The sequence below is a fragment of the Cavia porcellus genome, unplaced genomic scaffold (assembly GCF_034190915.1).
Source record: "Cavia porcellus strain 051 isolate PalLab524CR breed Dunkin Hartley unplaced genomic scaffold, mCavPor4.1 scaffold_20, whole genome shotgun sequence".
In the NCBI taxonomy this organism is placed as follows: Eukaryota; Metazoa; Chordata; class Mammalia; order Rodentia; family Caviidae; genus Cavia; species Cavia porcellus.
This window is the reverse complement of record NW_026947503.1, coordinates 64,979,888-66,133,320: the sequence shown is the minus strand read 5'-3', so window position 1 is coordinate 66,133,320 and position 1,153,433 is coordinate 64,979,888. Positions and strand designations below refer to the sequence as shown.

Genomic DNA, 1,153,433 nt, shown 5'->3' with positions numbered 1-1,153,433 from the left:
TTGGGAAAGGAGGGGAGGGGAAGGGAGGGGAGGGGAGAGGAGAGGAGAGGAGAGGAGAGGAGAGGAGAGGAGCACCAATGGAAGCTGAAACCTTTCTGCTGATAATTGGTGCCCCCATTGAGGGGACCAGCAGAGTGCCTTCTGCCTTGGCTCCTCCAGGGGAAGGTGGCATTTTGTGTATTCAAGAGACAAGTGAAATATGAGAAACTGGGCTGATTTTGGGGACTCTGGACTTATGGTACCCGTCCTAGTGAAATTCCCTGCCAAAGCCAGAAACAAAACCCATGAGAATTTTTGGTGCAGTGAATTTGGGAGTGCAGCCAGGAGGAGGATCCTTCCCGCCCTGCCCTCTTCCTGTGGTGTCCTGAGCCAGTTGCTCCCCTGGGGACAAGTAGGATGGCCCGAGTGTGGCTAGGGCCCCATGCAGCAGCCTTGAGGAAGCACCTATAGTGCTTGGCTCTGTGACTGTCCCCCTCCTTTGGAACCTGGACATGGAGCGAGTGAGGTGCGTCCAGCACCCATGTCCAGATCAGATAGACAGCGTGGTTCCCCCCCGTGGGGATGGCACCTGAAGCCCTGGACGGAGGAAGACCTACTTTCCTGTCACTGAAGGACACCAGGCCTTCCAGCTCCAACAGGATCGCAGCTCTGCAGGTTGAGGGGGCTTCTCTGGGGGCCCCTTCCTTCCTCCCTCCCCCACTTTCTTTCTTGCTTGCTTGCAGGATAAGGTCTTGCCAGGCTGGTCTCCAGCTAGTGGGCTTTAACAGAAGTCCCCTCATTTCTGTCTCCCCAAGGAGTGGGAATACAGGCACCAGAGCTACCGTGCCCGGCTTAGGTAGATTTTAAACTTTAGATCCTGTTTGATGAACCATACGGCAACCAAAGTTTGGGTGAAAGATCCTCAATTTCACAGTGTATGCAGCCTCTCTGAAGCAGCCATGGGCTGTATCAGTCAGGACAGGTGAGGTTATACAGCAGAACAAAGAGACCCTGGCATCCTTCCACAGAGGTGCTTCTGGGTTCTAGTCAGCAGGTGTGTTGGGAGGAACCTGCCCCAGAGTCACTTAGGAACCCAGGCTGGTAAACACTTGGGCCTCCTGCAGTGTGGCTGGTGGCCCAGGACAGGGAGGATTCTATAGGCCTGAAGAGCTCATGTCTGTGGTTAAGACCGGAAGTGCCACATATTATTTGTGCTTGCACCAGCCAGGGCCAGTCCCACGCACAGTTTAATGGTGGGGTTGGCCAGAGGCTGGGCAGACCCTGGGGCAGTGCCATGCAAGAATGACACATGGCTCTGCTGCCAGCCTCTCACCTTGTCCACGAGGGTTCCACTTCTGCCCCAAAGCCCAAGCTGGTGGAGGGAGCATTGGTCAGAGAAGCACTGAGAGATGACAGAGGATGAGGACAGGCAGAGTGTGGGCACCGGCTGGTGACTCCCGCGGGCTCCAAGGCCAGCCTCAGTCTGCTCCTCGTCCTTCTGAGAAGCTTTTCTAAATTACCACCTGTGTTAGCTAAGGGGCATCATGGGTTTCCTCGTGGTCTGCTCACACATAGGCGTACGCAGGACGCTGGCTGCCCTTCCAGCCTGACCTTGGAATTCAGTGATCTGCATTCACATTGTGATGGAGCAGCTTCTTTCAGAGAGACACACATTGCCCAAAAGGTTCTCAGGTTCACAGCCATCATGGACCCAGTCAGCCAGATTTTTTTTCTGTTTTTTGGTACCGGGGTTCGAACTCATGTCCTTGTACTTGCCAGGTAGGTGTTTATGCTGCTGAGCTAAATCCCTAGCCCCTGATGTTTTCTTTTTTAACACGTAGTTGATCTTGGGGTTCAACTGAGGCCAGTGGGTAGTGGAAGGGGTCCAAGAAAGAAGCTGCCAAGTGCAGAAAAGAGGGGTCTTCTCTGAGCATTACATAGGGCTGATCCCCCGGGAAGGCGGGAGGTAGTCTCTGAGGAGTGCCAGGCACAGCCAGTCACCTGTGTCCTCACAGCAGCCCAAGAGTGTAGTTCCACCTTGGCAAGGTGGGCAACGGGGTTGAGAAATGGTAAGAAATTGTTCTGGAACTGTGGGCCTTGCCTGCTTGGGCTGGTAAGTTGCCATCTCAGCAAGACCCTTGTTGGAGAACCCCAAGGGGCAAACATTTCCTGCTCACAGTTTGGAAGCTGGAAAAGGCAAGCTTAAGGTGATGGCAGGTCTGGTGCTGGTGAAGACTGTCGTCCTGGTGTTACTGGCAGCTGACTTAGATAGAAATATTACCGGCAGGCAGACAGAGCTGAGCCAGCCAGGAGGCCAGTGCAGAAGGGCAGATACCTGCAGCCTTGGAGGAGAGGCACCTCTGCTGAGGACCAGGCCTCAAGACAAGACGCAAAACAAATGTAACCACACCTAAGGATAAACACCAGGGAATGATATTCTAGATAGGCCTCTATCACCCTGAGGAAGCCAGGAGTCACCCACCCAACCCCCTCCAGAAAGTCACTTCTCTCTAAGCATTCCCATTTGCTGTGTGACTCTCTTCCCCATTTGTCCCTGATTTGGTCAATTTTACCTGAACAATTAATCTTACTGGTGACCATAGTTCTGTCCCACCCCATGCCCATCTGCCTTGCCAGTTCCTGTGTTTTCCCCACCTTGGACCCACTTCACCTCGTGGTTTTGCTCTATAAAATCCCTAGAAAAGACAAAGTCCTTGGCAACCCACTTGGGGCCCCTTGTCTCTCCCTCAAACAGATTTCTTTTTCTTAATAAATCTATTCTGCTCTAAACCTCCATTGTTCCTAAAATTCATTCTTCAGTTTTATAGAACACAAACTCATACCAGATACCTAGTAGGCTGGGCATTTCCTTCCTCTATATCATTGGTTTACGGTTGGCCCCTTCTTGTATTTTCATGTGGAACACAGCAGAAGAAGCAAGCAAGTGTCTCCTCCTCCCTTTTTCTCCTGGAGATTGATCCCAGGGATTTCTCACTGGTAAATGTCCCCAGTCTTGTCATAATTTTTTTTTTTTTTTGAGACAGCATCTTACTATGTAGCCCAGGCTGGCCTCAAACTCCGGGCAATCCTCTTGCCTCAGCCTCCTGAGTGCTGGGATTACAAGCGTGCATCACCATGCCTGACCCTGGAAGTCTTAAAATGTTATTTTAGTCATCAGTTCTATGCCGTGTAACTAAGACATTACTCTGTGGTCTCACCTAACTTCCTGGAGTGAAGGAGGGGAGGCCAGCGAGTATGTAAACCCTCCTCGGGCCTGTGTTTGACAAGGCCACGTGTTTTCCTGCCATCTGAGTAGCTGGATCTAGTGCCACTGCTGGGTCAGCTGCAGGGGAGCGTGGTTTGGGGCAGGAAATCTGTGACAGCTCAGAGTGTTGTAAGAGACGGGGTCACCTTTCCTTATTGCAGCTTGGGGGTGGCACACCCCAGTTCCCCAGGTTCCTTGTCACACGGGGCCTGCCAGGAGAGTCAGCAGTGAACTAATGGCAATCGTTTAACCCAGCTGGGTCTCAGGTGTTCCACATTTGAGTCTGAAAATGGAGTGCAGAAGACCTCAAGATTTCTAGGTTTTCTCAGACTCTCCGTCTGCTCCAGGCATCAGCGGACAGGAAGAACAGTTCAGGACTGCATGAGGTGTGAGGTCTTTTAAATTAGGAGATGCAGCCTTCTGGCTGCCTTCCTGTGGTCAGGTCGACATCTGGCCTATGGTGGCTCCTGAGCTGGTGTGTGATCAAATGCTCTAGGCAGGGTCATTTTTCAGAGCAGCAGAGACGCTGCCCTTGGTTCCCTGTGGTTTTGGAAGGCAACAGGAACAGGTGCAGGAAGCAAATAAACCATTTCATATCAACATGGCCTGCTCTTCAGGAGGAGTTGGATCATCACCATGTGTCCTATTGAGACCTCTTTCAAGGGCGGAGGAGTCACAAGAAGGCGAATGCTAACAAGGAAAACTCAGCAGAGGCCTCCTCTCCCAGCCCGCACCCCGAGCCACTCTCTCCCTACCTACAGGCTGTGCTCCTGAAACGCTGGGAACCTTCCTCCTCAGAGCCAGCCCCGAGGAATCCCTGGGCTTTCCTAAGACTCTTTCTGTTCAGATTCTGTCTGTTTTGAGATCAGCGATTGCTTGCTTGGATCGACCCTACAATTCACAAAGACAAAACCAAGTCACAGCAATGGTTGGTGCTGGGCTGGCGAGCTGGCCTGTGGCGTGGATTAGGGACCCTTCTATTCTTCTGGGGTGAAATGGGTCCACACTGCACATGTGCCTTCTTGCAGACTTAGGTAAAAGTCAAGAGTGGGAGGAGCAAACAGGAAGTGATTTCACCATACCTCTGTCCACATGGCTCTGCCTCAACAACCGGCTGGAGCTAAAGATCGCAGCAAACGAAGATTCTCATTACAGTGCTCCTGGCTTCATTTCTTTGGTTCAGGCTGAGCCCTGTGCCTGGAGGAATGGACTGGGCTCCTGGCCTAGGAGGGCTGGTGGGTGCGCTGACTGCCCCTCTCTGCAGCTGAGGCCACGGTGCCCAGAGGCGGGGCAGGGACGGAGCAGGGCAGCAGGGGGTCGGGCCTCTCCCTGGACAGGGCAGGCTGAAGTGAGAGCCCGGGCCATTGTCAGAAGGTGAGGAAAAGCTGTGGGCGGGAGGAGGAAGCAGGGGGCTGAGGCCTGCAGAGAAAGAACTTCAAGAGCAAAGGCCCCCCACCCCAACATCCCCTATATCCAAGATTCACCCAGGGCCTTCACACTGAGCTGTAGTCCAGCCCTTTTAAAATTTTTTTATTTTATTTGAGACAAGGTCTCATTAAGTTGTTGAGTTACCCAGGCTGAGCAAGCATTTGCAATCCTGCGGCCTCAACCTCCTAGAGGGCTGGAATTACAGGTACCCTCCACCCACGCCTGGGAATTATCTCCCCTGTGAATGACCCACCCCTCCCCATCCTTGATGGCTGGGGAAGGTTTTCCTAAGCAGGCACGGAGGCAGCCTCTGGGGTGGAGGGCGGTGCAGACCCCCCCCCCCCCCCCCCCCGCAGGCAGGGCTGATTGGTAGCTGCATTTGATTGTTTCTGTACTGCAGAAAACAGTTACAGAAGATAAGGGATCTGGCTGTAGAAAACCTGACCTTTAATCCCTCATTATGTATTTATTTATATTGTATTACTTTTAAAATCTTTATTATTAATCCAAGTCTGCAGTAAGTAACAATCACATTCTTTCTAGGGAGCCGGTCCCCACACCTGGGACAGCTACAGCTTCATTCTTTCTGCACTCCCTTCTCTCTCCCTGAAGCTCTTGGTCCCCTTCTCTTTCTGCTTGTAGACTGTGGGCTTTTGTCAGCAGGAACGGGAAGGGTTCACCATGATCAGCACAAGCTTCAGGAGATGTAGGTATTCATTTACAGGTTGTGCGCTTGGCCAGAAGGAAGAGGCAAACATTCACAGCCTCAGAGAGAGAAGCTGGCCCTGGAGCCTGGTGGACTGGCTGCTCGTGTGGCAGTGATTGGCTCCTTTCCTGCGCTGTAATTATCACTTTCTGGGCCCTGGCAGCTGTGACCAGATAACTAAATTACAGACTCTCCAGAACCAGTCAATGGGTAATGAGTGGTAACTGCTCAGGGCATATTTATTATGAGTAATGATGACAAGGCTGGAAATCCAAATGAAAATTGTTATTAGTCTGTTTTCTTTTGCTATAGCAAAATACTCAAGTCTGGGTGCTTTGTAGAGAGAAAAGGTTGATTTAGTTCACAGTTTGGGGGACTTAAAGTCCCAACAGTGTGCTGCTAGCCCTTGGGAGAGTCCCCTCGCTACATCACCCTTTGGCAGATGGCATCTGTAGGGCACATGTGAGAGGACGGTCACATGGCGATTGGGAGGCTGGAGACCAGGGCCAGGTGGGGAGCAGGTTGGCTGTTCGACACCTCCCTATGACTGGAGAGGGAATGGAGGTGCCCACTCAGTGATGTTAATCTCTGAGGCAGAGCTCCCAGGACCTAAAGACCTCCCACTAGGCTACCCCCTAAAGGGCCCATGACCTCTCAAGAGGGCCACCCTGGGACCAAGCTCCCAATATATGAACCCTGGGTCACACTACTCTAACCACTGCACAAAGCAAAAGGGAAAGCACATCTGCAAACCTTTGATTCTCAGTTTTAAGGATGTAGGTTTTGTGCAAGGTTTGCAGACATCTGTGCAGAGTTTGTGTGTGTGATACAGGAGTATGTGGGAAAGGTTCCATCTATTATCTTAACATCTATTATATTATGAACATATTTATGAGTGTAAAAAGTACACTTAAAAATCTGATCATGAGTAACAGCATACACAGAAGTTTTTGATAGAGTTGCCTTCTTTATTTGCCAGAGTGATTACAATGATTACCAAATAACCAGCTTGGACAATGAAACCTCCTATGAATGGGGTCAAAGTCTGCCAAAGACTTCCTGTCAGAGCCCAGCTTTGCTGTGGAGGGTGGCTTGCTGACAGGCTAGATCTCCTGCCGCCTTCTCCAACGCCCCTCCTGCAGACCTAGGCCAGCCTGAAGTGAGCCATTAGCAAACAAAGATCAGCTTAACTGAACAAACGCAGACAAGGTATGTAATATTTCAGGTAAAACCAGTGGGGTGGGGCCAGCGAGGAACCCTTACAGAGGTGAAAATCATCAATAAATCTCCGGTTCTCGACCTCTGGGAAAGCAACGATTTTCCCTTGTCACGTGTGTGTTTCTGGATTTGATTCTGTTTTGGCTGCTGTTGGTTTCTCCGATGTCTCCTATTTGCTCCGTGGAGAAAGGGACTGGGTTGGCACTGCCTCAGATCAAGGCTTCTCGTGTGACTAGAGTAAAGCAAAGGTCAGCGCCATGGCGACCAACGTCCTGAGTTTCAGCTTATCCTGTCAGTCTAACATATGATGCTTATTACTGTTTTCCACATCTACTTTGTGTGGATTGCTGTCTTGTCAAAGAGAAACCTGCACACTAATCCAGCACTCGGGAGGCTGATGCGGGGGGCTGCTGTGAGGTCAAAGCCAGTCTGGGCTATATATCAAGACCCTGCCTCAAAAAACTAAAAGACAAAGACAAAAGCAGAGAGGATGCCAGGAAAACCTTGGTGTGTCCATCTGACCTCCAGCAGTCAGGACGTGTACCACACTGCCCATAACTGTCCCTAACTAAGGAGAAGAACAAGGTACACAGGGTTTCTAATCCCAGGCCGGCATTTCAAGAGGTTGCATGGGGGCCTGGTGAGGCATGGCTTTTGGAGTGGTCGCACAGGAAGGGGGAAAGTATGGCCTGGTGAGGCCTCAGCTTCGCAGCAGGGAGCTGGCATCCCCCCTGCTGCCCAGTACAAAGCACTGCACGTGTTACCCATGCCCATCTCTGGAGGCCATGTTAACGCCGAGCTCTGCTGTGATAGCTCAGACCCCGGAATAAAACCCAAGGAAGCAAGAAATTAAAATTTGGGGAGCAAAGGCTTTATTTTAGGCCAGGCCTGGTGTCACAGTCTCCAGGAGCCGATTTGGAGACTGCACGCCTCACAGCTAAAGGCAGTGACTTATAAAGCAAAAAACCACAGGAATGCTGTTGCTATTGACACAATTAGATTGCACCTGGCAGCTGGACCTTATAGAACTTTCTGTAATTTCCTGAGGTTAATCATTTCTTAAAGAACAGCAAGCACTTCTTTTGTAAAGAACAGCCCAATTAGCACAGGAACTGATACCTCAGGCCTTTTTATGGCCTTTTAGAAAATTGAAACTTAACCTAGTTAGATGTGAAGGGGGGCAGGAGGGGAGAAGCACGGCGCTTTACAGAACAGGCTACGCAGCGCAGCAGTTGGGGGGGCTTAGGTTATAACACTGCTCCTCACGTGGGTCAGGAGCCCTGTAGCTCCTGCCAGCTCAGTGGAGGAGCTGGGGGCAGAGGACCCATGGGTGCTGAGAGTCAGCGTCTCTCAGGAACCACAAGTTATATGTTAGTCTAGAGGACACCCAAGGCCATCCTTGTCCTGCCCCTTGAGCCAGATGGGAGCACGGAAACTCCCTGGTCTTTTCTGGCCACAGGGCTGGTGACCACTGCGGTGCTCACCGAGGAGAAGACCTGCTGGAGACGAGAAGGCACCCGGAAAACTGCGGTTCCCTCACTGCCCCTCTCGGCTGTCCTCACAGGGACGCTTTGCTCTCCTTGCTTCCTCACTGTGGTCACTGTTACCCTGCCCGGAATACCCACTGCCCTTCACCCACAGCCCTTGACTCAGATGGAATGAATAAACATGTCAGTTCTGGGGGCCTCCGGCCTTTTGTTCCCTGGAAGAACTGGTCACCCCAGATCCCTGCCACACTGAATTCTGTGTCTTGCTCTTTATTCTCACTGCCTAGTGTGACAATTGGCAGGAGATGGGGACTCCCTGCAGGGTCCTGACAATTGGTGTGGTGGGAAGGGTCCCATCCTCGGCTCTGTACCATGTTCGGCGTTCCAGTCCCCAGATTCCTGCCAAAGCCCCAGCGTCTACATCACGGATCTGCTGGTGCCAGGTGGGGAGCCCTTGGGAGCCAACCGCTCACAGCCATGCTTTGGTGGCCACAGGGGGAGGTGTGTGCCCAGCCTGAGCTGAGCTGTCACCAGCCCCATAACAGTGGCTTCTGGCTTGGGCTCTATCCTTCCCCTGAGGCCGTCCAGACCCTTGCAGCTTGGGTATGGGATTGCCACCCAGCTCTCCAAGCACATGCCATGTGGTTCCCCTCCGTTGTCTAGGCCACTCAGGGTGACAGGGTTAGCACCTGAGCCCCTGATCCTGCCAGGAGCCCTCAGTGTCCCCGCTGTCAGCCAGGGTGGCAATCCCAGCCCATCCGTTAGATGCTCCTGCCTACCCTGTGTTCTGTGGGTCATCCAGGGAGCAGAGGCAGAAGTAGGACTAATCTGCACCCCAGTTACTGGGAGAGAGGCCCACGGAGGGAAGGGGTCGGGAGGATGGGATACTGGCTGCAGGAAGCGGAGGGGATGCCTGCTGGAAGCCTCATCCAGTGTGGAGCCCGGGAAGCTTTGACTATGGCCATGTTCCACAGCTGCAGCTGGCCACTGGATCTGAGACATGCCGGCCAGAGTCATCGTCCCTCCTGGCATGGACATGGGCCTTGGGGCCACAGCAGACCTTGGAAGTCCATTCTGGAGCAAGGCAGGGATGGCCCCCGTGTGTGTCAGGGGTTCCCGAATGCCCTCTCCACGGTGCCACACACAAGGGCACTGCACACACGCACAGCACACACATGGGCATACATGGACACTGACCCAGCACACACAGAGTGTGCACGCATGGTGCATAGACACATGCCACACACGCAGAAAGGCAAACTCCATGCACACAGAGGCACAGGCATCACTGACACACAGTGCAGTTTCTCTTTTGATTGTTTTGATGACCTTTTTAATTCCTTTACTAAGTAAAGAGCACCACATTAAGCTGCCACAAGAGTGGGCCCTACTGTGGCTAAACAGGTATCTAAATAGGAATTAACCCCCTAATTTCAAATGTAACTTGACAAAACACGTGCAGATGATTAATTTCAGATGTTACAATCTCAGCTGGACCTGGGGGTACAGATCATCCCGGCACTGGGAGGCCGAGGCAAGAAGATTGCAAGTTCTGCCTACACACAAGCTGCTCGGCTAAGTGAGACTCTGTCTCCAAACAAAAATAAAACAGGGCATGCGCAGGGACATAACTCAGCGCAGAGCCCCTGGTTTGATCCGCAGACCAAAACCAAAACTGTAAAGTCCCCTGTCTCTGTAAAGGCACCCAGTCCGTGTTGCTGTGTCTAGATGCCCCCAAAGCCCTGTGCAGTCACAGGTGAGGCTGTCAGAATGGCTGGATCTGGGTGTGTGGTTACTAAATCACCCCTGATCGGTTTCGCACAGTTCTGCCGGGACTGATTAATGCTGCAGGACTAGGGTGAAGGGTCTCACCCTCACCCTGAGTGCTCTCACCCTCCAAGCCGGTAGCCTGGATGAGGTGCAGGGGACAGAGAGTGTCTGGCTGCTTGGTGCTGGCCGCTTGCTTGTTCTTATTGTCGTCTGCCTGCCAAGGACTCTTTCTTTTCTGCCATCCCCGGCCAAGTCACCAGGCTTTACAGCCATGAACTGAAACCACCAACTGTGAGCTACCAAGCCTCTGCTCCTGTAACTTTGGGTGTTGACTGCTTTGTCTCTATAGTGAGAAAAGTAACCCAGACAGTCTCGTGGTCCTGTTCCGCACTACCTGCCAGTTCCATCCCGACATCCTGGGCTCGCGCCGCACACTCTGACCAGAGGTGATGCCTGCACCTCTCGCTTGTGCCACCCGGGGTTCCTTCTGAGCGTCCTCCCTCCCCTCCCCCATAGCCTCCTCCTTTACCCAGAAGCGCTGCCCCCCTACTTCTGCCACCCTGAGCAGGATCAGGTTTCTTGCTCCCGGACAGCAGGTACGAAGAAGCAGCACTTCTGAGTGTGTGGCGATGTGCTGGCCACTGTCCTCATCTGTCCCCACTGCTGTGATGAAGCATCCCAGGTTGTGCGACTCACACAGCCCAAAGACGTGCTCCTCAGGGTTCTGGATTCTAGGAGTCCTGAGTCCTGGCCAGGGCTCTGGTGAGGGTTTGTTCTCCCATTCAAGGTAGTATTGTTGCTGTGTCCCCATGGAGGGGAGGACAGAAAAGAGAGGCACCTTGCTAAGACCCAGAGCACCACCAGAGCACGAGAGAGAGCATGAATCCATCCAGGAGGCGGGACCCTCAGGACTTTGTCACCTCCCTGAGGCCCCAGCTCTTTACAGTGTCACACTGGGGCTCGAGTCTAACACAGAAGGACACACGTGCCCTGGGTCTCTGTGCCCGTGCGACCCTGCAGAGCAAGGGCACTCATCTTATGTTTCCGTGTGGTATTCGGTTTCCCCACTGCACAGCCTGACCGTGGACTTTGTGGCCTATGGCAGTACACACGTGGTATCTCAATTCCCACGGGTCAGCTGTCTGACACAGCGCCACAGTGTCCTTGGCAAAACTGCCCTCTGTGGTGGGGAAGGGTCTCCTTGCAAACACACCTTTCTGGGAAGAATGTGTATAAAACTCATGGGAGTTGGTGTCTTCAGAGCTTGCAGGATTCTCTGTCAGGCGTGCTAAGGAGGTTGAGTCTCACTTAGGCAGTGTGGCCCAGCCTCGGGAGTGACATCCCACCACACCCTTGGTTGGGCCACAGGGCTCAGAAGTCCACCTTAAAGGCCACTGGCCATTCGTACAGCAAAACAGCCCAGCCAGAGGACGCTGTGTCCTAAGCGGGGATGAGGCAGAGTCAGAATTCTAGCAGGGACTTGACAGCCACCTTCCTGCTGCTGGGCCATGCTCACAGCTTCTGTGACAGGAGGGAAGGAGAGACTAGATGCTAAGCAAGCTTCAGTGCAGGATTCCGCAGTTGCACATCCTCAAGGCCTCATGAGGGATCCACTAATGTGGGCCTGGGGCCTGAATATCAATGCAAAGCCACAAATGCAAAATTCACTCGGACCTTGGAGCTCCATGGCCGCATGGTCTTCATCGTGCCCTCGGAAGGGTGGCTGGTCTCTTTAGCCCATTAGAGCCCCTGAGGAATAACTGTTCCAAAACATTGCATGTCCCGCAGTCAGCAGGAGCCCTGTGGGTGTGACGTGGCTCTCTGCAGTCTGCTCTCACCCCAGCTCCCAGCACGGGACTCTGTGGCTTCTGCTTCACCCATGCTTATGGTTTAGGCTCAGAATGTCCCTCAAGTCCCATGTGTTTGAAAGAGGATTGGATTCTGGAGGTGCTGTGCTCATCAGGGGACTCACTCATTGATGAGTCCATGGCTGAACGTGCTGCAGGAAGCAGGGCCTGGCCGGAGGTGGTTCCCTGGGGTGTAACCTGCTCCAGCTCCTCTCTTCTGCTTCCTGCCTGGCGCAGAGTGAGTGCTTTCCTCCTCCAGGCCCTTCCACCACCCCATGTGCCTTGGCGTCAGCTGACCAGGGACTGATCCCACTGAAACTGTGAGCCAAATAAACCTCCCTCATTTAAATTGCAGGTGTTGGGTATTTTGTCCAAATAATGGGAAGGTGACTAAGACTCCTTCCTTCCTTTCTTCCTTCCTTCCTTCCTTCCTTGCTTCCTTCCCCACACTGCACCTTGAACAGGACCTCTTCTCCCTTTTGTGACTGCATAATATTCCCCTTGATAGGTATACCCTACTTGCTTCACACATGCCAGGCTTGTGTGGACAGTCCTTAGCCTACAGTTTGGGCTGGCACTCTTAGGAACTTTAGGGAGTTGCACTGGGTGTGGTGGCAGGAGCCGTCATCCCATCCCTTAGAGATGCTGAGCCAAAGGATCTCAAGTTCAAGCTCTGCCTGAGCAATGCAGCAACTCATTGAACTATCTCAAGAGTTAGATAGAAAAGTACTAGGGATGGAGCTCAGCATGGAGGCCCAGCTTCAATCCCAGTATAGAAAGGGGTTGGGGGAGAAGTTGGGTGTAGTGGGAGATCTTTGGCACCCTGGGGTGTGGCAGAAGAGTGAATGACAACCCTCCATCCCAAAGTTCACATATAAACTTGGTGAATTTATTCAGCCCAGCATCAAGGAGGATAGTGATTGAGCTGAAACCTTGCACTCAATCTAGAGCAGTGCAGAATAGTAAAAGAGACGAGGCCACTAGATAAGAAAGAGTTTAATGGGGGCACAGAGGGAGTCACCACAAACGAGGCAGGTCCTGCCTGATAGAGGCTCTGATGGGGGAAGGACTCCGCGGCTGATTTATTTTGAGAGAGCGCAAGGGGATGGGTAAACCTTTACGTGCATGAGCTTTGGCAAAGACTTTTGGGAGGAAGAAGCCTCAAAGGCTTCTGGGAAGAAGGAGCTAGCACCAGGGTGATTCAGCATCGCACTGCCGCCATGACGCAAATCCCAAGCTGGGCCCTGTCAGATAGGACATTCCTGCCTCTGGTGGGCTAAAGCCTGACTAGACCTCCATACACATCTCACCTGGCTTTCTCTCTATGCCTTCAATAAATCGGAGAGTTTCTGACCCTTGAGATGGATGGGAACAGCTTGTCCTCCCAAGCTGATGAAATTGTGAATAGATTCACCAAATTTTAAAAAAAATTTTTGGGTATTTTTACCACTGAAAGCATTTTTTCCAGTTTTTGTTTTGTATTAGTCTTGTTTGTAGTACATAATGATGGCATTCCTCATAGGGAGGGCGCATGCTTACAGTACAGTTAATTCTTTTTCAGCCCGACTCCTGCCCATTGGAGAAAGCTCTGTTCCCCTACTTCCTATCATTTATCTTTTATTTTGCTCCTTATTTATAGTTGGGTTTCTCATGTAAGAGAAACTGTGTAATATTTAAACGTGTGTGTCTAATTTACTTATTTCTCAAAGTGCATCCATTTTTCCTTTTTTAAAAATTAAATTAAATTAAATTTTTTTTATCGGTAGCGGGGATTGAACTCATGACCATGTGCTTGCAAAGCAGGTACTTTTGGTGCTGAGCTAAATCCCCAGCCTCCATTTTTCTTTTTAAAAAAGACAATTTTAAAAGGCCCATTCTAACCTCACCATGATGTGTGCCCAAAGCAGCTGTGCCAGCTAATTATGTACTGGCTCCCCCAAAACTGTGAGCCCAAATACTCCTGCTCTCTTCCTGAGTTGCTTATCTCCCATGTCTGTTTTATTTTGTTTTTAGGTGTTGGCTTCAGTAATGGAAAGCTGACTGACACACGCAGCTGGTCAACTGTTGCAATCAGAGCTGCCGCCTGAGAGGCTTTACCTGATTAATGAACTAGTCTTTTTCCCCACCATCTCCCTCACCTCCACAACTTGTTGCTGTCTCCTCCCAGGAACCCCAAGCCTCAGTTTCTTTCCGTAGCTTGGGATGCTTTAGAAACTTCAATTCATAGGCTTGCTTCTCTTAGTCACTGATTCTGTGTGTACACATAATAAGGATTCTATATGTACACACCTTCCTGTTAATTTGCCTTCTGTCAGTGCATCCCAGAGCATGAAAGGCAGATTCCCTTGGGCCCTACGCACTCTATCATGATCCCACATCTACAGAAGGTAACAGCAGTTCATCATTTTGTACCTCACAACTTTGCTGCATACTGTGATCTAGAAGGAATGAGGTAAAGTTTATATTTGAATTGTGGGTCCGGTTTGTCTTGGTCACTTTTCCCTCCTTGCTGGGACAAAATATCTGACACCCAAAATGAAGGAAGGAAAGGTTTATTTAGCTCACTATTTGTGGAGGTTTCAGTCTATAATCAGCTGGCTTTAAAGCAGGGTGGCCTGGCACTGGGGCAACACTAACACAGCAGCCAGCAAAAGTAGCCAGAGCAAAAGGGGTGGGGGGAGAGAACAAGCCCCTTTTCCTCCTTTATGTTGGGAGAGGGTACCTTTCCCCCACCCAGGGAGGGTGTAGTATTCCTACCATCTTTGCCTTCCTCTTCTAGCACAAGCTGAGGATATTTACAGTCAGGATCCTGGCTCCCTGCTGAGTCTCTTTGTCAAATTTCTAAACTTGACACAATGTATCAACCATAATGGTCAAAGGCTTGGTCCAGCAAGCAGCCCAGTAACCTGGAACAGACATCTCTAAAGAGCAGTGCTATCTCCATCAGAGTAAATGTATTCTTGTGCTCAGAAGTGATCACACCAACTAAAAATCATTTTGGCTGCATTTGGAAGTGAAGCGCTTTCTTTGTTTAGGTGATGAGCTGAAATTGCTGTTAGTTAAACTTGTTATTGTTTGCATTCAAAAGTAATGAAGCTGCTTTTCCTGAGAGAGAGAGAGAGAGAGAGAGAGAGAGAGAGAGAGAGAAAGGAAGGAAGGAAGGAAGGAAGGAAGGAAGGAAGAAAAAGAAAGAAAGAAAGAAAGAAAGAAAGAAAGAAAGAAAGAAAGAAACAGTGGGGAGAGCTGAGCTGGACATGGACCCCACACCGGGCTAGGGGGCAAGGCCCGTCCTGAGAGCACAGAACTCCAGGGCTGAGCCACATAAACAAAGCTCAAATAAGTCCTAGGCGCTCAAGCAGGCCAGTCCCCAGGTCTGCCTTGGTGCGCCTCCCAGTTGACTCCGCGGGGAGAGACTGAGAGTGTTTCCCTCTCTGCGTTCTCAGCTGAGCCCTGGACCTTGCACTTTGGCCCTTCACACACTCCGCCCTTTCCACTGCTTATGAATAAAGACCCAGAGCACACTGGGTTGTCACTGCCTCTGCATCAGAGAGGTCAGGTCCCACCCTTTTCTCTGTGCCTTGCTTTGTCTTAATCTCCTGTCACCCCCTCTCAGGACCCCGCTGGCTGAGTGGATTGTGGATTGTGGCGGAAAACAATGTAGAGCAAAGAAAGCTTGTGTGTTGCTCCTTCTCTGAAATAAAACACACTTCAGATGCGTAGATGCTCTTCTGTGCCCAGGACTCACGTGCAGCTCTGATTCGATTTTCAAGGCAACAGGAGGAGGGCACAGCCTGCCTCGCCCCTTCTGAGAGCAACCTGTGGGGCCCACTGTCTTGCACTGAGCCTTGCACTGGGCCCCACAGACTGGAACAAACTAAAAGGGAGTCACTCGTGCCGATGCCACCTAAACTGAAACTGGAAGGAAGACGATGACCCCCCAAACAGACCAGCGTTCACTCTCATTCCTGTTACCTGGCTTTGCTCTGAGCCCTGCTCTGACCAAATCACGATGGTGCCTAAAGGGGGTGGGGTGGGGTGGGGGCGGGAGCGGATGGGACCAGCGTTTTCTGTGTCTCGTGTTGCGTAATTCTTCAACACGTAACCAATCAGCATCTTGTCAGTATACTCAGCTTATCAACAGACCTAAAACTGGCATTGGCCAGTTCCTTTCTATTGTTTTGTTCCCTTTTTCTTACCAAACCCACTGTCCAGAGGGAAATGAGACCAAATAAATGCTCCTGTGATGGCAGCTATGATGTCAATGCCCAAGGATTGGCTTTGTTGGCTGACTCAGCCTGCCAAATATCTGGGACTACAAATCAGTATCGCCATAGGGTTAAGTTTGGCCTAAAGCTGCCTCCATACATTTTAAATTTGGCCCAAAGACCTTTCTGTACACAGTGAACTGTAACCTGACATGATGTGTAAACCCACTCTTGTAACAAGTAGCTCAGTCTCAGCCAATCACAAGCAGTCAACTGTTCAAATGGTGTTCAAATACGATGGACAGGAGCTCTACCCAATCCAGTTGAGTCTCTACCCTTCCCTTTTATCGCTTCCTTTTCTCTCTGGCAATGGATAGAACTTGCCCATGTGTTAGGTTGGATCATTGTGGAGCAGTTTGGGGTCTAGTTTCGGTATAAACTGCTCCATCCTGTAGTCCAAAATAAAGCCAATTCAAGGTCACAAGACCAGACTTCCTGCAGTGTTCTCGTTTACCACAAAGTCGGAGGCAGCTTCCTAGAGAGATGTTTGGGTTGAGGAAAGTTGCAGGGAGGAGGAGGCTGAGGCCAGTCACCTCGTTTCTCTAGCTGAGTCCTCCTCAGCAGGTGGACTCTCCTTGACAGGAGGAGGCTGTAAATAATGGGCAGTGAGATTCTACCCCTGGGTCTCAGGGCTACCCTGCCACTGCAGCATGCAGAATTCCCCAGGGAAGGCCAGGACACTGTCCCCAAATCACCCTCTGTTTCTGCTCTGGCATCACATTCCCACACTCTGCAGAGATCAGGGAGATTTCCCAGGCTGGGAGGAAATTCGCCTGCCACCCCCACCCGCATTCTTTCTCAAGTCCCTGCCCCCTCAGCCTTTGCCCTCTGCAGTATCCTGGGTGGACTCCTCTCTTGTGGGAAGCTGCGGCGCCTTGGTCTACCACCAGGTTCTGCAAATTCTGACGTCTGCAGAACTTTAAAGTCTTGTTTCTCTGTGTGGGACACTGCTGAGATCTATAGCTGTACTTATTTGTAGTCCTTGTACCGTTTCCTTGCCCTGTAATAAAGACTTTCTTCTCTCTCATATTGTGCCCATAATTGGACTATGCTCCGCCCTTACCCAAGAGCTTGTTAAAAACATGGGGATTCAAACTCTACCCCACCGACAGAGTCAGACAGAATTCATACTTCACAAGGTCCCTGGTGGTCAGACACGCTCAAAGCTTGAAAAAGTCTTCTCTAAGCAACCAGGCCAGATCGGGGTTTCTGAGCATGTGACCAGGAAGTACACGTTTCCTGTTTCTAAACCAGATCCTTCCTGTGCGTTGTAAGATGTTTAGCAGCCTCTCAGAGGCCTCTAACCATCAGAGGCTGTGGATGTGTTGTACTCTAGAAAAAAGAACTTTGTTATATTTGTATTATACCGAAATACCTGTAACGCGGCCATACTATATATGCGTTTTCTTCCCCCCTCTGGGTGACCTAACTGATATGTTAATAAATGCTCTCCTCTGTAAAGAATTGTAAAACTTACCTAACTGGTATGTTAACCATTGTTGCCCTCTACAAATAACAGATGTGGTGCTAAAATAAGCTAACAGGGGTTGTTAATTACTGTTAGACTGCTCTGTCTTCTCCTAAGGAAAACAAAGGTCTTCCTCATTAGCAGATTTCCTGATCCATGCCTATAACCCCTTACTTTGTAAATTGTGATATGTACTTAAAGGTGGCAAGTATAGAGGAAGGACACACAGCTTTTGCAGTCTCCAGCTGCACTGTGTCGCTGGGCCCAGGATAAAATAAATCAGCGCTTCTTTTTAAAATACGTTTTTGCCTCATTTTTTAAACTTGAGCTTGGGGGCTCATTTGTGGATTACAAAAGATGCACCACCCCGCTATTGTCCCTTGCAACTCATGACATCCCAATGTGTCTCCAGATATTGTTGAATGTCACCGAGCAGACCAAATCAGTCTCTCACCCCCATCTGAGAACTCCTGACTTAGTTTAATGAAGGAGAGAATGTGGGTCTCTTCGCTCTTGAACTAGCAGAGAAAGCACAGTTACAGTCGAGGCCAGACATTGTTTGTTGGACACTTTCCTGAAAGCAGAAGGGAAGAGCAGATCTGCTGGGAATATCACATTTCAGACATTCTCAAAGTCATGAAGCTTTGAGGAAACGAGCATTGCTCCGACCCAACATGGAAGCCAAAAGCGGTCTTTATGGACGTGCAGCTTTGCTCTAAGGGCAGCCTGGGACTTCTCAGCATCCCAACCTTCTGCAAATCCAGTCGGTGACTGTCAAGGGAAGGTGAATGTTTACTTTGAGCACTGAGGTTGGTACCATGGCTACCTGACCTGTGCTACTCTGTCCATGGCAATTTCTACCTACAAAGGCCTCTGAGCAAAGATCAGTTCTGGGTTCATTCATTCATTCATTCGTTCATCCACTGACCCTGCACTGAGTCAGGAGCGGAGTGTCCTGAGTGAGGGAGATGCACGAGCGATGAGACACACTCATTCCAGGGGACACACTGGATCGCTAGTGGGATATCTCGTAGTTGTCACAACCATGACCATAGGATCTACGTATTGGGTGCTCTGTGCTTGTTGTACACAGCTTGAAATAATTCCAAGACACAGGGATGATCACCCTGCTTTCCAGATGAGGAACTGGGGAGGATATGTAGCTTGCTCCACAGCCCACAGGTGAGGGCGGGACAGGAGCATGTGCTCACCCTCTGCAGAGATCACCCCGCCTCTGCCCACCCAAACCCACCTCTCCAAGTGCACCTTTAAACTCATGGGTACATGCAGGGCACAGTGTCCAGGAGGACAGGGGATGCCTGCCAAAGGTGCCAGGTGAGCCCACCTGGGAGCAATGGGACTTGTGCATGTGGCCCTCTGCTGGGGGGAAGCTGTCAGGATCACAAAGATCTGTAGTGCGAACTGAAAACCAGGCTTCACCTTTGTGCTGTTTCAAGCCCTTTTCTTACCCTCCTCTATTTTATGTGCAAATCACAGGACTTCAGATTCTCAGTGGCGGGAATCTGCGGGTGCTGCAGCAAAGATGGAAGCACAGGTTTCTGCCCGCCGCCTGGTTTCAGTGCTCCCCTGTTTATGCCCCACAGTGGAACCGCTGTGCTGCTTCTCAGATAATGCCAAGTTCAGGTTTCTAAATAATCACCAAACCACTTTCCATCGAGCTGCACCATGGTCCACTCCCACCAGGAAATGCTCCTGGATTTCACTCCTCCTGCATCCTGGCTGACACTGATTTTCTAGGTTTTTGACAGCACCCACCTAATGGTAGGAACTGGTGTCTCGCTCTAGTTTTGATTTACATTCTCTAACGAATGGTGATGCTGCACATCTTTCATGCGCTATGGGCCCCGTGTGTCTTTAGAGAAAAGCCCTCCACAGTCCTTAGCCGTTTGTTATTGAGTTGTAAAAATACTTTTATATATTTTGGGTGTCAATCCCTATCAGATAGATGATTTGCAAATATGTGCCTTCATTCTCTGGTTCGTTTTTTCACTCTCCTGATGCACAAAAGTTTAATTTTGATGTAGTTGAATTTATCTACTTTTCTTTTGATTCCTAGGCTTTTGACGTCTTCCATGAAATCGTTGCCAAATCTAATTTTATGAATCTCATATATTTTCCTAAAAGTTTTATAGCTGTAAATGCAGAGTTGGGGCTTTAACCCGTTTTTGGTTAAGTTTTGCATATGGAGTAAGGAAAGGGTCCATCTTCACTCCCTTTCATGTGGTTCTGAGGCCCTGCAAATAAGACTGACCCAAGACAGACGAACTCAAGACAAACAGAAGTCTGTCACCACATGCACTGCACAGATCATGTAGGAGTGCCCAGAGATAAATAACCCAAAGCCTGGGTAGACGACATCCTGGGTTAATGACAGGAAAAGGAGCTTGGAGCTTCAGGTGGAGGCGGCGAGTTACAGAACAGAGAGCACTAAAAGCATGGTGAATAAGACTGGTTATGGAAGCTTAGGTCATGTCTCCTCCATGGCAAGAGTCAAGGATCCTTCTCTTTATGGTTTGGAGACAGGGGCATGTCTATCAGTGGAAATTTCCTATATTTATACACATAAAGGTGGTAGCCTACACTTAGAGCTCTTCTGGGTCTGCTTGATCCTCATGGCCTTGGCTTGACATAATCCATATGTTGAAATGATACCCTTTGCGGTATACTCTGGTACCTCCAACACCCAGTTTTCCCACCATGCTTTGTTGAAAAGACTGGATTCCTCTCTAGTGGCTTGAGCTCCTATTGGGAACCCAGCCAACAGTCCCGATTGTCAGTCTCAAGAATGTTTCAAGTAAAATGAAAAACAGAGACAAGTATCATATTCCAACAATGGCTGGGAAGTCAATGTCTCTGGATCCGACCTCCTCCATTCTCAAAACAACCAATGTTTCTTTGCTCTGTACAGTGGTATGTGGGGCTTGCAAAGTGTTACAGTTCATCCAAAGACTCCAACCCAAGAGGGCATAGAAAATCTTATGTTTGAAGTGTCTTTACCAGAGTATAATCCTGTGATGATTAAGAAGGTGTAGATGGTCTTATGCTTAGAAGTATCTTGTCCTGGAGTATAATCCTCAGATGACTCAGGAAGGTGTGGATGATCTTACACTTGGAGGAGTCAATGGGAAATCCCAGATGGGTGAATCAACAATCTGAATCTTCCTTTCATATCACAGAGAAATATGCAAAACCAGTCACTGTGAATTTGTGGTCTCCAACAAGCTCTCACCAAAAATCAGAAGACTGTCCATGATCACTGCTCCTGTTCAACATAGTACTCAACACATTGGTCAGAGCAAGCAGGAAAGAGAAAAAACTAAGCAGATATGGATAGTAAAAGAGAAGTCAAATTATCTGTTTGCAGATAACATTGTGATCTTTGGAGTAGATGACCCAAAAAATTCCACCGAAAGACTCCCAGAATTAATAGCCAAATTCAGTAATGTAGCAAAAGGGTGCAATATCAACATACAGAGTTGGGTGTGGGGGTGCACACCTGAAGTCCCAGCACTCAGGAGGCTGAGGCAGGAGGATCATTGCAAATTTGAGACCAGCCAGGGCTACAAAATGAACCCAACGTCAACCTGAACTGCACAGATAGTGAGACCCTGCCTCAAAAAGACAAAAACCAAAAACCAAAAAACCCAAACAAACCCAAAGAAACAAACAAAAAATCCAGCTCAACATACAAAAAGCAATGGTGTTCCTGCATACCAATAACTGATTCACCAAGAAAGAAATTTGGAAAACCATACGATTCACATAGTAGCATTAGGAAAATAACACCATTCACAATAGCATGAAAAAAATTTAAATACATAGGAATTAAGCTAACCAAGTGAGTAAAAGTCCTCTACAATGAAAACTCAGCACTCTGAAAAAGAAGATTGAAAAGAATATTAGAAAATGGAGAGATATCACCTGATCCTGAATGGGAAGATCCTGAGTGGGAAGACGACCATACTTCCAAAACTGATATACAGATTTAATGTAATCCCAATCAAAGTACCAATATCATTCCTCATAGAATTAGAAAAATCTACCTTAAAATTCATGTGGAGCCAGAAGAGACCCAGAATAGCAAAAGGAATCTTGGGTAACAAGAGCAAAGTAGGAGGCATCACAAATCTGAATTTCAAGTTATGTTACAAAGCTACTGGGGGCTGGGGATTTAGCTCAGCGGCATAAGCACCTGCCTTGCAAGCAGGCAGTCGTGAGTTCGATCCCTGGTACCAATAAAAAGGAAAAAGACAAAAAAAAAAAAAAAAAAAAAAGAAACAAAGCTACTGTGATAAAAACAGCATGGCACTGGTGCAAAAGCAGATATGAAGATCAATGGAACAGAACAGAGGACACTGAAAGAGCCTTAGGCACATTCAATCATCTGATCTTTGACAAAGAAGACAAAACATACTCTAGAGGAAAGATAGCTTCATAGCAATTGACATTGAGAAAACTGGCTATTCATATGCAGAAGATTGATGCTAGACTCACATTCCTCACCACATACCTATCTAAAATAAAAGTGGATCAAAGGTCTAAATGGTAAAATAGTAGCACTATTTACCTGCTGGAAGATAAAACAGGTAAACAGCTGAAGTCTTAAGTGTAGGCAGGGACTTTCTGAAAAGAACCCCAAATGCACAAGAAATAACATCAAGAATCGATAGATGGGATTATATCAAATTAAGAGGCTTCTGCATGCCAAAGGAGACAACTAATAGAGTGGAGAGAAATCTATAGAATGGGCAAGTCTTTTGCTAGCTACATCTCATACAGAGCAATGATAGCTAGAATTTATAAAGGATTAAAAAATATTAGAACTTCCCAATAAAAGACCAAAAGTGGGGGAAGGCTATCATCAAGAAGTCAAATACTAACAAATATTGGTGACTATGGAGAAAAGGAACCTTTGTACATTGACAGGAACCCTCCTGCCTCAGCCTCCCAAGTGCCGGGATTACAAGCATGCACCACTGTGTTCAGCTACAAACTTAAATATCACACTGTTTTTCTCATATGAGAAACCAAAAGTCTAAATAAAGATCAAAATAAAAGATAATAGGCTAGCCAGGCTACGCCCAGCCACCTCCAAGCAGCAATCCAGTCCCGGGCGCTGACCAGGTATGCAGGTTGAATTTCAGCGCACTGGAAAACTTGGAACTTTACTCCCGGGTGGTAAGAACACGCCCTGTGTCTGCAATCACCCTAAGACCCACGGTAGGTATGGGGTGGAGGACCTAACCGGGGCATGCCTGGCCACCTCCAAGCAGTGAGCAGGGCCCGGAAACCAGTACCAGGCACTGACCACGCGCAGGTTGAATTTCAGCACACAGGGAAAACTTGGAACTCTGATCCCAGGCAGTATAACTCTGCCCTGTGTCTGAAATCACCAAAGGACACATGGAGTCCCCGCGGGCCCAACTGGCCCACATCCAGTGAGCTCCAAGTGGCAAGCGGGTGCCAGCAGTCTACCTTGGGAGCCAAGCTGGGCCAGGTGATTTCCAGTGCATGAGGAAGCTTTGAAACATGGCTCAAAGCCCGGAAATAGGCACGACTCCAGCCGGCGCTGGGGAATGCCATGCTGCCCTGGGACCGTGACCCGCATCCAGCAGATGCCCCGACCCAGGACATCTGCTGGCCCCTTGGGGACACTCCCTACCTCCTGGACCTAATACTGCTGCTGATCTTCAGCTCCCACCCTTTCTCCCAGAACCTTGGAACACAGCGGATTAACTGTGCCAGCCTGAAGGGAGATTCAGTAACTGCCTCACCCAAACAGAGGATGTCAGCAGGCTCCAGTCAGTGTGGTGAGTATGCCCCTAAAACAGAGGTGTACAGTGGGTAAATAGGGCCAGTAGTAAGGCTCCCTCCAACTAACTGTAAGACCGTGGTGAGTCTGACAAGAGTGTGGGTGACTCCTTCCTACACACAGAGAACATCAGGCAGGGTGAGGAGTGTGCCTATAAGGACTACCCCGACTTGTAGAAAATTACAAGGGCTTATGAGACACTCAGGCACACAATAGGGACACAGTAGGGCCTCAGCTAACACAAACACTATAGACAGGGAGATTTGGTGACCTGGAATAACTTGAAAATAAAGTAATAGCAGGAACTAAAAGTTGACCTACATCAATACTACTAGGCTTATCAGCCCAGGAAGAATATAGGACTCACCCAGCAGGGCCTGCAGTGGGAAGTCAGGTGACTGACCCATCTCTTCTCTGTGGGACCCGGAAATTGGACAAACATCAACGTTACATTAGGACCTCAAGATACACACTACCAACAGTTGACACTAGTGGGATTGAAGGACCAAATATTAACTCGAAAGGGGAAAATGGCAAAATGAAAAAGCAAAATGCAATCTTAAACATCTAGTCCACCAGGAGCAAGCACAGGAGACATTGAAATAGAGGACTTCAAAAGTAACACATCAGAAATCTCTGAAAAGATAGCAAATGAAATAAAAAAAAAACTCCATGAAGCTATAGAGGAAATCAAATTGGAAGTATTCTCCCTGTAAAAATAGGAGTAGCAACCTTAGTGAAGGAGTTGCTGAACACAGCTAAAGAAGAAATAGAGAAAAAAGACAGGAGCATGGGAAACTGATTGAAACCTTGAATGAACAATATAGAAAACAAGCAGAATTCATGAAACAAACTGAAAAAGACAACCAAGAAATAAAAAATTCTATTCAGAGCTGGCAGAACCGTTTAAATGAAGTTGAGGATAGGATTTCGGACCTTGAGGACAGGATCACAATTAGCGATCATGACAGGATGGAACTTTTAAAAATAACAAAGCAGCATGAAAAGACAATCCAGCAGCTTCAAGATGATGCCAAGAGCAACAATGTAAGTGAAGATGCAGGAGTCAATGCAAGTGGCATAACTAAAATATTCACAGAAGTAATAGCAGAAAACTCCCCCAAATATGGAGAAAAAATCTGCTATGCAGATAAGTGAGGCATATAGAACACCAAACAGTTACAATCAACATAAATCTACACCCAGACATATAATAATTAAGACCCCAGATATGCAGCATAAAAACAGAATACTAAAAGCTGTTAGGGAAAAGACACAACTCACCTATCAAGGAAAGCCCACTAGAATCACAGCAGACTTTTCAGCACAAACCCTCAAGTCAAGATGAGCTGGGAGTGAGGTATTTCAAGCATTAAAAGAAAACAACTTTCAACCCAGACTGATGTATCCAGCAAAACTTTCTTTCAAATTTAATGGAGAAACAAGATACTTTCATGACAAAGAACTGAAGAAATTCACGTTCACCAAACCAACCCTAGAAAGAGTACTGAAAGTCATACTAGATAGAGATAAAAATGACCACAATCCCTAGAACAACAACAGAAAGAAACCATCAGGTAAGATGTCATGGTTTATGTCTGTGGCCCCAGGCCTCATGAGTTTGCATTGTGCATTTGTGATTGGTTCATTGTCTAGCACCTGGATTGATGGTGTCAGTGCTCCACCCACATAGGGGTGGAGCCAGCATACAAGGTAATGGCAGGAAGAAAATGTGTCTAGCTCTCTTGCTGGTTTCTGCCTTGCTGTTTGCAGCCACCATGAACTGTGGCCCTAACATGCCACCCTGCCTTGGAGCCAGCTGAGTATGGACTGAAACCTCCAAAAACTGTAAGAAATAAATCTTTCCTTTCCCAACTTTGGGCTTCAGATATTTTGTCTCAGCAGCAAGTATAAAAAGTATCTAAGACAGAGGACAAGCAATTAAACAATGTGGAAAAACAGAAAGCAAACAACTGGAACATAACATGGCAAAGTCGAGCCAGTACATATCAGTGAGATCCATAAATGTAAATGACCTCAATGCAGCTATCAAAAGAAATAGGTTGACAGAATGAATCAAGAAACATGATCCCACAATATGCTGTATACAAGAAACACATCTGACCCAAAAGGAAACTCACAGATTAAAAGTCAAAGGATGGAAAACAGTATTCCATGCAACAGGAATCCAGAAAAAAAGCAGGAGTAACTATTCTATTTGCGGACAGTGTGAACATCAAACCTAAAATAATTAAAAGAGATAAAGAAGGTCACTGCATACTTGTTAGTGGAGAAGATCAAGAGGAAGAACTAACAATTATAAATATATATGCACAAAATACAGGAGCACTTGACTATATAAGCCAGATACTAATGGATACGAAAAACCAAATACACAAGAATACATTATAAAAGGGGACATTAACAGTCCATTGTCACAAAGAGATAGATCAACTAGACAAAAAGTCAGCAAAGAAATAACAGAACTGAATCATACCTGTGAGCAATTGGACTTAGTAGATGTTTACAGAGTGTTCCACCCAACCACATCGGAATACACATTCTTCTCAGCTACACATGGAATATTCTCTAAAATAGACCATATATTATCCCATAAAACATTCTTAAGTAACCGCAAAAGTATTGAATTATCCTATGCATAATACCTGACCATAGTGCATTGAAGTTGGAAATTAATGGCAAAAAATTGTAAAACTTGCATAAATACATGGAAATTAAATAACAATCTCTTGAACAACCAGTGGGCTACAGATGAAATTAAAAAAGAAATAAAGCAATACCTACAATTTAATGAAAATGCGGAAACAACATACTGTAATCTGTGGGATGTAATGAAAGCAGTCTTAAGAGGGAAATACATAGCAATAAATTGTCATATCAAGAAAACAGAACAAGCACAAATAAACAATCTAATGCTTCATCTCAAGCTTCTAGAAAAAGAAGAGCAAGTTAAACCCAAAGCTCATAGAAGAGAGAAAATTGTAAAGATTAGAACAGAAATCAATGCAATTGAAACTAAAAAAAATACAAAGAATTAATGAATCAAAAAGCTGGTTTTTTGAGAGAATAACCAAAATTGACAAACTTCTAGCTAACCTTATAAAGAAAAAGAAAGAAAAAAAACCCCAAATTTCACACAATAAGTACTGAAAAGGGGGAAATTACCATAGATCCCATGGAAGTCAAAAGATCATGAATACCTACTGTGAAAAATCTCTACTCACATAGAGTGGAAAACAGAGGAAATGGACAGATTTCTAGAAATACATGGACTACCAAAGCTCAACCAAGAAGACATAGCAATTTTGAATAACCCAATATCAGCTATTAAAACTGAAAACATAATTAAAAACTTACTAACAAAGAAAAGCCCTGGTCCTGATGGATTCACGGCTGAATTCTACAAGAAATTTAGAGAAGATTTGATGCCAATACTCCTTAAACTCTTCAATGAAATTGAAAAGGAAGCAATCCTCCCTAAATCATTCCTGGAGGGAAGTATCACTCTGATACCAAAACCAGAGAAAGACTCAACCAAAAAGGAGAAGTATAGGCCAATCTCACTAATGAACATTGATGCAAAGATTCTCAATAAAATACTGGCACATAGAATGCAGCAAATCATCAAGAAGATTATACATCATGATCAAATGGGATTCATCCCAGGAATTCAGGGATGGTTTAACATACATAAATCAATAAATGTAATACACCACATCAACAGAGCCAAAAACAAAAATCACATGATCATCCTAATAGATGTAGAAAAAGCTTTCGATAAAGTCCAACACATGTTCATGATAAAAACCCTTCAGAAACTCAGAATACCTGGTGTCTACCTCAATCTCATAGAGGCCATCTATGACAAACCAACAGCCGACATTATACTAAATGGACAAAAACTGAAAGCTTTCACACTAAAATAAGGAACAAGACAAGGATGTCCACTATCACCACTCCTATTCAATATAGTTCTGGAAACACTAGCCAGAGCAATTAGACAGGAGAGAGAAATAAAAGGAATACAGATAGGAAAGGAAGAAGCTAAATTATCACTATTTGTAGATGAATGATACTCTATATAGAAGACCCAAAAAACTCCATTAAAAGACTCCTAGAAGTAATAAACAAATTCAGCAGTGTAGCTGGATACAAAGTCAGCATTCAAAAATCAATAGCATTCCTGTACACAAACAAAAGCTCACCAAAAGAAATTATGGAAATAGCATCTAAAAAAATGAGATACTTAGAAAGATACTTACTAAGAGATACTTACCAAAATGAGATACTTACCAAGAATGTAAAAGACCTATATGCTGAAAATTATGCTATGCAAAAAAAGGAGATTGAACAGGATATTAGAAAATGGAAGGATATTCCTTGTTCTTGGCTAGGAGGAACCAACATTGTTAAAGTGGCCATACTCCCAAAACTGTTTAACAGATTCGATGCAATCCCAATCAAAATAGCATTGACATACCTCACAGATCTAGAGAAAACACTCCTAAAATTCATTTGGAAACAGAAGAAATCTAGAATAACAAAGGCAATTCTGGGCAACAGAGGCAAGGCAGGAGGCATGTCAATTCCTGACTTGAAACTATACTACAAAGCCACAATGACAAAATCAGCATGGTACTGTCAAAGAAATAGACCTGAGGATCAATGGAACAGATTAGAAGATGCAAACACAACTACAAAGACACTCAGCCACCTGATATTTGACAAACATGGGCTAAACATGGAAGAAAGGTAGCCTCTTTAATAAAAGGTGTTGGAAAACTTGTCTTTCCACATGCCAAAGACTGAAACTAGATCCATGACTATCACCATGCACAAAACTAAAGTCTAAATGGATCAAAGACCTAAACATTAAAACAGAAACACTAAATCTACTGGAAGACAAGGTAGGTAGAAGTCTTGGAGACATAGGGGTAGGCAGAGAATTCATGAACAAAATGCAAACTGCACGGGAAACACTTGAAAGAATCAACAACTGGGATCTCATGTTATTGCAAAGTTTATGCACTTCAAAAGAAATCACCAACAGAGTGAAAATAAAACCCACAACCCCTCAGACAAAGGACTTATATCCAGAACATATAAAGATTTGAAAAACATCAAGCTCCCCAAATTCAAAGACCCTCTCCAAAAATGGGCATCTGAGATGAACACACAGTTCTCAGATGAAGACAAACAAATGGCAAAGAAATACATGAAGAAATGTTCACCATCACTGGTCATTCGAGAAATGCAAGTTAAAATAGCACTGAGATTTCATCTCACTCCAGAAAGAATGGCTGCCATCAAGAAATCAACTGATAACAAATGTTGGTGGGTCTGTGGGGAAAAAGGAGCCCTGCTCCACTGTTGCTGGGAGTGTAGACTGGAGCAACTACTGTGGAAATCAGTGTGGAGATTCCTCAAAAAACTAGGACTGCAAGTTCCATTCAACCCAGCTATTCCCCTCCTGGGTGTTTCCCAAAAAATACTGAAAAGGTCATGTCACAGTGTACCCATGTGTGTACCCATGTTCATAACAGCACACTTTGTAATAGCTAAATCTTGGAAACAACCAAGATGCCCATCAACCGCAGAGTGGATGAAAAGGATGTGGTAGTTTTATACAATGGAATGTTACTCAGGTATAAAAAGGATGATTTTGAGGCCTTCATAGGCAAATGGAGACAATTTGAGGCTATCCTCATTAGTGAAATAAACAAGAATCCTATTTATAAATATCATATTGTGTCTCTAGTGTAAAAATAAATAAGAACTGCAGGAGAAATAAAACCCAAAATGTGTAGTTGCTATTGTGAAAAAGAGAGGAAAAGAAAGTGCTCTAACGGATATAACTGCATGTATGTTTAAGTGTGTAGGGTGTTGGATAGCTGAACAGAAGTGTTTACAGTCTCACTGTTTGAATGTCCACTTTGTATGCTTCACTTTTGTAACTTGAACAACTATTTGTAAGAGGACAATATGTAATTATCAACTAGTGATTTCTTTCTGTTTATTTTTTTGAAATTATGTCTTATTACTACCCTTTTTCTGTTTTTTTTTTCTTTTAAATAAAAAAGGTCAAAGGGCAAAAAAATGCACAAAACATCTTGTGAAAGGGAGAGGGGAGGAATTGTCTAAAAAGGGAAGACAGGGGCCATTGTTAATACATTATCGTGATTTGAAACCCATATTGTTTTCATTGTTCTGTTTAGTTTGGTTTTATTCTGTTTCAGTTTGTCTAATTTTATTACATTTGATGGCATGGACAGCTATTTCAAAGATAACAAAATATATTGTGGTAGCCATTATTGATTCCCTATTAGCTTGTTTTGAAATCCTATATTGCTTTCACTATTTTGTTTTTACTGATTTTATCCTTTTGTTTTGTTTTGTTAGATTGTATCATGTCTGATGGTATAGGCAACTACTTTGAAGATAACAAGATGCATTATGGTACTCACTGTGGTTTTACTATTATCTTGTTTTGAAGTCCTGTACTGTTTCCATTGTTTTGTTTTTATTGGTTTTGTTTGATTTTATTATGTTTGATGGTATGGGCAATTCTTTTGAAGATAACAAGAGGTATCATAGTAGCCATTATTGATCTCCTTGTATTTTGCTTTAAAGTCATGTACCATGTTCATTGTTTTGTTTTGATTGGCTCTATTCTGTTTTATCTCATTTGGCTTTGTTCTCTTCAAAATATAAAAAAATAAACTCTATGTCCTGATAATAAAAAAAAAAAAGATAATAGGATGGGCTGGGGATTTAGCTCAGCAGCATAAGTGCCTGCCTTGCAAGTATGCGATCATGAGTTCGATCCCTCATACTGATAAAAAAAAGTTGTTTAAAAAAGATAATAGGAAATAAGTATTTGCAAAAGGGAAAAACAATGGAAGGAGGAAGGAAGAGGAGGGGACATCAAAAGAATTAAGATGTGTTGTGAACGAGTACCAGCTCCCCACGAGGGATGCAAACAGGCTAAGGAAAATAAAAGTCAAAAGACTAAAGTATAATTGTCAGATTGCTGGAAAAAAAAAGATCAAGTGATGGCCATTCGTGGACCCAGGGCAGAGAGAACAAAGATGCATCAGCAAGCAAGCCCGTCTGGGAACCAGCGCCACGTGTGGGCCAACGCTGGACCGGAAACAGCGGACCCCAGCCCCTTTTGGTGCACGAAGGGCAAACAAGAAGCACCAACGCCCTCCACCCCCAGCCCCTGCTGGCTTATCTGGAGAAACACAGGCTGTGTGACAGCTCTGGGGGTGAAATGCAATTGGATGCCGTGGTGCTCTGTTGTTTCACTAACCGTGCAGGTCTAGGGCCAGTGGGTTCATGGGCTCAGAGGACAGCGGTACAGTGTGACATCTAACGCAGAATCTCCTTCTGAGTGTTGCAGCCATTGTTGATTCCCTGTGGTCCTGTTTTGGAAGTCCTATATCGTTTCTCTTATTTTTGGGGGTTGTTTTTCGGGGTTCCCTTGTTTTGGGGGGTCGTTTTTTGGGGTTCTCTTTTGTTTGATTATGTCAAATCTGATGGCGGGGCAGCTATTGCTGTTTCAAAGATAGCAAGATATATTATGGTAGCAATTATAGATTTATTATAGGCTTGTTTTGAAGTCCTTCATTGCATTCATTGTTTTGTTTTTATTGTTTTTAGTGTTTATATTTCCCCATTCTGGGGTCCTGGCTACTGCGTAATTATATAATTGCAAAAAAAGCCAATTAAGATCAGCAGAACTAGCTTTATTGTAATTATCCTTTAATTCTTCAAACATTCTATTGCACCCTCCTGCTTGAGAAGCATTATCTTTAAAGACTAATTTTTTGGTGGACTTTTTCTTTTATTCCTATCTTGAAATATTTTTTCCTGACTTTTAAGTTGAAAACTGTTATTATAGTAATGAACAAATGGGCTTAATGAAATGCACCCTCTGGTACAGGCAAAATCAGCTGGCCTGAGAGTCCCCCCACCTCACCCCGGCTCTGGCAGGGGAGAGAGTTGTGCTTCTTGTGAATACCTGCTGTGCCTTAGGTGCCAGAAGGAATTAAGGCCCTGTGCTGTGGTATTTTTCCCCTCTGGAACTGTATGATGTGTGCTTCTTTGTGTTATTCTAGCTATAGTTTTTTTGATTGTTTTTTCTGACATCAACTCTCCTGTATTTATTTATCCTTAAAGTACTATGCTTTTGTAAAGCTACCGCAAACCTTTATGGGACATAATTAATATTGCAGACTTTAAAAACAGATGGAGTTGTCATTCTTATTGAAACTGGGGGTCCTAGAGAGCACCCCCAACCCAATCCAACCATGTCGGCCTCAAAGCTGACTAAGCAACACCCCGAAGCTGTTTTGGGATGAATCTGCACGAGTAAAACTTTTTATTTGTAAATAGGGGAACCAAACTCCCCAAATAACTTGGTCCTGGTCTGCTCATCAGCGGCCAGTCGGGACCTAGCAAGTGCTTGTCATCACAAGTGCACAGAAGTGGCCTGATTTTCTCTGCCCGAGCATATGTTTAGACACTAAGCTAGTTAATGATACTGTGCCTGCTTTTCATTTCCCAAAATAGTGTTTGTTTGGAGGGAAGCTGGCTTATACAGTGAAACAGAAATGTAGAAGAAAACATTCTTAACTCTATTTTTTTTTTTTTTTAAAAATAATGAAACAACCAAACCCAAGCGTGGTTCTGGGCCAGCTTTCTGGAGAGAAGGAAAAGAAGCATCTGCCGGTCACAGGCTGCTTTGGGACAGCTGATCACAGGGCCCAACCAAACATTCGTAGTAATTAGTGGCAGCCCCAAAATAGAACTCAGCCAGGCCTTTGCTGTTGTCATGGTGACGGCCCCGGCAGCCCACCCCTCCTGCCAAGCACGCTGGGTGCTGTCTGTGGCCTCCCATCTGCCACTCTCTGGCTGGTTGCAGTGAAATTAAAGGGACTGCTCATCTGTCAGGCGGAGGGGCACGCATGTGCTGGGGCAGGGCGTGGAACAGGGCTGGGACAGCAGAGCAGCTGACAGAGGGGCCTGAATCACCAGACAGGGGCTGTGGAGGTCAGGGAATGATGCCCACAGAAGGGGCCAGGACCCTGGTAAAGATGAATGAGAGCCAGCCTGTGACAACAGGTCCAGCCCTCAGTTCACCCAGACCCTGACCATGCTCCTGCTCCTCGGCTAGGCTGTTGAGCAATTCTCATGGGCTCCTCGGAGATGGTCAAGTGCTGAAGTCTCCTTGTTCTGCTAAACATCTGAGCTTTTGGCCAGACTGTCTGGCTTCCTTCCTTTCTTCAAAGACCATAAAAGCAGCAACAGGCTGCTTGTTCCTAAAAGTCCTACTCCCTGGTGGTCTAAACACTGATTTGAGCCCTGGTACTGGCTGCCATCAGCAAGACTGTCTCTCCAGGGCTGTTTGCAAACCCAGCAGCCTGCACAGGGGAGGCCTGGCCTGATGGTACTGCGAAGTCTGGGAAGGGGGCACAGAAGTGCCCTGGGAGAAGTATGTCCATGCTTGGGAAAAGGGTTCAAATTGCACAAAAGCTAAAGCTTCCTGGATACGTCTCTTCTATATCTCGCCTTGTTTATGTGAGGCAGAGAGTTGATGCTATTTGTCATTTGGCGTGGCCAAGCCCAGGAGAGGAGGAGGCTGCTGCCATGGAACGAGTGTGCTCAGGCACACCAGTCCCAGTTTCTGTGCACCACCGTCTAGGGCTGCCAACTGGATTCCCGGTGGGGTGACTTTCTTTCTGTGCTTTGGGGAAGACTTTGAGATCCCTGCCCCAGCGCACCCAGGCCGATGGTAACCATTCCAGGTCTGAGAGCCAGAAGCTGCCGTTCATCACTGCCTCTCTCCCAGGATGGGTCACCTGTGTGACATTTCCAAGCACAGCCCAGGTGGGGGTGGGTAACCTGTAAACCGGGTGGACTCAGCTTATGAAATGCAGTGATTAAGGAGCGGTCATACGGTGGAAACTGACAGTACTTAGGGGTCATCCAGTCCTGTTGGATACAAGCAGGGGGCTAATGTTTTGTTGAAGAGCTGGAGCTGGGGTTCTAGTGCACCCCCTCCCAAAGCCCTCTGTGCATGCACATGTCTGTGCATACATGTGTATGTTTGTGTAAGACACAGCATCCTGCCCCAGCCTCTGAGGCTGCTGAGTAGCAGGTGTGAGACCTGGGGCTCCTGCTTCTGTGGGTGTTGCAAGGGGCTACTGGGAACAGCCAGAATCCCTCCAGGTCATTAGCTGGAGCAGACACCTGTTCCAAAAGAGAGAGGAACAATAGAAAAGCCACCGAGATCACTCACATGAATATTTCATACATACGTGGGAGACGCCCCGGGGATGCAGAGTTCTCCCAGAAGCCTTCCTTCTGGATCCCACCTTATATGGCACTTTCAACAAAGAATAAGACACTTTTAGAGAAGTGATGAGATCAAGGAGAAGGACTCGGAGTCTCTGCAGGTTGAGGGGAGGCAGGCAGCTGGTGGAGAAAGGCTGACACTTGAACTTCTGGGTGTAGTCACGCCAGCCTCCTCTCTAGGCCACAAGGGTGCAGAGCTACCCACTGTGGCCACTTTGGTCTCCCTGGCAGAAGGGACAGGGGAACTTTTCCCTGTACAAAAGGTAGACAAAGGAAGAGCAGAGCTCTGCTCTGCCCCTGCTTCTTTTGTGTCCTCCGGCTCAGGTGCCCTTCAGGCTGGAGGTGTTGCTGTCTGGTCTCCCACAGCGGCAGTTGAGTGACCCAGGTCCAAGTCTCTGCTCCATTTGGCTGCTAGCTCTGTGCCCCTGGGAAAATCCCTTGCACTCTGACATTTATCTCCTCCATTGTAACTTGGGGTGACCAGCGTCTTCTTTGGGGGGTTGTTTGAAGAATGGCCGAGGTAGCACACAGAAAGGCAAACCTGTGACATCAGTGTCACTTACTCTCATCAATTAAGCAAATCCCCACGGCTTCTTCCTGTGCTTGGTGCCCCTTATTGTCAGCCCCTGGCTGGAGGCACTCAGTGGCAAGGGGCTGAGCTGCTCCTGCCAGGCAGCTGTCAGGTCCCTGTGGCAGATGGCCAATGTCCTCAGGCAATTAACATCTGACAGCCTTTGGGAACACCAGCGGCCCTGGCCTGTGTTGACCGGCATGATGGCTGCGTCAAACTCTGCCCTTCCACCCATCACTAACTATCTTTATCTCTCAGCATAAATTCATTCAGCCACCTTCCCACAGTATAGTCACTGCCAAAAGCACAACATTGAAGAACATAGAATTGCCATCCTGAACTGCTCAGGGTGGCAATGTGCATTGCTAGACAGACAGTAAGACCAGAAGAACACAGAGAATGCACCATGTCATAAGCTGCCATTGAGGGAGTGGGGATATCGCTGCCTTACCAGGCTGGCTCCCCCACAGCGTGGAGCAGACCTCCCTGCAGGGTGCTGATGAGGGGCCAGGACCAAGTTCATTCCCAGGACATCCATAGTGGGAGTGGAAATTTGCACACTTTACACACTACACTCAGATATGCAAATCTAACACCCCCATTGTCTGTGACAGTGCTCCTGAGATTGCTGCTGACAGGGGCACTAACTTAAGCATATCTCTTGCACCTCCAAGCATAACAGAGATTGCTACATGCACTTAATTTCTACTGTAAATTTATATTTTGGTATAATAATATCCAGCTGTGTGTCTCAGTACCTTTCCCTGAGGGATACAGGAAGCAATCTTTGTGTTTATCCACTTGGTATGACAAAAAGCAGGGTGTGTGCATGTGTGCAAAAGTGTCGAGCCAGGATTTACACTCACATTATCTTCTGTGGAACAGGTTTTATATACATTTACCTGAGCATCACAGAGGGTCCAATACATCCATGCCACTCCAGAACTTGTTAATTCTTTTCCTTTTGATTATTCTGGTAGAAGTAGCCCGATTCAGTAACAATGGAAGATGAAAAACAAGATTTGCAAGATTTGGAGGAGGTTAAAGTGAATCATTTAGATTAGTCATGTGTGGATGATGAAGATGATCCATTATGGGAAAATACATGCCTTCATGACAGAAGAGTGGTGTGGGTGGGTGATGATTATGGTGATGGGCTTGTCCTTGGCCATGTGAGCAAAGTCCCTGTGACAGTGAAATGATATAAGGACTGACTGATACAAACACAGGGAATGCAGACCTTCTTGTGTCAAATGATGAAGCAAATAGCAATATGGGTACATAGTCAACCAGTCAAAATGTTGTATAATGGCCATGCAACTAAATGAAGTGATCCAATGTTATATCTAGGTCTGAAAATATAGGGAGCATCTTGGCAGAGGTGAAAGGTATTGAACAGAATGCCAGTACTGCCATTCAGTGTTGGAAATTGTATGCTGAAATGCAAGCAAAGCATTCTGTGTTACCCAACAGCCATATTAAAAAATGTATTTATTATGAACTTCATTAGCTGAACTGAAAGTATTCATAGGTCTCCTATACTTAGCAGGGGTTTCCCATAGTGCTTGCAAGAATGTAGAAGACTTTTTGAAAAGGAATAGGTCAAAATATGGCATAAAATTCATGCCCTAGTTGATGCAAAGACTTATTATGCTTTCAATTTAGACATTTGTCCCAGAACTCAGCCATCAGATCCTTATTTGTATAGAAATAAACTGAATGATGTTGTGAACAGACCTCTTAGGTTTTATAAGTAAGTGCAGAACTGATGTGAAAATGTTGATGTCTATTCTAGGCACTCATTACACACTTAATAATTTATTTTACTTTATTGACATCTTGTTTTCTTATTAGTTAAGTGTGATAATTAAAGTTTTTTTAAATTAAAGGTTTTTTATTCTTATTGGTATTCTTATTGGTATTGGTAATGTGAATTTATTTCTGGTACTTTTAGTTTTAGTAAACAAGTACACAGCTGATGTGAAAATGTTGAGATGTATTCTAATGTGTATTCAGAATTTAATACTTTATTTTATTGATATTTGATGTTCCTGTTAATTAAACATTGCATAATATAATAAGAACCTCTTGATAGGATAACAAAATCAGCCACATGTCAACTATGTCCTACAAAAAGGCCAGGAAAGCAAAACACAGGTGCTGTCAGTGAAACTGAGCTGTATATGGAATGAGCTATGGTCACACATGAAGACTGCCAGAGGTGTGGCAATTAAAGGTGTTTTTGTACAGAGCTTGTAGTGGCTTAATCAATGGTCAACTTGTAACACCCGCTGACTGAGTCAGAGTGGTGCAAGGTGTGGAAGGCCCACCCAAGGATCGCTGCCAAGTGCATAAAAGCAGAACTAGACGGGGAGATGGTGCACTGTTGGTTCTCCAGGAGAAGCTTGTTGCACTGACTTTCTTGATATGAACTTGACTATTATCATTGGAGGAGCTCGGGACCTCACTGTCTCTGGGGATGACTGTGGTTCTCTTTGGGAAGCCCTGGTCGTTACCTTGAGCATTGCTTCCTGGCTCCAGGGCAGATCCCTCAGCTGCTGGCACAGATCCTTCACCCCACTGGCACAGACTTTCTGGCTTCCACCGCTGACCTTTGGGCCTTCCCAGTGCAGAACCTTGATACAGACTTGCATGAGAGATTGCATGGGCTCTAGGTCTCCAGTTGGACTCATGCAGGACATTGCCCTGGGATCTAGGCCCAAGGCTGGATGCTTTGGATCCTTACTGTGTGGACAAATTTCCTCAACTCTTCAGCATTTGACTTTTTAAGTGAATGTCATAAAATAATCCTTTAAATTGTGTGTCCTATATTAAATCTTTTCCCTTGTAAGACCTGACTACAACCATACAATTGGTATTTCCATTGTAGTTTATATGAGAATCTATTTGTTGTTTTTTATTAGGCTTTATACACCAAAAAACAGTCAACATTGAAACTTCTGATGCTTTTTATAAACATTCAAAAAATATTAAAAATGCAGTATTTTGTTTTTGTGATTTTTTTCCTGTTAAGCACTCATTGTATATGATAATGAAACCCATAAAATTAAAACTAATAATTCACCAACTGACATATTCTGAAGAATAACTTGGGTGTGACATCCCCATAACTCCAAAATCCCCATTTTGCAGTTATGCTGCGAAACGACAAAAAGTGTGTTAAGCTCCTTATGTGCAGGGTTGCTAGCAGGGAACATTTCGGTCAAGGTCATGGGTCCCCCGGGGTGGTACTGTTGCCAGCTGGTTTGCACAAGGGCACCCTATGCAGTGAGGAGACTGCCTGATAGCACATCCGTCAGGACCTGTCCCCCTGGCAAGTGACAGCCTAGAAAATTCTTTTTCTCCCCGGAAGCCAAATCACCTCACAATCTCAGCATGAATTCCAGGGCCACCTGAGCCACAGGCCTGCAACATGGGGCACACAAGGGCTTGGCTTGTTGGTGGCACCTGCTTGCCCTCTTCCATGCCCCGCATGGTGATGGGGAAGAGACCGCAGAAGTCTCTTCCAGACAGGCACAGTGAGACACTCAGGTCCAGGGCTGCCCCTGCATCCTAGCTGCCATCCTTGAGCACGGGCCCCGCCCCTGCCCAGCTGCTCCAGGTACACAGAGGAGCTGGAATCGGAGGAGTGGGAGGCCTGGGGCAGGTGACCGCTCAGCCGGCCTGAAGGCAGAGTATAGAGCCAATCGGGTCCAAGTGGGCTTGTGTGCCCGTAAAAGGGCTGCATTGGTGGGGCTGAGGCAGTAGGGTCAGAAGCTTGAACAGAGTCTGGCCAACTTAGGAACAGAGGCTCTGTTTCAAAAAACCATATCAACGTGTGAGAAATACCTATGTGAGGACACTCCTGCAGCGCTGGCTCTGTCTGTTTACTTCACAAGCTTTGTGCAGGTGCCTTGCCAGGCCTGGGCTGAAAGCTGAGGGTGGGACAGCCTGTGGTCCCCACTTCAAACCTGTGTGTTTCCCCATGGTGTCCACTAGGCCACTGCACTGCTCCTGGAGGGCTAAGTCACCACTGCGGGGACACTGGAGGAAGGAGGGCCAGGGTGAGCTGGTGAGCTGGGTTGGCACGGGGCGGGGCAGGCCTTGAATTAGACTTGGTCCTCCAGGGCTGGCTCCCAACCCATGTCACAACTCAATGATTTCAACAGAACTGCTTGGTTCCGATCCCCTGATTGAGCTCAGTGGGTGGTTCTTATGTGTGTTTGTGTGTGTATGTGTGTGTGTGTGTGTGAGAGGGAGAGAGACAGAAAGACAGAGAGAGAGAGAGAGAGAGAGAGAGAGAGAGAGAGAGGTCTCTCTATGCAGTTCAGGCTGGTCTTGAGCTCACTCTGTAGCCCAGGTGGTCTCAAACTTGCAATGATCTTCCTACTTCAGCCTCCCAAATGCTGGGATTACAGGCATGCACACTACACCTAGCTCAGTGGGTGGTCCTGCTCTGTGTACAGTCCGCCAGGGTGATCACTGGGCTAGCTTGGATCAGGACCATGGGGAGGTCCGGTGGCCCACCAGTGTTGCTCAGCAGGATACTGGGCAGCCACTGGTCCATCTGTCCTGTCTCTTCCGTCTCTCCCCTTCCTTCCAGCCTCATGGGTTCTTCCTTTCCACACATGTTCACTGCAATGTTTCTCCCTGTGGTTTCTCCAGCAAGGAAGCCAGGCTTCTCCAGAGGCAAATCACAGCCAAAATGTGTGATCTCAGAAAGGAGCAGCAGACCTGCTAGGCCATCTCAGGCTTGGCACTGGCACGGTGACACTGCCGAGACTTTTTCGTGGTTAGTATGAGTCACAAGCCAGCCCAGGTTCAGTATCAGAAGCCACTCTCCAAGCTGTGGACACCAGAAAACCGGTGCACTCAGGTCATCTTTCTAGACCACCTCCGTCCCAGTTACTAGGAAAATGTGCGGAAAGCAGAGAGGGACTTGCAATGACGTTTTATTCTCAGGGTTGAATCTATATTTATATCACACCACACTGTGTCACTGGACACCACACCCGACACCGCAACATAAAGGACCAGGGGTTGACTTTGCCTCCCGGCTCCAGCCCCTGGCTGGCTGGACACTGTATCCTCAGTGGATCCATGCATTGCGGGACGCAGTCACTGACGCGCTGTTAGGAGGCAGGGGGTGGGTCTCTGCGCGGTGACCTGGCAGGATGTGTCCCCTCCCGGCTCCTTCCCTCTTCCTCTGCTTCCTGGCTGCCCTGGGTGAGCAGATCTCCCTCCCACCCTGCTTTTCTGCCTTGGGGCCAGCAACCATGCATGGACTGAGCCCACAGAACCCAAGCACCAAATGAACCTCTCCTCCCTTACCTCACGCGTGTCCCGTGTTTTGTTTCAGTCATGGGATTCGCACGGCACCTAAAAGCCTTTGGCATACCACAGTCGTCACTAAAAGTCACGTGGTAAAGACAGACTGTGCGCTGTGCTGGAGTCTCATCTTCTCTGGGGTGTTTGGGGTGGTCCCTGAGGCACATTCTCTCAGTACAGAGCAGGCCACAGGCCGATTTGAAGATGGTGCATAAATACCACACCCAGAGCCTTTGAACTGCATGGAGATTCAGGGCCGACGCATGCCATTTCCTACTACATCGCCTCACAGATTTGCATCTGTAAAATGAGTGGAGCATAGTTCCAAGGGGTCAATGAGCTAGTGTAAACCCACCTTGCAAATACATAGCAGGACACAACCGCATCCCTTCGCCAGTTACTATTGTCACCGTTCAAAACTATCTATTGGCCTTAGCAGTCCTGCTGCTTAGCTCTCCACCTCCTTTGACTTTTTAAGAGATCTTGGGAAATGCATTCTTAACAGAGGTGCATTCAAGCACAGCAACTCTTCCCCTGTCTTATTCCCCATCAATAAGGGCTGCATTAGGGACGCTTAGCTCACCTGTCACAGTGCTCAGTTACATGCACCCTGGCACAGCTGTACACACGCCACTGTGCTCCATTCTTCACTGTTTGTGAAATGAGGTTGGCTACACACACGTGTCATCCTACCCAATGAAGCTAGTGGTGGGAAAATCCTGCTGTCACGGAAAATTGGATTCCGAAAATAGATAAATATCCGCATGCTTATTTCAAAGTGGAGCATTCATCTGGTGACGGAAGTGCCTGAGACAGCTGGATCTCCACTACGAAGCGCCAGGCAGGTGGTCACTTGCCTTGACCGTGTGTAGTTACTTCAGCACCAGATACACAGGGTCCCTGTCCCGTGCCAGACAGAGGCTGAGGCTCCTGACTTACAGGATTTTAAACACTGCTGTGCCTCGAGGATTGGTCTCTCCAGGCCCACGTATTGACGCTCGGGCTCCCACTCTGGCCCTAAGCACGGGGGGCCTGGCTGGAAGGCTGCCAGTCACAGGGGGTGTGCCCTGCAGGGCCAGCAGGGCTCTAGCCCCTCCTCTTCCACCTGCTTCCTGGATCCAGGCCCCTTGTGCTGCTCCACCACAGCTGATCTCCAACACTGTGAGGCGAAATGGACATTCTTCTCTTTACCTCAGGTCACTGCAGGGCTGGTGACAGCGACAGAAAGCTGACTGACACAGACACATAACATAAACAGTGTGACATTCAGAAGATTCCATGAGGTGTAGAACAGACAACGCTCGTCACTGGTTCCCTTCCCTGAAGCAAGGGGAGCTGATGGTTTCTTTTTTTTTTTTTTTTTTTAATTTTTATTTAAGGAGAAAAGAAAAGAAAGGAAAAAAAAACCAGTGAAGGGGTACAAGTTACACAGATTTACAGAATAAAAAAATGCGCAGTAGGAAATCACTAGTCAACGGATCACACACTGCCATCCTAGAAACAATTGTTTAAGTCACAAAATTAAAGCTTGTAGAGTGGGCACTCCAACGACGATACCGCAAACAGTTCTGTTCAATGATCCAACAAAACTCTGCGATATCATTTTCCATCCTACACATTTAAATATACATGCAGTTATATAGTTTAGAGCACTTTCTTTTCCTCTCTTTTGTACAGTGACCATTACACATTTTGGGTTTCATCGCTCCCACGGTTCCCGCCGCTCCCTTGGAAGAGAGCAAAACCAAACGTGACACAACAGAACAGAATCGGTCAGGTCAAAAGGGCGGACATAATAGATAATATAAGAACATAATACAAAGTGATCAACAATGGTCACCACAATGCCTCCCGCCACTTCCAATAGAATTGCCTACATCATCAGTTGCAATACAATTGAACAAAACCGTAAAGAACAAAACCGACAAAACCAAAACACTGGAGATATTGTAGGTCTTCAAAAGTAGATAAAAGTCAACGAGAATGGGTGTTATAATGAATCTCATTATCTTCTCAGCTGATGTCTAAACTTTCGAACCTGATACTATCCAGCAAAACAGAATATAGGAACCTCAGTCAAAAACAAGATGGTGAGAGTAATACAGGGCTTCAAATCGAGATAATAGAAAGTCAAAGTGGGTTACTATAATATATCCTGCTATATTTTTCCCTTTAATTAAATGGATAAAAATAAAAAAGTAAATAATGGAGTGGAGATTGAGAAAAAGGAGGGCATAACAGCGAAACAGGGCAGATCAAAACATAACCATTTAAGCAGAATAGTGTTTCACCACCAGCTAATCCTGACCCAAAAATAGTTACCATATTGACTCCCTCCCTGAAGTCCTTGAGTACAACTTCATATACTGTAGCATTAAGTATATCAAAACAATGTAAAACCATTCAAGAGAATGACAGCATTATAGAGTATTTAGAATCGACTAACAGAAAATGAACAATGGTCTCTGTATAATCTCCTTGTCTTTAAAAGGTTTTTTCTTATACTATCGTACATAACAAAATCCAATAAGATACAACCTGTTTAGACCATTGGAGACAGAAGAACAAAAGCTAGATGAGACTTCAAAACAAGATGGTACTAAATCAGTATTACCTATTAAGATGTCATTTTCTCCAAAAAAAAGCTGTTCCTAACATCCAATCTTCTGTCTCATTTCTGTTGAGCTCTTTTTCTGTCAGTAGCTGTCAGTTTGTCTTCTTCATTTTGTTCTCTGCTCCATTCGTTGTGGCCTCCCCGCCCCTATTTCTGGGTTCTTTGTATTTTTCTTTTTTTAGAATATCCTGCAATACTTTCTGTAGGGTTGAATTGGTGGTTGCAAATTCCCCCAGTTCCTCTTTATCCTGGAAGCACCTCGTGTTTCCATCAATTTCCAGGGACAGTTGTGCAGGATATCTCAATCTTGGCTGTAGATTATTATCTTTCAAAGCTTGAATTATTTCTCCCCATGCTCTTCGTGATTTGATGGTTTGTGAAGAGAAATCTGCTGTAATTCTGATGGGTCTTCCCTTGTAAGTGATCTGTTTCTTGTCTCTTACAGCTTTTAATATTCTGTTCTTGTATTGAATTTCTGGAATTTTTATTATTATATGCCTGGGTGTTTCTCTGTTAGGGTTGTAGGTAGCTGGGGTCCTGTATGCCTCATACATCTGAGTATCTTTACCTTTTGCTAAATTAGGAAAATTCTCCTGGATTATTTCTGTGAGTAGCTTTTGTAGTTCACTTGTTTGTGTCCCTACTTCTTCTTTTATGTTCTTAATCCTTAAGTTATGGCTCCTCTTATCATCTTCTTGTCTTTGTATTATTGCTATGTGTTTCTTTGTTATTTTTAAGAAGTTTTTCATTTCATTCTCCCATGTTTCAAGTCTGCCCTCCAATTCAGATAGTCTGTCCTTAGTTTCTTTCAAGCTGTTATGCCAGTCTTGGGTAGACTTCTTAATTTCTTGATAGTCCCTTTGCACCTGCTTCACATACTCAATGCTTTCTCTGTTTTCTCCATCAAGCAATTCTCCCCTCTTTTTCTGTTCTTCCATTCCACCATCCGCTTTTTCCTGGGTGGTGCTTAGCATTTCTCTAACTATTCTGCATACTTCTAGCTTCAGGTCATTGATAACTTCATTCCTGAATTGGTCTATGAGGCTCTCTAAATGGTGCTTAATGTATAATGGTGCAGTGTCCACAATTGCCTGATTCTCAGGATTGGGGGTCGAGGAGCCTTTTTTGTTGCTTCCCTTCCCCATATTTTCTGTTCCTTATAAAATGTAATCTTACACAGGAGGCCCAGCTTCCCTGCCTGCCAGCCACAGCTTGATCAAATTGCGCTGGCTAGTTGTTCCCGCTCACCGCTGCGCCCCAGGGAGTTGCGGAGGAGGCAGCCTATGCAGGAGTCGGTCGCTCCTCCGGGCCACCGTCAGGCTCTGGGATCTGGGTTAGGCCAGCCTAGGGAGTCCGCGAGCAGCGTCCCTCCGGCCAGGCACCTTTCACCAATCCCGTCCGAGAGGGAAATGTGCGGCTGCAGTTGCCACCGCGCCCTGCTCTTACAGGACTGCCCGCGCCCAGAAAAACCTCCGCTGGAGTCAAACTGCGGTAGGGAGTCAGTTCCTCGCTCACCTCGCCACCAGTCGAGCTGATGGTTTCTTGTGTAGAGTTTATGTATACTAACACATGTCTATGCCGGTCTTCACTTTTCATGGTACTGGGGATTGGCACTCGACCTGGCACTGAACTACACCCTAGAACTTTTATTTTCATTGTTTTATTTTGAGACAGTATTCATTTTTTGCTCCGTTGTCCAGACTGGGCTTGAAATTGAGACACTCTTGTCTCAACGTCCCAGAGTGCTGAGATTATAGCTCATCTTTATTTTTGCCTTCTTTTAGGAACCGACTTTGTGCCATCCCCATTTGTATGCTGAAGCCCTACTCCCGGCCCCTCTGGACGTGACTGTAATTAGAAATTGGGTCTTTTTCCATATTTTTTTTTCTTTTTCTTTTTTATTGGTACTGGGGATTGAACTCACGACCACACACTTGCAAGGCAGGCGCTTATGCCACTGAGCTAAATCCCCAGCCCAAGATTGGGTTTTTAAACAAGATAATTAAGGTAAAGTGAGGTTATGTTGCAGCAGCAAGCAAAATACTGAAAATGCCACTCAGGATTTGGAAGCAGATTTACTTACATTGATGGACACTGACCGGGATCATTCCCAAAATATCAGGCCCCAAAGACTCAGAGAGGGAGGTTTCATAGGGCTGCAAAAGGGAAGCACAGAGACAAAGTACGTGACTGCCTCTGACTGACTCGTACAATACGTACCATAGTAACCAGCCATGCATCACAGTGACTGATCAGCTGTTTCTAAGACACAGAAGTAAGCAACTGTAACAGGAACTGAAATAAACTGGAGGGTACCTGGACAGCTAACAGAAACTGAAGTTACTGGCTGAGGGGGCATTTCTGTTACAGCCCTAACCCAGTGGGACTAGGATCCTCAGAAGAAGAGATGAGGACACAGACATGAACAGGGACACCCCACATGCAGACGCAGAGCGATAGCCGCCCGTCAACCAAGCAGCGAGGTTCTGGGAGAAATCAGCCCTGGAAATACCTTGGTCTTGGATTTCTGGCCTGAGAATCATGAGAAGATGCATTTCTTTAGGCCAGCTAGTGAGTGACCTTTGTTATGGAAGCTGAAACAAACTAACACAAGCTCTCCTGTTCCACCTGGAAGCATGTGATGCCCATTTTGCTGGGCCCTTCTTTATACCTTAGTGTGCTTCAGAGACCCACACACAAGCTCCTACTCCCTTCTATTTTTAGGGGTGCTGTTCACTGTATGGTTGTAGCATAATCATTCATGCATTTTTCTACTGACAAACATTTAGATTATTTCTAATTTATAATCCAAAACATCACTGTTACAAAAATGTAATTTGGCACATAGGTAATTTCACACTCCAGCAAACACGTCTATGGCATCAACTTCTGGAAGTCCTGTCCCTGGGCTTCAAGGTACACACAGGAGGGATTTGATCATCATTGCCAAATTGTCCTTCCTGGAAATGACACAGATTGGTGCCACCAGGCAGAGCGAGGGCACTGAATTCCCACTTGTCCACAGAATTTGCCATCAAACTTTCCATTTTTACCCATCAGGTGAGTAAAAATTTATGCTTCAGGAAATATGGCATTTCTCCTACTCTACCTGGTTTCCTAAACTTCAAAGACAGTTGTACTTTATTTTATGGCTGCTTTCTCTTCCTACTTTTTGTCTTTTTCTTATGATAATCTTTATTTATTAGGACATTAGTCGTTTTCTGTGATAGGTGTTGCAGGGTTTTTGTTTTGTGTTGTTGCCACAGCTTTTGCAGAAGCTGTGCAGAAAGTGTTAGTTTAAGGCTCTCACATTAGAAGTGTAAAGCTCCTGACACTCCACACACTTGGCAGCCGAGGGCTCCACCGGACGCCCAGCTCAGGCTCTGCTGGAGGGTCCCCAGGCCGCCCTCTGCTCTGCTGCACTGCGCAGGGTGGTTAGGGGCTATTGCAAGGTGCACAGTTTTCTACACAATGAACAGCTCTCAGGAGAAGCTTTACCATTTTGAAATTTCAACTTTATTATAGCAAAGAGCACACAGATGAAAATCAAGCAAAAGAAGAGACATCTGTGTAGTGGACAGTGGGATCCAGACACCATGCTCCCGGTAGGCCTCACTGTAAATCAGGATACACTGAGCTCCTGGCACGTCCGTATGTGAGGGTACAGAGCTGTCCACTAGGGCACTCGAGCTTCAGGTCCAGAGTTTCTATTGGTTGCTTTTCACAGGTGCGACCAACTGGTTTGCTGATCAAGCGCTGGACTCAATCTTCTGCTCCCTTTCCCTCTCTGGAGGTCAGCCTGATCCCCCTGGCTCCAGGCCCCAGCCCTCTAACTGCAGGCCTGGGCTTCCTGAGTCTCCTCCTTCGCCACCCCATCCCAGAGCCCTCCCCAAATCTCCTTGTTTACACAAACCATCATGGCCCGCAGAGGACAACACAGACCTCCCTGTTCCCCAGGCCATTCCAAGGATGTGGGGTCACTTCTAGGAGCCAGAGGCCAGCCCAATCCTTTATTATGCAGGATGTGCCCTTGAATTTTGAGTCATACATTGACATTCTTCCCTTTTCTAACACCACATGAACAGATTGCTTGGGGTTCCCTCCAGTTCCTGAAAAATCCCATTTGTTCTAATATATATTTCCAGTCCATCTAGAATTTTCCGTAGTTCACACCGTGAACAGATTCATTTTATCGTTCTCTAGGTTGCTCCTCCACAGCATTTATTGAATAAGCTGCTTTTCCTCCACAGATGGAAGCACCAGCCTTACCCTGTCCCACGCTCTGTCTGTCTCTGTGGCTGTGTGAGACACCTAAGTTGTTCCACTAATCTGTATTTCCTGCATTCATACCAGACAGTTTTAGTTACTGGAGCTTTATAATTTATTATTTCAAATTCATCTGAGCAGTGAATTTCCTAAACATTTAAGAAACATTCTTTGGGAGCAAGATTTAAAATCATCCATCAAGGGCTGGGGATGTAGCTCAGCAGTGTAAGCATCTTCCTGGCAAGTGCAAGGTCCTGAGTTCAATTCCTGGTACCAATAAATAAATAAAATAAAACAAAACAAAATAAAGTCAACCACAAAAGAAGGGTAAGATGCACAAACAGCTACCCGAGCATCCTGTGAGCCACTTAGCTAAGGAGCAGCTTCTTAGGAATTCGCTTAATATAACTCAATTTACTCTTTTCCACTTTGCGAAGGTGTGAAAATGACACAAATTCAGTAGGACCCACATGCCAAAGTTCAAATTCTGATCTTTTCCTGGACTAGTGATATACACTATGATCTTCTTGCAGGTGCCGAGCACTAGCCCTGGGCACCCCCTCAGTGGCTGGGTTGCTAAGTCAGAGGCTGAGGTCATAGTTGTATTAAATGCATTTTTTGATTTGTGCTATTTTCAATTTACAATAGGTTTATCAAGATGTAACCTCATCATAAATCGATGAGCATCTGTACTTTATGTGCCCTAACTGAAGGGAACTTTTTAAAAGAAGTGGTAAAGGGCAGAAATGGGGGTTCACATCTGTAATCGCAGCACTTGGGAGGCTGAGGTGAGGGGATTTCTGTGAGTTCAAGACCAGGTTGACCTACATAGTTCAAGGCTAGCCTGGAATACATAGCAAGACCCTGTCTAAAAAGTAATGAAAATGAGAGAGAGAGAGAGAAGAAAAAGAGATGAAAGGAACTCATAAAACTGCCCTAAAGCTTGTGTATTAGATGGTGAACCTACGTCCTCTGTGTTGCTCTGCAGAGGGGACTTCCAGCCTCCACCAGCTCTGAGGGTCAGGACGCATCTACCTGTCTCACTCAGAATAAACTATTTTCTTAACCAGCACAGTAATTATTTTACATTAGCCGCACAGAGTTACTTTGAATTCAATGGAAAACTTCCACCACCTTGGGGAGAGCTGGCAGGGGCATCTTGGGGCTGCCCTAGTTACTTTTCTCATTGTTGAGACAAAATACCTAACACCCAAAGTCAAAGGAGCCAAGGTTTATCATAGCACACAGTTTGTGGAGGTTTCAGTTCATGGTCAGTTGCTCCAAGGCAGAGCGGGTGCAGAGGAGAAACCGTCCATGGCAGGCAGCAGGCAGCAGAGCCCTCACTGTTGAGGGAAACAGCCACCGCCACCTGCCTCTCCCTTTTACCCTTCCAGGCTCCCCGCCCTCTGGGTGGTGCCACCCCTACCCTGGGTGTACCTTCCCATTGTCCACGCCCAGAACTATGCCTTGATCACACTCTAGATCTAGCGGCTGCTGAAGGCCCCACCTGTGACTGCAGACAGCTTTATAAGGAGAGGAAGAGCAGCTGAGCAGGCATGCCGATCTGTCTCGCCCCACCATGTGCTGTGCCATGGTGTGACGCAGCCAGGAGCCCTCACCAGACGCCAGGCTCTTGGAGTTCCCAGCTCCAGAGCCAGGACTGCCAAACTATCATGCATTATAAATATGCTCTCCCAGTACAACCATGGGACACGACTAAGACCGCAGTGTGAAAAGCTGAAGGGAGGAGGAAGGCACACAGTACAGGTGCAGCCAGAGCCCATTTCCCCGGAAAGTGCTCCTGATAAAGAGAATAGAACCTTAACAAAATGAAACGCTTTGCAACCCATGTTCCGTTTCTTGCTCTCGCGACTCCAATCCCCTATGTCTAACCAGGCCCTGCTCTGCTTTGGTAACTCAGCCTACGCATTTCTGCTAAAACCTCCATGTGAAGAAACAGGGAGGCCTGGAGCTCAGACTTTAGGGCACCTCACTCCTCTGAGTCCGCTGGCATAATAACCTGGTTCCCTCCACCTCCCTGAGTGCCGCTCAGTTCTTCGGTGGGGAGGACTTTGCTGCAACATTTGGAGCCCAGGACCGGAGGAATCAGGCCAGGACCACTAGGGCCCAATCCCTTGCCAAAGCCTCTGCAACCAGGTCTTGATTCTAAATTTCCTACATCAGGGCAGAGTCTGCTGTGGTGATGCTGATGGCTCTGTGATAGATTTTAAAACATCCTACCAAGAGTTGGGGTCTGTGTCCCCTGCCGTGGACTGTGGCCTCTGTGACTGCCTAGCTGATGGATGTACAGATGCAGTGGCAGTGACCTAGGCCCAAGGCAACAAGTGGCTTTGCTTCTGCCTCTGGGGTCTCCTTCTTTTTCCTCTTGGAGCCCAGAGGCCATGAGTGAGGGAATCCGACAGCTCATGGAGAGGCTGAGCAGAAAATATCTGAGCTCAGGTCCCACATCCAGCACTAACGTGGTGTCTGAGAAGTGGCAGTCCAGTCCCGGGCTGTTATGGACGTTCACATACAATATGCTCTGAGATGTATGCTCTCTTTACCTGGGGGTGTGGTCCAGGAGCAGACTTGCTGGTCACTGTGTGACCACTGGAGCAAGTGCCAGCTGGTCTTGCAGCCACTGCATGAATGATTTGAGACTGGCAGAGCATTTGAGGGACTGCAGACTGCCTCAAGGTGGCCGTGCCATGGTCCGGTGACATTTTGAGAGGGGTCCAATTCCCTGCACACCTGCCACACCTTCCTTTTTTTTTTTTTTTTTTTGTCTTTTTTCGTTTTTACCAGTACCGGGGATTGAACTCACGACTGCCTGCTTGCAAGGCTGGCACTTATGCTGCTGAGCTAAATCCCCAGCCCCTGCCACAACTTCCTAGTCTGCCTCTGTGATTACAGCTGTCCTAGTGTGTGCGAAACAGTGCCCCATTCCAGTTTTGGTTTGCAAGTCCCCTGGCTAAGGACCCTGGGCGTCTTTTCCTATGCTTATTGGTCATCTGCGTATTTTCTTTGGAAAATGTCTACCCAGATCCTTGACACATTTTAAACTGGGCCATAAGTAGTTTTTGAGTTGTAACAGTTCTCTATACTCTAAGTATCAATCTCATATAAGATATTAGATTTGTAAATATTACCTCCCCTTCTGTGCTTTGCATTTTGAAAAAAAATTTTGAGCCACAAATTTGAAGTCCAATTTATATTTGGTTTCTTTGTTTGGTTGTGCTTTAGATATCACAGCTAAGAAATTACTGCCAGGTCCAGGTCATGAGTATTTGTATCTAGTTTGTTTTCTGAGAGTATTATGGTTTTCAGCTTACACAATTAGATCTGACCCATTCTGTTAGTGTTTATCTATAGTGTGTGTACAGTGCCCAACTTCACTGCTCTACATGTGGGATCCAGTTGTCTCAGAACCTCCTGTTGGAAATACTATTCTTTTCCCCATCCAAAGGTCCAGGGACTTTTTCCGAAAATCAACTGACTGCAAATGTGACAGTTTATTTCTGGAATCTTGATTCTACCCCATATGTTAACCCTTATGCCAGGAATTCATTGCCTTGATTATTATAGTTCATTTGAGTGTTGAGTTCTCCAACTCTGTCTTTCTTTTTGAAGATTTTGGCTATTTGGAGTCCTTCCATTTCCATAAGAATTTTAAGAATAGTCTTGTCAATGTCCAAGAAGAGTCCAGCTAGGATTTCAATGGAGAGTGAAGGGTCACTCTAGAAATCACCTTGGGCAGCATTGTTTTCTGATTGTTACATGAGATGTCTCTCTGCTTATCTTTGTCTTTCATTTCTTTCAACAGTATTTGGTGATTTTCAGAGTGTAACATTTACACTTCTGCTAAATTTAAATTTACACTCCGGTATTTTATTTATTCACCTACTTATAATGCTGCAGTGACAGACACTTCCCAGTCCTTTTGCTGCACCTGGAAGCCCTTCCTTCCTGAGTTCTGCTATACACAGGGGTCCTAGTTACCTGAGAGTTTCAGGTGTCTCTGGTTAAGTCCAGGCCATTTCACAATTAACTGGACATAAAAGTCTTCCATTGCTCTGGTCTAATAAAGTCTAACAACTTAATTTATACTTTGGAGGGACCTATTTTGTATTTTACAAAATGCTTGTTTGAAACTTCTGTTTCTTGGTGCAAGTATAATCAACAGGAAGCTGATACGTGGTCCTCTGTGCTTTCCTCAGACTCATCCTAAATAACTCCATGCGAAGGAAAAATAAGGCATAAATCCTCTCCCAGCTGCTCTCCTGGGGAGGAAGTCTCCTCTTGGGCTACTTCCGCCAGCTTCCCCAGCAACAGACTTTCAGATGCAGCATATGTGAATTTCGAGTTTCTTCCTTCTTGGGAATAATTAGAAACAAGCACAAGATGGAGTTCAGAAATAGAAAAGAGAGATGATATAAAAGAAGAACAGTAGGATTCTTTAGCCAGGAAGCCTCAGGAGGAGGGCAGAGAGGAAGTAAAGGCTCCCTCCTGACACCATCCGAGCCGGTTGCCAAGGCCCCACCTTGAAAGCACCTCTGGGAGTTGTTTCCTGCAGCCCACTCTCCTGGGGGCCTGTAACCAGCCTCCTGTCACCCTTTCTAGTCCAAGTGTCAGTCACAGACCCCTGAGTGACCAGAGGCGGAGGAGGCTGTGCTAAATGCTGACTGCGACCCCTCCTGTTTTCCTGATGTCATCACCATGTGGAGTTCTTGGGTGCTGGGGGATGAGACTTCAGTCCCCTGAGAGATCGGATGCCCTGAGCCTCAGTGCCACACAGCACTGCAGTGCTCACAGCTCCATGGCTCTCTCTGAGGCCTAGTTCCAATTGTCCTTTGAACACAGACATTCTGGCCCTTGGGAATGCAGCCGAGTGACTGTAGTCAGGCCTGGAGAAGGGGTGAAGCCACAGCCAGAGGCCAGCAGATCATGGCCTGCACACAGGGACCACTGCAGGCCAGCCCCACCTCGGATCTGACCCGAGGCCCAGCAGACCCGAGGCCATGGGGACTCAGGCAGTGTCAGCCCTGCCTTGTGGGATCTGGGCATCCTTCACCTACAGCCATCCCTGCCCTGCCCACATCTGTGGCCTTTACAACGGCTCTAGCTGGCTGGCCAAGCCGACCAGAGTACAGGCTAGCAGTGGCCCTTGCTGATCCGTATCTCAGAGGCCATCCTGCTCCAGGCTGGCCTTGACTGTTGACAGATTTCCCTGATGCTGCCCATAAGCCAGCCCTTGCTAGGCTTGCGCCCCTACACTCTGCAGAGTTCTCTGGTCCCACTTATGATCTGATCTGCGGGAGGCAGAGTGTGAGCATGGGCCCCTAGCGGGCACAGCATCGATCTCACCCTCCCATGAGTGTGCAGAGAATCATGACTATGATGGATGTCACACTCGTGAGTATTTTATACTGACCAGCAGAGCTGAAGGGTGTGGCAACAAAAGCCAAGGCACCAGGGTCAGATTTCTATCACTGTTACACAACACCCAAGAGAATCAGCCTACAAAGAAGAGAGGGATATTTGGGTTATGGTTCAGACAGTCCATGGTCAGCTGGCTTTGTTGCTTGGGTTGCCATGGCAGCCCGGCCCATCATGGAAGGAGAGGGGCAAAGGAAGAACAGGAAAAGCCCAGGGTTCTGATAGCCAAGACCACGCCTCCCATGACCTCACTTCCTCCTGCTAGGCCCCACCTCCTAAAGGTTCCACACCTCCCAACAGCACCGTGGGCTGTGGACCAAGCCTTTAACACGTGGGTCTTTGAGGGGTGTTTCAGATCCAGTCAGTCCACTGTGGGTTAGTGAAACAGAGACTTCTGCGCAGGCTTGACCAAGTCAGCAATGGAGGCTGAGGGGCTCACCAGTGCTAGACACTTGCCCACAGGCCTTGCAGAAGTGGGCACAATGCTGTGGGCAAGGTCAGTGTTGGGGGTCACAGGCTCCTCTGGGAGCTGAGGGCCTCTGTCCCGCAGCCACAGCAGCTGAGTTCTGTGACAACTGGGAAGGAGGTGGAGGACTCAGAGCCAACCAAGGAAACCTCAGCCCAGACAGTAGCTGGGTCATAGCTCACAGGCTCCCCGCACCAGGGCCCGGCAGAGCTGAGCCCACACTCCTACCCATGGAAGCTGTGAGACAGAAGGCTACACTGGTAACTTTGAAGCAATTCGTTACCCAAGCACAGAGGACAAATCTGAATTTTCTGTGGCCTCTTTCTTGCCAGGCTGTCCTGCCTGGATCAAGACGGCCCTCCTGGGCATTCCGAGTCCCTCAGTGAGTAAACTCAGTTCCAAACTGAAGCCCCTGAAACTCACTCTGGATGACCCTCTGTTAAGGCTGGGTATGTCCCTCACAATTGGTGAAGAAAAGATACTGTGTTACAGCACTCTATCACTCTTAATTAGTAAGAAATTTCACATGCCCCTCTCAAACTGAATTAAGTTTTGCTTAAAGCAACTGCCATACATATCTGTTTGACCTGACAGATTCTCTGTACAAGGTGAACTGTAAGGAGTTTGTTGGTTACTATTCTTTTTTGCTGAGACAAAATACATGATGCCCAAAATTAGGGAAGGAAAGGTTTATTTAGCTCACAATTTGTGGAGGTTTCAATTCATAATCTTCTGGGTCCAAGGCAGGGTGGTTAATAGCAGCAGCAAATAGTAAAAGCAACAAGAACAAAAAAGGGAGAAGCATGGAGAGAAGAGTCTCTCTGCCCCTTGTGTCATACGTAAGCTACCCATCCTAAGGTGGGTGTGGCACTGACACCCATAATCCCAGCCATGGACCATGAATCAATTGCAAACTCTAGAAGCCCACCCCATGACTGCATGTGGCTTTGAGGGGACATCCAGACACAAACCCTAACTTGATGTATAAGCAGACCATAGCCTACTCTCTTAACACCGGCTGAGTCTTAGCCAAACACGAGAGGCTAACTGTTCAAACCAAGTTTAAATAAGACAGATGGAAGTTGTGACCAATCAGGCTGTGCATACTCATTTCCCGTTTCTATGAATCGTGATTTCCTCCTGGGATTAAGGCGACTCACTTATTAATGGTTTAAAAAACACCCAGGAGCCCTTAATTGGTGCTCAGATCTCAAAGCTTCCCTTCTGCTTCTTTACTTTCAGCACCTCCATCCAACTGAGTGAAGAATGGACAGCGACGCTGTGGACAGAGTCTGGCTCAGCACCGTTCTCACAGAAGAGCAGAGGACCACATTAGCGAAGGCTGCATCTCTGGGAATGGCGCGTCCCCCACCTCCTCAGAAGTCCGAGTGTTCAGGGTGTGCTCCTCAGCATGGCATTCTTGGGGGGAGGTGCTGTGGGCTTTAGGGAGGTGAAGCCTCGTTCAGACCTCTAGGAATGGCACAGTCCTTGGGCCGCGGTTGGGACCCAAGCCCCTCCTCACTTTCATTTGGTCCCTGGCTGCCAGGCAGGCAGCTGCCATGTGCAGACCCAAAAGCAGCAAGGTCAACCAGCCATGAACGGAAGCTCCAAAGGAGCCTTTTCTCTTTATCAGCTGATCTTCCCTCCATTTGCCGTTATTCTGAGGTTGCCCAAGCTGGCAGGTTCATAGCCACTGGTTTATAGTGGGCCGCCGAACAAAACAGAACCAGACAGAGATGAACAACAGCAGCATTTTCCCCACCAAGCAGTCATATGACGTCTATGGTGCTAAGGGATCAGGGCTTCCCCTGCACACATCACCCACTTCCAGAGCCGGCAGGGAGGCCAACGACACACTGAGTGAAGAGGAGGCTGGCACTACAGGGGACGCACAGGGTCAGGACATCTGTTGCCTCTTCCCATCTTCAGAGCCATGAACTTTCTGAGGGAGCCTCTGAGCCACGTGTGAGGTGCTGCTTCTTGAACACCCCGCACTACCCCTGTCTGCACTTTAACCTCGAGGACAGCTCTCTTCCTCCACACCTGGAAGGGAGGCACTGAAACCTCCCATCTGTGCTGGATGGAGACAGAGATCCGCGTAGCTCAAGAAACCTGTCCAGAGGCACACAACTGGTGACTGGTGTAGTAGTCTGCTGTGTGTTGCTATTACAGAATACTGGAGGATAATAAATAGAAAATAGGTTTATTTAACTCACCAAAAACATGGAGCTAGAATTTGCTCATTCTGATGAGGTCCTCTCGCCACAGCCCAACATGGCCAATGGCCCCTGGAGGGGTCAGGTACAAGAGGAAGAGAGATTCCAGAGGCACCAGCTTGCTTATGACAACCTGCCCCTGTAGGAACTAATGGGGTCCCCCAAGAATAGCATTAATTCCTCCCAAGACCAGTGCTCCAGTGACCCACTCCCCTCCCACCTGCCCATCTCTGACCACTTCCTGCAGCCCAGCATTAGCACAGCAGGGCCCAGTGTCCAGCACAGAGCCAGGGGAGCAACTTAGACAGACCCAAATCACAGCAGCTCGTGAGTCCTGCTTGGCTTAATTCCAAAATTCCCTTTTAAAAACAATGCTCTTCACTCAAGTGTCAGCCCAGTTCTGAAGTAGGTAAAGCTCCGTGCTTTTGCATTGTCTGTCCCTCTTGTTCCCAAAGCCGCAAGCTGAATGGCTGCCACAGGCACAGGTGAGCACTCCTTCTGTCTTCCCTCGTATTAAACATCTGTGCTTTAACAAAACTGTAGCTCAGAGGATCTTTGCTAGGAATTCAAATATATAGCTACCTGGGAGTGGGAAATATTTTTGGATAGGTACTATGAGCCAAATTGTGTTCCACCAAAAATTTAGATATTGGGGTCCTGCCCGCACCCTAAGCCTCAGAACGTGGCTCCATTTATCTGTCAGAGGTCCCTGAGTTAGAAGGCAGGTTGTCTGTATAAGAGAAATTCAATGTGACTGGTGTCCTCAGGGCAGAGGAGTTTAGCCAGAGACTGGCTGGGAAGAAGATTTGAGGACACAGGGAGGTGACAAGGGAGACAAAATAAAGATAGAGGCAGCTTTCTGCCACCTTCAGGGAGTGCCTCTGGAGCTGTGAAGAAAAGTGTTTCTGCTGCTCCTCTGGGGTGTTTGGTTCTGACAGCCCCAGCACCACCTCTTCCGGGTCCCTCCAGGGCTTTGTGGCCAGCTCTGAGCACTTTACTGGACACCTGAGGTCAGACGGGAGCCTGCCAGGAGACAGACAGAGAGGAGACCACAGCGCTGAGCCAGCAGGAGCGGCATACTTAACTCTGGGCCTGTGGCGCCTGCTAGGCTGAGGCTCCTGGGAGCAGGAGAGGGCCGGTGGCTTCCCAGCACCCCATGGGTGACACAAGTCCCCAGGGAGCACTCAGGATGGTACCCTCCCCCACGTACACATGGCCGCCCCTTGTTCTCTCCAGGTGAAGATGAGGATCTGGAGCAGGGAACAGGGATGGCGGGCTCCCAACAGCTCGACCACAGACCAATACCTGGAGGCTGAAGCCCAGGTCCCCCTTTCTGCAGCAGAAATTTAGGATTTGTCCAGCCTGTGGGGCCTTGCCACTCTGTCCCCAAGTGGGGAGATGACTCTGACAGTGTGGGTCTGTTTGCTGTCACCCGGGGCACCTTTCGGAGAGGTGGCCTGGTAGGGGGAAAGCAGTGGAGGTCAGGTGAGAATTCTCAGGGTGCAGTAGGCATAAGGACCCCACAGGGCTGGCCCGATGCTGTTGGAGCTGGTCTGCCTCCTTTTTCTCAGTCTGTCTTCTCTGTGTCCACCCTGTGATTTCTCCAAAGCTGCAAAAGCAGCTGAGGTCCCCCTGCCTCTCTGAGAGTCCAAGCCTCAAGGCAGGACATTGTGCTTAGGGTGACAGCATGGGCTACACAAAGGTCAGCCAGCTCCAGGATGAGCTGACAGTGACCACCAGTGTCCAGATCCACCCCGAGCAGAAGCATCTCTTGGAATCATGATGGGGCCAGTGGAAATTTCCAGACTGTGGCCATTCCCAGAACTCATCCCCTGCTACGCGCTCTGGTCTTCTGAGTCTCAGCATGGTCACTTCACCATCTGCCGTCTCCTTTCAGCCAAAGCCCAGGCTTGGCTGAAGCCACCCCAGACAACAGCGCTTTGGCTCTGCAAGAAATATATAGTGCAGTCTTGATTCTGCCTTAACTGGGTCAAAAGACCCTGGACTCAGGATTCCAGACCACTGGACTCAGGCAAGTCCCCAAGTCCCCAATTCAGAGTGATCACAGCCACCTGGGGCTTCCGTCCACCATCAGTGAACCCTTTAAGGAGCCATCTCCACCTGGGCATGGTGCTTCATGACTATAATCCCAGCACTCTGAAGGCTGAGGCAGGAGGATTGCTGGGAGTTTCAAACCTGTCTGAATGTCCATGATAAGTTTAAGGCCAGCCTGTAAGGAGCTGTCTCCAGCATGTGGTGTCAGGGACACTGAGCGGAAGAAGCCAGGCAGCAGGACGGCCTGTGTCCATCTGCGGCAGCAGCAACCAGAGCTGTTACTATCGGCTGGGGTGTGGGGTGGGGAGGTAGGTTGGCGTGAGGAGAGAGTTCTGAGTCAGTGTTTGCTACCTTGACTGGGTGGGGTTGCCTGGGTGCAAAACCCAGTGAACAGAGTACTTCCAATCTAAACAGGCATCTCGGTGCACACTGGCTATACCAGCACTCTGGGAGGCTGAAGCAGGAGGGTCATAAATTCAAGCCTAGTTAGGGCAATTTAGCAAAAGATAAAAAGGCCAGGAAGGTAGCTCAGTGCAAAGGCTCTGAGCTCAGTCTCCAGTGCCACAGACAAACAAGAAAATGAAATCTATGCACTTAACGGATTTCAGTTAGAGGCCACACAATTCACACACACACTTTCAAGTGCCTGTTGCAGTTGGCTCCCCATATCCATGGGCTTTGCATCCATGGATGCAACAGATGCAGACAGAAAATATTTGGGAGAGAAACTGCACCTGGACTAAACACTGGCAGACATTTGCCTCATCCCTTTCCCAAACAGTACAGCACCAGCTGTTCACCTAGCAACTGCACTGTGGTAAACGTCATCACACAGAGATTACTTTAAAAGTCTGCCTGCGGCTGTGTATAAGCCCTGCAGAGGACCCCTGCACAGAAAGGACTTGTCTGTGGGTTTTGGTCGCTGGGGTCTTGCAGCACTGTGACAAGTGTCTCTAAGCCACAAGCACAGGTCTGACCATAACCTGCCCAAAGGGAGTGCCTGGAGCATTCATGGTACAGACGTGGCCCCAAAGCCCTGCTCAGGACAGACAGTGACCACGTCTGATGGCACCAGGGCAGTTAAGTCAGAGGCCTGGGAAGGAAGATGAGCTGCAGCTGGAAGGACTCATTAGGGTTCCCAGAGGAGACAGCGCACAAGCCAGACAGAAAGAGCTGGGTGGAAGACTCCAGGTAGACTCCAGGATGAAGGGCACCGTGGAACTCAGCTTGCTTGGGAGATGAGAACAGTGGGAGTAATGGGGATCAGAAGGCAAGCGGCAAGTGTGGTTTATCTGAGGCAGTGGAGGGCAATGAGCAGGGTCAGACTCGGGTGGGAAAGCCAGGAGGTGGGGCCATGTCTTCCTCACCCTCTCTTTGCTATCCAAGATTAATCCATGCACCGAGGGCATTGGCATCACCCAGGAGCAAGTTAGAAGGGCAGGACCCCCAGCAGGCCGGACCCGTGGGGGACAGCTGCATGTTAACAAGATTCCAGGAGGATTCTTATACACACCCAGGCTCACAAAGCTCCGGCCTGAAAATGAACGTGGGGCTGTGTACAGGCCGGGACCTCTGAATTGATTCGCACCGGCAGGAGCAGGTGAGGATGGGGTCTGCAGGCTGCTGAGGGACCTGCTGGAAAACCAGTCAGTGTGGAGGCCTCGGAAGGGTGGGCTGGCGGGCTCTCAGGGATGGAGCGGGTAGACGGCCTGAGATAGAAGTGCCCTCGCACTCGAATTTCACACTGGCACCTTTCAAGCAGGGCTCTTCGGTGACTGCGGGATCGATGCCCTTGTGCTGCAGTGGTGGAAGCCAAGGTTGCTGCCTCTGAATAATTCATGGTCCCCCAGCATTAGGAGCGGAAGGCTCGCCAGCTATCACTGAGTGCCTTCAAAATGCTTATGGGATTTCGATCTTTTCCAGGCTTCCGTTTTATGCTAGCTCTTCATATTCTTTGCTTGACTTTGTCAAGATAATTCTACATTTATTTATGGAGATGGATCCTGCTATGCGGCTCAGACTGCCCTTGAACTCACTGTGAAGCCCAAGGCTGGCCTCGAACTCACGGTGGCCCTAGTCTCAAGCCTCCCCAGTTCTGTGATTATAGGTGTGCATTCTGACACCTGGCTAGATTTTTTTTACATCTACTTTGTTTTTATTTTTATCTCTTTGGCCTTTTTTTTTTTTTTAAATCAGTACCGGGGATCAAACTCACGACTGTGTGCTTGCAAGGCAGGCGCTTATGCCGCTGAGCTAAATCTCCAGCCCACAGCTACTTTGTTTTAATGCTGTGAATTCTCCATTTGACCAGCACCATGATCCTGGCTTTGTCAACTACGATGAAGCAAGAGACAAGAGAACTACGATTTGGTGTCACTCTGAGGTCACCTTCCTTCTCCTCCATCCCAGGGCTCAGCTCCATTGGTGATACTGCACCCCGTTCCTGATGAGTGACGGGGACAGCAGCATGGAAGGAGGTGTGGGTCATTCCCAGTGTGCAAGGAACTTAAGGGAGGAGCCGGGATGGGTAACGTCTGTGCCACCCAGACTCGGGGACTGCTCAGGAGGTGGTCTCGTTCTTCCCACCCACAAATCCTACACTGGATCTCGGGGAAATCCTGGTGGTTAGGAAAGGAGCCAGGAACCCACACAGCAACACCAGACAGGCCAAGTCCAGTCAACTGGCAGCCCTGGCAGAGGCTTCCAAGGCAGGTACCCAGGGACACAGAATCCCAGCACTGCTGTAGGTGACCAGGCTGATGTGGTATTATGGTTGTTACATTGTGTCAACTTGAGAAGTTCAGACATTTAACCCAAACACTCAGCAGGGAGCCAGAGTTCTTTATAAATATCCTCATCCTGTGCAAGAGGAGGGCACAGAGATTTTTTGTGAGGGCTACACCCATCCTGGGGTGGGGTGGTAGCCTGTGTACAACACAAGGGAGGAGAAGAACTTGTTTTCCCCTCTTTTGCTCTGGCTGCTGCCTGGAAGTGCTGCCCCAGTGCCAGGCCACCCTGCCTTGGAGCCAGCTGAGTATGGACCGAAACATCCACCAACTGTGAGCTAAAGAAATCTTTCCTTCCTCTATTTTGGGAGTCAGGTATTTTGCCCAGCAGCGAGAGAACAGTAACCAAGACAGGTGGGGACCACCTGCCCTGGGTATCTCTCCTGCCTCCTCTCGCTCCTCCTTGTGCAGCTGTAGCAGCTGGGAGATCCTTGAATCCAGGTCTTAGTTCAGCATCTGCAGGACGTGGGTGGACATGGTAAAGCTCAGGAGTCAGTGGGAAGCCCTCAGTCCCCCACAGGTGGGGCGGGAGTAACCCAGAGCCCACTGGGGGGTCTGGTGCTGAGAAGGGCACCCACAGCCCAGAGGCCTCTGCTAAATCCACTTCTGGAGCCCAGCTCCAGACCAGGCCAGGAACCCCAAAGAAGAATGTGGAAGGGAAGGGGCACTCTGAGTCCATCCCCAGGGAAGACTCACTTTCCCATTCCCATGATCTGTCCATCAGGACAGACTGGGCACCCCGAAAGAGTCAGCCCTAGAACTGGGCAGGCCAACCTGCCATCACTGGACTCCCAGAACTGGCCTCTTGTTGCCCCCGCCCTCTTCTGAGCCAAGGAGAGGTTTTTCTAACCATTGCCATTGGAATCTTCGCTGTTTCTCCCTTCTCCACTTTCTTGTATTTGGTCCTGAACCACCTCTGAAGGTAGTCCAGAGGCCAAGACCCGAGACTTCAGAACTTTAGGTTTTCCAGCACACACAAGAATATGCAAAGAATACTTCCAGCATCAGCAAAGTAGTAATGGTAATGATAATAAGAATGATGCTAAAACCCTTCCAGGAATCTCAGAAATACAGTTGAAGGAGAAAGATGGACGTAGAATTCCTAGTCATGTAGTGACACTCCTGCTTGCAAATGTGTATTGCTGGTTTCCTTTTCCTTGCCTTTTTGACACAGGGTTTCACTGTGCAGTTCAGGCTGGCCTTGAACTTACTTTGTAGCCCAGGCTGGCCTCAGACTCACAGCGATCCTCCTGCCTCAGCCTCCTGAGTTCTGGGAAGACAGGTGTGCACCACCACGCGCAGCCTGGCTTCCTATTTCTCTACGTCATTCATCCTTCCATTCATCCTGTCTTTACAGAGTGCCTGTGCTCTCCTGGACTGTGTGGAGTTGTAGCTGAAAAGGGAGCGCACAGTTCCTGCTTGTGGAACCTCTGTCCTCATTGTCCTCTCCTGGACATTGTTATCCGGCCCCATCGGAAGCCATTTAAAATGCTCAGGCGTCTTGGTGACTCATTACACAGCCCTGCCTTAGGCTGAAAGGTCAGTCGCAGTACACAGGTTCCTGTCTTCCCTTTGGGGCACAGGGAAGATGGACCGCGGGTGGGCGAGTCACTTCCCATCTGAGAGGTCAGGCTGTGGCTCCCCAGTTTAGGGGATAGGACCTACGGTGAGTGACACCAGTTCTCTGATTCACCTGGAAAATGAGTTTGCTGGAGGGCTTCAGCAGCTGGAATTTTGAGAATTGTCCTATTCAAGAACTAGCACAATGAAAATCCCATAAATGATGGGTGCTTATTGCTGATTCCCTGGCCTGGGGATGGGAGCAGGGAGCACTCAGGTTGTGCTGAGATCTGAGTGAAGACGTCTGTGCCCCTAACTTCCCCCACAAGATGAGCACATGGTTCTGTCTTAACCCATAAGCTTGCATTTCTGCCCTGCTCCTCTGGTCCCCTGAGGGGAGCATCTTGCCTTCCTTGTTCAAGAATAATTTCCTATCTATTTATGTTATAAAAAGCTGAAGGAATCTCATGATGAATACTAACATACCCACCACCTAGACTTTACTATTAATATTTTAGTATCCCAGTTTATCACATGATTGTCTATTTATCCATCCTTCCACCCATCCATTGATCCATTTAAGATTTCTGATGCCTTTAATTTTTCTTTTGAAATAAATTTTATAATCCATGCACTACTCAGATCTTTAAGATTATGATCCAAACTTCAACCAGAGCATGGAATATTACTTTAATCCCAAGAATTCCCCTTTGGGCCTTGCCCAGGTAATTCCTGGTACTCAGCTACCTCTGAGCCTTTCTAAGGTGTACCACTATTATGATTTTTCTTCCTATTGTAACTTTCTTTAATTGTTTTTGTTGGATATTTCTCTTTTCATGTATTCATTTGGCTTATTCTAGAATTTCAAATAAATATAATTATACTGCATTACACAATATATATTTTTTTGTTTGGCTTCCACTTAGCATATCTTTGAGATTCATTCACATTTGATCCGTAATTTCTTCTTTTTTAACCAAGAAATATTATATTGCACAACTATGCCATAGTTGTATACCCCCTTACCACTGGTGTATTCAGCTACAGGAGTTTTTTTAAATTCATCTGAGTCTTTAGTTTTGTAAATGTTTCTCTAGGTCTGTGGCTTGCCTATTTTTTAACAGATGCTTGCTGAACAACAGCTTTTGACAGAGTCTATTTATGTTTTTCTTTTATGGATCTTTCCAATTTCTTGTTTTAATAACATTTCCCTACACTGGAGTCATAAACATGCGTTTTCCTTAAAAGCTTTATTACATTTATGTTTGGGTTATGTTTCAGTTTAAGCCCCACCCTGAGTAGCATTTTCTGTATTACGTAAGGTAGGTACTGAGGTTCATTGAGAAAGCTACACTGTTAAAAGGCTTTCCTTTTTTATTTTACTTTTCCTGGTACAGGGGTCCAGACTCATAACCTGGTGCCAGGCGGGCGCCGATGGGGCTGAGCTAAGCCCCAGGTCAGGGTTTCCTTTTTGTTGCCTTGCTTTGACACATCGAATGACCTTTTTGCTCTGGCCAAGACTACACAACAGGAATGAAGTTCATCACTCAGCCTGCAGCCCCAAACACCTGGAGAACATCTGAGCAGCAGCGGCAGGCAGGTAAGGTCACACCCATGAGAGGAGAACGCACCACAGCGTCACGTTGGAGGCCCCTCTGCACCAGGGTGAGACCCACATGGAACCCGCAGCCTCCTGAGGCTGAGGAACCCAGGGGATGATCCCAGAGGCGAGGCAGCTAGAACCACCAGTGTAGGAAGCAGAGGGGCCCAGAGATGACCCCGACGTGACCTGGAAGTGGACGCTCACCTCCCTCTGCTGGGTTTCTTTCTGGCTTCTCTCGGGTACGTGGACTGTGTCCCCTCTGACTTGGCTCCTGTTGCCAGGGCCCTTTGGAGGCCTGTGCTGTCCCAGGGCCTTCCCGATGATTCCTCCTCTACCTCTTCCAGGCCTCCACGTGGTGCCTCTTGTCCTCTGCACTGCTGGCCATCGGCTTCAGGCTTTGGGGCCTGAGACTTCTCTGCTGTCCCTGTCCTTCCCTGCCTGGTGTCCACTCCAAGCTTCTCCTGAGCACCCCTTGGAGGCCGCCTGAAAAGAGCTAGTGTGTGTGGACAGATGCTCCATCCTTTATCCTGGGTTTTCAGCTACTTTGGCCACATTTAGGAATTTATTAAAATATTAAGATCCTCAAAATAAAAGACCAAGTCAGAAATGGGCAAGTGAAAGGAACAGACACTTCGCGGAAGTTCATGAAAATATGTCCAACATCTCTGGCCATTAGAGAAACACAAATTAAAACAGCACCGAGAGCCCATCTGACCCCAAGCAGAATGACTACCTTCAGGAAATCAAATGGTGACAAGTGCTGGGGAGGCCATGGGGTAAAAGGGGCCCTTCTGCAATGTTGGTGGCAGTGCAGACCAGTGTGGACAGTCCTCAAAATCTACAACTAGGAAGCCCCTCGGCCCAGGCACTCACTTTCTAGGTATCTTCCCAGAGTTTCGGGCATCACAGTACAACGACCCACACTGCAGGACACACCCACGCATACAGCAGCACAGCTCATGACAGCCTAACCTTGGAAGGGGCCCGAGTGTGCATCAGCAGACGAACGGATAAAGGAAATGTGGTGCTTATGGACAGTGAAGTGCTAGTCTGCCATAAGGAAGGACACACTTGAGGCATTTGTAGGGAAAAGGCTGCACCTCAAGTCCATGATGTTAAGTGAAAAATGAGACACGCAGATGGAAATATCACAGTTTCTCTTACTGAAAAATCCAAAGTGTAAATAAAGAGCAAGACACAAGACAGATTCCAGGAAATAAAAGACAGATATTTTGCAAAAGGGAAGGGGACCAAGGGCTGGAGGGGAAGGAGCGGGGAAGGGCTATGAAAACAGTAAAGACCCTCCCACCAGCACCAGCTCCCGCGAGGAAGGTGACCGTGTAAACTGTGGACTAACGAAAACTTTGTAGAGTTTGTTGCCATTGAGCTGCCTTTTCCTATCCATCTTTTGGGCAAGCACACCTGCCGAAGACAAATCAGCTGGGTGCCCCAGGTGCCTGGGAGCAGTGCCCGCTCCTGGGACCCTGCTCGCAGGGTCCCAGTGCCCAGGACTTTGGGCCCTGGCCGCACCTCTCTGCCAAGCGCAGGTGCCCCGGGGCTTCCTCGGTGTCTGTTTCTTTCCTGCTGCTCCCACAGAAGTTGCTTTCCTGCCAAGGGAGCAGGGCTCTGCCGCCTTCATCCCCACAGACCCAGGGTGACAGGGTTGCCGGCCACTCTGCGCACGGAAAGGAGGAAAGAGGAGACACCAGTGCCTGTCGTGGCGTGGGCAGCAGCTAGGGCTTGAGTCCGGCTGGGCAGTAGAAGGTGGCAATGCTTGCAGGGAACGCTGCACTGAGGTTGGGCAGAGCCCCGGTATCCAGGCGGCAGGGGAGGTGAGCGCCCCCAGGCAGAGGGGCCCGGCTACATTGCAGTGGGAGGAGGGAGCAAAGCTGTTCTCACAGGGCCCTAGCCCTGCACTCCGTTTCCTGCCTGCTCCTGGAGCTGCCTCAGAGCCTCAGACCTCTGAGGGACGCAAGCCAGTTACCTGGGTTTTCCGCCAGATGACTCCCCATACCACGCAGGCCCAGGCAGTGGCCTTCCAGGTTAACTGTCCCGGCAGCAGCTCTGGCACACACTCCGGGGATGCAGTCTCCATGTCTCTCACCATCCCCACATCCTTGGGTGTGAGATGGTGACAGTGGCTTGGGAAACTCACCACCCCCAGCTCCCAGGTCACCCCAGTGAGTAGCAGGTGAACTGAGATCACACGATGTGGCCCTGTATCCCCTGCCCAGGGAGCTGGCCACTGTCTGGTCGCCACCCTTCATATCTGCCAAAAGTCTGGCTACGGAACCCAGCATGGTGGTGCACACCTGTCATCCCAGCACTTGGGAGGCCGAGGCAGGAGGATCACTACAAGCTTAAACTTGTCTTAAAAAAAAAAAATCAGGCTGTCTGGGAGGTCAACATACAGACACCATGGTCATTTTGGTTTTTAATTGAAGGGAGCAGGCCACTTGATTCCAGGCAGTCATCATCTCCTGGAATTTGCAAGTCTCATCTTTTCTAAATGTTAACTTTCAGCCAGCTAAATTATTCATCCATCCCTCTAGCCCAGTGACACTTTGATTGCTGCATTGACTGTCTAAATCGTGAATGATGTCAGCTTCTGTGCGAGTCTGCCCTGGACATGGTACTAGCGGCTGCCGGGAAAGGGATCACTTGCCCTGCAACACTGGCTCACTGATTTCCACAGAGCGAGTGGTTTCTGCCTGAACCAAGGAACAAGGAGGCATCTGTTCCAGAGGAGACATCCTTTCCCTTGGGAAGCGCGTGGGGCGTGTTCGGGCTCTTGCCTCTTGCTTTGCTTGCCCCTCCCCTCCTCCCCCAGATCTGAGCTCAGCCCGGGCCTGCGGAGCAAAGCCTGACCTGAGGTGTGAAGCTTGAACACTTTCTATCTGGCAGCTCGTGGAGGGGTGGGGGGTGGGGGGCGGGCAAGGTCACCAGGTGAAAACAGGAACAAAGTCATGCATGTGTGGCTTAGCTGTGACGCTGCGGCTCCAGAGGACTCGTGTGCCAGGCGTGATGTGTATGCGTAGTTTCAGTGGCTAAGGAGAGATAGCATGTGTGCAAGGCTCGGATGGTTTGGGACACGAGGCTGGTTCTTCAAGGAAGCGAGGAAGCAACGAGCTGATGGGGTGGTGGAGGTCTTCCCAGCAAAAAACAGCCAGCACCGGGGTGCTGCATTTGCTGCACCTCGGGACAACCCACCATAAAATCTGTTTGTCTTTCTTTGTTTTTGAGACAAGTTGCCACACTGAGATTCCACCTTACCCCCGGAAAGAATGGCTGTCATCAGGAAATCAACCAATTACAAATGCCAGCAGGGCTGTGGGGAAAAGGAACCCTTCTCCACTGTTGGTGGGAGTGTAGACTGGGGCAATCACTGTGGAAATCGTGTGATTTCTCAAAAAACTAGGACTGGGAGTCCCATTTGACCCAGCTACTCCCCTTCAGGGTATCTTTCCAGAATAATTCAAAACATCATACCATAGCAATATATGTGCACTCCTGTTTAGAGCAGCACAATTTGTAATGGCTCAATCTTAGAAACAACCTAAATGCCTGCAGACTAAGGAATGGCTAAAAAAGATGGGTTGCATTTTTTAATACGATGGAGTACTACTCAGTCATAAAGAATGACCAGCTAATTCATAATTACACTCCATCATGGGTCCCCACGATGTTGCACATCCAGGGCTGGGTGGTGTCTGCAGTCTCAGGCATCCCCTGGGGCCTGGGGTGGTGTCCGCAAGGACAAAGAGGGATAGCAGCGGCCGGCAGACAAGCAGATAGGAAAGGTGCCTCTCAAATCCCAGAGTCAGCCTCGTTAAGCCTGGACCTCGATGACTGCTGTGTTCTGATCCACGAGAGGCCATTTCTGGATTCTGACCTGGGTTCTGCAGGACAGACTGCTCCTACCTGATCCCTCCCACCAACCCTGAGCTGGTGAGAGCCGTGCGGAGCCCACGGCAGAGCCTGGGAGAGGCTGGGCAGGAGGAAGCCCGCTCTGGGGCCTGCAGCGCCCAGGGCCCTGGGTCCTGCAGCATCCAGGTCTGACCCTCCTGGCCCGGATCCCCAGTGGTGTGAGGGGCACCTCGGAAGCAACCGCCCCAGCCCTGGCCGGACCTGGCATCCTGCACGCGAAGCTGCTTCCCTTCAGGCTGCATCTGCTTTCCAGCATCAGGACCAGACTACGGACTGGAGTTTCGCAACCTCCGGACACCCAGACAACAGATTTGTCACCTGGCAAGGGTCTGAGACTCACACACAGCACGTGTGTCATGTGTGCAACTGCTCTGTGCTGCAGGAAATCAAAGGGGTGACAGCAAGGGAGGGGCCTGGTTTCTTTGGCCAAAACCCTGCACAGTGGCCCTCAGCCGGGGTCCATGAGTCCAGGGCCCACCCAGCAGTGAGGGTCTAGGCCTCCCTTGACCCTGACCCTCAGTGGACTCCTAAAGCTTTGTTTTCTGTCTTTGGCAATAGGTCTGGTACACCAGCCTTGGGCCATTGCCTTCTGTGTGTCAGTCAAGTGTCACTTTTTTCTTTTTAAAAATAATTCTCACTATGGTACTGAGGCTGAACTCAAGGCATCTTCCTGTCTCAGCCTCCCCAGTAGCTAGGACTCCAGTCATGGGCCTCTGTGCCCAGAAATGACCTTAACTTCACAGCCTTCCTGACACTTGCTCTTGGAGTTGCTGAGTTATCCGAAAGAGTTCCATCCCTGAGATCGTAAACTTCGAATTTCCCTCAGGTTGTTTACAGATGCTGCCAGGAAGTCCTCAGCTGCCATCAAAGAGCACAAAGTTGCTGAGAAGGAAGCCTGTGTTTTCCAGGCCCCTTCCAGGGAGCTGTGGTGATGTGGCAATTTCCAGTCCAAGGAGGTTTTAAAGTGCAAGTGGTCAGTGCAAGGACAGTCCATTCTTTGCTTCTTTGCAATACATCTTTTTTAGCCATTCCTTAGTCTGCAGGCATTTAGGTTGTTTCTAAGATTGAGCCATTACAAATTGTGCTGCTCTAAACAGGGGTGCACATATATTGCTATGGTATATGAGTAGCTGGGTCAAATGGGACTCCCAGTCCTAGTTTTTTGAGCAATCTCCACACTGATTTCCACAGTGGTTGCACCAGTCTACACTCCAGTCATTTTGGAGCACGAGTTACAAAGCTCTTGTGTTGAGGGAAACAGTGCTACTGTAGAGCAGGGCCCTGGGCTCCTTTGCTCTTGTGTCCCCACGAAAGCCCTGCGTCACTTGCATTTCTGAGAGAGAGAAATGAACCCCAGCCGTGTTTGACACACAGCCAGTCTCAACCCTAACACTGACAGCCACCACTGCACTGAATCTCCTTTCCCATGGTGTTTACACTTCAGCCTCCGCCGTGCTCAGCCCTGTCTCTCATCGCCTCTCTGTCTTGTTTCCTTCTTTATTCAAGGAGCTATACATCTCAAGGTGACCCCACCAGCGTGGGCCCCTCCCCTGTCCCCCCCCCCCCCCCCCGCTGGCCACAGTGCTGAGCTCCTCAGCCAAGGTAGACAGGCTCCGAGAAGAGAGCCTCGAGCCTCGCTGGCTGCAGAAGGCCAGAGGGAGGGGCGAGCCCTCCTGAGGGGATGAAGCCAGCTGACACCCCAAGAAACAACACCTGCACGGGGACCCTTGTGTGTGTTTTGTCACTGGTGTAGAACAAGGTCCCCCTCCGGAATGCCAGTTTTGCTGGTGACTTAGCAACAGCTGGCACTGGAAGGCGAAGGGTAGTGGGGTCATGGTGGCATTTGTGCTCCCGGTAGATGGCACCTAATGACAGGCTGGCACCAGAGCCCTGAGGAGCCGGCCTGGGAGATAGACCAGCGGGGTGCAAACCACCGCTCCTGCCTGAGGTGCACACAGCGGGGAGGAAGTGGTTTCTCTCCAGCTGCTCGAGAGACTCCCTTGGTGACATGGCTGGGCCCGAGGGGCAGCACAGGTTTTGAGGTTCCATCACCCCTGTGGGACATCAAAGCAGGGGGCCTGCTGGTACCCAGGGGTGGCCTGCATCCTTCATCACGCTGGGTGCTCCAGAAAAGAGCTTCTCACGGGCAGCTCTGGTTTTCCTGTGGTTCATACAGCCTTCCTCTTCCACACTTCTTTCTCTGGGGCATCACAGCAAGAGCCCCCTGTGGACCAGAGAACTGAGAGAAGGGGGAGGGACGAGGTGAGCGGTGACCATCAACTCTGATTCTCAGCCTCACTGATAAAGGAATGCCCAGCGGGTCAGTAAAACACTGTTCTGTGTGTCTGAGCAAGCACGGGGTGCGGTCTTGGAGTCTGTTTGGTCCCTGCCCCTTCCTTTCTGCTGCTGTCCCCTACTCTGCTTCCCAGTCGCTGTGCACTAAGAAGCTTTGCTGTGTGCTCTTCCGCCTCGATGTTCCTCTTGGAGTCAGTTAAGCATGGGCTGAGTTCCCCGAAACCACGAGCCGAGGGAATCTCTTCTTTAAATTGTGGGTGCCAGGTAGTGCATCCCAGCAATGAGGAAGCTGACCAACATGGGAGGAGGCAAGGAGGGCTGACTAGATTGACAGGGGAAATGCATAAGATTGAGAAGTAAGCTAGGGATTTGTTTTTAAAGCCAGGGGTTCAGGCAGAAGCATCTAGCATCCTTTCTCACGTGGTCAGCGGGTGGGACAGACGCCTAGGGCTACCAAAGCCCCCACAACTGGGATGTAAGTGCACCCGAACCCAGCCCTGCCTGTTTGTTGCTTGACTGTCATCACTATCTCCTGACAGTTTCATTCCCACAGTTAATAGAAAAATGGATATTGGAGTTGCATGAGGAGAACAGGGATGACGTGTACCTCCTGGGTGTTTATTCCTGTGGGTCCCTGGTTTTGACAAAAGCTCATCTAATGGAAGAGAACCATGTGACCTGACAAATGTTATCACACTGGGGACCACCCTGGCTCTGTCCCTACCCTGCTGCCCCATGGTGCAGCACTCTGGCTGGTACCAGTGCGTCTGTAGCTGCATGCGTGTGTGTGTGTGTGTGTGTGTGTGTGTGTGTGTGTGTGTGTGTTACCTCCAAGGCACCATGAGGAGTTACCTCCAATGCACCATGAGGAATCCTGGTAAGAGTCAGCCCTGCAGCAGAGGACAGGCTGGTGACACAGAAGTCTGCTTTGAGGTCAGGAGCCTGGTGTCTTGGGTGCCACTCTGTACACCAAGCACAGAGCTCAAGCGTCTGCAGAGGGCTGAGTGACAGGGACCACTGCACAGGGCTCAGGGAGGACTTGTGTGTAGGACGGAGCACTGTCTGTGCCCAGGACCTGGTTGTGAAGTCTGCACCCTCACGCCCCATGGAGCTTACCCGGTCACACCTGAGAGGACAAAGCATGCCTGTCTTTGCTCTCACCAGTACGCTGGTAAGGGGTGTCCCCAGTGCTCCAGCTTTGCTCTATGAGGCTCCCCATCATAGTACCTCCCATGCCTAAGGCACATGCCCTGCCGCGGTGAGGCAGAGAGTCCTGGTGCGTGGTCCTGTGCTTGGGCTTTTCATTAATTATAAATGTGGTCCTACCAGGTCCAGCTAATAACCTGAGGCTGGGGTGGAGGTGGGCTCCTCAGAGGTGGAGGAGAGGGGGCTTCTGACAGCTCTTCCAGAGACTGAAATAGCTCAGGGTCTGCTCGGGGTTTCATGCAGACTCCTTCAGGGGAGCCTGGGGTGGGGGTGCACTCCAGCGACCAGACCTGTGTGCACACACTCAGCCAGTAGGTCGCCACAGGGCAGGTACGAGGCTGTCCCTTTCCCTCCAGAAGCCATCAGTCCCTCCCAAACCGTAGCCAGCACGATGGTGCCCTGTGTGTGTTCGTGATGGGTGCCAAGTCTCTGAGGGTACTCGGCTTGGGCCATATTCCTTGTATTTCATCCACTTTAAATTTATAATTGGCAAGTAAAAAAAATGATTATGTTGTACATCTCTCCCTCTCTCTCTCTCTCTCTCTCTCTCTCTCTTTCTCTCTCACACACACACACACACACACACACACACACAGTGGAATGGCTACATGGACTAATTAACTGGCTCTTACTTACCATGGCTTGTTTTCATGTGGTGAGAACTTTTAAAATCTACTGCCTCAATGATTTCATGTCACACAACACCTTCTTAACTAAAATCACCAGACTGCACACACAATGTGCACCCTGCACCGAGTCCTCCTGGCTCACAATCACCCTTTGACCCACAGCCTCCCAACTCTTCCCCCAGCCCTGCTAATAGCCATCTGATTCCCTCTTCCGTGCATAAGTGAGGTGGTGCAGGATTTTTGGGTTCCTCCCTGCTGCCAAAAACGACAGGACTTTTCTTTTTTACATATTTCTTCTTTTAACACACTCCTCCCCCACCAAAAAAAGAATGAGAGGAGGCTTGAAGTTAATATTGGATCCAACCAGCACCCACAAGGGCCCATGGACTTTTCTCAGAGCACGATGAAGCTATAGGACCACATCCTCTGCTTTGTGGGGTCCTGTACACCACGTGCCTGGGGAACCCAACTTCACATATTCAGGCCCCAGGGGTGGGCAGAACCCTTGACCTCCAACTCCTGTGAAGCACAGGGTGAGGCCAGTGGAAGCTGTCAGCAGAACTGGGCCTCCCTTGGCCAGGGCCCAGCGGCCTGCTGGGGTCACCACTGCCCTGCTGCAGCATGCCGGGCTCCCGCCTAGGGGAGAGGGACACTGGGTGCCGGGTGCCGAGGTGGAGGCAGAGGTGGAGCCTTCTGACGCACTTCCCCATCCATGCATTTCCCTGACTGTCTGGAGCTGAGTCAGAGCCCATCTCACCTGTGTGGAAGCCCAGGGTTCTGTGCTTACATCTCTCTGGATGCTCCGGAGTGACACTGGTAGGGTTGCTAGGCAAGGAGGGGCTTCCCTGTCCTAGCACCTCCTGCGAGGATGCTGCACCTGGACGTCCACAGCAGCCTCGCTGTGGCTGTGGCTGTTGGACCACTTCAGCTGCCCACCCTGACCTGGGGTGGCAGGTGAATGTGGCCCCTGGCCACTGAACCTTCCAGGGCTCCTGTGTCCTGAGTGCAGTGTCCCGACATGACCCTAAGTGGGTCAGGGTAAATTTAGACAAGAGCTTTAGAGAACCCAGGAATTCAGTTTAATGTGGACTTGACTTTCAAGGACATGGTGTTCCTGGGGAAGAGGTGCCTGTCTGGGTGTGTGAGCTTTTGCTGTAGCCAGTTACGGGCTGGGAGCGACCTCATTGGTGTCAGGGGCCTTGAACAAGGTCATGGTGATGCGGGCCCTTCGGTGGCCAAGAGGAAGAGTGGCTTTGCCCACAGAAATGCCTGTCTGGAGGCAGACTCAGCCAACAAAGATGTGGGGGGGCATCTTTTATGAACTAGGTGACAGGTGACGCTTTCCACACAGTCACAGAAGGTCCACTTTTCCTTTGGTGGTACCGGGGACTGAACCCAGGGCCTTTGCACTGAACTGCGTACCCGCATGTTTTGTGTTTTACCTTGTTTTGGTACCGGGGATTGAACTCACGAGCTACACTTGCCAGACAGCACTTATGTTGCTGAGCCAAACTCCCACCCCCCCCGCCATGTTTATATTTTAGATTTTGAGGTCACCTCACTAAGGCGCAGCGCTGCGTTGCCGATGTGGAAGGCAGGCTGCAGTATCAGCATGCGTGGGCTTCTCCCCACTTATCTTTGTAACCAAGATGAGCACGGTGTCAGTCACATTTGATAAAAAGACGGGCCCAATGGCCAAAAAGGTCGGGTAATTTTGAATCTTCTTGGGAGCCCCACAGGTGCACACCGGGCACCTCCCACTGCCTGCTTTGGGTGATGTCTTCTCCCCACTTCCTTTCCTCCAGAACAGCCCAAAACTCTCTCCACGCTGTGCACCCTCTTCCTACGTCCTGCAGGCTGGAACGGTGCCCTGTGTATCAGCAGACAGCTGGATGGCACTCACGTGCTGCACCAGGACCTCCCGTGTCCCTGCTGTCATAGTGTTTAGCGGGCCTTGTCGCAGGACCACACTCAGGGCTTACCCAGCCCTAAACCTCTGTGCTCCCCTACAGGTGAGCATGCTCTTTATTTCTACTCTGCACACCGCACACTCGTGCCAGGGAGGACCTGGGTAGGCACTGACCCAGGCAGGTGGACATGTGCTGAGCTCAGGCGCTTCTGACAGCCTCTGGACACCTAAACGGTGTTGCATGTATCAGTCCACCTGGCGAGCACCAGCACTCGAGGAGCTCATGGCCAGACACTCCTGTGCCCTGCTGCATGAATGGCTGATTTTATTGGGGTTATCTGGGGTGAACTCCCCTAACTGGGTGACAAAACCATGTAATCCATTTTAGATGACTGCTTCTTCCCACTCCAGAATCCTAGGATTCAGAACTACAGGAGCTGTTTCAGGTGTCCCCGATGGAGCCTCATTAACTCAGTCTCTGTTAAGGGATTTTAAACGGTATCTGAGGTGACCACAGTGGGCAGGGCTGCTAACAAGGCTGAAGCCTCTGCTGAGAGATGAGTTCACCCTGGGATCGCTGTCGGTGCTGAAGCTTTGAGAGGATTCCCGGAGTCCTGGGCAGGTTTGCTAACCTGCCAGAAGTCAGAAAGGTTTGTCCTGGTACTGGCTGCTTCTCTCAAGCTCCTGGAAGGAAGAGTCAGTGCCTCCTCGTCTCAGATTGTGCCATGCAGCCTTGTTGATCCCACCCCCAGGGGCCTCAGTTGTTTCCTTATTAATGTAAAAATCAACTGGATACATCGGCACACGCCTGTAATCCCAGCACTGTGGGAGACCGAGGCAGGAGGACTGCAAGCTCAAGCACCACCTGGGCAACTTGGGGAGACCTTGTCTTGAAATAAAAAATTTAACAAAGCTGTGGATGTAGCTCAGTTTGAGGGCCGTGGGTTCAATCCCTGGTTCCACTCCTCCATATTAAAAGAGCAAGTGCTGATCTTTATGAAATGACCAACGATAGCATAGGAGTTAAAGCATTCACCTTGAAAAAACAGCAAAAAACTCCTGGGAACAATTGTGGAGTAATCCTGAGCCCCGAAGAGGAGATAGTTTGGGGGTGTCCTGCAGTGACCTGCCCCCTTGCTGGCCTCCAAGTGTCTGCTTCCCCTCTGCTCTAATGACTGGTCCGACTCCCTCTGCAGGGCCTGGTCACTGTGACTGGCACAAGCCCAGTGGGAGATTTCCTTCAGGCTCTGCTGGCTTCTGTGGGCTCCCGGAGAGGACATCCCCGAAATCATGGGGCACACAGGGCCGCACCACCACCCCGGGTGCTGGTCTGAGCATGGAATGCAGTGGGGACTCCAGCTGCACAGTCTGAGGCTCTCAAGCATGAGGGCCAACGACCTCCCTCCAGCCGACCGCCATGCCTGGGCACAAAGGAGTGCAAAACCCATTCTCTTCACATCTGCCACAGCCCTGGGGTCAGACCCGGGGCTGCCAGCACCCGGAGCATGTGCTGCACGGTTGAACTCCACTGGCCCCTCAAACTGGACTCGCTGCCTGCCTGTGCTGCATCCTGCGCGGTGGGGTCAAGTGAGGGTTTACACCAAAAAGCTTTCCCCGTGGTCAGATCTGCACAGCATTTGCTGCTGGAGCCATTTCCAGGCATCCAGCCGGGCGGCACTGGAGTGTTCACACCACTGGGCGCCCCCCGCCCCCCAGGACTTTCCTTCACCCGGAACCGGAGCTCCGTGCCCACTGCACACGGAGCAGCACCGCCCTGCCTGTGGCCCTGCCAACCGCACCCCACTTCCAGTCTGTCTCACTACCCACGTGCCACATGGTAGTACATGCACCGCTACGACACCCGTGCTTTCCCTCCTCTCCCAGGCCCAGTAATACTCCACTGTGTGTGTGGGCCACCTCACCTGGGGGTGAGCGTGGCTGTCTCCCCTTTCTGGCCATTTTGAACGAGATGGCTCTGAGCACTGGTGTGCAAACACCTGGCTGGGTCTCCTTTCTTCTTTGCACCTGCAGTGGACGCCGTGTCTCCTGGTGACTCTGTATGACCATGTGAAGAGCAGCACCCTGAGGCCCCGGGGATTCATTGTCTTACAGCTCCAACAGGGTCCCTGCTCCCCCTGCCCTCACGCCTGAGCTTTAAAAACTTTCACTGAAAGGAGCAACTGGGGTGAGGCCGGGCTGGACCTGGCCCCATGCGTGGGCTCACTCAGGTGAGGAGGGAAGAGTGGGGTCAGTGAAACAGTGCAGCTGGGGCGGGCCAAGCTGGCTCTCCACCTCCTCAGCAGCAGGCGTCTTGGTAAACCCTACTCCTTGCCAGGGGCAGTGGGGCACGCCTGCAAAGGCAGCACTCTGGGAGGCTGAAGCAGGAGGATCGCAGGTTCTGGCTATGTGGGTAACTCAGTGACTCTGATGACTTTGTCTCAAAACTAAACAAAGAGCAGGGAATGAGGGTTAGAGAAACCCCCAGAAAGCCTACCACCACTGGTATCCACGGGTGGGGTGGCAGCAGCAGCCTCTTCTCAGTTAAGGGCCCGGCCTCACTCCCAGGGCACAGGCAGTGGCTGCCTGGGACCTGTGACCAGTGTCCCTGCAGCAGCCTGTCCCTCCTTAGCCTGATACTTGCTGCGGGAACAAAGCCGCTCTCTGTCCCAGGGCCTCTCGGGGCCAGGCAGATGGCAATGCAGTGCTGTCCTGAGTGTGTTGTGACTAGCTCCTCCCCATAACACCACCACTCGTCCCTTCCTGCCCAGCTGGGGGATGGAACCCGTCTGGAGCCCAGAGGGTTGGAGAGGCCATGGGAAGTGAGACACACATGGGGCCACACTACCACCTGGTAAAGGCTTTATTCCACTTCTCGCGGCCCAAGGCTGACCCCGAGACCCCCTCACGCCTCCCTGCAGTGTTCCCCTACACACAGTTCTTCGGGGATGCGCACATTGCAGGGTAATCTGTGAACAATAATTTAAAAAGATTGCTGTAGTCGCATCATTGCAAGGGACCAACCATAATGGAACACCACGAGGACTTCAGGATGATCACAGGGGGCCAGACAGACAGCAGGAGTGGGCAAGTGGGGGACAGCGGGGTTTCATGCAGCTGGACGCAGGCCAGGCGTGGGGTGCGGGCTGCACCACAGGTTTGGAACTGAATCAGGCCTCTGTCCCTCCCTGAACTGGAACCCGCCTCCCCCGCCTCGGAGAGGCTGTTGAATCCGGCCTTCACCACGAAAAGATCACTGAAGCAGACAGTCCAAAGCATTTTAAAAAATTCAACGCAGACAAAATAAAGTTAACATAAAAACACTCTACATCCAGCGTGGACAGAAGCCCGACCCGAAGGGATGGGCGGGGTGTAACAGAGGCCTCCGGGTGGGAGCAGGGGACAGACCCCTTCCAAGGTACACTTGAAAGCTTTTCCATTTGGAATCTGTTTATAACCTTATTTACCTGTTCGTTTTGTTTAATACACTGTGTGTAAAAAAGATGGAGACAAAAATAGTTTTCTGAGCTATGAAAAGAAGTTAGTTATTACAGGCACATTTACTGTTCCATTCTAGAAACATCTTGGTGTCACGGGCAGGACACTCCCAGCCAGGTGTTGTGGAAGTGTCCTTGGACCCTGGGAAACACCCTCTCTCCTCCGGGGCCTGGACGACGGTGCGGCGCGTGGCTCCATGGTCCGTGCAGGCTGGCATCACAGGTGTGGCTTCTCCTCAGGGGTGTCCTCCTCACCGTGCTCCTCCAGGGATGCAGGGGGCCCGGGTGACCGAGACCCTGAGGCAGTGGGGATGGGAGGAGCCCACCGGGATGGCAGGCGACGGTTGGCTGGTCTCTCAGGCCTGGAGAAGCAGGGCTCTAGGGACGGGGCGAGTGCGGAACAAGGCAGTTCCTTGGGCCGAGAAGGGAGAGAGCTGTTAGCGGCTGTCTGTGACACCACGACAGAAGGGAGGGACCACGGGCCACCGAGGCACATGGGAACGTGGGCGAGTGTCACGCTCATGGAGAACAAGGTAAAATGACCAAGCAGGAGCACAGCACGGGTGATGGGTGACACATGAGCAGACAGCAAGCTGAGCTGGACGGTGGCCAGTGGGGGATGGGTCTCCTCAGAGACAGGCACCACTGCCACCCTGCCAGCCCCACCCTGGCCCCACTGGCTATGCAGAGCCGCTCTCCTCCAGAGCTACTGGGGTCTACCGGGGCCACCAAGCACCAGGGCCAGCAACCAGTTCACCCCAAAGCCAGCTCTGCTACTGGTAGCAGCTAAGCAGACCCTCACGGCTAGCAGAGCACTGTGGGGAGACTGCAGCCCCGTGGGCTTACTGTCTTCAGGGCAGTGTGTGGTCAAGAGCTGTAGCTGGAGTCACTGTCACTTGTGTCCAGGGAACCCTAACTTTCCGAGACTGGTCATTGCGTGAGCCACCAGGGGGCCCACTCTCAAGGCCTGTCTTGTTTTGCAGAACACTCAGCTACCTGTCCTGAGCTCGTGTGTTAGGAGACAAGAACATACATGCTCAGAAGCTGGCGACACACACAAATGCAGAAGGCTGTGGCCCATAGACGAGTGGGGGTCACCCCAGAGCTGATGGGGTGGAGGGGACACCAGACGGAGAGGCCCAGCACAGAACTGGGTCTGAGGGTACCGGGGATGGGATGCCGCAAATGGTCTGGGGCACCAGAGGGAAGGGGAGGAGCCAGAAGGATGGAGCCTCATGGGGAGATGGCACAGGCCTAGGGCAGGGGACATGGATGGGGATGGGAAGGGAAGCGGGGTGGTATTTCAGTTCTCTGTTCCTTTGTGGATGTCACTGGGCATCTGCACAGGGCCTCAGGGGGCAGCACCCAGGTTGAAGGAACGATGACTCCCAGGCCACATCTCTCCTCGCCCCAGTGCCACTGAGTCACAAGCAAAGCCACGGCTGTCCTTGCCTCACCACCATGGCTCACAGTGTGGGACACTGGTTTGGGACATCAGCCACCACTGTGCTCTGCTGTGACCAGCACAGTGACTGCTGGGTATGTTGCATGGGGTGCACACAGGTGTGTGCTGTGTGCTGCCTGCCGCTGTGGGACATTCCAAGACACACCTACCTCCTCCTCAACAGTACCTACCCACACCTGCCATGTACAAGCCAGTGCCAACCTGGGCAGGAAGAAGGGCTGGCATCCTGGGGTGCAGAGCCATTGCCCTTCCCTGGGGCCACGCCCTTAACCCTGACTTCCAGCTGCCCTTTGGGCCTGGCGCCAAGCCTGAGGACGAAGGTAGGGTGACCCCACCCGCATCCAAGGCCCCCACTGTCCGCCCTCCCGGCCTCATCGGGCTCCACAGGAAGCCCTGCCGCTCACTTGCTCAGAGCCATCACGCCCCGCACTGTCACTTCCAGTCTCACTGGAAAGGAGCAGCTATTCTTGGGGTTACTCTTTCTGGCGTGACTGAAACAACGAGCAGACCTCACATCACAGTCACGTCTTGTTCCAGTAAGCAGCAACATGTGTCTGTGGCTGCAGTGTGGCCAGCAGGTGGGCGGCTGGGACTCTGGGGCTGGATGGACCCGAACTCCTGGCCTGAGCCGCCCCTGCCTAGCTGCCTCCTCCTCCTCGGAAAGCACCCCGGGTGCCTCTTGTCACCCTAGAACCCTCACTGAACAGCCACCCTGAGTGGCACAGATGGGTGCTGGCAGGCCTGGGATGAGCGTGGAGTGGACCCCCAGTGATGACAATGGTGTGAGATACACACAGGACAGTCCGGGCACCAGGGTGCGGGCAGAGGCACTTACAGCGTGAGGCGGGCAGGGCTAGAGTCCCCACGGGGCAGTTAGTAAGACAGGTGGGTTCTGGACGATAGACCGAGAAGAGAAAAGCAAGCAGTTGGAATTTTTTCAACAGCAGGACAGTCAGAGTCTTGAGCCAGGGGTGGGGTGTGGCCTCAAGGACAGCCACCAGGAGAGCACTGGCCTTCAGATTCCCTGGTCACTGCTGAGGGTCTGCAGCTGCAGGAGCTGCAAGCCCTGGAGGGATGGGGCCAGCGCCAGGTGTATGGGCCCCTCACCTGGCACCCTGCTCCTGGTCCCGTTTGTGTTCAGATCTGTGCAGTTACCTGTGGGCTCCTGAGGACAAAAGGGTCCCACCTGGGCACCCTCGCCCCCAGCGCCTATCCTCAGAGAGCGTCCCCATGACGCCAAGCCCCAGGCCTGTGCAGCAGCAGGCAGTGCTGGTGCCTGACCTGTTTTGGATTCTAAACTCTGCTTTCTGGGGGACACACTCCTGGAAGGACCAAGAGGATGATCCCTTCTCCCTCGAAGGAAACACAGGTGTAGTGATGTAGGACACGCACCTTCCTGTCATCATCCACAAGCCAGGCTCATGGGCCTCATCACACACGTGACCACTGGAGCGTGTGAGTGGTGATGTGGCCCCGCCACAGTCTCTGCTGCGTCATACTTGCTGTTTGTCCCCTCTGCTCACTCGCAGCAGGGAAATAGGAACTGAGCTCTGCAGGAATGAGGCACCCACAGGCTACAAGGGACCACGGGTCAACAGAGAAGGGTGGACTGAGCTGTCATCAAGGGGACCGTCACCAGGTCCCTGGCTGACTCAGGATTTGCACTGGGTACATCTGTGGCCTTTGGGCCAGAGGACTGCCATGACAGTGACTTGGAGAGGCTACAGATGTGGGGTGTGCTGGGGCTGAGCATTGTCCAGCACCTTGGCCCTACACGCGGAGACCTGCGGTGGGCAGGAACCCCCGCACTTACACACACACCAGGTCCCACAGAGACCTGGCCCTGAGCAAAGTTCAGCACACAGGACCTCTTGCAGCCAGCCCCAAGCAGCATTCTGAGAACTGTATGATGACACTGAACTTTAGAAGTGACTCGGGTTCAGGGTTGTTGCTTACTCTGTCCTCCAGGAATGCTGCCCTCCCCCGCTCCTGAAACAGAGCCCTGCAGACAGTGCTCCCCGAAACCCACATCCGGGCCCTGGGGGCAGCTGAGTGCAGGGGCAGGCTGGGATGGGCGCAGAAAGCTCTGCATGCCTTACCTCCATGGTCCCCGGTTCAGCTGGAGCTGTGTCTCCCATGACACTGTCGCTGATGAGGCTTGTGGGGCCGTGGGGGGCCTGCCTCCTGTCCTCCTTTAAGGCATGCTCCAGCAGCTTCCTGTTGAGAATCCGGGCTACGCTCTCAGCCAGTGTGTAGCCAGGGGGTGCGGACAGGTCCTGCCTTACAGGCGTGCCCTCTCCTCCATCTTCTCTGCCCGTGCCCAGGGGGCTGGGTGACCTGCCCTGGGAGCCAGGGCCTGTTTCCTGGCCAGGGCCCAGCTCTGGGGCGGCCTGAGAGCGGCTCCCAGCCCGCGTGCCCTTCCCAAAGGGGTCCTGCAGGGCTGGGCTGTGATCGATGATGGTGAAGAGGCTGGAGAGGCCATCAGTGATGGTGGGGTGCACAGGGCTCTCCCGCGTGGTGGTGGAGCGGGCCCAGGCTGACTCGCTGAACCCTTTCTGGCCGCCCCCCACCGAGGTCCTGCTGGCTGGCTGGTCAGCTTTGGGGAGGGGCTTCCTCTGCAGCTTGGGGGACCCATACTTCGGGGAGCAGCAGGTGCGCTCGAACTTGGCTTGCACCTTCTCAATGGCAGGGGCCACCTGCCTGCTCCTAAGGCTCCGGGATGGGGACGACACTGGAGTGGCACCACCCCCCGCCTTTGGCGTAAGACACCTGTGGGGGCTGCTGGTGACACCGCTGGCACGCAGGGCTTCGGTCTGCAGGCCCACGCTGATGGACTGCACAGTCTGCGTCCCGGTGGAGCGGGACTCGTTCGTCTGGCAGGCCATATCCCTGACATGGGGCCGGGTGGGACAAGAGCACAGGGTGCGCCGGACGGAGAAGGCTGCCACCTTGGTGTCGTCACTCATGTTTTTGGACACGTCCAGGCTGTGCAGTGGGGTGGTGAACCCCAGTGGGGTGCAGAGGGGGAGGTCGAGTGGGCACAGGGGACCCTCCGTGTAGTCTCGGGGGTGTCGGGAGGGGGTGCAGGGCCGCCTGCCCAGTGCAGGGGGTTCCTTGGCCTCTCCCAGGCTTCTTCTGGCTCTGCTGGAGGGCAATGGGCCTTCAGGATCCAGCCGGCCCCGGGCCTGGCCACCCGCTGTGGGCCTCATGCTGTCTGCCCTGCGGACAGCAGGCGGGCTGTGCAGCACACGCACCCCTGATGGCTCAGCCAGGACGTGGCTACGCAGCGCCTGCTTCTGGCAGTGCTCCGGGCTGGTCACGGTGTCTGTTGTCATGGTGACACTTGTGGTCAGGTACCAGGAGGAGGTGGGGGGAGGCTCTGCTGGGGCCTCCTGCCCTGCCCACCCACCCTTGGTCCTGTCTGCCCAGGGGTCCCAGCTCTGGCTATTGAACTCCTCGATGTACTTCAGGTCGTCGGGGGACAGGGGCGGGGTGACATCGTCTTTGCTGCTGGCTGGTGGCAGGCCCTTCTCCGGCAGGAAGGGGGAGACGTCCATCAGGCGCTGGAACTCAGACATGGAGGACACAGACACCACCCTGGGGAGGGGAGCAGAGATTGTGAACACCCAGCAGATGCCCCGTGCAGTGGGGGACGCATCCCTCTGCCTCGACTGTTGGGACCACTGTCAGCTGCTCAAGGCCCCGGGACTGTCCCCACAGCCTCAGACAAGTCAGACCATGGACACACGAGGAGTAGGGTCCCCCTGCCATGATCCCCATGCCCGGAGCCATACTAGGTACTTGGTGTCCCTTTAGACAGGCACCAGGGAGCTAGCGGGGGAGGGGAGGGGAGGGACAGCTATGGCCCCGCTGGCCTGGGCAGCAGTCACCAAAGGCCACTATGCAGACCAGACAAACCAGAGGGGGAGCAGCAAGCACACATACGCTGCAGACAAACCCGTCTCCCTGTTCACAGATAAGGAAACTAAGGCACAGAGCCACTGAGCCACCCACCCAGGGGCCGGGGCTCTTGAGAGGCACAAGCTGGCTGTGGGGCCCGGGCCTGCCCTGCTCGAGGACAGCAAGGTGACACGGGTGGGCAAGGGAACGAGAGGCCACAACAGAGGAACCGCTCGCCCCACCGATAGTGGCCAGCTGGGGAGCTGCACTGACACAGGGACCTGCAGGTGACTGGTGCCCACCAGGTCAGCACCCTGTGCTTTCTTCAGGGGTCACAGGCATGGAAAGTTCGGTCAATGCCCCTGGGGAAGCCACGCCTCCTCTGCCAAGGGACTTCCCCAGATTTCCACCAGTCTTCCTCGGACTGTGCAAAGACCACCGAGCACAGCACCCTATTGCACGTTCAATGCAACCACAATGGCGCGCAGAACGTCAGTGCACTGGAGCTGTGGCCTCTTGGCTCCAATCCTCAGAGAGAACAAGTTCACAGATGATGGTGGTAAGGCCACTACATAACGCACACCACGGGCCAGGGAACTGCAAGCCTGAGTGAGGGCATCTCAGAAGGGACCTGAGTCTGGTCAGCCTCACTCACCTCTGCAGACTCCTCTTGTGGTTTTCTTCTTCCTGTAAGAGAAGTAAGTTGGTCTGAAGTCGGTTGCTCTGGCCTCCTGGAGGCCTGGTGTTTGCTCTGCTCTGTGGGCAGAAGCCATTTAAATTGTGCAGAGGCTGCTGAGTCAGGAGTGTCACTGCCTGAGTCCTCTGAGGGACAATAAAAGCCCAGGTGAGAGGAGGGGCTGGCACTCCCAAGGCCTGGGGGAGCCGCAGGAGAGGTAACCTGTCCAGTCCCCTGCCTCGGGGTTCACCCGGGGGGGTGCCTGTGTGATTGGGGAGGCGGCATGAAGGGCGCACTGGGAGACTCGTGTCCCTCGAGCAGCTGGCATGTCCCTCACCAGTGTGTCATAAACCTCAGGATCGGAAGTGCGGTTAAGCAGCGTCCCCTTAGCAAGGCGCCAGAGCCCAGCGGGCAGAGGGCAGGCCCGGCTGGGAGGAAGCATGCGGAGGTCACGGGACATGCTCCATGAACAATGAACGCTAGCAGAGCCCATGCCCCTGCTCCAGCTGTGACGTGGCTGGGCCAGGACATGTGTGTAGGTGTCCTGCATCTGCTCTGCTCTGAAAGGGGCCCCTGGGAGACTACAGACGCTACCAAATCTGAAGCTTGAGACCTGGCCCCATGGCCACAATACGAACCATACTTTGGGCCATGTGGGGTGGGGGCAGGTCCCATGACGTACATTCAAATACCCCAAATCTGTAGAAATCTGACTCCACAACCCCTCTGGGTCCCAGCATTTCAAGTAAGGGTATGTGACCCATATGATTTCTCCAGATGGCAACAGCTCTGTGGGACAGGAACTCTCCTCTAAGGACCGCTGTTTGGGACACCAAGTAACAGGCATGGCAACTGTGAGGCTGAGTCCTAGCAAGGACTCCGAGCAGCAGTGTTTAAAATGAGGTTTTTAAAACCAGTGTCAGTAAAAAAATGTTAGTTGTAACACCCTGCTGTGAACATTTCAGTCTATAGCTCAGTTCATCATGGGAACTTGTTAGACATGGGGTGGTGGTGGTGTTAGTGTTGGATTCTCTCTCCTCTGCCTGGAATAAGATATTTGTCGTATGCCAGGGCTTGGTGATACTTGCCGCTTTCAAATGGTAGGAGTCTCCTGAACACAGAACTTTCTTGGTTATTACTTTCCTAGAATCAGGAAATGGACGCTGTATTGAGGAGGAGCTGAACACACACAGGTCGAGTCCTTACTTCCTGGAGTGAGTCGTGCTGGACAGCTCCTCTTCAACCCTCACTCTGGTGGAGGACACCATCGGGATGGCAAAGTCGCACTGACCATGAATCACCCCAGGCGCTCAGGCTCAAGGCCATCAAGCCACCCCCAGTGCAGGGGCGATTCCATCCTCAGGGAATCAGACTGGCACTGGAGGCCACAGGGTTTGGGCCAAGTGACAGCTGCTCACCCTGCTGCGGCTAACTCACACAGCTGAGCAGAGTGCACAGAACCAGGCTGACCTCGGGGAGGCGGCTCCTGAGCGTCCTCTCGGGCCTGCGGGACAGGGGTGGCTCCTCTTGCTCATCGTCCAGGGACAAGGCGTCCAGGTAGAGGTTCTCACTGGCGGAGCACCTGTCTGACTCCTTCAGCTTGGACAGCGGCTGGTCCTCCAACGGCAGGGAGTCAGTGTCCACACAGGGCCACACAGACACCGGCCGGGGCACTCGTGGCCCTCCTGGAGGGGAGGAGGGGCGCAGGCTGCCTTCTTTCTGATCACAGAGGAAACTGCTACCTCTCCGAGGACTGTTCTCTTTCTGCAACTTGAAATTTTAGAAATGGAAATCATTAGCCTCCCATTTGGGTTTCATGGTTTCCTTAATTAAGATCAATGTATCACCAACACGTAGCAAGAGGCGTGGGTCAATCTGAAAGACTCAGCAAACAACAAATGTTCTTAAAGTTCAACCTAATTTCAGAATGTACCAAGTTTCAAATTCTTTTAAAGTAACAGTTTTGTGGCACATGCCTGTAATGCCAGCACTGGGAGGCTGAGGCAGGAGGACTGCTGCAAGTTTGCAGCCAGCCTGGGGTATATTGTGAGTTCAAGGCCAGCCTGAACTCTGTACACAGTGAGATCTGTTTCAAAAAACCAAAACAGCAGCAAATACCAAAACAAAACAAAAAAACCAAAAACAAACAAACCAAACCACAGTTTTATTTGGAGTAGGAGAATTGCATTTACCTTACACAAACGGGGTCAGTTCAGCAGGCCCAAACGTGTACATTTTCTTCATTTCTGTTGTAAAGTATGTTTTCTCACAGCTTTGAGTACCGTGTTGTGGGAAAAGATGTACTTATTTTTAAAAACTCAAACAGGGTTCAGACTCTGGGAATAGCTCTGAGAGCTGGGGGCATTCTACCAGAATGCCACGCGTGGGGGACCCTTCCAAAGTGAACCTGGTTTTCCTGAGAGCCCGGATCACCCGCAACCGGCCCCATTCTCACTCCACAATCACGCTGAGCTGTGACCATTATAAACACGGCTTCCCCTCTGCTTGAGGGGATTAAAGCTTTGCTGTAAAGCCTAACTTAAGGGCTGATGGTGCGGGGGAAGCCACATGCTTTCCAGCCCTACTTTGGTAAACCAAAGCAGCAGTAGAGAGCAAGCTGTGAGGTTGGAGCCCGGATATGCCGCTCCCAGGTCACGTGACAGTGCCCTCCTTGTCTCTCTCACTGTGCTAGGAGGGATCTCGCAGCGGGAGCTCGGGAGCTCGAGAGGAGCCCAGGTCTCCTGCAGGGGCTGTGTTTCCCCCAGCCCCCCCACCCTGTCAGACAGCATTGCTGAGCCTCTGCTCACTGGTGGGACCTTTAAAGGGCACGAGCCCACACACTCTCTCGAATCTGTGAGCTGCCAGAATGACAGGGGTGACATCTGAGCAGTGCCAGGTGAAGATTTTCAGCCCTCCAGTGCTGGGACAGCGCCAGGGAATTCTACAGTGCCCTGGGCTAGGTTTTTAAGGGAGCATCTCCATTCCTGAAGAATGTGAGTCTTTGGCCCCAAGCCAACACAAGCACAGCCTGCAACCCTGCAGGAAGAAAGCCGAGGAGGCACCAGGGACAAGGGGCTGGCACCTGCTTACTCTTCTAGTCATCGAGGGACAGGGGAGTGAAAGTTCAAAGAATTGGATTTACTCTGAAAAGATGCAGATTCCAGGGGTCCCGATTTAGATGCTGGAGTCTGAGGCAGGGTCTCGGTCAATTGAGAACAAGTGAATCTCCCGGGCTCCAGCTGGGCCCCTTCCGCCTGCAGGTCCCTAAAGATGCTACAGGCTTCGCACAGACAAATGGAAGGGAGCAGTTTCCATTGTGCTCACCCAGTGTGTGCCAGCCCAATTTGGTTTTGACACATGATCACCCTCAGACTATTCTGGGCAGGGAATTAAAACGCAAGCCCCATAGGGAAGCTGTAGATGTGCACGGAGGAGAAAGGATGACTAAAGGGGAGAGCTATGAACAAGGGAAGTAGAATTTCAAAAATAAACGCAGGCAGCCGGGAGGAGCAGCCTGCACAGCCGAGCTGCTGAGTGTTAGGTTTCTCAGAAATGGACTGGCACAGGCGGGCTGGAGCGCTCTGCTGCCCGGATGCCTCTGCAGTGCAGTAACAGAGCAACGAGCCCTGCAAAGCTAGGGTTTCCTGGCAGCCTCCCAGCTGGGCAGCAGCACCTACTGTACCAGTGACTCAAGGCAGACCTTCTCTTGCAAATGGAAACCTTCTCTTGCAAATGGAAAATTGGTCAGACTTGCATTTCAAGTAATGCAGAACATAAAAGGTCCTCAAGAGTGTCCTCTTACCCAGACTGGGCAAGGGAAAATAGGTGGCTTTGTCAACAGGTTTTAAAAGGGCCTTTCATGTCGTGAAAGCAGCTGATTTAAGAAAGTTACTGGAAGGCAGTCAGGTGACGTAGGAGCTTCCTAGTAAGCTTTGCAAGGACAGTGAGAGGCAACTTTATGTGCTCAATTACCTGGGAAGGTCACGATTCGAACACAAGTGTACTGTGACTCCAGGAAACCTAACGACCCCGGATCACGCAGACTGAGACAAGCCCCACTCCCACAGCCCCACTCACACAGTGTGCCTCTAGTGTGGTGCGGAAGTCACAGTGGAACTGAACGACACAGGGCCAAGCACGAAGAATGTGCTCTGTAGCAGAAAATGGACTTAAGGCTGCTCCTTCGCCACCTATACTGCACTACCAAATCAAGGCTGTGTGGCTTCCTGAGCAGTCAGAGTTCGAGGACACGCTGAGAATGCCCAGCGTGCGTTTTCACTTAGGTGAAATCCACAGCTACATCGGTCGCCAGGTGAAGCGGCAGCCCGGTGAGTGGGCAGCAAAGCCTGCACACTCCACAGCCAGCCCTCTGCGGCACACAGAGCGTCTGAACTGTCTCACCCAGTTCGAGGACTGGAAGTTGAGTCCCTTGTGTGTCTCTTCCAGCATTCCCAAGAGTGAAAGGAAAGTCTGAAAGACTTAACCTCTATCAAGATGGGGCTTTTAAAATGCACGAAGCCCACGCAAGACCAATAAGCCACCATGGCCTATAGGCAAAGGGAGCCCTCAAGGCCAGGATGGGAACATGGCAGCATCACTGGGGTACACGGTAAGGGACCCCAGCCTTGTGGCCAGGAAGGAGGGTCCCAGGCAGCCAGCCAACTGGGTGACTGTGACGCTGGCAACTGTGGACCGCTCTGAGTCACTGGAGACCATTCTCCTAGGAACCACGCTGCTTCTTCCTCAGGCTGTCACCTAACAGCTGACCCCATCCGCCGGCACAGGCCCACGGTGTGCCCTCCAGAGGTTTCTCCGAGAGCTGCTTTTCTCTGAGCTGAACCGGAAACACCACAGTTTTCCTCTTGCTAGGATTTGGGGGATTCTGAAATGAAGCCGTATCAAATAGGAGCAAGGGGACACATCTGTGGGAGTGACCACACCCAGGGAGGCCTCTGCCTGCTTCCTGGAGGTGGTGTCAAGGCCCTGGTGCCTGGTCTCTTTCTTCTGACCTTCTCACATCCTGTGTGACACTGAAACAGCCATGACACGGACATGGCCCAGAGCACACGCACCAGCTCCCCGGGAATTTATGAGGTGGCTTTTCCTGGTCTATTTGTTCCTGATTCATGATCTCCTGGAGGCCTAGTGAATACCTGGGTGCGACTGCGAACGATGAAACCCAGCCAGGGGAACCATAATCTGTGACTCAGGTCTGCGCATCTCTCAGGAACCTCAGCCACCACGTGAGCCAAGTCTGCCCAGTGCGGAGGGTGATGGTTTGGGCAGAGGAGATCGGCTCCCCACTCCCCTCCGAGTCCATCAACATGGGCTGGGCCGAGGACAATGCCTGGCCACAGCCTCCCCTCTGTGGGTCCTCCTGGTCACAGCAGGCCCCGAGCCAGCTCCAGTTGACCTCAACCCCTCATCTGCTTCCCAGATGGCCTCAATCCTACCCTGGCCAGGGCAGTTGCTGTGACTGCACCTTTGGGGACAAACTCAGGCTTGCTCTGTGGCAAGTGCCAGGTAGGACCTGAAATGACTCCTCGTCTTGAAGTGTCACCACAAACCACTTTAGAAAACGATCGTTCTCCATTCCCACGTACACAGGCAGGCACAGAGCGATGGAGACCACTAGGCAGTGCCAGCACAGGCACAGGTCCCCTGGGCAAGGCCTCCTAGGACCTGAGGGCATCTGTTTCTCTTCTGGGTGGTGCTGGGAATCAACTCAAGACCTCAGTGCTGAGCTACATCCCCGGTCCTTTTTTATTCTGAGCTACAGTCTCAATAAACTGTGCAGGCTGGGCTTAAATGCAAGAGCCTACTGCTCTAGCTTCCCCAGTGCTGGGACGACAGGCGTGTACCACCACCAAACCTCAGGAATTCTGTTCTCTCCACTCCTCCTCTGGAGGCCGGGGGCAGCCCAGCCTCTCACCCCAGTGCTTGCACTGCCCCTCGGGGAGGCTGTGGCCACACTTACCTGCTCCACCCTCCATGCCAGCTCCTGCTGCTGCTGCTCCCACTTGTGACGCTCGTGGTCCAGGCGCTCGAGCAGCTCCACCTTCTCCCGCCTCCAGTTCTTCTCGCTGTGGTGCATCTGCCAGCGCAGGTCCATGACCAGGCCATGGCTATCGGCCAGCAGCTGCTGGTGGGCCTCCCGCTCCCTCCGCAGCGTGCCCCGGCTCTCAGAGGCAGTGTCCGGCTCGCCCACACTTCTCTCCGCCTTCTGCTCCAGCTACCAAGGAAAAAGACTTAGGGAACCCTCCCAGCAAGTGGGGTGCCACAGGGTGAAGAGACCCAGATTTGCACACAGCCCCTGGACTCCTGGTCACCTGGCCAGGCCACTGCAGAAACCGATGTCATGCCAAACGCCTGAACTGAAAACATTTGATAGCCACCAACTAAAAGACCCAATCGAAAGATGGGCATCTGAAATGAAGGGACACTTCTCCGAAGATGACAGACAGAAGGCCAGTACACGAAAACATGGAACGTCGACAGCCACAAGGAAAATGCAAATTTAAACAGCACTGAGACCCCATCTGACCCTAGAAGGAGTGGCCAGAGTCAACAAGTCAACAGGTAACAAGTGCTGGGGAGGCGGTGGGGAGAAAAGGAGCCCCTGCTATGCTGTTGAGGGGAACACAAACTAGAACAGAGAGTCCAGAAAGCTAAAACTAGAAATTCCATTTGACTGGCCATCCCTTCTTGGCATCTTCCCCAAGTGTTAAAGACGTGTATCACAGGGCTCCCTGCACACCCGTGTTTATAGTAGCAGCTAAATCTTGGAAGCAGCCGGTATGAATGGACAGATGAATGGACAAGGAAGACACGGCTTTATATACCTTGCAGCACTCTTCTGCCATGAGAAGGATAAACTTAAACCATTTATAAGAAAATGGAGGCACCTTGAAACTGTGATGCTGAGTGAAACAAACCAGACACAAACTTCAATATCGCATGGATTCTGCTATATGAAAAACCTAAAGTATAGGTAAGTTTAAAAACCAAACAAAAGACAGATAACAGGAAATGGCAAAATAGATCTTCTGCAAAAGGGAAGGGGACCTAGAGATGGAGGGTGGGGAAGGCATGAACATGCCATGGTTCTCAGGCTTGCCAAGATCTTGTGATCCTCTTGCTTCAGCCTCCCAGATGCCCAGCTAATCACATACTTTTTAAGTGTTCTGACGCCAGTTGCTCTCCCCAGTGTCACAGTCTGTGATTCCTGGGGGGCCTGGCACTCATAGTCGCAGTTATGGTGAGTTAGTGGGTACAGGGTGCGTTGAGGGCCGCGCTGCAGCTTGGAGGTGAAGTGTAGCTTAGCGTGCATTGAGACAGGGCATCTCCTCCCTGTTCTGGTGGAACAGCTCCCTGAAGCTAATCCACAGCCCTGAGCCCATCATCCTCTCACTCCCTATGGCTTCCACTCATCTCTACCTTGAAGCCAGAGCAATCATTTTAAAAGGAGACCCACAGTCCATGGTGAAATCAGGCTTGCGGTATCGCCTGCTTCCGTGCCTCCCCACCTCACCTCTGAGTGCCTCAGCTGGGCCTCACACCCTCTCTCACAAGGCCCCACCGGGCCTGTTCTCCTCTGCATGGCTATCGCCACCAGCCTGTGACACCTCAGTGCAGCCTTCCCGAGCCCCCAGTAAGGTGGAAGAGCATAGCTCTTCCCATGCTACTGCCCACAATGGCCCCTGTTCCTGTCGCCCACCAGTGAGAAACACCTCGAAGGCTGTTAGATGCCAAGTGCGCACAAGGTCTGATTTGGGCGCCAGTGGAAAGAATTGCAGAGCAGGGAAAAGCACTGGACAGGTCCGCCCGTAGGGAAATATTTAAATTTTAGTGGGACTAAACCAGCTGCACTGAAGTAGAAGACCAAGCTGAGATAACAGATGGACCGGTCCAGGCCACAGACACAGCTTCCCAGTCATACGTGTGTAAGAAACCCCCTGGCTGATCTGGGTAGAGTCGGCCTCCTGGCCTCCGGGTTTACAGTCCGAGCTCTCTTTCTGCTGGGCGCTAACTCCCCGAGCCTGTGCTTGTAGTGAACGTGTGAGTGGGTGCCAGTTCCCAACAAAGCTGAGATGTTGTGAAACTGGCTCTCATCAGAGCTCAGGCCTCCCCTCTTTAGTGTCTCACGTCTTGGAAAATATTTAGCCCTCCCCCCCAGGTGCCTTGCACGCACATCTTTAAACAGGGGGAGAGGCAGCTTGGCCAAGGGCAGCCGCGCTCAGTCTCCCAGTGCCGGTCCTGCCTGCTAAACACTGGGCAGACAGCAGCTCTGACCAAGGGTGTCCGCGCGTATGGTGCAGGACAGCAGGGGCCCAGGGCAGCTGGCAGCGGTGGGGTACACGTGTTACCAGGAGCCAACAGGCCACCTCCTCTCCTCCCCAGGCTGTTTGAGACATGCTGCTTTCTATACTATTTTCTTCTCTCACAACCAAAGCAGCTTATGTGACCTTTACCAACCGTGGCACAGTCCAGGAAAGTGGTGATCAGAGCCACTCAGACCCCACCTCCCCAGGACTCAGGAGCAGATGAGCCCAGAGCAGCAGATGCTGTGGAGGCTGTGGATTACTCTTTAGGACTCTCAGAGGAGAAACCCTGGGAAAGGCTGGGGTGCCACGGACGGGGGTCATGTGCAGAAGGAGGCAGGACGCAGGGCTCTCCCTCCTCAGTGCTAAGTGGCTCGAGATGTGAAGCCTGCTCCTCCGGCCCTCAGTTTCCCTTGGGGTGGGAAGGAGGCTGACACTGAGAGTCTTTCCAGTAATATGAGGTGTGTGAGGACGGTGTGTGCCCTGCCAGAGCACATTCCCCTCACTATGCTTGCAGCAGCTCAGTGTGATGATGTCATCACACTGGCCCCCCAAACCTTGTGGAGGGCAGGTGGGCCAACGACGCCACGACATGTACTGCCTGACAGGCACATTAGGGACCTGGGAGTGTCGGGGACCTCAGCTGGCACCATATGGAGGGCCCTAGCTGCCAGCCCCCCTTTCTCCTGGACTGGGGCACCATCCTCCACTGTACCTCCAGCCCAAGTGGTGGGACACCCCAGTTGCCAGTACCTGCTCCAGGCGGCACTTAAGCACGGCCCACTCCACATCCCAGGCTGCCTTGTCGCTGGCGTACTGCTGCTGCAGCCGCCGCCGGGCCAGCTCGTCCTCCCACAGCTCGCAGCGGAAGTCCTCCAGCAGGGCCTTAAGGGCGCGGAACAGGTGCTGGTTTTCCACCACCTGCGGGGACATCAGGTCAGGCGACGCTTCCATGGCGGGAGCACCCTCAAGGCAGAGAAGGGGCGGCCCTGGCAGTTGGGGACAGGGTCTGCCAGATTGGGGGGCTGTGCTTCCTGGGTCCCGGGCAGGTATCCCCACAGATGAGACTCGGGCCTGTGCCCTGGGACCTGCCGCAGCGGCAGAGACGCAGGAAGTGCAAGAGGCCTGAGTGGGGCTGGCCAGCCGCCCTATGGGACATCAGGTGTCCACAGCTTGGGACTGGGCTGCTTCCACCTGGTGTGGGGTGTGGACCTGAGAAAACGTACACATGTCCCTCTGTGCAGCCGAAGTGGAAAGGATGGCTCAAAGGCCGCACGCTCGTTAACAGGAAGTGGCTGCATCTGATCTGTGGTCACCAGGCAGAAGCTTGGCTATCCGGGTGGGGCGACCCATGGCTCAGTGGGGACATGTGCATCTGGGGCACAGCGGAGCCTACCCCCCACCACCAGGCCTCTGCACACTTCACACAGCCCCTTTGCAGCTGCCTCTAACCTGCCCTCTGCATCCTGTCACTTCTGGGAACACAGCCCCACCCAGGCTGGCATTCCAGTGTCTGCAGGACCCTAGCTGTGTTAGGTAAACAGCGGACACATCTAGGGTTTTCACGGCAGCTGTTTGTACCTCATGTAAAAGCCTTTATGTTTTCTGAGCTCTCCCCGGGCCTTCCTCGGCACAGTGTGAGCTCACGATCCCTGCGTGAGCGTGCGTCCATGCAGGGATTCTGCCACAGAGCTTGTGTAGCCAAATGAAGCACGCTGTCACTTGGCTCCCCGCCTCGGCCAACCAGAAAGCACCAAAGCACATTCTGAGCCCAGCCCGGTTCTAAAGTCACCCAGTAACCGGCAAACACACCCCGAAGTCCGTGCGAAGAACCTCGGGAAGTTTAGGTGTATAATTTTACATTTAAATAAAGCTAAATTAGTAAAAGAGAAACCCTTTTCTATGAGCAGAATAACCGAACACTCCAGACTGAAAATCTGCCTTCTAAGGAAGGGAAGCAAGTACTATTTGACGTTATTATATACCAGATTCAATAAAATCAAGGCTTAACGGTTTTCACGCACGTTTGAGTCACAGTAATCAATGCAGTAGCCTGTGACCCCGGGTAAGATTAATCACCAAGACCGAGCTCCAGAACTGCTCTGGGGTGAGAACAAGGGAGCCCAGAGCATCGAGGCTGCTGGTACTTGTTATCCTCACGGGCCAGGAACCGTGCGTGGTGTGGCAGGAAGCCAGCACAGCTTCTGCCACAAATGCATGAGGTCACAAAGGGGCTGTCTATGGGACATTTCTGGAGACCCAGAGGAGCCATGGACAGGCACAACTCTTCCCAACAGTTTTTATACACATATACGTAAAAGCCCAGGCACAATAGTCACTGACATGGCTTCCCACGGGCCTCTACAATCCTGCTTGTGTCTCTCCCCCGCCCTGCAGCTCTGTCACTGCTGTGCTCCCCACCTTACAGAGGAGCCTGTGGCCAGGAGGAACCCAGGTCCCACTGAGGTGCTGATGTTAAGGAAGCAAGGGCCTGGACTGCACCCCAGTGGGTGTGTACTCCAGAAACCAGATGAGCCGGGCTGGAAATATTCAGATGATGACTCCATGCCCTGCCGAGCCCCTTGCCCATCCTCTTCCCCTCCACTCCTCCCTGTGACCCTCTCCTTCCTGCCTTGCAGCCAGGGCCCTGATTTATGAGTTGGGCAAGCACTCTATAGCTGAACTATGTCCCGACCCCCAGGGCTTTCTTTTAACTCTGCCTCAGAGAAGCACCCTAATGTCTGTGAGACTGCTGTCTTCTCCCCTGCCAGGGAAACAAGCGGGTAAGCCTGTAAGCTTCTTTTCTCTCCTCCTTCCCTGCCGTGGGATAGGCTCTGGGTAAAAACTCGACCCAAATCAAGTATCAAATTAACAGACCCACTTAGAGGTCTTTCCACCAAAAGCCACACTGGGCACGAAGCCCCCTGAGGCTCTGGTGCTAGGAGTGTAGCTCTGCAGCCTTTGGGTAGGGGTGCTTAAATAGAAGGCAGTTTCAAACCCAAAGCCCAACTCTTCAGACGGTTCAAAGGGCAGCTTGCTGGTTTTCTAGCATAGAAGCAGGGTAAAATGGCTTCAGTACTTCATCTTCCACTGGAGGGCGTTTTAGCATGGGCAAGGCTTAAAATACTTCTAAAATTGAGCCCGGAGCCCAACTACAGGGTAACGTGTCACCCCGCACAGCTTCGAGGCCACTACCGCTGCCGGTCAGTCACACTGCAATGTAGGCCTACAACAACCACCACCCACAGGAAGTGATGCAGGGGTTACGGCTTAGGTGCTGCACCCAGAATGCTGAGAAGCTGTGCCTTTCAAAATCCCAGACTTCTCCAATTTGCCCGCCCTCTCAGTAAGCACCCCTGGCATGGGCCAGAAGAACCAGTCAGCTGTTCCAGTGAGCCTGCCGGTGCCCCCGTGAGCAACTGGGGACAGAGGTCTGAACATCTCTTGGGAGGATGACCATATGCAATACAGCAAATATGGGGGACTTCCTTCTATGTTCTGTTTCAAGGCAAAGGTTATTTTCACTGTTATGTTTTGTAATGATTGTTTTGCTTTTTCAACTGGTTTTATAATGTTCTGTTTTTGGTTTGATTTTGCTATAGTGAACTGACTGGACAACTATTGTGAAGATAATGAGATGTACTGTAGTACCTATTACTACCATCCCAATATCCTGCTGTGAAGTTCTGTACCAGTGTCACTGCATTGTCTCGATTGGCTTTGTTCTGTCTTGTTCTGTTGTATTTTTACTATATTCCAAATAAAATTTTAAAAGAATCCCAGGCTTCTGAGAAGGTGCCTCAGTGAAATCCTACCACGGATAATACCAAGCCACCACTGATTGACCCCACGCAGCCTTCTCAGAGCCATTATCTTCGGAGACGAGTGGAGCAGACATACTGACCTGCTGCCGCAGGCTGATCTGCAAAAAGATAGCCACAAAATAGAGGTGCGGGCCTCTGTGTCCTTCTTATCGGGGTTATTCTATGCAGCTAGGAACTCTGCGATCCTTGGGGAACACCCCCCTGGCTGTGTGCAGCTCCTGTTTGGTACACACAGGGCAGGGCAGGGGCAGGCACAGCAGGGAAGGCCACTCCTGTATCAGCAAGGATAAGACCTTCCCAGTGACACCAGCCAGAAATGATGCAGTCACACATCCAGCAACATGCGGCTAAAAAGTCATCTGTCATCTTTTAGCCTTCATTGTTACATTCAGATTAATCTAAGATTCTCTTCTAAAACCACTGTCCTCCCCCGCTGGTGAGGCCCTAACTGGCACTTTCAGGGTCTGGGGATCCATTTCCCAGGAGCCACCTGTGCTCCGGCCAAGGATTCTGGAGCCCTCTGTGCCTTCAGTCACTAATGCTGCTGCTGTCAGCATCCCAAGACAGTTACAGCTAAAGAAGAGTCAATGACGCCCATGTTTAACAGTGAACACTGAGCGATTGTTCAGAGGCTTAAATCAGGGCAGGTCTGACAAAAACCCAGCGGCTACTCGGAAGGAAACCATGACCCAGGGAGGGCTGGAGCTGTGTCACCCTCTGTGGGGTGCTGTAAGCTGCCAGCTGCGGAAAGGACGGAGGGGCAGGCAGAGTCCTCTTACTGGGTCTCCTTGTGTACATGTGAACTTGCACCTGTGCAAGTTGAGAAGTTCAGAGCAACAGGAACAATGGCCAAGGGACCCCAAGGGTCAAAGAGGAGCCCAGGAGGCTCCTCTTCCATGGAGGGCAGCGGTCTTGCCAGGGAGTCCATGCAGGAGGGGAAGAGGCGAACCTCACGTGGAGGAGCCATCTAGGCTCAGGACAGAGCTTTCTTGTTAGCAGGGTGGGGTGGCCCTCAGGGGTGAGTGCTCACCTACCATGCTCCAGACCCTGGGTTTGATCCCCAGCACAATGCAAAAATAAACCAGGTCTCATCTGGCAGAAATGTTCTTTTTGGAAGCTTCTTTTATCTCAGGCGAGACAGAACAGGGGCAGCAAAACAGCCAGGGAGCCGGCCCAGGTGGACTGGAGTGTCTGATGGGCCAGTCTCCAGGCCCTGTGGCTGGAGGATGCTACCCGCACCTGGCCCAGGTAGGCCAGGGACCTCTACAGGGACTGGGAGCAGAGGACTGAGGAACAGCACCCCTGTGGCTCCTGCTACAGAATCTGCATTAGCTCTGCACACCTGTACCTGGTGGTGTTAACAGGAGCAGCACCTCACCTCCCAGAAGGAAAAAGGACTTTTGGTCATCAGTCTACCCCTGAGAAGATGGGCTGTTGGAACCATGGGGTGATGATCCCAGCACCACGGATCACCTGGGTTTAACCCTGATTTCAGAGGAATCGAGAAACCTCCATTACACAAGCAGCTGTGGCCACGCTGGCCTCAAATGCCTGCACAGAGAACCACCAGCCACCTCCACCACTGAGTAAAGATCAGGAAGCCAGAGACATCTTCGGGCCCCGTGCATCACACTGGCAGCTTCTCCAGAATGTTTCCCGGCCAGAAGTGGAGCTTGTCCCCGTGGACAGTAACACACTTCCCAATGGTGTGCGGCAAAGGTCCTTGGAAAGTGTCCTCTATTTCTGGAGTCCCCACACTTGGGGGGTACGTGGGGGTGGATGGGCACGCAAGAGTGGACCTGGGTTCAGGACAACACTGCTTCCTCTCTCATTTAGATCTGGACCTAAGTCCCAAGGCTCTCACACCTGCTCCTGTGTGCTTCAGCATCAAACACTGGATTGGGGACAGCATGTTTCAAACGGCCGCAGAGAACCCGAAACCCTTCATTTGCACTGGGGCCTGGAACACCGGTCTTTCTCCATGCTGCCCGCCAGCTGCACAGCCCACATCCTGGCCCAGCACTGCTACGAGCTCTTTCTAGCTTTCAGGTTCCCGCTTTCCCGGACATGCTCAACCACTCAGTCCACAGTAGACCCTGGATTCTCTGCCTCTAGGACAGGCTGGCTGCTCCCAGAGGGATGCACCCCACCTGGCTGCCCTCACAGGGGTCCTCTGTTGTAGCCCACCCAGCCCAGAGAATGAAGGGGCCGTTGTGGGGCGAGCGGCCGCACAAAGGCACTGCTAACCCAAGCCTGGCGACTGCCAGCAGGCACAGGGATGGCAGCGAGGTGGAGTACATTCCAGCTGCAGTGACGATACTTGAGACGGGACCCCCAAGTGTAGCCCGGGGGGACAGCACGGGGTCAGGCACCCACCTGCCTGGGGAGCGGCGCCCCGTCCACCATCTGCAGCCGCAGTGCGTGGTCGCTGATCTGTGCTGGGCTGTGCTCCTCTACTGGAAAGCCACAGCCTCGGTCGCTGTCATCACACTCGGGCCCATCGGCCTGGTGGGCACCCTGGATTCCAAGCTCCTCAAGCCCAGGGAGGGTCTCTGTATGTTCACCCTGAAATCAGCACACATGACACATAGCTTTGCCTGCAGCCTTGTGCCGGATGGCCTGATTTTCCTTTTTTAAGAAAACAAGCTCTCACGACGTTGCCCATGTTGGCCTCAAACTCCTAAGCTCAAGTGATCCTCTTCCCTCAGCCTCCTGAGAACCTGGGAGGGCAAACTCCTGAGTTTTACTGTTTGAACAGACGTACCCATTTATGGACTGTCAGGTTCTTTCTTCCCGAGTCTCTTCCCCTCCGAGGTCCACATGGGCATTTCGCACACTGCATCTCCTCCGGCTGCCCAGCACCAGGTGGGGGCTCTGCTTACTAAAAGCCCTGACTTCTCATTGTACTGCTCGTGAGTCAGGGTTGCTTAGAGGAAATCCTAGAGTGCCAACCGACAGGAAGCCTTACAGCTAGTTTTACTGCCTAAGGATGACTTTTTGTGTCGTGGGTACTGGGAAGCTGGCTGAATTCACTTTTAAAGACTTTCTGCAACCTGAGGAAAGACAACTCCCTCTCCCGGGAGGGCAGACACTGCACACATGGCCCTGGAGTGGAAAGCGGACAAGAGCTCTTTGGAGGCTCCAAGGAAACCCACGGAGGGAGGCTCGGTAGCCCCTGAGCCTGGGAGCCTGAGGTTGCCCTCACCTTGGCAACGAAACCCCATCAGAACACGAGCCGCTATGTGCCATGCTGTCACCTATCTGGGAATGGACACACAGCGGGAGGAGCATGCAGGGAGGTCGGGGACTCAGTGGAGACCCCGGAAGATGCTGGCATGTGATTTGAGCATTGGGGCGAAATGGGGACAGGGTAAAGGCTTTGGAAGCAGCGAGGCTAGCAAAGACAGGGAAGGACCTCGGGGTGACACCAGTGAAACAGTAAGTCGACAGCAAAAGGCTCCATGATGGGGTCACAGATCAGCATGCTCTCCAAGCCAGGTCCCCGGCCAGTTCAAATGTAACTGGACACACCACTGCATTCCATGGCTTGCATCAAACGCATAGGATGACCCAAAGTTGTGGATGTGGAGGTGAGCGAATGGCAATGCTCGGGCCACATTACCTCGGCGCCATCCTCCCCTTTGTCCCCCGTCTGCTTCGCCTGCCGCCAGTGTATGAGCAGCCACCGGAGCTTGATGTAGAAGAGGAAGATGCTCTGCCTCAGCGAGCCCAGCTCCTCCTGCAGCAGCGCCCGCTCCTCGGCCCAAGTGCGCGTGTGCAGTGTGCTCTGCAGTGCCAGGCTCTGCATCTCCAGCTCCTTCCAGCGCAGCGCGTACAGGTGCTCTTCCTCCATCTTGAACAGAACAGAGGAGACAAATGGACACTCCATTGTCCGCCCATACACACACACACGACAGACCCAACCCAAGCCAGGCTGCTGAGAGCTGCAGAAGCCAGTGGCCCCTGGGGTGGGGTGACTCCAGACCCAGAGGCATCACGGCCACTCTGTCCACCTATCCTTGAGAAGGCTGGCGCTGTCCCTAGTCCTTCAAAACCCTGGCTTACAGGGGACTTAAGGGAAATAGGTCCCACCTCTCCAGCATCTGAGCTCAGTGCACATGTGTCCCACCAGAAGGAAATGGCAATCCCTGCCTCACACCTCCTGAGTCTGGGTCCCCCCAGCCCAACAGAGCTGGCAGAGAGCTGAGGGAGGGACGGAAAGATGGAGGGACGAGGTCTGTGTCCTCAGTGTGGGGCAATCCATTTCCACACTTAGGACTTAACACTCCATCAGATCTGCATCTCTCCTGGAGAGACAAGAGTGCTCTGATAAAGTAGTATCGCCCACCTCAACATCCTGCTCCTGCCTTTTGCTTTTCTTTGAAATAGGGGTCTTGTTATGTTATTCAAGCTGACCTCAAAGTCCGGGACTCAACTGATGCTCTTGCCTCAGCCTCCCTTGTAGCTGGGACTACAGGTGTGTGCCACCATGCCTGGCTAAGTTACTGTTGTTAAAACACTTCAAAAGTTATCCTTCACACAATGATTAGCATGGCTCAGTACTGATTAAGCAAAAGGGTGCAAATTAAATCTTATTTCTCAGATAACGTACAAGAATGAAATCTACAGCAGCTAAGATGACACACAGGGTCAAAGGCTTTCGTTTCACACTCCAGAAAGGGGACTCAAGTGCAGACTCCTCTTGTCAGCAACCTCTCCTGACTTCATAATGTCCAATGGAGCTGAAGACCAAGGCAGTGACTTCCCTCTTGAGTACTGGGTTAACTCGCAGGCACACGGCTGCCCGAGGTGACACCAATGGCTGCTGACAATGAAGGCCAATAATCTGGGTATGGTAGCGCATGCCAGTAATCTTAGCACTTGGGAGGCTGAGGCAGGAGGATCATTTGAAGTTCAAGAACAGCCTGGGCTACAAAGTGGACTGAAACCCAGCCTAAACTGCACAGTGAGACCCTGTGTGACACCTACCCTGTGTTGGGTTTCTGACGAATAGTGGTGACGCTGTCCATGCATCAGCAGACCTCTAGGGCCCCCACCTATCTTCCCCAGGGACATCAGGGTGGGGTGGGGCAGCTGGTTCCATGGGAAACCATGTCTGCTGCACCTTGTGGGCTGCTGTGTCCATCTTGGCTGTGTCAGAGCCTCAGCTTCCTCAGGGGTGACATGAAGACAACCCAGCTCCTCCTGAGATGCTGCAACAGTGTGGGGACCGAGGGGCCCCTTACCTGCAGGACCCAATGCCCTCTGCCCTTTCCACGTCTTCTGTTCCTTAGCTCCACGTGTGTCCCAGCCTTGGGGCTGCCCTGGGGACATCAGGGGACAGGGACCCTTCTGCTCTGAGCGGCCTATGTGGCTGAACACACCCCTTCCTCAGGACTCCAAGCTCCAGACAAGCCTCTCCCACAAAGAATTCAAAGCTGGACCATCTGTGGGTGATGCCCACACGTTTTTTAATTAGGAATTCATCTTCTGCATAACACACAGTGACTCCCTCCGCTGACGATGGTTCTGACCTCCTGACAGCCACGTCTGGAAAGGGCTGTGTGTGCCCCGGGAGAGGCGGGCCAGGGCACTCGCTGCTGCTCCATAAGCCAAGTGGGGCAGCGTGTGGTCCCTAATCAGGCTGTGACCCACTTAGGCCTTGGCGGCCTGGGTCACATGCGCAACACACATGCTGCCCCTCATGGCACCAATCCCCGGCACATTTTGGAGCAGCGCGGCAGCTCTGTTTTGCTTTGAATGCAGTGATCTTTCAACAGCAAACACAAGGGCACAGAGATGCTGCAGCAGAGGGAACCTGGATCGAAATCAGATGAAATCAGATGTGGGGCACGGGGTGGGGCTGCCCGCACCTGCAAACCTCCCACCCTCCAGGGCAGGGGCTCCAGGAAGTCAATGGATAAAGAATGATCACCTGCTACAGGTGACTCTGAGGCCTGGAGCAGCCAGAAGCTCCTCCGGTCTATGCGCCAGCAGTGAGGGTTTTGAAGACAACAGTGTAGGGGGAGCTGATGTTGCTGTCAGAAAATTCAGCTGATGTGACCATCGCGGTGACAGTCACACTGCCTGTCTGGCTGGACTAAAGGCCCCTGCTTCGTCAGCTTTCACTGACCCTGTGGCAGAAACCTTGACGTGCATTTGCCCTGCTATGGGACTGCTCTGTGGTTTCGGCTACCTGTGGTCATGCACGGCCCCATGTACCAAAGCAGAGATGCCCAAAACAGCCAACCTCTGAACTTTTGAAAACGTTCCAGCACAGTAATGCTCTGCTATCTCATGGCTGTGCATCTGTTCAGCGCTATGTTGTGAGTTTGGCTTTATTATTCATATGCTGCAGAAAACCAGTGTATGCAGAGTTGGGCACTGTGTGGCTTCAGGGTTCTGCAGAACATCCTCTACAGACAGGGACACATCTGAGAGGGGCTGTGTGACCTCATGTGCATGGTAAAACAGTAACCTGGTCCTGGGGATTGAACCCAGGACCCTCTCACTGAGCTCTATCTATACCCTACTTTTAATGTTTCAAGACAAGGTTTTGCTAAGTCACTGAGCCATGTGGGCTGCACTAGAACCTGGGTTCCTCCTGCCTGTCAGTCTCCCTCACTGGCATGTGTCACCATGCCGAGCATAGACAGGGGCTCTGCGGCTGCATAAAGGGCTGTGCTGGGCTCCGAGCGCAAATTTACCTTCCGGATCGTGTCTGCCAATGTCTCTGTCTCCTCTTGCCGCAGTCTGGTCGCCTGTGCAAGCTGGCCCTGAAGCTCTGCTACCGACACACTCTGCTCAGGGAGAACGGGAGAGTCCCTGAGCTACCAGTGGGACAAAGGAAGGGCTTTAGTGGCAATGAGAATGCTGCCCAGGTGGCAACGTAGGACAGACATCGGCACACCCAGAGACACACACAGAGCAACACGCATGGGCTGCAGCAGTGGAGTGACTGTGGCCATGTCCCAGGAGCCCTGTGCCCTGGCTCCATGGCCACCTGTGTGACTGGGAGATGGCAATGTCACTCACCCTTCATCTCCTGCCCAGGAGGCAAAGTGGCTGCACAGGGACCTGGCACTTTGTTGTCACCAGCATAACCACAGGGCCACTCAAGAAGGGGCCAGGGCATGTGACAAGATCCCTGTCATGGTGGTGGCACCTGGGTGGCTCTGAGACACAGTATGATTGGGGACCTTGGCACGGCACCTGGGCCAAGTGCACATACTCGCCCGTAGATGCACCCTGAGCCACAGGGGTCTCTGACTGCACAGTCAGTGTCCGGACACTTGCTGCTGAGAGGTCCTTGTCTCATCCCCAGTGCTCTGGGGACAGAGCTGTCCCCTGTCCTCAAATCCCACAATGGCAACACAGCCCGGGAGGATCTCGAGGAGACCTACTTATCACACAAGACGATCTACATAGAGCTGGTTGCCACGACCACGCTGAAAGCAGGTCAAGGAGCCCGCATGATTATTCTTTGTGCTACGCTCTATCTTTTGTGTCCCAATGGACCTGCGACAGAGGTCACATTCATCACTTTTTTTTTTGGTACTAGATATCGAACTCACAACCATGCTCTTGCCAGGCAGGTGTTTATGCCACTGAGCTAAATCCCCAGCCCGCAGTCATTACTTTTGAAATAAAGTGCTTTTTAGAGGCGGAAACACTGTCACACTAACCTCAGGCACTGCTAAAATTTAACCTGACGTTTTACTTGCTGGGCTGTGCCATGTGAGCACAGGTGATTCATAACGCTGGAAAGGATGGTTGCTATAGAAACACATCAGCCCACTGGCTCAAAATGCCTCCCTTTAACCCATGTGTTCAGTTTCCCTGAGGTCACCACTCATCCTGGTCTGATGGGCCTGAAGCTGCCACGAGCAAGGACTATACCCAGTGGTGGGAAACGTGGGAGGGAAAGCCAGGCCAAAGCCCCTCCTGGGATTACAGCAAGGAAAATGCACCAGAGTCTGAGGCACACCAGCAACTCACCAACCATGGGTAAAACTTTTGAAAGCAGAGATTTAAACCCTTCCTATTTTACGAAACTCAAGAGCATCTGAAACTATTACACACTCCTTTGACTCGCTGGATGTTAAGAGACTGCTTGTAGTCTTTACATGCGGGATCGCTTTGAAAACAGGTGTCTGTCTGCAGGTTGAATTTACCCTGGTGGCCAATGTTTCCTTTCCAGGAAGGACTATTTGAGGATGTTTAAATGTGCACAGGCTCCCGTGAGAATGTAACATTAAGTGAAGTAAATCAGACACGTTGGCTTAACTTCTATATGGTTTCTCTTACGGGAGAAACTGAAGTATAAATAAGAGTAAAATAAAAGGCAGACGACAGAAATGGAGAGGGATCTACATGTGAGGAGCACGAGATGGAGGGGCCAAGAAGAGCTAAGTGGCGTCACCACTGCCTTCTGCAGATGTGAAAACCAGTACAGCGTGTGCTGAAGGACAGTGACTTCCTCCCTCACCGAGCATGCCCGCTGCCTCAGCTCTGGGCGCCCTGACCAGACAGGTACTAGCTGCTAATCCTCTTATCTGAGGCTCTGAACACTGGGCTCTGCTGTCTGTGGGCTCCAGCTGCTGGTGGCTGCCAGGTGGAGCTGTCTGAGGTTGGTGCCATGCACTCACCATCAGTGAGCAGTCAGTTTTCTAGGTCTCAGCTCTGCCTTGGCTGAGGACACACCCCACTTTGGGTGTGGGTAAGGCAGCTGTGTAACATGAGGTCCTGTCCTAGGGCCTCCCAGGTCCAGCTGGTGTCCAACACAAAGCCAGAAGTCACGAGGACTACGAGGACTGCTGGGGTCCTTCCCTTCCTCCAGAGTCCTGGTGCCACTCTGCTGAACCACAGTCAGTGGCAAATGTCTCTCCTGTTTATCACTGTCCTTCCCCATCAGCACTGGGCCCACGTCCCTGTCTCCTGTCCCTTGATGCCCCAAAGTCTTGGATTTCTGGTTATCAATGCTGCCACCACCTCTACTGTACCCCAATAGCCAGGGATGGCCCATATCTTCAATTCTGCATAAATCCCAGGCTTCAGAGGTCTCCCTGCCCTGTGCTCTGTGATGAAAGGATGTTCTGTGTTTCATGCCGCATTTCATTCAGCAGATATTGAGTGAGCCAGGCACTGAGCGAGGACACGAATCACACTGCCTACCCTGCCCAGGGCTACCTGCAGGCTGGGCACCTTTTGCTGAACGTTTTCGGGGTCCTTCAGCTTTGCTTTTCGGTTACACATTACTCTACAGATACAAACTTCAGAAAGCCTCCACATTTACTGCAATAGGGACCAGTCAAAGTTTTCTATCAACAGTCGTCAAAGCAGAGGTTCCGTAAGCTCACTGTTCAAGAAAAGCAAAGAGCAACTAATTTAGTTTCTACACAGAGGCTGCAGATCCCTTAACTAAAATGATAGCAACTGGAAGGGTCTGGATCATTTGTATATGCAAATGAGAGGCCTCGGGAGTGGACCCAAGTCTAAACACAAAATCCATTAATGTTTGTTTGGTACCAGAGATGGAACACACAATCTCACACCAATACCCACTTAGGTTCTGCCTCCACTTTATACACGGAGACTGCAGGAAACTGCGATGTTTCACTCATTCTGTGCGTGAGACAAAGTTCCACGGTGTCAGCTTTCATGAGGCTGTCTGGCCCTACGGAGGGATCCCAGCGCCCTACGGAGCCCCAGAGCTAGCTGTGGCTCTCCCAGACCCTCGGTGTGCTGTGGGGTCTGCATTTTAAACACAGGAGTAAAAAGTAAAACCAGCCGCCCCTCACTCACCAGGATGCCCGCGTCACTCCAGTGTTACAATGAACACGACACAGACACACAGCAACAAAAGGTCTGGTCTTGAATGACTCCGCTGCCACACAACCGCCACAACCCCACACACCAGGGGACACTGCAATACACACTTCCCCTCTCCACCACATCCCTCATGATGTGACAGTGAACACTGCCCCCAACTTACCTGAGAGGCTGACTGTACTACATACCTGTCTACCCAGCCCGTTTGCAAAAGCAGTTATGTCACCAAACACCACCCCCACCTCCTGGCTGTCAGGATGCTGTCTTTACACCCCAGAACCCCCTGCCCACACCCCTGAGGCTGCGGCCCAACACTGCCCAGGCCCTGAACCTCGCCAGAAAAGGTGGCTCCTGACTTCTGGCCTTGAAGACCAGGCTACTCTCTCAAGCTCAGAGCAATGTGCAGTGATCACTGTATTGCCCGGCTAGGACACTGAGGAGGGGCCCCACAATCCCTGTTCTACTGAGGCTCCCTTACTGGTCCGTTCCACCTCATCCTGGCCAGGGACACCACCACCTCCTTCAAAAGCGACACAGGTGAGTCACATGTGTGAATGAATGCCTGGCGTTCGCACCATGGGGGTTTCAAGGGCCGGCAGAGGTCTATGTGCTTCTGTGGTTAGGGATGAAACACAGTGCCAGGAACAGAGATCTCTGATGCAGAAACCCAACCTTCTGGACCCTGGCTTAGCTTTGAGTCTTTGTGAAATCTGACCAGGATCCATACTGGGCTGCCTCTTGGAACTATTTTTAAGGTGCCTGTGCATTCCTCATGAAATACTCGAACGCAGCTTGCTCCGGACAAATGTGAACCTCTCAGCTGATCTCAAGGGACTGCAGGCAAACACGGGCACAGCGTGGGCATCGTGCCAGCAGCTAGGGAGGGGCAGCACCGGGAACACTTGTCCTGGGTGTCCAGTTTACTTTTTAAGCAGCCGATTTCTGCACAGGTGCAGGGATGGGCAGGCAAGGGCCGCAGTCCCGGCTGTCTGGAGAAAGCTGGCCTTGGGTACACTTTCCCCGCCCAGGGCTGGGGAGGGCTGGCCTCGGGTCAGCAGACTGGAAATGGGTCACGTGGAACGGCAGGCCTTCCCTTTCTCTCCACCACCTCACGGTGTTTGCTATCCATGTTGCTGCTGGTGTTAGCATTGTAGCAGTCATTGTGTTAAGTTGGTCGCTATGCCTCAGTCTTCCAAAATGATTTGTCTTTTATCTCCTGTCACGAAAAATAACTTTCAAGGCTGAAACCTCGAAAGGCAGTTCACAAACGCACACCGAGAAACTGTTCCTGTTCAGTGTCTTCTCTGTTTATGCCGCTGATGCCGGCCCCTCCAGGACCACTGTCCCCACGTCCACCCCATTTTCCACACACTTGATGCTTTTTAGGTCTTTCCTGGTTCCATAGCCTTCAGCCAGGCCAGGCCAGCGTGGGTGCTGTTTTCTGTCCTGCCTTGCGGCTGGGATCACCTGCCGGAGACTGAGGGCCAGAGACTAAGGAATGGAGCTGCAGCCCGGCGGCTCCACTGTCTCCACTGTCGCTGCTGCCTGGAGCTCAGGGTGCAGCACTCACCACAGCTGGGAAACACGTCTCCCTGAGGTCTCCTTCCTGGACACAGCCACACATGCCACGGGCAGTGTGTGTCCTCCTGAATGCGACTTGCATCCTAGAGAAGACACTGGCAGGTGAGCAAAGGGGCTTCTCTGAGGTTGATTCCCCCGTCAGGAGGCGACGTCTTGCTCAGCTGAAGGTTCCGCAGATCTCTGCTCTTCCGTTTTGCTTTTGGTGTCAACCGAGGACCACCTGACTGGCAATTCTGGAGCAAGAGCGCAATGGAGATGACGAGTGTCCGACCACGGGTGTCCGATTCCGTGTCCCGAGACCCTGGACGCTGTGGCTGCCCTCGCAGGTCCTGCCTGCTCCCTGGAGACAGGGCCAGCACGCTCAGGACTGGGCCGTGCAGGACCTCTCTGGTCACATCTCTGGGAGCATGTGCTTCCCTTTCGGCAGGGACTCAGCTGCCACCCTGCCGGGGTGGGCCTGCCTCTCCGGGTACCAAGGATGAGGGGGCTGCACGAAGTCCTTCCTGGAGCTTTCCACAGTGAACTGTATGCTCTCATGCACATGCCATCATTACAAAGGCAGAGAGTGACACGCTCTCAGCAGAGGGACAGCCCCAGGTTACAGCCGTGTAGCTCTCCTGGCAGGGCGGCAGCCCCATGCTACCCCCCGCCCACTCTGCAGGTTGGGGGCTTCACCTCCTAACCCATCTGCCTGGCTCTGCTGCAGGGCGAGCACCTGTCCCCTTCGGCTGTGACAGTCCCCACCTGTCCCTCACCCCATGCTCTGGCACTGAGTGCTGACGGGACTGCATCCCTCTCTCAGGACAGCCTGCTGCTCCTGCCCTGTCACACCTGAGTGATGAGCAGGTGGCACCTAGGGCCAGCTCCTCGGGGATACTAATCTGATCCGGGTGGGGTCATTTCTGTCTCAGCACTCCCCTCTATGAGGCTGTGCACCCTGGGCTGCCCAGGTCACAGGTGGGCGTGGATATCCCTGACTGTGCCACCAGACTACAGCAGTGTCCCCAGGGACCACAGGGAGGGTCACATGAGACACAGGTGATCAAGGACCGAGGAAGACTATTTCTTCTGAGCAACAAAAAAAAGAAATCTGCCTGGCTTTCCTCACAGATCCATCCCACACACCTACTCACACCTCCATGGGTACATGGGTACACTGCACATGCCTGGCAGGCATGTGCCCCTGGCGCCATGTCCTCTGCCCTGCTCCCGAGCCCCTGCACAGCACACAGGGTGCCAGCTCACTGACCTCGGGGCTGGGGCAGCTCTGGCCCCCGCGCTGGTGGCTCCCGGCATCCCCGTCGGCCCGGCGGTGCAGCTCCCGTGCGGTGCGAAGGCGCAGGCCATCACGCTCCTCACCAGGGCCTGGCCCCAGCTGCCACTCCGGCTGGTCTCTCGCTCTGGACTGTGATGTGTAGTGAGGGAATTTGGTTCTTTTTATTTTTTATTTTAATTTTAAACAAAAAAAACAAAAGACAAGAGGCTAGGGGCTGGGGCTGGGGTTAAGAACACAAAAATGGACAAAGTAGACAACTAGAAAAAACTATCAGATGAGAAAAGCGTGCAGAGAAACCAGCTTGAACACGGCTGCAGGAGAGCAAAGACAGACGCAGATGTGTGGAACAGCTGGAGCAGAGAGGAAGAAGAGAAGAGTGCAGATGGGGCGACAGGGTACATGCAACGGAGGACAAGGGTCACACCAAACCCCAAGCAGACACCACGTACGACATGAGGACAGGGCTCTTCCTTCCTTACGTGCGGGTTGAGCAGTGCAAGCCCCATCGGCACAGTGGGCCATGTGCCCGGGGCCAGGCCAGGGCATGGCCCTAGGAGTCCGGGTGGTGGCAGCAGCGACTTTCCAGCAAAACGGGCTTCTTGCTCTCCCTCGGAAGGGCTCCTGTCCCCACTCTGCCTAATCTCCAAGGGCAGTGGGCGACCCAGGCCCTTTAGGGCCATTCCGAGCTACACTGCACCCCTCGGGCCCTACAGTCTGCTGCCCAGCCTGACTGTGTGGAGTGGGCACCGTGTCTTTATGTGCCTCATTGCTTCTTCGCTGGGCGGCTGATTGTTTGTGGCCAGGTCAGGCCATGCAGATCCCTGGGGCCACAGCAGGCCAAGCTTTGTGTCTCAAGAGGGCCGTAAAGCCACCAAGCAGCGGCATGGTTAGAAACGACACAGGAGGATGGAGGAAGAAACGTGAAATAAAAGAGAACGCAAAAGCAAAACGGGAACCCAATCAAGAGCAAGGATTTGGTTGGCACCGGAGGCTTTAGTACAATGCAGGTCTGAGATCAGAGCCAGGCAGCTGTGAGCAGCGAGAGCCCCAGAGCAGCCAGGCCAGCGAGGAGGAGGAAGAGTGGGGCGGAGCAGGGAGGCACGGCCAGGAGCCCCCTTACCTGCAGGTCAAGGCCCAGCTCCTTCCCCAGGTTCCCAACGGGGGAGTCCCGGGACACGGAGGTCACGCTGGACAGGAAGCTGGTCGATTCTGTGAGGTGGGGCTGGGGTGACAGGCCATCCCCCAGGTGGGCCATCTGTTCCAGGAAGGCCTGCAGCTCCTTCCGGAAGGCCTTCATCTTCCGGTTGATGGACCCCAGCAGGGGGGGCTCCTCCTGGCCCCCCCCATCCCTCTCACCCTCACCCTGCACCCCTGGTGAGTCCCGCAGGAAGCTGTCGGTGTCGGTGATAAGGTGCTCTACGGTGCGCTCCAGCCGCTGCGCCTCATGCTTCAGGGTCACCAGGCGTTCTGTGTCCTCTGGCGTCCTCAGCCCTGCCAGGCAGGGCTCGTTAGCCTCCGATGGTTTCCCACTCCCAAAGCCTGACGACGTCTTCTCGAACATCTCATCTGAGTCGCTCTCCCCACCGACTGGGCCCTCCCGCTTGGGCTGGCCGGGGCGGCCATCCTCTGCATCGCTCTCCTTCCGGCCTGCGTCACTCTCAACATCGCTGTCTCGGGGACTTGGGGCCCGCAGCTCGAGGTGGGCGTCAGACAGCAGCGCCCGGTTCTCATTCTGCAGCTTGAGCACCTTCCCGCTCAGCTCGCTGATTTGCAGCCTGGCTGAGCGCAACTCTTCCTGCAGTGGGGCGGTGCCGCACTTCCCTGTGCCATCCCTGAGCCACCCTGGGTCTTGGCAGGGCTCAAACTTGAACTTGCTCAGCTCGTGGGTCAGCTGCTGGTTGTGGGCCTCAATCTCGGAGATGGACCTGCGCAGCATCGTGGCCTCCTCCTCCACAAACTGCAGGTGCCGGCGCAGCTCAGAGCAGGACTCCAGGGAGTCCCCAAAGGGTGAGGTCGGGACGCTGGGCACGAGGTCCCGGCCAGCTCCCTCCTGCTCCTGCTGGACCCGCATGTCCTCCATCTCCGCCTTGAGGCCCCGGTTCTCTACCTCCAGCTCCACGATCTTGCGACCCAGGATGTTGGCTTCCTCCTCCACCAGCTTGAGCCGCAGCTTCAGCTCAGCCTCACGAGTGCTGGGGGGCCCGCCAGCCTCCCCCATGGGCAGGGGGCTGTCCACATCCCCGTACAGGGACTTGTACTTCTGCAGCTCTTGCTCCAGCTCATCCTTCTCCCTGTCCAGCTTGGCCATCTTCTTGCGCATCAGGGAGGCCTCCTCTTTGGCAAACTGAAGCTGGCACTTCAGGTCGGCACTGTCATCCTGCCAGGAAAGAACAGCCCGGGAGACGTGTTACTTGAAAACCAAATGCTTGTGTTTCTGCCATTCCCCTCACACCTCGCCCCCAGCACACGCACAGAAATGCAAACACCAATCTTGCACTGTTGCAAAGTTACACAGGGATGACAGTCCAACAGACTGGGGCAACCAGGGGCCCTGTGGAGGGGACCTGGGAAAAGCCTGCCGCGTGGTGCTTTACCAGGGAAACATGAGAGACCAAGAGATTAGTTTCAGAAAACAGCGTGCACATGAAAGCCACCAGACAGGTTACATACGGAGGAGGAGACCATGAAATGAAACCCAACACCTGCGGGGAATGTGGTGGCCCTGAGTGACAGTGCGGACCCAAACTGGCTCAGCACCAGCACCCACTAGAGACACCAGCACTCCTTGGCCAAGCCTGGTGCAGCCACTGGTCAGGGCCATTCCTCCAGGGTACCACTGGGACAGGGACAGGAGGCCTGGCAGCTCCCAGTCTGAGCCCCGCCACCCAGCAATGGTGCAGGTCCCCAAGACCAGGCATCACCAAGAGGACACGGAGACAACACCACAAGTGGGGGGGGGGGGGGCTTTGGAAGCCAGTGCCAGGTCAGCCCTGAATGCTGGCAAGGAGCCTTGCCGGTACTACGAAGCAGGATACTCGGCCCCACCAGTCTCTCGCAGCAAGGGCCCGAGAGCCTTTGGTGCTGTTCCCCTTCCCCAGCTGCTGTGACACAGCCAGTAAACTCAAGGCCTGAGGCAGGAACCATGCACTGGATGGAGGAGTGCTCCTAGGCAAAAGCCCAAAGCGGGGTTAAGGTGGGGGACCACCTTAACACAGGGACTGGGAGGGTCCCCAAGGCAGGCCATGTCGCTGGTGGAGGAGAGAAGGTGCTTTCAGGGCCAAGGGAGGCAGTCAGCACTGCCTCCTAACAGTCTTCAGGCCTGACTCAGTGTGGACTCTGTCCTGGCCTTAGAAAGCTCAGGGAGTGGGGACGGAGCAGCAGCCACTTTGCAGGTCACTCCTCTGTCACAATCCCACAAGGTTGGCAGGAGGCATGAAGAAGTAGCGAAGGTATCACCACTACAGGGAAACGGTCACCAGGGGCTCAGAGACTCGGCACCCTGGAGCAAGCTGACCCTGAGGGAGAGGAGGACCCAGCACCTGCCAGGCAACTCTCCACCCTCAGTGCATAACCAAGGAGTGGAAAGACACAGCACAGAAGAATCGAGAGAAAGCCTTGACCAAGCACGCGGCTGTGGCAAAGTGAACAGTGTGCCCCATGACTGCTGCGAAGGACAATGTCCCCACTGGCGACCCCTGGCAGGCTTGGGGCAGACACACTGCACAGCACCCCAGCTCTGCTCCCCATCATCTAGGGTCTTGGGGAACCTGCTTCCTGGTATCTAAATCAAGATCCTCACTGGACCTCAGGCCAATGGGTAGGTCACTGGACTCCCACCCAGTTGTGACAGTGAATCCCCAAGCCCACTGCCCTGTAACCAGGCTTCTTTGTCTGAATGCAGTCAACACTGGAGAAAGAAGTCAGTGACTCTTTCATTGTCCTCGGTGTGTGAGGAATAATCCAAAAATGTCACTCCTCACACGCAGGGCTGGTTTGGATTTGGTTAGGCAACCATACGGCTTTCTGGGAGAATCTGGAACACAGGGTGCTGGCCCTACTCAACTGCTGGGCAAAACATTTACCCCTGAGGCTAGGGCAGCAACCTTTTCAGGTAAAGGCCAACAGAGACCATCTGAGTGTAAAAGGCACACACTTTGTGTACCCCTAATACTGAAGAAGCGCACACTTGGTCATGGGTCCTTCACCCGTTCTTGCAACAAATGTTTACTGTGCGCTTGAGCCTACTATGCTGTTTCCCAGGACTTTCTAAAGTAGCACAATCAAAAGCACCCTTCCAACTTGTTTTAAAACAAAGATGTGCAAGGAATCCAAATACACGATGGGTCTCTGCGGTTCCAGTGAAGGAATGGAGGTCGGAGGAAGCTGAGATAGATGCAGCTCAGCCAAGACAGGTGGCAGGGATTTTGTAAATGAATTCGTTTGGGACCCTCCAGCGCCAGCAGGCAGTATTGGTGCATTGGCCACGATCACCTGTGGGCCCATTTGCCTCCAAAGTAGAGAAGTCCGGGCAGCAGGCCATCAGGCTGCAGGGAGCCCTGCCGTGACCAGCCTGAAGCAGTGATGCAGTGGAGGCCGCCCAGAAGGTACAGGCAGGGGCAGGGCCAAGCTCTTGCTTGGAACCAGGAGACCAGACTGGCAGAACTAGGGAAGAGGGACTCTGAGAGGACCGGGACACTGCAGGGTAGCACAGTGTTCCTCCAAACACCCTGCCTCTTGACAGGACCTGACCTGTGCACCTGCACCCCAAAAGCCTGACTACCACCAGCATCATTCCTGTCTCCTAGAGGCCAGGCTGAGGCTGGCAGAAGCACACAGCTCCACATGCACCTGGGAAGTGACAGAGTCACAGATTACCTGAGAGTGGTAAGAAGTCCACAGTCTTCTGGTTCCCTAAAGAAAGAAGCTACGTGGGGAGCAGGATCAGCAGGGACAAGTGAGAATATGTCACTGCTACTCACACCTGTGCATGCACTATGCAGCCACCACCAGGGTTGAAGCGCGGCTGGGGACCTCAGGGAGCATGTGTGGGGCTGGGGCGGACCCCTCCCTGAGGGCCACTGTGCCTGGGCCCTAAAGGAGCTGAGTCTGGCCTATTCACTCCCAAGAAAAGGGGGGAATCACAGCAGCGACTCAGCTAGCAGAAAGCTGGACAGCTGCCCCATGGCGTAACCAAAGACTCTGGAAACTAGCCAGCCAGAGCTCACACCTCTTATCACACTGCCAAAGAGGCTGAGGCGGGAGGATTACAACGAATCTGAGGCCAGCCTGGGTGACAAAGAGAGTTCAAGGCTGGCCTAAACTACACAGTGAGACCCTGTCTCAAAAAACCAAATAGACTTTGGAACCTGCCCCGATGCCAGAGGAGGTCCAGGCAGAGGCCTAAGTGTAGGGTATAAGAGCCTCCAGACAGCTCTGGGAGGGCTGTGTGACAACTCTTCACAGGAACCGATTCCCGATGCACAAAGAGAGGCAAGCATGACAAGGGGCAGACACACAGGGCCAGCACCATCACCTCCAGCCAGAAGGGCCTTGTCAAGCAGCAGAAATATATCACTGCCACTATATATTCTTTGGCTTGCAAGGCCGCTGCGTAGCCAGCACCCCAGCGCTGACGGCCACGTGCCTACCTTGCACCGGGGCGCCAGCCTCCTTTGGGTTTTGGTGGGCAGCCTGCAGTTCCCAAGGCACTCCGTTCCCGCTTGCTGCTGAACAGAAACTCCTTTCTCAATCACCCTGCAGGCAGGCAGAGGACTCCACACCCGGCCCCCGTGCCTGCACCTAGCCAGCAGCACAGCAGTTCCTAGGTTACAGGGCTCACTGCCAGGCAAATACTGCTCCCCGCAGCACACCTGGCTGCAATCACCCTTGTAGGAAAAGCTCTTGGCTGCTCAAGAGCCAGGAAAATAGAAACCTGCTCTAGGCCTAGGAGGGTGGAAGAGGCCGGCACAGAGCGTCAGGACCCCAGGTGAGGTCTGAGGAGCAGAGGGTGGGTGAGACATTTCGTTGGTGCATTCCCACTGCTCACACTGCCCTGTCCTCCTCAGACGACATTCTGGGGACAGTGAGTTTGGAGGGAATCAGAGGAAGCCAAGGCCTGTGGGCCTAGGGATGGGGTGCTTTTGGCCTCCTGTGCACCCTGACTCGGGCATCTATCTCATTACTGCGAGGGCGCTCAGAGCTCAGGAAGCTGATAATAACACCTTTGTTCCCCCCACACCTGAAACTAGCAGCAATTAAAAAAGAGAAAGAAATCCAGCAAAATACCTTTGCAGAAAAGTCAAAATGGCTTTGAAGGAACACCCTGTGTGCACAAAAAGGACTGAGCTTTTCCTGCCTTTCCCCCCGCTGCAATATGTTACTTCCCATCAGAACAATTTAAGGTAGTGTTCAACTTGCACATTAAACACAGGCACGTGTGCACACACAAACCCCCAAATCCAAAACAGAACAAAAAACTCCAACAGCCTGTGGAGGACCTAGCTCTCCTGGGGCTGTGCTATCTTACTGCCTGAGGGCCTTGGGGGTTGGCCTGAGGGGTCCTGCCTGATCCCAGACCTGCACTCCTTACATTTCCCACAAAGCCAGTTTGTTTTTCATGGAGAAACCTTTCACACATGACAGAGAAACAGACAAGAGGAAGAAGTTGTGGCTTTGGGAAAAGGCTCACCCATGGAGTCATGAATGTTTTTCTGGATGCTTTGAAGGCAAAGCTAACACTTGTTGCTAAAATTCCCACTGCAAGTGCTTCTTCTTCAGGAGCAGTGACCCAGGCATGAAAGCCTCGCTTACCTGGATGAAGACCTTCTTCTCTTTGTACATTTCCCGGCTGCCTCTTCTCTTCAGGGAACTCTGGAACAGATCCAATGACACGCTGTTAACTGGGGGCCCCCGGAGACATCCAGCACTGCCCCCACTGGTGGGGACACACGCAGGAAACTGCTTTCCTTCAGAGTCTAGAAAGGACCTGGCTCAAGCCTCAGCGCTGAATCGGACTCTGAGGGCAGGGACTTAGGGCACGGAGGTGTTTATCCCATCCTAGCCTGGATTTGGGGACAGGGTCCTCAGTGGTACAGTTTATGAAAAAGCAAGCAGCCTGGACAACGTGAACCATCGGGAGAAGGCAAGGCGAGGACAAAGGCAGAAGTTTCAGACATATACATGGTATTTCTGGAGCCCGATTTGGTCCTAGTTATATTTTGATTGGGCCGCTATCAAAATGAATGGGTGCATCTGGGCAGTGAGATAAAAAAAGTGGCAGGCGATGGGGGGTGGGGAGGAGAAGCTCTTGTTTGTGGAAAAAACAAACCACAAAAATCTGCTGCAGAACTCCTGAACACCCTGTTCCAGTTCATGAATAAGCTGACAGCTTAGAGACCAATGTGGAAAGTTAAAGCTGTTTATTCCCAGTGGGCTGGGTCCCTGCCTGCCTTTCCAGAGAATCACCTCTCGGGACTGGGATCAGAGTCAGCGGGCAAAGGGCTCCCGGACACCGGTGGCTCCCCGTGCCCTGGGGACCCACGTCCCTCTAGGAAACGTGGTAGTCGTGAGACCCCACACGTGTGTGTCCTCTGGGGGCCTCTGACACTGCGTGCAGTGTGAACGGCTGCTAACGGTGCTGAGCAGGGCATGTTTCACCCCGAATGTCTTCACACCTGTCCAGACCGCAGACACACAGACCTTGCGCAGGGAGGGCGGCTATGCAAGGAACGGCAGCCTGGTGCTCATGGGGCGCACCAGAGTCCCTGTAAACAGCAAACCTGTCTGAAGCACAAGCCACATTCAGAACTCAAGCTGAAGGAGCCCCGTGATGGAGCACGTCGGCTGCTCTGTGCTATCAACAAGACCTGCAGAGAGACAGGAGGCCGGAGAGGCAGCCAGAAACCAGCAGATGTGAGGCCAGGCTCTGCAGCCAGCACTCAGATCTGACTGCCCTCAGCTGGACCTGGCCCAGAGTGTTACACTGAATCACTATATTCTGGATAGGAGGCAGCCTGAAGTCAAGTTAAACTGGGCATGATGGCGCACACCTATAGTCCCAGCACTGCAGGCTGAGGCAGGAGGATCACCTGGGCTACACAGAGTTCAAGGCCAGCCCAGAATACAGAGTGAGACCTGATCTCAAAAAAAACTCAAGGCGCTTAAGTCAGTGCTGCTCATCTTCTAAGTGTCTCACTCTCAGTACCCTGGACCTTGGCATGGATTGGAGAGATGCGAAGTTAAGAAACAATCACAGTGCTGGCTTCCACTTGGCTCTACAAGGTGGAGACCTGGAGAAGAAAACAGTCACTAAGCGAAGTCCTGGGAAAGGGATGAGGGCTGGGGAGCCTTCGAGGCAGCCAGGTATGCCCTTGGGAGGGTAGTGGCAGCAGACTTCTCCAAGCAAACCCTGCTGTCTCTCTGGTTGACTTACACTGAGGACCAGTCTGCTGCCACAGGTAAAGAAGCCTGTCTGACAGCGCTCTAGAGGGTTCGGTCCAAAATAAGCAGCTTTTCCAGGCTTCCCCTTCGTGCCGCAGGAAGGAGACGCTTTCCTCTGGACAAGCAGAGTGATGGCACAGCAGAGGAGAGTTCCAAAGGGTTCCAAAGCAAGCAGTGACACTCCCTCGGGCAGCGTGTAAGTGGCTGGGATCCAGGGCTACGGAGCAATCCAGGCCCTCACTGTATCCATCCATCCACAGGGGAACAGGACAGATTCTCCACGCGCAGGGGACAACTAAACAGGTATGAAAGGAAAGATAGATGAGGAGAGCAGAAGGGCTCGGCATGGACCCAGATTCGCGTGTGGCTGCACACAGAGCTGCAGGCCCATCCCATTTTGGGGGAGGGCCCTGGGGGAGCAAACAAAGACGGGAGATGGGTAGCGGGGTGGCTTTCTTCTGCCCCTCCCAGTGGGCCTTGTCCCTGCAGACGGCTGTGACTTCCAGCTCCAGATCCCGTGTTCTTCTAGCAAACTACAAATTGGCGAGTGGGCGTGGAGCCCCCTCTCCATGGAGACTGGACTGGAAGCCATGGCAAGGGTTAAAGCTCACCAGAAATCCACGAGGTCCACCTGGGCAGAACCAGAACACTGAGGTCCGATGGGAAGGGATTGTGGGATAAAGATGTGGTGTTTTTCTCAAATCTTTTGCTAAGTATGATGTCATTTTGAGCCCCCTCTATGTATGTAACACACACGCACATTATATGCATATTCACACATATGACACAGTGTGCGAGTAGTTTTAGATAACATGCACGGTAACATTACGGACATATTGACGGCTGTAATACACAGGTACCAAACCTACATGATATTTGATGCATACATATGTGACTTTACATGTAACATACTATGTACAGGGTTTAAATGTGTTCAAGAGTAGCTGAGAGGTTGGAATGATTTGAGGAAATGATTCTAGGCTGCACCTGCTTTAGAAGTTGGCAAACTGCAGTCTCAGGATAAATCTCAGTGAGCCTGTTTTGGACACAGCATTTTATTAGAAGTAGTGTCCTTTCTGATCACTCTTCCGTGGCTGCCTTGTGCAACAAGGGCAAAACTGCCCCAGTGATGCCAAAGCCCGAAATGTTCACCCCGGCCCTTTCGGAAAAAGTGTGCTGACTGTGATAGAGCAAAGTAAACCAGTAAAAAGAGCCATGAATACCATGCCATGGAAGAATAACACCAAGTGGGGGGTGCACGATCAGACCCAGGCACACAATGGCCGAGGCCAGAACACAGGTTAATGGAACAAAACAGCTCAGAAATAGACCTGAGAGCCAATGGGGACTGTAAAACCCACACAGGAAACCAGGGAGGAAAAAATGAGCTATCTGGTAAATGTTCTCGAAATAACTGCATAAGAATTCTGAGATTTAAAAACCAAAGTATGGTTCTACACATCAAAACAGACCCTAGGACTGATAAACTAAAAATTTAGATGCAAAAATTCATAAAGGATGTAAGCACCTGCCTGGCAAATGAGAGGCTGTAAATTCAATCCCTGGTGCAGAAAAAAAAAATCATAAAGGAATTAGGGAAAAAACAACAAATTTCTCATTATTCTTGGAACATGCCCTTTCTAAACAAAGACAAAAGCAAAAACAGTCATGGGGAAAGACTGTAGGTTGGCTAGGATTTTTATCGATATCCAAAGACACCACTTAATAGCTTCAAAAGCAAAGGGTGAACCGGGAACAGATCTAAGTCCTGATAGCAGAACGCTGTGCTACAAGCCGCAGGATAACCAGCTTCACATGGAAGTGCTGGCAGGCCAATAAACACGACCACCAGGGACTAGAGCAAGCTGCCTTGTTTCCCTTAGGAGGTTCATGGGCCTCAGAGAAGCAGGGACCCAGCATCAATGGGCGCCCTGATGCGGGCACTCCTGCCCAGACTCCGGGGCACAGGGGCATTGCCCCACCTGAGGCACGAAGTTGGGGACCAGAAGGATGCACTGCTGACGAAGCTGTCTCCGCACCTCTCCTAACTCTCAGGTGAGAACACAGAACTCCGCTTTCCTCAGCTCCTGTATATTCCAGGACCCAGGCGTGACTTAGGTTTTTCTTACGGGGAAGGGATCGTGGCAGCCGAGCTCATCTCAGATACCTTCCCCCCTCTCTTGGTAAATCACTGAGACCTGTAGTGGACCTTGTAGTCCACTTTCAGTCTGGAAATACAACAGTGCTTCTGGACCATGAAATATACAAGAAACACTCACAGACATTCAGAGGGAAATGCAAGTGGAAACTGTAGTGCATGTGGTGATCTCAACATGACTGTGTGTCTCGGGGGTACACAGGGCCCTGGGCTGGAGGAACACACACCTAAACACTGGCGAGTGACCACCTTGAGGGGCAGAACGATGGGTGGTTCTCTTTCTGGTGGTTTCTCATAGTCTCCGAATTACCTACAGCATGTACTATTTCCTTTAAAATGGGGAGGGGGGACCACAGGCACAGGGAGGTGTCCAGGGTGGGCTTAGCCTGTACAAGGTCCCCAGTGCCTAAATAAATAAGGAGATAGGATTTTTTTTTAATTGCCCAGAAACTGGAATTTGTATTTTCAAGACATCAGAGAAGAGCCCATCACCGGTCCTCAGTGGAGTCCCACAGTGGAGTCCTGCTCACCTATTCCTTGGGTCTCTTCCCCAGCACTGGGGCAGTTTATACTAGCCTGGTCCTTTGGATAGAACTCGGTATGTACCATTAATTTAAAAAAAACAAACAAACCCAGGAAGTCCCCAGGGAAACTGACAGGGTGCCACACTGAGCTTTGGCCTAGAAGCAAGCAGTGGCAAGTGACAGTCGCTGTGCCCAGCATCTTGTCCAGTGCAAGGAGCCAGGGGCCATGGGACCGTGGGTCAGGGGAAGGGCTGGGGATCTGGGGCAGGACCCTCTGTGCGCTCACATCTAGGGAGCTGCACTTCCCCGGAGCAGTGGAAGCAGAGGGGAAGGCAGCTGACCCAACACACAGCCTCTGAACACCTGGCCTGTTGGTTACTTCCACACTTGCTTTGCTGTCTGGTCAAACCGTCGGCAAATCAACTCTACACTCCCACTGAAATGGAAAGAAAATTAAGTTTGTGAATCCACAATGAATTCACCCAAGGCCAATGCATTTGCTGAGTCCTGAGTATGATTAAGTAAAAAATGCAGTTGGGCAATGATTTGAGCTTTCAAGTTAATTCTTTTTTTTTTTTTTTTTTTTTTTGTCTTTTTCCTTTTTATCGGTACCGAGGATCAAACTCACGACTGCCTGCTTGCAAGGCAGGCGCTTATGACGCTGAGCTAAATCTCCAGCCCCCAATTCTTAATGCTTCCTATTTTAGTTTTATTTTTTCCGAGTAATTTGAGGAAAACTGACAAGCTCAGCTTTACTAAAGTGCCCAGAGAGATTCTGGGCTTAAAATTTAGACTGGAAATAAGAAGAGACTAATAAAAAATCAGGGCACTGTACAGTACGAACCAGGCTGAGAAGGCAGCTACAGACGTGGACCGATTGGCAGAACCCTCAGAGGTTCTAACTGTTCAGAAAATCTGTTGTTTTCTTTTTTGGCCAGTTCACAGCACACACAGAGACAACCAGAGCAGTGAAGGTGCCAGGTCTTCTCTTCCCTGTGGGATGGGACTGAGAGTCCATCATCTGTATTAAAATTCCCTTTGAAACTCCGCAAAATGCCAGGATGAGGACAACTGGTCACTTCTTCCACCTAGAAGGTCCTCCTCGTCCTCTTCCTCACCACTGTGGCAGCTCCGGGGGAGACAACAGCCTCCTTTCCCATGGCAGCTCACTGCATGGTGAGCCAGTTAACTACAGGACTGACACGCAGAAATCCACCTCGGACACAACGGCAAACCGTACCCAGCCTTGGGTGAAGGAAGCCGCTCTCCCCACGTGCTCTGGAGAGGACAAAGGTGACAGTAACAGCTGCTGTGTGGCGGGCACTTGCTGGACTCCACGCTCATCTGTCAGAGGCTGGACCCGCAATGCAGCCTGGCACCCACGGCCACGGGCTTGGAAGGGGAGGCCTTGGGGAGGTGTGCAGAGTCCTCCACAGCAGAGGAGGAGAAAACTAGGCCTCCCCTGTCTGCAGTGAGAGTTCAGTGAGAAGACTGAGGACCCACCCAACTGAGATGGCCTGTGGCGTCTGTGACAGCAGCAGAGCTGAGGCAGAGTCTGACCTTGGCCTTCCGTGACTTGTACACTGTCATCACCGATTCACAGGTGACCAAGGCTGGAAAGCCAGCAGACAGAGGGTGTTTTAGAGCCCCAAACTTGGATATGGACAGCAAGCTGAAGCCACCTCCTGGCCTGCAATGCTCTCTGGACCTGGACAACTGTCTAGGCCTTGCATCAGCCGACCTCCTGAATTTGGGCTGTTTTTTCCAGGTTTCTGAGTCTCCAGTTGCTGATTTTTCTATAAAAAACAAAAATAAAATCCTCCACCTCTCTTTAGCAAAAGAGTTATTCTAAGGCAGCTGCGAAGCGCTGTTGTCTGTGGCTGCGGAGCAGATTTGCTGGCATCCTGCAGATTTTTCAAAGCTCTGTGGCTGCCGACAGCAGACGTCCTTATTTGGAAAAGTAAGACAGAATCCCATCACCAGTGGGCAAAATACCACAAAGTCAGCATGGAAAATTACACTAGGAGGCTTTGACTGCAGGAGAGAACAGCAGTAAAAGGCAGCAGGTGGAACAGGCGCCAGGGGCTCAGAGGGGAGAGAAGCGCCATGGGCTGATGACCCAGCCGGCAGCCACAGTGCCACCCAGGGCCACGAGCCGGTGGTGTCACGGAGCCTGGCACACCCGCACCTCACGCCCACTTCCTCCAGGGAAAACAGCGGGGTGCTGGAGAAGGTAACAGGTCACAGCATGAGCACAGCCAGAGAACACAACATGCATTGAACCCTAGACACCGGCACGCTGAAGCCCAGTTACTGGGAAAGCGCCCTGACCACGCTACGCTGTGTCTGAACCACACAACACAAACTCAGTATAGGGTGATGCAGTAAAGCTGTGAGTCACACTAGTAACCCACAGGGCCCCTGCAAAACCAGTGACGGCTGGCGAAAAACAACGCATGTTTCCCCCAGGCTGCAAGATCCCAACTCTGAAGAAGGACAGATGTGCAGACACTCCTCCAAGAATTTGAGCAGGTGACAGCCCGGTGTCAGACATCCCTAGGAGAGCACTGACCCATAAGTGGCCTGGGCACAGCCATAAAATTTAAAAACCTCTAACAAAGTGTACCACCTGCCTGTTAGAGCTGCAGAGAAGGCTGCGTCTTTTTAAAGAATAACCTGTGTCCTCCCACTAGTCAGTCTACTGGGAGGAAATACAACAAATCAAGAGGCAAATTATTTCCTATTTTAATGAAACCGTATGAAAGCGAAGTACTTTGAAAAAAACACAGCTAACAAACATTGTACAAATACATTAAAATGTGCCTTTTTCAGAGAAAAAAATCACTCATTTTTAAGATGCTTTAAGACGTAGTGTGAAAAATGTTTAATTTTCAAATAAAGTTACATATGAAAAGTTCTGCATTACCTTTGATACCGTTCTAAAATAATCTATGACCACACCCTATAGATGTTCCAATTTGACGCTGGGTATTGTTTTAAATGATAGAATAGACGATCACAACTATAAAACTTTATGGGCACATTTGTCACAACTCAGCAAACGTAAACTTAAGATTGGTGCATTTCAGTATCTATAAACTAAGTAAAAGAATGCCAAAGGAAATTGAGCTCTAGGTAACAAAACATGTAGTTAGGGGAAAGTGAGTGTCTTCAATTTATTGTCATTTAAATAGTTAGACAGGCAGATGGATAGGTGGGGGAAAATAAGAGCAGAGCAAAATGTTAATGCAGAGTGGCGGTGGCAGGTCCTTGGGTGCTCCCTAAAAGGTTAAAGTTTAGGTTTAAAAAATCTTTATAGCGAAGTGCAGGGAACAGAACACTGGGCACCAAACGAAGTTGTCAGCCCCTGATTACCATTATAAAATCTTAGGGACAGGGAAAGTATTTCATGGAACACGACAGCCTTTTAAAGGCAGGACGAAAATCACATACTTAATAGATTCTCAACAGGATTTGATATTTCTATCTTGGAAACATCTGGAAACACCAAATGCTTCACCAAAATGCTAACAGGTCCTGATCAGTGGGCAGAGGTGTGGGTGATTTCTTTTTACCTTGATAACTGTTTTTTGTACTTTTCAAAATTAAGAGATGCTGTCCTATGTATTAATAGGGTTGCCCCGATAAATGCACCATAAAGTGAATACATACCCTAAGTCAAAATCCATCTTCTAAGCCTAACCCATGGAGCACCACAGACAAGCAACAAGAGAGGCCGCAGGGCATCCCTTGTCCCCCACCACAGCTGTGGACCGATCGGGAGGATCTAAACATCAACCACCCCTGGGCCCAGGCAGAGACCAGAATTCACAATTCCAAGTACAGTTCCTGCCCAACGCACATCTGTTTTGCAACGCTGTAAAGCTGAAAACTCATGAATCAGGTGATCTTTAAGTCAGGGACCATCTATATCACTCTTTCAAATAGGAAAAGATGTTAGTTTCCAGCCACCCAGGACCCCATGGAACCCTGGCCCTGCCTCTCCTGGCAGCAATGGACAAGACTGGCAACCTTGAGCCAGAAACACCCAGGAAGTGGGGAGAGCTCTGTGCTGCAGGGATCTCCATGTCTTCGCACAGGGGATAGGCAAGGCTGATGGACACCCAGGCCAGCAAATGGGGCCAGGCTGAGGCTCTGTACTCAGAGGCTCCCCCATAGGTGAGGCCTAGTCAGACCCTGTCTGACTTGCTGACTCGCATCTGCCTAAGAGCCTTGTTACTGGGAGCCATGAACTGGTTCCATCCATAACTCATCAGCTGCTGGGAAACAGCCGCCTGCCCCTGGCTGGTGTCCTGCACCAACGCCGCTCTGATCCCTCAGGTAAATGGTGATCGATGTTGATCTCCACGCTGGGAGTCATGCCCCCAAGCACCTGTAGGGTACTCTCCAGGTGATTTGGGGGCATAGGGACATTGCACTGCAGGTTCATGACTCTCACGGGACAAAAACTCTCCCTGCTCTCCATCTGGCTCCCGACTGGGGAACTGAGGGCAAGGGCAAGGGCTTGGACAGCAAAGGGCTGCAGGGGTGGAGCCAGAAGCTCCCCACTCACACGGTTGGAGAGCAACCCAGAGGCCAGCATAGTCACGCTGTGGCTGTTACACAGGGGGCCGGCCAGCCTGGCCCTTCTGACCCTTGGCTATCCAAGAAAGCATGTTTCCAACAAGGGTGACCGGGGAGCGGACACTGCTCTGAGGCCAGGGACAGGAAAAGATCAGAACAGAGGGAGGGGTCTCTCTGGGGGCACCTGCCAGCCCTTGGTCTGTGCTGTTGAGGCCTGGGACAGAAGAGGATGAGCAGACAAACAACCATGGTTTCACACGATGGAAACCATGTGCATTTAAATGTGTAAGAAAACATGTGGTGGGGGACAAGGGATGCCACCACTCCTCCAGCGTGGTTTTCTGTCTCCCTTAGGGAACACACAGGTTAAAACGTCCAATGCCCAAATTCAGGCAATCTTGCCAGTGCAGTCTTAGCTTTACAACACAGAATCTTCCAGCACTTAAAATCAGTTGTCAAATCAGGAGTTCCCATTGCAGCCCCTCAACAGCCATCTTTCTGCGGGAGTGATCCGTGTCCTGCAGTATTTGTAGGCGATGGGCTGAGGCACCTTGAGGTCACAGAATGCAAGACCTACTGCTTGCTTTCATGACAAGGGGACCTACCCTCAATGACCAAGTCCCAGAGAAATTCAGTGCCCCACAGGTCACGGCAGCCTCACCCCAGGGCAGAACAACCCAAGTGCTGATTAACCAGTATCAAGGCATGCAAAGGGGTGTGGCTGCAATATGGGCTGCAGCCCGATATTGCAGCCTCACCCCAGAAACACAACCTTGGATGGAATAAATCACACAAATGGGCACAGAAGCCCGATTTCACCTCTATGAGATGCCTGGAATTCTCGGGTTGACAGACAACGAACACCACAGGGGCACCCAGCCAGAGGTGGCGGGAACCCAACTGCTGAATGGGTACAGGGTGTGGGAAAGGCCTCTGAGCAGCGGTGACTGCTGTGCAGCCCCACCAAAAACCCAAAGCTGTGCATCACACGCCTCTGATGGTCACAGTGGTAACATCTACACTACCTGTGTCTTCCAGGAGAGACTTTTAAACCCTGATCACATCCACAGCTGTCCGTTTCCAGTTCTCACTGCAAAGCGCCCACAGGAGCGCTACCCACAGCCCGTCGGAGCTTCCATCCAGCATCACGATGCGGCCTGTGATTTATTTCACTTTCCATGCATGTCACGCTATATGTTCTCTCCTCTCTCCTTTTATGGCCACGAAGCTGACACTCCCGAGCGCTGTGTTCCATCTGTGAAACACACATTTCGGCCAACTCACTGTTTATGCCCGCTCTGGAGGCAGTTCTTAAACAGAGACCAAAGCTGCACACACATTTTTCACCCATGACCTGAATTTTTTTGAACAACAATACACATTTTATTTCCCAACACCTCTGGTGGTTGTTTCTACTCTGTGGACATTTCAAGTCAGGCTAGTCCCTCCAATTTCAATTTCTCAGCCCTTAATCTAGTCATGGAAAAATTTTCTAAAACACCAGAAATACTAGTTCATGGGATTTCGTTTTGTTTTGGGTTTTCCGAGATGAGGTTTTGCTATGCAATTCAGGTCTTGAATTTACTAGGTAGCCCAGACCAGCCTTGAGTACACAGCAGCCCTCCTGCCCCATCCTCCTGAATGCTGGGATTATAGGAGTCCACACTGTGCCCGGCTAGTTCATAGAATCATGACTTACAGGAAATACGTTTTGTACTTGCAGAAGGCCTTCTGCTGGGTGTCATAAGTGTTTTCTTACACATTTAAATACACACAATCTACTGCTCCATGCAGAAATATGGGAAGAAGAAAAGAAAGGAGAAAGTAAGACAGAAAGCAGGTAAGAAAGAGGGGCAGTGGGGAGGAGAAGCCCGAACAGGGGCCAATTCTGGACATAGCCCAGAGAACCACCTCCCAGGCTGCTGTCCCATGGGGGGTAGGATGCTGTGCAGACACGATGACACGCCTGGCGGGACATCACCAAAGACACAGGAGAGGCAACGAACGCCTGCTGCACCTGATGCCTGGTCCAGTGCATCTGGGCCCTCTCATCCTGACCCCAAGGAGCAGGCTGATCCTACTTTCTTCACATGGGAGCAATCAGGCTTGGGATGGTCGCCCAAGGGCCTGAGAGGAAACCAACCTGGAGAAACAGAGGCTCCAGGCTGCCGCTGGGCATATAAAGTCACAGCACCCCAGTAGGGAGCAGGTGATGAATTGCACTGTGGCACTGAGTTTGGGGGCTCAAAGGGGCAGCGATGGGCCATCTGCTCCCTGAACAATCAAAGCCGACTCCCAAGAGAACAAAGGACACTGGGCTCCCAAATGGGAACCCTGGGCTACTTTCTGGTACAGCGCCCCCTCCAGGGCACCAAGGCCCAAGGTCCCCCATGGGGCCTCTCTAATCCCAAATCGGGTCACCCTCCTCCCACCTGCTTCAGGCTCCACCGTCTTCTGGCCCTGGAGTGCCACAGGCCCCACCCCAGTGGTTTCTGGGCAACTAGTAGAAACAGAATCTGTGACAGCATCAGGGATCATTCACGGCCACCGCGCTTCCCTCCACAAATGTGTGCTGATTACACGCTTCTCCACACACCAGGCGGTGAGGGTGACGGCGCTGAACAAGGGCCTCATTGTGAGTTCCCTGCTGAGCAGCGCTCTGCCCAGGAGAGCAAGCTGGAGCCGCCTGGACAATAAGAGCTCTGCCAGTGCCCAGCTGGGAGTGCTCCAAGTGGCCCTGGGAGGGGCAGGTGCGGTAAGCCAAGGTCAGAGACAACGGTGCAGGTGACTCTGCAACCTTCGAGAGCCAGGGTTCCACCCATCATGGGGATCGTGCTTTCCAGACCTTTCCTAACTCAGCTCAGCTCTGCAGGCCACGAATAAAACACCAGCTTGGGTCTGAGAATGGACAAGAGGACTGCGCTCCTGGGATGGCCTTGAAAAGGCTTCACAGCTCCTTCTGCTTGAGAAGAACAAGCTTCGGGCTGTGGATACTGAGCAACACCGTCGTCCTGGGTAAAGGAACACCCTTGGTTGCCTGGAAGACAAATCGTCATGGACTCAAAGGCATCCAACAGCCTGTGTGTGTGTGACATGCCACTCCCATCCTCCACAAATCCTCTGTGCAGAATTAAAAACCCATCTCCCTGCTTCCCACTACCCGTGCTGCAGCACTTGTGGTTTCTGCCCCAACTCAGACTGTCCTGGACTGGTGATGGGGACAGACGCCAGCTCCGTCTTACTAACTACAGTGAGTGGTGGGAAGAGGTGTTTCGGAGAGAAATCCCCAACATGGCATGCTCGTCCTCCTCATCTCTGCCTGGCACACCCTGTCCCAGGTCTTGCTCTTGAATGTCACTCATTACTGCCCTGATGATCACTGCGTCATGAATGTCCAGTTTTGGAGGTCCCTGGCCCTGAGAGATGGGATGGCATCTACTAAGGGCTCCCAGGGAGGCCTCAGGAGGCCCAGAGGACCACAGTGGATGCTTGTAGAGCTCCCTCGAGCCTGACAAGTTTAACAGGAGCCCCAAAGCCAAAATACCACACTTTTCCCTGAGGAGATTCCAGGCCCTTGAAATTTTATCTGTTGTTTTCTGTGGCCCCAAATGCTACAGATGAAGAAGCTCCCAGGTAAGGGGCACTGATCTAATCTCTACGAGAAGACAGCATCACTTGAGATGACCACCACTACAGAGACACGGGGTGAGCCATGGCCTGGAGAGTGGTACCATCACTGCCTCATGGGAAGGCTGCCAGCCATTCACCCCAAGTCGCCCTTCAACCCTCCCACAAAGAGCAGGGTGACCTACATCTTCCCTTTGAACACAGACAAAAGCAGCCAAGCCAGCCTTTAAAACCCTCCTGAGCCAAATCCACAGCTCTAAAACCAGGTAGAGGATAAAAACAGACGAGGAAAGAAGCTTCACAGGTTATTATCGATACCAAAAAAAGATGACTATCACCTTCAATGCACAATAAAAGCCTACTGCTTTTAAAGAACAGTGAAAGGATCAGATCTCCTCATAAGGAGGCAAGACTGCTCAAACAATGTCAAAAGTGCAAATGACCTTTTCCAAGCACGCTCCTGCAAACTGTCCTCTGCATTTGCTGTAGGTGTCCTGCAGGTTGACACGCAGAGACAGGATAAACACAGCCCTGCTATTCTAGATCCCCTGGCTCCAATCCTGCTCCTTGCTTCTGACTGTGGTCAATGGGCAGCAAAGACTCAGCCTGGACCTCCAGGTCTCCTGCGCCCTGGCCTCCTCTGCTCCTTCGTCTGACCAGCATCTTCTACTAAGTGCATCAAGGGAACTTCCCTGAAGGAAGTGCCCTTTGCAAGTAAACTGTCATCAGCCAGTCCGGGATCCTGGCAGCCAGGACACACCCCTTTAGTTCCCAAGGGCCTGTTCCTGGACCTACACCCCAGGGAAGGAGGAGCCTATGTCAGTCCCTGGGGAGTAAGACCTGCACCTGGAGAAGTGAAACACTGAGTAAGGGAAAAACACAGCTGACCACTCGAAGGGCACTGTGATGCCCCAGGCTCCTGGAAGTTGTGGCCCCAGGACAGGAACACAATGGTGGCCTGTGGGACTTCCCAGTAGGGGAATGTACAAGTGGAATACCCTTATCTGAAATGCCTGGACTCAAAGTGGAGTAGATTTTAGATTATTCTCAGCATGGGAATATGTGCACATCCCAAATGAGGTATCTCAGGGATAGAGTCCAACCCTAACACAAAATCCATTTCATATACACATTATACACAGAGCCCAGCACCTCCCCAGCCTGGCAAACACCAAATGCATGCCCACAGCCAGCAGAAGTAGCCGTAAACCCAGCTGGCTCCAGGGGAAGGGCCTGCAAGGACACATCTCTTGGGGTTCACCATACACAGCTTCTTCAGGGACCCCATTTCCTCTTTTTAAAGGTCTTGGGGGATCTGTGATCATATTCCAGATGCACAGCTGCATGCTGGATAAGGAAGAGGTGGCCACGGAAGAGAAAGACGGCTCTCCTCCTTTATCCCCTCTTCTCCTCCCCTGCAGTCTCCATGTCTTTCCTTCTCCAAAAAATCTGCTTCTGTCTCCATCTTCCGGACATGCCACCTAGGTGAGAATCTTGCCCTCCTGTATTGGACACAGTAATTCCTGGTTTGTGGCTGGCTTCTCTCTGGTGAAAACATGGCTAGAGCTACCGGTTCCTGCGGCTGAGGAAGGCCCAAGACCCTGCCAGAGATACCCACAGCACGTGCTCCCCACAAGCACCCGCCTACGAAGACAGGGCCCCACCCCGCATCACGTACGGCTATGCCCACCCCAAATTCTGACCTAAGGGGCCTGCTGCATGTGGTGCTGCAGTGTGTGTGCAGCCTGTGAACAAGTCCTGCTCCATACAGGGCTGCACTCTCTGGAAGAGGGGAGGCGCTGTTCCTCACTGGTGGCTTACACTAAAAATAGTTACCATCAGTCACGAAATAGGCCAGGTCGTTTGTCTTGGGAGCCCCTGAGAGACCGCCTGGAACCCTCAGGAAGGTTTTTGGGACAGGACTGGCAGGAGGATAGAAGAGGACCAGTGTCCTGGCTGTGCACCTGGAAGGACAGGTCACTGCTTCTAAAGGCTGGCCCGGCATCACTGTCACTTGGTGAGCTGGAGGGGACAGGGACAATCATGCTGCTCTGTGCTGTCATCTCAGTGTATGGCAACCACACCTGAACCCAACAGCACAGCAACCCTGGGGTCAGAGGCCTGGATTCTACACCCTGCCAGGGAGGGCCCTTGGGTGGCCTCCAGCGAGTCCCTCGATAACCCTGAGACATGGGCATCCCTGGATGGAGCAGCTGCCACCTAACTGAGCTGGGTGGAGAAGACCATGGCTCAGAGCACACAGGAGACCTGCAGCATCACCAAGTGCACAGCTAGCACCTCTGAAAGGTGCGAGGACTCCAGGGCATGACAGCCCTGAGGCAAAGGAGGCTCCAGGATGCTGGATGAGAGCAGAACTGGGGAGGCCTGCAGGTGCAACCTCCCTCCTAGCACGCTCCTCCCCATCAGAGCCATCCGCTGCTCCAGCACTCCTGTATTTCACCTTCACAGAGACAGAGATCCAGAAAAAGAGAATGGGAGGGAATACAGGCGGGGGAAGGGTAAAGGGACAGGCAACACTGGGCACCTGGTGCTTCGCAGAAGGGAAATGGATACACAGCATCACAGCTCTTAGGAACCTGGGAGTCTCTGGCTACAAAGACACAAATTTCAAAACCCGCAAGTTTTGTTTTGTTTAAAAGAAAGTCTTGCTATGCAGTCCAGACTGGCCATGAACTCAAGGCCATTCTTCTGCCTTGGCCTTCTGAGTGCCGGATGACAGGTACAGGCACGCACCACCACCACACCAGGCCACTACTGACAGAAATATGAAGAGATACTGAAATCTCCTTTCCTCTCTAACTTTGCCAGGGCTTCCTGGGAAGCTGCTTCTCTGTTTTCCTGCCCTACAATGCCGAGGTGGGGCTTACTTCTTCCACTTCCCAAATAGCTCCTGCAGAATGCCAGGCATGCAGGCATTGCTTTGTAGATGCTTCCTTCAAAGTAACAGAAAGACCCATAAGCATAAGTCTGTAGGAAAAAATACTAGGATTTGTTCTAACAGTTTGAAATAAGAATTAAGATATTTAAAACTTTAAACATGAACAAATCACACTCTGGGAAGTGGCCCTCTCTCCGACCGTGACCTGCACTGTGGTGATTTCTGTACTTTTGTGTCAGCAGTAGACAGATTCTGTGGTCTCTCGCACTCCTGCCGGGCAGGGCACACATAGGCGCAGGTTGACCTCAGAGCAATGCTCAGGACTGTCCCAGCTGGACCACCCTGAGGGACCAGCCACTGTCCCTGGGCAGCAGGAGCAGACCTGCTCACTACCAGATGTGCAGGCCCAACCCTGGCTGGGGTTGGGCGGGATGAGGCAAGTCTGCCCTACCTGGGCAATCTGGTGACTCAGTGAGAACCTATTTCCAGGGAAAAATAGGAGAGAAAGGGCCGTGGATGCAGCTCCGCATGAGGCCCTGGGTTCAATCCCAGTAGCAAAGAAAGGTGGTGAGACGGCTACAGGACAGGCACCCAGCTGGGCCTAGGGTCGCACCTGCTGGTGCTGCCTGCCATGTCCCATGACATGGGCTCTGCGCGGGTGCAGGTGCTGTCATCACAGCGTATGGCACAGCCACACCTGAACCCAAAGGCACAGCAACCCTGGGATCAGAAGGCCAGGGTCCCAGTGCTGCGTGGGCCCTCACATGGCCTCCAGTGAGTCCCTCGGTGACTCTGAGACACAGCCATCCCTGGATGGAGCAGCTGCCACCTAACTCTGAGCAGGGGAAGGAGACCATGGCACAGAGTGCCTAGGAGACCTGCAGCATCACCAAGTGTACAGCTGGCACCTCTGAAAGGCATGAGGACTCCAGGGCGCATTCTTGATCCAGGGGTCTCGGGCTGCAGGACAGCTCACTGGCTTTTGAGGAGGGTAAAGTCAAACCCCAGACCAGAAATATGTTTATTTCAACTAATGGTTGCTCCTAATCTTAATAAAGACGAAGACTTCATAGCTGAGTCAAGCAAATTAAAAAGCCGCACCTCGAGCACTAGAACCGAGGACACAGCCTTGCCCGTTTGGGCTCCTGGGTGTCCAGCCACGTGCACAGCCAAGACTCATCGGGCAAGCCCACTGTGGCTCGGCTCCTCGGTTAACACAATCTGTGCTGAAAGTCCGCACATGACTGTGACTCTCCCTCAGCAGAAGCAGGGGAGGGCGGCGAGGATGGAGCTGGCTGCTCGGCTCTCCCACCCCGTGCTGCTGCCCAAGCCCTGCCTGAGGCTCTAGGCCTCCTTGCCGTACCCTTCTGGGAGCCCAGAGGCTGCGTTCCTGCATTGGTTCTGCTTTCTGTGGGGCCTGGGTTCCAGGCGTGCACTGCTGCACTGCTGGGCCGTGTGTCTGGAACACTTGGCCGTGACGTGTGGATTCTCCGTCCCCAATTCTAGGCCTTCCTGGGAACAACCTGGGATTAACAGGTGGGAAGGCAGCCAGGTGGACTGGCCAAACTCCCACACCTCCGAGCTCGGAAAGGCCTTGCTCTCCACGGCCGCTCGGGTGCCTTCCCCAAGAGCGAGAGCCATGCCAGGCCTTCCTGGGCCCTCGCTCGAGATCTGACATGGACGAATGCATGCCAGCTGCTGGAGAAAGCGCATTCTCACAATTTCTTTTCTAGTTAAAACTTACATTGGTAATAAGCTCGCTCTCCTTCATTTCTTATGCAGCCAGGATGTGGCAGCTTAAATATTAAAAAAGGAAACAAACGAATTTTGCAAAGCTGGTGACACACAGATGGGGTTTATGGCCATAGCGCCTCATTCACCATGACTCAGTGCCCAGCTTCACCACTGGCCAAGGTCTATTCACCTCACAACTCGTGTCACTACCTTGCCAGGTCCCCTGTCCCCAGGGCGTCTCTCCCTGCCAGCTCCTTGGCTGTTCTGGGCCTTTGGTCCTCTCCATGACTGCTCTAAACTTCCCACCAAAGCCATTCCGGAAGCACCTGCCTTTCCCCTGTGTCTGGCATCTGCACCCCACCAGGTAGGTGTTCAAGGCTTCTGCTGGTTCATGATACAACTTCCAAAAGCAAATCACACACTCATTCTGCTCCCACTCTGAGCATTTGTGATCTAAATTCATCATCGTGACAACACAAAGGGATCCTGGGGTTCTTTTTGGTAATACCAGGGATCAAACCTAGGACCTGAGCACACCAATCAAGCACTCTACCAAGGAGCTACGTCCCCAACTCAGGATTATCTTTAATTCCAGAACACTGGCCGACCTCCCTCATCTGCACCTGGCACATGTGCCTGCCTAGCTGGTCTACACTGGGTCTAGCTGTTCTACGGTAGACAGGGGAGACTCAGGTTCTGAGTCACCTCTTTCTTCAACCGCAGGAGGGCCTGGGGCCAAAGTCCCAGGAAGGAAAAGCAATTCTTGGGGTGCTGATGTATGGGAAACAGATGTTTGAAACAGCATCCCAGAGAGAAGTGTAGCCTGGAATCTGTCTCCATCAGCACCAGCTGTTCTGGAAGGATTCACCTAGAAGACTCACTCACTTTTGAGCCCAACCCAGAGCAGTAGTGGCTGAGCTGTGGAGATGAATACCGGCTGCACTCCTGGGAGGTCGCCGCACCGAAACTCAGCACAGAGCAGGGGGTGATGAATACTGTCAGAAGCATGCCTGTGACAGGACATGCATGGCTGTGTCTGAAATATGCACGCAAAAACAAGGTCAGGTGCAGCCTGTGCCTAACCCTCTCCTGCTTCCTTCTTGGCGGCATCCCGCGGTCCACAGGGCCTTTGGTCAGGGGTCCCGCCTGCCTGCCCTGCTCTGGGTCTGGACAACCATCCTCGGGGCACAGGAGGGCCCAGGACCCTGGAAGGTGATCCAGCCCCGGTGACGTGGCGCAGCTGTAGAAACCTCTGCCCTCCCTTCATGACACCATTTGTCCAGCAGCTTCATCGATGAGAAACAGATAGGGACCCAGCAGGCATTGAGCCAGCAGTGCCAAAGGGGACGATCCTCTACCCTGGAACGAGTTCAGGTTTTCAGCAAGTCACACCACTGTCACAAAGACAAAGTCCCATCACTGCAGTGCATTCACTGTCACAGTTCTCCCTCACCTGGGAAAGTGGTCTCAAGCCTTCTCGCCCTCTGGATGTAGCAGTTAGGCTCTGTGTGCGAAGGCCCAGCAGAGCAGGTGGTACTGCACAGCCCTCTCCACCCCATCCAACGAGAGCACAGGAACAGCAAGCCAGTTTGCTTCCTTCTTTCACACAGCCAGCCCCACAGGGGATGAGCGCATGGCCCTGGTGCTGGATGCCAGCTCTCTGCAGAATGCCGGGCACTCAGGGCAGCAGTGGGTGCCCCGTGGCAGGCTCACACCAGGCCTGTATTCTCTCCAGGGAGGCACAAAGTGTTACTGCCATCAAGCTAACAACTTTGCTCTCCCCCAGGAGACACAGAAGCAGACCCAAGCGCAGCCTTTGTTCACTTCCACGAGTCTCAGGACAAGCTACTGTGCCTCACTCTAGGGCTGCAGATGCAGTAGTCATACAATTCCAAAGGACAAGAGAGGATCCACGCTCTAAAGATGCCAAGCTCAAGGCCTGGACCATTTGCATGTCCCTGCTCCACTTTGCATGGTAGAGTCCATCCTTCCAGGTATCCGGCAGGTGGCAGGCCTTTGTGCTCTCTCCTAACCCCGAATTTCCTCCACCTCTGCCTTCCCTCAGGCTCTTTTCTGTCCACACAGTACACTGCCACCCCTCCCACTGTCCTCTCTCCTGACCCCAGTTACCCTCCATCCTGTACCTAGACTTCGCTGCTCCCCATTGGAAAGGCTGCCAGGGTGCCCACCACCTTTCCCACATGCCCTAAGCTGCAGCACTGGCCTGCCAGCTCCCACACGCTCCCGGCCTCTGTGGAAGGGGCACTGCACAGGGCAGCAAGCCTCAGGGATGTTAGCTGCTGCTGGCCCTTGGAGAGTGCCACCTCTCATTGCCACCAGACAAGCTCAGGAAATGCCAGCCGCCACCCGAGCATGTGAGACTAATCAGGGTCTCTGTTTAGAACAGAGCTAAAAGGAGAGATGAGGTGGCCCTGGGGGTGGGGAGCAGCACTGTGCACAGAGCTAAGATTGCCCTGGGCACCAGGAACTGCTCACAGGTGACCATGGGGACCCCAAAAGGGGTCACGCTGTGACCACAGAGGACAGGACCGAGGGACACAGTGCCAGTGTGGGCTGCCCAGGACTGCCGGCCAGGCAGACACAGACAGTGGTGCCCATGGGACTGTGGCTGGAGCCCACAGAGGGTGCAGCCCACTCACACCCTACCCTCAGGCTCCTGCCCCAGATCTGGGGAAGTCATTTCTGTTTCTAAAGCCAGCGTGTGACCTGCTGTCATGGCAGAAAAGCCATAGAGCCAGCAATGGTGTCGCTCAGTGAGGCCCAGAGCATGCAAGAGGGCGAGGTGTCAGCTGCCCCAAGGACAGCCCAATGGGGCTGCTGCAAGGATACTGGGTCCAGGAGACAGTGCCCAGTGTGACCGGGTGCACACACAATTGGCGAAGGATAGAAAAAAGTGACATCATTCAAGCTGATGCTGACCACAGGCAGGGATGTCCTACACGGATCTTCCCAGTGTTTCCTGTAGAGGCCTCCAGTAGACATCAGAGTTGGGGACGACCAGTGCGGCAAGGACTCGAGATCCCTCAACATCCAGGGTAGCCCAGGTCCTTGCAGAAGGTAGAAGGAAGCCAGAGCACAAGAGGTGGGTGCCCCTTATCGTGTCCACTCACCAGACCTCGCCATGCCGTGTTCCAAATGGGACAGGGACCTGGCGGACTCACAGACTCACAAAAACCATCCAAACTTGTTAACAGGAAAATCAAAGACATAAGAAACTGAGACGAAAAGACAAAAACTCCCAGCAGTGCTACAGCAGCAGGAGGCAGTCGAGGGTGGACACTGGGTGGGTTTCTCCTGCAAGCATCTCCACGTCCACCCCAGGGCATCTGAGGGGCTCACAGAGACAACCACACTGGCTAGGGTGGAAACAGCCAGGGTCCCTTGGAGCAGGAACTTGGGCACTGAGCAGGTGTGAGAGGTTCGAGAATATCCAGGCCGCTCAAAGCCTCTTTGCAAAAGGAGCTTTTCTGCAGAACGAATTATTACATCACCAAAAGAGAATGCAAGCTGGCAGAAAGGTAGCAACAGGCAAGGAGGAAGAGTCCCAGACAAAGAGGCAGAAACACAGCTGATGACAGGAGCCCAGCCAGTGCCCAGCGCGCCGAGGGGGCCTGACAGCTGGCAACGCTGTACAGGCCTCGGCTTGCTGGTCACTTACCAGCTTGGAGACCCAGGCCACTTGGGGCTCCATCTCCCCTGCTTTGAAGGAGGACTATCAAGTTTCCCCCTGCGTCAGGCTGCAAGCAGATTACACAAAGACCAGAAGTGCTCGTCACACAGTGGCGTTGCTCAGGGCCTCAGTTTCCCAACTCTGCCTATGTAAGAACAAACAGATGAGGCCCAGGTCCACCAGCTCTCAAACGCTGTTTCCCTACTGAGGAAACTCATTCAAGTGCCCCCGAGGATTTCGACTCGGGCAACACGGATTTAACCCTGTTAAGTATAAAAATGACGCTAATCACACCCACTGCTAAGCTCAGAGTGGGAGCAAGAGGGAGACCAGGCCAGGCTCAGGTGCAGAGGGGGTCCTGCTCTACCCCAGGGCTTCCAAAAAAGAGGCAGCCCCATTGGGTCCCATTGGGTCCCAGGGTCCCAAGACCCTAAACGCCCTGATCCCTGCCTCTCCACAGTGTCCGAGACCTGGCCAGTGCCCACCTTGGGGTGGGATGGGGTGGAGCCAAGTCAAGCCAGGAAATGGCCTGGCTCCCAGCTGCTTCGAGCCAGTGGGCTTCAAAATCCATTTAACTCTCCATTAACTTGATTTGATGAGTTCCTGGATGGGTACCAAACGCACTATCATTTCCGCGCATCCATTAGCTGGCATGCTGGCTGTGCTGCCTGCACAGCACTCGGGCACTCCGCCTCTCCTCCCCAAGTCACCTCGGGCTGGGAGACCTGGGGGTGCTCGCTTGCAGCAACTTCCCTGGTAGCTAACCCTCCCTTCCTTCTCCCCAGGTCCTCATCTCTGGTTTAGGCGCTCGTGTCATCCATGTAATTTCTGTCCTGGAAAAGCAGCCAGTTTCTTCTATTCATGAATCCAACTGAATCCTGGCCTTCAAACACCCTGCTTGCTAACAATGGGATAAAAAGTACTTGCTATTCTCCGCTACTTATGTGCTATTGGGAACGCAGAAGCCAAAACAAAGAACACTGATGAAACAAGAGCGTCCTCATTAATTAGCAGTGCAGGCAGGGAAAGGGATGGCCAGACACAGGCAGGCCACCGCAGTTAGCCAGGGACTTGTCCACATGGCTGATGACCTCAGGCTCTCCCCCCTGCCCTGCCCCACAGTCCTGGTGTGTCCAGGGCCCAGGGCTGGGGGGGGGGGGGAGCAACACTGAATCTGTGCTGAGAAGACCTCAGAGGCTAAGGCCTGGCCTGCAAGGTCACATTAATTCAAAAGTAGAAAAGCAACTCCTAGGGGTGACGAGGGCACAGCAATGCAGACGCCGCTGTCCCTGCCCCAGGAAGCCAAGTCCTGCAGCTGCTTCACTTCCTAAACGAATTATCCAGGATTGTGTTCCTTAATCTCCCTGGGCCGCAGGGTATCTGACCATACAGGAGATAAAATAATCAATCAGCATGTCTTACAGGGCCATTAAGTGCAAACATAACCACTGCCTGGCCATTATCTTGTTGCTTAAGGATCTCTCCCAATGAATCTCACTGCCCTGAGCAGAGGAGAAGGTTTGAAGCCAAGACCCCCAGCTCTAGAAGTGAGGCCATGCAAGGAGCAGGGCAGAGGTGCCAACGTCCACGCTGAGTGCCTGGCTTGGGTCACCCACACGTAGATAGGTACAAGTATCACAGCGCAGTGAAGAGAAGGGAGCCCCGCAAGACTGTCACGTTTAAAAAACATGTAAGCAAAACTATTTGGGTTCGTGGATAAACAATACAAGTGAATAAAAAGAGCCTACACAACTAGTTGTTTACTAACCGGTTACTGAGACATCTACCTCCAAAGTGGGCAGGGTGGGACGTCACTGAGTACACAGAAACTGCAGGGAATGCACCTTCTCCCCAGCGTGTCCCTCCAGAAGCCGGGGCCCCCATACACCACAGAGAAAGTCACCTAAAACTCCTGAGTTATCACTACAGCTTTCCATTTCATATTTCTGACCCAGGCTGGCGGCAGGTCCCAGAAGCTGGAAAACGTGGAAGCACGGATTGGGGATGGGCGGCACCATGTTCAGAATCCTCTGAGTGAGGGTGGACCCTGATGGTAACGGCACCCAAAGGGACCCCTCGGGCAGCTCAGGATGGCTCCTGTGCACGAGACTGGCCGGGGGTGCCGGGGAAGGACGCTCGTGTTTCTAGCCGTGTCTGTACTACCCTGCACGCGTGCACACAAGCACATGACATGCACATGCACAGGAACACACACCCCACTCACGTGTGGACAGCATGCTCGCATATGCTGTTAGATGAACACGCCAGCCACAGACTCAGTGCAGTCTCCTAGATGGAGGGGTTTCTCACTCCCTATGCTGTGCTGCTGGAGGTTCTGTCCAGCGCTTGACTGCAGGATGAAGTCCACCCCTAAGGACACTGAGCCACTCGCTCTCACAGCAACCTGGGGGCCTGGTACTCGTGCCGGGGAGGCCTTGATGGACTGCACCGGGCAGTGTGTGGGCCTGGGGTGCAGCTCAGCAGTATGACACTAGCCCGGTGTGTGTGAGGCCGTGGGCTCCACACTGGAGAGAGGAAGAGTTCTTGGGTAAAACTGTGTGGCAGGATGGGAATCTTTTTAAGGAGCTCCAGTGGTGCATGTCTGTAACCTAGCATGTGGGAGGCTGAGGCAGGAAGCTCACCACAAGTTCCAGGTCAGCCTGAACTATGTAGCAAGACCCTGTATCAGAGAAGCTATTTCCATTCTAAATGCAGATTATACGTGGTCAACCAGCTTTCCGTATCTCCTCCAAGGTAGTTTTTACATTGTGTTTTTGGCCAATACATCAAAAAACACACCACAAACCCACAGGTTTACAGGTACGTTGAAAGCACTTATAAAACATAATCTTGCCAGAGCAGATGGAAACCACCTACTTAGCCATTCTTTGAGTTTCCTCCCATATGTACCATGGGAATAAAATACATCTTTAGATTCTGTAAGTCCAAATTGCTGTTATACAGAATTACTTCACAGGGATGACACTGGCTGTCTTTCCAAATGGATCATGTGTAAGTTTAAAAAAACGAAACAAAACAAACAAAAAAACACAACTGCAGCAGTGAGCTCAGAGCTGGGGAGGAAGGGGGGGGGGTCCCCAGGCTTGCAGTGAGACAACTCTGCCTTGCTACACAGCACCCCAGAACAGGCTGGCTTGCAAGGTGGACACAGAGGCCAGGACACACCTTCGACAGGGAGAGGCTGCCGACCACAAGATCAGACTAAGCTGCTGTAGCTCCAACAGTACTGAAGGAGAAATAAGTCAAAAACACGTGTATTCCTGAGTTTACTTGGCAGGCAAAGGACTGAAGTTTTTATTCTTCCAGAGCAGCTCGAACTGTAAGCGTCACTACACACATGATCGGGGAGTAGTGAAGTGTGGGGTTCGGGGCTCAGCACTGGCTGCCTGTATACAAGAGGCTCTGGGTCCACCCCAGCACCACCACAGAGAAGAAAAGTTTCGTTGGTGGAAATTCACTTTCTCTTCACGGTGCAGAAACAGCCCAAAAGAGCCACACTCGTGGGAAAAAAAACCAGCCACAGCCAGACGTGATGACACACACTTCTAACCCCAGCAATCTGGGAGGCTGAGGCAGGAAGACCAAGTCCAGCCAGGGCAACTTAAAGAGAGCCTGCCTCAAAATAAAATGTAAGAAAAGGGTTGGGGATGGTGTTCCTTGTGAAGGCTCTGGGTTCATTCCCTGTTATGGAACAGAGAGACAGACAGAGATAGAGAGAGAGACACAGAGAGAGAGAGAGAGAGAGAGAGAGACAGTGACGGACAGAGACAGAGACAGAGACAGAGATAGAGATAGAAAGACACAAACAGAAAGGGAGGAGCACCAGCTGTGTGGGTGAGATGGAGCCACGGGCCAGGCAGCCATGGCCCGGGTCTGGCGGCAGCTGCCTCCTGTGGGCCACAAGGGTACCATGCACACCCAGCGCCAGCAGCTGTGCAGGACCCAGGTGGCCTCACCTGCTCGTGGGCACCCCAGGCCCAGAGCTGCCCAGGCCTGAGCCTCTCAGCACCACTGTCCCCTCAGATGGCAGACACCGCCACCATCCTCCCTCCGCCACCAGCTGTGCCTCTGTGGTTTCTGCTCCTGTCACCTGCTGTCCACTGTGTGCTGAAGGGAGCTCCGAGCACGCCCCAGCCCGTGGCAGCCAGCCCGGCTGCCAGCATCACGTGCCCCCACCTGCTGGCGGGTGAGACCATTTCACGAGCCGTGGTGATCGGTTCCAATTTGCGTTTTGCTGCTGTGTTGTTTCTCGGTGCTGGGGATCGACCCAGGGCCTCACACAGGCTTAACACACATGACCCTGCATCCCCTCCCAGACATGCGCAATGACAGTCCCAACAAAACGCACTGCGTTCCCTAAACCCGACCTGGAAAACTCCTCTGCTCAGTGTCCAAATCCAGCCTAGTGACAGGGCTCACAAAATTCTCTAGAACAACCTCTGGTCATGCCACTGCGCCTGGCCTTGTGTGAGATCAGAGTGAAGGAAGGTGGGCGTGGTGACATACACCTGGAACCCCAGCACTTGAGAGGCTGAGGCAGGAGGATCACTGCAAGTTCAAGACCATCCTGGGCTACATGGTGAGCTCAAGACCACCCTAGATTACACAGCAAGACTCCATCTCAAAACAAAGACAGTGAAGGGCAGCCCTCAGAATGGGAGAGCCTCACCAAGAGCACACAGAGTCACCAAAGAGCTGCCTCCCAAAGTCACGGGAAGTTCTGGGGCAGGAGACGTCACATGTCTACTGAAGGGGCTTCTGAGACACACCCTATCTGTCCACCGATGAAGACACTGTTCAGTTTCCTCCTCGGTCCACTGCAGTCACAGTATCTTCCTGTCCCTTCCGGCTCACTCTTCATCGCAGAAGATGCGCAGGGGGCCATCCACAGAGGCAGCAGGCCAGTGTGGGCCAGCATGGAACTGTGCAGGAGGATTCCTAAGCTTTCCTCTTCTTTATTTTGCAAGGACTCAGACCTCAGGGACCCTCTTCACCATCTTCCTTGCTGCCACCGGGGCGGGAGTCCATTCCCAACCCAACCGAGTTCTAACAAGGGTCCTGTCCTAGGGACCCACACGACCCAGCCATGCTCTGGCAGCACAAACTCTGCAAGGGCTGGAAGGCTGTGCCCTCTGTGCCAGAGAAAGGGAAAGGGGTGTTGGAAAAGTCAACGTGGAGGACAGTGGTGGGGCAGCACCGGGCACCACCTTCCGGGGCTCATGAGAATCTGGCCTCTGATTTGTGTCACAAGGCTATAATTAACAGCTGGGAAGTCAGCCATGGCTGCCGTTCATTGTGATTGGGGAACTGCAGCCATACAAGCTGGGCACGTATACACTCACTCTCCTGAGTAACCGCACCTGTGGCAGGGTCACCTGGGGCCTCCACCTTGATGCAAGGGTCATTTGTCTGGACAAGTCTCTCCAAAGACTCATCCTCATAAAACACCAGCTTGGGAACCCGTATTTTACCTTTCATGAACTGAACAAGCCCCAGCACATCTCCTGGCTGCAGTTTTAACCACAAGGTGGGGACATTGTAGATTTAGGTATTTAATTCCCAAGGCAGCCCAGTGCCGACCCAAGGTGCCTGGGGCCATGGTGCCCCCACGTCACAGGGTCCCAAGAAGATGACCAGGCTACAGCCTGGAGATCAGTCTTCTGCTGGGTGACCAGAGATGAGCAGTGCTGGGCAAGGCTGGGTCAGAGGCAGGCGCTTACAGCCCAGCTCGGGCCCTGGGACCCACGGTACAGAGGGGAGCCCACCCGGAGCCGTCCGGGTGCAGCTCCCACAGATGAGGGCTCGTGATCATTTTAAAGGTGTTTTCCAGAGGCTGGGGACAAAGGCAAGGATGCAGGACCACTCGAGAATCCACTCGTGGCTGAGTCAGAAAGGCAGGCTGGCACACCAGGGGACGCACCATGGGCAATGCTCTGGACTCGTGGGATGAAGGACGGAGGACGAGGACCCAGATGTGGCCAGCTTGGAGCTGGACACTGTAGCCAACTTACAACTGTTAAACAAATGCCTCGGATACCAGCACCTGGCAATGCTACGGGAGCAACCCCGTGTGGGTGAGACTACTTAGCGCCCAGGCGGTAAAGGAAGAAGAGTTCTCAAGCGGGGGAAACTCTGTCCTAGGACACCTGGTGATGTCTGGAGACCTTTGTAACGGTCACATCCAATGGTGGCATCCAGCGGGCAGAGCTCATGGCACCTGGGGAGGGAGCCCCTGCTGCTGGGAGAGATCCACCAGCGGAGTGCACTGACTCAGCTTACTGGTCCACCCAGGACTGTCCCCGAGGCCGGACGCTGGGGCTGTGGTCACTTGAAGTGCACTAAATACATACATGAGTCCAAGGCTGCACTGCTGAGTGCAGTGTGTCATGGGTAGTTGCTTCCTAGACCCAAAAACATGAGCGCCCGGGGGGGGGGGGGGACAGCAGGGATTCTGTTTCTGCCACACCAGGAAGTCAGCGCTGTGCTTGGGATGCCCCCAAGTCCTCAGCTCTCCCTGGTTGCCGGCCCCCGGAGGCAAGTGGGTAGAGGACAGGCAGCAAGGTCTGCCCATGGCTCGGAGATGAACACAATGCCTGAATCCACGTGAAGAATGAGCAGCCACTGTGATGCACTGAGGCTACATCCCAGCGCTTGCTCCCTGCTGCATGCAACCCACACTGCCCAGTCCCCCACCCCAGGACACCCAGCAAAAAGTACACTGCAGTGTGATGAACTCCAGGAACTCAGCCGCCCCACACTGCACTGTTTTGTGGAAGAATTAACTGCCAGGCGGGTGGCCCACATCTAATCCCAGCACTCTGGGAGGTTGAGACAGGAGGATCGAATGTTTGAGCCCAGCCTGGGCAACTTAGTGAGGCCCATCTCAAAATTTAAAAATTTTAAAAAGGGCAGGGAATGTATAGCTCAGGATGAAGGCTGTGGGTTTTGAGTGCCTGTACCAAAAACCAAACTGCACAAGTCACGAGGAAAAGGGCAGAGCTCAGGGGCTCCACTTTCTCTGAAGCTTGTCCCCAGTCACCAATTCAAGGGCTATTTGACCGACCACTCAGTGGTGACACATTCCCTTTGGTTATTCATGACTTGGTGCCTTGTCAGTGCTGAATAAGTCTGACACCAAGGGGGAAAAGCCCAGCTGGTTGCTTCCATCTGCTTCATAACCACACTGCTTGCAGTGTGACGGCTCCCGGTCACAGGAACACCACGGGATGGCTCCCGGGAAACAGATAACGCTGCGGAGCATCCCTCAAGCCTTTCTGCTGCTCTGACTCTGCACTTGGAGGCAAAAGTCACCTAAGTCACATCAGTAACGGCACTGATGGCACAAACAGACCTCCAAGAGTTAAAGGAAAGAGGACTGCTCTCTGCCTTGTGCTACACATGAGGTGTAGCTAACCCCTCGGTGAAACCAAAATGATTCCAGAACACATGCACTATCTTCTAATTACTTTTAAGAAAAACAACTTGCACATCGCCCATTTCACTAAAAGTCACAGGTCCCGGGCTAGGACTCCACCATCAGCAGCTCTAGTGCTGAGGTGTCACCTTCCTATCTGTCAGCAAAGGGGCAACGAATGCCTGGATCTCAGCTCTCTCAGAAGCCTGTGGACGGTGTCGCTGCTTCCCTCTGAGGCCACCTGGGCAACCCTGTGGACAGGGCAGGGGAGGAGAACTCGCCCTCCAGGCTGCCAGGTGTTCCACTATCTGGGCGCAAGCCTGGCTGGTCATCCAGGAAGCTGAGGAACAGCGGCTACCTGCTTATCTCGGACCCTGACACAGAGTTTGTGACTCACAGCCATGGTCAGAAAAGCTGGGCCCAGAGCGGAATGACTGGTTTGTAGGACCTGTCCTGGGGTGAGCATTTACAGAATCAGGAATTCCTCACCACCCACATTTTAAATCATATGACGGCCCTTTCTCAGGGGAAAATAAATATAAATCCTCTGCTCACCCTGTGAGTAGTTACCGAGTGCTCTTGAGGGCAGGGCTGTGGACATACACGTGTGTATCACATGGGAAGATGCAAGCAGTCCAAGATGCTTCCGAGGAACAGAAGGGGACATTCGGACTGTGGGGCACACACGATGCACTCGGAAATTCCCTGTAAGTCTCACCAAGCGGCTAAGGGATCATAAGCTGTGGCTCCTTGGAGGCCAGGAATGTGGAACCCAGAAGAGACCCGAGTGGCAAAGTCAGCCTCGAGATCGGGTGCTGGACACCCATGTGCAAAGACAGGGCAAAAACCTGCCCCCAAGGTTCACGACCTCGAACTGGGCTGTGGACTTCAGTGTACCACGTACAACTATAAACCTTTCAGAGAAAAGAGAACGTAACTTTGGAGGGCATGGCTAGGCATACAGTGGGTGAAATCAACACTGTAACAGGAAATACCCACACGAGCGCATCAAAACGCAGAAGCCCGGCCCTTGAGGAGCGCACTCCATGAGAATGCAAAGACCAGCTGCACACAGAGGGACAGCGCAGCGGCCAGCAAAAGCTGACAGAAGACTAGTATGCGGAATAAATAACTCTCAGACTAACAGTTTAAAAAAAAAAAGTGAAACAAACAAGTGATCCAGTTAGAAAATGGGGGACACAAGAGGAAAAGGAGGCACGGCTGGCAAACAGCAGATGGCAAGGCATCCTGCAGCTCCAGCCATGGAGCCACACAGATCCAGACCTCATTGAGATGCAGCTGCTGCCAGGGTGACTGAACTGAAAACAGACATCATCCCAGCCTGGGAAGACGAGAGACTTGGGGACAGCATGAAACGTGTGCAGGCCTCTGCAGGGCAGCCCAGCACTGTCTGTTAAAAACAAAAACAAAAAAAGAAACTCAACACGCAACCAGGTGTGGTGGACACACCAATCATCCCAGCACTCTGGGAGGCTGAGGCAGGAGGACTGCAAATTTGAGCCCCTGCCATGGCAACTTAGGGCAAAACTCTGTATCAAAGTTTTAGAAAACAAAAAAAATATTTTAAGGGCTGGTGATGTAGCTCAGTGCAAACAAAGGCACGGCTAGGTTTAAAGTTGTACTGTACAAACCAAAACAAAACTAAAACCTCAATATATATAGCCTATGACATAACCAAGAACTGTCAAGGGACCCATGTCCCCTCGAAAACTTGCACACAGATGCTCATGGCAGCTATGCTGATAACGACCTGTGAGACAGGAAACAAAACAATAACAACCTGCTGTCCTTCCCCAGCTCACACCTGGACCGAGCCCATCCAGGGCAGCTGTGTGGGGACTTGCATCAAGGCCGCCCTCCAATAGCAGCTGGCTATCCTTCAGCAGATCTCAACCCACATTGTCTTCCCAGAGACACCAGCAGGCCTCAGGCTGGGCCCCAGCTCTGCAGCTCTGCACCCAGCTGGCCCACCTGGCCACATCCCGACTTGGCTCCCCAGAAGTCCCCGGAGCCCCTCCCCGGGCCCAATCACTGTGCTCACACAAGTCTGGGACGCTCTTGACTGGAAGTTAACCCCACACCTGAATAGAAGGGATGTGGGCCAGCAGGGGGCACCACACCCTCTGGGCCTCGGTGGTCCAGCCCTGGCAGCTCTCCAACCCTGTCCCTGTGGGTCTCAATGCAAAGGTGTGGGAGACTGCATCCTGGCCACAAAGGACCAAGTTGACCTTGAGCCCCTCCTGACCTCCAGGAGACAGAGGCAGAGCTAAGGTTCCCTTTGGCCACCCCCAGGAGCCAGCAGTATCTCTTTAGTGTCTACAGAGACGCTTACCCTGCTAGAGAGATTTAGGGTGGGGGGACAGCTGTTGTGCATCTGGGGATGACCACTGACAGCACAAACCACACAAAAGGCAACTGTCTCAGGAAACCACACCGGCCTCGGACATCGTGCCAGGACCTTCTAGGACACACGAGCAGGAAACAGCTGAAGACACACGTCTCCAACCTGCCCTCTGGCCAGGCACAACTGCTTCTTCCCTCGGTGTGCATCCAGCTTACGGTTCACTCAGAAACCAGGCAACACTAGGGATTAACGACCATCATAATGGCAAAGATAATGGCACACTGCAATGAAATTACGCAAAGCCTTTGCATTGTTCTTTCCTGTAATGATGAAGCCCTGGAAGTGAATCCCCAGAGAGTGGAGCTGCACCTACCCAGGCCCCTGCACATCCCACTGGGCAACCCGACTGTTGGGATTCCGGAAGGCACCCATCTCCGTGCACCGAGCGCCCTTCTGGCAAGTTTTGTCCTCGCTCTTCTTCCCCCACCCACCTCATCATGAATCAAAAGGAAAACAAAAAGTCTCGCATGGCAATGAGCAGCTCGATTTGTGAATCGCATCTGGCTTATCCTCTTAGCCACCCACAGGTCAGCTCAGCTTCTTTCCAGTAAGAAAAGTCGCACGGGGCCAGGGCAGAGATGCAGCTGGAGCTCTCCTGCCATGATCCACGGGCGTGTGGAACTGTCTGCCCAGTGTTACCAGGCAGCTATGCCAGGCATCCAGGGGGAGGAGGCATTTTCAGGAGAATCCTATAGTGTGGTCAGCACACAGGAGGCCAAGCAGGGTGTCAGGAAGAATCCAGGGAGCTGGGAACAGAGGAGGGTGGGGTGGCTAGGGTTAGGGTCAGGGTGTGGATCTGGGTTGGGGCTCCAGGTGCTGCCTTCCACTTCTGACCTCAATCATGAGCCATTTCTTTGATTCAGAGAAAGAGCCTGAGGGCAAGCAGGGAGTGAAGGGTAACACACTCCTGCTACCTGCCAAGCCCCAGCTCCCATCTATGTCCTGAGAGGTAGGAGAGCTGATGACGAGGCCAAGCAGGGCTTGGAGCCTAAAGGACCCCACAGCTTGTGCTGATGCACAGCTGCCAGCTGGGTCACCACTGGGAGGCACGGGATTCTCAGGAGGGGACACCCGGACCAGGTCTCCTCCTCTTTTCCTGTTTCCCCATGGCATAGGCCAGGCACTGGGCCTGATCCCCTGGGCCCCCGGGCCCTGCACGCCTCCTCTGCTTCAAGGCTACTCATCCGGGGATTCGGTCACAGCGAGGAGGAGCCGGTGGACACCCTGAGATTGTGGTCCTATGGGGCCTTGGACAAGGGCAGCTAATGCATGCCTGGGGCATGCTCACGCCTGTCTTTCCCTGTCCTCTCTTCTCCCCATCACAGCATATCTCACAGCCTGGGCCTAAAACCTCCAACGGTCAGATGTGGGGAACAAACAGAGCTGAGGAGCACTGGGCCAGGCCAGCAGCATCCTCCAGACCCAGCTTGGCTTCCGGGGTGCAGCCCCAGATGCCTCCTGCCTGCCAGAAGATGCTCCTGGGGTTTTGTCTCCATGTGATAATGACTGGGGCCAGGGCCAGGTCTGTGAGTGATCAGAACTGTTCTGGCTCTACAAACTCCCACAGCAGCCCGTTTCCCCGCCAGGCTCCGCTACACCAAAGGGTCCCGAAGTTCACACCAAGCCTGTCTGCAAGCACGGCTGGCCTGCACTGCTCCACAGCCTCTGGACTCTTCCGGCAGCTGCCAGCATTGGCCACGCAGGCTCATGGAGCAGTGGGAGGAGGGCTCCCCTGGGGCCCTAGACATTGCACACAGACACTGATATGCACACACATGTGCTGCACACAGACACATGCCCACGCTGGACAGACACACGCACACAGGCTGCACACAGACAGAACACGAGTTTCTGTGTCTGGAGGACGGCTGACCTAAGACCTCAAACTCTGCTTCCTCTCGCTTCCCACCCACTCCACCCGCAGTCCATTTACAACATGAACTCTCTCCCCTTCTGCTCTCTGGCTAGAGTCACTCACACACACATGCACATGTGCGTGTGCTGCATGCCCAGCCAAAGTGTCCAAGGCACGCAGAGCACCCATCCACCCCATGAGCTGCCAGGGTGGAATGAGGCTGACCCTGAGGTGGTCACCCACATGGCGGTCTGGGTCCAAGGACAGCCCTGGCCCGAGCCCCTCCTGGGCTCCCCGAGTAAATATCAAGGCACAAGAGGGCCTGTGAGGCCTGGAACAAGAAAGTGATCTCCCTGCCGAGTAGCTAAGAGCAGGCAGCCACGGACTGTGTCTGCATCCCGAGTCCAGGTATCCTCGGCCTGACACCTGTGTGCAGTGACACACAAGTCCTTGATGTTGGCTGAGAAGGGGGTGAGAGAGCTGCCCAGAGGCGGACCCAGAGCAGGCACCACGTGGCAGCAGACCATGCCCTGGGTGCCTTGAGGCCAGGCCACTTCAGCAGTGGGTACCAGAGCTCGCTCCAGAGTGCTCCTGGGAGCCTCAGCTGGACCAGAGGCCAGACCCAGTGTGGGCAGCACAGCCCCCTTTGCCACACACAGCCAGAGAAGCCAGCTAACGTAGCGAGGTCTGGATTCAGCTGAGGAATTCCTCAGGGTCAGGGATGAGTCAGGGCCTGAATACTCCAGCGGCTAGCATGGGGCATGCATTTGGGGTCAGGCAGGAGTGTCCACTACCGGACCAACACAGTGGGCAGGAGAGGGGCAAATGCACCCCAGCACTAGAGCAGGGAAGACGGTTCGATGGGAGGAGCAGCAACCCCATCCCCCCAGCGGGAGGCCGGAAACAGTCACTTCTACCCCCTCCAGTCAGGTGGCCACAGTGACCCGGCCACCCTGACACACGCAGTGCCTGGAGCCAGGGACGCCCACAAACTGAGGCCGCTGGAAAACCAGCACAGAGGTCTCATGAGAGGACATGTGAGCAGATCCCTGGGACAGCCGCAAAGAAGCGTCCCATGAAACCGCTCCAGGTGAGTGCTAGCAGCAGACCCAAGAGGAGGGATCCGCCACACTGGGGCAGGGACAGCCTGGAGAGTCCATGGCCTTCCACTGCCAAAGACGTATGAGACAGTAACGAGAGGCAGGGTGTGGCAGATCCTCTAATTCTAGAAATGAAATGTATACTTCACGGATGCACAGAACAGTAACTCTGACTTCTTTATAAAAGAAGAGAATTAGTAGCTCTTCTAAGGATGGGTTAAGGATGGAGCACTGAGAGATAAAAAGCCCTTTTTGAAAAGCATAAAGGAGACAGTAAGTGACACAGAGGACGAGGTGGGAACGTGGGCCCAGGAGGCCCAGAAGAGCCACAGGAGCCTCAGAGATCTGCAGAGCAGAGCACAGGCGGCCCCAGGCTGGCAGGCCCAAGGGGCAGAGGCACCACTCAACGTGCCCAGAGTCAGATTCTCAGAGGTGCAGCAAGACTGGGCCCTGTGCACATCGACAGTGAATCTAAATATCCTGAGCTGCCACTGCAGCACACCGTACACACACAGTCTAAACAAACAGGAGTCTGCATTGACAGCAGACTGCTCTAGAGCAAAATGATTCCAAACATAATGCAGTGTTATCTTCAGTGTCAGAAGCCTGCGCCTAACTAGGTCCTTTCAAGACGGAGCACAAAATAAAAGCATCTCCAGACCTCGCTGCTTAGGGAAGCAAGCTGTCTAGGGCTACGAAAATCAAACTCGCCACTCTGCAAACTAACCTCAGTGAGCAGAACTCTACCCAGCCCCTGGCTGCAGCTCTGGAGGCCCCATGCCAGGTCCACCCCAGGAGCCATTACTAGCAGCTCTGGCCCACAAGGGAAGGTGCTCCTGCTCCTGCTAAGGAGCCTCCCCTGCCCTGGCCATGTTTTCCATCTTAAGGGCAGCCATGACCTGTTTCTTTCTCCACAAGGCCATGTCTGGCCCCACACAAACGCATTGCAGTGTAAGCAGAAGAATCCTGGCTTATAGAACATCCACGCTCCGCCTTGGTACCCACTCATTTCCCATTCAAGGATTCAATCACCCGAGGATCCAAAATCTTTTGTCTGTCGCTTTCCTTGTCTTTATCCCTAAGCAAGACACTATAAACACCTGTGTATATGGCATTCACACTGGGCCAGACATGATAAGCCATCTGCAGGTGGCTGCAGGTCTCCAGGTGGATGTGTGTAGCCACCTGCCAGCATTAGGCCACTTGATATAAGGGTTGGGTGTCACTGAGGGTCTTGGAATCAGTCTTTCAAGGATATTGAGGGATGACTCTGTGTATATATGTATACTTACATATTAGCATAGATGCATACATGTATATCGAATTTATAAAATATACTTTGAAACTGTTTTCTATAACCAACAAGGTCAGACTCAAACTGGAAATCTTGAGAAGGGAAACAGTTACAATCTTGTGAGCCAAAGTTAGAGCCAAAGAAAAGAGGAGGATAAGGGTACCAAGAACTCTGAGCACAAAGTAAAAGACTGACAACTTTGAGGGCAAATCCACGTGCAAAAGAAGGGACCAAGGCTCCCCACGTGAAGCTGCAGGTGCCGCCAGCAGTGGTCACCATAGCTTCCTGTTCTCAGCGGCTCCAAACCCAAACCCGTCCTGTCTTGGGAGCATGCATTTGTAGGGTATCAGCAACAAAAAGGACAGAAGGAAGCAAGGATAGGAGGAGGTGGCCCTAGCCCACGACTCTGCACCTGTGACCCAAGTACAGAACAGACAGCTGGGGCTGGGCCTATGCCTAAGGTGCCGGTGTCACCTGGGTGAGATGGACCAGGTGCACCAGGGCAAGAATTCCCCAGATGGGCTGCCACGCTAGGCCCTCAGCACATAACACACCAGCTTGAACCTGCACCTGAACAATTGTTGTACACCATCAATATGCAGGATGGTTTCCAAGCAAACACTCTGCTTTATTCCAATTATGGAAGTCAGCAACAAACCAGGATTTACATTGCTGTATGTAAATGCAAAATGTATAATCATTTTCCTAATGATTTTAGTAGATTACTCTGTAAAGTTAAAAAATTATCCACATCGAAATCGTGTTGGCTGAATAACAGATACAGGCAGTGCACATCAGGGATTTAGGGGACAATGAAAACACACTTCCCAGCTCATTGAAAGAGAAGATTCAGGAAAAAAAAACTACTGCTTAACTGTGTACTCCAGTAATAACAGGCTCACTTGGACCCAGATTCAGGGCAGGGCTTAGCACCCTTCTCCATAAATACGGACCGGAAGTGGTTTAGGAACACTGTCTTTGACCCACAGACTTAGGGGAGAGGGGAGGATTGTGTGGATTTGCTTGTTTACAATACTAAAAAAAAAGTATTTATTTATTTTTGTCTTTTTGAGACAGGGTCTCTGTATACAGTTCAGGCTGGTCTTGAGCTCATTTTGTAGCCCAGGCTGCTCTTGAACGCACAACGATCCTTCTGCCTCAACCTCCCCAGTGCTGAGATTACAGGGCTGTGCTATCACACCCAGCACTAGAAAAAAGAATTTAAAGGCTGGGGATTTAGCTCAGTGGCATATGCCTGCCTGGCAAGCACAAGGTTGTGAATTCAATCCCAGTACAAAAAAAAAAATTAAAAACTACTCTTGTCTCCTGGGCCAGATACACAAACCCTTGGTCAGGTCTCAGCTCTGCCTTCCTCCAGCACAGGTATGGGACTCGGGTGCCCAAGCTCCTGACGGCAAGACGCAGGCGAGGTCCACGCTGCCCCTTACCTCCTTCAACCTCTCCAGCTCGTTCTGCAGGGCCTGCCTGGAAATCTCCACCTCGATCACCTGCTGCCGCAGTGTCTCGTTCTCATCTTCGGCTCTCGCCCGCTTCCCCTCCACGGTCTCAAGCTCATGGTGCAGGCGGACAGACACGTCTTTGGCTACCTGCATGGGCCACAAGGGTTAATCAGGAGGGTGCAGAGCATGGGAGGGAGGCAGGGCCAGGGAGAGGCAGGCCACCACGCCGCACCACACCGCACTGCATAGCTCCTGGCTGCAGCTGGCAGACCTACCCTGAACAGGCCAGGTGTTGCAGGCTGCAGCCTCTGACCTGCAAACATAACACCTTACACACTCTGAAACCTGAACTGTTTAGTGCCAAGCATTCCCACAGGGGCTACTGTGCCTGCAGTTTAAAACACAAAAGGAACCTTAGGAGGGAGAGAAAACATTAGCCAAACCTGGATTAAAGGGCCACTTTAGGTACCTTCAACTCGCTATGTCGCCCAGGCTGGCCTCAAACTCATGGCGATTCTCCCACCTCAGCCTAAGTTCTCAAACTGCAGGCCTGAGATACCACACCTGGCTTTTTTTTTTGAGAGACAGATTCACTGCATAGTAAAAGCCCATTTTGGACAGCCCTGTCTCAACACAGCACATCATCAAGATTGACATTCTACCCAGGCTTTACATTAGAAAAACAGCAGACAAATCAACATCTTTGTTCCCTGAGGTGAAGCGAACCCACCTGCTGAGACACCAGATGAAATACTTCTGCCTGCAGATGTCCAGGTCACCAAGTTCTAAGCTGTCTACCTGGAGTTTAGCTGGTTAGGATGTTGCCACCTCTAAAGCAATGAAACCCTTGTGCTTTCTAAAGGCACTTAACCTTTAGAAAGAAACTTTGTAGGAGAAATAGATATCTCCGCTCCCATACTGAATAAGGCTTTTTGGGGCACTGAATTACAAAAATTCTCTGCCTGCTATGATGAAGGCTGGCTAGGATGCCACAAGGGCTCCTGGGATAACGTCATTATGCATAATTCACCATGAGCTACGGTGTGACAACTACGTCACAATGAAGCTCTGCCACCCTCACAGTGAGCAAAGACGGCAGCCCAGATTCCTTCGCCGTGGTGCCTTTCCCGCCACAGTCCTCCAGACCCTGGCGATTACGGCCGACCTCGCTCCTCCTTCAGCAAACTCAGCAGTGTGCAGCTGGGTTGCAACATTCTCAGCTTCCCTGCATCCTAGAAACCTAAACCACTGTAAAGTGTTAAGAGAGATGGCAGCTTTTACAGTGGCCCTTCACTGAATTGAAATTCAATAGATGCTTTTTCTTTTGAGTGCATCTCAGGTCTTCCAGAATCTGCGCCATCTCCTTACAGCTGTCAGGGTAGCTGGCAGGTGCTCTTTCCTTTTTATTGTGGATCCATTCTCCAACTTCTATATTTTTGTTATTCTAAGCTGTAGTTTGGTCTGTTTTAGAACAGATGTAAATCCTGGGCTGCCAAAGTCACCAAGTGGGTGTTCATGCTGAAACCCACAGTGATGGATGCGAGAAGGAAGAGGAGAAAGAGGAGCTCGAGACCAGGCGTGGGGGTGCTGGAGCGAATGTTGCTCCAGGGTACCAGAGGCTTGCAAGTTCAAAGCAGTTAAACACGCTGACTTTCCAAAAGCAAAAGGAAAGACTTTGCAAGAGGGAAAAGAAAAAGAAGACATGGCAGGCACAGACAGCCTGAGGTCAGCTTTCTGGTGGGCGCTCCGGCCTCCCACCAACACGCACATGCCCGCCCTCCTTCGCACCTTCAAGTCCTGCTCCAGGCTCCTGATGAGCTCACCGTCCACCTGCCCAGTCTCTGCTACTTTCAGGCTCTTCTGCTCGGCCTTCCGGAGTCGGTACTGCAGAATGCGGCAGTTCTTGTTAGCACGGTCCAGCTCTCGCCGAAGTTCTTGCAGCTGGTACACATCCTCTTCCAAGTAGCTGTCTCTCATCTCCTCCATCTCAGCACGGAGTTCATCCAGCTCATCCTGGAAAACCAGACAGCACAGATGACCAAGCCAAGCCCAGGAGGAAGGACTGACCCCCTCCCGACCCGGCGTCCACCTTCCCTCTGCTGTGCTCAGGACCCAGCACCCACATCCAGCCATTAGCTCAGCAAGATGCTGTCTGATACAGAAAGGGACTGCACACGACTGTCTCCCTCACCAAACGTCTGTTCAAGTCTCACAGACCCACCCGCTAAGACCTAGCCTGGACTGTCCATGGTGGCCTTACAGAGAACTTCTCCTCCCAGCACCTCCTTCCACAACCATAAACAGAACCAGCCCTACAGATGAGGAGACCTGCAGATTCCAGCCCAACACTGACCCGAGTCTCTCTCTCTCAGGCTCAGTTTAAGCACTGGGAGAATCGGACACACACTGACTTGAAAGCAGATAAATGTTAGCAGGGAAATAACTGTTGATCACCCTGAGATCCCAGTGCACCGGCAGATGTCCCTGCACTCCCGCCACACAGTGCAAATCTCAGCACTGCATGACACTAGCTTGGATCAAAACATTTTTCCATCCAGCTGCATGCTGGGTTTTCCCAAGTAACCCTTAGTAAAACACAGATGCCTCTTCCCCACCGACATGCTGATCCTGAGTATAGGACGCTGACTGGGCGTCACACACGCCCTCCTTTGGGACTGGGTTCCTGCACTGGGCCCCAAGAGACCAGACTACAACTCAAAATGGAGCAGTGTGGACCAGTGGTTCCCAAAACTACACTGTTTGCTGACGGTCATGGGAACCAGGGAGGGGAGAGAGCAAAAACTTCTCCAGCAGGTGCAGTAGGGCTGCTCTGATCCCTGGGGGAAGGAGCCTGAAGTGACCCTGAGTTAACTCATCAGTTATTTTCCTCTGCTCCGCCTCCCTGATCGCCTTTCAGGAAAGTAACTTTGAAACCACAGTAGGGCTTTGTTCTAGCTCTGTTCCTCAGCCCTCCCCCGTCTATGAAACCAGCCTCCTTCTTCAGCCCACAGGAACAGGCACTGGATTTCAGGGAATGGGGCACTGCCTGGTTGTAGAATTGCAAATAAAGCCAATTAAAACCTCTAAATCTACCAGCTGTAATTCTGGCTTTGCACAGGGGAGCCCCAGCTGCCACCCTGGTCCCTGCCTCCTGCCCCTGCCCACCCCAGCCGGATCCAGGCCTCCATCCCTCCTGAGGGGGTGGCCCGGCCCCTAATCCTCCCACTCTGTCTCCGCCTGCAGTCAGCGTTTAACACACATGCTCCAGCCCCTGTCCACACCTGCAGGACTTCCTCTGCGTCCTCCGGCCACACCCTGGGGGCTCACTAGAGCCTCAGGGTGCCACCTGCCAGTCCCTGTCCAGGACTGGGAGCCCAGGTGGAAGAGGAGGTCACAGGTGAGCTTCCCCGCACTCCCTCCAGCCCCAAGTCTAGTCCCGGCCTTCACTGCTTTCTTCCTACCTCTGCTCAACTGGCGCATCTTCCCCGATTCGACGTTTGTCTCTCACATTGAGGGTCAGCCCCAAAGAGGCAACCGCACCTGCTTGTCCCCGTTGCACCCAGGGCACAGAAGTTAGCCCACATACGACCAAAGCATGAAGATGACCAAAGTCGGACACGGCTCCATCCAGCCTCGCAGCCAAGTACGAAAGCTTCCCACTCCCAGAGGTGAGGCTGGACAGAGGAACTCAGTGAGGAGCCTGTGAAAGGAAGACTGCGGCACGCATTCTCGAGACTGTCTGCATTTTCCCAGACTCGGCCATTTCCACGCCTCTTGTTCAGTCACCAGGGAGGCTCAAGGAGAAAGCTCGCTCCAAACGTGGCCTAATTGTAGGTTCTTGCTCTGCCACTCAGTCTGACCGCTCTGGCCCACCTGCACTGATTCTTACAACCAGGATCTTTGCTATAACCAACAAGTTTCCCCACATCAGAGCCCTGTGCAGAGAGGACTCTGCACAGCAAGAAACCCAGCAGGGGTTAATCCTGAATAAGAGGAAAGGAGGCAAACAACTTGGGGGAAATTGACCAGCACGGAGGGGGGGGGGCAGATGCTGCTGGAGTCCAGACACCTCAGGACAAGGTCCGAAGCTTTGGGGACAGGGCGACAGGGCGCACACTGAGGCCAGTTAACGTGGTCCCACCTCAGACGGCAGACAATGCAGGCTGCGAATGCACACAGCCTGCTCCTCAATGCGCACAGGTAGGGCCCCCAGTGAGAACGAGGCATTCCTCCCACAGGTCCGGGGCAAGCAGACCTGTGCTGTACCCCTGAAAGCCAGCACCAGCGTAGCTCACCTAGCAGCAGCCACAAGCCTCCGGCCTGACAACTGCCAGCGTGTGGGCCACTCACAGGCCCAGGCTGGCAGAAGCGGGAAGGTGCCCCTGCCCCAGAAGGAAGGCACACGCTCGGGAGCCACCCACACCTGGCCTGGTGGAGAGGACCAAGCCAGTGTTTCAGCTCTACAGCCTCTGGGAAAAGCAATTCTCGGTTCCGTCAGAGGAAGCTCCCAGAGAAGCACATTAGGACCCACACTGAGCTGGCAGAGCCACTTGAAACCGAGGGCGACTGCCATGATTCCAGGCAGGGTCATGATGGAAAGTGATTTTCCTGTGAACGCTGCGTTAACCTCCAGGGGACACGCTGCTCCCCGGAACCCCGAAGAGGCCCCGCACTCAGTCAGTTAAGTAAATCAAGTCGGACAGAACGCAGGGTGTTTCTGGCAGGTGTAAGGCAGAGCCCGCAAAGAAAAGTGGGAATCGGTATTGTCTTTTTACTCAAGAAAATTAGTAAAAGGAAAAACCTCCTTAATCAACAGTTTTATACTGAATTAACACCGGATCTGCCAGATAGGCCATTGTCTTATTAAAAAATTAATCTAGTTTTCATTATATTTTTCAAATATTTTACATAGAACGGATGTCTAAAGTACTGTAAAGCTGTCCAACTGTTCCCTTCTGCCTACAGATAATAAAGCAAGCTCTATTATAGATATTATGTTGTATATTACATACTTATATTTTAAATATATACTTTATACTTACATATAAAAATATACTATATATATATATATATATATATATATATGTGCAGTTGAAGGAATAACAAGGTACTGAATAAACCAAGATGAAAATTAAATGTTTCAATAAAAACCTCTAGAACAGTGTTAGATATAAATGTAAAATAAACACCAAAGCCATGATTTCTAAGGAACGAAAACTCTCCATCTTCCTGATGACTGTATTTGAACCTTAATCTCTAGCAAACAACCCTAAGTCCATAACTACTCCTATTTTAACAGCTCCTCTTCAAACATCCTCCTGGACAGCACTGTGGGTCCTCAGGCTCCTGTGGTTACACTTCCATCTCCCAGGAGCTGGGCAGAACGCTGTCTTCTGCGATGTGTGAATAATCCACCTCACAGCCCGTCCCCCGGACAACAGCAATGCAATGCAAGTGTGCCAGCTGCAGGCAAGGAGGTGCAGGGCCACGAACACTGTTTACCAAGCAAAGGCGCGGCTGGCAGCTGCCGGCTCTGGGCTCCGTTAGCATCATCCAGCCGCGATGACCACCACAACCCTAACCAGGCTTCCTTAGGCTAAGGAAAGCAGGAGGCCAGGAAAGAAGAGGGCATGCGTCCACCGAGCATCCCCAGAGGGAAGGGAGGAAGGGGAGCAGAGAAAACACTTTCACTGGCCCCAGCAGCGTGTCCCCTTCCTGGAGCCAGATGTCACAGACAGCCACACAGATCCTGAAACTCAAGCACTTCCCCAGGCAAGGAGCAAGAGGCAAGGCAAACCCAGGCCTCAAGGCTGGGCGTGGGGCTGTGTGGTTGTCACTAGTGGTCTCCGGGCTCCATCCCCGAAACAAAACGCCACCCAAACCTCGGTGATCTTCTTTAGGAAATCCACCCTCACCCCACCCCGCATGGAAACCAAAGTAATCTCCCCCGACTGGTACTCCAACTTGTGTTCTTTTCACCAAAATCTTTATCTTCTGAAACAAATGGGAAGTGGGGAAAAGAGGAAGGCCCATCCTGTGCACAGGACAGGGTCTGCTCTCTGGGGCGGGTTCCAAAGGCGGCACCAGCACCGACTGTCAAAGACAGCCTGACAAACTTGAAGTGATGGCATCCTCCTGAAGAGCCAGTGACACAGAAGACCTAATTAATAAGTCGACAAGGTGCAGGGAGGCTTGTCTGGGCACAGGAACAGGCAGTTTGGGCAGCCGATCCGACAGGAGGTTCCTGGTGCCTGCGAGGAGGTCCTCAGCACCAGACCACACCTCAGTCCGAGAAGGAAACACAGCTCATGGACCCCGCTGCTCCTGTTCAACTCTGAGCCCTTCCTGCCACCTTCGGGGGCTCTGTGTCCATGCAGGAGCCAGCCACCACACAGGTTCTGTGTGCTTTTCACTCAGTGTCCCCAAGCACCTCGGGTGAAGGGACAGGAATTGGGGGCAGGGTCAACCCCACCTCCTCCACCCAGCAGGATGTAAGTCACACTAAAAGCAGGACACAGAACTGTCCATTCAATCAGACAATCAATAAGACAAATTCCTAGGGTTACACTGGCCTGATTTTTCTGTTTCATTGTGCTCTGGAACCATGAGAGTCCTGTACCACAGTGATGACCACAGTGGCCCAGGAAAGGCTGTACAAGCCTCCAGAATACATCCAAGCAAAATTTCCAGGCTGGGCTTCTTCTGGTTAGATAACGTCTGAACAGATGGATGCTATATCTAATCTCGAGAGTTCTGTGCAGCATTCCCCAATAAAGTAGTAGGTCAAGGATACACTTTTATCTCCGTCTAAAAAAAGTATCCTGAGTTCATCGACAACAGAAAGAGAAGTGTAAGTGTGGGTTTATAATGTGCGTACCCGGAGCACCACGCACCAAGAAAGGCAGGACTTCTGCCCCTGTTCTGCTCCTCAAGAGTACCAGCACCAGGAGTCTAATTTTGCACAAGGAGGCAGCTCAGGGCTGGTGGAAGTTCATGAAGATTCTTGTATTTCTCTCCTAAAATGTGTGACTGGAATCTAAGCTTGTGAAGGACCAAACATGCACCGCACGCACCTATACACACAGGTGCACCTATACACCCAGGTGTCTGGTGCCTAAGTCTCCGCCCACTTCTCCCTCTGGCTGTCAGAGAAAAAGCCAGGCCTCTGGCTCAGGCTCGGTAAACAGATGGCATGACACCTGTCCCCTAGGAAACAGCAACTGAGCATCTCCTACAAATGACACCAGCTCGGCCTGCAGAGCTTTGGTTCACAGGCTAGCAGAGTGGGTTCATGATGGCCTCCAAAGAAAACAGAGCCACAGAAAGCTCAAAACAGGGACCCTGCTTAGCTAATGGAACATCTCCTCAGGGCAGGCAGAGGACCTGGCCTTGCCAGAAGTGAGATGGGTGGGTAGCAAAGCCAAAAGGGGGCGAGCCGCAGAGGCAGCACAAACAGTCCAGGCAGAGTGACCTTGGGCAAGTGCCTGAAGTTCCAAGTTCTCGGCATTCCCTGTCTGCGGAGTCGAAATTGTGATAAATGTAACAGCGGAGGTGGGGGTGGGGCCGAGTGGGGGCAGCGCTGGCTCTCTAAGGCCCTGGGCTCCAGCTACATGGCTGCGGCACAAGGAGAAAACACCCTGAAATCCCAGCTTCCTCGAAGGCTCTGATCTGCTTCCTTCCCTGAGAATCTAACGGTGGGAAAGGATAAGAAAACAGCCCAGACTCAATAATAAACTTTGAAACCATGTCAGAGTGCCATCTCCAACACCAAAGATGTAACAAGAAATGCCTTTTCAAGGAAACTGCGCTTTCTGTTGCTTTCCCTTCTTAATTTGGACACATATACAGCAAGTCAGGCTGCTTCTCACCCTCATTCATTAGGGACCTACCAAACAGACTTGCAGGAGAAGGCCAGACAACATAGTTGCTTTTCTCATTCTGCTATGGCTTATGTAAGAGCCAGGGACAAAAGCATCATTGCGCTGTTTGAAACATTTCCACCAAGTCCTGGTCTGATCCTCCCTCTGCCCTCCTCACTGGCTAGTCCAGTGAGTGACATAAGGTAAGCTCTGGGCTCTGCTGCTGAGAGGAGCTCTGGCTAAGAGATTGGGTTTAGGAGAGCTCACAGCAATGCACCTCACTGCCACCCCTTAAAAGACCAATCCTCAGCCCTACCTGTCAAAAAGTGGACCCCGATTGAGTAGGTTGATCATATATGCAGCAAAGCAGCTCAAAGCATGGAACCTACCAACAAAGCAAGGGAGTTCACTGAGATCCTAACAGGAACAGAAGTAGACCTAGACCCCTGGTGCTCTACCTGAGGATTATCATAAGTACTTGCTTGCCTGTGGCCTCCTCCTCTTTCCAGTCTCATCAACTGTGGTGACCCCCACCTAGTCCAGAGCTCTGTGCAGCAGCCTAGCCCTCTTCCACGAAAGAAGGAGCCTGGTTAAGCAGGACTCACTAACAAGCCTGAGAGGCCCAGTCAGCAGGCTGCCTGAGGACATGGAGGGCAGCAGAGGCTGCCATTCCTTAGAAAGAGCGGGCCTGGCTTGCACAGCCAGGGAAGTCCTGACCCCAGGCCATGCTCAGGAACCTTCTGAAAGGAGCTAGACACCCTCCGACTATGCCTGAGGGCCAGTGAAGGCACCCAGGGCCGCTGGCGGTTTCGGCAACTGCAGGAAGAGGCCAGGCCAGTCTGCAGCCTGGGCCACCACCCTGGCCCTAGCAGACACACATGTGCACGTGTGTCAGCCCAGAGCTGGGCAGCGAGGGACAACCTCCTCCAACAGGTGATGCATGGGTGAGGGTCAACCCAAAGCGACCACAGCCACCTGTATGCAAACTCACCAATAGCAGGAGAAAGCATCAACAAACAACAGCAAGATTGCCAAGAGCGCGAGGAGAGCTGAGTGAGGACCACGCAGGTCCGGCTGCGTCCTTCTGAAGTTTCAGCTTAAGTTTCCAAGACACAGGGCATCTGGGACAGGTAGGTGGGGACCCCAGAACCACCGGGCCCTGTGCCCGCTCACCTTGAGGTAGTCGTTCTCAGAGCGTAGTTCCTCCATCTCTCGCAGCAGCTCCTCTTCCTCCAAACGCGGCCCGAGCCGCGGCAGCTCGCCCGGGCCGGGTTCCTGCGGGGTCCCCAGGACCACTCGCTCGGGCAGCGCACGCCCCCCGCCATTCTCCACCACGCTGCGCCCCGGGGACCCCGATGGGACCGCGCCGGTGTTGCTGTGGCACCCGAGGCCAGCAGCAGGTGCGGCGAGGTGCGAGAGGGTTTCCGAGCTGCCGGGCGGCGCCCCGCGAGTGTGCGGCCCCTGTGCGGGCTCGCGGTCGCTGGAGCCGGTGCCGGACTCGACGTCACTGCCTGCAGCGGGCGGCGGGCGCTGCTCGTCAGACAGTGGCTCAGAAGCGCAGTCGGAGAGGTCGGAGCTGCTGTCCGTGTGGCCAGCGCGCGCGCCGGGGACCACGGCGAGGGTCGCATTAGGGGTGCGGACGGCGGGGCTCAGGGAGGGGAGGACCCGCACAGAGGACGCCCCGGGGCCGCGCTTAGCCCTGCGGACCTTGGCGGCGGCGATGGGCGGCGCGGGCCCCGGTGGCTTCCCTGCGCGGGGCAGCGGCTCGGTGGGAACAGCGTGCGCCGCCCTGCGGGCTCCCGGGGCGGCCTTGGCGCCGCCCGTCGTCCTGGCCCCGGCGCCCGGCAGCGGCTTGTCCTTCGCGCTCGATACGCCGGCGCCCCGCCTGGAGAGGCGGCCCGGCTGCGCGGGGGATCCCGGCGACGACGGCGGGCGACCCGCAAGAACCGGGGCGCGCGGCACAGCGGGCGCGGCGCCCGGGGCCCGGGGCGCTGGGCGGGCGGGCGAGGGCGCACGGTGCGGCCGCCTGCGATCCGCTGCAGAGCGCGCCGGCGGCGAGTGGCGGGCGCCGGGTGGTTGCGGCTTGGTGTCTGGGGCGCCGCCCGCAGGGCTGCTCAGCGCCTCCATGGCTGGGGCCGGGGTGGCGGGCAGCTGCGCGAGTGGAGGGCGCTGCGGGCGGCGGGCGCGTGCAGCCTTCTCGCGCGCCGGCTCATCGCTGGCCCCGCCGGCCCGAGCGCCCCGCGCCGCCGCCGTGCCCGCCCCGCCCGCCGGCCCCGCCCCGCCGAGGCGCCCCGCGCGTCGCGCCGCCGCGCTCCCCAGGCTGAGGTCACCGGCGTCCGCGGCTCCGGCACGGCCGGGCGGCTGATTGCGCTCTGCTTGGTCTGGCTGTGGCGCGCGTCCAGCTGCCTCTGCCCGTCCAGCTCTCTCTGCCCGCCCACCGCCGCCTGTGCCGCGCTCTCCCGCGGGTTCGCCTGCACGCGCGCGCCCGCCGCCCAGCGCGCACGGCCCGCCTCCCCCCGCCCCGCGGGGCGGGGCCTGGGCTTCCGGGGCGGGTCATAGGGCGGAGGTCTTGCTCCGGGGCGTGGTCTGAGCTGGTTGTGGGCGTGGCCTAACGTCGGGAGCGGGATCTCTCTCCCAGGGTGGGGTCCGGTTCCTGCCGCAAGACCAGGTTTTCGAGGGCGGGGCCTCGCTCGGAAGAGCGGGTCTGAATTCTGGTGAAAGGTCTGGGTTCTACGGTGGGTTTCTGGGCTCCAGGGGCGGTGTCTGTTTCCTGGGGTGTGGCCATCCTTAGGGGACGGCCTGGTCCCCTGGGGCTGTTTCCAGGCTCAGACTCCCAGGGGCGGGGTCTCTCTAAGGGGCGGGTCATGAGCCCTCAGGGCGCAGCCTAGCTCCTACTGGGGGGGGGGGCCGTTCCTGGGGGGGCGAGGCCAGATGTAACCTCTTGTCCCCGCCGGCCTGAGAACCTTTTGAGTTTCCTGGCCCTAAGGCGCAGCCAGGCCTGGGGTGCAAGGGGACCGTGGAGGCGAAGTGGGGTGGAAGACCTCTGCGGAGGCAGGTCAGGAGCGCGGCGGTCCCTCAGCTGGGTGTCGCAGGGCTCACGCCCGGCGTCCGCTGCCCTGGCGCGTCCCGGAGACCTAAGGTGTGCGCTGACCCGCGCGGCCGCGAACTTGGTCAGGAGTCACGGAGGTCAGGGGCGCGAGTGTACGAGCCGGACCTGGCGAGGCGCGCGCACCTAGTCGGCGATTCCAACCCTGTCCCGAGGATGCACACACTCGCCAGGTAGTGATCAGCGGCCCTGCACCCGCGCGGCCACGCGAGACACCGCCCTGGCTCCCCAGCCCTCTCATTCGACCCGGTCCAGGGCAGCACCTGCCGGGCAGCTGCATCCTGAGGCCCTAACCCCGGGCAGCCAGCGCGCCTCAGCCTTGGGGCGCGCAGTACACGCGAGGGTGACACGGAGTGACCGCCACTCCCTCGAGGGCGCCAGCCTGGCAAACGTCCTGCAGGGCTCAGTCGCACAGTCTGGGAGCCCTGCGTTCCAGTGTTTGAAGTCAAATGTGGTTTCCGGTGCTGCCTGCGTCTGGCACTAGGAGACCAAGGACATCCAGGAAAAGGGAAACTGAGGCATGCCCTGTCTCTCCTCTTCCGAGGCTTCTTGGACTCCTTCATGGAGGCTGAGGGTGCAGCTACCCCTGGTGGGAGTGCTCTCTCTGCTAACCTTTTGCCCTGCTGCTGCCTTGCAGTCAAGGCGTATGATAGAAGCTGAGTGTGGTGGTGAACACCTATCATTCCAGCAGTCTGGAGAACGACGCAGGAGGATTGCAAGGTTGAGCGCAACCGGGGCAACTTAGCAGAAGCTTGTGTCCAAAAAAATTAAATTAAGTTAGGTTAAATTAAATTAAATTAAACAAAATGGGCCAGGGATCCCTTGTTCTAGGAAACACAAAACAACAAAACGTTACATGCTCCAGGTTCCAATTTCCCATTTTGCTGCAGGACTTTCCCGCAAGGCTGCCAAAACCAATGGCTTTCTATGACCTCTAAAACATTCTTTTCTTTCGAACAAAGCTTTGCTGCGTGCTCAGGTCTGCCATCGATGCTCCTGGACCTAAGCGAGCCTCCTGCCTCAGCCTCCTGAACAGCAGAGCCTACGAGCATGTGTCACTGTGCCTGGCATATTCGGAGACCTTCGGCGCGTCTTTAATCTGTGCCCATCACATCCTTGAACCTGTGCCACCCAAGGCCCGGGAGTCACCTGTGTTCAGGCCAGCAGGTTGGACGAGTACATTGTCATGCATTTCCTCCTGTCTTTGCGCACAGCTTTGCCTATTGAAATACACATTATTTTGTTACAAGCTGCTTTATTTCCTATGTTACCATGACAGTATTTTTAAAAAATGTATGTCGGGGGAGCGGTGTACACGGGGCGACTTTTCAGGAAAGGGCTAGCAGGAAAGAGCCAAGCCCTGAAGACAGAGCGGGGCGTCCAGCCATGCGCCCCCTCGCGGCCAGTGTTGGGATGGCACAGTGCGTACCAGCAGCGGTGCGCCCCGGAGTGGGACGGGTTAGAGGGTTCAGTGTAACTTAAAACAATTCCAGGTGATTCTAGGACACTCCTTTCACCAAAGGCTGCAGCCTCTCTCACAAGGCTTTGGTATGTTTACTCAACTTAAAATTAAAAACAGAGTCCTAGCAACATAACTGCAAGATTTTTTAAATTGTTCTTTTAAAATTGTGAGATTTTTTGTTCATTTGTTTTGGCAGTACCAGGAATTGAATCCAAATCCTTCACATTGAGCTACATCCCCAGCCTCTATTTTATTTTTTTAAATTTTGACACAGGGACTAAGCTAAATTGCTAAATTTCCCAGGCAGGGCTCAAACTTACAATCCTCCTGCCTCAGCCTCCTGAGCCTGATGAGCAGGGAAGCTTCCCTGAGCTGAGGTCACCCTGGTCAAATTCCCTCCCTTCCCTGGCCCATAGTCTGTGGCTTCTGAAATTGGGAGGTAATTAGTGGTCAGAGGCCTCCCCTTTCATTCAGAACTTCCCACCCTTCCACATGCAGCATCTGAGGTGTGCATGCTCCACTCACCACCTCTTAACCCCCCCTGCTGCAGAGAAGAAGGAGGGCTGGGGGTGCTCAGGGATGGTGCTCCCGAGTAGCATGGAGGCCTTAGGTTACATGGGGCATGGAGTAGAAGGTGCCAGCTGTAATTCCAACGCTCAGTAGGCTGAGGCAGAAAGATCCCCATGGGTTCAAGGCCATCCTGGGCTACACAGTGAGATGCAGTCTCAAAGAAAAGGTTGCAAACCTAGGGAAACCCCTAAGTCCCCCAGTGCTGTACCACCTCCCACTAGGAGGATGGCGCTAGGTCCCGTGGACACTTCCTGAGAACCCAGGGCACACAGAGCCACACTGTATCCCGATCCTGCAGTGACAGGCTATCTCTTAATCCTCAAGATTCCCTTTGCTGTACAGGACAGCAGTGCAAATCACCTCCCCACTCCCACCCCCTGAAAGAAGGGAGCTGCTGGCAGGAGGGGCGTTGTGGGGGAGGGGAGCACCTGCCTTTATTCTGTTGCAATGCACAGCAGATATTTAAGGCTGATTTTCCTCTTTTTCTTTTTGCAATACTGGAGCAAACTCAAATCCTCAAAAAGACTAGGCAAGGGCTTTGTCCCTGATCCTGAAAGGGGACTTTGAACTGAGCTGAAATCAGCAGCAAGATAGTGCGTGTGCTAAGCATGATGGTGCACACAATACTCAGGAGGCGGAGGCAGGAGGAGCTCCATGAGTGTGTTCCAGCCTGGGCTACATAGTTCAAGAGAGAGACCTTGCCTCAAAACACGAACAGACAGAGGTGTATGTGCACAGGTGTGTATGTGTGTCCACAGAAACCTGGGCTGTCGGAAGCTAGGGCCTGCTAGCGGACTCCTGCTACCACCCAAGTCTCAAATATTCAGCAAATGAATTTGCCAAACCCAAAGGACCCTGAGGTGCCGCTCGGACCGGACCTTGTCCCCACCCAGGCTCCATACGATCCCAGTGATGAGCGAGGGTGATGGGCAGATCCCCCGCGCTGACGACAAGACACGCTGTCTCTGCATCGCACATGCGCACAGCTGCTGCTCGAGGCTTGGCAAGGAACTGGCTGGGGGTGCCTCCTGCTGGAGGACAGGGCTCGGTCCCTCAGCTGCAGGTGTCGGGGGTCCCGAGTCTGGATTGACTGGCGCAGCTCCAATGAAACAGGAGACAGGAGACGCTTTTGTGGACGACAGTTAACTGCTGCTTTATTCACGCGGGCTCTGGTTTATATATTTGGCCATGACCAATCACAGGCTGCCACGAGGAAGCAGGGCGGGAATAGGACGCAGGCTCCGGCTACCATATCCAGCTGTGGCCAATCAGGAGTTGCCACAGAGTACGGAGTGAGCACGAAGTGCGCACGGGTTGGCTAATTTAAAGAGGGACGTAGCGCATTGCGGAAGCTGGCGTGGTCCTTAGTCCCGGGTGGGGTATGGTATGTTGAGCGCCTGCGCCCAACATCTCCCCCTTTCTTTATAACTGACGCAGGGTCTCCAGAGGTCGGCGCCCCTCGTGAGGTGTCACGCTGCAGTCATGACAGTGCCTCACTACTCGTTGGTGCTCTTTTGGAGGGGGCGGGAGTATTGTTTTATGAGCCCAACCCGCATGCTCACCGACATGGGGACCGGGGTGTCTCCTGGCCAAGGACGACACCCCTGCGATGCTTTGCTCCACACCTGCATCACAGCATGGTGAGCCATGCTGCCAGGCTTTGACCAGATTCCATGATCAGCAATGCTTGTTCCCTATTCCTTTGTCTGCGAATCCGACAGAGCAGAAGTAGACTGCCGAATGCGGCAAGTGTAGTCATGGTAGCCAGAGCCCCTATTCCTGCCCATTCCTTTATGAAAGCCAATTGGAGAGTTGGCCCGAGCTGGATCACAGGAAACTCATCTGAGTCCGCCATAACTGGAACCGGTGCAAACTGGAGTACCTGCATAACGACAGCTGAAAGTGTACTGTTATCCCAACATTATAACATATAACAGGTTGTGGTGGAGCAATTTAGAAAAGTCATTGGCTGCAAGGGCCGTACGAGATGCAAGAAGGAGGGGGAAAGGAGGCTACTAACCAGGGGAGTTGGCCAAGGTGCCATAGTTAATGGGAGTTGTGGGTGTACTTGCTAGGTCTGGCTTGTGAGGCTCCTGTTGGTTCCCCTGTTCTGTGGTTGACGTTTCCTCTAGGTCGGGGTCTGGTGGTTTGCAGGGACGTATCAGGCGTTCCGGGACCCAGACAGGTTCGCTGCCTTCTTCCTGCGGGAAGATACAGACCGCCCCTCTCGCCCAACTAAGTACTGGGCTGGGGCTTCTCCACACCCCATGCAGGAGGTCTTTCCAGCGTACCCAACCATGTTTGGGTGCGACAGGGTTGGCATGTAGCTGTGCTGGCGTGGATCCTTGTGGGTTGATGTTTACAAAATTGTAAGTGAAGAGGGCAAGATTTAGTCTGGCCCTAGGTGTCATGCCCTGGGCAATACCCTCCTTTTGTTTAAACAGAATAGACTTGAGGGTTTGATATGGCCTAACTTTAATTGCTCTTGAATAAGTTTGGATGCGGCTTCTGCTTTGTCTTGTGGTAGGGCCGTCAACAATGGCAAGCCTCGACTCCTGCCAAGTTAACGAACTACACCTGATGCTGACCCAGAGCAGCTGTGAGCTGCTCAATGAGCGGCATGGCTGTCTCTGCGTCCCCAAAAATTCTCCCTGCCGCCTCCATCATGCGGGCCACAAAATCTGAAAAAGGCTCGCTCGGGCCCTGCAAAATTTTTGTCAAGTGGCCTGAGACTTCTCCCCTAGCCGAGACCCATTTCCATGCTTGTATGGCTATTCTATTTATCTGTGCATACACCTCTTGTGGAAATATCAGCTGGTTATTGAGATACTGCCCTTGTCCTAATAACATATCCGCGTTCCAGGCGGCCTGATTGTTCTGGGCATTAGCTTGGGCCTGTTCTGTGGCAAGTTCAACATTCCAAGCTTTCCAATCAAGATATTGGCCTGGGCTAAGCACTGCCTTGCACAAACTGGCTCAATCAGCAGGTGTCATGGCATTTCCTGCCAGGGCTTCTACTAGGGACAGGGTATATGCCCCGTTAACACCGTACATGGTGCTGGCCTCCTTAAGATGCTTTATCGCCTTCATATCTATAGGCAGGTAGGCTCTGTTTCCCTGAGCATCTACAGCAACCGGAAAAGCCTGGAGAAAACGGCCCAGGCCTCCTGGGTCCTCTCTTTTGACTTGATGCCAAAGGTCTTCCTGGAATGTCCCAGGGGACGTCTGGACCCGTTGCGGACAGCTACATAGCTGATGGCAGGGTCTCCGGTGAGCATGATAATCTGGCAGGTCGGGAGGTAGAGCCGTAGGTCTTATACGGGGCGGCCCTGGGATCCCGTACTCACTTTCATTGACCCATTTACTCTGAGAAATCCTGCATTGCAGCTCATTTATGGCCTCAGAGTAAGGCCCTCTCGACTGCGTGTGTGTGTGTGACTTCCCCTCTTTCGGTGGTGTCTGCATCCACCATTTTGTATACTTCTTCTTCCTCCCCCTCATTATCTGACGAGTCCTTTGTTTCTGGGTTGGGTGGGGTCACCTTGCCTGTGGCACTGGACTCGCGAGATTGCTCGTGGGAGGATTCTGCCTGATGGTGACCAAGCGCCATGGCGCCAGCCCTTATATGGTCACGACAAGAGGTGTCTGCGAGGCAGCTTCTCACCACTGCCCAAAGGGGTCTGACTCCTGGCTCCAGGAGGCCATTTTCTGCTGCAAAGTCAAGATCTCTCCCTAATTTATCCCAGCTGGGGATGGTAATGGACCCCGTGGGACCAAACCAAGGTGCTACCTTATCGACCTGATTGAGGAAGTTTTGAATTTGTTCTCGTTTCATTTGTAATCCCTTTTCTCTCAGTAAGTCGCTTCAGGCGACTGACAGTGGCTGAGTAGCCGTGTTACCCATGTTAACCGGAATTTTAAGAGTTTTTTTTTTTTATAACAGGGACAGCTTAGTCCCCGCGCCCCTTTACGGCGCCCCCAAAACCTGCCTCTTTACGGCACCGGGAACTCTCTTTACGAGTTCCTGACCCTTGCGACGCGTTCGCCCAAGGTTGCCCGATAGCCCCCGCCATCCGGCCCACAGCCCCCGCTGCCTGTTGCGTAACCCCCGCTACCAACGTTGAGCAGTTTAACCTGTCAGCCCCCGCCCGCCAAGTAGCCCCCGCTATTGGCGCTTGACCTTTTACCTGTTAACGTCTCTGTTCCGTCGGAGAGAGGGTCTCAGCTCTCCTTGTACTGTCGGAGAGAGGGTCTCAGCGCTCCCTGTACGGGCCACCAGTTGACCGGCGCAGCTCCAATGAAACAGGAGACAGGAGACGCTTTTGTGGACGACAGTTAACTGCTGCTTTATTCACGCGGGCTCTGGTTTATATATTTGGCCATGACCAATCACAGGCTGCCACGAGGAAGCAGGGCGGGAATGGGACGCAGGCTCCGGCTACCATATCCAGCTGTGGCCAATCAGGAGTTGCCACAGAGTACGGAGTGAGCACGAAGTGCGCACGGGTTGGCTAATTTAAAGAGGGACGTAGCGCATTGCGGAAGCTGGCGTGGTCCTTAGTCCCGGGTGGGGTATGGTATGTTGAGCGCCTGCGCCCAACATGGCTGAGCTTCCTGGGGCTCCGGGGAGCCCCTCATAAGCTCCCGGAGACAGGGGTGGTCCTGAGTGTAGCTCGGCTCCATGGATGACCCTTGTCTAGCACAGGTCCCCGGGATAAGTCACTGATGGCAGTGATACCACTGGGGGAAAAAGCTGTGCACAACTGGTCCGGGAATGTGTCCCCGTCCTACCATGGACCCCAACCAAGGTTCATCCCAGAGGGCCTCTGACCACTGTTCTCCTGGCAGTCCTTTGCAGGTTTGTTTTTTGTACTTTTGAGATAGGGTCTCACTAGGAGTTTAGGCTGGTATGGAGCTCACTACATGGCCTCAAACTGGTGATGATCCTCCTGCCTCAGCCTCCTGAGTGCTGGGATAATAAGAGTGCACACCTGGTTGAGACTTCTCTATGTTGCTCAGGCAGGCCTCTGAGTCCAGCTCCTCTTGCCTCAGCCTCTGGAACACTGCTGGACCCCAGGTCAGAGGCTCTGTCAGCAGGCCTGGGTAGGACAGAGTCAGCAGAAGACCACATCTGCCTGCTGAAGTCAGCTCTGCAGGCAGGATGGACGTGAAGTCAGCGTCCCAAGGAGAAGGCCCAGGAGAGCGACACCACGTGTGGCTGTGGACACAGGGTGCCCTGTGATGGGACCAGGGGCAGCCAGGACAGGAGGATGCAGTGAGGGTCACTCCGTCTCGCATGACGGGAGGGGGCGACAGGTTCTCAGCATGTTTTCACCTCACTGAGGTTTCTCACTAATGCCCTCCTACAGGATATCAATTTCTTCCCAGAAAAATATTGGGAATTACCTTGCACAAAATGATATTCTACGGCAGATTAGGTCCAGGACGGACTGACAGAGGTACTGGGGATTGAACCCACGGCCTTCAGACTGAGCCACACACCCAACCCTTTTATTTAATTTTTGAGATAGGAGCTTGGTAAGTTGCCCAGACCGGGCTCCTCCTGCCTCAGCCTTTTCGGGGGCCTGGATGATGAGTGTGCAGCATGCACCCAGCAGGGCCCCGGGCTCTTCCACAGCAGCACAGGAGTTTGTGGACAGGAGAGAGGGGCACCTGACCTCAGATATGGCTTGGGCAGGCGAGAAGAGTGAGGGGCCATGGCAGGGGCAAGGTCTGTGTCTCAAGGCTTCCTGTGTCGGAGGCTTGGGCCTTCAGAGGCCGTGTGGCAGGTGGTTGGACCCTGGAGACAGGGCCTCTGGGCTGCCCTTAGGTGGCCGTGGACGTAGAGGTAGTGGGGCCCCGGGTGCTCCTGAAACTGCTATGGGCTATGTCTGGACAACCCCTAAAGCTTCTCTCCCTGAAGGGGGGGCTTGAGGAAGTGATTGGAGGACAAGCTTCACGGGTGAGGGTGCTGTCACCGGGCCCTGCCAGGGCTCCTCCCTCACCCACCTACCTTCCCCCTCTGCCTCCTGGGCACCATGACACACATGGCTCTCCTGGATCCAGCAGACTCTGGCGTCACCCTTCCCGCCACTCCCTGGTGACCTGATGATACATCTGCCTATGAACTCAGCAGCAAACTAAGCCCCCCATGACTGTGGCTCCCCTTGTCTGGTCAAGAGCCCATTGATGGCCACAGGAGGCTTTGGAGGAACATCTAGATGTAAACTACAGTGCCAAGCGACAGCTCAGACCCTGTCCCTTCTGCACCTTACCCTCTCCCCCGGAGCTCATCAGGGCCTCGGGGCTCCGGCCAGACCGGACCCCAGGGCAGCAGCAGCTCTAAGCTCAGGGTCCCAGGGAGCAGGGACAGGATGCCCTTCACACAGCTCCAAAGTGTGACCGGTCTCACCAAAAGCTGCCTTTTTAAAGAAAAGGTGACAGAAAACGATGGATGTGGAAATCATCCCTTGGTCTCAAAGATCTAGACCGTACCACTGGCTCTAGTCCAGGGCTGTGGATTTAATAGCATGTGTTTTCTGGGCACTCTGTGGAGAAAGGAGACCCCTGTGATATCACACTGGCTGTAGTCCTGGCCCCGGCAAGCTGACTTGGGGAGGCTCCTGTGTCCTCTGCCCCTCCACTCTTCCTGCCTTCCTTCTTTTGATTGTTCTTTGCAAAATTTCAATCCTACTCATTTTCTGTCCATAGAATTTATTTTTTTACAGACAACACTGTTGACTTGTGCTATTGCTTGGTTCTTAAACATTCCCAAAGAGCCCTGAGTTGAAAGTTTGGTTCCCAGACCAAAGTGCTATTGGGAGGTGGAGCCTTTTGGGAGGAAGTCAGGTCACTGGGGCGTGGCCTTGAAGGAGCTGGGAGGAGTGAGGTCATTGGAGGCGTGGCCTTGAAGAAGAGAGGAAGTGAGGTCATTGGAGGCGTGGCCTTGACGGAGCTCTGGAACTCAGCCTTCCCTCCCCCCCTCCCTGGCCATGAGGTGAATGACTTTTTCCTCCATGCATCCCCTACCATGACATGCAACCTCACCATAGGCCCAGAACCAACAGGACCAACTCACCATGGACTGGAAACTCTGAACCCATAAGCCTTTGCTCCTCCTCCGCTGATCCCTCGGGTATTTGATTGTAGCATGGAAAGCTGACCAACACAGCTTGGCTTGATGCTATGTGAAGGAGAAGGAGAAAGGCCACGCAGGGCACTGCGCTTCCATGCTTACCACTGGTTTTTGTTCTATTTTGTTTATTTATATGTATTTTTGAATCAGGGTTTTGCTTGTGGCCCAGGCTGGCCTTGCACTAGCAGCAAGCCTCCTGTCTCAGCCTCTTGAGTACTGGGATCACAGGCCTTTGCCAGGGAGAACTGGGCTCATTTGCACTTACCCCCTCCTGCAGCCTCCCCAGTGAATTTTACCCAGGAAAACAGCCTGGGCTGTCTCCTAGGTAACCAGCGGGGGCAGGGCAGGCAGGGATTGGAAGCCACACCTTTCTCAGTAGGGATTAGGTGCACAGGTCAGGTGGCAGGGTCCTGGGTACATGGTGAGGGGTGGGGTTGCAGGCTCCAGTCTCCCTGTGGTGCATCCACTGGTCAGGAGCAAGTGCCTCTGCCCTGAAGGCGGCAGTCAGGTGCCTCTGCTGGGCGCTGGTGCAAGGCTGTGGTCCTCACCTTCGCCATGGGCTCTCTTTTGGCTGTCAGTGTTGTTTCACGAGCAGACTCCCACTGGGCCCAGGATGTGCCTTGCCGCCTTGACAATCTGCAGGTGCCAGGGGGCTGGGCAGCAGGGATCTGGGGCTGGGTGGTGGCAGCTGGGAAATGGAGCTGCCCAAGGCCACAGTTTGGCCTCCAGTGGGTGCCTGGCTCCGCTCCCCACCTTCCTCCCCGGGAGCTGTCTGTCCCAGGGATGGTGTGGAGAACCCTTGTCACTAAGCTATTTCCAGGAGCATGGTGCAGTGCTGTGCTGTGTGAAGCTGCCTGACAGAGACACATCTGAGGAAGAAGTGTCACAACAGGGCCCCTGAGCCCTCCCAGGCTGTGGAGCAGCAAGATGTGACACATGACTGTTGGGGAAGCAGAGGGACAAAGCTGCCCAGGGCCCCCTCCATTTCTGTGTCCTCTCCCCAGCCCAAGTCCACAGGATGCCCCCTCACTGTCACTGACACTCACTCCTGACCTGCAGACAGCCAGCCCCAAGGTCGGGACCTTGCACACAGATTAATCACCTACAGCTGCCCATTGACCCACACTGGGGCCTGGGGATGTGGAGGACACCCTACAGATGATGGACGAGACGCAGGGGACAGAGTGGGCAGGGTCCTTCCAGACCCAGAGGGCAGCAGTGAGGCTCATGGGTCATGGATAGGGGGTTCAGGGCTGGAGCAATGCCCACGGCCCCAGTGCACCTGAACCCGGGTCTGGTGGGGTGTGAGTTGCTATGGATACAGCATAGCCTCCAGAGACAGGTGGGATGTGGGGTACAGAAGAGGAGGAGGCAGGGAAGGGGCCTCAACAGCTGAGAGAATGAGTGAGGGGTGTGGGATGCAGGGTGTAGGTGATGATGCAGGACTGCAATGGTTTTCTAAAAAAGTAAACAAACAAACAAATCCCAGCGGGTGATGAGGACAGAGAGAATCCCCTGCTGCAGGAAACGGAAAGCAAATGGGGCGCTGGCTTGGGGAGGAGGAGAGGAGGCATCGCCTCAGTGTGGACCACAGACCTGTGGAGGAGGGGGCTGGGGGAGGGGAGAAGGGACCCGGAGGCCAGCAGGCCAGAGACCAGGACTGCTCCACCCTGCAGGGGCAATACAGCCTGGGGCCTGCAGTCCTGGCCCCAGAGCCAGGCTGCCCCGCGGCTGCTGCAGAGTAACAGGCTTCTCCCTTGGGAAACCGGGGCTCCCTCGGCTTTTTAAACAATTCATATTACTTTATTTGCACCAGCTCACAGTGGGAAGTCACACTCCTCCTGCTGAGGTGTGCACCAGCAGGCCTCAGCTGTCTCCTCCCCCTCCCTCTGTCCTGCTTCCTGTGGTCCAGTTCCTGGATTTTACTCCTCACTGTGGAAATATAAACTCAGGCAGCCACAGGGGAATCAGCACAGAGGTCCCACCAAACACTACACCTCATCTGACCCAGCCCTTCTGCTTCCCCGGGAAGACCCGGGGTTTCGAAGACATCCCGGGGCAGTGATCCATCCCCGCACACCCAGGTTTAAACAGCACAGCTGACCATGGCAAAACCCTGGAGGCGGCATAAATGCCCACCAACAGACAACTGATAAAGGAAATGGTATTTATACATTGTGGAGCACCACTGAGCCATGAAGGACAAACAGAGTCATCTGTAGACGTTAGATGTACCTCGAGTCCACGCTGTGAGTGGGTCAGACAGTGCTGAGGTGTCGCGTGGTTTGCCTGGGGGGACAAGTGGGTGAGAAGTAAGCAGCAGCCCCAGTCGCCATCCTAAGCCACACCAGACACGGAGCAAGGCTCTGCATGTGGGGGCACCCCAGCCCACATCCCCTGTCAGGGAAAGAGGGTCCCTGCAGATGCTCACTGAGGGTGAGCCTGGCAGGAGCTGTGGACTCAGGCACGATGCCTGGCAGGTGCCCACTGCTGCAGCCTGGGCTGTACCGAGAAGCTTGGTGGGTGCCCGGTGGGGCTCCCCTGCCAGTGAGTGAGTCCTGGGTCATTCGTTGACTGAGGGAGCAGGGTGGTCAACCCAGGACTGGAAGAAAGCCTTTCCAGAACTCCGTCTCAGTCTTTGGGGTGGGACCTGGTGGTGCAGGCCCGCTCTCCAGCACTCAGGAAGCTGAGGCAGGAGGACTGCAAGTCCAAAGCCACTCTGGGCCACGTAGGGAGACCTTGTCTCAAACACCGAAGAGCGAGCTGAGAATGTAGTCATGGGAAGGCCCTGGGCCCAATCCCTGTACACAAAGCAAAACAACCCAGTGACAAAAACAGCAAGTGGATTTAATGAAAAGAATACAGCTTTGACTTTCTTAAACATTATCTTGGAGGAAAATGACACAAACATTTTACCAAAAGAATTGTCATAAAAACTATTATTACACTCTGACCACTTCTATTTGTTTTCTGCTTAAAAATCTCAGCCTTCTATTTAGAAAAATTCCCAATTTCAAACTGTATTCATTTTGCCTAAATTGCTGCTAAAGTATGAAGCATAACTTAAAAACTTGTGTCCCCGTCGAATTATACCAGATACCAGATAATCAAATGATAACTTTTAACTTGTAAGTTTTCTATGTAGTGGAAAACTTGAAATGACAAAGATTCGAATTCAGAGACAGTCGTACAATCTCTAAATTCAGCCCTGCGAGCTCGCAATGTCATCGTCGGCGCTCTGGCGTCACCTATTGGCCACTGGGCGCCATTGCAGCAGATGTGTAGCCACTGGGTCTTCCACTGTGTCCAGTCCACTGTGGTTTCCGAGACACGGGAGGTGGCTTCTCTAACGTCCCCGCTACAGGAAGGTACAAAAAATGCAATAAAGCAAGTCCAGGCTTGGAGTGTGTCCCACAGCATCCCCTCACCAGCAATAACTCTAGTTCTACAAGAGTCTTCCGAGGATGCTCATGCCTTCTTGTGAAGGTCAGGCGTGGCAGGGAGACAGTCCCCGAGCAGCAGCGTGAGTTTTAAATCCCCTGTGGTGCTGTGTCGGCCTGGGAAGTGATATCAGAGAGGCTGCGGGGCCTCCCACGAGGCTGAGCAGCAGGTCTCAGTCACTGAGGCACCAGGGCTCTGAGGAGGAGCTGACTTTCTCCAATTGTCCAGGTTTCTGTGCATGGTCAAGGGGACTGGAGGGGGGCAGCACGGCGCGACATGGCAGGGGGGAAAGTCCATAGCAGGGCAGACAGCAGCAGAGCCACCAAGGGAGGAGGAGGGGGAGACCCTTCACCACGGTGCAGGACCCCTGCTCCACCAGCCCTCCCCTCCCAGCATACCTGGCCCTAAATTCTTTTTTTTTTTTTTTTTTTTAACTTTTTATCGGTACTGGGGATCGAACTCACGACCGCCTGCTTGCAAGGCAGGTGCTTATGCCACCGAGCTAAGTCCCCAGCCCCTTGGACTAATCCACTGCGAGTGCCCAGTGTCCCACTCAGGACTCAATCACCTCCGGCAGCCCCACCCACGGGCACCTGAGGCGTGGAGTGTCACAACATGTGCCACTAAGAGCAATCCAACTGTTTTAAGAGCACCGAGCCGATGCAGGCCTGTTGTCGCTTCTGGCAGAGGATAGAAACCCTGATGGAAATGCTGAAGGGAAGGCCTGACGGCCACGCAGGTCCTGGGTCTGACTTCTTCACTGTCAGATCCCGCTGCTTTGGTGAAACTGACTTTGGGATCAGCCATGGGGGTGGTATGGGGTGAGAGGCGGCAAAACCATCAACAGTGAAGAGACAAACCGGAGGCTTCAGGCTGGTAGCTTCATTTGCAGTCTCATTTATCCTGCACAACCATCCTATAATCTACACCATCAGGCCCAGATGGCGTAGGCCCCTGCCAAGGAAAGATCTTCCCTTACATTTTTTTCTAGGTTTTCAATGTTTAGTTGACATGATAAGTTTATGACTTATTTGGAGTTGATTTTAAAATTTATTTTTATGCCTGTAATCCCAGCTCAGGATGCTGAAGCAGGAGGATTACCATGAGTTTGAGGCCAGCCTGGAATACAGAGCAAGACCCTGTCTCCTCTGGCGCCAAAATATTTTTAACTAATACATAAACACATAAAATTGTACGTATCTGTGTGATGTTAGTTTTTTTTGTACAAGACATATGGTTTGAAGTTCTCTTGCATATGAGTAGCTCATTATTCTTAGCTTGGATGTTAAAAAAAAATCCTTTCTATATCAAATTGCCTCTTTCTGCATTTGTTAAAAACCCATCCAGTACTTCAGGGCCTATTTGTGGACAAATCTGTTTGTTCTTTCTCCCACCCTGTTGTCTTGGTTACTTTTCTCTCATTGCTGGGACAAAATACCTGACACCTAAAATTAAGGAAGGAAAGGTTTATTTAGCTTACAGTTTGTGGAGGTTTCAGTCCATAATCAGCTGGTTCCAAGCAGGGTAGTAGGGCACAGGGGCAACACTTCAAGGCAGCAGCCAGCAAAAGAGCAACAATGGGGCAGCAGGCTCTCCTCCTCCCTTACAGTGTACACAGGCCAGCTCCCTCCAGGGTGAATGTAGGACTCACACAATCTCCTTGCCCTCCTCCTGCACAGGCTGAGGATATTTACAGAGTCCCAAACCTGGCTCCCTGCTGAGTCCCACAGTTAAACTTCTTAAATTGACACAGTGTATCAAGCATAACACTGTCTTCATTAATGTGGATTTTTAATTAAATCTTGTAGCTGGGGTACAGTAGGGTAGGTCTTCCAACTTTGTTGCTCTTAAAAATCAGTTTGGCTGTTCTAGTTCCTTTGTTTTTAGATATAAAGTTTAGAATTATCTTGTTGATGTCTACACACAATCATGGAGAGGTTTTGACTGGGTCAGCCTTGAATCTGCAGAAAAGTCAGGAGGGAGTGAATTCCTACCACGCTTGCAAGACATGAAAACTCCCTCTCTCTTACTTAGGTTTTTGTTAGATTTATACTAAAAAGTTGTGAGTTCTTTTTCGGGCAGTAGGTGCTGTTCGAATACTACTTTTAAATAGTCTATCTTCAAATTTTGTTGCTAGAAAATAAAAATATAAGTAAGTTTTATGTACCAACAGATCCTGCCAGCCTGGGGCTCAGCCATCTCTAATGTGACATCCACCCACTTTGGTACTGGGCCCAGAGAGCAATTTATCTCCCCAAGAGTAACTTCCAGGTTCCCCTTCCCATTCCAGCAGTAAGCCTCCTGCTCCCTTTGGCGCATGTGCGAGCCCTCTCCCATCCAGACTCCTCAGAGCGCTCCTCCCAGCCCCCAGTGAATCTTCTGTCTCCTGTTTTGCACAGGAAGATGCTCTTCAGCCAGCTGCTGATGTGTCGTGCCGCCCGCCTGCAGACCCTCCCCCAGGGAGTCCTGACAAAAGCATTGCTACTGTCCCCCTGCAGCCCTCCCATGCCCGCAGCAAAGGCCTCTCTTCCCCTTTCTTTAGTGTAACGTCCTCAGGGTTTGCCATGTCACAGTGTTTAACTTCTTTCCTTTTTGAGGTTGTTACTACTCCCTCATGTGGACAGAAAACACTCCCTCTGTCCAGGTATCGGTCAGTGATGGGTGTTGCTTCGGTTTTAGCTATTGTGAAGAACAGTGCTAGGGATGCTGATGTGCAAATCCATATCTACATCCTGGAAGATGGATGAATCTTGTGCGCACAAAACCAGAAACAGAGCTGCCCCGTCACGTGGTCATTCTGCGTTGTTTACTCTTCTGAGTAATCAGCACACCAAAGGGTACAAGTTTACCTGCCATCAGCAGTGCACTGGTTTCCAGTCCCTCCTGCAAAGCCCGCAGTTTCTGTCTGTTTTTGGTTGTTTTGACTACAAGCATTGCAGCGGGGTGCAGTGGCGACCACTGCTCCTCCTGATGACAGTCTCAGGCAGCTCTCCACGGATGTCGGGCCTCTGGGGAGAAAAGTCTATTAAGTTCGTGGCCACTGTTTATCTGGTTGCTTTTTCACTGTTGTTGAACTGCACAGATGAGATTCTGTCCTATTTTTCCTAGATCTTTTCCCTACTGTTTGTATGCTCTGAATCTCGTTTGGTTATGCTTCCTCCTCGTTTCCTTTTTCTGCTTGCACTGAGTTTCATTTACTTGCGTGCTGGTGTCTGAAACACCACCTTCGGCCACCGCTCCTAACTTTCTAACTCAGCCCTTGGTGTCATCCCCCTTCCTCTGTGCACTGCTTCGGCTGCAGGAACGAGGCAGGAGCTCTCACGGAACACGACGCAGACCACAGACGCACAGCTGCGGGCTGGAGCAGTGGTGACACCCCTGTGCCCTTCCTCCCGGTGACAAGGTGTGGAGCAAGCGGCCCTGGCCCCACCCCTTAGCATGCCAAGGCCAGGCTGGGATGGCAGGAGGCCCTCGAGGTCCTCTCACCGTTAGCCCCTGACCCCACCTTCCTCGAGGACCCCGCGGAGAAGGCTGGGTGCAAAGGCCCCAGGCCCACCCTTTGGCTCCCTGGCTGAGCGGATCCTCCTTGCTTCCTCGTAGCCCCGCCCAGCCATTCGGTCCCCGTCCCTCTCTCGGTGCTTCTGCCATGATCGGCACCTCACTGTCGGTTTCCATTTCTCTCATCACTGAGCAAGGTCCCCCAACCCTGACTCAGCGACTTCCCACACGCTGGATGTGTTTGCACTTGTATCCCATCGAAATTTTTCAAGTTCCCTTTTTTGGACACCTGGGTTATTTTGAAGCGTGTAGTGTTTGTAAACTACACATTTGGAGGTTTTCAAAGTAAAGCTAGTTTAATTCGGTTGCGGTATAGTAAAGTATGGTTTTTTCTTTTGGTTTTTGCTAGTGCGTTTCATGCCCTGGGGTAGGATTTACCTCGTGCTTTAGAAGAATGTGTTCTCGGCCTGTGACAGGGCTCAGCGAGGCAAAGCGGGCCGTGGTCACCCAGGTCACAGGGTCTTCTAGAGCCTGCTTTTCCAGCTGCTTGTCCCATTGAGGACAGAGAACTGTGGATTCATTTCTCCTGTCAGGCTTATTGACTTTGCTTTATATATTCTGAAGCCATGGTGGTAATTACATATAAGATCGCTGCCTTCTTAGAGCCTGACCCTCATTATGGAATGCTTCTTTCCCAGCAGTGTATGTTATTTTGTAATATCCAGTCTTCTCCTTGGTGGCGCTGGGGATTGAACCCAGGGCCCTGTGCATGCCAGGCAAACACCCTCCCACTGAGCTCAGTCCCCGGCCCCGAGACCACACAGCCTGACAGCACTCTAACCTCTCCAGCTTCCTTCTGATTCGGGTTTTCACGTCTCGGCCCCTCCTTTCAGTTTCAACTTCTCTTTGTCCTTGATTGGAGCTGGGCCTCCTGTGGATGGCATGTATTCAGGTCTTGCTGTTTTACACACTGTGACAATGTCTGTCTTGTAATTGTGGGGTTAAAACGGTTTCTAGTTAATGTTACTCATCTGCTCCAGTGAATGCCACTGTCTTGCTAGCTGGCTTCTCCTGAGTTTGCTTTCAGGAGATCTTTACAGGCAGCACTTGTGTGAAAACCACCCCAATGACATTAGCAAATTAAAATGTTGATAAGAGTGCAGGATTTGGGGCCATGGTCCAGTGGCCAAGAGGTGGAATGTCACAGACAGATAAGGACGTGTTTCTGCATACTTAAGCTGGCAGGTCTGTAACCTTTCCAAAGGCTGAGGGCAGACAGCGCTGCGTCTACAGAACAGGCATTTAGGCCGCTCTGCTCCGTGCCAGCACAAATTGAGCCAGGTTTCCCGATTTCCCTGAGACCCAGTGAACAGAGGAAATGATGCCTGCTGCCAGCATTTAGATGAGCTACCTCTAAAGTCTCGTGTGGAGTGGAAAGGAAATCTCTCCACATCCAGAGAAATGAATGGGATTTCTGGACGTGTTTTCCTGACGACAGCAGTGAAGGAAGGAGGAAGCTCAGGAACGTGGTTGGAACGGAGAGAATAATTAGAACATTTGCAGGAAGCAGAGACCACTGCAAGACTGCAAATGAGAGCCTGGGTGTGGTGCTGCCAGCCTGTAATTGCAGCATTCAGGAGGCTGTGGCAGGAGCATTTCTGCATGTTCAAGGCCAGCCTGGGCTACCTAGTGAGACCTTGTCTCAAAAAACCTAAAACAACAACACAAAAGGCAAGTGAGAGTCCCCGAGGCTTCCATGAAGGTTGGTGGGAAGAGGGTTGAGTCTATGGGGCCCCCAGGGAGAGCAGCTGGATGGAGCCAGTGGAGTAGGAGCTGTCTAGGGTCACTTCCAAATTCAGACTGGTAGATCTGGGCCCATGAGGGCTCCTCTCAGTAGGCAGAGGACAGCCACAGCCTGCAGGGGCCGCTCTCCCCCAGCAAAAGGCAGTGTCAGTTGGAAATGAGTGTCCCTCTGTGGTCCCTGTGACTTGCCAGGAGGGAGCCTGCAGGCTGTACCTGGTACTCGGGGTGCTCTGTGCAGGAGGCGAGTTGAATCCCCCTTGCAGATTAGCAAAGCATGTGTCTAGGTGTGCCCAGGTTGGCCACAGGGATGTGACCTCAGGGACATGGCTTCCTGCAGCATCTCGGTTCCACCACGCCCTTCTGCCACAAGGCTTCTGCTTCGAGCTAGCTGACCATAAACTAACCCCCCGAAACTGTGAGCCAGACAGACCTCCTCTTTTTTAGGGCTGTGGGTGTTGGGTATTTTTCCAGAAGTAGGAAAGCTGGGATGAATGAGGGTGCTTTCACCTGCTAGGCAAATTCCAATGGGAAGTGGTGTAAATGGTTCCCACCTCGCCCGGGCCCACCCTCAACGGCTCAGGATGGACAGGCAACCTTCGAGGCTCCAAAGCCAAAGGGCCATGTCTGTTTCATTCCCCTCATCTGCCTTCTCCAGTACTTGGCAGTCTCCACCTGCAGAATCCCAGACAGCTCTTAAGCCGTGGTGCTTCTGCTCCAGACAGCCTGTGGTGCCGACCAAGCCCAAAGGAACAAGTGCGCCTCCCCTGCGCCCCCAGCAGGCTTGAGTTCATGCTCATCCCAAGCCATGGCCAGCAGCCACCCCCGAAATGTCACAAAGGTGCAGCACTCACGCGGTGGCAGAGACCAGGCCAGTAACCCCACGGCACCAGGAAGGTACGGCCTCCCCAGGGCACTTGGCCACTCGAGATCTCAGTGAAATGAAGACAGCAAGAGATGACCCGAATAGAGCTGGCAAAGCTCCTTCTCCTCAGACCACAAAGACAAACAAGGAAGGGAGCCCCTCTAGAACATTCTGCAGTACTTACACTTGGGGTCATGGAGCGCAAGGTGGGAAGGAGACACATCATGTGTCTTATTACTATGACCACTTAAAAAAAGGATCAGCTAAAGTGTAGCTCAGTGGTACAATGCTTGCCTCGCACGCAGGAGACCCTGGGTTTGATCCCCAGCAATGCCAAAAAAGAACTGGTAAAAGTGGATTAAAGCCTGGGCTCCAACACCCAGCCCTGTTCCAAAGCCAGTCTCCTAGCTTGACCACAGGACTGCAAAAACACGTCTGTAAATAAAAACGGTTACAGCATGACACACTCTGCCACACATCCCCCTCTGGGTCCCATCTGAAGCAGTTCTGGAGCCCTCTTCCCTGAGCACCTCTATGAGCTGTGATCAAAAATGTGGTTAACGGTGCTGCTGAGTGCCCCGTGGGAGACAGAGAGGGTGGAGAGGCTGCCTGCAGCTTTACAAGGGGTCACTGAGGCCTCCCAAGACCCATTCTTTTCCTGGATCACAAAGGCCTCTCTGGCCACAAGAGCTACTGATCTGAGATCTCTGGTATGGGGTTTGAGATGGGTCTCCTTACGTAGCGCAGGCTGGCCCCGAACTCATAGTGACCCTCTGGAAGGCTGGGATCACAGTGTGCACCACCATGCCCAGTGAGGAAGGGATTGTAAATCAGGGTTCACCACAGCAACTGGAGGCTGGCCCCAAGGCCAGTTCTTCCCTCCACCCCGAGTTCACAGGAGAGGAAGCTTCGGTGACACGGTTTCGGGGTCCTGTGCAAGACTCCAGGCAGCCCCATGTGCAGACAGGGCACGGGGTCTTCTGCCCCTCGCCAGCACCTCCCCGCGCCCCTTCCGGGGCCTCACACCACACTCAGTCCCAGGGCTTCTAGTGTCTTCTTGAGACAAGGTCTCTCGAGGTTGTGCAGGCTAGCTCAAACCCGAGACCCTCATGTCTCAGCCCCTGCGAGGGACGGAACCCAGGTGGGCACCAAGCCTTGGTTCATGCGCAGGCTTCGTATGTAGAGTCGAGCGCATGCTGTGCACGGAACCTGTGCCACCATCACCAGCTTGTTCCTAGTTGACAGTTGGCACCCAGGAGACACTGACTCCTGGCCTCCCCTCCCAACCCTGGCAGCCACTGCCCACTCACCTGTACCCTCACAAAGGTGGCACTGCATGTGTCCTTTGTGACTGGCTTACTTCACTCAGCACAGTGACCTCTAGCTCATCACATGCGCCACACAATGAGACTGATTCCTTTTCCTCCTTCCAGGCTGAGTACTATTCCACCACTGATGTGTTTATCCATTAATCTGCATTTGAAGATGGGTCGTTCTCTGTGGGCTGCTGTGAATCCGGCAGGCATCAGTGCCTGAGCTGCTGTTCTGAGTCCCTACACCTACAGTGAGCCCTTCAGGATCGCCGGACTTTTCCCCCATATAACAGCCCAAAGACAGAGAGGCACGATTTGTAAGGTCGCTTCACGCACGCAGTGTGCAACTCACAAAGGAACTCTGCGACTTCACAGTTGTCATTCATAAATACAAAACTTTATTTGCACTTCATTAGTGTAGAAAGACCAGGATGCTTCTCCTCCTACAACACTCAGACACGGCAAGTCATCCCGACACGAACTGTTCACCTCGACTAAACAGCACAGTGCAGCTTAATGAAAGGTCTACCAGAGAGTCCTCGACTCAGGACCGGACAAAGGAAAAAACAAGTAGAGTCCAGGCGCACAGGGCGGAGTAGGAGCCCTCAGGCCGAACTGAGCGCTGCACCGCACAACGAGGCCACCGCCTCCCAAATCTCTGAGGCTCTCTGCAGCCTGGAGCGTCGCCCGCCTCCCCTCCCAGCCCGGCCTGCAGGGCCCCATGGCAGCTCGAGGTCTTGTCAGTGAAGGGAACCACTTAACACAGCTTTGTCCTCAAACTTCAGTTTTACCCACGTTCTTTAGAACGGTACGCAAAGCACCGCAGTCTCTTCTCGGCGGAGCATCTTCCAGGCCTCCCCGCATGGTTACCAGGACAGCTGCATCACGTGCCCTTCCTGCTCCCCTCCGAAGGAGTGCTATGCTCCCTGGGGCTGGACTGCTGCCGCCGCCGGGGAAATCAATGAAACCGGATTGGAGGGAACAGGTAACGGATGGCCAGGACTGGCCCAGGATTGCGTATCTGCATATTTACAAGTTAGTGTGTAGCTCTGACTCAGATTACAAAGTGCAGGAGGAAACCGTGGAAATTGATTGTAGTGCGGGGGTGGCGCCTGGATCAGCAGCAGCGCACGTGGGGCCGCGGCGGGGGCAGCTCGGGTGGGACCTCGGGCTCGGGCTGCAGCGAGAGGATGCTGTTGGACAGCTCGTTCCGCAGGACATCCAGCGGCATCTGCAGGGTGAGGAGCAGAGGTGGTGAGCGCTCTGGCAGGGTGGGGCTCGAGGGGGAGGGCTGGAAAACCCCGCAGCTGAACAGAGGGCAGAGCGCTTAGGCTCTGCTGCATTGGGAAGCGGAGGGGGGGGGGAGGGGGAGGGGAAGGAAGGGGAGGGGAGGGGAGGGGAGGGGAGGGGAGGGGAGGGGAGGGGAGGGAAAAAAATGCAGTGAAGCGAAACAAGTGCAGCTCAAAGCTCTCTGACCCTGGCGGTTGGATGTGAAAACACTAAGCCAAAACTAAACAAGCAAGCAGGTTTGACGCCCTGCACGTCACAGCATGGATGCCACCTGACCACTCTTGTCCACACTGATTCTCCTGGGACCCAATGTAATGAAATTTTATATGTTCATAAATGAGCTTTTGAAAAAGGTCTCAGCAGCCCCAGGAATTACAGGCTTATGAAAAAAAAAAGAGCCAGGTGTGGTGACACATCCCTGTAATCCCAGCACTTGGCAGGAGCATTGCTCCTAGTTTGAGACCAGCATGGGGTACATCGTGTGTTTACAGCCAGCATGAACTACCGAGACCCTCTCTCAAATAAAAAAAAATTTAAAAAAAAGAAAAGAAGGACCCTCTTTCAGCAATCCCATGAACCCCCATTTAAGGAGAAGCCTCTGATGAACTGAGGATCCGGTGAGCTGCCTCCATAACTGTGGTTCCACACCTGCAGATTCCAGGCAGCAGATATTTGGAAATAAAAACATGTCAGGACTGAACACGCAGACCTTTCGCTCTGTTGTTATGCTCTGAACGAGCCAGTGTGTCAGCTGCCTACGTAGCACAGGCCCTGCACTGGGCACCGGACGTCCCGAGGGACAGCTGCCTTGCACAGGAGCCTGTGTGGGTCCGCGCAGGTCCCGAGCCGTTTCTGGTCAGGGCCTGGGTGTTGCTGAGCTCATCACCTCAGAGGTGCGGAGACCAGTCTCCAGCAGGTTCCGAGGGGAAGCTGACCCCCCAGGTTTCTCACTGAAAACCTGGAATGTAGGCTGGTTCAGGTCTCGAGGACCCAAGGCCTCCAGCCTCACGGGCCCATTGCTGGGCTTTGGTACTGGAGTGCAGACGTGGGGTACCGGACTATGGGCATGAGGCACCAGAATAGTCCACTGACAGGTTTACAGCGGGGTGTGTTGCTGGGTGGTTCAAGGCTAGTAGGAGGAGGTGTCACTGTGGTCATAGTGTGGTTCCTCCTGCCTCTCTTGACCTTGCTACTTCCTGCCTACCCTGCACGGACTGCTTCTCCTCTGCCATGCCACCCTGCTTTGGAGCCAGCTGACTATGGAACAAACGCTGAATTAAACCTTTTTTCCTCTAACTTTCTGCTGGGCCGGGTATTTGTCCCAGCCATGTGCAAGTAACTGAGAAAACTTTCAAAGAAATGTCTGTTGCTCAGTGAAGCTCCCCACTGATTTTGGGGTAAAGTGGCCCATGAAGCCTCGGGAGAGGAGTGACCAGGCGCATGGCCTTGGGGAAGGTGCCCACCAGGGCTGCACTTGCTGGAGACCTGCCTGCCTCTCCAGCTAATCTCCCGGCTATAGTGACTTTAACCTGTACAGAGAAACAGAGAAATAAAGTAAGTGTCTGATAACCACGCCACAGACATCAGACACTGGATGGCAGTGCTGGGTCGGCCAGCGCTCTACCTGAGCCACACTGGGCTCAGGGCGACTTCATAGTTCTGTGGGCCACACCAACACCTGCACCCCCAGGCTAAGCTGGCGTGCTGCCCATCAGCCCCAGGTCACCAGACCCTGGGACCTAAGTGCAGGGACCGGGCCTCTGCTTCTAAATAAAACATCTCAACACCAAGCTTTGCACGGAACCCTCTGGGGAGGTGGCCCAGGGCCTTTTACCTTCTTCAGGATGTCGTCCACCAGCTTCAGGAATATCTCGTCCACGTTGAAGTTGTCCTTGGCACTGGCTTCACAGAACCGCATCCCGGTTATCTGCTGTGCGAACTGTGAAGACACACGCACGTGCACACACACACACCCACACCTGTGTCTAGCATGGAACCCTCGGAGACCTGTGTGTGTCAAGGGGTCACAGCCCTGGGGCTTTGGTGTTAACGGAGGGGACTGAGGCTCTTTGGGGTCCCTGTTTTGCTCAAATCCCAGGCTCACAAGGACCACAGACTTCTACGACAGAACAGGAAAAAGAAACAGCAGCCAGAAGCCCCGAGCTGACGTCAGGATCCAGGGCCTAAGGCCCTGCCCGAGTCTCTCAGGGCAGGAGCTGAGGCTTTGGACGTGAATCCTCGTTTCTCCAAGATCGAAACCTTAGCACAAGTAGGGAAGTGGAGAACGTGCTGGAGAAGGAGGGAACCGTGAGGGCAGTGTCACAGTGCAAGCAGACGTCCTCTGGAACAAACGCCAGCCTAGGAAACGTGCGGTTTGCACTCACAGCTCCTACTTTTCTACTTTGAAATGAGTTTAGAGGAGCAAGAAGTGAGGAGAGCAGAGCCAGCGCAGGAAAGGTGTGTGGGGCAGGCCCCGCGGGGACAGCGCTCACCTTCTCACCCTGCTGCCGGCTGACCTCTCGGTCCATCTCGCAGTCCAGCTTGTTCCCCACCAGCAGGAGCTCGGCGTCTTCGGACGCGTACTGTGGGTTTGCAAAGAAGCCGGTGTCACAGGCTGCCGGCCCCAGCCTGGAAGCACCCTATGGCGTGCATGGGGCCACTGCGATCCCAGCCTTGCCAGGGCCTGCCCAGCTCCAGCCTCGAAGAGGTCAAAACCGGGCAGAGCAGCACAGAGATGGCAGCCGCCCACCGAAAAATCCCTACGGCTCAGGGAAACAGACAGAGTAAGGTGAGGTGTATAAAACACAGCCTTAAAAAGCAAAAACAAAGTCACGCGGCTTGGAAGGACCTTTAGTGATGCAGAATGACAAAATAAGCCAGGGCCAGGATTTTAGATATACTTTTGTTCTTGATTTTCCAAGTTTCTATAATGAAGATGCTATTAATTTTGCTTTTTTCCAGTATGGGGGATCAAATCCAGTCCCTTTTTGAGATGAGGCCTTGCTAAGTTGGCTTGAATTCTTAGTGATCCTCCGGCCTCGGCCTCCTAGAGTGATGGGGTTACAGGTGTGCACCACCATGCTGAACTAGAGAGTCATTAATTTTGTAATTGAGAAAAAAAGGTAAGCTATTTTTTGTTTTTCAAAAATATAGGTATAACAAAAAACTTTTCTTTAAACTGCTAGAACCTTGAGGGACTCATGTAATTCCGTGTATTTCTAAGAAGCGCCGGGCGCCCTGCTTGGGCAGCTGCCTGAACAGAATAGCCAGGCCCCCTCATGCGCCCAGCAGCACCGCCCAGGAGCCAGGCCAGGGGGTCGCACAGCCCCCTGCGTGAGGCTCAGACTCAAGCTCCTCACAGGCCCTGGGAGTGCGGGACACTTCCTTCTGCTTGGAGTTCATCTCCTGAGATCTCTGGTGAAGACGGGTCCTTTCTGATTTCCTCAGGTGTGCACTTGGAGGCTTTGAAACTGAGCCCAGGTTCCACAGCCCTTCTACCGGGGATGACCACCAGAAGGGCTTACGGAGCATTGTGGAAGCTGAGGCAGGAGGATGAAAACATTCCAATCCGGGCCTGGCAACTTAAAGAGTCCTATGTCAAAATAAAAAGTAACACTGTAATTCTGGACAGAGGCCCTGGGTGCAGTGTGCAAACTGCTGGGATATTGTGAGCAAAGAAAAAGCCTGTGCAAGATGAAGAGCTGCTGGACAGCTGACACCCAGGGCTGGTGTACAGCGGATACTGGGACCTGGGCATCCAGGGCCTGCAGAGAAGGCCACCTGCTTGTGCACACAAACCCAGTGTGCACATGACCCTCGGCAGGAACATGCTCATCTGGTGGAAGGAGCATGCAGGCTCCGAGCCCAGCACTGAGCAGAGCCCTGGCTGTCACATGGGAGAGGACTCTGGACCTGTCCCTGCCCTGGACCACGCCGGGCATTCATTTAGCGGCGCTAGGCCGAGTCCATGCAGGTGGCATGTGGCCCTTGGGGAGTGCACACCTTATCGATCATCTTCATCCACTTGGGCAGGTCGTCGAAGGTCTCCTTCTTGGTGATGTCGTACACGAGGATGATGCCCTTGGCGCTTCGGTAGTAGGCTGAGGTGATGCTGTTGAATCTCTCCTGGCCCGCAGTGTCCCTAGGGAACCGAGGCAGCAGTCAGTCCCAGCTGAGCAAGGACCTGCACCCTGGGGAGAGCCGGTGACAGCAGGCAAGGGGCTGGAGCCTCAGGAGTTCCAAAACCTGGTCAACAGCTGCTCATGTCCCTGGGGTGACCGCCCCCCATCCCACACCACAACGGGGACACACGGGACCGTGTCTCCAAGTAAAACGGAACCAGTGAGCAATGGCTCGGTGACTCTTAGCAGCCCCTGCTCCTACACCCTCCTTCATCTCCAATTTTGCCCCAGCTCTGCCCGACACCAGGCAGAAAAGCGGCTCCACCCATGGTGCGGCCGGAGCAGAGCGCTCGTGTCTGGCAGGTGGCTTCTTCCTCCATCCCAGCCTGCTCCACACCAGCCAGCAAGGGGCCTGCCCAGGCTGGGCCCTTACAGAAGCCCCAGGACCTCAAGGTCCAGGCCCAGGTTCCCCTGCTTGTGGGCACTGACGCATACAAACCTCAGCCCTCAGCCCCGTGACCTGAGGTCAAAGTGACTGCTGGCCCTCGTGCCCCGCAGTAGGCTCGGGACCAGCTGGTGGCTCCACCACCCACGCCCCGAGGTGACGGCACTGCCTGCCCAGGAGCAGCGCTGACTCCACTGCATGCGCAATGCAGCCTGGCATGTACCCGTGCTGGCTCCTCTGGTCCCAGGGACACCGCCCAGCTCTCAGTGAGTCCAGGGCTAGTGCCTGAGACCACACTGGCTCGCCAGGCCTAAGTGCAGAGCAGTGGATGGCAAGGGACTGATGTGGCGATGATGAAGAGATGCAGGGACAGTGTCAGAGCCTTCCGCAGCGCTCCACCTGCCACACCTTCAGGAACCTGCAGCCACGGCCACAAAGAAATCAACAGGAAGGGACACCTGCTCCAGCAAGGGCCCCTGTAAAAGAGAGTCCTGCTCTACACTTCCCAGACGATGACTGGTGGCCGAGCTGGCACCGCCACGCCCTTGATGGCCCAGAGAACCATGACATGACAAGGTGCTATGGCAGCACAACAGCAATACAAGTTACGTGGTCCAGGCCCAGCATTCTTAATACAAAACCATGGAACTCAAAAAGAAAAAAGGGGAAAGGCAGGCATGATGATGTGCTTCTAATACCAATACTTGGGGAGGCTGAGGCAGGAGAACCTCTGCAAGTTTGAGGCCAGCCTGGGCTACTGCTACATAGCAAGACCCTGTTTTATCCAAAAAAAAAAAAAGACAAAAGAACACAAAACATCTCTAAATGCTGCATCATCTGTAATCTTCTGAGCATCAACACAATACCAGAGGTGGAAAGTTCCAGACCTGACCTCCTGAGGCTGCTGCACTAGACACCCTATGAAACACCCCAAGGTCTGCATGATGTACACAGGAAACATCAGACTCAGTTCCTGTCCCCAAGGGATATAGGCCTCTCTCTGCCCCTCACCGCCAAAGGCTGGGCAAGACTGGACACCAGTGCAGGGTGTGCACCTCACAGCAAGCCCAGCACTATCCTGTGTTCCTGGGCAGAGGGGCAGGGAGGCACCAGAGCCTTCGGACAGAGGCTTCAGGTCCAGTGCCCAGCGTCTTCAGACATGTCTGCCGCCCACCAAAGCAAGCGTCACACAGTCTAGTCTTAGTGCCCTCACCCTCCTCATGCAAAGGAGCTGGGCACGATGGGACGTGCCAGTATTCCCAGTACTCTGGGAGGCTGAGTCAGGACTTCAAATTCAAGCCCAGCCGGGGCAACTCAGTAGCCCCTAACATAAAATTTTAAAAAAGGGCTGGGGATGTGGCTCGCTGCGAGGGCCCCACGGCTTAACCCCCAGGCCCAGTGGCAGGTGGCAGGTGACAGGTGGAAGAGTTCTAGCACCTTCCTAGGTGCTCTTTCTCTAAAAGCCCGTGATCAGAGTTGGCAGCTCGCTGGCAGGCAGCAGGATGGTCAGTTTGGGAACCGAGTCTGCTGCCTTTTCCAGGCAGGAGGGGTGACAGGTGCTTTCTGTGGCTCAGATGTCCCAATGAGACCGTCAGTACTCATGACCCTGACCACCAAAACTAGAACATGACAAAACGGAAACCAACAGGGCTCAGCCCTCGGCCAGGACGGTGGGTGGGGGAGGGGGTGTTACCTTGGATGCCTCTGGCAGGGCTGTAGCGGCTCGGGGCGGGGACACAGATGGAGATGGAGACACGGCACGGACACTCAGTGTTAGGTGACGGTGGTGCCACAGATGGACAGCGGTTAGCGCGATGGAAGCAGACACACAGATGCAGACAGACAGTCAGAACGAGGGCACCTACGAGAGGGTTAGTAGGCTGAGTGGCTGGCCCAGGCCGCCCCGTCCCCTGCTCCTGAGAGGCAGCCGGCCTGCACGCTCCAGCTGCGCGTGGAGATAGTCTTGCTGAGTCGCTGTTCCCAGTCTGGGCTTCAACTTGCCATTCTCCTGCCTCAGCCTCCCAGACTACCAGGATGACAGGTGTGCATCGCCGCACGTGGCTACAGGGGCTTCTATCCAGGGCCTCTGTTGAGGGTTTGGAGCCAGCCTAGCTGCCCATGCATAGGCTCTCCCCAGACTCCAGTGTAGGGGGCACATGTCAGGACAGGACGCCGAGCAGGTGGGCAGCGGCCATGGTGATGCAGCTTAGCACATGCAAACGGCCTGCAGTCAGAATCGAAGGGACCACAGAGCACAGGGCGGGGACACAGTGTTGCACATGCTGAGGGGCTTCCACATGTGGCTGAGCCCAGTGCACACAAGTGTACTCAATGGAGTAAACCGCCACTTACCAGATCTGTAATCTGATTTTCTTTCCTCTTAGCTCCACGGTTTTGATTTTGAAGTCAACACCTGCAAAGGAAATCAAACATGAAGCAAAAACCAGGAATATGCATTTTATTAAAAACCTACTTGTGTATTCTTGAATCATTACCAGAAAAATAAAAAAAACCAGCCTTATGAAATCGCAGGGTGCAGGGGCCCCACAAGAGAGCAGCGTGGGTGCTGGGGGCACCCCACCCAGCCAGCGTCCACGGTCAGAGCAAAGCTCGTGGCTGCAGGATCACAGTGTCCCTGGGCTGCCCAGGCTGCCTTGGTCTCACTACGGCTGACCTTGCACGCCTTCAGCTCTCCTGCCTCAGCCCCTCTAGGTGCTGTGCGGACCTGCGTGTGCTGCCGCACCCAGCACCAAATCACATGTAACAATTACACGAACAAGTGACATTATCTTGGCTGGATTCTTAAAGGGAACACTGGAAACTTTCCTTTGTCTGAATCTGGAAATTACTATATTAAATTTCCCAGCACACACAACAATTTTTGGCAACCAAAAATACAACTTACTTATCATATAGCAAGAGGAAGAATATTAAAAGATTTAATCTTATATTAAGCAAATTAAGACACGTCACATACCAAGTGTGCTACTACTGAACTTCATCTCCAGTTTTTTCCCGAGACAGGGTCTCACTAAATTGTCCAGGTTGGCCTTCAACTTTTAATCATAGGGATAACAACCACAGATTCACTGCATGCTGCACTGCCAGGGTGTTTTGGATACTGTATTTTATGTTTTGACATTATTATTTTGTTATCAGAAATCAAACTCAGAACCTTACATTTGTCAGGCAGAGACTGTGCCACTGAGCTTTATCCCCAGCCTCAAATGCTATTAGGTCTACAAAACAGAATTGTTCTGTTTTTCGTTTTCAGTATGCTGTTCAATAAATTATGTAAGATATTAAAAAAAAAAAGACACGTCATATACATGTACCAACTTCCCTAAGTGTAAAAGTCATACATCAATTAAAAAATAAATCAAAAAAGAAAATTAATTCTACAACATTGAAGTAAAATGGAGCAATTAATAAAATTAAGAATTTTCTTTGAAAAAAATTGCTAAGCAAGTCACCGTGTGTCCCCTTTGGAGTCAGTCTCTGGAGCTTTAGGTGCTCATTTGAAGCCAACTTTGCACTTGTGCGTTACCGTACAGGTTGGGGGAGTGGGGCGGACACGTATGTGTGTGCGTGCGCGCGCGCATGCATGCACACACATAGCTCACCACCGCTGGGTACCTAAGGTCGAAGCGCCCGCTCGGGCTCCCTCGCCAGCCCTGGCCTCCACCTCCCCTGCTTGCCTCCTCTCACTCGGTCCACCTCAGCTCTCCAGGCCCCTGCGCCATGGCCCCTGAGGCACATGCGCGGAGGTGAGCACGGTGCGCATTCGCGCACCCCTCCCTGAGCACGCCCAGTCTGCAGACAGTGGTGTCACTGGGACTGCACAGTGGTGTACGCTCTCGCGTTGGTGACTTGGAGCTTGCCCATCCGAGGAGGTCTTGCTCAGTCTACCTCAGGATGCTGTCCTATCATCCCGGACCCAGATGCTGTACATCCCACTGGGACTTCTAGACCCGAGTAATGCTCATGACATGAGAAAGGCCTGACTGCAGGCCTGCCGCAAGCCAGGGGCATAGCATGCCGGGGGCACAGTGTGCCAGGGCCCAAGGTCATGCAGCCAGCAGCAGGCTGGGGTGAGCTGGTGCAGGGTGCTGTGCATGTGGCTGGGAGGGCAGCTCCACACCGTCCTCCTCCTATGTCCCAGACTCCACCCTCGGCGGGAGAAACCCGGATCAGGGTGCTGGCACAGCCTCTAGTCCTTCTAACAAACGTTACTGTGTTTCCTTTGCTGGTCCAGAAGTCTAGGCAAGGAAAACAGCAAAAACATCCCTTGCAGGTCTTCGAATGGTGCCGCCAGCCCAGGCGCCCGAGACACGTCCAGCAGGGACTGCGAGAGGTCAGCCCACCCTGCTGTGAAGTCACCAACGCGGCACAGCGCCTGTCTTTACTTGGACGCAATCCTTCTGAAGGACAGGGCTTCGGGCCTCCTCAGTGTATGATGACCAGCTAAACTAAGAAAGTGCCAAGGTCATAGAGAAAAGCCACTCTACCCCTAGGAGACGAGTGTCCCTGGGCAGAGGGGACACTGCGGGCCAGAGCCACACTGTGTCGTGTCCGGCCCTTCCCACCTAAGCCATGCCTGGTCTCTGTAGCCCATGAGGACACTGAACCTCCGAGCGGAGGGACATGGGCATAGGAAGGTCACATGCGTTGCTGGAAAGATGCACAGGCCTGCTCCCCCTCCGGGCCGAGCAAGCACAGAGCACCCCTCTCTCCCTTTAGGAGGAGCAAGGCACTCCACGCCTGACCCAGGCACCACCTTGAACATGAGACACAGGGGTAAGTGCACATGCGCCAGCAAAGCCCAGGGGCAGAACAAGGTCCTCGGCGTCAGCCATCCTCTGCGAAGAGTGCAGTACACACAGCCCCCCTGCTCATTCCCATGACTTTAAGGAGCTGGTGACATGGATACAGGTTCCCAGATGAGTACCACAGTAGCCGGCAGGGCCGTCCCCACCGTGGTGCAGGTTCTCCTTCAACCGCCTGCAGAAGGTGGAGTGCAGGGAGGAGCAGGGCGGGCATTTGCCACTGCTGGCCCCTGGTCCCTAAGAGGGTGAGGATCTAGAGGCCGAGCCAGAAGAAGCCTGATCACAGAGCCCAGGCGGCTGCTGTTGCGCTCCACTCCCCACACACTGGTCAGCTCTCCTGCTGCTGGGGTGACATGCCAGGAGCATTGCGGCGAGGACTGTCCTGAGGTCACGCTCCCCACAGGTCAATGGGTCTCCGCGAGGGCAAGGACTGGGGGCGGGGGACTCCTTCAGAGTCTTTGCATTTACAATGTAACTCAGGAGAGGGTCAGCGGGCGGCCACGAGTTTCTCTCTCTGGCTGGGAACTGAAGAGCAGATGCAGATGGTAGGCAATGGCTCTTCAGCTGATCGATCTCCATGGATAGGCAAGGTGCTGACCCCACACAAGGGCTGGGCACACAAGGGACTCACTCACGGGGTCTGCATGGCGTCACACGCCCATCCACGCTTAGTCTTATAGCCCCAGCTTCCTGACCTGTCAGGGGCTGGCCGGGGTGTCCTCCAGAGCTCCTCCCCCAGGCTGGCATGGGTGGTGCTGGAGGCGGGCTGTGTTGTTCTGTAAACTAAGAAGGTGTTGTGTAAGCACTGGAAACCCAGCACTGCTGCTCTGGGACACCAGCAGGGAGGCATCCAGCTGTCCAGCCCAGTGAATATGCATGCTGGTCCCCTTATATCCAATCTGGCTTTAAAGAACCATTTTGAGCTGGGGACATAGCTCAATGGTACAGCAACTGTCTGGCAAACACAAGGTCCTGAGTTGATTCCTGGTACCAAAAAATACATAAATAAAATAAAAGCAACCACAATCACCCTGAGCTAAGGACACGATCTTTGGCTGGTAGCCTGGGTTTTCCATCTAAGTCCCAAATGTCACAGCTGTGCAACAGAAGGCCGAAGGGGAGTCATCGGCTGTTCCCCTGTTGGAGCACAATGGTGCTGCCTCTGTGCCAGCCTTTTATTACGTCTCTTGTGACTCCAGTGCCCTTCCAGCAGGGACTCACTAGGCATCCTATGTGCCCGGGAGATGGCTGTGTACTGGGAGACCCTCTTGGAAAGCTGAAGCGACTGTCCAGTGCTGGCCTCAGCCGCTGCTCCCTGGGGCACAGCAGCTAGACGGCCCCAGATCTGCCCATGCTGCCTGGGGAGGAATCGGCCACCCTGAGTCTGGCTGCATGGGCACTGGAGCCAGGTCTTCAGTAGGATTTTCCTTCAGCTATACGACCAGCCCATCTGCATCTGTGAACTTTGTCTGCGAAAATTCCATTCTCCAGGGGACACTGCTAGGCTGTGTCTGGCCTCGGGGGTCCCCACACCCTCAGAGCCCAGGTTGAGATCCACCCACCCGGGCCCTTCCTCCCTCATCCTTAGGTGATATCAGCCCCGTGGCCATGGGCGGGTCACTCTGTGCTGCGCGCTGCAGGGCGAACACTGCAGCTCCTGAAGTGAGAGACTGGATGGCTTCCTAATTCTCTTCCCTTAGAGATACCTGGGTCACAGCGTGAACGAATGCCCATAAACACAAGAGAAATTCAAGCACGCAGCTTAGACCTGTGTTCCTGCTTCACTTCTACCCTGAGTCTCTGGGTTTCCAGAGTAAAGCACGTGTGGTCAAAGACACTGTGACCACCTGTTCCTGGTCTCCCTGCCACCCGCAAGGCCCAGGCTCCCAGAGTACCCCTGGTGGGCCCCCCGGGGAACATGGCAGCACCTGGGCTGACAGAGCCTCCTGTGGGGTCAGGCTGGAAGCTGAGCCCTGCTGTAGACGGGAAAAGTAATGAGGTTCTCGGGAGGAAATGTAAAAGAGTCTGAACTTCCCCTCCTTTCTCTGCACTGTGAATCTTTTTTTTTTGAAAAGCTGGTGATAGTGGATTTTAAAAAGTATCTTTGTACCTGGCAAAAAATCTAGCCATCCTAGTTGGCCTCTAGAACTCTGGGCAGGGAAATCTGACTGGCTGAACACCTGAATTCTCATTCAGATGGCTCACATTTACTCCTCCTGTATTTTAATATGCTTAAATTGGGAAATCTGGGGAATTTTATAAACATATGAAAAAGTTCATGATATGTGAATGATAGAATATGCCAGTTGGCATATTCCCTACCCGAAGTGCTTGGGACCAAAATGGATTGTGTTTTGCAGTTTGTTGGGTTTCTGAGTATCTGTAGATATAGAAAGAGATGACTGCGAGTTTGCCGGCCCGCCCTGTGAGGTCAGGTGTGTAGCCCTGCCTCCGAACCACACCAGAGCTCCATGTGCACCTTTTCCCTCAGGGAGGCTCAGGCTGCTAGGAACAAGTGTGATCTCATAAACACCCACAAGGACAGGACAAGCGATTGATGGGGGCCTTGTGCAGAAGGTAAGCTGATAGCACCCGGCAGTCATGTCACCAGGCACCCAGCAAGGAAGTGAGGAAAGTGAGGAAAGAGTTCACCATGACCAATGCGCCCATGTACCAGCCGTGTTCTCCACAGAGCACACTCAGCATCGGCGTTAGAGGAAGCTAAGGAGCAGGTGGAGACAGAAGGACCAGCGTCCAAGGGAGGAAATCCCCAACTTTCTGAGCCCCTGTCCCCATCTGGGAGTGGGGCAACTTTCAGCGGGCAGTGAGGCCCTGGCTGGTACCTATTGAGCGCTCAGCAAGCAGCAATGCTGGTTTTACCCATCATGCGCAGACAGGTAAACGACTACCAAACTCACTAGTGACTGCGGTGGAACCCGCACCAAGGCCCAGGCTCTCATTCCCGCTTAGTGTTTTCCAGAGCTGTTAGAGGGCACACATGCCACACATGGTATGTGCAGATGTGTGGGTGCAGGCACACAGCTCCGGGCCCCATCCCAGGCTTCACCCTGGGCCACAGCCCCTGCCCTTTCACGTGGCATTCCGAGACAGGGTCTCACAGGGCACCAGGCAGGATCCCGTGCCTTGGCCCCTCAAAGCACTACAATTACAGGTGTGCACCACCACACTCAGCTGTAACTATATATTTTTTGTTTTTTTTCTAAGTATGTGGTTTTTTTTTTTTTTCTTTTGGCAGTGCTGGGAAATCACACCCAGGGCCTGGTCCATGCTAGGCACTGAACTACACTTCTACCCCTGAAGTCTACTTTTAAAAAGGCTGGTCAGTTTGTGCTAAATCTAGCAGGAATCAAAAAGGAGGAAGACACCAGGAACTTGGCTATGCCAGGCAGAAATGGATTCTGCATTTCTGCCTGTGGACATGTACTCACAGACCCCTGACACCCGAGGTGGGTAATTAAGTGTAGACGGGTGCGTCACTACCAAAAACACAGGACTAAGTATACTAGAAATGTCTAAAGCAAACTAATATTTTTCCACCTCAAACTTCAAAGGACCTGTCAAGCCATGCTGGTAATCTCAGACTAGGAAACTCACGTTCATGACTGAGAGAGGCTAACTGAAAGACCCAGTTCCTTCTGGATCATTTCCATTATACAGGTCAAGGACTGAAATGAATCTCGGTAGTTTTTCATACCCTTGTGAATTTTCTATCTTTTAAACCAATCAGCTTGACTTGATTAATATAAAAGAACCCTGGCATTTTGCTGACTCCTAATTTTACACATTAGCCTCTGCTCTCCAAGCTGTAAGGATGTCTATTACTTCCTGCGGCAGAAAGTCCAAAGGAGTTGGGTCAGCTAGGAAAAATGCTCGGGAGACCCTCTTCCTTCCAGCTCGGATCTTTTCCAGCTGAGCTGCTGGGAGCAGCAGATGAGCTCGGACAGGACACCACAAGACACTGTCACCAGGGGCTGTCCTCAGGGGCTCCAGGTGCATCCTGGACAGGAAACTAGAAAAACTGGCCCAGAAGGACTCAGGAATTCACTGCCCAAAGGGGAGCCCCACAGTTAAACACTGCTTTTCAAAAGCTCTGGACTGGAGTTTATCTTCACAGTAGTCCAAAGAGGAGGAAGCTCGCCTGCCTAGTCCTCACCTCAACCTCAGTGAAGAGACAGGCACCGGCTTCCACAACACCCCCTCCCTCCACTTCCAGACAGAGCCTAGAGCTGCTCACCACTGGGTCCTGGGGCCAGCTGCATACCAGAAGAGGGCTAGGGACAGGCCACTTGGGCAGAACTGCACAGGGGCTGGTGAGACTGCTAAGTGTCTTCACCGCGCTGGATCAGACTATGGGTTATCCCTTTGCTCATAACTTCCCAAAATCAGAAACATCTGAGCCGCCAGCAGGCTGATACACGTGGAGGGAGCAAAAATGAGTGAGCCTGAAATGCAACTGCATTCAGCGTGGGGAGATGGGAACTGTGGGTGCCTGTGCATTTATGTTTGTTGAGGGGGCAGAGAAGCAAGCTGCCAGGTTTCTTGCTCATTCTCCGGTGTGCTGTGCAGTCTTAGGTTCGCTGTCTTCAGCCTCTGGTTTTATGAAGAGGCTGTTAGGCTCCAGTGCCACCGGCAGTGTCCATGCTCCTGGCCACGACAGTCAAGGTCTCCACACACCAATTTCCCAGCACCTAAGTAACCTCTCCCAGGCTGGGGTGCCCTCCCAGAGCCTGGCTTGGAAATCTCTTCCTGACCTCACCTCTCCCTGCAATAAAGTGACCTCCACCACTTGCTCGCCTATCTGTCCTGTGCCTTCCTGGCCACCCACCTGTTAGCAAGCCCGCGGTGCAACTGTTCTAGCTTGTGTTTTTCTATACTGAGTGTGGGGCCGTAAAAGATGCATCACTCTAAAGTGCTCCAAACCCTACTGTAATTATGTCAGATACTAAGGAAAACAGCATAAACCTCGTTTCCGGGCTGAATAACTCCCTCTACTCTTATAATTCACAACTGGATGTTTGAAACAGGTTTGGCTACGTTGCTAAGCTTAACATCATGTCCCCAAGACTTAATATTTAAAATCAACAGAGTGCAGAGAGCACAAATACTTCCAAAAGGGTGGGAGCAAAAGAAACATTTACAGGAAGTTCTCAAAAATGAAACAAAGACACAATCCAAAAATGAGAGGTTTAATTTTCCAGTAAGACATCTTAAAGGCGGTATTGTTTTGTTATATGACAATTTATCAATTTAAAATTCCCTATGGAGATTCCCAGTAAATTCTTCAGACAGATTCTCTAACTTCCCTATAGAACCATTTTCACCTCAAAACGTTAACTACCGCTGGTTACAATTTTAAGTATAAGTACGTGGGACGACACTTCAATTCTGTGTGTCAAACCTCCAAACTACTGTGTGGTTCTTCCCCTCTCATCCTGCTATCCTGCTCACCAAGGAGCCTGCTCTTTATTCTGAAGAGCCACTTACTTTCTGGCTGCCCTGGCTTTGGCAGCTTGGAAGGGGTTTCCCTTCCACGGGAAACGTGGCCCACACCCACCTGCAAAACCTCAACGTCAAGCCCTATGAGTTTGACTTCCTAAAAACATTTCCCTACGTTAACCTTGGCACTGACTTCGTTGCACTCTGGCTGCAGGGGTGGCACTGGCAGAATCGTCCCCGGCTTATCTGAGATCAGGGACAAACACTGCCGTAGTCCCTCTGCCCCCCAAGTACGTTTACTCCAGGAAATTTAGGAGTAACGTTAGTCCTGACGGTCTCGTAGGACGCCTTAGGGGCCATCACGTCCGTGCACCACGAAAGTGGGCTCAGCAGCGAACACCAGCCCTGGCTTGCACGGAAGACCCCTCGCCTCCAAGAGCAAAGCGAGGAGGGGTCGCCCTCGGTGTAGACGGCGCAGGGCCTCGCCCCCACCCGAGACGCGGACCTGCGGGAAGTCCGCCAGGGCGGGAGCACCAGGCCGATCGCCGCGGGCCCGGGGGCCCGACCTGCTTCCGACCCGGGGCGGGGGGGGGGGCGGCTGCCCAGACCGGAACCACACCGACCGCCTGGCCCGCTGGACGCGACTCACCCACGGTGGACTTGCAGGCCTCGCAGAAAGTGTCGTCGGTGAAGCGCTCCATGAGGCTGGTCTTGCCCACGCCACGCGAGCCGATGATGATGACCTGCAGCTTGAAGTCGGCCGGCCGCGGCGGCTGCTTCCTGCGCCGGGGCTGTGCGCCCGCGGCCCGCCTCTCCATGCGCGCGCCCGGGCCCGCGCCCGCGCCCCGGCCCCGGCCCCACGTCCGCCGCCACCCGGCTGCGCGCCCCGGCTCCGGCCCGGCCCAGGTCCCCGGCTGGCCCCGTCTCCGTCCGCGGCCCGGCCCCGTCCCTGCCCCGCTGCGTGTCCGCCTGCCGCCGCCGCCGCCGCCGCTGCCGCGAGTGGAGGCCGGGAAGCGGGTCCTGCGCAGGAGCGGCGGCGGCGCGGCGGCGAGCGCGGGCACGGGTGCGGGCGCCCCCTGCCGGCCGGAGGCCGAGCGGCTCGCGGCGTTCCCCCGGCGTCCTCCGGGCGTGTGCGGGCGGCGCGGGTCCGGCAGCGGGCGGGCCGAACCAGATCCCCGAACGGCCGGAGTTGGGGGAGGGCGGGCCCGTGCAGGGACTCGCTTAGCAGATGCCGGGCGCGAACTCGGTCCTCGGGACCCCGGGTCCCAAGCGGACGGCACTGCGGCGGGGTCCGCTCGGCCAGGCGAGGTGCCGCGCCGCTGCGGAGAGAGCTGCACGCATGGGACGAGCGGAAGGCAGCGGAGTGGGATTTACCGTGTTTTATTCGGGCTTCCTTTTGTTTTCATTTTAACAAAGTGAGCTGCTTTCTTGGTGGAGCCAACCCTGGGTCCCACGCGCGGGCCAGAAGGCTCCGCCTTGGCCCCGGCCCCAGCACGGAAGGTCAGAGAAGCAGCTTTCTCCTGCGCTGTGCGGAAGGAGAACAGGACAGCTCGTCCTTTAGTGCCGCCTGGAAAACCCACGAACACCGCCCTGTGCGCGGGAACCCTAACGCACTGAATAAATGCACCCCATTGAACGACTTGTGCGTGATACTTCAGGACCACTGCGGTTTCCCACGGCAAAGCAGAGCTGCACAGGTTTTTTGGTTTTTCTTGGCTCCTGGGGATTAAATCAGGATCTTCCCGCAAAGCTATCCTGCCAACCCTTTTACGTTTCTCATGCTGAGACAGGTCTTGCTAAGTCACCAAGTTGCCCAGGCTGGGTTTGCATCTGTGATTGTCCTGCCTCAGCCTCCCGATATGCTGAATGCTGGGCGTGTGCCGTTGCCAGCTTTACTTAAGGAAGCCTCAAGTTTATCCTTTATAGCTGAGCAGTACTCCATTGTATACAAATACCACCTTTTTTATTCATTCCGTGGTTGACGGGCATTTGCAAGATTTAACTGTTACAGATTGTGCTGCTATGAACATAGGTGCACAGACATTGCTGTACTATGTATGGTGTTTTGAATTCTTCTGGGAGAATACCCAGAAGGGGAGTAGCTGAGTCAAATGGGATCTTCAGTCTTAGTTTTTGAGAAATCTCCACACTGGTTTCCACAGTGGCTGCACCAGTCTACACTCCCACCGACAGTGGAGAAGGATTCTTTTTTTCTACAGCCCTGCTGGTATTTTTTTTTTTTAAAGAGTTAAAACAGGATATAACAAAGCAGATCAGAACAGAACAATGTAAGCAACACAGTATTTCACTAGAAGATAATCCGTAATTAACAGTAACTACCACGATGTCTCTTTCTTTGCAATAATTGAGTATAACGTCATATACAATAGTATCAAACATAACAAAATAGTATAAAAACATTCAAGAGAATGAGCGTATTACAGGGCATTCAGGAGCAAATGACAGAAAACAATGGCTACTATATTATCTCATTTTCCATAGGAAACTTGTTTATACTTTCACATGTAATACAATCCAATAAGGTACAATATGATAGAGCCAATGGAAACAGAAGAGCAAGAGCATGGTAGGACTTCAGAGTAAGATGATATTGTATCGGTACTGGCTATTATAGTGACTTGTTTCTCTCAATTAGCTGTTCATACCATCACAGTTAATAAAATTAAACAAACAAGGACAAACCCATTACAACTAACTAATGCAGTCATTATAAGGCTTCAAAACAATGTAATGGGGAATCATGATTACCGTAAACTCTTGTGTACTCTTACTATTTCTTACACTAGGATTTATACACATATGGTATTTATATATGTGAGTTTGATTTATTTCGCTTATGAGTACGGTCTCAAGTTGCACCCATTTATTAGTAAATATCCCAATGTGATCATTCTTTATAGCTGAGTAGTACTCCATCGTGTAAAAATACCACAACTTTTTTATCCATTCCTCCTTGATGGACACTTAGTTGTTTCCAAGATCTGGCGATTACAAATTGTGCTGCTATAAACATGGGTGCACATAGTTCACTGTGGTATGATGTTTTCAGTTCTGGGAATATGGCACTTGTTATTGATACCTTGATGATAGCCATTCTTTCTGGAGTGAGATAGAATCTCAGTGTTGTTTTAATTTGCATCTCTTAAATGGTCAATGATGTGGAACATTTTTTCATATGTATTTGTCATTTGTATTTCTTTATTTGGTAAGTGTGTATTCATCTCAGATGCCCATTTTTGGATTGGCTCTTTGAATTTGAGGAGCCTGATTTTTTTTCCATTTTTTAATATGTTCTAGATGTCCTTTGTCTGAGGGAAAGTTGGCTAAATTTTTTTTCCCATTCTTGGGTTGTCTTTTCACTCTGTTGGTGATTTCTTTTGATGTGCAAAAACTTTTAAATAAGCTGACATCCCAGTTTTGGTTTTTTGAAGTACTTCCTGCGCAATTTGCGTTTTGTTCATGAACTCTTTGCCTACCCCTGTGTCCTCAAGATTTCTACCTACTTTATCTTGCAGTAGATTTAGTGTTTCTGTTTTACAATTTAGATCTTTGATTCATTTTGACTTCAGTTTAGTGCATAGTGATAGACATGGGTCTAGTTTTAGTCTTTGGCATGTGGAAAGGCACTTTTCCCATCATCATGTATTAAAGAGGCTTTGGTCCAGTGAACATGTTTGACCCTTTTGTCAAAGATTAGCTATGAGAGTAACTTGCCTCCAAGAACGAGTGTGAGAGAACTGCTTCTCTTTCAGTTTTATTAAAGAGTTTGAGGAGTGTTGGTGTTAAATTATCTCTAAACGTCTTGTTGAATTTTTTAAATTATGTCTACAGTTTTATTAACTGGGTTATTCAAAATATTTGTATCTTCTTGAGTCAGCTTTGGTAATTCATATATATCTAGGAATCTATTTCTTCTGTATTTTCCATCCTATGTGAGTAAAGATTTTCAAAGTAGGTATGGTATGATCTTCTGAATTTCCATAGTGATTTCACCTCATTGTATGAATTTGAGGTTTTTTTCCTTTTCTTAAAAAGGTTGGTTAAGGTTTTTCAATTTTGTTTATTCTTTCAAAGAACCAACTTTTTGATTCATTAATTCTTTGTATTGTTTTCTTTGTCTCAATTGCATTAATTTCTGCTCTGATTCTTGTTTTTTTTTTTGAGACAGGGTCTCACTGTGTAGCCCAGGCTGGCTTCGAACTCCCAGTGATCCTCCTGCCTCTGCCTCTTGAGTGCTGGAATTACAGGTGTGTAGCACCATTCCTGGCTGCTGTAAATTCCTGGCTGCTTATAAATTCCTCTCTGTTATGAGCTTTGGGCTTGACTTGCCTTTCTTTTACTAGAAGCTCGAGGTACAGCATAATATTGTTTATTTGTGGTCCTATTTTCTTGATGTGAGATTCACTGCTATAATTTTCCCTCTTAGAACTGCTTTTTTGGTTTGTTTCTTTCTGTTATTCTTGAAATTGTGGTCATTTTTGTCTCTATCTAGAATATCTTTCAGTACCCTTTGTAGGGTTGGTTTGGTGATTATGAATTTCTTCAGTTGTTCTTTGTCATGGAGTATCTTATTTCTCCATTAATTTGGAAGATAGTTTTTCAGGGTACATCAATCTGGGTTAGAAGTTGTTTTCTTTCCAAGCTTAACATACTTTACTCCAAGCTCTTCTTGACTTGAGGGTTTGTGTTGAGAAGTCAGCTGTGATTCTAATGGGCTTTATAGGAGATCTATTTGTTTTCTCTGACAGCTTTTAATATTCTGTTTTTGTGCTGAATTTCTGGGATCTTGATTATGATATGCCTGTGAATTGATTTATTTTGGTTATGTCTATTTGGGGTTCTATATGCCTCACTTATTTGTAATCAGATTCTGTTCCCATGCTTGGGAAATTTTCTATTCGTTCTGCAAATAGTTTTTTTTTAAATGTCATTGTGTTGACTCCTGCTTTTTCACTGACATGTATTAGTCTTACATTGTTTTTATTTGCATCATTTTGGAACTGCTGAATTGTTATTTCATGACCCCTTTTTATTTTTAAGAGATCTCTTTTTTCATGATTGCTAGCTGCAATCCTTCCTTCAAGGTCTGAAAGTCTATCTTCAGTTCTGTTCAAGTGGTTCTGCCAGCTTTTGATGGAGTTTTTAATTTCCTGGATATCTCTTTGAATCTGTGTTGTATATTATAATCTCTCCTTACATTGTTCATTCAAGGTTTCCATCATTTTCCTATGCTCCTGTGTTTTTTTAAATCTGTTTTCTCTAGCTATGCTGATTAATTCCTTCATTAGAGTTGTCATTTCTTTTTTATCTCTCTTTTTTTTTTTACTTGAGAGATTGTTTGTGATCTGATTTCTTCTATAACCTCATGGCTTTATTTCTTTACTTCATTTACTATCTTTTCAGAAATTTTAGGTTATGACTTCCAGGTTATTCCACATTGATGTCTCCTGTACTTGTTCTGGATGGGCTGGGGCCTGAGACTGCGTTTTTCTTTTTTATCTTATCCTTTCCACCTCTTGGTTTATACTTTGGTCTTTTCAATCTCGGTAGTCTTACCTTACATGTGCATCTTGGTCAGAGTCCTACTGTACCGCTGGCATTCACCCAGGTACCAGATGCCACAGTAGAGGAGGGGCCAGTCACCTGAATTTCTCCTGCAGGGCCAGTTGGGTGAGTCCTGGATTCTTCCTTGGTTGACCAGCTAGGAGTGCTGGTGTGAACCAACCCTTGGCTCATCCTGTTACTGCTACTTTGGGCTTTTCCAGGCCTCCAGATCTACCTGGCGTGGTGTGTGCCCAGCTAGGACCCTACTGTGCCAGTGGGTGTCTCCCAAGTCCACCTGGTTTCCTCCAGATGGGTGGAGGGGTCACCAGTGCTCTTGCAGGCCTCTTGTTGGAAGGAGGGGCTACCTGCATTCTCGCAGGCCTGCCCGGGATCCTCTGGGTGGAGGGAAGGGTCACTGGTGCCCTCTATATTCTTTTATATTCCAGTAACCTTGCCTGGGCTCCATCCCAGCATCCCTGCCATTCTGGGGGAGCTGTGCTTCCAGGAAAGAAGTTAAGACTGTGAAACGACATAGCTGGAAGCTGTTTCTCTTCCCACTGAGAGAGGTAAGCTGTTGCGTCTCCTGTCAGTTAGGCTTGGGGCAAGATCCAGAATCCCCCCCCCTTTTTTTTTTGAGACAGGACCTTGCTTAGGTAGTTGAGGCTGGTTGTTTGGCTCAGGTTGACCTCACTTCCTCCTCAGCCTTACTCATGTTATGTTGAGCATTTTTTGTGTCTGTGTTCATGTAGTTTTTTCTCTGTTTGTTTGTTGTAGATTCGTCTGATTTAGCATTCATGTGACATCAGCCTGATAGACCACGACCTCAGCTTCTGTCTTCTGAAAGCAGCTGTGAAGAGCTGCACCTGTCCTTCCCTTAGTGTTTGGTAGCAGCCACCTGTCAGTACGTCTGGCTCTGGTGCCTTCTGCTTGGGGAGGTTATTGTTGTCCTTTCCACTCCTTTAGTATTTGTGTGTCTGTTCACATTGCTTGCTTCTGGTTGTGCAGCCTTCAAGGGCTTGGTCTATGTCATCCTCAAGTTTGTGGGCCTCCTGTTAGTCACAGTGTTTCCTGATTATCCTTCTTTCTTTAGCTAGGAAGAAGCTCGGTTTTTTTGTTGTTGATTGCTTGTTTTTTGAGGCAGGGTTTTGAGCTGCTGCCCCAGCTGCTCTTGATCTCCTGGGCTCAAGGACTCCTCCTGCCTCAGCCTCCCAGTGCTGCATTTACAGGCACGTGTCACCATTCCCAGCTTTGATTACCCTGATATCTACAGGATCCATACAGATCCTCCCTTTCACTTCTGATGGCGGTGACATGTATCCTCTCTGTTTTACATAGCCTGCTTATAAATTTTATTGAAACCTTCAAATAATAACAACTTTCCATTTCAGTGACTGTCTCCATTGATTCCTCCTTTTATTTTTAATTGATTTTTGCTCCAATTTTGTCATTTGTTGTGTCAGCCTTTTTGAGTTCATTTTCTCGTCATTTTCTGGTACCCCAGCGTGGAAGCTGAGGTGACCAGTTTTAGAGCATCTCAATACTGCTCATACACACATTCTGATGAATCTGCTTTCGATGTCTTCAGTTAGCTAAGATTACTTTTAAATTGCTCTTGAAATTTCCTTTTCATCTCTGTTTAGAAATATGTTGTTTAATTGCCAAATGTTTGGGGGTTTTCCAGCCATGTTATCGATTCCTGGTTGAACCCCGTTGCCGTCTGGGTGTGAGCACTTGCTGATTTCTGATCTCCTAAATTTGTCAGCATGTGTTTTATGCTGGAGGATGCCGCTGACTTGGTGCCTGTCCTGCTCTGTGGAGGAAGAATGTAGGGTGTTTTGCTGAGGTCCTTTTAGCTGTCTATGGTGTTGGGGTTGGTGGAACGCTGAGCTCGGCTGTGTCCTATGGATTTTCTGCTCCCTGGATCTGTCCATTTCTGTCACTCAAATATTATCCATTAGTTTTCCTTGAGGAAAATCAAGTGCCTGTCCAGGAAAGTGCCTGGAACCACAGGGGTCCCCACTGCGTGGACGCTGGCCTGGGCCACAGGAAGGTCTGGCGACAGCGCTTTGAGTTTGGCAGTTGGAGGTGGACCCTGATTGAGGAAGGGGAACCTGAAGAAGGCTGAGCTGAGCCCAGTGACAGCTGACAGGGTGTGGAGAGGACCCTGGCACTGTTTCAGGCAGCTGTGATGCTCATGCTCACATTTGGGAAGCAATCACAGGGCAGCCTTTGCCACAGGTAAAATCGTGCATGTCAGGAATTATTTGACTGGAAGGAGCGGGAAGGGCACAGTGCCCACCTGGCAAGTACAAGGTCCTGAGTTTGATTCCTAGTAAAAAAAGAAAATTCCTAGAAAAAAGAAAAATCCAGAAATCTACTGCAGTTGTCAGAAGTTGGAATTCGGTATCTCTGCCTTCATGGCTGGGAGGTGTAAGCAGGTGTGGGAAGAGCCCCATCAAGAAAAAGAGAGCCAGGAAGGGAGAGCGCTCAGCATGGTGCCCCCACTGTGCTCAGCACCATGACCCCAGCACTTGGAAGGCTGAGGCAGGAGGATCCGCTGAGTGCAGGGCCAGCCTGGGCAACACAGCAAGATCCTGTTTGAAAACACAAAAAACAAGTCAACAAAAACAGCAACAAGAAAGAAAAAGGTGGCCCCTGCACCTGTGAGCAGATCCATCTCTACTCGCTCGGATGAATCACAGGTCCTCGGCCCCTCTGGGGGACCCGCCCAGCACTTTGCTGAGGACATCAGGAACCAGACAGGACTCTGGGCCAGCGACGGTGCTCTCAGGCGCAGCATCTACACTGGAAGGAGAAAGAAAGAAGTCTCAGGGCGTCCGGAGTGGACACAGCTTGCCCCGCTGCTCAGTAGCTCTCCGGTTGCCTCTGTGTCTGCCATACTTCAGATAGACTTTCCCTTTGTGCCATGTCAGGCTTGACACCCCTGTTTTCCTCCAGGAGCCCCATCTCTACATTCTTCACCAGAGTAAGGGAGGGATGTGGAGGGAACCCTCATCCCCAGGTCCTCCACTTTGGGAAGCAACAGGGCGGCACTGGCACTGGGGTGTTCTGGTTAAGTCAGACAAACAGTGCAGCCGTTAGGGAAGACAGTCTGCAGGGACCTCAAAAGATCACCAATGGGATGACCAATAGACTGGACACTGCCCTCCTGAAATTGCTCCCCAAGGATTCAAACTCAGGTCTCGAGGAGCAGTCTGTCTGCCTGTGTCTGTCGCAGCTTCATCCAGGACAGCTGAGAGGTGGGCTTGGTCCACATGTGCACTTGGTGGGTGAATAAGAAGAATGAACTATGCGCACCCATGGAATATGACTCAGCCTTCAAAAGGGAAATCTTACCAGGCATGGTGGTGTGCACCTGTAATTCTGGAGCTTGGTAGGCCGAAGCAGTAGGATCACTACAGTCGAGACCAGACCGGGCTACATAGTGAGTTTGAGGCTAACCTAGAATACATAGTGAGATCTCATCTCAAAAAACCCAAAACCAAGAAATAAAAAGCCCAAATACACAGAAAAACCAACTCTGCAATTTGTTTCACTTAAATAACATACGAAAACAATGACTATCACTTTCTTTTTCTTCAAAGGATTTTTCAATCTTTTGATGTTTCCCTGAGCTAAGTGCACTGTTTTTCTTATAATGTTAATTTTACTTAAACTCTGATTCCAGCTTAGTGCTGACCATGTATATTTAGAAGGAGAGCGTTTAAGAAGTGATACTTCTGGCTGGCAATCTAAGGCACATATCTTAATGTATAGCCTTGAGATTTCCAAGTGGGTAAGCCACGGCCGGACAGTACCTGCACTGCCTTGCTGAGAGCCAGCCAGAGCTTCGGACTTAACAACGGCGAAGGTGAGCCTGACACATGGGGATCATGTCTGAAGCAGCAAAGCGGTTCTGTGTTGTTCATTCTTTGAGGCAGGTGTGTAATTCATGCTGTCCTTGAACTCACTGTGTAGTCCAGGATGGCTGTACACTCAGCTGGCCCGCCCGCCTCAGCCTCCTGAGTGCTGGGATCCCATGCATGTGTCACTGTGTCCGGCTTAAAGTGGTTGCATAGTTCTTAAATATTGGCAAAATGTTCAGTGCCCCTGAGAGGGCTCGCTGTGGTGTTTGAAAATGTGCAAAGCCAGGTCTGTCCTCACAGTGAGCTCTCCTGTTGCAGCTGATTCTGCTTTCCAGGCATGTGTGTGGCCTGCCGAGTGTCTCTGTCTAAATCCTATTTTGATATCAGGCTTTAAGCACATACACAAATCCTCACTAGTCCTGTGCTGTTCTGGGCAAATTCCCACCATGCTCTCCCAGGGAGGATCGACCCTTGGAAATCCAGAAATCAGATAGTGATTATCTGCTCTGTCTGGGGCCACTGGGATTTTATTTTTTTAATATTGGGGATCAAATCCAGGAGCTCATGTAGTCTGAGGAAACTGTACCACTGAGTTACAGCCCAGGCTTTTGATTTACTTATTTTTAATGGCGCCTCATTAAATCACTCAAACTGGCCGAGGGCCTGTGATCCTCCTGCCTCAGCCTCTGGAGTAGCTGGGATTATAGAGGTGGTCCTGTGCCAGGCACACTGGGAATTTTATTGAAAACAAACGTGCATTCATTGCATTTCTTGTGTTAGTCGCTTGATTTGCTCACGGTTTCCATCTCACTGCTCTGTGGCTTGATGCTTCGCTGTCTAAGTACTGCGCAGAGCTCGCAGTGCCCGTTCTGTGTTAATGATCCACTGTGATCATGTTAAAGTTTACTCCAGTCTCTGCCAAGGGGAAGGAATTCTCCCTGCCACATTTGTAAAGTGCTTTGTTGCCCCTCTGAACTCCAGACTCCACCCACAGGGAAAAACCTGTTTTGGGCACAGATTCAGCTCAGCGTGGACCCTGCTCTCTGTTTGCATGTAGTAGCTGCCTGATCAGCTGGACAATTGCGTTCTTTCCTTTTTGACTCCTAATACTTCACACTGCTGGAAATGCGCATTTCTCCTATTTCGTGTTTACAGAGCCTGGAGAGGACAGCTGACAGTCCTATGCTCACTCTCACTTTCCGGAGGATTTGTTTTTATGTCTAGGCTGTGTTGACTTCCCCCCACTCTTCTGAGGAGAATTTGTGTCTTACTTCCAAGTCTTTCCACCTAGATGACTTTAAGAATGTTACCAGCAAGCGTTTGCACAAGAGTCCGGGTTTTCACGTTCAGCTCTTGGGGCAGCGCCTGGCTGGGGAGCTGGGCTTGGCCTATCTACCCTAAAAACGTGGACTGCCACGGCTGCGTCCCTGCTGGGCTGCGTGATCCAGTTACTCCCCTGCCCTCCTCTCGCTCCCTTCCGCTTGTGGATCTGGGTCTGGCTTAGGCATCGTCTTCAGCCTTTGTTTCCCAGTGTGTCTGGAAACACATCAGTACAGCAGAGGAAGAATCAAGTCTCAGGACACGTGAGCCTCCTAGGAACAGTTCTGAGAATTTGGGGTTTGAATCTTCCTGAGTCGCTGACCTGCAGTTGGATCTCTCTGGATGCCGGGGTGGTGGCAGCCACCGCAGGGCCCAGTGGCCCTTAGGGGGAACAGCCCTGGCCCCAGGGTTCATTGTGGGGATGTTCAATTTAAGATACTTTCAGTTTATGATGTGTTGCTGTGATGCAATCCCATGAGAAAACAAGGCTTGTCTGCAATGATTCAGTATTGGTTTTAGAATTTTAACTTGAAAAATCTTTAGCAAACGTCTCCATTGTAACAACACCCACTTTTCCACTGTAAAGTATTAGAGAGTTTTTCAGCGCAGTAAAGGAGCAGAATATAGAACTACAAGTGGCCTTTATTCCACAGATGCGGAGAGGAGCCCATAACCAGAGCAGGCTGGGTTTCCTTCCCTGGATGTGGGGTGTGGGGCATATGTCACCTTTGAGGGCGGTGCTTAGGGGGGCATTGATGATGTGTGAGGAGCTGATTGGAATTTTCTTCATGTGCACTAGGAAAGGAAAAATGAAGTTGTAAGAGGGGAAGAAGGACGTGACCTCAGGGTAAACATCCCGATTTGGCCTTCCACCGCCATAATGTCCTGTAGTTTATTCTAGGGCAAAACCCTTTCATAAACATTTTTCATAAGCACAGTAATCTGCACAATGGAAGGGATATAAAACATTATTTGTGGATTGTGAACAGCAAATCAAAGGTTTCTGTCTTAGAAACTTGATTTGCATCCGAACAGAAGTAGGTGTAAATGGGAAGCTCACTTTTTTGTTGTTCAGATAGAGTAAAATGCTGCTGGGTGACATAAAACACAATGCAAAATGTACAGTTCAGTCAGCGCACTAATAGCAGGGAGGGTAATATTTTTAAAGATGTTCGCTGATTGATCCATTGGACTGAAAACCAGCTCCTTGTTTAAAAGCACAGATTCGTCTAGATGGGCTGCATGAAGGAGCTTGGATTACTGATGGATTTCTTTCTCCTAAAGTAATGAAGAAGCATTGTATGTCACATGGTTGGAAAAGTCACTTTTTTCTCCATCAGAAATCATCAGATCACATGGATTTTGTTAAGACACATTGCTGCCACCTCCTGGAAAACTGCATCGTGATACAAACTGCCTCTTTTGGAAGTGCACAGTAACACAGATGCCCTCGTGGGAGCAGTGGCCCCTTCATGGGCAGCGTTCTTGTGCAGTGCACGGCCTGCACAGCTGTGCCCATTGCTTAGTTGTTTTCTGGGTCCAATCCTAAGGCTTTTTTTCCTGGAGTTTTCTTGTCATAGGGAGACTCTGGGGAGGTACTTGGGGTTTCCTTTGCCTAATAACAGTAGGGGGATGATGTGTGAGCCGCCTGCCAATTTGAAGATAGGAAGGGGGCGTTTTGGAGACAGAAAGCAGGCAGAGACCCTTCTGTCCTCCAGTTATGCTTTAAATTACTTGTTATTCCTATTGTTGTTGTTGTTGAGAGAGGGTCTGGCTATTTAGCCCAGGCTGGTCTGTAACTTGTGGTGATCTTCCTGTCTCAGCCTTCCATAGTGCTGGGATTATAGGGCTGAGCTGCCACACCCAGTTTACTTGTACATTTTAAACTCAAATGGCTGTTCTGGCTCATGTGCGTGCCCTGTTGTGGTGACAGGAACTTCACTCTGGGCTGTGGGGTGCAGCCTCAGGCTGGGTGCACCCTGCACTGCCTCTCTGGGCTTGCAGGTGCGAATCCAGGTGAGGGGGAAGCATCCTGGCGGGAGGGATTGGTGCGACAACAGAGAGGGGGAGGTCAGGGGGCAGGCCCAAGGTCCCACCCCAGGCCCCGCTCGCTTGCACCAGCCCCTCCCATTCTCATGACAGCTCTGTCTTACTAGTTAGAGCCCATGACACAGTCACATCCCTAAGGCCCCTGGTTGGAAACCAAGCCATTGGCAGTGAGTTTGGGGGGACATTTGCATCCAAACCATGACAACATAGCCTATCTGACTCTATTAAATCAGGAGTATTTCATTTAGACCTTGGTTTTTTTTTTTTTTTTTTTTCTGGTCTTTTTCCTTTTTATCGGTACCAGGGATCAAACTAACGACTGCCTGTTTACAAGGCAGGTGCTTATGCCGCTGAGCTAAATCTCCAGCCCCTAGACCTTGTTTTTAATGTACTAATGATTCTATTAGATCAAAATATGCTTCTTGATAGCTTTGAATGTGCAGAAATACGAGTAGTGTCACACACCTGTAACACAGAACTCTAGGAGGCTGAGGCAGGAGGATTGTGAGTTCAAGGCCAGCCCGGGCAATTTAGTGATTTCCAGAAACCCTGTCTCCAAATAAAAATCAAAAAAGGGTAGGGATGGCTCAGGTGAAGGCCCTGGTTCAATCCCCAGTGTTGGGTGAAGAAAAGGAATACAGATAAAGAAAGAAAGAAAAAGAAAAAAGAGAAAGACAAAGGAAGGAAAAGCAGCAGTTCTATGCCGGTCTCCTCGGTCCAGGGTCACACAGGCGCTCCGCGGTGGGTCCTGCTGCGCACTCAGACAAAGCCGCGTTAAACACCTCTGCTTCGGCAGGAATACGGGGTCTGCTTGGCCTGCCTTTGTACAGCGTTGGAGCACAACGTAAAAGCTGCCCTTCACCCATTTCTGAAGTGTGCAGTTCGGTGGCATCAAGTCCCCTGCTGCGGGACCTCTGCCTTTGGTCACCTTCACGACTTCCCAGCACCCCAAACGCAGGCTCGGTGCCCATCGAACAGCTGTCTTCTCAGGAAACACGCAAACCTCCACAGAGACAGTCAAGCGCCAACAGGGACTCTCCCGGAGTCACACCGCTCTAGGGACCTCGCCCCCCCCCCCCCCCCAATCCTAAGAGGCTCCAGGCTCACCGCGGCCGGCGGTGTCAGCTCCTACTGCCCGAGGCTGGCTCACAGCCCGGCGCGTCTCTGCCCGCCCGGCCACCTCTGCAGGACACCGCGTTGCTTCCGTCGGGTGCTGTGCTGAACGGTGCTGTGGTGAACGGAGGGGCTCACACGTCTCTTTGGGAGCCGCCTTTCCCTTTGCCATACTCACCGATGTGGCCCCTGTGATGACCCCACTGCTAACCGGGGGGCTGCGGCGGCTCTCCACTGCCCGTTTCTCCACGTGTTCGCCGACGCTTGCTGTTTCCATCTGCGTTTGAGTCTGCCACGGCCAGTCGTCATCCACAGATGCAGGGCAGGGTCTCGCTGCAGTCCTGGTTTGGTTTCCGGAGCGAGGATGCTGTTGGGTGTCACTCGTGGGTTTCTATTCGTGGAAACGGCCGGTAGCGAGTCCCGTGTCTGTGCTTAGCGGAGTCCACTTCTGTTGCTGAGCTGGAGCGTTCTCTAAATATTCCAGACACCAATTCCTCACCAGGTGCTTGATTTACCAGTGTCCCCTCCTTTTCTCGGGGTGGCCTTTTCACTCTGTTGGTTCTATCTTTTGGCGCATAATTGGAAATCTTGATATAATCAAATTTATCTATTTTTTTTCTGTGTGGCCTGAGGTTTTAGTGTCATGTCAAAAATAGTTGTCAAAGTGTTCAACACTGCTATGAGGTAAAATCCAGGGGCCCTGAGGACATTTCATAGTTTTCACTGTAGGAGTTTTTCCAGGGCAGAGCTGTAAAGCAAGCATCCCACTTCCTTCTTTCCCATCCTGCGGCGGGTGCCCTTGTGGAAAATCCTCCGCGACAGCTGGGCTTGTTTTTGGGCCGTTCACTCCGTTCTACTGGTCTCTGTCAGGCATGACACTGGTTCCCTGGTTCCGCTATTGTGTGTGACCTGCAGGAAGCTTTGAAACCAGGGGGTGTGAGGCCTCCTTGTGTATCTGTTTCAAGACTGTCTTGGCAGTCAGCCTTCCTGGAGATTCCATCCGAATTTCAGGATAGATTTTTTTTTTTTGCAAAAAAAAAAGGTCATTGGGATTTTTGGTAGAGGTTGAACTATAGGCTGCTTTGGGCTGTATCGACATCTTAAAGAAATTAAGTCCACCAGGCCATGAACGTAGGGTATCTTTGTACTTGTTAGTGTTTTCTTTAATTTCAGTCAATATTTCATAGCTTTTGGTATAGTTTTTTATCCCCTTGATTAAGTTTATTACTACTTTATTTTTCTTACTGCTCTATAAATAGGATCATTGACTTCCAGGAGAACATGGCAGATAGATAACAGCAGCTTGGAGGCTCACTGAGATAGCCAGCTTAGATTCCAGGAACAGTGAGGTGTGGAGAGTCCTAAGCAGGGCGAGATATACCCTGCCGACCCAGGAACGAACTAAGCTGAGAGAAAATAACTGGAAATGCAATCCTGGTGCTACGACTGGAACTGTTAAAGTCTTAGTGCCAAAGCTGGAACCCGGGCCTCTGGAAACCACGGCTTGAATTGCCTACTGCCACTGCTGCATCTGAATTGGCACAGCAGGGATAGAGATGCGAAAGCTCTGAGAGCAGAAATCGGCAAACCAAATTGAGAGCAGAGCTGATGGAGAGCCCTGTATCGACCTGCAGTGAGTGAGAGGAACGGGGACCGTTCCATAGACCAGGCAGACTACCTGGAACAGGACGCTACAGTGACTTCAGTCACATATTCCCCTCTCAAGTGGAATTGGTGGGGAGTGCTGGACCTGGGTGATGCCACAGACTAAGACACAGTAGGCTAGCCCAAACCAGATCCCTGCACCTGGCAGTGCACCCTAATGCAGTGAAGTCTTCAGCAGGTTGACTAATCTGGAGGGGCGGTCCCAGCATAGGCTGCCCAGGTCTGTGTCTCCCTAGTACACTGCAGTGGGCAGAAACACCTAGCCGGCATGATTCAAACAAACTGTAACTGACAAATAAAGAAACTGGGTCACCTATATATGCTTGTATGGAAGGAACAAAATGTATGAGAAGAGGAAGCAACAAGAAAGGGTCCTCAGTCCCCAATCCTGAGAACACTGATCCAGGAAAGGTAAATGCAAAGGAGAATGAGGACAGAAAACATGCAATATCAGGCACTGCACCAATAGACATAAAGTGTTATCTCCAGAAACTCAAAGACGAGTTCAAAAGTGAAGTATTTAACCAGGTAAAGCAAGATATAAGTAGAATAGTTAAAGAAATGTTAAGCACCTCCCAAGAAAAAAACAGATGGTAGAATGGAAGAACAGAAACAAAGGGGAGAATTGTTTGATGGAGAAAATAGAGAAAACATAGAATACATGAAGCAGGTTCAAAGAGAATTACCAGGAAACTAAAAACTCTATTGAAACCTGGCGTAACAGCTTGAAAGAAACTAAGGATACATTATCTGAACTGGAGGACAGATTTGTAATTTGGGAGCATGAAAGGAAAAACTTCTTAAAAATAACAAGGAAACAAGCAGTAATAATACAAAGGCTAGAAGATGACAAGAGAATCTATAACTTAAGAATAAAGAATGTAAATGAAGAAGCAGGGATACACACAAATGAATTGCAAAGGCTATTCACAGAAATAATCAAGGAGAACTTCCCTAATATGGGAAAAGGTAAAGATACTCAGATCTATGAGGCATACAGGACCCCAGCCACCTACAACCCAAACAGAACTACACCCAGGCATATAATAATCAAAATTTCAGAAATCCAGTATAAGAACAGAATACTAAAAGCTGCCAGAAACAAGAAACAGATCACTTACAAGGGAACACCCATCAAAATTACAGCAGACTTCTTGGCACAAACCATGAAGAGCGTGGGGCGAAATAATTCAAGCTTTGAAAGACAATAATCTCCAGCCAAGATTGATATATCCTGCACAACTGTACCTAGAAATTAATGGAGAAACAAGGTGCTTCCAGAATAAAGAGGAACTAGGGGAATTTACAACCACCAATTCAACTCTACAGAGAATGCTACAGGACATTCTAAAAGAGAAAAATACCAAGATTCCAGAAACAGTGGCAGAGAGACCACAATGAATGGAGCAGAAAATGAAGAAGATAAACTGACAACTCATGACAGAAAAAGAGCTCAACAGAAATGAGGCAGAGAAGGTCTCTCTACTTTTATATGAACAGCTATTTTGGAGAAAACAAGACATCATAATAGCTAGTGCTGATTTAATATCATCTTGTTTTGAAGTCCCATCAAGCTTTGTTCTTCTGTCTCCATCCATCTTAACATGTTGTATCTTATTGAATTTTATTATATGTAATAATATAAACAAAAACTTTTATAGACAAGGAGATAATACAGAAACCATTGTTCATTTTCTGTTAGTTGGTTCTAATATCCTGTAATACTGTCATTCTCTTAAATGGTTTTACATTGTCTTGATATGTTTGATGCTACAGTATACGAAGTTATACTCAAAGATTTCAAGGAAAGAGACACACTATAGTAACTATTTTTATGTTGGGATGTCTTGTGGCACAACACTATTTTGCCTAAATTGTTATGTTCTGGCCTGTGCTGTTTTGTTGTTATGCCCTCTTTTATCTCAATCTCCTTTTTTATTTTTATCTTTTTAGTTAAGGGAAAAGATAAGTAAAAAATAGCAGGATATATTATAGTAACCCACTTTGATTTCCTATTAACTTGATTCGAAACCCTGTATTGCTCTCACTATCTTGTCTTGACTGATTTTACTCTATTCTGTTTTGCTTGATAGTACCAAGTTTGAGAGTATAGGCAACAACTGTGAAGACAATAAGATCACTATGATGCCCATTCTGGTTTGACTATTATCTTCTTTTGAAGCCCTGTAATGTCTCCAATGTTTTGGTTTTATTGGTTTTGTTCTTTACTGTTTTGTTCAATTTTATTATAACTGATGATATAGGCAATTCTTTTTAAGATAACAAGAGGCATTGTAGTAACCATTGTTGATCACCTTGTATTCTGTTTTTACATTATGTACTATGTCCATCCTTTTGATTTGACTGACTCTGTTTTGTAATGTCACATTTTGTTTTATTCTCTTCAAAAAAAGTAATTAAAACTGTGGGAGTAATAAAACCCAAAATGTGTAATTGTCATTGTACAAAAGAGAGGAAAAGAAAGTGCTCTAAAGGATATAACTGCATGTATATTTAAGTGTATAAGATAGATAACCATATTACTGAGTTTTTGTTGGATCATTGAACAGAACTGTTTGCAGTCTCGCTGTTTGAATGACCACTTTATATGCTTTAATTTTGTAACTCGAACAACTGTTTCTAAGATGACAATATGTAATCTATTAACTAGTGATTTCCTACTGTTTATTTTTTTTGAAATTCTGTATAACTTGTACCCTTTTTCTGTTTTTTTCTTTGTCTCCTTAAATAAAATTTAAAAAAAAGAAAAATAAATAAATAGGATCATTTTCTTCACTGGCATGGGGTTCATTGTTACTGCACAGAAACAGCTGGTTTTTGCAGGTTGGTTTGTATGCTGCACCTTTCCTGAACTTCTGTATTAGGTCTAGCAGGTGTACAAGTGTGTAACAGAGCATAACCCTTAAAATGATTTGCAGACTGTCTTCTCCCCATCTACGAAGAGGCTGTGGTGCTGCTCTTTGCCCAGAGCTGTAGGGACTACTCACCACCGCATGCCAGCACTGACCAGGTGCAGAAAGCTGCTCGCTTCCGGCAGATTCAAGTGTCGGCTTCTGAGGTTTCAAGTGGAAAATGTCGACGAAGAGAGGGACAGAGGAACGTTCAGGAGGCCTCTGTGGGTGTTTTCATGTTGCTTAGTGTCAGAATGTAGTCCTGGATTAAGGCAAAGTTTTGCTTCTCCCAGTGCACTGAACTTCGTGGCAAATAAACACCAAGCCATGGTTCCAGGAAACCGCGTTGCTTTGTGGCTGCCCTGCAGCACCCTTGGCTGAGCCCCTGGCGAGCTGTCCTTGATTGAGGGCAGATGGCAAGAGGGTTTTGACGCTGGGGAATGCAGCTTCACCTGCCCTGTGACTGTAGTCCTTTTGCAGAACGCAGGAGCAGGGACTTCTGCGGTGTCTACGGGAGCCACATGGGGACAGTCGGCAGGGCCTGGGACCTCAAGGACAGGAGATGACTGGAAAAGAGAAATTGCTGTTGGTGGCACAGCCTGGGTCCACGGTATACCTTTTCCCTGGGTCCAGGAGCAGGCCGTATCCTGGTGCTGGGCAGGGACCAGAGCAGATGGGGACCATGGCACCCCATGGCTCGGAGCAGCAGGGCCCAGGCTGTCCTTCCCCAGAGGGGCTGTGTAATGACTGTTTACTTCCCTCTCTGATGACTCAGGCACGACAGTCCACTCCCATAATGATGGGTCCCGCAGGCTGGGCAGGTTGGAGTCAGGCTCTGACTCATCTGTCTGATTGGGTCAAGCTTCAGCTTCGTGTGTGCTTGGCTTAGCTGGCTTCCAGGGTCACGGGAGTGCAGAGCACCCCACCATTCTGCACCCCACTGCCAGGCTGTACCTGGGCTTCCCTTGCACGCCTCAACCATGGCTGAGGGAAGCTATGAGCCCTTTGATCTGCCCCCTTTGTCCTGAGGGCCCCCACCCGGGAGGATGTACCCCTTGACTCCTGTCTACTACCAGCCCCCCATGGCTTCACCAGCCCGAGAGCCCAGCAGTCCTTTTCGGTGGGTCTGTCCACCTCAGTTCCGTTCTTTTCTGTGATCACCTCAGCTCCTCCTGTATTATTCTGTATCACAAGGACTGTTACTCCCCACTGAGAATCACATACGATGCTGCTGTCAGGACCCCTCTCCCCAGGATCGTGCTTTCACTGCATCAGCACACACGTCAAGAAACACACTTCCAGCACCCAGGTAGCTCCGACCTGCTTCTTTATCCCATTGCCTTAAGGGCCTCACCTTCCTAATGCTATTTTCTAATGTATTTCTTTTATTTTTGTTAAAAATCAGGAAACTCTTTATTTCAAATGTAGAAGGAAGTGGTAAATGTAGGACACAACTGTTTTTTTCCCGGCCATCTGAAAATGATTTGATCACAGGATGCCCTGTTCCTACTTTTGAATTCTCCAGCTCCCTTTACTTCTTTTTGCCAATTGGAAAGGGCCCAAGGGACCATGAGAGGGCCAGGGAGGGGAGATCAAGGGATGTAAAAAGAAGACAAAACATGTTATGTGCAATACTAACACCCTGGGATGAATGTACTCATTGTGCACAGCAAACATGTACTAATAAACAAAAAATTAACCCAACCCAACGCCTCCCACTGCAATCTAAACATATTTGTGTCTCCTTCTGTCCTTGAATATTTTCTGTCTTCTCTTGGTTTTTGTGGTCTTGGCTTTGGGGGTCACAGACTGGTCCCCCAGTGCACCATCATCCTATTTGGGTAGTTCCATGGTCCTTTGGAGGTTAAACTCTGACCAGGACTATCCTGGAGGGACTTCCTTGTACAGGGCACATTCCAGGGAGCCTTGTTCCTGATGAGGTTCTCTGCTACCTCCTGATGGAGCAATATCTGCCAGCTTCTCCTCTCTAAAGTTACGCTGTCTCTTGATTAAAAAAAAAAAACAAAAACAAAAACAGGGAGTTTGGGAAAAGAGTCTCTGAGGCTATGTAAGTATCTGGTTCCTTATGAAACCTCAGAGTTGCTGGTCCCCAGACTTCTGGTGGCATGTGTCTGTTGTATGATCTTTTTTTTTTGTTGTTTTGTTTTGTTCTGGTACCAGGAATCAAACCCAGAACCTTGCTAGGCAGGCCTGTGCAGCTGGCTAGATCCCAGTCCATATTGTATGATCTCTTAGCACCACAAACTATTTGCATGCTCCAGCGTCCCCTGTCAGGTCAGTGTGGACCTCTCCTAGCTGGCTCTGTCCCTCCTTGTAGGCCCTCTCCTTCTCTGAGCTCTGCCTGGTTTCCTGGCGCAAGGGACAATTTCAGTCTTGGCAGGACAATTCCTTGCCCTAGCCCCAGAAGCAGCCTGTCACGAGGGGCCTGGTACAAGGTTCTTTCTTGTGGAAAATGGTATTTAGAAACCAATGTGCAGGTACTGAGTGTGCTCACTGCTGTCGCGTGTGTGATGTCCAGGCCGCCCAGCACCAGGAACACAGGTGTGTATATATACACACACACACACACACACGCACACACACACACACACACACACACGTGCTTGTCTACATTTGCTTCTTCATTGCTGTATCTCTGTACTGAAAAACTCGATGGTTCTTGTTCTAAGAGGCAGCATGGGTCCTGCAGCCCCCGCCTGTTACCCTTCTGCTACAGCTTGGATCTAGATGCCCCCCCAAAGCTTCATGCACTCACAGGTGGGCTGTAGAAGAGGCTGGACTATGGGGGGGGGTGATGCTGGCTGGGGCTGTGAATGTGGGTGAGGGTCTGTGGAACTGACCTGATTCAGCCCAGCCTGGGTGTGGCTAGTGGAGCCCTCACCGTGGGTGTGATTGGCACTGGTCAGCAGGCTGGGGCCTGGGTGGAGTAAAAGGGACAGAGAGAAGCAGGCTGGCTGCCTACTGCTTCTGCCTGCCCTGCCACAGACTGCTTCTCCTTTGCGATGCCCAATGCCCTGGAGCCAGCTGACTATGACTGAACCCTCTACAACTATGAGCTGAAATAAATGGTTCCTCCGTTAACTCAGGGTGTCAGGCATTTTATCCCAGCAGAGAGAAAGTACCTAAGAGACCTTACACACTGTCACGCTTGGTCACTTTCCCAAGCCCATCTTTCACTGCTGTCCTCCAACATGGAGATGCCCTCCTCCCCCACCAGCTGGCCCTCAGGGAGGCCCCTATATGATAGCCAAGCCTGGCTGGTCCCTGTGGGGACCCTGCCACCGTCCTCAGGGCTCTGGGGACACCGCCTCTGCCTGGTTCTGTGTGCTCTGGACTTCCCTGCCCTGTAGAGAAGGAAGAGCAGAGGCAGAGCCCCCGTGCCATCCTATGCAGCGTCTGCCTCTCCTCATGGTCAGCTCTCTCCCCTGGCTGCCTGGTCCAGGAGGGAGAGTCCACAACTTACCATTGCCAGCAGACCACTCTGGGGGGACCCTGGGATGTAGAGGAGGGAGAAACGGGTGCACCAGGAGGAAGGGTAAAGGACAAGGGGGCAACCTAAGATGACAGCCAAGGGACTCAAGAGCAGTGCTGCTCCTTAAAAATGTGACACTCACTAATGTCTCTGTGCCATTGCTCATGGGGGAAAGGACAAGATCTTGTAAAAAATCCACCCTTGTGCATTAACCTATGCCATTTTACCTATAAATAATTTTCTAGCTTTTTAAAAAGCTTGATAGTTTGCACAAACATTTCAAAACACGTTCTGGAACATTTTCACATGGAGCACGCGCTCTGATGGGATCTGAGTGTCCCCCAAAGCCCCTGTCAAAGGCTGAGTCCTCAGTGTGCTGCCAGTGGGAGGTCTGGGGACCTTTGGGAGGAGGCTGGGTGCTCCTCCTGGGCCCCTCTTGGAGGGCGATGTGGGCACCCCAGCGCCTCCTTCTCTCCCAGTGCGCGAACCTGAGTGGCTCTGCTCTACCACGCAGCCCCACCGTGCGTGCGCCTCACATAGCCTGAAGCAAGGGGCCCAGTCAGTCACAGACTGGAGTCTCCATAGCCTGAGCCCAACGTGTCACAGGATATGAGTTACTGAATGGCTTTTTCTTTTCTCTTTATTATTTATTCTTTTTTTGTTTGTTTGTCTTTTTAGGGACAAAGTCTCTTTATATAGTTCAGGCTGCCCTTGAGTTCAGGACGGCCTCCGTCTTATGGTGCACCTCCTGCCTCAAACGGCTACAACCTTTTTAAATTCAGGCTTACTGTGAAGCACTTGGAAATGCCACTTTGAATCGCTCCATTTGTATCTCATCTGTCCTCATACAGCCTGTGCCACCCAAAGCAGAGTCCTCTTCCCCAAAGACAATGCGCAGGCCGGTTTGGTCTTGGCGGACGACAGGACCTGCATCCCTCTTGCTGATGAGTTGCTCTCCCTGCAGGAGGTGACCCCAGCCGACTTCCGGCCTGGTGGCTGAGCAGCCCTGGGAGATAATCCCAAGCGCCGGCTGTGAGATCTTCCTCGTGTTATTAAAAACATTTTTCCAATTTGCCTTTATATTAAATTCCATGTCTACAGTACGTTTTAACACCCAATGTAACTTGGAAAGAAATGTACATATGGAAAAAAATTAGTTCACATTACTAATAGCTAATAATTTTATTTCTAACAGTATCATTTCTGATACCACTTTTATAAGAATGTCAAGGTCCTGATAATGATTTACAAGCAGGTACAGTTATTTCTAGAAATAAATTGAAAAATAAACTTTATTCTATGAAAATTCTGCTAAAGAGATTAAAAGTAGAAAAATACATGCTTCTTTGGAAAAACACATTTGTTCTCTTTAAAAAGCCACCTTGGCCTGGTATGGTGGCACATGCCTATAATCCTAGCACTTGGAAGGCTGAGGCAGGAGGATTGCTGTGGGTTGGAGGCCAGCCCAAACTATATAGTTCTGTCTTGAAAAAACCCGAAAACCAAAAAGGCACCTCTGTCTTAGCTCAGCACATTGCATCCTTGCGAGCAGGGGGAGCAGGGATCTGGGTGAGTTTGCACTGTCTTTGAAGCTTGCAGTGTCACTTGCATAGATCTGAACGGCTTGTCACAGAGAGGAACAGCTATGGTACATTGGGACAACCACAATTAAGTGGCCTCAGATGGGTCAGTGGCTGGGGAGAGCCACCAGAGCACGGTTGCTTATTTTTGTCATCTTAAGCTTCACTCTGGCTGCAGTCACACACTTCTGATATGGTGAATTTGAAGCACAGTATTGCCACCCTCACACTGCTTACATGTACACTTACATACCTTGTCATCTTCCTTTTCCTTTCATAAGGACAGTCAAAAAAATGGGTAGTTGGCCAGAAGGTTAAATTAGCCAGATCAACAAGAGACAGAGGCATGTGCTTTTTATTTCAACCTCCAATCCTGTGATGACTAATAAGAGGCATTAAATAGGAATTTTCAAATCTGCTTTCCTGGCCTGCATGAACACGCGTCTTTGTGGGTGACCTAAATGATTATGTGGTAGTGAAATTGGCTGTTTTGTTTCACAGGACTTGGCAGTTTAGGAATTAAATGCATGATGCCTGACAGCTGGCTGATTACGTTAATTCTGGAGAAACAATCTCTCAATCACCTTATAAACAGATTAAGTTTCTTTCACATTAAACCATTGTTTAAAAATAGGAAGGCACAGTCTGGTGTCTGGTCCTAAAATAGCCCCGCCTGTTAGATGACACAGGAATAGGATGGCAGTGTCTCTACTTTCACTCATGAATGGGACAGTGTGTCCATCCCAGCGGCATGCAGGACGGATGGTAGGGTTGGTGCGTCATTCAGGGTTCACTAGAGAACAGGCAACACCAGATATGCAGATGCGTAAAAAGCTGTGAGAATGGCTTGTGACACTCAGACACAGAGTCCGATGGGGAAGCGTGCAGAGACTGTCTGCACGCCGGAGGTAGAGGGCTCTGGCCCAAGGTCTGGAGCTCACGGCATTGCCCAGTGGTCCCTATCCAGAGGCCGATGGGGCTGCGACAGAAGGCTGAAGAGTCTACGCCAAAAGCCGAAGAGCCTGTGCTGGGAGCCAGGAGATGAAGATGAAGACCGGAGCTCCTCTGAGGAGCAGGAGCAAGTCCGTCCTCTCTCATTAGCCCTGTAAACGCCCCCCTCTCCGGCCGAGCTGTCCTTCGGTGTGGAATTGCTGAGCCAATTTAGTTAAGCTTCTGAACTTCCCAGATTGACACCATCAACCATTGCAGTAGGGAGGAGGTCACTGTTTGGAAGGAGGGTCCCCCTCCGTGGGGACTTCGGGGCACTCTCCTGCAGGGTTTCCTCTCTTCCTTGTCTCTTAGCTGCAGAGTCAGTTTTGATGAACAATCCATCTAATGTCGCTTGTTTTTTCCTGCAGTGCACAGCCCTCCGGAAATGAGATACCATGTTATCATTCATCAGACTCAACACCCTATTTGTTACAATTTTGCTGGTGTGGTGCTTCTCAGAGAAGCCCTGGTGCTCATCCCATTTTCTGTAATGGGTTTTATCCCATCGCTGTGACCTCCTCCCTGTCCTCCTCTTCCTCAGGGCTGCTCCTCTTCAAGCGCCTTCTGCTACTCGTTCTGGAGCTCAGTGAGTTCTTTCACCGTCAGCTCCCCATGGTCTTCAGCAGGCTCCTCTGTCTGCACCATCGATGTCCAGAGCCACGCTCCTGCCCATGGACACAGTCTCCTCCATCAGCCATGCAGCAGACCCCTCAAAGTCACATTCAGTGATGCAACCTGGCCACTGTTTCCAGGCTGAGCTGAAGGTCTGGTATGTGACACCTTCCCAGGCTTCATCAGTGAGGCTGATGCAGCAGAAGACACTGAATTGCTTTCCCGAGCTCTTTCAAAGCACTGGCTAGTCTCTGGGCTACAGGGGAGGTGTCCTGTTGGGGGAGGCACCTGACCTTTGTGACGTTACACTCAGCATCCCTCTCTCCCCGAGGCTGGAGGGGGCCATCAGAAGGGAGCACCTGACAGTTGGTTGTCAGAGAGGTGTTTACCGGTGGTGTTTACCTCTCATGCAGGCACATCACAAACAGTCACTTGTGACCCAAGCTTTCCCACTGGCCCCCGCAGGACAGCACCTGGCCTTGTTCGCATTCCGTTCCTGGAATGCTGAGCATCTGGGAAGGGTCCACCAGCAGCAGCTCAATCTGCAGATCAGTGCTGCTTTCACACGTAGCCAAAGGGTCGCTCTGCCTGCAAGGGCTTGCGCCTGGCAGCGCCTTTTCCTCCCTGTGACCCCGGGCTGTTCCAGTGTCTTCCCCCAGAAGAACCCTGTCCCACTGCTGCTGGGCGTCTGCTGAGCAATGGATCCTTCAGCCTGCACGAAGTCTGTGGACTCTTTCGTGCAGGCTTCTGCAGCAGCCTTGTCAGAACTGGGAGCTGTGCCCTGTCTTATCATGCTGTGGACACCACTTCTCTTGTGGAATTTGTCAAATCACCCTCAGCCGGCTTCCAGTTCATCACTTCTTGCCCTTGTAGAGGAGCTTCCCGCAGCGCTGTGCAATTTCCTGGCTTTTCCACCCGTCACAGCTTCACTAGCCCTGCAGCTGTTTGTCACTCAGCCACACTAACAGAAGTTTCTCCACCTCTTCCTGCACTGTGTCCTCTGCTTGGTCAATGTTCTTATTCCTTCTGCCACTTTGAATCACTTTGATGCCTTTGATGGCATCTTTGTTCTTCAAAGCAATCACAGTGGTCAACTTTGCTGTCTTGTGCTCCAAGGCCACAAAGGTCACAGGAGTGCCATGCTCATGACTTCCTATGGTTTCCTTCTTCAGTTCAGTGGTTATTCTCCTCAAAACCTTAGCATTCTTGCTCTGCACTTTCATTGCTGCTCTGTGCTTTCTTTGGCACCGAGCTGGGCTGAATAATCCTGTACAGCCCTGTAGGTGCTAAACAGTACACAAAAGTGCTCCCCACAGGTGTGCACAGGTCTCTCTGTAACCACAGTCCTGGCCGCAGGAAGCTGCAACGCATGTCAGAGTGGCTGCAGTCAGATTTGTCAACTTATTTGGAGTTTGCAAATGGAAGCAAAATTTTGCCAAATGCTTCTCTTCATAAGCTGAACTGTTCATAAACAGAAGCATTTGTGAACCAAAGTATTACTGTGTTAACTTGGTGAGAGATCCACTTTCTATGGGGAACTGTATCAGGATTAGGTGTCACTCTGTTTGATGGAAAGCTGGCACACTAAAACGGCTTTAAAAGGTAGTTTATTTGTGCCCTGAAGTTAGGTAACCAAGGCCTTTCAAGTCATTAGGTACCAGGCTCCATCCAGTTTTCTTTGAGTTCTTGACCAAAAAGGCTGCTATAGCTCCAGCCATCATATTCAGTTTAGGCAACAATATCGAGAAAGGAGGAATTCTCTTTTGAATAAAAGCTTCTGGGGTCCCACATGGTACTGTCATAGCTCATTAACTCTTAGCCATTTCTTAGTACAAGGGAAACTGGAAATGTCTCTGAGTGGGTGTGTATTCACCCTGGTGGGCTGGTAAGGCAGTGTTGTCAGTTCATCTGTTTCTGGAAAGGAGGGGAGGCCAAGACAGACAGATAGGGTGAGGGGTGTCCGTCTCCCTCTTGTCATGTGTATCATGCTTATAGTGGCTGCCTGCAAAGTCAGGTGTGGGAGAGGGCAAAAGGTCCATTGTGTACAGTCAAAGCATCCAGTCTGAAGTCACAGGCCTGGAGCTCAAAGCAGAGTTCCGAGTGGGTCTGCAGCAGGAGGGTGCAGCACCTGCACTGGAAGTCTGGAGATGGGTGTCCAAGGCGATGGTGAAGACCACAGTCCTCTGAAGAAGCAAGACTTCGTCCTTCTTTCCATTTTTATTCCATCCAGGCTCCTAAGCTATTGGTTGGTGCCACCCACACTAGGGCGGGTCTTCTTCCCTCATTTGGCACACACAGCCTGTGTGCCAATCATCCAGGTCAGACCAGCACTGTACTCCACTAATGTGCTAGGTGGTTCTTATTCAATTGACACCTCAGTTAATGTCAGACCATGTGACCCCTCTGCTGCCTTGGAACTCTGCTGGCAAGGCCACGACCAGACAAGGGCATCTGACCTTGGGCCAGAACCCAGGAGCAAAAGTAAGTCTTTAAAAAGCTGAATTAGCTTGCCTTGGGTATTTCACCACAGTAACAGAAAAAGCCGTGTTCTAGGAAGCCGCCTGGGATTCAGGGGTTGGGGTTGGGGTTGGGGTGAAGGGTGGGGTCCCTCTGCCTAGTTTCTTGTGTCACTCACTGGGGGGCTTCCTGAGGACTTCCCTGGGGAACTCCTGCCCTACGTTCTGGGGTGGCAGCTAGCTTTTCCTCATCTCCCGGGGACATGCAGGCTTGTGGCTTCCTCCTCTCTGTCAGATCAGCTACCACTTCTCTTCCGGGAGTCGGCTGGAATCCCTTGGCTCTGTGTGAATTTTCCTGTTTCCCTATTCTCTTAATTTGTTTTGTTAGAAAATGGAATTACTCAGCATCTTAATATTTATTTTAAAATGGGGTCTTATTAGTAATTACACACAGATTTTTAGCATTGTCCGTAATGTTCAGTGGCAGTAGAAAATAAAGAACTATGCAAAGTAACAAATTCTAAGAACCAAAAAACGAAAAGTCAAACAAATCTTAACCTTGGTATTGAGTGTGTTCTTTTCGATGGTGTTGGTACTTTCAGCCTACACTTTTCATGTGTAGACTTTAGACTGCTGTAGAGCTCTTGAGTGAATATGGTGACTCCTACCCCTGTGGGGTGAGGGTCCTAGGACCCCACATAGGGTAGCTCTGTGGACATGCAGCTCCCTGTGTAAAAAGGTGCAGACCCTACATGCACCCTCCCAGATCTTTTAAATCACCTCTAGATGACTTATACTAATGAGGTGTCGATGCCAAGTAAAGGGGAGCTGTATACTGCATTGTGTAAGGAACCACCACACGGAAATGGAAGTCTGTGTGCACTCAAGACAGAGTCAGTGTTTTCTGTATTTTCCATCGTGGTTGTTGAACCTGCAGGCATGGAGCCCACAGTGGGCGCTGGCTGTGGGGCTGCTTGGGGAAGTGGCTTTTTCACAGGAGGAAGTGGCGTGGCAGAACCCTGTGTTGTTGGATTTGATGCTCTGGCTTTGAACACCAACCACCCTGTGTGCTCCCTGTGAGGTGGTGAGATGTTCCCAGATGCATCTGGATCTCACTGGAGAGCCAGCCACAAGGGAGGTCGGACTCATACCAAAGGTGGAGGCTTTGAGGATCTCTCCAGAAGACTGGTCCTAAGAGCAGGGGGAGGTGATGTGTTTGCCTTATGGGAGGGAGGAAGCAAGACCAGCAAGATGAGATCACACACTACTGTATTTAAGTTTTCAAAAAACTTGTTACTGTAGGAGAAACTGTCACGAATCTCCCTCAAAATACTGCCTCTCTGAACACACTTCTCCCATTGTTCTTGCTCCTTCCTGAGAAGCAATGCTGGAGTCTTCTTTCTGTCTGCAGCTGTGCTGTGTGGCTGCTCAGTGTCCTGAATGAATTTACATTTCCTTTTCATGGCCATATTGACTCTAGGAAGAGGCCAGAAGTCACAGGGTGCCTGTCATGACTTGTATTTAGATGTCCCCCGAAGCTGCATGTAGTTGTAGTGGGGAGTTCTGAAGGTGGCTGGATGAGATTGTGAGATGCTGGGATTAAAGGGGCTCCAATTTAGGTGTGGGTGACATTGCCCCCCAGAGCAGGTAGCTGGGAAGAATACACAGGCAGGTGTGGCTGCTGTGGCTACCGCGGCTGCTCTTGCTGCTTCCTGCCCACCCTGCCATGGACTGTTCATCCCCTGAGATGCCCTTGTCACACCACCCTGCCTTAGAGTCAGCCAACGATGGACTGAACCCTTTACAAACTGTGAGCTGAAACGACTTTTCCTCCTTTATCTCTGGGTTTCAGGCACCTGGGGTCAGGTAACTAGGATAGCACCAGATCCAGTGAGTATGGTGGAAGAGGACTCGTTCTCAGGTTTTCTAAGCTTTCCTTTCCTTCAGATGCCACTCAGCAGCAGCAGCATTCACCACACTTGTGGTCACACCTTATAAAGACAGGAAGGACGGAAGACAGGCTTTCAGAAATGCTCCCGAGTGGCAAGAACAGTAAGACAAGTGTGTTCAAAGCAAGAGGGGAGGTTTGAGGGAAATTAACACCACTGCCACCTTTATGGTAATCAGTGTTTAAAAACTTTAAACACTCATCATATTTTGTGATCACAATGTGTACGCCGACCACAAAAGTGGGGATCTTTAGCTCTGCTCTAAGTTTAAAGGAACAGGAACTGCTGGACACTGCTGGGACAACTGGGTGAAAAGTTAGTTCTCTTCCTGGCTTCCAGCCCGTGTCCTTGAGTAGTAGGTGCTGGGTGACATCACCAGGGCTGCGTTCACATGCTTGGAGTCCGCAGGGTGAATGTTAAGTGAGTTCCTTGCACCACGAGTTTGAAAATTCCAGATCTAAAAAAGTAACGTTTAAGTGATGTCAAAATAGACAAGAAACTTTAATATGTGAAAAGATATTTCTCAGGGCTGGGCCCTAACCTGGGGTGAGGCGAGTGTTCCACACTGGGTGACACCCCGCCCTCTTCCAGAGCAGCAGACCGGACTTCACTTTGTGAAATCGTGGCTGATGCAGCTGAAAGAAAGAGGAAAGGCGAGGAGGATGCCCTGGAGAAGCGGCATCTCCTGAGAGCCACAGAGCCCCCTCGGCCTGGTTTTCTCCAGTGCTCATCTTCCTCCTTCCAATGGCCAAACACTCAGACCCAAGCTGCCTTCCTGTCCTTTAGATAGGGGAATCACCCCACATTCCTGTCTAGAAGAGCCGGGGATCTTAGGGCTGTGACTCCCTGCTGCCGCAGCCCAGATCAGAGGCCCCGTTTTGAGAAGACGCTCACTGAGGATTCAAAGCCAAGCTCTCCACAGGTGGCTGGAGGACAGAAGGTGCTAGAGGCCTAGGCTGGATTCCCCTGTGCATATCACAGAGTGGAGGGGGACAGCAAGGTATGGGAGCTCTTGTTCATATGTGTGTTGGCAGGATCCCAGAGTGAGAAAAACATGAAAAGGAGACCAGAGCCTTGTTGATGCGCTGGGTCTTTACTGCGGGAGTGGCCAGGTGCAATCTACTCTCCGATGCTCACCGTGATGGCTGCGTGTGAGGTGTCGATTTGAGTGAGAGCCAGCCAGAAGATTATCAAGGGTCTGGGTTACCTCTGTGGGTGACTGACACATGGGCCACAAACTGAGGACAGAAGACCCAACCCCAAAGTGGGTGGCACTTGACCCAACCCCAAAGTGGGTGGCACCAGACTTCACGGAGGCCAAGCACAGTAAAGAGGGAAAGAAGGAGCTCCAGTCTCACCACGGCCATCAGTCGTTGGTCTTCAGCCTTCTCATGCTGACTGTGTGGCTTTGCAGCACAGACACTTGTGGCGACTCTGGGTCCTCCAGCTCTCCAGGCAACCATACGGGATTCTTCCACACGTCTACCTCCCCAGCCAGCCACTGGGAGTCCTCCCCTTCCAATCCCGTGTGTAAGTTTACATATATTTTATGTTGAGTCTCTTCCTCCAGTGAACCCCAACTAACACACTTAGGTTAGCTGTGGCTTTTCCTTCCACCTGTCTCTGAGGTTTTCTTGGAAGAGGAAACTTAGATGCCTGAGCTGCTGAGAATGTGTTGGGGTGTCGGGGCTCTGGAACCTGCAGACACCAGAGGAGCCAGATTGCTCCCACTTTTAGTTACATCACCTGAAATATGGCAGTGGTGATGCACATCCACAGGTATGCATGAGTACAGTGCACACATGTGTAAGGTATATTACAGGAGAAAACTATTCAGGGAGGCTAAAGCCACTCCCTCCTGCCTCAGGACCTCTGAGCTCCTGACTGTGAGCCTGCACACACATGCGCGCGCGCACACACACACACACACACACACACTTATATTTTTAGAGCAGTTGGTGCACTCAGGTGCCAATTTGCGGATACAGATGTGATTAAAATATGCATGCTGATTGAGTCAGTCAGCTTGCTGTTACTAACACAAAATACCTGAGAGAATCAGTTTACAAAAAGAAAAGATTTGTCTTGGCTCATAGGTTTACATTCCATGCCTGGATCAGTTGGCCCCATTGCTTGGGGTCTGTGGCTAGGCCTTGTAGCAGAGCAAACCTCATCTCATGGCAAGAAGCAAAGACCATGGAAGGGGCAGGCATGGAATCAGTGTGCATTTTGTCCTTAAGATGTTGTCTGGGTCAGTGCTTACAAGCACATTCTGAAAATGATTCATCGTATTCAAGGCCTCTAATCCTCTTCTCAGAGCACACCCTAGAGAGACAGTGATGAGCACAAGGACAAGGTTTTTCCATCCTTATTTGTGGTGACTAGGAGGGCATTGAGGGATACAACCAGGACTCCTGCACAGGAAGTTGCTGGAATGACAGGTAAAAGATTTCTTTTGTGCTGTCCACCTGCCTTTTATAAAAAGTTATTTTTAAAGCCAAGAAACTGTTTCGAAAAGCCAGAATATTCCTCCTAGTTCTGCAGCTGACATCTCCTTCTGCCTTGGTTTTCTGGCAGCCATCTGGACAGGAGTCTTTGGGCCATGTGTGGATGGCCCTTGGCCAGCTGGTTCCTTCTAGACACTCTAGTTTCTCTATCCTGGATTCTTCCAGCTGCTGTAGCCACCTTCGTTCTTTAACTGTCCCTTTCCTCCATTTCCGAAGTGTATCCCTCCACTGTTTGCTGTCACTGCCACCATGCCTTCTCTCTGCCCTTGTGATTCCTTCAGGCAACCCAGATAACACAGGATAATCCCAAATCTTAGGGTCCTTACCATAATCACACCCGCAAAGTCCCTTTTGTGGTATTGAATCTGTTCTGCTGGTGAACCCTAGCCAACATACTTATTTCAGCCATGGATTTTTCTTCCACCTGACTCTGAAGCTGTCCTGGAAGACGGCACTCAGACTCCTCAGATGCTGAGAATGTGTTGGGGGAACACTATGATTCATATCTGGATGTCCCTCTGAAGTCTCATGCCCTCAGAGGTGGGGCTTTTGGAGCACACTGTATCAGAAATCAATGCTCACAGTTATGGGGATTAGACATGCACTTACTTGGGAGAAAGGCCACCATGGGGGCCACCATCAGAGGTAGGTAGTACAGATCAGCAAGTGACTGAAAGATACTCTCAAGACCTGGGTGTAACAGGAGAAGGGCATTACAGTACAGCATGGGCAGTCATGAATGGAATCTGCTGAGTCACGACCCTCCAGAAACCTCACAAAAACATGTCAGGCATCCTGTGGCTGGCTGTCTGGGTCCTCCCCAGAGCAGGGTCAGGCAAGCCTTTGGCTCAAGGGCACATGGGCACTGTATGACCACTGTATAGCCTGGACCTTGAAAAGCGTGTAGTCTCCTAAAGAGCAGAGACTGTACCCCCTATGCGGTGGCCGGAGCTCCCTCCAAACCCCTGAGCAGCTTCTAGTTCAAAAGCTTTCTTGGGTATCCTGTTCAGCACCCCCTCCAGGCTGGCAGGAGCTTCACTTCTTTGCCTTTTGTATCTTTAATTTTGGGCCTTTTTATCTTTTAAATCAGTGAGCTTGCACTCAGTCTCCCCTCTCTGTGATTTCATTCTCATCACCGTGGAACAGGATCCTGATGTTCAGGCATCATCAGGACCAGAGAGAGGTCCAGTTGGACTCTTTCCTGCTGCTCCCAGCTCTGGGTGCCACAGTGGGTCTGTATTAGTTTATTATATAATTTATATGTAAATATTCATCTTATAAAACTAGAAATGGCCTCCTGTTTTGTTTTTGGTGGTTCTGGGGATCGAACTCAGGGCCTAGTACATACAAGGCAAGAATTCTACCATGGAGCTACCTCCCCAGCCCGAAATTTACTTGACAGAACTAAGTCTTGTGGCTACCTTCCCCAACCGCAACCCTCAATTCGTCTTCCCCTTGTGCCTCACAGGTCAGCACTGTTCTTTGCTTGATACCATCACACCAGTATCTGCATTTACACAAATTTGTCCCCATAGAGAAAATAGAGCCTTGTATCCAGCTTCCCTGAATGTAGACAGTATTTTAATATAATTCTGCCAGATGCTTTGGTGCTCAGCTGTGTCTCTGAGATCTTTCCATGCTATCACACATAGGTGCAACTCATCCCTTCCCCTCCCCTGCACAGTATTCTGTGGTCCATTCTTGTAGCCTAGCCTATTTTAATATTATCCTATGCTGCATTTGTCTTCTTGGCATGTACTGGAACAAAATACGAGAAACTCAGTGCTTAACACAATGGACATTTATTCTCGTACATATGGAGGTTAGCAGTCTAAACTGGACTGCTTAGACTTAGAGAGGGCCATACCTCTCTAAGGCTCAGAGACATTCTTACTTCTCCAAGCTTCTTGAGACTGTTGCTGCTCCTTGGATTGTAATGATATCACGCCAGTCTCTGCCTCCATCTTTACATGGTTTATGCCCCAGTGACTCTTTCGTCTTCTGTTCTCTTCTAAGGACACTGGCCATTCTCTCCATATAAGACAATGTCCTACAAATATTTTAGTCACTTCTCACATTCCCTTGGCTGAATCCTGGTTCCATGGCCCCACTCAGCCCCAAAGAAGCCTGGGAAATGTAGTCTTTAAAAGGGTATGGAGAGATTCTACTACTATGCCAGCAATATGGAACATATATGTGGGTAACTGGTGGCCTGTGCCACCCTAGGGTTCTCTTCATTGTACCCAGACTGTCATGAGGACAGGCTTATTGAAATTATGTTAGTGCCAAATTATCTTTGAATGCTGTCATCTAGATTTATATGCCCACCAACAAGGTCCATGGGCATGTAATATCTTCCTCCATACCATCATCACCATTAATAAAAATAAATTTTAAAAATTTTGCCATTACAGTGGAGATAAACGACATTTTTATTTATTTATTTGTCTTTTTGAGACAGAGTTTCACTATGCACTTCAAGCTGGCTTTGAATTCAGTTTGGAGCCCAGGCTGTCCTTGAACTCACAACGATCCTCCTGCCTCAGCCTCCTGAGTACTGGGATTACAGGCATGCACCACCATGACCAGCCAAATGACATCTCTTTAAAGTGTTTTCATTTTCATGCTTTTTAGTGAAGCTGAATATTAGTTAACATACTTATTGGTCATTTCTAATTCATCTCTGATTTTTCCCCACTTCTTCATTTCCTCCTACTAAATTGTGATTTTTTTCATAGATGATTAGAAGGAATTCCTTACAATATGTTCAGTATTAATATTTGTCTGTCATAACTGTTACAAATATTTCCCCCAACTTTGCACTGTCTTTCCATTTTGTTTTAGGGTATATTTTGTCAAAACAGATGTTTTAAAGATGTGTTATCTAAGTCATCTATAAAGTGTTCAGTTTAAAAAGCAAACTTTGTTCCTAAGGTTTTTGCACCATAAAGCTAGAAAATTCTGGAATGACTAGAAAGAGTCTTGCCCCCCAGGAATGACCATAATGAGGACGTTGGAAGCTGGCTCGTGTCTTGTGGCCCCATCTCCCAAACCTCAATTCGCCTGCTTCTTCCACGTGGTCTGAGCAGTCTTCTTGTCGTCAGTCAAATGAATGACAAGCTTTTAGACAGTCCTTGGAGATCCAAGCCTTTAGTTATGAGGAGCAGCCTTCCATACCATCCATTAGAGTCTCTGCAGCGTCAAGGCACTCCCACACAGAAAGTGCCTTTCGAGTGGGCAGAATTTGCTGCATGCGTGAGTTGCAGAGGTTTAATACAACAGGACCAGTGCCAGAGCCCTCTCTGAATAAAACTAGATGGAAGAGGGCGAATCTTTTCAGTCGTTCCTGCTGGCAGGGGTTATGGTTTCTATCAGGATGTCACCCTAAAACCTCATTCAGTCATAGGCAGGACTTTTGAAAGGTGCTGATCACAGGAGCCTATAGCCGGCTTGCTGTGGGTCAGAAGAGGTCGGGCACTGTGGGTGTGGCCCAGAAGGTTCTATCTCCATTCCCAGCCCCTCCCTCACTCCCTGCTTCCCAGTCACATGAGACAAGCAGTGTCTCCTCCTCAGTGCTCCTGCATCCTGCCTGAGAGCCAGCTGACCACAGACTGTAAACCTGAACCAATTAACCCTCTCCTCTTTAAGTTTCATGTGTTATTTGTCCCAGCAAGGAGGAAAGTAACCACAGCACAGATTTGTCATGGAGTCAGGGAGGAAGGGAATTTCAGCTACCGCACTCACAATGAACACTGGTGAGGGTTCTGTCCCCCCCCCCCCCAGAAGGGACCACCTGAGCTCATTCTTTCTGGAGTCACTGGAGGATGCAGGAGATGTCAGTTGTTAATCACGCACTTGTAGGTAGTGAGCCTTGAGCACTTTCCAACTGGTGGAAGAAGAAGCAGGAAGACAAGATACGAATGCATGTTGGCAAACCAACATGTCCACAAATTTTTATTGAGTGTGTCCTATAGGCCAGGCACTGTTCAGAATAAGGACAGCTGGAGAAGTGTCACTCCCAGCCCAGGGACATATGAGATGAAGAATTGTGTCTCATGACCTGGGCATCTAGAACTGATAAGTCTTTGCACTGAATAAACGTGATTTTATTGTAATTGGAAGAAGAGCCCTGGGGCAGTGTCAGGACCTTGTTATAGTGCTGCTGTACATATGTGCTGGGGTGGGGGGTAGCTACCACCTAAAGACAAATGCTATGGTTTAGGCAAGCATCCCTAAAGACCCGTGTGCAAAGACATGGACCCCAGGTATGGTGATGTTGAGAGGTGGGGGAACACTGAAGAAGTGGAGCCTAGTGGGAGGAAGTGATGTCACGGAAGGTAGCCTTGAGGGGGATATGGAATTTCAGCCCTTTGAAGAGGCTGTTCTCTTCCTGTTTTCTCTCCTTTACTTCTTGGCTCCCCTAAAGCGCCATCTTGCCCACCATACACTCTGGCCACAATGCACTTTGCTCTGATATGCCCAGAGCAACAGACCAAGCAACCATGGACCAAACTCTCAGAAACCAGAAGTGAAAATAAACCTTGCCTCCTTATAAGTAGATTGTCTCAGATATTTTGCCATAGCAGTGGAAAGCTGACACAACTCCTGGCAAATGTCCCAGAGGGAAGGAAATATGTAACTTTGAATGCATCTGTTTTCATCTCTGTTCATCTGCAGCACACGCAGGTCCTGAGAGGCAGCGGCTCTTCCTGGGGAGTTAGCAGGGCCAGGGCCTACAGTGACGCTTTTTAAGACAAACTTCTGGGCTTTGGTGGGCGCGGTGGCGGATGGGGAGCAATCAAGCAATTGCTGTAGGTCAGGGCCTCCTCTTCGGGGATCTCTTCTATCTCTTGAGGTGCCACGAGGGGGCCCCACCTTACATATCTGATTTGTAACCTCTCTTCTACAACCAACACCTCCATGCAGGTCTTCTCCACTGGGATCTCCAACATGCGTTCTGGCCAAGTTTCAGCCTCAACTATGAGGAATTGTTCCATGATGATGTTCTCAACTCTCAGCTCCTCTGTTCTGAATAGAGGGTCTCTGGCCATCGTGGGGTCCGGGCTGACCACTCTGATGTGACATGGGAGTCTTGGGACCTGGCACAGCTCCTGCAGCTTCCCCACTCCAGGATCCAGGGCCAACTCCAGGAAGTCACCGTGTGCAAATAGAGGAAACGTGGCCAGGGCATTGGTAGCAATATTTTGGCACCTGAGGGCATCTACTCTGTGCAGCTCGCCCCCCATCTCAGCTGTGACCGTGCTCTTCTGCAGAGTCACAAAACACTCATTGGTGGCGAATGACGTAAATGGCTCTGCAGGGGAGCTGTAGTCCCTGTGGGCCCGGAACCGGACCTGTCCCTGCTGTGCAGCCCTGGTGATGTCGGAGACCATGCGGAAGTAGCGGCCTCCCCAGAGCACTGAGCCCTGGTAGGTGGCAGGGATGAGGAAGTGCCGCCGTGTCCTCCCTCCAGAGAGCTCTGTGACCAGGAATTTGCGTACTTCCCTGGTCTCCAGCACGGTCAGGAGCTGTCCACACTGCAGCAGGAAGGGCTCTGCTGTGACCACGCTGGTGACCCTGACTCTCAGTGGGAACCGGGTGCGCTCCATGCTGTAGATCTGTCTCATGGTCATGAATTTGCCTGGGTTCTGTCCTAGGCCGGTCACATCAGCCACGCGGATGTCCAGGTTGGAGGGGATGCTGATCTCGTATTCACCTGGGGGATCGAGAAGGAGGGGCGGTCAGCAGGAGGTGCTTCCTACTTGATTCCCATGTCACAGCGAGTGTTAGGGAACCACAAAGTGTGGGAGGCCTGAGGGCAGGGCTTGGCACCTCCCGCCTTCCTTCTAGAATGGACAGGGCTAGAAAGATGCTCTGACCATCCTGAGAAAGGAAACCATCCTGTGCACTGGTCTCCGAGGGTTGAAGGTCTTGGGTGGTGGTTCTCTCATATGATATCAGTGGCATTTCCAAAGATGAAATATGTTTACTACCATTACTTTAAAATAAAATATGTGATTATTTTTCAATTTTTCAGTTCTAACACAGAAACTCTTTGCTAGATAGATCCCACAGCAACTAAATTAGACACCCCCTCCCCCTCACCTTGTTAGGGTTGTAACCTAAACTATAAAACCGCTCAGGTCTTTATTTTCTGAATCCAATGAATAAGGGTAACACTGACCTCAGCGGGCTATTGAGATGAACTCAGTAGCAGTTTTAAAACTTGGTTTTGTGGTCTGGGAATCTATGTTGGTCTGACTGGGTAGCAGAACCACTGAAGATCCCCTCCAAAGACCTGCATGATAGCTGGTGTTGGTCTCTGTCACACTGGGCTCAGGTGGGTCTCAGCCAGGACCTAGGCCATGTGACCACGCTGCTAGGCACCTCGATGGGGAAGGCCAGGCATTTGACCCAAGGTTGAAAAGCATCGCTTATGTGTACCACAATGGTGTCTGCTGTCTGCAGTGCCCCTGAGCTAGCATTTCTTTTTCCTCTCTCTCTCTCTTCTTCTTCTTTTTGGAGAGAGTATCACACTATGGTCCTGAACTCCAAATCTTAAGCAAGCCTCCAGCCTCAGCCTCCTGTGGGCCTTTGGTTGGAGGCATACACCCGTCTGTCTAACAACGGCGTGTTTTCAGTCATGATGTGCATTCTTCTTAGTACAAATTATGGAAACTCACATGCTATGAGTGCCTGATGCGGGGAAGAAGCACGAGGGAACTGCTTGTCAGGACTCAGTGGGAGAAAGGAGATGCAGTTTTAAATCCATGCACCCAGCTTCAAGGCTTCCCAGAGTCCACCGGGCATACAAAGCACCTGCATCAGCCGGGCCACCCATCCCTCCCTGAGGGCTCTGCTAGGAACTGTGATACTGCTGACTAATGGCATCTGTGTTTGTCACCACTGTCATCTTTACTCAAAAGAGGGGGCAGAGAAGAGTGACAAGTGGTCAGGCCATGGTGGAGGGGGTTTGTGGGAGGCCTGATTTATTCCTGATACAGCCAATAAACAGAGGCAGAGCAAACCAAAGCATGGCCCAACAACTGCAAACCCACACGCCGGGGCCCTGCCATGTTACCAGATCCATTTTCCACAAACACTGCCTCCAGGAAGAGCTCTTCTGGCAAGTTCAAATTTAAGCTGGCTCTAAATTTATGCTCAACATGATCTTTCTTTTCTGCAGAGGGAAAGTAAAATGATGCAGCCCATGAGCAGACAGAAAGGTGCACTGGAGTTTGGCATTTGCATGGACTAGAAACGAGGTCATAAAATTAATGTGCAGTGCGGGGCTGGCCTTTACGACAACATCTAAGAAAATGCACCGTTTATAAACTTGCTCAAAAGATAAACTAGTTTGTCCTGCCTGGAGCCCATCCAGCTGTCACCTTGAAATGAATATTTATTAAGGGAATCAAATAAAAGCACTTCAAGTGCACTAAAGGAACGTGTTTAAATGTGGATGATGACAGCAGCATAACAGGTGACAGGATGATGGGCTTTTAAAATAATAAGCTGCCTCCTTTGGGCAGAGTGGTTAGGAGTATGTTTTTGGCATCTTTTAGTTCTTCTTAAATCGAGGTGAGAAGTCAGTGAAGTACGAGGTAGGCACTTGCTGGGAACGGCATCTTTGCAGCCATTTCTGGAGTACTTGTTCATGGGTCTACAGGCCTGTGGGCCCGGCCAGTCCCCTGCCCTGGAGTGGCAGCTATATGTTGGATGACAGGGTCTTCGTGAGGCAGGCAATGTTCTGCTGTGCTGCTCTGCTGTGGCTCAGATATGGTTTGTGCCTGGCCCCTAAGGTCCCCGTGTTGGATGCCTGGTCCTTAGTAAGGACATATTGAAAGGTGTAGGTGCCTTTAAGAGGCAGAGCCTACTGGGAGTCCTTGGGTCATTGGGGGTGGTGCCTCCTGGAAGGTTAAGGTAGTTCTCTTGGGGTCCTGTTTAGTCCTCAGCAAAGGGTTGTTATAACAGAGCACCTGACTTGCTGTGAGATTTCTCTCCCTGGCACACACCTGCCGTGATGCCATCTACCATGGAGCCTCCCTCTGGCAGGCCCGGTCCCAGGCTGTGTGGATATTCAGCCTCCAAAACAATGAGCCATGCAAACCTCTTTTCTTTATAAACCTCCCAGCCCTCATATTGTAGCAGCGGAAAGCAGGTACGTGCCTGCTGCCAGCCACTTCACCTTACCTGGCAGAAGCGCCATCACCAAGAAAGAGGGATGCAGAACCAGATGACCATTGAAGTGCTTGGGGACGTGGGGACTGAGAGTTTGCAGGCTGTTCCCCCGAGCCACCCTGACCCTGCGGGGCCGGCCCGTGAGCAGCTTCTGCCGCACAATGGTGTCCATGGTGTAGAGTTGCTCGTCCTGGCACTCCTGGAACTGGCCGCAGCAGTCCAGGGGGAGCAGCAGCTGGAGCGGGGGCTGCCTCGTCGCCAACTCGCATCTCAGCAGCTGCTTCCCTTCCCGCTCTTCAAGGCCAATCAAGGCCAGTATTTGTCTTTCCTTGAGCACCTTGGACAGCTCCACGGTGGCGATGGGCACCAAGTTCTTGAAGTGGGGAAGGCTTCTTCGGGGTGCAGGACCCTGGGGAACATGGACAGAGCAGACTAAATCGGCCACTGTTTTGAATGGGACTGGATCTGCAATCAGCCGGAACTGTCCTGCAGAGAGAGTAACAGAAAACAGTGTTCAAATTATTCCACCAATGGGAATGGAGGCAAGAACCGTGGCTGCGACTTGGGGACCCAGGGCCATTTGGAAGTGTGGTGTTTGTTATTCCTGCATTTTAAGTGTAACTCTCTCTTTCTAACCTGCTGAATCAAGGAACCCATGGGGGACCCCTCAGACTCCCCACACTGCCCCGCATGGGTCTTTGCATCTCTCCCATTTGCTGTGAAATAGTTTCTGCATCTCAGTCTTTTCTTTCCCCAAATATTATACACCATTTCCAGTGTTCAGAATCTGCTGCTATTTCCCTGGCACCATGAGATCACATCCCTGTCCCTAGGTGTGTCCTGAGACTGCATCTCCCATCACTGTCCCACACCTGCTCCAAATGCAGGGACAGCTGGCATCTCCTCCTGAACAGGCCCTGCCCCTCTTGCCCTGCCTGGAACACTCTCTGCCCTCTCCCTGAGCTGCCAGGCGCTTTGACCCTGGGGAAGATCCTGTTCCCTTGCTATGGTTTGGACCTCAGATGTCCCCCAAAAGGCTATGTGTTAAGGACTTGGTCCCGAGCTAGCAGTGCCATTGGGAAGTGATGGGGCCTCATAGGAAGAAGTGAGGTAACTGGGGCGGGACCCGGAAGCCCGGAACCTGTCCCATCCTCATACTCTCCACCTCTTCACCACAAGGTGAGCCGCTGTGCTCTACTATATGTTCCTGGCATGACGCTCTCACCACAGGTCCAGCGGCAATGGAGCCAAGGGACCATGGACTGAAGCCTCTGAAACCATGGACCAGAAGAGGCCTTTCCTCCTTTAAGGTGATTATCTCAGGGATGTTGTCACATCAGTGGACACCTCTAAAGGAGGACTTTGGTCCACCCATGGATCACACCTCTCAGGGACTGTGTGTCAGTTTTTCCGGCTTCTGTTTGGTCCGTGTCAGTGAGGTCTTCAGAGTTCTGGGATCACAGTTTATGAAGGCACAGCTCTGGCCTGAGGAATCCAGTGTTGGCTGCTAACTCAGGCAGCATGAGGGACATCAGTGTCCTGTGACCATGGCCACCCAAATGGGAGCTCAGGATGGATCCTGCAGGTGCTGGGGTATGGAGGAAGCCGGTCCTGGAACTAGGACTCTTAAGTCATATACATCAAAAACTGCCTTCCCAGTCTAAGCCAGTCAGTTTCAGCCATTGGCAACCAAAGATGCTGAGGTTCCCTTCTTGCCACCACAGTCATTATTATTTGCCCCAATCTCCTTATTTTCTGGAAGGTTCTATGCCCCTTTTGTAGTGTGCACCTGCACCTTCTTCCTGTGCACAAGGTCATTTATCCCTCAACTTAAAGGTCCTCTAAAATGTTCCTTCTAATTGGAAATTTTCACGGGCCAGATCTTTTCCTACATATTAAAGCCACAGTGTTCTCAGTCATATCAACAAATATTTGGCTGTGAGTCAGCTTTCCATGACTGTCAACATAGTTGAAATGATCAGTTTAGAAAGAAGAAAGGTTTATTTCAGCCCAGAGTTTTGGAGCTTTCAGTCCATGAAAGGCTGAATATATTTTAGGCATCGTGTGTGTGTGTGTGTGTGTGTGTGTGTGTGTGTGTGTATAGCACGTTTTAGTAAGAGGTGTGGTGGGTCAAAATGATTCACTTCATGATGGCAACGCAGAAGAGAAAGGAGAAAAGACTATGGCCCCATGATGCTCCTGAGGGTCATCCCTCTAATGACCTAAAGACCTCTTAAACGTTCCCACTTCCCAATAGTGCCACGCTGGCGATGAAGTCCTTAACACATAAGCCTTCAGAGCGTACTCCAATCCAGGCTATAGTACCCCCCCAAACGAGAAAACCCCCAGAAAATTCAACAGAGAAAGACATCACTAAAAGAGAGCCAGGCAGGACAGCAAGTTATCTCTTTAGGAAATCTCAGCCCACCATTTCTGAACCTGTACCCAAGCCACAGGATTGGATACTGACCTAAGTTAGCTAATCAGAGCAGCCCATTACCTGGGCCACAGTGATTGGTCCAGAGATGACATGTGACCCAAAGAGGCCCTATCAGCATGCACTAGGACTTGGTATTGTAAGTACTGGGATTGTACACTAAGGCAACACATTGCTTGCCTTAATGTGCCACTAAGGTGGTACATTGCTCATGCCCACCTCCCACATGAGATAGGAAGTTATGTATAACAGGTCTGAATGAGGCCAACTGATGGAAGCAGAGCCAGACACTGAGAGAATAAAAGAGACGGAGTGACTGCATTGTTCAGGCTCTTAGACGAACCCCAGACTGCTAGGCAGCTTACATGCAGTAGACACAATGCTCTGGTTCTCACAGCTGTGGAAGCAGGGAAGTCCAAGACTAAGATTCCAGTAGATTCCCTGAGTTCTGAGGAACTACCTCCTGGTTTGTGGGTGGCTGTCTTTCTCCTTTGTAGGCTACTTAGCCGTAGCAGGAGGGCTGCACCCCCACAGCCCAATCACCTCCTAACACTGTCCTGGGGGCTGGGATCTAACACACAAAAGCTGGAGGCATGGGCATCCAGGGCACAGCCCGGAGAGACAGGGAGAGAAATGGGGGTAGGAAAAGAGTTTGAAATAATGGATATGGCCTCTGGAGCTGCTTGAAACCATGATCCCTCGATCCTGGCTATAGGACCAGGGCTTCTCTTTCTATCTAAACTATGTCAGCTGGTTCTGTGTCACTCCCAGCTGAAAGTCTTTGCTAGTAAATGGGCCTTGAAGCTCTGGAACTGACCAGCGCTCCTATGTCTGCCTCTATGTGCGTGCATGTGACACGTCACCTGTGCATGACAAATATTCAGTAGTGGTAACAATGGCTCTGTGGCCACATGCCAATGAATGTGACCAAAATAACTGAAGATTTGGGAGTTTTAGTTTAAAAAAAGAGTATTTCTTAAGAGTTAAGAATACTCATTACAATAGCAGGGGATTTTATTCTTCTGTTTGATTTTAATCAGTAAGCTCTTTTCTCCTCTCTTTTGTGGTACTAGAGATTGAAGGCAGGGCCTTTACACTGAGGTACATCCTGAGTTATTCTAAAATTTTGATTTAGAGTCTCTTTGCCAAGTCCCATGCTGGACTTGAACTTTGGATTCAGCTGCTCAGCTTCTTAGAGTGCACGTTTATCTATTATTTATTTATTGTAGGCCACTTTGCAGTACATAATGGATACATTTCTTGTGGGGAGTTGACTCATGTACGTAACACATTCTTTTTCATTCTCTGTGCCTCCCTTCAGGGATATTTTATTTTTAAAAGCATAAAGGAATGCTTCTCCCACAAAAAGCACAGATAACAAAGAGATAAATTGTACTTCATGAAAATTAAGAATTTTTGTTCATCAAAGAACACTTTCAAGAAAGTGAGAAGACAGCCAAGAGACTGGGAGACAATGTTTGCAAATTATACACCTGACAAAGGGTTAAAACCCAGATAACAGATTGAAACCTACAACATATAAGAATCTATAAATCTATAATAAAGCTCTTCCTTCCAGGAAAAAAGTGACATCTTATGTTTCTTGTTTTAAAAAAAGGAAAGAAGAAAAAAAAGTTAAGCCCAAAGAAAATCAGCATTGCCTGCAATACCACCGACAGTCAGAGCTAACTCTGGCTTTGTACTCCGAGTGTTTTTCCTAAGTATCATACATGAACCGTAAACTCCGGTACTGTCTTATCATCTTGCAGCATATCTATCTACACAGTGAACTTCAGATATTCTTCGACTAACGTCACTTTTAGGGTGCTCTATTTCATCACTGTGTCGCCTCTCTTGGGGAGGAATATTGAGCTTATTTTCACACTTCCCATTGTACGGAACAGTTAATGAACCTTCCTGTCACAGAATGCACACGCACATTTGAAAACATGCTCTAGTTACAAGTTACCAGGTGTGAGATGCTGGGCTCAACAACTTTTTAAAAAAACTGTTAAAGAATTATGGAAACAACATTCTTTCATTACATGAGATGCATAAAATACACACAGGCTGAGAGTCAGAATTAACTCTACACCTCTTCTAGAACTCTAAGTACTTTATTTTACTTTCTTCTGGCGTTCTGTCTGTGCATTAAAACAGACTAAAGTCGATCATTCTGCATGATCTTCTGTTCAGCCGCTTTCACTTTCCCTCCCATGACAGGGTGATGCATGTCTGCTTCCTGTTTCCCTGCGTTCTTCTGCACTCCAATTCCCAGCTTCAAGGATTCTCCCAGAGGAAAAGCAAGAGCTGCCTGAACGCCTCCGTGCTGCAGAGCTCAGGAGGAGGCTGGCCCACTCTGTGGAGCCAAGGGTGAGGCTGGCCAGGGGCCCCTCCCTGGGACAGGATGGCGCTGTGGGCAGTATCTGCCCTGCCAGGAAGCCCAGGGCCCCTCCTGGAAGGGAATTCCGGGTGCACGAGGGCCCTGTCCTCCTCAGGTTTGTAAGGGAGTGGGAAGAGGAAGTGAGGAACAGTATGGAAATAACTGTGGCCCCAGGCTGGCCCTCAGCAAGGCCACCAGGGCGGAGGGACAGCTGGGACCAAGGCTAAGGAAGGGCCAATCCCGGGACAGGTGCTGGGCCGGGGAGCTGCTGAGGAGGGAAAGCTGGGGGGCGGGGAGGGTAGGACGCAGCCCAGAGGAGAAACTGAGGTCAGGGTGAGGAAGGTGACAGGCCAGGTGGGGGCACAGTCAGCCTCAGGTGGGCTTGGGGTTCACACCAGATAACCTTTCATGTGATGGGGGAGGGGAGGGAGAGGGGAGAGCCAGGGAGCAGGGAGCGGTGCTGGAGCCACTCTGGGGTGGACAAAGGACTGATGGAGCTGGGCAGAGCTGAGGGAGGGACAGACAGTGCCACCCGAGGGTCACTTCCACAGGGGTGTGCAGGCTCGATTCGGACTTTGGTTCATTTGAGGACACAAGCAATGTCCCTGTGTTCCCCCAGTTTATGGGTCGGCTCAGGCTGAGGTTTGGATATGTGTCCCCCAGGGCCCATGTGTTAAGGCTCAGTCCTTGGCCCACGAGGTGGTGGCACCTTGAGTGCTTCTGGCTATTGAGAGTCTCTGAAAAGGATGGCGGGACCTCTGCTCCCTCCTCTTCCTCTCTCTCTCTTTCTCTTCTGGGTCATGGGGAATAATTACACCACCTGCCATGATTGCTTCCTCCCAGAAGGCCCCAAACAATCGGCCAACCCATCATGGACTGAGACCTCTGACTCCAGAGCCCACATGACCGTTCCTGTCTATAAGTTGACATCTGTGTGGAAAGCTGACTGTTGGAAATCACTCCTCTGCAAAGTTGTTATTGCTGTTATCATTTGATATTCCAACTGGTGACCAGAATTTACTTATCCATTCTTTGGAATGAAATGTAAAGGTACAAATAATAAAATATTTGATCACTGAACATTTTAGTGTCTTCCATTTTTCATAGTAAATAACCACTGTGTTGAATGTATTTGTGTTCATCTTCTCTTATTATAGAATGTATTTTGGCCGTGGAAGGACTGAATAACTTTAAGAGTACTCCTGTACATTGCTAAGCTGTCACCAAAGCAATCTAAACCAGAACGTATCGAGCATGACTTTATTCTTGCCGATATTGGGTCTTCTCAATTCTGGGGCTCCCTGTCCTGGGTGCTGCTTTGGGAAACCTGACTTAGAACCTGTGGTGTCAGGACAGTACTGGAAGTGGACTCCAGAGATAAGACTCAGGTTGGGTCACTCCCCAGCTGGCCTGCAGGGAGGACCCATCCCCAGTGCCATGTAGCATGGCCTGGTTGCCATGGCCCCATGTCTTCTGCAACTGTGAGACCAACATCACCCTTCTTGCAGAGTCCAGTAGTATACTCCCCATCTCCATGTGGGCCCTGAGAAACACCACTAGCATCCATTGTCCTGCCAGCAGCTCCTTCATGGAAACCTCTGCTTTTTCTAGCATGTGATTCATAATTCTTCCGGCTGTAACTATTACCCAATGCCAAAGCTACTTCCACATTTCTAGATATTTGCTATGGTGGCACTTTGCACTCCAGTACCAAAATCACAACAGCAGCAGCAGCAGGTGATAGCTTGAAAGGGGCCTCAGGCCTGTGCTCATAAGGACCTGAAAGCTGCCCCACCCAGGAAGCTTGGCAGAGGACCCCCAGTGCCACAGGAGACATCTTGGCCAACACCATGATTTTATCTTGGGGAGACACTTGGAAGAGAATCTAGCCAGGTCGAGTTCAGACTTTTGACCAGCAGAAACTGGGAGATAATACTTGTGTGTTGTCAAGCTCTTGTTTGTGGACACTTACTTCACACAGCAGGAAGCCCCTACTGTGCTGGGAGGACGGGTCTGCAGAGAGGCTGTGTGAAGTCTTCCCTTTGTGGGTCAGGGCCATGGTGGGAGATGGAATGGAGAACCTAGCTTCTCAATGGTTCTGGGGAGGACAGGCCAGAGGAGCTGAGATTGGACCATGGAAGATGCAAAAAGCACTCATAGCACATTTGCACCCTCATCACCTGGTCATCTCTCAAGTCTCCACTGCTGACACCATCACCAAGGCTTGAGTGTAGGGGACACAGCGTTTAGACCTAGTGTGAGGTGAATGACATGAAAACAGTTCCTACCCATAAAAAAGAAAAGGGGCTCAGAAGGGACACAAAAAAAGCATCTTACAGAATTTCGATAACTGAACTATATCTCTCACTAAAAGTCACCAAAAAAATCGAAATGCAACATCGTCATTTAGCTATCTAACAGGCAGTAGTTTTTTCCTTATAATTTTTGTTACAAGAATGCAGAGACACAGAAGATTTCACATTCCCTGGAACAGTGTGAGTTGGCACAGTCTTCGGTGATGTTTAACTCGCCTTTAACATGTCTATAACCGAGGCTTTTTAGAGCAGTCAAACTCAGATACTACCGCGCAGCCATGCCATTACACACTGTGAAAACCACACATGCGCAATGCCACCTGTGAATCCTAACTGAAGACTCAGATTTGACTTAGCGATGTGGAAGAACTTAGGGTCATCACTTGTAGCAAATGCACCACCCCAGGTAAGGCTGTGAAAAGCGGTGGAGCCTGAGCAATCTCTGCTCTGCTGCTTGGTTTTAGTGCACACCTAAAGCTCTACACATAGTTAATAAAAGAAATTTTTAAAACGTATCTGACATACTGTCTAACACACCCATTCTAAGGAAGTTATCAGAGATGTAAACTAAGCTTCCCACCCATGTGTGTTCCCTGGTCCATCATTTACAGCTGGCTGAATACACCATCAATGTCATTTGGGAACAGTAGGCAACTGTTGGTGTGGTCACAGGATGGACTCGTGTAGACTTCAACAATGAGCAGCCTTAAATCACGAAATACATGCTTGTGATGTGAAACAGCTCAAGGTAGTGCAGCATCTACATTCTGATCTCAGTTCGTGCGTCCCGGATGGACTACGTGTGCCTGTACTTGTACAGGTGCCCCCAGAGGGAGGCTACAAGAACACACATGCTCAGTGAAGCCACACACACGATCTTCCTGTGTACTGTGCTGTACTGTTTAAACTTAGTATTACAAGAGATCGAGAAAAGATGGCAGATAGATAACAGCAGCTACGGAGGCTCCCTGAGATAGCCAGCTTAGATTCCAAGAATGGTGCGGTGTGGGGCGTTCTATGCAGGGGGAGATCTACCCTGTCGACCCAGGAAGGAACAAAGCTGAGAGAAACCAATTGAAAATGCACTTCAGGTGCTACGATTGGAACAGCTAAAGTCTTGGTGCCGCTGCCAGAACTCACAGATTGAACTTGTTGCCACTGCCGCACCTGAATTGGTTTCAACTCACTGGAGAGGCGAATGCTCTGATAGAGGGAATTGGCGAACCAAATTGAGAGCAGAACTGGCGGGGAATCCTGCATCAACCTGTGGTGAGTGAGAGGAATAGGGACCTTTCCATAGACAAAGAGGCTCCAACAGAGGACATTCTGGGACCAGGCAGACTGGCCGGAACAGGGTGCTGCAGTGACTTCAGTCACATATGCCCTTCTCAAGCAGGATTGGTGGGGAGCGCTTGATCTGGGTGATGCCACGGACTGAGGCCCAATAGGCTAGCCCAAACCAGGTCCCTGCAACTGGCAGTGCAGTCTAACGCAGTGAAGCCTTCAGTAGGTTGACCTGGAGGGGTGGGCCCAACATAGGCTGCCTGGGTCTATACCTCCTAGTACACTGCAGTGGGTGGGACCACCTAGTCAGTGCACTTCAGACAAACTGAAACCGATAAAGAAAGAAACTGGGCCTCCTATATACCCCTGTATGGAAGGAACAAAAAGTATGGGAAGAGGGAGCAACAAGAAAGGGTCCTCAGTCCCCAATCCTGAGAACAGGATTGATCCAGGAAAGGTAAATGAAAAGGAGAATGAGGACAGAAAACATGCAATATCAGGCATAGCACCAATAGACATAAAGCGGTATCTCTGGAAACTCATAGACAAGTTCAAAAGTGAAGTATTTAACCAAGTGAAGTAAGATATAAGTAGAATAGTTAATGAAATGCTAAGCACCTCCCAAGAAAAAACAGATGGTAGAATGGAAGAAGAAAAAAAGGGGAGAATTGTTTGATGGAGAAAATAGAGAAAACATACAATACATGAAGCAGGTTCAAAGATATTACCAGGAAACTAAAAACGCTATTGAAAGTTGGCATAACAGCTTGAAAGAAACTAAGGATAGATTATCTGAACAGGAGGACAGGTTTGTAATGTAGGAACGTGAAAGGAAAAACTTCTTAAAAATGACAAGAAAACAAGCAGTAACAGTACAAAGGCTAGAAGATGACAAGAGAATCTATAATTTAAGAATAAAGAATGTAAATGAAGAAGCAGGGGTACAAACAAAGGAATTGCAAAGGCTATTCACAGAAATAAGGAAAACTTCCCAAACATAAGAAAATGTAAGGATGCTCAGATGTATGAGGCATACAGAACTTCAGCCACCTACAATCAAAACAGAACTACACCCAGGCATATAATAATCAAGATTCCAGAAATTCAATATAAGAACAGAATATTAAAAGCTGTTAGAGACAAGAAATCACTTACAAGGGAACACCCATCAGAATTACAGCAGACTTCTCGGCGCAAACCATCAAATCTTGAAGATTGTGGGGCAAAATAACCCAAGCTTTGAAAGAAAATAACCTCCAGCCAAGATTGATATATCCTGCACAACTGTTCCTAGAAATTAATGGAGAAATAAGGTGCTTCCAAGATAAAGAGGAACTGGGGGAATTCGCAACCACCAATTCAACTCTACAGAGAATACTGCAGGACATTCTAAAAGAGAAAAACACCAAGATTCCAGAAACAGTGGCAGAGAGGGCACAATGAATGGAGCAGAAAGTGAAATGAAGAAGACAAACTGACAACTAATGACAGAAAAAGAGCTTAACAGAGATGAGGCAGAGAAGGTTGGATATAATTTCTAATATAGATGGCCTAGATACACTAACTTAAGGGAAAAAAAGAGAATCGCAGGCAGAGTGGCTCAAGAGGTAGGGTCCTCCAAGAGGCTCTTTATAGGGAATATAATTAGCCTGAAGGAAGTTATATGACCAAAGTCAAACACGAGAAAACAGAACTCAATGTGATAGGGAACCAGAGAGTAATAGGGGTAAATAGACCAGAATTTATGGATAGGTTGAACATACAGGCTTTAATAAATGAAGAAATATAACTAGAAATCCAGCCCAGGAGCGAGAAAGTTCAGAAACACTTAGGTAAATAGCAGGTTGACCCCCTAATACAAAACTGTGAGTGTTGGGGAGACCCAAAAATACATAGTTCATCCTGGGGAAGTAAAGGGGAGGAATAAATAGTCTTCAAAAAAAAACCAGCAGAAGATATAGCTAATAGTGTATCAGGAATTAAAACCCCTATTACTCACACCACTCTGCTTGGTTGGAACTTGTTCCGTCCTAGTTTGTATATAAGCACGGGATCTGAGGGGCACAGACAGCTGTCCTGAAGATACCAGAACATAGCACAGTGGTCATCTTTAATTTCCTATTAGCTCAGTCAAGATCCCTATATGACTTATAGTTGTATCATGACTGATCTTAGTTAAATCTGACTTGTTTGATTGCTGCTTATCATTGACAGATTTTATTCAAAACTGTTAGGTTGCTGGTATCAAGTTGAGGAGTATAGACAACGATACTGAAAATGACAATGATTCACCACGATTTCCATTCTGATTTGATTACTACCTGTTTTTGTAGCTCTACATTATCTACAAAGCTGTATTTCTGTTAATCCTGTTATGAACTGACATGTTCAATTATACTTTATCTGATGATATAGCCAATTCTGTTGATGATAACAAGAGACAGCACAGTGACCATGGTAGAACTCCTTGTACAACAGATTTATATGTCTTTTTAGTTTTATGTGTCTATAGGAAAAAGTTTAGTTCTGTCCTGCTTTGTTCTGTTTCTCCCTCTAATATAGTAAGGATAGAAATACATGTTAAGACTCATGCTTGCGTAAAACCTATAAACAATTAATGAGAACTGATCTTATGACACATGATGAAATGAACAAATACTTTGAAGGAAAGAAAGGGGCACTGCAGTACCCAGTGCTGATTCTGGAGTGTTATGATGTGAAATCCAGCAATGTTATTAATCTTTGTTCAGAAGGATTTTAATCTAATAAGTTTTGTTAGGTCTCAACATAAATGAAGATATGGATAAATGCATACATGCCTAAGTGTATAGGATTGATAGACATAATACTTAGTTTTTGTTGGATAGTTGAACAGAATTGTTTGCAGTCTCCCTCGTCAAATTCCCATTTGTATGTTCCACTAGTGTATCTTGAACAGCTATTTGTGGGGGGACAATATGTATACATCAACTAGTGATTTACTACTGTTTATTTCTTTTCTTTGAAAGTATGTACTAATTCTGCCCGTTTTCTATTTTGTTTTGTCTTTCTTTAAGTAAAAAAAATAAACTTAATTTTACAGCAAATGCATACCATAACCTTTCTTTAAGTAAAAAAGTTACTCGAATTGTTTCCATGGGATTAATGCTTATTGTACAGCATGATATTCTAGTTTGCAAAAAACTAATGCTAGAAAATTGTGATGCAACAGAATTGGAATGTTCATTTTTTTTGAAAAGAATTTCTTGATTATTTTGTGTGATAAATACACTCTTACACTGGCTTCCAATGGATGCTTGGGAGGCTGGTAATACTCATTCTGGAGGTGGAAACTGTTACATGTATAATATGGCCCAGGTGGTTCTTGAACAAAGAGGAGCAGAATTTAGTACAGTCTGGGGGAAAAATTCTCAATTTTAAAGCTTTGCTTTTCACAGTTAGAAATGATTAGTTAAGACTTACAGTCAGAGCATGTTAGTGGGCTGGAAGCTATTGGGCTCTGTTTTTTAGCAACACGTAATTTGAAAATTAAAAGGATCTTGTTCATTTTCGTTTAGGTAGCAGTTTTGCAAATTAAATTGTTTAAGATGAAAGTGTGTGAGTAAGCATTAGGCCTTCTTTTTAATCCAATTGTGGTTTCCAAATTCACTTTTAATATACAAAGAAGCTGGAAATTAGCCTGATACCTAATGGGGCAGAAAACTACTTATCTCGATGAGAAGAAGGGGGCTGGCGAAGCTGCCCAGTTTTACATTTAAACAATGACCGCGGATGGCTTCCTGCAGGGATTACTCTGGCGTGGCTGCTGTGGCGGCTTGGCTGTCCCCCGCCGCTGGGCCCTTTTCCCCGCCGGAAGACCGACTCCCGAGCGCCCTCGCAAGGGCCCAGGACCTTGCTGTCCTCTGCAGGAGCTTTCCTGCTTCCCATCATTAACTTCCACTTCACAGATACCCTCCAGCCTGGAACCAAGTATTGGAAATCAGAGCTTCAGCTCCCGATGGCTTTTCATTTTCTAAAAATTTCTGATTAAACTGTATTAATGGTACACAAGAACGGGTTCAGTGGAACGCTTTGAAACACCCTGGTTCCATTGCTGTGGGCCTGAGGAGAGGCAGAGGCATCCTGGTGGCGGAGGAAAGGCGCCCATGCCAGGAAGCAGAGGAAGGGAGAGAGCCAGAGAGGGGGAAGAGGCCGGGCACAGGCATCCATAGGCACCACTTCCTGCGACTGGACATTATCACAGTGTCTCTGTCTCTTCGGCTCTGAACCCGTCAATGGATCCAGTCACCTCCTAGGCCGCACCCTTAACGCTGCTGGCTTAGGGTTTTGCCCTCCATACACAAGTCTCTGGAGGACACTTCCTGTCTAACCACGACTTTCTGCCATCCCCGGGGTTGTGCGGGATACACGGGCTCTCAGAAATGGTCACTCCAGGACCAAGTGGGGCGGGAACAATGACCCCAGGTCCCATCAATCCACACACTGAGCTGCCCCACACTCCAGTGCGATGGAAACCAGGGTTTCGCTTGCAGAGAAGTGGAACCAGGGGAAGCCTGGCCTTAGGGTTCTAGGCACAGGGACCCAGCAATGAAGGACTAACCCGAGAGTGAGTGGATGGTGAGCTGTGTTCCAGCCAATGAGGACCCAAGCTGCAGCCCAGCTGGGCTCTGGGGATGGGCACAGAGAGGCGTTTTCAGTCCGAAGGAAACGACAGGAAGAAAAGGCACTGCAGAATGAGCTTTCACAACAGTAAGGAAGAACAGGTTTGTTTGTTTGCAGTGCTGGAGACGAAACCAAGGCCCTGCACACACCAGGCAAGCGCTCTACCCCTCAGCCACTGCCTCAGCCCAGGAACAGCTCCTGCACTCCTTACAGTGAAAGAAGATCAGGAATCAGGGCAGCAGCTGACTTTGCCACAACAAACAAACCAGCAGTGTCATTAAAATGCAGTGGGAAGTGCATCCTCCCCACTGTGACCTCCAGGACATGGCACTGCAGTCAGAACCTGCACCCCCAAACCCATAGGGAGCACTCTCAGGATGCGGGGACTGGGGAGGTGATTAGGTGGCCAGAGTATCACCCACTGTGAGGGCCTAGGGGGTCCTCTCGCCCCTCCCACAAGGTGAAAACCCAACCCAGCAGTGCCACCTAGAGATCCAACAGTGGCCTGCACCAGACACAGCGTCTGTCGGGACTTTCCTCCAGGCTCCAGAGGAGAGCAGTCAGTTCTGCCTTTGACAGCATTTTGTTATAGTGTCCGGAGCAGACTAAGACATCTGGACAACTGCTGGTCAGTTTTGGAAGTGATCTATATGACCACCAACAGAGAAATGGATAAAGAAAATATGGCATTTTTATGCAGCGTGGTCCTATTGAGCCACAGAGCAAACACTGGAGACATCTATAGGAAAATGGAGGCACCTTGAGACCACAGTCCTGGAGAAATAATCAGACACAGTTTTAATATCGCACGGTTTCTCTTATTATGAGAGACCTAAAATATAAAGAGCAAAACAAAAGCTGGGTAATACAAAACAGGGAGACAACAGATCTTTTGCCATAGGAAAGGGACCAAAAGATGAAGGAGGGGATAAAAAGGACCCAAGGGTGCCACGTGCTTGTGCTAGCTCCCGCACTGAGTGGGCCCGTGCTGCACTGCACACCTGTGCTCACAAAATCAAAATTAAAGAAGAGTAAGGGCAGGGTAAGCATTTCACCTGTGTAAGGCCTCAAATGTCACTCGCCATGTACTTTTCCTAAGGAAGCACCTGGAAGAGGTCCCTTCCCAAAGGCAGGGAGCAGCTGAAAAGAGGCACAGATGGGACCCTAGAGGACAGGGGCAGACCGTGGGGCGCCGGGGAAGGAGCCACCAAGGACATGGGGCTGGCTCCTGAGGGGGGTGTCTTAGGAAACAGGCAGAATTGGACTGATCTTCTGAAACATTTGAATGGATTTCTGGAAAATTTGAGGCTAAATCAACAATAGACAGAAAGAAAACCAAGACAAAAAAGCTATGAAAGAAGGAAAATTATACTACATATGGCTCAGCTGTGAATAACTTAATTATTGTAATGTAAATTGTGTGTGTTTATGTGGTTTGAGGTAAAAAAATCTACATATTCATCTATAATAGAATCCAAGAAGCACTATTTTTAAAAAAATCAAGAACTAGTATACATCTACATATCTGCAAATTCCACATCTGGATTCAACAGAGAATGGAAAATATTTGGCAAGGAAAAACTGCATCTCTTTTGGATTTGTACAGGCTGTTATGGGTCATTATTCTCTAAACAACACTGCATAACAATTACACACGCAGCACTTACACCACAGTAGACCCACAGGTCACCCAGAGACGGGAGAGTGCGCACAGGCTACATGTAATTACCGGGCCACTTTACAGAAAGGACGTGAGCACACACACCTTCTGGTATCCACAGGGGCTTCTGGAATCAGTCCTTTGTGGATACCGAGGGTGCTTGTGTTCACACTGTATTTAGAAATATGGAGGCAAAATCCAGAAGCAAATGCTAGCGAGTTCTTGTCTTCTAAAGAGTCAGAACTGTGGTGGAGAAGGGGCATCTCTTGTTTTCTATGAGCCTTATGGAATGATTTGACTTTTAAAAGTGTTTACATAAATACAGGTCCATGGAAGGGAAGAAGGGAAAGGAGTAAGATAGGGAGAAAGGGAAAGAGAGACGGAGAGGAGGAGCTGAATAGATTGGTTCACTTTACGGTGATGTTCAGTGAAGTCTTGTCTAGTTACTTTCTCATTGCTGGGACAAAACACCCGACAACTACAAACTAAAGCAGGAGAGGTTGATTTGGCTCAGCCTGCAGAGGTTCAGTCTGCAGCTGTCTGGCTCCAAGGCAAGGCGGTCTAGCAGGAGGAGGCAGCGGAACAGCAGAATCAGCCCCCCTTTTATTCTGCCAGGCCACAGGCATGCTGGCCGGTGTCACCCACACCCACAGAGAGGCCTCTTCCCTCAGTAAGTCTATGCAACAGCTCCCAGAAAGGTGCTAATCCAGTCAGCGGGCTGACCCAGGATCACACACCCTAGACCCAGCATCTCTGAAAAGCCCCACTATGAGCATGTGGGGCTTTCGGGGGACATCTAGACACAAACCACGACAAGTCCCTTCTCAGGAGCATTCACATTTTAAATGGTGACACAAATGCCACTTACACTTGGACCCAAACAAGTACGCCAGGCCCTGTAGTGGGTGAGTAGGGGTCTGCATAGTGCCACGTGGTCTGAGGCCCCTGCGGCCCTTGTAAGCCACAGCTAAGGGCAAGAGGAAGTGGGGTGGCTGAGCTGAGGAGGGGAGACACACAGTGGGCTCCTCTGCTGGGGTTGGGGTGCAGGGCTAGGGTGTAACTCAGCAGTAGAGTGCGTGCCAACCCTGGGGGAGGCCCAGGGCTCTGGTCTCAGCCTCTGGAGGAACAACAGGGTTATTTGTTCACCTCTGGGGCTGCCCACAGGCCTGGCGGGCAGAGCGCTGAGTGAGGGCTTAGGAAGCAGGAACTAGTCTTTTGGGGTGAATGACACCTTTCATGAGAGGCCTGGGAACTCAAGCTCCACCCAGCAAGTGGAGACTTGGCTACTCCCTGAGGACAGGGTGATGCTTATCTGGCATCCTTTCTGATGACTGCATGTCCTGTGGGTCAGGAAGACACCCCATCCTGACAGCCACACCTGGCGAAGGTTCCCACTCTGGAAGACTTGAGCCCAGGGAAGGGAAGAAATGCAGAGCTCCCCTGGCACTCCAGTCCTGGACAACTGACCAGATCACCCAGACAGCTGCCCTGTGACTGATGTGACGGAAATGCCTGACAAAAGTGTGATTGACGTCCTGGGCAGAGGAGGAGGGGGAATCAGCAAGAGACCATCACGCTGCTGAGACGTGAGGCCTAGGGATGATTTATTTCCAGAATTTTTCATTAATAACTCTGGACCATGGGTGACTACAGGTAACTGCAGAGAGCTAAATCCAGGTTTGAGGCATGCAAGCAAGAAGACAGAAAGCAGAATTGAAAACCACACAGGAGACAGTAGCAGCCATGGGAGTATAAGTGATTTGTCCGTTTTTCATACTGATTCCTTCCAAATTCACACAGGCTACAGGCATTGCTTTTTACTAGAAAGTATAAATGAATGTGTGCAAAACTCCTGCAGTAGCACTAGGCTCGCACCATCCAAATCGGGCTGGTCATACAAAACCTCCACCAACATGTCCCGATTCTAAGTCCCTGATCGCTGTTTGTTTCCAGTCCTTGTATCAGATGTTGAAGTTTTAGAAAATTCCTTAAGCCATTCACGCTGTCCACCCAGAGAATTAACGTGGGTCTCCCGTTATCCAGCGTCTCTGCTGAAGTTCCCGTTTACTCTGCGCGTTTCAAGGAGTTTCTGCACCGCGCATTGCTTCAAGTGATTTGACCAAGAGTTTTATTCCTTGTTGTGCACGGTACACAGCAGTCATAATTAACAAACCCAGCTGTCACTCAGCCCGGAGAGCGTCAAACCCAAAGGCCACGGAGGGTGTCCCTGAAAGCAAGACCACGCCAGGCTGGCGGGAGCCCCATAAATATTATAGGACGGTGGCGCTGACCCACACTCTTTGACAGAAACATTAAAGCACGAGGCTTTGACACCCTCCTGAATTCCCCGTCCCAGAGCGCACCGGGCTCCGGGCCTGGAGCAGGGCTGGAGGCTCCAAGAGGTCTCCTGCCTGTCGCCCTTGCTCTCTGGTCACACAGAACAGAACAGGTGGGGTGGCTCTCTACCTGCGATGCAGGGCCACAGAGACCACCGCGCTCTTCTTTCTGTAGACCCACGATTCCTCCGAGCCCAAATTCCCACCACGTCCGGAAAGGTGCCCTCCTCGCTTTTCGGATCATCCACTTCCCCCTGCCCTGAAGACTTGCAGGAACCGCGCAGGGCAAAGGCCTGCTCTGTTGGGGGGCCTGCAGGGCTCCCCGCAATTCCGTCCCCGAGGCGTGGTACCGCACGGCACCACTAGATGGCGCCGCAGGCACACAGAGGCGGGCGCCCCGCGCCTCCCAGCGGGCTCCAGCTAGGGCAGAGGCAGCAGAGGACTGCAGGGCCCCGGAACGCTGCAAAGCCCCTCTGCAAACAGCCGTTTTGCACACAGCTGTCCTCGGCACCCGAGCATTGTTTAATGTTTCCCTGAGTGTTGTTTCGGGGGGTGGGGAATAGGCTGGGCTTAAAATCAGGGAGCAGGATCTGCTCTGTAACCTACAAGGAGACTTCGCTTTCTGGTACGAAGGGCGAGAAGTGCAGAGTTGCTGGGGGCCGAGTCCGCGGAGAAGTAAGCGCTGCATTCGGGAGCTTGGCTGAGGTCGGGCACTCCCAGCCCATCCTGGCAGGGCTGCCACGAAGCCCGTGCCCGACCCACTGTCCACCGTGGTCGCGAAGCGCAGTGGTCTCTGGACGAGGACCTCGCTGGACAGCAGGTGACCTGCAGTGGGCAGCAGGTGGGGGCGGCACCGAGGGCTGGAGAGCGAGGCGGGCAGGCACGCTGGAGGAGGCACACTGTCACCTGTCGGCCCTCCCTCCCTCCCTGACACCTGGAGGGATAGCTGGACGCATCGTGCTGCTATGTGGTACCCAAATCACCTTGGCCCCGAGGATGAGGGCTTTTATTAGTGCAGGGCTGCCGGAGGCAGAAGCCAGAGCAGAGCATCTTACCCATGGCCCTGTGTCCTGCCTCAGGCATTCCGCCCCAGGACCTTTGCCTGGGGCCCTCGGGGTAACCTCAGCCTTCTCCTGAGAACCCCAGGCTCCTGCCTGCTCCTGGGCTGGACCCTGGATCCCCACCTTGGCCAGTTTCCTTGCAGCCCGAGGCTGTGCACCGCACCCTGCCCTCAGCCCAGCAGCAAGGTGGCCCTCCTCAGCACCTTCTAGCTCCTCCAACTCGGGCAGGGCCCAGGCCCAGGGCTGCCTCACTCCCAAGGAATGGGGCTGCTGGTCCCCTGTGTCAAAAGACAGTGATGACTGCCCGGCAGGGACCTGGATGGCTTAGAGACAGTCGCCTGTGTCCAGGGTCCCAGGACACTCTCCTGAGGTTTTGTTACTGTTTTGTGGTTTTCCTGTTATTAGCATTTTTAATTTTTAATGGGTAACTAGAAATTGTTCTTATTCACAGTCTGTAGACCATGACATTGCAAAGCTCTTACCTGGACAGAAAGAAGGCTACACCCAGCTAATATAAGCACCACCCCATGCTCTTATCTTTTCGTGGTGTTTTTGTGCATGGGTGGTAAGACTGCTTAAAATCCACTGTATTAGCAATTTGCAAGAATAAATTACTAACTAAAGTTTCTGATTTTCTTCAGTTTCAGTTACCTGTAGGCAAATGTGATCTAAAAACATCAAATAGAAAATTCTAGAAATAATTCAAGAATTTAAAGTATTTGTCCTTATGATGAGCATGATGAAATCTCTCCTGTCACCCTTCTGTCCTGCCCGGGATATGAATCCCTTCTCTGCAGTGGGTCCACACTGCGCCTGCTACCCACCCATTAGTAACCAGTAGTGACCTCAGTCTTCAGACCCACTATCACAGGATGGCACTTAGTTTACTTAATAATGACCCGAAGCACAAGAGGAGCGGTGCTGGCAATTGTATCTCCATGTATGGTTATTACTGCTGTTGATCTCTTACTGTATCTAGTTTATAAATTAAACTTCACTATGGGTACATATTAGGTATTGCAGGCAGAAATGGTTCATCGGGCCTCAGTGCTATCTGTAGTTCCCAGCACCCTGAGACATTCTGGAATGAGCCCAGGATGAAGGGACCACTGCATTCTCACCAGGTTGACAATCCATGTCTTGAATTTATTCCACCTGTCTGACTGAATTTTTATCCCTTCTTTTAACAGTCTTATTGTTACTCTCAGCAGATGTTCTCCTGCCCACTACACAGTCACCAACCCCTCCATTTCCTGTGTGCTTACCTCCAAGTTTCTACAGATGTGTCAGGGGAAATACGACACTTGTGCCTCATTCCTGCCGTGGTCTGTTAAGTATGAAAGTTACCCTTCCGGAAAAATCCAGAGGCCTGGAAGAGCTCTCCTCCTCCTCTACCCCCAGCCCATCTCTGTCTCTGCAAAAGCAAACACAGCCCTGGGGACAGGAAGTGGTTTCCTCCCACTGGGAGTTGTGGTCTGCAGCTGGTTCAGTGCCTGGGGCATTTAGTGCTGGCACTGGGCGCCTGTGGGGGGTGGTGAGAGCAGAGTGACCCCCAGGACCCTGCCTCACAGGCAAACCAGCTTTTCCTGTCTTCCTGGCCCTTACTCAGACCACCACATTGCGGGTCCCTCATTTCCAGCAGCTCCAAAGATGGGAGGAAAGAACACAAGGGCTGAGGCCAGTGGAATTTCCTGCCCAAGTCTGACTTTTCCATTATTTCCTGGCTGCCACCCCCTGTCCCTTCCTGAAGGATGAAGCTGTATCAGTCCCACTCTCTCTCAAGTATCTGTCTTCATCCTTTCCCTCCCTGCTAGCAGGAAGGCAAATGGATGGATGGATGGATGGATGGATGGATGGATGGATGGAGGCATGGATGGGTATTTCCTCCTTAGGAAAGATCCCCAAACACAAGTCTTTTGCTGGGACACCTTGCTCAGCCTCTCCTGGCCTGGCTGAGCAGCCTGATGTCCACCCCCTCCCCACAGCCAAACTGTAGCTAAATCAGGAGCCCATCAAGGGTACAACCTTGCACTCAACCAGACTCATTTTCTTCGTCCACCAATCAGAGTTCACCCTAGTGATTTTGTTTTCTGGTCTTTTTTCTGAAACCTGCTCCTTCCCGGGTGCTCTGGGAGCCTCCCCTCCCTTGGTCCCCTGCAGCCCGGAGTCCTCGACCTCTTTGCCCTTTCTTTGTACAAGCTCAGCTCTCCACGTGGCCTGGCACCACCCGAGGGCCTCCCCTCTCTTCTCCTCCTAAAGGCCACTTGCAAGCCATAGGACCACCCACCCTGCTCCTGGGAACCACTGTGCTCGGGGGTCCCAGGGGCTCCACACTCAGAGTTCAAACTGACCTTGCCATTGCTACTTCCCACCCAGCCTTGGGAACCCCAACTCAGCAGGGGTGCCCCATCACCCATGTCGGTAAGGATGGGCCCTTCATAAACAGCCATCTGGCCCATTGTGTGGCCTTGTCCCCAGCTGCCCCCACATGCACCTCCATGTGAGGTAACAGAATCCCCTGGAGTTCGCCTGCAGGTAGGTCTGGCTCTGGCTGTGCTGCTAGGGTTTGCTCTGTTTATACTGGCCTCTTTCAGGCAGCTGGAGACCATTTCTTCCTCCCTGCACCTCTTTCTGGCTCAGTTGGGCGCCCCCATAGATCGCTAGTAACACCAAGGTGTTAGAGGATGGGGGTTCCTTGGGATCACGGTCCTGGGGGACCCAGGGTCCACAATGCTGGGCACAGAGCTTAGCACTAGGGGGCGCTGAGTACCAGCTCGATCTCACTTGTTTAGGCTGCACTCAAGAGGATGTGAGGCTGGGGGTGGGGTAGGGGGGGGTGCACAGCCCTGGCACAGCGGCTCAGCACTGAGCAGCCGTGGTCCTCATTTCCATGTCCACAAACCTGGACGGTGATTTCACACGAGTCCGTCCTTGGCAAGCAGTTGCCTAGAGGCCGGCCCTCGGGCGGTAGTATTTCCACCCTAATCTGTTTTTGGTAAGGATCTGTTGATGGAGCCCAAAGGAGAAATGGCTTGGCCTTGTGGAGTGGCTGGAGAAGTGAAGAGGTTGGAGAAGAAAGCACAAGAGAGTGGAGGGGTCATAGTGTGGACCGAGAACATCCCCTGGAGGTCCCCAGCCCATGGCCCTGTTGGGGGGGTGGGCCTTTAGGAGGCGGGCCCTCATGGGAGGAAGTGAGGTCACTGGGGGCGTGGCTTCAAGCGATACTGAGGCTGTGGACCTTCCCGTCTCTTTCCCCTTTCTCAGCTGCCGCCAGGACGTGAGCAGCCTCCCCTGCCGCACACCCCCACTGTGATAGATGGTGCGACACTCTGAGCCGGAGCAAACCTCTGCTGCTTTTCAGTGATTGTCTCAGGTATTTTGTCACAATAATAGAAAGCTGATCAACATGGGAGACAAGGCAAACTTTGGGAAAACAGATCCATCGGTTATCTTTGTGTAAGAAAAGTAGAGAGACTTACATTACTTCTTCCTAGTGTCATCTTGGGGTGTGTGCATGTGCATGTGTGTGCGTGTGCGTGCATCGTAAAGGCTACAGTCTGGTATCAGAAACTGAACATAGGTCTATAAAAGGATATAGCTTGTTATTTATCTATCTTAAATCTAAATTTTTTCACTTAAAATCAAAGATTGTGATGCTTCTTTTAAGAATTAATTTACTTCACACAAATTAAGTTATGGCTTTAAAGGTTTTCCTCTACTTCCTTGGGAAAGGTATTTATGCAAGGATAAAGCATTGTGATAATATTATCATGAGCCAGCACTGTAAGCCTCAAACTCCGCCGCATCTTGTTGAGTTTAAAAAATACATTTTAATCTTTTCTCCTCTGGCTGTCCTAGATGTCACAAGAATGCTAACTATACTGAAGAATGAGAGAAAGAAATGGAAACTGAGTCAAATATTGAAACAAATTAGAAAGAAATCACTGTGTAGATCTCTACTAGAAAGTAGGTCAGAGATAAAGGTACGTGGAAGTTATTTCATTTCCCATAACAATCACCTGGTCATTTATTTCTCAGACTGAAGACTGGCCCGTCCAACAGCAACAGAAAGTGAACAGTGTTTTTCTTGGTTAGATTCACTTGACCAGGGAGTGCTGAGCTAACTGATGGAGTAAGGGACTGGCTCCCTTTTCCTCAGTTGGACAATTCTGTCTGGATACATAGGCTTTGTGCCTCCTCCTGGGCCTGGACCCAGATGGGTCCAGGGAGGGAGCCGAGGGGACCCTGAGTCCTAGCATGGGAGCAGGGCTGTGTCCCTAGCCAGCCACCCTGCCTGGGAACCACAGGATGGGCAGCCAGGTGGCCTGCTCTGAGCTGTTGTTCCTCAAGAATGAGCTCCCGTCTAGGCTTGAGGGTCACTCCATAAAGGCCTTCGCGGCTAATCTGTTAGTCCCTCCATGAGTATTCCTGAGTTCTGCTCCATACGAATTAGGAGAACAATAAGATTCAAACTCAGTGGCTCTTCAGAGTAAATCTGTCTGTGTTTTTCCTGAGTCTTTTGGTTTTTCTCCCTGATGCTCCAGCTGCTGCTCTCAAAAGACTCAGCCTGGTTTTCTCTGATGATGACAGTGGATAGAGACGCCAGTAGTCGGAAAGAGGTCACCTCTGCTGACCAACTCACACATTCAAAGATGTAATGGCACCGCCTGCGGTCTCTGGTGAGCTGAGTGAATCTCACCTTCCGATAACTCGGAAGGAAAATGCTCCTGAGTGGGAAGAATCATCTGGTTTTCCTTACAGACCGGAGGCGGAGGTGGAGCCTGAGGAGATGGCTGTGCTGGGTGCAGGACTCAGGCGTGCAGGGTCCGGTAGGGAAGACTCTAGGGAACCTGCACAGCCTGCCCAGAGAGTCATGCTCTGCAGTTTCCAGTCCTTCCTTCTCTTCTCGTGGAGAGGCCTCTATACCCAGGGCCCCTTGGCTGCGGTCCTGAGCTCTTGCTTTCTTGTTGTCCCATTCCCCAGGAGACCCACACGGCCGTGTCTGAATGAACGCAGGGCACGGCCTCATCGGTTCTACACTGAAGGCCTGTTTCTAATTTCCTATGGAGAACCATGTGACTTTCTAATTCAGGAAAACGTAAACTTCTTACTTTTAACAGACAAGAGTTGTGCATATCTGTGGGGTACAGCGCCATGCTTCTGTCCACGTTTGCATTACAGATTCAGCCAAGGTCTTCGTCCTACCTCTCCCTTGCTGATCTGGACCTTTTCCATGGTCTGTGTGTCAAAAGTCTGTTTTAGAATTTTTTTAAAAGTTATTTTGAAGGTAGTAAAATACAACAGAACAAGACAGAACAAAGCCAATTGAGACAATGCAGTGAAATTGGTACAGAACTTCACAGCAGGTTACTGGGATAACAGTAATAGGTACTGAAAGGGTTTTGGCCCAGACAGGACACTGTAGCCAGAAAAGCCTCAACTGGAAGCAGGAAGCCCCTATCTCCCCTGCCCCTAGGAATTTACCTTTGATGCCATCTTCCCACCCTTGGGAATTTACCTATGGTGCAAAACCTAGGACCAATGGGCTACCTGTATATCCCTAATGCCTGCCTTAGGTTCTACCCCAAACTGAGGCTACATACCCCCATGCCACATGTCCGCCAGAGAGATCGCCGGTCGCCAGCAGTGGGGGTGCCAGTCATCTCTCTCCATGTTCTCAGAATAAAGGCCGCTTTTCATTTTATACTTCTCATCTTTTGGAAATATTTTTCATCTTTTGGAAATAATCCTATGATTTGGTGCCGTGACTCGATCGGCAGGCGATTGACTCCTGGGACACACCCAGTTGAGTCCCCTAGCCAATAACCAGATAACATCCTGGATTAATTCCGAGCTTTTTCCTCTCCCAAGATGTCCTTGTTGCCAGCCTCCTGCACTCAGCATCGGCCAGATTGATTTCAGGTGAGCACTCCCCGGGGAACTTTTGGCACTGGGCAGCCCCAGTTGACTGTTCTCCCCCGTTTGTGTGGGTCTGTGCATTCTCATGTCCTTAGGACAGCCCAGGGCAGGGTTCTTTCTGGGATAATCTGTGTCCACACTCTATAAAATCTCTCACGTTCTTTGGGTTCGGATAGCCCAAAGCAGAGATTTTTGGACCGCCCACACTGAAAGGACTGCCTCACTTCCCTTAAAGCCTCGAGCTTTCACGGGCAAAACTGTTACTGACCCCACGTGGGCTCCACTCGTAAATCTCTCAGTGATGACTGGAACATACAAGTTTTTGGAACCGTAGCCGCCGCGTGGTGCCACAAACGAGTGACGGCTTGTTCTGGACCACTGGCTTATTTATTGCCTGAATCAGTCATGGGAAACGTATTTTCTAACTCCCAAAAGATGCCTTTACAATGCCTAATTTACAATTTATGTACTCTTAAAAATTAAAAGTACCATAAAAACTAAACAATTAACTTTTTACTGCCAGGAGGTCTGGCCAACCTACCCGCTTAGTGGCCCAAGGCTTATTGGCTTATTGGCTTATTGGCCCAAGCGTTGGCCCAAGGAAGGAACATTTGACCCCTGTATTCTCAGGAATTTGTATGATTTCTGTCAGACTGGCGACAAGTTATTAGAACTCCCTTATGTTCAGGCCTTTCTTGTTCTGAGAACACGCCAGTCTTTCATTAAGTCTTGTGCTCCCGCTGAGATACTGTTAGCTAACTCTACCGCACTGCAAACTTTTCCGTCCTGCCCTCAGGATTCGCTTCAGGATGTTCCTCCGGTGTTTTCCCGGCCACCGCCTGCCTACCCCCCAACTCGTCCCTGCCGTTACCTCCCACTAGACCACTCTCCCCTCCCCCTATGCCTGATTCTCTCAGCAGTCCTGGTCCCAATGCATCACAGATACTTCCCGCTGTGCGATCGTCTCCCTCTCCGCCTTCTGGGACCCAAAACTCTCCCAGCAACTCTAATCACTCTGTTAGCGCTTCCTCAAAGTCTCCGATTTCTTGTTCTCCTGAGAATTCTCCATCCCCTACAGCATTCTCACTGCCTGCCCACCATACTGTCTCGGTTGCTATGTCCTTCCAGCAGGCCGCGTGATTGTTCCAGCTTGCGCTGGGAACAGTCGCCATGTTGCAACCCTCTGCCACGTGGCATGGTGCTGCCATGTTCAGGAGGGTCACATGGTGACAGGGCGCCGCCATGTTTTGGGTCACGTGACAAGGCGCCGCCACGTTCCCAGCACCCTCACTGTCAACGGGTGCCCCCTTGTGGCTCCTCTTGTGAACTGCAACAGCCACCCTGTTGCAGTGCACATGATGCTTCATTGTGCTGCCGACAGCAGTCCTCTCACTGCAAGGCACACAGTGAGACGCCATCTGCCTGTGTTTCCCAGGGTGACCGGCAGCAGCTCTGTAGGCCCTCTACAGATGATTGCTCACATGTGTCTACCGGATGGATGGCTGCCCAATGGCCCTCTGCTCCGGCATCTTCTCCTCAGGCTCTGCTACCACTTTGGGAGCAAGCTGGCCCTGAGGGACGTGTCAACATCCATGTGCCTTTTTCCCTTTCTGATCTATCCCAGATTGCCCATAAATTAGGTAGCTTCTCTGTTGACCCACAGAATTATATCAGGCAATTTAAATTCATTACTAATTGTTATGATTTACATTTTAAGGATGTTTATGTGATTTTAAATACCACCCTTAGCTCACAAGAGTGAAATCAGCTGTGGCAGGCAGCTCGAGAAGAAGCTGATCGCAGGCATAAGGCAAACACCACTGAAAACGACCCTGGGCCTGTAGCTGTGCGAGACCAAGAACCTGACTGGAACTATCAGAATGGACAAGGTTCAAAAAATTACATAAGATGATTGTCTGATTGTGGGCCTTAATAAGATTGCTTACAAACATACTAACTACAACAAGTTTTTAGAACAGGTCCAGGAGGCTAATGAAAACCCGGCTGTGTTTTTAAATCAGCTTTGGGAAACCTTAATCAAGTATACTAATGTAAACCCAGATTCTCATGAAGGGATGATTGTTGTTAACTCTTTATTTTATTTCACAGCCTGCTCCTGATATTCGTGCAAAATTACAAAAGGTTGAACATGGCCCTCAAACTTCACAAGGGGATCTACTTAAATTAGCCTTCCGTGTCTTCAACAATAGAGATAAGGTTTAAAAGGAGGAAAAGCAAGCTCAAAAATTAAAGTTTGCTAAATGTCAGTCTGACCTCTTAGCAGTGGCACTGGGAGCTCCCAAGATAAGAAATCCACAAGGTGTGGCTGCCCGAGTCCCGCCTGGACCGTGCTTCAAGTGCAGCAAGCAAAGACACTGGGCAAAAGATTGCCCTAACCCTGGCATTCCTCCAGGACCCTGTCCATACTGCAACCTTAGGGCATTGGAAGAGTGACTATCCTAGCCGCCAACGAGCGGGTAAGCCATCCTCTAATCCCTTGCCCTCACAGGAGACTCCGTCAATGCCAGATTCATCACTGACTGACCTGCTCAGACTTGCTGCAGAAGATTGACGGGGCTTGGGGCTCACAGCCCCCACTCCGGTAAACTTGTTGGAGCCCCGAGTCTCACTGGAGGTCTCAGGTAAGATAGTATCTCTGCTTGTGGATGCAGGGGCGACTTATAGTGTATTTCCTGAATTTTCAGGACCTTGTAGTAAATCCTTGATTTCTGTTGTGGGCATTGATGGCCAGCCAAATTAACCTTTGTAGACTGGGCCTATCCTGTGTAGATTCCAGACTCTTTTTTTTACCCGTAGCTTCCTAGTAATCCCAACATGTCCCACTCCCCTTTTAGGTAGAGACCTTCAAAAGCTTAATTTTTCCTTTACTTTCTCTTTCTCCACAGCCCTAATCTCCAAACAGCCTCACAATGCATTGCAAAGCCATTCCCTCCCCTTCCTCCTTCTCTGGTTGACCCCATAGTTTGGGACACATCCAATCCCACTTTGGCTACACATGCCACGCCTGTTTTAATCCATCTCAGGGGTCCCTCAAAATTCCCTGTGTTCCCAAATACCCCATAGCCCCCCAACATTTAAGGGGGCTTAAACCCATAATTAAGCGGCTTTTATACAACAGTTTTCTTAAACCTACCCATTCACCCTACAATACTCCCATTCTCCCGGTACTCAAGCCTGATGGGTCTTATCGCCTGGTACAGGACCTTAGGGTAATTAACAGTGCTGTTACCCCCACTCACCCAGTGGTGCCAATTCCTTATACTATGCTCTCTCATACCCCTCCCTCCACCACTCACTTTACAGTTATAGATCTTAAAGATGCCTTCTTCACTAACCCCCTACAACCTGATTGCCAGAACCTCTTTTCATTTACACAGACTGACCCAGACACTCTCAGGTCTCAACAACTTACTTGGACTCCCCCAGGGGTTCAGGGATAGTCCCCACTTCTTTAATCAGGCTCTTGCTACTGACCTCACAGAACTTGATCTCAAACCTAGTGTTCTCCTTCAATATATAGACGACCTCCTATTATGTTCTCCATCCCATATGTTAGCCATACACCACTCAGCAAGTCTTCTTAATTTCCTTGCTAGTCGTGGATACAGGGTCTCTCCTGCTAAAGCCCAGATAGCCTCCCCAAAAGTCAAATGCCTAGGTCTTGCTCTCACCCCCACTACTCACTCTATCACCTCAGATCATAAGGCAATTCTTCGTGATTTCCAGGTGCCCACAACTAAACAGCAGGTTACATCTTTCCTAGGTTTAGCTAATTTCTTTCGTCTCTGGATTCCTAACTTTGCAGCCCTAGCTCAACCCCTCTACAAGGCCACTAAGGGTCCCTTATCAGAACCCCTGGACCCTACTAGGCCCTTTCATATGCCTCCTTTCATAAATTAAAAGAGGCTCTCCTAAAAGCTCCAGCTCTTACCCTTCCTGATCCCACCCAACCTTTCATCCTATACACTACCTTTCAGAGCCACAATGCTATAGGTGTACTAGGACACAAAAAGGGACCTTCTTTTCAAGCAGTAGCTTACTTATCAAAACAGATCACACAGTAAAAGGATGGGCTTCTTATCTCTGAGCTCTTGCAGCTGCAGCCCTCGACACAGGAAGCTAAAAAGTTTACATTAGGGCAATTTATTACAGTACACTCACCTCATCACCTACGTGAGCTTATCTCACATAAGGTGCTCCCTGCCCTAATGACCCCTTCTCGCCTTCAACAGGTACACTTAGCTCTCTCTCAAGACCCTTGCATCTCTATTGCAACTAGTGATCCTCATGAATGTAACAACCTTAATGTAACAACCTTACTTCCCACCTCAGAGGGCCATCCTCACCATGACTGTATTGAGTTTTTACAGATGACTCCCACCCCTTTCCCTCACAACAGTAGCACACCTCTCTCCTTGGCTTTTGACACATGGTTCATAGATGGCAGTTCAACAAACACAGACAACCAAAAAAAGGCAGGATATGCAATAGTTAACCAATCAAAAGTTATAGAGGCAAATACACTGCCACCTGGGACCTCTTCCCAGAGGGCAGAACTTATTGCCCTTACAAGGGCCCTTACACTAGCAAAAGGCAAGATTATAAATATATACACTGACTCAAAGTATACATTTAGCATTTTACACTCTCATGCCTCTATCTGGCAAGAACGGGGTTTTGTTACCACTCAGGGAACCCCCATCATTAATGCTCCCCTTATCCTTAAACTACTAGAGGCAGCCCAACTTCCAAAGCAGGCAGCAGTTATTCACTGTAGGGGACACCAAAACTCTACAGATCCTATTGCTCAAGGCAATGCCTTTGCAGATTCACAAGCCAAGCTAGCTGCACAAGGGCCCTGCTTTTCTCATCTTCTCCCATTAGTCCCAAACACTCTACCTCAGCCTAATTACTCACCAGAGCAGTTACAGCTATTTCATAAACCAGGTTACACACAGAACACTCAGGGATGGATTCTTCAGGGATCTAAACTTGTTCTCCCACATCAACAGGCCTTAGACATCATCACTAACTTACACAACTGTTTTCATATAGGATCACAGGCCCTATACAAACTATTAGCCCCAGTAGTCACACACCCTTCTCTAAAAGCTATCATTCTTAAGATTACTCACACCTCTGATCTCTGTGCCAGGACCTCTCCTCAGGGACGTATGGCACCCCTTTCCTTTCCTCCCCATCAGTTTTGAGGACACAACCCTGGTCAGGACTGGCAGATAGATTTTACACATGTGCCCCGCCACAAAACTCTCAAATATCTTCTCACCTTTGTTTGTACTTTTTCAGGATGGATAGAAGCCTTTCCCACAACCAGGGAAACTGCTGATGTAGTTACCAAAATCATATTACAAGAAATCATTCCAAGGTTTGGTCTACCTCAGAGTATTCAGTCAGATAATGGTCCCGCCTTTATTTCTCAGATCACTCAACAGGTATCCTCAAGCTTACACATCACCTGGCACCTACACATCCCATACCATCCGCAATCCTCAGGGAAAGTAGAAAAGGCAAATGGCCTTTTATAGAGACACACCTTACAAAACTCACTTTAGAACTACACCAACCTTGGCCTCAACTTTTGCCCTTAGCCTTAGCCAAGCTCAGGGCACTTCCCTGGGCTCCTACTTTCTTAAGTCCTTTTGAACTTATGTACAGCAGGCCATTCTTACTCCACAATCTTCCTACTCCCCAAAACCTCCCTCCCCTGGCCGACTGTGTCCCAGTTCTCTCCTTTCTCTGACACCTGTTGCGACAACATGCTGATCTCTGCCTTCCACAATCCTCTGGAGAAAACAAACCAGATCTTCCCATATCCCTAGGAGATCTAATTTATCTCAAATGTTCTAAATCCGCAGGACTACAACCAAGGTGGAGTGGCCCTTATTTGGTCTACTTGGCTACCCTTACAGCAGTCAAAGTTGCTGGACTCCCATCCTGGTTTCACATCACTCAGGCTAAGAGGTGCCCTCCCAGCCCTAAATCTGATCATTCTGAGTGGTCATCTCATCTTCTGTCACCTACCCGTCTCCATCTCACAAAGGCCCACAACCACAGTTAACAGGCTATGTCATGTTTTGTTATCCACTTTGGTTCCTAATTTCTTACATTCTATTAATGATCATTTTTACAGCAGGACTCTTGACAGTCTTTCCTAAAGACTCCCACATCATGCATAAGATCATCTTCATAATGTTCTATATGATAACAGTCGCAGTTCTTTCCACCCTCAGCTGTCTGGTTAAACGTGACGTCCCTGAAAGCCTAAGCCCTTACCTTCCCTATACTGGTATAGCCACCACCTTCCCTGCTCCCCCTGTTTTTTCCAGTTCAACTTCTGGACCGGAGACAAGTTTTATACACCTACCGTCTTAACTTTTATGCTTTCACTTGGGAGAGTAATCACTTCTCATAATATCATTTCTCCTAACTCACACTTAATTGTTAGAATTCTGCCTTACCGTGGAACATGTCTAAATCAAAGGCACCTTTCCCTCTACCTCACCTGGGTCCTTAAATATGACAGTGCCACATCTCCTCATAATATCTTGTCTCTTTGTTTTTCCAGTCTAACATATGTGTATTCACCAGTGAAGTTGTCCTGGCCAAAACACCTGGCACCAGCGTCTACCTGGGCATCAACCTTCATCTCTTCAACTCCCCTAGGCTCCAGTACAGCACCCTCTGCCAGCAGGAAGTAGTTAAAGAGAGAAATCTTTGCCCCTTTTTATAATAATAATAATCATAAGACAGGATATGAAAGGGTTTTGGCCCAGACAGGACACTGTAGCCAGAAAAGCCTCAACCGGAAGCAGGAAGCCCCTATCTCCCCCGCCCCTAGGAATTTACCTTTGACGCCATCTTCCTGCCCCTGGGAATATGGCGCGAAACCTAGGACCAATGGGCCACGCCACGTGTCCACCAGAGAGATCGCCGGTCGCCTGTCATCTCTCTCCGTGTTCTCAGAATAAAGGCCACTTTTTATTTTATACTTCTCATCTTTTGGAACTATTTTTCATCTTTTGGAAATAATTCTATCAGGTACCACAGTATATCTCTTTATCTTCACAATAGTTGTTCTTTCAATCAGGTATAGCAAAATAAAATGAAATATAGAACATTATAGAAATTATGCAAACAGAATATTGAATAGAGCAATACAGCATAAAGCAACAGTGGTAAAAGTATTTGCCTTCAAAGAGATGGTAGAATGAAATCCTCCTTTTTGCTATATTGCCTGTGGTCAGCCTCCCAAAAGATGCTCAGACTTCTGGCTCCCGCTTGCTAACAGGGCGGGGGTGGGGTGGGGAGGTGGGATGTTTGAGTCTCAGCCCATGCACTGGTAGGCTCACTAGCGCTTAGCAGGGAGGTGAGCTGGTTGCTTGCATTCCAAGTGCCCTAAGTTCCAACATGGCACGGATCTCGGGAGTGTTTTAGCAATTTTGAAGTGTGCACTCTGATCCCCTGTGGCCACCACACAGTACAGATCGCTGGAGCTTGCTCCTCCAGCCTGACTCCGACTCCGTGCCCCAGTGACTGACACCCCACCTTCCTAGCCTCTCCTTTCTAGTCTGGTCCCGCGCGTCCCATGAATAGTAGTATTGGTCCTTGTGTGCCTGGCTGACGTCACTTAGCATAATGCCCTCCGGTTCAGCCTATGGGGTTGAACGATAGGCCTGCCTTCTTCTTCAAGGCTGCATGGTATTCTGCTGTGTGTCTGCACTCATCCTCCATTCGTGGGTGCTTAGGCTACTTCTGTCTTCAGTGTTGTGAATTATGGTGAAGAAAATAGGGAAATCTTAACATGAAAGTTAGAAGACATCTTCCAGATAGGTCACAACAGAGCAGGACTCAGGACTTCAGTAAGAAAGGTGACTCTACCCCTTTCTATAGCTCAAGTGTTTAGTCAGCTAGCAACACCAGAGAGGTCCGTGGTAGATTATGGGCCTGGATGGCTGCTGGAGCCTGAGGGTACAATTAGGTCAGAGTGAGGTGTCAAAGTCTTCCTATTGCAAAAGCAGGAGCAGGATTCTGCACCGTGGAAGAGGGCTGCTCCAGCAAGGGGAAGGGCAGGACTCCATAGACCCAAGGCCAGCTGCTAGGTCAGCGAGCTCTGTGCTGCGAGCTCTGTGTTGAGCTGGGAGATAGCTGGGGACACAGGTGTGCACAGGGCCCATAGCGGAGCTGCAGTGCTGCTCAGGAGACAGCCCGGGAGAAGGGCAGGCAGGTGGCCCCAGACTCCAGTGTTGACTCAAGCCTTAACGGTGGGTGTATGGGGTTGGTCTGTTCTGTGTCTTGTGGCGATTGCATCCCTTCTGCTCCTGGGGAAGGCTGAGCCCACCCTGTTCTGGTGACAGCAGCCAGAGCAGAAGCCAATGGTGCTCTGAGACCCCAGGATTTGGGAAAACCAGGGAAGCCAGGCACCAAGTGGGTCCTGCCGAAGGAGGAGAGTGACCATAGCACTTGGTTTGCAGACCCAGCAGACAGACACATGACGGGGACAGGGGTTTCAAAGGCCCTGTGCGCCCAGTCTCCTGTGAACTGAACCACTGGGGTAGGGGAAGGGGCGCGCGGCTCCTCCTCAGGAGAGAGGCAGTGATTCAGCCGAAGCAGAGCTCGTCTTTCCTCCTCTTTGCTCCATGAATGCCGTCAGTCTCCTCGATCTGGACAGTGCCATACACAGCCTCCAGGTCCCATGTGGCCTCCTCCCCATGCTGCAGGGTCTTCCTGGGTCTGGGTATTGGAACAGAGCCACTATCTCCCACTAGTCCGTCTGAACTCCGATTGGGCCTTTTCCGAGCCAGCTCCATTGCAGGGCATTGGTCCTGCCCTGGACCGTGTGTCCCCACATGTGAGGCTCTGGGACCAGTGTTGGCCTTGGTCTCCCTGGGTTCCACTTGCAGTCCCAAGTCACTTCAGGAACGCAGGAGTTTCTCCTGACGTGGGGGTTAGAAAAAAGAGTAGAGAAACTGGCTTCCTGGGGCCTTGATGCAGAGAGTTTCAGGCACTGAAAACATCCACATACCTCCCCCTTCAAAACCACCTCCTTATGCCCCAAATTCTATGATTAAAGTCTCATTTCTTTGATTTAAAAAGATGCCACAGACAGCTGTAATCCAGTCATCTGTCACATGTGCCACCCTCTACCGAGGCCCATGCATGCCATCAGGGAAGCTGACAAGGTATACAAGATGCTGGTGACTACTTGTTTGTAGAAGCTTCTAGCGCTTTCTGGAGACCCCCCTGATGCCTGTCTAAGCTTTCCTTACTCCCTCTCCTTTGCTCTGCATTTGGATCTCAGAGAAGCAGCTCATTGGCATCTTATTCCCACCTACTTTATCCTTTCTTTTTCAGCTCAGAGACCATGTTCAGGGAGCACACGCCTCCAGCGCTCCCTGCTAGCCCAGATTCACCTCAGCAACACTCAGGACAGTGCAGCCCTGCTGCCGCAAGATTCGCTGTCCCTGGGAACACAACGCGCCTCTCCTGGACACTCCTAGACACTGTGGGCCTGAAGCCGCTGCATCAGGGATGTGACTGACACTGTCTCCTCCTGCATTCCTCCCGTGTGCCCCCAGCGGACAATGTCCCGTTATCCAAGTGCTCGCTCGTGCTGCTATCTGGTGTGCTGGGAGGGGCATTTGGTGGCTTCCCTGCAGGGTCCCCTCCACCTGCTGTTCTATTTTACAGTCCACTTCCCTCTACCCTGGTGACAGACACATCAGCATGTTCTGCTACTCAGTGCAGGGCGGGGGGCTCCCACAGGCTCCGTGCATGGGGCATTAGGCAGCTGGCCAGCAGGTTCCATCCCAGAAGTGCTCATCTCATTAGCTCCACCCTGCCCAGCAAAATGCCTGGTCATCTGGGTTACAGCAATCAGGGCAGAATGGCTCCGGCGGCGGGGGAGATGCACTAGATTCTGAGCTGGAGACCATGCTGTTCTGTGAGCCACAGCGCTGTAAAGTGGGGCTGGCTCAGACGGATGGCCAGGGGGTCCATCCTGCTGGGGTTCTCACACCTTTGTCCTGCAGGGGAACCTGGGAAATGCTTCCAGGTGTCAGCCCTAGGTCATCCACTGTCGCTGTGAAGCATTTCACCAGGCTTCACGGCAGAACAGCACACTAGAGGCAGCATCTGAAAACGTGTTTTGCTCTGCTCTGAATCCTAGTGGGGGTTTTAAGAGTCAACTAGGATTTAAAAGCAGAGAAATCTCTTCTTTTGAGTTAACAAAGTGGCCCTGAGACAATGGGAAGCCCACAATGACTGGGCTCAGGTGGGTAGTAGCTAGACAGCAGATAGATTGCTCCACAAGGCTGACATTGATCCTCCATCCACTAGTTTTTAGAAAGTCACTCATTTTCTTCACTGGGAGAAAGCTGTGGGACCCAGAAGATGATGGTGGGACTTCGCAGTGACGCCCTAGGAACTGACCTCTGTGGATGTCGCAGCTCAGCTCAGCATGCTGGGGTCTGCCATGTGCTAGGGCTGAGGCTGCTTCTGGAGCCTCTGGTTTATGGGTGGGTGGGAATGGGTAGACAGATGGGCCATGTTGGTACCAAGAGAAGGGTCCATGTCACTCAGCCCTCGTTCTGGCCTGGGAGCCTCCTGGGTGATGTACTGAACCATGCCTGGGTCTTTACCTTACACGCCCAGGTCATGGGTGTGCAAGGCTGGGGCTCTGGAGGGTGCTGTTCTCTGCTTAGCTGGCAGAACAGTCACACACGCACTCAAGCCTCGCAGGGCAGAGCTGGCCACAGAGGCCTCTGGAACTAGACTTCAAGACCTGGACCTTCGTGGGGCACAGAGAGTCCCACAGCAGCCCACAGGAGGGGAGGGAGCCCTTGGGGAGGCAGTGTTCCAGGACAGGGAACCCATTGGGCTTCCCAGGCCCATGAGCTTCCAGGACACAGTAAGCATCTGATAACTAGCAAGACCCTTGAGACACACAAAGCAGAGTTGGCTTCTGGGCTCCTGTGGATTGGCAGGGCCTCTGTGGGCTGTGCGGTTCCTGTGTCCCTTCCCTGCAGATGGGTTTTGTGCCATCAACCCAGGGGGGTTGCAAATGTCAACCCAGGGGAGCCAACAGGAAGGGCCTCACTTCCTGCAGGGGACCTCTCAGTGGCCAGGCCAAGGTGTGGCTGGAAATCCTGGGGTGAGGCTCACTTCCCGTGCCCTTGGCCCTGTCTCCGAACGCAACTGACCAGTGGGTGTCCTCTGTCCCTGTCGACCACTTTTGGGATAAATGGCCGCCTATTTGCTCCATCCCCAAGCAGACTGCTCATGTGGTTTTCACCCCTCTGCTAGTGGCCTGTGTTCTCCAGGAAAAGCTGGCCTGGCCACCCAAGTGCCAGTGCTTGCTTTGCAGCCAGGAGCCCAGGTCTGAGCTCCACAGTATCCCAGCCACCAGGATGGGAACAGGAATGGGAAACGGTCATGAGATTCCAGGGCAGGGTTTGCAGGCCCTTAAAACAATTCTTGCTGTTGAGAGTGAGCCAGGGGCTGATTTGTCATGTCGCCAGTGGCAGGATAATGTCTATTGATCGTGAGGTGTGAATGCTTAAATACAACATTTATTACAGTAGAAGATACAGTGCCATTAATTTCTCTCAAAATTCAACCCCTTACACCAAACATGCTTATCCCGTTTTCCTTGTCCCTTTCTAAAGCAGATGTGGAAGTCCTTTTTCATGAATGTCTTCCTGGCTGCCCCAGTGTCCTGAGTTGATTCAAAGTTCATGGGGATTTCTGTCCAACAGAAACATGACACTGTGTCCTCATCCACCTTATCATCAGACCTGTTACCGGATGGCTTCCGGCTCTTCCCCAAAGCCAAAATGACCATGACAGGAAAATGTTTTGAATTGGTTGAGGGCTTCAAGGCAGCCAGGCCAGCACAGCTAAAGACACTCAGGAAAGAGGACTCCAGAGCTGCTACAGAAAGTGGCAAGGATGATGGGACGAGTGTGCTCAAAGCAGGGGGAGGACTTGGAGGGGACGATGGCAATGTGCCTTTTACTGCAATGAATTTTTACACATTCACTGTGTTTTCCCATCATGCTATGTAGAGCACATTTTCCTTACACGTTTTCTTAAAGCACTCTATCATAGATTTCACTGTGGCTCAAAATGTGGATGTGGTTTTAACTGTGTTATTACAAGTACCCATTTCCTGTTGTCTCAGGAAAAGTGCCACACACTGAAACCAGCCCAGGACAGGCTGATGGGTTTCCAGGGTATGTGAGTCAGTTGTGGGGCCAGGTTGAACACGGTGGCCGTTCCACAGTTCAGAGTCCTCCTAATAATCACAGGGTCGAATGTCACCAGCGTGTGTGTGGAGGGAGGTGACTCGGCCTGAGATGCCATAGGCCTATGAAAAGTGCCAGCTCTTAGCCCAGAAAAGACAAGAGCATAAATCACGTGATGCTTCACGTGGAAATCACCTGTTAAATTTTAATACCAGCCACACAAGCTCCCCTCCTTCCTTCTCCATTTCACCGTGGGGAGCTTGTTTCTGCCTCCCTGCACGGGGCCCCTATCCCAGGGGGAGGGAGGGGCTGTAGATTTGTTTCTCCCATTCCCCAAAGTGATATAAAAATAGTAAAGGCAGTCAATGGTAATTGATGAATTTCAATAACATAAATAATGGTTATAATTGCAATTGAAAGGGGAATATTTTCCACTTTGATTAATCTGACCCCTCTGGGCCACCATTCACAGAGGGATATGCAGGGAATGGATGATCAGGAAATGGCTGCAGAGGGCCAGGTCCGCCACCAGCTGTCCACTCTGCCCAGACTCTTCTCTGTCCGACCTTTCTCCTAGCCCGCCTGTCCCTACTGCAGAGCTGCTGCTGCTTCTCACCTCCCATTCAGGTCCCTGCAGGTGCCAAGTTCCTCGTGTGTGTGTGTGTGTGTGTGTGTGTGTGTGTGTGTGCATGTGTGCACACATGGGATGCTGGGGACTGCAGGGCCTCCACACTGTGCTCCATTCCCAGCCCTGCTTTACTTTGAGGCAGATTTTCCTAATGTTAAACTGCCTGGGCTGGCCTTGCATGTGGCATCCTCCTGCCTCAGCCTCTCAAGAGTTCCAGGATTCTAGGTGTGCAACAAAACACCCAGGTCTGACAGCAGCAGGTCTTGAAGCCAGGGTGGCAGGGACAGAGTCCAGGGGCCACAGACATCTCCAGTAAGTGTGGCCGGTCCTGATGCTGGAGAAGCTGGCTCAGATCTGGGCAGTCTGCTTCCCAGGCCCGTGTACTGGCAAATGCCATTTGTCACCTGTTTTCCCACTAAGTTCCATTCCAGTGGTGACCGGGTTTCCTTTTATGATTCTGCCTGGCAAAACCAGACAGCAGTCCCCCGTGCCCGCCCCCCCCCCACTCATCCTGGGAGAAAGTACTGGCTCTCGGCCAAACCGCAGGAATGGCTGGGAGACACGAGGCACAGAGAAAGTGAGAATTTAACGCTGGTCTTGCAAGACGGAGAGTCTGGTAGATGGGCACAGCCAGGCCAGGCGTTTTATTCCCCGTGTGCAGCTCCCTCCCCCAGGGCCTCATTGGCTGAGTCCTTTCGGATGCACACTCTCCCTGGACCGCACCTGGGTTTATCATTTCCTTATGAGATATTCTTCTCTCTCCTTTCTCTATTCACATCAACACTGTCTCTCCCAAGACTTTCTTAATAGCCTTTTTCTCCACAATATCCTATTTGCGAAGGGACCTTTCAGATGCCCGAGTTGTCACGTCCTGAAACTGTTAGGCGAGATTAACTGCTAATAATTTTCCACCCAGAGTGAGCAGATTTGTTGTGGAAAGGCACCACCTTGAGTTTGTTTTTCTTACAACTCACCGCTTACATTCTGTAACTGTTCTGAGGCACTGTACCTTCATATCCCACAGGAATGGTGACGGTCCCCAGATGCTGTTCACCATCCATCACTTCTGCTCTGATGTGGGAGGGGATAAGGTCAACCACCGTCATGATGTCCCCATTGGAGAATGACAGGTTATTTAGCGACCCTGGGAAGAAGCATTCGAGTGGAAAAATTAGCAAGAGCCGAAGTGATGCTCAAAGATCTGTATGAATCTAGTGTTTCTATTGGTAAACAAAAACTGTAAGCAAAACACGGTTATTCAGATTCATTAAATCTGATGCAGAAGTGAATTCTTTTCTAGAACCAGAGAAAAACTACTGTTTGGGTGGTTCTGTATCTTTTATAAAGAGGCAAAACTTTAGGTATGCCAGACTGCATGACTCATCCTAAAACACTTTGAGATGACTTTCCTTCAAGAAGGGACAGTCATGATTTGCCCTGTCACCTTGCCCTGGTCACACATGGCAGAGTCGGTGCTGGATGGCTTTCTGCCCCAATGGCTGATTTCCTTTAGACATGAAAAATGCGATACCATCCGGGGGATTTGTTTTTGTTATCATCAACCTAACAAAAGACAATTCTTCAGGATCACACTTATCTCTGTCTTAGATTTCTTATGTCAAACTGCAGTAATTTCTCAGCACAGTGAAAAATATTCACTGCTTCAGAGTAACATTTTTCCCCTTTTCTAGGCAATCACTAAACTTCAAATAGGCATTGGTAGATAGCTTCCCTCCACATACTCCTGTCAAATTATATATATACAAAAAGAAAAAAACAAAAGAACCCCATAAAATTTTCAACTAACAGGAAATATAACATACACTGCATTTAAAGCCAAGTAGAGAATCTTAAGATTGTATATTTCATTCTGCCCAGGGGTAAAGAAAATGTCTTAGTAAATGAATATATCTTCCATAAAGACAGCATTTTTCTCTCTTTTCTAATTCTCTACCATCTCAGGAAAGAGAAATTTCCCCTTGAAGTTATCGAAAAGAAATAAAGACAGGATTTTTTTAGGGAAATCATCCCAAAGGAGTGGCTCTTAATTCTTGGAGATAGACTCCCTTCCTTCACTTCGATTCCTGGAGCCCTGTAACCAGGAACGCTGAGCAAGCCCACAATCCTTCCAGGAGGTGACATAATTCCCTCCTGGAATCAGGTACCACTTCCCCTACCTGAAAAATAGTTTCCTTCGGTCACCTTCACTTTTCTAGGCAAAGAGTTTGGATTTAAGGAACTGATGTAAGAATTCCAAGTCTGATCCATGGTGTTGAAGGCGATTTCCCGTGGAGGACACAGCACTGGAAGGAAGGAAGTGAACTGCAGACAAAAACTGTCCCTTGCCAGCAGGTGAGAAGCCGGAGAGCACTGACCCTGAACGCCCTGATAGAAATAACAGGGAAGTAGATAGCTGCCCCGGCCAGGAGGAAAGGCCACGGTACAAGGATTCTCCTGCTCTGCTGGGAAATGTTCTCACCCAGCCCTTTGGGAGTGTCTTTCAGTTCGAAGACGCCCAAACCCTTAGGTGCAAACATTCATCCAGTTATTGACATGCAAGCCTGGGATGGGGTCCGTATTTCTGGCAGGCTGCCGGGCGACACTTGGGCCACTCTTCAAGAAGGTCCCAGAGATGTAAGCACTAGGGATGCTACCCTAGGGTGGTCCACAGGCCCACAGGGTCAGCTTCACCTGTGGGCTGGTTGGATGCGGCAGCGAGCCCAGCCCACCAGGCCAACCTGACACGTGGCAAGCTCTGACAGGTGGCACCTCTGAGGCTGAGGAGCTCCTTAGGGATGCAGAGTCTCAGGCTCCACTGGACTTTCTGAACCAGGGGCTTTCTTCCCTGCTCTGGAGCAGCAATGGCAGCCTCAAGCTCTTGGAGGTGACACCCTTCAAAGCTCAGAGCTGAGCTGCCCACACAGGTTCCTAGGGCCGCCTGCAGGGCCTCATGCCCCACCCACCACAGCCCCACCTGCCCTGCACCCTGCTCACTGGCCAGCTTTTCACCTTTCCTTCTGATACATTTTTTTTTATCTGATTAGAAGAATCACATGTATCTATTGTGGAGAATCAAAGGGTAAAGAAGGGGAGAAAAGTCTCCTCAAATCGCACCTCCTTCATTTATACTTCTGGTATTTTCTTCTAGTCGTTCCCTCTGTGCAATGTATTTGATATTGTTTTTTGCTTTAAAAGCACTTCATAAACATAATTTTAATTCCTATACTTAAATGGTAGACATTAATAAACTCTTTTGTACCGATGTGAGACATTGGGTCATTTAAATTTTTTTTTCTATACACGCAGGGAAGAGCTTTATATTAATTTCTTATTTCCTTTGGATAAAGTTCTATGAGTGTAATTACAGTAATTACTGTGCTAAATGATTTCCATGTTTGTAAGGCTTTTGTTATCTAATGCCAAGTCGCTTTTCCGAAAGTTTTAAAGAGTTGAAACTCATTATCTACAGAGTCCTCTCGTCTTCTCCAGCTTTGGGAACTACTGGCTTCAGGGCATTTGCTGAAAATGGTGAAGGACACATATCCGTACTGGCTACTTTTGTTTCTTTGTGTAGTGATGCACGCCCACTCATTTGCACACCCACTTATTTGCACACATGGTCTCCTTGTGATGGTACCTGTGAGTTTCCCAGATCCTGAGGCAACTTCATTCCACCCACATCTGCTCCTTAAAATCTTCTTCCATCTCAGGGCATCCAATGGCCATGGCTAGACCAGCCTTTCTCTACAGGGTGGCCTCAGGCCCAGGCTGCTCTGCACTGGGCCCACATCCACACTGGATGCTGGTCACAGGAAGCTAATTCTGCAGCCCAGCCTCGTGGTTCAGGCAGCCCTCTTTTGACTGTAATCCCCAGTGAGTCTCAGAAGGGACCCTAGTACATAAATTATGAGTGTGTGCATGGGGGTGCACACACTGACCAGAAAAGGATGCCTTTTCTAGAACCTGGTGATGCAGGCACGCAGACGTTGGTGGTGAGAAAAAAGGGCTTGCTTTCAGCAGTGACCTTACATAGCACCAACCTGCCGCACAGCTTCCTGGAGCCGAGAGTGCCGTCTGAGGGCTCTTGGTGAACATCCCTGGACATGAGATGGAAGCGCTTCCTCTTCCTGTCTCTCCTGATGCCAGTGACCTCTCTCTGCAGGACCCTTTCCATCGCTTGACATCTCAGCAAAACTCCCCCTTGTGATGGGTACTATAGTAGCTAAAGACCACCCAGCCACAGGTTTTGTCACCCAGGCATCTGCTCCCTGTGACTTCCTGCCATCCCCTGCTCCTTTCCTCCTGCAGCTGGGTTTCCCAGCTGACGGTGGCAGCTCTCGCCAGCCTGCTGTTGCTGGTGGACTGGAGTTGGTGTCCACCCACTTCTGCCTTAGGGAAGAAGTGCCTGTCACACCACAATACGTGCAGGTCCCTGCCTCGAGCCTGGGGAAGAGGACAGGAGAACAGCATAGGCCATTGACTTAGACAGAGAAAAGAACAGGCAAAGAGAAACAACTTGTCTCCAGTAACACCTGGAAAGATGGAGATGTCATGGCCATCTAAATGACAGTCACCTCAGAGAGGAACTCCATGACCGAGCTTCTTTTTGGTGTTAAAGATCATTAGAAATAAAAAGGCAGCTGGTGGTGCACACTTGCAGACCCTGGTATCTGTGAGCCATGCTTGAGATTACAATGGGGAGCTGATGGTGGTGAGGTGGATTTGGCGGCTGCTGCTGATATCCAAAAAAAACAAAGCAAGTCACTGGGTCTGTGTCTTTTCTTCTGTAAGTTTAGTTTCTAAACAAATAGCCAGACTGCTTATACCAACACTGGAAAGTCACATCGTTCCAGTGGCAACCTCTTTAATATTAGCTACACATTTCCTGGGGCAAGGGCAGGGAGAGGGGTCTCTTAGTCCATTTCCTGTGGTCATCACCAATTCCCTAAGACCAGCTGATTTATAAAGACATGTTTGGCTCAGGGTTTTGCAGGCTGAGGTCCCAGAAATGGTGCTGCCACCTTGCAAGGCCTTCTTGGTGCAACCTAACATGGCAGAAAACACAATATGGAGAGACAGCAAACCTGTCAGCTACAGCTCCTCCTGTCCTGTCGTTGCCATAGATACCATCCTGAGGATAGCATCCCCAAGGCAGCACCACCAAATGCTATCTGCAGGTGTAGAACTTTGGGATAAGTTCCAACGTGAGTTTTGGAGGGGACTTGTAACCATGGCAGGGCAGGCCATGGTGAGAGAGAGATGGGGAGAAAAAACTTTCCGGGGCCACAGAGCTGCAGTTCCCTGATCACTTGGAGTGTCTGCTTTGTTCTAGCCCCATGTCGGTGACATCAGGCTTCAGGGTGATGGCCATCAGCAGAAGGCTGAGAGGACAGCTCTCCACGTACATCTTTAGCAGCGAGCACAGAGAGCAGACACAAGCTTGAAATACAGACCTGTGTTGGAACAAGATGCAGAGAACCATCTCGACCACATAGAGCTTAAAAACAAAACAAGATCAAAAAGCTGAACTTGAAGCAGGCCAGGTTGCTGGGATGATTGTCTTAGCTGCTGCATGCGATTTTCTTTCTTTATGGGAGGCAACTTTCAACCAAGTAAATAAGATTCAAACTAATAAACGTGAACTTTGAGCCCTCTTGGTGGCTGAATCATATCAGGACAGGATTTGTGTAGGTGTGGACTTCCTGAATAGGCCAGAATTCAGTCCAAATTCTGAAGCTATTCTGAGCAACCCTGTTTTTCAACAAATGGTTTCCTTGGGGTTACACTACTGTCTTTGAAACTTTCAACACAGTCCAGAGTGTGTTTCACATATTGTAAGGTTTCAGCTTGACAATGAGAATTATCTGGAACCATCAGGTAAATTCTCCCTCACAAAACAGTGACACTAATTCCAACACCAAATTATATCAGAGCAAGTTACACTGATGCTGTGAAAGGCTTGTGGGTCACCGCGGCGTGGTAACTTTGTGGCATTTAAGTTTTCATCTTTGTGGCATTTCATCTTTGTGGCATTTAAGTTTTGCATAGACAAGCTGGTCAGCTTTTCTTGAAATGCAGAGAGCCGCAACAGGGGGCAGGCTAAGCCCTGACTCTGTCCTCAGGGGGACCCCAAACTCACCATGTCATGGCCCTGCAGAGCGCTCTTGGAGCCATGGTAATGGGCTTTGAGGAAGGACAGTGGGACAAGCGCTGTGTACCTGCAGCCCCTGGAACCACTGGCAGGCGGGATTTTACGGGTTTCCCCCACAATGGAAAGGCCTGACCAGTGGGCGCGCCTCACCTGTGCGGATGCAGACATCTGAACTGCAGAAGGCCCCAAGGACTTGCTGAGTTATCCCAGCAGACGGGCTCGCATTTCCCTCGGCCGATTTTCACTCCGATCCCAGAGGCTCTTCCGGAAACGGTCTTGGGCTGTCCTGACACCCGAGGAAGATCTCGGGCCTCATCCCTCATCATCTGGAGCTCTGGAGGAGGAAAAGGTGCCCTGTTTGTCCTCGGCCAACGTCCTCAGAGAGGGAACTGCCGCTCTGGCATTGCGTTCGCCTCCGCTTAGGACCCTCGGGGTTAGGTCTGGCAGAAAGCACGGCCGGCTCGCGGCTCTTCTGCCTTCGGTTTCCCTCTGCACGCCTCAAGGAGGCAGGACCTATTAGTGCACACGTGACCCGTTCTGGCCAATGAGATTGAGGGGCGTTGGGGGTGTGGCCGCCAGGAGCACAGTGGGGATAAACACGAGCTCTGCGTGCAGCCAAGCGCCACGTGGAGCCCCGAATCCCATCGATGCTGCTGACCAGCAAGACCGACGAAGCGCTTCTCATTGCCCGCCTTCCCGTCTGTGAAGGAAACAAAGAGTTCGTTAGCTCTTCATTGGGCGTCTCACTGTTTGGCGTAACACATCCTGTCTCGGGTCCTGACCCTCTCATGCGCGGCCTCGGATTAGGCCTTCTGCTGCCCTCCACATGGAGGAGCGTGGAGGAAGAGGACAGACGTGCAGCGGGTATCATCGGCTGTCACGCAGGCACAGGGCGAGATCACATGTAAAAGGGAAGAGCAAACAAAGAAAACATGTCAGTGATTTAAAAGTGAAAGTTAATAAAGAAAAAATAAAAGATCGCTAAATATATATGTCTATATTTCATTGTTAACACTTTATAATGACAGACACTTGGAAGTAATGAATGGTTCAGTGAAGGGTTGGGTACTTGCAAAAATGGACTTTTTAGAGGCTGCTGATGGTTTGACGTAGGCGTGTTGGTGAGTGTGTGCACGCGCGTGTGTATGCATCTGTATGTTATGGGGTTTCACAGGTGGCCCTCTGTATTTTTCCACACCTGTGGATTCAATCCACTGTAAATTAAAAATATTTGAAAAACATTGTGTCATTACTGAATGTCCACATAGCTTTTTTTGTCATCACTCCTTAAACACTGCAGTATAACAGGTAGCTGCACAGCCCTCTCATCGTGCTGGGTATTACAGTGATCTACAGGCGACTCCAAGTGTATGGAGAGCACACGCAGACTGCAAATACTGCACCATTCCATATAACCAACAGGAGCACCAAGGATTGGGGATTGGTAATACACATCGGGAGGCCAACACCCCAAGGATACCAAGGAACAGCGCTGTGTGAGTGTGTGTGTGTGTGTGTGTGTGTGTGTGTGTGTGACACACATAGTAGAACCTCACCTGTTTCTATGTGTGCAGAAAAAACAACCTCACTGACTGGCTGTGTGAAAAATGGTAACAGCTGTGCTGTGGTGTGATGGGTCATTTTCTTTTACTGTTCACTGTTCACTTAAATACTATAGTTCTGCTACCTTAGCCTGTACTAATTGTATAATATAGGAAAACTGAGAGGCAGCTCAAAGATGCCCTCTCCACATGGTCTCCCAGTGGTCAAACCCCTGAGGCTCAGCTCGGAATTTGGATGGGAAGGGCAGGGATCTCCCCAGGATAGGTCGGATGCTCAGACACCAGCTCCTCAGAACCTTCCTGCCAGGATGATGAGGGGTTTAGTCAGACTGCAAAACTGTGAGATAAAACTCCATTAGTTCCTTGCAGATACCAGGGTGTAAATGTAACATGTTAATACGTTATTATGGCTTCCCCATCCTGGCTGGGGCTCCAAAATCAAGATTATCAAATATTATAGGCCTTATGCTCTATTTTTACTACCTGAGCACCAGCAAATAAATTTAAATGGGAGGCTAAAAAGTACGAAGGTCGCTCTCTTACTGACTGAAATGAGAATCTGTTCTAAACTTTGAGAATGGTGTATCTCCTTCCAAGGCAAAAAATAGCTTAGAAATTTAGATTCATGTAGGAAGGCTTCTGCAAAGGTTGTAAAAAATAGCCTCTTTATGGAGCTGAACCCTCCCTGGGAAATTTTATCGATGAAGTTTAATGGGAACTAGTTTCAGCTGAAGTAGAATTTTTTCTCTCTGTCACTTTCCATTGGACCTAAGTACATATCTGTCTTTTTCTCATCTACTTCAAAACATGATTTTAAAATATTGAAGTAATATTTCTTTCCCTTCAAAGAATGCTTGTTCCAAGCAGGAACCTGCAGTACTTTTCTCCCCCAGCATTTAATCTGTAATTTTGCAGGTTACACTCATTTGCAGATTGGAGAAAGGGCCTTTTATTCTTCGCAAAGCGTTAAAGCAATTTAGATTAATGGGCCTTGGACTCTTTGATACCTGTTTTTAAGGCATTTTGAAATCTATGGAAGAAGATACCCTTTTATATGTGATAAGTAAAACTCTTGGCAGATGAAAGCCTTTTCTTTTCCTTTTTGTTTTTACACAAAAGAAATCTTCAGAACTGCAGAACAACTGCAGAGGCAAGAGAAAGCTTCCTGTGCAGGATGCTTCTCGGTCCTCCAGTGGGCAGGGACGCTCCCAGCTGTCCCAGGGAGTGGGCGATGCTGCAGGGCTCCCAGCTTCCAGCCAGGGCAGAGGAGCCTGGGCTCCCTGCTGGGAACTTGGGACCAAGCCTTGACCCCTGGGTGCCACTGCCGCTCCCTGGAACCCATGCAGCAGGCCTGATAGTGCCTCCTTTGTCACTGTCACTGCCCATAGGCCCACGGGGACCCTGCTTTCTGATGAGGATGACCCAGGCCTCCAGTAGAGGCTGCATAGAGCCCTGGTGCCATGGACAGGGGTGGACACTGCCATGTAGAGAAAGTTGGGGCTACTGCCAGCTACTCCCTGCTTTTTTTTTCTTTTTGAGACAGGGTCTCCCTATGCAATTCAGGCTGGTTTTGGCCTTACTTTGTAGCCCAGGCTGGTCTTGAACTTGCAAACAATTCTCCTGCCTCAGCTTCACAATTGCTGGGATCACAGGAGTGTGCCATCATGCCTGGCTTGCTCCCAGTTTTTGGCTAAAGACTTCTCAGACCTCATGGATGCCCTGTACAGGAAGGGAAGCTGAGGCAGGTCTTGCATGACTGGAGGCAGAGTTAGAGCTCAGAGTGTATGTGTGGGTGTCTGTATCTGTGTGCCTGACTGGAAGAAAGGACAGTTACTAAGGATGAGGAAGAAAGAGGCCAAGAAGTCACACAGTGTTTTCCCATACAGGTCCCAGACTCAGCCTTTCCCTGACTGCACAGATGCCCAGATGTGGGGAATTTCGATTTGGGGCCTCAGGGACAGAAGAAAAGATGCCATTAAAAACTGGGGACTGCAGGATAAAAGGCAAAAGTGAAGTCAGAGGGACCAGCAGCATTTAAAAGTCATGAGCACAAAGATGACCACAAGGACAAGTCTAGAAACCTTCCCGAGGACCAAAAGAAAATTGAAAAATTAAAAGCACAACAACAAGAAGAAAACGTCACATAGAAAAAGAGCTCATCATCATTAACATAATGTGATTCTAACATAAAATTATGTGACATAAAGAGGGCGAAAAGAAATATGGGTTAAAAAAACCCAAATTAAAAAACCCCAGGGGTAGACCACAGAGACCCCAGAGAAAGTAAGAGACCAAACTGCTGTGGCTCGAAGCTACCTTCTTGATGCTGTCTGTTGTGGGAGCCCTCGGAATCTGATACAATAATGATAATCGGTAAGTCAATATCCTGCTTAAAAGCGATGAAAGAGAAACCATGAGCCAGCTTAGAAAAGAAAAAAATGAGAGGTATAGAGGGACCAAAAAGTGAACTAGGAAATGGCAAAGCTGAAAGAACTTGACACAGAAGAAATTTAACCTCAAGACTATGAGAGTTCTCTGAAAATATATTTGAAAAGTTAGTAGAAATGAATAATTTCCTACAGAAGCACAATTTATCAAAATGCATCTGATTAGAAACAGAAAACATATAAACAGACCAATTTCTGTAGCAGAAAGGGAAGAAGTTATCAAAGAAATACCAAGTGCACACACACACACACCCACACATATGCACACACACGCACACGCATGGTTTCGTAGGATAATTCCAGCAAACCGTTAAATGTTAGATGACTCCTTGTGCTCCTCTGCTTGTTCTAAAGCATCATAAAAGGCCTTTGTAACCCTCCTTATGAAGCAAGCATAGTTAATGTCTAAAGCTGATTTTACATACTCAAAATGATGAAAATAACAGTCAAATGTCACTTACGAATATTGACGTCAATTTTCTAGATAACATTTTTGCAAACCATGTATTGTACTAACACCCTGACCCTAAAACATCTTTTAGGTCTATGAACTCTTTAGTGAGGAGGATTTGTCCTTTATTGAGTGACTCATCCATTGCTTGGGTGCCGTTTGTGTGGTGATAAAACTACTGTGCTTTCCAAGTAGAAACGAGGTCACGGGGCTGGGGCCCTGATCCCACTTGGCTGGTTGTTGTAATTGGAGTTTACAGGGGAACAGATTTAATACAGGAAACAATTCACAGGATTATTTTACAATATTCAACCCAAACAGTGAAATGTAATACAGTGCGGAGATCCATCCACACACTACAGACCCAAAAATCCAGCCGAGGGCCTGGGTCCCACGATTGTCTGGTTTGAGTCCAGCTGAAGACCTAGAGCCTACGACAATGTCTCATGCAAGTCTGTATCAAGAATGTGCGGCAACATGAGGTATCTATGTCAGCAGCTGAGGGATCTGTGCTGGAGCCAGAAAGCGACACTCAAGGTAAGGACTAGAGCTCCCTGAAGAGAACCACAGCCATCCTCAGCAACACTGAGGACCTAAGCTCCTCCAGTGATGAGAACACCCGAGTTCGTATCAGGAAAGCCAAAACGACAAGCTTCTCCAGGAGGATGAACAGCTCACCATCTTCCCCTCCAGTTCTGTTTTTTATGCTGTTGGCAACAATCCTCAGATGGGCCTTTTACACCCAGCACCACACTGGCTCCAGTCAGCTGGGTGTTACACGTTGACCATTAATTAATGCACCACACTGGTCCTTTTCGCAGAGGGGAAATTTGGAAACTGACTCATACAGGGAGATGGTGAGCAGGAAGGGGTTCTTAGCCCTGTGACCCTGAGCAGGTTACTTACTCTGAACTGCAGATTCCTAAAGAATAAAACCAAGAGGAAGAATCACGCGCCTTAGCCCCAGGGCAAACAGACAATCCTGAGATTTCAGTGGCCTGAGTCTGAACTCTGCCCTCACTCCCTCTCTGTGACACCTTGGCACTTACCCTGGGCAGAGTCCAGGCCTTGGTTTTCTTGTCTGTAAAATGAGGGTCACAACAATGTTAATGTGTCGTGGTTTACTCCGTGACACCCGTGGAGAACCACGTGTCACACTTAGCCAGCACTTACTACAGAGTGTTAATGATTGCTAGCTGGACAGGTTGCAAGGGTTAGGGCCCATGGGCGCCTACACAGTACCTGGTCCATGGGAGATACCAAAGGTTAGCTTGAGAGGGCCTCTCAGCCCTGACTCTGTTCCAACCCAGTTGGTCTACACAGTGAGCTGGAGAGGGAGACCAGACCTGATTGGCCTTCAGCTCTGGACCAAATAGGAGGCTGCAGCCTGGCCAGATGGGACCTGGTCTCCCTGCAGCTGAGTGAAGCCTCCAAGGTCTTTCTCACACTTGCTCCTTCTAAAACAGTTAGCTTTTGCAGAAATGAACTACTTCCTCCAAGGGTGTCCCGTCATGAGCTAATTACCTTCTGGTGCACCCACCCCTTAAAGGTCCCAACACCCCAACCCAGCCGCAGTGGGACCAAGCTTGTGGTGCATGGCCTTCTGGGAGGTACAAACTATGCCTGGTTGGCACTTCCATCCTCTTCACCCTCCCCTCAAGGATACAACCCAGGCCAGGGAGACCACCCTTCAAAACCTAGCAGCTTTCAAGGAGCACTTCCCAGGAAAGGTGCTGAAAAAAGCCAGAAAAGACAAAATAATTGGGAAAATGTAATCAGAGAACAGAAGTCAGGGTCAGGAAGGGGGATAAGGAGAGAAAAGACTTCTCTGGTGTATCAGACCAGTTAGCAGAGTGAGAGGGGGAGACAGAGGAGACTCGGGACACCCAAGGCAGCAGGCCGGGGGCCAGGAGGAAGGACAGGGTGGAGAGAGCCAGTGCCTGGGACTCCGGACCCTCCTGGCCTCATGTCCAGCCTGCCAAGAAGGCGCTTACCAGGGACCTACAGGGGGTCCCAGGCTCAGCTGAACAAAAAGGAGGGGAGGATGCTCTGCCCAGGCTGCCCACAAGGACGGAGCTTCCTGCTGCCCTCTTCCTTTTGTGTCATCTAGGATGAATGAGACAAGTGGAGTCCCCAATGCCAGGTGCTGCCCACAAAACAAGCACTAGGCCTCCCATGGCCCTGTGCAGTGAGCAGATGGCACACAGCTCACCTGAAGGCCAGGAAGGGCGGCGCAGACGGCAAGTGGCTGGCTATGGTCACTCAGCGGGTCCACCCGGCTCACTTCTGCAGCTGTCCTGCCCTGGGGGCACAGTCCTTTGGCTTGGTTATTAGTTTTTAAGAATTGTATTAGTGGCTCATTTATTTTACAACACTGTAAACTGCTACTGTGTGACCGATGGGAAGAGATTTGCTGTGGCATTTAAGGTAGTCACCAATTGGCTGAGACTTAATGAGTGGTAATGAAACAATACTTCCGGTGTACAGACATTTCCAGGTGATACACACTGAAAAACAAGCTCATCAAGAGTCAAACATCTGCAGAGACACCTGCGTTGGAGTGGGAGTGTCACTTGTTCTGGGCTGAATTCAATGACCTCGTCCAAGTCTCCATAGTCAGAAACTGGCCCTGCCCCTGCGCTGTGAGTGAGGGCCTGACAGCCCCACTGGCCCCCGCTTGCTCCTTGCTGTTGAAGACCAGGGCTGCAGACCACACCAATGACCCGGTGATCACCAAGGGCATCATGTGTCCATCAAAGCAGGAGGTTTGTGGCTGAAGAGGCCACACTCCTGTCACCTACGAGATGGTGGGGCCAGGCCAGGCTCCTGTGTTTCCCCTACGGGAACACAGCTCCTGAGGAGGGCGCAGCCACGTGCCCCTCTGTAGCCTGCAGTGTGCCTGAACACCCCTGGGAGGAGCGCTTCACAGCTGGAGGGGCGTAAAGCAGGAGCCCCAAACTGCTCTCTCCTTCCTTCCCTCCAAGCAGAACAAGGGCCAGAGGAGGTCCCGAGCCTCTGCTTCCTGGGACAGCTGATGTGATCTGCTGCTGTCTTGATCCGGACCTCTGAGCCCAACTTTCTGTGCGCCCAACGTGGGCACCTGGGAGCCATGCAGAGTCTGGGAGGAACCCTGGCATCGTGGCCAGGCAGGAGCAGCAGGCTTGCTGTGCTGCATTTCAGGCAGAGGGCAGAGTGGAGAGATGAGGCATGGAGGCAGTCTCTTCCGTCCCTAACACGGCTCTTGTGGGCCTCTTGCTTGGAAGACTACATAGAGGTGTAACTTACAAGGAGAGGATCACCGGCCAAACCCCAGAGCAGACACAGGGGCTCCCTGTGCAGCAGACCTCTTGACTGTAGAACCAGATTGTCGCCTGACTCTGGTGGGGAGTTAGGGGTGGGAGACCTGCATTCATTTTCACATTAAATACTTGACAACCAGGACTACCATTTGTTAAGTGCTAAGTGCCTTTCCTGTGGGGTCAGGAGTGCAAATGTCAGGGAAGATTCTTGACGGTTTTGGAATATGGGGGATTCTGTGGTTCATACCTGAGCACTGGTGGAGATAAGACATTTTTGGTTGGGGCCCTGTTTTTCTCAACTTTCTCTCTCTTCTCCCATGTGCAGCAGCTTCTCTAGGGTGGCTCCCTTGGTAGCTAGTGGTTTTGGTGGTGACGAACCTTGAAGATAATACCACACCATCCAGGCAAAGAAGACCTCGTCTTCTCCGAATTAGCTAGGAACCGAGCCTCACTCTGATTGGACTGCAGCAGCTCACATGCCTGAGGTCATGTGGTTGGGATTAAGCCAATCACACCCAGACCTACTCAATCCCACGCAAGCCCTGCAGAGGGTCTGCAATGCACACATGAGCTCCTTTCATCCTCCGGCAACTCCTTGACAGTCATTTATTTTCTTCCCTTACAGACAGAGGGACTCAGAGGGCTAACAGGCAGAGGAAGCAACATGTCCAAGTTCATAGAACTTCCAAGAAATGCGTGGAGTGAATCCAAATGTGGCTTCCCAGTGCCCCCAGAGTGACCGTCTTCCCACTGTCCATTTTAGAGGTGGTAAAGTGCCTGGTTGAAAGCAGGGAACCCACCTTGCGGTGTGCGGTTGCAGTGGGCTGGAATTACCTGCAGAGGGGCACTCTTAGAAGGGAAATGGCCAAAGAGAAAGTGAGGGCTGGTCCACTAAAGGACCGCAGGACCCATCAGGAGGTGGGGATCAGGTGCCAAAGAGCTGCAAGCTAGGGCTGCCTCCATGGAAGGGCGCCTCCTGAAACCTCAGACACAGAGCCGGCACCTTGGGCTCTCAGGTGGTCGTGCAGCGGGGTGGGGCTAAACCTGAGATCTGGGAATTCATCCCTGAAGGTCAGGAGGTCAACGGTCACTTCCCACAGAACCCAGGTACACCCGTTAGCAGCTCCCTGAGTGAGAGAAACACTTCCAATAAAACAGGCAGGGACTTCTCTGTCACATCATGCTTTCCTCCAAGCTATCAGAAGAGCACTGTGGGGTATCCCAGACACACCCTTGTCACATCACTCTAATGCTCTAAGCATGTAATACCGACCAGTAGGTGATTACATTAGGACATTTCTCAAGCTTCCCCACACCCAGGTTCTGCATCCAGTGATGTGGGATCCCTTTTGGGCTCAGAGCCTGGGGCCATGTTTCCTAAGACACTGAGCTCCAAGGGGCTGTGGCGATGGGATGCTTCTTATAACAGTGTGTGCATTGCAAATGGTGGGCAGCTATGGGTTGGCCCTGGGCCTTGGGTGACCACTGATAGTGTTTATCGTAGTAACTGAGGGTTAGCTGGTGGCAGAAGGCCTGGTAGCATGGTACGTGGTTAAACTGTGAACAGTGGCCCACTAAGCTGTGGCTGTGCCTAATTAAGTCATTTCAAGGCCTTGCCTTTGTTTCCATGTTGTAGTCAGGGGTTGCAAGGAGAACAATTATATACAGGATGCAGAATCTATAGCATTATTTTATGATAGTTACCCAGAGTTAAGCACAAGAAAGTGCAGGAAATCTGTCCACAACACTAAAGACTCAAGGAGATCTAGCCAAAGACCTGGATCTCACAGCAATGTCCTGGATGAGTCCAGCTGAAGACTTAGACACCATGACCATGCCTCCCATGAGTCCAACTGGAGGCCTAGAGCCCACGACAAGGACTCATGCAAGTTATTTTATGGACCTGCACTGGAAAGGCCCAAAGGTCAGCGGTGGAAGCTAGAAAGTCTGTGCCAGTGGAATGAAGGATCTGTGCTGGCAGGCTGAGGGTTCTACACTGGACCCAGGAAGCGACACGATAAGGATCAGAGCTCCCCTGAAAAGCACCACAGCCATCCTCAGTGGCAGTAAAGGTCCTGAGCTCCTCTAAAGATGAGAACAGCTGAGTACATATCAGGAAGCCAGCCTGACAAACTTTCCCTGGAGATTAAACGAGCTCCCCCAAAGTGAGCTGCAACCACCCTCAGTGACAAGGTCCTGAGCTGCTCCAATGATAATGGCTGAGTTTATATCAGGGAGGCCAGCATGACAAGCTCCTCCAGGAGAATCAACAGCTCCAAACAACAGCACTTAGGAGAACCCACAACGCCCCGCTGGTCCTCTCTAAGTCTCCTTTTAGGTGGCCACTTCCTCAGCTGGGCCAGCCATGCACAGCACCATGCTGATTTAATTCAGTTGCTGTTAAGTTTTTAATCCATAGCACCCTGTGAGTGCCCCCTGCTCATGCTGTGGACTGGAGCTCTCTGTGCCTGCTCTGATTCTGGACATTGTCTGACTTGCAAGTCACCTTCGCTCTGTCCACATAGATGCTGCTCTGTCCAGTCAGCACGAGGACTTTCCTGCTGACTGACATTAGCTAGCGGGCAGGATCCAAGTCGGTGCTGCAGCGCCCCCGAGGGCACCGAGTCACTGGGGCAGGTCCCTCAGGTCACCGTGCCTGCCGGCCTGTGCTCCCTGCTTCCTCAGTGCCCCGGGTTCCTGGGTAGGTCCTCGCTTGGATGCTGAAGTTCCTGAGTCCGGTAGAAGCTGAGCTCCTTTGAGGAAACCCTTTGGGTCTGGACTTCACTGAGAGCTCTGGCAGAGACAGAACTGAGACCTGGGTGTGTCTCCCTGCCTGGCTGGTTCAGAGAGAAGTGGATCCGGGTTTGGAAGGGAAATAACTGGGTCCTGAGCTGTGCCTAATGCCTCGGTCATGGCCAGTTTAACTTCCGGGAAGACTCAGGAGTCGGACTGTGCCAGGTCCAGGGGGTCCGGTGGGTGGGGACACCGTCACGTGTCTACGAGCTGCCTTTTCATTGGAGGGCGATGACTGTAGCGTTCACTGTTGGACTTCTGAAGACACTCTGCAAGGAAGGCTTCAGAACTGCTGCAGAAAGCGACCAGAGCGATGAGACAGGTGTGTTCCCAGGGAAGGGAAGTACTCTCAGGGGCACTAGTGGCAGTGTGCCTTTCACTGTGACACATTTTTAAAAATTTAAACATGCACCTCATGTAGCTCTTGTTTGTCCTGAAAGAGCACATAATCATGGCATGGTCCCAGGGTCACCTTGTACTAGGAGACGGCATATGATTTTGGGGGGTTTGGCAGTACCTGCCTCAGACAAAATGGACCAGAATACATTTTGATGTTATTGTATTTAAGAAAGCATTATAAACTGTTTTTCACAATTTTTCTAAAATAAAATTCTACACGAACTCCTCTGAACTACACGAACATTCCCTGACTTCAAGAATGTTCTAGAAGGATTCCTGGGGTGTCTGACTATGGAAGCTCCTTGCCTTTTTGATATCTTTTGTTTGGGATGCATTATAAAAAATGGTGGTGGCTTGTCATTGAGTAGTGTTTGTATAAATGTATTAATAGTTCAAAAATTGTGTGGGATTCATAGATGTCTGATAGTCCTGACTTAATGGCTTTGGTTACAGCTCTAGTCACTGTCTGAGTGCCATGTATGCTATAGAAAACCTGGCTTCCTGGTCATCTGCACCATGTCGTAAGGAAACCACGCAGAACTGTGGTCAAGGCCGTTCTGAGTTTTGTTTCACGTATGCTGTGGACTGATTTTGGCCTGAAATGTTTCATCTTCAGGGAAACTCACCAAAGGACTCTGCTATGTACAGGTTTCGGATAACTTACAGATCACATTATTGGACCGGGTCAGAATTTCTAGAACTCTAACAAAGGGACTGATGGCTCACAAGATTGCTGACCCAGCCCCAGGCAGACTGCTCTGGCAGAATTTGGTCGTGATTTAGCCAGTGCTGGGTGCTGAGGTGTGTGACTGAGGGAGTCCTCAGGGCTGACCCAAGCCAGCTAGCCTGCTCTGGCCTAAGTAGTGGACAGGCCACACACTGGGCGCGAGAAACAGCAGTGGTATTTGAAAGTAAATTAAGTGTTTAGTGAGGGATCACGGAGGGCTGGGCAGCTGCCTGCTCCCCCTGAATCTTTAGAGTCTCCATGTCTAAATTCTGGATTTTTCTGTGTGCTTCTTGAGACTTATTTGTACATATTTAGAAGGTGAGAGCAGTGCAGTCGTTGGGCAGCAAACACTTCCGTCTCAAGCATCGGTCACTTCTGTGTTGGGAACTTTCGTGCTCTTTTCCAGTTATCTTGAAATCGTGTTGTTTTAGACAGTAACTGCTATACTGTGCTACATAAATGCATAGCTGAGCCCTCCTGTCTGATCTGGCATCCTTTTGTGACTCTTTCTGTCCCCTTCCATACAGCTCTTCTGGTCTCTAGCGGCCACTTTTCCACTCGGCTCATTTATGAGGTTCACATCTTATTTTCATTTATTCGAGAACATGTATTTGTGGCTGAGCTATTTCATTTAACATAATGTTCTCTTGCTCCACCCGTGAAGCTGTAAATGGCAGGTTTTTACCCTCTTGGTGGCTGTATGACATTCCACTATGCAGGATACCACATGTCAGTTTGCCCGTTGATTGACTCTTGGTTATTGTACGGAGTGATGCCATACACGTGAGGGGTGCAGATGTCCTGATGTGATTCCTTTGGAGGTGTATCCAGAGCGGGATCGCTGGACCATGTGGTGTTTCTGCTTCCACAGGACGGATCTGCGTGCTGTTTTCTTAGAGCTGAACTAACTCACGTTCCACCCACCGTGCCTCAGCTCTCCCCTTTCTTCACGTTTTCACCAGCATCTGTTGTGGTTTTTGACGAGAGCTTCTATCTGGCATGAAGATTGTATCTCGTGGTTTTGATTTGCATTTCCTCATTAGTGATATGGAGCATTTTTTCATGTAATCCTTGGCCATCTGTACATCTGAGAAACATCTACGTGGATCCCATCTTTAACTGGACTGTTTTGAGTTTCTTGTATACGATGGATATTAATCTTCATCAAAGGAATCACTTGCAGATATCTTTCCTCATTTTGAAGATTGCCTTTTCACTCTGATTATTTCCCACGCTGTGCAGAATCATCTTTGATAGAATTCAGTTTGTCTATTTTTATTCTTGCTGCCTATGCTTTTGGATTCCTGTCAAAATATTGTTTACACCAGTGTCTCAAAGTGATTCTTCTGGGTTTTTACAGTAATTACATAGTATCAGGTCTTCCATGTAGGTGTTTGATCCATTGTTGAGTTGTGTATGAGCCCATGTGAATGCAGAGGGTAGGGTCTGGCTCATTCTTCTGCATTAGGACATCCTGTTCTGTCAGCACCCTTTACTTAAGAGGCTGTCCTTTCTCCAATGTGTGCTTTTGGTGCCTTGGTTAAATCAGTTGGCTGTAAGCATGTGGACCAATTTCTGGGTTCTCCATCCCATCCCTCTGGTCTATGTGTCATGGTATCTTTTTGCTGGTACCATGCTGTTTTAATTATCATAGCTTTCAGCATGTTTTGAAGTCAGGTATTACTCCCCCCCACTTAGGATTATTTGGCTACTTTTGGTCTTCCGTGGTTCCATATAATTGTAGGACTCTTTATTTCTGAGAGGGACAGCACTAATTTGTAGATTGCTTTGACTTGTGTAGTTACCTAAATGACATCAATTCAGTCCACATCTGTGGGATACCTTTGTTCTATGTACTTTATAATTTCTGCACTCTGTAACTCCTATGGGGTCGACAAAATAATACATCAGAGAAAATTCATGTGACTACTCAGAGAAAGACTGGCCTTCAGCCCTCTCAGAAAGGACTGTACCAAGTCCTTCTCACTATCCACATTGCAGTAAAACTTAGGACCCCGCCTCGGGTTCACCCACCTGTTGGAAGTTTCAAGGCACCCAACTTCCGCCGGAGGCCATCTTAAGAGGTGGACAGCTTCACTCAAGCGTCAGAATCGGATGTGCTCCAACAAGACCTGCGCTCCTTTGTTTTCCCTTGGGCTCCCCTCTGTCCCTTGCCGGGAGCACACTCCTATTGAGATTCCCGGACCCCGTTCTCACTTTCCGTTTGGGTGCCAACTTACTAGCAGAACAGTGTGGGGTCTGCAGGTGCTCACATTTCAGCCTCATGGAGTGTGGAGTCTTGGTTACAAGAAAATTTTAAAAAGAAGTGGTTTGGGTAGATTGAGTAACTCCTACCTACTGGTTCTGCGGTCATCTGGATTGGAATTGGGTTGGGGTCTGGGTACCTCACTGAGGAGCAGCTCTGAACTCTTGGCATCCTCTTTCTGACCATCATAATTGGCCCCGGGTGGACCACGTCCTCAGATCTTGTTCTGTGCAGCCACCTGCTGTGTGGTCTGTGGTCTCTGTGGCTGGAATGATAAGAACTCAGTCACCTGATCGCAGGGACATCCTAGCCCAGGGATGGTGAACCCCATAGAGCATTCAGTAGCAAACAGCCAGCTGTGATATGGTGCCATTGGTTCACCAACACCACACTGCAGAGACAGGAAACTCAGGACGGTGGCAGCTGAGCGTGGCTCCCAGCCTGCACTGTGGGTGAACCCTCCCTCGCAGAGGCAGGAGCACCAGAAGGGTGACGGGGCAGTTAAAGGATGAAGGGGATGGGATTGGGACGGCAGCTGCACTGGGCCCAATGGAACCAAACCATTAGAAATTAATCATAACAACCAAAGTCCAGCTGGTCGCAGAGGGCCTGAGCCAGTTGACTGACTATGACCAGCTCAGGGAGGCTGTAACCCGCTGGCCGGTGGATTCACTAGGCTGTGGCCAATTAAGTTGTTTTCTATGCCTCTCTTTGGTTTTCCTATAAATTCTGTCTGATCACATTGTTTGGAGTCTCAGAGCCTGCTCTGTTTCTGGCAGATGCCTGACTCATGAGCCATTTTTATTTTGCTTTGCTGAAATAAGCTCTACTAAAGTTAGATGGCCTAATTGGTGTAGACATATTCTTTTTGAATAAATCCCAGAGTGCACAGAACTTGTTGCAAAGAATCAACAAATGGGACCTCATCCTACTGAAAAGCTTTTGCACAGTGAGAGAAACCACCAGCAGAGTGAAGAGACAACCCATAACGTGGGAGAAAATGTTTGCCAGCTGTTCCTTAGATGAAGTATTATTATTGAGAATGTATAAAGAACTAAAAAAAAAAATCAGTCCTCCCAGATTTAAAGACCCAAGCCAAAATGGGCATCTGCAATGAACACACACTTCTCAGATGAAGAAATACAAACAGCAAATAAATACATGAAAAAATGTTCAACATCACTGGTCATTCGAGAGATGCAAATTAAAACAACATTGAGATTCCACCTCACCCCAAAAAGAATGGCTAGTATCAAGAAATCAACCAATAACAAATGCTGGAGGGGCTGTGGGGGAAAAGGAACCCTTTTCCACTGCTGGTGGGAACGCAGACTGGTGCAACCAGTGTGGAATTCAGTGTGGACATTCCTCAAAAAACTAGCATTAGAGGTCCCATTTGATCCAGCTATTCCCCTTCTAGGTATCTTCCCAAAAGAACTGAAAATGTCATACCACAGTGATATATGTGCACCCATGTTTGTAGAAGGGCAATTTGTAATCACCAGATCTTGGAAACAACGTAAATGCCCACCAACTGAGGAATGGATAAAAAAGATGTGGTATTTCTATACACTGGAATACTATTCAGCCCTAAATAATGATAAACGGACATTTTTATAGGTAAATGGATGTGACTTGAAAACATACTTTTTTTGGTACTGAGGATTGAACTCATGACTTTGTGCTTGCCAGGCAGGCACTTAAGCCACTGAGCTAAATCGTAGCCTGAGAACATTCTTATTAGTGAAATAAATATGTTATGGATGCAAAATCATCCCATTGTTTCATTAGTATGATAAGGAAAAAACATGTATTTTGTCCCAGAGGGAATGACTTCAGCCAAGCAATGACTCAGGTCACACCTGTCTTCACTGTAATTAACCAACTGTGAGCCACTCTGAGTTGACTTTCGGATGTCTTAAGAAATTTCTGATGTGCTATAAGGTTTGGGCTTTTTGCACGTGAATATTCAGTTGTTTCAGTATATTTATTGAGGGTACAATCTTTCTTCCACTTAATTGCTTTTGTGTCTTTACCAGAAATCAATTGTCTGTTCTGTGGGTATCTGTTTTGGGACCTCATGTTGGTACCTCGGTGGTCTGTCTACCTTGATATCAATGCCGCTTTGTCATGGTTGGTGTCACTTTGTGATGTCATGGGACTGGGGAGGGTTGGAGCTCTAATTCTGTTCCTTTATCAAAATTGTTTAGAGTATTCTGTGTCTTTTATATTTTTACAGAAATGCAAGAATCAAAGTGTGAATCTTTATGGGAAACGATGTTGGCATTTTGATGAGGGATTGTGTTTTTTGATTTTTATTATTTCTATTCATTTTTGGTTTTATTCTGTCTTTGATTTTTAATTTCTCAGGAAGGATATGAGGATATTTCATAACTTTCTCCTTTTCTAATAAAGGTACTTGGTGTTAAATAATGGGTTAGTTGGTCTAAGGAGGCTTCCGGGCCCTCTGGCTGCCCAGCGGTCCGGGGGGCAGTTTTACATGCTCTACGGGGTCTCCCTTGGTCCTGTGCAGAATGTGGCTGTCGTTTTGCAGAAAACCGCAGCATTCGGTGAGAAACAGTCGCTTTGGCACAGCCGGACTCACACCGCCCCCACGCTTCGGTCCCATCACGACACACTGCTTTCTGTTCCAAGGCTGAATTACAGTTAACATTTTGAGGGTTCTGCGGAACAGCAGTCAAACTCACTCATGCGTATCCTAGCAATGATGTCCCCTAAAGTGACAGACCTGTGAAATGCTTGACTGAGTCAGCGCAGGCACCGCTGTGGCGGGTTGCATCTGCCACCTGCCCGACTGTAAGAAGCACTCCATTAAAACCCTGAAGTGCGCCTTCATGTGGGTGACTCAGGTGGCAGAAACTCAGGCCCACCTTACCCAGCAGGGCGAGGGTGCCACTCAGGCAGGAGAGGCGGAGGCCAGAGAGCTGGGCCTGCATGGCAGAGTCCATGGGGACTTGGACAATGACCAAGTTGGGCCACCTCCCCAGAGGTTCTTGTGACGGGTCTGGAGTGGGACTGCCTGCCTCCCAGCGGTTTAAAGCCCTTCAGATGACCTTCTAGAGTGCCACAGAGATGAGTGGCCAGCTAAGGCTCCAAGGTTTCCAGGGAGAAGAGCGCTCCGTAGGGCTGTCTGGCCCGAGAGCTGGCTACCCTGCCACAGACTCTCCTGGCCTCTCTGGATCCGTGACCCAGGTGAAGGGAGGATGTGCCTGTTCCCTGGGGCCCAGACCTATGACGTCATGCAGTCCCCTTTTGTTGTGCCTCATCATATGTATGTACATAAGGATATTATTCCTCCTCAAAAAGGGTGGACACTGAGGCAGCGGGGCAGGCCTGAGGTCAGCCATGGTGGACAAATGTGGCATGTTGGCCTGCTCAGGGGGCCCCCAAGGAGATTTTTGTGGGTGAGGGGCAAAGGTTAAAGAACACATGTGTGCAAAACATCAGGAACAGCAGCAGGCAGCACGGAGCAGAGCAAAGTGCAAGACACAAATGTGCACCAGTAGCCTGTTGCTCTATTGCACGATTCCTATAGAAGCCGTCACCTCGTGTTTGCACGTGTGTTGGCCCGTGCTAAGCCATGGTCCATTACTGCATCCCTGCTCCGAACGACAGGGTCGGTCACATCCTCAGGTGTCCTCAGATGCCTCTAGCTTTGAAGCAGTCTCAGTGTTCCCCCTACGGTATGATTCCCTGAGAGAGGTCCAGATCCCAGAGTGGTCTGCAGTGGTCAAGTCACAGAGACGAAGCAGAATGGGGTTTCCAGGGCTGGGGTGCAGGGAAAGGGAGTTGGCGTCTCGGGGTGTGGAGTGTCAGTGGGGGGTTCTGGAGATGGGGGGTGGCAACGGTCTTACAGTAGTGAGAATGCACCGGGGCCGCCAATTTGTGCCCTTTACGTGGCAAAAATGGGAATATTTATGTATAACCTTTATGTAACAGCTCTTTTACCACAATAAAGGAGAGACTCTTGAGGCCAGTGTCACTGCTTCAGTCTCCCCTCCACGTGATTGGTGCGTTACAATTTACCCGATTGAGCTCTGCAGCAGCCAAGTCTCAGTCGAGGGGCTTCCTCTGAGAATGAGGGGCTTACCTGACTTATGAAGCAAGACACTTTGTTAAGAAGCCGCTTAAATGCCGACAATTAAAACCAGTGCCTGTTACACGGTCATTTAAACGCTTGACAATTTACTAATGCTTTATCAGTTAATGGGATCAGAAAGAGAGGTGAGCTCTGATTAACTGATATACATACTTTAAAATGAGAGTAATGACCGATTAATTGGTGCTTTATGAAATAGAGACATTCAGTTAGCATGAGGGAGAGAGGTAGACTTGGGCAGATGGGCACAGACTGCTTGTTAAATTACCAGATAAGCAGAAAAATGAGCCTTCTGCCTTGGGCTGGTCACACACACCCCGAATCCAATAGGTTTCCAGCCCCTTAGAAATCTCTGGCCCAGGGAAGGGTGCAGTAGCCTTCTGTGGACCTGAGGGACACGCTCCCTTGGTGGGGCAGGTCCCCAGGAGGCCAGTACACCGAGGGCTAGCATTCTAGCGTAGGCCAAGGTTCACAGAGGCTGTGGGTCCTTGTTGTGCCTGGGTTGCTGTATCTGTGGTTCTGGGTCCTGCTGGGGTCCCCCAGAAGGGTGGCTCATGGCTGATCTCTAACATCACCAGCTCCTACTTCCTGGTGGTGGCAGGTGGCCGAAAGAGGGTTGGCTGTGGCTTCCACGTGGTTTGTATGTGGCCACTGGAAGTTCATGTGCAGAAAGTCTGGTCCCTGTGGTGACTCCCGGCAGGGAGGTGGTATAGCCTGGGGGGAGGTCACCGGTCCTGCGTGCAGGAACTCACGCAGGGCTCATTATCACAGTGAGGCTCCCCCTGCGCTCAGCCCCCTGCATTGGGTGGATGTTCTGTCGTTTCTCCTTCCAGGACACTGGCACGTGTGGTTGGTGCCCGCCCCTAACAGAGTGGAGGTCTGAACAGCTTTGTAAAGTTGCAGCTGCTTTTGTTACAGCCCCGCAATGCGCACCCACACAGGTCAGGGCCGGGTCCCCTCACACCGGCTGCAGCTGGCAAGGGTCACTTTGTGGTGGCTTCCGTCACCCCCCACAGCTGGGCCCCTGGCCCTGACAGGGAGAGCGTGGGCTCAGTGTTGTCACAATGTCACAATGCCGAACACACCCTCAGGGCATAGCTCACCGGCCAGAAGACCTAGGTCTTCCTGCACAGGGGCAAGCATAGCAGCTTCCTGGAGTCCTTTGGGGCCGTGAATGGCTCTGTGTACACCAGCTGGAGCTTCTGACCGGGGCCAGGCCTGCTGTCAGGACTGCTCTGACAGTCACATGTCCCATCTATGCCTTCCGTTGGTGTAGGAGCCCAGGGCAGCTCGATGCTGCTAGGACGAGCTAGGAGAAGAAGGCCTTGCTGACTCCCGAGTGTGGTGCTGGCCCAGTGGTGACACCTGGTTCCCCGGGCTCAGCTAACTGCTGCCAGACCCTGAGGGTCTGAGTCATCGCAGGCACAGAAACGGCCAAGGGAACCAAAACTGCTGCTCGCATCTTCCCACGCTGGCCTCCGGGTTTGCTTCTCCACTGGAGGCTCTCTGGGGCACAGTTCCTCACCTGTGATACCCTCAGGCACCATTCCTCTATCCCACAGTCTTAGCTTTTGGTGTCTTCCCATGTTGGTGAGCCGTGCCTCAGAGACCTCAGGAAGTGGAGGCACGGAGGAGTCCACAGCTGGCGGTGGCTGCTGTCGTCTGGTCTCTGTGTCACAGAGGCAGCAGGGTCTGTGGCACGGCTTCTGTCCCCAGAAGAGAAGAAGCGCAGAATTGCTGTGCTGTTCTCTTTCTGAAGTCTTCTCACGGTCACTTGGCACCTAAGGGTGATCTATGCTCATGCAAGTCCAGGGTGGCTCCTCTTTTCTGCCAGCAAAGCGGGCGGGGTGCAGAGCCCCTCCCCTATTCCACTAGCACAGTCACATCGAGTAGGACAATCACATTAAAACAGTTCTGTGAGGCTGGCTTCTTTCTTTAGTGAGTTTCAGCTCAGTCATTGTGGCAGAAAGAGTTGGAAACGTGGGGCAGGATTGGAGGCCATTGGCCAAGGGCTACCATCGGTCCCCTTCTTGGCAGAAGCCCCCCAGTACTTCCCGAAGAGGAGGGAAGCAGACCAGAAGGCCCAGAGGTCAGGAAGGACACGGTGCAGTGGGCTCAGAGGGCCTATGTTCTCCTCTGCTGACCCCTGGGTTCTTGAAGAGGACATGCTGCGGGGACCGTGGGCTGTGGAGAGCTGGAAGGTTCCAGACCCACTCTGGGGTGGTGAGGAAGTTTTGGCCTGTGTAGGTGCCCTGTGTCAAGCCATCCAGGTCTCCTGGCTCCTTTACCTCGCCATGGAGGGAGGGGAAGGTGTTTGGTTTCAGTTCATCATAGAAATGGGTAGAGCATGGAATTTACCATTGGCGTCATTTTTAGGTGCACAGTTTGGTGTGTCAAGAGGGTCCGTGTTTGTGCAGCCATCACCACCTTCTGTTTCTGGAGCTTTCTCCTTACCCTAACTGAAGTTCTCTCCCTTCAGTACTCGCACATAATCCACCTGCCCCCACCCCTCGGTGACCACTGGCCAGAGGGGCCTCCCATCGGTGCCATCACAGTCTCTGTCTTTCATGCCTGACTTGTGTGGCACAGTGTCTTCCACGGAGGCATCAGGATTCCCTCCAGGCCGTGTGATACTCTGCACCTTCTCCTTCTGCATTCGTCAGCTGCAGGCTGCTTTCCAGCTTTGGGCCGTGGTGACCCACACAGCTGTCAGCTCAGGCATGCCTGTCGCGGCCTTTGGTTCTCCTGGGTTTACATTTGTGGGCAGCATAATGGCATTTGCATCAGCAGCGAGCTGCAGGTGCAGGGGTGACCCCGAGGTTCACACGGCCCAGTGACACTGCTGCTGTGCTAGTTTTGTCTGCGATGAAGTCACCTAATAATACGTGGGACCCTAAGCGATGCATGGAAGTGGGGTAGCGGGATCATGTGGCAATGCTGTGTAACTGTCACAATCCGTTTGCCGGCAGGGATGCATCGCACATGGGAAAGGGGTGCACGGTGGTTCTTCTTCCATATGGGCATATCGTGTGCAGTCTCCTTTCCTCTGCCCCGCCCCACACCCCCTTCCTGACTCCAGCAATCAGTGCCTATGTGTTAGCTTCCACGTAGGAGACAGAACATTTGGTCCTTGTCTTCCTCTGTCTGGCCTGGTTCAGTTACCGTAACGTCCTTCGGTTCCACCTGTTCTGCTGCAGACAACAGGCCCGTGGGCTTTACGGCTGCACACCCCTCTGCAGACATAGGGCACATCCCCTCCTCCTTTAACAGGCCCCCAGTCTGATTTTGTGTCTTAGCCGCTGTGAGTGATGCTGCCACAAACGTGGGGTGCAGGGTCTCTCTGTGTGCTGATTGTGGTATACCCAGGAGGAGGATTGCTGGCTCACACGGTGGATCCATTTTCAGTTTTTTGAGGAGTCTACAAACTGTTCTCCATAATGGCTGTACTGAATTACATTCTGACCAGTATTCTATAAAAGTACTTTTCCCTGCGCATGGTTGCCAACATTTTATTTATAAATAGCCTTCTAACTGGGATGGGATGGGATCTCAGTGTAGGTTTGATTTGCATTTTCCTGACAGGTAACAATACCGAAACTTTTTCACGTATTTGTTAGATGTCCATATATCATTTGAGAAGTGTCTTGTCAGATTCTTGCTCATTTTGAAATTGCAAACATGTTGTCTGAGATCCCTATGGACTCAGGAGCTGAGCCTTCTGTCAGTGAGTAGTTAGCAAATGTTTTCTCCATTCTGTAGGTGTCTCTTCACCTGTTGATTGTTTTCTTTTCTGTGAAGAATTTTTTTAGTTGGATGGAATTCCATTACTCAGTTTTTGCTTTGTTTTATGTACCTTTGGGGTTCTATCCAGGATAGTGTTGCCTATCCAATGTCTTAAGGGGATCCCTGAATATTCTTTTAGTAGTTTCCGAGTTTTAGGTATCTTTGATCCATTTTGAATTGACTTTTGTCCAGAGTGAGAGATAGGGACAAGTTTCAGTCTCCTGCAGATGCATGTCCAGCTTTTGGCACCACTTGTGGAGGAGGCTCTCCCTTCTCCCATAGTTTTGATTGGTGCTTTTGTTAAAAAACAGTTGCCTGTAGGTTTGTAGGCTCATATGTGGGATATCTATTCTGTCCCAATGATTTTGGTGTCTTTTTTAATACCATGCTGTTTTCATCCCTATGGCTCTGTAGTATGTTTTAGAGTCAGGTATTGTGATAACTCTAACTTTGGTTCTTTTTGTCCCAGATTGCTTGTTTGTAGGAGTACTAGGTTTTTATTTTGAAATGTCCAAAAAGCTATGTGCTAAAGGCTTTGTCAGCAGCCTGCAGTGCTACTGGGAGGTTAGTGCAACCTTTAGGAAGGAGAGCCCAGCAAAAGGAAGGTCACTGGGAGCATGGCCTTGAATGGGGTAGTAGGGCGTGGTCTTGAATGGGGTAGTAGGACCCTGGTACTTTTCTCTCTGCTTCCCAGCTGCAATAAGACAAAAAAGTTTTTCTCCAACATGTACTTCTGCTGCCATGATGTTCCACACTGCTACAGGTCCAAAGCAAAAGGACCAAGGGACTGTGGACTGAAACTTCTGAGCCCTGAGGCAGAATGAGTCTTTGCCCTTTTAAAGTCATTTGTCTCAGGTGTTTTATTACAACAACAGAAAGATAACATAAAACTGGCTCCAAGAAAAAGGGTCTTGGGAACAAACCTACTGCAAAGGCTTATGGGAAGATATTTGCAGAGTTTGGAGAAGCAGGCTGGAGAATGCTGAGGACGTTGTGGGCACAGCAGTCTGGGTGACATTACAGGGAGTAAGAAAGTAGCGATACTGACAGGAATGCCTAGAGAGTAAGGTCAGCTTCATGAGGTTTCAAACGGAAATTAGGACTCGCCAGGGAGTTGGATGGGAAGCCAATGCCATTACATTTTGGCAAATAATTTGTTTCTATTTATCCATGCTCTGATATGTTATGGGAGGCTGAACTTCAAGACAATAGGTTGATTTGGTGGAAGGTATTTCAAAAACATTCCAAAGTATTACAGCTAGGAATTACCAGCTCCCTTAGCCAGAATTATAGTGAGAATCAGGTGCAAAATATTGAATAAAAATTTGGAAAACTTGCAGTTTGGACAAACAGAAATGCATATTAAATTTCCAGTAAATAGGGTACCCTGGCTAAAAAGATTAAAGTCATTAAAATTGGGACAACTAGGAAAGATGGCTTGAGGGCATTTCAGGAATGAGCAAGATCCCACCTGTTGCAGGCTCCAGGCTCAATTCTGTAAAAGATTAAACTTGTTTCAATAAAAGAGCCCCAGAGCACTCTGCTACCAGGGTGTTTGCTCCTTGTGCTCAGCCACCTGGCACTCGGAAGGCTGCTGCAGGGCCCCAGGACTGGTCTCACTGGTTGTGCAGCCTGGCATCATCTTCATGGTGCTGGATCTGCAGGCATGCTGAAAGCAAGAGCTGTGGTGTGATGGAGGTTGCCATGGAGATTTCAAAGGCAGCCTGGGTGTTAGGCAGTGTGCGACAGGGTCACAGTCCCAGCAAGCAGCCCCTCCCAGAGTGATGAGTGCAGCTGTAGCTGCTGTGGGGACCCCCAGGTGCTAGAGATGCCAGGAGAGTGGAAGTCTGCTGAGGAAGGCTGCAGGCAGTGAGCAGAGCCAGGCCAAGAGAAACCACGCGGCTGCACCGCGCAAGGCACCAGAGGCGGGGATTCCAAGGCCTCCAGCTTCCCAAACAACCACGTGCTCAGGCTGGACACGGAACTCAGGATTTAATGTTTTTTCTGCTGCTTCTGGTTGTGCTGTAGTCTGATCTTCAGCTTTCTAGCCATATTCCTCTCTGTTGGAATGGGAATATTTACCCAGTGCCATTGTACCTTAAAGGTATGCAACTTGTCTTTTTGACGAGGGCTCAGAGCTAAGAGTTTACCATGAGTCTCAGAGGAAACTTCAGCTGTTCAGCAACTCTGGTACTATTAAGAGTCTGGAGATCCTTGGAGATTGAACATATCTTCTATTGTGAAATGGACAAGAGCCTTTTGTATCAGAATTGGAAGGCCATGGCTGGACCTGCAATGTCCTCCAGAGGCCCTGTAGTAAGGTCAGTCATCTGCCTGAAGCACCATGGGAAGGTGGTGCCTGGGCAGAGGAACTGAGGTTATTTGGGAATAGCGGGCCCGGGGCACTTTCCTCTCTCTGCCTCCTGGCTGCCATGAGGTGAAGTCTTTCTCCACCACGTGCCTCTGTCCTGATGTAATGTGCCTCCACAGGCCCAAAGCCACAGGGCCAAGAGACTGTGGACTGACACTTCTGAAATCCTGGGCCAAGATAAGCTGGTCTTCCTCACATGTTTAATCTTAGAAAATGACAGAAAAGCAACAACTGCATGGAGTCTTGTGTGTTTCCGGGTATACTTAGCATTGGTTTTCCTAGTTCTCTGAAGAAAATCACAAATATATCGAAGGAGAGTGCAGTGTATTGTAATTTTCATTGTGGAGGTCTTTCACATCCTTGGTTAAGTTTACTCCTAAGTGGTGTTTTGTTGTTTGTTTTTGGTAGACATTGTGAATGAGATTGCCTTCATGATTTCTTTCCTCAGCAAATGAGTTATTAATGTATAGAAAGGTTACTGATTTTTTCATATATCTATTTTTATATTCTAATTTCTGACTTTGTTTCTAGTTTTGGTGGAGTTTTTAAGTTTTTCTATATAGACAGTTATACTGCAAACAGGGATAGGTTGACTTCTCATTTGTGTGTCTTTGATTTCTTTCTTGTCTAATTGTTCTTGCTAAAACTCCTAGGATGCATCGAATAAGAACAGTGAGAGAGATCAGTCTTGTTTTGGTCCTTGATTATTGAGTAAATACTTTCAGCTTTCTACCTTTCAATCTGGTTTCCAAGCTGTGGGTTTGTCATGCATAGCTTTTCTTTTGTTAAGGTACCTAATTTATTCATTAAGGGATGTTGGGTTTTATCAAATGCTTTTTTTCAGTATCTATGATGATGACCATATTTTATCCTTTATTCTCTGGTGTAAGATGTATTTATTGATTTGCATATGTTGGCCTATCCTTTCTCATTATATTTCAAGGAAATTGAAATATTTCCTTGAAATATAATGAGATCATATTTTGATATGCTATTGAATTCAGCTTACTAGTATTCTGCTGGGAATCTCTTGACCGAGGATCGTCAGTATACTGACTGATTACTTGTCATTATTGTATGTTTGCCTGGTTTGGATAACATGTCACTGCCAGGCTAAGAGAGTAAGTTTGGAATGATTACTTCTCTGACAATTCTTTGGAATTGTTTGAAATCAATTGGCCTTATTTATCTAAGAGTTTGGCAAGGGGCACGGAAGCTATCTAATCTTGGAATTGTCTGTGTTTGGAGACTTCTGATTCTCAGTGGTTATTGGTCTCATCCTTATTGGTTTATTCAGTCTTTTTATGCCTCAGTATTTAATTTGAGCGACATGTAAGAAGAAATGTGTTCATTTCTTCTAGGTTTCCCAAATTGTTAGCATAGTTTTCCATAACCCTAATGACGCTTTGTGTTTCTGTGGTATCAGTTGTGATGCCTCCTTTTTCATCTCTAATAACTTACCTGTATCTTCTTTTTTTCTTGATTAGTCCAGCTAATGATTTATCAGTTTTTGCTTATTTCCAAATAAACAACTCTTTGCTTCTTTGATATTTTGTAATTTTTAGTGTCTATTTTTATCTCTGCTCGGATTTTTGTTATCTTTCCTTCTAATAATTTTGAGTTTTGTTTTTTTCTTGCTTTCCTAAATCCTTGAGATGTATTGTGAGGTTCATTATATGAAATGTTTATTTTATAGCTCTAGGCACTGGTGCTATAAATTTGTGCTATGGTTCAGATCTAAAATATCTCCCCAGAGTCTGTGTTGATTGGATTGTGGGAGTGTGATACGTATCATGATGAGTTCATAACTGAATGCAATGTAAGGAGGAGGTGCCTGGTTGCAGATGGGTCACTGGGGGAATGACCTGGAAGGGTGTATTTTTGTCCCGGGGTTATTCCTTCATGCTCTGCTTCTTGGCCACCACGCAGTGAGCAGCCTTCTGTCATGCTGATCCACATTGGAGCCAGTCAAGCATGGGCTGAGTCCATTGCAACTGTGAACCAAAACAACCCTGTCTTCAGCGTTGAGTGCTGAGTGCTGTCTCAGCTATGGGAAAGTGGGTAAAATTAGTGAGAGACGTGGGGTCGTTTCTGGGACTAAACCTGACCATGTGATTTAGAAGTCTTTGGAAGTGGTTTGCGGGAGGAGTTTGGAAAGGCGTGGAGATGCTGGCTGGAGAAGCCCTAGAATTCTGTAAACCTAGCTTGATGGGTGATTCTGGCTGGAGCTCAGAGAGCAGAACACTGACAGGAATGGGGACAGTGAGCACCAGGCTCCAGAGGTTTTAGCTGGGAACAAGAACTCTGCTGGGAACTGGCAAGGAAGCATCTGAAAACTTGGGGCAAAGGAAAGCATAGTTGCTGAAAAGATTAACATTAAAAAAGAGCTGAATAAATTACATCAGGACAACAGGAAGAGGGTTATGGCATCTCAGTGGCCAGCAAGGCCCAACAGGCTCAGATTACAAAACTGCAAAGCTTTTCTTTGAGAAAGGTCCCTGGGCCCCTGGCTTGAAAAGGGCTGTTCTGGCTGTGTCTAGATGTCCCCCTAAATCCTCATGCAGTCATAGGTGGGGCTCGTACAGAGGTGGTTGGGTCTAGAAAATGTGGTGCCCAGATGAAGGGTGTGTGGTTACTAAATTAGTCCACTGACCGGGTTGGCACAATTCCAGGTAGGATTAAAGGTGTTCCACCGGGTGTGAGTGCTACTCACCTACTAAGGGCAGGCAGCCTGGGTAAGACAAAGCACCCAAAAGGCCCTGCTGCTGGTTCCCTATTGCTGCTGCGGTTCGTCTTCCGTTCTGCAGTGTCATTTCTACCCTGCTGCCCTGCTTTGGAGCCAGCCGATTACGGTCTGAAACCTCAAAAAACTTTAAGCTCAATAAACCTTTCTTCCTTTAACTTTGGGTATTGGATATTTTGTCTCAGTAATACGAAAAGTAACTAAGGGCTGCCTAGGAAATTAGTTTCCCTGGATTTGTTTCAGTGCTCAGGCATCCCTGTACTCAGAGGCCTCTGCAGCCATGACCCATGACCAAAGAAGCTACTGTCTGAGCTGGTGGCAGACCTTTGCAACACCAACATGGTACTGGTTTTATAGGTATGCAACTTGTCAGAGGTAGGTGTCATGGAAGCTTCCATCTGGATTTCAGAAAAAGGCCTTGAAGGCCAGGCATTGTGCTCCTGAGAGGGCAATGCATAAAGCCAAAGATGTGGTGGAGACCCCAGAAATTGGCAGGTGGAAGGTCTACTGAGGAAAACTGCAGGTCGCGGTAGAGCCTCTAAGAGAGGCCACAAGCTACAACCAGAAGTCCGCAGGAGTGGGGCCTCCTAAGCACTTGGAGTTCACGTTGCACCACAACTCGCTCCAGATGCTGGACACAGCTGCAAGATGTATTATTTGCCCTGATGAGTTCTTACCTAGTCTCACAGGAGATTTTGGACTTGGACCTTTCACTAATGCTAGAACTTTTAAGACTTTGATAACTTTTAGAGATGGACTAGAGTCATTTTGCACAATGAAATGGACATAGGTCTTTTGGGGGCCAGAGGCAGATTGTTATGATTTAGATCTGAAAATATCCACTGAAGCCTCGTGTGTGTAGATAGCAGGTGTGGGTCCATCCACTGATGGATGCAGTCTGTGAATGTGCTGTTCAGAGGCAGAGCCTTGGTGCAAGCGGGTCATAAGGGGCATGACCTGAGAGGGTGCATTCCTCTTCCTCGGGCTCTTCCTGAGCACCATGCAGGAAGCCCACCGTGCTATTCTGCATTCCATTTCTGCCTTGAAGTCAGTCATCCACGGACTGAATCCACTGAAACCTGAGCCAGAGTACACCTCTTTTTCTTTGCGCTGTGGATGTTGGGTATTATGTGTCAGTGCTGAGAAAGTGGCTATTACAACTTGCCTCTTCACACTGTGGTGGCTGCATCACAGCTCTTTTTGTAAGTTATGTCCTAGTTTCATTTGAGAATTAAAACATTTTCTTTCAGTTTTTCCTGATGACACTGTTCATTCAAATGTATGTCATTCAGTCTCCTTGCATCTGTGTAATTTCTAAAATTGCTTTTGTTGCTCGCTTCTAGTTGTATTCTGTTGTAATGATAAAAAAGAAAGGTTATGATTTTAGTATTTTTGAATATTTGAATACTTCAAAAATACTTGAATATTCAAATAGTTGGAGACCTTCTTATGGCCTCATATATGTTCTAGTCCATAGAAAGTTCCCTGTACTGATGAAAAGAGTGTGTTACTGTAGCTATATCCCCAGCTCATTTTAAAAACTTTCCATTTTGAGATGTAGCCTCATTAAGTTGCCTGGGTTGGCCTCAGCCTGGCAACCTTCCTGCCTCAGCCTGCTGACTTGCTGGCACGCGTCACAGAACCAGGTCACCATCAGTCTTTAATGGCTCTCCATGCTTTCTCACTTTTCTGTTTTTGTCTGGCCTGAGGTCTTTGTAAAAATTTTTATTTCAAAGAGATTAAGACAAAAGAGGACATAACAAAGCAGATCAGAACAGAGCAATGTAAGCAACACAGTATTTCACCACAAGACAACCCCATATTACAGTAGCTACCATAATGTCTCTTTCTTTGAGATAGTTGAGCATACCTTCATATACAATAGTGTCAAACATACAAAACAGTATAAAACCATTCAAAAGAGTGAAAGTATTACAGGGCATTCAGAACCAAATAACAGAAAACAAACAATGGCTATTATATGATCTCATTGTCCATAAAAATTTGTTTATACTATCACATATAATAAAATCCAATAAGATACAACATGATAGAACCAATGGAAACAGAAGAACAAAAGTATGATAGGACTTCAAAGCAAGAAGATATTAAATCAGCACTGGCTATTATAATGTCTTGTTTTCTGCAAAATAGCTGCTCATACCATCACACATAATAAAATCAAGCAAAACAGGATAAAACCATTCCAACTAATGAATGTAAACATTATAAGGCTTCAAAGCAGTATAATGGGGAATGATGATTACCATAAACTCTTATGTAGTCTTACCATTTATTTCACTAGGGAGACTATACTATTGATTTATTTCACTTATGAGTATGGCCTCAAGTTGCATCCATTTTTTTATAAATATCTCAATTGGATCATTGTTTATAGCTGAGCAGTATTCCATTGTATAAAAAGTGTGTTTATATCATACATTACTAGTCAGTCATAAAGAAGCATAAACTTGAGAAATTCCTAAATGAATGGATGCCCCTTGAGCCCATACTCTTAAGTGCAATAATTACACACATACGTAAATATCACAGTTGCTTTGATGTATGTCTTCCTTTGAGAAATATCTAGAGTTTTGTCCATAGTTTAGATTTTTCTGTTTCCTTCCTTTCATCCCTCTTTCTTCCTCCCTTCCTTTCTTCCTCTTTTCCTGTTGAGTTCCTTACATAGTCTAAAAGTTCATCCCTTATCAAAAGAATACTTTGCAAATGTTTTCTCCATTACCTATGTTGTCTTTTCATTCTGCCATTGATTCCTCTGGAGCTAGAAGCTTTTTAGTTTGATGTAATCCCATCTGTCAAGTTTTGCCTTGTTGCCTGTTGTTTTGAAATCATATCCAAAAATATCTTTGAGTAGACAAGATTCCTGGAGTGTTTTCCTTCTTTCCTGGTGGTGGGTTCACAGTTCCAGGGCTTATATTTAAATCTTTGACCTATTTTGAGTTGATTTCCATACAGGGATTTAGTTTGTTCTGCATATGAATATCCAGCTTTTCCAGTAGTGGTTAGTGAAGAGACTTTCCTTTCTCCAATGCATTTTCTGGCTGCCTATGCTAAAAAAAATCAGTTGGCTGTAAGTATGTGTATTTCTGTGAATTTACTATTCTGTTCTAATGTTTCTTTCTATACAGTACCATGCTATTTTGGTTACTGTAGCTTCGTATTATGTTTTGAAGTCAGTATTTTTGACACTTTGTTCTTTTTAATCAGGGTTGCTTTGACTATTATGTTATGATTTCTGTGCACATTTTAGTTGTGTTTTTCTATGTCTGTGAAGAACATCATTGATAATTGTATAGGAATTTCAATGAATCTATAGATTGCATTCTGTAATATGGACACTTTAACAATCTCTCTTCATCTTCAGGTTGTGTCTTCACTGGTAAAGCGTGCATCTTGTAAGGAGGATATCACTGGGTCTTTTGTTTAAAAAATATGTTCAACTGGGCATGGTGGTGCACACCTGTAATCTCAGGACTTGGGAGGCTGAGGCTGGAGGATTACCATGAGTTTGAGGTCAGCCTGGGCTACAACAGTGAGTTCAAGGCCAGCCTGAACTATATAGCAGACTTTGTCTCAAAAAAGTCTGTTCCATCAAGGCTCCATCTTTCATTGGGGAGTTTAATCTGTTTATGATAAATAAAGACATACTCCCTCACTGTGCTGTTTTTGTCTGTCTTTTGCTCCTTTCTCTCATTCTTGTCCATTTGTTTTGGTGTTCTTTGTATTGAAGAGGTTGATTCTTTTCTTTCTCTTATGTCTCCGCTATGCTCTTGAGCTCTGTACCTTCCTGTGTCTTACTATGATTGTGTTAGTAGCTTTTGGCCACCGATCCCTCAGATAATGTACCGCAGGAGAAAGGTTATTTTGGCTTAGATTTTCAAAGGCTCCAGTGCGTGATCCATTGTCTCTGTTGCCTTTAAGCCTGTAGCAAGGCAGCACGTCACGGCAGGGAATGCAGGAAAGAGCAGAATCACTCATCTCGTGGCTGGGAAATGTGAGGAAGTAGGACTGGGGTCCTATGCTCTCTACAAGATGCCCCTGGTGACCTAAAGATTCCCACAATGTCTCACTTAGTATAGGCTCTGCCACATCCCAGTAGAGTCACACCGGGCACAAGGATCTTGGGAGCCACTCATCCGGACCACAGCCGTGAGAGCTCTCACGTGTGGCTGGTAGATTAGGACTCTCCCAAGCATTTCTTGCAGGTCTAAGATGGTACTAATGGAACCTGTGCTGCATAGAGTATTTTTAGTTGGCAGTTATTTTTTCCTGCCAAGGCTGAGTAGATAAACCCATTGACTCCTGGCTCACAAGCTTTCTGTTGAGAAGCTTGTGTGGGTTCCTTGAAGAATGAGCTTATGCTTTTCTCTTGTCAGTTTTAAGATCTTCCTTTCAACATAGCGACTATAATGTGCTTTGGAGAGGACCATTTTTGCTCGATTAAGTGTCCTTTGAACTTTTTAGACTTAGATATTTATTTTTCCCAAGGTTTGGAAAGCTGTCAACAATTATTTAATTGAAAATGTTTTCCACGCTTTTCCTTTCTTTTCTTATTCTACGATGAAAGTTTGTTCACTTAACTGTGTCCCAGAAGGCTTTTCTTTGCCTTCTTTCTTCTTTTATTTTTTGCTGTTTGGTTGGCTTATTTCATAATTGCTGACTTTAAGCTCTGAAATTCTTTTTTATGTTTGACCCATTCTGCTGTTGTGACTCTCGGTTGTATTTTTAGTTCACTTATTGAGATTTTTAGCTCCAGGACTTATATTTGCTTCTTTTTAATAAACTCGTCATTTTGCTAAATTTCTCATTTTTCAGTGAGTTGTCTGTATTCTCTTGTAAAATTGTCATGTAAACCCCTAAGCATAATGTGTAATTTTTTTTACAGTGATTTACTGATTTTCTTTCCTTGGGTGTGTTGCTGAAGTGTGACTGTGTTCCTTGGGAGTTGTCATCACTATGTTTTTTTCTATGTGCCTGGCAGGTCATTTACCTCCATCAGTTGAGCAGGGGTCTTTCATAGTAACCTTTCTCTTGGTGATGCGTCCTGTGATGTTGGAGAGGGCATGCTGGCTTTGCTCTAGCTGGGTAGTTCCATATACTTCCACAGCTTCCTTAGCTGTAACCAACACTGATGGTGTCTGCAGATGGCTTGGGGTCTTTGCATACAGGTCTTGTGGGATTGTAGCTCTTGGTGTAATGAGGCAAGATCAGTGGCAGATCAGGATGTAGCACACACCTGGTCGTAGCTGTGGTGTGGCTGGCAATCTACATAGGTGGTGTGAAGTGGGAACACCCCAGGGGGCCCAGGGAGGTTTGACACGGCGAGCCGAGCAGTAAAGCAGGATATGTCTCAGTGGCCATCCTGGTAGGCCAGATGAGGTACCTAACAGTGACTGAGTGTGGCACAGGTAACTTTTCAGGACCTCTAGGGGCCAACCTACTGAACATGGGACTTCTTGGTGTGGTCAAGTGTAGGTTGCAGAGTCGCCTGTCTGCTTCTTAGGCTGCAGTGGTCCAACCTTTGAACAGGCCACCCAGCTGCTTCCTGGGCTCAGTAGGATGGATGGGCAAGGCTGTCTGCTGCTTCTGGGGCCTCGGGTGGCTGCGTAGGCAGGGTCTTTCTCTGCTCCCCTGGCCCTTTGTGGCATGAGCTGCTCAGGGCTGGCTGCTTCAGGGCTCAAGGATGGATGGGCAGTGCTAACCACCTCTTACCTGGGGTCTCCTCCAAGCTGAGGCACTCAAGGTGGGCCATCCAGGTACTTTCTGGGTTGAATGAGAGTGGGGCCATGATCACAGAGCTGGGACAGCCACACTGCTGGGGACAGCTTCACAGCTGCTTCCCCAAATCTCAATGGGCTGCATCTTAAATTGGTGCTAGGCAGCATGTGCTGGGCTCTTTCTCCAGATAATGTGTCTCTCCAAGCTGTGGGAGCCACAGGCTTTTCTACCAGCTGATGCCACAGGTATCTGTCATGAGTAGGGACTTCTGGTGGACTCTATTTATCTTCTGTCCAAAGTTAGGCCCCTCTTGGAATAGGATTGGTCTCAAGAGATCTTAGCTCCCTGTGCATCGTTCCCTGTTTATGAGGCCAGGTGCATGTCTGTGTTCTGTGATCTCTGCCACATTTCTGCTGTGCCTGATGGTCTTCCTCAGACACTCTCTCTTGGTGATACTATCCTCGTGAGCACATTGAGATACCAGGAGGGCAACATGGCATGACTCCATGGGATGGATGTAGGTATTCTGTGTCTAAGAGCCTCCCAGATCTTGTGCCCTATGCATTTTGTGTAAGAAAATTTAAATCGTCAGTGTAGAGCTTGGCTACGTTCTGAGTTATTTAACTGAACCCAAGGGAGGTGTGGGAATCTCTGGATTTGTAGCCAGTTGTTCAGGCATAGTAATGGCCTGGGGACCCTGGTGTTGTGGCTGGTGTCTAAAATGAGGGCAATTTTGTGGAGTTCTGAGTCCTTAATTTGCAGGATCTGTGCCATTTCTGGATGGCTAGTACCAGAATTGGAGTGCAAGTCACTTGGTGATAGATAGTTGTACAGAAGTTTGGTGGGGAAGCCAGCCTCTCACACCTCCCAGCCTTGCCATCCACACGTAACAGAGCAGACCAATCCCAGAAGAAGGGCCACGGCTATGTGCTGTTATGGTCTGTGTCTGGATGTCCCCCCAAAGCCTCATGCGGTCATGGTGGAGGGAGCCTCTCAAAGATGGCTGAATTTAGAGTTTGTGATTGGTTCATCCTCTAGTGCTGGGATTGGTGGTATGAGAGCAGCACCTACTCTGGGGCAGGTAGTTTGCATATAATATAAGGGAAGGAGGGTGGCATGCTCCTCCCTTTTGCTCTTGCTGCTTCTGGTATCTGCTATAGCTGCCATGAATGGCTGCTCCTTAGCCACACCATCCTGCCCTGGAGCCAGCTGGGTAGGAACTGAAACTTCCACAAACTGTAAGCTAAATAAACCTTTCCTTCTTTCAATTTGGGTGTCATGTATTTTGTCTCAGCAATGAGAGAAAAGTAAACAAGACACAGGCTAAGTGATAAGTGTAGGTGTCTGGTTCCCCATTAAATTCTTCTGCAACCATCACTGATTAATTTTCAATCTTGCTTTCTGAGACAGGGTCAGGATGAGGAAATTCTGAAGATTAACCAAGGAGTATAGAGATGGTTAGGAGAGGGGAGATGAATTGTTTCCAGAGCTGGGTTCCTCCTGTCCCTTCTCTGGAAGATCACAGTTTACACAAACCTGAAGGAACCTGATCTTCAGTTGAGAATCAGATGTTAGTTATATCTTACATAAAGTACTTAATGGATGACCATGTTATTAGGAAAATCCTAGAAAACACTAGGGTTTGTCACAAGCCACCCTTCCAGTGCTGCCAGGCCTCAACCCAGCTCCCAAGCCCGGCCCTTGGCAGCAGCTTCTTGGCTGTTCAGTGCCATGTTCTTCCCAATAAGGGTTCTTTGTGTGCAGACTGGATTCATTTTCCCTAAAAACCACAGCAAGGCCTGCCTAGATCCATGATCTGCATTTGATTAATGGCCTTCTGCATGCCCATGGATAAAGAATGCTCCATATACACATAATTCATGTATGAGATTTAAACACTTCTCCCTCTACTCCCCGAGAGAGTAGCAGCTCTCTGATGGTAAGCACAGAGACTGTGTCATAACTGCAGTATCTCTAGCGTCTAGCACAGAGCCAAGCCTCAGTGCATATTGATCAAATAAAATGCAGAAGCATTTTATTTGATCACAGCAATGAAGAAATGGACTTGTCAGAGGACATGCAAGTGACCTTGAAAAATCTGTTCTGTGTCTGTTTTGCTTCAAGAAAGGGGACAATACACAGTCTTGTGAGCTGCTGCAGATTATGGATAAGAAACAAGCAGAAAGAAGCCAGTCTCAATTCTGGCAGAGTGGACAGCTGCACAAATAGTAGGAACCAAAAACAGAACTCTGTGGATTATGATCATCATGCTTCCTGTGTGGAGGCTTACAGTTTCCTCCGGGAGCAAAGTGGGGAAACCTTTTTATAGCTTAGAAAACTGTGTTGGAAATTAGATGATTGTGGGTTTTCCCCGCTCAAGCTTCCTTGCCACTCTCAGTTTTACTTCTGAACACTCAGCCACCCTGTTTGGTTAAGACTTTGCCTAGAACAAAAGGAGAAAGCGGTTGTCCCTGTGGCTGGGTCTAGAGGCTGAAGGCAGTTGGAGGCTGTGGGATGAGCCTTGGGCTGGCCAGGACAGGTACACTGTGTGTCAGCTTTCTGTTTCTGTTAGAAACACCTGAGATAACTTATGAGGAGGGAAGTTTTCTTTTGGTCTGTGTTTTTGGAGGGCTCAAGCCATGGTCACTTGACGCCCGTGGCTTTGAGTCTTCCGTAATGGTGGAAGTGCTCACCTCATGGTGGCCAGGAAACAGAAACAGGAAGCACTCAGCACCTCAGCAGCTCCTCCAGGGCACACCCCAGGAACCTCACTTCCTTCTGCTTGCCCTCGTCTCCCTCCCTTTAGCTTCATTACCTCCCAGTAGCCTCATAGGCTGCGAGCAAGACTTCAACATAGGGACATTTGTTAGGGACATTTAAGATCCAAGTCACACTAAGTGAAGCATTGCTCCCTCCCAACTCCTGAGCCTGTCCTGACGGAGACTGAGGAGTGGAGCTGGAATGTGCATCAGACCAGGGCTGTGCTCTGCCCTGCGAGGCCTACTAGTGAGAGCTAAACATCAATCGCCTTTCCTGTGAAGGTAGCTTACTTGGAAATAGTCACTGCAAATGAATTAGTGAGGACAGAGCCCTGGCAGTCAGCTGGGTCCTTCATCCAATGTGACTTGTGTCTTTTTAAGAAGAGGAGACACAGATGCCCAGATACCCATGGAACGATGCCTGTGTGATGACAGAGGTGACCAAAAAGCTGCCACTGCCAGCCAAAGACCTCATGGTCGTGAGCCACCACTAAAAGCCAAGAAGATGCAAGGATGGCTTCTGCCCTGTAGGTTTCAGGGAGTGCTTCCCTCCCACAGCTCATCCCAGGACTCGGAGCTTCCAGAAGGGCCAAGTACACTTCTGTTGCTTGAAGCCCCCGGTCTGTGATGTTTTGTTGCTCCAGCCCCAGAGACCAAATCTACCTGGGTTACAGGAAGGCGCTCCCAGGTGAGGGTGAGGTGCACGCTCGGGCTCGGGGGTTCCTCCCAGGTTGGTTTCCGTCTCCCAGCAGTCATAGTTCATGGTCAAGGGATCTGTCATACTCCAGCACTGCCTGCACACTACTGCTCACAACTTGTTTTTCCATTGCCTCATTTCAAAATGTTAAACCAACCATAAAAGGAAGCCCACATCTCTATAGCACCACATTCGTGGAGAGGATGTCTTGGTGGTCGGTGGACTCATACGTCACTGGGAAGACTGGAAAATATGGTAATGCAGCCAATTGGAGAGATCAGTGGTCATACATGACCTTAACAGAAAAATTGTTGACAGCTCTGTTAGAAAAAAATACAAAGAAACAACAGAAACATTTCTGCAATACTGAAGCTCACATACATCCCCAGAGCCCAGATAATGGTGTTTAAAATCATTCTGCAGCTAAAAGAGAGAAGATTTTGTGGGGAGTTGAGGGCATGGTTTATGGGGCAAGAAAAAATCATGTCATAACAGTTAATAGTAAGTATAGAAATGATGATTCTAGAAAGGGTGAATTTCATAGAATACGCCTTATCCTCATCATTTTTAAGAATAGAAAAGGGTTGCTATCTGTGGATGTTTTACTTTTTTGGTAAACACATACCTGTTTATAATATATGGCTATGGATATTAGTGTGAGCGAAAAAGGATGACTTGAAACTTGTCAGCTAGATCAAAGATCCAGTATAAAGAGAGGGTATCATGAATTCTAAGGAAGTGCAGGTAGCAGTAGAAGGTGCTGTAGTCATGGGTGAGCCTAGCGATTTCAAAAAGCACCCAATCAAAGAACAAGCTTGTGTGCTTTGATGACAAATCAATCAAATGTTCTTAGACGGAAATGCGCTAACCCTAGACTGGCCTCTTTTCAAAGAACAATACCTCTGTATGATTCTACTAATTATAACAAGATACCAGGAAGACAGATGCCCATGAGTTTCCAATTATGCTAATAGAGCAGAGTGACAAGCCATCGTCATCAGAGAATAAGTAGAAGCCACATATAAAACTTTAAGAGCACTTTGTTCCTAAGAAAGATATCCAGTCACAAAAGTTAACATCATTAAGGAAGACAAATGCGTAAAGACCCCAGGCACAACAAGTGTAGTCTCTGTAATAAACAGAAACTTACCCCCAGGGCCGTTTGGCTCAGGTTTGAATCCACTTGATCTGTTTAACCATGTCCACACCAAAGCTCCACCCATGTCTGCTACTTCCCAGGGAAGTAAACACCATATTCGCTTCCTTTGGCATCTGGTAAAATATCTAGAATTCCAGAAAGGTATAAAATTACAGTGAATGAACTGATAGTTATTGAAAATCTAGGAAAATGTAAAGAATGTAACCTTGGGAATATGTAAGAATGAGATTTTTAAAAAATTGATAAATTAAAGCTGTGACACCAACATTATTGTAACCACTCTGGAAATGAGGGCATTAGTTTTGCAATTTTTATGGGATCATTTGCATCTGAAGGGGCTTGGAGCACTAAAGGGAATTAATATGTTAGAACTGGGATTTTAATTAAGTACCTAAAAGTGCAGGTTCAGTTTGTAATTGAGGTTTATATTGAGTGGGAAAATTTATTTTGTTAAATCTATAATTTTTATAAGTTGCAAGTAACTGTAAATATTTAGGACCACACTGATTAATACCCAGAAGAATTCTAATTATCTAATGACTTAAGATTGATAATTGGGACGCTGCCTAAATTACAATTAGTAGCGAATACTCCTCTGTTCACAGAAAGTCCCCTCAGGCACTAAGAAATCCATCAGTGCTGAAAATGGAAGGCCAGCACTTTCTAATATATAGAACAATAAGTTAAGATGTTTTAAAAATAAATGACCTCCCCCCGCCCCGCCCCGGTACTGTGCATTGAGCCCAGAGAATTCACACTGAGGTACAACTGCAGTCCTTTATTTTTTATCTTGGGACAGGGTTGTGCTAAGTGGCTAAGTTGCCCAGGCTGGGCCAGACTTGTAATCCTCCTACCTCAGCCTCTCAGCATCCTGGGATTACAGACCTGAGCCCACTTTGCACCAGCTATAATTACCTCTAGAATCACATTTTGGAAAATGTCCCCTTCTGGAAAGAAGTTTCCAGAACCTAGTACATAATGAAGACCTTTGACCTACACTTTTAAATTTCTAGGCTAGAAGTACCTATTTCTACAAGCTTCTAAGGAATATCAGAATTGAATCCTGAGTCTGACGCACAGAATTACTCACAAAACTTAGTCACATGAAGTGGCAGTTATTACCTTACAGTTTATGAGGGACAGGTGGGGCCCTGGCTCAGCTCCATCATGATGTCCAGTTGAGGTGTGGGCTGGATGTGATCACTTGAAGAAAGCTCAGGACGGGAAGACACACTCCCGGCTCTGGGTGGGCCTGGTGTGTCAGTTTTGTGTCATTATAACACGCATGATAACTGACTGCTGTCATTTGCATCTGGATGTAATCTGAAGGTTCATATGCTGAAGGCTGCGTTGCTGGCCTGTGATGTTATGGGGAGGTGGTGGGACCACTGCAGCGGTAAGAAGTTAGGTTATTGGGGTACACTCTGGAAGGAGACAGTGAGACTCCCCTCTCTCCTTCCCAATGCCCAGAGGTAGCAGCTTTGTTCTAGCACATTCTCTCGCCCCCCCCAAACTGCCCTTGAAACATGTGCAAAGGCAATGTGACCATAGACTGAGACTTCTGAAACTATAACAAACTTTTAAAGTTGACTGCCTCAGATATTTTGTCACAGAGATAGAAAGCAGAGTAACATTAACTTACACAGCAGAAAGCTTGATTTGGCTCACAGTTTTGGAGGCCACGTGGCCCTACTGCTTTTGGACCTTTGGTGACACAGCACATCATGGTAGGAAACAAAAGAGAGCCAGGAAGAGGAGGTAGCTAGGTCGGCATCCCCATAAGCTCACTCTCCCAATCACCTCACTTCCTCTCACTAGGTCCTACCTCCTCCCAGTAGCACTGTGGTGTAGGCACCAAGCCTTTAACAGGACATCTTCAGGGGACACTTGCCCAACCACAGCACCTTAGCTCCCGGCTGGATGACATTCTCCATTCCCTGCTGGGTGGCCTCTGTCTTGCATTCCTTAAGGCAGCTGGCATCCCCCAGCATGTGGGCCATGAGAGCCCAGCAGGCAGGTGGTGCAGGGTCTCTTTATGACCTTGTCTCCAGTTGAGCAGCTGTGTTCCATGTCATCCTGTTTGTGGGAGGAGTCTGTTCACCCACCACAGAAAAGAGAGGTGGTTTTTCTTTTTCTTTTTTTGAGGCTGTTTTTCTTACAGGAGGCACCTGTGAGGATCTGCTGATCCATCTCACAACCAATAGTCCTTAAGTAGATGGAACCAGGGCTGTTTCTGTTTTTTGTTTTTATTTTCAGAGGAAAAGTCTTTCTGTGTAGTTTGGGCTACTCTTGAACTCACTATGTAGCCCAGGCTGGCCTCGAACTTGTGATGAACCTCTTGCTGTGGCCTCTTGAGTGGTGGGGTTACAGGCATGGACAACCACAACCAGCTGAAGGATTGTTAGAAGCATGGAGCATGCTGTAGTGTTCATATTTCCTTTCAGAGCATGTGTGTCACCTGGGGCAGAGACACTGTGTCAGTTTGTAACATTTACAGTCCATAGTTAGCTGGTTCTAGGAAGGCCCATATGGCAGAGTTGTCATGGAAGAGAAGCAGCTGCTGGCATGGCAGACAGGAAGTGGAGAGGGAAGGGAGGGGCCAGGTGGACAGGAAGTGGCCAGGGAAGGGAGGGGCCAGGTAGACAGGAAGTGGCCAGGGAAGGGAGGGGCCAGGTAGACAGGAAGTGGTGAGGGAAGGGGGGGTCAGGTGGACAGGAAGTGGCCAGGGAAGGGAGGGGCCAGGTGGACAGGAAGTGGTGAGGGAAGGGGGGAGCCAGGCAGACAAGTGGTGAGGGAAGGGGGGTCAGGTGGACAGGAAGTGGCCAGGGAAGGGAGGGGCCAGGTGGACAGGAAGTGGCCAGGGAAGGGAGGGGCCAGGTAGACAGGAAGTGGCCAGGGAAGGGAGGGGCCAGGTAGACAGGAAGTGGTGAGGGAAGGGGGGGTCAGGTGGACAGGAAGTGGCCAGGGAAGGGAGGGGCCAGGTGGACAGGAAGTGGTGAGGGAAGGGGGGGGTCAGGTGGACAGGAAGTGGAGAGGAAAGGGAGATGCCAGGAAAGATTAGCATTTCCAAGCCATGACCCTAGTTACCTGTCTCTTCTGACCAGATCTCTCCTAGCCACAAGTCAGCTATAAGCCCCCATAATCCAACTGTCTTCTAAAAGTCCCACCTAGAATGCATGAGGCTTTAGGGGGACATCTAGTCATAAACCTCAATGGTGACTGTAGATATGGGGCACTGAGTGTAAGAAGGCTCTAAGTCCGGAGTGGTCTGCAGGGCTAGAGCAGGGTTTCTGAAATGAGAATGCACACTTCACCAGAGGTGGGCCATCTCGGGTCTTCTGTCGCTCTGTGGGTTGGGGAATCCAGGGCTGCCTGAGAGCCCCTCCCACCGAAGTGGTTGCTGAAGTCGTCCTCGAAGGCAGCGTGAGGAATGGGCCTGGGGGAAGCAGCCCAAAAGAAGCACTGTCTCCAGACCACAGGAGAGCGCCAGGGGCACTGTGCTTCTTTGTAATCAAGTGTGAGTTTCACTCTGGTGTTGGGAGTGGGGGTCTGGGAAGAGTAGTGAAAAATGACCTGGTGACTATCGGGGTCACTGCTTGGCCTCTCTAGAGCATTAGAGCGCGTGCTCCTCAGGCTGTCACCAGGCGTCCAGGAAGCGTATGCACAGCAGGGCGCTGTGTGGTCTCTGCGAGCACCAGGACGAGTGATTCCCACACTCTGCCTCCCGCCTGGACACTTGCTTGACTCTGGTGAGAAGGAGGTAGGGGTGAGTATGGAGCGTGGAGCTCTCTAGGGAGGAGGATGAGCAGCTGAGTGTTTTCCTGTGAAGTAGGAAACAGGCATTGCTGCATGCATGCAGAAAGCTGAGGTTATTTGCCACGGAAGAAGAGGAAGGGTGGATGCCATGAATTTATAGCGCGATTATCCCATTTGTGTAATTCTTCCCTCGTAGCACTCAGCAGCTTGGGTGTATTAAAGAAAGCAGATTTTTAAAAAATTCTTTATGTTTGAGATGGATTTCTTATAGACAGTATATACTTAGGTGCTGCTTTTCCCCTTGTAATCTGGCAGTCTCTGAGGCTTAATTGTGGTGTTTAGCCCATTTACATGTTAATGTGATTATTGATATAGTTGAGTTTAAAACTTGCAGCTTGCTCTTCCTTTTCTGCGTGTCCATCTGCTCTTTGTTCCGTTTCTTTCTTTTTCTTCCTGTTGGAAAATTGAGGCACTTTTATGATTCCATTTTATCTCCTTCCTTGGCTTAGCAATTTTAACTCTTCAGAGTGTGTTTTCCTGATTGTTCTGGAGTTTACAGTGTGGTATGTAAGTAATCACTGTCACCTTCTACGATGTCACACTCCTTCAGGCGGAGGAGACCCACAGCAGAATGCTCCTGTCTTTCCTCCCTTCCTCCTTTGCCTTTCTTGTACGCTGTAAACCATACACTGTTACTCTTTCGTGAATTAGCTTTTAATGGTACCTAAGGAAAAGTCCTCTATATTTATCCATGTAATAATAGCCCTTCTGTGTCTATTTTTTTGTGTAGATGCAGGTTTGTGAGATTGTTTCCTTTATTCTTTCAACTTTTGTGTGCTGAGCATTTTATTTTTACCATTGCTTTCCAAAGTATCTTTGATGGGTATAGAATTCTACATTGACAATCCTTACTTCATTCAGCATTTTAAATTATATCTTCTGGCCTTCAAGAGGTCCAGAAAAATATAGAATTGTGTTGGGACTCTCACCTGCACACGTGTCAGCTCTCTGGCTGCTCATAGAGTTTTTTCTTAGTCACAGTTTTAAGCAATTTGATTGTGGTGTGCCTTGGGGGTCTCTGACTCCTATGCTGAGGTTTAGTGAGTGTCATGGTCCAATGGGGTTACAATTTCTTCCCAGTTGGGAAGTGTTTGGTCATTATCACCTCACATTTTCCACCCCATGTAAAGCCAGTTTAGAGAGACTCCCAACAATTTACTCTTACTCTGTTCATTTGGATTTTTTCTTCATCTTTGAACTGTGCCTTAAAGTCCAGTATTCTTTTCCCCTGCAGAGGCTAAGTGAGCACATTTTGTTATCTGACTCTGCAGTCCTATCTCTTGACATCCTTCTGGGGGATCAGCACACATGCTCTACCCCTGGGAATGGCTTTAGCTCTGTGTCCTGTTGATTCCACCACACACTGACAGGTACGATGCTCCCTTGAGGAGGTGGCACAGCAGGGAAGAGGTTGTCCCTGCCTGCCTCTGCCCTGGCACCTGTCAGCACTCAAACTCCCAAGACCCTCACATAGGGCAGGCCACAGTGATGGACGGGCCTAGAGCCCAACTGACAAAGGTTCCCTCTGGAGAACTCCAACTATGTCTGTGCCAGGCGCCCTGTCTGTGCCTGCTGTGATTTGCACATCCCCTCCAAGACCCATGGTGATGCTTGACTATCACTGTGACATTTCGGGGACCAGGCCCTTTAAGAGGCGACCTATGATGGATGAAGGCCATTATGGAAGGAGTGGGAAAGTCGCCTTGAGAGTGGCTTTGTTCCAGAAGCTCCCTCATGCTCCTGACTGATCGTGCCCTCCCTTATGGCCACTTGTACTTCTACCATGTTTTGATGGAGTATGAAGTCCCTCACCGGACACATCACTTCCATCTCGGACATCCCAGTGTCCAGAAATCAGTGTCTTTATAGACCACCCAGTCTGAGGTTCTCTGTTGCAGAAGCATAACAGGTGCGTCCTGCCCCCATGGTCTGGTGTGATGGGGTGGCCTCCACCCGTGTGTGCCCTGGGACACCAGGAATACACCACAAGTGGCATGGGTCATCGTTTATTGAGAATTCACACACAAGGTAAGGTCATACAATCAGTCATATCCAGGGTTTCAGAAAAATGATTGTCACTCACTGTGCTTCACAAAAATTTCTTTTAATGAATAAATAATTTGATGGAATCAAAAATATTTACAATATAAACACACGGGAAAGCTTTGGATCTGTGAATGTCACCATGTTGCAGTTTTGAACCAAGTCGCCCCAAGCTTTTCCCTTGGAACCATACAAATCTGATAGAAACAACAATTCCTACAACATAGCTTTGTTCATTACACGTTTAACGGTTAGTCCTGGAAAGCTAGGTAAGCTCTATTATGTGACATGTTAGAATACAAATATTAACTAAAGTAATATATTATCATAATGCCAGGAAGCATTCTCCACGGAACAAAAACATACACTCAGCTGTAACAACCGGAGGATCACGGGCCACAAAAAAATACCCCAAAGGTACAAATTCCTTCATAAGAATATAATTGTGCTCTTCAGTCAGCCAGATGTCCACGCAGCTCTACCAAGCTGGTGACTGTGACGAGGAGGTGCTTTCTGACAACTGTATGCTCTGTGTTTCTGTCAGGCAGCAGCATGGCTGGGAATTGGGCAGTGCAAGCAGTTTATAAACACTTTCTTGGGCTCTTAATAAGAGCCAATTATGCAAAGCAAAGGAAGCATATTGAGAAGTCTCCGTCTCATCTACACGAACACCATGGACCATCTTAGCCTTGTGGCGGGAGAAGGTTTGTCTGCAGAGCCGGTGATGCCATCAGCCAGAATTCAAGTATTCCAGGGCCACTTCATAGCAGAACTTGTACTGATCCTGGAAAACAGAAGGGGACACCATGAACTCTGTCATGTCTAAGCATGACTTCTATGGGGGACTTATGCCAGATGATGGTGTTAATTAGAAGAGATCAAACTGATAAGGATTTGGATTAGAATCCTTATCAGAAAGTCACCATTCTGAGCCACAAATACTTTCCCTGTTTGTGACTGCTTTCCTGCAGAGCCTGATGAAAGTACTCTTGGTTTCTGTGCTCATCAGCGATCCTGGAAAGTACTGGGTGATGGAAGAGAACACAGTCCACCATCCCTACCTGTAGGTACCCCATGCTTGCCTTCAACCACACTGAGGCCAGAAATGTTTGACAGGGAACTGTGTCTCTACTGAATGCAGAAGTCTTTTCTTGTAATGATTCCCTAAAGGATTATATGTATATTTACATTGTCCTGGATGTCAGGAATCTAGAGATGGCCAAGTATATGGGGCGCTGTGGGTAGGGTCTATGCAAACGATACACCACTGTATAAAATGTACTTGAGCAGGCAGATGTTGATGGCCACTGGGGATCCTGAAGAGATGCTCCAGGAATACAAAGGATGACTGTATGTCTGTCCCCACACTTCTGCTGGTACAGCTGCAACCCGAGCTTCCTCCGACTTTCAGTCTCAGGACATTTTCTCAATTTTGTAAGAATTAGCTGTTTAATTACGATGGCCGTTCCCTGCACCCTGACCTGGAGAAGCCCACTGTGCCACTGCAGAGGGTGAGACAGGAGCAGATGGCACTACAGGCCATATGTCCCTAACAGGTGCTGTGGAGCCTGTGGAGGTGAGAGATCAGGAGGCTGGGGGCTGCAGTGGTGCCAGATGCAGTGTCCCTGGAGGAGAGGACTGATGTGTGAGTGGAACTGCATGGGGAGCTCTGTCTGCTGGCTTCCTGGTCTCCGTCGGGGTCCTGACTGCTGTACACTAGCAAAAAAAGCTTCATTATGTTTGTGTTATGCCAAAGTACCTGTAACACTGCCTACTGTTCTGTATGTGTTTTTTTCCCCCCTCTGGGTGACCTAATTGATATATTAATCAGTGCTCCCCTCTGTAAAGAATTATAAATCCCTGGGAACCTAACCTAATTGATATGTTAACCATTGTTGCCCTCTACCAATAACAGATGTGGTACTAAAATAAGCTGACAAAAGATTGTTAATTACTGCTAGACTTCTGTCCTCTGCTAAGGGAAACATATTCTTAGCAGATTTCCTGATTCACACCCATAACCCCTTACTTTGTAAGCTGTGATATGTACATAAAGGCTGCACGCTTTGAGGGGGACACACAGCTTTTGCAAAATCCAACTGCATTGTGTTGCTGGGCCCAGGATAAAATAAATCAGCGTTGCTTTTTAAAATATGTTTTTGCCCCATTTTTTGAACTAGAGTTTGGGAGCTCTTTTGTGGATTCCAAGTGGATGACATCACTGTAACTGGCGTCCTTTTACTTTCCTGTGTACCATTTTGTATGATAAAGTAGATGGATGTTCATTATAATTGGGATCAAGGAGGCATTCCATGGAGAGCGAAAAGGAAAAGCATAAAAATGTCTGAAGTTCTCTGGGAAGCACAGACAAGTTCTTCATCAGTACAGTTACAATTCTGGTTTTTAAAACACTATGAACAGGTGGTGCATCCCGCCAGGACTGCATGTGGTATTTTCATGCGTGTCTACAGTGTGCACTGGTCAAATCCAATCTCCCTCCTCCTCCCCCTCTCCCCGGTGCTTTTCTGCTTTCAGGTCAGCTTTTATTTTTAAGCTTTTTGTGCGTGAAGGAACAGTCTATTTCTGTGACTGTCTCGTTTCACTCAAAGTCCTCCAGTTCCCTTGTCCCAAGGTCAGGACTCCACCGCTCACCAGAGCACATTTTCTTACCTCTCCACCTGTTCACAGGCGCTGAGGCCGACTCTGTAGCTTGGCTGTTAGAAACAGAGCCACAGTGAACACGGGCGCATACAGCTTTTTGTTATACTTGTTTCATTTCCTTTCAGGTGGGATAGTGTCACAGGCAGCTGAGTTAGATAGAAATATTACAGGTAGGCAGACAGGGCTGAGGCCTGTGAGGCGGGGCCAGTACAGAAGGCCAGATACCTTGCAGCCTTGGAAGAGACAGACACTCTGCTGAGAGCCAGGCCTCAAGGCAAAAGGCAAAACAAATGCAACCATACCCTAAGCATAAACATCAGGGATTGCTTTCTAGATAGGTATCAGTCACCTTGAGGAAGCCAGGAGTCACTGTCCTAGCCCCCTACAGGAAGAGTCACTCCTCCATAATCATGCCCGCTTGCTATGTGACTTGCTTCCCCATTCATCCCTGATGTAGTCAATTTTACCCAAAGAGTCTTATTGGTTGACCATAGTTCTGTCCCACCTATGCCCCCCACCTTGCCAGTTCCCATGTTTTCCCCACCTTGAACTGACCTCACCTGGTGGTTTTGCTCTATCAAATCCCTAGAAAAGACAGAGTCCTTGGCAACCCATTTGGGACCCCTTCTGCTTCTTTCAGACAGAAGCTTTCTTTTTTTCAATAAATATATTCTGTTCTCAACCTCCATTGTTCTTAAAATTCATTGTTCAATTTTAGAGAACAGGAACTCTTAACAGGTTATCTAGTAGGTCAGGAGTTCCTTCCCCTATATCAATAGGATCAGATGACAGATTTATTTTTTTAGGAAACTGTACTTTTTCCCATAGTGGCTGTACTTATAATCCAGCTAACAGTATATAAGGTCCCCCTATCCTCATGAGCATCTCTTGTGTTTTTATATATTTTTATCATAGCCCTTCTAGCTGGGGTGAAATGGTATCTCACTGTAGTTTTGATTTGCATTTCTCTGATAGCTAAAGATACTGAGAATTTTTTTCATGTATTTCTTGGCCTTTTACATTTCTATTGAGAACTGCTAAGATCATGTACATATTTTAAAATTTAATTACTTAGTTTTTTATTAAGCTTTCTGAGATTTCTGTAATTTAGAAATGAACCTTCTGTCAGGAGACTTGTTAGTACGTTCTCTCATTTAGAAGGCTATCTCTGCATGGACCGTTCCATTGCTGTTCCACCAGGCTAGAAGCTTTCTTTTTTTAATTTTTAATCGGTACCAGGGATTGAACTCATGACTGCCTGCTTGCAAGGCAGGTGCTTACGCCGCTGAGCTAAATCCCCAGCCCCGAAGCTTTCTTGTTTGATACAATGCCATAATTTTCTTTTATTTCCCAATCGTGTCAATTTCTACTTTTATTTCCCATATTTCTGAGGCCCTGTCCAGAAAGTCACTGCCTATACCACTGTCTTGAGGTGTTTCCTGTGTATTTTCCTTTCATAGTTTCAAAATTTCAGGCCTGATACTTAGTTTTTTTGACCTTGTTTGAGTTGATTTTTGTACAGAGAGACAGGACAGTTTTCAGTTTTTTGTGCCTGGATGTCCGGTTTTCTTAGCACCATTTATTGAAAATTCTATCCTTTCTCCAATGTATGTTATTGGTGTTGTGCTAAGAATCAGTTGGTCGTAGATGGGCTTATTTCTGGGGTGCTGTTCCATCCCATCAGTGTATGCAAGTGTTTTTATGCCACTACTATGCTGTTTTGGTTACTCTGGCTCTGTAGTATGTCTTGAAACTGGATATTGTAATGTATCAAACCTTGGTTTTTTGCTCGTGATTGTGTTGACTATTTGGGGGTAATTTGTGACCCCATATTAATTTTAGGTTTTATGTCTAGTTCTGTGAAGAATGTCATTGTGTTATATTTGTCGATTGCTTTGAGTAGTATGGAGATTTCAAATTAATTTTTCTAATTTATAAATATACGTTTTTCCAACTCTTCAATGGCTTCAGTGTTTGGTTAATTTTCATTATCTGAAGTCTTTCACTTCCTTGCATAAGTTTTTCCCAGGCATTTTGTTTGTTTTTGGTACCCATGGCGAGTGGGGCTGATCCCATGATTCTTTCCTCATTAACCTGCTTATTGCTATAGAGGAAAGTGACTGATTTTGTAAATTGACTTTATATCCTGCTGCTATACTGAATTTATTAGTTACAAAATGTGGTACTCTAGCCAAAGAGCGCTGTCATCCTGTTCTATGCTTGCCATTGCCCTAGTTATGTGCCCTAATTACCTTGTAACTCCCTTTGCTAAGGCAGCTATTTCTTGCAACTGACCACCCTAGAGCAACTGACCACAATGTTGTAATTTAACCAAAGCGCTGCCATACTGTTCTGTATGTGCCGTCACCCTGGTAACCTGTTTGCTGTGTTAACCTTTGTCCCCCTTTTGTGAAAGACAGTTCCTGGAATTAGCTGACTACAAGTTGCAAATTCCTATAAAGGAGAAACTTGTTGACCACCAACTGCAAAACCTCCCGTAAAAACTCTGTCCTCAAGCAAAAATGGAACAAAGGTTTTCCTCAACCTAATTCTCCTCCCACCCCTTACTTTGCGATTTTTCCCTTTATAAGCCTGACAAAATTTTAACCTGGTTACACAGTTTTGCAAACTCCAACTGCACTGTGTCACTGGTGCCATCTTAAATAAAGCACTTCTTTTTCTTTTAAAAGACGTCTTGCCCCATTTTTGGACAATATCTCGAGGTCTCATTTTTGGGGTACCACATGAAAGTCTTCTGGTGGACTCTTGAGGATATTCTGTACAAAGAGTCATATCTGGAAATGGTGATAATTGTTGTCCTGCTTTCCCCATTTTTATATCTTTTATTGGTTTTCCTCTCCTGGTTGTTGTGGCCTAAACCTGAAGTGCTGTACAGAGCAGATCCTGTGGGAACGGTCAGCCTTCCCATGGTCAGGACCTACAGCTGCTTCCCCTCTTCCCCATTCCATGCATATGATGCTGGCCATGGGCTTGGTGTTCATAGCCTTTGTAGTGTTGAGGTATATTATTTTGATTCATAATATTTGAAAGTGTTTTTATCATGAAGAAATGGCTGAGTTTCACTGTGAAGGAATGCTGAGTTTTATCAAATGCTTTTTGTGTATCTATTGAGATCATGCTGCCTTTATCTTCTGTTCTACTGATTTATTACATTTATTGATTTGCATCTAGCAATCACCCTTGCATCCAAGCCTGCTGGAACACACTAAGTGATGACCTTGATGTGCTTATACTGCGTTAAGAATGTCTGAATCCATGTTCATCAGGACATTGGTTGTTCTTTTTACTTTTTTATTTGTCCTTGTCTGGTTTTTGTAACAGGGTAATACTGGCTTCATGAGTTTGGAATTGTTCCTTCCCTTTCAGCAATTGGGTGGTCCTGAAGAACCAATGCCAAGTAAAATTCAGCAAGCAAGCTATAATTGTATGTTGGGAGACTACCACTGCTGCAGTCTCACTACCTGTTACCAGTCTAATCTGGTTTCTTATGTCCTTGGGTACTATTTTGCAAGATCATGTATGTTTAGAAATTTGTCATTTCTTCTGTTTTAAAATTTGTTAGCATATAGTTTTAAAGCATAATTCCTATGACTTTGTATTTCAGTGGAACCCATTATATCTCCTTTTTCCTCTCTGATTTCATGTCTCGAGCCTTTTTTCTTATTTAGTTTAGCTAAGGGTTTGTTAATTTTATTTTTTCAAAAAACACTTTGTTTCATTGATCGTTTGTATTCTTTTTTTACGGTTTCTATTTATTTATGATCTGATGTATTATTTTTTAATTTTCTTCTACTGATGTTAGGTTTGGCTTGTTCTTGCTTTTTGGATCCTTGAGAGGTATCATTAGATTGCTATTTGAATTTTTCACGTAAATATTCATTGGTTTACATTTTCCTCTCAGTATTCCTCTGCTGGATTCCGTAAGTTTTGGTGTCATTTTTCCATTTTCATTAGTTATGAAAAATTTTCAAATGTCACTTTGATTTCTTCAGTGACCTACTGTCCATTCAAAGCGAGTTGTTTATCTCCATGCTTGTGTAACATTTACAGTTTCTTTTTTGTTGACTTGTAGTTTTACTCCACTGTGAGCAGGTACGGTGAAGGATATTTCAGTGTTTTAAAATTAAGACTTGTTTTGTGGCCCAAATGCCTGGTATATCCTAGAGGGAGTTCCATATACTGATAAAAGAGTGGCATTATCAGTGGCTCAGTGGTGTGTGGCAGTCTACTCCATCTATATTATAATTTAACCCTGAGGTTTCTTTGGTGACTTTGGAGGGTGGAGGTTGAGAGGATCTAGCCACTGTTCAAATGCAGTGCTGAAGGGCTCTGCAGGATTGGATGGGGCCTCTCTCCCCCTTGATACCTAGTACATTATTTTATAAAACGGGGCCTCTGACACTGGGTATGTATATGTCTGCAATCATTGTATCTTCTTGGTGAATTGATCCTTTGGCTGCTTTACAGTGACCTTCTCTGTCTCTTAACTCCTTTTGTCTTAAGGTTGGTTTTGTCAGATGTAAACATAAGTACTCCTACTTGATTTTGTTTCAAGAGTCATTTTCCATCCTTTCATTTTGAATTTCTCTTTGGGGCTTTAAAAAATAATTCATTCAGCCAGTATCTTTTCATTGGAGAATTTAGTTCATTTGGATTCATGGTTATTACTGGTAGGTAAGTTATAGTTTGCTGATTATGTTCTAATTATTTTGTACATCCATTTTTCTTCCTCATTTGTTCATTTTTTGGTAGATTAATGGTTTATTTTATCAGCAGTATTTGATTCTTTTTGTGTGTGCTCTTTCAGTGGGATTTTAATTTTACATACTTTTGTTTCAATACTGTTCTTTCACGGCTGGAGGGGGCAGGTCTGGTGGTCATAAATTCCTTCCATTTTTGCTTGTCTCAGAAGAATTTTATTTCTCTTTCACTTCAAATTGATAGTCTTGCTGAATATAATAACCCTGATTGGCAGTTATTTTGTACCAGGATTTGGAATGTCATTTTATTACCTTCTGGCCTATAGGAAATTTGCTGAGAAATTTTCTGTTATTAGTCTAATGGGGACACCCTTAAATGGGCCTCAGTGAATTTTTGTTGCAGGTTTTAGATTTTTTTTTTTTTTTTGTCTTGTGCTTTCAAGATTTTGAGTATAATATTCCATGGTAACTCTTTCTGGGGGGCATGTCTTATTTGGGATTCTATAAGCCTTCTCTAAATGATGGCCATATATTTCCCAAGATTAAGAATGATTTCTGCTATTATTTCAATGAATAGGCTTTCTATGCCCTTAACTTTTTGTCCTTGCCTTCAGGTATTCCAAAAATGTGGACGTTTGCTCCTTTAATGCTCTCGCCAGGGTTTTAACGCACTGTTCATTCTCCTTTTCCCTGTGTCCTTGATGTTTTTTCAAGGTCAGATATTCTTCTCTTTGCCTAAAATAGTATTTTTGATGCTTTGAACTATATATTTGACATAGATGCACATATATTTGACTTATATATATTATATTTGACTTATTGAAAGCTTCATTTCCAAGATTTCTGTTTGTTCCTTTTTTCAAAATCTCTGTCTCTGGGCTGAGTTTCTCATTCATATCCACCACTGTTTTCCTCACTGAACTGTTTATATGCATTTTCTTGGGTTTTATTAAGCTTTTAAAGTAAGGAGTATTTTGAATTCTTTATCAGGAACATAATCCATTTTGACTTCTTGGAGCTGTTACATTACCTTGTATTTCATATTTCTTGTGCTAATATTATAGGCAGCTAAGTTAGGTGGAAATATTATAGGCAGTTAGACAGGCTTAGGCCCTGGTAGAAGCCAGTGCAGAAGATAAGAACCATTACAACTGTGGGTGGAGATGCATTCCTGGAAGGCCAGGCCTCAAGACAAAGATGAAGTGATCACACCTACATAATTCTCTAAGGGACAGACGATAATAACTGACATTCTAAATAGGCCTGGTCACCTGGTGGGGTGCCAAGGTCCTTGTTTCCTGACCCACCTCTTCCAGGAAAGGTTGTGCTCTTACCAGGCACACTTGCTACCTGACCTGCCTCCCCCTGGATCACTGTTACCTAAGCGGCTGGCTTGTAATCTTACTGGTTGATCAGGGTTTGTCCCACCTGCTGCCCACCTGCTGCTTTTGCTCTATACAGCCTCCTGTAAGTGGAGTCACTGGCAATGCGCTTCCCAGCACCCCTTCTGTCTCTCTTAGAAGCCACCTTTCCCTCAAAAAATACTTCCTACTTAACCTCTGTTGTCCCTCAGCAATCTTCAGCTGTGTATCAGGCTCCTAGCAGGTTGGAGCTATGACACTTCCCTTATATTATTTGGAAGTCCCTCGTCCCTGTGTCACTATCACACAGTACAGCAGGCATCCGCACTGTTTCCGAGGCAGCCTTCTTACCCTGGCTGGCACATGCTGGGGTATTTTCTTTCTCCTTCAATCGTGCTGTTCCAGGTCTCTGAATTTTATGAGTCTCTGGTCCCTCTCTTGTCCTTTTCCAGTCTTCTCTTATGGTCACTTGCCTCAAAATGCAGCTATGTTCTTGTCACTTGAGTTCTTTGAGGAGGAGGAAGTGAGTTCTGCCACTTCCATGCCATCATTTTGGATGCTTATCTTTCTTGGGTCACAGGGACCCTCCTTCCTTCATGACTGCAGCTAGTGCAGCTGGACAGGAGAAATAACATCCAGCAGTCAGTCAACAACCTCTGCAAATTTCACAGCGGCCAGCAGAGAGGGTCAGGAATGTGCCCCATGCAGCCCCATGATGGTTGAGGCGACAGACAGGGCCACCTGAGCTGACTGTTGTGCACTGTGTATGTGCTTTGAGTGATCATCACACTGTACCCCCAAAATCTGTACAATTCCTTTGTGTCATGAGAAATGAAATAGTTGTTAAATATGTATTTTTATCTTGGGAAAAATGGAATTATCCACAGTGTCAGAAGCCACTAACTTGTCACGAAACAGGGCTGTGACAGCAGGGCCCTTCTGATCCACCTGCCTTGGCCTCCACTCATGGCACGAAGCAGTGCCCAGCCCTGCCCTGCCGTTGTTTCTGCCTGGCCGTTAGAGGAAAGGCCCACGAGCCCCTCGAGGCCCACGTCTAATCATCTGCTACATCCAGGCCGCCTCCAGAGGGAAAGGCCATTTTTTTTTATCAAGAGCAACTTGAAGTCTGGAAGCGCACAGCAGTGCTTTTGTCCGTGATGTCGAGTACTGGTCACAGGGAGCATTAATTCCATCCTCATGCCGGTCTCCTTATCTGTCTGCTCTTCTCCTGACGGCCCTGGCTGGTTCCAGTGAGGCTGAACATAGGGCACAGCTGTGTGTGTGCACCTGGGTGTGTGTGTGTGTGTGTGTGTGTGTGTGTGTGTGCGCGCGCGCGCGCGCGTGCTCCGTGGAGGGTGCTCTGAGCTGTGCCCGACACACAGGGAGCACACACAAACACTTGCTGTGGACAGGCTCTTCCTTTCCCACTCAGATTGTGGGCTCCTTGGGCTGCAAAGGCCCAGGACCCTCGCCAGCCTCCTCTCTCCACTGTGCAGTGGTGCACAGCTTTCACACCCTTGTGCTAGCCAGGCCCAACCAGCCGCGCTGTTCCTAGTTTATAAGATGAAAACTCAAGAAATCCTCTTGCTCAGGGCACTTACACTGTGAAGCTCATGTGGCCGAGGTCACCTCACTGGAATGAGGGGCGGAGCTCAGACTCAAGTTGGGCTTCCACAGGCTCCCTGCAGGGGCACTGGGCACAGTTTAGAAGCCCAGGTGATACCTGCTGACAGTTCCCCAGATGGGAACTCTGGCTACTTCAGCTTCAGCCTGAACCCCGCTTTCTCTGACTCTCCTCTCACGTAACCCCAGCACATGCTCCTGGAACGCAGCCCCTCTGAGCCAATCTCCTCGGCCCTTCCCTGCTTCCCACCGTCCCAGTGAGCTTCCTGCTGCCCTGGGATCCTCCCTGGAGCCAGTCTCCGATGCGGGAGTCAGCCTGCTCGGCATTTCAACAGCTCCCCAGAAAGATTTCACACATTACTCCAAGAAAATAATTGCACCTGGCCCTTTGTGTCTCCACTCCTTTAATACTGTCCTCAGAGACGGCCACATAATTAAACGCGGCACTCTGGTGTCAAGCTCAGATTCACAGCTTTGATAAATATTAGGCGATTAAGCTATTTATAAAATATGTAATTTGAAAACCTGGCATTTTGTGAGTGACGCTATTTCTTCCCCATGAAGGTGAAGCACTTGGCCAGGCGGAAGGCACTGGCGGAAAAGGCGGGAGTTAATGAGGAGCTTCACGAGTGAGCTTCTACCTTTTCACACCTCAAGCGGGCTGAGACAGTTTCCTCGCCAGGAAAAACAAAAGGAAAAATAAAACAGGAGAGGAAGAGAGAGAAAGGGAGAAAAGTCCTCCAGCAAGGTGATGAACGAGTCTCTTCCTATCTGAAATCAATGTCACTGCAAATTGGGGGTCTGGGGTGGGGGACGGGGTCCTACCAGGAGGTCCACCATGTTGGGCTTGTTGTTCCGCAGCGTCTTGACGGCGTGGAAGACGTCCACAGTCCTCTGGTGCCGCAGCATCTCGCAGACGATGCTGATAGCACAGAACGTGCCGCTGCGACCTCCCCCATTCCTGTCACAGGAGAGATGAGGGGTCGGTGACACGCGCCTTCCGCCCCTGGGGCAGCATGCCATCCACCCCCCGCCCAGGGCCAATTGTGCAGGCCGAGGAGGCCACCGGCTCCCACATCTGGGCCAGTTGTGGGGAAAGCGAAGGGCGCAGCTGGTGGGCGTCTGGCTTAAGTCCACAGGGCTAGGGGTCTTTCCAGCCTAAGACCGGCTCCCCGAGACAGCACCTTGCTGATCTCACGGCCCCGCCTGCAGCGGAGCATTTCAGGGGCAGAAACCTCGCCTAGCATCTATTGGGTAAACTGTGACAGACTGTGTTATGGTCAAAGACGCGCCGGGCCTTAAAACAATCTACCAGTGTCTTACACTTACCTGTGACACACACAGAGGCTTGTTAAGTCATCAGATTGCCAGACTAGGCTTGAATTTGAGATCCTCCTGACTCAGTCTCACAAAGTGCTGGGATTGCAGGGATGCAAAACTACACCTGGCTTACAGGGTATTTAAAATAGAGCTTTTTATTCCAAGCTAACTTTAGATGTGTAGAAACACTGAAGGAATAGCAGGGAATTCCCTTGTACATCTGCTGTAAATGTCTTAGAAAACCGTGGCATGTCATCAAAACCAGGTAAGTGACCATGGCCATTCCTATGAACTAAACCTGGCCGTGCTGAGATGTCTTCAGATTCTCCACGAATGTCCTTGCCCTGGTCTGGGAGCGTGAACTGGTTCTGGTCTCCCACTCAGCTGCCGCCTTTGCTCCTTCCAATCTGACAGGTCCTGTGGCTCCGTCTTTCTGGACCCAGCTCAGTTATGTTACAGCACGTGGACACAGAGGACAGGCTGTGGGAGTGCGGAAGCAGCATGGGGCTGAGTCGGAGGCTGAGAAGCGACCGCACAGGAGGATCGTGGCCTGCCTTTTACTTGGGCTGCTCTGCTATCTTCCCATGGGTGGACACACAGCCACATCTTTTGGCAAGGAATTCACAGGAGGAGATTTCATGGGGTCAGCCGCCCCATCCCCGGGCCACTAACCTTTCTCCCAAGTGAAGATGGGGTCTGGAGTGCCCCCTCGCCAGCTGTCATCTCTCACAGTGAGTGCGTATCGGGGTGAAGATATTTTGAGTCTGTGTGAATGCCCATTTCTGCTCCCGGGTTCATCACTGAGTTTTACATTCGTTGGTGGATCACATCTATAAATCTGACTTTGTGTTTTTGTTCCCCTGACATTCTACAGTAAAGTGGTATCTCCTCCACCCAAATGGTTTTATTTTATTTATATAGTTGTGAACATGGAGAGAATATTCTATTGTATGTGCTAAAATTCAATAGCACCATATTTTGTTGCTCAGGTTTTTCCAACTTTGACCCCTAGGAGTTCCATCAGCTTGGCTCCTGTGTTCCAGACAAATGTCTGCCCTCCTGTGAACATCTTCCTTCCTTCTGGAACCGTAAGACATTCCAGGCACATCCTGTAATTTTTCCTGCACCAGCTGTGCAATCAACCTCAAGGAACTTAGAGACCTTTCATTTCAAAAAACACAATAACACTATCATTTCTCCCCAAATATTACTGCTTTAATAAAATCAAATTTCTACCTATGTCGATGTGGTTTTCGATGTGGTTTCTTAAATAGTTGCTTTTTAAAAAAAAAACCCACATCTAAGCTAAGTCTGCATATAGTGTTTGGTTGATAAAATTTACACTTGTATTTTGATCTACAGGGTCCTCTTTCTCTTTTTTATTTGTTGAAGACATGGGGTACTGCCCTGGAGAGAGCCCCACATTCTGGGTTTTGCTTAATCACTGCCTCTCTGGAACCTAGAACCTTTGGGCTCTGCCCTTGAGTACCCTGTAGTTTGTGGTCAGCAACCAGCCTTGCAGAGCGTTCAGGATGGACAGGTGGTTGAAAGGGTGAAGGCGTTCACACGAAGATGTCTTCCGAGTCTGTCTGCAAACCCGAGAGGACCTCTCACTGGCTGTTTGCTGTCTTGCCCTTACATGAAGCACCTGTCCATCTTTGTGCCTCCTGAAACACTGGACTGTGCCTCCTGCTTCTGCTCGCTTTCAGGAGTGGATGAGTTCTTTGCCAGTGCTGTGCAGCAGATGGCTCCACCACGGCCATGCCTCGCACAGCGTGCTGATGCCCCTGTGTGTTAGTGAATTCCAGTTCGTCACCGGCTTCCAATGCTGGTGTTCAGTGTCCTGGCTCGGCTGGGCTTTGGTTACCCGAGAACACAGGAGTTTCTCCCACATCACCTTCTGGAAGCGCCACTGTTTCCCTCTGACGCGGCCTGTGAGCCCCTGGGAAAGATTCCCATCTCTACTGTGAGGCAGAGACCAGTGTGTGCTGAGGGTCTTCCCTGGCCCTGCAGGGCTGGGTGTTTGCAGAGACCAGGTGACACGCAGGTGTGACCTTGCCCCGGGACGTCTTCCGCTTCTTCCTATTTCTACCCTTGCACCAACACCACACTGCTTTCCCATCTGCTTTTCACCCCGTGCTTCCAGCAGCTTCTACTCCATTATTTCCATGGAGTTCCAGAACAGTGGTCTCTTACTGCTGTTCACATATCCAGCTTTGTTAGCCAGAAGCCAAGTACAACAAAAGTTTCCTCTGTGCTCATCAAGGGGCCTTTCTGTCAGGGTCTGGAGCAAAGCCTCGCCCAGGTGTGTTCCGTCCACCAACAACAGGTGGTGCTGTGCCATCCCGAACTGGTGTAACCTTGGAGGGGGAGAATGGCATCCCAGTGGGAGAGGCCAATTTAAACTTTCTTTTCTTTTCTTTTCTTTTCTTTTCTTTTCTTTTTTCTTTCTTTCTTTCTTTCTTTCTTTCTTTCTTTCTTTCTTTCTTTCTTTTTTGGCTTTTTGAGACAGGGTCTCACTGTGCAGAGCTCAGGTGGCCTTGAGCTCACTTTGTAGCTCAGGCTGGTCTTGAACTTGCAACGATCCTTCTGCCTCAGCCTCCCTGAGTGCTGGGATTACAGGCATGTGCCACCATGCCCTACTTTAAACTTTGTTTCTTATAAAGAAAAAATACTTATGAATCTAACAAAAATAAATCTCTGCCACTCTGAGTATCATACCAAGAGGGCACGTGGCAGCCCCACGGGCAGCACAGGACTGGGGGACAGACTGGGGGACAGCCAGGAAAACTGAGGTGTCCTCTGTGGGGGTGGGGGTGGGGTGAGGCAAGGGGACTGTCAGATGCCACACAAACAGCGCTGCTGACTGGTTGAGGGTCACGCTGTTTCTTGGAAGCCTTGTCTACAAGGTGTGGTGACGGAAGGGGCTTCGGATCCCTCCCTTCCTCCCACACTGATGCCTCTGTCCTGTGAGCTCCACTGCTGGCCCTTGTTAGACAGCCACTGACCCAGGGTCCGATGAGTTCCACTTCCAGGTCCAGTGCTGGGGCCTCCGGGCCTGGGGGAAGCAGCTGTGAACTCCTTGGAGTATAAAAGCCACACAGCAGGGCTCAGCCCAATGTCAGTGACCTCTGCTGAAACTGATGCAGGCAGACAGGGAACCCCTTCTCTTATTCTGGTCAGAGCCCCCATCTGTACTTGAGGCTGTTCTTGGGAGGACAGCGACGGTGGCAGAGAAGCGTGGGGAAGTCCCTGAGAACCCCCAGCGCACCGGAGTCCACAGGCAAGACACACGTTTAGGCGAGGCAGGGCAGGGCTCTGGGGGACCCCACGTGGCATGCGGGGCCAGCAGAGAGTGACCCCTACTCTCTGCTGAGCCTGTCACTTTGGCTGAGTGGGTCCCTCCTGGCGAGGCCTTCCTTTGTTGTCTATGCTGCAGAGATCTCCCCAGAGCTTTTAACGACACCCTGAGCAGCAGATGCTGAGGTCTGGATTTCTGGGGATTCTCTAAACACCCTCCCTGACCCCACGGCTTAGCTCCAGCTGGACGGTCAGCTACGGATCACTGCCAGTGAGGAAGCGCAGGTGGCGCATGCTCCCTGGTGGCTCCCAGCCTTGACTGCCCAGGGAAGCAAAGGAGGAGGTCACAGGAAGCACACTGAGGTCTCAGTTCTGTTCCTGGGGGAACAGTGGGGCCCACAGGTGTGGGTGTGGCTGAGGCCTTGCGTTTTACAGCTCTCAGGTGACTCCACTGTGCAGAGGCCTGTCCCCCCAGAGTCCCCGCTGAACTGCTGCTGGCTTTGGGGTCACTCTTCGAGGACCCTGGCTCTGTGTCACTCAGGTTGACAGGCTGTAACAAATCCCAATCCCTTGTAACTGATTCATAAAGAGAAACAGTGTCTTTTGGCTCAGGTTTGGAGTTCCCAGTCCCGACGGGAGGGTGGGAAATGGCTGCCACTTGGGGCCCCTGGTGAGGGCAGGTAATGGCCAGCGTGCAGGGAGGAGGAGGGAGGGCAGGGGGAGGAGAAGCAGAGGGTTAGGCACTGGGACACTGCAGCCTCCTCGAGGCCAGTCCCCAAGGACTTTCCATGAGGCCCCGCCTCTAAGGCTTCCACCACTTTCCAACCACCACCTTGACCACCGGGCCTGCTGACCACATCCCAGACAGAAACTATAGCAGGGCCCGCAATTGGGAATTCCCTGCCAAAATCTCCCATAAACCGTGAAGACCAGAAGAGGCAGGTCTGAGACTCTGCTGTGGCTCCCAGAGATGACCTGGGTGTCCTGGGATGTCCCAGGAGCCCCCTGTAGCAGCATGTACTGAGCTCTGTGGTAAGTCCTTCCAGCCTGAGTGACTGTAAATTACCAGTGCAGACAATTCCTAAAGATGTTAACAGTCGGTTCTCAGGAGCCAGGAGGCGGCCTCAGAATCCATCCAGGTGGGCTGTGTGTGTGTGCCCCAGTCACCAGCCAGTGATTACTTCAGTGGCAGGGACACAGTGCCTGCTAGAGTTTGGACCTGTTCCCCCAAACTTTATATGTCAGAAAATCCCCAAGTCATGAATAGAATTTGGAGGTGACCTACTGGGGAGGTTATTCCAGCTAGTTGAGGTCACAAGTGTCCCCCAGGTGGCCTCAGTGACTTTAAAGAGGAGGACGGACCTGAGCTGCATGCTGTCTCTCCAGGTGATGCTGCACCATGTGACAAGCACAGGAAGCCTCTCAGCCACCCAGTGCCTGCTCTTGGACTTTCTAGCTTCTCAAACACTGGGCTAAATACATAAACCTCTGTTGTCTATAAGTGACCTGCTCCTGGGAATTTTGTTAAAGCAACAGAAAAGGCACTAAGACCCACCCAAATGCACAACTGCCCTTTTTCCTGGCAAAGCACCTGAACCCTCAGGGAAGGGCTCACTGCACCCCCATCCCCACCCCCACCCCCAGCTCCATTTCCAGCGAGACTGAAAGCAGAAAGGACGGGCAGACTCACAGGCAGTGCACCACCGTGCGGCCTTCCCCGCCGTTGTACTCCTCCTGCCACTTGTCCACCTGGCGGATGAGCTTCAGGAAGGAGCGCTTGGACACGGGTGTGTCCCTGTACATCGGCCAGCCCAGGAACTGGAACTGCTGCACCATGCGGTACCCGTCCTGGGGCTGGGAGAGCCGGAAGCAGGTGTTACTGAGGAAGGGGCAGCAGGGCAGGCTGGAGGAGAGGCAGTGGCTCCAGGCTCAGAATGGGTGTCTAATCCCAGCCGTTATACGGAGCAGGTGTTTAGATGACGGGTGGGAAGCAAAGCAGAAACCTTACCTTTCTGCAGAAGCCAAGGGAACCTGACAAGGGAAGGACAGAGCACACTATAGGGGTTGGGGGGCTTCATCTTAATTACAGGTAAAGTTCGCTGGAGCCTAGAGGCGGCTGTGAGTTCGTCGGGGCACAGCCTGCACCGTATTTCCGGTGAGTAGAGGGTGCTTTATCATTGGCATGGCCTCACTCTACATGGTGATGTTTAATGTGGCTTTGGTTGTAAGGAAGTGAAGGGCAGCATGCTGAGTTGGCGTGAGGACAGCGATGGCAGCTTTACCTCGGCCGCTCTGGAGCCTGGTGCCAAGCCCAAGGGAGGCCCCCCACCCGCGACACGCTGTCTTCTGGCCCTTCCTCCTGCTTGGCAGCGGCTCAGCTTCTTATTCCCCCAGGCCCCTCGGAACAGAAGCCCCAGGCTCCGTCCTGGTCTCTTTCTCGTCCCAGCCTCACCTGAGCACTCTGCAAAGTGCTTGGCCTCAGCCCCACTGCAGAGTCCTGCGTGGGTGTCCCCAGCCCTCCTCTTTTGTCTCCCCATGACTCACAGGCCCACCTGGATTCCTGCTTGGCTTTCAGCATCTCCCCACCTCCTGTGTCTGACCCTGATGTCTGATCCACACCCCACACATGCCCTGCCCCAGGCCATCCGTCACTGACCAGCATCCCCAACTCAGTGGACGCCAACCCAATCGCTTATCTAGGTCCTTTATCCTACTCTGTGCTTCCTGAGTCCAAGTCTTGGCTGCCTCTGTCTGCTGCCCTTGCGGTCCTGCCATGATCATTGTCCCCAGGATCCTGTACCAGGATCTTTTGGGGAGCCCCTGGTGGTCTGTCCTACTGTCCATTCAAAACAGAGACCAAGTCCACTCCTGGGCTTGGCCAGCATCTTCCGTGATGGTTCGCACTTTCTAACACACTCTACCTAGTATCTTACCTGTTATGTCAGTTATTTATTGTCTGTCTCCTAACAAAGGCGCCTTGCTTGAGCATGGTTCAGCCGGCTCCAGAGCCACTTTCCGGGCCCACCTTGCACATCCTTGCACAATGTGGTGTTGGTGAGAGGCCCTGCCTTATGTAGCTGTCAGAGTGGGCTCCCCGTCTGCACCAGTCCGGGTGGATGGCTGCTCAGCCAGGGCTCCGTCACCACAGGTTCCTGGGGGAATTCTCACCCACTGGCCTTGCCTGCTCCCTGGCTACCAACCCCATCTGCGCAGGCTACACCTGGAGCTGAACCTGACTTCCACAGTGCAAATCCCCACCGCAGGATCCCCCATCCCCACATCCTGAAAAGTGTCTTCCTCACTGGGATTTGCCAGGGGCCACCAAGTCGCTTTTTCTTTAATACCTGTCTCATTAGAGTAAAGGTCAGGAGTCTCTGCTTTGTTTCTTGATGGTTCCAAACCCCGAGGAGAAAGGGCCTGCCCAGAAGTCCCCTGGACTGGGGGATCACACACACGAAACCACAGCGGTGGCGGCAGGGCCCGCCCTTACCCTGGCTGCGTTGTAAATCCGGAATATCCTGCTGATGATGTCCTCTTCCAAGTCGGCAGACACGAACTCTACCTGGATGGGGCCGTGCCTGTGCACGCCGTTCTCAGGCCAGTACTGCGGGCACAGCTGAGTTCAGGACGAGAAGAAAGGGAAGCCTGAGCATCTTGGATGAGGTCAGAGGTGTCAGCCAGAGATTCTTAAGACTTGATCAATTCCTTTCCCTTCCACCAAGCAGACCTCAGGACTTTCTTGTTGACCCATTCCTCAACCACCGCTGCCCCTGTCCGATGGCCTCCACCCTGCAGAGCATCTTCAGCCACACAAATCCTGCTTCCCAGGCAGTCAGGAGGGGCTGCTCCACATGCCCCATGTAAGCTCTCCCATCTTGCTACAAGGGGCTCTCAGGCCCTGGAGGAGATACCACAGCCTGGCCCTACCGAATTCAAAGACAGTTACACAGGCTCACGCACCTACCTACACCCCAATCTCCAGCCTGCCAGCTGGCCTTCAGGGAGCAGGTTATTTTGTAACAAGATCCAGGACCGATGCAGCATGAGTTGCACTGGCATATTCTAGCCCAGGCCCTCCCAGCTCAGATTTGGGAATTCTGGGGTCACCAGAGCACACACTTGCTGTTTTACCTGGAGGTGCTTTTGATTAAAGACACAATTTCCTGCAGTCGCCAGCTCCAGGTGTTAGTGCTGTAGGGCAGCTAGAACTTTTGCATGAATATAATACACGGCTCGGTGGGCAGCAGTGGTTTGGGGCACGAAGCTGGGCATGGGCTGCTTCCATCTGCTGTCATCGCGCAGATCTCCGACAGGTGGAGACCGTCAAGTGGGAAGAGACCCTAAGGTCTCAAAAACCTCTCCTAAGTCCCCAAAACCTCCCGAGGCATTCTCAGTGTGAACTGAACTTCCAGGCCTCTTCTGGAGTTAATTTTTATCTTTCTGGCTTCTCTGAGGGACAGACAGCATGTTGCAGAACAAGAGAGGGGACTATTTCATTATTTTCTAACCTGTTGCCATGCGGCTAAGAACAGATGAGATGCTATCATCTCATTTAAGCTAAATGATACACCAGGAAGGCAGAGTTGCTGCTTGAATTTCCCTTCTTTGATGACTTGTTTTCCAAAGGATCTGAAATCTCACAGAGGAATGTTGCAAAGGCTGATTTATAGCCAAGATTACAGGATAAGGTCTCAGTTATCAGCAGGTCAACACAAAGTCCTCTCTCTCCATTAGTAAGGTGTTCAAGGCTGGAGTTCATGATTAAGAATCAAAGTAGGAAACCAAGTATATTTTCTTTCATGTCAGCTAAATCTGCTGTATTTTAGAAATCACACTTATTTACTTTTAAATAATACTTCCATGAAATATTTCCTCCCTTGCAAGCACTTCCTGGTGACAAGTTATTAAGCTGCTTTGTCAAACAGTAGCTCACTGATGTTTATTTTCGTTCTGATACCCAAGAGTCCCCACTGTTAAAATTAATAGGCACGATGACAGGAGGCTGAGATAGTAATAAAAGCCGGAACATGCACATTTGAACTGTTCTGCCCACTTTCAGCTCGCCAAGCTAGTGTTGCTTTTTCTGCTTGCTCTCAGTTCAGACGCCTGATCAAAAGCCTGTCACTTAGCCAAAGAAGTAAAGACGGCCCGGGCTGGCTCCTGGAGCATTGTGCCCTACACTCTGCCCAAGGAAGCCAAGTAGAAAATGGCTTAAATGGTGCATAACTCCTCCACAAACTGGACTTATAAATACTTAAAGTAGCTAAGTGCTAGTCTTGTACAGCTGCAAAGCCTTTAAGTTCAAACGCTCACTTTAGAGTTCGCTAAGAGACCGACTCCTAGGAGCCTCTTTCCTCCCACTCCGAAAACAGCTCTGTCTGCTGAACAGCATTGGAGTGCTTCTGCCTCCCAGCATGACCCGGGAGCCAAGGCTGGTTGCTGTCCAGACAGTCTGGGTTTCGAAAGCAGCTTTAGAACACAAATGCTATGGTTCACCAAGAACACAGGACAATCACAGAGGTCCACCCGTGGGAACAAAAGCAGCCTACATTGCCTCGTTTCAGGCCTCACATTAGGGAAAGAGCCAGGAACAAGTGCCTTATCCCATGACTGTCTGCAGCTAAGGCATCTGAGTGGAGTGACACTCTGCCCTTGGCAGGTCAGGCAGGGAGCGGACCCTGGCCCTCTCTGGAGTTGTGGGATCTGAGGCCCCCACAGGGAGGAGCTCTAAAACATTCATGCTTCTCAAACCAAAAGGGTGAGTCGAGAACCAGGGTTATCATCATCTCATTAACCAGCTGCAGGCGAGAGCTTTGAGCACACAACACAGTGCCTGCCACATCCTGAAGATCCCTACAGAATGGCTGAGGGCCCAACGCCGGCCCTGGCAGAGGGGTGGCCACGGAGCAGGGGATGGGAAGGAAGCGTCTTGTCCTGTTTGGATACTGAAATACTTCAGAAATTTAAAAAAGAATTTGTCCGCTAGATGTGAAATTAGAACTTGTTTGGTTCCAGAACAAGTGCTTCCGTAAAACACACTGTCCCAGAGGCCAAGGCTGGACCAGGACAGCCTCAGCACCCAGCGCCCTGGGCGAGCAGCATCCTCTGCAGGAAGACGCTGTCAAAAGCCCCCTCAGAATTCTCTTGTTTCTGGGTTTCCTTTCTTTTTAATGTTTTAACCAAAGAGTGGAGGACACTGATAGCCTGTCTGCACTGTCCCCTGACTGGACGATCCCCACCTGGAGGCTCCAAGCAAGTGTGGCTGGGACCAGGGCTGCGTCCTTTCTCTGCTGTGCCCAGGTTGCCTCGGGGCTCTGCAGTGCTTGGGTCCTGCTCAGCTGTGACTCTGTGTCTCTCCAGGTGTTGTCTGCATCCTCTGGGGACAGCCTGATTTCCAACCCTGTCTCGTTCTGTCACTTCTGTGCCCACGCCTTCCGCCTGTCTTTTGGATTCCAGCAGCTTTCTGCTCTGGCCCCAAATCCTACCTCTTTCTCACACTCCTGGCTAAACGTTGCCTACTTCCCTGAGCCCTGGCACAGGGCCTGCACTTCCCAGTGTGCACACACAGCAGACCTTGGGGCCTCACCTGGGCAGGGTCCACGTCGTTCAGCATCACCACTGACGTGCAGTGGTAGTCCAGAACTAGCCTCCAGAAGTCTTTGACTGTGTTTGGCAAAGGATGCTGGGTGACAATGAAGGCCGAAGGCTGTTTATAGCTCTGCAAAGAAACAAGGAAGACGCAGATACACCCGGAGGGTGGAGGGGAGACGCCGGGCCATGAAATGGGCGGCACAGGACCCTGAACTCGTTTAGCCACTGTTTGTTCTGTCATCGCTGTCAACACCGCGAGGAGCTGAATATGAACTCACCTGTGGGGCCACAGTGATAAACAGCCTCTGCCATACCAAGAAATGTCACAGTGTTGCCCAACAATTTTGAATATTTCCGACAGGAATACAATGCTGGCTCTGTACATGAATCATTTTCGAGGAGGTCTTTTAAGCTTTTGTTACAAATTTGTACCATTAAAATAGTTTGCTTGTCCTAAAACTCGTCTGCCTGCTGTTTCTGTGTGTGGGGGCTGCACACTCCTTCCATGCCCTCTTCAGTGCTGGAGCTCGAGTAAGCCTAAGTGCCCTTCTCGGTGTCATGCCAGTGAACTCGGGTTCCACATTAGCCCTGGAAATACCCACTGAGGCTTCCCAGCAGCTGAGCAGCAAGAAGTAGGCAGACGGACAGGAAGCAGTGAGTTGGGAGCTTGCTTGCTGTGTTACCACTGCCTGATTAGGGGAAAGGGAGCCTGGTAACACCGCCAGCCTCCTTATCCCGCGCCCCTGCCTGGTGACCCAGCAGCTGTCCCTGCCCTCTGGCCCAGGCAAAAACCGCAGGCTTGCCCCTCAGTCCTCCCAGACCGGCAGCCTCTGAGCCAATTGGCAGCTGCTTCCTGTTGAAAACAGCCTGCACCTTTCAAAGGGCTGAGGGAGCAGGTTAGCAGGAGGGACCTGCCTTCTAGTGGGTCCGCTCCTCCAGCGACAGGGGCGAGGGATGGGGTGGGACGCTTACGTCCATCAGGGCAGCATTGATGTAGTTGCTGCTCTCGCCATCAATAGTGATGAGGAAGGGCAGGCAGCGGTCCGGGGGCAGGATGTCCATGCAGCGGTTCTTCTCATGGTTGCGGGGCAGGAGCGCGATGCTGCAGTCCTCCACACGCAGTGTCGGGGTCACCATGTTAAGGGTCTGCGGGCAAAAGACAGGTGGTGACCTCCGGGGACCTCACTTGACTCGCTTGGCTCAGTGAGGTGAACGCTCTAAGGAGAGCATCACGGTGCACCCCATCTGGAAGGAACAGGGGCCAACGACTGCACGCAAAACACCCTGAAACACACCTTACGAATTCCTTTTGGACTCTTCAGACCATCACTGAAACCTCAGATAAGGGGGGCGGTATGTGTACTACAATGCATCAAATAAAACACAGCAGGAACATCTCTAAAACGGCACACCAAGAGGACATCAGCCTCCCGGTCCCTGTGAGCGAGATGTGGGATTCCTGGAGCTGATTGTGACACAGTTTCCTCCTGGCTGCCGCAGCTCTGCAGGGAGATGGTTTTCTTTTCTCTCCTTGGATCCTGTGCACAGACTGTGGCCATCAGACATAGGTGCCAGAGACAGGCGCAAAGGGCCACCTGGGTCCCTGGGAGCAAGGGCCATGGAGTCCAAGGAAGCTGGGAACTAAGGAGGAGGGTGCGTCTGACCTAGAGCCAGGCACCTTGAGAAATAACCCGAGCGTGGGCAAAGAACTGGGAAAGGATTCTCAGAACAAATTCTTAGCATGCACATCCATGGCCTTCCTGTCCCTGGTCAGCTAGCCTGGGAACAGGGCCCTGGAGGGAGGGGGCACCCTCGTCGTCTGCTTGGGGTGGAGATGCATCTGCTAGACTAGAAGTCTCCAGCCAGCCGTTCTTGCTGCCAGCCCCGAGGACCCGGTGCTGTTGGAGGACACATTTGGGATAATGCTGGTGTCACCCGCATCCATAGGCTAGAGCCCAGGACACTGCTAAATCCCCCACACAACAGTCCCACGACCAGAGGCTCAGGCCTTATCAGCTGTGCTGAGGCTGAGGAGCCTGTGGGGTTCAGGGCTCAAGAGCCGACCTTGTGCTCCAGGTCCTGCCCCTCTCCTCCCTGCAGCAGGACTCACCCGGAACTCCTCTTTGATCTGGCTGGAGTTTGTCTGCGGGTCCAGCTTGTTCATGTCGTAGTACAGAGACCTGACCTGGGAGGCAGGGATGGAGGTGTCTCCGCAGAGACAGGCTTCCAGAATGGCATCATGGATGAACACGTACTGCTCCTGGAGACGCAGACGGAACCGGTGAGTGATGGGGAGGCAGGTGGCCCCAGAGAGGTGGAGGTGGGGGACAATGACCAAGATCACAGAGACGGCGCGTTCCCGATGGAGAGGAACAAGCCCCAAGGGGCTCCGGCCTCAGCAGCCCTGGGCCTCGCACGGGACAGTGGCACGGCTCTTGCTCTGCCCTGGGAGGAGGGACCAAGTGGAGTTTGTGCCAAACACCGCACAAGCTGGTCAGATGTGGAGACCAGCACAGTGGGCACCCTGAAGAGTGGTCAGAAAAAGACAGAATGTTTGGAAAGAAAACCCTGAAAACGATGCCCCGCATCGTTCTCTGAGAGCTCCCCTCACTCTGAGTGCACCTGACCCACTGTCCTTTCCTGTGTATCTCCAGTAACGCTGTCCTGCCTGCCTTGATGACCGAATGGATTCAGAATGTCCCTTCTACAGTCATGCTGGCCTTGGGGAAGAGCCAGAAGTTGTGCAGTGCCAGCTGGGCTGCAGAAGGTCAGTGAGGACAGAGTGATGTTGTTATTCGATAGGAATTGCTGTAAACACTCTGAATCCATTCGGGACCCCAGGTGGCCATGGAAAGACATTCCTGAACGAGGACTTCCAGAACTGCTGCAGCAGGTGAGGAGACCCATGAGGTGAGTGTGTTCCAATTGAGGGCAAGTATTTCAGGGGAGGTGAATGGCATTATCTTTTTTACTATATATTCTGATCACACCTCATTCAATACTCTAGTGACAGGCTACAGTATTTCTGTCATTCTGATCTCACAAATTTGGAAATCAGTATTTCAAAGAGGAATGAGCAGAATTGTATCTATGTTGAAAAGAGAATTTGCTACCTGATTTAATAGTGTAAAGAAGGCCCAGGCAAACCTGACATCACTCTGCAGACAGTTTAGCCCATGGGGAACTGCTTACTTCAAAACATCAATGTGTAAGTTCTCATGAGTTAACAGACGGCTCTTGCACAGGTGCATAAAGCACTCCCATTTTAGGACTCGCACAGTATGTTCCCACATGCGCAGTGTGGGTGCCAGGGCTGGGCGGTGGCTCAAAGGTGGCACTTGTCAGCAGGCACGAGGCCCCAGGTTTGGCGTCTAGCACCACGAAGTAACAAGCCTGAAGACAGACCTCTACTTCCGGCCTGGCCCTGCCTCTCCTTATAATTCAGTGCAGTTTTGCCATATTTATTATTGATCTTTAATGACATGAAATGTTACAGTGTCCCTTCCTGACATCCTTTCTATGACAGGACTTTCAGGTCTCAAGAACAGCCCACTCCTATTACACCTCACTACAAAAAGAGACCAGTGAGAAAATGACTGTGGGAACAATACAAGTACACTTAAAAACAAATTTTTATCCTCATCTTTAAAATAAAAAAGTCTCTCCTCTAAAGAGACAAGAGCATGAAGGCAGGGTTTTGAGTTTTCTGTGAGCCAGGATGATGGTCCAGGGTTCCCGGAGGCTCTGTAAGCTTCGATGCACATGGAAACCTAGGGGACCCTCGTTTACCCTCCCTTCAACTTTGTGAATTATCTTCCTGGTGGCAGGCTGCAGTGCTCGCTTAAAATGGTCCAATATTAATGAAGACACGACTGTCCCAGGACAGCATAAGTGCTGCTCAAAAAGTTTAAATGTGACACAATTCCACCTTTCAGCTTCCAGAGTTGCTCCTTGGTACAAAACGGGCCGATTCGCACAGCACCAGGCCACGGCCCAGCCTGTCTTCCCTCCCCCGGGAAGAATAAAATGCGGAGATCACGAAGAGCCATGTGGCGGAGGCCAGCTGCTCTCAGGAGTGGTCTCGCTCTGGTTCCCAGCTCGTTTACAGGACGGAATAAAAACAAACATCATGGAAACCTCGGAGGCTTACTGTGCAATGCCACTGGGTCGGTCGGCACAGAAAAGTAGGCGGTGTAGGCACGGCTACAGCGCGTCACCTACGAAGCTCGGCCACACAAAGAGCCGAAAGTCCTTCCCTGATAACTAACAGGCACGCACCACAGAGAAAGGAGGAGGACACAGGGTCGCCAGGGACATTGCCCTGTCACCAGGGAGGTGGGGGGGACACAGCTGGCGGGCTTTCTGCTGACTGGGGCTCTGGGAGAGGCGCTGGGACCAAGCTGGGGGATGGGGCGACACTTGGGGGCCCTACCTCTGTCTGCACCATGTTCACCCGCCGTGACCGCAGCTCCCGGACGCAGTTGTAGATGTCCACCACACCCTCCCGCTCGGCCATGTCCAGCATGATGTCAATGACGATGAAGCAGCCAGTCCTCCCTGCACCAGCACTGATGGGAAGAGGACTCCATCAGTGAGGGGAGAGGGACCCCTGTGTGGCCCTTTTTCTCTTTCTGTGGGGCTATGGGTTGACTCCAGGACCTTTGCACTGACTACACTCCCAGCTGTTTTTTTCTTTTATATTTATGTTTTTTTAAACACTGGTTAATATACCATGTATTGTTATCTTCAAAGTAGTTGTTCAGATTACATGATATAGGTATGACAAAAGATCAAACAACAATGAACAATGAAAGCACGAAGTGCTCTCTGGATGAGCTAACAGAGATTAGTAGTGTAGTTATCATGTTTTACTCTGAGAGGTTAAGCAAAATGCACAAAAACAGCTGTTTTCATCTGAAGACAGAGTCTCAGAAGTTGCCAGGTTGTCCAGGCTGGGCTTGAACTTGGATCCCTGCCACTTCCTCCCACCCAGAGGGCTGGAATCACAGGTGTGTGCCACCACATCCATGTCCCACCATGTGCTTCCTCTTTTAAAAATTTTCATGAAGGTGAAATTCACAAAAGCAACCATTAAAGCAGGCACAATGCAGGCATCCAGCACAGCTGTGCCGCGCAGGTCCTGGGTTCAGATCCAGCCCCTACCCCACCCCCAACCACAACAGAGCCGTTTCCCAGGAGGCCTGGGAGCGCTGCTCACCTGCAGTGCACCACGAGGGGCCCCGCATTGGGCGGGCTCTTGGACTTGACCTGCCGCACGAAGCCCAGCAGCCCGGTGGCGTGGTAGGGGACACCATGGTCCGGCCAGCCGGTGAAGTGGAACTGTCTGATCTCTCGGATCTCATGGACGCCTCGCTGCATCCCGGTGGGCAGCCACAGCAAGAGAGAGCAAAGGAAAATAAGGGATAAGCAGGAGCAATCCGGGAGCGCACAACAGCCTGAGCCCTGGGACCAGCCCTGGGGCCAGAGAGCAGCAAGCGGCCGGCTGGGAGGATCCAGGAAGACCTGGGCGGGTGGGGAGGGGAGCTGACGTCATGGCAAAGCACTGCCGCACACGCGAGCAGTTCCGGTGGGCGAGTGCACCCCTTTGGTTCTTTGAAGCTCCCTTCTAAAAACTGGGCTTTGGGAGACGCTGCTCAAACCATCTCTGCAACACAGGACTCCTGCTTGCTGTCTGCCGTGTCCTGGTCCCTTGGCACCAGGCCCTGGAGCTGCTCGAGCAGAAATGTCCACTGGAAGGCGGAATGGATCAGGACTGCCTTCCAGCCAGGTGATTAGGGAACTCATTTCTTGGGCACTGCACTTTGCTAGGCCCCCCCCCCCTTTAATTCAGGTCAGCATAGGACCCATGCACCTGGCACTAGCAATCTTGAGGCTGCAGGGAGCCAAGATCCCAGGAGCTGGGAGGGCAATGGAGCTGCAAAGGGAATGCGTGGCCATCACAGGCTGCTGTGGGGAGTGGGCTGGTCACAGGGCCATGCAATGGACAGGAGGTGCTCTGAGATTCTACGGGGACCAGCACACAGAGAGTGGGCAGGCACAGAGGCAGGCAGGGACTTTAGGCTTGTGTTGGTTTTTAAACTGACTCTCGGTTTTGAGACTAATCAAGCAGACTTACACAGAGCAGTTTTATTTTCTAAGACTATGGTTTAAGACTATTTTAAGGGAAAGGTCTGTTTTGAAAACCAAAATTGCCCCTGAAGCCAAGGCTATGTGCAAATCCGCAATTAAAGTTCCCTTTCCTGTCTGTCAGGAGAACCACTGGCAGGCTTCTGCATCAGGCCGAGGCTTTGGGTGTGATTCCCTGTAACAGCTAAACACACATTAACCTTATCATGCTTCCCATCAATCATCGTTCATACATATTTAGTGCACACAGAGCAAACTTAGAATTTCTACGTGCTTGGAAAGAGGTGGACAGTACGGATTTTAAGATAAGCCACATTTGCTATGGATGTGCTGATACGTCTTAGTTTAATAGCCCACAAATGCTGAAGATTTAGTTTTCTATGAAAATGCTATTTGTTACCAGGGCTTAAGCACTAAGGAATTACACAGTTGAGGATTCACAATGTAAACTGGCAGTCATCTGCTAAACAGGCTCAGCGATCCCAGAGAAGCGCTGCCCTGTAGTCAGGAGCTGAACTTCTCATGGCTGCGCAGTGGTTAGACTTGGCCAGTCCCCAGATCTCCATCAGAAGACAACACATGGTTGTCCCTCTAGCTTTAGGTACAGAGACTTGCGCAGGGGTGGTCTCAAGTGGGTGGCGGACATCCCATGAACCGGGATAGATAGTCAGCAATAAATACTTTTCCATTCCATGGGGGAATGGCACTGCTTTCCGTGCGAGATTTCAGCCCAGCATAGCCTTGTTCTGAGCCCTGTCCTTCATGAGATGAGTGCCCAGCTGATCTGACTCATTTCCTGGGCAAGGTAAATGTCAGTTTCCAGAATGCAGGACATCTGCTCCCTGGGTAATGCACAATGTTAGGTCCATTATTGACAAGATTAGCAAAGGAAGCTGCTTCTGACCCAACTAACATCCTTGCTCATGGACACCAGCTTCTCCTTCAGCTATTTCGTAAGATATTCAGAGAAGAATGTCCCACATATAACCAGCAGTCAGAGCCCAAATACTTCCCACTTGGGAATGTTAATGACATTTCCCCCCAGTTGTCACTATAAGAGCCTCAGTGCTGTACACATCAGTGCAGACATTTAATGTTTCCTCGCAGTTGGCCGGGAAGAAGAATCCCCATCACAGAACAGCACTTAGCCCAAAGTGGCTGTTTTGTGCAGATCTGGGGACTGACTAAATCACCAAGTGATGTTCTGTCTTCGAGACAGGGATCCTGTTTCCATGGTGGTCTTAGTCACAAGCACCTCTTGGGCAGACAAATTTGAGGGGATGATTTACCAGACAGCCCAGACCTCTTACGGAAGGGACCATGTATTGTGAGAACAACTAGATGGGCAAAAAGGCAAGGCGGGCATCAGATGCAAAACAGGCATCAGATGCCTGTTCCTAATCTCACCTGGCTGCTTGTTTTACAGAGAAAAGCAGAGAACCTGCAGGTTTCTTCTCACAACATGCTCTCAAAAATGGACCGGACCTGGAGGGATCTCAGAGTACACACCTCACCATTTCCCCCCATTTTAACGAGAGTTTCATACCTATGAAGAATGTTCTGCAGAGGCTCAATTAATTTTTGTCTTCCTAAAGATTCCAACTGCCCTGCTAGAAAATCACTAACCCGTCCTTTTGATTTCCCCAAATGTATTCACAACTCGCCTTCCTCTCCCCTCTTCACAGGTTGTCTGATAACTAAGATAACAGAGTGTTTCTTAAACACTTCTGTGCAGCTGGGAACGCAGCAGAGGATAATAAGAGGTTAAAAAAAAGAGCAAGGAAACAAACCCTTCTGTTAGCAACGGAGATGCAATTCCAGCTTATTAGAGAGCTGACTTTTGTTCAAAGAACTCCACGTTTAAGCTTACGAAAAAAATACTGAGTCTTTTTTTGCTATCTGTTTTCATGCAGTTATTCATGAGTCCTCTTGCCAAGAGCCACACAAAAATCCTCTATGTGTTTTTCCCCCAATCCTGCCTACAAAAGAAAAAAGTTGACATCAAAGTATGAGGTTCAAAACTTAAAAAGTCAAGTCAACCAGAAACCTCACATTCTTTGAAGTCTCCAAGCTTCCTGCCTGCTTATTAAAAAAGACAGGCGGGGGTGGGGGGGGGAGTGCTAAACTGTACGACACAGGAGAAAATGAACTAAGGTGATCGATTCTATGGCAAATCTGGCCTTGCAAACCAGGCACCACAGTTCAAATCATCAGCGCCCACTGGCTATGAAGCAGGTGCTATCACTTCCTGGATTTCCAAACACTGGAAATCTTAGGAATCCAAAAAAGTGCATTTGGACCCTTTGGGAATGCAGAGCGAGAGGGAGGGTGAGAGCCAGGGCCTGACATCCACTGCCAGCCCGGGTCCACTCGGGCACCTGCCCTCACACGAGTGTGCACAGCACAGACATAGGCCCTCTGGGAGAACAGCATGGCCGTGCGCGGCAGCTCCTGATGGATTGGCATGGGCCACATCTCTTCCTCCTTCCCGTGCCTACCTGTGACACTTCTCGGGATGGACTGCAGTTTGCTTCACCTCCGGCCCCTCCCTATGTCAGCAGAAAGGGGGGATAAGGAAATTCCCTGTTACGCCCTACAGTGCTTCCTGGAGGAGCCCCACCCATGCACATGGGAGGAGGCAGAAGAAGGACAGCATGGCAGTCCCCCAATGCCACACTGGCTGGCCACCGCAGAGCGCTGACATCACTATGGCAGTGAGCAGGAATGAGGGCAGGGCCATGCAAGGCTGTACCGTGTCCCCTGACAGCGGCCGTGTGGCTTTCCAGGTAGGCGGTGTCTGCCAGGAAAACCCCTCATTCATATTGAATGCAGGCCTGGGAGTGCCTCTGTGGAGCAAAAGACCCCAGGAAGGGCTTTCAGCTGCATCTCTACAGCAGTCCTCAGTCACTGTGGGGATGCCTGCATGGCCCTTCTGCATGGAGGGGTCAGTCAGAATGGAAGGACAGGTGTCAATCCTCTGCAGACCTCGCTCTGCACAGAGATGGGCAGAATCCCACCAGGCAGGGTAAGAACAGAGAAGTGGCTGTTATCTTTTGGTTTAGTTGCAAGAATATGAAGTGTTAAGAAATGGGCATGATTGATGAAGGGGGTGCTGAGCTGCTGCAGACACAGTGGGCAGGATGTGAGCTTGAGAATCGCACACCATCACCCTAGACTTCAAACTTACCTTCTCCACAGCAAATGTCCTTATCACATATTCTGCCAGCAGTTCCGTTTCTATTAGGGTAACCTTAATGTCTTTGTATATTTCCGTATCGTCTGGCCAGTATTTGCAGCATTTGACCTTAGAAAACAGAGGAAAATTATGGGTTTAGTTCCCCTAAGGATGGGAGACACCATGAGTGATCCGTTAAGAGTTGACACACAAAGCCAAAAGTGAACCAGTACCCAAGAGCAAGACCTGTGCTTTCCCACTGTCTACTTTGTTTTCATCCCAGAAAGAAACTAAATGTGAATCATGGGAGGAGTGAAGTTTAGGAAAATGACCTAAAGTTAACAAATTATATTATGTTACACACATCTCAACTGCAGTGACCATTTTCTGCATGCCTCTCGCCTGGGCAGCATATACTACAAAAGGAAGTCTGCAATGTTTTCTCTCCTCTGAATCATAAATTCCTCCTAGTTTCAGAAAGTGATTGAACATTCTTGAGACAGGAGCAGAAAATCAGAATTGACACAAAAGATTAAAGTTTTTTTTTTTTTCTGAAGGAGAAAGTAGCTATGTGGTTTCCCAACTTAGAACAACAAAGTCGTTTTAATATAAGCGAAGTCCAATGACCGGAATATGAACGCAGTCTTTGCACAGAATCTCAGCCTCTGACCTGAAGGTGTCTCAGGCAGGAGAAATGTGACAGAGTTATTTCTGCTTCATGTGGTGCTTGCCGGTGTCAGCAGAAGCGTGGGATGAGGACACTCCAGAAGCAGGGCCTGCTGGGCACAGGCAGGCTCCCGGGTTCTGTCCTGGGCCTCCTGCGTGTGCCTGAACCCTGTCCCCACCATTCTGTGGCGCAGTCCTATCCTGTAACTCCAGGTCTACTCCTCAGCGCCTGCCTTGATCTCTGGCTTCTTTCTGGGCTTCTTCCCCTTGAAGGTTCTGCGCACACCACCAAGGCCAGACACCTGCGGAGCACTCCCGGGTCACAGGCATTCATCTTACCAGCTTCCTTGTTAATGTCACTGCAGTTTCCTCTGTCACTCAGGCACAAAACCCCAGCCAATTCCTTCTCTAGCCCTGAGCCCAGGAGTGCTGCCAAGGCTAGGCAGGTACCCCTTGAGATGCTGCCCAGCTGCGGTTTCTGACTCCTCATCCCCTCTGCCTCAGACAACCTCAGTGTGGGCACCATAGTCTGCCTGCCTGAGCCTCGGACGCAGCCAACAACAGGAACCCTGTGCACTGCCTTCTGCTGCCCAGGAATCACTGATTTCCAACCACTGTCCATGAAATTAAACAGAGGTTCCCCGGGCCAAAGTAAAATCAGCACAAGAATGGAAATCTCAGCCTGGAGCAGTTTCCCCAAAGGGGAAGAAAACGGGAAGAACAGCTTCCCAGGATGCGGGGCGCCTGTGGCTGAATGTCCCAGCTGGCACTGCTCTAGCTGCTTCCTTAGGGAACTTCTGCAGGTTCTACAGGAGCCTTCTGAACACACTGTGCCGGCAAGGGGTTGACCAGACATGCTGGAGGCTGGGACAGGTGGCCCCTGAGACACAGAGGACAGTCGTTCATTGTTTTTTCAGCAGAGGGACATTATCTGTGACTTCATAAAGGGCTTATCTACATCTCTGAGATTTTTACCTGGGATACTGATGCAGCCCCTAAAATATCCATATTCAAGAGAGACCCACAATAACATCTTGCCTGTGAAGTAAGTCCAGGAAGATCATATATACATGCGGAGACGTCTGACTTGACAGCAGCCATCGCTCAAAGGGAGCATCAGCACTATATTCCACAAGGCTAATCAGGCAACAAGCACCCATGGGTGGTAAATATACTGGATCTTCCTGTATCTGGGACTTGCTTGGAGTTTTTTGCAATTGCAAAGGAGAAGGTAGCAGCTAGAACTACAGATCCAGTGCATGTGTGTATTTTTCAAATAAATCACTGGAAGTCAAGCATGACTGAAACACTCATGCTTCTCTGTAAACCACAACTGAACAAACATACATCCACTCCGGAAAGCTATGTCCTACTCGGGCTGCTTCACCTAATAAAAATACCTTACCAAGTGATATTGTTCTAGGTGTGGTGAAGTGAAGACATTCTAAAATAAAGGAAAAGTAAAAGAATCTTAATGTTTTTGCCACAAGCCTGCTCTAGATTATTTGCCTAAAGAAACACCAGACAGGAGAGATATTATATCATTCAAGATTTGGTGGGGGGGTACTGGGATCAAACTCATGACCCTGCACTTAACAGGCAAGTGTGTGAGCCACTGGGCTAAATCTGCAGCCCCAGGAGAGAAATTTTATCGAAGAGTCAAGCAAATACATATGGCCACCGCATGGTGAGTTCCTTGAAAGAAGCTGACTGAAGGCAAAAACTGACAGGTAAGGTTTTTAAATCTATGTAGATGCAGTGTATACACAGTAAAAGGTGAAGAATAAAGACACTGTCTACATTGCAAAAATACCTAAGTGTCATCTCTGAGAAAATTACCACCTCCACCATGCAACGCACGTAGGACATTTTGTACGGTCACTCGGTCTTCTGTTCTGCTGTGATCTCCCCACCCTGGGTGTTTTCAATAAACGTGAGTGCCTAGTGCTTCAATGTCTTCTACACTGGTAGAGGGCATGTTACACAATCACGATGGAAATCGGTATGAAGATTCCTCAAAAACTTAAAACTAGAAATTCCACTTGACCCAGGTCTTCTCCATCCAGGTATCTTCCCAGAAGGGCTAAAGACATCAGAGTGCAGGGTGCTGTGTTTACAGCAGCACAACTTACGACAGCTAAAGTCTGGAAGCAGCCTACGGGTCCATCACCAGATGAATGGGTGGAGAATATGCATTTATACACGGTGGCATAAAAAGGGCAAACGGGAGTCGTTTGTAGGAAATGGATGTATTGTGACCATAAGGTGAAGTGGAATGAACCATACACACAAGTTTAAATATAGGACAGATTCTCTTATCTGAGAAACCTAAAGTGTAGGTAAATAGCCAAGTGAAAGGTAGTAGGAGACAAGGAAGTGAATCTTCTGCAAATGGGAAGGAAACCAGTAGATGTGGGGAGGCAGAGAAGTGAAAAGAATTAAGAGGGGCTGTGGACGTGCTCCAGGGCACACACACCAACTCCCCGAGGGGACTGCAAACACGGGCTGGTAAACTCTGAGAGGAAACAAGTGTGCCCTATGGGTGCTGAGGGCTTGGAGTTTTTCTCTGGTGGGGAGGACTGTGCTCTTTGAGAGACGTGTTCGCCCAACGGCCCTGGCCAAGTGTGAGTTCCATGCCATCCGTCTGTGCCACATGCAGCTCAGAATGTAGCTGGGCGTGGTGCTGGTGCCCTGGGCCTTGGGGTACGACAGGCTCTGCTCTGACTTCTGGGCTCTTCGGGATATGGGAAAGGGTGTGCAGCGTGGGATGCTTTCCTCCAGGGCACACCTGGCAGGGCCAAGGGGCCTGTTGGGTTCTCTCTCCCTTGGCATCCCCCAGAATCCCCAGAAATGCTGTGCCGTTATCTGTTTGCAACATCCAGAAATCTCTTCTAAATTGGGTTCCTCTTTTGGGCCTTTTAAACTGCTTCGACTCGTGTCAAGTTAATGTTTTGCTTTAAAAAGAGGAAGAGAATACGCTTTCCTCTCTCTCCCCTGTGATGCTTTGCACGTCAGACCATCTACGAGTCCCACACAGGATGCTGCCACCTGGCAGGCCATCCTACCGCCTGCTCCGGCCTCCCACTGCCCGAGCCTCTGCACAGCTCCCAAGCAAGACTCTGGGCTGCATCCTAAGCATGGGAGGCAGGTAACAGTCTCCAGCTGCAAGGCAAAGACCAGCACGGTCTAATCACTGGTGCCCAGCACCATCCCACCGAGTCATCGGTCAGGCACACAGTGCTTTGCAACCACCTGCTCGTTACTGCTCGAGGGCTGTGGAATGCGGCCAAAGGGTCATCCAGTTTGTTGTCAAATGCACTAACATGAAATCATACAGAAGGCAGTGTAATTGCAGGACTTAAAATTCATGGAAACAATTCCTGGAGTCCCTTCTTTCTCCTGGCGAAGAACACGGAAGCCTTTCCCCTGAGCTACATTTCCAACTCTTAGGATTTTGCTAAGTCTCCAAGTTGCCCAGGTTGGGCTGTGTTGGGAGTCCTTGAAGCTGAATACACATGAAGGGCTGTGGCACTGCCTGGGTGTGGCTGAACTGAGAACGAGGAGACACCTCAGGGGGCAAGATAGGCCACAGCTGAGGCCACCTGGAGACTTTCTGGATAGTTCTCCTTAATTAGCATCTCTGTTGTTCTGAGGGTCCTTGAACCCCTCTCAAGATCCTGCTCAGGTTTCCTCCACTGTCTGCTAGGCTCCTTGCTTGTTCTGATTAAATACTGGCCCCTCAGGGTCAGTTGCGGTGGCTAGCAGTTATGAACTCTGCTGAGGATCTCACTCCTCCTGCAGCCCTAAAGACCATGCTGCTTGTCTCATTTCTTTGGACCTTCACTCCCTTTGGGGAATTGGGGATCTAGGCACAGACCCTGACAGAGCTGGAACTTGCAATCCTTCTGCTTCAGCCTCACAGAGTGCGGGGGTTACAGGTGAGTGTGTGTGTGTGTGTGTGTGTGTGTGTGTGTGCGTGTGCGTGTGTTCCCCTAACCAGACACCCAGATGATCCCTGGGCACAGTGAGGTCAGCAGAGTTGGGGGCTAGAGCTGCACTCACACAGTGGCAGCACATACCCTGATGTGCAGGGCACCTCGACCCTGTAGCAGCCCAGCTCTATGGTGCTAAACTTCAGGCACCTGAATCCCTTGGAGAGAGTCTCCAAACGCAGTGGGCCTGGGATTGTGGAGCAGGGGAGTTGCATTTGGAACAGCTCCAGGTGACGCTGAGGTCCATGGTGTGCACTGAGCAACAGGACTAAGGCCACACGATGGCCTGAAGAGCCTGTGGGGCCAGAGACCATGCGGACGAGGATCTGAGGTTGGAGATCCATGCTGGGTTAGGGTTAGGATTAATGTTCTGAGAGTAACCAATGCTTCCCAAACTGCCTGTGGGCTAGAATGACTTTGGGGGAATGTCTAGCCAAAATCCAAAGTTCAGGCCACATTCCAGATCAAGTGAATCTCTACTTCGGGTTTGGGCACAGCCCCCTGCTCCGAATATCCTGAAGCTCTCCAGCAATGGAGTGTGGATCGGTTTTGGAAGCCCTGGGTTCAGTGACACAATGCAATGGAGACTTCCCGATTGCTCACAAATGTTATTACTCTTGTGCTCTGGACCTCGGCTGCTAGAGGAGTCTAGAGGGTTAGGAGCCTACTGAGGGTGGGGAAGCAGGGCTTCTGGGAAGCACTGAGCACCCGCAGCTACGCAGGGCTCATGACACAGTGCCAGCCTCTTTTCACTGCTGTCTTGTTCCCCAGGAGCGAGGCCTGGAGGAAAGAGGAGTGCACACAGGTTTCCTGCTTCCCTCCTCCGTCATGAGCATCATTTCAGTGGTCCTGAGTATGTGACTCAACCAGGTGAAGGATTAAAATGCCCAAGAGTACTGTGGACTTTGGACTTCCTCCCCAAAGTCTGAAAAGAATCCATCTTTCATAGATGATGGCTGCACTTTGTTACTTAGGACAAACACCTGCCTGTTGGTAGAGTTTTAAGATGAAGGGCTTGGTGCCTCTTTGCAGTAGACAGCCCAAAGCCGCAGGTGCTAGTCTGGTGTTGGGGGCTGGGCAGCTCTTTCCCTGGAGAGTGCTCGATGGTGTTCTTTTCCCACTGCCCTGCTCTACAATAACTTCAGCAAAATGTCAGATGACATCCAGCAGCCAACCTGAGTTTGCCCACGCTTTCCAGTGGCTACTGCAGCCAGTCCCCTACTCAAATGCACTGCTGCCCCATTGTCTTCAAACGGTGTTCCCAAATGCATGCTCCTTGACCCTGAGGTCTGCAACCAGCAATTCAGGCAAAGGGAAGCAATGTGCACACTGTCTCCTCACCAGGTGGGAAGGCTTCTCTAAAGCATTGTACACCTGTGGGTGCAGAGCTGTTCCACGTCCCCACTGCTGTCAACCCAGGGCAGGGAACCTGGGCAGCGGATGCAGCTCTAGCTCCTGTCTCTCTGCCCCTCTACATATAGCAGGCACCATCAGTTCCGCAGTGGAAAATTCTGGGGTCTCTAGCCAACTGCATCACATTCTTCCTTGTTTATTTGCTTAATCACCTGGGGAACTATAGTAGTGGTACTGCTGTCATTTTGTGACTCTGAAAGAAGTTGCAGGCCAACTCTGAAATCGCCCACCAGACTGCCTTGCCCATTGTTTGGGCCAACCTTCCTTGGAGGCCCCAGGCTTTGCCTGGCTAGGTAACCTGAGCCTTGGGACAGGTCTGGGCTGCCTGAGCAGGTGTGGAAAACAGGGACAGGAAAGGATTCTGTATTCAAGCAACAGCGCCACCTGGTGTGTCCCTGCACCTTGTTCAGGATGGGGTGCACAGCCCATGTGCTTGGGGCAGAGCCAGGATGAGGCCGGTGCAGCTGCGACCCTTCCACACCATGATGGCAGGGCCAAGATGCCATCACCAAGCACTGCGGCTGTGCAGGTTGCTCCAGCGCTGCGGCTGTGCTGGAAAAGCTTTGCACTATGATGTCTGGATCCAGATGACGTGTCTGTCTGTCCTCTCAGGCACTGCACCGCACTCCCAGACTATCACAGACCAAGGGAGAGGGGTAGACTGAGACCACAGAGGAGCCACGGCTTGGCCAGTCAGGTGGCAGAAGGAAGCAGCATCCCCAGATGGACATGAGGTGGCAAATCTGTGGCTTGGCAGAGGTGACAGAGAAGCAGCTGCCGGGCTCCTGGGACACGGTGAAGAGCCGATCTGCACACAGCGCACCACCGTCTCCAGGAGGCCCAGGGCAGGGGCTCGGAGAGGTCCTTGTTATTCAGACCTGCAAATTCGCTTTGGTTCTGTAATACCCGGCCACTGCCACTGCCACTGCCACTGCAGCGATAGGAAGGGTGGTGGGCACCAGGGGACAGATGAGTTATAGCTCCAAACCTGGCATGAAACTTCTCAATATCTGAGAAAAGAGGCTTTTCCTTTACTTTTTAAAAAAGGGACATAATGGATTAGGTCAAATTAACAAGAATTACTTAGAAAAGGGTTAATTGGCTGGGGCAAGCCTGGGTCTATTTCAGTCAGATTGAACAGAGCAGTGGAGAGCTCTGCTCCTGCTGTGGTGAACCTGGGGTAGATAAGGGGTGATTTTAAACTCTGGAGGTTCCCCCAGACAGGAGAAGCTGAGGGGCAGCCGACGGGGATCCCCTTGTAGGAGAGTGGTCACTATGCCCCGGTGCCTGGGTCCTGCTGCCTTGGGATTCATGGATGCGATCATGTGACCTTGGTCACCAAAGCTGATGGCCTGGCAGGTGTGGGCAGTGTGGTCACTGAGGGGGTCTTGTCCCTTTATCCTTGAACTGTGAAGGGCTCCAAGGGTCCTCTCTTCTATTTTCTGGACTAAGCTAGTGGAGAGGTCACCTGCCGAATCCTCGGTTGCTTAGTGACTCAGATAGGCTCTCAGAATGGTTTCAGGGATGTCACCCTTTCAGGAACACCAGGGAGTGTCCTGCCGCACAGCTGCAGGGTGCAGGCTGCCCCACAGCTAGGCTGCGTGGTGAGGACTAGCGTCCCTACGCCATTGCACATCTGTGAGGGTATCTGTGTGTCTGAACACATTGACCACAGAAAAGGAGCAGCAAAAACACCAGGCCGAGACAATATAATAGCTGGTGCTGATATAATATCTTATTTTGAAGTCCCATGAAGCTTTTGTTTTTCTGTCTCCATTGGTTTACCATGTTGTATCTTATTGGGTTTTATTATGTGATAGTATAAACAAAATTTATAGACAAGGAGATAGTATAGAAACCATTGTTCATTTTCTGTTAGTTGGTTCTAAATACCCTGTAATACTTTCATTCTCTTGAATAGTTTAAACTGTCATGTTGTATTTGATGCTGTAATATATGAAGTTATACTCAGATATTTCAAGGAAAGAGACACTATGGTAGCTACTGTTATGTCAGATTATCTTTTGGTGAAACACTATGTTGCTTAAATTGTTCTGTTCTGACCTATGTTATTATGTTGTTATATCCTCTTTTATCTTAATCTCCTTCTTTCTTTTAAAATTTTTAATAAAAACCAAAACAAAACAAATAAAAAAACACCAGGCCATGAGAGCTTCTGGCGCTACCAGGATCCCTTGGAGCTCTGTGGTACGTGTGGTCTGAATGTCATCGCAGCACTGGTTCTGCAGTTCAACTGTTTGCAGGCACGCCAGGGAGAAGGCCACGTAGGAGAGGTAAACAAGGATCCCCTGGCCTGGGCTCCTCCAGCGACTGCAGCAGAGACACAGGAGGTGGGGGAGCATGTGGGGCTGCTGCTGCCCGTCCCGCACACGTTCAGTCCTTCTCGGTGAAGACGCATGCAGGAGCCAGACGGAGAGGCCAATGGTTGCTCCCACAGGGAAGAGCCCTGGGGAAACCAAGGCAGGGAGGAGTGAGCACAGGAGTGTGCACACAACACAGCATGCCGGTGTCACACGTCCCGTGTGGGAGAGTCCCCGCCTCGGGGGCAGGGAGTGTGACTACTGTGACCCACACGGGAAAATGGCAGGGAGACCAGGGTAAACACTCATCTCCCTGCACACCCATCTCTGCTTGCACAAGTGTTGACCAGGGCAGGAATCTGCAGGCGCCCTCAGTGCAGTCTGCGGAAGGCAGGTTAGTGCTTCCGACACACAGCTGTGTGTGGAAGCCTCCTGGGTTCCAGTTAGAGATGCGGTCCTTAGTACTCCACTAAAACACTTCTCCAGCCTCCTGTGGGAGGGAGGAGCACAGGTGTGTGTGGCCTCCTCCTGGCGTTCATCTGGGAGCATGTGCCTTCTTTTTGTCTGCTAGGTTTTAAGTCACCAGGCAGTTGCACTGTCAATGAAGTGTTTCTGAATTAAACCAATCTGTTTGCAGCTGTATCCATCCCCACCTTTCCCTTATTCTGCACTTTGCCTTCCAAGGAAGATTTGTTTTCCAAAATGTACTGATAGACATCCAGTGACTGCTCTGTAAAATAACCTCCCTCCAGGTGCCGCGATGTCCGCTGGTCCCGGCAACACAGTGGGTACACATGGGAGGCCTTAGTATGCGCTTCACTGGTGCTTCTCCTGGGCACCTCGGTGGCTCCCGGTCCAGGACAGACAGTGGTATATGGCATGATGGTGGGTGACCAGAGAATAGGTGGATGGGAAAGGCCAGAGCAGTGGAGGGTAGGCATGTGGTTTGTCTGGGGCCGGGCTGGCACACACCGAAGTTCACACTTGGAGCAGCAGGGGTGGAGACTGGGAAGGAACGACAGGTTACATTTCCTTCTTGCTCTGCTGTGTGGCAGTCATAGAACGAGTGCACAGGAGGGTGTGAGGCCTGTGCCTCAAGAAGTGGGGTTCAAAACCCTGGTGGGAGGTGACCGAAGATGGAAGCAGATGTGTATGCTGAATATGCACAAACAAATCCAAGACTAAGACTACAACTACTCAAGTCATGAAATGTCAATCTCAGAATATTAACCCATTTAAACAGTCCTATGGAGAGTCCAAGAAAAGAAGGTTTCAGCTAGGTCTATAAAACAACTGGACTCTCACACACGACTGCTACGTTGGGACCAGCTGAAGGATTTTATGCAAAAAAACATTACTAAGGTTTTGTGCTGGTAAAAATTATTCTTGTTAGTAAGCAATAGTTCCATATTTTACAAAGGGGCCAGCCTTGCCTCTCTCTCTGGAATCTTCTACTGATTTAGATTTTGAGGCTGGTGCAGAAAAACAGGTGTTCTCTGTTGGGTGGAATGGGGGCACTTGGAATCTTGATATAGTTGCCTTGTATGTGAATTTGGAAGTTAACTCAGATGTCCAGTTAAAGTCCTTTAGTGAGAAATGCTCAGAAGTGAATTCTGAGTCAGCTTCTTAGGGTAGATAATACCCTTGAGAGCATCCCTACAACAGTGGGTCCCCTAAAGTACCGCTGTTGGATGTGACAGACTAACAGCTCTCTCTGGTCCCCACTCTCTTAGCATGGAAACACTCCATCATCTGTGATCAGAACTCTTCACGGTGACTCCACAATAATTTTCCTAAATGACTGTGAGGTCTCATACGGATTTTTTTAATAAACAGACACATTCTAATGAGGTCTTCATAAAACTGACTAAATATGTTTAGAAATCATTAGCTTAAATTACCGGTGCAAAAATCTCCTTTGGGAGTCCTACGGATTCGGTTATGAGACTTCTGGCAAATGGATTAGCGAGTGCCACAACAGAGGTTTTGATTCTCCGTGCAAGCAGCATAAATGGGAATGCCTGGGAAATGGCGATGGGCTAGAAAGCTAAATGTCCCTCCAGTGGGTTCATTAAGAGGGAAACAATCACAGCACATCCCGGTGCCATTTAAATGCCAGGTGCGAAGCTGCTGGCAGGTGCCAGGAAAACTGACAAGGGTTCCTTCCCACAACACACGGCTGCGTGGGGATGCGCCGCAGTGACAAGGAAGTCTTGGAGAATGACAGTTCTTGGCAGAGGTACCAGGGACCCTGCTGGAGGGGAAGGCCACGTGTCTGTCTCCTGTACCAGGTGCAGGGACAGAGAAGGCCTCCTGGTGGCTGCAGCACGGCAATTAAAGCCACCTGATGCAGACTGCTGCAGGGCAAGAGCGGGGTGGCAGCGCCCGGTTCTGCCTTAATGAATTGGCAGCGGGGCTGTGTCAACAAGCACACATCCGCCTGGCTCATGCGTAATTCATGAAGGACACGCCGTGTGCAGGGGAGTGGAAAGGAGGCGGTGGTGGCCCTGAGAAACCATGTCATCTTGGTGTCTGGGGTGGTTTCTGCTTTTGTTTCTAAGCATGGAAAATGGGGAACATATAGGGGTTAACAATGGCAGAGGCCTGGAGCAGGCGAGGGGCTCTTCCCAGGGGATCCTCATCATGCCGGCTCTTTCCAGCACAGATGCCATTAGTGTTACCGCTAATTCCAGACACACCAACCTGAAGGCCACAGGCTGAGCCTCTCAGAGCTGCCCCCTTCTACCAACCTAAGAACTGGCAAGGAGATAAGGAAAAATAAGCTCCTCTGGCCCAAGGTGCTGCTGAGTTATTAAGTCTTATGGGCAAAGACTCATAAATAGAGATTAACAGAAACCTAGCAACCTCTCCTGGTTTTGGGCACCCCCTGTTGTTGGGGTCTCCATGGTGATTTGTCAGGAGGGGATTCTCTCATCAGAAACATGAAGGGACAAAGCCAGGTGTGTGATGGGCAACAGTGACTACTGCCGCACCGTCTTTTTAGTGATTTTCCCAGAATGCAACCCAGCTCTCTGCAAAACTGCTATGTCCAAGACACAGTGGGCTTTCGTGTGTTATCATTATTATTATTGTTATTATTATTGCTTCTTTTTACTGAGGTAATTTCCTAGCACAGCCTTCTTTTGACCTTTCAACCGAAAACTCTGCTGTCTCTGTTTTTCCTTAAAGTAAAACAATTTATCACATAAAAATAACTTCTGATGTTTCTGAGTCTGGAAATAGCCTAGTTTGGAATTTCAATGCAGCAAAAAACTCACATATGCTTCATTTTTAAAAATCCCATAGTCATTATTTTAACAGTTTTCTGCCTTTCAAGTTGACCTACAGACACTCCTGAGAGTGGGGTCTGACACAGTTACATGAAACCTGAGATGGTGAATGTGGTCTGGGATGTGGTCAGGACGAACTCGAACCATCTCCAGAGTGCCTCACCCATGGGGCTGAGGGGGAGGGGGAGCCTCGGCCTGCTGATGGGTGGGGGCAGGATTCAGAATCGAGGGCACATTTTGGGGGACAGCACGCTGTGCGTGATGGCCTGGGCAAACACATGGCTTGGCTCTGATGCAGTCAGCCCCCTCCCTGCCTGCCAGCTCTGTGACACCACATTGAAAGCAGGTTCCTGGGCTGGTTCTGGGGCATCACTGAGTGCTGGGCACCATGCAGAAGGAGGCCAGGAGGAGGCTTTCTCTGCCTGACATGCCCGCCATTCTGGAGGCAGTGACCTCTGCATCCCAATAGTCATTAACGCTTTCAGAGCAGAAGAAAGTACATTATTTGGGGGTGAGGGTGAGGATAATTGTACACATCACTGGAGGTTTTTGAGTTCATCTGTGGAAACACAAAGGTTAAATCTGTACCTGTGTCTCCTCTGATGGGCACACATTTTAATCACCCAACATGTGGAAATGCACGAGATCTTCACAAGAACCCCACAGAGCAGGTCAGGGACTAAACGTTCCTGTATCCCAAATTCAAATGTTGAAGACTTAAACCCCAGTGTGATTGCATCTGGAGATGGGAGCTCCACGGAAGTCATAGGGGTGGGGCCCTGGTCTAATACGATTAGTGTCCTTAGCAGAGACCCTTAGCAGAGAGGCCCTCCCTCTCCCTAGCAGGCCATGTGAAGGAAGAAGCAAGCCCACCCTAGACCCTGAGTCCTGTCAGGCCTTGATCTGAGCTCGGCAGCCTTCTCCACATCTACGGTTGAGGCCTCAGGTTGTGTACCTTGGAACAGCAGCCCTGGCTGGCACTCACCCTGGCATGGGTACCCTGCCGCTTCCTGGGAGCAGTGGGAGAGGCCCCTCTAGGTGCCCACACGGCAAGTCCCCGCTGCACCAGGAGCTAGTCAGCTCACCTGCCTCCCACTGGGCTCCTCAAAGGCAGGAAATTGGAGCACAGAAGTGGGTTTGATATTTTCAGTCCACAGAATACTGCTTTGCAAGTTTTACACCTTACAGAAGGCACCATGATAACATGACTTGTCCGTAACTGGCCATCGCCTTTCCACTAGGAAAACTTCACACAGAAACACAGTTCGTAATGTCCTGGGCTTTTGGTGTCTTCAAAACATTCCTTTCAGGTCTGAAATATTTTCTCATGTAGTTTTTCCCTGTAAATTTTAAAGCTTTGACATTTTTGGATCTCTATCTGCTACCCATTTTGGGGTACTGCACAAAGAGGAACTCTTTTTGGGTCTGTATGTGTACCCAAACGATCAGCTCACCTGACTGCAAAGCTAATGGGTTCCCAGTGAATTACCTGCCTTTCCATTTTTGCCTGCAGTCTATACTGGAGCTCTCTATTTTGATCTCTTCATCTATTTATTTCTTCCCATCAATCTGTGGTACCTATAACTTTCCCTTTTCTTTGTATTGTGTTTTTTAGGACAGGGTCTTGCTATGAAGTTCAGGCTGGCCTTGAACTCATTATGGGGCCCAGGCTGGTCTCGAACGCAGTGATCCTCCTGCCTCAGCCTTCTGAGTGCTGGGATTCTAGGCATGCACCACTATACCTGGTTCAAACTTTCTTTTTTCTTATAGTCCTTGAGTGGTACTGATTTCACAGTGGTCCTAGCCTCATAAAATAGAGAAACAGTCTTTTTATATTCTCTTAGAATAATTTTTATAAAATTTATGTAACATGTATGGTTATTTTTTACATATTCACAAAATTCATGAGATTCCAAGTATTCATAGCATTTGCAAAATGTGAGTGACTTATATCTTTACTAATTATCACCACTAAGTATAATATGGTCTGGTATAAAAGTATGGGTCGATTTTTAACTATATTTCAATTTTTAAATGATTATTGTTTGGTCAGAATTTCTGTTTCTTTTAGGAAGGAAATCATATTTTCTTCCATTCACTGTAATTCATATTATCCTATTATGATAAACCCTGTTCTATTTCTAATACTGTTATCTGTGGTTTTCTTCCTTTCATTTCTGATTTTTTACCAGAGATCTATTTCGTTAGCTTTTCCATGCAATCAGGTTTATATGCTGTTGATTTTTTTTTTTGCTTTTAATACATTTCTGCTCTGATTTTTATTGTTTTCTTTCTTCTTTCTTAGGTTTTACTCTCATCTTCTTTCTTCCTGAATTAGATGTTCAATCCTCCCTTGTTAATGACTCCACCTCCGCTGTGGGTACTGAACCCCTCAGGAACGTGGCCCTCAGCAGCACTTCAGTGTCCATGCACGCGCCAGAGGCCCCTTCTCCATGCACTTTACACACCTCCAGCTAAGGTTATAAAATACCTACCACGGTGTAAATAGTCATCACACCGTGTTGTTGATGGACCGATGACAAGGAGAAAGAGGAGTCTGTCCATGTTCAGTACAGACCCAGTTTTTAGGGGGTACTGAGGTTGAATACGGACAGTCACACCAAGCTGTTTCCCCAGCCCGTCCTAATGTTTTTTCTAACTTGCCCAGTCTGGCCTTGAATTTGAGGTCCTCCTGTCTCAGTCTCCCTGTGGAGTTGATTCCCCCACCCCTGAATATTTGCAATCCATAGTTGGTCGAATTCATGGGTGTGACCCCCACAGACACAGAGGCCGACTGTATGTGGCACTGGATGGCTGGAGCCCTGAGTATTTTCTGATTTATATTAGATGTTCTACTCTGTCTACCCTCCAGGGTTTTGTTTTTATGAGCATGCACTGGAAGGGTGTAAAGACACCACCCTCTGTCCTTGGTGGCCTTTCTGTTCAACATCCAAGGTCAGGCCGAAGGCAGCCCCACCACTGGAGGGGACACAGAGCCCCTGCTCTGAGGTGGCAGCTGCAGTCCCTTTTCTCTCTGATGGTGACCTCTGGGCTGGGAGCCTATGTTTGTGAGGGCCACACCGCACATTTTAATCCTACTCACATGTGCAATCAAGCTACACACACACTAGAATACACACTCACACTCAATACAGAATTTCTAGATTCTCACGGGGGTTGTCAGATTTGTCTGTTGTCTCAGCTAGAATTTTAAGTATTCTTGGAGCAGCACAGAATGAATGAATGGGATGTCCCCTCTTCCCCATCCCTTCGGAGGCCGTCCAGAGGTGACCCCTTTACTGCTGGCCACGCCTCTGGATTGCAAGTCCGGGCGAGCTCACCGACTGCCTCTGCCAAAGGTGAAGCTCACAGCACCGAGTGGCCTACCGAGTCCCGCCTCGCACTCTTCTCTTGAGCGCAGCCACGCACTTGAGGCTGCTGCAGAGAAGCAGCAGACGGCCTCCTTTCAGAGTGACCCCACAGCACACTGCTAGCGGGATGCCGACACAACTTGTCTCTGGGCTGTGCACAAACAGCTCAGGGTGGCTGCTCCAGAGACAGTGGTGTGAGGCTCTGGGGCCGTTTCCCATTCGCGTTTCCAGTTAGCACACCACGAACAGGGCTCTAACCTCAGGACGGTTGGCCGTGCTGCACACTGCAGCCGGAGTCCACTGTCCTAGAGGTGGTGACATGGTTGCGTCTAATGAGGTGTCTGTGGAACCTCGACACTCAAGCCCAGAATTCAAGCTTAGAGAAATTTTCATGTGCTCAATATAGCCCAAGGCCAAGGGGTTTTCAATCCTGAGTGCTTTTCCTGTTTGTTGCTATCAAAACCAATGCAAGCACCTGGGGCTGCGTTTACTATGGTGCTCTATCAGCAACTGCAGCAGGGACAGGAGGAGCCGGGCACCTAACGGTTCTTGGAGCAGGCACTACATTTTGGGAGCTTGGCTCAGGCCTCACTTCCTGGTCTCAGCAAGGTGGGGCCAGGGGCTGTGTGCACGGACGGTGGCAGCTTACCCTTCCCACCTCCACCAGGTTGGTCACCATGATGATGCTTGCTGTGTTCTCGTGCCACACCATCCTCCAGAAGTCAGAGATGGTCTCCTGCATGGGCCCTGCAGTGAGAGAGAAAGGACACGTGGCTTTTCTCTGGGAACCTTTCACCTGGAGATTTTTCGGGACTTGCAAGTACATCCCAGGACACCCACTTGTGGGTCCCTCGAGTATGTAGGCAGGCGAGGCTCCTGGGGGCCAGGCTGAAAGGTGCTTTTTCTAGACCAGCACCCACAGCAGCCCTGGAGCCTGTCTGCACAGCTGGGCCTCCTCGCCACATCAAGCATTAGCTGCGTCTGAGCTCTCCACACCCCTCTTAAACTACCACTGCGAAAGAAAGTTATTTCTCCATCATTTAGCTATTTATCTCCATAATACTCCAGAGTGGGATTTTAAAAAATGGATAACATTACTCTTCCCACTAACAATTGGCAGATATCCCAGGGAAGTGGTACGGAGAATGAAATGAGCCTCTGTAGGAAAAATGGCCTTTTCTTGTGTCTAATATTTTTCTTATTCAGTGCCATCTGTCAAATTAATCCTTTTTTTTTTTCCACCTGACTTTCTAAAGTGAGAGAGAAGGGAAGAGTTTTAAGCAGTTCTACTGCTTGGTGAACATGAACATTCCTGGTAGACACAGTTGCTGGAACCGACTTGCTCAGCATTTGAAAGCTCTTTCCCGGGGCTCTGTCACAAAACAGAAGGAGGAAGTATGTACTGTATGTACTATAAATGCCAGTGATGCTGACATCCTCAGGGGAGATGTGAAATTTAAAATTTGTCTTAATAGAGATAAAAAAGCCCACCCAAACCTTACTTTGTGTCCCCGTTTGAGGGTGTCAATGGCAAAGCGAAACCGAGATGCAAGGAAACAGGAGAAGTGTGATTTCAAAGGCAGGAGTGCCAGGCTGGGTCAGGCCCAGGCAGAACTGGCTCTTGGACTGTGGTGCTTGCACAGTCTCGGCTCCCGGATTGGAACTGATTCCAGACCTGGAGATGTGCTTCTGCCCGCTCCATTCCCTGCCCGTGTGATGTGGGGCCAGGTCCTCTAGCCCCAGCAGGTCTCTGTCTTCTCCCCACTGATCACAGGAACAGCTCTCAGGCTGATCTTGAGGATTCTTGGGATCAGTGCATATGCACATGTGCTGCAGCAGCCAGGCGATGGAGGAAGAGAAGGGTGTTTAGATGCCATCGTCTGCAGTCTGGATGCCCAGCCATGGCGCACACCTCAGGGACTCCTCCATCACCTGCTCCTCTTACCCAGGAGTGTGGGTTCGTGTGCATTTCTGCCTCCCTCCTCCCGAGCACACACTTCCTCTCCTCCTGCAAAAGCGGACCTGCTTTTCCTGTCTCTGAGTCTGATTCTTTGGGGACTGGGTGAGCACCCCACTTCCCATGGAGCTGTGCTGGCCACCACACCCCCTTCCTTGGCCTGTGCATGATGCTGTCCTAACATGCAGGATGGAGATTTCGGTGACTTTAGTCTGAGGTCTTGGAGGGGACACGCCACCGACAGAACCCACCAGTCTCCACATTTGCAGCCTGCAGAGGCCTCTTCGTCCTGTGTTTCACCCCTTGTTACTTATTCTCAAGGAAAGGACCACACTGCGTCCTCTGCACAAGCACACAGCCCTTCCAGTGTGGCCCCAGCAACACAGGGGCAGCCTTCACCGGGTCCACAGGCCTGCGCCACCTTCTCAGATACGCCCAGACGTGGTTCTGATGGAGACAGGGAGTGGGGCGGCATTCCAGGACCTGGCTCAGGTCTCCTCTCTGGGCACGGTCCCGAGTGGCTGCGGGGATGCCATGGGTGCAGCAGGGCTCCACGGATGAACGCAGGAATGAATGGACAGATCAGCAGGCGTGTGTGTGAACTATCAGAGGAAGATGTTAAATCAGGTGGGCTCAGCATTAGGGAACAGTAACATACAATGCCAATGCGATCCCCTTCTCAGCCTGTGTTTCTAAGGTTATCTGCAGCAGCTTGGAAACCTGGCACCTTTGCTTCTTCCCCATTCAGGAAAGGGGGCCTCTTAGGTTTCCTCAGAGTGAGTGTGCTTATTGTCACTCACCCTGAACCACAGACATGGACACAGGGTCCTGGACCACAGACATGGACCCAGAACTTCCAGATAGCTCCTTCCAGACAGTCTCCCAAGTCCTCAGCCCAAGCTTCTCTCCTTTCCTCACCACTGGGCCCTTCCCTCCTGCTGGGTGCCATCCTGCTCCAGCAGACTGACTCCAGCAGGCTGTGTGTCTGCACTTTTCAGGGCTGTACCACACCAGGAACGAGCCCTCCATCTTCCAACCCCACTGTGCTGTGTCTCCTCCAGAGCTGTCCTTGTGAATCTCCACAGATTTGTCTGTCTTGAACCTGCTGAGCAGGGCTTCCTCCAGCCCGGTGAATCCAGGAATCTCTTTTGTCTCACGGGAGAAGGAATTTGCTTGCCTGCTGCCATGCAGGACCAAGGCTGTCCATTGCCTTCACCACCGGGCTGAGCGACAGGGAAGTGGGTCAGGGTTTATAGTGTTTGCATGGCTCAGTCTGCATTATCTTTAAAAGACAGGTGCTCACAGTGTCAACGGCTTGCTTGGTGGATGACACACACTTTCGTCTTCCTGTTTTCTTACCCACTGACCTGAACTGAGAAAGAAGGTTAGAGCAGAAGAATGAATAAGGCGAGGTTCTTTGCGTGGCTAAAATCAGGTGACTGCATCCAGAAGTAGTAAAGGAATGTGATGGTTCGGGTCTCAAACCAAAATGGAACACAGATTTTTCTAGAGTGATCCCAGAATGAAAGAAAGTACAAGCCAAGGGCACTCCTTCTCCACAGCGGGGTTCAGTCTCATTTATTCTGTTTCTGGCTGCTTGGCAGGAGTGGCACGGATGTGCCACATTTGAAGCATGGTCAGGGTGTCCAGCTGTGGGTGACAGAGACTCTTAGCTGATGATTCAAGATATTTTCCTGAGAGTTCAAGTGTATCTTGTTTTATTTACTTTCTTCTTCTTTTTTGGAGGGTGGAAAATGGAAGAAGGTAGGCATCACATCAAATACAAGGTTTTAACATTTTGCCAAATTATTTTTCTTTTTTCAATGTTGTCTTAGTTACTTTCTTGTCACTGAAACACAATACCTGACACCCAAAAGTTAAAGGAGAGGTTTATTTCAGTTATAGAGTTGCAGTCCATAGTTGGCCAGCTCCAAGGCAGGGTGGCATTGCAGAAGAGCATTGCAAAGGAGAAACAGTCCATGGCAGGACAGCAGGAAGCAGAGAGAGAGAGCCTCACCTACCAACCAATCCACTGGTGAGTACCCATCCACACGATCCCCTTACCTCCCCGAAGCCCCATCCATGAGCGCATGAGGCTTTGGGGGGACATCTAGACATAAACCATAATTCAAGGTGTGGAAATTTCAATACCAGCAGGCCTGCAACACATTCCATTTTCTTCACAACAGTCGGCACGCATAGATCCCTGCTGTGAAGGACATGTCAGGACTGCTGTTCAAGGCCACCAGGCCCTGGAGGGACATCAACAAAAAAAGGGCAGAACAAACCAGTACTCAAGAAAAAAAGGTGAAATGTAAGTAAGAGCATAAGGGAAAAGGAGTCAAGGAGGGACCCTGTTGTGCACAATGAGTCCTCTGGTTCATGATAAGAGACTGACACTGTGATTTGAAATCTCAGTGTACTCCCTTGTACTGCTTCTTTCCACATCTGAATCTGTGTGGCGTGTTTCTATGTCAGCTGAAGCTGCCAGGAAGTGAAGGACCTTTAAAAGCTTGCAGCAGCACATCTGAGTTCTTTGTAAATAAAGCCCAATGCCAGCCAGTGTTACATCATCCACAGGATAAAATCTAACGTCTTTTGAGTGGTTTCGACTTGCCCAGTCCTGCCTGATGCACTTCATGGGCATCATTAATGGAACGAAAACGTGCCTTCCCCTCAGGTAGGGGGTACTCTCCTCCCCCACTTTGCAGAAAGCAGTGCGAGACAGATGCACAAAGGTCACCTCAGTTGTCCAAGGTCATGGAGCTGGTGCGCTGTGAGGTTGCTACCATCTGTGTGTCACACGCCACCAAGAAGGGCTCTTTGGTCAGGTGTGTGCCCTGCAGCACCCAGTCCCTGCACAGTGGACACAAGCCCCACTTTAGGCCATTTTAGACAGTGGTCTGGTCTTTTCCGAGGTGAACACCCTGCCCTCTCCTGCCAAGCAGGGTAGGCCATGACCTAAGACAGGACACTTCACACAGCATATGCACAGCAATGGAGGCATTGAAGACTTCTCAAAGGGCAAAGCAAGGTATTTTAAAGATTGATCCCAGTGTTTAGCATCTGTGACTCTGACCATGCACTGGGTGGAGTCTCCACCAAGGCATCACAGGCAGCAAGCAGGAGATAGCAGCGGCTTCTTTCTGTCCCTCTGATTCCTCCAGGCGACCAGCCTATGGACCTGGTGCTACCCACACCAGGTTGGGGCTTTCATTACCCACACCCAGAACTGTGCTAAATCCACTTGGTTATCACACTTACTCCAGGACCACACCCTAAATCTGGTCACCTCTCCAAAGCTCTAGCTATAAGCGCGTAAGGATTTGGGGGAACATCCAGGCACAAGCTATAAGGTCATCTCAAATATGACTCTGGGGCCCTGCTCAGGTGCAAATCCTCTGGGCAGGAGCACAGGGAAGGGCTGGAGCACAGAGTCCACACGCACAGGGCTTCCTGCTGCCATGCGTGTATCAAGTCTCCACGGCTAATGCCTGGTGCTCTGGATAGCTTCGGGATGTTCTGGGTTCAGAACGCCCGAAGCAGCAGAGACAGGAAAGCTCAATTTTATAAATGAAGATAAACTCTTTTCCAGAATGCCCCATTTTCTTGGGTTAAACTTTGGGATGAAGGTTGCCTGGGTTCTCTTCCAGGTTTGGTTTGCTTCCAACTGTGAAGAGAGTTCGCCTACCATAGAATACCTGTCCTAGTTACATGGATGCTCATTTTATCCTGGGATATACTGTAATGTCATCCGTCTCCAGTGAACATGTAAACCTGTAGGAGCACACGATGAGTCCTGGGGACCAGCCACATATGTTGGGGGCATGCACATCACTTCTTTAAACCTCCCTTGGGAATGTGAAAAGGAAGGCTGGAGACCAGCGGCTGGGACTGGCAGATGAGCAACTTGAGGAGGCGGAGTCAGGAAGGGGTCCTCTCTGGTTGTGCAGAAGCAGGGCAGGCCTCACACAGAGCTGGACTGACCTTCCCAGGGAGGACTGCGTGTTCAGCAGGAGGGTGACTCACTGCCTTCTGAGCGGGGAAAGGGACAGACACGGGGCTCTCATGTACACAGACAGGATTTTGTAAAACCTGTGGGCTTAAAATTGCTGAGTAGAGGAGGACAGATATTAAGCAACACAAGTAGAAAAGATCAGCTGCATTTGCATGAGTGGTTGGTGGCCCGAGCAGACGCTGGACAGGGATCTGTACTACACAATATGTATGGCCAGCCAAGTTAGAAAACACAGCACAGCTGCCGCAAGGCCATGCTCAAGGCTCCCACTGGGCACCCTGCATGTTCCACAGCAAAGAGAGAGAACCTTAAAAAGCCTGCACAGGTATGATGCCAGGGATGGCTCTCTAGGCTGGTGGAGACCAGTGGCAGCAACGTCCAAGTGGGGCAAGTCTGGATCCATGGGGCACTAGGAACGTGGCTCATGGGCAGTGGGATGGAGGAGAGGAGCAGTCCTGGGGTACAAAGACAGGGCCCAGCTGGGCTCGGCCATCCAGCTGGGGCAGGGTGGAACCATCAGGGCTCAGGTGGGATTTCAGTCCTGGGCAGGGCACCAGGACTAGGAAGGGTGGGTGGGTTTCCATCTCCACTGGCTGGAAGATGGGGCTGCCCTGGAAGGCTGGGTGGAAAACAAAGGAGACACTTGTCCCTAGGGCTTTGCAATTAAAGAAGCCACAGGCTCTGGGTCAAATTGAGGAGGACCCAGGACCAGTGCAGGGCACAAACAAACAAGGGGCATGTGTAGATCAGCTCATGGGCCAGTGCTGTGAGCCATGCCACACACACTGTATCCTCTGTCCATGGCTGCAAAGGTCCGTGGCAGGAACCACCTGGTAAGCAATGAGCCCAGAGATGAACTGACTTTGCTAGGACCACATGGGAGCAAGTGGCAAAGCCTGGTTCCAAGCCAGGCCATCGAGCTCTGCTGACATTATTCCAGGATGAGGCAAATGACGCCAGTCCCAGAAGGCTGGGATATGGCTGGAGACAGTGGCAGCTGGAGAAGGGAGTATATGACACAGTCACAGCAAGTGGCAGAAAGGCAGACCGGAAAGGAGGGACACTGAGGTGACAGAGCTACAAAGGAACCGGGGTCTGTCCTTGGAGTACCAGCCAGGGGTGGGCTGGGCCAAGTTCTTTGGCTTGAGGCTTACTGTGTCCGAACTGGAGACCACTGACGCTACACTGTGGATGCAGGAGGAGACAAGCCCGAGATTTATGCATTCATTTTAAAGCTCTTGCTACATGCATAAAAGTGGCCCTAAATTTTTGATCCATTATTGCTACAGTTGCTGCTGGTGATAATCTATAATAAGTATTATAAAGCCGGTTATTTGGCAGAGAATTAGACAGCCCTTCGGTAGTTTCTGAGTAAGTTTTTATTACAGAACTTGATGTGATTTTTCAGTATGATCCAGCCATAACAGCCACGTCCATAATTTCACATTTAGTATCTTTTCATTTTTGCAGGCATGAAATGTACAAGGTAAGATCTGCCTCTGCTTCTTGGACGCGAGCGATACGGGTGACAAGGGAATCGGCTGCTTCTGCATTAATCATCGCTCCCATCACTTACTTGACGCACGCATTTGCTCTTCCCTGAGGCTATGCATGTGAAAACTATGGAATTTTTATGAATAATTTTTGGTTTCATCTGCAGAAAGAGTAACAGCAAAACTGAGAGGCTCAGAGCATGAAGTGTGATCTGTTCGTTTTCCTAAACTGGTAAGAACACCCCAAGAAAATGAGCATTAAAAATAAACAATAAAACCAGCCAATGAAAGAGAAGCAGGCACATGAATGCTCTGTGCTGGAGGAGAAAACTTGGGGTATTTTATTTTGCCCAAATGCAAAATCAAGCTGGGAGAGTGTTCACAAAGCGTTTTGTAAGGACAGCTCTCAGGCAAAGCCCTGTATGCCTAGAATTACAGAGTTAGAACTGTTCTCCTGTTCACTGGAATTGGAGTTGGTGACAGGAAAGAAGAGAAAATTGGCACTGTAGCTAAAATAAAACACACCTTTTTTTTTTTTTTTAAAGAAGTAGAGTCAAAGTGATGACTTAGAGAAAGGCATCCAGGAGATGTTTGCAGGGAACAAATGTCCTTGGTCCCCACACAAGGACACGTCCCTGCTCCTGCTACTGCAGGAGTGTTCCCACTGCCTGAGTCTCCCCTTCGCCTGTAAACCTGGTCAGCAGGAGCCGGCTGTTCACCCGTCTTCTAAATTGACGTGTATTAGAGCTCCCCTAGCAGCTCCCCAAAGCTGGGCACCACGTTCTGCTGCTGCTGCTGCGGTCACCTCCGCTCCAGATCACACAAGGCTAGGGTGAGGTCTCCATTTCACCCACATCTCACCCCAAATTCTCCTCTCAGCCACACTGAGGAGCACAGGTTTGTGGCTTTTTCTCTACTGTGGGTTTCATGGATCCATCTCCATCCACACCCTCAGAACACGGGGATCCCTAGCCTGAGACCACCATGTGTGATTTAACACGGGAAAAGTTGTGACAAACACAGTGTGGGTGGACAGCCTGCCTGGGAGCTCGGACTTCTCTGCAGACCTCCTCATTTCCCTTGCAGTGCTGGTCTCTTTCCTTGGTTAATAATCTGACTCTCATTTTGTTCACACATTTGATCAGAAGTAATTATAAAATAGATTAAATTTTTTATTATTAAATTAATAAATTTAATCAATAGGCATGCCATTCTTAAGAAATACAAGGAAGCTGTGTTTGATAAGATCTTTACTTCCCATCTTACAAACTACCATTCCTCTGTACCTCAGCTCTGATAGGGTATATTCCACCTTGATTAGTCATCAATTCCTCCCTCCAAATACTTTTTATACTTTCCTGGTTCTCCTGAGTTTACTAGGACACAGTTCATGCATTTTTACATTATTATTATGTCTCAAGTCATAGCAAAGAACAGATTAAAAAGTAATGCTTTAAGAAAATAAGTTGAAAACAAATGACGCATTCTAGTACTTTCTTTCCCTTATCCCGAACACAAAGTTCTTAAAAAGAATGAAAACAGTAGCTTTGAGAGCTAAGTTTTTATGTTTTTAAATGAGTTTTTTCCTTGAAAGTTACGTTTTCAAATAATTTGAATGAAACATCTCAAAATAAAGATTTACAAGGTCATCTCTATAAATCCTTAAAATAATTTTGGACACATTTATTTGTCACCATTTAGATGGATACATGTGGTAATAAAATCTCAGATAAAGATTTTTAAATATTCATTTAGAAAATAATGGTTGCTCTCATATCATACATGGAATATAATGATTTAAATTACAACAATGATTTACAAAAAAAAAAAAAAAACTTATCTATAAAAATGCTAGCAAGCCAGGCATGGGCAAGGTGGTACACACCAGTAATACCAGCTTTCAGAGAGCTTAGGCAGGAGGATCGCTGGGAGTTCAAGGCCAATCTGAGCTACAAAGGGATTTCAAGGCCAATATGAACTGCATAGTAAGATCCTGTCTCAGAAAAACAAAAAAGCAAAAAAAAAAAAAAGCTAGCATTCCAACTCAAAAGATTCTTCAAGGTGACACAAATGTTCTAAAAGTTAAGAAAATACTTCTGTTTGTAAAAGAGAAGCAGAATAGGACTGATATGGTTGTTACGGATTAAAAACTGGTGGTCAACTTAACGCCAGCTGGATTACATCAGCATGGTGCTGAGTGTAGATGCTTCACCTGAGGAAGGTTGCCAGCATGGAGATGTGGAGGAGGAGAAGCTACATGTTGAGGCACTGAAGCGTTGAGGCACTGTGGGTTCTTCTACGTGTTGCTGTTTGAGCCGTTGGTTCTCCTGGAGAAGTTCTGGTCCTCATATTGAGCATCACTTCCTGGATCCAGAGGGGAAGACATGTGCTGCTTGGTCTCCAGGATGACTTTGTTCATGCTGGCTTCCTGGCACATACCCGACTGTGCTTGCCAGCAGAGGAGCCAGGGGCCTCCATGTCTCTGAGAATGGCTGTCGTGCTTTTCAGGACAGCCCTGGTCTTTATTGTGAGTGTGACTTCTTGGCTCCAGTGCAGAACCCTCAACCTATACTACGGCTCTTTCACCCTGCTAGCTTAGACCTCCTGGCTTCCACCACTGACCTCTGGGCCTTCCCAGCACGGATCTGTAAAGAGACTGGCGTGAGTCCTTCTTGTGGGCTCTGGACCTCCAGCTGGACTCATGGGAGGCACTGTCCTGAACTCTGGGTTTTCATCTGGACTCATGTGAGACATTGCTGTGGGATCCAGGTCCTTGGCTGAATATTCTATGTTTTTCGTGTTGTGGATAGATTTTCTGCATTTTCTTGTGTTAACTCTGGATGACCATCATAAAACAATATTATAAACTCCATTTCCTGATTCTAATTTTTCTCTGTACAACCCCTGACTACAATGTTATGTTGCTAGGATACAGGCTTTGGAAACTTGTAAGTTACTGCTGAAAGTCCTTAATGTCCACTCTCTTGTGCTGCGTGAGAAATGAGACTCCGGGGATGGCAGAAGTCAACTTGCCAGCCCTGGAAGCCAGGCCTTGATTTGCCACTATGGTAATATCCGCATTTTACTCCTTTTTTGGAAATGGAAATTTCCTGTGAATCTCTTTTTTCGCAGAAAGCTTAACCACACAACCATTAAAAAACCAAGCCAAACCATACCATACCATACCATACCATACCAAATCAAATCAAACCACAGATCGCCACAATCTCACTTTAAAAAGAACAGCTCAGCTCACTGACCATGTTTAGGCACCGGGTCAACCTCCAGGCAAGCAGAGAATGGTGCCTGCTGGACTTCCCAGCCCACATGGATGAATGCAATCCTAACCCCAGAAACTGTCTGAGAAGGAGGCTGCTGAGTGCACACTGCTGGGCCCCAGGCTGTGCTCACTTCTGTGGAGCCCTGCTGGCCTTGGGAACAAGCACCCTGGCCTGTTTCTGCCAGGCTCAGAACTGCAGCAAAATATGCATCTCCCAGTGTACGGTGCAGCTCACCGTCTTCCCAAACCATGTTCACCTTTCATGTGAAAGCTCACAATGATGATGATCTTTGTACATGAGAAGGGTGTGTAAGATGTTGGTGAAAACCTAGGTTTTCTCTCAGACATATCCTTCTGGAAGCATGAACAGGTGCAGAATGTTTTAACTTTTCTATAATTATACGGATATACACTATGCTTTGATAAAGCCTGAGCTATCTCTTTGCTACTGAGAGATAAGACTTTAGAACCTGCAATGTCAGAATGACAGCTGCAAGAACTGTAGTACACTGATAGGTTTCCTACGGCGCTGGTACCACAGCCTGGGGCATCGAGCTCTGCCTGTTTCCTACAAGGAAGTCTGGGCCTCCTTACTAACTAAACACGTTTACACTCAGGAAGAATTTTAGGGTCTAGACCACAAGAGCTGACAGTGGCCATGCTGTGAAAGCAAAGGGATATTTATGAGTGGCATTGGTAAATGGGCCATTCCTAACATGCCCTGTGCTTGGGATTGAAATGTCTCAAAGAATTGCTGGAAATCTCATCTATGTAAGGTGACCTTTATTTTGTTCTTTGTGTTTTGTTCTTTGTGGACTATATTCATCCCTGCTCCAGAATCATGCCTCCCTGGTGTCACACAGCTTGCAGTGACACCACAGTGTCTGGGACATAAAAGCTTCTGCTTTCTAGAGCAGGAAGGCAGACAAATTGGCCATGAGCATGAGGCTAATGTTTAGATTTCCAGGGAGAGGTTGGGTGGAAGGCGGGTAGTGCATGGTGCCAACCTGCTCCACAGGATGTAGCTCGAGTCACTGCCTTGGCAGGGACTTCTGGTCCCGGGTCCCTGGTACAGGCTGCATGACAGTGTGCAGGGGAGCAGGACAAAGTGTTTGAGCTTCAGGAGGGAGGCTCAGGACAGATATCTGTGCCCGGCACAAGAGCCTCCCTCTGGCTATAGCTCAGAGCGCTCACCAGCACTGGTTTCCAAAGAGAACTCAGCCTGAGCTGGGGACTTGTGCATGCTGGGAAGACGGGGACAGAAAGAAGGTGATCAAGGGGAGACGAGAATGGCAGCTTGCAGAGTGGAGGACGCAGTGACCCAAAGGACCTGGCTGCCTTCGGTCAAGGAAAAAAAGTAGAGGGGAAAACCTGTATTCCTATGCTTTGGGAGCTACTGCCAGAGAAATAAAAGCTTTCATTAGCTTCTCTCTTCTTTAATTAAGCTTCCCTCAGTACACAAGTGGGACCCTCTTTTATTTAAGAGAAAAGAGCATAAATCTAATAACTGAATAAACTGGAGATAAATTAACTCCCCAGACACAGGCCAGCACAGGCAATCTCAGATGTTCAGCGGTAGTGCAGGGCATAGTACCAGCAACTCCCTAACAAACTTCCAAGTTGGAAGACAGAAGTAACTTATAATAGCAAGAACCTTCCTGAAGTGCTTCCTGCCTGGGCAAATGGCGCAGAGCTGTGCCCACCGTGAAAAGGGTCAGGACAAGTGGTTCTCGGTCTACACTAGGTCTCTCTTTTCACCTGGCAAATGGGGAAGAGAAAGAATCTAAAGATTTCCATGAATCTAGTGTGGCAGAAAATCACAAACATGCCAGAGAGGCATATATTCCTCCCTGCACTGGGTGATTCCGGGTCACTGTCATATTGCCACCTGGATGCAGCCTAGCGTTCAGTAGGTTCATGAAACAGCTTAGTTTGGGACAAACCAAATTATAAAGCAATGGCTTTGATTTGGAAGGGGCCATGGTGCTGGAGGCCCAGCAAAGCCAGCACAGCGGGCCTTCCATGGGAATTCATTTCAGCTCTGTTCTTTCCTGACTGAACTTGGAAGAAAGATGTGGGTCTCTCTGTCTCTGTCTGTCTCTGTGCTGAGCAAAGGCTCCTTAAGAGAACGAGTGTCTCTTATCACACTGCTTTTTTTCCTAAGTTGAGTATTAATGCACTCTATAAAACTATGAGAGTTAGTCCCCACACCGTACTTTTGTGTACAGGATTCATTTCAATATAGGTGGATGAAGATAACTTAAGATCAGTTTCTGCTCCAAGTTTCAACTATTTCACCTATCAAACGAGGAAGCTAGACCACGAGAGTTTTAAAATTTCTACCAGCTCTAAAAGCATCTACAGTTTTCAGTTTCAGTGGAGGCACACATCTGAATATCTGTTAAAGATTTAAAAGCATGTTAAAGATTTAAAAGCATCTCACATGTTAGTGAGATCTTGGGGTATCTGTCTTTTTGTGCCTGGCTTATTTCACCTAACATAATGTTCTCTTAGTATGCTGATGTGCTTGCAAATGGAAAGATTTTTTTTTAAAAGTTGAATAGTATTCATTGTTGAGCGTGTGTATTTCTGTGTTTCAAAATCTGTTCATACTGATGGACACTCGATTGTTTCAGTATCTTAACACAATGGTTCATGCTGTACTGAATAGGTATTATCTATTTAAAACAGTTAAAAGGTAGGATTTTAAATGTTCTCACCACAGAACAGAATGATACACATGTGAAGTGATGGTATGCTACCGACCCTGGTTTGACCATTCCACAATGGATACATATATTGAAATGTACTCTGTGCCCCACAAAATACATCAAAATAGGGTCAAATATAACAAATTGAACATAAAAAATGAAAAGTATTTGTTTTAAGACACCCTAAAACTAGGCACCTGCTTAACAACAAGACATCTGTCCTTGCATCATTCTGACACAGTTTAGGTTCTGCTGTCTGGAGGACACACGTGTGCACATAGCACCCCAATAGCAGAGATGGAGGTGAGCTGATACCATTTAATTTCGCTTTATTTCTTTACTTATTTTTTGGTACTGGAGATTGAACTCAGGGCCTGTGCAAGCTCTACCACTGAGTCACATCCCCAGCTTCCTGCCTTCTTCTTTTAATCTTTGAGCTATCCTTGAATTCCTCACTGCCAAGAAGCATGCTTATTAGGAGTCAAGGGCTGAGAGAGTGAAACTGCGCATCTGAAAGACTCTTAAGTGAAATCAGACGTGACGTTTGACTATGGTATGGTCTCTCTTGTATGGGGAACCCGAAATCTAAAAAAATTAAAAAGCAAATGAAAGATAGATAACAGGAAACAGAGAGATCAGTCTTTTGCCAGTGGGAAGGGGACCAAGTGTTGCGGGGAACAGGGAGGAAGAGAGGGAGGGGAAACAGAATGAAGATGTGTTGCACACATGTACCCGCTCCCCGGGAGGAATGCAATTGTTACACCACAGACATCGCCTACAAAAAGAAAAATGACTGGAATCTTGGAAATTAACCCAATGCAGAGAAGTTAGGGGTTCTGGATAAGCTGTCCACTGTCACTGCTCATTCTCTCTAGCAAAACCACAGGTGGGTGGGGAGACGCAGGCGGACCTGGCCCTGGTGCGGTCACTGTTTGCCTTGCAGACATCACATTTTCCCAGAGCTTCCCTGTTTAATAATGGAACCAGAGAACACTCCTTTTCAAACAAGACACCACAAATAAATCAAAAACACGACCTACAACCCACTGACAACTCAGGGACAACTCAGCCAGGAAGAACTGTGAGCCACCATAGAATTTGCTCTTCAAGTGCCAGCCACAATAGTGCTGCAAGAACGAAAAAAAAAGTTGTTTACAAAGGCTGAGATTTTGATTTTTTTAAAAAAAGTTCTTTCAACTCTACTGAGAAATAATTTCATTGTGCATCTCCATCTGGAAGCCAGAATGCAGCAGACAAAAGCTTCTTTATAGAGCATGTTGAACTCACATCGGCGCCCGAGAACTCTCAGCTCGGAGAACGGCTTGCCCGGGAAAGCGCAGGGAGCTTTTCAAAGCACTGTTATTTACTGCTCCAGAGGTCTGGAGGGGGATTTGGAGCTGGGAAAGTGTAAACCATATTTATCTTCCTGAGAATCTTTATTAACATTGTCCACAGCACAGATAGTATATGGAAGAATCACAGCAGACAGAACTCCGTTGGTAGAGGGCTTTCCACTGCGAGCACTGGCCAAGGCTCTGGGAAGAAACCTGCATGCTATACTTTGATTATTTTCCTCACAATGTTTATCTCCAGCTGCGAGTCTGGGGAGGAAACTGTTTTGGGTTTCTCTTTTCCAAATTAGGGATGAAATCAAATGATGGATGGAACCAATTCTACTGGGTACATGCGGGTATTTCTACACACAGGGTCAAAGCAGAGCTAAACCGTGCCAATTTAACTGGACAGACGATCTCTAAAGACAGGGCCTTGATTTGCCACCAGGGGTAGAAAAGTGACCCTAACGTAGGTGTTGACCAGCCTTCCACTGGAGGGACACGGAGTCACAGATGCTGGCGACAATGACAAAGTGATTCCAGGGAAGCAGAGGTTTCCTGAGCCGACACAGGGCTGGATCTAGGGGCTGGATACCCCCAGGGCGTGCACTGGCACCCGAATGTCACCTGCCTTTGCCGGCCACCTGCCAGGCAGCTGGTGCCTACTCTCTGCTGCATCAGTGAATGAACCGGGCCACGCCTTCTTCCAACATGCTGGCCCCGAAGCAGCCTCTTCAGGCCTTTTCCCCATTAGCTGGCTGCAGATACAGCAGGCCCTGCCAGTGCCCAGTGCTCCCTGGTCGGCAGCTCTGTTTGTCATTGCGGAGGAGAATGGTATCTTGTTTTGATCATCCCTTCTCACAGTCCCCATCACTGGGACTTGACAGTCTCCAGCACGGCCCTGAGCACGGGGGTCTCAGCATCAGAGGCAGATGGTGAGGACAGACCAGGGCCTTGTCTGAGCAAGCTCTGTTGTCCCTCAAAAGGAGTGTGACTCACAGGTGCATGGCGTTCTCTCTCTGCGTAGTGTGGCTACACACAAACACACACATACACTCACACACACACACACACACACACACACAGATTAATTTATCCTCCAGCAGCAACAGTGATTAGTGATGGGGCCTGACATTGGAACTCCACAGCTGGCAGTGAACACAGCTCTGTGCTTCCTAGGCCTGGGACTCTGTGCTGGTTGTGGTTTTGTGAGTCTCTCTGCCTCGGTTTTCTCATCTATAAACTGACAACAAGCACTTTCCTGATCTTCCACATTGGTGGAGTTAAAGATGAGTTACAACACGATACGATACAACATAATACGAGACATAACAGAACAAAGAATGTATGTGGCATATGTATAACACAGACTGGCACCCAGAAAGTGCTGTCCTGGCTATGATGCCTATTTGTGAAACACCAGGACTCCACCTTAATCAAGGAGGCCCAGACGCCTCCTCCGTGTGCATGAGAGTCTGGACCGAGGTCTGCTAAGTGTAGCACAGACGCCATTTCTAGTAGATCCTTTCCTTAATGTGTGAACGTCAGGGGTGCCACTTGCTCCTCCAGTTTTTTGCTATTGAGAAAGAACACTGCATCACAGAAATGCTGAAGTTGGTGAAAAGCGAGTCAATGCTTGGGAACAAATGGAAAATAAGTGCACACAGGCAAGAAAACTCAGCCTGGGAAAAGCAGGCAAACCCAGGCCTGGGCTGAGCGCTGGCTCAAACAATAAGAGGCCAAATACTTCTGTTGGGTCCCTCAGTAGACACTCAGGTCAGGAAACATTTTAGTAATAATTTCTTAAAAATAGTAAGACTTTTGATGCTTTAGAAAATGCATTTCATATAGTAATACAAAATGAAATCCATGACTTTTTTCTAACCCCTAAGAAATATGCATTATTATTATTATTATTATTATGTTCTGTGGATTCAGGGCAGGGTCTCCTCACTGACATACTTCCACAGCTCTTTGTTTCATTTTGTTTATTAATTTTTTTTGTCTTTTTCCTTTTTATCGGTACCAGGGATTGAACCCACAACTGCCTGCTTGCAAGGCAGGCGCTTATGCCGCTGAGCTAAACCCCCAGCCCCTTGTTTCATTTTTGAAACAAGGTCTTGCTAAGTTGCTCAGGCTGGATTTGAACTTATGATTCTCTTGCACCAACCTTTCACAGTGCAGGGATTGTAGGCAGGCACTACTACGCTTGGCTAAAAGCATGGCTTTTTTTGGTCTTGTTTTCTTAAAGGCAAATTAGAGGTACATTTTGTTCTTTCTGATTAAGGTGAAGTCTTTCCTTGAGTTCTATGGCACTGGGAGGTAATTCATGAATGCGACTGGGGATGTGTTTGTCCATCAACCATCTGAAAGTCCACACAATGCAGTGGACATGGTACACATGAAATTTTCTTTCTAGGGAAGGATGGGATCTCTAGATTCTGCCACCTGCTGGAAGAGTCTGCTGTCTCCCAGAGGCAGAGGGCCACTGGGTTGGGCACATTTGAGGCCAGACAGGCCCACAGAGAACATGGTACAGGACTGGCATCTTAATATGCTTTTACGGCTCCCAAGGGTGCTGCAGAGTGACCCACAAACTCGGGAGACTGTGTAGCAAGATCCAGCCTAATGTCAGAAGCCCAGGTGGGGGGCAGTGCTGTCAAAGCAGCCTTGTTCAGAAACGGAAGAAAGGATTAAGCAGCACCTGACGCCAGGAGGACTGTAGGGTGTAAGTCTCTGGTCTGGACCTGGAGTTACGATGTTTAAGACAATTTTAATAAGATGTCTTTTCCCCTATAGCTGCATCAAAGAAAATGGGCTTTCTAAAAATCGTGCCATAGGGAGAAATGTCATAACTTAGAAGGAAGGGGCTGCATCCCAGAATCATTTTAGGAGAGACTGACTGTGGTTTAGCGGTGAACATATAGCAGACAGGACAGAACCCGGCTTGAGCCTCATCCTACGGGACCTTCAGTGCCCAGGCGGCTCTGGAAAGCACTTGCTTAGGAAGGGAACAGGCACAGGGCTACAGCTGGAGAGAAGAAAGAGCTTCTCAAACCTAGGGTCTGGCATGCTAGGTTAGTTAGTGCTCTCCCGCTGAGCTACACCCCTCACTCTGAGGGCTAACTTGGAATGTTCCGCAATGCAGTAGGATAATTATGGTGGACAACAACTGGACATTTCACAATAGGCAGCAGGGAGGATTTTAACTGCACCCAATGTAAAGAGGTGATACACACCCGAGGGGACCGATTGGCTAATTACCCTGACCTGAACGTTTCACTCTGTATGCGTGATTGATCTCTCATGTTGTATGCTACACATGCTGCAATTACTATGTCTCAACTGAAAATATATCACAAAAATAAAAAAAAATAAATAATGATACCAATGCCAAGAAAAACAACAACGATAACAACGAAGAAGAAGAAGAACTGAGAAAAGGTGCTGGTGCTCACAGCCATGCTGGCCACAGACTTGCAGTGTTTTTGTCCAAAGCTGCCTCACGCTATCTTTCCCTGAGCTGCAGAAAGCTGAATTTTCTCAAAGTCAGTTTCAAAAATGGAATCCAACAATAAAAAGCAGCCCACTCCTGCTGCCGGGGCCGCCCACCGTGATCACAGTGCTGAGTGTCTGCGTGTTCCTCCCCAGAGGGCTGTGTTAACATTGTGAAATCTGATCAGTTCCAGGCTCCCTGTGCACCCCTACAGTCTTCTGCCTCTCACCCAGAGCCTGCAACACCCCAGCTCCGCCTGGCTCTGAGCATGAAGTAATGGACTTGACTTCCTCTCCTGCAGTCCCCTGGTTTGCTAAGTAATAAATCTTGGGTGTTACAATTGGATTAATGTGGTCATTCAGATGTGATGAAGTTAATATTGGGCCATCGATATATTAGCTGCCAGACTGAAAACAACAGAAGAGGGGAGACAGGAAGAACATCTCTGAAAAAAGCACCAGATGTGGCTTGAACGGGATTTTGCAATTTGCAGAAATATTACCATTTTCATCAAAGGTCAAAGTGAGGGACTGGTAGAAAAATCAATAGATTTGAGAGAGCTGAGAAGAGACTCAATACATAAATTCATGATATGGTCTCTGTATTGAAGGGATGTGGGGGAAATCTGTATAATACCATCTCTTAGGAAGAAAACTGCTTGTCATAAATTGGACCATTCATGTAGGTTCATAGGTTCCTGCTGCGAATAGATTTTTTTAAAGAATTATTTCAGTGCAAAAGAGCAAAGAAAGAGCAGGGCAAGATTTAAAAATTTCACCACGCTGTTAGTCATACCAGCTGTTGTGCTGGTTTCTCAGCCTGGGGCGTCACGTTTTCTAAGTGAGGGTGCTCTGTGATGGGCTCCACTGTCCTTGGTGATGTCTGGATTATCACTGCACTCTGAGGCCATCAGTTACGTGATGCTTGTGCCGTCCATCAGAAGAGAGATTCTAGCTTTCTAATCTGAACATCACAGTCTGAATGTACTCTCAATCTGAGATACACAGTCTCAGCTGAATGCCAGATTAAAAATATTCATTCACTATTTTCCTGCAGATTGCACCAACAGCAGTGATGAAAACACTGCTGACTCGAGGGTCTAATCTGCAGCCCACCCTGCACCAGGGAAAGCTGCATGGTGTGGTGAAGAGGGGACCAGGCTTGTCCTTTTCCGAGAGGGGCAGATGCACCGACCAGCAACCGACTCCATCTGGCACTCCACTGCGCTCTGTAGATGCCTGAGCTCAGCAGCTCTCCACACAGGGTGCAGAGGAAGAGGCCTGCTCTGCAACAGAGCATCATCCTAACCAATTCTGGGAAAGGGACTCTACTGGTATTGTTTTTTTTCAAAGTATGAGCTCCTTCAGGGAGAGAGATGTGGAGAGAATCAACTAAGGGAAGCCCGCTGAGGGGCTATGAGTAAATTTTGGGGGTTTCAACCTCTACCTTTGCTGGATGTTTACTTGCATTAATCCAGAGATCTTTGGGTCTTGAAAATTCAAGTAGGAGTTAACTATGTTCACATTGTCTAGAAAAATATGGGTTGTTAATCAGGTTACGGGATAGATCAGAAGCTCAGGAATATTTTGGATGTTTGACAATTAAATTGTCTCTTGCATTTATTAAAAAGGTTAATTTTAAATTATGATCAAACATATTAAACCAGGTATTATCACATCTGCCTTGCAAGAGTTTTACAGCCATAGGAGAGAATCTCAAAGATCCAACACCGTGCTCCTCTCTAAAGGTCTTTGTGCGTTCAATATGGCAGCGGCAGGGTCCAGAGGTGTCCCAGACTGGTCTCAGGGGTCCATGTTCCATCCCTGATGTGAGGCCTAACCCAGGCACGTGCTCTGTGAAGATCCTGGCGGCTCCTGTTGTAGGACCTGCCTTGCTCATGTGCATAGACCCCCAGCAGAAGACTGCACGTGCCTAGCAAAGCAGCCTCGGAAGAAGCCACTGCGGACCTCATGTCACAGGGGAGAAAAGGCATTTGGAGGTCAACCAGGTCACCAGTACCTGGGGGCAGAGTCCCTGGTGGCAACAGGAGATCCTGGACTCTTGAGTGTTGCCATCCAGGCTCTTGGCATAGCAGTGGACACGAGGTGGGATGAGATGCCACAGTGTCTCCACCGCCATACATACACTTTTCCACCCAGTGCCTCCTTCCAGCACCACCACAGGGAATAGTCAGAGGTAGCTATTAAATTATTAAAATTTAAGATCTGGTTCCTCGCTTGCATTAACAGTATTTCAGGTACAGTCACCCCTCCCACTAGAGGACTGGTGATAGGACCCCTGAGGATGAGAAATCCTCAGATGCACAAGTATTTGACCTACAGGGGTAGTGACTGCATAGGATCAATGCATGGCCTCCTGTATACTTTAGATGCTCTCCTTATAATCCCTTAGACAATGTAAATGCTATGCAAATGGCTGTTGAACTGTATCCATTAAGGAACAATGACAACAGAAGTCCATACAGGTTGCCTATGGATGTATTCTCTCCCTGGTATTTTCTATCTCTGATAGAACTGCAAGTACGGCACCTGCAGACACCAAGGACTGAGTGTACACAAGTGACTGCTGGCTACCATGTTGGATGGTGTAGCCATAAAACACTTCCACCACTGCAGAGAATTCTAGTGGACAATGCTACTAATGTATGTGTGATATCCTGCTTCCTGGCTCTCACAGCCTCTTATCCCCTGACACTTAACAACCAAACCTGGTCTCCACCATTAGTGCTTTTCTCTCCCACGGTGTCCAGGACATCTCTGATCTGCAGCCTAGATTTTCCTGGCATCCTTGGTTCTCTTCTCTTGACTTCCTGTTATGTACTACTCTCTGACCTTTGGTGCGTTGTAACCTTTCAATTTCCCTGCTCCTGTCTCTGGCATGTAAGGCTGCTATGCCTTGGACCTGGAATGCTCCTCAAGGGCCCGTGAGTCCAAGCCTCAGTCCCCGGGTTGGTGCTGCTGTGAGATGATGGGGTCTGGGTTCACTGGGGCTATGCATTTAAAGCAATATTGGGGCTCCAATCCCTCCTTTTCCTTTGTCTTTTTGATTTCTGTCCATAAAGTGAACAGCTTCCTCTGCCACCCATTCTTGCCATGATGTATTGAGGGGCCACAGGCCCAAATCAGTGAGGTCAACTGACTGTGGAATAAAAACTTCCAGAATCACCAGCCCCAAAACCCTTTCATTCTTAGTAGGCAAACATCTCACATGTTTGGTTACAGCAACAGAAAGCTGATGGACACAAATGTATTACTGCAAATGACACAATCAAAAGGAAGAACACAGGCTCTTCCACCTTGACAGAGAGCATCATGGGTGCTGTGTAAGGTTCCTCAGCTCAACTCAGTGTCTCCCTAAAGTCCCGGGCTCTCTCAGGAGCCTCATTCCTCACAAATGATCTAACTCACAGGCAGCACAGAAGATGACAGGAAAACCACTGACATGAGCTTCCTATCCTGGTCTTTCTTTTGGATTCCTTTAGCCAAAAGAGCCACCTGCCATGCCCTGCTGGGAGCAGCATGTCCAGATTCCTTCTTTGTTATGGTTTAGGTCACAAATGACTCAATTAAACTCTTATGTGCTCAAGAGTTTCTAGACTCTCCAGGCTTTTGGAAAGTGACTGGGTAATGGGCGCCACGGCATCTCTGTTGTGAACTCCTCTTTTCTCTTTCTGTGGCCTTCTTCTCTGCCAGCCCTTTCACCATGCTGTTTTGGAGCTAGGAGATCATGGAATGAAACCACTAAAACTGCAAGCCAAAATAACCTTTTTCTTCTTTAATTTGTGGGTGCTAGGAGTTTTGTCCAGAGATAAAGAAAGTGACAAAGATATCTTTGCTCATGCTGTTTTGCCATTTAGAGGTTCTCAATTCTGCCACAAAGCTGCTTTGGGTTTCCTATCTGAAAGCAACTCCTTTCTCCTCCAAATTCCCGTAGATTATAGATGCATTTTCTGCAGAAATGACCAGGTTTGCAGCTACCCAATGATATACAGGTTACCTCACATCTTCCCCCTGAACACCACTGTGAGAAGAGGCTACTAGCTAGATCCCAGCAGCAATTACCCTTCTTCCACAGAGAGCAGTCAGTACGTACTTATTGAATGGATGCGCATAAATCTGTATTTGCAAACATCAGACTGATTCCCACAGTAGACAGATTAAATTCAATAACAAATTGATGAGCACATTCCTTCTAACAATCTCAGTGTGAAGTTCGAGATAAATGGCTGCAGCAGGAGAACGTCTGATGGGAAAACAAGGGTGTGAGCGCCATGGCCAGAGCTGTGGGAAGTTGCAAGTACCCTCCTGGGGGAGGGTGGAGCCAGCACGAAACCACAGAGAATGGCAAGGAAGCAACCGAGAAAGACGCAGAGCGGAAATAAACTTACCTTGGGTAGCAATATAATGATTGGGTCGATGATAGCCCTAAAAATAAAGGAGAAAAAATATTTGATAAACTTAAAAGCAGTAAGTAGCACAGAGGTCACATGCCAAGTCTGTAGAAACGGATGCACACACAAATGCCAACAGTCACATCACTGGGAAGTTCATTGCCGGACAGGACAGGAGACCACAGAGCTTCTCTTGATAAGCAAAGGTACCTCAAGTGCCGCTGCGCCTGAGGTGCGCCAGAGGTGTGAGTGACCCTGCCACACTCTGGCTATGAGATGTTGAATGAGCAATAAACGCTAACAACTTATGGATCTGCTCAGGAACATGACCGCCACTCTTATTAACGCACTGACGGGCTAGGAGGGAGCAATAGAATTTCATTTGTGTTTGGGATGTTATTGGCAACATGCCAGAGGCTTAACACATATTCCGTTACATCGGTGTAGACAGTTACATCAATAGCAATAGTCAGGACTGTTCTGGAACGCTGCTAATGCCATGAGAGGATGCTGTAGTAAAGGCGAGGCATTTAAAGAGGCAGTGATTCCTCAAACCTCTTCGTTTCATCATGACCTTATGAAAACCGGAGAAGATGGGATTTGATACTGAAGAGAAAGCAGGCAGCAAGGGAACTATGATAAACATCTGCGAACAGTAAAGCAAGAGAGGGAGCGGGGCACCCACCAACTCATGATACCATCAGGGACCTTAATACTTTCCACTCTGTCCCCTGAGATCTGTCCCAGATACTAGGCCCAAAGCTGACCGGAAATGGAAAAGAGAAACTGGGGAGGAAATACAGATATCTCAGATAATTTAAATGTGTATCTGTTAGGTTATTTTTGTGCTTAAAAATAAGGCAATAGCAGTGAACCACAAAAGCAATCATTCTTTTATACAACTGACCTGCTGAAGGTCTCCAGTTACAGTGCTGCACAGGATTGCAGACTCATTCCTGCTACCCTGTATGTCCCCAAGGGCAAGAACTTTCTCCCCGCCTTGCTTGCCTGTCTGTCCAGTGCTTAAGAAGGTTCTTCACAGATAGGAGGGGCACAGAGCCTAGAAAAGGCTACCACTATCAGCTCTCAGCCCTCATTTACCCGACCTGTTCACCTGCTAGAACACAATGGTTCTTCATTTGCATCCGGGACACGACTCCCTCCCTGGCCAGCCATCCTCTGTTTTCCTGGCTGGCTCTTCCCCTTCCCCTTCCCCCTGACAATGACACTGGCATGTCTAGTTCTTGGGCGTTTCCCCCACTATACCTACTCCCCTGGTCACCTGACCCAGCTCCTTGGGTTCAACATCATCTGGGTCCTGGTGAACCCTGTACTCTTATTTCTGGCTTAGATCTTTTCCTTGAAATGTGAATGCATGTCTAATGTATGTGTACAGCTTAACGCTTCTCACCCCAAACTCATCTCCTTCCAGCCCCTTCCAAATCTGCTCCTCCCCCTGTCATTTTGTGAGAAAAACATAATACCACCTCTTCAGGGCATCCTCAACCTTCTCTTCCTTCTTCATTCTGTAGCCAGTCGTCTAGCAGATCCCACCTGGGCAGCCCTCCCTCATGGGAACTGAGGATGCCACCTACCATTTCTCCTCCTCCTGGTGGCCATTTCTCCTCCTCCTCCTGGCATGGCCAAGCCACCTAGGTCTCCCTCAGGCTGCTTCCACAGGCATGCAGTGGGCCTCCCTGCTCCCAAACCAGAGGTTTCTGCTGGGCAGCCACATCCCTGACTTGCTCCACTGGCTGGCTCCAGCCTCACCTGTCCCGTCCCTAACCGTTTCTCACTCCACTCCACCCGCACTCACCTGCTTGCCATCCTTCAGATCTGCCAGCAAGCTCTGGCTCTAGTGCAAGGCTGATCCTCTCGACACCCACCTGGCTCCGTCCTCATCTTTTCGGACGGACTCCAGCTGCTCTATCCTAGACTGCAGCTCACCCGCATGCCTGGCGTGCCGTGCCCCATGGCTTCAGATTTCTCTGTACCACTCCTCATCCACGGTACGGAACCAACTTAGCTTACTTCCTGTCTGTTTCTCCCAATTTGATTATCAGCTCCATTAGGTCAGGGGTTTCCTGTTTTTTAAATTTTGTTTTCCATCTGAATTGTTCACAGTTACAACTCTAGCACCCAGAATAGCAGCTGACACGTAACAGCTGCTACATGAGATCTCACTAACTCTGCAAACTGGGGGCCCTGTGTGGACTTTTCTCTCTGCTAAGGTAAAATGCACACTCATTCACGGGGCATTTTTGTTGTTTTACGGTCTTGTGCAGGCTATTTCCTTGGGATGAAATGCCTTCTGTCCTCTGTGTCTCTGCACCGCTACTGTGGAAAGCTTAGTACAAAGCATCTCCTCTACAATGCCTACTCCATTCTCCCTCACTCAGTGAGTCATCTGTCAAACACTAGGGGCAGGGACACAGAGAAGAGAAGGGTACTGTCTCTGTGCTGGAGGGCCCAGCAGGGAGCAGAGGGGCGTGGGGCTGGGAAGGTGGCACTGTCATGTGGTATAGAGGGGAACGAAGCAGACACTTCTCATTCAATTCCCCCTCCATCCTCAGGCTCCACTGTAACTAAATTGCCAAGGTTTTACAACCAGCACCAAAACTAACATGTTTAGACTCCTTTGCAGGTCGCTCTTTCTTAGCCATCACGATGCTAGTTACTAGTAGCATCTGAATTACAGCCAACTGAGAAAATAGAACAATCCATATATATGTTGCATATCCCTTCCTGAACTGCTCGAGACCAGGATTTTGGGTTCCAGTTTCAGAACAGATGCCAAATGCAGCAAGGTGTCTTGGTGGTGGGACTCATGGCTAAACACAGAGTTCACTTCTGCTCCCTGTGCATCGCCTCACACAGCCTGGAGGTCACTTAATGGTTATGTGCTTGAAATAAAGTTTCTGCATCATAGTGGAAGGGGCTGGAGGAGTCTTGTTCCCTTGGGAACACTGAACAAACTGGGTGTGTTCACCTGGGCTTTGGCTGTGACTGACAGTCACAGAGAAGGGACCCGAGTCCCAAAGTCCTCTTCAGGGCCACATCTTTGACTGTGACCGAGGTCAGGGGTGGGACTTTCCACCTGTGGCACTGTACTGGTCCTCAAAAAGCTTCAGATCCTGGAGCATTTGGATTTGGTGGTTAGGGAGGCTTCACTTGTTTGTGCATAAGAACAATCTCGAGTACTGGTGGATTAAGAAACCATGTGTCTTGGGAACCCCAGGGAGCCGAAATCTGTTTAATGGAGACCCAGGCTTTGCAGGGAAACACAACTTTCCCTTGATTTTCTTGGGCTACTTTTGATTTCATTCTTTCAACTGAAAACATGCTGCTTCCTAAAGAATTTATCCTAATGTAAGACATTAAGTTAACATGGTGCGGAATGAACAAAGAGGCCACCTTCAATAATTAAACAGCCTACATATTTAATGCTGTGCCTTGCCCTGGCGAACAGCTGCAGATGACTTTGAAGGCAACTTAAAAGTGCACTGATGACAAGAGATTGCAAATCACTGCATCAGGAATTAGAGAGTTTTGTCCTATTAATATGCAAACAGATTTTTTAAGAGGGTTGAATAATTACAAGTTGTTGACAAAAAAAATATGGAAATAACATTTTCTTAGTCCGTAGAAGGATGAGATTGGAAAAAAAAAAAAAGGTATAGGGTGTCACAGAGGAATTTATCTACCAATAGGTTTAGCTGAGAAAAGAACAGTTATCTACACCATCACGGGTGTGTTCCGTGGGATACGGGGTGATGTTTATGTGAGTGGTTTCAGACTGAGTCTGACACGCGCCCACGCATCTTACAGCGGAGACCCACTGTGGGGGTATACATCAGGACGAGGGGTTTAATGATAGCTTCAAGATACTTACATCGATGTAATTCCCGTTGATATAGTCAGAGTTGGTGTCTCCTTCGACTGTCTGCAGCCGCACCCGGGAATGGTCATCTGCAGGGGAAAAAGGAAATCACCACTGAGCAAGGCCCTCTGTCAGGCTGTTGCGTGCACCACTCAGAGACCATCACATTCACTGCTTTGAGCGCTGCTAGCACCAGGCTCTTCAGCGACCCCAAAGGCCTGTGTGTTGAAGGCTCGGTCCCTGCCTGTGACACCACGGGGAGGCGGGCCTGGTGAGAGGAAGGGAGGTCACTGGAGGTGTGGCCCTGAAGAGGACGTTGGGACTTGGATCCTTTCTCTATCACGTGCTTCTTCCATGATGCGCAGTCTTGCTACAGGCCCAAAGCAACAAGGTCTACCAATTATGGTCTAGAAACTTTCAAGCCATGTGAGCCAAAATAGCCTTCCCTTCTTTTTAGCTTGATTTCTTTAAGTGTTTTATGACAGTAACAGAAAGCTCACCACCATAAAGAAAAATAATTAAATATCAGATATTTTCTAGACTTTCTACTTTGGCATTGAAACTTGGGAGGACTTAACATTTTTTAGCTTTTATGGTAAATTACATTAGCCTATTATTTGATCACTGACACATACATAGCATTAGAGAAAAGCTGACATCAGGGTTATTTCTTGGACTGAAGTCTGAACAACTTCACTGGGTGACATACATCCCCTGAGGTGCTGGAGGCTGCCTAGGACACCTGCCTTATAAACGAAGGTGACAGGCCCAGCCCACATTGGGGTGTGGACATGGTCCACCTGGTCCTCAAGGCAGTGTCCACTTCTCCAAGCCCTCTCCTGGGCCCAGGACACCTGCAGGTGACACCAATACTGCTGCTCACTGGTTTGTGACTGCGCCAGGCATTGAGGCCTTGAGCTCCTGCTCTGGAGGATGAGCTGGACCGGAAGGAGCGGTCTCACTGCGGGGATAAGATGAACACGTGCAGTACCAGTCGAGATGTCTGGCATGAAGCGAGCTCTGCCCGAGGTCACGGGCACACTGCATTTATTTCCCGAGTGGAAAACTTTTGCACCAATTCTATTGAGACGGCTCAGTGATTTCCACAGAAATCTATCTTTTATTAGGGAAAGTGCTACAAGGTTCACAACGGCAGGGGTTTGCTCTTTGCATCACTAGATTAGGGCCTGAATTAGTATGTTTCTCCCATCTCAAATGTTTGGTTTTTGAAACATTACATCTTTTGAAAATTATTTTTGATGTTAGATGTATAGTGGTGGAATACTTGTTTAGGTTGCTTAAGGCCCTGGGTTCCATTCCTAACACACACACACACACACACACACACACACACACACACCTTAAATTCACATTTTTTTCAGTGGTGGAATCTTTCTTGCAAACATCCATGGAAGCCCAGCTTTAAGAAGAGACCAGAGCCAGCTCTTACAGTTTCCAAGGATAGCTGGTCTAACCAGGCCAGTAAGACAGGCCTGCCAGCAAACTGCTTGTGTTTCTTTCCAGGGCCAAGCATACCCAACATTGCGTTTGGGTTAGTGGGTGGGAAACCTGCAGGCTTAGAACCACAGAGCATGGGCGTTGTCCCCATTAGACCCCCTCCTTGGCCTAACGGGCTAACAAGTAGAAGACACAATTTCCTATGGGTTCCGGATCCTCGTCCTCCTGTTGAATGTTTTGTTTATTGTCAATAGCGGAGGCAGAAGGAAACTGATGTCAATTTTCAAACTTCGCTTCACCTCATGTGGCAGACAGATTATTTCACGTCAGTGCCTCACGGCGAGCAGGGCCTCAATAACTCTATACGGAATCCAGTTAAAAACCAGGCCGGAGAATCCAGTGGAAGACGCTGGCGGGCGCTGTGTCCTTCTGCTCTGCTCAGGAGAGCACAGGGTGGGGCAGGTTCCTGGCTGGGGGTAAGACCCTCTCCTGTGACTTCTCAAAGTGACTGCATCTCTCCATGTCTCAGTTTCCTTGTCTGTGGATGGGGAGGGGAGGGAGTGGTGGACTTGCAGGCTGCTCTGCCAGGTGGCCCCTCCTGAGACGTGCCCCACACTCCCTCTTCCAGCTGAAGGCCATGCAGACAGTGCCTCCCCTGCTGGCCATGGAGGCCAGCTCAGCGGACACGGACAGAGATGAGGAGAATGGGGCTCACCACACAGTCTTCTGTCCCACAGCAACGTGAGCACAAAGAGTGAGACCTGACTCCCTCTTGGCACAGCTGCCCTGGTACCTGCAAGGACTTGGTGCCTGGAACCCTGAGGCCACCAAACCCCACCTTGGTGGATGTTTGAGTTCCTCCTACAAAATGGCACAGTATCAGCACTTAACCTACAAAAGGCCTTGGTAGTCACACCCAACACCGCAGACTGTGGAACAAGCATGAGGGAGTGGAGTGTGTAGATGCTCGGTACAGACACAATCTTTTCAAGCATCTGTAACTGGAGGTTGATGGGATCTGTGGGTCTAGGACCTTTAGCTATGGAGCCTGTGCTTGTCAGCAGTGAGACCGGGCCAGCGCCCAGGAGGAGTCGGCTGCACAGGACAGAGGACAGGCTCGCTGCCCCTGGAGAACGGACTGGAGTCCTGTGATGGCAGCGCCTGGCCATCTGGGGTCAGCGCCTACCAGTTTCTCCCTCTGCCTTGGTGCGGACTGATGGGGGAATCCGAGACAGAGCCCTAGACCGGAACTCAACAGGCAGGACGGCAGCCCCACTCCGCATGGAGTCAGGGAAAAAGTCCAAAGCCAAGAGCAAAGATGGGTCATGCCACCCAGAGCCTCCCAGGTGTCTTCTTGGATGTCAGGTGCTCAGCTGGCTATGAAAACAAAGGGTACAGGGGCTCAGGGGGACAGTGCTTGCCTAGCACCTGTTGGGGTCTGGGTCCCATCCTCAGTACTGCAGAGGAAAAGGACGCCAACTGCGGAGCACAAATGCATTTGTGCAGAGGCTTATCTCCATATTTTTTTTTTGTAGTCTCATTTACTTTGAATCAGAGGCCAATTAAGAAGATGAAAATATATCAACCATTCTTTTAAGAAAACCTAGTGATTCTCTTGGGGTTTCTCTTGAAGTTAAATTGGGTCAAATTTCCATGTGGAAATGCCCGAGGGACACTTCCAGCAGGTGGCAAGTAGGACCCCAAGATGTTCCAAAGTTCCCCACACTAAGCTCTGTGCCTCTAGGAGGGGCGTCTCTCGGAAACTGGATCTTTGGGTCAGAAGGAGGAACTCTGGAGAGCTCAGTGGTTCAGCTGTAGTGCTGGGAAATCCATCCGGGTTTGTGGTGAACGAGAAGTCCAGTACTCACCACAAAATCATAGGGTCAGGACTCACTGGACGTGGGCTGTCTGGATGCACAGTACAGTGAGCTGAGAGGCCCTGGCTTTTAGAATTACTAATTTCCAGCCAGATTTTTCACCCGGCATGGGCATTTTTTCTTGGATATTTCAAAGCCATCTCAGGTTCTTATTTTGTAAGTAATCGAAAATAACAGGAGCTCCGGCATCTCAGAGACCCTGAGATGGGTCTGACGCTGGCTCTCCTACTCCCCTGAGCCCGAGTGGGGAACCTGCACAATGCTGAATTGTGCGGAGTGGAGGTGAGAGCTATTTCCCGGGCCCACTGGGTGGATCAAGTGAAATGAGGCAGGGTGGTGAGCGCCTGGAACAGGTGCAGTCAGCTCCCACCCACAAGCCTTGCCTCTCTGTGAAAGGGAGGCCATGGTTGTGGGAGCTTCTCAATAGGGTCTTCAATGCACAGACAGCCAAGGCGCTGGGGAGCCAGGCAGACGCCAGGGCCAGCCCCGCCGAGCATCTGACACAGCAATCTTTGGGGGAACAGACCAGCGAGCTGATTTTAAAGGGGAAGCAGGAAAACGTAGAGACAGACACCTGCTGGGAGCTTTCTGCCATGGTGTCTGGTGGTGTGCAGAGTTGGGGCCCTGCAGAACCCCAACTCTGTCCTGTCCTGGCCGGGTGACTCTGAACCTGGGCCTAATCAGTGCTGCAACTTCCCCCGCTGCAGAAGGGAAACAGGATGACGCCCACATTTTCTACCTAGTGTGAGAATGCAGTGAGTTAATGTAAGTGATGTGTTACAGATGTCAGGGACACAGTCACCCCTAAGTACCAGGTTGCGATTGGCACTTCATTACTGCTACGGCTTTGTTCAGGGATTAATTTCCATCCTGTCCGTTTCGTTTGTGCCCCCAGACATTTTCTCTCCAGTGGAACCATGCTGAAAGATGCATCTCTAAGCAAACTTCTGGGTCTCACCACCGCCTCTAAGCCACTCAAGGATGCCAGCCGGAAATGACCAACAGTGGCCCTGTAAGGGAGCTCTGGCATGTCCCTTGAATGGGGCAGAGTGAGGAAGAGCGGGTCACAAGGCAGCACCCCTAACAAGAGTCCTTCACACGATGAAGCCCACGCACCCACGGAGGGCAGCCCTCCTTTGTGTGGGCTCTTTACAGTCAGTCTACCAACTGCAAAGTAGGAACATTTGGGAAAAGGTTTCTCCCTGTCGTTATTCCCCAAATGAGACGGGGTATCAGCGCCTTACACAGCATTTGTGCCGTGGTAGGTGTAAATAGCTGGAGATGATTTATTGTCTGTAGGAAGAGTGCAGGTTGTTTGCTAATCCTCCGCCACGGCATCCAAAGCATGTGGGCATCTGAGGTTTCAGCATCTGGGGTCCTGGATCCCCCCTGGAGGGAGGGCTGACTGCTTGGGAGGCCTGCACAGCAGAAGGATGGTATTTCTGCTAGGGGTAGAGTATGGAGTGAGTTTTCTTTCATCTTTATGATCTTATGCACTATTTCAACTGCCTATGTGGTTTATACCATTTTTATAGCAGAAAAACTCACAAATGTATTTTTCATCTAAAAAATAAAGCCATCAAAATAAAAAATCAAGGAAAATAAAGTCATAAATTCAGGCATATTAAAAAAGTTTAGGATAAATCAGAAACAAATGCTATCAGGGTTTAAATTTTCCTTTCCTTTCCTTGTCTTTGTAAGGCAGGGTCTCGCTGTGGAGTTCAGGCTGGCCTTACACTCACTATGCAGCCCAGGCTGGCCACAAACTCAGTCATCTTAGTGCCTCCTAAGTACTGGGATTACAGGTGCTGCACCAACATGCCTGGCCCAGCAGGGTTTAAATTTAGATGGTGAGATTCTGGGCCATTTCCCTCCCTTTCTTTACTGTATAAATTTTCTTTAATGCATATAAATTGCTTTTATAATTGAAGAAAAAAGCCTCTTTGCTGTGCATGCCTGGGATATGATCAAAATCCATGTGATATTTATGTCATAATCACAACCGAGTGCTCCTCCACCCAAAATGTAATGATCTCTGCCACTCTGACAAACTCAATCTGCATAAAAGACCACTTGCTAATCCTCTCATAGCTTTTAAAAACCATTACTAGATGGAATGGGGCAAAACTGGTAGTTTGGGGGCAGATCCTGGCACATAAAGACGTGGTTGCAAATATCACTTACCATATGCTGAGGCTTTTCTGCACACATGTAAGCATGCATGCGGGTATCCAGCACATATTATGTATGGGTGGGTGATCGGAGGTGGGTTGTGTAAGATTAAAGCAGGGCTGGAAGGGGAGAGGAGGTTGGCTAACAGGTGCCAAGAAGCGTGTAGGTAGGTAGGCCTAGTTCTGATGTCTGTAACACAGTGGGGTGACTGTAGTTCACAGAAACCTATTATCTATTTTATTAAGAATTAGAAGGAAGGAGATTGAAGTTTCCCAACAGAAAGAACTGGTAAATGCCTAAGGAAAGGGAAATTCTAATTCTCCCAATCTGATCATATACATGGTACATAAGTATCAAATTATCACACTGCACCCCATGACACACACACAATTACTGTGTCAATGAAAAGAAAACTTCAGAAAACTGTTGGGCAACTAGGAGGGAAAACAATAATAAGAATAAAACAGGTCTCTATGCCCTAGGGTCCTAAAACATGGTACTTATGGCCTTTTCATTAAGAACATTACACTTCACACTTTCATATTAAACATAATGACACTGGTACCGGCCTTGGAATTTTAACTAGGGTGTGATTAGCTATTCCTCCAGCAGCAGAAATGGAGTATGGCATTGATAATCTTTCACCCGCAACCAATCTTCTTTCTCTGCTCGATACTAGCGACATATTTAAGGTAAATTGGAATCACAATGATCTAGGCAGCATTTGGCCTCTGAGAGAAGACTCAAAATTAATTTTAATTATCACTGATTTCTGCAAAGAAGGGTTTGCAGCTTCTGTGGTTACCACTGTGGTTCGTCAAGGGTGCTACTGCGGTTCAAGGCACCAGATGTGAAGAAGCCAGCATGAGCGTGACCTTTTGGAGGGCTTAGGTCCTAGCCCATGGCTTCTGACCCTGCTTGTCCCCCTGGGTAAAGCTCAGACACGGGGACAAGGAGCAGGAAGCAAAAGGGAACCAGGGAACCGCAGCCTAAGGGTGGGCAGCTCTGCAGGGAGCTCCCAGGTGCCCGGCCTCGTTCCTGGCTCCTTGTTTACCCGATCCCTCAGTTAGAGCCCCTGACTCTACTCTGAAAAGCCCTGGCAGGGATCCCTGACTCTTGTTTTGCCTGGTGTTTCCAGATTTTACCCTGTGCCTTCTAAGCATCTCCGTGGCAGCCCGTTTCTTTTTTCTCGTGTCCACCTGGATTTAATGCCAAATGCTCTCCTGCCAGTTCATCCTCAGCTAATTCATTATTGTCTCCTCCCCTCGAACTGCACTGGCTTTTACGGTGGAGCCAGGTCACAACACCTGCAGGTTCCTTTCAAAGAGAGAGAGAAAGAAAGGCAGACATCTGGATTTTCTCCATCAGCACAGAGAGAACTTCGCTGCAAGACAAAATCCTTCCAAAAGGAAGCCATCAGCACAGGCCATCAAAGTTGGCTACTGGCTGAAGGGTCTGGAGGAGCGGATGAGGCCTGAGCAGCCCCCTCTCATGGGTATCTTACAGTCGGAGATGTGGGAGAGCGTGTCGTACACCAGTGGAGATAAAAGCCAGTCTCCCCAGGGCCTCCTCCCCCACCTGCCAAGTTCACTCCACTGCAGTCCTCACCACTACTCCGGTCCTGACTGAATTCCATCTACCCACAGGACACGATTGCCTCCCCTCTCCTCCCTGACACAATGGCCTCTTGTTCTGGCTCAATGGTTCGGTCTCCTGCAGCTCTCTGTCTCTGCCTCTCCAGGTTGGAAGTGGGTTCCCCACGCCCTCTTAGCTCCTAGACAATCTCCTCCTGCCGATGGCCTCAATTGCCCCCACCTGGCCCTGGCTGACTGATTCACATCTAGAACCAGGCCCCCTCCCCCTCGGCCCCGGCACACTCTACAGGACTCACTGTCAGAAGAAGATCTGGGCCTTTCCAGACGTCCCCAGTGAAATCCATCAGCTCCCATGCTGCTGCCAAACCCAAGGCCACCCCTGAGCTCCTCTTCAACATGGTTCCTTCCAGTGCTGCCCACTGGAATAAATGGGCATCTACCTACCCATGCCATCTACCTATCCATCTGTCCATCCACCTGCTACCGTGGTACCTAATGTTCCCCCAAAGCCTCAGGGGGTCACAAGGCTGTTTCAGAGGTGGCAGAATCTAGAGTGCATGATACTGGATTAAGGATGTATATGATTAGTAAATCAGTCCACTGGCTAGGGTTCTGGATGTGAGTGCTACACCTGCCCTAGGGAGGGTACCCTGCCTACAATATAAGGGACATGTTGGTTTTGCTGCTTTGTGGGAACCATAAACTGTTCACTGCCCAGCCACCTGGCCTTGGAGCCAGCTGTGGACTGAAACCTCCACTAACTGTGAGCTAAATAAACCTTTCCTCCTTTATTTCTGGGTGTTGGGAATTTTTTCTCAGGAACAAGAGAATAAGACATCACTCACCTTCCTGCAAGCTAGAAACACAAGCTCATCTCTGGCTCCTTCATCTGCCTTCCTCCAAATCTCAGCTACCTTTCAGCTTGGTCAGTGACTTCTTTTGATCTTTTTTTTGTCTTTTTCATTTTTATCAGTACCAGGGATCTAACTCACGACCTGCCTGCTTACAAGGCAGGTGCTTATGCCGCTGAGCTAAATCCCCAGCCCCAGTAACTTCTTTTGAATTCATATCTTCTCTTTGGCCCACCATATAGCTTTTCTGATTTGGGCTACTGAGCATCTCTCAATCAGTGCTCTTTTCTGATCCATTTCTACTCCATGATGAAGACTCAAGGGCACTGGGCTCTGGATTTTCCCTCCTTGCCTGACCCCCTCTCCCCCAGTAACCCTTCTCTGCTCATCTCTCACCCCCACCTCCCATCATAGCAGCAGCACTTCCCTACTGGAGCCCCCTTCCCCACTACACTATACCACATCTGCTTCCCCACCACCCCTTCAGCGAGGGCTTCCTGACCCCCCTGATCACGGCAATACTCCACAGTACCGTGCAGCTCTTGAGATGCCCTTCATTCCAGCTACAATCGCTTGATTCATCCTGATTGCCAATGTCCCCCACTGCTGCCCTGGGGCTGGCGAGTTTAAGAGGGCAGTCACCCAGTGTCTCTGCATCCCCATCACTCTCCATCCTCTCTCTGCTCCAGCAGCACTGGCCCCTTGCTGTCCGCCCACATTAGGGCAGGCATACCCTGTCCTCAGGGCCCCTTCCTCCTGGCTGTTGGCCCTGTCCTGCATGGTGTCCTGGCAGGAGGCCTTCTGGGACCACAATGTAAGCTTTGCAATTTGAACCCAGCCCGTCTCCCTTCTTGCTGTGTTTTCTTTGGTGTATCTGTTTCCTTTTAACATGCACAGAACACACCATGCACTCAGGGACGGATTCTGTCTCCTCTGCAGGGATGCAGTCTCCCCGCAAAGCCAACTCCCTGCAAAGCTTTCTACCTACCTGCAAAGCATTCTGCTGGTTTTGTTCTCTGCTCTTTCTGACACAGACAAATGTCTGGTGTATCACAGGCACTCCGTAAATATTTGTGGAAATCAACATGCATTTGTTGAATGAATGATAGAAGAGAGGATGCAGGAAATCTGCCTGGGAAGCTCCTGGAGCTTCTCTTCCACTGTCAGCCCCTAGGATGCGAAGCAGCTGCCAGGGGTTGCCTTGTTAGCTGGAGATTTGGTGCGAGCCTTCCGTGTGGAGTTAATTATAAGCAGGAGCTGCTGAGATATTAGGAGGCGGAGTCTGTGTGTGGTGGCGGGAATGACAGGGAATGCTCGTTTCTATCTGGAAAGGGCTAGCTCAGCAAATGTATAGTGTAAATAAGAGAAAAGTTTAATGTACTTAAGAGCAAAAGCCAATAAACAGTTTTTAAGCACCATTAACACCATTTTATATGCAAACACTGCTGCAAAACAATGACTGCGATCATTATGAACACTTTTTATGTTCTCTGTAAAGCACTAGCAAGAATCTCTCAGATGTGTGTCAGAGTCTCCCAGCTCCTCATCCTAAGGAGTGGGGAGGTCTCCAAGGCCTATATAGCCCTGTGAAGCAGACTTTGCAGCCAGTGAAACTGACCTTTCTGCAATCTACACACTTTCAGGGTGGAGAGACTATTCTCCACACCTATAAAGAAGTACCTATGGGCATGCACCTGAGCAAGGGTTCTTACTTTTATTCCTTAAATCTTGGCACATCTGTGGCAATAGCTAGGATTTATTTTTGCTGCTGTAAAGACACATAGGTTGTCCAAATGCAGTAGTGTAAGAGATGATGCTCAGACTGGTACTAAGTCTGCAGTGGGTCATCAGAACCAACCATGGAACTCACGCTGCATGGAAATCCCCCTCTCCACTGACACCACAGGCGCTGGGGTAGGTGGGCAACCAAAGCCAATGGTAGTGGTTTATCCTCACCCCACTCCTGGTATTAAACTTACTCTAGTTAGCAGGAGTGGACTGCCAGTCCTGAGAGTTTGGATACTCTACAGAGACGTGCCATGATTGTCTGGCAGGTGGTGTTATTGTTATCTCAGTACATGCCAGCACATGGCTATTCCCAGAATTATACGAACACTATACAGAAAATGACCAATTACAAATAACACTTCTAGAAGGATTTTTTTTGAAAGCAGAGAACTAGAGGGAAAGCTAGCACAGATGCTCAGGAGTGAGGCCTCTGGATACTGCAGGAGGTGGCCAGGAAGAGGTCAGAGAAGTTTCGTGACAGTGTTCCTAGGAAAGGACATGCAGAATGTGGCTCAGAGCATAAGCCTGAAAAGAGTGCCAGGGTAGTGTGGAGGCAGCTGGCAGCCAAGACTGCAGCCCTGGAAACCAGGATGACCCTGGGCAGGCAGAGCACTGAGTCCACGCTGGAGGAGCAGCTGCAGTCAGCAGCGTCTAAGGATTCAGGGGCAGGGTGCTGCCTGTGGCTGTGTACCATGACTCATTTGGGGCTGGAGACTTCAAGGCTGCTTTCTTTCTTTTCTTTCTTTCTTTTAATTTGCTCTTTTTTTTTTTTTAACTTTTTATCGGTACCAGGGATCCAACTGACGACCGCCTGCTTGTAAGGCAGGTGCTTATGCCGCTGAGCTAAATCCCCAGTCCCCTTTCTTTTAATTTAAATGATCTATTGGTTTACTAAGCTGAAGACAAGTAACATAGGAAGAACAAAGAAGAAAAGGTATTTTTTCCACATAACAACAATCAATGTTGTTTTGATGTGGCATTTCAGTTCTACTTTACAATGGGGTCGTGTTCTCGGCAAATTCATGACTTAGCCCTAGTCACTGGGCAAGTAGGCTGTGGGACAGACTCTAAGCAGTATCTTTTGCTGTTATTATGCTCTTATCTTTTCTTAAGTAGATCTTTTTTTTTTTTTTTTTTTTTTTTTGAGACAGGCTCTCACTAGGTGTAGTAGTCCAGGCCAGCTTTGAACTCAGCAATCCTCTTGCTTCAGCCTCCTGAGTCCTGGGATTACAAGCATGAGCCACCGTGCCCCCATCAGAGGCACACACTCACATTTAATCATCTCTTTACAGCAATGTCTGGCAAACAGGAAGTGATTAGTAAATATCTGTTGGAGGGTAAGATGAATTCCTTGGGTGATGTAAGTACATATCCTCTGTCCAGTTCCGAGAGAGAGGAGTTTAGAAAGGTGCAGTGTTCTGGGTCAGTCCCTGCCTCAGACTGCACTGTGGACCCCAGCAGTGGTGACTTGGGCAGACAGCATCGGATGGTGCCTTCACAATCAATACAGCCAGACACAATGGGCTAGCGGGGCTCCAGGCTCATTGTTTAGTTTATGTGTCTTTAGAAATAGTACGAACTCCACAGGGTGCCCCCTGGGCCTCCGCACAGTGATGCAGTCATGTTTGACTCTGAGTGGCTTCAAGCAGGGGCTGGATGGCCAGGCCCGGGAGAGAGGGGGAGCTCAGCAATCTGGCATGAGTCTCGGTGTTTTCATGGAGCATTTGTGAGGCAGGGCTCCATTTTGAAGCCATCTGAGGCATTACGGTTTGGTAACATCCAACCTTACAGGCTCTGGGGATTTCTAGGATATAATCCGAGCCCTTTTGCTAATGAGCACTGTGACGGGGGGCCATCATTTAACTTCCCAGTTTCGCTTTCCTGCCCTGAAAATGGGGCTATTACTGACCTACCTGACCCGGCGTCTGGAGGATTAATGAGTCCATGCTTTGCACAGACATGTACCAGGCTTAGTCCCATTTGTCCCCAGGCAGTCGCTGGGAAATATTAGGAGCAGGGTGTTTGCGCCTTCTTAAATGTACTTTCCTTCTCAGCATTTAACATCACCTGTGCTACCCAGGTCTTAACTCTAAAAGTAAAACAGGGCCCACCTTGAGAGCACAGCGGCGTAGGGCGTAGCCGGAGGGCTGGGTCATCCTGCATGCCCTTCTGCGAGCACAGCACCGGTTCTCCCAGCAGAGGGAAGCAGCCAGATTCTGCCCTGAGACTCTCTGTGTGGGAGCCGGTGGCCAGGGCCCCCAGGAGGCCAGGAAGCTACCCCAGCACAACTGCACTGCTGACACTTACACGCGATGATGTTCCCATATCTGTTCTTCATCCTGTTCTCATCTTTCTTAGCAGAGTCCCACGGCGCCGACTGCCCTTCGAAGAAGCTCTGGAAGGAGAGGAAGTGACACTCAGCATTACGATTTGGTGGGGTACACAGAGCGTCCTACCTGGAGGGGGCTCCTGGAGAAGGGGAGCTGGGGTTAAAGGGGAAAGACACAGGAACCATGAAAGTGAGTGTTGGACTCCTGCGCACGCACAGGCAGCTTTCCCCCAGTGAAGAGCAGTTCACACAGGCGAGGTGCAGAGCATACGGTCTGTCTGTCACAATGCAGCGAAAAGTCCCTGCTCACCCCTACGCCAGCTGGGTATTTAGTGTAGGAAAATGAACCATTTCCTCATTTTCCTATTGCATTACCACTCTCCAGTATTCTTGAAGACATAGGGAGGTAATTTATCTTCTCCTTAGTTGTTAACTGAAAGATGGTTATTTTTGGTTAAAATGGTGAAAAGCCAGTAAGCTAAGACCTTATGATTCCAAGGTTAAAATCTTGTACTATACACCACCGGAGTATTTTTCTTCTTTTTTAAAAAGAGACCTTAGATGTCTATTTATTTAAAGATTTGACATTATTATGCACTGGGCCTTTAATCTCCGTGTTATTAGATATACATACAGTGATTTTCTGTTAAAATTACTATAATAAAACTGTCTTCTGTTATTAGTGGACTTGTGAAATAAATTCTGGGCTTTTATTGCCCCTTTTGTCCCGGTACCATTTTCCCTCTGTATAGGTGGCTACAGGAAGAAGCAGCAGGAAGGATTTGGTGCCACTGTCTAGTCTTCGGAGCCTCCTGGTAGCACTGTAATAAGCAGTCATGGGAGGAGTGAATGCACTTTGGCTACAATACATTTAGGCTTTGATCTCAGAACAGCGCTTTCTTCCTTCAGCTGGGTGCCTGGGGACAGGAGAACCTGCCTGTGCCAGCCCACTTGTCCCTGTAATGACCAAGTGCCTGGCACAGGCTGCTCATGAGGCAGAGAGGTTTGTCAGGCTCACAGCTTTGGAAACCAAGGTCCAAGGTCAGAGCCCTGTTCTGGGAGGTCTGGTGAGGTCCAACTGGGGCGGCAACGTGGTGAAGGGTCCCTCTGCCACGCTCACTTCCATCCATGCCTTTCCACCCCTCACTGGGCTTGATGCTGCTACACCCAAGTCAGCTCTCACTGGACAGCTAAAGCCAGCTCCGCCCCACCCTGGGGCTTTGGATGGTCCCCAGCACATCCCTGTCACCAAGGAGTAGGGGCTGACACTGTTTTATGACACTCCAGGGTGTTGTGCTTTAAGTTGCTCCTCTTTGTTGAATGTTCCTCACCCACCACCATGCTCGTTCTTACATCATATTTATCATTGTGCAAACCACGGGGCAGGCAGTGTAGACAGGTGCTGTGTGAGCAGCTGCAGAGGCAGAGCCACAGCATGCAGTACTGACCCGAGGGTAAATGCCACAGGCCGCAGGACAAACACACACACAGTCAGAGCACTGATAAACGAAGCTGATGCTTGCCACCGAACTCACGAGTTAATGCTGTGTAGACCATTAAATAATCAGATTTATACCATGGAACGTGGAGCAAGCCACAGAACTTTCCTTTCTATTCTGCCCTATAATATGCATTTAAAAATAGTTTCAGGGATGTAAAAGTCAGACACTCTTGTTCTGAATAGGGTCTTTGTTACTCCGTGAATGACACTTAATTTACAGTTGAGTAATAACTATTATTTGACTTCCAACAATGTGATTCTACTTTGAGTCTGTCATGATTTAATTACCAATTTCAGTTCTCCCTGCCTTTTCCACCAATCTCAAAAGCTCTCAGATTTTTCTTTTCAGAAGAAGACAGAAGAGGATAGCTGGCTCTGAGGGAGACTTTGGAGTCTTCCAGTAACTCTACTCCTGGAGAAAACACCATGGGCCACCCAAGTCCCTCTGACTCCTGACAGATGGGGGCCCTCCCTGTGGGGTCACTGCTCACACCACAGCAGTATTTGGGGGTAACCACAGGACTTCCTTGAGAACTTATATTTGCATACAGTTCTTATAATTTCATTGTTGTCATTCAACTGGTGACTAAGAAACCGACATGGACCAACAACACACGATAATCATATTCCAGATGAGCACCAGTTTCCAGAATGTTTCTCCAGGATAGAGCCATACACTGCCCATCTCCATGTGTGGGGTGTGGTGGGCATCAGATGCAGTACTCTGAGCCCATCATGGGAACCTATTCTAAGGGGCCACAGGTGGGCACAGAGGGAGGTCCTACCTGCTCTGTGGTGGTAGGGTGTGGGCTGGAGATGGGCTTGGCAGTGGTAACTCCTATCCACCGTTCCCGCCCTGCTGCCCTGCCCCAGCAGTGACTTCTGAAGGGAAAGAGCCATTGTATACTGAAATCCACTCAACTAAGCAGCCTTCCACGCCCGGACCACAATTCCTTGTTCCTCAACAACGGTTTGCAAGAGAATATCAAAGACATCCCGTCACCTCCATCTAGTTGTTGACTCTTTTTATAGAGAAGGGATTGCCCTTCTTTTATGTAGCTCAGTGCTCACTGCAGGGAAGCAGCCACTTGAGAAGCTGGGGCTCTTGCCAGGAGTCTCCCAAATTTCTACCCAAGAATATGTGAATCAGTACAACCGTGTATTTTTTTTTTTTTAAAAACAAAACAACAAAGAGATGCTCCAAAAAAAGATCAGGCGGGTATGACCCCTGTAGATGACGGCCACGGTCTCCTGGATCCTGGCAGATGTGACCGTGGCTTGCATTTTCTGCCTTATTTCTGCTTCCTGTTACACAGCCAATCCCCCATGATTGCATCTGCCTCCTTAAGGCCGTGTGTTCTAATCCACAGTTTGGAAAAATCAGTGAAATGACTGCGGGGAGCCTGGAGAGAGGCGAGGGCCTTCTGGATTGGAGGTGCTGGCTTTTGGTGCCTTTTGTTATAGAGAGTAAAAACAATTCTAAGATAGAGCCGTACTTACATGCTATGGCTTTTCTGTTAGCATAAACTTTCAAGATATCTGAAAAAAGATTTAGGCATTAGACCTTTGCTATGCTTAAAGTAGAACAAAAGTCAATAATTATTTGAATTTGTAGTTAGAAAATAAAACTTTATCTGTAGTTCTAGAGCTAATAGGTTCTTAGAGAACCTTGTTTGATTTATTAAAAGGTATTTCAAAGCTAAAAGCATATCTATGGCAATACGTGGTTCCTTCAATTTGTGAGCCTTGGGCGGCTTTGCTGATTTGGAAAGAATAGAAACTGGGCCATCATTGCTGCCAACTACGCTTTACCTCTGGCCTCTGGTCAGGCGGGGCACAGATGTCTGACTGCAGGTGTAGCAGGTACACTTCCTGCTTTTCTCCCTAAAAGACAGCGGCACCTCAGACCTCCTGGCCGATGTACTTCCTGTCTGTTTGGTTTTCCTTTTGCAGACCATGCAACTGATAGGTACTCACTAATAAACCCACCAATCAGTGAAATCTGCCTCCAGAAAATCAAGCCCTGGAGTTACCTGTAATTCTGCTATTCAGTAACTATGATGTCCTTTTAAATATGCTTTTAGCTTTGAAATATTTTTTAATAAATCAAACAAAGTCAAAGCACATTTAGCAAGATTTTCTCCTGTGTATTTTCCTCTGGGCAAGAACAAAATGTTTTTGGTTATCTTTTCTATCTTAAAGGAGTCAAAAGTTACCCATGTTCCCTTATAAGTACATAAATGGAAATACTAAATGCTTAGATTAGAATTCTGTGAACTAATATCACTGGGAAGAAAGTGATCATCACACAGTAATCTATGTCCTATCCAGAGAAGGTCGGCTCCTGTCAAACTTGTGGAAAGGTTTCTGGTCCTGTTAAACTTGTGGAAAGGTTTCAGGTCCTCCTCCATTGCTCCTGGAGGGAGTCAACTTTATGAACATGGGGCAAAGGCTGGCTGCTGGTACTCAGGGGAAACACTGCTCTCTGCTCCTTAAATTTCTGTTATACTCCAGTTCCTCCTCTGCCTCTCTCCTCACTGTTTCTGCTTGAGCAGATTCACTAAACCAAATTCAACGGAAGCACAGATGATTCAGAAACACGACACCAGTGACAGAGCACAGAAGCAATGGCTGGGGACCCACAGCCAAAATCATTACTGGGTAACAAATCCAGAGGCAAGGATTTAAGGCCCGGGAGATGGATGATGCTGGCCCACGCTCCGAGCACACACTTTTCATGGGAGGAATTTTGAATCCACTGTGCATATTTAGGCAATATTTAGTATTTAGGGCAGATTTTTAATATGCAGGTACAATTTAATGCACTGGTGATGGATTTTTTTATTATGTAAAAACACTTTATGTATTGTGGGGATTTAAGTTAATGGTCTCATTGCACCTTCTGTTAGGATTTTCATAAATATACTTTTAAAGCTTTTATTCTTCTTAAAATATAATTAAAGTGTTTGCTCCGACTTCCCAGCTCATCTACACTGAGAAAAGGCAGCAGACCTGGGAAGCACTCAGAAACAGTAATAAGTCTCCGAAACAATAAAAATGAAACCAGGCAGACTCCGGTGAATGCCAATGACTCCTCTGCTTTAGACGCTGCATTCTCTATGGGGACAGAGCAGAAGGAAATTGAACATCTTGCACATCGTCAGTTGTTTCTGAGATTCAATAACCTCCTCCTGCTCCCCTCACCCCACCACCACTTTCTGCAGCCCATAATTACACATCCCAGTTGCCCACCTGAAGAGAACGTTACTCTGAAATGATGCAGTCTGTTAGAATGCCACAGAAAACTGGAGGGAAAAAAAGCCGCAGCTCCCAGATACTAAGAGAGAAGGAAAAGAAGAAAGAGAAGAAAATCTTATTGCACAGAAAATCTGCTGGAAAGAGAGAGACGCAGGTCACAGCTGGGCACAATGTGCAGTGTGTTCCTGGGCAGTGCAGGGTCAAATGTTTTAGAAGCTTCTGAAATTGAACTTTTCCTCCCTTTGTCTTATGAATAACACTGTGCACACAACACGAGTAAAATCATCACCTGAAAGAGGGCAGATGAACTCACTGGGACGCACGGAATCTCTGGACTTCCTCCGGGTCAGCCCATACTTTCCTTCTTCCAAGCACTGCATTCTTTTTAGGTGCATATAAACTATTGCTAGCGCACTAAAGCAGCTGACCATGCCTGGCACAGACGGGCCACAGGGTGGAACATGGATGGGACGGGGCCCCAGAGTTCAGCCCCAGTGCCACCAGAGTGGCCACCAGTTATTGTCACTCTCCAAAGTCCTAGACGAAGGCCACCAAGGGGAAAATGTGACACTTCCAGGGCAAAACAGGTGGGAACCGAGTGAAACCAAGAATTAGACACAGAAATTGTGTTATTCCTGAATAAACTGAAATCTGAATGTGAGCCTCCATGGGTCCCCCTGAAGCCGCTGATTTCTCGGCACCTGAAATGGCCAATTCTTGTCGACTTCTTCCACTCTGAAGTTTTGCAGCTTTTCTGTCCCGCAGGATCCAGGAAGGGATGATCTCAGCCATCTTCATCCTGAGACAGGCTTTGCTCCCCTGGCACCTTTCTCTTCCTACACAGAATGGAGGTTTGCAGGCTTAAAATGCCTGTGGAGTTCTGTACCCAGAAACAGCCGCGATGTTCACCTGGGGCTTAGGACATATTTCCTTTCTCTTCAACAAGAGTCTGAATGAAGGGGGCTGGGGATTTAGCTCAGCGGCATAAGCGCCTGCCTTGAAAGTGTGGCGTTGTGAGTTCAATCCCCAGTACTGATTAAAAAAAAAAAAAAAAAAGAGTCTGAATGAAGGACTTCATAAGTGACTTCACACAAAGCCATCCTCTTTCTGTTGAAGGTGATACATGTTTGGTATTTCTGAAAGTTTATCAGATGAGGCTCCTACCCTGTAGCCCTTCACTGGACCCAAGGCCTCGGGCATGCTGGGCAACTGCTCTTCCACTGAGCTACACCTCCAGCTATAGGTGAGCATTTTTGGCTCTGCTGCACAGAGAAGGAAATTCAGGCTCAGAGTGTTAACTGTTCCTCTAGAAGCAAGTAGATGGTAGGCAGAAGAGCAGTGTACCCAGAAAGCAGGCACGAGGCAGGATGAGCCAGGAGCTCTTGACTCTGTGCCTACTGCTCCGCCCTGTGCCCACACACCGAGGCCGCCTGGCTCAGGTCCCACGGCACCCAACTGCTAATTAGTACTGCATCCATAGTTGTGCAGTGATCCTCCTGGAGGAGGCGGGAGGATTTGCAAGGGGGTGGTGGTGGTGGACATCTGGTTCTATACCTTGTTCTTTCTCTTTACATTTGGTCACCTTCAGAATCCCTGTAGTGGTCAGCTCCTGTTAGAGGTGGCATCCCTCAAGGGCCTTGAGGCAGAAAAACTGGGTAACCACTGATGAAATGGCAAGAGAGGGAGATGACACAGACAGAGATGGAGACGGAAATTGACTCTTTCAGTGGGTGATGGGGAAAAAAGGGCAGCAGTAACTGCAGAGCACTCAGGGCCTCTACGCTTGGGGGACGAGGCAAGTTGCTGCGGAGTTGCCGAGACCCAGTTCAAAGGGGATGCCTGCTGCAGGACCAGGGGCATCACCGTCAAGAGGCAGTGGTGCCCGGCTGCTGCAGGTGCCCCTCCTTTCTCGGCTCCAGTCCTCTCCCCTGTTCCCCAGGAGGCAGCTGAGCAGGATGCCTCAGATCTGGGGTCTGCTGGCCTCTCTGCAGCCTGGGCAAGCCTCTGGCTTCCTCCGCAGTGATAGGTTCCCAGCCTGGAGCTTCCCAGGCAGCCTTGGCTCCCTGTACCTCCCCCTGCAGGAGGCTGGACACCTGATGCTGCTGCTTACAGGAGGGTAGGCTCAGCCAGGCTGGACAGCAGGGGCTCCCAGAGGTGCTCCAGGCTGAGGCCATTGGTCTTGGTTTGCTGCCTGCAGCTGGGCTGCCTGCTGCTGATGGTGTACATGAATGAGATCAAGCCAACTGTTGATTCTGGACCACGGATCCGCCTCTCCTTCATGTGTGGCACCCTGGAAACCCCAAGACAGCCAGTCATGGCTTGGGGTGTCAGCCCAGCGATGTCCAAGAGCAACACAGGACCTAAAGACGGGCTGCTTTGCTCCAAATGCTGTGAAGCCTCTGACCCCTCTGCTCTATCGTTTCTGTGAGCCACTCTGTGTGCTCGGACCACCACTTCCCCTCCCATGCAGACGGCCAGGCCCTTCTGTCCCCTGACCCTGCTTTGCAGGTTTTCCCCTCAGGGCTCGAACTTTTTCCTTACCTGTTCTTCACTGTTTTTGGAGGCAGGGAAGGTTTGGGTTTGCTTTTGTGCTCGGGTGATGCATGGGGCCTTGCACTTGCAAATCATGTTGGCTACCACTGAGCTGCAGCCCCACAAAACAGTTCCACCCAGGGAGCATCCTCTTCTCTCGGGGACTGCTGGGGAGCTGACTTCAGCCTTCACCCCAGAAACCTGAGCACACAGCCTCATCCTCAGTGATGAAAGGGAAGGATCCTTTTTTTAGAGATGACAGGCTTGGGTATGAAGAAGTGTAGCAGAAAATGAGACTTTTAATACGTGATTTGTGACTCTCTTTTTGACACGTATTAATTTATAAAATCTTTCGGCATAATTCCCAGGCTCTTCTTGTAAGACCCAAGTGAGGTGATTAAACATTCAATTTTACAACAGAGAATATTTTTAAAGTCTAGAAAACAAGGCCAGACGCACCTTCTCAAAGGATTCAGGGAAAGGCAATCAGAGCAGAGTTTATTCCATTAGGAAGGCCAACGTCTGTCTGTCCAGGTACTGAGAGTCAGACTCGTAGCCCAAGGCAAATGCTCTGCCAACAAGCTACGCCCCTGCCCCGGGGCCCACTCTTAAAAGCAAACAAACATTTGGAGAAGTACAGTGGGCATTCTTCCTGGAGGCACCGAGGCTTCCCCTCCATTGACTGCTTTTTAGCCAGAAGTCCTTCTTGAGGACCAAGGACACCAACACTTCAGCATTTCACGGACTGGTGGGTCTCTGTCCAGCCCATGTCTAATCCTGAGCGTGTCCAAGCCAGGGGCCTGCAGCAGGCACCCTCGGATCCCCGGCGGGGTGAGGGTCACATCCACAGAGACAGAGCGGGGTGGCTGCAGCCTGCTCACAGATCCTGAGCAAAGCAGCTCGGCTCTGCAGCCTGAAGCATCATCTCACTGGGACCGCATGTGCAATGCCTGCACGGCAGCTCCTCTGCCTACACTCCTTCCGTCAGAACACGCAGCTAGCTGATGTGAGGGGAAAAGACAGGTCCCGGAGACAAGCGACAAGGGCCAGGCAGAGTCCAGGCACGAGGTACTCACGGTCAGACGCTGTGCATCAATGCCCATTTCCCTGATGGCTATCGCTTTCCTCACACTGTGCTATGATCTGAGCCTACGGCGCCTAAAGGCATTGGCTTTAAAATGAGCACTGGCGTCATTATGGTCCCGGGAAAGCCAGGCCGACGGATGCCAGGATCACACAGGAAAAGCAGCACAAGGGACGCAAGGCGGCAGCGTGCAGTTCTGACCCATGGCCTCTTCTCCTAGGGGTCAGGGACCTGGGCAGCCCTAACCGAAGCTCACTGGGGAATGCGCAGGGTTGGCAGGAAGTGGGGAGAATTGCTTGTCCCCTGTGGTCAGCACTGCCTGTTCCCAGGAGAGGACAGTCCATCCCCACGAAGAACCCTGTAGGATAAACTGAGTCCCACCTGCCTCTGCTCAGGACACCGGGGGTGCAGGGAGGAGTGTGGAGACTGAGGCAAGGAGACGCGGGTCTGAATGCCAATCCTGACCGATTGGTACCTTGTCCATCTCTTTTCTAACTTTCAGCATTTTTATTTTCTGCTGTGCTGGGGATGGAACCCAGGGCTTTGCCTCCCCGTCCCGCCCCGGCACACACAGCCACCGCGTGGGACGCATGAGCAGCTCCCTCAGGGCCAGTGGACACACACAGGACAATTACAGATTGGAAGAAGCCTGCATCACACATGCACGTATTTAAACTTAACATCTTAATTTAAGCTTAACCACCCCCATCCCCCTTTTGTGGTACTGGGGCTTGAACTTTAGGCTTTTGCACTGAGCTTTTTTAAAAAAAACTTTTTATTTTTATTTTTATTTTTTATTTTGAGACAGGATCTTGCTAAGTTGCTAAGTTGCCCAGGTTGGGCAAAAGTTTGTAGTCCTCCTGCTTCCGCCTCCCAGAATGCTGGGATTATAGGCATGCACTTCCATGCCCTGTGTGAAACCTAGATTTTAAAGTTAAAAATATTATGAATTCATGCCTAGTCTTGCATAAATTACCTCTGTGTTTCAGGGAGTAACCCTGAGTTGCTCTCCTGTGTGGAGGGCACTGGACTCAGGAGTGTTTAATCCTCTGATTCTCACTCTGCAGTATACTTTTCCCCTTCAGAATCATGGTCTGCTGTTAGGATAACAATTAGTTTAAGTGAACCAAGGTCAGATGCTAAAAGGAAGTGGGCAAAAGTCGTCTTTAGAATCTGCTGACATTTTACAAAAAATGAACAGCTGGCCCCAATTCAAGGAATCAGATATTAGATTAAAACCACAAGGGTTCATGGTTCAAAAACTTTTTCTTCATTTAGAAGTACAAGGGCTGGAATGAAGCCAATGCCACGGGGCCTACGCAATCAGGAGCGCTCTTCAGCGCCTCAGAGCCAGCAGTGGGGCTCAGTCGGTTAAAGCAAGGTTTGGGTCAGTTTTTGAAACACAAATAATGAAGACCTGGTGGCCTTGCAGGACCTTGAGTCCGTCGTCACCCTAAAATGGGGTGAACTTTCGCGGGGTCTGGATGACTGTTGTTTTAGCGATGAAAATTCCTCAAAGGGTATTTGAATTTTTGCCAAAAGGCGTTAACATCAAAGATACGGATAATATAAGAATACTTCTCAGTGCAATCGCAGTAAGTAAATGATTTCAGTGGTCTACAAATAGCAGACAAGGTGACGAGCCCACAGGATGACGGTGCCTGCTGTGTTCTCCGGGGAAGCAGTGACGTGCTTGACCCAAAATATCTCAGGGGTAATCAGCTGTGCTGACATGAACCCCGCACCCAGTGACCTCACCACAGTACCTACACTCATGTAGAGAGATCCGCTCAATTTTACAATTAAATTTTAATGAGTAGTAACTATTACTGTTACCAGAGAATTCTGTGGGTATAGTTAAGCACGCTGAAATAAACCTTAAAATATATCGAAAAATACTTTTTAAGAGTCACAGGAAGCTGTGGAGACATATGGGGAAGCCTCAGTTTCCCCAATGGCTCCATCTCCATAGCACGACATCCAAGCCAGGACACTGAAACTGGCCCGGTGTGTAGGCACAGCTCTCTGCCGTGTTCCCCCTGGGGTGGGTTTGTGTAGCTGCCACTCCAAGCAAATATGGGGCCGTCCCATCACCACACAGACCTCACTGGACCTAATTCCTGCCATTTGTTAGTCTAATCCATACTATTTCTATACTTTTATCACATTTCCAGAATGATCTATCAACGGGACCGTGAAGAACTGGCTCCTTTCTCTCTGCACAGTGCCCCTGAATTCCATGCCCATTGTGGTATGGATCCGCTCATTCCTTCTCACAATTGAGTAAAATTCCATGGCATGTGGGTTAGCCAGTTTTCCATGACTGTGATGATATAACTGAGACAATCAACTTATAAAGAAAAAAGATTTATTTCTGGCTTATGGTTTAGAGGCTTCTGTTCACTCCTGGGTAAGCTCTGTTGCTTTCAGGCCTGTGTGAGGCAGCGCAGCCCAGCAAAGGTATGTGTTATAGCAGAACTGCTTACTTCATGGCCAGGAAGCAGAACACGTCCCCTTGGAGGCTCATCTCCAAATAAAGCTGTCCCAGGTGTGCGAGGGTGTGGTGGGAATGTGGTTTTCACTTCCCTGGAATCCATGTCTAGGTGAGCTACTGCTGGAGCATGGGACACATCCATGTTTAGTTTCCACAGAGCCACTGACCAGCTCTGCCAATTCCATGTCCACCAGCAGTGAGAGGGCCACGCACTTTCTCTGTCTTTCATCAGTATTTGGTCCAGCGGAGCACTGGCTCACAAACTCCAGTCTCTCCACCATTCTGGTACGAACTGAACTGGATGAGACCTGAATCAAATGTCCCTAGGAGCTCAACACTGAACCTGGCCATCGAAGTGGATTCGGTTCTTGTCTACTTGGGCTGCTACCAAAATCACACGGAAAGAGGTACATTTGTGAACCGAGGCACCACTGCACTGCCTCTCGCTTTACCCAAAATGTCCTAATATGCACACAGTGAGATCTCATGAGGTCTTAACGTGTCTCCACAGCAGCAAGTGCAGACTGTCTGGTCAGGGGCCTGCTGGCCATCCTGTGCCTCTTTTGTGAAGTCTTTAAACTTCCAGAACAATGCTGAGTGCAATTCGGGTGTTGTCAAGGACTCTCCCTCATTACTGCCCAAGCGATGGGCATGGCCCTGCATGGCAGGACCAGCAAGGGCAGTCCACACTGACAGAGACGCCCAACTTCTACACTGTCCAATACAAGGACCACTGGGCCATTTGTGACAGTTAAGCCCTTGCAACGAGGCTAGGGTGACTGAGGAACTGAATTTTAAGTGTAATTTAAATGAATTCCACCTGAATAGCCACCTCTGCTAGCCGTTATGATGTATTTACACCCATGCACGGGGCTGCGGGCTTCCTGCTTCAGCCTCTTACACTGCAAGGTATTTCAGACTTCCTGATAATAAGCACGACTGCCTCAGTGTTACGGACTGAACTGTGTCCCCACCAAAATCCACACGCCCCAACCTTCTGTGCCTCAAAAGACTGAACTCAGAGATGTGTCTTTAACCTGGTGAGCATGCTCTGTAGCTGCAGCCTAGCTGAATGGGTGCCACTAACATGCCAGACACTGACCACTTCCAGTCCTAGATGCATACAGGGAACACGGGCTCCTGTGGGTAGCCCACGATGCCAACACACTAACTTGCAAAGGGTACGACTTCTTTTCTGATATCTCTTATGCCCACAGTGGCCTGCAGAGGGCCACTCCCTGGAAAGCAAAGGTGACACAGGATGCTTCCAGGATTTGGAGGAACTGGGTATGGACGAATACCATCCTCACTCTGCAGGCCGAGTTCATGCTGGAGGGGCATACATGACTTTGGCCTCTGGGACTGCCCCTGCCGGGGTGGACACTGGTTCTCTTTATGTCCAGAGGAGTCAGTATCACTGAGCTCCTAGCGGGGCCTGGATCATGGGAGCAGGGCAATGTCTCTCAGCACTACTGTGCTGTGATGCTGATTAAGACAGACCCTCTTGGAGGCAGACACAGTTCTCCACTGTGGCCTTGGGGACACAGTGTCCAGTGAAAGGAAGTGCAGGGCATGGACTTCGCATGGCCATTAACCCACTCTTCAGAGAGGGCATATTTTTAATGACACTGCATGGACCCCTCGAGCAGCTAGATTTAAGTAAGAACCATTTGCAGATGCTAAAAGGCCAGCAGCAATCTGCAGGGTCCCGGTAACTAAGGGTCAGCAAAGGGCGGTCCTGCCTACCGCAGCCGGCTGCAGAGGAAGGAGCACACAGAGGCCACGGCCAGCCTTCCCCGCGTGCCCTGCTCGCTGCGGAAGGCCCGGAGAAGGGTCACCCCACCCTTCCATCATCCTCACGCAGGTCACCCTGGACTGATGGGGACATTTCCTAAGATATATGATCTTTGAAAACGAGGATTTCACAACCCTGCTGAAGAATTTGTCCTGACAGAGACGCTTCCCAAGAGGTACCATGGAACCCAGTGAAAAGAAGTAAACAGGGCAGGTTCTGTATGTAAATGTGTGTATGGGTGGAAAAATAGGTCAAGAAAAAGCAAAATCTTCCTCTCTGAAGAGGTGAGCCCTGGCCTGACTGGGGAGCGCAGGTTAATGCACTGGCATCAGTGCAAATCCCCTAATCGCCCTTACACTCAGGCACGTGAAGCTCAGACCCCAAATCCACCAGGATGTCACCACCCTGTTCTAAATTTCAGCAGCTGCATGCCATTTCGCATGTCCCCAAGAACTTCAAACGGACTTCCAAGCAATTACGTTTCCACCCAAATGGGATCAGGCCTTTCATTTATTTATTTTTTCATTTTGCCTCCGCTCTCCCTGAGGACCGCAGCCATCCCTCAATCAGCGGTGAAAGGCGAGCCTTAATGACTTATGTATAATTTAGCTCTCTGCAATATATGCCTGTCCGCTTTCCGTTTTGCATAAGCTTGGGAGAGCGTGGCAGTTTATCAGATCCACAAGGACACCAAAGATTTATACGCGTTTCAGCGCTACCTTTTACCCCTTGACGTCTTTCATCAGAACCGCACACGCATGTTAAATGAGCTGCGGTAAAATATCATCTAAGTCCAGCCCGGCAGACAGCAGGCACTTTTCTATTTTACACCACTGCCCAAGTGAGAACTCTGAGGGAAGCTGTCTGAGCGGTGGACATTATTCCTACAAAGATGCCCTGTGTCTCTTTTTCACTGGATCTGTTTGAGATTTATTAGGTAGTTTCTTGGGTTATATACAGAATATGCGCTGACAAACAGCCAAAGTTTCCAGGAAGAGCTAAAGAGAAAAGCATTCAGGATGCTGCAAGGAATACCATATTGAGAAACCAAAGTCCTTTGCAGACATGCTTGCATTTTTAATAGGTCTTTTCCTCTCTCTTTCCTAGTTTGCCCCCTAACAATATGAATTTGAAGGCACACACAATGCGCTAGCTTTTCCATTTAAATTTGTTTTGTTGCTATTATTATTATTATTTTGGTGCTGGGGATTGAATCAAGGGCCTGGCACATGCTAAGGACGCATCCTACTGCTCAGCTATGGCCCTGGCTAAATCATTGGTATCAAAGTCTTTCAAAGTATCTCTCTGTTCTACTAACAGAAAATATTTTTGAAAGTATGGCTTTTCCAGTGGCACCTATGATAGCAAGCAGAATACTTTCCAGTCCACCAATCCAGAAAAACTTTAAATGTACAAAAATAAACACGGATAGAACTAGCTTTTAAAAATTCTGATCACTTGAAGCTTTGCCTTTACCCTGGATGATTTTAATCAGATTCTTCAAGTTGGTATAGTTGGAAGAACGACCTTTTGACTTTCTGAAATATGTTCATGTCTACACCCTTTACATCGACAAATATCTGAACGTCTCTTCTCTGCTCCTGGGCTAGGGCACATAAGTTGCACTAACTCTAAAACTAGTGTCACAACGGAGTGGAAGTACAGTGTGACTTCGCCTCTGCAGCTGGCCTCCGGGAGAGCTGCGAGGTGCTCCCCGTGGTCCCTGCCCTCAGTGCCTCCTCCACAGTAACTGCAGCAAAGTGGCACTCAAGAAAACAAATAAAACTAGTCACATAGCACGTGGAGAGCAGATACTGACACCCGATAGTCATGCAATTACTAAATTTCCAGCACTGTTTCTATTCCTGTATAACAAGAAGGATCCTGTTTTGACAAATCTCTGAAAGTGTGCTGTTTATGCTACAACTAAGAGAACATGGTCCAGCTGCCCCCACCTCTGTCATGTAGGGCACACAGAGAACCCGTGTTCCCCACATCTTCAGGTTTCTAAAGAGATGGGAAGGGAGGGTCTTCTTCCTTCTTGTGTGCAGAAGACGGCATAACCCCTGGAATCAGCTGTTTAGGGCTCAAGTCGCTGGACCCCTCCTCACGGCCTGATAACCGAGCCTCAGTTTCCCTGCCTGTAGAGGAAGGAGCCGCCGTCTTAGGTGAGGTAATAATGCACAGGAGCGCTCAGCCCGTGCTAAGGCCGGCAGATGTTGGCTGCCATCATGGTAAGAAAGCTGAGCATCCTTCCACTGCTGTGAAGGAGTCTGCAACCTGTATAAATAATTTTAAAACTCAGAAGTCATGGCTGGCCACCAGACTTCTGCATCATTGGCCTGTATTGCCACCCCACAAGACTGCTCTGTGAGGGGCTCCCTCACCAAAGCACTCAATCCTCAGTGCTTGTCTGGTGTGGGGCTTGGTGCCAGAAACCCGGAGAAGACTCAGCCCAACTGTAACACTCGAGAGACAGACAGGTGGTGCCCAGTCAGGCGGAAACAGAGGCTGAAACATTAGAGGGCTCTGCCCGGTGGCGAACGTTTGGAGAAGGAGGATGTTGCCAAGCACTGATGCACCAGGTGGGCCAGGCCTCCTGGAGGAGACAGGGATCGAGCTGGTCCCAGCAGGGCTGTAAGAATGAAGAGGGCAGAGCAGCGGAGAGCAGAGCATCTGACCTGGGAAAGATTTCATCACAGGACAAGGGGATCAGAGCTCACGGACGAAGGCACAGACACCCAGCATTTTTGGCACCACGAGGTTCTACACACAGGCAAGTGCGTAACATTTCAGTGACGCTCAAAGCAACGCCTGTGCTGGTGTGAAATTAGACTCCATCAGGTGTTTGCTTGGTAGCTCCTGCAGTGACTCCGGCATAAAGGTACCTGGCTCTGGACCACAGCCAAAGAGATCTACAGATATTTTTGCACACATACATGCAGAATGTCCCTCCAGCATGGGACTGCACGGTGGGCAGGAATCTCCTCTTCCAAACAAGGGCCTAGAAGGCTAAGGGCCATGCTGGAATAAAAAGCAAGACACAGCAGTCTCTAGAACCTGAGACGCATTCAGACTTCCTGACCTCCTTCACGCCCTGCTTGCACAACAGAACAATTCCCTTACTTAGCTGCCAAGCTCTGCACACAGGAGAGTCTTTTGGAACCACTGAAGTCTTTACGTCTTCATTAGTAGCCTCCTCGCAGTCAAATGGGCACAGCGGAAAGAGGGCTGCTTTGATTTTTATTATCCATTTAATCACCATTTCTAAATCTAGTTCTAGTGCTTCGTGAGCTCTCTGACCGCCCCTGCCAGTGGCACACTGCAGACGCAGCCTGCTTTCCATCATGGCTCTGGGCGCATGGGGATTGCACCAGTCCTGTAGACTGAGGAAATCACATTGGCGATCCCGTGAGTTCCTCCTTGGTTAATTATGCATGCAAGCTCTTAAAAGCAACATCAGGGGAACTGTGTCCTGGGGACAGAGGAAACCCTGGCCCTCACCACCCTGATCCGAAGTTCTGAGCTCTGCTGAGCAGTTCTGCCGCAGACAGGCTGTGACTGTAAGACTCTGAGTCTCTAGCAGGACGTCTGAGAGCCCTTGAAAGAGAAGAGTTTAGAGGCCTGATCACTTAACAAATGCTTAGGGGATGTCACTGTGAAAAATAGTCTTCTAAGACCCATGCCTGCATGGCTCAAGCACTGATGAAATTGTCTTGACATAATTGCCAGTTCACAAGAATCATGACAGCCACTACTCAAACAATTTGGGAGGGAAAACTACTGGGAAGAGTCACATGGGAAAAGCATTGGAAAAGTAATCAGGAGGAATCATTTATTTACTTTATGGGAACACTGATGTTGACCACTGGCATTTTATTTTTTTAGAAAAAAGCATTAAAGTTATCTGACCAATGCAATAGTCATAACTAGAACTTCAACACATAAATTTTAAAGTTTATTTAGCACACAGTAGATCAAATTGAATGTTCTGAGGCCTCCCTGGGGCTCCTTAAATTGGTTAAGAGGTCAATAATATTAATGTGACTAGTGCCAACCTATAAACAAGAACTCCAACGTGGAAATTGGACATCCAAGTCCTACACAAAGCACACACCACTTACGACCCCATGAGAGATTTACTCTCCACCGAGCGAGCAGGAGTAGTGTGACAAGGAGTGGATGCGCTCGGTTCTCCCTGCAGGGGTGACTGCCAGGCCCCCGGTGCTCCCACCTCAGTGGCAAGAGACAGACAGCTGCCCCCAGCTGCTGGTGGAGACACACGGCTACAGGCTGCCATGGACAGTCCCTGCAGGGCAGAGGTAAATGGGCAAACGCCATGAGCCTCTGCTAAAGCATCTTTCCACTGGCCTTTAATTTTCTGTCAAGCTTCATTTTTTTCTTCCCTTCTCATCAGACACAGCGGGTAGGGTGTGAATACCAGTAGTCTGGATCTGAACTGTCTATAAGATGCATATGTACCAGCAACACCTGCTGTACCTGCAGAACCCACCCAGCCTCAGAGGGCTGAGAACACGTTCCTGCAGGGAGGATCTCGCTTAAAAATCAGACTGTCTGTGATTTTAGCACAGGGTGAGAAATACAGCTTTAATTTTATTCTTCTGTACATGGATAGCCAATCTTTCCAGCACCATTTACTAAAAAGGCCTTGGCTTTTTGTTCTATGTTTTTTTTTAAAGCACTTTTATCAAAGATGAGATGGCATAAACACTTGGGTTGTGTTTCCTGTTCTATTCCATTGGTCTACCTGACTATTTTTGAGCTGGTGCCATGCTGTTTTGTTAGCACAGCTTCAATGTATAATTTAAAATCCAGGATTATGATGCCTCTCACTTTGTTCTTTTTGTTTAATATTGCTTTGGCTATTCTGGGTCTCTTGTGGTTCTGCATAAATTTTAGGAGTGAGACATGCAAACATATTTTATTTTAAAGGTAAAACCTGTAAGACTCCTCTGAACTAACAAAAATCTAGCTACAATAGCTGTAGTTTTTTTTTCTACAATTTTAGTTATCCTGTCAGTGGGGTTCAGAAACACCAAAGGGAAACTTCCAGGAAGAGCGAGCATACCCTTGTATTATCTTACATTGGGATGGCTGTGCTGCTATGTTCTTGTTGTTAATATCTTAATGCACACAATTCACAAACTTCATCATAGATATACATTTACATATTAAAACAAAATATATAGGCTTCCATTCTATCTGTGATTTCTGGCATCCACTGCAGTCTGGGCTGTGTGCTCCAAGGATAAAGGGGACTCGGTACATACCATTTAGGAAAACAACCTAAAGAGAAGTTGGAAATATATTCTGGTTTAAGAATGATTAGAAGGAAATTGTAATGTTACCTTAAAATTATACAAGATGAAACAATTGTATCACAGTCTAATGATAAAATATTCAGTCTACTAGGAAGAGAGAATTTTACACTTGTATTTACTTAACAAGTTAGCTGCAAAGCATGTGACTTCTTTTAACACATCTCCTCCAGTAACTGATGACACGCAAAATCAGCATACAGAAAATGTGTGTAATAAAGTTAAAAATCATGATCTAAAGAATCTACAGAAACTGTACTCTGTGTTAAGAATATATAAATTTATAACAAACTGATCATTGTAGAAGGGTCTAAATAGTGTCCACATATTTCAATAATTTTTATGATTATAATTAATTCAAGTTTGAAATCATAGATACAAATCTTTCTTTAATAATTCATGGGTCAAAGAAGAGGGTATAATAATTTAAAAATACTCAGTATTCAATGACAATAACAATATTACCTACCAAACCTTTGGGTACAGGACAACTGTTACTTAGGGGGAAAATGAAGATTGCTAAATGCTTAAATAAGATAAGAACAGGAACTAAAAATTAATGTGCTTAGTGCTCCATTGAAGAAGAGGAACAGAATAAACTCAAAGTTTAAGGGTAGTTCACAAAGACCAGACATAAAAGATTTTTTTAAAAAATGTAGTATTAAAAGTGTACAAAGACCAGTTATTTCTTTGAAAGGAATAATGTTGACAAGTCCCTGGCAGAAATAGTCAAGAAACAGAAGCATAAATAAAGAATGCTCATAATGAGAATCAGAAAGGGGAAATAAGCACAGATTTAAAAATCATTAACACACGAATGCTTCTAAATAAAAGACAAAGTGTACAAATCCCGGTGAAAACATTAACTGTTAAAGTTAACTCAAGACACATTAGAAATTGAGAAAAGTTCTGTTTCAAAAATTGATAATTAAAAATTTTAGCAAGAGGAAAATTTGTGCCTAGTGAATTTACAGGTGATGTCTAAACATTTTAAGAGAAAGATAATTTGAATCTTGCAGAAATTATTGAAGGCAAAAGAAAAAAGACAAAATGCTTTTCAATCCCTTCTAAGAGGCAGATGTTATTCTCATTCTAAAATCATAGAATGAAAATACAAGAAAAATTAACAGAGACTTGTATAGGAGCATGAATAAAAAACTGTTAGCAAACAGTATTTAGAAATGCTTAGACTACCATCATGATCAAGTTAGACGCATCACAGAAACAAAGCACTGGCCTACAGATATATAAAATAATGTATATGTATATATAATAACTATGTATGATATATAATACATACATTTATGCACTATCTGTATATATAAACTCACTACATGTATGCATATATGTACATGCATAGACTTACCACATACATTAAGGAAGAAAAACCAAGTCATTATTTTGTATCTTGATAGATGCTGAAAAAGCCATCTATCACATTCAGTATCCACCCCGGGAAACAGTGCAAGCAAGTGAGGAATGGAAAGGCATTGTTTCAATCTGCATGACTGATTGTTAATCAAGGAAAGCTTTCTTATTTACAATCAAGTGTAGGCAGGGGTGTTTGTCGACTAAGTTTGCTGGCTTTGCGCTGATGACTGAACCCAGGGCCTCACATACTCTGATCAGTGCTCCACCCCCAGCCACATTTAATCCATGTGAGCACAGAATAACCCATCCGTCCATCGGTTATCATTTTCAGTTGGGGAAGGGACATGAAGACTTTAGCTCTATTCCTGTCTCCGTAAATCTCAAGACGATAATATGGTGTTAATAACTACAGTCACCATGCTGACCTCCCAAGGGCCAGCATCTCCCCTGCTGACCTTATGACTGGCCAGCATCTCCCCTGCTGACCTTATGACTGGCCAGCATCTCTCCTGCTGACCTCCCAAGGGCCAGCATCTCCCCTGCTGACCTCACGACTGGCCGGCCCTCCCCTTGGCCTCCTTCCTCCCACTGCTAACAACCTCGGTTCTTCTTTGTTTCTGGGAAGACACCACAGCTCTGTGAGACCATGCAGCACTGTCTTTCTGTCTCCTTCCACTCAGCAGAACGCCCTCCGGGCTCTCCCGCGCTACTCCAGATGGCAGGAGCATCTTCCTCTGTATGGCTCCATCGTATCCCACCTTGAGTGTCACAGGTTGTCAACCATCTGTTAACCAACGCTTCGGTCGTTTCCACGTTTTTCTCTGCTACTGGAGACTGGACCCAAGCTTCCCCACTGAGGCAAATCCTCAACTCTCTTTTATTTTGAGACAGGAGAACTTTACCACTGAGCCACCCACTGGCCCGGTGCTATTTCTAATCTTTTGCAGATCCTCACACTGCTTTCCATAATGTCTGTGCCAATTTCTGTCTCAACACAGCTTGTGCGTCTCCACAGCCTCACCAACGCCTGCTATCCTTTGTCCTGAGGGAATGGCCACCCTAACAGGTGTGACGTTTTGATTTGCGTTTCCTTAATGACATGGTTCTCGAGCCCGTTTTCCTTTACTTGCAGGCCATTCATATGATTTCTTCAGAAAAATGTCTATTCAGCTCCTTTGCTCATTTTCAACTGAATTTTACAAATGTTCTTCAACACACGGCAGGCAAGTGTATTTTCTCCCAGCCCACAGCCGCTTTTCCTTTTTATGGGTTGCTTCCTTTGCTGTGCAGATTTGTCGCTGATACAGCCCCAGTCGTCTGGTTTTGCATTCATTCCTTGGCTTGCTCAGTGAGGTTTCCTCGTGTTCTCTTCTAGCAGTCTTACTGCTTTAGTTCTCACATTGAGGTACTTACGTCAGTTCAATCCAATTTTTGGGGGGTGTGGCATGAAACAGGGATCCAAGTTCATTCCTTTGCACAGAGATAGCCAGTTTTTCCCATTATTTATTAAAGATCTTATCCTTTCCGCACTATGTATTTTTGGCACTGCTGAAGAATGTTGGCTGGCCATCCATTCGTGGGCTTACCTCGGAGCTCTCGATTCTGCTCTGTTGGTCTGTAAGTGTCTTTTATTACTGCAGATCCGTGGGATAGTCTGAAATCAGGAAGGGACATGATCGGGTTTTGTGTTTTCCTGAGAACACTGTCTTAGGGTCTTTTGACCCTTAACTAACAGGACACTGTTAGTTAGAGTCTTTTGTTATTCCATATGGATTTCAACATTACTTTTCTATTTCTATGAAAAATGTCATCCCAATTTTGATAGATTATATTCAAGCTGCAGATTGTTTTCCAGAGGACGGACATTTTAACACTGTATGCCTTTTATCCATGAACACGGGATATCTCTACATGGCTGCCCACTGACTTACATGGGAGCTTGGTAACCTCAAAATATCATCTCACCAAGGCACCTGGGCACCGAACCTTCTGAGCACCTTCATTAGCAACAGTGTACTCTGGGAGTGGACTGTTCCTTCTTGGATCCTGTGGCTGACCAGTGTCATGACAGAGTATTATCATCACACCTTGGATCACTAGGGGGAGAAGTCCTAAACTCAAAATCCCAAGCACAGCTCCTACTGAACGTATATTGCTCTTGCATAAAAGAAGCACATACAGACAAACAGAGCAGAATTGAGAGCTCTGAGGTAAGCCCATGCATGCACAGCCAGACAATATTTTTACAGCAGTGACAAAAATACACAAATATGGAAAAGATAATATCTTCAATAATGCTGGGAAAAACTGGCTATCTCAGTGCAAAGGAATGAACTTGGATCCCTGTTTATTGTGGTTAAACAACAACAAAAATCTATTAAGTCAAATTATCATAAGTTGGGGACCATCGGTAGTTATTTCTTGATAAAATTTCTTTTTTCAACATCTTACAGTTTTCAGTAGAGATTTTTCCATGTCTGTAGTTAAATTAATTCTATGAATTTTTGTTTGTTTGTTTATTTCTAATACAACTGTACACAAGTTTTTTTGAAATTTCTTTTTTCAGATAGTAGATTGTTAGGGTATAGAAATGCAACTGATTATTGTATGCTGATTTTGCATCCTCTAAAGCATGGAGTCATTTATGAATTTTAACTGGGGTGCAGTCTTCAGAGATTTGTGGATGCAGATACCATCGTCTGAAAACAGGTAAATTTTACTTCTTTTAAAACATGGATCATTTTAAATCGTTATTCTTGCTTAACAGTTCTGACTAAACTTCTAGTACATATGCTCACAGAGGGGGTGAGAATGATCACATTTTGCCTCATTACTGATCTGAGAGGAAAGGCTTTCAGCTTCTCACTGCTGAGCATAGGGCTACTTGTGGGTTCTTATTCAGCCTTTATTGTGCTGTGGTATATTTCTTCTAAAATCCAGTTTGTTGAGAGTTTTTGTCAGGAGATGGAGATCGCACTTTTTAAAATGCCTTTTTCTGCCCCTAATGAGAAGGGCATATGCTTTTTATCTTTCATTTTGTTAACACAGTGTGTCAGATACATCAGTCTGCACAAGCTGAAAAATCTTTGCATTCCAGGGATAAATCTCACTTGATTATGGTGTGTGATTCTTTAAATATGCTATTGAATTTGGTTTGCTAGTAATTTGTTGAGAATTTTTGTATCCATGTTTACCAGGGATTTTGGCCTGCAATTTTCTTTTCTTGTAGTGTGCTTTTTTGGCTTTCAATCAGAGAAATGCTGGCCCTGCAAAATGAGTTTGGAAGCATTCCCTCCTCTTCGATTTTTTGGAAGAGTGAGAGAAGGATTGCAGATAATTCCTCTTTAAATCTTTGGTAGAATTCACTAGTGAAGCCATCTGTCTTGGGTTTTGCTGGGAGTTTTTTGATTAGTGATTTAATATCCTTCATTACTTTTGGTCTCTTCACATTGTTTGTTCCTTTCTACTTTGGTCTGGGTAGATTACATATTCTTAATGTGTATTCAATTTTTTTTAGGTTGTTCAACGTGTTGACATTCAACTGTTCATAATTGTCTAATGATTCTTCATATTTCAAGATTTTTACATTTCTCTTTTGATTTCTGCTTTTACTGGCCATTCAACTGATTGCTCAGATGTTTGTAATTGTAAATAATTTTCATGTATTTGTAAATTTTCCAATTTTCACCCTATTATTGATGCCTATTTTAAAAATACTCAGAAAAAAACACTTGCTATGATCTCGGTCTTTACAAATTGGTCAGGACTGGTGTTGAGGTCTAACATTCGGTCTAGATGGCCTGCAGAATCAAGGATGTGCTTCTTGCTGCGGTAGTCTGGATGTTCTGCACAGATCTCTTAGGTCTGTAGAGTTTCTTTGCTGGCTTTCTCTCTGAATGATCTCTCCATTACTGAAGGTATTAAACCCCCCCTTTAATATTATTGTTTGTTATTTATTACTCCTTTGAGTTCTATCTGTATTATATATTTAGACGTGCTGAGGCTTGGTCCAAGGATATATACAATTGCTATGCCTTTGGGGTGAATTGTTCCTTTTATTAGTAAATGACTTTCATTGTCTCCTATGACCAATTCACATTTTTGTCCTATTTTTTCTATTAAGTGTGGCTCTCTCTTTTTTCTTTTGGTTGTTTTTTGATTGTGTTTTTATTTTCAGTCCATGAGTCTTCTTACCACTAATGAACCAGTTGGACCTTGTTTTCAAAATTCCATTCAACCACTCAGGGTCTTTTGAAGAGACAGCATACCTGAGTAATATTCAAAGTAATGACTGACAGGGAAGCATTTATTGCTGTTTTGATGTTTTTTGTTTTTAGTTCTCTCCTTCCCCTTTTGTTGTCTTTCTCTGTGATTTGATGACTTTTTGTTGTTGTGTACTTTGATTTCTTTCTCTTAATCATTTTGGTAACTACTAGGGGTTTCTCCTCTGTAGATATATTTATCCACAAAATATATTTATAACATCCTACTTTAACTTTTAACAATTTATTTATTTATTGTCTTTCTGAGACAGGGACTCCCCATGCAGTCACGCTGGCCTTGAGCTCGCTTTGTAGCCTAGGCTGGTCTCGAACTTGAAATGAGGCTATGATCTCAGCCTCCTGAGTACTGGGATTACAAGCGTGAGCCACACTCGGCTTTAAACTTTTAACAATTTAAATTCAATCTCATAGAAAAGCTTTATACTTGTACTTCTCAGTCCTCTCATAAATCAGGTTATGGATGTTACCATTTACATATTTGTGTGTCCAATATCAAATTATTATAACTACAGGTTTAAAATAAACTTCCTTTCAACCTTTCTATCACAGTTAAAAGTTATTTACATATCACTCTTATACTATTAGAGCATTCTGACTTTGAGAACATATATACCATTCGTGTTTTCCTGTAGTTCATCAGTAAGCTTCTATTTGAGAAAATCTTTATGTCTTCCATTTATGAAGGACAGCTTTGTTTGGTATTCCTGGTTGGCAAGTTTTGTTGTATTTTGCATTTTTCAGTACTAGGGATTGAACTCAGTCTTTGCTCTCGGAAGCTATGTTGCCAGCCCTTTAATTTTTATTTTGAGACAGGGTCTAACTTTTAGTGTTTTATTTTTATTTTTTTAAACATTTTGGATGTATTCCCCCATTTTCTGGCTTGCATAATTTGGGCTGAGCAACATGATAATGGCTTTATGCGTCCTCTAGAACACAATGACTCTTTGACTTTTAATAGTTAGTGACAATGTGCTCAATGTAGATGTCTCTGGGTTCAACCTACCTGGCAATTTTCAAATCTGGCAAATTTAGAGGTTCATTTTCCCCTCCAAATTTGCAAAGATTTCAGCTCTGTTTCTTTAAATAGACCTTCCGTTCTTTTATCACCCTCTTTTATAATTCTAGTAATTTGTAAAGCGCCTCATAATGCTGCCCATGAACTCCAGAGGCATTCTATGGTCACTGCCATTCTTTTCCCTTTGTAGTTCTGCCTGGCTACTTGTCAGAGGACCTGTCTTCAAGGCCACTGACCCTTCTGCTTGATAGTCCATGCTACTGAAGCTTTCTGTTGAAGTTTTCAGTTCCATTACTGCATTCTTCACCTCTAGCATGTCTGCGGTCTTAACTGTTTTATGGTTTTCTTTCTCTATTAAGCTCTCATTTGGTGTCATGCTTCTTTGACTCTTCACCATTCTTTGTTTTTTTTCTCTTCATCATTTCTATAACTCTGTGTTTGTGTTGTGCATTTATGGAAGCAACCACCTCCTCCAGACTTTACAGGCTCACTTCGCAGGGACAGACCTTCCTAGTCAGCCAAGGAGGGGACGTGGAGAGCCCCACTGGAGCCTCTGTGGCAGATGGGGTCTGAGGTCGGGTCTCCAGCTGGGTGGGAACTTTTTCCTGTTCTCCGAGGCTGGGAGCGGTGCTGGCTGGGCTCCAGATGCTGGCTGGGCATTCTGGTTAGAGGGGGTGGCCGGATGTATGCTGAGGTCAAATGCACCACTGGCTGAGTTTCGCTCCTAGTCAAGACTTCATGCTCTGTTCTGTGTCAGCTGTGGTTGCTACCAGGATTCCAGATTGGGTGGGCTACAGGCTCTGCTCTGCAACTGGACGGGGCTGCAGGTGAGGTGATAAAATCAGGGAGGCAGTGGCTGTGCTCTGTGTCAACACAAGTCTTATTCAACATTGTCCTGGAGGATCCAGTTGGCTTCATAACCAAGAAAACCAAATATATAAATGTTGAAAAGAAGCAAAACTGTCAGTAATGAGAGTTGGCATAATTTCTCCACAGAAAATTCCAAATAATAAATAAATGATTGAAATGAAACTGGTTGAACAAGAGAAATCTTGTTATGATATGAGCAATAAATGAAAGGCAATGTACGCATATTTGTGTATGTACTCATATTTATGGATCAGTACATGTATATACCTCTCAGTTTGTCTGTCTGTCTATGCTAATAAATGAGGTAAAGACATTTAAACTTCACACTTCAGGGCCTGCTATGTTGGGTGGATAAAGGTTGAGAATATCTATCTGTATATCTATCTATATATCCATTTTATAAGCCAACAATAAAAATAAGATATAATTTTAAAAGGACACTATTACCACAACAAAAACTTATGTGTAAGTAGAAGCTATATAGAATTTTATGAAGATTTTAACGCTTTACTAAAGTATATTAAAGAATTTCCAAATAAAAGACAACACAGATCATATTAATGGATAGGAACATCCACCATTGCTAGGAAATATATTTTCCCAAGCTTTGCAAATGGACTCTAGGCATTTCTAACAAAATACATAGGCCTAAACCTGATGGCCTAAAATGTCCATATTTCCTATGGGCTGGTGACTAATATTACAGAAACACATGGATTAACAACACAGGAGATGTGACAGACAAAAATAGTATAGGTTTCAATTGAAAAGATCATTATACCTTTTAATAACTCCTCTCAGAATACTGTCTCTTGCTCCAGACACACTTGTCCCATCCTTCTTGCTGCTTTCTGCAGTAGTTCTGGAAGTGCTCTTTCGTGAGCACCCTCAGTTGTACTCTTGTGACTTCCTTGTCCTGGGTTGATTCAACCCGTCTACCTCCCATGGTCATTGTGACTTTGGTGAAGGACCAGCAGCTGCAAGACGCTAGGTCCAAGGAATAAGGTGCACAAGGTGCACCAGCAGGATTCACCACATTTTTGGCCATGTTTTGTAGAAACATTCATGAAAGAAGACTTCCTACATTATGTCTGAAAGTAACAAGAATGGTGAGACAAATGTGTTCACCTGAGTGGAAGTATTCTGAGGGAGCCTAACGGCAATGTATCTTTTACTGTAATTTTTACAATTTAACCATTTGCTGCACTTCTTGGTCAGCCTCAATATTTCCAAAACTGTGCAGAGGAGGCTACAAAAGAGCCCATACAAATCAGTAAGAGACAGCCAACATCCTCAGAGGGAAAGAAGCAAAAGAGATGAATGATATCTAAGAACATTTTCACATGGACAACAAGCATTTCAGATGGAACACTGAAGAGAGACACTTTTCAACCCCTCAATCTGGCAGAGATGAAGAAAAGATTGCGCATTTCAGTGATTATCAATTGAGGAAAATGCTCTGGCAGAGTGTTGACGGATATGTAAGCTGGAAGAATCTTTTGTGAAAGCAAATGGTTGATGTATGCAAAGACCTACACCATTTTATGGACTGTGAACCATAAGTCACTGCATGAGATGTTCTTTCAAAACCTATGGTGGCAAATGCAAAGACTTGTTTATACCAGAGTGCATATCAAAGATAACGGGAAAAAGATTGAGATATAATATTAAGTGTGAAAATAAGATGTAAAACCACTTACATTAATATTTGAATGCACTAAAATATTAGACATAAATTTATTAAAAATTGATAGTGAGCTTACGGGTGAATTTCATTGGCCTTTTCCTTACTATATACTTTTCTTAAAATTTGCAAAAATCTTTCAAAAATTATGTTTCCCTTGTAAAGGAAAATACCAATAAAATTTGTCATGGAAAGCTTTATAAAAACATACCCTGCATCCTTACAACTGTTTTTCATCATTAAAACAGAAAAAAAAAAAAGCAAGCATTCTCTTTAGGCAGATAAATCATGTTAATTGGATTTATAGTATATTCTCTTCATGTTTCAAGAAGTAAGCTTAAAATATACTGAGTAATCAGCCAAGTAAAATATTTTGGCCATGAAATTGGTAAGGAACTCAAATGCATAATTACCTACAGGACATAAATACAATACATATAAAACATATGCCGCATATTTATAATTAAAACTGAATACATTATAATTATTCAGTATCTTTTGTATAATTTCCCAGAAGTAAACACATAAAAGGTTTTCCATGTCTCCCTAAAGGGCAACAGAAGATAAAGATAATGAAAGTTTTAAAAGTCTAGGAGCCACTGAATAATGTGGGTGATTTCTAAGCTTTTTTCTTTTTTAAGCACAGACTTAAATAATTAAAATAATTATAATTAAATAATTATAAAATTATTTCAGAAAATGAAATAAAAAAATTGCAGAAGTCAGCATGTTCCCTTTGTGTTTGGAGAAGTGATGATTTAAAAATTTTACCGGCTCTAATTCAGTATTGTTTTGGTCTGCATAATACATGCAGTAATAATACGAAGTTACGCAATGTAAAATGTGAAACAAATTAAATGATTCAAAACACTTAAATGATGTATTTCCATGATGCTCATTATCCTTCTAGTGGGGACAGTGGAGATTAGGGACACAATGGACTCAGGGCTCCCAGTGCCTTGGAGAAGTCGGGGGTTAGAAGTGACAGTGGGAAGGGACCAAAATGGGGTGGACAGGAGGAAAACACAGGAAGGCACATCTGGAAGAAACCACCTCATTCAGAAACTGGCCCTGGGGAATCAGGGGAGCTCTCAGACCCAAGTGAGGGCCGCCTGAGTGGTGCTCATGTCCAGAGTACAGTCCTCTCAAGTCCCTGGGACCAGGAACCCCCGTGTCCATGAGAATACCAATCGCCCTGGAGGTCTGGCCTCACCCAGGCCACAGAGGGCACCTCTGGCACAAAGAGGGCATCTTGAATGGTCAGCAGTGAGGGGTCTTCACTCGCTGAAATCATTCAGGGAAGCTCATGCTTTGCTCAACATCCAGATTACGGAGTTGGCAGAGAGGAACTGGGAGCGTACACTCTAACTCCTGATCTACCGTCCTTCCTCTTACACCCCACTGCGCTTTGAAAAAACCAAGTGTCTTTTTGGCTGCTTATTTCTGAATCTAATCAAAGCCTAAGGATAATCTAGGTTATGCCTTGATGCCAGAGGGTATCACCTGACCAGATTGTCACGGTGTATTGTATCACCCCATGGACAAAAGATTCAGCAACTTTCAGAGGCGATCTCCTAGCAAAGGCTCCCAGTTCGTCTTCTTCCCCTCTTTCCTCCCAGGGCTGGCAGCCTACAGTAAGCCAGGGAGGCAGACTGTCACTCCAACAGTGCTCCCGACAGCTGCAGCTTGATTTTAGCACATCACAGTCACTTCAGACAAGCCAGGCTGGTGGGGACCCTCAAAATGATGTCCTGTGTCACTCAGACAGTGAAAGCTGGGTGGGAGGAGCAACACTGGCCTGACATCACATGCTGGGGCCCAGAGGTGGGCAGATAAATGGGCAGCATCTGCTGCTGCTGCTGAGAGCAGAGCTGCACCAGGGCTGCTGCTGTCAATGGGCCCCGGGGCGGCATGAGTCCTCTGCCAAAGGACAAAACGCTGCTCAAAGCAAACAGAACAGCAGAGGGGAAAAACAGCAAGTCAAATCAATCAAGCACAAGGTTAATTTGTTAATTTTTGTTGGTCTCCATCTCCCTGGTGTCGGATATAGTGGGAAGGTCATGAGCTTTGGAGTCTGTGTGAAGAAACGAGATTTGCCATTCCACAGAGGGATGGCCTGGGGTACCATTCCTGAAACTGAATCTTCTGTCACCTAGGAATGGGCACGAGAATCATGCAGGAGCATTGTGGAGAGAAATGTTCATCTGGGGATGTCTCAGTACAGTGCTGGCAGGTGCAGGACAAAGACAGGCACCATCATTGTGGTCACTGTGCTCCTGGGAGCCAAGCGAGACTGATGAAGGTTCACCCTCAAACCCTGATCCCCACAAGACTTCTGCGAACACTAGACATGCTAGGAGCTCCGCAACTGGGCAACTGGGCATGACAGAGTTTCCTCCTCGGAGCCGCACTGACGTCACACCTATGCAGTTCTGCAGAGGTTCTGCAAGGGGTCAGAAAGAGGCAGGGAAACACAAGTGTCCTGTCACACTCAACACAGCACAGGTCATGAGTGCATGTGGCCAGGTGTGTGTGGTTTTTCCACACCAAGTGATTCTCCATTGCACCCAGATAAGTGTCCAATCATTCAACTCTTGCACTCTCTACCTGGAGTGAGGTCAGATCCCACATGACTGTCCCCTTCCAGACCCCGACCCCGGGTACCAGGAAGGTTGTCCACACTTCCAATAGACTGGCCATGAATCGTGGCTCCCAGGACCTCCTCCCTAGTCTGATTCCTGTTGCTAGGATGACACAAAGACCTCGGGAAAGTTACATCAACCTACATATTACAAAGGCTGCTGGGCAGCATGCAGAGGCACGCAGGGCTCCCCAAGCTCACCCTAGGGCCAGCAGCCGGGGGCTCAAGAACCTTGTTCAAGATCCAGCTGCCCCTGAACCTCCTTCTGGGGTGGCCAGGGCAGGTGCAAGGTGCTTCCTTCTCATCCTTCAGTTTCTTGGTCTTTCTGGAGACCAGCCTGGACCCCACCTGGTTGTGTAGGGACCCCCGACTAAAGAAGCCACCTTATCAGCATCAATTCAGATAAGAAACGAGGCTCATTATGAACAGAAGAAGACAGTCCTCTCACTCTGGAAATTCCGGAGGTTTTAGCAGTTCTGAAATAGGACGAAGGACAAACACCAAATATATTTTGCCTCACACTGTAGAGTTAAGTACATTTAGCACAAATATGGGGTCAATGTCTGCTCTAACACAAGGCTGCACGGAGTGAGGGGATCAGGCTGAGCTGCACTCAGGCTTCTTGGCTTTGAAGGGTCAGCACTGGTGGGGCCTGAGGTTTGTCCAGAGTCAACACTGCCGGCCACCTGATTCTACTCTGCAGCTTGATTTGCACCATGCTGAGCTTGCTTTTTGTTAATAGTTTGTGCAGGTAAAGCGCTGGGCTGGGAAGCATTAGGATGACACCAACACTGAGAGAGGTGTCAAAATGGAGCCTGGAGGCCAGCCAGGGGCAGGGCTTGTGCCCGATCTCAGCTCCTTCCTGAAACTGCAATAATGGTCACCTCCATCCTGTGACCGAGGCCTCTGAAGGAATGGACGGTGCACAACAGAGGTTATCAGACTCCTGTTTTAGGTGAGTGTCCACTGGGTTCACTCTTTCTTTCCTGCATCTGCTCTTGGTCACACTCCTGGTCTTTTCTCAATGTCCCAAGCCGTAAGTTCCACTCATCCTGCTTTCCCAGAATACCATCCCAGAGTTGCAGGGACCTGTGGCTCCGAGTTCAGTACTCAAGATCCGAATCAAGATCTCATTACATCTGCAGTTTCCAAGTTTGGATCGATGGACATTTCTATCCATCTTGATCATTTCTGCAACTGTGTTTAAATGAATGAGCTCAGCGTGCGTGAGGTGTCTCCTCTGCTGTGGTACTCATCAAGTGTCTACTGCAGAATCAGATCACACGTCTCTGTCTCCAACCACTGTCTCCTCTGTGATTGAGACACAGAGCTGGAGATTGGGTAGGGAGCAGCTGTTTTTCCTTAGGCTGGGGACTCTGCAGGGATCTGGCTAGGGAAGGAGGACAGGAGGTCACAGCAGGTGGCACAGCCTGGTGCTCCAGAAGTGCCTGGAGAGTAGGACATGGTGAGTCCTTCTGAGCACTAGGGGGAGCGGAAGCTGTGGTCACAAAGAGAGCTGGTATCCCAGTCAAGGCTGTGCCAGAAAGGGCTAAGGACACAGGGCCAAGTTTCTTATCTCCAGAATGAATCCACAGGAGCCTCAGTTGGATGTGACATCCTCACCTTACAAAGACAACAGGTTCCAGTGGATGCAGCACCTGTGGACACAGGGGTGTGCATGAGAGGACTCCCACGGTGTGCAGGTAGGGACAGGGCCAGGTGTGCAGTGGGGAGGCAAGGCACCTGGAGGTGGCAGAGGACACAGCCAGAGCTGTGACCTGCTGCATGCAGGTCGGGGGAGGGAGAAACTCGGTGTGACGGTGACGTCGCCAACCTCATCCGCTGTGAGGAATATCGGAGGCTTGTGATGCCCACAAAGGTAGGGACAAGGGCACCTTTCCGTCCCTCTGGGAGACAGGCCTTCTTCACAAAGCAACTGCTGGCTGACAGCACCTGACACTAAAAGCCTGTGCACAACTGGGGTAACCGCTTCACTTCGCCTGCACTGGGGAAAATTTGCATAACCAGCTCCAAAATGGAAGCAGTTGCCGAGCGAAGTCTTTCAAGCAAACTGGACCATGTCACTGCCACTGCTGCTGTGGTGGAGGGAGCATCACGGGAAACAGCACTCCATGACCTCATTTGCTGAAGGCTGAGCTGGTGCACGATGTCACCAAGTGCAAGGGCAGAAGGAGGCTATGTGACAACCCGTTGTACAGGTGTGGGCGGCAGAAGCTAGTAAAGCAGCAGTGACTGAAGCATTTACATCAGGACTCTGGGCACAACAATGCAAGCATTCCTGGTTAGAATCAACTCTATTGCACTGTTTAAAAATACAGACAATTTCATCCATGGGGAAAGCATCTGTACGCTCACACCTGACTTGCAACTGCTTGCAGCCATCTCAGAATTTCAGAGGGAAGATTTTATCATTTTCTTTGGACCTGGCTCACTGGCACCATAATCATTAAAGGAAAGAAAGAAAAAACCCACGTCAAAAACCACTTGGCTGCCGCAGCGGTTGGAGGCACAGCTGCTGGGATTCTTAACATGCTCACGGCGCCTGCCAACACCGCCCTCCCTCCACTCCTTGCCCTGCCTGTCAATGGTTTTGTTTTGTGTGTTTTGGATCTTGTGGGATAGAAAATAACCTGCACTGATTGTGGCAATTGAAGGACTCAGCTGGTGCCTGGGAACGGGACTGAAAAGCACGTCTGAGAGGCGTGTGGGCTGGAGTGTGGGCTCGAGCAGAGCCGCTGGGCGGGCAGCAGGCAGCCGTGTTCCTAGCAGCTGAGTCATGCCGGGTGCCTCCGACTTCATCCCTCCTGTCTCTGTTTTCCAAAGACCATCCGAGGGGCTGTTGTATCCTGTGCAAGCTCTTTAGGAAGCCTGTGTGACTCTCCTCGGCCCATCTACCCCAGCAAGTGACAGATGAGGTGCCCAGGGCAGGGTGTTGGAGACTGAGTCTCTCCCCGGCTAAGGGCCGGTCCTGCCCTCGGCAGGGGGGCAGGGGAGTTAGACCTAGGAACTTTGCAGAAAGCAGGCCTTTTCAGGCAGTGATTTTTAAAGTTTTATTTTGTAGGGTATGCTGGCTTCCCTAAGAGAGGTGGACAGGGCAGATTGCTGGGATTTGGTACAATACAGGCAAAGGCACCCCACAAAACACAGTGCTCACCTCGAACACACTCCACTGTTTTACTCAGAAAGCGGGGAGAAGATGCAGGTGTGAGTATGTGAGAGATAAGCAAGCTCTTCACTCCAAGAGATCCACAAGGAGCTGTAGATGAGCAGATGATTCAGTGAAGGAAAATCCAGGTCTGCTGGAAAAACTCAAATGCTGTTGTGAAGCCTGAAGTTTAGTGTAACATCTTCGGTTCCCCAGTTTAAACAGCAATGAAGCAATCTCCTTGTTCAACTACAGAATTAATGTCCAGTGTCTGTGCCTGGAGAGATTCATGGTAGGCAGCAAAGTTGGAAGAATGAAGGGCGCTTTTCCCAGTGCACTGAGTTACACATGGACCCACAAACCTGTACTGAAAGAGCAGGATGCCAAGAGACGCTTGGGTTTCTGGCAAGACCCAGTGGTGGCCCCAAGTTGTGCCGGTTCCCAGCCGATGAGCTGGGTCATGGGCACCATTCGGGAAGTCCTGTGTGGAAGGGCTGAGTGACACTGCCCGCTTTACCTCAGTCTCACTGTGCCAGCAGCAGCAGGCATGCAGGCTTGCGGAAGTGTGGCTATTTGCCTGCTTGAGGTTGCTGTCCTTCCCCTTGGCTCCCCTAAGGGACACTGGGTCAGTTTCTAAACTTGAGAGGTAGGTAAACTAAAGATTGAAGCAGGGAGGTAGAATGTTTGCAAAAAGGAGAGGGACAGGAGAGGGAGGGAGAAGGAAGGAGGAACAAGGGATAAAACACGATGGTAAGTTAGCCACATGCAGCAGCTCCTGCCACGAAGTGCCCTCCTGGATACCTCGAACACATACTGATACAAAAATAAACAGAGACGGAGAACACGTCGTGAATGAGATCTCATGGGGAGCACAGAGTGGGGGAAAAATCACTCTCCAGCCACGACGCAAGGTCACTGCTGCCTTGTCCCTGACAGTACGGACCCCCTGGCAACTGTCTCACTGCAGGGGCAAGAGGGACACCCATGTCCAGTGCAGGCGCTGAGGGGCCCCAGCAGAGCTGCAGCTTGAGCTGGATCTGCACTTTCAGCCCTGGTGACGAAAGCTAAGAGGTCTGCAGGGCAGGATGGCCGAGCCCCATGCTGTCCCCACCCCTCGCCCCAGGCTGCATCCTTCTTCCCTTTCTGCAAAGCCCACGGCCTTGCCCCCCAGGGTCAGCACAGATAGACAGGCTCATCTCTTGGGGTGACACCAACAAACCTGCCCTTTCCACTCTGTCTTCCCTATCCAACGTGCTGTTTTCTGTGCCCTCCGGTACATTTCCTTCTTTACTGTAATTCAGGGCTGAGCTTCTTTTGAATCAAATAACATCTCCTTGGCCATGTGACTGCCCTGTTAGAACAAGGTCAAACCAAGGCCCATGCCCCAGGGTTAGGGTTCGGTTCCTTCTCTGGTCGTGCTTCCATCAGCTGCAGAATCCGCAGTGGACCCCTCAGGGTTTGGGCTGGCTTTCAGCCATTGCCGTCTTTGAGACAGTATAGACTGGGGTGAAACAGGGCCACCAGAGAAAAAGTCACTGTTCCAGAATTACAAAGCTCACATGACTGGTTTTCCTGCAAATACACCAACAGAAGCAAAGAGATGGAGCAAACGAGGACAGACATAAGTCATAGCAGTGAGGAGGATCTTGGTCAGGTCCCCCCTGCCCCGCCCACTTCCAGACAGACGGCACTCACGGTCGGTCTGGGAACCTTGGAAGCCACAAGAACTGGGCGGCTCTGCACAGTGACAGAGGACTGCATTTCTCGCCACTCTGCTGCATGAGGACATCCTCTCTCTTCCTGTGCATTCTCTGGGTATTGATTATGACCCATCAGCAGTTTTTCCGTGCCTCCGACAGATGCCACTTAAACGCTGAGTGGCTTGTACCTGCTAGATCTCCACCCACACCTGCGGGACTCACCACTCGAGTCTTCCTTCTCTTCAGAGTGACATCCAGATGTCTTCTACCAGGTAAGGCCTGATGGCCTGTTCCCTGCCCCTCCTGTGACCCAGATGCACAGGGTGGTGCCCTGGCCCTGTGTTGCCCATACTCGTGCTCTGAGTCCACCTGGGTTTGTCCTCTCTTACCTTTCCCTGCCCGGAGAAACCATCTAGCAGAGCTGGCTCGGGCGCTCAAGACTGCCTCCGAAGCACCCCTGAACATGTGTCGGGGGTGTGATTTCTGACCGGACGCCCTGCAATAGCCAACCAGCTGCTGGGCCTGTGCCAGGAGCTCCCTGCATGTATGGCGGTTGTGGGGGTGACTGTCCCCCCGTATCTCTGGCCCTGAACACGGGGCACAATCTATGACCTTCGACGATCGTCCAAATCCTACCTTGCCCTTTCTTTTTAAAGAAGATTCTACAGTTTATTAATAGTTAACACAACTCCCTAGGTCTTTCCTATCTTAGATATGAGAATACTATCTAAGCACCAACAGTGAATGATGCAGATGGAAAATAGTTTTCTCAGTTTTTAAGCCTTACTCCTCAGCACGAGGCCTAGTTATGTAAAGTGACTTTCTCCCAGGCACTTCTGAGCCTGGGCGATCGCTAGTAAGGCAGTCGCCAAGCCCACAGATGGAGCAAATGGGGGGGACACCTCTGCAACAAGTGTGCAGCTGGCTCTGTCCTCTGATGTTTTATGTGAGGGGTGGCAGATATGGACGGAGCCTTGGGGTGACTCGGTTTCCCCGCCCACAACATGCTGTACGTGTCCACTCCCAGACCTCATCACATATTAGCCTTCTCCGCCTGCACTGCTGCCTCCCATGTTCTGGATGATTCCAGGGCTGGTGACAGACCCTGTTATCCCATCTTTACAACGATCCCAGAGACGAGGCTGTGATCCCTGCACTCACAGCCTTGTCTAAAGTCACACAGGAGAGCACAGAGCCTGCTCCTGAGCCTAAGCGCCTTGATATCCCATCCGTGTGGTGACCAGCTGAGCCGCACTGGGACCCCACTGGGCTAGGCTGCTTCGGCTATGGGCTGTGCACATGGGAAAGACATGTGCATTATGGCAGGTGCAAAGCTCACTTTGTTATAGATCTGACATCCAACAGGGCTTTCAAAATAACTGTTTAAAGATTCTCCAGAATCACATGCCAATGGGAACTCACTGGGGTTGGAGAAAATAGAAGAGAATCAATGCCCACATAGCCAGCCTCAGAAGTGCAGTGGGGCCACCACGCAGACGTGGACGCTGACCTTAGGTAACACGGAGACTTGGGGCAGGGCGGCGGGGCTGGGACTCTGGGCTTCCAGGAGATGCTGCTCGGAGGTGGCCCTTCCTCTGCAGCTGCCACACCTGTCCTCCAGCCTTGGCCTCTGCCTCTCCTGGTCCTCCTGTCACCAGTGTCTCCTAGAGGGCGGTGTGGGCACAGGGACAGAGATCCAGGGACCCTTCCTAACAAGAGTTTTCCTTTCCTGTTCTCCCCCCAGCCCCTTCCATTGGCCCTTCCCTTCTCTAATGAGTGCTACTGTCATCCTTCCCTTCCCTTTCCTGTTTTAAAAACTGAGGACAGATCTGGAGCCTCACTGAGTATTTACTTTTAAACCATCCTCTCTGATCAGAGTTGGAAGGAGGAGAGATTTTTTGAAAGGTAATTAATAGCTCATTTTACTTCAGGTATAAGGACCCTTAATGACTAAGTTAGTCATAACATTTTTAGAATGAGTGTAAGATTCTTCATTTTGCATCTATAAATCAAATATCCCCACAAGCTCTGCATGGGAAATAATTTTTGGTGTTTTTTCTAATACGCATTGTTTATAGTCCTGGAAGTCACAAGGTAGGTATTTTTAAATAGTGCATGAAAAATCGGACTCAGGCTATTTTATGAGTGGTTATTTGAGCCTCTAATCTCCCTGACATTAACATCTTTAATAAACATTAGAGCAATATCTGTATTCAGAATGTTAGATAAAACCGAGACATCATCTCTATTCATTAGTCTTACATACTTTCTCAATAACCTAATTTTGTCTTTCATAAGATACTAATGCTTTTGGAAGTTTTAGCCTTAATCCTATTAATTCTTAAGCCAGTCTTTAAAAGTGCAGAAGGCTGGACACAAAAGCGGTCAGTTTCACTGAATTATACACCCAACCACTGAGGGTAAGTCTCAGAATTTCAGGGTTTCTGAAATGCAGCAATGCATCTAGGAATATTTTCTAGGCTGAAATGAAACCCCAGGGTGCATTCTGAGCTGGGTCCTGGGCCCCAGAACCTTCTGTCTGAGGTCACTGTTGACAGGCTGGGCTATGCACAGTACCGGAGCAAAGTGCATCTCTCTGTTGGCCTCAGCTATGAAGCTCTTGAAAGAAGCACGGAGGTGAGCACCATGTGTCATGGTCCCTGCTAATGATGCTTGGAAAGACAGAGCTTGGCAAGGTGGTCCTGAGCATGACCGAGGTGCTGTGAGAATCCCACAAGAGGGGACAGAAGCAGGTAGGGGCTGTGAGAAGCCATGGGAACTGATGTGAAAAACACTTTAATCCCAGACAAGATGCTCACGATGACCAGAGTTAGGGGACAGGAGCAGAGACACAGCCTGAGAGGGCAAAGTCCCATGGCTCTCCCATCCTCTCTATTCTGAGGAAGCACACTAGTGTGTCTTCATCAAGGACTGTCACCTGCCTTTGATGACACACAGACATGTGCCAGGCCTGGTGGGGCACACCTGTAATCTCAGCACTTTAGAGGCTGAGGCAGGAGGATCACTACAGATTCAAGGCCACTCTGGGCTCCACAGTGAAAACTCTTCCTTAAAAATAAAGAAAAAAAAAAAATCAAAAGCACACACACAGACACCGGCTCACCCTGTACACACTTGGCTACTGCTGTGACTCAGACTTCGGCCAGGCACTTGATTCTCTCTCTTTCTTGATTTCCAGCAGCCCTGATGGCAGAGCCCACTGAGGAGATGAGCCCTGCATTTCAGAGACAGTGGAGACCCTCTGCTCCTGGCACTGCCAACAGCTGCCCCCGAGACAGCCTGGGACTCCCTGGGTTGGCAGGGCAGTGTTAGCTGTCACAGTGCAGACACCCAGCCCTGGACTGCAGCGATGGCAAACCTTTTAGAGCTACCAATGATCCAAATAGCTGCTGCGGCATGCGTGCCACAGGTTCACCTCCACTGCGGTACTCGCTTCTCATTTCCACCCCGAGACAACCCTGCCTGGCCTAGGACCCTCACAGGTGGCCAGATTCTTCTCAAGAGAGCTACCCAAGGAGCAGGATTTAGTATCCCACTGCCCAGGTGCAGCCATGGACAGTGGGCAGCGGTCAGGAATGGGAGGCGACCAGAACCTGGGGCCTCTGAGTTTTCAGCAGGGGATGTGGAGGAAGGGAAAAGGAGCAGCGTGTCCTACCTGATGTCATGGTGCCGACTCCCACTCCAGCTATGGCAGGGCCCGGAAGGGGCCACCCGGTCCTTTCTGCCAACTCACCTCATACTCCTCCTTGAAGCCGTAGCCCTCGGCGCACTTCATCTGCGTGATGTGCTGTAGCAGGTCGGCCACCCGGATGGCGGGGTGTAGCTGCCCGGTCTGGTAGGGCACGTCGGCCGCCTCTCGCTTCTTGTAAGTGTGGGACTGCACCAGGCTGTTGGTGTCACTGGCCATCGTGTGGGTCTCGTCTGGGGGAAGAAGGCCAGGGACAAAGTGAGCAAAGTGGCCGATGGCTGGCACAGGGCCACTGAAGGTACCGGGAGGCTGGCACTGACAGCCCACAACCTACGGCGGCAGGAGTCCCTGGGGCGGTCACGTGTTTACTGACATTTCAGTGGGGCTGGCAGCGCTGCAGGGATGAGGCAGGCGTCTTTGCTTTTACAAAGCAGTCCAAACGATACACTGTGTTCCCCGAGCTCCTTGGAGAAGAGCCTCTTATTCAGCCTTTCGGTGCTAACACTTGCAGAAGTTTCTAGCTCTGAAACTTCATCAAGACCTGGTGCAGGGCCAGTCTTGGGATCTCCCAAATGTGAGTCACTCCCTCCTTTGTAAGATGAAAGAAATCAACTTTGTACGGATGTGCCGTGAGCAAAATAAAAGTGCACAGAATGGTCTGATGGTGAAGCTCGCCATGGGAATGGGGAGACTCGATGCAAACAGACAAACACCAAACGGAGATGAGCGGAGAGAGAAAGGTGGCCTGGCTGGAGAGAGTGTTTCGATGAGCACTCTGCATGCTGCGGGGTCAGAAGGCGTGACAGATACCGTGGACAGACAGCACACATGGGGCGTTCTAGGCGGCAGCATGCAGCCAGTTGGGGCCGGCTAGGCGGAGTCTGGGGTGAGACACACATGCCCGCCCTCCGCGACGACTGCAGGGGCGTGCGGGCACTTACCATTGATGGGCACTTTTAAGAAGATACATATGAGGAGAAAAGAGGAGGAGAAAAAGGAAACAGGGCATAAGCAATAGTACCGTGTGAGTAAGTACAGGTCATCTTTATTCTGTGCTTTAATGTTCTGGGTAAACTTTCTATTCTGAGGTGGTCAGAGGGCAGAGCCCCTGTTCTCCCACTGGGTCAGGAGGGAGGTGTTTAATTTAAGTGCTCAATAACGAAAAGGAGGTTAAAATTAGTATCGTAATTGCTTTTCATCCCCAAGAACCAAGGAAAGCTTATTTACACTCAGGGCAGGCTCTCGTTTCAATTTCTTGAGCAAGTCAAGCAAATTGCATTATGAAATTAACATCAAAATTTGGTCAAAGGAGCCTAAAGAGGCTCTGTTTTAATGGGTGGCTACTATTAATTAGATTAATGAACTGCAGAAATGGTAGCTATTAAAAATGTCTGCGGCAGGAAAGCGCGATGTGATTCAGAATTTCACGTTGCGTAGGTGAATTCATTACAGTGCTGAACCCTTTAGTTGCTTTATGATTGAGGGTGATGTTCCTCAAATGACAGTGCTAAGGTCATGAGACGGGAACTCGGATTTCAAAGCTGATTTTAGGTGTAAAGAATCCAAACACCCAAGAGAGGACATGTTCAGTGCTTGGAAATGGCCAGACGTCTTATCTGCAGAGGATTCAGTGCCAGCTCTGGCCACTGCTCTTTGCCATGGTCCGGGGTCTGGGGAGCTGGGCCTGTCCTCAACCCTGGCTTCCCTCTGCGTCGCAAAGCACCCAGGGATGCATGGTATGAAGGTGGCACACAGGTGTGTAGCTATGTCGCTGTTGCTGAAATGACACCTGGATCACTACGAGGCGGCTAAAGACACAAAGACAAAATAAAAGGGGTGGCAAGCTGACTTCATGGTTTTTTGTTTTTTTTTTTCTCATTTGGATTTGTTTTGAAATTTAGCAACATGTACGTTCCCATCTTAACAGTCATAATACACTTGGAAATTTTCACATCTCATTTGTGGCCAGCGACTGCCGAGCCCCGTGATCAGGACACTGGGTCCCTGGGATGGGCTGCATTGCCAGGCCTTGGGGGGCCTCTGGCAGGAAGCTCTGCTCTTCAGACTACAGTAAATGGAACCTCAATTGGATTCCCCACTGTGCCTCTCTTATTCTCTTGGTTTGGCCCTTGTGAAGTGAACATATTTGTGGGGTGAACATAATTAATTCGCCCTTCTTTGGGCGGTTCAACTTTTAAGCTTCCCCTAAACAGTGAGGATCTTCAGGTGGATACATGTGGATCCCAGGTTTAGGGATGCTTGACATTTTAAGTCGACATTGACAGCCAATGTCACGGTGCAGACACCCTGGCCTAGTGTGGAGCATGTTTAATCCCCTTAGACATTATTGGCTCCACCCTGAGAAGGTCGCAACCACCTAGAGCTGCATGGAACAGAGGGGACAGGCAGCTCACGCCACGTCCATCTGTTGGGAGACAGGATGGTCTCTCCTGTTAGGAACCCTGGATTCCACTAAAATGCGTGATTCCTCTACTTCCTCTGACATTTTAAAGATGAATTCTTAGATAAGCTATTTCACTTGCCATTCATTTCTTGCAAAAAATGACCAATGAACACATTTTAAACTGAAAATATTCTTTTAGGAGAATGAAATAAAAAGTAAGGCTTATCAATAACAGTTCTGATGCTTTGCTAATAACTGAAAATTAATTCCATATATGTTCTTTAATGAATTATCTTGAATTTTTAGGAACTCAATTGAAAACTAGTGAATTGAAATGAATGCTACCTTTCTGAGTTGGCGACTGCCTGTCTGTCTGTCTTTACAAGCAAATGAAGTAAAGATGTAACTAAACTGTATGCTAGGTTTGGACATCTTAGCAGGCGAAAATGAAAGCTTAAAGTACTTCAGGCTTTACTTGCTCTGTGTCCTGGCTCATGACAAAAGATCCCTTCTTGTCCTGATGGAAATTTGAATTGCTCCTGTCTCTGAGAAGTGATACGGAGGAGCTTATCCTGTCCCAGGGTTTCAGGTGACAGCCTTGCCCATCCATCCTCACTCAGCCATGTGCACATGAGCATTTGCACCACGTGATGGTGAGAAATGAGGTTCCCAAGCACCGCCACTCAGTGTGCTGGGCCCCGGAGGAGCTAGCCACTCTGGGCACAGTTACCAGGCCCTTTGCTGGCTTATGCCTCCGTGATGCACATCATTTTTGCAACCTGATTCGTCTGTTCGAGTGATTCCCTCTCCTGGAGGGGGAAGCCTCGTCAACTTTAAGAAGTCATTAACAAAATGTCAACCTTAGAAAAATGATGTTTGTTTAACAAGCTTATGTGAATCTGCTGTGAAATCTGAACACTTTCTTGCCTGTGATGAAGCACATCTCTGCCCTCCCCAGTCATGGCTCCAGGGGTCAGAACATACACCAGGGTCACCTGGAGCGAAGGCTCTGCACATATAGAGATCACAGAGCTTTGCCTTTTGATGATCTGACAATCCTATGTGTGTCACCTGCATGTACATCACCTTGTTCAAGTACCTCAGCCTACTTAGCCTGTGTCCCTCACTCAGAGAAAGAATAAAAATGGAGATTTCCCTGGCAGTGTGTGTGTGTGTGTGTGTGTGTGTGTGTGTGTTAGTCTTTCTTACTTAGCCCTCAAAATGTTGCACAGTTCACAATACTTAAAATTCTCTCTCAGTTCTTTTTTCCCTCGAGTAACAAACTTAAGACCAGGAAACACCATAAGGAAAACAAAACTGCCCCTGGCTATAGGAATCATAACAACTAAGAGAAAAGGGAGGCACAGAGGGAAGAATCATGTTGTAGAGATACACGCCCTTGACAGAGAATCAGGAAGAGGAAGTGGACAGCTGAGGATGGAACTCTGGCTACGATGGATTGTTATATACCTGGAGGTCGCTTTTGTTGTGCTCCTTTCCGGTAAGGTTAGTAGTAGAAAGAGAACACAGCCGGGACACACTCGGGTTATTTATGCGTCTCAATGCAACAGCAGCCCATGCTCGGTGGATTATCACGACCAGGTAATGCCACTTCTCCTCACCCTTCTGACACTGCACAAACGGGACTGTTTCCTTAACCCCCTGCTGGGAATGTTTCATACTGCATCCTGCCCCGCTGGGCTCACCATTTAGCTCATTCCTAGTGACATCTGACATGGAATAAACCACACGGTTATAAAGAGCCATCATGTCACGCTGCTGTCCGGAACATCAGCTCCTTTGAAAGTGCAGAGTGACAGATACTGGGGGTGGTGGGTCACCGGGGAGGGTGGGAAAGGGCCCTGATGCTCTTGCGATCATGGTTCTGCATCACATGGGGGCAGAATTGCAAAAATGCTATTTTGAAATTAACATTTTAAGTGCTTAGCAGTATGTAAAAATCATGAGCAGCTGTTTGCATTTTTATGACTATCATATCGGACAGAATTCTGCTCTTGGACGTACACAGCTGAGGACACACTGTGCCCTCCCACCCCCGCGCCCTGGATCAGAACTAAGGTTAATCTCTGATTGCAGAGAGGGAGGATGCCGGCACAGGGACTGTTAGTTTGAATCTCTCTGTGTCATCCCCAGGGGACATGCAAGCGTGCCCTGGAGACTGCTCATCCACTCCCTAGCCTGCTGCACCCCACTCCCTGTGCTTGGTCCTGCGTCATGCAGAAGTAAACTCCAGTGTCCCCCAGAGTGGCCACCGACCTGCAGAAACCATGGCAAAGGGAAATTTCTCACCTAAAATTGCTGTTGGCACAAATGGGTCTGGCACACACCGGAGCAGGTCAGTGCGGAGAGTAAAAAGAGAAGAACAGTGAGTGAGTGCCGTGAGGTGCCCGCGCTCCCCGCCGAAAGCCACAGAAAGCCTTGGGTCACAACCACATGTGGGGCAGAAGAAGCTCCTAGAGTTTCGGGGTCGGCGTGGATGTGGCTGACAGACTCTGGCTGCCACAGGCTACGCACAGAAGAGACGGCAGAAGAGGCTGCTGTTACCTGGGTAGTAGGAGGTGGGCACTGACGTGCTCAGTGTGTTGGTCTTCATCGTGAAGGACGATGGGGAGGACACGGCTGTAAAGACAAGAGAAGCTGCTCAGAGCCTCTGGAATGCTCGACCCCACCTGCTTAGCCACACAGCATGAGGTTCCCTGATGTCTGCAGGGCAAATGCCACCATTCCCAGGTGTCTCCAGGGAATAACTTGTCCTTTTAGGGGGTGAACACACTTTATCTCTTCCAGAAAAACCCACAGCCAGAGCCAGGGACAGGGAATTCACCAGACTGCGTTTGACTTCCAGCCTTTGCTACCTCTTCCAGGTAGCTCTGCTCTCCCATGGAGCTGAGGCTCATGACTGAAATTGGTACTGCCTGGAGAACGTGCAAGAGGCCAGTGTCACTGTGGCTGGCCGCCTTCTCCCCACTTTTGCACTTTCCACACACTTCTGAGCTGGCTTATAAGACATAAAGGTGACGCCTGATATATTCAAGATGAAATCTGTGTCCACACTGTCTGCTTAGTCTTTTGACACATTCCTCTGAAACTTTCAGTCATCACTCCTTCTCTTTCCTTCATTTGTAAGAGGGAAGGTGAATCTTGTCTAGGTTATCTGATTCCACTAAAATGGGTATGTCCCATTTTTAAGGTGATACATTAATTCCTCAATATCTTAGCTGACTTGGAATGCAGAAACACTTTAATTTCATTAGAGGACAAGGATTTAAATACGCTCCAGGTGGTTGTGTCCTCTGAGGTACCGACATGATCGATTCCTTGTTGAGTTCCTGATCGGGATGCTAATATGCAATGACATCACTGCCGTTAGAGGAACCGCCATTGCTATTCGGATGAGGTAACACACTCCAGCTCTTGGATGACAGTGCTTTAACCTCGTGTACATTTTTGAAGGGGAGAGTTACTAAGTGGCAGAACAAGGACCACATCCCAGGCTGTTTGTCATTTATATGATATTTTCTAAAATAGATAAGAATCACATTTACAATGCATGTTTGTGGTAAGCTGCTGGGAAGACAGAGCAATTGATGAAAATGAGAACCAAAAAAATATACACACTCATGAACTATGCTGGGGCCAGAGAGAGCAGTACCTCATGATACCTGCAGATTTTTTTTTTAATCTTTTTGAGATAAGGTGGTCTCACTACACAGTTCAGGCTGGTCTTGAACTCACTCTGTAGCTCAGACTGTCCTCAAACTCGCAGTGATCCTGCTGCCTCGGCCTCCCAAGTGCTGGGATAACCAGCATGAGCCACCACGCCCCAGCTCCTTTAGACATTTCTATACAGTTGTTAAAAACATACAAAGCAACATAAAACAACCATGTTTGCTCTTGCCCTTTTGATAAGATACTTTAAAATACGGGTGTCTTTTAGTATACAAATTAAACCCACTTCCAAATGCTCATGCCTATATTCTCTCTGTTACATCATTTTAAAGTAGGTGGCACAGCTTCCATCAGCTTTGGTTGGACAGATTATTTTCCTCTCACAAATGGCTTCATGCATATTCTCCAATCTTATTTTTCTGACTGTGTTAAAAGTGACTCACCATGGAGCTCATGGCACTTTCTGTTGGCCCTACAAGATCTCAGAGCCAGGAACGGCTGTGACGGGCTGCTGACAGCCTCGAGGGTGAACAAAGGCCTCTTGGAAAGTGGCTGCACTGATACTGAGGCATTAAGAGAGTGTTATGCCAGTGTTTGCCACCAGGGACGCTGCCCCAGGTGAGACTGGACAAGACCTACTGGATGCTAAAAGACAGGAAGCAAAATACAAATTCTGCTGTGGTTCTTCTGCAGGCTTTACTGAGGGGAGCAGCAAACCATGGCAGGCAACAGGGTGGCCGCTGAGGCTGACGATGCCGGCTGGGCCGCAGTCCTCCACAGTCAGCATTTGGGATGTTCACGAAGATCCTGATTTTTAAAGATGTAACTTCCAAATTAAACTTCCGGCCCAGATGTCAAGGTTGCCTGTGTTCCAACTTCTCTTGCCCGATTCATTCTGTTGGGTCCACGGAGTTCTAATCCTTGTTTTCTCTTTCGAGAATGTCCCTCAGAACATTCTGGAGCAATGGTTTGGTGGTCACAAATTTCCTCAGGTGTTCTTTGTCATGGAAGTATCTTATTTCACCAGTTTTAAAAGATAGTTTTGTATCACGAGGTACAGATTGTTTTCTTTTAGGGCTAGCAATACTTCACTCCAAATTGTCCTTGACTTGAGGGTTTGTACGAGAAGCTGGCTGTGATTCCGATGGGCTTTCCTCTATAGGTGATTTACTTCCTTTCGCTAACAGCTTTCAATATTCTGTTTTTGTGCTGAATTCCTGGAATCTTGACTGTTATATGCTTTCCTGTAGATTTTTTTTGTTCTTGGCTAATCAGAGTTCTATATGTCTCACTTATCTGGGTGTCAAATTCTTTTTCCCTGCCAGGGAATTTTTCTATTATGACATCTGTAAACAGATTTTTTTGGGGTGTCATTTGCACTATCTCCTGCTCTGATCAATCTTACGTTATTCTTCTTTGTGTCATCTGACAGCTGCCAGATTAATTTCTTGTGGCCCCTTGCTATTTTTAAGAAAAATTTCTTTTCATGATGTTAACCGCAATCCTGTCTTCCATATCTGAGATTCTATTCTCACACTGGTGCATTCTGCTGTGTATACTTTCAATAAAATTTTTAATCTCCTGGATATCTGTTTGAATCTGCTTCATGGATTCCATTTCTTTGGGCATTTATGGTGGCCATTATTTTCCTAAGCTTCTCTAATTTTTTTTTATCTGTATCTACTCTAGGATCACTAACCATATCTTTCATTGTGGTCACTACCTCTGTAACTATTGGAGAAATTATTTCTGATTTAATTTTTATTTTAAGTTTTAATTTTTTTGGTACGAGGAATCACACTCAGGACTTTGCCCTTGCCAAGCAGGTGCCTGTGCTGCTGAGCTAGATCCCTGGCCCTAGCGATTTTATGTTTTTAGAACCTTGTTCATTTGTCTTGTTACTTTTGCTGTCACCACTCAGAAAGTCCAGGTGGGTGGTTTTTTTAACTGTCCTACCTAGTTGCCCCTTGTGTTTACCTCTGGTGAGCTGGACATCGGGGGTTGCATCTTGTCTAAGTATCTTCTCATTTTCCATTTTTCTTTTTAGCTTAATTCTTGGGTTGATGTTTATAAAGTGTCTATGGAGAGTAGCTTTATTGCTAGTATTTAAAACCCTAAGGAAATGACTACCTCTCATAAGCATCTTGCAAGCATAGCTGGCTTTTGGGTTTTGAGTCTGTTGCAAGACCTTAACTCTTTAATTTATTGAGGATTAGAAATTGCTGCCTACTTGGCCCAGACCCTGGTTCTCTGACACTGGCCTATAGTATTTTTTATGATTCCTAGGCAATCTCAGGCAAGAAGAACAACTGCTTAGAACAGTTGTGTCACTTTGGCTACTGTGGTATAATCAGCAATAACAACAGCATTGAACACAGCAGTCACAATGCTCTGTGTCCACTGGTCTGTTCCATGGTGCATCTCTCCATGGAGGCCTCTATAGTGGCCAGCAGTCACCGTGTGTCTGCAGGTTAGAGCTGTCCCTCCCACACAGTGAGCCTAGGTTCACAGAGAAGGTGTCACCTGCCACCTCCTTCTTCCTCACTGAAGTTTCTCTCTTTGCTCTCCCTGTGGGCTTCAAGTCTTTAAGGGTCCAGGGGACCTGCTTTTCTCATCTTCTTCACGCTGCTATATTCCAATGTCTATTCATCAAATATTAGAGAAGCCGTCTCTCTGCTGCTCACCACTCCGCCATCTTCCTGGAAGTCCTGTGTTCCAACTTGAATGCCTCTAACTACTAACGGGGTTTCTTGCTGTTAGATGAGTCATTCAGAGTTAACTTACTCTGAAGAATTAACAGAGTTAACTTGCTCGTGAAGAATTGCACCATGAAGTACAAAGTTTGGAAACATAATGGGATATACTGAAAGTGAGAACATACAGTCCATCTAAGTGGCTCCCTTGTTTGTGCTGAGGTGCTGGGGATGAACCAGAGCCAAGTACATGCTAGGCAAACGCTCTATCACTGAGCTGTTTCCCGCTTCTTTCCACTGATGCTCAGGAAACAGCTACTACTATACGAGGAACAGCTCTGTACGAGGAGTGACTGAAATATATGGCCAATGTTTAAATTTAAAGACAGTTTAGTAGAGTAAGAGACACATCATCACTCACCCCTATCAAATACTTCTGCACCTTGAGAGTGTGTGTCCACTGCTTCTGCTGCTTTCTGGAGCTAGGTTTTAGGTCCTCGTCCATGACTGTGGAGGCACATCCTGGCTGCCTAAATGTTCTCAACTGACTCCAATCCTTCATGTTGGTTTTGGAGAAGAGCCAGAAGTCACACAGTGTCAGGTCAAGGAATAAAGTGGCTGAGGACGTGGTGTCATGCTTTAACGACCTTGTCTTTCCACTGAAAGGTATGCAGCAGCATTCACCATGTTTTTGATCACACCTTGTGAAGTCACTCAGGAAAGAGGATCGAAGAGCTGCTTCAGGACGTGGCCAGAATGCCAGAATCAGCAGGTACAAATTGAGGGAGGATTTTGAGCGGATGAACGGCAATGTGTCATGCAGTCACTTTTTAGAACATTTAAATATTTACCATATATTTTGATCACCCAACATAGATAGTTTTTTAAATGGAAAAACATTTGCTCCCAAATCAGAGAAACTTCTACAAAAAAGTGGGGAAGTTTTTAACTCTGTGCCCCTCGCAGTCAGAAGGCCCCCACCCCTCTGCTTGGATTCCATCGGTGCACCAACACAGCCCGTACTATGGGGGGACAGCCAGCAGCCCGCAGGCACTGGTTTCACACCCAGGGTGGAGAAACCCCTGACCCTGACTTGGTAAGTGCCTATCCTGAACTCGGGATCAGGTACCTGCATGGGGCCTGCCGCTGGTCCTCGAGAAGATCACCAGGGCCACTGCCTCTTCTGCACATTGTACAATCCATCTAATTGCTAGTTTCCAGAAATAATTCTTTGTTCCTAGATCGCAGGTGGCATCCCAGGAAGGAATTACCTAAGTTTAGTTTACCCACCTGGTGTGAAGTTAAATACAGTTTAATTTATTAACTGCCACAGATAGTCCTATAATGAAGGCAGAACCTGTCAGCTAAACAATTAACTTGTTACCGCCTTTTAGGGAACTGTTTTATAACAGGCTTCCCTGGTGTCAGTCCCCACATGGCTTGGTTACAAATGCGGTCTGAACCACAGGCAGGATGCAAAGAAGCAGATGTCTACCTCCTGGACAGGAAGCCTCCATGTGCTCTTCTAGAGGAACGGAGAGAACCTCCACTGTGGTTCCCTGTGCTCTGGGACCTGGTCCTATGGGCAGCATCTGAGCGACCCATGGCACAGAGAGCTTTCAGGATGATGCCAAGTGAGGATGTAACACGGCCTGAGACTTCCTTCGGAATTTCCTTGTGTCTTTCAATTCCGCAGAGCTACCTGGAACCCGGCCTGCTCCCAGAGACGACTGAAACCCAATGTGTGCACTTACATCGCCCATTCAGGTTGTGCGTGTCCATGAAGGAGAACGCCTCGTCGCAGTTCGTGCCCTGCTCAGCGTAGCTCTTGTCCATGGAGTTCACCATCACCGTCATCTCCTGCCGGGTGCTGCTCATGGTCTCCTTCCGCTTCTTGGCCAGTTTCCTTAGGACAGAGAGTTAAGTTATGTAGACAAGTATGGGACTGGGAACGGAGTGTGGGTACACGCTCTGACCGCGGCTTGGGGATAATCTCTACTGAATCCATCACAGTCATTCACGCACTGATTTATGGGCTCCCCTAGGTCAGACTCTCCACCAGGCTGCACATCTAGAGATGAGAAATAGCCACTGCTTACCCTAAGGAAGAAGTACAGCTGCAAACTTTGTGTTCTTTCTACTATAAGCTAAATTAAAATGACCAGTGATCCTTGTAAAACACAAGCATCATCTGTTTACTGCTCTTCTCCTAGAGTTATTAACGTTTTACTAAATGAAGGTCTACACTGCGGTATGCAGTGTGAGAGAGAAAAGTCCTACAGATGTTCCCAGACAAAACTGAAATGAGGGCTGCTTCTTGCCTTACAGTGGGCTTACGCCCCAGTGTATTTTAAATGCTGTGAGTACACTGGACCTCTGGCATCATAGCTGGGCTAAGCAAAGCAGCTAGGACAGAAATCCTGGTTTCTGTCTTCTGTTCACTGATGGCAAGAAACTCATAATCTAAAATTGTAGCTACCTATGCAAAAGCCATAAAACCCTACGGAAAGCAAATATTAAATAAATAGGTAAAACAAATTTTTACAGATCTTACTATGAGAAGCTGCTTTATGCACCGAAGACAGACAGACAAGAATAGAATTCAATATACTTATGGAGAAGCAATAAAGTTTAAGAAAATACCATCATCCCACAAAAATAATATGCCCAAAGATATTTTAATTCTGCTCAAGCATCTAGATATATTTACAAAGAAAAAATTTCTAGTAAATCATTCTGACATGGATTGACCTAGGACATAGCATAATTTAAAATGAGCCACATAATCAAAATTGCACCCAAATTAGGTGATTGCTAAAGCAATGGGGGGTATTGCAGCATGAGACCATCTGGATAATCTTTATTATCATTTCCAAATGGTGCACAATCCAAATGCTTTCTTGCCTGTAGTTATAATCATCTTTTAATTTCATACTCTGAAGACAGAAGGACTGCATTAATAAATTGCCCTTTTAGCTGCTAAAAGTTGGTGTGTGTGTGGGGAGATATATTTTTCAACAGATGAAAGAAATCACCAATCATGTGTTTAATGTGGTTTAGCACTAGACTGTTCCCCCAAAGTCTCATGGAGTCAGCGTGGAGCTTTGGGAAGGTCATGGAGCACACAGCCACTACGCTCCTTCGTGGATCCTTCCGTTTAGCTGGTGCATAGCTAAATGTGTCACGGGGAGGCGGGCCTGGGTGGAAGATGCAGGCTACGGGGCATGTGCCTGCGGAGGGGTAGCTCCCTCTCTTCTCCTCTGCTTCCTGGCCGCTGTGATGTGGGCAGCGTTCCTCCACCAGGCCCTTTGGAGCCCGCCAACCATGGACCAAGCTCCCCAAACCATAAGCCAAATGAGACCTCTCCTCCAACTTGTATCAAGAGTTTGGTCCTGGCAATAGGAAAGTGTCTGATTTGGGTAATGAGGTGAAGGTTATTTCTTCTTTACTGGGGCTGGCTCCCGGGGGTTTCCTGCTATCTAGCCCCTCTCTTGTGGTTGAACACTAAGCCTGGCTAAGTTGTTGTGGCTAGCCTCAGCAGCAGGTGACCCCTCTGGGTGCGGATGCTCCCGTCTCACAATGAGCACGCAATCTTCTTCCTCAGGGCCCCTCTTTGGAGCCAGCCGCGCTGGTGTGGGGGCCAGAGTCTGAGTCTGGGCCTGATGTGCTTCTGCCAAGGTGTTCTGGGCTCCACCTCCACAGCTATGCTCATAAGGATCCATTTTCTCTCCCCTTCAGGACCTGCCAGTCCCTGAAAACATGTTTGGATAGCTCTTCCCAGGAAGGCTGAAGTGGAGGACTGAGATAATTAGCTCCATAATTCCAGCTTTCTGCATGAATTTCTTTGATTTGCTTTGGACTGACTTCTGCAGATAACTGCTTCGCATTTTTGTTGTTCTGCTTATTGAGAGAGATGGCACCAACTCCACCAGACTTCCTTCTGCCTTTTCTTGCTCTGACCTCTCTCATCCTGAAGGTCAGGAAAAGACCACCAAGGTACTTCTGCATTGCTGTTGGCTGAGTGGGAAGTGTCGGTGGTGAAGGCCCCAAAGTGAGGCTGCCAGCGGAAAAGATCTTGCTTCTTCCAAGTCCTATAGGTGTGTGGGTATGAATTGCATTGACGTGACCCGAAAACTTCAGTGTTGCTCTTTGGGCACAGGTGAATCTTATTAAGGACCCACGGCACATGCTCAGATCAAACTAAGGTGGAGTCAACGACCTGTACTAAGCCAAGGTCCACTGGGGGCACCCGCTGGTCCACCGCCTTCTTCACCTCTTCAAAGGCAGCTCCGAAGCCAAGGCCTCCTGCGCTAGCTCTCCCTGCTGGTCACACTGTCACCGCTCTGATGTGTCCCACACGGGTGCTGAGTGGGGTCAGGCAGGGAAAACAGATGGGGAGAGCGGGTATGGAGACTATCAGGAGTGGTGAGACTGGAGGAAGGGGCGAGGAGGGGGATGGTGACTCCCCTCCAGGCACATGTCCCGTGGAGATCCCAGATGGACTAAGGTTCAGGGGCAACCAGAAATCCAGGTCTTACACGGACTCAACTTCTACGTGTTGGAAAACAATTACGATTTAAAAATAAAACACTTTACGGCCCTCTGAAAGTATTCTGATCGGCGCTCCTGCACTCCATGAATAATAGCCCTTAAGGAGTTTAATGTAGGGAAACAAAAAGGAGTTAAAAAAACATCACAAATGACCACATGTCAGTACCGGGCAGACGACGCCTCGGTGCAGCTTCGGAACTGTGGGAAAGCCACTCGCTTTCTGTTCTGCAGATGGGACCTGAGTTTCAGGAAGTTTTCCAGTGGCTAAGATGGGCTGCAGAACACTGACTGCAAATGTCCTGATTATCTTGTAAAGTATTTCATTAATTTATATTCACTTACACGCTGTATCATAATCATCGCCAAGTAGTTTTCAGTTATAGAGTGTTCACTCTATCACCCCAAAGTTAGCACCAGGCTTTGAAGAAGCTGGACTAAGTTCCTAGCACCTACCCAGTGTTTATGTAATGCTAATCTAGTCATTCAATTATCATCATATCCAAGCATTAGTAAAGTGAGCTGATCAACTCACCTATTAAGTCACTTTCTTATTTGTAGCGTTTTGAGTTGTACATCAACTAAAACACAGAGATTGTCAGAGCCAGCAGACATAGGCACAACTCCATATTGCAATTAAGGAATGTCCCACAAATACAAAGACCTAAAGGGATTAAAAATGAAGGAACAGAGAAAGATGCACCATGTGAACAATCATGAAAGCAGTATTAATTCTACAAAAAATGTTAGAGCAAAGAAATTTACCAGTAATAGAGAGAGGCATTGCATAAGGACAAAAGACTTAAAAATCCTTGATGCATGTGGATTGAGAACAGAACCTCAGCAGATAAGAGTCTAACAGTGACAGGACAGCACGAAGACAGAGACGAACCCCCTCTGGTAGCCAGAGACTTCAGCACCGCTCTGTGGCACTGGACAGTGCCACCTGGGAGGAAACCAGCAAGGGCGTAGGGAAGACAGAGGCAAGGACTGGCACCAGGGTGGCTGACACCTCCGGAATGTCCTTCCCCCCATAGCAGTGGGGCACTGTGACTCTCAGGCTCTGGGGAGGCTCCCAAGGCTCGGCCACACTCAGGGACAGAACACACTGCCTACAAAAACTGGAAAGAATGGAATGCATACCATAGTCTCCGACAAAAATGGAATCACACTAGAATTCAGTTACATGAAGATGGCTAAAGAGCTCACGATATTTGAAGGTAATGTACAATGTATATGTATCAGAAAAAATCAATAATCCAAGTTTCTAACTAAGGAGACTGGAAAGAGAAAATCAAATTATATCTTAAAGAGGCAAAAAAAAAATTAAATTAGTGCAGAAATAAGTGAAACAGGAAAAAGGGAATCAATAGCAAAAACACACCATCAGAACCCAGGTCTTTGAAAGATCAATAAAATCAGTAAGCCTCTGACCAGGTTAAAGAAGAAAGAGAGAAGATGTAAATAATGTGAATAAGAGAAGGGACATCATTGCATATCCCATGGGAATGGAAGGATAATCAAGAATACTACGAGTATCTACAAACTTGATAACTTACAGGGAATAGGGCAATTTCTTGAAAGATACAATCTACCAAAACTCACGCAAGTGGAAACAGACAATCAGAAGAGGCCTGCATCCCAGGAAAGCTATTGGCTCAATAACGAACAACCTTCCCAGAAAGGAAGCCCCCATCTCAGGTTAACTGTTGAATTCTACAGAATATTTAAGGAAGAAACTCGACCAGTTCTCTATAATCTCTTCTGGAAGACAAAAAGCAGAAGCAGCTACAACTCCTAACTCATTCTGTGAGGCCATCATTAGACTGATACCCAAATCTGACAAAGATACTGGAAGAAAAGGCAACTGCACCCACATTTGTCGTGAGCATGCACGCAGACGATGTATAGGTGGGCACTGTCATGACCAAGTGAGACCTGTTCCAGGTATGCAAGCCCAAGGCAACGCTTGATATGCAATGCATGGAATCCATCACAGATTACAGAAAGGAAATCACACAGCCATATCAACAGATGTGGAAAAAGCATTTGACAAGGTCCAGTGCCCATTAATCATCACTTTCAGCAAGGGAGGCATGAAGGCACACTTCTCCAACTCCAGCAATCTGGAAGGCCGAGGCACGAGAACTGCAGGTTCAAGCTCAGTCTAGGGAGCTTAGCAACTTGTCCAAAAAAAAAAAAAAAAAAAAAAAAGAAATGGGGATGTAGTTCATTGTGAAGGCTCCAGGTTCAAATTTCACTACTGCAAAATAAACAAAGAATCTTTCAGCAAACACAGTAGAGGAGAATTTCCTCAGGTTGGTAAAACAATTATTAAAATCCTATAGCTAATGTTACAGTTAATGCCAAGGAACTAAACGCTTCTCCATTGATATCTGCAACAACATAAGGATGTCACCTATCACAGATGTTTTTCAATGCTCTATTGGAAGCCTTAGCTAATGCATGAGACAAGGGAAAAAAAGGCAAATAGACTAGGAAGGAAAGAATAAAATTGTTTTCATTCACTGATGACAGGATTGTCTGAGTAGAAAATCTAGTACCAACTAAAAGACTCCAAGAACTACTGAGAATTTGTAGCAAGGTGGTAGCATGGGAGGTCACTAGAAAAAAGTCAGTTTATTCCTATATTCCCACAATCAGCAAATGCGATGTGAAGTTAAAAACAAGATACCATTTAGGCAGGTACCTCCAATAGAGAAATGACTAGGCAAAAATCTAACAAATTATGTACATAAATCTATAAAGACAAAACTGAAAAACCCCTGACTGAAGGACTAACATCTGGGCATGGTGGTGCATGCCTATTACCCCAGCCCTCTGGGAAGCTGAGGCAGGAGGATCACAGGCTTGGGCCCCAGCCTGGGCAACAAAGCAAGATCTTGACTCAAAAAACATAAACGGGCTGAGGATACAGATTACTGCAAAAGCCCCGGCTTCAATTTCTGGTACTGCAAAAAAAAAAACAAAAAACAAAAAAAAAAAAAAACAAAAAACCCTAAAAAGAATATAGGAAAAAAGTAAGAAGAAAAATGGAAAAATTAGTAATGTCATGATATCAATTCTCTCCAACTTGTTCTACAGAGTTCACGTGATTCTAATCAAAATTCTAGACATTTATTGTGTATATAGCAAGAAATATACATGGAGCAAAAAGGAGCAAAATAGCTAGTGCAACACTGAAAGAGCAAAGGCAAGTGGACGGTTACCACTCGCTCCCTGCGCAGCTACGTAACAAAGACACGGTGTCACCAGCAGAATGGCAGACACACTGAGCCCAGGAGGAGACCCCTGTGAACACTGGCAAGGAAGCGATGGGATACCAGGGGCAAAGTAATCTCCCCACAAATGGTGATAGAGCAGCTAGCCATCTACATGCAAAATCTATAGACACAGATCTTCCACCCTTTACAAAAACTGTCTCAAAAAATAGGAGAAAGACCAAAGTATAAAACCCAAAACTATAAATTCTATAGATGAGATCACAGGAAAAAGTCCAGGTGTCCTCAGTAGGGTGATGACCTTTCAGGGAAAACATCAAGGCGTAACCCATGGAAGACACACTGATAATCGAACTTGGTCACAGTGATGGACGTCTGCCCTTGCATGGCTCTGAGGAGGAAAGGGTGTCACACACTGGGAGAAACTGTGCAGAACCACATCTGATGAAGGCCTGTGTCCATCATATACAAAGATCTCCAGAAAGTCAACAGGAACACAAACAATGGGATTGTAAAAATGGACCACAGGCTTTGTTGGTGGAGAAATGCACGTGAAAACACATAAGAAACAGGACTATTCAGTTATCAGAACAGCCCAAACCCAGAACGCAGACATTATCTAACTCCAGTGAAGATGTGGAAGGCAGGAACTGTCACTCCCTGCTAGAGGGAACACAGAACGATGGGTCCCTTTGGAAGAGTTTGGCAGACTCTTCCAAAGTATCAGAGTTTTTCCATTGCACAACCTTCAGAGCTGACGCTGGGTCTACACGAATGCCTGCCATGCGTGTTTCAGCAGCCCTCGTCTTAGCCGCCCAAACTTGGAAGCAACCAAAATGTCCTGGAATAGGTGAGTGAGTAAATACCCATGGCCCATCCAGTGGAATACTCCTCAGAGCTAAAAAGCAATGGGCCATCAAAGAGATGGAGGGAATGTAAATGCATATTATTAATTGAAGGAAGCCAATCTGAAAAGGCTGCGTACTGCATGGTTCCAAGCAGCTGACGTTCTGGAAAAGGCACACATACGGGAGACATGAAGAACACTGGTGACTGTCTGGGCTGGGTGATGAGTGGGTAGGCACAGGCAGCTCCCCGGGAGCCTTAGGGCACCAGGGCTGCTCTGTATCATGGCACGACGCTGGACACGAGCCACGCAGAGTGGCCGGAAGCCACACAATGACCACCCCAGAACCCACGCTGGTGTGCGTGGGGAGCTTCAGGGGGCTGAAGAATCAGCAAAGGCTGACAGCTGCTGCATGATGCCTGTGTGTGGGGAGAAGGCCTTGGACAGCTCTGTACATTTTGCTCAAATACAGTCTATTAAAATGTGTAATCCTGTTCGAAAATAAATTATAAGGAAGAAAAAACAGACATAGCCTCCCAAGTTGCAAACCAGAATGATGGTGAAAAGGGGGAGAAATGTGCAATGAATATAAACAAAAGGAGTATTCATGCTTTTTTACACTTTAGTATTTATTCTGCATTTCTTTGGGGGGGGGGATAAAAACACGGAATGAGAGTAAGCAGAATGGGAAGAAACCTTGTTGGTCCAGCACTGTCTATGTGACAGGCGATGAAGAAGACCGAGTGAAGGTGGCACTTGTCAGCAGTGTGTCCCCTCAATAGCTAGAAGACAAACGCCACTTAGGAGGCCCAAGCATAGCCTGGTGGGAGGACAGCACACACAGCTCCTCATCCTGTCCTCCTTTCTGTGCCGTGGGATGTGCAGGCTGGACCTGCTAGATTTGCCACCAGGACCAGAGCACTCCTGGAGAGAGCTCAAGGGTCACCCGCAGTGTGGACGTTTGTCACACTGCTGGGTCAGGACCACTTGGGCTGCAGCACTTGGTTCCCTGTGGAGCATGACTGTCCCAGCCTGCTCTACTGCAGATCCTCCTGGAAAGGCTTCGTGGTCTTGGCTGGAAGGGCATCTGTTGCCCACAGAAATGATGTCTCCACGTAAAAGTAATCTTTCACCTCAGCTCTGCAGGGGTGGCCAAGCTCACAGAAATGGAAATCTACACAGATGGAAGAATGGGAGGACAAATGGCTTTTAAGTGTGCTTAGACTTAATTAAGGGCTGGGGAGGAATCTGGAACCAGAAACTGTTTAAGTTTTTTCTCACGGTAGGGACCAAATAGTCGTTGGCTGAGTCAAACAATCGGTACATGACACCAGATAGCCAAGATCCTGCTGAACAAGCCGAAACGAGGAAGGGGCTGTCATCTTACAGACAGAGCTGCACGAATCACCACACGATGTGCTTTCAGGAAGTTTAAACCTGAGGAGGAAACAGAGGTCTGACAACTCAACCTGAACTAGCACAATAGCTGAGAGAAACGGTGAAAGCAGTAATTACGAGAACCTCGCAGGACTCCAGTTAAGCCTGCTGATCGAGGGGTGGTTGGAGCTGTTGTTGTTAGCTGTACTGTATTTAGGGAAACTGAGGCACAGACAGGGATTTGTCCCAGGGCCCTCACTAGCAAAGAGCTTTAGATACCTGGTGGTGTCTTCCCATGTGGAGATAAGATCATCTGCAGAGCCATTGCCAGCACCCTGGGTAGGCCATGCCTCGCTCTGGAAATGAAGGCCAGCTGTGGTCACCAGCTGGGAGGTCACCATTGGCACCCCAGGTAGAAGTGCTCTCCTGCCACTGCTAACTGTGTCATCACTTCAGAAGTCACTAAGAATTCAACTAACAGCAAATGCGGGTTCGGCCCAGGCAAAAAGGAGCCCTTCTCTACTGACGCTGGGAACGTAAACTAACTAGAACAGCACTGTGGAGGTCAGTAAGGAGAGTCCTCAGCAAACTGCAAGCATAAATTCCACTCCACCAGCTATTCCCCTTCTAGGCGTCTTCCTGAAAGAGTTAAACACATCATATTACAGGGTACATGCAGAGCCATGTTTATGGCAGCACAACACCGGCAACCTAAATCTTAAAAGGGGCCATCAACAGATGACTGGGTAAAGGAAACGTAGTCCTGCACACAGTGGAGTGCTGCTTGGCATGCACAAAGACAAACTTGAGGTACTTGTAGGACAATGGATTCAATGTGAAAGTGTAACGTTGAGGGAAATAAATCAGCTTAAATGCTCCATGTGTAAGTAAAGAACAAAATGAAAGATGATTAACAGGAAACAGCAAGTTACAACTTTTAAAAATGGGAAGGGGCCCAGGACATGGAGGGAACTCATAGTAATTTAAAATTGAATAAAAGAAGCCCAGCCAGCTGCCTCAGCATGCACACTACCACCGAGAACTCACTGCCTCCCTATCTCCTTGAGCTCAGCACGGACCGGGTAATTGGCCTGCGCTGACCACAAACAACAACCTGATTTTCAGCCAAGCCAGAGGCTCGGTTTTAGAGCTCATCTCTTGCCTATGTATTGAGATTAAATAACAGGCTGAAATCAGCCAGCGCGCAGGAAGACTGAAGTCCTGCTAGTCCCGCAGAGGTAGGGGGTGGAGGGGAGGAGACCAGAGGACCTGGGGGCTGGGAGGCAAGAAGGGAGTGGACAGAGGGGCAGCTGGACAGGAGGAAGACTCTGAATGCTAACACCGAGAGTCACAGTGATGTTTCATATTTAACCACTAGTTTCCAAGTAATCAGTAGAGAAGGTTTTGAACATTTCCAACACAAAGAAGAGATGACACATATGGGAGGTGAGGGCCAAGACGGTCACCCTGATAGAACCACGACACATCAAAGGTGTGGACCGAAGTCTCCTCCTGCACCCCACAGGTCTCTGCAATCATTTATCAAGCAAAAATTTCAAAGTATTTTCAAGAATAGTAGGCTGATGGGTCATGAGGTAGGCTGATATAGTTAAAGGAGTTAGACTTTTAAATGTCTAAGTTGAAAACAAAATATTTAGGTCAGACCGGCTTTCCTTTAACACAAGCTGAAATTAAATGTATCACAACCTAGGATCACTTCCAAGTCATCATGCAAATGTCTCCTATAATCAAGATGATCCTCACTGTTATCATGCATTACAACAAAGACAATCAAGATTATTAAGTAATTTTTTAAAATCAAATTGACAAATCCTAAGTTGACCTGTGAGAACAGAAACAAATCCAATAACTTCATATGTTGATCGGCTTCTTTGGGGAAATAATAACGATTTAGAGCCTGCGACTGGCTGGAGAGCGCAGAAGTACAGACCTCTAAGAAGTGCAGCTGGCCTGGGGACAGAGGTGCGGTTAGCAGGCAAGGCCTGAGGCAGTGTGGGAGCCCCTGCTGGGTTCTTCACTAGGTGCTTTAGGAGGTCGTCATGAGCTACACAGAGTGGGGCTTCTGGCCTGGGTTTATTTCTCATCTGCTGTTCTAGAACATTCTTGGCATGTAGCAGGGACTCTGCAAACATTGATCCATTCCCATCATTCTGTTTGCCTGATGATCATGATGTCTTATTTCCCAACCATAGGAAACAAGTGACGAACACCACTGTGTGAGAGAAGGGGGCTGCTGTGTGGACAGACAGACAGACAGACATGTCTTATGGTTTCAGCTACAGTTTACTGCTTTTCAGGCTACTGGAAGTAGTCAAAGGACCCCAGCAGCTGAAAACACATATGTGTGCATGCATGTATTTTTCTAAGGAACTGCTAGGGGTTCAGTGTGTTCCCCCAAACTCCCACGTGCTGGGAAGGGCATCCCTAAGTCCCAGGCCAGTGATGCAGAGCCTTTTAGAGCTTTCGGTGATAACAAACAGCGTTCATGTTGGCTTTTTAGTGTTTAGAATCTTCAGCTGGTTTGGGAAATGACAGTCGGGTGGTGATAACGAACAGCACGTGGGTTCGCCACCAGGTGACCCAGGCTCAGGGAGTGAGGCTGAGAGGGGTGCTGAGGTGGCCCATCAGGTGCTGTGAGAGACCCTGGCTTCCCAGGGAACGCTCTTTGCCAGCTCACAGCACAGCAAGAGAGGCCTCATTGCGGGGCCTATGCCTTGATACTAGGCTCACATGAGAAATAAAAATTTCCTCTCTATGTTGTCTACTTTGGGGAATAATTGTTAGAGCAACAGAAAATATACTGAGACAGTGATCAAGAGGAATTAAAAACACACATAACACACACATTTTGTAACTTGAATATTGCTCACGTGGCAGCCTGGAATGCACTCAGTTCACTGCTACCTGAGTTCAGCCTTGACTCTCTCTTCTACCCAGGGGGACCCCGCCTGCACCCTCCGGCCTCTCTGGGCTCATCGTCTGCCGGCCTGTGTGCCTCGGGGGGCCCGGCTTTGCCGTGCTCTAAGACTAGAACCTCCTCTAGCCCTCTCCCAGATGTGGGTCCCCCACAGTCGACCCTCCAAGAACCACCTGCACATGGATCCCTCCCGACCAGATAGATACCTTCCATTGGGGAGCAACTCAGGGCTCCCCTGAGCACTGACTGCCATTTCCCAAACTGGCTGAAGATTCCAAACACTAAAAAAAAATCAGTCATAATGATAACAGATGCAGTATCTGTCGGGCTCAGTAATATTTTGTTTAGTTTTATTTCTCACTCCAGGACACGATGACTCCAGAGGGACTGGGACCAGCGATGGCACGAGGAATAGGAAACCGAAGGGGAATCAAGTTGCATCGGCGGCAGCAGGCCCCACTCACATTCTGCTGAATTCCATAGGTGCATGTTTTGTCGGAATTAACAGTTTCGAGGCTGTCACTTGGCAGCAGGACTAAACTAGCAAACGGCGGATCCTCTATCAGAGTATAAATACAAGTGAAAAAGAGAGGGATCTGAACGCACGTCACTGTGGGATATTACCCCTGCCCTTGATGCTAGTGAGGTGGACTGCAAAATCTTGGGGCTGCTCTGTCCAGTAAACACAGAGCCAGCCACAGCGCTGGCACACAGGAAAATGGGGCCCAGCAAAGCTGCATAGCATGAAGGCTGCTTTAAGTTCTGACCCTGCTACAAAACCCAGGTGACTCCTTGGCTGCACACAGCTAAGTAAGGGTTTTGCAAATGGACAGCTGCCGGTTTCATAAAAATACAGCAGCTGCTTAATTTACAAAGGAAAGAACACCATGATCCTTCAGACACCCTGATACGGTGGCCTCAAACCTGTGGCTCATGTGTCACTGTGCTTTACTTTTTTTTTTTTTTTTTTTTTATTTAAGGAGAAAAGAAAAAAAAGCAGAGAAAGGGTACAAGTTATACAGATTTGCAGAAAAAAAATGAACAGTAGGAAATCACTAGTTAATGGATTACATATTGTCATCTTAGAAATAATTGTTCAAGTCACAAAATTAAAGCTTGTAAAGTGGACATTCCATCAATGATACTGCAAACAGTTCTGTTCAATGATCCAATAAAACTCTGTGATATCATATTCTATCTTATACACTTAAATATACATGCAGTTATATAGTTTAGAGCACTTTCTTTTCCTCTCTTTTGTACAATGACTATTACACATTTTGGGTTTCATTGCTCTCACGGTTCTTATTACTTTTTTGGAAGAGAGTAAAACCAAATGTGACATAACAGAACAGAACTGGTCAAGGCAAAAGGGTGGACATAATAGATAATGTGAAAACATAATACAAGGTGATCAACAATGGTTACCATAATGCCTCCCGCTATCTCTAATAGAATTGCCTATACCATTAGTTATAATACAATTGAACAAAACAGTAAAGAACAAAACCGACAAAACCAAACCATTGGAGACATTGTAGGTCTTCAAAAGTAGATAAAAGTTTACTTTTAAGGCAAAAGATGTTACTGGCTGAGCTGTGTGTTCCAAACCAAAACCTCGGCGTGCAGGCTCCACTGAGTGTCGGTGCTTTGCGTAAGTGGGGTTTGGGCTGCAGTTTGGCCACTTGGTCTCAGGGAGCACTAGTGGCTCTTTGCCCTAGTGGCCGGCACCGACCGACTCAGTGATCAGCAGATGCGTGGAACAGCCCAGCAGGGGGTGCCCTGTGCTGGGCAAAGCTCTCACTCACGGACAGAGTGGCCCCTGGAGGACACGCACCTCTACACCCTGGATCCTGTGAGTGTATAAGACGTTACACAGCCACAGGGAACTGAGGCTGTGGGTGGGACTGGAGGGTCGCTAATGAGCTGAGCGGAGCACAAGTGGTGAGCCTGAAGCCATCGGGGTGGGCAGAGGAGATCATGGGATGTAGTGAGAGGCAGAGAGACTACGCCTCAGGCCGCAGAGCAAGGGTGGAAGCCTCTAGTTCACCCTTGCTGGCTGTGAGGGGGAGGGGAAAAGGGAGGGAAAAGGAAGGGGCAGGAGGAAGGAGATGGGATGAGGAGAGAAGGGAGCGGGGAGGATGGTTCCTAAGCTGGGGTGAGGCCAGGCCGTGCGTTCTTCTCTCCTGCTTCCTCCAGCACGGCACTGACACCTTGACGCGAGCCCAGTGACCTGCTGCACACCTGCGCACTGCTGCACAGTCTGGTCTTCGTACTGTTCTATAAAACACTAGTTCACAGTAATTTCTTATAGCCGCAACAGGAAACTAATTGAACAGCATGAAATCATTATTCATACTTCTAATATTTTATCACCTATGAAAGTTCCTCGGCCAACCAGCTGGCTACATGGCCTCTCTAAAATACCTTTTCATCATCACGGTTCTTCCTCATGCAGGCCTGACACAGCAGACGGCCAAGCTTGTTAGCGTACTCTACGTGATTGCTATTAAAAATATCACTTCCCCTTGGAAAAACAGAAAAAAGGTTTTTATGTCTGATTTCAAAGTCGTAAATTCCTCTTTACTATCTTACAGCAAACTAATAGTAGTACTTGGGTATGCTAGCTAAAGGTTTCTATTGTTAATAAAGGTACGAAAAGCAAATAATCTAACTTCCACTGCTACCCATTTACAGGGCAGGTACTGTAGAGGCATAAAACTGATTAGAATGCTGGGAGACTCGAGAGGGTGCCTCTCCCAAATTAGAGCGAAGGCCACCAAGTACTGTGACAGCTGCACCTCAGCAGGCAGAGTCCGTGCGTTTGCACATTCGCCAACGCCAGCCACTCACGAAAATGCCCGCCAGTCTGAGGAGCGAAAGCAGCGTTTTATAACTGTATGTGCAGATCCCGATGCTGTGTGATGCCGAAACAGGTCCGAACGTAAACACTCCTGGATCACGGAACACATTTGCGCTCCGTAGCTGCCTCTGTTACTCTTCTTTACTGGGTTGTCTTTTCTTATTGATGTCTACATATCCTACTTTGGCCATTCTGAAATATGAATACTAGAAACGTTTCCTCTAACCTGTAGCTTGTTTTAAGCTCAGTTCATAACATCTTTTGGTACGCTGAAGTTCAAAATTTTGAGATGTTCAGATTCGCCAGTCACATGCACAGTGGCCTTAGGGTGTTCTGCTCCCAGAGGGGATGAAGATGCCATCTCGCTCTCCCCACTGAACAGCAGAGTGGATGAGCCAGGGCCGGCAGCCCAGACATAGCAGATGGCCAAGCAGAACACAGGGAAGAAGCTAGAGGAAGTGGTGGACGCAGCTCTAGCAGCAAGGGACCAGCTGGGTCAGCAATCGGCCCTGCAGCCAGACGGGGTTTCTAAGCACCACCTTCCCGAGAAGGCGCCGGCCTTCCTGAGAGAGGGCGACTTCGGGTTTGTGCAGACAATGCACAGGCGAAGTGAGGACATGCGATTGGGCTGGGAACGCGCTGAGGTTGAAGAGCTGCGTCAAAAGAGCACAGCAGTCAGTTGAAGGGGCTCCTGTTGGTTGACGACAGGCATGCTGAGCATTCAGAGATAACTGCTGTAAAATATCCAACACACTACATCCACTGAAATTCCCAAGATCATAAGGACACTCTAGGCAATCTTACATGCCTGACATCCCCATCCCCTCATCATGGGACTGTAAGTAAAGGGAATGGCTGTCTGGAGTTTCCTGAGTGAGCCACATCTCAAGGCAACCAAACAGTTGGGTAGATACTGACACTTAAGGAACACAGAGGGAGGGTGGAATTAAGATGGCACCATGTAAAAACTTCTAAAAAAAAATCGACCTCACTAACCATTAGTAGTAGCTTAAAAACTCATTTAGTGAAAGGCTGGTGTGGAACCTCATGATGGATGGGTGCAGCTGGCAAGCCACCACCCACCCACCAATCTCAGCACTTCCTGCCACTGGGAAAATATCATCTGTGAAGGCTTCCACCCAGGGGAGATGCTGGAATCTTGAGCCCCGGTTCACAGACACACAGCTAAAAGGACACAGCCCAAGGCAACTGACCAACCACAGCAGGGAACTCTGCAGGCTGAGTGACTTATTCAACAAAGGAACAGGACTGGGATGGACCACAGCCTTCGCTTTACAAAAGTGCATGCTACATGAAAGATTGGGGTCTTATCCAGGGTCACTGGTTCGTCGGGGTCTCACACAAACAAAATCCAGGTCTCCATTACTTTCCTTCATTTTCTCCAGGATGTTTTGACCACGACCTCTGGCATGACCAGTGCACATTTGGAATGCACTTTCAGTGAGCAGACAGCTTTTCCTGAGTCTCAGGGGCGATTCTGAGGGTTGTGCTTTTCATTAGGAGTCACCGAAGAGGCTGCTGCAATCGTAGCTCGAAAAGTGATTCTATGTCTGATTTTTAAAAACTATTAAAATAGATTTACTTTGAATTGAGTGTTTCAGCCTGAATGAGGGTTCTCCTTTTGCTCCTCAACTATCTCGCTCCTCTCTTGTGATTACAGTCACATGATCTAAATGAAAAAAGACAGACCTACCCAGGAGATAGGGACATGATTCTTAGGAGCAAACGGTACAAGCCCAAAAGACATTTCCTACAGACTTGTATGGCAGACTTTCAAATTATCTTTCTCTCATTAGCATTTTAGAAAAATTTGATTTCATCATTAAAGAAGCCATCTGCTTACCTAGGAGCTGCCTGGCAAACAGGCCTGGCAACTTTCAGGGCAGACGAGCCCAGCACGCACTGGGTTTTCTTTCCATTTCTAAAGCAAAGAGAAAGGCTGGGCCACTCCTCAGTCCAAGAGATTCAGACAAAGTGACCTGTTCCTGCCATGGGATGGAGCTCTCCACCTCCATGAGAGTGGACAAGAAACAAGTGTTGGACAGTGCCCTTTCAGCCGCCATCTGACCAACACAGAACTCAGTGCTGTGCCTACTTTCCTCCCTTCCCATAGTACACGTAGGCATAGAGTGGTGTCCAGCATCATCCATGGTCCCCAGGCTGAGTGGAATGTTGTCTGGGGCACCTTGAACAGTTAAAGACCCCCATGGGGAGAGGACAGCAGAAAGGAGCCCAAGTCATCTTCAATCAGATGCAGATTTCTCTTCTGTTGTGTTGTGTACTGTGCCAGGGGCCTGTCTGCCTGGTGTGAGTCTAGAAGGCCTGGCATTTCATTCTTCTTATGATGTGGTACGAACAAAAATGGTTCTCTGAAAAGGGTCTGTGTATTTGAGAGACAGAGCCACTTCCTGTCTGGCTCTGGCTGCTTCCTATCCGCCATGAGGTGAGCCGTTTTTGCTTGGCTTTACCACATCCCCCTCAATATGAGGTTGTGCCTCTCACAGGCCCAGAAACAATGGGCCCAGAAGACTGTGGAGTGAAAGTTCTATAACTCTCAGCCAAATTAAGCCTCCCTCCATTCAAACTGTTCAAGTCAGGTATTTTGTCACAGTGACAAAAGCTGACACACAACACTGATTTTTTTCCTCAGGAGTCTAGACACTCACAAGAGTGCGTGTGAATTCACAAGTGCACCTCCTCACCCCTGAGAGCCCCATGTGGCACAGGCAGTTGGGGTACAGGTGGAGAAGGCAGCGCGGGCCTCTGGGAAGCTTAGCTACTTGGAGAGAGGCAAAGGAAGATGCCACATAACAAGAACACCTGTGTCCCACAGGCTCCAGAAAGCGCCATCGATAACGCCTTTCTTCGCATCCATTCCTGGCCACTTTCCCATGACAAATCCCTCCAGCTGTCCTCGGCAAAATAAACACCTGCTCAAGTCTACAACAGCTCAGTGGGAAAAAAACAGAAGAAAAAACTTCAGCCCAAGACTTGCCAAATTCCTTGTGTTTCAAAGCAATGACTTGACTCCTACTGTGCCTGCTTTTTTCTCCCTTTGTTCATCTGGAGCTTACTTTCTGATACACAAACTCCCTCACCCCATGCTCTCATAAAAAAGATGCAGTGTTGAATAACATCCATCAGCCCATGAATGCTTATGTTTAATTCAAAGATGGATGAGACTTGAAAGACATCAATGATCCTAGGACAGGTAATTCAAGAGATGATCAGAGAAAGTAGCCTAGTTAAAAAGTGAGCTACAATTATGGTCCTAGGTATCAAAACAGTCACCTAAAGGTCAGGTGAAGCCTTGGCTCCCAGCCCCTTCCTCAGCGGACCCCAGTGGGAAACCACAGCTTTCCTACTGAAAACTACTCGTTTGTGGATCCCTCTGCTACATGGTTTATTTTTCCTTGGTTTTCTCTTGACAACTGGTCCCAAATGGGACAGGTCTGCACAAGGCATGTGTGCTGACATTCCACTCTGCCAATGAGGGCAGAAAGCCCAAATCAACTCCTTTTAAAACAGCAAAGCTGGGTGTGGTGGTGCACCCCTATAATCCTAGCACTTGGGGGCTAAGGCAGGAGGATCACTGGGAGTTTGAGGCCAGTTTAGAGAGACCCTGTCTCTGAAGGAAAAAAAAAAACCAAAAGCAAAACAGCAAAAGATAAAAATGAGTCCCTTTGTGAGGCGTGTGTGCGCGTACGTACACAGACTGTCTCATAACTGCTTGGCTACAGAGAAGAATCGTGATGAACGGCTTGCATCACGCAACGTCTGCAAGCCCAGAGAAGCAAGCTTGTGTGCCATTTGAAGGACATAAATTCAGACCCAGTGCAATGAATGAAGTTCCTGAAATCATTCAGTCCTGTACTTTCCCAGTCTTATTTTTCATTCCCCTCTCTCATCTTGCATGTTCATCTTCCCCTTGAATTTGCACTGTTTCCTTAATGATTTCACATGGAGTGTCGCTGATCTTCTTGATGATAACCCAGTGGTCCTGCTATGACAATTTCTCAGTGCATTAGGAGGCGAGCAGCAAAAGATGAGAAATTACAAATACTGAGGATAGAAAGGAGGCCTTCTGGAGGCCAAGGTGACTTCTGAAAGCCAGGGTGAGTTCTGGCACCTGTGGCCGGGTGCTGGCCCTGGAGGGGAGAAGCCCACAGCTCCTTCCACACCTCAGCCCTGCAGAGGGGAAGTCCTGGCTGCTTCACGCATGGGGAGCTTTGTGTCTCCTGCACTTCTGATAGCCAGAGTGGCACAGTGCAGGTCTGGAACAACAGCTACAGTGACCAAATAGGACTCAGTCTCTGGAGAGAGGTATAGCATTTCCATGCAAGAGGCATGAGGACGATTTCAGGGCAGGTGAAGCCTCATATGCAGAAATGGCAAAGCAGAGACAGAGAAGACAGAACCGAGCATTTTTCATTCATGGAGCACCACACTGAGCCCTCTGCAAGGGTCCCTGTGTCCCCCACCAAGAGCAAGCATTAACCTGCTGGGATCCAGGGCCCCCTGCAGAAGTCACTAGCCGGTCTGAGCTAACTATGAGGGTGCCTGGTGCTGTGTTCTCATCCATCTTGGTCCTCCCATGCAACTCCCTCTGTTGCCCGCAAGGCACAGGGTCCCTGCTGCTCAGAACCGTAGCTGGCTGCAAGAAAGGCCGGGAACAACAGGAAGCTAATAGTTTAACCGTTCCTCTAAATTTGTTTGACAAAACTGACATTCAGAGCATGATGCCACATTGCCAGTAATCTGCAATTTACCCCTGGGCGTGCACTGGATGCTCATTTTATTTACCTCTCGTAGTTAAAAGCGTAATTAATATTCCGCTCTGTAACAAAGATCAGAGATTTGACAAACATTGTAATTTAAATTCTCCATTATAGCAAACATTAAAATCAAACATCTTCCACACGCCCCATTGCATAAAGGACATGTGTAGCTGTAATTTTACTTTTTAGTTTTTAATACCACAAACTAATTTCTGCTGTCAGTTTAATGAGCTGGAAAACACAAATCTTGCTGCTCCCTGTGTGGGCACGGGCTATAAGAGATGAACCGGAGAGAAAGAGAGTCAGCAGGCCAATTTCCTTCGAAACACTCCTAGCACGGCACGCAAACTGTCTTTGCCTGTCTAGTGAGTACAACCCAACCCCCCAGATCTCTGAACTCATCTCAAGGGTTAAAAGAAATAACCACAAAAGTAAGAATCAAGAAAGCGACAAAGAAGTTACTCCGGTGTTTTTAGAAGCAGAGCTGTAGGTGCGTAAGGGTATGGGAATAATGGGAACACGGGCCACAAAGGAAACTGTAACAGCACAAAGCCACGCCCATGCACACCGAGATGTGGAGATGCGCAAGGTGGTTGCGAAAATGCACACTTGCGACGGGCACCCCTTCCCGGGGGGCTGGAGTTGGAGCAAGGCTGTGAGGAAGGAGATACCGAGGCAGCGCCCCCCGTCAGACTCGAGCTAATTTCTACCCAGCTTCATAAATTTCATGTGACTGATTATAATTATTGTTATGTAGAATTCTTTTAGGCAACCAACACGGCTCATTAAGCAAGGAGGCTGGTGGGAATGATCGGGAAGGTGAGGACTGGCACATACGCTGAGTCTCCAGGAAGAGAGGAGGCGGCACTCTCACCGTGTGGTCTGTGTCCAGAAGGAGCCAGACGCAGAGGGTGAGGAAGGACAGGAGGGGCCAGGCCTGCACTCAGAGCCGCGCTGGCTCCTCTGCCCTCCTCCCATACATGCAAACCCACTGGCTTGCCAACTTCTGCCCAAGACTTCATTAGTCACTGCCAACTTCAATCTGCTTCAGTTATTTTATATTCAGATCCCAGGAGGATGTGCACGCTTCGCTGCAGTTCCAGGCGAAACCAAAGCTAAACTGATTCGCTTTGGGAGGCGACAAGCCAGTGAGTCCCAACTTACACTAACCTCTCCCAGCACCACAGCGAGGGTGTGCAAACACGGTCAACCTCGCCACAGGATGAAAGGAAAGTGATGCACACTGCTAAGGCAGAAGGTGGGAGGCGGACAGGGACACACTACACAGCACAGCTCCGGTCCACGGTAAAGTGCACCCGTGTCCTCCCATGCCGTGTGTATGTCGGAGCCCCCCGGACAGGGTGGACCATCTGGGGAGGCCTGTGGTCCCCCATTCCATCTCTGCTCCCCTCCTGTGCCCCCTGGTCACCCTCACTGACCCTTAACAGGCTACTGGTTAACAGCCTTTAAAACAAAGTCTGCAAAGAGAGCGCACAATTCCACAAAGCGCCCTTCACTGACCTTGGAAGCCACAGGCCACTTCCATCAGGAGCTATGGAAATAATAAGTCACCATATGACTCAGAGGCGGTTTGGAAACTAGTTGGAAAAGATGAAAACATCATGGGTATTTAAAAAAAGACCCAAACTTTTTTTAAAAAAAAGAGTAAAACGGGAGATTTAGCCTTTCCGTGAGAAAACCGAACAGGAAAAATGATGGAAAGCTACAAAGTAAAACAAATACTGGGCCAAAGTGATCACAGTGAACCAGAGAAAGAGTAAGAAAGAAATCAGCAGGATGAGCTTTCTTTATAGGACATGAGGCGCATTAGTAACGGGCTTTGCTCATCTTAATTGTTACTACAGTGGTGTAGATAGGAGCCTGAGGTTCTAAAAAGGATTAATTAATTGATTGCTGAGACTAAACGCCCTTAGCCAGCAGCTCTTGTTCCTTTCTGGAGCAGTCCTGGGAGTCCATCCACAGGCTGCTCCTTCTGCAACTGCACACTTCTGGCTGCTGCTACACATGTGTGGATTCCTGTCCCTCTGACCCCTGCAGGGCTTATTTCCTTTTGTTCAGAAATCATGTGCTAAAACTAAGGCCCTTGCTGGTTATGCACGCCTGTAATCCCAGCATTCGTGGAGGCTGAGGCAGGAGAAGTCCATCCTAACTAGCTTATTTGATGAGGTCTGAGGATAGTTGTAAGTTCAAAACCAGCCTGGGCTACAGATTATCTCAAGACCAGCCTGAAATGTATCTCGAGACCTTGTCTCAAAACAGAAAAAAAATATTTCTCTCCCTAGTCACATTATCTTTTAGCTTACAACATGCGAACACACACACACACACACACACACACACACACACACACACACACGCCTTGACTCAGTGTCATCTCCACAGCTGGTCTGTGGGTAGTGTTTATATTTATTGTTGATAAAGTCCTATCTTTGGACTTCATCCTCTTTCTCTTCTTTGTTCTGTCTCAATAAATTGTCAAAATAAATGAAAGCTGAATATAAATTTTCTAAAAAGAATTTTACTGTATAAAATCTAAAAGACAAGAGAAGATTAAAGAAAATATAAGCCACTTAATATTTTGCTACTCATGATAGTAACTGCTAATACTTCAGGAAACTTTTACTCAGCTTTCCATGTATACAGACATTCCTCGCTTAATGACCTTCTGTAATGCAACCAACTCAATCAGCTGGTTTCAGGGACAGAACTTGGTCATTAAACAAGGAAAAATCTCTAAATATTTTAGACAAATTTGGATTTTAACATGTCAGTTATTTCATGATTTTTCCATGTTATTAAAATTGACTGAAAACACAGGTTTTCATGACTAACAAATACTTAATCAAATTACTAAACAATACTTACTCAAATGCTATCATTATTCATATCACTGTTATTAGAGATTTAGGTAGCATCTAAATTTTTCACTGCCATATATAATTCTGTGGTGAATTATATCTGTATCTGTAAAGAATACAGAATTATAGAATTACAGAATCTCTATCTGTAAATCTGTACTGCATCTGAAAATTCCTTTAGAAGAAATTTTAAGTGGTATTGATGAACTGAGATACCTCTATGATGCATGCTACAAATTTCTGTTCCCCCAAACCGTACCAGTCTCTATTCTGCATGGATCACACCGCCATTCAGAACTCAGCTACTTGTTACTCACTCAAAGATCAGCCCAGCGAGGCCCTTCTGTGCCATGCCACTCCCTCTCCATTTACTGCAGTCTGCAATGCTCTCTATACCCGCTCTTGCCTGCCCTGGTGGCCCTGGTTCCGGGGCATGTATCTCCTTTGGGTCCAGGTGACCTGGCTTGTCTCTACCCTCCAAAGCAATCGTGAGTGTAACCCCATCCTATCTTTTTAATTAATCACCTTTCAAAGTGTACAGGGCCTTATGAGGTCCACGAGCTAACAAACTATTTCTCGTACCTCCTCGCTTTGCTCCAAACACAGCGTCCTGCCCAAAAGGTGGGGCTGAGCAGACTTGCGATGTTTCTTTCACTGCATGTTTTCTCTAGAAGGGAATTGCTATCCAACATAAACAACGCTTAGATACAGAAATTCATTATGCACCTAGATGAGATTACTTTATATTACACACTACCAGCTGACATTCTGTCCTGAGATGAACAAGTAAGTAATTATGCACGAAAGCTAGCAGTGTGTAAATGGAAATATTTTTGGCAGACATGATATCCACGGAACATGTGTTATTGGTAGTGGATGTGTCAAATTATTTTTCTAACTCAAGCATAGCATATTATTCTAAATATAACTATACATGGATCACAGCAATGCAGCATATTGCTATACCCCAAAAATGCCAAAATATTGAATGTAATAGAGTATGTGATTAAATAAATATACAATAGAGAAACTAAAAAAGCAAAGGACTTGGAGTGGTTTATTCTGAGTAATGGAAACCATACCCATGCTGGATACACATTTTAAGAAGTGAAATCATATAAACAAACCCAAGGCTGTGTGTGGATGCTGGGGAATGCTTGTTCAGAGACCCTACAACATGACCTAGTGGATTTGTGGGTATAGCGGGTAAGCAATGGTTAAACTTGGTATGTATACTTTTATAGAAAAGAAATAGAATTTATAGCAGTGAGAAACGTGTCTTTGTGGATTAAGTGAATAACTCTTAGAATCCTACCAACTAAAATAGTGTAATGTTTCATATTTACAATTTAGAATATTTCTTAACTCTTAAACATGATCCTATTTTGTTTCTGTGGCTAGAATGGGAGCTTGGCAAATCAATTAGATGAACGGAAATAATTTAGCCACTCAATATTTTGTCTGATGATGTAAGAAAAGCTCTGTACAGAAAAGTCTAAGTATGGAACAGCAACTTAAATAGTAGATGTCATTTTATGTTTGCAAACATGTACGAAACAAACAGAACCTGATAAGCTAAACCCTTTCTACACTCTGAGGAGAAAAGTCACAAATCCAGATATACCTGAGAGAAAACCTAAGGATGGAAATCCTGAAAAACATTTGGCTATGCTGGGGGCTATTTTGTTTGTTTGTTTGTTTGCTTATGAAATAAGATTATTCTGAAGAGGCCTCAATGCAGTCATTTTCTGCATGGTGCCAAGGGGAGTCTCTGGAGGGAAGGCAGTGGCTGTAGCGCCCCCTGGAGGCAGCTCCGGGCAGCACCACTGCCCTCGCCCCATCAGGGTTCCTCAGAGCCCCAGGGACACCAAGGTGCCGTCCCCTCGTCAAGTTGACACCTGCTACCAAGTGACCAGGTGTCAGAGAAGCTGCCAGAAGACAAGGAAGGTTCGGTGAGGTCACAGCTCCGGCCCCAGGGCACTTGCTGTCCTTCCATGAACAGGCTGCATCCCTCTGCCGGGGAGGGCGGCGCGGGGAGGTGGCACCCTGGCCACAGCTGGGCCTGAGACGCCGGGGCTCCAGGGCTGAGAGGGAGCATGCCTGCCAGCCCACGGCATTTTATTACAGCACCAGGAGGGGGCAATGGTAGCACCTCACACTTATTTTTGTGACATTCCTAAACATATTTTAAAAGGACCTGAGTAATGACATCCGTCACTTACAGATCTTACAAAAGAAATGGCCATTCATGGGTCTGTAAAAAGGGCTATTTTTTTTTTTAATCTTGATTTTTCTGAACTCCATGCCATTCCATTCCATAATGTGAATTCATGGAGAAAACCGCCTTATTCTGCTTTTCAACGGTGTGACCTAAAGAGACCTTATTCAAAATAATTTATGAACTGTGCTTTTGTCATGGACGTGATTGCTATTTAGGATTCAATCTGTGAAACATCCCGGGGTACGAGGCATTGTGGTTTTGACTTTCTCACAGAGACACACAAACGTGAACTCTCAAGAATGGAGGGAGTGGTAAAGTGGACGTCATCACTTTTATATTACATGTATACATTTTCATGAGTTTCAAATTATTTGAAAATAAAAAGTGAAAAGTGAAAACCGCCGTCTCAGCTCTGCCCACGCTGAGGTGTCGGCTCCACGTACGGCAGAGGTGCAGTCCCCGGGGAAGGTCGACTCCCTGCATGGGGCTCAAAGGCCCCCACGAGCAAGGCCACTACCAAGAGCCCGACAGAGCCTGTGAGCAGCTGAGCACAGGGCCAGCCGTGATGTCCTGGCTGGGACTCGCATCAATGTTACCTAATCCCAGGGATTCTTCAATAACGGGGGTGCTTCTGTTGGCTTGTAAGCAGGTTTTGATTCAGACAACTAGGCTGTGATATTATTATTATTACTATCCAGTAAGGAAGTGACAATCCCGCCTATGCTCTGACAGGTGACCACCTCCGCCCTGAGCCAGGACACAGGCGAGCCAGTCAGCTGTCTGGCCAGAGGATGGTGTAGGGCTCAGTAGGCACAGTTTCCCTGGAGGACAACTGGAAGTGAAATACTTCTCTTCAGTGAAATGTGTCCCTGGGATGCATCACTTTTAGTAAATAATGAGTGACCCCTCCCGGGCAGCTCACTGCAGGGGACAGCAGAAACATGGTGGGCACTTTTCTCGAGGGTCCAGGGCACCACCTACACAGGACCCTGAGGCTTTAGTCTTGTTCGCGCGCCAGAGTCTCCTATGCTTGCCATCAGAGTCTTGCTGGCGAGCAGGTGCAGAGCGCACCCTCTGTTGTCCTTCAGTCCAGAGTCTCCTTCCCAAGACCTGCGATGCCGAAGCAAGGACGCTTACAGCCCAGGGTTTGGTGTAAAACCACCCAAGCTGAGCCCCTGCCACTCCACTCTTGCTTCGAGGACCTCAGCAAGGTTCCTGTCCTCTGCACCTTGTTCCCTATGCTGTAACAGAGTGTGTCAATCACTTTCTGCTGAAATGCTTGGGGTAAGGAGTGTTCTGGATTTGTTTTTTTGTGCAGCTGTTTAAATGTTTGCACATCCCTAACAGATATCTTGGGGAAAAGACTCAATTCTGAAACAAAATTCATTTCTGCTTCCTATACAGCTTGTATACGTAGCTGATTTTGCATGAAACAAAGTTTCATGGTGTGCAGTTCTTCACTCTGGGGTCATCTGGCTGCTCAAAAGGTGTGACCTTTGGAAACTCCACACTATGGAGTTTTGTGTGAGGGGTGCTTAACCTGCAGTAGCGTCTCCCTTGCTGAGCTGTGTGAGCATCGAGTGACCTAAGAGCCAGCGGACGCCAAGAGCTCACACCCTAGCATGCCAGCACTCAGGGATTTTAGACTGTAATAGCCATCATTGTAGAAAACAGAGGAGGAGGCATACGTGGTGGTGGAGAGGAAGACAGGCCTGGGAAGCCCAGAGTGCATGGGATCTGAGCTCTGTTCCTAAAGCAGTGGGGATGGGGTCCATGCCACCAGGCACCCGGGGAAGCACATGCCCAGATCTTTCTTGACCACTGTCACTGCAAGACCTGGTGCCTGGTGAGCTGGATGGTCAGCTGGCCAGTCCAGGTGAACACCCTTCATCTGGTACCCAGCACAGTAGTTCAGCCTGTCCAAGCCAGGCAATGAATACTGCGTCCCCCATCTGGGGATGAACCAACCTTATGAGGTGTGGGCAATCTAACTGGGCATGGGCACAGGACAGACATCGCCTTCAGTCCACAGCACAGAATGACAAATGGGATGCTCTGCCTCCCTTTATGCTCCAGCTGTTTCTCTCTCTGCCCCAGAACCTGCACTGGCCAGCACACCATGCACAAGTAGGTGGTCAGTACCTATCTGCTGGAATGACTATCCCACTCATATAGTCATTTCTGTGACTGAAAAGGACACAATTCAGCTTGAAATTATGATCTGTTCTACAGACCAGTGGCAACATGTCACTGGAGTCAAGCCAGCACACAAATCTTTCTAGTGCACAGTCTAGCTGCAGGGACCCATCTCCCCAGGAACTAGCTGCTGAAGACCCCAGATGCTGTGTGAAACACAGGCAAAGATCAGGGGGACCATTTCTGTAGGCCCCTGGTGTCCTTGGAAGGAGCTTTGGGGATGGGGAAGTCAGTGTGAGAGCTTGGCAGCCCGGTGCTCGGCTCTGTCTTCCTATCACAGGAACAGAGCTACCATGCACCAACCTGCAAGGGAAGCCAGCGCCATCCTCTGCACGCTCCGTGTGGGTAGAAACGGAAATGCTGATGTTACTGCGAACTGTGGGATCTGCAGGGCGGAGGTGGGAAGCCTGCTTGATCTCAGGAACTTAGCATTTACATGCTGTCAGCACACGGCGTGGATCATAAACCTGGGCACGCACACCCCTGACCCCTGATAGATAAGCTGCAAAGCTTCTTCCTAAGCAATTTCTGTCTTGGGGGCTTTTTTTCTTTTGGTCTTTTTGAGACAGGTTCTCACTATGTAGTTTAGGCTGGCCTTGAGCTCACTTTATAGCCCAGGCTGATCTGGAACTCACAATGACCCTCCTGCCTCAGCCTCCTCAGTGCTGGCATGTGCCACCACACCTGGAACATAAGGGAACGTCAGTCCCTTAAGCAACTTCTTAACTCCATGTCCCCTAAACATGTCCCGGAAACAGAGACTCTGGTTCCAAAGATGCGAATCAAAATCCCACAGTGTGACAAACTGCCATTTTGTTTCGTTTTCCCATGTTTTCATTGTAAATCGGTCTTTCCAACAATTGAAAGGTTACGAGCCACATTAAACGGTGTACACGTCAGCTATGTGATGAGCAACGTTTCATAGATGTTCAGCACAGGGATGCAGCATCGGGGTACGCACTGCTTTCCTATAACACACACTGAAAAGTGGTGATGCTGTTACTAAAAGGAAAACATTACAGGAACCTCAAGTCATTGGCTGCATTACCTATAACACTGGTTGAAAGGCTCATAAAGGACTGTGAGGACAGCGTTATTTAATGCTTTGCCATCCATGTACTCAACAAGTTTTTCTGATAGTTACTAAGTACACACACTGTTCTAGTCTGTCAGAACAACCACACTCGAACACTCTTCACACCTCCAAGTGCTCACAACGAGCATTAATCCACTCCCTAGTGAGCACGACCAGAACGCAGTTGTTAGTGGTTCTCCTGGTGGCCTGTTTCGGTGTCTTTGGGTCACATATTGGCTTGAGGAGGGATACAGACCACAAGGCTTTCTTCCTCCACTCTGAATTTCTGGGCTCCCCAGACTGCCCTGAAATGACATCTTGCTGCGGCACGGTGGCTTCTCTCCTGAGCTCATGCCAGGGCAGATGAGGCCCGTGTTCCAGCAGTATGAAAACAGGCCAAGGTCAGACGGTCAGGAATGTCAGTGCTGCCCTTCCAGTTGGCCAGCACTTCTCTGAATTGCATTGCCACGCAGCTGCTGCCCAATGTGAGCAAGAGTCTGACTGAGATCTTTCCTGCCAGCCCTGTTACGGAGCACCCATCCTGGGCTGCTGAACATCGAGGCAAGTGCTGCTTGCAAACAGCACGGATTCTGGGCTTTGTAGATCATGCGCTGACATTCTGTCAACCACACCACACAGCCCAGTGTGGACCCACTGGGTCTTCCAGAAAGTAAGCCCTGGTCCCGGAAGTCCCTGCTACTTCCATCTCTCCAACAGAACAGTGACCTAAGGTTTCATCCAGAAAGAGAAGGCATCTGACAGCTCTGGCGACAACTGCTGCAAGGCACCGAAGTGACAGGGCCCACTCTCAGAGTCCCCAAGAAATGCTGATGCCAGGTACTGTACACACTTTCAACCGCCAGGGACACCCACTCCCAAGTACACCTGTGCACCGGGCACGGCTAAGTCCACGGAGGCAGGAGCCCAGCAGGGCAAGTGCATCGAGACCATCCTGAGGAGCTGCTGCCAGCTGGTCTGAGTGCTCACATGAGAACACTAACTGCAGGGTGAGCACCCTTAATCAGAGAAGCCAGGACTGAAGTGGCCCACAATCCAAACTTTCTAGTGCTAACATGATGCTAAGCATGGAAAACTCCATGTCAGACCTCTGGGGACAATGGGCTGCTGTGAAATTGTGGGTGCACTAAAAATATCAGAAAAAAGTACTTTCAGGTTATGCGTACATGAAACATCAAACTATTTCCTGTTTGGATTTGGGTCTTCCTCAAGACAGCCTGTTATGTATACGCAGATATTCCCAAATGTGAAGCAGTCCAAAACCGGAAGCCCTTGGGAGCAGGGATACTAAGCTTGCAGTAGCAGGAATATCACCCACGCCTGGGTGAGGGTTTGAATGTGTCCCCTTGATTTGTTTTCTTGCATCAGGACTGATTGTTTATTTTTCTTCCCTGTACCTTCACCCATTCCAAACAGATGATCACTAGTAGCTGGCGGAGTCGCACATGTTCCTACAGGTGCTGCAATTTTAGAAGGCAGACACTGCCGTAAGGACCTCCCACCCACCTCCTGCAGGACAGAACCGAGGTAAATGCACACTTGAGCCAGCAGTCAGGGCTGGCTCACGGGGCACAAGTGAAAAGGCCTCTGAAACTGGCTTTTTCAGTATAGAGAGACAAATGAAATTCTGTGAGTTGAGATCTTTGACTCAATTCCACCCTGGCTGCTTTGCAGGAACCCAGACAATGTTTCGGGAAACAGTATAATCACTCTTGAGAGGTTTCTACGCAGTAACATCCTCCCTGTGAGAAAGTGTGCTCAGGGCGGAAAGAGACAGTTTATTAGTAGGTCCTGTTCTGACTCCTGCGGTGGGAGAGGGGCGGTTACAGTTACCACACTGAACATAGCCCTTGCGGGTGGATCTGACCAAACAGAGAACACGACCCATGCCGTGGGCTGAGGTAGGTGACATCACTGTAAGTACAGAGCAGCCCCAGATGGGAGTGCATAGAACAACAGTGTTTCCAAAGCAGAAAAAAAAATAAAAAGCAGCACAGAAATGTCACTGAGGAGGGGATTTGTTTCCTTTGAACATGGAGGATGTGTTGGTGACTACAGCTTGGTGGTGCTGCTTCCTGTTTAGGATATTTCCAGACCGTCTGTGCCATAAATCACTGTGATCACACACTCACAGGAAAACATGGCCTTAGGAATGAGCGTGCTCAGCTTCCACAGGCCGGCAGAAGATGCCTGCTGTAAGGCGTGGGTCTATCTCCAGACCGGAGGCCACTGTGCTCCCAGAGTCCCTGCACTAGGCCCGGAGAGCAAGCCACTTTGGATGGCTTTCCATATGCAGAACTGGGCTGCATCCCATGCGGCTTCTCTGTGGTATGAGCATCTTTCTGGTAGCTGATCTGCCACCAATCTTCAAACCCTGTCAGCTACAAGGAGTGACACACCCAGCCAAGGGTGTCTCCAGCCAAGGGAGACACCTGTGCTATGGGATCATCAAGGGTACCACCAACTTCTGGGAGAGGGAGCAGCCAAAGGCAGTGGTGGGTTGAAGACCACAGCTCCTGTGGAAGGGCCAGCCCAGAAAGCTTCAGTACTAAAATCAGAGATCCCACGGGGCATGAACTGTGGGGGAGAGGTGGAGGGTGAATGACTGCAAAGACAAGTTGGTCACAGCCTTTCAGGCCACTGCGTATTGGGAGTGACATTGGAGCATGACGTCAGTGTCCCTAGGAGAAGATGTCCCACGTCAACGCCCCCCAGCTAGGCTTCAGTATTATGAAGCAGGGCTCCCCCTGAAATTATGAACCAAAAGCATAACTTGGGGTGCTGGAACAACTTCAAAAGCTCATGGCTCTTCAGGAGATCAGGCCAAGGCACAGTAGCACTGGCAGAGTAGGTCACAGAACAGTGCATATGCTGGGGACAGGGCCAGGTCCCGCCCTGGCCATGGTGTGTGGTCACTGGAAGTGTGGTTCACCAGGAAGCTTTGCATCCCTCTGCACTGGTGTCAGGGTGGGATGTGGTGGCTGCTTGCTTCCTGTGGTCAGCCTCTCCTCTCCTCACGTGTTAGGCCCTGCCAGAGAGTACCACGTTTGCAGCAAGGATCCATGGAGGGCATCTGGCCAAGGCAGCAGGAGGCTTCTGCTCTGTACAGATGCCCACAGCTCACGGGCTTAGGGGAGAACCCTTAGCTGTTGTTTAATCGTATTTTAAAGGCCCTTGGGAAGTGCTTTTTGTTGAACTGACTCTTTCAGGAAAGCATACAGATTGTACAGAAGAATGCAAATACTGCAAACCAATGCATAAGCATCTGGAAGAGAGGAATGCAGCTGTCTTGCTGCACATGCTGACAGCTTCCTTCTACATAACAGCTCAACAATTCTCAACTCTGTGGTACAGGCGAAGGCTGAGAGTCAGGCTGCCCTCACCAGGCTCAGCACAGGCTTCCCTCTGCTCATTCCCAGTATCTGCTTATCTGTCTCTGGTAGTTGCTTTGTCCCTGAAGTTAGAGACTTCCTCTGAGGTTTATTTCCATTTCCAAATACTGCTTCAGCATGCATCTCTTCTGCAACCAAAATACCAGTTGAACATCTCTAAACCAAAAAAAATCTAAAACTGGAACTATTCCACAGTTTAGAACTCCGTGAACATAACACTCAACAAGTTTCAGATTTTGGAGCACTTAAGATTTTAGGTTTTTGGATAAGGGATGTTTAATCAGGAAAATCTGCAAATTTTCCAAAATCTAAACCAAACGAAAACAAAACAAAATCCATGTTTGGTCCCAATGGTTTCAGATAAAGAATACGTAACCTGCCGTGTTACCACACGTAATGATGCTGTAACCATATCATGTAAAGCCCATGTGCAGTGATTGGCTGATTCTCCCCAATTCCCCTAGTTCAAACACTGAGTCTGTTTATGATTCCTGAGCCTGCTGGAATCTAGAATAATCCACCTGTATTTTTTCTGTTTAATAATAATGTTTTTTTTTTTTTCAAGAGACTAGGTTACTAACAGTGTGTCTTGTACTCTGGATGTTTCTGATTGCTTCTGGGTTAAGTGTCTATGTTGCAAACACTACAGCAGTAGTTCTGAACCCTTCCAACTGTGTCCAATGTGTTAAAGAACACAGGACATTAGTGTGCACTACCACCAGCTTTGCTCGGTTTGATGATTAAGCCATTCATCAACAGTTTTCCTTTAAAGTAAGACTGTTAAGTAATCTACATGTGCTACTTTAAGGTCAAATCCCAACACCGCTGCTAAGGAACTGGTTGTTCTGCAGGGAATGATGATTCTTAGCACTGGCTCCTGCTCTGCGCTTGAGAAATGGAGACTCTATTCCAACCATTTCCACATTTACACACTTCCCAGGGTTATTATGTAAAGAAAGACATCCTCTATTCCTTCTAATATTTCTAATATTTCAGATTTTTCCAAGTTTACTATGGATGTGTGGATTTTTAAAATTCAGTGCATTATAATCAGGTGCTCTCGTTATCCTCCAGATGATCTGATTATCCTCCCAAATCTGGCCCATGGAGCTTTTTCCAGCTGGTTCTTAGGTTTCTTTGACATCCGGCTTCCTGTGCAAACTTGCTTTTTCTGGCCTAAGATGCGACAGGCTGCCCTGTTTTTTCTCTAATCGAGTCTTGGAATTGATTAGCTGTTTTTCTATAAACCCCTGGTTGCTTATATTGCAGAATGGCACTTCAGGGCTTTCGCTGGTGTAAACACACTCAGTGCAACTGGAGTTTCAAGGTTTCCCACACATTTCAATGAAAGGAGCTTGGACACACACACACACTCACACACTCTTGCACACAAATTGTTACTAACGGACTTTGCCTGCTGTTTTCAATTCAAATTTGACATCACAGATATTTTTCCTTATCTTTTTTAAAAGTGTTTTTATCTCTTCTAATGAAAGCTTCGATTTCTAATTTTATTAATAATTGGCTTATTTGGGTTACTCTGTTCTATGTCACATAATTTTAGAATAAAAATATTGGTATGGATATAAACTATAAACTTACTAAAGGTTAAGGTCATTGTGGTTTTTACTCTTGGAATATATCTCACTGAGAAATACATAGCCGAAGGGTTGTATTCAGAAGCTAGTTAAAATAATTTTTTCCCCGGGGTGGTGATATTTTAAAACATGCTTTCCATTTTGAACTGACACATTATGGGGTCAGTGTGCAGCAGATCAGCACAGCTGACAAAGCCACAACCTCAGTTTGCTACAGTTACATGACCTGTTTCCATCTGGGTCTGATCTCTGGGTTAAGCTGTTTCACGTTTTAATTTACTTTGGATACACGCCACGGTGGGTCACAGGGCACAGCCACTGTGCCTTAAACAGGACAGTATGAGACACGGCTGAATCCCTTGCCTTCATTTCCTCCTCCCCATTTCTCCAAAGGCCAACCCTGTAGGTAACCTACTCTGGGTGTTCTGAGTTTACCTTTTGTGTTTTTTTTTTTTTTTTTGTAAAAATAATATAAATGCATGTTTACAGCTGTGTACTTACTTAACTGCTTTCTTACTTGAAAGGTCTCACTCTGTCTGCTTCTTTGGAACAATGGCTTTCAAGCCCCACTATCCCATCTCCACTAACTCGACATTTTTCTGTTAGTCCCTGGCCTGGAACTCACTGCCTTTCCCGCCTCCTCTGAAGCAGCGCTGCACTGCACTATGAGCCCCACCATTCTGATGGGGGGTGGTTATTGAGACCTGTACCCCATACGTCTCCAGCTGCAGCCTCACACTTGCCCTCCAGCCACTCTGTAGGTGTGCAGTGAGAAGGTCAGCACGAGGAAGGGCGCCGGCCTGGGCCAGGGTGCGGGGAACAGGGTGGGGTGTTCTGGGTTAGGGCTCCTTCTGCACACTGCCGCTCCCAGGAACTGGCCAGCTTGGTCCGCCCTGTCCTACCTACCCCATCCACCCCACTCTCCATTGCTGGGGCAAAGACAGACAACACCAGAGGCTCCTCAGTTTCCTAACTGCGCCTTCCAGCTGGCAGGGTGCTAATTAATCTTTTCTACACATATCTATGACTGTTAAGGTCTGATCTATCTTGCGTGACATTTCCCTATCTACTTTGATTCCTTTTTTAAAAGAAAATTCAGCCAGTTATATGGCCAAAATATATGCCTTGACAAAGCAGTTACTTGCATTTTTCTACAGATATTTTCTGAATAACAACTATCTTCCCTCAATAAATCAGTCATATCGTTCTCTAGAATAGAGGTTTTTGAAGTTTGATTTATCCATTACATTCACCACATTTTACAAGGAATTTCTATGTTTAAACAGAACACAGATTTATTATTCTCAAATAGGTTGGAATAAAATATTCACATAAAACTTAATTAGTTCCTGATCTTAAAGATACTGTGTTATCTTTGTCTCCCTCAAAGGCAAGAAAGACCAGAACAACCACTGAAAGTTCCCATTAGCTGCTGCACCTGTGCTGTCAATTCAGGAAAATGAGACGAATCTCGTCCCTCGTGACAGCGGGAACGAACCTGGGAGACTCAATGCCGAGGGAAATGACCCAGGCCCAGGAAGACACATCCCGGATGAGCTCAGTTACACATGGAGCAGCTGAGTAGGAACAAAGGTTACCAGTGGCTGAGGCTGCAGAGATGTTGGTCAAAAGGTGCAAAACTTCTGCAAGGATGGATGAACTCAGGGGATCTATGGCCTGATGCTGTGACTGGAGTTCACAGTGTACTGTACATATGAAAACTGCTGGGCACATTCTGACCACAAAGGAGGATATGAGTAATGGAAGTATAATTGGTTTGATTTAGTCATTCCACCATGTGCTGGTATTTTAGAGTGTCATGTTATAAACCATAAATATATGCAGCTTTTATCAATCAAAGTTTTTCTTAAAGTACTACACAAATTGAAACCTAAGAGTAAAGCCAGTATTAATTTCCAAAGGATTGGCATTTGTTATGGTTTGTGCTTGAATGTCCCCAAAAGCCTCATGCAGTCATATGGGCAGGCTTCTAGAGTCTGTGAAAGACTCAATCCAATGCTGGGGTTATGGGTGTGAGTGCTACACCCTAGTGGCTGTGGCCTATGTACAATGTAAGGGACAGAGAGGGTCTTCTCTCCTGCTCCTCCCTTTTTGCTCTTGTCACTTTTGCTGTCTTCCACCACCATGAACTGCTACCCTTTGCCATGTGCCACTCTGCCTTGGAGCCAGCTGAGCATGGCTTACACAAACTGTGAGCTAAATAAACCTTTTCTTCTTTAATTTTGGGCACCAGATATTTTGTCTCAGCAATGAGAGAAAATTAAGAACACAGTATTGAATATGCATTTAAAATATATCATCATTGTTAATTTTAGTTTTGAAGAAAATAGTCAAAAATGAAAAGGCACAAAGAAAGATAAACCATTTCCTAAGAACTTAAAATACAAGCATATATGCCAACAAAATAAATTTGCCTACAATGCCATGTTACATCTTAAAACATGATTCTTGCAAGGCTCTGAGTCGTGAGATCCCTGGTCTTTCCCAGATTGGACATCCCAGGTGCTAAGTCCTATTGGATACTCCAGGCTAGCAGAGGAGCTGCATGCATGCAGCCAGAGACCTTCCCATGCATCAGGTCCATACCAAGGACAGAATGAAGATATCACAGGGAAACTTGCAGGATGATCCCATGCATGGGTAAAACATTCCTCCAAATCTCCAAACATTATCTCACTTCTGGCTGAGGATCTGACAAAAAAACTGGGCAGGATGCTTTTGCTTTGGTAATGCTGAATAGCCTGACTAGCTCCTGGCCACAGACAGGCAGAGAAACAGAAGAGGGTTCAGCCTGCAGTCTCTGACCTCTCAGACACCTCGGTCACCAGAGGTCAGGCCCAGAGAGGTTTTCTCTAAGCATCTTCCCAGCCCAGGTTTCTGAATAGCGCAGAAATACAATGGGTGTCTGGGGGGGGGGTGTGCTCCAGGAAGGCACTATAGTTGTCTCCTTAGAGTGGTACAACTCTTCCTCACATGATAGAGTTCTAGAACACTCATCCTTGCGTATCATTCCAGAGGTCTGGGGTGAAGTCTGAATCTCTGCATCAAACACAAAAAACCTAAAACCTACTCCCTCATTTTAAAAAGATTGCATTTTGCCCATTAAGCTAGTTATAGTGAAGGTAAGAGAATTTCACAATTAACTGAATGGCCCTTACTGTTCATTTATCTGCTGCTTACCAAGTTTATATAAATGGGCGTCTGTTCATTTGGCTGAACGTAAATAATACACCCAAGGCACAAGGCTAGTGTCTAAAATGGGCATTTGCTTTGACATCATGGCAATCTGCCACCTGCTGTACACAGGAAGCTTGTAGAAACGAATTCATTACAGAACAGCATCATTTATAAGTAAGTTAAAACTCTTTCCTAAAGAGCTGGCTTCAGAATTAGGGGTTGGTTCTGGGTGACAGAGTGCAAGGGAAATTCTGGGGCTGCTATGGTGAAGGAAGAACCATTCTGCATGGGCACATCTCTCTGTAACTCGCGGGCTGACTCTTCCTCAGACTACAAAGTACTCAAGTCTGATGCACAGGCTTTTACGGAACTCCTTGCCTCTGGATTTTGCTTAAATTTTGTTTTACCTTTTCAAAATGAGACACTCTGCTACACATTTCCTTTCCATGGCTCCATAAATAATCTCAGAAATATTTAACATAGGTACGTGTTTTGTTTCAGGTTAGGAACGTGTAATTTCTGACATGGTTTCTCCTGTTTATGAAGCAACATATTCTTAGCTCCTGGAGCAAAACGAAGGCATGGTTTTAAGAATGGCTGGAAAGAAAGGGGGTACGTAAGATGTTACACAGAAGCACTGAAGCTGCTATCCAGAGGGTAGGTGGAGCACAGTGTGAACTCTTGCTCAGTGTACACAGTGGGGCTGCTCAGCCTGGGAAAGGCGGCTGCGGAGAAACATGGTGTCAACTGGCCTAAGTCTCTGCACACTAGAAGTGGGCAAAAGGTCTGCACCAAGCTCTGGCGCTGTGCACACAGATCTGCTGTGTCATCCCTCATGCTGCCACCTGGCTTCTACTCCTAGAGCAGTGCTGGCGAGCCTGTCAGAGGCGAGAGCCCAAACTGCAACCTACAGTGGTAACGCTGGGACTACACCTGAACACTGAGGTTTTAGTTTAGAAAAAAACTCATACCACCTTTCGTTGAAAGAAAACAAATAACAAGGATGTCACTGGCCTAGATCCACAGCCCGGGGAGTTCACTGTTAATTACGCATGCTCCCTACTGCCTCTGCTGCCCCCTGTACATCTGTCTCACTGAAGTTCTCTCCAAAGCCCCTCTGGCCCCACTCCAGTCTGCTCCCCATGCTGTCACAGGAGAGCACTTTGAAAACAGCTTGGATTACATGATGTGACAAGTCACAGCTTAGTCACGTTTTTCCAATCCCATGACAACCCAGCAGATTAACAAGAAGGTAGCATATACACCATGGTCACGCTGTAGGCTGAGGAAGCATCTGACAAATTCTGGCTCCAAGTGGCTGCTTGGTCTTCCTTGATCTACAGCATCTTAGAAGTCAGCATGCAAGCAAGGAGAGAGAAGTAGGTCTGACCATTCTTCAGAGAGCTAGAGTCAGGCAGAGAGTAAACACTAACCTGCAGTGGTCTCCTGCTCTGGGCTGGAAGCTGCCAGATGCTGCCTTCTTTAGCTCGGTTAGGCTGGAAACAGTCTGTAACCCAGGTGGCTAGCAGCTCCACTAGGACCTGAGGCAGGTCACCCCAAGGACAAGGATGCAAGCAAGACCTGACAAGATTTGCTCATCTGTTTACAACCTGCAGCTCGAGAGCTCCATGAAGTTGTGACCTCATCTGTCATATTTTTCCCTCTGCTTAGCCCGGGGCCTGGGAGGTCCATGTTCCTGCTGAACAGAGGGAGGCAGTGCTGCCCAGGCCCCTGCAGGAAGAACAGGGCATCGAGGCACACAGGAAGAAGGTACCCAGGGATAGCTTTATGCAGAACAAAAGGAAACTGGGCTTCGGCCCAATAACCAGGGCACGTAGCCACTCTGCCTGTGTGTCATCCCACTGTCTGCTTTCCTTGCCTCCTCTCTGTCTCTCGGCTTGATGGTGAGCAGCAGCAGCGGGGCTGAAAAGAACATGATGTCAAGTCTTCAGAAAAATAGCAGCAATAAGGATGTGAGCCCTATGTAAAGGACCTGTAAAACTTTAAACGTTTTTATCAGGAAGAAAGGCTACTGATTTGAGAAGACTTTCAATATTTAAAACCATTTAGCAGCTATAGTTTAAAATCTGATAAAAGGAACCTTTTGAAAAAAGGGCAAGTTTATCTCATTGCAAGGGTTGTGTGATGACAAATTCAGATTTCCCGATAAATCTGAGTCTGCTGGCAAACGTGACTCTTTGATGTGACGAGATGTCCATGACACACCTCATGAAAAAGTAAGCCACAGCACAGCCTACAAGGCGTCCATTCTTTTCACAGACAGACAGACAGACAGACAGGTGTGTATCTGCATGGCGCTTCCTGAAATAATGGTCATCAGACAGTTGCAGAACTCAGGGGTGGGCTGTGATATTAGATCACTTTTCTTCTCATTTTTCTGCTATGAAAAGGTTCAAACATATACACTTACTTTGCAAAGACAAGCGAGCTACCAAGAGTGTCATTTAGTGACAATGATTCCACAGGTAGAGCATGTACTTTTTGATACAATAGCATTCTCAAATTATAACTAATGCTTCTTTAAAAGATAGATTTCTAGGACTCAAGTGTAGCTCAGTGGTAGTGTGTGTGCTTAGCAAGTCTGAGGACCTGGGCTCAACCTCTATCATGAGAAAAACAAGAAGCAGAAAGAGAAGCAGAAGCAGAAGCAGAAGCAGAAGAAGCAGAAGCAGAAGCAGAAGCAGAACCAGAAGCAGAAGCAGAAGAAGAAGAAGGAGGAGGAGAAGAAGAAGGAGAAGAAGAGATGAAGAAAAAGGGATTCCTGGTTATTCTCCATTTGGGGCAATGCAGAGAGAGGGCCAAATATCCATGTATCTAAAAATAAGTGATTTTAACTTGGAAGAAAAGTTGGCCACAAGAAAGTTCAAGAGAAAGGGTGCTACAATGGGAACACATTTTAGTTACTTTTCTCATTGTTGAGACAAAAAAGCTGACACCCAAAGTTAAAGGAGGACAGGTGTACTGTGTTCACAGTTTGCAGAGGTTTCAGTTCACAGCTGTGTGGCTCCAAGGCAGGGCCACATGGCAGAGGGGCATCGCAGAGTAGAAACAGCTCATGGCTGTCAGAAGACAGCAAGCAACAAGCTACCAGCTACAGATTCCTTATTTCCCTTTGTATCGTGTCCAGGCCACCTGCACTCTCACCCTTAATCCTCCTAGAACTACACCAGTAGACTGACTTGGTCATCACACACCCTTAGTCCCAGTACCACACAGTCCAGATGCAACCACTTTTGAAAAAGTTCCATCCATGACCACACGAGGGTTTGAGGGGACAGCTAGACACAGCCACAGCAGTACGTTTGTTGTGGTTTAGATCTAAAGTGTCCCCCAGAAGTCTCGTGTTTTGAAAGTGCTTGGATCATGGAGTGCTCTGCTTATCAGTAGATCGTGTCACAGCTGAATGTGCTGCTGGGGTGGGCCTCAGTGGAGGTCATCACAGGAAGCGTGGCCTGGAAGGCCTGGCCTGGCTCCTCCCTTCTCTTGCTGCTGATTGGCTAGCTACCACGGCACCCCAGGCCCTTTCCCCCAGGCCCTTCCGGCCTGGGAATCAGCCAAATCTGCACCAAGTGCACTGAACTGTCACCTAAATGAACTGCTCCACCTTTAAACTGTATCAGATGTTTTGCTCTAGTGAGGGAAAGCTGAGGAATCCATATTTGAAACAGCTTACCCTATGCTAGGGTTTGGATAAAAATTTCCTGAAGGCCAACATGGCCAGCCGTGGTGCCACCTTCAGGAGGCAAGGCCCAGTGCAACCCAGGTGACTGGGGTGTGCCCTTGAAGGGGCCACTGGGACTCCAGCCCCTCCACCGTCTCCTTGCTTTCCAGCCTCCATGAGGTGAGCAGCTGGTGCTGCTGGGCACTCCACTGTGATGTGCCACCTGGCCATGGACCCCAAGTGATAGGCTAGCTGACTGTGGACTGAGACCTCTGTAGCTGTGAGCCGAAGCAAACCATTCCCTCTGTTTCAGGTGATTATCTCAGGTTTCTGTCACAGCGATGGATATCTATTAATGGGCTTTAACTCAGACATATTTAAAATGCAGTAAAGTCTAGCTAAGGAATGTCTTGACTTTTAAAATAAATGAGACACATATGATACTGGAATATATTCAGCAGCTATATTTACACCCCTGTTCAATTCTGCTCCATGGAGAATGCTGGGATGAGTTTCCAAGAAGGCTTTCTGTCATGATATAATAATGGCATTGGGGAAAATAAAAAGTTAAAGTCAGGTGAGGCCTGAACACATCAAAGGCAGCTCCTCAGGTGAGCTGGCAAGCTGGTGAAAGGAAGCCCCCAAACCATCACCACTCGTTCTCATCCGAAAATTGAACCGAGACCCATAAGAGAGCAGGTTCCCTCTGGGTTCCAGTGTTTCTTTTTTAAGAAATATTAAAAGGCTGAATATTTTAAGATGCCCAACAGCAAAGACAGTGAACCCAGGCATAACCAAATGCAGGAACATCCTTCCCTCAGAGACCCCTGCTGTGTCTGACTCCAGGAGCATTCTGGGAAATCGTGAGCAAATGTATTTCACAATACATTTCATAGATGCACAGCGGCACAAAGTCTGGTGATGGAGGTGGAGATGTGGCTGCCCACGGTGCATTTCCCTGGCACTCTGGGAGTGGGAACCAGATACTCCAAACACAGAGTCCTTGTTTCCTGGGGCAGTGCAGTACCTGAAATTCGAGTGTGTGATGATGGGCCTTCTGGAGTCACTCAGCCTCAGAGCCTCTCACTGCCACGGGTGCAGGCCGGGAGCCCTCTGCACAGTGCAGCTGCCCCACCTGTCCTCTCCAAGTCCTGGTTTGGCCCATCCCTCCTGGAGCTCAGAGTCACCTCTGCCTCTAGGAACTACCAGGAATCCTTTGGTTGGCTCTTGGCGGACTGCATTCATTTAACCAATGCCAATCAAAATAAAGACAGCTGGGGTGCATCTGGGGAAGACTAGTTCCTGCTCGCTCATTTATCCTCCTTGGACATGACTCTCAGATCTCCAGAACGGCAAAGATTCCTGTTTACTTTGTTCATTGCTCTATGTGCAATGCTCCAGGGGCATTGGACATACAGTGTTAAACCACCTGTGGCCTCTGACTCCTAGTGTAACAATTTCAACCCAACTGCTGTCCCCTGGGTGTTTCCCAGTTCACATGACAGAAATTTTAAGCTCCAGTGCCACAGTGCTGAGAGGCTGGAGCTTCAAAGATAGTGAGGAAGGGACGATGCCATGAGCCTGGGGATGGGGGAGACACTGTGGGATGGGTTCCTGGCAAAGGAGGAGGAGCCCATCTGCTGTCATGGATTCTCTCTGCCCTTCAACCTGCTCTCATAGCATAAAATATCAGGGTCCTCACTGGAAGTGGTCCCTCTAATCTGGAGTTCCCAGACTCCAGAGCTGCAAGAGATAAATCTGTTTTTTGCAAATTATTCAGTCCCAGGTACTTTGTACAAAACAGACCAACATACTTAGTATGTAAAACAGCTATGAGCCTAATTTTGGAATATACTTTGTAATCAATACCTAACTCTCTCAGTCACTGGCGGCACTCAGCCGAACAGACCACATTCAGATGAGGCAGACCAAGCTGTCCCCATTCGGCAGTTTCTATGCTGTCTTCTGTTTCTTGTCCACAAATGTTGCCTGGTCACATCATGAAGCAAAGCTCGCTGAACCCCCAGGCAGCTGGACTTCTGAATCATTCTTTTAAGTGCTGCTAAATTTAAAGTGTCAAGTGAATAAAAAGTAAAGAGGCACAGAAGACTTTGCAAAGCCCTATTAAAGAAGGTCCTTGTATGATCGGCTGGATAATGAGCTGAGAGAATACACCGAGAGTCCAAAAAATGCTTTGCATATTTTTGAAAAAATATGCAGTTTAAATCATTTAGCTTGTTTCAAAGGTATCAGCATTTGTATGAATGATAAGACACATCCCCTTAGCCAGAAAAAAGTGGGATTGACAGAAAAAGTGTAAAGAAAAGTTTAAAAAAAATGGGAAATAGGTGCACGTAAAAATTGGGGCAGGTTAGAAAAAGGAAGGGTGCCATAGTTTGAAACTGGAATAGCTCAAAGGTCTACGTGTTAAGGTTGGTCCACAGCCCATGGTGCTACTGCAAGGTGGGAGAAGCTCCGGGCGGCAGGCCTCGGGGAGGAAGTGAGGTCATGGGGGCGAGGCTTAGGCCTCTGCCTGCCTCATAGGTCTCTTTGCTTTCTGACCACCATGATGCGACCAGCCCTCCTCGGCCTGTGCACCTGTCATGACTGACCGTGCCATCACAGGCCCAAGACAACAAGGCCGAGAGGACCATGCAAAGGAACCTCTGAATCTACAAGCCAAAATAAATCTTTTCCATGTGAAGTTGATTATATTTCATCACAGTGACAGAAAGCTGACTAACCCAGAGGATAAAAAACAAATGGATTTTTAATCCATTCTTAAAAAGAAAGAGATGCAATTCTATCTGGTCTGACTCAGAAATAAGTAGAACTGAAACTGAGAGCAGGGTTTTATTTTTTTATTTTTATTTTTTTTTTGCCTTTTTCCTTTTTATCTGTACCGGGGATCGAACTCACAACTGCCTGCTTCCAAGGCAGGCGCTTATGCTGCTGAGCTAAACCTCCAGCCCCAAGAGCAGGTTTTGAAGATACAGTGAGGACACGATTAATCAACTCTGTCCAAGTGGGGAAAACTGGCCTAGAATGGCAGCCTGTGTTCATGAGAGAAGTTGGTTTCCTCCCGGAAGGTGACCAACCTTCGACTTTTCTCCTTTGCTGATCAGAGCAAAATCCTTCATGAGTAACCCGTGGGTCCTCTGCAGTAATCTCCACGTGACCTTTCTCTCGCCCTTCCTAGGCTAACGGTCACTTAGATGTTCAGAAGGCATCACAAATTGCTGTCCTGTTGCCGGTGATGGGCATTTCCCTTCCATTTATTAACCAGGGTCACTCTTGGGTGGTGAGTGAAGTTCTGAGAAAAACATTCTCTTCAATGGGGGAACCCTAGGCACACACAGTTTCCCACCGAAATGAAATCACATTGCTGTGTGGATGCAACATGAATAATCATGGGAATTACCAAGAGGCTTCAGAAGCAGCAGGTCCCACTCCCAGCCTCAAGGCACTCGAGGAAGACAGACGCTTGTTCAACCTATTTTTAGAGACTGCAATAGATGGACACACAGGCTCCCTTGTTTGTTCCCAAAATGAACTTGTAGATTATGTCTAACTGTATGCCCTCTCTTTCTGTCTCTATTATACTGTCATACAATCTGCAATTCATCAGTTGCTCAAAATCTGGGTGAGTTTCCCTCAGGAAACTCTCAATAAGAAAAGCTCATAAATTTTTAAGCTTCCCAATTTGATCCTGGATGGACTAACTCTTTAAGTTTTAATACACCGTGAGTATTGGTTCTCTTAATTAACACGCAAAGCCCTCAATACTTAACACGCTGCCCCCGCTGCACGGTCACATGTAGAAGGCAGCGTGTCTGTCCGTTCATCTTCAGGGTCGCTGGAATGGGAAGCAAGCAAGCAAGAGCAAAGCTGCGAGGGACGAGGGACGGTGCACCCCACATGCCTTCCATATGCAGCAGGGAAACACCGTTTCCTGCATGCTTCACCCCAAGGCGTGTGATGTTACAAGGTAGCGATCTCTGCAGTTCTAATCCTGAGCTCCGTAAAACCAACAAAATCACCTTCAAGACAGGCACTGGGCTCAGCAGGCCGAGTCAGGCCACGCTGCCAAAAGCTGCTTCCTCCTCTTAGTGGAGTGTTAGTAGCAGTTACAGTTAGTTGCCACTGACCACTTGGCCCAAGGTGCTCAGAAGTGAAGACCTTCAAACAAGAAAAATCACACAGCGTCTAATTAAAGTCCCACAGTAAGTGCTGAGAGCGGAAGAGAGGGTAGGTAGGGACTGCCAGTGCAACTGTGTGACAGCACCGGGGACATCTGAAAATGCACATCCTGGAGACAGACAAAAGCCGCAAAATCATCACACACAAAAGCGTCTGGAGGAATTTGAGAGTCCCTTCCTCTCTCTTTTCTTTTAGCTAAAACTTCTAATAAACAGCTTTTATCTCAACCTGTCCAGCTGCAGAAGAGTGTTTACCAGCCAGTCAGAGAGGTCATTCTGAATGCATAAACATCGCTGCCTTACTTTGGACACCACAGGTCAGTGAAAAGCTGAATAATAATGTCAGGAATTAATTTTTCCTGACTGTGGTATAACAACCATAATTAGCAGCAAATCCTTTTGCTCTATTTGCATGTGCTGAATTTTCCTTAATTACTCTGCAGTCTAATTATGAAGCTCCAGCGAGAGAACTCACAAAAGCCAGTGAGGCAGAAAGCAGAAGGCCGAGGGTTCCACTTGCTGGATTTACTGCTCGAGCCTGGGATAAACCAGTCGGAAGAGACTCTATGCCGAGGGCATTAGCATGTAAACAGCGTCACCTCAAAGACACATGGCTCCTAGCGGCCATGCGAATGGAAAGTGATATTGAGTTTGCTAATTCAGATAAGGGGACGCACACTGCCTTTTCTCCAAAGCGCAGAGACTGTCAGGGAAACAAATGCAGGGTCCATGTTGCAATTAATTTGATTCTTGTTCTTTTAAGGCTGTGCTTGTAGTTTAATTAAAGCTTTCACACACTGGGCACATTCAGGAAGGATGTGAATTTAATGGCTTCTTTTGAATGAAAGCACCAGTAGAAGCTATGACTCAAACAGTAACAGGCAATCATAAGGCGAAGGTATTTTTAATAAGAAAGCACGCTCATTCCCACTCAGGTAGCAAGTCATTTTTTATTTTAATAAGAGATAGCAAATTACATTTTCTCCATCCAGCCGTCCTCCCTCTGCTCACTGGGCTATGGTTTCTGACCTAAATATTCCTCCCTTCTTTGACACACTGTGCTAATACTACTTGGTTGCTAATTTCTTTTCTCAAATTAACCATGATATCTTACTAATTCTTAGGCTGTGAAACCCATCTGTCTTTGCTCTAGTCTTTTAGGTTTACTTATAAAATCACACTTCATCTTTTTGGTTTGTTTTATAAAAGACTAACATCCTTTGTCTGAAAGCAGTATTTTCTGATCTGGCCTGAATTAAACACACAAGTACTAACAGGAAATGAGAAAACTGGATGTGGAGGGTCTGTCCTTTTCAGGTATCAGGAAATATTACAAAAATAATTATTTCTAATAACACTCTAATAGCACATTTAGCATCATCAGCTGTTTTGCATTTTCATATCTGAACATTTCAACATAATCAGCTTCTCTTCCAGGCATTTTCCTGATTCTTTCAGGCATTTTCCTGATTCTTTCAGCGGAAAGTAAGTTTCCTCTCTGAGCTGGCAGAGTCTTTTCCATGCATCTGACCCAGTCCCATCATTTGCACCCCAACACTGTCTGTATGGACATGGCATGTCTCCCACTACACTATAGGATCTTGGAGTTACTCTGACATTTGCTGTCCTTGCAGGGCATAGCTTGGTACCTAGAGGGATGGAGGCACTCACATACTGAATGCATTAACGTTTCTCACTCCCACTCCTAATCCCTGACCTCAACATGGCCCTTGATTAAGCAGGAGGAAGTCCTAAATATACCACAAATTAAGAAGAGGTACTCCTGTGTATGTCCACGGGGGAATGAATGCACATGTCCACACTCTGGTACACTTCACAACAGTCCAAGTGAGCCGGTTCATCTGCCACCCTCCAAGACTGCACCGAAAGGTGATTGCTGGGCACAGCAGAATCGGGCTATGGGAACTGCATCCCCTTGAAATTTTCCCTCTGCTTCACTTGGCTCTCCTGAAAGTAGGCAGAAGTATTTCTGTTCCAGCCAGCGCCCCAGGGCCAAACCTTTTTCAGGGTAGCTCCCTCTCACGGCAGCTCAGCCGGCCTTGTAGGCAGTGGTTCTTTGACACCAATAAGTCTGCCGTCATGGGGACTTGTGGTACTGACCCCCGGCCTTGCATTCTGTGCCTGGAGATATGGCTGAGTCCTTCTCAGAGCATCCCAGTGGGGTCTGAGGGAGAGGGTCTTAGGATGGCGCATTTCTGTGTCTCAGTGGACAACTTTATCCTGTGCAACCATGAATTCCTCATGAAGTGAAGACCCAGCTCCTGGTGGGCTACGAATAACAGCAAGACCAGAAAACAAAGCCAGGGTCTACGCATCCAAAGGGTTGTAGACAGTCGGTTAGACTGCAACACAGAAAAGGTAAACCTGAATGTTACACAGGGACAGGTTTGCTTGTGTCAGTTGTCATCTTTCACTCATCCTGTGAATCTGAGTGACACGAGGGTGAGCATCTGAAATACCTACGGTCACTCCTTTGTAAGTTCTTGTCCTTCCTGTAAGGCGTGGAGTGTGTGGATGATAGTGAGCCAGTGTTAAGTCCTTAATACACCAAAGAGAGTAGCAGAGGGCAAGAGATGCACCGAAAAATGCAATTAATAGATTTTAAACTATATTTGCTGCCACAGTGTACAAATCCATGAAACAATTTTCCCTGTTAACTGAAGGTTTCCCATCTGACTGGCTGGAGTGCTTCTTGTGGAAATAAATTAACTGATCAAGCGTTCCCTTCCAAATGTTACTTGATCTGACTTGCTCTGTTACAAAGATCAGTTAGGAACATCAGACTCCTATGAGATCCTCATCTCGAAGAGATGGCAAATCTCCCAGATCAATCCTGACACCATTCTTCCTGTGCTATTGTTGGAAATGGGAATATTGCAGGAGTGCATCTGCTGGAGTTACAGAGGTGTTCAGAAGATGAACCCTGCTCAGTAAGAATGGCTCAGAGAAACCTCTGACCCTCTCTGTTACCTCCAGTTTTAGTCCATTTTGCTGGGCAATCAGCACAGCCCAGGCTAACCCTGGTCTCTCATTTCAGTGGCACACAGGAAGAAACCATGCCAGGCTTCCTCTGGGTTCCGATTCTCTCCTCCTAAGGCCCAACACGCCTCTCTCCCCTTGTCAAGATCCGAACTGTTTACAAAGCACGGTTTCCTCATTTCTCTTAGTCTCATGTCCACGGCAGACCCGTGGCATCTGGTTCAATATTTCATTAAATCCTCCTGAAAACTAACAGTTCAATCTATTACAGAACTACAGTCCCTGAGCCACATAAATTACCTCGCGGGGGTGGCTGCAGCAGGTCATCCGGCCCATTTGCTTGGAGACATTTAGAGCTAGGAAGTTTCTGCACACTGCGGATGTGAGAAGCATAACCTTTATGGGCCTCTCTCCCAGGCCATAAACACTGAAGTTAAAAAGGGCTCCTAAGCAAGAAAAGGTTATTTAGTCATAGGATGAATGAGTCCTGTCTTTTGCCTTAATTACCCATGAGCTGAAGGCAGTCCCCCCGGAGGGATTTTTGCACCTCGCCACTCCTCTGTCTACGCATCTTCCAGTCCTCTCCAGGCCTCACGTGATGCAGGAGCATTTATCAGGCGGTGCCACTGAGGCTGTGCATGACAGGAAATGCACAGCTCATTTATTTTTGCTGCAGGGCACTTGCGAGTTATGGGCAAAGGTCAGAGTGGACAGACAGTTCCATTCTGGACCCGTGCTCCCCATCAGTGGCCATTCTATCTCACTTTCAATGCAGCTGTCATTTCACAGGTTCGAGAAGGTGGGCACTTCTGATGGCCACTTGGAGCGGTGAGGAGCTATGATCTCAGCACCTTCTGCTCCATTAGGGCAGTAATGGCCACAGCCTGGCATGCTTACAGTGCCCGGATAGCTGGGCCATGGATGCTTCAGGAATCTGCCTGTAATTTTCTCCTTTCATGAATTTCTCAGCCTGCCCCAGGCTCTGAGTCTTAACTGTTATTTGTAACAATTATCAGAAAGGTAGGTAAATGTTTGCATATTACTTCTGCAGATTGACTGCAGGCCTAAAGATGCCTACACGTAACCTGAGGGCTGCTTTTTTTTTTTTTCCACAAGTGAGCGTAACCCCAAATGTTTGGAGAATAGTCAAATGAAGCTTTAATGAGAACACATTCTCAGCTACTCACAAATTCACTGCCTGCTGCTTTGAGGCAGCAGAGTGGAGCTGGCTGTAACTCCATGGCTGCACATGGTGTTGACGACAGTCTCAAACAGTCTCAGACGAAACACGTGGACCATGCATCATTACCAATGTGCCATGAAGTCAGCACAGCTAATGTCACGCAGTTATAGAGTCATCATAAAGCGCCACAGGGGCACAGTCTGTGGGCCTGGCATGCGCTGATAAAGCATCCCATTCTTCTGGGTTGTGGCATATGTATACACATAAAGAGAAGTTAGAGAAAGATGAACTGCAAGATTCATCCAGCTCTTGAAATTCTATGCACTATTTAGTCTGAAAAGTCTTGAGCACCAAATGCATCCCAGAGGATCAGAACATGAAAGGAAACTTTCACACAAAAGCATGGTTCTAAATACCTCATGGTGCTCTTCCAGGAGTAAAGGCTCACTGAATAAGGACAAGCCCAACAGCAAGAAGTCGCACTTCAGACAGTCAGTACCCTTGCAGCCCATATGAACATATATGCTTAGCAGGTAGAAAAGTAATGCTAGTATCAACCCAGGTGATTCCTGCAGACTAAATAAAAGCACATATGTTACACACAAAGTTCTTATCTTATCTGCCAAAGTCTTTGCATTTCTCTGAGTTACATGGACTCTCGTGGTAGCTACAGATTAGCCAGTTCAGGGTTTTCTTCACTGTTGATAATGTCCTAAATCACTGCTATCTGCATAAAGTTGCACAGGACTGCTTGATAGAGTATTCAGGAAACACCCCCGGCAATGGTGGGCTTTAAGTAGGACTATTACTTTCCTGTCATCGCCTCTCCCTGAAAAGGATTCTGGATTTACTGACTTGCTACGTGACTTTCTGCCTGGCTCAGAGGTTTGGGCTGTCTTACCAGACCTGTCTGTGATACCCTAAAACAGGGCGTCCCTGCTTTGCTTTCTGAGGAGAAGAGAAAGAAAGTGAACATAAAAGAGCAGGAGGAAAGAGGGCACTGTTTCTCCCGTCCCGAGTGGCGTCTCCCCCGTGACACATCTCTGACATTTATCCCTTTCTGTCTCCATTTTCAGGTGCACCCACAACTTCTTTACATAAGGAAATTCTCTCTCTTAAAGTTGATGTGATATTTATAGAAAAATTTAATTCTGAAGTCAAACAGAAAGGCGATATATTTTGTTTAACTTCCCCTGGAGAGTCTGGGCAGAGTTTCTGTGTGTGATGTTCTACTCGATCTGGGCTGTGGGCAAGCTGGTCTTTCTCTTTGCCACCACCCTGCTGACAGACTGGGCTTCTGTGCCTGCGTGCATCACGGCACGGCTGCACGAGGGGCCACCACTGGTCATTGCACAGATTTGCACTGGTTGAATCCAGCTCCATAGAATTTAGTAAGATAGGGCTGGATGATCCACAAACTCGCTTTGTTCCATAAAATTCGGCACTTTTCCTGTTTCTAAATAATTTGTGATTATCTATTGTTTTAAACAGATCTTTTCCGTCCTTCACTAACACAAATGATTGAGTGTTGATTCTACTTATAAAGGAAGCTGGCAAACAGTCATTTTAAGGAAAATGAATATGGGACTGACTTATTTTTCTCACTAATGAAACAGTCTGCAAATTACCACATTTAGCAAATTTACCAGTGACTGAGTGAGTGAAAAACATTACAAGCCAGAGCACGGCAGGCATGAAATGCAGTCCATGCATTTATTTTTGCTAATTTAATTTTACATATTTATGATAATACTTCAAAGTGTATTTTCTAAGAAGTACCAAATATGGTATAAAGACCTTATTACAGTTTTCCTATTACGTAGTCTTGGCTATAACATAGCCTGGGGCGGCCAGCCTTAATTCAAAAATCAAATGGTCTGCCATCAAAGTAAGATCAGCTGTGTCCAAAATAAAAATATCTCCTTGTCAAATTTATTTAAAAATATTTAAGAGCTCTCAGGATATGCCTGTCAAACTAATACTAATACCATGAAACACTATTGAAATACATGACAAAAAGCATACTAATGCCAGTAAATATTCTAATTGAGTGCCAGAAATACACAGTGCTTTTTTGTGGATTTGAGAAACAGTCCATTTTCTGCTTGGCAGAATCTTTAGCACCTGCTTGGTGCTAAAGGAAACAGGAAGAACTAAGGAGAAGACTGGCTAGAACCCAGCACCAGCCTGCACGGCAAGGTGGAAGGCCCACTACAGACTGGTACCTGGCGGTCTCCCGCATCTCGGGGAGGGCACATCAGCCCCGTGAGCCTCGGAGCTGCTGTGTTGAACCCATCAGGCCCGGCTACCTTTCCACACGTTCGAGCACCCTGCCAGTGCTGTCAGCTCCTAACCCAGGGCCCCCAGCCTGCACTGGGAGCCTGTGTTTCCCTTGCTGAAGGCCAATCCTCACGCACACGGCATCTTGTCACTTGGCTCTGGGCCACAGATGTCACCATCTCAGGTAAGCGACTCCTCCGCATAGTATGGGAGTTGGGTCATCCAGAGTGGCAGCCCTGCCTCTCCCTGCAGACCTGATTGGATGGGGATGAGAACACAGTGGGGTGTCTGGTCGCAGGCCTTCTGAGTCACCCAGGTGGGCTGGGCTGAGAGGACGGCACCGAGAAGGGCAAGGCCTGGTCTCTTGGACAGTGTGGTGCCCATACAGCAAGCACAGGCATCAGTGTTGGCCTATCTGGCCTAACCCTGCAGGTGACTAGGAAGCAGGAGCTGGAGGCTGTAGGATTCTCAGGCAACCAGGAGCTGGTGCATGGGTAGGAGAGGCTACAGCAACAATGTGGGATGTCTGTGAATCCAGGGGCTCAAAACTTGCGTATGCATCTAAAAAGAGCTCGGGCCTGGAGACGTTTACCGTGTTCCTATTTCCACCCTCTGGAACACATCTCAGCCTACTCAGACGCTTCACAGGTTACTGGCTTTGCAAGGAGTCCCAGGCACGCTGTCTCTCTGCTTCCGACCTCAGTGATCAGGGCCCTCATCTGGGGCTACATCCAGCCCCTGCACCAGACTGACATTATGGGCGGTAACGTTCCACCACTGGGCATTGTCTTTTGTTACAGAAAGGAAGCTGCAATCCAGAGAGAGGTGCTTTTCTGCAAACTGAGAGCAGGAAGAAATAACAGGACTTGTGAGCTGTGGCTGAGGCAGGCATGAAAGCGTTTGCCTGGCACGTGAGAGGCCCGGGTTCCATCCACAGCACCCACTTTCTGCTGAAACAGGCCTTGCAAAGGCCCTTCGGCAGGCGGGGCACCAAGTGGTCCTTCTAGGGAAGGACTTGCTGCTTCATTCACTCATACAATGCATACAACACTCAGCAGCGCCTTGCCTTGGTCAGGAAGGTGAGAGACCAAAGACTAAGCCACAGCTCTGCCCTCAATGTTTCCAGTCCACCAAGGGCCCCAAGCCTGCTCTGTACATACAGAAAGGCAGTGCACACACAGGGAACTAGGAAACAAGTCAGGATCCACTAGGGAAGCATTCAACAACCGAGAGAAGCCACAGGCCGATGTTTGAGGCCGAATTTATTTCCATTCTTTTCATCAGAATGCAAGACAGAAACTATAGAATGCTAGGGTAGGCAGCCCTGCGGATTCAATGTGAGACACATAGCTTCCGGGGTGAACTCAGATTCACACTGCGTGGGACGAATCTCGACCACAGACCTCCATGCCCCGAGGCTGCCCAGTGGCTGGAATGGCAAGGGCGGGGCCCACAGTTCAGAACCTAAGCAGCCTTTGCCCACCAGTCCTGAAACATTTACTATGGTGCAACACAGATGTCCTACAGTTTATCACTTTCATTACTTTTAGGCCTAAGATTCAGAAGTGTTAAGTCCATTCCCATAACTGCGCAAGCATCCCCACTGCCCAGCTCTAAAATGTCTCATCACCTGAAACCGAGACTCTGTTGCCACTAAACTCCAACTTGCTTCGTCTGCCCCAGCCCGGGGTAGACGAACCCCATTCAACTGTCGGTCCAGTCTGACTCCTGCAGCTACCTCACAGGGGAATCCTCCACACTTAGCGCTTGTGCGAGGTTTATTTCATTTACCGCAAGGTTGCGGTCCACCCGTGCAGCAGCAGTGTCTGCACGCCCTTCCTGCTTGAGGCTGAGCGCCACATTGCATTTATCTGTTCTTCCGCCCAAGGACACCTGGGCTGCTCTAGCTATTTGAGTCATGCTGCCACAAACACGGGAATACAAAGAGCTCTTCGGAACCCTGCTTTCAGTTCTTTGGGACTTTACCTAGTTAACAAGCACAGGGCCACATTCCTGGGCCCAAGGGTCAGATCTTTTTCACTGCATGCCCACCTAAAAAGGGGTTGCATGTTGCTAGAGAAATGTGATCAGCGGACTATGTTTTCCAAATCACAAAACTAAGAGACGTCTGGGCAAACAGCCTCATCCATTGGGGTCCTCCAGTCGTGGTAATAAGCAGCACCGCAGAAGCCAAAATCTATCTTAATTTGTTTTTCCATATTCTGTTTAGTTTCTCTCTTAATTTATGGATCTTTTTAGGGCCATTTCATTTACCTTAGCTTAATTTGATTTGTTATTTATTCAGAGCTATAGTTAAATTGTAAGCTCTTCACATATTATCACTAAATTACCAGTGCAACATCTGAAAGAGAAATGATTGCCGAGTGCCCTCAATTTAACCAAAAAAATGCTAAAGCTGATGCAGTGGTCAGGGTAGTAATTAAAGATGTTTTTCAAAATTTTATAAATCATACAACACACGGCATTTAGAAAATGGTGAGCGACGTCCTTTTATGTCTTGTGCTTGGAAAAGACCTGCAAGTTGGTGAGGAGAGCTACCCTGTGCATAGGCAGACCTGTAATTTTGCCCTCTGAGCCCAGGAACCCGTCACTCTTCAGCTGCTCTGTGTGCAGGTCAGCTTCTCTCGCCACAGCATGAGTGGTCCTTTTACCCGGGTACTTGTAAGTGCAGCTAAATCAGGCGCTGCTGTTGTTCTTTACATCAGTGTTGACCATGAAATAAAAAAGTACACAGGACAAGAACCGGTCACTTACACTTCTTACCATCTGCCCTTGGCTGGCTTCCCTAGAGAGTCATTGTTAACGGACCAGGGAGCAGGGGACATAAGACTAATTACACCCCACCACGGGCCAGCTGAGGACTCACAAGGGTGCTGTTCCTTGAAGGGACATTCAGCTAGCTGCATTCAGTCTAGACTAAGGCAGATTTTAGAGTTGGGCTAGCATCCTAGCATACCACCTTTAAAGAAAAGGAACGATTTTGGATTTTAGGGAGAAGGTTGGAGGCAGGAGAAGTTGTTTGGAAATTGCAGTGGGTGGGAAATTCCACTGAGGTCCCAACACCTGCCTCATGATAAGGCGCAGGAAGTTCTATCAATGCTGACTCTAAGCCTGTCCACCTCAGGCCCCTGAGCACCGGGGATCTGAAGCTGACTCCCGTGGCTACGTGGGCAGGCTTCAAAGGTGCCGGACGTGGCTGAGGGAAGCAGCTGGGTGTGGTGCTGAGTGCATGAGACTTGTGTGAGAGCTGTGAGATGCGCTTCAGCCAAAAGCAGACCCTGGGCTGGACAATGGGCAGCCCAGGAGTCCCCGGTCCTAAAGATTGGTCAGAATTTATATGGGATTGGGCTGCAGGGTACAGGACACACAACAGTCCCTGGCCATGCAAGGGCGATTGTTTCTGGAGCTCATGTGGACGCCGAAGTCTACAGTGCTCAAATCCCTTCTAGAGATCTGCACAGCATTGGCCTGTGTGTGAGGATGCAAGAGACCTCTACCTCCCGTGCTGGGAACACTGTGTGTGCAGTGTTACGCCATCATTAGGGAAGAAGGACAAGAAAAGCCTATGTTTTTTCTTCCGTTAATATTTTTAAGCCACAGTTGGCTGAATCCATAGATTCAGAACCCGCAGATACAGAGTGACAACTGTATAGAGCACTGTATCACTGCTGTATTTTTAGATATCAACTTGATAAATATTGCTCATTTTCAAAGCCAGCAGAAAAGAGAACAGAAAGAAACCAACAGGCAGGTGTGGCAGGAGCCCTGCTCTTACAGGAGCCCCAGGGCCCCGGGGATTTTAATAATCCCGGGAGGAAAGACCTCTGGGAGGTCCTAGACCCACCTGTAGAAACGGGCACTGCCAGGGGCACTGCAGAACCCTCGCCTACACTGGGGGACTCTCTTCAAAGATGATTCATGTGAACAGAATTGAAGAAACTCAGGCTTATGGGGGAAATGCTGTGGTAGAAACCTCTGCGGCTCAAGAATCCACAAGCTATGTATGTGAGTTCATTCCACTTTCCCGATGTAAGAGTTCATTGCTATCAATTTCCCTTTTAGGACTGCTTTCACTGCGTCTCCTAAGTTCCAGTTGTTACACAGGCATGAATATCATCTGTGAGACACTGATTGTTCAGGGGGGCGTCATTTAATTCCCATGCGTTTATGGAGTTTTTGTGGTTTCTTTTGCTATTGATTTCTAATTTCACTGCATGATGGTCAGATAATATGCATGGGATAATTTCATTTTTTTTTGCATTTATTTAAGCATGTTCTGTGAGCGAGCATGTGGTCTGATTTGGAGAATGTTCCGTGTGCAGCTGACAAGGGTGTGTATTCTGATGTTGTGGGATAGAACACTCTGTAAACATCTGCTAAGTCCATTTGTTCACAGGTTGGGTTCAGTTCTGATATTTCTTTGCTGATTTTTTTGTCTCGTTGATCTATTTGTGACAGTGGGATATTAAGGTCCCCCGTTACAACGGCACTATTGCTTATTTGATTTTTTATGTTTGCTATGATTTGTTTTATGTAGTTGGGTGCACACCTGTATTTGGTGCATATACACTTATGATTGTTATCTGTTCTGGGGGTTTTCCCTTAACAAGAATGTAGAAAGGGGAAATTAAAAAACTGTGAGAAAAAAGAATAAAATGGAAAGAAAGCTTTGTAAATAAAGAGAGAAAGAGGACTTGAAGGGATGGGAGGGAAATGGGAGAAAAAAAAACAGGAACTAAGAAACATCATGTACAGATAAAGTTCACTATGATGGATGTGACTGTTATGTGTATCCAAATTGTACCAATATACTTTTTAAAAATCCACAGGCTTCCCAGCTTGGATTGGAGTCTACAGTACAGGCGTCTACAGTAAGTCTGATGCAGGGTACAGACTGAGCTCTGCTTACACAGATGCAACACTGCCTTCAAAGGCAACTGAGGCATAAGGCTTCTTGTGCCCATAAGTAGGAACCACCCAGTTAGGCCAGCAAGCTGCAGGGGACATCACGGGGCACCAATGAGTGTGTGGGTAGGTAGGCAGTGTGGAAGGATGAGCAGGTGTCTGCAGTGTCCTCCTGGTGGAACAAATGCCTATGGCCAGACACAGGTAGGTGACAGGAGGCTCATCAAATGTGGTCCTCCAGTGTCTCTGTGTGGGTCAGCTTTAGTGGCTCTGTGGGAAGGACAGCTGTGACCTTAGCCGTGCCTTCTGATGTCTGTATAGCCACAACTCTGGGTCAACACTAGCTTAATGAATCAAAACAGAAAAGACTCTTGGCTATAAAACTATGTCACTCACAGAAGCTATTACAAAGAAGTATTTCCCACACAGGACACTCAAAGATCTCTAAGTGTGCTCCCAGGGAACAAGACCACCCCGGGATGAAGGCTGCCAAGGCAGGATGGTCACCACTTCATTTTCAGGGACCTAATGTGCCTCTTCAATTAGCTTTCCTTACGGAGAGGCCAAATCCTTCAGCTCAGGAGGCTGACTTTGAACCCCTCAGGCTTTCATAAGAACAAGCCAGGAAAGGCTAAAGCACAGTGTGGGAGCCCCGGATAAATATGCACACACACTCAGCTCTTCCCTGAATTTTCCCGAGTATTTTCTGGCTCACGCAAGGACAAGGAACCCTAAATTCAACCTCAAACACCATCAAAGCAGCATTTCAGGTATGTAGTGGGAATGCTCTGAGTAGCAGAAAGGTGACTCCAGCATCCCCAGGGAAGCAGAGACGTAGCAGAGCTTCCACAGATGCAAATCCACTCCTCTCCATGTGAAAGGAAGACTGGATGCTCGCTGTTTGTAGTGACTTAAGGCCCAGGCCCATGGGGTAAAGAAAAATTCACCCTAAGGCTGTTTATTGAGTATTTTGAACATGACCTTTTAATCTAAATGTCAGCTGCTTGTAAACCAACGCAAAAAGAAAGCTTCAAAGCTGGTTTAAAGACAGAATAGAAGGCAGAAGAGGCTGAGCAGACTGGTGGAGGAGGGGCTCGAGGGCAGGTGACAACCGCGGAGATCAGCGGAGATCACTGCCGGGGAGACAGGGCTGGGGTCTGCACACAAGTGCTGAAGTGTCACCCGATCACTGCACAGCCACGAAAACACAGAAAGACAAAAATGTAGTCAGAGAAGTGCTGGCTTGAAGGCATTCATTTTTCTTTTCATTAAGTTGTATCTGCATTTAAATATGCACCTATTCATTTAAATGAGTTTACTATATTAAATTAAAAATCTAAAGAATGACTCTTCAACCTTAAAATCCAGTCGAAGGAGGGACTGTGTCTACCAGAACATCTAAATTACAGAAAAATGAACAAAACTTGCGTTCCCCCTCTCAAGTTTCTTTCTAAAGCAAAGCAATCCAAAGTCTGGTGTTGCCATGAAGATTTGCATTGTTTATTGATTAAGTTTTTGGGGTGCTGGGGATGAACCTAGACTGTTCTGGGTGCTAGACAAATGCTCTGCCGCACGCCACACCCCGGCTCCTGAGCCTGGAGTCAAAGCCCCTTTTCTGTCTTCAGTGATGAGATGCACCAGTGCTTGCCTTGGGGAGCAGTCTGGTAGGCATGGGAACGGTGCTGAAGATGAACACAGGGCCCACTCCCAGCCTATGGTCTCTTAGGGCAGACAGAAGCACACAGCCACCCATGGTGAGAAGATACGGGGTGAAGTGTCCAGCCTGGGCTGTGGGGAGAAGGATGCACCAGGCCCTCGGTGTCCAATCTGGAACCAGGCAAGGGCTGTCCCTAACCATTGCTGGGATGCAATTAACAGTGGAAACCTGTTCACACGTGAGCATGCACAGGAGGGAGAAAATGGGATGCTCCGACAGAATGACCCGAGAGGGCCTCCCCGCAGCCCAGCCCCCGGCTGAGCCGAGCCCCTGCACAAGGGACCCAATGGGAGAGCTCTGCACGCTCAGCCACAGCCCCGGTACCCCTGCGCAGGCTTCAGGATGGGACAGTGAGTGTCCCGTCCCAGTGGCTGTGCTCCTTGTATCTTCATATTAAAGACCCAGCTGGGCTGTGCCCATGAAGGTCAAGGGACCGCGGTCTCACAGCAGAGGAGGGAAGTCCCTTCCAAAGTGGAGATGGCATCTCTGCATTCGAAACGAAGACCTGGAGTTGCGCCTGCAGTGGGCATGGAGAAGGGAGGTGGCGAGGGCTCGGGTTCTCCTGGGCTATGGGTGCATCCAGTGTGGATCGTGTTTATCGGGGCCAGCGCTGTGCGCACACTAACTTGTTTTCTTCTCCCAACATGTGATGATGTGGGTTCCATTACTACACACTTGGGCTTTGGGGGAAGCTAAGGGACACAAAGCTCAGCAGGTGCGGAGACATCTCTAGAGCCACTGCTGTCCTCACATGTCCCTGAGGACTCACCATCTCCCAGGAGGAAGGCCGGGGGCTCACGCTCCTTGGTCCCATGAAACCTAACGCTTTCCACATTGCTAAACCATGCAAAGGACACTGCATCTGTGTGGGGGTGAGTCCCTGGCAGTGAACCAAGAATCAATGGATGCCACAAAACATGCAGAAGGATTGAAAAGCAGGAAAGCAGGGGAGAGGAAGTGGAAAGGAGTTTTATTTAGCTGTTCTCCTCAGACAGCTGGAATACTGCATGCCAGTGGCATTTCTAATCACCGCCAACAACGAACCGTGTAAACCGTAACAAGCTGAGGACAGGACTGCATTTCCTGCTAAGGACTACAGAAGGATCCTGAGCTCTAGGAGCAAGATGCACGTGTGAGTCGCTGTGGCAGGGAATTTAAGAAGCAGACATGTCTATAGTTGGTGTAACCTCTGTCACCTACCATCTGGTGCTCTGGGAAGGGTTCTCCAACTTCTGAGCCCTTAAATTACTGTTTAGCAGGCACCAACTATGTGCACACATCACCTACCTACAAAAAACACAGCATCACGATCCTTAGCTATGGCAGCGTCACAGTTCACACGCGGAAACTAGTTCAGAGAGGTGAAATACAATGTGCCCTCGAGGTACAACCATCCTTACACACAAGCAACTCGGATTATGACCCAGATACCAGCCCCTTGTGCGGCTGCATGATGCCAGGAAAGTGTACATAGCATAAGTAAGCAGCTGTCTGAGCCCAGAAGCACATGTGTGGATATGATTTCGGTTAGTGCTTTATATAATCACTATGATTACTGCTATCAAGATGGTCCCGGTAAACCTAGAAAAGAGGGTAAGGAAGGAAGGAAGGTAAAGAAAGCAATCATAATAAAAAAGAAGAGTGTTAAAGAAGAGGTGGAAACAGACAATCTTAGACCAATTTTTAGTTCTAAAAATGCTGTGCCCTAGTGAGCCAGAAGCAGGTCCTAGCGGGCTACAGACTCTCCCGAGGGGCGGAAGGGCTGCAGAGGGCCAGGTTCCGGTGCCGTTATGGAAGAGGACTCACCTTCCAAACAAGACCCACTTCCCTTATCATACTCCCTTCCTGCTAGGCATGTTTTATAACTTTTTAGTGAATGCACTAGGAAAATGATTGGTGTTTCTGGTAAACTGTGCACATTATATAACCCTTCTTATTATGAAAAGGTTAGCTAAGGGGTGCTTTGGGAGGTTTGGAATGCATTACGGGTATTTTCATTATTTCTTATGGGAAAAACAGTCGGGATTGATAACTTGAGGTGCAACCAGCCCTTGTGAATGAATCCTGTTTGCAAGTCAAAGGCCCACTGCTCTCAAGATCATCTTACAAAGGGGCAGAGGACCCCTAGAGGAACACAGTTACATGAGCCATTAGGCCAAGCTGAGGTAAGGACACAGTGGAGGGTTCCCCTGAATCCAGGCTGGAGCAGGCACATGGGGAGAGAAGGGCATGCTCATTGCCATAGATGGACCTGTTCACACCAGGCTTTTTGGCTGTCATCAGCTGGAAACCCACAGGACAGGGGCGGTGGATGGGTGCACAGATCCCTACACAGCCACACACACGCACACCTGGAAGCAGGTGTAGGGCAGAAGGTCTTGGCATCTGGTTCTCATTCATGAGCTTGCAGGTTGAGAGCATATTTTTCAACATTCGGAGAGGAATGTGTGTGTGGGGCCTTCCCCAATATTTTCAGGAAGTGTGACTCTGCAGCAAGACTCTGAGTGGGGCATCCAGACTTCTGATGTTCCCTGCACGCAAGGCATACTTCACTACCAGAGGAAGGATCGCATCCTCTTTGTCAACAGGCCATGCGGGGACTGCAGCTGACCTCAGCTCGCCTCCAGCCACCCACTTCAGGTGTCGCTTTGAAAACAGGGCTTTCATCAGATTTCTCCTCTTATCTTTTTTATTCATGTCTTCAGAAATACTTCCCATTTTCAATGGGAGTCTCTTCTGTAGTGCTAGTATTGTTAAAATGTAATAAAATGGGTACTAAATATTTAATAACATGAACTTCATTTGTAAAATGTACATCTGCCACAGTGTGATTTGGAAAGCACAGGGGTCACTATTTCAAAATTAAGTTAGTTATACTTTCCAGTGGCTGGTGTTTATGTCATAGAATGGGTACCACTTGCTATTCTGCAAAATTGTATCTGTTTAATTATTTTTCAGTGGTTGCAACCTCTGCAATTTCTAGATAACACAATGACTTAGACAGGTTTACGGTAATTAATACAAATGTTCTCAAACTTATGAAGGATCCACAGCAATTTGCTAAACAATAGTAAATGTAATTAATCATGCTAAAATTCATGATGCTTAGTGTATACTAAATTCTGTCAAATTTTGTACTGAGATAAATTATTCTTTAAGAAAAGTAGTGAAAATTTAAGAATTTTCATTTCATACACCTATCTTTAATTATACACAGATGAAATGTAGTAAAAATATCTCCTATGCAAGTTATCATATATTAATTCTGAGAGTTTAATGGCTGTGCAGGAAACATTTGTTTTATAGATATTTATCTTACATTCTTCCCTTAACATTGTAGTGACAGAACGCTGCATCCTCAGAGCATGTAATTTTGCAATAAGGAAGAGAAGAAAAAGTTGCTTTGCCTATGGAATAAAATAAAAATAAATGCATAGGTATTACAAATTTTTTAGAGAAGAACTTAAGAGTCCAGGCAAAGGCTAACTGGACTGCTGCCCAGCGAACAGAACCAACCAGTAGGTGATGCAAGAGAGATGTGCAGGGCCGCAGCTAAACACAGCTAAGGGTCGCATGGGCTCCGTTCTCTGTGTTCCGTGCAGTTTCATGAGCTCTGCCACAGGACAGGTTTCACTGCTTCTGTCCGCAGCCACCTCCAGCAGCTGGTGGTCACCAAAGGCCAGGCCTTCAGGAAAAGCAATGTCCACCTAAAAATGGACTATGCATCCCAACCAAATGCCCAGCACTCCTCAGTTCTTCTCCTCTCCGGAAGCCAGGGCACAGGATGACACAGACATAAGTCACCAGCTGATTCTTCAGGGACTGGAAGAAGCACTGGGGACCTGCAGGGCCTGTCCTCTGTCCTCCTGTCCCCTATCCTCCTGTCTTCCTGTGTGAGCTTAGCACTGTGGGCAGAGGAGAAGACAAAGCGAATTCCTACTGGAATGAGCCCCAACTGGACTAAACTTGGGTCTATGTGGTGACAGTGGCTCATGGGACACCAGCGTCTAGCCCGGAGGTGGCTCCTTTCCTCCCCTCTCATTCCCTTGGCTCCATTTGCCATTATGTCTGATTTCTAATGGGCACCTTCTGGTGGGATTTTGGGAAATGAGGGTAAAGACCACTTCCTCGCTGACCACCCTGGCTGGCTCCTACAGTGAGACGTGCCCGTGACGTTTGATGATGAGTGGGATGATTTTACCCTTCTGTCTGGGAACACTGCCTCTCAAGTGCAGGCTTGGAAACCTGGAAGGACCCCAAGTTTTCAGAACATCTATGCAACACGACAGTTGCACAAGTGGCTGCTCAGGTCCTGACCGTTCCTGGCGTCCTATTTACAGGTGCGATTTGCTCCCCAGTTTGCTCATGGAGAACACTCTTTATTTCAGAGGGAGCAAACCCAGCAGCAGCACATGCTATGAGGTCAACCCTGCCAGATTACTCTGTGGCACTTGATCACATAAAATCTGAGAGGATTGGGGCAGTTAGCCTAAAGCTGTCACTGAAGGCAACCTCTTCAGATGCACCGTTTATGACAGTGCCTCAGTGCCTTGCTGGAGACCTCGATAGAAGAGTGAGTTAATCCAGCAGAAACAGAACCTTGGAGGATTAGCCAGCACTTAGCTAAGGCCACAGGGCCAAGCACCTTACAAATTTCAAGCTATTTCTCATCAACAGGTGGCCCGGATGACCCAAGATCCAATATATGCCCATAATATACAATAAATCTCTCTGAAATTTTCAGCTTGAATATGGAAAAGCCTGCTGGTTTATATTACCAAACCAAACCACCCCACCATTTAGTGCCCAAAATGAGGAATCTATACAAACATGGAGATAAAGAATGAAAAGAAATAATAGGAATAAAACAGAATGGGAAGGAAGAAGGAATTTAAAATGAAGAGAGCAATCAAGTCATGGGTAGAAAGAGAGAAAACGGGAAGCAGGGCATAAATGATGAGAGCCCAAGAGCAGGCAGGGCACAGGTGTGACCACTGACACTGCCCCAGCGCCTACAGGGAGCAAAAACATAAATGGAGCAAAAGCAAGAGATGGACCACGTGGACACACGCATAGCTGCGGATTCATTATCCCCTGACGTGTCGCTGTCACCCAAGGTTCTGTGTCCCTTCCAGCACTCTGTCTCCTCTCCACGTAACTCCGAGTGACTTCATCCAAACCCAGGGCTTCAGCTCCAGAAATGCACATTTCCCTGGCTCGGCCCATGGCAGGGAACAGCTCCACTTAATGAAAAGCCTGAACTCAGAACACACAGAACTGAAACTCTCTATCTGCGCCCCAAGGCTATGTCCTGGTTCCTCCTCTGCTGCCCACTTTGGTGGTTGGCGATGTCTCTGCGCTTCCAAACCAGAAGCAAGGTTTCACAATCTGCCCAGGTGGCTCCTAACATGTACCTCCTAGATAGCTCTCAAGGTGCTGCTCTTTCTGTTGAACTCTTCTTTCTGATCACAGCCATCTCCCTCTCCACCTTGCTCAGTCTCCTGAGAATCAGACTGTGCCATCCCCTGAAGCAAGACTGTCAGCAGACTTCGGGACACAGCCAACCTCCTTCCATGACCAAACACGACTCACACGATCTCCCTCTGCCCACATCTCCTCCAGCTCCTCCCTGCCTCTGAGCCTTCATCCCCACTCCCAACTTGTTACTCTTAAATTCCAGAGAATACAATGAGACCCATGCATTTCCTCTGGGGAGATCGGTCCCTTGTCACCATCTGGTTGGTCATTTTCCTACGAATTGAAGATTTTATGGTTAAGTATGGTTTTTCCGGTTTCCACAAAAGAAGGCACTGGGTATTTTCCAGGTACAGAAAATAAGATCAACTTACTCTTGCCAGATCAACATATTTCTTTGCCAAGGTGACCCCTGGCTAAGGGGCCACGTTACAACCTTCAGTAGCTCTGTGACTTGTTCTTCTGCATGCTAGCGGTGCTCTGCTTTCTCGGTTGCCTCTGTTCCTGCGTTTCTCTTCTTCATGGGATGTTGTGCTCATTAACCAAACGTGTCACATGGTGCCTGCCCGGGCTCAATCCATTCTGTTGGCACCATCATCGTCAGTACAGTGGGTACCACGCATGTACTGGGCACTGACAATTTCCTGGTGACCAGGCGCTTTCTAAGGCTCCCACGTACTACCGTTTGGGAAGACACCTCACCCTACACCATTCTGCAGGACACTCTCTGTGCATTCCTACAATGCCACAGCCATTTGCTCTACACTTCCGTCCTGTAACCTAGAGTACTACTTGACAAGAAAATATTAGTAATGACAGAGTTACAGATACGCCTCAACCCTCAAGGCCAACTCAGTACTGAATACCATCGTGCACCGGAAGCCACCTGGCAGACAGCGGGCATAACTGCACACTGGCAGTGCCCGGGAACTCACCTCTTCTTCATTACCAAGACGATTCCAAGGAAGAGAATGACGAACAGCAAGATGCCAGCGATGACTCCTGCGATTTTAACAGTGTGGTCTGTTTGTTTCTCGGGCTCTGGGACAGGCTTTGGAGTGGCAGCTCCTGAAGATGAAAGGAAATGAAAAGGGACCGGGAGTGGGTAAGTGAATAAAGACATTACATTTTTAAGAATTTTGCTGCAGTGAACAGAGTAATAAGACTTATCAGAGCCAACAGACAGACGAGCTTTGATTTTTTTAAAAACGGCTTTCACACACAGTGAAAGGGCTGTAATTGTTCGCGTTGCTCTTCAGAATTTCACTAAAGCACAGCACACCCACGTCTGACCCTTTTACGGGAGACTCTTCTCAAATACAGTTTTAAATATTTTCATTATCTCTCCTCGCTCCTGCTCTTTCTTCCCTTTAAAAAGTTGCTAGCAACACAATGGCTAGTCCTAAGCCTTTATCCAAATTTGATTTGCTGGAACATTTTCCTCAATTATTTTTCATAAATGAAGCAATAATTCTATAACATATTAGCCCAAACACCTGGAAGAGTGAGATAAGCTCATTTACCACTCATTTTACCAGCAATTGTTTTTTAACACAATGGAGGATTTTCCCCTTGCCTTTGGAAATCCAAATCTAGGTCACATCTGGCAGGCAGAAGACTCCTTCGAAGCAATTTATTCACCAAGTGGGAAGCAGCTGGTGATCACACCGCTGCATCCACGGTTGATATCTGTTTAAATGAGATAACCTGGGCGTTTGAGGGGCCCGTTCTCCTCGCACACCACGTCCTGTCTGTGGTATAATGCGAAGGAATGTCACATCCGGGCCTGATGATACAGGTTTCCTCTGTTAAATGAGTCCAGCACGGAAAAATATTAGGCCCCAATGTTTACATCTCTAAATAGAATCCATTGTTAAAGGTCTTCTCCCTTTCTCATCCTGGTATGAAGGCGCTGGCCACCTGAGCCTCCTGCCACCTCCCAGGGTCAACAAAAATTTCACGTCCAAGCTTCCACCTGAGACTGCTCTTCAGGTTTTTCTTGGTGAAAATGTTGCTCAGACTGAACTTGCATGCCAGCTCTTCCTGTCCTCCCACTGGGCTTTCCACCCACGTGCCCCTCTCTCCTGTGTGCCCTGGTGCAGCCCAACATGAGCCATTGCCATTTGAGGGCAGCCTGTCCCTTCCCTTCCCTCGGTTTCTGCCACCGCTGCACTTCCTAGCCAAGGGCTGGTCACACGGCAGCACAGCCCGGCAGGCGATCGTCTCTGGGGGAACCTCACAGCCCATCACTACTCCCCACGGCACCAAGAGGACGCCCTGCTAGTCTGCTTGCACAAATACCTCGCAAATCAGTTGTCTTGCGTGTGATAAAAAGATGAAAGCGAACTGCCAACAAAAAGGAATCCACGCAAAAAGAAGTTAACATTGCAAACTCAGTAACTGAAAAAGTCCAGCATTGCTCAGCTTGGATTTTGTGGCCAATTTAAAAAACACACCTTTTAGAGAATAAAACGGATTTACTCTTCCAAATCTTGACATATTGGAAGCCATTCCTGAGTTACTGATTGCTCTTCAAATCTATTTTCTAAATAAATGATTGAAAGCTGTGTTTTTTGGGGAAAGGTGACAAAATTATGTCAGTTGGGAAAGAACATGTTTAGAAAAATTTAAGTAAAAATTCAAATACAGAAAACGCTGTGCACTATGTCCAGAGAGAGAGGAGCAGATCTTATGGACAGCACCGGGCCTGCTCCTGTAACTAAGCTTCCTTAGCTGCCTCCAGCGCTTCCCCACTCTGGGAGCACTGGGGGCGGCTCTGCTGCTCCGTCACAGCCCCCTGTTGCTGTGGGGGCAGGCAGCACATTGCCATGCAGGCCGCGTGAGCTCCATATTATCATTCCTCAGGACTCACTTTTAACTCATTTCCCACTGCAGGTCAAGAGAATGAAATGTTCTCTCCAAGTGACACAGCCACAACGTGACTCGTGTGGCAATCATGCAAAATGGGACAGTGACTCAAACCAGGAGGGATGGGACGCCCGTTACCGACCTTCTGCTTGGCTCGGGAGCCTGGGTTTGTCAGGGCTTATCTGGAGGGGCAGGGACACAGCCCAGGTCTGGCTGAGTGGGCTCCACTGGCCAGGGCTCCCTATGGGCACGGACAGTTCCTCCCTTCCTCTGCTCGCACCTCCACCCACCTCGCTCTCTCTGAACTGTGCACCCACCTGACAGCCCCTCCTCTCCGCCTTGGTGTCTCCAAGATCCAAGCCTCGCTCAGGTGCTGCTCCTGGGTTTTGGATGGGGGACAGTCTGCGACCCAACACAGCTGAACTCAGCGGTGTTTTCTCTCTCTACTACTCACTGTCGACGCATTTCACAGCCCCACTTACAAACTGCTTGGCAAGTGGTGTCTGGTTTGTTTCTTGCCAGGATTCTAATGGTGCAAACTTTTTTCCTTCTGTGTAAATTCTAACTTCTCATAGAAAGGCATTTTTTTCCTTTCCTTGTGTGCACTGTTTAAAGAGCACTGCATGCTCTGTTCTTTCTGACATTAACAAACTTTGATGCAGACGTGCCCTCGGGCCCTGGCCAGGTTGGGCCACCTTCCTGACAGTGACGGAACCTTTCCTATTGTGGGGACACTGAAATCACAGTGCGTGGTCCTCACCAATGTGCAACCTGCTGACTCCTGTCCTGAGCGCCCATGACTTAGTTCTAATGACCAAGGAAATAAAAAAGGGCAGGATTCTCAATGATTCATTACTTAAGGTTCCACAGTTAACATCTACTGTGAAAATATTTTACCGGGAAGGAAATAATTATCCGACGTGGTTATGGCTGGTTTGCAACTTGGAGGCAAACAGCTTTGGTGCAGAATCAATGCTGGTGGCAAGCCGGGTGGAGGACAGGAGGTACCAGGAGGACAGGAGGTGCCAGCCAGAGTCTGGACCAACTTTGACTACCGAACTAGCCACACAGATTTCCCCAGAGACCTGAGAGCTCAGCCCAGAGGCCACAAAGGCCACAGATGGTGCCCAGAGCACTGGAAAACAGGGGCACCTTCACAACTGGGGACAGGCCAAGTCCGAAGGGCTTAGGGCTTGGCCTCCCAAGAAAGTGCCAACGTGAAGCTCTGTGCAACAGTGACCACTGCCAACCGGGTGCCCTGCACCGTCTTCAGCAACACAGCCAGCACTTGCACCGCACTGAAGCCTCCACCTCCAGGCCCACATCTGAGAAACAGGATGACTGAGCGGCCCGGAAGGCTGCAATCCTGGTGGGCCTGGCGTGCAGAGAGCTGGAGAAGGGTTGGGCATGAGGTTGGGGTTCTCTCTGCGGAGGAAATCTGCTTTACACTGCTGGAGCTGGGAGCTTTCGGAGGACCCTGAGCACAGCTGGGGTGCTGTCCAGCTGGTACCTAGCAGGATTATCCAGACAGCAGGGAGCACAGCAGACTGCAGAGGGTGCAGCATGGAAACAGGGATGTCAGCTACAAGACTGTCATAGCAACGCACGCAGGTGACTGCAGGGGCTGGAACGAGGCAGTCGAGTTCTGACAGTGGGCCATGGGGATTCACCGCCATTCCAGATGGACAGGTCGACGTCCAGGTTTCTGGCAGGCGTCATTCAGGGGTGGGGTAGACTATGGAAGGCTGGGAAAGGAAAGCAGAAGCTCAGTTTGGGACTGTGGAGGCGGAGCTACGCACATCCAAAGATCAGCTGGACAGGCAGGAGAGAGGTCCAGGTGTAGGCCATGCACTTCAGAGATGTCATGGCACTGCGGTGCCAGGCAAAAGAGTCATAAGTTCCAGCCATCCGGGGCCATGGTGACCTGGCGAGGAGGTGTCTCAAAATTTAAAAAACTGGCCAGTCACTTAGTGGGAAGGTGCTGGGTTTAATTCCCAATACCATAAAAAGGAACAGCTGTGACCCGCACTTAGGAAAGGACACAAAGCGGGGTAGGCAGGATCGGGAGGAAGGAGGCAGGAGAGCAGCAGGAACAGGGAGGTCGAGGTAGAGGTCAAGGTCAGCAGGCAAAGACTGGCTCCTTGGAGAGCGGCTGGAAAGGACCCTGGAAGTGGTGGGCCCCTTGGGAGAAACTGAGGCATCGTGGACTGCAAACAAGAGTGGGCCCGGGGAGAGGGAGACGGAGACACTGGAAACGTGGGAAGAGATGAGGCAAGGGAGTCCTAACCCTAACCTGGGCGGGTGGACAGGTTCCAGGACCATCGCCACTCATAACTCGATGGAGATGGACAACAGCAGGAGCAAAGGTAGAGAGTGACCTCTCCAATGCCATGCCAGGAGGCTGTGCCCAGGGCCACAAGCCTGGTACAGGTGCCCCCAGGCTGACAGGGCATCGGTGCCAGAGGTGGGCACAGCGACCCTGTTCCCACAGTGCAGACTTCAAAGGGTTCCACCTTGCCAAGTCCTCGAAGGAGGCAGAAGACCAGGCCCTTCTGCTGCAGGAGCCGCCACCCAGAGCGGCCAGGGGAGCCCTGGTGAGGGTCAGAGCAGGTGGCAGGGGCTGCAGAAAGGGCTCAGAGAATGCCCAGATGTGCAGGCTCCAAGGGCGCCTGCCAGCTCAGCTCTCCTGACCTGTGGGCGCTGGGCAGGGGTGGCTTGGTGACCCGATGGAAGATTAGCCATGCTAAACTGGGGAGAAGCATGGGGGGGGCACCCAGGCAGGGAACCCCGCTCCCTGGGAAGTCAAAGGGTTTGTGAGTGGCTGAAGGCTGAGGCCCACAAGGCAAGAGTCCCTAGTGTGAGCCTGGAGCCAGAGGAACTGCAAGAACACAAGTGACAGAATGGCACATAGCTAGAACAGGGTGACACTCAGACAGACAGCATCTGGCTAAACCCAACACGCACAGGGCCAGGGCAAAGCAAGGCCATGGTGGCACCTGCTGTATGGGAACAACAGAAGTGGAGAAACAAACTTAGAGGAGGGGACAACAGAAGTGGAGAAGTCCATGGGAAGATGAGAGAAGAGTAGAAAATAAACCTGAAAATATCTAAGAAAATCACTTATCCAACCGTGTCCGACAGCTCAGTCCCAAAGAACATGCCAGTGAGGTGTGGTGGTGCATACTTGTGATCCCAGCACTCTAAGAGGCTGAGGCAGGAGGATCTCAGGCATCAACTCCGGCTAAGCAGCTTGTGTATATCAGATGGCCCCAGCTCAAACTGGAAAAGGGCTGGAGATGCTGCCCTCTGCAGAGACTCTGGGTTCAACTCTAACTACCAAAACAAAACCAAAAAGTAACATTAATTGCTGTAAAGGCTGCTGTTAATTGTCTCCTGGCTCAGAGAATTAAAGCTCCTCGCAGTCTGAAACTCTCTCCAGTCCACATCAGCATCACAGCTCATCACAAAACATTTCTGAGATTTTTCAGCTAAGTTCCCCATCACTGTTCTCCTTGTTGGGCATGCAAACCCAGCCACTACTCCCACAACAATCTACTTTATGTATTGATTGTAACCTGATTGTGGTCTGGGATTTATAACTCCTCCATTTCTCATTTCCTCTCCAGGGCACACAGAGCACGTAAGACTTTCAGGCAATCACCAGGAACGCAGTTGTTCATATAAAACTGAGATACTGGATGGTTTGAGATGTTCCTTAAAAATTAATCTATTTTTTGTTACTGTTCGAATTTCACATCAGTTATGGCTCTTATTTATTGCTCTGTGGATAAGATGATGCATCCCTTGCTATCTGCACCATAAAAGTCTCTAGGGAATCATCAGTGCTACCCTCATTCTGATGAAATACTTTCTTTTTGCCATGGTCAAGTAATAAAATGAAGAAGCAACTTGCCAATACTAAGATATCACCTAAGATATCAATACTAAGATAAGCACCCCTTTCACATGAAATGGGTAATCAATAAAGCAGATGTGATTGGCTGCTTGTGAAACTGATGGTTTTTTAGGATGACTTTGCTAAGAGTGAAAGTTTCCAACAATGTGTTTGAAACCAGGCTCTGAAGTCATTAAAAATGCAATCTCCTGTCCTGCCAAGTTTCTTCCCGACTTTATACTCCAGGCTATGGTCTGGCTTTCATTTAGCTCTTAATTCTTCCTCCTGGAGAGAGGACACATGGCTTCCTGCACAACAAACCCCCCTGCAAACCCCACTTAGAGCTCCTGCTGCTGTCTGAGATCTGTCACTCACTCGTTGTCTTATCAAACAGCAAAACACACTTCATAAACTCCAGGTGCTTTCTGGAAGGATCAGTATTTTTGAGGCTCAAAAAATGTGCAAAGAGTGGGGCAAACTGCATGGCTGTGGAAGTACCCTCCGCACGACCTTCGAGCTGCACAAAGCAGCTGGGGTGGTGGGGATCCTATCGCCCTCGGGTGCCAGCTCAGCATTCCCTAGTGAAGTGCTGCAGGACCCAAGGTTTACAGCAGGTGCAGTGCTGTGCTTACTCCAGAACAGACTCTCCTGTTACAAACAGTGTCAGAATCTCATGCTGGGGAGCCCCTGAAACATGCATGTGCTGGGCTGGGCATAGACTGCAGGTCACAGGTCTGAGGTAGGACCTAGGAAACCACAGTGCCCTTGCCCTGAGGACCTTCCCTCCCATGTCACTAATCAACACCCGACTCTGGGACGACAGAAAAAAGGTGGAAACAGTTAATTCCATTATTATTTTTTAAACACCTCCTGATTATTTTACCTGGTCATCTGGTCAGTTTCTACTCCCATACTATTTGAAAATATCTTTTTATAAATTAAGAGGCAGACCAGGTAGAATGAAATCCTAACTTACAATCAGATTCCGTATAAAGGACTTGGATGATAACCATAATTGTAAAGCACCAAGTATGCTGGCCAACTGCTCATGCTGCTACCTTAGAAGGAAAGAGGGCAACTTTCTGAAGACCCATGATGCACCAGCAGCCATAGGAGACTTTAATGCAGCAGCGGCACAGTTTCTACTGCTTTACGAATGAGGAAAGTGGAGACAGACACTGTGGGGTTACCCCGGCTGCTCGAAGCTGGTGGGACAGGAAGTCAAGTGTGCAGGGTCTGAGGATGAAGCCCACCCCATGAAAGAGAAATTGGGGTGTGCCTGCCAGCTCTGTAAGGGGAGACTCCAGTGTAAAATTATCTTAATCAGGTGTAAAGGGAAGACTGGGGAGTAAACCTGCACACCTACATCACAAGAAGGGACCAAGACAAGTGTCTGAGGGCGCTGCTGGACCAAGCACAGGGAAGAGACGTGGGCTCTGGGGCCCTCTGAGAGTACAGAATGCTGGCCAGGGTGGAATCGGAAAGGGGAGCACAGAAAAGGAGCCCGAGAATTCACAGAGTAGCGAAGGAAAGACCCTAAAGAAGGAGAAAAGCAGTCTGCCTCATGTATCTAACAGGAGCCTGTGGCAGGCATCTGACTCAGTGTGCTACTGGGGACTTCCAAGAGCAAAGAGCATTTCTCAGCATCTTCGGCTCCCAGTTGTTAACGACAGGCTGAGTCCTTGCAGAATAAATGTCTTCAAACGGGAGATGTTAGGAAGAGAACCACGCAACCACGTGATGTGCACACGGAACCCAGCACCCTGTGCACACTCAGCAAGTTCTCCACCGTGCAGCGATACCCCCAGCTCAGAAACACACTCCTGAGCACTCAGACATAGAAAAGCAGAGCTCAAGTTTGGAAAGAGAAAGGCTGAGAAGGCTCCCGCTGTGCGCCTACCCCATGTCACGTACCCAGTGATGGGCAGGGCAAGCACTGGAGTCTGCTGTGTAGGAGGGAAGTACTGACACCCAGCCCAGAAAAATGACAAAGAAGGTCCCCTCCAACTCTGCGCCGAGGGACAAGGCCAGGGCAGGTCCCCACTTGCCTCTGCCTAATCTCCAGCAAATCAGAGCCCACTGCATTTGTCTGTCTTCACCATTTCCCTCATCCTTCTCCCTTGAACATGGTTTCCTCCTCCGCAGCCACTCGGTTCCTCCTAAATAACAGCTCCATGTGCAAGAGAAGCTTCCAGGCCTACGTCAAAAGGCCACCACCTTCCCTGAGCTGGCTCCTCCCCTCGTCCTCCTCCCTTCCCCGACCCGGGGCCATCTAAGAGGGGTGCTCAGCTTTCCCCACCCACACTGGCCTTGGCACCTGCTGCTCCCTGCCTGTCCTCTCAAGACCACGCAGGCCAGTATGGCTCCTGACTGCTGGCTCTGCAGTGAACCCCGTGCTCCTGCTGCCACCCAGGGCAGTGCCTTGCTTCCTCAAGTTCTCCTGCATCACACTTCCTAGTTCTGCCCTGACTCCAGGCATATGGGCATCTCCTTTCTATCACATAAAAACTGGCCAGCGCCTCAGGACCAGCTGATTGTGTTTATCTCTAAGCTCTTACTAGCTGTCCATTGCAGTGGGGAGGTCATGTTTGCCAAACCAGAGCCCTCAGAGGAAACCTCCCCTTACTTCTTCTGTGTTATGGTTTGTGTCTGGATGTCCCCGCACAGCCTCATACGGTCATGGTGAGGGGGCTTTTCAGAGGCAGCTGGATCTAAAGTTTGTGAATGATTCTTGGTCCAGTCCTCATACCTAAGGATTAAGTATTACATCCACTCTAGGGCAGGTAGCCTGAATACAACATATGTACAGAAGGAGGCTTGTCCCCTCTTCTTGCTGTTTCTCACAGCCATGAACTGTTCCCAGCTGCCTTGGAACTAGTCAGTCATGGATTGTGAGTTACAAACTGTGAGCCAAATAAACTTCTCCTCCCTGAACTTCGGGCATCAGGTATTTCCTCTCAGCAATGAGCAGAGTAACTAAGACAGCCTGACTCCCTCTTCTTCAGGCCCTAGGCTGTTGGCATGAAAGGAAATGACATGGAGGGAAGAGCGGAAGTGGAAAGTGAAGACCAAAATAGGTTCACTTCCTGGTCTCTCCTCCAATGACGCCCAGGACCTAGAAAGAGGTGCATGAGTACAGGTGACCTCCCTTGGCCCTGAAGATGGCATGCTGGCAGAGAAGACCTGTGTCAGAACACAGACGAGCTGTTGAGGCCTCGGGATAGCCAGAGAAGCCTAGGTTTTCTCTGTTTCACGATGAAACATTAAAGTCCTTACTGGCAAATTTACTGGCCAAACTTTCATCAATGATAAAACAAGATTAATAGAAAGGAAGCATGAAAATAAATACTAGCAGAAAAACGTTCTATTCCCAGTACTCACAGCAGTGCCATACCTATCTATCAAGGACGGGAAAGTTAAGTGGGTACACATCAAGGAGACAGGAAATGAGGAGCTAGCTGTCAAGAAAAAAGTGCCGGGGACTCAATACTTGTAATGATTAAGCAGATAGAGACCATTTCTCATGCTCATATGTGTAATTTGTTTTTGGAGTCTTTAAGTTTTTGCTGAGAGTAATTACAATGGTCTGGTACCCTTGGAAGGAGAAAAGCATCTATACAGTCAGGCCAATAGGATACGGATTACTAAGAATAGTTTTATCTAATAAAATGGTTACTTAAATCCTATGATCCTGCTTTAGGAACAGCCTTAAGTTCCTTATTCTGCATAGGAAAAGAAGGCAGACATATGAATAATTGCCTTTAGTAAGCCCCTGAAATGGCCAAAAGACACAAGGAACTTACTGTGAGTTGGACTTCACCTGCAGGCAGGTGTTGCACTTGTAAATAAACAGACACTGATGTCTAAAGAAATTATTCAGATAGGGCGACTCGCCTATTAGCAATATCATAAAGTTAACTTTGTCTCTTATGATTTTTACTGTGAAGACCATATATATATATATCTCCTTCAGTGAAACAGACAAAAATCAAATCATTGTAAAAACAGCACCTACACAGAATCTCAGACACAAGCTGCTATGACAATGTGCTTTGAAGAAGAGCTCTAACTTAAATAAAATGTTATTAATAAAGGTCACAATTAATAGTTACACCATTAGCACAACCAGTAAGTAAATGACACATAGCAAAGAGCATCAATTACATCACTGTAGTGATAGGTTGCTCAGATAGCTGCTGCAGCATCACGGGAAGCTCATCAGAGGTCCTGATAGATATGCTAGGCACACGCCAGTTATAACTCCAAGCCAGGTGCCAGCCTTATTTCCAAGTATGCTCAGCGATCATTATCCACAGCTCTAAAAGCAAAAACATGTTGGAAAAACCTCATAGCTGTGCCCACCAAACTGCTTTATATTTTACATTTTAGCAGCTTGCTGTTCAGTGTCTATAACCACTGTTCCACGAGCTAATGTACCATTGTGCTAATGGATTCCACGAAAGGGCACCTGCTCATGCTTTCTGAGAACAGATATGACTTAAGGAGCACCGCAAAGAAAAGTGTCCACATTATACCAAGAACAAGGCAGGACAAGGAGCTCCTGTGGCCAGGGAGAGCCTGGGGCTGTTTTCAGGGCTCTGGCTCCAGGGAAGGGCAGACCTAGTTCTTTGCTGCTTTGGGCTGTGACTGCTTCAAGCAAAGTAGTGGTGTTTGCAAATGCAGCACGTGGCTGTCACCTTGTGGAGGTGAGTCCTGCTGGTGCTGTTTATGAGCCAGGACAGGGAGACCTGGCAGCCACCTGGGGGCGGGGCTTGTTTAGGACAGTGCTGTCCTAGCAGACTGCAGGCTGGAGGAGGCTACAGCATGCATATGGTGTTGACTGAGATAATGCCCAAGTATGTGCTGGGAGAAATCCACTCTCTCCTGGTTAGTTCAACAGGGAATCTCTCTGCTGGGCCACAGACTCAAACTGGAGCCAGGTGGCAAATTCCTTCCTTCTCTGGAAAGCCTCCAGAGCTGTCCATAATCCTACACCACAGTGAGATCAGCACAGCCGAGCAAGAAGCAGGGCCGTTTCTTCTGTTTCCTCGATCTGTGCATCGATGCGCTCGTCATCCCACAGCCAGCCCATGGTGTGGTTAAGAAGTGGGGAGCTCCCTACAGGACGGACACGTGCAGAGACTGAGCAGCAACCCCGACCAGCACCGGGACCTGAACTTGCTGCATGCAGAGACTGAGCAGCAACCCCAACAAGCACCGGGACCTGAACTTGCTGCATGCAGAGACTGAGCAGCAACCCCGACAAGCACCGGGACCTGAACTTGCTGTGTGGACCATCTTGTTATAATCGGGAAGGGACGGGAATTTTAGGTCCAGGTGACAGTCTGACAGGTTGGCAGTCTGCCCTGCCTCAGCCACGTGCATGGGGCTTAGGCAATGACCCAGATCTACCCCTGAGGAGCCTCTCCCTCCCTCAGGAGCTGGGGAAGGGAGACGGAGGTGGTGACTCCCCACTCTGGGGTGGGGTGGGGGGAAGTACAAGCACTGGGGAAGTCAGCTGGATCCCTAGTGGCCCAGCACAAGCTTGAAATGTCTCAGAAACCTGCAATTTGGTCTTTTGAAATAAACCATGCCAAAGTTGCATTTTTTTCTCCTAAGACATTAAATTTTTAAATACAATGTTTTTACATCAAGGAAGGGCATGCACCAGAAGGGGCACCATCTCTGGCCTCAAAGCTGCAGGAAGCCCTGGCTTCCCAGTGGACAGCACCTGGGCCAGGAGGTGGCTGGACAAGCGAACAGCCGGCATTGGAGAAGATTGCTCCACTGTCTCCCTGTGGACAGCCTTCCAGCAGGCCACTGGGCACCCACGGCTTCAGGAGACACCAAATGTGAAAGCCGATGTCCAGACTGCCTCCCTCAAAAGCATGATGGCCACTCTAAAAGAAAGGTGGGGACAGCACGTGTGCATGTGTGTACGTATGTGTGTGTGTGCACGTGCGTGTGGGTGTGAGTGTGTTTTTCACACGCTGGAATTTTGAAAGAGAGTGGGTGGACCAGGTTGAAAGGACAGGGGTGGCCTCTCTGTGCAAAGAACTCTGCCTTCACTCACCTGGCCTGAATTCTCTCCTAGTTCTTTTATAAATCCTGTAAAATATGTAAAATGAAAATTCTTCCCAAAGAGGTATTGTTTATTCTAGTTCCTTCCTTGATATTTTCCTGCTTTGCTGCCTTTTCTACCCTTGCTCGTCTTAGGATGAAGAAGGGAATTCTGCTTGCTTTCCATTCCGATTAAATATCCTGGATCATGCCTATGAATATTTACAAGGAGTGCTCACAAACAGCACGTATTTTACAGCGATATAAAAATATTCATTTCCCAGAGACTCGTCCGTCCAGACTCCACCAGAAAGTTAACCACGGAGCAGCTCCACACGACCTTCCCCGCATAAATTCTGCGTGAGATTTGCAGAATTTGAATGGGGGAACCTGAGCTGTGAACCTGTCAGGATTCATCTGGACACCTTACATTCTAAACTTGGTGACAATTTTTCTAAAGCAAGTAAGGGGATGGAAGTCAAAACATCACCTCTGGTGTCTGTCAATAGCAATTGATAAGCAATTGACAATGGATAAGACAGGCCTGGCAGCCACTGGGAAGGGGAGGAAGGACAGGAACAGACCTGTCCCTTGGTGTTGGTCAGTATTTAAAATTATCCAGGTCCTCCCAGACTGCATTACCACCAAGGACATGTTAACTTAATTTTACAACAAAATGGAAATAATATATGTCTTTACAGAGAAGGTAAGAATACCTTACAATTCCATCTTCAGCTTTTTTTTTTTAAACTACAGGCATACCGCATCTTTTATTAAGCTTTAGCTTCCTGTGAGCTCAAAACTTTCCTGTCAGCAACCTTTTGAACACGCACAATATACCCGATTAATACCGAAACGCAAAGGTAGGTTTCTCAAAGCACAAATTTCAATTTCTGCTTTTCAGGCCAGAAGGCTGTACAACAAGCAAATTAAGATAGCTAAGTATATTGTTTGGTTTTTCTTTATCACATTGCTGATGGGAAGGAAAAGACACAGAAGGATCCTGAAAATGAAATTGTGTGTCTATACTGAATATCTCTCACATCCTATTCTTAGGAGTATGTAATAAAAATGGAAAACAATACTCTTCCAGTGTAATCTAGTTTTTAAAACATGTTATTTCTAAAATCGAATACTTGACATTTGACTCAGTATTTCATTCCAAAAATGACAGGTGGAAAGGAACAGAGTCTCCCTCTGCACTCCTGGGTCCCCTCACCAATTCCTTGTAACTATGAAACTGCCACAGCAAAATGACAAATATAACACATAAAAGAACAAAAAAGGGCCATAAATCAAGAGTGACACTATGGCCCATTAAGATGCAGTCACTGGTACTACAGAAAGAATAAAATTTTCTTCTCACTTTACATTATTTCTAGCTGAAAATCAAATTTCAGAATCCTCAAGTAACTTTTATGAGGTGCTGAAATTCCAACCCTATTCTCATTCACACCTGACTTAGAGGGCCAAGATACATGGCGTTGATGCCCCACAATGTCCACTGCAAAATGCCCACAGTGGTGAGCAGGAACTGATGCGTCCATGACTGTACATTGCTGCACCGAACCAAGCCGAGACAGCTGGGCAGCTGGAAAAGGGGCTTTAATGTAGTCACTACTTCCAGTCCATCCACCGCCTATGCAGACCAAGAGTCTGGCCATTTGTATTGTCAAGGAAACATAGAAAGGAGGCATTTTCTCCCTTTTGTTTTCCAAAATTCTTTCCAAAGAATAAATCAAAGCTTTTAATACTGGAAATGACTCCAATATGGCAAACACCATGCTTTACAGTACAACTGAGTTTATGCTAACCCATTTGCTTACCCATTTGTGAGTATTACTAGTATCCTAGTATTACTAGGATTTACTGAAAGTGTTTATACTGATCTTCAAAAAGGCCTCAAATCCTTCAGATCAGAAGCATCCATTACACTTCTTAATGTAGAACTAACTACACCCCAAGCTCTCCACAGAAACAAGAAACTCAGTGACATAAAGGGGACATAAAATGGGATGATGGATGGATGGATGGATGGATGGAAGAAAAGCAGCTGGGGACAGCTCCTTACAGCCAAGTGTGTTGGAGACTCAAAGCATGACTTAGACTTGGGTCAGAGCTCAGCAGTATGCATTCATAAAGCTGTAAAGGGAAGCTGGCAGAGGTGACCCCAGGACTCTTGATCCAGAGCTCTTCCTGCAACCCTGCATATCCTAACTACAATTATAGTTGGATGCTTCTCGGTGGAAGGGATATTATTTCAAAATTAGAAATTAATTCACTGCTTCTGTGGAATTTTCTGTCTTACCAATGACTTCATTGGAAAATAACAGCTAGTTTTTGAGTGCCTTTTGTGAGCCAAACCTGAATGACAGGCTGTGAAACGCATAAAGCTACATAAAACACGACCCCTATAACAGCAGAAAAAATACAAAAAATATTTCTCTGTATGTGTGCACTTATGCTATAGAGGATGCGAAGGGAAGTCTCATTAGACATACCCTCCTGGATGCAAAGACTGAATTCTTGAAAAGGCAGAATCCAGCAGTCTGTAGCTCAGCCAGGTTTCACCTCAGCGTTAATAAACTCAGATCAGGGTGCTGAGTACGGTCACCCTTTATTTGCTGAGATTCATATATGCAGTCCAGTGAAGAGCTTACGCCCAAAATGAGGCAGATTGTTTTGAGCAGGGGCTGAATGGGACTGGTCCACATCAGAGGGAGTCCAGCGTTTCTTGGGTATGTTTCTTTCTGTCCCTTAACTTCCTGTCACTTGCTCATGCGAGCTGGCTGCAGAGGACCTGTTATCCAAGTCGGGGCTCTCTGTAGTGACTGGTATCCAGCTCTTCACCTCACTTACAGAAGCTTCAGTCCATAGTTATCTGGCTTCAAAGCAGAAGGGTGTAGTGGGAAAGCCATGGGTGGAGAAGCCGGATTCCACGCCATCAGAAGCTGAGAGAAAGAAGGGGGCAGACAGGGAGCACCCCTGTTCCAGGTCACCCCAAGTGATTCACCTTTTCCAACCAGGCCCCTCCTCCAGCCCTGAACTCAGTGCCTAACCCAAGGATGAGCACAGCACCCTATGATCCAGCTGCCTTCCCGAAGGCCTACCTCTGAGTCCACGAGCCTCTAGATCCAATCCATAGCAGGTGGGATCTGCCTGAGTCTCCAGGGGAAAGGCAGGGGAACAGGACAACCAGACAAGGGCTTCTGAGCAAGCGACAGCTAGAGCCAAAGCTCAAAGTAAACTGTGGGCAGGGTGGATGCTATGATGTCTGTCAATGTCCCCTATATGCACATGCTAAAGTCTTGGTCCCAAGCCCATGGTGCTACTGGAAGGTGGTAGAATCTTTGGCAGGTGAGCCCTGGAGGAGCAGCTCCATACAGTGGTGCCAGAGACTTAAAGGCACTGGGCCAAGTGACCAGGGACTGAACCTCCCAAAACTGTGAACCAAAATCAACTTTTCCTTCTTATAAACTTATCATCTCAGGTATTATGCCACAGTACCTAAAGGCCTAACAGAATAGATACGTTCAATGAACCATGGTGTGGGAGTGCTTTGCAGTTTGAGTGCTGTGGATTGAAGCAGAGGGAAAGAAGATCAGAAGAGCTCATAAAGGAAGAGGGCTCCACACATGTAAGGCTTTGCGGGCATAAGGCCCACTATGGAGATCCTGAAAGGTAAATGGTGGGTAATTTTGCCTAGGAATAAGAAAAGAGTTCTAGTTTTACCATATAACCATCATTAAAGAGACTCTGTGACTAAAGATAATGATAAATATACGGGAAGACACGGTACCATAACAAAATCTAATCTGGGAGTTTCAGGTGTACTCGGAGGCTTCCCGTACAGTGATGAGGCACTGTGCTTCTGCGAGAAAATAACTGTTTATTTAGTGAAGCACATGGGCCACCAGGCTATTTGTCTGGAGAAAGACACACTGGTCCACTAATAATACTTCATATTACATTAACAGTAATTGCTAGACAATTCAGAGCTAAATATACAGAACACTATGAAAGTGTGTAAGAAAATTCATGGGAAGATCTAAAGTAACAAAAACTTGGAGAAACAGAGAAAAATGGAACTAAGGTATATAAGGGTGGAATCTATGCCACAGGACACCCCAAAGTCAGAGGACTGGTGATATAAGGAACAGACTACAGACAGATATCTCTGGGACCCAGTGGATGCAGCCACCAGCAACGTGAGGACAGACTCCCGTGCCCGGGCAACCCCAGGATGGGAAAGAGGGCATCATGAGGAGAGAAGGAGGGCAGGGAAGGCCAGAACACCCTGGGCATGTACACTTACCCTCAGGTCCTGGGTTGGGGTGGAAAGCAGCAGTGTACCCCACAAACAAAAGGAAGCACCATGGTAGGGTAGGGTGCATAGGCAGCTACCATTTCTCCAGTCCCACCTGAAAGGACGGAAGGCTGCAGCACCAGGCAGGTGATGGGATGTGTTGGGGTGGGATCCTAGGGCCACCAGGACCTACGGGAGGGCACTTAGGTTGTTAGGTTGGGTGGTAATCGGGTACGGTCTGAAGGGCCTGGGGGAAACCCAATGGTGACAAGGGTCTCACCACCATAGCCTCCGACACAGTAGAATGTGGGCTTCCAGGGCCAGGGAGGGCATCTTGTCTCCGCTGCTTCCCCTTCCTACTGCTAAGATGCAGCAGATGCAGTGATATTTCTCCGTTGTGGGGCTAAGGGGTGGGCACCTAGGGTTGTAGTGCAGTGTCAGGACTCACAAGGGTCTCTACAAAAGCCACAGCTTCCTGTTTCTCTCAGTGGGGACTACTCTGGTGGCTTCCATGTCTTCATTTCTCTACCTACTTGCGCACCCATCCATCCATCCAGTCATCCATCTAGTCATCCATCCATCCATCCATCCAGCCAGCCAGCCAGCCAGCCAGCTGAAAAGATCTGTCTTTGAGCTACACTGAGGCATAAAAAGGGCTCCTTAGTTTATTCCATGACGGTTCTGTCTTTACCCTGACAGAGTCCTCTACTTGACCAAGTTCTGTGCTTTCTTCACCACTAGGCCTCAACTGTTCCCTGCAGAAATCTGAACAAGAACTCAGTTTTCCACAGCCCTGGCCCTTCCTGGTATTATAATCGATGCCCCTAAATGAATGCAAAGTGATACCATACTCACAAGTGAAATAAACCAGACTCTTGCATGTATAAACACCGTATTGTCTCGCTAGTGTAAGAAACTGAAAGAGTAAATAAGATCCAAAAGTTACAATAGATGTAGAAAAAGGCAAAGAAACTACTCAAAGGGAAAATTATATTGTTAGCTCAATCTTGCATGCCTGTTTCTGGTAACCTGAGCAATGATTTTGAAGATAACAATATACAATATAACAACCATTGCTAAATTCCTGTTGTCTTGTTTTGAAACCCTATTGCTTGTTATTTTGTTTTTGTTGTTGTTTTTTTCGATTGTTTGTTTGCTTCTTGATTTTTTTCTCTTTAAAATAAAAACAGAATTTAAAGGAAAAAATTGAGGGCTGGAGAAAATGTAGGCTGCTGAGAGACTTTCCTGGGTTTCTGCCAACACCTCAGGATAGGTCCCGGCAGGGGTGAGGTGCTTGCCTTCCACAAGCCTCAGGCAAGGAACCCAGAGGTTTCCAGGGGGCCAGCAGAGGCCTTCAGGCTTTTTGTAAGTTTCCCTGCTCCAGCTCTCCTGAGCCCCAAGTCGGCCCTCTTCACAGCCCCATTCTCTCTTCAAAGGGCCCACTTTCCTCCTTCACATCTAAATGCAGTCCCAGCTCAGCTGTCTTACCCACGGTCAGCAGCTACTGAACAAAATGTACTTTCACTGCTTTAAATATCAGTAACATTGGCTTTGTTTAAGCTTTGACTACATGCATCTTTTTATTCAATCTTCAAGATTTTATGTGGGAATAATCGCTGGCTGGTTCTCCTTTTTCTTTCTTAAAAGAATCATTTTATATCTAACAAAAATTCCACCAGGCTTTGATGTACATGATTTGTACATGAATCACAGAAGTCACTTTGTTTATAGTCTGTAGATCTTATCATTTTAGATGTATCGGTTAAACAAATGGAAGATAAAAAATTTGTTTAAAGAAATAATTTCCCACAATATCTCAGAGTTGGTATGGCTATTAAATCATGAAGGGAAATATCTTAATACTATCCTACACATTTATGTATAAATTAATTTAAAAATCCCTAGAGGGGAATTTCTACCATGTTCAGCTTTCTGTTTTCTTCCTAAAGCAGCTTCAATTTATAAACAATGAAATTCCAAGGCAAAGGCAGCAAAGTACACAAGGGAAACATTTCCAGTTTCTAGAACTTTCTTTGTGTGCTGTGTTTGGAGTAGGAGTTTTAGGTGGATAAGATATTTATTTCAGTCAGACATTCTGTTCCCTTTCAGTAACTCCCAAGTCTACTGCTTTGGAAAAGTATTTTTAAAACTGTAGGTGATAACTCTGTAGAGGAAAATGTAGTCACTTTAGTACACAGGAAGAAGAACTTTTTTTTCTTTACAAATTGGAACAGAATAAGACACAACAGAACAGAAAACATCGGGGTGCCCCACACAGTGAGCAGTGCTGGGAGAAGGGCTTCTCTAGCTGCCGCCGGGTGCACCTGCCTCTGTGTGTGTGTGTGTGTATACGCACACTCGTGCTTTTCTAGACCACTGACCAGGACGAGGAGTTGAAGGGACACTTCCTGGGCTGTGCTCCTCTGAACTCCTGGTGCTGGGCCAGGCATGAAGTCCATCCAGGAGAATCCACAAGGGGCCAGGCCCAGTCCTGGGGCGGGGTCAACACCACAGTGCTGTTTCCCAGGCCAGGTACAGCCCACCTTTCCACACTAGTGCTGGCGGCGCTGGGCTTGGAGGAGCAGTGTGTTAGCATGGAGTCAGAGGAGGAGGAGAGCTGACGGGCTTCTGATCATGCCCCTGCTGCACCCCAACTGGATTCTACAAGGGGCAGGGCTGACCTTGTGAACAAAGGGCCCTGGGTCCCAGGTGCACACATTCAGAATGGATGCAGCACCACCCTGGCCGCTCAGCGCTGTGTGGAGTTCGGGAACACTTCGGTTCCTTTACCATCACTTACAAACTGCCATCTTCTCCTGGCTTTGCTCAGTGACGCGCAGGATACCGAGTGTTTATTCATAGCAGGATGTGTGCCTCGAGGTGTGGGTGTTAACTAACGTGCAGGTACCTGAGGCCAAGATGCCTCTGCCAGGGTCAGGGAGGATTCCTGACCAGAATGGCTGGTCAACACTGTCAATCTTTCAGAAATGGCTCAGTGGGCTAAATCAAGACAGACTTCCTGCTATCCAAGAGGACGGTGGTGCAGATAGAAAATGCAGAGGAAATATCACTGCACTGTGAATGGAATCCAGCTAGGAGGACCCATCATTAAAATCGGGAGCACACACAGAAGAGCGAGCAGGAATAGTTTCTAGAGGTTTCTGAGGCTTGCTCGGACCTCCCTCATGATAATCCCTAATAAACCTGAGTAAATGATGGGTACGCTGCAGCCCTGGGACCGAGGCTGCTGTGTGCCACGGCAGCCCGTGCGTCCCTCACAATTCCTACACCAAGTAACATGGGCTGGGTCCGAAAGCACATGTCCTTGAAGACACTTTAGGAAGTATCTTCTTAATCATGCAAGTGTTAGGGAAGCACTATCTAGAAGCATCACTTATTTCGTGCCTATTAAATACCATGCTTCATTTGATGAAAACATATCATAAGAAAGGTCCAAGAGAGGGCCTCTCGGCTATATTTCTCCTAACTATGGCTTTATGATGGCATTTTTAGTGATTCGCTGACCAGACTCAGCTCAGATGCAGAGGGGAAATGGGGTGAGCTAGCTGATGGGTTCCATGAGACCCTTGAGGTGGACGTGTGACCCTGTCCCCAGAGCCATGGCTCAGTCTGCTAGGAAGGCGCTGTCTCTCGAGGGCTCTCACTGCTGGGAGGAAGACATCGGAGGTCAGCACAAGGAAGAGGCTGCAACAAGTCAAACTTCAATCCATTAAGGAAATATACGCTCAAAGGAAATCTGAAAGCAGAGCAGACAGAAATCCCAGGAAAGGCACAGCTTTACGGCCCTGGAGCAGATACCTGAAAACAGGCCTGGGATTCCAAGGGGAAAGGGAGTACAGAAGCATTCTGTGTTTCTTTACCTCATCGAAGGAGCCTGTAATTTTCCTGAGCCTTGTTCTATTTTCCAAAATAATACACTCAGGAAACATCTAAACTCTGGTGACTTCTTACTGGAGTTACTTTTGCTGTCTTCTTCACTGTTGGAAAGTATTCCCTCATCTCACACGGGCAGACTTACATGGAAGGCAGCTTTGCGTCTCCGACCTGACTTGACCCACAGCTAAGCTACTTGCAGTAGGACACCGGGCCTGTGGGTCCTTCTGAAGCCAGACTTCAGGCCCTCTCCGTGTCGTCCCATGGGGGAGCTTGAGCACGACTTGCTTTTGGGGCACGGTGAGGTCTTCTGGAGCTCAGTGGCCACTCACCTGGGATCTCGAGTGGCCTACTGGACTCTTCCTGCCTGGATTACTGGAGATGCCCATGCATCTTTAGAGGTAGGTAGAGTGGGCAAGCTCCTCTCTCTCCGTAAAAGAGGTGCGCAGTTCAGCGCCCCTGCACTAAGTCCTCCGACCTTTCTGAATGTTCCTAAGCTACTCAGTTCCCTGACCTGCAGATATGCCGCTTTTCTACGTAAGGGCTTTGTCTGAAACCACAGTCAGAAAAGCCACCTGGACAGCAGTGCCCTAAACATCTTTGGGGTGGCCTCATCTAACGGTCTGGCAGGTAGGCCTGGGTATTGCTACTGGACGTGCAAATGAGACCTGCAAGGTGAACCGTGAGTCTTTCTCATTCTCAAATCTCAATGCCTTTTCAGATCCACCAGGAAAAGGAGAAACATGTGCATCCTTACGAGTTTGCTTGAAACCCTGTCGATGGAAGTCATTGCTATTTTAAGTCCAACAAATTTCATTTCTGTATCACATTAGGCTCGAAAGGAACAAACCGACAGACCAAACACACAATGGAAACATGCAGTGGAGTTGTACTGAATGCATGGGTGTTGATGTGCACACAGAAGAGCCACGCGTATTGATTTAATATGAGCACAGGTCTGTACCCAGGGGCCGGAACACCGGAAGCAGGCCTTAAGCAAAGGAGGCGATGTAGGGGGAAACAAAGCTGAGAGGATGAGTGGGAAATGGGCAAGATGACTCGGCTATACTCGGATGTCTGACCTGTTAGTTGGCCGTCGCCTGCAGCAGGGGCGATGCGAATGTAAGGTGTTGTAAGCTGAGTCAGGATTATCGCAGCTAAGGCAAAGGAGGATTTCCAGGTCAGCATGCATGAGGGAGAAAAAAGCCAGACTGAAGCTAGGCTAGCAAGAGGAACCCCGTCAGCATATCAAATCGTCTCAACTCTGTCCCAACAACAAAAAGAAAAAAGGAAAACAAAACAAAACATAGCAAGGCATTGAATTTTCCAAACTCTTTTCTCTTACAGAAGTGCTAGTCAGGCAACAAGATTTCTACATCTGACACAGTTGCAAGCTTTGGCTGAGACCTTGGGTAGATTAATAAAAGGAAAAAAGTAAAAACCAAAGATGTCAGACCTAAATTCAGCAAAGACTTCAAACTGGTTCTAACTGGATTTGAATATAGTGAATGGAAATTCACAGCCCATTGTGATAATCCAAACTTCAGGCTTTGAAAATATATTAGGTTATTTAAAGTGAGGTTACTTAGGTCCCAATATTTTCTCTTCTTGCTCAAATTACCTTCATGAGGAACATAATCATCTTTCACTAAAATTTTTTAATTAGAGTGGTTTCTCTAATACCTAGATTCCATGCAGGCTTCCACTTAAAGACCTTCATTTTTCACATTATGAGAATTAAAAAATGTATCTCAAAGTACCAGTTAAAAACAAAATTGAAACTACTCATTGCTTTGGCTGTCACTGTCATGGTTAATGTGTGACCAAAGAAAGAGGTAAGACTTGAAAAGGACCACTAGGGCATCTTGCTTTTTTTCAGTTAAGCAGTTAACATTCATGACACACAGATATTGAAAAAAAAATGGAAAATAAAACATCAGTTCTAACATGATACAGCTGGAAAATGATGCAAAGAAAAACTATTGAAAAATTAAGGACCGGCTTACAGGAAAGAGAACTAATTTACATGGAACAGCCTGGGTACTATTTGAAATGCAGCAGCAAATAAGGAAAATAGATCATCTACCATCTGCAGACAATTAAACCCAAACTGCTGCCGCGTAATATTTTGAAATATCCCCCTGCACCACTCAAACAGTGTTGCCTGTTAGACAACTGCAGCGACTGAGCTTAAAAACGGTGCAGAAGTCTTTCGCAAGCTATTAACCAGTGCAGCCCAGCTCTCAAAGTGAGATAAACTAGGCAGAGTTACCAACACAGCACTGCCTGACTTTGCAGACAGGAAACATCTTCACTTTTGGATATAATGCATTGAACATGGTAAGATGCTGTTTAGAAGTCTCGTTACAAAGTTGGTACCGAGTCCGCGGTCAATACACGTACCATGTATGGTTGGCCACAGAAAACTGTGGCTCAAAGCTAATACTCTCGGGTCATTTCTATTATAGGAAAATCAGATCTACACTGCTTTTGAGAAAAATACCCTCTTGTTAAAAAAAATCAGGGCATTTATATACTCTCCAAAAAGGCAAAAGATCTGAACAGAAGGTACGTGAAAATAATTCGGGTGGGCAGCAGGTATTTGCAAATGAGAAAGGACCCAAGTGACAATCGAGCGAAGCCTCATGTGTAAAAAGGTGCTTATAGCAGAAGAGACCTTTCTGATGATCTGGGTTCCCATCTGTGAAGTGCTCACTCATGGCTATTGTTTTTACTGCAAAGACAACATTGGCTTATGCTAGAAATTTCTTTAAAATGGGCAGGGTAGAGTCCAGTAGTTGTGACAAAAACTGTGAGGTCCACTGAGCCTGAAACATTGCTTGTATTCATTGTATCTATTTGAAGTGCTGGGTATTGAACTCAGGGACTGTGATGCCAGTCAGGAGCTCAACCACTGAGCTGTATCTGCAACTCAAAATAATTATGATCTGGTCCTTGACAGAAAAGCTTGCTGACTCCTGCCTTAAGTATCAGTCACGATGCACTATAAAAGAGGGCATTATGAAATGTGGCAGAATAAGGTCAGATTTCCATGCTATTCTTTATAGACAGCATCTGGTGGCCCTGGGTGGGGTCCGGGGGACACAGGTATGCAGGGAAGGGAAAGAGCTGTCTGGTGTGGGTTCCACACTGGAGGCCTTTTGGTGACAAGTCAAGATCTTCCAGAATCCTTTGCATTTACCAACAGTGTTTTTGCCTGACCCTGTGTTCCTGGAAAGATAAGATTGAGTTGGATAAATCTGGCAAACATAGGCTTTTAGGTTTCTTATTTTGGGGAGCCTTTTGGGGGGCCTTCACATACTCCTGATGTACATTATGAAGATTATGAATTATCACGAAGAAAACATTTTCTCTACAAAATGCTGAGAACTGCATGCATATATTCCTGTTTCTAAATCCATAGCCTGAATAACAGCAGACTGGCATATAGGAGTGATCTCACTATGCAATTTGTTTTCTCCTGGATTCAATATGCACAATTAAAAGGAATCTTAATTAGGTTTACATCTCAGCAGACATTCTTCTCAGTTCTTTTATCAAAGCATTTCATTCTGTAACATTATGGCCCAGAAAGGATGGTATTTTTTTCGAACAAAAGAGTGAAAAGAAAAACAGGCTGGAGAAACTTCTCCAAGAGCATAGTGATTAAAAAAAAGAAACATTCAAATTTCTGAGTATAGTTAGAAATTATATCAGAACAATAGAAATCCTTCAAAGTTTCCTCAAGGTCTTCCAGCAAAGCATCTTCACATTCACTATAAATCTGAGTTAAATAAAATACTAACATTATAAACAGCAAAATATTTTCATAGAAAATTCCTTTAAAAAACTTAACAGTGGAATAATTTTTTTCTTCTTGCTTAAGGTTAAAGTCTGACTTCTCCGATAGCTTTGTGGAAAATTAAGCTAGTGGTTGCACGTAACTGCTTACAAGTATACTGCAGTGAGCCATATTATAGCAAGGAAAGGTAAAAATGAATCCCTATGCCTCAAAATTCAACAGACAGAAAAATTTCAAAACTTTCAGGATCTCAAGAGCTTCAAAAGATGAAATATCTATGCATTTGTATTTGGAAGACATTGCAATAATTGTAAAAACAAATGGATAATAGGAAATCTCCCAATGGTTATATCATTAGGAAGAGACATGAGTGACATCATATTAAAGAAAGTATTATCTTATGAAAGATTAATGTGTATGTCTAAGCTGACTGTCACATCCATGAGAATAGATATACCTCATTAATGGGAGAGATTTAATTTATTGACAAGACATACTTTGACTGTTAAGTTTATCCGGATGGTTTCAAATTGGTCATTCAGAAAATTTTTCAAAGCCACTATAAGTTTCTAACCCTGCCAGTTACTATAAGGCAGTTATCATGGACAGAAAAGTTAAAGAAAATGCACTAATTCTTAACACACAAGTGGACTAAATGACCATGAAAAGAACCCATATATAAAAATCTGGATGTGATTGAAAAAAATTAAAAATTTCAAGTACTTAAAAATTATTAAAAGCTCTCCTACTCCCTGAATGCTATGGGGAAAAGGAAGCCTTTGGATTGAGAGGGGGCCATTAAACACCACATGTATCCTATAGCGTGATATCTTTGTTTTTTCACTCGAGAGAACATCCCTGAGATCATCTATAGTCATCAGTTAAACCACAGTCACACGTAGGAACTATGGAGAAATCATTTGGATATAGAAATTAAAGGATCCATAAAAATATAAGCAATTCTCCAAACATGGAAGATATATAATAACATACCTTAGGTTTTCTTCCTGTGTGTAATTTTTATGAGGCTTTGTATTTGGGATGATGGGTGTCAAAATATATCTTTGGAATATGATTAAGATAATCACAACATTAAATGTATAAATAGTACGAGCTATATTTTTAAGAGACATAGCCATGCTTGAAATTACAAACTACCTCTTTGTGAAAAAACACATCCACCTCCATACTTCCCCTAAGAGATACTTGTCAATAGTCATTTCATGAGAATGCTGAAATCTCCGTAAACTCAGAAGGCTGCTTGGGAAAGCAGTTTAATACCCAAGAACTTCATTAAGCCACCATCCTGTCAGAAAAAGGTGGCCAAAACACACTCGGGACCCTTGAACTCTTACGTTTCCAGGGTCTTTATTGCACAGTATTAATGAGTTGTTACATCTACTTACTTCACTGTTCTCACCAAGTAGTCAAGATGGAATAGCTTCCCGTGCTGACACAGGAAGTTTTAGGGCGCAGAAGGGAAGCGTTTCTCATTATGAGGGTGGTGGAACATGCTGTGCTGTGTGGGGCGAGATTAAATCTGTCCACCCAGAAAGTCACAGAATCACACAAGACAGAGCCACCCTGTCCAGGGGTGAGGCCCTCCCCAGGTTTCTCACTATGCTATGACTGTATGAAACAGAAATGACAGAGCCAAGCAATGCATATTAAAATGTGTTTTCCTCTTTCCCCAAAAGGGGTTATTTGGATAGAGTTTGCTGCTGTGTAAACGTTTGCAAATGACTCAGAAAAGACGAGTGGGGAGTATCTGCTCAATGGGGTTATCTGATTGCTTAATCATCCATTGTTGGATTGAAAAACAAATTAAAATATTGATGAAATCTGGCTGATGGGAGAAAATGGCCCAAATCACCATCTAATGCAATCTATTGTAAAAACAGCAAACTGGTCAGGTTTGCACACTTACCAGTGAGTTATTTATGTAATTATTTAACTGCATGAGTGAGGGTGTTGACAGCTTTGTCACTGTTTGCACAGTAAACCGGGCAGTGACTCAGTTCCAAGACAGGGAGCTTGGACTCTCAGGCCACGTGCCCCCCACCCCTCGCCCCAGCTGGAATTTCTGCAGGGTGCAAATCCACCAGACACAGAAGGGAAACCTGGGGAGCAGCATCAGTGCTGGGGGTCGAGTCTGGACCCCATGCTAAGCCAGTGCCCTCCAGCAGCACATATCTCTCCCGTGAAGAAGAAGAGTGGCAGTACTGTCTCTTTTTCCACAGGTATAGTGGAGAAATAAACGTGAATGCATCAAAGTGGTTTTCCCACTCTCAGCTGCGATGGTAAACGTAAGACATTATAAACTAGGCACCCTGGGGCTAGATTTGCTTTCTGAGACCCTAAAGGTTGGCAACACTTCCAGACTCCTGTTCTGGACCAGAGCCATGAGCCGGCAGCGGGGAGCCAGGACAGAGTCCAGGTCTAGGGCTCTCTGGTGCTGTGGTCACTAGTAGCTGCCAGCACACGGTTGTTTAGTGAACACTTGGACAGCTACCATTTCATTCTCTTCTGATTTATTGCCACAAAAGAAGGCCTTCAATCAAGTATGATGAGACATAAAGAGAGTCTTAAAATCTATGTAAATAGATTCTTGGAAAAAGAACCATAAGCCCATGAGGACAAACAGAAATGAAGAGATCACTTTACTCAGGCCTACCCCATATGATGCCACCAAGAAGTATGTGTAGGCTACCACTGAGCTGAAAAAGTGGTGCAGCTTGATGAAGCAAGAATGCAGCGAGGATTCCGAGGATGTCTGTGTACATCCTTGGCACGTTCGAACGGCTGCCTCAAAGTGAAACGACCATGAAGATAGTTCTTGCTCGTGGGACTCATCCCTGCTCAATTAAATCACACAGAACCACGCATCTCTGATGGCCTGCGTGAGGCACTTAGCTGCAAGGGTTAATTTATAAGGCCTCACTTGAAGACAGCACCGTCCCCTCCACCTTTGCGTGGGACAGGTGAGGCAGGCCGCCAGGCTGACAGGACAGCACTGCTCGAGTTGAGGACATTGGCGGCACTGTCTTCATCAGGGGGTGCCGTGTGGGGAGAGCAAGAAGTGTCCACCTGCACACCTCTGCCTTCACAGCATTTGTCCAGGCAAGAGAGACGAGTTCCGTCATGCGGTCACCTGGATCCCTGTCACAAAGGGGCTGGGGTGGGGCAAGGTGCAGCCGTGCATACAGGAGCACCAGCAAGGCGGGAGGCTGAGGTGGGAGGATCTCCTGGCCCTGCCCCAGGAGTTTGGGGCCAGCCTGGTAACAGAGCATGGTCTTGTCTCAAAGAAGAAAAAAAATACAAAGGATGGGGTAATATTTTAACTACTCCTTTTATATGAAGATTGACTATACACAGGGATGGAACACTGTGGATTAAAACATGTACACTGGCAACTTATTAAAATTCACATTTAAAAAGCTACTCAAAACTGCTTTGAACACAGCAGGAAGGCTTATTTTAAAAAGTATGCACATGGAAGAGTCAAGGCCAAGTGCCATAATGCCCTGTTACATACACACACACATATGCACATGCAAGTACTGTAATAAACATATGTACACATTCATATTTCAATGGAGTTACATTTTAAGTCATTTTAAAATAGTCTAAATTAACTTTCATAAGACATAAACCAGGACACAGTTTCAACCTACCTTTTGTGGCCACCCGAACACAGTCAATTTTGGTTTCCTGTAAGAAATAAAGAGGGAATGGATGACGACTCACATTTTGTTAAAAACAACAGAAAAGCTGCAGTTCTGGCTAAGTCTCCAGACAAGGAAGATCTCACTGTGCCAGCTGAGCTTTTATCACCAGCGGGCACTCTGTGTCCAGCTTGGACACATTTTCCCACGCCCAACTCGGTGGCACTGGGCAGTCCTGAACCAACAAGGGGGGCAGAGCGAGACGCCTGCATCCCACCTGGGGGGCTGGCCCCCTTGTCCACTCGACCCCAGACTTCCCTTCCTCTCCCTGGGAGTCAAGTGCACACCAGGGCTGGGCTAGGTGGGAGGGGACCATGGTGGGACCCCGAAACGTCTCCTTTTTCCCTGAGGTATTTCTGAGTTCTTATCAGAGATCCGTGCTGAACAGAAAGGGGGAACGTTTCAGAAATAACTCTGAGAATTTTACTTTGTTTCCATCTCATCTTTCTAAAGTTGTTTTCTCTTAGAAAAGGAAAAAAAGATACCTAATTTAGTTGCAGCTACAGGAGGCATAAACTCTAAAGAAATGGCAGAGAATGTGCTTAAAAGACAGATGTTGTGGATCTCCCCAAATTTTAAATGAGCTGAATGCATGTATCAGAACTGTGCATTAGTAAACCAAGCAGGGTGACGAGCCAACTTTTGGTAATAAGAAAATCCGAAAATGAAAACCATCATGGAGATGATATATTTTTCCAACTCCTCCGAAACATGGTGAATACCCTCACTTCTTGCTGTAAGTTTTTCTACGTGAAAATAATTTACAAGGAGAAGAAACCCATTTGCTTATGTGTAAAAACACAGGAAGGCTGGACTCTGTCCATTTAGTGCTGTCTTATTTGAGCTACACTCGCGTTAAAAACCCAAACACCCCAAGTCAGTAGTCATCTGCCACACATACCCCATTGGCTCTACTAGCCGCTTGGAAGTAAATTCTGTAGCTTTTGTGGGGGAGCAGAGGGGTGTTCCAGTATCCGTTGTAGGTCTTGTTATCCCCGATAGTGAAAGGCTGGGCTGCCTGGATGCTATCGGCAGGAAACTCGGCCGCGAAGTAGTACTGCGAGTTCAGGAGGGATGCGTTCTGGAAGTGGATTGGTACCGGGTAGCACTTTAAGATCTCTGTCGTCTTTTTAGTTCTTCGAGGACGTTCTTCCTCAACGACTATTTGGTAGACGCTAGAAAAAAGACAGAATCGTCAGTGATGTGTTTGGATACCAGAGACGGTGCACTCTGCCAGTGGTCTGTGAAACAGAGAATGTGCTGGACAGGGTCATGGATATAGGCGTGGTATGCATGGGCTGCACGAGGGGCCTGACAGGTTGTCACTGCATGCTGGCTCCTGCCAAGAGGCAGGGCTCACACTTTCCTGCAGAATCTTCTAGCCAAAGTCACACAATTTTTTGAGAGGTACAAAATTCGCCATGCTCAAAAAAATTAGATGTTACTGTTTATAAGCTGGACATGGAAAGAATGTCCTTCACGCACACCACGAGGATGGCCTTCAACAAAGGCAAAGTGCTGTAAATAAAGCAAAGGGACATAACCCTTCCTTCCTAACCTCAGGCACTTTCTGCTGGAGCAGTCATGCAAGATCCTCCACACAGCTGGGCAGACTTCTTCCTGCATAACAGATGCTGTATTTAAAGATTTCGCCAAAGTGAGGACAGAGGGACACACGGGAGGAAAAGCAGACTTTTGACTCCTCTCCTCTCCTCTCCTCTCCTCTCCTCTCCTCTCCTCTCCTCTCCTCTCCTCTCCTCTCCTCTCCTCTCCTCTCCTCCCTGATGTCTTATACTTACAGTCCAATGTAGTGATTTTAAAACATATCTATCTGCACAGCCCTTGATGCTTCTTCCATCAAGACACTGTATTGGCTATGTGTAATGTCTCATGTGCCACCAACTGAGTAGCAGAAGGGATACTGTAGGTGCTGCTGGGAAAAGCCCACCACCAAGGACATGGCCCCATGATCTTGAACCTGCCACGCTCATGGGAACCTGGGCAGGTACTCTACCCAGGCTGTGAAGGGCCATATGTGTGAGCCACTGTGGAAGGCCACACGGCTCAGCCTCCCACACCTGCAGCCCACAGAGGGCCCAAGCCCAACCTGCCCAGCCAGCCTTCTGCTGGCTTATCACATCACACAGCATCCAAAGGCTGTGTTATGCTGCTAAGCTGCGGGCAGTGATGAGCACAGTGAGTAGAATGTTCATTTCCTGGGATTGTCACCCTCTGTTAACTGCCATCTGAAATGTTAATATTCACTTTAATTTTTGCAAGATAGAGGCCACATTCACGTCACTTTCAGGTGGCACACTGTGACAGCTGTCCTATCTTGATGAGCTCCTGCTGACAGTCTCTGATCAGATCTCACTTACAAAGGAAGCTCGCTTTATCACAGGGGCACATGTGCTGCAAGAGGCAGGGTCCCTGGGCGCTTCTGTGCTGTCCTTGGCTGCAGGCTTGCTGGTGGCCCTGGGCAGGTGGGGGCCAGGCCACGCTAGGGCAGGGGAACAGTCCATGGTCAGAGTGAAAGTCTGCAACACCACGCGCCTCGGTCCAGCTGCACAGGAGAACTGAGCGGGGCCTTCACCCTGGACTTCGCCAAAAAGGACCCAGGAAGCAGCGTAAGCAAGCACTTGACACTTAGAATGGAACGGGTCATGAGGTGCACAGTTTAGAAAGCAAAATATAATCCAGAAGTCATTTCTATTTTCTTTGGGGGGAGGCAGCACATTCTACGTGAAAGGACAAAATTTACTGAGATTCACCAATGTGCTTCGCTGTACCAAATGTGATCTCAAGTTTATTTTTGCATTCATTTTCTGCAAACTTAAAAGCTAGAGGAGAAAATCACCAGGGAGCGGGGTCTGTGGTAAGACGGCTGGTCAGTGTTTAAGTGTACCCAGGATAATTTGCTACTCAGTGGTGAAATCTGAATGGCCCCTGCTGCCTCTCCTGCCCCCTTCTCTCCAGCTTTGCTAGGACACGTGATGCATGTGTCCACGTGTGTCAGCTCCAACAGTGATTTCCTTCTTTGGCAGTGGTAGAGATTAAACCAGGGCCGCATGCATTCTAGGCCAGCACTCTGCAGCTGGGCTACAGCCTGAGCCCTTGTCACTTGTTCTGGGGTCAGGGCCTGACGAAGTGACCCAGACTAGCATGGCATTTGTGATTTTTCCTGCTTCAGCCACACAAGTTGCTGAGATTCTACATATATGTGACTTGCCTGGCTCCACAAATACTGAGGGCCAAGCACTGCTCTGCTTTAACTCAAACGGTATACTGCTTCCTGAAAAACTCTCCCCCAATGGAACGAAATCTTGTCTTATGACTTAAGTACCATCCAGTGGAAAAAATAATTTTTGCCCAACTAGCAATGTAATGAGGACTGGGTGAAAATTTGAGATTAAAATGATCATTTAATGGGCCTCCCTTGTGGCCAGCAAGCTTTAGCTGCATTATACACCCGACTCCAGACTTATTACTTTTTAAACGGCTACCATCTACTCATCTTCAGATATATTAAAGACAGAACTAAGCTGACTGGAGCCATTTCCAACCGCAAATGTCTTTTCATCCTTGTTCCATGAGACAAATTAGATTTGCAAGCATCCAGACCTCAAATCTATTTGCTCTTTAATAATTTAAGCACTCAAAGGTCAAGCAGCTCTTTTCTATTCCCCTTTATCAAAGCCCAAGTGCTAATGAAAAATAGCAAAATCATCTCCCCACCCGTGGGCCATGCGTGGCCTTTGCCCTGAGAATCAACACATGGTGAGTGCCTAGATGCGAGGCACCGGGCAGAAGAGTACGGTTTCATATACACACATGACATCATGCCACCGATGAAGTTCTAAAATCATTCCATCCACAATCAGAATCTCCAAACTCGCTTTCCAAATCCCATTGAATGGTTTTTCTAAAAAGATTAAAGAAAGCAAAAGCTCAAGGTTAGGAAAACGGGTCAGAAGGTTCTAGCTTAGTGAGCTGAATTAAAATTCTGTTATCCTTTTAATGTATTACTCAGGCTCCTTTGTTTATTAAAATTGCACTATGCCTAGACCTGTCCTACCACTACTCTGGAATATAAAGCAACATAAAAATCTTCCTATGGCATTTGCAATATTAAAGTGTATCTCATAGCTGAGATGAATCTGCCAAAAGCATGACATCACTATATCAGAACTTTCTGACAGAATGAAATTTAATTTAAAGTTTAATTTATGCTGGGCTTTTCTACAACACAATTCTAAGGCCTTTACAACGGGAATAAAAAAATCTGCATTTATATAGAATAGACTAGCACATGAGTACAACCTACAAAGGAACCTCTGAATATCTTTCATGTCCTTTTTTAAACTTGAAAGTTCAAATGTGATTAAATGTTTTCAGTTTTCCCCAACTCTCAGGTCTCCGAGAAGCCTGCAGATTTGAAATTGACTTACATTTCTTTTGGCCCTAATTCATTTCAAGATTAAACCCTTCATCATTAAATCCATTTTTCTTATTCATTTATTTTATTTCTTATCAGCATAAAATAGTAGAAGGTCAGCCGACTGGCTAACAGGACAAGGTCTTAGGAAGAGGGCAGAGGAGGAGAAGCACTGACCGTCCCTCACGGCTTTGCCCACCTGTTGGGACGATGGTTCCCATCACTCGGGGCTTAGGGTAGCATGCTTTCACAGCTCCTGGTAGTGACTTTCACCTTGATTTGAAATTTTAGGTACGATTTATAATTCTATCTATACTAAAAAGAGAGATCAGTGCTGATACCTTTCTGATAAGTAATTTAGGTGAAAATATTACATGCAAACTAAACAGGAGTCCAGTTACAATTGTGGAAACTCATGCAACGTATGTTCTTCCCGCTCCTCAGTCAGACCCAGCTCTCTCTTAAATCTATTAGTGGTGCTTTTTTTTTTTTTTTTGTCTTTTTGAGACAGGGTCTTGCTGTGCAGTTCAGACTGGCCTTGAGCTCTCTTTGTAGCACAAAGCTGTTCTCTAACTTGCAACCGTCCTCCTGCCTCAGCCTCCTGAGTGCTGGGATTACAGGTATGTGCTGCCACACCCTAGTTTGTTAGTGTTTATTGAAATGACACCGAAATATTCTAAGGAACCTGTTTTGCACTGAGTTAAAAAGTATGGCATTGGTTTACAATCAGGAAGCAGACAGCACTGGGCACACTGTCATCATGGTGATGACTCCCTGGGATCCTGAGGGGAACAGCGCACTGATGACAGAGGATCCTGCCGGGTCCCTTTCAGTCAGTCGTGGGTGATCACTGGTGACAGCACAATGTCACACACCATATAGCACGGCCAGACCTGTGGGGCTGAACATTCCACGGCACCGCTGTAGTTTCTCTTTGTCCTGTTGTGATCTGCTGGCCAGGCACCGCTGAGGAACACGACAGGACAAGGTGGGCGTATTTAATGCTCTCCTGGTCATAACTCAGCACAGGGAGCTTTCCCGGCTTAAAGACCCTACTACTCTGCTACTTCGGGATAAAATCTGCTATAATAAAATATTAATTACCGTGGAAAGGTTGGGTGAGAAACCGGAAGTCAGTTACAGCCCATATTGTGAATAAAGGGCATGGTGAAAAGCCCCTTAGTTATGGAGGCCTGGGATAATACAAAACAACCAGCACATCAGACCCTGGCTGAGCTGCGCTGGAAAAGGCCACCTGTCAGCAATCTTCACAGCAGGCCGCAGGTCTGGAGCAAATTAGTCCTGGACGGAATCTCTTTAAGGGTGGCTTCTCCTGCTCAGAGTGATGAAGACCCTTCCTTTAGCCAGGTGTATCACAGCTTCGTCTTCAAGATTTCAAACAACCACACGATGACAAAAATTATGATTCAAGGTCAGTTACTACGGTGAAAGGGTGGTCTCTTTTTTCTTTTTAGATTTTTTTCGGAGCAGCTAACTAAGTTATTTTTATTTTAAAGTGAATAAAACAAAACAAGACAGAACAGACTAGAATAAAACAATATACGCAACAAAGGATTTCAAAACAAGACAACAGGAAATCCACAGTGGCTACCATAAAAGAATGTTCTCTTAATCAGCCCTGGACATCTGAATAAAACTAGGAAGAGAATCCTATCAAAGCTGTACCTGTAAAGGTTGAGGGCTCCCCTCCTCTGAAAAATCTTTGCAAAAAGTTTTGGATTTTGCAGTATTTTTGATTTTCAGACTAGGAATGTTTAACCAGTGAAGTCCACGTAAATATCCTCAAATCTGACTTCAAACTCTGAAGTAGTTTGTGAAGCCCTCAGGTAGGCAGCTTCTGTCTTTGCTTGTGGATGTTTGCACTGCATCCAATTCAGACTCTTTCCAGCCCAGAATGCTTCCTTGCTGCAGCCAGCACGACAGACACAAAAGGCACACACAGCACAGGGTCTCCCAGCCCACAAACGAGGGGCATTGCTTCTCTCCATTTCCCTCTCCTTTCTGTCCACAGTGCCAGTTGTGGGCCCGGCCTTGTGCCAGGCACAGAGGAAGAATAAAAAGGAACCAGGTGTGGTCTGTGCAGGTGATGGAGATGCCCAGTTTAAAGCTGCTATGCAGAGGTCACCATGGTGCAGAGCTCCTGTGACGAGGACCTAAGAGGACTATCTAAAGCACAAAGTCACAGGTGTGTGTGTGCGCGCGTGTGTGCACATGTGCATCTTTACACTAAAGTCTTGCACCATCTATCACACTGAGGGCATCTGGCCTGGAACAGTCCCTGGTCATTGTCACCTGTGGATGCCACTCATAGGATGTTTCTGTACAATGTTCTCCTTAAATCAAAAACAACACAACCCAGCCAGATGTGGTGGCACTGGCGGCCCCAGCTACTCGGGAGGCTTAGGCAGGAGGAGCACTTGAACCACAGAGTTTGAGACCAGTCTGTGCAGCATGGCAGGACTCTGTCTCAAAAAGAAAAACTCCACACAGCAATACAGAAACCAAAGTCTTTAGATTCTGAACTCACGCATTCGCCACTGATTCCGGTGGCTTGGGAGGATCTGCTCTCAGTCACAAAGAGGCCTCTGCTGCTGAGCCCCAGGGTCCCCTCACCCAGTCCCACACTCAGCGGCTACTGGCAGGACTGCACTGCAGGGCACCGACTCTACTTCACTCCCAAAGCCACTGTGCTGCACAGGTGAGAAGCAGCAGGACACACATCTGGGCTGTGAGGGGAGAAGCACCCAGGCCCGCTGGTGGCACTGGTTGCCCTCTGCCTCTGCCCACCACGACTTCCACCTCTGTCACCATGCCCTGATTTCTGGGACTCTCTGTGGTAGATCTAGGTACAGTGTGGCCAGTGCTCTGTTGGCTTTGGGGGTGGTGGCATTTAGTCCTGAGGGCATCCAGTCCTTCCAGGAGACCCTGACCCCTCTGGACACAGGCTTGGTCCACTGCCACCAGGATGGGGCCCTTGAGCTACTGCGCCAGCCGGGGGTCCTCGAATGAACCTGAGTCCTGGCCTCGCACCGAGCCCTTTGGACGGGACCACGTGGAAGCAAAGAAAATCTAAAACATAGGGGCAAGAAGGCAGGACAGCATATTTTTATGTGTGAAAGCAAGTTTGAAATGGAGTTTGAGCAGAGTTAAATAAAGTTTTATTGTATAAATGCTCCACAACAGCCTTGCTATGATTATTATCTCTCCCCTGCCATTTTTAGGGCTTCTTTCCACAGGTTCTTGGAGAAAACTCTTCATTTCCAAAATGAATTTTTCAAAGACATGACTGACTTTGTCATCCAAGAAACAATATTAATAAAAATGATCTTTGGTTCCTGGCAGGAGAAGAATCATAGAGTCTTATTTTTTAATACAAAGAAAGTCTCCCAGAATCAGGCAGGGAAGGGTGGGTGCTCAGGGGTTCAGCATCTGCCACTGATGCACGGCGAGGCCACCGAGTAGTCCCGAGCCGTGGCTCGTGCTGGGAGATCAAATCTGAGGTTTCCCACACAATGACACTGTCATCTTCATCTGTGCACCCAGGGGACAAAGGAACGTTATTAGGGCTGGGAAGTCAGAGCACCATCCCTGAAATAATTTAGCAAGGGATAGAAACTTTTGTAAGCCCACAGGTTTCAAGAGGTTCCCAAGGTGATGCACAGCTTTTTCAATAAGGAAACAGGAGTGGCTAAAATGCCACTTACGAAGCATCTCGGATGAACCAGTATTTTCTGCCTAGCTCCCGTCTGGAGACAATTAAAACTGGTCAAAGGGAAAAGAACATCCCTTCCAACAACAAAGGACTGATTAGTCTGATTAAAACAATTCGATTCTCTAAAAGGATCCTGTTCAAGGCCGCGGATTCTGTTTAAATTTAGGTTCTGAAACTCACAAGGCTAAAACAGTTGGGCGCGGCCAAGCTTGGTTCTAACTCATCCTGGGCCCTGCCCCCAAAAGGAAGAAGTAAGAAAAATACAACACTGTTTCTAAGAATTAAGCAATCTACAGGTTCTACAGTAATAATCTAGAAACAGAGGTGTATTTCCCTATTGCTAGAGAAAACTGGAGGGAGAATATTAAAGTACAGAAAAGCTCTGCTCTGCACAGGCAGACACCACTGCCTTGGCTCCAAAGATTCAGCAGGGACGAGGTCTTGGGACCTAGGGGCGGGGACCAGAGAGAGAAGAGGAGACATGGGCTCCTGGAGGAAGCAGCGTCCTGGCTTGTGGGCACTGCTCCGAAAGCTCAAGGATTTGGGTGGGAGCGGGTGGGCTGGTGAGGCCCGAATTTCAGTTCCTGCAGCTGTCAAGCAGGGCTGCTGACACCTAGGAAGGCCAAAGGCCTGGCCTACCCCACCTCGCTCAGCTAAGCCTGATGCAGCTGCTCCTCTTTAATTCTGATCATTGTTTCTCTTCTATGAGCTGTGCAGACGGACGTGGCCAAGGTTCGGGAATATTATACCGGAACTGAAATCTGCTCTAAGACAGGGGCAGAACCCTGGCATCTTCCTTCCTGGAGAAGCGCTGTCCTTGTCACTGCCCCGCCTAGATGCCCTTCTTGCTGTAGGTTATGGGACCGGACAGGATGCTCCCTACAACTACGAGGAATTCACGGAATAAAGGAACAACCGGGCAAGGGCAGAACCGAAAGGGCAGTAGCGATTAGAAACCTTAAGCATATTACTAAAATCAGAGAATAAAGGCCCGGCACAGCAGTCTAGTTAACATTTTCTAGGCAAATCATGTATGTTAGTCTCCCTTCAGTACTTGGGTGCAAAGAATTTTCATCGCCATTAATGCTTCTGATGGCATGGTAGGGGATCAGGATACGCCTCTGGAGGCAACTTTACAAAAGAAGAAACGGATTCCGAGTTTTGGGGTGACACAAGGCCCCAAAAGTTAGTAAGTGACACAACCCCAAAACCTATGCCGTGTTCTCTGCACATGTGGTGCGCTTCTCCCAGGCACCCAGCTGTAGGAACAGTGTCATCTCAGTGACCGGAGGCCACTTTTCCTAAAGGAGACTGGCTACGTGGAGAGAGCTCGGGGTGGCGCTGCCTCCCAGCCCAAAGCCCACTGGCTTCCTCGTGTCTCCACCCAGGAACTGATCGCAAGTGCAAACCCTGTCCTAGTGCCCCGTAAAAATTCTCCCATGTTCAATCACTTTTATTAAAAAATAGAGAAGAGAGAAGGAAAAAGTCCAGGAAGGAAGTACCAAGCGCGAAACACATAAGATGGCCCTGTAGTGCACAGTGTGGGTCAGTCCTGAGTATCTATGGCCGCTGTCTCTCATGTCCACAGAGAGGCTCTTGGAGGTGTCAGTCACAGAAACATTCAACCGAAGACCCGGGAGTAAACGATCCCTAACTTTCTAATTGTAGGCAAGCAGTGCACGGAGGTGGCCCGGCGTACAAGCCAGAGCGATGCCCTGATGCGGGAAGGAGCACCGGAAGGCATCCGTGGCAATTTCTCTTGTCATAACATAAACAGCCGACAGAGCCAAGGGCAAAGGAGAGGCATCGCTTCACGTTTCTGCACCCTAAAGAGGGACCACGGGACTTAACACTTTTTTAGGGGCCAGCATATAAATTTGTGACTTTACTTTTCCTCACATGCCTGTCTACTTAGACAGGAGTGTTGGGCCTCTGCCTTCCTGTCTGTGGAGGTTTCCAGGGGATGACTGCTCCTGCTGGCAGACAGAACATCCATGAGGTTCCATTCGATGAACCTGCACAACGAATTAGGCTGAGTGATATTCAGAAAGAAATTCCAAAAGCCACTTGGTGACCTTTTGGCATTTTCTATTATGTTTATGTACATTTTCCAAAGCATCTAGCCTAGGAAAACAGTCACTTTCCACACTGAGTTCATAAACCTAATTAATGTTCCTGATCGTTGGCCAAAACCTCATGGGTGCTTGCAATCTTATTAAGCAGGGTGACCACTGCTTACATCTCTTTAGCTCTGTTGTTTCTGACTTTTGACAAAGGGCTGCTCTTCTCTCTGAGCGGCCTGCACACCCGCAGTCCTCTCCTACCTCCCTGCTAGGGCTCCGCTCCTGTGCCACCCTCTCAGGATGACCCTCCTGGGCCTGCTGAGGTTCCCTGCTTCTCAGAAGCTGGTGTGGCCCCCTGGCCACTTCCGGACAGCACTGGCCACAGGGTTAGTGCGACTTGCTGGAGAGAGCAGTGCCTAGCTGGGAGCTGGGGAACAGTGAGCAGGAAGGAGCAGCAGCTGGCCGCTACCCCTGACACCTCCAGTGAGGCTCGGCAGTGCTCTGGAGGGCAATGATTTTACCTGGATCTCGGGCCCTGCAGAGCCCCTTAGCATGTCTCAGTGAGCAGGTGACCACTCACTGCTCCTGGCTGGGGAACAGTTCCTGGGGGAAGTGGAGATGGTAAAGCTGGATGGTGCAGAGCTGGGGTCTGCACAGGAGTGCACGGAACATGTACGGAAAAGGCTACCACCACTCGCCAGCTCTGCTCCTCCACCAAACAGGTTGCAGTATTTAACACAAATTTAATTAAGTGGCTGAAGACCCAGTGCAGGTAAGCATCGCCAGCAAAAGATAATAATATGGCCACCAAAATCATTTTGGGTAAAACCAAAAGCATCTGCACTATGGTGGATGTTAGTGTTCGCCTAGCGAACCATGCTGTGTATGTGAGTTGGCTGGTGCAATGTTCTGCAGAAGAGAACATGTCCATTGCACAGCTGTGTCCCTGCCCATCAGATCAAACGGTTGGGAGGTCCTAGCACAAGTGGAAAGCAGCTCTGCAGGTCAGGGCTCTGAGGCCACGCTGGGGCACTGTCATGACCTGTCCCCTACAAGACTCCATCAGTCTTTGAGAACCGGTAAATGGTACTCACAAGAACACTCGATTTTAACACTTTCAAAGGGTGAATACAAGGCACCGACTGTCAATGACTCAGTCTTAGTCAAAATTTCTAGTCTTTCCCAAAGGGTTCCCATCCTCCTAGAACTTCCTGAAAACCATCCCTAAAACCCCCTGGAATTAAATGCTGTGAGTCCAAGAATACAGAGTGTTCCCAACAGCAAGGGGGAAGCAATTTGCAGGTCCATTACCAAGATGCTGCGATGGCAAATGCAAGTCTTGGCAACTTGTTGGACCTTTGGGTTCTTCACTAAAGCTACTTCTAGATCATTCATACTGACGGAGGGGCAGACATTCAGAAAGGGGGGAGATAGAGGTAGCTGAACCTTCTGCCCTGGCTGTGGGCTGAGAGCAGCCTCACACCTCCCTCTCTGCACCCTGACAAATGGCTCCTGCAGAGGGCACTGCTCTATGTACACCAGGAGGCCGCCCTGTCCTCGTCATGGTCACAGGCACGCAGAGTGGACAGTGTCAGCTGTACATGGCCCTCGGGGCCTCTGTGGAATCTGTTATTTTTAGTAGCATGTTCGCAGTCCACCAGGGTCCCGATCCGCAGGGGGAGTCGGCACCTGCTCACAACGCGTGCCTTTAATAATGCTTTAGTGTAATTCCACAAATCCCTTGGATGGGCTACTGTTCGCCTCTGCACACTACTTAGGCCCGTGACTTCTCTACTATTGGGAGATCCCTACCCAATTCTCTGTGCCCATCAATGTCACCTCTGGGCAGGGACAGGACACGACCTCAGCCTGCGCTCTGCATGCCTCTCCCACCGGGCTCCCGGCCGGGCTCCCTCCTTGGGCTCTACCCCTTCCTGGGTCCCCAGATGGGGCTCCCCATCTGGGGTGAGGTCCTGCCTCTGGCTGTCTTGCACTGACTCCTTCCCCTTCCTGCTCCCCGCTCCATCCTTGCAGCCCTCTGTGCCCAGCTTCCCCACCTTTTATCCCCAGCCCCATGTTCCTCTTCATAGTGCCAAAGGCATCCCTCAAACACACCCATCGCCGAACTCTTCCTGGCCCTGAGCTGTCTCCTCTCCGAAGTCCTAGCTGGGCCTGCCCTACGCTGGGCCACCAGTCTCCAGCATCCCAACTGCTGTCCACCAGTCTTCTGCGTCCCCCAGAGCAGTATATAAATCAGTGCAATCCTAACACACTCCCAGAGGCCAGACAGTGTTGTCCTGGGTCTGGACCAATGAGAATGCCAGGCTCAGGAATGCTAAGAAATTTATAATAGCACACAAGTAGGGTAGGAGGTGGCAGGGAGGCTGAGGCAGGAAGATCACTGGGAGTTCAAGGCCAGCCTGGGCTACACAGTGAGACCTGTCTCAAGAAAAAATTGTAATGGTCACATAACCAGTGAGGAACTCTGATAGGAAATTAGGTTTCTCGAACTCTAAAGACTATGCATTTTCCTGTGTCATCCACTCTGAAAAGTTAGGTTCCCAATATCTGCATCATATAAATACTATTAGGAGTTCCCTCCTTGGAACCCACAGAAAAAGGACAGAGTGATTCTGCCTGTCCAGAAGGTTCTGCTGACTCTGGCCATGACCTGCAATGATCTTGGTTGTAAGCACTGATAGACTCTGTGGTTCCTAACTAATTTAGAATAAATCTTTGTTCAGATCTGGAAATCACACGTTAATTTATAATAGGCTAATTTTAAAATGAAGCTACTTCAAATGTGTATCAGAGACTCTTTAGATCTAAGGTAAACCTTGCAGCATGAGGTTTTCCACTCTAGACTTCTTTCTCAAACTAGTAGTGTCGTTCCAGCAAGGAAAAGCAATAAAAGGTTTTATGTGAATAAATAATAAACATTTTCAAGTCACTATTTAACTGGTCCTGCCGAGCCTCTGCCAAACTCTTACACAAAACTATTCTGATTGAGAGTCCAAGTCTAGAATGTGTAGGGAAAGCTGTAACCTTAAAAGGACTGAGCAGTCACAAATGGGAGCAAGGTCACAAATCTCTCTTTTAATAAAACAGAGGAGGAATCGGGTTATTAAAGGGCGAGGAGAGCACTAGATTCCCTTGAGTCGTACATGTGCCACGTCTAGCTGACCTCCCAGGAAGGTCACCCGGAAGCTGCACTGTGCTCTGGAGTAACATCTAGAGTGGTTATAAACAAGCCCAGTTTCCTTTGGTTTACAGCTAAGTTTCTTCAGCTGAGCTGATAACTAGGTAGTGATTCAGAGACCACTGGGGAGGCACCAAGCCTGTCTTAAGACTTGCCGGGCAGAGTTGGGTCTGATCACTACCTGTGCATAAAACCAATCCCTCAGAAGTTGCAAAGGCATACAATGAACAGGGAGTTAAATGAAATCAATTTTTAAAATATGGTACTCAAGGGCTGGAGATTTAGCTCAGTGGCACAAGTGCCTGTCTGGCATGTGCAGGGTTGTAAGTTCAATCCCTGGTACCATACAAACAAAAGAAAATGGAAATCAGAAATTGCAGGAATTCTATTTATTCTATTCTGTTTTGCTAAAGCAATTATAAATTATAAATTTGGTTTTTATGCAAGTTGGATTTTTCATGATTATCACATTTGAATAAAATGAGGCAAACACTGTAAAAGTTGAGAGGACCAGGGGTCTGTGTTGGGGACAGAGCAGCACCCATGGCCTGCTGGATGCCCAGAGGGTCCTGGCATGAGGAGACAACAGGGTATCCCAGGAGGAGATACTGACAGAATAAAGTCTTTTTCTTTGACTTATAGGGAAACAAGCAACTGGTTTGCTGCTACTTTAAAAATCTCTCTTAAAAATACCTGGCTAGGGGCTGGAGATTTAGCTCAGTGGCATAAGCGCCTTCCTTGCAAGCAGGCAGTTGTGAGTTAGATCCCTGATACCGATAAAAATGAAAAAGACAAAAAAAAAAAAAAATACCTGGCTCATACTTTATAACCTCCAAGTTCTTCACCGTGAGCCCCCAACGCCAGCCACTGTCGTTTCTAACAGCAGGGCCTTCTCTGAGCCCAGCATGCGCTCACCTGTCCCTCCCATGGTTCCTGACAATCACCTTCCAGCTGGCTGACTCAGACTCAGTTCCTCCCTCAGGTCCCTGGGTGACACCAGCCGGGCACATGCAGATGCCCTGATGGCTCCAGGGAAACAATCTCATTTCCTGAATCACCCCAGGACCACATCAGACATTTCAGAAAGTATATCACATTTTCTGAAAATAAATACAATTGCTTTACTGCTGATTTTCCCTTACGGGAAGGAAAATGTGTCTGTTATATTGTTCTAAGGACAGGGCAGAGGGGTTTCAGAGGACAAGGTGATTGAGAAAAATACACAACTTTAATTTTCTAATTGGCTACAGAATGACCAGTTAGTAAGCCAGGAAACAGTGATCATGAACAATGAGGTCCTAACATCGGGCCACGGCTTCTGCAGTTTGCCAGAAAAGGCAACGAAATTGATCTGGTTGAGGGGGCCAGGGATATAGCTCAGCAGCACAGTGCCTGCTTGGTAAGTATAGGGTCCTGGGTTTGACTCCCAGTACTCACATAAAATAAATAATAAATAATAGATAAATTACACACACACACACACACACACACACATATATTTGGTCGAGAAGAGTAAATGAAAACAGCAACAATTACTCGAGTTTACAACTATAATGCATTCACAGCAAAGTAAATTTAACCAAAATTTACTCATATAAAGTAAGCTGATTCCTGATTTATATGTGAAACTGAAGTGGTTCTACAATGAGATTTTATTTTTAGTTAGAAGTTTTTTTGGATGAATAAAACATTTATGCTCTCCTTTTACTAACAAAACATATTTCCTTTCTGACTTGAAATCTTACTAAGGATGCATGTTTTAAAAAGGGAGCTAAAAGAATTCTCCCACTCGTTATGCACACCTGTCTTTCCCACTCATAACACAGGAACTTTCTAGTGTATGATTTTGGTCCTGACTTCCAGCAATAGAAACTACTCCAGAACTGTTTTATAAAAGTATCCAGAGAGGAAACATTCCTTTATAAGGGCAATCATAGTATCCTAAGTTACTAGTGACCACACCATAACCAGGGCTATCGTTATTTGAGGAAGAAAACATCCACCACACACTGAAATAGCGCCTGCAGGCCGGGATGTGAGCCTTAGCATTCTGGTCATCAATGTTTTTATCTGTCGCCCCCCTGCTTACACACAGATGACTGTCATACTTTTTCCTTTCACTTTGTGGATCCTCCAAAATGCATGAATTGGAGCAAGCACCCACACAGAATGGCCATCTTTTAAAATTTCACCAAAATGAATACCAGAGGACCATATTCAAGTGTGGAGTTCTGAGTGGGCAAATAGCTCCAAAGCACTTAGGAACGTAGTAAAGCCACAGGGTCTAAAGAAAAACACAAAAGCTGACTGAACACTAGCAGTGAAGCACGAGCAGTTGGTGCATTGCAAGCTGTGGAGTGTTAAGAGATCAGAAAACACCCGCACTGACGCATCTTGCACATGGCAGGTCATGTACACACACTTGCATGTGCACATTTGTGCATGTGTATACATACACGAGAGCAAAACTGCAAAGCAAGAAAGCACAACAGCTTAGGTAAAACCCTCTTTATTTAGAGTTGCTCTCGGACTGCCAAATTATAAGGATTTTCTCTTTTGGAAACTGTCTAAACATTTGCTGTTGGACTGTGCTGCTAAGTGAATAAAAAAATAATCTTTCCCTGTCTTAAAGAAAACAAGTGCATCCATGCACAGACACCAGAATTCCTGGGTTCTACTTTAGCAGCTGGAATGATGAGATTTGTGTGCCTCCTGGCCATCTCAGCATTTAAATAATTTTAGCTGATGTGTTGGTCAATAAAGAGACAACGATCATTTACCCTGGGCATGGAGAGCAATTGCAAGAATTTTCCTTAACCAAGCCGAGTGTCTGGAGTGGAATCAATACACAGCCACCTTGCTAGTGAGTAGCATACATGAAGTATGCCCGCACTTTCAACACCAGTAAGTAGGGATCAAAGAAAAATCAGATCATCTGAGAGAATGAGCTTTGGAAATCACAAAAGGACGATATTTTTGAACGCATAACACTGCAAAACCCAGGAAAACAGGCAGATGTTCACTTCCACTTCGCCTCTTCTCGTATTTATCTCATCGTTTGGGAAAAGCTTTCTGGTAGCAGTTTGATTACATGTGCATTTTGCAAATTTCCAGATGTGTTCAAATGCTTTAATCTACATTATGGCTTTACATTTTAGGTCCACATGATTCCCTAATCAGTGTTCTTATTTCTCTAAACATTAAATTAAATTGAGAATTTTAATATGCCCCCCCCATTCAGTTTGTGGGGACTATGGACATTTTTTCCCCAAGCCAGTCTTTGCAGATACAGTGGTCTTCCAGCTTTTCATAGATAATCAGTACTATTATGCTGTGCTGTAAAATAAATCCCTTGAAGAGAACATTCATTTTGATGTGAAAAAGACCAAACACCTTGCCAGGTGATGGTGAGGTAATTTCCTCTCTCTAATCTGTAGCAAGATCATTTACCACTTGAGATGGGCAAAGGTGACAAGTCTCCCTGGAATACTCCCTGGCTGTCATCCCCTGTTGCGAGAGAACTGAGCTTGATTTTAGCATCACACAGGTAGAGGCTGAGGACAGCAAGTTTATCCATCCCGATGCTAACTGGAGGTACATTGCACTCAGAGAGCACAGTGATGCCAGCAACCTCAGCCAGTACCGCAGGGATGCTTAACCCAAGTAGAGCACAGCTGGTTCCCCAGAAACCCACGCTCAGCAGGCTTCACAGAACTGGGCCTCCTGACATCCTGTACAGTAGGTGACAAAAGCCACATAGCATGGATTCTGGTGTTTGAATCTGCTTTGTAAATAGAGATATAAATAGAAAGCAATGTCTACAACCAACTAGTAAGATCCCCAATTTCCCAAGACAACCTGAAATGTGTCAGAGTAAACAAGAACAAAACCATCTCCTACCAAGTCATATGACAGGAAAATCGAATACTACTTTGCAATGTGCCTGCCCTTCAGAAGGCCGGAAGAGGCTAAGGGAGGGCATCCCAGAGAAACTACTTCCAAACTGAGACGTGGACAGATGTGGACCAAGTATGTACACAGACCTGAAAGCAAGGTGGGAGGCAGGAAAAACAGAAAATGTTTTAAAAGTCTGCATGAGAATCCGAGCCAACGCAGAGCAGGTAGTGTCTCCGAGACAGGGTTGGGGCTGGCGCTTGCGGAGGCCTGGAGGCTGCAGCTGGGTGACGCTAACCTTCCCCGTGGCTGTACGGAGCTCTGTGGCCCCTGGGCCTTTCTAGTTTCTTTGATTGGTTATTGGTTACTGTTGTTTTGTTTTATTTTAATTTTAAAGAGAAAATAAAAAGATAACAAAAGCAAAATGACAACAACAAAAACAAAAAAAAAAGACCGGTGAGATAGGATTTAAAAAGAAGATGGTAGGAATTTAACAATGGTTGTTATACTGCATATTGTTATTCTCAAAGTAATTGCTCAGGCTACCAGATACAGGCATGCAAGACTGATTAAAGAAGAGGGAAGAATTTCCCTTCCAGCAGCCTCTTTTTGTTTTACTATTGTGACTTTTGGATCTTATTTACTCTTTCAGTTTCTTACACTAGGCAAAACAATATAGTATTTACACGTGCAAGTCTGATTTATTTCACTTATGAGTATGGTATCAAGTTGCATCCATTTACCTACAAAAGCCTTGAATTTACCATTCTTTCTGGCTGAGTAGTACTCCACTGTATAAAACCCACGTCTTTTTTTATCCATCCCTCGGTTGATGGGCATTTGGGTTATTCCCAAGATTTAGTTATTACAAACTGTGCTTCTATACACACAAGTGCACAGATAGCACTGCCCTGGGCAGTTTTTAATGGTCGTAGACAGCATGTGAGCAGCAGGTACCATGAGCCAGTCAACTGAGCTTGACCGCTGACTCCTCAAGCAAACCCACCAGAGCATCCCCAGTCCAGCACAGACAGGCCCTTCCATTTGGGGCACAGCTTTCACTTGTCACCAGCTCCCCCAGTGCCCTTACACGTGGCAAGAGAAAGGCCTTACAGGACTGCTTCCCAGAACTGGGAGGTGTTTCAGCTGCGTCTCCAGGCTTCTCCCCTCATCTGACAGCACTACCGGCTCCCTGCATCACCTCCTGACTCTGCACTCGGGCATGCTTTCATCAGGCAGAGAGAAGTCCAGCGGCTTCCCCAAGGGTAACAGGGAAATGCGAGCCAGGTTTGGGATGGTCCTAGGAAAGGGACCCGGAAACAAGCCGTCCAGGACTTAAGTGTAAATGCAACAGTTCTCATGGGTGGGCTATTCAGAGAAACAGAGAACCCTGCCGAGACAAAGGTTAGAGTGTCTTAATCCCTCTGAGCCAGCACAAGTTTCATGGACACAGACCCATGAGTTCCGAGAGGCTGCACTCCAGACCACTTCCGGCAAGCCTCTGCCTTCCTAGGAGAGCTCACCAACTGCCCCGGCACTGCGAGCGGTGCACTTGTGTAGTTTCTCATCACGGAACAGGGGGCGGGCCCTGGATGCTCCCACACACGCACATCTGCTCCCACTGTAACTTCACACTGTCCTTCCATTTGTTTTTTTACCAAAAAAAAAAAAAAAAAATACATTACTCAATTGAGAAACTGGCCAATTTACTAAAAGTTAAAATGATATAAAACCTACATGTCACAAACAAACAAACCTGCCCATTTAAAGACGGGAGCTAAAGACAAAAATACCCTATGCCCTGTGGAACAGAGCAGCACCCACTTCCTCTGGGGGAGCGAGCTCCTCTGCCAAGGACCGCAGGTCTGCTCCTTACCTTCTGGGACAGGCGCCTGGTTGGGGATAAGCCCCTTCAGGGCCCTGGGCTTCCTCACAACGAGACCCTTGCCTTCTTTTCTGTGTGTCCTCTGAGCAGAGATCCAGCTTCAGTGGGGCAGGGTCTGCAGGAGACCTGTGGCCACACCTGGGGACACTCGCTCCTGGGCTCTGCGCTTGGGGAGCCACTGCCCTCCCTGTCCCACATACCTGACCGGGGCGCCCCGGCTCTGTGCTGGTTTCAGCATCACCGTCACCGTGTTGTCTGTCTGGTTCAGAGGTGTCTCAAGCTCATAAGCCGGCATGGACGGAGCTGCAGTGGGAAGCACAGGCAATGGGGATGCATTATTTTTGCACAGGTGTCCCTGGGCTCTGGTGTCCCTCTCCTGGAGACCCAAGCACTCAGGGCCACCAGCTGCCCAGGGGTCCACACAGAGCAGCTGCTGATCCCAGCCCATCCAGAGTCTGCACAAGGTTGGGGTGCAGGGTGAGGGCTCATGAGCCACTAGTGATGTCCCATTTCCGGATTTCAGTTTGGCCTGAAAGGTGCAGCAGGCTTTTGAGGTCGCATCATGCTGTCCACTTTCTCCCTGTGCTCCCTGGGTTAATTTGACCCCAGCAGTAGGCTGACTTTGAAGGCATTCGTGACTTTTGAGATAATCCCTGGAAATGCAACCCTGCACTTTACAGTTTTCCCACCTATGCCAAGGTTTCTTCCACTCAAAGATCCAACAGGGGTGTGCAGAGGGCAGCGGGCTGAGAGTCTGCAGAGACTGAACTCAGGCCCTGCGGCTGCCAGGCAGGCTCTGTGCTGCTGAGCTGTATCCTGGCCTATTTTACAATTAATGCATGGTGGCAGTACATGCTAATTACTTCTTTTGCGGTGTGGGTGCCAACTTCATTTTTTCTATGTTCTTTTCGCCTCCCCTCTCTGTCCTTCCTCCACGCTTGGTCCCCTTCCCAGCTGAGAAAGATCTGGCCCTGTTTCTTGTTATTATTTATTTTTTTCTCTAACATGGCTAAACACTGTAGGCACTTAGGCAAACTGATCACCTCTGAATCTTCAGTTATGTATCTTTCAAAACGGGAATAACCCTCACCTCAAAAGGCAGAGTGGCAATGCTATAGGGGACAAAGTCCAGGCGAATGGAGCTCCCCAGATGTTATCCCCTCCCAGCATGGTCCAAGGCCATTCCTCCCTCTCTGGACTGTGGTCGCACTACGCTAAGGTAATGGTGAAGCTCCTTGCAAATGCCACCTGGCCCTGGACAGCACAAATTGTCACACAGAGCTGTGACGTGCAGGACACCGCAGGACTACAGTCTACAGGTACAAGGGTCTGATGGAGAGGGTAGAGATGGATTCTTAGACATGTGGTTTCAAAAATAATCTTGCATATCAAAAAGATTTTAGGCCTCAGACACAAGGTATTTCTCAGCTTCTCTATCACTCAATTCCATTAAAACTAGCTGCTATTCATAATGAATTATATTTTGTATGAGAGTGATTTCCTTTCTTGAACTAAAGTTCATGAAAATTAAAAACTAGAATGAACTTGATCTTCCATCCTGTACTGGGGATTGAACCAGCCCTTTTATTTATTTGTGAGACAGGGTCTTCCTCACCTGTTCAGGCTGGATTTAAACCTGTGATCCTCCTGTCTCTCGAAGACATTTTCTGAACCACTGAACATGTCCAGAAATATTTCAGAAATGGTGCGTTTCATTGGGTGGTGTTGCTACATCTAACAGAAAATCCCAGAGGCCCCCAGGGCCTGGTGCCATGCTGGGTAGTGCCCTGCTCTTGTGAATGGGAAACTGCTGGTTAAAGGTCCCTCGAAAGGCAGTCCTCGTGGAAGGGGACACATATGACTTCTGCCCAGCTCTCCCAAGGAGCTTCCTGCAGCACTGCTGCTCCAGAGTCTGGGGTTGCAAAGGATGACAATGCCTTTCTCCAGGTCCTCCCAGACAAACCACTAAAAATGCAGCCCTTCCTAACCTTCGAGGCCCTTATGCTCCCAAAGCATGAATATGCATGGTAATGTCACTCAGTTCCACGTATCTGTCTAACTCTCATGTACTCAGAAATGTCTGCACGAACAGAAGGTGGTCCCATGTCTGAGCTTAGCATTCCTGACCACAGGCACACGGTACCTGAGATTTTGGTGGTGAACTGGTTTGTTGCTGGAGGCCCGAATCCCTTGGCTGTGCTTGCCCGGATGGTGAAGGAGTAGGTGGTCCCCGGATACAGTCCAAAAAACAGAAAGTGGGTTTCGTTTCCCAGTTTTGACACTCTTCCACTTTGATTGGATAAATCAATTTCTGGGTCAAAGGAGCTGACTGCTTTGTAGGTGATCTGCAAAGAAATAAGACTTCGATGAAACTTCTGGAGCAGGTCAACTCCGATTGTGTCTCCACCCTCCCCTCTCTTTGGATGTCTGCACAGTCAGACTCCTCAGGCTACGCCAGCCTGCTCTCTGTGGACCCTGGATCCAGTACAGGGCTGCAGGAACTCAGCCCAAACCCAAGTATCAAAATTAGAGAGTAGGCTGGGCCGTGAAGGATAAGGTTGGGTTTGAGCTGATACCTTAAAAGTGGTTTGCTGTCAAAAGATGGCGGCTTTTTACAGCTGTGCCACAGCTGGCTTTGGACAAAGTAACAAAGCAGACAAGCGGCTCAAGCCGATAAGGCCCTGGGCAGCCCAGGGTCTCAGTCCGCATCCCATGGCCAGGATTAAATTTGGCCCTGAATAGCTTTATTGTCTGTTGGGAACAAGTACAAACCAAAAGTACAAGGGCATATTTATGTGTTTCATCAATGAGGCAAAGATATCTGCTCCAAAAATAAACCCTCCACGCACGCCAGTTCTCTGCGCTGCAGAAGGAGGGTTCAGCGTGGGTCACGTTACTGTACTGTTTTCAGAGCGTGGTCTGGCAGAAATTTTTGTCGTGGAAATGGAAGTGTCCCATTCAGCACCATCCAATATGGTGGCCACAGACCACGCGTGGCACCTGACCACTGGAAATGTGGCTGCTAAGACAGTAGAACTGGGGATTTTGCTTTAATTCACAAAAGTTAAACTTAAATTGCCAGAGTTAGTCACTTCCATCTCCATCTTAGAGCGTACCAACTCCATAAGTTGTTGTGATGTCTGTTCTAGAACATATTTGTCTATTGCATGAGTCAGGAATGTTTAAAAGTGAGTAAAACACAAGTGACTTTACATTTTTGCCCTTTTAAGTGGTCTTTTTTTTTTTTTTTAAAAAAAAGAGCATTTCAATATGAGTAGTTCACCAACTATTCAAGAACGAGTACTTTAGTGGTGATTGCTAACTTCCACTGGTCCTAATGACATAATTTTAAAACGTGGCATATTCAAAAGTTTTAAATTACAAAACCAAGCACTTTCCTTGCTTCTAAATAGGTAAACTTACTCATAATTTATGTGCATGAACACTAACGCTGTTATTTTACGGAGTGATAATTGACATTCTTTCTTCGTATATTTATACCATGTCATTATAATTAAGGAGACCTCTCAGAGAGAATATTTAGATTGAAGCAACTGAGCTCAGGCAAGGGAATGCTTGCCGTATGTATTAATCACCGCAGCGCGTGACGCTCAGGGCTGGTGGGAGCATGGCTGTTAACCCTCTCCTCGGTTTCCCTCCCGATGAGAAAGATTGGAGAAGAGACAAGGTGAGATCTTGTGCCTGGCTGCTCAGGACAACCTGGGCAACCTGTCCTCTAGGTGCCCGCTGCTTGCCTGGTCCTCCAGAGCAAAGGGGTGCTCTAAGGTGCAGGTCTAAATGGGGATAGCCGTGGTGCTCCAGGTACTGCAGATGGGAACAGGTGTCCCAGGGCACAGAACAGTTACCACCAGGACCAACCCTGCCTGTCGGGGGCCTTTGGCGCCATCCTCACCTTGACTGCACACTTTAGTGGGCCCCAAGTGCATTTGGGAAAAGCCCCAACATCTGTGCCTCCTGTTCAGAGCTGCTCTTATCTGCTCCTCCAAATTCACTTCACATATGCAACGCTAGACACTCTGTCACCTTCTGCAATGTCAGGGCATGAAGATCAACAGCCTGCACACCCTCTAACACTACCTTTTTTTTCCCCTAGTACTGGGGATCAAACTGAGCTACACTGCAGCTCTTTATTTTTTATCGTATATTTTGAGACAGGGTAAGTTGCCCAGGCTGGGCTCAAACTGGCAATCCTCTTGCATCAGCCTCTGGGAGGAGTATGACCCTGTTTCTGCTCTGTGTCTTCTCCATCTGTTCAGATCAGCTCACACATTCATTTGTGTCAGCATCATGTCCACCAGGATACCAGGCTCTGCCTTCTGGAAGCTAAGAACCTGGCCGTGGTATGCTGGAGCTCGGGTCCTTCCACAAAGGAAATGTACAACTCTGAAACAATAGGTATGGAAGAAACAGACAGGGGATGGAGAGGAAAAGCACTGTGGGGAGAAGGGGCCACCCCACCCGCTGATTTAGGTGTGAGCTTAAGGTGGTCCGGCTTACAAAATGGGAAGGAAGGAATCAGGAAAACCTGGCAGGTGGAAGTGGACAGGTCCTGCCTGCAGTGCCTGTGGCTGTCAAGTGGAGGTGGGTACACAGAACTGAGCCTGGATTGGATTGGATGGAGGACAGGCTGGAGGCGGAGATTTGAGGTGATGGGCACTGGAATGTGTCAGAATGGGGGGGCCTTGGGGAAGGATTCAGATAGCAACATCTGGGGCTGTGTACCTCGCACCTCGAACACTGACCTTCAGGATGGGAGAAGGAGAAGCGTCAAAAAGCTGGAACAGGATGGGGCTGGGGATTTAGCTCAGCGGCATAAGCGCCTGCCTTGCAAGCAGGCAGTCGTGAGTTCGATCCCCGGTACCGATAAAAAGGAAAAAGACAAAAAAAAAAAAAAATTAAAAAGCTGGAACAGGAGAAGAAAGCCCAGGGATGAGAGAGCTGTCACCAAAACGAGAAAAAGAAGGCAACAAGGTGTGGAGGTGGGAAAATGTTCTCAGAGCCAGGAGACAGGAGGGTCCACGCAGGACCCTTCCCAGGGCTCCAGTACCTCACGCTTCGAGCAACACCTGCCTCTGAGGGCTGGTGATCAGTTGCCAGGTGCTACTGCGGTGCCACTGCCAAGATGCAGATAAGTCAGAGTGCAGTGATCTCTCTTGTTTAGTCTTCAATCGCAGTCTGGGTCCGAGGAACCAGGCCAGCCCGCGTAGCTGCACCTGCTTCTGAGGAGCGATAGAGGCCAACTACTCCTTTCCGATCCCATAGGCTCAGTAAACATCTGACCCCCTAAATGTCTCCATGATAGTTCTCCGGGGAGATCAGACGGTAGGGCAAATGGGTTAGTAAAAATGTAGGATTTCTTCCCCTGCTACTATAGTGTGTACATATATTCTAATTCACGCCCTCCTTGACAGGTAGGACGCCCATCCCATCCCTACCTCTAACAAGATAACTCTATTATGCAGAGACACATATGAAATGTCAGAAAGCCCTGCAAGGCTAGCTGTGGGGACGGCCTGAGGTCATCTACTACTTCATGCTGCAGAGGGGACAGGTAGTGGGCAGCTGCTGGTCTGGGTGGTGGCAAGGAAGGCTCCCTTCTGTGTGCCTCCACCCACATGCCCCACACAGTGCACGCCTTACTGGGTTCATTTGTTCATTCAACAAACAGTTATGAAGAATCTGCGCCTGCACAGATCACTAGCTAAGGCTGAGGGACATGACGATGTGGCTCCAGGGAGGTCACTGATGGACCCAGGCTGGACCCAGGGAATCTTACTGGGCGTCCCAAGACCAAGCAAAGAGGCACATGGGAACGTGGCGAAAGGTGTGGCAAGATGAATGGGCCCTGTTTACACTGGATGGGCTCTGATTTCCAGGTAGGATCTGGGTATTTCCCCTGATTACCTCTCTGTCTCTCTAGGAAGTCTCCAATTCTAAACTGACAGTTTCAAAGAGAAGCAAAACGAGACATCTTCAGGAGCTGAAGTCTTCCAGGAGAGGGAGTTGATGGTGATTTGGGCCAGCGTGAAATACAGGCCTTTCCCTGCAGTCTCGCAGGACTGAGTAATTGAATGTGGTTCCAGGGAGAAAAGGGCCCAAAATGCTTCGGAGGGAGGCGTGGTGTTTGTGGGAACCCTGAATCACCAGCAGGAGGGGGGCGGATGAGCTGGAGGGCAGAGGGGTAACCTCGAGAGCACGGTGGCAGTGTCAGTGTTCCCAAAGTCTCCAGAGTTCAGAGGCGGCTTCTGGTAGGTGACTGGCTCCACTGGTAAATTCACAGCTGAACGTGGTGTCTGGCGGTGGGGACTGGAGGGAGGGTGGGTCGCAGAAGGCTGACCGGGAAGAGGTAGTCTTTTTTATTTTTTTGAGACAGGGTCTCACTGTGCAGTTCAGGCTGGCTTTGAACTCACTATGTAACCCAGGCTGACCTCCAACCCACAGGAGCCCTCCTGCCTCAGCCTGCCAAGTGCTGCTATTACAGGCATGTGCCACCATGCCCTGCTCTGGCTCTGGAAGTATTCTTGTCCCCTCTAGTTCTCTTTGCTGTTTCCCAGCTGCACGGAGTGCTGCCCTCCCCTGCCACGCCTTCCACCACACACTTCCACCTGGAGCTGCTGACCCTGAACAGACTGAAGCCTCAGCCCAATTCACCCTCCCCGCCTGTGCAGGGGTGGTGTCAGGTATGTCATCCCAGAGATGGGAAAGTGATTGACACACGAGGTGGGAGAATCTAGAAGGCTCTTGATGAAAGAAAACGTCATGTGCACGTCTTGGGCAATTCCAGAAGAAAGGTAACAGGGGACAAACCAATACAAATAGAGGTTAGATCCCGAGTCCACACTGCCCGGCACTGCCCCTCAGCCCCTGCCCCTCCACACTGCTCCCTGTTGGGGACCTCAAGTGATTAAGGAGCCTGGGTCTCCAGGGCCAGGTTTGGAGCCATCTGCAGTTCCTGCCATGCCAGGGTCCCAGTGATCACCAAACCCAAACCACTCCCCATGCCAGTGTGGGAGCCAGAGTGCAGCTGAGCTTGAGGCTCTAATTTTGTGGGTAAACTGAGTCCTGCGCTTCGCACATCTTTGTTTCTACAGTCAGGCAGGATAGTTCCTCATGGTACAGAAGGACAGTATCTTGTCTGCTTCTGTCTTCTTGCAAGCCTGTGATGGGGCTATTGTTAGGACCAGGGGTCTAGACATAAGTGTCTTGGCCCCTGAGAGAGAGAGTTAGTGAGCTCCAGGGCAGCTTCTAGATGTGCGCTCGCGTTCTGTGTCACCGACTCAGGAACTCTCAGGAAAGGTTTAATGGCAGCATCTGTCTGTGCATGGACATGTTTGCCTGCCTGCAAAAAGGGCAGAGGCACCGTCTCCACTCCCATCTGCACTTCCAGGTTTCTCTGTGTTTCTGGTTCATACCCAACATTGCGGAAATGCGCGCTGAGCCACTTAACTCACTGCTCCGTGGGCCGGCTGGGCCGGCACTGCACCCTATGTTTGCACCACTTACAATTCTTTCCCCTGAGTTACTTTTTCTTAATTTTTAATGAGTTACTTTATATATTACAACCAGCAACCTGTTGAGTAAAATAGCATTGAAAATGGTTTCTCCCCTATTATTAGACAAGAGGAAGGGATAAACAGAAAGTTTACGGGACAAATGGGTTGGACCAAAATCTGCTACAGCTATGTATGCCAATGGCACTCCGGAACCCAGGAACAGGCACTAACATAGATTAGTAACGTATCGTAACATCAAATGTCTCCAAGTATTACACTGCATTTAAAAGCCTGTTATTTAGGTTTTATGTGTTGTAGTTTTCATCATTGAGCAGTTTAAAAAATCTCAGGTGACCAAATCTGCCAGGGTTTTGAACACAGCTTCTAGGGGTCTACGTGAAGCTTCAGCAGACGCATTACGAAAGTGGCCTCTGTATTCTTCTTGGTGTTTCACAGGAGCTTAGCTCTAGGCTGCAGATCAGGAGTGATTCTGTTATTTAGCGTTGTGTCGTGGGAGCTGGGGATCTCGGTGGAAAGGGAGCTGAGGCTCCGGGTCTCGGTTAGGGGTGTCTCTCTATGTTTATAAATGGAACTTGCTCCTCAGTCTATCCCTTCCTTGTAAAATTTTGGAAGGACTCGAGCTAATTAACAGTAGTTAACGCTTGGAAGTAACACTGAGAAGGAGACATATTGTCTTTGGAGTATTTCTGTACTTCAAAAGTGCTTTGTGAGAATACCGTTACATTTTTAACTAAAACAAAACAAAACAAAAACAAAAACAAAAACAAAAAAACCCCAACAAAACAAACACCGAATAAAACAGCTATTGCCCTGGCTGCTGAGGAGGAAATGAAGGTGAGATCCAGCTTCGGGAAGGAAGCTCTCATGGGGTAAATGCGAGGAACAAGGCAGGCAAGGGCTGGGAGGGCAAAGCAGGACAAGGAGAAGGGCACAGGACAAAGCCAGGCCACTGGGATGCAGTACAGGACCACGGCCTCTGCAAAAGCGAGGGCGGCATCTGCTTTCTGTCATCAGTGCCTTCACAGAGCGCAAAAGATTGCTCAAGAGTGGTCCCAACCTTGCATGCTCACTGATGTGACCACGTCCCGTCTGGTTTGACTTCTCTCCATCAGGACCCATCCACAAACGTCACCACCCTGGACAGGGGTCTGGCCACTGACTACTACAGGCTTCCCCCACGACCGGCTTTTCACCTTCTAGCTTGATCCCAGGTCCCCATGTGATGCCACGATGGCCCTTCTCTGGTGGCAGGTGCCTGACTTCTGCAGCGGGGTGTCTGTCCCACAAGACTGCAGCCTCCAGAGAGGGGAGCCAGGCTGGTTCCACACAAGTCTCAGGCACAGCACCTGGGCATCTCTGTTCTCAGAGTCCCTCCTGAGACGTCACCTGAGGCCTGGCTGGGGCTTCCGGCCCTCCCTTCCTTGCTGTTTCAAGACATTGCGGGGAGGGTGTCTAGAAAAATCATATTTAATTGCTTATGCCTGATGCGCTCATTTGACATTCCTCCTTTGGCTCAACAGAAAAATGAGCCAACCTGCTCTACTTAACAAATACCTGATTTTTAAGCCCTGGATTTATGACACATTCAGATTCCACGGTAGCAGCGTTTAGACCAGCGTTCAGGAGGAAAAGCCTGGCTGTGGGGCTGGAGAGATGAACAGGCCCTGGCTCTGAGTTGCAGTACCTGTTGTTTACACGGGAAGGTTTTTCATCACACACAGACACGTGTCTGGTGGGATTAGAGAGGATCCATCTGTTTAGACAGTGATGTGGCTTGCAGGACAGCTGGATGTAGGATTTGAATTATTTCCTTAGGAACCTGGGGCCTTCTCCCTTAGACTCATCCCAGCCTTTGTAATTTTATTTTTTATTTTTTGACAAGAAGTTTAAGGTCATAAATGTGAATGAAAAGCTTCATCACTGAGGACTGTGAACTTGTTCCATTTGGCTATAAAACTTGGGTCTGTAAAAGGTGAGCTATGAATTTTCATAAACCTCAAGTATTTTACAACAAAACAGCCCACAGACATCAACAATCCCAGTTTGAAAATCAACTGTCTTCCTTTTGCATTCCACTAACATATATTATTTTTGCATTTCAATACCGATTTTTCAGAGGTGCAAGTAAAGGTAAACTCGAGGCTTGGGTCAGGAGGGGCTCCCGGTGACGGCCTCCTGACAGCTGTGACTTCTGTCAGGGAGTACCAAAGACACTAGGCAGAGGTTGCCTGCCAGCACGTGAGGATGCAACTCTGGGCTTTAGAAACCTCACAACATACAATTTTATTGAATTTGCATTCAAATAGTGTTTTTTTTTTAACCACACCTGCTTGTTTCTATGACAATAGGCGTGGTGAAATGAGGCTGGCACAGATGTGATGGTGAATGTCACCCTCTTATTGCTAGTAGTTTCTTCCTTGAACAATTCATCAGTCTCCTGTGCCAGCTGTCACTCAGCTGTCTGATCTGCCCAAAGGGCGGAGCCACTCGAGGCCCAGGTCTAAGGAAGCCCTGTGACCCCGAGGCAGTGCCATCAAGTACCTCAACTGGGTAATTGGTGTTAAACTCTCACTCAGCAGAAATATGTTTCATAGCTAAGGAAGAACGGGGCGAGTGTGCCTCCTCATCCATGGATGTCTCAAAATACCTTTTGGTTTTCAATTAAGGTAACTTCTTAAAATGTTAAGCTGTTTTGCAAGATGGTAACACAGACTCCAGAAATATGCATTCCCACACGTATGCATCAGTGAAATGATAGATGATTCTAAAACTCATTTTTAAATATTAGGTTCTAGAGTACCCACTGGGACCACAGAAAGTAGAGTTCTCAAAGGACATTAGACAATTGTGTGCTTTTAAATTTCTAGCGAGCTCCAGTAAACGCGAGAGACTGGATAGACGGATGGTACCCAGGGGTGAGGGCCCTACCTCATAGAGTGTGATGACACCGTAGGTCTGCGTGGGCTCCCTCCACTGCAGAAATATCTTCTCCTCAAAGGTGCTGCCTTGGATGGACTCGGTGGGGACTGCACCTGGGACTGGAGGGCAAGAAGAAGCGAATCAGGAGGGGAAGAGTTTTATCAGACCGATTCTTCCTTAGGGTTTGAGCAAAGAAACACAAGATATTTAAGGAGCTGTGATTGGTGGGTTGAGACGACTAGGATTTCTAGATTCTGGGGCTGACACCATCCTGGGCACAGGTAGAGCTCACCCGGCTGTACATGAGAAGCTTCCAGAAACTACCTCCTCTCTGCCCAGAAAGGGTTCCCACGGTATCCAGGGAAATGTCTGTATGCCTCTGTTAGTTTGTGGTACTATTTCCTACTTTGAAAATACTCTTTAATAGAGGTGCAGGTAAAAAGAAAGTAAAACCAAATGAAGCGCAGTAGAACCACTGCCCACAGGGAAACAACGCAGCAGGCATGGGTGCAAAGCTGCGACAGACGGCCTGGGCTGAGCGCTTCCTCTGTAGTGACAGGCGTCTGGGCAGCGAGTAATAAACAACCAGAAGCACCAGAGAGACAGGAAGCAGCGACACACACACCTCACTCACAGCTGCCTCAGTGGTCACAGTTACGTAATCCATGGCGTGGGGAGATGCTACGGGTTATGTCAGTGGCCCCTAAACCTCAATTATACCTTTGTGATTGGGTCACTGTCTGGTGCTTGGATTGGGGGTGTGAGTGCTACACCCGCGGGTGGAGGCAGGATATGATGGAAGGGCAGGATGAAGGGGTGCCTCTCTTTCTTGTCAGTTTCCGCCTTGCTGTTTGCAGCTGCCATTAGCTGTGGCCCTGCCATGCCAACCTGCCTTGGAGCCTACTGAGTGTGGAACTGCAAGAAATAAACCTTTCCTTCCTTCATTTTGAGCATCACGTATTTTGTCTCAGCGAAGAGTAAAAGTAACTAAGACAGGAGACAAGAAAATTGTCTATTTTTGCCAGCGATAAGTTCATGCATTTAGTGAGTCTCCCACAGTCTTTGTCATTTATTTCATTGCTCACAAATGAACTTGAGGTCAAATGTAAGACACACAACCATTCCGTTTCATGTGCCATTGCACACGGGGGTCCCTGGTCCACCAGTGTGAAAACACAGCTAGATCCACACCAGGGAGTCAAGGCATCATTGTACTATTTTCAAATTATTTTAGAGGCTTATTACAATCATGTATTTGCTTTTGTAATCTAGTGACATATACTATTGGTGACATATATAATTGAGTAACTGGTAACATACATGATTGATTTGTGAAGTCATTGTCTATTAAGAGCATACCCAATTTATTTTACTTTACAGCCTCTGGGGGCATCTACTTTCCTGTAAGTGACTCAAGTCTATCATTCTTTATGGCAGAGTAGTGCTTCACTGGGTCCAAACACCATGTTTTCCTCAGGTACTCATGTGCTGATGAACATGAGTCTACTTCCAAGATTTAGCTATTATAGATTGTGCTGCTCTAAACCCAGGTGCGCATGGATGGTACTATGGTGTCCTTAACTCATTTGGGAAGACACCGAGAAAAGGAATAGCTGGGTCAAAGGGAATCCATATTGCATGGATTCAGTGATACAAAAAACCAAGATAGAAATCAAAAGCAAAATAGAAGACATCTGTCTTAGGACACAGGGAGACAGATCTTTTACAAAAGGAACGGGGACCAGGAGAGGGAGAGGAGGGGACCTTTTTCCTTCCTAAGTAGTTCAGGCAAATGGGATGTGAACAAAATTAAGATACATTATATACAGATGCTGACTTCCACGAGGAGTGTGATCAGTATGTACTGCAAACACAGACTGATGAAACAGAAAGCCGTTCCTTCAGAAAGACTGCACTGTGATATTGTTCATATGAAAAAAATGATCTGCTCCAGGCCCACCAGCTTCCCAATGCAGCCTGTGTGGGGAATCAAGGGCAGCTGCTATTTTGCACTGAATTTGTATTTAGAGCCATGAAAAACACTGCATATCGCCACTGAAATACACTTTACAAACACTTTCTGTAACTCACTTGACACCCACAGCAATTTTTCAGTCCAGCACAATACAGCAGTAGGACTTGGGTGGGAACCTGTAGAGCCAGGTGGAGAGGCGCGGGAAAACAGCACTGTATGATGGAGAGAGGCGTCCATGCATTCCGCGGCTCTGTGCCCTCTCCTGTCACCCGCGCTTAGACGGGCAGAGCGCAGAACTCATCCGGAACCCTCATCAGACCAGCCGACTTCCGTCTCACTCACAGAAGCCAACGGCATAGGCCCAGGACACTCACCGTCCTCGTCGGTCTGCACCACGAGCTCCAGGCTCTCCTTCCGGCCCTCGGGGTTCATGAGGATGAGCTTGACGCTGACGTTGGTGTAGGGTGCCAGGTTGGTGATGGTGTGCTGCGGGTGTGCGCTGTCCTTGTCCCAGCTCACCTCCTCCCGCACCTGCTCCTGCCGGCCCACCTGGTAGCAGTAGTGCACGGTGAGATTGTAGCTATGGCAACGGGTTACATTGTAACCAAAGGGCTCCCAGCGGATGGTGATTTGCCGGGACTTGACTTCCACGACTTCCAGTTTTCGTGGACCACGCATGGGATCTGTTTTAAAAAGAAAAGAGGAAAAAGGGAATACGAGAAAAGAGTTAGGAGGGAGCAACAACATCCCTACTTGTGGTGGATGCCAGATTAATCTCCACTTCTTCCTCAATAATAACAACAAGGCACAAGGCCACCCAGAGCCCACAGCAATGTCTCATGCAAGTCAGTATCAAGGGTCTGCATCAGGAAAGCCCAAAGGCTGGTGTAGAAGCTAGAAAGTTTGCAAAAGTGGGATGAAGGATCTGTGCCAGCAGGCTGAGGGATCTGCACTGGAGCCAGGAAGTGATGCTCAAGGTAAGGACCAGGGCTCCCGGACGAGAACCACCGCCATCCTCAGTGACAGTGAGGACCTGAGCTCCTCCAATGATAACAACCAAGTTCATATCAGGAAGCCAGCGTGACAAGCTTCTCCAGGAGATCAACAGCACTAGCATCTTTTCCTCCAGTTCTTTCACGTTGCTGGGCCTTCCTCACCCAGCACCACGCTCACTCAGTTCAGCTGGGCATTACAAGCTCACCATCAGTTAACCCACCACAGAAGTCCGTATGATCAGTGATAAGGTTTTTCATGTCTATTCCTGACAATGTCTGAGCAGCCTTTAAGCTTCAAGAACAGAGTTTTAAACCCAGAATTTTCAATGACACCCAAAGAATATAATCATGTTGAGCAATCTAAATTAAAGTAAACAGGAAGCTTATGCTTGTTTATTAAATGATGATAAAGTAAGACTAAACACACAGTGTTTATGGAGCATGAACTGTGTATATGCACTGCTCCAAGAATTTCAGCTTTCTGGGGCTTGGGGATGTTCTGCTTTGGTGCACTCACGTGCCTTTGTTATCTCGATTTTTGTTTTACTGAAGTATGGTCATCATAGATGAATATAACCAGTCAGAAACAAATGGAAAATCCAGAAATAACAGCTCTCATGTACTGTGCACTTGTGTGTGGAGTGCTTAGCATACATGTTCTCAGTCCCTCAAAATAAACTTTGGATTACACACTTTACCCCAATATCTAGCTGCAAAATCAGTGGTCAAGCGAGGTTCAATAACTTGGGCTGCAGTGCTGAAATGCTCAAATCAGATGTGACAACCAAGCTTGATGCTGCTCATGTCCGCAGCATAGCCTTTACCAAACTCACGCAATCACACAAGAAAGCGGACATCAAAGACACCTACACAAGACCACAAAAGTTAAGATGTGGTAAAGATCCAATGCATTTATTTTGAAACAAAAGCTCTGGGAAGAAATCCTCCTCTTTCTCTTCTTCCTCCTAATGTCAAAGATGCTGAACTCCGGCCCACTGTCCCCTCTCCAGCCCCCAAATCCTTGTCTGACCTGCAGGATCCTAGAAATCACTCCAGACTTGTTATCAAAGCTGTTCCTTATTTCTCCTTGTGCCTGAATCTCTGGTGTCTGTTTTCTCTATGATTCAGGATCCAGAGACCTGAACCCTTCCACCTGCAACCTCCAACCCATGAAAACGTGTAGTGAAAAAACCTTTTAGCCTCACAGATGCAAAGTAGGATTCCTCTGCCAGACATCTGCTTGAGCTATCCACGGGAGTTAATAGGGGGCTTCACACTGTGAGATCCTGTAATAACTCCCGGGACCCAGGACAAGCAGGAGGAGAAACTCCCCAAGGAACCCGGAGGGGCCTTCTCATAGAATGTGCTTTATAACTAAACTAATTTTAAAAAAAATATTTAAAGTACTACTGTTAGGAGAAATAGCATAAATAAGTTATTTATAAATAACACTCAAAATTTTTTCCACATTACTGACTCCTTATAATTTAAAGGGAGTGTCTAATTTTATTTAATACTTCATTGGTTGGAGATTGTAACAACTTTTAGTAAACTCCAGATTCCTTATGCATAAACAGAGTAGCATGCGGCTCCCCCACCTTTCTCCTTATTGATCACTTCCCTGCGAGGTCGGCTCTAAACCACTTTCCCAAGGTTTCCATCGGTTTTCTTCATGGATAAAATGGCTAACTGCTCCAGGTATCAGTTTAAACAAGCGGCGAAGTCCTAACTTAATTCCAGCGGAAACCACCTTCCTGCTGTGTAAATCAGCCTGTGTCATATTTCCGGGTCCCTCAGCCAAGGAAACACATATATTAAGCCCAGGACTAGAAAACAGGACGCTCTTCTACCAGCCTGCTCTTTGTGTTTTCTTGAAATGCACGTTCCATTCCTCTCCGCTAGCACCTTAGAATCACATCCTGGCTTTCCGTGTGTCAGTCAAGAAACAGCCATGCCCAGCACAGAGCAGTTGGCTGTGACCAGGTCTCCAACATCACCACATCACGAGGGGTCACTGCCCGACCAGCGACAGCCACCAAAACAAAACTGTCTCACTGAAGAGTCTCAGAGGGACAGGCAGCCCTGTCAGAGGGCTTGTCATATTCACCTTAATAATATTGGCAGAGCTGTCCCTTCAGGAGAAGCTGTATTCCGTAGGTGGCTCTGAGGATCAAAGCTAGGGCTTTCGGACTGAGCTACATACCCAGCCTTTTAAAATAAATGTTTTTTTAAATTTTGAGATGGGTCTCGCTAAGTCGTTAAGTTGTCCAGGATGGGCTCGAATTAGTCATCTTCTTGACTTAGCCTCCAGAGCACCGGGATGACAGATGTGTGCCTTTATGTTCGGCTCACCAGAAACCAGTCTGAATTTCAGTCTTTCACCAGGCCTGTGGGTTGCAGATCTTTCTCAGGGTACTGGGCAATGGCTCCCGACCAGCCTCAAGACCATGGCAGGAAATGACCGAGACTCTCTGGGGCCGAGGCACTAAACTGTGATGTCTGCAGGTGGCGTGGGTTTGATGCTGTGTAGACATCCAGCATTTCCAGCTTAGAGTGAGTGCAGCTCAGGTGTCAGCAGTGTGGACTCTTGAGGCTCTGTGGTCAATCACAAAACAAAGCAAAACAGTGACAACAGAGCCAAGATCCATCCAAGGGCATCAAAGAGGTCTGCTACCACGACCTGCAGCAGGAGTCTCCTCTAGGCACAGCTGTTGGGTTGAGTTCAAGTTCAAGGAAATCTGACAGTTCTTCAAATAGATCCTACGCGTCCTTTGGTTTTTCTCTTCTTTGGCCATCCTGCAGAATTTGCTTGTGAGCCAGCCACGATTTATAATGATTGTGTCTTACAATACAGTTTCCACTTTTCTGTGGACCCCGTCCACGGATGTGCTGCAACCTGGGAATGAGCTCCTTCATGGGGATGTCCACCCTCGGGGACTGTACTGGAGACCACTGAGGATTGAGAGCCAGCCCAGCTCTGCAGGAATGAACCGTGCTGAGGGAAATTCCGGCAGGGAATGTGCAATTCCTGTAGGCCAAGGGCAACTCACACTATTTCCAAGAGAACACAAATGCTACCAAGAAGAGGGGGCAAAACAAAAAACTCCAAACCCTTGGCATTCCATTGCTGCCACACTATGCACAACATATAAATTGCTCAGGGTGACATCACACGGCACTCAATCACCTTCACGCAAGACCTGGTTACAGGGTATTTGTTCTTTCTTCCTGCCAATGGCAGCAGTGGCATACAAGGCCATCCCTGTCCATGCTCACACCGCCTTCCCCTGGAGTGGTAGCACAGGTGTGGCGGGGTGGTGGGACCTCCTGATGAGCGCTGGAGCACCCAGGGTGGGGGTGCAGCAGGTGGGTGCTGCAGTGCTCCGCCTCCCTGGCAGCTGCCCACAGCTTTTCCCATTGTGTTTCCTCTGACCGGTCTGAGCCGGTTTCAGCAGAGCAGGCTGAGAGCTGTGTCCTGAGCTGAGGGACCCAGCCAGGTTCTTGCCTCCAGCACTTTCGTTTCCTATTTAATCAGCAGGCCAGGCTTCTTCGACTTTCAGCCCTGTTTTTCTCCGAATAAGGGCAGAAACTGACTGATAGGATCAATTTCCACTGCAGGTTCAATTCACAGCTCATTTCTCGGGAACTCTGCACTTTACCTCCTATTACTTCTACAGTGCTTTTTCAGGGACTCAATTTCAGAGCTTGGAAGAGATATTTGGGTGCAATTTTAGGATCCTGTCATTGATAATCAAAAACACAGATTACAAGCAATACTCCTGCTAATGGGTTTCTCTCTTTGGCCTACTCCTGAGCCACAGAGGTTTGCTCCCCTGAGGGGAGTCACCCCAAGTGCCAGGAGGGTCCTTCAGCACCCATAGCTCTTGCAGCTGAGCTCACAAAAGAGGGTGACAGAATAATAAAGCAATCACTGCATTGGCTGTGCTATTCAGTTAAACTAGAGCCAAGACCCAATTACCTAGTGTGACACTGGCCTCGCCAGGGATTCTGGTGTCCTGAGCATAACGACCCCGGTACACGGTGTGGTTTGCAAGCGACATGGTTACAGTTTTTGAATTAGTGCTTTTAAGATTGTAGAAAGCAGTTTCATTTGTTGAGCTGAAAATTCCAGAACAGACTAGCTTTATTTCAGACTCCCCTATAGTGGATGAAAACTTAATCACAGAATTTGAATAATCTCTTCAAGAGAACTTTTCACAGATATTACATCAATAGTTTTTCATGGTTTATCATAACTAAAATCAAGAAATATCCCTGAAAATGTTTTTCTTAAATATACCAGACAATCCTATATAAAGGATAGTTTCATCTCCTAAAAAACAAGCTGAATGTCAAAAAAATACTAATTTAAGAGACGAGAAAGCAGACTCTGGGAATACAGGGGTGAAAGGCATGAAATGATGCCAATGCCTGCACAGACCGAACTTGCTCCTTAAGTTCCAGGCTTGGACCGGACACCTGGGGCTCTGCCTGCTCTCCAAGGCCGACCTGAACTGGGGTCTCCTCTGGAAAGAAGGAACCCACCAACCCACACTCAGAAAGCTGGAGATACTATTGGCACTCACGTGGGGGCGGGAGGATCGCCTGCCGGGGTGAAATGAAGGGGATCACACTGGGGTCAGCCCAGGTGGGCAGGCTGCAGGCCAAGGCTGGACGGTCTCTTTGAACAGAGGCCCGGCCCAAGGGCTCCTAGATTTAAAACACAAAGTAGGTAGCAGACTCTCCCTTAGCTCCTGGGTCATTTATCTTGGTAGCTGCTCCTAGGATACTTTCATCAGTCCTTCAGAGTAAAACAGATTGAAGAATTCAAAGTTTACCTTTTTAAGTAAAGAGTTCAATGGGTGGAGATTGGAAGCAAAAGGGGTAAAAGTCTATTGCTGACACTTTCCAAATTAAACAGTGCAGGTTCTCAGTGACAACCGCCTTTGGCATTTTATTTTGTCAGAGTTGAGTAACAGTAAAAGGCCAGGGGTCCTACAATGGCTGAATGATATTTTTCTTTTAAATATGAAGTAATCTTTGGGGGTTGGCTGTTCAGTTTTCTGAAAACTTAAATAATAATAATAATAAAAAAGAATAACTTTGAAACACATTGCAAAGTAGAAAGCAAAGCCATCGCCCCCACCTGGGAACATCCAGTGTTAATGTGCGTCATGCTCCAGATCACCTTTCATTAAAGAAGTACTACAGACAGAACCCCATCCACCCTCCTGCCGGCTGCTCTAACGATACGATACCATGCATCATTCCCTGGTGAAGCTGGGACTTTGAAGGAATACACCTGGGAGTCTTTTTTTTTTTTTTTGTCTTTTTTGAGACAGGGTCTCGTTGTGCAGTTCAGGCTAGCCTTGAGCTCACTTTGTAGCCTAGGCTGGTCTTGAACTCACAACAATCCTCCTGCCTCAGCCTCCTGAATGCTGGGATTACAGGCGTGAGCCACCACGCCCGGGAGTCTTAAAAATGGACACCGGTGTCACCGCTCTCCAGGGCTCAAGTCTTCATTCAGCAAAACCAGTGGGAGGCACTGTCACCATGACCCATGTGGAAGATTCTATTCATCGGCTTCACTACTGAGCCGAGGTGGCAGAGTCCACTGTGTCAACATGACAAATGACCCTGGATGGCAGTCCCCAAGGCCACGAGCCTCCCCAGGTAGACATAAAAAGTGGCACCACTGGCTTAGAGAGTCTGCACATCTCCAGGGGTACCGGATAAAGCCCAACTGTTCTGCAAAAGGAAAACAATTTCCCCAAAACAATGAATTTCAAGGTTATATGCTAATACCCATCACAGATCTTGAATAACCAGTACTAGTTCAAGTCTAAATAATAATCAAGTCTAAAGGAGGCCTTTTTAATGAATTGCTCTGTTCATCAGAAACAGCCCCTGGAACAGAAATTTACAACATACAGAAAAAAAGTTTTTTTTTTTTTTTGTTTGGCTGCTGTAACATCTCTTGTCTAACATATGTGTATGTTAAAAATCTCCTCTCATAACAATTCATTATATCATTATGTCTGTACAAAAGCAAAATAAAATATTCAAACTCACAAAATAAAGAATTAGATTAATAAACTGATAGATGATACATTCTTAAAATGATTACCAAGGTTTCTCATAGAAATGAAATACCTATCATTTACTCTGGACTCTGCACCTTGAGAAAAGCTGGATCTAGCGTGAGAAAATTTCCTTTTGATACAGTGTATCTCCAGTGACAGACCGTGTCCCTCAGCAAGTTAGGTGTACCTTGAGATTAGCACTGTGTATTAGGCTCTACAGTGAGAGACAAGCAACCCACAGGTCGGGGAAGAGAAAGGGTGAAGAAACCCCGCAGCGTTGATTTCACAGCTGTTAGCGGCTAACGGGTCCTACATTGGTCCATCCCTGATTCCAGCAGGCACACAAATCTTCTAGCAACAAAATGACCTTAAACTAGGTTCTCTGTTTTCAAAACTAAGTACAAATAAATGTAAGCTCATTGGTAAAGATCACCCCGAGTGCCTCAAAGCAACCTACCATGATAAGAGACACTATATCTAAATTATGAGGTACAAAAGATAAAATTTGAGTAAGACTTTCAAATTTAAAAAATATAACCCCAAAAATGACCCTGTAACAGGTTGCAATGAAAACAAATGTATGAATTTTTAAAACAACTAGTGTAATTTTAAGAAATGCACAAATTGTTGAGAGGAAGAAACTCATATTAAGAAAGAGTAAACAAGAAGATAGATCATAAAAAATTATATAAAAAATCAGCATGGAGAAATAGAGATAAAAGACACATATGAATGCACGCGCACGTGCGCACACACACACACACACACACACACACGTGTGCACGCACCCACACGCTGAGGAAGAACAGTGGAGAACAGAAGGAGAGAGCTTTCAATGTCTAACTTGCATTCCAGAGTCAGTAGAGAGACCGGAAGGGAGTCACAGTATCCAGGCATTTAAAAAGACATCAGTCAGGGTACAAAAAGTATAACATCTGTTAAAGAAAAACAGGAAAAACTAAAATTCAGGCTGTATTTAGACACACTACAGAAAATCTTCACACACTAACATCGAAGAAGACCTAGGAGGGAGCCCAGCACCGGGCAGGGAGGACTCACCGAGACCGGGTGCAGGGCAGGCGGGGACAGCACCTCCAGGTGCGTAGAGAGGACAGACACCCCAGCTCAGAGATGGGGTCCACGAAACTGTCTCCCGGAATGGAGACAGAATAAGACTCCTGACTCAGCTGTGGGTGGCTCTGATGTCAGGTGCTGAATGACCAAGGGAAGAAAGGTCCCAGGAGAACTGGGATCAGAGACACCCCTACATTTATGACTGTTGAGCAATGGGAGTAAATCTAGCACACATGCATGAAAAAGTTCACAGTAAACACATGCAAAAAGACGACTGGCAAATGTTAACCCAGAGCAACACCAAGTACTGCAGTACGGGCTGCAGAAAACGATCACATCATGGTAAAAGGTCAGTTCACCAACAATCCCCAGCAACTGCACCTTTCCACGCAGTCGTCAGACAGCCGTGGGAGTGTGAGGATGGGGCCGGGAACTTAGCTCAGCGGCACAAGTGCCTGCCTGGCATGTGCAAGGGCGTGAGTTCAATCAAAAAAGTACCCCCCCAAAAAGAAGAAGCATGCAGTTACCAGTGACCTTAACATAGAAACCGAGAGAGGATGTGCGTGTCAGCCACATACCTCATTCCTGAGCACAGAACAAAATTTAAACAAAATATTCAAACCAGCTTTATTTGTATATAAATACAAAACTAAGATGACTATACTATTAATTCTATTAGCTCTTGGAAAAGAACAGTTAATACTCCTATGATTAGATCAATTTTGCATGTCTATATCTGGTAACCTAAGCAATGCTTTTGAAGATAATAATATGCAGTATAACAACTATTGCTAAATTTCTATCATCTGGTTTTGAAAGCCTATATTGTTATTGTTTTAGGGTTTTTGTTGTGTCTCTTTTGTTTTTCTTTTCTTTTCTGTTTTTTCTTTTCTCTTTAAAATAAAAAAAAAAAAACAGCCTTATACATAGGAAACACTGCATGACTGAATTGGATTTGTTATGGTGTAACATTTTACAAAGCTATTAATGCAATCCATCAAATTAACATAGTAAAGAACAAAAACATATAATCATTTTAATTGATTCAGGAAGAACATTTGTTAAAAATGTCCATTAATAATAATAAAACTTTTAGCAAGTTAAAAAATGAAGTGTTGCAACCTTCCTTAGCAAATATTCTTAAATGTTAACAACCTAAAATACCATACAACATGCTCCTTCTCACTCTTTATGTACCACATTTTCCATCAGTGCCGGGCATGTACTGGTTCCGTCTTGGGAGGTGGTAACAGAACCTTCTAGAACCTGTCCACTTTGGCGTAGCCTGCACCCCAGGGCTGTGGGTCTGAGAAGGAAGAGACCACAGCCTGGCACCCTGTTTAGATGCAAAGCTCCCAGGACCTCGCTCCCAGGGTTTCAGAGGCACAGCACTGTGGCTGGAGAAGCTGAGGGGAGGGAGGTCTCGCTCCGCCAGGAGGGGACCAGGAGCACAGACACCCGGGCGCCTGGCCCAGAGAAGCTGAGACGGCACAGACACAGTATGGTGGGGAGCCGTGTGGCCAGGGCCCTTCGTCACACATTCTCAGTAGCACTCATTGTAAAGAAAGAGGAGAGAAAAGAGAACATTTGACTGCATTTTAGGTCAAAGAGCAGGGATTGCACTGTATGATAACTGGATTGTGATGTTGTATTTCATGCTGCATAGAAAGAGCCTGAAAAACATACTTCCAGAGAATTCACACCAGAGGGCACCAGGAGATACGTGCAGAAAGGTCTTTAATGGCCCCACATGGGGGCCCACCACAGAAAACCGAAACAAACAAACAAACAAAACCCAAACAAACGAGTGAGAAAGCCCTGGAAAATGGGCAGAAAACACAGAAATATTCAGAGAATGGAAAGTTATACTTCAGAGAAAATAAATAAACCATTGCTGTGGGACTAGCAGTATTGAACCTTAAAACACACAGTGTTGAATAAAGAAAATAGATCACAATCAACTACTAAGATGCAATTTTATATAGCTGAAAAACATGCAGAACAGAATCGTTTAATAGGTACATATCATAAAACAACCTGAATAATAGAGGAGGAGAACAGGAAAGAAAGTCTGCATAAGAAACCAGGGTATTGATTACCTCTCTCCTGGAAACAGAGAGATAAAAATGGGGAAAAAATCATACAGTTCTAAGAAAATATGGATATTCTACTTTTAAATTGGAGTGCCTGCTTTTCTTGGATGGCACATTTAATCAGGTTACATATATGTTATTTTGGTTATACCAGTGATTATATAACAGCTTCAAGAAAAGTGTCCTATGGGGAAAGAAGTAGTCTTCCAAAAGCAGAAACACGTCCACCGGTGCCTGGTGAGAGGGAGCCCGGCATCTGAAGAGGCAGCTGGAGCCTCTCACCTGAAACCCCCAAAAGACCCTCTCCTCTAAGGCACCTCGGCCTTCCAGAGCCCCAGCCTGGGGTCCCGGAGCTTGGGACACATCCCTGGGGAACCTCATTCTTCGTTCTTGGATGCCGCCACCTCGGGGAGACAGGCACACAGGCAGCTAACTGTCCAAGGCCACCCGGCCCACGGGGCACCTCTCGGCCACTGAGAAAGACAGACTCCTGTCTTAGTGACTTTCCCATTGTGTGACATTTAAAACATCCTGCATCTCCACAGCTTAGAGCAGGAAGGGCTGGTCTGGGTTCACGGTTTGGAGAGCTTTCTGTTCCCAAGGCACTGGCTCCAAGGCATATGGAGGTCTGGTAGAGGAAAGCCACTTGTGTCACAGTGAACGGGAGGCACAGAGAGGTGGGAGGAGTTAGAGACAGAATTTTCCAGGGCATGGCCCAGTGGCCTGCGTCGACTGACCAGGCCCCCGCCCCAGCACCGTGTTCAGTGCTGATCAGTGTAGCGCCCAGTGAGCCGTCACCCCCACCTCCTTGCATGTCTCAACCACAACACCCCCTCAGCCAAAAATAAAAAGAGTCTCTTCCTGTAGGCTCTATTAGGAGTCAACTGGCAGAAAGGTGCCTCAGAAAGATACAGATCTACGAAATGGACGCTGTGTGTCCATGCAGATGCCATGTCCATCCTACACAAATGCATCCGGTGGCCATTTGGATCTCTGTGTGTATATGCATACACGAATTGTGTGAATTAATTTGAAAGAGATCCACGGCACATATGTGCATGCATACACTAAACGTCCTCAGGGAGCACATAAGTCCTTAATAATTCTGGAGCTTAGGAGGATCCAGGCCTGGTGAAGTGGTTAGCCCGTGAGGTCCGTGTTGACACAGTACGTGGAATTTTGCCCCACAAAACAAATACCATTTACTCACAGACTGCATTAAGAGCCCAGGCCATCAAGTACTTGAACTGCATTTCCCCAAGGTTCCATTTCTACCTGTTCTTCCTGATTCTTAGGTGGCCATGATAGAATGCCCTGAGATGGCTCAGTCTGTCTGTGCCAACTAAAGGGCATCTCTCCGAAGCTTCTTAGGCTCTGAACGCAGTAAGCACTGTTCCCATTAGCACGTCGCAATGAGCAAACTGATCTCACGGCCCTTCTCACTCTTCACATCAGGCTGGCAGATCAAGCTGCTGCATTTCAAATACAGTTCTCCCTGGAAGTGAGGAACTCTGCTTAACCAGGTCCGTGTGCAGACAGGGATAGTCACCCTTGATCTGCCCAGAAGTAGTCTTCAATTTCTCCCCATCTTGGCTTCCAGTCAAGCTGCATCACACCTATTTCTTACTAGTTGCGATAAAAACCCAGAGATGTTCTCAAATCCACATGGTCAAAATCCCAGTGAACAAGTTTTAACGATGTGCCTCGTTGTACATTTTATTACCATGCTTTTAACCACTGAGTTACATATCTTGTTTCACATTAATAGCAAAGTTTATCCTAAAAAATGCCTGCGTTTGTCAATCCACATACTAAGAGAATTAGCACAGACGAATACATAATAAATATCCTCAGTTCTCTGCTTGTCATAAATCAATCTAGGAAATATTTCCTTGTCTATTATATTTACCTACTTCCTGTACTTTTTATTTAAAGATTTTTTGATATAATTACACATTTCATGGGTCCAGCATGATCCTTCCATATATATGTAATATATATATACATATATATATATACTCCCGCAGTATATAATGATTAAGCCTGAGGAATTATTTCTCTTAAACATTTAGCATTTCTTTGTGTTGGGAGGCTTTGCACGTCACTCTACAGCTGTTTATAAAACACATAGTAAAGCGCAAGCTACAATCACACTGCAATGGCATTAACGCTTATTCCCTACGATGCACTGGGTCTTGGTGCTTGTTTCCCAGCCTCCACCTCGCTCTCCCCTCCTCTTCCCGGCCTGTGGTGACCACTACTCTGCTCTCCCCCTCTAGGGGCAAGCGTCTCAACCTCATGGGGTGCGGGGGATGAGAGGGCACAGTATTTCTCTCTGCACCTGGCTTATTTCACTTCACACAACGTCCTCCACAGCTATTAGGGAAATACTGCAGAGTGGAGACTCCTCAAAATTCTAGATCTACAACTCCGTTATGATCCAGCAACTCCCTTCCTGGGTCTTCCGCACCTAACGGGAAGAACTCAGAACATTAGAGACCCATCTGCACCCTGTGTCCACTGTTCACTCCAGCTAAGAAAGGGAATGGGCGAGGAGCCCAGGACAGGTGGTGGCTAGAGGAAATTCCAGGTAGGCTCCAATGAGAATAGTATTTAGCCACGAAACGCAAGGAATCTGCCACTGGTGGGCACACGGGTGGAGCTGGAGTCGAGGTCTGCTTCAGGTGACGAGCCCTTCCCAATTTCTGTGCCCCTGATTTCTGTGCTGTGACCCTCATCTCTGTTTCCTTCACTGTTTTAATGAGGTCACCCAGCCAGGACACGCTGGCTCCCAGACACGGCTAGAACGGCCCCACTCTGCCCGCGTGCCTCAGTGACATTTCCAAAGTATAAAGTTCATCCCGATAAAGGAAATGCTGTTGCTGGGCTCAAAATCAGAATCTGGATCTTTTCCATGCACTGGAACCAGCACTGCAGTTCACCCCACGCTGAGCCGGACAAGGAACCGCTCTGTGGATCAGAGCGAGTCTCAGTGCAAGACTTCCCTGCTATTTATTTCAGACTATAAAAAGCAGGAGGAGGAAAATGATTTTCACAGAGTTTTTCAGAACTGTCAGAAATTGGTTTGGAATGGGTTTTGACCTTTTATGCCCCTCATAAAGCCATGAGACCCACAAAAAGCCTATGAAATTTGGATCCAATATTTTACCCAAGGCAAACAAGGAGCAAAGCATTCACTTTCCTACAGAATGTGGTTAGTGAAGGCAAATAAAAGGCAAACAAGGGCAATTTCAGTTTTACCCACAGGTGACCATGCTCTCGAGTTAGCACTGAGTGGTAGATGGTACCCGAAATCTTTCTGCACACTCAGGACCTCCCGTGTGGGAATTTACAGTCTTTTTCATTACATAGATTTCTGTTTAAAGTTGTTTATGATTCTGGGAAAGTGGTTGTGCATTCAATTCTGCTAGATTGAGGTCTACACTATAAGAATCCTTCTGTGTCTCATCAACAATTGGCTTAAACATGATTTCCTCAATTTAAAATAGCCTATGATGGATAAGCTAATTCTTATTTCAAACCGAGGTGGGGCTCAAATGTGTGCTCAGCACGCTTGAGGTCCTGGGTTCAAACTCTGCACCATAGAACCTTCCCCAAGCCGAGGTTTTCCACGATGTTCACCTTCTTGGGAAACTTGGGGAACGACAGGGTAGATCACTCAGGACTGGTAGAAGACTGTGTCCTTGGCACATCACTAAGGGCTGGAAGACGAAGCCTAGGGAGAACATGACTACAGTCTCTTACTATAAAAGGATAAGCTGGGTGTGGTGATTGCCCTATAAACCCCAGCCTTCTGTGAGGCTGAGGCAGGAGGATTCTAAGTTCAAGCCCAGCCTGGGTAACTTAGTGACTTAAAGACATGTCAAAATTTCAGAAAAGGAGCTGTAGATGTAGCAGATTGTAAAGGCCCTGAGATCAACCTCCAGAGTCTCCTGTGAAAGCAAGAAGGGAAGGAAGGAGGCAGGAGAGAAGGGGGCAAGGAAGGGAGGAAGGAAGGAAGGGAGGAAGGAAGGGAGGGAGGAAGGAAGGGAGGGAGGGTGGCAGAGTAAGAGAGAGCATGGAAATAAGAAAAAGAAAAGAAAGGAAAGGAAGAAAGGAAGGAAGGAAGGAGATTCTATTTGGAATGACTTCTATTGCTCCAAATAAAACACACACAAACACACACACACACACACACACACACACACACACACACACACACGCAGGCACTTATCACTTCACCTGTCGGTTGAATGATCTTCATATTTCCCTAACCAATTAGCACTCTTTCATGCTGCCTTCTCCTAAAGGCAGTTCTCATGCAGGACCCTCTGCACTTTCCCACCAGTTACACTGCTGCTATTCAGCCCTTCTGAATACTGAGTCTAAGGTTTAAGGTTTTGATTGGAAAAATGGAAAGCCAGTGTGGACTGTTTTCATCATCGTATTGATGGAAGCCAGGAAACCACCCGTATGTACTGAAGAGGTGCAGGAGAACCTCCATCCAGTCCAGCCCTCCAGGCGCCGTCCTGCCCCTGACTCCTCAGAGTGGTCTGCAGCGTTTCTTTGTGCAGGGTGCACATGCGTAGAGGTCTCCAGTCAGTAGTTTCTTGACTTTAGAACATTTTTATTCCTTCAGAGAGAACCCCATCTGCATTAGCTTCAGTTGATTTCTCACTCCCCCTACGGCCGGGGTAATCAACTTCTCTTCTCTGGAGATTAGCCTGCTCTGGGCAGTTCCTAAATTGGATTGTAGAGGGTGTGGTCAGCTGGGACTGGCTTCCTTTCCCCTAGCACAGTGTTCACCCATGCTGTGGTATGCAGAATTCATTTCCTTCGTATCCAGAGGTGATCCACTGGATAGATTACCACAGGGTTTCTAACTGAACTCATTCATCAGAGGGTGGAACTCTGAGTTGTTTCCATGCTTTGTCTATGATGAATGGTCCTGCTGTAAATATTCACATATGAGTTTTTCATGAACACATGGTTTCATATGTATTCAAAAGGTGTTCAGGCATTTAACAAGGAGACAAATGACCAGGGCATATTGTTACCCAGTATGGAACCACGCAGGGAACTGCCCGCTGCCCGTTTCCCCCACTGTCTCACATTCCCAGCCCATGGGTGAGGGATCATGTCTCCACGTATTGTCAGTATTTCTGATCTTCTGTGTTTTTTATGAAGTAGTATCTCACTTTAAGTTTGGTTTTCATTTTCCAATGATGTTTAGCATCTTTTCCTTTGTATACTGGTCATGTGTTTATCTTGCCACTTACACTCTGTGACCATTTTAAGTGGATTATTTGTCTTATTACTGAGTTGTAGGATTTTCTTTATATACTCTATACACTGGTCCTTTGTGGGAAGCAAGACTGCAAAACCTTTCACCTGCTCTTTGGGCTGTGTTTTCATTGTTTTAATGGTATCTCATGAGACATAAATACTTCAATTTCTCTATTTTTATTTTTACCGTTTGTACTTTTGGTCTCCTATCTTGAAAGCACATAACCCCAAGTCACAAGGATTTATGGCTATTTGCTTCCTAAGAGTTTTAAAAGTTTGCCTCTCACATGTAGGTCTCTCATCCATTGTGAGCACTTTTGTATATGGTGTGAGGTAGGGGTGAAGCATCTTCCTCAGCATGTGGTGATCCAGTTCGACAGCGCTGCTTGGAAAAGACCATTCTGTCCCCACTGAGGGGTCCTGACACTACTGCTGAAAATGAACTGGCCATAAATGTAACATGGGCTCACTGGCCCACCGATGTATGCATCTGTCCCATGCCAGTGTGGCACTGTCTTGTTCCTGCAGCTGGGTGGCGAACCACTCTTGACTTAAATGCCTTCCCCAGATGGGAGATCTGTTCCCTCCCATCCACACCTCAGATAGGCTAACTTACTTGATCGAATAGTCTATTTCTTTCTCAAATGTCATTAATTCCATGAGTTACTGCTCTTCCCGAGGGAAGGAGTGAGAGCTAACAGCGCTCTCTTCCTGGTCAAACCCTAGCCAGGGCCTCTGAGCCCTCTCAGAGCAGCTCTCTGCCTTGGCCGGTATGGACCTGAGTGACAGGGACACAGTTCCTAATAGCTCAAGCCCCATCCCCAGCACGATGAGCACAGGGCCTGCCTGAGAAGACAAAAGCCACCTCAAAGACTTGCTGTGGGCTCCAGTGAAACCAGGCTCTCCCTTGGCCTCTGCAGAACGAGGTGCCTGACTGTGCTAAGGTAGGGGACAGATGCCTCAACTTACACCCCACCTCTCTTGCTCCTTGTAGCTTTTCACTTCCCTGATCTGTGGAAGCCCCACGACCCCTCCTTGTTCTCTCTTTCCCCTTGCAGAGTTCTCAGCCACGGAGTAAAAACTCCCTGGTCCACAGGCACTGCTGATGGGAGGATGTCCTTAGTGTTCAGAGTCCTGGGCGGTTCATCTCTGGCGGAGGCCAGCAGGGGCTCCGGGGAAGGCAGGAACTGCTCTCCTCTCGGTGTGGACCAGGTGAAAACGAACTTAAAACAGGGGCACAACCACAGAACAACTCACTTTATCCCATCAACCCTCTTTCCAATGTCAACTCCAACAGCACGTGATGGTATAAAGATGTTACCATGGGACTGAGGGACAGGAGGGAACATTCCAGAAGGATGGATGACAGAGAGGAAGAAGCAATTTCTGGGGTCTCTAGGCAGCACAGTGACATCAGGAAGTTCTGCCAGGGCAGCTCTTGGCCTGCAGTGGAACCCAGAGCCAACCCTAGTCTTATTATTGGGAAGAAGGTCAGGCCCTGAGATAGGAGAGCACCTGTTTGCTTGGAATAGGGATCTGGGCTGGGATCCAAGCATGGATCACAGGTCAGTGTGCTGGGAGAGCAGAAGCTGGGCTCTAGGTCCTGGAGCCCACGGCTCCAGCTTTGGGGAGAAGAGCCAGGACTGGCGTGGGTGGTAGACAGTGACCCACTCTAGGCTGAAGACCAAGAGCTGCGGTGGGACACGGGGGTCCCCACGAGAGTCCCATCAGGACAGCACTGTGTACTGCTCTACCCCGTCGCCCTGTGTCAAAGTCACAGTGGGGAGGGGGTTCTGTGACCAATCAAGCCACGCACACATATGTGACGATTCCTGTGAGGAGAATTCAGAAAGACAAGAGAATAATGGAGAAGGCTACCTCGCTGGGCTGCATGTTATTTCCGTTTGTTCTTTTAAGATTCTGCAAGGCAGCAGTCCTGTCCTATGGATCTGACAGTATTAAAAGTTATAATTTTCAAGCCATTCATTCTTTGATAGGTGCCATTTTCAAGATGTTATTTTGTAACAGATTTTACTTGAATTTTAAAAGAAGATAAGTCCTTAGCCGAGTACAGGAGTTTAACTCTGAACTGAAGCCAACTGGTTTTCAGGTTTTTATATTTGGTGCAATTTAACAGTTACACCCTTTACAGAATGCCTCATTTAAATTCTAATGTATTTTAATAAGGAATGAAAGAAAATATCACCCAGTATATTTTTTTCTTAAATTACCGTAGTGCTTGATTACTCCTCCACAATCAAAATCATGTCTTAAATATGAATGGAACAAAATAAGACTGCAGAGCGAACGTCTAACCGCGGGACGTTGGTGGCTTGTTTAAAATGCCATACCTAGCTATTCAGTAATCACTTTATAATAACTCCTTTCATCTCTAAGTCTACTTAGCCATCAGGCACCAGCGAGGAGAAAGCTGGCAGCAGACTTTACAACTGCACATTACTCTTCCATTTCATGACAAGCTAATTCTAGAGAGTTCTGAAGAGCCACAAACACAGGTTTTTGTGCTTTTTCTTGCCTGTGCATGAAGGAAACACGTCTTGCTGTAAGTGAAAGATAAAAGACTGCAGATATATACTTTTTCCTTCACCCTGTGGCAGTGACAGTGTGCCCCAACTGCACCCCAGGTGACAAGGCGCCCATCTCAGTTAACAGAGAAGAGTGGGTTCTGACTCCGCCATACCTGCTCCAGGTGATGGCTCAACTCCAGGGCCCTACAGAGTGACAGCCACCTGCCAGCCACCGAGTTCTGGGGTGACATGCACACTGCATGAGCACAAAGCAGGGCTCCACTGCCACATTTTCAGAGGCAGCCAATACAACCCAAGTGTACACAAGATGATTAATAGCTTGGCTTTCCCCCCCGCCCATCACGCAGAGCACATTTCAGTGCAGACTGAGCCCCGGCCGGCCTTTAATGGTGCATCCAATTAAATGCAAGCCCCACCGAGTGTCCAGTGGGCATCCACTCAGCATTAGAGCTGGCAGAGTACAATGGTTTCAAGGCATTCCTGAATCCACTCCATAAGGCACACCTGAGCCATACCTCATGCCCTAGGTGCAAAAGCTTCCAAGACTGCCGTGAAAATCACCTGGTCAAATGATAAACCATAGTGTAAATCTGTGCCGATTTGAGCGGCTCCATGCTTGGCAGGAAAGCCCAGGCACAGATGTTGTTTATAATGCTGTACAAAAATAAATGGGATCTGCTGTTGGATACATCGGACTGAAGAAGACGGGGGAGGACTCGCTCACTGTCCCTGCAGCAAATCACTGCCAACAAACTGCATGACTTCAAAGCCACGATTCCTGGGGAGCTGAGCTGAACCCAAGAGAAGACTGCGGAGTGAACCCATCTGTGCCACAGACATGTCACTGACACAGGCTCTCCAGCTACATAGCAGAGTTAATGTCTTTCTAAATGGCTCGATTCTGGTAAGTGTAGTCGGGCAAGCTGAAGTCTACAGAAAGAGATACCCATTTGGGGAAAGTTAGGTCCCCCAGGCCGGGACCAAACTGCTTGATACTTTTCACATCCAACGTGAACTGAAACGGCTTTCACCGAGCAATTATGTGTTTGCAGTTTCAATAGCTGGCAAGAAGGCAGAAAAGAACACAGATGTGAGCCCTGAAAATCCTGGGATTAAAAGCTAACTCATAAAATGAAACTCACTTTTCGGTTTTAACCCAACCTCCTTTCTGTAGTTTTCCACGTGAAAATTCAGCAGTGTGCTCAAACATATTTTGAGACTCTGTTCCTTTAAACCCAATAACTTTGAACTCTATCCTTTACTGCCTGAATTTCAAGAGCGCTTTTGGCTGCCTTGCTATGTAACTTTAATAACAGTATAAAAATTACTAGCCCAACACAATCTTGCACTCAGAATTCAAAAAGCAGGGTGAGCTGACTTGGGCTTGGGTGACCACTCCCCACACGAAAATAATCCTTGTGGGAAAACTGCTTGGGCCCAATCAAGCCAGTGAGCGCCACACGTGGCTGCTGCCCATAACACAACCAGTGCAACGTGAGGGTTTGGGTCTGAGGCAGAACGCGTGCCCTGCGTGTGTGAGGCCTTGGCTTCCACTCCCAGTGGCAGAAAAGGACAAACTGTAAAACCCAAAATAGACACTATTCAGAGGAAGTAGCACCGAGCCACCGTCCTCCGTACCCGAGCCGAAACACACATGGCTGAGCTGCCGTGCAATCTGCAGGCTGCAAACGGGTCCAGAGAGCAGCCACGTAGTGAGGAACAGGACAAAGCAGCGTCCCTTGCTGAGGAGACTGACCCCCCCAGGGACAAGATGGTTACAGCACCCTGTGCGGCAGACCCAAGAGAGAACAGGGAGGTCCCCGGGCTACCCGTTCGCTTGGATCCTCTGCTTCTGGGGAAACTTCCGCTTCTTCCCTCTCATAAGCACTTCTTGGCTTGGGTGAAGCCAAAAATGAAAACCCCCGCCCTACTAGTTCTATCAGTTTGCAGTACGCCCAGCTCACCAGAGACGTGGAAGAGACACAAACTGGGTATTTTGTTCATTTTTCTTTTTTGAGTTCACAGAAATGAAGCCGAGTGTCTACATGTTAGGAAAGTACTACTGAGCCACACTGCCAGTCCAAACATGTTTGCCTGTCTGTCTTGAGATGGGGTCTTGCAATACTGCCCGACGTGGTCCCAAACTCATAATTTCAGCAATTCTCCTGCTCCAGCCTTCGGAGTAGCTGTGACACCATACCTGGCCCCAAGTGTTCTAACTGGAGTCTTCAGGTTATTATTTTCAATCAGAGGCTCAGTATCTACGCCTTGGAAAGGCCTTTCACACATTCTCTGAGACACTGAGCCTCGGCAGCCTTACCTACATTACCCGACATCTCTAAAAATTGTTGATTGTGAAAAATAATAAACATGGACCCGTCATTTCAGGAAGACATGGGTGTAAGTGCAAGAGACCTACTGTACAACACACTAAAAATGAGGTATTGCATTCTGAAAATCACTCAGAGCAGAAAAGCAGGCTTGGTTACCTACCTAACAATGTATATGTCTTAGAAAACATGTCGCATGCCTGAAATAGATATCATTTTTATTTGTCAATTAAAAAAAATAAATAAAACTTAAAATACATATCTAACCATTATCAGATACCTCATTTCAAATAATACTAAAGATCTATCAGGTTTTTGGATACTAATATACCAAGTAGTAGTCTAAACAGGTACACTATGTATACCTATGTATTCTTAAGCAAAACTGTAATGTGTAAAAGGAATGATTCTAAAATCACATCAAAAGCTTGGTACAAATCAAGGTTAATGTGAAACCTCCTTTAATGAATTAATTTTGTATGTGTATGCTGGGAATGGGATCCAGGGCACCTGGCATTTTAAAGATAAGCTTTACCACTGAGCTACCCCACCCCAGCCCAAAACTTCCTTTAATTTCAATGGGAAAGCACAACTGACTACCACATTATTGAGAAGAGAAATACAGTAATTTGCAAAAGTTCCCAGAACTTCTTTGGAAACTTCATTTTCTCACACAAGGTTTATATGCAACAAAATAATATACAAGATTTAAGGGGTGTCAACCACACTGACAAATGCATTTTATTAACTTCAAAGGCTGCTTTCCAGACAATAAATCTAGTGCATTCTAATAATCTAGGTATTAAAAACCTGCTACTTACAGAATTATGAATCTGGTAATTACTTCTGAGTTGCATAAAATCATAAAATGAATCACGTTTTCTCTAACAATTCTGGCAAAAAATAAGCTGAAAATACTTTTGTTTATTTATTAATACTAGGACTTTTTCAAGATGTCACAAACACCTGTTTTCCCCCAGATGTGCCTCTTGAGCTCACCCTAACAAACACTACCTCCGGCTATGTGTGTGACTCCCATCACTTTGCACTTTCCCAGAGTTACAGGAGGGGAAAGATTTGCAAAATAGGAACCAAGAGGCTGACTGGGTAGCCCACAGAAGCCTGATGAGCTCTGTCCAGACTACGATTCAGGACATGTCTACCTGCAGAAAAAAGCTAACTGAAGGCAAAAACCACCCAGAAACCTAGTGTCTATTTTTAAAACCACACAACAAGGGTTTCTTTCTTCCTTGTGTCCTTTCAGCTGCTTGCCTCCTGCTGAAGCCAAAGAAAATCCGATTAATGTGACAAGTGACTTCCTCCTAACATTCCAGAGGCGAGATCCGTTTCAGAGAAGCTAAAGACGCCAGGGCTGGGCACAGCAGAGTGCCAAGTGTCCGGGTACAGGGCCAGACAGGCAGCCATGTCTCCAACCGAAACAGTGAGACTGGGGAGAAGCCCACAGTCGCCCAGTGAATGACAGCTGAGCATGCATTGTGACTTCAGGAAAGGCAGTAACGGCAAGAGGACAAGGTGGGCAGAGTCTGTGACACCAGCCCCTCCTAGGTCATGCCAGTGTGTGGTAAGAATTTCAAAAGCAGAACCAGGTTCAAGGGCCATGGGAGGAAAGAAACCAAAATATCACAGATTGATGTTAGCACAGCAGAGATAATTCCCAACCAGGTAGCTCATGCCTCCAACCCAGCGGGCCTTGAGGGTGTGGGACTCTCCAGAGTTGTCCTAGTCCTCAGATTACAAAGCCCTACCGCAATTCACACTCAGCCTTGAAGAGGGCTGTAATTAACTTAATAAATTTAACTATCTTCATTTTATCTGGGAAAGTCCCTCCACTATCCTTGTGTTAGAGGCTTGGTTGCCAGTTACTGGGAGATTGTGGAACCTTCCGGCACTTTCAGGAAGCTTCAGGAACCTTCAGGAAGTGTAGCTGTGTCAGAGAATGTTAGGTCATGGTGACAGTGACCTTGGAAGGGATACTGGGGCTTGGGAAGGCGTCGAGATGGCTCCTGTGTCACCAGGAAACAGTGGAGGAAATGAGGGAAAGTCAGCGTGCGCCCCCATGAGCAGCCCGTGGATCTCCAGGGCGAATGGTCTCCAGTGCGGCCGGGTCCCCAGAGCCCACCTGTGTCTCCAGTGAGGGTCCATGCCGCCTTCTGCTTGCAGAAGTATCTGCACGAGACCCTCAAGACAACTGTGCTCACACAGGAACCCCCTTCCCTATGACCCTCTAACTTCTCACCAGTGTGCAGTGCTCTGATCCTGTGAGATCCCTTCTGGGACTCCCAAACAAGGGTGAAACCTGACGTTGGTGTTTCTGTGCCTGACTTACCTCACTGGTCATCGCACCCATGGCTCCATTCCCCTGGCTGAGGACAGTGGACCAGTGTGATCTACTGTTTTGCTCTGGAATAGCACTGCATTGTCAGCTGCTCTACATTTTCACCTCCCATGCATTTAGCTGGTTGACTGACTGCTGTCAACCTAAGACATTTAGAAGCTTATTTAAATCGATTCTACACCCTAGGGTAGCTCATCACCTGGAGGGTATAAAGGGGAAGGAGGGAGGAAGGATGGGTTCTGTTCTTTGGAGGAGCTCCAGTCTTTGGCTTCGGCTTGGAGGTCACCTCCTGGCTTGCAGGGCAGACTTGTTGGCTTCTACCTTGGATCCTGCAATCTTCAGGGAGACTCTTCAGCTTTCTGCCACAGACCCATCCGCCTGCTGGTGTGCACTGGCACGGACACTGGGGTGAGCTCCAGACCTTGGACTGAATCCTTCGGCCTCCGGTGTGCAGACCCCCTCTGGCGCTCCCTCATCCGACTCTGTAGCTGACCATCGTAAGCCAATCTTGTCATTTCTTATCCATTTGTTTTCTCACATTTTATCTGTTTCTCTAGTAAAACCAGACTAATACAAGCTAGGACAGTGATGGCGAAATTTCTAGAGCTTTCAATGATACAAACAGCTAGCTGTGGCGTGCATGCCAGAGGTTTGCCACCACCTTGCTGATCTGATATATGTGACACCTTATCTGCTCACTCCACCTCCTCGGGATGTGTCCTGGGGGTGGACAGCTGGGTCTATTTCTAGCATTTTGAGGAACTTCCATCCTGTTCTCCATAAGATTAAAAATACCTTCCCCAGGGCTAGTGGCCCCTTATTCCTGCCAACGTCTCCATTTAAGGATGAGAATGACCATCCCGTAGCTGCCCCACGACTGTATTTTAGACATAGAGAACTTTTGCTTTGTTTTGTTTTAGAGGTCTACAGATGGTGGGGATTTTGTCCCTGGATAAATTCTACCGTGTGTGTCATCAATGCAGGTAATTTAGGTAGTGAAACTGGGGGCTTTTCTGAACTGAGGAACTTGGGTGAGGTTTCAAGGTGGAGACACTGGGGTGTGCCCGGACAGGGTGCAGGAGTTTTCACACACTGAATGGGCATCAGTGTCTGGGTTTGGAGGGGGCACTGTGTGGATTGAGTGGTGCCCTCTCCCCCAAGATACAGCTGCATCTCGAGAAACCGTACCTGAGACCCAACCTGGAAACAGTCTGTAGACAGAATCAAAGATCTACAGATGAAGACATCACAAAGATTACATCTAAAGAGCTGTGCGCTCACAGGACTCCACAGGACAGAGCTGATGAAGAAACAGGAGAAGGCACCCAAAGGAGACAGAGATTCTAGGAACGTGGCCACAAGCCACACGTGGGGATGGCTGGCAAGGGCTGGAGATGCAAGGACGGGGCCTTCCCTGCCTGGGAGTGGAGGAGAGCACAGGCCCAGAGGCATCTTGATTTCACACTTTCAGCTTTGCTCACGGAAAGAACAACGGTCTGATGGTTCAGATACACCTCTGGCAGGGATTTCTTACAACACCACTACCAGGTTAGTATCTGCCAGGACAGTGCTTCCACTGAAACAAACAAAAAACCTTGCTGATCTGATATACGTCCAGAATACATCACTTCAATCTGCTTAGAGCTGGCACTGACTTTTCAAACATTAAACACTTTGATATACTTTTCTGTCTGCCTTTTTACAGTAAAACATTCCTTCCTTTTTACTGATTTTTCACCATGAATAATATACGGAAGATGATGTTCTTCAAACTTCCAGCATTTACTTCACACATTTTCTCTCCATTGTCATTTGTCTAAATGATTTTTGTAATAATCACCCCCATAATATGTAGTGAAATTTAGTTTGTTGCTCTTTAATGGTTATAATTTTTGAGTTCATGCTGAGAAGAATTTCAAGATACAAACCAAATATACTTACATGTTCTACTTTTTTTATTTTTCCAAAGTTTCAACTTTTTCAGTTAAACTTTAATTTATCTTAAATTTATATTTGATAAGGGATTAAACAAACATCTGAAAATATTTTTCTAAATGATAATGTCTCCAAACCATTTATTAAATGATTTTTCTTCACCTAGATTTTGATTGTGACTTTTATAATTTTTTTATATGCCTGCATTTTCTCTTTTTATCATTGAAGTACATTTTTCTGAAAATAACTATACGACATGTTTATGGTTAAGGCAAATCACCTTCTCCCAAACACTTTAGTTCCCAATTTTTAAAGTTTCACTTATAATCCTCCCAATAAATCTATAAAATATTTAACTTTAAAAATATTTAGTTCTTACTGAATGTTTCTTTTTCTTTTTTTTTTTTCTCCAGTCTTTTTGAGACAGAGTCTCACTATGGAATTCAGGCTGGCCTTGAACTCACATTGTACACCAGGTTGGCCTCAAATGCACAGTAATCACCTTGCCTCAGCCTCCTGAGTGATGGGGCTTACTGATGTTTAACTGAAATTATTTTACATTTTACAGAGACTGCTTTTCAGAGCACAGCTACTTTTATTACATGATTTCTTCTATTTATTATAATATCCCTATTAAGTTTCTGTCCAAGACATTGTACACACTCTATTACTCTTATAAATAAAATAGCCTTAATTATGTTTAATACAATGGTACGGGAAACCTGGACAAGCAACGGGGAGGACAACGGTGAGTTCCAAGGAGCACATTGTACGGGTCACACCGTGGGCGCCAACCTAAGGTTTTGCCTGTAACAGTCCCTCAATTCTCACAATAACCTCTGTTAATACCGACGAAGAAACTGAGTCAAAGACACTGAGGGAGGTGCCCGAGCTTGCACACCTAGACAGCAGAGAGGCCACAATTCAAATCCAGGCAGCATGACTCCCGACCTCATGATTTGCACGACTGTGCTTGTAAGGACCTTTTGCTCTGAACCCTCAGAAACAGTTTCAGTGGATTCTCAGTGAATTCTTCCCCTTTCTGTCAGGAGCGAGCACCATGGCCAGCAACGCTGCTCATTGCTCTTGGGAGGCCACCTCCTCTGTGCATCATGGACTCAGCTGGCACACAACTGCCTCGCGTCCGGTGACCGGAGCTGCCTCTCACCTGGGTGCTGGTGTCGCTGTGCCCGGCAAGTGCTTGCATATGCATGCTTGTCTTCACTCGTTCTCCCCTTGCTCTGTCCCCCACCCTGCCTTCAGGCCCTGGGTGCTCTTTACCAACTGCTGAAAAACCTCAGACTGCTGATCTACCCGGGGTCAGCGACTCCCCAGTGCAGGTGCAGCCTCACAGTCCATGACTGTCCACTACCCACGTACCTGCCGGACACTTACAGGAGTCCTTCTGCACAGTGGCAAGGCCACCCCGCATCCCTGACTTCCTCTTCTGTCCCGATCCAACATGAGCATGTTGCAAATGAGCCTTCTCACTCCACTGCGTCACTTTCCTGAAAGCCACTCCCTTGGGACCCAGGAGGAAGGCGCCTCTTGGCCCTGACACCTTCGGCAGAGCTGGCTCCCTGTCCAGGTAGCTCTATGTCCAGCATTTTCATTAATTCCATGCATGGTACAAGTGACAGCATCACTGCTATGGGCTGACAGGACCCCGTGGCCCTCAGACATCAAACGCATGATGTCCCTATCAAACTTGACACCTGTTTTTCATTCCTAGCCATCGATTTTCTACCCACCAGCCAACATATTTCATAGAAAAAACTGTTAGCACTACCTGCAAAGTATTGATTGTAGGAACACTGAAATCCCTACCTGAAAATTTACAACCTTAATTTCCAGTAGGTTGGATTCGTTACCGTCAAGGAGGTGAAGATTTAGGAGTGTGATCCTCTTGTACTAATGGAAATGTTTACCACCAAACAGCCCAGGTGACCTGCAACTTATAGCCCAGTTGGAAGACAGAAATAAACATTAGGTGATTGCTTAAGTTTCTCAAGGAGCAGATAAGTGGCCAACTGTTCTCCAAGGAGAGAATCAAAATTCACACAAAACATATACTCTTTCAAAAAAGAAAAAAAAAAAAATCAAAACCAGAAAGAAAATACAAGCATGCAGTGCTCCAATTCAGAAACAAAAAGTTTAGGTACCACAGAGGTAATTGACATAATCAGTAAGAGCAGAAACTTTTAAGTCACACTAAGTAGCATTCACGTGAGAGTCCCAGCTACTTAGGATGCTGAGACAGGAGGGACTGCTAGAGCCTAGAGTTTCAAGTCAGCCTGGATAACAAGCAAGAGGATTTTACATAATCCTTTCCACAGTGTTAAAACACTTGCTCTGCACAGGAACAAGGCAAGGAAAGAAGTATCAGGCACTCCTCCGGAGCTCTCTCGAGACACCAGCATGTCAGGGTCCAGTCCCCAGGCACCTGTCACAGCGCATCACCTCCGCATCAGCTCCTTGTGACCCAAGCAGAGTCTCCACCCTCGGGACAGTGCTGCTGGGGACACACAAGGACTCCCACGGGAACTGTGGCTCAGCGGGTCTCTGCTTCTGTGTGTGACCAGCACTGTACCAGGACCATGTGAGCAAAGCTGCATGTGTATCCATACTGCATACGTGTGCACAGCGCACACTGAGCCTGCTCTGAAGTCTCAAAGGGAGGGCCATGGTATAGGCTGGAGGGGCCACAGAGCTCACTGAGAGGGACAAGGGAAGCCCTGGGCTGTAGGCTCCAGAGGTGTGGAATGAAGAGGGCATTCTGGGAAAGTATGGATGCCCCCAGCAGGCTGGCTCTGTTACAGCTGAGACCAGATCATTGTGAGGGTAGCAGGGAATCTCAAAGGGCGGGCAGGGGCAGGAGGAAATCATTCATTTGGCAAACACACACTGAGGGTGTGCTCCCACTGAGGCTGCCAGGGCAAATGTGTGAAAAGCACAGTCCTCCACTCATGAACTCACGGTAGTACTGAGGACGGATGGAGGCAGAGCTCCTCATCTGGGGTCCTGTGGCCTCGGATGGCCCCTGTGTGTCCTGCAGCACTGCCACATAACACCGCTTAATCTGTCCTTTTATGTTTCGTGCCCTAGTGCCAACTCGGCGGTACTATTCTGGTGCTCCAGGGTCATCACTAAGTAAAATAAGAATGAACTCAGCACAAGTGCTGGGATTGAGCTGGTCGGTGAGACGGCCACCAAATGAGACAGTGTACACAGTATGGCTGCGCAGGACAGAGGGACGACGGTTCCAGGGCTGGGCTGGCTGGAACCTGTTAGGCATGATATGGTACTGTGTTACTTAAAATTGGATGGAATTCGAAGTTTATGAATGCTTATTTCTGGCATATTTCATGTTTTGGCCTGCACTGGCCTGCAGTTAACTGAAAGTGTTAAATGTGAACGCGTAGAGGAAGATTGCTAGGTTTCATGTCCAGCTGTCCCCCAAAGCCTCACGCCCTCCTAAGTGGGGCTTCAAGGAGGTGACTGGGTAACCATCCCGGGGTGAGTACACAGCAAAGTGATGCTGGGGGTGCAGCGTGGTGGCAGAAAGTGGGTCATTGGCCTACAAGGGTCTCTCTCTTTCCCTCCGGACCCTTTCTACACTGCCAGGCCCCTCTGCCATGCCACCCTACCTTAGAGTCAGCCAACTATGGACCAAAACTACAAACTGAGAGCCATAATAAACCTCTCCTCCCTAGAGTTGCCTCCCTAGGAAGGAGAGAGGAGAGTGAGGAGAGCAACCAGGACACGGGGGCTTAGTTACTTCCCGCTCATCCATCCCTGCGCTCCTTCTCAGGGGTGCACTCATGGACCCACAGTCTGATAAGCTGGCTTTTAACTTGCAAACAGCTAAGAGTTAGCAAAGTTTATCAGGACATACAAAGAAGTAGAGCAAGCAGATGGGCGGTCAATCCAGATGCTAAAGCCATAGATTAAAACACAATGAAGGTGCGCTCTGTCTACACAAAGGTACACATGCATCTACGTTTATTTAGTAATTTTCCCAGGACAACACTCATGGTGGAACGTGATGTTAGGGTTCACTCTTCCTCAATAAGGAAAACCCAGATAACCAGACTCTGGATCTCTGAGTGCAGTCTGCAGACAGCACTCAGAAGGATGAGCAGACAGGCAGGTGGTGTTTAGAAAGAAAAAGGAAGTGTCATAAGCAGGATGACACCCAGCCTAGGGCAGCGGGAGGAGATTTGACCCAGGACACTGCTGGGGTGGGGGAGGAAAGGCAGGAGGGTGGGGAGGGGGAGAAGTCAATGGGGGATGGAAAGGCACTGAAGAGAAACCTGTTTTTCTGCTTGGAGTTGTAGTAAACCCGTCACTTCGCACTTGGTTCTACTTTGTCTTGTCTTCTATAACTCAGAAATGATATTCTCTTAAAATCAGATTTTCCCACGCGAAGCATCTTCCTGTGCTGTGCTATTTTACTCTTTAAGGAGTTTGCTGTGTGGGAGGTCCCTTTAATGTGTGACAGATAAACAGGTGTACTTACACACATACAGACTGGCAACACACAATCGTGGCAGAAATAAGCAGAGTCAGATTAAATAAAAATCTCAAATGACTTTCAAACATTATTAGCTCACCAAGTATACATTTGGGCACAAAACAGATTTCAGAGGACTACGGGCCCCTAACACCTGCTCTACACCAGATCTGGGGGCTTTCCATTTCCTGGGCAGGTGAAGTACGTCATCTACAGAACGAGAGGGAACTCAGCATCAGGGCAGCTCTGTCGGGAAGACTGCAGGCCAGTAGGAAGACAAAACAAAGCCCTTCGGAATGCCTTAGATTAGGATGACTCGAAGACTGAATTACATGCGGCTCCAAGGCTAACAGCTACTCCCGAAACGCATATACCAAGGCCCAACTTGAAAGGCTCTTTTGTGCGCTACATTTTAAGTACACTTTGCTTGTTGATGAAGAAGTGAGTGCCCTGAATATTGGCAAATGCTCTTTATACCTCACCTCCAGGACGAGAGCCAGTGCCAATCATATGTACCTGTCAGCCACACATATCAGGAGTCTGAGGACCTGGTATCTGTGTCTCAGAAAGATTCTCTGACCGAGGAGCGAGTTGATGAGTTTACCACAAGCTTCAGAAGCTGATGTCTCACAGTGGCTATGCAATGAGACAAATTATGATTAAGTAGACAGAAATGTGCACCTAATAGTATATATATCAGGTGACACATGTCAGCCTCAGTAAGAGAACTGTGCACCCGTGGACTGCAGTATCTGTGAAGGAGCCAGGAATTGGTACCCCACAGACACCTAGCGTGACACGTGGCTACACCAAACTATTGTTACTCTGTTCTACACGCAAAAGCATCACTTACTGGCTCTACCCCATTCAACTCAGAGCATCCAGGCCATGCCAAAGGACTCACGGCACCGGATTATGTTTAAGCCAATGAAAGAGAAGTTGGTGTTTGATAACATCTGCTTGCCTTCCTGCTTGCGTGAGCCGCAGGGTCTGTCATCAGCAATGCCAAAGACATCATCTTCGAGGCTGCGCTCTGATCTGAGCCTGTCCTGCACCAGTGCTCAGCGAGTTCTCTCCAGATGCTATGGCCCGTGACTAGATGTTCACTTTTCTACCCCCACCCCACCGCCAAGCTCCATATGGTCAGAAGTGGAACTGTGTGGAGGAGGCTGGATCTGGCATGTATGTTGCTGGGGTTAAGGATGTGATGCTGGGAATGATTCACGTTAGTGCGAGGATTAATGGTGGCCCACTCTGAGTGTGAGTGCTGCTTTCAGAAGCGCAGGCAGCCTGGATAGAATATAAGGGGCAGAAAGAACACAGCTTTCACTGCTGCTTGTTTCTCGTGCTGATACTTCGCTGCCTCTGCCCACCCTCCATGGACTGTTTCTCCCCTGCCATGCCACCCTCCCCCGCAGCCAGCCTACTGTGAGCCACATAAATCTTTGTAATAACTTCCTATAACTTTGGGTGTCTGCTATTTTGTCTCAGCAATGAAAAAGTTTAGTAAGACACTGGATTTCTGATTACACAGAAATTCATGCTCACCTCTCTGGCTGGGAGGGCTTGTTCTGTGTTGGTGAATGCTGTGACTCCTCAGGTGCACAGAGAATCAAGACTTCCCTAAAAAGCACCTTCTTCCCATCACTCTGCCTAGATCATCTCATACACAGCTGCTGGAATCACAGGACCACTGCAGAAGTTCCCGGGAGTGGCAGCGAGGACTTCGTTACAGAGCCAGATGTTGGAAAGGAGCCCCTCAGTCACTGGGTACCCTAAAGTTCAATCCCGCCTGCTCTCACTGCTCCCCATTGTTACCTGGGAGGGGTCAGCTCCTCTGTCCCCTTGCCACCCGAAGACCCAGAGCCTCTGATTCTACATCACACTAAGGTTACTGAGGTGCTTTTTGTAAAATCTAAGACAAACTATTAATTAATTCACTGTTTAAAGTTTTGCTCCTGTAACTTATTTTGTATCCTATGAAACCCACCAAAAATGCTTGTTCCATCAGTCAGTGAATACTGTATTTTCCTAGAATCTCTGTAGCTCTTACAGGAAGCTTTGCAGATAAGACAGTGACAAACGCTAAGCAGGAACCCATCACGTGCCAGGTCAGGCAGACTTTCAAGGGTGAGGCGGCGGGGGAGGTCTTCGTGCACTCTCCAGCTGGGACCTCAGTGTCTCTCAGAAAGGCAGGGAGCAGCAGCAGGGTGCGAAGCTTCCAGAAGAGCCACTTAGCTTTCCTTGACTTCAAATTTTAAGGGTACTTAAGTCAGTTCTTTGCATGTTTTTACACAAAAGCACCACTGGTAGTGGAGAGAGAATCAAGGAATCCAGGGTGCTGTATTCAGCAAGCTGCTGGAAACAGGAGACTTCTCTGAAGATCCCAAATTGTATCTTAAAAGCACATACATATTTTGGATAATGTTCCATAAAAGTAATTTGACTACGAAAAAAGTACTGTTCACTGTTACTATTGATTTAAAATGCTAGAAGGGACCACTTCTGCCCCACGGTTTTGCATGTTAAGTTAAGAGTCAGGTTTTCTGGGGTTCAGAAGTGCCACCTCACATAAGAGAGAGATTTGATAAGACACAGGCAATCTAAGAGTGAACTATAGTAAGAGGTTTGACTGAAAAACACAGGGAATGTGTGAATTTTAAAAACTTATTACAGTGTAGGACATACTGCCATCAATTTCCCTTCAAAATCCTCTCCTCACAGCTAATACACTGATCCCACCATTCTTGCCACTTTCCGAAGCAGTTTTGGAGGTTCTCTTTTGTGAGGTCTTTAGTTCTGCTTTTGTGGCAGCCTTTGTGTCCTGAATTGATTAAAAAATGTCTCTCTTTTGTGGTCATTTTGACTGTGGGGAAAGCCAGAAGTCACACTGCACAAGATCCAGTGCAGTGACAAGGACACACTGTCATGTCTTTACAAGTCTGCTTTTCTACTGGATGGCACCAGGAGGCCATATCTATCTGTCTGTCTGTCTGTCTATCTATCTGTCTGTCTATCTGTCTATCTATCTATCTATCTATCTATCTATCTATATATCTATATATCACACGTCATAAGAGCAAGGTCCTTTACTGTATAATGTAATTTAACAAATTCAAATCTTCACAGTACATCTGGATTGCCCTGGCATGTCCAGCACCCGTGTACACACAGTGCCTGTCACTCTTGGCTTGCTTGGCTTGCACAAGCATGTCCTGGCGTCACTTGACCGAGGGCACCTGGTTTGCCTGGCATCCCCATGGTGACCCTGCTGGTGAGCGGTGAAGCTGTTACTCTGTTCTCCACTCCCCCGGGGCAGTGAGAGAGACAGCCCATGCTGTGAGTCACCCATCCTGCCCTAAGAAAAACTTGTGGTAGAACATCAATAGAACGCTAAGGCTGCCAGCAACCTGATGTCTAAATCACTAATTACCTGAAATAAAAGGCGAAGTCAAGTGATGGTGAATCAATGAGCAAGATTTCTGAGACTAAAAAAGAAATGAAATTAAAAATAGAAAAAACAAAATCACAGCACTCATGTCACAGCAGACGGGAAAACTGACCTCTGCCCCCATCCTGTGCCAACCAGCAGGCAGCTGACTCCCTGAGGGCAGCTGTGTCTCCTCTGCACACCCCTGGAGGACACACAGGGAAGTTAGTCACACTGGACATGGACCTGGTGCTCCTCCCATTGACCAAAGCACACTAAAGGTAGGAAAAACCCAAAGCCAGGAAGCTGGCTTGTGAAGGGGTGTATGCATGTGTGTGTGCGTGTGTGTGTGTGTGTGTGTGTGTGTGTGTGTGTGAATCCTGATAACTTATTTTATTATTAACTCACAGATTATCTGTTGCAGCTTTTTGGATAATTCCATTTGACGACGGATGAGGACCTGAACTTCTTATCCCACTTTTATTTAAGACTCCTTTATTACTTAGTCCGGTTCCAAGGGGGAAACATCAGAACGCTCTGAAGTTACTTAGGGAATATGAGCTCATGGGGAACTTGGAAGAGGAAGCTTTGTAGGTTTCTGTTTCTGGTGAGCTAGGTGGACCGGCCTATGTATGCCAGTTTTACTTGAAAACTGTACCTCTATTATCCTAGGTCACACACAAATAATAGAACAAGTGTGGTGAGTTTTGAAACCAGTCAGGAGGCACTCAAGGTCTCTGACATTAGGACACAATGCAGCGATCCAGGCTGCTGAGATCATGGTTATTTTATTACTGAAGAGAATTAACATCCCTTTCAATGTCAGCCAATCAAGTCTTTAGTTGGTCAGGTACATGCACTTCCTCTGGGCCTTAGGCTCTTGCCTTCCCAACTGTTCTTTCTTCTTGGGCCGAGCGGGGGTGTCCTGGGTCACCTACCAATAATATCACTGCCACTTCCAACCACTGGCCTCTTCTTTTTCTGTGACTTTCACACTGTGGGCCCATCTCTGGCTTAGAGGCTGCTCCTGTATTCTGACTTCATGACTCCATAGGCAGTGATAGCAGGAGGACAGTGTGGCATCACACCAGGGACACCCATCCCTCCTGTCACACAGGGCCACCGACAGCTTCTAATTCCAGCCACATCATCCTCAGCCTGTCCAGTTTCAACTCCAAATCTTTGCCCACCATTTTTAACCTTTCTATCCACATTTACACAGCCGCCTGTCAGCTTAGGGACCTAAGGATCTTTAAATGATCACAGGTGACTTGTTCTGCACAAGAAGCTGACACTTGCCCAGCCTGAAGAAGGGTGTCTCTGGGGGAGCTACAGAGACATGGACTCCAGGACAACAGAGTGTGACCAGGAGCTGCCCAGGGTCACTGGTTGCCAGTGGACACTGCCCAGCTGTCAGGGCTGAGATGATTGCAGAGGTCCCCTCCAGATGCAGACAAGATGGACGTGTTGGAAGATGTGAGCCTCTAGGAATCATGCACGGATGTCCAGTGCTCAGTGTCCTGGAAAAGAACTGAGCGTTCCTCCAAAGAGTCTGCGCCTGCTCTGGGGGTGCCCTTGACCCCTGGGGGTCACCACCTACAGGTGGCATAGGGGAGGAGCAGCCGAGGCAGCCAGCGAACATCCCTGGCACAGGGGCAGGTTGGGGGCGACTCAGGGAATGAGTCCCAGGGAGAAGACATCAAACTGGCCTCCCTGACACACACATGCCTCTGCCTGGACCCAGGCCCCTTTCCTCTCCTCTGCTATGCTGTGTTGAGGTCCAAGGGCGGGCCTATGCTGCTTGGACTTCTAGTTCCTGGATTCATGAGTCAAACTCACCTCTTTTCTTCACATTTGCCAGAGTCAGGCATTTTTTTTTTTAATTTTAGAGTATAAAACAAAACAGAATAAAGCAAATAAGAACAGAACAGTGCAAGCAATACAGGACTTCAAAACAAGACAACAGGAAATCAACAATGGCTACCATTATGTCTCTCTTTTTCTTCAAAATAGCTGTCCATACCTTCACACACAATAAAACCAAACCAAACCAAACAGAACAAAACAAAACAGTCAAAACAAAAGAATGGAAGCACCAGGGGACTTCAAAACAAGGTAACTGGAAACCAACAACGGCGGGGCAATGGCTTCTGCTGAGTTCTCGCTCTTTCCCTGTGCTTTCTCTGTCCTCTGGCATACAGAAGTGAGCCTCTTGGGGGCTGTGCTGGCCATGCCGCTGTCCCTGGGGCCCGGGAGAGAGCTGTGGATGGCTGTCGCAGGCCCCAGGCTACCCTGTGAGACAGAGCCAGGGAGACAGCAGGAGGAGACCTGGGTACCGGAGCACGACTGAGCTCCTGCAGGGCTGCACCTCCTCCCAGGGGGGCCCTGGCTTCTTACCTTCTGCTTCCCTGTCTGGTTAAGCTCCTCTCCCACCATCTGCTGCCTGGAGCCACAGCTTCTCCAACACTACCTTGTGCCTGCAGCACGGCTTGGAGCAGCCCTTGCATCCCCACAGCTGGGGTCAGAAATGCTAGCAGTCACCACGAACACAATGTTTCCTAACACAGCTTTCCAATATGGCACAGCGCGGCAGCTACCAGGTTGAAGACCCCAGACTCACATCTGCTCCCAGAGCCCTCCTGCCTGGTGTTTCCAGCCGGTATCCCCACATCTGGCTCGGAGCTTATCTAGTTACAACCAAGTTCTGCTCTGTAGAGCAAACAGGCATGGGGACATTCCCAGGCCTGTGTCCAGGTCTCAGGTGCCAGCACTTCATAAAAGTCACAGCCTGGTGCAGGTGCATTCCCAGGGGCGCCCTGGAGAGCATTCACACTACCCACTCATCTCTCCACACAGAAACTGCATGCGAGCCGCAGGGGCAATGGTCACTTATCTCATTCAACATCACCCAGTGACAAAACCATCAAACAAAGTAGGAGAAAAAATCCTGAGAGAACAGTGTGCAAGCCAATATAGAGACCACATTTGGGCTTTAAACACGCCTTGTAAATACTACGAGACCAAGATGTGACTCAACTGATTAAGCGAAGGTGCTCCCAAAGCACACGGAAAACAGCGTTTACAACATTCTCAGGGCGATATGAAGCTTTCAGGAAATATTTTCACCTTGCTAAAAATTTCAGAAAAAAAAAAAAAAACTCCAAACAAAAACAAACAGAACATGATGTATTGCAAAAGTCTGAGGCTTTCCTTCCCCTTAACCTTTGAGTACCCACAGGATCTGCTTGTTCACACAGATTATTTTTCAGACATACAGCGTGTAGTAGGGCTGAAAAACAGCGTCTTGACTCCCTCCATAAACACTGCAAACCCCACACTCTGCGAGTCCCACTAATGTGATTCACATCAAATGAGTGATTATTTGGGTCAAGGAAAAGGGATGGATTTTAACCTCTGCTGTACATATGCAGGAACGAAAGGAGGAGTAAACGGGGGAGTTTTGTTCAGAGTGCCCAGAGATCAGCATAGAAACTTCACATACATTTAGTCAGGGATGCTTTACTAAAAGCGGCTAATGAGGGTGGGTGCCTACAGTTAACAATAAATGATTCATATGCTAAAATCTGTCACCAACCCTTCTCCCTGTGAGACTCTGTAAGCATCAATCCTCATTAGCCTAGATTCTTTGGGGCCAAGTATCTGCCCACTCTGTCCCCTAAAATAATAACAAGTTTATCAGCAGGCTCAGTTACTCTGGGGTGGCAGCACCTAAATGCAGAGGACACAGAGACATCCAACCTTTACACACACAAGCACTCAGGCACATAGCCGGGCCACCAAGGCTTGCTTTCTGTGATATGGTGAAGCTCATACGAACTCCAAGTTCACATTAGAGAACAGAAGCACTGAAAATCACCCTCAATGAACTGCATGACACTCAGCACAAGATGAGCACTAGGAGGATGAGGAAAAGGAGTTTCCATCTCCGTCTCCCGTGCTGCAGGGTTTAAAACGACCACCAGGAACTATGCCCGAGGCACACATGCCACTCCATTAGGTAGGAGAGGCACTTGTCACCCCTTCACCACGTAGGCTCCACCAAAGCAAGGATTTAGCTTCCACTTCTGATTGTCAGTGAAGTCATCGACATCCGCTGAATTCTGAGGAGTCTGAGTCATGTGTGTCACCTGCTCTTACAGAGGACGAAACAGCCTCCCTCACATTAAGTCACTTGTCCAAAATCATACAAATAACGTGTGACAATCTGCTCGCCATCCCCTGCTTTCTGATCCACCCTTACAGAGGGAATCTGTGCTGGAGAGGAACTCGCCGTAGGTCCCCTCCAGAAGTATGGAGAGAATTGGTAACTGTCCCTGGGAGTGGTCCTCTGCTACTTACTTTATTCAGCCCTTTTCCAAGGAGCCCAAAGCCTGTCGTGATGCCACCGTATTAATCTTCCCCATTTACTGGGGTCGCCGTGTGGGCTGTTATTACCACTGTTCTTATGGATGCGAAAATTAATATGGCCATGTGGAGGCACAAATGTCAGTCCATGAGTGGCAGGCAGGGCCAGAAGTCTTGCCACCTAATACATAATCCACAGCCTGGTCACTAAATCTTGCTTTTTGTGATATGGTAAGGCACACACAGGCAGACTACTATTAATCTTTAATGAAACCAAATGTCAACTAGACTGTTCTGAATCATCACTCAGCCTCTAGGATAATACCCAGTGTATATTCCATCTTAAGACCACACACTCATACATAAAGGCTGAAACCAAATCCAATTTCCTGCCTATAATTACATAAATTATTTTTAACATGTCACAACTATTTTACATGAGAAAGGAAAATTAATTATGCCATCAATTACACTTGAATATTTCCTCTTCTTTCAGGAGTCCATCCTCTAGTATTGTGGATTGATTATTTTCCCTTTCCTTAAAGGATTCTTTAAAATAATGATGTCATCCTGATAAATGTTGCATTTCCTACCCATCAGTAGCAGATGCGTGCTCTGACAGAGGACAAGTCTAATGCTCTGTGACAGCCTGGGGAGGATGACAAACGACCACAATGCAATCCGAGTCTGCTCAAACTGTGTTCACCGGGCTTCTCTTTCTCTCTCTCTCTCTGCCTCTCTGCTCTCTTTTTTCACAAATACATAGCAGATACACAACTGCTATCCTATAAGTTTGTTCCTATAGGTTTTCCTCAAGTGTCTCATGTTACTAATAACCATTAGACTGAGATCCTGATAAAGAGGCTATCTGTTACAAGGTGTCTCAGAGGAAAGGTCAGGCCGTGAACCTCACGCACAGCATGTCCACTCCCCGGGTGGCCCATAGGCACATTGTATGTTCTGTAGAGTAATCACCACTGGCAAACCTGTGTCTCTGTAAACGCCATCCTCCCAGCCTGGATGGTCCCGGATGGTCCAAGCTTTTCTCCCCCGAGGCACTGTCTCCATTTCCCAGCCTTGTTTGGTAGGGAGCTGGCTACCTCAGGTTGCCTTAGCCAACAAACTGCGGTGAGGTCCTGGCGCAGGGCCCAGCAAGCCTTCCCCATCAGCTACCTGGTCATTTGTACCCTGGAGGCTTTCACACCTGCTTCATCCAGGCGACGCTGACACATCTCCCACTCATGCTGCAGGGAAGGTGGCGTGCAAGCTTGGGAAATGCTGCGCTGATACCCTTGGGCTACAAATTCCATGGACGCAGGCAAAGCGGCCGTGACCTTGTCCGGGGATGCCATCTACTTTATCTTCCATGCCTGTAAAGTGGATGCTTAGATCTGCTCCCAAAAACTGTCTCCCCAGTCCTGAACAGCATGCACTGGGAATTGCTTTTATTATACAATTATAAGATATTTTTACGGTTTAGGTAAGTGTCCCCCAAAGCCTCATGTTCAAAAAAACACAAGTTTTGCTCCTCATTTCCTTTCACCTTAAGGAGGCGTAGAACCTTTAAAGAGTGGGACCTAATTAGTATGGCCTTAGGTCACTGGGTGCCCTCAAAAAGTGGCTGTGGGACACTGGTCACCTCTCTCTCTCTCTCCCTGTCTCTCTCTGAGTATACAAGGAGCTGTACCCAGATACCTTGCCATAATGTTCTCTCTTCCTGTCTCTCTCTGAGTATACAAGGAGTTGTACCCAGATACCTTGCCATAATGTTCTCTGTCACCAGACACTCAAGTATCAGGGCAATGAATCAACCAAGGACTGAACCCTCTGAAGTTGTGAGCCAAAAAAAAATATCTTTTCTCCAAAAGTTGATCATTTCTGGTACTTTGTTATAATAACATAAAGGTAACAAAGTTTTAAAAGGATAAAATATTTGTGACACATCTTTTTTTTTTTTTTTTTTTTTTTTGCTTTTTCCTCTTTTTATCGGTACCAGGGATCAAACTCACGATTGCCTGCTTGCAAGGCAGGCGCTTATGCCGCTGAGCTAAATTCCCAACCCCATGACACATCTTTTTCATCCCTGTTTCCTCCCTCTCCTTTAATCTCTTGGTCCCTTTCTCTTTTGCAAAATATTTCTTCCTTGTTTCTTCTTCTCTTTCTTTTATTTTGTTCTTTATTTATATTTTGGGCTTCTCATAAAAACCATGTGATCTTTCAGCTTATGTGTCTGATTTACTTAACTTTTTTTTGACAAGAGATTGTTATTAATTTTTCCTTGCTGTAAACAGAAACAAGCAAATAAATTATCAGCTAAATATTTGCACATACTTGTATTTAGGGAAAAATACCCCAAAAGGTAGCTTTGTTTGGCCAAAGGAGATCATAATTAAAAATAATCTGGCCTAAGTTAATTTGCACTGCCTTCCTCTTCTAAAATATTTTCAAATATCAAGGTCATTTACTCAAAGGAAACTATTTGTATCAATATGTTTTCCTAAGTACATGCTTGCATTGCACAGTGAGTACATTCTTTGTAGATATCTGGTTGCATACACGACACAGCTGTATTCTTTCCATGCTCCCCTCTCCCTTCTCCTCTATCTCCTTATCTCCTTCCCACTTGCAAAAGATCTGTTTCCCTGTTTCCTATGATCTTTCATTGTGCTCTTCAACGTACTTATATTCCTGCACAATTTATAAGACTGAATGTAAACTGGTTTCAGTATATACACGAGTTTGTGTGTTTCTATATGGGAAAGATACACATATACATGTAGGTGTAGGTATGTGTACATTTATATTTTGAACTTTGACTTAGCTATAAATTTTCAGATAGCACATTATTTCTCCTATACATTATTTTGTGCACTATCACATAGGCTATTGTACTATATCTATTTTGTACATTATTTCTTAGTCTAACATAAGCTTTCCATTTCATTTAGCAGTAAACAACTGAAGCACAATGTTTCCACAAAGGCAATTATCCTAATGGTTCTAATTATCTTGTAACACTTGCACATTTCTCCTCCTGCCTGTGGATACACCAATGTTTGCCTTTTTTCAGAGAAGGAAAAGATAAACAGAAACAATGCTCTTTTTATCAATTTACTAACTCATTAGAGTGTCACTCTTTTGAAATCAAACAAAAAAATCTTTGAAATGAGAAAACGCCAAAAATAAAATTTCTAGTTGAAAAATTTAGTTATCCCTAAAAACAACTGGGGATTTCTATCTTAAATGATATATACATGTACATGTACAAAGTTGGGGCAACGTATTCATGCTATTTCAAAGGTTTTATTGCCCAAATTCCTGCTGACAGGTAATTTTCTTTTTCAAAAAATAAGTCTAACATTAATTTCCTATGAATTAAAAGTGAAGGGAAATGTTAGCTACTTTCTTCAAAATCTACACTGAGCATGCCTGGAAGGCAGCTCAGTGCCAAAGCCTGTGCCCAGTGTGAGCACAGCCGTGAATGTCACCCACAGCACATAAAGCAGGGAAACATCTAATTAAATATCCTAAACAAAAATAACTCCTTACTCTTTTACCCATGGCCCACGTCAAGGAAGAGGAAAAACTGGAACTGATCCTGGCAACTTTAGCTTCTCTCTTTTTAAATCTGCATTCATGGATGACAAGTTTAGGCTAGAAAAGAGCAGCACCTAAAACATACATTCGCACTCTCTTTGAAAGTCTGAAAGTGGAGTGATGTAACATCTACAGTTTGATATTTCTGAAACTACTGAAAAACTTTCAGAAGCAAAGGGGATCTTTCTCCCCAACATGGGAAAGTGCCACTCTCAGCAGGCTCCGCTCACCTTTGGACCTCGGCACCCCGCCATCTCAGGGGCTCCGGGGATCATGTTTTCTAAACTAAAAGAGATTGACCTTGACATCGGGGCTGCTGCAAACTGAAATTTCCTGTTGTTTCCTACTATTGCCCTTTGACGGTTTTCAAGCTCTTGGAGACCAAACCAGTTCTTACAATGGTGAGCAGGCTAAGAACGCTGAGCTCAGGATAGAAGTGTCCTAGTTGGTCTCCCTCCTGGGACGGGCCAGGGATGGCCAGGGGTTTTTGGTGACCACTCCAGGATGGCGCTGGAGGCGTGGACCATGGCCCAGAATGCTCTGCTCTCATGTTTCCCACCACAGTGGTCCATCCTCTGGGCAAACCAAACTGCATCTAACATGCGTGATGTGACACGCAGCAGGGCATCGTTCCAGGAGTGAAAGGGGCCATTCCAAAGGGATGGCGGGACTCATACCTAGAACAGAGTCCACACAGGCAGCCGGAAGCTGCAGGGTGCCCCGGAGGGGCAGTTATCCTTCATTCCAGGGGAAGTCTCCTCAGCCTGTCCCTCCTTCACAGAAGCACACAGCCTTTGTCATCTCTGGAAACAGGAAATTTTCCTAACACAACTGCTAACCTGCAAACCAAAGCAGAGGTGCTGTTCCCAGAGATGTACAGAATCAATAAAGCAACTACACACCTAAAAATATAAACAACCAGGGCTCTAACTTATTTGGAAGGATCTGAGAGATCAGGCAACATTGAAAGCTCAGGCAACAAGTCCCCCCTACTGCAGGGTGGGTTCTCCCTATGGTGTGTAACTGTGCCCGCACAGACAGGTCCATCGGACAACAGCAGGAAAGGAAACTAGGGCCCACAGACCCTGACCTTCTACTCTGAGATGTGAAAGGGTGGGGTGTGGGAACAAAACCCACAAAGCAGCATCTCATGCACACCATTTTCCAAACCCAACTATGTGGGCTATCATGATCTTAGGAGCACTACTAATCGATGCTGATTTGTTTGTACAGGTGAAGGAGATATTTCTGCTCCAAGAAGCTGTTCAGCTCAAGTGGCCATGAGTTGTGTTACACATAGGACACTTCACACTCTGACCCCCACTTTGAACTCACTAGCAGCTGTGAATCCTGGGATCATTTTCTAAAGAAGTCTTTTCTCTGAGCTCTCAAGGGTACACCAGGGAGGTTGCTCTCTGCATCTGAAAGTTAAGCTCCAAAGGCCAGCACGGGGAACCTGGATACACACTCCCTCCTCCTGCGAAGGTCTCTTCTAGGTTGCAGAAGTTTGCCTTGGGCATGGAGTGACTTAGAGGAAACAGGCAGTGTCCGGACTCACAAGAAACAACTCCAAAAAAAATGGGAGAAAATACACTTGGGGGGATGGGGTAAAAATACCTAAGAGTTCTCCACTGGTACAAAAGGCTACTGACCAGTGGCCCATGATGCAGGCTGTGGTCAGTCCCACCCTAGCCAGAACAGTCCCCGCTTATCCTGCCAGTCCTGCAGGCGGTCCTACTCCAGAGAGCCGTGGCCTCCACATCTCTGCTGTGGCCTTCACCACCGACATTGCCTCCAATCTCCGCTCCAGCCCGAGCCCCACATGACAGATTCTTTCCACTTTCCCTCTGTGGCTACAACCGGGTCAGACCCTCACTTACCCCTGGGTCCAGGCACTGCCCCAGCCCTTTCCGGAAAGCTGGGATGGGAGCTGATTATCCTTTATTTCCATCTAGATTTTCCTACAGTGACAGACTTTCCTCCTCCTGCTGCTCCAGATCCTGGATGCCAAGGCGGGCTCCTGGCATGGCTCTGGCCTTTCAGAACATGGCATTTTGGTTTTGACACCAGGGCTATGCTGCCAGACCGACGCTGTGGGGACAGCAGATCGTCCTGCTGGGTCTGGCTGCTTCCTCTTGCCTCTCTGCTCATTCAGAGAGATGCAGTCTGTGCTCTGAGATGAGCCACGGGGCCCCGAATCTGCCTCCTCTGGAGACAGACAAGCCCTCCCCGCCTCTCCCTGTGAGCTTTGGCTTTAGACCCCTTGGCCTCAAAGCCTAATGCCTCAGACACTGCAATTTCACACCTAACCATAGGCAATGCTCCTTCCCTGTCTCTATCACACCTGACCCCACCTGAGCCATCCGTCCCCGGCCTCCCTCCTGAGCACCATCTCTAGGGACCCAAGCCTGACCCTGCTCCTTCACTTTTCTTGGTCTGTACCCCACTCTACAGGGCAGGCAGAAGAGCAGCGCCCACACCTTCCTCCTCCTTCCATCACAGCTTCCTATTTCCTTCCACGCCTGCTCTTTCCTGTGCTGCCTGTCATGGTGGAGAATGGTGACGGCACAAGCAGAACCCTGGGGGAAACAGGGCGTCTCTGAGGTCTGCAAGTCAACATGCCGGTGAGAACAGAAACTTCACAGAGGAGCAGAGTAAGGAACAACATTGATAAAAAGGGGAACTCATGCACGAGTCTAGTATTTTTATGCTTACCCTACAAAAGACAAAGCCACTGCCAGTTTTGGTGTAGGGAAATATTCTGACCCAGCGCTGCTGAACATTCTGAAGGCCCAAATTGCAACCCAAATTCACTCAATTCCCACAAAGCACCAGCACTGCCATTAGACCTGAATGTCTGATAACCGGATTGGCTGCTGGGTGACTTGACTTGCGTGGTGGCTCTGGCACCTTTTCTGTTTGTCCTCACCACTGATCTGACCCAGGAGGTTTCAGGGAAAAATTCATGTAATAATGGTATCAAGTAAAAGGAAGACAAGAGAAATCTAAATCTGAATGGTCCTAAAAATGGCATTTAGTCTAGAATATACTCCTGCCTCTGCAGAATATGTCCTTACAGGAATTACATCTATTATTTAAAAAAAGAAACAAAAATTTGTAAAAAAAAAAAAAATTAGCCATTCTGTGGCTGCCTATCTTGTTCACTTCTAGAAGGAGCAGACTCTAGCATAACAGAGATGCCAGCTCTAGGCTAGTTACCTCGTTCCCAAATTCAAGCCCCAGACAATTAGGATTTTATTATTAATATGAATGTAAGTAAGTTTACATTCAAGGAGAAAACATGTTTCACTGGAAAAATATCTCAAGAAAAACAGGTGAAACAGTCCAGCTTCTTCGGTCCCAGTTACCCTCACTTGCGTAACATTACTTTTCAAAACAGAACCCCGGGAATCATTACCCAGTCCAGTTGCCCTACATCACATGGTAGAAAAAGAGGCATAGAGCACGAGGAGAGGGATTTTCTCAGGCCTGAGTCACCACACCTGGACTACACCAACTCACTTGGGCTCTTTCAGACTAAGATTTTGTTTTTAACTACAGAATTGAAGGAAATTTAGTGCTTTATTCATGATGCCACCACCTTCAACTTCCTCCTGGAAAACGGCCAGTCTGGAAGCGAGGAAGACTACTGTAGATGCACCTTTTCTGGAAATGCCCTTGCTCTCCCTTCTCTGTTTATTGATGCATTTCTCACCCTTCAAAGCCCAAGGATCCAATCCCCCTGGGAAGCTCTGGTGGCTGCAGTGACCAGTGCCCCTGCCCCAAGCACACCCTGCTGCAGTCCTGGCCCACATAGCCACTGGCCCGCAGCCCCTTACATTGCCACTGGCATGCCATATGTTTGCCTGGTCACTCCGTGCAGGCTCTAGACTGGGCAAGGGATAGCTTTAATCTTGTCACACCCTCATGCCCACTAACAGCTGCACACAGCTGCTGGCACACAGACGGTGTGAGGCCGGTGTGGAGTTCTGCGCACATGAGCAGGGGACAGGGCTTCCTGCTAAACTCCAGGAAAGGCAAGGCAGCATCCACAGCCAAAGCCATGGGGAGCCAAAAAAACGATCCATTACTTTTTCTCTGTCAGCCAACCACATTATTAAGCTCTAAAATATAAAGAAGCAACACTGCTAGTTATTTAAGTTTGGAATCAATGTGCTCAAGTGCCAGGATGGAGAAACACATTTTTCTCTCATTCTTTAATTATCTATTCCCAAAAACAAGAAGCAAAGAGCTTGTATTTAAAAATATATAACAAAAGAGGGGCTTTTATTTTAAGACTTTAAGCTGAAGGATCAAAGCTTCCACCAGCCTTCTCTGTCAGCCTTTAATTTCGCCCTCGTTAGTCTTGTCAGCTGCTGGCTATTGATTCCTGAGATTTATTCTGCACTGTACAGAACTGAGATGTAGACCTCCTAGTGTCTGCACCTGATCTTTTGTGATTTTAGGCTGAGGAGAGGGAGAAAGCCTCGCAGGGGCTGACGTGGGGAGGGACGAACCTAAGTGTGTCATTTCCCAGGTGCCCGCTCCATGACGAGCCATTCCGGTGACTTCCCACCCTCCACACGGCAGCCAGAGGCACAAACTTTGCATGTGCTTGAAAAATAATTTCCACGGAATATTTCTCAAATCTTACATGGCCCCTAAAATGTATAGTCACCTTAAAAACAGAAGACAGCCACACCCACCAGGAAGTCACCTTACTCAGAGGAAGCCAGTGCCTGAGAGGAATTCAAAGGAACAAAAAGGACTGACTCCTCTCTTTGTGCTTTTAACCACGAGACAATAAGCTACCATCAGAAACAAGCACAGTGTTCCAAGTACTCTAATACGCAGATTCCACTCAATGTTAACTTTCACTTTTCAGAGTTAAACCCTGAGTGGCCAGTAGCAGGTTAATCCTGAATCCCAAATCCCAGGTGTGTGGCACTACTTTATCCCATTAGCAATCTCTGTCATTTGCAATCCTGAATATCAACCACGGTGTCTGGAACATTTGATGAATTCCAGGTTTTTTGCTTGTTTTGGTGTCAGGGATTGAACCCAGGGCCTTGTACTCTACCACTGAGCTCACTCCCGGCCCCAGTTCCACCTTCTTGTCTGCTGGTTAAATCAGGATGAGCAGCAGTTAACACAACTCCTTCTAGGGATCTTCCTGTCCTGTGGCTCGCCGGGCCCCTGACCAGGAGTCACCGGACTTCGCTGTTTTTTAACTTGAAAAAGAGCCTATTTACGGGACTCCCTTCAGAAAGCACTCAGCTACTGGCAAAGGGCTTCAGCAAATAAGTGAGGCTTCCTGGATTTCTGGAAGGGAGGCAATCCAATCTGGATGACTCTCTTAATTGCCCACAAAAAGCAATTTATAAAGTTCCAGTGTGAGACGCAGAGGTAGAGTACAGACAGGAAGTGCTCTGAGAAGCACACAGCTGGGAAGGAAGAGGGAAGGTTGTTTTTACAGAACAAGTATTTCTCCATTCCTCAAAACTGTCTCATCACTAGAACCACTGGCACTGGTGAAAATGTAGATCCTAGGTCCCCAGCCTTGAGATTCAGAATCAGCCAGTCAGAGGTCAGCTGAAAGTCATCAAGCTGCAGTGATAGGCCTTAACCCAGGCAGGGAGGCAGGCTGTGGGACCCTGAATTCCCTTTTGGCTAAAATTGAGGAGCACATTCCAGTGCAAAGGAAAACAAACTTCAGAAAGCACTGTGAGACTAACAGCATTTACCTCTTATCTAATGGAGGTAAAGTCCCCAAAATGAGACTTCAGAGAACACCCTCATTAAAGTCTGCAAGAAGACGCAAGGATACAAGGGAACCTGCAGCTGCCCATCTTCTGGGGACTGCTAAGAGGTTCTGTGGTGACACTGAGAAGGTGAAGGACATGACCCTGTCTGGTGAGAGTCCAGGGACCTGGACGTTAGTGACGGGACTCAGGCAGCTCTAAAATCCTGAGTCAGTCCATTGCTGTGGTTCTAGAAATGAAATATCTTCCCAGCCCAAACCCTGAGCCAACGGGAAACAGAGTAGATAGGTGCCACTTCCAGCACTGGGAGACACCGAGAAGTGAGCTATAACTCCACCCCTTTTAAAATTTTGAGACAATATCTCGCTAAATTGCCCGAGCTGGGGTAGAACCCATGATCCTCCTGCCACGGTCTTCCAGCGTGTTTGGGATTATAGGCATGCATTCTCATGGCCAGATTAGCAGGAGGTTTTTAATGAATGCATTTTGTGACAAACTTTGTGATCAGTTCTACAGGATGGCCAGGAAATCGCCTCAGAAGGTAATATGCAGATGCCTTCTGCTAAGCATTCGTTCTGTAGACAGAACCCCAGAGGCACAGGCAGCTTCCACCCAGACAGCAGTGCCCGGGTTGTGACTTCTTCCTGCATAGCGTTACCTTTAAAGTTTTATAAGGAAATTTAAATTTCACTGAGTCCTCCTCCACATATTTATGAATGCTTAGGACAAAGGGCACGATCTACACTTCACATAGGAGGGACACCTGGTGGTGCACACCCAGACTTTCCGAGTTAGTAATCAAAACACACACAGCCAGTGCTGGGGGTGGTGGGGCTGGCACAGCCCCTGCGAAGGTCCTGAGTTCTCTCTCCCAACAGAACAAACCGGGGGCTCCAGCCACTCAGGCAGCCGGCAGATGAGAAAGACTTTACCTTTCCCTAAGTCACCCTAAAACCAAATATATTAGATTCCTGCTTACACAGGGAACAGCACAGAGCCTGTGGGATTGAGTGGATTTTCTAAAGGCTGTCCCTCGACTCTAATGTGACTCCTGAAATTACTTTCAATAAGGAGAAAAGGCCATTCATTGGTCATTAGAAATTAAAAGCTTTAAAATACAAAAGGCAGATGGCAGGGACACTCAATTGGACTTGAGTTTTAGCTGTCTGGTGAGATGGACCCAGCTCTGAAGGGCTGCCATCCAAGGCACAGCCAAAATACTGCTGGAGGTGGGCCTGGTGCACTGGAGTAAGGATCCCCCAAAGGCTCAAGTCTTAAGGTTGGGTTCCCAGTCTGCAGTGCCGGTAGGAGGCTGTGGAGCCTTTAAGAGGCGTGGCCTGGCCACACAGGGACTTGGCCTTGAAGGGGCTGTGTGAACTTCAGCCCTGGTCTCTGTCTTCCTGCTCCAGGCCACCATGAGGTAAGTAGCTGTCTCAGCCACCTGCTCTGCCTCCCCCAAGGTCTGGAGGCCACAGGCCAACACTGAAGCTGTCAAAGCTGTGAGCTAAAATAAACCTTTCCTCCCTTTAACTTAATTATCTTAAGGATTTTGTTGCAACCACACAGAGCGCCTAACATAGAGTTGGAGCCTAGAGTCTGAATCTATGTCCTGCTGTCCACCTGCTCTGAAACACCTCGGTGCTGAGCTGCCACTTATACACCTGTACAATGGGGGTGATGGCAACCTCCACCAATGCCCCAAGAATGTATGTGAAAGCACTGGGCAGAGGAAGTAACTGTGCATCAAAATGAAGAACTATGCCACACCAGAAAACTGCAGCCAGAAACTAAACGCTTCCAGAGACAAGACCCTATCTAAAGTAGATAGACCTGTTTGCCTTCAATGGGAGGAGGCATTCTGGCCCCACAGGGATAAAGCAAGGCAGCTCCCTGGTGGGCAGGTGCCCTGGGTGACCATTAGAAAGGGTGTCTCCCAGCTAAACCTGCCTTACTGGGCGCCTGGCTTCCCATGTATTCCCATAGAGCCCCTCCCAAAGGCCATTCTTTAGGAAGGCTCTGGAATGTATGTAACAGCCCCATACAAGGGGCAGCCGTGCTTCCGGAAAACACAGCTGTGCACGCTCACCCTTCTCCAGGCTGGAGCACTGGAGTCCACAGAAATGCAAATTCTGTCATCCAATGCAATGAAAACTATTCTGCATGGAAATGGAAAGGTGAGGGATTAGCACCGGAGGGAAAGAGTTGGCAACCAATTGAAATCTTCAGCAAATAAAACGCAAAACCCAACTCTGCAGAACCCTGTGGGGGAGAGGACATGACACTGAGTGAGTTCAGATGGACGCCATGTCACCCCCACACCTCAGGACTCTGCAGGGTCCCCTGCACCGTGTGGTCCATGGTACTGTGCTGTGTTAGCCCCTCTCCGTTCCCAGGGCCACAGGCTTCTTTGTTCTGTCTGTTTTCCCCATGCTGAGGGTCAGCTCTGAGACAGGACTGTGAGCAGTGCCACGCAGGTCTGCCCTGCTCCTTCCACTCAGACCAAAGCCCACCAGGACCTGTCCTTGTTTTTCATAAGAATACCAGCAAACAGTCAATCAGAGTGAGCTAACTCGCCCCTCACGACATCCCTGTGAATGGCTTGTGCAATTATTCTACCCAATTTTCTACAAGACAGACCCCACTCACGTAGCAGATGCACACACACACACACACACACACACACACACACACACACACACGTACAATTTACATGAAAGCTTGGGAAAAATCTATAAACTGTGAAAGCACAGTGATTCTATGGATCTCTTTCATTATTTGAAACCAAGAGGCTTATGCAACACTCAGCCTCTCGACCCCAACCTAAATAAGGGCCATTTTCAAATTAAAGTCCAATAACCCTTAGACTCAGAACAATCCTCAATTCATTCTCCAATCAGAAAGACATCTGGGTTCTACACATTCGGGGTGCAGCTGAGATCCCCTCTCTCATATCCTCTCGGTTCGCATTGGGCTGGGGGCAGACCCGGGTTGGTCTGACACAGGAAGGGTTGCTCTCTCTCTGGAGAGGTGTGTGCTCTGCACAGCAAACACCAGGCCAGCTGAAGATGACACCAAGAGCCTTCCCGCAGGAAGCACTCAACTCCCATCTGCAGGCCCCTGGCACTCTGGGGCTTCCAGCAGGAAATGGGGGGCAGAACTTGCTGCCCCTCTAGAGAAGAAAGGGAAACTTTCTTCTCTGTCTTTCTCTGCTCCAGGCCAGAAGGAAGAGATCGTCCTCTTCCTTCTTCCTCTGTTTCTCTGAACAGGTTGCTCATGGACAGAAGGTCACAGGTAGCACGAGGAGTGAGTACTTACGGACCAGTGCTTGTACAGCCCTGAAGTATGCAATGAATGAGGCCAAAAGTCTGTGAGCTGGGTATGGTGGTGCACACCTGTAATCTCAGCACTTAGGAGGCTGAGGGAGGAGGATCTCTGTGAGTTTGAGACCAGCCTGGGCTAGAAAGTGAGTGCAAGGCCAGCCTGAACTGCATAGTGAGACCCTGACTCGACAAAAACAAAAAACAAAAACAGTCTATGGATGCAAAGGAACGCACTGCCTTTCAAAAGCTTCAAAGAACACTCTTCCCATAATATACTCCCAGCACTGTGTTTGGGGACTTGAGGCACAGCTGTGATGTCATTAAGCAGAAGTGACAATTCCTGCTATGTTTGGTCATCCTCTAGAGGGCTCTGGGGAAGGGGCAGCTCTGCAGATGCGATGAGGGGTGAAGCCAGGGCCCCATCTCTCTTCTGGAGAACACAGGCCCCGGCCTGCACTGGAACTGACCCCATCTGTTGCTCAGCAGAGACCACCGTGGGGCAAGCGCAGAAGCATGTGCCAGGAGTGCCCGGCTGCTCTGTCCACTTCATTTTCATTTTGGGCCTAGCACAGAATTTTTAGAAGACTCTTTGATATTTCATATTTTAATAGAAAAATCTTAAATTAAAAAAATAATTGCTTCCGAAACCAGTTAGTCCCTTGAGTTGTTTGTCAAATTTTCAAACTCCAGTACATACTGGATTCACCCACTGGACTCATGAAAGCAACACTGACCGACCCCAGTGGCCAGAGTAGCTGAACCTGCTGGCCTAGGGACCCTGCGAGAGTCAGACACAGCAGAGCAGTCACAGCCAGTCCTCACAACCCCCAGGAAAGCAGAAGGCTGGCACCTCCTGGGAGCCCCAATTCCTCGCACCTGCATGGCTCACCCCATCCTCAGGCTGGCCACTCCCTCCTGACCTGTGGCTTTTCAGCAATGCCAATGGTTTTAGAAACCAAAATAAACAAGAGGACAGAAACTACATGATGCTCCTGAACTGAGCACCTTGAACACCTCCATGGCTGCCAGCCCCTCTTTCCAGGAGTGTGTGTGACCTTTTTTCTGCTGTAGGGGAAGCTTCCTAAATCTAAACACATACATGAGTGGGTGGATTGCCCATAATTTTCCTATGATCTCATCTCATGTGGCCCTTTAACAGCCAAACTAATCAAGAGCAGTGTTCACCGTTCAATGGCAATCATTTTAAATTCTGGGACTTAATGGCTTCAGCTGAGGCAGAACCATTCTAGGAAACCAAAGGAAAAGGCCAATTATCACACACAGCAGGTGCTGACAGCCAACTTTGCGCTATAAGTCATAAATCCAGAGTCTCGACTTTAGCAGGGTGTTATTTGTTGAGCAGGGCCAGTCCCACAGCCTCTTCCATCATTGCTCCTGATGCCACACAACCTTGGCAGATTATGTTTGGTGAGCAGCAGTGCTGAGTGGCCAGGGCATGGCCTGGCTCTTCCCTGAGGATGCCAGTGCAGGGCATGGGCCAGTGGGTCCAGGAGCCCTGCAGATGCTGACCATGGGTCTTGGAGTCATCTCATGATTTTTCCCAATTTTCTAAATGGCAGCCTTATGAAACACACAACCAGCATGCATGAGGCTTGGGTTGTAGGGTGCAAATTAACAATCAAGCTTTTCCTCCAGACTTGCAGTGCCAAGAACCCTTAGGTTGTGTCTGCCCAATCTTGCAGTGGCTTTAGTTAAAATCTGGCAGAACTTGCAACAAAACCATTGGACCAAACATGTGAACACTGGCCCATATATACCAGATTTCAAGTTTCAGAGCAAACACGGGCCTGAGGACACTTTGGTCTTTGTCCTGCAGACCCTGCAGTGGAGAGCCGGCACCCACAGGCGTGACCACATCTCCGTCCCGAGAGGCATGATCCACATTGCCCGCCTTAGCCCATTCTTGCGCCTCCCACCAGCTATTCTGTGTTTCACCTAAAATGCCATTTTTCACTCAGTGTTTCAGAAACGGTCTTCTCTTCCCTAGGCACCTGAAATGCTCATCAATTTAGCTCACTGCTGTTCTTCACAAGCCTCCAAGTCATTTGCTGTGATCCAAATTGAGCAGTTCATTCAAGCGCCTGCCACTGCTGGAGAAGCAAGTGAATAAGTCTTCGGGAAAGCACGGAGGAACGTGAACCACCTTGAGAGCCCCGCTCCTTTGCAGGCGTCCTGGGCAGGAGCGTTCAGCTCCACGGCCATCCAGAACTGATTGCTCTGGCCCGTTTCCTGTGGCTTCGTGATATATGGTCTGCAGTGAGCAGCCACTGGAAGGTGCAGTTCGATGTTTCTATCAAACTCGTTCTAGAAAGATGGGTGCCGTGGCCATAAAAGCACACACCTGCTCCTAAGGGGCTTATTTCCAGCTCCATTATAGTGGTGATATTTCCTTGCTTAACTAGACTCTGCACCGTGTCAACAACTGCCTTTGCATAAAGATGTGACTGGAGGCCAGGCTTGCAAAGGAAAAGAGAATTCTGCTATTCAAATATACCTGCAGAAATCCACACATATGATTGCTGATTGACATATACTAAGATTATGATACATCAGAAAGTGAAACTGATTCAGGAAGAGGCTTAGTAAAAGCACTTCCTAATGGTTTATTCCACTGTGGGCTTTTGCTTAAACAGAGCACAATTTTCAGCTATCTATTAATTCAATTTACGTTTCTGGCATCGGGGACCATGATGATTAATTCTAAGTGTCAATCTGACTGGGCCACAGGGCACTGAGGCACTGAGCAAGCACAATTTGGGGTGTCAGCGACCATTTCTGGATTAGTGATCTGAATTAGTGATCAGCTGAGTACAGTGGATTGGAATCGCTGCCCCCTGCCCCCCAAGCAGCTAAGGGCCTGAAGCTGGGGGCTCAGGACTGGAGCTCTTTGGCACCCTCTTCCCTGGGTCTCCAGCATGCAGCCCGCCCACCTGGGGGACAAGCGCCCCTACTACGCTAGTCCCTTCCTTGCAATCCGTCTCATCACACTGGCTCACACCCACCACATCCATTTCCCTGAAAAACCCTCATTAACCCAGCACTGACACAAGGACCACCATGGGACCTTCTCTGGATATCAATCGTTTGCCGCTTACAGGTTCTATGAGCAACAACTCACTCTGCATCTTGCTTCAGTTCTATCAGGGCCCTTGTGTGAGTCTCAACACTACCTCTGTAGCTAGCCGACATCTCCAGCCCTGCTCAGGGAGTGCCTTCTTCTCTGGGGAGCCACCCACCTGCCCAGCCCACACTGACACTGCTGTCTGCACCAGGGATCAGGCATTTATCCTGAGTTCTTATTAAGCTGCATTCCAGCATCTTTCATGTAAATGTTCTATTTCTCAGCTAGATCTGGAGTTCCCTACAGCTCTGTGTTCACATGCATCACAGTGTCTGTGGGTGATAATGAGGCAGAGCTTCAGAGGTTCCTGCAATGTGGCTGTCTTGGTTACTTTTCTCTTATTGCTCAGACAAATTACCCAATGCCCCAAGTGAAGAAAGCAAAGGTTTATTTAGCTCACAGTTTGTGGAGGTTTCAGTCATACTCAGCTGGCTCCAAGGCTGGGTGGCCTGGCTGAAGGGCAACAGTTCAAGGCAGCAGCCAAAGCAAAAGGGGAAACAAGTCTCTTCTCCTCCCTTATGTTGTACATAGGCCACCACTGCCCCCCTTCAGGGCAGGTGTAGCACTCACAAAGCCTCCTGCACAGGCTGAGGATATTTACAAAGTGAGAACAGAGGCTCCCTAGTGAGTCTCAGTTAAACTTCTAAATTTCTCAAGTTGACACAACATATCAACCATAACAGTGACTGCTGACTTCTGCCATTTTCCTCTGGGGGAAAGGGTTCCAAACCTTCTAGAAGCACTGGGAGAAGCGTTGGTGCTTGGCATTGTCCACACGCAGCTGTCCACCAGCCTCCCTAAGAAGCAAGTCTTAGTTGCTATGAGAAGTTCTCCCTTTGCCTCCAGGCTCAATCAAATCAACGATGCAGAGAAATGGTTCAAAAATTCTAATTCTTTAGTCTAAATATTTTGTTGAATGAGATCCAATCTAAGACCTCAAAAGAGAAAACAGCTCTTGGCACAGTGCCCTGGTGGTGACAGGCAGAATGGGAGCTCCCTCTATTCCCTGCTGATGAGGGCAAACCCCACCCCAGGGTCCCTAAGGGAAGGGAGGGTCCTCCTCCTAATGGCCTAACAAGGGTGGGGCCCTGGCCTCAGACCAAGCACCACAAAACAGCCTGCTCTCCACCCCCCTCCCTGACAGGACTCTTTCTGGAGGCTAATCAATTAAAAATACAAGAAAAGATTTTCCCACGCACAACATCTCATTAGAAAAATCCCTTAGAATGGGCTTGTTAATCTCCTGAGGACCTGAAACACCACTCACCTGTTTTTTTTTTTTTCTATGCAATTCCCAGGAGCTGGGCTTCCTAGGGGCATCCTGTGAGACACGGATGAGCTTTCGCTGTGTCACAGCTTAGCCTCTTCTAGGGACCAGGAATTGCTTATGACAGGGACTGTGGGCAGCACCTGGTTGTGACACAGCGACCGAGGGCGGTGAGTTCTCTCAGCAGTGGTCAGGTAGTTAGCTAGCACTGCATCAGCTTACGACCAAGCCAGATGCCTTTCTGCATGAAATTGCTAGACAAGGTGGCAACCACAGATCTACTTGGTACACCCTGCTCCTTTCTGTCAGAAAATTTATTTTCTGCAAGGATGATAATGAAATTAGACTCTGGGATTCTATTATGTGCTGCTGCCCTGCAACCCAGGGTATCTGTTCACAGTACAGCCCCTGAACAATGATTTCTGAAGATCGCCACAGGTAAGCTCTGTTCCTTCCTCCTCTCTCTTCGCCCCTCCCTCCCTTGCCTGGCCACAGCATTTCCATTCACAAAGCACAGCAATTCCATCCACATTATTGTTCAAGCCAGCATAATCCTCAAGTGGGTCAAAGCTCTGGATCCCGGGAAGAAGAAAGCCCCGCAACCCCTTTTCTGCATCTTCCTGCAGAGCGGCTCCCAGCAGACACTGTGTTTATCTTGAGCAGCAGCAGCGGGTGGGGTGAGATAGGTTGGTAAAGTGGATTTTTTTTTTTTACTTTTTAATTTCCACAGTGCTTTTATGAAATTCTCTCAGAGATTGGGCACAAGCAGAAAAGCAAATTAGGAACCCCATTCATGGCTTCTTCCTTGTCAAGCATACACTGTATTTGTAAGGATACAAATTCCCTGATTCCACTGAATTACACTCAATTATCCCAGGTCAGTGAGCTTCAAGCAAACTGGAGGCTTAATGTGAATCATTTTTGCAAGGCCTCCATTAGCTGCAACAGTTTCTCACGTGGGAAGCCATCACGATACTCTATCGCCTGCAAAGCCAGCACTCGGAGATACTTCCCGTGTGGCCACTGCCACACGGCCATCTCCTCAGAGGGAACAAAGCTGCTGTGAGCACAGAGCTTGCTCTGTTGGGAGAGGGGCCTACAGGAGGGCAGTGTGGAGCAGGAGAGCACTGCTTGGCCCGCTCTCCTGGGTTCACCTGCAAGGGTGGAATCTGAGAGATCTCTGTGAGTCGCTGCCACCCAACACTGAGAAGAGCACAGGTTTCCTGAAAATAAACCAGGTGAAGATTAAACCCTAAACTACTGTGGCTGTATATTAAATATTGTTATTTCATATTTTAAATGTCCTTACTGTTACTCCCCATATACACCGGTTCCACATCAGCAGAATTAATTAGCTCTAGATAGAGAATATTTAAAAGAGTTGCATCTTTACTGTGATGGGTAGGGTGGAATGTCAATCCCCCATGGTCCTTAGGAATGAATGTAATGACATCATTGAAACTGCTTATTACACAGCAATCTATGTAACATCTTCCAAAGGAAGTCAGTAAGGTCCTGCTTATTAGGAGAAATTCCAGGATAATTTGCCTGCAATAAAAGTTATAGACTCAGACAACAGAGAACACTAGGTGAGTGCGCACACACACACAGAGCTGTGCACACTGCAAACATGCAAGGGCACTGCATGTTTGCATGATGGTCCATGTTCAAGCCAAAGGAGAAGGTGCAGGTAAGACGAGGCAGCACCGTCCTGCAAATTATGGACACCTCGGAAGACCTCCAGGAAGGAGGGAAGAGAAACAGACGCCCAGGGAAGGGAAGTGAGAAGGAAGGCAGTGACAAACAGGATTGCAATTTTCATGGCTGAGTATCAATTAGAACCTTAAAGAAAGTTTGCAGTAGGGAATGGATTCAAAACTAAAGATGCTGACCAAGGAGAACTGAGTGAATTCAGCAGAATACCTGAAGTCAACCCAGGATGGGCGGTCAGGAGACAGGAGACCACCTCGGTGGGAGAGAAGGCCGGAACAACAGAACAAACCCAGAGCATGGTGACCCTGGATAGTTTGGCAGGTTGCTTCTCTCCCACGCACTCTTTCCAAAGCCCCCTTTCTTGAGACTGATGAAATCACAGAATGCTACATACAACGAGGGAGCCATTAAAGGAGAAAACAAACCCAAGCGAACCTAGCTTCTTCATCACATACAGCAGACTTAAGGATCACTAATGCTGGTGGCCACACACCTGGGCAATGCACCCTTAGTTACCTACTGGCTTTGCCACGGATGGCACCTCTGGTGTGTGGGCTGTGCCTGCAGTCACCTGGGCCACTGTGCAGAACTAGGAAGGCTGCTTTGGCAGAGAACATGAGCTCCTAGAGCCTTGCCCCTACAGAACTCTGAGGGCAACGAAAGTGGGATAAAAGGTTTGGTGCCTGTCCTGTGTGCAAGTCCCCTTTGCTGCCTTCACCCCTGGGTCCCATTCTACTCAGCTTTCAGTGGGGACAGGTTGCTTATTTTGGAAGTTTAGACCAAGACTATAATACAGGGTCAGGCTGGCTGACCAGCACCCATGAGAGTTAGGCTGGTCGTCTCTCTCTCCTTTTCCCTTTGCCTACCTGGGTTTCTTAGGAATCACAAATGCCCAAGCACAGTGGTTCTTCTGTCTGGCTCAGGACCCAGGTCCACAAGGCCAAGGTGATGTGTACAGGAGGCTGGTGCCAGGCCCAGACAACCCACGACTCTAAGACAGGGTGATCATCACCACTCAGTGGTCCTGTGGAGAAGCGTCTTTGGGAACCAAGCTCCCCGGAAGTGGACACGGAGAATTTACAGGCACCAGTCCAGCCCCAGAAATCAATAAAAGCTGCCCTTTGTTCAGTGACAGCTCGATCTGTGCCTTGATTAAATTGACTGCCTCCGGCCAAACTCCCCCCTCCTCCCAACAGAGCTCCGCCGTGACAGGGCACGTAGGCTTCTCATCTGTAAGACTCATGGGCTCGCTCCCACTGTCTCTCTGCCTAAAGAGCCGACTGGTGCCAGCTCTCCAGGGGGATGGGAAAGCGCAGCGTGAGGGGACAGGAGGAAGCCTGCAGCTTTGTGCTCAGAGGCAAAGGCACTCACTGCTCATCAAGTCAGAGCTAGAATCTGATCACTGTGGGGACCGGAAGACTGATGGGAAGGTACTGCGCTCAGGTGGCTTGGGAGGCTGGAGAGTAATAGTGCTATGTGCGTAAGGTGGATGCAGATTTCAGCTGACCCAGCTAGACACCAGGATGTCAGTTAGGAGAGGGCAGTTCTTGTCCCCTGTCATTTTGCTTCATTTTGCTTCTATTTAAGAAATGTTATACCCGCAAACACTGCTCTCTCATTTGTGTTAACAGCAATTCAAACAATAATTAGACTTAACCACAAAATGAAACTAGAGTGCATTTTTGATTTATTTAAATCTGACAAATATTAATACCTGTATATGCATATTTACACAATGTTCAAGACATACATAAATACCTAATTGAAGTCCTACTTTGTGTAATCTTGAGTTATTTTCTGTACAGTTAATTTCCCCCATGCTGACATCAAACTTAATCTCAACCTGAAATTCTGTGGGACTTAAATCTGACCTGAATTAGAAGCCCTCAGAACTCAGACACCTACAAGTGAATGTTTGTGGCAGCTTATTCACAACAGAAGAAATGCGAAAGAACCCAGATGTCAGTAACGGTTGAATGCAGAAACAAAATGTGGTCTATACAGGTAACAGGATATGAACAGCTACAAAAATGAAGGAAATTCGGACCTGTGCTACAGTAGGAATGGACTGTGCAACATCATGCTTAGTGAAACCAGCCAGCCACAGAGGACAAATATCCCACGCTTCCACTTCTATGAGATATCCAGGATCACCAAACGCAAAGAGCTGGGGAGGGGTCCTTTTTTATAATAGGCAGGCAGCTGTAGCTGGGGGCTGATGAAGGAATTCTAGCGTAGATGATGGTGACACCACACAGAGAATATATTTCATGCCCCTTAACTGTACCCTTGGAAATGGTTAAAATGATTCATATTGGGGCTGGGGATTTAGCTCAGCGGCATAAGTGCCTGCCTTGTAAGCAGGCAGTCGTGAGTTCAATCCCCGGTACCAATAAAAAGGAAAAAGACAAAAAAAAAAAAAAAAAAAAAAAAGATTCATGTCATGTGTACTCCATCAGGGTGAAGCTTTTAAACAAGCCCCCCTTACTCCTTTAAACAAACTGTCCGTCCGTTCCTGTCAAACCATAAACTAATGAAAACACTGTGTACCAGAAACTTCAGCTCACTGAAAGCACATCTGAATCACTTTTATTTCCAAAGACACTTGTTTTTAAAGATACTAATGAAGAATGAAATATCTTTTTTTACTTCAAATGAAATAAGGAGAGGGAATAAAAATGAATCATAGTGTTGATTCTGAAAAACCATTGTTTTTAATCTGTGATGATATATTTTGAAAATTAGTTGATGTGATATTCATGTGTACCTTAAATCTACTTGCTTTTCATGAATCTCCTCAAACAGGGAAAACAAAATCAAAACATTTTCCAGGTCAATTTACATATCAGGCCAGTTGTGCCCTGAATGCTGGAGCCCCAGCCCCTGCCTTCTGCCCCCCAAGTGCTGGGGAGGCCAACTTGCTGGAAACCTCCCCTCCCCCCGCACTTTCAATCAGCTGCTTAGGGAATGGCAAGGCAGCGCCCTGGACTCAGAGGTACACCTCCTGCAGCGCTGCCCCTGGCATCCCTGTCCAGCAGGCATTCCGGATCCAGAGCAGACGTCACTAGTAACTCAGGACTAATTCAAGACAGGAAGTATCTCTCCACATGTGCTTCATCACCACCTTGGCCAGGATCCACTGACTCACAGGATCATGGCTGCCTCAGCCTCCCTCTAGTTTTAAGAGCAACCCTTCTAAACCCACCCTGAAAGACAATGAAGGACAAACGGTGGGTGTGAAGTTTCCTGCTTGCAGTCCTCAACTCGGAGCACAGCGGGTTAACAACTTTGCACCTTCACAGTGGTGTGGAGGGGACCAGTGCAGATGCTGTGCTCTTTACCTGGGCACAGAAGTCAGTAAACCACCAGAAGTGGCCGCTGTTTTGCAGAACCCAGTTTTGTGTTGGGGCGATCTGCCTGCCTGCCACACCCTTCTTAGCACGCTGCACACTTGCACAGTGAGCTGGGCTAAGGTGAGTAACCATGCTAAACTGCTATAAGTCAAGAGAATCTCTCCAAGCTTCCGAAGGGGTGCACTGTGCGGGTGGGAGATGGAGGTGGATCCTGAGCTTGGCAGGGCTTTAACTGCACAGCTGTGTTTCCTGGATTCCATGCGCCAGGCAAGAGGACCATGCTGCACGCTGGGGCATAACCAGCAGGCTGTTTCTTCCAGCTCTGGGGTTGGGGGTCTGCAGTTTGGGTGTCATTGGGCTTCTTTGCTCTGAGACCCCTCCTGCACTCACAGCTTCTGTTCTTCTGCGTGTCACCCACCAGTATACCTCTATGCTCAAATGTCCCCTAGTACCCTTTTCTAAGGACACCAGCCACACCACGTTAGGTCCTTTTGACTTAACTCTCCCTTTAAAGATTCATTTGGATAGAATCTCCATCAGAGGGACTCGGGGTTAAGATGCCTCCATCTGTGCTAGAGGGCAACTCAATTCCACCAGAGATAGCTCAGAATTCTACTATCAATGGCCACGTGTACAGGCATATCCCAAGTTTGAAAATGCCTGAGCCATGGGCCACTCCTGCACCCCGCCTTCCTGATTGAGTACTGGCAGCCCTGACACCTCTCTCATGGCCTCGGCTGGGGGTGTGACCCGCTACTCCCCAAGTCAGGCACGAACCCTCAGGTTTGGGTCCCCCCACCCCAATTTGGCTCCTTCTGATGTGGGGAGATGCTGGGCAGCACTGTCCAGGCCACGGCTGGCAACGGCAGATTGCTGCTGCAGGAGTGGACCAGGACCACAGAATAGAGAATACTCCTAGGCGACCAGGTCCATAAAAGTAAGGGATCTGCCTTTTGCCTGCCCGTGAAAATGAAACACATTTCAAAACCGCACAAAGGCTTTGAGTCCTGTGTGCGTTAGGCTATGCTAAGCCGCTATAAGCCCTGTCCCCCAGTCCTGAGGACTTGGAACTACAGGGTTCTGTCATGCACATTCATTTTGAATTCTGATAAGCTTGCCAGAATTTTTAAAATGTTTTCAGTCCATCTTTTTGAGCACTGGGCCTTAGATAACTCTCCTTTTATCTTTGAACTTCAAAGTGTAATTTTGAAATAAAGGTTTATTTTCCTGTGGAATGCTGAAAAGTTTCGTATAGCTGGGGACAATGGGTTGGAGTTTCCAGAAAAATGTATCTCAAATTCTGAAAGAACTTTCATTCCCTGGCGCACTCCCTCCTCCAGCAGGGGGCTGGGCCATTTGCAGAGTCTGTGGACAGGTCACTCTTCAGGACCCTCGTCCTGCTGCCCTGGGCACTTTGTGCAGAGTTAATTGATCCTTTGAATGTCCCTCACCACAGGCGATTTTCTCAGGCCCCACACACTTGTATCATTATGAAACGTCTAGTTCCCTAGCAATGACTTCGCAATGCGGAGCAGGAGAAGGCATTGTGGGAGCTCTGCATTGCCACCCTAGCTTTCTGAATATCACTCAACCTGCCCAATCCTCGATCCTCAACCTCCTGATTTGGAGAGTGTAGATTCTGTTACCTATCTTGCATCTTTGTGAGGATTAGGTTACAAAGTCCTTGGACACTACAACGCTTTAAAAAGGGATCAGAGGTGACTATTTTTGACTGGTCACTGACTCTGGCACTGACCACCAGTTACCAATGTCCTTGCTTTTTAGGAAAGTAGCGGGTGGCATCATAGCATGAGGCTGCTGCACATCCTGCTTTTATTTGGAAGCCGCAAGTGCACTGCTTTCTAGAACACTGCACTTTAAGCACTTCCAACTTTATTCATCAAGCTAACAATGTTTCACAGCAAGCTGATCATCCACCAGCGCTGCTAATGTCAATTTACACTTACGGGTGAAACCTCCGATGTCTCTCGCACTACGAGCATTAAACACTGAGCGGAGTGGAGCTTTTATTGACAGCTTTAGTATTTCATTTTACTGCCGCACGTCTTATGTGACAGCAGAGCAGCTAAACACACATCAAATGAGTGCTGAGATAACTTGGTAATGATCTTTCTGAGATTATTTTCTCAAAGGAGCTTAGTGTAAGGGAGACAGGCAAATACGTGGCGAGGAACAAGTAGCTCTGTGGTGACACAGGTACCAGGAGTAGTTATTTCCAGGCCACCACTGTGTACTTGGCATTGAGCATGAGAGACAAGAAAAAATGGGATCAGGGCCTTTCTAGAAGCCAGTGGTAGAGCCCAGCACAGATTTACAGCATCTGAGACAAAGGGCCACAACAGGGTTACGGGCAGGGCATTGTCTGTTGAGTAGGAGTTCTCTGCTCCTTTCCAGCAAGGACATGTAAGAGTCAGAGAAGCAGAATGAGCAGGGCAAGGTCCTTCTCTGCAGGAAGGTGCAGAGGCACCAGGAGTGAGTCAACGCGTGACGGGAGAAGCCACCAGCAATGGAGAGCCCGGCCAGGGGCTGAGCCCAGATGTGCAGCTCTGTGGGGGTGCAGCCAACTCCCAGCTTGCATGGGCCCTCAGAGAATCATGCATGCCCCATGCTCACAGTGTCACCGTGTGACGGTGAGGAGCTGGGTGCAGGTGGGTGGCAGCCACACAAGGGGCTCAAGATGACACTCCCAACTCCAGAGGCGCTAACCAGACACTAGGTGACATCCAGCCACCCTGCCTACCTTTGCTGAGTGCTCCCCTAGGGGGGGGAGGCTGCATACACATCTAAGAACCCAGCCACAGTTCCTCAGGCAGATTGGCTCCAATGTACAGGGTGAGCAAAAGAAGCTGAAATAACACCACAGCCTGGCACTTTGGGGCCTGCCTTTCACCCAGCTCCTCAACAGACGCTGAGGCAGGAGGCTGGAGAGTCCCAGCCCAACCTGGGCAACCAAGCAAATATGGGGGTGCGTGACTCAGTGCCTAGCATTTTTGAGGTCCAGGATTCCATCCTGGCACTGTGAACAATAAATCAGAATGACCATCATATCAGAGAATGCATCAGTCTCTTGTGCTGAGCTGGAAAACACCCTGAGAAAGGGACATTTAAGCTGAGTTGAGGCAATGAATCTGCAACTTACAGTGATTTGTGACTATGGGCAGGGAAACTGGGGGGGCCGGAAAGGAATCCAGGATGGGGAGCTGAAGCAGCCACCAGGAGTTGGATAGGTCAGGGGTACTGGGAAAATTTCTCCAAAACCAGAGACCTGCAGGAAAGACAGTGGTCCCGTGCTGAGAGGGTCGCATCCATGGCGGAAGAGTGAAGAGTTGGGAGAAAGGCTCGGTCTCTGGCAGCAGAGGGGGTGTCTGCGGTCAAACTCATGCTGCTGAAGGGCAGAGGGGAGAGGAGGCTGCAGGGCCTGGGCCCAGGTGAGGTTAGAGACACCCGCTGATTCCAGTGCTGCTTCCCCAGGGACCCAGAGGGCACGGAGCGGGGCAGGTGGGAACCTGGACATGTCCAGGCTACATCCGTGCTGCCCTGCTCGAGGTCCTCGCCCAGGAAGAAGTTTGCCCCACAAGGCGGCTGCTGGAAAACCCCTGGCCACGCCCTCAGGCGCTCATCACAGCTCACTGTGTCTCTGTCACCCATGGCCAGGTGACGGGGGATCCAGCACAGCTGACCAAGGCTGTGCTTTCCCACTCATTTCTGACTTTATACTCCATTTCTTCCACGCCTTCTTCAACACTGTGTCATTTTCTGAGAATTAAGTGCCAGCAAAAGATAAGACTTGCTTATGTGTCTTATGGGCCCTCCATTATTTTTGGTTAAAAAAAAAAAAAGATTTAACTCAGGTGCACATTTTCCATTTGGAATAATAAATACATCACGTAACAGGTGAACCATCTGTCTCAAAGGAAGCCCTGGAGAGTAGATCCTGCCTGAAGGAATAGCTAGGTCCTCCTTGCCAAATGCATTATTAAAATGCTTCCGTGGTGTGCAGGGGTGATAGGAAAATGATCCACTCCCAACAGCTAGAATTTGTGGATACCAAATCCCCACTAATAAAACATCCACACCAGCACATACTGCCGAGGCCCTCGGAAGCCATTCTTAGGAAACAGGATTTCTGCCCTAGAGTGGGACATCGGTACGTATTCCTTCAGAACATTGGGGTCAGATTGAGGGGCCAGAACAAAGCACTTGACAGCGGGTCAGTGATTTCCTCTGCCGGCTGGACACGGTGCATCTGCAGAAATCACCTCTGTCTTTGTTTTTGTTTTCAGTTGCATTGGCAACCGCGAAAGCTTCAATCTAGCAAGCAATGAAATTAAAGTCCCAGCTAACAGATAAGGTCACACAGGTAACATTCAATTTTCTTTGCCACTGGCCTATGGCTCAGTGGATTCAGGTACAGAGCTCAAAGCCATATTCTGTCAGCTTCCAGGGTGAAGCATCGCTTTTTAAAAGTTGCTGTGGGCAATTCTGTGGCTGGAAAGATGTTTCTGTATTTAAAAAAGAAATGATGAAGCTGTACTGGAATGGGTATGAAAGAATACTGTCACAGGTACACAGAGCCTGTAACACATTTAATACCCTGGCCAATACAAAAGGTTTGTATTAGTACAAACTTTTGTAACAATTAAAGCTCGGATGAATCACTACATTATAAGGGGCAGATACAACACTGATAGTTCAGAAGTCAGAGACAGTGTCACAGTATTACAAATTCTTTTGAAAGAGAAAAGATACGTGCTTAGGTGTCTTGAGCCAAACAGCTTTCCCCAGACCGACTGCTAAGCTAGTGGGATGGGCTTTTTTGTGAAAAAACCTCACGTGTGGACAGCTATGAAATGAGATTCCTGTCCTAGGTCTACATTTCTTTTGGGCCTAGGGGCATATTTAGGACCTACTGGTCAAACCCATGCCCATTTTGTAATTAAAAATAAACCACCCCCTCTCGCAGAATTGCCGGAACAAGGAAACATGGAAAATAGTGGAAAAGGTCAGCAGGTCTTCCACTGCAGTTCTTAGGCAACTGGCCACCCCAGGCAGCTAAGTATCCGGGGTGTGGAACATCCCATCTGGCTTTATCTGTGTGTCTGCTTGGCATAGGCAGAACTGATCTGGCTCTGGCTTAAAAGGAGAGATTCTTACCGCTCGAGGGATCTACAGTAACCTATGGCTGCAGACTGTCCTTTGCAGAGAGCAAAAACAGAGCACACACAGCTCTGCAGGAAGACTTGCTCTCGCTTGTGCAAATACAGTACTTGTGCACTTGTGCAAAGAGATTCGCTGACAGCTCCTTGTGCAAACAGACTCACTTGTGCAAGTCACTTCACTGAGTTAACAAAACACAGTGGTCAGATGACACTGTTAAGAACTCAAATTATATTTCCATTGGAGTATATTCCGCCAAGAACTGAGACGGGACTGAGCTTTCAGGACCATGAAGGAGCTCGCTATGGTCTTACGGTGTTGAAAGCAGGCTTGCGCTCCTGGCCAGGGACACAGGGTATCAGTAATGACATCTTGGTGAGTGGTAGAGTGTCCTTTCATATCAGTTACTCTTCCTGTCAAGCTGGGGAGTGAGACAGGCAACACATACGAAGGCAGTATGTGTTGTCACTGAAGAAGCATATCACTCATTACGGGCGGAAACGACATATGTGATTGTCCTTGGAGTCCAATCCTGAAGGCCCATCAGGGCTCAGCTGGCAACATAAGCTCAGGAGAAGCCACACCCAGGGACAGTGTCTTTGGGTAAACACCTTGTGGTTGAGGGCCAGACTGTCTTCCAGTGGGATCATGCTGCTTGGGTCTCCACCAGCAGAGTAGGAGTTCTCATTGCTAGCATTTGGTGCTGCCTGTGCTCTGCGATCGGCCCGCTGTGGGAGAGTGGGCTTGCAAAGTGCATGTTGATTGTCATGTGCAGGCAGCCCTCAATCAAGTCAGCGTCACTTGCTAGACATGGAAATCCCAGGGTTGGGACATGGGCTCTTCTGAAGGCCCATGTGCTGCTGGGAGAGGGAGTGCTGCAGAGGCAGGGCTGAGCGGGAGGACCTCTGGTCACAGGCGTTGTCCTGGAAGGAGCAGGAAGACCCCCGCCCGCTCCTCTCCTGGTTCTGCTCCTCTAGCTACCTGGCCACAGAGCCACACTGGGTCCCTGATCACCACTGAAGGCTCCCCAGTGCAGCCGAGACAACCCCCTCCTGGGCGGCTGAGGCTGACCGTGGAGAGAAACCCAGTGAGGGCAGCACACGCAGGCATCTCTCAGACAGATTCCTTCCCCGAATAAATACAGCTTTGTCTCCTTCAATAAATATCCGACTCTTACAATAAACAGTGGACTGAGGTGAGCACTAACAGCGCTTAGCCTGGAAAGGGGCTAAAAGGAGGACAGGGAACCTATTAGCGCCTTACCCCTCTTTTCCTGTATTTGTATTTTATTTGCTTATTTGGCAACTATGACTTTAGTAATCAAAACAGACCATTAATAAGAAAGAAACATTAATATGTAAAATGGTATCTGTGATAAATTCATGATCTACAGTAAAAACAGTAAATAGCAATACTTAATGTGTAACTTTAATAGTCGCGTCCCTTCCAGTAATAATTTATGTAAAAGCAGTTTCTAATGCCAACTGCAAGAATCTGACAGTTGTCGTCTGCCGAAATACTGCCTTCTGGTCAACAGACAGGCCTCACCTGCATATTTATATTGTTTCGGTTACTCATTCTATAAAGGCAGTAACAGGGCTGTAAGATCAGTAATTTCGGTACTGAGCAATTCTATTATCTCTCATTTTAATAATGGGTATAACAATACTTTTTAATAAAATGTCTCGTGTTTGTGGTTTTAATTTCATTTATATGCATTATTCATTAAAGTCCTCTATTCACCTTCAATTTATTCTAATAGTATAATTACCAGTTCTTCATATTCTTACAATTAATTTACAAAAGTGTTATGTACATGGAGGAACACAGTTCACCTCACACATTACAATTCTGATTTACCGTCAAGCTTTTATCATCTGTTGTTACCACCATGCAAATTCCAGCTGGCATTTATTTTACATCCCACTAATTTAGTTTTTGAAAAATTAAAATTTAAGAACATGGGTGGCATTATCTTCATTGGTGGGAGTCAGATGAGATCCTGTGGACGGCCTCATGCCATAGACCGTGGTACCTGTGTCTCGCATCCCTGTGGCTGGGGACAGGGTGAACTGAGGGCTGGCTGACAAGAGGAGGTCAGAGACATAAGCACCCCATTCCCAATATGCATTGGCTTTAGCCATGGTGTGTCTGGGGTTCTGGGTACAGTGCCCACCTCGCCTGGGAAGTGAAATTTCTCCATAGTATCTGGAGGACAGGGACCTAGAGATGAGCTCGTCCTGCTGCAGGAGTGGGGCTGGGGCCCAGGACCGTGCGGGCAGCATGGTCCCTGTCCTGGGAAGCGTCTCATGTCTTAGCGCCACAGTGTCTGCCCTGAGCTCCCGCCTCCTTCAGGATCCTCACTCTGCTTTCCCCAGGACACCTCGGCCTGGCCGCTCAGGACAAATGGCCACCATCCAGCTTCCTGTGCTCTGGATGGACTCTGAGATGACTCCGAGGTGTTATGAGTGCCCAGAACACTCACTAAGACCTAAAGACAGTCCACTAGCACAGCACAACAATGCCTCACACATCAATTGAGTCTTCAGAGTTGCTCTATTCACATCTGTTCCAGTAACAATACTGCAAATTTTCCAAGGTCCAAAATGCAAAGCCTCTCTGAGCCACCACATCCTTTTCTACCTGGTCACCTCTAAAAGAGTAAGCGCGAAAACTTGTCCCAGATCTAGGGAACCTGTGGTCACTTTTTGACATTAATTGAGGACACAGATTTTTTTTAGTGAATGCTATTGTATGTGTGTTAAACGAAACTCAGCCCTCTCAGCTCACAAATCCTACTGGAAGAATTTACCAGCATAGTATGCTCTCAGTGGTAGTGGAATTCCTTTGTACAAACTGCTTGGTTTCACAGCAGGTCCACGAGGGACTGGGGGTCCACAGGTGAATAAGGGCAGGAGCAGGGGCCATGGGCCAGCACTGGGCTACAGAAGCTGGTGGTGTTGGCAGCTGGCTGACCAGGAGCATGAGGAGGCTCAGGTTTAGGAAGGGATTTTAGTTGTCCCGGTTACTGCCAGCACTCAGACTCCAAAGTCAAAGAAGCTTTCCAAGAGAACGTGGTCTCCTCTGAACGCTGAGAGTCAGTGACAAAAGGACAAACACCCATGATAACTTTACATGGCCAACTAGCTGTTTAATTACGCTTAATGCTGCGTATCAAAACACAAGCACGAATACACACTGATTACGCCTGTGAGCCCCATGTATTAGGGACATTAACAGCGAGACCATAAAATCAACTGCACTGCATCATATATGGGACAAAGAGCTCAGTTATTAACCATTTATATATATGTAGTTATATATATGTAGTTTTTTCCTAAATCTATAAGAGACTGTAGGAGAGACTGAGGTGACCCAGGGTCTCTTTAAACTGTCTAAGATGATTTAGAACAGGTCTCCATTTTCCAGGAAGCCACTCATTCCTGTGGAAGCAGACCTATCCATGGGAAACGGTCGACCAAGATTTCAGACGTGGGCAAAGAGGAACTGACCACATGCTTGTTCACCTAGGCAGGGTCCTGCCAGCTCATAGAGAGCCACCCCAGCACTCTTGGCGCTTCTAGGTGACCAGAGCTTTGAGGACAGCCAGCTCCATCTGCCTTCGCCCTTTCCAAGGAGCTTCCCGACACTCCTGCTGCCTGCACCGCTCCAGGATGGCAAAGAAGCAGGTTCAAGACAGCGGGTGGAGGTGCCGTGTTGGCTGCAAAGGCTGAGGTGCGAGCTCCCAAGGAAGGAGGGCTACACTAGAACACATGGCACAGTCACGCCCCATCTGCAGTCGCTGGGAGCGCAGACACCTCTAATGCCCTTTTAATGTCCCTGACTGTAAAAGGTTCCTAATGGTTTAATGTGTTAGAAATCCATTACCACATGGTGCCCTTTGGCAGAGTTGTTTCAGAATTAGAAGACTTTCAATGGTTTTCCCTGGTAAATAACCTTAAATTAAAAATAAATTACGTGCTGTTCAATTGGGCCATGGCCCGTACTCCTTCCGAACAGCACCGGCAGGTGTTCTCCCGCTGCCTCTCCTGCCCGAGCTTGGGGGCCAGCAGGGTCAGCCCGGATGCTGGGACAGGCAGGAGGGAGGTGACGCTGGCTCTCCCTGAGCTGGAGTACTGGACCTGGCCTGAGCCAGGCCAACCCACAGACCAGGCCCCTTCCTGCCAGCTGGAGTCTTCTCTGTACACAAGGAGGGGCCAGAAATAGTGAGCAAACTGAGGTGGAGAGGCAGCCTCCAGTGGAATGTTGGCTTCAGGAAGGGGGCTTCGCATAATGGTCCTCGCCAAGAAACCCCCCACTACTCATTTCTCCACGTGAATCTCATTCAGGTCCATCAGCACGGAATGGAAGAAGAAAATGCTGTATTCACACAGAATGGAGTACTACTCTGCCAGAAAGAAGGGTCAACTCGAGGCATTAGCAGGTCAGTGGAGGCACCTGAGACCATCATGTGATGTGAGACTAATCAAGTGCACAAGCTTAGACACCGCAGCGCTCTCTTAGGGTGCACGAGAAACCCAAAGTATAAAGAGAGAACCGTCAAGACACACAACAGGAAGTAGGGAGACCGTTCCCAAGTGGGAAAGGGAACAAGACCGGGAGGAAGGGCTAAAAATAATTTAATTGAAAGTAGAGCTTTCACAGACGGGCAGGGACCAAGAGCTGGACAGAACAGGACGGGCAGTGAAGGACAGGGGATGATGCGCGAGGGGACGTGTCACACCCATGGCCAACTCCGCACAAGAAATGTAATCACCATGTACTGCATGCACATCCTCATCGAAAAACAGATGGACTCACTGGGGTGTCACAGGGGGAGACACAGGCAGTGTTTCAAAAGTGATGTTCGCCCGTGATGGTCAGGATGCACTTGGTGGACATGGTCAGCCCAGACACAGGTGCAGGTGGACCCAGAGGGTTCTCGGGACCTCACCATTGTAGCCTCGGCTGGGGCACCACCGCCCTGCCCATGAGGGTTGCTTGTGCATCCAAGGACATTTCAAGGACACAGGAGAGCTGTGCACACATATTTACTCAAGCGCAACAGACACCCTGAGGAGAAAGAGGAAGGTACATAGGAACACACAGCTTGGCGTCTCGGACAGACAGTGAGATGATGGGAGATGTGGACCCTGACAACACCGCAGGTAACACAGCTGCGAGGCTTCTACCGTGATGTTCCCGGGAGATGGCGCACCCACAGGTGGGGCTGTGGAGGGTGCCTGGGTTAAGGGGTGCCACAGCAGGCTTGCTGTTAGCAGGCAAGCCTGGCTGGGTGCATCTCCCTCTCTAGTTACTTCCTTTGTCCTCTGCTTCCTGGGCACCATGGGGCGAGCAGCTTCCTCCGCCCAGGCCTTTCCGCACCTTCTCTTTAGCCAGTAGCAGCTGAGTGCAGACCGAACTGTGAGTCAGGATAAACCTCCTGTGTCGCAGGTGTCAGGTGCTGAGTCTCAACAAAGGAAAGTGAGTGAGCCAATGGCTGCCACTGCTTTGTATCGAAGAACTGAACCTTAACATAACCTGTATGCAAAGTTTTTAGTGCACTTATGTAAAAGGCTCTAACCTGGCATATATAAGATGGACGAGCCTCTGTGCAAGTCGGGGTGAAAGCGAACCCTCCCTTGTTGGCGTGAAAGAAGGGCAGGTGGTAAACATGTGCCCACCGCTTGCATGTTGCTCTGTCCCTGAGCTCTTGATCAGCTGGGTAGCAGTGGGTAGGACAGCTGTGGCACCGTCTCCACAGCACCCGAGGGCACCTCGGAAATGCAGCAGTGCATGCTGTACTAGTTCAGACATCTCTGTTATCCAGGTGGTATTTGTCTGTCTGTTTCCAGCACTGGGGAGTGACTCGAGGGCCTTCACATGAAGAAATGTCTCTAGCCGCCCTTGGTTTTATTTTTTATTTTGAGACAGAGTCTCTTCAAGTCACTATGGGATTCCAGCTGTCTGCCATCAAGCCCGGTTTAAAAGTTTTAAACTTTAGGAAGTATTAGTTTAATTGGAAGTCAAAGCCAGCACTAAAATAACTATGTGAAATACATAAGAATAATAGAACGGCCTAAGAAAGGACACACACACTAGAAAGGGATGAGCGCAGAGTGCACTGGGAAAGGGGCTATGTCACCGAGGGAAGAACAGGCACCCTGCGACGGACACTCAAATCCTGGGACAGGACAGAGACGCAGCTGCCACAGTCGGGCGGGGAAGCCGGGAGTTGGTTAATGAGCACAGAGCCTACTTGGAGGAAAAGAAAGGTTCTAGAGAAGGGTGGCGGCCCTTGACACAAAACTGGTCAAGACGCTAAGGCTTAGGTCCATAGGAAAAATGCTCCCGGGTTCCCCCTCTTCATTCCCGCAGCGTCTACCACCGACACGTCACCGTTTAGATACACGTGTGTTCCGCTCTCTCCCCGCATGCCTCACAACCCATGCACTCCGGAGGCAGAAGCTCGCCCTGTCACTCCAGCCTCAGGGCTTGGAACGGTGCCTGGCACACAAATAAATATTTTATGGGGTTGGATTTTTTTGGAAAGGTACACTTTTTTAAAAATCGTTCTTAGTTCTAGTAATCCCAAGGGACACTCTGGGCTCAGCTTCCTTTGGTTCTCACCAGTCCCAGAGCCGTGTCATCCCTTTATCCTCACCCTTGGTCACCTTATTAGCAAGTCACTTGACTCCAGTTAACCAGTAACCAGGATGCCTACAAACCAACGTCCCCCTAATAAAACACATGCAAACTCCACTGTGAAAATCAATCTAACAACATCGCCCATTTCTCTCTTTCAAGTATTCCCACCGGATTGCTTGCAACACACAGGCTGCACACGCTGGAAGAACATAAGAAGTAACAGCAATCACAGCCTCCACTGTGCTTTGGTTAAGTGCTCTCCACTCTCTGGAGGTACCAGCCTACAGCTGAGCCGCTGAGTTAGGAAACAACTAGCTATGTACACACTCATGGAAGCAGCTACTCACAGGCAGAGCGTCTTATTTTAAAAATGCCTTAAGTGAAGACCTGGCCTGATCCCCAAAGCCTTCCCAGGCAGCCAGGCAGGGATGCTTCCCCAATGGAGAGACAAAAATGAGGGTTCGGAAAAGCCAAATGATAGGACCAAGCTTTCACCTGCAGAGCCTGTGCATGGATTTGCAATTGATTTAAGCCTCAGAAGCAAGTGCTCAGGAGGTGTGCAGCCCTTCCCACAAGAGCCCTGCAGGTCTCCCTACCAGGGAATGAGACCGCATGTCCACAGGCCATGCAAGGAAGCCCTTCCGGGTATAGAGGACGGTGATCACTAGTCATCTTGCCACTTGAGTACAGGAAACTGAGTGTCACTGGAACAGGGCAGCAGGGGCCCTGTGCCGCACGGGAAGGAAAAGGCAGAGCTGGGCTCAAACCAACAGATTTAAAAGACAGAACAAGGTTGGTCGAGAACTCCAAGTTGGACTGCAGACGATTCCATGGCTCCATGAAAGAGAACCGTGGTGTTCAGGTTTTAGACTCCCGATGCATAGTGCTTCTAAAAGATCTGGGTGATAAAATCGGGTTGCTAAGGTCCCTATTTCAATGCAAATGTTAAAAGAGAAATAATTCCTTTTAGCTGGCCATTAACTCTGACCACTTGCTGCAGACAAGGCTCTGTTCTTGGCACCTGCTCTGCAGGGGCAGCTCAAGGCTTCACAGTACATGTAGGAGATGCACAACACAGGCATCGCCCCTGCTCTGCAGACAGGCAAGGGGCGCACAGGGAAGGAGAGCAGGGTCCCTGTGGCCACAGGTCTAGGTTGAGTCAGAGCCAGCTCGGGCACAGGCAGCTGGATGCAGGGCTTCTGTCCACTGACTGCATCCTGGCAATGCCTGGCACAGACTTTCTAGCTTCCACCACTGATCTTTGGGCCTTCCCAGTGCAGACCCATGAAACAGACTTGCAGGAGTCATTGCTGTGGGCTCCATTCTTCACCTGGACTCACGCAGAACACTGCCATAGGATCCAGGCACTCAGTTGGATTCTTTGCGTCCTAATGTGCGGACAGATTTCCCGTACTTTTTATGATCGACTCTTTGGGTGACCACCATAAAACAATTCTGTAAATTATGTGTCCTGTATGTAATTGTTTCCCTTGCAATCCCTGACCACAACAATACTGTGCAAATTATACAGTACACTGATGTTTATTAAGCCAAAGCTTCACAATCTTCCTGTTCACTGCTGCTGACTGTTAGGGATCTGAGTCCACGCTAGCACTCTTGTCTTTTTACACCGTACAAATTGAGCTACATTTGCTTCTTTTCCTCATTTAGACTCACCTGCTCTTGAAGCCTGCTCAAGGTCATTTCCATCCTCAGCTGTAAGGCGCAGCCTCTCCCAGGCTTCTGAGACCCGTGGACTGCCCCATGAAAAGCCCATGAATGCCCACAGGCCGTCTGAGCACAGCTGTGGGCCAACAGGGAACTTTACAGCCCTCATCCCCTGCCCTCTCTTCAGCTTTCCCCAGACCCACACAGGTGGCCACAGCATTGTCCACTCCTGCCTGGATAGTTTCTCAAGAGCCTCAGGAATAACTGCAGAGCATTTCCTTCTACAGTGAAGGGTCCCACATCCCTTGACTTTCTTCACCCCTCTGTTTTCCCCTCTTATTTCTAACTCTGACCCCTTGTTCTCATTTCTTAAATGGGACTGCCAATCTGTCATGAAAAGCTCTGGCTCCGTGGGAGCCGTAATCCACACAGGTGCAGAGGGATTGAAAGGCTTCTTGAGGAGAGACCCATGCATTACAGGTGGGGGAAACATCCACCAACACACCAATAGCTGAAGTGTACAGCGGGAAGCCAGGAGATTCCGCAACTGTGGGAAAAGAACAGGGCTGGACACATCAGGTGGCAGGAGGAGCTACACTGAGACAGGTCCCACCCTCTCTCCAATGTGGCAGTGAAACTGTAACCTTCTTTGCCAGAGCGAAGGCAGCTGTGTGCATTATCACCATGCCCCAAACTGGGGTCCTTGAGATAACACTGCAGTGATTTCCACAGCCCTGGAAGCAGCAGCTCAGGGCTTCGATTCCTTCTAGATTGGGGAGCTCCCTCCTCACCCTGGAGGCTTCACAAGGCAGTAGTAAAATCAACCGATCTGAACGCAAGTGCATAAAACCTGGGCAATATTGTGCTAAGCCACTGTTTGCATTAAAACAGGTGATGCAACATGAAAAATATTTCACAAAAAGAAAGGATGTACCCAACTCAGTAAGAGAGATGCCAGGATTTAGAACCACAAGGCTGGCCAGGACTAAAGACTGCCTCCTCCCTGGCACCAGCAGACAGGGCAGTGGGCAGCTCTGCAAGGACGGCACTGACCCTAGCAGGAGGGCTGTGAGGACTCGGTGGGAACGGAAAGAAGCACAGAAGGCCAAGTGCAGGCTGCTCCAGGTCCCTTCCCCACTCAATGGCAGGGCCGCAGCTCCTCCAGCAAAAGCAACTTCCCCCATGAGTACTGAAGCCAGGGGCTTAGAATAACCCACAGTACAGTGAGAAAAACAATACAGAGAACCATAATTTCTTCCACTCCCATGGGATAGAACCAGACCATGCCGAGCACAGTAGATCCTGAGGCTTTGTGGAGTGGGAGGGTGAGCTCCAGGATCCTGCAGATGTGACACCCCTGGGTGCTCAGGCTCTCCATCTGCAGTGGAGGATAATCCACATGGCACCTACACACACTCTCCCATGAGCTTCACACCGCCCCTCGCTCACTTACAGGGAATACACTGCAAGCACTCTGCAAATGGCTGTCACATGGCGTTGTTTAGGAAATGACAAGGAAAAAGGTCTGCACATCCTCAATACAGATGTGGTTTTTTCCTAGCATTTTTATTAAATCCATGATTGTGAAACTCACAGATATACAGGATAGCTTTATTTTTTAAATCTGGAGAAGAACTTAAACAAGGGAATGGGGAGACCAGGGGCACCCCCAATGAGACGAGCCCCATCCCTGCCAGCTGAGTGACCATGAGGTCCAGCCACTAGCATCTCCATAGTACTCACCAGCACACTTGGTTCTTGTCCTGAGAGCTGGCCCGGGAGACCCTGTGCCGCCCTCGCCCGGCCTGGTGAGCAGCACGCTGATCTCGTACTCCGTGTCTGGGTCCAGGTGCCCAATTTTGTAGCTGGTGGAGTCCACGGGCTGCCGGTCACTCCAGCTGCCACTGGCCGTGCAGTACTCCACCTCGCGGGCCACGATGGGCCCATCGCCATTGATGGAGTTGGCATTGAGCTGGATCCATAGGTAGGTGGCGCCCACCGAGGCCAGCTGGGGAGGCGCAATGGGGACGGGAGGCTCTGAAAGGAAGCGAGACATTGGTCCTTCAGATGCTTCTGTCTCAGCAAAAATAAGCATGCACTGATCAGCGATTAGAATGGAGACAGTGTGACAGGTGGGGAGTGAGCTGCGAACACTTGGGTTCAGATGAATAAAAACATTTGTCATGGTAAAAGCTTTCACAGTCACAGTTATAAACCCTCTTTGACCCTCTTTGAACAAGGTGTGGTGGTGTATCCCTACCAGCCCAGCCACCTGAAAGACAGAGGCAGGAGGATCACTGGAGCCCTCAAGTCAAAGGCCAGCCTGGACACCAACTACACAATCATCAGACTTTTCTGATTCCTCTTCCTACAAGTCCCTGGCCCAGGCATTCTCTAAGGGTGGTAGTCAAGCACCAGTAAGCATTCCACTCTGAGCCGCTTCACCGAGAACTTTCTCTAAATCGTCACAGGTATTAAAATTCTCTACATCATTAATTTGAGCTCCCTGCTACTTATCTTCAAAAGATACTACCAATTTGAAAACGCAGCTAAAATTATAGTTCATCTCATCATGAATGCACTTTCAGAATGACACTTTCCCAAAACTGTCCCAGTGGACTCAGGGAGAAGAGCCAAGCATTGCAGAGAGAGAAACCCACCGCTGGTGACCTTCATGAAAGCAGAGAAGGAAAGGAAGCTCCAAGTCCAAGAGCAAGCCATGCCCAACTCAATAAAAGCCCCAGAAATCAATAGCTAACACTCGTTCCAGGCCACAAAAGTCTCTCTTGTTTAAAGGCGAGACTGACTCTTTCCCCACCGTGGATGACATGGGAGAGGCAGGTCCTCAGATCCCCAATTTCCCAGGATATCAATTAGATGCAGGTCGACATGTGTCACCATGAGGGCCACCACCTGTGTCCAGTGAGACCCCGGTACACAGTAACAGGTCTGTACTTCCAGGAGTTTCAGGAAAGCAGCTCACGTGGAGATTTTTCTGGAATGCTCCCACGAGTGGTCTGTACCTGTTTGCTGTGTTTCTGTTCCTCTGCTGAGACCATGTGTGGTGCAGTCTCGCCACCCTTTCTGGGGCTTGGTGGCTGCAGCTGTGCCTGCCCTCTCTGTGGCAGATGGAAAATCCATCCTAGGCTCCTTTCCAGGCCTTGGGGAGCAGGTTCCACCCAAGGGCACACCTGAGGTGACCCCCAGTTGAGTATGGGACCCCCCTAGCAGCACTATCGCCCCCTCTCCTGGGGTGGGTGCCTGTGCTGTTTATTCTCTTTACAGTATGATAAGTCACCGACTATAAATTACTGGGGGAACCTCATTAGACTGAGTAGAGACAAGATCGCACTTTGAATGAGTTTTACTGGAAAGATGATGGTCATCGTGTAACTGTACTGCAACAGTGTTCCTGTGCCTGCTGTGACGATGGTCTGTGCTTCAGGCATCTGTGATTGGACCCACAATGATGTGATATCAGTTTATATCCTTAGGCAACCCCATGACAAGCAATGGGCCTGGTATAGGACATCCGAGGGCACTCACGAAGCCAGGCTAAAAGACAGGTGACTTATTTCCCTTTTTCTTTTTTGTCTTTTAGTGACAGGGTCTTGCTATGCAGTTCAGCGTGGCCTTGGGCTCACTTTGTAGCCCAGGCTGGTCTGGAACTCACAAAGATCCTCCTGCCTCAGCTTTCTGAGTGCTGGGATTACAGGACTGTGCCACCACACCTGGCTAGTTTAATTACTTTCAAGTTGCAATTGCTAGCAAGGGTTGTGGAACTGCCTTTCAAGATAAAAATCAGGGGCCAAGGAACCAAAGTTCAGGGGTAGAGCCACGCCTCCAGGTGCTGTTGGTAGTTCCCTAAAACAGATGTCACTTTAATGAGAATGTTCCTAGAGAATAATTTTATACTAGCTCTATACTAATTTCTGAACTAATTCCCCATTAAGAAAAGTAATTCGTGTGCTACACCAAAGGAAATTCAACTAGAACTTGGACACAACTAGTAAAAACACCGAAAAGAAACTTTAGTCTAATGTGTGTGAATCAACATAAGTCAACATTTAAATTAGGGACAGGTTTTTTCATAAAGGGATGGAAGAAACAAGCAGGAAGGGAGGATCTCAATCTCTCCAAAGTGGAAAAGAAAAACATAAAGAGCAATTTAAGATTCTTATTTTCCTTCTGAGAAAGGATCTCACTGTGTTTTTCTCACAACAGTGTCTGCACTCAAGCCTGCAGCTTCAGCTTTGAGTGGCTGGAGGATAGGTATACACCCAGGCACCAAGCTAAAACTGACCATTCCAGTGAAAGGAAGCCACAACACCAGTTCGAGATCTAATCAGTAATGAGAGAACTTAGATGCCTACGCACAGTAGACAGATAGCTCCCCAGATTCTTAGTTTCCTGTATTTTATTTTTTGGTACTGGGGACAGCACTCATGACCTCACACATGCCAGGCAGGCACTGTGGCCCTGAGCTCTAGGCCTGGCCCCTCCCCACAGCCTTAGGTTTGTTTCTGTATCTGTAATCCCTTAGCACTTCAAATGTTAAGAGGACCTAAGAGTTAAGTTTGCTACAAGCAACTGTCTCAGATACTGTTTCTAAACTAGTAGAATCCAGTGTGTTACCGCTTTCTTTTAGAAATGAAGTTGCCATAGAATGGAGCTGTACAATTATGATGGGGGAAAAGACGGATTCCAGACATGAGCACTGGGGATACAACCATCGCTGTCACCGGCTTGGGCTCTTTCCTTAATGAGTCCGGAGGCACCGCCTTGCAGGAGACAGGAAAATGCAGTGCATAGGCATGAAGGAGAACCCCTCGCCTTTGGGTCTGCAGATGAGGAGTTTCCTTAAAGCTCCCTGAAATTACCTTTCCTGCAGGCACAGTCTTCAGACTGGCACCATGAGGATCAGGCAGCATGGAATACTGGTCACCAGCTGGGCCTGGGGAAGCAGCTCCGAGGGGCAGAGGAGAAATAACTGGGTGCCCGTGACCTCTGCAGTGGGCCCAGGATGGCTCTGCCACACTGGCCAGGCCCAGGCCGCACTTCTACTTCTCCATGACACCCCCTCCCAAGGTCTTCCCACAGGGCAGAGTGTGGATGGCAAGGAAGAATTTAAATTCTGCTATAAATGTTAATCATGAACTGTGAACATCAGCCAGGGAGGCCAGATTGGGTTTCACTATAAACCACAGCTCTTAAGAGCTTTTCCCACTGACTGTGTGACCCCATGGCTGCTTTCTGCTGAGAGGGGCCCTGAAGTGTGTCCCCGATGAAGCCTGCGGCTCCCCTGACATCCCCAGCATTCTGCTCAGCTCGCTCTTGAGCATCCACTCTCCCAAGTCCACACACACACCTGAGCAGTGGACCCTTGGCCAGCACGGAGAGCCCTATCAGGACCCTGATGTTGGCACAGCTGTCTATACCCATGAAAACAGAGACATGGCCATGGGAAGCCCCTGGCCCTGCTCACGAAACCAGTCCTAGAATTGGAGCCCAGGGTTTTCGGGCAAGGCTGAGGCAGGAGGATAAATCTGAGTCCAGCCTGGGCCAATTAACATGTTAGTAAGGCCCTGTCTGGAAAAAAATTAAAAAATGCATAAAAGGCTGGGTTTGCAGTTCAGTTCAATCCCAGGACTGCGGGGAGGACCTCCCTGAAAGGAGGAATTTGCTGCTGTAAGAAGTAGCCCACTCTAAGATCAATTTTATGATACATATTTAACAAATGCAAAAGAAAAGTTTATAAGTAAGGCACAGGGCTGGGAATGCAGTTCAGGAGTACAGCAAGGTTTGGCTTGTCTGAGGCCTGGGTTTGAGCTTCACCACCAAAGGGGAAAAAGTTAGGTGTGGTTCTGTCCTCTCAGCAAAGAGAGCAATGGCTTGCCAGTCTTTCTAGAAATGCCTCATGGCACATCTAAAATGTCCCAATTATCCTGTCTGGGACCAAATTGCCTTAGCAGCTTGATGCGATAAACTCTATAGCCCACAAGAAAGCATTAAACCAGTTAAAGGAAATTATTTCCCTCTTCTTTTATCCTGGGTGCCCCACCTTCCTGAACATAAGGACTCAATCTTCTGGTCATGCAAAATCTAGTAATCACAACTAACTGGGACGTTATGAATGCTAAGACAGAGTCATCAATATGGCTCCTGGGATCCGACAGAGCATTTTACACTGACTCCATATCTTATTAACGGCCCCAATGGCCTAAACACCCTGGCTGGTGAGTATTTACATTTTAAGTGTTTTCTATCTGCAAAAAATTTTTTCATTCCTTAAAAAAATTTATAGGTTATAGTCTGTGTATAGAGAGAAGACCTTGCCAACAGCTTATTCATTGCTTGTATGCCACTAAACCAACATAAATAACAGACATTTTTCAAAAAAAGTATTGCTTGCGTGCAAAGTTTGTACTTAAAATGCAATCTACCGGCAGAGTGTGTCATCAACATCCCGTTCCGAAAGAGGCACGGACAAGTTTGAGCCTTAAACAGGTAGTGAACCACAGCCCCCAGCAAAGCGCTCCACAGACTACCCTGCAGTGTAGCCGCACTCAGTACCTTTCACCACCAGCTCGGCGTAGTTGGACACCCCGACTCCGCCCTCGGTGCGGATCATGCAGCGGTACTTCCCAGCGTCGCGCTTGGTTGTGTTCACCACACTGAAGGATGCCATGAACCTCCGGGGACTGGTGGCCTTTGTTTCTTTCAGCGGAGCGTCGGGGACATTGATACCCTGTATCGTGGGGTGGGGAGGACAAAGAGGAGCAACATCAGCTGTGGATCAAAACCACAAGACACCCGAGGGCGCACAGTCAATGTGTCATCGGGCCCTCCCTGCTCCCGTCTGTCACCAAGGGCGGCTATTTGAGAACAGCAGCCAGGAAACAGCAATACTGCTGCGATCACCCTTCAAAGATCCTGGATGCGAATCAAAATGAAGCTTGTGGGGATGTCCTGTCCTGACCCTTTCACGATAACGTGCTAAGTCAGCACAGCTAGGAGGGACAGAAAAACAGTGCGAGAAAAGCTTCCTGAGTTTGTTTCCTCTCCACATCTGACCTTTTCACTCCACATCATCTTACTCCTGTATGCTTGGCCAGAAAACAAATTAATTCACCTGGTATCCCTATTAGGGACCTCTTTTTATAAAAGAACAAACAAATGACGAAGAATAACAGTACAATGCGCATTAGCTATGTTCCCAGTGACCGGCGCTGGAGGACTGGTCCAGTTCTACAGTGTTCAAAACAAAAACAAAAACCCAGACGGAAGTACCTGTCTACTGCCCAATATGGAATACAGCAAGAGTGTCCTCCCCAGGAAGGCCTGTATTCCCATAGGAAGTGGGCTTGCCCCTGGGATAGGTTTGCCTTTTTCATCCCTGGACACAGATTTTTCAGTTAGGCATACTTGGAAATCCACTGCACGCTTCCAAGAACTTCAAGCCCCAAAAGAAAGCTGGAGCTTTGCATTTATCTCCCTTGGCTGGGATCTTGAACATGTTACTTGTAATTATTTGTAGATGCCAATCAGTGAGGATCTCAAGGTGATGGACAGGATACAACATTTTGCTCACTCTTCACCCACGGTGCTCTTGGGGTGCCAATCTTGTGCCACCACTGTGCCAACACAGCTGGTGAGCAGACAGGGTACGAGTGTTATGGAAACCTGCACTGACCTGGTGGCACAGGTGTGCAATGACCCTAACCACCAGTGATGGCAAAGATCACAGGCCCAAGAGACATCAGGACGTGCACCAGCTGTGCTTGGACATTAAGGCCAGCAGGAAGAAGTGATGCATGTGCTGAGGAAAGAGGACACTGACCAGGCCAAAGAGGAGGGTGGAGGAGAGAGTGCTCTGACCACTGGAAACAGTCTAGGAAGCCTAAGTGGTCAGAAAGAGCTGGCTCAGGGCAGGGCAGGCAGTGAGCCACGTGCATGGAGGGACTCCCGGGCTGTATTAAAATGCTTTTGTCTAGAATTGCAAAATGCAAAGCTGCAGAATAACAAAGCTCAGCTGTATCATCCTGAGACTGACAATACGCAGAGTCCTTGAAGCTTCCACCGCTGGATTTCTCACTGGTGGCCTGGCTTCATGGACACAGTTCAGGGTAAATCTGACAGGGGTTCTGTAGCCCCCCTGACCGCTCAGTGACTTCACTACGACCCTTAGCAGCGCTACTGGGAGGACAGGTAGTTGCCTCAGGAAAACAGCTTAATGCCCAGCACCCCATGCCCCTCCTGAACTCTGCAGCAACAAGCAATGGACCCCGGGGAGGCTGTCAGCCTGGCAGTATCCCAGAACTGGCCCTGGTCAACATCTGGCCAGATGTGCAGATTTGCCGGGACTTGCTCACCTGCAAACACTTTCTCTTGTTCTTGGGGTTGTCTGTCCTTTTGCTGTCTCATTCATGACTTTACATTCACAAAGGTTTTAAATTAACATCACACCCAGAGAGTCAGCTGATATTAACAGTCAAAACTCATTAAGTGAGCGTGAGATGGAAAGGAGTGTGAACCCCTGTACACGGCTGATAGAAAGGAGTCATTCATTGTAAGAAGTATTCTGGCAAACGCTCAAAGAGTCAGAATGTCTACAGGTTGGCGCTAAGGGGAGCAGGCAGGGGCCACCAAGAAGCTTTCCAGTCATCTGGGGACAGAAAAAGCAGCTGCTGCCTCTTCCTGCCCTCCCCCACCTATTCTTTTTTCTTCTCCCCTGCCCTCCTCTTGCTCCTAGACATGAGGTGAATTGGGCCTTTAAAAAGGAAGGGAATTCTGCCATCACGCTACAAGCCAGATGACCCTTGTGCTAAATGACATGAAAAGAAAATGTCTTACAATTTCCCTTACGCGAGGGCTCCAAACTGACAAATGCGTTAAGACGGAATGGAGGCTACCAGTGGCAAAGGGCAGGAGGGAGATGGCATTTACTTCTTAAGGGCTTTTGCTTCAGTGATGGGAAAGTCTGAAACAGGTAAGCAGTGATGGCTAAGCACAGTTGAGAATGTACTTGTGCTGCTGAATTATGCATGGAACCAATTGGTCCAGCCATTTACAATGGGAGACCAAACGATGTACGTTTACATTAATTTCTATAAGATAGTGTAACATGAAACATAAAAATGACAACGTTACCAAATATACCCAATTTAAGAACTGACTGGTTCAAAAGACACCTGCCCAAATGACAGCTGGTACAATCAGCACAGAAACAAATGCACAGCCCAAGAAAACTATCATATGGTTAAAAATGATCATACCTGTAAACATCACGCTGCACATATCTTCCTGCAATTAACAGAAAAAGACATCACTGCCTACTCTTCACTAGCATAAATTTCTAGTTTTTCACTTCGTTCGAAGACTTTGCTGATGTGCACTGGGGTGTGAGTATTTGAAGCATTTGCAAAGAAACCAGGCTGAGTGCTGAACACCTACAGTCCCAGGTACTTGGAAGGCTGAGGCAGGAGGATCACTTGCACCCAAGAGTTCGAGGCCAGCCTGGGCAACAGAGTAAGATCTGTCTCCCAAGAAAAAATGTTTTCAATTCCTAGCTAAAATAAGCTGATTTGAAAAGATGAGCAGGAGAGCAAAGTAAGGGACACAAGTAGACCTCATCTGTCGAGGTGGAATGGAAAAGAAAGTTGAGAGAAGGCTTTGCTGAGCTGCGTGGGGAAGCATAAGCAGGAACCTAGCATCATGTGAGGCACTGCTGGTGCGATGGAGACCTGACCAGAGGCTAGTCCTACAGGTAAGAAAAAGAGAAATGAGAGAGCATTTTCTGCTCTCAAATATTTAACTATAAAAACTTTTTACCTGATTCAAAGAGTAAAGAAATATACTTTTGAGACCATAGCACTGTCACTTAGAGCTAAATATCACTCATCACTAGTACACTGTAGTTTATCTATGCTATACATTATTCCAATTTAAATAACATGTGAAGTGATCTAAAACATACAGAGAGTTATGCCTTTAACTTTTTGTGGAATCTATGGAACTTTTCATAATATTACATAAGTATTACTAGATCATGGACAATGAAGCATCTTTTTAAAATGAGAGATAAAATACTGAGAACATTTCCATTCATTTTGTGGAAATGAGTATCTCAAAGCTTTTACAGAATGAAATTCTACTATTAGCATTTTTAAATAAATCAAACTTAAGTTTCACTATTTTCAAAAATAATAAATTTCTTACACTGTGAGCCTCAGACATCCACCCATGTGACATGCCTGCTGTGAGCTCAGGCACAGGATTGGTCCGGCCAGGTCACACGGGAGCGGAACTCACCTACCCCCGTTCCTTGGCTGGCACGAGTGGCCACAGGCGGGAGTCTGTATGGAACACTTATGTATCTAAATCCAACGCTGATTGAACACCTCTGCTAATTTTTTTTGCTGTGGCCCGGCTATTTTAATGGTTAGGACAGTCCTGAGTGATGGTTTTTAGCCATGACCAGACTAACCCAAATATTACCAGCTTGGAAGACCACATCCCAACACTCTGACTTCCACTGTTGCGTACTACAAGATGTTCACATGAAAGGAGTGTAGCTTAATCGGCTAACAAACACACAGGTAGCCAAGACACCCAGACACCCTGCAGCCCAGCAGAACTTTATTATGGAACTTTAGAACCTCTTCCTGCTGTTTAGACATAGCTCAACTCATGCCACATTAATGACACCTGGTGATGCTACTTAATAATCTATGTGAAGTTTATTTGCAAGTTCTCCAAGTAACATGGGCTACTGCACAATAAACGCAGCAATCAGAACACCCAGTGACATTAGAAGTTCTCTGAAATTATAGGTCATTCAAATCAAATAGTCGGCGGCGATCACCTGGATTGATTCTCCACCTCACACTGTGTTGCCTGACCCTGACTGGCCTTTTCTAGCAGGGTAAAAGTTGAAGAGGTGAGGACTCTGCCATACACTCTGCCACTGCAGTTATGGCTCTGAGCAGACAGGGCGGGGCTGCGGGGGGCCATGGGCGGGATCTGGAGTCAAGGCTAATTCCAAACTCAGTGGACAGGAGCCCCACAGCTCCCAGTAGGTGCCTTAGAATATGCAGCTCTTCTAGAGAACAGAAATGAAAGAAGGTAAAGGTGGAGACAAGTCCCTGCTGCCCTGGGCAATCCCTTTCCTTTGTGTGTGTGAGTGTGACCTCACTCGGCCCTGCTCAGTCTGAGAAGACCCAAGGACAGCCAGCGGTGACTGGGAGCACCTCAGTGCTCGGACTGCACATCTTAGTGGCCATTTCCCCTGGGAAGAACCAGGATTCCCTGCGGTAATCACCAGCACTGGGTTTTATGGGGGAGGGGGGTGCAAGCCTAGATCGTGTTTTCATGGGAGAATCAAGGAGGCTGGTGGAAAGGGTTCAGCAGAGGTGTCACACAGTGCAGGGGTGTAAAGCAAGACTCAGTTAAGGGTAAGTACAATGGGTTCAAGGCACCAAATGCATTTAAGTTTGCTTTTTAAAAAGTCTCCTATCACTGTCTTAAACAACAACAACAAAACAGCTTTACAGAGGTATATCAGACATACCAAAACTTCACATCTTTAATACAGACAATTTGGTGAGTCTGGACATAGGCAGACACCCATTAAACCATCATCACTAATTCTTTAGCTGTAAACCGATACACTCTTGCACGTGTAGGAGGCAGACAGTTGGATGATGAAATCAGCACACTCAGCATCTCCTGTCCCCCCGCCCCCAGCATGCATCATCTCCACGCACTGGGCCCCTCGGACAGTGAGCTTTGCTGCAGGCACCAACAGGCAGTTAGGGAGGAGAGTTAGTCCTCGGCACACAGGACAGCTGCACTCCACAGCAATTCACCTAGGCCTCAAGGAGACAGAAACAACATTAAATTCTCCACACTATCTGTTTCCCCCAACTGAACAGATTATCATGGTCTTGATCCAAAAAGGCAAATAAATCGAAAGAAGAAGTAACGTTTTATAACCACGAAATTGCTATAAAATTTAAATGTCTATGACCATAAATCTGGATACATTGAGTACTGTCACGATCATTCACTTGTGTCCTGGTTTTCTCTGTCTGGTCCCACAAGGACAGAGCTAGGCACGCTGGGACCACACCGCCCACGATATTTACCACCTGATGCTTTGTGGGAAAAAGGCACCAAGCTTTGAAAGCGACAGCATGACACAGATCGGTTCAGAATTGCCAGAGACAGAGCAGATGACCCCCCCGAGGCACTGACCACGTCCTGGGAGCTGCCGAAGCTGCGGGGTGAGTTTATTAAGCTCGTTAGAGTGTTCTGTCTTTGCCTACATTTACCATTTCCCTAGAAATAAAAGGAAAGCACTCAAGGGAGTGGTCAGAAAACACGTCTCTCATTTCTCTGTACTGGATGACTATTTCCACCCAGATTCTTTTCCAGGAAAAGTTTTGTGGCTGGCTTATCAACAGCCCCGTGCTACACAATTGAAAGAGCCACTTTCTCTAGGTATCATTCTGTAACTGCAAAAGAACCAGGACACTTAAAGGCGCCTGCACGAGAGGAACAAGAGTGAAATCTGGCCAACGGTGGACAGTCCTGCATGGTTGCTCCCCAAGCTACAGCAGCATTGGGATAACACGGCATCAAACACCTGCACACAAGGAATGAGGACTGCAAAACACAGATTTCTTAAGCAAAGGCAGTGGCGTCCCTCTAAATCCTAAGAATAAGCAGAATGTCCATTAATTTGTCACTTGCCCTTCATGCTTAATGGACAGCAGTTCTTAGAGACAAACCACAATGATACCTGGACCTCAGCCAATTCCCTCTGCTTTGAATAAAGGGCTGGAGGGCCGAGCCATGTAAGGAGAGGAGCAGGGGGGAATCCACACGTGATTTAGGGCCCCACGGCTCAGCCGCTGTTGGAATGGCCCAGCTGCCATGCTGCTGTGTGTGTAGCAGTGATGTCCACACCTTGTCCCACACTGTGACCCCCCAGGACGACAAGCAACAGGCTGTGTCTACACATCTCCTCTAATCCTGAGGTCAGCGGTGAAATTCAAGTGGGCACCAAGTACTGCCCATTCCCTGCCCACCTCCAAGACCTAAGGAAGTGTCCCCAGGTCTTTCACAGCTTCCTGTATTTGAAGACATCACTTTCTGAATCCTCATGTTTCACATTCATGTATTAAACCAACCATGGGTCAAAAATATTTAAAAACCAATCACATCTGTACTGAACACATACAGAATTTTTCTTTTCACTGCTTCTTGAATAATACAGAGTAGAAGCTATCACATAGGGTTACACTGCACTGCATTCAATTCTGTAAATAAGCCAGAGCTGATGAAATACACAGGAAGGTATGCAAGGGTTACACAAAAATTAACCCCTTTTTAGGTAAAATACATGGGCATCCCTGGATGTGGGGATCTGCGGACCCGGAGTGTAACTTCGGGTCACCACACTGGAACGCTCTCAGCAGTTCTTGGAGCCACCTAAACCTGACAGCAAACTGTAGCTAAATGCTTTCCATGTTTACCCTCCAGTTCCAAAAGGAAGAAACAGAAGAAGAAAAGAATTTGACACCCTAAGAATGTGCAAATTTCCCAAGACCCTGCTCCAAGGCTGTACTGGTGAACAAAGACAGAGGGAGAGTCTTGACCTCAGCAGCCCTTCCCCCAGGAAATCCAGGGTCAGGGCCCCCTCTGTCTTCCGGGGATAACCTCAGATACTCAGGAGCAGCCTTCTGACAAAGGGAGGAGAGACACAGAAGAAAGGGGTTCGAGATATCCACTTTCCAGGGCCTAAGGAAATGGCCAGCCCTCAAGAGGAGAGGCTGACGCCTTACACTTGAACCACCCAGACCTGCAGGCCAAATGTAAGGTCCAACTGCAAACCTAGACTGGGAACCCTGGGTCCCCTGGGGGATATCTCTCCCCCCAGCTGCCCTTACCTCTGCAGCATCCCACACAAAGCACCAGCTACCTGTCAGACAATATCACAAAGTAACCTTTATTAATTTCTTCCAGAATCTCCCTAGACACATCATACTGCCTCACCAATATAACATAAATCTTTACTTCTAAATCAAGGTAACCCAAATCCTGGTAAGTTAAATCACGATACAAGCTTGCAAGGATCCCATAGCTTCCGCATGCGTTCAATATTACGTTAACAGCCACAGCTGTGGGTAGGTGGCTGACTAAAACAATAATGGATGTGATTTTAACCACTCAAAATTTCAGACCTAGCTGGTTGCTATAGCAACCAAAGACAGTCTGCTTTGTGTGTTTCTGATATTTTTCTATGATAGCAAGTGTTGTTAAATTTATGCTTTATTATATAAGGGTTAAAATATCCAAATTAGGTTAGCCAAATGAATCATGATTTTACTTCCTTTCAAATCATTCTATGGGTCATGTACCTAATAAAACCCGCTCTGATACATAGTTGTGATTCTTTTCAACACACCCTATAAATGAGGTTACAAGAAAGGCTGACCATACACAAGCACCTCAAACACAAAAAGGCAACACAGCACACTCACCATTTATCACTTCAGAGTAGTGGTGTTCAACCTGGGTTCACAATGACTGAATCACCTGGGGACCCTTTAATAAAAACCTGAGCCCAGCCCAGCCCAATTGGATGAAAACCCAGGAGTAAGCCAGAAACACCTTACAGACAGCCCCGGCCACTCTCCAGGGCAGGCAGGGCTATGAGCTCTGCTCGGAACCCTGTACGTTTTCAAAGTAGCAACCAGCTTTCTCCTACAGCATCCCAGATTCCCAAAATAAATTCACCCCCTGAAACGGGAATAATAAAGATGCTCTACCTCAAAAGCTCAAGTTTGAGGAGAAGCATTACAAGTGCAGGACGTCTGAGAATCTGAAAGAGCCAACTGACCTGGCTGGCTGGTAAATTCTTGCAAGATCTGAGGACTCTGGAGGTGACAGCCCACACTTCCCACTGTGTTCTCTGCAGCCCACAAATATGGACAGCAAAAAGCCATTATTGCATGACAAATTAAGGTTAAATTGAAGATGAAAAGAGCTGTTTCATTCTGTAAAACCCTAAATGCTCAAGGAAGATGTCAACAGGGGTGTGTGTCCTGACCACAGAGTCCATGTCTCACACAAGCAGTCCCTTACAGAGCAGATAATCTGAACCTGTCGCATCGAGAACTTAAAAATAACCACAAAGTGAGATACAAAGAGAAAAAATAGTTGAACACTGACAACAGTTTTTACCGGCTGTAAAAAGCTTTTAAAGTACTGATTTCAAAACTTTCAGAAACAAGAGAAAAAGCAAGCCTGAGTTCGGGCCACTCGGTCTCCGCCTCCTGTACACAGGGCTCCCTCCAGGCTAGGAAGCTGCTACTGGGACAGGACAGCAAGGGGGATGGGAGTGATGCAGGGCCCGGGGCAACACCCCGTGCTGATGGGGTGGGGGGGCTAAAAAGGCCCCATGGCTTACTGAGGCTGGAGAAACACTCGATGGCTCCCGTCTCCCCAGAAACGATGCAAGAAAAGTGACCATCTACTTAGGTTCTGATGACTAAATGGGATAAAAGGCTTAAAAAGGACCATGTGGCAGGAGACCACACAGCACATCATTCTGTTCCCATGGATGGCAAAGTCAGATGGGGGAGCAGAGAGCCAATGAAGGAGTGGGGCAGGCTCAATAAGGATGAGCAGATGCAGAAGGAAGGCCACGAAACGCAGCTCGGAGCCAACCAGAAAGGAAGAAATAAAAATGCAAGGCTGGGGGTGGCTCGGGGTCAGAAGATGTCTAACATGCTCAAGGCCCCAGTTCAAGCCCTGACACCCCAAAAATACCAACCCCACACAAACCGGGGGAAGACGGAAGAAAGTCAGCTCCAGTCTAGATGAGGGATGAGCCGCCTGCAGATGAATGCTTAGAAGGAAGACTGGGAAGGGAACTGGAAGGCCCGGGGGGGCCCAGTGGAACCCAGAGCTCGCAGAGGGGCTGGGCTTGGGGTTAGAGGGAAAGCTCACTCCCGTCCTCCCCTCGGGATTCCCACCAGCAGCTGAGATCCAGGAGGAGGCCCCTGGTCACTCGAGATATGGAGGTGGGGTTTGGAAGACCCTAAGGGAGTCCCACAAATTATACCCATCCATGCACTTTAGATGTTTGGAAGGAAAAGGTGTGTCATTAATTTCTGCAGTTAGGTCAGTGTCTTAGAAATTCAAATCACAAGAAGATCTTTGAACAGTGTGAGCGTGTGCATGACTGGTGTGTGTGTGCGTGTACGATTTTGGGGATTTTTTCTCAGGAGAAAGAGTAGAGGAACAGAGAAAGGAGAGAACGACATCCTATACTTTAATATACTGCTCTAACATTCCTTGATGACAAGGGCTCCCAAATGAGATGACTAAGCAAAAGCAAGGGAAAACTGAAACTCAGAGCGTGTGAAAAGCAACGACAGTCTACATATAGCACCTGGAACTGGCCACATGCTGGCCAAGGCGGGAAGTTGAGTCCAGGCAGCTGCACCAGACCCTGTGCCCCTTCCTCCTCCTCCTCCCTCCTCCTCACCTCGGCTCTCCCGGCTGACACCCCCGGCAGCACTGTACCTGTAACCACAGCCTGTCCTCCTTAGATGAGGTCCTTCCAATCGCGCTGCACTGGAAGGTGGCGGACTGGCCTGCGTTAACCTCCACGTTCTGGATCCGCAAGAAGTGGGGAGTCCGGGCTACAGAGGACAAAGACATGAAGACGTTAGACATGGGGATCTGTAACGAACACACGTTTCCATCAACCCGCCTGCAATCCGGCGCCTTCCTGTCGTGTTCCCTCTGGGAGAAAATGACACTTTGCTTAGTAGAGCTTTAAAGATTTCACTTTGCGGTTGTAAAAGATAGCATGGAAGGGTTTTGGTGTGTGCTGTGTGTGAGAGGAAAAAAGCCAAGCAGTCGGGGACAGAATCAAAAAAGAAGATATTTCATTGTTCCTGCTGTGCAAATTATCACAGCTCAGCAGTCTTCTTGTAATAACAGATCTGTATTAATAAAGATTATACTGAAGCCTAATTGATGTTTTGAACGAAAACATATTAGATATTTATACTAGCAACATGAAAAGAACAGTAAGAAGTTAAATGATCTTGTCAAGGAACCTTTGAAACGCAAATGCAGAGCTGTGTGTAATATATGTTTTAATATGGCTAATTGGTATGCAACATCACTTGTGCAATATTTTCCAGCTACCAAAAATACTATCTCTATACACAGACTCTGCAAACGATGCTACGGCTGCCTTAGCTTGGAAACTTTTGCTGATGCTTAATTCCAATCCAAAAAGTAAAATAAGTCCAGTGCTGACCAGCATTGTTTCATAACATACAGCATCCCTGAGGGAGGGCTGTCTAAAAAAAGGATGATTTTCTTTGATCTGAGAAGCACAGATGAATTTCAGCATCACAGGTGTCCAGGAACTAGAAAGATTGGCCAGGATTTAAATGCCGTGCGACTTCTTTGAAGAAAGCAATCATTCTACGTAAGAGGGAAAGAGGAGCAAGTGAGGAAAAGGGAAGAGGAGGAAGTGACAAGGATGGTATTTTCTGGACAGGACAGATAAAACTGGAACTACCTACAATAAATGTGTTACCTCTGTCACTTTCTTCCATTGCTAAAGGGCCCTCAGGCCAGGTCTACAGATCTCGTGAAAGAATAAGACCCTGACACGGGGTATGCAGGGATTATAAATGAGCACTCATTTGAGCCTGAGCAGAACATCATTAGGAATGGAAGTGGGTTATAACCAAGGGATGAAGAAAAATGTATTTTAATATCAACAACCAGGGAAAACTCCATTAGTAATCTGGAGGCCACTACTAATTCAACCTATTCATGATCTTTAGCATGCAAAATGTTCTAAATGGCTTTAACAAAGTAGTATAATTAAGGACCCTTGTTTCTTAATATTAATATATTAATGTACAACTCGATGAACACTACTTTGCTGATTTAATCAAGACTCCTTGCTCAAGAATAGCATAATTCTATGGTTTTTAAAGCCTTCTTAGAAAAGTTCCTGCATTAAATTTTTCTACTGTTGTTCCCGAGGAACTGGGAAATACATCAGAAAATGCAAAAGTAAGTAGGATCTGCTGAGGGCTGTGTGCCACAGACCTCCCACTGACACTCACGCGTTTCCCTCGAGCTCAGGGTTCCTCCCTGTCTGAGGATGGCAGGACTGGCAGGTATCCGGCTGGTGAGAGGCAGAAGCCAGGTCAGCGCGGGGACCCAAGCCATTTGGATGTGTTGCGCTCCCAGGCTAACACCAGGTCCGCCTTCCCAGGGGTCTCCACCTCCCTTGAGGGGGCCCTCTGCCTGCCTGTGGGAATCCTGGCTCCTGGCTTTCTCCCTGATCCTCCGCTCGTGCTGGTGGTCCCACGAGGCTTCCATGGGTCGTGGATCCGCCCATTTTGTCCCTCTACCTTCACCCCAAAGCAAGGCACCTGATGCTCAGGCCTCACACACAGCAGACCCTTGACAACCTCATTACATTTTGTGCGCATTATTTCAAATTAAGAACCCTGTGCTGCCCACACCTATCCTTGAAACCTGTCCAGCTGAGATTCCAACCTCCATAGCAGAATGCTACTCTCTCATCTTCTCTCCTGACTGCTCACACAAAAACTTTTACTATAGAGATAACTAACTGTCTAGGGCTGGGGCTGGAGCTCAGGGGCAGAGTGCTTGCTCAGCGTGCATAAGGTTGAGTTCAATCCCCAGTACCCTGAAAAAAAAAAAGCCTAACAGTTACAGGGGTGCCTTGATTCATGAATGTAATTTGGTCCATGATTCTGCCCCCCAGTAAAAAACAATAAACAAACAAACAAACAAAAAACCCACCATACCCACAGAGAAAATAACATTTCTGAGGCTCTCAGGTACAAGGAGCCTGCAAAGGCTGCACAGGGGACCAGCAGCAGCCATAGGGGCCACCAGGCTGTCAGGAACCCCGGCGACGCTTCAGCCCTGGCAGCCCTCTCAAGATGACCTTGACACTGCCCTGCCCACTGGACAGGGGCATGCAGGGCAAGGCAGGGACAGCCACTGTTCTGTCACCAGGCCGCTTGTGCCTGAGGCCAGGTTCCCTGCTGGGTCACCCCAATGCAAGGTGCCATCCAGGATACCTCATCACACAGGCTTCCTTTTTCTAAAGCAGACACTGCAGTGTGGCAAGGGAGGAAGGTGGGGGCATCGCCATGTGGGGCCGTCTCGCTGTACCCACAGAAACGATCCACAACCCCGGACAGATGTGCCGGGAGCCGGCAGCAAGGCAGCATCTGTGGAGGTAGAACCCGCGGTCCCAGGGCACCCATCTGTGGTAGCACCGTGCCAGATGCCACCAGCTTTCAGGGGTCTGTCCGAGTCTCACAGAGGTGCTCGGCCTGCAAGGCCCTGGCTGCGCCTCTTTCCCAGTAGCATTTGTCATTGTGCGCTGCCTGTGCAGTCTTTGCTGTATTTCTCAGGGCTCTGTCTGAGCATTTCCTCCTCCCTACCCGGAGATGCCCTTTGTCCCCAGAGTAAATCGCAGCCAGGTGACCCTCCCACCAGGTGCTCTGGAGCTGGGCCAGAGTCCCAGGCTACTTCCTCATGAAGGACCTTCTTGGCTGGGGATCCTGCTTCCTGGCTGTAGTTTGAGGCCTCTCTATTCTCCCTGGAGCTTCACCTGCATCCGGATCTCTCATGGGAACACGGACTGAGCCTCATCCCATGTCAAGGCCCTGCCATGGCAAGGTCATTGCTGGGTACCACCTCTGCCCACTTCCTGTTGGACAACCTTGCTAAGAAGGGTTGGCACTTCCCTTGGCTCCCTCCAGATCACCAGGCTCCCACCTCTGGCCCCCCAGGGAGCTTTCTCCTCCCATTCCTGCCTCTCAATGCCCAGCTGAGGGGAAAGGGCCCATGATCCTGCTCAGGGCCACTCAGGGACCCCAAAAAGTAACCATTGGGAAAAGGCCAACTAGAAACAAAATTTAGGCTGCAGTCTCTGTAAGCTTGTCTGTTAAGAGTTATCTTCAGCATGTTCTCCACGGAAACTGACTGAAAGACTTAGCCCTCACATTAAGCAGGCTGCAACTTGTTTCATCTGCCAGAAACACAGTTTAGATAAAATGTAAAGTGAGACCAAGATGAGAACCAACTTCTCCAGGTGCACTAGTGCATTTTGCATTGCAGCACTGACACCTGATTTGTGGCTAAAGGTTTAGAATGAAAACCAAGGCATCTAGATGTGCTTGTCTCTATTTTAAATATGTAAGAGCCATGAATGTTCTGGACACTTCCCTACCTCTGGATGCATCAAATTAATAAAGCAGCTGTGTTATAACTAGACAAAGCATGTCCATACACACACATCCTACAACTCTGAGAAACTAAAGAACTAATCCAAATGGTTTCCGGCTCACTTGACCTAGGGAGATCACTGGTACATTACACTCACTTAACACTATTGGGTTAATAAAAGAACAGCGTGTCTTCTGAGGTATTGGCATTTAGAGCAAACACACATCTGTTCTGTAAGCATGCTCTGTACTCAGCTTTAGTGATCAATAAAGCCAATGCTGCATTTATTAGATGATAAGATGTCAAAACAAACAGACTTCAAGATCAAACTGACTCCCTCATCCAACATCTATTTCAATAGCTATTATGTTTGACAATAAATTTGCCTAACAATAGTTTCCGAGATCTTTTTGGTAATTTATAATCTTATAGAGTAAATCAAACCTCAGGTATTTAATAAATATCTAGATCATTTCTAAGTAAAATACTGAAATACTCATAACAAGTTTATGTGCTTTGGTTTGTTACTCTTTCAAAGCAACTAAATATATTTGGATCTTTTGATAAATGTATTCTTTGGCCACATTAAAATAATTTTTTACTATGAACAAGTGTAAGATGTTCCTATTAAATACAGAATGCTGGTGTATGGAAACAACTTATTTCCTAGTTTCCTCTGTCAATAAGGATTATTAATAGTTAAAATTACAAGCAATATACATTAAGTGGAGATACTAGCAAAAAATGAAGAGAAGTAATTGATAAAAGGGGATGGAGGATGTGTCTTGTTAAAGGAAAAAAGAACATAATTTTGCTCTATATAGGAGGATTGGTTGTTCAAAAATAAAGTAAGAAGAGCGTGAACAGGAGAAACTGAATAGATATGGGTCCAAGGACATATGGAAAAGTAAGCTTATCTTGTATGGTTACGGTTAGGCTGGAGGGGCACTGTCCCATGTCCCTAAAACTCTTTAAAACTGCTGTGACTGCAATGTCCATGAATGCAAAATAAGTGAGATTTCCTCTCTGATTTGCTATTAGAACAGTACAGTTGTTATCTGAATTATTCTTAAAAATTTAAAAATTGGGGTTCTGTACCTTAAAATTACCACCTGTAGAAGACATAGATTCAGACATTATCTTATCAGACTAAGTTCCTGTGAAGGGAACTCAGTCTCACTTTGAAAAGGCAAGGGGTTATTATTCTCTGACTTATAGTACCTTTTATAGTTACTTTATTATTATCACTTTTATTAAATAACTATTGTTTCACAACAACCCATAATCTTATTGAATCAAATGTTCAAACTTTTTTGATTTCTTCTGAAATTCTGTCTTCTTAAAAACAAGTACTAAACTAATATTGATTTTAAGCTGATTTTGAGATCTCTCATTGGGTCCTTGGAAAAATCTCAAAAGGTTTAACTTTTTAACAGAGGCAAGTTAAAAATAATAATTACATATATAGCATTTGCTGTGTTGACCTGCACGAGAGGCATTATCAAATTAGAAGCTGAGTGGCTTAATGTTATTAAAAAGGTATTTCAAGAATTTCATAAAATTTGTAGAAATTTCCCAACATCCTTGCAGTCCTCTGGCTGAGTAAACAACTGTATTGTGTTATCTTAATTCCAGTGGTCACTGAAAATGTTGTACATCAACAAGTATGTTGTTGTCATGCTGCATTATTTTGATAACAAACTCTTGGCAGATCTTGATGGTCATCTCCTGTTACTGCCTGATGAGGATGAGTTGCTTCAAGTTCTTGTGATCAGTTCTAAGGCAGAGATCTTCATCTTCAAAAACTGCTGGGAGGCGGGCGCCCACCCAGGCGGGGCAGGAAGTGCTCAGCCAGCTGCTCTGGAGTTGACAGTGCTGCCGTTCTGAGCAAGGGTTTCCAGAACTCTCGTGAAAAGCTGCTGAGACCATGAAACCACCCAGCCAAGAACAAGCAGACACAGAGTTAATTAAATGAGATCCAACAAACTGGTGAAGAATGGTCATGGAACAGTTCTGGTTAATTAATATTCTATTTCCAGAGCTCAAGGGACCTGTTGCTCTTTTTACTCTTAAACTGATTATAAATCGTAACTCCTTAGGTATGATTATAGTTTTAGAAAGAGAAATAAAACATTCCTTTACTCCCTGCCCAAACTTGTAAAATTCTAAGCAGCGATACTACTGAGCATTCTCATTTTTCCTGGCAGTATAATTCTATTATGTCCCATTTGTAGCAGGACATATTGGAAACATTACTTGTATCTTCACAGTTTTGAGTAGACTGTCACAGCCAAGAAGGACGAGCTGGAAGGAACAAGGCCAACGTTATTCAGTCAATGGTTACAAACTTCTCCTGGAAAGAGGGCCTGACACCTGCACTACAGGTGAAAGAGAAAAGTCACTTCCTAACAGGCCGGGGGTCCTCGGTGTATCTGGGGGACCTCAAAAAAAAAAAAAAGAAAAGAAAAACAAAAAAAGAAATCACCCAACTGACAGACACTGCAGGTACAGGCTGGTGGTAAGTCCTTGGTGTGGCTTCCTAAAGTTAAGCCAAGTTTTTAAACATCCAATTTGAGATTCCTTAAGTTTCTAAAAAAGCAAACTTAAAAGGTTTAAGAGATCCATTATTATCCTCACTGCATTTGTGTACAGAGTTGCCAAACTTAATGAAATGATTCATTTTATAAATAAGAGCAGTCACACTGGTACCTAGGATCAGAAATAAAGTGACTACAGATATGGATTTCAGGGGAAGACCATGGTCCGCTGCTGATGGTGATCAGACGCCTGCACCCTTCGGCATCTTGGGCTCTTCACCTCTTCTTAGTCTGGGCACGATGTCTTGTGCATTTTGTCAGCAATTAGTATTTCCTAGCCCAAGTGGAAAACGGAGTGCTGCAAAGGATTCATTCCCAGCACTGTGGGACACAAGGAAGCTCCCAGGACACTTGCTTGCTTCCTGTCTTCTGTGGGGACCGCGACACGCCACGAGCGGCATCATTCAGCTCTGCTTTGCTGCAGGGATAAACACCAAGATAGGACTCGAGCCCTGCGCTCCGGACCTCTGCAGGCTGCACTGCCCTCCCACGCTTGCTCTTTTCTGTTTCCTGTTCCGGGTCAGATCATGTCTCTCCTGAAGTTTTACTTGCAGCTTTTAGCACCAAGGCCTCCCGCAGCATTCTACCTAACCTAGCTCACTGTGTTTGCTTTTGTCAGCTGGCTTGCATGCTGGCATTGCTGACCCTAAGAAGAAGTTTCCTTCCCCAACACCTAGGGAGAAACTTCGGGCTTCCTACAGTGTGGACCACAGCCCACTTCTGCATCCTTGCGTGAGAGCAGAGGCTGGATTGGCCTGCATGCTTTCTGGCAGCTGCCCCTCTCCTGTCTCCTGGGCCTCGGGTCCTGTGTGTGCAGTCTTTCTTCCAGGGAGGTTAGGGCTGCTAGGGCTCAGGCACAGTTTGAGGGTGCCCTCCAGGGTCCCTCCACCGGAAGCTTGGTCTCCAAGGTAGCAATGAGGTCCTTGGCCTCTGAAGGGATTAAGGCCATTCTTGGGTCCTGAGGTCTCAACAAAGTTAGCTACAAGGGGGTAAGCCCGATCCTGAATGGCTCCCTGTTCAGATTTGCCACCTCCTCCCACCTGCATTATGCTAGGATGTCCTTGGGCCCTCACGATGTGGCCGTCTGGCTTTGGGGCTTGCGCCTCCCATCTGTGAGATGAAAATAACTCTTCTAATGTAGCTACTGCCCCTCCAGTGCCTGCCCTGAACTCTCTAGCAAGCCCAGGCTGTCCTTGAACTTACAGTGATCCTCCTCCCTCAGCCTCCTGAGAGCTGGGATTACAGGTGTGTGCCACCGTGTCCGAGTAGAGATCTAAAATAACCTCCTGAGAAACACATATCTATGCTGCATTTTTATATTCCTCCTTCCAGCGTCACTAATGTCTCCAAAGATATTCAAGGAAGTTTAGACAGCTTTAATTCTTCCTCCTGACATTTGTAATTTATAACAGAAATGTCTTTCACATTTAGAAAATATTTTAATAAGAAACACTAAGACGGAATTTATTTCTAGGGTGCACCTTTTGACTCGTGTAGGCATTTCTGGACTCTTCATTTTATTTCTGGCTGTTACAGCAGGTGTGGCGGTGATGGTACCACTGGAATCTAGAGAGCAGGGGCCACAGACGATGCGAAGCATTCTAAAATGCACATGATAGCCTCTCTGGGAAGGAATTAGCAGCCCCAAAGGGAACAGAGAAGCTCCGGTATCATCTGCGACGTTCTCCAACTCTGCAACGCCTGGGTTTCTTCCCTCTGCACCTCCTAATGCCCAGGTAAAAGTGTCCACAGTGAAGTCCTCATGTATGTGCTTTTTAGTTTTCCTTACATTTTTATGCATTGGATCAGTATCACAAAAATGCACAGCTTGAAAGATTTTTGAGGCACTGTTTTCTCAGAGCATCTAACGACGTCCATTTCTGACAGCAGGGTACGAACACCTCTTCTTTGCCCAGCCCTTCAAAAATATGACTCGCTTCTGACCTATCTGGAGCAGCTAGTGAGGCTCACACACTCTATCATCAGCAGTCAGGCTTCCCGCTGGCTGGCTACCGTCTGCTCACCCATGGCGTGCCCAGGTACTGAAGCCACGGGTCTCTGAACCAAAGAGAGGACATGGGAGACCTTGTTCAGCACTGCCATCCGCTAATGCTGTCACCAGGGTATGATTTTCACTATGAGGGTCAATGATACGATTGGATAACATCCGGCCTTCTTTTGTTTACTGTCACTGTGAATAAAGGGGCCTGACAGAATGAAAGATGCCACTTCTGTCTTAGGACCACCTGAGCCCCCATGTAGCTTCCTGACTGCGTGTGCTTGTACACTGTATACTGTACACTGAGTCTAAAGATCTAAGGGACTTGTGTGTGTCTGCATGTGTTGGGAGAGCCTGTCCCTGGGGCTCAACAATTACCTTTAGCTGAGGAAACAGGCTCCTTTGGGAAAGAGGCTGCCAGGAAAAAAAAAAAAAAAATCCTGGCTAAGACAGCAAAGGCATACCTCAAATGGAGACTGACATGTCTAAATCAAAGGCACCTTCCCTTCTACCTCACCTGGGCCCTTAAATATGATAGTACCATGCCTCCTCATAATACCCTGTTTTTTTTTTTTTTTCCAGTCTAACATACGGGCATTCACCAATGATAAAGTTGTCCTTGCTAAAACACCTGACACCAGCTTCTACCTGGGCATCAACTGTCATCCCATCGACTTCCCTAAACCCCAGTACAGCACCCCTTTCCAGCAGGAAACAATTAAAAAAAAAGAAATCTCCACCCCTTTTCCTAATAATAATAATAATAATAATCATAAGACAGGAGTGAAAGGATTTTGGCCCAGGCCGGACACTGTAGCTGGAAAAGCCCTGGAGGCAGAACTAAGGGGCTCCATCTCCCCCACCCCTAGGAATTTACCTGTGGCCCTATCTTCCCCACTCCTAGGAATTTGCCCTTGGCACAAAACGAATGCCAATGAGATACCTGTGCATCTCTAACGCCCCTAGGGCACCACCTTAAAACCTAGGCTACTTATATGCCCCCACTCCACATTCCGCCAGAGAAAAGCCAGACTCCAGCGGTTGGGAGTTTTTGTTTTCTCTCTCTGCGTTCTCAGAATAAAGGCCTCTTTTGTTTTATACTTTTCATCTTTTGGACACGCTACAATCTTATCAGAGACCAGATGAAAACAGAAAAGGCTCTTAAGCATAAATACTTTCATAAGTGAATTGTGCATTTCAAGTGAAAGATAACTGGCCTTAATGGGAGATATTAACTCATCCACCAGGGGGAATAAGACAAGAGAGCTGGGAATTTTATTTCCCTGACCAGGGTTTTCCAAGAACTTGAAAGCCAAACGTTCTGCCAGTAGCAGGCACAAGTTTTTTCAATAAGCATCAAGGCTTATATAATTTTCCAAAGTTTGAAGATGCCTGGATTCTGCCTTGATGCCTGCAGCTGTAAATCCCAGAACCATTTTTAATCGACAGGAGTGGAAGCAGCTTAATCACATTATTTCATAATTTGGATTTCAGCATGTTCATGTTTTTTGCTACCTCCTAATCCATCCAAAAAAGTTCCTACACCTCAGCCCTAGCACAACTTTTTTTATTTGTAAGATAGGCTTTTTAAAAGTAGCTATTTAATAAGGGAGGCATAGATTAAATAAAGGAGGCTGGTGAAGCTTTCTGTGTGCTTGGTACTTAGTCCTCAAAAATCGTTCCTCCCTGTTTAAAATAACTGACCTGTCACTGGAAACTGGAAGAGAGCCCAAGGAAAAGAGCTCGCAGCCAGAAAAGTTCAGATCCCATGCTGAGTTAGAAGGTCCAACCCTTGCCAAACTACTTTAATTGTAACTCCAGGTAGAGCACCTCTAGAATAAGAAATTCCAATCTATCTTATTTTCAGAAAGAAACGTCTCTCCCCCAAATTTATAGGCCCATTTGTCTCCTGGATACCCTTTCAAAATGCGCTGCCAGCTTCCTGCTGGAGCCTGCAGGAGCTCCACACACTAAGTATCTTCCATGAATAACAAACAGGTGTTGGCCCAACTCTTCCATTCTCTCATCTCTGCCAAGTTCTGCGGCTTTTAACAAAGAAAGAAGTTTTGGTGTATTAATTGATCTCAAACCACCCTTTGATCCCAAAGCCAAGAATTATTATTGACCAAGATGCAAATCTTTGTGTAGATGCTTCCATTATTATCGATTCTTCAAAGCTGGCATGCAGACACCAGGGACAAAATCAGAGAAGAGTAATTTGCAAGATCAAAGTACAAACCAAAGGGGATAAGAGAGGAGTGGGTTCCAATGCCTTTCTATTCCGATTTACATTTGAATGCAACGGCACAGGTTGAAGTGGACTGGAAGCAGGCCCACCTCCAAGAACAAACAGGGAGTGTTTCTCTCTGGTCAGAGGCTGGAAGCTGCCCTAGAAGAGCCCAGTACGGCCCACCCTAACCTGGGGAACAAAGGACTCTGCATTTTTAAAACTTGAACACGGACACAACTTTAATTCTCCCATCTAAGAAATCAATCAGCGCACCTACTTAGGCTTACCGTTTCTAGCAGGGCTATGGAGGTAGAGCATCTAAAAATAATACAGATTGGCCTGGGGCGGAGAGGACCTGCCCAAGGTCTAATCTCCAGCAGCCAAAACAGCAACAGCAGCAACAGTGACCCACAGTCACAGCAGCAGCGCCAAGCATCCCTCAGCAGAAATGGCTGGAACCAAAATATGTCTGGATTTCCATTTTTTTCAGAATTTGGAAAATTTGCGTAGATATAATGAGAAATCTTGGAGATGGGTCCCAAAACTAAACACGCAAACCATGTATGTTTTCACAAACGTAGCCTGAGGGTGATTTTCAGTAATGATTTTGGTGTGTCTAGTGAACATAATCTCAAGTCAGGAGTGAGATTTCTACTTGTGAGGTCAGTTTTAGAGTTTTGGAGTTTTGGGATACTTCAGATTTTGAATTTCCACACTAGGGCTGGTCTACTTGTGTTAATCATAACAAACAGCTAACATCCACACCTCTTCCAATGTGCTGAGGTAGCAGGTCCTAAGTCCTTATGTCCTTAACCCTTCCAATCCTGGAATTTAGCCGATGAGAAAAACGTTATTAGGAGTGCTGTCTGCACCATCCAAATGAGATTTAACTTTGCAAAAGGACCAGAAACTCTTGTGACTGAAGCAGGGAACTTTGATCACATGTTTCAGGTCAGAAGTATTTTTTACTTACTTGAAAGAACAGATGTTAACGGCCAGCTACTGAAGTGAAAAAATGACTTTAACATTCTTATTGGAGAAAAGTCAGTCAGGCAGTAACTATAAATAACTTTGAGAAGTTGAGTGTAGCTCAAACAACTATGATTTTCCTTTGGAGAACTCTTTGTATTCAGGTCCTAGACCTCTGAAAGGAAATATTAATTCTGAGAACTCCAGCTCCATGGAGGTCCAGGTTATGACTGTGTTCAAAGAAACCTAACTCCAAAAAGAATGCTAACGCAGGTTTTGTCACTGCCTTTCCTATCTATTTGCGCTGTTTAATAACCTTCATGGAGTCTAAGTTTGGAAATAGGTAAGCAATGTTTGACTGTACGAATAAATTCATGAGTAAAAACTTAATTTTGTTTTAAAAGTTAGAATAATTTTGATCCTGAGATGCAAGTGGCAAGTTTAGAATTTCCTAAAGGTTTGAGGAAACTGCTGGCTTCTTCCATATTCTCAAGGCAGTAATACAGAATAGTTTTGGATTTTAGTTTTTAATTTACCCAGTATGCACAGCACATGGGTTTAGAAAGGCCATGTATCTTTTTCATTACATTATTGTTTTTCAATTGGCAGCAAAATAATAGGGATTCTGAATAATTCTTAGACTTCAGAAGTCAAGGACTGATACATGCAAAGAGAGAATCAAGGACGTCCGCTGTTTCTACTTCTAATTAACGCTGAACTGTAGGTGGTAGCCATGGCAACTCAGAAAGACAACAAAAGGTCCCCTACTGGGAAAACAGAAACCTTAATACTCAGAGGAGGCATGATTTTAGGGCCAGCCACGGTGACACACACTTGTAACCTAGCATGCTGAGAGGCTGAGGCAGGGTGATCCCAAGTTCAAGTCAATCAAGACAACTTAGGAACTTAATAGGCTTATCTCAAGGTAAAACAACAAACCAAACAAAACAAAAACAACAAGGAATGGTGATGTAGCTCAGTGCAAAGGTGCAGGTTCAATAATCTATAGCATTGAGAAGAAAAAAAAAGACACTATGATTTCTTTATAAAATGTTTGAGGCTCCTGGAAAAAAGAGTTAATAAACAAGTAAAGCAAGATCTCACAGGATGAGAGATCAATTTACAGAGATAATTCGGGTTTCTATACACTAACAATGAACAGTGGAGAATGAAATTAAAACACAAGTTCATTTATAATCACTATGGACTTCCCAGCTGATAGAACCTGGCTGAAATGAACAGGCTAGCCCCCAAATTCAGGTGGACACACAAGGGGCTCAATATTGTCAGATCAATACTGAAGGAACCAAAGAGAGTCAAAGGCTTCACAGACCCTGCCTTCAAAGGTCACCAGCAAGTTTTAGGAACCGAAACAGTGGCGAGAAACAGCAGAAGGACAGACACTCAAATCCACTGCATATAAACCAAGTGAACCCTTGTACTCTTGGGCAGCCAGCTAACCGGGAAGACAGGAGTCTGTGGACAGATGGGGCTGGAATCACCAAATCACCACAGGCACAAAGGACAAGAGTGTGCCTGTTCCTACACCTCACAGACCCCTGGTAAGAACGAGGTTTCCTGGATGTCCGCTGACAGGTGAATGGCTAAAGACTTCAGTGGAGCCCTGCTCTGCCATAAAGAAGGTTAAACCCGAGCCACCTGTAGGAAAACGGATGCCCCCGGAGCCCATGGTGTTAAGTGAGATAAACCAGACTCGCAGGCTTACATATAGCCTGGTTTTTCTTATACGTGAAAGCTCAAGTATAAGTAAAAGGCAAAATAAGGGCTAGGTAATAGAAGTGGGAGACAGATCTTTCTCACATGGGACGGGAATGGAGAATGGAATGGGGAGTGCAGGAGGACTGAGAAAGGGTGCTGGTAACACAGATGGCAAAAGGCATGCAGAAAACTGGACTTCATCGAAATCTAAAACTGGAAAGGCTGTGAGAAGGACGCCACCAAGAAAATGAAACATCCGGCCACTGGTGGGAGATATTTTCCAACCATGTGTCTCACATGGGACTGGTGTTCAGCTTAAAAAAATTATTAGAACTGAGTAACAAAAAAGATGGACATTCTGCTGCTAACAGGGAATGAATGTAAGCAGATGTTCCTCCCAGTAGAGATGCAGATGACCAACAAGCACGGCGGAAGACACTGGGAAATCGGAACCCCGGAGTTACAAGCTCTGAGAAGGCTACGACAGAACAGACCTAGTGCAGGTAAGGACGGGAGCAGTGGAAACCTTCCTTGCGGCTCTGTGCAGCGTGCATTCACTGCCAATCTGGAAAATACGTCACCATCCCTCACACTGCTCACCAGTGATCCCAGGCGACCAGCAATGCCACACCTAAGTCTGTACTCATGAGGACTGAAGGTAAATGTCCTCTCAGAACCTGAGATGTCCCAGTATTGCTTCTCGAAGGCAGAAACAACCTGAATTCCCATTAGCTCGTGACCACCGAATCCCTGGTGCTGTGGTGTGCCCACACAATGACCATTACTGTGTCAGACAGCCACGAAGCCCTGACCACGCTACCCCACAGACCAAGCCTGAAACGAACACTAAGTGAAAGGAGCCAGACACATAGAGGCCAGGTTTAAATGAGAATGATCAGGTCCACCGGAATGGAACGCAGGGCTGCCTGGGGCTACGCAGGAGGAAGGGCTGTCTGAGGGGGAAGAGATGCCAGGCTTCTAAACCGACTGCTCCAGCGGTCACACAGCCCTGTGAGTGCAAATCCAGCCACTGATCTGTACCATAAGGATCACCTGCTGATCCGGGCATCCTGTCTCAGGACCCCATATTCTTTGTGGACTGTGAGAGAGAAGAAAATGGATCAGCATAATCCTAGAAACCTCCACACAGGTGCAGCTCATGATGCATTTACGAATAGAAGGTGACGTCAGAAAGCTGAGACAATGCTTCTTCAGGTTCTCTACCAGAACTATTGAAGCAAATTACCTTTGTTTACTAAAAGTGGTTTTAAGGCAGAGGGCTGCTGACTCAGCACAGTCATCTCCACGTCTCAGGCTGATCTGCATTTTGCTGTCACTATATTAAAATCAATTTTATGAGCACCTGCATACTTGTTTGAAAACAGCTACTATTAAGAAATGTTATTATGTCTACTCGTAAACCTGTAAGAATTGGAACATGAGCCTTTATCATGAACTAAATGAGACCCAACAACTCTGCATCCATCTGGAAAGCTCAGTCTTAGATATGAAATATTTATGTCTCTCTGCGATCTAAATTTAATGAGTGTCAAAATTTCACAAATAATTGATTATTATTTAGAAATTCTCACAGGACATCTTGTATATTATTACCTGTAAAGTTTCCCATTTTAAGATCAAACTCATGTCTTAATCCTTAAAAAGTCTTTTTTGGTATGCTTTCCCCATAAACTTAAAGAGATGCAGGGAGAGATAACTACAGAAGGGCTGTCATCAAAACCACTTAAAGCTTACAGTTCAGAGTACCACTGTAGCACACATCACCTGGGTACAGAGGCTGTTTTGCAATTCTGGGCCTGCTAAGAGCAGCACTCCCAAAGCCAATTAGGTATTAGCAGAGCACTCTCCCAAGGAGGCCCGTAAACACTGCTCCTAAGGCCCTGGGAAGCTGGTTCCCAGGACCACAGAAAAACCCAGCAGGTATGTTTCCAGAATGCACTGAGAGAAGGGTTAGCGTTAGGTTCTTATGTCCTAATTTCTGTACAAAGCCTGAAATCCAGTAGAATGGCAGGGCCTGCGCCTCAAGACTTCCTACGTGGACCACAGGTAAGGGGGGGCAGAGAGGAACTCAGAAAACAATGTGGGTGCAGCCGCACAACTGTGCCCCGGGCCCAGGACGTCCATCTTGCAGAGAGGTTGTCTATGCGCCTCCTTCTGCATGGGACACCAGGGGCCAGCGACATCCATCTGTGCTAGAAGACCCTGAAGCACTTTTTCAGGCCTGGAGCTATGACTCTGAGGATCTGGCTGAACTCCAACTCAGGTAATTATACTCTTCTTCCTAAACCTGCCTGTTGTTTCAATTAGGTCCAACATTATTCATTTTCCTGCCTTTTCATGAAAAAAAAAAAAAAAAAAAGAAGACGATGAAGAAATCTGTCTTGAACTCCCTGATCTTGCAGACACTGAAGAAGAGGCGAGCGTGACATGCAACGGGTCACGTTTGCCTAAGTGCTGAAGTCCGTGGTGACGGATGTATATTATGCAGCCCACATGGTGAGGTCCAGAGCTTGGATGAAGACATCAGAGACTCAGAAGGCGAACCCTGGAAGGAGTGGGACAGCTGGGTCACGATGCCCTGTGGGTGGCAGCCACACAGGCCTGCTTTGTAACTAACACGGGGAGTCTTCTTGTGATCTATTCAAACCTGCATGATAAGGAGGAGAGCGGGCTAGACTCCTAATCTGCAGCTATAACCATCCCTTCATGATGCGGGTCGGCTGTCTGGCAGTTCTGTAGGAATTAGCCAGTTTTCTTAAGGCCAGTTTCTCTAAAGGGGATGCTAAAAATAAAGCAGGCTGCTGTGGGCCCCATGGCCAAGAATTTAAAGCCTGACAGTACCAATTCCGGGCAAGGATACAGGGGAAATCAAACTTCACGCACGGCAGGTAGAGACACAATCTGGTGTGGGCCCTCTTCCTAGCGCTGTGGCAACACCTAATAAAACTGCAGGTGTATCTCGCTCCACCCTGCACCACCGCTTGAAGAGCGGACAAACCCTACTGAGGCGCTGGCACACGGCAGCAGGCTATGCAGCTCGGGCACTGACTGCTTACAGAAGAATAAAACGGAGTGTGTTTCTACGATGGGATCCCACGGGTTGACCAAATCTAGAAAATGCAGTTCTAAGTGGAGGGGAAACCTCAAAGTGTTTGGCACTGCCTATGTGTGGGTCCCACATCTGCGATTCACGAAGGGCCCCTGCCCTGAATACACATGCGTGCCCTGCCCCTTCCCACCACCAGCTGTCACACTCCAGTCAGCTGGAGACGGTACGAGGGGAGGGTGCGCATCGCCTCCCCCCAAATGCCAGGCCATGCTGTAAGTGCGCACCAGGCTTTGGGACCTGTGACCCATCTTCCCGGGCCACCAAGGGGTGGCCATGCACATGTGTGTCTGCAGCTGGACCCCACTCATCAGCATTCACTGATGGGCTTGTATACAAAGTCACCTCTACAAGAAACAGGGCGTGCAGGCGTCTGTAGGTTTGATGTCAGCTTGGCAGCATCTTGGTAAACACCCAGGACCTGCCTGCTCCAGGGCAGAGCATAAAAGCCACACCCTGACTTTGAGACCCTCAAACAGAGTGAAAAAGCCACAGCTGATTTCCTGGATCCTGCGGAGACTGCCAGGAGGGACGGGATCTGGCCGAGCCAGCCCACCTGCCTACCCCATCTGGGCTTCACAACAAAGCTCAAGAATGCAGAGGACCAGGGACACTGGAGGATGTCCTGGGACTGGGGTACCATTCTTAGGGTCACAGGCCCAGCACTGGGTCTTCGCCCTGGCTGTGCCCCTGGCAGCCCACACAGCTGCAGGTTTGGGGCCTGCTCACTGTCTGTGTTTCTGGGATTCCATTGTGACCTAACTGTCATTTGCTAAAGTCTTTTCCTGCTGAAAGCAGCAACCACCAGAAGCTGGACTGGACGTTGTAGAGAGAGGCGTAGGACCAGCCCATCGCCATGCTGGCCACTGGGCTGGGGGAATCAGGGCTGTCACCTGCACCATTTGATCTGCTTGCAGAATGGTGACAGCTGTTCCATTCACATTAGGTGGTTTCAAAAACGTGTATCTTTATCATTGATGATACCATTAGAAAGCACTCGTTTGTAAAGGCGGAGGAACAGGAGCGGGGCATCCTGAGGTGACCAGACAAATTCCAAACCTGTGCTGCACACTTTTTAAAAACTATCTGACAAAACTAAGGAACAGTGCAGAAAGGGGTCTGACCCAGGAATGAATACACAGATTCCCGTGGCTGAAGGCTGTACTCCTGTCCAAAGCTAGGCGACATGGTGGCAGGCTCTGCAGAGAGCACAGCAAGGAATTCCTTTATCTCTGCTCCTGCTTTTCATTGTAAAAGTTCCCAGAGACACATTCGGCCTCTGCATCTGCACAGGAAGTGCCCACGTGGACTTCTGGGCTAGCAAAGCACCGCCTGGAGACTCACGGAGCCCCTGGTAGGAGGACCACAGCCCGGGTTCCAGCCCCTTCTCCCAGTCTGTGATGTAAACCTGTCCCCAGCAAAGCACCGCGCTTTTCAAAGCAGAGAGAACTTACTGCATGGGTGGCCCAGCACCTTCACTTCATCAATAGCAAGGTAGCCGTGGTGTCCAGAGGTGATCACTTCAAAAACCACCTGCAAAATGAAGAAGGATGTGCATTATTCCCACGTTCTGTCACACGTTCACCAAGCATCGCGATAAACACAGCCTCCAGGCGCCACTGCTTCCTGCCCAGCACCCACTGCCCAGAAGCAGCTTCACTGGCTCTAAAGCACCCAGTCCTTGGAGTCTGGATGCGGGTGCCCGGAGTGGCACAGACATCTGGACCTCACGAGGGGCTGGGGAGAGGACTGAAGCATCCAGGGCCTTGAGATCACAGAACTTAAGCTCCGAAGAGCGGACAAGCCTTAAGCAAATCATCTCATGAAAATGACAATGCATTATTTTTTTTATTGTACATGAAATTTATGTCCCAAACACACATTGAGATCTTTTTCTAGCCCTCAGAATGCTAAAATTTAGATTCTTTGACCCAGCAGTTCCAATGGTGATTTCCTGGCCAGGCTGAACTATGCAAGGTCCTGGGATCTACATGAATAAAGAATAAGGGATGGGAGGGAATGACCAGGCACCAGAAGAGCACACACCAAGAGGACCTCTCCTGCAGCTGACAGCTAGAGGATGTCAAGGAACTCATGGTGTAAAGAGGGTAACACTGGCTCCAGGGCATGTTCAAGGGCCCGGGGTAGGCATGTCTATGGTCACAAAGTGGAGAATCAGGACCTATAGCTATAAATGTCTGCCATGACCAGGTTACAAAAGACTCAGCTTATAGGGCACAGACACCAAGAAAGATCCACCTACACATGAGAGTCAGGTGTGGTAACACACACTTGTAATCCCAACAGTGTAGGAAGCTAAGGCAGAAGAATTGCAAACTGTAGCCCAGACTGGGGAACTCAACTCCAGCTCTGGTCCAGTCCCATCTGCAGCAGACCCACCTCTGCCACTGATCTTGCACTCCACTCTGTAATTCACTTACACTTCGGGTTTCTCAGACAAGAGAAACCACGCACGGTTTTGACTGAGTGAAGACACAAAATGCCAAGGCTGACTAGCAGCCTGATAACTTTATTTTAAATCCCCGCCCCATAAAAACTCACTCTGCTGCTTCTAACAAATACGAGGGTTGAAGGAATTTCACAGCAAATGAGGCCGTCTTAACAGGTTTCTGAGAAAGAGATTCCAGAACGCAGTAAGAAGCCTGGCAGTGGCCTCCTACCCTCGGCGAGGTTTCCATTCTACTCCTCTCTACCCAGAGCCCTGACCAGGAAAGCTTCCAAAGCAAAAGCAGACTGCTTTGCTCTCTCTCTGTCCAGGAGGGACCGCTGCACCGCAAGGCAAGTGCTGTGCTGGGGTGTGACAGACACAGGCAGAGCCCCATGGGAGTACAGCAGGGTCCGGAAATGCCACCATCCGGTCCAGGAAAGGCTGAGGTCAGAGCAAACGAAAACGGACGGGGTGGCAGCACCAGTGGAACCAGGACACAGACAGGCAGGACACTGATCTGGATGTGGCCATGCCTGATTTTATTAGACCTACCAGAATAGAGTGCAAGTCTGTGTTAGAGGTTTGGGTTTCTTTAGGCAACTGGCAGGGATTTTTTTTTTTCTCTTTTAAGAGTATATCATTGTAAAGGTAATCTGTGTCCTAGGTGTCTCTTGTGTATACTGCCTAGTTTTCACAGCTGATCAATATGAGGTGGGCTCCATTCATTCCCCTGGGGGGCTGATTGGGCTGCTTGGGAAGGCTAAGTAATTTTTCTAAGGTTACACAGGTCAGAATAAGATCCCAGCTGAATTACCTCCCAGTTTGGACTCTTCAGGTCACCAAACTGCCTTCGCTACCAAGTACAAGACACTACAGACACAGAATATACTATATATATTTATCGTGTGTAAACTATGTTAGCTTTCTCAATATGGATACGAAAAACTCAATACCCCAATTTAAAGAGAAGAGGTTTAATTTGCTTCCTGGTTTCAGGAGAGTCAGTCCACCGTCAGCTGCTCCAAGGGTGTGGTGGAGCAGAGCTGCTTGGTCCACAGCCACCGGGAGCAGATGAGGGGAAGGCACCAGAGAGGAAGGGGCAAGGCTCAGGAACAGACCCCAATGCAGGCCTCCACACCCACCCAGACACCCCAGCAGTGTGCGCCACCCGGCCCTAGGCAGCCCCCAAGCCAATCAAGTTGACACAGGAAGCTTAACTACCACAGAAACTCAAGCAGGAACCCACCGGCATTCACACGTTCCTGTAATGTGTATGTTCTTAAGTTCTAAGCTTTCATCCCAGGTTTAAGTAAGAGCCAAAGTACTGAGGCATCTGACCTAGAATGCAGATGCAAGGAGGCTGAGGAGCACAGCTTTCACAACATACATTTCCAGAGCTGGCAAACTACCGCTCCCGGCCAAACCTGGGTGCTCCTCGTGTGTATGGCTCCCAAGCTAGGGGCCAGCTTGGCCGTGGTGAGAGAAAGTGAGGAGAATAATGACATTTTGTGAAACATGAGGACCGAAGAAAATTCACATTTCTGCATCTGAGAGTAAAGCTGCACTGGAACACAGCCACATTCCTCCTCCACGACAGCCTGGCCTGGGCCCTTCCAGGCAACAGCACAACTGACTACTTACCGCCATGGCCGGCTGGCCTGCGAGGCCCCAAATATTTACTGTGGAGCCTTCTGTTCTGAGAGACTTTCCTGCTTGGCTTCCCAACACACTGTCATTACTCTGCTTAACACGAAAGCACATGACAGGAGCCATATTTTGTCACAGCCAACACAACTTGCTTGGCACTCCGCTTGGGAGCCGCAGGCCCCAGCAACCAAAGTGACAAAGCCTGCCTCACTTGCTCTCGGTTAGGTTAGGGGTCCCACTGGACCTGCCCATTTCAGCTGGTGAGATTATTATCCCGTTTTTAAACAATACATACATGCAGTTTATCACGACAAAAAACAAGCTTGTCATTGATATGCTCACCTTAATAAGCTTATTACTCAATGTGGCCCAAAATGGTACACAAAATACAATAAAAATCCAACTCATTCAGAAATGAAATCTCCTATGAAAAGAAAAAAAAAAGCCCTATAAAAGCCAGTAATGCTTTAATAATAAAATTGGGCCTTTAGATTCATTCCATATCATTCTTTCTGGGATTAGCTACACCGGAGACAAATATTTTTATTTGCTTTCTACCACTGAAACAAAAATATTTTAAGGAAAAATTCTGTCTCCTTCTGGTCTGACTTACCCTGTAATTATTCAAAAAGTTGTGGACCAGTCTGAGAGAATCACAGAAACATCCTTATGCTGAATAGTTTTCCCCCAACCCAGTATTCAGTTTTACACTGCCTTGAAAAACTATTAACAGAAAATATAATTTTTCTCATTATTCATAAGTTTGAATTTGCTGACTTTCTAAAATGTATTGGTAACCCTGAAATCAATGCTTGCAAAGCCTCCATGGTCTCTGCAGGCATAGTGGATCTCAAAGAATCCCAGTGGCTCAAGGCTCACACTCCTAGCTCACAGGCCGGTCAAGGTGGTGCCATCTCCTCATTTCAGCCTTCATGCTGTTAATAAATGTCCCCGGCATGGTCTGTTTAATCCTACATTTTTCATCTGTTCATTCCTCCCCCTCCTGCATTTTTATATTTGGGACAGGGTCTTGCTATGTAGTGCATGCTGGTCTTGAACTCTCGGTGATCATCCTACTTCTGCTTCCCAAGTGCTGGGGTTACAGATGTGCACCATCACACCTGATAGCGGCGGTGTCTTTCAGTGGTGATGCCGTGCTTTCAGGTGATTCTCTTTACAAAGCCACGCTTCCCATTCATGACCCCTGAGCCACGTCTCCCAGCCTACGCTAAGCCAGAATCGCTGTCCTGCAAGAGCTTCGCAAGTCAGGTTTGAGGCTTCTGTGCACATATGTGTGGTCAGAAAGAACCCACAACGTTGACTGGTGCATGTGTGCTTCAGGGGCCTCTGGAATATGCTGGGACAAGGAGAGGAGGGCAAGAAGCAAAATCAAAGCCAGGAACTGAGGTTTTTTTTTGTTTGTTTTGTTTTGTTTTGTTTTGTTTTTTACCAGTGCAATAAAGCAAGAAGAAAAGGAAAATTCTCTTCTTGAAATGGCAGGAAGCTGATCCCTAAATCCAAGGAAGTAGGTGCCCAAGGCAGGTGGGGGCTGCACTTCCCACCATCACGGAGCCCCAGGGGGCGGTGCTAAGGAGCAGCTATTTGGACAGCCTTTATTTAAGGAATTAAATTGGTGTTAATCACTAAATACTTGACACCTGATGTTTCCAGGAACCATAATTAACCTGCCACTAAGCAGCATTCCAGGTGAGCTCTGTGACTGGTACCTGCAGAATAGTATTCTACCATCAAGAGCCAGGAAGGCTGCCCATGTACAGGCTTCGCTTGTTATATAACTAGCGGTGCCCAGAAAGACGGAGGATGGTTGACAATGTCACCTGGGCACTGCTGTCCCATGTGAGTGACAGCTCTGCCCTCAGCATGGCAACTCACAGAGCAGATTCTGACCACAGGCTCTGTGTGAGCGATGGACGCTCTGGACAGAGGCCCAGGAGGGAACAGGAAGGAGGAAGCTGCGAGCCGGTCAGTCCTGAGTGAGTCCCATGCTGTCTCTGGAAGGGTGAGCCCAGCACGATCAGGAAACCTCACCAGTGATGTCAGGGTACCGTGGTTCTGTACATTCTTCCAGAAGGGAACCGAGATGCCTCCATTTCCCCAGTGTTGCCCAGAGAGACTTGCCCTTGGGTCCCACAGCCCTCTGCCACCTTCCTGATGGTCCACAAAGCGAACCTGGGCAGCACTCGGGCTGTCTCCCACCAAGCTTCACGCTGGCTCATGTGTGGAATGCATTTTCCTTTCGCCTCCACCCTGTGCGGTCTCTGCATGTAGGCCATCATCGAGGAAAGGAGGCTCAGAAAGTGGGTAGCAGCTGTCCAGGCTTTGAGAGAGAAGGGCTAATACTCAAACCCAATTCTGTCCAACCTATGTGAGTGTCCTGCAACTGCACTAGGAGGCCACGCGTTACAGAATTATAACATGAAATGTTTTTAAAACCATTCATGCACCCACTTTGCCTTACATCGAAACACGACGGGCAGGTCAGGGCCACAGCTGGCAGAAAGAACATACAGTCAGCATGGCCAGGTCCCGGGTTCAATCCCAGGTCCACACAAACCCATAAACCAACAGCAATGAAAGCCCCAACTACAAATGTGATAGTACACTACACGAATAAGGTACTGTTTGAGTGTATTTTAATAGATGAATATTTCAAGTATTTGTAAGTCTCAACCTAAGTTTTTCAGTCTCCATCGTGGATACTGCAGGCTTTGCTGTAATGCAGAGGTACTGTCGACTCCCAGTACCCTGCTGGGCTCTCAGCAGCATCACCCCTTTAGATATCCAGGTCCCACTATGCTGTCTGCAGCCCTGGGGCCCAGCAAAGGCGGCCCTGCATCCTAAGAATGGGCATTGCCACTCATGCACCACGTTCAGAGAAGAGAATGTCACTCCACACATGCATGAGACCAGAAGAAATGTCAGCATCTTGACATTAGAACTGTCGCGGCCATATGCCAGATTCACAGCTCAGGCCGGACAGGGCTCCTCACAGACACAGCCGTGACACTCACGCAGCCCTGCATGACCTACAGGCTAGGCACACCTGGAGCTAGCTGTCCCCTCCCAAGCCAGGCCTGCCAGGTCGGCCCTGCCACAGCCCCCTCAGAAGCTGTTCTGCAGCACCGGCAGCCCTGGCCTTTTATGTCCAGCGAGGTGACCTTGTAGGAAAGTTCTGGAAGTGGTTTCTTTTTACACTGCCTTTGTTCTCAGTCTGTTCCTCTCATCTCAGCAGGGAAACATCACCCAGGAGGCTCACAGCCACGGCCCAGCGCTGGGCAGGTTTCCCCGCTGACATCTCTCCCGTGTCATTGGCACTGTACCTCCTACGCGGGGGCCCTGTCCGCCAGGGTGCTAACGATGCCAGGGCACTGCTGTCCCCAGCCGGTAAAGGGCAAAGCTCGGGCAGTCACTGCCTTTTCAGGGCTTCCTAACCTCACAAACCGGGGCGCCATGAGCATGGGCTTGGGGCTGATTGGATGGGGTTGGCATAAAGAAAACAAAACTAAACAAAACAAAAAAAAACCCCTATTATTCCACTACCTGAACAGGTATCACTTTGCATGTATTTATTTCAGAATACACTTTGGTCTGTGTTACATAAATTTTAAATTTAAGAATGGAACTTAGGTAGTATTGCTTTTACCTGGTTTTGTCCACCTATTAACATAAGCTAAAATCTATCATCAAATGTTCTTTCATAACATTATCCTTAATGATTGCAAAGTGAATTTCTGTACTGAGGTACCATAAATTAAATCCTCTATTGGTGGAAATAATACTGTGTCTGACTTTTTTGTTAGGATAAATAAGCTGCTATGAATATTCTTGTAGTTAATTATTTGCAATCACTCTTCATTATTTTTGCAGGCTACAAGGCTAATAATAGATTGCTTAATTTAGATGTATGTAAATTTTTAATGTTCTTAAAATTTATTGTCCAAGTATACTCTAAAGAGGATTTAATAATTTATATGTATACTAACTACCTCTTCGCTTCCACCCAAGAAATGTTTATATAGCACTCACTAAATGGCAGAGATGTTTGAAGATGCAGGGATGCAAACATAAATGAAGTGAGCACTTTCCAGCCCTTTATTCCCCGACACTGCTGGAGGGGGAGGGGAGGGCCCAGGTCTGGTGGTTCCACATGACCAACACCAAGCAGGCAGAGAGGATGAGTTCGTGCTGTTTATCTCCCCAAGATGAGCTGCTCCCCAGAGACCGGATCTCCATCCCGGTTCCAGCCGAGCACCTCATAGCACACAGGGGTGACCTCACACACGAGTTCCAGCTGACCCCCCAGGGGAGCCAACGGAGTACGAAAGAGAACCCTAAGATTCTACAGGTTGCTGTAGATGCCTTCGCAGCTGAAAACCAACTGCATCCTCAGGACCAACCTATCTGCAAAACAGACCGTGGGTTAAAGAAAAAACCCCCCAGTGCCACTGCCACCCAAGTCCTACCTCTGGTCCCACAAGGTGCTGTGCTGTGAGTGTCCCTAACAGAGAGATGTGACCTCAGATTGCTTCTGTATCCCAACCCTGCTACCCCTGGGCCTCTGTCTGCAGCTACTTTAAAGGACACTCACTCAACATGGGAAAAGAGGGTCTCAAGGCTCCTCAAAATACCAGGACAGGACACATGGCTGCCCCTCTGTAACAAGGACCTGGTCAGGGACCCGCTGGAGGGCTCACTTCCTGGCTGGGCCCCTTAGAGTCGAATCCAGGGCAGAGATGGCTTTTCCCACCCTAGAGAGCTGTCCCCGGTCACTTAGCCTACTGAGCACAGAAGGCACAAAGCCCTGGCCGAGAGCACCACCAGCCCCACTCCAGTTACAGCCCTGTCCTTAACACCTGCACGTCGGGCTTGGTAAGTGTGAGTCGAGTTTGGCTCACTGTACAGGCTGTGAGAAATACCAACAGGTGTTACCACAAAGGGAAAACAACACCTTAGATGTTCTCTATGCATTACAGAAACAATTCATATCTTTAGAAGTGAGAAGATGCTTCAAAACCCAAAAAGGAAAGGAAGCCCATACCTGGTAGAAGTTAGGCCAGAAGGTGCTGATGGCCAGCTCCGCGCGGTTCCATCTCCCAGTCGGGGCCCCAGACAGGTTCCAGATGGGGCTCCCCAGGGCCCCATTGTTGACCTTCACGTACACATTGAGGGACCCAGGAGCAGAATTGCTCTTGCTGGATACAAAGTAGTGGAAATCAATGCAGTGGGTGTCGTTTTCCTTCAGCTGAGGGAGCAACAGGTGCGCTCGCTGCCCCTCAGGCCATCCTGACCCGTTCACCATCATGAAGGAGCCTGCAGAGACAAAAGCAAAGAGGCATCACAACCCAAACCCTGTTTCAGGGCAGCACTGAGAAGCTAATGCCATTTCTGGGGGCAGATGCTACAATTTCCATGTGTCTTCCTCACCCCTGCCTGTCCATGCATCACTGCCACCTCCTCATAGTCCAGCTGGCCTTCTCTGGGCAGGAGTAGGACATCCCCTGGGGGTCAGTGTCCCCAGTCTCCTGGACCCTGGACACCCAGCACAACGCATGCAGACCCAGCCCCATCAGTCTGGGAGTCAGCAGTCCCCTGTGGTCATTTACACGAGGATTAATTAAAAGCCCACTCTGTGGAGCCTTGCAGTCCTCAGTCACCTCAGCCACACATGACTGTGTTCTACCACCGTGGGCAGCCAGATGGAGGAAGTCCTCATCCTCACTAGAGGCCAGTGGGCAGCTGTCTGCCCTGTCACCACACTGCCGTCTATCATCAGGCTGCTGCACACTCTGGTAGAACCTGGAGGACCTCTGGTGTGCAGTCCTAGTTTGTTGGCTCAGTGCTTCTCCCTGGGGGTCAATGTTACCAGATCTTTGGGGTCTAGCACCCCCACTCCTAGTACTACATAACACCCTGTGGGATGCAGAGATGAGCACATGGGAGGGACCATCCTTCACAAGACCCTGCAAGCTCTGGGTCCGGATGCCAGCTGCACCACCCACCCCGGGTGCTGAGGGTGCCTGATGGGTTCTAGCTTTCCAGGTACACTGCTCTCGAGCCCTACCCACGTGTAAGGCCAATGGAAGTGTCAAGTAAAACATACAAACAAAATGTTCTGAGAAACAAAGGGAAAGAGGTTCTCCTAAGTCCTCTTTGGCAGAGGGGAAAATGTGTGGAAAGTCTGAGGAAAGTCTGGGGCATAAAAATGAGAGAAAACAGTACTATGGGGAGAGGCTGGATTCCCAGTTCCTCCCAGATGAGCAGGCTGTAGCCCCAGTTAAGTCTCCTTTTTAGAATTCCCCTCACTGTGCCTATGTGTGTTCATGTGTACACATGTTTTTGTGTGGATACCCACACAAATCTATAAGCAAATACACAATACTAGGAAGTGTGCAGAATTCTCTACATGCTGTGATTTCCCAAACAACACAGTAAATTATTTTATATAATAGACACATAGAGCCTAGAAATACAGATGTCCTCTGTACATCAGTGGGCTGTCACTTAGGGTTTAACATCACACAAGTTTGCTCATGGTTGTTACCACGGCGCCCCTCCTGGAAGTGAGCTAGCACAACCTCATTTAAATAAGTAGGAATGAACTGGCAGAGGGATCAGGAAACAGGCAATCCAGGCTTTCGGGTGTCACCTCCAAAACCAGAACCTCGGCCTCTCAGCGTCCAGCCCACTGTTCAGCCTGTTACACCCCAGCAACCTCACATGTCATGCAGACACTCATGGAAAGAAAAAACCTCACAGCAGTGAGGGGGAATCACAGGAGCTATTTCAGACAAGAGCGATTTTTCACGAGATGAATTCTATGTACCTGAAATATAAAGTGAATACAGAGGGGAAGGGTGATCTACGAAGGTATATTTCAGTAATAAAGAAGGACCTCAACTGTGACTTAAGAAAGGGTTAGGAGGCGGGGCAAGGAGCATGCTGTAATGGGGCCCAGGCGGGCAGTAGCTCTGAAGATGCCACACAGCCAGGCGACACAGCCGGCCAGCCTGCCTGGTGCACCCTGGGCTCCACCTGTCTGCACTCGCCCAATGCGCTCCTGAGCAGCCCTTGGATCAGAATTGGCCCAGTTCAGTACTCTGCTTTCCCACCTGTGGGAGGAGGGTGACAATGTGTCAGTTAAGTCAGCTACCAATGACGACGACATGGAGATTGCAAGCCAAAGAAGTTAGCAAGAGAAGACAGAGAAGTCCAGACTGAAGACCCTGATTCAGAGGAGGAAGGAAACACTAATGGAAATGAATATTTGGTTACAACATGGTCACAAATACCTGAACAACCCCACCTTCTACTAGGTGAGAAAATGTCACAGGTTCTTGCCAGGGCTGAAACCTTTGGATCAAATGCCAATGCTGCGAGTCAAAGTTGGAATTGTTTTAAATCAACAACATGCTACAAGATGGTGTGAAACACACTAATAACAAAACAGAAGACAGACATCCTACGCACACCACAGCAGCACTCAGAATGTGTATTCACCACGACTCCTCATACCCGGAGCTCAGAGCTTCACACAGGACTTTATCATTCCCATCATCAGAATCTAAAGGGTTTATAGAAGGTGGCAGATGTGGTCTTGCAGTTTTTAAACAATGATGACACTTAAAAGATTTGGTTTTCTTCAAAATTGCCTATCTTTTGATGACAAAAAGACCCAGCACAAAGGAAATACTCTAACAGGTTAGCTGCTACTCATTCATTCTCAGAAAGCTTTGTCTCAGACTGTCAAGCAATGTATGCACCATCTGAAAACATGAGGACTGTTATGAAAAACTTGTTGCACTTGTTTCCAAAAGTAACACAAGTGTCATATTCAATAACTGGTTCACTAGTTTCCCATCTATGCTACATTTGCAAATTACATGTACAAAAGAACACCAGCTGACCAGCATAGGAGCTATTCCAAAGAACAATGTGAGATTCTCCAAAACAGGCAGCAAATTCACAATAGAGAAATGTGTAGTAAAATCTCTGGACTTCAGAAACATAACACTGGCTTCTCGTATGTGAAGAAAGACACTGTACTGATCCTGTCCACATTACACCATGATGATAGGATTGACAGAGCAGCTGGGCGTGGTGGTGCTCGCCTGTAATCCCAGCACTTGGAAGGCAGAGGCAGGAGGATCCTGTGAGTCCAAGGCCAGCCTGTGCTACATAGTTCAAGGTAAGCCTGGACTACATAGGGAAACTGTCTCAAAAACACCAAAACAAAAAAACAAACAAATTAACAGTGAGCACTGGGGATATAGCTCAGGGCTAGCACCTGCCTGGAAGCACAAGGTCCTGAGTTCAAGTCCCAGTACCAAAAGAAGCGAATTGACAGTGAATCCTCAGTGGTCATATTTTACAACAAAATGAAAGACAGAGTAGATGCTGTTGACAGTTACACAGCAACTATGTGTGAGCGATGTCAAGAACAGACAGGAAAACAAAGCAGGAGTGTTTGTGTTTTCATGTGGCTCACACAGGAACCTCTTTCTGCTCTTACTTTCTAGCTTTTGTCAGAGGGTCAACAGTTGACGCCAAAAAACGCTGATGTTTATTCTAAACACTCACCACATATTAAGACTTTAATCTTTTATTGATATTTGATTTTCCCACTAAGTATACATTGCTTAATATAATAAAACTCAGAAAAATAAAATGTAAAAAAAGCAAGAGCAGCTGGGGTGGTGGCTGATGCCTGGAATCCTGGCTACTGGGGAGCACAAGCCCAGCATGAGGGAACCAAACAGCAAGAAAAATCGCAGCGGGACGTGGGTGAGTGTCACAAACTGGGAAACCCTCATACATGCAAACGGGGCCAGTCCCACAACCAACCTAACGCAGGTTTCTGCTGCTGAAGATGAGTACAAGCATTCTGCTGCTTGGGTAAAGTGTGTGCACACGCCATGACAGCTCGCTTTGCCCTGCAATCTGTGACAATTCACCGCCAAGAATGCTCCCAGGGGTGGCCCAGAGCCCCAGCGGCACAGTGAGGCCAGCTCCAAGTGGAGACCCACAGTCCCACCACCTGCCAAGAATTACTCGTCCCTGTGTTTACAGCAGTTACACAAGGAGGAGCCTTCTGATGATCACAGACATAGGATCAGCATGACAAAAGTGTGCACAGCCAGCTCCCATGGAGCACAATCAGGATGAAGCTTACACAGAGGTGATGCCTTTTGCACACCACCGGAAGTTGGTGCCTCTGTAACACTACAGTTCTGAAAGCCACCCGGGTCTCCATAAACACCATCCTCCTAGCCACATGGCATGTCCCCAGGGCTGCTTTCCAGGGGTCTCCCTGAGTCGTCTACAGCAGACAGTACACAGAGCAAGGTGCGTCTCAGAGACGACCTCTGTTACAAATAGAGCTGCCCCTCGGTGGCCATAGTTCAGGCCTCCACACGTCTCAGTCATTTCCTCTTTGCTGACACACAATGCCCGACACCCACAATTTAACAAAAGAGAAGTTTGTTTTGCTCATGGTTTCAGTCCACGGCTGCTGACTCTAAGGCAGAAACAGTGTGGCAGAAGGGCCTGGTGGAGGACAAGCTGCTTGCATCATGGTGGCAAGGACGCAGCAAGGGACTCCTGACCTTCCAGGTTATATCTCCGTGACCCGCCTCTTCTAACCAGATCCCACCTACAGCTTATTCAGGTGCTGAACTCACCAGAGGATGATTCCACTAAGCCCACCGATGAGCTCCCCCATCACCCAGTCATCTTCACACACCTGTACATGTGTGAGAATCGGGGAACCCCACAGATCTAAATAAACCATAGCATCATGGCCAGTAACTGTTGGCCTACTGAGGTTCAGAAATATTACACAGAAATTTTAAGAAGTAAACAATGCAATAGTAGCATGGTGAGATTTTGTGCTGCCTGTTCCTTTCAGCCCAGGCCATGAATCATCAACCTGTACTTCAGTGTATCCACACTGTATATGCTACCCATCCTTTAATTACTTAGTAGCTGGCTAGACTACCAATGGACCATTGAGCTGTTACACTCCTGGTATGCAGCTTGGTACTATCTAAAGTTTAAAGTAGTCACTGGGCGACTTGAAATGTTCTCCGACACTGCAGGGATTACTACGATCATCTGACTAGTTTTTAGAGTTGTTTCTCCTACTCTTTCTTCCTGTTTGAGGCAACATACAGTCTGCTTCACTACCAAGTGTCATTCTGTGATGCAGATTAGCAGAGGAGCGACATCCCTGTAACACAGAAATCACACTGATTCCTATGCCATTGTTTTTCCTTTTTGCAAGACATTTTTTTTTTTTTTTTACTTTTTTGAGAAGTAAAGAGAAGCAAATTCTCTCTCAAATAAGGGGATGATATGGGGATGTTTCACCAACAAACAATGGTCTCCAAAAATATTCTATAACCTTGCAGAAACACCTTTTTCTTTCCTTAATGCAAAGAGTAGCAAGGAAAGTTTTGTGGCTCTCTCCTCTTGACTAAACTGTCTGGGAACGTGTAAGAACAGCGCCCCTTCCTCCAGGGCTAACATTCACAGCCAGGCCATGATTTCTGTCTTGCTGCTGGATGGTCTGAATCACTGGTGGTACATGCATGACTGTCCCACCTTGCAGCATGGGACAGTCCCCTCCAGTGGGTCCAGCTGTTGGGAATGTGTTAGGGGAAAAGGAGCAAATGACTGGTGATGAAGACAGACCCTGGATCCTAGCACTGAGCCGGCAGAAAGGGGCCTCTTTAGGAGGAAGGACTTAAGAGCATGGCAACAGAGAGAGGGAAGGAGAGGGGGCCCTGGAGTTTAGGGTTAACCACCATTCCCCCCCCCCCCACCTGGCCCTGGTCGGCCCAGAGCTTTGTTAGGGTTTTCTTTTCTTTGCTTGCTGTTATTCTCTAGCTACGAAGTTGCACAGGTTTCGAGAGAGGTGCTTCAGCCCTCTTATTTTTCCTCCCATTGTTTTCAGTGTGCAGTTTTATGAAATTAGATGGATTTTTCAGGGACACACATGGGGCGATGATAAAAATGCTTACTCTACGTGCATTGGCTTTCTGTCTACACATTCTGGCTCTCAGGAAGGGGTTCTGTCCAGGCCACCCCTTCAGCCATGGCAAAGCTATTCTTCTTCCAAACAGCCTGGAAACCAAGCAGTGCTCTGACCTCAGGACACAGAATTTTCAGAGGAAAGTCTCCAGCACTTTCCCTGGGGTGTGCTACCTTGAGTGGTTTTTTTTTTTTCTCTGCAGCCCCTCAATTAGTGATGAACACATGTGCGTTTAAACAGAGCTTGCTACAGAACACCAACTGGGTCAGTGCTGGTGATGGTCACTATGACGACTTTGGTACCTCAAATCTAAACACATGGCCCCTCAACTCTCCGCAGTTCTCTGCCACTTCTGTCCCTCCTTGTCTACCTCCAAGCCTTCTGGTCCTATCCTCACTCACCCCATAAGAACTTTTACATTGCCTTTACCTATTAAGTTGCATAAAACTGTCAACTCCATAAAGCTTGTCCTGGAAAATCAGGGGAAGGGTGTTTTTATTTCCATATATAGCCATCAAGACCCAATACAGTTTTTCCATGCAGAAGGTGACATTTCCTCCCACAGTATTCCCTGATCAGGTGGCACCACTGTCATGCAAAGTGTTTACAAAAGCAGGCGTGAATGTTTGCAGTTAGCAAATCTAACAGCCCAGACCCTGTGGGAAAGTCACAGCTGGGCATAAAGGAATTGGGGAGGGAGGGTGAGGTGCCCTTTAATTGTTTGAATTTATCATCTATCTTCCATGAAAGTAAAGTCAACCCACCAACCAATGCACAAAGAGCTAAAGAATTCAAGTCACTGATATTCAATTTTAGACCATTATGTCTATTTTTTTAACATCCGTATATGGCTGACTGTTTAATTTTCACCTTCTACTTCAATGGTCTCTCTGTCAGGAGAGGCACTTCAGAGAGTAATTGGATATCCCTCTGTAGTGACTTCCTTACCTCTATTTTTTCCTCTACAAAAAGCGCTCCAATTGAGCACGGGAAGTAAAGCAATTATCATTCAAATTAGCATGGAAATTCTGTTTGTGTTCAGATAACAAAACACCCTTCGGTCACTAGCATATAAGCAGAAGATACAGCAATTGCAGGCAGTGAAGTAGGTTCAAAGGAGGCAGGTTGCAGAGGCAGCTCCAAAGGTTTTAAAGAATGATTATTTTGGTTTTCCCAAAGAGGAAAACTTTCTTTCCCAAGAACATTCAATGTTCACATTCTCAAATCTTCGAGTAAATTAAACTTGGCTTAATCATATCCACCGCAAGGGTTTTGCATGAGACTGTCTTCCCCACCATCTGTGGCGGCAGCAGTAACTAGAGAGGATTAGATATCCCTTTCTAGTCCATCATTAAAATCTGCACTTGCATAGGTGCGGCCCGAGCTCTGCCCTGGTCTACATCCCCAGCCCACGTCACGTTTCTGTGACTTAAAACCCTCACACCATGGAAATCTGAGTGAGCATTGCCATCCCGTGCTGTTTGGGGAACACAGACATGCTGTGCTGATGAAAACAGTTTTTCCAAATATTCTCAAGGGCTCTGAACCTGGCATGTGCAGTGCTCTGAGCGGGGCTTGCTTTACACATTTTTGCTCAATGGTAGATGAGGCAAATTACAAGGGAAAAAAATAGGGAAAATGTCCTCCAGCTTTCCTAACCCAAAGGTAACAGTTATAAGGGTCATGCCCGTTAAGGACGCAAGCAAGTTGTAAAGGAAAATGGGGAGAAGCATGAGAAGCAGGTGGACAAACAGAAACAAAGGTGACTGTGAGCCTGGAAAGGCTGGTGAGACTCGAGATTCAGAGAACTACGAGGCTTCCAGGCCAGGAGGAAACCAGGGTGCCGGCAGCTGTGGGGAACCAAGGCCAGGAGAACGAAGCACGTCTGTTTAAGCCTAAAGCCAGGACAAAAGGTGGCATCTCTGCCTCCTCATTCTAAGTCTCCCCATGACCTGAACTTCAGGTCAGATCCCTGCTCAACACTGCAGTGGGGTCCATGTCTGACAGCCGGTAGCACACAGCTGCTCACCCCACGCTCTCCTGACCCTCTGCACCCTGACAACTCTCAGGGACACTTGACTGTCAGCCTTTACAAGGGTCCCCATCACTGTCTACACCTGCAGCAACTTCGATTTCAGGAACAGCAGGATCTTCTGGGACAGATCTCCTCACAACAACATCACCCCGAGTGGGAGTAAGGACCCTGTGACAGGAGCAGAGGCTGTCTCAAGGGTTCCACCTGTGCTAGGGACATCTCCAGAGCCCCCCACAGACCCAGACCTGAAGCAATGACCAACAGGTCCACTGCTTGGCTACTGTTTCACTATGCATAGCACTTACTGGCCCCACTCTTCCTCTAGTTAAGCCTGAAGCTCTCAGGAGCCCCCCCAAAGCAAAGGTTAGAATGCCAGTCTGCCTTGTCTTGCTGATGTACCTATATAGGCTAAATTCCTTTTCTGAAGATACCGTATTTTTATACAACGGCGTACTACTCAGCTATAAAGAAGGATCACATTGAGGCTTTTATAGATACATGGATATCACTTGAGCCCATACTCATAAGTGAAATAAATCAGACTCACATGTGCAAAAGCCATATTGTCTCCTTAGTGTAAGAAACTGAAAGAGTAAATAAGATCCAAACTTTATGATAGATATTGTTAAAGGGTAAGAAACCGCTGAAAGGGGAAAAATAACTAGGATGGGGTAAGGAGAAACAAGGAAGGGAAGAGGAGAAAGGTATAAATTTGTTTATACATACATAAAAAAGCTAAGTTGACTATACTACTAATTCTATTAGTTCTTGGAAAGGAACACTTAATACTCATAGGATTAGATCAATTTTGCATGGCTATATCTGGTAATCTAAGCAACTCTTTTGAAGATAACAGTATGCAATATTACAACCATGTTAAATTCCTATCATTTTGTTGTGAAAGCCTATGTTGTTACTGTTTTGGTTTTTGTTGTTCTTGCAGTTGCTGTTTGTATGTCTCTTGTTTTTTGTTTTACTTTTCTGGTTTTTTCTTTCTCTTTACAACAAAATTTGAAGAAAATAAATTCCTTTTGTACTTCTCCATGACTTTTCCTGTTTACTTTTCCAAGTGAGCAGCGGGGACTCCCCCGGTGCCTGGGACTCCACATCAGAATCAGCATGTCCTCCAGGGCAAGGAGGAAGGGGCGACGGCAGGAACAGGACAATCCGGGGAGTGCCTTGTCAGGTATGCCCTACACTGGACTTCAAAAAGTCCCTACCACAAGAAGACCTGGCCGAATCTCGGGTGGATCGAATCATCTGTGGAAATGGGGAAGCCTCAGACAGAGCCAGGGGAGCTCACAGTGTCTGCCTCCCAGTCCCAAAGGCGAGGCTCTAAAATCAGGATTTTTCAAATAATTTTCTATAGTGCAGAGGACAAAGCATATTGCACACTGCATCCCAGGGCACAAGTGGGATGTTGTGTGTCTCCACTCATTTAGAAGCACACATGCTGTACACAGACGTGTGTGTCGCTCTGCTTCTGCCTGTGTGCATGCACTGTGCCCAGCTCTGTTGGCCTTGATTCCATTCTGCAGGCTGAGTGACTGCACCCATGCTGTTGCATCTGTGTTCCTGACCTGCCAGCCCCAAGCGCTCACACCGCACACTGCAGTGTGGGCCCAGGAACCAAGGCCCAGGCACTCTCCAGCTCAGAGAGCACACTGTTTATCATCTGCCCTTTATCACCCACTCGCTCATCCCCTACCCGTCCTAGCAGCAGGTTCTGCCTCTCCACTGCTCCCTCGGCTGGGCCTGACAAAGCCCCCAAGAGAGCCTTCTGTGCTGAGAGCCCACGGGACATGAGAAGACAGGAGCACCCATGAGCAGCAGGGGCTGCAGCCTCCACCTATGGTGTGCAGCCCCGGGCCTGGCATCCCCAAGCCCCTGCAGCCACTTGACTCTGCAGCAGCCTGCCTCCTGCAGAACAGGAGACGCCTATGCCACAGCCGTGGGAAGTAACACCACGACTAAGAGAAACCCACAGCCCCCTCTGGCCTTCTTGTAGATTCACAACATTGTCCGCCAGGCCCGGATGACTGCACCACATTTTGCTGTGCTGGTGAACGTGCAAGAAGACAGCAAAGGGAGGCCCAGGCAGGCCCCGCAGCCACCAGCTCCACCTCCTTGCTCCAGAAGAGGCTGAGCAGTTTTTGAAGTTGCCAGGCTCATCCTGGCCTGTATCACTGCTATACATCAGGCTGGTGAGCACCCTGTTCTCCTGGAGGAAATCTCACATCAGTCTAGGCGCTTGCTGAATTTTGGATCTGGTATCCTCAGAGTCCTTGTGCTAAAGCTTGGCACTATTGGGGATGATAAAAACTAGGGCACCGAGGATGTGTTCTTGCTGGGCACTTCGGGAAGCCACAAGGTGCTCTGCTCTGCTTGGCCACACATCCCTGCCTTATTCAAAGCAACAGTGTGGACTGATTATGGACTGAACTTTTCGAAACTGTGAGTCTCAATAAACCTTTTCTCTTAACAAGTTGATTGTTCTGGGTATGTGTTATGGTAACAGAATGCTAACATCAGAGTAAAATGAATAATAAGCACAGGGAATATCTATCAAAGGTACACACCAACATGTGCTATAAAGACAGTTACATTAAATGCTCCAAAAGTACTCACTTATCAAATCAGTGATTCACAGCAGAACTAAATGACTATTTTTATTATTCGTAAAAATACTAAGCAGACCAAAATAGGCCCTTCTCCCTTCACCAGTCACTTTCACCATTGCAAGATTCACCTGGGCCACCTGGTTGTATCACACACTTTGAGAACCCCAAACAAAAGAACTTGAGCCTTCCCCTTCAGCAAGAACCTTATACTGAGATGTAAATGGTGGCACAGGGAGAATTTTAAAAATCATGTAATTCTGCACTGAATTTGCCATCATTCACACTCCTAAAGCCTGAAGTAGCTGTGAAAGCTGTGGATTTAGGGCTGCTGACCAATCTGGAATTGGATTTCAAAGTCATTTTACTGAGAGAAGGAAATACATGAAGAGCCTCCTAGGAAAGAAGAGAGACCCTCGGAATCCCAGCCAGAGTAACAAATGTTCTCCTTTTGTAAGACAAGCAAGCCTTTAATGAGAACCAGATCATTATGATGTGTCCTTCAAACCACCTTAGAGACTTAGCTGGAAAATGCTAGTGTGTGCTTTGTAATATATAAGTAAAAAACAAACAAAGAGTAAAGCAAACACAACCTTTTAACTAACGACCAGGTAACCTAATGACCGTATCTCTGGAAACCAGCCCATGTATGGCAGTGCCGTAGTGACAAGCAGGTGGTTCAGAGCGCTCTTAAGAGGTGGACCAATTTCCTGTAGTTCAAGTTTGGTATTGATTGACTGCTTTAGAAATGCATTTGCTTTTGCTCTAAATCTCAGGCTGACACAGCCACACAGCGTAAGCTTTGCCTATGTCCCCTACATCACTGTGGATTCAGGGGTCATCTTCTCCCCATATGTAAATCTGGCGATACTCTGCAGCCAAAGTTTAATTCCTTAAGAGGAACTCAGGCAGTGAGCTTTTCTGTGTTAACCAGGTGAACCCTCTGGCATTTCCAATTTAACAGAAGTGTGCCTGTGGTACTCACAAGATGCTAGCAAATCCTCCTCTGTCCTGAAACAGTTCTCCCAAGAACTCCAAGGATTTTGTCAATGGCCCTGAGTGAAAGTCTCCCATATTCCAAAAGTGGTAACCAATGGTCTTGTCATCCCAGTGGAGTCACGGCACAGAACCCCCCAGGGCATGCACTGCTTAATCAGAGAAGACAAACAGCAAGAAGGAACTATCAAAACTCAGCAAGATAGCAGGGAACATGAAATCAATGGCCATGTGAGACTGACAATACTACATCGGGTTTGTCAGTTATCAAACCAGTCTGAAACCCAAGGACTCTCCCAAATTAATTCATCAGAAAAGGCACCAAGATACCAATAATAATCAGCAAATGACAAGAAAGGGAACTGGCATGAGTAGAATTAGTGATGAGATACCTGGGAAATATTACTTCTCCCCTTGATCCAAAATGTTGGAATGACAGCCAGTGCCTGGTACAATTTTAGTGTGGGTGCGTTGCTTAAGTCTGCAAAGCCTTGGGGCCCCGTGTGTACTCGAAGATCCAGGAAGGACAGGTGAATGACATGCCATTTCCTGCAGTGTTCCCCGGCAGGATAGCAGGCAGTGTCCCCAGCAGCCCACAGCTCTGTGCTCCCACGGGAACCACACTCAGCCTGAGCCCTGGCATCAGGAAGGAGTGGTGCCCACCTGGGAAGACGCGACTGAGGCCCGAGGCCAGCTGTGCGCCATCACCATGCAGGTGGGATGCAGCTCAGTGCGGCCAAAGGACCTATACTTGGGACTCCACACAGCCACTCCTGTGCATCCAGATGAGTTAGCTAATTTTTCTATGCCTTGGTTTACTGATCAGTGAAATGGTAGAAATGAGACCACCATTTCAAAGATGCTGTTCAGTGAGTTAAATGAGATACTTTACACAACCTTAGGTGTGTCTGGTAGGAAGTGGAGAGGGACCACACTTCTTCCCTGCTCCTGATTTTAGCTGAATGTATTTGAATTCAGCACAGGAGGAGGGAACAGCTGAGGGCCTGCTTCAGGGGAATTTCTGGTTCCTTGAGTTTACTTGTCTGGGCCTGGGACCGTAACGGTGCTGTGATCTAGTTCCTTCAGTCCAGCAAGGGTGGCAACACAAGCCAGGCGCACTGTCCACGTTCACCTTCAGTGTCTGAGCACAACGTTCGAATATAAACGATCATCTCAGTATGACTTGGGACGAGAGACTAATGCTGTTTATGTGCTAAAATGTCACCAAGATTGCTGAATTTTAATTAGTATTCTTGGAGGATAGGAAAGGGGGTTAAACCTCGCTTCAAACTGAGCAGCACCCCAGCCCTTTTATTTTTTATTTTGAGACAAAGTCTTGTGAACTCATGACGTGACCTAGATGGAGCTAAAATTTAGGATTCCCTCACCTCCGGCACCCAGAGATCTGGGATTATAGGAATGCACCATCAGGCCCAGGTTTAGTGTATTCTTAACCACAGAAACAAACTGCTACAAATAAAGCGAAAGCCAATATTCTGATTACTTCATACACCCTAATAAGTAAACATATAAATAATTAAAATGCTGTACTACTGGAGGGCTGGGGACTTAGCTCAGCGGCATAAGCACCTGCCTGGCAAGTGCTAGGTCGTGAGTTTGAGCCCAAGTATCAAGAATAATACAAAATAAAAATTAGGATACAATGCTATAGTAATTCATGGTGGTGTTGAAAGCTGTTACTTTTATTTATAAAACCAATTCTTAAGAACTTTCAAGTCGTTAAGAAATGAGAATGGTGACCATTAACGCAAAGAGCAATAATTGCTGACATTGAAATGACGCTTAACTCAGGCCAGGCTTCCCTCTCCACACAGCTAGCAGGCAGGGAGACTCAGGGTGGGGGACTCATGAGCCTGCAGAGGGGGGTCCTGCACTGGGCACAGACACGGATTACGCCCCACAGCTCAGCCCCTGTGGCAGGACCCCAGGCCTCTGGTGAATCGGGAGGTGATGCATTAGCTAGGGCACCTCAGGATGCAATGGGTCTTCCCCAGTTAGCCACATCCACACAGACTCATTCTGATAATCGGTAGAAGACACGGAAAGGGGCTGAGTGTGAGCTGCTCCCCAACACAGGACTGAGCCCAGAGCACCTGGCAAGGACGAGCTGAGCTGTGACCCCAACCCTCAGCCCCCAGGTGCTGGCCTAAGCGCAGCAGGAGGCTGGCCCCAGAACTGCCACCTTGGGTACAATCTTCACACACCAAGCTGCACGATGAGATTACGAGGCTCACACAAGGCCACTCTGCCCATGTGTGTATTTTGAACATTTCCATAACTAAAGCTTTAAACAGTTAAAACTGTTCTTTGAAACATTACTAGTATTTAAATAGGCTGAATCATGGGTTATATCACTGAAAACACCATGCAGGAAATGACTGTGTCTTTCTGAAGGCACTGAACAGCATGCGTGATTCAAAAAAAGGATGCAATATCTGGAAATTTTATTTGATCTAAGCTAATGCTTGAAATCACCTAAGAATGAGTTTGAACATCTAGGTAATAGTGAATCTCACACACACACACACACACACACACACACACACACACACTGTACACATGCACACATACAGAAGGAGAGAGGGAAACAGAGAAAGCAAAGGGGGAAGAGAAAATTTGAATTAAGAGCAAACTTACTAAAAAAGAATAAAGAATAGTTCAGATTTTGGTAATCCCAGCACGCGGGAGGCTGAGGCAGGAGATCTTTGTGAGTCTGAGACCAGTCTGGGCTACAAAGTGAGCTCAGGACCAGCCTGAACTGCATACAGAGACCCTGTCTCAAAAACACAAAAACAACAACAACAACAAAAACAGATTTTGGTTTCTTCATTGCTTTTTGGCTTTGGAGGGGGGTAAGCATACTAAACTCCTGATAAAGTTTCAGCAACAATTATGGTATGTTTGGGTTGTCCTGGGGCTAAACATTTGCACATCGACGACATACTTCTTACTGTTTGTAAAGAAATACTGAATGGAACATCTGGCTTTCTCTTCCTCCTAACGCTTCCAACCTGTAGCATCTGCAGCTCATTAAAGTGGCTGCATTTCTGGCACCTCGGTATTTGTCTCTTAGGTGGAGAATTCAGAAACATGCATATATTTATTTCTGTCACTGTGTGTAAGTTTGGCTGGAAAGTCACGTTTGCTGCATTTCATATTTAGTTTTAGGGTATTTCCCCCTTCTTTAGAGCCCTACAGAACTTCTTACATTTCCAACAAAACCTAAGGTTTTAAAACTTATTTTTCTTAAGATTCTAAAGGGTTGAGTTTGGGTCTCTTGTCTCCAGCATATTTTATTTTTCTATTTTAAATTTCACATTGCATAAATTTTAACTGCTTTAAATTTTTCATTTTTATTACTTTTCCTTCAAAAATGTACTCTCATTTGGTGATGAAGTGATCTGCTTATAAGAAGAATAACAGTGCTTGGAAAAATTCTATATGTTAGCTCTCACAACAGGAGACAACAGGCAGCCCAATTTTTATTTATATGCAGGCTGGTTCTTTCTTTCCCTATTTTTAACATTTTTTCTTTATTTTAAAAAAGATAACAGCAATAATGTTATTATAAGTTAACACAATATAAGTTTCAAAGGAAAAGCTAATCAATTTCCCTCTCACTCAAACACCCACAAAATTCTCCCAGAGAGGCAGTAACATTTTTCCTTCAAAATTCTTTCTATACAGGTAAAAAAGTTTTGGGGTTTTTGCTGTTGCTATTATCAGCCTTCTCCTCTTTTTTTAAAAAAAAACAACAATAAGCACCAGCCACTCTACAGCTGGATTTATCCTGTAGCCCCAGGGACAGCTCCTCTGATCACTGTGGCCCCAGGCACAGGACCCTCATCCATATCCACACACTGAGAGTTTTATTTCTGTAAAACAGAGTCCCATGACTCCAGTTCCTGGACAAATGTACGTTTGTATTTTCTAATTTTATAAAATTTTGATTTATCTGAATATTTACTATTTGCGAACTACTAGGCAATTGCCCCAGCTACAAAATTGGTGACTTCTTAGTCACAAATGATCAGGGTGAGTGGTTTATACCTAGTGGCCCCATCTGGCAGAGGACAGAGGCTGCTGATGGGGACAAGGTCCAGCCCAGAAACACTCGCCCCTTGGCTTCCTCTGCTACAGGCTCTGGCGACACATCAGTTTCCTCTGAGATTCCTGCCTCACCTCTCTGCCAACACTGCTGTCCAGGGCACTTACAGTCCACACTGAGCGACACCCGCCAAGCCCACCTTCAGTCTCTGCACATAGCCCTCTCCAGGAGCATTATCATCATCTCACATTCCACGGGTTAAGATAGATGTCCCCAAGGTCACGCAGAATACAGATTTAAATCCAGTCAGTTTGCCTCTATGGCTGATATCAGAACCCGAAACCCCCCGCCAAGGCTGCAAAGCCCATCCTGGAGCCAGAGACAGCACTGCAGAGACATGCGCACTCTGGAGAAAGCTTGAAATAGCAACGAAACAGCGCAGTAGGACTGCTTAGGGTCACTTCACTTCTGAATTACATCTCTGAAAAATAAAACTCATCAATTCTCAAATTACACAAGTAACGCTTTTGTTTAAAAAACAAAAATTAAAATCTACTGTGTTTACAACGACAGCCGGGAGCCAAAATTAGTTCTATTATTTTCTCCTAAGTAAGCAAAAGACGTGGTGACAGAGTGCAAGATAAGGAGATGAGGACAAAAGCTATTTTGCTAAACACCACCAAGGTCCCCTAAAAAGCATGAATTCTAAGCAAGCCATTTAATATACTGTATGCAGCTAAATCTCATCAGAAGCCCAGAGGATACTGTGTATTCTTTTAGTTTCCTAATGCAGGAAAAGGATACAATAACACTCATGTTGCGGACTTAGAAATGTGACTTTAGGTCAGATTATTCGAAACAGATGTTCAATTCCCCTGGCTTACACAACCCCAGTGAAGACAAACTTTATCCCAAGTGTTAAGGGGGGTCAGAAAACTGGGTAGCGCTCTATACTAAGTTGGCTGCCTCCAGAGTCTGCTCACAGGTTATCTAGGGACACAGGAGGCACCCTTCCTTTCTGTTGATAATGAAGTGGCAAGGATACCTGCCAGCTGTCCCAGCATGGGGTCACCATGCCCAACACCCACAGTCTCAAGGAGGAGCGGGTAATCTCACTCAGAGGCTTTGTCCCGCTGGGACATTCGATGCCCACTCAAACCCATCCACAAGTGAGCTGCACCAGTCCCCTAAGCGGCCAATCAAGGGGACACATGAAGCCTCACAACCACAACCCACCCCTGCTCAACTTGACATCTCAACACATCTGCTCAAACCACACAGAACCTCCAAATAAAGAAGAAATGCAGAAGAATTAAAGATGTTGACAATTTAAGGTCCCTTTATTCAAGGCTCAGTCACCTTTCATTTGTTTAACTACACATTGCATCACCTGGAGAAGCCTAGAAGCTCAGTGACTGAGCAGCCCTACATCCCAGGTGTGGAGGACAAGCAACAACCCTTCCAGGACACTGTGTCCATTGAGAGGGTCGAAACTTTTAAGTGACTCAGCCCGGGGCCAGGATCCCTAGTTTGTAGCACTCTCAGCCTGTGCAAAAGAAGGGCACAAGTGCTGCACCCACCCGAGGGGAGCAGCCTGCACACAGTAAAAGGCAAATGAGGAGGGGCTGACAGCTGCTGCTTCTGAGGAGCTGGGGTCTTCATTTCAGTGTGGACGTTGTCATCTCCCGGCTTCTGGAACAGCCTGTTTGGCTTCTGCCTGGACTCTTCAGCCTCCATCGTAGATTCTTCAGTGTTCCATTGCAGACCCATTGGCCTTCCAACAAGGACTTGCATGGGACACTGCAGTGAGCCCCAGCCCTTGGACTGGACCCTTCAACCTTTAGCATGTAGACCCCCTCTGCACGCTCCCTCATCCGACTCTGTGGCCGACCACTGTATGCCAATCTTGTCATTTCTTACACAGTTGTGTATCTCGTTTTATGTCTGTTTCTCTAGTAAACCCTGACTGATACACCCATATTTTTGTGAATACCTCAAACAAGACATTGCTGCTGATCTAGATGGTAAGATAATATGCACACACACGTACACTAGAAGAAACTCAACAGACCGTGATCCTTTTCCCTGTTAACCTGGAGAGGAAACATCAGCCTGGATGTCAGATCAGCTATGACCCAAAGCAGAGACGCCGGTGATATGGGAGGGAATAAAGAAGTACTCTGCACCACATTCAAGGAGCTTAGGTCTGTATGGGTGCTGGATATTGAAAACCCAAATACCAAGTTCCATCATCCAAGTATTGTAATCCTCTTTCTAGTTTTCCTCACAATCCAAAAGTTACATTTGTAATCCCATTGAGACGTTATTGGAATCCCAGCAAGTTAATTCTAATCTACCATCAATAATCCAACCCAAGGCGAGAGTAAAGACACCAAGACATGTTCCAAATTAAGGGCAGCCAAGGGATCCTAAGCCCTATCCTCGTGAGACATGTGGACAAAGGCCTCGATCCCAGGCCTCTCCCAGCATTTATTATGTTGTGAAGAAGGGGGGTGTCAGGGATGTGTGATAGTGAAGATGTCAGGCATTACTGAGTAACTTGAGCTGGCTGGCCAGATGCAAGAATGGATCTCTGTAATTTACAGAGATAAAGATATGCAGAAGGGTCAATTTACATAACCCAATTATCATAGCGGTGGAATTGTTTTGGGGGGCTATCACTTTGGTTTCTGATACACAAACTCCTGTGCCCTGGGGAGTCATAGCTTCTTATCTTGAGGCTCATGCCCAGTTGACATTCCTGGAGCTATTTGCTCTAACATCTTGCCAGCTCACTCTGGTACTGTGGAAAGAACCATGTGAGGAAACAGGACTGTCTGATGGCTATAGACTTTGCACGTTAGCACCTCGGCTAGCCTTATTTGCAATGCTTAAAGCCAATTGAAGAGAGAAGGAAATACCCTAGCCAGCCTTTTACACGTCAGCATAAGGAAATGAGTCTCCAAGTAATCAAAGCCACAGCAATTGTTCTGGATTCAAAGGGAGACACTGGAGTTGTCTCCCACACTAGAGGCCTGGCCAGGATCCAAAATGATCCGAAGTCCAAGTGATACAGAACTGGGATCTCACATTATCCTGACAACTAAATTTTATTGGATAAAGGAAGCAAGTCTAAGCTTTATATTTCATATCCCCAGACTCACATGCTGTCTGGAATTCGGCAGGCACTCATTTGGTTTTTGAAACCACCGCTTTCTGGGTAAGGAACAGCAGTGGATGAATTTGAAATCCACATATGTGTCTCACAAGCAGAAACTTGTCTTTGGCTTTTCTTCTCCTTCACTTGCATGACAATACTAGAAAGAAAGATGCCTCTGTGAATCTGAGTGAGGCGGGGCCCTGTGCCCTGGACACCTGTGGCCCTCACTACTGACACCTGCTCCTGTGGCTTTAGTACACTGTGCCAGGTGCTATGTGAGGGGCCATGGACTCCACGTCCACAAGACCCCAGCCCTGCTCTGAGAGCAGAAGGACACGATACCACCCTGGAGTGGCGGTACTATGCCATGGCCATGGAGGGCACACAGAAAGGAGGTACTAAAGGGGACACTGGGAGGAGGCAAGACCACGGCGCCTGGGAGCTGAGATTCTCCAAGAGTCAGTGGGAGGAGAAGGAGAGGGACCAACAGCTCAGCATTCAGTCATTCCACAAATGTGGCAGCCATGGACACTGGTCCCAGCACAAGGAGGATGACCAAGGCCTACACAAACTTCTGGGCCAAGAAGTTTAAACAGTCACACAACCCACAGCCACCAGGCAGAGGTCCATGTGCTGTGGCTCAGACACAAGCAGAGCCCTAGCTGGGTGAATGGTTAGTGCCATGCTAGGGGACTCAACAGGAACTAAACCAGAACACCCTGGGAAGCACCCAGGCAGTGGGCCACCTGAGGCTCCCCCACTCACTGTGTAGTGCAGGAGGATAGCCCAGCACACCAGGAGGAGGTGACGCTCTCTTTGCAATCCCAGCACTTTGGAGGCTAGGGCAGGAGGATCCCAAGTGTGAGCCTAACCAGGAGAACTTGGGGACTTGGAGAGATTCTGTCTCAAAATAAAAATTAAAAGAGGCTGGGGATGTAGCTCAGCACCAAGGCCCTGGGTTCAATTCCTGGCTATACATTCACACACTCACACACAGACAAACACACCTACACATACACGGACCCACCTACACACACATACAAATTTAACCTCCACAATGCCCATAGGCACCCTCCGAAAAGCAAGGACTGTCAGAGGAGACCTTTGTGCTCATGGTGTGGGCGCTGCTTTTGTGAAGCTTCTCAGGAGCTGAGCTGCCACCTTAAGCAGTATCCAGGAGCTTTGCGCACAGAGAGGTCGGACATTTCAAACTAAGCATGGCCGCGAGGCTCTGAAAGCTACTTTCCCCGCCTGAGGCTCCGCTGCCAGCCAGACTTCTCAGGGAGAGCGCTTGAGAAAACACCTTGACCCTGGCAGAGACCTCTGCAGAATCTGTACTGGGCCCAGCAGCACAGACAGCACCAAAGGCCAAGGATCCTGAAACACTCCAAGGACAAAGAACACTTCCGTGGTTTTACAATGTCCCAAATAAAAATCACTCCATGGCTTAATATTTAAAATGAATGAGCAGATTGGTGAGTAGTAAACTGAAGGGAGGAGAGGAAAAGTAATCAAAATTTATGAAGTCTGATCAAAAACAGGTGAATGTTTAAATTTTAAAGAATTATTACAGTAAGAGACACACTGCCATAAATCTCCTCAAAACCCTCCCCTTTGCTTCACACAGGTATACCCCACTGTCCCTGCCGCTTTCGGAGGCGACTCTAGAGTCCTCTTTCCTGGGGCCTTTCGTGGTCCTGGCTGCCTCCACGTTCTGACTTGACGCACAGTGTGTCCCTGTCCTATTCATCTTGACATCAGGGAAGAGCTGGAAGTTGTAAGGCGCCAGATTCTGGTGAATAAGATGCATGAGGACACTCTCCTGTTTTCATCTGACAGAAGGTGGTGCAGATATTTTTGAATCAATTCAAGATGCTCAGGAAAGAGGACTTCAGGAAGCGGCAAGAACGACCACACGAATGTCCTGAGGAGGATTCACAGCAGTCGTCTTTTATTGGAATTATTTTTTAAATCTTTAAATAGTCTCCATTGCTTTGGATCCCACCTCGTGGGCTACAAAAACTTAAGCCCTGGACAGTAAACATAACAAAGTAAACATCCAGCGCAGCCACAGCAGAAATCAAGTCTGTGCCTTTACTCTGGGAACTCTGAGCCTCAAGTCAAGCACAGATCCTTAAAACACATGGTCTGGGCCTTCAGACGTCCACAAGAAAGGAAGAGACAGCTCACACAGGCCACACAGTCAGCAGCGAGCAGGCTGAGTCAGCCAGGGCAGCCGCAGGGTAGCCGCCCTCCCTCTATCCTGGCAGACTGGACTGTGCGGTCAGGTGCAGGGTTTGCTTTAGTGCCCTGGAGTGTTGCACTCATAGGCAGCAATACTGAGCTCCCTTCCCTGTCACCTTTCACCTCAGAGCTACCCAGGGTCCTCATAGGGTCCCAGAGTCACCTGCACATGGCCCATCTCCAGGGAAAGGGAAGCAGTAGCCCTGAGCTCTCAGGATGCCACCTATGCACCCAGTGCTGGGGCAGGGGCTGACGCCCAGCAGTCTCAAGGGTCAGCCCCCTAGCCCGAGGGATGCATGTGCAAAGCACTTCGTCTAATACAGGTCTAGAAAACCCCTCAGTTTCACAATGCTTGTGCAAGTAAGCAAGCCAGGATCATCTCTCCTTCTTTGGGAAGCTTGGAAGTCTCAAACCGTCCTCAGCCTGCCCCAAACTGCCCCACTCCAGGTTTCCACTGTGTGCTGACGATGGAAAAGACAAGTGCTCAGGAGAAAGAACAGTGAGAGCGGAAGGATGGATCCTTTCATCTGGCTTTTCTCCACCCAAACCTGACGTCGGGAAACCAAGATGCAGTAGCCGCAGAATCTTTAGCAGGTCAAGGTGGTTTCACTAGCTGGTCAAAGTTTCCACTGTGACTCTGCTAACCTGCTCTCCTGAGAGGTGGGCGGGAGTGACCCTGCTGACTGTCCAGGGAATCCTCACACCAGGGCCCGAGGCTGGTATGCAACGACCTGCATTCATGGAGGAAGAGCATTTCCTCTGGATCTGAGGGGAGGTGATGGGATTCCGAGGTTCAGTCCCTGATGGGTGCTGCAGGGACCATGTTCACTGTTTCAGCAGCGTCAAGTTCACTTGCACCTTCCTCCTGCCCAGTTCTACTTTCCTCACCCTCCATCTTCCTGACACTACATGTATTTGACTAAGAATTTCTACAACTCGCAGGGAATGGTGGTGTACACCTGTCATCCCAGCACTCTGGGATGCTAAGGCAGGAGGATCCCAAGGTTGAGCCAGCCTGGGCAATTTAGGTTAAGTGAAATAAACCAGATGTGTCAGCACAAGTATTGAATAGACTGTCTTCCATGAAAAGCCTAAAGTATAAATAATTTAAGCAGCAAAACAAATGATACATTAAGAAATAGAGAGACAGGAAGAGGAAGCAAAGATGAAGGGAAAGGGTGGGAAGGGGAGGTTAAGGGGAAGCAAATGAACTAAGGTGTGTTATACACCTCCCCTCCACTAAGAACACAATCATACAGCAAATATGTGCTCATGAGTGTCAAAAATAAATAAATAAATAAGAGTAAGGAATGTAGCTCTGGGCAAAAGCCTTGGGTTCAGTGTCCAGGGCTGCTGAGGACAACAACAATTTGCACAACTAAACCAGAGAGCTACGCAGGAGGGGCCCATGGATAAAATTCAAGGGGTCCATGAATTTGGGCCAGGACAGAACACCATCATTCTGTTCACTACCATCTAAGTTAAATTAGCAATTCCTTCTGATATAACACAGCAACACCCGAGCCTCAGCAGCACTTGCCACTCGCTACTAAATGTGACTGAGCTTTCCACGCCGCGCCACCCTGCTATGTTAACCTCCCAGAAGCTGCTGGAACAAAAGGCAGCAGTGCTGGATCGTGCACTGGTACACAGAGACATAATTTACTATGTCACAATTTGATTTTACTTTTAAGCCCCTGATATCTGCATTTTGATTTGATTGGTTTCAATTAAATAATCCTAAAGAATTTATTTTATGCATTCAGAAGCTTCATTCTGAGACACAGACTGCAGGTTTCACGGGGCTGCCACAGAATCCATGGTGCAAAAGCACCAAAGGCCTTCGGGTCTGAAGGGTGACGTGCCTGGTGACCCTGGACATGATGAAGAAGGTTCAGCAAGCGCAGTCTCAGGCACTAGATAAGACACAAAAATGGAGAGGAGAATCTCCATATCCAATTCAACATGAGGCCTGCAAATCTCTTCATGGTAACTACCGCTGTGTCATAATTTCCTCAGCGCCTCCTCCTTCCCTATGGCCACACACACCGCGAGACAGAAAAAATCTTTACCCCACTGTCTTCCCGTGAGTGTGCAAGTCTGTGAGTGAGAACTTTCTGTGTGGCTTCCTACAGGCCTGTGTCCTCCTCCTGCCTGAAGCCACCAGATGGGCCCGGTCTACACAGGAGAACCAGTGCCTGAGTACGCATAACACAAACCTGCTAGGTCTGATGGTCCTCAGACCTGCTCAGGGCACGTATTGTAGGGCTTTTAGGTTCATTTCAATTTACCCGAAATAAGCTGTAGAAAATGCTGATTAGGTGAAGTGTAAATACTGTAAAATATTATGCTGTCAACTGCAAAGCCCGCTGCAATAAGCCAGATTGCGTTCAAATATTAAAGATGTGGAAACCCTCGGTAAGTAATTGTTGGGCTCACTTAGCTCTCATGTGACTATAAATACTGAGTGTGTTCCGTTTTTAATCATTATGCTGCTTACTTTACATGCAGAAAGTTAAAAGCACAAAGCACACATTTTTAGGGGATTTAGAGAACTGCAAACCTCCAGTTTAAAAAGGAAGCAAACACGTTTTCAGGGCAGGTGAAGAGACCCAAGAAATCATACACTCAGCCAAACAAAATGTGCTTATTCGTGGTCTGCTCTGAGCCCTGATTCTGAGGCTGGAGACTGATGGTGATGAAGATGGGGACAGGATTGTGGGGAGCCAACCACCCCATCCCATAGGCCAGGCAGTTATGTGCAGACATCCCTAAGGGGACAGCCCACCGTTGGGGGAACCGCGGGGCCACAATTGAGGCAGGAGGAAATGGAGGACAGAGGTCGATCACAATAGCTCATTTCTGGCTCATTTCTTACAAGCAAGAAACTATGAGCTGCAATGCCACCTGTGCCCTAGAATAACTGGGTAAGGGTGCAAACAGGAGTCTCCTGGAAGACTCGGTCAGCACAAGCTCCTTGACATGGCACAGGCAGGAAGTAGAGGGCAGGAGACGGCCTGTCAGACACAGACCGGAAGCGGGGCCTCTGCCAGGCTCTACAGCACTGCCGTCCCCAGGCAACCTTACCCCAAACACACATCTACCTGTGTCAGGTGACTCTGTCCCCCTGCACAACGCATAGGACATGGCTTCCCTGCACACTGAGCCGTGCAGCTCCTGGAGGTGCCAGAACGAGCTCTGCTAAGTACAGCGATTCCAAGAGGGAGGGGAAGAGCAATGGAACACGGGGCAGAAAGAGGCCAGAATGATGTCGGGTCTGGAAGGGCGGATGAACCTCAAGGACATCAGCATCTGTGCTTCCCACGTCCTGAGTTCCAGTAGGGACTTCAGCTTGGCCAGCAGATGTGACACAGAAGGCCCCCTGCAGCCTGCCCCAGCACATGCTCTGTCTGTAAAGCTGAATTCATTCTACCTGCCCCAAACTAACAGGGAAATCTGGCAGAAGTACACTTCATAAGGATGAGGGAGTTCTCCGTCATCTCCTCAAAGGTGAACCCCACATAGAGGAGCCCCGCGCTACCACTGCTGCCAAGTTCTCTGGAAAACGAGGCTCCTCAGTTTCCTAAGTAAAGTCGGGGGCTCCACCGCAGGGAGGGAGAGTGAGCAGGGTACCGGGCTGGCCAGAGTGTGCCAGGGAGGCAGAGCTGGATATAGTGGTCCCTTAGGGATGCCTGCAGGATCCCCAGTGGGTGCCTGAGTCCACAGACTCACAGACATGCAGTGGGATCAGTCAGCCATGAAGGGGTGGAGACAGGCTGCTCAGTTGCTGAGTCTTGGCCACCTGGACCACCCATGCTTTCTCCCTTTCTGTGCAGTCCCATCAACCAAGCAAGCAGCAGAGGGGAGAGGACAGGACCATTCTACGGGTGCCATGTGGACACCAGGGGGAGGCAGCTTCTGCCACGCAAGTGTCCTCCTGAGCCATGTGCCCCTGGCAGTCTCTCTGCATGAGAATAGGCATCAGGCAGCACTGCATGCCAGGCATGTTCATGCCACAGAATGACCACAGGTCACTTAAAACACACATGCAGCTGACCCTCTAGATCTGCAGGCTCTGCCGCAGTAAGTCAACTCAACCAACTATGGGTCAAGATTATACAGAGAAAAAATGCTGCTGCGTCTGAGCTGAACATATAGAGGTTCATCTATTCACTGTTCCACAGACAGCACAGTAAGGGAGCCATCTGCAAGGCACGCACACTGTGGGAGGGACTGCAAGTAACTGCACGCAGGATCTACGGCATAAGGGAGGCTGTGTATATGCAAACTTGATGCCGTCTAATCAGCCACAGATTTTAGTGTCCACTGAGGAGGGGGCTGGAAATTCCCGTGTATAACTGGGGACAGTGGTAGGGACATATATCCAGGGGTACACTCTGTATTCTCGCTTCTCTCCTGGAAACTGTGAACAGTGCTGGGCACTGATGTAGGCCTCAAGCAAGCTAGGCAGTGCTGGACCACTGAGATGCAATCACAGCCCCTTCATTTTCTGACAGGCTCTCGCCGCGCAGTCCATGCTACCCTGGAATTTGTGACCCTCTTGCCTTAGGCTCCTAGGAAGCTGGATTACAACCACACTGTCCTTCCCTAGAAACATTTATGTATAAAATGCTCCCTGCTTAGAGCACTGGTCGGTAGAAGACACATGTACACTCGTACATATAATACTGTGCACTGCATAGCACGTGTACTGTGTGTACAATTACAAGGTATACATCATACCTATTACATTATCACACATATCAAATGATTACTTATTATTATTTCTTTGAAAGCATACACATCAAATATCAAAAGTCTAATCTGTAGTTATATAAATTAATAAGAAATAAAACACTTTAATACTCTTGAATAACAACATAATGTTTACACAGGAAACTTCCAGCCCAGTAATAGTCTTTTTTTAAAAAAATGACATGTCATATAAAATCCTAACACTTCAGACATTTATAAAGATTAAAGGCCCGCTCTGCCTTTAATTTCATGCCTCAGAGGTACCAAGCGCTAGGTGGCTGTCCACCCCGACATGAGATTCATCTGTAAGTGGTGTTGTGTGGCCTGGGAGCCAGTCACAGGACTTTTGTTCTGCTCTGCATTTTAAGCAGTGGCCAGCCTCTCCTACTACAACCTTCACTCCATAATGGAGTCCAAGTAAAGGGAAATTAAGCTCTAAGACATTTTTATACAAAACTATCTTTGGCAGGACCTGTCAGGATTTTACATAGGGAAATCACACGATTTTTAGCAAAGAACCTCTGCAGAAGTGTAAAGAGGTGACATATCAGAGCTTCATTATTCGGACTCCAGCCAAGACAGAAAGTGAGAGATCAAGATCGGAATGTCACAGAATTCTTTCCCTAATATGTTCTTTCCACACATCTCAGCAATAAAGATCAGTGTGCAGAAGAATGGGAATTATGAGGACAATCATTTCTTTAAAAGCAACTGTGTCCATCATTTACTTTAGTTACCGGAATTATACTCTCCCAGCCTCTTATCCAAAAAATAATACTGCTGTTTAAATTTTCTGTTCAGTGGCATTTTGGAGGGAAATCCTGAAATGTACCCTAACTAATGGCCAATTCACTAACTTTCAGTTCAGCAGTATGGGTCCACCATGTAGGTAAGACAGAGCAAGACAGACAGGCAGAGACAGAGAAATAAAGAGACAGACAGGCAGAGACAGAGAAATAAAGAGACAGAGAGATGGAAACACACACACACACACACAGAGAGAGAGAGAGAGAGAGAGAGAGAGAGAGAGAGAGAGAGAGAGAACATCTTACAACTCATTTTCTCTCCAACACCTGCTCTCATTAGCAAGGCTTCTTTGAATAAAAAGGCAAGCAGACTGGAAAAGTAATCCCACTGCCTAACAATTTATAAAATCAGTTTTCATTGACGTTCAAGGCTATAAACCTGATTAGAGAAATTGCTCTCTGATTGAGGCTGTTTATCTGGATGGACAACACAGATCCCGAGAGAAACAGCCTTATACAGATTACGATTTTAGGCTCTGCGAACACTTCATTTCTTCCAAGTTCCATTTCTCACAGAGGCCCCTGGTTCCCCCACAGCTCCCCATCTGCAGTAATGCTCCTTCTCTAACACTGGCGATGATCCCCTGGTGCACGCAAAACCAAATCATGGCTCCAAACTCGGCAGTGACATTGGGTGAGTGTGCCCAGTGGAGCCCCCAGCAAGGTGGAAAGTGGCTTCCTACTCTCTCCCTTGTTATTTTTCTCTCCTTGCTGAGATAAAATATCTGACACCCAAAACGAAGGAAAGCGCTGTTTGTGGAGGTTTCAGTCCACAGCTGGCTGCAAGGCAGAGAGATACGGCACCAGGGCAACACTCCAGGGCAGCAGCCAGCCAAAGCAGAGTAAAAGGGGGTGGGGAGAGCAAGCCTCTTTTCCTCCCTTATATTGTACACAGGTCACCTCCAAGCCCCCCAGGGCAGATGTAGCGCTCAAAAAATCTCCTTGCCCTCCTCTTGCATAGGACAAGGATATTTAAAAGTACAGACCCTGGCTCTTCACTGAGTCTCAGGTAAACTTCTAAACTTCTCAGGCTGACACAGGTATCAACCATGACACCCTCCCCCCAGGCAGGCTCTCCCTTTCCAGGCTCAGCAGGGCTTGCACTAAGGCACCACTGCAGGCTACTCTGCTGCCGGTTTGTGACACCACCAAGAGCCACAGGAGTGTCACCCCGCGTCACCTGCCCTCTGCAGCAAGTTCACTAAGTGTCTTCTCTGTTGCCTCCAGGACACAGGTGGGACAACAAAAAGCATCAGTCATGGTGGAAAGGAATGGCAGGATCTGAGTTCACACGCTGCACCCACAAGGAATCACTGCCATTTTTTTGCGGCTTCTGTGCTTCACTTTAGCAACCTCTGGGGTTTTCTACTGTATTTGGCTTTGCTCTCTTTGCAATTCCAGGGGACAATCTACTCTTCACAGCTGAGCTGCAAAACTGTTAGGTAATATTCTGTCTTCTGCAAGATTTGAGGTTATGCTACTATGAAGATAAAAACTATGACTTTATTTCCTTGTTTCACTGAATTTTTATCAGTGTACATTTCCTACTGGTTAATTACCTACAGAACTTTGCTGGCTGGCTGGCATCTTTCTTCTCTGGCCACTGGTCAGACTTCTTGTCTTTAACTTCTTGCCTCTTGACACTGTGCCACAATTGTCCCTCCCTCCAATATTCTTGGGTTTGTAGCTTTTTCTTACGCTTGTTAGTGTGCTTAACAGCAATTATCAGTGTGAGGGAAAGTACCCATCACCAGCTGCTCGAATGTCACATCTGTCACTTGGCCACCGGAGCTCTGCTGATGCAGCCTTGACCTTGCTCCTCTGTGCTCCTGCATTCCTGCTTGTGTTCGTTTATTCTTTTGCTCCTCTCTGTATTTCAACTAAACACAATTTTCTGTCCAAATTTTCTGGCTAGTCAGTTTCCCCTCCACCATGTAAACTCTTCTGCTAAACCAAGCCACTGAGTTTTCTACTCATTACAGGTTTTCATTCTCTAATCTCCATTTGATACTTATTTATGTAATGAGTTTTCTCCAAAAATTTTCACCTTATCATTTAGTTCCCAAATGTTTCAACCATGCTATATTACAGTTCGTTGACTAGTGTTATATTAAACTCAATAGCTGCAATGTCTGGATCTCCTAAGGGCTTCTATCTTCACACTCTTGTTCTATTGATTTTTAACTAAGTGTTACGTTTTGGGCAACCTTGCTGTTTTTAATTGGACAACGCTGCAAATGGAAGATTTTAGAGGAAGTCTGAGGGCCTCCTCAGAGTCACTTCCTGGAAGAGGCCATGTTAGGGGGCAGCTTCCCCAGGACTGGACACTGGTCACCGTGAGAGCTGCTGTCACTCAGGGGTACTGGTATTCCCACAGGATGATCCTCCCAGGTCCCTGGGAGACTTGAGTTGTTCTTCTGGGTCTCTCCTTGGGACAGAACATGAATTCCATTGCTCATGGGTCTTCCAAATGCTCCAGCATCGTTTGCAGGCAGGCAACACTTGGAGTCCACAAATGCACCCATTGGTAGGCTTGATTTTGGGGTATCTCCTCTTGGGCAAAGCAGACCCCAAATTCTTGTCATTATGGATATCAACACTGTCAAAGGAACAGCTTCACAGCTCTCAAATCTTCTATTTGTTCTGAAGGAAGGACAGAGCCAGGAGCTGTGGTGCGTATCTACAGTCCCGGTTAATCGGGAGGGTATGGCAAGAGAACCACTTGAACCCAATTTGAGGCCAACCTGGCAACAAAGCAAGACTCCATCAAAATAAACAACAACACACATGCGGTGGGGGGGGGGGATGCATACACACGCAACATGGTGACTCGGGGGTGATGTACGGCACAGTGATACAGCAAGCATGAGGTGCCAGGTTCAAAACTCAGCCCTTCAAGGAAAGATAAAAACCGCCTCCATTCAATGAAACATGGTCTGAAGCAAGCTAAGTGACCACTGCTAGACACAGGCTTTCCACAGCATCACTTAAAACCTCCAGTCAAACCAAAGCCCAGAACCTCAAGGTCCCATTTCATTTTCTCTCAAATTTCATACATTCTTAAACATACCCTGAAGACAAAGTGCGGCTAGGGTGTCATGGGAAGTGGAAACAACTGCACACAGCGGAGACACGGACTCCGCAAGGCCCGGGTCCCCGGCTGTCGGTAAAGCAGGGACCGGTGTCCTTCCCACCTCCGAGCAGTCATGCACATGGGGAAGGAGAAACATGTACCGAAAACCAGCATCAGCCCAGTGGGCTGCACTCACACACGGGTGGACGGGAGCGGTGCCCCGCTGGACAGCCCCGGATGCCTGCTTCTCCCCAGTTTGCTCTTCTGCAACTCTGCCTCTTGCTCTGATATTTCGGGGTCCGGCTCCAGAGTACAGATGTCTCGCCTCACTACTGATCTTTGCAGCACAACCATGCTGCTCTTTTAATTTCTTCTCACCTGCATCATATGACCTTACAATGTGCCCACAATGTCTGCAGAGCACAGTCGCAAAGGAACACACAACAGTTCTCCTCACTGCCTTTCAATCCCAAGACAGATGCGAGCCTCAGCACCTCTGCCTTCCAGCCCATGCCCCAAAGCTCCTGCCTCAGCCTCTCCCTTCCTTCCCCAGAGAATGGGAGCTGGGAGATCCCAGGCTTTCCACAACTCTGCTGGAGCCTGCATGTCTCACCTGCACTGCTCTGTGTTCAAAACACTGAAAAGAAACCAATCCAGGCTTTGTCCTCCTTGGTCCCCAGGGCTTGTGTGAGCACAGGGTCAGGCAGCAGTCCTGAGGGAGTGGCATGAAACACACAGATTCCCAGGGATTGGCATCTTCTGATAACCTGTACACCCGAGTCCCCACTGGCACCTGTGAGATCTTCTCCCTGCAACACAGTCACCCAGGCCTTGCCCAAAGCAAAGTGTGCAGAGCAGCACAGCTGGCCCCAGAGGAAAATTCACTTCCTAGAAAGGGAGACGTGTTCCAGGTGTGACGTGTCCTAGCATAAACATAGCCGAAGGAGATGCCGCCCTGAGCTCTCCCAGGACAGGGAGAGGAAACCAATTGAGAACTGTCAAGCCCTGAACCGAGGTGCAACACACTCCAGCATTTATCTGCAGGGATGTGTGCACATTCACAGGGCAGTCATCGAACTCCCCAAGAGAACTGCTGCCTTCTAGAACACATGACAAAGGTCTTAGGAGAAAATGAAAAAGCAGTGGGCTTTCACTTTCAAAGTAGCTGGATGGAAGTGATTCCTTACAATTCACAATTCGATTGAACCAAAGGCAAGAGATGACGGGGTCACGGCATGACCAAAGGAATGGTGTGGGCTGAAAACATGCAGTGTCACACAGCCCACGCGTGTCCCCAGGAGTTCACCAGCAGGAAGACACCATTGTGACCAGTTCCATTAGGCCACATTTCAGGACAGTCCCTCTGACCACAGCAAAGGTGAGGTCTCCCTGCCTCCCTCAGAAACATTCCAGTGACTTTCACAGGTTGCAAACAAAGCCCCTGACATCCTGCTTCCGGTTTCCTCTTGTACTGTCTCCCTGGCCTGCTTGGTGTCAAGGAGCAGCCACATCATGGCCTGTGACAGGGGATGCAAAGGACAAGACCGAGCCAGAGAGTGACCCGAGGCTACCCATAGCTGGTGCTAGTGTTCCAGGCAGCTTAGTTAGAAGAAATGTCATAGGCAGTCAGACAGGGCTGGGCCTTCCAGGGAGCCAGCACAGGGGACCAGATGTCTTCGGACCTTGGAGGAGACAGACACCTCCCACTGTGGGCCAGATCTCAAGTCAGAAGGCAAAGCAAATGCAATCACACCCTAAGATAAACATTAGGGATTAGGTATGGGTCACCTTGAGAAACCAGGAGTCACCATCCCAACGCCCTACAGGAAGAGTCACTGCTCTGTAAGAATGCCCTGCTTGCTATGTGACTCGCTTCCCCATTTATTCCCGATTCAGTCAATTTTACCTGAGCAATTAATCTTACTGGTTGACCATAGTTCTGTGCCACCTCATGCCCACCTGCCTTTCTAGTTCCTGTGTTTTCCCCACCTCGAATCCACCTCACCTTGTGGTTTTGCTCTATTAAAGTCCCTAGAAAATATAGTCTTCGGCAACTCACTTGGAACCCGGTTCTGTCTCTCTCAGACAGACTGAAGCTTTTTTTCTCTCAGTAAATATAGTCTGCTCTTAACCTCCGTTACTCCTAAAATTCATTCTTCAATTTTAGAGACCGCAAACTCGTCCTGGACACCTAGCAGGCTGGGGTTTCCTTCCCCTTTATCATTAGGAGAAGGACTGGGACGGTGTGATCCGCGCTGGCCAAACTGCGGGCCCTGGCTGTGCTCGATCCCCTCTTGCTCTGGACAGCACTGCTGTCTGCACACTCGCCTCCCGCTCCTGTGGCGGAGGGTGCGGCTTGTGCCTCATGGCTGCTCCTCTAGGAAAGGAGCAGGGCCCCCATGCACAAACTCTGGGTCAGCCCTCTGGACACAGTCAGTGACTCGTCTGGGTTTGGCTATTTGGGACCCTCCCCACAGTACAGCGTGGATAAGGAGGGAACAAAGGTCTCCCGTCTGGCCAACGAGTCGTGCTGGGGACCCCGCATATGAGGGTGTCGTGAGCCATCTCTCTCATGCCACATGAAGAAATTCCGACTGCCGATGAAGGCACAGCAGAGGGAAAAGAGGTAAACTCAGAAAAGGGCTACAGAGTGCGGCTGGCAGTGTTCAAACTCCTGGATCCAGCTCCAAGCTAAATTCTATCTGTTCACTCCAAAGAGCCCTGAGGATTAAGATTAAATACAGTACAATAAGGAGAAAGGCAAGGAAAAGGAAAAGAGAAAAGGAAGAGAGCTGAGGCAGGTCCACGATGGGGAAACCTGGTGTGACTGGACAGTACAGTTAGGAGCGGCGGCAGCCGCTCAGTGTGCTGAAGACAACACCACGCCTCGTCACGGGAGGCAGGCACGGAGCAATCAGCGCGTGTCTTCCAGTGACTGTGCTGGGCAGATGGGGCACGGAGAATAACACAGTCCTGGCCCTCCAGCCCCTGTGGGACACAGCATCATGAACCAGCGTCAACACTGCAAGGACAGGGAATTCCGCAGTGATGTAAGCACGGGAAAGGCCTGGGCTGGGGCTATTTCTGAAGCCCCACGTCCTGGACAAACTCAGCACTCACTATTTGCCAGAAACAGAGGAAAAGAGTGCACAGTGCTTGAAATTACCCATGATTCTCATAGAAAGGAAGCCACTGTTGTATTATTGCCCATTAATAGTTTCCTCTTTCTTTCAGAAATGAAAAGAAACAAGTGCGCCCCCCAGCTGTGCTATCTCTAGGAGAGACCCAGGCCTTGCACGTGTGAGTCATGTGTAGCCCCTGCGTAGTCCCAGCCCTAACCCTGCTCTATGAGGCAGGTGAAGGGGACACTGGCCGGTCCTGCCCAAGGCCTGCTCTACTGAAGACAAGATGGTGGTCCCAGGTCAGGGATCCTGGGGATCAGCACCAGTAGCCTCTGAATGGCCTCTGGAACTTGAGAACGTCAGAAATGAGCTGCCTTGCATGTCCAACCCACAGTGGGGTGTAAAGATGCAATCTGGCTGAGACCCAGGATGCTCTGAGAGGCCACAGAAGCTCCATGAGTTTCCATAGGGCCGGCAGAGGCTTTGCGGGCACTGGGATGCAGCAAAGCAGGACTGTTTGCTCCCCTCCCCTCCCATCCTGTCCCTTCCTCTCTCATTCTGTCCTATTCCCAGGCCCTATCCAAGAGTAACCTCCAGGGACAGCCCATATCTGACACTTTAGAGGTGGCCTCCACCTGCAGAGCTGGGCTGTGTGTCTGCCACAAGGGATCCAGGAAGAAAGAAAGGGAACATTTCTTCTGATGAAACAGGAGCAACAAAAATAAAATGGCACAGCCAAATCTGGAGTAAAAGGGAACTGTATAGATAACCATCGAAAGGAGAAATCAAGAATGACAGAAAAGACCGCTAGTTGTCGGGCTGTGCTATTCAGGCTATAGAATGTTTACACTTCAGTAAACAAAACTTCCTAAGAAAGAAGAGCTTTCATCTTAAGAAAACCCCAAAGCACATGTGGCCACGAGAAGGTGAGAGACTGCTACATGAGGGCAAATGGCATGCGTGGCCACACTGCCTCATAGAAAAGTGACCGGCTGTCCAGTCCAGTCTACGTAAAGCAACACTGAAGCTGCGGTTCCTGCAGTCAGAGGGCCCTGAAGAAGCTGCGTCCGGGAATGATGGCCGTATCAGCAGAGGAGGTGTGATCAAAACGTGCATCAATAAACATTAGCACAGTAAGAGAAACACTGCCATCCACTCTGCACACACTCATTCTTCGTCTTTGTCACTTTCTGAAGCAGTTCTAGAGTCCTCTCTCCTGAGTGTTTTCAGTTGCGCTGTCTCAGCTGCCTCCACATCTGAATGAACTCAAAACGCCAACCTTTCATGGTCACGTTCACCAGAAGCCACGCAGCACGCAACCCACTGAAGAGGTGGAGGAGGACGCGGCTTCGCACTTCAGAGCCTGCCTTTCTGGGGCGGCAATGGGGGCAGCCTTTGCCATAGCTCCGATCACACCCCCTAAGAGCAGCGGGGTTTCAGAGCCGCCCTTCTGCCTGTCCTGAACCACACGGGGTCAGACTATCCGATGATCATTTAGCCTCCACCATGAGCACAAGGTTGCTCCAAAGTCCTAGCACTTGATCTGCTTGTCAGTGTCTATGGGGGAATGGGGGGCGATGTCACAAGACAATAAAATAACCAGCCTGATTTTTGCACACAACTTCCCTGGTAACTTTCCTTGGGACACTTTACAAATTACATCCTGTCCTTTCATCTGGAATCAGCTCAGAACACACAAACACACACAGACATGAAGGCTGCCTTCCCAGCCAAGTCCCACTGAAATTCCTATCAGCTTTAATACACAAACACAGTGACCAAAGCGTTTGGATTTCCCGGGGCCTGTCTAAGCCAAATAGCGGCAGCTTCTGGAGCTGCAACAAAACAAACCAACCCCCCAGCCAACTGTTGTGCCATATGTTCCCAATGGCTCTCATTCCACAGGAAACCGATTCATCGCTGGAGGAAAACATAGCCTCACAGAGGCTCGGCACAGAAGGCACATTTCTGACCGTTTGTCAACTTTTCATGATAGCAAGCTCTGAGGTCCAAGCAGCAAGCAGAAGTTTTCATTTCGTTGAAAATGACAAACACACCACCAGTGGCTCTTCTCACAGACCCTGCCAGGGCAGGGAAAGTCTGCAGAGCTCACACTGTGGGCTGTGGGTCCAGCCTGCAGCGTGGGGTCCCACAGCACCTGTACCTTCTCCAAGAGTGCTGGGCATGAGGCCTTCAGAGGGAGAACCTGTCTTGCCACTGTAAGTCTGCACAGCCCACGAATGCGTCATTTATTTCTTAGTCAACCACGTGTGAGCATTACGTTTATTGTAGTGATGAGGACCAAACCCACAGCTAGACCAAGCTCTCTGCCACGAGCACCATCACCAGCCCTGCATGTGAATTGCTCCCTTGGAATCATCCAGGGCAAACCTCCACCTCTGAAAGGCTTCCTCAGCCAGTAGCCCTGCTCAGAATGCTAATCGGGACATCCTGAAAATAAACACATCCCCGCACTGGTATAAACCAGCATAGGGATGGATAGAGCTGCTCCCCAAGGGTTGTATTTCAAAGTAAAGGATAAATAACCTCTGGCAATATTTAAGACTATTGTTCTAATTTTCTGTACAGATAATCAATAGCTGCCAACTGCACTCTCGCTCTTGTTGAAATCAAAGCAGTATATATTTTGCTCAAAAATTAAACATTATGCTTGTTCAGAACATTCAAGAGACCTAAGTTCTCCCTACCTTCTGCCAGAACTGGGCCTACACATGCCTCGGAACATCACAGGATACATCTGCCCTGCTAACCTCCAGCAAACTTATCAGCATGTGCAAAGCTGTTAAGAGTGAGAGGGGAGACTCGGAATAAACTGCGCCCCACACACAAACAAAATGCAGTTTCTATCATGGTCAGTCACAAAAGCGAATCCAAATCAAGCCAGGCAAATGCAGAAGGAAACCACTCTACAGGTCCCTGCCACTACCAGGTACAGCAGTAAAAACACTCTCAGGCTTAAGGTGCAGGAAGGACCCAAAAGATGTCTCTGACTCCAGCCTCTGTCCTTCAGCACTGTTCTGCGTTGCTGCCTGCATTTAAACTGATAGGCAGGAAACTTCACTGGGCCCTCTAAAGACACGGAGAAACAGACTGCATGTCTTCCTAGCAACTGTGACATAGTATCATGGCTCACTCTGATTGGATGAACTCAGTCTTGACCTGTGGTCACAGGGAAACAGGTCATTCTGTGGACTTGCAATATCTAAGAGTTCCAAGTCTGAGCCAAGCAGTATGACTGGGAGAAACCGAGGCTCTGACTGGCCAGGTCTGAGTGATACTGAGCAAATCCTACAGTTGGGCGTAGGGCTTTGCCTGAAGCAGATGGCCCACAGAGGAAGAGGGCAAAGGAAGGTGGTCTTGGGGACACAAAAGAAGGGGACAGATATGGGAAGATGAGGCGTGACGGTTACTACTCTCTGTTCTGCTACACTCATCAAAACAATACAGAGTGCTGGACAGTGTTCTTTCTCCATGCTGGGATTGAACCCTGCCTGCCAAGCACGGGCTCCCCGCTGAGCCACGCTCCACCCTAATCAGACCTTAACTAACAAGAGCTGGAAGGAAGGAGGCCTCCGCTCAGCTATAAACCAGAACATTCACTCTACAGAGTGCCAGACAATACCAGTTAAATGATTTAATTACCTCACAAGAAATGCAGCTGATCGGTAATCAAATGACTGAGATTGTAAAGTGGCACTGGTGGTAACAGAAGGGAAAAGAGATGAAAGGAGGAGGAAAGGAAGAACAGAGGGGGCAGAGAGGAGAAGAAGGAACCCTGGAGAGCTCTTCGGACACTCTAAGAAGAGCACACTGACCCAAAACACCTGGAAGAGCAGCTCAGGGCTTTGGTTTTAATGACACAGCTCAGACCCGTATCTTGATATCTGATACTCCCTGTATCTGGGAGCCCAGGAGATGAAAATACCACTCTAAGCAGGCAATCTAGTTTCAGCCACCTGTCTCTGGAGCCCCAAAACCTTGATTTAGCTAGGACAGAGTATCTTGGGGTTTTTAGGTTTTTCTTTTTTTTTTTTTTGATATAAAATGTGCCTCTATTGATATCCTGAATGTGACAAGAGTGTCACCTTGAATGATATGGCAGGTAAATATGTAATTATTATGCACAGATACAGGTTTCCTAAAACACTATGCACAGAACATCCCTCACATTTATGTACATTACTATGTTTGTTCCTCTCAATACCGAAGCACTTCAAGTTATGCAAATGCTGACACTCAGACATCACTGCTATCATCTGTACTCAAGTTTCCATCATTCATGATAAAAATGGCACAGATAATCCAAAAGGCAGGTAAGCTGAAAATTATTTCATTTTGATTTCAAAATACAATTGGCGTTTACAATAAATGCATGTCTTTTATATCACAAAAGTCAACAGCCTGAAATGTGAACTATTAGAACATACCAGAGGCCAGAAAAGGAAAGTGATTTCTTTATTGCAATATTTATAGAATGTCATTTTTTGTTTGTGTAATCAATGTTATCTTTTTAAAAATATTTCTCAAGCCCCACCCCTCATGTGTCTTTTTAAGAACTCTAATCCAGGCAGGGCAGGTATGTCAGCTGTGGACCAGCAGGTTTGGTTCTCTGGCTCGCATTTCCTAGAGGGGTCCTAAGATACTGTTTCTCCACCGCACTGGAAGAATCCCTTCCCCAGCTTCCCCTTTTCCTACTTGTGTGGCTCAGCCTGATATGACTGCAGTCAGCTTCAGTCTTAACTCCGACCTGACTTAACCTGACCAGTTACACACTCCACCCAGACCCAACCACCAGAGTGGCCCACAGGGTTCTGCACCCCAGGACCCTACTCTTCTGAGTGCAAGGGAGGCGCCTTGTAGTCTCTGATGTCAGTTTGAGCAAAACCAAGCACATCCTGGCTGGACAAAGCCACAGTTCTCCTGACCCCTCTCTACCCCAACTGCTCACCCACACTGTGGGCTGCACCTGGTGTTGCTGCTGTTAGGGGGCAGGCCTGAACAGCAAGCCCCCAGCACTACTCACCCAAGGTTCCTGAAGCTGCCTGCCACTCAGCATCAGGGCGGGTATAAGGGCACAGTTATAAAATAACAAACGTACAGACACTGTACAGCGACAGCTGGAACTCAGATAGTGGCCTCTGCCTATGCTCCTGCTGCGTGTCATATAATTGCCTGCTAAAGCCAGTTAAGTCGAGCTGCTTCTCTTCTGATAATGCAGTGGGTCAATGACTGTGTCCGGCGTGTGTTCTCCGTGGTGGAAAGAGTATATATTGTTTCCAATGTGCTTCAAAGACCTTGTTTGGAACACAGTGGCCCAGTCAAGGACATCTTTAACTTTGCTTGCTCTGCTCAAACCCCTCCCCTGGTCCCCAGGATGTTCCTAAGTTAAGTAAATGACTCCTTTTAAGTACATCTGTTTAGAACTAGCTTGCCTGACAATATGGAACTTAATTCATGGAACCAACCATGTACTAACCCACCATCTGCCTGGCACTTCCTCCCTGTACACTGTGTTTAAACTGAGCTCAACGCTGTGTCTTGTGGTTGATGATTTGGACTCTGTTACAGTGCCCCAACCTGCTGGCATCAGAGCAATGAACATTACCTTCTAGTCGCCTCGGTGGAAAGAGTTTTTCATTTGGTTTGAGATGGGGTTTTCTGCAACAATGCTCTAGTGGGAACTCCTGGCTGTTCTGGAATCTTACCTCCTATTCTGGTTTAGAAAGCAGCACATCCTTCCAAAGACAAGCAGCATGATGTGCCCATGTTCCTCTCTTCCATGGCCGGCGTCACTCAGGAAGGAACAGTGTCTCCTGAATCAGTGCAGGGGGGTGGGACAGGGGCAGCTACCACCAAACCACCTGTGTGATGACAAACTCCCTGTGGCCCTGACTCTGGGCGGCTCCTCCTCGCACTCCGAGGCACCTGGTGAAGTGCCCTGTACAGGAAGAAGACTCTGCCCCTGCTCTCTGACAGGCGAAATGCTCAGTGTGCTGAAGAAAACATGCTCCCTACTCCTGACACCCGCAGGACATGTGTCCAACCCCCCCCCGCAAATGTAAATGCAGACACATGTGCTCATGGGGAAAGCCAAAGAGACATCAGGGGACCCTGCCAGCTCACCTAGACAGAGCCAGTGACCCTGCACACCCAGTGTGGCCAACTTCTAACTTCTACTGCACAAGCACCAGTGACCTTGGCATTTGGGGACCCCGTCCCCAGCCAAGATCACAGGAGTACTGGCCAAGGATCTTACAGGACTGAGACAAACGTTTACTGGACACTATTTTCTAGGGGCAGGAGGACAGAGGTGCCATCGTCCCTTACCTCAAATAATCAGCTCTGGAGGGAAGGGGGAGGAGCAAGGGACTCAGATGACTTCTGTGGAAAGGGCCATAGTGGCAAGAGGGTCGCCTGCTGCCTCTATCATTAAGTGGGTTTTAAAAGAAAGCTGTGAAAGGCTAGGAGGCCAGGCTGGTTTACTGAAGTCAATCCCAGGGCTGAGACAGGGACCAACGGACGCAGACAGACACTGAAGTGGGACAGAGGGTGGATGGGAAACTCTGGTGTGTCTTACAGAACGACCATTTGTCTTTGTTCACACCCAGATTAACGGGGAACACGTGTTCCAGGTCCATGGTAAGCCCAGTGTCCTCCACAAAAACCTGGATGGGGCCAGTTCCCCCAGGTGCCTGGGGGGCTCTGCATTCACAACTGACTCAACATTCAAAGCCCCTGTGGGTGTCAACAGATCACAAGTGTTTTTCCCATGAGAATCACACAGAGCCATCAACAAAGCAAGTTTAAGGGGGCAGTGGGAATGGATGACCCAGGGGCTAGCATGTGAAGGATGAGTAGGGGACACCTGGAAACTCAGCCCCAACACCGCAGCCCCGGGAGGACATTCCCCAGGATGGCCCAGACAGCCCCTGGATGTGCGCTGCTCCTCTGGGAGCTCAGGAGAGCAGGAGGACGCTAAGCACCCCTCCTAACCCAACTCGTGTGTTTCCCTGGAAGACGGCTTGGGGAGAAATTAATGACGGACTTGCTACAGGCATGCTGGGGACTTCATGGGGTCATAGCTGTCCGCTGCCTCCCACCTCCCTTCGGGAAGATCACTCCCAGAAGCTGGGAACAACTTGAAACCCCAGGAGCTTCTTTGTCTGCACTCTTGACAGGCCACCAAGGAAGCACGGCTGTCCTCTGCTCAGGTCACCCTCAGCCCTCACAGCTCACCTTGGAAAGGGGACTCTCAGGTTCCTAATCAACCTCCCCACTGCTCTGAATCCTCGGCCTGTTACCCCGTTGGGCAGGGGCTGTAACTGCCATCCTCACTCTCCAAAGTGGAACGGGACACACATGCCCGCAGCCCTCTCGCTTCCTCCTAGGAGCCGAGAGCTTTCCAGCAGGACTCTGCCTGCCACTCTGGGACGCAGAATTCCCTAGGACTTCCATCTGCTAGAACCCCAGAGATACGCAGCACCCCAAGATGTCACAGCTACAAAGTGCGAGTCCAATTGCGTGGGGCTGGGACCAGCTGTACACCAGGTGCAGGAGTACAGTGCGAGGACAGAGGACCACAGGGAGGTCAGTCCTTCCGGGGGGCATGCAGGGAGGACAAAACCCCCTGAGCAGGGCAGCAGGATGCTCCTAAAGGGCCGTGAGTGGAGAGGCACACTTTCCAGAGCTCATGGAGAAGCAGTGACACCTTAACCTAGCCAAAGGAATTCTGGGAACTATTTAACTATTAAGCTCCTTTTTTCTTCTCTTTTGAGGGAAGAGAAAATTAGTTTAGTAAAAGTAGTGCTGTTGTACAGAATAAGATTCCCCATAAATTAAATAGTACTTCTTTCCTAACAACTAAAGTAACTTAGATGCTTCCCCAAAGGAGGGAATTAGCCAGGATAAAAGGAAACGAATCCACTCCCAGGAGGACCTGGAAAATCCCCGAGGCAGAGGTGACCCCGGAGTGTGTGGTCAGGGCCGGGGCCAGTCCCCTGCACGCCAGCAGCCTGCCTGGTCTCCTAGGAGCTCGCACACGGAGGTTAGCGGCCGGCATCCCCTATGGCTTCAGGGCTCCGGGCCCCATGTAGCCAGAGGCGGCAGATAAGCTCCGTGTGCAGAAGCCAGGCAGGCACCTTGATGACACCAAATTCCAGAGCTTCAGAGAACCACGCGGAACAAAGATGTGTCCAGCTTTACAATCTGACCCCAATTACCCCAGCGGACGAGTTCTGTCCGTCATGGGTTTCAGAAAACAGAACAGTCCGAGTCTAGTCCTCTGGTGAGCATATTAATTCATGGAGCTGAGATGAGGAAAGGATGGAAATCATTTTATAAACCAAAGCATTTAAAATCCTGCACAATAATAAAGAAAACTCTACTTTACATTGTGTTCATGGTACAGTTATACACAGGCCAACACTTAAATACTGCCGAAGAGCTCACACAGTAGGTGATACTTTATAATATTTCTATCCAAGGTAAATGTTTTACAGAGGTATTGCTACAGGTTTCCATAAAGTGAAGCTTACCCTGGTTACAAACTGAAAGGCTTTTACCTCAGTAGAAATTATGGCAGTGGTCTAACGAGGCGGAAGGCCAAAGCGGGATCCCCGACCACTTCCGGCTTCTTCCCCAGCTCCTGTTTGCACGCTAAGAAAAGTCCAATCAGCTGCTGACACGTCACAATGCCCACCCTCAGCGCCACCCCACAGAGGTTGTATGTGTGTCCCACGCCCCACGTTCTGGCAGAGAAAGCCAGGCCCTGGCGATCTTGGACTTCTCTCCATGCCCTTGGAATAAAGGCTATTTTTACTTTATGCTTTCTTTCATCACGCCGAAAACTCTCATAATGGTGCCTGTGTGGCTCGCATGGCAGAGTGAGTGGCTCCTGGGGCCCCTGCCAGTTGGGGCTGCCCTGCCTAAGAACCACCCTTTTCTTCCTCCGGGACTGTTTCCTTGCTGCTCTAATCCGCATGCAACCGCGACCTTCCTCACTCCACACCGGTGAGCTGCCATCTGTGCCTTAGCAAGCTTGTGACAGAAACCCATCCTGCCGTCCCCAACAGGGATACCAGTTTTCATGCTCCTTGGCCACACGGCTTGGGCAAGACTCACATATATGTGCCCTGGGACCCCACCTCACACTCCTCCCTGAAGAGAACGGGTGTTGGGACTTGCCGTGTCACACTTTCAAAACCGGTGATGCTCCTTTTGATAGGTGTGGCCGGGACAGCTTCGTGTTCCTTGGGGGAGCTAAAGCTCTCACGTCCCAAGGCGGAGTTGTTCTCTCGGTTCACTTATAATTCGGTCATGGGGACCACTTCCTGTCCCCCGAAAAACACACCTCTGGGGCGCCTGGTTCATAACCTTGGTGCTCTTGGCCTCTAAAGCTGATGTTTTATTTATGCCTTGTCACAATGGCGGCAAGCTGGCAGAACCCTTCATCTTTAGGCCTTTTCACTCTGAGGACGTGTCCTTCTCCCAGTCTGTCTTCCGTGATGGCCAAACACTTCTGGCTCGCTCTGCACCCCCAGGATCTCCCTCCCTGCCCACCGGACCCCTTAGATGAGGCAGCTCCTGTCTTCACGGCTCCTGCCCTGCATCTCTCATACCAAACCCGCAGCCTTCTCAGCCAGAGGTTTCTGTGTCCCCTGCACCGTCCTCTTCCCCTCCCTCACGCACAGCGGCCTCTAATCCTTCCCTTAGCCTCTCTCCCTGGTCTCCAGCTTCTCAGTGTCCACCACTTGAGCTGTCTGTTCTGTGGGAGGGTTCTTGACCCCCTTCCCTCGCATCACCACCAGCTCACCATACACACTTGCGGCGAGGACAGCCACCATCTTGCGCCCTCTGCCACATGACAGGGCGCCACCATCTTGCAACAGGTCTCAGGGTCAATGGCCGCCCCCTTGTGGCTCCTCCTGTGATCAGCAGCAGCCATCCTACTGTGGGTCACAGGGTAACCCGCCAACAGCCTGTGTTTCCTTGCTGCATGGTGACAAATGGCCATTTTGTAGCCAATCATCGGATAATTGCCTACACACACCTGCCAGACATTGGCCACTCGGTAGCCATCTACTCCACAGCCTTCTCAGCCTTGATCTCTACTCCCGCTTCAGGAACAGGCCGGCCCCAAAAGATTAGCTAATCTTTATGTTCCTTTTTTTCCTTTCTGAGCTATCTCAGATTAGCCATAAATTAGGTTCCTTTTCTGGTATTCTTATTTCAAGAGATCTCTATTAATTGATCTATAAAAAGGTTCACAATAGTCTATTTATTATAGTTCAAATTGGCCAAATATATTTCATTGCATGCTGATTTTATAAGATGATTGTCAGTCCATATATATGTTGTCTGTTTATCCATTTGCCTGCTCTGTGAACAGCTATTTCTTTTTATTTGAGCTCAACAATTTTCCTCCTCTTTTACATTTTCAGATCATTTAATCAAGGTTTATTTGGGTTATAGATTTAAAAAACATGCTTCCATGTATGTGCCAGCTGGTCAAAATGATGCTAAAACTGGTTAAACAAAATCCCTTGGGATGAGGAGACATTGGACAGGACTTCAACTGACAAACAAGAAAGTGGCCACCTAGTAACTTTAGCCTGCTCTTGATAATTAATTGGAGGCCCCAATAATCTCCATAGCCTTATGGGAGACACCCCAACTAAAGTTCATATGACTAAGACAATTCATTATTGTTGATATGATGGTATATTCATGCCTTCAAATATAAAATTGGGATTGTTTATGATGACAAGTGTTTTCTTTCAGATCCAGATGTCTGCCTTTTTCTTGTGCTCCAGCCGGCAGATTCAGGTCAGACCAACACGAAGTCACCAGACAAATAATGATTTTTAAACAAAAATTTAGGTAATATATATGTTATACTTAGAGATGCTTAAATAGTGAGCAGTCCAAACAAAACAATGTCACAAATTTCTTCAGTGCTCAAATGTTAAAACACTCATGGTTAATAGAAAACAATTTCCATTTAATGTTCTATGTTAAACTTACTGTCTCTACTGTACTGTTATCAATCTTCTGGATGTTCAATAACTAAAATTAAGAGATAACTATAAATTCCTTTTGGATTCCTTTTGTTGGGATCCACCAGATCTTTTCCAGAAAAAAGGTTATATGATGCATATTGGGGTCATAATTAACTATAGTCAACTGGTGTTAAATGACACTGCAGCTGACCTCTCTCCTAAATAAAAAGGTAAAATTAATGAAACAGCCCATTCTCCAAAAATCAGATGGTATTAGACATTCTAACAGCATTAAGAGATACTTATACAATTGTAAAACCTAAATATGTATATGAAATATGAATGACATGTCAGTTTCTAAAATTCCCTGGGCCTTGTCCTTATCCTCCTATGGGAAGCTATTGCTAAAGTTATATACATAAATACCCTGTTGACTGTATTATTTGACTCCTGCATACATAATTGATTCTTTGCCTTTGTCTCCTTAGACTTAAAGCTGTACACCTACCCAAGATAAAAACCAGGTGTCTTGTGACTGTGGAAGACACAGATACCTTCCACTGTGGGCCAGATCCCAAGACAAAAGGCTAAACTTGGCCCTCAAACCCTACAGGGAGACCTTCTTAATATGGCTTTTCATGTTCTAAACAGCAGAGATAAAAATCAAAAGGAAGAATAACAATCTGATCTTTTAGCAGTGACACTTGGAGCTCTGAGACAAGTAAACTGACACAATTACCTCAGTCCACCCAGTGGTGCCAAACCCTTATACCATGCTCTCTCATATCCCTCCCTCCACCACTCACTTTACAGTTATAGATCTTATAGAGTGCGGGTTTTTTTTTTATTCCTTTGTGTTTATGCAGACTGATCTAGACACTCTGAGGTCTCAACAACTTACACCTGTTATCTCCATAGTAAAACCCCTTCTCAGGGACACATAGCATGCCCTTCCTTTCCTATTCATAAATTTCTCAGACACAACTCTGGTCAGGACTGGCAGGTAGATTTTACACATGTGTCCTGCCACAAATATCTCAAATATCTTCTCACCTTTGTTTGTACTTTTTCAGGATAGATAAAAGCCTTTCCCACAATCAGGAAGACTGCTGGCATAGTTACTAAAGTCCTGTTACAGGAAATCATCCCAAGGACTACAACCAAGGTGGAGCGGCCCCTACATGGTCTTCTTGGTAACCCCAACAGCAGTCAAAGTTGCTAAACTGCCATCCTGGTTCCATATCACTCAGACTAAGAGGTGCCCTCCAGCCCTAAATCTAAGCATCCTGAGTGGTCATCTCATCTTCTGTTGCCCACCCATCTCCCGAAGGCCTCACAGACGCAACTCTCAGGCTAAGTCATGTTTTGTTATCCAATTTGGTTCCTAATTCCTTACATTCTATTAATTATCTTTTTTACGGCAGGACTTGACAGTCTTTCCTAAAGAGTCCCACATCATCTTCACATTGATCATAAGATCGTTTTTATACTGTTCTGTGTGACAACTGTCTTAGTTCTTTCTACCCTCAACTGTTTAGTCAAACGTGAGATTTCTGAAGTCCTAGGCTCTTACCTTCCTTATAGTGACACAGCCATGGACCCTCCCCACCTCTCTTATTCTTTCCAGCTCAACTCCTGGACCAGAGACACACCCTACCTACCCACACTCTTAACCTTTACTCTTTCAGATGGGGTATGATCACTTTTCATAACTTCACTCCTCCTAACCCCACACTTATTTTTCAGAATCTTACCTCACTGTGGTCCTGATGGGACAGCATATTTAAATCAAAGGCACCTTTCCTTCTACCTCTCCTGGGTCCTTAAATATGATAGTGGCCTACCTCCTCATAGCACCTTGTCTCTTTGTTTTTTCCAGTCTAAGTGTGAGCATTCACCAATGATAAAGTTATCCTGGCTAAAACACCTGGCACCAGCTTCTACATGGGCATTAACCGTCATCCCGTCAACCTTTCTGAACCCCAGTATGGCACCTGCTTTCAGCAGGAAGTAGTAAGAGAGAGACTTGGCCCTTTTCCTAACAATACAAAGATGGGAATGAAAGGTTCTTGCCTCAGTAGAAATTATGGTGGTGATCTGATGTGGTGGAATGCCTACCACTTCCTGCTTCTTCCCCAGCCTGCAACTCCCCTTGCTGCTTGTGTGTGAAGATAATTCCAGTCAGCTCCTGGCACGTCATCAATGCCCGCCCTAAGCGCCACCCCATCAGAGGTTGTATGTATACCCCACGCCCCATGTTCCAACAGAGAAAGCCAGGCCCCGGTGGTCATGGAGTTCTCTCCACGTCCTTGGAATAAAGGCTGTTTTTACTTTATATCCTCTCTTTCATCATGCTGAAAACTCTTCCACAAACTACCATAACTGCTCTTATTCTAGTAATAAATTATTATCATACAGAAGCAAAAAGGGTGGGGAGGGACAGGGGGAAAAAGACCCTCTCTCTCAGAAATGTATTCAAAATAAAATTTTTGTTATTATGTCTTTTATTTATCAATCTTTGATCTATTTATGTTGTTTGGGGCAATTCTTTGCTACCAATGCTTGTGATGCTATTTTAATCCTGAAGAATCTGATCTAAAATAGAATTAAGTGGCTAGGAGAAATTTTGAAAAGATTCTCCATGTGGGTATTGTAAGTGCAGAGGAGCACACAGAATGGTCCACAGAGGTGTCACAGAACCAAACACGCAGCCCACGGGACAATGATGAAATTCACAGGGGCAGCAGGATGAAAACGGGACTCAGACAGGAGAAGATATGATGTCACATTTTTGGTGTTACAGACAAATTTGCTCATAAATTGCAACAAAACTACTGGTCTTCAAATTGTTAGGGCTTTAAATTCCAGCTGATATATTCAGAGGAATGGTGCTAACATTTCATTTTAGACGCCAATGTTTATAACTTACTCGGGAGGCATCCTTGCTCATATTACAACACATGACCTACAAACATTTACATGCCAATTTTCAGGAGATATGAGGAATGCATTCTATGCAAATTATTCATTTGCATAGAATTCTTTAGGACAGGGGTGCAGCTCAGTGGTAGAGAGCTGGCCTACCTTACACAACATCCTGGGTCCCAACTTCAGCATGACAAATAAATAACACAATAAAATGAAATCAACTACATCCTATGGTTAGGCCGATGACAGGGACCTTTCTTTCTTTTTTTTTTTTTTTTAATTTTATTTAAGAGGAAAAAGAGAAAGACACAAAGCAAAACAAAGCAGTGTAAGGGTACACATAATACAGAACTACAAAAAAAAAACATAACAGTAAGAAATCACCTGTGAATAGATTACATATTATCATCTTGGAAATAGTTGCTCAAATCACAGTATCAAAGAATACAAAGTGGACATTCAAACAGAGAGACTGCAAACAGCTGTGTTCAATGATCCAAAAACATTAATATAGTCAGCTATTTAACACCCCTAAACACACTTGCTGTTATATCCTTTAGAACTCTTTTTTTTTTCCCCTCTCTTTTTTACAACAAAATTTACACATTTTGGATTTTATTACTCCTTAGTTGTTATTACTTTTTTTTGGGGGGGGGGAGAATAAAGTCAAATATGGCAAAACAAAGCTGTCAGTCAAAACCAAGGATAGACATAGCACATGATGTAGAACAGAGTACAAGGTTATCAACAATGGTTATCAACGTTGTCTCTTGTTTCCTTAAAAAGAGTTGTCTATCTCATTAGATATTATAAAGTTGGACAAAACAGTAGAGAACAAGACCAATAAAACTGAGGCATTGTAAACATTACAGGACTTCCAACGGAGACAATAGTCAAACCAGAATGGGCATCTTAGTGAATCTTATTGCCTTCAAAGTAGTTGCCTATAGCCTCAAACTTGATACTATCACACAGAATGGAACAGAGTCTAATCAGTCAAAACAAGATCGTGGGAGTATTACAGGACTTCAAAACAAGTTAATAGGAAATCAAAAAGAGTTACTATTATATATCCTAATTTTTTAAATTTTTCCCCTTAATTAAAACAAACATAAGAAATAACTAAATAATTTTTTTTTAAAGAATAAGGGAGAGATTGAGTTAAAACAGGACATAACAATATACCAATAGAGGTCAAAGCATGACTGTTTCAGCAACCTCATGCTTCACCACCAAATAACCCGATTTAATAGTATGACACAGCCCTCCTCAGCACATGTGTCCTTGATCTGCTTCCACTGGTGCAGGCTGCGCATAAGGAGGAAATTGGGTGACAACGAGCTGGAGGACCTGCAGGCCACCTGGGCCAACCCTGCAGCTCCAGCTGTGAAGGCCTGCCCATTCCCACCCAGCTTTCCACCTGGACCTCCCACAGCATCACGAGCCACCTGAACCTTTTCTGAAGAAAAATCTCCACCTTCAAAGCCTGAACAGAGCACCACCAAAGCAAGGCTACATGCAGCATGTGAGGACCCGGTTCAGCCTCCCACATGGAACCCACAGATACAACAGAGGCCAGTGAGAGGACAGCCTACAGGGCACTGGGCTTCAGGTGGGGAAGGACAGTGACGAATGAAAGACAGGAAACGTTGAGGTCAATTCACAACTGCCGCAGCCGCTCCCGGGCAGAGGCGCTCAGAGAGTGTGGAGAGGCCAGGGTGGCTAAAGACTTGGTGACAGAGTACCAGGGGAAAGAGTGGGGCACACAGCAACAGATCTTTGGGGACAGAGCAGCCCTGGACGCCCATCACTCCACAAGTGCAGAAGGAACCCAGCAAGGTCTAGGGAAATAAAAGGATCACTGCAGGCAGTGTCACACTGGGCCAGGAGCAGACCCCGGTCTCACAGCCAGGCTGAGAAACTCCAAATACATCGGCCATGGTGCGGAGCACTGGGAAAGCTCTGGCCATAAAATGTAGGGGCCAACAGACGCTAGCCTGTGTGCGGCTCCAGGAGAGAGTCCTACATAAGAACTCCTTGGAGCCAAATGCAAAAGTGGGTTCCACTGGTCCCCAGTGGTAAGGACCAGGAAACAGCTCTGTAATGGCGTTTACAGAAAAACGGACGTACCTGGTACCCAGCAACGTGAAGTTTACCATGCCTGGCACCCAATCAGGAGTTGCCAAACATGCAAATATTCACGAAAACACAGCCCACAGTTAAGAGATGAGTCAATCAATCTGTACGAACTCAGACATTACATAGATAGTTGAACTTGCAGGCAAGGACATGTCTAAAATGCTACACGGAGATATGGTAGGCAGGAAAAGACCCAAACACAACTTCTAGACATGGAACTCACAATGTTTAAAATGAAAACCAAACAAGAAGGAAGTAACTGCAGATTAGACACTGCAGAATAGAAGCTCAGTGAGCTTAATAATGTGGCACAGAAGTCACAGAGCCAAGGGAGAAGTTTTAAAAGATGAAGAGAGCATAGACAACCCATGGAACATCTTCTAGAAACATCCCCAAGGAAGACGAGAAAAAGCCACACAGAAGAACCATTTGAAGAAACAATGGCCAGCATTTTCTGCACTTTATCAAAACCACAAGCCAACAAACCCAAGAAGCCCTGAACCTCTAACCTAAGAAACCCAAGGAAGACCACATGGTGCTGTGTCCTACTTGAGGCGTCCAAACCAATGCAAAACAGAAAAACCACTATAGTAGCGAGAGGCTCATATGACACACACACAGGACCAAAGACCAGATGACAGCTGACCTTTCATCAAGCATGAGATAAAAAAAAGTAGAAAAACAACTTTAGGATACTCAAAGGAAAATAACTCTATGTTATACTAAGATGCTGAAAAAATAATTGATTAAAAGATAATTAGCAAAAATAGTTAAAAGGATAGTTATTGGCAGTATTGTCATTCTGTACTGAGCTCGTTACCCTAGTAACCAAGCACCAACGACATAGTTATAGATTAACTGACCGCGTCGTTCTGCTGTTCTGTATGCATTACCCCCCCCCAAGTAACCTGTGTGCTATGTCAACCTTTGTTCCCCTTGTAAGAGACAAATGATGCTATGTCAACCATTGTTCCCTTTATGAGAGACAAATGTTCTTGGAATTGGCAGACCAAAGACTATGAATTAGCTAACCCCGCACTGTGAAATGCCTCTGACCTCAAGCAAAGGGGAACAAAGGCCCACCTTGTTTCTGTTTCTCATCACTATGTACTTAATGATCAATGAGTTAATCATAAATGAACTATAAAAATCAGTCAAAATTCTAACTCAGTTACACAGCTTTGCACATTCCATCTGCACTGTGTCGCTGGCCAGCTAAAATAAAAGCACTTCTTTTAAAAAGACGTCTTACCCGTTTATCATCTCGGGAGTCTTGCCCATTTTTCATCATGGGGCCTTGTTTTTTGGGTCATTACAACACTCTATACCCAGTAAAAATACTTTTTCAAAAATAAAGACAGAGGGCTGGAGGGACAGCTTGGTGGTAGCATGTGTTTATGGTGTACAAGGCCTGGTTTCTACAGGCAGCACCGACCCCCGAAGCTGTACCAGTTCCTTGGGGTGTGGGTGCAGCTCAGTAGTGAAAGTCATGCTTAGCATGAGTGAGGCCCTGGGTCCAAACCTCAGCCCTTTTTCTAAAAAAGGCAAAGTAAAAGTGTTTGCAAATATCCAAAAAGTACACTAACTACAAATACACACTATTAAGACATGAAAGAGCTCCCCCACACAGAAAAAATAATGGAAGGGATTATGTGGCTATGCATAGGAACAGAGCAGAAGTGATAACTACGTGAATATATCTGAGATGTTTTCTATTATTAAACCCCTTTAAAACTGTATTAGCAAAAGTAATAATGATATGTTGTAGAGTTTACAGAAGATGTAAAAGTAAGGTATGTGATGATGGCGTAAGGCTGGAATAAGAAGTAAAAAAGTTAACAACTCATATACTGCAGGGGAGTGTTACAGTATCACGTGAAGGTAGCCTGTGGCAAGTTAAGCGTGTATAATACATGGATCCTGCTAAAAATGCACATAAAATAAAATCATAAAATAATGTAATAGCATTAAACAAGGGAAAAGCCAACCATAAAGGAGATGGATAAAAAACAGTAAGATGGTAAAGTTAATCCTAACTATGTCAGAAGCAACCAGATTAAATATAAATAGCCTATCCAACAATTTACAAGGATGAGGACCAGCTTAGATATAAAAATAGGCCCAGCTATATGCTGCCTGAAAGTAATGCGCTCCAAATACAAAAGTCAGAGTAGCTTAAAAATCCAAGGGTAGAGAGACTATTCCACGACACTGATCAAAAGAGCTGGCACAGCGGTAAGATAAAGGAGATTCCAGACCATACCATGTTACCAGGAATAAAGGACACCACTTCTGGGACCAAAACAATGAGTCCATCAAGTAAGCATAGTATTTCCACAGTCGTACGTCGAACACTAGAGCTTCAAAATGTATGAAGCAAGAAGAGAACGAAGAGGAGAAGTAAATAAATCCACAAGAATGATCAGGGATGTCAACAGCCCTTGCTCAGTAACTGAAAGAACCAGCAGCCAGAAAAGCAGCAGTAAGCATGCGCTGTGGAGAATCTTCCCACCAGCCTGACCTCGCTGGAACTCATTTTGAGGACACTCCACCCAGCAACGGCAGAACACCCATGCTTTTCAAGCACGCACCGAACATGTGCCGAGATGGAATACATCTGGACCACACATAAATCTTCATAAATTTAAAATGCTTCAGAGCACATGAAAAGTATGTTTTCTCATCCCAATGGAGCCCAATTTAGCAATGAGTAACCATGATTTCTGGATGCATCTCCAAATGTCAGGAAGCTCACAATATTTCAAAGTGACCCATGGGTCAAAGAAGAAATTATAATACATCTGGAACTGAATGAAAAGCAAGCACACATTGCCTGAACATAGCGTGGGGTGCCAGGAAGGCAGCCCTCAGCGGGGAAGTGGTGTACACTGTGGTAAGCCCCACAGTACAGGCACTCAGACTCAGGTCACCCCCAGAACCCTCTAGCTTTGAGAAAGCCACTAGATTTTGCAGAATATATTTTGGGACCCAAAAGCTCTCATCCCTCACTTGGTCCCCGTCAAAGTACCAGTCAGGGTTACTGAATTTTTCATTTGGACTTGTCTGGTGTCTCCTGTTAAATCAGAAGCTCTTCTGAGGGAGGAGGCATAACGAGTTCCCTGCTCACCACACCAGGGAGGCTCTGTCAGGACACCAGGGCGGCTCTGCAGGATTCCTGTTCCGTTTGTTTTACACCACTGTTCTTCTGCCTCTCTCTATTGATTTTTCCCTGTGAGCATTAAATCAGTTCCCACACTGTGAACTACACAGACAGCGTCTGACCTGTGACAGTATGATTTAAGATTTCCAGGCTTCGTGATGCTGGGAGAGCAATAAGCATGCGGCAGAAATCACAGCCCCGGCTTTAGGTCGTGGTCTTCACCAAGACTGGCAGCGTTTTGCCCGGTCCCCTCTTGCAACGGGTGGAAGCCACGACCTGAGGCTCCTGGGTGGCTCTGCCACAAGGGATACGGCCCACCCTGGCCCGGGAGCTGGCTGGTTACACACATTAGTGCATTTCAACTTCTGGCATTTTCAGTGTCCAGCCGGCTTCATCTGCTCTTCAGCCCTCTGGCTATCCCTGTCCAGTGACTGAGCAATGCACGTCCCCAGCCCTGTCCCAGGCCACCTGCCCTTTGCTCCTTCACTCCATGGCCTACAACAACGTACTTGCATCCTCTCATCCCGTGCTAGGGAAATTTTGTCACTTCTCCCAAACCTGTTTCAGACTCCTCAGGGAGCCGTGCTCACTGCTCTGAATCCCATGCACTGCCACTTTTCCGAACCCTTGGAAACATCACTTTAACAGGTCACTCCATTTACAGCCCACCTTCCAGGCACAACCTGCATCGGTGGCGGGACCCAGCTCCCATCTCCCATGGCTCTAGAGAAAGGCTGCTGCTCACAAACCAGGCAATAAACCTAGAGGACAGAGACAGGCACTCACCACAGACCGCTCAGCACCGCAAGGAAGCGGACAGAAAGAGAGGCGGTGGATACAACCACAGACAACTAACAGGCAATGGAGCGGAGAGGAGGTTTAAAACAGCCGGAGCAGAGAGAGGCTGTCACTTTTGTTTGTAAGATAATCCTGTTTTTTAAACCGGTTTTTAAAATGAGAAACTGCATGAGGCATGAAAGAGAGACGTGACTGAAGAATAAATGAATAATCTGGAAGACAAAGCAAGTCAGCTAACTCCCGCAAATGAGGCAGGAGGGAGGGAAGGAGAGGGAAAAAGCCAGAACCCAGAAGTTTTAATACCAAAAAGAAGGAGGGGGAAGGAGGAGGAGGCAGAGGAGGAAGAGGAAGGAGAAGAGGAAGAGGAGGAGGAAAAGAAGGAGAAGGAGAACGAGGAGAAGAGGGGTTTAAAGAACAAATATTGAAAAGAAGAAACAGAGAAAGTAATCAAAGAGATGAAAGAAAGAACTGAAGGCCATGCCCCCGTTTACCGTGCACACACACCCTCAGTCCGGAGGCCCAAGCAGGACAAGGGGACAGGGTGCCCTCTCGGCAGGGAAGCTCTGCGTCCTGGCCTCTGTGCTCCATACTAGGAAGGGGGCTTTGCAGATGTTCACCCCAGAACCGTGGCCATGGAAGGGGGGGCTTGGGCATGAGGACACCGCCCTGGCCTTGAACACAAGCCCCAACCATAGCCAAGCCCAGCAGCGTGGTTCTGTGCATCAGGCCCTGCTTCTTCCATCGCCTCATCCGGATTTATCTGTGGGGAAAGCGATCCAGATTCCTTCTGCCAGGGCAGCTTCCTCCATGTAGCCATGGTGAGATGGGTCACAGAGTTTGGAAGGCAACCTGCCAGTGACCTGACTTGGGGACAGGGCTGGCTGGGACGCTGTGGCCGCCTCTACATGCAGGCCGCACACTGGCCAGGCCAGGACTCAGCCGCAGCCGCCTCGCCTGTCCGGCCCCAAGACTTCCACTGTGAATACCCAGTCATATCCAGTGAATTCCTCAGTCATACCCAGGAAGGTACAGTGCAGGGCCACTTAGTGTCCACTCTGCTGGACTGCCCAGCCCCGGTGTCCCTCAGAGGCAACGAGGAGAGATGTTTCAAAGGAAAAAATACTCTGGAGCCCTCACTGTCCAACTTTCAGCAGTCAATGCAGCAAGTAGGTATTTTAAATTCCAGACTGATACCCACTCCCGCAAGCTGCTTTGTGGAGTTTTATTTTCATCCTGTGCCAGCCGAGACAACCCATCGTACTGCATCCCCTCAGGGCAGAGAAGGGGTCCAGCTTTGCAGGAGTTTCTGGGAAGTCACTTCCCTCCCCGGTGGAACCCCAGAGTGAGATCTAAGAGGCCTGCTCGAAGCTGCAAGATGCCCTTTACCCCGGGCTGCCCAGGGGTGCCTGGCCAGGGAGCAGAAGTAGCTTTGAGGACTGAACAATGGAGGGAGAGGGAGAAGAGACAGGCGACCAACTCTGCACGCCACCTCTCAGGAACCTGCAGCCTCGGTGACGGGATTTCCCTAAAGTGAAAACAGTCGCATGAAAACTGAAATAAAGAGAAAACCCAAGGGTTAAAGACAGAGGAAGACAGCTGGTAGGGGAGATGGCCTCACTCACTCAGTGTCTAGGCATCAGCATCTGCTTCACAGGGGCAGGGCAGGATGAAAGTCCATCATCCAAGACGGACTCCAATCATTTCTTTTCTGTTTTGTTTTGTTTCATTCTTTGGTTTTGCTTATTTGTTTTTTGCTAGTGAGACAGGGTCTTGCTATGTAGGTCAGGCTGGCCTTGAACTCACTAGAGTCCTGCCTCAGCCTCCTGAGTGTTGGGATTATAGGGTTATAGAACCATGCCCAGCTCCCGTGTTTTTCTTTACTAGCTATCAGTAGGCAAGGGCCTCACTGTGGACTAGAATATATAAAATTTTTGGAACTAGGGTCATGCTCACTCCAACGAAATACCTGGTCACACTCACTCCAACGAATACCCTGGAAGTTCATCGTATAAAAGGAATCCGGGTATGAATCTACCCAGGGTCTCTCCTAATCAGAAGCTGCCACCCAAAGCCTGGTTATTCTGGGTCCCGCAAGAGGCTGGGACATGCGTCGTCACCACCTCACAGCACCTCTGACTCCAGCTCTCAGACCCTGCGCAGCTCCTATGAGAGTTCTGGGGACAACGCAGGCAGCTCCCTCTAGGCACAAAGCCTGGGCCTCGCCCCGGCAGCTGCTGCAGCCCCACCAGTCTTTCCCATCCAAACACAGTAGTCTGTGGCTGCCTGGGGCTTCCTGGATAGAAAAACTACAACGCAGACACAAGAAAAAGCAATCCCCATGGTCCGTTTGCTATGTGTACAATCTTAATTAGATATCTACAAACCCTTGATTCTTGGATACATACAATGCGAAGGGAGGGCCAGGTAGCCTGATGGGAAGTGGGCGAATAGCCAACCAACTTTCTAAAAGCCCACAGAGATCAGGACTCCATGTGAAGGACTGCCTAATGCCCTGGGCAGGCTGAACATCTCTTATTCAAAATGCTTAAGATCAGAAGTGTTTTGGATTTGGGCTTTTTTTTTTTCATATTTTGGAATATTTGCAAATACACAATGCCCTATCTTAGGTGTGGGACCCAGGTATACATACCCAAATCACCTAGGTTTCACACCTGACCCCTATGCAAGGAGTGGAGGAATCTTACCCATTATTCTTAGTGAGCCTGCCTTTTTCTGGGACCTGCACATGACGTCAGGAGTATAATTTTCTATCTGTGACATCACATGACTGCTCAAGACATTTCAGATTTTGGATTTTTAGATTAAGAAAACTCAATATTTATTTCATATTAACATCCAAAAAAAGGTGTATTTTGCCAGTGTCTCCCAAGTCATATAAAAGAAAACAACTGTCACTGAAAGAGAATCGCAGTAGACGTCTCTTTTTAGAAGGCCCTATGTCAGCACTACGAGAACAGCAGTGGCATCACCTACACTTCTGTGTGCAGCGCTGGATCCCTAGGTCGGCACTTCCAAGCAGACCCACGGTCGGCCGAGAGCGGTATGAGAGCAAACCGCTTCCCCTATGAAGGGCTCCAGGCTCAAAGGCAGAGCTGCCCAGGTCCTCAGATGAATCAGGTCCCTGTGCTTCCCCCTCAAAGGGAAGTGCCAAAGAGGGAGAGGACAACCACCACCTGGCCAAGAACACCCCAGGAGAATGGGGAAAAGGGAACCCAAGCTCTGACTTGAGAAAGCAACCTTGCTTTGCAAACAGGATCTCCCTACTCCGGCACTGGGACCATGGTCGGCTCTACAGCACCTACCAGCATGGTCCACCAAGGAGACCTCATGTAAGAGGGTCCTACCTTCAACTCCACATGCGGGGACATTCCAAAGAGGGAGGCCCAGTTTCACAGAGAGGGGCAGGAAGTAGCCCCGCGTGTAGCTCTGAACTGAGGCCTAGCAAGCGCCCCCTGAACAGCGCCTGCTACCTGCAGGACAGCCAGAGTCCAGCTCCGCCCACATGTGCTCCGTACACCCCCTCTCCTTTCACCCTGTCTGGCTCGCCTGGGAAGTAACTGACTGAATATTTTGAATGATTCACTTAAGGCTGCGGATGGAGCTCAGTGGTAGAGCATCTACATGCACCGGGCCCTGGGTTTAATGGCCGGCACTGCAATCAGTCCATCTGTCAGTCTGTCCATCCATCACCCATCCTAAATGAGGTGATGTATTTTTATTTCTACCTTCTCCTTTCCTTAAATTGGCCTGTAATTTAGTGTCGTTGCTTTGATAATTCTCTGCACACTGTATCCCTTCAGCTCTGTGACCTGCAATCAATCAGTTTGGTGTCATTCATCTTGTCTTCTGCCTGCACCTCTCATGAATACATTTTCTAACGCACTTGCGCCTGGGCCCAAGCTCACAATAACTCCAAATCTTTCATTTCTCAGAAGGTCCTAATGAGGGTCATGGGTTTTGGGGTATTCCTGATGAGGTATCAGGGGCTTCACTGATTTGCAAACCGATGTCCCACTATTTTCTGAGGCTGAGGTTCCACACCATGAATATCTGACTCATCGAAGAGGAAAGGACAAGGCAAGGGACAGATTTCCAGTGTGGTTCCGAGATGCCTCTGACCATACCCGGACACTGGTGCTTCAGGCTCAGCTCAAATTCCAGCCCTGCCCACAGGTCTCAAGTCAGCACCCTGCTGCTCAAGGCTTCGGGCTCCCTCTTCTTTTCTCTTGCCTGTAGAAATCTTGTCTGATGTTGAGTGAGCATTTTAAAAAATAGTTTTCATATTAAAATTTCTGTCTATTTTTCCTCCTCAGATCACAGCTAGCTTGAACACAACACCCTTCTCACTGAGCTCAGCACTCAAAGTCCTCTGCACAGGGCATGTTCTGGGCATCTGCCTCTCAGGACTGGTACTCAGTTCTGTGAGTAGTTTGCAGGGGAAACACAAACCACAGCTCGCCCCTCCACAGACTGATGGAGAACCCAGACCGAAGGTCAGAGCGCTGCACACGGAAGACACAAATACGAGCGAAGAACGCAGTTGCCAGGGTGATGCCGTCAGGAGAAAGGCTTCCTACTGTCTGTCACAGGAAGAAGGGGGACAGGAAGCTCATTTCTCAAAACTCGAGATTCCAAAGTATTTCAGAAGGTCTTTATCTGGATGGTATCAGACTGAAGGGAAAGAGCTCATCACAGAAGGCAGCAGGCTTGGAGAGGCTCTGAAATCCTCGAAGGAGATGTGTGGTCGGGAGCGATCATTCTGGAATGAGTTGAGGAGTCGGGGAGGAAATGCTGAGCTGGGGTGGAAGGAGTTGGAACACCGGTGAGCAGAGCAGAGCAGTGACAATGGCAACCATGAGACCTAGGATGCTTGCAAAACAGTGTCATCCACAATGCACATCAACAAACTAACATGCAGAGGTAGAGGCAGAGGCAGAGGTGGAGGTGGAGGTGGAGGAAGATATTGGAATTGGAGCAATGCATCCAAGGGGCCTCTGCAGAGCAGCTTTGCTGCAGGCATGGCACAAGGTGTGCAGGACAAAGAGGACCCCAAGGGTGTCCCAAACCTGCACCACACAGAGAGCCAAGCAGGCACAACCACCCCCTGACCTGCTGTCCATCTGCTCCACCTGAAAATGTCCCCTGAAAACAAGCATCTCCCTGAGAGATGTTCCAGTACGAAGAGCTGAAACCCTGGGATCCCATCGTCACCACACATTCAATAAGGAACACAGATGCAGCTGAACCCACGCCTGTGCCTCACTGAAGACAACTCGATTGCAAAAGGATCCACCGGCAACGAGATTAAATCTGCAGACAGAGACTGAAAGAGACAGATCGTTGTGCAAGAAAAGAAAGTGATCTACAATAAAAGCACGCTCCTGTTTCATTGCTGTATCAGGTTTAATTAAATATTTCCATTTTCAGAGTTAGGCAAATGATATCCATTACTAAACATCTGTGCTAATTTTCAACGGGAGTGTAGCTGAACACAGACATCTACATATTGAGATTACAAATCCATATCCAGCTGGAGAGAACTGAAGAGCAGCAGCAGTATGACCAAGTTCAGCTCCCACCTTTTCACACCTGTGATAATGCGAGGCAAGCATGGGGAATGAGGGTGTAACCAGAGGTGGCCCGGAGGGTTATACCTAACCTCCTTTGCCTGCCCTGGACCTGGGCATCTGAGCTGGTGGGGTAGGAGCCCAATGTGGACATTGCTGGACACTCTACAGGGAACAGCAGTGTCGCTGAGGTGTCCCCTCCTGACCATGGTGCCAGCAGAGGAGACCAGCGGCAGTGCTATTCCAGCCTCTATAAACGCAGCGATTTCTGAAAGACTCACTGATGTAAGCCAAGAAACCCACCTCCATCCTGTGTGACTCTGAGTCCACTTGTGACAGGTGTTCATGAGATGATAAGGTCCTAGCCCAATGCCTGCCTAGCCCTTGATCAGTGTCATGAATAGAGAGTCACAATCAATTCTTTTCAGAGTTACTTTTTTTTGGTGTCCTGCCTATGTGTAGGGATTTTTCTTTTTACTACCTTTTATTTCAGATCATGCTCTGATAATTCTCAATTAATTAGCTTCAGTTTACAGTCAGTGAAGTAGGCATGTATTATCCATTAAGCACTTCCAAGTGCAGGGAGGGGAAGTTTTCAATAACTCAAATCTAATTATTTCCGTCTTTAATGGTGGCTTACTTTCCTTAGGATTGTATTCAGTCCCATTTCCATGCCTTTTCATTCTAGGCCCTGCTCCCCGTCATTTGCTTCCCCATGGATGAAGCTTGTGGCCATGCTGAGTCCCTTTTATCCTTCACACACGCTCCCCTTTCCCTTCTCTTCTGTGGGATGCAGAAGAACCACGCCCTGCGATCTCTTTCTGTCCTGATCTCCAGATCCCTGAGGATATGCCATGCCCATGCTGTTATGGATTAAAAACTGGTGGTCAATTTAATGCCTTCGGAATTAAATCACCATGACACTGAGCATACATGTTCTACCTGAGGAAAGTTGCCAGCATAGAGACTTGGAGGAGAAGCTAGGCATTGAGGCATTGAGGCATTGAGGCATTGAGGCATTGAGGTGTTGTGAGTTCTCCTACATGTTGTTGTTTGAGCAAATGGTTATCCAGTAGAAGCTCAGGTCCTTATATCAAGCATTGCTTCCTGGCTCTGGAGGGGAAGACGTGTGCCACTTAATCTCCAGAACAAACTCATCACACTGGCTTCCTGACATGCACTCAAATGTGTTTATTGTCAGAGGAGCTCGGGGCCTCCGTGTCACTGAGGCTGTGGTGCTTTTCAGGACAGCCCTGGTCTTTATTATAAGCATGACTTCTTGGCTCCAGTGCAGAACCCTCAACCTACCAGCACAGCTCCTTCACCCCACTGGCATAGACTTTCTAGCTTCCACTGCTGACCTTTGGGCCTTCCCAGCACGAATCTGAAAAAGAGACTGGTGTGAGTCCTTTTCATGGGCTCTAGATCTCCAGCTGGACTCATGGAAGGCATTGTCATAGGCTCTGGGTTTTCATCTGGACTCAGGCAGGACATTGCTATGGGATCCAGTTTCTTGTCTGAATGTTCTGTGTCTTTGGTGTTGTGGACAGATTTCCTGCACTTTCCTGTGTTAACTCTGGGTGACCATCATAAAATAATATTATAAACTCCATGTTCTGATTCTAACTGTTCTCCCCACCGCCCCGGACTACAACACACGCACAGGCATGTTCAGGTCGAAGATGGCAGCAGGATGGTGAACCGGCATCTAGAGATGGGAAGATCATCCAGGGGGCCCAAGGTCAACCCAGGAGTCCTGGCAGCTCAAAGAGAAAGGCAGGGCTCAGAGCTGGATCTGAGGATGCCAGGCTGCTGGTTTGAAGACAGAAGAAGAAGCACCAGCCAAGCAAAGTAGGCTTTATGACTGGGGAAGCCAGGAAACTGACTGGCCTCAAGGACTCTGAGGAGAAGTGTAGCTCTCCACCATCTTGATTCGAGTCCAGTGAGGACCATTTTGGACTTCTGACCCCAAAACTATAAGGTAAGAATTTTTTACCTTTTCAGACAAAAAGCAGGTGGTAACTTGTTACAGCAGCAACGAGAAGCTCACGTAACTGTCTAAAGCATTCCTCCCTTTGCCGTCTTCCCACCGTAAGTCCTCAGTATCCCTAGCTGTGTCACTTCCTCCCTGAAGCACTGCCTGGCCTCCAAGGGCAGGACCCCTTCTGGGCTCAAAGTGGGTTTCTGTAATCTGAGCTGGCACTGCCTGAGCAGAATCACCTCTATTTTCATCTAATGCCCAATAAACTACAACTTCCTTGAGGGTTTATTGTCAGATGGGCACTGCCCCGTGGAGGGCCGCTACATAAGAGGGTTTTAATGACCAGAGCGAATGATGACACAACTGATGAGCGAAGCAGTGAATCGGCACCGCAGTGTCAGACTCTCAGCAGGACTGAAACAGACACCGTCCCATTGCAGGGAGCGTCCAGTCCACAGGAGGCTGGCTTCCAGGTGATGACAAGAGCACTTAGAGCCTTCTCAAACTCTAACAGACTGAACACACCTGGGCAGAAGTGTCAGGAAATGAATCAGAAGTAATGAAACTTATTTCCCTTCAATGCTGATATAGTCTACAGTGTCCCCTGTTACCAGTGTCCTCCTCTCTCCCTCTAATTTCAGGGATAATTCACCCCGGCCAATACCACTTCTAAACCTCCGTGGTCCCAGCAACCTCCCCTAGAGGACATGTCTGTCCTTGACTCTGTGTCTTTAACTTTCAAAGATCTGCAATTTTTCCCTGGGTTGAATAAAACGGTCCCCTCAGGTGGCACCCTCTTGGGAATAAACAGGACACTGGATGCTTCCCCAAGTGCCATCAATAAGGGGCAGCAAGACCCCAAGCGGGCAGAGTTGGGAGGGACACTCTGGGGAAAGGAGGGACAGCAAAGGAAACCTAGGAGCTGCCTCTCCTGCAGAAGGGAAGAAAGTCTCAGGGAACCAAGGGAGGGAGGGAGAGAGGAGGGGGCTCTGCCTCCAGGAGGCCAGCCCTAAGAAAAGGAAGGACACGTGGTCTTTCCAACGTGGTCCACCTCCAACAGCCATCCAGCAGCACACAGGTCACCCATACGGCCTCTCCTGCTGTCATCCGTGGCTCTGTCATGCAGCCCTGTGATAGATGCTGCCACAGGGCTACCTAGTGCAGCCTCTGGCAACAGAAAGGGGGAGATGAACGCACTCCATGTACATAGCAGGCGGAGCTTGCTTAGAGTCTAGCTAGACATATCATAAGTGTGGGACAGCCACATGCAAACACCCCATAACACTCAACAGTGAGTGTGGAGGACCAGCAGCCGATGGTGCAGACTCTGCTGGGCCTGTGCCCAGCACAGGTGAGACGGCAGCAGAAGTCCCAGGAACCAGGCAGCACTGATCTAATGAAGGCCTGATGACACCTCGCTGAAATCTCGCCTCTAATATCAGGAGTAAGACAAGGATGCTGCGTGTACAGAAGGCCCGAAAGGACTTCAGCTAAACTCCTCAATTCATAAATGAATTCAGCAAGACAAGAGAGAACGTGAAACGTCCTATCTGTACTAGAAAAAGTTAATTCTAAAAAGTTAATTATAATAGCATTGAAAATACTAAGTTCTAGCAAAAAATCTATCCAAAGCTAATTAAAGGCTCTTACAAGGTGTACACGGCTCTGTGTATTTTATTCACTGTAAGATAGATATATGTATAGTAAGATACAGATGTGTATATATGCTAAGATGAATATATATTTTACTTCTCTGAGAAATGAAGATCTGCATCATTAGAGGTATTTTCACTGATCAAAAAGCATGATGTACAAAAGATTAAATTATCCATATAATTTAATGCAATCAGGGTCAAAATCTTGCTTCAGGAGCTACCTTTAAGATATATATGAGGGCGGGGGATTTAGCTCAGCAGCATAAGCGCCTGCCTGGCAAGCCCTAGGTTGTGAGTTTGATCCCTGGCACACACACACACACACACACAAAAGCTATGTGTGAAAATGCCCACTATCTAAATGGCTGGAATGACTGGGCCTCTCGAAAATCCCCGTGGAAACTTAACCTCCGCGAGAAGGGATCAAGAGGTGGGGCTCCTGGGAGTGACCAGCCAGGGGGACTCTGTCTCAGGGACGATCTGAGGTGCTCGTGGAAGAGCTGCCTCCCTCTGCAGCTGCACCAGGACACAGGACCCAGCAGCGAGGTGCACCTTAGTTCCGGACCTCCTGGCCTTTAAAACTGTGAGGTGACTGTGTTATCATTGTGTACAAACCACCCAGTCCCTGGCGTGGTTATAGCAGCACAAATGGTGTAACGGAGTACCTTAGAGTCATCTGAAGAACATGAAAAAGAACAAACTGCCATGATTAAAACCTGGCACAACACTGGAGTCACTGATGCAGGGGCAGGTCACAGGATGGGACCAACCCCAGGCACACAAAGACATACATGAGTTGCCATGGAGAAATACAGCGAATACTTAAATTTTAAAAATTTAACTGCGCTAAAGGACACGTTGATCGCACTCATCCCATTGTTCTTGCTGCTTTCGGAAGCAGCTCTGGGAGTCGCTTTTCAGCAGTGTCGTTAGTGGCTGTTACAGCCACCTTGCTGTCCTGAAACAATCCAAAACCTTCAACTTTCTGGTTACTTTGACTTTAAAGAGAGCCAAAAGTCTCATAATGCCAGACCCGCTGGTTAGGGTGGATGGCGACACATCACTGTCATGTTTTTATTGGAGAGAAATTGCTGTAAACATTTAACATGGTACAATCACAAAATACAATGAATTTTTAAATAAAATATTTATTACAGTAAAAGACATATTGCTATTAATGCCTCTCAAAACACTCAAAATACATTTCAAATGCACTCCACCGTTCTTGGCAAAGTGTCTTACAGCGAGTTTCTTTTAATTTACAACATTACATTATTTTTTCAGTCACCCCTTGTATGAATACACACATTTGTGTAAATTTGTGGCAAAGTGGTAATGCAAAATAAAAAAGGAAAAGATGAGGTTTTAAATAATAGTATGGGATCTATTATTAGAATTCTCTGTATTAGAAGACGGTAAGAAAGGAAAGAGGAAAGGGAAGGAAAAAAGAAAACAGAAAGAAGAAAGGGAGAGAAAAGAAGATTTGAACCCTTATTTCACAGCAGGTGCAAAATGTCTAAGTAGACAAGCAACAAATATAAAAGAAGACATATAAAGATTTTATAGTATAATATAGAATAATGTCTTTAAACCTTGGTGAACAGAAATATTTCTTAATACTATGCAGAACCCATTAACCATAATATAAAACACTAATAACTTGACTAAAATGAGATTTCCATTCATTCATATACCATAAAAAGAATAAACAACACAAGGCAGAATGGAGAAGGTAGTCAGGAAACAAGTAACAAAGGACTTACAAGCAGTATGTAAAGAATTAGTACAGACTGATAAAAACAGAGTTTCACAAAAGAGAAATCCCAGTGGTCATGAGATTATGTTCCATTTAATTGTTAATAAGGAAAAAATATAATTTTCAGTCATGACGAGCTGATCCCGCATACCTCTCCCCTTGGTAGTTTAAACTGAGAATACCCAGAGTTAGAACGGTGTAGGACAAGAGTCTCTCACACACTGTCACTGGGACTGTAAGTGCAATTATCTTAGAAAAAGGTTCTTGCACCACGAATGAAGTAGAAGTGGCCCAAGCTGTGTCCTCCAACCGCAACTGGGTCAGGTTGGGCCCATTAGTATGCATAAACAAGACCCTTCCTAGCTGTAATCCAAACATCCAGCAAGAAGACAGCAGAGGAAGAAGACAAAGTGCATACCCACAGGAACAGCGCCACGAATATAAATGAACCAGTTACTAGTCCGCAGGATACTCCTGAATCTTGAAGAATATTAAGAAAAAGAACTAAAATGCAACAACGGTAGGATTCTATGCAAGAAAGCCTAAAACAAGGTGTCTTCCTGAAATAAAGACAGGTACCAAGCAAAGGATTTATTTGGGAATAATAAGAGTTGCAACTCAGAAGACACAGCTCAGAACAGCCTGAGTGTGTCTGGAGAACAAAGGACGAGGTTGGGGTGGTTTTTTCCTTGAGGAAGGAGGAGGTTATGAAATTGTTTTGAAAGGAAGTTTATTGGTGCTGGCAGCAGTTTACAAGGGGCTGGAGAGTTCTGATTGGTGGGCGTCAGCAGTTGCTAGGTGAGACTCCTAACCTTGTCTATGGCTAGGTTCTGGCAGTCTGGGGTCTGAGAGAGTTCTGGAACAGGCATGTGCTCCCCATAGCCTCTTGAATCCATTTTTAGAGCGCTGGGTTAAAGTGCATGGCCTTTAAAACCATTTTTATAAGGCAATCGTTATTAATAGAAAGCCCAAGAGAAGTTTCTGTGTGAGGAGAGGAAACACAGGGAGCCAGCTGGGGCCTTATCAACCCAGGCAGGGGTCTTCTTCTGGATCCAGACAATAGTCACTCAGAAAACAGCCTCACAACTGTGCATCTGTTTGTTATTCACTTTACTGTAAGAATGTTAAACGTCATAACCTTAAAAACGCTTAACAAAAGCCACAGGATCCCACAAATATAGGAGACCCTACACCAAGGCACCTTAAATACTGCATTTCCCCTCCCACATTCCTCAAGAATTCAGAGCAACCAAAATACACATAAAGTAACATGAGCAGGCATCACCCAGGAGGAGAAGCAGCTGGAGCATAGGTGTTTCCTAAGGCCCCCAGGCCTGGATGTTATCACTCAGGACACTGCCCACACTCTGTGTGAATGACCCTGAGACTGCTTGGTGAGTCCTAATGGAGACGCTTAAAAGACAAATAAGGGAGGGGGAGGGGCTCTGCCCTAACATGATGTTCTCAACTTAAGGAGCAACCTCTGTAAAGACATTATGTTCTCCATCAACAAAAAAAGGGCCGCACACTCAATCAGCAAGAACAGTGCTTCTCTACACTTAATCACGGTGACATATTATGACAAGGGTGTAAATCACTTTTGAGACATTTCTCTTTTACCTTAAAAAGGATGGGGCATTGTAGAAAACCATACAGACAGCTCTCCTCGATTACAGAGCCATAACCCTGGCCCTGTTTCCATGCACTGATGTGTACAGAGCTGCTTCACTATTTCCTGATCCCTCAATGGGCTCTAAGCAATATAAACAAGACTGGCTGAGGTGCTGATGTGTGATCTTTGTTTGGGGGGTTTTATTCATTTATTTATTTAGTCTTTTTGAGACAGGGTTTATGTAGTTCAGGCTAGCCTTGAGCTCACTTTGTAGCCCAGACTGGTCTCAAACTTGTGATGATCCTCCTGCCTCAGCCTCCTGAGTGCTAGGATTACAGGCTTGCAGCACCACACCCACCATGATGGGTAATCTCTGAAGCCAGGTGACCCTCAGAAGCCAGGTGACCCTCACTGTTTTCCCACCTCAGTGTCTCTCTCTAAATGGTTGAGTCCAGCGGGATGACAGAGTCACACAGCTCTAGTGCTGTCAACTGGGTTTGAGCCTCGAGATAAGAGGCTGTGACTTCCCAGGGCGCAAAAGTTTGCACATCAGAAACTAAAGAGACAGCCTCCTAGAAGCACTAAATGCTACCGGAATTGAGTCATGCAGATTGGTCTTTCCACATACCCTTACTCTGCATATTGCAGAGGTACTCTCTGGCCTCCTAGCCAGCTCAGCTCACAGACTCACGTCATTCCCACCATTCTCCCTGTCACTCATCCTCTAGCCACTTCCTTCTTCACAAATTAATAACATCTGGGTCAAGCCCTGGGTCCAGGCCTTTGTTCCACCAACCTTTGTCTGCACAGGTCTCAAGACCCCCTTGGCTGCCCTCAACTGTAACTATGTCTTAGTGTCTTTGCTCAGAGGTGGTAGCTTGGAATTAACTCACCAGGATTCCAGTAATGTTTCCTGGGATTATAAATAAAAACTTCCAGACTACAACAAGCCTGGGAAAGGGCCCCAACAGGAAACCAACAACGAAATCACTCTGCCAGATAATTTGCAGAAATAACCAACTTTACAATATGGAGATCTGATTTTATTTTCCTGATTTTATTTTCCTGGAAGAGTCACCTCTTATTTTCAGGAACTGGTAGAGCTAATCTATACGTCTCTTTCAAAATGTTATATAATAGCGTAGTGACTTTGTTTCAACAGAAGTCTGCTTTAAGCTTTCACGCTGTGCCCCAACTCCGCGCATTATCTCGGCTCTCATGCCGAGCTCCAGACCCATGCGGGTTCAGTTTTAACACTGCACCCTAATCCGCGCGAGGTGGCTCAGCTCCCCGCCGGTTGGCTACCTGCTGTACCTCTAGGAGCAGCCCCAACTTCACGCTGTGTCCCAATTCAGCCTCCCAGCCCCGCCCCCCCTGCACCTTGTACATTTCTAGGGGCAGTCCCAGCCTGCGCCATGCTCACCCTGCCTACACTCTGCGTGCGCGGCCCCCACCCTGGCGTCCTGCCTGCCCTAAACAGCCCACCCACTCTGCGTGTTCCACCTACACTCCATGTGCCACAGAGATCGCAGCCCCCGCCCCCAAGGGTGGGTAAGGCTCTCTCTGCAGGCACCCTCTGTCTGGGTGCAGACAGGAGCAACAGATAAGTCATATTGCTGATCTGATGCTGTTCGTGTTTTCAGATAAAAAGTTCATATTGTTTCTGCTGCCTTTTTTTGTGTGTTCCAGCATGACAAATGCCCCCACCCTGGGTGCGCCCCACCCCAGCCTCAGACTTCCGTCCTGCCTTAGGCACTGCGCCTCTCCCAGGCAGGCTTCTGCCAAACACAAGCGCTGCTTTAAACACAAATACATAAACAGCAATTTGGCGGCTTTGCTCAGAGATGCTATTTTTTTTACAATTCTCAAACCATTTAATCAAGGTTAAATAAGCCAGCAATAGATAAGACTTTGGCTGATAAATGGGGAAAGTGGCCACCTGGTAATTTTACCAGCTTTGTTTATCAATCAAAGCCTTCAATAATCTCCTATTTAACGACTAAAATTAAGAGATATTTGTCAATTCTTTTTGCTATAAACCACCAATAATGTTCTATGTTAAGCTTACTGCCTATAGTATACTGTATTGTTATTTGTCAATTCCTTTTGCTATAAACCACTAGTGGTGTTCTGTGTTGTCACCCATCTCCTGTTTAACAACTAAGGTTAGGGATGATTATGGATTCCTTTTGGTGGGAACCACTAGCTCTTTTCCAAAACAAGGAAGGTGGTAAAAACACGTGAAATGATTCAATATATTTTAGACTACTGAAAGAAAATCACTTCAAGGGTTTTGTTGAAAGTTTTAATGTTGTCTGAGAAGCAAGAGGAAAGGTAATTGACTGGTAATAAGTAAAAAAAAGAGGGACAAAGAAAGTGGTTTTGTCTTCAAATAAAAATGTCTGGCTGTGCCAGAATGTGAAAGAAGATAGGAAAAGCTCAACTTGAGGGTATATAGTAAGTTGTAGAAAGCTTGAGAGGATGTGAATTTTATTTGTCTTGGTTTATAGTACTGCAAATAACAGGTTTGAAAAGAAGTAAATGTGTTCAGAATTATAGTATTACATCAGTTTTGGTAGATTTATTCATAAGATTGGTGAACTTTACTGCAAAATGTTTCCATTAAAATGAGATTATACTCCAAAAGGGGGAAGGCAGACTGAAGCCTTTTTTGTTAAGTATGTAATTTCAGTAAAACAATGGCCTGACATGCGGCACCCTGGAAAAAAGCAGTGTGCCATCCAGATAAAGCCTGCTCTCTGATCTGGAATGCCAAAACCATGTTTACATTACAGGCTGCTCAAAGAGGGCAGCAGGGCCAGCACTGTGGCAGAAGCCAAACTTAAACCTTTTCCCAACCTATGTGCATTGTTAAACTCATAAATACCCTGTTGATTATATTTGACTCCTGCATACTTACTTAGTTCTACAGATACCTTCTGGTCCAGATCTAGTCCAGATCTTAATTCTACAGATACCTGTAGTCCAAATCCCAAACAAAAAGGCAAAACTTGATGTTCAAACCTCATAGAGACCTTAATATGGCTTTTCATATTTTCAAAAACAGAAATAACACTTGTGACACTTGGAGTTCTGAGACAGGTAAACCAACACAAGGGGGAGCTGCCTGGGCCCCCCCCCCATGGACCATGCTCAAATGCAGCAGAAGACATTGGGCAAGAGAGTGCCCTAGCCTGGCGTTCTTTGAGACCTTACCCCAGGGCTACTGGACTGTCCTAGCCACCAGAGAGTGGGTAAGCCATCCTAACTTCTAGCCCTCACAGGAAATGCTAACACTGCCAGATTCATCGCCGACAGATCTGCTTAAACTTGCTGCCGAAGACTGACGGGGCTCAGGGCCAACGACAGCCCCCTTTAAGGTGTCTGTCTCAGAATGCAAGTCCCACTGAAAGTCTCAGGTAAGACATTCTCTGTACTTGTGGACATAGAGGCCATATGTACAGAGTTTCAGGCTGCTATATTAAATCCTCAGCCTTTAGAAGATATTAAAGGTCAACCTATGCCATTTATAAACAGGGCCTATTTCATGCAGGTCCCAGTCCTAAATCTTAAAATGCCTTTTATTCCCTTGTGTTTATACAGGCTGACCCAGACACTGAGGTCTCCACAGCTTACACCTGTTATTGCTAGTAAACCTCTCCTCAGTGATATAAGACCACCTCCTTCCTTTCTTATTCACCAATTTCTCAGGCAACCCTGGTCAAGACTGACAGATACATTTTGTCTTCTCACTTGGTTTATACTTTTTCAGGATACATGAAAGCCTTTCCCGCAACCAGGAAAACTGCTGATATACTTGCTAAAGCTCTGTTACAGCAAATCATTCCAAGGCCTACAACCAGGTTACAGCGACCTATACCTGCCTGATATTCTTGGCAACCTCACAGTGATCAAAAAGTTGCTAGACTGCCATCCTGGTTTCACATCACTCAGGCTAAGTGGTGCCCTTCCAGCCCTAGATCTAACCATCCTGTTGCCTACTCTTCTCTGCCTTATGAAGGCCCCAAAGCCATAACTCTCAGGCTGTCATGTTTTGTTATCCTATTTGGTTTCAAATTTCTTATTCCTTTTACAGCAGGACCCTTAACAGTATTTCCTAAAGACTCCAATGTCATACATACCAGAGACAAGCCTTATCTACCTACCCTTTTAACTTTTACCCTTTCAGATGGGGGAGTAATCACCTCTCATAACTTCACTCCTCCTAACCCCACATTTATTTTTCAGAATTCTGCCTTACCATGCAAATGTTTCTACCTCAACATGGTCCTGATATAATGACATGTCTAAATCAAAGGCACTTTTCCTTTTACCTCACCTGAGTCCTTAAATACGACAGTGCCATGCCTCCTAATAACATCTTGTCTCTTTGTTTTTCCAGTCTAATACATGCATTCACCAGTGAAGTTGTCCTGGCTAAAACATCTGGCACCAGCTTCTACCTGGGCATCAACCGTCATCCTGTCGACTCCCCTAGACCCCAGTATAGCACCCTCTGCCAGCAGGAAGCAATTAAAGAGACAAATCTTTGCCCCTTTTCATAATAATAGTCATAAGACAGGATATGAAAGAGTTTTGGCCCAGGCCGGACATTGTAGCTGGAAAAGCCTCAGCTGGAACCAAGGAGCCCCTATCTCCCCCACCCCTAGGAATTTACTTATGGCTCTATCTTCCCCACCCCTAGGAATTTACCTATGGTGCCAAAAGTATACCAATGGGCTACCTGTGCATCACTAATGCCCCTGAGGCACCACCCCTAACCTAAGCTACATGTATGCCCCCACTCCACGTGTTCCAAGGAGAGATCACCGGCCCTGGGGGGTGATGCAGCACCCCAGGGGATCGGAGGTGTCTCTCCCTGCATTCTCAAAATAAAGATCATTTATATTTCATACTTCTTATCTTCAACCACTGCCAGTCCCCCACAGTTCTATCAAAAATCATAAAGAAAAACATCACAAGGAAAAATTATTCACCAAAAACTAAAGTACTTAGTAAACACTTTGGTTACAACCTTCTAGCCACTATAAGGTTCTATGTTTTTGGAGAATATAATCATATGATAGTCTTGGAATTTTGACTTTTCCCTAAGAAAGTATTACAAACTAGTTTTTTGTTTTGATTGCATTGCTGGGAAGTGAATAAAGGGCTTCAAGCTCGGGGAACTACGCTATTACCCAGCTACATCATCAGCCCTACAAACTGTTTTAAATATCAATTATTTTGTGTCTGCAGCTCTCCTTTTATGATGGTAGAGTATTCTAACATGAGTATATACCAGGAAGATTCAACCATTCTCAGGTTGCTGGATATTATTTATACATTTCTTATTTATATATTAAGTCTTTGACCATCACAGTAACAAAAAGATTGAAGACAGGTTCTGAAAGAGTTTTGGCCCAGACAGGACACTATAGCCGGTAAAGACTTAGGCGGAACCAAGGAGCTCCTATCTCCCCCACCCCTAGGAATTTGCCCCTGGCTCCAAAAGAGTACCAATGGGCTACCTGTGCATCCCTAATGCCCCCTCAGGCACCACCCCCAACCTAAGCTACATGTATGCCCCCACTCCACGTGTTCCACGGAGAGATCACTGACCCCTCCCGGGGGGGGGGGATGCCACGCCCCAGGGGATCGGGGGTGTCTCTCCCCACATTCTCAAAATAAAGGTCATTTATATCTCATACTTCTTATCTTCAGCCACTGCCAGTCCCCCATAGTTCTATCGGGTTCCACTGTATAGGACAAATTTAAATGCTGTTTCAAAAGTAACACTTTCCATTTTTAAGAAACTTCCAAAATGGGCAAATCCACCAACACAGAAAACAGACAAGTGGCTGCCAGCGTCAGGGACAGAAAGAGACTGAGAAGTGATTTTTGGGTATGAGCTTTCCTTCAGGGGTGATGAGAATATTCTGGAACTAAACAGATCTGCTGACTGCACAGTACTGAGAGTATAGTTTGCCACAATAAAAGTTAATCCTTTAACTTAAACACAAGCAAAATTTTTAAAACAATTTGGAAAAAGAATCATTAAAAACCCTCCCCACACTTTACAGTTCTCCCATGTTCTACTGCTTTTATAAACCAAAACTGAAAATGGGTACTTGTGTACTGATTTTCAGCTACCCTGTTGTCTTGACTAGTAGATGTTTTCAATAAATTGATCAGAGGCTGACCAATAAAAGACAGAACACATATAGCATTGAACATCTTGTATCTGAAGTATCTGTCTAGCAGACTGCCAAAAAGTAGTGTCACTGTGAAAAGAAATAGCTTCAATATTTATAACTAGAAGCCAGAAACCTACTGGAAGCAAAAGAATAATAAAGTTTCTTTATAAGGTATTACTTTATTATAAAGTCTTGCTACTATAAAATATCAAGATCCCTGTAAGGAAAAGTTAGCTTTTTAAATTTAAATGTATACTGGGATTGAAAAGGCATCCTCTATCATACTGAAAAGATTGAAAGCTGTATTCCTGTGTTCTGATACATTACTCCTGGGAAGGCTGGAAGAGATGGGAGGTGATTTCTGATTTTTTAAAAGTTGGTATAAAACACACATCACAAACCCATGCCTCTGTCACTCAAGTAGGAGACAAACAACCCTGGGTAAAAGCCACCAGCAGATAACAGGACCAGCCTTTCCAGACTTCGCGGACAGGAGAGGGCTCCCCAGAGCCTCTGAAGGCAGCACAGTGGCTTTTGAAGTCCAAGCAGCAGTGGAGGTCAGTACCCAAGTCCAGCAGCAAACCTGGACTCCTTAGTGGAGGGAGCTTCCCTCAGGGAACAACAGCAACCGCACAGACCCTGAACGTGACCTCTGCTAGCTGCTCCCACGACTGTGGCTAAAGAAATCTCTGGACTGTCAAGTACATCACAGGGCCATCTCCTTTTGTGGGAGAAAGGCAGGCTTCTAGGCTCAATGTGGCAGGCATGCCTGTCCTGAGATCACAGGGCAGTCTCCCTGCTAGGGCTCCCTTGGATCTGGAGGCCAGAGGAAGTAAGGATTATGCTCAATTAAGTCCTTTCAGAACACCAAACAATGGCCTAAAAACCATGCAGCCAGTGCCCCAGGAAGCCACAGTAGATGAGCTGCATAATTAACTCCTTTCAATGCTGTCATCTTCAATTACAGATGACCAAGGCAATGATAAACAAGCAAGCTGAAGTCCAAGGAGGAGGTTCCTTGGGTGGGAAGCACTGACTCTTCCCCCGGCCTCAGTCCTACAGAATTCAGTGCAGCAGAATTAAAGCAGCCCAGCAGAAAGCTGGGCAGAAGACAGTGGGAGCCAAGAGGACAAAGAGAAACACCTGGTCAGTGCAGGAGGGGAGAAGGAGGCTCACAGGCTGACTGAACATTGGGTAGCAAAGGAGACAGCCACCTGCAAGTATAGCAGGACAGCCGGGGCCACCTGCAGGAACGGAGACCCAGCACAGCACTACAGAGTGTCCCAGCTGCATTTCAGAGACCTGAAGACCCACTAACTGAGGACAGAAAAGCGACAGGAAATTCTGTTCTTGACATGGCACAGTGAAACATTTAACCCCGTCTGCTGATCCGAAAGCCGTCCACGGATGAGGTGGTACTGGCTGAGGAAAGGCAGCTATTTGCACATGCGTCACGGATGAAACACAGGAACAGTTAGCATGTGCTTGGCCGTTCTGTTAGGGTGCTAAGAGCCCTGGGCCTTAGTACAGGCGTTACAATCACACAGCCAGGGTGTCTCGGTCACTCCCCTCATCTCTGGGACAAAACACCTGACACCCACAACTTAAAAGAGGAGAGGTTGTTCTCTGGTTTGTGTGGCAGTCCACAGTCAGCTGGTTCCCAAGTAGTAGGCTTGGCACAGGGGCCTGGCACAGGACAGCTGCACAGCATGGTGGGCAGGAAGCAGACAAACAGCTCAAGGAAGGAGCTGGCAAGGAAGAGGAACCCCTGCAGTTAACATCCAAACGCTCCGCCTCCTACCAGGGGTCAGTGATAAGCTCCCCTCCTCCACCCCCTTCCAAACACACAGAGCTCCAAACCATAACTCAGAAAAAAATGACAAGGAAATCCCCTTGGGGCCTGAGCACAGGCTTCAGTACATCACGTGACAGGGTCATCCTGAGAGGTGACATGAGAAGGCCCCTTAGCTTTGGCCTAAAGCCGCATCTGTCTGCAGCCGAACCCTCTGATTTGACTGCAGGCCAACAACCCCACCCATCAACCAGGGGAGGGGGCGATGCCTTGTCCTGTCTCTGCGAGAATAGCCCAGGGTGTATTAGGGACCGGCTCCGGGTGGGTGACGGTGCTGTGCCCTGCTGGTGCCCACTGCAGGGAGAGACCAGAACTCTTACCCTCCCTCTGGCAGGGCTGGCGCAAGCAAAGGCAGGGTAACAGGTATGCCCACACCCCCTGCCCATAGCGGCTACATATGCACGGTCATGTGATCCTTTCTGATCAGTCTTAAGTCTCACACATACACGGTTCCTTTCCCTCAGAACTCCAAGTCGTGGAATGTCCTGTGATAGGCAGCACTTCCCACAGCTGAGTGAGGATGAGGGACGCCTGGCACACACAAGCACTGATGCAGTCCTCCCCGCAGTCACCAAGCCTCAGTTCACAGGAGGTCACGGGTGTTTGCATCTGCTTGTTATGAATTATATTTGTTAAGCATATGATTTTGCTATTATATGGTATTTTGATCTAAATTCACCAAAATGAATCTATGCTTCCAAAATGGTGAATTAAAATAAAAAGCAGTAACAGAAACAGTAATGAACTTCACAGTTCACATTAACAATTATGTTTGTGAACAAAACCTACCACACAAGCACACAACGCAAGTTAGAAGGTTCTGGTGCAAGAAAGACTAAATGACGGAATAGTAAGTCTGGTGAAGCACAAAGAAATAGAGACAGATGATGAAGATCCAAAGGCCACTGCAACTGGACCTGCAAAGCATTTGTCTCAAGTCTTCAGGAAGCGGGTCATTGTCAAATATTCATAAATGCTGCTATCACAAAAGACCTGCCCAGGGCATCTCTGGGGAAATCCTTACATGGTTTTTCCAGGACAGAATGTTAATTTCCTCTACCCACCTAATAAATGCTGTCAGGAAAGAAAGAGAAGAGCCTTGAATTACAGAGGCACCATCCAAAATCATTCTCAAAGGGAAAAAAATTACAAATCACATTTTGAGAAGCTCTTAGAACCAGCTGCAAGGTAGATAAACCACATTATAATGCCCGGGGAACATACAGGAGTCTGTTGGCAGGGCTCCCACAGCCAATGACACTGCAGGCCACCAATCCAACTCCAAAATACAACAGCAGAAGAAAGTCAAAGGCATTGGATAGTGAACATTTACTACCCACAATCTTGGCCAGTAGATAAACCAGTGCTTGCGGTCAGTGAAGAGCTGTTAGTGGACCTGAAGGTCGCAGGGAGACCACTCTACAAACTTAGGTCTTTTGACAAAGGAGCACTTTTCCAATGTACTCAAGGGTGACTTTGTAGGCCTGATATAGCCGGAGACAAACCCTGCTGTCAGTGCTACCAAAGCGCTGGCCAGAATTCCGTCCAGGGAGATCAGCGGTGCACCTGGCTGCTGCTCCACACCCCAATTTATTCCCAGGGAGCAATTGGCAGGGGCAACTCCGAGTCAGAAAGTCCCATGCCAATGCTATTTTGAGGTCCCTGGAACACTAAACAAAGAAGAGATGCCAAGGTATGATTTTTCAACAGTGTTATTTTCCATGTTGAGCATATTAGGACTGTAAGCAGTCAGAGATGGCAAGACAAGGTAGTCATGCTATTTGCAATGTAATAAATTAAAAATATTAATGCACGGTTCCCTAGAAGCAGTGTGATCCAGCAGTAAAGCACCCATTTTAATGTCAATCATGTGCAAATACCTTTGTGTCTAAAGGTAGGCTCAGGATTCAAGCTTTTCTAACCACCCCAACCCCACCCCAAAACAACACCCTGCGGAATTTAGCATCTTATGCTTAAAACCTCACTTACTGTTAAATAAAACAATAGTGGTGGGGTGACCACATTTTAGGCAAATAAGTATGTTATTAACACTCTATGTGTGGAGGAAGAAATATGTTTTCTCACAGAGCTGAATACTTGAAGTTGGAGGTCAGGGGCCAGCAGAGTTGATTTCTTCTGGGTCCACACAGAGCCTTTCCCCTGTTTTCATGCATCCCCAGGGAGTCTTCCTCTTCTTATAAGGACACTGGCCACATTGGATTAAGCCCAAGCCCAAACGCTTCATTTTTAACTTAATTATCTTTTTCAAGATCCTATCTCCAAATATGGTTACACTGAATCATGGAGATGGGTACAACACAGTTTTGTCCTCAAAGGTGCAGTTTTCAATAAATGAGGTGGTCATTAGTGGATATCCACTGGTTTAAAAAAATGAATTTAGACCCCTACCTCATGCCATATGCAATAATTGACTCAGTTACAGTTCCTGGACTTCAATGTCATTTAGAAGAAAAGTAACACAAAGCCCAAGAGAGAAAACATCTGTAAAATGCTCCTGATTTTGCTCTACATTTAACACATGGTCCATATAATAAAATGATGCATCAGATTATGTATCAGACATCGTTCTCAGCTCTGCAACATTTTCTCATTTTGCTCCTAGAATAACATTATGTGTGAGCCATCGTGTTCTCTCCATTTTGTAAATGAAGACACTGAGGCTCACAGAAGTAACTAGAATGTGGCTGTAGTCATGTAACAGGAGATGGTAAAGCCAGGGCGCTCTTAACCAACAAGCTAGCAGCCTTCTTACTGCAGGGCATATTACAGAGCCTGATTAAGAGTGAACGCAACCAAATGGATCCGGACTCCATTTCTCCACGCTGAAACATCCAAATTGAAAGGTTTTTGGCCCAGATGAGACCCTGTAGCCAGAGAAAAGCTGAGAGGTGGAACCAAGGGGCTCTATCTTGAGGCCACCTTTCCCTGTCCCTAGGCAATTTACCTGTGGTGCGAAATGAATACCAATGGGCTACCTGTGTATCACTAATGTCCCTTAGGCATCATTCCAAACCTAAGCTACATGTATGCCCCCACACCACATGTCTGGCCGAGGTCATGGAGTCTCTCCCCACATTCTTAAAATAAAGCCCATTTTTATTTTATACTTCTTCTCTTTTTAGCCATGCCAAAAATCCTATCAGATGGTTCCCTTCCACGCTGAAAATTCTATCACAAATCTCCAGTGTTCAGGTGTGGGACATTCTTGATTTTGTCCCTGTACAGTGTGTAGGAAGACTTAAGGGCCAGTTATATAGATAACTTGATTTAAAAACATTTTTATACATAATTAGCTGGGCACAGAAGCATATACCTGCAATTCCATTTACTTGGGAGGCTGTGGCAGGAAGATCCCAAGTTCAAGGCTAGCTTGGGCAACTTAATGAGAGCCTCTCTTAGGATAAAAATATTTCAAAAGGGCTGGAAATGTAGCTGGGTGGTACAGTGCTCCTCCAGCAGGTACGAGACGCTGCATTTGATCCCCAGTACAGCAACAAAAAAAAAATTCTCTAACTGGTAAGAAACCACTTTATTTTTGCCCATCTAAAAATATCACTTTTTGAAAATTACTGTGAAACTTGTGATTGACTTTTAAAAATTCTTTACCAATCATATAATCAGTGGATAAAAACAGTTTTGAGAATTACAGCCCTACAGAAAGAGATCTGAGTCCCAGGAAGCTAAGCACAGATGTTCTCAGAAGAAAGAGAGGGCAGGAAGAGCACCCAGCAGGGAACAGAGCCACTGGCAGGCCTGGAAAGGAGGGGAAAGGCAAAGGGAGGGGCCTGGTGGGGAGGGGGAGGGGTGGCAAGAGAAGGGGCGGAGCCAGCGGTCAGGGGAGCTGCACCCTCCAAGCTGAGGTTCTGCCAGGAGGACCCAAAATATTCTTTATTTGCCTGCACAGTAAGTCACTTCTCTCAAGCCCAAGGTGAAAACTGAATTAGAGAGAGCACACACAGCCATGGTACAGAGCAATCTTCCAAATTATGATGATGTCACCTACAAACCCTACTGGTAACAGTAGCTCTAAATTATGGGCTGGCATTTTGGTTTATTAGGAAACTCCTTCAGAGACATTAAAAATCTGTTTACTTTCAGTATTGATTTTTTGATAAATATATTATCCAGAGAGGTCATATGCAGTGATTTCTCTGGAAAAGCTGACATTTATCCAATGATATTTGCTTTACTGAATTAAGTAGCAATATAGGCTCATATATCTCTACTGTATCTGGGAAATATTAGAGTTAAGGTAAGCAAGTGTCTTATAGAAATCTTAGTCTGGTTTAATAATACACAGCTTAGGGAAGGATCTGGTGGTCTAAGCTCTAGTAGTTTTGGATTAATCTTCACTGATTTTTATTCAGATCAAAGCATCACAAAGTTAATTCCGAAAACATCATTTTATGGAGTTGGAGGTGGATGCTCTACTACTGAGCTACCATTCCTAGACCTTCTGGAAAACATTTATGGAATGACCATTTCATGTGCTTTACCAGAAACCAAATAAAAATGTCTGGCATGAATGTAATTCACAATTTAGCCTGGAACACATCTGTAAATTGAGTCTTCAAATTGTGCAGGAATTCTTATAATACACAGCAAACTACAAGCTCCCTTAAAGTGTGATCCCACTGGTTACAATTCACGTTTTATTTACCAGTTTAGTTAGTGAACTGTGTGTGTGTGTGTGTTTAGTTAGTTTTTAACCCACATTCATGCCTAGTTTTAAAGAGTTTGCAACCACTGTCATGAATTCCCTCAGAATCATGGCTTTCTATCCTTTTGAAGCTTGCTGGAGGAAAGCTCATTAGGGTAGCAAGTACTGAGTGTAAGACTCTGAAAACCAGTAATTCTTCCCAGGTGATTGGTATAAACAGCAAGAAGGGCAATAAATCCAACAACTGGCAGGGCTCTCAAGGATTCCTAACTACTGTTATTATCAGAACATTTTAGGGGGTTGTCAAAAGTAGATATTCGAGAACTCTCTAATGCACTTGAATTAAATATAAGGGAATCAGGAGGAACAAAAGAATTTGCCTGAATCAAAAGACCTTGAAACCAACTGCTTTAAAATTCCTTTTTCTCTGTGGGAAGGTTTGCAACGGCACACGTGAGGATAGCCTCTCTCAGCGCCCTGTGCTGTGCCACGGCCTGCAAACAGGTTTGCTTTCTGGGATTCACTCTGAACCAAAGCCTGGGCAGGATGTGGCCTGGAAAGGTTCCCTCAAGATTGTCATCAGTGCTCTGGAGCTCAGAGGGCTCTGGGAGGACAGGTCATTAAAGACAATGTTTTTATCTACTGGGGAAGGTCACTAAGGACAAAGACCTTATGCAATGCAAGAATACACAAGACTCTTAACTGGCCAAAGGTAGCAAAGAAAGGAGGGCAAAGGGCACGGTCCTTTGTCCATTCTTAACAGCTGGCCCCAGTCTTACCTGCAGTCAAGCCGGACACCTGGGGCTGGCAGCAGTGGCCCCAGTAACAGAGCCAGAATTGCGTGTCTCCCTCTGTTGGACGACACAGGAATTATCCCAGACAGAAAGAAGGAAAGGGTTTCTGGCTTACCAGAAATTTGTTAGGGAAATTGAATAAAATGCAAAGCCACGCAAATCCAGGAGTAAGAGGGTGTGACTGCTCACACCCGTCACAGCAGACTCTTAGCACAGAAAGGCCGGAGAGTAACAGCCTGCTTGCTCCCCTGTCAGTGTCATGGTCGGCAATGTGGGATACAGAGACATTTCATGAAGACACCCAGTATCTCTGAACAGGCGACACCTTCACTATGCTTGAGAGGGACAACGAGGAGCCCTCAACATCCAGCGATCGCTGGGTATCAGCATCAGCAAAGGGCAGGTGGTAACTCTGGCTTTCAGAATTTCACCTCCCAAGCTTGTTAGGCCAACCTTAGTTCAATGTTGCCTCCTGCTCAGGCTCCAAGGTGCAAGCCCTCGTGGAAGCCAGCCCCAGGCTTCACAGGCCACCATGGGGACTGACCACGACTACGTGAAAGGCATCCTTAGCAAGTCCTGGGCACTCCACGAATTTAATTTCTCCTTTGCATCAGTGCATGGCTATTTTAACATTGGATCCTCTGTCCAATCAAGCAGTGGCCCCCTATGCTGACCTGAGAGGTCGTGTAAGTCCTTCAAGAAATCCTTTATTTCGAAGGATGCAAAAACAATGCCTGGCCACGGTAGGTACTTCACGAGTATTTATTTTTTTAAAAAGCAGCCAAAACCCTGGAAAGGTAGCCTTCGCAAGCTTCTTCCTTAAGCTTAAATATTAACTGTAATAGCTGGACAGATCTATAAAGATCACCAGATTCCCTTGGGAAATTTTCTGCAGCTACATTAACATAAAGTTCAGACAATGTTTATCTGTGGTGCTTTTGAAATCTTAGCAAACCCTGTCAGCACTCACATCCTCCTCTTTGGGAATGAATGCATCTCCGTACATAATCACTCTATCGACGGGAGACGCGTAACAGGGTATGTTATCGATTCATAGGTAATTTCCATCAAGCGCCATTTCCAAGTCTCCCTGAAAGGTGTTTAGTCAGTGCTGTATCACTTTGTCACCCCACATTTCATAATAAAAGGAGCCGAAATGATTCCATCATGCCAATAACTCTGACAGTTCCACAGCACCAAATCTCAGAAGCAGCCCCACTGAATGAGCAGCTCACTCAAATACAAGTTTAAATAATTCACTGGATCTCACCCTCCGCCCCTCAGAAATCCTAAACTTGATTTTGAGTAAATGAATATGAATCCTACTTTCAAACTGTTTCTAGAGCATAAATTTCACAAACTCAATCTTCAGAGAATTAATAATACATACAGTTCCGGGGATTATGCAATGTCGTTCTGTGTGTGTCATTTCATTTGCCAGTGTAGTGGAATGGGTGCTCTTTAGTATAAAGAGGGACCATCAGTAACAGGAAGGAACAATACTGTGTTATTCAGACAGAAAAATATGAACCATAACATCGTAAAGGGATTTTCTTTTTGTGAGGTTTCCAAAATGTTTTCCCCTTCCGTATACTCCTTCCTGATTCCATGAAGCCTCCAGATTAATAACCAAGGGCCTAAAATTTAGCAGTTCTCAAAGTGTTTTCCAGGGACCCCCCCACTCCAATTCAAATCCTTTTAGAAAGGTCATAAGGTTAAAACTGATCAAGATTTTAATAATAATAATAAATGTCTCACATTATTATTCTCATTTCATTCTCCACTGCTGGTGGAATGGATGCTTATGAACTCTTGGGTTTTTAAAACTTCTAAGTTTTAATTTCTAATCCTGAAAGTATCGATTGATATAACCCATGTGAACAAAAGCTCCTTGGATAGTCTCAAACTTTCTTGTTGGAAGTTCTGGAGATTGAACCCAGAGCCTTGGCCTTGAGCTACATCCTCAAAGGGTCTAGAGACCAAAGAGTCTGAGAAGCAATCCCCAAAGAAGCCCACACCTCAGGACCCGACCAAGGACAGTTACTTGTCGCTGGGGCCCGAGGGCAGCAGGGAGTCATCTCCACACCTGCTTCACGCAGCACCTCTTTTGGTCTGTGTTCTGTCACTACAGCAGCCCAGCACAGAGCAGGCAGTTTACGGAGATGTTTATTTCCTACGGTGCAGGAGGCTGGGAAAGCCAAGGGCCTGGGGCTGGGAACAGCAGTAACTCTGTAGAGGGCACCACCTGGTGAGAACGGGGCGCCTGTTCACCCTGCCTTCTCATTCCAGGTCATTCATCCCAGCACCCTGAGGAGACACCTGAGCACAGGCAGCACCAGGCTCAAAGCATCTCAGGGCTCCCATGTCGCCAAGGCAGGGAGAAAACACCCAACGCTTGAGGGGTCTCAGGGCTGCAGGAGCCATCCCGGAAAGCCAAGCCACTGCTCCAGTGCACTCCCCCACCACAGAGAAACCATGGCCACTGGGACACACCATCTCCCTCTGTGTGTAAGGTGCAGACTGGAGGCTGTTGCCCCGTGTCACTCGCAGTTACCAGGGCTATGTCTGGTGACAGCTCACCTCTCCCAGCTTCTTCCAGAAGCATTACTGATCCATCCTCAAGGCCTCACGGCACACATTGGTGCAAATGTGCAGAGAGACACAGTTCAATATGACACACACAAACGTAGTTGCTTAAACTTGGACTTTCCCCCTAAAAAACTGTTGAGAAACAGCCAGTGTAATGAAACTACATTTCAGGGAATGTTTGCCAAGCTAGAATCCAGTGCCATTGAGTAAATGGGCACTTGGAGAGACCTGGTTTGACCAGAGTCTAAAACCAATTATTTCTCTTAATTTGGCCCATCAATAAATGCCTCACACATTTTTACAGAAAAGAGTCAGATCAACTCAAATAAATTAATATTCCTGTCTGAACCTGCTCACCCAGCTGGGGTAACAAATTCAGATGTCAACAGCAGAAAGACCCAGCGGCCTTCCCGCCGAAAACTGCACACTGTACCATTTTGTTTCCCAAATAACCGGCATTGATTGCAGTGCTCGAAAGGGCACCTGTCATCGGCTCAGCTGCTGACCTCCTGGCAAACTGCTGCCTGTCACTTGATGGCAAGCCAGGACCAGGGATAGGGGTGGGGAGGGAGGGAAGTTTAGTTTTCAGGGCACAATCAGGGAGTGGTCTGTGCTGAACAGAAAGCATCTTTGATTCGACAGAGATGGGAAGAGGAAGCCTCGTGATAAGAACAGGCACAGGAGGGCTCCCAGTTTCCTAGGATTACTTTCAGGAGTTCCCCTTACATATATTTACTTTAAAAAGCACTGAATCAAATCCAGCCTATGTCTCATGGCAGGGATTTCAGTATTTTACATATTTGCTGTGAGTAACAAAATATACAATGCATTGGTTTCAAGTTCCTTAGAAGGAACCAGGTAAGTAACGCAATTCAAAAACAACCTTGTGTTGGGTAATTTAAAGCCCATATCTGAGGACTCGTCATTCGCAGTCCTGTCTTCCCTAAAAGTGCCACTGCACCACCATGTCGCCCTGTCCTGGGTTCAGACATGTACAGTGCCACTGCATGATCAGTGATTTGTCTGACACTGTCCGTCCACCGGACACAGCATGGTGACTGTCCAACAGACAATTAATTAAACAGTCATATTTACTTCTCTCTCGGCCACTCAAGCTTTGAAATATCTTATTAAGATATAATTTGTCACAAACTTGTAGAATAAAGCACTGGTGAAAGTAGGCATTGAAGTCTGCTTATTTAAAATAATGATTTTACTGGCATTTACTGGCATTTGCCAGGCAATCCCATGTGGATAGTTTTTCTTCTGAATTCAGCCCTCTGTTATGGACAGACTATAAATGCATGCAAGAATGTATCTAAAAATAAAATTTAATAATTCCTTACATGCCTCCTTACGAAGTTCTAGTTAACCACCAAAATACCTTCCAATAGGATAGAGATTGTTACGCTCGAGCTATCCACTGGGGCATAAAACCACAGCATGAAGTAGTCGTCCTATTTTAGAAAGTCCTAAAATTACACCCCTGAAGTTAGTCGCTCCTGGCTGGTGTTACACAAGCCTACGGGCTCCAAGGAGCACCAGGAAATGCTCGGAAACAGAAGAAATATAAAATTCTTCAATGCAGTCTGATGGTACAGCATTTGCCTGAAATGTGTCAGAACATAAAAATCACCCTGGCCAGGCACAGTCGGGAGACCCCAACAGTCTATCTTTGGTTCCCTGAATTTACACTGCAAATTTCACTCAAGAGTACAGAGGCGCTGGGCAGGTGCAAGGCTGGCTTCTGTACACCGCACCTGGACTTTGGAATCTTTAACTCAACCGTAAGCACCCCGGGAAGCCTGGGGGGGGGGCTCCTGCACACACCCACCTGCTCCCTCACTTTTACACATAGACACCCAAATTCCTACCCTCCAAGCTTCAACTTGCAGACTCTTAAAAACAAGGGCGCCCGACAGAGTCACGTGCTTTGCTGATCACATCTTTTCTTCATATACTCTTACCCAAACGGTGGAACCCACTCTTAATAGGCTTCAAGGTTTTTTTTCTGCTCCCTTTGCCAGAAATCTACAGTTGGGTCAGCCCGACTCCAGCCCACCCTCCAGAGACTCTGCCAGCTCCCTACTCTCTGTGCCAGCCCCTCCTAGCTTCTCTGTCCCGCAAGGACGGCTGGTGGCCCTGTGAATCACCTACACGCTCTGCCTCAATTCTTCTGTCTAACGTTCCTCCTGCTCCAGCCTCGCCCCTTGTGTCCCTGTGCCGGCTCCTGGGAGTCACCTCTGCTAACCCTTTGCTAACCCTCGCCCACAGGATGCTATCAACCCCACCCTCTCTATGTCTCCAAGGCCTGGAAGCCTGGGTACTGGCCCAGCACAACACAGCCAGTGCCCCGAGCTGTGCCACATACAGGGCCAGGACGAACAGAATCACATGGATTCAGCTCTTTGGTTCTTGGACTATGGAAAGAGCTGAAGGCCTTCCGGGGCTTCCTACAACCACAAAATGTGACTATGGGGTCCACCAGCTGGGGGACACAAGTCTGACCCCAAAGCTTCCAAGCCCCAGCCACAGTGCAACTGCCCTGGAATGGAAGGCGAGGCTACCACAGGCCTGGAGCTGTCCAGTCTTTAGAGAAATTATTTTCCTAGTGGTCTGTCCCTACCCACCACGCCTCCACCTTTCTGAAAGAAACGAGTGCCTGGAGATGGAGGCACCACCGCCCCACTGCTCTGGGGCTCACCTCAAAAACCTCCACCCGCCTTCCCTCCGCAAGAGACTTGCGACATCTGTCACAGTTCCCTGTGTATTCCATCACTTGGCTTCAGGTGACTCTTACAATGCCATCTTGTACAATTTTACAGGAAACTAAGCAAGAAAGAAACTATTAAAAATGCATATTTATACACAAAGACTGATTCGCAGATGGTCAGCAGATATTTGAAGTGCAGATAGCTGCTATTCTTTTCGTAAGTTTCCAACCAGCCAAGATAGGAAGTGAAAATAAATTTAAAGGGAAACGTTTGTTCAATGCTAAATATAAATCAGTGAAATAAGCACCTACATATAATTTGATGGCTGGTGTTGGCTCTCGTGAAAGAGTTAAAAATAACTGAATGCTTTATAATCAATGATGTCTTTCATCTGCCCAGGTGATAACAGAATTGTGATGCCAACGTTATGAGAGGACACCACAGTACGACGAGCCCACTTATGGGAGTTACTCGGAATGGTCGAGGTACAAGCAGAATCGTGGCTGCCCGAGCTGGATCCAAGGAAGCGATTTAACAGCACCAGGCTCCCACCAGGCAAGGGACAGAAGCCTGAGAGACAGATGTTAGTGACAGTGTCACAATGACATGAATGCACAGAGGTCAGTGAGCTGTACTGAGTGACGGTGGGTGAAACAGCACATTTTGTGCTTTATGCCCTTTGTTATAATCCTTTAAATGGGGAGAACCCCGGATGAGATTCAGACCCCAGGGCTGACTGACGTGCACTGTGGTCCCTCGCTGAGACTGGCTCTGGCTCCCAGCCTCCCAGCGCAGCTCCCTGCTCCTGCACGAGTAGAACCAGGAGGGGCTGTGGGCTCTGTCTCTGCAGTCCAGTACCTGTGGGCCAGCTCCTGGTGGTCAGCCCATGAAATGTAGGCATCGTGTCCTCCTGTACACGTTCAACCATCACTGGACAACTCACCAGGATGAGTGATGTGTAAATGTTATGCAGACCATGGTCAGTGCATTGTTGAGGGAAGACAAGAAAACTGCCCTCCCGCGTTCGGTAAGGCAGGGTTCAGTGGGTTGAACCAATGGATGCGGAACTTCCAGAGGCTGAGGGCAGCCTGTGTTACTAATACAACACAGGTGAGGACACTGAGAGCTAGCAACTTGGTCATGGTCAACTGGCAGGAAGGCAGGGAGCAGTAGCTGAACAGGCGGGGGCACACACGGCCCCAGCGAGCAACCTTCGTGTTCCCCGCTGCCAGAGGGGCCAGGCAGGGGACCCTTGGGAGGAAAGACTTCCAGTGCCCTGTCCACTCCTGCAGGTGAACACACGAGAAGGGCACCCAAGGGTGCTCGGGAGAGCAGAAGTGGAGGCTATTCTTCTCACTGATAAGCCAGGATAATGTTATGTCTTTGAACTTCAGTCACCTACAGTGTAAAACATGGATAATGCCAGCCAGTCTCGCAGAAGCACTATGAGAACCAAATGACCAAAGCAAAGAAGCCGGCTCTTCCCGGGCTGAGTGTGTTTCTGTGTGTGAGATTTCTCGTTTCTGAGACAGTCTGGCCACCAAGGGCTGCACTGCTGACTTTTCTTGCCTTTGCTCTTGTTTTGTTGGACTGTTTTAAGGGACAAAGAGACCGGAAAGTTAAATTTGATGCTTTTGTTTGCTGAGTCTGATGGACTGCACGTTGGATTGCCTTTTAAATATTCGCCACCTCATTAATAAATGAGGGCAAACACGGTTTATGCCGTGTGACATTTTGCCCATCCAGGAGCCATCTAATGAGACTGAGGTGAAGGCGCCCTGGGGAGGGCATCTTTGTTTGCTTCCCTCAGCGTGGAATCCCAAGCATCTATAACAATGCCTGGCACATCGCAGGTGTTTAATAAATATTTGCAGAACGCTGACTGATTGGAGAATGAGTGAATAATTAGACAACTGTCTGGATATTCTGTGCCAAAATTTTTTCTCACTGGCTACACGCTGAAATTTAAGACAGAGGAAGTTTTTTCAAGCTCGTGTCTTTTTCCTCCATTACTTGCTAACACCTGTATGAGCTCTGAAGTGAGACTAAATAGGAAGACTTCCCAATCACAAGGAAAAAAGCCTGATAAATGCCCCCAGAGAGAAAACTCCATCACTCTGCGTGTCAGTCTATCATCTTTCCCCAGTGCACAGCCGTCGCTAAACAAACCACGCAGTCATTTCTCTATTTTCTTGGTCCTCACACTAAGTGTGCACAGGGCTCGTCTGCCTGACACTTTCACTTCTCTGCCTGGCGCTTTTGTCTCTGCCTATCCTTCGGCACCTGGAGATGGACTCAACCTTGAGTTGCAGCATGGCCCAGAAGACGAGCTAATGTACCACTCCCAAGGGGTAACTTGAGACAGAGAGCAACACGAACCTTCTAGAATCCAGAGCTGTGCTTCCTGCATAGGAACAGGCAGCATTCTCTTTTTGCAGTGTTAGGACCCCAATTCACTTCCTAACAGTCTTCCTAGAGCTCTGATATCCTCAGGGACAGTGTGGCACATAACATCAACTCCACCAATATCATAAATGTCAAATAGCTGCTCTATAAGCTACCTTCACTGGATTTTGTTGTTGTTTTGTCTTTTTGAGACAGGGTCTCGCTATGCAGCTCAGGCTAGCTTTGAGCTCACTTTGTAGCCCAGGCTGGTCTCGAACTCTCAACAATCCTCCTGCCTCAGAATCTCAAGTGCTGGGATTACCACCATACCCTGTTACCTTCACATTTTTAGGAATGTGGACAAGTTTATTATTTAATTCATTTTCTTTTTTGTGAACTAGGATTGTCTTTTCCACACGTAAGCTGCTGAACTTTTTAAACGTTAATTCTATAAAACAGAGGTAGTAAGCTGCAAATATCACCCAGTAGCAAACTATACCTACATCAGCCACTATCAAAGCAGGCAGGTGTTTTCACATCATAAAACACTTTGGAATCAATACATAACCCATGGGGTAATTACACAATTTGCTGTAGTATCCAGAGGGGAAATGCAGTAGCGTTCCAGTTACTCTTTAGATTCTTGATGCAGGTTTCTGTGCTCATGCAGTAACCTTCATGATGATGTGTACACATTTTCCCTACTGCAAATGGGGACAATCAAGTGATACAGAAGTGAACCACACACTTAATAATACAAAACAGAGTAGCAGCCCAGCATGGTGGTGCTCACCTATAATCTCAGCACTTTAGGAGGCTGAGGCAGGAGAACTGCAGGTTTAAACCCAGCTTGGGCAATTTACTATCTTAGAAAGACCCTGCCCTGAAATAAGAAATTAAAAAAAAAAAAAACAGTTTTAAAATATAGCTCAGTGTGAAGGCCCTGGGGAAAATAAGGAAAGGAGGAAAGAAGGAAAGGAAGGAAGGAAGGAAGGAAGAGGGAGGGAGGGAAGAAAAGATGAAGGGAAGAAGGGAGGTTGGCTGGCTTATAATAGTTTCAGGATTGGAAATATTGCTATAGTTCAGTGCTTGCTGCAGAAGTCTAATCTTCTGTTACATAAATGCTGACTTTAAATACAAACATTTAAATGGCATTTAGTATTTATTTGTTCTAGATATACACTTTCAGAGGTAACATCACTGCCTGAGAGCAGCTATCAGTTCAGCTTGCACAGAGCTCCAGAGTGTATTTAAATTTTTTAAAGTGTGTTTAAAAATAACCTCACACTTGAAAATACAGAAAAACAAGTCTGCAGCATTTGATTTAAAACACTGAACACTGACTTCAGAAAGGGCACAGGAACAGTAAAAATTAAAACATAGGGTAAAAACTTCAGTCTCTGTCACCATCTCTAAATCCAGCCAACAGGCTCCTCACTCGTTAGACTCACCGCGGTGCAATGAAGATCGGATACTAAACGAGGAAGAAAACGGCAGCGCTTTCTGCAGACCAATTTAGAAAAGCTTCCTAATCTTGTTTATTTTCTTTTATTTTAATAGCTCAGTGTTCGCAAAACCAAAGATAATGTGCAACAGTGCTATGATGCGTACTGCAATAATTCACCATGAATACAGAAAACACAAGGGTCCCAAACAGCAATGTCTGGCTGATGCCAAAATGGTACAAGACAGAGGTCATGCAATCTCCCAGTACACAGCCAGAGTAACCGCTCCAGGAACAATGGTGGTCAAGCTGGCTCAGCCCCTCACGCTGCTCCTGTAGCCTGAACCTGCCACAGGCGGCATCTGGATGCATGCACAAGGCTGTGTGCCCAGAACTCTGTTATGGACACTGAGACTTGGATTTCACGGCACAGAATGTGTGTGTGTATATATATATATATAGCATCATTTAAAACTTCAACACCATTAGTGACTTGCAAGCCAAACAAACCTGGCAGCAGGCTGGCCATGCCTGCAGGACGCAGTCTGCCAATTCCTGGTCCATACCTGGGGGATGCATGGAGACTGAACCCCTATTTCCTACCAAAAATGAGGGTTTAGACAAATGGACCCACACAGAGCTACGGCTATTAGCTGATTTCACTGCCTATTTCCTCTGAAGAACTCATGCACTCAACATGCTTTAGAATGCATTTCTGAAAGGAACCGATCACAATGCACACAGTAAGGGACAACGAGGAGCAGGTGAGAAAGCACAAAGGAGGAGAAAACACACTGAAACCAAACAGCCCTGGGGTCTGGGGTTGTCTACACACTGTCGCTCAGGTTAAAATCCTCACACACATCTCAGCGAAGGACTGGAAGAGCGGCTCTGGTCTGAAATGCCTGGATTTGAGAGTCTCGATTTTCATGCATTCTGAAATATTTACACATATGTTATGAAGCATCTCGGTCTCATCAGGAAATTCTAAATAGAAACACCAAATTCATTCACTATACGCCTTAAGTATTCAACTCTCTTCTGAGAGCGCCTGCATTTTGACTGTGACCTGCCTATCACATGCAGTCAGAGATACACAATTTCCCACTGCAGCGTCAGGCCAAACTCAAAGAACTTTTGGATTCTGGCTCATTTCTAAGTTCACATTTTCAGACAAGGGATGCTCAACCTCTAGCTGTCCGTTTATAAGACAATGGTGCTTACTGCTGGCAATGCCACATGGAGAATGGAACTTCTCCCTGGGTCTCGTGGGTCAGCAATTGGGTACAAGTCCACTTCCGCTGGGAAAACTGGCCCTGAACACCTCCGGTCTGCCATGTCATTATACACAACTTAGATTGCTTAGTAATTGCTTTTTGTAACTTTTTTTCCCATGTAGGTAAATTCAATTCTTATCATTCTTCCTCTTCCACAGCAATTACCATCATGTTTGATTTATGCCAGAGCTCAAAAGAAAACTAGTTACTAAAGTTTGGTGAACAAATAGCAGAAAGAGTTATCGGTCTTTGGAATTCTATGCCACGGCAAAAATCAAACAGGAGCGATGCTCAGAAGGCATATCTGCCCCCCGGGCATGGGTAAGGGGGTTCAGAAAGCACCAGCTCCTCCTCCCAACTCCTACCCTCACCCGAAGCACCACGTGGCCAAACAGTGAGCCCCATCATCTGGGGAAGCGGCTGGTCGGGGTCCAAGGCACAATGCTTGCAAGCAGCAGAAATTAGCTGGATCTGACAGAAATGGAAGAGGTCAAAGCACTCTAAGCCCTTGGGTTAACCAACAGAAACAGAACAAAGTGGACACTGAGATAGGTGTGGGTCACTGTGCCTCAGAAGACCCCACCAAGGCTGAGGACCTGCGGAGGCCCATGCCTCCTTCCTCCCTAGGTCATCTGGGGTTTAATGTCACTTCACGACTGTCTGGTCTCTGCTGGGACCCACACTCTCCGTGTGCAGAAGGGGACGACTAGCCAGAGATGGGACAGGGCACCCAGAAAGGTCGTTCTGGTGTCTTTCAAGGACAGTGGGTTACCTTGGGACTAAAGATACAATCCACAGAGGCTGAAGATCCTGCAGGAGTCACGCCTCTCTTCCAAATGGGCTTTCATTGCAAGGGCTACAAGAGGAAATCCACTACCCGATGTGAAAAATTACAAATCCGGCGGCTGGGGATTTAGCTCACAGTACAGCACATGTGCAGTGTGCGTCAGGCCCTGTCTCCAGTCCTTAGCACTGCAAGAAGGAAAAAAACCACAAATTCTCATCCCGCGAAAAGAGCATATGGCAAGTGTAAGTGTTTGGTGAAGTCATCAATCAGGACTAAATCTAGTACTCTCCCAAAGGGTGGCGAAGACTCAGTGTTCCTTTCTTTCAAACTACGTGGACCTTCACTTAGGAACTCAGTGTGTTCCTGAGGGCTGGGTGTAACTCATCAGCTAGAAGCTCGGACTCCTCTACATGGCCTTCAAGGCCTCCTTCCTATAACAGACAGAGCTCAGTGTCCTTAGAGATGCTGGCCCGGGATTCCTCAGTGAACCCCATGCAGGAAAGAACATTGTAGTATCCCTTACAGAATTCTTTAAGCGTTAATTTTGTATCCAAGACCATCTGGAAGCACCTGCAGCTGGCCTTGGGTCATAACTCAAGACTGGTCATAAATTAAAATCTAAACTTTTGGTGCCAACCCAAGCTGTCCGTATGTCAGGCTGGTTGAAACACAAAGGTCCACTTTATAAGGAGTTAAGTGTTGGAAGGGGGCGAGGAATGTGAAGGCACCCTAATAAAGCTTGCTAGAATAGCACCACACTCTCCCTTGAGTTTCAAATTGACCTGTAGACACTTACTTACTAATGTAATTACTGCAGCATTTGCTGCATTAATGGAAAGCTTCATATTCATTGAAAAGTATGCACTGTGTTGCACCTGAAATCCACATCAGAATAATATGTTTCACCCAACTGAGCTGCTCATCAACCTGCAAATCTGAAATCATAAAGGGATGCCCCAATCTCAGCCTGAAAAGGGGTCCAGTACACCGTCAAGCTCCGTGAGTGGACATCACTCATCCATACATTCCTGCTCTTCCTTCCAAGGGAATCTGAATTGTTGCTGGTGTTTGAGAAATGCACATCTTTCATTCTCTCAGTGGAAAATTCACTGAGCACCATCTGTGTGTCACTAACATTTCTTCTGAATGCTTCCAAGATCCCAGGCCACGCAGGAGCACAGTGAGCCCCTGAGGTGGAAGAGATCAAGTCACCCACCATGGTCCCCTATCTGTGACAGGTGGAGATGGCTATCTGGATTCTCCCACTGGAGCTCCACATGCGTGACACACTGCCCGGAGAACGTGTCCATTGTGCCCCGTCAGCTGCTAGGGAAAAGATCAGGAGGGCAACACCTATGTACCTAGCCATGGTGTGCCCGGAAAGGAAGGAAGCACACTGTAATTAAGCTTTAAGGAGGGCACACTCTTATGACCATTCCTCTTAACTATCGCATCTTTGCTAGCCAGTCAGCGCTGGCTGCCACACTCCAGGACCATGCCTCCCTTCATTCCACCAACACCCAGCAACATTCCCTCTGATAAAATGACTGCACTGCTTTATCTGAAAAAGAACGGAAAGCTGAAAGCAAACCTGAAGGCATCCATGGGTCTGGAGTTGGTCTGCCCAGGGTGTTCACCTGCTCCCAGTTGAAGTCATCATCCTCAGCCTGACTATATCCACACGTGCTGTAAGACTCATCAAAGAGGCAGCCACCTGCAACAGGAAAAGAAAAGAGGTGGTGAACAACCAGCACTGCTCCGGGAGATGCTGTGATGACTGCAAGATGCTGCGCATCCAACCCAGACTAAGCCTGCTTCGACCTTTCTGCTCAGAAACTGGATCTGACCCTTGCTATATACACCCACGCGAAGTGCTCACAAGTACTAACCACGTCCACACTGCCATATGACGACACTCTTCAAAGGAGGGGAATACTGGTAGAAAACAGTTCTAAGTACAACGGAAGCAAATTTAAAGTTCACATTTTCTAAACTTATAGGACTTTGGAAAATTCATCTTGCATTCAAAACTTCAATAGACCCTCCTTAAATATACTGTATATTGCCCATTGGAAAAGTTATAATTTGTTCCCCAAAATTAAAAGAGCAACACTTTCACCACAATATTAGTGCAATAGTTGAGAACAAGAAGCAGTAGGAGCTATGGACGCAGCTTACAAAATATTATTCAAAAGACCAGTCTCGGTCTAACATAAAACAGGTCCCACTTCAAAAATCTTGAGCTTTGGGGTCTGAAGGCTAAGATGGTATAAATTCACTTTATAATCCACACACGTTTCAAAGGCAAAAATAATTTCAAGACTAAACATGGGATAAACATCTGCTCAATTTTGGTACTAGGAATGAAGCTTTTTAAATTAACAAAAAATAACAGAATGCGAGATGTACACATGAATACAGCTGTTTGAGATCAGTAGCGTGCGGAACACACATAGATGATTTTAGTTTCCACCGCCACACGGCTAAATGTGTCTTACTGAGAATTATTATAGTATCAGATCCTCCCCAAAATGTTTTATATGGAGAAAGTGAGTGATTATCTTGATCATATTAATGATTATGAAAATTCTGTGCATTAAAGCACGGACAACAGATACTATATAACTCACTACACAATAATATTTTTGCATTTAAGTATAATGCCATATATCAATTAAATACTCACTCCCTGACAGTCTCTAAAGACACAAGGAGAATTTGGGGAAGTACACCTCCCATGCTGGAAATTCCTTTTTTTTTTTCTTTTTTCTTTTCTCTTTTTATCGGTACCAAGGATCGACGGCCTGCTTGCAAGGCAGGTGCTTATGCCACTGAGCTAAATCCCCAGCCCAGAAACTCCTCCTGAAAAGGCCCCAACTCTACTCCTTGAGATGCATTCCCTTTCATCCTAGCTCCTCCTGGGAGGAAACAGTAAAACTCTCCACTCCTGCACAGAAAAGCTGATAATTTGGAAAGAGCTGCCACATCCAAAGTCTTCACTAGACCGGGCAAACATGCATTGCTCCTCTCACCATTCTGACAGATGTTCAGAGCACGGTCCAAGGGGATATCACCCTGAGCTGCAGATGGGATACTCTTGGTCCTGCCCTCTGCTTCCTGTATGCACAGAGGTTCCAAAATCCAACCAAATCAGAGGTCTAGAGCATCTCTGTTCCAGGCATTTCACAAAGGGAATATTCAACCTCCAAGGTGCTGATAAATGTTAACCAGCATGTAGCCAATGAACCACGGACCACTTTAAAAGGCCTTTGCCAGGTTTCCCAGTCCCTATCATTAATGCCACATAGGATGGTAAAATCAGTGCAATGTCTTTTGCAATGCTTGGAACAGTTCTGGTCTTAACTAAACCTTCCTCCCAGGAAGAGAAAACTCACTATAAATCATACAGCATTAAACTCAACATTTTACCTAGATCGCTATCACTCATTTATATTTCCCTCTTTTTCCAGCTTTTACTACATTCTGAAGCAAAGTTGATTCACTAGAAAATGCCAAACACTTTCTAATGTGGGACAGGAAATGTTAGAAGGCTATGCAAACATTTGTGAGAAATATTTTCCCTTGGCTGCAAACCCTAATTTTGATGCAGAGAATAAGCTTTAACACTGAAGGAATAAGCCTCAGCAGCAGTAGCCCTAATAACAGTTAAAAAGAATGAAATAATCGTCAATCTTGACAGAAAAAGGGACCCAGTGGAAACCCAGATAGCTCTATGATAAAAGTCTCACCACGCAATCCTAGTGGCAACAAATAGGAAGGAATGCGTGTGCCCAGAACAACAAAAGGCAGTCTGGTGACAGGGGAGTGCGCCTCTTAGATAGAAAAGTCCTCTTCAAAAGCCCTAAACGTTTCCTGGTTTGCAAAATGACTGTTGGCACTAAAGGCAAGGGAAGCGGGCACACAGCGAAAAGCAGGCTCAGGAGACCAGCACAGGGCCAGAGAGGGGACTGCAATTCCCGGCACACACATCTGTTTTTATCGCTTGAAAGGAAACATAAGGAGTATGAGATGGCTCTTTCTGGACTCATGTATGATTATGGAGCTCCCTGAAAACGGGATCGATTATGAATTTCCTCCTGCCCTAGGATGTAAGCCTCCTCCCGCAAAACGGTATTTATTGCTGGGACTCCTGAGTTAGCAAACATGATTTACTGAGCTAAAATAAGACAAGATTAAAAAAGGGATGGCATCCAATTGAAATGACCAATTAAAGACAACACTTAAGATTGTGCTTTCCAAGGCAGCTTCGTGTAGTTCCAAAGCACACAAGTTTCAGCGGCAAACACCCCCAGCTATTTTTCTGAAAACTGCAGAGCTGACGAGCGCGAGATGTCAAGCAATGCTGAGTCTAACTTTATCTTAGTCACTTTGAATTTCTTAGCACTAGTACACAGTAGGCACCCAATAAATGCCTTTGAAAAGCATGGGCAAATTATTTTCTCCAAATTCTATGTTGAATCCAGCTGCATTTGCAGCTGGAAAGTTTTTAAAGGAAGTATAATGGAATGCCCCTAAACATGAAGATAATCTTCATACAGCCCCACAAAACGTCAAGTCTCTACTGAAATATGTGAAAATTTTTTCACTCTGTTCTACTTGGCTTTGTAAAGGCAACTCTATACCCACTAAATTGGTCTTGGGGACTTTCAAACATTGCCCCTGGAGTTTCCAATGAGAACTACTACTTAGAATTGCGGGCACGGCTTGAGTTACTAATCAGTGTACAACATGTAAGCACACTGGGAAGGGGGTCACAAACCAACCTGAGATCTATACTAGTAGTCCCAATCTGTTAGGCACCAAGAACTAGTTTTATGAAAGTCAATTCTTTCATGAGGGTTGGTCTTGGGCTGATTCAAATGCATATTTATCATGCACTTAGGTGTGATCAGAAGTGATAACATATGGCCACCTGTGGGTTATATTAGGTGAATTTAACATCCTCTCGGAGTGGAGCTTGTCATTTGCCTCTCACTGATACAGTTTTGATAGCAAGCCCACAAGTAGTTGATTTGTGATGGTCTCTGTGTAATCAGACTTCTCTGCCTTGTTAATTTGTATTCACAGCTACTTCCCAGCTCTAGCATCACTATCTCAGCTCCGTCTCAGGTTATTAGGCATTAGAATTTCATAAGGAGCCCTCAATAAGGTCTCTGAATGTGCAGGTCACAGGAGGGTGTGTACTCCTGTGAGAATCCAATCTTTCACTGATCTCACAGGAGTTGGAGCTCAGTTCAAGTGGGGATGCCAGTGATGGGGAGGAACTGGAAATGCAGACAAAGCTTTTCTGGCTTGCTCACTCCCTACCCCTGCCACTGTGTGGCCCTGTTCCTAACAGACCATGGGGCCAGGGATCAGACACCTCGACCTCACGGTGGACCAGGCACCAGCCACACTGAATCTAAGAGACAATCTGTATTGCTATTACTTAATTTACTTTTCACAACCAGTATAAGACTTCTGTCTCCATATGTATGATTCAAAGAACTAATTCCATGACAAAAAGCCATGCAAATATCTACACGCATTAGCCTCTTGCACTTCCTTAAAAACCATAGCATCCACATACCCGCACCAGTGACCAAGGTGTTGTACCTCTCAGCTCTAAGCCCACTTTACATAGCTTTCCCCAGGAAAACATGTCCAGGCCCTTTTCCTGCACTTCCTGTTCTGGGAGACATGAGGTTAGGCTTCCCTGGTAGAGGGTGCAGGAGAGACCCTTAGGGAAAGGGGTGGCCTTGCTGAGCTCCCACAAGTCCTCTGGATCATGCTGCAGGGCCTACTCAGGGCCTGGCTCCACCAGCTGTTGCAGGAGTCACCCACCCTAGAACTCAGCTGAGAAGGATCTGTGCTTGGCCCAATGTCTACACGGGGCTATGCTGCTCCAGATCACTGCTGCCCCTTTATTCTTCAGTGCTCTCCTTCCTCTGCTCTAGCCCTCTTTCCTATTCCAATCTCCCAACAGCTCATTTTTACTTATTTACTTATATTACATGTCCCCTATTCAAATTATTGGGTTGTTTATATTTCCTGATTGGATCTGGACCAATACAGCAAGCTTTAGAGGCCAAATATCTGACCCATAAGTTCCAGCGTAGGGCTCTCAGTTCAACCGAGCCCTACATCCAACACTGTGCTCTTTCTGGTCTATGCACGGCCACCTGCCTCTGTAAAGTAAGCAGATAACACCCTAACCTGGTACTAAGCGACCTTCATCGTAAATAAACTCTGGAAAGTGCATTTCAAAGAAGTCAGCAAAGGACAATTAAGTGTTAATTTCATAAACTGGTAAGATGAACACATATTTTGAATTGTTCTTCTTTGAACACGTTAAACTGACTTATACATTATTATAGCCATTCTTATTGCTGTAATTATGGTCCATTTAAAGTTATTTTATATAAAGACTATAATAGTCCTTGTAGAGTTTTCTGGAACATTCTTTCCATTTGTTCTAAATAAAGAATGACCCCATTTAAGGTGTCCTTTATCAAATGCATAAAGTATTAAATGGGCCTCTCCATAGAGAACACAGATCAAAAATAGTACTAAAGTATCACCCAGAAGAATTAATGTCCTGTGTTCTAGTTTCCTAAAATACATACCATCTCAGGTGGTTCTGTCCATTTACTTCAAATTTAAAAGCTGTGAAAGATAAAGGGCTGTAAGTCACACAGCTCGAAGGGTAAACTAAGTGAGCCATAATAGACAAGACTCTTTAAGAGTTAAAGAAAAACATGCCTCAGCCCTGCTGTCTGCTTGTGAATCACACTGACATCTACATTTAATTGCCTGCCGAACAATAAAGTCTAAAATGCCTCTAAACTGAGTGTACGGGTGACATTTGGCACATCGGACAGGAAGCATTATAGCAACGCTCTCCTCCATAATTCAGTTCAGTGAGTAGTTCGCACACATCGCACAGGAACCGGAATGGCAGTGCCACGCTCTAGTGTGAAGGTGCACTTTGCCCACGGATGTGTCTTAAGTGGTACAAAGGGAATCGGTCGTCTGGTTCTCAAGGTTCCTATGGCCCATTACACTTAGCATGTGCTTTATTTCCTAGCAATCTTCGGGTCCCTAACTTCTTAAAAGGCAGGTTTGTGACAAACAGCCACATATTTTTCTTTCAATCTGCTTTTAAATGGGCAATGGTGCTGTTTCTTCTCCTAAACCCTGTACAGACGCAGCCACAGTGCTAGAGACTTGACCTCTATTTTCCCACATGCCAACAAACACCTAACAGAGCTGCAACTGGATCTAACGAAACCACTTACACGCATTCCCTGTGTAAATCTGCATCTACCTGAATAAAACACGGCTGCTCTCCTGTTCCAGAAATCAGAAAAATACAGGTTAGTGTAAAAGACAGTTGTCTGTGTTCACCCTAGAAACGGGACATAGAAATGAAAAGAATGGTGTCCAAGCCCAAATCCTCCAGGACCAAGGACAATGGACCCGGATCTGGGTTTCTCTCCTGACCCCTGCAGTGGCTGTGTCCTGGGTTGCATCTCATCATAAAGCAGTGATTCTCGGAGTGGGCCCATGGGCCACCCCAGGATCTCATTATAAATGCAGACTCTCGGACCCCACCTGGAACTCCTGAATCAAAACACTCTGGGCCCTGGGCTGGCACCATGGACTCCCAGGAGCCCCCGGTGACTCTGACACAAGTCACTGTTTGGTGCTGATGCTTGGTGTTCTGAGCCATCCTGTTTCACTGGAATCTTCTGGAAGCAGTCCTAGGAATCCATGGCCTCGGTTAGAAAGAGGCTCCAACTCAGTAGTTTCAAATACACTCAATATGATGGTTTGAGTTTTTGTGGAATTTTTTTGTTGTTGTTTTTTCAAATTTAAAAAAGTATCACCACCCTTTATTTATAAATCATAGCTACACTGTAATGCACAAAGGCAGATTATGACAAACACATACAGAACTGACATCTTAATGTGCTACTAGAAAATATACATATATGTTGAGGTTCAAATATTTTCTTCCCTGCACCAGTGGATTATAGCATATTCCTCAAAAAGAAAAAGAAGAAAGTCTTTTGGAGATTGCTGCTCTAAGTGGCTTGATAATTAGTCATCAATCCCTCCCTGGTGATGAAGGACAACACAGGACCATGCCTGGACCAAGCAGTGAGCTCCTTGCTCTTGCATCCCGCTGCAAAGCCCCGGCTCTGTCGTTTTCCTCCTAAGAGAACCTGCTCAACAAGAAGAGATACACTCTATAGGAAATGATTCTGGTTACTGGCAGAGACCCAAGAAATTAATAAAAAGCAGAATTTCATTTAGTGCCCAGCAGCACCCCTGCTAGTTTAATAAGACCTGCGAATCCATCTCTAGATCATTTCACCGGCCGAGACTCATTCTGCAGGACAGCTGAGGAAAGAACTCCCGAGTCACCACTGGACCCAGCAGCTGGCCAGGTATGTCCACTGGGTGCCAATCCACCTCAGCTCGGCTAAGTGTGCATTTCTTAAGGATCATTTCTTTCTGCTTATTACATTCGCTGGGTAGAATCAAACTAAGGGGAAAGTAAACATGATTTCATAAGCTTTCCTGGTTAAAACACTCTCATCTCCTATCAGTGGGAGAATGGCTCACATAACACCAGGCAGTGTGCACAACAGACTGCACAGAATGAGATCAAAGACCAGGACACAGGCAGACGCAGGCCCTTCCATGCTGTGTGCCTTCCGCACTGTCCAGGAGATTCGCAGAACTCACACCACAGGTACCCTGAACCTACGCGACTTCACAGAGGAGATATCCTGGCATCCACACCCATGGAAGGTCCTGCCCTTCACAGTATCCATTACAGGGTGTTTGAAGGAGAAGTCACTGTGTTTAGTCCTGTAGCCTGATGACCAATGCCTAGATGTGCTGCAGCTGGAAAGTTAACTGCTCTCCTCCACCTGGCTGAGTCTCTGTTACTCCATCCTCAAACCCTGCTCAGTACTGCACTGTATTAGGAAGAGCATGACTCTTACACCTAAAGATCTAAACTTTTACTGAAACCTAGATCTCAACTCTACAGCATTGATGCCACTGCTCAAATGAGGAAAGAAGGGTCTTGCCCTGTGCTGAGGGGGTCTTGATGCGGCTCTGCTAAAATTGCTGAGAAGTATATCAGGCGGGTCTCCAAGCCACAAGTTCCCTGAAGGATGCTCAGGGATAATTCTGACCATGGCTAAATCTCTGAGGATCAACACCATGGAAGGTCCCACTTCACAGGATCCACTACGGAGGCCCCAAGGTTGAATCTGGTGTGTGCAAAAGTGTGGTCCTGGATGCAGGATAGTGAGCATCGCAGGAAGCCACAGCCATGTCTGGTTTGTGTGAACAGAAACAGGAACGAGAAGGGCAGTCCTAGCTACTTCCTCCCGTGTGCTGGGGGCTGCACTGCCCAGCATCTGTTTCCTAAACCACATCCTGATTCAGGCCCATCCACCCTCTCTCCTCCCCACACCAGGATTAGAGACTGGGCTCCTGTCCCTCTGTGATCCGACCTCTTCCTCATGATCTATCCCCTCCCGTGCATCCCACACACTCCGAGCAGCAGCTTCCGAAATTGCACATGTACTGGGAAATGCTCCCCCTGTCCTAAAACCCACTCATGAGCTCCACGCTGCATCACATGGTGACAAGTGACATGGGTTCTTTTCCTGTTCCCTCTGTCTCTTGTCACCTCCTTTGTGGCCTCTGCTCCCCTTTTATTCCACACCCAGGCCATTCCCAGCTCTCCACAGACTCACCTCAGGGACCAGGCTGCCTAAAGCCAGGCTCTGCCCACCCATCCTGCACTTGTCAAAGGCTCTTCCCACTGCACCCCACATCCCAGCCCGAATGCTCAGGTACTGCTCAGATCCCAGCACACATGGCCCAACCCAGGAGGTGGAATTGGGGTCCCAGAGTGGGTGCCCTCTTCACCCACCTCCAGCCTCTCCTCTCTCTCAGCCCTGACCCTAGGACCTCAGTGCCAGGCATGGTGTCACAGGCTGGAGAGGGAAGCAGAGGGGACGGGACTGGAGGCAACAGAGGCAGGGGAAACAAGGTCCTGTCTTGGCGAAGACGACTTGAGGGACAAAGGACCAAGAGAGGAGAGACACAAAAAGTGCTGTGGGACCAGGAGACATGACACAACCAGCCCCCAAATATCTCCTTGTCCTGACAGGTGGAGACACAAAGAAAACTAGACAGCCGACAACTAATGTAGGACTCCGTGGAGACACCTCGGCCTGTAAGTGTAACTGCTGAGGCACCGTGGTCCCCTGTGAGTGCAAGACCCATGTGACAGGACTGTGACCAGCAGACATCAGCAGAAGCTACGCCAGGCACAGAGACTACCCCGCCCTCTCTGCTTGTGCCTCAGTGGGGTTTGGTCTGAGGCTTGAAACAGGACAAGAATGTTGATGGTCATGTATTACACAGCTTTCCAGATTATGAAACGCCAAAGTAGCTAATGCTCAATATCAAATTTCAGCACTCAGGCTATAAAGAAAGGAGGCTTTGAGAAAAAAACACTCGTTATGTAATTTTTAAAATGACAGAGAGGTGGATTTCATGCAAAATTCTGCAAGCTAAGAGCAACATGTACAAGTAGAAAAGCCCGCCAGCTTTCTCTGCTCATTGTTAGTTGATAAAATAGAGGAAATGAAGAATCCTTCTCAAGGTCAGCAGAACCGGTATGTCTCTCTTGCTTTACATGAGCACTTGGCCCTTGTTTCATTTGCTCTTGGGGCCGGCTGGGAGGGGGCCCACACGGGAAGCAGCAGGCAGGGTCCTAGTCCCAGCTCTGTGCCTGCTTGACTATGGCTTTGGGGGTAGCGACTGGCCAGCAGGGTGGAGGTGCGAAGGTCCAAAGGTGACGTCAGCCTCCAGACAGACCGAGGTGGGTCCCAGCCCTGCCAGCTAAAAGCTTTCCTTGTCTTTCCATCTATAACCATCTATCTTCAAGAATGTTCTGAGGGTTATGAGATTGTGTACGCATACATGTGTTCCTGGTATACACACACATACTGTATACTCTATTTTCTAACCTCATTACCTACCTATCTCTATCCACTTTTCTTCAAGTACGTGAATGTCGCTTTCTTCCTGGCCCAGTGTCCTGTCTGTGAGGCATCGTGGATGTGTTTAGTGGTCTTTCAAACTAAATTCCTCAGGGCTCTCATGCTCCTTCCAAACATGAAGGTGAGCCTTCTGCAGGCCACCTGTACCTTTGCTCATATATTTCAATTTCCAGTTACTTCTCACTTATTTATTTCAGGTGGCCATGGGGTCTTTCTAGGTTTCTCAGGCTGGTCTCAAACACCTGAGTTCAAATGATCCTCCTGCTTCAGCCTCCTGAACAGCTGGGATTACAGGAGAAAGGCACTTGCCCCAGGCTCATTTGCTTTAAATGGGGGCATGGAGTCCACAGGCAATGAAAGAACGGGGCTACAAAAAGTCACTGTTCAACAATATTTGACAGTGACAACCTAGATGATCTCTAAGGTGTTGATCCTTCTTATTTATTCTCTCTTCTCTTAGAGATAAGAATTCTTTTTCCTAACATGAGGGAGGTTAAAACATGCTGTGGTACAGCAGGTGTATCACGGTGGAGGGATTGTTGGAATATAAAAATTAAATGAGTAATGAAAAATAACACAAGGAACAAGGATGGCTGAGCTCAGTGTTCAACTACGAAGCAAAGGTGGAGGAGAGGCGGAGAGACCCCATGTAGGAAGATCTGCGCAGCATTGACCCGCTTCTACTCTGGGGAAAGCAAAGATCCTGAGGTCATAGGACAAGACATCTGGTGTTTCCAGTTCTGGGGGGCCAGGACACAGTTGGGGTGCCTGTTCCAAAATGACTAAGGGGTCTCTTCTGAAAGGACCATGGAATTATACCTAATAAAGCATCAGTAGGACTCTGTAACTCACTTCTGTCCTCAGCACCTGCTTTGCTCACATCTGAAGTTACTAGAATATTTACATTTCTTAGTTTTAGACACTGGAAACCTAAAATTCCAAAGAAAAAACCACCATATGAAAATGGACCCATGACACTGGGTCTCAAATCACATCTATCACCAAAGAACTTGTTTACACCTATTGTGTGCAGGACCACAATTCCCAAGAACTAACATCTGGATCACCAGGTATTTCTTCCTTTGAGAGAAATTCCTTAAGGACATATGACATATGAAAAGTGAGCGGGGAACACATTCCCCCCAAAACAGGACAATATCAAAGTCAATGACTTCATAAAAAGATTGGGAAGAGTCCTGTTTGATTCCAGATTCTACTCATGGGGAGCAGGGAATTCTGTTTCTCATCATACTTCCTTATTTTTTATAAGGCTGATTACAAGCTGGACTTGCTGGCTCTAATAGTCTGACTGTTATTGTTGCGGTGTTGGGGATTGAACCCAGGGTCCTGTATTCTGCTACAGAGCTGCTCCCCAGCAAAACAGTCCTGAGGGTGATTTTACAGTTAGTTATTTGTGGCCTGGACCTTGTCATCAGGATGCTCCTTAAGCTTATGGCTGGCCTTGCTCATCCTGGACACTGGTGTTTAACAGCGTCTAACCTAGCATTGGGACTCCTGAATACAAAACAAGCCCTTGCAGTGCAATATACTATCAACTGGGCTTACGGAACAGTAACCCTGCTCAGGGCCATAAATTGTCCAGAAGAAGCCTCCCAGAGCAGCTCAGTTTCTGGAACGTTTAAGCCAATGGTCGAACGTGGTACTCTGGGAGCTGCAAGGCTCCACTGAAGCCACCAGCTGCTAGGGAACCCTGGCTACACTGGGAACACCTATCCGAGCAGAGTTCCTCTCCTCCAGCTGCCACCATTCACATGTGGGACCATACCTGCCAGGATCGGCAGCTTTCCTGGATTTGGGGAGAACGAGGAAGCCTGCGCCCCCTTCAGCAGTACAACTGACAGATGTGAAAATTCTGGAGTCGGGAACAAAATCCAAGCTGCATCAGTCTCTGTGTTGCCCACCGACCCCATAAATTTCACAGTGGTGTTTATCACAGGAATGCAGATGTGGCCTGAACCGCAGGAAAGCCAAAGTATGGCACCATCGCTAATCATTCGCAATAAAGACCTACTGGCTTTAATATATTGCTAACCTCAGAATTAAAATAATAAAACCCAGGGTAAACTAGAAGATTTAATTAGGTCAGGGAAAAAATGTGGACTTGAATGGTTCCTTGAGGAAAGAAAAGAAGCCTAGTCTAGATCAACGGTTAGGGCGCTGGGTTGACCTGACACCACGTCTACCCTGAGCAGTGATCTGTCCGTGCATAAAAACCTGCTTCACAAACTGCCGGCAGGCCATGGTCCCTCCTGCGGCCAGCAGCAGGCTCCTGCAATGCCGCTAAGGCTCCCCTTCCTCGATAAGCTCATCGACTGCCAAAGGTGTGGCATGCTTTTCTCCCAGCGCATCAGCTCAAACTTGGGGGAGCCCCTTCGCCTTCCAAACAGAGCCACTGAGCATAGATGCAGGGCTGCTTTTCAAGTTTTCTAACTCTACATTGTGAAGTCCCCAGGCACAGCTGGGCATTTATACAAAGTGGCCACTGCATGGGAATTGCTGGGAGCGCTTATCAGAACCTGGATCCTGGGTCTCCCTCGAGATTTCTGGGATCACGATGTGGGGATCAGGGAAAGAGTCTTCTCCTGTCCCCACTGGAGGATGAGGGCAAGGAAGACCCACTGTGGTGTCCATGTCTCTGTTATCTGGCTCTGACACCCACCATATGCTCCCCGAGAGCCCACGTGACCAAGGATGTGTGCACCAAGACAGCATCCCGCTCTCATGCTCTGTAAACCACATCATGCACCCACAAGCCCAACCCCAGGCTCTGGACTCTTGCTGGCTCTTCTGGGTTCCCTCCAGCAAGCTTGTGCTCCAGCAGCTCTGTTCCACACCAGGCGGGTCCACTGTGTAGTGTGGGAAGAGACAAGTACAGGACTCTCACCCCTACCTCAATCCAGCTAAGAACATGGGACACACCCATGGCCAGACAGAGTTCCAAGTGGGACAAGGTGACACAGGACCAGAAGTTTCCAAGGGGCCGTTCCGAGTTAGGAAGGACAGTGGCGCTGGGCAGCAGGGTAGGCTGCTGAGGCTCAAAGAAGCATCTCTGAGGGCATGCTGTGTGGGAGAATGCCCTCAAGGAAGCAGTCAGGACTCTGCCTGGCCCCAGAGGCAGAGCAGCTGGGGAGGAGCCTGAGTTCAGCGTCCCACTTCCTAGGAAGCAAGATTCCCTCACACGGTAATTGTGCTATGCACATCAGGCAGGTGGACGGGCCCACGGATGCTACCTGTGCGTCCACCATGTAAGGAAACTGCATCCGATGCTGGCCATGAATTCCACGGCCAAGCAGCACTGACATCATAACATCAACGAAGATCCTTTATAGGGTACTGAGTGAAGGTCTGAGGACAGCGGGGGTGACTGAGTGAAAGAAAGACATAGAAACAAGATCACTCTTATTCTGTCAGTAGCTGTCAGTTTGTCTTCTTCACTTTGTTCTCTGCTCCATTAGTTGTGGCCTCCACTATTTCTGGATTCTTTGTATTTTTCTTTTTTTAGAATATCCTGCAATACTCTCTGTAGAGTTGAATTGGTGGTTGCAAATTCCCCCAGTTCCTCTTTATCCTGGAAGCACCTTGTTTTTCCATCAATTTCCAGGGACAGTTGTGCAGGATATCTCAATCTTGGCTGGAGATTATTATCTTTCAAAGCTTGAATTATTTCCCCCCACGCTCTTCGTGATTTGATGGTTTGTGCAGAGAAATCTGCTGTAATTCTGATGGGTGCTCCCTTGTAAGTGGTCTGTTTCTTGTCTCTGACAGCTTTTAATATTCTGTTCTTGTATTGAATTTCTGGAATTTTTATTATTATATGCCTGGGTGTTGCTCTGTTTGGGTTGTAGGTAGCTGGGGTCCTGTATGCCTCATACATCTGAGTATCTTTACCTTTTGCTAAATTAGGAAAATTCTCCTGGATTATTTCTGTGAGTAGCTTTTGTCAGAATAAGAGCTCAACAGAAATGAGGCAGAGAAGATTGGATGATAGGAACAGCTATTTTGGAGAAAATGACATCTTAATAGGTAATACTGATTTAGTATCATCTTGTTTTGAAGTCTCATCTAGCTTTTGTCCTTCTGTCTCCAATGGTCTAAATAGGTTGTATCTTACTGGATTTTATTATGTATGATAGTATAAGCAAAAACCTTTTAAAGACAAGGAGATTATACAGAAACCATTATTCATTTTCTGTTAGTCGATTCTAAATACTCTGTAATGCTGTCATTCTCTTAAATGGTTTTACACTGTTTTGATATACTTAATGCTACAGTATACGAAGTTGTACTCAAGGATTTCAAGGAAAGAGACAATATGGTAACTACTTTTAGGTCAGGATTATCTGGTGGTGAAACACTATTCTGCTTAAATGGTTATGTTTTGATCTGTGCTGTTTCGTTATTATGCCCTCTTTTATCTCAATCTCCACTCCATTATTTACTTTTTTAAGACTTTTTTAAAATTTTTATCCTTTTAATTAAAGGAAAAAAAATAACAGGATATATTATAGTAACCCACTTTGATTTTCCATTACCTCGATTTAAAGCCCTGTATTACTCTCACCATCTGGTTTTTAACTGATGTTCCCCTATTCTGTTTTGCTGGATAGTATCAGGTTCAAAAATTTAGGCATCAGCTGTGAAGATAATGAGATTCATTATAACGCCCATTCTCATTGACTTTTATCTACTTTTGAAGACCTACAATGTCTCCAATGGTTTGGTTTTGTCGGTTTTGTTCTTTACCGTTTTGTTCAATTGTATTATAACTAATGATATAGGCAATTCTATTAGAGATAGCGGGAGGCATTATGGTAACCATTGTTGATCACCTTGTATTATGTTTTCACATTATCTATTATGTCCACCCTTTTGACTTGACCGATTCTGTTCTGTCACATTTGGTTTTACTCTCTTCCAAAAAAGTAATAAGAACCGTGAGAGCTATGAAACCCAAAATGTGTAATAGTCATTGTACAAAAGAGAGGAAAAGAAAGTGCTCTAAACTATATAACTGCATGTATATTTAAGTGTATAAGATAGAATATGATATCACAGAGTTTTATTGGATCATTGAACAGAACTGTTTGCAGTATCATTGATGGAATGTCCACTTTACAAGCTTTAATTTTGTGACTTGAACAATTATTTCTAAGATGACAATATGTAATCCATTAACTAGTAATTTCCTACTGTTCATTTTTTTTCTGCAAATCTGTATAACTTGTACCCTTTCTCTGCTTTTTTTTTTTCTTTTCTCCTTAAATAAAATTTAAAAAAAAAAAAAAAAAAGAAACAAGATCACTCTCCTCAAACATATCAGAGCAACTGTCGGATCAAATGTCAATAATTCTGCTACACAACTCAAGCCCGGATAAATGAAAGCATGTGAACCAACGGGGCTCAGAGGGGCAGCAGACTGCAGCAGGCAAGTTTACAGGAGCTGTGGCCGGACTGCTTGTTTACTTCTCAATGTGCATGAAAGCCCGGCTAGAGACAATGAACCTGAGGGGAACCTCCTATGCAATCCACGAGGATGGGCAGGAGGCCTGGGGTGCATCCCAGCCACAGAGTGCTCATCTCCATGTGCAAGGCCCTGGGTTCATCCCCCGCACCGCAAAGAAGAGAAAAGGGACAAGGAGAGCATGGACACAAAGCAAGAGATCGGAGATCAAAATCTCTCTCAACATTGAAAGGCACCAGCTCGGAAGGGCTGCGCCAGACAGGAAATTAACATCACAGCTGGAGCAGCAGCTGCCGCCCTGCACTGCGCTGCAGAGACAATGCACTTCGGCCCAGAGACAATGGGACACGGGACCAAGCAGAACGGAGGAAATGAAGACAAAGATTACACAGAATCCCAAGTGGAACAAGGACATGCAGCTTGTCTCTGTAAGGGACAGGGGAGGGGACAGGGGTGCCAAAAAGGAAGTGACCGCAGGAGCCCCAGCGCACAGCTCCACAGGCGCAAAGTCCTTGGTCGGTCTTCCCACACCACCAGGAAAGCTACAAAATAAAGATCAACAGCCGACACAAATTAGCAGCAACCTAACAACCTCTGAAGAAAGGATTTTTTTCTGGCATTACTGAAGACTGAATTCAGAACCTTCACTCTGAATTATCTATCTATCTATCTACCTGTCTTGGGAAAAGGTCTTTCTAAGTTACCCAGGCTGGGCTTGAATTTGGTGAGCCTCCTGCCTCAGCCTCTCAGAGTGCTGGGATTATAAGCATGGACTACTACACCCAACTTGAAAACAGGACTTTTGGGGCTGGGGATTTAGCTCAGTGGCATAAGCGCCTGCCTTGCAAGCAGGCAGTCGTGAGTTTGATCCCTGGTACCGATAAAAACGAAAAAGACCAAAAAAAAAAAAAAAAAAAAAAAAACCACAAGGAAACAGGACTTTCATATAAAAAATTTCATTCCACTTTGGGCCAATAATATACAAGGAAAGTCACAAAGAGTTGGGATGGGTTTTTTTCTCTCTCATTGTATTTGGAATCATTTTAAGTCAAATGACACAACAAAAATTACAATTCCTAGGCCTGGGGATTTAGCTCAGTGGCACAAGCACCTGCCTGGCAGTCATTAGTTTGATCTCTAATCCCGCCTCCCCACCCCAAAATTACAACTCCTAGACTTGTCCTCAAGTCCTTTCTCTCCCCCACCCAATCAGTCCACCACCAAGCACTTCATCTACCCCTCCCCACAGGTCACACACACCCTTCTCCTCCGCCACCGTTAGGAAGACCCCTTGGTCCACAGCCCAAGGGCCTGTGACGTTACTTTCTTAGCTCTCTCTCCCTTCTGGTCCTCCTCCTCATGGCATGAAAAGCCAGGCTGATTCAAAGGCCCAACCTGCAGCTCCTCACAGGAGGTTCGAGTGCAAAGCCTCAAGCAGGGCGCATCTCCATCCGCAGGTACCCACCTGGGCAGCAGTGCCCCCGCCCCTCTGCTCCTGCATCTCTGGTGCCCATCACTGCACTCTCCACTTGCACACAGTCAGAGCTCCAGATCCCTTATCCTCTGCTAGCTGGGTTTCTGTGCCTGCCTTATCTCACTCAGCATAACGATCTCCAGTCCCTTCCATGCCACTGCAAATGACAGGGTTTCCTTCTTTTAATGGTCAAATAGTATCCCACCCTGTATGTGTGGAAAATCTGTTCCTCAGCTGAGGGTCACTGAGCTGTGTCCAGTTCCAGCTGCAGTGAGCGGGAGTGTAGACCGCTGTTCGGCACACTGAATCCAAGGGCTCTGGGATAAACGGCTGTATCATGCGGTCACTCCAGTTCAGCGCTACTGGGGAGAATCTACGTGCATTTCCTTGATGACGGGGCTGCTCTTACCTCCCACCACCAGGCAGGCCTGAGCTCCTTCCAGCCTCTGGCCAGCTTTTTCATCTTTGCATCATGGCCATTCTAAGCATGGGTGACATCTCACCGTGGCCTTGATTGGATCTCCCTAGTAAGCAGTAAGGGGAGTTTTTCCGTACGTCTGTTGCCATCTCCGTGTCTTCTATTAAGAAATGTCTGTGTAGCTCTGTTGTAATATGACTCTTTTCTGTGCTTGCTGTTCAGTGTTTGAGTTCCTTATGTGCATGCTTTGTAGTTCCTCACTCCGAGAGCTTAACTCCTTGTCCTACTTTTGCAAATATTTTCTCCCTGTCTGAACATTGTCTCTTCACCCTCATGGCTTTGGTTAGTTTGTTGCAATCCAAAGAAAGGGTTCTGAATGTCTGTATCATAAATCAGTGGTAAAGGCTTGAGAACACAAGTAGGTTTCACCTGACTGCAGATAGCGGGAAGAAACATACAAACATCGTATAGATTACACAGCACTGCTCGGAACAAATTTTTGTTTTTATATGACAGTCACAAAAGTTAATTTCTATAAAACAAGATTGAAAAGTTCAACTTGCTTTCTTCTTGTTTAGTCCACTAATCTTCAGCCTTTGCCTCTCAAACTCCTCTCTGAAAGAAATGAAGCCAGGTCCTTCTGGCAAGACCTCTGACAGGAAAGCCTGGCTCAGTCTGAGCTTTTCCTGACAGTTCCACTGTTCCTGTGAGGCTTGTGTCCCTCCACGACTACAGTCTGTTTATCTGATTGTCATCTTCTGATTCTCAGCTTTGAATAGCACAAAATGTACTCTGGTAAATTAATGTAGCAGGCACTTCAACAAAAGCAAGTGAATGCCCAGGAGACTGCGGCCAGCTCTGCAGGCCTCAGAAGGACATCAGAGGCAGGCTCAGGCCAGCCACTCTGGTCCAGGCCACTTGAGCAGCCTGTGACCTCTGAGGAACCTCCCTGGGCACCTCAGGTCCCCACACTGAGCTTCTGATGGGCTACAAGGGTCACAGATCCATAGGAGTCAGAGAGCAGCTCCCTCCTCTAAGGCTCCACAGAGGAAGCTGAGTCCTGGATTCCCAAATTGTTACTGTCCACCCTTCATGTGTATTTCTCCAAAACAGAGCTGAATAGACAAACCTATGATGTTACAAAGACACTCTCACAGAGACTGCCACTGAGTCCTTCAATCAGAGGACCCCTCATGCCCTGCCAGGGGCACAATGGCCCTGCAATGATTCTGGACAGCATGGAGAGAAGGCTGACATCAAGCTCCGCAGAGGTGGGGCAGACAGGAGGGAAGGTCACTGTGGAGAGCCGGGTCTACAGAACATGTTGCTTGGCTTTTCTGTGGCTGTGACAAATACCTGAGAATGAAATTTAAGGAGCAAAGGTTCATTTTGGCTTACAGCTTCAGAAGTGTCAGCCTGCGGTTAGCAGCTCTAATGCCAGTGCAAGGCAGAAATGCCACAGGAGAAGGGTGCGGCCAAGGGAAAGTGTTTGCCTCACAGCAAGGAAGAAGCAGAGAGAGAGAGAGAGAGAGAGAGAGAGAGAGAGAGAGAGAGAGAGACAGAGAGACAGAGACAGACAGAGACACAGAGACAGACAGAGACACAAAATGCACAACTGCCAGAGAGGAAAGGCTGGGAACAAAATATAGTCCCTGAAGTCACATGCCCATGGCCCACGCCCTTCATCTTGTGCATATATCTTAACAGCCCAGTTAACTATAAACTCGGGAGTGGACTGATCCAACAAGGCACTCGTGAACAGCATCCTTCCAGGCCCACGACTGCACACTGCTACACTGGGAATTGAGCCTTCAGCAATGGGTGTTTCAGGCAGGCTGCATGTTTACACCATGGCACATGTCCACTTGTCATGCATCTATGGGCCTGAACTCTCTGCCCACGTTTGTCTTAGATTCAGATGCCCGAAGTTGACAATTAATACCCTGTGAAATTCTGCCCTTCAGAAGCAGAATGCAACACAATTGCCCAAGGCCTGTTAAACTGTTAAGATCCATGGCAGGGCTGCGTACAGGACCGTTCTTTATAATCACTTGCTGATGATAAACACTGTTAGCTGCACACTAGAAGGATAAAGGAGAACAGAAACCTCAAACACAACTGCACAATGGGTTAGGGTTCAAACCGTCAGGTAATCTCGATTCTACAGGAAGTTCTAAAGCACTTTCACATCCTTGAAAGATAAGTTTTGTCATTTTGGAAAACAAGAGGAAGAAAAGGCCCCGAGGCAGGAGAGGTGGCTGGGCAGCCCTAGACCACACAGGTCCACCACGCCAGGACAAAGCAGTAGGCCCAGGCCAGCAAAGCACAAGGAGGCGAGAAGCCAAAATCCTACCATGCAACATGCCCTACGATGGACAACCATAAAGCAAACCGAATTATAAACACAGCCAACAGAGAATGCTACAATTCCACCCCAAGCAAGCAACCACAGCCAACCAGGATGAAATGCACACTGGAGAAATGGTACTTTAAATTTAACCACTTTAACCTTCAGCAGCACATGGCAAATGCATGAACCTGCTCTGTGGATTTCCGCCTTATTTGTGTTGCACAGAGAACACACTGGTGCTTGCTGGTCCCCACCGGGTGCCACCACTTCTCACACCTCGCTCAGTGCTCATGTTGAGCAATCCATCATCTGGGGAGCACTGCAGTCCTTCACCTGCTGACCCAACTGAAACTTGGAGAGGAAAGGCAGGCTCCCAAGGTTATCCTAAGTGTTACTCCTATCAGCACGGGCCTGTCCTCAAGTCTCATCTGATTTCATTCTTCTATGACTAAACCCTTTTCAACTGGAAGAAAAAAGACAGAAGTATATGTAAAAAGATCTATTTAGATGAATGAAAATATGTACTTCTATGTGACCAAAATAACATGCTCAAAAGGGAATTCTTACCCACCTGTTTATTTTTCATTCACAAATATAAGATAAACGTGGTGATCACTGGCTAACTCTGAGTAATTTAGAAAATTATTCAGTTTTCCAAATATCTTCAAGGAAATTTTTATGATTACAAATCATCTGTATCTCCTTCTGAATCAGGGTTCCCCAGAAGCACAGATTTAATACAGAATATATGACATTTAATGTAAACTACAATGACCCTCTACAGAGTTAGGGGCAGGGGGCAGGTAAAGGGCCGTCTGTGTCCTGCAGTGCGAAGTCCAAGGCCTGGCGCTCACTGCAGAGTCCCCAGCGAGTCCACATCAGAACCTGGAAGGTGCGCACACTGGAAGCCTGGGGCAGGGCGTCCAAGGCAAGATGAAGACCGGAGTCCTCTAAAGAGGCGGAAGTGAGTCCTCTTCTTTTCCCTCTTACTCCATCCAGGCTGCGGCCTATTGGTGCCACTCACACCCAGGTCAGGTCTTCCATCCTGGGTAAGTCCATCATCCAACACACCCTGAACTGGGCTAAGCCAATCAGCTGGGTACTTCTCAGTCAAGCTGACACCACGATTCCTTCCAAACCCACTTCAACATTCTACGGAACCAAAGATCTGTAAGACGGCTCCAGCACTGCATCATCTTGTACACCAATATTTCCAGAACCCGTCCTTCCTCACAAAGCATTCGAATCCTCAGTGGTTTTTTTCCTTTAAAGAGGAGTCAGAAAATTAAGACTACTTCACCAAAAATAAATAAATGGAATAGATTTTAAGCCAAGATGGATATCCGAGCAACAAATAAACCTAAGAACATTTCCTTTGCTGAGTGACCAGGAAGATGAGGACATCTCCCCTCAGCAGGTAGTTCTCAGCATCCTTTTTGTAGTAGTTAAAGCCCACATTGCACACAAATATAACTTAAAAATGGTCACTACTGCTATGGTCCCTACTTGTAGAAATCAAGATATTTTTAAAACATTTTTTTCAATAAATATTTTTTAAAATGTTTTCTAATTTTTAAAAAATAAAAGAAAAACACACTCAAGGCTTTACATCTTTAGGAACTTCCTTAAAACATCACACTGGATGGCACCAATGACATCTTGCATCCCAGGGCAAAGATCACAAGATTCCCCAAACCACAGAGGCATACTTGGCAGGACTCAATCCTGTTTACTGCCTTAGGAAAATTGGTTAATCCTTGAGAGATTTTCAATGACACTTGAAACAAGAAAATACTTAACTCATTTGATTATATATACTTGCATGAGAGTTGCAGGGAGAACAAAAGAAGGGCTGTTAAGTTTGGTAAAAGCCAGACAGGAACGTCACCTGGTCACCAAAGACATGGAAGTGATGCATAGGCACTGGGCTATGTGCTGGCCAAGGGTGTGGCTGGTGTCACAAAACTCTGCAGCTAACTGCAAGAATCATTTGTGCAGGGGCGAGACCAAAGGTCAGCAATGAAACAAGTTGGCTGTCCTTGAAAGGATTAGAATTGTGAGGAGAGAGAAAATAAATTGTAACAGAGAGGCCATGCACTGGCCAAGTGAAGACACGAGACAAGATCAAGGAAAGGACAGAACATGCTGGGCCTTCTCAGTTGTGGTCTCGGTCACAGTTGTCAACATGGCTTCACCCAGTCCTCCAACACCCTCCTCCTGCAACACCCTTAAACTTCCCACCCCAAAGCAAACTCCTGTGCCTTCCGGTGCCGGCTCAAAGCAAAGCACTTACAAAGCAAAGGCATTCTGACTGTCCCATCCACCCAAACAGTAAGGGTCCCCCTGTCCCCAGAGGAGGACAATGACACTTCTCACCAGTAGCACTCAGTGCAAATGTCATTATATATTCAGGATCAAAGACACAGCAAACATGGAGAGAGGAGGAAACTAGGAAGAAGCCTTCCACAGAGGCAGAGTCATGTGCCAGGGCAAGAAGCCAGCAGATTGGGGCCTCTGCAATTTCCGGGGTTGACCAGGTGTCTGCTAGGCACCTGGCAAAGTGCTGCTCATGCCGTGGGAGAGGTTGGCAGCAACTGTGCTGGGTGCACACTGCATGTGCTTTACAAGTGAAACTGGGCTTGGAGAGAATCAGTTTCCACCCAAGGCCTAGCTACTTGTACACAAAATCACTGTTCCCCACCTACAGGTCTAATTGCAACATTATATTTAAAAATGCAGGCGCCAACTCGCTTCGTTTTCAGATGAAGATGTGAATCGCTTTCCCATTGGCATGGTCAATGGAGGTGGACAACCACAATGCATTGAAAAGCTGAGGCGTAAGAATCAATGGGATGGGAAATCCAACCAAGTGAAACATGGCAGGGAATGAAGACAAGCCCAGGGTGAACACCACGGGCTACTCCTGATAGGGAGAGCAGGCGAGGAGGGCACAGCGGAAGCAGGGGAGACACACCCGGCAGACCTGAGCAATGTCAGACTCACCTTGGCGGGCAGGAGGACAAGCGCCAGGCAGGTTGCACAGCCCCCAGCTCCTGGGGTTGGCAAGTGACAATGGAAAGAAAAACTGGGAACCAAGTAACACTGGCCTGGGATGTCAACCAACAACTTTGGTGTCCTCTAAGCTGGCTCTTCCCAGCTGCCCCCAGGCCATGGTGCATACCCACGAAGGAAGCTGCACGCCTCACCGGTGTCCAGTGACAAGTCCAGTGTTTGCCCTAGCAGAAGGACAGTTTCCCATGGAACCCACCCTGGGCACACCAGCCAGCCAGCGAGGCTCTATTGCAGACACAGTGCAGACACAGGAAGACACGCTGCTCCTACTGCAAGGAGACCTGCTTCCCTCCCATCATCCGGGCCTCTGGAGCTCAGCCCTGGATGTCCAGGGGCAAGGCACACTGGTAGTTCCACTTGTGGGTGTCAACAGCACAGGAGCCAATGTGGGCATGTCCTCGCCCCAAAATGAGGAAACCTCTGTGATCAGGAAACGGCACATATCTTACTCAGACGGGTAGGGAAAGAGGGCACGAGAAGTGGCGGCAGCACACGAGGGGAAAAGGAGGCCGCTGAGTGGGCTGTGAGGTGTGAAGTGTGGAGCAGCAGCAGCCGTCCACTGGCTGATAGCCGATGAAGAGCCGTCCCACGCACCTGCGCTGGATCAGCACGTGACTGCCATCCTATGGGCAGCTGCAGGGCACAGTCATGACAGTGGAGACCAGGCACCGCCACCAAGCATGCAGGTGGCATCTAAATGAGGAGAAAAGGTCAGTCCCGCCATGCACTATGGAGGTGGTCTTAGCGCTGAGAAAGACACTGCCAGGTAGCCTTTCCACACCTGTTTCATCAAGAGGGCTGGAAACCACGCGAATATCCTTTTAAAAAACAAAGTAAGAACAGAATTTAAAAGTGAACAAAGGATGCGTGTTTAAATTTAGCCCATCAGAACTAAACGTATCTCTGTGGCATTTTGTTTACAGTCATCACATCAGTCATAGAGAAAGCTGGCTTCTGTTGTGAAACTGTCCTGTATTCCAAAGTTCCAAGCAAAACCTAAAAAGCATTAGACATTTCTGGATTGCTATGGAAATCCTTATTGAGTGGGACATCAGGTTTTTAAAACTAAAGTAGATGAGGACTTTGCTTCGGAAGTGAAAGTAGGAAAGGTTACAGTGAACTGTCCTGAGAGTGGAAGGCGACAGCTTTCCTAGGCCATCTGTAAGCACACGCTTTTATCTGACTTGTTGTCCTAGAATGCTTTCCATTCTTGGCAAAGCACAGACAGATCCGGCCTTGGGAAGCAAATAATTTCATTTATAAAGAGAATTGTTTAGGGATTTTGCCAAAGGTTGTCGATTATTCTGGTTTTCCATATCCCTCATATGAACCCTGAGAATCTGCAAAGGTATCTGCTTTGTAAGCCGCAGGCTTTGCGGGCCAGGGGTGAGAATTCACGAGCTAGGGCAGTCTCAATGTGACCCAGGAAGCCTCAGCTGGCCAGTCTGCCCGTGACCCGGAAGGGCAGGGGCTCAGACTGTTAGAGGAAAACAGGGTCAGACCTCAGTCGCCTTTCACAGGACTCCAAATCCCACTGCAGTCAGGACACGTACTTTCCACAGGGCCCAAGGAATTTTAAAAGTCACACCCATTATATCGCTTGAAATGAAAATATTACTGGCTCATATCTTTGGATGTTCCAAAGTATACAAAGAGCCCAGGAAGGTTCTGGATTGTGGAGAGAAAGCCAACTAATGAGCTATTCCTATTTAAAGACCAAATCCCTGTCAAAACAGCCTCGCCAAAAGAGCAGTGGTTTTTACACACAGAGCTCGCAGCAGCGCTGCCAACACAAACAGTGGGTGGGAATCCTGCCAGCCACAGGGCTGCACAGGAGAGAGGGGCAGGGCAATGCTGCCTGCCCCGGCCTCCCTCACGGGCTGGGCCACAGGCGTCCTGTCATGGCAGTGACACGGTTCTTTACCAGGCCTTCTGGGGGTTTCATGGGCAAGGAGCCCCACAGGCAATCTCGGGAGTGGCTGGAAGACCAAACAACACAGCACATGGAGGTAACACTGCTTCCCAACACAGCCGTGTAAAAAAACCGAGGCCAGATAGGGCTACTCAAGAAAGGTCAGTGGAAGTACTCTAAAGTCACCCTGGACTTACACACTGGCAAACTGGTCTAACTCTTCTACAAAAGGAAAATCTCCAGGCCATCTACGTCACTGGTGGTCGCCCCTCGTGGAGAGGTCCTCAAATGGAGGCCTACCCTTCCCCAAAAATCAGAATGGAAGGCTGGGGGCCCTGGGTCTGCCAGTCTTTGGTTTTCAGAATGATCACTGAGAGGAGAGGGTGGCAATGAAGATTTTTAGTGCAGTGGCATATATCCTACCACTAGCTAATGACACTGGGACGCGTAATTGGCATTGGCCTCCTGGATTGCTGTGGTTAAAACTGGCCAAGGAGGGCAGGAAAACTCAAAACGGCAGTGGGGTAGATAAGGCCCTGCACCAGAAAGGTTCTCTCCAGGCACAGCACTTGTGCCTACACAGCTGATTCCATAGCTCTGTCTCATGGGATCCTCTGAGACCCTACATGTTCCAGCCTGTGGTGCAGGGTCCCCATGAGCTGGCCTCACCCCAAGTCAGGCTGGGGCTTCCTCTACTGCGGGGTGGAGAAAAGATCAGAAGTGGAGTCAACGTCTTAAGGCCACCCCAACTGTGGGAGGAGCTAGGAAATGTGACCCAGACGGCAGGAGACTACGGACTCAAATAAAATCAGGCAATTCGTCCCTAAACAAGAGGGGGAGAATGGGGTAACAGCGAGGGAACCACAGCTTCAAGGTGTGACACACAAAGAGATGACCCGTAAATACTGTGTTTTGAAACTTTTGAGATTTCATCCTCACCAGCATGTCCCACCCCAAAATGCCAGAGGAGGGAGCTCAGTTAGGTCCCCTCCACTCAGACACTGAAGTCCTAACTGCCCCCCCACCGGGTCTCAGCACGTGGCCATGTTTAGAAACAGAGTCACTGCGGATGGAGTGAGAGGAGGGAGCTCTGGAGTGGGCTGGGTCCTTACCCAACTGTGTTCTGATTGAAAAGGAAATGCAGACATAGGACCACACAGAAACATGATGTCACACGAGGGTGACAGCAGCAGAGGTGTTCATTATCCCGTCCTCTTGCTAGATGGTCATCACACCCCTTCAGGCTAACCAGCGGACCACAGAGCAGGCACCACCTCCTTCATGGCAAGGGAAGTGTGAAAAGGAAGCCTGTCCTAGTGTGAAGCTTCCTGGGACGAAAGGGCAGCCCTGAAGAGGTGTCCCACGGACCCCGGCAGAACTGTTCGCATGTGACTTCACAGAATGATCACTGCTTAGGGTGATGAGGTTCATGCGGTGATGTACATATGGTGTGGTGGCTGTGTCCCAGGGCTCTAAGAAATCCACTATGCTGATAACTTTCACATGTATGAGAATACTGGAATTACTTACACTATCACTTTTGAAGAGTGTCATCAACGGAGACAAAATTCCACACTGACAGAACTCTTCCAGGAACTCAGAACTACCATGTCATTATTTTCTGGATCCCATTGTTTCTGTGGAGCAATCGACTAGAATTCTTATTGTTGCTTCTTCAAAGATAACATCTTTTTTCTTTTGGCTGTTCTAGCATTTTCTTTTGTCTTTGATTTTCAGCAATTTGACCATGTTGTGCCTATATATAGTTCCTTTGTGTTTATCTTGCTGACATCTGTAATTTTCCCAAATCTCTGCCCAATGTTTATCAATTTCAGAAATTTGCAGGGATCATCTTTTCAGACACTGCCTTTATTGTGTTCTTCTCTCCTTTTTTTTTTTTCTATTTCTCTACATTCATGTTAATTTGTATCTCTGTTCTCTATCTTTTCTTTCTCTTAGCTTCAGCCTGGGTATTTTACTCCCTCTTGTCACTTCTGTCCTCAGACATGTCTACTCTGCAACTTAGATCATCTTTCACTTCAGGTTACTGCTTTTTATAACTTTAGTGTTTCTAGTAACTGATACCCAGACTCTCCAGCTTGCCTTTAATCCCTTTGCTACATGAATCAGAGTTGAAGCTCTTACCTCTCAACTTTTTTTTTCCTAGATTCTCCAGATCTGTCTGTATGACCTTTATTTCCTCTTGGCTTTTGGTCTCTGATTTGCCTTGTCCTCGTGTCTACTGGTTATCTGTGCAGAGCTTCTGCAAGCAGGCAGGGGTGCAGTGCTAGCAATCCCTGATCTCTTATCAGTGATTGATAAGCCCAAACTCACCGCTCCTCATTTGCCTTAAGACCTAGGATATGGCCTTTGGGTTTCAAAGCCTGGGGTGTTTACCTTGACTTTCACAGGTCCTGAACCCCAGTTTAGCTGCCTCACTTCTAGCCCTATGAAACTTTTGTAAATTCTGCTCTTTGGTTGCTAGTTGCTATTTCCCTGAGCTCAGGCTGAAACACTGAGCCACTTCTCCTTGGGGAAAGAGTGCCTCAAGTGCACAGCTTAGCGGTCTGAACTTCCTGAATTAGAGAATCCTTTTTATTTTTTTAAATATTTTATTAGCATATGTTTACAATACATCACAAATACATTCACTGTGAGAGTTTATATATATATATATATATATTTGTGTGTGTGTGTGTGTATATATATATATAGCCTTGCCACATTACCATGCAACTACCTCTCTTTACATATATATATATATATATATATAAATATATAGCATCTTAAAATTCTTAATTTCTTCCTCACACAGTTTTCCCCTCTCCCTCAATCCCTAGATCCTTTCCTAACTACAGAAGGTCTAAGACTCCAAATAGATGCCTGTCTTATAGTCCTGTCTTAGTTATTTTTCTCTCGTTGCTGGGACAAAACAACTCAACACCCAAAGTTAAAATGGGAAAGGCTTATTTAGCTCACAGTTTATAGAAGTTTTAGTCCATAACTGACTGGCTCCAAGGCAGAATGGCTCAGACGGAGGGCACCACAGAATAGAAGCAGTTCATGGCAGGCAGAAGCTAGCAAAAGCAAGCCAGCCAAGGACCTTAAAATTGTCTTTCTGCCTTTTTATTCTCTCACACCCTTAATTCTAATGCTTTTGAGCTTGATACTACACCACGTACCAATCCCAGCATCACACACTTTAGAGTCAGCCACCTCTGAAAAACCTCACCCATAATGACATAAAGCTTTGGAGGAACATCTAAACACAAGCCATAAGGTTCTGCCCTGCCCTTTCCACAAAGACTCATGCACAGCCTCTTCATGCAGAAGGTGTTTAGTCCATCTGCAAGAGCTGCCAAAGTCCTAGCAGTTTCAGCATTGCTGAAAAGTCTAACTGCAAAGCCTCCTCTGAAGTTTAAGATAAACTCGTAGCTGCAAGTCCCTGTGCAAACAACAAGAAAGTTAAACACTTCCAGCAGTAATGGTGCAAGACAGATATTTCCATTCCAAAACAGGGATAGCAAGAAATGGGATCAAAGCAAGACCAAAATCCAACAGAGCAAACAGTAAATCCCTCAGTTTCACTTCTCTCATGGTTGGCACACTGTGAATTCCAAAGGGCTCAGGTGGCTCCACCCCTATGGCACTTCTGGCGGGTGCGCCTCCCATGGCTTCTTGCTTTTGCTGTCTCCTGCCCATCATGAACTGTTCCTCCTCTGCGATGCCCCTCCGCCACACCACCCTGCTTTGGAGCCAGCCAATTACGGACTAAAACCTCCACAGGCTGTGAGCTAAGTAAACCCTTTCCCCTTTTCTCTTGTTGCTGAGTATTTTGTCTTAGCGACAAGAGAAAAGTAACAAAGACAGCCCCATTTACTGATTGTTCTCCACAACAAGATTGACCTAAAATGACCTAGTCCCTGACACTTTTGAAGGGGCTGACAAACCCTTGCTTCCATTATCTCATGTAATCTGTACAACAACCCTAAGAGCTGTTACTTATTATCAACATTTAATAGCAGGAAGAAAAGTGTTTAGAGATTTGGGAAACACCCAAATTTACCAGCTAATCCAGTTCAATAAAATTTAGCCACTTAAAATATCTTAACCCCAGGAGATAATACAGTGAGTTCTCAGACTGGATCTTTTATAAACATGAAGCAGAAAGAAATGGCATGACGGGATTCATGGCCCGTACCCTGACTGCACAATCCCACCACCTGACTCACTTTCTATTCAAGTCTGGAATCTACATATACTGGGCTTCACTTTTTATTTTCCTTATATGAAAATACATCTGCATTTCAGGCAAATTTTGGGAGAAGACCGCAGCACTTGCTTAGCATGTAAGAGGCCCCAGGTTTGACCTCCAGCACCCCCAAGAAGAAAGGAAGAAACAGGAGATAATTGGAAGACAATGTCATCCATTAAGATTATCTTCATAGTAACTTTGGAAAATGGTGGAGTGGTGGAAGGGGAGTGTAATTCTCATTCTGTTTCTACAAATAAGTCAAGGATCAAGAAGATGAAGAATACAGTTTCAACAAGTATTAATTGATCACCTACCATGTGCCAGGCACTGTTGTCTGCAGGCACTCCAGAGATGTTTCGATAGGTGAGGTGATGTAGTAAGTGTAACAAATAAGCCAGTTACACAGATCTTATATTCTTACAGGGAGATCAGCATCCTACAACATGCACTCAGAGAACAGGCTAGGTTGCAGTATTTGACTTTTACATATGGTTTTCCAAAACACAGTTGATAATTACTGTACCTCCTACCACACTGTTCCCCACACTGTGACACTTCTCAGAGTAACTGTACCTTTTTCTTTGTCATGGCCAGTCAGTTTCCTACGTTCACTACCTTTCACGGCCTGCCACCAAAGCCTGGCACTCAACATTCTCAGCACCTGTGTCGCCTCTACGCCTCAGGCAAACCAGCAAACTGTTCTTCTGTAACAGACTCTGGTCCCCACCACCGTTTGCCCTTTGTGAGCCCCAACGCTGCAGGCACTCATGGTCTCATTTTCTTTCAAACTTGATTTTACTTGCTTTTCAAAAGACCCTTTTAGGAAGCTCTACTGACTAATTCTTGAAAATGTATAGTCTGCTTCAGGATTTAAACAGGATTTCCCCCAGTCAGGCTCAATAACTAAATCCAAGTGTGATGCTTTCTTGCTAATTGCAGAAAAATCTAAGTCAGAAGCCTGATTTCAATGGTAATCACCCCCATTTGTTTGATGAATTTTGCAGTTATTTCAGAAACTCAGAAGCCTCTTAGATAAGTGCACGCTGAGGCCAAAATAAGCGCTACTAAATAATGCATTCCTACTTTCATGTAAATGAAACTATCATTAATTTTGATCGCTGGTATGGATGTTCCTAATCCACAGTTTAAAAGAAGTGCGCAGGTTTCTCTGGAAACCGGATGACAGACCCAAACATACCTAGCGGATCATTACCCAACACAAACCTCTCCTTTTTTTTGCTTTATGTCCAAAATATTTAGGGGAAAACACACAGACATTCGCCAAGACAGGCTAAATCCTATACTGGTGGAGGCCGTGTGTGCTTTTAAAATAAGGTAAGGGTTCTGTTGCTCTGAGTTGATAAAAGACCAAGTTTCAGTGAGCCTCTGCCTTTTCCTTTGAGGAATGTATTATCCAAATTGTGTCAGGTAGCGGTCTCCATTCCTGCCGATTTGGAATTTCACAGTAACCACCCAGTAAATACACGGAAACAAATTGACAATTCACTGACAGTGGCTATGACAGAAGAGTTTCTTACACTGTTAGGAAAGATTTCATTCAAAAAGGCAGTGGAGGAAGTGTATCAACTTGCATTTACATAACATGATCAGTGGCACCAAACACTTTCACACCCATTACACTGTGACATTCTCACAACAGGGCATGAAATCTGGTAAGACAGGCGTGGCAACTCCCATTGTTGTGCCTGAGAAAAAATTAGGCACAGAAAACTTAAATGACAACCACTGGCCACACACGTGGCACCCTTTTCTTTCCTGTTTGGAACGATTTAAAGCTAAGCACCAAACTCGAGTCAGTCTGCACCCACATCTGAATCTTTTTTAGGTGTCAAATGCACACATCACTTCACATCTTTGGCCCTCTCTTTTCTCATCAGTGTGGCCCAAGCTGGTCTCAAACTCTTAGATTCATGCAATTCCCCTCTCTCAGTCTCTGGAATAGCTAGGGCTGTAGGCATGTGCTCTGTTAAGAGATTTAAATCAGAGAAACCCAAGGATGAATATACCCCACATATAGCAACCATTTTCACACCAACTCTGAATCTCCACTTTTAAAGTCATATTTTTGCTTTCATATCTAGTAGACTTTATTAATAATTTTATAAGCATGTGCTTAACACACTCTGTGTTCAGCTCGTCCTCATACTTCTGGCTAAGAAGACTCAAGTACCCATCCAGTCCTTGCTCAGAGTCAGCACTCAGCCTGCTATGCAGGCTCCAGAGTCTCCTGCAGGCCCAAGGCGCTCTCTTCCAAGGACTGCGCAGATTCACAAACGCAACCTTCGCATCCGCTCAATTTCTTGTTACTGCACCTCAGCTGTAAATGACAGCCAGACAGCTGGGTGAGCAGCTGGACAGGGCAAATGGACAGGACAAGACCTGGCGCCCAGGTTTCTGCACAATCAGTACTGAGCAGCTGGGTATTGTAGAAGAAACTGAACCGATAGCACCGTGCCCCCGTGCCCTCTTACCCAGAGCTCTGTGTGGGACTGCTGTGTAGAGTTACGGAAATCTTCTTCATTCTGTTTTCTTTTTACTCTCTGTAATTTAAAAATCATTCTGCTTTAAATGCACAAGTTGCCTTAAAGACGGGAAGAAGAGGAGCTACTTTGAAGATAACACATTAACTATTGGTACTCTCCGATTAACTCTTGCTACTCTATTATTTTAAGAAACTTTGTTTTATTTTTCCAATAAATAAATAAATGCACACAAGGTCACACAGTGATAGAAAGTCGAGTAACACAATTATCAAAACAACAAAAGCATCTGTCCTCTGAACCAGCCATCTCATCCCTGAGAGTCTGTTTAAATACACTTGAGTATGAACTGAAAACAGGTGAGAATTAAATGTAAGACTCCTTTACTGCCTTTTCCGGGTACGTGAATGCACCCACACATGACTTCCCACAAGCCCACACCCTGTCTTTCTTCAAATTCTACAAGCCTCCCTGGGGAGCAAGGTGTCAAAGGCACCAGTAATTGGGCTCCAGGAGAGGTCACTTCTGAACAGAACACAAAGAAACAGAAAGTGCCCTGTGAGAACAGCAACTCTGGACCAACCAGTGCAGAGCCTGTCTGGAAAACAGGAACTTCTCCGCAGGAAGCTTCCTGCCCTGGGATCTGTAATTTAGCTTTGGGTGGAGAAACAACAGAAGCAATCACAGAACACCGCATAGTGGCCCACTCTTGTAATCCCAGCATTTGGGAGGCTGAGACCGGAGGAACCCTGTGAGCTCAGGGCCAGATTAAACTACATAGAGAGACCTGTCTAAAAAAAAAAAAAAGCAATCACAGGGGCTGGGGATTTAGCTCAGAGGAATAAGCACCTGCCTTGCAAGCAGGCGGTTGTGAGTTTGATCCCCGGTACCAATAAAAAAAAAAAAGCAATCACAGAACCCAAGGACTGACTGTCTGCATCTGCGGGAAGGTTCCTCCACTGCTCAGGCACTCATAGTTCTGTCTGAAACTCGAAACTCATCTCACCAGAGACATAGGCAGCTCCTGCTCTGAAAACTTTAAGATTTGCTATTCCAGCCTTAATAATGAGGCAATTTAGGATACTCATAAGGCTATTGTCAAAAACAACCACCTTCAGGGCTTCCTGCAAGCCCTGCAGAAAACCCAGTGCAATTCCTGTGCTGTCATTAACTGAGACTATTGGTGACTAACAAATAAGAGTAGTAACTGGAAATCATTCATCAAGGAAATTGGGCTTGAGAAAGCAAATTCCTCATCGCTAGTGTTTGGAAATGACCTTGTCCTTGAACAAGCTAGGCATCCAACCTGTGCTCAGCACCCAGGTCCTAACACGCAGTGGGGGTGCATGCCTGAGACCCCGGCACCCTAGGGGGCTAATGCAGAAGGATCACACGATCCAGCCCAGGTCGGCCGCAGAACCTTTTAGTGAGATCCTGTCTCAAGAGAAAAGTTAGCTCAGGGCTGGGGATGGAACCCAATATAGGGGCTCAGGTTCAATTCTTGATGCTTCAAAGAAAAAACAAGGAAGGGTCAGAAGGCAGCAGAATCCACTCTCCTCCTTGCCAAGAAAACCACATGGCACCCTTGGGCCAGGGAGCTTCCTTAGGCAACTCAAGGATGGCCGCAGCAAGTGGCACAGGGCACAGGCCATGGCAGATGGCACAGGGCGCAGGTGGGCGCCCACCTGGTTCACATAGTGTGTGCGAAGCACATTTCCCGAACCCCTCCTGGGTTGCCAAGGACTGTGCAGAAAGCACCAGATTGGAAAGGCAAGACAAGTTTTGTATGTTATGACTGATGCACTTGCTAATAACAAAGAAGGTAAGAGAAGTTCGTAATCGTTCCAGTCACAAAGCCAGACCCATAACATTCAGGGTCCGTGTGCATGCCACTGTCCACACAGCCCTCTGTGGTGGAGCTCCTGAAACCAAGGAGTCACAACAAGAGGCTCGGGCCAGGGCAGAGGGGAGGAGACAAGGCAGACAGGACCCCAGGGCCCTGGACACCTGAGAGCAGCAGGCAGCAGACACATGCAGGGCTGCCCAACATGGCACTCGCTGGCCCGCATGATGGCTCTGTAGTCCTCAAACACTGGCAGTGAGCAATTTAGTTTCTCAAACCCCACTTCCTTTACTAATGACTTCTAATGTCACCTGGCTCTCACCTTTGGAGCCATCAGAGACTTTAAATGTCTGTCCTATAAAGTGGCCTGCAGCTAAGACAGGAACTAAAAATGGAGCCAAAATAAACACCCAGAGGAAGACGGAATTTTCATCCTGATGAATTTAGAAGCATCTCTCTTCAGAGAATTCATTTTCCCTGGAATGCCAATCAGGCCACCACGGACTATTTTTAATTGATCTCAGCAATGTCACAGTGCCCCCTGAAACAGAAACACCCATAGGACTTTTCCAAAACTCTGTAAAATTCCATGCCATTTTCTCCCTTTTTTCTAATTAACATATATAATAGATCTGTGGTCTGCTTCACTTCTTAAGAAACTACCACTCTGATGAATTTTAAATATCAATTCTACTAGGATCCAATTAGCCTGCCCTCTCCCCAAAACATTTGCCTGCCGATCAAATTACAAGATAATTTTGATTTGGTACTCAAAACCCTAATAGGGACTTAATTATAAAATTAAACTCTTAAGTACATGTGAAACGACAGTCTCGTAAATAGATCCCAGATTTATTAGATCGGTATTAAGGCGGAAACTTCAGACAGCAGAGGCGGGCCAGCGGCAGAAGCAGCGGGTCGAGGAACTCGGGGGAAGCAATGGCTGCCAGTTCCTCCTCCCGAGACTTGCCCCAGACTCCGCTGCCAGGACACAGGAGGCCTGGACTGGGCCAGACTCTGCTTGGGATGGAGCTCCGTGCAAAGGTCCAGGGTCCCGTCACTAGAACCCCATGAATGAATGAGTGAGTGAAGGAAGCAACGCATTATACCGCCTCTGCCAAGGACGCCAAAGATGTAGGCAGGGCCCAGGCCACTCTGTAGGCAGAAGAGGCCCCGGGCAGTGACGCAGGAAGCCTGAAGAGAGCTCCTTCACACCTCCCCCTAGCCCAGTGACCTCAAGCCTCCGTGTGAGCGAGGCTGCTGTCCACAGGCCACACCACGGGTGGGCTGAGTCCCAGTGTGACCTTGCATGTAACTGGGCCATGGGTTCAAGTCACAGACAGCAAAGGCAACTGAAAATGAAGGCAGGTGTCCCAAGAGATGCCATGGCGGGAGATTCAGGGCACGGCTCATGCTAGGAAAATCTGGCTGAGAAGAACCCGCTGGCGACAAATGGACTTCCCAGAGAGACGGGGAGGGGAAGGATGGGCCAGCCATCAGACCATCCACGGCACTGCCAGACACCAGCGACGAAGCCTACGCAGCACTGAAAACCCAGGTTAATAAACAAATGGCGCATTAAATCTGCTTCAAACATGATGATTATAAAACCAGGTGCAGTGCTAGACTCCTGCAGGCCGGCTGCCCCGAGCACAGGCTGCCCTTCCAGGGAGGGAGTGCTTCCCCGAGGAGGTCCTGACACAGAAATGAAACCTCCGTGGAAATACCACGTGAGGGGTCCCATGAGGGACCATGGCCCACGCCAGCCTGCCTACCCCCTTGCCCTCCCGACTTCTGCCCCTCTCATCACTCATGCCAGGGCCCCACAAAATTGGGATGTGAGGGCTGTGGCTTGCCCCCCAGGGTGCCAAGCGGTGATGTCATGGTTTGGGTCCTAACTGTTCCCCAGAAGTCTCAGTTCAGCCTGTGCTGCTATGCAAAGGTGGAGGCATTGCAGGAGGGAGAGCCCGGTGGGTCCTTGGGGACGCATCCTTGATGAGGGCGACATCAGGACCTCAGGCTGCTTGCTTTCTCTGTGGACAGCATGAGGCAACCACCAGGATGCTCATCACTGCTGGCCCAAAGCAACAAGGCCAAAACAGTGACGGAGACCTCTAAACAATCAGCCAATAGATCTTTCCCCTCATGAGCTGCTGCACAGGTGTTTTGTTACAGTGGCAGAACCCTGACTAAGTCAGGATAATCGAGCAAGGAGGAGGAACCAGGACCGCTTACTTCGGGATTCCTTTTACTTGGACCCAAAAAATTATATTTTTTTACACCATTTTTTATGTTCTCCATTGTACGGGACTAGACTAAACCCTGATTCACACTGTGGGGTTTTGTAATGATAATTTTCCATTTTGTTATTTTTACAAAATCTTTTCTTATTAGATATTCTCTGCTCTTGAAAGAAATACTTATTTTTCGCCTGTGTGGATGCACAAAGTACCCAAGGCGCTGATGGCAGCGCCCTGCCCACACCACCAATGCTTACTATGAACCAAGTTTTCAGCAGCTCTCCAAAGCCTTGTGAGTGGCAGAGAAGTGGGACTGGAGGGCGGACCCCCTTCCCTGACTTCTACTATAAAAACCAGGTCTATTTCCCACTGCATCAGTCTTCTTCCTTTCACAGTTCCCCAAGGACCCTGACAAGACTCGAGGGTGGCAGAATCCATGTAGAATCTGCATGGGAAGCTCCATGGAGAGAGGGAAAGACCTGTTCCTGGACCAGGAAATCTGCACTTTATCATGGTTCCTCTATAGACCATTTGTGGCCTTACTGTGACACATGTACCAAGTATCCTGCTTCTTAGCTGTGGACTGCTAGGGCTAGTGACATCCACAAGTGTCCCTTAACTCCAGGATCCTATGGTCCAACAGCCATGTCTTCTAAACGGTTTAAAGACTGCAGATTGGGCCAGGGGTACAGCGTAGCAGCATAAGTGCTTGCCTGGCAAATACAAGGTCATGAGTTTGATCCCCAGTACCAAAAAAACCAAACCAAAACAAAACAAGACTCCAGATTACCATTTACAGTAGCAACCAAGGTTATTCCAATTCGGGCATCCATACATAATGACAAGCCACCACTGTTATGGTATCACTTCACCCTAGTAGTACAATTCCACTGCTATGCTATGGGATTTGAAATTCATTTTTATTTTTCCTGCTAAGTACAAAACTTGGGATAGGGGGAAATTAAGGGCCGTGAAGATTTTGAAAATAATTTAGTAGCTATGGAATGCTTTAGAGCAGCTTTCGAAATATTAAGTCAATAAGACAACAGCTTGATACAGAACTGTGCCGTCCCCTTTTAGAGTGTGTAAATCCTGCAAGATAAAAGTTGCTAAGTACAATTTAATTCACTCCGGAGTACCGTTAAACAGATATGATGGATGGCAAGTCGCCTCGATCTTCTCCGTTGTCTAAATTATGATAGATGGTGGTTCTCACTGCCGAATTCCCAGAGTCTGGGTCCAGACTTGCTGTCTGTATCAAGAGCTGCCAATCGACAACTGCTCTAAATCCATCTCTATCAGACCAACGTGACACTCGGCAATTATGATAGAGGAGAGAAGGCCAGAAACCTCACGAAGTCAGTCCCCTGGCTCTGTGGTACAATCAGCTTGGCAGGGAAGCGAGATCTGCAGCATCCGGACCCTTGGGAGGGCAGCGGTGCACACAGCCCTGTCCGCAGCACAGAGACAAGGCTTCCAGCACCAGCGTTACGGGGGAGGTGGGGGACACTCACTGTGAGTCAGCGCGACAGAAATGTCACGCCTCAGGCTTCCTGTCTCCAAGACAAAACAGTAGCAGAGAGCTGGCTTGTTAACCTGCTGCTCTAAGTGGGAGGACTGGATAAATGGCACAGCTCGGGAATCGTGTGGCTCTTCAGTAACAGTGCAGGTGCCGCTGGGTGTTAGTAAACACAATGCACCTCTGTTTCAACACGGTGGGGTACAGGCTCATGTGGAGGTGTCTCTGTTACCTTATAAAATTAATTTGCCACTGAGGGGATGGGAACCTTGAAAACACAGACAGGCACCCTCATCACTTAGAACTGACTATCCATTAAGGACTCTGTGTGCTCAAGGCAACAGCTTCGCCATCAAATTTACCAACAAGCAACTCCACACAGTGAAAAAGTGACAATACGACGACATTCACTACCCTCATGTCGGACGTCCTCTCCAAACCCTCAGGACAAAGGTCTGCAAAGTCACACAAGTGTCAGCACCAAGCAGAGAGGCCGCTTTCCCTCAGCAGGGCCCACCCTCATCCCGACCCAAGTACCCGATCTGGACTGTGACAGGACCTGCCACCCCGCACCCTCCCGGGACCGTGTCACACTGAGTGGCCAGGCCTCGGGGATTTCAGATAAGCAAGGAAGCACAGGCAGAACAGTTTCTGCTTATGGAACAAATTAAATCACCCAGGGTCCAAAACACTGATTTAATCCTTTATCACCAGGAGCAAAATGAGACAAGGGCTGACCTGCAGGCTAACTTCGCACGGCGCAAGGTTGTTTTAGGGTTGTTTTAATTCTTCAGACTAGAAGCACTTTAAAAACTGAAATTGCTGGTGAGGATAGAAACAGAAGCCATAAGAGACGTGCACTTGGGAACGGTAAGCAGAGAAGGCCAGCGAGGCTGTGGCCTTGCAGGGGCCTAAGAGAACGCAGCGCCCTCCGGCCGTCTTCACCGTGTCCACAGCGGCCACCGTCTCCTTTGACCTGAAGGGTACTTTTAAGTGTTTTGTACTTCTTTTATTTTTCTTTTGTCCTTACTGTTTCTTAACACAACAGTTCCGCCTGCAGCAGAAAATTAAGAAAAAAAGAAAAGAGAAAGAAAAAATAACTCAGCCTGGTACACGGCTGTGTGACCCACCCTTAGACCACCAGCTCCTTGCCCAGCTTGGGGTCCCGGGGTGCAGAAAAATCAGGGATGGGAGAGCAGCCCTAAGGAGTCCTGCGTTACAAAAGTGAAGAAGTCACTTATTTCTCTGTTACTCGCTTATTCTCTGTTACTCCTTTGTCCAAAGACGGCCTAGGCGTTTCATTCAGGAATACGTCACACAGAAAGCTGGAGGAAAACTAATTTCAGAAGATTAGCGCCACATTCTTGATGATGCTTCAGTTGTTTTACTCAGGAAACTCTGATTATGTTGAGGTTGTTTTCATACATAGACCAGGATACAGACTCATTATTCCCGTTTTGATCTGTTAACATTGAGAAGTACTGTTAGTCTGGAATTCAGAAAGTTATGGAAAAATATCAGTGTTTAGCACGCACCAGGCCTTGGATTTCATCTTTAACCCAAAAAGGAGGGAGGGAGGGAGAAAAAGAAATTAAACACATTTAAATACTGTAAGCATGCACTCCAAAGACACGCTTTATTTTCGTTTTTATTTTTTATTTTTCTCCCAAATGGTTGAACCCAGGGCCTCAGGCAGATGAGCAAGTGCTCTATTTCAAGATAGTCTCTTGCTCAGTTATCCAGCCTGTGTGTGAGCTTCAGACCCCCCGCCCCAGCCCCCTGAGTAGCGGGGACGACAGGCATGTGACACCACACCTGCTGGAGAAGACGTGTTCTTAAATACTGGAATATCTGACTGTTCCTTAATGTCTTACACAGGATGGTTCAAAAAAAAAATGAAGGTGGAAGAACTGGGAGGAACCTTCGCAGAACAGGCCTGAGACTGGAGTCAAAGAGATGTGGGTTCTAATCCCAAACTTGTTAGTCATACTTACTGATTTTGTCAGCCTGAGAAAACTACCTTACATTGCGGTGCCCTGGATTTTCACATGATCAAAGTGCCACGGCACCAGGCAGGGGATTCTTAGGTAACGTTTAGCAGGACCCCAGCCAGGCGCCGGGGACACAGCCAATGATCCCAAGTGACAAACGTTTTTCCAACCGCTTAACATTTTGGGGGGTTAAATTCTCCTATTTAGATTTACTGAAAACATTTAACATAGCACATAGGAGAAGTTATTTATTCATCCTCGAATTAGTCTCCAAATAAAAGCCAAGCCCATTCTCACTTTCTCATACCCAGACAGGGGAGAGATGACTATTTGGCTGCTTACTTGGATTTCGACGTCTGCAAAAGTCTTCCAACATAAATTCAAATTTGACATGCCGCTGGCTTGCCATGAAAACTCAGCTCCTTGGCTGTCTCTCAGAAGGCTGTACTAAATACAGCTGTGAAACTTGACAACAAAAAAAGCGGGAACACTGAAGTAAGCAAAAATTACCCGAGTGTACACTGCAAATCAGCATCAAGGCCTGGGATGCAGCCTGGTGGCAAATCACCCGCACAGCCTGCATGAGACTGGATCCAATCTCCAAGAAAGGAACAAATTATTGAGGATTAACATTAAGAGGCCATCATTTCCTTATGAATCAAAATCATTTAGGTCAGAACAGAAGCAATGTTTTAAAACTTATGAAATATCTACTTGAATGAAAAATATAAATTGAAAATATAATTTTAAGCACATGTGGCCCCCAAGTTTGGCCTTTTATCTTGTATCTTAGCATACATCAGAAAGAGAAGTTAGTTAAACAGAAAAATCTGCTCTGACAACTGACTTGGCTATGGTGTGGTCTAATCAACCAAGTCCCCTCTGCCATATTCCTGGCTTGGTCACCACCCTCTGCTCACATACTTTGCAAGACAGGAGCATTGCTATGTTTAAAATCAGCCATCTGATTGGTGCACAGCTCTCAGAGGAAGTGCTTCATGAAAAACAAAACCACCAAGAAACACCCAACAACAACGAAACAAGATAAAGTCCAGCCACTGGGTAACACACCGAACGAACTCTTTCTTATACGAAGTCCTGTCAAAGCAGATGTCCTCCATCCTCACCGACGCCCCTGACTCGCATGTTTTTGTGTAATGGATCCATTATCCCAGCATAGAATGTAACAACTCTCTGACTTGCAAGAAGCAAGTAGATCACAGAGCTGCTGTGAAAGTTCAGATTGAATGAACACAAAAACAGGATGGAGTTCAAAATGGTGACAGCCCCAGTACAGCCACAACAGGGGTGCCCTGAGAAGTGCCATCTGGGAGTTACTCCTCAGTGAGGATGTGGCTGGTCAGTGCTTTCCACGGAATGATCATTCTGTCTCCTGGGAAATGGCAAAATGAGAGGCCACTGAGCACCTGAGCATATTCAGTGTGGTTAGCAGCTTGGAATGGGATTCACACAAGACTCTCACTCACAAACCGCCACTGAAGACCTGGTCCCAGCACTGGTCAGGTCACAGATTAAAGATCTGTGTATCAGGAGTACGATTAGACAGACAGACAGATAGATACACACCTTCAACAACTAGATTCTGATCTGTGTTGATCAGAATTTAATAATTACACTAATTCCTAAACTTCAGTATGAAATAAGCAAGCCAGTTTAAATGGGCACTTGCCCTGCAAAGGCCTCTCAGAGGAAGATGTGCACAGGACAAAAGCATGCAAAACTGATCTACAGCCTTAGGCATCAGGGCAGCCTTAACGGGGACCCACAAGCACCACTGCACACACACTTGGGCGGCCGGAGGACAGACACAACGAACAGCGCAGGCGTGTGCAGAAGCTGCAGCCCCTTCACACTGCTGCTGGGAATGCAAATTACGCAGCTTCCCCAGAAACATGTGGCATCTTTCTTCAGAAAAATAGACAGCATATTGGCCAAGGACGTTACTTCTGCACACAGCACTGAAAGAAATGAAAAATGTAACCACACACAATCTCGTACACAAATGCTCACAGTGGCATGACACACACACAGTGGACACAGCACAGATGTCCGTCAACTGATAAATGGGTAAATAAAACGTGGTGTGAAATACTACTAAGCCTTAACAGCGAGGGACCCAGTGACTCATATACAGCGATCTGGGCAGATCTATGCACACTGTACCAACAGAAAGGAGCCAGGAAACACCGTGTGCTACAGGGCCCCCTTAGATGCAATGGGCAGAATGAGTGAGCTGGCGGAGACACAGAACAGCAGCTGATGCCCAGGCCTCACTAGGGTGACGGCAGGCATGGGCACCGACTGCCAGGATTGCCTTTGCGAATGATAAAAACTGTCTACATTAGACCGTGGTGATGGTTTCAGAATTCCTCGAATACACAAAAGCTACTCAAACTCAAACATGACGTCAGTGAATTGCATAGTATGTGGATTATATTCCCAAAAGGTCTCTTAAAACAGTGACACACTGCACTATGTCAGTCAGAGGCCAAAACAGCAAAGGCTTTGCAGAAAAATCAAACTAAATCTGGGGAGCAGAACAAAGCATGAGAGTCCCTGCCAGAGATGGGAAGCCCACTGGTGACGGGAGCAGAGAGAGGCCTGTCGAGCGTCAGGGTCAGACACAACTCTAAAACCTTCCCTCTCAGCTAGGCCATGGCCAAGGGCTAAGATGCTTGCCTACTATGTACCAGGCGAGGGTTCCACCCCCAGCACTCCCCAAGTAAGAAACTAGTTAACTAATTAGAATGCTACTAGAATGTAACTGGTAAGTATATACAGAAAAAGAACCTGAACACTTTAATTCAATGCTTTCCTTTCAAATGAAAAAATGACAAATAGTTTAGAAAAGCTGGGCACGGTGGCTTAAGCCTGTAATCCCAGCACTCAGGAGGCTGAGGCAGGAGGATCACTGCAAATTCAAGACCAGCATTGGCTACCAAGTGAGCTCAAGGCCAATTTGAACTGCATAGCGAGACCCTGTCTCAAAAAGACAAAAAAAAAAGCCAGAGCCCCGTCACTGTTTAAAGTTTATTTTGACTATCTCTATATCCTGGGAGCAGCCAATCCATCTTAAATACTGCTTTCTTACTCTTGGCTAATCTCTCTCTCTTGTGTTGAAGAATAAACCGCCTTCGGACTCTCTGCTAAATTTACTCTGGTGTGTGTCCTCTGACTGCTGGGAACTGGAGCATTCTATATCCCCGTAATGGGGTTAAAATGGTGTAACAGTTCACCACGACAAGCTGAGAAGTCTTTTCAGGCCCAGTCGTGTGACTGATTCCCATGGAAAGCCAGCACTGGGGGGTGATGCCACATGCCAGCAGCCTGCAAGTGCGAGGGTGAAACCAACCGTCTTCCCTCTGTGACCATCACTGCTCGTCGCGAGCTGGGCTCCTTGCCGCCATGGTCTGCTTGGCTGAAATGCTGCTTCCTACCAGAACCATGTTGTAAATTTTCTGTCTTCCAACCAGATACCTCACTGAGTTGAACACAGTAGACACATAAGCTGCTTCAAGTATAAGAAAATAAACACGCAAAATAGAAGGGAAAATAGGAAACAGACATTCTGCAAAAGATAAGGGGACCAAGAGATGCAGGATCGGGGAGAGCACAAGACAAGAATGAAGACACAGTGCACACACCCACACCCACAAGGCATGTTGTCATTCTACACTAACAATGCATGCTAATAAGAATTTAAAAACAGGCTGCTACAAGAAAAATAAAAGTGGAAAATCGAGCAAAGAGGAGTACAGGTCACACTTTTCTAGCCATCATGATCGCCTTTTTATCCTCAATTCCTAAGATGAGAGTTGATTAGAAGAGAAAAAAATCTAAGCGGCTTTTAAATATACACTAGCATCTTTAAAACATATTTGGGAAATGTTTTGCAGAGGATAGATGTGTACTGCAGGGGCTCAGAAGTGTATGCTGCATGTTTTTAAATGAAAAGAAATGGCCAGAACATGCAGAAGGTACACTAGAGCAGCCTTCAGGAACAGGTCGATCAGGTGGGATTCAGAAGCAGCTCACTTTTACAGGGTGCAGGGAACAATAACCTCAACATCGGTCACTGAGAGATCCACGCACCAAGTCCTCAGGATGAATGGCATCACCGTGTGCACTGCAAACGTGGGTGGAGAACATAAAAGTTACATTAAAACAAAGAACTCTGAGGAAGCTTCCAAAGAGATGGTGCACATGGAAAGAGGTGAGGGAGTTTTGTTTGGAGAGCGAGACAAGAACCAAAATGCAGACAATGAGCAGGGACAACCAAGTTTGGGGTGCCGGTGGAAGGGCGCACACCGCTCCACACAGAAGCATGGGAAAGACAGCAAGGGCATGCTAGGAGCCAGCGGGACCCAGGGCTGCACAGTGGGCTACCCGGAGGTCCCCAGACACGCTAGCCTCACCCTGGGCAGCAGCCGCACAGGGCTGCGCTGCTTCAGCTGGCCGCCTGCACAGAGCCGCGGCGAGGGCCACCCTCATCTGCGCTTCTCTTACAGGCAGTGACCGTCTGTGCTCACATCCAAGCGCCATCTGCAAAACCATCTCCGGACCTGCCTATTCCTATCTTCTGTTCCTCTGTCCTGGACTTGACTTTCCTGCTTCGTGCTAAGAATTCCCTACTACTAAGCAGACCATTCCTCCCTGTGTGGAATGCCACAAGTGTTTTGCCACAAAGCATCACTCATCACTCGGCGTTCGGTTTCCCTCAGGGTGGTTGTTGTCATATAAACTCGTAGCTGTCTATGTCTCATAAAGGGTCTGAGACCTCCCATTTTGTCCCGCCTGGATGCCCAGCCACAGACAGACATTCCCTGTGTTCAGTTTAGAAGTCAGCTCATCCATCTCGTAACAGTTCCCCGGCTTCACTTTCTTCTTTTCTTTTCTCTACAATAAAGACCTCTGACTCACCTGGAACTTGCAACGCGGATAGTATAAGTTGTGAACCATTTTACATTTACCGAAGGATCCCCCAGTGGGCCAGCCTGCTTATTAATAGTCTACCTTTTCTGATAAAAAGGCAGGGGTTGTCAAGCCGCGGAAGGACAGGGAAGCGTCTCTCACATACAACGCTAAGTGAAAGGGTCACTTAGTGAAGGCTAAGTGTGTGGACTCCCAAGACAGGACGCTCTGAGAAAGTCACGGTGGTGGACACAGCAAAAGGAATGGTGGTTTCCAGGGACCGAGTGGAAGGACACATGAACTGGCCAGGAGCAAAAGATTTTTACGGTGAACAAACTATCCATGCACAAGATATCGCAATGAGGAACATGTTGTTAGACACCCAGGGCCATTACGACAACCGAGTGAAGCCCAGCGTGACCACGGACTACAGTTAAGAGCAATTAGGATTGGTGCCTCAGTTACACACAGATACGCCACTCAGCACAAATGCCAGAAGTTAAAAAATAGGTGGAACTAATAGAGAACAGTGTGCAATAATTCTCTATAGTTTCACTTTTTGTCTGGAAATCTCAAATAAATTCAAACCAAAATATGGTGGTACTTTTGTGACAAAATATTGTGGCATAAAAACACAGATATATAGAAAAATGAAATAGAAGCTGGCTGTGCTGGCTCATGCCTGTAATCTCAGCACTCAGGAGGCTGAGGCAGGAGGATTGCCGTGAATTCTGAGGCCAGCCTGGGCTACGAAGTGAGTTCAAGTCCAGTCTGAATGGCCAGCATGTATGACAGAGTGAAATTATCTCAAAAAGACAAAAAGATAAAAAAGAAAAGAAAAATAAAATAGCCCAGAAATAAACTTTCACATATATGACCAAATAATTTCTGAGATGAATACCAAGTATATTTAATAGGGGAAGGACCATCTGTTCAACAAATAGTTACATAAAGTAAATATCCACATGCAGAAGAATGAAGCTGGATTCTTACCTTATATCATCTACAAAAATTAAATTCAAACAGATCAAAGACCTAGAGAAAAGAACCAAATTGCAAGTCTTAAAAATTAAAAGAAATCTTAAGAGAAAGGGTCACAGCACAAGCTTTGGCAATGATTTTTTCAATATGACATTCTAAAACACAGGCAACAAAGGAAAATCTAAACAAACTGAATTATGTCAAAATTTAAAATTCTGATGCATGAAAGACTGCATGAAAAGAAAGCCTACAAACTGAAAGAAAATATTTACAAGCCACATATCTGAGAAGAAATCAAGATACAGAATACGAAAAGAACCCCTAAATTTCAATAACAAAAACAACAAAGAAAAACAAGTAAAACAAGACCAAAGGACTTGAGTGGAAATTTCTCCAAAGAAGCTATGCTGAAGAGGCACAGAGCAGGAACAGACACTCAGCATCACTGATCATTCCAGAAACGCACATCAAAACCAAAACGGGATCCTATTTTATCTCCATTTGGAAGGGTCCCACCAAAAAAGCAGGAAACAAGACATGTTGATGAGGATGGGAAAATGGAAGCCTTAGTCCTAATTTTATTTCTGGGAATAAAAAAGCAGCAGCTTCTTGGTTCAACAACACGGGCCTTCTTGACAAAAAAAGCAAAGCAGAGTAACCAAGTCTAGCAACCCCACACCCACGCACACTGCAGTGCTGCGCACACCCCCGAAAGTGGGACCCATCTGAGAGAGGACTGGGTGAACTAAATGCAGGCTACACACACAACGGAACTCTATTTGGCCTTTACACATGCAATTCTGACCGTGCTGCACACACAACAGCCAGGACATTCGGCCAAGTGAAAGGAGCTAGTCACAAAAGGACCAACCCCAGAGGAGCCCACTTGCAAGGCGGGCTTCCAGTGGGTCACACACAGACACAAAGTAGGAAGCCGGTAGCCAGGGGCTGGAAGGGTGGAGGAGTAATGTAAGCGTAGGGGATCTAGGGCCAGTGCAGCAAGATGAAAAGCGTTCTGGAGATGTTCACGTGACACTTAACGCTACTAACTGTACACCTGAGAAACAGCTAAGCTGGTAGATTTAGTTACATCTATTTCACTACAGTGAAGCGTAAACAAAGGCAATTAATTTTTTAAAACTCTCCTCCAACTGACCTGAGAAGCTACTTCCACTACACTGAATTCCCCGTGTTCTTCTCGGGTGGGTTTCCTTCTGGAATTTCCCTAGGAGCCCCTGGCCAGCAAGCACTGGTCAGGAATCCAAGCCAGAGGCTCTGGAGGTGGATCTTGGAAGACAATCCCCCTTGCTTCGTCTCTGTCCTGGTTTTCCTAGATGCTCATGTGTATTTTCGATGTGAATGTCACAGTCAAACTGTCACACTCACAGGAAGAACCTGTCACCCTGATCGGTATTGTGTCAAACACACTGATTCCAGAAAACCAACCTCTGGAACGGGCTGAACTGTCCCACCCAGGGATGGGTTAAGGCTCTGCCCCCAAACCCCCACACAGCTCTCTGAGCAGCTGTGGAAGTGTTCTCACAGAGATGTCGGGAACATGCGTTCATTTTCCCTGCAATATTCTGTTTTGAGGTGGTGGCTGCTGTGTTGAATAGAAGTTTTCTCTCCCTGGCATTGATCAGCTGGTCTTTGCTTGTGGAAGATGACTGATTTTTCAGTGCTAATCTTCTGTCTTGCTATCCTCCTGAATTCTTTCATTGCATTGGTTTTGTTACTGATTTGGGGGATTTCTTCAATTATCGTCTATAAAGAGACAGTTTCACCTCCTGCCTGTAACTCTTAATCCTCTCATTCTTTTTTTATCTGATTTTACTATCATTATCTCCAATATCGGTTTAACATGAAAGGCAGTGCGACCTTCACCTCTTCCAAGTGCAGCAGAAACACCTCTCCTATCTCACCATTAATCAAGCTCCTGACCTTACTTCTGCATTCTAAATATTTTATCTAGTGTTGCAAGAATTGTTCACCAATTATTCTTTTAATGAATATGGTTTTTTATTTTATTAAAAATCAGGAATGGGTGAACTCTGTCAAAGGCCTTTTCACAGATATAGAAAGAATTATAATAAACATTTCACCATTTCCCATAAAAGCACGGAGCCAGCCGCTGGACATCCCTTCCCAACACTGTGGACAGAATGTCAACTCCTAAAGATTTGCATTCTTTTTAATACACAATTAAGTGAACAATTTAAGTGCCTAATTATGCTGTATGATATATTGCTCTGCTGCTCTCTGTTCTGCTGCTCTCTGTTTACAATACACAGTGGGCACATCAGAACTGTCAGAACATCCTCCTCTGCTTACCCGATGAGTTGATCAAGTAATAGAGCCAAAGTACCAGGGAAGGTGACGGAGACCACCTGTACAATTTAAGCTTGAAAGCATTTGATAAAAACCCCAGCTCTGTACCGTGCGCTTGTTTCTTTTCTCTCCATGGAGGTCAAGAGCGGCAACAGAGAGCTAATCTGAGCCTTTGTAAAATAATCTACACCAGTTTCAACACTCATTATGGCCCATGGTGCAAGCTTCCAGGTGAAAAGCTCAGGGCCCCTAACAGCAGGGCGGAAGCTCAATTCCGCAGGAGAAAGGGACCCAGAAAGCCAGTAATACAAAAGGCTCTTAACAAAGGATGTTATTCGCTTAAAGTAGTAATCTATGGCAAATTACACAGGGAGATCTTGATTATAGTTTTCGGCTGTTTTTTTAAAAGGGACAATTTAATATGAAGTTAAAAACTGATTCACTTTTGCAAGAGGCTTACTAGCTGTCAATTACATTCTTTGTGAATCATTCGCCGAGCTGGTATACAGTTCAACACAGGCCAGAAAACATTACTTGGTTACAACTAAGGCCCTCCAGATTGACACTGTAAAAGTGGACACACCACCAGATGCATGTTTTTGGACTTCTGTTTAATTCATATCTCTATGAGCTGCCATATTTAAAAAGCCTAGTGCTTTCTACAATGCAATTCAAGGGCTGAATAAAACAGTTGGGTAAAAATAACAACCTGCTTTTCCACAGATTCTGCAACATTCTGTTAATGTAGCTCTTAAATAATAGAGAGTCGGGGCATCAACTTTGGGGACCATCGTGTGCAAACAGAAGGTTCTGGCCTCAAGAGTCCCTCGGTAACAATGCTCTAAAAATTACTCCTTTAAAAGTTGGCTTCCACCCCTCCCCTATCTTGAAATATTTTTAACATGGCTAACCTCCAAACAATAAAAAAGAAACACTGACAATGATGACCCAGAAGTTCAAAGACCAGGCAAACGATTTATACCTCCCATCATTTTTTTTTTCCTGCTTTAAATGAGCTCACGTCTCTGATTTGGTCAACGTTCCCAGCTCACAGGACCTGTCTGGAGGTGAGCCCCCATGACAAAGGGAGAAATCGTTCCCTTCCTTACCTGGACAAACGCAGGTGTGATCTGCATGGCATCCCCGACCCAGTTCCCCCAAGTAGAACCTTGGCCTCTGCTCCTCCTGAATTTCTTTCCATCGGAAGAAGACTCCTCTTTTGAGCTATTTTAAAATCACAATTGGTGGGGGCTGCCCCAAACTGTATAATCCTATTGGGAAGCGGTGTCACTGATGTTAAACCACATGTGTATCCTACCTCCTACTAAGGCCACTTCTAGGCGCGGGCTCACCAGAAAATAAAGACAGCATTAAGATCTTAGAAGCCTGAAACAAGTAATATAACGCAAACTTTATACTTGATGTGTTTCAATCATTTGAAAAATTTTATTCATGGGATACACTTCCTCTTATCATTGTTCTGCATAGATAAAAGTAATTATTTGAATTATGAGATGTTTACTCAGTTGAATAAGGTAAAATACAGGGATTAAAATAAGTAATTTGAAGCAAACAGTTCTCCGAAATGCACTTACAAAGGGGAAAAATGATAGGCAAGGAAAAGAAAGCTTTGCCTCTAAGGACATTTAAGAGGATGAGTGGACTAGTATTTGTGCTGGTTAACCTAGATTGCCAACTGGATCTGGTTAACCCACTAGCAAGACAAAAAGTCAAAGGGCCCTCAGGCATGGCTAAGGGTAGGGGGGCAGTGGCCCCGCCCCTTCCTCTGGCCCTTGAGCTCTGCTTCCCATGGCCACCCCAGACCGTTCTTCTGCCATGATGATTCCTCTCTTGGAGCCAGTCAGCCCTCGATGGAAAGCTCTGAAATTATGAGCCAAAATAAACCTCCCCTTCTTTAATTTGTGGGTGGATTCAGAGACCATTCACAGAAAAGGACTCTAAGGGACATACATGAAGGATGACATTTTAATTCTGATGACCAAGTAAGCAAGGACCTAGGAAGCTACCCAGAAACCCCCACTGTGAGTGAGGGGCATGATTGTTAAAATCTCCAGTGAACAGTTCACGGAGCCAAGCTAAGGCCAGCTCTGAGATGCCAGCATGTGAGTGGCGGTCCTTAGTGGGATTCTGTTCCTTTCTCTTCGTGCCACAGTGATGAAACGGCACATACGGGTCACACTGCTCGGTGTAACGCTAGCAATCTTGGCAGGCTTCCCTTTAATAAACCGCTCCAGATGTTCTTCTCGGTAATTACGCCTGACATCATCAGTGTTAGGGATGAAATACGGCTGCCACAGTTTCGTGTTTGTGTTTCTTCGGATCACCTGCAGACACTCAGCCTGCATGTGCCAGGCGCCACACAGAGACTGCACACACGGCGCCCGGCCCCCAGGACTGGCAGCACTGGCCGGAAACCGGGCAGACAGCAGCTGATTCTCAGGTGCGCATTTGTACCTTTGTCCTGAAGGAAGCACGTTCTGACATACAACTGTTCCCAAATTCACCGGGACAGTGCCCACTCCGATCCAGAGACGGAGCTCGGATACTGATACAACCGAGTATCACGTCGCTTAATTTTACATTAAGGAACTTTTATACCGGTACTTTTATACCAATTCATCTTTAAACCATCATGAGACCAATATCGACCTTCTTGTCCAGGCTCAGTGTGTCCCTGGAGATAGGAAGTACAGATGCCGCTGTGATTGGGGTGGCTGTGACCCATGGGCCACACCCCCAAAATGCCTCACTAGGCCACGTGGCACTGAAATCCACTCCTCCTGTGAGCCCGGGGGAAGCCCATGACCCTGAGGCAGCTCCTTCTGTACAAGAGACCACTGAGGTAGACAAAACCAAAGAATAGCAACTGAGTCAAAAGAAGCAACCGCACGGCCGGCAGACTCTGGCTTTTCTGAGCTCTGCAGTCACAGGTGATGCAGACAGAGGACGAAAACTGTCACAAGCATACCGAACTGCGCATGTGCTGTGTGCACTAAAACTTGAAGAAATGACCGTGAGATAGTGTGCCCAGCGGCCAGTGCATCCCGTGCCCATGACTGGCTGAGTGTCACGTGGTGGGAGCCTGAACCAGCCTGTGATAGCCACACCCAAGGGACGAGGTGTCCTCAAGAGGCCTGACACTTGAAATTCACCTTTTAGATCAAGACAGAGCCACAGACTCGCAAGGCCCCTTGCAGTCTGTTTGGCTGTGTTTCCTGCCATTCCTGGGGATTAAATCACTGAGACACATCCCCAACCCTTTTTCTATTTTTTATAATGAGATGGGGTCTCACCAAATCACTAACTTGCCCAGGCTGGGTTCAAATGTGTGATCCTCCTTCTTCAGCCTCCCAGACTGCAGGTGTGACCACCACGCTCGGCTTGTGTGTGTGCTCACAAGTGACTTACTGCTAGCCAGTGTCAGGGGACAGCAGTTTGGGGAGTGAGGCAGACCAAGTACTATCCTCGATGGGCTGCTCACTAGCATCCTGACCCACTGATCAAGTCAGTCACACTGCCAGGCCTCTCTTATCTCTTCTGCAAAATGGGCCTCTAACCACCAAATTCCCAGAGCAACTGCTAGAATTAAACAGAAATGCGCTTGGGGAAACAGTACAAGAGCATCTCTCTGCAAGCCTTCAAAAACATTTGTTTCTGTTTCCTGCATTTAAATCTACGATAATTGTTGTTTTTTTAACTTCCACTTTTGTGCAGTATTTTAACCATGCAGCCTGATCTTTATCACAAACTCCCTGCCTAGTCTAAAGGCGCTGTAAACGCTGGCCCATGTTTCCAGCCCAGCCCTTCTGCACTGTGCTGCTGCCGCCATGGGATGGGGTTTTCCAGCATGCTCTGTGCTGTCCTCTCCCACTCCATCTGGCAGCGAGCTCCCAATGCTGACCATTAGGGGCAGGAAGCATCTCAGAAACACAAGACATAGGGGATGCAGTGTCTCACAACCCACCCCACGCCCTCTTCAGATCCACGGGGAATGGACACTGTGGGAAAAAACAGGAGCAGAGGTGTCAGGACAAGGAGGGAAGTGCACACCCCAGAATACAGATCACTAGCCCACACTTATCACTGGGCACAGCGGACAGTGACTCCATCCAAAATGTTTCTACACCACCCATGGCCTACTGCGTCCTGAGAGCCAAGATCCGACAGCACCTTCTCTCTCTCTGTCACTCAATACAACTCATCAGAAGACACCTCTCATTTCTTAAAACGCAGGTCTGCTAATGAAAATGTATGAAATGCTGCAGTGAAACCCATGACTCTATAATCAATACACACTGCTAGGGTTTTTAAAGAACACCAGTCAGCTCGTGCTTCCCCTGTGTCTGTCTATAGCCATCCCACCCCCAATTCCAGCACCTGCTCCCCTCCCTGTCTGATCCCTGACAGCCACCTCCTGCCTTCCAGAGCCCCAGGGAAGATGCGCCAACTCCAGGAAGCCTCCCCAGGCTGTCCCGAGGTGTCCTGACTCACTCTGTCCCAGTCTTTACTAAGCAGCACCTGCGTTCCGTTTTGTACCAGAAGTCCTCAATGACCCTGCAGATCAGCTCTATTGTACTCTACTCATCCTGGAACCCACAGGCAGTGTGAGACTTGTGTCACATGGCAGACAGCCAATGCGTCTCTCGGGCAGAAAGCATGGATTCTCCTACATGTGTCCAAGTGTCAGGCGCATCCTGCTGGTTACCATGTGTTTCCGTTTATTTCTGGTCACTGGCCTTCTCATAATCTTGGACTAGGAAAGCACTGTAAATAGTAAGAAGTCAGTCTGTGGAATTCGTCTGCTTGGGTTCCAGTCTATGCTGGCCTGGTTTCCAACCCTGCTGTAGCAGTGACAGTGTAACATGTTATCTACAACACAGAGGCACGGATGCAAATGGACATAGCTGTTCCGATCCCCACAGGACCTGAGAAGTAGAGATCCTGCGTACGGGGTGCTGAGCGTGTTTTTATGAAACACATTCATGTAGCTGCCATTAGAATAAAACAAGCAAGATCAAGACTAGATGATCTTCAATCCATCTCAGCCTGTTGGCCATGTACATCATGGATCTGATCTGCAGAGAGCGAGTTTCTTCAACAGTTCCAGCCAAGGTGAGAGCACTGGTATGAACTCAGTACACACAACAGCTGCTAATTAATCCCAGGAAATCTTACGGCTTCAGGTGTCTTTGTAACGTTTAAGAGTTTGTTCTGCAATTCTTATCAGCAAATTCTGAAGCATCTATACTGTGCCACGATGCCAGTTCCAGGAAGCCACTACACATCTCTCCAACCTATAGGTCATCCATGCATTGTGACAGATACAAGTATGGGATGATCCTGGTGTCATTAAAAAAACAGATGATTTGATTAAATCCAATGAACACAGGAAGATAAGACGTTATGATGACAAAGAAATGTCAGTGGGTTATTAATAATCCCATGTCAGTAACACATTTCCTGAGGTGCCATCATAGTTTTTAATGCATGCTTAGAATTGCAAGAGATGCAAAGTTCCAGAAAGATAAGACAAAAAAAGAAACAAAAGAAAAAAAGAAACTTAACAAGGCCTTTAACATGCCTGGGTCAATTTTTTCCATAAGTCATTCATCCCAAAACCATCACCAGTTCCTATTATATATCAGGTTTATAAGAGTTGCTTTGGGTTATATTTTAAGAAGAAAAGGAAAAGAAATCTATGACATAGTCTCTCCTCAAAGGTCTTTCAGTCAGACAGATGAGCAGACTAACCGAGATTTCGATTTCAACATATAACACAATTCAGGTTTTTATTTAAAACACTGGCTCAAAAAATAAAATAAAATAAAATAAAAACACTGGCTCAAAAATGCCCATGTTAATCCTCATGTTCACACAGACACTCTAGCACTTTGTCTCCAAGATTTCCAAAAGCAGCCTTATTTTCCCTTAGTCAGAGCTGGCTGGGAGCAATCTGGCACTCTAAAAGCACTAGACAGTCCCAGCACTGGAGGATCATAGCTTCAAGAACTACCTGGGGAACGCAGCAAGACACTGTCTCTATATTAATAAATAAGTAAGCAAGAAAACGGGGTTGGGGGTGGCGCTCAGTGGTGAAATGCCCTTGGGTTCCATCCCCAGTATCAAAAAAAGAGAGGAAAGTTTGCCAAATAACTTGCTTTTAAAATTACTCAGCCAGGAACCCTGGCCTGTAGTGAACTGCTCTGGATATGATCACGAGAGGGTCACTTGATCCAGGAGTTTGCAAACAGCCTCGGCACCAGAGCAAGACCCTACCTCAAATAAAAATTTAAAATTACTGACCATATAAGAAATAGGCACCCCCCCAAGGGCTGGGGATTTAGCTCAGCGGCATAAGCACCTGCCTTGCAAGGAGGCGGTTGTGAGTTCGATCCCTGGTATCGAGGATTAAAAAAAAAAATCAAACAAAGAAATAGGCACCCCTGAAAGAAAGGCACCCCTGTCTGGACCAGAGGACTTGGTTTTGAGATCTATAGTAAAGCATCATTCACACCCATTAACATGTCAAAAAACAGGGAATGCATTGTCTAAGTCACAATGTTTCTTCCTTTGGATCAGAAAGGAATGCCAAGCTTATGGAAGGTCTGTCCTGGAGCTCAGTACTGAGTCTTCCATTCTCATCACTCTGCAGCTAAAGGAATGTTCCCAAGGGGCCTCACCAAGGCCATGAGAGTTAATCAAGTTTGGTAAGAGCCATCATTTTAAAACATTGAGCTGTATCACTCACAGTGACTCTTCCAATTACATACGCCAGGAGTATGTCTTGGCCTTCAGACTTGAAATCTCAACAGAATTAAAACACATATCATGCACATAGTCTTTTGGCACCCATTAAATGCAATACTTTTATTCAATTAAAAATCCTTGATAAAACGCAAGTGCCAGGACTAGCGACTTGCTAAGACACTTTCCCGGCTTATAAGGAAATCTCAGCCAAGTAAGCAGCAGCAATAAATAGAAGCAAATATAATATAATGCAATACATATTAATATAAATATCACACAAGCAGAGCAAGGGAAGAATTCACAGTGGTTGAATACATGCTTTGGGAGTCCAGGTTGGAACCTAACTGCAGCTCAAATGTGATTTTTTAAAAATAGATGCTACTCCAAACAAGAAACTGAGAAAGTCTTCTGTAGGAAGGCAGCCTCTGCTTTTGCTGAAGTGTCTGTGACGGGAAGGCCTCTGTGAGTAGTGCTTGTGTAGGAGTGCACTTCTGTCTTGAAGCCTGTGAGATCGATGGCACCCTGAGCCTTCTGATCTGGAGTCCCTCAATCTGGCCCCAGGTTTGGGGGGGACGAGGCTCCTGGACAGGAGAGCAGCTCAGCAACAAAAGCACCCTGAGGCCTGGCTTGATCTGCACACCACAGAACAAGTAGGTTAATAAATGAGTTAACTACAAGGTCGTGACTGTGCTCATTTGGCAAATGGTTGCTCCCTTTGATTTCTGGTGAGACCTGATCAAAAGACAAAGCGTTCCTATAACAGTCTCTTCACACCGTATATAAAATTAAGGCTCCGGCCTACTGAAATGACAATTACTTAACTGTGTTCTTTGTGACGCAGTGAATGATAAAGGACAATTTACCGTTCCATGGTAAATCCCTCTAGGAAAGCACTCGACTCAGTGAAAATGGAGGTACAGTGAACTAAAAACATTACTTTTAAAATGCTGAAAAGTGCTTGCTACTATTTCCAAATTTAATGAGTTTCATGAGAATAAACCCAAAGGCATCCCTGACAAAATCAATGCACACAGCCTTTGCCACTTGCTGCTTATTTTCTGACACGGATCTGTACAATTTCTGAGACCGCTGTTAAATTTCCAGCCTCCAATTGTACTGCTGACCCAATTCTCAGGTGGAAAATCAGGACACAGCCACGTGCTGCTACTTTCAGATTCGAGGTCCAGTCAATAAAAGTGGGACGGGGAAGGGATGGGTGGGATATTCCCTGTGGCTCGGGAGACCAGCACCTACAAGGAGTGATGAGAAAACTGCCTCTAAACTGGGGTGGGAGGGGCTGCTGCAGCAGTCCCAAGGGTGCCACCACATGATGGGGACTCCCCTGGACAAGACAGCCAGCCAGGAGGTCTCACTCCAGCCCTGGAGTGTGGTCTTTCTCAGCCTGAAGTCAACACTCTCCGGAACTCGGAGATCACACAGCTTCTCACAAATGCTGTTCCACTCACCTCCACCACAGTGGCTCTTTCTACCACTCTAAGGTCTGCTGACTTTACCTCCCATTTCTTAGCCTGTTTACGGGCACCACCTAAGTATTCCTCATTCTATTTAAGGAGATCCTTAAGAAGAGGACAGCCTCCCTCCTTGTTCAAAACAGAGCAAATGAAGAAAATAACACACTTTCTTTATCCATTCCTATTTCAGTGCACACACAGGGCTCCCAGATTTCACTATCATGAGTTGGGCTTCTATAAACATGGGTGTACATGGACCACTGTAGTACGATGTCTTTTATACTCTTGAGAAGTCATCTAGAAGGGAACGGCTGGGTCGAGTGGAATTTCTAGCTTGGGTTTTTTGAGGAACCTCCATACTGATTTCTATAGTAGTTTTACTATAGATTCCTGCTAACAGCATACAAGGGCTCCTTTCCCCCCAGCCTCACCAGTATTTGTTATTATTTGATTTCTTCAGGACGACCATTCTTTCTGGGGTGAGATAGCATCTCAGAGCTGTTTTAATTTGCATTTCTCTAATGGCCAGAGATGCTGAAAATCTTTTTGTCTATTATTTGGCCATTTGGCTGCTGCGTCTGAGAGGTATCCATTCATTTCACTTGCCCATTTACAAAACTAACAGTGAACAAAAACTCCAGAAATTACACTAGAAATTAAGGACAGGGCAGTAGGCACTGAGTGCTTAAAATCTCCTTCAGAGTCACCCCGCTGAGTACGTCTTCCTGGCCTGAGACAGAGAGAAGTCATCCCACAGGCCTCCAGGGGCACTGACTCCTCTGAGGGACCTCAGCTCAGCAGCTCTGTCTGTGTGCATCTTCCCTGGTCCACAAAGCCACATTCACGAGTAAACATTTCCCTATCACTTGGCCACAGCTAAGTGCCTGGGTACTGTGACAAAGTCAACAGCCTGAGTAAGCCCAAGCTGGGCTAGAGGGCAACTGGTGTCAGCTTGCAGTGAGCACCCTAGCCAGACTGTGCCTGCTCTGCTCTCCTCCTGAGCTCTTAGGTCTCCTGCACAGCCCCTCTGCCATAGAGGACCTTAGAAGATGCCCAAAGGCCTGAGCTTCATTTTCTCCAACACCCACAGGGACAGCAGCCCTCCACAGCCTCTGGCTCAATCATGCAAGGATGGACAATGCTGCTTGAAAACTGCATCTTTAGTTGGTACATGCAGAACAATGGACCATGATGACTATTCACAGTTTTTACACTGAATGCACTCTTTTAAGTAACCTAGAGATGACTGAAACTACATGACAGGATGAGTGTAGGTCACACACAAGGACCTCTGCCATTTCAGAGGAAGGAGGCGGCACCCATGGACTGTGGTACCCAAGGTGGGTGCCAGAATCATCTGCTATAGATGCAGAGGGACAACTGCAGAAGCTGCTATCCTACAAGGACTGGCAACCAACATTCTTAGGAGGTAGTCCTGGAAGCTGGCACAGCCTTTCTGGAAAGATCACCTCCATGTTCTACACACAGCTCTGCTGTGAAGGTCTCCGTCATTCTCTGCTTCTCTAGCTTCTGCAGGAGTCCTCTGTGGAATGCAACTGCATGGCCCTCACCAAGGGAAGGACATGTCTCTGGAGTGCATGGAGCAGAAATAGGCTCAGAGAGAGAAAGAATCACTCCAGCTCCCGCTACCTGCTACATGCTCAGCAGAAAGCAGCTTCAAGAGCTCTAGGCTTGGGCGTACTCAGTGGGGGCCAACTGGGAGGGTGGAGGCGCTGTTATGCTTGGTACACTGTGTCAACTTGAGAAGTTTAGACCTTTAACTAAGGAACTCATCAAGGAGCCAGGATCCTTACTTTGTAAATATCCTCAGCCTGTGCAAGAGGAGGGAGAGAGAAGCTGTGAGGGCTTCTTGGATCTAGGTGGGGGTGGCCTGCTGACAATAGAGGGGAAGAGAAGAGACTGGTTCTCCCCATTTTTCCTGCTACGTTGAAGTGTTGCCCAAGTGCCACACCAACCTGCCTTGGAGCCAGCTGACTATGGACCGAAACTTCCATGAACAGTGAGCGAAATAAACCTTTCCTTCCTTCATTTTGGGTGCTGGATATTTTCTCAGCAACAAGAGAAAAGTAACTAAGCCACACACTAAGAGGCTCTAAGCTCAGTCTGTCTCCATGAATGCACGCACTTCCAGGGAAGGTTTTTAATTTCCTAAACCCTTAAAGCTCCTTACGTATTAGATACATAAACACAGAAGGCAACACAGTAAAAGGTAATTTTAGTCTGTCTCCATTACCATAAAATACGAATTCTCGTGTCGACGTCCATTAAGGAATTCATCACCCTTCATGAACATAAACATTTTCTGTTGCCGACACAGACTTTACAAAGTGTGGAGACATGCATTTTAAAAGGAAAGTTAAATTATTCCGGGGAATAAAATTATCTTTACAAAGGTTTCCTAAAGCAATTCCAGTAGCAGCAGATTTTTAAATTATCATCTAACAGGCTGCCAATATCACAGAAGTTAGAGTAAATCAAAACAAGGTCAAATGTATAAATAACGTATTGCTTCCATGCCACTGTAGGTGTGTGTCACTACATGGGAGGATTTTTATTTAAAATGAGAAACACTCACCAAGATTGTCATCTTTTTAATTTCCCTGCTAGCTTTATACCATTTTTAATTGCCTTGCAAGAACACAATTAAATCTTACATTTTAGCTCACTCACTATACCGAAATCCTTTTTGCCTCTCTATCCATTTATAAATTTTCATTTAAGTATAGCATTTCTGTGCTATCAAAAGTAATGATTCGGTCTTGTCAATATTTAAAACATTTTTTGCAACCTAATAGTAAAACTGGTGAGTGTAGTTCCCAACGTATACATTAAAATTTCACTTTAAAATGTTCCTTACAAGATTAGTTGTGGTTATAAACTCAAAAAAAAAATTATTTTGAGTAAGGCAGAAGCAATAACCTTATTTTACACCATTTTTTTTCCGCAGCAGTTTATACTGCTTTTATAAAACAGTCAAAATCTTTTTCAAATTATTATTTCCTTCAGGAGCTTTCTCTTTGATGTCATTAACTTTGGCCTCTTTTTTTTATCTTCAATCTTAAATTAATTCCCCGGGAAGCCAGTGGCAGGTTGGCTGGCTGGAAGGGTTACATATGAGGGTTTATACAGAAAAGCAGATTTTCATACAATGCTATTACAACATGATCACTTACCCATAAATTTTCAGATACAGAGGGTTTTTTATGTTAGTCATAAATGTTGTTCATTTTAAAAGCTATTATCATGCAATAAATAGAATGGGGATTATTCTGCAGTTTATATTCACTTTACAAATAAATAATCAGTTAACCTGACTCCAGGACTACAGACAGTGATGTCTTTTTTTGCTGCTGTGTATTTGCTTGCTTATTTGGGGGACTGGGGAGGGAATGCTGCATCAATTTTCATTGTGACACATTAAATGGAATCTTTCTCTGTACCTAGGTCAAAGGATTTCCTGAACATTATACAAATAAGAATATGCATGAAATGCCCAAGCTGTGTAGCAATGAAAGACTCATTTTTGGAAGAAGTGTGTTTTTAAAATTATGACTCATTGCTTCTTTAGAATTGCTTTTGAGACAGCGCATGACCCCACAGGGGGCTGTAGGCTGAGTAGCAGTACTGTTCTGTGTGTTCCCTCCCCCAGTATCTCTCGACTGACTCCTTCCTTGTGGTAGCACCCAAAACCCCTTTGACAGACCTTCTCAGAAGAGCCCCGGAACTTAATTGGTTTGGGGCAGGGACAGAGAAAGGGATTCCCTTCTGATCCCCACAGCGTACCCAAAAAGACAGGGCCGTAGCAGTTAGGTGGCAGATCCGGTCCCCTCACACTAAGTCCCACTTCTGCTTCATGGGAACTACAGCCCAATTTCATTGCTTGCCACTAAAGAACTCCCACTAATTCAGGTGCCCTTTCGTGAGATGATCTCTGAGACAAGGTAATGGACAATGACTCTGCTTTGGCCACTGGCTCCTCTTTCTGGAGATGAACTGCTGCCTGACCTTGCCTGCTGCCTCCGAAGAGTCCTCAGAGATAAGCTTAACACAATTCATTGTCTCTAGAGGACAACTTCCCATGCTCTGCCACTGTGCTGCAGGCCGGGAAGCCTCTGCTAAGCAATTGGCAAGGTAATGCTGCATTTGCCCATTTATGTAAGGACCCTGTAACTCATGACCTACACTCTCAATTATATTTGTAGAAATCCCAAGTGACCAGTCCTGTAAACTCATTCCCATGGCAAAATGAGCAGGGAATGACCCAGAATGCAGCCGTGTCTCACCTGTAGGACACGTCAAGGGTCTACACAGGTCTGCAAAGCTTCAAAGACACTGATGCCTCTCCTATTGTATTTACTCTCATCTTCAGGAATCTCAGTGCCCTGAAACAGAGGGGTCAGACACGAGCTGCAGTTTCTGTTTATAGGCCCCTTAAAATCAAATGAAATTAGCTGTCACTGCTGAAAAAGGGTGCCAGCAGTGCATTGGACAGCAGGACAGGCATAGTCCTGTTCCAGCAGGGTTCCGCAGGGGCCAGGGTAGCTGGAGGGAATCCTCAAACTCCCTGGGTATGTAGAAAACCCTGATCATGCACCTACACACTCCCCAACTCCATGCCCTCTGTAAGCAGTGAATATAGCCTTGCCTCTGTGATTATGTTTATGGTCGTGCCTATTGTCATAACCTCAATTATGACAGGGACATAATTATCCCATGACACTAGATGGCACAGCAGCCCTTAAAAGTGGGAGATTCCAATTGGAACCGCTGTGCCCGGCTGGTGAGAATGTAAATTGATACAGCCATTATAGAAGCAGTATTGACTTTCCTCAAAAAATAATTAAACATACAACAACCATAGGATCCAGGAATCCCACTTTGGGATTTTTATCCAAAATCAATTAAGGTCAGGATCTAAAAAAGATGACCACTCCCAAGTGCATGTCAAGATTATTTGCAAAAGCCAATATGGAGAAATAACCCAGATGTCCATCATCAGATGCATGGGTGAGGGAAATGTGGCATATCATACAAAGGAAGAGGATTCACCTTTTAAAACAAAGGCAGTTCTGCAACATGCAACACCATGCATGGATGCACCTTGAGAACATTTAATAAATGAAGCAGGCCAGATACAAAAGGACAAATCCCACGTGACTCCACTTCTGGGAAGCACCTCAACCGGTCACACTCACAGCAGCAAAGACTAGAACTGTGCTTTCCGCAGCTGGGAGGCATGGAAATGGGGAGATGTAGGGGTACAAAGTTTCAGTTATGCCAGGTGAGTTCTCCAGATCTGCTGCAGGATCCCACACTTGGGGTAATTAATACTGTATTAGACACTTTGCATTCGGATCATGCAGTTTTAAAGATAAAATAATGGACAATTTGCATCATCTGAGTCTTAAATGTGGGGTGCTTTAGTCTAGGCTGCTGGCAAACAGAATTCAGAGAAATTTAATCCAATGAACTCCTGCTTGGCCTACTGCCTCCAAGGAGTCCCTCAGAGGCAAACTTAAAAGATCAAAGCCCTTCAGAGGACGATGTTGGTGTCCTGCCACTGCACTGAAAGCCGGGGATCTTCCGATAAGCAATCAGCATGGAGGGGACCTAGAGGCTGAGGACGAACACCTGCCAAGGTATCTGGGACCCAGGGTCACAATCACCAAGATTCACCCACAGCCGGACTGTGCCTGGCAGCGATGTCCTCCAGAGCTCCAGACAGGAACCGCCAGCTGGCACTTCCAAGTGACTCTGTGAGCTCATCAATGAGGGTAACTCACACCTGTGCTAATGAGAGAACACTTCAAGAAAGTCTGCTTGAGAAATCACCCTCCAGGCTCCTGTGCCAACCTCCCATACCCACTGTCCCCAGAGGGCACAAAAGAAAGGAGGAAAAGACAGGCGCCTTGCATGGAGGCCCCTCAGAGACAGGAGAGTTACAGCAGGCTGCTGCCAGCCTACCATCGCTAACCCTCAGGCAGAGGGGCCTCAAGGACGTCAGGGTGGGCAGCAGCTCGAGGGCAGCACCGAGTCATAGGCCAGTGGATAAAAGCAAAGGAGAGCCAGGCATGGCTGCCCACACCTGTCCTCCCAGAACCCCAGGAGGCTGCACCAGAGGGATTGCAAGCTTGAGCCCAGCCTGGGCGACCTGGCAACTTGGCGAGAGAGCCCTGTCTCAAAATAAAAAAGGGATGGGGCTGCAGCTCAGTGCAAAGGCCCTGAGTCCAATCCCAATAACCAAAGAAGGAAAAAGCTGAATGAGGACCATGCTGTTCTTCTAGGAACTGAGTCTGTCCTCTTAAATTGATACTCTCCCTAAAAGTACCGCAGATGCTAAGCCACAGAGACAACACAGCAAGCTCTGACTGCGGGGTCCTCAGCCAATGTAAGTGGAACCCAAGGCCTAGGGCCCACTGGGAGAAGTCACATCATAGTCACCATGCGTTTAAGTGAAAATGTCAAGGGACTTCTTCCAAGTCACTTAAGCAAATTATGTGAGCCTTAAAAATGTGTGATTTCTTACAATAATGCCTCGAATTTAAAGCTGCATTTAATATTCAACTTAAAGAGGTCATAAATTTCCTCAAACTCCCGGTTACAGTGCAATAGGTATTTCAGGGCATCTCTAACAAACACAGTTGTTTAAATACTTCCTGTTAGATGCAAACCAAGTAGATTTGGTGCAATCAGACGAACAACCATCCCGTCCACAGAGCAGGCAGAATAAATCAGATGAAGCCTAATAAAAGTCAGGGAGCAGAACTGAGGAAAATTTACTGTGTAGAGGTTTTCTTCTCTCCATTCCCTTTTCTGGGAAAATTTATAATCTTGAATATATGGAACCCATAATCAAATGACTCTAAATAAAACTGCCAGTGAGTATGTTTTCTAGCAGCAGTTTCTTCCTCAAGACACCACACACACTCACTCAGGCATCTCTTGAAACAGTACCTACACCCATGCTGTTCTCCAAGACCACCCGGCTGAGCCTGAGGTACAGGTGCTCCAGGGGGAGGCTGGAACCTGACCCCTAGGCTGACCTGAGCTGTGCAACTGAAAAAGGACCCAGACAGATGCTGCGGGGCTGCAGAAGGGGAGTAAGTGGACATCTATGAGCCCAGTGGTGTGAATAGTGTGTGGCTCCATCCTAAGGAGCAGCTGGCAGCTCCACCGGGGACACTCAAGGGACTCTCATACGCACGTCCACAACCACCGATTTTCTCACCTCTGGTGGAAGCAGAAGATCATACTCCTCATGCACACATGAAAGCTGTTGTGAAGCTGACATCAGAACTCCAGAGCTCGTGTTAACCACTTAGACTCAGCTGAGCAAGGGGGCTGAGACCTGGCAGCCACTGTCTAGCAGGAGGCACAAGGAAGCACCAGCATTCGTTTCTAAGGAATGTGTGCAGACACCTGAAATCACAGCACTCTGGGTGGCTGTGGCAGGAGGATAGCCAGTTCCAGCCCAGCCTGGTCATGAGACGCTGTCTCTGGAGAATGTAACTTAATGCAAAGGCCCAGGGTTCAACTGCCAGTACCACCCAAAAATAGAAAATAAAACAGAAAGAAAGAAAGAACGCATCACTACCACAACTCCCAAACACAGGGCGTGAGATACTGGGCATAAATTTGCAGCACACATGGACACAAAAAACCACAATTATAAGGCAAGAACTGGGGCCACTGCACACAAAAGGCCCAGACATTACTCAGGTTCCTTCTGCCCCTAAACCCGCAATCACACACTTGCTCATTAAGGCAGGGCCTGAAGCCCTGGGGAGGCTGAGCAGGGCCACCCTGCCCTGGGCCTGTCACTCCTGCTTCCTGTGGTGGCTTTCAAAGTCACAGGATCTGCAACAGGAGGGAGGCACAATCGCCTCCTGCTGGGTGAGAGGCTTGGGGAGACAGCACAGTGTGGGTCAGCAAGGCTGGGGATGTGGCATGGCTATCACCCACCTCATCCTCAGGCAGCTGGGAGACTAACACCTAAAGCGTACCCCATCACCCAAGCGCTGGGCCGCGGGACACAGCATGGTATTTCCTTCCTCTGAGATCAGCTCTAGCTTTCCTGTGGGATAGTCTCCTCCCTCCCACTACACCAGGGCCTGTCTGGTGGGGTGCAGGGCACAGTGCTCCCTGAGGTGCTCCTGGGAGCAGGCCACCGCACACAGGAAGCCCCTGAGAGCTGGAGAGTGCTGCTACACCTTGGTCTGGCAGAGGGCTCCTCCATGGAATCACAGTGCACAAGCCCCTGTCTCTGGAGGGACTCTGTCCCCAGGGCAGAGGGGTTCCTGACAGCCTTGGTGCTGCATCCCAGCTGGAAGAGGACAGTGTGGGGGAGGGGGCAGAGGGTGCAGGCTGTTCCTGGAGGAGACAGCATGGGGGACTCGGGCTGAGATCCAAGGCCAGGGCACAGAGCAGGTCAGCCAGGAGAAGGGGCAGGAGAGGGCTACAGGGAAGGAGCGAATGCTGCAGGGTGACAGAGGGTGAGTCCTTGGGATTCCCCAGAGGAAAGAGCCAAGTCTTGGGTATCAAGAACTCAGCCTTGGGGAGGCGAATAGCAGACAAAGCCTCTGCCTTCCTGGAAATCTAAGCAGGGAGCGTGCCCGCTGGATCAGTGGGAGAAACCAGCTTCCTTCAGGACCGTGGCCTCCTACTCCCCTGCTCCCCCTGCTCCTCCTGCTCATGGGAAGAGCAGGGAAACCTCCAGTTTCAGGGGCTGGCAGTTGACACAGGAAGGCACAGGAACATGTTTGGCTGAATCTGCTGAAACTTAACACCTGGTAAGCCAGGACCTGCTGGACTGCTTGGGCTCTGAGCATCCATTTCTGCTGAAAAGGCAGTCCCACCCTTAACCACACATTCATTAATCTCCAAACAATTCTGAGGCGTATATCTGGGTGGCCTCTGTTAGTTTCATAAATTGCAAGGGATGTGTACATCGTTGATGGCCTGTAAGCAATTCTAGAAACAACATGTAAGTTTTACTCAACTGCTTTAGCAGATTTGATGGAGAAATATGTTTTAAGATAAAAAGAGGCATTTGGAATGAGTAGAATATTCAACTGCTTTCTGTTTAGAAAGGAGGGGTACATGCTGTTCTTTAAGTCCTAAATTTAATTCTCCCAAACAATTTCTATAGCTGGCCCCAGACTTAACTTCACTGGCAAAATGACACAAAATGCAGAAAATAAGTATTAGTTCAAGAGAAGTGAAGTGTCTCTCAAAGAAGTAAAATACTACTTTAAAAAATACACCCACATTCTTAGGACTTGGTAAACATTATCTCTTCTTTCTTATCCTAGGCAGTCTGGCAGACCCAAATCGGAATCAGTGAGAACAACTTGACAATAGGATGCGCATGGGGAAATCAACTGTGGACTTGTTCTTCACCGCAGCCTCCACTCCCTCATCCATATGGACTAGAATCACCCCCTCGATGGTGGAAAAGCTGTCCAGGTAGACATCTGTCCACAGGGTAGCTAAGACAGGAAATGCCTCGAGGGCTGAGGGGGACGCAGATGTCGGCTTTGCCCTACATCAGTAAAGGATGCCCATGCTGGGGAGAAGGCTGTGAGGGTGCTAAGTTAGTCCACTGACTGTTTTGGCATAGTTCTTGGTAGGACTAAGGCTGCCCCACCCTGGGTATGAGTGTTACCCGCCAGAAGGGTGAGCCTGGATAAGCTATAAGGGATGGAAAGACAGTCGCTGCTTGTCACCTGTTGCTTGCTGCCTCCTGCCTGCCTGCCCTGAAATACCCCTCTGCCACGCCACCCAACCTTGGAGCCAGTCACCTCTGAACTGAGACCTCCATGAACTGTGAGTTAAATAAACCTCTCTCTCCTTCTTTGAGTGTTGGGTATTTTGTCTCAGCAACAAAAAAAAAGTGACTAAGACACCATGTGATGGCCTAGGCCACCTCAGGACATGGTAGGGTTCTTGCCAGCAGACAGGGCCCCCTGCCCTGGGCCCAGGACCCTAGAGATTAACACACCTCACTTCTTTGTCATTACACAGTCTGGTTTATTCAGTTACAGCAACAGGAAACAGACTAAGGCAGGAGATGAAGGACTTTTTCAGACAATCCCAACAATAAACTTATATTTTCTATCAGCCAAGAACACTGTGCGCACACTGAGAAAAATAAGCCAAGAAAAATGCTTCTGCTTCCCTGAACTTCTAAATACTTAAAATGCACTTCTTAAGGTAAGAGGCGACCCTGACTACAGCTTCCTCCCCTGTTAGCGCTGCACCACCTGGGCAGCAAACACAATTCTTTTTAAAGAATGTGGAATAAAAGAATAAATCACCAATTTTCCCATCGAATGCCCAGTTTACTAGGGCGCAGGATCCGTGTATGGCATTAAGAACTGGAACCCAGACCTCCTGCGGTCTTATTGGGCAGAAGGGGGTGGGACGCCAGAGAAACAGGCAGCACAGGTACAGCCCCAGGCACGGAGAGCAGCACAGCACCACTCTACCCTCGTGTTCTGAGCAGTCACCGTGCGCTGTCTCACTCCTGCAGAGCCAAGCAGCTGGTGACATTAGTGAGCACTGCCACAGGTCTCCTGTTTTCGTAAAACACACGAGCTCTCAACCATGCACCTCAGGCCGTGGCCACACCAGGACTTGTGGGCCAGGACTCCTGTCCACCAGAGCCATTCAGCATTCCCCTAAAATGTCACGGTGGCCTCGGCACTCATTCGGTCTCCAGCAAGGGATGTGTGGTGACTTAAAATGCAAACTCTCTGCAAACAGCAACTGTGTTCCTAAAACCATGCAATACTGAGGCTCTGAAGGAAAACAAGAATCTCTGATGCCGGAATCTCACCAGAAACAGCCTGAAAGAATAATCAAATTCTCTTCACAACACTGACACCTCCTCACTGTTTTAGAACTAATTTCATTTCTGTTTTCCTCCAAGTTGACTGCAATCGCCTATCAAGATACGTGAGTAAGCACAATGTTTCAACACTTGGTCATACACCAACCCACAACACTCCTAAACCGCCACACCCCACTCCCAGGTCAACACACAACACTGTAAATCAATCACTCCGAGTCCTTAGATAAGCTTCCTCAGGAAGTCAGGGCCTTTCGGCCTTGCTATTCCTATTCTTGATCCAAGAGGACCCAAGCAACACTTACCCATTTAACTGAGTAAAAAATCATTCCAGGCATCATGGCTAAGCATGCACAGAAACAGAAGAAAGGGCTCACCAAAGCAGCCCTGGAAAGATTTAATCTAGTGCATTATTTCTGTTTACTTCTTCTGTTTCTATGAGGGTCTAACTCTCTGCACAGCGCACAAAATAAGAGACACTCACAAGTGACTAACTTCTTACTCCATGCTAGAAAACGCTGCTTCCCTCATGGATCCCTGGCTCCTTTCTAGGAAGGAAGTAAACCTGCAAAAGCTCAGCCCTCTGGCAGCTGCTGGGCCCCTGCCGAGCGCCTCCTTAGAGGTCTGTCCCTCCTCCCTGTGTGTGCCAACCCCACCCTGCCAGGAACACCTCAAGCCACTGCTCCCAGGCCCTGCCTCCTCCCGGAGGATGAGGGAGGTCTGCCCTTGCCCTGGAGGTGGCTGTCTCCCAAACACTTGAATGCTGGGAGTGCGGTCTCCCCTGTAATGGTGCCAGTGGGTAGTGGGACCTGAGTCTCCCTCCACGTCCAATCACAGGACTGGACCAGGCAGTGGGAGCTGGTGGTGCATGGCAGGTCAGCCTCCCTGCTTCACCTATCCTCTTCTCCCGAGGTCCTATCCCTCCTGCACCTCTGTCACACGGTGACACAGCCTGAGACCCTGGCCACAACCCATCCTGCTGCAGAAATTCACAACACACCTCCAAAACCGTGCACCAAATTCTTCTCCCTCAGCATACACCTGGTCGCCATACTGAGAGCAGCTCTAGACTGACGGACGGGCAAGCTGGTCCCTTTCCCTACGCTCAGAGTCAAGGCTTTCCCAGATCTGGGAAGCTCCTTTTGGTTTTTATTTATTTCAAAATCTCCACACCAGCCACATCCAACACCACAGCAGGACTCTGCAGTGAGACCCAGCAGTACGAGGCACCGAGCCCCCAGGGTCTCCCATGCCAGTGACACACTCGCCCCTGAGCTACAACCCAGCCCCATGCTTTTTCATATATATTTTGAGACAGACTCTTGCTAAGTTGCCCAGACTAGCTTCAACCTTTCCATACTCCTGCCTTAGCCTCTCACGTAACTAGGATTACATGTGCATTCAGTATCACTTTTAAGACCACAAGTGTTTCTGATTGCTCATTACACAGGCAGGAAGAGGGGACCCGGGCCCAAGGTAGAGAGGAGGACACAGGGGGTCCTGACCCAGAGGCCTCCATCATGACAACCTGGGTGCCCACAGGGTCCCCGCATTTGTGCAATTCACACCCTGCAGCTCTGCAGTGCTCTAGTCCCCATCAGCTGGCCTCCAGCCCTTGCAGTGCATGGCCCAGCTGAGTGACACAGTCCTAGTTCTGCCTGCATCTTTCCTCGGTGAAGCCATTTAACTTCTAGACACCTGGCTGCCCCAGGGGACTGTCCCAACCTGAATCCAGGTGAGGAGTAGGTTCACTGTGTCCTCCTCCTGGGCCTGGGTTCACTGTACCCGGCAGATACTCATTTGGGACTGCAGTCAGAGGTGGTAGCAGCTCACGGGGGACAGCATTTCTTCCCTGCTCTTCACTCTCATTCCCTGTGTGGGTTTCCAGGCAGAAAAATCAAGTAAGAAGATGACACAGTGCCACCGTCTTTAACGAGGTCTTTGTTTAACTTTTAAGCAGTCTCAAGTAGGGCCAAGAAACACTTTTCTTTTTGCAGAGCCACTCAAATACTAACGATCCCACAGGTTTTAAACTGATACAATGTTAAACAAATAAACCACAAAATATCTGCTTAACCTGCAATTTACTAAGTATTCCCAAAGACAGGAGTCACCTCTCAAAGCCAGACTAGTATTTCTATTAAACACCAGTTTCATTACGTGTTAATTGTAGTTTTCCATGCATGAAAACCATGAGAAGTGGCCCAGCCATTTCAGTGGCTATGGATTCCAATTTCAGGTGAATTTAAGAACATCACTTTTAAAAAAAGAATTCTTAAAAAATATGCTTGGAAAATTATGATCCTTACCCAGGTCACCGTCTATTGGGGTCCACTGACTCCTGAATAAAAGCAGGTTCAAGCTGGGGGAAGGAAGGTTTTTCCTTAAGGGATTATACTCGACCTCAAGCCTGGGACCAGGGCTGGGTGAGCTCAGTGGCAGGCACTTACCCAGCATGCAAGCATCTCTGGGTTCAGTTCCCAGCACCACGTGCACGTACACGCACACACACACACACACACACACACACATTACAGTGATCGACACCCCGGGTTTATAGCAACACCACTCACAACAGCCAAATCACTGAAGTAGCCTGTCTGCCCACCAACAGATGAACAGATAAGGAAAATGTGCTGTTGCTCCACACCGAAGCACCCTTCTGCTGTGGGTAAATGAAAGATAAACATGAGTCATCTGGAGGAAAACGGATGCACCCTAAGAGCATCATGCCAAGTGAGATGAATCAGATACAAGAGCTTAAACACTGCATGGTCTGGCTTATACAAGAAACCCAAAGTAGAAATAAATAGATAGAGTCTCTGTACAGATAGGGTATGTCAGCAAGAGATGGTGGAGGGGGAGACACAGAGTTAAGACACGTGGTGTCCATGCACCACTGCCCTAGAGGGACGCGGTCACTATGTCCTGCAAACATGGACTAATAGAAATGAAAATGAAAAGATTAAAACTACTGAAGAGGCTGTCACATAAAATTCAAATTCTGCCCTCATTTTTTGTGTCTTTATCAACCAACCAAAAACTCAGTCACTGTGGGCTTTAAAGGGTGTGATTTTTCTCCTCTCAGGGGCACTTTGCCCACTAAGCTATTGAAACATCAAACGTCCAACAACACACATAACTGACTTAAAAAATGGTCACATTTCTCTAAATCACACTACTTCTGGGGAGGAGAATAAAGTACAAATAATCATTGTTACATACTCCAGCCTATTACATGTTTCATTTCTACCAGTAACGAGACTTCCCCAGTGCAAGCATTTCCATCACAGAAACACAGCCCTCCAGGCAGAAAACCAGTGAAGCTTTCACATTTCTTTTCCTAATGGGAAGGGCAGAAAGACTCACAGAGGTGCAGCCACCACCCCGAGAGGTGAAGGTGGGCAGAGGAAGGAGACAAGGACCAAACCGTGTCCTGCAGGGGCAGCGGCTACGCAAATGCAACCTGACAACTGTCCCCAGACTGCAGCCGCATTCCATCAAGGCCTCTTAAATTCAGTTCCACACAAGTCAACTTGGTTTTGCCTGAAGATTCTGCCAGACGTTTTGCTGGTGTGCACAGAACTGCATATCCCTGAGAGCTGGGGAGAGGAAGGAACACAGCAGCAGGAGGAGGAGGAAGAGGAAGATCAAGAGGAGGAAGATGAGGAGCAAGAGCACGAGGAAGACAAGGAGGAGGAAAAGGAAGAGGAGAAAGAGAAAGAGAAGGAGGACAAGAAGGAGGAAATGGAGGAGGAGGAGGAGAAAAAAAGGAGGAGGACGAGGAGGAGGAGGAGGAGGAGGAAAAAGAGGAGAAAGAGGAGGAAGAGGAGGAGCACCGAGGGTCTGCAGCTGGCCACGGCTCAAAGGCCCCTGTGCAACACAGCTTAAGTCCAAGACTAGTTCCAATGTTCAACTTTTAATCTTTAACATTTGAAAGGAGAAATTCTTTTTTTCTTTTTAATTCTGAAGGCTGTCGTCATTATTTTGCTCAGATGAGTAAAGACAAAATGTAATGCCACTTATTCCTAATTTTGACAGCGACCCTCTTGGTTTTGTTTGTCATGGGGACCTCAGGTCCTGCATTACCACCTCCAGTTACCTTTTGTAGTCAATCAAGCGACACTTAACACACGATAAACAATCTCTCCAGCCTTCCTTCCTTCCTCTCTTTTTTTTTTCCAGCACCAAGGATTGAACCCAGGACCTTTGTACTGAGCTACATCCCCAGCCCTTTTTAAACTTATTATTCTGAGGTGGGGTCTCATAAAATTACTAAATTTCCCAGTCAGGGAATCCTCCCTCTCAGCCTCCAAGATTGCTGGGATTACAGGCCTGAGTCACCAGGCCTGGCTACAACCTACATTATTTTCAGAATTCATCTGAGCTGTTGGATTGCTGTAATGTATCAGAACACATGCAAGATAAAAGAGCTTCATAAGCTTCAGTCCAGTTTTGAAATGTGTAAAAGATTTCAGTGTACCAAGGAGCAAGAGTACCAAGGAGCTCTTGGGCTTGAGGTTTAGCTCAGCAGGCATAAGTGCCTGCCTGCCAAGCATGAGGTCCTGAATTTGATTCCTGGTAAAAAAAAAAAAAAAAAAAAAAAAAAAAAATCTAGTATGAGCATCCCAGGTCTTAAGCCAAACCTCTATGAAATCTCCTGTAGCAAAATCCCAAGGTGTCAGACTGCTAAGTTGTATGTTTATATGAGTCTCACTTCCTCCCTTCCTCCTTCTAGTGTATACATGCTTGCAACTTGATTCACCAGTCACTAAGGAGAAGACAGGTCTGTCCCAGCTGATAATCACCCTCCCTCCAGGTCCTCTACAGAGTAATGCATGTCTTATTCCTGTGTTCCATCATCTGACCTCACAGTATCAGGCATGCTGTATACGTGCTTAATACGTGCTGGATAAAAGCACTGTTTAATAAAGAAGAATACATGTTTCTCTCTCTCTCTCTCTCTCTCTCTCTCTCTCTCTCTCTCTCGTGTGTGTGTGTGTGTGTGTGTGTGTATTCTGTCTCCATCTCGTCTCTCTGTCTGTCTGTCTCTCTAATATGATCTCTGCTTGAACAGAAGACCTTCATCTCTGTTCACTGACCTTTACCAAATCATACAAATATTTCCTGGCACATGAATGAGTGGATGAAAAAGCATATATAAGAGCGAGTCAGCAAGAGAAAGAGACAGAGATGACAGAGAGCAACAGAAAGAGACAGAGAGAACGAGCACATGCATGCACCATAGTGCCCACTTGAAAAAGCGATCAAAATCTAAGCATAAAATACATCTCAGGTTTTGAAATCTCAGTTTACAAAAGTAAACCATATCAATAATAAATTGTATATTGGTGACTGGCTGAATGATAATCTTTTAGGCAAATTACACAAAATATATTATTAAAATATATTAAAACTTCCCTTTTAAAAATATAGCTACAGGAAAATATTGTAACTGTGGCTCACAGCCCTGTTTCTCTGTTGGATGGAGTGGGGTTGTTTTTGTTCCTGCAGTGCTAGAGATCAAACCCTGGGCTTGATGCTCACTAGACAAGCACTCTACCACTCAGCTGCACCCCCAGCCCCAGACAGTGAGGTCTGAGAGATCCATGTAGTAGCAGTGTCCAGGCAGCTCAACCATCATGACATTACAGCTCAAGCGGAGCTCAGCCTGGCTCTCTCCCTCACTGTGGCATGCACACCTTGCAGAGGGAGGTCATGGCATACCAGATCCAAAACAAGCCATCGGCCCACCCTGACCTTTCCCTCTTCCCAGACTTCCTCTGCTTCCTCCTGCTCTGTGAGCCTCCCATGCAGCCGTGACCTGTTGCATGTCTCCCAGAGGGAAGCACACACTCCAGGAGCTAGCTGGTGGCGCTATGCCATTCTCCACTGCCAGGGAAAAGGCTGCCAGCCAAGCAGGTGTGGAAATGCACAGAGGCTAGGAACCCTTCTCAGGTGAGACGCAAACAGAATGTCAGCACTCAGGGGCCACACAAGCTGCATGTGTGGCTCCCTTCTACCACACACAGCTAGCAGAGACCACTGTCCACAGGACTGGTAATCACAAAGCAGTATGCAGTGGTTACAGGTCGGAACAAGCAGGGGCCCCTATGGAGCTCCAGCCTTACCACATGCTCCAACACTTCTGTCCTTGAATTTTCCTGCCCTGACCCCCGGGTTGTCACTGATAACTGGAAACCCATGCTAGTCCTAGAGGATGCATGATGTGGTGCTGGCTGCTCTCAAAGGACTTGGGTGTGGCTGATTAAGTGTTTTCCTGCAGGAGTTATAGCACAGGGACTCATCCATCCATCCATCTGTCTGTCTATTCACCCATCCATCCATCCATTCTTCCACTCTTCCATCTTTCCATCTATCCACCCATCCATCCCTCTACCCATTCATCCTTCCATCATCTTTCCATCCATCTGTCCTTCCACCTATCCATCCATCCATTTATCCTTCCATCTATCCATTTTCCATCTATCCATTCTTCCTTCCAGCCTTTCATCCATCCATTTGTCCTTCCATCCATCCATCCATTTTTCTTCCATACATCCATCCAGCCTTCCACCCATCCACCCATGCTTCCATCCATCTATCTACCCATCCTTCCATCCATCCATCCTTCATCCACCCATTCTTCCATCAATCCACTCATCTATCCTTCCATCCATCCATCCATCCATCCATCCATCCATCCATCTATTCTACCACCCTCCCATTTTTCCATCTATGCACCTATCCATCCTTCTTTCCATCCATTCATCCATCCTCCTTTCTACCCATCCATCCAACCTTCCATCTATCCATCCATCTAATATTCCATCCATTCACCCACCCATACTTCCATCTATCCATTCATCTATCCTTTCTTCTTTCCTTCCATCCATCCACTTACATGGCAGGAATTATTTAAATGATTTGGTATAGGTCACTGAACACAGACGAAGGTTTTCTGCTCAAGCAAAGACTCAGACAACAACATATATAATAGACAGGTAAATTATACACCACTTCCAGAAGGAAGTAAATACCAAACAAAAATAACAATAGCTCAGGGGAGGAGGCTGTGGAGCTCTGGGTGCAGAAACAGTAGTTGCAGGTGTACTGGGGTGAAGCTGGAGGAGACAAGCGGAGCTCCTGCCTGGTAGGCAAGACATGCCCAGAGGAGGAAGTACAGGAGAGCATGCTGGCCTGTCCTCCGAAAGAAGGAGGCAGATGGGGAAGGTGCAGGCTCATGGGCAGTCACAGAGGTTCCCAGGCCAGACCTCATGGGACACCAAGCTCACCTGAGGTCTGCAGGTTCCATATCTCTGAGCTGAGAGATGATGACATTCCAGGAGATGGGGAGCAGAAAAATGAAGGCCCTGCCTTCCTAAGGACAGATCCTGCTGGGTGGTGTTCTGAGCACAGCCTTAGGGGTCAAGAGCAGACGCAGGACCCATTAACGAAGACCTGCTACACACACAACTGAAGGCACACCAGCAACGGGAACAGAGGCAGCTCAAATGGGGAGAGGGAAGGGCAGAAGTGGGGATGCCCCACGATTCCCAGGACCCAGCAAGCTGTCATTGTCACTCTCTGAACAGGAACAGGTGTGGAAGGTGTGGCGGTGTCCACAGGGGTGTCCACAGGTGCCCTCCATGGTGACACTCTTCCCTGCACCTGCCCTCTGGAGGACAGTGCTGGTGTGGCTTGCATCTAAAATGTCCTATGGGTTTCATGTGTCCGGAGTGGGGCTTTCTGAAGGCGTGTGGATCATGGGTGCTCACTCATCAGGAGATGGAACCACTTAGGAGTCAACAGCGGTCTGTGCTGCTAGGAGATGGTCACTGCAGTGTCCTTTTCCCCAGCTCCTTCCCCACCCTCTGCTTCCCGGCTGCCACAGGGTGAGCAGCTTCCTCCGCCAGGTCCTGCTGCCATGCTGTTTCTGCCTGGGAGCCAACTGAGCATGCAAGGCCCAAGTCAAAGTAAACCTCCCCTCATTTAAGCAGAGGGTGTCAGGGATTTTGTCCCTTCTATAGGTAAGTGACTGACACAGATGACATTAACAAGAATGACTTTCCCAGTTACACAAAAGAAACTGTTTCTCTAAAAGCCAACCCATTACAGCAACAACAACGAAGAAGAAGAGGTGAATGCAATTAACCTGGCACTTCTAACGCGATTCAACATTTAGTTAGGAAACAGCGAAGGCATGAGGACACCCTTTGGACTGCCTCTGCTCCCAGGAAAATGTGAGTATGTAGGGGAAAAATCATATAAATAAACATTAATACAGAACTAATTTTCTTAGTTCTCATTTCACTGAATAATTATACCTTTGGGCTACCATGAATAATTTATTAAGTAGCACGCAGTTTATATGTCAGCCTTGCAACTTCCTGTACTCATTATGCAACTACCTCAAATCCTTCCAAAGCAAACCACGCTGGAAAGTAACTTCCATGCAAAGGACTTTTTCCAGGAGGCCTATGGATAGTTGACTAAGTGTCTCTTTAGGTTAACAAGAGCCATTCAGGAAGCTGTTCAAGAATCTTCTCTCTGAAATATGCTCAATAATTCATTAAAGTTCCAGAAAGCCAAATTCCCTTTTTGCTTAGCTTATTATACCAACTCATGCTTACCTCAATTAAGCTTTTGAGGAATGCAAAGCATATATGTGCTTACTGGTTTCCTCAGTTATCAGAAGCAACCTATTCTTCAGTGAGAACCATGCTTACAAACAAGCTTCATGAAACTCTAGAGTTCTGGTCAGTTCCACCTCACAAAGTGCTACGTCTATGTCGAGCATTACACTGAGGGCCGAGCTGTTTTGATGAGGCTCCTGCTGCATGGACACTGCCTATGGAGACTCAAAAGGACCCTCATGTTTCTTGCTTCTTTGAATTCTCTGTCACACTGTAGATCTTCACCCAATGGTAATCTAATTACTACACCTATTAATTACGCTTGTGATTAATTTGAAATACCTGACACAAAATGTAAACAGGTATGATGAGAAACAACACACCGCCCTAATGAAATTCTAACACCTGAAATTGTTTGGCATCATTGTCAGTCAAGTGACAGCGCCTAATTCCCTCTCGATGGGGCATATTCACAGAGCTGATTCCTGGGGTTATTTACTAAGACTGTGCCTAACACACAGCCACTGGGTGCACCTGAACCACAGCCTGCCTCACGGGTCACAGCCAGCATCGGCCGGGAGGCCGCTCACACAGCATCCCAAGCTCCCACATACACCTGCCAAACACCAGACCCCCCAACAAGACTGCTCAATTTCTGGGAGCTCCAAATATAGTAAGGATTGTAAGTCTTTTGTCACCTGCTGTGCAGACTGTGGACATCAGAAAGAATGAAGGAGAGGCTGGGTGGAGACAGGAAGTAAAAACAGGAATGCGTGGCCATCAACACCAGGGCTTTCACCTGACGGTGGCTCCCAGAATGCGGCTGAAAGGGCAGCAGACCTGCTGGCTTTTTGGAAGGCAGTCTGGACGGCGTGGAGTGGAACAACTCTGTACAACAGCCCGAGTGCCAGGGCAAAGAGTGGTGAGGAGTGTCCAGGCACTGAGCCTGTCTTAAAGTAAAGCAGAGCTGGTGACCTGGCCAAGGCTGCCGCAGGGTCCCTCAGCCACAGTGGCCGGCAGCAGGGACACAGACACCAGTGGCAGTGTGGGCAGCAGTGCCCGCTCCTCTCCACCTGCCTCCCTGATCAGCCCCTCACAGAAGGACTCCAGCCCTTTGCCCTAGGAAGAGAAGGAAAAGCAGGGGAAGAGAAGGAAGAGAGGGAAGGGAGGAGGAGACGGGACAGGAATGCACCTGGGTTAGAAGTTTCCTGAAAGACAAGGAGAGCTCTAAGTGAAAGAATGTGGAGTCTAAGAATAACATACATTGCAACCAATTTTTTCATTAGTAGCTTTTCCTCTTAACAAGCTTTTAAATAAAAACATTATTCAATGAAATGTATGCTAATGATCTCTCTTTAAAATATTTTATGAAGGCAGTCTCTCCAGAGATCAAACACGTCCTGTCACTCTGCCATCAGTCAATTTTTATCACTGTTTGACTCCAACAGAATATTTGTACTTAAGGTTCAGAATATTAATAAAAGTTAAAGAAATCTATTATATAAAACCCTGATTCCAATATCGGTAGGCTATGCATACTGAACCAAAGAATAATTCAGAATATGCTAATTGCAATGCTCTTTTAATTTATGAATCCTTCAAAAAAGAATCAGATCCCTCAAAGACAGAGGGAGGAATAATTTGGCCTTCCAATTTTTGAAGCACTATTAAAAATAGAACCTCAGTTTACAAGTTTAAGAAATTTATGTTAACAAATAAAATGCATGTAAAATATCTATTAAAATAAAATTCTGAATATCTTAAAATACAATCTAAAACCAAGCCATAAACTGTATAAATCACAAAGGAAAGATCACAGCTGAGGCTTCCAGACTGCCATACATACACATCCATGTACCAGAACACACATAAATGCACACACCTACACCAGCCTTCAAGGGTTTGGCTCCCAGCTCACTTCTGCCCAGCGTAGACGTGGGGGAAATGTGCTATCAGCACTCAGGCAGGCATTGGTCTTCACGGGAAAGGTCCATCACCCCTTCAGGGATGAACCAGCTGCACTGCCTTAGGGATGGACCCTCCCTGGTAGCACATCTACTGGCCTCGCAGTGGCCACTTCCAAAACTTCACCTGCCCAGACCTCTCTTGGGAACATCAGCCTCCGGGGCCCACTGCACACAAAACACCGCCACCACAGAGTCCTGTGGCATCGCAGATCTGAGAGCCCAAGCCAGCTTCCCGGCTTCCCCTTGACAGCCTGTCCTCGAGGCCTGTTCCACCCACAGACCTCCACACCTCAGTCAACAGCCACACCATTCACATGATCCCTCAGGCCCAGAACACTGAAGTCACCCCAACCTGTCCTCCCTCACACAACTTCAATCCGGCCTGTCACCAAATCTGCCCTGAAAATTGCCAACAGAGACTAATGATCCTCATCAATTCCAGGGTTGTCACCACCTGGTCCAAGCGGCCATCAGCCCTGCACGGAGGATTCCAACAGTGTTCTGCAGGGTGCCTGCGCATGCCTTGTCCCTAGGTGTCCATCCTATTGACCGCAGGCAGAGCAATCCTTTCAAAAGGTGAGTCACATCAGGTGACACCACAGCTCAAAAGCCTGCAGAAGTGAGCAGAAGCCTTGGAACAGCCCTCCAAACAGGGGACGGCTGGCCCCTGCTTCCCTTCTGAACCGCTCCTCCACTGACTCTGCTTCCCCGGTCCTCTGGTCCACTCCAGATGGGCCCCGCCTTCTGCCTGTTATATTTTTCCTAGATAACGTGTGGATCTACCTCTAAGGTTCTTCAAACTTCAAGGAGGCCTCCCCTGACCAAACAAGTCAACAGCGCAAACCACCCCACCCTCACACGCTCCTTTTCTCTCTTGCGGCTTCATTTTCTTCTGTAGCACTTAACCCATCTCACGTCCTCTCCTCCACACCCAGGCCGTGTTTTCTAAAAGCACAGCCCCGAGATACACATAGACATCTACACCTTCTTCCCCTGGACCTGGCTGGGCCATGGGGACTGTCTCAGGAAAGTAAGCAGAAGCGACTCCATCCCTGCACCACGGGGCACTGCAGCTTCTGCCTGGCCTCCCAGGGACATCTGTTATTGGGTCCTGTGGCTGCACAGTGAGGTTGCACCACAGGGAGAGCCACATGAGGGGGCCCACAAGACACCTGTGTGGGACTGGCTGAATTTGCAAGGGTGCGTGCATGCGTGCCTGTGACAGAGGCCCCTGACTGTGGCTAGCTGGTGTGCTCAGGAGGTAGCACCGGTCATGGCAGGAAGGAAACATTGTCAGGACTGTGCATACCACACTGCGCCCCCACCTCCTACGCAGCCACCACCTAAGCAGCCACCACCGCTCAGGGCAGCATCAGCAGACTCGACCACCCATCTGCATGGCCCTGCCCAGAGGTACAGAGATAAGAATGCACTTCTCCTGTACACAGGCTGGAATGCCTACTAGATGGAAGAAACATCAGGCAAAAACAGGGGCAAACAGATTGGAGACACGGCCCTTAGCCTCTGATTAAGATGTGGATGTGAACACACACAAGAGACTACAGGACCACTCAAAAACAAAGCCGCTGATGGGAATAATGATCACTTCCTGCCACTGCTGTCCCAAGGAAGCCAACTTATTTACACTCGTCCCTGGCTGAGACCCCAGAAGCAAGACCCTGCAAGCAGCCCGGACAGCAGTCTGAACAGTCCACAGAGAGCACCGGAGCAAGAAGGCACCCAGTGCAGAGCTCTTCATGGAATTCAGAAACTGAACCTCACCTGTAATCAGAGCTCTGAAGTGACATTAGTGCCACATTAGCTGGTATTATGAATATTCCAAGTGTCAGAACTAAATAAGAACCCCAAGTGTCATTTCTCATAAGAAAAAGGTTTCCTGGTCATGTCAGAGATGAGCTGAGGGCTGCTTGCCAAGATCCTCGGCCTTGCTTCCTCATCCCTTGCTGGAACAGCCCTGCTCCCCAAAAACATATTCCTCCAGCTGCCTTGAGGGATCCGCCCTGCCTCTGAGCTGATTTGGGCTCATGCTCTCCCGAGGTCAGCGGAGCTGCGGGGATGCCAGGGTCCCTGCACCTGGGGAAGTCATGTCCCCTCAGGTGTTTGGTGGTGGTGACTGACACATTTGCCAGAGAAAGTCACTTGCAGAGAGCCACAAGGCCTGCTTAGATTCACTCTGTCTTTGCACAGCCCTTTCCCGACTTGTGCAGGAAGCAAGGGCTGACTCCGTTTTCTCCGTGCTTCCTCAGGATCCTTCTGCATAGGAGACCCCTGCACATCCTCATGCCTGCATCACCCACAGGAACCTGAGTAAGACCCTGGGCCACCCTTTCTCTGTGTGTCACGGCAGGCTGCAGGTCCCCACCTCTGTCCTCGCCACGGCCATCAGGCGAGAGTGAGCCCTCGGCCCTGCAATGTGACTGGTGCCCAGCAGGATGGGGTGGAGCGGGCAGAGAGGCGGCTGCCCTCACCGAGTCTGAAGCTGAATCTTTGAAAGCAATGTTCAGTAACCTGAGCCTTCTGCCACCTCGAGTGTGAAACCTGCTCTCCTTAACACGTTTCCACTAGCTCAAGCTGCCGGCACGTGTGTGATTGAGCACTGGGCAGCGGCTTTCACCATCCGTGAACACAGACCTGATCACTTTAATCAGCCTTTTCAGAAATAAACCAAAAAGCTGGCCAAAGAGTCAGGCACGCACCTATCAGCAGTATGTCAGGACACCCAACAGCAAGATGCATGAATTACGGCCCAGCTGTGAACCTGCAGAAAGTGTTCATATGTCTACATGTCCATTTACACTTATTTTTTTAAAGCATTAAGTTTTAAAAAACTCACAGATTTTCTAAGGGTCGTGCTGGCAAAAGAGGTCAATTCTAGCCAGCGACTCATTTGCGTTTCTTCAGAATCCTGAAGAAGACTTAAGAATGAAAAGACCAGGAGATGCTGGCCCAAGGCACAAAGGTCTAGCTCCGCAGCTGAACACAGCCCATGAGCTGGTGTCCCTCGGGTGACTGAGTTCATGACACCAAGCACACACCTGCACTTGGCCGTCCTCACCACACACAAAAGGTGCCCCGTGGCCGGCAGGTGCTCCCCCCACAGGGCTCACACCAAAGCCTCGCGCTGCAGACCTCACCTGGCTGAATTCTTATTTGCCAATAACAGCTCAGTGAAGCTGGAGGTGGAGGATGGATGAACAGGTAACAACGGCACGTCATTTCCCAGCAGGAACGGGCTCACAAGCCCTCTCCCCACCGCGCCTGGGAAATAGGCCACAAACCCAACAGCTCTTCCCAGCAGCAAAATTCCAGCCGCCCCAAATGAGGCCTGCACGGGCCGGTACACCGGAAGACCACACGCCCCTGACTGGCTGCACTGGTGAAGATGCTCGGTGTCCTCTGACAGAGGACAGCATGTGGAATGAATGACAGGCCACCGCGTGTGCCCTGTCACTCCACATTACCGCTGTGCACAGAAAATCAGATGCAAACAGGCCGTGCTGAGCGAGGTGAAGGCGGGAAATGAAAATGTCACCACGGAGGGAACTGTTAAATGGCACCAACTGCCCGGGCGAGCTGTTTGTCTACCCATGTGCTGCTTGTCTCCCTCAATCCATCATCAGAAAGGACAAGCCACCTCGGGAGGAATGAAGGTCCCAAGCAGGAGGCTGGCGAGGCCTGGCTCCGACCGCCCACGGCAACGGGCTGCTCACCCCAACTGTCACTCTCTCGGCCTCGCTGTAATCTGGCTGCTGTCAGCGGCACATCCAGAAATAGGCAGCCATCGGCCCTCCGGCCTGCAAACTCCCTGCCTGGCTCTTCAGCGGGCGGTGCTGAGCTGGGGGCAAGGGTGGCCTCGCGGGGAACATCTTTTAAAGGAACAGTCGCTGAACGGGGGCACAGCTCTCTACGTGCAGTGTTCGCAGGCACGAAGAACCCACGTATTAGCAAAGAGGTCACTGCAGGGGGCACGATGCAGGGCTCGGGCAACAGGAAGATTTGCAGGGCAGATGAATGGTCACTACTGCTTACACCGCTGCATTCACAGACGCAGATAGGGAGACGGTGGAGACAGAAAGGCTGAAAAACGGGGTGCTAGTATAAGCTGTCTTCGGTCCCTGCAGAGACGGAAAAGCCAATCGTTCCCCTCCACGAACAAGGACAACTGTAAGAACCTTTCCTAGTTCTCTCCGGGGAAAGGGAACTGCCAAATGCTGCCTACCTTCCCTCAAAAAGAAAGGGGCAGGTGATGAAGTGGGCCCAGGAAACGAAGCACCCACCCCAGGAGGGGTTTCCAGGTCGGCTCCGGGGTTGTGCGCCTGGGTGGCACCTTGCTCTCTGTCCAGTGCTGCACTGGGTTTCCCTGTGCGCACTCTGTGCTAAGGACGTGGGTGACAGGAAGAGGTTGCATTCATAAACATGCTCCCCAAGCCTGCCCCCTCGGGAGGGAGACGTGGTCCAGGCTGTCTCCAGAAAGTGAGTCACTTCAACCCCCCAACGGTGCTGACTCTATGGGCTCCTCAGTCCCGTAGGTTTTGAAACTTCCTCCCTATTAAAAAAAAAAAAATACTTAAAATTTTAGAGCAGTATTAGGTTGATAGAAAACTAGCACGAAGTACCAAATGCCATATCCTGTGTCTCCCCCTCTCTCCAGCCTCAGTTTCTCCTATTACTACCTTGCTTTAGTGTGGTAGGTTTGTTACCACTGACCAACAAATACGGATCCATTATTAGTAACTAAAGCTCACATTGGACTATCAGCCTAGCCCAGCCTGTTTAGCTGCCGCGCCTGGCCACAGGTCTGCAGAGGAGGAGCTGGGCAGATCTGGGGTGCCCTCACTGGCCTCTCTGCGTGTCTGGAGGACTCTGGATTTCTGCGCCCAGACTGCTGGAGTTCCCTCAGGCTTCCAGGTGCAGTGAAGGAGAGAGGTGGGTTTAAGGCTTCCACATCAGCCTCCCCATTCCAGGCTTCATTTGGAGACCTGCTGAGCTCCCAATAGGTGGGCTGGCCCACACTACCAGCCTAGCCCAGCCTGTTTAGCAGCCGCGCCTGGCCACAGGTCTGCAGAGGAGGAGCTGGGCAGATCTGGGGTGCCCTCACTGGCCTCTCTGCGTGTCTGGAGGACTCTGGATTTCTGCGCCCAGACTGCTGGAGTTCCCTCAGGCTTCCAGGTGCAGTGAAGGAGAGAGGTGGGTTTAAGGCTTCCACATCAGCCTCCCCATTCCAGGCTTCATTTGGAGACCTGCTGAGCTCCCAATAGGTGGGCTGGCCCACACTACCAGCCTAGCCCAGCCTGTTTAGCTGCCACGCCTGGCCACAGGTCTGCAGAGGAGGAGCTGGGCAGATCTGGGGTGCCCTCACTGGCCTCTCTGCGTGTCTGGAGGACTCTGGATTTCTGCACCCAGACTGCTGGAGTTCCCTCAGGCTTCCAGGTGCAGTGAAGGAGAGAGGTGGGTTTAAGGCTTCCACATCAGCCTCCCCATTCCCGGCTTCATTTGGAGACCTGCTGAGCTCCCGATAGGTGGGCTGGCCCACACTACCAGCCTAGCCCAGCCTGTTTAGCTGCCGCGCCTGGCCACAGGTCTGCAGAGGAGGAGCTGGGCAGATCTGGGGTGCCCTCACTGGCCTCTCTGCGTTTCTGGAGGACTGTGGATATCTCTGCAACCAGGGAGGGTCCACAGGTTCCTGAAGCACTGCGGCCTGTGGTGAGTACCCTAACCCGGCTGCGATTGAAGAACTGTGGAGCTTCCAAGGGGCAGGTGGGCGCACAGTGTCCCTGAGGCCCAGCTTGTCTGGAACTGCGGAGTTCTGAGCAGGCAGAGGAGGGCCACTGGTTCTGTAGGCCTAATGGCTTGGAGTAGCGCGGCGCCAGAGTCCCAGTAGCTCCAAACATAGAAGGGGATTTTCAACAGATCCTGAGGAAGCTTTCAAGTAACACTTGAAACACAGAAATATAGGAAAATGACAAAACGAAAGACCAAATTACAACCTCAAACCTCCAGCCCATCTCAAGAAACCCTAGGAGCGATGTATATAGAAGAAAATATATCCCATCCACCTCATATATCGGACACAATAGCCACTGAAATTGACAAGCAACTCCAGGAAGCTTTAAAGAAATTCAAACTCGAAATAATCTCCCAGATAAAAGAAGAAATGATAAAAGAAATGAAAGAGATTCTAAATATATCTAAAGAAAACACAGATAAAAAATTGGAGGAACTAAACAAAAAGATAGAATCCCTAGACGAGCAATATAAGAAACAAACGGAATACATAATGCAGATGCACAGAGATATACAGGAAATAAAAAACTCCACTGAAAGTTGTAAAAACCGCCTTAATGAAAGTGAAGATAGAATTTCAGACCTTGAAGACAGGATTGCAGCTAGTGAACAGGAAAGCAAAGATCTTTTGAAAATAACAAGGAACCAGGAAACAACAATTCAACAACTGCAAGACGATGCAAAGAAGAATAACATAAGAATGATAGGGATTAATGAAAGAGAGGGAGACAACATGAAGGATGTCAGGAGGATATTTAGAGAAGTAATAGCTGAAAATTTCCCAAGCATGAGATCAGAAACTGACATCAGGATCAGTGAAGCATACAGAACTCCAAACAGTCATAACCAAAATAAAACTACACCCAGACATATAATAGTCACCATCCCACAAATCCAACACAAGAATAGATTATTAAAAGCTGTCAGAGAGAAAAGACAAATCACTTATAAAGGAAAACCTATCAGAATCACAGCAGACTTCTCAGCACAAACGATAAAGTCAAGAAGAGCATGGAGTGAAGTATTCCAGATCCTAAAGCAAAATGATTTCCAACCAAGACTGATATATCCTGCAAAACTATCATTCAAAATAGATGGTGCAATACGATACTTCCATGACAAAGAACAGCTGAAGAACTTCATGAACACCAAACCAACCCTGCAAAAAATATTGAAAGACAGTTTAGATACACAAAGGAAAAAACCACTAAGCAAAGCAAATAATTAAACAGAACCGAAAGATAAAGATGCAACAGCAGAGAGATAACATTCCTACAATTAACCAGCATTTAACAGTAATAACCATTAATGTAAATGGTCTCAATGCACCAATCAAAAGAAACAGACTAGCAGAATGGATCAAGAAACAAAATCCAACCATATGCTGTTTACAGGAAACCCATCTAACCCAGAAAGATACTCACAGACTGAAAGTCAAAGGATGGAAAACAATTCTTCATGCAGCAGGAATCCAAAAAAAGGCAGGAGTAGCCATTCTGTTTGCAGACAACGTGAACTTTAAACCAACAATGACCATAAAGGACAAAGAAGGTCACTACATACTCGTAAGGGGAAAACTCCAAGAGGAAGAGATAACTATCTTAAATATATACGCACCAAACTCCAGAGCACCCAGTTATATAAAACAATTATTAACAGAAATGAAAACTCAAATTATCAGTAACACAATTGTAACAGGAGACCTTAATACACCACTGACACCAAGGGACAGATCAACCAGACAGAAAATGAGCAAAGAAATAACAGAACTGAATCACACCTGTGAACAAATGGGTTTGATAGACATATACAGAATGTTCCACCCAACAACATCAGAATACACATTCTTCTCAGCAGTACATGGATCATTTTCTAAAATAGACCATATATTAGCTCACAGAACATATTTAAGCAAATGCAAAAGAGTTGAAATCATCCCTTGCATATTATCGGATCATAGCGCTCTGAAATTAGAAATTAATGACAAAGGATACTGCAAAAATTCCGCAAACACATGGAAACTAAATAACACACTCTTGAGTAATCAGTGGGTCACAGAAGAAATTAAAGAAGAAATTAAACAATACCTAAAAGAAAATGAAAATGCAGATACAACTTACCGGAATCTGTGGGATGCAATGAAAGCCGTTCTGAGAGGAAAATTTATTGCACTGAGTTCCCACATCAGGAAAACAGAACGAATACAAGTAAATAACTTGATGCTACACCTCAAACAGCTAGAAAAAGAAGAGCAAGTCAAGCCCAAAGCCAAAAGAAGAGAGGAAATTATAAGAATCAGAGCAGAAATCAATGCAATAGAGACTAAGAAAACAATCCAAAGAATCAACGAATCAAAGAGTTGGTTCTTTGAAAGAATAAATAAAATCGATAAGCCCCTAGCCAACCTTATTAAAAAAAGGAAAGAAAAAGCTCAAATTCATGCAATAAGAAATGAAAAAGGAGAAATCACTACAGACCCAATAGAAATACAGAGGATCATCAACACCTATTTCGAAAACCTCTACTCTCAAAAGTTTGATAACACAGAAGAAATAGACAGATTCTTAGAAGCATATGAAGTACCAAAGCTAGATCAAGAGGATATAAAACTGTTGAATAACCCAATCTCTGCTAATGAAATTGAGAATGTAATTGGGTCCTTGCCCACCAAGAAGAGCCCAGGCCCAGATGGATTCACTGCAGAATTCTACAAGAAATATAAAGAAGACCTAATGCCGACACTCCTCAAACTATTCAATGAAATTGAAAGGGAAGCAATCCTTCCTAAGTCATTCCTGGAAGCAAATATTACTCTAGTACCAAAACCTGAGAAAGACCCAACTATAAAAGAGAACTATAGACCGATCTCCCTAATGAACACAGATGCAAAAATCCTCAATAAAATATTGGCAAATAGGATCCAGCAAATCATCAAGAAGATTATACACCATGACCAGGTGGGATTCATCCCAGGAATGCAAGGATGGTTCAACATACGCAAATCAATAAATGTAATCCACCATATCAATAAAGCCAAAAATAAGAATCACATGATCATCTCTATAGATGCAGAAAAAGCCTTCGATAAGGTCCAACACTTATTCATGATAAGAACTTTACAGAAAATTGGAATAAATGGTCTTTACCTCAATATAATAAAGGCCATTTATGACAAACCAACAGCCAGCATCATACTAAATGGCCAAAAATTGAAAGCCTTTACTTTAAAATCGGGTACAAGACAAGGATGTCCTTTATCACCACTCCTATTTAATATAGTACTGGAAGTACTAGCCAGAGCAATTAGGCAAGAAAGAGAAATAAAAGGGGTAAAGATAGGAAAAGAAGAAGTTAAATTATCATTGTTTGCAGATGACATGATACTCTACATAGAAGACCCCCTAAACTCCATTGAAATACTCTTAGATACAATAAATAAATTCAGTAATGTGGCTGGATACAAAATCAATACTCAGAAATCAATAGCATTCCTATACACGAACAACAAAATTACAGAGAGGGAAATAAGAGAAACTGGACTATTCACATTAGCAAGCAAAAAAATGAAATATTTAGGAATTACTCTTACGAAAGAAGTGAAAGACTTATACAGTGAAAATTATAATACACTGAAAAAGGAAATTGAAGATGATCTCAGAAAATGGAAAGACATCCCTTGCTCATGGATAGGAAGAACAAACATTGTGAAAATGGCCATTCTCCCAAAACTGTTATACAGATTCAATGCAATCCCAATAGAAATACCATCAACATACCTTATAGATCTAGAGAAATCACTCCTAAATTTCATCTGGAACCAGAAGAGACCTAGAATCGCAAAGGCAATTCTAAGCAGCAAAGACAAAGCACGAGGCATCACAATCCCTGACTTGAAGTTATACTACAAAGCAACAGTAGTAAAATCAACATGGTATTGGAATCAAAACAGAGCTGAAGATCAGTGGAATAGATTAGAAGATACAACCACAACTACGAACACACTCAACCACCTTATTTTTGATAAAGGAGCCAAGCAGGTTCACTGGAAGAACGACAGTCTCTTTAATAAATGGTGCTGGAAAAACTGGCTCTCCATTTGCCGAAAACTAAAGCTAGACCCATGTCTATCACCATGTACTAAATTAAAATGTAAATGGGTCAAAGATCTGAATATTAAAACAGAAACACTAAATCTATTGGAAGACAAAATAGGTAGAAACCTTGGAGACATAGGAGTAGGTAAAGAATTCATGAACAGGACTCAAACCGCACGGGAAATACTTCCCAGAATCAATAACTGGGACCACTTCTTATTAAAAAGTCTCTGCATGTCAAAAGAAATTTCCAGCATAGTGAAAAGAAAACCCACAAACTGGGAAAAGATTTTAGTGAACTCTCTCTCAGACAAGGGCCTCTTGTCTAAAACATACAAAGAATTAAAGAAACTCAGACCTCCGAAATTCAAAGATCCAATCCAAAAATGGGCATCTGAGATGAATATGCAATTCTCAGATGAAGAAATGCAAATGGCAAATAAATACATGAAAAAATGCTCATCATCATTGGTCATTAGAGAAATGCAAATTAAAACCACACTGAGATACCATCTCACTCCTGAAAGAATGGCCAGGATCAAGAAAACCGACAACAAATGCTGGAGAGGCTGTGGGGAAAAAGGAACTCTCCTGCACTGCTGGTGGGAGTGTAGACTGGTACAGCCTCTGTGGAGATCTGTCTGGAGATTTCTCAAAAAGTTGGGACTGGAAATCCCATTTATTCCAGCTATTCCACTTCTAGGCATATTCCCAGAAGAACTGAAAGCATCATACCACAGTGATATATGTGCACCTATGTTTATAGCAGCACAATTTGTAATCGCCAGATCTTGGAAACAACCCAAGTGCCCATCAACTGAGGAATGGATAAAAAAGTTGTGGTATTTCTATACAATGGAGTATTATTCAGCTATAAAGAAGGATCACATTGAGATATTTATCAATAAATGGGCACAGCTTGAGACCATACTCATAAGTGAAATAAATCAATCTCGCATGTGTGAATACCGAATAGTTTCCCTAATGTAAGTAATGATTCAAATATATAAAAATATGTGGTAATCATGATTCCCCATTAGGTGGCCTTGAAGCCTTATAAAGTTTTCACTCATTAATTAGAAAGGCTTTATTCTGGGCTTCTTGATATGAAAATATTTGAAGCTAGAGTATATGAAGTTTTACCCAAATATTTCAAGGAAAAAGACACTATGGTAACTACTATTAAGTCAGGTTATAAGGTGGTGAAGTACTAGGTTATTGAAACAGTCATGCTGTGACCTCTATTGTTATATTGTTATGTCCTGTTTTATCTCAATCTCCCCCTTATTGTTTCAAAAAAAATTATTTAGTCATTTCTTATGTTTGTCTTAATTAAAGAAAAAATTCAAAAAAATTAGGATATATAAATAGTAACTCTTTTCGATTTCCTATTAACTTGTTTTGAAGTCCTGTAGTACTCCCACGATCTTGTTTTGACTGATTAGACTCTGTTCCATTCTATATGATAGTATCAAGTTTGAAGACATAGGCAACTACTTTGAAGACAATAAGATTCACTAAGATACCCATTCTGGTTTGACTATTGTCTTCTTTGGAAGTCCTGTAATGTTTACAATGCCTAAGTTTTATTGGTCTTGTTCTCTACTGTTTTGTCCAACTTTATAATATCTAATAAGATAGACAATTCTTTTTAAGGAAACAAGGGACAACGTTGATAACCATTATTGATAAACTTGTACTCTGTTCTACACCATGTGCTACGTCTATCCTTGGTATTGACTGACAGCTTTGTTTTGCCATATTTGACTGTATTCTTCCCCCCCCCCCAAAGAAAGTAATAAGCACTAAGGAGTAATAAAATCCAAGATGTGTAAAAAAAAAAAAAAAAAGCTCACATTGTATTTTGATACCCTAACAAAGAAAATCTGAATTCATTCCATGAGACCTGAGTCTTTCTCTGGCATTCCTGCACATTCCTACATAAACAGGAGACTAAAGACTCACATTTCAGGGCCATAAACAGGAGACTAAAGACTCACATTTCAGGGCCGGGGTTTAGCTCAGTGGCACAAGTCACCCACCTGGCAAATGTGAGGTCATGAGTTCAATCCCTGATACAAAAAAAAGACTCACATTTCATCAGTTCTTTGTTTGAGTTTTGTTTTGTTTTGCTTTGCTTTGTTTTGTGACAGGGTATCTTGGTTCCTTTTCTCTCCTTGCTGAGACAAAACACTTGACACTCAAAATTAGGGAAGGAAAGGTTTATTTAGCTTAGTTTTTGGAAGTTTCAATCCATAATCAGCTGGCTGCAAGGCAGGGTGGCAAGGCACAGGGGCAGTACTTCCAGGGAGCAGCCAGCAAAAGCAGCCAGAGCATAAAAAGGGGAGAGCAAGCCTCTTTCACTCCCTTATATTGCATACAGGCCACACACTCCTCTCCCAGGTCCATGTGTGGCACTCACAAAATCTCCTTACCCTCCTCTTGGCAGGAGGAGGACATTTACAAAGCAGGAAACCTGGATCCCTGCTGAGTCTTTTAGTTAAATTTCTAATCTGCTCAACTTGACACAGTGTATCAACCATAACACAGGGTCTAGCTCTTTAGCCCAGGCGGGCCTTAAACTCACAGTGATCCTCCTGCCTCAGCCTCCTAAGTGCTAGGATTACAAGCCTGCATCACCATGCCAAGGCAAAGATGACCCACTTCCATGCAAGCCTGTAGATTAAGACAACAAAGGTGGGCATTCCCACCATAGGCTGGACAGGCCAGCGGAGGCAGCCCCTTGGCTGGCCCTCCTGGTTCCATCACTGATGCTTGACATGGAAACTCACCAGTGAGAAGATCCAAAGCCAAAGCCAAGACCCTGCTGCGCTGACTCTGGCCTCTGGCATTGTTGATACGGTTGCTAAGGGACAAACTGTGACACTGAGCACAGGTGGGCTTTGCTCCATGGGGCTCCCCCAGAGGCCCCACCGCCCCTTTCCTCCTCTCATCTTCCAGACATGCCTGCTCCCATGTGCCTGGGAAGTCACTGGGGACCCTGCACCAGGCACCCCTCCCCTTCCTCTGCTCTCAGGTAGGAAGTAGGTCCTTGGGGCCCACAGAATTGGTGCTGCATGGCGACGTGCTCAAGATTCTTCCCAGTTGCAAGCTCTGTGCAGACAGCAGTCACCCAGGAGGACACAGGCCAGCCGGTAATGCCGCTCAGCTCTTCTTACCACAGCCGCCTTAAGCCTGGACTTCTGTTTACAAAAGAAGCCGCATCTTCCGGAGCATTCCAGCCCTGCTCTTGGGCTCCCCAGAAATAGCTCCATCAGAACAGGTGCCCACAGAGCTCGCCAGAGAGAGGCGGCCCCAGTGGAAGCAGTGTGCATGAGTCCCTCTGGACCTGTCCGATCTTCCTGTTATCAATTAGTAAGGCTGGGGGACACCAGCCTGTAACCCCAGCTACTCCAGAGGCTCGGCCAGGATGACCCCATGAGCCATAAGCCTGAGAGCAGCGTGTGCCACAGGCAAGATTGTATCTGTAAAAAACAGAAATAAAGGGATAAAGGACTCATGGCTGTTTGGGGAGAGACCCAGCACTGGCAGGCCGAGAAGCCAGGCGAGGGGCTCTCCCCAAGGCCACAAGACTCAGGCAAGTCCGTAAGACAGGATGGGCTAGGCAGGAAGGGGTGGATGCCTCCACCTGCCGTCTCTCCCTGGGCTGGTCTTTACCTGGGTCATGCACTGGATTATCACTGGGCCGGCAGATGAAATGAGCAGCGTTCTGCTGTGGCCGAGGAGGCGGCTCACATATTTATTCCCCTGAAGACCGGATGGTCTGTTTTAGCACTTTTGCTGTCAAAGTACACAAGGAGGAAGCGTTGTTTGAGCATCCTGCCACGGAGGTGGCTTTGGGTTTTCATTTCTACTCACCTTTTCTAAATGCCTCTTGTTATTTAATGATGAGAATTGTCACAAAGGAAAATTCTTTAGATCAATTAAAATTAGTGGCGCTTGGGCAAAGTAAGCAAAGCAAAAACAATTCACAAACCGGACACTCGCAGAACCAGAGCTGGTTCTCAGAACTCCAACAGCAGCTCAGGCAGCACGCACAGAAAACAGAACTGAGGTACAGAAAACCAGTGGGCACAGCCAGTTGAACAGTCAGCTGGCGACAGCGTCACCAGCAATCTGCAACTTGGTCAGCTAACTGGCTACAGAGCCTTCTGCACTTGGCCAGTACTCAGAGACTGGGGTTAAACTCAGTGACCCACCGGCTCTAACACAGGCGGTTGGTCTAAACCCATGGCCTCTGAAGGAATCTTACTGAACGCACATCAGCCAGACACACAAGACCAAAGCAACCAAAGTATGCCATTTTGATAAAATAGGTGAGCCACGAACCAATTTAATTTCTGAACACTAGGGATTTTCCTGGAATTGTTGAGTGTTATATAACTAGGGTTTGACTGAAGCATGATTATATCATAGGCACAAAAATGTGCCTCCTACTGCCCTCATAAACAAGTCAACTGAGATTAGTTTTTAATGTAAGTTCATTAAAAACTGACATTTTTTAGTTAAATACTTAATGTTTAGTTATTTCCTGGGTTGCACCTAAAACAACATTTCTGCAAAATTATTTCAAAGTCCAATCACCCTTTTGTAGATTTTTACAGAATTCTTTCCCTCTTTCTTTTGGTATGACAAAAGATACATAACTGTTGAAAACAGCTGACAAAGTTTTAGGGAAACATAAACTAAAGGAAATCTATGATGCAAGCCTACGTTAAATGTACAATAATAACCTTTGGGCGTTAAAGGTTACTTTGTTTAACTTTGAGAAAATAGCTGCTTAGTTAAATGGACAGATGCTCTGCAAGGAGACCTAGAAAATAATTCATCTTGAACTTCTGTGATGGGTGTGGACAGTAGCTGACTAAGGTTATGGTCTCTTCTCAGGCACCTGACCAGGGCGCAGCTCACCTGGCTGGCAAGACCTTCCTGCCCACACTTCCTCTAAACCCGGTCCCTTCCTAACCTCTCCTCCCCAGCTGCCTGCCCTAGAACAACAGCATTTCCTCTTTTAAAGCAGCCCAGCTTGGGGCTGGAGATACAGCTCGGCAGTGTAGTGCCTGTTCGGCAAGCGCAAGGACCTGAGTTTGACTCCTGGGACAAAAATAAATAAGTTAAGCAGCCCATCTTCAGTCTTACCAAAAGACTCATCTAAGGTTGCTACAAAACAACTCTCTTTATCTCCCCAACTCACGCTCCTTTAATTTTCTTGACGGATAATCCCGTAATTTCATCGTATTAAACACACACAGTTGTGAATCTACACAGATGATTCCTCCAGACCTTTACCTCTGCTGTGCCTGCTGTGCACCTGAAGCCCTCCAGGAACACGAAGCTCTGCTCATGGGTGTCTGCTAAAAGCCCTCCGTGGCACATGAGGAGCTCACAGCTGTGACAAAATGCGAGCTAATGGACACCCGAGGACCAAAGACTGACTCCAGCTAAAGGTTATCTGGCCTCCAGTCCATAGCCAGAGGCGCCACGCTGGGCTGGGGCTCAGTTCCCTGTTCTCTCTGGCCTTCCCACTAGCACGGAGTGGGGACCCAGGTTCACACCTGCACCTCCAACCATAATGAAAACAACCACCAGTGCCCCTCGCTTCCAGAAAGGCTAACGACACGGTGCAAGGTGACCCAGGTATCCAAAGGCCAACGGCAAGGTGTTCACTTAGAAAACCTAGTCCTGGATTTGGCCTCATGCAAAATAAACAAATAAATAAATACAATGGGAGTACCTCTACCAAGTAAAAACCCCAACGCATTAAAAAACATTCCTTTTATGGTCTTCTAGCACATAGGCCTCTCTCAAGAGAAAAAACTCTTATAAGCAGACTGAGGTACAAACAAATGCTGAAAGCAGATAGTAACATTCCTCTGGAAACACAAAGTTTCAATATACGTGCCACCCGCTCATTATAAGTTTTCTTCCCCTCTAACTCTGAACTTGATTTTACTGATATTGTTCTGGGAATATAATGAGGTTCTAAAATTAATAGATTGTTCATGAATTGTGCTCATGTTCCAGTGCAATGCAAGACAAACAGAAAAGGATGATCTGAGTGAAAATTTACTTTGGTTTGGATTGCTTTTATTTTTTTTTGAAAGCTCAGATTATTTTAAACTGCACATTTGATTTACTATTTAAAGAAATAATCACTTGGATTTCATGGCCCATTGAAATAAGCAAAAGAACATGAATTCATACTAAAAATAAAGAAATGTAGATTTAAGTCTTATTAAGAAACACAGCTTTTCCAGTATTGGATTTCATTTCATGCCATGCCAGGATGTAAAGTTTTATTTTATAAAGGATCACTCTGGGGTAAAACAAAGCCCAAGTAATGGGAGGTAGCATGAGGGGATGTGTTTTCACTCGGGAACACCCATCGCATGGTCTCATAGAAGGATTAACGTCTTTGCTCATGTAACAGGACACATCTACTTTAAGAGAGTAAGTCTGGATTTCAATTGTATAAAGCACTACAGTAAAAGTTTTTTAAAGTGTTATGGAGGAATCGTTCTACATACCCAGCAAGTTGAGTTCCCTTCCGTGTTCTTTCACCTTAAATATAAATATTGCACCATTAAAAGGTGGAGATCCTAAAGCTGGAGACCTCTTTTTAAGCAGTAAAATCCGGCACAGAGAGGCTGTGACTCAGCTCCCAGCCCCTTTACCTTCCCAGTGTGCTCAGTGAATATGGTCACATGTGGCGAAGTGTTCCCAAGGAGTATGCAAGTGAGCACAGAAAAGAGCACACACACGCATGCTCGCACACAGCTTGGCACTGAACATGTCTTCCACACATGATGCTGCTATGAAAGAGGAAATGAAAACCAGGGGAATAAAAGGAAGAGAGAGGGAGGGAGGGAGAAAGGGAGGGGGGGGAGAGAGAGAGAGAGAGAGAGCGCACAGAGGCTGCGTGCAGGATTTCCCACACTGTGGAATAATTCCTTCCATTCCCAAGATGATTCAAGTTGACAAATTGGTTCTTTTGGTTGCTTAGCTTCCTGACCTCAAAAAGTCCACGTGCTGGCTTCTGCCTCCTGCGGCTGTTGACAAGCTAATGCCACCGACCTGGGTAATCAAACCTCCGAGGGCTCTGGGAGCAGGGGAGGAAAGCCAAGACAGCAGGAGAATTAGAGGGAAGTCGGCCCAACTTTTTAAGGCCTCATCTTGTCCACAAGAGAACAAACAGTTCTCTGCAAGGAGGTTAATGCCGCCCAGGTCCTCCGGGGCCCAGCTCAGCAGAGCGTTTCCTGGGGAGAAAGAACACTGAGAGCTCTGCTGCCTAGAAAACACTCCTCAGACCGGATGCGATTTAGACTCACACTCTACTTAGGCAGTTCCTCAGAAACAAATGTTCCATTTTTGTCCCTTCTCTGAACCATAGCAACTAGCCAAGCTACTCCCATTCTCATCCTCAACTATTTGGGGCAGTGTTGACCGTTGACCCAGATGCTTCCCGGGCGTGGTGGCACACGCCTGTAATCCCAGCACTTAGGAGGCTGACCAGGAGGATTGTTGCGAGTTTGAGACCAGCCTGGGCTACAAAGTGAGTTCAAGGCCAGCCTGATCTGCATGGTAAGACCCTGTCTTAAAAAACCAAAAACCATAAAAAACAAGAAACAAGTTAGATGCTTTCATATCTTCTGTGGTCACCAACCCTTTCTGTGTTCTCCTCACCCCAGGAATACGGGTCAGACCTGGGGCTGCGGTGGCCCACTGGGTTCACCTCTGCAAGCCTCAGTTTCCTGAAGCGGAAATTAATTGCAAAGTACATAAAGCTCAGTGTTGGCTGGACTAAGAGTGAGTGATCAATCCAAATTTCACCTACTTTTTGCTGCCCTATTCTCTGATTGTGACAAATTCATGCCAAAAAGAAAGTCTTCCAGTTTTAAACTTACCTTCACTCCTTCACTGCATCCTGTTCTCAGCACCATATTAAATTTTGCAGAAAAGATTAATATGTGTTGTCACGCACCAGAGACACAAGCCCCTCCCAGGGCCCCTCTGGAGCATGTGCAACACGGTTAAAACACATCTGTGTCACCAACATCTGGGTCCCGTTACCAGCTCGGAATCAGTGCTTCTACGAAGTTAGAGAAGTTAAACCTCCCATTGTTATGTAATCGTATTTTGATACCTAGTTCCAGACTTACTTAGAATTTTCTTGTTTCTCTTTTCTCTCCTCACACTGTATTTCTGATCACATTTATAACAACTTTCTAAGAATGGCTTGGAAAAAGCAATGTAAAATGTAAATGTGCATAGATATTTACTGAACATAATTCATATTAGGAGACAATCTAGCAGCTGCAATAAAATTTATCTACGAATTATACTTCAGGCTTCCAAATTCATACCTTTTCGTCAGAATGTATCCCCAAGGACACGAGGGAGAATTACTGTGTTTTTCCTAGTTTACTTGATGCGTTTCAACCAGGGCTCACATTGCTTGTGTCTGAAATCATGTAGCACATACTAACCTGTGAGAAGTTTCTTTGGGCCTCAACGTGCTGGATATCACAAGATTTCCTTACAAAAGATGATCTCCAAAGCTCCTGCCACATAAATAATCATTTCAAATTATGAAAATACAAGGTCATCTGAGATTTTGGTAGAGGTATCTGTAATTCAGTCTCTCCTTCAGAACCTAGAAGTTTCTCCCTGCAGCGAGTTCTGGTTTCCTGCCAGTCTGTACTAGCACAGCAGCGGAAACTCACATGGGAATCATCAATATAGTAAGGTGTATAACACTTACTGACGTGATGTAAGAAACCTGTTGGAGCATCATCTCCCCCTCTTGTCAATATTGTCACTGACAATCATTTTTCCTTTCTCCCATTTGCTTCAACTAACAGCTGCTTTCTACCTCAGGGTTCCTCCTAGACAAACAAATTACCTGAAAAGACTCATTATAGACTTCTCACCGTTCAGGCTGCCCTTGAACTCACTTTGTAGCGCAGGCTGGTCTCGAACTCGAAGTTAGTTACAAGTAGAATAAATCAGGACGAATCGCTGTCTCCTACTCTACTAACTTGCTGAGATGTCATACCCTTCTTCGGGTAAATTTTCAAGCACAGAAATACTCTAGAAAGAAAACTGATATAAAAATACACTCTATTTGCTTACTGGAACAGGGCCAACAGAAACACAGCAAGGAACTGCACGCGCTATCACACAAGGATGTGATCCGCTCATTCAACACACAAGAGAAGCCAAAACTCGGAACTGTCTAATCCAGAAACACTGAAAACTGGAAAAGAGATGTCTGGTTTAAATTCATCACCCAGAAACCAAGAACATTCGCAAAGTAACACACTACCATTTTAGGAAAACAAACAAGGTTAAGTGCCTTTAAGATGATCCATTTTTTCAGAGATTCTGTTCGTTACTGCCTTAGAACTTAATTCCTTGTTTTTAGAAGCGTATGGATATGCCTTGCACTGAGTGATTAAATCAAAAGAAAATCGTTTTCTAAAAGACTCATAAGAAATGCACCTGCATTGTTGACTATACCAATTATTGAAGGATCAAGAATAAAATTAATAACCAACAGACTTCAGCATATCTGTTAATGACTCTAGAATTAACATAAGAATCAACTTAATAATACTCAATGAATGCATGAAAACTGCAATCCTAATTTAAATAAATTACACCCTAATGTAGTATATACTTCCTGGGTTTGCCTCAGATGACAATCTACATAATATTCTGAGCCTTAAAAATGAACCTAAAATCACTAAAAAACCAGAGTAGATGTAAAATGTAGCTATTTTCGAGAACATGTCATTAGAGCAACAGTTTAGAAAATTACAAGCCACTGAGAGGTTTACACAACACAAGACACAACACAGGGCACGGAGAAGACCTGATAGGTGATGTGAAATTCTATCAACTGCTTTAGGTCTAAAACCTTAGTCTTGCTAATACATTGTCTTTTCCTTTTCCAGCCCTAGGACAAAACGTGAAAAGGATACATTTTAAAATCAAACAAACTAGATCAACCACATAAGGTCAAAATTATGAAACCCCTGTCTTCCAAAAGCATTTCCTCTTCCAGATAGAATGCTCTTCATTACAACTACTACTCTGGTCCCCTTCCTACTAGTTCACTTTGCTGGGTCTCCCCAGGAAAGAGGAGTGCTCAGCAGGATCCAGGGAACACACCCTCTGTCAGACTCAAACTATCCATCCTAGCTGGGTGTGGTGGTACACACTTGTAATCCAGCACTGGAGAGACTGAGGCAGGGGATTGTCATGAGTTCAAAACCAGCCTGGGCTACAAAGTGAGTTTAAGGCCGATTCGACTGTATAGTGAGATCCTGCCTAAAAAAAAAAACAAAAAAAAAAAAAAAACTAATCCTTAGTTTTTCTCTTTGGCTGATAAATAGGTTTCCATGTAAGACTTAAGATGTTGTGAAGAAATTTAGCATTAATAAAAATATCAAGAACTTTAAATATCAACTTTCATGGCAAAAGCTAAGAACAGTTCTTCATGCTTAAATTACTACCAAATAGGGGCTGGAGGTTTAGCTCAGCGGCATAAGCGCCTGCCTTGCAAGCAGGCAGTCATAGTTCGATCCCCGGTACCAATAAAAAGGAAAAAGAAAAAAAAATTACTATCAAATAACATGATATAATGGCCAGATTAGTGGGTTTCTTGAACACTGATCTGATCCATGGGTAGAATTATCTGTTAAAATAATGCAAAACACTGGGGAAAGTTCACAACCAGTAACAATCACCCGTTCCAATGCAGTTAGGCATGGGTGACATAGATCTTAACATGTCACTCAGTGCCAAAATTGTAACGGCCCTTTCAACACGTCCTTCTCACACTCACAGACACCTTCCACGATTTTTCAATACGCATACCTTTTTGATTACGACCCTAAGTCTGAGCCCATGCCGGGCAGCTACACAAGACCATGTCTCAAACAAACAAACAAACAAATAAAATTTTAAAAAGCTGCCAGAGTCAATCCTCAGTACCACAAAAAAATAAAATTAAATAAAAGATTTACCATATCCCTCAGTGAAGTTTTTAGTTTGTTTTTTTGTTTTTTTTTTTTTTACCAGAGTAGAAGAATACAAGTAAAAAACACACAATGTAAGACACCAGACGGTGCCAGGCTTATGGCAACAAATATTTGCTGAAAAAGCATATAAATGCCTGGTGCGTAAGAGGCAGGGCACAGACATTACCGCACGGACTGCCCGCTCGTCAGGTGTAGCCTGGAAGAAAGCACTGCAGGCAGCACCACCTCCTTTCTCTCTTGATCACGAAGACTCCTAACGTTTAAAAGAAATAAAATACCACAAGACCAAAAAGCTGAGCAAGCCCAATTGTATTAAGTTAGCCTGTAACTTTCCCTGACTGCAGTGCTCTCACTCCAAGCCTGCCCTCCTTCCTTTGCACCCCTGAGGATGGGGACCCCAGGACCTCATGCCTGAGAGGCAAGGGGCCCACCATGGCATGTCCCAGCCCCTGGGTCCATTTCTGTAAAATCCAGTCTCCTTCAAGGACTCGTTCAAAATGCATCTTGTTCTCCGAAGTCTTTGGCTGCCTCCGATCTTGGGGCACATCTCCCTCCTAAGCGCCAACCGCAGTGCGGCAGGCCCACCTCTTCCTGGTTTAGCCCATTTACTGCCCAGAAGAGGGCTCTGCAACTCTGAGATACACAATCTATTGGGATCATTGTGGGAATGAACACAATACAATCATGACAAAGAAAACTGGTTTACTTACAGGTCAATACAACACAATAGCGAGGTAAACACCAACGCCATTCATTGATCTGAAACTAACTCAACCTCCAGGCAAAATGCTAGACCTCAGAAAAACCAAAGAGGCTTGGGACGGAGCTATCCCTGCAAAATGAGCTCCTCTCCAGCTCCGGGTATATGGTCTCCTTCCAGCTCTCAGCTACGTACCCAAGCACTCCTCAGATGCCTACTGCATGTGGAGCACCACAATGGTTACGTGGGCAGACCGAAAAGACACGTAGCACGCCCAGCGTGGGCACTCAAAGATAAGCATTCTCGTCTTCAAGGCCAGGCTCCCGACACACGCTTTCCGGAAGGTCATCGTTCTCCCCTGCGCCCACACAGTCAGAAAACAGAAGCATGATCAGCCCTGCACCGGGCCTCACATTCTTGCCTCTACTCTTCCCACCTTTCCCAGATAAACAGAAGCCAAGTGAGTCATGAGCCATAAATAAACTGAGTAACTAATCCTAACCAAAAGGGGAACTCCATTAAACTCAGGCAAAGTGGGGCATTCTGTGGGTTTTACAGGGCCACCGAGGTCTCCAAACATGTAACGCATCTCCAGTTCATTCGGTTCAACTCCTGCAGCTCGGAAGCCACAGAGAGGCAGATGTGACTGCTGGTCCCCGAGGACTCCTCCTGTCTCAGTGGCTTTTCTGGGATTATTTCAGGCTTTCACTTGTCTGTGCTCAGAAGTCTCCACCATGCTTGAGCTCAGTATTATGCAGCTTCAAATAATCAAAGCTACTTAAATTTTAAAAGAACGTTCACACATTCATTATTGATTCCTTGCATAAATAATTCATTAATCCCTCCCAATGTACAAAATCCTCTACAATCTTAAGAGTATGCTTAGCTAGGAAAGACATACAAAAATAAGAATAATACAAGGCAAGCTATGGTGAATTAGGAGGCAAGAAGGGCTCTGGAAGGAGAAGGACATCACTTTCTAAACAATGGAAGTCACCATCTATGGAGTGCTCACTATATATTAAGCGCATAGAACTGTGCTAAGCACTTTATGCAAAGTATTAGTGCACTACATCACCAGCAACTACTTATCTGGTGGGAGGAGAGACAAGACGGAAATGAGACTTGGGCCCTGTACTATAAAACTGCCTTAGCCACAATAATGAGAAGCACTTTAAATATGGGACTATAAAATAGGTGTTGATTTAACAGTGAATACAAGCCCATTTTTTTCTAGTTTCGTATTAGTGTCATAAGACTCCAAATAGTATAATTTTAGAAAGTACCATACAAGCCCATTTTTTCTTTGTAAACAATGATTTGTTAATTTTGATTTTAAGGAAAGTGATCTTTTTCTAAAACCTAAAGCCCACCCCCATGAGCTTTCAGTAACCTTAATCTAAATTTTATTTTTCTGTTTTAGAAAACAAAAAGTTAAAAAAAAAAAGTGCCTGACAGACACATTAATAATTCATTGTTTATTATCTCAGGGACATTTAATATGAAAATAACATCCTAATTTGTTACCATATGCATGTTATTTCTTGTTCATGTAAATAATTCATGCAAGACACATTAATAAAAGCTTCCCACACTAATTGAGATCATCTAAAATGTGAACTTTGGTGCTCTTCCTATCAGTAAATAAGCTTGGTAAACAGCACACAAGGTGATTAATAAAGGTAGAACTAAGTCAAATGGAAAACAAATTCATCCTCAAGAACTGTGCTAGAAAAAAACACCTTCACAAATGACTTGTAACATGACAAGTGTCCCAAAGTGGCAGCAGATTCCAGAGGACAGAGGGATAATATTTACTGGGTGACGTCCAAGGTATTTTTCTGTAGGTAACAATACAGTCAGGCATTAAAGATAAGAAACAGAAGGTCTGTAGGAAAGACGAGGCGAGATGTCCACAGCCACAGCAAGAACAAAGACCAGACAGGGAGGTGCTGCGGCAAACCCACAGCACCCCGTGAGGCAGTCTCGGTTCTGGAGACCGATGAGGGTCTGTGATCCCATTCATGTTCTGGAAGTATCAGAGCAGAACGGCGAGGCTGATGCTTACGGCAGGAAGTCCAGTCAATATAGCACAGGGAAGAACCGTGCCCAGAGGGCTTGCCTGAGGGCAGGCAGGGGCTGGGAACATTTAGGAGGAGGAAGCGAGGGTGGCTCCGAGACATCTGGCTGAGGACTGGACAGAAACTGTCTTTTCCTGAAGTCAGGAGGACTCGGAAAAGTGTCTTCGAAGAAAGATGGGGAACCAAGGATTTCAGGTAAGACTCGAGGGCCAGGTCACACCCAAATATAGAGGTGTCAAGCCCTGAAGGCCACAGGCACACCCAGCAGGTGAGAACGGAAGGGAAGTGGGTCACTAAGTCAAAGAGGAGGCATCTGGGAACTGGAAGAATCCAAAAGCGGTACAGGACCTTCAGTGAGTGACTGACACGGACCCACCAGGATGTGTGCGAAGAAGGGCAAGAACAAGGCGCTGCTACCAAGATGAGGCAGCAGGACCACAGAGACGGGAAGGAGAGCCCTCATCGTGAAGCCATGAGTGCACAGCACAAGACCCGTGGATCCAGCAGCAACCGGCTTCCTTCTGGGGGCCACTGGGAATGTCCTGGCTTTGCAACAACATCTCAACAGCACACACATAGCCCCTGACATGCAAAGAACGGAAGTGCTCACGACCTACAGGGCTGGCAGTCATGTGGCCCCGTCCCAGGGCTCAGAAAGGAAGGAGTATGGGATGCTTAGAGGGCACAACCAGCACGCAGGTCTCCCCGCTGCTGGACACCACTGCTGAGGTGACACCCTGCAGCACGGCGCCTCTGTGGCTAATCCTGAGGACTCTCTGTTATCCTCCACATGAGGATGTGCAGTGTCAGAAATCTGACGGATTAATGAAAGACTGTTACTGCTAATTGCTGCCCTAAGACTATTTAGGGCACCAAGACAATCAGCGAATTCTTTCAGATGTTTTCACAGCTTTGCAGAGCCACAGCCTCATGGGTAGTGCTCACCCCTGCAGGAAACGGCAGAGGTGAGGGGCCTTGGTGAGGGCCACTGTCACTCTCCATCACTCACACCTGCAGCTCCTTCCCAGTATCATCCCTCCATCACTGACTGGCTGCAGTTGCGGACTCAGAAAGCACTGCAGTGCAGCTCACGTCACGGCTCTGTCATTCAAGGAACTTGGGCACATCACCCAAACAGCCTGATGGCACCTGGCCACCGGCCTCTCTACCAGCTTCCCCGAGGCTGGGTCCACACTTATTCACGCTTCTCACTCGGAGGCCGCTTAGACAGCTCAGACCTGGGTACCAAGTGCCCAGCACAGAGCCCCGAATCACAGCTCTTGATGTAAGCTGATAAACTAGGACTCGGGTGTCTATTCACTCATACCTCCTGAGTTGATTGACACAGGTCACACCACATAAAATCCACAGTTAGCACTGCTGTGTCGCCTGCGATGCTGGAACAACAGGAAGAAGCGTCCCAAGCCCAGGGGAAGTGCGGCAGTAGAGAGGCCACCAACTGTGTGGAAAATGGCTCTGTATCATCTCCAGATCAGCATCTAGCCCAGACTGGACTCGCAGTCCTCAGGATCCCCCCCACCCGATGAATGCCCTGACAGATTGTGAAATTAAAAGGTCTGCTTTGTACACATTAACTTCCTGTCACTCTGCATACACACCCTTAAACTGCTGCAGACCAAAGGAAAGAAGTACATCTTATCATAGCCTCCAACATCGAGAGCCGCTGTAGTAGAAAACCAAGCATATTGATTATTTAAGAAAGGAAAGGGAAAAAACAAAGGCAGGAATTAGCACAGGTCTTGAGGAGAATGGGAAATATTTCCTCCATGGGATTCTGTTTCAATTTAGAGCTGAAAGGACACTGTAAGCTTGGAGATACCGGGTGATTTGGTTAAAAGTCCAGAGGATTGGATTCAAGATTACTCTGTAATCTCATGACTTTAAAAGCTTCTTAATTAAGGACTTACATGTGTTTTAAATGAAACAGGACACAGACGTACAGAACAGAAAAGCAAATCAGTATGAGGGACAGTGTTTCCGAGTGGCCCCCTCCCCAGCATGCACCCCCTGAATTTTACACAATGTTCAGTTCAAAAGGAAAATCAGGTTCCAGACAGAGGCTGCAGCGCGGTCAGTCCCCAAGTCGAGCTGAGACAAGAGGCCCCTGCAGTGTAAGGCCCAGCTGGACACACCAGACCCCCCCTAGACGAGGAGGCAGAACGTGGATTTAGTGCTGGGGTGTTCATCTTCTCTGGATGAGAGCACAAAGCTTTCCTTTTGCAAAAGCCGCTTCCCGAGGGTCCCTTGTGTAAGAGACTGAAGATGTAAACCCATCATCCACTCAGAGACGATATTTTAGAATAACAAAGACGGAATTCTAAAAGCATTACTGCAAATTCTGTTCTTATTCCCTCACACACAGTTCTCAAACAAATCAGCAAACAGGCCCCAAATCTAGTGTATCTTTAAGCCATCTTCGGTGGCCCACCTGCTCTTCCTGAGCCCAGGTCCAAGCAGCAGCCCCACAGGATCTCTCAGGAGCCTCAGGGTGCCCTGGACCTGCACCAGCACCAGTGTCGCCCTCCCCCTCCTCCTCCTCCCCCCAGATGTCCCTCCCCACTGTCCACACATCCGCTGCTACAAGTCAAGATGATGTCAGCCCCCAGCCACTGCAGCCCCTCAGCTGGCACCTGCAGCCGACCTGTGCTAACCCCTTCCTGTCCTACCTACCACGCTGTTAAATTCATCCTCTACACAGCCTTCGTGGTCTGGAAACACACTGTACATGTCTGCACACCTCCAGGCACACGCATGCAGTCTTGGCAACCATGCCGCTCAAGGCTGAGGGCTTCCAGTCGCACCTAAAGTCTTCAGTGGGTTCAGGCCAGGCTCCGGACTGCAGTTCCCATTTGCAGCTCTTCCCCAGCCAGCACTCCCTCCATTCTCTTACTGAGGCCCCAAGTTGGCTTTCAGTTTGCAAAGCACCTCATGCTTTCTCTTCACAAAGATGCTCCTGCACTTCTGTGGACGCTGCCTGGTGAACCCACAACCCCCAACCTGGCAACGGGTGATCAACACTGATGAGTGAACCTTAAGACATTCGGGCCCCAACCTTAAGACAAATGAACCAAAACTTCTCAGGGCAACCAAAATTCTCCTTTTCAAGTGTCTGGGTCATCCTGCTGAGAGGTTACCCGCAGGACAGAGATCACCATCCATCTGCTGCTTGGATTCCCCCGTCACTCCACAAGCCCAACGTCTCCAGGCACAGCTTGGCACTGAATAAGGTCATTCTACCCTCTGCAGGCAGGTGACACAGCTGTCCCTTATGCCAACCAGGAATCTGCTTCCCAAACCTTCTGCCCATCGATCTGTCCAATCTATGGCCCTCACTGGGGATGCCTGGTGATCCCATCACCTTGCTGGCGTTCCTCCGAAAAGTCAAGCTCATTGATGGTAACTCAGTCAAAGGAACTTTAAAGAGATTCAATGCACAGTGGAAGTAAAACCAGCACTAGATGGAGACCCGCTAGAACCTAGCCCACCCCTCCTAAGGCCTAAAACTGCAAACCCACCGAGCCTCAACTGAAGTAATATGCTTCCTCCAGTCCGGGTGGGCATAAGAACCAAAGGGGAGGGAAGGGGAAAGGACAGAAGTGGAGAGGAGGGAAAAAGAAAAAGAAAATACCACCTTCTGCCACACTGGATATTCCGTTAGCTGTTGAATGTTTGAATTATTAACTCTCATGGACAAAGACAGAATTTAATTTTAAAATTTTGAATGTAGTTTTACAGAAAAGATTTGAGGTTCATTTTACCCTTAATTCAAATTAAAGCATATTCTTTGACTCTTAAAATTTCTACCTAATGGTTTTGACAAATTATACAATGATTTAAACATCTCAGTCTTTTAAATAAAATAGCATAAGACATATGGTTTAAAATCAAATTTCTGTGCCATAACTGGGATTTGCGGAAAGCAGTCTCTCTTTGAATTCTCACTGCAAAGACAGTAACTGCTGTGCACTGACAGTACACGCGGGATCACCGCGATACATTAAGTTAGTTGTCTGAATTTTCAGTAGATTATCGTTATATTAATTATTTTTCCTGAAGGATGTTAACATCTTGGTATCAAAATGAAAAAGTCAGTGCTTTAGACGCTTTTAAAAACCACGTCTGGTACACAAAAGCTGGTACACTGAATCTGTGTCCTAAAGAAAGCCTAAGATATTTCCATGTATTACGAATGACACGTGATCCTGTGTTTTTCATGCAGCCATCAGAAAATTCTTCAAGAATTTTAGAAGAATTCAAGTTGAGTTTTGTTTTGTTTTGCTTTGCTTTGTTTTCATACAGAGGTACAAGAGCTGCACCCACTGGGAGGCAGATCTGCAGGGGGCTGTGTGTGTCAGGGTGCGTGCATGTGTGCACCTGTAGGTGTGCATGTGCACGAGTATGAGATGCTGTGCACTGACCCCAGAACCCTGCACCTGCTGGGCAAGTGCTCCGCCCCGGGCAGCACCCCAGCCTACATGGAGCCCTCCCCGCTCCTGCTGTAGCCCTGATGGCTCTTTCCGAGTCTTCAGTCAGGAGTCACTGCTGGGTAAGACCAGTCCCCGTCTCTGCACCAAGCTCAAGCCCAAGGACTAGACCTCAGTACCTGTGGTGCCCACTCTAACGTCTCATCCTGCCCCCTTTCAATGCGATGCAGACCTCCCAAGTGCTACCTAAATACCTAGGGCCTTCTGGGTGCCTGAGAGCCGCTTCCAGGAATTCCAGGTCCTGGGACACTAGGCCAAAGACTTCCCCCAACAGCCAGCTGTGACCGGGCAGGGCCAGTGCTCTGGAAGCCTGAGTGTCACACAGAGGCACAGGGGAGTTCACAGCCAGAACAGGCTCAGGAAGTGTGCCCACGCCAGGATCCCCAAGCAGGGGAAAGTGACAGATCCAGGTCGAAGGCCCAGAGGGACTCAGTGCTTGGTGCACAAAAGCTGAAATGGGGAAGGGGCCTGCCCAGAGATGACCACCAGTGATTGTTCAGGACATGGGGCCAGGAGGTGAGGAACAGCATCTACCGGAAGGAACCTGAACTCCACCTGTACTTCAGCGGGAATCACCTCAGAACCTCCAGAAAGAAACAAAGCAGGAAAGTCCCTCTGCAGGGAGGAAGGACACCAGGCCACCTTGCCAGGCACATAGGTGTGCAGCCGCTGACCAGGGAGGGGCAGCTGAGTCCCTGTGCAAGGATGTGACCAAACACAGCAAGGAACCTGGCCATTCTCCCAGCTCAGGTCCTGACCCTGTGCTCAGACCTGTCTGCCCCGCCACTGTACACATGTGTGTGCCCCTACATCCCCTCCAAGTCCAGCCCCCGAGCCACTGAGGAAGGTCGCTGCTTGGCAGCAGTTTTCAAGTCCGCTGTGTGAGACTGCGGAACAAGAAGTGCTCCTCTGCTTGGCCATGAATCAGGCCCGCGCTGCTGAGGCGCTGACGCCCTTTTAAATGACAGTGGGGCAGCAGTGCTCCCCAAAGCCAGGCACAAGTCTCACTGAGGTACGGCATTTCCCATGTCACAGTGCCACACTGGGCAGTGCAAGGACATAACCTACTTTAAACCCTGCTCCAGCTCAGGAGCAGGAAGTTCAAGGGATTGAGTGACACAGCCTTTCCTTCTGCCAGGAAACAGCAGACCAGGGAGAAATGCTGCACAGTGAACATCTCATCCAAAGCTTCCAGAGATGGCCCAGACCATCCCACAGCAGGAAGCACTGTCTCCATGTCATGGAAAAGCAAACTGAGAGGCAGAAGGGATCATCCTAGCTGCAGGCTGCAGATCCCAGGCTCAGGACCATGACTGTCGCTCCCTGAGCATGGTCCTGGATCACTGCAACCTTCTGGTACCTAACAGGAGACAGAGTGAGGGCACCCACCCGGGGTCTCTGACTCCTTCGGACTCCCCACTTCTCCCCTCCCTCTAGACAGACATGGAGTGAGGAGAGGGGGAGCCTCACTTCCTGGCAGTCACCTTGCCACGTCACCATGGGCCAAGGGTTAGGCCCTACTTCACTCTCCAACCCAAAATAGCAAACTGAGTCAAACAGTGTGGGAAAGCAGACTTCTAGAAACGTCTGTTCATATTCTGTATGGTAACAGTTAGGAAGTTAGTAAATAAGCAAAAGCAAGTCAGGGAATCTGGAAGCTCTGATTTATTAATGAGTGACTTAGGTTGGGGTTTTGTTGTTGCTGTTGTTCTCGTTGTTCCTTTTCCTACAAGGAAACACATTTGAGATGACTTTCCACTCCCTGCTTTACAAAAACAACTTGAACTTGGAGTTTTCTTAGCCTTCTAAAAGCTTTTATTCCCCCCCCACAAAAGCTTTTATCTTATTACTCTCCCTAAATATATACTCCGAATGACAGCTATAGGTGCACTTCAAGTTCTTGTAGCAGAGTCCCCGTAAATTCTTTTAGAGGGGAAAAAAATAATTCCTTTAAGCTCCTTGAAAACTGCGCTCCTGGAGGGAGCTGGAAGGGAACCTGCCCCTTCCTCAGATGCAGAGGCTAGGCCATGGGGCTCCGCACATGACAGCCCTGTGGTCCGGTCCTTGCAACCACTGCTGTCCCCACCTGACAGAAGAGGAAACTGAGACATTATGCAACTTGCCCAGGTAGAGGTTCGAGTCTAGCCAGGCTGCGGGACTCCCATCCTGTAGGAGCTCAGGACCGATTTCCGGCCAGAGCCCGAAGGAGAGAAGTCCCTTAAGATGGGAGCTGACCTCCAAGTGGGCAGAGAGGACAGGAAGGCTCTGGAGCCAGGCTCCTCATTTCGTAGGAAGCTGGCTGAGTCTAGTGCGGGGGAAAGAACACAGAAGCCAATCTGCTGGAGTTTAGAGCCTCACTTAGAGCTGTAAATTGTTAGCTGGGGGCTCTGCGTGAACCACTGCTGCTGGGGATGTTGTTTCCAAAACCTAAAATGCTGGGAGCCAAGGAAAAAGGATGTAGTATGGTCCCTTCCAGCCTGTAGCCGTCTCCCCCTGGTTCAGATTCTCCGGGATCGGCAGTGTTTGTGACAGCAGCTCTGTCACCACGGGCCTCCCTGCGCTCTCTGTGTGTGCCAGGACTACGGGGAACAGCGTGCAGTGCTGGGGCCCTGACTATCCTTGAGCCCTGGGTCCACCACATGCCACCCCACAGCCAGCCAGCAGCAGCTCTGTTTAGTCTGATAGACTTGAGTAGGGGAGCATCAGGGCCCCCACCTGCTTATGCCAGGGTGAGTACACAGTGACCGTCACCTGGGAGGGACTATTTGTCTTAATCTGGATGCAGTGGGTCTGTAAGGAAAGTAAGTCTGGCCTCCTGCCAGGTGACCCAGCCAGATGGCCCTGGCCCAGCGCAGCACCTCGGCCTAGCCTCTACTGAGCCAAATAAACTTCCACTGTTTTAAATCACCTGGCCACTAGTGTTCCTTGAGACCAGCCCCAAATGGATTAACATACCAGACTCTGTCATCTCTCTCCATAACTAGACGCCTCATTAAAAGATCGAGACGGAGATGCTCGATGCCACGTTAACAGGGAAAGACTGCCAGCAACCTACCTGACCCACAGGGCAACAAGTCAGAGTATCAGTTACGGACTGAACAGCAGTGGTATGCAGCTTTAAAAATCACACTTTCCAAAATCGCTTCCCAGCCTGGAAAAACAAGGATGACCGGAGCCCTGCACACTCTGGGCTATGAAAGCTGACGCAACCCCACTCTGCGCGATGCCCAGGAGTGTGCACAGGTAACACAGGCATGGTGCGCGCAAACCCGGGAGGTGGAGTGCTCACTGGGCTTCTCGTATTTTCTAGTTTTTCCCACAACTGTGATATAAGACTTCTATATTTAGACAAAGGGTTAAAACGGAAGTGATTTTTGACAAAGAAGAAACACACATCTTTTAAATAAAGGTAAGATTTATACCAAAAACAAAATCACTGGAAGTAAACAAATTGTAAAACATCTTGCCAATGAGGAGTTACCTTAGGCCAAGGGAAAGAACCAAACGGAATTTCTAAGAAATAGAATTCAAAAATTCAAATAGCATTAAAAGACAGAAGTTTAACGTACTAAGGATTTACGAACAAAAAAGGCATCATAAAAATTTTACATGCATTTGACTGCCCAGAATCACAGAAAAATTAGAAATGGAAAGTTTTAGAAAACAAATTTTCCTCTTATGCCTGGAAAAGAATCTTGGCAGGCTATGGTTTAAAGAACTTGGCAGGACTGCGCGTATTTCAACAACCCGTTTTTCACGCTCTTTGGAACGCTTGACACCAATGCGCGTACACACACAGCCCTGCTAAGGGCTCTGTTCCCTGCACACTCATTAAATAAAGCAGAGCAGACTCGTGATCCAGCAGCCTCTCACTCCAGCCTCCTACCACCAAGGATGGCTTGGACTACCATGAGGTCCCTTCTCCCTGTCCCCAGCAGGGTGTCCCCGGGGTGCCAGTGCCTCTCCCTGGCCGCCATTCCATGGCACAGCTCATGGAAATCTTGTGCCCAGACTGTCTTTGTTGTGGGGACCCAAGGGGAACCCAGGATGGCACCTAGTCATGGCTGGGGGCCTGACCATGCTGTGGAGTCCACCACAGTGCCACAGAAAACAACCATGTTATTGCTTGTTTTCCAAGGATTAAACTGGTAAGTAATAGAGACTGGCACAGACCATGAAAAACCCAGTATAGACCAGTAAGCACCAATGTAGACCATAGAGAACCCAGTATACCCTATTAGGAGCCAGTACAGACCATCGGGAACCCAGTATAGATCATTCTGAGCCAGAACTGACCAAAGGGAAATGGTGTAGACCATTAGGAGCCAGTATAGACTACAGGAAACCAGTATAAACCACAGGACTCCATTAGGATCCAGGATAGGCCATAGAGAAGCAGAGACTATTAGGAATCAGGAGAGACATAGGGAAACCAGCACAGACTACTGGGAGCCCAGTATAAACCAATGGAAGTCCAGCACAGACCACTGAACCCAATTAAATTCTTCCCATAGCAATGTGTAAGAAGCCTGACCCCTGTAACGAACCACAGACCTCAGAGGGGGAAGTGGCGACTAAGGAGCTCAGAAGACAATGGGCGTGTACACCTTTAGGATTCTTAGACCAAAAGCAATTTTTATAAATCATAAAAAAATCAAAAACACTCTTCTCACCTATCAGAGTAACCAAACTCCAGAACACCCACAAGTCCAAGTGCCAGCAAGGATGGGGTGCAGGTTACAGACTCAACTTCCTCTTACCTCAGGAGCAGAGCCTCAGGCTCAGATCTACCCAGAGGAGCCAAGAACCCACATCCACGCAGAGCCTGCCGCCAGGTGTGGGCAGCAGCTCTGTCCACCATCTCCAGGAAAAGAAAGACATGACCCAGAGGCCTGTGGAGCGGTGAAGGGACACGTAAGCTGGGCCACTCAACCACGGGGTGTTACTCAGCGCTCAAGCCACTGGAGATGTGCAGGGAATGTGTGCGTGTGCTGCTGGGTACAGAAAGCCAAAGTGCAAAGGATTCCAACCTCCAGCATTCCGAGCAGGCGCAGCACGCAGGCATGCAAAGTCCAGGGCAGGGGTAGGGGACACAGAGGGTTCTAGGAGCAGTGACAGGCTCAGCAAGAGACTGTGATGACAGACACACGTCACTGTATGTTTGTCCCAGCCCACTGTATGTTTGTGGGCTCCAGGTGACACTGCTGCGGCCATGCAGGTTCCTCAGCTGTCACAAGCGAGCCACTCCGAGGCCAGGGGTGGCCAGCAGGGGAGGCCACACGCGTGTGCAAGTAGGGGGTCTGCGGAACGCTGCTGCACCTTCTATTCCATTTTCTTCTGAAGCTAAACTGTTCTCTAAAAATCTTAAAAACCGAACAAAAACAATAGCAACAGAACCACACTCTTCTCATATTCATTTAACAAAGTGCAAAACACGGCTTCTTGACAGCAAGAATTCTAGAATTCCAGTTCATCGATGATTAGCTGCATGACTTGGGTAAATGTCCAAACCTCTCTGTGCTTGTGGGCTGTGAAGATTAAACGTACTAATAAAGCTGAAGCACTTGGGAGAGTGCAGACAGTAAGCACTATGTGAGTTCCAGTTGCTCTCCCTACTTCACTGTCACCGCCATCTATCTGGAGCAGCCCTCTTTAGTTCCCAGTGTTTCTGTCTCCTTCAGCTGTGTCTGCTTAATCGTATTCAAAAGCCACGAGACCACAAAGCTCAAAAATGCCTTGTATGAGTGGGAGGTACTGTGGAACTGGCTCAGCCATGTGATGGTCCTGTAGCTGAGCCTCGGGCCTCTCCACACCAAGCACATTCCATGCTGAACCCCCTGGGTGCCACGGACAGCACAAGCAGGTACCCAAATCTGGGCCAGACCAAAGACAATAGCCATGAGAGTGACCACTGGCCCTGGATGGCAGAAATCATGTCCTGTCCCTTCGCTGAGCCTGAGTCACGGGAGGGACTGAGCGGATCAGCTCTGGGAAAGGGCTTCCTCTTGGTCCACAGCAGAGGAGAGGGCCAAGCATCTGACAAAAAGGAGTGGGGCTCCACTTGGGTTAGTATGAAACTGGGACACTCCCACCAAGACCCATGCAAATGCTCAAGACAGACTCGACTGGTGGCAGGAAGAAAGGAAAGCATGTTGGAGAAACTTGGGGAAAAGCCAGGGCTTTGGCACACTGTCCTCTGGTAAGAGGCCAAGAGTGTGTTGCCCCTATGTGCCCTCCACAGGTCAGCGTGGGAATTCCTGCCCCATCCATTCGAGGAGATGCTGATGGACTCCCCAGGTACCTTTCTTCCCCTAAGAAGAACCCAGCACCTTCTGGGTCACACGACTCTACCCAGCAGAGTTACACTGCAGTACCAGGAATACAGCACTTCATGCTTGAGCTCCTTGCCCACCACACCCCTCCGTGGGCTCTGTTCCAAGCCACCCAAGATGAGGTAGAGCCCACACCTGCTCCGGGCGCTTCTGTCCAGACTGGATATGTCACAGGCCGGTGGCACACCTACACCTCAGTCCAGGTGAAGAGAGAAAGACAACCATCTGTACGTTCAGGAGAGGCAAGTACGTATAAACTCCCACATGCCCCAGACCTGCCTCCTCCCTACTCACCCGAGAACTCTTTTGAGCAAGGTCTTCATCAAACAAAGCCCAGGAGAGATGACAAGAGCAGGTGACGGAAGTTCTAACTGGCCAGCAAACTGTGGCTGTGTCACCCTATATCTTTAATGTTCCCTTCAAGCTCAACTATTAAATGGTGTACTTAGACTCGAGGCAACCATCAGCATGCATCCTGTATTGTAAACACACACATATGCATACACACACACACACACACACACACACACACACACACACGGCAAGTACAAATCTTCTGAATTGAGAATAAGACACTCTCTGTCTTATGAGTCGCACATTTCTGGTATTGGAGTCCCTAGTGGAATCTGTCCTTATGAAGTAGGTTGGCCCCAAGTACAAATGCTTTCTCTCTTCCACAATGTCACCCTCTGTAAATGTTCCCTTGGGCCAATTTTGAGGAGGCCTCCACAGTGTCTCCCAGAACGAAGGCTGCCCTGAACCAAGCTTTTAGATACTCTCAACACCCTCGACACGCAGACATTTGTACAACCCTGAATTATTTATTCACCAATCTTTTCACAACTTCTAGAACGTCGATGGAGGCCAGGATGGTTTCAGCGATTTGATGTTCCATCTTCTCAAGTGGCTAAAGAGGCTATAAAGCACCCTATCGCTTAAGCCTGCCATCTCGGCTCCATTAGCAGTAAAGACCTCTCTATTCAAACCGCTAAGTAAACCTCCTCCGAGAGAGAGCCCGGGGACTGTTTCATGCTTGAAGGCAACTGTTAAGAATTTGACAACAACCAAACCGTTCCTGTTTAATCCTTCTCCCAAGGTAAAAAGAATTATAGGTAAACATATGCCTTCATTATTTGCTTTGCTGCATTTCAATACCCAATCCCACACAAAACTGCTGCCGAGGATTTAACACAATCATTGCTGTACTTCAGAGGTGGGGCTTTTGCAGAATGGAAAAAGCCTGAGGAAGCCGATGGAGCTGGCTATCCAGGCGTCACCACAAGGATGGCCAGCTCTTAACTGTCACCAGGGTGGAGGGTAGCAGGACCAGGATCAGAAACCAAAGGTTACCGCTAAGTGCCAAAGCCAGAGTGAGGGAAGCTGCTGCAGAAAGAAAAGAACTCTTCCTTGGCCTTGGAAGATAATACAGCAGAACATAGGGCTTGGGGGTTTATTTTGGGGTTTTCATCTTTTGGTTTTCTTGTTTTGTTTTGAGGCTTTTGTGACTTACATACTTATCACATCTCCAATTTATTGCTCCTGTTAATGCCAATTTTATTAACACATTAAACAGACATTATAAGCCTGAGTTAAGGTGAGGGAAATAAATACTCTTTAAAAACGTATTAAGAATGAATAATCAGGACAGCAGGAAAAGGGAAGCGGAAATCATGAGGAGACAGCAGCCTGCAAGCCTGCTGGACTAGGAAATCTTTATACGTCTAAGTGGTTAAAGCCCCACCATTTCCCCGGGGAAGAAGGGACAACATTTTCTTCATCATTGCATTTTGTTCAACTGGCTATGAAATACGCACTATTAAAGCTGCACTTTTGGAAAGTTATGGGAGGAGAGGTTTTGTTTCGGTCCAGCATTTTTGGGGGCTGGGTGTGAAAATGAAACAGTCCTGTGAAAAGAGGAACGTGATTTCCGGTACACAGCTGTCACCGGCAAGTCAGATTCAGGGTATCTCAGAGGCCAGAATCCGTCCGGCCTCCACTTCTTCCTGGATGTCGGCAAAGCCTCACTCCACCAGCCCCACCCCACCCCTCGGAGCCTCCTGCCTCAGGAGGAGCCTCCTGTAAGCCAGGACAGCGTGCAGACCCAGGGTAGGCTAACCAAATTGAAACCAGAAGTCCTCACTAAGTATGCAACAAGGCAGCAGCATTCCTCAGCCTCCTACTCCCCAGACATTCCGCCACCCTCGCTCGCTGGCCCATGTGATGAATGGTTGGTCAGTCATTTCTTATGGAAGGGCTAGACTTGGGGAGGGCACTACCTCCCTATCTCTCTCCTATCTATCTCCCTCCCTCCCTATCTCCGCATCTAGCTCCCTATCTATCTCCCTATCCAGCTCCCTCTGTATTGTCTATCTACCTGTCTAAGCATCCAGTGGTCTCAGCGTGCAGGTTTGTGCAAACTCTCCGTAAAAGCAAGCTTTCGGCGGGGCTGAGGGCATAGCTCAGGCAGAGCACTTGCCTAGCACATTGCAAAGCCCTGGGTTTCTTCTCCAACACCACGCAAACACATCAAACAGAAACTCACAAAATCTATCCTTAAAATTAAGCTCTTTCTTTTTTACTATGACTTATGTTTTTTCAGTTAGACAAACAACCTCTATATTTACTCAGGAAAACAAAGGGGTATTTTCCCAAAAATGGAAAAAGAAGATACAGCTAACATATTTTGATTCAATTTGGTAAATTCTTATTGAGCCTTATAATATTTGCACTAGAAAAACAAAATAGAAAAAGGGAGGTTTAGCCTTCAAAGAGCTTACAGATTAATAAAGGGGAAAATCATTTAGACAAATAACCTGAGCTCCGCCGTGCACACACTCCGGATACCAAGCACGCTGATCTCAGCTCTAGTGGGACCGCCAGCAGGCTTCGGGGAGTTCAATGTCGAGGCAGCTTCAAGGGCTTACCCTGCAAACCCCAGCACTGTCCATCTCCTCCAGCTTCCAGGCCTGCCCCATCCTCTCTCCCAAGTACAAACCCCCTGGAGAAGATCCAGGGGTGGGGGCAATGGCTGTGACAGGAGCCATCCTGCATGCCATCCGGCTGCAGGGGGTTCTTCAGGTGATGTCCTGCTCCTGACAGAGGCCACTGCTAGCCCTCCAGGGCCTAAGGCGCCTCTCAACTGCATTGTTCCAGCAGAGCCCGGCCTCTCACAGAGTGACTCTGGCCTCAAAGTGGTCCGGACACATGGGAGACGCAGGGTCCCACCTCAAGCCCTCCCCTTGAAGCCAGCACAGTGGGAAGAGCAAACAGAGCAGCCACAACAGGCCAAGCTCTTCTCACAAGCACAGAATGGCTGCCAACTCTCTTAGGCCTTTGACCCGGAAACCGGGAAACCGGCCTTGGAGAGGAGACACACAAGGTTGACATATGTGAGGATGCCAGGTTGGTTCCTCCACAATCCTCAGACACCTGTGGGCCTTTCTAAGACTGGAGCCCAACGTTTTCAGCACTCTAACAACACACATCTGATGTTTCCTGAAGGACAGCGGCATGTCTGGGGCCAGAAGATCACCACGGCACAGTAGCAGCATCTTGGGCAAAACAAAGAAAGCCACACACAGGGGGTCCCGGCACGCAGGGTGGCCTCGACTTACTACAACTCATCCTAGGAGGCAGCATCAAGCCGCTGGAGGTGGTGCCCATGACCCAGTCACCTCACACCGGGCCCCGCAACCAAGAAGAAACAAGCAAGTAGCTGAGAAAGCTAGGGCCGTGCCTTAGGGTGGAGTCAGCATGCAGCCCTGTGGCCAGGCGTCCATGCGTGAGCACAGGACAGGAATCAAGTGCAGCCCTAGCTCCCCACTGCTGCTGCCCGATCAGCAGTACCTGCCGAGAAGGGAGCGTTGCCACTGCTAAGCGCCAGGGCTGCTGAGCAGGAAGGAATCGACTCCTGAAGTAGGTCTGAATCCCACTCCAAAAGCTGCCCACTTCGGAAGACACAAAATCCTTCTTCATCAGCCCCTCGTTCTATCCAAGCTCCTGTCAGATTCTGACAGGGAGGGGCCCGAGGGCCATCCTACCCCACCACCCATAGCCAGGCCTCCAGCTTTCCTGGTGGACGCCACCAGGCTAGACCAGCCCGCTCCTTTGTCACTGCAGCACACACCTGAGCACGCCCCAAAAGGCACCCGCACCCCAAAAGACACTGCATTCCAAAGGACACCCACACCCCGAGCTCCCCGCACCCCAGGCCTCCTGGACACTGGGCATCTGGGAATGCACTCAGGATGCTCTGTGACCACGGCAGCCTTGAGGCTCCACGTGAACTCAGAATACAGGAGCGCGTCACCAAGGAGCCCTGTGCACTGCCTTGGTTTGGCCTCGCATTTTCACAAACATCTTCTACAACAACGGTCAGCATTTTCCACCTGAAACTCACTCCACCTCCCTCAGACTGGACCGGAAACATGAGGCTATCCCGACAGCGCACAGCAACACAATTTCTTGACGCTCCCCCCCCCCCCCCGCTACCCTGTGAAACCTGCTGGCCTGGAAGGATGCCCTCCTCCACTAGAAAGGCTGCCTTCAAATGCCAGCGACCACTGCGTCCCTCTTCCTTTGGCTGGTGATGTCGGCTCTCAATGTGTGCAACACTCAACCTGCTAGGAGGCCCTGCATCACGTTTTTAATAAATGCACTTTTATTACAGTAATAAAGAATGAGGCTTTAGGAAGAAGGATCAACTCTAAGAAGACAAAGTCATCACAAACTTCTACCAGGTGCCTCCCCCCCCCGCCATTTCTCACAGAGAACATACCCCAACCCTCAGCACTGTCACAAGCAGTGGGTAGCATCAAACCCCGCACGCGCTGCTTCCTGTATGCACAGACCTATGATAAAGTCTAATTTATAAAGTGGGCATGGTGAGACATTAACAGTAACCAATCATGAAACGATCAGGACAGTGCACCATCGCAGCTCCCAAGCAGTGAGAGAAATGATATTTAAAGCAATTGTCAGTACATAAGTAATGCTTTGCACACTCAGTGAAACATTTTATAGGTCATTTTATAGATTATTTATGAGAAGAAAGACTTCCAGAAGGCCTGCCCCTGCATATATGTTCTCCCAGGACACCTGCCACACAGGGACACAGTCTCGGTGTCACCTGTGATACTGCCTGATTTGCACCCTCACTCTAGAACACCAGAGAAAGCTAGGGCATTCTTTATACCTAGGCCACCTCCTGGTCCCAAGCAAGCTGTTACCCCTGCACACACGTAAAGGGTGGCCACAGATAATCCACAGGGGCAGAATCCACCTCTCCATGACCTGCCACTACAGGTCACCAGGAACAAACCAACCTGAGAAGCAGGAGCCCCAGAATAAACCAAGGCCCTGAAAAACACGAACACTGACCATGGCAATGCTCTTGTGAGTAATAAGGTCCGGGAGGGGCTGTTTCCATTCCCAGATTTGCCTATTACTGCACTTAAAGGGCAATGAAACTTAATTACATAAGTGAGTATTTTTGCCTTTTTAGCAAAATGAAACCAGCTCCCCAAACTGAAAAATGATCAAGGTTGAGTCACAAAGGATTTTGAATAAAACCTTCCTGAAGTTTCCCACTTTAATCTCTTAGAACATCAACTTAGTTTTAAAACAGAGAAAGCAGAAACCTGTTAAGGTTTACTATACCCAAGGGTATGAGCCGGTGTGTGTGCAGGAGGGACAGGCAGAAGTAGGGTCACATTTCATTCCTAACTCCAGTCTCACCCGGAATGACAGTTAAAAACACATCATCGCAGCTAAAACATCTGATGAGCCTTATAAAATCAGTTGTCAGCAGAAAGTGTGTCTGTACGGTCGCTGGAACCAGAAGACAACTCTCTGACTCGTGCCTTAGAAGCCACACGAGAGGACAAACTCGGCTGTGGTGGATAGTGACTGCGGGTTGGTCCATGTCAGCCTCATTAGCTGTCAACAGCAGTGGACAGGTGCGCCCAGCAAGTCCTTCTTGGGCAGTTTGAGGAGAAAGGAAAACGCATCCCAAGGACTGTTTGGGGTTGATAACATTCGGGTTATTAACTGGACTGGCAGCCTGCTGCTGATCCAATTCTAACTACAGATACTCTTCATCCACAACAAGCTTTCCTGTTCTTCATGTGGTCACTTATCACCCACTGCTGACTTCTAAGCTCAAAAGAAGTTCTAATCATCTCAAACACAAACATTCCCGTTCCTTCAATAACCCTTCTGCTCCTGAGCTTCTAAATGATCTCTGATCGCACATGATCAAGCTTCCAGCTTCTTCCCTGGCCTTCGAAACTGGACTCCGGAGGGACTCAAACCACTGGCTCCATACACCAGTGGCTCTGCCCAGTGTGTCCATTATTACTATGGCAACACAAATTTGGCTTGTGTTTGTGTTGCTTTGTGCTGAGCTAGTGCTTTACGAAAATTTCCACAATAACCCTTAAATCATCTGCAGAACCCGCAAGCCTGATTTGGATTCTGTTTAACACGTGTTCTTGGGTACCACTTTGCACCCTAAACGGCTCTAGGAAGGGCGCAGGAAAATGCACCCTCTTCCTCTCTGTAATATATGCCCCATCTGCAGATCCCCGCTCCCACCCCCACACAGCCCAATAGCACTCCCACTAAGTCACCAACTTGTCATCTTTTTTTCCAATGACTGCCTTGCAGCCCAATTAAAGCTGTAACTGTTACCAGGAAAAAAATCAGATTTCCATTCTATTGGCTCTTCTCCATCTAAAGTCGTATTACAACGTATCTGTGGTTCAAATAAAAAATTAGGAGTTAGAGCTACAGAGCCAATAGCTATAATCTGCTCCCTCCACCCCCAGGAGAGGAATCCAACAGGCTCAACTATTCCTTGAGCTGGAATCAACCAAGCACTTACTTACTGGTCACTAACTAAATGCACGGGCAATGCAGGCCCTGCTCTCAGGGTATTTTCAGTGTCTTTAAGAAATAAGATTAAGAGTAGCTGTGTGCATTATTTATTAGGTACTTATAGGAAACAAAAGTGTCTCAAACAAAATATAATCAAGGGCTAAACTACACAGAGCAGTTCAGAGATGTGACCACAGCGGGGAAGATCTGAACACAACAGTCTTTAACATCTCCAGGCCAGGCACTTGCAAGACTGCTGGACACAGAATGCTGTACCTGAATCGTCAATCGTCAATCGTCACAGGTACCTTGTCTGACAGTCTCTGTTTGTCCTCATGATATTAGGGAATGAAACTCCCAATCTGTTAGATGTCTGGTACAAGTTTGTGCTCTTTAAAACCAAAGAATGAATTTTAGGAACAATGGAGGTTAAGAGCAGAATATATTTATTGAAAGAAAGCTTCTGTCCAGAGAGGCAGAAGGGGTCCCGAGTGGGCTGCCAAAGTCCTTTTCTGGGGATTTTATGGAGCAAAAACCACAAGTTAAGGCGGGTCCAAAATGGAATTCATAAGGTGGGCATGAGATGGGACAGAACTATGGTCAACCACAGAGATTAACTGCTCAGGTAAAAGTGATTGAATCAGGAACAAATGGGAAAGCGAGTCATATAGCAAGCAGGCATGCTTAAAGAGCAATGACTTTTCCTGTCATTGGAAAAGTTGGAATGGTGACTCCTGGCTTCCTCAGGGTGATAGAGACCCACTTAGAATGTCAATCCTTGATGTTTACCCTTTGGATGTGGGTGTATTTGCTTTGCCTTTTGTCTTGAGATCTGGCCCACAACAGGTATCTGTCTCCTCCAAGGCCTCAAGGTATCTGGTCTGCACTGGCTCCCTCCAGGGCCCAGCCCTATCTGACTGCCTGTAATATTTCTAGCTCAGCTGCCTGTAACACTCAGAGGTCACAAGCCAAACTCTCTTCTAGGCATTTGCAGTGATACCTCCCCAAAAGAGAACATAGGTTACAGTGACCAAGTGCAGACAGGACTCTGGCCAGGGAAGAAGGCAGTCACAGACGTCCTCCGTCCTGAGCAGGACCTGCCTGTGGAGAGGGGGACACAGGCAGCCCCGAGAGATGCAATGCACCCAGAGGGAAGCCCCTTGCGTCTCCACCGGAGCCCGTCTGTCTCGTGAGCCTGGTCGGCTGTGTGGCATTTTACCAGGGCTTGTTGCAGAGCTCCTGCTTCCATGGCACAACATGCAAAGACACGAAGCCTCCGCTAGGTCAGGAGGAAAGGAGTGATGAAGCTGAGCGGGACTCCGAGGAGGAGGGCATCTGTGTGCCTCTGCCTCAGTTATTCCACCTAGGGGCCTGACCGGAAGTCACAGTTTCATTACACCTGCGTCTGCACTCATGGGAGAGCTGTGACCGTTCAAACAGGGCCTTTACTATGAAGCAGGGTTCAAGCTGGGTGGAGTCCAAGTGAACTTGTGCAGCAGTTGAGACAGGGCCTTGGCCAGCACCGCCGCAGAGGTGGGGGCCAGAAAATGGGGAACAGAACAATGGGCTGTAAGGAAAGCCAGGACCTGGACAGTAACTGCCTGAGCCGGTGAGCCCAAAGCAATCAGGGAAGCGGTTCCCAGCAGGGTCACCTGTCCTCGAGAGTGCCCGATATCAGGAGCAGCCCCCCAACAAAAGTCACACACAGCCAGGTCAGTCACTCAGAGCACAGCATGAAGGACAGAGGAAGCACGGTGACGGGGACTGCACAGTGTCAGCACACTTTCTGTTCCTGGACAAAAAGACACAAAAAACGAAAACGCAATTCCACATACCCGAGAGAAACTCACACTGCCTGTGGTCTCGTTCACCTCGCTCTGTCTCAAATCCTGGATCTCCCAAAGCGGAACAAAGTTTGGAAGAAACAGAAACTCATGAAGAAAACGAATCCTCAAATACTCAAGGAGAGTCCTACTAATGTTCTAGGGTGCCCTTCTTTGAGACTGACTTAGAAAACAACCTTTAAAAAAAAAAAAAAAAACATTTTATATCTGATTTTTAAAACCACTTTAAGTACACCTGGATATTCCCAGCTTGCCTGAGCTGTACTAAGGGTACAGGAATTAGCTTGGACCTCACAAAAAAATGCGTAACATAGTTAATCCACATAAATACCAACCTTCCTTTTTAAATATATATTTCTCTCACAACAAAAGGCATAGCCAACCCACAAGATGCAGGCTGGCTGAGACACCCAGATGAAAAAGTTTGTAAATTACAGAGAAGCCTATTGACTGGTAGTCACCATGGAAACCCAAGTTTGAAAACTGCACTTCAGACTCCTGTGTAAAACCCTGCAATTTCATCCCACAAGCTGCTCTCATCACTCTGCCCTAACTCCAAGCCTAGGAGCAGAGGCTTCTCCATCGGGGAGTCTTTGACTAGGTTTTCAGAGGGCTCTGTGGAGTTTGTCTTGTCTCTCCTGCCCTACAGTGCTGGATGTCTCCTTGTTGGTTTTGTGCGTTTGTACTGACTTTTTAAATATATTCATTAATCGGTGCATGAACAAACCTGCTTAGAAACAGGGCAGCATGCTATACCATGATAACTCATGAACCGCCAGATGTTTACACCAGGCTAGGGTGTCTGTAACAGAGTTACCACTTCCCAAACAAAGCCTCCACACCCCCAACGCTGACAACAGTCCTTTTTCTGGGCCCTTCTGAGAGAAACTCCCCAGGAATCTACACACTTCTCACCACCAATGAGAGTAGATGTGAAGCATCCTTCACCTGCAAAATTCTCACCTCTGGGGAGGCCAGGCCCTGACACCATGGAAATCCCCTGCCTCCACTGTTTCAGCTCCACGGAAATATCCTGTCGACCTGTAGGCTGCGGGCTACTCACTGGCAGGGACTGGAAATCCCAGGGATCAAAAAATGTGTCTCCCTGGGCTCAAGCTGACACCTGGGCCCAGGGCTATGGAGACAGAAAGCAGGAAGGCAAGGTAAATGGCCGCCTGGGGAGCATGGACGCTTCCTAAACCAGGTTCCCTATAAATATGCCTGCAGGCAGGGCTCCCTTTCCTAATCCAGACAGGGTCAGCTTCTGCCTGATCCAACTCTACAGAAGTGGACCCTAACTCCAAGAGCAGAAGGAATCTCAAGGTGCAGGGCAACCTGTGGCAGCAGTTGGGGACACCTAGGCCTGCTCCCTGGCCACCACGTCCTACCCCTAGGGCCAACCTGTGTGACTGTCCCTGGCAGGTGGTGGCTGCTTAGAGAAGCGAGAACTCCATCTTGTCATTGAGAACACAGAACAGGAAGATAAGTGTCACTATGATGTCAGGAGCCCAAAGCCCCAGAAGGGCAGGCTGGGCAGGGAAATCTTAGGAACACTAACTAAGGACAAGAGAATTATTTTTAGTGACTTAGCTAGAAAGTCTAGGCTAGGAGGGAATGAACAAGTATGTGTAACCGTTTAATAATAGCATCAGCTACCCAGGGGACACTGGGAAGTGTGTCCTAGACTGCTAACCCTGACCTCTGCCACTGGCCAGAGACCTCAGGGGCCGCACAAGGCACAGCTGTGCCAGCAGTATCTCCTTCCAGATGCTTCTGGGCTTGTCTCTGCTCTAACTGGGAGAAGTGGTCTTCCCCAGCCAGGAGCCTGAGTGACTCCAGCAGGTGTGGGGCACTCCGCCCCATCCTTACTCCATGAGTGGGCACAACAAAGACCCAAAGACCAACGAGACTGTGCACTGTGGGAGTCAGAGCCTTCTTCCCAAATCCCCAGGTGAGATGGAAACCCAGAGGAATCCTGGGAGCCTCCAATACCTGCATGGCCACATCATGCAACTTCCCAGGCAGCCAGGACCTCAGGTCACTTCAGAGACCACGAAAGCTCCCTCACATGAATCCTAGAGATCCATGCCAAGCTTTGAGGGGAAAGAATTAAAAATCAGCTAATCTATCGAGTGGCTGCTTACACAGCAGTAGCACTGTCTTCTCTGGGGGACTCAGAGCTGTCCACGAATGCAAAGTGAAGGACGAGGAGAAACTTCCTCTCTCGCCCCAGGCCTGCTCGGCTTCCCCAGGTGTGAACTGGGAGTGTGCAGGGCCAGGGAGCCTGAGCCAAAGAGAGTCATCCTCTGTCCCCCCACACTGCCCACATCTCCCTCCCTCCCCGAGCCACACCAGGGCTATCACGGTACTTCTAGCCATGGGCTCGAAACGGCCCGCTCAGAGAAAAAGGACACTTGTCACTGGCGCGTGTCACCTCTCCCAGGCGCGCCTGGCTGTCCAACAAGGGATGGAAGGCCTGAGGGTCCACTCATTACTGCAACAGGTGGCAGCAAGATCACGTCCAGCAGGAGAGTTGGATGCCCCTACAAGGCCACCACGGGAGCAGCTGTCAGGCAAGAGCTGCCATAAGCGTCCACTGTCCTCACCATCCAGGATTACACGGAGCCAGAGGGGCAGGGAGGACTGGGGTGGCTGCCACAGGATGACCAGTGCTCTGGGGAAGGCAGAGACGCTTACCTAAACCATCCAGGATTCTTATTTTAGGAAAGTGACATCTTAGCAACCAGAAGGCTTCTGCAACTTGAAACTGCATAACGCAGAGTGTGTCCCAGCAAGGGCCGACAGCCCGTCCCCCTCCAGGTCATCCACAGGGACAGAGCAAGTTCTCCTCCCTGGGCAGAGGTGTTGTTCAAACTGCACTAGGTGCTCACTTTATTAATGAATACCACCCACAGAAAGGCCAAGAAACCAAAGTCACACAAGAAGGCAGGCTCTCAACTGGAACCTATGGCTGGGCATGGCAATGCTTGCCCGGAGCCCTGGCACCCCAGAGGCTGAGGCAAGAGGATTGCATGAGGCCATGAGTTTCAGACCAGCCTGAGCAACACAGAGAAATTCTACCTAAAAGAAAAAATGGCTGAAAGACTGAAGCCAGGCACCTGGCTCCTGAGTGAACACTCAGGTGTATCCCTTAGCTGGGCACTGGGCAGCAGCCATCTCAGGAGACTCACCTGAGCGGGATGATGCGCTCAGAACAGAGCACCATCCCTGACCGTTATCAGACCACGTGAGGATTCTGGAGCAGACTGAACACTTCATTCCTCGCAGCTCCCATCTCGGTTTCTGCATCCTCTGAATGGTGCTAACCACAGTGTCTCCCTCCGAGAGCTGGTGTGAATGTTAATGAGGTGATGCTTGCAACCACACAGCCCCGTCTGGTGCACCTCAGCTCCCTCGACCAGGACGAGACTCCAAAAGCAAGCACAGCAACTCACCTCTTCCTTCCTGGCCTCTGGGGGTCCCTCAATCTCCACATCCAGGGAATAAGAATGGCGACTATCATTTTCCAGCTGCCGGCATTAGCAAGAGTCACCCCACCCACCCACACACACAAGGCAGCCCACGCAGGCCCCTGGGCCCTCACCAGTTTTCCTTTGTTCTGTGCAGTGCTGGAGGTGACACGTGTGGCCTCAGGTGTGCTAAGTGTACGCTCCCCACATATCCAGCCTCGGGCCTCGGGGGCTTGAGCAATGGCCATCATCTCAGACCCCAGCAATGGTGGGGGCAGGAACACAGAGGGACTCGGGGCCAGCTCCCCATCCACCTTTGGGGTACAGAGGACAAGTGAAGAGAATGGCAGCTTCAGGGGAACTCCAGAGAGCTTCCTCCTCCCATTTCCAGGCTCGGAAACACTTTCTGGTGCCACACACAGCCTCCCCGTGTTCTGCCCTTCAGGGTGAGACCCCAACCCTTCTACCACTGATCACTTCGGATCATCACAGGGCCGTGCGTGCCCAGCAGAAAGAGGTAGCATGGAGCACCTCCCCGCCTCTGTCACCCCACAAGCCTCACCCTGCAGGGGGCTGGTACTCCTCACTCACAGAACAAGACTGAGCAGCCCGGCAACCCACCCAAAAACGTACAGTAAGCTGGGGCTGGGAGGCCCTGTTGGCTGCTTTCTGAGTCTAGGAGAGAAGACAAGGCCCATGTGGTACAAGAATGTCTTGTATTCCTGAAAACTCTGCTTTGAAGCATGCTAACAAAGAGGGAGGAGGAGAGGTTATGACACCTGCTGACTCCTAAAATGAAAAATCACAGGGTGATAAACACACCTAGCTTCTAGGACTTAGTGCTGACATTTCTATAAGCACAGCCTCTCTACTACAAGACATGCATTAAGGGTCTAGTTAGTGGGTAAAACTGACTAGGTTAATCCCATTTAAAACACAGGTGCTGTACGCTGGAACTTTGCTTCAACATTCCAAAACCATCAAATTGTCACCATAAGAGAAGGGCCAAAGCTATTCTGAACAACAATAAGTTTGCTTGTTTTTGCTGTTGTTTTCTGGTTTTTCTCCCTCGTGGCACTGGGGATTGAACCCAGAGCTTCTGCACCAAGCCTCATTCCCAGCCTACTATGTGTCTAAGACAGGTTCTGTAATGCATGATGCATTTTGTCAACCTGAGAGGTTTAGAAGTGTAACTAAGCCCCTCGGCAGGGAGCCACGGGATACAGGGAGCACTTTGTACACACCCTGAGCCCCTGCGGCAGGAGGCCTGGGGACAACACACTGGAGGAGAAGAGGTTTGCTCTTGCTGCGTCTGCTGTCTCCTGCCACCTTTTAACGCTGCCCTGTGCCACGCCACCCTGCATTGAAGCCAGCTGATTACGGACTGAACCCGCCACACACTGTCAGCTAAAGAAACCTCTCCTTCCTTCATTTTGGGTGTCAGGTACTTTGTCTCAGCAACGAGAGACAAGTAACCAAGACAGGGTCTGACTTACCATGAAACTGAGTGGGGTGGACCCACTGTGGATGACCGTGTCCACCACTTGAGACTGGGTATCAGGACAGTCAGTCCTGCTGCCAAATTAGATCAAACCACCTACTGACTGCCCTGACTGCCACACCCTTTGCTATGGGACAAGACACCTCCCGACGTCCTTGGGGAACCAAATACTGTGTGGGTAGTTGAGTACAATCATTGCCAACTGCCTGTCTCCCCAGGTGCTAATGGCAAGATGAAATTTAAAATCGTTTGCCTCTTCCTTCTCCTTGGTATACATGTCCCTCTCACATTCAGAAATGGGGCCTCGTTAACACTCCCCAGATGAGCCCACTTGCACCCTCCCCCGGCACCCCTGCCGCACCCCCTTCAGAGTCACTGGAATTGAAATGGGCATTTCTAGGGCTGTGGCAGGGCAGGACTCCCTGATCTCCCTGGCAGGAAACCTCAGTTTTCTTGACTGCAGCGCACGTGTCACATGAATCAGGTTTTGGTCACTGCTGTTCTCTCTGCCAAGCAGCACCAGGCCCAAACCCCACCGCAAACCCAGCCTCGTGGCCTGCGTTGCGCTGGGCATACGGCCAGGCAGCCACGTGTCTTGCTTTCAACCAGCTAGCTCCTAAATCTGTCTCCTGAGGTCCCAAATTTAGCCTGAAACCTTGCTCGGCATGAAAAGAATTGGAGCAACTCATTGGCAACCTGGATCATTTTTCGGTCTCCCAAAGAGAGACAGAGTCAATTTTAGAAAACCTCAGAAGAATAAGGGGATCAGGCTGCGTTCCTGGTAACGACCCTGATCAGTACATACACTGAAAGGCATCTCTCGGGCATCTGGTAAAGACGAATCAGAACACCTGATAGGACTTGATGAGTTAGTAAACAAGTATGCAGGCGTCTGAAGTGTATGAGGCGCTTATCACCGTGTCCTCAAGAATGAGGTTAGGAAGACTTGAGCCCCTGTGCAACCACAGACCAAGGCCCGAGGGTTGGGTCTGACCAGAGTGAGCCTCTGCCACAGCCGCCAGGGCATGCACAGCAGCAGGGATCCGTGTTCCATGACAACTCACAGTTCTGTGGACACCACAGGACACTGTGTGCACTACAGCAAGACCCCTGAAAGGACACGAGCCTCCAGCTCTGAGCCCAAGGGCAGCTTTGCCCAGCTCAAAGCAAAGCTACCAGCCAGCATTGCAGAAAGGACCTGGAGGAGAAGACAAACAGAACCAGCAGGCCTCAAACAAGCAGTTGCTTCTGCCAGCTGGGCAGACGGGACACACAGGTCCCACTTGGGGCCTGCAGGGCAGGTGCCACCCAGGTTAACAACGCCAGACACTCCAAGCAACCGTTCACTTGACGTCACACCAAACTCACTCCAAGAGGGGGAAGGAATGTCCCAAAATGGAGCTGCAGGAACACATTCTCAGGGTTCTTCGATGAACCTAGCCTAATCTAACCTTATCTAACCTAACCTAACCTAACCTAACCTAACCTAATCTACAGCACAGGAAACCATCACCACAAGGCTCAGTGATGGCACAGAGCAAGCAAAGGGATCCAACAGTTCCAGGCATCAGCTCTCAGATATTTCACCTTCTTTTCCTCCTAATATTTTTAATGTCAAGTATTCAAAAATATATTTGAGCTGATTGAAGCAGTAGTAAGCATTTTTTTTTAGCTCAACACGTTTATGTTTAAGATACATGGTCACAGTGCTTGGGAAGAGGACATGTGGAAAAACAGTCTCATTTCACCTTTGTGTCAGCCAGCTGTGGTGGCACATGCCTATCATCCCAGCACTCAGGAGGCTGAGACAGGAGGACTGCCACGAATCTGAGGCCAATCTGGGCTACATAAGCAAATCTGAGGCTAGCCTGCACTGTATGACAAGATCCTGTCTCAAAAAACAAACAAAAAATTTATGTCATGCTTTATAGTTTACATGATACTAGTCCTAACCCTGATGCAAGTCCTAGCTCTGATGGTGACCTCTGGAGCCCACCCCGGCTCTGTCACCAACGGGCCCAGCAGACCTCTCCTCGAGTCACCCTAGTGCTCCAAACCCGACTCCCCTACAGAGCACCAGGGCAGGCTGTGAGGGCACAGACCCTGGCCTACAAAAGGCTCAGTTCAGCAGCTGTTAACTCTCTCTGCAAGAAAACTCCCTGCCAGCACCCCGATTACCAAAATGAACTGACATCAGCTTGTAAGACTGGTGTGGCTCACTAACAGGGTAAGGTTTGTGTCTGGTGCTCAGGGTCGCAGGCTGAACAATGCTCACCCAAACACATCAAGCCCAATCCCTGGAACTGGGATTTAAGAAAAGGGTCTGTTCTCTACTACAGATTCTGAGCTGGAGATAGTCATGGCTTACAGAAAGGGTGTGCACCTGCTGACAAAGACCCTTAAAAGAGGCACACACAGCCAGCCATGGTGGCAGATGCCTGCAAGCCCAGCCTCTGGGAGGCTGAGATAGGAGGGTGGTGAGTGTGCACCCAACTGGTAGGTGACAGATGAATGGATGTACTAGCTCAGGGCAAAGACCCCAGATTCAGTCCTCTGGATTGCAAAAAGAAGGCAGCAAGGGAGGGAGAGAAGGAGGAGAGAAGACACTCAAAAAAGACAGCAATGGAAAGACCAGGCAGACAGGAGTTGGAGCGATGTGCGGAGAGCAAGACCATCTTGGAAAACCTGCAGTCCATGAAACCAGGAGGGTGCGGAGGCTCCATTGGGAGTGCAGCCTGCCTCAGCCTCCATATGAGACTCCTCACCTTCCAAACTGTGCAACCCTAAATTTCTGTGGTTTAAAGGCAGCGAGTCTGTGGTCACTCATTACAGACACCCCCAGGAGATGAATACTCCAGGGGAAATTAGTGATGCACAAAGCAAGAAACAGACGGGAGAAGGGACACTTCCGCCGCTGGGACTACACCTCTGCAGAAACTGCCATGGAGGAGGACCCGACCGGAGCTTGGATGTAAGATCCGTGAAACTGTTTATAAACGGCGCTGCCTGGGAAACAGTCATTTGGATGTTACGAGGCCTTTTCTGCCTGCTCTGGGAAAACAGCCCACGCAGGCCAGGCGTGGGCCCAGTCTCCAGCAGGAGAGTGTTGAATGGGTCACACGCAGGCAGCCTTCTCAGAGTGGCTGCCTTCACCAAGGGTATGCTGAGGTCCGAGGTCCATGGGCAAGAAGCTTGTGCCGAGCAAGCAGCGCTTCACACAGTGGTGTCCTGTGCTCTGGACCCTGCAGCTCTGAGGGCCCAGCAGAGCCCAGGGCAGTACAGCGGTGCAGGGGACACAGCGCCCTGGTGCAGAGGTCACCAGGTGCCATGCAGAGCAGCAGCCCACTGCCTCCTCCTGCAGCCAGGGAGCCCGAACCAGGGCACAGCCTGGAGGGGTCCAGACAGGAGAAGGGAGCACATGGGCAAGTGGCCAGGAGGATGTGGGTTCTGCGTCGCCAAGATTAGTGTGAGGCACCTTGGACTCGCAGATGCACAGGTGATGTCACCTCCCCTCAGTCACATGTGCAAGGCAACCTGGGGAGCAGGTGGCCAACCCAGGGAAACAGCACGGGACAGCAAGGCCATCAGCAGGCTCCTGGGAGCTCTGCAGAATGAGATGGAAATGCAAGCACAGAGGTCCTAACAATGACAGCGCTGTCCCCTGCCACATGCTGACAGCCCAGAGGCCACTGTTCCAGACCCTGTCTTTTTGTCACCTTTCCTGGACCTGGCCCCAGGTGGGCTAGTTCCTGCCCTGAGCTTTGCCCATGAGGCATCTGAGGCTCAGAGGGACCGAATGACTCATCCTTGATCCAACAGCCAGAGCAGGTGCCAGGTCTCATGCACAGGAGCCCGGTCCCCAGGTCCTGCTCTCGCCCACGTGGTACATGTGATCTGTGACAGCAGAAGAGATCTGGGTCAAGCCCTCCAAGAAAAGGAAGAATCACTCAGACCCCAGAGGGGGCATCAGAGGACAGGACGGTGACAAAGTGACCACAGGGCAAAAGATGAGGAGAAGGTCCCAGAGGGAAGAGGATGTGGCTCAGCCCAGCACCTGGCAAGAGGAGAAAGGTCAAATGTGAAAGGTGAAAGATCAAGAGTGCACGGGAACAGCGAATGTGCACTGGAGAATCCCTGCCTTGGGAGGGGGCCAAGGCCTCTGCATTTCCCTAAGAGGGCTCGTCACACCTGGTAGCTTTTATAACCACAGGTGCACTTCTGCAGTGACTCTAGGGGACAGAGGCTCTCTTGGAGCTCAGACAGCAGCTCAGGGCTGGGCCAGGAGGAGCTGGGGAGGGATGTGCCATGCGGGAGAGTAGCTGAGGTGGCAGCGTGGCCCAGGGGGAGGAAGGAGCATCCCCATTAGACAGTGCAGTTCTTACACAGGACCTGCTACTAAACTTGCAATTTCATAGGCAAATGGAAGGTTTATGTGGGACTACTTAGACCTATGTTATTTCTCTTTTACCATCCATATTCTAACTGTGGCAGCTCATCTGTGAATTGCTAATTCAACAGACTACGGGTACTGGGTACTGAGCCATTTTTTTTATTTTAAGCTTGAAAACCGCTCTAAAGCAATTTAAAAATATTTCAGCTCTATCTCAAAACATAAAGCACAATGAAGAAAACTTCCTTTCTAATCAAGACTTCAAAGTTCCTTTTTTTTTTTAACCAGCTCTTAACAATAACCTGCTTTTATAAAAGCTTAGTGATGATAAAAGAATCTTCTCAGATCTGGCTGAACCCCAAAAATCTTAAGGACTAAACCAATACACACCACAGAAGTCTGCAGGGGTGGAAATCTGAATGAAACAGAATATTTAGCCTAAAACCTGAGATCAGTGCTTTAACATTTGTGGAGTTCCAGCTGCTCAAGTGTATCCTTTAGGATGGGACTTTATTGCTAAGTAAGTATAAATCGTTTTAAATTGGCTACCGCACCAAGGGACACACAATTGCTTGTTTACTCTAAGTGGCTTTAAAAAAAAAAAATAGAAACTGAATTCTCAGGCCACAAGCCAGCCCCCCCCCCAAAAAAATTTTTTTTAAACAAGCAAAGCTAAGACAACAACAATGTTTAGCAAAAAAAGAATCAAACATGAAGCAAAAGTTGAATAAGCAAAAATGCTTCTCCCAAGCAAAGTGCTGACATCAACAGTACTATTAACACACACTCTGGTTGGGAACCCTTCATAAAAGGATGTCCAATTAGCACCGTGTTAAAGATAATGTCATTTCCTTCTGGAAAACTCTGTCCCAGCACCTTTTATCCTCTCCCCATCCCAAGAACCTGAGTGCTGAGTTGAACCTGTAGTAGATGATCAATAAACACCCACCGGTCCGACGGGTGGAGGTCAGTGTCAAACACATTTATCTTACGTTTGCAATTACGCCGTGTCTTCGTTCCCGTGAAAGTATGTGAAACTTCAGTTGTAGTCCCGGGCCCTGAACTCGGACTTCGCTTACATAAACACAGGCTGCTCCTCCGGAGCCCCACTGTTTACTAGAAGACAACTGCTGGGGCCAATAACCATCCTGAGTTTTCCAAACCAGAGATTTTCTTGCTAATTCTGAGCTCCCAAACAAGAAATAGCAAGCAATGTTTACTTGGATTAAGCGTAAAAGGAATTTCTTTCTGCTGTAGTTGTAAGTAGAATTTTTTTTATATATAAAAATTTGGTCTTTGCTATATTCAAGAGTCTGATCTAAACTTATACTGAACTCATCACTAATTTCAAAAGGACTCTGGGTGTGGTTTTGTACACCTGTGATCTCAGCTGAGACAGGAGGATCACAAGTTCAAGGTTGCCCTGGGCTAGGAAGACTCTGTCTCAAAATAAAATAACAGACCGTGAGTGCAGGTCAGTGGTAGAATACCCGAGTTCTAGCCTCATGTCTGAGGGAAGAAAGGACTCTCTATTCAAGCCATTTTTAAAACTGTGGAATGTCCTCTTTATCCCGATGTAAGGCATTTTGAAAATGCACCAGTGCAGGCCTAGAACACTGCAATGCTGACACTGACACAAGTTGCTCGCGATGCTGTGACACACACAGTGGAGCTGCCCCTCCCAGACAGCTTTAATTAACAGAAGAAAGACCCTTGCTCCCCGTGAGTCGCGTTCTTACTTTCTCCACAAATGCACTCTCTTTTTTCACTAAGTGTGATTTCTAGAATCTTGGGGAAAGTCCAGTGCCGACACACATGTAACCAGCACTTCCCACAAAACATTTAGACAGGCTAGCAGTGGACACGTATGACCCACTCACTGCCTTCTCCTCACTCCAGCCTCGCCAGCTTAGTCCAGCCAAGTGGACAGATGGAGGCAAAGGACAGACGAACAACAACAATGAAAACTTACAGCAGCGGAGGCCGGGCTGTAGCTCAGTGGCAGCCTCGTTTATTTTACTGGAGTTTGAACACCAGCACAGGGAGAAACAGAAGCTGCCTTCAGGTCAGCACATGGCTCAGCTCCCTGGGTCTAACCCTGTGCTGCAGACCTCAGCAGCACCAACAGGGTGCCGGATCCCTTCCACCCACCACAGGCACTGTCCGGATCTGAGAGCCCAGGATGGAGTGAGAAGAGGGGGCTCCGCTCACCCCTTCTCTCCAGGGAGCCTGTCCCTGACTCTCCAGGCCTCTGCTGTGACCGAAGGAACAGGCCGCCACTCTCTTGACCACACCAGGGCTCAGCTGCTGTTAACAGCATGCTGGAGCTCACAGGTGTTTCCAAGACCATGGGGAGGGGCAAGGGCCCTGGGGTCTCCATTCAGAGTGCAGGGGTGCAGTGGGGGCAATCACCAGCTACGTGTCTCTCACTACAGTACATCTGTCCAACCTGCACATTCACTGTGCCTTCTAATCACACCCTCTATAGCCGCGACAGTCCTGGAAGAGGTCCCCCTCTCTAAAACTCGAGATTATTTCTTGAAGATATAATAGGGTTTTGAGACAAAATAAAATAGAATCCACAACGCTACCTGAATGCTTTTTTTATTCTTATCTTGATTAGCGAAACCCCGCCTGGCTTCAGCACTGACAATTAAACTATTCACAGATGAATAGGAGAGCAGATCAAAGACTCCCGAATGAGGCCACAGGGAATGATTGTGCGGTCGTCAGAGACCTCCGTCCATGGCCACCTGAAAGCCAGCACAACACAGCGGTGAGACGGCAGCAGTCTGGGGACCACCGCCTTCTTCCAGCACAGCCACCTGCGGCATCACCATGGGAAGGCGGGCGTGTGACACTGCCCCTGGGCAGATGTCATCTGATCTCCCTCCAAGTAGCTGTGCGCCATGGCAGGATGAAATCACCATGTGAGACGTCACTCAGTCCTTACCCAGCCAATCAAGGAGGCCACGATGTTCCCAGGGCAGTGGGCCTCAACACTGTGAAGTGCGTTCCACAGCCAGTCCCCCCTCAAGACATATTGGGAAGGAAGGTCACCCTGATTCTCAGCCTTCCCAAGGTTTTCCTACAAGCACGGTGGCTCCTCGGGCCATACCTGCCGCAGAACACTCTGGGCAAATCCTATCCCTGTCAGGAAAGCCATGGGCAGCTCTGGGATCGCCTCAAGCCTGGCAGGTGTCGATGAATGGGCCATGTGCCCAGTGTTCAGAACATCATGGGGTCCACACCAAAGCTGTGCTGACCCCCAGAACGTAGGCAGAGACCTGCACATGGAGGATGGTCAGTTAGGAAACAAGCTATTTTTTTACCAAAGTTCTCCCTAACTTAAACCAGCCTTGGGTCACCTTTGCCTCCCACAGAACTGTTCTCACTGATACGTTTCATTCTTTCTCTCTCTGGACAGCTAGGAAACAGGGTGCTTGGCAGTGTGCAGGCCACAGCTGGCCTTGAACTCCCTGCGTGGCCCAGGCTGGATTCAAACTCACTCTCTGCTCCCACCCCTGCCTCTCGAGTGCTAGAATCACAGGGGTGCCCCACCCTGCTCACCCTCTGCTGAACAGTTTCAAGGGTTCCTTCTTTGCATAGGTTTAAAAAAAAGCTACAGACACTCTGCTGCCAAGCAGATTATAACGCTGTCACAATGAGAAGAAAGTACTCACTCTCCAAACTGGGTGGAGCAGCCAATGGGGACTGGTTCTCCCCCACAGGAAGGGTCCCTGCCCTTCCCTGCAGGCCCAGCAGCCGGGCGGCCTCTGAAGTGCACACAGCTTTCTGCGCCACTCAGCCGCCAGCCGCACCCTTACCCTCTCGCCACCTCTTCACTAAAGTGCCCTGAAACCTGGGTCATGAAGTCCTCTACACACTCGAACCTTCCTCCTGTGCCCTCGTGAAAATATGCACTTCTTCCCTAAGATGCATGAGAACTAGAAGAGAAAAGAGAAAAAGGTCTCAACAGCATCCTCTAAGGACTCTCTAACCTACTTGGGAAAATGTGTTCAGGTCCCTGAGAGCTTCTGGTACCACCCCAGCCTCACCACTTCTCTCCAGGAAACCTCAGATCGATAGCAACGACCTGCTACATCCTGGTGGCCTCTCTGGGTCCAGGGGCCATGCCATCCTCACCAAGAGGCTGCGTGTCACAACGGACCACACAGGAAGGGGCACAGCACTGCCTCTGAGCAAGAGCGGAATGTCAGTCACCCAGAGGCTCAAGGTTAAAGGCTGGCACAGGGACATTCCTGCAAGCCGCTCCCTCGCCCTGGGAAGCAGCGGGTAGCAAGTAGACATAACCAACTGCTAATGCACTAATGACCGACACGTGGCAGCCACCGCGAGACACACAGATGCAATGTGACATTTATGGAGAGATTTGCCTGTGGTCATGGACGTGAGGGCGGCAGCTCCTCTGTCTCCTGCCTTTAACTTGGGTATGAAATCAAACGTCAGCCAAGATTAATTAGAAGCCTGGAGTTCTATTCTTCTCTGCTGATAGGAAAAGCACATTTCCATAATGTGAGGAAGCATTTCTGCAGGACGCAGGTCTCACCGACGCCCAGGGAAAGGCGGCTTTATTGTGGGCGCTGCCCAGGTGGCACCTGTCAAGGCAATTACTTTCTGCTCAAGTGGCTTGCTTTTTAACATTTTATTATCTTAACAACAAAAACCCCGCCAGCGATAATTATTTCTTATGTTAATTCTTCCGCTTTCTTCCTGAAATTTCTGTCAGACCATTAAAAACTCACTGTGCCCTTGAAACAAACCATGAGTTTATTAATACTCAACCAATTAAGGGGGGAGAGGCACAAGCAGACGAGGCCCCACACCAGCAATTATCAAGGAAGCCGCTCCTCCTCGTACACTCCTCGCCACTGATTTTATTCTGGGAAGCATCCTATACATTTAACAGACTGGAAAACAACGTGAAATGTTTAAATCATCACAAGGAGCTAGGAAACCCGACAAGAACAGGATAAACCTTCTGAAAACATCTAGAAATGGTTCACAACCAGACCCACTGGATGCCATATTCCTTGTCCTCCTCTCACAAACCTGAACAGTGCCTTCAGTCGCTTTCCTCAACCCACCATGAAGGCTCAAAAGCAAAGGGCTCTTTTATCTTCCCCGTTCCAACTCCCACTGCCACGGCCTGGTAAAGCAGCCTCAAAGGCCAGAGTGTTCAAGGCTTGGTCCTGGCCACCGTGCCATGAGGCAGTGCTGGGCTCTTCCGAGGTGGGGCAGCAGGAGGTCTGAGATCGGAGAGCCCTGGCCATGCACCCTGGAAGAAGACTGCAGAAATCAGCATTCCTGTCTCTCGCTTCCGGGTAACAATGGACAGACATGTTCAGAGGAGAAGAAACCACAGGCCTTGCATGGCAAAGGGCAGGACACATCTGGGGTCACCCTTGGACCTCACCATTTGCCTGCTGACCCTGTGCGTGGATGGGTGATGAGCTGGCACTCCCAGCACCCCTGCTCCCTCCTTTACATTTCCTGATTTTTTCTTGGTATTAGTCACTGCATAGTGCAATGACAAAACACTTGAGGCCGAGTACTTTACAAAGGGAGGTTTCTGCGGCTCACAGTTTTGAAGGCTGAAATTCCAAAATCAGGTGGCCTCACCTGTGTGGCAACGGTGGGGGGTTCACTGGATGCCTCACGAGATGCCAAAGCAGAGGGGGAAATGGCCATGAGTGATCAGGACCCACGATGAGGGAGGAAGCCCAGAGACCAGGGAGCCACACCAGCTCTTCCCTGCCTAGCGAACGGACCAGGTCCCCCAGTCACTTCCTCTACAGCCTCTGCTCCAGAACATGGTCCCCCGGGACATGCACAGTGGGTCCAGACCACATCACCTCCTAACCTGTCTCGCCTGGCACAGCCTGGACTCTAGAAACCTGCACACATTCATTAAAGCCTTTATTTTCCTACTGTCTGGGTGGCCCCAGAAACGTCCTGACCACCTGGTAGAAGCCGATGATAATGGCTAGGAAGCACTTCAAAGGAAAAAGAGCAGAGCCACAGAGAAAGGAGCAGATCAGGCTGCTGCTGGGTTGGGCTGGTTTCCATCCCTAAAGGGCCTTCAGGATTTCTCACTGAAAATGCTCCAATATACAGTACAAGGAAAAACAATCTTAAAGGAAGCCAGCAGGCTGTAAACATTCCACTTGGAATTCCACTGCTGCTGTGACACTGCGGCATGTAAGCTCCAATACACGGGGAAGGCAGAGGTGTACCCTGTGTGCCGCATGGGGGTGCAGGCAGAAGCAACGGGGACCCGCGGCAGGGCACCCAGAGGCTGGAATTAACATCTCGCCCCCTTCTTAGCCACCCCCACTTCTCCGAACACAATAAACATCCTCAGAGGCTGAATCCAGAAGCAAGCAGCTGTCAGCCTCAGTTCCAAAAAACCAGTAGCTTCCAGACTGTTATCGTTAGCTTTCAAAATAGACAAGGTCCAATTATATTTTCTGAAACTGTTTTCCGCTCCTTCTTAAAGCGCAGACTACCTCCAGCTTGGTGCCTAAATATAATCACAAGAAAACAGAATTGTAAAAAAATATATACAGCACTCTTGAGATTTTGTTAATTGCCACTTATTTCTTCCTCCCCAAATAAAAGTGAATCCCAACGGATCCAAATAAAAAGAGCAGATGGGCTTGCATGTTCTAGCCCTCAAATGGGCCCTGAGACACAGGGCACCACAGCTGACACTTCAGAACTTCTCAACCCCGGGTGGGGGATTATTTTGAGGATGGGGGGGAGAGAGTCCAGGTCTTAATTAGCGCCCAGGCTCATCTGTCCACCTGCACACCCTCCCTCCCAGGTCCCCTCCCTCTGACCACCAGCACAGGGCTCTCCCAAGCTCTCGGATCTAATTCTGCACGAACACTTAATAAGGTTGTAGAGATTTAATACAATTAGGAGTGTTGCTCACAAATTAACCAGTCCATTAACACTCCAGCAAAGAAGCACTCCAGAGGAACAGCCAGCCAAACAAGGGCCAGGGCACAACTGGTGGCAGCCACGTTCCACTGCCAAAAAAATCACCCTGCACTGAGTTTTCACACCTACGCCTGTGTGCTGCATCTGTTGTGTTTTATACATTTCAGAGCAGAGAAAAGCAGAGATAAATTTTGCCTCCAGGGAATCTTCCCCTTTCATTGTTCAGTTTCTAAACGCACGGCATGACCATCCTTCCCTGCAGGTTCAATTCATGCTCACAAAAACCACCACAGCTCTGTATCGAGTTAGGTAGTCAGAGTCACCCTCGCATATTAACTATTTTTAAGAAACTTATTCTCATCGTAAACGTATCTAACCACACTGAAGTCTTGTAGACAGAAAAGTTGAAGGAAAACAAAAATATCAACAAACAGTACTAAAAATCACCACTGTGGGCTGGGGGTTTAGCTCAGCTGCATAAGTGCCTGCCTGGTAAGCGTGAGGTCGGGAGTTCAATGCCAAGTACCAAAAAACAACAATTACCACTGTGAGCAGGGCACGCTAGCACATGCCTGCGATCCCAGAACTCAGAAGGCTGAGGCTGGAGGATCACTGTGATTCTGAGGCCAGCATGGGCTACATGAGTTTAAGGCCAGCAAGCACTACATAGGGAGACCCAGTCTCAAGTCAATAAATAAATCACCACTGTTAGCAGTTTGTGGTTCTACACATTCCCATACATTTTTTTCAATAAATATGTTAACTAATAAAGTACTAGAGGCATTCTCCCATAGGCATGATTTTGGCCACTAGGTTTGGCCCCAGATCACTGTATTGTGATTATCTCCCATCCTTGTTTTCCTTTGTCATCTTCCTAGTGACTGCATAACAATTACCATGATTTAGCTAATCCAGTGTCTACTGTTGGGTATTTAAATATCTTTATGTTTCCATCTTCAAATAATTCCTGCACAAACAGGATACCAGGGTATCTCTGAAAGTCTTCACTTGTATTTCCCTAGACATGTGTCGCATTTGGATAAAGTTCCACCTGCTCTTTAAGTTTCCTATAGACCATCATCCCACCCTGCTGTGCAATCTCTCTCCTTGAAAACAGCCACTGCTCCACCAATGGACCTCGGTGTCCTTCAGGGACATCACTCTGCTCCTCTGTCTACTGCAGCATGTTCCAAAGCCCTCACATACAACACTACTCAGGTACTTGTGAGAGACTAGCCTTGTATTTCCTGGAAGGTGACGGAAGGTCTCCCTCTGAACAGAAAGGACTAGCGCCCTAACCTGTGTTTTGTCATGCTCCTTAGTGGTTATGTGCAAAGCCTCTACTGCTGCTCTATGGAACTCACAAGAAGCTGGCTGCTGAGCTTCTTTGGGATATCAACAAACCAGGTGCCAAGATGACCTGGTAAGGTGACACCATCACCCACATTCCTGTCAAGAAATGCCAGAAAGATTACCCAGAGTGAGGATCCCAAGTGACGCAAGGACTGGAGGACCTCTTATGCATCTCTACAGCTCTGTGTGCTGTTTGTTCTCTCAAAACTCTGCTTTCTGGAACAAGGCAAGAATTCAACTCTAAATTGTCAACTGTCCAGAGCACGGAGCTACATGATAGGAAACTCACTGCGTTGCAAATTCTCCCCAGTCCAGGGGTGGCCACTGCTCTGCCTGCTGTCTCCATGTCCCCCACAGCTCACCAGTGGGGCTCCAGGGAGGCACGGGACGTGGGTAACAGGAGTCCCCACCCTGGTCACAGGTGGCACCAACCAAGAGTTCTGTAGCCTGAATGGGACAAAAGGGGAACCAAGCGGGAAGGCTTCCTTCTGTGTGTTCGGAAGGGCGCCAGTCTTCACTTCCGTCTTGGATGTCATGGCCTGGCTTCCAGTGCAGACCCTGTAAATTCTTTTATACATTTACATATCTCTCAGTAAATCTCTTTCTCTAGTAGGCACTGACTGACACAGCCCCATTGTTGTGTGTTCACTACCCTGTCTGCAGGCTCTGCATTCATGGGTACAACCAACTCTGATTGAAAATATTCCCAATAAATGTGTGTCTGTGCAAACCTATTGGCTCACTATTCTTGCCAATCAACAGAACAGCTACTGCCTCAGCATTTACACTGCACCAGGCACCTTAGGTCATCAGCGAGGATCCCGTCCTATATAGGAGCTGGAGCATCCTAGCCCCCAGTGCCTTTGGCAGCCCTGGAACCGAGCCTCTAGAGGGGCTAACGGGTCATACACCAGAGTCTCCCATCTAAATGATTTCTAAGTCACGCTTACCTGTTTTATGTCAAAGCTGCAAAGGTGCAGTTGAGACCAAAGGGCATAAAATATCTGCCAACCGAGAGACTGTGAAGCCGAGTTCGCTGTGCCTCCTCCCTCTTGAAGGTCACACTTCCAAAGCATAAGGTCTCCATCCAGAAAGGTCAAGGCTATGCACTTGGGACCCTTTTACTGATTATCAGTAAATTGGAATTTTAACTCCATCTTTAATTTATGGGTGTATAAAGCTTTAAGTGCTACATCTTTTTGGTTGAATTACCACTAACATTATTAATGTACAGTTGAACCCCTGTTGAAATTCATTGAGAAAGTGTTTCAGAAATCAATTGGACTACAAAAAATGAGTTCATGTGTCTATGGATAGATATTATTTATTTCTAGAGTTAAACTGGATTAAGCACCAACTCCATTTCCATTGCTTGTAAACATGTGCTGAGAAACCTTGTTCCTCTGAAGAGCAGATGTGATTTCAGGGATTTTGTTGTGGCAGCAGCATTTCTTCGGATGCAAGTTGCAGACTGAGACTTACATCCTGATGTAACATCAAGAATGACTTTAAACTGACTTTAAACTATAAACTGACATTTGGTTAACTTTCAAAATCGTTGGGGGCCACTAACGGAGAGGTGTTCACATCCAGTCCTATGCCCTGCCCCTTCTCACTGGCTGGAAAGCAGCCCAAGAGTTCTGCCACGGTGTTAATTTATTTGTACAGTCAACGCATGCTTCAAATATATATTTTATAGTATATTTTATATATGAAAGAGAAGACTATGAGCATAAAATCTCATAAAGTCTTCCCAGAGCTTGTCAGTCAAAGTAGCCTTACTTTCTATGAGAAAAAGTTTTAGTTTTTAAAATTCAGGTAAGTTTTAAACTGCATTTCAAGGAAAATTTTAAAGCACTAAGAAGGAATGACAGATTACTTAAAACAATTTACAGTTTAGTTGTTTTAGAAACAGCATAGATGTAAAAGAATTTATTTTTGCACCAAGTTATAAAAGCGTGACAAATTATTACTTCACTTTAATTTATATGAGTGTAACGTAGTGAACACCTAAACTTATGAAGTATTGTTAAGTGAAAACCACAGCAAAAAAGCAAGCTGTTTTTCTGCCTATATATGTGTGACTGTATGTGGTGAATTCTGGTATCTGACTGCTGACAGTAATTAATAACCCTGTACCTGCCTTCAGAAGTAGCTACACTCATTGCCAAAGACCTCAGCAACTTTGAATATTATACTGATGTATTTCTAAAAGACAGGTAGGTCTATGCTGCTGAAAACATCCTCACAGTAGGCATCACAGTCTTGTTAAAAAGCACAAACTATTAAACAATATTTGGCGGGGTACCAGGGATCGAACTCACAACCTCACGCTTGCCAGGCAGGCACTTGTGCCACTGAGCTAAATCCCCGGCCCCTATTAAATGATATTTTAAATGACAGTTTTTAGCACCCAAATTATAGGGCAGCTATACTAAGAGTTACGTAGACTCCTGTGCATTTAACCAGGGCCACATGGGGAAAAAAATAAAGTGTTTTACCATTTTACCATTTACAATTTTACTTTTTTTCAAATTTAAAAAAAGTCTGTATGTTTTCAAATGAACAATGTGTCTCTTTCTGTGGATACCTTTAACAGATCTTTGTAAAAGTTTTATTTTAAAAAGTCAGTATTCAGGCAGGGGATATATTTCAGCAGCACACTGCCTGCCTGGCAAGGGCAAGGTCATGAGTTCAATTCCAAGCACACACACACAAAAATTATTCACCATGGCTCATAAATTCTCTCATTCTGAACTACAGACACATGAAAATTTCAGATGTGTACTAATGTACAATGTGCACAGATGACTCCTAATCTTTTTGTTTTTTGAGGTGCTGTGAATGGAATTTGCCTCACACATGCAAGGCAAGTGCTCTACTAACACTGAACAACATTCCCACCTCCAAAATTCTTTTACCGAAGACACAAGCATCGCAGTGGGGAGTCCACCCACAGCCAAGGCCCTGAACCTCTGGACTGAGCATGTGCCAGCAATCTCCTACCCAGGAAAGCCATCCACCGGACCGTTGCAGTGGCACCTCCTCCAGTTTGCTCTTGGCCATGGCAGTGTTGGCAGCTATGTCAGGACACAGTCTCAGAACGAACAAGCTTGCCCACTGACTCTGAAAGGCCTCCTGCCAAACAAAGAGACCAGCATGGGGAGGGGTCCCCAAGGGTTGTGCTCCCCTTGATCCTGCTGTGCGGATGCCCCGGCCCTTTGTACCTCAGCCACCGCCTGCACTGACCAGACCCTGGACAGAACAAAGGTTAGTACACAAAGAGGCACAGGATGTCGAACCTGAAGCAGGCAGAGTTCACAGTGTCTCCAGAGTAGCGAAGTTCTCTACACCTGTCCAGCATTCCTTACATAAAATTCTTGAGACCAGAAGTATTTTAGATACCAACTATATTTGGATTTTTGAACATTTTCACTTAGATAATGATATATCTTAGGGAGAAGACCCAAGTCACAACAGGAAATCCATTTATGCTTCACGTACACCTTGCACATATAGCCTGAAGCTTTACATGGCAGTGTTGGTGCCCCATGTTTTAACTGCAACCCGCAACAGGAGGTTAGGCATGACATTTTCCATGACCACGTCCTCCTGGGCCTCAAAAGTTTTAGGATTTACATTTTTGGAGCCGAGATGCCCAACCCTACACTGTAGAACACAGGCTTTGGAGTCAGGCGGTTTAGGCTCCACTCTGAATCCTGCCCCGATAACCTGCCTGGAGGTGGTCACTTCGCTTAGCCTCCCCAGTCACTTCTTGGCCTGTGACGCAGGAGTGACTTCGGGTGCCTACACAGAAGTGCTTTAGACGGTGCCCTGAAATGGTAAGAGTTCAGCACGCATGAGGTGCTCTGCTGCTGTAGGTCACTGTGACGCTCAATTACCACTGTGCGGGTGAACATCTGGTGACCAGCACCCTGACAGGCCGAGCCGCACTGTCCTCGCCACCCAGTGTCTTCTCTGACCACAGCTGCATGACACCTGTGTGTGGGCTTCTGGCCGGTCCACATCTCCCTTCCTGTGGGCTGGGCCACGCACTTCCTGGTCCCTCTCTTCATCTCTCGTCTCTGCTCTATTTCCAGGCAGAAATGCAAGGTCAGCAGACTCAGATGCCGCTGAGCACCTCGGTGAGCTGCTTCAGGTAGGGCAAACCCCACGTTGGGCACCTTCTGATCACTCAGGCCCGGGCACAGAATTCCCGAGAGAAGGCAAGGGGTCACTTGCAGCAGGTGACCTTCGTTCTATGGTCTTTCTCGTGGAGCCCTGGGAAGCATTATTTTTGGAAAGGAACATGCTTACTACAAGTCCTTGGATGTTCTTCCCATCGCTGAGGATCGCTTACCGCCCAGGTCAGTTTTGGAGGATGGCACTGAGGCAGGACAGACATGCCGTGTGGCACAGTGGCCCAGCTGGTAGTAAACCCTTTGCTCTTGGCATCCTGAAAGGAACAGCACCAGCTTGGCAGCACCCCCTCTAATACGGAGATAGCAGCAACCTCTTGCCAGGGCAGATTCACCAGAAAGAGTCAGGCGGGGGTGTGAAGGGAGATGCACAGGAGGGGCAGGACTTGGGGCATCCCAGCTGAACAAAGCTGAGGTCTGAAACAACAAAGCCAGTGGGAACACAATGGCCAACCACAGGGACCCCTAAGAAAGTGAGCTCAGGCACAAGGACCTCCGACCCTCCTGGTCCTTGCAGGTTCTCAGGGTTTTTTAAGATCTGATCACCTCATCCAAGAGTTCAGTCTCAATCAGCAGGTCCAGGTTACCCAGGCCACAGGTTACCCAGCGGCAGAATCAACCCTGGGGATTCCTTAAACCCACCATCCCTGAGGCCTTTCTGGTCCTTCCTGAGAACACACACCTCGGCTTATCTCCATCCATCAGGAATCCTCCCTAAATAAGCACAGTGCTTACATATGAATGCCCATCAGGTACAGAAGATCATCATTTCTCAAAGAATGTTAGGAAGAAAATCATTCTGTTAACTTTGCACAACTTACTCTTGGCAAGTGCTAATACTCTCTTGCTATTCACCTATTCCATATTTGTTAGCCCGATATAATTCTGCCCAATGATGCCACAGTAAAGCTGGGTCAAGTGAGCAAAGTGCATCATCGCCTTTGAGGACTGTACCAAGCAGTCCTCCTGGGGGCAAGGGCCGCCCGGCCTGCATGCTGGACTGCACTCCTTCAGGTAAGGCCTACATACTTCTGCAATTGCTGGGATCTCAAAAGACAGCGCACCTGAGTCTAGAGCAGGTGATTAACTTCAGTCTCCGAAGGCCTGCTCACTTCTGCTTGAAGTAAAAAGGTCTTTCAATAACTGATTGCTGACCTCAGTGTCACTTTGCCCCTGGAACCATTAACACAAAATTTTAAGCCTTTCATCTTAATCAGGCATTCAACACAAAACACAAGAAATTACAAAAACAGTTTTATCCAGCAGACTCGAAACTACAAAAGCAACATACTGCCCTTCTCTCTTCCCGAAAACCACGGATAAATCTCTAATCAATTAACTGTATTCGAGTTCCTAGGAAGCTAAGTACTCTTCCTCCTAATTTACTACTTCAGAGGACTGTAAAATAGCAGTAAGTACATGGTGCTGCCTGGCTAGGGCAGCTTGACAACTGTTTTAAACATCAACATGAGAAACTGTATTAAATATAAAGTCATAGTTAAGAAAATCAGAACACAGACTCTGGGCCAAACGGCCAGAAAGAAAAGCATGCCGGGATCTGGGTCAGCCACACCAGCTGGTGGTGGGACGTCCTGCCCAGCTGGGGCCTCAGCTTTGCAAGCTCTCTGTGCCGTGTCACCTCCAGGATGGCTCTAGGAAGCCAGTATACATCCAGGAACAGGCCTGGCAGTAGGCTGGCAATAACTGTCCTGTGTCCTCTTCCTTTCCTTCTGGGAAATCAGTAAAAGCAGCAGCACTTTATTAATCTGGATTGCAAACAGAAGAAAACCTGAGGCCAGGGAAAGCTGTCATCTTTTTGCAGGGGTTCGCAGGCAAGAAACCTCTTTTTGTAGGGGTTTGCAGGCACCAGTGACAGCAGTTACTCAGGTGCTGACCCAGCAGGACCGGAAGGCACGTGCCACCCTGCTCACAGAATACAGGCTGGCCCAGAGGACCTTGACCCTCAGAGCTGGACCAGGCGCAGCTATCACAGTCTCTGTGAAAGTCCCTCCCTGGCATCTTGGAAGCACACCAGCACTCACAGTGACATCAAATGACCCTGTGCCAGATAAGCAAAGGAGTTCACGGAGGTTAACGGACTTCCGCTCCAGATGATGGCGGGTGCAGGGCTGAGCCTTCCACACAGGTCCTGGAAGCCCGATGATTCCTTTTTCTCCTGCTGCCAGGGACATCCTGAGTACACTCTGCCAGGCAGAAGTGCCTCGGGTCACCAGGCAGACGCCCCTGTGAGGAACCCAACTCCCACCTCTCCTTTATCATGCAGCCCTTTGTCTTACACCCAAACAGTGAAGTTTGCATCCCCACCCTTGATTCAAGCCTGTACTTGGATCCATTCTGGCCAAAGGGTATCTTGGTTACTTTTCTCTTGTTGCTAGGACAAAATACCTGATACTCAAAATGAAGGAAGGAAAGGTTTATTTAGCTCACTGGCTCCAAAGCAGGGTGATTTGGCACAGGGGCAACACTTCAAGGCAGAAGGAAATAGCAAAAACAGCCAGAGCAAAAAGAGGAGAACAAGCCTCTTCTCCTCCCTTATTTTGTATATGCAAGCCACCTGCCCCCTTCCATGGAAGATGTATTACTCAAAATCTCTGTGCCCTTCTCTTGCACAGGCTGAGAATATTTACAAAGTAAGGATTCTGGATCCTTGCTGAATCTCTTAGTTAAACTTCTCAACTTCTCAAGTTGACACAATGTATCAAGCATAACAAAGAAACAAGGTACCCTCCCCAAGCTTGAGGCAAGCAGCCTTGCATGTTCCTCTCTGAAACTCAGCCAACTGGAGTGAGCAGGAGTCCAGCTGCCTCAGTCAGGGCCACCAGCTGGCCAACCCTAAAATTTCCAGAGAGCCCAACCAAGATCAGCAGAGCAGAGACCTGTGCACAGGTATGCCAAGCCCAGCTCAGCAAAACTACCTGTGGCACTTGTATAATAGTCAGGGCGCTGGGCGTGTTCTGTGACACTGCAAAGGCTTAACCACTATACCTTGTTCCCCAGGTCAGACAGACTTTCACTGAAAAATCTGGCCACATAAAATATCACTTAACCAATGATTTTTATGCTTGACTACCAATGTAAATTTTTGCTTAACCAAAAGAAGATGATAGTTTGAACAGCAAATTTGAGAAAAACTGAGCTGGGGTATAACAACCTCCGTTACCAACCCTGCCCTCTCCGCCTTTGGTGAGCTATAGAATGTTCTGTGGCATCACTAAGAAATGAAACACACACACACACACACACACACTGCACTTGGAACACTGACTCAAATGTAAGATTTGGAACTCATTTAATATCTGCCACCTCCACCCAGTTCCAAAGAGATTTAGTGCCTTTGTAACAATTCATAAAGTACAGCATGTGTACCAGAAGGAGGGGAGAAAGGGAAGGTGCAGGCTGGGAATCAGCAGAAACCAGGATGCATAGACAGGTGATGGCTCCGAGTGTCTACTTCACTCTCTTCCTAATGTTCCTTAGAGCCTAATCACAGGACAGATGGGTCCCACTGGGAATGCACACCCTCTTTGCAATGGGATTTGGCCCATAACTCCTTAGAAATATGGCAGAAAAGAAAGATGCTTAGCAAAGAAGACTTAGTTCCAATGAGCTCTGAGGACCAGCCCTGCCTGCCCACAGCCTTCTCTGTTACAGAAGTTAACATCTCCCTCTTGACAAAGCTGGCTTCGGCTGAGGCCAGCTGCTGAACAGGAAAGTTCCAGACACTGCACAACAGCCATCCGAATTTGGCTTTCTTTAAAAGGGTTTGGAAGACATGGTGGGTTGTGTTGTTCCTGGTGTCCCTGAGAGAAAACTTACTGCCCAGGAGGAAACATTCATCTTCCAGGTTTTACGGTAAAGAGCAACCTCCCCTAGAAGGTCATCACAGGGTTAACATCAGATCATACATCACTCAACACCACTCCAACCACGCAACTCTGAAATGTTTCTTCCTAGAGATGGGTGGCCTAAGTCAGGAAAAGGTAACTAACTCTGTGCACATGTTGGGATGCTCTGGAGGCACACACCAGTGAGGAGTGCGGACAACCTGCCCCCCAAAGCCTCTAAACATCATCCTCTTAGCCATACCTGGAGTAGCTATGGAGCAGCAACAAGTTCATGAATATTCTAGCACCTCATGAGTGCTCAGTATCTGCTAGTCAGCTATTGTTGTCAATTCTAAGGACCTGAAAGGAGATATACAAAGAAAATCACAGGCCATTCCAGAGCAGCTGCTTCAGAGCCTGGGGTGGCACCAACGCATGGCAACCATACTGTCAAGTACAGAGGGGGAAGGTGGACTGCTCTTATAGGCATCTGTGTTAGTCAGCTTTTCCACCACTGGATACAATTATGTCACATCCACCACTTAAGAAAGGAGGGGAGATTTATTTGGCTCACCATTTCCAAGCATTCAGTCCAATATTGGCTGGCTCCAAGGCAAGAACATCATGGCAGAACAAACACACTCAGCTCACCATGGCAGAGAGAGAACACCAGAGAAGAGACCAGGTACAAAAAAATACCCAAGGCCATGCTTCCATGACCCACCCGGATGCACCTGGAGGTGGGCTTTACTATCCCCTCAGTGGCTCCCAACCCAATCAAGTGGACAGTTCAGCTTAACTGGCACAGCTCTGTGGAAAGCCAGCCTATGCGACTTCTCCAGAAAGCACTTGGCTCCCACTTCCCCTTGGGAGTCACCTTGCACTCCATCAGACACCCACCCCAATGAGTCCCAATGCTCTAAACATTCTCCCCTCTTCACCAATCAAAAACCACCTGTGGCCCAGGTACCAATCTCTCACACATGTGCCATCTGACACATGAATCTGACAATCCTCATACTCTTTAAGTGACTGGAGAGACCTTGAGTCTAATGTCATCCTTTTATGAGTGAGAAATCTGAATCCAAAGATGTCAGCATATCAAGGTGACAGCCTGTTAGGATGTCATATGAAAGATAACTTAATGAGCCACCTCTCCCAGAGACTACATCTTGACAAGCACCTTTCTTCCTTGACCAAAATGATGGGGAAGTGCGAATCATTTTGATGTGGGTGACACTCAACAACTCAAAAGGCCAAACTTTCGGTCTGTGCTTATGGGGCCCCCAAGGCAAGTTCTCCAGTAGCCACACATTCCAGTGAACATGAACTGAAGAGTACTGCCTGGAAAATAGTCTTCCCAAAATACTTTGAAGATTATCTTGTCTCACGATCTCCCCTGAATGAGTCACCTCAAAATGCAGCTCAAATCTGTAAAACTTTAAAGATTCAAAATCACTGGTTTCCTTTTGTTTTTATTTTTTGCTTTTTTGTACCAGGAATCGAACTTAGGGCCTCACAGCTGCCAGGAAGAATCATTGGTTTTCTTATTACCCTGAACTGCATTCTGTCACTGGGTCTACAAGTTTCCAGATTCATAGACTTTGCTAATACAGGGTTTTTGGTTTTTTTTAAAGACAAGATTGGCTGCATGTCTGAAAACACATGCACATATGTGTGTGACACAGCACACTCACAGGTCACTTACACAGACCCCCAGCACCATGACAACCAAGCCTGAGGCCCACAGATAGCCCCAGTTTAAACAGCACAAAAGGCTGCTTCCGTGCAACTCTCGCAGATTAAACCTCCGGTGGCCCTGCAGGATGGGCTGGCGGGCCAATTCTCTCACACGTGCACAGACTTTGCCTCCAGTGATCCTACGGTGGTATCAAGCTCAACTTGGTTCTCAAAATAATGCTGCAAGGTGCTTTCCCAGAAAAGGAGCCTGAGGTTCAGCAGAGGAAAACATACAGGTCACAGGGCTGCTCTGTGACAGACAGAGAATCCCTTCACCTGACCAGACCTGCTGGCCCACTCAGCCTCTCCAGCCCAGTGCTCTCAACCCCTGCCCCTTGGCAGGCCCAGGATGGAAGGACAAAGCTACAGAGATGTGAGGCCCACAGAGAGGGCTGGGCAGTGTGGTTTGGACCCTGGTCACTGGACATGGCCTTGGAGACTGGGCCCTTCCTCCCAGCTATCCCCTTTTTGCTTATCAGCTGCCACAGCCAGTGGCTTCTCCTCTCCAGCACCTCCAGCCAGCCTGCTTCTGCTGCATCTCAGGCCCACGGCATGCCCCAGTCCACCTGGACCAAAACCTCCGCAACCGAGATCCAAGATAAATCTGCCCTCTTTTCCGCTGTTGCCAGGCATTTTAGTCACAGTAATGAAAAGCTAACAAAGCTTGTGTGGGCTCAGAACTGGACACCCCAAAGCAAGCACTACAGTCTGCTGGGTACTTCTAGCTGAAGGACAGGGGAGGGGCCCAGACACAGCCTTGGTACGCAGAGCTCCCTGACTGCTCCTACCTCTTCACCACCACGCCAAGGCCACACCAGCCACAATGCCCCTCCCAAGGAGCCGGTCATAGATGCCAGAAAGGTCACTCCGACCCTTCCCTACCCTCATTCCAGAGCGACCTGCAGACCAGAGGGAAGCTTCTCACCCAGGGAGGCCCAGAGCCAGGCACAGGCCTGAGACCAGCAAGTCACACCCTGCTGCCTCCGCAAGCAGGCCTTCCTCCCAGTCCACACATCCTTTCCCTCCTTGCTGAAGGCTCTACCTGAATCCAAGACACTGCCCTTTGCTTTTCTATTGTCGACCTGTCCTTTGTTACGGGAGTGTCATCCAGGACCCAGCCTCAGGAAGGTGTCACACCTTTCCGGCCCCTGACCCACCCGAGAGTGACCCAGTGGATACCACGACCCTGACTCATGATGGAAATTCCCCAGCATCCCAGAGGTCAAGCTGTCAGAAGTCACGGAAGGAGAATGCAGTTTATGAGCCTCCAACGTTTGATCCCTGCAGAGACCACACGGGATGAAGGAGGACAAAGAGCAGCGGGCTATGATGAGCCACCCCCACTCTCGTCACAGGACACGGTGGAGCTCCCTGCAGTGCGATTCACTTCACACCGCACGTTACTCTCCACCTCGGCACCTTCTCAGCAGGGACACAGTGGCTCTTTTAATGTACTAGCGAGCACACCAAGTCCTCCTGGAGTAGTCACGGCAAACTATCACACAGTAAAACCTACTGCTCATGATCAGTGAAATATTCTACTCTATAGCAATGACTGATTTATAAATGTTACCATACACAATAAAATAATAGGCTTAATTACTTTTAAATAATTCATTTTGAGATAAAACTTTATCCTTTCAATTTGGCAACTAAGTCTCCACCCACCCACAAATTGTCAATGCTACCAAGCACTATACCCACACCTGATTCTCTTGACAAGGTTATTCTAAATGCTTTTCTAAAAAAGTCAAAATCAATAGAAATGATGGGGAGGAAATTAAAACCCCAGCATCAAGCATAAGAAAAATCATTTGATTTTTCTTCTCCAAAGGAATTTCAACCAGTCCTGCTTATTCAACAAATATTTCCTGAATGAATACTACAAGCTAAGCACCATTCTGTAATTTGATTTATATATTACCAACATCTATTTTAAGAAGAATGTTTTAAGCCATTTTATAATTATTATCTAGAAAGAACATAAGGAGCCTATTGCAAGCATGTGATTATCACATGGTGTAGGAGATGTGATCAAAAATCCAGTGAGTGTTTTATTTTTAAAGCATTACCATAAAAGTCACATTGCTATCAATCCCCCTATAACTTCACTGTAAACGCTACTATTCCCACGGTTCTTGCCACCTTCTGAAGTAGTTCTGGAAGTCCCAAGTATCTTTATGAGGTATGATTTAAAAATTTAGTGAAAGCCGCTGCCCACTGCCGTCCAATGTTAAAAATGTAACAGTGTCTTCACCCACTCTGTTCACCAGGTCCAGTACCATGTGACTTCTGGGTCTTCCCCAAAGTTAAAATGACCAGGAAAGGGAAACACAACATCAAGGCAGCTAGGACGATGCACTGAAGATGCCTATGAAATCAGACGTCCAGCACTGCTTCAGGGATTCAAATTCAGGGTAATGAGTTTTAAACTAGTACTGTATTTCTTGATCACACCTGGCAAAAAGTACCTCAAACTGAGAGAAGAGATCAAAGAGGCCCATTAAAAACAGACTTTGTGAAGAGTTTGATCTGATACCTTCTCAACCCCCTTCCGTCCTTCCATGCGCCCCGCGTGACCGCACAGTGAGACCTCTGACTTCCGTGGGAACCCCGACTAGGTCCCACTCCTTTCACTGCACACAGTAAACCTGCTTTCTGCATACCGAATAGGAGAGAAATTAAAATGAATATTCACGCATCTGAAAACAAATGATGCTCTATAAGTCTTTATGCTTTGCAGCCCATAAAAAGCAAAAACTTGGCTCCGGCCCAGGCTGCAGCGTGTGAGATGAAATCACTGTTAAACAGTGCCTGCTCCTGGAGGGAGTTGTGAGACCTTAGTGGCTGTGCCGTCTCTGAAGCCTCTATTCTTGTTCATTTGCTCCTGTGAGTCCTACAACCACTGCTCTTTCAGTCAACAAGGCCACCCCCTCCCCCGAGCCCCATGCTAAGGTGAACCACGGCCTCCCTCTGTGCTCCGGGCTCAGGCCCCAATGCTCCTGCTTCAGGGACACAGATGTCAATGACTCATTAGTGCTGAGGTTGATGCAAGAAAACAACATGAATCAGATTTCCCTGCAAACTTGAGCGACCACTTCAATCACATCCCGAAACCCTCAATGCTACCAAAGTAACCTCTTGCAAATGTGAGCAGGGTACACACGCAAGTAACCTCTGACAGGACTGTGCACCTGGGCCCCTCGGGTCTGCAGCCAGAGGCCCCACAGTTTACCATGCAGCCTACGGGGCTGACAAACACGACCTCCTCCGTTCCACCTCCACATCATACACTACCGGCAGTGTGACATGGCCAAAACCGAAGAGAAAATAAAGAGCAAGATTCCGCACAGGAATCCAAAGTTGTCTTCCAGTTAGTGCCAACAGGATACTATGATTGGGGGCCACGCGGCTGTACCTTCTGCCTTTTACAATAATTAGAGATGCACAGTTAGAGTCGCAGGTCCGCTCACTACCCCCTCTCTCTTGAGCTGTGAATGAGCCAAGTGCAGGAGGCCTTTGGGTGCAGGCAGAGGGGTTTAGGGAGCAGCTAGCTACACCTAGTGACCAGCTGCAGACCGGACTGCATCGCAGACGCGGCTCAGGCAGGAGGAGGCCGACTGCTTCCACAAGGCCAGGGTCCACTGTGTTTCCAGCTAAATCACTTTCGTCTACCTGCAGTGGTAAATGACAGATGCAGCAATGTCTTTCAGCTCACGGAAGAGGAAGGCTCTGCATTAGGGTATGCATTGTGAGTAGTCAGGCAGATAAGGAAAACCTCTGCCTGGAAGCGGAGTATATTTCTCAAAGCAAAGTTTCACATTTTCACTCTAAAACTCCAACTCTTACATTCATTCCCAGGTCTCTCCTAAGAAAAGTCCCTGTTTCTTTCCATCTTAGTCAATTTGGGGATTAGTAAGCAGACAACTTCTCAAAGTAGGTAACCATGTCTTCCTTACTTTTGCCCTCTACCACCCTACCAAAAGGCAGAATGAGCAATTAGTATAAATAAATGTAAATATTTACTTCAATTAAAGGCACTGTTTCCCTAAGCCCACTGGGCTCCACATTACAGCAAGCCAACAAGGACCTTCTGTACGAAGCATCAACTCAGGGAAACCTCAACATTGCAGCAAAATTTAATTGAGATAAGAAGCTTTGTAAGTACAGTTTTACATCTGGCTGGATCCAGTCTCTTCTCCAGACAAGGCCACTGTTGGAAAAACCAGGTCGGTGGCCCATGTCACCATGCAACAGTCTCCCTGAAGCCAGAACTGCGGCCGCGCCAATGAGGACAGGAGTCAGTCAGTGAACGCACATCACATTCCCACCCCAGCCCTGTTCCAGCCCCGGCCAAGGGACTCTGAGAGCACCTCAGAAGCCCCTGGATGCTGTCCTGGTGTTCCCCTGGGCCCTGGCCCCGAGTTTCTCCTTCCAGACCAGAGAGGAGCAGTATCAGCAGCTGAGTGACATGGCTGCTGTGGCCCAAGGAACACAGTGAGGCAACTCTGCTATTGAAACAACTTGTCTCAAAGTGTGGCCCTGATCCCAGATCCCCTGGGGACACTGTGGGACCCTTCTCCATGGGGACCATGGCTAGGCCCTGGCAAGCAATGACTGCAGGGGACTCCAGCCGAGCCTGCACCCTGCTCCGAGAAGCTTCCCCTCCACACTGGTCCAACACCAGCCCTCCCAGAGCTGCTGAGATGCAGGACGCCACCACCCCACATCACCCGCAGCGTCCACCTCACCTGCTCGACAGCAAAGAGGGCTGAAGCATGGCCACCGTCCCCTGCCAGCTGGGCCTACATCCACTCTGTGCATTCTGTTTCCTTCCTGTATTTTTCTTTCAAACTCAAGGCCCTTAATTACATCTGGCCTTGCCAGCTGCCCCACCAGCAAGACGGGGCTGCAGGAGAGACGAGGAAACAGAGTGACTAAATCTTTCCTCCGCTCCACCCAGCGCCAGCCCTGTTTATGTTTCTCTGCTGGGTTTTCTGGAGCTCCAGTATAACTCAGGCTCTCTGATGACAAAACTGAGAACCACCATGGTATTTCAGGAACCAGACAAACTGCATCCCGGCAGGATCCAGGATTATTTGCACTGGCAACTGCACATTTATAAGTACATCATCCCTGGCTTACAGGGTAAGCCTGCTAACTAACATGTGCTATGCTTATTTGTGGAATGGCACACAAAGATGTATAACTCAAAAGTCTGCGGAAGAGCTGGTTTTCAAAGAGAAGAATTTTATAATTAAAGTGAAATGTGCTACAGACACCATCCTTAAGAAAAATTTTACACTTATAGAAATGTTGAAAAAGTATATTACTCATTAAAATGCATGGCCCTTTAACTAAAAATTATACATTACAATATTTAAATAAAACATCATTCTAGGAAACAAAACCGGAAAGGAACTATCTAAAACACAGTTCCTTTACCAAAATAGATACCCACAGCCTAACAATTCCAAGAATACATTAAATTCCATGAAAAACTTAAATACAGCCAACTTAAAGAATCCCCCCAGAAATGCTTAAATTCTAACCCAACTCTTCCCAAATCTTAAAGGCTGTTTTTATATGAGTAGGGTTTATGTAATCTGAGGACATAAGTTACATATTTGCTCAGGAAAATTCATTCACAGCTCATTGCTCAAATAATCCACTTATCCAGATATCACTATATGGCAGGAACTTCTTGTTTAAAATCTACACTGTCACCTTCAGAAAACAGAGGCTTGGACATGTAATGATTATGCTCAAGCAATCCTCTCCATGAACACATAACACTAAGGAGTTTACAGTAATTTGGAGGCATATTTCTCCCAAGCTCACTGATCTAAATGTGAAGTATTTTCTTCCTATCAATTATCCAGTACAAGCCTCAGAGAAAGGTAAAACTGACTATGGTTATTTGGAAAAGAAAAAATAGATCAAATCGCTAAGAAAATCTATCCCCACAGTTTTGCATCTTTTAAAAGATTCTATTTTAAAATAATTTTAAACGTATACAAGAGGTGGAAAAGCAATAGATAGTTTCTATAGGACTGACCTCTTAACAACTGGAGCTGAGTTACCAAAACTAAGAGATGAACACTGGCACCCAGCTATTAACTAGGGACTGGATTCAGGTGCCAGCAGTCTTCCCACAAATAGCCCTGAAAGATTACTTTGAAAAGCAATCTCCGCAACAGTTACAAATTTACAAGGTTATGCTAAGGTTCAGCATATTCCAACCCCTGAGTGGGAAGCAAAGTCCCAGTCTGTATTTCTATTTCTGCAAATTGAAGCTTAGCCGAATTTAGCACATCAGCCCCATTACCATGCAAAACTAAACACTTAATTGTGCAATTTATATCACAATTTGTTTTTTAAGAAATGGGGTCAAAGAGGAGTCAGTGGTCAGTTCTCACTGTAGACAACAGAGGTTTAAGCAAAAGTAAAATGATTTAACTTTTTCTTCATGTCTTACCTGTTTTTTTAAAACAAAACTTGCTGTTAGCATTCAAAGTCTAAAAGACACATAGTGAACATATTTTTTGCCTAAATATAAATATATTTATATTTTGCCTAAAAAGTTTTAATATTGTAAAGAGGGAAAAACAATTTCTAAGCAATATATTTATGGTTAGTGAGCCAAAATCCCAGTTCTCTTCTCCTCCAGTGAGTTTAGCACTCTATTTCCAATGCTGGTACCAACGGATGCAGCCCTGTCCACCGCCAGAAATGATTAATGATCTTACTTCCAAATCCACTCCAAAGGTGACCAGGAGGGCACTGCAGAAGGAAAAGGGCAAAGCAACCCAAAAATAATCTTGGCCATACCTAAGAGACCTCCACTGCTTCTATAACCCTCAGGGTCCAGGCCTGGAGGTCTAAAGAGACCCCAGCAGACTCATGCAATCAGGCCTAACTTTCAAAACCACTCTTCTTCCTTTCTCCTGGGCCAGCCAGTCAACGCACACACAATTTAAACATCTGCAATTGACCCAGATTCATACTAATAATTCACTCAACAAACAGTTGTGTACCTGGCAGCCCCTGGTAAGCCCTGTATTCAGTGCGTTACAAGAAACTAAGAAAAAACAACCAGGTTTGTCCTCAAGGAGCTTACAGTCCAGCTCTCCTGTCCCTGACCTGTGCCAGGCGGTAAGTACCCACACCTATGCTGCCTAAAAGACAAAGGGAAAGAAAGGCAATGAGCTGCAACCTATCTGATCCTCAAGTTGCCAACTACAATTTTTTAAAATTTCAACATTTCTACGCCACTGCACGGACGTTCCCCCTCCACTAACATACCCGGGTCACTGTGCTTTCCAGAGAAAAAGGAAAAGGTGCTTCAGCTAATGGTGTAACTCAGATTGATGCGTTTCCTCCAAAAGAAAAAAAGCAGGGCAGAGTTCAGTCAAGGCCTATTTTGCTTTGATTGATTCAATCATCTCCAACAAATACACAGATCAGTACTTAGGCAGCCGAGTCCCTTTTCAGAAATGAGACCCGTGGCTTATCAATGAGGCTTATCAATATCTAGCCGGGTGGTATCTGAAACACATAACTTTAAACAAATCCCGGGCAAGAAGTTGGGACCTTCCTAAAGACAAAGCTTTAGGACGCCCTTGTAATTGTTCCCTGAACTCAGGAGTCACAAGGCCCCCACATCCACACGCGCAAAGCTGTTCTGCACTCATCAGGCAGTGGTTCTCTGAAATTCGCCACCGCCGCTGCCTCGCAATTAACAGACAGCTCGCAGAGTCCAAAGCCTGGAGAAAGGGCATTTCTCTGTGGAAGTTGGTGCTTTGGACACTTTTGAAAGCACAGAGCAGTGAGCTACCCACAAACTCCTCTGGGTCCCTGTGCCCCTTAAGGCGCACAGTCCTGGCGCTCACAGGCACACAGCAAGCCACTGTGCTGGTGCAGGGGACCCACAGCGGCCGCTGTCCCGCGAAGCAAGAACGCGGGCGGCTTCCCCGCGCCGGCGCCAACCGTCTTCCATGCTTAAAACGCGCTCTCTGCTGTTAATAAAAGTCCCCTTCATCTCAAAAAAAATAATTTTTTAAAAGTCTAACTTATTCATTTCTCCAGAATGCAACCCTATTTTGCAACCCAATTTTAAAGGCCAAATAGCAGACTTCTTTTTATTTTTATTTTTTTCACTAAATGAAAAAGAAAGTCCGCTACCACCACCGCGCGTGGACCTCAGTGCTACTCAGCACCACGGGCGAGCTGCTTTTCGCGAAGCCCGCCGGACACACGCGACAGGGTCGCCCGCGCCCGCTCGCCACCCCTCCCCCGCCGAGTGTGTCCTCGGATGCGGAGGGCGACGATCCGGGTGAGGATCCGGGTGACCGCGCCGGGCTTGCGCCACGCCGGACCCCATTCGGTTCCGGAGCCTCCGCCGCTCCCGGGCTGCGGGGCCAGCGCAGGCGGCTGGGGCACGAGCGGCCACCGGCGCGGGCTCCGCGGGGAGTCGAGGGGAGCCGCCAGGAGCCGAGGAGCGGATCCCGGGCCGGGGACTCGGACACCGGACCCGGCGGGAACCCACCAGCAAGGCCGCCGGGCTCTCCGATCCCGTAGGCTGGGGCGACATGAGCGGCGGTCGGGTCCCCGCGGCGCAGCTCGAGGTCACAGGGGACCGCGCGGCACCCTCGCCCGGCGCTGCCGCCGGGAACTTCGAGCAAAGTTTTCCGCTGCTCCTGCCAGCCGACCTGGAGCTCCGGGTGGCGGCCGCGACCCCGCGCTCCAACCAGGCCGCGGAGGGGACGCGCGCTCCCCGGGCCGGGCGCTCCAAGTCCCCGGCCCCGGTCCTCGCCCGCCGGGCCCAGCCGGACCCGAGCCCCGCCGCCGTCCCGGGCGCCCTCTTCGGCCGCAGAGGCGCCGCGCTCACCTGAGAACGTGTCCCCCGCCGCGGTCAGCAAAAGTCCGGCCAAAGTCGCCAGGCAAGTCCCAAGTCCTCGCATGGTGCCGCGCGCCGGGCCGCTCCCCGCGCGTGGGGCCCGAGCCCGCGCCGCCCGGCGCCAGGACCGAGCCGCCGGCCGCGCCGCAACAGTTGCCCAAGTGGGGAGCGCGGCCCCGGCCCGCCCGCGCCCTGCGTCCTCGCCCGCCGGCGCCCTGCAGGAGCGGAGGGCGCGCCCGCCCAGCCAGCTCGCTCCGCCCGCCGCCGCGGGCCCGCCCGGCCCGACCGCCGCGAGTAGCACGCCCCGCCCCGCGCCCGCACCCGCACCGCCAGCCCCGGGCGGCGCCGAAGGCCGAGCGCGCCGGCTGCGCGGGCTCCGCTGCCCGACTGCGCGCGGCCGGGCCGGCCGGGAGCCCACGTCACGCGCCCGCGCCGCGGCGCCGCTAGAGGGCGCAGCGCACCCCGCACCCCGGCCCGGCCGGCGGCTCTCGGTGGGGGCGCGGCCACTGCGCCCCGAGGCGCGCGACCCCGGGGTCCCCGCGGCCCTGCCTCATCCCCGCGCGACCAGGCCTGACCTGGCCTGCAGGCGGCGCCGCCGCCAGAAGTTTGTCCCGGCTCGCGGGGCAGGCGGAGTTGGGCATCGCGGCCTGCAGATCGGTCCCGGCGCCGGCCGTGGTTTCGCCCAGCGGGGTCCTTGCACCCGGGGTCGCAGGGACGAGGGGCCGGGCGAGACCCCAGCAGTGCTGCACCGAGTGCAGGACGCTGGGCAAGAGACAGAAAGACGGGGGGCGAGTCAAGTCCTGCCTGGAAATGGTTGTGTTTGGCATTTAGGGTCTGAGATGACTGTTTTTATTAAACGGAGAAAAAAACGCTTCCAGTGCTTCAGTAAAAAGGGAAAAAATGGAAATCGTATTTTTTTGAAAAGTGATGCTTCCATTTCATTCGGAATAAAGCAGCCTGAGCCAGCACCACGCAGCGGCAGGCTCCTGGCCTACGCGACAGAGATCTGTGAGGACCCAGGGTCCAGCTGTGACCTGCAGGAGGCCCGACTGCTCCTTGCGCAATGCCGCCCTGATCAGGGCGCTTTGGAGACCTAAGGAAAAAAGGGACCCCGCGCAAAACCAGCAAGCAGGGGGCTCTTACGGCTGTCATCGCCCAGGAAAATTTGGGGGCTCAAGTACTTTGACCAGGAATTCTACTTAGTAGGCCCTTACCAGACCCACTGTGAGGACCGTTTACTTCTTAGTAGGACCACACCCCACCGTGCCGCTTCACCCCGAGGGACGCCTGCTGAGCCTTCTCTCTGAAAGGGAAGGAAGGAGGCCCTACTCCCAAAGGCTCCACCAGGGAAGGTGGTCTGACCGGTTCGATCCGCATGACAACAGGGCCACCAGAGCAGTTCCTGTCTTTGGAAAATGGCAGGGCTGTTGTTCCCAGCAGAGTTTTAAGCTGGGGGAAGCACAGAGGATCCTGACAAGAGGCCCAGGGGGCGTGAGTGTAGTTCCAGTGCTTGGAGGCTAGTGCAGGGGGTGAGGGCAGGGTGGGCGCTCAGGATAGTCTGTGGCTTTTCTGAGGAGCACCTTCTCTAGCAGCCTGCGGGGTGCTGCCTGCTGAGTGCTTAGTGCTGGGTGCTGATGCTTCCCAAGGTCTCCACCTGGGCTCCCTCAGAGACAGAACCAGTACAAGGGACCAGGGAGAGTGAGGAATGGATCCCCGAATGGATGCCACTCAACACAGGGGTGGAGGGAACGTGCCTTGTGTGTTTAAATTTAAAAATTATTACAGTGAGAGTCACATGACAGCCCCCTCCCACGTGAGAGGGAGGGAAATGAGATTTTAAAAACGGGACTGTGAAGCGTGTACATGGGTCATCACTACAAGGAACGTGATCACCGTGCACTACAAATCTGTGTACAGATGTGCACACGTGACATGTACATACATAGGTACAGATATGAAAGGGTCCACAGAGGTGGGGGGAGACCAGGGGAAGGGAATTAAAAAACCCCAAACTCCACGAATGCTGCTGCCAAGTGCCACCCCCCAGAAATGCAGGCTCCTGAAAACACTGTAGTACGTCTTCATCCGCCTTGTGTACCCAATCAGGCATCATGCGACTTTTGGCTCATCTCCAGAGTCACTGTAACCCTGAAAGAGAGATGCTTTGAATGGATTCAGGACATCCAGGCAGCTGGATCAGTGCAACTGAAGACACTCTGGGAAGAGGGCTCCAGAGCTGCTGCGGAAGGTAGCGAGGTGATGGGATGCGTGTGTGGGAGGGAGAGGGAGGGTTTCCAGGGGTTGCTGAGCATGTGTCTTTACTGTCATGAAGTTTTGAGAAACATAAACGTCCACCATAAACATTTTCAATCAACCTTACCGTATATAGGGTGCTAATGAGCCGGTTGTCACTGGGAGAGCTAGAGTCAAGCCTGGAATCCCTGGGGATTGGGGATCAGACCAGGCTGACCGCTGCCCACGTTGCAAAGGCCGCCTGGGTCTCCCAGCAGCTCTCGGGGTTTGCAGGCATGATTGCCATCCCCTCCCTTACAGATAACCGGGCAGAGTAGCCCCAACCCACATGGACACCTCTGCAGAAGATGACCATACTGGACCCGCCATTGTCCTGGTAGCGCCAGTGCTTGGATTTACTTTTTCAGCAGTGGAGATTTCTCGTTTTAGTCTAACTACATGTCAGTCCTGGTTCTCGGGCGACAGCATGACATCTACGTGGTGGCTGGCCAGAGTTAGGGGTGCTCTGGAGCCAGGCCCTCACGTTAGTGATGATGGGATGGACAAAGGAAAAGCCACCAGGTGTATCCAAATATTTCAAAGCTACTGCTCAAGCTGCAGATCTCCCCATCTATTATACCTTCCTGTTATCCTTTGACAAAGAGTCCACTGGAAAGATAGGGAAACCTGCATTTTTCTTTTGTTCTTTTGGGGGCAGTGAAGAGGCAGCTTGGGATTTACCCAGTGCTTAAACAAGCTCTGTAGGAGGGTTACCACGGAGCTGCACCCCAAACCTTCCCATAGTTTTTGTATGACACAGATTCAGCAACGTCTCACAGACAGCTGGATGTGTTATTACACATATCTAGGTTTTCTGTTGAGGAAGCGCCTGGCTGTGTGGCTAGGTACATAATTCATAGACTGTCATATACAAGATTGGTGTTTCCCTTTATTTTAGCAGAATCCCTGGGTTTTAATATCAAGATTTTCACATGCTCTGTGTTCCATGAACAACAATGCACTAACCCCTCTGCCATTCTGTGGTCTGTGGCCTTGTGTTGGGTTCAGTTTTGTTCTTGGGAGCACAAGTTATGTGTCAAGTACTCAGCGAGCTCCAGCGACCACTGGCTGCAGCTCTGGGCAGCACAGCTGTGGGACGTGTTCACCATCACAGAAAGTTCAGCTGGACAACCATGATCTAAAAGATCAGAGAAGGCTCCAGGGTTAGCTCAGCGGTCTAAGCGCCTCGCAAGCGCGAGGCCTTGAATTTGGTTCTCAGTACCAAAAAATAAATAAATAAAAGGTTAGTGAATCTAAGTTATACAAATCCAAATGTCAATTTTTTAATCAGAAAATTAAAACTATTTTCTTACTGCTGTTGAAAGTTATTTCCTTCCAAATGATTCAAAGCAATTTCTTAGAATTAAAAGGTAAACTACAAATCATGACTATGAATATCAACACTTAAATACAGTGATTTTAAAGTTTACCATTTTTATTATTTGAAATTTTGATTAGACCTTATTGATTTTTAATACTGTTTAAGCATGCTAGCAATTCCGGCATTCAATATCCACCCAGCTCCTAATATAAAGATTCAGTCTTGTGTTTAACATGTTACATGTCTCATTTTTTAATTGCCAGACATGTTATTTAATTTCACAAGACAATGCTCAGTTACCGCACTGAGCTGTGTGCAGATATTATACTATTATACTGTGTGGCTCTTCCAGAACTGTGGACTGGGGCACAGGAGAAGTGAAACAGATGTCTGCACTGAGGAAACAGTGCTCACTGTCTAAGACCGTACACTGGGTGTTAAAATGAGGGGTTCCGCCTTCTAGTTCACTTTTGTTCAGTCATGTGCCTGTGCTGCTCATGACCAGGCACCCGTAGTGCCCACGTCCCATGTCACCAGCACCTTCCAGGCATTGGACACGATCTCCTTTCATTTCATGTCTGAGGGCCAAGATGTGGTGAGATATTTTCTGGGGTCTGAACAGAAAAAAGGCTGGGGGTTATGTTTTATGCTTCACTGAGCCCTGAGTAACAGACCCCTACTGATTAGGTGACCACAAGTTCCTTAATAAATTCATGTTTTATAGGTTTTGTGATACGTGGGACCTTGAGAGTATCCTTGACCTGGTTTCTTCTTAGCCTTGTGAAAAAAATGGTGATATGTTTTCCATTTTTCACCTTTTTGCTCTCTGGTTCCAGGGAGGAGGTATGGTTGGAGAATACAGAGAATGTTTAAACTTTTAAAAATTATTTGGAAGAGACACACTGCCATTAACACCCCCGAGCTCCCCCCCCCCCTTCACACACACTTTTCCCATGGTCTCACCACTTTCTGAAGCAGTTCTGGAGCCCTCTTTTGTCAGGGTCTTTCAGGAGGTGTGATCAAAGATTCAGAGAGTGTGGGTGCCCACTGCCATCTGACAGAGGGCTCCTGAGAATATTAGTTTTCCTCACACACTGTACTCACTACATCTGGTACCATACAGCTTCCGGCTCTTCCCCAAAGTCAAAATGACCATGAAATGAAAACTTTTTGAATCAGTTCTGCACAGCTAAAGACACTCACAAAAGAAAACTTCCAGGATTGCTTCTGGAGCAGCAAAAATGAGCAAGGTTGTTGTACTCATGCTTGTAATTCTAGCACTCTGGGAAGCTGAGGCAGGAAGATCACAAGTTCAAGTCCAGCATAGGTAATTTAGCCAATTGCCTGAAAATTATCCGCAACTTTTGTCTGAAAATAAGTATGAGCTGAGAATGCAGTTCAGTGGGAAGGTCCTGGGTTCGATCTTTGAGAAGAAGAGGAAGAGGAAGAAAAAGAAGAGGAAGAAGAAGGAGAAAAAGAAGAGGCAGATGGAGAGGGAGGTGGCAAGAACATGGGGTAAGTGTGTTCAAAGTACAGGGAAGTACTCTGCGGGGGTTCCTGGCAATGTGTCTTTACTGTAATAAATGTTTTTAAATTTAATTGTTAGCCATATGGCTCGGTGGCTCCCACTGCGGAGTCCAGGGTGCCTGTCCTCTCCCGTAGCTTTGCTGAGCTCGGGCAGGGGCAGCACCTTGGGCGGCAGCAGCTGTGTTTTGCTTCAAATCATTAATGCCAAAATGTAGACTGAAAAATGAAACCAACCCGACCACACCCCCCCTTACCTACCCTAAATGAGGTGCTGAATTTGGAGGCTAACCACACATAGAAAGGTCCTGAGCCAGCCCAAGTATCACCTCCACTGCCAAAATCCCTCTATCAGAACATTCTCTGAATATCTCCAAGACCACTCAATTGGCCATCATGACCCAGGAAAAGAAAAAATTTGGCTGGGCGTGGTGTACAAGTATATAATCTCAGCACTTGGGAGGCTGAGGCAAGAGGATCACTGTAAGCTTGGGGCCAGCCTGGAAGAATAGCTAGACTGAGAAAAGAGAAGAGAAGAGAAGGGAAGGGAGGGGAGGGGAGGGGAGGGGAGGGGAGGGGAGGGGAGGGAGGGGAGGGGAGGCGAGGGGAGGAGAAAAGGAAAGGAATGCTGTCTTCAAGTGTGTTTTCCTCCCTGGTCCAGCTGCAATGACCGCTTCCCAGCTTTACAATCATGAGGATCCTGTAATTCTGTTGAGACAATAAATAGGAAACAGGAAAGCCTGTACCCTGTGTGGGTCCCCATTCCTTCTGGTTACAAGGAGAAATGTTCAAAGAAGGAAGAAGCCAGTGGAGGAAGGGGGAAGAAAGGAGAGGCAGAGAGAGCTCCTTTTGGATCTGGGGTGTGGCTTCATTGGACTGGAGCTGGAGTAAGCTTAGTTCACTTCTCTTCTTGCCCTGGGGGAGCGGTACCCCAGGGGGAAGCTTGGTGTAAAGGCTGATCCTGAGCGAGTGTGACTTTATTGTGTTGATCTCTGATTAAGCAGAGCTTTAAGTGAGCAAAGCCCCCGGATTCTCCAGCCGCTCCACTCCCAACTTTCTTTACCCCGGGACCTGTGTGAGTCACAGCACCCTGGAGGGGCTCAGCCACATGACAGCAGGTCACCGATTCACTCACATCACCCTGGGCATCTACTTGACTCCACTTTGGATTTTTTTTTTTTTTTTTTGGAGGTGCTGGGGATAGAACACATGGGCCGGACAAGTGCTTTGCTGCTGAACTGCCCCCCCAGCCTCCTAACTCCATGTATAAGGAACAAACAAAGCTTTTCATCCAGAACTGACTTCAACTCACTCTCCTCTGAACAGTGTCTCAGGCCATTTCCTGATCCCACATTGCTACACAAAGGGAAGGTGAGAGCGGCTCATTCTGGCTCCTGCCTCTGAGGTCCGGGGGTCTACTTCTGGGGGTGCCTTCTGGATGCAGAGTGCTGGGATGGTGCAAGGCGTCACACAGCAAGAGGCAGTGTGCGTGAGTGGGTGTGGGTGCTTCCTCTGGGCTCTCCTGCCTCTTAGCCTCTAGGATTCCTGGGTGTCCACCTGTCTTAGTAATTTTCTGCTGCTGGGATAAACTACCTGTGTATGCAGTTGAGAAGAGAGGTTTATTTTAGCTTAGGGTTTCAGAGCGTTCAGTGCATGGTTAGTGGGCTGCAAGGCAGGAATATGACAGAAGGGCTCAGCCGAGGAAGACAGCTCAAATTATGCCGTTCAGGTGGCAGAGGACAGAAAAGCCTGATGGGGATAAGGACAGAGGCCATGCCCCATGACTCACACAGACATACCGGAACCGTGTTTTCCTGAGCTCCGCCATGTCTCAAAACCCAGGTAATCTGACAGGATTCCCCAGCACAGCTCATGGCTTGGTAACACAACATCCATATGCAGCTTCAACAATGTACATCCGCACACCTGCTCTCGCAGATTGAGAGAGTGAGGAGACCGTAATCCCACCTACCATGACCTAACTGCCGTGAGTACAGCTGGAAACACACATTCTCTCCCCAGTTGTAGCAGCCCCAGAACTGCCTGGAAGCTCAGGGCCAGACAGTCAGCTGTGAATGCCTGAAAAAGCACAGCACAAGTCACCTCCTGCCAAGGAACGATGTTATGGGGTGAGCGTTCCCTTTCCAAGAGGAGGGAACAGGAACTGGAAAGGAACTGGTCCCCAAATGTCCTAACCCTCATCACCTCGCAGAAACTCCACCTCTAAACACCAAAGTCAGATTCAGTTTCTCTTACTACCTCACAGCGGGTCAAACTCCAACATGAATGTCAGAGAGGACAAATCATGTGTGCACCCCACAATGCACAGAGGGGACCAGGGAGAATGGACATGTAACGGGCAACACATGGCCTGCCTGTCACGGGGAGCACAGGAGGCCGGGTCAGCCAAGCTTCTGGCAGGAAGACCCTGTCGGCGCCTGGACAGAAGAAACAGTGTGGGTGGGGGTCCTTTTATTAGTCATTCATTTCCTGCCTGAGGTCCCAGCCTGCCACTGATGAAAAGTAAAGCCCATCCCGACAGAGCTTAAGCCACTGCTGTATAAAGGCTCAGATCACCAGGTTTAAATTTGAAATGCCACCTCATGGCCCGTTCATAAAGGGAAAGGTAATAGGTTTTAGTTCTTTGCTTTGCCCATAGCACTCTCAGAATATAAATTAATCTCCTGTATTGCTGTATAGGGGCAAGGCATTTGCATATAGTATTCCTTCCTATTCCTTTTTTTAAATGGTACCGGGGATTTAACCCAGGTCCTTTATACTGAGCTACATCCCCTGCCTTTAGTTTTGAGGTAGAATTTCTTTCCCTAAGTTACTAAATTGCCCAAGCTGGGCTAAACTTTCTACCCTCCTACTTCAGCCTACTAGAATGCTGGAATTACAGGTACGCACCGCCATGCCTGGTCGCATATCCTTTTTTTCTTTTCTTTTCTTTTGTTTTTATAAATACTAACCCTTAAACTGTCAGGCTGTGTGACATGGGACAAGTCACTTAACCTCTCTGTGCTTCAGTTTTCAGCATAAAATGCTGACAATGATTGTACCAATTTCACAGAGTGATGTACTCATTGATCCTATGCTCCCAAAGGAACATACTCAAGACTCCACACCCATCATGGTCCTGAAAGATGATGACACCTTTAATAAGGGAGACCCAGTGGAGGTGATGGGGTCATACTGCCTATTTGAAGGGCTCAGTGCTGCCCTCACGGGAGTTCACTGGGCCCTGCAAGAGCGAGCTGCTAGCAGAGAGTGTGCCTGGCCCCTCTGTAGTCTCCTGCTTTTCCTGTCTTGTGACTTTTCTCTGACAACACTCCTTCCCCAGAGGCTGCCTGGCATGGGGTCTCCTCCCAAAATCAACATTAGTGACTTGCTTTTGGACCTCCAGAACTGTATGCTGTGTAAACCTCTTTTCTTTTTAACATTCATGGTCTCCAGTGTTTTGTTACAGTAATGCAAAATGGACTAAGACAAGCTCTTGCATTTAGTTTTACCAGGTGGGACTAAACCTTCACAATTAACACACAGGTCATATTTTTATAAAAATAATTTTCTGACTATGACTTCATCTCTTTGCAGTTTTAGATAAAAATGGGCGAGTAGGTTGACAGTCTAAAAATTCCTGTGTAGTCGTGGGGGCAGCGGCTGCAGCAGCAGAAACCTATGAGGCAGTCTCCAGACAGCAGAAAGCCCAATCTTGTACCTAACTCCGAACCTGTGTTCCCAGGACCAGCAGCTTACAGCAGTGCCCTGCTGGAGAGCCACTGCCCCTCTGAGGACACTGTGTACAGCCTGAGGATGTCTCGGGTCAGCTGGTGACCTCCTGCCCTGAGTCTCTGTGGCACGGGTCACCCGGCGCCCTTTCTGTCCTTCCCTTCTGCCTACACAAAGCACTCTCCTGCCCAGAATAGCCTGTCTGGCCTGTCCCTTCCGGAGGGACAGACTGGGTGGTGACTTCCTGTCCACATTTAAGACTCCATCCCCCTGACCATGGGCACTGGCATCGGCAGTGGCCGCAGCAGACGCCGTAGCACCTGCCCACACACATCAGCGGTAGCTCTCAGGCTGGCTAATGATGTATGGAAAACCGAGAAAGAAAAAAGCTCATTTCTGATGGTTTGATCAGAGCCCTGGGGCAACCACAGCACAGTCACTTCAGTTCCTTTGTCAAGCGCCCTGGAAGTCCTGGAAGAAAATGCTTTTTGCCAACTTTTCAGGGCTGGGAGTTTTGAGAGTTGTGCTGCCTCTCTTGGAGAGCGGGAAGCGCCACCGTGCTGTTTGAATCACAGTCAGTTCAAAGGCACAGACAGGAGCGCCCCATGCAGCAGCTACTTTCCACACAGGGGTTCATTAAAGGAGACAGCGGCTGCCTTTGTGCCCCTCTTTCTGCCCAGGGGCTTTGAACTAACATTTCCTATCTGTTCCTGTGCTTTTGCAGGAGACAACTGTTGTTCTCAGAACACAGTTTGGAAGTTAGTCAGATTTTCCAAAACTTGGAGTAGAAATTATGGTCCTCTATCATCTTCCCATAGATTCCTATTTCTTTTTTATTTCACTGTCTTTTAAACAAGCCCTTTGAAGTCAAGAGGTATGTTCCTTACAGCTCAGCTTGACTAATATTATTAAGAAACTCTATGCTAACAATGTCATTTCTACTTCAGATTAAATTATTGCAACAATGGTGTCCCAGGTTCTGTGATCTGTAATAAGGTTGGCTTTCCTGGAGAATGTGAAAAAAAGATTCAATGCTCACATCAAAGAAAAGATCATCTTAACTTTCTCTTCATCTTCTCTATTTTACAGTTTCCGAATGTTGCAGTTTGAACTGATGATTTCTAGGCAAGCATCAGGATGAGATGAGCCACAGAGGAAAACATTGAAACTCACCCTCATATGTTTTTAAGTGAACATTTACTGGATTCCTTCTGTGAACAAAGCATTGTGCTAAAACATTAAAACTGAAGGACATGCATGGTCATTGTGCCCATTTTAGAGATGAGAGAAGTAAGACTTAAAGCCAGACTTAGATATTATAGGGTAAGACACCATATTGAGGTCACAGTCACTCATCTAGTAGTAACTGGTAGAACTGAAGCTTGTATGCAATTATTCAAATTCCCAGAGCCTAATTTCCTATTCCTGTTGCCATGTTTTCCATCTTTATCTCTGTCTCTTTTGTTACCAACAATCCCTCCTCTAATTGTCCGAGTTGTCATCCTCTGGCCCTGTACTGCGCTGTCTCATTTATATCATGATTTCAATAGCTTATCTAAACTGAATTCACCCTTCAGGGGAAATGCAATGTGATGGAAATGCACAGTCAATGTTTGAATTGTAAACATTTATCACAGGAGGAGCACTCTGTCAATATCCTCCTCAGAATACTTCCCTTCTCTCTGAGAAAATTTATCCCAGGTCATCGCCGCTTCCTGCAGCAGTTCTGGAAGTGCTCCTTCGTGAATGTCTTTGTGAAGTGTGATGGAAAAGCTGGTTGGTACTGTTGCCCAGGACCACAAAGCAGAAAGGCAGGCTCGTAAAAATATGCCTTCATTTTCCTTCTTCACCAGATCTGGTACTGTGCAATGTCTGACTCTTCCCCAAAGTCAAAATGATCATGAAAAATAAAAGATTTAAGTCAATTCAGGACACCGAGGCAGCCAGCACAGACAACTAGCGATAGTCATGTAGGAAGATTTCCAGAACTGCTTGAGAAAGTGGCAGTAATGGTTTGGGTGAGTGTGTTTGAGGATTCATAGCAACGTGCTTTTTATTGTAACTAATTCTTTTTATTTAAACATGCACTAAAATCATCCTTTTCACCTCCTAAGTTAGGACTGGGGTTATCTGCAGGTGACAGCAGGCACTGAGTTGGAGAATGGTGGCTAAGGACACAAGCCCTAGTCACACACAGCCTGTGTTCCAAGTGCAGCTTCTCTACTCCCCGCCTTGAGCAAACTCTTCACCTTTCCTTGGCTCCTCCTCCTTCTGCAAAGACTAGGGTACCAGCAGTCCTTGGCATTTCCTGCGAATTCATGTGTCCTGCAAACACATGTGTTGTCATTACTTCCACAAGTAAGTGGGTTTCATTTCTCCCATTAAAGAAACCACTGGAGGCAGGTGGCTCAGAAGCCACAGCCACATCAGGATGTCCTGAAGAACCTGGCCCCCTCGGACTTCCGAGCCACTACTTCCTGCAGATCAGCTTTGTTCTCAGGGCTGCAGAAACAAGCCCCTCGTTTGCATTCCAGGCAGGAAGAGAGGAACAGAGAGGGACAAGATACTTCTTCTTGTGGGCTTCTGGCTTTTATTTAGGAAGAGACATATTCCTAAGTGGCTTTCCCTCCCAATCGTCAGGCAACCTGATGACACGCGGCCATTCCTGGCTGCAGTAGAGGCATGCTTCAGTTCCCAGGCTCTCTGGTGCAGGGAGGTGGCAGGACGGGATGAGTGGACTCAGCCTCAAGCACCACATGTGTCTCCCCTAATGATCACCACTACCTGCACTGCAGCCCTGCACTTATCCAAAGCTTCTCTCCCCAGGTGCCAGTGTTTCACATGAGTCATTTTTTGACTTTCAGAATTCTCTTCCAAAAGGAGTTCTTTAACCACCTGACTGTTCACTGCTCCCTCCTCTTCTTTTCTTTCTTAGTACCTCAGATTCTTAATGCCTGCTTTATCTGGCAAGATTGGAGAGATCATGATCTTTGTACTCCCAAAACACAGGGTCTTGTTGCTGCCCTTGGAACAGCACAGGAGGCCCAGAGAGTGAGGAGGTTGCCCTCCCTGCCCCTGAGGGTGGAGGATGACAAGCCGTGGAAGTCATGACCAAGAGAATAAAGAGTGGAAGACCAACCTCCTGTTACAGGAAAGGCTGGAAGGAAAAAGGGAATGAAAGCAGTGTGAATGGCCAGGCATGAGGTCAGAGCTGCCCATTCTGGAGTTGATGGCACATTTCCAGAGCACAGCATGAGAGAAGGGCACACTTTCCACAGAAATCCTGAGTTTAATGTGCCACTGTTTGACTTGGTTGGCTACTTAATTCAAAGCTGCACAGGACAGTAGCTAGTGAGACGCTGCAGGGAGAATGGATGGGCGACTTTGAAGGACACTTTCAGTGGGGTGTGAGTTTGCCATGTGGTGATGGGACCTGGGTCTACCATATTTAATGGGATGAGGTGAATGGGTATCTCCATGATGCGGCTATGATGTAATATCCTGCTCCCCCAAAAGTTGAGGACTTCCCCAGGCAGGAACATTCATTTTCTTCTTTGCACCCACAGAACCTCCTGCTGAGACATTTTTGGGTACCTGTTATTTGGTCAAATAGGGGAATGAAGGTAAAAATGCAAAATTAGAAAGAAACAAATGATTCTATGTCCCAGGGGTGCCTATATTTTTCTTACTGTTCAGTGGAAAAGAGAGATTCCACCTGAAAGGAAGGCTATGCTATGTCCTCATTCTGTGGCCCAGGGCTGTTCTCCAGGATGGAAGAACAGCCACAAAACTAAGGACTCTCCCAGAGGACTTCCAAGGAAGGAAAATCAGTGTCTAATACCGAGAAGTGGGGTTTTGTGCTTAGATCGTGACTTATATTGTTCACTTCCTTCCTGGGGAATTTAATTTGATGTCTTCAAATCTGGATGAAGTTTCTAGGATTCATTCTGTTTGCCTACCAATAGAATCATCAGACTCTAAAAGAACTATTTGTTCAGTAGAAACTTGGATCTGGTATTCCTGCCTAATTCTCTCATCTTTATCCAATAAGGTAGACATTTAATCAGCAATCAGATTTGAGCACAGTGCTCTTCTAATCTGACTGTTCTGTGCATGTTCCAATTGGTTCATCATGAGGCCATGTGGCTCGCAGGGACCCTGCAATCCCAACCCTACCCCTTTGCTACCAGTGTGATCTCAGGACATACTGCTCTGAAGTTCAGGACAAACTATGTTGAAGCTTAGTTTCCTCTGAGGCCCAAGGCCCAGCAACACAAAGGATTACACTATCTGACTTCAAGAAGAATGACTATCTGACTTACAGGAGGATGACCATCTGACTTCCAGAGGGATGACCATCTGACTTCCAGGGGGATGACCCTCTCTGACTTACAGGATGATGGCCCTCTGACTTACAGGATGATGACCATCAGACTTCCAGAGGGATGATCATCTGACTTCCAGGGGGAATGACTATTTGATTTACACAAGAAACAAGAGGATGAACCGAGACACACACAACTCTCTCTATTGTAGGAAATGTCCCTTAATTTATTGAACTATTTGGGACCAGAAACATTTAGATGTCAGGATTTTGTTTGTTTGATTTTTGCTTTATTAGTTTTGGACTATGTGCCTAAAACCAGTTTATCATTTCTATTCTGGAAAATTAAAAATCACCTTTATCCCAAAGTCCTGACAAATTATTGGATCATCTTGCTTCCAGTATCATTTCCTGTTAAAAGGAATGAAATATAAGCTTATTATATTCTTTATAAAATATAGAAATTTTCTTTAATATAGCATTTTACCACTCAACTTGAGCATTCCTGATCCAAAAATCATAAATCATAAATCTACAACTTTTGGGTCATTGACATGGTATTCAAAATTTGTACCATGTTTAAGTACTCAAAATACTAAATCTACAGACATGCATAAAAATGTATCCCCATTCCTAAGTCTGCAGCAACTAGCCATGGTAGCCAAGCCACCTTCCATGGTCACCAGTCTGCTCAGTCAGACTTCTGGGAAACCAGACTATATTTTTATAACAACCAGTAGATAAAATCAAACAATTATATCTATAACACTTGGCCACCAAAGACCAGAACTTGAATAATAAATGGTAAGTTTCCTGATTTTTGTATCTGTTTGTAATGTAGAGGAAATCAGAAAAAGCCAACTTTACCCCTTTAACCAATCACGTAGTATACCTTGCTTCTCGTTAACCACTCACAGCTTCCCTGTGCCAATAGCTGCCAATCAGAACAGCCATCCTTTTCTCAGTACAAATTTTCCCACTCCTTGACCTGTGTGTGACCACATAGAAGTGATGGTATCTTATTTCTTTGCTGTTGCAAGCTCTGAATAAATATCCTTTATTTGTTCTTCTTTGGCTGGTTTTCATTTATTTCCACACACTACTTTGAGGCATAGCTAAATTTTAAAGGTTGAAAACAATGTTATTTGTTAAAGATAGATGCCTGCCAAGCCAACAATCCAAGTTCAATAAGATATAACAATTTCTGAAGAGCTGGGGGTGTGGCTCAGAAGGAGAGCACCTGCCTGTCACGCGTGAGGCCTTGGGTTCAATCCCAGCACTGCAAACCAAACCAAACCAAACCAAACCAAAACTTACATATATGGCAGCCTGTTTTCATTTGCAAAGCACTGCCCTGGATGTTACAGAAGACCCAATTATAAAATTAAACTTAAAAATTTAAATTTGTGAAATCAGTTAATCAAAGTTATCCAAGTTTAGATAACTCAGCCAAAGCTGTGTTCATACATTTAAGAACATGAACATAATCTTTAAAAGGCAGTTGCCATAAGTGGAGAAGAAGTTATCCTTATATATATTTTTATTTAATGTCATCTTCCAAATTGCTCAATTTAAATTTTCTTACTTAATTGTTCTAATATATGTCTAAAATATGTGTTTTCCTCCCTTAAAATCTCCTGTTATGTTTACTCCCACTACTACAAATGTTAGAGAGTATTTCATTTAGTCCCATTTTCCTCTTTGTGCTTTAGAACTGACTTGCAGATGTCCTACGCAGGGGCACGTATATGATTATGGAAATTATTCTATTGAAAATAACTAGTTTTTATAATGATGTAAATCTGAGAAAGCAAAGGGAAATTGCAGTTGGAGAAACAGATGTATTCAATAAAGAGCTACTGTGTGCACATGGTGAACTAGTCTTTAGCAAAATTCAAATAATGCAATCAGTAGGAACTTGACTGGTCTTGGAGTTGTCAAAGGCTTGTGGGGTGTTTGAATAATAACTGGAAATTTGTTGTGGACACGAGGCTATTAAGTCTGTCTCCTGCTGCATTCAATATGGTCATAAAAACTATTATTAAATAACTGATTTTATAGCAACTGTTAAAATTATTTGGCCAAAGTATAAATTAAAGTTTATGATAGGTGCAAATGTATATCTTAAAAAGTATAATACTAATTTAGGTTTCTTTTCCATTTTAAAACAACCACTCAGATGAAAGAACAGTCATTATCAAAATAAGGGCAAATTAATAAGGCTGTCAGAAAGCATGAAACATTGAGTGACTTTGTAGACGCAGGATCTCACTATTCCCAGAGGTCTCTGTCTCCCACTGACAGCAATGTGGGTGACACACATGCAGTCCAAGAGCAGATTAAAGGGCACAAATGATGGCACAGACTCACTAGCGTCTTCTCGGTGACAAACAGGCATGAGGAGGGTCTGCCAGCACCTGCGACCTTAAACCAGAGAGCTAGGGCCAGCATCGGTTCTTCCTTCCAGCCTTGTTCCCTACCTGCACCCTCTGTTCTCTGGCAGTCCCTGCGGCGAACCTGCCTGTTCATCCGCTCGGTCTCGGTATTTCTGCGGTTGGCACCATACACATTTATACTATGTGTTTGGGCCTCACTTAGAGCCAGGGCAGATCCTGAGAGATGTGCTGTTAGACAATTTTGACACTGTGTGGGCATCATAGTACACTTAGACAAACTAAGATGACTATGATGTTACCTGGACATTTAATCTGTAACGGGCTGCTGAGGGAAATGTCCTTAGGCAATGTATGACTGTACACACACACACATGTACACATAGACTGGAAAGTTAAAAAAATTAGGAGCACAAAATGCATTGGAGGCCACTCTGGAATTCATATACTCTCATTTTTAAAATGTCTGGTCACCAGCATCACCTGGAGATTCTGACAAAGGCAGGGAGGAGGGAGTTCCTAAAGTCTCCTCCTAACTACAGAGTCTGCGTTTCTGAGGTTAGGTCTGGGACTCAGCAGGATTGGGACTTTACAACCACATCTCATTTTTATCCCGAGCAGCCCTGCCTGTCCCAGCCATCTTGGGGGCACAGTGCCCCATCCTGCCGTAGCAAAGCCCTGACTTGGTGTAGATGACTTCTCGGTTCTCACTGAGTGCACACAAGGGCCACAGCCAAGGATCTTTCCCCAGAGGGTCACCATCTTTCCCCTGGTCCCTGCCCGACTGCCAAGACCCAGGTAAATGTGGGCAACTTTTCCACGTCTCTGTCTCATGTTGATCAAATGCTAAAGATTTCTTTCACCCTTCAAAAAGTACTATTATGCCACAATTTCCTACTTCGAACTTGTGAAGTTGGAAGCTAACCTAGCATAAAAGGCATTGAAGTAAGGCTGATCTGACTAGATTTAAATTTGAGATTCGAGGTGTCAGTTTCATTTTGGCATCAATCAGTATATTAGGGTCCCTTTCTCCACGCTCATGTCACACTTAGACTGGATAAACAAACTAATTCAGACATACTGAAGTTATTAATACACACAGGAAATGAAGGCAAGCTGTGGTCGGAGCTCCGTACAGCCTCCCGCTGCATATACCTGGGTCGCTGCCCTGCTTAATCTGCTTTTTACCTGGTCACAGACAAATCCAGCAGTTCAGCACAGACTTCTTCATCTTTATAGTAACCCCATAAGGAATAATTTAAAAATCTATTTCCTTGAAATCAGATCTTGGAGCCTACAGTGTTACCTATTATCACAAATCTCGGGGCTTCCACATATATTTTACTTCATTCGTTCAGAATATTGCATATAGAGTTTAGCTATGCATAGATGCATTCCCACTTTAAAACTTCTCAATTTTCTCTAGAAGCATCTTTTCTGGTGTGAGATCTCTTACAATTCTTTTTTCTCTGAACTTCCACAACATACACTGCCTCCTTTCATGACAAATTTGTGCTGGTCCAAAGGACTTAGGGTCCGACAGTAATTCACCAAGGTACCATATTTCTATTGCTTTGGTGCATTTCAATTAGGAGACTTTTGAGGTGATCAAGAAAAAGAAATAGAGTGGAAAGCAGGTGATGCTAAAAGAGAAACAACACAAAAAGCCAGGATCAGAAACATCCCTGGAAAATGGGGGTGGGGGGGCAGGATGTAGCAAGAATCCTCAGGAACAACTTGACTTTACCTTGGACTCACAATAAACATTTGTAAGACATACAAGAGAGTATTTCAGCACACTGGGTGTAAGTAGCAATTTTCTGAAGTCCGGGAGATAATGAGTGGATCCAGTGTCCACTCATCCACAGCCTATTCATGGGGAGGCAATTTATTCCAGTCTTTCTGTCAACAAAAGAAAAACAATTCAGGCTTAAGCAAAAAGGGAATTGATTGGGCTAAAATAATTTACAGCCAAGAAGTAAAAGGAAATCTGTGCCAACATACCCCCCACACATAAGGGGAGATACTTTATTACGATCCGCATATTATTCCAAATGTAAACCTACCATGTCACTGGGACAGGTTAATATTTTTGTATTTACTTCCTAATGTCATTTCCAGTTATGTCGAAAACCCCATTAACGATGTCTGCTGCAGTAAGAGAGGGGCTGGAGCAAACCCGGGAGACCTGTAGCTCTTTGTCCACCTCTGCTTGGAGCATGGCTGGGCAGCTGCGAGCCTGTTCTGGGTGCCTCTGCCTCCGCCAGCTCGCCCATTGTGGGTGAGTTACACTTTCTGAATGTTGGTTTCTCCATGTGCAAAATACAGATAAATGTTCTGAAGCATGTGAGGATTATCTGAAAAATATATGTGAAAGCATTTAACAGGATGCATAAGGATGCAAATAATGGTTCCTAGTAAATAGGTAGCCCTGCGTGCACCCGTTAGCCTGACACCCCTTCATTGATACTTGTGTCTCCCCACCCTGAAGCTCTTCCAATGTGGACTTTCTGATGCAGAGAGCTGCCTGTGGGCCTGATGTACAGCACATGGGGAATGTTCTGGAAGGTTCTCCCCCACCTTGAACCTTTGTGAAATTTAAAATAAGGTCCCTGTCACTGTTTGTGATGCTTTAAAGATTCATGCAGCAAATTCAGAGAGGGGCTAGAGAAGGAATCTGCTTGTGGATCGATCCTCGGCTGTGATCTAGATTTGAAGGCATTATTGGGAGGTGGGGAATACCTCAGGGGAGTGTGACCTTGGGGACCCCATGGGGTCCCTGGCTCCTTTCTCTCTTGTATTTTCCCTTCTTCTCTGCTTTCTGCAGCCTGGAGTGAGCAGCTGTCCTCCACCACGCCCTCCCACTGTGGTCTGCTTCACCACAGCCTCCCACTGGCCAAGACTGAACCATTGGCCAGATGGAAACCTTGAAACCCTGAACCAGAATAAACCTTTTATCCTCTAAGTTGTTTTTCTCTGAGTTGTGTTTGGTTAAAGGAATTTGTTATGGTTGATACATTGTATCAATTTGAGAAGTTCAGAAATTTAAGGAAGAGATTCAGTAGGGAACCAAGGTTGTTCTTTGTAAATATCCTCCTTCTGTGCAAGAGGAGGTTAAGGAGATTTTGTGAGTGCTACAGGCACCCTGAAGAGGGTGTGACCTGTGTGCAATATAAGGGAGGATGAGAGGCTTGCTGTTCCTCCTTTTTGCTCTGGCTGCTTTTGATGGTTGCTGCCTTGAAGCGTTGCCCAGTGTCAGGTCACCCTGCCTTGAAGCCAGCTGATTATGGACTGAAACCTCCACAAACAGTGAGCTAAATAAACCTTTCCTTCCTTCATTTTGGGTGTTAGGCATTGTGTCCCAGCAACAAGAGACAAGTAACCAAGACAGAATCAAAAGCTGACTGGCATAGTGCTGAAACATGGAGGGATAGATCTGTTTATTTATTCCAAAACTTTCTTTAGTGCTAGTAAAATATCCTTGAATTGGCCCAAACAACACAGCCATGCCTCCCATCCGAAATGGCTCATTTGCCTTTGTTGTGAAACTGTCAGATTTGATTTTGAAGGTTGAAATTAATTGGAGCTATTAGTTTTCCCTTAGCTTCTTCATTATTCACTGTCAGAAACCCTAGTGGAGAAGTTAGGCCCAGTTTCCCTTTATGGTCATTTTGCTGAATGGAACAGGAGCATGGGTGCCGTTTGATCTGCAGGGAGGAGCGACCCCTGATTGCTTCCAGCGCATGAGCTGGGGCTCCCATGAACTGGGGCCACTGAGCAGCCACTGCACTGCTTGAGATGCCTCAGTGGCTCTGGGCCTCCTGGGGAACTTTGGGCAATCCACAGCCTGGCTAGACAGGTTCTGGGGATTCATATTACTCTACCTTTGCCCAGGAATATTAGAACCTCATGGCAGAACCTTTCTGAGCAGGTCTTTGTTATTTAATGGTATCTGCTTTCTATTTAGGGCACTTGTCCTTCCAAACATTATAAACCATTATAAACATTATAAACCTAGTTAAAATAAATTTTAACTAGCCTTCAGAGACACAGAGAAATAGAGAGATGAAATACAGAGAGATGACTTTTATAGGCATAATTTAAATATTTGCTAAAATTTAATAAAAGAAGACTACTACTTAATGGGGAATTTTACCTGCCTTGGATCTATTGTTTATAACTTGTTGAATATCACAAGAACTCACCCTTCCTACATAAATACCCTGCATTCTGAAAGTAGATGTGCAAAACACTGAATCATAAAAGTGATCATATTATCAACAACTTTTATTTCCTCTTCATTCCTGGGCAAATTTCCCAAAATTCTAAATTTAACAAATGTCCTGTTCATAATAGAAATATTTTTTATTAATATTCTTGAAAAGAAAGAACTTTTAGGAAGTAATAATTGTGACTATGCATCATGGTGTTTGTTTTTAGTAGAGTTAGCCTGGAAATATGTGTAATAACAAAAAATTGTTTAATTAACATTTCACATCCATACAGTAAAATGTAACTGTCCCTTACTTAATAAGCATCTGCATTTCAGATGCAGGCGGTAAACCCCACTTTGTAACAGTCTTCCAAATTATCTGGGTTTTTTCCCTATGTTGCCAATAAGGCACCTTTTTATCTCAGTTCTAGTTGTCACTGTATTCTTATGTCCAGATGGAAAACTTAGACCATGAGAAGCCAGTGTTAATTAAAAGCCCACCGAGTTGCCTTTTCCTGACTGACTGGGGCCTGATACTCCTGCCAACAACCACCTTGATACAGGGTCCTGTCCATGGCGCGGGGTTCCACTGTGTGGAGGCGGGACCATTCCAAGCACAGCTGCACCTGAGAGAACACACACAGGAGTGTGACCAGGAAAAGGCAGACTGCTCACAAGTCCTTCTTGTGATTAAAGTTACATTAAATGTACAGATGGCAGTCAAAATTTAATGATTGCAAATTTCACCTTGCTTTAGTAATATGTACTTTTAAAAACATCCTCTATATTTAATCCCATTTTCTGCTAAGAAATTCAAAATAGGGGTACCTATGCCTGCCTTTATTTTCATGGGGTAGTATGCACGCGATGGTGCTTAGGTGCTTAGGTGCTTAGACGCTGTGCTCTTGCGTCTCTCAGTTAGTGCCCCTGGAAAAATCGAATCAGTGATCTGTGTAACCAAAACCAGGCCTCACTGTTCACCCAAATAGAGTTGGGGTCATGTATCAGAAATGGAGCATGGCTAATCTTTCTTGTTTTACCAGGGCAGTCCTTAAGCCAGCAAACCCATAGGAGGGGATCTAAATAATTTGTCTGTGTCATCTTTGTAGTCAAAACTAGCGGGCCCCAGCTAAAAGAGCCTGGCAGGGAATTGGTGGACCACTGTGGCTCTTTTGGACAATGCTCCGGCCACCTTCTGCCTGGACTCACATCTATTCCTTGCCCACAAACCTCAGACCTTGTCCCAGGGACGTGCAGAAAACGCAGCTGCAAAGAGAAGCTTCTCTTTGGTTTAAACAGAGTAAACCCGGCTTCCACCTCCGAAACATCCATGAATACTTCTACGTTGAATTGCCTTTCAGGATTCACAGTCATAGTCTTCATTACTGAGCCTCAGTTACCAAATTGGTCCTGAGATGGCCTTTGCTTCTTACTGGAAGCAGAGCTGAGAACCCACAGAGGTGTTTCCAGCTGCAGAACGATGTCCCATAGAGGCAGGTACAATTAAAGACCTCCCTCGGGTGACAGTCACAGAGACCATCACAAAGCTGCCCCAGTGACTGCATCCACTGGCCCTGGGTTTCCTCCAGTCCGATCCACAGGTCTCTACTCATTCCCCATGTGGCTCCAGGATTCTGCACAGCAGGCACAACTCGGTGTGCGCCCGTTTCCAGGCATGCTCACGAAGGATGCGCTCCTATTTAGTGCTCTTTTATCTAATCCTATGGTTTCTTCAGAGGGACAGAATTTTACTTTTCTTAAAACCCAAAATCATCAAATGAATCCAAAGACAAAACCATGTATGTATATATCCCACAGGATACAAATGGCAAGATTTAAAATATAAAACCTGAATTGTTCAGTTTTTTTCCTTCCTTTGTTCTCCCTACTGTGCTATACTACACGAATAAAACAAAGAAATCTTTGCTCATCTCCTGGCAGATTAAATCCTGGCCTCTTGAGGAAAAGGTACTAGTTTCAGGGGTCACCAGTAATTCAGGCTCTGGATGGCAGAAGCCCCAAATACGCTGTGAAAGTCACAGGGAAGGGTGGGGCAGAGACATAATGGTCCTCTAGAGGGAGGGGATGGATGCTCCCCTGCAGGAAAGGGACACAGCCCCGAGTCCTGCTCCTGGTGCCACGGGGACCATTTGGGTGGGAAGAGGATCCCCGAGGACCTATGTGAACCACCTAGGGCGGGAAGGCCACCAGCCTCCGATTCTCCATAGTGGTGTGGGAATTGGAGAGGGCGCATCAGTGTTGAGTTCTTTTTCTCCATGTCCAATCTCATGGCTTTGGGGTCTGAAATTATCCAAACTAGCTAGTCCTAACAACACGGTTACCTGGCCTGTCCCCTCCCATGGAAATCACCATATAGATTCTTGCCCTGCTCTCCTGCTGTCCTGACCCACTCTGCTGCTTCCCCGTGAGGACCTACATGGCCTACCAGACCTCTTGCCCTCAGGGACTGTGAGTGTAAACTGATTTCTGTGTGACAGTCATTTGCATGTCTCTGTGTTTACCACACCTGATCAAACCAGTCCCAGGCCCCTACAAAACAGAGCCATTGGACCAAAGAGACCATGGTGAGAGGGTTAAGTGAGGACCTCCACAAATCCCCACCTGCACAAAAGCAATGAAAAGAATCACAAAAGTATTAAATCAAGTTTTTCAGAAGTCTGAAAATTAGTCATAGGTTTGCAACAATCTGAGTCTCGTTTATTCCGTAAGATCTGCAGTACTATGGTGAGAACAGTTAGATCTGTGGCTTCAAACTTGGCCTACTTTCATTCTTCTCCTCGACTCCATAGTAACCTCAGCACTAGTTACTGGAGGCCACCAGAGGAGACAGAATGGGTGCGAAGCCTCTCATCGAGTCCTCCTCCAGAAGCTTGGTCCTATCTGGCCCATTCCTCAGCTCCCATAACAGTTCCATTCCCAGGGTATTGCAATTGTGTGGCCTGACTCAGATCACCCAGTGTTTAAAAAACACCAGCAGCTAATGGTTCCTGGTATGTCCACCCCAGCCTGTTAGGGCAAGCAAAAGCCTGGCCAAAAAATTAAAAGGAAAATCTGGGAAACTTGAAGTCCAAAGGGACTTTGAAAAATTTTTTTCCCATCCCTGGAGATTTTTCAGGCCATGTGCAAAGGCAGGGCTATGTGCACATTCAGGTGATGGAAAGACCTTGTGGGGCCCCAGTGTCTGACCTCTGGCTGATCTTCAGAACCTGTGCAGGCAGGAAGTGGGTGCTAAGGCAAAGTTTTAAATATATGTGCATACACAGAGCCCCTGAAAAGGGTGGAGAGCATGTCGGTTCCAGCTATTTAGGAGAGTCTCCAAACAACTTCATCATAAATAATCAAGCAGATATCAGTGGTCTCTCAGTGCAATGAACAAAGATTGTTCTGAACGAGACTAAGAAAGTCACCAAGCAACACAAAACATCAAAAACAACCAAAAATCAACAGTAGCAATAAATCTGAGTGGTAATCTTTTATCTAGTGTTATCATATTGTATTATCTAAACACCATGATTTTAGAAAACATTATAAGATGCAAATAAGCAGGAGGGATAACCATATATAGAAATAAAGCCTGAGATGTCCTACATGTTGGATGTACTAGCTAAACAATTTAAATTAGTTAAAAGTATGTTCACAAAACTGAAGGGTACAATGTCTACTAAAGAAAGAAGGGCATGACAAGTATACTTCAAGAGACACAACTTATTTGTTTACTTAGGTTTTTTGAGACATAGTCTTGTAGTGCAGTTCAGGCTGGCCTTGAACTCACTAGGTAGTCCTAGTCCACACTGGCCTTGAGCTTGTGCCAATCCTCCTGATTCTCAGTCCCAAGTGTTAGGGTTACAGGTGTGCACCACTGTGCCCACCTAGATCATCTTTCAAAAAAGAACCAAATAGAAACTCTAGAGCTAAAATGTACAATAAATGGAATGAAAAGTTTTTTAGAGGTATTTGGCGACAAATCTGAATTAACAGAAAAAAGAACCAGCATTCTGAAGACTATGTCAGTTGAGATTGTAGTCTAATGAAGAGAAAGAAAAAGAACAATGAGAAATAAACAGAGCCCAAGACCCATGAAATAGCAGTGAAAAGACAAAAGCACACTCGATAGGAATTGCAGAAGGAGACAACAGAGAGAGGAACAGAAAAAAACTCAGAAAAACAAAAATTGAATATTTATTGATTACAAAAAGTCCTACCCTGGAAGAAAAACTAAAGGAAGTTGCACAGACTGAGATGAAAGGGCACCAGATGGTTATTTGAAGCCACATAAAGAAATAAAAAGAATCAATAACGGTACCTGCCCAGGTGAACATAAACAATGTATAGCTGCTGTGGTGGCACATTCCTGTAATCCCAGAACTTGAGAGGCTGAGGCAGGAGGATTGTCATGCGTTAGACACCAGCCTGGGCTACAGAGTGAGTCCAGGCCAAACTGAACTATATAACCAGACAAATACATGTACTTTTTGTTCCTGTTATATGACTCAAAAGCAAGGCATAAAGCAGGTGTGTTGATGGATTCACAATGTGTAAAGATGTAATTAAGTGACACCTCTGGCACAAAGTAAGGTAAAGGGATTTGGAAGTATATTAGAGCCAGTGTCTATTGTCTATTGACATTGAGTTAATAGCAGATCTTGTCAGTAATTATGTTAAATAGTTTAAACAAGCTAATTAAAAGGCAAAGACTGGCATAAAGAATAAAAATTCCTGATTTAACTCTCAGTTGCTCATAAGAGACGTACTTTATGAATATGCTGAATGCAAAAGAATAAAGAAAGATGCACCAGTCAAACAGTAATAAGACTGTTGGGATCTGTTTATACAAAAAGCACACAGAGAAGACTTTAAGTTACAAACTTAGGTGATTTGCTTCACAGTGATAATGTTCACTCTGTCAGGAAGATTTACAAATTGCAAACCAAGTATGTACCTAAAGCAAAGACCTGAAACACATGAAGCATAAACTGGCATAACTGAAGAATGAGATAGATAACCCAGTAGTCAGAGTTAGAGGCTTCTCTATCCCACTTTTAATACTGGAGAGAGAAAAGGGAGCCAATTAACAAGGAGGTGAAAACTTGTTCAGTATTATCAGCCAACTGGATCTAAAAGACATTGGTAGATGATTCCAGCCACGTATAGCAGGTGCATATTCTTTCACATGTGCATATAACATTCTCCAGGATAAATGATATATTAAGTTATAAAACAAGTAATTATAAAATGATTGAAATCACACAATATTGAAATTGCAAACAGAAATTCCAAACAACACCCAAGATTTGGAGGCAGATTTATTTAAGTCGGCAGACATTGATTAGAGTCATTCCCATAATATCAGGCCCTGGTCTCTGGTGGTCTAGGGCTTATATGGGATAAGCAAGCAGGAAGTGCAGAGGCAGAATGGCTTGTCAACTGATGATTGGTTTATACGCTGTGCATCACAGTGACCAGCTATGATCACAGTGGCCAGCTGTTTCTAAGAAGCAGGAGCAACCAGAACTGGAAGAGGAACTGTTACCTGGGCAACTAAGAAACCAAAGTATGCTGGCTGGGAGAGGGGGGCATTTTCTGTTGCCATATGTTCTCCAATTATAACAAAAATAAGAGAATAAAAATTTGGAAAGTTTGCAAATATGTGAAAAATTTAAAATACACACCTACATGAGTGAGTAAAAGAAAAAAGTCACATGGGAAATTTGTAAGTGCACTTGGTTGAAGGAGAAATTAAATCATAACATCCCAAACTTGTGACAGGCAGCTAAGGTAATGCATTAAGGTAAATGACCCTATCAGGGTGTGTTTAAAATAAGAAAAATCTGAAATTAATAACCTAAACCTCCACTTTAAAAAACTAGAAGAAGAAACAAGCAGAGAAAGAAAAGAATCAGTATTGGAGCAGAAGCAGATGAAACAGAGAATTAAAAAATAGAAGAAACAACAAGACCAAAAATTAGTTCTTTGGAAAGTTTTGCAAACTGACGAAACTACAGCTAAAGCGGAGGGAGGGGGATTCAAAGCCCCATATAGATACATTAAAGCCCCATATGGATACAACAAGGATACAACAAGGGACAGTGTTACTGTTCTTACAGAGGTGAAAACGATGTAAGAGAACCCTGTAAGCACCATTACCCCACAGTGACATTGGTGAGCAACAGAGGATGCTGGCTGGCAACCAGCACAGACAGACAATTGCTGGCCGCAGAGACCCACGGGGACACTCACTCCTGCGTCTTACCACAGTAATTTGGGCAGAATTACCTGTTTACAGGGCAAGTGCCTGGGGCCTCTATTAGGGTGAGTAACCAAAAATACAGATTTACAATATTCCCCTGTGTATTAGACACATACCCTGTTATTTTAACAGGTGGAAATGACAGGCAATGTCAGAGAATACAATTATGACCACTTGTAATGGTAACATCTAGAGAGATAGCCACTATCACAGTGATAGAATATCTACTGCTCTATGTTCAGGCATTATGTGTAGAAATCTCAGATACGAAATGAAATTTTATTATCATCGAACTAAATTTGTGCTTCTTCAAGTCTACTGATAGGAAAAAACCAAAATCAGTCAATTTGCAATTTCCCCCTAACCTAGGTTTGCAAAGTGTCAAGGGGCTTGAAAGGATTTGCTTTCCTGCTTGACCCCATTTTGCAGGAGTGTGAGCTATGTGGCTTCCCAGAGCCCTGGGCAGGTGACTGGGGTCACTGTAAGTCAAGAGAGCATCTCGTGGTCTGCATTCACATCGCTGTGCCACAGTGGGGCATAGGGAAGCCATGTCCCAGGTGACTGCCAGACCATTGGAAATTGGATTCCAATTTACCTGTGTTCCCCACGCAGATGGTTTTTCCTGCTCCTGCATTTATGAGGCCTGGGGAAAATCTGAGCATTCTCCACCTCTGCCAGGCTTGCCCCTGACCTCCAAATGCAGGTCTCCTGTGAGGTCACACTGCCAGGCCTGGGTGTCGATGTCCGCTCCCGGCCGGCAGGAAGGACACACGACAAAGTCTGGCAGTGGACAACCTTTTCTTTTATTTTCCTTCTCCGTACAGCCTGCCCTGGGTTCTCCCAGCTGAAGCCTCCTCTGGTCCGCTCCCCGCGGCTCCTTTTGTGCTTCAGTCTGCCCCAAAGCCTCTACCGGTCCGCTCTCCGCGGCTCCTTTTGGGCTTCTACTTCCGGGCTTCTACCTGGCTTCTTCTTCCGCCCAGGGGTGGCACCGGTATATATACGGGTACAGTGTCCAATCATGTTAAAGTAAGCAAGGCAAGCTGATTGGCTAACATCATCAGTTGCCAGGCAGACTATATTGTTGAGCGGGTTGTTTACGCGGTAAGCAGGAAACTAACGTACTCGATGGGAGGGGTAATCTACCTCAGGCTTTGCTCTTTACTACAGGCCTCACGTCCGCCAAGTGAGGCGACCGGGCTCGGGGCTGCGGCTCCCAACATCTCCCCCTTTTTTATTTTTTATGAATGTGCGCATCGTAGCCCTTCCTGGACTGGGTGCAGAGGCTTATGCCCTATGCGTAGGCCCACCGTAGGTCCTTGGCTTAGACCCTGGTCGGCCGTCCCATGGTCTGCCAAGGCCCTGAGGCCCTCGTCCTTTTTCTAGGGCCAGGCACAAACTGGACGGAACCTGGATGCACACAAGCTTGCACTCATTTCCTCTCCGTAAAGAAATCCCCTCGGAGAGAAATTTAGACCTGGGCAGCATCTAACAGTCCAGCGGCTTACGTGCAGGATGGGGTAGGGCCTGGCTTAGGTCGAGTCGTGCTGGGGAGGCACGCTCTTACCCGTCATTGACTCTCCTACCCAGCTATGTCATAATTTTTTAGAGGAGGAGTGTGGGAAGCTCACCGTCCCTAGACTCGGTCGTAGGCTAGGCGAGCGAGTCATGCATATGCCTGAGGATCTTCTTGTCCATTTCGGGCTACCGCTATTTCTATTCATCTTGTTGGTTGGTCTGTGATGGATCTCCGGTAGGGCAGGTCTGATCTTCAGTCGAGGGCTTTGTCGCCCGTGTCAGTCTCTCCGGTACCCACAGTGGTTCTCGTCCCGATTCCTGTGGGAAAACACAAACCGCGCCTCGGTTCCAGCTGACCACTGGATCCGGGCCCATCCATTGTCCTGTCAGGACATCTTTCCACTTCACCCACCCTTTATGGTTGGGGGAAGGGTTGCAGTGCTCCACAGCTGGGGAGCGATTATCATTATTTAAATTTAAAAAATTGTGTGTGAATAGTGCCATGGATAATCGTGCCTTTGGGGCCAGGCCTTGGCCTACTCCCCCTTTTTGTTTTTGTAAAATTTCTTTGAGGCTTCTATGAGCCCTCTCAATGATTCCTTGACCTTGGGGATTGTATGGGATACCATGTTTTAATTGAACCTCCATCATTTTGCAGAACTCATTGAAGGCTTTGCCTATATAGGCTGGTCCATTATCAGTTTTTAATATTTTTGGTTTGCCCCATGCGGCCCAAGCCGCCAGGCAATGATTGATCACATTAGACACTTTTTCACCTGTTTCTGCTGTTGCAAATATGATGTGAGAACAGGTGTCTGTGGAAACATGAACATATTTAAGAGTCCCAAACTCCTGTATATGTGTGATGTCCATCTGCCAAACATCACCAGGGATCAAACCTCGAGGGTTTACTCCCATCGGTATGGCAGGTTTGTATGTGGCACAGGAGTCACATAGTCGCACGATATCTCGTGCATCTGCTCTGGAAACATGGAAATGGTTTGCTAGTGTCCTGGCATTGACATGAAACTTATCATGGAAGGCACGGGCTCGCTCGATTGGTGTTAGTAAGGTAAAAATCCATAACGGGCGAGTGGCAGTGTCAGCAGCCGCATTCCCCTGTGCCATAGGCCCCGGCAGGGATGTATGTGCTCTTATGTGGGTGGTGAAGACCTTATGGTGTCTGTTCTGAAGCAATGTCTGGATAGACAGGAACAGCCCAGCCACTGTGGAAGTGGATCTAATTAAACCGGCAGTCTCAAGCACTTGCATAGCATTGACCACATACCTAGAATCGGAGACAATATTAATGGCTTCTGAGAACCGTTCAAGAATCATTTTAATGATCTGCAGTTCCACCACCTGAGGCTGATCTGGTTTAAATTGTATGGTAACCGGGGGCTTGCCTAGGATCACATAGGCGCCTATCCCCGTCTTGGAGCCATCTGTGTATATTGTAGTTGCTGGGACTAATGGCTCAGAGGCAGTAACCTTTGGAAAAATTATAGGGTGCTGAGTGACAAATGACAAGATAGGGTCTTTAGGGTATTGATTGTTTATATCCCCATGGAAAACACATCTCAGAATGGCCCAAGTATCTATGCAGGCAGCCAGGGTCTTGATCTGGCTGGCGGTATAGGGTACTCGGATGGCTTGTGGTCCTGAGCCAAAATGTTGGACAGCTCTATCATGCGCTTCAAGGGCCAATGAAGCGACTGCCTCCGGGTAATGCTCTATGACTTTTGCAGGTGAGACCTTAGGGTGTATCCACAGTAGTGGTCCTTTCTGCCAAATCACCGCTGTAGGCTGTAGACTAGTCTGTAGCAAACAGACATCAAAGGGTCGCCCTGGTTCAATTCTGTGTAAGGTAGCCCCACCTAAGGCTTTTTCCACTCTCTGTAAGGCAGCTCTTGCCTCAGGAGTGAGCCTCCTGTGGGAGGCTATATCTGGGTCTCCCTTCAGAAGGTCGAACAGGGGTTTGAGATCTGAATTTGGTATATGTAAATATGGCCTAATCCAATTAATGTCTCCCAATAGCTTTTGCATGTCATTTAGGGTCCTAACGCCATCCGTCCTAATGGTGACCTTCTGTATAAGTCTGGAGGCGACACTGAGGTCCACACCTGCTGACCCAGGGGTGGCCCTTGTTGAAGGCTGCCACCCTGAGCTGTCCTGTCTCTGGGGCGGGGGCCCGCCTGTGAAGGGGGCCCCCTCTGGCCGTTTTTTGGCCCTCTAACATCTCGTCCACAAATACGGTTGCCCTGAGCATCAAAGACCGACCTACACTCCTCAGTTTTGTGTGATCCCCTCTTGCATCGCCCACAAACATATGGTTCTTCATTCCTAGGGCGAGGCCTAGCATCTGCATTGTTTGGGCAATGACGTTTAATGTGTCCTGGCTCCCCGCAGGCAAAACACCCTTTAGCCTTACATTCCCCTTCTAACCCGCGAGGTCCCCTCTGCTGTACAGCCGCGGCCAGGAGAGCAGCCACTCCCGAGTTGGAGAGCGGTCCCCCTATCTCTCTGCATATCCTAATCCAGGCGTTGAGGTCCTTGTTCTTATGAGGAGCTATCGCTGCCTTGCACTCCTTTGTACATTGCTCAAAAATCAGCTGTCTTACCAGCGGTTGAGCCACTCCCGGATCAGGAAATATCTTATCGGCAGCATCTTGCATTCGGGCCACAAAGTCAACAAATGGCTCTGTGGTACCCTGAATTATTTTTGAAAGACACAAGGAGGCTGTTCCGGCACCACTTACTTGCTTCCAGGCGCGGAGCCCTATGGCATTGATTTGTTCATAGACAGCGCCGGGGAACTGAATCTGATCATCAGCGTGCCGACCTTCTCCCATAAGCATTTCCTTGTTCCACCCCCGGTTTCCCCGATTGGCGTTTCTCTCAGCCTGCTCTGCAGAGAACTCTGCGTACCAGGCTCGCCAATCCAGGTAACTGCCCGAGGGCAGACACGCCTTTGCCAGCTGAATCCAGTCCGCGGGGGTGAGGGGCCCAGAAGACAGGTTCTCCAGCATGGCAATGGTGTAAGGCGCAGTCGGCCCAAAGGTTGTAACTGCATTTTTAAGTTCTCTAATCTGCTTTATCTCAAAAGGCTCCCATACATTGCGTCCCTGGCCCATAGCTACTTGTACAGGAAATATCCCGTAGGGGCCACTATCTATCCCAGGTGGATGTACCTCATGAGACAAGCGTCCCCCCTGCCAAAGCCGCCTGTAAAAATACCGACCCGCCGGTGGCGGAGCATAAGACAGCGGCCGTGATTGGGCGGAAAATGGGGGCCCGTGCATCACTTCCTGTTCTGGCGAAAGGGGAGAGAGCTCCCAGGCGGCCGCCTCGTGGCGAGGGATCGCCTCCCTCTCGCGCCGGGGAGCGCTCAGGAGCTCTCTACTCCTCCGCAGACCAGGTTGAGCAGAGCGCAATTCGCGGGGCAACGCTGGAAAAGAACCCTGTGACTCCTTATCGAGCGACTTGGGCTCCTGACAGCTGGTCTCTTTGGCCTCCTTGCCATTCCACTTTCCCTCGTCCTCGGAGTCAGACGACTCCGAGGCTAGAGCCCCGTCCTCCTCCTTAGCATCTTTGTTCCCCTTGACGGACCCCTCTCGGGAGCTCCCTGACTGGGCCTGCTCAGATACCCTGCGTACTTTTGTAAGCTCTTGAGAGCTTTCTCCACAACCACCCTCGCTCTTAGTGTTGCTACCTAGCATGTTTCCCATCTTTTAATATGTTACTCACCGCGTGAGGCCCAAGGAATCCGCCACTTACGCGTGAGCCTGAGGGGAGTCTAAAAGCCCTGTAGGTGCGCGCCACCCAGAGCCCAGGCTTATCCCCAACTCACCTGTCTCGCAGCTCTGTACTGGAGCGTTGTCCGCTGTCACGTCTCGGGGGTGATCAGTCCCCGTGCGGGCCTCCAAATGTCGATGTCCGCTCCCGGCCGGCAGGAAGGACACACGACAAAGTCTGGCAGTGGACAACCTTTTCTTTTATTTTTCTTCTCCGTACAGCCTGCCCTGGGTTCTCCCAGCTGAAGCCTCCTCTGGTCCGCTCCCCGCGGCTCCTTTTGTGCTTCAGTCTGCCCCAAAGCCTCTACCGGTCCGCTCTCCGCGGCTCCTTTTGGGCTTCTACTTCCGGGCTTCTACCTGGCTTCTTCTTCCGCCCAGGGGTGGCACCGGTATATATACGGGTACAGTGTCCAATCATGTTAAAGTAAGCAAGGCAAGCTGATTGGCTAACATCATCAGTTGCCAGGCAGACTATATTGTTGAGCGGGTTGTTTACGCGGTAAGCAGGAAACTAACGTACTCGATGGGAGGGGTAATCTACCTCAGGCTTTGCTCTTTACTACAGGCCTCACGTCCGCCAAGTGAGGCGACCGGGCTCGGGGCTGCGGCTCCCAACACCTGGGTAAGAGTTTTATCATAAAACATTATTTCCTGGTATGAAAGAAGTGTAATTTATCTATTCTCTGGTACATTCACATGGCATTAATCTTTTTACTCTCCTATATTATGCTGTCTTGAATATTGTTGAAATAAAAAGCTTCATCCCTAACCATTATTTCTTTAAGAAAAATTCCTAGAAGGGCATTTAATGTGTCAGAAAATCTGCATATTTTAAGGCTTTTCTATTTATTGCCAAATCACTCTCCAGAAATGTAACAATTTACCTCTCACCAGCAGTGCATATGAATTCTCACTTCCTCACACCTTAGAAGGCTTAGTAATGAATTAGCACCATGGGTCATATCCTTGCTATGCATTTGCATACAATTTCTGTACACGGTTCGTGATTCCATAATGAAAAATATGCTCTGATACACTGTAAAGTGACCTATGGAGATCCGAGGTTACCGCTAAGGCCCTTTCCAGGTAGGAGTGCAGGCAGCTGCACTTTTTCTCTCTGTCTGTGCTTCCCACCTGCCTAATTGAGCCAACGATGCCTTCACGCTGTTTAAGCTGCTGCTGAGCCGGGGTGTTGGTTCCTGCAGTTGTAGGAAACCAATCCCTGGCCAGGTGCATAGAAGAAGAAAAAAATTCAATGAATGAATTAATGAATCAAGTCTGATTGCAAAGTGGGAAGTGTGCCACACTCTGGCACACTGAGCTGTGGGCTCAGAAATCCATTTTATCCCATGGATTCTTGGAACATTTTGCTTCCCAAGGCTGTTATGTCGGGTCTGTCCCATCTGTGACTTCTAAGAGGAGACAGTGATAGAAGTAGCCATCAGCTCTGCCTGTAGGGATGGCACTTTCCACCATGTTAGTGCTTAGGAGCTATTGTGTGCTAGTGAGTCCCTGTGATTACTCTTTGAGGGTTGTGAGCCCCTCCCAGCCTATGTACAAACTATGACCATCCCTAACTAGTGAGTTAAAGAATAAGCACTGCATACATCTCTCCCATCAGATATTTGCTAAATGTCTGCCCTAGTGTAGTTTTCTGCTAGACTCTGAATCCACTGCAAAAGAAATACAGAAAATTCCTGAATTAGAAACTGATTTATGTTCTAAATCAATTTACAGCGGTTATACAAGTATATTTTCAAATTAGGAGTCGTCACTTGGAACAATACACAAAAGACTTCACTCTGTATAAAAACTGCCCCACAAACGCCTGCTTCACTCAAAATTTACTTGATCTAATCCTCATAGACAGTGACAGCATTTAAATCCTATTTATCTTATCTATCAGAAAAGAGATTTAAGATTCCCATCTTGTAAGGGCAGAAGCTCAGCATCCTGCTTAGAAAACCTGGCTCCTTCCAGTGTGATACACAGAACCAGAGGCTCACTGAACAACAGACTATGCCGTCCATCGTATTTAAAACATCCCTGGGCTACGCATACAGCACAGTGGCGGAGCATTCACCAGCCTGCATGAGGTGCTGGGCTTGGTACTATATGCTTGAACCATCTCTGTGTTTAATTTTCTTTTAGTTCTGGGCCTTCCTTCTCTCTTCCACATTTAGCACTTTCTCTCTTCTTGTTTTTATGTCCAGGTTTTATAAATTGTCCTTGCTAACTCTTGGCATCTGGAAAGATGTTCCCTTAGCTATTTCATTTCCGAGGAACTCTTCACTGAGGAATCAGTGACACTTAGCCTCTCAGAAAAGTCGAGGCTCAGGCTGAGAGCCCATATCGCATGTGTTCCCATTCATCAAGGTGATGCTGCTACACTAGAAACTACCAGTGGTCTCTAAGACATGCCAGCCACATGCGTGACAGCATTAGCTGGAGATTCAGTCACACATGAGCCATCCCAAAAGGCAGGCTGAGCAGTATCAGCGGATATAGTGTCATGTAAGTGTATCAATTTCATGTAAAAGTATACAGACTAGGGGCTGGGGATTTAGCTCAGCAGCATAAGCGCCTGCCTTGCAAGCAGGGAGTCATGAGTTTGATCCTTGGTACCGATAAAAAAGGAAAAAGACAAAAAAAAAAAAAAAAAGTATACCGACTACAAGTTTTTTAGGAGGCAAGAACATGCGGGATTCGGTGGTTCCTGCTTTAACCGCTCAGCAGTCCTTGAGCACACGGGATTTCTTTGCTCAGCTTCCCTGCCTTGCCCAAGGCTCTGATCCTTCCACCCTCTTCTCCATCTCTGCAGTTCAGGACACAGAAGCACGTAAACGGAGAGTGTGTAGCACACGGCGAGGGTGGAATTAAAAACCGATTGTTGATCGACTGAGGTGAGTTAAGAGGTGAGGAAGAAGCAGGGGAAACAGTGCAGAGGTGCTGGAGATGACCACAGATGGCCACAGCCCGGGCTGGGAGCCAGGGCGCCGCTCTCTGGGACAGGTGATTCACACCGAGCTGGCTGTAGGCCAGTGTTGAGGCATAGCTGGGGAGCAACGTGGACCCTCGAGATGCCGAGGAGGAAGGCTTTCGGCTTCATTTGGAAAGCAGCCACTGAAGGCACCGTTCAGGTAGGTGTTTAGCAAGACTCACTTGGTGGAAGCATGTAAGACGGACACAGAGGGCGCGTTAAGAGATATTTTGGTCATTAAGAAGGTATTTCGGTCATGGAGGGCAGCAGGTACAGATCTGAAAGGCCCTGCACGAGTGTATACCCACATAAAGAAGACCGCAGGTGGCCAGGAGTTGACCCAGATTTCTGGCCCTCATTCCCCAATCTATTTCCTGTGGAAAATGAACCACAGCTACTGTCAGGTAAACTAAGTCTGAAGCTGCTTCCTCAGGGTTTTGAGTTCCGCCACTTCAGAGGAGACGGGCTAGGGGGGAAGGGAGGGACGAGGGGAGGAGACCTCCTGTGTTTCAGCCTCCCGAGTTTCAGCCTCCCTTGGGCCTGGAGTAGCCCAGTCCCAAAGCCGCCGGCCTGTGTCCTTTACCCACCATGGTCAGTGGTTCCTCAGGGTGCAGCAGTGAATGCCAACAGAGACTGTCCACACAAGTCCTTGGAGAACACCCTCACGGTCACTGTGAGGCCCCAGAAAAGCCCTGCCTTAGACAACACTGGTCTCCAACCAAGGACCGCGGGAGCTTTAGGAGACTGCACCCCAGCTGGGACCCTGGACCCAGGTGGATCGTTCAGACAGCACCTGCATGAGAGCCAGGCCAGTGACTTCATTTGAGCTGCTTCTCAGCCCAGCCGTGGCAGGATGGTCAGAGGACTTTTTTTTTTTTTTTGTCTTTTTGAGACAGGGTCTCACTATGAAGTCCAGGCTGGCCTTGAGCTCACTTTGTAATGCAGGCTGGCCTTGAACTCACAAGGGTCCTCCTGCCTCAGTCTCCTGAGTGCTGGGGCTTTAGGCGTGAGCCACCACGCCTGACCAGAAGACCTTTAACTCCAGTAAGGGGATGGACTATATTTCTTCTCAGGACTCACCTTGAGGGGACAGAAGACAGAATCCTGTGCTCATTGTTAACTCCGCTTTTTCTCTCCTCTCCCTTTGGTGTGGGGAGTCAGTTTCCCCCAGCCTGGGTGAGGAAGTCACACTCCTGTCTGTGACTCTCTTGCATCACTCCAAGACCAGGGCTCTGGGACCTAGGAAGCAGGTGTTTGTTGGCTTTGCTGTTTGCTGTTTCTTCTTCATTCTGCGGAGATTCCCACCGTGATTCTGAGTGACCCCGTCTCACTCTCTGACTGAAGAAAAGAAGCCTTAGGGGAACAAACAAACAGAGGAGAGGATGGTTTCAGTGAGCACAGGCATGGGCGTAGGTACTCCCAACATTCGGTACCTAGGGTTGTGCTGGCACCACGTAGTTAGGGTTTCCTGGGGTGTGGGCTCGGGAAGGAGGCTAAGGAGGAAGAGCACCCCATGGGCCCCATGGCAGCACTGTCCTGGCCCACTCCATGATGCTGTAGTGAGACCTGGGACTGAGCGATTTGTAGTGAGCACACACTCATTCCTTACACTTCGGGGGAGGGGGGTGGAACTGGGGAGAGCGGAGCCAGCGGCCGGTGAGGGCAGGAGGTCAGGAGAAGGCACACATACTCGTCCCTGTGTTTCCCGCCCACTTCCGTGACAGTCTGCTGTCCAGCCAGTGCCCACTGCTGAAGAGGCCCTGTGTGGCCTCTGAAAGGCCTGACCTCAGACATTGCTGTGCTGAGAATGACGCTTCCAACCCAGGAGTGCTGGGGCACGTGTGGGGTCCTCAGAGGTGTCTTAGGAGGCAGTGGGACGAGCCCTCTGTGTCCGTCTTACATGCTTCTGCCAGGTGAGTCTTGCTAAAAGGCTGTTTTTAAGACTGGGAGCCTGAGTGAATGAGAGCATGATGTCCGGGGATTACAGAGGGAGAGGACTTGCTTGTGTCCCTCGGCTTAGCCTCCTTGAGCTTGGATGAGACCACCGCACTGGATGGTAGCCTGGATGTTAATTTGATTAGTGACCCAAAATCAGTGGACTCTGGAGGAGCCATTCCTCTGATCGGAGTCACTAAGAATGCTTCAGCCTCCGGGGTACCCACTCACCAGGTTCCCCCGGGGATCAATTTAAGAGCGTAACTGTGGGCCATCCCAGTAGGGCAGATGCTTGGTCAGCGCTGAGATCCGGAGGTTGGGCCGTGGATGCAGAATGAGAACAGACAGACTCAGCTGTGGCAGAAGGCCCCCCAGCTACGGAACGGTGTGATTTCTCCCTCTCAGTCCTGGGAGCACTTGAAGGAGCCTCAGAACTATGTAAAGTCAGAGCGTTTCTTCACCTGGAGACTGCAGAGTAGCACAGTTACAGATTCTACAATGCTGTGCATTTTCTGAAACTTTGTCATCCCCAAACCTCTGTCATTTCCTTACGATGGTTTGCAATCTCTTAAATTACTGCTAATCTTCCACTAGTTACATTTTAAATTGATGACTTGCCTTTCGGGGGAGCATCCTAGACCCCTTGGTGAGACTCAGAAAGAGCCCTCAAATTGCTAGCAATATGCTTCTGAATCATCTCCTGGGCGGCTTATTTCCTGGGATGGTTTCTGCACATGGCTAATCTTACCCATTTTATGTCGATTTCTGTTAGCACTAACCTCTAAGTGTGGCAATATCTGACTGTCCTAATTTTAGATTATGCTTTTATTGTTGTTCTTATTCTTAGCCTTCCTTTCTAAATTTCCATATTTCTGTCATTTTTTCAGAATTTAGAAAGGAAGATGAGGGAATGGTGCTGACTTCAATTTGAGATATATTGAGAATCCGATATACTAAGATAATTAGAATACCATGTATTAATTGCAGAGGTTTAAGGGAATCAATGTCTAACACCATTTTCCCCCTTTCCCAGTGAAGAATTAAGACCCAGAAATTGGATGGGCAGAGATAAATGGCAATTTTTGTGCTCTGTCTCAAGTGCTTAAAACAGTGCCTTCGAGGTAACGGGTACTTAATAAATATTGGGTAGGTGAATGAATACATAAAATTAGGAGGAAGAACAAAGCTCAGTGCACAATCAAATTGGTTTCATCTTTCTTCACATTGGAATTCACCCACCCCATGCCCTTCCGGACGATCAGGACAGCTCTGATCTCCTCTGTGGAGGTGGGAAGGCTTCCTGTGGGGCAACCCAGGAGAGGCAGAGGCAGCCGGATGTTGGCCCTACTTCAAAAATTGTGGTAAAGCACACGCATTCACCGGATGTTTAGATTTTTAGTTATCACAGTACAGGACCCTGAAAACTTCCCTGATCCCGTGGCTCTTGCTGCTTGCTGAAGCAGCTCTGGGGTCCTCTTTCCTGCCTTTACAAAGTGCGTTCAAAGCTGTGAATGTGGCTGCTGGCTGTCATCCAAGAGAAAGGCAGACTCCAAACCGCCATGCTGTGTCCTCCTCCACCTCATTACTGTGCCTGGCCCAACTAGACTTCCGGCTCCTCCCCAAATCAAAATGACCATGCAAGGGAACATTGTGAATCTATTCAGCACCCGGCAACAACCAGGACAGTGTGACCAATGACGCTCAGGAAAGAGGACTCCAGAGCTGCTGCAGGAAGTGGCAAGGACCAGGCGACAGGTGTCTATGAGGGCTGGGGAGTGTAGCTTGGGGAGTGTTCACAGCAACACATCTTTCACTGTAAATACTCTAAACATTTAAACAGTCTCTGCATTTTCCTTTTCTCTTTTCTTTTTTTGTCTTTTTGAGACAGAGTCTCACTGTGCAGTTCAGGCTGGCCTTCAGCTCACTTTATAGCCCAGGCTGGTCTCCAATTTGCAACAGTCCTCCTGCCTCAGCCTCCCAAGTCTGGGATTACAGGTGTGCACCACCATGTCCAGTTTTTGTTGTTGTTGTTTTTAAGGCAATAAAACTAAATAAAATAAAACAAAATAAAGCCAATCAAAACAAACTAGTGGGAGCAGTACAGGGCTTCAAAGCAAGATCATAGGAAATCAGCAACGGTTACCGTAGACATTGTAAAAGTTGAAAGGGAGGAAATGTCTAAAAAGGGATCATGATAGCCATTGTTCACTCCCTAGGCTCTTGTGTTGAAGTCTGTATGGTTTTCATTGTTTTGTTTTGATTTGGTTTTACCCTGTTTTGGTTGGCTTGATTTCATCATATTTGATGATATGGACAGCTAGCTTAAAGATAACAGTCACTGTGGTTTTCCACAGCCCCCGTACTATTCGTAGCCTTGGCTGTGTGTAAGTCCACCATGTGTGGCCCTGAGGATTTTCCTGTCATGGTGCCACCATCCCTACATCCACGGCCAGGGGTCCATCAGGGTGCACACCTGGCCTTACACCCCATGGAGTGGTGATTCATGCCCACTCTCTCCTCACCTCTGGATGGAAGAGATTGTTACCCTCTTGAGGTCACGTCATCAACTGAAGGCGAATCGAGAATCATTGGTGTGTGTCAGCTGTAGGCTGAAGAGTGTTCAGACGCTTCCAGAAACCTGAGACAGAGCTGACAAGATACAAGACGGGAGGAGCCAGGCGCTGTCTCTTTCCCCATTGACCCTGCTTGGCAAGAAGGATTCCCGTCTGTACTCAGAGGAACTAGTGCTCAAAGGCTGCTTAGCACTGTTTTCTCTCAATTTCGGCTACAGTTGAGAGGAACAACTATTTTTTGAAGTCTTAAGGACTTTGCAGCTCTGTGTGGTGGCAGATGCCGCTAATCCCAGCATTCAAAAGGCTGAGGCAGGAGGATTGTCATGAGTCTGAGGCCAGCCTGGGCTACACTGAAAAGTTTTGTCTCAGAAAACAAAGCGAAAAAAGGAGCAAGAGTTTGGTGACTCGCACAGTGGGAGTTCACGCGTGCTCTGCTTGGAAACTGGATAAGCAGCTGCTGGAAGACAGGGCTTTCCGCAGAGACGCCAAACCCCAGCGTCCTCACAGCTGAACCACCAGGTCGCTGCAGGCTTTCTGCTGCTCTTCACAGGAGACTGTGTCCCACCGGGCATTCCAAGAATCTCAAGAAGGAGAGGTGTGCGACTGAGGCAGGGATGTTATCATCACCCCTGGCCTGCAAGGAAGGCTGCTCCCACAAAACCCACCCTCGCCAGTTCCCCAGGGCTTCTCATGGGCCCTGCTGGCATTCGGGCCTTGGCATAGTTCTTACACTCCCCCCCACACACACCTGTGCAACGTGGTCTTCACCAGAGAGGTGTGCCTTGTACATCGCCAGGGACAGAGGAGTCCTTGCCCAAGACTCAGGGAGGAGAGAGGGTTCCAGACACAGGCTCTGCTGCCCCGTGTGAGTGGGGAGGGGGTACAGAAGGCCCCCTCTGCATCCCTCCCTCTTCTTTAGAAAACCAGGGCCCTGCAGCCCTAGGGTGCTGAGTGGTTCTGAAGAAAACCCTGAAAGTTGCGAGGTGCTGACCAACCGCAGGGTGCTACAGGGCACCCTGCCTGCCTAGGCATGGTGGGGGTGGGATGGGGCAGAGACCTCCAAAGGCAAATCTAGTTCATCATTTTATTCTCTGTAAAAGCACTGACACAATCTGCACCACTGCCCTTCTAATAGAGATTCTCTCACCATTAACAGACTTTTTAAACTAACCTGCAGCTTGGCTAAAAAGCTGAGAGGTGAAGGAATGCAGGTTTACCACTGGGGACAGGGCTGGCAGGTGTGGTCTGCTAAGCTGAACCCCAGAATCAAGCACATCAAAGCCAGCCAGCGGAGAAGTCATACAGCGGCAGGGGTGTTCGCTGGGATGGTGGTCCCTTTTCTGGTCTACAGCTGGGTTTCCATGCAGTATGAGATCACACCGACTCCGTGAGTTCGGGTCTCAACTACAGCCTGTCCTCTTCAGTGCAGGCTGCTGACCTCACCTGTGGTGCTGTGGAATAAATACAGGCTTTCAGCAAAAGGAACAGACTGAGATCTTCCAGCCTGCATAGCTTCGTGCATAGCAGGGAGAAAGCACTGTTTGCATTGTAGTCATTATTTCAAGAAATAAATGGCATAATCTGCAGGAGCTGCTCACAAGTGCACAGCAGAATCTGACATAAGGGCAGGCAAGGAAGCGGAGCTTGGCTCTCCTGGTCCAGTGCCTATTCTGTTGCTCTCTGCAGTGTGACCTGGGGCTTTAATGTCTTGGTTTTTTTAGTCAGGTGGGGTGGTGGGTGTCTCTAATCCCTTAGCTGAAGCAGGAGGATCACCACAAGTTCAAGGCCAGCCTGAACTTCATAGCTAGACCATATCTCAAAAAAGGTTCAGTGTTCTCATCTGCAAAATGGGGATATGGAAATGAGATATTGTCTTGTAAACTGTTCAGTATTATGTTAAGCTCATAGAAAGCTTTTTAAAAAATGCTTTTTGAAATATGATCTACATACTGTAAAATTAACTCATTTAAAATATGCCATTCAATCTTTTTAAACATGTGTAACTACCAACAGAATCTATGTCTCATAACCTTAAGGAGCAAAGCTATCTTCAGCTATCTACCCTCTATCCCTTTATCCCCCCCCCCACTCCTTACTTACTTCCTTTCTTTACATTTTATGTATTCTGGATATTTCGTGTGAGTGGAATCATTTATCCTGTGTCCTTTTACTTAGCATTACGTTATTAAGATTCATGTGTGCAATGGCATGTATCAGCACTTTAAATCTCTTTTCTGGCCAATTCATATTCCAAATCAAATGAATTCTTTTCCTGGCCATAATATTCCAGTGTATAGACATATCATGTTTTGTTCATTTATTCCCTACATTCCACCCCAGTGGTGATGGACATTTGGATTGCTTCTGTCTTCTGGCTATGATACTCTCACAAATACAACAGCTCCTGTAGACATTCCTGTTTGGACGCCTGTTTCTATCCCCTTGGATGTGCAGACACCTTGGAGGGAAATTGCTGGGCCATGTTGAATTGCAAGAGCTCTTCATGTATTTGGGGACAAGCACCTTCTCAGAAATACACTTTGCAAATGTTCAGTGTCATTGTGTTGGGTTTTTTTCACTACTGCCAACATCTTTTGAAGCTCAGAAAGATTTCATTTTGATGAAACTCAGTTGATCTAGTTTTCTTTTTGATTCTTGTACTTTTAGTGCCACATCTAAGAATTCTTTGCCACATTCAACTTCATGAAGATTTGCTCCTGCCTTGTTCTGAGATTTTACTTTTTGGCTGTTGCTGCCATGCTTGGGTCATGACCCATTTTGAGCTCAGCTGTAGGTGCAGGGTAATGCAAGGTCCAACCTCACTCTCCTCCGCGTGGCAGTCTGTTTTCCAGTTGCCACTGGTTGAAAAGACCTTCCTTTTCTCCATTGGGTGGTCTTGAGAGCCTTGTCAGAAATCAATTGGGTAAAGACACGAGACTTTATTTCTGGGCTCATTCCTAGTCCATTGATCTAAGTGTCTATCTTTGTGGCTTGATTAATGTTGTTTGCAGTCAGTTTTGAAACTGTGAAGTGTAAGCCCCATTTTATTCCTGTATTTCAAGACAGTTGCACTATTCTAAGACCTCTGAGCTTTCATGTGACTTTTAGAATTAGCTTGTCAATTTTTATAAAGTATGGGTTGGTATGCTGATTAGGATTGTATTAAATTTGTAGAACAATTTGGAAGGATTCAGGTGTTAAGGCTTTTTCTCTATGAACAGAGTGATTTTAATCACCATAATTTCTTTCAAAAGTTTTTGTAGCCTTTCCACGTACAACTTGTACATTTCATTCATTTAAATTATATGCCTAAGTATTTTATTTTGGAGGGGATGCTATAGTAAATGGAATTGTTTTCTTAATCTAATATTCATATTGTTTCAGTATATGGAAATATAATTAATTTATACATTGAGCTTGTATCTTATATGCTAGAGAAAGTTATTATTTCTAATTGTGTGTGTAGTAGATTTCTTAAGATTTTCCACATACAGGATGAGTCATCTGTCAATAAAAATGACATTACTTCTTCCTTTCCAGAGTGTCCTTTTTTCTTTTTCTTGGCTTATTCCCCTTGCTGTAGCCTTAAATACAGTGCCAGTAGAAATGTAACAGCAGACATTCTGGTCTTGTTCCTGTCTTTGTGATGTTCACTGTGGGGGCCTTTCATACATGGTCTTTATCATCTTGAGAAAGTTTCCGTCTCTTCCAGGTGACTGAGGATGCTGCTCATGAAAGGTATTGGACTCACTGAGACGTGCTTCCCTACTATGGAATGACATGTGATTTTTGTTTTTTGTTCTATCGACATGTTGTATAAAATAACTGATTTTTTTCAGACATTAAACCAAGTTGGCAATACATCCTTAGAACAAGTCCTTCTTGGTCATGCTTGTAACTCCTTTTTTCTGGGTGTGCCTTGCCTCAGTCTCCTGTTGTTTTTCTGAGGACGTTTGTGTCCATATCATAAGAAAATTAGTACACACTCTTCTTTCTTTGTGATCTGTCAGGATTTTGTCATGTGATTCTGGCCTTATAAGATGAGCTACTGAAAAGTGAATGACTATAAATTATTTTCTAACTGTATGGTAGAATTTAGCAATGAGGCTATAGAGGTCTGAACTTTTTGAGTAGTTTTTTGATCATTAATTAAGCCCCTTCATTTGTTAGCTCTATTAGGAATGTCTGTTTCTCTTGTGTCCATTTGAGTATTAAATCGTTCTTATTTTTTGTCTTCCTAAGATTTGTCCATTTCACCTAGCTTATTGAGTGTGTGGTGTATACTTGGTTACAGTATAACAGTATGATCATCTTTTCTATTTCTGTAAGGTCAATAGTGATATCTTCTCTTTCATTCCCGATCCCAGTAATTTTACCCTGTCCCATGCTGGGGGTGGGGACTCCCTAAATATTTGCCAATCTGCTGGTCCTTTTCAAAGAACATGCTTTTGGTTTCATTGAATCTATTTTCTATTTCATTAACTTTTGACCTGATCTTTACGATTTTTTCTCTTCTGCTTGCTTTGGATTTTATTTGCTCTTCTTTTCCCCATGTTATAAGGTACAAATTTAGGTTCTTGATTTGAAATCTTTCTTTTTTTAATACAGGGAATTTCAACCATAAAATTTCTGTCAAACTCTGCTCTGGCATTATCTTATAAATTTTAATACACTGTGCTTTCACTCTAATTCATCTCAAAGTGCTTTTTGGTCACCCTTATGATTTGTTCTTTGATCCATTAGTTATTTAGAAATTTATTGTTTAATTTCTGCAAACTTATGAATGTCCCAATTTTTTCCCTGATACCACATTTTAACTGCATTCCATTGTGATTGGAGAGCATCCTTTGAATGTTTTATAACACAATACTTTACAGTTCTTGAGATCTATTTTACGAACTAACACACAGTACATTCAGAGAAGTGTCACAGGTCCCCTCGAGAGCAAGGTATACTGGGTTGCTATCCAGTGAAGTGCGGTAGGTAAGACGTCCAGGGATAGATACTGAGCTGCCGCCCAGATCTCTCTTCTTCTTGAAATTTTGCCTCTTTCCATCCATTGTGGAGGTGCGATGCTAAGGCCTCCAAGAGTTATTGTTGTATGGTCAGTTTCGCTTCATGGATTTTGAAGCTCGGACATATTCCTCTTTATCTCTAGCAGCCTTGGAAATTTTAACACCTCTTTTTAACGGTGTCAGTGTAGTCCCTCCATTGTGCTTGCTTCTGCTCTGGTTTTGAGGCAGTTCTTGCTATGGTGCCCAGGCTGACCTCAAATGCCTTGAATATCGGGTGGCTGGAACGCACCTTCATGCCTGGCTGCTTGTGTTCCATGTCTTTTCCATCCTGTAGCTCTCATCCATTTCTACTTTTGAGTCTAAAGTTTATCTCCATGGACAATATATAGTTTGACCTTGCTTGTTTTTTGACTCTGATGTCTCTTCTTTTTAAGTGAGCTGTTTAGCAGCTTCGAGTTTGATCTTCTCGTTGGTGTTATCATAATAGCATCATTTCTTATGACCTATCGATGTTATCGGGGGCTTTGTATCTGCCAGTTCTTTCTTTTTATTTTCTCCATGCCTGTGTGCAGGCGGGGTCCTGAAAAGGGATGAAGGAGATTGAGACAAGACACATAAGTAAAGGAAAGCTACAACAGGGTGAAACAAGGCCTTTGATGGAGAAGCAGAGACAGCCATGCTGACTCTAGCATCTTTACTTATGTAAAGCAAAAACGGGGATCAAAAGTGCGAAGTCTCAGTGTTCTCCTAGGAACACAAAAAGCAAAAGATTCTCAAAGCTACTTGTGCTGTAGTTCACAGGGAGGACACCAAGGGACCAGACACCTCCTGACATGCAGCTGAGCTAGAAGTCACCTTGTTTGTATGGTCTGTCTCTGGCATCCTATCTTCCTTGGACTGGCTTTGCTCTGGTTCCAAGGAGTCTGCCAGACCTCAGGCTCAGCCATTTCCCACACCTGTGTCCTTTTTATTCTTTATGTTAGCTTATTTTCCATTACTATAAGGAAACACCAGAAGCTGGATACTTTATAAAGAAAAGAGAGTTTTAGTTCACAGTTCAAGACTTGACACTACCATCTGTGTGTGGCAAGATCTTATGGCAGCTGGTATCACTGAGGTGAGTGCACATGGGAGAGGAACACATCACATGGCCAGTAGGAAGTGAGAATGTGACTGGGATCTGGTGGGAGCACAGTGGTCCCTTCCCAGGACACGTCCCCAGAGACCAAATTATTTTTCAGTAAGCACTACTGTTGTGGCTTGGCATAACTGACACCATCCTGAGCCCGGCATTTCACTAGTGCTCTGTACCTGACTCAGGAAAAATAGAAAATTACTCAGGGTACAAGTCCCATGAGAAAAACAGAATGAGCTGTATCCACAGGAGAAAAATTAACCTGCTCAACAAAAGAAGTGGGATACAGGTGTCAACCAAAAATTAATGTAAGATCCTAGCTAAACTCTTTCCAATATGATGTGTTTTTGTGGTTCTCTATTTTAAAAGCTCTGTAACTTTCCAGTTTAGGGCCACTACTTTGGACCCTGAAGCAGGGGGAGTCTGTATAGGGGTGGTCCTGAGCTCAGCTCATTAAATTCCAAATTTATCAGTCTGGCTGCTTGGATTCCTATATTGTTGTTCACAAACCCACCTCACTACCTCTCCTCCTAGAACTGCCCCAGATTTCAACACATGACCTCTGGGTGACAGACCACATTGGAACCATGACACCTCTCCATCTCTCCTCTATTGTTTCCTTTTATTATTATTGTTGTTGTTGTTATCATTATTATTAGTCTTTCTGAGACAGGGTCTCACTATGCAGTTCAGGCTGGCCTTGAGCTCACTTTGTAGCCCAGGCTGGTCTCAAACTTGCAATGATCCTCCTGCCTCAGCCTCCTGAGTTCTGGGGTAACAGGCATGCGCCACCACACTCAGCTTACTGTTTCCTTTTATTTATAATAAATATTTTCTAGAATAGTATTTTCACTCCCTTAATGACTTTGCCTCTTGTTTTTACTTTTGTTGTTGTGCTAAGACTTCCCACCAACATCTTAATTTATAAAATGACATGAGAGTGGCAGTCATTTGAAGAGAGCCGTTTCTCTCATTCCCCAACTGTTTACCCGGCAGCTTATTGTCCTGTTGTTTCCCACAGTGCCCTGCACACAGCATAGGCAGTGTCCTGACTTCTCCTCCGCTAGCTCTCCACGTCTCTGTGGTTTTTGAGTGTGTCCTTAGGCTTAAACTTGCCCCACTTTGCTGCAAAAAGGCGCAGGTCCTATGTGCAGAGAGGAAGCCCTCCCGCTTTGTCCCCCACTTCTTTTACCAGGCACGTGCTTTAAGCTGTGTGCTCTGGAGCACAGTAGGACAAACTCTGAGGCCTCTGCTCCAGATGCGAGGGCCTTGTGGACAGGAGGGTCGGACGGAGAGGCTGGAGGGTCTGAGGAAGCAGCCTGCGGTCCTTGCAGTTGATTCTAGCACAAAGCTACCACTACATGAAGAGGGGCAAAGTGGATCAGGCTCCCAGAATTCTCTGTATACCATATTTGAGGCAGCGCCTTGGCCCCTGGGTAAGGTTTGTGTAGAAGCGACCTCCGCAGCAGGTAGCTGGCAGCAGGCTAGGAAATGCTGAGGTCCCGCTCCTTCAGGGGAGAAAAGGATGGCGCCAGAGCAGAGGGACAAGGTGGCCTGTTCTGGTGCAGCATTTCACCAAGCAGAGCAGGGAAGAGGGGTCTGCTGGGGAGCCTCCCGGCTTCCTCACCATGTTTCACAGATTTCTCTTGCTAGGATGTTTGTTTATTTGCTCCTTGTCCCAAGGTGCAGTCCCAGAAGCTTAAAATGGTTGTATTTTAATAGTAAATATTTAATAAATATCCAGGTTAATTTTCCCCTTATCTCTGTATCCCCACAAAATGCTGCAAGGATTTCTCAGGTCTCTGGTAGCCAGCAACATTTATTTGCGTATTTCATAGCCATCCATCATTCCTGGAAGACTTTGACCCCATACTATTTTAGGGGTTGGCTTCTCTGAATTCAGCAGGCAGAACACAGAGGGCAAAGGAGGTTAGTTTAACAGTATCTTCTCCCCAGAATCTGCATGGCCCTCTGACTCTACATCTTCCCCCGCCCTTCAGGGGGTTTCTAAGTAAATCATGGCTTGGTGTTGCTCCTGGGTCCTCCTAAGAGCGGTGCTGGTCAGTGGTCACTTACTCCTAACAGCCAGTTCTCAAGAGCCAGGCTGAGCCCGCTGCTGTTCATCAGCACTGTCCACCTTCTCTGCTGGACTTGGGACAACAGTGTAATCAGCATGACGTCCCACCAGCGGGTTCTGCTGACCTCCTACCAACATCTCCACGCTATACCTGAGCCCCTGGAAGTCTCCTGCCCCCGGTTCCTGGTTCTGAGTCCTAGAAATGCACCAGCACTTTGCCCTCTGCATAACATGGGGGCCAGTCCTGATGTGACCAAGCAGAAATCTGAACAAGAGTGTGGTACATGCTGTGTTACCTCAGAGCAGTTCTCCATCAAGGGCCTTCAGCCTAACTACCACTAACTACCACGGAGTCTTCAGGAGCCCAAACTGGGCTACTGTGAATATTACCTTTCTTATCCCAGTTCCCGACAAGTTGCCTTTAAAAAAAAAATCTCAGATTATAACACTTACCCAAGATTATGGATAACAAATATTTTCACCAAAGGTTTGTAATTCGTGAATTGATAATGACCAAAAACAGGAGAGAAAAGGAAATAGGAGATATAAGTATTTAAACATACCTGGTAGAGATATACAGGTGATTAAGAGAGTAAAAAAAAGACGAGAAGAAAAATTGTATGAGAAAAAACGTAGTATCATATCAGCTGAAAAGTTAAAATTAGAAATAAAGGACTCTGAAATTATCTAATAATTTATAAAATATTTCCAAGCAACACCTCTTGCTGGATCAAAATGAAATTCCCTGTAACGTGAACGGTGTGTATACTGATGTCTGTTTATGACATTTATCTTTATGAATTCATTGAGTTCATTAGGCAGAAGGGCTAGACTAGCTTTGGCATTATCTTGCTTCTGTCCATGGAAAGAAATGTCAGTGTCATAATAAAGACACGGTATCATGCTACAGATATTTTATATTATATTGTGAATACATAAATTACATTTTAATATTACATTGTGAATTTATAAATTAGAAAAAATCAGCCTATTTTAAAAATGCCCTGTTTAATAAAAGCATGTGAAAAAATGTCTTCATTTTTACTGAAAGACAACAGAGTTATGGCCCTTTACAATTATTCCTATTTGGCTTTGGAAACTAGTTTGGGGCTGCAGTCGGCATTTGGGTATATTTGCTATTCAGGGAATTCATATCAAGTGAAATACTGAGGCAGGGTTGTGAAGAGCCACTCAAGAGGAATTAATAGTTTCCATATTTTACCTCTGCTTCCCTGATCAACTCCAGCCTGCAATTCATCCCAAATTTGCAAAACTTTCCATCACCTTTCAGTCCTAGGCAAAGCACATTACCTTTTTAAAACTGCTGGTTTGTCAAACTCACAGCTTCGCTGGGGTTAGAAGAGATAAATAAGTGTTTTTTCTTTGTTTGGAAAGACTTTTCTGGTAGTTGGGAGCAAAAGCTTGGATTATCCTTCCTCCCTCAGTCCGCAGGCTGCTTACGCAATCAGGAAGGGAGGAGCAGATAAAAGTCCCCAAAGGGAGACCCCTGGAAGAAGGTGTCTGGCTTTCCTGGAGGTGAATTGTGGCTCACTGTACACGTTAAACTGCCCTTCTACGGACTCGCCCATGCACATTTCCGGACATCTGTCCACTTGTGCATATTGTATAGCTTATGTCATGATTACAATGACAGGTATACCTCATGACCATGAGAGAGGGGAGCAGATGGATTTAGATACAGTGACCTGCGCAGAATGGCAGAATCCTTCTCCGCAGGGGCCAGCTTTCCAGAGGCAAATCTTGCTGAGGAGCTGCACTCTCTCCAGCTAGCTCAGTCTCTCTGCTTGTTAATGACCAGAACCAAAGATATTCCCCAGGTTTTGGAGATGCACTCAAAATTAACACACCAATCCAAAGTCGTTCGCTCAAGAATACATTCTCCTTTCTACGAAGTGCTAAGGATGATGATGACAGCGAAACAATAGGCACGGCACCCTTAAGTCTGAGCCCCCCCCACCCCGTTATCTTGCCACATTTTCCCAGGCGATCGTTCCGAAGCATATGCTTTTCATTTGCATCAGAAGTTTCTTCATTAAGAGGATCACGTCCAGCCTTCACTCCAGCTGGTGTCTACAACAGTCCCACTGGCTAACAGCAGTGGGGAAGGTTTCACTCAGGCAGAAAGATGATTTCCGGTTTTTTCTCCCCTCTGCTTTTGTGACTTGAGGCTGGAAGCAGTGATATTCAGCTCCTGTTCCCAGTGATTTGAAATTGAAGCACATAGCACAGATGGAAGCCGAGCATGAGAACAGGGACAAAAGACCTATAAAGCATCAAAGGATCAAAAGGAAGTGTCAGAGGGAAACATATTGAGAAGAAAGAAGAAAGGGGAAAAGCGGGTGGAGGGAGAGGCAGAAGAGGAGGCAGGAGCAACCTGCCCCCAGGAGTGGGTGCTGAAGAAAGAGGAGGGCACTGGGGACCCAGAGGCTGAGGGCACAGCACGGCCCTCCTTTAATAGCCCAATGAGCAAGGCCTTCACGACATTAGACCTGTGAAATGCACACCACACTAGTCATAGGGAAATAAGGGCGAAGAGGAATGTATAAACAAGACAGGATCTACAGGATGCAGGAGGACTGTGGGGAGCTCTAGCTCAGAAAGGCAGAGCATGAATCAGGGTCTCCAGACTTGGTCACTTTCAGGTCATGTCCCCAAGGATCAGGACGGTAAACCCTGATCTCATGACAAACGTTGGGAGGTGAGTTTCTGTCTTCAGGTCCTGATAACCAGTAGTATACAATGTACACCCAGGCATTGTCTACAAATGCAATTTACCCAACTCATAGGGAGCCCCCTACCCCATGCCATCAGTCTTGCCCCAAAGCAGTCCCACGCCCCATTCTATAACTTCTGCCAACAGCAACTGGAGTTGTGTTGGAAATGGAATTTCCACCAGTCGATTCTGGCTGACCCTTTGAGAGATTTATAGACAGATGTCCAAATAAATCATGCTGGATTCCTAACCCTCAGAAACTGGGAGGTAGAACATTTCTGTGACTTTGAATCTCTACGTTTTGGGACAAGTTGTTACGCAGCCATAGATAACTGAAGACTTGCACAACAGAAAGATCAATTATTCTACAGCAAGGCCTGGTTATCTCACTTGAGCAGGAACTCAGAGTGCTTTTTGTTAAAAGCACTGCCCTTCATTGGGCCCACAGATGTTAGATGGAAGCAGGGTGAAAGTGTGGCATCTCTCCAATTGCACAGCAGCTGTGTCCTTTGCTGCCTTGAACTCTGGCCCAGATTTCCTACTCAGATCTGCACAGACATGTTAGTCGTGGAAGGAGCATGCTTCTGAGACTGGCCATCTTCGCCTTCAAGGCTGAAGGTACTGAGATAAGAGTTGCTAAAGTATTTCTAAAATCTGCAGGGACATCACGATAAGCAGATTACCAACTGCCAACTTTTACCATGTCCTGTCCCACATGCCTGGAACAGCAACTAGTCGCTGCTAACCATTGTTACCAGAGGGAGGATCACTGATATCCCAGACAATGGCACAAGACACAGAAAAGGCAGCAAAAGTGCACATTTATTGAAAGCAGAAAAGAGGTACCCTCTGCAGAGTGAGAGTGGCCAGTGAGAAAGCTCACAGCCACCCAGAAGGTAAGGGAAAGGGGTTTTTTTTGTATCCAAAATTCCTGGATTATTTCTCTTTCATGTAATAAGGCAGTGGGAATGTCATCCTATCAAATGCTTACTTAGCATCAGCCATGTGTAAACTGTGTTATCAAAAACTTTGGCTTCTGGTTACATATAAATGGTCAGGGATAGTGTCTTTTGATTGGTTGGGTGCAGACATGCAAATGAAGGATTGAAAAGAACATCTTCTGATTGGTCTTGTAAACAGTACTAGATTCAAATGAAGGACTGAAAAGTAGCAAGTTTTTGATTGGTCCAAATAGCATTGGTCCAAATAGCATTGGTCCAAATAGCCTGTCCTATTGTATTGAGAGTGTCCCTGCCCCTAGGAGTGTCCTGCCCTCTGTTGCTGTCTTAGTTGCCTTAAACCTGAAGGAAGGACAGGTCATTGCCCCAGGCAACTCCGTCCTGCTCCTCTGACCTCTCCTCTCTCTGGGCCATCTATCTTATTCAGCTTATTGCAGAGAACAGTGTGTCTCGTGGAGAGGAGTTCATCTCCTTGGGGGCCAGCAGGACTCGGCCTAAGATAATGGCCGTGGAGACCACAGTCCAGCCTAGAGTTCCTTACTGTGCATGCTTCTCCTGCCTTGCTTCTGTTCTCTGTGTAACCTACATCTGTTGTTAGCGCCTTGATCATAGGACTTCAGGTGCTGCTTCCCCTGACCCTCCCCTGTCTGACTCTGCAGAACAAATTCCTTTCCTGCCTCCACCATTTGTCTCCTGTATGGTCAATTGGGGTGAATGGCTGAGCCTGGTTCCTGGAACTCCCAGACTTGGGCTTCTGGCCTAGCACAAGCATAGAATCTTTCTTAACTGGCCATTGCCTAGAGAGGGCCAAAGGTTCATATCTGCCCCAAGCTTGGCAGAGTCTTTTCCTTAGATACGATGAGCTGCTTGTAGGTCCCACAACGGGAGAGCAGCGTGGTTCTCTCACGGGTGCCTTTCCACTGTGTGTGAACTCTCCCCAGCCACTCGCACCCTAGCAGTACTGCTATCCCTGCGGGGTTCCAAAACCCAGAGACACAGGAAGAGTTAGAGGCAGCAAAGACAGAGTCAGAACACACACATAAGGACACAGGAAGAGAAGAGGGTGCAAGAGAGTGCCAAAGAGACAGCAGGATGGAAACAGAAATTTATTGGCTTCAAAAGAACTGAGACAGCTGCTGCAGAATGTAGGCTCGCCCAGTGAAGGGATGGCAGAGCCTTTGTGAGAGAAGCCAGTCTGATCTTCGGCTCCAGAGCTACATCTGTAGCTGGGGGGAACCATGGAGAAGCCTTAGGTGGAACAATGCTGGTGCTATTTTGAGCCAATCAACACAAGCAGCCTTCGGCACTGGCAGATGCCTGGGGCCCTGCTCCCGAGGGCGCCTGTCATGCAATAGCCTCAGGGTACATTTACAAATATTATTTTTGGATGTCATTTTTGGCTCCCAAAACTTTCGGCTATCGGTGTTACCTCCTTCTCCCCCCTTAAATTAGGTTTCTTCCCTCTAGAATGTCAGGGACGCTAGGATGAAACCAGCATCCACTCCGCTCAAAATTCCCATTAAACCTCCCATTCTGAGTATGGTTTTTATTTATCCTGTGGAGGCGGCCACTTGGTCTAAGAGATGAAAAGGAAAGAGACTTTGCTAAAAGCTGCAGAACTGAAAGATATTTAACCGTATGCAGATCCAGGGACAGCTCCTGGGCTGAAAGGGGAGAGAGGATGTTCCTCTTCCAAGGAAAGGAAAGTTATTAAGTGCAGGCGGGGACTGGAGGGGTGCAGTAGAGGTGGCAGCTGCCCACTGGGAACTGGGGCTAAGTTTCTCTGAAGGAAGGACACTAACAGCGCCTTAGAGGCAGACAAGAGGGGACCCATTGCTGCCAACACAGGTGCAGAGAGGAAGACACCTTCTCCGTGGTCCTGAGAGGAGATGAGGAAAGGCTGCTGGGGAGTTGTAGCAGCTGGGAGAGAGGCTCCCCGAAGCCGCGTCCCTCAGGCACCCTGCAAGAAGGAGCATTTGACACAGCTCTGAAGCCACCAGCGAGGACTGGGACGCTGAGGCTCTGAGCGAGGACAGTGGCCCGCTGGTCTGTGGATCTTATCATCACCACACCACCTTGCTGGGACCAGGAAGACCATCCTCCGTGATGATCTTGAGCTTCCTCATCCTGGATGACCCTTGAGGATTTGGTGGATTGCAGGGGCCCAAGAGCAGAAACAGAAGAATCATGAACAAGGCAGCTCTGAGGAAGGTTGATGGTGGTAAGTTTGGGGTGGTAGCCATGGGGAAAGAGAGTCTGCTCTGGATATGTTTTGAAGGCACAGCCAACATGATCGGATAACAGGTTGGATGTGGAAGATGAGAAAAAGCAAGCCAGGGGTTTGCTCCTGTAGGTGCTTGGCCTAAAGCACTGGCAGGCCAGAGTCTCGGTGGGCTGTGATGGGAAGACTGAGGGATGGCAGGCTAAGGGGGAACTCAGACCTCTGCTTTGGATGCTTTTGAGCTGCCAGCTTTCTGGTGGGAGGAGTGAATTACCCTGGTTGGAACTGCCATCAGTTCTGGAGGAGGATTTGCATTCCAATCCATGCATGTCTGTAACCATGATGGTCTGAGTGTGACAGAGGGATTTGTTTACCAGCCCGGGGTCCTGAGCAGCATCCTAAGGCATCAGAGGACATAACTGATAAGATTATATCCAAAAGATGAGAAGTATAAAACAAAAGAGGTCTTTATTCTGAGAACACGGAGAGAGAAAATCAAAACCCCGACTGCTGGAGTCTGGCTTTCTTTCTGGTGGATACTTGGCGTCAGGGGTATGAAAGTAGCCTCGGTTTGGGGTGGAACCTAAGGGGGCATCAGGGATGCACGGGTAGCCCATTGGTCCTAGGTTTGGCACCATAGGTAAGTTCCCAGGGGCGGGGAAGATGCGTCACAGGTAAATTCCTAGGGGTGGGGAAGATAGGAACTCTTTGGTTCCGCCTTTAAGGCTGCACCAGCTACAGTGTCCTGTCTGGGCCAAAACCCTTTCATGTCCAGTCTTATGATTATTATGAAAAGGGGCAAAGATTTCTCTCTTTAACTACTTCCTGCTGGCAGAGGGCCCTGTACTGGAGCCTAGGGGAGTCGAAGGGATGACGGTTGATGCCCAGGTAGACGCTGGTGCCAGGTGTTTTAGCCAGGACAACTTCACTGGTGAATGCACACATGTTAGACTGGAAAAACAAAGAGACAAGATGTTATGAGGAGACATGGCACTGTCATATTTAAGGACCCAGGTGAGGTAGAAGGAAAAGTGCCTTTAATTTAGTCATGTCATTATATCAGGACAACGTTGAGGTAGGATCATTTCCACAGTAAGGAAGAATTTTGAAAATTAAGTGTGAGGTTAGGAGGAGTGAAGTTAGGAGAGGCAATTACTCCCCCATCTGAAAGCATAAAAGTTAAGACGATAGGTAGGTAAGGCTTGTCTCTGGTATGCATGACATTGGAGTCTGTAGGAAATACTGTTAAGAGTCCTGCTGTAAAAATGATCATTAATAGAATGTAAGAAATTAGGAACCAAAGTGGATAACAAAACATGACTTAGCCTGTTAACTGTGGCTGCGAGGCCTTTATGAAATGGAGATGGGAGGGTGACAGAAGATGAGATGACCACTCATAATGATCAGATTTAGGACTGGGAGGGCACCTCTTAACCTGAGTGATGTAAAACCAGGATGGGAGTCCACCAACTTTGACTGCTTTAGGGGCAGCCAAGTAGACCAGAGAGGGGCCACTCCACCTTGGTTGTAGTCCTGTGGATTTAGAACATTTGAGATAAATTAGATCTCCTGGGGATATGGGAGGATCTGGTTTGGTTTCTCCAGAGGGTTGTGGAAGGCAGAGATCAGCATGTTGTCGCAACAGGTATTGGAGGAAGGAGAGGGCTGGGACATAGTCTGCAAGGGGAGGGAGATTTTGGGGAGTAGGAAGATTGTGGAGTAAAAATGGCCTGCTGTACATAAGTTCAAAAGGACTTAAGAAAGTAGGAGCCCGGGGAAGTGCCCTGAGCTTGGCTAAGGCTAAGGACAAAAGTTGAGGCTAAGGTTGGTTCTAAAGTGAGTTGTGTAAGGTGTGTCTTTATGAGGTCATTTGCCTTTTCTACTTTTCTTGAGGATTGCGGATGGTATGGGATGTGTAGGTGCCAGCTGATGTGTAAGCTTGAGAATACCTGTTGAGTGATCTGAGAAATAAAGGTGGGACCATTATCTGACTGAATATTCTGAGGTAGACCAAACCTTGGAATGATTTCTTATAATATGACTTTGGTAACTACATCAGCAATTTCTCTGATTGTGGGAAAGGCTTCTATCCATCCTGAAAAGGTACAAACAAAGATGAGAAGATATTTGAGAGTTTTGTGGTGGGGCATGTGTGCAAAATCTATCTGCCAGTCTTGACCAGGGGTGTGTCCTCGAAACTGATGGGTAGGAAAGGAAGGGGGTGCCATACATCCCTGAAGAGAGGTCCTAGCACAGAGATAACAGGTGTGAGTAATCTTAAGAATGATAGCTTTTAGAGAAGGGTGTGTGACTATTGGGGCTAAGAGTTTGTATAGGGCCTGTGATCCTATATGAAAACAGTTGTGTATGTTAGTGATGATGTCTAAGGCCTGTTGATGTAGGAGAACAAGTTTAGATCCCTGAAAAATCCATCCCTGAGTGTTTTGTGTGTAACCTGGTTTATGAAGTAGCTGTAACTGCTCTGGTGAATAATTAGGCTGAGGTAGACTATTTGGGTCTAACGGGAGAAGATGAGAAGGGCAGGGCCCTTGTGTACCTAACTTGGCTTGTGAATCTGCAAAGGCATTGCCTTGAGCAATAGGATCTGTAGAGTTTTGGTGCCTCTACAATGAATAACTGTTGCCTGCTTTGGAAGTTGGGCTGCCTCTAGAAGTTTAAGGATAAGGGAAGCATTAATGATGGGGGTTCCCTGAGTGGTAATAAAACCCCGTTTTTGCCAGATAGAGGCATGAGAGTGTAAAATGCTAAATGTATACTTTGAGTCAGTGTATATATTTATAATCTTGTCCTTTGCTAGTGTAAGAGCCCTTGTAAGGGCAATAAGTTCTGTCCTCTGCAACAAGATGCCAGGTGGCAGTGGATTTACCTCTATAACTTTTGACTGATTAACTATTGCATATCCTGCCTTCTTTGGTTGTCTGTGTTTGTTGAACTGCCATCTATGAACCATGTGTCAAAGGCTAAAGAGAGAGGTGTGCTACTGATGTGAGGGAAAGGGATGGGAGTCATCTGTAGGAACTCAATACAGTCATGGTGAGGATGGCCCTCTGAGGTGGGAAGTAAGGTTGTTACATTAAGGTTGTTACATTCATGAGGATCACTAGTTGCAATAGAGATGCAAGGGTCTTGAGAGAGAGCTAAGTGTACCTGTTGAAGGCGAGAAGGGGTCATTAGGGCAGGGAGCACCTTATGTGAGATAAGCTCACGTAGGTGATAAGGTGAGTGTACTGTAATAGATTGCCCTAATGTAAACTTTTTAGCTTCCTGTGTCAGGAGGGCTGCAGCTGCAAGAGCTCGGAGACAAGGAGCCCATCCTTTTACTGTGTGATCTAACTGTTTTGACAAGTAAGCTACTGCTTGAAAAGAAGGTCCCTTTTTGTGTCCTAGTATACCTATAGCATTGTGGCCCTGACAAGTAGTGTATAGGATGAAAGGTTGGGTGGGATCAGGAAGGGTAAGAGCTGGAGCTTTTAGGAGAGCCTCTTTTAATTTATGAAAGGAGGCATATATGGGCCTAGTAGGGTCCAGGGATTCTGATAAGGGACCCTTAGTGGCCTTGTAGAGGGGTTGAGCTAGAGATGCAAATTTAGGGATCCAGAGATGAAAGAAATTAGCTAAACCTAGGAAAGATGTAACCTGCTGTTTAGTTGTGGGCACCTGGAGATCACGAAAAATTGCCATATGATCTGAGGTGATGGAGTGAGTGGTGGGGGTGAGAGCAAGACCTAGGCATTTGACTTTTGGGGAGGCTATCTGGGCATTAGCAAGAGAGACCCTGTTTCCACGACTAGCAAGGAAATTAAGAAGACTGGCTGGATGGTGTACGGCTAACATATGGGATGGAGAACATAATAGAAGGTTGTCTATGTATTGAAGAAGAACACTAGGTTTGAGATCAAGTTCTGTGAGGTCAGTAGTGAGAGCTTGACTAAAGAAGTAGGGACTATCTCTGAACCCTTGGGGGAGCACTGTCCAAGTAAGTTGTTGAGACCTGAGAGTGTCTGGGCTAGTCCATGTAAATGCAAAGAGGTTCTGGCAATCAGGGTGTAGGGGGATAGTAAAGAAGGCATCTTTAAGATCTATAACTGTAAATGAGTGGTGGAGGGATGGATATGAGAGAGCATGGTATAGGGATTTGGCATGACTGGGTGAGTTGAGGTAACAGCACTGTTAATTACCCTAAGATCCTGTACCAGGTGATAGGACCCATCAGGCTTGAGTACTGGGAGAATGGGAGTATTGTGGGGTGAATGGGTAGGTTTAAGAAAACCATTGTCTAAAAGGTGCTTAATTATGGGTTTAAGTCCCCTTAAATGTTGGGGAGCTATGGGGTATTGGGGAATGCAGGGAAAAATTGAAGGACCCCTGAGATGGATTAAAACAGGTATAGCATGTGTAGCCAGTGTGAGACTGGATGTGTCCCAAACTCTGGGGTCAACCAGAGAAGGAGGAAGGGGAGGGAGTGGCTTTGTGACACATTGTGAGGCTGTTTGGAGAATTAGGGCTGTGGGGAGAGAGAAAGTAAAGGAAAAATTAAGCTTTTGAAGAAGGCCTCTACCTAAAAGGGGTGTGGGACATGTTGGGATTACTAGGGAGCTATGGGTAAAGAAAAGAGTCTGGAATCAACATGGGATAGGCCCAGTTTGCAGAGGTTGAGTAGGCTGGCCTTCAATGCCCACAACAGAAATCAAGGACTTACTATAAGATCCTGAAAATTCAGGAAGTACCCTATAAGTCGCCCCCATGTCTACAAGCAGAAATATTATCTTACCTGAGACCTCCAGTGAGACTCAGGGCTCTAACAAGGTTATCGGAGTGGGGGCTGTGAGCCCTGAGCCCCGTCAATCTTCCGCAGCAAGTCCGAGCAGGTCAGTCAGCAACAAATCTGGCATTGATGGAGTCTCCTGTGAGGGTGAGGGATTAGAGGATGGCTTACCTGCTTGCTAGTGGCTAGGACAGGCTAGGAATCTTCCAATGGCCCTTATCATTGCAGTATGGACCTGATCCTAGAGGGATGCCAGGGTTGGGGCAATCCTTTGCCCAGTGTCCTTGTTTGCTGCATTCAAAGCACGGTCCGGGTGGGACTCAGGCAGCCACACTTTGTTTCGGATTTCTTGTCGTGGGAGCCCTGAGTACCACTGCTAAGAGATCAGACTGATATTTAGCAAACTTTAATTTTTGAGCTTGCTTTTCCTCTTTTTGAATTTTATCTCTGGTGTTGAAGATACGGAAAGCTAATTTAAGTAGATCTCCTTGCGGAGTTTGAGGGCCATGCTCAACCTTTTGTAATTTTGCACAAATATCAGGAGCAATATGGGAAATAAAATAAGAGTTAACAACAATCATCCCTTCATGAGAGTGTAGGTTCACATTAGTAAACTTAATTAAGGTTTCCCAAAGCCGATTTAGGGACACAGCTGGGTTTTCATTAGCCTCCTGGACCTGTTCTAAAAGTTTGTTATAGTTAGTATGTTTGTGAGCAATCTTAATAAGGCCCACGATCAGACACTCAATCATTTTATGTAATTTTGTCGAACCTTCACCCTTTTGATAGTTCCAGTTAGGATCTTGTTCTGGCACAGCTGCAGGCCCAGGGTCATTATCAGCGGTGTTTGCCTTATGTCTGCGATCAGCTTCTTCTCAAGCTGCTTGCCACAGCTGATTTCGCTCTTGTGAGCTGAGAGTGGTATTTAGAGTCACATAAACATCCTTAAAATGTAAATCATAACAATTAGTTATAAATTCAAATTGCCTGATACAATTCTGTGGGTCAACAGGGATGCTACCTAATTTATGGGTAATCTGAGATAAGTCAGAAAGGGAGAAAGGCACGTGTATATTAACAGTGCCCTCGGGGCCAGCTTGCTCCCGAAGTGGTAGCAGAGATCGAGGAGAAGATTGCGGAGTAGATGGCCATTGGGCAGCCATCCATCCAGTAGATGCGTGTGAGCAATTATCTGTAGAGCGGCTATAAAGTGGCTGCCAGTTACCCTGGGACGAGGAAACACTGGCAGATGGCATCTTACTGTGTGCCTTGCAGCGATGAAATTGCTGTCCGCAGCACAGTGAACTGTCATGTGGTCTGCAACAGGATGGCTGTTGCTGATCACAAGAGGAGCCACAAGGGGGTGCCCATTGAAAGTGAGATCCATCCCAAGATGGCGGTGTCCTGTCACATGGCGGAGGGCCGCAACATGCTGACCATTGCCGGTGCAAGCTGGTACAGTCATGTGCCTTGCCGGAAGGAACCAACAACCTAGACCTAGTATGGTAGGCTGGAGGTGAGAATGCTCTAGGGAATGGAGAATTCTCAGGAGAGTAAGAAGTCGGAGACTTCAAGGAAGCGCTAATAGAGGGATTGGAGCTGCTGGGAGAGTTATGGATCCTGGGAGATGGAGGGGGAAACGATGGCATGGCAGGAGGTAACGATGAGGAATGATTTTGGGGGTAGGCAGGTGGTGGCCAATAAAAAACCGGGGGTATTGGGGCTGGGAATTTAGCTCATTGGCATAAACACCTGCCTTGCAAGCAGGTAGTTGTGAGTTCGATCCCTGGTACAGATAAAAAGACAAAATACAAAAAAAAAAAAAAAAAAAAAAAAAAACCGGGGTTACTTCATCGAGTGGATCATGAGGGCAGGAGGGAAGAGTCTACAGCACAGCAGAGTTAGCTAAAAGTATCTGGGTGGGAGTACAAGATTTAATGAGAGATGGGCATGTTCTCAGAACAAGGAAAGCTTGTACATACGAATCTCTGTTAACTTGTCACCAGCCTGGCAGAAATCATACAGATTTTTGAGAATATAGGGGTCAAACGTCCCCTCTCTGGGCCAAGGGTTGCTGATAAGTGGGTAGGTTGGCCAAACCTCCTGGCAGTAAAAAGTTAATCGTTTAGTTTTTAAGGTGCTTTTAATCTTAAGAGTACATAGATTGGAAATTAGGCATTGTAAAGGTGTCTTTGGGGAATTAGAAAAAAATGTTCCTCATGACTAATTCAGGCAAGAAACAAGCCGTGGTCCAGAGGGTGAGCCGTCACTCGTTCCGTGGCACCAAACGGTGGTTAGGGTTCAAAAACTCGTATATTCCAGTTATCACTGAGAGATTTACCAGTGGAGTCCTCGTGAGATCAGTAACAGTTCTGCCCATGAGACCGTGAAGCTCTGAGGGATGTGAGGGGCTCACAGTGTGGGCGGTCCAGAAAACTCTGCCTTGGGCTATCCAAATCCAAAGGACGTGAGAAAGAATTTCAAGTGTGGATACAGGTTGCCCCAAAAGACCCTGCCCTGGGCTGTCTTAAGGATGTAAGAGCGTCATGAACCCACACAAAGGGGGAGAAAATTCGCCTGGGGACGAGCCCACCGCCAAAAATTCTCTGGAGTTTGCTCACCTGAGATTAATTGGGCTGGTGTTGTGTGCGGGTAGTTGGCGACAAGTCAAGCAGATCCTGGGAGAGGAAAAGCGGAGAAGTAATCCAGGATGTAATCCGGTTCATGAATAGGCTGGGGACTCAACTGGGTGTGTCCCAAGAGTCAATCGCCTGCTGATCAAGTCACGGCACCAAATGATAAGATTATATCCAAAAGATGAGAAGTATAAAACAAAAGAGGCCTTTATTCTGAGAACACGGAGAGAGAAAACCAAAGCCCCCGACCGCTGGAGTCCGGCTTTCTCTCTGGCAGACACGTGGCATCGGGGGTATGTAATTAGCCTCGGTTTGGGGTGGAACCTAAGGGGGCGTCAGGGATGCACGGGTAGCCCATTGGTCCTAGGTTTGGCGCCATAGGTAAGTTCCCAGGGGTGAGGAAGATGGCGTCACAGGTAAATTCCTAGGGGTGGGGAAGATAGGAATTCTGGTTGCGCCTTTAAGGCTTCACCATCTACAGTGTTCTATCTGGGCCAAAACCCTTTCAATAACTTGTGGCAAAGAAAGTATGACAAGGAACACATGACCATGGGAGGCAGAGTCCCCTGCTCATGTCACTCTGAGGCAGCAGGAAGAAGACCAAAAGGAGCCGCTGAAGGTTGCAGAAAGCTTTGCACTCTGGGACACTGTCGTCTGGGCCCTGTGTGTTGAACTCCAGATGAGAGAGGATCGTGTCTCTAGGGCAAAGCACCAGGGGCTCATAACTAAGGTGGGAAGAGCGGGATTGGCCCATTTGTCTCTGCTCTCAGTGGCTCATCTATCTTACAACTCTTTAGTGGAGTGGAAATTTCCAGTCCCAGAAATGACTGCGTGTACTTGATCAGCTTAAGCCTTCAGTAGAAGGTAAAAAAGTATGCAGTCTGGCCAGGTTGGTCTTTTCAAGATGAGCCACTCCAGCCTGGGAGTGAGAGATGAGCTCTGATTTTCATGAAGAACTGCAGTATGAAGTGCCAAGTCCCAGGGCTGGGGATGCATTTGGAATTGCAGCACACTGGTTAGCAGAACCCACTGTCTCCCCAGCTCCAGCTGCAGCCACGGGGGACCTGCCCTGGGTGTAGCACCATCTGGCCTCCAGTGCCTCCTGCATCTCTGCTTTTCTCTCTCTGAACTTCCTCTGAAGTTGCAGTCACTTACTCAGCCTGGGTCTCATGCCTGGAAGTTCAAGGATTTCATGCTTTTGAGAGCCCTCAGACCGGGCTTGATGGTGAAGGCCAGCCCCTCGTCCTTGAATGGGGTCATCATTCCCTTTTTCTGCGTGGTCCTTAGATGTTCCCCAATGTCTCAGGTGTCTGGAGCAGCCACCAAGGCAGCCTCACAGACTGTATTGCCTTCAGTTCTGCACCCTTCCTGACCTCTGATTCTGGGGATCCCCTACCTAATAAACCACAGCAACCCAGTCCAGTCGGAGACAGCAGCCCCATCCTGCCCTGGTCAGCAGTGGTGTGATAGGGCTCAGCTCGCTACAGCTCTGACCCAGCTGCCTGTGGGTGCCGAGCGAGTTGGCACCCACAGGAGACCTGAACCCTGGGGCTGCAGGCCTGGTCCTGGGTTCCCTGGGGAAGGGGGCTCACCCTGCCTGAGCTCTGGCCTCCTTCTTATTTCAGAGGCTCTTTTTCAGCAATAGCCAAGGATTGGGCATTGTTTCAGGTATGCAGCTGGGTAAAGATCATTGTGGATTAAAAGTAGCATTCACCACTTCCTCCCTCCGGGAATTGAAACAGTGCCCTCAGCTTCCCAGCTTCGCCCCAGGCCCAGACAGACTGTTATTCATAATCTTTAGCTTAAATCACCGGGGACTGGAATTTGATGTAAATACAGCCCTGCATATTCATGTACTGGTTTATTGCTTTTAGGCTGAAGTTCCTGTTTCATTTACATGATTTCTACTCAGAATGGGCAACTCCTGAAAGACAGGAAGTAAGTTTGCGTTGGGCTCTTTGGTATGCATTTTGGGTGTGATTGTGTGCCAGTGGCGAAGTTGTTTCTTTCTTGTTTGGGATGAGGAACCTTCCTCCTGTACATTCACTTCTGACTGAGGGTAAATAAATATGTCACCCACAGAAGAGAAACTTTTTCAAATCCAACTTGTGCTTCCTTACATGAATCGGTTCAGCGCTGTCCTTTGCAGAATGTCACAAGGGTTAACAGTCCTCCTTTCCAGGGTCAAGAGTGGCAGAAAGAGGGAAGAGCTGGGCCCAGGGCCTCCCAGGCTTGGGTAAGGACACCGAAGGCTCTGAGCACACTGACAGTACACTGCAGCCAGCTCTCACCAGCTATCAGTGTGGCTTCCAGGTCAAGCAGGTGCTGTCCTTTTCTGAGACTTTCCTTCCGGAAAGGACATTCCTTCTCTTCCCAACAAACCGCGCTTCCTGGTAAGAATGAAGTCACTTATAATCACAATGAGAGGAACAAAAACTCAGCCAATTTCCCCAGCTCGGTCCAACAGCCACCCCCACTCAACTTCTGCTACCAAACACTGTACGGTCAGAGTTCTGAATCGGGGTTGAGCTTCTGTAACTAAACTACAATGCTTAAATGTCCTGCTTCAAATTCTGCTATTTTCCTCTTAATGTAATGACATCTTCTTACTTACCAGCTACACATTTGTGTGTATGCATATCCATAATAAATACTCAGTTCATTTATTGATAGTAGTGGGAGCTGTGTCCATTTTAAACAGCAAAGGCTAAGCCAGTGAAGACCAGCACCAACATCAGCGCAACGGTGTCCTGAGTTTCCTGGCTGCATGGCAGGGGAACACTTATCAGACCCAGAGAGTGACAAGAGAGGAGGGCCCCAAGCATCCCCTGGTGTCACGCTGAGCCTCCACAGCAAGGAATTGTCCCTGGCACCCTCTCCAGCGTCTCACTGCGGATGTTACCAAATGCTTTGTGCATTTCTGTCTCATTTCCTTGTTCAGACCTGTGAACTCTTATGAAACTGGATCTGGTCTTGCAAGCCAGGACTGGGAAAATAACAGAAAGCTGATAGCAGATGTTTGGGTGGATAGATGGGTGGACAGATACATGAGGTGGGAGTGACCACAATGAATGTGTTACCCAAGGCATGGAGTGGCAAGTTGTGGTGCAACTGGGGTGGCTGGGGAGGGTGTCTTCTCAGGCAGCCACCCTGGTGGTGACTCAGAGGATGTGCTCTGAGACTGCTGTCACTGAGGGAGACACCGTCCGCAGGTGACTCACACCCCATGCAGGGGTGAAGAGATCTGGCCCTGATGCACTCTTGAAATGAAACCTAAGTGATCACTAAAGGAAGCAGGCTGATTGTGTTTTGCCCTCCAGTTTGGAAAATGTAAACAAGCATAATAATTTTGCTAATGTATTTCCCATCTTCTCATTTATTTCTCATTTTTCTGAGGAGTGCAAGACCATTTAAAAGAATGGGAATGGAGCCTCATCACCAACTGTCTCCCCATAACGCCCTGAGGATGCTTGAAGCACCCTCCTGTACACTCTTCTAAGGGCAGAGAAGAGCTCAAAATCTGTTGGTGCGCAGCCCAGACTCACACATTTCAGTCTTTTCAAGGTTAATTCTTCATTTCAAGTTCCTGTGGCTCGAATCACAGATATTGCCTAATTCTGTGTTGGTGCTACAGGCTTTGATCAAAAGGCTACTGACACTATGACCAACGGAAGTGTTTACGTATCGTTTGTTTAAAAACTCCCCCAGATAGCGGTTTGCTGAAACATGCCACAGTTTCAGTTAACCTTGTCCCTGCGGTGTTTGGTTTTAAAGCAGACTGTGCATATTTGTGTACTTGGGGAAGAGCATGATATATTTATCATATGATTATGATTAGACTCTGTCGATGTCCGCTCCCGGCCGGCAGGAAGGACACACGACAAAGTCTGGTAGTGGACAACCTTTTCTTTTTATTTTCCTTCTCCGTACAGCCTGCCCTGGGATCGCTCCCAGCCGAAGCCTCCTCTGGTCCGCTCCCCGCGGCTCCTTCCGGGCTTCGCTCCGAAGCCTCTACCGGTCCGCTCTCCGCGGCTCCTTCTGGGCTTCTACTTCCGGGCTTCTATCTGGCTTCTACTTCCGCCCAGGGGTGGCACCGGTATATATACGGGTACAGTGTCCAATCATGTTAAAGTAAGCAAGGCAAGCTGATTGGCTAACATCATCAGTTGCCAGTCAGACTATATTGTTGAGCGGGTTGTTTACGCGGTAAGCAGGAAACTAACATATTCGATGGGAGGGGTAATCTACCTCAGGCCTCACTCTTTACTACAGGCCTCACGTCCGCCAAGTGAGGCGACCGGGCTCGGGGCTGCGGCTCCCAACATCTCCCCCTTTTTTATTTTTTATGAATGTGCGCATCGTAGCCCTTCCTGGACTGGGTGCAGAGGCTTATGCCCTATGCGTAGGCCCACCGTAGGTCCTTGGCTTAGACCCTGGTCGGCCGTCCCATGGTCTGCCAAGGCCCTGAGGCCCTCGTCCTTTTTCTAGGGCCAGGCACAAACTGGACGGAACCTGGATGCACACAAGCTTGCACTCATTCTCTCTCCGTAAAGAAATCCCCTCGGAGAGAAATTTAGACCTGGGCAGCATCTAACAGTCCAGCGGCTTACGTGCAGGATGGGGTAGGGCCTGGCTTAGGTCGAGTCATGCTGGGGAGGCACGCTCTTACCCGTCATTGACTCATCTACCCTGCTGTGTATTGTCACCTTATGGAGGAGAATGAGGGATGCCCGCCATATCTAGACTCGGTCGTGGGCCAATTGAGCAAGCCATGCATATGCCTGAGGATCTTCTTGTCCATTTCGGGCTACCGCTATTTCTATTCATCTTATTGGTTGGTCTGTGATGGATCTCCAGTAGGGCAGGTCTGATCTTTAGTCGAGGGCTTTGTTGTCCGTGTCAGTCTCTCCGGTATCCACAGTGGTTCTCGTCCCGATTCCTGTGGGAAAACACAAACCGCGCCTCGGTTCCAGCTGACCACTGGATCCGGGCCCATCCATTGTCATGCCATAGATAACCGCGCCTTTGGAGGCAGGCCTTGGCTTACTCCCCCTTTTTGTTTTTTATTTTTTATTTTTTATTTTTATCTTTTTCGTTTTTTTTTTTTTTTTTTTTTTTTTTTTTTTATTGGTACCAGGGATCGAACTGGCGATTGCCTGCTTACAAGGCAGGCGCTTATGCCGCTAAGCTAAATCCCCAGCTCCCATTTCCTCGACCGGCGTTTTTCTCAGCCTGCTCTGCAGAGAACTCTGCGTACCAGGCTCGCCAATCCAGGTAACTGCCCGAGGGCAGACACGCCTTTGTCAGCTGAATCCAGTCCGCGGGGGTGAGGGGCCCAGAAGACAGATTCTCCAGCATGGCAATGGTGTAAGGCGCAGTCGGCCCAAAGGTTGTAACTGCATTTTTAAGTTCTCTAATCTGCTTTATCTCAAAAGGCTCCCATACATTGCGTCCCTGGCCCATAGCTACTTGTACAGGAAATATCTCGTAGGGGCCACTATCTATCCCAGGTGGATGTACCTCATGAGACAAGCGTCCCCCCTGCCAAAGCCGCCTGTAAAAATACCGACCCGCTGGCGGCGGAGCATAAGACAGCGGCCGTGATTGGGCGGAAAATGGGGGCCCATGCATCACTTCCTGTTCTGGCGAAAGGGGAGAGAGCTCCCAGGCGGCCGCCTCGTGGCGAGGGACCGCCTCCCTCTCGCGCCGGGGCGCACTCAGGAGCTCTCTACTCCTCCGCAGACCAGGTTGAGCAGAGCGCAATTCGCGGCGTGACGCTGGAAAAGAACCCTGCGACTCCTTATTGAGCGACTTAGGCTCCTGACAGCTGGTCTCTTTGGCCTCCCTGCCATTCAACTTTCCCTCGTCCTCGGAGTCAGACGACTCCGAGGCTAGAGCCCCGTCCTCCTCCTTAGCATCCTTGTTCCCCTTGACAGACACCTCTCGGGAGCTCCCTGACTGGGCCTGCTCAGATACCCTGCGTACTTTTGTAAGCTCTTGAGAGCTTTCTCCACAACCACCCTCGCTCTTAGTGCCGCTACCTAGCATGTTTCCCATTTTTTAATATGTTACTCACCGCGTGAGGCCCAAGGAATCCGCCACTTACGCGTGAGCCTGAGGGGAGTCTAAAAGCCCTGTAGGTGCGCGCCACCCAGAGCCCAGGCTTATCCCCAACTCACCTGTCTCGCAGCTCTGTACTGGAGCGTTGTCCACTTCCACGTCTCGGGGGTGATCAGTCCCCGGGCGGGCCTCCAAATGTCGATGTCCGCTCCCGGCCGGCAGGAAGGACACACGACAAAGTCTGGTAGTGGACAACCTTTTCTTTTTATTTTCCTTCTCCGTACAGCCTGCCCTGGGATCGCTCCCAGCCGAAGCCTCCTCTGGTCCGCTCCCCGCGGCTCCTTCCGGGCTTCGCTCCGAAGCCTCTACCGGTCCGCTCTCCGCGGCTCCTTCTGGGCTTCTACTTCCGGGCTTCTATCTGGCTTCTACTTCCGCCCAGGGGTGGCACCGGTATATATACGGGTACAGTGTCCAATCATGTTAAAGTAAGCAAGGCAAGCTGATTGGCTAACATCATCAGTTGCCAGGCAGACTATATTGTTGAGCGGGTTGTTTACGCGGTAAGCAGGAAACTAACATATTCGATGGGAGGGGTAATCTACCTCAGGCCTCACTCTTTACTACAGGCCTCACGTCCGCCAAGTGAGGCGACCGGGCTCGGGGCTGCGGCTCCCAACAAGACTCAAATAGCAACAAATTAGACTCAAATAGCAACATATTGCTATATTTCTTTTTTTGTATTGGGAATCGAACTCAGGACCTTGCACTTGCCAGGAAGGCACGGTGCCGTTTCTTATTTAATCAGGTCTTCTGTGGTCTCAGCCGCCCACACACCTGCTGTCTCAGGAATCCACAGCTGTCTAACCTGCTAAATCTGGCGACTGATTTTTTTTTGGCACATAAACTAAAACAAAAAAAATTCAATGGTATTTTTTTGTTTTGTGGTTTGTTTTGCTTTGTTTTGTTTTGTTTTTGAGAGAGGGTCTCACTTGGTGACCTTCACCTTGTGACAGTCCTCCTGCCCCAGACTCCCAGCTGCTGGCATGACAGGCGTGTGGTCCACCACCAAGCCCATGTAGATTTTTTAAAAACATAGCAAATACTGGTTTGTGATATGCAATAATTATTTAAGATTCAAATCTCGGTGTCCACACAGTTGCATTGTACACAGCCACATCCATCTGTGCAGCATCCTGCGTGGCACTTTTCATACCACTGTGGCCGAGGCAAGTCCCTGTGACAGAGACGGTGCGGCCTGAGAAGCCTGCGGTAGTCACTGTCTGCCCATGGCTGGAGAGGCTGCAGCCCTGCGCTGCACTGCTAGCTCCTCGCCCTTTCCCCCTCGGAGCCGGAGCTCAACTCCTGGCACCCCAAGAAGCCGGTGTCAGTGTCACAAATCCACATCGATTCTCCTTTTCTTAATGCTGAGACAGCTGCACACAGGCGGGTGTGCGACAGGGAAGAGCCCCATCATCCTGGTACCCGGCCCTGCACGATGTCTTTTCTTTCCCCACCCAGTGCTGCCTCTGTGGCCAGAATCTGGGAGGGGACTGCGTTGCTATCACTTTGGTCTCTTCCTTGCAGTGTCAAACCCAGAAGCTCCGACCTGGGGAACCCCTGAAGAAGCTGTGTGTGATGGCAGCTGTGCCAAGGCCTGGCTCTGGGTCCCCTGCTCCGGCCCAGAATGCAGAGACCGGGACTCTCACAAAACACTCTACGCTGTGACCTTTAGAGGAAACCCAGGCTGGGATCATTTGTTACTCAGCCATAGAAACTGATACAGAGCTCAGAAGTCCAGTGTGTCCATCACAGCACAGTGGTCGCACCTCATCTGCAGGGACAGGTCCAGCAGGTGCCTAAAACCAGAGTGCCAAATCCTATTTGTGCTGTGTTGGTTCCTGTATACACAGACCTATCGTGAATTTTAGTTTACAAATTAAGCAAAAAAAGAGGTTAACGGTAAATAATGTATGATAATAAAAGGTGGGTTTTTTTTTCCAGTACTGAGGACAGAACTGAGCAGCATCGTCAGCCCTTTTTGTATTTTTACATTTTTAAAACAAAATTTAGAGACGGGGTCTTTCCACATTGCTACATCGCCCAGGGCAGTGTTACTACATGGCTCAAACTTGTGAGCCTCCCGCCTCAGCCTCCCAGAACACTGGATTGTGGACATGCACCACCATGCCTGGCAGTAACAGTTATTTGAAACTTCTGACTTGTTTCCTCCCCAAATTTCCCATCAGTATGTTAAGACAGCAAGCTGGCCACGCATCACTGAAAGCGTGGAAGGCAACGCTGCGGGTGACGGAGGCTGAGGCACCGTGTCCCCCGCTCCGACTCACAGTGTTTCTGGTCTTTAGTGTGATTTTCCTTTCTCTGCCTCCTTTGGGGGACTTTGGAGCTAAACCCTTTTTCTTTGACTTTGAAGTTTACTTTTCCCTTTGGCTTGGTCTGGCTGGGCTGGGACATTTTAGAGCGTGGCAGGGGCCTTGATTTTCTCTGCCCCAAATGTGGGATCGACTTTCCCTCATTCATTTCAAGTGTCAAATCATGGATATTAAGGTCTCTAAATTAATATTTAAATTCCACAGGGGAAAAGAGCTTGCTATGCTTTTAAATCTTTTTGCTGATAGTATTATTTTTATTTTCTCAGTGGAGGAGAGGTAGCCTATGAAAGGATTTAGACGAAGGGAGGAAATTTAGAAAGGGTGGAATAGGAGTTTCCAAGCTGTTCATGATGAAGATGAGGTCCCGGAGGCTCCCAGCGGTCACCTGGAGGTCCCAAGGCCACTCGGTCTCCCCAGGTCCTTCAGTGCCATGAGCCATCATCACTTAAGTGGAACAAGGGTGTGAGAGGGGAACTTCGGCTGAATCAGGCTTTTAGGTAGGGGGAGGTGCTAGTTTTCTGCATGTGCCCCATTCCAGTTAGGAAAGGCTGAATGCAGAGAAAGCCTGGCGATTGGACCTGCTGCTGTCTCCGTTTGATTATGTAACTTTGAGGGAAAACTCGAAACCTAGCCAGATGGTAGCTGCCACTGGGAGACGCAAGGATCTTTTCCTGCTGAGAATTTGCTGTATATGCAAGCTTCAGGTGCTACACAGATGTAAGTAAAAAGGTCTGATCAAGTCATGGGGGAAAAAGTTCAAAACAGGCCAGCAGAATGGCTAGGTCCAGCTGAAAGGGGTGGTTGGACATGAAGTAGGTGTGGGGAAGAAGGTATGTTAGTGTTTAGTCCATGGGTTTCTACAATTTTTGAATCTTTCACCATTAGAATGTGTTGGAGCTGTTCTTGGGCAGGGCTGGGGATGAAACCCAGGGCCTTGGGCATATTAGCGAACGTCAAAGGCAGTAGCCTTGAAATGATCCTGCGAGGAGAACCGGGTTAAATGATGGCCCAAATGGAAGCAAATTTAGTACAGATTATTCAAGCAAACTGGGACTCTTCTCCCTTGGATATTTTATAAATGAAATTAAAAAGCACTCATTTCTGACTAATTAGCTACCGTTCACCTTGGGAGTTGAATTAGTCAACATCTTCTCCATTTGGTTATAGGGAAGAAAATGGGTAACAACTTTGGTGCTTGTAGTTGATGTACAATTATTTTAAAAATTACATTTGAAGCAATAAATCTGTGTGTTTCAGTCACCTACATCCTGGAAAATGAGTCCAAATTTACTAGAAGTATCTCTAATAAATGTTTCCATCTTATGACTGACCTATGGCTCAGTTCTGTGTATCTTTTACATGTCATAAAGCTGAACTCTATTTTCTATCACGGACACACATTTTTGCATGGTTAAAAATAAAAATGCAAAACTTACCCCAAACAGGAGAAGGCAAAATCCTGGAAAACTTAGTACAGTAAGATCTCAGCACTTTGAACTATGCGAGAGGAAAAAACAAAATGCTTTGCTCTAAATGATTTTAAAACCTTGAGCTAGACATGATACATAACGTAAACTAGAATAAACAGAAGTTTCTTTTAGTGGATCCTAAGAGTTGGCTGATTCAGAATCTTGCCAGAGAAGCTTGTTATTTATAAATACTTTGAGTGCTTTATCTTGATTAAACTATATGAAGTAATAGGAAAAGAAGCTTGTTGAAGGAAATCAGCCCTACTGACTCTTGCTCGTACTTTTCCGACGGTAGAGTAGGTACTGTGTGTTCTGCACGCCGTCTTCTCTCTCCCTGCGATGTAACAGCCTTTGTTTCTGATCCCCACAGTGAGAGAGGCCAAGATGGAGACCGCAGAGCTAGCACCGCTATCGCTTGTGTACCTACAGCAGCAGCCCCAAATACCAGCAGTTAAAGAGCAAAAACAGTTTTCACACAGGATTTGCTTCACAATTCATCTCCAAGGGAGTATATTTATCACTCTCAACTGCTTATGTACTGGTCAAGGAAAAACAAACAAACCAAGGTAAAGAAAATTTAAGTTAATCCAAGCGTCACATTGAAATCCTGCTTTATAAGAAACATTAGAAATTATTTAAAGCAATATCTATATTCATTTGAGATCTTGTAATTCCTTGATGACTTGTGATTTTTAGATGTGATATTAACTACCCTGATTAATTTGTTGTAGTTTATTTTAAACTATTAATTAGGTAGCTCCATCAAGATTAAGAATTAACTTTGCCATAAGTGATAGGACTGCAAATATTTATAAGTTCCTTTTATTTATTTATTTTTCTTTTTTTATTTAAAGAGACAGAAAAAAAACAGAGAAAAAAGGTAGAAACACTACAGAATTTCAGAAAAATAAACAGTAAGAAATCACCAGTCCATAAGTTACATACAGTCATCTTAGAAATAGTTGCTCGAGTTACAAAATTAAAGTATACAAAGTGATATTCAAATAATGACACTGCAAACAGTTCTGGTCAACAATCCAACAAGAACTTAGTAATGTGGTTATCAGTCCTACACACTTGTTTTTTATCTTAAAGAGGGTAAGATTAAACATGACAAAACAGAACAAAACAGTTTATAAGGAAACAATTTAAAGAAACACAGATTTCAAAGCAAGTCCACTGGAAATCTTCACTGTCTATCTTATTTTCTCTAGTTTTCTTCCAAATAGTTGTCCCCATCTTCACACACATTGAATATATATTGAACATTATAGAACTAATCAAATCTTTACAGGATGATAAAGGCTATTTAGATCTTCAAGACCTGATTTTGGGGAAGTCAATAATGACTACCATAATGTTTCTCAGTCTCTTTGTAGTAGCTGTCTTTATCTTTATGTATGCTGAAATTGAACATAAGAAACTAGACTAATATTACTCTGAACAGTGAATGATAGTATTGCTAGATTTCATATCATAATGCTATAGAATTAGCATTGAGTTTCTTAGTGTCTCTTCTTCAGAGTATCTATTCATTATATTGTATATTATATAATGTTCCCATAATAGTTTAGAAATTCTTCCCATGTGTGAATCTCTACATGTATATCTATCCTTTCTGTATTATGGGAAAAACAGATCAAAACAAGATAAGAAAATAAATTCCTAGAAAAACATGAAATGAAAAAGACATATAGGACCACAATATTAGGTGATCTACAGTAGTTACTATGCTTTCTCTTGTTATTTTCAATAGAATTGTCCACATCATCAGGCATAATATAAATGAACATAACATTACATAGTTATTTTAATGAAAACACAACTTTGAAGACATTGTAGGACTTGAAAGCAGTTAATAATCAAAACCAGAATGGATATCTTTTACATCTTGTCATCTTCAGAGTAGTTGCCTCTACTCATAGATACTATCAAGAATACCCAATTCGAATAAAATCAGTCGAGGCTAAACAGCGGTCTAACAAACCAGCTTCAAATAAAATCAGTCATAGTAAGACAATGCAAGTAATACAAAGTTTCAATGTAAGTTAACAGGAAATTAAGAATAGTTACTATGGTATAACCTGCTATTTTTGGTTAGCTGTCTGTGCCCTCAAATCTACTATGAGTAGACAGACGGAGACAAAATATAATCAAACTAAACAGAGCAATAAGACTACTGTGACTTTTAAGTCCTGGTACACTATTAACAGTGTCCTCTGCCTTCCTTTTTTAGACAGTTCCTCCCTTTTCCCTTTCTCAGGGTGCTTTTTATATTTTGGGTCCCACTAGCTCTTTTAGTTTTTAGATTAGGGGGCCAACCTGTTATCTGTCTGAGTGTTGCTAAAACTTTTTACCCCTGAGTTTGGTCTTGAGCTGTACTCCTTTACTTACTAAAGTCACAAGGTTTTCCTTCCTTCCAGCTGTGTAGCTCTACACTGCCCAAAAGTGTCATAGCTTTCTAATCTATCTGTAGCTGCTGGATGAGTTGTCCCTATTCCTCTCTGGTTTCCTGTCACATAGAGCATTGTTTTCCATCTTTGACTCTCAGTTTATTAACCCTATTTCAGGTTGAGTGTATTTCCTATTCAGAGCATCTTGATGGATCCTGCCTCCTAATCTACCGTCTGTGTTTCTTTTTTGTTGGTGTATCAGGGCTATCTATATTAAAGATTATAGCTTACCGTCTCTGTCTCATTTCTGCTTTATTTTATTCTTCTGCTATTATTTGTCCACTTTACTCCTTCATTCCACTGTCTGCCCTGTTCATTGAGGCCTCTCTGTCATTGTTACTGGAATCCTGGTATTTTTTCCTCTCTCTCTCTAGAATGTCCTTCAGTATTTTTTTGTAGGGTTGGGTTGGCAGCCATGAACTCCCACAGTTCCTCCTTGTCTTGGAAATACCTTGTTTCTCCATTAATTTTGAGAGAGTTTCTCCGAGTACATCAGTCTTGGTTGGAGGCTATTTTCTTTCAGGGCTTGGACTATTTTCCCCCCAGGCTCTTCTTGATTTGAAAGTTTGTGTTGATAAGTCTGTTGTTATTTTGATAATTTTTCCATTGTAGGTAATCTGCTTCTTTTTCTGGCTGCTTTTAATATTCTGTTCTTGTGGTGGATTTCTGGAATCTTGATTATTATATGTCTAGGTATAGATCGTTTTGGTTGTAGATGGCTGGAGTTCTGTATGCCTCTTTTATCTGATATCATTTCTTTTTCCTATGCTTGGGAAGTTTTCCTTAATTATATCTGTGAGTAGTCTTTGTAGTCTTGCTTCTTCACTCACATTATTTTATTTATTTTCTTCACTCACTCTTATCTTCTAGTCTTTGAATTGTTTCTTCCTGATTCCTTGTTATTTTTAAGAGATCTTTTCTTTCACAATCACACACCATAAATCTCTCTTTAAGTTTCAAAAGGCTAACTTTAGTTTCTGTCCAGGCATTTTGCCAGCTTTCAATGAAGTTTTTTGCTTCCTGGTAATCTCTTTGGATCTGTTTCATGTATTCTAGATTTTGTTTATATTCTTCATCAAAGATTTCTCTTCCTTTTCTGAGTGCCTCTCTTCTTCTGTCTTTGTTCTCTTGGGAGGGGCTTATCATTTCTTGAATTAATCTTTTTATATCTTGCCTCACTTGGATCAGAAATACAGTTTTAAATTCATCTATGAGGTCATGAAAGTATTTCTTTATGTCTGCTGATGCTGTATCTAATAATTACTGCACTGGTTCCCTTTTGTATTTAACTCTCCTGGGCTTATTTTTCCAAGGTCAGTGGCTGGAGGTTTTTTTTTTTTTTATTTCTGTATCTTGTCCTGTTTCTGGTTTCTTTCAGACAGGTGTGTCCAGGAGATCTCTGGCCTTTTACGTATTGCTTAGGGTCTTTCCAAAGCATGCTTACTGGGGTTTTGTTGCCCTCCACAATTTGCTGTTATCTGAGGTATCTTAAACTCCCTCCCAGGAGCTGGTGTGGGAACACTCACCCCAGGCCGCCCAGTCCAGAGTTCAGGGCACACCCCGAAGCTGATCGAACACGGCAGGAAACTTGAAAGTTCTGGTTCTGTATTTTTGATTATTGTCTGAAGAGGTGTTTTCAGAAGTAGATTCTCTGGGCTCTGTTCGCAGCAGCAGCTCCGCCCGGCTCTAGCCGCACAGGCCTGGCAGCAGCGAAGCGAAGACACATTCACCCACCCAGGGACCTTGGGGGCACTCCAGCGGTGGGGGCTTGCTCAGTGCCAGTGCCATGGGCTCGGGTCCTTGTGCGAGCATTGAGGGCGAAGGCAGTGATGCATCCCAGCATGTCCAATCCCGTGCCCACAATGTTGCAATGCACCCTCCTCCTTGTGCCCTCTGGGACTCAGCCCGGATCTGAGGAGGCGGCAGAGGTAGCCAGGGCGGCGGCGGCGGCGGCAGGGGCAGCTGATGGGCGCCGAGTCTCTCCACTCCCCCAGCCTCCAGCGGGCTGGTGGTGACAGAGTCAGCGGTGCTGGCTGGAGCAGGGCAGCGTGGGGATGGCCCGTCTCACCGGTGGCCCGAAGTGCTCAGGGCTGCATGGTGGAACAGCCGACCGGGACTCTATGCTTGATTGATTTTTCTCACCTTACTTTCTTCTTGAGATGAGAGAATTCCTCTCCCTCTGTTTGGGGCTCCCTATGCTGTAATATGTTACATTCTAAGTTGACTATCTCAGGGAGTCTCTGTAGCCTGCTGTTATCTATCCACGATATTTGCTCCGCCTCTACAAGTTCTTTTAAATCTTTTATGCTTTTGCATGTTTTTGTTTTAAAGTAACGAGCATTACTTGTAGAATAAGAAAGAAGCTCTATGTTGTAAGCTAAGGAAAGAACTATTGTTTTTTTTTTTTTTTTATTTAAGAGGAAAAAGAGAAAAACACAAAACAAACCAAAGCGGCGTAAGGGTACACGCAATACAGAACTACAAAACAAAACAAAACAAAACAAAACAAAAAACCATAACAGTAAGAAATTACCTGCTAGTAGATTACACACTATTTTCTTGAAAATAGTTCCTCAAATCACAGTATCAAAGAACACAAGGTGGACATTCAAACAGGGAGACTGCAAACAGCTGTGTTCAATGTTCCAAAAACATTGATAAAGTCAGCTATTTAACACCCCCAAACACACTTGCTGTTATATCCGTTAGAGCTCCTTTTCTTTTTTTTTTTTCCCTCTCTTTTTTACAACAAAATTTACACATCTTGGATTTTATTACTCCTTAGTGCTTATTACTTTCTTTGGGGGGGGGGAAGAATACAGTCAAATATGGCAAAACAAAGCTGTCAGTCAATACCAAGGATAGACGTAGCACATGGTGTAGAACAGAGTACAAGTTTATCAACAATGGTTATCAACGTTGTCCCTTGTTTCCTTAAAAAGAATTGTCTATCTTATTAGATATTATAAAGTTGGACAAAACAGTAGAGAACAAGACCAATAAAACTTAGGCATTGTAAACATTACAGGACTTCCAAAGAAGACAATAGTCAAACCAGAATGGGTATCTTAGTGAATCTTATTGTCTTCAAAGTAGTTGCCTATGTCTTCAAACTTGATACTATCATATAGAATGGAACAGAGTCTAATCAGTCAAAACAAGATCGTGGGAGTACTACAGGACTTCAAAACAAGTTAATAGGAAATCGAAAAGAGTTACTATTTATATATCCTAATTTTTTTGAATTTTTTCTTTAATTAAGACAAACATAAGAAATGACTAAATAATTTTTTTTGAAACAATAAGGGGGAGATTGAGATAAAACAGGACATAACAATATAACAATAGAGGTCACAGCATGACTGTTTCAATAACCTAGTACTTCACCACCTTATAACCTGACTTAATAGTAGTTACCATAGTGTCTTTTTCCTTGAAATATTTGGGTAAAACTTCATATACTCTAGCTTCAAATATTTTCATATCAAGAAGCCCAGAATAAAGCCTTTCTAATTAATGAGTGAAAACTTTATAAGGCTTCAAGGCCACCTAATGGGGAATCATGATTACCACATATTTTTATATATTTGAATCATTACTTACATTAGGGAAACTATTCGGTATTCACACATGCGAGATTGATTTATTTCACTTATGAGTATGGTCTCAAGCTGTGCCCATTTATTGATAAATATCTCAATGTGATCCTTCTTTATAGCTGAATAATACTCCATTGTATAGAAATACCACAACTTTTTTATCCATTCCTCAGTTGATGGGCACTTGGGTTGTTTCCAAGATCTGGCGATTACAAATTGTGCTGCTATAAACATAGGTGCACATATATCACTGTGGTATGATGCTTTCAGTTCTTCTGGGAATATGCCTAGAAGTGGAATAGCTGGAATAAATGGGATTTCCAGTCCCAACTTTTTGAGAAATCTCCAGACAGATCTCCACAGAGGCTGTACCAGTCTACACTCCCACCAGCAGTGCAGGAGAGTTCCTTTTTCCCCACAGCCTCTCCAGCATTTGTTGTCGGTTTTCTTGATCCTGGCCATTCTTTCAGGAGTGAGATGGTATCTCAGTGTGATTTTAATTTGCATTTCTCTAATGACCAATGATGATGAGCATTTTTTCATGTATTTATTTGCCATTTGCATTTCTTCATCTGAGAATTGCATATTCATCTCAGATGCCCATTTTTGGATTGGATCTTTGAATTTCGGAGGTCTGAGTTTCTTTAATTCTTTGTATGTTTTAGACAAGAGGCCCTTGTCTGAGAGAGAGTTCACTAAAATCTTTTCCCAGTTTGTGGGTTTTCTTTTCACTATGCTGGAAATTTCTTTTGACATGCAGAGACTTTTTAATAAGAAGTGGTCCCAGTTATTGATTCTGGGAAGTATTTCCCGTGCGGTTTGAGTCCTGTTCATGAATTCTTTACCTACTCCTATGTCTCCAAGGTTTCTACCTATTTTGTCTTCCAATAGATTTAGTGTTTCTGTTTTAATATTCAGATCTTTGACCCATTTACATTTTAATTTAGTACATGGTGATAGACATGGGTCTAGCTTTAGTTTTCGGCAAATGGAGAGCCAGTTTTTCCAGCACCATTTATTAAAGAGACTGTCGTTCTTCCAGTGAACCTGCTTGGCTCCTTTATCAAAAATAAGGTGGTTGAGTGTGTTCGTAGTTGTGGTTGTATCTTCTAATCTATTCCACTGATCTTCAGCTCTGTTTTGATTCCAATACCATGTTGATTTTACTACTGTTGCTTTGTAGTATAACTTCAAGTCAGGGATTGTGATGCCTCGTGCTTTGTCTTTGCTGCTTAGAATTGCCTTTGCGATTCTAGGTCTCTTCTGGTTCCAGATGAAATTTAGGAGTGATTTCTCTAGATCTATAAGGTATGTTGATGTATTTCTATTGGGATTGCATTGAATCTGTATAACAGTTTTGGGAGAATGGCCATTTTCACAATGTTTGTTCTTCCTATCCATGAGCAAGGGATGTCTTTCCATTTTCTGAGATCATCTTCAATTTCCTTTTTCAGTGTATTATAATTTTCACTGTATAAGTCTTTCACTTCTTTCGTAAGAGTAATTCCTAAATATTTCATTTTTTTGCTTGCTAATGTGAATAGTCCAGTTTCTCTTATTTCCCTCTCTGTAATTTTGTTGTTCGTGTATAGGAATGCTATTGATTTCTGAGTATTGATTTTGTATCCAGCCACATTACTGAATTTATTTATTGTATCTAAGAGTATTTCAATGGAGTTTAGGGGGTCTTCTATGTAGAGTATCATGTCATCTGCAAACAATGATAATTTAACTTCTTCTTTTCCTATCTTTACCCCTTTTATTTCTCTTTCTTGCCTAATTGCTCTGGCTAGTACTTCCAGTACAATATTAAATAGGAGTGGTGATAAAGGACATCCTTGTCTTGTACCCGATTTTAAAGTAAAGGCTTTCAATTTTTGGCCATTTAGTATGATGCTGGCTGTTGGTTTGTCATAAATGGCCTTTATTATATTGAGGTAAAGACCATTTATTCCAATTTTCTGTAAAGTTCTTATCATGAATAAGTGTTGGACCTTATCGAAGGCTTTTTCTGCATCTATAGAGATGATCATGTGATTCTTATTTTTGGCTTTATTGATATGGTGGATTACATTTATTGATTTGCGTATGTTGAACCATCCTTGCATTCCTGGGATGAATCCCACCTGGTCATGGTGTATAATCTTCTTGATGATTTGCTGGATCCTATTTGCCAATATTTTATTGAGGATTTTTGCATCTGTGTTCATTAGGGAGATCGGTCTATAGTTCTCTTTTATAGTTGGGTCTTTCTCAGGTTTTGGTACTAGAGTAATATTTGCTTCCAGGAATGACTTAGGAAGGATTGCTTCCCTTTCAATTTCATTGAATAGTTTGAGGAGTGTCGGCATTAGGTCTTCTTTATATTTCTTGTAGAATTCTGCAGTGAATCCATCTGGGCCTGGGCTCTTCTTGGTGGGCAAGGACCCAATTACATTCTCAATTTCATTAGCAGAGATTGGGTTATTCAACAGTTTTATATCCTCTTGATCTAGCTTTGGTACTTCATATGCTTCTAAGAATCTGTCTATTTCTTCTGTGTTATCAAACTTTTGAGAGTAGAGGTTTTCGAAATAGGTGTTGATGATCCTCTGTATTTCTATTGGGTCTGTAGTGATTTCTCCTTTTTCATTTCTTATTGCATGAATTTGAGCTTTTTCTTTCCTTTTTTTAATAAGGTTGGCTAGGGGCTTATCGATTTTATTTATTCTTTCAAAGAACCAACTCTTTGATTCGTTGATTCTTTGGATTGTTTTCTTAGTCTCTATTGCATTGATTTCTGCTCTGATTCTTATAATTTCCTCTCTTCTTTTGGCTTTGGGCTTGACTTGCTCTTCTTTTTCTAGCTGTTTGAGGTGTAGCATCAAGTTATTTACTTGTATTCGTTCTGTTTTCCTGATGTGGGAACTCAGTGCAATAAATTTTCCTCTCAGAACGGCTTTCATTGCATCCCACAGATTCCGGTAAGTTGTATCTGCATTTTCATTTTCTTTTAGGTATTGTTTAATTTCTTCTTTAATTTCTTCTGTGACCCACTGATTACTCAAGAGTGTGTTATTTAGTTTCCATGTGTTTGCGGAATTTTTGCAGTATCCTTTGTCATTAATTTCTAATTTCAGAGCGCTATGATCCGATAATATGCAAGGGATGATTTCAACTCTTTTGCATTTGCTTAAATATGTTCTGTGAGCTAATATATGGTCTATTTTAGAAAATGATCCATGTACTGCTGAGAAGAATGTGTATTCTGATGTTGTTGGGTGGAACATTCTGTATATGTCTATCAAACCCATTTGTTCACAGGTGTGATTCAGTTCTGTTATTTCTTTGCTCATTTTCTGTCTGGTTGATCTGTCCCTTGGTGTCAGTGGTGTATTAAGGTCTCCTGTTACAATTGTGTTACTGATAATTTGAGTTTTCATTTCTGTTAATAATTGTTTTATATAACTGGGTGCTCTGGAGTTTGGTGCGTATATATTTAAGATAGTTATCTCTTCCTCTTGGAGTTTTCCCCTTACGAGTATGTAGTGACCTTCTTTGTCCTTTATGGTCATTGTTGGTTTAAAGTTCACGTTGTCTGCAAACAGAATGGCTACTCCTGCCTTTTTTTGGATTCCTGCTGCATGAAGAATTGTTTTCCATCCTTTGACTTTCAGTCTGTGAGTATCTTTCTGGGTTAGATGGGTTTCCTGTAAACAGCATATGGTTGGATTTTGTTTCTTGATCCATTCTGCTAGTCTGTTTCTTTTGATTGGTGCATTGAGACCATTTACATTAATGGTTATTACTGTTAAATGCTGGTTAATTGTAGGAATGTTATCTCTCTGCTGTTGCATCTTTATCTTTCGGTTCTGTTTAATTATTTGCTTTGCTTAGTGGTTTTTTCCTTTGTGTATCTAAACTGTCTTTCAATATTTTTTGCAGGGTTGGTTTGGTGTTCATGAAGTTCTTTAGCTGTTCTTTGTCATGGAAGTATCGTATTGCACCATCTATTTTGAATGATAGTTTTGCAGGATATATCAGTCTTGGTTGGAAATCATTTTGCTTTAGGATCTGGAATACTTCACTCCATGCTCTTCTTGACTTTATCGTTTGTGCTGAGAAGTCTGCTGTGATTCTGATAGGTTTTCCTTTATAAGTGATTTGTCTTTTCTCTCTGACAGCTTTTAATAATCTATTCTTGTGTTGGATTTGTGGGATGGTGACTATTATATGTCTGGGTGTAGTTTTATTTTGGTTATGACTGTTTGGAGTTCTATATGCTTCACTGATCCTGATGTCAGTTTCTGATCTCATGCTTGGGAAATTTTCAGCTATTACTTCTCTAAATATCCTCCTGACATCCTTCATGTTGTCTCCCTCTCTTTCATTAATCCCTATCATTCTTATGTTATTCTTCTTTGCATCGTCTTGCAGTTGTTGAATTGTTGTTTCCTGGTTCCTTGTTATTTTCAAAAGATCTTTCCTTTCCTGTTCACTAGCTGCAATCCTGTCTTCAAGGTCTGAAATTCTATCTTCACTTTCATTAAGGCGGTTTTTACAACTTTCAGTGGAGTTTTTTATTTCCTGTATATCTCTGTGCATCTGCATTATGTATTCCGTTTGTTTCTTATATTGCTCGTCTAGGGATTCTATCTTTTTGTTTAGTTCCTCCAATTTTTTATCTGTGTTTTCTTTAGATATATTTAGAATCTCTTTCATTTCTTTTATCATTTCTTCTTTTATCTGGGAGATTATTTCGAGTTTGAATTTCTTTAAAGCTTCCTGGAGTTGCTTGTCAATTTCAGTGGCTATTGTGTCCGATATATGAGGTGGATGGGATATATTTTCTTCTATATACATCGCTCCTAGGGTTTCTTGAGATGGGCTGGAGGTTTGAGGTTGTAATTTGGTCTTTCGTTTTGTCATTTTCCTATATTTCTGTGTTTCAAGTGTTACTTGAAAGCTTCCTCAGGATCTGTTGAAAATCCCCTTCTATGTTTGGAGCTACTGGGACTCTGGCGCCGCGCTACTCCAAGCCATTAGGCCTACAGAACCAGTGGCCCTCCTCTGCCTGCTCAGAACTCCGCAGTTCCAGACAAGCTGGGCCTCAGGGACACTGTGCGCCCACCTGCCCCTTGGAAGCTCCACAGTTCTTCAATCGCAGCCGGGTTAGGGTACTCACCACAGGCCGCAGTGCTTCAGGAACCTGTGGACCCTCCCTGGTTGCAGAGATATCCACAGTCCTCCAGACACGCAGAGAGGCCAGTGAGGGCACCCCAGATCTGCCCAGCTCCTCCTCTGCAGACCTGTGGCCAGGCGCGGCAGCTAAACAGGCTGGGCTAGGCTGGTAGTGTGGGCCAGCCCACCTATCGGGAGCTCAGCAGGTCTCCAAATGAAGCCGGGAATGGGGAGGCTGATGTGGAAGCCTTAAACCCACCTCTCTCCTTCACTGCACCTGGAAGCCTGAGGGAACTCCAGCAGTCTGGGCGCAGAAATCCAGAGTCCTCCAGACACGCAGAGAGGCCAGTGAGGGCACCCCAGATCTGCCCAGCTCCTCCTCTCGGAAAGAACTATTGTTTCAGAACTGCGCCTTCTCAGGAAAGGGGAGCTCACTCTCTGCACCCTGAAAGAAGGAGAATTCTGTCTGCCATCTTCCTGCAGTCAAGAGATAACAAGACAAGTGGGGAAGGCTGCACAAGAGTGAACCCCTGCTCTTTTCAGGGTGTGCCTCAGGAAGCCAAAGGCCACTCAGACTTTCCCACAGGCTGCGTGAGCCAGGAAAATGGAAGGATTGCTCAAGTAAGACTGCCACCATTGCTGCTGTCTCTTCTTTCTCTTTCCTCCTTCTAGCTGTTCTTCCTCCCATTTACTTCTTCCTTTTTTTGTTCTTCTTCATAAGGAAATGAATATAATTGTTTTTTGGTCTTTTTCATTTTTATCGGTACCAGGGATCGAACTCACCAGGTGCTTATGCAGCTGAGCTAAATCCCCTGCCCCGAAAATAATTTAAATTATTCTGTTGGAAAAATAATTTAAGCAAAAAATTTCTGTCCACCCATCGATCTTTCATCCATGTACTATCCACCCCTCCATCCACCCACCTATCATCTACCCATCTATCATCCATTCATCAACCCATCTGTCTGCCATATATCCCTCCATTCATCCATCTACCTATCATTCATCCATTGATCCATCCTCTACCCACCCATCCACTCATCAGCCATCCATCAACCTATCCATCTGTCCATCCATCAACCCATTCATTTTTATCCATCTACCATCTATCCTTCCATCTGTTCACCCACCTATCATTCATTCATCCATCCATCCACTTACCAAAATCCATCCATCTACCTATCCATCACTCATCTACCCATCATCTATCCATCCATCCATCCATCATCCATCCATCTATCCATCTACCCACCCATCTATCCGTCTATCCATCCATCAACCCATCCATCCACCCATCCATCTGCCATCCATGCATCCATCCATCCACCCATTACTCTTCATCTATCCATCCATCCATCCATCCATCCACTCACCCAGTCAACCCATCATTCATCCATATTGGTTACATCCAGAGAGGGAAACTGGTCTGGGCAGGAAGGGAGAGTTACTTTCTATCACATATCCTTTTCTACCTTTTGTTATAACATAAATATGCAATACTAATTTTAAAAATACTTAACTACAAGAAAGTATAGAGGAGAAAAAAAGCCTTTTCACAGAACATCAGCAACATGAGAAAATCAACTAAGATAAAAGTACAAGTACTAAGAGTAATACATCGCAAGTAATTATCTTCAAATAGAGATAAGTATGATTTTTCCTTTTCGCTTAGCTGAAATTTGTTTACGCTTTTTCAAAAATGAATTCTTTTATATGTATCATTAAAATAAAAATAAGTGGAGGAAGTAAGTGTTCCAGGAGGCAGGTGGAGGATTGCCATGGGCCCTCCCTTCCTGCACTCTCGCTTTGGCCCTAGTGCAGTGAGGTGCAGGCCTGGCTATCACCAGGCGGATGGGGGACTTGGGTTCCTGCCTGTCACCGGAGCAGGAGTGGACAGGAAGTGACATCCTACAGCCTAGCAGATACCTGCCCATGCTTGTGCTCACATAGCAAACTCGAGGCAGCCGACACTGAGGGCCGCCACCCTAGGGCCACAGCTCTCTGCTCCCTTCTCCTTGTGATGCTTCTCCCTGCACCGGTGCCACCTCAGCCTCCCTGCTGCCTCTGTGCTTGGAGGTTAGCAGGCATCGTCAGAGCCACTGGCCAGGACTGCTCCCAGCAGAGCACGGTGACCCACAGCCCAGTTTCCAAGGTGCTAAGCATCTTGTGGTCATTTTTGATACCTGTATCCCTCTCACCTGTCAGATGAGATCCACTGGTAAATCTCCAAAGCACGTTTCAGGTGCCACCTCCACCACAACCAGCTGCACCATTTCTTGCTGGGAATGTGTTTCCATGGTCCCCAAGCTTTCGCCTTCCCTTCTCTGTGGCCACACATCATGGCTAAGAGGACATTTTCAGGCAGTTGTTGGTCATCAGACTTCTGGTCTTGGCCTTCTCCCCAGGCACTGTGCCCCAGAACACTATGGTGCAGAGCCCCAGTGCCCTCAGCTCAGACGCCTGACTTCACTGACCACGTGTACCCTGCCTCTTCCTTCTGCAGCCTGCTGGTTCCTGGCCACAGGCAGGGGATGTTGTGCGCCCTTCTCATCCAGCGCTCTCCCCCAGCAGCTCAAACGGTTCGCTTCCTCCTCTATCAGACTCTGCTCTCCTGTACCTCAGCCAGCGTGGCCTCCTGCTTACTCTGACCCAGTGTAGCGCCTTTGCCCAACCTCCGACTTCTTACCCTGTTTTCTGTTCTTGTTTCTTTGCTTGTGCACATCTATCTGGCATTGAACTTGCTTCTCACCTATTCCACATTGTCACATGGTCCTTGGGATGCTTTGGGGTGTAGCAGGCCCTGCTCCACCCCAGAAGCATCCCAAGGGCCATCCAGCTGTGCCACCGGTTCTTAATGTACCCTCCCTCGGTGAACAATGAGTGACTGATAGTCACCCTTCTCTCTGCATGTTCTCGGTTCCCACAGGGTGACTATGGCTTACCTGAAATACTAGGGCCCAGATGTGCTCTCGAGCTCAGATTTGATTCAGAGTTGGAATATCTGCATATGCATCATAAACTACCTCGGGGTGGGACCTCAGTTTAAACACGAAGTTCACTGATGTTCCCTGCGCGCCCTCCAGAAGGTGATTTTATAGAATGGTCAGTGCCCCTGCGTTTATCACATGAAGTCAGATGTGCCATTTCCACCTGGGCGTCTCATTAAGCCCTCACAGCTCCTTTCGTGTTTCCCCCTTTTTTGTCGTCACCACAGTGCCGACTACTGTCCTCCTGCACAGAGCTCTCCAGCCTCCTGCTTCTGCTCACTCTGCTCTCCTGTCTGCCTTGAGCCCAGTTAGTATTCTGAAAACCACTTCACCTACTGCTGACAGGGGACGTATCTAGTCTTGCTGCGGTCTAGGATGAAGTCCAGTGTTTGAAATGCCAGCTTATTCCCTGTTGCCTTTTATATATGCTCAGACTCATTCACTTGCTATCCATGGACTTCACATTATGCTACTAAAATATTTTCACACTTTATTTCTAACTATTTTCCTAAATGAACCTTTCCTTCCTCTGTCTCTGGACCTTTGCAGACCACTCTTAATAAGTGATGTTCGCATCCTTGCCCCAGGTGCTCCAGATTTGATTTCAGTGATGGCTTCGCCCTACTCAGCGAAGCTCCCTCTGAGTTGGGTCCTTTCTTTCCACCTACTCAGGTGATTCAGCCTCAAGAAATATTTCTCCTGTAGTTGAAAAAATTACTGCTTAGCCTTTCTGATGCTAATTGCTTTTTTGACTTGCTTTTGTTTTGTTCCTCCCTGCCCGGGCTCCACGGACTGCTGACCATTAAGGCATCAATGTGACTGTTAGGATGGCCACCATTGTGCTGCAGTCACCAAGCAAACCCCAGCTCTCGCTGGTGGAGTGGAGCAAAGGCTTCTTTCTCATCTGTGCCACTTACTCTGTGCACACCAGGAGAGCTTTCTCTTTCATAGCTTTTGACACCCTGGCTGACAGATGTGGGACTGTGGTCACTGCAGTGGATGAGGTAAGAGTGTGGAGAGTTAAGTGAAGGTCTTAAATATTTTCAGTCAGATGTGACACTGCTCATCAGTCTTTTGACCCAAGGAGTGCACATGGCTCCACCTAAATGTGATGGAGCTGTGAAGCAGGAGAGCTCACAGTCAGCAGAATGTTCACACCATGACTAACACCATGGGTATTTACACAAATTGGTCCATGCTACCTAGGCTGGACTGGGAAGGAGACACATTTTAAGTCAGCACTTGACCATGACATACAACAGACTGTGTATTGGAAGTAAGTATCTTCTGCCTGTGACTTAATTTAAGGAAAAAGCTCAAATGAATCCAAACCACAGCAAGTTCAGTTTTAAGCCTTGGAGTTAAGAATCAGCTGCTCTTGATTCTTCTGTACACAAAGCCACATATTTGCAAAGTCTTCAAAGATTTTCATGAACCCCAAGATGACTATGAAAATCACCTCCTTATTTAATATTTGGCTGATGTGCAGTTAGAAAGAAACGTCACTTTCTTGTCATCACTTGCTGTCTATTGAATGGGGCATTGTAATACTTGGTGTGCCACTCAGTCGCTGCCGAAGGATTTTTATGCCAGGAGTGGACTTTCTGGTCTTCCTGTTGAAGTGACAAGGTCTATAATCATCAGTTAATGAAATGTTTTCATGAATCATGATGAGGGCATTTCATGCAAATGTAACTGAGACAGCACAGCCTATTCTGGCTTGAAAAGAGTGTGGTGCACAAACCTATTACGCAGTAAATAGTTTCATGTGCATTAGGTGCCAGCCATGTCTGGCAGGCTTGGTTTTGGCTGAGTCAAAACAGAGTAACAGCTGGGTTACCTTTTGGGATGTAGCTTTTCAGACCTTAAGTCAGGCTTTTTGTGGGTATTGTTTTTCTCTACTATGCAGCCAGCAGTATTTCTCTTGCATTCTAAAGCTGGAATTTTCTAATAGCATCTTTCAAGATGCTTTTCCCCACCGCATGAAGTGAAGTTCATAAAGGGACCTTCGTACTCGCAGGACTCCTAGACACCAGCAGCATCTGGCACTCCTTGCCTTCCTCCCCCCTCCGACTTGCGCTGCCTCCTTCTTTAGAGTACAGAGGCCTGGCTGAAGCGTTCACTGGCACGGTGTGTCACAGAATCATTGCCATGGGGTCCTGAGTGCTTGCTTCTTTGCTCTTGTTTGTATTTAGTAGCCCGTTTTTATATTATCAGCACATCCCACTGCCTTTCCTGGGACACTGTCACAGGTGAGTATTTCAGTAGGCTCAGCACTGCGGATTTTCTCACCACATGCATGCTTCTTCATGTAGATACCTTTGATTTTCACCAAAAGCATTTGAAAGCTCATTCTAAATCCTTCTGTGTGTCTTAGGTCTGTGTTACACTGAGATGTGGCTTGTGTTAGTTCTGATCGTGGTGTGGCATCCTCCCCAGAGTTCTGGATTAAACACTGGTGGTCAGCTTAATGCTAGCTGAATTAAATCAGCATGGTGCAGAGCGTAGATGGCCACCTGAGGAAAGTTGCCACCATAAACAGGGATGTGGAGAAGAAGAGCTAGGCATTGTGGGTTCTCCGAAGTGTTGCTGTTTGAGCCGTTGGTTCTCCTGGAGGAGCTCCTCATAACTAGCTTCCCCAGTGTGAGTTTGACCATTGTCATTAGAGGAGCTCGGGACCTTGTTGGTGAGTCGCTGTGGTTCACTTTGGGGGACCTCTGGTCCTTACATCGAGCATAGCTTCCCGGAGGGGAAGACGTGCACCGTTTAATCTCCAGGACAAACTCATCACATTGGTTTTCTGGCATGTACTCGACCAGCACAGCTCTTTCACCCCATTGGCACAAACTTTCTGGCTCCCACCACTGATCTTTGGGCCCTCCCGGCATGGATCCCTAAAGGAGACTGGTGTGAGTTCTTCTTGTGGGCTCTAGATGTCCGGCTTCACTCATGCAAGGCATTGTCATGGGGACTAGGTCTTCATCTGGACTCATGTAGGACATTGCTGTGGGATCCAGGCCCTTGGCTGAATATTCTTTTGTGTTGTGGACAGATTTCCTGGACTTTCTTGTGTTTAACTCTGGGTGACCATCATAAAATATTATAAATTCTGTGTCCTGCTCTAATTGTTCTCTGCACAACCCCTGACTACAACACTCAGTGATGGAATCCAGGGTCCTCTGCCACCACAAGCAATGCTCCAGTGGAAGTACCCAGCTATGTCTTCTCCTGGGCAAGCCTGGGAATTTCCACAGCATTTGTACCCGATTGGATGGAATCAGTCTTAGCACAGAACTTAGCTGTGTCCCTTACTCTCTGAAACATCTGTCCAGTGCCATGTACCATATGCCGTGCCTCTTCACGGCGTGGATGCCGGTGGAGCAGCTATGAGCACGGCTTGGTGGTCTGGCCTGGTCTCAGCTGCTTTGATCAGGGATTGACATGGGCATCAAGCTGGGCCATCTCATTCAACCCAGGTGCCAGGGTGCAGCGAAAGAGGTACTAACTTGGGGAAGAGAGAACTTCAGTGTGAGTCAGAGACATGAGACACCAGCCCAGCTCTCTAGAGAGAAGTCTCGAGGGAATGAGAAGGAGCTGACATGTGATAGAAGGCAGGGAACCCGGGTCTCTGTGGGTTCCTGGCTTCGGGGGTACAGACGGGCCACCCCCCTCTAAGGAGCCCCCTGTGACTTAACAGTAGGCTCCAGAGCCACGCAGTGAGCAATGATCCAGTTTCAGCAAAACATCATCATCTCTTACATTAAATTAATGATGTTAATTTGAATGTTATTGCTTTTGTAGTTCTGCTTGTAATTAATTTGTAGATTTGTTTTGGTTTTATAGCTGTAAATGAGCCATGATCATAAGGAATTTACACCTAATTTTATGTTTCTTTATATTTGAATAGGAATGTAATAAAAATATTTAAAATCAACCCCAAGGGGGGGTCCTTTGTTTCTTAGAAGTGTCTGTAGTTTCCAGTGCGGTTTGGAAAAGTTGAACTATGTCTGCTCTCACAGTGTTGGCTTTGGGGCTCTGCGCTGGGCACGCACATGTGTCCCCATTTGGTGTCTCTCCCTTGCAGCCTCAACTGTCTTTAATTCCAAGCTTGCATCCAGCAGACCGCTTCCCTTGCAGCCCCGTGCCTTTGCAGGATGGGGAAACAAGCTGAGGTCAATATGGTCCGTCATAGGCAGCTGGAGTCAGTCTGGGTGACCTAGGTAGAGAGGTACTACCGAGGGCCATGGCTTGGGGTGGCTCCTGGGTTCACTGGTTCAGGATCGCGGGAGCCAGAAATGGTGCCACAGGAAAGATGGCAGCGCAGCCCCTGCGAGCCATTGCTGCTCCTGGTGCCCGGATGGCACTGCCCACCCAGTGTCCACCCTGCAGGTGGGCACAGATGCTTCAGTGGTGCCAGTGCTGACCCAGGTCCCAGCACTGGTAGACGGGAGGGTCAAAGCAGCGGAAGTACCTGCCCCAGACACGTATCCAGGTTCTCATCCTTAGTAGGAAGTGGAGGGTGTGAGCCTGGCCACTCACCAGCCCCAACCCATGCCCCAGCTGCAAAGAATCCTGGGAATGCAAGCAGCCACTCTTCCCAGACCTATTTTTCAGGTCGGCTCTGCTTCCCATCAGGGCTGGTTATGTAAGCGATTCTCTAGACACAGATTGAGGTTCAGATGCCAGGCAGGCTGAGGGGAAGAGGAGGACAGTATGCGATCCCTCCTTTTATGTCTTTATTCAGCTAAAAATGTAAACTCGGACCAGGACAAGGACAGCTAGAGTCCATAGAGCCCTTCTTCCCGTTTCTCTGTCTGTACGGATGCCTGGCAGGACAAGCGCCACAGGCAGCATCAACTTGAGCCCCTGCCTCCTCCTCAGGTCCACATTCATGAGGGGAGAACAGGAGAGGAGGGAGGAGGAGAAGCATGTTAATTCTTGTTTCCTTTGTGTTCTTTCATCTGGCTTGATGTGTTTCCAGAATCATGTAAATCAATGGATGTTTTCATTACTGCAATAAAATTCGCCTTTGTACCTGGATCCCCAAGGAGTCAGAACACAAACAGAGCCCTCAACCCGCACTCTGCCATGCTCAGCCGCAGTCTTTGTTAAGTCTCTGTTTGATCACTTTGCGTTTGATCTGCCTGTTCATGTGAAAAGCACCATCCCAGTCAGCGGAGGGCGCTTCTCTTGCTGAGCCCAGAGGAGCCTCTTTGGGACCCAAGACAGGTGCGATGTTAATTTCATGTGCCACCCTAACCTGGCTAAGGGATCCCTAGATAGCTGGTAAGACTTCATTTCCCGGTGTGATGCTGGGGCCCATTCCAGAAAAGCTTTGTGCTTGTATCACAGGCTGAGTAAAGAAGTTTGCCCTCCTCCATGTGAGAAGGCGTAAGCCAATCCTCTGAGGGCCCCAGCAGAACAGCAAAGTGGAGGAGAGGTGAATTTGTGCTCTGCGTGCCTGACGCACCCATCTCCTCCCTTGGGCGTCCTTTGGAGTTCAGGTTGGACTGGGGCTTACGTTCCTTCCCCCAGCTCTTGGCCTTTGGATGTGGATCATGATGAAAGAAGGCGTCTGAGGAAGGGAAGAGAGCTTCACAAATGTGAATCAGGGAAATGCATCTAAATAAGAAATGTTTAAAACAAGCAATGCTGAGCCATTGAGATTTACAAGCAGCAAACACAATCTGAGCCCCACAGCCTGGCTGCCCCTTACCTACCCATGGAGTGAGCTATGAACACCATGCTCAATACAGTGGGGGAGGATCCCCAGAGTCACAAACAAATTGTAAAAATGCTTGAGTGATAGCTCCATGGTGACTGTTCACCCAGGAGGTCTGCAAGGCTGGTGAGAGGCTCTGCATTTCAGGAGGCTCCGAGAGCGCCCAGGAATGAGGGTGGCCCCGGAGGACACTGTTCTGCAGAAGCAGCCCCTCCTCTCGGGAACGGTCTGCGTTGTTTTTGCTCCAATCTCTCTGCAGACGAGGTAAGCACATGGACAGGCGATAGACACCGAAGGCATCTTCTAGGGGGAAGAGGACTGCAGTCTACGGAGAGGTGCTGGCTTGGTCATCTTTGCATGACCACCAGAGATTACGTCTGATAATCAGCCCGGGAAGAGGAAAGGCTTATTTGGCCAGTTTGGGGGGAGTTTCGGTCCCTGACATTTTCCTGTGGCTCTGTGGTGGCCCATCCCCATCCTGTCAGGACTGTGTGAGGCAAGGAGTCCATTCACCTTGTGGCTGGGGGCAGAAGAAAAGAAGGATGGGGTCCAGATATCCCTCCAAGGCCACACTCCTGCGGCCAGAGGTCTACACTAGTCCCTGCCTCTTAAAGATACCATCACCCCTCAACAGCGTCATGATCTATGGACCAACCTTTAAAACACAGGCTTTTAGGGACCTCTTACCTAAACCACAGCAGGTGCTCAGCCAGGTGTTAGTATTTAATTAGTGCTGAATGTTCAAATGTTGGCCCCGGCATGGTTTCTTAATTATTTTATATGGAAATTCTGTTTGGATTAGGCCTCAGAAAGTAGAACGAGGCTCCCCTGGAAAATGCCTGGTGCTTCATAGGAGGCACAGAGGCAGCTCAGTGTTTATTCCTTGCACTCTCATTGAATACTAAGGCAGTTTGATAAGAAAGCCTTTTATCCATGGGCTTCTGTAGAACTGGGAGCAGAGAGGTGGGAGAGCTGAGCCATCCAGGGTCACCTATCTGGTGGCAGAATGCTGGGGAATTAGAATCATTGCTGTTAAATACATGATGGGCAAACTAATCACGTGTAAGGGAAAACACGCTTATTCTCTCTCCAGGGAGAAACAAAACTAAAAAGTTTGACATTAAATCCCAGGAGGCCAAGCTTGCATTTCCCCTCTCCCACTCGTGTTTGCCCTCTCATTCTGAGCCTTTCATTCTCTGTGAGGGAGGAGAGGGGCAGGAAGCCTCTTCACCGCAAAATTGATGAGATCAAGGCCCTCCCTCCAATCTGCTTTGCAGAAGAGAAACAACACTGCTTTGCACTCTGTCTTGGGTTAGATCCCAACTTGTGAAGGGTTGTTGATCCTTGTGTTAGTCTGTTGGTTTTCATTGTAACAAAACTCCTGTGACAGGCTGGGGTTATAAAGAATAAAAGGTGTATTCGGCTTATGTTTTTAGAGATTCAAGGGCTCAGCTCTTGCAAAGGCCCCTTGTGTGTGTCCCACCATGGCGGTTGTGGCAATGCTGGGATCACACGCAGTGAGGAGGGTCACATTTCAAACAGGAGACCACGGAGCCCAGGGAGGCCAGACTCAAGCTTTCAGAACTGAACTCCCACAAGGGACACATTATTGCCTTTTGCAAGCACATCCCCAGTGACCTGAGGTGCTCTCAGTAGGACCCCCACTTAGAGGGTCCACCCTCCTCATGATGCCACCCTGTCAAGGTCACAACACCATAACTTTTGGTGGGGGGACAAACAACATTAAAGCCATAATAACCTTGAAGAAGTTAACCCCCAAGTTTTCTATTTTGTATAATGCAAATAGAAACAATACCTCTCTGTCACATTTATATCGGTGGCCCCCAGGCCTCATGTGTTTGCATTATGCATTTGTGATTGGTTCATTGTCTAATGCTTGGATTGATGGTGTCAGTGCTACACCCACATAGGGGTGGAGCCAGGATGTGACTTAATGGCAGGAAGAAGGTGTGTCTTGCTCTCTTGCCCATTTTTGCCTTGTTGTTTGCAGCCACCATGAACTGCGGTCCAGCCATGCCCGCCTGCCTTGCAGCCAACTGAGTGTGGACTGAAACCTCCAAAATCTGTAAGAAATAAACCTTTCCTTTCCCAACTTTGGTTATCAGATATTTTGTCTCAGCGATGAGTAAAAAGTAACTAAGATAGAATTTGGTACCGAGGAATGGGATCGTTGCTGTGACTACACCTGACCATGTTTCTCAAGAGGCTTTGGAAATGGCTTGTGGGCAGAGTTTGGAAAGGTTTGGACATGTTGCCTGGACACATAGAGCTGGAGCAGCTTAGGCTGTTCTGTAGAAGAGACTCTGGTCAAAGATCAGGAGACCATCAGGCTGATGTAAAGCCTCATGGTAAACAACAGGCTTGGGACATTTCGTGCTAGGAAGAAGGCCTGCACTGGTTGTTGGACTCCCTATGATGTGTGTTATGGCTTGGCAGAAAGTTTGTCTGCATTTTGCTCATGCCCAGAGACTTTCCTGAGAATAAGACAAAGGGCAATGGATTGACTAATCTGGAAAAGGAAATTTCAAGGCAGTAGGATGTTGAGGCTGTGGCATGGCTATTGTTGGGGGCTTTTAGCCAGCTTTATGTTGCAAATCAAGAGCAAAGAGCCCAGCAGGATAATTTACAATGCTGTGAGTTTGGCCAGAAAGAAAACTCCAAGAAAGCTATGGATTGTAAAGACAGGGTTGAGACTTTGAATGCTGAGGAAAAACAGAGAGATAAGAAAGATGGCTCTGGGGCATCCCAGGAAGTAACGGGCCCCCACCCTTTGCAGTCTCAAAACTGCAAAAGTGAGAGAATTTTCTCAGAGGAGAAGCTGCAGAGCACCGTGCTCTAGAATGGTGACAGAGGCCACCTGAGGTTCCAGAATGGCAGCAACATAGAGAAACCTTTCTTTACAATCAAGTTCACAGAGCCCAGCGATCCAGGCAATCCATCCTTATAGCCAAGAGAGAAAAAAGCCTGGCTAGTGCTTTAGATGGCAGCATCCACATAGTACTGATTTTAGGTGCAAAGAAAATGCACAAATTCTGAGGGTAAGAAGGCTTCCACTTTGATTACAAAGGGCCTGAGAGGCCAAGCAGTGTGCCCCTGAGAGGGCAATTTGTAAAGATGTAAAGGTGAAGCCAAAGGTGCAGTGGAGACCCCAGAAGTTTGGAAAGGTCAGGAACGTGGATCATCCAAGGAAAGCTGCAATAAGCGAGCAGAGAGGGTTTAAGAGAGAAGCTGCGGGAGCTGAAATCCCTGGAAGTGCCAGTGGGGGTGAAATGACCCTAGCCTTTTGGAGCTTGCAACCAGATTGCTTCAAATGCTGAACATGAAACTCTAGGACTTAATGTTCATCTTGGTGGATGTTGGACTCACTTTGTTTCCAATGCTTTGAATTCCCCTGTTTGTAACTTTTGGAATGGTAATGTTTATCTTGTGCCTTTTCATTTCAGAAATGTTTAACTTTGTTTCATTTGTATAGGGGGTTACAGGTAAGAGTTTATTATAGATCTGGAGGAGACTTGGGAGTTGGACTTTTCAGCAATGCTGAAACTGTTAGGACTTTGGCAACTCTTGGAGATGGACTACATGTCTTTTGTATAAAAGATGAACATTAGTTTTAGGGTCCAGGGGTGGAATGTCACGGTTTATGTTGGTGGCCCCCAGGCCTCATGCATTTGCATTATGGATTTGTGATTGCTTCATTGTCTAGAGCTTGGATTGGGGGTGTACGTGCTACACCAGCCTAGGGGTGGAGCCAGGATGTGATTTAATGGCAGGAAGAAGGTGTGTGTCTCTCTCTTGCTGGTTTCTGCCTTGCTGTTTGCAGCCACCATGAACTGTGGCCCTGTCATGCCAACCTGCCTTGGAGCCAAGTGAGTATGGACTGAAACCTCCAAAAATCTGTAAGAAATAAACCTTTCCTTTCCCAACTTTGGGCATCAGGTATTTTGTCTCAGCGATGAGGAAAAAGTAACTAAGTCGCTGTTCCATAGTTTATAAAGCCATCAAGAGAACCCACCTAGAACACTGGCCAGAGAATATGGCACATGTTAAATTCTCAGTCAAGGTCATTTATTATTTTTCTAAAAATCCTCCCTCCACACCTATAATCCCAACATTCTGGGATGCAGAAAAATTTCAAGTTCAAGTCCAGCCTGGGCAACTTAATGACTTAGCAAGACAATGGTGGTGATGTAGCTCAGTGTGAAGACCCTGGGCTCAATCTGCAGGACCAGATACAAAAAGAATATTGTGTGCTTTGCTTGGCAAGTGAATAAGACACAGATCTATGAACGGTTATGCCTTTGTGTTGTGAATGTGACCCTCAGATGTTTGAGGAAGAGGATGCCTGGAGCAGGTGTAAAATATCCCAGCACAGCGTGTCTTCCTAACACCAGCACATGCCAATGGTATGCACAGGAGCAAGTGTGTGTGATGGATTCCACAGCTACCACCACCTGGAGACACCTTTGGGTAGTTACCCACCTAAGCTCAGATTCAGCCCTCTTTAGGGAGCTTCTATGTACTCACACCTGGACAGCTGAAGGCTGTTTTGGATTCCAAGTTTGAATCCAAAATGCTCTTTCCCTCTTGTAACTCTGATACCGTGACCATCAATTCCAAGTGCAAAGCTGCTGTGTATGATTTATATCTAGATGTCCCAGCGGCCTTCTGTGCTCATAAATGGAGGTTTTGAGAAGTGATCAGATTTGGGGGCTTACCGTTGGTTGCCCATTGGGAAGTAGGGTCTGACTGGAAGAGGCAGGTTGCTGGGGTGTAACCTGCCCTGGCTGTGTCCCTTCTTGACCCCTCCCCTCACTCGCTCTGCTTCCTGTCCCCCCTGCCTTGAGCAGCTTTCCTCCTCCAGATCCTTTCACCATGCTGACCTGCCTTGGAGCCAGCTGACTCTACTGAAAGGTTAGCAAAAAAACAAAAAAGCCCTCTCCTTCTAAGTCAGGGAGTCGAGAATGTTGGGTATTTTAAACCAACAATGAAGGAAGTCACTCAGACAATTGCCTTACTTTTGTTTTCTTGGAAATTTTCAAATTTGAAGATAATCTTTAACAAATTAAATTTTGACAACAACTATGCTACAAGTTCTCTCAGAAGGAAGGCAAGTGTTTTGAGGAGTGATTTTACTCTTACTAATCTGTTCCTTAGAATGAGAACTCAGCTAATCTGACAGTTTTAGAAACTTTCTACTTTTTTTAAACAATGAAAATAACAAGGACAACTAAAACCCTTTGCTTAAAAACAAAGTGATAGCTTTTCATTTTCTATTCTTTTGAACATTTGAGTTTAGGCCTTCAGGCATATTTATGTCTCATACTCTTTCATGATTCTTCAACAATATATGAATACCAAATTTCCAAACAGAGTGTCAAATCTGTTGAGAATGCATGTCTGTAATGACATCTTCTTGACAGATGGCTTTTTTAAGTGTGGATTTTAGATTATGTATTTTCATGCTACATTTCAAGATTCAGGGGTTCTACAAATACATTTCTTTCAGTTAATTAAATAATTCATTTATATTATCATTTGTACCCAAAAATATTTTGATGGCTTTCAAAAAGCTTTTACCAATGATGCAGCCAAGAAAGAAAAATGAATACTAACTGTTTCTCATGTTATTTTTCTGAGACTCCTCACAACCACCAAAAAAGTAGAAAATGAGATTAGTTATAATATTCACATTGTTTTAAATCCTAAATACCCACTCACTGCCTAGGAGAACCACATTTGTCCTGGCCGCAAAGCCTGAGAAAAATTTTTCTCACTGGGTCTTGAAAAGAGAAAGCTATGTGATATAATAAAAAAATATGTTTTCAAAAGATCCCTGTAATGCATTCAATATTAAATTTTATAAGATTGTTCTTATGTGGGGAAAGGAAATGACGCAAAGCCACAATTCAATCAAAGCAGTTCTCCAAAGGTCAAAGCAGAGACGAGCACAGTAATTCGGACCCACAGGGCACGGTGGCCACCAGCCTTCCGTCACAGGCCAGGGTCTGTTCCATGGATCACCTGTGAGTGATGAGACAGAGCCCCGGAGGGGAGCTGTGATGAGCCTCAGTCTGTAACAGGCTGGTGACAGTGCCAGCACAAGACAGGACTCCTTCCACTCAGACTGGGAAGGCCCAGCCCAGGAGTTCTCAGCTGGACACAGGACTCCTCTCGGGGCAGTCTGCCCATGAGGAGGTCCTGAGGCTGCGACAATCATCTGTACTCTGTGCTGTGCCGTGTGGTGACCACGCACTGTGTGTGACCATTGGCGAGTGGAGTGATGAGAGAGAAGCTAGCTTGGAATCTCATTTAGGTTTAACACATTTACATTTGAAAAGCCACAGGTGGCTAGTGGCAGCTTTATGGAAGGACAGGACTCCTGAGCACCACAGGGCGAGATGCCAAGCTCACCCCACCCTGCTCTGGCTGTAGTTAGAGGGTGGAGCAGAGAGAGGAGGCCACGGCGAGGTGTACCTGGGAGCGTGGCTCTGGAGGAGCTGGTCTTGGCCTGGGTCAGGGAGGGTGGGTGGCAGGTGGATGTGGGCCGCACTTGGACCAAAGTCTGCAGCAACGGTGGGGAGGGTTAGTGTCCATCTCATCGGTGCCCGAGGAGTTGATGGGAAGATCCGGCAGGGCGTCAAGTGGGGGCAGCTTGGTGCTGTATCTGTGCCTCTCACCCTCCTGGGCCCAAGAGCTGGGGCTCCCCAGGGCAGCAGTCCCTGAAGGCCAGCCACAGTGCCCATGTGAGGTCCTGTTATGAGCTCGTTTCAATCGTGCTACTTCTAATATAATCCATGAGTTTGAAATTAGAAAACAAGACAGTGTTTTGAAAGAAGAAAGCAACAGGTCAGGGTGGTAAGTAGCCAAGGTCATTTCACAATACAGGGCCAGTGGAGGGGAATAAACAGAAACCAGATTCCACGGTGTCTTTCTTAAGAGTGAAATGTGTGTAGAGGGCGACAGCGTGACACATCGCTCCTCTCTGTTACAGGAACTTCTGGATTTTAATACCCGAAAGGACATTCCTCGGCGATACAGAAATAAGAGTGTTTTGAAACAATAGCAGACAGTGCACTCACAATTTGAAAGTACACACTTTTAAAATGAAGAAGAGCGGTACCTTAAAGGTTTTATTATTTTTCTCAAAAACATTTTTTTCCTTGGGCCAAAATGGGCCAGAATGACATAGTCCAAGCAAAAAGATTCTCACACCCAGGCTTAAGCCAGGGCTTTGTAGATGGGATTCTTTCTGAATGATCATAAATATGAAGCTAAATGAGAAAACATCTCCCTCTTTTTTACACTAATATATTCCATTAGCTGGAGAAAGCTATGTCAGATTCAAATCTAATTACTTCTATTTCACTCCTGTTATTTTTCTGCTTGCTTTATTGTTTTGTTGTCTGAGTTTCCAACTGTTTCTTAAAAGACATAATATTTCTTTATCAAGTAGCAACGGGAACAGTGTGAATAAATAATTCCCTACAAATTAGGTGAGGCCAGGCGTGGGGTGAAGGGGAGGAAGCAGAGGCCTGCTGGGTGGAGAGGTCTGTCCCAGTCTCCCTGGGGCAGAGTCCCTGGAGGTTACCTGTGGTCACGGTGGATGACCCAGCCCCAGGTTCCCATGCCCCACCTGCAGCCATCAATGTCAGCAAGCTGTGTCACACCCCGAGCTCTCAGCACGGTCAGCATAAGGGAAGGACCAAGGTCTCCCCAATGTGGGCTTCCTTCTCTGGAGGTGGACTTGCCACCTAGGACCTCTGTGACAGCCAGAGGTGATACCAACTGGATTTGAAGCTCATAGCCGGGGCCCTGTGTTCTCCTGGAGGGTCCATGCTCAGCAGGCCTGGGCCTTGTCAGGATCTGCCCAGTGTTCGGTTCAGCAGTGCAGCACGATTTCCAGGACAAAATCTGTGCTGACCCCACGCCCAGCAAATGGGATTTCAAACCACAATTTGCCACCCCGGTGGGGGTGACAGTGGTGAAGGCAGACCCTCAACCACCCCACTGAGTCCCACCGCTGGGGGATGGGGTGACTGGTCATTCCCAGGGTGGACAGGATGCAGGTGCAACCTTGAGTCTGTCCCTCAACTGCAGGTCTGTCTGATCCTGGCCAGTTCAGGGCTCTCCCATGTGTCCCCCCAGCAGGCCTGGACTAGGGCTCTGAGACAAAGCCTGGTGCCAGTCTTGGTGGTGCGTTCACCAGGCAGGGTGCATCTCAACCCTGGGCTGCGTGGACCTGGGCTCGGGTGAAGCTAACCAGCTCCTCCTCCTATCTGCCTCCTTCAGATGGTCTCTGTTTTGTCATAGGAGCCACGGGATCCTGTGCACCTGCTTGTGCACCTGCTTGGAAGCTCTTGGGAAGGGGTCAAGTGTGTGAGCAGTTGTTTAACCTGGCGAGTCTGGGGAGACACAGGAGGATCTCAGCCACGGATGGGTTCTCTTCTTCAGAGCTCTGCACACCCAGCCTGAAGGAAGTCCAGGAAGCTGGGATGTGGAGCCCTGCACTCTAGAAAGCTGGGGCAGGAAGATTTCAAGCTGGAGCCCAACCTGGGCAATTCAGCAATTTAGTGAGATCCTGTCTCACAGAGAAAAAAGCAGGGTGGAGTGGGTGAGATGCAGCTCAGGGTGAAGGCCCTGTGCTCTGTCCTCAGTATAACTGAAAATAAATAAATATCTAGCCAGCCCACTGAGGAACCTCCAAGCTGAGACCAAAGTAAGTCTGCCTGGCCTTGTACCTGGCAGGCAGAGACCGACCCGGGCACTACCCAGATGATGCAGGGTGGGAACGAGCCCTGGGCATGAGGTGTGAGCCTGAGGCCAGGGAGGTGGTGAAACTGGGTTCTCCTTTTGGAAAGGAGTCACTGGAGGGGGCTGAGCAAGGGGCAGGTGGCGTGTGATTTATGTTGTTCAGGATTCCTTGAATGAGACATAAAAAGCAGAGCACAAAGGTGAAGATTTACAAATCTTGCTGATTGAAAAAAGTTTCCTATTATGAAAAGCCAAAATTTCCAAAGCACAGGAACAAATCACCATATTAACAAGCAATGATTAGTACCCAGAATATCTGTGTTGTTTTCTAACTAAAAATCAATAGGAAAGGAAAATGCAATAGAAAAATGGGAGTCATACACATGAAAAGGAGGCTCAGTGTGACAGGCCTGAGACACACGGAGGGCTGGGCACCCGATTTCATACCCTCCAGGCTGGTAAGAAGGCAGAGACCCAACATGAAGTGTGGGAAGGGTGGGTGGGGGGGCAGGAAGCATGCACCACTGTGGGCGATAGCATGGGGATGAGTGGAAGAGCCCATTGTCTGTGAGAGAACACTCTCGTGCCCACAAGGGCAAGGAAACCCCTCAGCTAGGTTCCTGGTAGGCAGCTCTTTCTGCAGAACCAAAGAGAGGCACACGATCCACTGGAAAGTGGGGAAAGTATTTATTACATTGGGAATACTGGATAGCAAGGAAAATAAATGAGTTGATGTCATTGGTATCAAATAGATTATCCTGTGGAGTGAGAGGCATAGAAAATGCGCACTACGAACAATAACCTAAGGTTTAAAGCATGCAAACAATTTATACTGATCAGGAAATTCAGCAGAAGGATAAAAATGTATAGAAATACAGGGGAACGGTGAAGGAGAGTTTTAATAAATGCTTACCTATCTGGGGCAGAAAGGGGCCTTAACGAGGGAGGACCACTCCAGACCTCTGCCAGTACTCTTGATGTTCCATTTCTTAAGCTGGATGGTGAATAGATGGGACTTGGGCTGTTGTTTTACATCACGGAATATTTAAAAATCTAGAAATACTTAAAAATCTAGAAATAGTCATCAAGGTAAAAAGTCCCCTAAGCCGCTGTGAGAAATGGCAAGTGAGGGGGAAGTCAGAGGTGCACTGTGGAGGATGTGTGGAGGGTGGAGGATGAACCACACTCCTAACCCCCAACAAAGAGTGCAGGTGAGGCCGAGCCCAGGCAGTGAGCGGGTGTGGTAACGGCTGGCGGTGGGGGCAGCTGAAGAAGAGGAGAAGCATGTGACTCTCTCAATGCTGACTTGCGAATGACATGGATCCAGGATTACCAGGGAGGGAAAGACCAGGAAGTCACGCTGTGCAGGGGCGAAGGAGACCATAAAACTCGGTTCAGAGCCTGAGTGAGATCCTGGGCGGACACTGATCAGAATGTCAAGGCAATGCCTAGCAAGGAAAGAAACCAGCAGAAGAGATTGGATTCTAGTACCTTCCACTTGGAGATGATGCCGAAGTACCCAGAATGCAATGGGAGATGAGGAATGCCTATTAGCTAGTAAGAAGTCAGCCCAGGAATCTAAAAAGGAGCCAAGTAACAAGCGGCCAGCTGTGGGATGACCTGGGGAGGAGAGGAGGACTCAGTCCTGCTGACACTGAGGAAATGAGGGCAAAGGAGCTCAGGATGCATTACTGGGTGTCCACACTAGATGTGCTCACCGGGGTAGTGGGGACAGAACACGTGGACTGAGCTCAGGAGTGAATGGGAGGATGGAGTGCAGATAACTCACAGACAAATCAACAATGCAGACACAACACAAGTACAGTTGAGGCCCTTTGTCCCCTGCTCCTCTTCGGGGGGCCTAATGTCCCAGTTCCTGGGCCTGGTTTCTTTCGAATATGCTGACTAATGGCAGCTTGTACCCGTCTTCCCCTTAACTGTGGCTCTGGGTATTCCATCTGTTCCTGCAGCCCTGTACTTGAGCCACTGGGCCCTCTCAGTGCTTGAGGCCCACTGTGCACCTCCCATCTACCTAGGCAGATCTGACAGCCACCTCAGGTAGCTCAATCTCACCCACCTGCTCAATCTCTGCATTTGGGGTTGTGGTTTGTACCTAGATGTCCCCCAAAAGCCTGGGCTCACAGGCTGGGCTTTGGGGGTGATTGATTACAGGGGGTTACAGCTGGCTTCTTATTAGCAGGTAGAGTCTGGTTAAGAAAGGGATCTCTGGGGCTTGAAAGTGTTCATCTGCCTGCCTGGCTCCTTCCTGGATCTCTCTGCTTCCTGTCTGCCACGCACGAGCAGCTGACCCTCACCTGGGCCAGTGGTGGCAAATCTATGGCATGTGTGCTGCAGCGAGCTGCTTGTGTCGTTCAAAGCTCTAGACGCTTGCTGTCACTGCCCTGGCCCTTCCACCACACTGGTCTGCCTTGGTGCCAGCTGACTATGAACTTAAATGTCTACAGACCGTGGGGCAAAATAAACCCTCCTCCTTTAAACTGTGGGTGTCAGGTATTCGTCCTGGCCCTGGCAAAGTGACTAAGACATTTTGCTGTTAGTGTGTCTTGGCTATCTTTTGTCTGTGCCACTCTGTAGTTCTGTCTAGTCAGTGGTTATTTGTGTAGTTCTTACTAGAAGTTGTAGAAATGAACAAAAAAACCGTTCATTTTGAGCTGAGGCCTGAGGATGGAGGAGTGTGTGTGTGTGGGGGGGTGGCATTCCACACAAGAGGAAGACGGTGGGGGGGGGCAGCTGAGTGTCACCCTAGAATAGACCCTGTGTGCTGAGTTGTTTAAAGCCAAGCAGTAAGGCTACTGGCCAGACCCAATACTGATGCCACCAGTGCAGCATTAGAACACTGAGCCATGCAGAAGCATAGTAAGTGCAGAGTCTGCGAAGAATTTATAATTTTTGGCATTTGTCCCAGCTGTAAGAGGGTGGGCTCAGCCACAGCTAGGGATGGGAAGAGCAAAAAGCCACACTGTTGAACAGAGCCTGGTGGGTAAGGGAGACAGACTCTGCTCCGGGGTCCCAAACCTGGGTCCAAGTCCCCCGACCTGCCAACGAGGGAGTGAGCTAAGCAGAAGGAGACGGAGGTAAGAAAACAGGTCTCTGTGGTGCCCCTTTCCACAGAGATGCGTGTGTGCTGCACACCCTGAGGGTGCTGGAGACTACGGGTGGCACAGATCCTGCGCCAGGGCTTCATCCTACAGACTCCCCTGGGACAACATCTCATTGATAAACCAGGCACAAAAACAGATTAACGATAACTGATAACCAACTAACAATCATAGCATTATTCTTCAGTAGGAAAGGTGTGAGCACTCTCTTTTCACAATTTTACGTAAAGGAAACACTCTTGGCTTCTCTTTAGCACATCTGAACCATCCGTGTGGATCTCTTTGTGCTTGGGGGCCGCTGTTATGTAAAGTGAGGGTGATATAAGCTTTGGCCTTGGACCCTGGACTGCGGGTCAGTTACAGAGGTGCCTGTGAAGTGGCTGCTGGGCCAGCAGTCTGTTCTGTGTAGACAGGAGACAAAGGGACAGTTCATGCCACGGCACAAAAGTTCATCACACTCCTCCGAATGCTACAGCTGGGGGCTTCAGAACTGTTTATTTGTGGAATTTTCCACGTAATGTTTTTTGATCACAACCAGCTGTGAGTTACTGAAACTGGAAACGAAGCCACAGATCAGAAAGGGAAGCTTTGCTGGTCAGTGTGGTTAAGGGTTACTAAGTTAAAACTTTGGAAGCCAGATTACTTAAAAATTGCGATATTTACAGAGGCTGCTGCCATGATCTTAGGACTGTTTTCCAAATGTTGCACTTTGACCAATATAGATTTAAGTATGAATCGTGTATTATAAAACACAGAAAGGGAAAACCACACAGGATCTGTCCACCACTGTGCGATGTAGCTGAGTACTAATAACAGCTCACGTTACTGCTTACCTCAGGATCAATAAACTGAGATCTTACTGAAAAAAAGAGCTCCTTAAAGAAGTACTGTCTGTGGGTCTCACTAACACCCCCAAAGGACTGAGTAGATGTTGTACTATGTCAGGGATGGTTTTATAATAGGGCTTTTGGCTTGATGGAGTCCCTTTGCTCCTTACTAAAACTCAGGTGCTTCAGTCCCTTTTAACAATTTTAGTGCATAGCAATTATCATCTAGACAGCTCCATGATGGAGTATGGAGCCCCTCACTCTTGTGCTTACACCTCCCCTGGGAATAAAAGTAACTGGGGGTGTGCTTCCCGAGCACTGGTGTCCCCAGCCCGGTCTCCTAACATGACAAGTGCATTTAGGGGCCAGATTCCATGTCCAGAGATAGGGTCAGGACCCACCCTGGACTTAGCACTTCTCTCCCTCAGCAAAGTTGCTGTCATTTTATGAACTCTAAGGTGTCACCATTATCTTAGGGACCTCTAAGTTTAGAGCTGCTGCCAATTCCAGATGACAGACACAGCCAAGATGCTCCCTGATTGCAGAGATGCTGCCATGTGAAAACAGGAAGAAGTGGTGATGCACCCAAAGATGGATGGAGAATAGTACTTGGATCCCATGGAATCTTCTGGAAGGAAATGAATAGACCATAAACACAGCCCTGAGCTTTTAAAGAAAAAGATAAAATTTTAGGAAAAACTATCTGTTGGAAAGCCCTCAGGAGCCAGAGAAAGACCTCAGAGGGGCAGGGAAGGACCTATGGACACGTCCCACCGAGACCTGTGGGTCCACACAGAGTGGCCAGGCAAGTGGACAGACCCCAGGGTGTGGGAAGAGTGGGGCTTGGCACAGTCCCTGTCCAGTGCATGCTCACTCCCCCGAGGCAGGTGGCAGATGGTAGGGAGATGGTGTAGGCCAGGCGCTCCTTGCCCAGTAGCTGTGCTAGGACCACATATTTGGAAATCTCTAAATATTTAGGTTGAGTTGTTCCCCATCCCAGGCAGGTCTGGCATTCTTACTGGAAGGCAGCAACAGAGTTTGTCCCTGAAACTTGTGTGTCATCCCGAATTCACTTGCGCTTAGGATGGCAGCAAACCAGTCCCATGTGGATTGAGGAGCAGCCAAAGATGAACTCGGTGGTATCAGTGACAGAGTGGGGCAGGGGCAGTGGCCACCAGGATCTGGGATCTCAAGATTGCAAGGGGTGTGATGGGACCCTCCCCGGGGCTCTCGGGAGGAGCAGTCCTCTCCACGGCAGTGGGCTAGGGAGCTTGGCTGATTAGCCTCATCTGCACTGCGGGCTGCGGTGGGAAGCAGGTTTTGAACCCAGCAAAGCCGACATGTGGGGGGCACTGAGTACCAAAAGAAGGTACTTGGGGCGGGTGAGAAGTGGCATTTCTGAAGGAGATAATACAGCAAGTGGGAAAACAAAACATCCAAAGTTGAGTCCTCGGTGGGGAAATGGATGTACCCTGAGACCATAATGTTAAGTGAAATAAATCAGACTCACTAGCTTGAGTATCACATGGTTCTCCTACACAAGAAACCCAAAGTATAAATAAATTAGAGAGCAAAATCAAGGGTAGATGATAGGAAGCAGAGAGATAGATCTTCTGCAAATGGAAAGGGGACCAACAGATGGAGGAAGTGGGAAGGGAAAGAGGAAGGGTGCTTGGTTACTTTTCTCTCACTGCTAAGACAAAATACTTGATCCAAAAATGAAGGAGGGGAAAGTTTATTTAGCTCACTGTTTGTGGGGTTTCAGTGTGTAATCAGCTGACTCTGAGGCAGGGTGGCATTGCACAGGGGACACCATTCAAGGTAGCAGAAGCAGCCAGAGCAGAAGGGAGGAGCGAGTCTCCTCTCTCCCTAACACTGTAAGCAGGTTGCCCGCCCTTGGGTGGGCGTAGCCCTCGCCCCGCTGGGTGGCCTCCTCTTGCACAGGGGGAGGATGTTCACTAAGTGAGGACTCAGTCTCTGAGGTAAGCTTCTAGCCTTGCCCGTTCTCGGGCTGACACAATGTGCCAACCATTGCTGAGGGTATGAAGCAAGAACACAGAGGAGCCCTTTGCAGCACCCACTCCCCACAAGGAATGGAATCGTTACGTCCTGTGAACACCGCTAATCAAACTTTAAAAAGAAAGCGAACAAAGGCAAAATGAAGGACTGAGACTTTTTCAGAACTGGTAAAACTGAATAGAAATGAAGAGGCATAACTACAGCTCATCTCTCTGGGCCTCAGCTTCCCTTCTAGCCAGGGGCTTTGGAGGATGGTCACGTCTGCCACCTGGGGCTCCATGGCTGAAGTCCCCAGCACCCCCCTCTCTGCCCCATGGCAGAGAGCTGTCCCCAAGCCCGGTGGCCACCCACTCTGTGGACTGGTGGCAGCATCAGCCGTGGCTCTGCTAGCGAGGACAGTCAGGAAGGATCTGACCATCTGCCACCCACTGAGAGCCTGACTGATTGCCGCATGAGGTTTAGACACCACTTAAACCATGCAGAATGACGCGTGGTAGAGTGTTCACGTGTGTCCTTTCTGTACGGCAGAAAGTTACCAATTTCCTAATCCTCCCCAGCTCCTTCCTGCGCCGGGTGCTGCCACTGTGCCCCCACAGAGATCGACCCAGAGACAGGCGCCTCTTCTGCCCCTCTTCTGTGGCAACACGAGCCCCGTGGGAGCCTGCTGGAGCCGGGGCTTGGCCGAACCTGCACCTCGAGTGCCAGGGTCCTTGGAACAATCACTCATGGGGAACCCTGAGGAGTCCCAGCCAGAGCGTAGGCTGGAGGGGATGTGGACACAGCACGGGAGTGGCCTTGTCCTCGCCTCCTGTGTGGGTGGATAGGGGAATGCCCTTCACCAAATTTCCTCGAGAGAAGCAAATTTCCTTAGATCCCTGCCTTTCATCTGACAGATACGCACCCCTCTGTTTCCGTATTCATCATTTGACAAGTTTGGAAAATTTCAAACAAGCCCTAAAAAGGTCACTGTTATCCAACACAATTATTGTTAGAGTTATGTACAGAAAAACGGGAAACTTAGGCATCAGCTTCCATGATGGAAGTCATCGCAGCTGTGTCATTTGTGGAGTTTTTAATATTCCAAGCCTTCTCCATACTGAGTCTCTGCCTTATCACTGGACACCTGGCTTCGGCCTCTCTTGGGTAGTGTAACGCTTAGCCAGAGTCCAAAGCAAATGGAGAATGACAGCGTTTCCCATTGGAAAGGGTTATGAACCAGCGTGGAGGCATGGTAGAGACGCCAGGGTCTCCTGCCCAGCTGAGGGTTTGGACAGACCTTGCAGAGCTCCCTTCTCAGGCAGGGCATCTCCTAAATGCAAGGTTCCCTGCTTTTGGTTCCCCTGGCCCTAAACAACAAAAGTTATTCTGTGTTGCAAGGTTGAAAAAACAAGCAAACTCCAGAGAACCGGGCTTCTTCCTGAAGCCATTTCGGCCTGCAGGACAGCACAGGAAACAGGACAGAAGGCCCTGCTGCCTGGGGACAGTGTGCTGGCCCTTCCAGTCTGGTGCAGGCCTGAGTATGCATGTAGATTCTTACCCGGAAAGTCTTGCGCAGTTCTGGGGCCATGCCTTTAGGCCCATGGGGGAGACTGATGACTGTTCAATACCGAGACCCCTGCAGGGCATTCTCCACTGTGGGATGAACAGCCGGCAAGGTGGGCTGACGTGTGCAGGGCCAAACACCTGACTTTAAGTAAAGGAAGTCGACTCTTCAGCGGATTGGACCTTGCTCTCTTGTTTTCTCCTCTTGGTCCAACTTTTCAGAGAGGGGGTGCCCTGCTAAAAGCCATAACAGTGTGTCTGGGTTGCTCAGTAACATGCTGTTGCTGGCTTGAACCCGGCTACATGAAGCTTAAGTCCAAACTGACTTTGCAAGGATCCTTCACTCCTGCGGAGTGTTCTGGGACTTCCATTCATTCCCCTCTGAAAGACAGCATGAAAGTCTGTGCAGCAACCTTAATGTTCTGGGTCTGGGCTGAAGCAAAGTGAAATGGCACCATGCTGGCAAGAGCTCAGTGTCTAACATTTGGCAGAAAGTTTTTAGAGAGCACGTGCACAGCCGAAATGGACAGGAAAGGGAGAAGAGAGCTCCTGCCTGGTGGCTAGCATGCAGCGGCCTCAGGGGTGCGGGGACAAGAAGAGGGGGAAGCCTCCTGGGGGCTATGGCTGCAGAACTTGCCACCAGTGTGCAGAGGGCACTGACAAGGACTGTGTGCCACATCCAACCCAGCCTTGGACTCTGCTGACACAGGCCTGTGGCTCCTTGAATGCCCTGATTTGTATGCAGTGCATGGAAGGGAGAAGGCTTCAGCCCAGCGCAGGCCTGCAAGGCTGGAACAGAACAGCCATAGATGTGCAGGGAAACCGCGCCTGACTCCGGGTGCCAGAATGGGTTGGTGCTCAGTGAGGCACCATGCAAAGGGTTGTTACTGTGTCCCGGCAATAGGGGCCAGTGAGTCGGGGTGTGTGTCATCTTCTGTGCAGGTATACTCTGGAGTACATAGGTGGCATGGAGCTGGAGGGCTGGGCCCTTCCTCCTGGAGCCTGGTCTGGATTCCCTCCTGGCCTGGCTCCAGCTGGGCTCACTCTGGAGGGGGCAGGGGATGCAGGAGCGACACAGCCTCAAGACTGACTGCTAAATGGTGGGGTGGGGTGGGAGTGGATACTGGGGAAAGGGAAAGGGAAGGCGCCCCCTCTCCTGGGAGAGATTTCCCAGGAACAGAGAATTTGACTAACAGAAAAGAGCATTTTTATTGACATGCACAAAAAAAGACTTGACAATGCTTGCCAAGCACTAAACATTAAAGACACAGTGGATTTAAATATCAATGATTTTAAAAGGTAAAATTAGCTGACCTTTCAGAAAAGAATTGAGATGAGATAACAAATGCCCACCTATTTAGAGAATTCACCCAAGAGGATTTCAAAGGTTTTTTTGTGTGTGTTTTTGTTCCTGTAATGACAGTTCTATCAGAAGTGATGTAAACTATGAATAGAAATAATAATATTTAGTAATGCAATCACAAGGAAAACTGTCAAAAGCTCATAGTTCTATTTATTTTGGGGCCAATTTTAGATTTTTCCTACAAAAGAGAAGCAACAAGGATTGTGATAAAAGCTCCTTTTCTCTCTTCTTGTTCAAAACACGTCCTCTATAATCAGCAGTAATTTTTGATTCCATACTAATGAAGCGATATGGATGCACGGATGTTTTGAAACCTACAGCTAACTCATGAACAATTTCTTTTGCCAAGAACATCAGCACCGTCCCGCAGAGCTTGCTAAGGAGAGCATAGTAAGGACGCAAACCTGCGTTGATTTGAGTGGTTTTGCTTTTTCTTGCTGGTGGGATGGGGGTGCACCTGGGCAAATCCAGGAGTCAAGGCTATTGCTGCATGAATTGGAGGGAGGCTCAGGGACTTGGGGTGTCAGAAAACATTCGTAGGACATTCCTGGAGTCCCAGTCCAGTGCCAGCTGCTAGGAACTCTGGGAATGAGGAGCTGTCATCTGTGAGAGGCCGACAGGATTCTAACTCAAAGCCACTGAACAGCTATTTCCCAAGGAGGCTGTCGTGGAGAGGTTTGGTGGTGCAGAGGTCTAGGAGGTACATTTCTGAGCGGTATATTTTCTTACTTTCTGTACTTTCGACACAGTGGCTTTTGGGGTCTTGATACTGGACAGGTTGCCCCTCCCACTGACAAGGAGAAATATAACCCCAACTTGTTTGATGTCAGACACGCCGAATTTGGGTTCCCCAAAACTGAAGAATGAATTCCAAGGAACAATGGAGACTAAGAGCAGGAAAGATATATTGAGAGATAAATCCTGAGAAGCAGGGGTCCAGAAGTCAAGGGTTACCAAAGCCCTTGGTCAGAGTAATTTATCCAGCAAAGTCACAGTGGGGGTTCCATGGGGGTCACACTAGAGTTCACCTGTAGGATTAGGGAAGTGAGTCCCACAGCACGGCTACATGGAAAGAACAAAGACATTTTGGAAAAGGATGGGTCTGGATGTTCTGGGCTCCCACCTGGGAGGCTGAGGTCTATCTGGACTTCCTGGGCCAGGCAACACCAATCACAGTACCATCTAAGAGACAGCTTATCCCTTGGGGAGGCATGCAGGCCTGGCCATTGTGTCTTTATCTTGAGGCATGGCCTTCACCTCCGGCCAGCGTTTTGGTGAGTTCTTGTCTTTTGCACTGACTCTTAGGAGAGCCTGCTCCTGTCTGACTGCCTGTAATTTCTACCTAACTTAGCTGCTTATAGCACCAGGGCTCCTTCACTCCTAGAGGTAGCAGCTACCCTGCCCTGTGATTCCTGCTTTGAGAAACCAAACCAGCCAACCAACTAACTAGTCCAGAACCCACAGCCCCAAACAACTCCTTTATCAATGTCTTATCCACCAAAACAATTCCTCCCTGCCCCAGGGCAACCCAACACAAAGTCCTGGACAAGGAGGGAAACCCGAGGGCCCCAGAATTACTGAAACTATCTAAATCTTAAGCTACCTTTCCATATCTACACTGACTTGGTGATCTTCTCCTTATAAACCCCAAGAAAGTCTATGTTACGTTCTCCCTCTTCTCCCTCTGCCCCATGGCCAGCCCAGCCCTTCTCCCCAAGGCCCTGGCTGGTCAGATTTAGGATCTGTGAGCATCAATGTCTGCCTTTGTGAAAACTTTCTGGGTCTGTGGTCTGGGCATGGCTGACATTAAGACAAATGCCAGGAGTACCTTAAACATGACGACATTACTGTTTGTGGTATCCTGAGCAACGACTGTGAAGAGAGTCAGCTCTGCTGACCTCTGAGCTACAGGCCAGTGACCGCTAGGAATCTGTGTCCTTAACCACAGCTCTGTGGACTCTGCTTAAGGTAGTAGTGCATGAGGGCTGGTAGCTCCAGAAGCAGAAGTCTGTGACTTCAGGGTCACCCCAAAACTCATTTTGAAATTGTATCCCCATTGCAAGGTCTTGAGAATGAAGCCAAGGTGGGACCTGATCTCATGCGGGATTTGTCCTTCCCCACATTCATGAGATCACAGACTGACTGCCAAACAGTCTGGCTGCCAAAGGAAGTCAGTGTGTTTCCTCTCCCTCACTCTGCAGGGTGCCCACCAGCAAAGAGGCCTCACTCGACCTGACCCTCTGCCTCAGACCTTCCTGCCTCACATCCCTGAGCAGAAAGACCTTTAGTCTTTGCAGATTTCCTAATTCATGGTTTTTAATTATAGCAACCAAAAGTGGACTACCACACTGTGGGAAACATAGTTGCTAGAATCAGGTCAAGAAAGGAGACCTCACTTGAACACTTGCTTTTTGATGTAGCAATTCCCATTCTGGAAATTCATCTTAACACAACTAGCTACACACATATATCCCTGGAAATCTGTATATATTGCATGTAACTCGTGAAGAAAAATTATCCTAAAGAAGCAATATTCGGTTTAATTATGTAATGATGAAGTCATACACAGTACTGCATGGCAGTCTTTGGGTAGTGTTTCATTTCATAAGAAACTAATGTTACTAATTTTAAAAATCAGTGAATGAGACAACAGTACGATGTAATAGCTTTTCATTAATTAGACATAAACATGTATTCAGAAATGAAGACCCGGGGTTATCTCTGGGTGAGGATATTACAATTATTTTGTGTATGTGTTTGTTTTCCCATATGTTCCAAGTTCCGTGCAGTGAACATTTATAGTAAATCAATTTCATTATTCTCTTTTAGGGTGGAGTAACCTTGGAGATCCAAGATTTCCATGGAAGACACAGGAGGTATCAGATATTCATCCCCCCAAAGACTGGAGTGGCTCTACATGGCAGGAAATGTGCTCCCTGCTCCCCCTGCTCTGGGCAAGTGCCCCTAACACCCAGTGAGGCTGAGCCCCTTTCTCTCAGGGTGCGGTGGGTTGGGGGTGCCGGTAGCTCCAGGTGGGCAGAGACTCACTCAGCAATGGGGTTTCAGGAGATAAGAGCAGGGGCCAAGGATGCTGCGTCTGTGCTCTAGGAGTTGCAGACAGTTCATGATCATGATCATTAGCAGCAGCAGCAGAAGCAGCATTACAAAGCAAGGAGCTGGAAGGAGAAATAATCTACCTGGAACAAACCCCTCCATGAGACCATGGGGCCACCAGGCCCTCAGTAACCAAACAGAAGGGTACTTGCATTTGACACACTTTTCAAAGAACTGATGCACAGACTAGGACTAGAACAAGGTACTCTGTGAACAGGATAAACAGAGAAGCATACAGCGATTAACACAGCTACCAGAGAGGACGTCGGTATTCATGAATTCAACTTCCAGCTCTTTGTTTTCCTTAGGAAAAAACCCGAAGTCCTTCTCAAGCTGAGGGATGAGGTAGCAGCGCTTGTTACATTTCAGTCCCTCAAGGATGCTCCAAGGAATGAACACCCACGGAACTCGGGCGATTGGAAAGGAACACGGTAAAAATACTTGTTGCGTGTAATTGAAGTCATGCGGTATTTTTATAATTACAAAGAATTATTAGTAAGACAAAGGTACCCAAATTTCCAGTCTGCCATAGTCACAAGGCAGCAGCTTTGTGACAATAACCCACCACAATTTCATATCGCAGGGTTCAGAAAGCTCATTAGGCCGCTTGCATGGTGTCACTGAAGCGCGCGGTGGCTTCCCGTGGTCTGTGAAAATGTAATTAGGCAAACCACAGGCATCTGCAAATGTGGGGCTCTGGCTCCAGATGGGCAGAGTCTCAGGGTACCCCAGAGCTTTCATGGGGGTGGCTTCTCTCCGTATCAGCGCCTCCAACACACACCTAAGATGGTCTTTTTGCTCTTGCAGGAAAAAATGCTGCCAAATGGATGGATGAAACGGCTGCTAGCTTTTGTTCTAGCTCTCTGGGCGCCACCAACTGCTGATACTCAGAGATGGGACACTGCTATCTACACAACAGCGCCAGCCACCCATCACTTCGTGGTCCTGGACCTTGCAGGATGAGTCTGCAGGATCGGCTGTGGCACCAGGCACCAGGCACCACTGCTCCCTGTAAAGTTGGTCCCCACTTCTGGCACCCCTGCAGCCAAAGCCCACCTTGCAAAGCCATACGGTACTGTGCAGGTGGCATCAGGGATGAGTCCCTCTGTGAACCTTAGAGCTACGAGTCTATGACTCAGAGGTCATGTGAAGTAGAGGATCTGCCCGAACGCTGCCTGAGCAGAATTTCCAGAGGGAAGCCCTGGCATGAGGCATGGTGGGAGGTGAAGCCCCAGGTACGCCAGCTACCATCTGGAGGGCTGCGGTGTGGGATCATCATTTCTGACCACCCTTAGCATGCACTTAGGTAAAATCAGAGCTGATTATTTTCTGATGGGGTCTGAGGGAGGATGAAGTACTAAACAGCTGGGTTATTCTTGAAATTTTTAATTAATAGGTGGTCCCAAATTTACACACACACACACACACACACACAAACACACGCGCGCGCGCACACACACACATCTTTACTTTGTTCGTGCTGTTCTAAAACTACAGAGGAGTCTTGACCTCCAGTGAAGCTGAACTAGAGACAAACAACACACTGGGTTCCCGCAGCCTCCAGTGAAAAAACAAGACAAGCATCGCGGCTCCAGGGGTAGCACAGGCAAATGTGAGCTTACTCTGGGAACTTGAGAAGCAGACCAAGGTCTCCAGGTCTTAGAGAACCATGCCGCATACCCGCTAGCTCCTGTCCACGAAGAGATCCCCTCCCAGGAGTAGGGAAAAACAGGAAGCTGGGGTGCACTGAAGGGGCAGCTCCCCTGAGTGACACAGACACTGGCTGCATGTTGCAACCCTGGCTGTGGGGAACCCACAGAGAGAATCAGTGTTCAAGAAGGATGCTGGGAAGGCCAGAAACCCAGGCTTGGAAAGTGGACAGTGAGCACAGACACTGGCAGCAATAACCCCACCAAGGCCCACCACAGGAAACACCCGACTAGGATGTGGGCTCCAAAGTGGGACCTCTGATTGCCAGTGTCACCATGGCTGGATGTCACAAATCTCAAGAGCAAGTGACTTTTCAGGCCCTGAGTATGGAGTGAAAGTCTCGGGGTAGCAGACTAATGACCAGTGACCCCAGGTGTCAAGACAAAGATGCCGAGTTTGATCTCTCTGTCCTCTGTGGTGGACACTGGGTCTGTGTCCCCATCAGTTAATGGTCCCTATAGTTGGGCGGGGGAAGGCTCAGTCTCTGGGAAGACCCAAACCAAAACCACCTTGATAAGTGACCATGCTGTTCCTGGGGTCAGCTGTGCCCCTGGATTAGCACTTAGGTTATTGAGAGAACAGCTCTAGGATGGCAGCCAGGGCCTGGGTCCCCCGCACAGCCAGCGTGGGCAGCATGGAGCTGTGTCAGGGAGACTGGGTCAGGAGGGCAGGTTAGAGTTCGTTCAGCTTCCCCTGCCAAGGACAGCAAAATGATGTGTCGGGGCTCTGCTGGGACAGAAAAGCACCAACAGAGAGCCCCGTGGTGGTGGGGAAGAGATGACAGATGCCCTCAGGGAAGTCTGGCAGTGTCTGGAGACATTTCTGGTTTCACAGTCTGTAGGAGAAGAGTGAGGTGCTTCTGACTTCTAGAGGCCAAAGATGCAGACAAACATCCCACAGTACAACCTCTGCAACAAAGCCCTCTCTGGTCTTGAGGTTGGAAGTGTGAGCCTGAGAGACTGTGCTGTGTGGTGCAGCTGCCCTGGGGTTTCCCAGAGTCACCTGCAGCCCTGTGTGTACTGCAGATCCCAACAGAGTCATAGGCCTCGAGCTGGCATCCCACCAGAGCCCAGGCCTGAACTCTGAGACACACTGCGGCTGTGCCAGGATGGAGGGTATCTGTGGCTACATGTTGACCTAGAGGAAATTTTATGCCTAAAATGATGGAGAAAAATTGCAATTGCCTAAGTTGGCATTTTGTGCTCTTGGACAGGAAGGAGCTTGAGATGGAGATTGAGGTCAGGAAAAGTGAAATGTCTTAGGGACACACGAAAATAGCAAGACAGTGCAAAGCTGCCACATAGTCATAGCATCAGGTGTTTCATGGATACTCAGCAGACTACGGCTACCTAGTGTATAAGCCTGGTTTTGGGGTGCTCTGCTGGGAAGTGAAGAGTTCCTAGGAACACAGTTTTCAGGTCACCACTTCACAGTCACCTCCATGTCCCCATACAGTGTCTGTGGGGTGTACCCTCTCTCAGAGAGCCCTACTGCAGATGCACAAGGGTTGAGGGAAGGGGGAAAGCATCGCCTCCACCTCACCGTCTCCCCATCAACACCCCTAGGGCGCAGCACCCATGGGAGGTGTGATGTCACAGTCACAAAGGCACAGAGTGCAGGTTTACACTAGCACTTAGGTCCTGTGGAAGGCAGAAAACTTATCAGTGCCAAGAACAGCCATGGAGCTCTCCTTGCAGGTCTTGTAGGGAGTATGGGGCACTTTGCTTTTGCTTTTAGTGGCCTTGCCCAGGGGCAGCCTAAACCCAGCATTTGTGGAAAAGCATCTCTCTGCGTCCATTGCTGATACAACATTGATTTAGCCCCCCCACATACACATGCATGCCCCACCCCCACAAACATGCACATGCATGCACAGGCTTTGTGCTTCATCCAGTGTAAGCTTTCTCTAAGTTACTCCAGGACAACAGGCAGTTCCCTCCCACAGGTATACAGCAATGCAGGTTTCACTGCATTGCTATACTGGGCAGGCAACACACTCCAGGGCCACCAGGCTATACGAAAGATGAGGATGGTACTGAAGCCCACAAACCCTCTCTCTGCTTCTGAGGGCTGAACCCAGAAATCTCCTATCACTCATGTTCTAAACCAGCAGAGGAGAAGGACATTAGAGGGGGACTTGCTCTGTGCTCAGCTCCTCCCTCACTGCCCCATGGTCCCTGCCTCATGGTGTCCTAAGCATCCATGCACATCATGATCAACTTGGATGCATTCCCTGCTCCAGAAAGATGAAGAATTCTTCCCTTTCAAGACCAATCACGTGGGCTTCCCCAGCCTGGCCTCGTCAGCCCCTGCCAGGGGCAATGACCTGGCTAGACCACCTGTTCCCTTTCTAGAAAGCCCTGCTCCTGGCCTCACACTCCCTAGGACTGTGTTCTGACCATGGCCTTGGTAATACAGCCATACCAACCCTGCAGAGGGACAGAGGTCCATGCCTCGGTCAGGTCTTCAGTAACCACTTAGGGCAGGTGTCCCCTTTGTCTGCACACTGCTTGGAAACTTCCATCCTCCACTTCCTCCATCAGTCTAGTCCTTCCTGGGCTGTAACCTGCACAGCCATCTCTAGGTCGAGTCCGGCTTCTGCCACTCCTGCCATTTGTCATACTCTCCTTGCTGGCTCCTGGGTCTCATCTGGGTGGTGCTGCTAGTGACACCAGGACAGCTGGAGTCCACACCGCTGACCCCCCGAAATCCTGCCCTGTCAACCCTGCAGCCCCGGAAACGGTCTTCATCAAACCTCTGAGTGAACATATTCACACTAAAGCAATGCAAGGAAGGTACAATTAGTGAGAGATCAGCCCCGTTGGTGACCTCCAGGGGCCATTGTAATCTTTTGTCCTCATGGGCTGCAGCCAGCATAAGAGTGATAGCAACTGTCATTCTGCAGGGCCACAACCTCAAGACCAAGAACCAGAAGACAACATGGACCCGTGGACCCCATGTTCCTCTTCACCAGTGAGCTAAAGGCTAAGACCTTTAGATGTGACAGGGCTGGACGCCGTGCCAGGGCTTTATAATGGTGATGGTCAATGGCACGCTTCATGGTGAGCAGCTTGATGGCCAGTAGTGGCCAGACTCAAGCAACACCTTGCTTCCAAGCACCTTGTTTACACCATCTTTCAGAGGCTTCGTGCTAGCTCCATGTTTTCTTCTCAGAGTGACTGCTCGGGGAGCACAGGCTCAGTTTGAATGCACCCACTGCAGTCTGCTCCGTGGAAATTAATGTCGACTGTGACATTAATTTGGTGCATTTTGGTGCATTTCCCACCCCAGGGTCAGCATTTCCCAAGATTCCATTCATAGAGGTTTGTGAGTGCTAGTGTCCATGGAATTTTCATGGGCCAATGGATAGTTTTCAGTCTAATTGCATCTCACACCTGAACTGGCTGTGGTTGTCTTTGAAGTGCTGTCACTTGAGAGGTCTCGCCTCTGCTTGTAACCTTCCTGCAGGATGGACAGGGCATCTCTGCTCAGCTGGACCACGCAGCATGTCTCAGCAGAGTGTTTCCTTGGCTGGTGAGGCCCAGGATGTCTCTCCAGCCACTACACAATGCATACTGGAAGGCACATTGGATTTGCACTCAGGTGGCTCAGCTTTAAACCTGAATTTGCCAGTCTGGGAGGCTGAGGCAGGATGATGGCAAATCTGAGCTCAGCCTAGGCAACTTAGCAACTTAGTAAGGACTTGTATCAAGATAAATATTTTTTTAAAAGTCTGAGGATGTAGCTTGGGTTCAATATGTAGTAATAAAAAATGGATTTGCTACATTTATCACCACTTATGTCACTGGGTTGTTGTGGTGAGAGTGGGATACCAAATGTCACACATAGGGGCTCTGGTTCTGCTGGGGAATCCAGATGCTGCTCCCCCCAGAGCACTCGGGGGCCCCCTTTCCTGCAGGGGGGCAGATTTTTGAAATTCTAACTCCGTGTCCCCAGCTTGGTGGTCCTCCAGGTTTGGAGACACCAGCCTACCACTCCAGGGGACACTGCTGCTTCCTCTGTGGTGCGGAGCCCAGGACGCTGCCCAGCATCCTACAAGCCACAGTGCATTCAGAGCAAAGGGTCCTGCAGCCCCAAACATCTGTAGCACAGAAATTGAGCTTAGTTTGGGAACTGTGGACTCAGTGATGTTCCATGAAGACCCAGGAGTCCACCCTAGAGACCACACAGATTTCTGAGGGTAGCTATGGTGTCCTGCAGCTCATGAAGGCCAGTTGTGTCTCACTGGGGCCTGTGGCTTCAGGGTGCTGGGGACATAGGCGGTGACTTAGCACCTAAGGAGGATGCTGCTCACATTATGCACTTCTAGTCCGCGGTGGACACAGGAACCACACAGTGACACAGAAGTTGTGCAGGAGGAATGCAGCAGACCGATGACAGGCCACCATGCTGGGGCAGACGGAGGTGAGGGAACAGAGGGAGCTATGCCCGCTCTCAACTCCTGTGCACGCTGTCCAGGGAAAGCCAGGATGGATGAGGCTGGGGCCGGGCATGGCAGCGCAGGCCTGCCATGGCAGCATTCGGGAGTGGGAGGCAGGAGTTTGAGGCCAACCTGGGCTACATAATTAGTTCGTCAGCCAGAACTATTGTGCATAGTGAGAACCTGTCTCAAACAAAGCAAAATAAAGCAAAACAAATCTAGCAAGTGTTTCTAACAGTCAGCTGCTGCTGTAGTTTCTGTACATTTTAAGCATGTTCCCCAGACATTCACGTGCTGAGAGCTACACAGTCGTATGACAGTGATGAGAGGTGGTGGCCCTTTAAGGGGTGGGGCTTCATGGTAGCTGCAACATGGTCCCTCCTCTTGCTCTGGGATCTGTTCAGATTGGGATCTGTTCCTTTTGCCTGAGCTCCTGTCATGGTGGTGCCATCTGCCACAGCATGACGTAGCCTGTGGGCCTTCACTATTCCAACTTTCAGCATCCAAAACTTCTTTTCTTTATAAGCACCTGGCTCACGGGCATCCTTATAGTAATGGAAAATGAACAGATGTACCTGCTCACCGGTACAGGAAGAAACCCTTTCAGGGCAGCAGCAGCATCAGCTGTAAAGTGTATTTCTTCTGCATGCTTGACAGTTTCTGAGATGTTTACCAGTGTTGCCTCCTTGATGATCAGGCTGCTTCCATAGGAGAGCTCCTCCCCTGGATGCCAGTCAGACTCACTGGCTGGAAGCTGGAAGCCCTGATGGATGTGAAGGTCACATTCCTAACCAGCAGGTGGATGCAGAGTGTGTGGATCCAGCCCTGGGTGGAGGGCTGATTTGCCCTGTCGTGGAGCACCATCTCTTGCTCAGAGGGGATCGTGAGCCCTCCCTCAGGAAGCTGCTGTGCCCCTAAGCCTGTTTTCCCAAGCTCAGTGGTGGAGTGGTCGCCTAGCTTGCATGGGGCCTTAGGTTTGACCCCAATGTTGCAGGGAACAGAGAGGAAAATACAGCAAATTTCACATTCTCAGCGATGCAAAATCCTTCTCCCCTTGATAAGAGCATCAAGTGTGTTGTGATGGGCCCTGCAGTTTGTGATTTCGTTTTATTTTGTAAGGCCTTGACTCACCTCTAGCCCTTTTCTAAATTAACTTCTAGACTTTTTGGCAGTTAGGGGGAAAAAAAAAGTTGAAAAAGAATAGTCCAGGCCAGTTTTCAGACACAATAGTTCATTTTAATGGCTACGGACTATTAAACTGTAATATGTTTCTCATCCCTAATCTCTATGCATTGAACATGTCCAAAATATAAACAGCTATTGCTGGTATTACTGCCCGGTGCTATTGTTTGCAGCGTGCATGAATTCTGTGCCAGAAAATAGCCTGCTGCTCCCTTTGTGTGTCTGACCATTCCTCAAAACAGCCCCGGGGGTGGATTACAATCCTTACCTTCAGTGGTACTCTGGATTATTTTGCTTCGACTCCAAGGCTTGGGCACAGGACATAAAAGAATTTTACTGCAAATGGCACAGTTATAAAACTCAGGAGACAGTCCTGATGTGGAGATTAAGGTTAGCCCTGATTCTTTAGAAAAATGAACAAGTTACCCAAACCCTCGTACGGGGAACAGATCACAGAGGAGTGTCAGGGTTTCCCACCACAGCACATGCGGCTCAATCCTGCCACTGCCCAAAGCAATCATCCTGTTTCAGGGCCACCGGGCAGGAGTGGTCAGGGGAGAGTGGGTGCTCTTTCCCGCAGGGAGTCCTTCAGGTTGGGTTGGGTTCTTTCGGGGTAATATGGCACGGCAGGGACCTAGGAGACCCTCCCGGAGTTGCAACGCAGCGTGGGAACTGTGTCCGCGAGCCCCGTCTGTCTGCGGTCTGTCTGTGGTCAGTGCCAGCGCCTCTTGGGCTGCCTTCTGTGCTTTGGGCAGCTCCATCTTCACTGGGACTCCTTCCCAGGCAGCTGGAAAGGGCAGGCGGAACTGTGACTCTTACCGGTGACATTTTCAGAGCGTCAGAACCCTTACACCAAATGTCATGGGAGACGAGTCTGCCTGTGAAGCGGGGACAACAGACAGGCGGCTGGTGTCCCTGTGCAGTGCTGGCACCTTGGGCAATGAGAGTCCATGCACGCAGGTTTGGGGATCTAGCAGGCAGCATTTGAACTCAGGGTCTTTGGCCGCTGGATTAGGTGTGATCCAGGCACCTGGTCTTGGTTGCCTGTGATCCATATTCTCATGTGTGAGCCGGGGTGTCCCCAGGAATGCTGCTATTTGAGATGCTGAGCTATATTTTAAGTACATTGTCTGGCAGGGCTTGAGACAATTATTCATTTAAGAAACATTTGTTGAGTGCCAGTAATGGTCCAGGTGCTGTTCTTGGCATTTGGGGCTCAGCAAAGGATCAAAGAGACAAAAATCACACACACAGGATAGTCACAGAAAATGCCTGGCCTTTACAGTTTACGGCGAGTGGTCAAGAAACATGAGAAGCTGTTAGTGTGAGGAAAATCTGTTTTGTGCAGGGAGCCTGAATTCTACTTCCTGCTTTCTAATGAATCTTTTCTCTTCTTACTTGACATTTTTAATATTTCTTAAATTTCAGCATCACTGGTGACTAAGGACTGGGAAGCCGAGTGGTCAGCCAGAGAGGGCAGAGGCTGGGCACAGAACAGAAGCAGCAACAAGCTTTCCCCGGCTGGCCAGACACAATGGCTGCCTAGAGAATGGGTCCCTGGCTGGTCTGGAGACTTGCCCAGATCCTGTAACTGTGTCAGGGTCTAGGTGTTGGCTGCAAGGTGACACTTGAGCCCCTCGGCCTTGAGAGCTAGCATCCGCCTGGCCTGCAGTGAACCCAGGCCCCTACTTTATGGCTGGCAGTGGGGAGGGCAGCACTGTCAGTGCCAGAGCTTACCTGGCTGGGCACAGCCTGGCGGAAGCAGTGAAACTTGGGCGCAGGTGTGAGTTCACTAGAGAGGGCGCCGGGGCTGGTACCCTCCACCTTCCAGGGGTTGGGGCCCCCCAAAGCGTCGGCTGCTCCTCCAGGGCACTCCAGCTCCAACTGCTAATCTTCTTCACATTTCAGATCACATGCACAGCTATGCTAATTAGTAGAGGCTCCTAGCTCAGGATTTGAAAGAAATTGGATTGATCCACAATTGTCAGAATTTAACCAAGAATGTGGAGCACACTCCAGAAGCTTGGAGGCAAGGCATGATTGAAGAATGTGCGTTAAGACTCGTTTGTTGGAAGACAGTTTTATAGCTGTAAGGTACAACGATATGATAATGTGTGTGTGTGTGTATATATATATATGAACATACACTGGTGCACACCTGTGTGAGTTACGGAAACAACACACAACTTTGCTGTGGAATCGCAGTCGACATTCACTGAAGCCTTCCAAAGTAAATTCTGCATGGTTCCCTTTCGAGGGTGATGCATCTCTGACCCCTTTTCCATGAGATAAAGAATGGATGAAATCTATACGTTTTATGGAACTGGAACCTAAGTCAAACAATGATCAGGTTGGTTGAGGCTCAAAATTATTTTTATGTTCTAAATGATTATGTGTTCTAAATTATTATGTGGGCAAATATTTAAGTTTGTGATTTTTATTTGGCTTATTGAATTTTTCAAAGTTATGTTATTTACTTTAATTTAAACTGACCTCCAAAAAAATTTTGTAACTTCTTTTGGTTCCATTAAGTCACATATTTCCTTCTAATAAACAGATTTAAATTTCCTTACCTCAGTTATGTTTACCCAGCTAATAACAAATTGTAAATAAGCCTCATGTAAATTTTCATTTGAGCTATCAGAAAATAATTGTAAAGAGGAGAAAAAATTGACCTGATTTGCAGAAGTTCCCAAATAACTGAAAGTTGAGTATTTTGCAAGATATGTGTCTGCAAACTAGATGCTATATGGAAATTAGAAGCAAATATAGAATTATCTTTGCAAAACCAAGCTTGAAGTCCTCTCCCTTGAACATTTCTCCTTACAGAAAGGGTGCATGCGTGCTCCAAAGTCCCAACTCTAACCTGAAAATGGCCTGTGGTAGAACAGAGCGTCTGAAATGACACAACCCTATGTTACTCCTTGTTGCTAAAATAAGTCTGGGAAAATTACAACATTTGGTATTCATTGGTTTAAAAATCCTTTTTCAAATAAAAGTTACCCAGCAGCTAAGTTAAAATATTGCAGTCTTAAAAAAAAATGTCAACGTAGTGCCTCTTCCAGGAAAATAGCATTTTTCAGTAAGAAACACACATTAATGTTGTTTACTTTTATGCATTTGCCTTTTAATTCTCAAAGTGAAATCACGGTGACACAGCCAGTAATGAGTCAGTGAAGGCAGAGCCAGGAAAGCAGTGGACAGGCAGAGCCCAGGTTCCCAGGTCCTTCTGTGAGGTCGTGGGGAGACTCAGGGTTGCTGTCCTGACTGCCTCGCTGGCCTGGGAGTGACAGCCCCAGGCTTTAAGGATCTTTGCAGGCCAGCAGGGATTTGTAGACCCGAAGGGGCTTTTGAGAAGATCTTCTTGGGTCCCCACTCTGCAGTTACGAGAGCGAGTTATGGGGGGTTGCGGGGGGTTTTCTCTGTAGGGGTCTCTGCAGTCACAGGCACCTCCCCTCCCACTGTACACACACTGGCCACACGCATGTGCCAGACGTCAAGGTGTCACACTTGCCTGCAGGTGATGCTGGAATTATTTTTGTTCCATGTGCCCCAAGAGAGAGATGGACAGACAGACAGTGAGACACAGAGAGACAGAGACAGACACAGAGAAAAATGGAGACAGAGAAGGAGAGAGACAGACAGACAAACAGACAGATACAGAGAGACAGAGACAGAGACAGACACAGAGAAAAATGGAGACAGAGAGGGGGAGAGAGAGAGAGAGACAGACAGACAGATACAGAGAGACAGAGACAGACACAGAGACAGAGACAGACACAGAGAAAAATGGAGACAGAGAGAGAGAGACAGACAGACAGACAGATACAGAGAGACAGAGACAGACACAGAAAAGGAGACAGAAAGAGAGGAGAGAGGTCTCACTTGCCTATTGGCCTTGGCCTTTGTTCTCTTCCTTCCCTTCCCTCCCTTCCTTCCTCCCTCTCCTTTTCTTCCCTCCTCTGTCTCTCTCTCTCTCTCTCTCTCTCTCTCTCTCTCTCTCTCTCTCTCTCGCTCTGTGTCTGTTCTTTGTCTCTTGTCTGTTTGTCTGTCTCTCTCTGCTGCTTTCCATCCTCCTTTCTTTCAGAGGTGATTTTGCCATGCTGCCCAGACTGGTCCTGAAGTCCTGGGCTCAAGGCAGCCTCCTGCCTCGGCCTCCTGAGTGGTTGGACTCCAGGCTTCTTTCTCTCAGGTAGCCTGAGCTACCTACTTGCTGTCAGCCCATCTATCCCCACCTGGTATTAGGAATATTAAAGGAAAGGATTCAGAACTTATCTTGGTTACTTTTCTCTCATTGTTGAGACAGAATACCAGATACCCCAAGTGAAGGAAGGAAAGTTTAGTTCATAGTTTGTGGAGGTTTCAGTTCATACTCAGCTGGCTCCAAGGCAGAGTGGAGGGGCACAGGGCAGCGCTTCATGACACAGCCAGCAAAAGCAGCCAGAGCAAAAGCGGGTGGGGAGAGCAAGCCTCCTTTTCTCTTTTATATTGTTCACAGGCCGCCCCGGACTTCAGGACCAGTGTAGCGCTCACAAAATCTCCCTGCTCTCCTCCTGCACAGGAGGAGGATGTTTACAAAGTAAGAACCCCAGCTCCCTGCTGACTCTTAGTTTAACTTCTAAACTTCTTAAGCTAACACAGTGTATCAACCACAAGGGAATTCTTCTCTGATCTTTTGTAAACTAGACCTTGTAAACCATAGAGATTGGATGTTGTCAGCATAGCCCTGGGGTCTTTAGACACCTGTCGCCATCTCTGGCTCTCACCCCAAGCAGAAGCAAACTATTTCTGGCTTAGACAAAACCAAATCAAATCAAACCCCCAACCCTGTGGCTGCCAGCAGAAGGAGAGGGACAGAGTTGGAAGCAGTGGGGCGAGGGCTCTTTTTCAGTATAGCACTGTGGGAACTTGAGCTATCACACTGTTGGTGGATTCTGCCTTTGCATAGAAACAGTTTTTAATGAAGATGAGTGTTAAAGACTTGTGTGGAACTTAGTGGCAGAGCCCTGAGGTTCCAGACACAAGCACACAGATACATACATGCACACCTACACTGGCACATGAACACACTGAAATATACACAGAGACACACAAATACACATGCAAAAATCAATGCTCGGAATACAATCTAGTGGGAATCTAATGGTAAAGGCTTCTAACATGACTTCTCTTGTTATCTAGCGAGCAGCACAGATAGGTGGTGTTACTGTTTTATATGGTTTTAATAAAAATGTCACAAGTTAATTTCAAGAAAAGGAAACCGCCTCCTGCCGTGTGAGCGGGGTGAGATATTTCCTGAGTGACAATCCACCTTCCAGCAGGAAAGGTGGACTGAGCTTGAAACCCTCCCCTTTCCTCCCCAGGAAAGGCCCGGACTCTGATCTTGGTCAGTACGAGAAGGACACTGCCCCATGGTTTGTCCTCTTTGCTGACTGGAACGTCTGTCCTGGTCCACAGGCCAAGATGGTAAAAGCATAACACTTCCTGTTTTGCATTGGATCTGATTCCTAAAGACACACGGCTATCAGCTGCGATCGTCTCCCCTTCTCCATCATGTACAGCGCTGAGTTCCAGAGCTGCATGACAGTCCCAAGCCCTCCAACTCTCATCTCCCTCCAAGGGCGTCCTGGCACACATCCCATCTGGCGTCCCCAGGGAGCAGTCTCAACATCGTGCCCTATTTTCATGCAACCGGATGCCCTTAACCCCGAAACTGCCCGCTGGACCTGGGCTGGGCTGGCCGTGGAAGGTCTGGATTCCGCTTCCAGACAGCCTGAAAACCCTCCTTCATAGCAAACTCATTCCTCTGCTCCCAAGGTAAGATCAAGAAGAGTGACAGGTGTAGCTCATTCAGTGGGTGGGGCTTCACAATCGCAAACAGCCAGACCCTTTTCCAGCCTTTGCTGATACTCCAGTGCTTTTAAATCCCAGAGGGAAGAAAGAATGCAGATGCCCAGTCCAGCAGTCACCCCACGGTGCCCTCGGGTTGCCAGCCTGTGTCCCCAGCAGCCTGAGTGGCCCGCCCTCTCTGCCTTCTGTGGGGCCCTCCTTCCTTCCTTCCTTCCTTCTTTCCATCCATCTGCCTTGTTTCTTCTCCTTTAGAAGTCCTCTGGTTGACAAGTCTGGCCCAGGAGAATCCAGGATGGTAAGTGATTTCATGACAAGAAATTAAGAAAAGACTAGAGTTTTCTCTCTCTGAAGTCCCTCCCTGTGGGTTATCGTTGATCCCTTGTGTAATCTTTCCCCGTTTGATCTGGTGGATCTCCATAAAATAAGATGGTGTTTTGTGTACTTTTATCTCTGCCGGTATATATTTCATCTGTGTCCATAAATGACAAAAGTAAGCAGCAGTGTACCCGAGGGCTGGCTGGGGACAGAAAGGGGCAAAGCACAGGACTCTGAAGCCAGACAGTGCCCTCCCTGCCGGGTGCCCCTGGCCCAGGCGTCAGGTGTCCTCAGGGTGTCTCTGGACTTCGGGGGGAGACTGCTACCAACTCCTAGCAAAATTGTCATGATGGTGCACTGCATGCCAAGCTGCATGCGGTCAGTACCTGTGGATAAGGGTCACTAGCAAAGGCGCTCCTGGGTGCATTTCCAGAGCGTGGCTTCCGTTCTTGTGCTTCACAGTGCTGAGGGTGAAGATCTGTGCTGTGAAGGACTGAACCCCTGAGCTCCATCTCTGGCCCTTAGAACATGACCTCTGCAGAGACTTTTCTCTTTTAAATTCTGTGACCTGATGGCTGAAACAAAAGTTCATCTTTCATTATGGAACCAACATGTCGCACTGTGGGCCTGAGTCCCTGGGGGACCTGCTATGTGTTGTTTCAAACAGATGATCAAGGTCAGAGTGCACGGCACAGGTCAGGTTAAAAAAAAAATCTAGTAATGGCATAAAGCACCAGCACCTTACAATGAGACTCTGCAATAGAAAGTTGGGCTTGTTTATGTGTTCCTACCCTCTCTGAAACAAACCAGAGTTTTGATATACAGGTTTGATTTTAAGAAACCCGCATTGACCTGAACAAGTACTGTTGCTATGGATTGTGTCTAGACATCTCCCCAAAGTCTCATGTGACTGGAGGTGGGGCTTTTCCAGAGATGGCTGGATCTAGAGTGTGTGATACTGGAATTGATTCATGTTGCAATGCCCGGCTCAAAGGCACTAGGGCTAAGGGTGATACCCACCGTAGGTAGGATGGATAAGATATAAGGGGACAGAAAAGCTGTGGCCATCCCTTGCTTGCTTTGCTATCTTCTGCTGACCTTGAACTGTTTCTCCTCTGCCATGCCACCCTGCCGTGGATCCAGCCAATTATGAGAGAAACCTCCACAGATTGTGAGCCAAATAAACCTTTCCTCCCTTAATTTCAGACAATAGATATTTTGTCTCATCAATGAGAACAATAGCTACGATGGGGATTGGCTCTTCAGTGACATCTTAGGTGACAACAATTAGAATGAGAATCTCTCACCTGAATGTGTACAAAGAAATGATATCACTGTGGGGGACATGAGAGATTTAAGCTGCAGGAGCAGAAGAGACATGGGGAAAGCCCACACTTGAAGAAGTAATGTGGCTGTGTGAGGGGTGTTGGTAGTGAAGGGTGGGTATTGAGGGTGAGGAAAAGGAAGGTGTGTGGTTGGCAGTGGTGTATCCTGGGAGCTGGGACGGGTGCCACAACTAGTAAAGGAACTAGTAAGAAACTTGCTTTTTATTCATTAGAAAAAAATTGACGATTGACTCAAGGTTTTCCTTATAATTGAAAACCAACCCATCATGACTTAGTGATTGCAGATAGATCCCAGGGGACATAGAATGAATGAACAAGGGAGAGACATGGCAGGGAACTCCAGCAAACAGTCATCAGGGCTGAGGAGTGTTTTGTCATCGGAGAGCTGCTTACCCATGGTTGTAGTTTGGTGGCATTAGATAAGGCACAGTCATGGGTGATGTCTACAGAGCGCTTCCTGTGTCCTGCCTACGGTGAGTGTTTTGTTTTTGAAAGTTTATTTAATCCCCCAAATAATTCAGACGTACAGGTTCGAGTTTCAGCCCCAGTTTAGAATGGCTATATTGAGCACTGGGGCGGGACACAGAATCTCCCAAATACACAAACGAGATTTGGGGTCTGAGCTCAGCTCCAGACTGCAAGAGAGAAGGCAGCTTCTGAACTCGCAGGGCTTTGGGGAGGAATCATAGAAAAGAGGGGCAAGAATGCAAATGAAACATAAGCTACCTTTCCAATATGCATCGCCAGCTGATAGGTGCTAATTATATGTGAGCGGAACAATTTAAATCCTCTTGGAGCTCAAAGAGATTATCATTTTAATGTTAATTAAAATATTTTCATGCATTTTTATTGTCCAGAGGTAGCTTATTTGAATTAAGTAAATAATTAACATTGTTAAAGCACGAACATTTAACAATGTGAATAGATCTCAAAAAACCACTGTTGAGAGAGAAAATAAGAAGCAAGTTGTGGAATGCTACGTGCCATTTGTTCAAATCTCTGCAGTACAGATCTGGGCACAGAGTGTGGGGATTAAAGAGACCAGAAGGACAGAAATGTGAAGATTTCTTAGTGCCCCGAATTACCGGCCTTGGCCTTTGGCTCAGTGTGGGCTGGCAAGCTAATATCCTCAGATGGAGGGAAGGTGCTTGCATTTGTAAAGGGTATTTTTGAAAAGGAGAAGGAAAAGAAGATAAGAAAGATACTGTACATTGCCTGCGAAGCCTAAATAAGTACTCTGATCCTCTGTAGAAAAGGTTTGCTGATCACTCTGTTGGATCAAAAATATCATTCCCTGTCTTTTTTTTCTACATTTAAAATTTTTTATTTTAAAAACAAAAAAAGAATACAAATGATGATACAGAATTTCACAACAAAATAATACATTAACCCTGGTTAACATGTGGCAGTATTAATGTATTGTGTATATATTATATATTATATTAAGTAGTTGATCAGATTACAAGATGCGGGCATGAAAAAAATGGTCAAACAACCCAACAATGAAAGCACAAACTATTGTATCTGATAAACTGACAAACATTAGCAGTGTAAGTATCTATATTGTGTATACACATAAATATTATACAAATAATCTTTTCTTTTTCTCCTTTCCCCTATCCCAGTTGTTTTTCTTTTTGAGCAGTTTCTTTCCCTTTCACAATGTCTATTGTACATTTTGGATCTTTTTTACTCTTCCAGTTTTTTAAAATTTTATTTTATTTTAAAGAGATTAAGACAAAAGAGGACAGAACAAAGCAGATCAGAACAGAACAATACAGTACTTCACCACAACCAGATATTAACAGTAGTTACCGTAATGTCTCATTCTTTGAAATAGTTGAGCATACAACTCTTTCAGTTTTTTACACTATGGAGTCAATACAACATTTATACATGAGTCTAATTTATTTCACTTATGAGTATGGTCTCAAGTTGCATCCATTTACCTATAAAAGCCTAACTTTATTCTCCTTTATAGCTGAGGAATACTTCATTGTATAAAAATCCCACATCTTTTTTATTCATTCCACGGTGGATGGGCATTTGGATTGTTTCCAAGATCTGACTATTATAAATCATGCTGCTATAAACACAGGTGCACATGTATCACTGTGCTATGATTTTTTTCAGTTCCTCTGGGAAAATGCTGAAAAGGGGAGGAGCTGGATTCAGTGGGACCTCCGGTCCTAGTTTTGTGAGGAATGTCCACACTGCCCTGGTTTCCAGCCTCCACAGAGGCTGCACCTCTGTGGTTTCTACACTCCCACCAACAGTGGAGAAGGGTTCCTTTTCCCCACTTAGTACCAGCAACATCTCCTGTTGATTGATTTCTTGATGACAGCCATCCTTTTTGGAATGAGATGGAATCTCACTGTTGTTTTAACTTACATTTCTTGAATGATGAATGATGCTGAACATTTCTTCATGTATTTATTTGCCGTTTGTATTTCTTCATTTGAGAATTGTGTATTCATCTCAGATGCCCATTTTGGATTGGGTCTTAGAATTTGGGGACCTGATTTTTTCTCCACTCCTTATATATTCTGGATAGAAGTTTAACCAACTGGCTGGGGGACAGTTGGTTAAATTTTTATCCCATTCTATGGGTTTTCTTTACATTGTGTTGATGATTTCTTTTGATGTGCAAAAACTTTTTAATAACATGAGATCCCAGTTGTTGATTCTTTGAAGTACTTCTCAAGCAATTTACATTTTGTTCATGAACTCTTTGCCTACCCCTATGCCTTTGAGATTTCTACCTACTTTGTCTTGCAGTATATTTAATGTTTCTGTTATAATATTTAGATCTTTGATTCATTTTGACTTTAGTGCATGGTGATAGGCATGGCTCTACCTCAGTCTTTGGCATGTGGAAAGACAAATTTTCCAGCACCATTTATTAAAGAGGCAATCCTTCTTCCAGTGAACATGTTTGACCTCTTTGTCAAAGATAAGGTGGTTGAGTGTCTTTGTAGTTGCATCTGCATCTTCTAATTTGTTCCACGGATCTTCAGGTCTGTTTTTTCATTTTGCCAGTACCATGCTGATCTTATTACAGTAGCTTTGCAGTATCATTTCAAGTCTGGGACTGTGAGGCCTCCTGCCTTGTCTTTGTTGTTCAGAATTGCCTTTGCTATTCCAGGTCTCTTCTGTTTCCAAATGAATTTTAGGAATTTTTTCTGTAGACCTGTGAGATTTACTAATGATATTTTGATCAGAATTGGATTAAATCTGTAGAACAGTTTTGGGTGTATAGCCATTTTCACAGTGTTGGTTCTTCCTTTCCAAGAGCAAGAGATATCTTTTCATTTTGTGGTAGCCTCTTCAATCTCCTTTCTCACAGTACTGTAGTTCTCAATATATAGATTTGTTTACAACCTTTGTTAGACTGATTCCTAAGTTTTTCATTTTTGGGAATGCTGCTGTGAAAGGTGTTGTTTCCATAATTTCTCACTCAGTGATTTTATCGTTGTGTACAGGAAAGCTACTGATTTTTGAGTGCTGACTTTGTATCCAGCTATGCTGCTGAATTTGCGTATTAACTCTAGTAGTCTTTTGGTGGAGCTTTTGGGGTGTAGAGTATCATGTTATCTGAAAATAATAATAATTTAACTTTTTCCTTACCTATCCTTGCTCCGTTTATTTCTCTCTCTTGCCTGATTGCTCTGGCTAGTGTTTACATAACTATATTGAATAGGAGTGGTGATAAGGGGCATCCTTGTCTTGTTCCTGATTTCAGAGTAAAGCTTTTGGTTTTTGTCCATTTAGTATGATATCTTCTTGATTCAGCTTTGATAATTCATAAATTTCTAGGAATCTATCTGTTTCTTCTGTGTTTTCCAGCTTATGCAAGTAAAGGTTTTCAAAGTATGTACTGATGATTTGAATTGCCACAGAATCTGTAATAATTTCACTGTTTTCATTCCTTGTTGCATGAATTTAAGCTTTTTCTTTCCTTCTCTTGATAAGGTTGGCAGGGGCTTATCAGTGTTGTTTATTCTTTCAAAGAACCAACCCTGCAATTCATTAGTTCTTTGTATTGCTTTCTTAATCTCAATTGCATTAATTTCTGCTCTGATCTTTATAATTTCCTCCCTTCTGTGAGTTTTGGTCTTGACTTGCTCTTATTTTTCTAGAAGCTTGAGATGCAGTGTTAGGTTGTGTTCATTCTGTTTTCACAATGAGAGAATTCACTGCTATGTATTTCCCTGTTAGGACTGCATTCATTGCATCCCATAGGTTCCAGTATGTTGTGTCTGTATTTTTATTTAACTGTATATATAGTTTAATTTTTTCTTTAATTTCATCTGTTATCCACAGGAGGGTGTTATTTAATTTCTGGACATTTATGTAGATTTTGCAGTTTCTTTTGCCATTAACTTACAGTTTCATTGCACTATGGTCAAATAATATGCATGAGATATTTTCAGTTCCTTTGCATTTTACTTTACACGTTCTATGGGCTAGTATATGGTCTGTTTTAGAAAATGGCCGGAGGACAGCTGAGAAGAATGTGTATTCTGATGTTGTTGAGTGTAACACTCTGTAAACATCTAAGTCCACCTGTTTATAAGTTTGATTAGGTCCTGTTATTTCTTTGCTGACTTTTTGTCTAATTGATCTATCTTTTTGTGACCATGGGGTAAGTTTTTAATTACTATTGTGCTATTCCACGTGTTCTCTGTCTTAAAAACATAAACTCAAGTCCCATTGTATGGCAGGCTTCGTGCTCATACATCAATGTTTTATAAATTTTACAACAGTGCTATTGAGAAAGAAGAATAAGAGACCAAGAGGTTAGGTAATCCGAACAAATTCACACAAACAGTTGAACCTTAGTAGTCTGATTCCAGACTATATTTTGCTACAATACTATTTTTTCTTCCTAATTTGGCTTTTGAGATCTCAAATTTAAGAACATGTTCTGTAGAAATAAATATTTTAATTTTACTTGATATTTACAGCTACCTCTTAGTCACTTTGCTCATTACTGACATGCACAGGAGAGCTTTGTTTGGCTGGTATTTCAGGAGTCATCTCAGTCCTTGCATGGTCAGCCAGCTCCAAGCAGGACAGCATGGCGGAGGGGCACGGCAGGGGAGAGCTGCTCACTGCATGGTGGACAGGAAGCAGAAAGAGGAAAAGAGAGGAGCTGAGAGGGGTCATAGCCCTTCCAAGTCACACCACAGTGACCACGTCTTCTGACCAGAACCTACTTCCTGACAACGAGCCAGTTATTAGTAAGCCCGCATAATCCAACCACCTGCCCAAAAGCCCACCTTTGAGTTCATAAGGCTCTGGGCAGACATCCAGAAATAAAGCACAGCACAGCACCTATACACAGTCACATGTTTCAGTCAGTGTGATTTGCAGAAGGCAGCAGCCATCCTCTGTGTGCTAGCAAGGACAGGCAGGCACATTATGGATCGCTCTCTGCTGGGAAGGAGCCCTGCCTGGCAGCGAGGGAGGAAGAGGAGATGGTGCAGACTGGCGGAAACCAGCGAGAAAAGCGTCTAAAGACCATGGGGCAAGGGCGCTGGAAGAAAGCCGCTGTCTGGAGCTAAGTTAATGATGTTTGCACCCACGTTAACTTCCTGCCCTTGCTAACCGGGCTGGGGTTATGAATGCACCAACCTAGGAAAAGAGCCAGCAGGGTCCTGAGGGGTTTCTCCACATTCCTGTAATTTTTCTTTAAGTATAAGATTGCTCAAAATAAAAAGTTTACAGAAAGGGAGTCTAGCTGCATCTGAAAGACAGACCGCGGAAGCGGTGCTGGGGACTCCTGGAGACACACATAGAACAGGGGTGTCACAGGCAGTAGCACCCACATCAGTGAGTCGCAGCCTCTGGAATGTCCTCCTGCAGGGGAGTCCTCACTGGCAGCCCTGACACCCCTGGAGAGTGGGGAACATCTACTGAGGCCGTGGATTTCTGAAGGGGTGACCGGGGATATCAGACTACCCAGCCAGGCTGAAGGTGAGGCTGAAGAGCCAGAGAAGGCTGTGGTCAGGAAGCCTGGGCTGGAAAGAGAAGCTGGAGAGTAGGTGAGAGCAAACACCCCATGTGAAGGCCGCCTCCGCGCAGCCTCTTCTGAGCCTCTTAGCATTGGATCCTCTGAAGCTATGGTGAGAAACCACACCCCAGGGCCTTCTTTTCAGGGGGCTCAAATGCAAGACTGACTTATGAGTGGAGAGGCCTTCATGGCACCGGGAGCTCCTGTCGCCCACCCATGCGGGGCCTTCTGGCTGTCTGCAGGCCTGGGTATCCTGAGGCTGCTTCCTCCCTGTGCAAGGCCTGGAACAAATCCCCACCAACCTCCTGGCCAGAAGCCCCTCATCCTCCTCAGCCGCCACCATTGTCGGTTTCCAAGCCCAGCTCAGAGCAGGTGGGGGACAGAGGGGAGATTTGCATCTTATCGTAGCCAAGAGATGAGGTCATCAGGTATAAGACACACTACGGTTTTATGCACCAAGAAAGAAAAGGCAAAAATACTTGCCGTGTGTTGGTAAAGAACTTTTATGGTAAGAAACAGCCTGACTTCAGAGATGTTAAATGCTCAAAATGTGGCTCCCAGAGTTGATGCAATCCAGTGGCAGCCCAGAAATATTTGAGAAACTGCGCTTGTGTTGTGCTTAGACCTTGTCATCTGTCCCTAAACAGCACAGCGGAGAGGAGCTCTCTGTAGGCAATTTACATGGTAATGGGTGTGAGCCATGGAAGGGGATTTATAACCGTCTGTGCGAGGATCCTGCAGGTGCCTGCAAATGCTACATTTTGTATAAGAGACTTGAGCACCATGGGGTTTGGTATCCATGGGGACCCTAGGGCCTATCCCTGCAGGTTCCCAGTGACAGCTGTTCAAGGCGTTCAGAAAGTGAGAGTTGGTGATGCTTCCAGAGCTAGAGGAAGCAGGTGAGACCCAGGGAGGGAGTGTGGGGAAATAACCGGACAGACGGATGGACGAGGTCAGGGAGAGGCAGCTGCAGGTCCCAGAGGGGAGGATCCACCCTCAGGGACTGCGGGGGTGACTGTGTTAGTCACTTTCTTGTGGTTGCGACAAAACAAACCCACAACTGAAAGGAGAAGAGAGGTTTATTTGGACTGGCTTAAAAAAGTGTTTGTTCAAACTTGTCATTAATAATTTAAATTTTTTTCTTTTTAAAAAACTTTAAATTTTTTCTTTTTAAAAAATTTAAAAACATTTTTATTAGTCCACGTTCATAGTGCACAGGAGCAGCTGAGGGGCATCCAGAGGTGGTGTGCATGAGCCAGAGAGGACGTTCACCGTGTTTAGGCCTTGGCCCTCACTTGGCTCCGTCACCAGGAGGAATTTTTCTATTCCACTTTGGAATTATCTCGGGACCATTTTTTAAAAAAATGAGTTCTTTCACCAGCTCAGACCGTGCTTCTCAGCTTTAGCTGCGCTTTCCCGATGACTCCGTGAGATGGTTGAGAGCATAAGGATGTAGAATTTAGTGTTTAATAAAGGACAGGCCAGCTCTGACAGAGAGCGCTGCTTCTGTGATTCGCTGTGCTTGGGCAGAATTGCAAACGATAAATTTCACATGCTGTTATCAAATGGGGTGATCTCAGGTTCCGAGCTTTAATGAAAGGGCTGAGTGCTCCAAGAATGAGACTGGGAAAGCTGAAGTCCAGGAGAGTGTTTGTCACACCTGGAAGGGGCCAGAAAGGTCAGGGGAACCTGTGATTCCATCTGCAGATGAGAAAATGAGGCCAGCAGGGGACGAGTCCTGCCCGACGTGGCACGGGGTGGGGGAGGGGGAGCCAGGACGTCAGAGCTTCTTGTCCTGGACCAAGGGCATTTCCTATTTGCACACTGCCACTTGCTTGGCAGATTTAATGACTTATTTCAAATTAAATACCTTAAGCCATTTTTGAACAAAGTCTTACATGCTCATTGCTTGCATTCTGTAAAGTTAGCCATCAGCTCAAGGGAGAAAGGCTCTTGAGTCTGGGACTTACACATTCAGGCCTTGGTGTCACACTGGTGCATTATTCTGACCTTTTTAGATGATGTGCTGCTCCAGGGCAGGGCTGTCCGTGACGGAGGCCTCTGCTTCCTGCTATTCACAGAGGCTGCACACGTTCATGTCCCAGCATCCCGGGGAAGACCAACCACTTAGACCGACAACCCAAAGGCAAGGGGGCTGTTGGCCAGTTCCCCTGTCAGACCTCTCTGTGAGTCACTCCCCTGGACTCCTGCTCGATGGCCTCTGTGCTTTGTTCTCGCTGTCCCACAGCCTGAAAGAGCATCTACCCACCAACCCCAGCAAATGCCCTGACCACGGGCTGCCCCACCTTCCTAAAGGCCTGCTGCCAGCAGGTGCCCAGAACAGCCTGGGGTCCCACTGGGCGTGGGACAGACCCTGTCTCCACCGCCCTGAGTTTCATAGCCAGGGGGAGGGAAACCAAATAGTATCTTACAGTAAAAAGCACCTTGCCATGGGTACTGCCCAGCATCTTCCCCTCCCCGGGACACACCGATCCCACTGTCCTTGCGGCTTTTGAAGCTCTTCTGGCCCCTTCCTCTCCGTCCTGAGCATCCTCAGCAGTGCTGCGGTGTCCGCTCCTGGATGTCTTGACTGGATTTGAAGTGTTTACCTTTCATGGCAATTTGACTTTGGAGAAGAGCTGGAAGATACACGGCACTGAGTTCAGAGAATGAGGGAGATGAGGACACACTCTGATTTTTTAATGGACAGAAATTACCGAAACAGTTCATCAGTGAAGGGTGGTGGAAAAACACAGCGAATGTTAAGTTAAAAAAATCATTGTAGTGAAAGGCACATTTCTGTGATCCCCTTCATTCTGAATACTGGCATTGTTGTCAGTGCACCTTGTACAACAAGCTCTGGGAAACTCGAGCTAGTTTCCCAATCACCCCAGTATCCCGTGTGCCAGCCATGTGCCTCTGCACAAGGGCACACGGACCTCAGGGAAGGCCATGTGCTGGATTCTGGGGGCTCATGGGCTGGAGGAGGAGGGACACTCACCTAGAAAGCCCCCCAGGGAAGGAGCACCATGGGCAACATCAGCACATCCCTGGTTCTCAGGGAGAGATCTAGAACCTCTCACCTCACCATGCTGCACCTCCTCATCCCTGTGTATGTGTCCACTCCCCGGGCAGCTTGCTGTCCCCTCCTTGGAGACTAAGCCGTGAGCCCTCCCTGCCTGCCTTCCCATTGCGTAGTTCCTGAGCACTGTTTGCAAACCATGACCCCAGTGCTGTCAGCACCATCCTATCGCAGCAGCCTCTAGAAGACAAAAGCCCCTTCCTCTCGGATCTAAGTCACCAACCCGCGACAGTCCCACCTCCTCGCCTCCCTGACCGGACTCTTCAAGGACAGGGCCATGCGCCCTGTGCGGGCTCAGGCGCGTAAACCTTGGATGCCACGTCACAGGCATATTGTATGTGTTCTTGGACACCTGGAACAGGTCTATCCAAAGAGCCTGAATCACTGTGGAAAGCTGTGGTTCTCGTTTGTCGAAAATGCATCTACGGGGAAAATCCAAGACATAAAGAATCATTTGCTTTTACCACCTCTAAAATATAAAAACCAAACAAAAAATCAGTTTTTACCTCCAAGTTGAATTTTGTGAGCACTAGACAAGCCTAGATTACGTGTTTTACGAGAAAACATCAGAAGTCAAAAGAGCCGTGCCGTTCCCTTCATGTTCCCCCTTTTAACTTTCGTTTTTAACATCTGTAAGGGATGTGCTTAATAACTGCAGGTAGTGTTTAAACCGCCAGAAGGAACAGGAGAAGGAAGAGATCCACACAGCGGACTTCTAAGTGTGAGGCTGGCCTCTTGGAGCCCTGGTTCCGTGGAGGTGACCAGGGAGGGGCTGCGAGGTCACAGGGATGTCAGCCTCTCTGCTGTGGTCTCTGAGTCCCCTGACCCTCTTTGGGGCCTAGAAGAAGTCCGGGAGCCAGCTCTGCCCAGTCTTAGAGCCATCACAGTTTACCCCAGCATTGGCATTTTCTGCATCCCAGCTAATTTATCAAAGCCCCTCCTCCTGGACAGTGGACTGTAAAATGTCCACTGCTCACTCTCTTATCACCTCCTAGATGTCTTTTACATCAGCCTGTCCTCTCCAGCAGGGACCCTTTGTGTCCTCATTTGTGCCCAGTGGTCTTTTTCAGGCTAGCATCCCAGAGGTTTGGGGGAGTCCCATGCCCGAGGAACTGAAGTCAGGCATCTATAGACCATGCAGCCCTAAACTTTGATTCCTACATGGTTCCTACTACAGACCCTGGAGCCAAGCAAACTCCAAGTTGACAATCACGTCATTCCAAGTGTAGGAATGGCAGCCTGCATCCCAATCTCGGGGGTGTTTTACCCCCAGGAGCCCTCCCAGCTGCAATCCCAGGCACCTAAATCAAGCCATTTGGCAGCCTGCCTTTCGCTGCCTGCAGTTATAGGCATTCCGGGCTGTTAGGCCAGTGGTCTCACCCCCAGCATTCTCTTCCCACCCTGTGGACTCCAATGACTCCAATTAGCACTTAAACAAACAGCAACGATCCCTAATGCGAAAGGGTGATCTTAATCATACTAATTTCCTTTATTTTATTCATTTCAATCAACCTGTGAGGGCTCTTACCCATTGTTTCACTTCCATTCCTCAGCTACCAATAAATTTAGAGACAACTATCCCGTTCTGAGCAGGGGCAGTAACTACTGGATTCCGGCAGGAAACCAAAGCACCCTCAGTCTACTGCCTGCCCAAGGACACCTGTTTTAAACCTCGAGTGGCTGGGCAGGGGGCTAGCGTGTCCCCATCACCTCTGCTAACTCAGACCCTGAGCATCCTGTGGGCCAGACAGACACACGCTGTTCATCTGTCCACCGAGCAGGAATTCAGCTACATTTATGTTCCTTAAACGACTGTGGGTAGCTTGACAGGTCTAGCAAGCGTGAAGTATCTGTGACGAGTGGCAAACACTCTGCTCAGAGGCTCTGAACAGATCGCTTGTCATTGATCAGTTGATCCTGAAGTGCAATCTAGTGGAGGGTTTAGTGATGATGTTTGGGTAGACCAGACCCTCCATACCCACTGCACAGACGCACACCCACACACAAGCACACACGCACACAAGGCTTGTGCACTAGCAGCAGATGTGCATACACATCGGTGTTTTATGTATTTTATATATATTATCTCTAAAGAGGATCGATTCCTCCCAAGTTTGCCACTTGAAGTGTTCCTTGAAGTCAGCTGATTTCCGCTTTTTCCATTACTAATGTCTCCATGTTTCCTCTGATCAAGCATCAAACATAATGACATGAAAATAGCATTTGATGTCAGAAAAAGCTTTTATTTGTAGTTCACACATTACCAGTATCTCTTAGCACTGTTGGAGGCTGAGGCAGGAAAAGTACAAATTTGAGCCCAAATCTGGGCAACTTAGTAGGGCTTCTCCCACAAAAATAAAAATTGAAAGGGCTGGGGAGGGGGGGTGGGTTATATCTCAGTGGGGAGCTCTGGGTTCAATTCCCAGGACCAACACAGGCTGTGTGTGGTTGAGAGAACCAAATGCACCACGATTTCACTGCTTAGGGAACTGCAGTGATGGGGCTCATTCTTTTTCTTTTTCCTTTTGGAGACAAGGTCTCACTGTGTAATGCAAGCTGGCCTTGAACTCACTACATAACCAGGCTGGCCTCAAACTCATGCAGTCCTCCTGCAGGTCAGGATTGCAGGTGTGACAGAACGCATTCCTCCTACCCCATGGATCTAGCCATCAACTCACAGCCCTGAAATTATTGCATCAAAGCTCTAGACTCTGAAGGGAAGATGATCATGTGGGTGTTTACCTTTCCACGCTGAGGAAAGTTGAGAGGCAAAAATCTGAATGAAAATCCTTTTCTAAGGAGCAGCCTTGGGGTAAAAATGAGTTTTTAATGCAGAAAAATTGTTACATAGCACACTGCTAACCTACCTTCCTCTTCCCAGTGGGGTTCCAGGAGACAATGGGTAGACTCACATTTGTGTGTGGAGTGGTACCGGAGTGTGAGGGTGATTTTCACCTGTGGGGAACCACCCAGATGAATCTCCAGGACTCTTCTTGAAAAGAAGAACAATTATCTCCATTTTGCATAAATTTGTCCCTAACTCTCATGTGTACAGAGCTAGGTTATTTCTTTGTCCCTTCAGGTGGTTTTAAGCAGTATAAATGGGGCTGGCCAAGAATCCAATGTGTCATCTCTGAAGCAAGGTGACAGGTCAGTGTTATACTGCCCAGTGACCCCCAAATACATGGTTGAGCCAGAAGGGATGGGAGAGCCATGATCTGAGCTGTTGGACAGGACCCAGGCTCGAGAAAGAGGCTCTGTACTTCCCAAGGCAGAAAGGACTATACATACCTTTTTGGCTAATCATGAGTTTAAAGAAAATCCATACCTTTTGTTTCCTGCAATAAATAGTACTCATATGTTGGGGTAATGGGTACATTTCCACCTGGTTTCCAGTGGCTCCTGTTTATTATGATAATTATTAAAAAGAACTCAAAACAAGATACCATGTGCAAGTCTCATAATACCATGGACTGTCTCGTTTTACATTTCAGATCATTCTGAAAATGAAAGAAGACGGTTAGCAGCAAAATCTAAATATTTCAGCTCATAACATAAACCAAGGGATGACAGGAAACCCACACTGGGTTCATGGGTATAGAGTCCCGGGAGCACAAGGAAACCAGACTGAATTGGAAGAGGCGGGTGCCAGGGCCTTCCTCTCCCCAATATCTATGTTTAATTGGAAAATTTGAGTGGAAAGATATTGACTTGTTTGATACTACATTGCTTTTATTTTTCAACCTCAAAGAAAAAAGGAAAATAAAAATCTCTTTGAAACATTTCTGTAGTGGGGAAATTGAATTAAACATTTCTTTTGTGTGATTAATGACATCTACTTTTGGGCTCCATAATAATGATCTTAAAAACAAATAAACAAGAAATAGCCTTATCACAGGTAAAAATGCAGCAAGTTGATACCACGGAAGCAGACAGTGAAGTGGGGTCCCAGAGGCTGGGTGGGACAGCAGAGAAAAGGGGGGCATGAGGCACAGCACCCGCTGACCACGATCAGTCACTGCATGTTCCAGAATACCCGGAGAGGGGGTTCCGAATGTTCCCAACACAGAGAAATGACCAACCAGTGTTCCAGGTGGTGGACTTGCTATCCTCCTGATCAGATCACCACACATCGTTCGCGGGCGTCAGATACTATCGGGTACCCTGTCAGTGGGTGCTAGTCATTTTGCATTGATTTAGGGAGAAGAAACCCCAAGTCCCGGGAGGCTGATGAAGAGCAGCCTCAGCCCTGTACTGTCCTGCACCCTCGTGTCCAGGCCCCTCAGCCTCTCTCTACTCCTCTGTCCCCAGTTCCCCCTTATCCAGTGCCCTGCAGATGGAGGCATCCATCTGCTCTTGTGAAAGCAGAGACTGGGTGGCTACACTGCACCCCACAGCCCACTTAGCTATCACAAAGCTGCAGGTAACCCTGGACATCTGCTGGGGGTGCCTGGCACCCATGCTGACTGAGGGGCTCTGTGTCCCCGCTACAGCATGTGTGCCATGGGCTCACCACCACCAAGCTGAGCCTTCAGTCATTCTCCTTCCTCCAAGCCTTGATTTTGTGGACTTCAGGGCCTTTCCAGGACTTCCCTGTGGATCCTGGACTGGAAGAAGAAACCAGGCACCAGCTCCTAACATGGATATGCACAGATCGGCCGGGAGGGTGGAGACGCAGGGCTCTCGGGCTCGATTCTCAAAGAGTATTTCAATATTTATAAAGCTAAGAAATGAATTCAGTTCCTCAGCCTTGAATTTTAAAATTGATCAAGACAAAGAGGAGTGAGGGGGCTGAGTCTTTCAAGGCCCTGGGCTTTGTGCACCTATGTGGGTGCCAGCTGGAGCCAACGGACCGAGGGGTGTACTGTCCATTGTAGCGAACTCTGTTCCTCAGCTTCCACAAAACACATCCACACGTCTCTGCCGTCTGCCAGTCCCTGCACATCCTCCCTTCTGAGGATGGCCTCTGCCTCCCTCATGGACAGTCAATCACTCCACCCCCATGCTACCCAGCACTCTCTAACGAGTACCCCCCGAGGCTCCCAGATCCTGCTCGTGATGAGAAGCCCTGAAATGCCCATGCATCTTTGTCCTCCCGGAGGCTCAGCCATGCCAGGTTTTCCTTAGGAGTATGTGGCCTGTCTGCCACTCTGTCGAAATCCCAGGTGACACCTGAAATGCCCAGAAGCCGCAGGAGTGTCACTGCAGTAGCCAGTTCTTTGCAGGCTTTATAGGATGCAGGAGATGACCTCCAGTCCTCTGGCGGCTCAAATTTCCTTGACGGTCTGTGGATGTGTGACATAAAGACGGTGCTTTCCACTATGTTGGGGTAAGGCCGGGATTCCCAGAGTACCGTGTCTGGGTCCAGGCTTCTTTCTTTTTTCTCCCGCTTATTCTCTTTTTCCTCTACCCTCCTAGCTTCCTTTACTACACCCCACCCTGCGCTCCTCCTTCCTTCCATCAGACACTTACTGGGGCTGTGGATAGAAGTGTAAGCTGGGTTCCTGCCCCTTTCAGGCCAGGGAAGGATCAGAAGTGAACCATGTGATTACAGAGAAATGTAATTACAGACACAGAAAATCGGGAATAGGACGACAGCCCCTGCCACGGAATATTGAGCTCGAAGGCAGAATTCATTTGGCAAAGAGGGGAGCAAGGGAAGAGTCCCCCACCTAAGGGCCAGCAGGGGAGCCGGGGGCAGGGCCGAGGACCCTGGGGAAGGAGCGCAGCCCGGAGAGGTGGAGGCCTGCTCTGGACTCTGCGTCCACACGAAGGAGTTTGGTGTAAGGCTAAGAAAAATGGAGAACTGCTGAGGGTGAAAGTTGGGGGTGAGGGTGGCGCACAGGGTGACGTTTTCATTGGAAAGATCACTCTTGCTGCTGTGTGGGAAGTGGCTGGGAGACTGCTCAGGGTCCTTGTTGGGAGCCACCACATTGCCGAGCCGCCGCATATAGCGATCATGCGGCCTGTGGTAAAGAGTAAAGCCTGAGTTAGATTACCCCTCCCATCGAGCACGTTAGTTTCCTGCTTACCGCGTAAACAACCCGCTCAATAATATGTTAGCCAATCAGCTTGCCTTGCTTACTTTAATATGATTGGACACTGTATCCGTATATATACTGGTGCCACCCCTGGGGGGAAGTAGAAGCCCGGAAGGAGCCGCGGAGAGCGGACCGGTAGAGGCTTCGGAGCGAAGCCCGGAAGGAGCCGCGGGGAGCGGACCAGAGGAGGCTTCGGCTGGGAGCGATCCCAGGGCAGGCTGTACGGAGAGAAAATAAAAGAAAAGGTTGTCCACTGCCAGACTTTGTCGTGTGTCCTTCCTGCCGGCCGGGAGCGACATCGACATTTGGTGGCCCGCACGGGGAACAACTGATCACCCCCGAGACGTGGTAGTGGACAACGTTCCTTGATACAGCACTGCGAGACAGGTGAGTAGGGGATAAACCTGGGCCCTGGGTGGCGCGCACCTACAGGGTTTTTAGACTCCCCTCAGGCTCACGCGTAAGTGGCGGATTTTTGGGCCTCACGCGGTGAGTAACATATTAAATATGGGTAACGTACCGAGTAACGACACCCAGCCCTTGGTACAGGTCCTCCGGAAGCTCTTAAAGTCCAGAGACCTCAAGGTGGGACGCAAAACGCTGGAGAGCTTTTTTGAGGAGACTGATAGTTTCGCTCCCTGGTTCTTGCCCACAGGGCACTTAAACCTGCCCTCGTGGGAGAAGTTGGGCAGGGATCTTTCTCTGGCGGAAAGGGAGGGCGGGGCTTCGGTCTTCGCTCGGCCACTGTGGGAAATGATATATGCATGCTTGAAGAGCGAGGGTGGTTGCAGGGAAGGTTCTCAAGAGCTCATTAAAGTGCGTAGGGCATTCGAACAGGCCCAGTCAGGGAGCTCCCGGGAGGGGTCCGTCAAAGGAGACAAAGATATAAAGGAGGAAGACGGGGCTCAGGCCTCGGAGTCGTCTGACTCCGAGAACGAGGAAGGCTTAGACAACGATGAGACCAAGGAGCCTAGATGCCAAGAGGATAGGCCGCTCGATAAGGAGTCGCAGGGTTCTTTCCCAGCGTTGCGCCGTGAATTGCGCTCCGCTCAACTTGGTCTGCGGAGGAGTAGAGCGCTCCTGAGCGCCCCCTGGCGTGAGAGGGAGGCAAAGCCTTCCGCCCCACCTTGGGAGCTGTTCCCGGAAGTGATCCCTCGCCACGAGGCGGCCGCGTGGGAGCTCCCTCCCCTTTCGCCAGAACAGGAAGTGATGCACGGGCCCCCATTTTCCGCCCAATCACGGCCGCCGTCTTATGCTCTGCCACCGGCGGGACGTTATTTCCACAGACAGCTGTGGCTTGGGGGTCGTGTGTCTAATGAAGACCACCCGTTCCCAGGGATAGATAGCGGCCCCTATGGGATATATCCTGTACAGATGGCCATGGCTCAGGGACGTAATGCATGGGAGCCTTTTGAGATAAAGCAGATTAGAGAACTTAAAAATGCAGTTACAACCTTTGGGCCGACTGCGCCTTATACCATTGCCATGCTGGAGAACCTGTCTTCTGGGCCCCTCACCCCCGCAGACTGGATTCAGCTGGCAAAGGCGTGTCTGCCCTCGGGTAGTTACCTGGATTGGCGAGCCTGGTACACAGAGTTCTCTGCCGAGCAGGCTGAGAAAAACGCCGGTCGAGGAAAGAGGGGCTGGAGATTTAGCTCAGCGGCATAAGCGCCTGCCTTGTAAGCAGGCAATCGCCAGTTCGATCCCTGGTACCAATAAAAAAAAAAAAAAGAAAAAGATAAAAATAAAAAATAAAAAATAAAAAACAAAAAGGGGGAGTAAGCCAAGGCCTGCCTCCAAAGGCGCGGTTATCTATGGCATGACAATGGATGGGCCCGGATCCGGTAATCAGCTGGAACCGAGGCGCGGTTTGTGTTTTTCTGCAGGAATCGGGACGAGAACCACTGTGGGTACCGGAGAGACTGACACGGGCGACAAAGCCCTCGACTGAAGATCAGACCTGCCCTACCGGAGATCCATCACAGACCAACCAACAAGATAAATAGAAATAGCGGTAGCCCAAAATGGACAAAAAGATCCTCAGGCATATGCATGGCTCGCTCGCCTAGCCTACGACCGAGTCTAGGGACGGTGAGCTTCCCACACTCCTCCTCTAAAAAATTATGATATAGCAGGGTAGATGAGTCAATGACGGGTAAGAGCATGCCTCCCCAGCATAACTCAACCTAAGACAGGCCCTACCCCATACCGCACGAAAGCCGCTGAATTACTAGGTTCCGCCCAAACCAAATGTCGCCCCGGGGGGATCATGCGGAGCGACATGAGTGTATGCCTGTGTGCATCCAGGTTCCGTCCGGTTCCTTCCTGGCCCTGGAAAAAGGACGAGGGCCTCGGGGCCTCGGCAGACTCGGGGACGGCCGACCCGGGCCGACGCCGAGAGCCCTTGGTGGGCCTCCTATCAGGGCATAGGCCTCTACACTCAATTCAGGACGGGCTGCGATGCGTAGACTTATTTAAAATAAAAAAGGGGGAGATGTTGGGAGCCACCACATTGCCGAGCCGCCGCATATAGCGATCATGCGGCCTGTGGTAAAGAGTAAAGCCTGAGTTAGATTACCCCTCCCATCGAGCACGTTAGTTTCCTGCTTACCGCGTAAACAACCCGCTCAATAATATGTTAGCCAATCAGCTTGCCTTGCTTACTTTAATATGATTGGACACTGTATCCGTATATATACTGGTGCCACCCCTGGGGGGAAGTAGAAGCCCGGAAGGAGCCGCGGAGAGCGGACCGGTAGAGGCTTCGGAGCGAAGCCCGGAAGGAGCCGCGGAGAGCGGACCGGTAGAGGCTTCGGAGCGAAGCGGAGCGAAGCCCGGAAGGAGCCGCGGGGAGCGGACCAGAGGAGGCTTCGGCTGGGAGCGATCCCAGGGCAGGCTGTACGGAGAGAAAATAAAAGAAAAGGTTGTCCACTGCCAGACTTTGTCGTGTGTCCTTCCTGCCGGCCGGGAGCGACATCGACAGGTCCTTGTAGGGTTCTACGTGGTTTTTAGTTGTGGAACCAGAGAGGTGGTGATAGATATGTGCGATATTTAGAAGATAAAGTCCAGGCACTCAAGACGACTTCAGATGTGGGGAGCTGGGGAAAAGGAGCTATAGGGGTGACTGTAGTCTTTTTGGTGGGTGGTCACATCATCCACTGGGAAAGAACAGCAAGGTGGTAAATGTGGGGTGCTGGGAGTAGAGCTCATCTTTCATTTGGCTTGGGACCCACTGACCGTCAGGTGCTCCTGATGCACCCCGGGACAGAGCCAGAACAGGAAAAAGAGCCCCCGCCCCGGGGGGGCGCAGGGATCAGGGCTGGGATTTGCCCCGTAAAGTGGGAGAGAGACTGGCCAGGGCTGTGAGACTTGGGATTCAGCCTGCAGGGCTCCCCCCTCACTGCTGGGCTCTCAGGAAGGCCAGCAGGCAAAGGGACGAGATGAGAGGCAAGAGCCAGGCCTGGGGACCAGGAAGGAGCAGATGGCCCTGGGAACCAGGGTAGAGCAGAGCGAGTTCAGCATCACCGACCCCAAGACCGCAGCTTCTCCGTCTTCTTTCTTGTTTTTGGTGCTGAGGACAGAAGCAAGAGCCATGCACATGCTAAGCGATTGCTCTGCCATTGAACTCCATCCAAGTCTCCCCAGATTTTAATAACACTGTTTTTCAGCAGTGCACACCAGCATGTTCCTACCTCCAAATATTCTTTCCCTTAAAGCAATTGGGTTTCTTGTAGTGGAAACAGAGAGGTGATGACAGATGTGTGTGATATCTAGAATATAAAGTCCATAGAGCTCAAGATGACTCCCGACACAGAGAGCTAGAGAAAAGGAAAATATCTGTTTTTCCAAATCTATGGGATTCGCAGTGAGGGCTCTTCCATCCTCTTCTGTGCCAGGACCGTCAGATGTTCAATCAGTGGTCACCCCCCTACCCCTTACCTAAAATGCTCCCATTGTACAAGTTTAAAGCTTTCATTCCCGTGAAGTCAGAGCGTTCCTAAGTTTTGAGGCCACATCTCTATAGAGCAGGACTTTGGAAGGTGGTTGGAGTGTAGCTGACTCGCCTTTAGGAGGTGAAGCCTGGTGGCAGAGTCAGGCACTGTGGATGTGACCAGAAGGTTCTATGTCCCTCTCTGGCTCTTCCCTTGACTCTGTTTTCTGGATGCCACGATATGAGCAGTCTCTCTGCTGTGCTGTTCTGCCTTGGAGCCAGCTGACTTTGGATGGTGACTGTGAAGCAGGTTAAACCTCCTACTTAAATTGTGGGTCTCAGGCACTGTGTTTCAGTGATGAAGAAGGTGACTAAGACATCTACCAAGAAAGGTGAAAAGCACAGCTGGATTGACAAGTGACCCTTATAGGTGCAAGCACAGAGATGACAGGGATGTTGGGGTTATCACCAAGGAGGTCAAACCAGCAGCATAGCCAAGTGTTAATGGGCAATTTAAAGCACATTTGAAATGAACAAGTAAATGGACAATTTGGCAAAGAAAGAGAAAATGCAAAGAATTGAGTAGAAATTTTAGACTGGAAAAGCATAATGTATAAAACAAAATTCACTGGAGGAGGTCAGCAGAAGGAAGCCTGAAGAAAGACTCAGAAACCTTGAAGTCAGGGCATTAGAAATGATCCAACGTGCACAACGCAGAGAAAAGAAGCCAAAAAAGAAGTGAGCATGGCCTCCAGGGCCTGTGGAACAATGCCTAGATTTAACCTGTGTGTAGCTGGAGTTTTCCAAGAAGAGGAGAAAGTGAAAGCCCTGGAAACACAAGGGCTTAAAAGCCACCAAATCTGTCAAAAAGCAAAAACTTATACTTTTAGGAAATGAAGAGAATTCCCTGAAACAATAAATCCAAAGACACTGAGGCCAAGATACTTCATAATGAAACTTCAGCAAACTAAAGGTGAGGAAAAGAAGATTTGAGCAGGAAAGAAATGATATATAAAAAAGAAAACGTGGATTGTTAGGGGTGAAAAAAGTATAAAGAAAAAGTAAAAGTAATGCAAATATAGTAGACTATCTTCTATTTGAATTTTCTACTTTTTGTCAGACGGTTGAAGCAAAAATAACATTGCCCAACGTGGCTCTTAATATACATAAAAAATACTTAAACTAATTATACTATAAAGTAGGGAGGGCAAAGGGATGAAATGAGGATAATACTTTATTCAGCTGACACGACTGAACAGTGATGTTATATATGTGTAATGTAATACGCAGAGCAACCACTAAGGTATTTATATGAAATACACACAGAGCACTGGGCATGGGGGTGGGGGGTGGGGTGGTAATAACATGCCTGATGCCCAGGTATTCCAGAGGCTGAGGCAGCCTGGGTAAATCAGTGATAACCTGTGTGAAAATAAAAATATAAAGGACCGGGGGTGTAGTGCAGTGGTAGACTGCTCCTAGGTTTCATATCTAGTCTTCCAAAAATAAAAATATGTATATCTATATCTATTTATGTATTTTTTTCAAAAAATCTTTTTTCATAGTACTAGAGATTGAACCCAGGGCCTTTGAACTGAGCTACATTATTGTATTATATACTTAGCCCTTTAAGAAGTATTTTTGATAGAGTCTCACTAAGTTACTGAATTATCCAGTTTGGGCTCAAACCTGTAGTCATCTTGCTTCAGCTTTCCAGAGTGATGTGCCACCATATCCGGCTTCAGAAACTATATAGAGCAAAGTGGGAGTCTAAAAAATGTTTGCAAAATTCCTAGAAAGGCAGGAAATTGAATAAAGGGAAAGTGAGGATAGAGAAAAGACTAATACAATGGCAGAGCTAAGCCTTAATCCACTAATAATTAAATGAAATGTAAATTTCTATGATCTAAACACAGAATCAAAAACCAAAAAGTGGCAGGCTGAATCTGTGAAAATCACCCAACTATCTGCTTTCTAAAAGAAACTCACTTCAAATATATTAAACTTAAGCATAAAGTTTAAAGAAATGAAAAAATAACATATCATGTTATTGAATAACAAAAAGAAATAAAACTCACTAATGAAAAGAAATGAATCATTAACACCAGATAGAATAGATTTTAGAATGGATAAAACTACAAAGGGCAAAAAATAGATGTCTATGCATCAAACAACAGATCTGCAAAATACACACAGCAAAAATTATTATCAGTGATAGAAATAAATTCATTTAGAGTTAAAATCTTAAAACATCTCTCTGTTAACTGATAAAACAACTATACAGAAAATCATCAAGGATAAACAGGGCATGATTTAAAAAGCTACGGTGATAATTATATTTTAAACTGCATTACAGCAAAAGACACATGGTCAGTAATCACCTTTAAAATCCTGTCCCTCACATTTAGCCCGTCCTTCTTGCGACTTTTAAAACAGCTCTTGAAGTCCTATTTTGTGAAGCTCTTGATAACACCGTTGTGGCTGCCTTGATATCATGGACTGACTTAAATTAACTTTTGTCATTCTGACTTTGGGGAAGAAGCAGAAGTGTGATAGCGCCAGCTCTGGTGAATAAGGTGCATGAGGACACATTGTCATGTTTTTAGGAGCCTGCCTTTCTACTGGAAGACATTCAGCATCAGTATCTGCTGTATTTTTTGGTCATACCTAGAGGGGCACTCATCAAAAAATTACATTAAATTAAAAATAGAACTTCAGTGTCACCCAGCAATGTCACTTCTAGCTGTGTACCCAAAGGGTATAAAATTAGTGTGTCACAAAGACACATGCACTCCCATGCTAGCCATGTTAGACACAAGAGTTGAGGTATGGGATCAGTTTACATGTTCACTGTCAAATAAGTGGTTAAAGAAAGCACAGTCCATGCACACAAAGAAATAGGATTCAGCTTTTAAAAGAAGAAAGTCTGGCCATTCATAATAATGCTGAAGGACACTATGTACAGTGAAGTTAAGTCAGATATAGAAAGACAAATTCTGCATGATCTCACTTAGGTGTGGAAGCAAAACGACTGAAAACAAGAGTAGAATCCTGGCTAAAGAATCTGAAGGAAAGGAGACATCGAATCATGTAGGTCAAAGAGAGGGTACATATGCCATTTGCTCAAAAGAGAATATTCCTGCTTACCACTAATGACTTCAAAAGCTCATCCATGCAAGATAGTAATTGGGGGCAAAAGCATCATACTGTATTCTTAAATATCACTAACAGACTAGATTTTAAGTACTATTACCATGAAAATGATAAATATATGGAGTAACTCACATGTCACTGTTCTATGATGTGTGCATATTTTACAACATATTGTACAGGCCAAATATATACATTCTTATTTTTGAATTAAAGTAAATTTTAAAAGAAGAAACTACTAATAATATCACAAATGAAATAGGGACTATTAATAGAAACTCCATACCTATTAAAAGAATGGCAGGGAAACTACAAATGCTCTATATGTATAATTTCAGCAATGAAAATAAAATGGATTGACTTGTTATAAAGCATACGATGCTGAAATTCAGCCAATATGAAATAGATTTGAATATCTCTAGAACTAGTAAAGAAGTTCAACTTATAGTTGAAATTAACTCAAAAATAGGATTGACATTACTGGAAAGTTTTACTAAACATTTAAAGAAGAATCAATACCAGTTCTATACATTCTCTTTAAGAAAATAGAACAATTTGCAACTCAAATTATGAGGTTAGCATCACTCTGGTACCAATAGCTGACAAAATAGTGGAAGAAAGCTAGAGTCTAAAACTTTACATAAACATAGATTAAGTCTTCAGCAATTTATCAGCAAGTAAAGTTCAACAATATGTAAAAGTCATTACAGAAATGGCATTCATTTCAAGGCTGTGAGTCTATTTCAATATTTGAATGTAAATCTGTGTAATCTACAATATTAACAAACTAAAGAACAAAACCTCAAAGCCATGCCAATTGATATAGAGAAATAATTTAACAAAATTCAACACCTATCTACAGTAAAAGCTGTCAGTTAGGAATAGACAAGAACTTCAAATTCATAAAAATTATCAATGAAAAACTTCCACTAACATAGTATTTAATGCTGAGAGACAAAATGCTTTCTTTCTAAAACTGGAGCAAGTAGGAATGCCCACCCTCACCACCCTCGTTTAACATAACACTGGAAGCCCGAGCTAGTGCAGAAGGGCAAGAAATGAAAATGAGGCACAGATTGAATCAGAAGGAATAAAGACTCTATTTGTAGATAAAGAATAGTTTGTATTTTAAAAAATATTCCAAAAGAATCTACAAAAACAAAAACTCAGAACTAATACTTAGTTTAGCCAGATCATGGAAGACAGGATTAATATTAAAAAGAACTACATTTCTGTATATAAGCAATGAACAATGAAGAATGATAGGAAAAGAAAGGAAGGAAAAAAGAAAGGAGAAAGAAAGGAAAAGAGAAAGAGATACAGATCTAACAAAATGAGTACAGATCTTCTATGTTGAGAACTACAAAACGTTGATAAGAGAAAACAAAGAGCCACATAGACGAAGACACATCATATTGATGGGTAAGGAGATTTCAACACAATTAAGATGCAATTACGTCTGTCAAATTAATGAATAGGTTTAATAGTTTAATTCCCCCACTGTTTCTTGCAGATATTCCCCAATCTACTCCGACATATGTGTGACAGACAACAAACTCAGATTAGTAAAGTCAATTTTGTAAAAGAAGAGTGATAGGAAACACTCTGCTTGATTATAAAACCAAGAATACGGTCGTGGTGATGAGAATGATGTGGTACTGCTGACAGAATAGAAAGCCAAGCCCAACCCACACTAGACATAGCGAACTGCCTCTGATAGAGGTCCAATAGCAACTCAGTGCAGAGGGGAACATCTTTTCAACAATGGTGGCAAGTAATGACATCCAAGGATAAATAAATAAATAAAGCCCCAACCTAAACCTCTCATGAGTATCACTCAAAACAGATAATGGATTTAAGAGTAAAATGCTAAGTTCAAAACTTTTGGAAGATAACACAGAAAGTGTTTGGGATCTAGGACTTGATAAAAAAGAAAATCTTTAGACATGACAACAAAAGCAGGATCCAAAAAAGATCTATAAATCAATTGAAGAAGCCACACTCTGACAAAGAACACATATACAGGAGGAGCTAAAGATGGTGGATCAATAAGCAGCAGAATACAGAGGCTCCTTGAGACTGACAACTCAGATGCTGGAATAAAACATTGTGAAGAGGTCCAGACAGAGGGAGAGGGATCCTCTTGACCCAGGAAGAAACTAAAGGAAAAAGAGCTGGTAAAACATGCAGATGGTGGAATGGAAGAACAGAAAAAAAGGCGAGAATTGTTTGATGAAGAAAATAGAGAAAACATAGAATACATGAAGCAGGTTCAAAGAGATTACCAGGAAACTAAAAACTCTATTGAAAGCTGGCATAACAGCTTGAAAAAAACTAAGGACAGATTATCTGAACTGGAGGGCAGATTTGTAAAGTGGGAGCATGAACTGAAAAACTTCTTAAAAATAACAACAACAACAAAAAAAACAAACAGCAACAATACAAAAACTAGAAGATGATAAGAGGATCTATAACTTAAGAATTAAGAACATAAGAGAAGAAGTGGGGACACAAACAAATGGACTACAAAAGCTATTCACAGAAATAATCCAAGAGAATTTCCCTAATTTGGCAAATGGTAAAGATACTCAGATATATGAGGCATACAGGACCCCAGCAACCTACAACCCAAACAGAGCTACACCCAGGCATATAATAATCAAAATTCCAGAAATCCAATATAAGAACAGAATATTAAAAGCCGTCAGAGACAAGAAACAGATCACTTACAAGGGAACACCCATCAGAATTACAGCAGACTTCTTGGCACAAGCCGTGAAATCACGAAGAGTGTGGGGGGAAATAATTCAAGCTTTGAAAGATAATAACCTCCAGCCAAGATTGATATATCCTGCACAACTGTCCCTAGAAATTGATGGAAAAATAAGGTGCTTCCAGGATAAAGAGGAGCTAGGGGAATTTGCAACCACCAATTCAACTCTACAGAGAATACTGCAGGATAGTCTTAAAAAAAGAAAATACCAAGATTCCAGAAATAGTGGCTGAGAGACCACAATGAATGGAGCAGAAAACGAAATGAAGAATGACAAACTGACAACAAACGACAGAAAAAGACCTCGACAGAAATGAGGCAGAGAAGATCAGAAGATAGGAACAGCAATTTTGGAGAAAACAAGACATCGTAATAGCTAGTGCTGATTTAGTATCATCTTGTTTTGAAGTCCCATCAAACGTGTATTCTTCAGTCTCCATTGGTCTTAAAAGGTTGTATCTTATTGGATTTTATTATATATGATAATATAAGCAAAAACTTTTATAGACAAGGAGTTTATATAGAAACCATTGTTCATTTTCTGTTAATTGGTTCTAAATACCCTGTAATAATGTCATTCTCTTGAATGGTTTTATAGTATCGTGATATGTTTGGTGCTACAGTATAAGCAGTTATACTCAAAGATTTCAAGGAAAGAGACACTATGGTAACTATTTTTGTCAGGATATCTTGTGGTGAAACACTGGTTTGCTTAAATGGTTATGATTTGACCTGTGCTGTTCTGTTGTTATGCCCTCTTTTATCTCAATCCCCCCCCCTTTTTTAATTATTTACTTTTTTTTTAATTAAGGGAAAAATAAATAAAAAATAGCAGGATACATTATAGTAACCTACTTTGATTCCCTATTAACATTATTTGAAATCCTGTATTGCTCTCACCATCTTGTTTTGACTGATTTTCCTCTATTCTGCTTTGCTTGATAGTACCAAGATTGAAAGTATAGGCATAACTGTGAAGACAATAAGAATCATTATGATGCCCATTCCGATTGACTATTATTTTCTTTTAAAATCCTGTAATGTCTCCAATGCTTTGGTTTTATTCTTTACTGTTTAGTTCAATTTTATTATAACTGCCAATTCTTCTTAAAATAGCAAGAGGCAGTATGGTAATCATTGTTGATCACCTTATATTTTGTTTTTACATTATCTATTATGTCCATCCTTTTGATTTGACTGACTCTGTTCTGATATGTTGCATTTGATTTTACTCTCTTCAAAAAAAAAAAAATAAGAAGAACTGTGGGAGTAATAAAACCTAAAATGTGAGGGGCTGGGGATTTAGCTCAGCGGCATAAGCACCTGCCTTGCAAGCAGGCAGTTGTGAGTTCGGTCCCCGGTACCGATAAAAACGAAAAAGACAAAAAAAAAAAAAAAAAAAAAAAAAAAACCTAAAATGTGTAATTGTCATTCTACAAAAAAAAGAAAGAAAGAAAAGAAAGTGCTCTAAAGGTTATAACTGCATATATGTTTAAGTGTATAAGATAGATAACCATATTACTGAGTGTTTTTTGGATCATTGAACAAAACTGTTTGCACTCTCACTGTTTGAAAGTCCACTTTATGTGCTTCAATTTTGTAACTTGAACAACTGTTTCTAAGATGAGAATATGTAATCTATTAACTAGTGATTTCTTACTGTTTATTTTTTAAATTTTATATTACTTGTACCCTTTTTCTGTTTTTTTTTTCCTTTTTCTCCTTAAATAAAAAAAAGAGATTGAGGGCAGCAAACATACAATATCAAACACTGCATCAGTGGACATGAAGAGTTATCTTCAGTGCCTCATAGATGAGCTCAAAAGTGAAATATTTAATCAAGTAAAGCAAGATAAAGTAAATTAATAAAATAAATGCTAAGCACCTTCAAGAAGACACAGAAGGAAGACTAGAGAAGCACAAAAAAAAGAAGAGAAACATTTGATGAAGAATATAAAGAAAACCTAGAATACATGAAGCAGATTCAAAGAGATTACTGGGAAATTGAAAACTCCATTGAAAGCTGGCAAAACTGCTTGAAAGAAACTAAGGATAGACTACCAAAACCTGAAGACAGGTTTTCAATGTGTGATCATGAAAGCTAAGATTTCTTAAAAATAGCAAGGAAACAAGCAGTAACAGACAAAGGCTAGAAGACAATAAGAGGAACTATAACTGAAGAATGAAGAATGTGAATGAAGAAGCAGGGGTACAAGCAAAGGAACTGCAAAGGCTATTCACAGAAATAATTAAGGAAAACTTCCCAAACATAGGAAAAGGGAATGATATTCAGATATATGAAGCATAGAGTACTCCAGCCACCTACAACCAAAACAGAGCTACACCCAGACATATAATAATCAAGATCCCAGAAATTCAATATAAGAACAGAATATTAAAAGCCATCAGAGAAAAGAAACAGGTTACCTGTGAAGGAAAATCCATCAAATCATGGCAGACTTCTCCACACAGACCATCACATCAAGAAGAGCTTGGATCGAAGTATTCCAAGCCCTGAAAGAAAATAACATCCAGCCCAGATTGATGTACCCTGAAAAACTCTCTAGAAATTAATAGAGAAACAAGATGCTTCCATGACAAAGAGGAACTGGGGGAATTCATGACTACCAATCCAACTCTACAGAGAATACTGAAGGACATTCTAGAGAGAGAGAAAAGTACCAGGATTTCAGGAACAGTGACAGAGAGGCCTCAATGAATGGGGCAGAATGTGGAATGAAGGAGAAAAGCAGACAACTTATGGCAGAAATAAGGCAGAGAAGGTTGGCTATAATCTCTAATATAGATGACATTAATACACTAACAAAAAAAAGAGAAAGAAACACAGGCAGAGTAGATCAGGAGATAGGGTCCACTGAGATGCTCTGTGTAGGAAATACAATTAACCTGAAAAAGGGTTTATGGACCGAAAATCAAATAAGAGAAAACAATGCTCTATATGACAGGGAATCAGAGAGTAATAGAGGCAACTTGACCAGCACCTGCAGATAAATTGGAAAGACAGCTTTTGTAGGTAAAGGAATACAACTTGAGGTCAAGTTCAAGAGTGAGAAGGTTTGGAACCACTTAGGTAAGCAGCAGGTTCCGTTCCCCAATCTAAAAACTGAGGGAGTTGATGAGACCCAAAACTGCACAGTGCACCCTGTGGGAGTGAAAGGGGAGGAATAGTCTAAAAAGAGAAGGCAGGGGATATTGTTAATAGTGTATCAGGACTTAAAACACACATTACTCACACTGCTCTGTTTAGATAGATTATGTACTGGTCCAGTTTGTCTACTTGCACTAAATTTGAGGGCACAGACAGGTATCTCAAAAATCGCAGGATATAGTATGGTAATCATCCTTAATTTCCTATTAACTTAATCTGAAGCCTTGTATAACTTATAGTGTTTTACCATGACTGATCTTAGTTGAATCTGGTTTGTTAGACTGCTGTTTGGTATCGACAGATTTTATTCAAATCTGTTATGATTGATAATATCAAGTCCGAGAGTATAGGCAACTACACTGAAGATGGTAAGATTCACTAGGATACCCATTCTGATTTAATTATTACCTGCTTTTGAAATTTTACACTATCTACAATGTTTTGTTTTTATTAATATTGGTATATACTGCTATATACAATTATAGTATGCCTGATGATATAGACAATTCTATTGAAGATAACAAGAGACAATACAGTAACCATTATAGAACACCTTGTACTGTGGTTTTATATGGCTTTTTCATTTCATGTGTTTATAGGAATATGTTTTGTTTTGTCTTGCTTTGTTTTGTTTCTCCATCTAATACAGAAAGAATAGAAATATAGGTGGAGATTCATGAATTTGTAGAACCTATAAACAGTTTATGAGAACTTATCATATAATGCATGATGAAATGAACAACTACTTTGAAGAAAAAGAGACACTACAGTACCCAGTGCTGATCCTGTACTGTCACGATGTGAAATCCAACAATACTATTATTCTTTGTTCAGAGTGATTTTAGCCTGTTTTGTTTTTTTAATCTTAACAAACATGAAGTTATGGACAGCTTTTTTCGAAGAGAATGCGACACATTCTCTAAGACAGCCATTGTTGACTTTTCTGCTGTCTGCTCTTGAAGACCTCAAATGCCTTCCTCGTCTTGCTCAGATCAGTTCTGTACTATGTTGTTTCATGTGAATTCTCTGTATGTGAAGATATGATCAACTATTTGGAAGAAAACAGACAAGATGATAGATAGTGAAGATCTCTGGTTGTCTTGCTTTTAAATTTATGTCTCTTACATTGCTTTTTTATGTTCTGTTTTTTTCTGTTCTGTTGTGTTCAATTTTACCCTCTTTAAAATAAAAAAGAACACATATATAAGATATATAAACATTCTCAAGAGTTAATAGTAAAGTAATCAAACAGCCCAGATAGAAAATGAGCAAAATTTATGGTCAGACACTTCACAAAAGATGATGTCCAGATCACCAAAAGCTGTCACAAATACTTATTCAGTGTTCATGAACCTCAGGGAAAGGTAATTAAACCATGAGGGACTACAATTACACACCTACTAGAATAGCTAAATTACAAGCAGTGACCTTCAGTCAAATGCCTTTAAGAAACTCCGGTGCTGATGAGGACATACAGAAGCTGGTTATCTATTCCACAGCCAGTGGGATGTCGAATGGCACTGCCACACTAGAAAATGATTGGCAAATTCTTTAAAAACTGAATGCACTTACTGCACGAACCAGAAATCACAGTTGAGCAATGGATCCTGAAAGAATAAAAACTTATGTCAGCACAAAAATGTGTACACATATCTTTAGAGAAGTTCATTTACAATAGCAAAAACTTTGGGATAAGCCAAGAGTCCTGCAAATCAAGCAGTGGCCAAAAAAATGGTGGCCAAACCATACCATGAAATATTACACTGCAGCGAAAAGGAAGAATTTGTAAAGACAACAACCTGGAGGGATCTTTGTATTGATGGGATTGTTGTGGTGGTTGCACAAATAGCCACATGCGATACAGTTGCAGGGAACTAATCACGCATGAATACACACACGTGTGAGTACACATGAAACAAGAGAAGTCTGAACGCACTGTGCAGAGCGCACAGTGTTAGCTTCCGGGTTGGGTCTCATCTTTAATGTAGCCATGGGAAGGACAGGGTAAAGGGCTCACAGGGCTATTGGCACTATTTTCAGAATTTCTTAAGAACTGTTTCAAAACAACAAAATGAATACCAAGAAGTAAAAGTAGAATTAAAATTATCTGTATTTCCTAATACCCTGCTCTCAATATTATTTTTAAATCTATTCAATTTTCTTTTCATTAATATGTATACATGCATTAATGCTGTGCCATGCACTGGTCTCTGTGTCAGAAATATTTTTCTATAATCTCTTTTAATGTGTTATTAAGTAGATTAAAACAACCCTATTGCTTTTAAACTCCCTTAAAGAGGTGGATGCTTTCTTTTCTTTCCTCCCTTTCCCTCCTGCCCTTTCTCCCTCCTTCATTCTATCTTCTCTTTCTTTTCTCTTTCTTTCTTTCTTTCTCTTTTCCTTTCTTTCTTTCTTTTGCTTTGTCTTTCTGGTACTGGGTATGAACTAAGCAGTATCCCAAATTCTGTTAAAATCTTTTATGGTGAGACAAGCTTTCACCATGTCCCCAATTTGCCCAGGCTGGGTACAAATGTCCGACCCTCCTATTTCAGCCTCCAGAAAGCTGGGATCACAGGCACGTATCACCATGCCTATTTACTCCTTATTTTGCATTATGTGAGGGGGAAGTAAGTATGGCTGCAGAAGCTAAAAAACAACCCATATGGCTCCAGCGTCTTCCTATAATGTCTGTGTCCGTCTCTGGTGATCTTCATGTTCTGAGAATGAAAGTTCAAAGTTGTGTCCATTTGAAAAAAATGATTACAAGATTTCTGTGTCAGATATTCTCAGTGTTAAATTCTCCATCATCACCTCTTATTAGCTGTAGTGATGACCCTGACTGTGTTTGTGAATGTCATAAGGAAATGACAAAAATAAATGTTTCAGACACACTTACTAGGGTGAAACAGAGCCCAGGAAATGGACTGCCCGAGCTTTTATGTTCTTCCAGAACTTTTTTAAACTTTCTGTTTTCCTAAGCTGTTTCATTACAGACCAAACTTGCATCCATGACAGCGGAGTTTTATGCAGCAATGTTTCCAGATGTAGGAACTTGCTGTGGGTACAACATTCAGTGCTGAATTTCTCTTACCCAAATTGAAGGTAAGTCAAGATCTCACAAATAATTTTGACATTAATTACTCTAAGTGTGTCCCATTGTTAGCACAGAAAATTTATAGACATCACATCATTTCTTTAAAAGTTAAGCCATTTAATAAAATAGTCAACTACAATGTATAGATTCAGCTACATGAAAGGCTTCTTACAAATGCACGTACTAGAAATTATATTTAGCTGCAGTTTCCTAAGAAAACAATTAACACACCATATCGAGTAACACATATTTTCTGCTACAACTGAAAGAAAAGGCAATGTTCTCTCAGCGAGACACGCCTTTGGCAATTCATTCCATTTGCTGAAGTCTCAGGTGCCAAATTTGCTGCTAATCAGGTTTTCTATCTCAGCTGACAGACCTGGTAGAAAGCCATGATTTTATTTTCTTGTCCTACTTAATGTCACGATTCAGAACTTTAGAAAGTCGGAACATTCCCTGATGCTGTGCCAGGTAAAATGACGAGGAGGTCCCAATGCCCCCTGTTTTCTGAGAAAACCAATTATTGATAGGAGCCGTAAAAATCGCTCCAGTGGATTCTCACAAGCATGCAGATTTTCAGGGTAATCGCTCCAAGGGTCACCACCTTCTACAAAGCACGTTATCGGAGCCAGCAGACACCCACGTCATGCCGTTCATTGTGCAAAGCTGGATGACCTCAGCCTTGGACCGAGAATGCCAAATAGGTGCAAAACATCTCAGCCAGTTGATGCTTCTCCTTGGGACCTTCCATTCATTGTGCTCGGTTTCAAGGACAAATGCTTTCAAAAAGCACCCCAATTAAGTGATTAATTAAGAGGGAGCTTAAAGGTGGGTGTCTCTGAGGTCTCCAGTGCAGAAGCCAAACAGTAAGGAGACCAGGGAAAGGGGACGTGGGTGTGGCTGGGCTTTGCTGGACTTCCTGTGAGCCTTCTTGCTCCTTCTGTTAAGACGTCCTGAAGATTTCCTGGGAAGATACTGGGAGAGACATTTTACCTTACTGTGTGGATTCTAAACGTATTCACGTTGTGTTTGAAGTTTATTTCTTAGTGTCCTAGAATCTTCACTTCCCCTGCAAGGCAGGCAGAGAATGAAGCATTTTTCATTTGTGAGGGCAGAGCTCGCTCTCCTTTGAATCCTAAGTGTCTCCCACAAGACTGTGTGTGGAAGGCTTGGTTCCCAGCACGGTTCTGTAAGAGGTGTGGTCCAGCAGGAGGTTTTCAGGTCACTATGGTTATGCCCTGAAAGAGGACTTCTTCCTCTTTCTCTTTCACTTCTGGGTCAAAGAGGTGAGTGGTGCTGATTTGCCACGTGCTCATATCATACTGGTTTGTTTGGCCACAGTCGCCAAATGACAGGGCCAATTGATCTGATCGCAGGCTGGAACGTCTATACCTGAGCCACAGTAAACCATGTCTATTTACAGGCTGATCATCTCAGGCAGTTTGTAATAGCGACAGGCCTCTTAGCGTGGAGTCTGATTTATAAGCAAGATTCATACCAAAGCTGCAAGAGGGTCTATGTGTTCGTGATGAAATAACCAATTGATACAGCTGGGTAATCTGGCTCTTCTAAGAAGTCTGACCACTCTGGGATGCGCATACTGGGCTGGGTGACAGAGTATGAATTTGATTCACAAGCATGGGTCCTTTTTGTGAGCTTCCCGTGATCTACAGTATACGGTTGTCAAATTTAAAACCAGCACATCGCGTATGCTGAGCGGGTCACACTGGTTACAACACAAAGCCCATACTTATTAGTGACATAAATCAAGACTTCCGCACCTGAATGAAGATGGATCTGTAACCCACACCCAGGAAGGAGAGTTTTGAAGCAGCTCTGGCTTCCCTGGGGTGCGGATTCATCAGCCCCTTCCCTGCACAGCCGGCCAGCAGTGCACATTTGTTTCCACAGGAAGAAAGAGCAAACAGTCGAGTCTGCCTGTGGTTTACATCAGTCAGGACCTCAGAGGACCCCAGACGCAGTAGCTGTCTTCTTCCTAAGCGTGATGCATTTTCATGACGGAAAGGCAAGGCTGGGGAAGGCGTGTGCACAGCATAAATGGCAACGCCAGGGGCCTCCTGTGCAGATAAAACCCTCTGTCTGCTGGGTCTGTCTCGAATGAGCCGTGATTTGTTTCTGCTAAGAGATGGGCTCGACCCAGGGGAGACACTCTGGCTTGAAAATGGTTATCTCCTGGGCAGCAAATGGGTTAACTTCTTAATTAGATGATTTCTCAGGGCCAGGCTGAGTCCACTAGAATCCATGAACGTAGTGTTTGCCCTAGGGAAGTGCATAGATGCTAGGGGGTGGCTGGCACCCATGGGGGTTCCTGCAGGTAAAGGGGGCTCCTGAACAGAAATGAGCAGAGAACCAAGGTTTCCAGCACTGCTGGCTCCCTGTGGAGGGATGCGAATGATACCAAGCTGGGGAATCACACTGGGATTGGCCCCACCTTCCCCTGGCAGTGGCTCCCCCATACTGAGAACTGAGGTACAGATGTGAAAAACAATAGATGTCTTCAGGGCACTGTTGGACAGCGGATGAGGAAATTGCCTTTATTTATAAGAGGCGAGCAGGGATCATGTCATTGTGAGTGGCACATGACAACTGCAAGGTCAAATGAATAAGCTGCCTGATCAAGGCGTCCCTGGCCCAGAGCACAGCTCCCGCGCCTGGGATCTGCTGGGGATGGAGAGACAGAGTGCCAAGTGCAGCAGTGCGGGTGTGGGCACACGGCTCCTCCCGAGCTGCTTTCTCACGAGTCTCTTGGAGGCATCAAGCCTTTCCTGATAAAGACAAATGCTGAATCCATGGTGTGTGTGGGGGGGTTTCCCCCTTTCTTCTCCCTTTAGGATACTCTGGATGTAGCCAGCTTTCTGCTTACTGGCAAAAGCACTAAAGTGCTTACTGTGATCACACTCCACGCTCTCTCTGCCCACCTACAGTTGCTCCCAAGACACCATGAACGGTTCCAGCAGGACGTTTGCCTCTGGCTTATGTGACTGAGTTTATGATGAACGCGTCTTTCGTTTGGTTTCCCTCTGTTACCATGCCATGCTGACATCACAAGGGAGCCGGGAAGGCTCTTCACATTGCGAGAATCAGGAGGTGTCTCTGATCCGGTCAGGTGTCAGTGTCGGCCTTGGATAGCAGAGCAGGGGCACTGCTGCGTCAGGGAAGCAGGAGCTGGGGATCGCTCTGCTTATCCCCACCACCAACTGCGCTAAGCAGGGTGACTGCGCATCTGTGCTCTGTCTGTTCAGTAGGCTGCAGTTAGACATCAGACACTGGGTAACTAAATGACAGGAACAGAATATTTACATAAGAAATGCAGAGGCTGGAAGTCCCAGACCACAGCACCAGCCAACTGGATCCCAAGTCTGAAGAGGAACCGCGTTCCGGGTTACCTATGGCACCTTTACACTGCAAACCCCACTGGGGAAGGGACAGTGCCATTACAAGGGCAGCTCGTTGGGATGGCAGAGGGCAGCCCTGATGCCCCACCTGTGATGCCAGCACAGTGGGGATCAAGCTTGCACACGTGGGCCTCAGGGGAGCGACCTGCAGCCCACAGCATAGCGGCCAGGCTGTCCACTCCTGATCTGAGCTGGACTCATTGCTGTGCTGCTGGGAAGGTGGTGACACTGGCCTCAAGTCCCATCTCTGTTCCCTCTGAAGTCCAATTCATTGACAGCCCCACCCCTAGTAGGTGCCCTGGCCAAGGCCACAGTGGCCATGTGACTGACCTGACCCTAGCTCTGGGCACAGAGGTTCCCTCCCTCTGCCCAGGAAGCCAGTCATGCAACTTCCAGGACACTGCCATCTTCTTGTTTCCCTTGGAGCCCTCTGCTGATTTTAAGAGTTGGATATCTTTCCTGGATCCTTCTCCTCCAGCTGACTCCTTGCTGACTACTCAGGCACTGAGGATCGAATCTGTACACCTGATTTCCACACTATGCAGACACTCATGCTGTCTTTTCGTGCCTTGAGTCCTGCACTGTGACTCCTGCAGCCTGGCTGACACTGGAGGGGCTGGTTCTTCTTCCCAGAGCTCCTCTAGTGCCTAGGGACAGAGACACCAAGCTAGAGCCCTATGCTTCCATCTCCTCCAACTACTGTCCATGCTCTCTGATGACCCAGGGCAAGGGACCAGGTAGCTAGGGACAGCCAGATCCCCAGAAGCTGTGGAAGGGTCCTCCAGAGCAGCGGGGGCTGTGCTCATAGTCCTAGTGCTTGGCTTCCCAGCATCCTGGCACCTCCTGCGTGTAGCCCTACCCTGGTCTTAGGGACAGTGCGTGTCATAAACTTCTTCCTTATCGGTAGTCATGTCTCTGCATTCCTGCAGGCCTGATTACGGCAGATCCTAAGTGTGCTTAGAACACACACACACACCCCAAGTTCATTTTTCTACCCTGATATCTGTAGATGCCGGACTTGTGCACCGGCCTGCCTGCTGAGCATCTCCACTGGGTGTCCACACAGTGCCTCAGCTCCTACCACTCTCCCCAAGCCTGGTCCTCCCGCAGCTGCCCTCAAGTCTGTGAACGACGACTCTAGCCTTCTTCTCTCGGCCAAACGCCAAGACGCCACCACGTCCTCCTCATTTTCCCTGTGCCTCGCTCCCATCCAGCAGCAGCTTTGCCACTGCAATTGTCAAATGATTCCTGGGGCAACTGCTCCTTTTGAGATGCTGCATCACAACTGGACCTTCTGCTGCCACCCAGTCTTCCACTCATAAACACACAGGGCATGCTCAGTAAACATTTATTGGATGACTTTTAAATAAATGTATGAGCTTATTTTATGACCTGGCTAATTAAGTGGTAAATTAATGTATGTCTGACTTTGTTACAAAGGGAATATTATACTTGATTTCAATCTTATTAGGCTTGAAGGAAGATTATAATGTATTACCCCTCATGCAAGCTGAGCCCTGGAGGTCAGTGCGATTGCTTCACACTCAGTCCCATTCTCTCCAGTTCAAACACTTCCCATGGTATCCATGAAGCCCCAAGCATCCTAGCCAGTCCTAGCTAGATCCACTTAAATGGGGCTTCCATGGAGCTGGTCAGCCCATGGATCAAAGACTTCCACAATATGGAACTGGCCCTTGACTCGGTTTCCCTGCTCACTTCAAGAGTAACACTGTGTACTGAGTAATTGTGTTTCACAGGAAAGGTGTGTATACTCCAAAACTGTTTCAGACAGGTTGTGATGAAACACTGTTCTTCTGCCCCTGAGTACTGGGGATGGTTCAACAGCCTCTCTGCATAGTCCTTAATGTCACAGGCCTTCTCTCCCTGGCCTTCATCTTCATCCTGGTTCCCCTTCCACCCCTCTCATGACTTCAGTCCTTTCAGAAGCTGAATAAATGGATACACCATGTTACAAGACCCTCCTCCCCAGATGGCATTTGTGGTCTTGTTCATTTGCTTTTATTGGGAATTGTGTTTTATTAAGAAAAGCTCCAACCTCAGAAAACACAAAAAATAGGACATTGAACAGCCACACCATCCAGACAGAATAACTGTTAATACTTCGTGATAGTTGCTTTGTCTCTATTTTGGCTGAAGCTTTTAAAAGTGATTCATGGTATTATGACACTTTGTGCTTTGAGCATCATCTTCCTAAAATGAGGCCACTCTGTTACATAACCAGGGTGATTTCCACAGCTAACATACTGAGTTTCTCTTAATATCATCTAATATCTATTCATTTACTGTCCTCACACAGTCCTGGTTTGACAGAGCATCTCCCTACTAAACCTGTATTTAAAACAGCGCCGCCCTGTGTCATGCATCCTCATGTGGCTGCATGGCTCCCCAGTCCTTCTCTTTACACAAAGGTGAGAGGAACCCAGTTGCCAGAAGCTCCCTGTGGACTCACCTGTGTAGAAAACCAGCGCCATGAAAGTGGGTCTCTGTCTCACTCAGCTGTTTAACAGCATGAGATGCACGGGCTCATTTGTTAAATTGGAATCTGTAAACAAAAACGAGCAGCAGAGACAATGAGCAGTGGAAATACAGTCCCCAGACTGCAGAACTAGGGCGTTAGTGGGAAATATATACAGCCCGAGACGAGGTTCTGGGGTCCCTGTGGCTGTTACCTAGCAACAAGTCCATTACCCAGGGGCACACAGGAGTCCAGTTTTCTCAGGATGGAGCAGCTGGGTAACAGGACCAAATTTCTTCTTTTATGCCACATTAATGACTCAGGTCTCCTGCAGCCTTCCGGGGTGAGTGAAGGAGTCATCCCGGATAAAAATGCTCCCCGGTTAAGTCCCCATGCAGGAAAACAGTTCAAGCTTAATTCACTGGGCACGTGTCATTACTTATTTGTCCACAGATCCATCTGATAAGAGTTAACTATACCACAGGGGGAAGAAAACCACTGGCTCAAGTTAGTTTTCATCCATGTTAGAAGGCGCCAAGACTCAACCAGGTTCATCCCTAGGGTCACAGATTTGCCGTGATTTTTTTCTTCGAGCTTTACAAACTGCTTTTAAGTAAATTACCACATTTTTTTTTTCAGTTTTACCCTCTTTATTCTATTAGAGTGTCAATCTGAGCTCCCTGGATTGCTTCTCGGTTGTCTCTTTTTGCCTGAGATTTGTCCGGGATAGAGGTTTGCCTCCATGGCACATTATTTTAACAATGCATTGATGTCAATGGTTTTAAGTAACAAAACCATCCATTTTTATGCTTACGTGTTTTGTAATTTTTATGCATAAAGCCTTTTTCTAATTTACCTTGTTGCTTATCTTTTAGCTAAGTCAGGCTAAAGATGCGTGTTGGCTAACATTAGTATAAAAATTCAAATTTCCCGAGGCTTGGTCTAGTTTTCATTGACCAAACTGTGTTTTTTAAAGACACTGAGGCTGTAGAATTGCGCTTGCAACTTAAGATTTACTAAAAGGACTATTTTACTGCATGCACAGAGCTGCATACTTATTTTGGAAAGATAATTCACCTTGACATTTGAGAAGACTTGGACAGCTTATGACAGCAAACTTTTATCCAAGGCTTAGTATGTTCTGGGAGTGTTCTAAACGCTTGAACGCCTGACAATGAATCCTCACAGCATAGCTGGTCAAGGACAGAGGTGAGATGTGACCCTAAGGCACAGCCACCCCATCCTGTGCCTTACTTCACCACCCGACAACCTGTGCTGCAGGGTACTGAGGATTTGTGGTCTCTGCTCTGCCCAGCTTATCTCAAGTCTCACGGGTACAAGTCCCAAGGGCTACCGGGTTGACGCTATCTTACTATCAGGTTAGTCCAAGGCAACATGAACTCCCAGGTAAGGCTCTACCCAAATTGTCAAGGCCAACCTTTCTGTAACATCCATGACTCACCATGCACCTATTGATTGACTTTCTAAACAGTTACTGGGGTGCACTTATCATGTGTCAAACACTGGGTTCAGGGATGGGTGAGTTATTCAGTAGTGGAGCACTGGGTTCAGGCCCCTGTCCCATAATAAATAAATAAACAAACAGACAAACAAAAAGGATACTCAGGGGCCTTGAGGAGCATAGTGAAACCTCCTACTACTGGGCTTTAAGAAAGGCCGTCTCCTCCACTTCCTGTTCCTGACAGCCTGCACAGGAAAATACATGCAATCAGAATAAGACTTTAGGGCTTTTGCTTTGGGACCTGTAGGAATTGCATAAGAGTTGCATGAAGACACTGGTGCCCTAACCTACCCTCAGACGAGGGTCTCACCTCCATATTCCACACAGCTGTGCATTCACCTGCATCGGTAGTTCTCTTCTTCACCTTTGGACCTTTCCTCTTCGGTTCCTTCAGGCTTCCAGCACAGACTCTTAGGCTGTCCAGGGAAGATGCTCTGGCTTTCCCAGACTCTGCACTGAGCTCCAGGCTCTCCATGCTTCTGACTGGGTCCCTGGCTCCCCAGTGACCGGAGACGGCCCTACATTCCCCCACCCCTGACTCCACAGAGAACCGTCGCAAGCCTGCTTAGTGAGTCTTTATACATGTATCATAATATATATTAAATCCGCTCCTGCACTGAACCCTAAGACAGCATCCTTCCTGAGCACACCCAGCTCTCCTGAGGGAACCCTGAGGGCCCATGACAGAAGTCCAAGCACCATGGGATGCAAAACCCTGGGATTCCTCAGCATAGGACAAGTGGTGGCACTCGGGCAGCCCTCGGCAGGGCGGAGTCCCAGACTCCCAAGGTGGCAGCTGTCTAGATGGAAGGAGCTGTGCTAGGCTCCTTTCTTTTAAGGGACTTTCTGGGTCTTCTCTCAAGGAAACTAACTGGCCCTCACCCCTCTTCCTGGGAACTGGTCCTGGGGTGCCCATCCTGAGCCCTGCAGTTCGGGGGTTGCACAAGGACATCAGCAGTTGCCAGCAGGACCTGTCATCCACATTTGCTCTGCAAAAGACTTTCATGCAGAAAGCACCATGCTTTTCTTCAGGCAAAGACCAAGAATCAAGCTGAGGATTTAGCTCAGTGGCATAAGTGCCTGCCTGGCAAGCCCGAGGTTGTGAGTTCAATTCCCAGCACACACACACACACACACACACAAACAAAAACAAAATCCTGGAGCATCTCAAGGGCACATTTGCCTTTCAGGACTTCTTGTTCTGAGGTACTTTCACCCCACTCAGTCCTGCCAGTGAGTATTAACCCCCTTTGCCTGACCCTCATAGGTGATTATGTCATCAGGCTGTACCTGGTGAGTGGATGAAGGATGGAATTGTGGGAATCAGAGTGATGGAAGTGGGCTCTGCTCAAAGAAAAAGTTTGATCCCCCTCAGGTCCCTTCTCTTTCCTCTCTTCTCTTCCTCTTCCTCTTTCTTTTCCTCTTCCTCCTCCCCATTCTTCTTCTTTTTCCTCTCTCTCTCCAGCATCTTGATAGTAGACTTCCCAGCTGTGAGCACTGAACAACGCGTTTTTAATACATGCTTGTACCTACATTCATCGTGGGCAGTAGGGATGTGTGCATAACATCTTAATTCTTTCTATTCCTCTTCCCCTTTCTGCCCCTCCTGTATTTCTTGGCCTCTTTCGCATTTGCGAAAGGTCTATCCTCCCTATGTTCCTGTTTCTTTAAATCATGTATATTTTAAATGTCTCATGTAAGAGAAGTTATAAGTTTATTTCACTTAGTGTTATGGTCCCTGGGTGCATTCATTTTCCTACAAACGCCTCACATTGATCCTTCTTCATAGCAGAGTCGTAATTTATGGTGTAAACATCACACTTTCCTGATCCATTTACCTGCTGATGGACACACAGACCACTTCTGAGACTTAGTGTTTATCCAGACATGGATATGCAGGGGTCACTGTAATACCACGTCTTTAACTCTTTCTATAAGATACCTAGAGTCGAATGTGCACAAAGAGAGAAATACGGTTCAGATGGGATTCCTATTTTTAGTTTTTTGAAGAATCTCTATATTGATTTCCATAATAGTTGTATCTGTTTATGCTCTCACCAATACTAGAGAGATCCCTTTTTTCCCCACAGCCTTGCCAGCATTTGTTATCAATTGATTTCCTGATAATGGGCATTCTTTCTGGAGTGACACAGAATCTCAGCAGTAATCTGCATGTCTCTCATGGCCAAAGATGTCGTATATTTTTTAAATGTATGCATCAACCACTTGTATTTCTTCTGAGAAGTCACTATTCATTTCCCTTGCCCAATTTTTGATTGTTTTATGGGGGGGAGTTGATGTTTTTGTGTTCTCTATATATTGTAGATATTGGTCCTTTCTGTCCAAGGGGTAGCTGGGGAAATTTTCTCCCGTTCTTTAGGTCATTTCTTCACCAGGTTACTTCCTTTGCTGACCAGAAGTTCTTCAGTTTGATTCGATCTTATTTGTTGGTTCTGGGTACCATGTTTCATGCTGCTGGGGTTCTGTTTAGGGAATCCTTGCCTGGAATGGGTTTTTATTTCTAGTGGGACAGTGGATGGCAAACTGCCTGGCAGGTTTGTTGTCGCTATCCTTGGTCCTCCCAGCTCTCCCATGACTGGGAGCCTCCCGCGGGCTCCAGGAGCAGGTCAAGGCCTCCCAGGACACAGCTGCTCCTCACCACAGAACAGTGTGGCTCCCAGGAGAGCCAAGCTGCAGTATAATCTGGGAAGTCAGGGGCGCAGGCAGCCTCCCAGGACAGAAATCAGGGCCCCGGAGTGGTGGGGGGTGGTTAACAGGCATAGGGCAGGAAGACAGCCACAGACAGAGGCAGCAGGAAAGGGGCAGAAAAAACAAAACCAAACAACCCCCCCCCCCCTTGCTGCTCTGCTTTAACCTCTCTGCTTGGAAATCAAAAGCCAGAGGCAAAATCGTGGGAACTCAGATGTCTGTGCCACCGTGGGCCCGGCCCTTTCCTTCCTTCTGGCCTGCATGTGTGGTACTGTCACTGCCCTGTGCCTGGTTTCCCTTACCCTGCAGCAAGTGATGGTGTCACAGTGGGACACTGTGCCACACGCCGGCGTTACCACGTGGCTGCTTGAAGATTTCTTGGGCAAGGGACACAGCCACGCCCAGCATTTGGGTCTCTGTGCCGCATCCGTGTTATTTTCCAGATTTTGCTGCTGCCTCTCTTCTTCCCCTCTGGGCTAGAAAATGCCGCGGGCAGTTCTAACCTTTCCTCTCTGGCTTTCCTTAACTGAAAAAACCAAAGTGCAGCCAAGCAAATGTTCTCTTGTTTCCCACCGTTGGAGGGGGAGAGGCATGGCTGCCTATGAAGTCACAGCTGCACAGATGCGATGGGTCACCACACTGTCGCCCACCCCATCCCACCCCGGGGCCCTCATCCTGTCTCAGCATCAGCCTGCAGACGCCTCTTGACCTGCTGCTGACTCACTCCTCAAGACTGGAGAGCCGCAGCCAGCGAGGCAAACAGCTTACAGCCCATGCTTTGCTCTGTGGAAATCTCCCTGGGATATTAAATGTCCACAAAGCAAATGAGAGCCCTGCTTCTCAGAGGTCATCCGCCAAACAGCCCTCCACTCCCAGTGGCAGGAGTCCCTGTGGGAAGGGAGGCTGAGTTGGTAGGGTTTCTGCTCCAGCCTGAGGTTTTGGCTCAGACTGCAGCAGTGAGGGTTGGAAGCAGGGGCGAAGGTTCTGTGCACATCTGCCCCGCCCGCGGCCACTGTCCTCATCTGTGAGATGGGAGCAAATGCTAAGCCCCTGTGGCATTGCACATTTATTTATACACACTTAGGGCTTTGAGATGGAGAACAAGAGGTGTGATCTGAACATACCGCACTGCTATTATTTGTCACCCACTGCTGCTGGTGCCCTATTGTTCCCTGCAACAGAATCTTTACCTGAGTTTTATTCAGAAACTGCCACAGCTGTCTGACAACACGCACACGAGCCTCTGGCTTGTAGGGATCTTCAGAGGGTGGCTGCCTGTCTAGCCTGGGGTCACCTGTTTGCTGTTCTGATAGTTCTGTTCATTAATTAAGTGAAAACCTGAAAACATACAAAGAGTGATTTCCCATAAACACCACCACACTGTCTCTGCGTGGAGTGAAAGCAGGAGACCCCGGCACCTGAGTGTCGCAGGGACCACACACAGGTCACCACACCCTCCCCCAAGAGGCTGGGGACCAGAGGCTGCAGGAGGCGGCTGGGCATTCAGGGTCACAGAGCCAGGCTTGGGAGGGGAAGGGATGTGCTTTACATCTACTTTGACGCCTGCATGAATGTCTCTTTTTATTATCATCTCTGCAGTTTGCAGGTTTAGTTTATGGATGTAGCTAATGCTGCCTCTGCATGTGAGGGGAATTACCACCCTTGTCAAGGTTCTGACCAACTAGGGAGGTTCGCTTCGGTTTTTTATTTTTATTTTTATTTTTTCCTGCAATAAACACATCTGGCAGATGCAGGGGCTTAGCTTTCCCTGGGGAGTGTCTGGTTTTTATACACAAAGGAAAGTGTTTTTTCCAACACTTAGGGTGCATGGAGGAGCTGCAGAGACAGAGCCCAGTGGCTGCCATGCTCACTATTGTACTGTGGCTGCTCAACCTTGTCCCCATCCTGTCCCAGGGAGGCCAGTCTCCACTGGGGGTGTGGCCACCTGGGAGCCCCTGGTCACTGTGGTGAGTATGGGGAGGACTTGGCTCTGAGAGGGGCAGCAGTCCCTCGAGACTGTGCCTGCCATGGTGACAATGTGACAGGAATAAGACGTTCTCACTGGTGATCAGAATCACAGTCTGCTAGGACTGCTATGTCCCAGAAGCTCTTAGTGCATCCCCAAGAGGTCCATGTGCTGGAGCCTGGTGCTCAGGGGTCCCTGGGGGAAGATTCTCCAGTCATTGGATGGGGCCCCCTGGAAAAGGAACTATGGGACTCTCACGGCACCCTGAGCTCTCTGGGGAACACACTGTGGTAAGAGGTGCTGGCCCCTGAATTGAGCCCTGGCTTCCTGTTTTGAGATGTGGTCACTCAATCCTGCATGAACTCCCTTTGTGACCCCATGAGGTCCATACCAGAGCTAAGCAGCTGCCAGAGCTGAGCCCCAGAACCCAGAACTGTGAGTCAGTAACCTTCTGTCTCCATGAAGTTAGCTTGCCTGGGCAATTCACAAGAGCCATGCAAAACAGACTTGTGGAGACCTTCGGGGGACATTTCCAAAGCCTGTCCTGCACCATCTCTCCCCAGATCTGCTCCTTTCTTCTCTCTTCTTAAGTGCTTTCGTTAGCGTTCTCTAGAGAAACAGAGTCTATGGATATATCAGGGTAATTGTGTGAGGGGATGTATTAGGCAGCTCATGCGATCAGGTGGGAGAGTCTACGATGGCTGTCTGTGCACTGTAGAGATGGAGGCTCCGCCTGAGATCAAAGCCTCAGAGCAGGAGGATCGAGGACGCATCGCCAGCCCAAGGTCACAGACTTAAAAGCTTCCTGGAGACTCGCAGCTGCCTCTGAGTTCAAAAGCAGTGGAAATGGAGGCCAGTGTCCAGAGGTGACAGCAGCCAAAGGTCCATGTGCTCAGAAAGACCGGTGCTCCTCAACACAAGCACATTCCCTTCTTTCCCTTTTAACTCCATCCAGGCCTCAAGCCTACTGGTTGGCACCCCTAACATCCAGGGTGAGTCTTCCCCCTCAGTTTGCTGATTTATGTGTCAATCATCCACAGTGACACCCAGAATGGTGCTTTACTCATCTGCTAGGCATTGTTAACCCATTTTGGGTGAGATATGATTAACGGTCACAGAAAACGGTTCACTCATTGTCCAGATCGACAACATAATGTCCTCTTTACCTCCTGCTTCTCCTTTTCCCACCACCAATTAGACCACCAAGTGACTGTGCCTCTGACTTGCATAGACCCTCTCAAATCCCCTGCGTTCCCTATTCCAGCTGTCAGGTGCCTGTTCTCTCTTACCCTGGGTCCCTGAGACTGATGTCTGCGGGGCATGTGCAGCTCCAGTCTGGTCCCTTGGAATCTCCTCCGCCTGGTACGCGGGATGGTGGTCTGTGAATATCATGGCCTCTTCCTTGGCTCCCTGTCATCTCCAAGTAAGGCTCCGGCTGTATCCCATGGTGCTGAGGGTCTCTATGGCTGCTCCCTCACTGTCTCCAGCAAATCCAAATCCCTTCCCACACTGAATCTCTTGCAGTCCCAGCCTCCGAGTCCCACTGGCCCCTGTGTCTCTCTACCCGGATCAGACTTCCTATCTTATCCATTGTCCAGTGGGTGACTTAAGTGCTGTTTCTCTCAGGGGATCTTTCTGGACAGTGCTCTCCCCAGCACACTCCTCACCCTGCACCACCACTGTGGCCTGGTGGTGTCTCCATGCTTCGCTCCATGTGTGATGAGCTCCCAGAGGGACACGGATGTGACATCTTATTCACCCCCACCCTACGGCACAGTTCCAAGCAGCCCATCAGAATTTACACCCTCATTGCACTAACACACACCTGAGTCATCCCACTTGGCCCAGTGGGGGATCTCAATATCCGATGCATCCTCCTCCTCTGTTTGTCCTACTGCATTGTGACCTCTTGTCTGCTCAGGAGAGTGCATTTGAGTAGCCCACGGTTTTATGCCAGACACGATTAGAAGTGTGTTGTTCACACAGCGCATAATGGTGATGGCCAGCGCCCCGGAGCACACGCTGAGTGCTGCGCCCTGTCCTGAACTCCTGTGGTCACCAGGTCCTTGCTCACTAGGACCCTGCCAGGAGCTCTACAAATGCTCTCTTGCTGCAGAGGAGGGGAGTGGGGCATGGAGGAATGATGCTCTTTCATAACCAGGCAGCAGAGGAGTCCAGATGTGGTCCACCCAGCTCACTTCAAAGTCCTGGCTTTTAGTCCATTATGTTCGGTTGAGTTTAAGCTGAGCCGAGTTAGGATGAGACTGTGAATGTTTCCTCCTAGAAATTTTTTTCAGGAAGAACCACATAGTCCCCCTGGATTACTATTTGTCAGGGTGCATAAGACCAACAAGATTTTAGGGACTCCTTCCTTCCCTCCAATTTTCCTTCCTCCCTGAGCACGCTGGGCCTGGAGAACCAGATGTAGCTATGACGGAAGCCTTCTCCAGGCCTTCCTGGACAGGGCCAGCCAGGGCCAGAAGGACTTTAGGGAAGTCTTCATTCGTGGGCTTTATCCCTTCATCAGCAATTAATGAAGGCCAAGATTAGAAATGAAAGCTTTACCTCTCTTTCCTGCCAAAACTGTCAGTACAGAAAGGCATCCACTTAGCACGGTTAGCAAATGTGGAGGCCTGGGGGACCCGGGAAAAGGCGCAAGTTATGCTCTGAAGATGTTGCCAGCACTCGAGGTTCAGACTTCCTAGGGGCCCACAGACCACTCTGGAGAAAAGGTCAAAACTCTCCACTAGAGCTCCGCCAGTTTCACCAGTTGTCCAGGCTCCAGCAGAAGCCACTAGGCCTGATTTCTGGTGTTTTCGATGCCAAAGTGCTGGGCCAACATCTCCATCAGGGAGGGACGGCTTCCAGAGGAGGCGTGTATGGGCTTTAGTGTCTACTGTGTCCACACAAGTCAGCCAGACAGGCCGGAGTCAGCTCTGAGTGGCTGGTAGCAGCAGCCTGTGCTGTCCTTGCCAGGGCACAGCTGGACCGCAGAGGCCAGGAGAGGGTACCTGCAGGGAAGTGCAGATGCCTGGAGTTCTCTGCAGCATGGGCACCGGGCAGCTCGGTGGGACAGCTGCTTCCTGCAATGCATTTTTACTGTGACTTATTTCTGTACCCTGAGGATTAGATTAGCCTGTAGGGGGCCCCAGGACTGTGAAGATAGGCAACAGGGAGACAGAAAGATGGAAAAGGAGAGGCAAAGAAGCCAGGCTGAGGGTGTAGGGCTGGCAATATCTACTCCATTAAAAAATTACTAATACGTACAGTGCTATCATACGTCCAGTCCCTGTTTTGTGTTAAAAATATTCACATTTAGTGCATCACAGCCCACAGAGCGTGGTACTGCTGGACTCGAGGGATAACAGAATGAAGGGATCAAGGATTAAGGAATCTGCCTGAGGTTGCACAGATCTGGATTTTTTTTTGTATCACAAACGGGGGCTGAATTCATTTGCCAGTGTTTACCAATTGGGAGAGTCAGTATTAAAAACAATTGTGAGACTTCTTAAACCCCACGGGGCTGATACTAGTATGGCAAGCAGAATTAAACTATAAAATGTAAGCGTTTATTAGGGAGCACACACGAGCATTCACAGGATCTGTTTTGTACAATCTGTGAAGTCTCCACTCTTCGATCTGAAGAGCACTCGTGAAAGATCCCTCTGAGATGAAAATGAAACACTGTTTATGAGAAAACCCAACTCTCCTGGGAGATAGGAAACAATATCGCCCAACATATGGAGACGAGATGAACCGAGCAACCCAAGGTGTTCCTCTCAAGGTGTGGAGCTGTGAGTTTGCAAGGTCCCCAAGGGCGCCTGTGCATGAATACAGCTTTTTGTCGCATCGATCAGAAATTATTTCTAAGAGCCCTTATGCTCCAGGCCGCTACGCGGTTTGCTGTCCACACCAGCACACTCTTAAGAGTAAAGGGAGAGGTTTCATTTCTCAGTGGACTGCATCTCATCTCCATGTCTACCCTTCCCTGCTGAAGCATGTATGGTTCCTCTTGTAGCCAATGGAAATGTGGCTACGCTTCATCAGCAGAGAACGAGGAAGGGCTCCTCTTCCTGACTTTGCTGTGCTGCTCCCCAGGCCTTGGCCAGCACTTGGTTCCTGCAGCACACAGAGGCTGCCCATGCCCTGTGGCCAGAAACTCTGCTAGGACTGCCTCTAGCAGCTTTATAGTGAGTGTCACCTGGAGGCTACTCTCTGCCGACAGTCTCTCTGAAGCCCCTTCCAGCTTTGCAGTAACGTTCAGAGGTGCAGCAGTGTTATGGTTTGTGTCTGGGTGTCTCCCCTACTCCAAAGCCTCATGCAGTCATGGAGGTAGCTGAATCTAGCCTTTGTGATTGGTTCATTGTCTAGCGCTGGGATTGGTGGTGTGAGTGCCACACCTACCCAGGGGCAGGTACCCAGAATGCAATATAGGGGAGGGAAGGAGGCATGCTTTTCCCCTTTTTGTCCTGTTTGCTCTTGTTGCTTGTTGCTGCCATAAACAATTTTCCCTCAGCCATGCCACCCTGCCTTGGAACCAGCCGAGTATGGGCTGAAACCTCTGTGAACTGTAATAAACCTTCCCTTCTTTCATTTTGAGTGCCAGGTATTTTGTCCCAGCAATGAGAGAAAAGTAACCAAGACAAGTAGTTTCCCCACACTTCTGGAAAACAGGATTCCACCAAATTCCCCGGCACAATGCCTCATTCATCAAGTCTTCTGCCAGTGAGGGAACCACCAACTGCAAACCTCCAGAACTGTAGGCTAAATAAGCCTCTATGTGTATAAAGCACACAGTCTTGGTTATTTTGTTATAGTAACAGAAAGTGGGCTAATGCACAAGCGGAAAAATTGCAGACCAAGTTCTAAGGATACTAGAGTAGGAAGGGGAAACTAAAACCAAATTTACTTACCAGAGGTTTTGGATTTAATGTGTGAGCTGGAACCATCAGAGGGGCTCTAGTAGATTCCTTCTTAGATTGATGTTATGGATTAAGAACTGGTGGCAATTTAAGGCCAGCTGGATTACATCAGCATGGCACTGAGCATAGATGCTCCATCTGAGGAAAGTTGCTAGCATAAATAGAGAGGTGGAGAAAGAGAAGGAGGGCGTTAAGGCATTAATGTGTTGTTGCATTGAGGCATTGTGGGTTCTTCTATGAGTTGCTATTTGAGCTGTTGGATCCCTTGGAGAAACTCTGGTCCTCACATCGCTCCAGAGGGGAAGATGTGTGCCGCTTGGTCTCCAAGATGAACTCGTCATATTGGCTTTCTGGTGTGTACCCGACTGTGCTTGTTGTTGGAGGAGCTGGGGCCTCCGTGTTGCTGAGGATGGCTGTAGTGTTTTCAGGACAGCCCTGGTCTTTTTTGTGAGTGTGACTTCTCGGCTCCAGCATAGAACCCTCATCCCACCAGTACAGCTCCTCCACCCCGCTGGCTTGGATTTTCTGTCTTCCACTACTGACCTTTGGGCCTTCCGGGCACAGATCCAAAAAGAGATTGGCATGAGTCCTTCTTGTGGGCTCTGGGCCTCCAGTTGAACTTGTGGGAGGCATTGTCATGAGCTTTGGGGTTTTATCTGGACTCATGTGGCGCATTGCTGTGGGATTCAGGCCCTTGGCTGAATATTCTATGTCTTTGGTGTTGAGGATAGATTTCCTGCATTTTCTTGTGTTAACTCCCGGTGACCATCATAAAACAATATTATTAACTCCATGTCCTTATTCTAATTGTTCTCTGCACAACCCCTGACTACAACAGTTGACTCAGACTGGGACTCAAGAGTGGCCCAAGGAAGGTGAAATGCTTGAGTTTGCTGGCATAGCCAGAGGAGGGATTGTGGCCTTCTCCAAGGCATGTATTTCTAATGTGATACATGCTTCAAATGCTAATTGATCGCTCTGGAACATAGGTTAAAATTAAATTGTACGTGCACACCTACCACACTGAGTGTGCTGAAGTATTTTAAAGTGAATTATAGGCAATATATTCAGCTGCCTTTCCCTTGTGAGATGGGTGGTGCCGAGTGCCTCCTGGAGGCTGCTCAGGTGGGGCCTGTGTCTCCCAAGGACCACAGCCCCCACTGCCCTAACACCCGCCTAGGGTGACATTGAGAGATGTGCATTTCTCACTGTGTAGGTCAATTTTTTCATAGATGTGTAAAGAGGGAAGTAAGATATGGACTCTTCTATTTCTCCACTACAATAGGAAAATGAAAAATTGACCTGAAAGAATTGTGGATTAAAAATATAGGGAACCTGGGCCAGAGACACAGCTCAGCAACACGGCACATACCTGGTAAGTGCAAAAGGTATTGAGTTCGATCCCTGGTACCAAAATAAAAGTAAAAAATAAAAATAGGGAGCTTATACTAAGAAAGCCCTCTGCAAGTTACTGTATTTTCCTGAAAATAAGACCTAACTGGAGAATAAACTCTAGCATGATATTTTCAGGATGCTCATAATATAAACTTTATCCCTAAAATAAGCCTCAGTTGAAAAGGTCAGCTAGATGGTGACATTATTTTACCTCCATTACAACACACAACAGACATAATGAGCCCAAAATAAGAGTGTTAATATATAATTAAGTATAAATAAATAATATTGACATTAATACTTAAAATAAATGGTAATTTGAAGTATAATTAAGTATTTGAAAATACACAAGTGGGTACCTTTGGATGAGAGGTAAACGCCTGTATAAACAGATGAGCTCGAGATACACTGCCGAGTGGCCAGTCAGAGCACAGACACAGCGCATGAATAATGTGCACCTGGATCATGAACAGCGATCCACCATGTCTAATGTGGATCTTCACAATCGCCGCGTGTTGTTAGGATGCACCGGGAGAGGCTATGCAGATAGGAAGTTCACCCTTAGAAAAGGCTCTGCTGCCGGACGTGAGACTGGGGCCAGCGGGTCTCCAGGCAGTGGAGCTGCAAGAAATCCAAACTCTGGTTTGGAAAGTGATGATGATGCTGCGGAAGAAGGTGACTTGACTGTATTTGAATAAATGTGCATTGCTTTATGTGTCACTTTCTGTCCATGAGTAACTAGATTTTTGCACATGGAAACATAAGATAACCCTTGAAAGGAAGCCTTATGGTGCCCTTTGGAGCAAAAATTAACTGAAGATCTGGTTTTATTTGAGGGGGAAATATAGTTGGTTCTATGGAAAACAAGGTGTGTCCGCCTGGAAAGCATCTCACACACTGTCACTACACAAGTCATACCTGGAAGTCAACCCCACTCCCAGGTGGTGCTGGGGGGCAGGCAGGACATGGCGTGGGGAGGCTGAATTCCAAAGAGTAGATGGAAGGTAAAGACACAGGTGAGAAGATCAGGCACAAGAAGGTTCAGGAAAGAACCAGGGGACCTCAGTCGGGGCCGACCTCAGTGACTTGCTTGTGCATGCTTTGAGGAAATGACATTTGGGACATTTTAGGGCACTTGGGAGCTGGGCTCTGTGGAGTCCATTCAGCTCACGGAAAATGGGGAGACCCTGATAAACTGCTACTGTGAGCCTGCAAGTGTGGGAGTGGCTTGTCATGAGTATTTGTTTTGATTTAATAATGAAACCAGACTTCCTTTTGCAAAGATCCTATTTTTTGTTTACTGCATTCTGTTGTGAGCCTGGGATTTCCCAAACTGGGGTTTTGTTATTGTGATGCTGAGGTCTCACACTGTTCCCAGACAGCCTTCCTGAGCGTGGTGCAGTCACAGCCACTGTCTGCTCGGCAAACATTTCTTTCCTGCAGAACAAAGGCCATGGACAGCCTATCACACCTGGATTCTGGAGTTTCTGAGTCTTCGAGTGATCCCCACAGGTGTATGGGGTACACTTAGGGGAGGCTGTGCTTCCTTCCTTCCTTTTTTTTTTTGCTTTTTTTTTTGAGGGGAAGGGGATCTAGTTAGTTAGTTAGTTTATGTATGCCTGTGTTTATAGTACCTCATCTTTACATTCACTGTGCAGAGTTGGTGGTCCATGGTCACAAAGCATCCGAATATAAGAGAAGCTACACAATATTTAAGCTGTATGTCTCACTTATTTCACTTCATGTTATGGTTTTGAGGTGCTTCCATTCTCATGCAAATAACTGAGTTTATCCTCAGAGTAGTACTCTGTTATGTGGAAATACCATGCTTTCTGATCCATGCATCTGCTGATGGACTTGGAGATTTCAAAGTTTAGCTCTTCTGAGTTGTGCTTCTATAAATACACATGGGTGTGCACGGATCACTGTGATGTGGGGCCTTTAACTGTTTCAGGAAGATACCTTGAAGAGGATGTATGTGTTTGGATTCACTAGAGGAACAGAGGTATATGAATGACACATACAGATTTACAAGGCAGGCTTACAGTGCCTAGAGAGCCAGGCATGGGAGAGTGCACGTGGGCAGCCTGTGGGCTGGAGACCTGCGCACCCAGTGTGAAGCTCTAGACCCAGGCCTGGAGCTCACTGCAGAGTCCCGAGTGAGTCTGCATCAGGAGGCTGCATCAGGGCTTCCAAGGTGAGGGTGAAGACCAGAGTCTTCTAAAGGAGGAGAAGTGAGACTTCCTCCTCCTTTCCCTTTTAATTGTATCCAAGCTCCCGAGCTATTGGTTGGCACCACCCACACCAGGGCAGGCCTTCCCTTCTCAGTAAGTCCATCATCCAGACCCAAAGCAATCAGGTGTGTGTTTCTCATTCAAACTGACACCATGATAACCATGATCAATGGTCATAGGAGTGGTTGGATAGTTCTTCCTTTCTGTTCACTTTAACTGCTGAAGTGGTTCCATCTCTAAATGACTTTTAAAAGACATCAAATGGTGCTTTGAACCTTAGAATCCCTGAGGGGTATGATGGCCTTTCCACGATGGAACTTGGTGGGGTGGAGTCTAAGTACCTGGCTGTCGCTCCAGGACCCCAGGCACCGGCGTGCTGCCACCTCCTCACCCAGCCTGCCCCTGTCTGTCTGTACTTGGCTTTGCTCCTTGTACCCCTGAGCCCTGATCTTCACCTCCAATCTGCCCTTTTGGGTTTGAGCACCTCTGGAGTTTATCTTACCCTCCCAGAGCTTGCCCCTACCAGACACCCCTGGGAAGGTAGCCAGCCTGTGTGAGCCCTCATTCCTGGGCCCCCTGTAGGAGTCATCAGCACACTGTGTGGCACTTGGAGGTGTTACACTGTGTTGCCTCCATTCATCATGTGGGGGAGGCCTGCTTCCCAGCTTCCTTGGGCTTCCTTGGGCTTCCGTCCTCCCCTGAATTCACCTCTCTCCTCCTATTGCATCACCTTCCTCCCGTCAGGCTGCTCACGGCTTCTGAGCTGTGCTCTCTGTGGCTCGGGGAGCCATTTGAACCATGAGCACCTTGGACCCTTCCCTTCTTCATGTACTACTCGCGCTTTGCCCTTAACTGTTTCAACAAACCCGCTGCACATCTGTGAAGGTGAAGTCCAAGCTCGCCCTAATTTTAGTATTTCAAAACCGCAATCGGCATTGGTCCACCAGCAGGGTTCCACCCTGATCAGATCAAAATCACATCATAACCTTTTCCCATAACTTGACAAAGCAGTTGAGTTCCAATAACGCCTTCCCTAAGACCCACGGCTATTGTCCCTAACAATTCAACAGCATTCCTATCAGTGAAGGCCATCTTTTTCCTGCCTGGGCCAGTGACCCTCTTTGGGGGTGTCACACACAGACAGGAAGCCGCTCCTCTTCCTCTTCCCCCGCCTGCCCTCTTTGCCAGGGCATGCTCTGGAAAAGGCCCAGTGACCCCAGCTGCTCTCCCGCGGGGTGGGCAGTGCAGAAAGGCTCCCATGGCTCCAGGGCTCCTGCAGGAATCCAGTGAGGAGAGGCTCCTTCTCCTCAGCTTATCTCCTTCTTTTCCTGAGACCCAGCCAGGCCAGTTAGCTCACAAAAGCTATCAGGATTCTCCCTGCAGATAGGCCTGGGAACAACCTCCAAATACAAAGACTTCAAACAATAAGCATTGTTTGCCATAGAATTAGGACTAAGTCCTGAGCAAACAGCTGGACTAAATACATCTTTGTCTGCCACTGTCTCTAATTTAAACACAGCCTACATGTTTGTTCCTAGCTGGCTGTCCCTTTCCTTATGAATTTTATCCCAGCCCTCTTGTCAGCACTGAGAGAAGATGATGTCTTTTCCTGAAAGCAGATTTCTTTATTGTCTTCCCAGAACGCTGACACCAGGAGCAGGGCTGCCTGGTTTTCATAAGGCTGCTGTAGTGTCCTGCTCCCGGTGAGCAGCAGTGACCAAGTGGCCCGTGTCCAGGCTGGGAGCACGGCACTGAACTAGATGTGTGCCAGGGCCTTTCGGATCTTGGGCTCAGTTTTAACTGAACCCTTTGTAGCTCATATCAGGAGTCCCTTCCCTGGAGGAAGTCCTGGGTGTGACATTTCCTTTCTTCCTCAGTTAGCAAACAAGGGATGGGGAAGGAGCAGGGGGACATGGAGACGGAAGTGGTGCTACGCCTAGACCAGTGGCTGGCGTGGGGCATCCAGGGCCTGGGGCTGATTCCGGGGTATGCCAGACTCTCACTGAAGAGGAGAGTTCATGGGTCCACGCCCTCAGCTTTGGTCTCTCTGATCTTCCCTGGGGTTTCCTCACCCCAGGGGAGGAGAAATGTCAATATTGGCTGTGACTATGTGCTCACCTGTTGCCACCTGTTCACCTAGAGCCATGGCTTCCCCACAGAGCATGGGACGCACACTTGACAGTCTCAGAAACCACCAAGGGAAAAGACCACACCGATCCGGGACCTTGCTCTGATGGTCTCTTTTTTTTTTTTTTTTTTTGTCTTTTTCATTTTTATCGGTACTGGGGATCGAACTCACGACCGCCTGCTTGTAAGGCAGGTGCTTATGCCGCTGAGCTAAACCCCCAGCCCCTCTGATGGTCTCTTACATCCCTTTTTGCTTTGGCAGCTGTGATCTAGTTCTAAATCTTGTCTTCTTTAGCGCAGGACAGCCTCCTGGGGCTATGCACAAGGGTCATAAACCTTCCTGCTGTCACATGGATTGAGAGACATTTCCAGGACGGAGCCTGGCCACAGCACTGAGTAGCAGGTGCACAGATACTAAGGGACCCATGGGTCCCTCGTCCCTTGTGGTCAGTCTGTCATGCTAACGTGGCCACATGTGAGGGACACTCTTGTGGGGGGTCATCAGTTTTGCCTCCCTGGTGGGAACAGTGCTGGGCTCCATACAAAAGGGCTGCAGGGGCCCAGCACCTTGGTCACACGTCAGCAGCACAGCGGGAACACTCACGGCTGTTCTGTTGCTAATTATAAACCTCAGCTAATTATAAAGCTCAGCTTCCGCCTATTCTTCTGGCATCCTGCAGATGGCTGAGTGGAGGACAGAGTCACTGGACTGCCCTGGAGTGGCAGCTACAGCCTGGAACTGCATATGGGATTTGGTCTGGGGTAGCGCTGTGAGACTGGCCTCTGGTAGGATCATGGGTTCCCCTGGGGGGCTGGGGTGATCCACCTTGCCCTTCTGGTCTCCGTGAGGTGAGGGCATCCCATGGGGAACTCTCCAGGTAGTGAGGTCCACGCCCCCTGGGCACCACTAGCATACCTGGGCTTGCTCCTGAGGACCTGCCCTCCTTTAAATTCGACTCCCCAGAGTGAGACAGGGCTGTGTGGAAACTGTGCTGTGTGATGAAAACTTACTGTGAACACGTGAAGCTTTCTTAGAATATTCATTGCTGTGAAGGACACATTGCAGCAATGCCCCCGCGCCTCCCCTCGCCTTGCTCACATGCACCCCATCGCCCTGCCGCTTTCTGCAGCAGCTCTGGAGTCCTCTTTCCCAAGCATCTGTACAAAGCGTGCTGAGGGCTGCTGCTGGGCCCTTCCAACAGGAGGCATCACCATGCGTCCTTGTCCACCTCATCCCCTGGATCTGATGCCTCACAACTTTCAGCTCCTCCCCACGTTCTATGACACCTCAAAAGGGAGACGTTTTGAATGGATTCAGGACATCGTTGCAGCCAGGACAGCACAGCTAAAGACACTCAGGGAAAAGGACTCCAGAGCTGCTGCAGAAAGAGGCCAGAACTTGGGACAACGATCTTCAAAGTGAGGGTGAGAGTTGAGGGGGACGAGTGTGTCTTTAACCGTAATAAATTTTTAGAAATTTGAACATTCACCATGTGCTCTGCTCGCATGGTATATGAAAAGGTAGCCTTGATCCAGGGCTGTGTTTTTATTAAAAAATTGAGCTTGGCATCCTACAAGAAGTATGGTGACCAGCTGCTGCTAGTATATATGGTGACATCTTGACTTCTCTTCCTCCCTGCACAGAACTGGAATCTCGTCCTCGAAGCCTCAAGGCATTCAGGGCTGCACGGGTCTGAGCATGGTGCTGCTGCTGCTGCTGCTGCTATGAACATGGCTGGAAATCTGACAGGCGGAAGGCGTCCAGCAGAGAACCCGAATGAAAGTCATCTACTCCAATTGCTCCGGGTTTCTGAGAGCAGAGAGGGACCAGAGGAACCTGAGATCAAAGCCCTGCATTACAAGCAGCTCTGGCTGGACAACCCTGAGAGGGCCCTAGTTGCTCTGGGCTCTGCCATTTGTTCCTGAGAGTGTGGACCAGTGGGGCTTTGTGATCACTCACGTGACTGAATTATTAGCAGCTACGCATTGCCTGTCCACTCCTGCCAGGCTGGGGGACAATTGTGGAACATAAACATCTCCTGCTCTCCGCCCTCCTGCAGAGGGGGGCGTGAGAAAAGTCTATGAGCCGGGAACCCCCCCCCCCCCCGCCCAGGGTACCCAGACAGGCCTGCTAGGCGCTGTCAGGTCAGGATGTGCAGAAGACCAACTCTGCCTAGGCCCTGCTTGCACAGTGACTCAGCCCAGACAGGACATAGATTCCCAGTGGTCTGCCAGCTCTCTGTCATCCTGGGCTGTCCACAGGGCAGTACAGGCACTGAGCCCCGAGGCCTGGCCAAGTCGCAGGCAGGAAATGCACCTGGTCTCTGGGCCGACACCCCTGTGCCACCTTTTCGTCCCCACACCAGGTCATCTTGTATTCTCGTCATATCTCCCCAGCCCTGATTCAGCATGGCCTCCATAGACCCCCTGTGGCCCTTGGTGAGGTCTAGAGATGCCCAGCCATGCTCTGCTGCAGTGCCCAAAGCTGTGGTCCTGGTCTGGTCTCCCCATAGGCAGGAGCCCAGACAGATGGGCTGGAGCACAGGCAGGTCATGCAGTGAAGCAGGCTGGGACCTTCACGACCCAGCCTGAGGCCCAAACCTGGGAGGCAGAGAATGAGATGCTGGCACAGGGCAGGGGGTCCATTGGTGCAGGCCAGGCTGAATATAGGGTCCAGATGAGACTGCTGTGGGTCATGGCCTGAGAGCCCTGAAGGTGTCCCCTGCCTTGATGTTAGATGGGACCTCAAAAGACTGCCCTTGAGGCGCTGTGAGGATTCTAAAGAATCCTGCCCCAAGGGCATTGTGCCCAGCGCCAGTAGGGAGGCTGAGGCAGTCCAGACTTTCCCTGATCCGAGATACTCAGAGCTAGAATGTTCCTACTGATTGGGATTTTGGAGGATGTTAACACATGTATCTCTGGGGCCTGGTCACTGAAATTTTATGTTCCTCTTCTTCTTTTTTTAATTTGGTCTTTGGTTTCACTATGTAGTCCAAGTTGGCCTTGAACTCACTATGTAGTCCAGGCTAGCCTCAAACTCAAAGCAATCCTCCTGCCTCAGCCTCCTGGGATCGCAGGTGTATGGCCCCACCCCCACTTATATATGCCTTATGCATAGGGAAGGGAATTTTATACAATAAAATTTATTGAAGGGAAGGCAAATATATTACAGGGAATTTTATATAATACTTCTGCATCCCGTGTTGGCTGAAAACCATCACCCGATGTAGGGTGTGGAATTTTCTATTCATTGGGTTTTAGATTCACATCTTGGGGTGCTGAGCTACTCTGCCTGGATCTGTCAGCATAGAACCACCAGCTCTCTCTTCCCCAGGAGTACCACAGCTGTGGGCTGCTCCACTGTGGTCCCTCATAACAACCTAGGACCTGGAACAGGATGTAGCCCTTTCCCTGCGACTGTGACCCATGGCCGAGTTGTACTTCATTCCCCTTGGTGAGGAAAAGGGGATGCCAAAGGGCAGAGGAGGTGCCGTGGCTAAGAACAGTCCGTGGCTGACCACTTTCTTGGAGGTCACTGTGCCTGCAACGGCTTCAGAAGCGCTGTTAAAATTCTGGCTCTCAAACCACACTTTGTGCTCCAAGAAACACACTGCTGCAGAGTCACCGTTCAGCAGCTTTGTGTTGTGCTCACTAACTCTAACTGACTTATTCCACAGTGAACCCAATGAGCAGCAGACGTCTGTGTTCCTGAGTTCTGCCCTGGCAGAAAGGTCTTGACTGGGAATCAAACACTCCCAGGTGGCTTGAAGACTTCGTTCATCTCCTTCCTTCCCCTCTGCACACTGAGCCCCTCTGTCTGTCCCAGGGTCACTGTATACAAGGAACGACCCGCTAGTCCCTAGCTTACATCCTCCCCTCTGACGGGTCAGTGTCAAAACAGCAGCGAAGAGTCACAGGACACGGTCAAAGTCAAGGACCCTGAACGTAGGCCAAGGTTTAAGGACAATGATGCTTGGGAAGGAATTCAGTAGGGTTAACAGTGGTCACCCAAGCTGGGCGTGGTAGTGGACCCGTATAATCTTCACCACTCAGGAGGCTGAGGGGTGAAGATTGCTGTGAATTCCAAACCAGCCTAGGCTCCTTAGTGAGTTCAAGGCCAGTCTGAGCTGCATACAAAGTGAAACCCTGTCTCAAAAAATGAAAAGGAAAATAAAGCAGATATTATTCACCCTATTTGGAAGGCACAATTCCTGGTAGATGCTAAGGTAAAAGACGAGCTTTATTTCAGTTCAAATGATGGAAGAAACAAAGACCTCTCATTCACAGGTGTGGCTGGTGGGCCATACCTAGCAGGCCTTGTGTCTGCATTTCAAAGTCCAAATCAAAGTTTTTAAATGTTCCTTCCTAGCAGGTGTCTCCCCATTCCAAGGGTTCTTAAGGACAAATCTAGAACATGATCAAAAGCCATGACTTCTTCAAAGCTGCATACTATTCACTGTTGCTTTTGTTAATTGCTGTGCCCAGGTAGGGCCAAGGGGAGAGGAAATGCTTGCGCTGGAGGGGCTGTGGGCAAGGAGAGGGGCAGAGAGAGCTCCTCTGCTGTCCTGGGCTCAGAGCTGCCCATGAGGAGACTCCAACTCAGGTAAAAGCCAACCTGAGCGGCCTCGGCAAACACACAAGATGGACCGAGGTGTCCTCAGAAACAGCAAACCTGGCAAATAGGAAATGAACTCTGGACACCGTGGATTAAGTGAAAGCTTTGGAAGCTTGGTGTTTGGATGCGGTTTGGTCACAACTCAGCCTGTGACAGCTGCCCAGTCACAGATCCATCCATACCGCCCTCTCTGGGACCCCTGGACACGTTTCCCACTGGAGTATCTTTAGGGTAGGGGTCGTGACGTTGTGTGAGGCAGGTGATCTTCAAGGACAGCAGCCTCCAAGTTTATCCCTCAAGGACCATCTGAGGAGGCCTCCTGTCACATAGAGCCCAGCAGTGAGGGGTCCTCTGTCTCCACTCTGCTGATGGGGAGAGGAGGAGATGGCGGGGAAGACCACGTGTGGCATATCTAATGACCAGCCAGGAAGGTGAAGGTGTCCTGTGCCTCACATCCAGCAGGCCTGGTGCTTACCCAGCTGTAAGGCAGGCTGGGAAATGTAGTCCTCTTGCGTGTAGGGACGGCACCAGTGGGCCTGGCTCAGCTGCTGCCCACTGGGTGTTGAAGACAATTGTTCTCTGCTAAGAGCAGCTGGCTTCTCTGCAGGGAGACAGGCAGTCTGGAATGGTGAATTTATGCTGGGGAGGTAGAGAAATGCCCGATTCACAGAGTTGGCAGAAAAGGTGGAGCAAACGCATGGTTTTTCCAACGCTCTGCTGCATTGGTTGGAACAGGCGCAGCGACACCACTGAAATAGCCTCCAAATCTCAGCGGCTGCCTCTGCAGATGCGAAGGTTTCTGTCTCACTCCAGCGCCTCTTTTCAGGTGGCTCCCACCTCCTGGCTCCACCCTCTTACCGGAGGATCTAGGATTGTGGTAGATTCACAAGCCTGGCCACCCTCCAGCGACTCACTTCTGTCCACATCCCCCGCTCAAGGAAGCCACTGAGCCCCGGCGTGGCCTAGGGACAGAGCCCAGGGAGGAAGGAGGAACTCAGTGAGCACAAACGTGCTTTTTCCCGGGAGACAGAGACGAGGCCTCCTGAAGCCTGGCCAGGACTCGTTTCAGATGCCTGCTTTCACTGCTTCTTATTTCTTTGCCACTTTCCCAATTTATAAGCTGAGAAACTTATGCTGTAAACTATGAAAATAAACTCCTCCTGGGCATGTCTTTGGACTTTTTTATCAATTAAAATATAATAGGCTTCGGTGTACATTAAGCTTTTCTAAATCCACATGAAGGCTAAAACCCTCAGAGAAGACACGTGACCCAAAAGAAGCCACCTGGAGGGCCTGAGATGCCTCAGATGCTCTTTCCTATTACTGATCAGAGATGAGCACAGTGAAAGGGTGGAGCACTCGTTTCCCCGATCATGCGGCAAATTGCAAAAGGTTAGAAAAATCCACAGCTCCTTCTGCCCGCGAGACCCGGTCTCCTCAGGACAAGAGCCCATTTTGTACCCAGTGGGCATTTTGCCTCTTCTCGATCCTCTGTGTGGAATGACTTGAAGTGTACTAGAAAATCTATGCAAAAATCTCCCACTTAGCTTAATACAGGTAATTAGACTTCTTCCCTGCTCAATCTTTAGATAAGCTTTTCATGGAAATTATTGAAACACAGCATATTATCTGTGTGTGGCAAGCTCTTGGCCATTAGCAACTATTATACCCACTGGTAAAATCAGTTTATCAGATTAACTGGTGAAAAGCCACGCATATTTTCTTTTGCTTCTAATTTCTTCTAGTTCCCAGTAGAAAATAGAACTACAGTTGAAGAGAGTTTGTGACAAGTACAGAAATGTGTGCTTTATACGTGCATAAGTAAAGCGCATTTATAGAAATGTAGTAAGTTTAGCTCTCTCTCCACAGCACAGGTAGATTTTGTAATGAAATGAAACCTAATGGAAGTTAATTTTCCGTAGTCCCTGAGCTGTGGGGTTATCATCATACTGTGAGGTCTTTAGGCATAAGTATTGCCCTGATGCGGCAGACAAAAATTTAAATTTTCTTTCTTATTTTGTTAGTTTCAAATATCAAAGACCAGCATCAAGCCTGCACTTCCCGAGTGTGACTAATCAGACAGTATTTGTTCTCCGTGTGTGTGATACCCCTGGCGCCTTCCCAGGGACTTCACACCCCGCTGCTCCTGGCTTGTGACAAATGCCTGGAGAAAACAGGGCCAAGCAATCAAAGACTGAGGATCACCAAGGGCACAGGGGACAAGAGAAAAACCAAAAGCAGTGGAGGAGAAAGCAGCTCTGTGGCCTCGGCCTGGGCTTCCTGAGCAAACCGGAGAGGAAGCAAGGGCAGATGCCGAGTTCGCAGCTCAGGAGTTTCAGAATAAAGAAATCCACGCAGCCTCATCCACGTTCTGCACGTGGTACCTGAGAGTCAGAGTCAGCTTCCAGTGAAGCGAGCTTTATTTCTGTTTTGTTTTAGAGACAGTGTCTCACTATGGAGCTCAGGCTGATCGCAAACTCACTATGTAGCTCGGGCTGGCCTCGAACTCAGCAGATTCCTGCCTCAGCCTCCTGTTGAGATGACAGTTGCAAGCCACAATGCCCAGTTAGTAGACTTCATTCCTCTTTAAGGACTGGGGGTGAGCAGGGAGAGGGAAGAGGAAGCCAGAAAAGTTCTCCTGCCTGTCCCTTGAAAAGTGGGAAGTGCATTGCCCAGGGCAGCTGAGACCCATCATGTGGACTCCCCCATGGGGCATGCTCAAGGAGGCTGGGGACACAGGAAGTTGAGCAAAGCACCTGGGCAGGCATTCTGTCACGGGGACATGTCCCAGGAGAGCATGGCCACCCAGCAGGACGTGTGGAAGGCATAGGCTTCCACTGCGCCAGTTTGGTGTAGGTCCTGCCCAGCAGAAGGAGGGCTGGTGTCAGAGGCTCCTGCTCTGCAAGGAGCCACCAGCATTGGAAGATGTCACTGCTGCCCAGTGTCTCAGCCCATCTGTGCTATTCCCCATCCTCAAGCCTGGGTAGTTTATAAGGAACAGACTTCACCTCTTACAATTCTAGACACTGGCAGTCCAAGGTCAAGCTCCCAGAAGACTGGGCGAGGTAGCACACGTCTGGAATCCCAGCACTCCGGAGGCTGAGGCATAAGAACCTGCACAAGCTCAAAGCCAGCCTAGGGTTATGTAGTGAGTTCATGGCCAGCCTGAACTTCGAGGTGAGGCCCTGTCTTCAAAATCAAAACAAAAAAGACTCCAGCAGACTAGAAGTTTCTGTTTCCAAGACAACAGCACCCTTCTGCTGTGTGGTTTGCAGCTAACAGGGAACAGGCAAGTTCTGGGGAGCCTTTCCTGGGGTTCTGATCCCTTCAGGAGAGAAGAGCCCTCCAGAACTAATCACCTTCTCAGGGCTGTCACTTCCAGTTGAGTTCCAACATAGGACCTTGCACTAGGAGAGAAGATCTGGAGGACCCGTAGACCATCTCTGTCCAGCCTGGAGAAGCCTAGGATAGCTGTGGTCAGGTCAAAGGAGGACTCTGGGGAGAGACACAGTGGAGAGAGATCACAGCTTTGCTCAGCTTATGAATGCAGCCCCGTACAGGGCCTTTGGGAGACTTATTAATATCATAGTGACCAGACACCTTGCAGCCTTGGAGGAGAGGCACCTCTGCTGAGGGCCAGGCCTCAAGAAGAAAAACAAATGCAACCACACTCTAAGGATAAACACCAGGAACTGATATTCTAGATAGGTCTCTATCACCCTGAGGAAGCCAGGAGTCACCCACTCAACCCCCTCCAGAAAGTCACTGCTCTCGGTGTGACTCGCTTCCCCATTTGTCCCTGATTCAGTCAATTTTACGTGAACAAATTAATCCTGTTGGCTGACCATAGTTCTGTCCCACCTGAGGCCCACCTGCCTTGCAAGTTCCCCTGTTTTCCCACTTTGGATCCCTCTCACCTCATGGTTTTGCTCTATAAATCCTTAAAAAGACAGAGTGTTTGGCAATCTGCTCAGGGCCCCTTCTGTGTCTCTCAGACAAAGGCTTTCTTTCAATAAATATATTCTGCTCTTAATCTCCACTGTTCCTAAAATTCATTCGAGAATTTTACAGAACACGAACTCATACCAGACACCTAGCAGGCTGGGAGTTTCCTTCCCCTATGTCAGTAGGATGGCTCTTGACTCCTCTTTGAAGAGCTACGCTGTCCCACGGAGATGCAGCCCCTTTTAGATCACTGTGTAGGCTACGTTGCTGTCCCTCTGAAGGAGAAGCCACCGGGTGTGTGGCTGCCCAGAGTGGCCACAGTCCCTGAGGCTGAGGCCAGCATCGCTGGAGCAGGGGACCCAAAGCACTTCTGTGGCACCCACCATCTCAGGAGTCCAGAATATCCCCTCAGCTCCCTCCTGGGCACAGGCACTGCCTCTGCAGGGACTGCTTTCCTCAGTGGGCAGGAGCCTGGGCCAGGGGCCTGTGTTCTCGGGACCCTGATCCGTTCTCCTGCAGGAAGGACACTCTCATTGTGGTGTTCCCAGCACAGAATGGTTCCTAAATATGCTTTGAGTGCAGTGACATGGACAGAGAGCTGTTCCTCGGTGGGTGTGGAGGCTCACTTCTACAAACCCACCACTCCAGGAGACTGAGACAAGAGGGTGGCAAGTGAGAGCCCAGCCTGGGCAACTAAGTGTCTTCGTGAGACTGTCTCAAAATTAAAAAAAAATAGTGGTGGGGAGCTGGGCATAAAGCTCAGTACAAAGGCCCTGGGCTTTAATCTTAGAGAGAGAGACAGAGAGACAGAGAGAGCGGGAGAGAGCCCTTGTCATGTGTGGCTTTACTCTGAGCAGTTTTGTAGACAGTTTGAAATGCGCATTTTGAGGCGGAGAAACCTGCGTGTTGCACAGATGGGCCAGAAGCAGATGATTTAGAGACACGGAACGGTTCCTGAGCATACTTTAAGTGGAGGAACAAAAGGAATCATGGCTGTCGGCCGCCTGAAAGGTTTAGGCTAAGAAATACTGCTGTGCTGTGAAATTAATTACTATCAAAGAAAGCCTCCAGTGATTTAGAATTATACTGCCTGTATCTATGTAGTATATTATAGTGTATTAGGAAAGTTAAAGCAAATTAAAAGCCTTAAACAATCCATATATTATTCCAAGGTCCCTGTGGCATGTTTATTATGACCTGTCTATTGGTTTTGTCTTTCTTGGTAAACACAGGCTCTCTCAGAAGCAGCCCCGGGACTTATGGGTGGCCCTTGTGTAGAGGCAGCCATTGATATGTCCCGTCCCCTGGTGGACAGAGCCAGCCACTGACCCTTGACCTCGGTGGCCCAGGAGAGCTGCAACCAAAGGTCCTGCTTCGCTATTGTTTGCCCAAGTCCCAGAGCTATAGTTTGTGGGGTTCCAGGTTCCAGATAGCCCTTTATGCCTTGGCAAGTCCACAAAGGGTGTCTTCAGAATGTGCAGGGTGGCACTCTGCCTGGCGGGATGGTTAGACTCTGGGGCTGGCCTGGGGCTGTGACCTCCGAGAGTCTTTGCAGCCCTTGTGAGTCGGCTTGGTGTCATTATCACCACATGGAGCCCTGGGAAGGTCAGACGTCCGCTGGTGGCTTCCAGGCTCTGGTATTTATTAAGGGTGTGACCGTGGCTGCCGTAAAATGATACCAATAGCGACAGCAACCTGATAGGTGCCATTACTGCTGAAATGTCCACTAAGTTCAAGTCTCATGACCTTAGCATGTGGCTGCATTTCCACAGATGAGTCTGTGAGGTCCTGAGGGTGGTCCCTGACCCACAGGATCCTTTAAAGGAAAGGACACAGGGACACAAGCATGCACTCAGAATGAGGGCCACACCAGGACACAGGGGCAGATGGCCATCAGTGAGCCATGGGGAGAAGCCCCAGAAGAAACCAGACCCGTCAGTGCTTAACCCTGGACATTAGCTTTTAAAACTGTGACAAAAAGCCCGTATGGTGGTGCACACCTGTCATCCCAACACTCAGAAGGCTGAGACAGGAGGATTGTTATAAGTCTAAGACCAGCCTGAACTACAAAGTAAGCCCAAGGTCAGCTGAACTGCATAGGGAGACCCTGCCTCAAAAAGATAAAAAATAACTAACGAGAAAATATATTTCCAAGGTGAACGCCAAGAGCCTGTGCTGCTTTGTCACAGCTGTCCTAGCAAAGGCACACGGGGACTTTCCAGGATCCCAGCTGACAGTGTAGGTCAGGATTGAGTCAGCAAGCATTGCTATACAGGACAGTAGCTGTTAAGCCTGAACAGCCTCTGAGAAGCTATTTACACAGCAGTCTGCTCTCCGCCCTGATAGGAGCCAGGGATGCCTTGAAAATACTTACATCTCACACTCAGTCAATGTGCAACAAGCACAAGGTGACTGGAAGCTGGGCCCTGCGCTTGGAGCCGAGCGGAACGAGTCGCAGGATTTCTGGGACGAGCGGAGGATCTGGACGGGGCCTTGCTTGATGCCACTTGGTGTCCTGCATCTGTGTAGGGTGGTGGGAAAGGGGCTCTCAGAAACATCTGGACCCTGGCCTGGCTCACCTGGATGCAGGTTTTCCAGGGAAGCTGTGTGCTCAAGGCAGGAGCAGCTGAGGAAAAGGCCGGAGAGGAAGGGAGGGTCTGCCCGCCTGGGTATCTACTTTCTTGGCTCTATCTGAGGCCTCTGGGAAAGCCTGCTTTCTGAAACTGGATCAGCCTTGTGCAGTGAACCTCAGCTGGTACCAGGTGCCCAGGTCTAAGCATGATGGATAGGTAAGCAGGTGACATGGTCTCAGCACAGGGAGTGCCCAGGTGTGCACACACCCGACGCCCCCAGTGACCCCACCCCAGTCCCCATGTCTTTGACCATGCAGATTTGACCTCCACTAGGACTTTGGACACCATGATGGTTCCCTCCAGGGCTGTAAAAGGACAAGAGCTCCACCTCCCCAAGGAGGGGCCGAGTTGGGCCAGGAGTCTGACCAAACCCTCAAGCCCACCCCTGACCCCAGGCTTGAATCCCTCCGTACCAGCCCCTCAGACGTAGCCCTCTCCTGGCCCTTCCATCCTGAAGCACGCACCTTGTCTCCTCTTTCAGCTAAGTCACTGACCCTGCGTGATCATACTCGATCTGCTATTCTCAGAGATCCTACTCTGTTCTTTGTTTAGGGCACCAAGGCCCTGGGCGAGACCTTGGTTATAAGCTGGGTGGGCTCATAGCACCCGGAGGGGCCCATCTGAGCCAAGTGCCCTCCATGCTGAGACCCAGGTGACAAGGCTGGGGCAACAGCCAGCTCTGCTGGTGATACGTGTGCAGGGCACCAGGCCTGGCTGGCCTTCAGTCCAGTACGAGGAACTGGCAATGCCACCCATCTCCCTGGCCACAGTGGAGCGAGCAGACGGGGATGGAAGTTATCACCTCCACTCCTCTGGAGGCTGCCTGCACAGCTGGGTCGGACTTCTCTGAAATTACACATCAGCCTGAGTTTCCCATAGCTCTATTTTTAAAAAAATTTTTGTGCTGCTAAGGATCAAGCACCCAATCTTTATTTTTAAAAGCCACTTACTCATCTGCAATGCTCGTACGATAAAATGCACATTTAAATTATAAAATGGAGTGCGTTATGTAAGTGTAAATGCCCATCAAATCAAAGCCATACACATCATAGTACATTGTTGTCCCCCTCTGACTACCAGCAGCCCATGCACCACATCCACAGGACACTGTCACATGCTTTACTTTACTGTAAGTCAGTCAGTGGCTCGCTTAGAGCCTTATATCAACTGGACCGCACAGCACAGGCTCTTCCTCCTGGCTCACTCGGCCAGCATCACTGTGGTAAGATTCACCCACAGTCTTCCAGGTATCGCTGGTGTTCTCATCGCTGAGCAACCTGAGTGTGTTGGGATCTATCTGTTATCTGTTTATTAGGTCACCTATGGAAAGACGTGCAGTTGTCTCTAGTTTGACTTTTGCAGACTACGCTGCTATAAACATTTGTGTGCAGCTGTGTGTGTGGATATATGCTTTCCCTTCTCTATGGGAAATAAATGACTGGGAGTGGAATTGTTCACTATATGGTGGCCACAGGTGTATCTTTTTTGTACCAAAAGGGAGAGGAAATTTAGAAAATTTTTCTCATTTTTCTTCTCTCTCTCTCTCTCTCTCTTTTTTTTTTTTTTTTTTTTTTTGCAGAGCATAGTGCTTACATTCCTCTGTGGAGCTGCTGCATGTATGTACCACATCTTCACCCTTTTTCATCCTCTCTCCCTCTCTCCATCTCTTGATCCCTTTTCTACTTGAGCAAGGTCTGTCTCCTTCCTCCTGCTCTCTGTCCTTTATTTTGCACTTCATTTATAGTTTGGGTTTCTCATGTGCCATGTGACATTTAAGCTGGTGTGTCTGACCTAACATTATAGTCCCACACTGCACCCAGGTCCTGCAAACGACTCCCGTTATCCTTCTTTGAGTGTCCCGTTCTGCCTCTGCTCATCTGTGGAGGGACTCGTAGCTGCTCCTCAGACTTAGTTGTTATGCTGCTGTAACACATCACACAGTGTGCCAGATCACACTGCTATGAGGTCTTTAACTCTTTCAGGAAGACACCTAAAAGGAGAATAGCTGGTCTAATGGAATTTCTACTTGTTCTTTGAGAAATTTCCATAGTGCTTGAATTAGTTTACATTCCCACCAACAATGGAGAAAGTTTCCTTTCCCCCTGTCCCGCCTCTCTAGCGTTTTATAATTTAATTTCTTGGCTAAATTGCCATTCTTTCTGGAGTAATATGAGAGATCAGCGTTGCTTTAATTTTCATTTCTCTAACAGCATTTCTGTGTGTATTTATTGTCCATGTTCACTTCGTCTGGGAAGTCACTATTCGTTTCCCTTTCCCCTTTTGATCGCGTCTTTAATTTTGGGGAAATCTATTTTTTTTTCTAGTTTGTCATATATTCTACATGTTAGTCTTCTTTCTGAGGAATAGCTGGCCAAGTATTTTCCCACTCTCTAGGTTTTCTCTTCACTCTTTGGTTGTTTCTTTTGCTTTGCAGAAGCTTTGCACTTGATAGGGTCCCATTTGCTGATTCTTGTGCTATTTTCTATCCAACTGGGGTTTTGTTTAGAAAGTCCTTTCCTAATTTTTATAGAGACTGTAAGCTGTTTGCTGAAGTGGTTGCTACCAGTTTGTATTTGGGCCAGCAGGAAATAAGATTTCCGGTTCTTCCATGTCCTTATCAATATGATCAGTCTTTTCTAAGTGATTTTATAGGCATGGAATTGCTTATCATGGCAGATTTAACTCACATCTCCCTAATGACTAATGATGAATGTCTGTTCAAATTCTTTCCTCTTATTTTTATGGATTGTTGGTTTCCTACTATCGCATTTAGAGGGTTTCTCATATTTTCTAGACATACTTTCTCCCTGAAATACCCATGGACTCCTGCTCCTGGGCTCCTGGTCAGCTCCTCTGCCCTGTCTGCACTTTGTACCTGCTTGTGGGTTGGGCTGGGCTTTCTTTCACACCTGTGGTCCTTTCTCTGGGAGATGCCCTCCCTCTTGGACCTGAGGTTTTGCTTAGCAAGCCCCTTCTGCTTCATCTTCCAGACTCTTCTCCTTCCTGAAGCCCCAGGACTCTGCTAGTCTCATCAGTGACTTTGGGATCTTTCTCATGTGACTTTTCTTTTCTTTCTTTCTTTTTTTTTTTTTTTGTCTTTTTCATTTTTATTGGTACCAGGGATCAAACTCACGACCGCCTGCTTACAAGGCAGGTGCTTATGCTGCTGAGCTAAATCCCCAGCCCCCGACTTTTCTTTTTTTGCAATACTGAGGACTGAGCCGAGAGCCTGAACATTGAGCTGCATTCCCAGCCCTTTCTATTTTTTATTTTGAGAGCCTCACTGTGTCACTGTCACCCAACTTGGGATTGACTTGTGGTCCTCCTGTCACAGACTCCTGCTGGGAGGACAGGTATGTGCCACTGCATCTGGCTTCCTGTGTCTTTTTATGGCATTTACTATGCAAACCTCCAAATGTCTGTTACCAGTGATTCATCTCGTTCTGAGTCCAGATAGCTTTTTCTTTAACTTAGCATCAATCATGGAGCTCTCAGATGTTTGGTCAGTAAATGAATTAAAAAACAAAAAAGCTCTAAAATATTCTTACTTGACTTTGTTATGATCAGCAAGCCCCTTTCTTGGACATCTGTGACAGATTTTTCAGAAGCAGGGCTCTGTCTTTTGTGGATGAACTCGGAACTCCTGAAGTTCAGCTGGGGAGTTACTCTAGCTCAGCAGTGAGACCCTGTCTCTCAGTGGTGGCTGGGTGAGGGGCCAGGGAGGGAGGAAACTGCACAGATCTAACAAAGCCTTCAACTCGCCTCCCTCTTCCTTCTCTCCCTGCTGTGCAGTGACCCCAGGAGCACAAGTAGGTGGGTGCAGAGCATGTGGACCGGGTCCTCTGCCACCAACTCCTGGGATCCAGGATCAGGATCCAGAGTTGGGATCATGTGAGAAGAGGTGCTGACCCCGGGCATCCTCACCATCTCTGCCCATCTAGTGTAGTCTGAAGGGCAACCCTAGCTTTCTATATCCATCCACTTGCTTTGGCTATAACACAATACCATCGCTGGGTATTTTGTACAGAGCAAAGGGTTTATTTAGCTCAGAGTTTTGAGATCTGAGTGTGTGATCCTGGCACCTGGTCTCCCTGGTGAGAGCCTTCTGACTGCACCACACTCCAGCAGCTGGCATCACAGTGCGAGTGAGCACAAGAGCGAGAGATGACAAAGGGTGAAACAGGAAGCTAGAGAGTCTAGGGCCTGGCTTGCTCTTTGCATAACCACCTGCTCTGGTGGGAACTAAACGGGTCCTACAATAACTGCATCAATCCCATTCAAAAGGAGCTGACTGCTCTCCACGGTGCATCGCTCTTAAAAGGTCCATCACTTCAATGCCCCCATTCCTGAACCAAGCTGCCAGCACAGAAACACAAACCCAAACATTCTGCAAACCAGAGCACCTAGCCTCCCCTCTAGAGCAGGAGATTCTCACAGTGAAACTCGGGGAATCTTCCCGGTCACACAGTGCTGGTGGGTGTCTAGTGCCCATCTTGCCTCAAGACCACAGGGCCTGGGACTTGGCACTGTTCTTCACAGGACTTCCGGCCCCCATGGAGCTTCTAGCTTTTCTAAGAGCCAAACACATAGGAGCAGGAGCTGAGGAATGTGGGACAGGTGACGATTTGAGTGCCTGGACACAGTTTAGTCATCAGAATTCAGGTGGTTCAGGTGGGGCTGCTTCTAACGGGACTCGCCCAGAGAATCCCAGCTTGGATCTTGGGAAATCACTCAGTCCTCAGGAAACTTTAAATGATTTATTTCACAAGGCCAATCCCTGTGCTGGGAGGTTTTCATGTTGAGTTCTGTTAACAGCTTTTGTCTCCTGTTATAATGCATATATTAACAATTAAAAGCTATTTAAAATAATTGATTCAATTCACTAATGCCAACAAATGAATTAACTGATGCATAATTAATTGGAACAGTAAGACATCCGGTCTTTGGGGGCCAGGGAGCAGAGCTGTGATTCGTGCGCTCAGGAAAGGAGGAGAGAGCAGGGGTTAGTCCTCTCCACCCAGCCACTGATACAATTGGGGTCATCGCTGAACTGCCCATGACTGTCCAACCCAGAGCCACAGGCGTGGCCCTGGCTGCTCCTCATGGGAGGAAGTGCCACGCCACTAATTCCTCAGGGGCAGCCACGGCTCCGGCCACGCTGAAAGCTGGGGGCCCACACCAAGGTGCTGCAGGCTCAGCTGCACGGTGGCAGGTGGGCAGAAGGACAGTCCAGGTCTCTCTACTAAGAACAGGAATCCCATGAGTGAGTCCACTTTCACCCCTGTGTCTAACATTGATCACCCCCAATACTCCATCCCAAATGCTGTTTCCACGGGAGTCACAACATCAGTGGAGGAGTCTAGGAGATGCAGACATTCAGTCCATGGCAGCCTTGCTCTGGCTGTGTCTCAGGATACACGGTGTGATCAAAATATTTGGTGAGGCGCCGGGGACATAGCTCAGTGGCATAAGCACCTGCCTAGCAAACCCCAGGTCATGAGTTTGATTCCTGGTACCCCTTCCCCAAAAGAAAATAAATTTTATGTGGGTTCAAATTTTTAAAATATACTACGGCAAGACACACCCTGCTACAAATGCCCCTCAGAACCCTCCCCCTTGCTGTATACTCACTTACCTACCCTGGCATCCTCTCTCTCAAGCAGTTCTGGAGTCCTCTTTCCTGACAGCCTAAAGACTAAAGGCTGAACTGTCCCGGCTGCCCTGATGTCCTGAATCAATGCCAATGTTTTTCATTCCTGGTCATTTTGCTTTGAGGAAGAGCCAGAGGCCACTCGGTACCAGAGCTGGTGAGTGAGGTGGACGAGGGCACAGGCTCGTGGGTATCCACTATGTTTTTATCACACCTTGTAAAGACACTCATGAAAGGAGACTGCTAGAACTGCTTAAGAAAGTGGCAAGAAGGGTGGGACTAGTGCTGTCAAAGCCAGGGTAGTATTTCAAAGGGAATGGATGGAGATGTGTGTCTTTTACTACAAAAAAATTAAATGTGTACACATTCACCTTACTTTTTGATCACTCAGTGTAGACACAGGACTGGAGGACATCAGAGCTAGAGGCCACTCAGAGCTCAACCTTGTCCAGTGCCCAGAACACGCCAGAGTCACACTGGGACCCAAGGAAGGTACTCGGCTACAATTTATGTCTGGTCTACGAGGGCCTGAGTCCAGAAATCCATAGCAAGCAGCCACGAGTGGCTTTGAGAGCAAAGTGGCTGAGCAGTTGTATGCTGCTGCATGTTATATTTAAAATTGGGGCTTATATTTTTACGTCCTTTTTCATTAAAGTTTTCTCCTAACTTATTTTTATCGTGTTTAGAGTGTCAGCATGCAGGGAGTTACATGGGGTTTTTTTTGTTTGTTTTTGTTTTTGTTTTTTTTAATCGGTACCAGGGATCAAACTCATGACTACCTGCTTGCAAGGCAGGTGCTTATGCCACTGAGCTAAATCCCCAGCCCTGAGGGTTACATGTTTTAAAAACATGTCAAAACAAAGGCAAAATGAGTCCTTTTTCACAATCTGAAAGCACTACTTGTGTTGTTCCAGAAACCTTTAAGCCCAAACCCTACAAAACTCGATTTTGCCCAGAGTATGCTAGGCAGCTCTGAGGTGTCTGCCCCAGCACCTTCCCTAGAGTAGGGTGCTCAGAGAAGTCAGTGCTGTCTAGAGAATGAGGTGATGAAGAAGCCGGAGACCCACCTGAGCTGAAATGCCATGGCTGCTCCTATACTCATCTTTATCCCTGGCCTGCCAAAGGCTCGCGAGGGACCCGTGAAGTCAGGTTCTTGGACAGGTGCCAGCCACAGTGGTGCACTGGTGTCCATTAGGGTACAGCACTGAATTAGGGTCCCAGCTCTGCTGCCAGGTGGCAGGGGCCAGGGACCTGCTTGGTGGGGCTTTCAGGGAGGAAACAGCAGAAGAGAAATCCGACACTGGTGCACAGGTGGGAACCATGGAGACTTAGTCTGCTTTGTGTTACTAATAACCCAGTACCACTGAAGGGGTGAGTGACAAAGAAAACAGGCTGATTTGGGCTCACGGTTCTGGTCCAAAGGAGAAAGGATGCTCCAGGGCACTTTCCATCAGCAGGGTGCTGAGGTGTGCAGGGCAGCCCATGGTAAGGGACAGAGGATGCGAGGGGCCTGGCCAGCCTGGCTTCATGGGGCAGGGAAACCTACCCTCCAGGTGATAAGGCACCCACTCATCCCACAAAGGGCCTGATGAGTTCCTGACAGCAGAGCCCTGAGCACTCTCTAAAGGGTCTCCAGAGTGGATAAATCACATCTGAACCCTATCAGGTAGTGAGCCAGATGGAGAACTTTACTAAGAAGAGAGAGGCTGGAGTGTAGCTCAGTGGTTAGCGTGGCTCAGGATACATGTGGCCCTGGTTCAGTTTCTAGCATCACCTCCAAAGGTGAGAGAAAAAGGCCACAGCTCTGACTGGAGGTGGGGTGGGCAGTCTCCAGGGCCTGATCTCGCTGCCTGGGTATCGTGATGCTGACATTGCCTTCTAGCAGGCCAGCTTGAGGCCTCTTCTGTGTTCTCCTAGATATAATAGCTCCTGCAGCCCCTGAACAGGACTCAGGGCAGCCCTGTGCCAGTGATTTACAGGTTATCACAGATGCATGTCGAGACCACACACAATGACTCCCCACAAAGCCATTTATCACTGCCCTTCCAAACCCTTACTGTGTGTGAGGTGCTCACCTTGGCTTGGGAGTGAAAAGCGCCTGTGGACTGGCTTTGCACATGAGTGGTTTTTGAAATATGGTCGCAAGATTTTAAAAAGTAACCACTATTCTGAAAATAACAGTTGCTTACTGCTGAACAGCTGCCATAAGCTTTGCCATACAAGAGAAAAAGGAAAAAATAGAACATTGATCACTGAGACTGGATTCAGAATCCATGTTGTTCTATGAAAGGGGACAAATCTAGTCTACTCTCCAACCATTGGTTTCCCCATTTGTAAAACAAAGCGTTCAAACCCACTAGCAGATGGCTCCCTGCCATGTGTTGCAGGCTTACGCTCCTGGAAGGTGGTGAGACCTTCAGAAAGCACAGCCTCAAGAAAGGAAGTGACTTCACCGGGGGTGTGGCCTTATGGGGGTGGGGACAACTCTAGCTCCTTCCTGTTTCTCCTTTTGCTTCCTGCTTCTGTGAGGCCATGTGCTGTCATCCTGATGTGATGTGTTCCTTCCTCAGCTCTCGTCTCCACCAAAAGACTGTGGGATGAAACCTCTGAAACCGTGCCCTAATAAAACTTTCTTCTTTAAAGTTTCTTATCGCTGTCATTTGTTACAGTGAAGAAAAGCTGACTAGCACACATTTACAGAAAGCTCCTTTTATGCCAGTCTCCCAGCTAGATGCTTACGTATGTTTGTCCACATGACCTTATGGCAAACCTTTAGAGTGATGCACTGTGATAACCCAGCATCAAGCACTCATCCATTTCAGCTTTGGAGGGCTGAGCATAGTGCTTAACAGGTACTTAATAGTTAGTGGAGTCCTTAGTGCTGTGTGATCACTGTTGCTGTTGTGCAGGGAAAGAAAAGCAACATGAGCAAGGAAGACTCAAACCTCTGGCCTCTGCCCTGGCCTGTGCCCTCTACTAAAGGAATCTGTGCTTGCTTGTCCTGAAGGCAGCAGGCAGGAAATGATGCTCTTCAGGCCTGTTCCAAGCACATAGCACTAGGAAAAGCCAGTTTAGCTATATGCAGTGGCCTGTGCCTATAATCCCAGCACTATGGGAAGCTGGGCAGGAAGTCTGAAAATTTAAGCCCAGCTTGGGCAATTTAGAGACTCAGTGGGACCCTGCCTAAAACTAGAAAGGGCTGGGGATGTAGCTCAGTGTGAAGGCCCTGGGCTCAGTCACTAGCAAAACAAGGAAGAAAGGGAGGAAAGAAGGAGGAGGAAACGAGAAAGGAAAAAAAGAGAAAGAAAGAAAGAGAGAGAGAGAAAGAGAGATATAAAAGCAGGACAAGCATTGGCAGAGGAGGATAATTTTAGGCACACCTACCCTGCCCTGTAAGCCCCCGCGCCATCTCCTAAGGGCTGCATGGTGGCCCACACTCCTTTTGGGAGGGCAGATATCGTTCATTCCTCGGGCAGCAGTGAGTCTCAGATGTGGGAACAACTGGGAGAGAACACACAAAAATGTGGATACATTGCAGGCAAACAGAATAAAACTACATCAGCTCTTCAAAGCTGCGACAGAGTGTAGGGAAACAGTGGTCAGCAGGCATGGGTTAGAAATCCTCCTCAAGGAAAACAGGCTGAAGGTGCCTGTCTCACACCCAGTCTGCACCCCTTACGGTCGCCTGGACGCAGACAGGTCGCACACAGTGGGCAAAGGAAGAAGCCGACCGTGTGTCTTCACAGCCCTCCTTTTAGGGGGAACCCCACCTGCTGCTCCCCAGTTCTCATGCCTGTGGATAATGGCTATGAAAAGTGGGCTGCCAGAGTTCAAACCCCAGCTCTGCACCATCCAGCTGCTTGACCTTGGGCAAGTACTGGACCCCCACAGCCAGGAGCTCGGACTGCAAGGACCTGATGGAATGCGCCCCACCCTCTACCCCCCACACCTGGTAGGTGGTCTTCCGTCAGATCCTTCCAGCCACCAGAAGGAAGTAACCATTGTGTCCTTCTCACTATCTGCCTGTTTGGCTGCCCATGGTTGGAGACAGCAGGAATCCTAGGAGGTGGGCAGAGATGTAGAGTTCCAAGCACTGCCCACTGGGTTCCTGTCCACTCTGCCCTGCCCTTTTGTTCCCTCTCTTAGTCCTTCCTGCCCAGGATGCCCCATCTTCACAGACGCAAGCAGCATTCACAGAGTGCATGTTTCCCCTGTGAGAAAGGGTTACTCCTTTTCTAAGCTCTACAGTTTTAAATGGGTGTTACAGTTTGCACCTAAAATGTGCCACAGAGGTCTGCTGTGCTGAGCGGTGGACTCCTAGAAGATGACTGGACTACAAGTCCCTATAGTCATCTGTGATGAGTCCACACTAACTGTGCTGTTAGGAGGTTGGACCTGGTTGGAAGAGGGGGACCCAATGATGTGCCCCAAAGCACATGTTCCCCTACCCAGCTCCTGCTCCCCTCTCTCTGCTTCATGGTCTCCATAAGGTGAGCAGCTCTCCTCCGCCAGGCCTTTCCTCCATGAGGTTACTGCCTCAGAGCCAGGACCATGTGCCGAATCCCTGAAACACAGCCTGAATTAAACCTCTCCTTTCAGTTGTGAGTGTCGGGTATTGAGTCTCAGCAATGAGAAGGTGACGGAGACAGTGAGGGACATAATGAGACACAGTGAAAATAGCCCAGCTTTCCCACAGCAGGATTTGAAAATAACAGCATCAGGCATGCATCCTGCACCTGGAGCTTACCTCGAGGGGTCTTCGTTACCTAGGTAACGATGTGTCTTGAAACTCTGGCACCTCCTGCCCTGTCCGAGATGAGCTGGCTACATGTCAGCAGGGATGGTGGCAGACATGGCACAGCCAGCCCTGTCCCTCTGCCTGTTCCCTGTCCCTCCCCAGCCCCCATGTCCTCTGAACAATTCCTTCTGCGGGTCATTCGCTGTCCCTTTCCTACCTTATCGGAGTCCTGGCCCCTAAACATAAGTGAGAGGCTGCAGCATGGGTTTTGCACACGCATTTGCACATCTCTGGGGCAGCTGGCCTCCAGGATGGGGTTTTCCTTGGTGCTGGGGCCTCTGTGTGCAGCGATGGATACCCTGCTGTCTGGAAAATGTTGCTGCCCAGGGAAAGAGAAGGAACACAAGGAGGGAAAAGTCTGTCTTTTTATGATAAAAATAGTTTTGGCCCATAGGTCTCAGGTCCCCCGGAGTCCCTTGAAAAATGTTGGTTCCTGGGTGGGTATGTAGCCCCACACATAGCAGGAACAGGAACCACCTGGGGCTGAGTCCAGTGCTTCAAGGGAGAGGTATGGGGACCTTGGCTGTGGCTGACCACGTTACCCAGCAGTGGCCTCAGACCTAGTCATAGTGGATTTCCCTATATCCACGTGCATCGATAGTATCATGACTTCGGCTGCCTGACCTGGTCCCAGTACAGAGAACGGCACTAAGGTATTTATTTTCATGGCTTGGAGACAACTCAGGATGCAGACTGAGGTGGCATCGTAAGCTGAGCCAGTTTCCTCAGGGTCAAGGCCTCAGCTGCAGGCTCAGGTGTCCAAGTTGCTGCTTGACCTGCTTTTCTCAGGGCACGGAACTGACCCTGGCTCCGAGTTCCTCCTCCATCCTCGGCATCGGGCTCAACTCACCCACGAGCAAGCTCTGCAAGCGCCTCAGTGCAGCTGTTGGGGCTGTCGGGCTGCAAAGGCAAAGAAGCTGGGTCACAGCACAGAGCAGGCAGTGCTCTGATCCCAGCCCATGCTGCTGTGACGACTTGCAAAGTGGGTTCTATGCACACGTACACACACACACACACACACACACACACACACACACACCGCATTGCTCCAAGTTCACAGGGGAATCAGAGCCCAGTGCCCCTCACAGCCCAGGAGGGGAGAGAGCAGGCCCAGCGGGCAACCCAGTCTTTCACTTCTCTTTCGGCCTCTAAGACAGAATTTGAAGATACCAGACTGGCTTGAAAATACTCCAAAAAAGAAAGAAAGTGAAAGAAAAAAAATGACGCATGAAATGAGACGTGAAACCAACAAAATGTTATGATTCTAAAGCTGTGCAACGCAGACATACAAACTGTTACACTATTCTCTCCTACTTAAAAGACAAAAGATTCAGCTAAGAGAGCACCCATTCTACGGTAATGATAATAAAGTACAGGAAGTGTCCTAAATAACAACCATATGGGACAAGGTAAATAAAAGGCATTGTAGCTGATCTGTGCACAGACATATCTACAGCCTAGTAGGGATAATTTCAATGGGCTAAAGACAAAAAATAATTTCCAAGGTCTGGGCTGTAGCTCAGTAATAGAACACTTAGCATGAGTAAAACTTTTGACTTGATTCCTAGCACCAAGGGGAAAATTATAGGAAAAGATTTGATAGAGTCTTAATCCTAAATGCTTGCAATTAAAAGTGCTTCACATTTTGGATTTTGAAATATTTTGCATATACATAACGAGGTATCTTGGGGACGACCCAAGTCTAAAGGCAAAATTTATTTATGTTTCACGCACCTTTTCCACACCTAGCCTGCAGGCAATTTTATACAACATTTTAAACAATTTTATGCAGGTTGACTGAGGCTCTTCCTTGTTGTATGAGGTAAGTCATTTTCTGCTAGTGGCATCAGGAGCTTTAAGATTTTCAAGTCAAGATGTCCAATCAGCATTAAAATTTCACGGTGATTTGAAGTGCAGACATACGTTTGTGACTTTTTATCTGGAAATCCCAGCTGTTTCTCTGAAGATTTACCTTTGTCTATTAGGCAATATATGAATTTTCAGAATCAGAGTGTATCATTGTTGCAATTAAAATGTGTATTTTTAAAAAGCAGGTCATAAACAGTACGCATAATAACATCACATTTTTTTTTTTAGGAAAAAAAAAAAGCAGAAAGGAGTGTAGGGAGTGAGAAGTTAGAGGTCACGCGTGCCCTCCTGCTCCGGATAGGGGTGTGTTTGACAGCCTGTCCCAGAGCCTGGCTCCAGGAGCACTGACAGATTTTAAAATGCACTCTCTGCTCTGTGGATCTGAACTCTCTGAACAGAGGAGAGAACTGAGTTCATTACTTCTTTGATCAGAAAGTTCTGATGAAAGCAGCTCTGCTTTGGGGAGAGAAAGTCTGCCCTTCACAGAACAGTGGGGAGCCAGTTCCCTGCCTTTCTTTGTCCCCTCTGATGACAGCTCTACCAGGAAGGAGGTGGGGGCATCCGACCAGGGCGTGGGCACTGCCCATTGGCTTTACTCTAAGGAGGCCCCAGGAGAGCATAAACCAACAATCGCATTACAGTGCCATGCACTGGGGCGGGGCTGGTGGGGGCTGTAACTGGGGACGTAACTGAAGCAGCAGATTCATGTTGTCCGCTAAATGGAAAATCTGTAATTCAGACCATGAAGCAGGCAGCTGGGTTTGCTGCTGTAGATAACATAAATCTAAGGTCAGAAATCTTACCCTGGATGTGCTACTGCGCCGGGCTCCCAAGTGTATCCTTTGCCATCGAGCACGGAGATAAGCTAATATGTCAATGCAATACTAATGGGACTCTGCGGGTCCTATTACTCAAGTGTCTCCAATCAATTAGGGGATTTAACTTAGTCATACCGACATAAATATCCTTTAATACCAATTAAGGCTGCTGTTCATCATCCTGATGGCTTTATCACGGGATGCAGGGGTTTTGTGGCTGAAGTTGCAACCGGGAGGAAAAAGAGCCCTTCTGGCCTGGTGGACGCTGAGCCCACAGTGTGACAGGGACGGGGTCTGCTCCCAGCCCTGCCTGTCCTGTCTGCAGTGCTCATGGGGCTGAGGGGAGAGGCAGGTGGTCCATGGGACAAGTCCTGCTCAAGAAACCACTCTGAGCGGGGACTCTTCGAGGCCCGGGTTGTATTTGCTAACTGGATGAATAAGTGACCTGAGAGCACATGTCCTCCTGATAGGGTTTTTGAAAGTTGAACAGCATCTGTAAATGTCTGAATGCTAGAGCAGTGCTGATGGGTGTCCAGAATAATGACTACAATGTAAGAATGAATTGAGTTTATGAGGAGGAGGAAAACAACCCTCGCTGTCACATCCTTGCCCCTTCTTCCCCATCTTAAAACTGTAGCGGGGCCTCCCTATCCCAACGGCCCCAGGATACATACTCCAGCTTCACGAACATCGTGATGAATGTGATTGTGAGGGTAAACTGTGGCCAAGCACCTCAAGTTATGTTAGGCAACAAAACTTCTCTGACAAGCTTCCCCGCTCTGTGAAAGTCAAAGGCTTTGCTGGGCAGTGAGTGTGAGCAGGCCAGGTCCACCTGTCTGAGTCGCTTACCTTGCTGCTGACACCCACACTTCAGGAAGAAGACAGTTTGGGCTCACATTTGACTCCACAACTGGCTGGCTCCTAGGCAGGAGGATGTAGGGAGAAGTGCTCATGTCACGGTGGTAAGGAACCAGAGAGGCCAGGGAGGAGCCGGGGAGGCAGAGAAACCATTCTGAGCCACAGCCCACGGCTCTCCTCCTTCAACCAGGCCTCGCTTCCTAATAGCAAGGAGCTACAAGTTCCAATGGTCCAATCCCCTTTAGAAGCTTCTCTTGGGGGTCATCTAGGTATAAACCATGATACTACCCATCCATTCATCCATCTCTCCTTCCTTCCTTCCAACCATCCACCCAACTTGGGGAGAGGAAATGAACCCAACAAGTTACCGCTGACATTGTGCATGTACTTAAACATTCAGTAATATTCAGATCAGAGTTAGACAGAAGTCAGGAGCTCTGTGTAAATATTCAGAGCAACGCTGTCCAAACATTCGTGCTGTATACTCCATCAATAAGGAATTTTAAGCATCCTCATCTGTATAAACACATGGACATGGACACATATTTAATAGGTATATCACAAATATACATAAAGCATACATATTTTTTTTTTTGTCTTTTTCATTTTTATCGGTACCAGGGATCAAACTCACGACTGCCTGCTTGCAAGGCAGGCGCTTATGCCGCTGAGCTAAATCCCCAGCCCCAAAGCATACATTTTTAAAGGATGACATAAGGAAGTACAAATGAGGTAGAAATTTGGTCTTCTTCCGGTGACAGCCACGCTGTAGACCAGGATGTATGTGCCACACCTTCAAGGCCTGTTCTTTGGGGCTGCTTCCTGCAAATCTGTTATCCCGCCCCGAGGTGATAGAGAAAGAAGAGCTCCCTTTCCTGTGAACCTGTGCTTCAAGGAAGTGATGTTTCCTTTGTGCTTCACATGAGCAGAGAGTATTTTCTTGAAATGTCTGAGCGACCAAATTCCTGTCTCTACCGTTTAGTCCAACAGGCCCTGGAGACCTCACAGTCACTAGACCAATGTCCCAGCAGTCAGGGAACTGGAGGATTGCAGGGTAAACATGCAGCGGGGAATCACTGCCACTGTTGGTGATGTTTGTCTTGGAGCACACAGAAGGAGCTGCAAACAGCCAAGACCCACGGCCACAACAGGAGGGGAAAATGACAGGCACATCTCTACGAGGAGCTGGCATCTTCTCAGTCACCAAACAGCCTCCAACGCTGGAGCTTCAGTGATGCAGCCTCTGACAGTCTTGGGAGCACACAACACACACACACACACACACACACACACACACACGCACATGCACGCACATGCACACACATGCACACATGCATACACACACAATGTGCTACCTAGGTAGTGAACTGCAGTCCTGTGATTCTACCCATTCACTCTCTTGTTCTCTAGTATCAAGGCTACAATCAACAGCGCAGCCTCTCCCTGGTGAACAGAGGCAGCTCTACATTATAATCAACTGAAAGGAAGGAAGGAAGGTAGGAAGAAAGAAAGAAAGGAAGGAAGGAAGGAAGGAAGGAAGAAAGAAAGAAAGAAAGAAAGAAAGAAAGAAAGAAAGAAAGAAAGAAAGAAAGAAAACGAGGAAAGACAGAGAATGAGATGACAGTGACTGGTGATCAAGTGGAGAGAGCAGCCCCGGGTTACCTCCTGGAGAGGTAAGAAGCTGTGGCTCCTTTTAGTTCCCATCTCTGGCACCTGGTGGGTTTCCAGGAGGCAGCAGACCTGGAGAGATGGCAGGCTGCAGAGAGTGCTGGGGATAAAAGCGCGAGCATAGCTTGGGACTCTCCGCAGACAGCAACAGAGCTTGGCCACCGACTGAACCAGGAAAGGACAGAAAGTTTTTCAAGCAAATGTGGGAAACAATGAAAACTGCTTTTGAAAAGAAAATGATATTTATCTCATAACCCAGAACCACATGACTTCCTTTATCCTGATTGTATTAGCTGATTCTCCCAGCAACTTTGCTAACAGGGTCTTTTCATTATGTGACAGATGAGGAAATGAAGGCATGAAGAGAGGGAGTAATTGTGCCTGTCCACTTTCCATGACCAGAGCAAGACACCTGAGAAATTAACTTGAAAAGAGAAAAGGGCTATTTTGGCTCACAGTTTTGGAGGCTTCATCCAGGGTGAGTTGGAACTGTGCATTGGGCCCATGGGCACATCACGGCAGGAATGTGTGGGAGGGGAGGCCAACCATCTCATGGCACCAGGAAGCAAAAAGAAAGAAGGGGGGATTAGTGCCACAGTCCCCTCAAGGCCACACCCCCAATGACCTCACTTCCTCCCACTAGAGTCCACCTCCTAAAGCTTCTACCAATAGCAACACAGGGTGGGAACCAAGCTTTCAACACTCCAGACACAAGCCAAGACAGTCACTTGGACGCTACAGAAAGCCAGTTTACACTTCTGTCCCACTTATCCTCACTTTTGGGATGCAATAAATGGGAATGCTGTGAGAGAAACCCACAAAGGAGACAATATTAAGTCACGGGCTCCTTGGCCGCTGTGATGACAGAGAAACAGAGGATGCTGGAAGAGAAAAAGTGTCCTTTCTGCTGGTTGTTTGCTAACCCGGTCACTGTGCAGAGGGTCCAGGCTGTAGGGCCCATCACTGGGCCATTGTGGGAGCATTGGCAGAGACATGCCCATCCATGCGGTGCATGGGCAGACTAAAACAGCCCTGGAGCTTTCCTGTAAGGTGGCAGCCATAGGACTGGGGAGGTGCTTCTCCTGGAAGACTTGGAATACAAAAAGATCCTACTGCATCTAAGTATGCATTGTCCGGCTGGACCTCAGCAGCGCTCAGTGTCGGAAATGTGGGTGTTAGACAACAGCGCACCTCTGTACAGAGCAACCACTTCTCCTCCTCCTCCGGGGGGAGAGCTTGCTCCCGGGCTTTTCCCAAGGGGGTCAGTGTGGGCTTTTTTTCTGCTGCTGCTGCTGAACTGATCTGGTAGGTTTAAATGCCAGGGGTGGCTCTTTTATTTATTAAGCAAATGAAAGCAACTGCTCTATAAACTTTTCAGTGTAGGTATCAGTTAGTGTTTCTTCATGCAATTCCTGTAATTAGCCTGTGAATTTCCCAGCACTGCTTCAACCTGGGGAAGCTTCCAGGCTCCCCAAGGGGATGCGGGCCCTTCCTGAGACTGTGTCTCCTGCACATTCAAAAAGGTTTCACCGAAGTTTACTCCGGTTGTTTGCATCACAACCTGAGCAAAGATTACTTCACCTGCTGCTGTTTGCTCTGGAGCCGGGCTAGGCTGAGGCTCAGGCTTTCATAAGCTGGCAGAGTAGGAGTGGCTCAGAGGGACAATGTCATTGATGCATTTGATGAGGACTAAGCTTGCTCCATCTCCCGGAGAGCACTGTCACTGTGCACCAGGACAGCATGTGATGTGATGGGCACAGTTTGCCTTCTCCATGCCACATTAGCACCCATGTGGCCCCTGGGTCTCCCGGGACCTGGCAGAGGGACCCAACCAGCCTGAGGAACTTGCTTTGCACCTGGTGGCCAAGGTGGGAGGTCCCCAGGAGTCATGAGCAGCCCAAGAGAGACAGCAGCACAGTCAAAACAAGAAATAATGCACTCTCCACAGCACTGATTCCTTCAGGGATGTTGCTGAGGGTGATGGGTTATGGTAGAGAGCCAGCAGAACCTGAAACCGGCAAGATTCCTACAGGGGGTGGGTGAGTGCCATCTGTCATCAGCCAGGCAACCTGGGAAGAATGTGGTCAATGACTTTAATAGCAAGGGGGCTCGCCATGAACAGATTCAATTATTGTGACTTTTCCCCTAAGAATCACAAATCACAGTTTCATAAATGGAGTGCTCTAGGGTATCGTCTGGTCTTCCATTTTAATTGGCATGAGATGATACTTCATTGTGATTTTAGTAATACCAAGCATTTTTCCATATACTTTTTTCCCATCTACTTGTCCATTTGCATATCTTTTTAAAGAATATCTATTCAGGTCCAGCTTGGAACTGTGTCCCTCAACCAATATGGGATCTGGAGAACTTCTGAAAGATTCTCCCACTCACCTCAGGGAGCCTGCACCTAAGAACAATATCAGGAGCTGCCAACACAGTGTCCCAAGTGTTACACATGACAAATATGGCAAATATGTTTAAATTCTTTAAGCCTTTAGTGTGGAAAAGGCATTGAAATTAATCCCTCTTAGAATTCCACCCTGTTTTCAAACATGCTAATCCCATCATTCTTGCTGCTTCCTGAAGCAGTGTGGAGGTCTTCTTTTGTGAGTGTCTTTACCTGCATTATTGTGGCTGCCTTGATAGCCTGAATCCACTGAAAATATTTCCTTTTTATGGTCCTGCTGACTGTAGAGAAGAGCCAGATGGGGTGAATAAGGTTGATGAGGATGCAGTGTGGCATTCTGACGAGCCCATCTTTCTGTTGGAGGCCTTTGGCAGCACCATGCACTGTATTTCTGATCACGTCTCAAAGACACACATGAAATAGGACTTCTAGCACTGCTTCCGGAAGTGGCAAGAAAGGTGTGATGAGTGTAGCAGACCGCTTTTGGGTTTTTTTTGGATATACATCCAGTCTGGGATTGGTGAGTCACATGGTAGTTCTATGGCTAGTTTCTTTAAGGAACCTGTGTACTGTTTTCTATAATGGCTGTACTAATATACAGTTCCCAAAACAGTGTAAGTAACCTCCCTTTTTTTGTGAATCCCTGCCAGCATTTGTAAATTTTTTTTGTTTTTTTTGATGGTACCCATTCTAACTGGGGTGACATGATAGTTCATTGCGTTTTTAGTGATATCAAGCCTTTTCCCATATACCTGCCCATTTGTGTATCTTTTAAAGAATATCTATTCAGCTCATCTGCAAATTTTTAAATTGGATTATTCAGGGAGTTTTTTGCAACTGTGTTGTTTGAACTCCCTACATATCCTGGATATGAGTCCTTGGTCACATTGCTGGTGTGTAAATATATCCTTCTGTTCCGCCTGTTCTCTCTCGGTCCTGTTGCAACCTTTGTGGAATTTTTATTTTGATGCAATCTCATTTGTTGATTTTGCTTTCCGCTTGTTTTCAGAGTTATAGCCCAAAAACTTTGTCCAGGTCACCGCTCATCAGCATTTCCTCTGTTTTCTTCTAGTAGCTGCATAACTTTTGCTCTTGTATTCAGGTCTTTGATCTATTGTGATTTGGTTCTGGAGTCTGCAGAGAGGCAGGAGGTCTAGTTCCCTTCTTTTGCATGTGGAGATCCTGTTGTCCCATTCTGCAGAGAGGCAGGAGGTCTAGTTCCCTTCTTTTGCATGTGGAGATCCTGTTTTCCCAGCCCCATTTGCTGAAAAGACTTTTCTTTATCTTGTATGTGTTATTGGTGTCTTTATTGAAAATCAGTTCCATGTAACTTTGCGGCTTTGTATCTGTGATCTCCACTCTCTGCCATGGTCTCTGTGACTGATTTATACCAGGGCCATGCAGATTTGGTTACTAAAGTTTTGTAGCTTTGTTTTGAAGCCAGGTAATGCATCTCGCTTGCTGCTTTTATCTTAAAAACATCAAACACTCTTCATATTAAAAACACACCAACCAATTAGTAACAGAAGGAAACTTGCTCAACTTGTTTTTGTTTTTAAAGCCTACAGGCAGTGCAATAATTATAAAACACTGATCGCTCCTCTTTGCATAAGATTAGGAACAAGATATGGTTTTCCACTCTCCCTGTCTATTCAGCATTGTGCTTTGGTTTTTGGCCAGCGGCAGTAGATCTAAATAGAAATATTTAAATAGATCTAAATAGAAATATAGAAAATGCTAAGGAGTACACAATAATTCTGTTAGAACTAATACAATACATTTAGCATGACTGCAGGATATAAGATATATATTTCTGAATTCCAGCAATCGAGCAATTAAAGTACAAAATTAAGCTAGCAATTGCAGTTACCATAAAATCAAAAATGTATTTAACTGGTGAAGTACAAGATTTGTACACTGGATATGACATCATTCAAAGAAATTTAAGGAAATATAAATAAACAGAAAGACAGCCCATGTTCATGCATTGGA

General features: G+C 48.0%; 5 protein-coding genes and 3 long non-coding RNA genes across 44 annotated transcripts; 3 read left to right on the top strand and 5 right to left on the bottom strand.

Annotated features, from left to right (window-relative positions):
* Positions 1-75,355: 75,355 nt before the first annotated feature.
* Positions 75,356-160,228, bottom strand: Mtcl1 (microtubule crosslinking factor 1). Of its 9 annotated transcripts, XM_023562699.2 has the most exons (17): positions 159,139-160,228; positions 151,895-152,119; positions 150,095-150,253; positions 113,692-113,751; positions 112,530-112,607; positions 108,002-109,258; positions 106,855-107,010; positions 100,901-101,023; positions 97,816-98,046; positions 96,570-96,758; positions 91,123-91,290; positions 88,026-88,280; positions 83,519-83,818; positions 82,028-82,059; positions 79,572-81,069; positions 78,308-78,364; positions 76,237-76,419 (listed from the first exon to the last, which is right to left on the bottom strand). In XM_023562699.2, the coding sequence occupies exons 1-16, from the start codon at positions 160,090-160,092 to the stop codon at positions 78,326-78,328; spliced, it is 5,724 nt and encodes a 1,907-aa protein (XP_023418467.2). In that variant the 5' UTR covers positions 160,093-160,228; the 3' UTR covers positions 76,237-76,419; positions 78,308-78,325. The 9 variants fall into 9 exon arrangements, with proteins under 9 accessions (XP_023418464.2, XP_023418462.2, XP_023418463.2 ...); XM_023562696.2 differs by lacking the exon at positions 78,308-78,364 and having other exon boundaries at positions 75,356-76,419; XM_023562694.2 differs by lacking the exon at positions 78,308-78,364 and having other exon boundaries at positions 75,356-76,419; positions 112,530-112,604.
* Positions 160,229-160,250: 22 nt separating this feature from the next.
* Positions 160,251-162,320, top strand: LOC106026385 (uncharacterized). Its single transcript, XR_001200008.3, has 2 exons — positions 160,251-160,700; positions 162,034-162,320. It is a non-coding gene; the product is annotated as an uncharacterized LOC106026385 (long non-coding RNA).
* A 1,497-nt stretch (positions 162,321-163,817) lies between these two features.
* On the bottom strand, positions 163,818-167,699 carry LOC134471841 (uncharacterized). The gene is made up of 3 exons (XR_010041554.1): positions 167,291-167,699; positions 165,124-165,304; positions 163,818-164,999 (listed from the first exon to the last, which is right to left on the bottom strand). It is a non-coding gene; the product is annotated as an uncharacterized LOC134471841 (long non-coding RNA).
* A 13,831-nt stretch (positions 167,700-181,530) lies between these two features.
* On the bottom strand, positions 181,531-198,664 carry Rab12 (RAB12, member RAS oncogene family; the record flags this gene model as incomplete). The annotated part of the gene is made up of 6 exons (XM_023562704.2): positions 181,531-182,386; positions 184,280-184,384; positions 184,938-185,027; positions 186,448-186,586; positions 189,364-189,424; positions 197,944-198,664. Coding segments are annotated over 6 exons (1,230 nt in total), but the record flags the coding sequence as incomplete, so codon positions are not given.
* Positions 198,665-221,565: 22,901 nt separating this feature from the next.
* On the top strand, positions 221,566-243,446 carry LOC134471840 (uncharacterized). Its single transcript, XR_010041553.1, has 4 exons — positions 221,566-224,940; positions 238,783-238,862; positions 242,213-242,362; positions 243,216-243,446. It is a non-coding gene; the product is annotated as an uncharacterized LOC134471840 (long non-coding RNA).
* Positions 233,287-281,100, bottom strand: LOC100714278 (protein THEMIS3-like). 3 transcript variants are annotated; one of them, XM_063231959.1, is made up of 4 exons: positions 280,823-281,100; positions 275,531-275,665; positions 237,565-238,038; positions 233,287-235,087 (listed from the first exon to the last, which is right to left on the bottom strand). In XM_063231959.1, the coding sequence occupies exons 2-4, from the start codon at positions 275,625-275,627 to the stop codon at positions 234,120-234,122; spliced, it is 1,539 nt and encodes a 512-aa protein (XP_063088029.1). In that variant the 5' UTR covers positions 275,628-275,665; positions 280,823-281,100; the 3' UTR covers positions 233,287-234,119. The 3 variants fall into 3 exon arrangements, with proteins under 3 accessions (XP_063088029.1, XP_003464486.1, XP_063088030.1); XM_003464438.2 differs by lacking the exon at positions 280,823-281,100 and adding an exon at positions 276,699-276,890; XM_063231960.1 differs by lacking the exon at positions 280,823-281,100 and having other exon boundaries at positions 237,565-237,961; positions 275,531-275,657.
* Positions 254,000-268,639, top strand: LOC106026397 (uncharacterized). 16 transcript variants are annotated; one of them, XR_010041547.1, is made up of 7 exons: positions 254,020-255,449; positions 256,881-259,063; positions 259,549-259,673; positions 260,235-260,369; positions 261,562-261,612; positions 263,719-264,251; positions 268,217-268,639. XR_010041547.1 is itself a non-coding variant. In XM_063231961.1 (2 exons), the coding sequence occupies exon 1, from the start codon at positions 265,839-265,841 to the stop codon at positions 266,838-266,840; it is 1,002 nt and encodes a 333-aa protein (XP_063088031.1). In that variant the 5' UTR covers positions 264,258-265,838; the 3' UTR covers positions 266,841-267,612; positions 268,217-268,639. The 16 variants fall into 16 exon arrangements, 1 of the variants encoding a protein (XP_063088031.1); XR_010041543.1 differs by having other exon boundaries at positions 254,021-255,449; positions 263,359-264,251; XR_010041546.1 differs by adding an exon at positions 263,359-263,498 and having other exon boundaries at positions 254,022-255,449; positions 260,235-261,612; positions 264,119-264,251.
* A 42,693-nt stretch (positions 281,101-323,793) lies between the features above and the next one.
* Ptprm (protein tyrosine phosphatase receptor type M) lies at positions 323,794-942,831 on the bottom strand. 12 transcript variants are annotated; one of them, XM_063232111.1, is made up of 34 exons: positions 942,279-942,831; positions 786,103-786,225; positions 694,291-694,562; positions 686,590-686,668; positions 668,772-668,890; positions 658,749-658,923; positions 653,919-654,212; positions 579,893-580,201; positions 577,553-577,662; positions 569,233-569,434; positions 567,290-567,392; positions 548,782-549,055; positions 547,830-547,866; positions 541,436-541,510; positions 520,266-520,398; positions 457,432-457,583; positions 451,860-451,934; positions 451,605-451,631; positions 446,936-447,123; positions 408,427-408,514; positions 396,391-396,467; positions 392,496-392,532; positions 370,448-370,545; positions 354,758-354,874; positions 354,069-354,119; positions 350,642-350,796; positions 349,856-349,991; positions 347,534-347,683; positions 346,396-346,569; positions 345,419-345,550; positions 342,323-342,448; positions 340,523-340,686; positions 335,038-335,173; positions 323,794-324,630 (listed from the first exon to the last, which is right to left on the bottom strand). In XM_063232111.1, the coding sequence occupies exons 1-34, from the start codon at positions 942,349-942,351 to the stop codon at positions 324,577-324,579; spliced, it is 4,515 nt and encodes a 1,504-aa protein (XP_063088181.1). In that variant the 5' UTR covers positions 942,352-942,831; the 3' UTR covers positions 323,794-324,576. The 12 variants fall into 12 exon arrangements, with proteins under 12 accessions (XP_063088181.1, XP_063088175.1, XP_063088183.1 ...); XM_063232105.1 differs by lacking the exon at positions 942,279-942,831 and adding an exon at positions 938,140-938,227; XM_063232113.1 differs by lacking the exon at positions 942,279-942,831 and adding an exon at positions 784,497-784,696 and having other exon boundaries at positions 786,103-786,231.
* Between the last annotated feature and the right edge of the window lie 210,602 nt (positions 942,832-1,153,433).

Excerpts from the sequence above, each read along its gene's own strand:
- LOC106026397 (XM_063231961.1), top strand. The coding sequence starts at position 265,839 with ATGACCCCTTCTCGCCTTCAACAGGTACACTTAGCTCTCTCTCAAGAC.
- Mtcl1 (XM_023562696.2), bottom strand. The coding sequence starts at position 160,092 with ATGGAGGCGCTGAGCAGCCCTGCGGGCGGCGCCCCAGACACCAAGCCG. Across the intron at positions 152,120-159,138 it reads CTGAGAACGACTACCTCAAG|GATGAGCTGGATGAACTCCG; the intron begins GTGAGCGGGCAC and ends CTGGTTTTCCAG. Across the intron at positions 88,281-91,122 it reads TTAAGTGCCGCCTGGAGCAG|CTGGAGCAGAAGGCGGAGAG; the intron begins GTACTGGCAACT and ends TTTCCTTGGTAG.
- LOC100714278 (XM_003464438.2), bottom strand. The coding sequence starts at position 276,789 with ATGGATCAGACTTGGAATTCTTACATCAGTTCCTTAAATCCAAACTCT. Across the intron at positions 275,666-276,698 it reads CGAAGGAAACTATTTTTCAG|GGTCGCTAAATAACCTGTCA; the intron begins GTAGGGGAAGTG and ends GCTTCTTCCCAG. Across the intron at positions 235,088-237,564 it reads GGTGATGGCGCTTCTGCCAG|GTGAATACGAGATCAGCATC; the intron begins GTAAGGTGAAGT and ends TCGATCCCCCAG.
- Ptprm (XM_063232111.1), bottom strand. The coding sequence starts at position 942,351 with ATGCGAGGACTTGGGACTTGCCTGGCGACTTTGGCCGGACTTTTGCTG. Across the intron at positions 569,435-577,552 it reads GTGTCATCACACTCTATGAG|ATCACCTACAAAGCAGTCAG; the intron begins GTAGGGCCCTCA and ends ATTTCTTTGCAG. Across the intron at positions 447,124-451,604 it reads TGTGCCAACAGCAATTTTAG|ACGAGACCCACACGATGGCC; the intron begins GTGAGAAATTTC and ends TTCTTCCCCCAG.